This window comes from Diceros bicornis, chromosome 4 (assembly GCF_020826845.1).
Source record: "Diceros bicornis minor isolate mBicDic1 chromosome 4, mDicBic1.mat.cur, whole genome shotgun sequence".
Lineage (NCBI taxonomy): Eukaryota > Metazoa > Chordata > Mammalia > Perissodactyla > Rhinocerotidae > Diceros > Diceros bicornis.
In genome coordinates, this window is record NC_080743.1 from 76,224,859 (window position 1) to 77,038,813 (window position 813,955).

Below are 813,955 nucleotides of genomic sequence, written 5' to 3' on the forward strand. Positions count from 1 at the left end.
AGACAAAACATAAATGCTATCTTGGGTGATGTGAGGTTTAAGAATGTATGTTTATAGAGTTATGTTAAAGGGAAGAATGCATTCTTTTATTGTTACATTAATGAGCTTTTCCCAGGGTTTTTTATAAATGAGTTAGGTTATTAAGGTAGAACATGAATCAAATGGCAAAATATCTCATGTAAGTATTTTCGGCAACAGTATGTATGTAGTATGGAAAGAGATTTAAAGGGAGGATGTAGATTTTACTGAGAAATTGGATTTATGCATTTGATGCTACAAGTATCTTTTCTGGCTTTGAAACAACTGACTGCATTGCTAACAACTGGGATCTTCCTAATAAAAAGAGTCATCAGTCTTATTTGTAGCTGTAACAAAGCCTAATCAAACACATTACAAGACCAGCTTGGTGCTTTCTCCTTCAGTGAAGAAAACTAGCTGCTGTTTGTTAAGTGTTTCTTCAGACTATGCCTAGAATTGTGGGTGTGCTGTAATACATCTTTAATGGTTTATCTAAGTATCAAATCCACTATGGCCTAAAGATTAATCAATGATTTTAAAAAAATTTCAAGAAAGACCCTACCTCCACCCCAGCTGCCAAATCCTCAAAGATTATGAATTATGTGTATGTGTACCTGTATAACACACATGCCTACACACACACACCCCATATATATATATATGTATTGTGTATACAATATATACACACACACAATACATATATATATACACACACACACACACACACACACACACACATGTACACACACACATATATATATATATATGTAAAGGTGAAGGTGCCCTGGCTTTTTCAGATAACTAAATAGAAAAGCATTTGTCAAGTTTATGGATTATTTTTCTCCTCTATATATGTACTAGAGATTATATTTGGTTTTGGGTGCTGTTTGTGGCCATTCTCTTCAATACACAGCAAAATATATATCTTTTTATTCTGTGGATTGACACAACTAAGAGTAATTACTCTCCAAAATTTGTCTATTCTTTTAGAACCAGATTAAATAGGGCTCAAGAGACCCACTTCACTCGACTAAATCTAATGTACAAGACAATACTACTGCTCTTTTGTGTGCTTGAATTTGCATGAAAGCTTAAAGGCAAAATCTTACATCTCAGTAATTATAGCAAATAAGGGCCCACTGGTGGGCAGCAGGTGTTGTCTCAGAAACTTGAGAAAGACAAGACAACCCACTTTCTTATTCTCTTAAAATCCCCTAAGTTTTATAATAAAATGAGATAGTCCAAATATTGCAATTGACTGGCATTCATGGGAGCTCCTGAGCCTGGAATTACAGGCTTTATTTGTCTCCCAAATGAGCTGCAAAATGTAGTTGTTTATTACTCTCCAAGAAACAAAGTGTATTTCCAATCTGTAAAGAATTTGTTTAGTATAATACCTTCTTACCTTTCAGAAACTTTCTTCTATAATCTTGTCTTCTGTACTATCCACATTTTATGTGAAATCCATTTGCATATTTTCCTACTATGCATTCAGTGAATTCTCAAGAATGTTGTATTTAATGACAAAAATAATAAATTAGACCACAATTTAAAACAAGAAAAACCAATGAGAAAATATCTAAACTACCCTTATTAATATACACATATTTAAGTATAGGGCCTGGTATAGCGGTTTCATCCCACTTAGTGCAGAAACCCAGGGCTATATGTTAAATCATTTTCTTGACACCATCATCATTTTCATTTCACTCATCAAGTCAACCAGAAGCGTAATCAATGATTGCAAAATAAGATAGCAGTAGGGGAGGAGGTCATAGAATTGAGCGTGTTCTTCAAGATGAAGATGGAGACCAAATGATATCAGAGTTTTTCAAGTGAACTGAGAGATAGGCTATTTGAAGGCGTAAATTTTAGATGAAGTAAGAACAGTATTCACCAACAAATTTTTTTCAAGGTCTCTATCCAAATATGAATTGAAATGACACAAATCCACTTGCATAAAATTGCCGTTAACTAGATAGTTAATTCATAGAGATTTTTCTCATTGATAGGTATTATTTCACATGGATAGTTATTATTCAAAAGTTTTCATTTCTATTTTTTTTACATTCACCATCCCCAACTCACCAATGGCCTGCACTAGAGGTGGCCATCAGTATCATCATCACCAGCCAAACTCAATATTGAGCCACGGTTAAACATGCTACGAAGAATTTTTTTCAATTAACTCAAAAAAACATCATCTGTGCCCACCAAAATGTGTAATAATGATGATGCTAACTACTACAATTTACTAAGATCTAGCACAAGAATTTACAATTTTGATTGATTCTCACAGCACTATGAAGTAAGTAATATTATCAACATTTTATAGATGAAAAAACTGCAGCATAGATGCTAAGCAGACTTGCCCAAGGTCATCCAGTAAGTAAGTAGTAGAACTGGGATTAGAACCCAGGTATAAATTACTCTAAAACCTATACTATGCATATTGCAGCTGCATCCCTCTTTACTGGTTGCAAGAAAAACAGTCAAAATATTATATTCATTAATAATCCCAGCCACCTTAATTGAATGGCAGAACTAGAAAAATAAAAGGAAAAAACAAGCAGAGCTTGGGAAAGAGAAATAACAAGACAAAGAAGATCAGAGATTTTTTTTTTCTCTTCAGGACACAAATGGTACTTTTGTGCCATACTTTGTAGATGACTTTGATTTTCAAAGATGTGGGGATTAATTTACTCTGCCAGTTTAGCCCATACTTACTTATATTCTGGTAGTGTGTTAATAAATTTGTTCTGCTCCTTGTCCACTTTTGGGAATCCAAGATATTTTAGCTATATATGATCACCTTTCTACCCTGTGAAGTGGATAGCCTGTATCCATTAGCACATACTTTGCCCATGTCGGTGTGAGAGGCAAGACTCATCTTCCTCTCTGCTCTCATTGCAATTTATTTGTGTTTCTTCTATACCATTTTTTAAGGTTTGACTAGATTACAGCTAGTTTTATTATATGTGTTTCTCTTTCCCCCTTGGTAGTAATTAATGCCTTTGTCTTATTACCTTTATGTGCCCCTTGCTCATTGCAGGCATACAATAAACATTGAATTGAATTAAATTCCCTATGGAAGAAATCAATAATACTAATATATGTCTCACTTTTTATGAATCTTGTGTTATGCATGGATTTATTTATTCCTTCATTTCATATATATTTATAAGAGTACCTACCATGTGGCATGTGTTGTTCTAAGTGCTACAGATGCAGAGATAATAAATTGGATAGACCATGTCTTTGCCCTCATGGAGCTTGCGTTCTACAGTGGGAAGATAGCCACAGAATGATATCAATTTAGTGGAGGAGAACAACATGGAATTGAGAAAAATCTTCCTGGCAAAGATAACCCCTGAGTTGGATCTTAAAAAACAAATACAGATTAGACTCCCATCAAGGAACATTACTCTCCAAGAGCAAAATTTAAAACTGGTTCCCAAACTATAGGGTGTTTAAGAATTATTTTGAGAGCTTAATTTGTATTCCAGAGCCCCACCTCCAGAGATTCTCTTTCATTTGGTTTAGGGTGGAGCCCGAGAATCTACATTTTATTAAGCTCCCCAGGAAATTCTGTCTGAGATACACTGGTATAGAATATTGAGCTCGTTATATAGAATTATTGATAGCAATGTTTCAGTGCCCATAGATTAGATCTTTAAGTGTGGTAGTGATAAATAAGAGTGAGATTAAGACTAGAATTAGTGCTATTGATCTTTTACTTGTGCATCCTTAAAAAGAAAGATATTTAATTAAAAAATTAAAAGTGATATTTAATGATGAGTTCCTATACATTCACATTCAACATAACTTTTTCAAAGTGTTCCTTAGTGTAATAAATAAATTGTATTATGTTGGCTTTATGATTGCTGAAAATTCCTTTGGATTGAAATATTGGTTCAAATATTTCCAAGCTGTCTTTACAATGATAGCTATAAGGCAAAGAGAGAGTCTGAGGAGATATCTCTCTCTCAGTATTCTAAAGGAAATAAGACTGACCTTTAGGTAAATGTATGGTAGCAGCCATGGGAGGTGGCATTTTTTCATTCTCGTGTATAGTAATCTTTCTTGCCTTTTATCATCATCCTAAGTGGCTTCCTTGTTGTCACGCTCATCAGATGAACCTCATTCCTGGATTCTTCACTAGGAACAGCAGTGAATCTGTTACCTCTGCTCTAACCTCCATTTCCTTGATTGCTTTGCTCTGTCTTAGGGTCTTTTATTTCAAATAGCAAGTTAATACAGCAGCCTCAGGTCCTCCTCTTTCTCTAAAAATAAATGCTGTGGACAGGGTTCATCTAAGTTTCTATTTTCCCTCATTTAAAATGTGGCCTTACCTCCTTCTCTGGTTTAATATTTTGCATGAATATATTTTACATTTAGAAAGTTTTTTTTCCCAACAAAGATCTGTGATTAACCCACTGAAAAATGAGGTTATCTGAATATTTGAAAAAAAATGGTTATGGAATTAGGCTGTTTTTGTGACTGCTGCTCTATCATTGTGTTTGGTCTGGTTATAGCTTGAGATCTGGTTAATAGAATCTGGTGAGAGAGTTTGATAGACTGGAATTATTAGTCCATTATAAAAAATGAATGTAAGAATTTTGCTCTTTTCTCTTCCTGTTTAGACAAGTTTGTATCTTTTTTAAAATGTTCCTTCTTTCTTCTTCCGTGCCTTTTTCCCCACTCCTATTCATATACATTCACACTAGATACCAGAGTTCATCAAAGCTGAATAATATCTATCAAAAAGTGATACCCTGACTTTTTTCCTCTTCATCTCATGGACTGAACAGTAGGAAGGACCATATAGGTTTCCTCACAGACCAGAGAGAGCACAAAGCATGATCCTCTTTAGTCATGAGGGTGTGTTGTTGCTCTTATGATTGTTGTCGTCATTGTACACGTGTCTGGAATAGTGTGAAGTACCCTAATCTCATGTTGTATGGGCTGGGAGCAGAGAAAGAAACTTGATTATTAATCTAACAAAAGTCTGGTTTAATTTTGTTGTAGAATTTCAACCCCTTAGTACATAAAAATTTCTAAATAATTAATTGTGAGAAGAAAGTCACTGATGTGGCAATAGTTTCACAAGATTTTTGACACTATTTCAATGTCAGGTTGACAGTCTGTATCTTAAAATTGTCCTATTATTTTAGGGCCCTTCTTCACCCTTTTCTTTTTTTTTTTTTTTTAAAGATTTTATTTATTTATTTTTTCCCCCAAAGCCCCAGCAGATAGCTGTATGTCACAGCTGCACATCCCTCTAGTTGCTGCATGTGGGACGCGGCCTCAGCATGGCCGGAGAAGCGGTGCGTCGGTGCACGCCCAGGATCCGAACCCAGGCCGCCAGCAGCGGAGCGCGTGCACTTAACCGCTAAGCCACCGGGCCGGCCCCACCCTTTTCTTTATTATTCTGATTACTATTTGATATTTGAGTTTGTCTTTTGAATATTCAAGACTACTTTAAAAAGAAAAACCTTAACACATTCTGTTTATTCCTTTAACATGTGATCGCTCACCTGCCACTTATTGTGTTTAAAATGAATAACCAATAGATGAAATATAATACTCCGTTATACACTGAAACAATAATTTTCTGAAATTTATTTATATATTCAGATATTGCTAGAATGCTTGTTTCCATAAATCTAAGCAGTTCATATTAAACATGACTATTTTGTTTAATGAGAAAACAGGAATTTTCCCTTATCTCAGATTAAGCATTTCCTTTGCCTTTCCATTCTGAAGGGTGGTGGCTGTGAACCTCTTACCAACACCTCATTTGTCAATTTCTGAGTGTGCTCACCTCCTTCAGATAGTAGTATTTTCAGTAACAGCCAAAACTTTTATACCCTCAGGTAGGTCCTCACCAGTAATTCCTGTTCATAGCCCCCATTAATGTTGATGAAAGTAATACATAAGCACCAATAGGAGAAAAAAACCCTAAAGCATAAAGGATGAGTATCTTAGAGCCCTGGTAGAGGATAGCATCTTTAATACCTAAATGTGGTTTCAGTCGTAATGGAGTAGAAGCCAACTTCTTGGAAATAGTTTAGGTCATTATGTCCTAAATTCTCTCCTTTTGATCTTCTCTCTTTCCCCTCTAGCTTGCACAGTCTTTTATTTTAAATTTTGTGAGAAAGCTTTAAAAAACTCTGGTTTTAAAAATTTCAAATATTGACTTAACCAGGCAATTTCATAAAAAAGGAAAACTGAAGTAAATACCATAAAGTCATAGGAAGGCTTTTTGGGGAGGGTGGGGGGAGATGGTGCTTGGTTTTATTTGGTGTAGTCATTTTGGAGAAGTATTGAGAATATTTACAACATTCTCCGACTATGTCACATTGGTTTTGTGAGGGGAGACCAGGTTAGCTTTTGCATATAAAGTGTCTTTCTCAGTATTTAAGTATATTTAAACAATTATTTGAAGCACAGCTAGAAAATAATGCTGATATTTCCAACAGTATTTTGAAATTATGAATATTACTTTAAATTTATTAAGAGAAAATTTCCAGTAGTGGCTTGCATTACAAAATTAATTTATAATGTTTCTGCTTAATTTTATTGAGATGACTTTTGTTTTTGTGGTGAAAATAATATAGTGGCAACAATTTTGAGGAATCTTTAAAGCTGTCATAGAGAGGACAGCCAATCTTTGGCTAGATTTTTACTAGAATTTTGAAATAAGAAAGTGTATCAATGTTAGTTTTCAGTTCAATTAGTCTTGATGAAGAACAGTTATTATATGAGTTTTAAGGTTCTTGATAAATTTGAGATCTATTCTTTTTCTAAAACTCATGATGTTCATCACTGCTCAGTACTCTTGCATTGTGTTTTATTTCTCAAAATAATGTAATTTTTATGAAAAACTCAATTAATGGAATCTTTTATTCAATATTCCCTCACTTTGCTTCTTTCCTTCCTCCTCCCTTGTTCCTTCCTACTTCTTTCATTTTTTGAGGCAAGAAGCTTCCTTAATAGTATAGTTTCTACAGAGCTTTCTTACTTATTTTTCTAATAATGGATGTAACAGTGTGATGAAGTTTAAATGCTCTGTGAGCAAAACTCGATTAAACAACCTGAAGAAATGCACTGCTGATTATCATTTCCCTTGGTCTTAAATTGTCTCCAGCATATTTTGTAGTGACTCTACACCATTAATGGATCTTATTAATATACACAAGTGTCTGTATGGTTATCAACAGTGTTGTATTATTGTCACATTAATTTGCACTTTCGGTCAAAAATACAAACAGTTGTGTGTATGTGAAACAACCCATTTTATGGAATGAGCATCTATATAATCATTTTCATGTAATTGAAAATGTGCTATATGTCTCATTTTATTCTCATATCTACTTTTCTACTGTCTGTACACCGATTGTCTCGGTGCCTTTTTCCTTTTGTATAATTGTATTACGTAAAGAAATTACTGACCTCTGTGTAAACAACGTAAAAACTGTTAAAATTATTACTCCAAGGATATTTTAATGGCAGTTTAATTTTCAAGAGAATAAATTTTTGTGTGGGTTGAAAGTTACTTTTCTTCACCTTTCTATAAGAAATGTCTTCACATTTTAGTACTCACTTGGAATGGGTAAGCATCTGACTTCTCTGATGATGAAACACAAAAATCAGCCCTAATTCTTATCATTGACAAATAAGTGTTAATATGACTGTTACACAAAATAAAATAATGGTGATTGCATAAGCAAATATCAAATAGATATATGTAAATGTTAAGATCTTAAGTTTGAAAGGAATTTCATTTAAATGTGCTATAAAATATTGCTATCAAAATGTTTGGGTCATATTTTTTTCTTTAATTCTAAGTCCAATCTGACCTCCAAAGAAAATAGACTACAAACAAATTTAAACATTTTAAAGTAATCTCCTTTAAAGTTCATAAATAAATCAAGAATGAAACTAAGTAGCTTTAAAATGATCTTCATATCTTTAGCTGGAATATGCATATGTATACACTGTTACCTAGTTTATTCTTTCATTTAATGTGAATTTGTCATAATTTATATCAATATTGGCGTTCTGTCTAACAAAATCATTTTCTATTTGGCAATAGTAGCTTGTTGATTTTTAATTCTTTTTTATTAGATGTTTATTGTATTATTTCCCAAAGACCTTGAGTTTAGATATTTTTCATATTTCATTCCCTTGTCCATTTTATTTCCAGCAACAAAGATTATAAGAACAGACTTAACAAGTACTATTTTCCGTATTAAAAGGAATTTAAATTTTTGGTGCTCTAAAATTGACAGAAATTAAAGTTGCTACTTTCTGTAATCTCTGATTGTCTTTGAATCCTGAGTTCCTTAAATTAACCAGAAGCCTTTTTTAGTTAACTTTTTTAAAGAGTAGAACACCAGTGCCCAATTGGTCTGGTTTAATCTTTTCTCGTTTTGTAAGAATTGCCTCTACGGAGACACGATGAACGTGAAACACTTATGCTTAATTTCATCTCCGACTGAGTTTAAGGAATTTGTATCTCTTCCCAGCGCTTGCTGCTGAATTCGTCCCGCTCTGTCAAACATCTTGGGCGTCCATTATTAAGACATTTAAGGTTGAAGAAGCAAAAATAATAGACCTGCTTATGAGTTTACTCCAAAAAAGAAAAAAATATTTCATCTGGGTCCTGGCTTATTGTCTTTCACAAAATTAGGATTGATAAAAAGTGAAATTTCAGCAGAAAATACACACATCTACATTCTAACTAGCAAATCATGAAATTACCATTTTTTTTAATTGTTACAGAGGGATTTAGGTATTTATTCATCATACCTTATTATATACTTAAGATTATGTTTTAATTGCAAATTGATTTACAATTTTCAAATTTGATCTCCAATATGCAAAAAAAATTTGTCAATTTATTTCCAAGGTTATCAAGATATTCCATGATGTTTCCCATTTGAAAATAGTCATTCCCAATTTAAAAATAAAAGATCTCAGTAAAATATGTGAAATATTTTGATTAGTATTTTATAATGAATTATAATAGTGTAATAATACATCAAATGCTTCCACATAATTAAATGCCAAATAAGTGGGGACAATTTATATAAGGATCTCATAAACTTAATTAGTAAGAGAAACAAAGGAAAACATATTATTCTCTGTTGGCATAAGGAAAATATATCTAAGGGAATGTTTTCCAAACATGACTTTTAATATGTAGTAGAAACTGCCCACTCTTTACCAAAATCCATGTTTTTCTCTTTTTCTTGGTCACATGGCTAGATTACATTTCTCTGCCTTCCTTGAAATTAGATATGGCCATTTGACTGAGTTCTAGCTAATGGAATATGAGCAGGGGTGATGTGCACCAATTTCAAGGAGCCTTTTTAAACAACAAATAGGCCTTCTCCATGCCTTCTTTCACCTTCCACTGTCTGGATACAGAGGAAAATGAAAGCCAAAGGAATGGCCGATCCACAAGTTGGAAAGTTCCTGGGTCACTGAGTCACCTCACAAAAAAGAGACAACCAGATATATTTGCCTTGGACTGTTAACATAAATGAGAAGAAAAACTTCTATTGTATTTGAGCCATTACACATTTTAGAGTCCATTTGTTACTGCAAACAATTGAAACTAAAACAAATATTGAGACCTTCCAGTGGGGTTCTGTGAGAATGTAAACTTGTGGTGTGTCACACTGGCTTAGCCAAGCAGCCAGCAGTGAGGAAACAGATACAGCAGGCTGACAAACTAACCCACATTATGCAGTGGCAAAACATTTGCTAAGAGAGTTGCCTGTTATGCTCGGAAGGGTGTCCGTGCAACTACTGAACCTGTAGTTTAAGGAAAATGGATGGAAAGAGCCAGAGTAACAGTGTATTTGAGATGTTTTTGGCTAAAAGATATTACAATAAAGCAGTAAGCTTGGGCAAGAAATATGGTTTTCAAGGAGAGATTGAAGGGAATGGAGGGAGCCCAGAGATTAAGTGCCTTAGGGGTTTGAAAAGTCTACCTATTAAGACTGCACAACTAAACAAGAGACTCAACCATGTGGTAAAGATCAGAATTTCAAAAGTATTGCCTCTTATTTCAGAGGAGCTCACGGTAGACTTGTGTGCTCATGAAGCATGCTATGAAAGTTGTGTAACCCCCCACAAAGAAAATAATTCTCAACACCTACTTCAAATGAAACCATAGCATATAGTGGAAAAGGAAAACATTCCCAGAAGTAAAAGCCAGAGACCACTGAAAATAAGGGATAAGGGAGTTCCTCTTAGACAATAGATCCAGAGTAAATCAAAAACTCCTCTACCAAGAGGGAAGTAGTGGTTTCCACTGCTATGAATCAATGATTGCAGTATGTTTCTCATTCTTCCCCTTTTCAAATGAGAATTTAAATTGCAGCTACCCATTTCCTGCTTTCCACTGTATATTTGGTGGAAGCTGGGGGCCAGGTAACTTGTCTTTAAATTCCCAGGTCACAGGACTTGATGGAAAGGAGAGTGAATCACCAGAGATGGAGGACTTCGAAAAGATTGCAACAACTGGTTGGGACTTGAGGTTGCCTTCCCTACGGCAAATGTAAGCTATTTAACAAAATCTTTGTTCTCTTCCTCCTGGATGCACACTAGACTACATTTCCCAGCCTCTCTCACAAATATTTGTGGCTGTGTGACTGAGTTCTAGCAACTGGAATATGAGTGGAAGTGATAAACATCATTTCCAGGCCAAATGCCTCCTTCACGGTCTCTTCCCCATCCAATTAGTTGGTTACAGATGATGACGAGTGCCCAAGGGGATGGTGGGGCCACGAGATGATAGGAGCTTAGGTCCTTGAATCACTGCTTGAGATCATCTTCTCACCAGCCAATAATATCTTCTTCAGCATTGTTCCCTGAGCAAGAAATAAACTCCTGTGTGTTTTAACTATTATACATTTCAGGCCTATTTTGTTCCTGCAGCACATACCTTACACTACTAGGTAAGCTCATGGATTCCAAGCTAGCAGCTGAGTGAAGTCTAGATGGCACTATAGCCAAAAAGACAAAGCTTCTATACAGGATGAGGAAGGACAAGTTCTGACATCTGATTGTTTGAGGGCCAAAACCAAAGAACGGAGTCAGTCTCAGGAACACTGCCCGACAGCACTGCCCAAAGGAGTTATTTTTAGAAACAAGGCAGTTAGAGAGATTCAAAATACTTGTCTCTCCAACTTGACCAAACTAAGAGAAGCAAGTTCAACTGTGACCCAAGAGATGAGATGAAGTGATGGGTTGAAAGCCAGAGAAGCAACTAATACCTAGGCATCAAACCTCAAGACAGAACTGAAGCAATAAGAACATTGGAGAAACATAGGGTGAGGAGAGGATGAAATCAAGCAGAGAACAGATAAGTCAGCAGTGTAAAGGCAGGGACACCAGAACCATTATGAGGGACAAGATGAGAGCCAGATTGTTAAAAAACCTCGAATCCAGTCTAGGGACTTTGGGACTTAACCCTGTAAGGTTTAGAGTAGGTGAGTGTGTTTAAGAAAAGTTGTCTAATAGGGAATAAATTAGGAAGCTAATTTTAAAATCCGGATGTTTTAAAAATGTTAAGTAACTAGATATGAGGTAATACCAGCATCCTAGATTAGGTAGGTGGAGAATGTTTTTAAAAAATGAGATTGATGTGGGCCGGCCCCATGGCTTAGCGGTTAAGTGCTCGCGCTCCGCTGCTGTCGGCCCGGTTCGGATTCCCGGCGGGCACCGACACACCGCTTCTCCGGCCATGGTGAGGCCGCGTCCCACATACAGCAACTGGAAGGATGTGCAACTATGACATACAACTATCTACTGGGGCTTTGGGGGGAAATAAATAAATAAATAAAATTATTAAAAAAAATAATATTGATGAGACATTGTAAAGGTAGAGTTTCTGGGACTTGATGACTAACTGAATGAAGTGGGGCAGGGGGAGAAGTGCCTGAGAGAGGATAGAATTAATAAAGTGGTTTTGAGTAGCAGGTGAGTGAGAAATGGAGCCACCAAATAAAGAAGTCCAGAGAAGAAGTTGGGTTTTTTGTTTTTTTTTTTTTTTTGGTGAGGAAGATCGGCGCTGAGCTAACATCTGCCAATCCTCCTCTTTTTTGCTGAGGAAGACCAGCCCTGGGCTAACATCCGTGCTGATTTTCCTCTACTTTATATGGGAAGCTGCCACAGCATGGCTTAACAAGCAGTGCGTCGGTGCTCGCCCGGGATCCGAACCTGCGAAACCTGGGCCGCCGCAGCAGAGCGTGTGCACTTAACTGCTTGCGCCACCGGGCTGACCCAGAAGTTGGGTTTTTAAAGGTTAGTTTTAGGTTTGTTAACTTTCAAATGACATTTTGTGGAAAATGTCCATGAATTGGAAATGAAGGACTGGAATTTAGGAGAGAGGTAAAGACTAGAATGAGTTTTGGGATTCATGCAAAGTGCGAGAATGACTAAGTCACAGGAGCCACGAGCCAACACATCCTCTCACTAGAATTTGAGTTCCTGATGGCAGAAACTATTTGTTCACACCAGCACTCCCAGTGCCTAGAACAGTATCTAGAGCATAACAGATATTAATGAATCTTTGTTTCTGACTGAGTTTGGGACCTTGGGAATTTTGAGCAAGGGAATTTTTGGGGTTTTGGTTTTTTGTCTCTTTTTTTGTAGTTATTTAATTGAATAGAATCATTCAAGAAAGGTTATATTTAATGTGCATTATTTACTAAGGCAAGAAAAATACACAAATACGTTTTAGAAATATTTGCATAACACCTGAAAGGAAAAGATTCCTTGTTTAACCATGAAATTTGATTTATGAAACCCGATAGCCTCTGTGAGTTCTGGTTCATTAATTGATAAAAACTTTATTTCTAACATAGTTATAGTTGTTAATAGGAAAACAATATTAAGCTAATACTAAGCTTAGTTTTTTAAATAAACTTTATTTTAGAGCAGTTTTAGATTTACAAAAAAAATGAGATGATTATACAGAGATCCTGTGTACCTCCATCCAGTTTCCCCTACTATTAGCATCTTAAATTAGTGTGCTACCTTTGTCACAGTTCATAAACCAATATTGATATGTTATAATTAAAGTCTATCATTTAATCAGATTTCCTTAGTTTTTACTTACTGTTCTTTTTCTGTTCCAAGACCACATTACATTTAGTTATCCTGTGTCCTGAGGCTCTACTTGACCGACAGTTTCCCAGACTTTCCTTGCTTTTGATGACCTTGACAGTTTCGAGGAGTACTGGTGAGGCATTTTGTAGAAGGCCCCTCAATTGGAATTTGTCTGATGTTTTTCTCACGATGAGACGGAGGTTATGGGTTTTAGGAGGAAGACCACAGGGGTAAAGTGCCACCTTTGGCATTTGGGAACGCTTTCATTTGACTCCCAAGTCCTTTTGACAGACCTCCATCATCGCAGGTGGATTATCTGCTTTTCTTGCTTGCTTGCTTTGCTTTGCTTCTTTTTTTTAGCACTTCCTTTCTTTCTGGCACTGTAAGATGCTCCAGGCTCAGCTCATCTTCTATATTTCTGGCCCCATCCTAGAATCAGCCATTTCTCCAAGAAGTCCTGGTTCCTCTTATTGGGAAAGGTATTAGAAATCAATATCTGGGCACCAGGTATGCTCTTTGGTACTGGGGTGTCATTGGGTCTAGGCACTCTCAGCTGACAGGCAGGAAATATATACAGTGTATACTAACCCATGTATATACATGTATCTACAAATATGTATATCTAACAGTCTGTATCTATGTTAAGCTAAACATGAGTTCATACTAATGTCTTCAACTCTAATCCATTAACACATGGATCATTCTAGTCTCCTCTCCTTTCTTACCTGTAATGTCCCACTCCAACAGTGAGAAGCGTGGCTTCACCATCCCCCAGCCCTTTACTGGAACTGTTCAATTCCAGCATACATGTATAACAATATCATAATTGTTAACCCATAGCCCATGAGAAATCACTTGATCAACTAGAGAACCGTACAGTTTCTTTTGCCTTTATTCTTACAAACTCCACTCATTTTCAAAGTTACTTAGGTGAGCACCTTTCCCCTACTTCCTTCAGTGAGGTTGTTTTATACATTTGTAATAGTTAGATTATTTTGTCACATTCTGCATTCCATCCTGGGATTCCTTGACCTCCTAAATGACTTTTTAAATTTTTCATACATTAAGGTTCATTCTTTGTGTTAAAACTTCTATAGGTTTTGGTTTTTGTTTTTATCCTGAAAAGAGTAATTTAATATAGTACAGTGATGGTGATTGATATTAGGAGAAAAGGATGCCTTATTACACACAAACAAGGTTTATGTCCATATCAGGAGATCCCACACATGTCCTTCTAAGACTACCTAATTATTTTTTTTTTAATTTTTTGTTTATTGCAGTATCATTGGTTTAGAACATTGTATATATTTCAGGTGTACATCATTATACTTCTATTTCTGCATGGATTACATCATGTTCTCATGTTCACCACCCAAATACTAGTTACAATCCATCCCCACACATGTGCCTAATTATCCCTTTTGCCCTCCTCCCTCCCCGCTTCCCCTCTGGTAACCACCAATCCAATCTCTGTCTCTATGTGTTTGTTTGTTGTTGTTATTATCTACTACTTAATGAGTGAGATCATACGGTATTTGACCTTCTCCCTCTGACTTATTTCACTTTGCATAATACCCTCAATGTCCATCCATGTTGTCACAAATGGATGGATTTCATCGTTTCTTATGGCTGAGTAGTATTCCATTGTGTATATATACCACATCTTCTTTATCCATTCGTCCCTTGATGGGCACTTAGGTTGCTTCCAAGTCTTGGCTATTGTGAATAACACTGCAATGAACAGGGGTGCATGTACCTTTACGCATTGGTGTTTTCAAGTTCTTTGGATAAATACCCAGCAGTGGGTATAGCTGGATCCAGCTGAATAGTTGAATCATATGGTAGTTCTATCCTTGATTTTTTGAGGAATCTCCATACTGTTTTCCATAGTGGCTGCATGAGTTTGCACTCCCACCAGCAGTATATGAGAGTTCCCTTCTCTCCACATCCTCTCCAACACTTCTTCTTTCCTGTCTTGTTAATTATTAAACTTCTATAGGTTTTAACGAATACATAGTGTCATGTATCCACCATTATAGGATCATACAGAATAATTTCACCACTCAAAAAAAAAAAAATTCTATGTTTAACTATTCAACCCTCCTCTTCTGCCCTTAAGCCCCAGGCAGTCACTGATTTTTGTGTGTGTTTGTGTGTGTGTGTGTGTGAAGAGGACTAGCCCTGAGCTAACATCTGATGCCAATCCTCCCCTTTTTTCTTGAGGAAGATTGGCCCTGGGCTAACATCTGTGCCCATCTTCCTCTACTTTATATGGGACGCCGCCACAGCATGGCTTAACAAGCCGTGTGTTGGTTCATGCCTGGGATCCGAACCTGCGAAACCCGGGCCGCAGCAGCGGAGCGCGAGCACTTAACTGCTTGTGCCACCGAGTCAGTCCCAGAGACAGAAACTGCCAAACTGTCTCCCAAAGTGGCTGCGGCATTTTGCATTCCCACCAGCAATGAATGAAAGTTCCTGTTGCTCCACATCACTGCAAGCAATTGGCAATTTTTTGGATTTTAGTCATTGTATGTAGTGGTATCGCACTGTTGTTTTAACTTGCAGTTCCCTACAGATGGAATATACAGTTTCCATCTGTGTATTTTCTTTGATGAAATATCTGTTCAGATCTTTGCCCATTTTTTAATCAGTTTGTTTGTTTTCTCAATGCTGAATTTTAAGGGTTGTTTGTATATTTTGAACATAGACCCTTTTGCAGATATGTGCTTTACAAATATTTTCTCCCAGCCTGTGGCATGTCTTTTCCTTCCCTTAATAGTCTTTCATGGACCAGAAGTGTTTAATTTTAATAAAGTTCTTTTTATTTTTTAATTCTTTATTTTATTTTATTTATTTTATTTTTTTGAGGAAGATCAGCCCTGAGCTAACATCTGCCAATCCTCCTCTTTTTTGCTGAGGAAGACCGGCCCTGGGCCAACATCCATGCCCATCTTCCTCCACTTTATATGGGACGCCTGCCACAGCATGGCCTGACAAGCGATGCATCGGTGCGCACCCGGGATCCAAACCTGCGAACCCTGGGCTGCCGCAGCAGAGCACGCGCACTTAACCGCTTGCGCCACCGGGCCGGACCCTTAATAAAGTTCTTATTAGCCATTTTTTTCCTTCATGGATTGTGCTTTTGGTTTTGTATCTAAAAACTCATCACCAAACCCATGGTCACCTAGATTTTCTCTTTATTGTCTTCCAGAAGTTTTATAGTTTTGCATTTTATATTTATGTCTATGACCTATTTTGAATAAAAAAGTTTTGAAAGGTATAAGGTCTGTGTCTAGGTTTATTTTTTTGCATATGGGTGTCCAGTTATTCCACCACCATTTGTTGAAAAGACTCTCCTTTCTCCATTGAATTGCCTTTGCTCCTTTGTCAAAGATGAATTGACTATATTTATATGGGCCTATTTCTGGGCTCTCTATTCTTTTCCATTGATCTATATGTCTATTCTTTCACAGTACCATGCTGTCTTGATTACTATAGCCTTATAATAAGTCTTGATATTAGGTACTGTGAATACTCTTTGTTCTTCTTCAGTATTGTGTTGGCTATTCTAGGTCTTTTGCCTTTCTATAAAAACTTTAGAATCAGTTTGTCAATATCTGCAAAATAGTTTGTTGCAATTTTGATTGTGATTGGGTTAAATCTCTAGATCAATTTGGGAAGAAATGACATCTTAATAATAGTGAGTCTTTTAATCCAGGAACACAAAATATCTCTTCATTTATTTAGACCTTTAGATGACTTTTTTCATCAGAGTTTTGTAGTTTTCCATATATAGATTCTGTGCATACTTTGTTAGGTTCATACCTAATATTTCTCTTCTTTTTAGTGCTATTATAAATGGTATTTTTTTATTTCAAATTCCAACTGTTCATTACTGGTATGTTGAAAAGCAATTGACTTGTATATTAATCTTGTGTCCTGTGACCTTGGTATACTCACTTATTAGTTTCAGGAGGTTTCTTTGTTGTTAATTCTTTGGGATTTTCTACATAGACTCATGCCATTTACAAACAAAGACAGTTTTATTTCTTCCTTCTCAATGTGTATATTTTATTTCTTTCTCTTCACTTATTGGACTAGCTAGGACTTCCAGTACAACATTGAAAAAGAGTGTTGACAGAGGACATCATTGCCTTGTTCCTGATCTTAGGGAGACGGCATCCCTTCTCTCACCATTTAGGTATCTTAGCTCTAGGTTTTTTGTAGGTGTTCTTTATCAAGTTGAGGAAGTTCTCCTTAGTTCCTAGTTTGCTAGGAGTTTTTATCATGAATAGGTGTTGGATTTTGTCAAATGTTTTTTCTGCATCGATTGATAATGATCATATAATTTTTCTTCTTTAGCCTATTGTAGTAGACTACACTGATTGATTTTCTACTGGTGATCCAGCCTTGCGTACCTGAAACAAATCTCACTTGGTCATGGTGTATAATTCTTGTTATATATTATTGCTTTCAATTCGCTAATAATATTTTGTTGAGGATTTTTGCATCTATGTTATGAGAAATATTGGTCTGTAGTTTCCTTCTTTGTAATGTCTTTTGTTATTGGGGTAATGTTGGCCTTATAAACGTTTGGTAAAATTCATCTGTAAAACCATCTGGGCCTGGTTCTTTCTTTTTTTGAAGGTTATTAATTATTGATTTAATTTTTAATAGATTAAGGCCTATTCAGATGATCTGTTTCTTTTTGTATGAGTTTTGGTACTTCGTGTCTTTCAAGGAATTTGTCCATTTCATCTAAGTTATCAAATTTGTGAGCACAGAGTTGTTAATAATATTCCATATTATCCTTTTAATGTGCATGGGATCTGTAGTGATGTCCCTTCTTTCATTTTTTGGTATTAGTAATTTGTGTCTTTTTTGTTTGTTTGTTTGTTTTTTGTTTCTATGCTAGCCTGGCTAGAAGTTTATCAATTTTACTGATATTTTCTAGGACCATCTTTTGGTTTTATTGATTTTCTCTATTGATTTCCTGTTTTCAGTTTCATTGATTTCAGCTCAATTTTTATTATTTCCTTTATTCTACTTGCTTTAGGCATAAATTGGTCTTCTTTCTCTAATTTTCTAAGGTGGAAACTTACATGATTGATTTTAAATCTTTCTGCTTGTCTAGTACATGCATTTAAAGCTGTAAATTTCCCTCTAAGCACTGCTGTTGCTGTATCCCACAAATTTTAAGTTGTATTTTTCATTTTCATTTAGTTTAAATATTTTTCTAATTTCTCTTAAGACTTCTTTTTTAACCCATGTGTTATTTAGAAGCATGTTGTTTAATTTCCAAATCAAGAAAAATAGTTGCTTTCCAGTTTGTTCAGCATTTTCTTGTGTTAAGGATATGAGTGACAATTCCGAAGCTCTACATGTTAGAGCTGAAACCAGAAGTCCTTGGAAAAGTTTTTAACCAGTGAGCTTATTTTCTCATCTGGCAATATGACTTAGCACAGAGTTATAGAGTTTAAAGTGGCTTCACTGGGGTTAGGTTATCTAGCACTTACGGAAGTGTTTATGTAGTTTTATTTCTTTATTTCCATCTTTTCATGCATAATGAAAGGAAACTCATGAGCTTTAGCATGGTAACTTCATATGCTTGAGGGACCTTATTAAATCAGTCATCTCTTTACTAAATAATACTAAAACCTTCAATAAATCCTGTTTCCCAGCTTTTACATCCTCTAGATCCTTTTGAACAATCTTATTCTCTCAATCTGTGAAATCCGAGCCTCTACTCAATTATCTATTGAGGGTCACAACATGATAAGGGTTTACTTTATGACTCTACATTTTATACCTCTTATCTTACTTTATTTTTGAATCACAAAATGACTATGAAGATTCAATTTAAATTATTTACAGACTTCTAAGAAAAAGTTTTTTTTTAATAAAACAAAAATTTAAGAATTATGTTTAACCACTAGGCAACTTTGCTATAGGTGTTCTTAAACTATACAATACAGATGTTCAGCCAAATTAGTTTCACATTTTGCTAACTGGAAGTTGCCATATATTGCATACCATACATGCATATAGATATCCAGAGAATTTGGAAGCAACAAAAAATATGTTAAACTGCAGTGGAGATATTTTTTAAATGAATCAGAAACAGTACCCTAGAACATTTATTATTATGAATACCAGCTTTACAAGTGATAGGATTTCAGACTAGATGTGTGAGTATGAAAGAGACAGAGAGAGAAAGAGAGAGTGTGTGTGTATGTGTAAAATTTTTGGAAATCTTCATACTTTGTCAGAGGACATTAACCATTTATAATCTGAATCTATACTATAGATTTTGTGATATCATTTTTTTCTTATTTGATAAAAGTAGAATATCAAAGGAAACCATTTTTACTTGAGCTTTGATTCATTTAATAATTATTAAACACTTACTATGTGTTAGGGACTGTATTTGTCTCAGGGATATAAATACAAATAAGATATGGTTCTTTCCCAAATGAAGCATGTGGTCTGGTAGAGGGAAACAGACCTGCAAACAAAGCAAGGCAAAAAATTATTAAAAGTGCAAGGACAGAAGTCTGTAAATAGTACCACAGGCTCACAAATGCTATAATGGCTGGTTCTTCTTTAGGATGGGGGCACATCAGAAAGGATTCAACATGAGTACAACCTAGAAAAAGAAGTACATATGTACATAATTCTAGGGAATTGTGATGAAGAGACTGGACACAGGCGTGAAGACTTAGGCAGCATGCTTCTTTACACTCAAGTACCCTAAGTCATTTATCATGGCTGGAGCATAACATGTGAGGACAGTAGGATGAAAGATAATGCTGAGGAGATAGGCAAGGCATGGATCATAGAGGGCTTTGTTTGCCTTGCTAAGAGTTTCACATTAATCAGTAGACAGTGGAGAATCTCAGAAGAATTTTAAGCTAGACAATGACACGATGAGATTTTCATTTTATTAAGACGATTCTTGCAGCAATTTGGAGGATGAGTTCAAGCAAAGGGAAAAACTGGAAGCAGAACCTCCTCTAAAAAGGCTGTTGCAGTAATCTAGGTGAGAAATTTTGGGAGCTTGACCTAAGGTAGTAGCAGAGGGAATGCAGAAAAAGAGAAAGAGGAAACACTCAAGAAGACAGAACAGGCCTTGGTGACTGACTAGACACGGAGAATTAGAGAGAGGGAGAGGTCTGGGAAGATACTCAGTTCTGGTTTAGAGAGTTGAAGAGAGGATGTTGCTGTCTACTAAGTGGAGGAAAAGATGGTGAACCTCTCTGAAGGAAGAGATATGGAGTAAGTTTATTTCAGATGTCTGTGGGGATATCCCGGAGAAGATTTCCAATACGTTGTTGCATCTGCACATCTGAAGCTCAGAAGAAAAATCTGAGCTGAAGATATGAATGCATGGTTCATAAAATTTCAAATTATTTGGCATCTGGATAAATGGGGTTTGTTATATGCCCATAGTATATAGTATAACTACTATATGTTACCTAGGTGAACATTAAAATATCATTTAGGCAATATTAAACCCAATGGGAAGATGGCACAGCGGCTGTCCAACACTTCCACCACTCATTAAAAAGGGTGATTATAAAATAATGAGAAGAGATTTCAAACAAATTAAATGACACCTAAAAAGTTCTCTCTAGAATGTAAAGAGCCACCATTGGGGCTGGCCCAGTGTTGTAGTGGTTAAGTTCTTGTGCTCCGCTTTGGTGGCCCGGGGTTCGCGGGTTCAGATGCTGGGCGTGGACCTACAACACCGCTCATCAAGCCATGCTGATGACAACAAAAAAAGAGCTGCCATAATTAATGTTATGCTTACTTAAGTTGCTGTTGTCCCTCTGCCAATTAGATCATTAGAAACCAGTCCTTTTTCTTTCTTTCCTTGTTTTTTTGTTTTATTTTGTTTTTTCGGTGAGGAAGATTGGCCCTGACCTAACATCTGTTGCCAGTCTTCCTCTTTTTTTTTTTTTTTACTTGAGGAAGATTGTCACTGAGCTAACATCTGTGACAATCTTCCTCTATTTTGTGTGTGGTATGCCGCCACAGCGTGGCTTGATGAGTGGTGTGTAGGTCCACGCCCAGGATCCGAACCTGCAAACCCCAGGCTACCAAAGTGGAGCACACGAACTTAACCGCTATGTCACTGGGCCAGCCCCTGTTTTATTTGTGTTTTTGATTTTGTTTGGAACTAGTTTCTACCACTGATGTTCTATAAATCTTGGATGGGTGGACAGTAACTACTAAATAAATAATGAAAATTTTATGAGCTGCTTAAAGTAAAAGGTTGAACCACATAAAATAATAAACCTGATTTTAAAAACAAATATATACACATTGCAATGAGCTTTGTGCTTTGGTAGTCTTAAAACATGGTGTGCCACTCATCCATTTAAACAATACTGCCTTATTCAAAACATTTTATAAACATGTTCTTTTGGGATTATTTTCAGAGCCTCCCTAGCTACCATATAAGAAAAATACTTCGTTGCTTTATACTCAAATCTCAATTTTGACAAAAGTCAGTACTGTTCTTTCTCTTTTTTAACTTTATATTATGGAAAATTTAAAACATATACAAAGTAAATAAAATAGAAAAATGAACTTTTATGTTCTGCTCACCCAGATTTAATAGTTACCAACATGTTGTCATTCGTACATCATCTATATCTTCACATTCTCCTCACTCCCACTTAGTTTTTATTTACTATTTTTTCTTTTTCAGGGTAAATTTCACACAAATTGAGATGTACAAATGTTAGCTGTACAATTTTGACAAAAGGACACACCTTTATAACCCACACCTCTATCATGATATAGACCATTTTCATCTACCAAGAGTATTTCCTTGTGTCCCTTCTTAGTCAGTTGCAGCCAAAAGCAACCATTATTTAATCTATTCATCATACATTAATTGTGTCTGTTCTAGAATGTCAAATAAGTAGAATCACACGGTATATGCTCTTCATGGCCAGCTTCTTTAATAAAGGTCTTTTCCCCCAGCTCCAATAACATTTTCTTTAATTTCTTTTCAGCCCTCACTGACAGCCTCCTCAAGGTCCTTTAGCCCCTGCTATTACTCTCCTGGAGGCCCTTCTAGCTTCGGCCCACTACCCAGTCTCAAAACCAATGCCACACATTTTGTTTCTGTTTCAGCAGCACTCTACCTCCAGGTACCATGATCTGTTCCGGTTCTCCACTGCTGAGAAAGAAACCACCCCACACTTAGTGGCTTAAAAGACCAACAATCTCTCCTCTTTCATGTCTAATTTTATTTATTTGAGCCTTCTCTCTGTTTTTCTTGGTGAGTATGACTAAGAGTTTGTCAATTTTGTTTATCTTCTCAAAGAACCAGCTCTTAGTTTCATTAATCCTTTCCACTGTTTTTTTAGTCTCTATTTCATTTATTTCTGCTCTGATTTTTATTATTTCTCTCCTTTTGCTGACTTTGGGCTTTGTTTGTTCTTCTTTTTCTAGTTCTGCTAAGTGCAGTTTAAGCTTATTTATTTGAGATTTTTCTTGTTTGTTGAGGTGAGCCTGTATTGCTGTGAATTTCCCTCTTAGGACTGCTTTTGCTGCATCCCATAAGAGTTGGTATGTTGTATTTTCATTTTTGTTTGTCTTCAGGTATTTTTTAATTTCTCCTTTGATTTCTTCATTGATCCAATGGTTGTTCAGTAGCGTGTTGTTTAGTCTCCATGTATTTCTGACTTTCCCAGTTTTTTTCTTGTAGTTGATTTCTAGTTTCATAGCACTATGATTGGAAAAGATGCTTGGTTTCAATCTTAAATTTATTGAGGCCTGCCTTGTTTCCCAACATGTGGTCTATCTTTGAGAGTGTTCCATGTGCACTTGAAAAGAATATGTCTTCTGCTGTTTTTGGATGGAATTATATATATATATATGTTAAGCCCATCTGATCAAGTGTTTCATTTAAATCCACTATTTCCTTGCTTACTTTCTGTCTGGATGATCTATGCATTGAGGTAAGTGGGGTGTTGAGGTCCCTTACTATTATTGTGTTGCTGTTAATTTCTCCCTTTAGGTCTGTTAATAGTTGCTTTATGTACTTTGGTGCCCCTGTGTTAGGTGCATATATATTAATAAGTGTTATGTCCTCTTGGTGGAATATCCTTTTTTTCCTTATATACTGCCCCATTTTGTCTCTCATTGTCTTTTTTAACTTGAAGTCTGCTTTGTCTGATATAAGTATGGCAACACCAATCACAAGTAAAGAGATTGAAACACTAATCAAAAACCTCCCAAAAAACAAAATTCCAGGACCAGATGGCTTCTCTGGAGGATTCTACCAAATATTCAAAGAAGATTTAATACCTATCCTTCTCAAATATTCCAAAAAATTGAAGAAGATGGAACACTTCCTATCTCATTCTATGAGGCCAACATTACCCTCATGCCAAAACTAGAAGAGGACAACACAAAGAAGGAAAATTACATGCCAATATCACTAATGAACATAGATGCAAAAATCATTGACAAAATATTGGCAAATTAAATTAAATACAGCAATACATTAAAAGGATCATACACCATGATCAAATGGGATTTTTTCCAGGGGCACAGGGATGGTTCAACATCCACAAAGCAATCAATGTGATACACTACATTAACAAAATGAGGAAAAAGAATCACATGATCATCTCAATAGATGCAGAGAAAGCATTTGACAATATCCAACATCCATTTATGATGAAAACTCTCAATAAAATGGGTATAGAAGGAAAGTACCTCAACATAATAAAGGCCATATATGACAAACCCACAGCCAACATCATACTTAATGGTGAAAAACTGAAAGCCATCCCTATAAGAACAGGAACAAGAAAAGGGTGCCCACTCTCACCATTCCTGTTCAACATAGTTCTGGAGGTTTTGGCCAGAGCAATTAGGCGAGAAAAAGAAATAAGAGGAATCAAAATTGGAAAAGAAGAAGTGAAACTCACTGTTTGCAGATGACATGATTCTATATATAGAAAACCCTAAAGAATCCATCAGAAAACTATTAGAAATAATCAACAACTACAGCAAAGTTGCAGGATACAAAATCAACTTACAACAATCAGTTGCATTTCTAAACACTAACAATGAACTAGCAGAAAGAAAAATCAAGAATACAATCCCATTTACAATCGCAACAAAAATAATAAAGTATCTAGGAATACACTTAACCAAAGAGGTGAAAGACCTATACACTGAAAACTATAAGACATTATTGAAACAAATTGAAGAAGACATAAAGAAATAGAAAGATATTCCATGCTCATGGGTCAAGAGAATCAACATAGTTAAAATGGCCATACTACCTAAAACAATGTACAGATTCAATGCAATCCCAATCGAATCCCAATGACATTCTTCATGCAAGTAGCACAAAGAATCTTAAAATTTATATGGAACAACAAAAGACCCCAAATAGCCAAAGCAGTCCTGAGAAAAAAGAATGAAGTGGAGGCATCACAATCCATGACTTCAAAACATACTACAAAGCTGTAGTAATCAAAACAGCATGGTACTGGCACAAAAACAGACACATAGATCAATGGAACAGAAGTGAAAGCCCAGAAATAAAACCGCAGATCTATGGACAGTTAATCTTCTACAAAGGAGCCAAGAACATACAATGGAGAAAGGAAAGGCTCCAATAAATAGTGTTGGGAAAACTGGACAGCCACATGCAAAAGAATGAAAGTAGACCATTATCTTACACCGTACACAAAAATTAACTCAAAATGGATTAAAGACTTGAATGTAAGACCTGAAACCATAAAACTCATAGAAGAAAATATAGGCAGTACACTATTTGACACTGGTCTTAGCAGCATCTTTTCAAATACCATGTCTACTTGGGCAAGGGAAATAAAAGAAAAAGTTAACAAATGGGACTACATCAGACTAAAAAGCTTCTGCAAAGTAAAGGAAACAATCAACAAAACAAAAAGACAACCCACCAACTGGGAGAAAATATTTGCAAATCATTTATCCAACAAGGGGTTGATCTCCAAAATATATAAAGAACTCATACAACTCAACAACAAAAAACTAACCCAATAAAAAAGGGGCAGAGGATATGAACATTTTTCCAAAGAAGATATACAGATGGCCAACAGATGTATGAAACAATGTTCCACATCACTAATTATTAGGGAAATGCAAATCAAAACTACTATGAGATATCACCTTATACTGGTAAAATGGCTATAATTACCAAGACAAAAAACAACAAATGTTGGAGAGGATGTGGAGAAAAGGAAACACTCATGCACTGCTGGTGGGACTGCAAACTGGTGCAGCCACCATGGAAAACAGTATGGAGATTTCTCAAAAAACTAAACGTAGAAATACCATATGATCCAGCTATCCCACTGCTGAGTATTTATCCAAAGAACTTGAAATCAATGATCCAAAGAGATTTATGCACTCCTGTGTTCATTGCAGCATTATTTCCAATAGCCATGATGTGAAAGCAACCCAAGTGCTCTTCTACAGATGAATGGATAAAGGTGACGTGGTATATGTATACAATGGAATACTACTTAGCCATAAAAAAAGACAAAATCATCCCATTTGCAAAAACATGGATGGACCTTGAGGGTATGATGTTAAGCAAAATAAGCCAGACAGAGAAAGACAAATACTGCCTGATTTCACTCGTATGTGGAAGATAACAAATACATGGATAAAGAGAACAGATTAGTGGTTACCAGAGGGGAAGAGGGTTGGGGGGAGGGTGAAAGGGGTAAGAGACCTATGTACTGTTACAGACAATAATTAGACTACTGGGGGTGAGCACGATGAATTCTACTCAGAAATTGATTAATAATAATGTACACCCGAAATTACACAATGTTATAAACCATTATGATTTCAATAAAATTACTGGGGGAAGAAAAAAACGGGACAGAAAACCATGGCCACAACCAAAATCCCATTTGCTGTTTTTGTAAATAAAGTTTTATTGAAACACACACATGAAAAATAAAAGACCAACAATGGTTTATTTTGCTCATGAATTTGCAATTTGGGCAGAGCTTGGCGGAGACATCTCATCTCTGCTCCACACAGCCTCTACTGGGGTAACTCCCAGGATGGAAATGATTCCACGGGGTGGGGGGTGGGGGAGCTGAAATCCTCTGAAGGCTCACTCACGTGTTTCGTGGTCCATACTGGGCTGTCAGCTGGGACTCCTACGCATGAACTCTCTTTGTTAGTTTCCTAGCAGCCTAGTGGCTGGGTTCTAAGAACAAGTGTCCCAAGAGAAAAAGGCAGAAGTGTGTGGCATTTGTATGACCTAGCCTCAGAAGTAAAAGAGTGTCACTTTCCCCATCCTCTGTTGGTTGACATAGTTACAAAGGTCTATCTAGGTACAAGTGGAGGAAGGTAGGACATGTGGCATAAAGTGGCTGCCATCTTTGGGAAATAAAATCTTCCACACTACTGTTGAGGGATATTACTTAGCTTTAACCTATAGTTTTAACTTGTATCTTTTTCACAAGTCTAGGTTCTAAATGATATTTTTATATTTCTGAAGATCAAACCCATTTTCAAGGAATTATAATTGAGATATTGGGAAGAATGTAGTAGAGGCTTTCAAATTCTAAAAGAGTTTTCAAAATATTTTGAACAAAGGCATCATCATTGGAAAGACTGTTTGAACCCATAAATAATTCTATGTCCATAATTCTATGTCTTTTAAAATAGATTGTTCATATGTGCAATTGAATGCATTGTCTACTTTGAGTATCAGTTACAATAGTTAGATTATAACTATCAAGAAGAAAATTAAACTTTGCCGGCAAAAGGCAAACTAGTTAATTTCTGAAGCACCCCTCCAACAACTGCCCATAATTTTATGAGAACTTTAGTGTTGCTAATTACTAGCATGCTTGATTTTTCTTTCCCACGAGCACTTTGTGTGTGTGTGTGTGTGTGTTTTTCTTGCTGAGGAAGATTAGCGCTGAGCTACCATCTGTGCCAATCTTCCTCTACTTTATATATGGGTCGCTGCTACAGTGTGACTGATGAGTGGTGTAGGTCCGCGCCAGGGATCCGAACCTGGGCTGCCAAAGCAGAACATGCCGAACTTAACCACTATGCCATGGGGCCAGCCTTACCCACTAGCATAATTTTATGAAGAAAATCAACTACCGTATACTTTCTGTAAATATAACCCGAGTGTATACAATCTAATTGTATGTTTAATTCTTCCAAGAGGTAGCCTTTTAAAAGTTGGTCGTAGGATCTCTTTTGCTAAACTCTGTATCCAAAGGAGGACATAACTGATACAGACTTCTAGGGAAATCTCTGGGAAGTACTTAATATATAATCCTTTCTGCTATATTTGAGACACCCAACTGCACAGAGAATATTCTATAGGTATAGGGAAGATGCCTCTTCTCTTGAAAACCTCTGTCAATAAACCATCAATTCTGAGTATATACATTCTTGTCACCCCTCTGACATTTATTGGGAGAAAAGTAAGAAAGAAAAAATTTATGGAAATATCAGTTATAATTGTTTAGTCTTATTAGTTGGGACCAGTTGGAGAGGAATAGTCTCACTAAGAGAGTGACAGCCACACTGGCTACAGAAGAAAAACAAGCACAGAGAGGTAGATACTTGAGAGGCTCCAGAGGTTCTGGAGCATTGTATGTACTCACTCCAAATAGGGCTTTTGACTTAAAAGTAAGAGAAGCAGAATGAGTAATAGAAAAGTCTCTTACTCAAAGTTTATTAATAAATGATGTTATGTATTGGTGAAAAATTAGCAGGTTTTACTTGGGTGTTTTTCTTTTTTTTTTTTAATTTATTTTTTTGTGAGGAAGATCAGCCCTGAGCTAACATCCATGCTAATCCTCCTCTTTTTGCTGAGGAAGACCAGCTCTGAGCTAACATCTATTGCCAATCCTCCTCCTTTTTTTTTCCCCAGAGCCCCAGTAGATAGCTGTATGTCATAGTTGCACATCCTTCTAGTTGCTGTATGTGGGACGTGGCCTCAGTATGGCTGGAGAAGTGGTGCATTGGTGCGCACCCGGGATCCGAACCTGGGCCGCCAGTAGCAGAGCACGTGCACTTAACTGCCAAGCCACGGGGCCGGCCCTTGGGTGTTTTCTTTACATACTTGCTGTATAGGTATAATAGTTTAAATCATGTTAGTGGTAGTTACAAGTTCAACTTTTAAAACAGATTTTAAAAGAACATCTTCATATCTACATGTCAAATAAAATTGACCAGAATGACAGCCTTCAGTTGGGACCATGTAGCTATTACCAAGACCTCGCTGCCAGTCACTGTTGCTCTACCCTAATTACACACAGCCCCCTGTGTATCAGACTTGCAAATATAATCATAGAAAGGTTCATGGGAAATATTGTTTTGGAAAATAGTTTAAGTATGATTTAGAAAAAAACTGACAAAAGATTTTCCTCCTATGTACATTATGTGAACTCCTCACCTTCTCTCCTAGTTTTAAGCATTAACCTATTTTTTAAAGTCATATGATCTCTTTTCATTGATTCTTTGGTTGACTGTTTTGTTATTGAGAATATTTTCTAGATAATAAACCTTCTGTAACACTGTACAGATTATCAGTAAGCTATAGGAAATCTTAAAAGGTGAAAATAAATTTGGTTATTCATATTATTCAAGGCAGCCAGCCCTGGTGGTTTAGTGGTTAAGAGTCGGTGCTCTCACCACCGTTGCCGGGGTTCCTGTCCCAGTCAGGGAACCACACCACCTGTCTGTTGGTTGTCATACTGTGATGGCTGCATGTTGCTGTGACACTGAAAGCCATGCCACTGTATTTCAGATACCAGCAGGGTCACCCAGGGTGGATAGGTTTCAGTGGAGCTTCCAGACTAAGACAGACTAAGAAGAAAAAGGACCTGGCCACACACTTCCACAAAAATTGGCCATGAAAACCCTATGAATAGCAGCAGAGCATTGTCTGACATAGCACCGGAAGGTGAGAGGATGGTGCAAAAAGATCAGGAGGGTTCCATTCTGCTGTACTCAGGGTTGCTAGGAGTTGGAATCAACATGACGGCGCTAACAACAAATTATTCAAGATTTTTCGGTCTTTATTTCTCAAAAACCCTTAGTGGATGGTTGTCATTGCCTTCTCATTGCCACTACAAACACAATCACTTTGCTTTCAATAAAATTATTTCTGGTTCTCTCTTGTTTTTTATTTCGTTCTAAATGGGTCTCTCTTTGACAGCAACAGAGTGAAATGTCTTGAAAGGGAAATTGCTCCACATAATAGTTTGAAATAAAATGCCTGCCAAATTGGATTGATTAGGACTCTGAATGCAGCAATATTAATATTAAGTGAAGAAGATATCTTCCACGAAAACCTTTGGGTGAAATAATATATGAGTCATAGGGCTATATTCCAAGAGGCCAAATGGGGGTTCATGGTATGAAAATGAAATGCTAACTGAAATGATGCCAAATGCACTAGAAACTATAGAAATGTGCCTAGAGCCTGAGGCATAAAAAAGACAGAAAAATCATTGGGATTATCCAAGGCTTTTTAGTCTTTATTCCTTGAAACCCATCAGTGGATGGTCATCATTACCTATTCATGGCCACTACGAACACAGTCACTTAGTTCCCCATAAAGTTATTTCAGAGTCTCTCCTTGGTTTTGATTTTGCTCTAAATGGGTCCCTCTTTGACAGCAAGAGAGTGCAATGTCCTGAAGGGCATTTAGGAGGTTAGATGATGGAGGGACAAATAGGAAAAAGACTCAGGCTTCTAAGTTCTTATATCAGTGGTTCTCAAACTCTCATGTGCTTAAGAATCATCTGGGAAGGGAAGCATGTTAAAAATACAGATTTTCAGGCATCTTCCTCACAGTCACATCTTGAGGCACCCCAAAGATCAACTAGATTTACTTCTGGGGCCAACTGGGTAACTCTTGACTGGATCTATGCATCAGTTGCTCTCAACCTTGTAGAATTACCCTTCCCTGTTCCTTCCTCTGAAAACTTTAAATGTTTCTTCTGAAGTGGCCTGAACCTGGGACTAAATCCTCATGTAACCTAGAAACTTCAGGTGCAGAATCTACTCTCAAGCATTTTCAGGCTTTGAATGAATGTGTGTCTCTGGAGGTCTAAAAATGTTACCTGGCTTTAATGTTTATTGTAGACCTAAAATATATTTATTATACATTGAATATCGTTTTAAAATTGCTTCAGTAATTTATGTGTTCATTGGATATGTTTGTTCCTACCAGGACATTTTATTTGGTCAGGAACTTCTCTTTACCTTTTCACTGCTAGAATCTTTTTTGGGCTGAGCCGAGTTAAAAGATACTAAAGTATGGATTCAGTCAGCTTAACTTCCATTGAATTGCTTTACATCCACTGATTTACATAGGAACTGAGGACTCCCCTTGATGGGAGAAGGGGCAAGAATACAATTGCCATCCAGTGAGGCTTAAGAATAAAATATCATTTCTGATAAACTAAGGTAGGACCAAACCAAGTCTGGCTCACAGGAAATGGCAATGGGATCCTTAAGAGTGAAGGGGATGTTTTAATTATCTATTGCTAAATAACAAACAACCCCCAAATTTAATGCCTTATAACAAAAAAATCATTTATTTTGCTCATGAATCTGTGAATTGAGACAAGGAATAAAGGGAATGGCTCATCTATGCTCCATGATGTCTGAGGTCTCAGCTGGGATGATCCCAAAGTTTTGGAGCTGGAACACCTAGCTGCCCAGACCCCGCCCCCTTTGTCTCTCTCTCTCTCTCTCTCTCTCTCTGCACACAGCCTCTCCACATAGCTAGCTTGAGCGTCCTCAAAGAATGACAGCCTCCTCGTTGTCAGGCTTCTTACATGGCAGTCAGGGCTCCAAAGGCAAGGTTTCCAAGAGGCCTGGGTGGAAGCTGCAAAGCTTCTTATGACCTAGCCTCAGAAGTTCCAGAACATCACTTCTACCACATTCTGTTAGTCAAGTAAGTCACTAGGACCAGCCCAGATTCATGGAGAAGGAAATAGACTCCACCTATCAAGGGGAGCAGTAGCAAAGAATTTACAACCATCTTCAGTGATCTGTAGTTTGTCCTCTGGCCGCAATTATTTACATTCATCCCACATGCAAAATACTTTTACCCCCTCCAAAGGCTTCCAAAAGTCTCATCCCATTTCAGCACTAACCCAAAGTTCAGCATCTTACCATGCAAATCAGAATGAGGCTCCTGGATGCAGTTCATTAAATATAATTCCTCTTGATCTGAAGACCCGTGAAATAGATACGTGTTAGCTGCCTTCCCCACACACCCAATATCCAAGAGTAACTGCAGTAAACAGTGCCATTCCAAAAAGGGGAGGATGGGTTAAAAGGTTCGTAAAAGTCACTGATCCACAATATTTATTAAATCCCTCTAGACCCATATCAGGAGTTCCCAGATCCTCAAGATCTTTCTCTTTCTCACATGACCACAGGAAATAGTTTGGCTAACTAGTCTGCCAAGACATAACTTGCGTGCCCTTTCCTCCCGCCTCTGACATTTTCCTCACCATCCTTCGAGGCCTCACTAAGAGTTGCATGAGGCTCTTCTAGTTTTCATAAGCAGTCTCCTGAGGGCCCTTCCAGTTAATACCCACCACCCAGTTCCAAACCAATGTCATGTTTTAGGTTTTGTAAAGGCAGCACTATTCCTGTTATCTATGCTGTGTAAAAACTCAAAACAATAATCATTTGTTTTGCCCACAAAACCATGGGTCTGGAACTCAGACATTGCACGGCAGGGATGGTTCATGTCTACTCCGTGATGTCTGGGCCTCAGCTGGTAGGACTTGAATGGTTGGAGGCTAGAACAGGGAGGAGCTAGCTTGGTGTCTTTACAGCAGGGTGGCCTCAAGTAGTCAGACTTTTTAAATTGGTAGCTCAGGGCTCCAAGAATGAGCAAGCAGAAGCTGCAAAGCTTCTTATGATATAGCCTCAGAAGTCCTAGAATGTCACTTCTGCCATGTTCTATTTGTCAAGCAAGTCACGACAGCCAGCCTAGATTCCAGGGAGTGAAATTAGACTCCATCTTGTAATGGGAGGAGTAGCAAAGAATTTGCAGCCATCCTTAACCCATCATAAGAGATATTGTAGGGCCAGCCCTGTGGCGTAGCGGTTAAGTGCGCACGCTCCGCTGCTGGCGGCCCGGATCCTGGGTGCGCACCGACGCACTGCTTGTCAGGCCATGCTATGGCGGCGTCCCACATAAAGTGGAGGAAGATTGGCACAGATGTTAGCTCAGGGCCAGACTTCTTCGGCAAAAAGAGGAGGATTGGCATGGATGTTAGCTCAGGGCTGATCTTCCTCACAAAAGCAAAAAAAAAAAAAAAAAGAGAGAGATATTGTAGATATCAAGAATTGGTTCACTTGACATACATTTCAACTTCATTTTATTATTATTGCAGAGGCTGAAAAGCTAAAAGCTACATTTTCCCCACTTTCTTGCAGTTGGGTTTACAGATGAGAAACCAAGTTTAGTAAGTGGAGAGACAAGATATAAGGCATCCATTTTGCTGGTGTACACAAGCAGAGACAGTGAGGTTCTATAGTTAGCAGCTAAAGTGGCAGGGAGGTAGTCAGAATTCTAAGATAGCCCCTAAGATTCTCTCCCCTTGGTGTACACACCTTATCTTAGGCAGTCAATAAAACACTAATCTATTAAAGTTCCTCTTCAGTTGACTTTGTTATGGAAATTATCCCAGTTGGACCTGACCTGATAATCAGGTGAGTCCTTGGAAGAAGTCGGAGAGACATTCTCCTCTTGACTTTGAAGGAACCAACTGCCATGAGGTGGCAGGGAATGGCAGGCAGCCTCTAGAGCTGAGGACAGCCCAGACTGACAGCCGGCAAGGAAGCAGGGACCTCAGTCCTACATCTGGAGCTAAATTCTTTCAACAACCAGTGAGCTTGGGAGAGAATCTCGAACCTCAGATGGATCGCTGCCACAGCCAACACCTTGACCCTGAGCGGAGAACCCACTTGAGCTACCTGACTTCTGATCGATAGAACTGTAAGACAATAAATGGATGTGGTTTTAAGCCACTAAGTTTATGGTACTTTGTTACACAACAATAGAAACCTAATCTAGGTAGCATTGCAGTTTGGCAGAAAGCTTCTTGATTATCACAAGGCAGAGTGATTCTAGAGCCAAAAGATGTAGCACAGAATGTTCCTGATTCTACAATTTCTTCACCATGGCAGAGGCTAGCAGTCCCTTGGAAACTAGTTTTGTGGTGGATTTGGGAATCATTCTTGAAAACCAGCCTAGAGTTTCTTCAGTTCTTTCAAGAGTTCAGAAGCAAGAGTGGAGTCTGTTCTCTGCGTTTCACTAATATAACATTGTTTGAACATATAAGCCACACTCAGTATCAAGACCTGAAGTTCAATGGAAGGGCTGCTGGTTCCTATGGCTGGTAAAGGAATTCACCCCAAACCAATTCTTCTTGGCATTTGATCCCACCTTGGGGTGAACGTGTCTAGGTATTTATAAACTGAAAGAACTGTACCATTAAAGACATATTCTTCAGGGCACACGCCACTTTGTTGTAGGACTGTCTCAGTATAACAAAACAGAGAGCAGTCTTTCTTTCATCTCATGGAACTATTGATGTCCAGATGACTCACAGACGACTTATAATGACAACAGTGGATTCAGTGACACTACGTCATCAGCAGAATTCTATCGAATTCTTTCAACAACCAGTGAACTTGGAAGAGGGCATCAGGTGGGTAGTAGATGTAAAATTGGGCTTCCAGAAGGACATTGGCATTCCCCCTCTACACATAGATAAGAGAAAACCAAGACTATGTTGCTGACATGTATATATTATCACTCTTAAGGATTCTCGAGAACATTTAGAGAATGGAAACCTCAGCAAAGGTTTAGTGGTGTCAAAGACCTCAAACAGAGATAGGTCAGGACTCTTTGTTGCTTCTGGATTAGCTCAAAAAGTGGCAAAAAGGTACAGACAGGTTCTGGTGCCTGGTGGAAAATTGATGGATGGACCTTCACATGATGATTCTATGTGATATGAATCTTGTTTATTAAATGATAAAGTCTGTAAAGTGCATTGAACAGTGCCTGGCATGCGGGAAGTGCTCAGTAAATGGTAGTTCTCTGAATCCTTTCTACAAAAGTAACTATATACCTATGAAACTTTGCTAAATTTTGTACAGAATTACAGTAAAAGTTGTGGTTCCTACTCTCAATGAGCTTCTAACCCAACAGATGAACATTTAACATGGTTCTTTCCCAAATAATTAACAAGTTAAAAAGAGAAAGAAAAGTGACGGGTGTTTTGTAACATCTTTTATAATATGATTTCATTACTCGGAACACGGACATTTTTCTATATCACAACTCCAAACAATAGCACACAGTGTGGGAGTAAATGGAAAGTGAAATAGGTGATGGAATATAACCAAGAAAAAATTCAAACCATGGGAATGTTGAAGCAGATAAAGCTACACATGAGGATTCATATTTGGGTTATTTTAACTTTGCAAAACTTTTCTCGAATATACTTAGGCACAAGGTGTCAGCACAACCTTGAGTTCAATTAATTCTCATTAAAATATCCAGATAATTGAAGGAAGATTTGGTCTAAAGACGGCAACGTAGCTTAGTTTCTCTATTTTGTGTTAGGCATTCTGCTTAGTTATTTAGTACTGATGAATTCTAAATGCTGTAATATAAACTCAGAGGGGTGCTCAAAAATAATATTAAGACAAAGCAAGCCATAGGAAGGCAATAAAATTTATCCAATGGAATCGCATAATAAATCACATAGATTTTACAGAAACAATTTATATGGTAATAAAGCGTAATATGATTATGAACAATGTGTAAAGTTTACTGTTGTTTGTTTCATGCCTAATTAGAAGTCATGCATCTCAGACTATTAATAATAGAAAGCTATTTCTACAAACATGTCATCACTAACATGTACCTGCTGAGGCTCAAGCAGAAGCCAAGCAACTGTTTTCAACAATAAGTTAAAGACTACATTTTTCCGGATTTCCACTTTTTAAACAGGAATTTATTTATTTGTATCCCTCCATTGACTGACAGTGGGAATCTTACTTTGCTTGGGAATAAAGCAAGACATTACGTCATGATAAAAGGGTCAATTCACCAAAAAAACATAACAATCCTAAATGTGTATGCACTAATAGCTGAATATTTGCATTCGTGCTCAGTAATATTCTTAGGATAAATTTGCTGAATCCAAGTATGTAACATTTTTAAATCTTCTCTTAAATCATGTCATACTGCTCTCCAGAAAGTTTGTACCAATTTTCACTCTTAGCCAGAAATGTGTGAAAAATGCCTGCCTCTCTTCAGTGCACCAAAACCAGATGACCATTCCATTTAAATCGTTTTTAAATATGGTTTTATTACTTTCAATTTCTCCTACTATCAGCAACCACAAAAGCATAGGGATTTTTTTTAAGTATGGATACTTGTATCTGCTTTCAAAAACAATCAATGATATTATTTGTATGTAAACCTAGTGCTTTGAAATGCTTAAGAGTCGTTCAAAGGTTTTCTTTAACATTTGATACACAATGGTTATTTAAAACAAATGTGTGTGTGTGACAGTGCCAACTTCAGTAAATTCTCCCCTCATAGCCTGTGTGTATGTCTATCACTAAACTGTCACATCATTTTATAGTTATCAAATTATATGTTTTGCCTGATAGATTGTGACCCTCCTTAAGGACAGAGATTTTTGTTTTATACGTTTTTGAGTGTCTTGCAAATACAGAGTCTCATACAGTAACTATTCAATAAATGTTTGGTGAAGGAAGGCGGGAATGATGAAGAAATTTAGGAGGGAGATATAAACTTCAACTTGGTCCTTATCCACAGTATCACAAATTTCAGCAGCATAATCAATCCTATTAAAAAGATTAATTGTATTCCTTTTTTTAAATTAATTTGTGGACTTCTAAATCGATAAACTATAACAAAATCCACATAGAATGCATTGCAGATGCCTACCTAGAACCCATCGGAAAATTCTTTCTTGTCTAAATTTTTTATAAACACCAGCTGATAATCTGCATTTCACATTAGTGAAAGGGTCTGGACTGGTTGACAACTGTCAGAGTGTTATATGTGAACTACCTGAACCCACATATAAGGGATTTACATTTCTTTCTTTCCTGATTAATTGCAGAATTAGGTTTTGTTTTATTCAAATAAAGGTAAAATTTTCATTACAATTAGAATTTTATATTTGTGTAAAACACTTGTAAAAGCTAATCTAATGAGGATTCCATTAGTCTCAAACTTCTGTTTAACCAAAATTTTTCTAGGCTGTTCATAGTGACGACTCTAAAGTATGCAATGTTTTGAAATGCATTCTGAATTATCAAGGATTTAATTACATTTACTATGTTTATACATCATATTCAAATAATTTGAAAATTGATGTTGTATGCAGAATCAGCAATGATCTCAGAACCACAGTTGATTTTAGAGATTATCAAATTCAACCGCATCATTGTACATATAGGAAAACTGAGGCCCCGGATTGGTTAAGTCACTTGACCAAAGTCACACAGCTAGTTAATGTCACAGTGGAGCTGGATCCCAAGGGTCAATTCCTTACCTAGAGAATAAAGAGATGTTTCTTTTTTTGCTTGTTTTTGTTTTGTTTTGTTTTGTTTGTGAGGAAGATCAGCCCTGAGCTAACATCTGCCAATCTTCCTCTTTTTTTTTTTTTTTTTTTGCTGAGGAAGACTGGCCCTGGGCTAACATCCATGCCTCAAGATCTTCCTCCACTTTATATGGGATGCCGCCACAGCAAGGCCCGACAAGCGGTGCGTTGGTGCACACCCGGGATCCGAACCGGCGAACCCCGGGCTGCCGCAGCCGAGTGCACGCATTTAACCGCTTGCGCCGTCAGGCCGGCCCCGTGAGATGTTTCTGTAATAATATGTCAAAAAATGATAGGTCAAATGGCCAATCACATAAAAGATATCAGATCTTTATGATGAAGAAAAATTAAGTTAATTTCCTAAGGTCTGAATTTTGAAATGGAGTCACTCAGAATTAACTCTTCAGCCTAGGATCCTCCTTATCTTTTTATAACTCTAGTTTTGGCACAACACTAAGCATCTGGTACGTACTTGTTAGCTAACAATGAAGAACGATAAGAATTAATAAGAAGGAACTCAATTCTCTTTCTTCTCTCCCTTAATGATCAAGTTGAGCATCTTTATCTCATTAATATCTGACTGTGAAATCCCTTGACACCTGAAAAGACTAGAATTTATTTATAAGGATATGGTACCTGATTGTGAAGCTTTCTGTTGGCAGAGATTTTTCAAAGATTTATCTTTCTCCTGGAGTAAATATCATATTTTTAATTATTCATAATGTTTCTCCTGTTTTACCACAAGCTTCCTCAGAGGACAGAAGTGCATTAACACAGAAGTGCTGTTACTATAAGAGTGTGAAGTGTGAATAGAATATATATATATATATTTTAGCATTTCATTGTTATTCTGGGCAAACAAAATTAAACATGATTTGCAAACGCTGCAGTCAGAAACAACAAAAGGTGTAAAGCAATGCAGCAGAATTTATACTGTGTGCACATCAGCAAACTTAAATGAAAAATGCTTGTGGCTGAAGTGGAAACTGGAAAGATTGCATTTTCTTAACAGCTGTATCAGGGAGGTAGAAATGTGAGCATGCCGATAAATATAACCAGAAAAGCTTTATTCACATTTATGCTAAAGAGGTACTCTACAATTGTGAGTGTCTTCTATACAAGCTAAATTTGATAACCTTTCTTTTCTCACATTGATACTTAATAATTAGTAAAAAAAAGATACTTTCTGCATATTGTAAGGTTACCTGGAACCATTAGGTTACTATCTTGTAAATGCTAAAGTTGAAAGCAGTCCTACAAGGCTTTTCTTTCAAGTTCATTGAGGAATAATCTACATACAGTAGAATTCATCATTTTTAGTGTACAAAGTCCTATGAGTTTCAAGAAAGACTAAGAATTACAGTCATATAACCACCACCACAATCAAGATACAGAGCATCTCCCTCTCCCCAGAAGCTTCCTCACACTTCTTTATATTCAACCTTTTCCCCCTCTTTACATACCCCTGTGCCACCAATCTTTTTTCTGTGGTTTTGCCTTTTTGAGAATGTCACATAAATGGAATCAGGCAGCATTTAACCTTTGAGTCTGATTTCTTTCACTTAGCATAATGCATTTGAGATTCATCCATGTCGTGTTAATCAGCAGTGTGTTCCTTTCTATTGCTGAGTAGTATTCCACAGCGTGGACCTACCAGTTTGTGTACCCATCCACCAGTTCATGGACATTTGTTTTTGTTTTTTTGTTTGTTTTTGTGAGGAAGATCAGCCCTGAGCTAACATCCGTGCCCATCTTCCTCTACTTTATATGGGACGCTGCCACAGCGTGGCTTGACGAGTGGTGTGTTGGTGCGCGCCTGGGATCTGAACCCAGGAACCCCGGGGTGCCGAAGCGGAATGCGTGCACTTAACCACTTGTGCCACCGGGCTGGCCCCATGGACATTTGTTTTGTTTCCAGTTTTTGGTGATTATAAATAACACAGCTATAAGCATTCACATGCAATTTTTTGTGTGTGTGAACAAAAGTTTTTATTTCTCTTGGGTAAATACCTCAAAGTGCAGTTTCTGTATCATATGGTAAGTATATGTTCAACTTTCTTAGAAACTGCCAAACTGTTTTCCAAAGGGTCTGTAACATTTTGCATTCCCACCAGCATTGTATGAAAGATCAAGTTGCTTTGCATCCTTGCCAGCACTTGATATCGAAAGATGTTTTTGTTTTGTTTTTTAATGTTAGCCATTCTAATGGGTGTGTAGTGGTCACATGTTATGATTTTAGTTTGCATTTCCCTAATGACTAATAATGTTGTACATCTTTTAATGTGCTTATGTGCTATCTGTATATCTTCTTTGGTGTGGGGTCTGTTCAAATCTTTTGCCTTTTTTTTTTTGGTGAGGAAGATTCACCCTAAGCTAACATCCATGCTAGTCTGCCTCTTTTTTGTATGTGAGTCACTGCCACAGCATGGCGGACAAGTGGTGTAGGTCCGCGCCTGGGATCCAAACCCGCAAACCTGGGCCAACGAAATGGAGTGTGCCAAACTTAAGCATGATGCCACAGGGCCAGCCTCCCATTTTCTTATTGGGTTATTTGTTTCTTTATTATTGAGGGTATTTTCTTAAGTTCTTTATATATGTAATGTGGTTACCAGTCCTTTAGGGGATATGAGTTTTGCAAATATTTTCTCCCAGTCTGTGGCTTTCTTTTCATTTTCTTAACAGTGTTTTTGAGGAGCAGAGGTACTTAGTTTTTTTGTTTACTTTTTGTAGGTTTTTTGCATATAGTATCCAGCTGTTCTAGCACCGTTTCTTGAAAAGACTGTCTTTTCTCCATTGAATTGCCTTTGCACTTTTGTCAAAAATCAATTGACCACATAAGAGTAGGTCTATTTCTGGACTCTCTGTTCTGTTCTAATGATCTATATGTCCATTCTTTCACCAAATACTATACTGTCTTAATTACTATAACTTGATGGTAAGTCTTGAAATCAGGTAGTGTGAGTCCTCCAACTTGGTTCTTAATGTTAGTCTATAGTGAGTAGTGAGAAATGTGGGTAATGGAGAATACACGACCAAAATAGAAACACTCTAATTTTTAAAACTTCGTGTAGACCAACATGAATAATACCTGTAAGCTGAATTCCATCTGTAGACTGCCAGTTTGTCTAGAAGGAGAAGACTTCCTGGTGGATCTCTTCCAGAGCGCTAGCTCTTGCAGAAGCCTTCTTCAGCCTTCACAGCAACTGAAAAAGGAAAAAGACTTTAAATTCACATTCAAAGACGAGGCTTAAAATGCAAGTAGCTGTTTCTTAAAAAGTTAAACTTACCATATGACCCAGCAATTCTACTCTTAGATATCTATTCAAGAGAAATGAAAACATATGTCCACCTAGAGATCAGCAGGTGAATGTGCACAGCAGCGTTATTCCTAATAGCCAAAAAGTGGAAACAACCCAAATGTCCACCAACTAGTGAATGGATAAATACCATGTAGTATATCCACACAATGGAATACTATTCAGCAATAAAAAAGAATGAATTGGTGAATGTTACATCTCAAAAATATTGTGCCAAGTGAAAGAAGCCATACACAAGAGACCACATACTGGATGATTTCATTTCTATGAAACATCTCGAAAAGATGAAAACATCTGTCTATAGAGACAGAACATAGATCAGTGGTTGTTGGGGTTGAGGGTGGCTACAGGGATATACTGTAAATGGACATGAGAGAATTTGAGGGGTGATGAAAATATGCTAAAACTGGATTACAGGGATGGCTGCACAGCTCAGTAAACTTACTAAAAATTGTCGAACTGGACACATAAAATAGGTGAATTTTACAACATGTAGATTATACTTCAATAAAGTTAAAAAATACTTGAGTGCCTGGTTGAGGTAACAGTTTAATGTGAATGAGTTTCAAGTTCGCTGCAATTAGTCAAACCCTGAACTAGTATAGATGGTTAGTTATAGAACTTACCCTCTTTTATTTGGGGAGAGGATGAGAACAGCAGAAAGGCTGTGAGTCAGGAGAGAGTTGAAGAGGAGGGCAGAGGAGAAAGGCAGCGCTACAGAGGGATTAAGAGCTTGGACATGGGGCCGGCCCAGTGGCACAAGCAGTTCAGTGCACGCACTCTGCTGCGGCAGCCCAGGGTTCGCCGGTTCGGATCCCTGGCACGCACCGACGCACCGCTTGGCAAGCCGTGCTGTGGCGGTATCCCATATAAAGTGGAAGAAGATCGGCATGGATGTTAGCCCAGGGCCAGTCTTCCTCAGCAAAAAAGGAGGAGGATTGGTGGATGTTAGCTCAGGGCCGATCTTCCTCACAAAAAAAAAAAAAAGAGTTTGGACAGCAGGATCTTGGTTCCTATCCTGGCTCCACCACTTACTAACAAGTCATCGTGGGCAAGATATTTATCTTCTTTAAATCTCCGTTGCCCCTGTGTGAAATAGTGTCTCTTACAGGACTTCAGTGAAAAAACAATGAGATAATCCATGTAAAGTACTTAGCATAGCGCCCAGCCCGTAAAAAGAGTTTTTTAAAAATTACCTATTATTATTTAAAACAGCAGTTTGTGAATAGAAGACAAGACTGCAAGGTGCCACTAATCTGCAGATGGTATTCCTTATTTACTTTCAGCTGGGAAGAGACTGATCTTTATCCTTCACAACTCGAAGGGCAAGCCTGGATGTTATCAGAGTCTCCTTCAATCCATTGGAAGTTTCCCTGGGGGTTTCTATGATCTCACCTGCACACGCTCACCTTTACAGAGGCAGAGGAGCATGATCGCTGCATCTCTTTCTCGGGGATCTAGTGTCTCCTCTCTTGTCCTGCACCTCCTGAATCTTCCTCTTTCTCCCGTTCCCTCCTTCAGCTGGAAGTGCCATCCACTTCCTCTCCAGGCCAGGAGATATGGCTTTATTTCATATTCCAAGTTCTCTGATGCAGAACCTTATGTTCAGATCTCCAAGCTTTGGTGTTGATACGTGAAGGGAAGGCTTGACATTTTCTCTCTCAACCAAGTCTGGCTTTTAAGACTTTTCGCTCATTCCTGAAGCAAAAAAAAAAGTTGAGTCAGAACTGAGCAACAGCTCATATCTGCCCTCTCTAGCTGATATCTGCCCTCTCTCCAAAACAACAAAATATTGATTCAGTGAGTAAAGACATCATTCAGTGAGCTTCACATTTTTAAGAGAAAGTTAAAACTACATTGGTTTAAAAATTACAAAATTATTATATCTGTTACAAATATACAAAGAAAAAAGCCATTTTAAATAAAAAGGATTAAGGAATTTAAAATTATTTTTAGATTATTGGTGAGAGTGAAGAGAAGCAGACATTTTTGTACATTATTTTCACACATTACGGGTGCTGTATAAATTCACTGATGAGTAAATCTAAAGGTCCTAGTGGACGTCTACTATAGCCTGTAACCTGTTCCCCTCTGCTCATCTCTACCCAGCCCCCTTCTCTCCTTCTCTGAAAAGTGACAAGAGAAGTGACAAGAGATAGGAAATCTCTAAACATGGAGAATACTGAAAAATAAAGAAATTAATGAGCCAATTTTCTCTTTTATAAATAATTTAGATTGCAAACCAATTTAGAGACATCAAGGGCATAACTTTCTGTTTCCAACTATTATCTTTCAGGATTTGGGACAGATTATCTAGTCCATTGATATCAAGAAGCATGTTATTGTGAAAGGTACAGATTCCATTTAATTTTGGCAATCTTTTTTTTTTTTTTTTTTTTGCTGAGGAAGATTTGCCCTGAGCTAACATCTGTTGCCAATCTTCCTCTATTTTGTATATGGGTTGCTGTCACAGCATGGCTGTCGATGAATGGTGTAGGTCTGTGCCTGGGAACCAAACCCAGGCCACTGAACCTAATTTAAACACTGGGCCACAGGTCCGTCCCCTAATTTTGGCAATCGTGATAGTATTTTTTTATCTGTTAATTCAGGGAATTTCTAGTTTGCTGTAAATGTTGACGCTTGAGGTCTTAAAGGTTTATATTCACATGGGATATCTTGATTCAAATTTTCTGTTCTCCCAGTAGTAAGCTTTGCATTTGGAAAATACAGCATTTCCATCTAGATAAACCCCACAGCCCAATGGGAGAAAGTTTTTCCTACCCCATATCTCTTAGAATGAAACTTTAAAAAGTAAAAGAGACTTCTGATCAAACATGACAGATTAAACACATATGCTTACTTCCACCTCCTTCCAGAACCTCACAACCTGAAATAAAGAGATTTCCTAAAAGACATAAATCCATAAAGGCAATGAGAAAGAGAAAGGAGATGACAGCATAACGTGTTAGAATTTAGAAAGTAAATAGATAAGTGGTACATTACTTACTAGAGAAGAGAACACTGAAACTTAAATCGGCACTGAGGCAAGTAGGGTAACCCAGAAGCAAGACAATTAACTCCACAGGACCCTAGAAAGGCTCAGACATTACGGGCACCATATACTTCAAAGTGCTGGTCAGGGGGGCCAAAAACAGAAGGATAGGGTAAGTCAGGACAGGAAACAGAACACTCAGATCCCCTCCTCCACCCCACATAGCGACTACCTTTTCCCCACCCCAGTAGAAGACTGGTTTGCCCTCTGAAGAAGCTGCAGCAATGGCTCAGGACACAGGATGTCAGGAAGCCAAGGGCAGGGCTACTGTGCTGAAAATGAAAGTCTACGTATGAAAGGTGAGAAATTAATTGCTCTTTTATAATTTGGCTCTCAAAATGCTGGCATCCGGGAAGATACCCCCAAGCAGAAGATTGTAAGAATATTCTCTGGGAAAGCTGACCAACCTAAGAGACTCACAGGTACTAACCGCTGAGGGCACATATGACACTGTCCACCCCTGCCACCCTGTGATGAAGGCCACCATTCCAAAAGCCCCCGCGCCACTCACACAAGGGCTTCTATACAGCCTTTTAGAGTCTCGCTCTTATATTAAGTACACAAGAGCAGAGAAAGATTGTGAGATACAGTTGACTTAATCTCCTGGGGCGGGGGGGGGGGGGAGACAGAGATGGAAAATGGGAGAGAAAATTAGAGGACCAGTGTAGAGTGTCCAATATCCATGTAACAGGAAATCCTGAAAGAATGGGTAGAGAAAATGAAGAGGAGGATATTATTACAGAAATAATCCAAGAGAATGTCCTAGAACTCAATGACATGAGTTTCCAGATTACACCCAACACTTTACCTATTCCAAGACACATCATGAAATTTCGGAACCCTGGTAATAAAGAGAAGATCCTAAAAGCTTCCAAAGATTTCTTAAAATATCATATACAACAGATCAGGAACCAGAATAGCACCAAACGTCTCAATAATAACAATGGAAACCAGAAAAAAAAAAAGTAATAGTATTCAAAATTCTGAGGGAAATTATTTTCAACCCAGAATTTGCTACTAGCCAAGCATTCAATCAAATAAAAGGAAAAAGACATTTCCAGATGTGCAAAGTGTATGAGTCCGAATCCAGTCAATATTCTGACTGATACAGGGAAAATTTAATATGAAGAATTATTAATTAGTAGAGGATGATTAACTACTAAATATGGTAAAAGAGAATACAGGAATGCCAGGTGGAGGGAGCATCTATTTCTTCTAGGGCTGAGGCAGAGTAGTACAAACCAATGAAAAAATAAACTCAGAAGAATGTCCTCTCCCAAAGGCAGAGATTTAGACCTCATCATAGAGGGTGTGGCTGAGACCCATAAGGTGGTGGAGAATTTCACTGGGGTACCGTGGGTCAGAACTGGTCCTCAGGAAGATGGCCACTGGGGTGGTGGACTGGAGCCGGTGTGCAGGAGGCTCCACTGGAGCGAGCTGGAGCGGGCTCACCAGATGTTGCTTGCTGGAGAACTGGAGGAACTCACTGGACGTGAGTGGAGAAACTTGCTGGAAGGCAAGTGCCGCTGGGTTCCCTGCACACCTGTTGGCAGCCGCAGTTGGAAACTAGGACGAGAAGCCCTTTTCTCTGCCATGCCTTGCAATGTCTTTCCAGAGACTTCTATGGACTAAACTTAACATTGCTCCAGCTGGCAAAGGAGAAATGTTTACAGGGTCAAGCTCCAGTACCCTAAAGAAAGACAATCGAGCTGAGACGCAATAATTGATAACTGGCATGAAAAATTTTGGGAAATTTACCTCCTATGTGCCTTCTCTTGGGAAGCTACTCAAAAATATGATCTACCAAAAGGAAGTAATTAGAAAGAAGGATATGTGGGATCCAAGAAACAAGAGTCAGAGGGTTGATCACAGGAATGAGGTAAAGTGAATCCCGGGGTGATGATAACGGAAGACCCAGAATGACAGCTAGAGGCAGCAGGCTTAGGGAGCGACCAAGATCTCTGATGCCTCAAAAGAGAGAAAGTGTGTGTGGGAGAGAGAGAGCTTAAGATAAGGAGTAGGGGGTGGGATTAGGAGAGAAGGGGAGGAGGAGGAGGGATGGAAGAAAAAAAAGAAAGAAAAAAGAAAAGAGAATGTATTTGAACATACTGAAAGGAGATTTATACTCTGGCAGTGAGTTTGCAGGTGACTTAATGATAGATACATAGAAAACTAAGCAAAAACAAAATATCTGACAATTATTAATCCAAGAGGGAAAGAAAAGTTTTTCAAAAAAGGAAATGTAATTGTAGTTCACTACACGGCTAGTTGTGAAAAGTATTTACATGGTCATAAGAATCTAGACAAATATTCAACTAACCAAAAATCATGATATAACTATATTGGGAAGATGAAATAAGAAGAGGAAAGAGTAAGGAGAGATATGAGAGAACTAAAGCCTCACCTTACACAGTGGGAAGCTAATAAAAGATGATAACTAAAATGAAAAATGTAAGGAAGGAGCATTATAAAAGTGTTGTTTAGAAATATGAAGGTAAACACCAAAAGAAAGACCTAAAAGTGTTATTAGTGGCAACAATAATTGGGGATGGAGAGAGGTGGGATGGAAATTGTTGGTTTTAGTTATGAGACTTATAGAATTTTGACATTTTAAACTATGTATATGGGTATCTTCAATAAAAAGTGGAGGGAAAATAAGTCATAAAGGGAAAGTTCTTAAGTTTGAAATGGATCTTAGGTCTGGGTTAAACAGATTCCTTCAATGTATTTCAGTTGAAGACTGGTCCCAAGGTCTATCTCCCTGCTTTGGACATATCCTCAGAAGCATCAAGTCCTTACGCAGTAAGGACGCCCTCCTCAAATTGTGTGATAAGCAAAACCAACGTGCTCCAGAGGAAATGAGAAACTACAGTGTAAGTATGACCCATCTTTACAGTAGAGGGTCAAGTTTACCCAGGGGTAACTCATGTCAAGCTTCTTTTTCTGCCTTAGAAAACATGCCTATGTTATGGAGGGTGGTGGAACATTCAAATACATTTTTTAGATAAAACCCCAGAGATGTGTTCATTCTTTGGTGTTAGAGATACTCCAGAATAAAAATTGAGAAATGCTGCTAGAAGTTACTTTAAGGATGGATAGAGATTTGGATTAATTTAGCTGCTGAGTTATATACACAGCTACGCTGTCATCAGAGCTTTTTGGGTGTGTCTCCTTTCAAGAAGCGCATGCCCTTCCAGCTCTTCACGAGTATATTACCTTTCAATTCAGTGTGTCAAATATATATTGAACACTTAATGTGTGTGTGTTATGGGTTGAATTGTGACTCCCCAATATTCATATGTTGAAGTCCTAACCCCAGTATCTCAGAATGTGACCTTATTCCGAAATAGGGCTGTTGCAGATATAATTAGTTAAGATGAGGTCATTAGAGTGGGCCCTAATCCAATATGACTGGTGTCCTTATAAACAGAAATTTTGACATAGAGACACACTCAGGGAGAACACCTTGTGATGATGGAGGCAGACATCCACGTGATGCTTCTACAAGTCAAGGAATGCCGACGATTGCCAGCCAACCACCAGAAGCTAAGGGCCTGGTATGGAATACATTCTCCCTCACGGCCCACAGAAGGAATCAATCCTGCCAACTCCTTGATCTCAGACTTCTAGCCTCCAGAACTGTAAGAAAATATTTTCTAGTGCTTAAGCCACCGGGTTGGTGGTGCTGCTTCATGGCAGCCCTGGCAAACTAATACAGTGTGTAATGTGCTTTCGCTATTAAGTGATGGTCTATTCCCCAGATGATTTTCTTTTTGTTGCAAATCTTTTCCGGAGAGTCAATATAGTTAGAGTGTATCTTCTCAACATAACTTCATCATCAATTGAATCAAATTCCTTTTACGAGTTACATTCATATGGTGGTGTATGAAAAGTTGTGAGGGGAGATAGCAGAGAAAGAAAATGTAATCACTGATTTCTTTAGACTGAATGAATAAATTAACTTTTATATCAGAAGGTAGAAGGGATCAGACGCACTAAGACTTTCCAGTTGCATTTTTTATTTAATTTTCTAACTAATTCAAGAACTTTCAGTTTACATTTGGTTTGTAAGTATTCCTAAAATACGAACGCACATAGTTGTGTATAGATTGCTTGGGATCTATACACTGTAAGGCAAGAGTAAGCCTGCCTTTCCATTTTAAATGTTCCCCGCTGGCACTCTATTGAGGGTCTTTCTAGACAACAGTGTCCTAAGACATATGTATTACCCAGAAGTTCAAGTGGTTTAGGGATCTGTGAATACAAATGGGATTGAAAATGTTTACACAGAATAAATTTCTAATTAATGGTATGTACATGTCTTGATGCACAGTCAACCATGGATGTCTCTAGAACACATGAGCCATCTCAAGTGCACATTTGGAGTATCTCTAGAACAGGGGCCTGAAAAAAATTCTATTCCTCTTAGTATTAAGAACTTCAGTTCTGTCGCTTGAATCCATACATTCGAAGTAGAGTTGAGAATTGTGATATAGCTATGCGGATAATTCAAGTTAAAAACACATTTTCTTTGATTATCTGGATGTTGCAGGAAAATGTAGGAACCTAATAGGATAAATTATTGTTCCGAGAATTCATTCAGTTTTCCATTTCATTTTTCTCATGGAAGCCCGGTCTAAATCATTGCGTGAGAAATATTCCTAGCAATGAGTTGCATTTAAAACCTTGGTAAAAAGTCATTTTTATCAAATGGCCAAACCTAACAAATAATAAGAACGATTCCTTACACTTATATGGTTTTGCAATTTATAGGCATTTCTCTATGCGTTATCTGATTCGATCTGCTCGGCTTTTTTTTTCTTTTTTTTGAGGTGGCACTGGTGAGAAAAATGAGGAACCTAGAAGTCAAGCGATTTGACAGAGATTACACAATTTAGGACTCATGCGTTCTAGTTCAGTGTTCTTTCCACTACATCAAGGGTTCTTAACTTTTTTGATGCCATTTGAAGCTTCTTTGGGAACCTGTGGAAGGCTTTAGACCCTTTCTCGGAAAAATGTTTTTAAATGTATTTTTAAAGCACGATAGGATTACAAAGGAAACCAACTATATTAAAATACAATTATCAAAATATTTTAAATGTTTGATACAGTAATATGTGTGTTTATTTATTAATGCATTAAGTAGCAAGATATAGTAGCAAATCTAATAACTACCATAATTTCAAAGTAGTGATGAGTGTAAATGATATTTTGAGATATCTACAACAATTGTCATGTGATGTGCAAATATCTGTGATTTCTACTGGTGACAACATCACTGGTACTGCTACATATGAGACATTGGGTGTTAATAAATAGTAAGCCAAACAGGAAGTGGCATTAGAGTTTTGAGTTGAAATAATCATTTGATCAGTTTCTGGAGTGATCAAGAAACTCTTGTTGGGTTCTGAAGAACAAGAGTAAGACCTTGGTGTAGCTCGATATTGGACCAGCGTTCTGGGTGCCATCACTGAACGGTCTAGAACTCAAGCTGAGTTATATGCATCCCAGGGCCAGAAAAGCTCCATAGGTGTATGTTGCAATGGCATTTATTCATTCAACAAGGATTATCTGCTGGGAACCAGGAACTGAGTGGACCCTTCCTCAGCAGCTTGATCCTATCTTCAGATATTCAAAAGCCAGTAATAAAAATCCAGAGACAGCAGGAAACAAAATGGATTAATTCAAGAAAAAGCTATTCATCTTGATTGTTGGATTAGGCTTTAAAGACAGGGGCATATGTTCTACTTCTAGTCAAACCATTGGTTCTCTCAATAATCTTGGTCAATTCACATTGTCTGTGTGTGTGTAAATATTTTTATAGACTTTATTTTTTAGAACAGTTTTAGATTTACAGAAAAATTGAGAAGATAGTACAAAGAGTTGCCATGTACCTTGCACTCAGTTTCCCCAATTGTTAACATCTTACATTAGTATGGTACATTTGCTACAATTAATGGACCAATATTGATATGTTATAATTAACTGAAGTACATACTTTATTCAGATTTCCTTAGTTTCCACTTAACGTCCTTTTTCTGTTCAAGGATACCACATTACATTTAGTCATCCTGTCTCCTTAGGCTCCTCTTGACTGTGACAATTTCTCAGACTTTTCTTGTTTTTGATGACCTTGACAGTTTCGAGGAGTACTGGTGAGGTATTTTGTAGAATGTCCCTCAATTGGAATTCATCTGATGTTTTTCTCGAAATTAGACTGAAGTTATGGATTTTTGGGAGGAAAACCAGATGTAAAGTGCCATTTTCAACACATTGTATCACAAGTACATGCTATCAACTTGACTAATTACTGTTGATGTTGACCTTGATCACCCGGTGGAGATAGTGTCTGTCAGTCAATCCATGGTAGAGTTACTCTTTTTTCCTCCTGCCAACTCACTTTTTACATTTCTGTAATTAATTACTAAAATGAAAATAATTCCCCAAAAGCATGGTAATAAAGAAGCACAAGCCTAGAAGAGATTTTGGGAGATCAGTTAGTCCAGTCTCTGGTTCTTGTATCCAAGCCATTGTGCACAGATGGGTTTCTGGGTGGCCTACTTTTAAAGATAAAAAAGGAAGGGGACTCCACAGTGAAAGAATTCTGAACTCTTGACAGTTGATGTTCTATGGCTCAATCAACAAATAAGTAGAATGTCCTAAGCATAGGCAAGCTGCTTAGATATGTGTATAGCTTCAAGGTGTTTACGCCATCTTAAATCATTTCTGGAACTAGGTGGTATAGATGTAAATAAATGTATGAGTGGAGAGACAAACGGCTGAATAAAATACAACGCAATATAACACAGTGGGAGTCAGTAGGAAAAAAATTGCTGTGGTCATGAGAGTTTTTGGACTCATAAGATCTGTTTGGGACCGGCCCAGTGGCATAGCGGTTAAGTTGACGTGCTCACTTCAGCAGCCCTGGGTTCGGATCCTGGGTGCAGACTGAGACACCGCTTGTCAAGCCATGCTGTGGTGGCGTCCCATATAAAGTAGAGGAAGAGGGGCATAGATGTTAGCCCGGGGCCAATCTTCCTCAGCAAAAAGAGGGGGATTGGCATCGGATGTTAGCTCAGGGCTAATCTTCCTCAAAAAAAAAAGAGAGAGAATATCTAAGTTTATGTTCCAGGTCCACCCAAGGGAGGCATACAACTTTAGATAAGTCACTTAGCCTTTCTAAGCCTCAGTTTCCTTAACTGTAAAAAGGGGATCATCATACCCTCCATTAGAAGTTTTACAAATCAAATAACATATAGAAAGCATCTGGCATGTAGTAGGCCTTCAGGGCCTTGTAGCTATTGTTACTATAGAGGGAATAATTACACAATTCCACTTCAGAGTCACTGTAAACTAAATGGGATCTGTTTTAGAAGGGTTTTCCCTGCCCAAACTGAGTTTAAGGAATGCACACTGTGTATTCTTCTTAATTTTCTTCCCACTTCCCACCATCCTCCACTTTCTCTTTCTCCCTTGTTTGTTTGTTTTTTTTCCCCCTAGATTTCATTACCTCCTTCTTGTTTCCGTGGATTGCTGGTGCCTTCACATCATTCCCCACCCCCAAGCCCCTCTGTTACATGGTGTTTCTGAAGCAGCAGAGCTTCTTAGTGACTGACAAGAACTCCTTCTCCCCCAGGTAGTGAGAGACGGACAGAGAGCAGGAGGGGGGGGGTGTCTCTGTAAGCGGGACTTGGATTCTGCATTTGTTTGTTTTGTTTTAAGTGGTTGCTTTGCTGATCCTATTACTGTAAAGGGTAATGATATTTGGGAATAAAAGTCTATGAATAAGTAATGATAATAGAAGTAAGAACTAGAACTGTGGGATATAAAGATTGTGTTAAAAATAGTCTGTCATTTTCAACTCTGCCTACTAAGCCTTTTCCTAGGCTCAAAGACTCAGATGGTGCTTCAGTGAGAGGAGAGACAGGATAGGAGCCATTCTACAAGCAAGGGGAAACCACACTCCAGAGCAAACCCCCTTCTCTGTTGTGGTCAAGCTCTATCACCACTACCACCACCACCGGGTTCCTGCGATGCAGGCAATGAAACTTTTTTTTTTTCAAAGCCAAGTAACCAGAGTAATAAATATAAAATGTATTGATTTAAGAATGGAAACTACAAAATGAGAACATTTTAGGGTCTGCTTTGAGAACTTCATGTTTCTTGAGACACAGTTATACTTCCACGGAGCATCCATTGTTAGGTACACTGCTGTATAGGTCACCCAGGAATCCAATTAAAGCACAGACATGAGCAAGGCTGAACCATAAGGAAATATGAGAAGAGACTGCGGCTCAGGATGAGAATTCAAACCCTCACATCTGAGACATCATGCATTTCATTATCTAAAAGACTGGTCAAACTGAAGTCCTGGAACCTCAGCACAAATGGCTGCCAAACCCTGGTTCTAGTGAACTAAGAGGAAATAGACAACTATATGCCAGCAAGGACTCTGTACTCAAGACGCCCAGCCTTTGGTCCAGGAAGACCAGATCCTTGGACTGCAAGCCAAGACATTACAACCGATGTGAGCAATTGCTCTGGTGCCAATCGTGGCCTCAGATTTATTGCTTTAATGGCTAAGGTCACAGGCTAAGGCGTTCTCCAGATTCTGCTATGGAACGCAGACACCACCACCCCTCCCATCTCCCCCCATCAAACGCCAGGAGTCTGTTAGGGCAGAACTGCACAAATGGGAAACACCCATCAAATGCAGCAGGAATATTAACTTCACGAGGAAGCCTTTATATGCCATTACTTTAGAAAGGATTCCTTGTTAGTCCTACCATTAAACAATTAAACTGTCAGAGATGAATTCTGTGTGTGTGTGTGTGCAGAGCGTGCGTGTGTGTGCAGGATGTGTAATTTCCCGCTCAGGTGATGTCTGCGGCAGGTCTCTCTCTCTCCTGTCTCTCTCTCTCTCCCCACCCCAATTGTATGCTTTTCTCTTTACATTGTTGAAAATAAATACATCTTCCTGATGGCATAAGCAGTTTTTGTTATGAACTTTGATATGCCTACACATTTTATACCACTCAGAAGACAGGAATACAAAATGAAATGCTCAAAGATGAATTTGTCTTCAGTATCCTCGTGCCATAACATGATTCTGTATTCTCCTTTCCCGACACGAGTTAGTGGCACAGTCAGTTTACTCTATTGGCATTGTGTACATGGACATCATATGACATAGCTTTAAATTAAGTCAAAGCTAACGCCTACAGATGGGAAGAATCACTACTACATGCGATATTTCTCTATTTTCATCTTAATTAGAGCTTTATGCCTTCTAATACTGACTTACTTTTCCTAGGTCTCTATTATAAAACGTTCAACCTACGAAAATCAAACATACTTGTGAAAAGTGCACACATTTCACTTAAACCCAGTATTGATTATTTTAGCAGAGAGCACACTACTTAAAACAAATTGAATAATATTTAATAAATATAATTAGGATCACACTTAAATCTCTATAGTTTTTATATAGTTTAAATTTTTACTTAATCAGATTATATTCTTGCCTTGTCAGCTACCAAAACTCTTCTTTGAGACTTTAATCTTTTAAAAAATGCTAAAAACAAAAATAGCATAGCTATATACTAAGATGAAAAGACTTCTGGAAATTACATGTATATAAGGCAAAGGGTGAGCCAATACCTACAAACCCTCTAGCTCTTGAAAGAACCATGTTGGATTAATTCTTTATGTGCCAATGCAACTCTTAGTCACTTAATAAATATCATCAGTATCATAAATATATCCTGCTGTTCTAATATTAAGCCTTATAAAACGTTTAGCTATCTGTTTTGTAACAATGTACAGATAAGGCAAATTGGGAAGGAAAAGGATTTTGAAATCAAATTACAAGTAGCTACATTACTCCACAGACTGCCCCTCTTGGGGTCTCATTCCTCTTGGCTTATGTCTTTTTTAACAGGATGACAAAATTATGAATTTTGGAGCCTACCCTGTCACATGTGAGATTTATATTTAGGCTTAAGATTAGTTGGCGTGCATTCTGCTGTCTAGCTCTGGATTCTTTCACACAACTTTGCAGAGCCTCTCCCTGGCCTCACCAACATCTGTCTTCAGGTTTTAGATGAAACTCTGCACCTCTTTATTCAGTAATTCATCCTTCTGAGCTAGTACTCTGGCACAGTAGGAACCTATATGTTTAGGTTTTTGATCAAGAAAAAACTGTATAGGCCCTTCCTCCCAAAGGAAGGAAAAGAATGTGGGTGGGAAAATCTCATTGGAAGAAGAAAAGGAAAACAGAACAGAAAAAGGTGATATTCTCAGAAAATATTCATATCACCATTTTTCTTATTCATTTATTTATTATCTCATTTCATTTTGTAAAAACTTTAAACCCGCCCCACCCCCAATACATACACATACACACACACACAATTTCACCAGCTCTTGCTCAGATAGTTCTTCCTTCTACTTTCTGTGCTTCTGACAACAGCACTGCTATCTTTCCAAATATGAAGATTTAAACCTCAGAGTCAGCTTGGATTCATCCAGTCCCTCATCCTTTGACCACTCCATCCTCTTCCCCAAGTGTGCGACTAAGGATTGTCATCCCTTAACCTTCGTGAGGGTTCCTCCCACCTCCTCTCTGGTTATCCAGGTCCCACCCAACTTTCATGCCTAACTTATGACCTGTTTTTTCCTTGAAGTCTTGGGATGAATGTTGGGGTTGATGTACATCCGATCACCACACTCTTTTAGCTAATACAATACTAACAGCATTAAAAGTATTTCAATGGAAATTTTTCTTTTTTTTTTTTTTGGGTGAGGAAGACTAGCCCTAAGCTAACATCTGTTGCCAATCCTCCCCTTTTTGCTGAGGAAGATTGGCCCTGGGCTAATATCCGTGCCCATCTTCCTCTACCCTGTATGGGACGCTGCCACAAGCGGTGCATCGGTCCACACCTGGGATCCGAACCCGCGAACCCTGGGCCGCTGAAGCAGAGGGTGGGAACTTCACCACTACGCCACGGGGCCAGCCCCTCAAAGGAAATTTTTTAATTGCAAAAATTACCAAGTATGTTAGCAGAACATCTCTTTACAAATAATTGACATGTTTACTGTAAACTGCTCCTACCTATTCATTAATAAAAGTCCCCCCAAATAGTACCTTGAGCAAAGGACTATATATGTTGTGTGATTTCCATTCAGAAATAATACTTATTGGCTTATATTACATCTGAAATCATGTCATTAATTATTAATGGCTTTGATTAAAGTTTTTGTGGCATTTAGGAGAGTCCCATTAAAATACAAATATTCCTGAGAGAGATAACACTCCAAGCTCATTATCAATGATTTACATCTTTTCAGGGATTATTTCACAATTCTCTGATGCAATATCAAATCCCTTTCCACCTGTGATGGGAAATCAGTAGATTCAGCCACACGAGGAAGCACAATGTGCAACCACATCTATATTGTGATGTCGGGAGAGTTCGCAGAGACTCTCCCAACATCATTTTGCTACCCAAAATCCACCATCTCATCCCAAATTTGTTCTTTTGAGTTTAAGCCAAAAGGGTCTTTGTACACCATTACATAAATACCTCTGAAAGAGGTCACACATTAAGCGAAAACATCATTTTCAACTCTGAATAAATGCATTTATCAGATTCATCAAGGTGCTGATCTAAGTCCTTTGCTCTTAAATGCTCTGTAATGTCTTCAGTTATCTCATGAAGTCCTAAGACTTCAACCTCAATAGTTATTGAAATCATCCTAAATTTTTCTACTTTGCTGTTAAATTCTATCCTCAGCTAGACCAGAACATTGAGCTGTCTATTGGACATCTCCGTCTGTCTGTTCCACGAACATCTCACACTCCACATAACCGGAATCAACACGTTATATTCCCTTCAAACTTGCCTCTTCTCATGTGTTATGGGTTCACTTAACCACACAGCAACTCATGTAGAAAACTCAGTCATCTCTCACCCTTCCCTTCCCCACAACCCATCAATGATTATGTCCTAAAGATTCCAGCTCTGTAATATCTCACACCTGTCTCCTTCTTCCCATTAGGGGCCACCACTCTAACACAGACCCGCATTTCCGCTCACCTGGACTGCTGAAAGAGCTTCCCAACTCCAGCTTCCACCGCAAGTTACTCTTCCTAAAGCTGAACTTTCATCGTGTCATTCTCCAGTTCAAAAACCTTTAATGCTCTCCATTGCTTATAAATTAAAACCAAATTCATCTTGTTTTTCAATGTTTATTATCATATGGCCTCATCTACCTTCTACTTTCACATACCTTACCCCTCTAGTAAAACTGGAATACTCACTGTTGTCTAAAGATGCCCTTTGCTTTCCAACCTATATGCCTCAAATGGTTTCCTCTACTTGAAATACTTTTCATCCAGTCCCCATTTCCACCCACGGAGGGCCTACCTATCCTTCAGGGTCAAGTTCAGATTTTACTTTTAAATAAGCCTTTCTGGCTCGCCCTAGCTGGATGTGATCTGTCCCACCATTGAACTCCCATGGCACCTACCATGCCCCAAATTACTAAATAGTACCGTGATTTCTATGCTTGTCTTATGCTACTCACTATATTGACAATTCCATAAGTCCAGGAACAGTGTCTTATTCATCTCTACTTCACCTGCAGGGCCTAGCTCAATGCTTATATAGAAAATGCACATAATTATTGAAGTATTTCTTCAATAATTTTGAAGGAGGATGAGAAAGACAATGGAGGAGTTCCTGGCTTCTGGAAGGGTAGTTTTGCCAAGAAGTGTCATTACAGGGTCCTGGAGAGCAACTTTACACACTTTGTAATTTTAAGACTCCAGCTTAGGACAAGCATCTTGGCAATGAATGGAAATCTACGTTGGGGGAAAGGAGGGCTGGTCCAGAGCACCAGCATCCACTTGGATGAAATATTGTATTGAGGACTCTTAGGCAGGGCAGCATGAAACCATTGGGCACCTGGGGATCTTGGGAATGTCTTCAGGTCCTGGAATGCTGCAAGGCAGATAAGAGCACTTGGCCAGAGAATTCCACAAGAGGCAAACGAGTTGGTGATAAAATGAACTGCCTATTTTCACTATTCTACATACACTAGAGGAGCTACATCCATGCATACACTAGACTAGACTAGGAGCCTTGTTTGAGTTTCTGTACATATGTGAGAATCTTAGTCAATTGTCAGTCAATGAACACATATTTATTGAGTGCTTTCTGTGTGCCAGGCACTGTGCTAGGTTCTGGAGATATAGAAGTGAATAAAAAGACAAAAAGTCCCTGCCCTCAGTGACCGTGCTTTCTAGTGGAAGGAGATAAGTGATAAATAGAATAAATAAGTAAAATATAGAGCTTATTAGAAAGTAATAAATCCTCTGGATAAAAAACAAAATAAGATATGGAGATGAAGTATTACGATTTTAAGAGTTAGAAATATCACCTTGTTAAGAAGGTGATATTTGAGCAAAGACTTGGAAAAAATGAAGCACTGATATGTGCAGCTATCTGGGGTACGAGCATTCCAGGCAAAGGGAATAGCCAGTACAAATGTCCTGAGGTAAGCACAGGCCTGTCACATTGAAGCCAGAGTAGCTGGAGACAGAGTCAGGTCAGAGAAGTAAAGGGAGACCTCCAGCCTTTGTAGGCCCTTGTGAGGATGTGGCTTTTACAATGAGCGAAATGGGATCCCTAGGAAAAGTCTTAGCAAAAATTGACATCATTGGCTGTTGAGCCGAGAGTGAACTGTGGAAGGGGCCAAAGACTGAATGAGGGAGACCAGTTGGGAGGATATTGCAATATCCCAGGCAAGAGATGATGATGGTGGCTTAGACCAGGGTGGCGGCAGTAGAGGTGATGAGAAGTGATCAGAGTCTAGAAAAATGTTAAAGGTAGAGCCTTAAGGATTTTCTGATGTATTAGATGTAGGGTGTAGAGGAAAAAAAGAGTCAAGGATGACTCCAAAGGTTTTGCATGAGCAACTTAAAAAATAGTGTGGTTTATTAACTGGAATGGAGAATATTAAGGGTGGCATAGTTGGGGCAGCAGAGACCATTAGCGGTTCGATTTGGGAATCTGTAAAGCTTATGATGTCAAAGTTCTAAGTGGAGTCTGGAGGTCAGGAGAGAGGTCTGAAGTGGAGATCTAAATTTGAGAGTCATCAGAATATAAATGGTATTTGAAGCCATGAAACTGAATGAGATCCACGAGAGCATGGCTAACAGGAAGAGACAAGGTTCAAGGACTGAGCTTGAGGGCCTCTAACATTCAGAGGTCATAGAGAAGGGGAGGACGCAGTAAAAGAGACTGAGAAGGAAGAACCAGTAAGGAAAGAGGCAAACCAGGTAAGTATGTAGTCCTGGAAGCAGGAGAAAAGGTGTTTCGAGAAAGAGAGAGTCATCAACTTGGTCAAATGCTGCTTACATGTCAAAGAAGATGAGAACCAAGAATAGACTTTCTGGATTTAGCAACATGGAGGTCTTTGGTGACACTGACACCATAACAGTTTCAATGGAATGATGGGATAAGAAAGTCTAATTGGAGAAGGTTTGAGATGGGAGAAGAGGAATTGAGGAGAGTGAATGTAGACAACTCTTTCTGTTGTAAAAAGGTTGCAGTTTTTTTTAAAGCCAGTAATTCAGACTTTTTATTAATCCAAATGAGCATTGTGTCCTCAGCAATGTGAATAAGTCAAATTTTACTTGAGAAATCCTCCTTTCAAATGACACCAAGTTTTTGTGAAACGGGTTTCAGCAGTTGTAAGTCTGGCATTCTGTTAACTGGAGAAAAACAATCACTGCCTTCAGTGAATTTGCAGCTCAAGGTATTTTAAGTTTTATCACCTAATTTCTATCTCGGAACTTCATACACACACACATACACACACGCACACATATCCAAAAATGGTGACATCATAGTTCTCAGGTTGAATATTGCAATTCATTATAAATTGCACTCATTCCAAATATTTCATTATTGATTTACAGTTAGTTTTTTTCTTGTGCCATAGCCACCACTTACTCACTTTAATGTTTAAATGATGTTTCTCATTCCGTGGACATTCGACTGCCTTTTCTACTTGTAGACATGGGTTCATGTTGTCAACAGTTGAGCACTGAATCTCAGAAAACATTAAGCTTGAGATTAAAAGTAAGGCAGGGAAAGCTGTCGGTAAAACATGCTAACATAACATATCTGAACAGGACAGGGTCAAGTTCATACTCAGAACCACAAGGGTGCTGTGAAGTACAATGATTTCATACTGCTGTTGTGATGTCCTTTTGTTGTAACATTATAGCCAAAAGTCCTCACCACCCAAGGGTAATGCCAATTTCCCAGAAGGCTCATTTCTCAGAGCCAAAGCTCCAAAGATGCCAATGTAACTCATGCTGATACTTAGTCTCATGTTATTTCTCAATTTTATGCTTAATGTGCTCCTTTTGGTTTTATGTATTTTGACATAGCCAAGTGTATGTGGGGATTTCCCCAAAGTCCTTTAAATGCTATAAAACTTTAATATAGGGAGATAAAAACAATAATAAGCCATGCCTCCAAGCCCTCCCATCTAGTCCTTTATTTGAGTTAGACACTAACCAGTTTTAAATACTGATTTAGATTTTCAAATACTTGCACTACTTTAAATGCCCTTATGCCTTTCCTTACCCACCTCTTCCACCTAACTGAAAATTATATTCTACCCATAACCTGGGCATGCAACACTCATTGATTGCACAAAATGGAATCTTTACAATTCCTAAATCATCATCATTATGGCCTATATCGTGCATGAGCCAATGCAATTTAATGTGGTTCAGAATAAAACCAAGATGGAGGCCCAATTCCCAATTTTAGACAGGCAACCCAAAATGTCTTTTGGAAAAAATGAAATAATGCTCCTGGAAGTCTGTTGAGTTAGTCTGTTTTCAGCATAATTGCCTTCTCTCAGCTTCCTAATACCCTTAAAACCTCTGAGAGTCTTTAATGTACAAAGTTCAACAAAAATACCTTCAAAGCAGATTAGTTCTAATTATGTTTAATATTTGTTTGCTGCTTTATTGAATAAACTACATTTGCTTAAAAAAAATTCACTTAACTGCATGTCAGTCACCCAAATTTTGTGTACAAATGAAATGGAAAACATTTATTACACAAATTTAATTACAATTCTAAGAAATAAACATGCAAATTAGATAGAGTTCAATTTGCGGATGCTAATCCTCATCCTTGATCTTGTTCCTCTCCTCCTCGATTTTCAGTCTGTGCCTCTCCCTGATTCCTAGGGAGCCAGGCAGGGAGAGGTTTGGTTTTTCACAGTCGGAGGATCACTGTTTTAAAGAAGCGTTATATTTAGCACATCTGGCATAGTAGCAGTAAACAAACATTATAGTCTTTGTAACACTTTTGTGCAGGTGCCTTCTCTCGATTTTATTAGGTCTATGCCTTCCAAGCCTCTGCGTTCATTACACCTGAAATGACCCATCTCGACTAGGGAGGGGTCCCTAGATAAAAGTTATGAATTAATGTTTCAAAAAACAAACTCCAATTGAACCCAATACAGGGGAAAATTACTATTTGTAAAATAATGTGATTCCGGGGCTTAAATTACATTCTCTTGACCAAGAACAACCTCTTTTATTACTTTTTATTTCCTGGAGGTTTTCCCTCGAGGCTCCCCATCCAGAAAGAGTTGCCAACTCAAGTTGCAGCAGGACCAAGGTTGCGTTTTTATACATATGCAGCTCCGGAGGGGAACGGGCGGGGGCGGGCGGCGAGGGGAGAATAACTAACTGCTCGGCCCTGCAAAGACATCTGTTTCTCATCTCCGTTTGCCGTGGCAAAGGAGAAGCAAGTCTCTTGCAAAGGGTGGGAAAGGCACGGATTTTTTTTTTTTTTTAATCACACGCACACACAACAACAACAAAACTAAATCAAATAAAAAAAGAGAAGACATCTCAGAAGGTTGCAGAGCGAATACATTATTTGGCTGGAACCGGGCCCCCAGGGCTAGGGCGGGAGCCCGGGAGCGCGTGGGGTCTGGGCTGCGGGCTGGAGCTGGGCCCGCGTGTCCCCGGGCACCGGGAGGGGAGGGGAGGAGAGCGAAGAGGGAGGGCGGGAAGGAGGCAGGGGGCGGGCTGGGGTGGGGGTGAGGGGAAGGCGCCCCGTGTGCTGCCTGAGGAGTGGCGGCGGCGGCGGGAGCAGAGGGAGGGAGGGAGAGCGGGCGCGCTTGTCATGTTCCCTCTTTCACCCTGGGGGCATCCTGCAGAACCTCTCCTCGGAAATCCACGGGGAAATGGCAAACAGGATTGACGGGTTTCACACGCTCCTCGCTAGACAGAGCCGCTAATTACCATAACCGTCTGCAGCGACGGCGGCGCAGCGCCCCAGTCGCGGCGGCGGGACCTGCCGGGACCCTCGCCCGCCGCGCACCAGCGGTCACCGCCGACCGGGCCGCCGGGCCGGGACCGGCGCGAGTGTGCACCGGCGGCCGGGCTGGCGCCGAGCCCAGAGCGGACAAGCTGCAGCGCGAGCGCTGCGGCCGCCGCCTCCCGGCTGACCCCGCGGTAAGAGCCGGGCTGGGCGCGGGCGGCGGGGGCGGAGGGCCAAGGCGGGCGGAGGGCGAGGGCTGGTCCCCCTGAGCGTCTGCTCGCGCGGACTGGCACCCACGCGGCCTCCTGCGCGCCCTCCTGGCACCGGGCCTGCGCTGGGGTCACCGAGTGGACGCGCACCCGCTGGAGCGGGACCGGGGGCGGCGCGAGGGCCAGGGCACAGCTGGGCGCAGAGGCGGCGCGGGCTTTTCCCGGGGATGGCGTGCGCCGCGGCGCCTTTACCCGGGCGGGAACCGCCGCCGCCTCTAGGGCTGCTCCGGCTGCCGCCAGCGCGCACCGAGCCGACTGAAAGGGCGACAGGGGACAGCAGCTCTGGTGAGACCTCAGGGTCTTCGGTGGCCGCGTATTCCTTTATCCTAGGGGACGGGGGTCAGTAGGAGGGATGCCCTAGGTCTGATTGCTGCGGCGCCTGGCAGGTGGGGAGGGAGGGATTGTGGATGTCAGAAGCGCGCGTTTGCAAGAAAAGGGAATAGCTGCAGGAGCTGACACCTTCTGCCCCCCCCCCCCCGCCACCTCCGCCCCCGCACCCTCCTCCCCGGCAGCCGAGCCGCGCTGCGGGCGGCGGCGGCTCCTCTGTCCTCAGCTCACCTCCCCGGCGGGCTCGGCTGCTGCCCGCCTGGTCCACGCCTCCGCCTCTCTCCTCCCTTCCTCCCCTCCCGCCTCCTCGGCCCTAGCAACTTTCCGGAGTGCCCGGCTGGGGCCGCAGAGGCGGGGGGAGAGGCGACCCGGCGGCTGAGGGTGGCGCGGACAGGGCGGACGCCTGCGGGAAGCGCCGGCCGTGTCGTCGCCGCCCGCGTCCGACGGATGCGCAGGGCGCTCCCGCAGCCGCGGGCTCCGAGTGGGTTTGGCCGGCGAGGGAGGGAGGGAGGGCCGGGCAGGCATCTGCTGCGGGCTGGAGCGCGGGGCCGGGGCCAGCCTCGCCAGAGCCCTGCCAACCGCCGTGAGTCATTTCCTTGGAATCCTACCTTTGGTGTTTATTTCCCTTAGAAGGAAACTTGGTTTTAAAAAAAAAGAAGAAGAAAAAGAAAAGAAAGAAAGAATAATAATAGCTCTTATTCTTCAGGAGAGGCGCACGGCTCCGGCACCGTGGAAAGACAACTTGCCTTTGTTCCCAGACACTTGGGGTGTTGTTTACTTTCTCCTGCGGCCGGCGGCCGGCAGGGCTCTGCTCGCTACCCCGGGGAGGGGCTCAGGGGCTGTGGCACCGATCCCCGGGGGTGTGTCTTGTGTGGGAGCAGGGATGAGGTGGCTGCTGCGCGGTTCTCCAAACCTCCCACCCCAGTCTTGGGCCTGGGGTGGGGAGACCTTACGCCGGGGCTCGGACACCGGGCCCCCCCCTCGTCCCCCTCAGGCCCAGCATCCTCATTCCCGGCCCCGGGACCCGACCTAAAGCTCTTGGCCTTTAGGAGCTGCAGCTGAGAAATGTACTTCCCAGGGCAGACAGGTGTGCTGCAGGGCCTGGCAGAAAAGCGACATCTGTCTATTTAGAGGGGTTGAAGGATTTTATTCCGACCACCCGGCCCCTTCCACTACCACGAGCTGGACAAGCTGTCGAGATCCTGTTAGAGACAATGTCAAGGTCAAGGGCTTGATTCCACCTGGGCAGGACATTTAAGACTGGCAGCGTCAAAGGTGCATTGAAAATATCAGGCCTTTACTACTCTGTTTTTCAGTGTTGGAAGCAGACCTGTAACTGCTATAATGCTCTTAATCAGATGTTCTCTAATTTCCAATGATAGGTGGGGGAGGGGTGGGCAAAGAATGACCAGGGGCCCCTGTGAGATTCCAGGTGCCACTGAATCTGTAGCTACCTTGTTCTGTGTACCAGCCGCTCCTATTAGCATCATAATGGCTCCCAGGAAAGAACAAGCCCAACTCATCTGGAAAAGCCAAATTGTATAGAAATGCCTGGTAACTTTACTGTGAACATTTGCTGGAAAAGGTTGACATTTTAGCCCTCAGCCTTCTGGGAATGTTTGAGGTGTCATTCCACTACATCCACTTGGCTGACAAAGCAGACAGGCAGGAGCCTGAGGATAAAAGGTTAGGGCATTTTATTTTTTATTATTTAAACCCATGTATAAACAAAACACACTTTAACACCCTTCTTTTGAATTCAGTCACCTCTGATGTTAAAAAAAAATAAATTTTGCCATAAATGATTTAAACTTCTGAATTCAGTAGTTTAGTACTGAACTATATTATAATTCAGAATTATAGTGTAAATCTCATCATACAGAGAATAATGACAGTTTGGATCTGTACATATAATACAAATAAAGAATCCGGTGAAATGTTGGTGCTTAGTGCCACACACTCCAATTCTTCATTTATGTTACTTTTGCCTTCTTAATTTGTTAACATCCCAGTGTAAGTTCTAAATAGACTAGGAAGACTCAATTGCAAAATCTCTTCCCTGCTCCCAAATAATCCTCCCTCATTTATATTTTATTCAGACTTACATAAATCACTTGTGGAACTCAGCCTCTCCAGTTTAGGATTTTGTGTGTAAAAGTTTCCAATTCAAAAAAGAAAAGCCTACTGAAATTAGATATCCTAAAGGAAAGAAGCAGCCAAGATAAAAACGATTATGCCATGTTTCAAGTTCAAATGCATAATGATAGAATTTCACTTGCTGGAAACTATACTAACAAATAGAAACACTGAAATCCTTAACAACCAAAAAAGCTACAACAATAAGTCATTAAAATATAAACAAAGCTACAACAATAAGTCATTAAAATATAAACAAACTCTTAGTAACATAAAACAGCACAGGGCCCATATAATGTCCTATTAAACAAAGGTAATTGCTTCGAGGGGCCTGCAAATGCTTTACTTTCTTACGGGGCATGGGTTTGTCAACCTGCTTTGGTTTGTGTGTAATAAGATTTCGACAGAGGCAAAAAGCTGGGATCTTATTCCCAGAATCCAGCACAAAAGTGAGTATAAATTTCAAGCTGGAAAATACTGTTGCAGTCAATAAGAGAGAGCTGCTGACTCAGAAAAAGCCATAATTCATATGCTCCTGGCAACTGCACTTCCTGATACAATTGTCTCTTAGGTTAAGAAATTGGACCATTACGTGGGAGTCCTCCAGGGAATAAATTATCATGAGGTTTGATACCCTTGTTTGGATGCCGAGTTTGAGGGGTGTTAGAATGGCTTAGTTTGTTAAATCAGTCATCTAAATTTCTTGGTTGATGATTCAAAGAGCAAAATAAAGGGCGTGCCCCACCATTTCTTTTTGGAGAATTAATTGAACCTCTTTTTTTTCCTCCTGTAATAAGGTTTTCTGATGAGTACTTGCTGCTGCCTCTTTGGAGGGCATTTTACAAGAGAAGGGCGAGGTGGTTTAGCAGCCCAAATCAGCTGGCTCTGAACTCCAGCCACTGACCTGGACACCTCCCCTGTCTGTCAGAAGGCCTTGCTTCATTCTTCAGTGAGGCTGGGACAGAATTCAGGGTCTCAGAGAGAAGCCTGGGTGAAGGATGAAGTCATTGCTACCAAGAGCTGCTCTGTTAGCCAGAAGGACATTGTCACTTTAATGAAGCTATTTCCCCTTCCCCTGCTGTTTTTCCTCACTTTTACCTGGAAGTGGACCCTTGTTATAACATGTAGGTAATAATAATCCCCCATGAGACAATAGTAGATTCAACCTTTCCCCAAAACATTACAAGCTGTGTAATTTGGAGAAGAAAGCAAGAACTAGACCCTTAGTGTGTGTTTGAAAGACAATCAATCTTCAGAAAGCAGGTCTGACATCACTCTTTGTGACAGTTCTTTAAACGGCAAAGTGAGATAGTGGAGGTTTGGGTCTCCTAAAGGAATTGTGGTTAATAAGGCTCCGAGGCTGCCCTGCTGTCACCATTGATCTATGGCCCAAGGTCTTTTTACTTTAGCATCAGAGCCTCTTCTCCCTTGAACTCACTCTTGACCCTGCCTTGAGCCCTACTTAGGACCAAGTGAAGACACTGAGCCCACATGGAAATGGCCCCCACCACCTGAGTTAGGGAGGAGCCCAGGGTGCATCACGGAGCAGAGAGGCTCCAGTCTCCCTGCAGGCCCTGGGGAAGAACGTGAACTGGAGAGAAGGGCAGTGGTGTGTTGCCTCTTGGGAAGTTCCTGCCTTGTGTCTGGGCTTTGCAGTGTAGAGTTGTCGGCTGCCTCTGGCCCTGAAGCCCTGGCTCCTGTTTAATATTCTGCCTGCTTGGTTGATGTTGTGCTTGGCTCCTGTGGGACTGCAACTCACGGCTTGAAACTGGAGCCAATTTTCTGTCTTCATCTCTCGGTGTTTTGACTGGAGGCAGATCCAGTTCAGGCCGATCAGGGCTGGTGGAAACAACTACCAAGTGTGTCTGTCTGCTTTGCTTTGGGAGAAGAAAGTGGAGGGAGCCCCAGAATGTTGTAGAGGAACTGGCCCTGCGGAAACGGAAGGTGGATGGGGCGGGGGGGCATCGGAACAGACCGACCCTGAGAGCATCAGTGGGGATTACGGTGGAGATTTCTGCCTCCCCAACCCTTTTCCTTTGATTGATTAGCGGATTTCATCAAAGGAGACTCTCGGGGGATTGACTAGAAAATTGATTTTGCCTTATTAATAGAAAGGAAGCGCAAGGGTTTTGGCCTAGACTCTTAGCGGTACATTTTCTGCGGGGAGGTCAGGAGGAAAATGTGTTTAGGAGGCAAAGCAGCTGTCTTGAAGAAGGCTGAGGGGAATCTGAGAACAATAAGAAATGGGGTTTTAGAGATCCGCCCATGAAATGCAGATTGCTGAACACAGAGGCAGAGCTAATAGCAGCAAGAGAGTTTGCTGAGGTTTCCTTTGAAAAAATAATAAAACGTTTCAGGGTGAAGGGGAGAACCGAGCAATAAAAGTTTCCCAAAGCAAAGGAATGAAGATGCCAAGGCCATCCCCTAGCTTGCTCTTGATTAGGGCTGTTTTCTTTTTTTTTCAGATCTGAGGCTGTCAGAGATGACTCTGGTTCTGTCCATGAATAGATTCTGCGAGCCCATTGTCTCGGAAGGAGCTGCTGAAATTGCTGGGTACCAGACACTATGGGAGGCTGACAGCTACGGAGGCCCGAGTTCCCCGGGGCCAGCGCAGGCTCCTCTGCAGGGAGACCGGGGAGCCAGTCCCCCGCTGGCAGGTATTGCCCTTGACCTTCCGCTGCTGCCCTCTGCGGCCAGACTGGTGGGTGGGGGTGCCCTTCTGAGCCCAGAGAGCTCCTGCTCCAGGGACTTCTGGGGCTGCCTGTGCATCTCGCATAACTGAGCCCAGGGCTCCAGGGAGAGGACCAGAGGTGATATTTAAATTGCATTCAAATCTGACTCCACATGTGCTGCTGCTTTGTATATATCATGTGTCTATATTTTTAAGAAAACCAAGCCAGATTTTGAAACTCTTTTGGATTTTGGTTTTCTACCCTATAGAACTCTATGGTTCTCTCAGAGCTATACAAGCCCCACTGGGCTTGACAGTGAAATCTTTATCCTATGAGACGTAAAGGAATCTGCACTTTGGGCCAGCAGCTGTATGTCTCTTCTTTTTATTAAACACACAGTTGGTTTTGGTATTATAGGAAAAAAATTTCTAAGCCCAGAAAATAGAAATATGTTTTTCCTGATTCTTTATTCTTATATTCTAAGGTGAGTTCCTTTGGAATTTTGTGTAGTACTAGCAATTAAATAAAAAAACTAAAATGTAAAACAGGTATTCATTGAAGTCTGTTTTGCTGAAAAGGATTAAAGGCTGTGGTCTTTAAAAATTAGCCCCTGCTTTTATTCATGGTTGACATGTTACATTTTTGAAAGCAAAAGGATTTTGTTACTCAAAATTTTAATTTACAATTTTCAAAATTTGAATATCATGTTTTGAAAGAAGCAGTATTATAACTCCAATGTGCAGATAATGATTTGTTTACTTACCTAGAGCCAAAAATATTTCAGTCGTTTGGTTATTAGTGCTTACAGTTAAATATGTATACATTTGAACAGTGGTGTTATGTTATCGTGGATTTAATTAAACAATTAGAATAAATACTAAATATCTCAGAGTCGTTACGCTCCTCCCTTTTATGAATTTTGCTGTTTGCCTGTGCACAGAATTAAGATTCTAAGTATTTAGTCAATGCTGAAATATGTCATTTTCCTGTATAATTGTCTAGAAATCCTTGCCTGGCCTGGGTCATAGGATTCCGTATGATAGCAACTATTAAGACAAATGTTTATTTTTAATCACCACATGTACAGACAAAAACATAGCCAAGTTATCTTCTAGAAGGAAAGGAAAGGAAAGTATTTTGTTTGGAGAACCTCTAGCAAACCACATGTCATTTGTCATATCTGATTTATTACCACAGGATCACATTACAGGGGAATTTCAAATCCTATAACAACATCCAAGATCACATACTTTAAGAGGAAGTATGTGGAAGAAGAGGATTTTCACCCACCACTCAGCAGCTGTAGCCATAAAGTATGTTTTTTTAATAGTCATTATTTTTATTAAGAGTTTAAGATACTTAGTAACAGTTGCTTGATCCATTTCCAGAAATTAAATTGTTCCACCCAAGCAATGAAAATGAGCCACTTCTCAAGCAGAGCGATATTAATCATTGTCACTTTTTTGGGTCCTGTGTTATTTTTCACAAGTATTTGAAGAAAGAGAGAGCAAGAGCTCCTCTGCCCAGAAATAACAAAATTATATAATCCATGGAACGTCTTTTTTACTAATGATTTAATTTTTCTCAAGTGGCATTAAGGGTTATGGTGGTTCTGCGCTTTCACATGTGCAGAAATGCACTTCTTCCTCTCTGACACGCTCCCCTTCTCTGAGCTCTAGCTCCCGTGGCTGATGCCACTTCTGTGTGTGCCCACATGGGGGTGGTTACCTAGAGCTTTTCCTGGCTTCTTACGAGTGGACTCACCATCCTTTGAATGTGGGCGTGAAAGTAGAAACATGCACTTCATTGTGCATTCATTGCATATGTTTAGTTCGTTAAAATATATAATTCATTCCCAAGAAAAGACCAAAGCTAACTTTTTTGCATGTATAAGAAGGAAATAATAGGATTGGGAAAGTGCGTAGAAGTGTGAGCTGGCCATCTAAGCTTTTGCAATACCAGTTCATTTTCCTTATGGTTATCTTCCTTCAAAAACTATCTGCTGGTTTAATCAAGGAGAGTATAACCCGCACCATGGTTGTCTTACATGCAGAGAGTGTTTTTAATTTTTTAATTCATCTTCCTCTCCCCCACCCCCATCCTTTAGATGTGGCTTTGACCCTGCTCATAAAAGGACATTAGCATGCGTTGGCAGGTGCCGGGCTTTCCCCTCCCTGCATGGGTAGTTCCTGCCTTCGGTCAGCCCGGGCTGGTTTAGTTCACAGCTCCTCAGGTTCTGCTACCAGTTGGCTTTTTTAATGACCTGGAAGAGCTGGACCCCAGGACACAGCAGTTCATTCCCTTTTTAGTTTCTGTGTTGTGGTTGTAGCAGTTTTCCAGTTGCTGCTGGATTTGTCCCATCATACAGGGATGGTATCTCATAGCTCAGGAGTGAGTCCTCTCATTCCCTCTCTGCATCTCTTCTCCTGCCTGGGCCCAGAAGGAAGCCTGCTCTGGCCCTTCAACTGACAGGTTCTTGTAGGGTCTGAGCCTCACTGATTATTGTTGTCCCCTGTCAAGCAAGGATAATTGCAAGTATGAAACCCAGAGGGACGGCACTGAAAGCCAGATCTCATCGCTCCTTGATGGCTAGGCCAGGGTTTGAAGTATACGCAATATGACCTGCATCTTGGCATCTTGTTAAGAACATTTATTGATGTGCAGTATATGACTATGTGTGTGTGTGCGTGTGTTTGTATACACACACATATAAGCACAAGTGTCAGAAGAGTACAGCTTGATGAATTTCACAAAGTGAACATATCCATGTCACTAGCATCCAGATCAAGAAGCAACATAACCAGCAACCCAGAACCCCTCCTTGTGCCCCCTTTTAGTCACTACCTCTGTGCCCTCCAGAGAAACCGCTCTCCTGACTTCTAACAGTGCAGCGTAATTTTGTGTTTTTCAGCATCCCCTTCACTGGGCCGTAAAACAGTGAACAACCTGACCTGTCCCTGCTAAGGTCTGCATTGTGGCTGGTGTCCCTGGTGCTTGACCACACCAGTGAGTCAGGAAGGGGGGACAGCATCACTAAATGAACCTGAGGGAAACAGGACCACAACATTCCCAGACCCAGAAACTGCCAAGAAAGACATATGCTGTGATGATATTTTTCTTATAGTCCATTTTCTAAGCTTTCTCTTCCTTTTTTGACTTTTAGACCATCTCAATTTTTGAGGAACGAGCCCACATCCTTTACATGTCCTTAGAAAAGCTAAAGTTTATCGATGATCCTGAAGTGTACCTCCGAAGATCTGTCCTTATAAACAATTTGATGAAAAGGATCCATGGGGAAATTATCATGCAGAATAACTGGTGCTTTCCTGCCTGCTCTTTCAATGGCACCTCTGCCCAAGAGTGGTTTATGGCTCAAGACTGCCCTTATCGAAAACGACCGCGGATGGCCAAAGAGGAGTGTGAAAAGTTTCATGCCTGCTGCTTTTACCAAGAATGTGGTGGTCACTACCTGAATTTACCCCTTTCTGTCAATGCTAATGTCGGAAGTGCCTCCACCACTGCCTCCTCTTCCTCCTCCTCCGCTTCCTCCTCATCTTCCTCTTCCTCTCCCCCTCTGCCTTTACCGAGTTGTTCCCATCAGGTGGATTTTGATGTAGGCAGCGCACCTATTTACAAGGGTGATGGCCAGATACCTGCCAATGAAATCTTTGTTACCAATGTCAGGTCACTTGGTGTTCAGGAAAAGGCCAAATTAAATGATGAGAAAGCAAATAATGACACCAACAGGGATGGCGGCCCCCTAAGCCATGAACCTGTGGGAAATGACCTGGCTTTTGAGTGCAAAGGCCAATTTTATGATTATTTTGAGACTGGATATAATGAAAAAAACAATGTGAGTGAGTCTTGGAAAAAGTCCTTAAGGAAAAAGGAGCCTTCACCAAGTAACAAACTGTGCTGCAGCAAAGGGAGTAAAGTATGAGCCATCTTTTCACCGAAACTTTGAAGCATGCACAGCATGATCAATTAGCTCTCATAAATTTTATTTTGAATGGATTTTATAGTTTTGTACAACTGATAAAATTATGCCGTGAACATGCCGTGTCGTTTTAATGCCTGGAGAGCAGATTGCATAAAACATCTGTGTAGTCGGCATCAGTGAGCTACTGATCAGTGTGGTGATTTTACCAAGAAAAAAATTGATTTAATGCTTAAAACTACACCTTAGTTTTCTTACAGAAAAGAGCGGTAGATTAGATGGGGGGACAATGGCCCCTTGTGATATTTCCATTACCCCCAAGGAGTCTGTCACTAGCTAAGAAACTTCAACATGTTTGCCAATTAATTAGGTAGTTATTTGGTAAGCAAATCAATATAACCAGCCAAGGATGTCTGCTTTTTCTAGATGATACAGTATTTTTTCTGAACAAAAGACTGAAGACAGGGAGCTAGATGAAATGGCTTCATAGTGCTGTTAAGTATTTGTATTTAACAGTCTTGTGTGACAGATGAAAATAGGATATAACGCAATGAAACACACCTGTCTAGGGGCAGCAATCAACAATATGCGTGGAGGGTGATCCCTGCAAATTCTTGGCTTGCCCGTGATGAGTGGTGAGGCTTTTAGAGAGGTGTTATACAGGGCGATTTTTGGTGCCTTACTTTATCTTAATTTTTGCCAGTGTGAAAATTAAGGATAAATCAGAGTTACAGCAGGGATTTAACAAACAGGAAAAAAAAACACAGGGTGGATCAATATTGTTTGGAAACTGTTAACTTTGAACTGTTGCGTTCAACTTTTAATTCGACATCTCTATTCTTCCTTTATTTTTGATGCCCAATTGCTTTTGGATTTGGCATTTTTAGAAAGGGATGGAGGAAACAATAGAGAGAGCTGTTAGAAACCAGCGCTAGCTGCTTGATCTTTTCTATGGCAACGGTCTGTTGCTGGGGTCTGGGTTTTTTGGGTTTTGGGTTGTTTTGTTTTGTTTTCTTGTCCAATGAAGTTCATGAACCAGTGGCATGCTTTATATTTTAATCTGTTTTGCATCATTTCACTCGTTTAGATTATAAAAGCATGTGGTTTTTTATATATGACTTTTGCTGTTGATTAAGAAGCACAATGTTAATAAATGATGTGGTGATCAATAAGGTTTTATCTTAAAGAATGTAAAGATTTGAGTTTTCGGAGAGTTATTTTGGAGAAATGGGACTCAGTGGGCAATCGCTACTATGTATTTGGTCAACGTTTTTCTCAATAATTTCTTTAATTTGCACATTGGCAAGAGTGTTCAGAGGGCCGCTCTGACCATCCTTCCTTCTACTCCAGCCAACTCCTCATTCTAAACTGTATTCCAATTTCCAAGGTTGCTAATTGAGTTGGGCCTCCTTGAACAATGCTTCACAGGAACCAAATGCCAAAAGGAGGAAATAAGTAAGTCCTCCCAGTTTCTCCAAGATAAAGCTTTTTTTATTATTGCTATTAATATTAAATATAGGTCTCATTCATACAGTGTATGAGTAGGATCATCATTTGGACAATGTCCACAAGGACGAATTTTTAAAACATGTTCTTGTGTTATGGCTAAATAGTCTAGTAATGTTTTGTCCTTTATTTTCAATATTTGATAAATATTTGATGTTGAAAACTTAGATAATAGATGCTTGTATATGAATGTGTTGTTGTAATAAAGTGAGGTTTTCTTGATATATATTTATTAAAATGATCAAAATTCATTCATTTTCTTATTTTAATGATTATTGGCTGTTTCTCTTTTGCATTGCTCTTTCTCCTTTAAAAAACTCAAAATGTCTAGAAACTGTGGTGGGCAGTGGCCACATGGGAGTTTTCAAAATGAAAGAGGCCAATAAAATACTTGAAGAGGCCAATCTGACAGGTGTTTCAGAATGGTCCTAGTTTGTAGGTTTAGATTTCTGTGGATTAAGAGCATAATGTTAATAAATGATGTGGTTGGTGATCGGTGAGGTTTTATATTAAAGAATCTAAAAATTTTAGATTTCGCAAAGTTTCTGAAAAAAATAGCATAACATAAAGCCATAAATACTGAATGCTAGTCGATTCCTTTATGAAATGTCAAATTGTTGAGAAGATGACCTGTATGTAAATAGTTAAAACAGCCACAGATTATTGTTAGTAGCATTCTGCATTAGTGTTATTCTTAGAGGCTAATATTTTATTTGACAAAAAGGGAAAGCTAGTTGGAAGCTAATTAATTTGTTAAATGTAGCATTCTTATTATGAGTGTAATACATCATGGAGATTTAAATGCGAGAGAAAGGACTGATCCTTTTGCTTTTTAAAAGCCCCCAGCATTCCCAGATAATGTTTTTCTTGATGGCCAAAGCTGTGTGATGGAGGTGGTGATTTTCCACAGCACTCACCTGGGCTGCGGCTCATGCATCTGCTCAGTAGAACCCACGAAAGCTTTGAGTGGTGCCTTTGAATCCAGCAGCACTAAAATTCTAGTCATCAAGATTTTGTTTCTAGGATATTTCTTGTGTACTAAAAGAAATCCTTTTTCTCCCGCCCCCAAAAATCTCTAGACACCCATCCAAATAAAAATTTTTCTGTTGTTGGTATGAGAGCATTGGGACTTCCTATGTCCCTGCAGTGTCATTTCTACTTAGGATATATTGTTAGATTTTTCCAGAGTGGCCAAGGCACCCCTTCATTGTAAGTTAAATCTATTAACTGGGTTCTATAGTTATATCCTCAGAGATTGGAAAAGCTAAGACAGCCTTCACCCTACACTGCTGTCTACCCACCTGGAAATAGCACCTTTTCTTGTTGCTGTGCTTGGCTTTAAGAAAAACCTGATATGGCAGAATCCAGACTTTTACAAGTTAAATGAGGGGAAATCTACACTTAAGAAAATAGCCCAGCTCCCCAAGCTTGCCTTTAATTGCCATTCCCCTAGGCATCTAGGTGCATGTCATTAACCAAGTCATTAACCTTTGCCTCTGGTCTTTCCTTTCTAAAAGTGGGTGATTGTAGAAGATGGTCTGGTAAAGGCACTTAAAAAAAGCAAAGGTATTCTCATCAAGTGCTTCCACTCATAAAATCCTATTAGTCTATGCTTCACCTTGAAAGGACAGGATGGCAGGGCCAAGTACAGGGGAGGAAGGTAGAAAAACTCAAAACCGGTGGAAGTGACCATCTGACAACCAATCAATAATTAGGGTAAGCATCTTTAACATGATCTTTTAAGACAATAGAAATTTAGAGCATTTCACATGCTGCTTTGTTAAATAAATGCTGAAGCAACTGAACGAACATTTATTTTTAGAGATCATAGTTAACGCCATCAAAGCATGGCCACCCACCCCTCCAATCATGAACTTGTATTACAACTCCACTCGATTACTTCCTTTCTGGGTATCAAGAAGAGAGCTGAGAGCACCCTGCAGAAGACATGGTGCTAGGAGATGTCAACTCCACAATAAATATCAGACAAGGATATAGGGATTCGTATGTGATGCAGCTAGACTTTCATATTCTTCAAATTGTGAGCAGAAAACATTTTTGAAAATAATTAGCTCAAATCCATTTTTACGACAGCCCCTTAAATTTGAAGTCATTTCCTTCATAGTTAAGGTTATCATCCCTGTCAATTTTGCTAGACCTTTTCAAAAACGGATTCACCGTGGCATTGACAATGATGTTTCAAACTAGACGCAGAACTGTCCCACGAAGAGAAGAATGAAATCAATATTTAAATAATAAAAGAGACAATGTATGGTTTCTAGTACTTCACTTTAAGATTGCTGTGTTTTGATTCTCTGGTTTAAAATAAATGTATTAAGGATCTTTTAAGTTACTACACGATGTGTTCCTTGCTTTCTTAGAGTTATAATGTATAAGTGAGATATATTCTCTTCACATGGCTAAAAATTCCCCATTTTATGTGATGTAGCTACATGACCTGGGGTGAAACAGTTACTAGTTTAGAGATTGCTTCCAGCCCTGTGTACATGCCATATTTTAGCTGGGAGAACTCACTTAGGAAAAGCCCTTCAAAGATGTAAGTTATGAACACTTGAGTCTCGCATCCTGCCATAAAGTGCATCAGCAAGTGAGTTTAATAAAACATGTTGTTTAAAATAGTCTGTAATTTCCTGTTTCTGCATTTCCCCTCAGTATCTGTGACAGGCTGAAGAACGATGACTAAACGAAGGGAATTTACACAAGCTAGTCTGGTGGTGTTTGCAAACCATCGCCATGAGCTTCATCTTCTTTGGTAAACAATTCTCTGGTGGGCTGTGTATGGTTGGTTTTTTTCCCTTGGTGTTGGTCCAATTTGTTAATTTTGAAAATGCAAACTACTTATTCATAGCCTGGAAACACCTGCTTTTGACCACAATGAAACTGATAGAACGTATGGAGATGAATTAGTCATTTCTCTTGTAATTTCCTATGTTTCTCAACCCCATTTTTATAACTGTTCCCTTGATTTAAAATAATAAAATCTTATAAAATGCCATATCTTGAGGGCAGAAGACACGTAGAAAAGAACTTGCAGAGAAATAAATTGTGATCTTGCTTCCTGCCAAGATCCCAGGACAATGGGCAAATAACAAATTTGGGGAGAGGAGGAGCCCAACTGCCCTGACTGGCTTGGCCTTCAGCAGACACGGTCTCCATCCAGGTCATTCCACGGGAGCAGCTGAGTCTGGGCATCAGGCATGTGATCCTCCACTTCCCCTTCGACTGGTCAGATCAAACATGAACCTAGCCTGGATACTTTGAGACATGGTGCTTTTTCTGCAGATGCCTTCTGAGGAGATTGCAATGAGCTAAGCTCAGATGTGACATACCCCTTGTATCCTGGCAATCAAGAAGTGAGCAGATCTCTTTGAAATGCACCTGGTGTAGCGCTCAGGCGTCTACACCATCCTCAAAACTCACAAAACTCCTGTGTGCATGATAAGGAAAAGATGGAGAATGACAGGCTACAAGGCAAGGGATTTCAGCAAAAGGTTGCGAGTTGATCTTTGATGTAGTAGAGTGGAAGACGTCTGAGAAGTAACAGTGCTCCACATGCATTGCAGAGTGAATTCACTTTCTTTAAGGAAGAGTCTAAAGATTAGAAAGGAAAGTTGACATTTTTTTTTTTTTTTTTTTTGGTCAAACTTCTTTATGAAGACAGAAAAAACCATTTCAGGGACTGAAGGGTTTCCTTTACATTTTTGTAGGAAGAGAGAAATGGCTTCTCTGCCCTTTCTGGGAGCTGGGAGGGCTTCTTGTTGTTGTTCTCCAAGTCCTTAGATGCTGTGCTTTTCCATAAATCCACCGAACTGTCTCTGTGACTAGGTATAGGCATTAGCCCAAGGCCCCTCTCTCCTGTTCAATTCAGGCACAGTGGTGGTGGGTTTCTGGTGAGGCTGGAATATAGCGGAGGGTTGAGGGTGTGGGATTTGGAGTCAGTGCCTGGACTCAAATCCCAGCTCTGCCACTGTAGCTGTGCAACCTTGGCCTTGGCCAGAAAACCACTTTACTTCCTGGTGCCTCGATTTCCTTGTCTGTAAAATGGGGTGGCATACTGTACCCACCTCGAGAGGTTGTCAGGATTAAAGGCTTTAGTATTGGGGAAATGTGTCGACCTTGCCTGGGTGCACATTAAGTATGTGCAATAACAGTGAGCCTCTACTGCTTCTCCACTAATGTCCCTGGATGCCCAAAGGCTGGCCCTGATAGTACCAGATCCTCCTTTTTGTGGAAAGTGTTCTGCCTCCTGGGTTCTGTACAGTGAGCTTGAAATTAAATAGGGGGATTGTGTCAAACCTGGGGACCCAGGACACTTAGACAGCTATAAGAGTAGTCATTGGTGTCCCTGAGATATTTTTAATATTCCAAAAAGTTTACTGGATATCATAAAATTTCAAATTTCCTAAAAGCGGTTCTACCACGCCAGATTTCTTTACCTTTACTTGGAATTAAATCAGGTTAATACAGTTAGCACAGACTGCGAAGAAATTCTAACTGGGAAAATGAAGGCATTATCCTTAATAAATACAATTTATTTTGTAGACAGAATCTTTCAGATCATTGGCTATGTAAAGAGAATAGGAGGTGTCCCTTATAAGTGAAAAGACTAAAAACCACTAACCTCTGACTCCTCACCAGGATTTGCCAAAGTTCAAGTTTATTCAATTACTGCATTAAATGATTCTCTCAGATTTATTTTTTACTCAGAAAAAATACAGTATTGATAAATAAATTTGGATAATTTAGACAAAGCGTTATTCCTAGTGTTCCTATATCTGATCATGGAGGCCAATGCAGTATTTTCTGGATAATCATAACTTTGAGGCTGTGGCCTATCATAAAATAACTAGGATACAGTTTTCACCTATAAGATCTAAGCTTTAAAAAGCAGATCAGCTAGGGAGTGTTTATCCCTACTTCAGAATCTCGTTCCTTTCTATGTTACCTTTAAACACAGAGCCCAACTGATGGCTTCAAAATAGGATTTCATTTACAAAATTCCATTTCCATCACTCTCAATTTTTCAAGAATATGTATTTGTCCATAAGGTGAGGTACACCTGTAGTGATGCTTGCTGATTAGTGGGTCTGAAATGAGAACAAAACTGAACCAAATGGTTTGAGAATGAGAAATAAGACACCAGAGCCTCATGAAAGAAAATGCAGTGTTGCACCATGGTGGTTCCAGGACTTTTCTGTGACAGGTTCTTCTCCTACCTACTGGGCTCTAGGATCTCATGATTGGCACCAATAATTGCCATTTGAGCCAGATGAGAGTGGTACTAGGAGGCCAGGACACCTCAACCTGCCCAGGGAGATCCAGGCTGGCCATCTCTAGACACTTGTCCTCTCCATGTTTGGAAACTCAGCAGTTGGAGTAGATTTTTTATTTTCCAGTGGGTAGGATTCCAACTAGTAAGGATGATCAATTAGAATTCTCAACCAGTCTAGCCTTAACCTAGCTGGTTTTAGCCAAGATGACTTAATGTACAAGGGCCTTGAAGGACAGTTGGGGGTTGGGGGGGCATCTTTCTATCTGGAAACAGTATTAATCCCTACAAACAAAGAACTCATGAAGAAATCCTGGGGCCATCTGTCCATCTGGGTGTTGTAACGGATGAATAAATAGATACATGCTAGGAAGAACCTTGGGATGCAATTTGGAAGAATTGATTGATTTCCAACTGTTACTCTCATTATAGATCAGATAAGGTTTAACTCAATCATTCTAAAATTTTCTAACTTTTCTCTTATTTTCTTACAATCTATTGTATTTGTTTCTGATCAAATGACTGCGGTTTCTTAACCACAAAATTATAACCAAGTTAATGTTGAGAGCACTAGATTAGGAGTGAGGAGACAGGTTCTTGCCCAGCTCTGCCACCCACTAGTGCTACCACAACCCACCAGCTGTCTAACCATCCACAAGCCCTTAACTTCTCTGGGTCTTAATTTCCCATCTGTCAAATGATGAGGCTGTGCTCAAAGATTGGTCTCTTCTGGCCCTAACATTTGTGATTCTAACAACCTGCAATCTTTCTGCAGATTTTCTCTTGATTTTTCTATGTGTCACCCCTTCCTTTCCTTCCCCAGGATGCCTTTTTTTTTTCTCCCAATAAAACCAAGAAACTGCTTCTGGTTGTTTCTTAAAGAATAAATCTCCGAGTTTTCTTGTCCAGAATGATTGTTTTCTGCATATGGCTGCTAACCTATTGTCTGAAATACATTCCTCCAGACAGGCCCTGCTCCCCTGCGGTGTCTCAGTACAGTTACCCTCCTCCTCCCCTGACAGTGCCCCCCACCCCATTAGCCCATTAGCTCCACACATCCGGAGCCAGCCAGGCACAACGCTGCTCCTCCTGGCACAAGATTGTCCTCCCCTTCAAGCAACCAGCCTGCCTGCACCACGCAGGCAGGGGAGCCGAGAACCCCCTTGCCTCTCATGTTTATGAGTAATAAAATAGCGGACTTTCCCCCTTCTTTTTATGAAGATAGTCCTTGCAGATGTGACTATAACTGTTGTTGGTTTTTTTTCATACGAGCCAAGATTATGGTCCCAAAACCCAATTAGTGTCATTTGGTGGTGGTCCAAGTGCTTCCCCTGCACGAGTTTTAATTTGGGGATCCCCGGAGGCTGCACTCCACATCTGTAGCCGGCCTGTTCTTCCTCTCCCCTTATTTGCTCGAGGTTTATGGGAGGATTAGCTGTGTGGTCTGGGAGGCGGCTGCTTCTCTTTCATCCGCACTGCTCTCGAGCCGCGGAGGAGCCTTTTACTTTTCATCAAGCCCTGGCACCTGGAGGGCGGGCAGCCTGGGCGACTGGAAGGAATCAGTGGATGCCCTGCAGGCCCCGAGGGGCGCGGCCCTGCAAGCGTGGGGGAGGGGAGGACCAGGGAAAGGCTGCTTATTCGGCGGCTCGCCACTTGGCCAAGCTGGGCCAGACTGGGATTCCGGGCGCAGGACGCGGAGCGCCCCCCACCGCCCCGCCCCCACTCCCTGGCTGGCGAGGGCTGGCGAGGGCTCCGGGCGCTCATTGTGCAGGCAGCTGGCACCAGCTGGGAAGGGGAATTAGCATAACAAAGAGCCGGAGCGAGCGCGGAGCGGCCCGGCGGGGGCTCTGCAGAGCGCCCGGGGCTCGGAGGAGCCGCGCTGTCACAGGCAGCAGCGCGCCCCGGGCCGCAGGGCCCGAGACCCTCGGAGCTGCAGGGCCGGGCCCCATCGTGGGCATCCGCGCCGGCACCGGGTCTGCCGAGGTCCCGGCCTCCGGGCTCGCCCGGAGAAAACAGTGGGTGTGGGTGTGAATGTCCGTGACAGCGTGAGTGTGGGTCCCTCTGTGTGCTTGAGTGTGTGCATGGGCGTGCGTGTGACCGTCCGTGAGTATGGTGTGAAGGGGCCACCTGCAGATGGGAGGGGACCCACCAGCTCCTTTCCCTCCCTCCCCATCAAGGCCTCTTTGTTTATTCCTTCCCAGAAAAAGGGGAAGGAAACACCGGTTCTCAACTCCGGCTGCTCCGCGGAACCCCCTGAAGAGCTTTCACACAGCACCCAGGCCCGGCCCCACCCCGGAGATTCGAGAGTAATTGGCCCCTGCTGGGCTCTCAGGCGTGGTGTTCTTAAGCTGCCCGCGCCGATTCCGACCTGCGGCGGAGGTGAGAACCGCGGCGCCGGGCGCTGACTCGCAGCCACCAGCGCGCGAGGAGGCAGGGCCAGCCGTGCCTTGGGTTCAGGGCCTTGGAGCTTTTCCTTCGCCTTCTCTGGCTGTGGTCAACTGCGCCTTCTTCCGACACTAGCGCTTCTGTTTGAAGCTTCAGACTGGGCAACTCCATCTCCGTTCTTGTCTAATCCTCAGAGCTGCCCCGTGGGAAGAAAACTGTCGGGAAACCAAGGCTCAGTGAAGTGTCACAAAAGGTCACAAAGCTAGTAATTCGGCGACCGAATTGAAGCCCACGCACTTTCCACTGTAATATTTTAAAATAAAAAAACCACCGCTTTTTGAGGCATCGCCAGACCTCAAGCTGACGAGGTCTCTGGAAGGACCCTGGGAGGCCTGGGGGCAAGGGGGGTCGGGGCGCAGCTGGACCCACGGCCCAAGAAGACAGACATGGCCCAGACGACATCCCTAGAAAATGCCCGGGGCCTCTCCGGCGGCCCGGAATTTTGCGCCCTTCTTCGACTCGAGTCGCCCCTCCTCCCTCCCTTGCCCCGGAGATAGCAAAAAGGTCCCGATCCAACCTCTCCAGACTCTGACTCCCAGCCCCCTCCCTACAGGAAGGGAGATGATGGCACAAGCCGTTTGCCGTCACCCGGGAGCTGTTGGCAGCTGCGCAGCCGGGGGCGGGGTGGGGAGGGGGCAGGAGGAGCGCCGCGGCCGGGGGCCGGGGGACCCGGGGACCCGGGGACCGGGGATCGAGGAGCTACACCTCCGCGCCTCTGGCCCAGCGCCCGGGTTTCGCCTCGCTGCACCGCGCCCGCTTCTTCCTTAACGGGAGCCGGGCGTCTGTGAGGCTCCTCTCGCATTTTGTGACAGGAGTTCCTTGCCTCGGTTGCCTGAGCAGCCCTCCCTGAGAGGGAGGAGAGAACCGAAATGATCTGCCGGGCTCTGCCAGTCCCAAGCTTCCCCGTTACCCAGAGGGATGCATTTCCACCAGTGCAGGCTCCATCAGGCGCCTTAGCATCGCCAAGTTCCAGATGGGAAGGGGCCTCTGAGGCCACCCAGGCCCACACATCCTTCTCACAGCCTGGGAGACCGAGGCCCAGAAAGACGAAGTGCCTCTGGAGGTTTCACAGCCTTCTGACTGCCTCCCCAGCTTTGCTGGGCTACACCAGGCTCTTTGGTGGGCAAACCCAGTGCTTACTTACTGGGGCCGTATTCTACAGTAAGAACCCCAGTGCTGGGGAAAGGAGCAGCCCTAGGAATGCAGGCAGCATTTGTTCCTGGAGGTGCCCTGCAGAGGGACAGGGTTAAAATCCTGATCCCCTAGCCTGAGTGCCACCCCGTCTGAGTTCAGGAGCAGGACAGGTGAACTGGTGGCCGGAAGAGGCTGGTGGTGGCTGCTGTTATTGTTATTAAGAGTTCAGAATTCTCCTAGGTTCTAACAACTGTGTTCATTCTCAATAAATGGTTTCTTAATAATCATTTTAATTAGCAAAAAGGCTGTCTTATTAAAGCTAATTAAAGGCAATTTGGGAACCTTATTTTCATACAATCATAAAATTAGAGAAACAAGAGGCTGGAGAAATGGGGAATGTCTCAGCCTTTCTGCAGAGGGGGCAGGAAGGAGCTGGGAAGGGAGACCCTAGCCCCAAGCCAGGCAGGCCTTCAGGGTGTGAGTGCCCAGTGGGTGGGCAGGAGCCCCCAGACTTGGGTGCAGCCTCATACCGTGCTGGGGGACAGCTGCACGGAGGGATCCTCTGTCCACATCTTCCAGCTGGAGTCTCCGAGTCTCCTGAACTTCTCCCTCTGCTCCCATAATTGGTCAGTTCTCTCCCTCTAGTTATCTTTAAATTGAAAATGCACTGCCATTGCAGCCTTGACTTACCCCAGACCTCACTCCTTCCCAAAAGCTCCCTATTGGTCCCCAGGTGTTCCCTCCCCATCCATCCTGTGGCTGATCGTCCTAAATCACCAGCCCAACAGGTATTTTTTCACTTCCCAGGCCTGACTTTCAATGACCTCCAGACCTCAGCCCAGGCTATTTGCCCAACCCAACCTTCTGCTCCCTGTAGGGAAGCTTCTGCTCCAGCCATGTCTGTCCTCAATGTCCTCTCTGCAGATCTGCTCCTTCCCATCTCCCAGCCTTCACTCCTGCTTTTCCCTTAGCCTGGATAATCTCTCCTTGTCCCCACTTACGCAAAGAGTAACTGCCCCTCAAGACCAATTCAAGATCCATATTTTGTATGAAGCCTTCCCGGGCTATTAGAGGTTGTTCCATGATCTATAAAATGTAATATCCCCTCAATCTATAATGACTTTTCAACTAGAATCATATATATATATATGTATGCGTGTATATATATATGTTGATTTGTTTGTTTGTTTGTTTTTAAGAAAGACGTTATAAAGTAGGAATTAAATGTGGGTTTTGGAATCAGAGACCTTAGTCACAATCCTGGCCTCACATAACTTTATGATCATGAGACAGTGGTTTCTGGGCGCATACTTCCTGTAAGTGTCTGGCATCAGAACTCAGCGCAAGACACTGGACAAGGTGCCAGCTCCTTGTCTCTTTGCTTTAAGTTTCTCAACCTCCATCCTCAGCAACGCTCCCTATAAATGAACCCATTCTGGCAGGAATTTAACAGTCTAAAAAAAGCTCCGCAGTAAATCCTACCATGACACCAAGAATTCTTGCCTGTCCTTGAAAATGTAACGTATGTAGATTTTGCACAGCAGGCCTTATACCTCTCCTTATCTGTTGCTTAGGCCATGGGACGGTGAGTGGCCATGAATCAGCAAGGGCCTCCCCTGCTGTCCACCTCTGACCATCCTCTGGATGAAGCCTTATCTGCGGCAGAACTGACCCCAGAGGAAGGATAAAGAGCATATCCACGACATACTAGTGTTTAGCTGCCTACTCTCAAAGTAATTGTTTAAGTAGGGGCCTCTGCCTGGATAATAACTATTATCACAAGACCTTGTGTTTGAGTCTCCTCACCAGAAGGAAATGCAAACCTATGACATTCTGATTCTGATAAGCAGCACACTTTTACCTACCAGGGGCTGTAATCAAAGCAGAAGTGGCACACAAATTAACCAGCAGTCCCCGGCATATCAGACACAGTGTATATTTTCTTCATCTCCGCCGCGAAAGGGACTTATCTCCCATCCCTGAGCAGCAGTGGCTGTGTTAGCCCCACCACCGCTTCCGATGGGCTGGGACTACCCTGACGTGTATGATTAAAGCTCCATGTTATACAGCAGTGGCTGTGTTTTCAAGGAGATGAGGAAACCTCACAGGGCCCCTGGGGCAGGACACAACACCGCTCCTCAGAAAATTCCCTTTAAGAAAGTTGTCATGAAATCCAATTAACCAGCTGGAAGGCCGGTGTGGGCAGCCCTCCTCGGGCTTAATAAATAATAGAATATGCCCTGCGTTGGAAGGGGTATCTCTCTTCTCTGAGCTCGGAGGCTGTGACAAGCCCTCCTGGCAGGAAGAAACAAGTACCAACACCGCGACCCCCTCCACCTGCTGCCCCACTCCCCCACCCCCGGTTCCTGAATCCTCAGTGGGTTCAGCAGGGAAGTTCCTCTAGACAGATGCCCCAGAGTCCTGGAGGCACCTCCTCCCTCCCCTCCACCAGGAGCCACAAGTTCATTAGCCCAACCCTGAGAATGAGGGGATGAAGGGGGTTTGTCTTGAGGGAATGGAACACTGGAATGGGTGTCAAAAGCTGTGCTTCTACTCTACGTCTGGCTCATTCCCGGGTAGGCTCTTCAGAGCCTCCTGATCCCAGCTGAAGCCTATGGTGAGGACGGTGTGGTGGGCATAGCAGGCTCTCCCTTACTTACCTCTCCCCAAAGCTCACTGCACTGGGTGGAGTCTTCGCTTTGCTTTTGCTAGACGAGCACTCTTCAGTAGAAACATAATGCGAACCACATGTGTGATTTTAAATTTTCTAGTAGACCCATTAAAAAAAAATAAATTCAAGAAACAGGTGACATTAATTTTAATAATATATTTTATTTAACCCAATATATACAAAACATTATCACTTCAACGTGTAATCAATATAAAAATTATGAAAAAGATATTTTATATTTTTTTGTTTTGTATTAAGTCTTTGAAATCTGGTATGTGTTGTACACTTGCAACACATATCAATTCGGACAAGACACATTTTAAGTGCTCAATAGCCACGTGTGTCTAGTGGCTACCATAACAGACAATGTAGTCCCAGACCCTTGGCCCATGCCAAGGCCTGGCTGTGGGGTTCAGCCTGGATCCCCATGATCCCTTGTACAGGGAGACCTGCAGCTCCTGTCTGGCTCACAACCACATTCTTTCTCCTCCCTGCTGTCTGAGTACCATGTTCTTGCTTCTTGGGGACACTCAGGCCCAGCCCTCTGGTTCAAGGCCATGGGAACACAGAAAGGCATTGGAAGCTGCTGCCATTCCCAGCAATTGTCCAGCCCAAACTCCTAGGCACCTGAGGGTCAACATTTTGGAGTAGCCCGGCTGTGGTCCACTCCCTCCTCACATCATCCCCACTCGCTAGGAGGGAACGTGTAGAGCCAAGACTGGGCAGGCAGGTGGTGGGGAGGGACTGCAGACAGCGCTGTTCCCAGGGTGGCATGGGCCTTTGTTGGGAGCAGAACGGCCTTTAATCCTCTCTGCTACCGGCCAGGGAGGATGTGGGTGGCAAGTAAAGTCTTGTCGGGGAAAATGCTGGCAGGAAGGTGAGCCATATGCACAAGTAACCACAGTCTCTACCACTCCCCTCCTTTGATGTAGTGCCTCAGTGCCGTGCAGGCCAGGTCAGGCACAGCCCTCCCGGGACGAGTGTGACTGGGTGTGTGTGTGTGTGTGTGTGTGTGTGTCCTGGATCCTAATCAGGCTGCGCATTCCTTTCTCTGCATCTCTCCGCGCTGCATCTGAGAATATCCCAAAAGGGAATGAGTCCTGGGTTTGCATGTTCTGAGCCCCAAATTTAGACATGAGGTCTGAGAAATACGACTGTGACGGAGGGGATCACAAGGCTGGGACAGAGGACACTGTCTCACCAAGTCTGTCCTTCCTCCCTGACTGCTCTCTGCCACCTTGTGGAATGGAAGTGGAAGAATGACCCAGTGACTGTCCCTGAAGGGGCAGAGTCCAAGAGATGCCCCTGGGCAGCCACGGTCAGTGTGTTGGGTGGAGGGAGGCAGGGGCTACAAGGAGCAGAGAGCTTTGAGGGAAGTGACATTCATGGCCTGGACCGTGGAACATGATGCTGCCTCAATGAGGACCCTGAGTGGGGAGAGGGCTACCCACTGGTAAAAGAACATCGGTGGGGTCCAGTTCTCATGCCAGGAACTCTGTGAACTCCGGCTTGATGTCACCACCATCCCTGAGATTTTAGAAAAGGGAAAAGTAAGCTGGCTAATTGATCTCTCACGTTTATAAAACACCTGATAGCTTACAAAACCCTTTTACCTCTATTATGGTATAATTCTCCTAGCAATCCTATAAGGTTACCAGGGCAGGTATCATCATCCTTATTTTCAGATGACAAACTGTGGCTCAACGAAGCAAAAGACTCCTTCAAGGGGCAGAGCCGAGACAAGCTGGCAGACAGGGCTTTCCAGTATAGAATTCTCCAAAATCATTGCCCATGGAGACCTTAGAGCAGGGATTTTGCAATTTTGGGGTTTTAGATCTCTTTGGGAGTCTGATTAAAACTTTGAGCCCTCTCACTGAAGAAATGGACTTTATTTATTTATTTTTTTGTGTGAGGAAGATCGGCCCTGAGCTAACATCTGCCAATCCTCCTCTTTTTGCTGAGGAAGACTGGCCCTGGGCTAACATCCATGCCCATCTTCCTCCACTTTATATGGGACGCCACCACAGCATGGCTTGAGAAGTGGTGTGTCGGTGCGCGCCCGGGATCTGAACCAGCGAACACCGGGCCGCCGCAGCGGAGCGCGCACACTTTAATCGCTTGCGCCACCGGGCAGGCCCCAGGAAATGGACTTTAAATGGTCCACAACCCCCTTGAAATTTTATAGAAAATACTGTGTGTGCATTTTGGGGGGTTGGAGGATAGGGATAAGGAGAAACAGGATCAGATTTTAACAGAGTCTATGACATCCAAAAAGTTAAGAATCAATGAGCTGGTCCAATCCCTTCATCTAACAGATAAGGAAACTGAAGGCCAAAGAGAGTAGGTGATTTACCCAGCGTTACTCTGCCTCAGGGCAAAGGTGGGATGTGAAATTTGAGTCCAGCTGCTCTTTTCACTGTACACCAAACCAATGAGGTCCACAGATGCCTGAGTTGCTCATGGCTCCAGGAAGTTCAGGCTTGGGAAGCATCAGGCTCCCGAAAGTAAAGATGAAGGCTACAAATGGATGTGTCATCCCAGCTCTACTCTTAGCCAACTACACAACCTGGGCCAAGGCCCTGCCCTCTCTGGACCTCATTTTACCTTCCTGAACAATTGGGAAAGGTACTCCTGACTCCCTACTTCTGAGGAACAGTGTGAGGATACAACAGGAAATGTGATGGAGCTCCAGAGATGGGGCAGAGGTGAGGAGAGGAGGAGGACAGAGGGAACGAGTGAGTGTGAACTCAGGTTGAAAGAGGGGCTGAGCAGTGGATAAATGGGATGGGTTTGTTTTAGGGTCCCATTTCATCCCCTGGGGCTAAATTTCCCCTTGAGTGAGCCTCATCCCTCATACTGTAGGTAACAAAAGGCTTCTCACACTTTGCCCCTGAATCATCTGAATTGATCAGAGTTCTTCTTTGCAAAACAAAACAAAATAACAAAGCTGAAATCTCCATTTGGTTTAAGCATAAAGAGATTTATTAAAGATATTGGGAGGACTGAAAAAATAGACTCAAGGCCGAGTTTCTAGGACAGTTCCCAGAGCCACACAGCAGATCTGGCTGCCAAAGGAGCTGCTGCCTCTGTCAGGAGCAGGAAGCTGCTAGCTCCAACCCACACTGTGCTTGTTGTGATCCAGTGCCAGCAAAAAGGATGACTCCAGAGCCAGCCCTGATGTCCCAGTGGTGCAAATTCGGCGTGCTTCGCTTTGGCTGACCGGGTTCAGTTCCCTGGTGTGAAACCACACCACTCATCTGTCAGTAGCCATGCTGTGGCAGCACCTCACGTAGAAGAACTGCAAGGTCCTATAACTAGAATATACAACTACGTACTGGGGCTTTGGGGAAAAGAAAAAAAAAAGAGGAAGATTGGCATCAGATGTTAGCTCAGGGCGAATCTTTCCCAGCAAAAAAAAAAAAAAGGGATGACTCCTGCCACGTCCCTGTCCCCAGGTAATTCTTTCCTGAGCCCAAAGTGCATCTGACTGGTGGAACCGAAATCACTCACCTGCCCCCTTGCAGGGGAAACTGGAAAATGTAGGCAGTTTCATTCTGTTTTACTTTCCTGGGGAAGGTGGGACGTATACTCTGAAGAGCTATTAAAATATTGAGAGGGTGTCTCAAAGATTTGGTCAACCATGCATAACACAAATCTATGATAGTGTCCCTTGGGATGCTGGGAACATAGTTATGAGAGGTTTGCTACAAGAACTAAGATTTTTGAGGTCTCTCACTTTAATTTAAATAACTTTTGAAAATTCATGATACTTCTGTATTATATGTGTATATATCTCTATTTGTCTATATAGACATAGATATATATGTCTACACACACACACATATACTATTAGTAAGGATACACATATATTGCATATACATGTTTTATTTAGCATAGTAATTATGTTTCTCTGAAAATCTTCAAGTAGCATTGAGGTGCTGAGGAGGATATTTCAAACTAATCCTTTGGTTTCTTAAAATCTCGACTGTACACACACCTAGGTCCTTAAAGATTTTAGGAAGGGAGGGTGGCAAAATATCCTGGTTTGTCTGGAACAGTCCTGGTTTAGGCCTGTGGGCCCAGCATAAGTATTAATCATATCCCTTTCTCTCTCCAAAGTGTTCCCATTTAGATGATAAATTATATGGTCATCTTATTCTTGGGAGACACCTGACAGGTCTCTGGCCTCTAGGATGTACTGACAGAGATGTCATTGCAGCCTGACCCACAATCCCAGTGCCTGAGGTCGAACTCCTTGGGAAAACTTGGCAGTCAGCTGATTTGTCTTTATTCTCCTACTATCAGATGTTGGACATCCATCCAGGCCCTGCCTTACCACCCCTAACCAGTCAAACTGAGACCTCTGGGCACGTGGGCTCCTAAGCCCTGCTCCCTGAGAGCTGAGAATGTGCAATACACAGACTCTCACACTCAGGCTATTGTCCTGTTGTCCTTGCCAAGCCACGGCCACCCTGCTGCTCCAAACTGCCCTCCTCTAAGAATCATCCCTAAACCCATCTCACTGTAAATATAAGTCCTTTAGCATACCATGTGCTCACTTTGCATGGAATTCACTGGAGCCTGTGTTTATGCTCATTTTGTAAGTGTTTGATATCTGTTTCATTCATTACAGTCCTGTCTCCCCCTCAGACTAGAGACCCCAGGGTCAGGAGCTATTTATTGGGGATCCCTAAGGGCAGGGAACTGTCTCCCCTATCAGATGGGGGCTCCCAAGGACAGGAATCCTGTAATCTAGAGGACAAAGATTTCACCTCATCCTTTGCCTTCTCTGCCCGAAGTCCGCTGCCAAGGTTCAAGGCAAGTTATAGGTATGAGGCTTGTTCTCCTAACTCCCCACCCCCTTGGGCTGGGTGGAGGGGTGAGATTTGTCCCTGCTGTTCCCCCTCAAAGCAGTTCTGATTTTTCCAGTCTGCCTGGGCCTCCAGGCTGCAGAGCGGACTCCGTGCTTAATGAAGCGCATTCTCCATCTGTGGTCTGGCCCTCCTGGCAGCTCCAGCTGCCTGGGGCCTGGCTTTGGGGAAAGCAGTCAAGAAGTTCCCTCATCCCTGGCCCCCACCCCCCACATACACACCAGGGGATCCACTCCCCCATGGCCGGCCCTACCCCACCCATTTTAGGCTAATGAGATCCAGACCCCACACCAGAGCTGCTCTGACTGGATTGACCTATTTAATTAAAACAGCAGCTTCCAAAAATGGAGGTTCTGCTCCAAGGCTCTGCCCCTGGCCACAAAGACAGACTCTGGCTGTCTTTGGCCTGCTTGGACTTTGGCATTCCTTCTCCGTCCCTGACTTTCTTCTCTCCCTCCCTCCTTCCCTCGCCTCCTTTTTCCAACATCTGTGTCCAGAAAGGAAGAAAAACCCTGTTTGGACTGGCATCCTTCCATCTGTCATTTTTTTCCCCTTTCAAACGTCTTGTCTAAAGCAGAGTCAGTTACATAAACATTCCACCTCTTTCCATAAATTGGCCGCAGTTTCTGAACAATAGAGTTACTGTGAAGGGGAAGAAGGAGCGCAAGGCCACACCCCACAAGTGCTGGTCCCCCAGCCAAAAAGAACCAGAGACTTATTCTTTGAAAGAACTAAAGAGGAAATCCAGAATCTTCAGGCGAGATCTTTTCTGTTGTGCTTGGAACGGTTTCTTCACCAATCTCCCTCTTGCTCTGCCCCTCCTGCTGCCGACTCTCCAGCCCTTTAGCTTCAAGCTGTTTGAGCTGATGCCCAATTTCTGTTTGTTTTCCTTAACTGCCTGACAGTGTGTGTCAGTGTGTGTCCCCGTCCCTAGGGCAGAGCGTATGGATGATGGAATTGGTGGTGGCAGTGGTGTTGTGTGTGTATATGTGTGTGTGTGTCTTCTGGCATGATTTTTGGAGGCACACCCTGAAGGCTTTGTTGCCTTTTTCTTTAAATAGAAACAGTTGGACCTCACTAATTCAGACCAGTTGGAGAAAAGTCCAGAGGGGAAGAAAAAAAAAGACTGACTTAACAGAATACGTTTAAACGTAGGCCTTGTTTCTCCCAAGTTCATGCCGACTAACTGGACTAACCACGTTGTCAGATAGGGTTCTGCTAGACCTGCCGCAGCATGTGTAGATGAAGGTCATTATTAGCACCATCAAGGTGTGAAAACATTTTTTTCTTAATAGTTCAGATATCTTCAACATTAGTAGCACTTCTCTGGCTTAGCAAACTGTCTTCTTAGCTAGGCTTAAGGACAGGTTTCATATCTTAATCAATTTGTTATCCAGGGCCTATTGTAGCTCCTAGCACATAGTAAGTGCAAAATATATGTTGAACAGTGGATGGACGGATGGATGGATTGAAGAATGGATGGATAGATCAGTGAAACTATTGAAGCAGGAATGGAGGGATGGGGAAAGAGCCTGTAAGAGAGTTTGAAGGAAAATTCTAATGGCCCCACCCTGATGAGTGGGAGGAGCAGAGATGTGTGTCAGAGCGAGAGCATGTAACCGAGAACAGTGTCATCAGCTCCCACAGCAGGTGGTGGAGATGGTGAAGGCAGGGATGGTTGGGGATGTGGCTGTGATGGTGAGTGAGTATTGAGAATTCATGTAAAGCAGAGGTAAGGAGGGCTAGGATTGAGTGGAGTTGGTGGGAAAGTGTAATCATGTGAATGGGTCTATGAGCAGGTCTGGGGCTGGAAGCAAATGTAGGTCTGGAAAGGTAAAAAGAGATTAGTCTGTTATGGGTAAACATATTTCAAGGGGGTGCCGTATCAGTTAAGATGCTTTTGGCTGCAAGTATTTATAAAGTTTAGTTCACTTGGCTTACACCAGCAGTTCTCAACTAGGGATGATTTTTTTCCCCCAGGGGACATCTGGAAGTATTTGGAGATACTTTTGGTTGTCACAACTAGGATGGGGTGTACTACTGGTATCTAGAGGATAGAGGTTAGGGAAGCTGCTCAATATCCTACAATGCATAGGACAGCCACCCACTACGAAGAATTATATGGCCCAAGATGTCAGTAGTGATGTTGTTGAGAAACCCTAGCTTAAACCAATAAGGAACAATCTACCGTCCCATATCACAAGCAGTTTCAGGGTTGGCTATTTTATTTGCTCGTTGAAGAGTGGGTTCTTTCCATCAGTAGGCTTTACCTCTGCCATTTATGGGGGCTGTGTTCCCTCAGGGCCACAAGAGACTACAGTGGCTCCAAGTATCACATCTTCACTCAAGAGCATCCTCTGTCCCTTTTTAAAACTCAACTTTCCTTCCTGTCTCACTAGCCTTGTGTCTCATGCCTACTCCTAAATCAGTTCTGGGCAAGGGAGATTACCATGATCGGTTTAAACTAATTGAAATTTCAGAACCACACTGGTACTGGGATCTGAAACCTGAAGAAAATTTGTATTCTGTTAGAAAGAAAATGTGTCTTCTGGAGAGGGGAAAGGGTGCTGTGTAGTTCATGACAAAATCTCCCTGGCTTACTAGGCTCATAAAACTGAGAAATGAGCTCCTGGCCCTCAAGGCTGGAGCTTGCTGCTCAGTTATACCCACTTTGGATCCACCCCCTAAGCCATTTATTCCACAAACAATAGATGTTTACAGATGCCTTGTTGCTATGCTGGGGCAAAACAAACATGGTTGCTGCCAGCCTGGAGCTTTTGATCTTGTAGGGGAGATATCTTTTTAGGGGGGGTGATGGATGATCATTATCTTTTTTTTATTGAGGTCACATTGGTTTATAACATTATATAAATTTCAAGTGTACATCATATTTGACTTCTGTACGGACTGCATTGTGTTCACCACCAAAAGTCTAGTTGCTATCTGTCACCATTGTAGGGGAGATATTAATCAAATAATCTCAAGGATGATATGCAGCTATAGACAGAGATATACTGTGATTAAACAGTACATAGAGCTACGACAGCGTATAATAGGAGACATTACATAGGGGGCGAAGGAGAGTCAGGAGAGGCTTCCTTGGTTGAACTAAGATCTGAAGATTGAATAAAAGTTAACTATGTGAAAGATGGGGGACACAGGAGATTTTCCTGGGAGGGTGACCACACGTGCATACCCCTCCGCTGGGAGGAGCACAGCTCAATCTAGGAAATACACAGGGCAGTGTAGTGCAGAGCAGAGATCCAGGGGAGGATGGCATGGATTTTGAGAGGTTGGGCAAGGCTAGATCTCCTAGCACCTTGTAGTTCATGCTAAGGATTCTGGTCTTGATCTTAAGAGCAAGGAAAAGTCATTCAAGTGTTCTACACAAGGATCACTTTGATTGCAGTGTGAAGAAGAAATTGGAGAGAAGCAAGCGAGATTTGGGAAGACAGGGAGCTGCTCTGGGGGTGGAGGCAGGCGAGGAGTGATGGGTTTGGACCAGGATGGTAGTGAGCATGAAGAGAGGTTGTTAGATTTGAGAGACATTTAAGAGATAAAATTGACAGGATTTGTTGATGGATTTGTTGGGGATCAGAGGAAAGAAGAAAAAGTTAAGGATGAGTCCTAAGTTTCTGGATTGTGAAAACGGTAGGAAGGCAGAGCCATTTATTGAGAAAGAAAACACTGGAAAAGGAACAGGCTTGTGGGAAAATTAGAGTTTCATTTTGGACTTGGTGAGATTGCAGTTCCTTTGAGACATCCAAGTGGAGATGATGAGTAGGCATTTGGATATATGGATCTAGAGATCAAAGGAGAAGACTGGGGTGGAAATATGAATGTAGGAGATATCAGCATACAGATGGTGTAGTGGTAGTCTATTGCTGAGTAACAAATTACCTCAATATTTAGTGACTTAAAACAACAATCATTTATTATCTCTTATGGTTTTGGTGTGCTGGGACTTTGGACAGAGTACAGAGGAGATGACTTAACTCTGCTCTGCAATGTCTGAGGTCTCAGCTGGAAGACTCAATGGCTGGGAGCTGAAATTATCTGATGTTGATGTTGGCTCTTGGCTGAGATCTTAGCTTAGTTGCTTAGCTGTTGGCTGCAATACCCACATGTGGCCTCTCCATGTGACCTGAGCTTCCTCACAACAGGATGGATTGGTTCCAAAAGTGAAAATCCTAAGAAAGAGAGAGAGCCAGGTAGAAACTGTATCCTTTACGTGACCTAACCTCAGAAGTTGTATAGTGTCACTTCCATGATACTTCATTGGCCGAGGAAGTCATAAGCTGCCATCCAGATTCAAGGAGAGGGAACTCAGACCCCAATTTTTGGTGGAAGAGTGTCAGTTGCCTTGTAGGAGAAGTGTGCGGGATGGGATAAATATATAGGCTTGGCCATCCTTGGGCAATACAATCTACCACCTCTGATAATTGAAGGTAATGGATAAGATCTTCCAAGGAAAGAGAATATAGATGAGAACAGAAAAGAGCCTAGAATGGAGACTTGGAGTGATCCCATATGGCAGGATGAAGAAGATGAGTCTACAAAGAAGTCAGAGAAGGAGCAGACAAGGAGGTAGGAGGAAAACTGGAGAGTATGGTGTCACAGAAGCCAATAGAAGAAAGTTCATTCATTGATTCATCAAGCACCTTATATGCCAGACTGTTCTAGGTCCTGGGAATACAGTTCCCTGACTTCATGATGATTACATTCTAGGAGAGAAATATCCAATTAGTTGAGGACTGAAAAAATGTGTCTGGAAATTAGGGACATGAAAGTCTTTGGTGACCCTCATGAAAATGGCTTTATTTAGAGTGATGGGGCAGAAGCCGGATTAGAGTGGGTTGAGGAATGAATGTAATAAATGGATTGGGGAGATAAATATAGCTCTGGGTTTCTGAAGATAAAGATGGCTGCCACAGAACCCCAAGTCAGTGTGTTTCATTTTCTCTGCGGCCTGTCCTATTGTCAGGCTGGGTATCTGCATTAGCCCTTCATGCCTAGGGGCTCAAAAGTTGGAAGGGGCTGAAGCCCCAGCATAACTGGCAAGCAACATGGGTGAATTTTTCCTGGGCTCCACTCAGCATTGTTTGGGAAGGAACTGAGAGAACGTGCTGCCCTGTGCAGCCCCAGCCTCCAAACCCAGTCATATTGGTCTCCTCACATGCTGTGCCTGTTCCCACCTTCTTGATGCCTAGACTTGCTTCTTTTCTTCCTTCCTTCCTTCCTTCCTTCCTTCCTTCCTTCCTTCCTTCCTTCCTTCCTTCCTTCCTTCCTTCCTCTCTCCCTTTCTTCCTCCCTTCCTCTCTCCCTTCCTTCTTTCCTTCCTTCCTTCTCCCCTTCCTTCCTTCCATCTATCCCACTCACCATTTAAGACTTCTTCAAGACTCCTCCATGAAGAATCACCCACTCCAGCCTTCATGGATCCCCTTACCCACTGAAGTCCTGTCGTAAGCCTGGCCCTGCACTTGGCATGGTTCTGACTGGCCCATGATCTGTGTGTCTTATTAGTCTCCCCATACCACACATAACCTCCTTGAAAGAGGACCAGGATTGAGATGTTTCCTATGTCTTCACAGTGCCCCTGAGCAGAGCACAGCATTGGGCTAAGAAGATAGTAAGGGACCAATATTTGTTGCATCTATTGAATGAATCAATGCAGAGCCTACCTATGGCCTCCCACTGTTGTCCCAGAATACATATCCTGTGAGCTTGTAGCAGCTGCTGGATCCAGGGGACAGATGGGGCTGATTTTTCAAGAATCTGTTTGCAGAGCTCCTGGGAAATAAACAGCAAGAGAGACCCTCTCTATACTCAGGAAGCTTTAATATAGGGATGGGGGAAGGAGGATATGGTTCCTCATCCCCAGAAGCACCGTCAAATTGGGTAAGCAGAACACACCAACTCACAGCAACAGCCAAACAAGTCCATTTAGTTACAGTGAATAGAAACAGAATAAAGGATCAGCTGAGGCAGGATGGCCCTCTCTGGTAGTATTTTTTCCAAATGAAATGTCTTAAATTTGATGCTGGAGAAATCCAAAGCATCGCTTGGTTAGCTGTATCATCTTGTGCAAGTTGCATAACCCCTCTGAGCCTCACTTTTCCCATCTTTAAGATGGGAATAATAATTCCCACCACACGGGATTGTTAGAAAAAGTGAATGAGATAATGTCCAGCCAATCCTCACCATCTGCAGAGCTCCATATTTGCGAATTCACCTACTCACTAAAATTTATTTGTAAACCCAAAATCAATATTAGCAGTGCTTTGGGGATCATTCTTGGACATGCACAAAGTGGCAGAAAATTTGAGTCACCTGATACACACATTTCCAGCTGAGGTCAAACAAGGCACGCTCTGCCTTCCATTTCAGCTCTCAAACTATAAATGGGTTCCTTTTCACGGCCTGTTTTTGGCATTTTTGGGCTTTTTGTTGACAATTTTGCTGTTTAAAATGGCCGCAAGTGTAGTGCTGAAGTGCTGTCTACCGTTCTAAGCACAAGAAGGCTATGATGTGCCTTACGGAGAAAATTCGTGTTAGATGAGCTTCACTCAGGCATGAGTTATAGTGCTGTCGTCGGCTGTAAGTTTCAGTGCCCCGAGTTCAGGCCATGAGTTCCATGCTGTTGGCCATGAGATCAACGTAAATTAAATAAACTGAAATGCACAAAAAACAAAGTTGTGTATTGATTGGTTGACAAAAATGTCATAACCAGAGGCTCACAGGAACCTAACCCTATCTTTCCTCCAGGAGCAATAGCTCAGTATTCGCTAATTCAAGGTTTGCAGCGACTTGACAGAACATGACCAACAATGAGAATGGACTGTATGCAGAAGCACCTATACGTTGCCTGATGGGGACAAGTGTTCAGGAAGTGTTGACTCCGAATCTCAGTGAGAAGAAGGCAGGAAGCACTCCAGGCAGTTTATTGCCACAGTTGTCCATGCTTTGTCAGGAATTTTGTTCCTAAAAGAGTCAAAAAGGAATTTTCCCACATCCCTACACTGTTCTCTCCTATCAGAGACAGTGTTGCAACAACGGGCTGTAACCACCCCTTGTAGCTCTCTCCAGCTGCTACTAATTATGTTTCTGTTAATAAGTTTCTGTCTTATTCCCCTTCTATCCTGTGGGTACCTCACGCTTCTGCCCCCAGACAGGGTGCTCTAGGCAGGGGCTGTGTCTCCTCACAGCCTGGGGGGGGTTGACAGGGGCTGTGTCTCTCTTCCCCTCTGTGTGTTTTCTGCCCTCCTTCCCTCTCTGTCCCAACTATCTTGTATTTGTTGCTTCCACTTTTGTTGATCCTGGAGAAAGAAAAAACGAACACCAGCCTTGTCTAGATCCAGGCTCCCTGGCAGGGTGACAGAGAGGACATTTGTAAGCTCCAGCCATGGGGCAGGACACGTGGAGAGGGCTGGAGGAATCCTGGCCACCAAGCTTCCCCCCATAGGAAACTCCTTCCCCAGATTGGGCCACTCCTGTCTCCTCCCAGGTGGGTGTGGAAGCAGCAAGAACAAGGGGAAGGGACAAGACGTTTTCTCTACGCCTGGGTCTGATTAGACTCCCATTCCTGGGGTTCTCTGGGCCTGAACACTTTCTCCCTAGGCAGCCAATTGGAGAAAATCTGCAAACCTGTGCTGAGGCCAGGCTTAGGGAGGCAGCCGTGGGTGAAATGGGAAGGCTGTGGGTACTTGATCTTTATCAGAGCCCTCTCTGCCTCCTGGCCTCCTGCCAGCTCTCAGTAGCCCCCAGCCAGGATCCTCTAGGAATTCAGAGCCTGGGGATTGTATTACCTTCTGAATTCTATTAGCACGTGCAGGCAGGGGTGGGGACGGGGGCTAAGGGGGAGCCGTCCAGAGGCCTTTGGTGCCAAGCAGGCGCCTTCGGTTTCTTGTCTCTGCTTTTCCATCTTCCGCTTCCCCTCTGCCCCCATCTCTCATGCTCCCTGCAGGGAAGGGGGTGGATTATGTATATACAAACTAAAAAAGATACAAGTTTTTCAGATATTCATAGGAGAACAGAAGTTAACAATGATAGCAATCATAGCAAAACTGTGTGCCAGGCACTGATCTAATTGCTTTACATATATTAGCACATTTGATTCTGAAAATATCCCCATTTTACTGATGAGGAAACTGAGGCAGAACTCTTATGACGTCCAGGACGTCGACACCCCCATTTTGAATTGCCATTTCCTCATAACTATAAAGAGGGGTTAGATGAGATGAATCTGAAGTAACTTTCATCTCCAATTTTTTTTTCTTTTCATTGGTCTCTTTTCATAAAAGGGAGGAAAAGGAGAAAGAAGAATTTATCAAGTCCTTACTACATTGGGTTCTATAACAGAGTTGGTAAACTTTTTTGTAAAGGACCAGATAATAAATATTTTAGGCTTTAAGTCCATATGGTCTTTGTCCTCTGTTGTCACAACTACTCAACTCTACTTTTATAGCACAAAGCTGCCATAGACCATGTGTGTGAACCAATGAGCATAGTTGTACTTCAATAAAACTTTATTTAACCAAACAGGTAGAGGGCTGGATTTGGCCCTCTAGCCAGGTTTGCTCCATCAGAAATCTGATTACCCGGTCAGGGGTCCTGCTTACACTCTGCTCCAGGCTTCATCATGAGACGCATGGGTGTGACCGACAGATTCCATTTGTTAACATGCAAAATTGCATACATGTGTGGAGATACACACACACACACACACACACACACACACACAGTGCTGCCCAGCCTTATGCCCATTTACACAAGCCAAAGGTCTCTTTTACACATTGTTTGGCAGTTTACGTTTCCAGAGGGAGCTGTATCAAGCTGCCATTTCCTGAGCATTCACTGTGTTCCAGGCTCTGTGCTCAGAGCTTTTCAAACATTATCTCAATTCATCCTCCCTACAATTAATTCCGTCAATAGGAATTACGATCCCTGTATTAGTTTGTTAGGGCTACCATAACAATGTACCACAGACTGGGTGGCCTAAACAACAGAAATTTATTTTCTCATGGTTCTGGAGGCTAAAAGTCCAAGATCAAGGTGTCACCACTGTTGGATTCTTCTGAGGCCTCTCTCCTTGGCTTGCAGATGGCTGCTTTCTTCCTGTGGCTTCACATGGTTGTCTCTGTGCCTGTCTCTGGCCTAGTCTCCTCTGCTTATAAGGACACCAGTCATATTGGATTAGGACCCACCATTATGACCTTATTTTACCCTAATTACCTCTTTAAAGACCCTGTCTCCAGATTGTCATTCTGAGGTACTAGAGGTCAGGACTCCAACACACGAATTTCTGAGGGGGTTGAGGGTTATAACTCAGCTCACAACAATCCCCATCTACAGAAAAGATAACAGAGACTCTGACGGGACAGGTAATCTGCCCAAGGTCACAGAGTAATTTGAATGCCTTACTCCAAAGCCCGTGTTCTTAGTCTCTTGAAGGTAGTTTGCTCATAGGAAAATCACAGCATTTTTGAAAATCAGAGATTATAGTTTCAGAGAGCTTAATAATTGAAGGCTTCTCCATGGAGAATCCTTAAAGTAATAATCAAACACCAACTTGGCCATTTCTAACACTAGACATGTGATCACTTTCAAGAGAAAGAAGCCATCTCCTCCACTGACTCCCCCACCCATTAGGAATTGTCTGTAGCCCGTTACACAACATCTCCATCTTCCTCCTCTTCCTCTCCACCCTTCCTTGTTATTCCCACTCCCCCACCTAAGCATCCTTCCAGGAGTACAGATTTCATCATTAGGGTCTGAGAAAAGGCACCAGGTCCCACGAGAACAACCCCTGAGACAGATGAGGGCCTTCCCAGGACCACTTTAACCATAGCCCTACAGGGACAGACCCTGCAGGTGAAACCCAAGACTGAGCATTGCCAAGTAACCACCATGTTGTAGGTCTGCAGTGGCCACAGGGCAGATTCAGGGCAGTTGGCAGTTGTAGTCACTGATGTAAGTAAACAAGAAGTTGTTTGGGCTGAAAGTATTTCTCAAATGAGAAAGAATCACTTGCAACTCCTTGACTTCCATTAAGTTTTCCAGAAGACTCTTTGGAGTTTTCTATATCCCATCCAATGTTCAGATACCTTGATCAGATTCTCCCTCCAAATATAATACACTTCCTCTTATCTTGGTCTTTTTTTCCTTCTAAATGCATGTCCTTTGTTTATCTATGCTGTTTATATATATTTATCCCACTGACTTTGGTGTCTGTCTTAGTATCTTCCTTTAAAAGGATCCGGACTGTCTCTCTTCTGCCCTTGCATTATGTATTTTGTTTGGTTTTTCCTTCATTTATTTATTTATTTGGTGAGGAAGATTAGCCCTGAGCTAACATCCGTTGCGAATCCTCCTCTTTTTGCTGAGGAGGATTGGCCCTGGGCTAACATCCATGCCCATCTTCCTCTACTTTATATGAGACTCTGCCACAGCATGGCTTGATAAGCTGTGCATAGGTCCGCACCCGGGATCTGAACCTGTGAACCCAGGCCACCAAAGTGGAGCATGCGAACTCAACCACTATGCAAGGGCCGACTCCCTCCTTTATTTTTTTAATATTGGCATAATTTATATTGAGTGAAATGTACAGATCTTAAGAATTAAAGTTCTATGAATTTTGACATACGCTGGTATAAGCCACACCTCTGTCAAGACACAGACAACTTTCATCACCCTAGGAAGTTCTCTCATGCTCCTTCCCAGTCAATCCCTTTTCCCATCCCCACCCCCACCCCTAGGCAACCACTGTTCCAATTTTTTTCACCAATGATTAGTTTTACCTGTTTTAGAACTACATATGAAAGGAATATAGAGTATATATTCGTGTTTGTCTGGTTTCTTTGGCTCAGCCTAATGTTTTTGAGATTTATCTATATTAATGCATGCATCAGTATTTTATTCCTTTCTCTTCTTAAGTGGTATTCCATTGACTGCGTATGTCACTGTTTTCTTATCCATTCTTTCATTGATGGACATTTGTGTTGTTTCCAGGCTACTATGAATAAAGCCACTCTGAGCATTCTTATACAAGTCTTTTTGTGGACACAAGCTCTAATTTCTCTTAGATAAAGACCCAGGAGTAGAGCTGGGTAAGAGAGTAGGTGGAATGTTTAACTTTATGAGAAATTGCCAGACTGTTTTCCAAAGTGTTTGTACTATTTTACACTCCCATCAGCCATGGATGAGAGTTCTGGTTGTTCCATATCCTCACCAACATGGGGTTGTTTGTCTCTTTGTTATGGAGTTGTAGGAGTTTCGTTCAGATGATTGACTTCTGGCATGACAGTGTGAGGAGCTCTGCAGAACCACTCCCCAGTGCAATTTGTGAAAATTATTTAAAAACAAAACAAAACAATATTTAAAGGCTCTGGAAATGGGCATAAGGGCATATAGCAAATAAAGAAACATCCATTAAAGAAAATCTCCAAATACTCAGTAAGAAGAGTGATAATTTGTGCATTTGAACCATTACTTCTCTGTAGAAATTGACAAACTGATTCTAAAATACATATTGGTTTGCAAGGGATCTGGAATAACCAAGCAATCTTGAAAAAAAAAAAAAAAAAGAACAAAGTAGGACTAATACTTCCCAATTTAAAAACTTACTATAAAGCAACAGTAAACATTGTTGTACTGGCACAGGAAAGACATATAATCAATTGAATACAATTGAGAGTCCAGAAATAAAACCATCTGTCTACGTATGCTCAACTGATTTTCAACAAAGATGCCAAGACTATTCAAGAAGGAAAAAATAGCCTTTTCAACAAATAGTTGAAATGTGAATAGCCACATGCAAAAGAATGAAATTGGGTCCTTACCTCACATCATATACAAAAATTAACTCAAAATGGATCAAAGATCTATATGTAAGACCTAAAAGTATAAAAGTTAGGGAAAAAAACATAGTGGTAAGTCTTTATAACCTTGGATACGGCAAAGGATTCTTAAATATGACACCAAAAGCACCAGCAACAAAAGAAAAAAGATAATTTGGACTTCATCAAAATGACAAACTTGTCTGCTTCAAATGATACCATTAAGAAAGTGAAATGACAACCCACAGAAATGGGAAAAAATATTTGCAAATCATGTATCTGAAAAGGGACTTGTATCCAGAATAGATAAAGAATTCTTATAGCTCAAAAATAACACAAGTAACTCATTTTGAAAATTGGCAAAGGATCTGAACAGACATTTCTCCAAAAGATAATCAAATGGCCAATAAGCACATGAAAAGTTGCTTGACATCATTAATCATCAGGGAAATATAAATCAAAGCCACAATGATATCCTGCCTCATACCCACTAGAATGGCAAGAATCAGAGAGTTATATAATAAAAAGTGTTTGTGAAGATGTGGAGAAATTGAAACCCTCATACATTGTTGGTAGGAATGCAGCACTTTGGAAAAGAGTCTGGCAGTTCCTCAAATGATTAAACATAGAGTTACCATATATGACCCGGGAATTCCACTCCTAAGTGTATAGTCAAGAGAAACAACAACATATCCCCACACAAAAACTTGTATACAAATGTTTATAGCAGCACTGCTCATAATTGCCGAAAGACTGAAAAACCCAAACGTCAATCACCTGAAATGGATAAACAAAAGGTGGTATATCCACACGACTGTCACTGGTTTCAATACAGTAGTTGCTTACAAGATGTCTTTTCTTTTTTGTTTTCTTTCCTGATTACAGTAGTAATATTAACTTATTGAAGACAATTTTGAAAATACACGGAAGCCTAAAGAAGAAACTAAAAGTCACCACTAATCACATTGCTCAGAAACAAATCACTGTTAATACTTGGCTCTCATTTTGTTTTATGGTAATTTATGACAATAATAATAATAATAATTTAAATATACATATAGTAAAATTAACTTTTTTAGTGTATAGTCCTATGAGAACATGAGAACCACAACAAGCAAAATTCTAGAAAACATTACACTCCTGGGATGAGTTCTCTCCTCTCTCTTTGTGGCACAGGGGTCCAGCTGAGTACTGTGCCTAAAGGTAGGGAGACAGCAGCATTCTGCTTGAGGAAGTGGCCCAAGCACCTTGTGGGCAGTAACTAAATGTAGGCTAAGTGCAGTCCAATGGTGAAGACTGGTAAGGGGTTTAAAAATAGATGAGGGATCCTTTTGGTTCCATCCACAGTGGAAATAGTTAAAATCACCCTGTTCTGACTGGCGGTTCAGAGAGGGTTTGCATCTTTGGGTGGAAGTAGTAGATGGCTCTTCCCCCACCAGAGTCCATCGTGATGGGTAGGGAAGGGCCTGGATTCTTAAGACTTTCATCAGCTGCCTCTTTTTGAATCAGTAAAATGGCTCCTCTCAGATGTGGGGTCTCAATGAAGGCAAGCTGGGGAAGGGTTATCCCCGGGGGATTCCTGAGGACACATGATAAGGTACCATGATAGTTAGTAAGGCTTGGTGAGATGCTGGACTGACAGCAGTCTTGGGGCCCTGCCTGGTACCATCTTTCCTATTCCAAACTTATCTGTGTGGGGAAGCACCCAAGGACCAAAGTTGAGGTAGTATCTGGCCTTTGTAGGTCTCTCACTCCAGATCCACTGCTGAGAGAGAATTAACCAAGTCATGTGACGGTGACTCCCTCTCCATTTTCTCCACCAGCCTGTCTCTCTTTTGCCTCTCTTTGCCAAAAAAAGAATTCTTTCAAAGGCCCAGAGCTTCTGCTGCTATGAAAACAGCCTCCTCTCACTGGATATTTCATCAAGAGGGGAATTCATATATTTATCATGAGGTTTTTACTTTTGGGGAATGGATCCCAATATTGAATCTCTGCTCAGTGCTAAGGAAAGGAAGTGGCCTCCAGGCAAAGCCCGGTAGAGATCTACAGCTGTGGGGCCAGCCTGACTTGCAGTAATGACGCCTGTGCATTCGGGCTCTATAGCAACAGCCTTCCACTGCTAGATACATGTCTACAGAGCAGAGTGACTATGTGTCTGAGAAAGCATTTGGGCAGGTTCTGTAGCAACTTCATGTGAGGGACTATGTTTATCAAACTCCCAGCTAAAGCAGCCTAGAAATTGGGTGTGATTTTAAGGGAATTGATAATCTAGGCATGGGAGGCAACCAAGACAGTTCTTCATCTGAGGTCCACAGACCACCCAAGGAGTCCATGAGTAGAGTGCTCTCTCAACATAATTGGTTTCCTGGGTAATTTTATGTATTTATTTTATATATTTGAAAAAACTATTTGGACAATGGGTCCATAGGCTTCACCAGTCTGTCAAAGTGGTCTCTAACACCAAAAAAGATCAAAAGGTTAGGAAACCAGTGCCTCTCTCTTCTCTCTCCTTTCTTTTTTCTTCTCTTCTCTCTATCTCCTTTCTCAGTTTTCACAGGAGGGCAAATTGCAAGACTGAAAAAGCTCTCTGATGCTAAAACTGATCTCTTTTCATAGCATATTTTTGATATGTTTGTTAAAAAATTATACATCCTTATCAGGAGAAGAATGGGAACAAACAAAGGAGCTGACCCCACTCTCACTTTCTAGTTGGGAAGGCATCCATCCTGTGTTTTATTTGTATCCCTGTTCCCTCCAGAAAGGGCTTGGGGCAAATAAAAACATTTCAACGTATGCAAACCTATGTCTTAGGCATTTAACAGCAGGATAGAGAACACGGGAGTGATCCTGCAGTGCTTGCACAGACCTTGCTCAGCTGTTGAAATCAGCAGTAGCATTTGGCTCTATTCCAGAAAGCTCCTTCATCACCTTCAGAGCATATCTCAGAATCTAATAATAATGTGAGTATTTTTGTCAAACTTAAAAAGCTTGGCATGTTCTGTCCTTTATTAATCCTTTCTCAGAATAGGTAAGCTGCTTAATAAATCTCAGTGGTAATGGATGGAATCAGTCAAGAGGAAGAAAGTTTATTTAATAGTCATTTGATGTAATTAATCTTCAAAATATTTTCCTGGAGAGGAATCGGACAATTCAAGTCATTTTCTATCAACAATGATAAGAGAAGTGGCTTTGGTACTCAGGTAGTAGTGGGGTCATTTTAGGAAGCTTCCAGCTTCCAATTCCCTGTGCAATTTGGCCTTTTGATCACAAATTGATCACAAACAATATGGTACAACTTTGCCAGATGTTTTCAGAAATCATTAAGAATAAAAATTCCATTTAGATCCCAAAATATGCGTTAGTCCTATAACAAACACTATTGGTTGCTCCCAATATCCATTTTTCCTTCCTTTCTTTAGGAAAAAATTCACCAAGATTTAGCTGGGCACATGACTACTCAGCTAAAGACCACATTTCCAGCCTGTTTTGCAACTCAGTGTGGATATGTGACTGAGTCTCGGCCAATGAGATATAGACAGAAGTGATGTGTGCATATTCTAGATCATTCCTTTAGGGAAAGGATGTGCCCACCATCACCTCTTCTCCCCTTCCCCCTGGCTGGAAGGCAGAAGTTATGGCAGGAGCTGAAGCAGCCATCTTAGAGCAGGAGGTGGAGTCATATGCAGCAAGATGAAAGAAACAAGGCTCTCCAACAAGACAGAAGAAGCCTGGATCTCCAACACCACAGAACCACCCTCCTAGCCCTGAACCATCTACCCTGATTTTTATGTAAGAGAAATATACTTTGTTAGAAACACCATTATTTTCGCCTTTAGTATAGTAGTCAAATCCGTATTCTAACCCATATTGGTCCCAGCCATGTTTTTTCCTGCTCCTAGTTACTTCTATCCTCGTCTAAGCTCCATTCCATCTGGCTGGTCAAACTCTGACATTTTGCTACATGATCCATTGCCAAAGTTTCCTCAGTCACTCGTGCTTACTGCAGCTCATATCACTTCCCCATCCAACCCCCCTCCCCATCCCATTCTCAGTTCTCCACTGTGGCCTGTTGCTAGACAGTCTATGATCTCCAATTCTGAAAAGAATCCATCGCAATAAAACAACAAATGCTGACAATATTTGTTCAGCACTTATCATGTGCCAGTTTCTGTTCTAAACTAATTACACATTAATGTAATGTCTAAACAAATTACTTCTCATTTTAACCTTTCAACAACCCTTTGAGGTAAGTAGTTTTATTCCCTCTATTTTGGAGATGAGGAATCTGAAGCACAGAGAGATGAGAGAATGCTTTTACCACCTACCTGACAGGGATCTTGACTCTAATAAATCCTAAACAGAGACAAGCAAGGACAGAGAAGTCCTCAAGGTCACTGAAAAGTATGAGAGCCAGCATATATATGACGAGGGAGGTGCCAGGGGCAGCTACTGGCTCTTCTGATGGCCCCAAAACCCACCTGCGGAGGGCAACCTCTTCTTGTCCAAGTCACTGTAGGTGAGCAGCAGGTGGTAAAGGAGCAGAGCCCTGGTGGAGTTGGCTCCTCCTTGGTGTTCCAGTCTGTTGAGCTTTATAGGACAAGCTGCAGGGATTCCCCAGGCAGACTTTCCTAAACATGTAACTCCGTTTTTCCCCCACCCCCACCTCTCTCTCATCACCATCTCCATAGCTCCTTCTGGCCTGACCTCATTTGGTCATCAGTCTTTCTTGCCATGGACCATTCAGTCTTTGACCAATGTCCTTGAGTGGGTCTTACCTTGGCAGGGGGGCAGTCTTACCACCGATTCACCAGCCCTAATGTTGGGTGGGCATTCAGAGCTTAGCTTGTTCTGGTGCCAGGGAGGGTTCTGGGTAGAACCCTAACTGGGGTGTGGAGACAAGCTGAGTGTCTTTGGGGCCTCTTCCTGCGCCTCTGGCCCTCAAGAAGCTGCTTAACTCCTGTCGGGGTTCTGTTGTCATTTACACACTGCCCTGCACTGCCTTCTCCTCCTTGCTCCCAAACACACGGAGTTCCGTGGTTGTTTTAAATGGTGTGCTCTCCACTGGCCTCCTCAGAATCTTTCAATTCCTCCCCTCAGGCCCTCTCCATTTTATCGAACTTTTTTCTTTGTCAAGCTTTGTTTTTAATTAGAACCACATTATAGCAGAGAGTAGCTCATGAAGCCAGACCCCCAGAGGGCCCTAGGAGGAGGAAATGGGTCTCTCCCCTCAGCCTGGAGACAGCTGTGTGTCTTCCCCACGCCACATACTGACCAACTGAAAGACACTCAGTACAGCCGCAGAGAAGTGGCTGAAGTAAAAGATGCCTATTCAAAATGGAAACTTCTCCCTCGCTTATCCTTCTTTTCACCACCTAAAATGTCTCTCTGTTCCTTGCTCCTCACTTCGAGCTTCAGCAAGGATGGTGTGCCTCATGTGAATGGAGTTGTAATTCCTCCTTCCACTAAAGCGGGTAGTTGTTTGTTCATGGGGGAGTTTAATGCTCTCATCCTAGGGATGCACAGATAGTTCTTTCTTCTTTAAACTGGCATAGAGTCAATGCTCTATGTTAGCTATACTATTGTTATTCTGCCAGATGGGTGAAAGGACTGCAGTGGTTATGGTCGATGGGCACTCAGCATCCATTTCACCTTCCCAAGTATGATTTCCTATATTACAGAGGTGGGTAAACTCAACTCTCTGTTTCTCTGACTCCCTTGCAGCCAGGGTTCTGGACGAGGATTAGGTTTTGCCAATTAGATGCACTTGATGCAAGCTGGCAAAGGCCCTCTTCCTGCAGCTTTGGCTGTTGAGCATCATTTTGCTGAGAACCAAGTATGCCAGCTTGTCCTACCTCAGGGTCTTGCCCAGAGTAATCCTGGAACCACCAGCAATCACGGCTGTGCAGACACTGTTTTTCTACAGCAGCCTGTCAGTGTTCTGTCACCAGCCTTGTAGATGTCAAGAGGCAGTGGCTCTGTTAGTGGTGGGGACAGATTCCTGATCCTTGAATCCAGCTGTGGCCACGACCACGTGAGGGTTTTGTTGTTGTTGTTGTTTTTGGTGAGGAAGATTAGCCCTGAGCTAACATCTGTTGCCAATCTCCCTCTTATTGCTGAGGAAGATTGGCCTTGAGCTCACATCTGTGCCCATCTTCCTCTATTTTATATGTGGAACGCCTGCCACAGCACGGCTTGATGAGCAGTGCATAGGTCCCTGCCCGGAATCCAAACCCACGAACCCTGGGCCACCAAAGCAGAGTGCGCCAACTTAACCACTATGCCATGAGGCTGGCCCCATCATATGAATTTTTTATTCATCCCTTCCAACAATTTTTAAGGCACCTAACTCCTGATAGCAAATAATATTTCTGTTTGACATAGGTATAACAGTTTCTGTTTCCTACACCTGAGCTCTTTTGAAATAGGCAGCTTTGGAAGAAAAGCTGAGAACCATGGAAAATAATTTTTAGTATTTGCCTGTGGAAAGCAGCAGTCATAATACTCTTCTTGCTGAAATGCCCATAAAAAGCTAGAAAAGTATTTCTTTATGCCAATATTTATTCCAATTTAGAGAGAAGATCTAGATTTAAAGCTTGCCCTAGGAAAGTTTAATTAATTTATTCAACAAACATTTATTTTGCGCCAGACACTGGGGTCAAATGAAGAATAAACCATCATCTTTGCCCTCCAGGTACTTGGGGCAAACATCCAAAGTAAAAACAAGGAAAGGTAACTTGGAAGAGGCATTTTAATCAAAGCTTGGGAATAAGACTAAGCTTAAATTGTGACTGATGACAGTTAAAATTAACCAATTCTGTATAGCTGTTCCCCTCAAATCCTTTGTGGAATTGACACAAGTCAGTAGATAGATATCCTCGTCTGTGTCTTATTGAAAAGCTTGCCTTCTGACCGTCTTATCCAATGGAGAGTTTGGGTTCGTATGCTTTAGCAAAGAATTATATTTTTCATTTTTAAAATGTCTGAAAATGTTATCATTCCAAGCTAGATCTTAGGTACAACACACACACTGTACTTTGGAATGTGATCTTAAGGCAGCTACCACCAGCTGGGTACAGAGCATTCCAATTCTGGGAAAAACAGAGCATCCTGAGTGCTGAATTTGTCAAACTGAAATGTCAAAGGGACAACAATGAAGTGCCCCTGGCTGATGCTGTATCCATGTACCCAAACGTTTTTGATCATATTGACCAATTAAACCGACGGCTTATTTTAACATGTACAAAACAAAGCTTGTCTTCATTTTTTTCTCCAAACCTTTCCTCCAGAAGGGCAGGGGGACCTTTTCTATTTTGTTCAGTGCTGAATCTCCAGCAACTAAAATAGACCCTAGCACATAGATGGGCTCAAAAAATGTTTTTTCAATGTTGAATAAGTGTTTTAAAAGGATCCTTCTGGTTCCTAGGTAAAGGATAGGCGGTGAGGGGCAAGATGGGAAGCAAGGCTGCCGTTTAGGGGGCTCCTATAGTAATCCAGAGGAGAGGTGATGGTGGGTGGGATTAGGGTTGTTGATGGAGGTAATGATAAGTAGTCTGATTTGGGATCTAGTCCGATTTGGGATTCAGAATGTAAAACTGTGAGGACTTGCTAATGGATTGGCTGTGGCGTGTGAGAAAAGAAAGGAGTCCAGAATGACTCTTAAATCCATGGTCGGGGCAATGGGATGAATCATGGTCCATTTACGGGAACTCCAGGCAAGTGCGTGCTTGGCCTGTTCAAGGAAGAGCAAGGAGGCGAGTGAGTGCACTAAGGGGAATGTGGTGAGCTGAGGTCAGAGGGGTAGCTGGAACCAGATTCTGGGGAGCTTGTCAGCCAAGGTAACGACTTTGCGTGCTGTTCTCAGTGATGGGAAGCTCTTGGAGGGTTTTGCACAGTGTTGTAATACGATATGATTTGCATTTTAAAAGGATCACTCAGGCTGCAAGTGTGGAAAATTGACCATAGGAAACAAGAAACAGAAACCAGGAGACCAGCTAGAGGTTATAATAGTGGACCAGGTGGGAGACAGTGGTGGCTTGGACCAGGTTGGTGGCTGCAGTGGATGAGACAAATCAGATTGCGTCTCCCCGCTGCTTGAAAACATGCTCCTTCTCCAACACACCAAACTCACTCCCTCCTCCTGGTCTGTTTTCTCTGACTGGACTGCACTTCCCCCACTATCCCACTTCATTCAGGTCTCTGCCCAAATATCACCTCCTTCGAGGTCTTCTCTCGACACCTTCTTGAATTTGGTGCTGGATACCCTCTTCTCTCATGCTCCCTTTCCCTGCTTCATTTTTGGTCATCGTCTGTATCACTCCCCGTTCTATATTTTATTTACTCGTCTTTATCATCCGTTTCTCCCGCTAGAAGGCAAGCTCCATGAGGGCAGGGGCTTGGTTTTGCTTACAGTAGCATCACCAGCCCCCAGGCCAATGCCTGCAAACAGACCCCAACAACTCTTCTTGAACACAAATGAAGCGCTTGGGTAAGAGCTGAGAAGGTTTTCTTTATATGAGAAAACGGTTTCATATGCAAATGACAGTGTAAACATGATTAAAGGGCAGGGGGAATATTCAAACTACCTTAGAGAACTTTCTATTTTAAATGCCCATTGTCCTACAGCCAACTTGTGATGGGAGCCCCATTAGGTTAGTATTTGTGTATTTGAGCAATCTCTTGCTTCTTGACACAGGTCTAAATTAAAATTTTTATTTTAAATATTTAAATTTATTTATTTTAAATAACTTGTGACTGATTCATCTTCTGAAAAATAGCACATATCCATACATCTTTACACAAATGCATGTGTTGAGCATATAAATGCTCTTTTATTATTTTTTAATGCAGTCTTTTTTTCTATTTCCTTTTTTATGGTCAGCTCTAGCCCCGTTTTCTATCCCCCTTAATACCTTTAATAAAGGGTATATTTTTCCACATTTTTCTCTGTGCTCATATAATTCTACATAGAATATATACATACTGGAGGGAGTGCTGTTCATTGTTTTACAAATATAGTATCATTTATACACCTTTTCCCACATCTTACTTTTCTCCCTCAGCAATACCTCATAGAAATTCCTCCAAGTTATCTGGCATAGCTCTAAGTTTTCATGTTCATTGGTTACATACTATTCCATGGTGTGGATGTGCAGTAATTTATTCAGCTATTCTTTCTTGGAAGGCATTCCCTCTGTTTCCTGGCTTTTGCTCTGTTGAACTATGCCAATACCCTTCCTTGAAATGCACAATTTCAGAGCAGGAGGTGAAGTTGGATGTTCTTTCATTCAATCCCATACAGTTGAGGCACTGAGGATCAGAAAGGTGCCCAAAATCACAGACCTATTTTCTTAGTACTTGACAAAAATGTGAATAGCCATTATTTCACACAATCTTCACAAGCAGGGCAAGTTTTATCAGGTCAACCTTAACGGTACAGAAACTAAGGCCAAAGAGACTAATTGCCTTGATTTCATAGCCAGGGAGGGTTAAAGCCAGGGCTTATAGCCAGCACTTTTGATTCCTGATCCCCAGTAGCTTCTTCCATTCCTAGTTTTATCGGTGCCATTAACACAAAACTTCTACAGGGCAGCCTTTTGTTAACTTATTCTGGACATGAACTGTGCACCCTGTGTGAAAAAAAGTTTTGCTAAAAGAATGACACAATTTGGGTTTGCCCATAATTCAGGACACACTTTCCTTACCCATCAGGGTGAATCATGGTTGAGGTTGTTAAAAACAGTCTTTGAAATCAGACAGAATTAATTTTGAACACTGGCTCTGCCGCTAACTCTGTGACTTTCAGCAGATGACTCAGCGTCCCTAAAACCTGGTTTCCTCATCTATGAACTCGGGATGTAAAGAAGGTACTGCACTACCTTCTTGGACATTGTTAGGATCAGATGACACAAGGTGTATGAGCAGATAGGACAAGGCCTGGCACATGAGCTCTCAATAAATATTAGCTGTTATTTTGGATGTTGTGATTCTTTGGTACCACCCAACTGAACTGGTAGGTATCTTTCCTTAACTGTTCTTTGTGTGGTATAGGGAAAGACTTTCTCATCTACTGGTCCAGGACAGTTAGGATGTCCTTGCTGGTTGCCTTGTTTCTTCATAGGCGGAAGGTGAGAGAGGAGAAGACCTAGAAAAAGTTTTCTCTTTTTGCATTGAAAAACAGTGGCATAAAGTAGAGGGGACTCTGTCCCTTAAATGAGTAGAGTAGGAACATTCTGGCCCTCCTGAGTGTGCCTGCCCTGTGTGAGACAGGGAGACTGCAGACATTTTTCAGCAACAGAGCGTAACTGTCAATGGATGCGTTACAGCTATTTTAGTGCCTTCTCCCCTCCTGGAGAAAAGCCATTTTCAAGCCAGTTGCTTGCAATGCATCAAGTGATGAAATACAGATAACAAATTGTGCATTTGTTTGGCTTCATGCTTATTACACCCCCGGTTCTGGAAAGCATTGCACTTAGCCCCTTAATAATCCCTCTCCCGAGATCAATTACCAGGATTTATCTGGTTCCTCGAGCATAAAAGTGTTTTATTGTTTTTACTTTTGCTCCAAGTGAAGTGCCAGGGGGTAGGCCAGGTTTAAAGGGACTGTCCCAGGCACGAGTGTAAAGCTGGGGTCCTTGGCCCTGCTTTCCTGTCTACTAAACCCTCCCGAATGGGAAAGTAGGGAACATTTGGAAGCATCTCCCCCCGAGGAGTGACCAGGTCCAGATGTTCTCATCTCTGATGATTCGCACACAGAATGTAGGTTTGCAGGTGCCTGGGAAGGTGGGCGCTGCTTGAGGGGAGAGGCTGGAAAGCAGAGCTAAGTTACCATTTCAGACCAAATCATTTTTCCTCTACAGTTTCACTGTAATCCAAACCAGTTGAGCATTTGAGAAGAAGTAGGTACCATGAAAAGGGGTAATGGAATTAGCTTTCATGTTTTTCCAGGACTCTAAACCATATTTCCTGTCACAACTGTACATTATTAATACAAGGCATCTGTTAGCGCAGAACTGCCCGAAAATGTGCACCCAAAACCTTACATCTGGTTTCGATAATTTATTTCTGACATTTGTAGATGGTGGTGGAGGGGGGAGGATGGGAAAAAGGGGGGAATTAAAGCAAGATGTTGCCTTTAACCCATCAGAAGCTCCTAGTTGGAGCCAAAAGCCTGAGTTCTTAACGTGGTTTTTGCATTAGGTAATATAATTATATTAATTTAGCAGCAAATAGCATGACTCCGGGCCTGGTGGGTGTGGGTCCACGCTCGCTTTTATCCTGCCTTCTCTGGCTGCAGCAATTAGCTTCCTCTCGCGAAGGGGATTAGCGGGACCACCCCCCAGCGGCGGGGGGCGGGGGTTGGGGGGCTGTCTCAGAGCTGTCAGGTGTCATTCGGTTCACCCAGGCCCCCTCCCCCGCCCCGCCCTTGCAATTAATTCCCTCTCCTGCTTCGCCCAGAGACAAAGCGACCTGTTCCCGAGGTGTCCGACCTCCCGCCCCCTCAGCGGGCCCAGCCGCGGTTCCTCCAGCAGGAATCGCCCCAGGCGCTGGGGCCCGAGCCGGCCGGGTCTGAGACCCGCCCCAGACTTTCCACGATCAGATTTCAACTCGACTAACGAGAGGAAAAGAAAGCAAGAACGCGCGACTTCCGCGAGCCGGAGCCGCGCGGGGCCCCGGGGAATCGCCGGCCGGGCGCGGGCGGGAGGGGACGGAGGCTCGGGGCCCGGCCTGAGGACTGGGCCGAGCACAGGTGTCCGAGGCTGGCCGTCCTGGCCGGACGCGGACAGGCGACCTGACCCTCGGCGCCTCCAGCTCTGCCATGGTCTCTCCAGAAATGCCCCGGCCTCTGCCGGGCGTCAAGGTCGGAGATGCGCGCGCGAGGAATGTCTGCTCAAGCCTGCGGTCCTCGGTTATCCCGCTGGAATGGGGGCAGCGCCCAGATGGTCCTCTATACAACACTCACCAAAAGGGGCCTAAGGGGCCTTAGTGACCTTTGGGACTGTCTTTTAAAGCAACAGACGTACTTTTCTAGACTTACCGGCTTAGAGACACGGGTTTTCTGTTTGTTTAATTATCAGAACCTCAAAGGTCATCAAGTTCAACAGCTTTCTCCTTTCCCAGATGAGGGAATTGAAAACCAGGGAGGTTTTGCATTTTGCCGAGGTCACACAGCTCAAGTTTGTGGTGCCGCTGGGACCACAGGGACCAAGTCCATTGAACCTCAGCTCAGTGCTTTCTGCAGCTATGATATGAAAAAAATAAGCTTGGCTCTGGTGGGAGATGGGGGAGAGACATCCAGGCCTGGCCTGGACAGCCGGGAGTGAGGCTTAGTCCGGGGTTCAGATTTTCCTGGAGCCAGTCCATCAGCGGTCAGGCCACATGTGAGTAATAAAGGATTGAGTGTTATGTACTTTAGGCTGGTCCCCCTCTTCTTGGCCCCCTTCCCCTGCCTTGACTTCCTTTTGGAGTCCCTACTGATTTCTGGGTGTCCACCATGGGCCCTGTTGGAAAAATTTCAGCTCCATCTCAGAATAAAAGAAATGAAAACCTGGGGAAAGAAGCCAAGGAGCAAAGCCGCAAATACACATCTGGCCACAGCAGACGGAGCAGCTCCGCGAGTCTGCAGAGATGCACCGTGACGGCTGTTTGCAGATGTTGAGCTGCCAGCGGCTCCAGTGCCCTCCCTGGTCTTGTTCCTGAGAAATGAAAGCAGCCAAGAGAGAAGGCACTTCTTCCCCATTAAACTTTCCCTCTCTGCCATCCAGCCAAGCCCTTCAAGTTTCTACAGACGGTGGGGATGAGCCAGATCTAGGGGAGTCAGACAGATGTGGGCTGGAATCTTGACTCCACAACTCACTGATTAGCTGGGGCCTTGAACAAGTGACTTAACCTCTCTGAGCCTCAGTTTCTTTACTTGTTACATGGGGTAATAAAAGGATTGTACCCAGTGCCACACTGTGACTTTCATGGGTCCTAGGCACTTTTGCCTTTGTGGCCATGGGCGGCCTTCCTCAAAAAAAAAAAAAAAAAAAATATATATATATATATATATTCTGACTGCATTGGTATAAAGATGAATGTACTAATATTATGTATTAAAACTTTTTTTACCTAAAATTTCATTTTTTCTTCTGTTTCCACAAAGAAAACGTTTTCACGGACCCTTGGCAAGGATAATCCTAATGAATAAGTCAGCCCTGCTTGTGTCCCCCAGCTCAGTGTCTGCTTTTTGGGGTAGCCCAAACTAAGACATAGGGGCCCGCCCATTATGTTTGAGGAACCCCAGCAAAGGACTATTGAGAGGAAAGTGTAATGAGTGAGGGTGGAGAGAAGGAGAGTAACAGCTTTCACAATCTCAGCATCCATGCCCCCGTCCCGCCCCATCCACTCACTACCCCATGGGGGTTGCCGTGCTAGACTTGCCTGTGGGATCTGTCGGACTGACTGTGCCTCCTCCACATTAGGTGTGCTGTCTGCGCCACCACCCCTTCCTTCATTTCCACTCCCTCTGCTCATACCCACGCAAGCAGCGTGAGGCTCACCTACCCTGTAGCTCCCTCCCCTCAGTCTCTCTGCACAGACAGGCAGCTACTCTGTCCCATACTGGAGCAAATCCAGGCCCTGGGACTCCTCACCAGGCTCCCTCTTGGCACCAGCCTCCTGAGGCCCACATCTGGAATTTCTGGCCAGGCCCTCCCCACCCCCTTTCCTCCTTGGGGCAGGCCCCCTCAGGGGCACCCTTCAGCTTCAGAGAGCCTCGGGAAGAGAGTGGACATGAGAGAAAAAGCAGCTCTCTTGCATGTTATTAGCTTTTCTCCTGTTTGAAGTCACAAGGCTGGATCATGCAATCCCTGGGGGCTCATAGCTCTTATGATTCTCTCCAAGCTACCAGGCAACGGGCAGGGACTAAAGATCTTAGGTTTCTAAAGTAGGAGTGGCTGGTGTTTATCAAAGACTGATGTGTGGGCTCCAGCGGCCTCTCCAGACTTGGCCAAGGCCTGTCTCGAGCTCTGTGGAAGCAGGAAGTCCCCGGCTGGGCTGGGGCTTGCTGGCTTTGCTGGAGCCCTGGCAGGATCTGAGGAAAGCATTCCTCACAAATGTCTCCTTCAGAGGCTGCCGGATTCCTTAACAGCTAATTAGTGAGAAGTCGCTACCGTGATGGGGGCTGACCTAGGCCTTCCTCCACCTTCTCCTAGGGGTCAAGACCCCCAGGGAGGCCAGCAGTGCTTTCCTAGGGCCATATTTCCTCCCCTCGTCAGCTGTTTCTTCAAGAATCATCTCTCCAGCTTAAGCCTTTTCTCAGAAACAAGCTTTTCCCTGACAAGTTTGCAGCTCAAAAGGAGCCGGCTCGTCTTAACTGCTGAAATCAGGCGCATCTGGAAGCAGTAAACTTTTCAACAGGCTGAGAGGAAGAAAAGACATATTGTAGGGGATGGATTCACCTCTGGGACTAATTATTCTTTATATTTCACCCGTCACATTTACAATCTTCGTCAGAGCAAAGAGACAGTAAATGATCTCATTAAAACCCAGAAAGAAGCTTCTCCCCATCAAGAAGAACCTGCTCTCCACACCCCATCCTCAGATGAGGGCCATGTCAGTGAGGCTGGCGCTGGGGCCGGGGGAGCCTGGGACAGGAGGGGCGGAGGCTCTGCCAAATGCTTTTCCTTGTTTGAATACGATATCTATTTTTTCCATCTCTGGAAATATCCTCATGAGTCTGAAATCAAAGTCTTCTCTGGCCACATTTTCCCCAGAGGCAGGCTCCCATGGGGGAGACAGTAAATGGGGGTGGGGGGTGGTGGGGTTTAAAAAATTATCTTGGGGGAATTCTGAACCAGCTCTTGGCCTCTCTTCCTCCCCTCTCAAAAACTCATCCTGGTAAAAAGATTCCAGAGAAGACACTGAGTCAGATTCTCCCAGGGCTGGGGTGACCCCACAAAGCCGTCACTGTGATCTCAGGATCTGAGCAGGGTTCAGGGGCTGTTGTCACCCCCTTTTCCAACCACATAAAGGGGTAGCCCAGACAAGGCCACAGCATCCTATCGTCCTGCTAATCCCCACCTCCTCATTCTTCACCGGGCACAGTGACCTTTGGGCAACTTAGAAGCCCGCCCCCCACACTCCTAACCCACTCCTTAGTCATGGGGGTGTGTGTAGGAGGAGAAATTCTCTCTGTAGTCTTGTCGGGTATTGGCCTGAGGTGGCCCTGCAGGGTGGGAATCCCTTCTGCGGAAGGGCGCTGGTGTCTTCCAGGTCCTTGCTGCTTAAAGTGTGATTGGCAGCATTAGTGTCACTTGGAAGCTTCTTTAAAAACACAGAATCTCCTCACCCCCTCCCCCTCCCCCTACCCCAGGCAGTTTAACAAGACCTCCAGGTGATCTGTAGAACACTAAAGCTTGAGAAGCGATGCCCTAGACCCGTGGTTCTCAATCTTTTGCTTTACTCAGAATCGCCTGGAAGGCTCGTTAAAACCCTGGATGCAGGACCTTACCCTCGGAGTTTCTGATTTAGGAGGTCTGGAGTGGCCGAGAATCTGCCTGTCCAATAAGTTCCCAGGTGATGCAGCTGCTGCATCAGGGACCAGAGACCACACCAAGGTGGTTCCCAAGCCTAATGGCACCACACTTAAGGAATCATGTTTAAAAATATGGATTCCTGGGCCCCACTCAAGGAAATTCAGATTTGAAGATCTTATAATCTAGTAATAGGGTTGTTAGAACAAAGTACATTTGTCTAGTACTTTACAAAGCATTTTGACAATCAATATTCCATTTACTCTGCGAATGAGAACCTTCTTCCAAAGGATGAGGCAGCTCATGCTCAGAGAGGTTATGTGATTTAGCTAATGTTTCTTAGTGAGTGAGGCAGCCAGGATTTGAACCCAGGAATTCCAGAGCCACAGCCTGTACTTTCCCACCTCGTCTCAACTTGCATTACAAAATCATTTTGAAGACAGTTGAGACCATTTCATGATTGTATTTGAGTCAACTGTTCATAGGGTTTCCCAGAGGTGGTTTTATGGTTCTGTGGAGCCTGGTGAATGAACAGATAAGACCGTTTTGTCCTAAGCAGCATCCGTTTCCATGCTAGCAATATCCTACTGTACTCAGAAGCATGCCAAAAAGATTGAGCATGCCTTTTCTGGATCTTGCCTACCCTTTCAATTTACCTTTTTAAATAGGTTTAAAAAAAGAAAAAAGTAAGAAGACTCAACCCTTTCTTCAAAGGTTAAAATGATCAGATTTTGATTTAGTCGTGTCTGAATCGACGAGTCCACTGGGTGTACATACCCCCAGTGCCCATCACGCCATAATGCCCAGCGAAGTTTTTTCAGTCAAAGAAAAGGCATTTGCTTGCATTGTATGTGCTAGTTGTTGATGACAAAAAAAAAATTGGGTGCCTCAGGTCATATCTATGAAAAAAAATCTTACCCTGAATCTGTCCTCAGATCCTTTTAAAAGTGCAAGTTGAGACGAGGTTTTCCGAGCAGGCTGGAACCAAGAACAATGCCCTGTGGCTGTGGGTGTGGGAGTGGGCACGGCCTGTCATCCGGCAGCTTTTGAACAGGTGTCAAAAAAAGGCCATTTTGAAATAAAGGCTCCTGTTGCCTAAAAGAGAGTAGTGCCTAGGTCAGAAACGTCCAGAGGTCTCTTTGAAGAGGAAAAAGGTGAGAAAACCATCTTTCCAGCTCCTCTGTCTCTGGGGGGCAGAGATGACATTCTCCCATCAGCTGAGCATTCTCTCCTGGCGGTGTTTCTGGAAGCACCGAGATCAAATTACTAAGCCATTTTCTGCCTCACAATTACTTAGTTGGGTTTTTAACTTGCAAAACTTTCTTCTTTCAAGGTCTAGTGCTACATTTATTTTCCCCCTTTCCCCTTTCTCTGACAGGGGTGGGAATCAAGGTGTCATTAGCCATTGCAGAAAGTAAGCCAAGGGTGCCTGTATTTTAGACACATTTCCTGTCGTAACCAGGAAATATTTTTAGAAGTTCAAAAAAAAAAAAAAATCTCCTGGGCGAATGGTGTTGATCTTATGCTGTTTGGGGAAAGTGGCTTATCAGAGTAAATGCCTCTTTCTCTGATGCCTTAAGTATCCTCCCTGCCTCAGATGAGCAGGTTATTAAGGTAATGTTACCCTTTATTGCTGAAAAGCAGTGTAAATAGACACCCAGACTACAGAGATTACCTGCTTTCAAACTGCAGAAATGAGACACTTTCTCTTACAATTTCCTTTTCCACCAAATAGCATACCCTATTTACTTAGGGGAATAGTCACCTTCTTATAATGACCACACCCATTCACTCAGAGAGAAAAAGCTGGCAAAGTAAGTGCAGCTATTATGTGGGCAAATCTTTGAGAGTTTCCTCTTCTGCCTGTGTGCTCTGCCGCATGCTCACTGCCCTCTCTGTTCGGTCACATGCACAAAGTGCTCTTCTCTCCTGAGCCCTCCCTGACAAGGGTCCGGGAACTCCCAGTTCTAGGACGGAGGCTGCCTCTTAACTGATGGGGGAGGCAGAGCATCATTCCAGGAACCTCTGAGACTGAGGGAGGAGACACAGCCACCTGCCCTTCGAGACTCCTAGCTCATGGAGAAGGCACAGCCCTGACAATGAGGAAGCTTACATATATACATACACACACATATATACACACATACATATGTACATAGGTGCATATATATAAATGCATTATATATTTTCACTAAATATCATATACTAATACATATATTTTTTTCTTAGAACACATAGAAAAGTGGCATCGATGAATAACACTGGGACTTGGAAATAGGGCATAATTAGTATTAGTTGACCTAAACTATGCAGTTAGTGCTGGAGGAAGAGGTCCTAAAAGGAGAGGGTGTGGCCTGGGTATACTCTGAGTGCTTACTATTAGACTAGTAGAGAATGGCAGAAACTCCGCCTGCTTCTTCCCGATAGAGATTCCTTCATAACCAGAGCACAATAGTTACCCAGCCTCCTGTAACAGGATAAACAAGTTTGATGTAACTTCCAAATCTATTTTCTATTGTAAGTTCCGTTCATTGAATAAAATAGCAATTCAACATGTTTGCAAATCATGGTGCTGTTGGATGCCAGAGCTGGCAGAGATTCACATGTTTACTGTACGGCTCGCCCAGTCAGGCTCTGCTACTCAGCAGAGCATCAGTGTGGAATTCCAAACAGCTGCAAGTAGTAGGTTGGAAGTGATTTTGGCTAATCTTCCAGGGGGCTACGTGACTTAGTGGAAACTGGTTCCAGACAACCCAAGGTACCTGCTTTTAGACTCACGACTTGGAGTAGCTTCTAGGTACTTGCTTTTCGGACTGATTGATAAAAATTAAGAGTGAGACCGGGACGTGATTTTGCACATTTACATTTAGTATCGTCTAAACATGAACCTGAATTTGTTTTACATTAGAAAACACCTTCTTTTCTACATTTTTTCGGCCTGGTTCCCAGCCTCTGGGAAAATGCACAAAAGCAAAGATGTGGTCCACTTACAGAGGGAAATGGGAAAGGTAACACGACCTCCTCTTCTCCAAAGGATTCAGAAATTCTTCAGAGGATTTGTTGTTTGTGTATGCTGAATGCAGAATTCACCTGCGTGCATTTAGCCAGAGAAAAGTTGATCTTGGTTTCTCAGTAAGAGCCTGTTTTCAAGATGTAGGTGCAGATTTGGCGATGGTGTACCAAGAAGTATACCTAATCTATGAATTGCCCTGCCCAAATTTAACCACTCTAAAATCAAAGCTTTCTAGATGCTGGGCACTATGTTTTGAATGACCCCCAGCCCCATCCCACACTGTCCTGGCAACAGCCCATGGAAGCCCAGCCTAGAGGCTGCATTTCTCTCCCCTCAAGACAGGGATGTGAAGACTCTCTGCTGCTGCCTTCTGCCTGTGGCCAGAGCACAGTGAGAACAGCCTTGAAGCTGGCTGTAAAATAGAAAAAAGAGAAGCACATGAGTGGCCAGGCTGTCTGCTTGGTCCCTTCTGCCCTGGTCTTTGGCATCGAAGTAGGCCTAGCCTGTGTTCCAGCTGCCTAGCTGGTTGCTGCCAGTTCACTTTCCCAGGACTTGGGTCGAATCCCAGTCTCACGCCTCACATGAAGCTGGCTGGTTCCTGTTAGCGTTTCAGTCTACCCCTAACAGTGAGCATCGCTGCTGCCAAGAACTCATGAAACTGGATTCCCATTTGGCCTCTTCTGATCAGACCCTGCTGGATCGCTTCACTTGCTTGGAAATAGACGGTGGTTGTGCCACGTCTCTTGGACTGGTCTATTGCAGCACAGGGAAGGCTGCGTCTGGTCCATATATTCCGATTCAAGTTACCCCCTGTTCCCCCAGCTTGTGGTGCAACTGGATCTATTCTGGAATTTTAGGTAATGTTAACCCTCCTTTCAGCATAGTTCCTTAGAACCATGACCTGTGCTAAACAAAATAAAGAAATCTTATCAAGGGAGGAGACTTTCAGAGAACTTGATCTACCTTTGAAAGTCTTCCAAATAAAGTTCCCAAGAGCATTCTAGAAGATCACATGCTTTTATTTGCTCAGCAGCTGAGCTCAAGTCAGAGGTGATTTGATAGATTTATGACTAGGCCTTTTAGAAATGTGTTGATCTGGCTAGCTTTGACTGGCCCTCAAAAGAATTCTGCGCCCTGGAGCAGGCCCATCTGGTCAGACATAGTTACACAAATGGGTAGGTTCTTGCAAATGGTCCATCAACTTACCATAGAGAAAAACAATTAGCCAAGTCTTTAGTTGTGCCTCAAAGTGTACTGCTATTTTCAACGCTATTTACATTGAGACCTTCTGCCTGGAGGAAAATACTTGTTAGGTCTGTGTATTATGAAGTGTTAGGCTAGTGACATTCAAAACCGTTAACATTCAGACAGTTTTTATTTATTAATGGAGTTGTAATCTTTTCAAACCCCCTTTTTAAAATCAATAATAATCTCTGTTAATCAAAATACATACAGAAACACAATTTATGAGTTGGTCGTTATTCTTTCTTGCTATGGAAAATTAGCCCAACAACTGTTCAAGACCCACACAACCAGCAATAACTTTGAAATATAGTTAATACCAAATGTATTTATGATTTTTCACTATCTTGCTTATTTCCAATGATAAGAATCAATATAAATGTCTCACGTTAAGATTTGTGTTGGCTCATTTCTGGTGTGTGCAAAAGAAATAAAACAGTAGTCCCAACACAATATTTTAATTGCTTTGTTCCTTTCAATGTATTTTAGAAATAAATCACTTACTCTAGTCTCATCCATTAATAAAAAGTTATTATCACTTCAAACCCCCTTTTGGCTAGAATGTGTATACAAATAAATATAGAATCCATTGAAAATCTGCCATGTACAAGTCACCGGGCTTAGTGAAGAGAACCCTAAAGCAGGGCTGTTCGAGACCTTTCTACTAAGCTATGAAGATCTTTTTGCTAAGTTACGAAACCTTTCTCACCATAAGGAAAATAGATGAAATGTTGTGGTTGAGTTGGTGATGGAAGGCCCAGAACCTGCCATGAGCTACTCCCCCAATCTCAAGGTCTCTTCCGGGGGTCACTTCAGAACACTTAGGCTACTATGGAGCGTAGTTTGAAAACCACAGGCTGATAGGTGAGGTGTAATTTCAAGCCTAGATTTTCTTGGATACAGAGGGAGGTCACCTAAACAGTAGTAACCCAAATTTTACTGACTCTTCTTGCCACATGCTCAACAAGGACCTTCTACCTGTTTCAACAAAGTCCCACCCAGACTCCACAGAAATGTCTTACACGTCCTTATGAATGGTGACCATGTCATTACAGTCAACACACAGATTCCCCCAGGTTCATCCCCTTTTCTCTGGTCCCAGCCCCATCCAATGTCCTCTGTCCACAAAGCCTCTTGAGGGTGCCTCCTCATTGCCCCAACTTCTGGCCACTACCGTCAGAATTTCAACATTCAAGCCAAGGCAACTATATCTAGGGGCCATGGCTGCCAACCCAGGAGGGCCAGAGGGGTGCTATGTTCTGGCCCATCTGTCCAGCAGCCTGTGTCACTACTGGTCTCTTGGAGAAATAAGAATGCTACTCTTGCCTCAGTTCTCCTGGGTCCTTCATGAAGACTAATTCTATACCTTTGGATCAGGCTCTGTTCTATAGGGCTCAAACACCAAGCCAGGGTGCCAGGTAGGGAACAAATCCCATGCTGGCTTTTCATTTTCACCTCAGCAGTGGTCACTAAACTTCCTCCCTTCTCTTTCAGCCCCGCACAACAAAACTTCAAACTGACTATTATTGTCCAGCTAGCAGCTTAGGTACATTCTCTGGTAAGTGTGAACCTCAGTTTGGGCTCAAGATGGAATTCGTCAGACTATGTCACTTCTAACCAAGTTTGATACCAGCTGTCCTGCTTTCCTTAGAATGACACCCTTGACTTGTCCAAGCCATGGCTTGGAGCCCAGCCCTGGGGGTGCCATGAGCTCAGACAGAGAGATGTGCTCAGAATATGAGCCGGTTTCAGCAAACGCATCAAACCCTTTAGCTCTTGGAATGAATGTCTACCCCAAAGGGCAGCTACTGTCTTGACTATATTTCCCGGAAAACTACGAAGTAAAACAAACTAACCAACCACAAAAGCTATTTCCTGGCTCTTCCAGCAACTCTGACTAGTTTTGAGTGGTTGTTTTTTATTATCTCTTCCTTTGGGGAACAAATTAAAGTTGTGTGTTTATTTCTGCAACACTGAGAAACACAAAGAGAAAGCCTCCCCAAAGGATGATCCTGTTTCCCATTGCAGATATTTGCCAACAACCACATGAAAAGGAAAAATAAACTTGAAGGCCTTGAATTATGTAATAGATTTGCTCTTCAATATCACTTATAATTCCATTTCTATTTTAAATTCACTCGAAGTTTGACCCTCCCTCCCCTCAAAGTCATCCCCCTAAAAAAAAGACCTAGGTGATAAAGTGAATGATCACCGTTTACCTAGCATATATGTTATGTGGAAGTTCCCATTCTGGGGTTTCTCAAGGTGGGGCATATCTGAGTTTTTCCGTGATGTCCACATAATTCAATCTAAACCTTAGGGATTTTTTATGACAACTTGTACTCCACCAATGACATGGTCTCCTCTGTCTCTCTGAGACTACATGTGATACAGATTGAACTGAGCTGCTATCACACACACTAGACTGTCAGGGACAGAAGCCTGGCCATGGCCTCCTTGCCTGATCTAGCCTAGTCCTGGTCTTCATGCCCTGATACCCTGGCCAGATGAGTAGACTTACTTCAGTTAATGAGGGTCTCCTCCTTAGCCCCTGAGGTCTGGAGGATGGATTGTGTGAGGGGATAAGAAGGAACAAAGGTGGGCTATCAATACTACAGGTCTTTGAGCCTTTCCTGCGCCACTCAGTTGCATCTTCCTGCCCTACTTTTCCTGGTGGGTGGCCCCTGAGATTTCCAGAGGATTGACCATAGCCCAGATGGTAACAGAAACCACTTAGCCCATGTCTTTCCCCAGAAGGAGATCCTGCCCCCCATCAGCGTGCACTGGCCAATCCCAGAGCTCAGGACAAGATCTCCTTGGATGAAAGGAGAGAGCAGCAAGACAGCGTTGGAGCTCTGAAGGCAGCAAGCTGCATTGAGCTAGAAGGACTTAGGGATCAGTTTCCTAGGGTGGGAGGAAAGTTGGAATTACCTTGAAAGTTCTCTTCAGCTCTATAACTCTGGTTTTAAGTGATGACATCTGCCTTGGGAATATACCTCAGAGAGCTGGGGAAGAAATGCAACTGTTCCTGGTCCCAAGTGAGAAAATCAGGGACCGGACAGGGACAAAGACCTTGCTGTGCATCTGTCAGTGTTTCTGCTGAATGTGAGGCTATTGGCCTAGGACTCCTGGGCAGCTCACGTCCCTCCACTTTAAGCCCTCAGGGTCACCACCACTGGTTCTTGTCTCTCTCTAGTAAATTTTCATGCTCATATTTGACCTGAGGCATTTTCTCAAAGGATCAAAGTTCTTTCCTTTCCTCATTCTGCTCACCAAACTGGACAGGCTGGTCTGCTGTTTCTCCAGACATCTAACTGCTAAGACTAGCTTTTAAGTTTCTGGCCCTTGTGTGTACCTATAGAAAAGTGCTGATGCTACTATGTCTCTCTCTCTTGTCCATCTTAGTCAGCATGGGCTGCCATAACAAAACCATAGGCTGGGTGGCTTAAACAACAGACATTTATTTCTCACTGTTCTGGAGGCCGAGAAGTCCAAAATCAGGCTGCCAGCATGGTTGGGTTCTGGTCAGAGCCTCTTTTCTGGCTTCCAGATGGCTGCTTTGTTGCTGTGCCCTCACATGACAGAGAGAAAGTGGACGCTGGTCTCTTCCTCTTCTTATAAGGACACTAACCCTATGATGGGGCTCTACTCTCATGACCTTGTCTAAACCTAATTACTTCCCAAAGGCCCCATCTGCTAATACCATCATGTTGGGGGTTATTGTTTCAACATATGAATTTTAGGGGGGCCAAAACATTCAGTCCATACAATGGTCCGTAAGCCACGCTCCATCACAGCTGGAAAGAGACACTGATACAGGCCATTACTAGACAGAACACAGTTCTAATAAAAGCTATGACCACACTCAGCATCTAGAATGGGGAAAACCTATTGTTTTCTTTTCCCATTAGCTCTTCTTTTGGGTCATACTGGAGACAGGTTTGGGCCATCTGAGAGGCCCTTCTTGAGGACTTCTCTGGGCTGGTTTCAGTTAGTGGCTCCTTAGAGTCCAACATTTTCAGACTCTTCCAAGAGGACCATTCCTGAGCAATCTTTCTCCTGCCAATACTGATGGCGTCTCATAACTGTGATGTGCTACTGTGCTAAAAAAAATTCCTTTCCTAGGACCAAAGTAGTAAAGGGAACTGAGAAATACATGTGTTTTAGTTTCCTACAGCTGCTGTAACAAATTATGCCAAACTTGGTGGCTTAAAACAATAGAAATTTATTCTTTCATAGGTCTGGAGGTTCAAAGTCCAAAATCAAGGTGTTAGCAAAGTTGTTCCTTCTGGAAGCTCTGAGGCAGAATCCACTCCGCACCTCTCTCCTAACTTCTGAGGGCTACTGACAATCCTCAGCATTCCTTGGCTTGTAGATTCATCACTCCAATCTCTGCCTCTGTCTTCACAGCACCTTCTTCTCTGTGTGTCTTCTCCCCTAAAATGTCTATAAAGACACTTGTCATTGGATTCATGGCACACTCTAATTAAGGATAATCTCATCTCAAGATCCTTGACTTAATTACATCTGCAAAGACTTTTTTTCCCAAATAAGGTCACATTCACAGGTTCCAGGTAAACATATCTTTTGGGGAGGAGGGAGACCACCATTTAACCAATACAACATGTAAAGGAAAATCAAGTAAATCCAAATGAGAAAGGCAACCAACACCTCTGTAACACTTGTGGAACAGATAGAGTAGACTGGAGTTGTGAACTGGGAGTCAAGATATTGGGTTATAGTCTTGGTTCTGTCAATAATAGTGATTCTGTCATCTTGGGCAAGATCCTCCCTCTTATAGGCCTGATTTCTGCATCTCTAAAATGAGGAGATGGATTAAAGGAGCGCTTCCAGCTCTGCTGCTCTATAATTCCATACGAACAGACTTTCCTCTAACTAGCTCTCACGTGTGTTCATGCGCATGCACACACGCAAGCAAAGCGTACCCTGCCCTCCTGGAGATCAAGCCAGACAACTCCCAGACCTGACCGGGATTTCCACACTGAGTCTAGAATTTATACTTTCTCATGTGGGGAGTCTTGAAGCTAGCTTCCATTGTGTCATGTTTGACTTGATTGGAGACATAAATTTGGCAGTGCTTAAAAATGCCAAACCTGTATATTCTGAGTTTTTCCACAATCTTCTTGGTATCTTGGATTTTGGAACACTTTTCTTTCTTATTTTCCAACTGAGTATTTCAGTCTCTGGTCTTCAGCACGCCCACTGCTCTTTCTGCCCCAGGAGTGGTCCACATCTCAGATAGTGTGTCCTGGCTCTGGCAAATCACTTAAAAGGGGGTGATGGATAAAAAAAGAGGTTTAGAAATTCCACAGCATCGTTTCTTCATGCAACTCCTGATGGTACAATGACCAAGTACTGGAAATTATATTGCAATTGTACTCCAGAAAACGTGTATGCATCTCATTTTGGTGGATTAACTGTATCTTATTGTCCCATACTTCTATGTGTGAGGGCTGAGCAAAGGAAGGGTACAGTCATGGAATCATAGCATAAAAGAGCTGGAGAAATCGTACGCAATCTTTTCTATGCATACGCATTTTTCGAAAATGTAAGTTCCGTGAGAGTACAGAGGTCTTGTCAATCTTGTTCACGGCTGTATCCTCAGCGCGTAGATCAGGGTATGACACATAGTAGACACTCATTAAATTTCTGATTGTGAATGAAAATGAATGTCTGAGTCTAATTCTTAGAGGAGTGCAGATCTCAGGCAATGTCCTCACTTCTGGGTCATTTTCAGTAGGCAGAAATGTTATCAGGCTAACACTTTCTCTGCTAAATAACTGATGATCTAAAAATGATTAAAGGTATAAAAGGAATTCTTATTAGCTCTGAGTTCCTTCCATTAATAGGCATCAAGAAAAATAACCTTCTACTTACCTGTTTTATAAATTTAGGTTATTTTGATGTTGGTTTTACTTAAACTTCTGTCTTGCCTCTCCATTCTCCCGTCTGGGCACCACCCCTAAACACACACACACACCCCCTACACACACAAGCGGCTGGGGAGGGTCTGCTCTCAGCCACCAGCTCCTTGCCTACGGAAACAAACAAGGTCTTGTGTGGCCACCTAGTGGAACCTCTTGGTCCCTGCAGTTCCTCATAGCTTCTGACGGAGCTGAGGGAAGTTGCATGCAGAAGGTGCTGTGAATATTACCCACTTCCTCAAGAGGTCTGACATCCACCCTGGAAAGTGAGCCAGAGGAGAAGGGAGGGTGAGCTTGAGGGCATGCCCAGCTCTGGTCGCTGTCCGACTTCTGCAGGGATAGGTGGCCAAAGGCTGTCGTGTGTGAGGCTGGGCGACCCTGACCCAGCCCAAGGAAGTGATGTCATGGCCTCCTTCTCAGAGATGCCTTAGACACGAAGGGTGGGGGTGGGGAGAGTGGAATGAGTGCCAGGGTGAGACAGATAGTCCTTGTTTCCTGAGAAAAGTCAGGCTTTGAGAGACTTGTTTAGCAAAGATCACTTGCCTCAATTTTGAACTCTCCATTCGAGTTCCTTTAGAGTATTGTCTCTTGGAACTGAGAAACTGGAGTGATTGTGGAGGACACAGAAAAGGAGCAGCAATGTGGTGATCAGAGAACAGGGGCCAGCAGAACTCAGCAGCCACTGGGCAATGGAGATTAAATGAGGAGGAGTCTGGGCCACAACATCGAATGAGGCTCCTAGGAGGAGGCACTCTGGAACCTTCCCACAGGGTCCCCTGTCTGCACAGATCCCTGAGTCTTGGGCCTCAGAAAGGAAGTGGCATGCGAAATGAGCACTGATCAGACACACACCCTTGCTAACATCTTCCCTCAATTTCACACACCGCCCTGCAGGTGCCACAGTGAAGGGTGCCATTGTGTGATATCACCTTTCCTTTGCTAATTGTATCAGTTTTCCCCTGAATAACAATGTATCCCATGTGCACGATACTGGAAATTACCTATAGCCCTGGCTCCAGCCTTTAACCAGGACAGCTCTGTGTAAATCCTTCTCAGGGGCCTACAAATTCTGCCTATCAGTCCTGAGGTTGCAGCATTTAAAATAGTCAGAACTTGTCCTCAAGCCTGCTGTCTGTGCCCATCCAATCCACTCCCCTTGCCAGTGGCTCCAAAGAGCAGTTTATTCTGATTACTCTGTCCTCACCCCATTCCCATCTGGCTTCTGTCCTAACCATTCCACAGCAACCGCCCTTTTAGAGGCTGCTCATGACTGTCTCTGTGCCAAATCCAAAAGGCCTCATGAGTAATAACATGTCAGGTTGGATATTTTATACAATCACAGCCCCTGGTGTTCAAAGATGTAACTTTATTTTCCTAGAACTGATCTCAGACCAGCAACTCAACCTCCAATGTCTGCTTGGTGGCAGAAAATGTAGTCTTCTCTAATTCAAGATAAACTCAGCCAATTCTGTTTTATTTTTTTATTTTTTTGATCCATTTACAAGCACTAACATGGGGGATTATGATTCAAAAATTAGCTTTGTTTTCTGGTTCTCTGGGCAGGTTCATTTTCTACATAATTGTATATCACTTTGTCGTTTATATTACGGTTAGAATAACCTAACATAAAAGTATATGATTTTTTTATTGAGGTGTAAATTGACATAACATTATATTAGTTTCAGATGTACAACAATGATTTGATATCTGTATATATTGCGAAATGGTCACCACAACAAGTCTAGTTAACATGTGTCATCATACGTAGTTACAAATTTTTTTGCTTGTGATGGGAACTTTGAAGATTTACTCTCGCAGCAACTTTCAAATATGCAATACAGTATTATTAACTATAGTCTATGCTGTACATTACATCCCCAGGACTTAATGTATAACTTGGAGGTTTGTACATTTTGGCCCGCTTCACCTATTTCGCCGACCCCTACCCCATCCTCTGGCAACCACCAATCCATTCTCTGTGTCTATGAGCTTGGTTTTTGTTTTTAGATTCCACCTATAAGTGAGATCATAGGCATTTTCTTTCTCTGACATTTCACTTAGCATAATGCCCTCAAGGTCCATCCATGTTGTTGCAAATGGCAAGATTTTCTTTTTTATGGGTGAGTAGTATTTCATTACAGATATATACCACATTTTCTTTATCCATTCATCCACTGATGGACACTTAGGTTGTTTCCATATCTTGGCTATCGTAAAGAACGCTGCAATGAACATGAGGGTACACATGTTTTTGAGATAGTGTTTTCATTTTCTTCAGATAAATATCTAGAAGTGAAATTGCTGGATCATATAGTTTTATTTTTAAATTTTTAATGGAAACTCCATACTGTTTTCCAATTCTAAGACAGGATTAAACTTGGTCTCTTTTGGGTACCTGTTCAGGAGTTTCCTTCTCCGTATGCCCTCTACTTCTTTCGGTCTCTGTAGCTGAAGAGGACATGTGTCTGGAGGGAGGAGCTTATGCATACCCTGATTTGGGGAGGAAAGCAGCATCTGCCCACTGTGATGCTCTGTCCCCATCAGCTTCCTCTGATGGGCAACTCTTCCCACGTCGTCCCACGGTCCCGAGCTAGCATCAGTTCCCGATGTCCAAGTTTCCACTATCACCTCCCCTAACCTTTATCCTCATGGTCTAGACTCCAGCTCCTTCAGGTCTATGTGGCTGGTTTAGGACCTCTTAAGCATCCCTCTTGGTGGTCACAGAAGCTTTTCAGATCTTTCCCCACCTTGCCAAGGTGCCTGGGGTTCTCTGCTGCCACCCTAGACCATGGCTCCTCTGCTCTTATAACATCATTCTGGATGTGACAATTCTCCCAGGAGCTGTCGTTCTCCCTGGGACATTCCGAGAGGAGAGACACACGCGCCCTCTGCTATGGCATCCCTGATGATGTACAAATTTCATTGACTGTGACTACAATAGGAAGCACGTTTTACATCACGGCTGAGCACATGCACACAACACAAATGAAACAGCTTCATGAAACAATATTTACCATTACTCTCTGCAATGTACTCTGTCATGTTCTATTCTATTCCATTTCATTTCTTTCAATGAAAAGAAATAACCAATAAATCAACTTTATGATCCAACAGTAGGTCTCAACCCACAGTTTGAAAAACAATGCCCTAACAGTGGGATTCTATTGTTCACTTCCCCTGGGATTTGAGTTCATGGGCCCCATAGCAAAAACGAAACAGGAAACAGTCCTACACTTGTTTTGTTCTTTCTCAAAATGCACAGCTTTTGGAATAAAAGAAGTCCTGCCTTTCAAGATGTTGTCTCCACTATGAGTTTAAAATAAATCCATTCAGACTGTCAACAAACTTTTTATTCTCAGCTTTATCTGCACTCTGTCTGAGAACAATGTGTATAGAATATGACAGAATGGAAGAGGAAAGAAGCACAAAGAAATAAAACCTAAGTTAATATTTCCAAACATTTTATGTTCTATTGCTAATAGTAATAATAATAGCTAATAATGACTGAGTGCGTACTATGGGTCAGGAACTGTGCTTAGCATTTCACATTTATTATTTCAGTTAATCCTCATGACATCCCTATGATACGGTACAAATATTAGTCCCATTGTATAAAAAGGAAACTAAGGCTAACCTAAATTTGACTCTGTCCCCTCCCTCCACATCTAAAGACCATTTCGCATGTCCATTTCTTCCTTGTGCTTACCCCACCTCTATAAAATAAGGGATGGGGACTAGACTATCTCTTTCAGCTCCCAAAGAGCCCAACAACCTTATCACAGGCACAGCTGCTTTCTACTAAGTTTGAAAAGTAATGGTCTATTGCTAGTCTGCATTTTGACCTGCACATGATCCCTCCTGCTGCTCTCAGTCTCTCCCCATCCAAGGCTCCCTGCGGCCTAGAACTCAAGGTCATCCACAATCTTCTCCCAACTTAGAAGGGATTGGGAGTCCTTCCTGGTTCTTAGAACCTTCAGGCCCTTATAGGAAATGACTGTAGTAACTTCTCTTTATTTTTTCTAAAACTCACATCTATGAAAGGGAAAAAGATGCCTGGATAATGCAAACAAAGATAATTACAAACTATTGATTTTTCCCCCTCCAATTTGATTAGTTCATTTATTCAGCAAATATTTATTGAACATGTACTAGGAACTATTCTACAGGCTACTGGAGATTTGGTGGTGAACAAGACAGATCAAACTCTTGCCCTTCTAGAGTTTACATTCTATAGGGGCTCGTTTCAGGGGAGTGCAGACACTGGTTGGTGCTCCTCAACCTTCTTTTTATTTGGTGAGGAAGATTGGCCCTGAGCTAATATCTATTGCCAATCTTCCTCTTTTTGTTGAGGGAGATTGTCCCTGAGCTAACATCTGTGCCCATCTTCCTCTATTTTGTTATGTGGGATGCTGCCACAGCATAGCTTGATGAGTGGTGCATAGGTCCACGCCTGGGATCCAAACCCATGAACCCTGGACTGCGGAAGCAGAGTGTGTGAACTTAACCACTATGCCACCGGGCTGGCCCCTCTTCAACCTTCTTTTAAATCACAGCTTCCCGTGAGAAATACGTTTTGCACAGCAATGAAGTACATTCCTTCTCCCCCTTTCCTGCTCCACACAACAGAATCAAAAGTATTATAGGACAACACTTACTCTTATTATGTATAAAAAAACCTAAAAACACAAAATCATTAATTAATTTTTATTATTAATCGTATTGATACTTGAATGAAGCACAGAAAAATTCCCAACAAGCAATACAAAAACAAGAATTAGGTAAGATTTTAATGCATTAGGTGTGCTTGTCTGCTTCTCAGTTTATTCCAGTCCAGAACATACAAGGATAATACTTTGTGCATAAACTCATGAGCCTGTTTCTCTCCTTTGTTTTAATCAACTTTAAAGGTTGAAAATCCTGATTCATACAAACAGGTTATTGTGAATGGTGATAACAGCAATGCATTCTTTTTACCTAGCAATGGAAATTCTTTAATCTTACTCTAAAATAATGATGAATTTAATGTCTTGTGATCATTTTTTAGTGCAAACAAGGAACTAAGCTGTAATAATTCATTTGCCTCTTTTGGGTACCAAGTCTAGGTCAATTATTGATTTAGTACTTCAAAAAGAAAATAGCTCTTTCATCTGAAAATTTTTCGCTAATACTTATAATTTCTCCTCTGGAGAACAGTGATTACAAATTTGAAACTGAGAGCTGAAATGTAACAATATCCCTAATTTTATTTAAGTCCCTGTCTTGACTAATAATGGTCTCTTCGATATGTTGTAACAATATTGGGAACAAATAGGAGCTAGCGTGATTGCTTTTAAGTCTTAACTTGCCATAACAAAATGCCTTCTGGAATCCTGGATATGTTTGACTTGCTGAATTATATTGTTGTTTTCTCCCTGGAGTTATAAATTTAAGTTCATTAAAAGTATCAATATCATCAGTTAAATATACTAGTTTTAAATCACAAACATCAGCTTCGAAAATGAGGTTGCTTGCCAAATGAGACTGCTTTTCAACTAGAAAAATGTGACTGTCATTTCTGAGTTTATTCACCCTGCTTAGTACTTTCCCTTCGGTTCCCTTAGGACAATCCATGAACTTCAGTATGCTTCAGCATGACGGTCTCGTTAGCTCCAATCTGAACAAAACAGCAATATTTTGGCTATTCAATGAGCTCTCTTTAATAAATTTAGCAACTTTCCTTACTGTTTTTTAAATACTTCCATGAGATACAGCAGAATTATTTCTAGAGATGCCAAGTAGAATTACTATTGATGCTGACTTCCAAGCACAAGTGTTATTAGTAGCTTTTAACAATATTTTAATAGCTTTGTTATGTTTTCTAACCACATCTGCTGGCTCCATTCCTTATAGTTTCTTTATTATATTTCCAGTTTAATCTATATTGACCAACGAGGCACTTTTTCTAGTTTTGTAAATATATCTTATCAAGTGTGTGCGAGGTTAAATTAAAACACACATGCACGTGCACACTTTATCATCTTGCATAAACTAGAAGAGTTTGAATAACTTACAGCATCCATGCTTTTCTTGGGATGGATCTCAAGCTTTCTACTGGATTTCAACCACATGAGAAGCATGGCTTTGGAAGGTTCTGCAGTGGTGCCGATTTGACTACAAATAGTATTATCCCCAAGAGTTGTAAATTTTAATTTATCAGTTGATTTAGCCTTAAAAATCATATGCATCACATCTATTTGTGTTAGAAGAGTATTTTTTCAGTATCTGTGTGAGCCATTTCCTCTTTTGCTGAACGATATGCAACTAAATCTCATTAACAGTCTGCAGAGCAACTAAGAAATTGTGCCACTAATTTTTCGTCCTTTGTTTTCATTTAAAAACGTTGGAGGGGCTTGTTGACAAGTCCAGCGTGCTGTGTTTCTAAATGTCCTACTAGTTTTGAAGGTGTCATTACAAATGATATATTGGGGTTTGTCACTTTTATTGGATTTTATACACTAAAAAAACTATTTTAGATAATCTGCCTTATAAAGTCTTGCATTGTCTCTTTCTTTTTACAATGCACCTTAAATGAAGTTGAAACTTACTCTTAGAGTCAATGTTTTTCTCAACATTGTCTCTATTTACAGTTGAACTTGGGCATTCCTCTACTTTTCACTTCACCATTCTTTTCCTTTCTAATAGTAAGGAGAATTCCCATTAAAGGGAAATTCATGCTAATTTAATTAAATGTACATTTGATGCAAACCGGAAACATATCCCCACTGGATAATGTCCTTTCAGAGAAATACCTTACAATGAAGTCTGAATAATGTTAATATAAACTCTCTCAATTGTCTTGTAATGGTGATGGTCATATTCATATCATATATCAGAAAATCGAGGGCCAGCCCCCGTGGCTTAGCGGTTAAGTGCGCGCTCCGCTACTGGCGGCCAGGGTTTGGATCCTGGGTGCGCACCGATGCACCGCTTCTCCGGCCATGCTGAGGCCGAGTCCCACATACAGCAACTAGAAGGATGTGCAACTATGACATACAACTATCTACTGGGGCTTTGGTGGAAAAAAAAAAAGGGAGGAGGATTGGCAGTAGATGTTGGCTCAGAGCCGGTTTTCCTCAGCAAAAAGAGGAGGATTAGCATGGATGTTAGCGCAGGGCTGATCTTCCTCACACACACACACACACACACACAAAAAGAAAATTGAATGAGATGTTTGCTAGCAGAAGATAAAATGACTTGTATTAGTCAACTGATATCCATCACAGCCTTCCATTATCTCTCTTAATTCTGTTCCTAGCAATTGGATGCAGTATTTCTGACAACAATCATGATTCTTACTAAAAATCCAGTGATGTGTTCTCATATTTTCTGTTTTATTCTCTTCTCTATTCTCCTCTATTTTTCATTTAAAAAATTGTCTGGTTGTGACCCATTAGCTTTATTTTACAATCTATTACTGTATTGTCTTGCAAGTAGGCTGAATAATGCTGACATAGATGATAAATATGTAAACCAATAAGGAAAGTTCAGAGAGTGCTAGTGCTATAGAACACATAAAAGAATAATGTAATGGAATAAAGAAGCGACCAGGCAGGGGTTAGTTATGCCAGGGTGGTCAGGGAAGGCTTCTTGGAGGAGGTGACATTGAATTGTGCTCTGCATAGTTTAGGCTACTGATATGAATTCATTTTTCAGCATTTATGGTAGTTTGAACTGTATTATTTGAAATGTGCTCATTATTTGCTAGTTGGTGAATCCCCAGCTAGACTGCAACTTCCTACAGGTAAAGTCTTTTTTTCTGACTTAAAAAAAATCTCAGGGCCGGCGTGGTGGCATAGTGGTTGAGTTCACGCGCTCTGCTTCGGCATCCCGGGGTTCACGGGTTTGGATCCTGGGTGTGGACCTACACACCGTTCATCAAGCCATGCCACGTGGGACGTGTGGCCGTGTCCCACATACAAAAATAGAGGAAGATGGGCACAGATGTTAGCTCAGGGCCAATCTTTCTCACCAAAAAAAAAAAAAAAAAAACCACCTCCCCCGGCATTCAGTTTTGTGCTGTGTGTAAAGCAGATGCTGGACGAATGCTAGTTCAACATTGACTGTTGAGAATTATCATAAACCAGGGCCTCCATCCTTGCAGGTGAAGCAGATGAGAGCCTGTGCCAGGTGGTGAGGGTTGGGAAGGCCCTTGAATCCTTCCGAATAGCTCCCATTATTGCCTGTGTCTGAAATTTCATAATTAGAAATTCACTCCTTTGTCTTTAAGCCTTTATCAATTAAGTCTTAACAACCATTTGTGCCTCTGTTGAATGAGTATAATTTCCATGACTGAGTCATGGTTGAATTTACAAAGAGGAGTTGGCTTAGTTAATCCCTCCTAAGCATCAGTCCCGCAGCGTGGAGAGTGGCTACCAGGTGCTCAGGGCTGCCCATCTGGACAGGAGGGTCCGCCAAGACACTCAGACCTCACTAACTGAGAGGGTCGGAGAGAAAACACGCCCAGTGCAGGCGCCTCATTGATGACTTAGGATTAAAATAATGGCGTCAAGAGTGACTGACCATTAATTACCCACATTTACATACTAATTTTGATATTTTTGCTTTCAAAGAAATACAATATCAAGGCATAAATTGGTTTCCTCTTTTAAACCTTAACTATCATCAATTTTGCTCAGTTTACTCAGGCCTTGGTTTGCTTCTCAACTCCATGGAGGATGCTCTCTGGCTTTACTTGCAGGGTCAGAATAGAAGCCTTCCAAGGCAAGGCAGTTCCGGCTTTGTCTGGCCCCGCGGCTGGCTGCTCCCGCTCCAAGTCAGGGAGTCCCAGAGGCCTGACACTTCTGCTCTAAGACAGGCATAGATCTTTGAAGGCCAGACACTTCTGCCTATGTGGGAAGCACTGAAGAGAGGGGGAAAATTCTTTCTTCTTCTCTGCCCGCCCCCCCCCCCAAAGATACCCACAACTTTCCTCCTAGTGTTTAGACTCTGACATCAGTTTTCTCCAATTATCTTACCTCTCACTTCCACGAGCAACTTAGGCTCCCACCATCCATTCCTTCCACTCTTAACCCTGGCCGTTAAAAGACAGATGTCTTGGAAAAATGTCTGTTCAGATCCTCTGCCTATTTCTAATCCGGTTGTTTGTTTGTCTGTTGTTGAGTTGTATGAGTTCTTTATATATTTTGGATATTAACCCCTTATCAGATATATGATTTGCGAATATCTTCTCCCAATGGTTAGGTTGTCTTTTTATTTTGTTGATAGTTTCCTTTGCTGTGCAGCTTTTTAGTTTGATGTAGTCCCATTTGTTTATTTTTTCTTTTGTTTCCCTTGCCTGGGGAGACATAATATTCAAAAAGATACTGCTAAGACCAATGTCTAAGAGCAAAGAGCATACTGTCTGTGGTTTCTTCTAGGAGTTGTATGGTTTCAGGTCTTACATTCAAGTCTTTAATCCATTTTGAGTTTAATTTTTTGTGGATGGTGTAAGATAATCATCTGCTTTCACTCTTTTGCATGTGGCTGTCCAGTTTTCCCAACACCATTTATTGAAGAGACTTTCCTTTCTCCATTGTATGTTCTTGGCTCCTTTGTCAAAAATTAGCTGTCCATTGATGTGGTGAACATGATGTAGCCTGCACAGAAATTGAAATATAATGATGTACATCTGAAATTTATATAATGTTATAAACCAATGTTACCTCAATTAAAAAATGAAAAAAAAAGAGATGTCTATGTTTTTCAACAAATGGTGTTGGGAAAATTGGATATCCACATGCAAAAGAATGAAGTTGGACCCTTACCTTACAACACATACAAAAATTAACTTAAAATGGACCAAATGCCTAAATGTAAGAACTAAAACTCTAAAACTCTTAGAAGAAAACATAGGGGAAAAGCTTCATGACATTAGAGTTGGCAATTCTTTCTTGGATATGATACCAAAAGCAAGGGCAAGAAAGTGAAAAAATATATAAATTGGACTTCATCAAAATTAAAAACTTCTGTGAATCAAAGCACACAATCAACAGAGTGAAAGGGCAACTCTAGGAAGGGGAGAAAATATTTGCAAATCGTATATCTGATAAGGGATTACTACCTAGAATATATAAGGAACTCTTACAATTCAACAACAAAAAGACAAACAACCTGATTAAAAAATGGGCAAAGGATTGGAGAGGATGTGGAGAAACAGGAACCCTCATACACAGCTGGTGGGAATGCAAATTGGTGCAGCCTCTATGGAAAATGGTATGGAGATTCCTCAAAGAATTAAAAATAGAGATGCCCTATGATCCAGCCATCCCACTACTGCGAATCTATCCAACACACCTGAAATCAACAATCCAAAGAGGCTTATGCACCCCTATGTTCATTGCAGCATTATTCACCATAGCCAAGAAGTGGAAGCAACCTAAGTGTCCCTCAACTGACGATTGGATTAAGAAAATGTGGTATATATATACAATGGAATACTATTCAGCCATAAAAAAAGACAAAATCGTCCCATTTGCAACAACATGGATGGGCCTGGAGCGTATTATGTTAAGTGAAATAAGCCAGAAAGAGAAAGACAAACACTGTATGATCTCACTCATATGTGGAATATAAACCAACACATGGACAGAGAAAACTGGACTGTGGTTACCAGGGCAGTGGGGGTGGGGGCTGGGCACAAGGGGTGAAGGGAGTCATATATGTGGTGATGGACAAACAAAAATGTACAACCCAAAATTTCACAATGTTAGAAACCATTAAGACATCAATAAAAAAAAAATGGGCAAAGGACTTGAATAGACATTTCTCCAAAGAAGACTGTAAATGGTTGATAAGCACATGAAAAGATGGTCAACATCGCTAATCATTAGAGAAACGCAAATCAAAACCACAATGAGATACTGCCTCACACTTAAGAGGATGGCTGCTATCAAAAACAAACAAAATCCAAAATAACAAGTGTTGGTAAGGATGTGCAGAAATTGGAATCCTTCTGCACTGTTGGTGGGAGTGTAAAATGGTGCAGCTGCTATGGAAAACAGTATGGCTATTCCTCAAAAAATAAAAAATAGAATTACTATATGATCCAGCAATTCCATTTCTGGGTATATAATCACAAGAATTGGAAGCAGAGTCTCGATGAGATATTTGTACATCCATGTTCATAGCAGCATTATTCATAACAGCCAAAAGGTAGAAGCAACCCAAGTGTCCATCAACAGATGAATGGATAAAAGTGTGGTATATTTGTACGATGGAATATTATTCAGCCTTCAAAAGGAAGGAAATTCTGGGACACATGCTACAACAAGGTTAAGTCCAGAGTGCATTATGCTAAGTGAAATAAGCCACTCACAAAAGAACAAATGCTGTATGATTCCATTTGTGTGAGGTACCTAGAGTAGTCAAATTTATAGAGACAGAAGGTAGAATAGTGGTTGCCAGGGGCTTGTGGGGGACGAGGTGAATGAGGAGTTATAACGGGTATAGAGTTTAGTTTTGCAAGATGAAAAGATTCTGGAGCTGCACAACAATGTGAATGTATTTAATACTAGTGAACTGTACACTTAAGATGGTAAATGTTATATTATAGTTTACTACACATTAAAGAAAAAGTCTATGCTATTAAGCTTGTCTCCTTTTAGAGTTTAATCCAAAGGGAGAAAAGCCCAAAGCTTCATATGATTTGCTGAATTAAAAACAATATTTAGAGGCCAGCCCGGTGGCGCAGCGGTTAAGTGCATGCGCTCTGCTGCAGTGGCCCAGGGTTCGCAGGTTCAGATCCCGGGCACGCACGGATGCACCGCTTGTCAAGTCACGCTGCGGCAGCGTCCCATATAAAATAGAGGAAGATGGGCACGGATGTTAAGCCAGGTCAATCTACCTCAGCAAAATGAGGAGGATTGGCATCAGACGTTAGCTCAGGGCTGGTCTTCCTCACAAAAAAAAAAAAAAAATCAATATTTAAGTCACTTTAATTAGCACATAGTTACGTGAATGACAAGTTGATAAATTCAGCGTAGAACTAAGAATTTGCTAAAGATAACCCCAAGGTTAACAGATAACACGCAGAGTTTGGAAAGGTGTTTATATTCAGGGAAAATGTTTTAAGGAGCTTTTAATATTTAGATAGTCTCAGCATTCAGAATATGATTGCGCAAGAATGAGATTTTAGAGTCCATAAAACTAATTTTATGGTAAGAAAAGTCTTTTGTTTTTTGGGGGGTATCACATTAATTTTTTTCTATTATAAAATTAACTTATGCTTAATAAAAAGGTGGAAAAATTAAGAATAAAGCAAGCCCCACCACCCAAATTCAACTTCATTTCCTGTCCAGTCCTTTTTCCACATACAGGTTGAAAATGTATATACAGTTATGGTCACATTACATATGAACAGTAACCATTATTTTTAAAGGTTGCATATGTAATATATCATAGAGTATATAAGTCTTAGTTTAATTTCTGCTTCTTTATTTTTGGAAAATTAGAGTTTCTAGGATGTTTTTCCTCCTATGTGGTATACTCTGGTACATTATATTTTCCCTATAAATTAAAATGATATAAATTAAAATCTTTGTTCATAAAATCTTTGTTCAAATAAAATCTTTGTTCATATTTTCTACATTATGGCTTTTTTCCTTTGAATTTATTCCCGTAACAGAATTCAAAATCAAAGGGTTTAAACATTTTGATACACTTTAAGGGTTTTGATACATTTTAAAGGTTTTGATATTGTCAAATTGCTTACTTACCTAAAAAGTTGTGTGTGCTATCACACAGCATCCTTGCTAGCCTTTAATGTCATTAATTTTTGCCAACTTTATATGCAAAGTATATTTTACTTTGAATTTCTTGGAGCTGTTTGCAATATATTGGTTTCCTAATTGTATTTTCCACCTCTATTTTTACTATTTTATTTTATTTTTTTGTGAGGAAGATCGGCCCTGAGCTAACATCCATGCTAATCCTCCTCCTTATGCTGAGGAAGACTGGCTCTGAGCTAACATCTATTGCCAATCCTCCTCCTTTTTTTTTGTTTCCCCCAAAGCCCCAGTAGACAGTTGTATGTCATAGTTGCACATCCTTCTAGTTGCTGTATGTGGGACGCAGCCTCAGCATGGCCGGAGAAGCAGTGTGTCATGTGCGCCCGGGATCCGAACCCGGGCCGCCAGTAGTGGAGCCTGTGCACTTAACCGCTAAGCCACGGGTCGGCCCTCCACCTCTATTTTTAGTAGATTGTTTATTAATGTGTCTTGCTCATCTACAATTGACTTCTGTTTTCCTATTGTGTTAAATCTATATATAATAAAAATAACACTTTATATGGTAGTTCTTGCAAATACTTTCCCCAGTCTATTGCTTACCTTTAAATCTTGGCTATTTTTATTTAATTGATGTTTCTAATTTACCTATAGTTAAATCCGCCTTTATTTTCCTTTGTTTTTGGGTGAATATGCCGTGTGTGTGTGTAGAATGGGGTTAAGGATAAATGACAGTAAACCTACACTATTGTCCAACAGCATCATTTAGAAATAATGTAGGAGCTCTTATCATCCCTGTCCCCAAGTCTGACACTACCTGAGCGGAGTTCTTACTCCATCACTCCCTCTGCCAAACCCTTGGGGCGAGGGTTGCCAGATAAAATACAGGATGCTCAGTTAAATTTGAATTTCAGATAAACAACCATTTTTTTTTTTTAGCATAAGTATGTCCCAAATATTGCATGGGCCATACTGATACTAAAAAATTGTTTGTTGTTCACCTGAAATTCAATTTTAATTGGACATCCTGTATTTTTATTTGCTACATCTGGCATGCCTAATAGGGGCTAGTTTATTAATACCTGCTTTCTGAACATCACCCTGTATCCCTGTACTAGATGTTCGGGGGGCGGGGAGTGGGGTGGGGGGCACTGAAAGAAAAGATAGTTCCAGTTCCTCGCCTATTTTAGAGTGCTAGATTAAACTTCTCAGAGCACAGGCTCTGTTTTCCTGCTGCCCAAGGCAGAGTTATCCACATTTACCTGATCATAGAACCACCTGAGACACCCCTCCCCTAGGGAGTCTGATTCCTTTGGTTTGAAGAGGAATCCCGATGCCTGCGGTTTTAACAAGCGCCCAGGTGATTCTCCTGCTCAGGTAAGGTTGGACTCTGGTAGGCTTGGCATTAGAGTCCTCTGGGTAACAACACCCAGCGTCAAGTCACTGCCCTAATTACATGCTGTTGAGGAAGCTTCAGATCTTCTACAACTCATTCAAAATCACTGGTATACATTTTGCAGTGGTGATAATCTTTGCAAATTGCTTTGCAGTTCATCAAGTTCATCCCATTTGGTCTTCACTCTCGTTGGCGAGGGAAGCTTAATTCCGCGCTACAAAGGAGGACAGGGAGGTTCAGAGGGGCTAAGTTCACACAGCAAGCTCGTGAAGCAGTCCGGGCTGCAAAGCCCGCCCTCCTTCCACCCCCCCAAGCTCCCGCCTTTAGCCTACAAAATCCACCAGGGTTGGATTTAGAGCCCACCTCGAATTCCAGGTGACTTCCGCTCCCAAACTTGCCGGCAGCCCCAGGCCTGCAATTAAGCAATGCGGGGGGAGAGGTCCGCGCGCCGCTCAGCTCAGGAGCCCGGAGCCCACGGGTGAGCGAGGCCTGGGGCCCCCGCTGGACGGCGCGGGGCACCCACGGCGCGGAGAGGCAGGCGACCCTCTCGCCGGCCCCCCTGCAGCAGCGCGGCCTGCTCGCCACCGCTCCGGGAGCGCCGCCTGTCTCCGAGCCGCCGGCCGGGAGCGGAGGGCGCGCGGGCACGGCGGCGGGGGCGTGCTCCGAGGACGCGCGCGGGCTGCTCCTCCGGCGGCCGCTCCCGGGAAAGACGGCGGCTTCCCGGGGAAGCCCGCTGCCGCCGCCGGCCGCGGAAGTGCTGAGAGGGTTCTTGGGAACTCGTGGCGCGCGTGGCCGCCGCCGCCGCCCGGGACAGCCCGGAGGTTGGTAGCTGGAGACCGTAGCGGGTCCTGGGGAGGTTAGGTGTGGACTTTTTTGCTGCGGTTTACTCGGTTGAGAAAAGAAATGCACAAGACGCTTTCCGTTTCCTCCCCCAGTTCCTGCGTGCGCGCCCGAGGGCGGGACAGAGGAAGCGCCCGGTCCCGCGGTGGAGACAAAGGCGGCGGGGGCCGTGCGCCCGGGTCACGGCTGGTCTCCCGGCGCGGTGGCTGGGGCTCCCGCCGGCCGGGCCGAGTCCACGCACGCCCTGGCCAGCGGCCTCTCTCGGCTGCGTCCCCAGTTTCTGGCAGTGTTGCGGGCGGGGAGTTGCGGACTCTGGCCCTCCTGGCAGAATTAGAAGTGCGCCTGACTGCTGCGGCTTCAGTGACCCCCAAACTTAGAGCTTTCTTTTGCTTTCCACTCTTGGGACTCAGTTTCCCTCATCTCTTCCGCACCGGTCTTTATGTGGAAGAGCCCTCCTCCACCCAGTCCCTACCGAGGTGGGCGGAGAGGTACTAGAATGGCACTGGTGTGAAGAAATGTGCTGCTTCCTTGGTTCGTGGCTCTTGGACCAGGGCAGTCCGGCTAGGGGGTGGCATCCTCGATGGTGGCGTTGTGTGGGGGTGAGACTCATTGCTTCTGTCTCTTTGTTTTGTGTTCCTCATTCGTTCGCGGAACTAGGCGCCTGCTTCATTGTGATTAAGTGCTATGGGAACACGAGGAGAGGAGAGGGAAGCCTTCGCTGAGGAGGTGCTGGTTTTTATACTCGAATTCGAAGAATAAATATGATTTTTTTCCTTCCATTCTTCGTGTTCCATGTTCCCTATAATTTTTCTCCCTCCTTTCTCGGTGGCAGTCCCTAACTGTGATTAAGTGCTGTATAAGAACAGTCAGTTCTGACCTGAAAGATTCGACCAATTTTAACTTAACGGGAACTATGTGCTTGTCGGGTAAATCCGTTAAATCCATTATTTCTAAACCTTACAATAACTGGGAAGGATAGGTAGGGTTATCCCTTTTTGCAGCAGAGTAAAGAAAGGAGATGCCAAAGCAACACACTAGTACATGTTGGGTTCGGTTTTACACTCTTCTTTCTGGATCAAAGCCTGTGCTTTGTCTCCTGTATACTTTGCCCTCTTCTTGGGAAGTTGGTTATGTAGACTAAAGTAGAGTGAAAGCCCAGTCTCTGGAGAGAGCAGTCATTTTTGTGGGTGGCTACATGTTGGTGGGAACTCTGTAGGTAACATCAGGAACTAGTGGCTCAGGCCTTGTGTCTCCTGCTCCCAGCTCAGGGCCTGGCCCAGGGGCAAGTGCCCCTTCATGGTTGCATTGGAGTCCCCTGGCTTGGGTGAAATCCTGGATTCCTTGTAGGGGGTTCTTTACCTTTTCTTTTTCTTTTTCTTTTTTGCTGAGGAAGATTCGCCCTGAGCTAACATCTGTGTCAATCATCCTGTTTTGTAGGTGGGTCGCAGCCACAGCATGGCCACCAAGTTGTGTTAAGTCTGCCTGGGAGCTGAACCCGGCTACCTAAGCGGCGTGCACAGAACTTAACCACTAGGCCATGGGCCAGCCCCTCTTTACCTTTTCTTTGTGCCATGGACCTCTTTCGAGTCTGGGGAAGCCAGTTTTTAAAAAAGCATTAAAAAAACACATAGGGTTAAAATTATATTGAAACAAAGTTATCAAAATAGTGTAAAAAAACCCAAATTTATGAGAGTATTTTATGTGTTTATTAATACATTAAGTAACAAAATTCAGTGCTGTTATCAAATAACTCATAATTTCAAAGTAGTGATGCCCATGTAAATGATATTTTGCAGTGTTTGCAAGGGCTGCATGGTGGTATGAAAGTATCTGTGATTCTTATTGTGACAAAGTCACTGGAATTGGTCTTACTAGTATGGTTTTTTGTCCACGTTTATAATCAGATGAAATCCTGAGTTTCAGTTAGAGGTTCATGAAAATAAACATGTATGAGAAAAAAATTTTAAGTTCATGGCCCCTTGAATTGTACCTATGGACACTTGTGGAGGGAGAGTTGGGTATCCCAGGTTACAAGCCCTGCTTGGTGGTTATTTGTCTTCGGAGTTCTTGCTGGCCGCCCTAGAGCATTACTAGTAGCTGTTTCTTTCTCCTTCGGTTAGCGTCTCCTTTTGCTCGGGTTCGCAGTTGCTTGTGGTGACAAGAGCTGTTGAGAGGGAATTGCTGGATTGTTCACATAGTCTGTCTGCTCCTTCTGTGGGCAGTTCTGCTGGAGAATTTTCCTATGATAGTGGATGTGTGTCATATAGTGCCTGACAGCCTTCTTTTTTTCCTTGAGAGTGGAAATGAACCTTAATGGTGTATGGTATTACCAGTGTCAGGGAAGAAAAAGGAGTTATCAGTATACATCTCACAGACATTTAAAAGATCTTAGGATGTTATTATGAACAATTTTATGGTAATACATTTGAAAATTCAGATGAAATAGATGAATTTTTCAAATAAAATGCCTTACGTAAGTCATAAGAACTAGAAAATCTGAATAGTCTTATATCTTATTAAAGAAATTAAATATGTAATTAAAAATCTTTCCATAGCAAAATTTCCAGGACCAGATGGCTTCATTAGTCAAATGTTCCAAACATTTAAAAAAATGAAAAGGGAACACCTTGCTGCTTTTATGAGGCCATCATAACCTTGTTACTACATCTAGGTAAGGACAGTACAAGAAAATTATAGGCCAAACTCTCACAAAAAAAGATACCAAAGTCTTAAAACGAGGTATTGGTAAATCAAATCTAATAATCTATAAAAATGATAGTAAGCCAATACCAAATTGTAAATGTAAACTTTGTCTAATGTTAGAAAATCAACGTAATTTAACCACATACACAGAGTAAAGGAGAAAAAATATTTCATAAAATTCAACACCCATTCATGATGAAAACTTTTTGCAAGCTAAAACATTACTGAGAGATTTAAAGATTTAAAATAATGGAGGGGGGCCGGCCCCGTGGCTTAGCGGTTAGGTGTGCGTGCTCCGCTGCTGGCGGCCCGGGTTCGGACCCCAGGCACGCACCGACGCACCGCTTCTCCGGCCATGCTGAGGCCGCGTCCCACATACAGCAACTAGAAGGATGTGCAGCTATGACATACAACTATCTACTGGGGCTTTAGGGGAAAAAATAAATGAATAAATAAAATAATGGAGGGTATGTCATTGCTCTGCAAATAAATCTATAGATTCAGTACAATCCCAATCAAAATCTCAGCAGATTTTTTCAAAAATAGGAGTTGATAATTTTAATTTTTAAAGATAATTTTCAAATTTGGAAATTCTAGACAATCTAAGAAAAAGAGCAAAGTTGGATAACTTCAGCTACAAGAGCAATATGTAGTATATCAGCATGGTATTGACACAATGCTAGACAGACCATGGAACTGAGTAGAGAATCCATAACCAGGCTCACACATGTGGTCTCATGATTTATGACAGAAGTGACACTGCAGGGCAGTGGAGAAAGGGTAGCATTTTCAGTAAATGATGGGTATCCATATTGACAAAGAGAATCTTTTTTTTTTAAATTATTTTATTGAGGTCATAATGGTTTATAACTGTGAAATTTCAGGTGTACATTATTATTTATCAGTTTCTGTATAGACTGCATTGTGCTCACCACCAAGAGTCTAATTTTTATCTGTCACCATATATATGTGTCCCTTTACCCCTTATGCCCACCCCCCCAACCCCTTTCCTCTCTGGTAACCACTAATCTGTTCTTGTTGTGTGTTTATCTTCCACGTATGAGTGAAATCATGCAGTGTTTGTCTTTCTCGGTCTGGCTTATTTTGCTTAACATAATATCCTCAAGGTCCATCCATGTTGCTGCAAATGGGATGATTTTTTTTTTTGTCTTTTTTTATGGCTGAGTAGTATTCTGATGTATATATACACCACATCTTCTTTATCCATTCATCAGTCGTTGGGCACTTGGGTTGCTTCCACGTCTCAGCTATTGTGAATAATGCTGCAGTAAACATAGGGGTGCATAAGTCTCTTCGAATTGTTGATTTCAAGTTCTTTGGATAAATACCCAGTAGTGGGATAGTTGGATTGTGTGGTATTTCTATTTTTAATTTTTTTGAGACATCGCCATACTTTTTTCCATAGTGGCTGCACCAGTTTGCATTCCCACCAGCGGTGTATGAGGGTTCCCTTTTCTCCACATCCTTGGACAAAGTGATCCTTGATCATCTACCTCATGCCATACACAAAAATTAATCAAGATACATCGTACACCTAAGTGTGAAAACTAAAACAATAAAGCTTCTGGAAGAAAGCAGAGTCAAATATCTTTATGACCTAGGTACAGTCAAGGGCTTATTTAATAAGACACAAAAAGCACTAATTATAAAGGAAAATCTTGGTAAGAACTTCTGTTCATCTAAAGATTCCATAAAGAGAGTGAAAAGGCAAGCTACAGAATGGGTAAAGGTATTTGTAATTCATATATCTAATAAAGAACTCATACCCAGAATGTAGAAAGACTTTCTACAAATCATAAGAAAAAGATGGACAGCCCAATAGAAAAATGGAGAAGAATCACTTCATAAAAGAGGATCTCCAAATTCCCAATAAACATATGAAAATGTGGTCAAACTCACCAGTAATTAGGTAAGTGCAAATTAAAGCTACATTGGGATATCACTGTATACTCACCAGAGTGGCTAAAATTAAAAAGACTGTCATTGCTAAGTACTGGTTAGGATATGGACAAACTGGAACTCTCACATTGCTGATGGGTATGAAAATTAGTACATAACTGTTTTGGAAATTGTTTTGGGGTATCATTTACTAAAGCTGGACATACACATCCCTATAACCAGCTACTTCATTCTTAGATAGATACTCAACAGTAAGGCATACCTATGTGCACTGACATGTAAAAGAATATGCCAAGCAGTATTATTCATAATAGCCCCAAGTTGGAAACAACCCACATCTTCCTCAATAGTAGAATGGATAAATAAACTGTTTATGCAATGGAATACAATTTGAAACATGATATACAAATGGAAACAATAATGAGAATTATTGTTGTAGAGTATTCTACAGTAATAGAATACTCAACAGATTCTTGCCTCACGCACAACATGGATGAGCCTCACAAACATAAAACTGAGCCAAAAGAAGGTAGACACAACAGAGCAAGTGCTATGTGATTTCATTTATATGGAGTTTAAAAAAAGGCAAAACTAACTAAATTATGGTGATAGAAATTAGGCTAGTGGTCACCTTTAGTGGAGTTATAAGAAAGGACAGAAGGGCTTCTGAGACATCCAATTTTTTATCTGAGTTGCAATTATTGGAGTGAGTCTGCTTTTTGAAAGCCTTTAATTCTTTAAGTATATTTTAATACAAAGTTTACTTAAAAGATTATATTATAAAAAATTTGGTTCATTCACATGTCCCTAATCTGGGGAGTGTAAAATGTGGTAGACATGATTCTTGATGATTAAAGAGACTTCAAATAGGTTGAGAATTTTCAGGGGAAAGAATATATCATCACCTCAGTTGCTTTTTTGAATTGAGGGGCTTATAAAATTGACTCCTTTTTGCCAATCCTTACCAGCAGAGATCTGCCTTAAGGGCTGTTCGTATAAAAGACTTAGAGTGATGTTTGATATCAAGATTGATATCAGCGTGGGATGGAAGCTAAAAAATGGCAAGGTGGGAACTGAATGCAAAATTTTGTTTTCAGATTTAATTTTCTTGCCATGTAAGTTTTTAAAGTTTATAACAATTAGATTAAAATATTCTGATGATTTACATAAATCCTTTTAGTTAGGTACTTTCCTCCCACTGGGCCATGAACTAATTGAGGACAGGATGGCATGTTAGTTTCCAATTGCTTCTGTAACAAATTAACACAAACTTAGTGGCTTACAGAACACAAATTTATTATCTTACAGTTTTGGAGGTCGGAAATTTAAAATGGGTTGGCAGGGCTGCATTCCCAGTGGAGGCTCAGGGAGATGTCTTTTTGGTTGGTGCTGTTTGATGCCTCCTACATTCCTTTGTTTGTGGCCCCTTCCTCCATCTTCAAAGCACATCACTCTAACCTCTGCCTCCATCACCATATCTCCTCTCTGTCGCTGACTCTCCTTCCCTCTTAGAGGGTCCTTTGTGATTATAATGGGCCCACATGGATAATCAGGGATTGTGTTCACATCTTAAGGTCTTTAACTCTATCACATCTGCAAAGTCCCTTTGCCATGTAAGGTGATACATTTAAAAGTTCCGGGGATTAGGACATGGACATCTCTGGGGAGCTATATTTGGGGGATCTTACAGATGGGATCTTCATATTTTGTCTTCACAAATAGTGCAGTTCCCGATTCTCAGTAGCTCATTATTATTTGTTGAATGAGGAAATGGGTCTAAGATTTCATTATTTGAAGGATATTTCTATTTGAAAGAAGATAAGTGATGGTTTTGCCCTACTCTCGGCCACATCTGGAGTTTTGGGTTTGGCTCTAGGCACCTATGCTGTAAAGAAACAACTGACAGCAGAATTTAAAGGGTCGGGGAACCAAGCTATTGAAGAAATGGTTGAAGGAATCGTGGATGTTTGTCCTGGAAGAGGGCTTGGGATGGAGTAGGTGGCATGAATTATCTTTAACTGTTTGAAGGAGTATTATTGGAATGAATAATTAAGCCTTTTAGTATTCTTAATAATAATAGCAATAACATTAAAAACAATGAGAATAAGCATTTCAGCGCTTACCATGTTGACACTGTTTTATCACTTTGTAAACTCCTTTAATCCTCACAGCAACTCTCTGAGAGTTGTTATTATCCCTGCTTTACAGATAAGGAAATTGAGGCACAGAGAGGTTATGCAACTTATCCTAGGGCACACAGCTAGAAAGTAGCAAAGCTGGGATTCAAACTTTGGCATTCTGACTTGAGAGCCATCTTCTAAACCATCACGTTATCCTACCTTCATGCCTTTTGGTTCCAGAAGGTACGATAGGACTAGTGGCAGAAGTTTTTTTAGAAATAGTGGGGCAGATATTGATTTAGTTTAAGAAAAAAACAGGATAACAATCAGAACTGCTTAGAAACAGAGTTTCCTTGCCTTGTGATAGAAATGATCAGGTAGGTTAGTGTAAAAGGAATAAGCAAGCTGGCTGAAGATTAGACCAGATGACAATAAAGTCCCTAATGAATTTAGAATTCTGATTTGGGAACATTATTTTTTTCATATTATTTATATATATAGTGTATATATACAATTTACATGTATATATATATATATATATATATATATATAAAACAACCTTTGTGACATTTTGTGTAATAAAGATCCATTGTGAAATGTAGTTTTTCCATTAACTTTCCAAATTTTATTTATTAGGAACTCTCACATACTGGTGTGGTAGGCCATGTCCCCGCCCCCTTTTAAGGTGCCATTACTACTCCTCCCACAAAGAGATTGGGTCTATTCTCTCCTCCCCCTTGAATCTGGGCTGGCGTTTTGACTTGCTTTGACCGTAAAATGTTCTGTGAATTCTGGAGCCTGGTTCTTAAGAGACCTTGCACCTCTTGCCTTTGTTCTTTTTAATAATTTTATTTATTTATTTATTTTTCCCCCAAAGTCCCAGTAGATAGTTGTATATCCTTCTAGTTGCTGTATGTGGGACACGGCCTCAGCATGGCCAGACAAATGGTGTGTTGGTGGGCGCCCGGGATCCGAACCCCGGCCGCCAGCAGTGGAGCGCACGCACTTAACCACTAAGCCACGGGGTCAACCCACCTTTGTTCTTTTGAAACCCTGAGGCCACTGTGGCGTGAAGGGTCTAACCTGCTGTAGGATAAGTGCCCACAGGGAGGAGAAGCAAGGCACCTAGCTGACAGCTAGCACCAAATGCGGGACGTGTGCTGGTGTGCTGAGGTTGTCTTGGCGCCTCCAGCCCCTGTTGAGCTGTGTGGTGACTTAGTCATATGAGTGATGCCAGGTGAGAGCAGCAGCAGAATCGCACAGATTGCTGTCCTGCAGAATCATGAGAAAGAATAGATCTTTGTTGGCACCAGCCCAGTGGCGTAGTGGTGAAGTTCGTGTGCTCCACTTGGGCAGCCCAGGGTTTGCAGGTTCGGATCCTGGGTGCGGACCTACACACTGTTCATCAAGCCATGCTGTGGAGGCGTCTCACATACAAAATAGAGGAAGATAGGCAACAGATGAGCTCACAGCCAATCTTCCTCACCAAAAAAAAAAAAAAGATCTTTGTTGTTTTAAGCCACTGGGTGTTGGGATGGTTTATTATGCAGCAACACATAACTGATACATAGTATTTTGGTGCATATTTGGAAGTAGTACGTATTTTAAAATATTCTGTAGTTAGACTTTTTGCCAGTCCAGCAGACCGCCTGCAATCTATCTGGTCATTCCTCTGTGTTGGTGAAGGCTTTCTGGGTTTGGAGAAGTGTTTCCTCTTAGTCTTAGGTGGGGAGAAGAATTAAGACTCTTTGTAAGACTCTTAAGAAGAGTTTGGAGAAAACTGTGATGTGAGCAGATGCGATGAGTCTGCATTTGGGTTTCCTGGTGAATGTCATGTAACTTATATTCTGCAAAATAGGTTTCTGTTTCATCACATTGGACCCTGGAAAAGAGCAAAAGTCTCATATCAATTTTTCTGAATGTGCTAGAATATTGCCCTCCTATTTCAGTTTCCTCAAAGCCACAGTCATTTCAGTGGGCATGTGCTCCTTTCTCTTTTATTACCTTGTGGTTTCCAGAGTGCTCATTTGTTCCTAAATTTAGAACTATTTCAATTTTAGTCAGCCCTGATCTCTATGTTACTGCTGACTTTCTCCTCCTATATTTGAGGTAAATTGGTTTGGGTTAGTTTGCCTTCTTCAGTAAATCTTTTAAGGAATGTATGAGTTAGATGTTTCATGTGTATTTCGATTACATCCAGTTGATTTTCAGATTTTCTTCCTAGGGCGTATCTAAATTACACATAACTTTAAAAAATTAATTTGCATTTCTATAGCTTATATTTCCTTCTAGCTTACCTGATGGATTGATTTCATCATAGATTTCAGAATTAAAAAAAAAAGAATCCGGTGCACTCCGTCAGAATAGGGAAGTGGCTGAGGGAAGGCTCTGAAATTAGACTTGGTGGGGATGAATCTAAGTGCCACTGCTTACTAGCTGATTTTGGGCAGGTTTCTTGACCTTTCTGAGCCTTGGTTTTCTGTTGTGTTAAATGAGGATACCAGGAGAAATAACCCCAAAGAGTCCTTGTGAAGATTAAGTGAGATAACACTTGAAAAGTGCTTTCTCAGCATAGGTAATCTGTAGATAGTACTTATTATAGTACAGCTGTTACTAAACTGTAAGAAAACTCAGTAGGGGGAAATTTCGGGTTAGGACACTGAGCAACAGGTAGTTGCTAGAAGTGACAATGGTGGTGCTAATACTGAAGGGCTGTTAGCTTAACGCTGAGAATGCCACTTTAAAGTCCTTTAGTGCCTGTAGGTATTTGATTATAGCCCATTTAGTGCTAGGTGTCAAGACTGAGGAGCAGAAAAAAAGAAAAATGGAAGTGTTGGAATCCATTTGTTGCATGCATCAAAAATAAAGTACTTTTGAAATGACATTGGAAATTGCTGTGGGAAAAGGATCTTACAGAACTTATGTTTATGCATATTTCAAGCTTTGGCACAGGGAGCTATGCTTTTCTGTCAAGATTAAGGAACAGGATTTCTGCCTGAAAGAGAGTGGGAGTTGGGAACTGGGGTTCTGGGTTCTGTTCCATCCCTGGCTTCTTTAGGTCTTTGGGCAGATTGCTTTTTTTCCCTGAGCTGGATTCTGATTCCTGAAAAAGAGCTAGCAGCCCTCCTGCTGAGGATTAGAGTAGATGGCATCTTTGAAAGCAGGTGGAGTGTTAAATTACAAAGTAAATGCAAATGTAAATCGATTCAGTATAGAGAAAGCTCTATTAGCTGAGGAGTTTTTGCCATTTTACAACTAAGATTTATTCTGTGGGCCTCTTGAGTTCTGTAGTTCTCGGATAAATACTTTCTGAAATATCCAGCCTTGGGGGGCTCTTAATACCCAATACGGAGGTGGAGAAAGCTCCTTGTACTCCAGTCTTGACTTCTTTCCTTTTGATCCCAGGGAAACCTCTGCTATGATTTCCTTCCAACGTCTAATATTAAATAAATGCATTTTCTCTTTGTCTTCACTAGCCTTGAATTTCTCACTTTCATCAATAATATTTAGCTTTGAGATAGTCTTAAAGCTTTAGAGTTGCTATTTTATGTTCTTTATTTTCTTTTTTTCCTACTGCCTCCTGAAACAGTTTGATGCCAGGTGCAACTTAATTTTTCCTCATCTGTGTTGCTTGGTTCTAGCACTTTCTCTCCACTTCCCACTGAGGGCCTGAATCGCCGACCTCTCTTCCTCTAGACTCCAACACAGTGTCAAGGGGCTTCTTCTTGAAGCTTCACTCAAAGAATTAAGTGTGCTGGCTCACAAGCCTGAGGTTTCTTCAGGAAATCAAATCCAAACTTGTAATCATATATGTTTAAGTCCCTCTGCCACTTGGCTCCTACCCTCCCTTCACCTAACTATCCACAGTTTTTCCTTTTTCACTGTCCTGACCAGTATTCCCACGGTGATGAAAGTATTCTCAGACACATATCTTCACCATTAGCCATCCCAGCACCCCTCCTTGGCTCTCACATACAAATGGTACAACCTTATTTAAGTAGATTGGTCAGGTAGACTCTTAAAAATAGGCTGTGTTCAACTAGAAGGATGTGCAACTATGACATACAGCTATCTACTGGGGCTTTGGGGAAAAAAAAAAAAAGGAGGAGGATTGGCAATAGATGTTAGCTCAGAGCCAGTCTTCCTCAGCAAAAAGAGGAGGATTAGCACGGATGTTAGCTCAGGGCTGATCTTCCTCACAAAAAAAAAAAAAAAAGGCTGTGTTGCTATAGATCGGCTGTTTCCTATAGAAATCATGTTGTAAACTGTGGTAGTTTCTAGGCTGTCTCACTGATGCCCACTTAGCTGATAATGTTGCTGCAGGACCGAATCTATGCATGAAAATGGAAAAGAAGCATTGCTTACACATTTGAGTAGGGACCTCTTTGACTTAATCATGATAGCTTATGCCTAAAGAAGAGCATGCTTATTTAGAGAATGAGAAATAGAAACTTGAGAATTTTCTGTGAGAGTTTTTGGGAACCTATGGGTTTGGACGTTTTTGAAAAGTTCTAGTCGGGATGGCCCCGTGGCTGAGTGGTTCAAGTTCCATGCTCTGCTTCGGCGACCTGGGTTTGCAGGTTTGGATCCTGGGCACGGACCTACTCCACTCACCAGCCATGCTGTGTTGGTGTCCCACATACAAAATAGGGGAAGATTGGCACAGATGTTAGCTCAGGGCTGATCTTCCTCAAGAAAAAGAGAAAGAAAAGAGGAAGATTGGCAGCAGATGTTAGCTCAGAGTGAGTCTTCCTCAGCAAAAAAAAAAGTTATAGTCCCAAATGCATTACTTTCTTTTCTCTGATACTGTAGTGTCATTAAATCCTTTAACACATGTCTACTATGATTGGCTTTCTGGGTGCACAGCTGAAATGAACAGAGAAAAGAACAGTGGGGGAATGGAATTTTCTCGAGCTAAGTGGGGAAGAGTTGAAGAGAGAGATGTAAAGAAGAAAGATCTATTGAGAAAGATATGTGAGTGTCCCTGTGGTGGTGGCCTTTTGAGGTAGCATTCCTGAAACTGTGAGTGATGAAACAAGAAAAGTGAGAGTACTGCATGTCGTTCCTTTGGGGATAAGAAAAGAGGTGGTGAGGAAGAGACGCTGGGCAGAAGGTTCTGCAGGTGGCCCCCAGGCCAGTTTGTTTGCTGTCTGGGGTGTCCTTGGGTTGGGTGTGGGGAGAGGAAGAGAAGTGAGACATTAGAGAGGGCTCTGGGGATGCTGATCTGCAGAGGGAAGCATAGCAGCAGGTACCCCCCATGGAAGGTCAGTTAGGTTTCATCAATTCAGGAAGAAAACCAGGACTCTAGCTGGGCAGGCTCCTGATGAATTAAATTCACCAACTGGTACTGCTGGACAGATTATAGCTAATGTTTATTGAGTGCTTACTCTGTGCCAGGCCCTTGATAAGCAGTTTACATTTAATCCATTCAACAACCTTATGAAGAAGCATACTTGGTAGGTTGTGACCCACTCAAGTTCCTCCACCAGTAAATGGCAGAGGCTGGACTCAGCTCAGGGCTGCTTAATGTGGAATTCACCACCATGCTGTGTCAGGTGGGGGCTGTTTGGTCCAATCGCCAAATTTTAAATGTGAGGACAGGGCTCTGCTGCGTTGTTCCTCATTACTGTGTATCTTTGTGTATGTGTCTGCAAAACATATACAATGTAGCTCAGAGCAGCATCCAAAAGGGAAATGTTACAACATAGGATTTTCTAGTTCCCTGACAGTTAAATCATTAATGCAGGGGAATTGTCCTAGAAGAGAATGTCTGTGAAAAGCTTCTAAAGAGCAGGCTTCTAGAACTTTCATTTAATCTCCAAGATTATTTATGTTCAAATTTCAGTAGCATTTTTAGGAGTTCAGCTCTTTGCTGATCACAGATTCTTAATGGGGTGAGGAGGTCATCCAATATAATATCGACTTGCTTTGAGAGGAGAAACATAAAAGCCGGAGGTTAAAGTTAACTTCCCATGGAGGGAAGACTACCATATTCCTGCAAAATTCCAGAAAGAAATCTTAAGATATTCGAGGAGATGCCAGGTATTTAAAAATAAAGTGTGACTAGCAATGTTTGAACTAGAAGTGGTACTGAAAAGTAGTCGGGGAATCTGAGAAAGCATTGTTGAAGTACTAGGGTTTAGAGCTTGAGGTTGAAAGCATGAGTGTCTGCTTCCAGATCTCTTAGGTTGCATGCGAAACCAGACCAAACTGACTTTTAGGCTCTCTGGTTGGAGGACCACTGACTTCTGACCTCATACTTTATGAAAGCCAAAGTTTATTTCTCTTTCTGCTCTGTCTCCTCATAGCCTGAAGAAAGGAGTTTGTGTGTGGCAGATTCCGAGCCAGGCTCTAAGGACAGGTAACTCTGTGAACTGGCATTAATGGGGCTGGTTGTGACTGAAAGGAGGGATGGGGGCCCACTGGTCCCAAGACCAGGATTTGAGCCGTGGCTCAGTTATTCTGACTGTGTGACCTCACGTGCTTCACATGTGTCACCTGTAAAATGCCTGCCTCCCTTGCTCCGCCTGCTTCACCAGGCTGTTGTGAAAATAAAATGAGATAATGTGTGAATTCTGATTTTTTGGCATTACTGTTACATATTAGAAGTGCTTGCTTGGGGCTTAAATTTTTGCTCTTAATTTAATTTGGCATCCACAATGAGACATATTTGAGAAGCGATGAGAGCCATAAAAGGGCTTACATTTAGCTAGCTCTTCGTTGCTTGGGAACTGATCATTTAATTTGCAGATTGAAGTTTGAGACCTGACTTTCCATCACCTGCTCTGTTACTTAGAGTATAGACATGGCTACCATAACAGAGAGATTGGATTAGCAGAGGTTAAACAACCTAGAAGTGCATTTCTCTTTCATGTCCTAGTCCAGGTGTCAGTGGTCCAGGGCAGATTTGGGGGTGAGGTGCTACATGGAGTCAGGGACTGAGGCACCTCTGTCTTGTTTTTCCACGTGGCTTTCACCCCTTGGTCCAAGGTGCCTTTCCCAACTCCATCCAGCAGGAAGAGGGTGACCACAGCGACACAGCCAGAACTATTCAAGTGTCCACGCTTGTCTACACTATAGTGTTGGGCTCAGCATCCATGCGTTCAGATAAAAATTTAATTACTGTGAAAGAAAGGAGACTGAATATTGCAGGGTGGGCAGTGAGCAGCATCTGCTGCAGCTCCCTGGTTATGTCGTTAGCTTCCCTTTGAGAAGTGCGTGGAAGGTGGAAGATGGAGGAGTTTTTATTAATCGGTTCTTATGAACAACTATGAGATGACATTTGAAGGGGAGAACGAGGGGGTTAAGGCTGTTAGCTTAGAAAAGGTTAGGAGATGATTTGTGCTTTTCTTTTGTTCAGGCTTTGGAAGCCATTTATTATTCATGGAGCAATTAGTAGTCCCTTCTTGCTACATTCCATGTCCTGTGCTAAGTGCTGGGGACTTAGAGATCATGGTCCTTGCTCTCTAAAGGTCAACTCCACATGGGAGATGGTCGTGTCAGGCAACGGAGACAGAACTGTCTAGTATACACTGTGGTGGGAGGCTGTGGGAGCTCATAGGGAAAGACCTGCCCACCCTGGGCAGGCAGAATGCGCACACGTGTGTGTGTGTGTTGGACCCAGGTGGGTAGTGTGCCTGGGGTTTTATCTTGGAATAGTGATGGGTCCCTGGGAGACGAGTGAACTGACTGGTGATAAGATGCTGTTCTCTAGTGTCATGTCCATGGCTTAATGTTTTTTTGTGTGTGTGTGTGAGGAAGATCAGCCCTGAGCTATCCACTGCCAATCCTCCTCTTTTTGCCGAGGAAGATTGGCCCTGAGCTAACATCCGTGCCCATCTTCCTCTACTTTATATGGGACGCTGCCACAGCATGGCCTGACGAGCGGCGCACCTGGGATCTGAACGTGGGCTGCCAGCAGCGGAGCGGGTGCGCTTAACCGCTACGGGGCCAGCCCCCATGGCTTAATGTTTTTATTTGTTTCTCTTCCTAGAAACTCTCAGAGTGGACACCGGGAGCCTTTGTCACAAGGAACAATGCTGCCCCGATGGGAACTGTCTCTTTACCTGCTTGCTTCACTTGGCTTCCACTTCTACTCTTTCTATGAAGTTTACAAAGTCTCCAGAGGTAAGGCCCCAACTTTTCTGAACTTCTGTCAAGAAAGGAAGAGGGGGAGGGGCCGGCCTGCTGGCGCAAGTGGTTAAGTTCGCGCGCTCTGCTTCCACGGCCTGGGGTTCGTGGAAGATGGGCCCAGGGCCCATCTTTCTCAGCAAAAAGAGGAGGATTGGCAACGGACGTTAGCTCACGGCTGATCTTCCTCACAAAAAAATAAAATAAAATAAAGGAAGAGGGGAAGGAGTGCTCAGAGGTGGAAGATTCATGAAGATGGTCTAATGGGCTTGGGATGACTTGGGCCCCGCTTTGCTTTCCTCTCGTCTCGGACAGTTCGAATCAATGACCTGAGTCAGTGAAGTTTTCCACTCTAACCCTGGATCTTGTTGGTGATCCCATGGCTGGTCTTCTGTAGTAGGAAAGTTTGATTCAATGGCTACTGAAGGCCATGGAGGGGCTATGCATTCATAATTTGCAGTAGCCTCTTAAATTTCTCTCTAGCCATCACTCCTCTCAGACATAGGGAGGCAGCTCATGGTGTTGGAGGGCCAGACTCCTTTCATCTTCTTGTTCTGCTGTCTTTTGTGTTTTTGTGTGCATGTTGAAGAGGAATCATCACCAAGTGCACATTCCAGCCCATAGGAAGGGGGATGGGAACCCTCCTTTCCTTTAAGGGCAGCTTGGCAAGTTACCCTTGTTGCTTCTGTGCACACCCACTTGGCCAGCACCGAGTTCCATGGCCACAGCTGAGAGGCTGGGAGGTATCGTCTGTAGCTTGGTGGCCGTGTGCTGCTTAAAACTTCCCATAATGTGGATGAATGGGAGAAAGAATTTTGGAGGGACCGTGAGTGGCATCTTCCGTAGTCAGGGACAGTTTCCTAGAGGTGATGGTGAACCTTGACTTAAGGAAGAACAGGAGTCAGCCAGGTAGAGAAGAGGGCAGAGGATCTGTGGACAGAGATGAGTCTGTAGGCAATGCTATTGGGATGTGAGAAAACACAGCATGATCTGGAAACTACAAACCACTCAGTAGGACTGCAGTGTGAAGGGAGAGTGGCAAGAGTGGGGCTTAGATCAAAAAGCAGGGACAGATTGTGAAAGATATTGTATATTTGGCTGGGGAGTTTGGACTTTACCTTGAAGGCAGGAGAGTATGCTGAAAGTAGTAGTGATCACTTAAAATGGCAAAGGTTGGTTCGGGGAAGCACAGTTGAGAGTGCTCTGCCCTCAGCATCTACCTCCTTATAGATCACAGGAGTTGATTTGGATCTGCATCACCAGGGTTGACTTTTCTCCCATTCTACAAATGTCCCACTCAAAACCATGGGCTTTGTTGCAGAGACTGACCATCTAAAGTAGGTGAGGACTGTTGTTTGGTCAAGGCTGCTCATAGCTGCATCCGCCTGCTGAAGTCTCTGAGCTCTCAGGGCCCATGTAGAACGAGCTGACCTCTTCTGTCTCAGGCACTGTTTTAGGTGCTTTATGTACCTTGTCTAATTTAATCTTTAGAAGACAAGCTTGGCCGCAGAAACACAGCCTTCAAAATAACTGTGGTCCAGGGCTGGTATGGTGTCTAGATAGCATCAGAGACCCTGGCTCCTTCTACCGTGTTCCTCTGGCATTCTCAACATGTGGTTGCACCTCATGATGTGAGGTGGCTGCTCCAGCTCCAGCTGTCGTGTTCACTTTTTCCCCACCAGAAAGGATGGAAGGGAAGGGGACGACAGGCCCTCTCCTTTTCAGAGCATGACCTGAAAGTTGCTTATGTCTTATCTGTTCATACACTGTTTGCCAGTTACCTAGTCCTGTGGCCACATCAGTGTGAGGGAAGCTAGTAAATGTAATTTTTTGGGGGGCATTTATCCAGCTACACTCAAGAGTTCTGTTATAGAGGAAGAAAGGAAGAAAAGATATTAGCAGTTAATCAGCAGTCTTTTCCATACGTGGGTATCTTAGTTATCCATTGCTGCATAACAAACCATCCTGAAGCTTTGTGATTTAAGACAACCACCACCATTTATTATTTCTCACTGTTCTGTGAGGGTTTTTTTTCTCTTTTAACTAGACTATTTTTTAGATTCACAGCAAAATTGAGCAGAAAATAGAGAGAGTTCCCATATACTCCATGCCCCCACACATGCACAGGTTCTCCCACTATTAACATCTCCCACCAGAGTGGTACATTTTTTATAATTGATGAGCCTATGTTGATACATAATTATCACTCAAAGTCTAGGTAGGGTTCACTCTTGGTGTTGTTCATTCTATGAGCTTTGAGAAATGTATAATGACATGTATGTATCATTATAGTATCATACAGAGTAGTTTCACTGCCCTAAAAATCCTCTGTGCTCTGCCTATTCACTCTCCCTTTTCCCAGATTCCTGACAACCACTGATCTTTTTACCATCTCCATAGTTCTGCCCTTTCCAGAATGTCATATAGTTGGAATCAGACAGTATGTAGCATTTTCAGGTTGGCTTCTTTCATTTAGTAATACGCATTTATGGTTCCTCCATGACTTTTCATGGCTTGATAGTTCATTTCTTTTGAGTGATGAATAGTATTCCATTGTCTGGATGTACCACAGTTTATTCATACGTTCATCTACTGAGGGACATCTTGGTTGCCTCCAAGTTTTGGCAATTATGAAGAAAGATGATATAAACATTTGTGTGCAGGTTTTTGTGTGGACATAAATTTTCACCCCCTTTGAGTAAATACCAAGGAGTGATGGCTGGATTGTTATGGTAAGAGTATGCTTATTTTCTAAGAAACCACCACTGTCTTCCAAAGTGATTGTACCATTTTGCATTCCCACCAACAATGAAAGAGTTCCTGTTGCTCCACATCCTTGGCAGCGTTTGGTGTTGTCAGTGTTTTGAATTTTGGCCCCTCTAATAGGGGTGTAGTGGTATCTCATTGATATTTTAATTTGCATTTCCCTGATGATGTATGATGAGGAGTGTCTTTTGATATGCTTATTTGCCATCTGTATATCTTCTTTGGTGAAGTGACTGTTCAGGTCTTTTGCCCATTTTTTAATTGGGTTGTTCATTCTCTTATTCTTGAGTTTTAATAGTTCTTTATATATTTTGGATAACATCCTTATCAAGTATGTCTTTTCCAAATATTTTCTCCCAGTCTGTGGCTTGTCTTCTCATTCTCTTGACAGTGTCTTCACAGAGCACAAGTTTTAAATTTTAATAAGTTCAGCTTATCAGTTCCTTTTTCATGGATTGTGCCTTTGGTGTTGTATCTAAAAAGTCATTGCTATAGCCAAGGTCATCTAGATTTTCTCATATGTTATCTTCTAGGAGTTCTATGGTGTTAAGTTTTATATTTGGATCTATGATCCATTTGAGTTAATTTTTGTGAAGGGTGCAAAGTCTATGTCTAGATTAGTTTTTTGTGAAGGTTACAAAGTCTATGTTTAGATTCATTTTTTTTATATATGGATGTCCAGTTGTTCTAGCATCATTTGTTGAAAAGGCTATCTTTTCTCCATTGTATTACCTTTGCTTCTTTGTCAAAGATCAGTTGACTATTTTTATATGGTGTATTTCTGGGCTCTCTATTCTGTTCCATGTATCTAATTGTCTGTTGTTTCACCAATACTGCACTCTCTTGAGTAATGTAGCTTTACAGTAAGTCTTGAAGTTGGGTAGTGTTGGTCCAACTTTGATCTTCTCCTTCAATATTGTGTTGGTTACTCTGGATCTTTTGCATCTCCATACTGAAACTTTAGAATCAGTTTGTCGATATCCACAAAATAGCTTGCCAGGATTTTTTGGGATTGCAATGAATCTATAGATCAAGTTGGGAAGAACTGATATCTTGATAATACTGAGTCTTCCTATCCATGAACGTGTAATATCTCTCCATTTATTTAGCTCTTCTTTGATTTCTTTCATCCGAGTTTTTGTAGTTTTCCTCATATACAGGAGATATTGTGAGTTCATTTCCAGACCATTGCAATAAAGCAAATATTGCGATAAGGCGAGTCACACAAATTTTTTGGTTTCCCAGTGCGTATAAAAGTTATGTTTACACTATACTGAAGTCTATTAAGTATGCAACAGCATTTTGTCTAAAAAAAACAATGCACATACCGTAATTAAAAAATACTTTATTGCTAAAAAATGCTAACCATCATCTAAGCCTTCAGCAAGTCATAATCTTTTTGTTGGTGGAGGGTTTTGTGAAAAATGCAATATTTGCAAAGCGAAATGAAACGAGGTATACCTGTATATCTTATACATATTTTTAAAGATTTATACCTAAGTATTTCATTTTTGGGGGTGCTATGTGAGTGGTATTGTGTTTTTAATTTCAAATTCCACTTTTTCATTGTGGATATATGGGAAAGTGAATTTTGTGGATTAACCTTGTATCTTGCAATTTTGCTATAACTGCTTATTAGTTTGAGGAGTTATTTTGTTGATTCTTTCGATGTTCTACATAGACAATCATGTTATCTGCATACAAAGACAGTTTTGTTTCTTCTTTCCTAAAGCATCTACCTTTCATTTTCTTTTCTCGTCTTGCTGCGTTAGCTAGGATAGGACTTCCAGTACGATGTTGAAAAGATGTGGTGAGAAGGGATATCCTTGCCTTTTTCCTAATCTTAGAGGGAAAACTTCTAGTTTCTCACCATTAAGTATGATGTTAGCTGTAGGTTTTTTGTAGATGCTCTTGATCTAGTTGAGGAAATTCTCTTCTATTTCTAGTTTGCTGAGAGTTTTTAATCATGAATGGGTGTTGGATTTTGTCAAATGCTTTTTGTACATCCATTGGTATGATCATGTGAGTTTTCTCTTTTAGCCTGTTGATGTGATGGATTACATTGATTGATTTTCATGTTCTGACTGTTTTTTTTTTTTTTTTTTTTTTTTTTTTTTTTTTTTTTGTGAGGAGATCAGCCCTGAGCTAACATCCGCCAATCCTCCTCTTTTTTTTTTTGCTGAGGAAGACGGCCCTGGGCTAACATCTGTGCCTATCTTCCTCCACTTTATATGGGACGCCGCCACAGCATGGCTTACCAAGCAGTGCGTCGGTGCGCGCCCGGGATCCGAACCAGCGAACCCCGGGCCGCCGCAGCGGAGCGCGCGCACTTAACCGCTTGCGCCACCGGGCCGGCCCCCATGTTCTGACTGTTTTTAATAAGCCTAGACTGGACTCAGCTGGGCAGTTCTTCTGCTTTGTGTGTTGTTAGCTGGGGCTGCAGTCATGTGGTGGCTCATATAGGGGTGAAACGTCCAGGATGGCTCACTCATGTGGCTGGCTGTCAGCCGAGAGCTCAGCTGGGGGCTGTCAGCTGGAGTGCTGTGGTTCTCTCTATGTTGCTCTCCACATGGCCTTCACTTCTCATAACAGGGCAGCTGGGTTCCAAGAGGGACTATTGCAAGTACACAAAAGCAGCAGCTGCAGATCTCTTGAAGCCTAGCAGGGGAAGTTGTAGAGATCACTTCCATCTCATTTGTTGGTCAAAGCAAATCGTAGGGCCAGTCTAGATTCCAGGGGAGGAAAGACAGCACCTCTTTATGGCTGGAACAGCATGCACGTACAGGGAGAGGAGGAATGGATAGCGGCCGTCTTTGGAGTCTCTCTACCCCAATGGGTGTTATACTTCTTTACCCAGATGAGGATACTGATCCTGAAAAATATAACTATCCAAGGTCACATCTAATAAATAATGGAATTGGGTTTAAACCTGGGTCTGTCCAACTTTAGACCCAACATTTTTTTCTATTCTGCCACTCATATTTACTGATAATTTAATTTCCTAAAGCAGCTTGCTTTAAAGGGGAAGCCCTTTTGTTTATTATATTATTAAACTTTAAAATTTATTTTAAATATATAAAAATTTAATATGTAAAACATAAAATATATATAAAATTTTAAAAATATATAAATTTATTTATATAAATTTTATTCTGGTGTAATAAAAGTTTTCCTTTCTGTGTTATGGTAGCTGCAGGGATGGGGGTGGGAGAGGATCCTTCTGTAGATAGTACAAAACTTTTCTGCACCTCAACTGATCCAGAGGCTGTCATGCTATTTGACTTACTACTGACCACTCCCTAGCCTGAAGCTTCTTTTATCCTCTATGCTTTTCCTTTTAAAGTCAGTGCCAAAGTGTTTCCCAGGCCACTTCCAAGAAACGTCTTGTTTCTCTAATGCTTTTGCCAGTTCAGCTCATGGAAGCTGGATCACCTAGCCTTGCCAAAGTGTGTTCAACTGGTGTGATGTTGTCTTCTTGGCCCCATGTCTTACTTTCTAATTCAGGAAAAAGTGCTACTTACCCTCATTATAGAAGTAGGTCACTGGGGAAACTGTCTCTTCTGTGAACTTTTTTGGGACGTTTGTTCCTGGAGCAAATATTGTGCCTAGAGCATACTAGAGGCTCAAAACGTATTTGTTAAGTGAAATACCACTGGTGGCATCTGCATGGCTGCTTTCTCTGGGCATGGAGCAGGCATCTCATTCACTGCCCTCTCCCGTCAGCAATAGCAGAATTGTCAGGCTGTTAGGGACAGCAGACTGATTTTAACAGCCTCCGTCAAAGGGAATCTCTTGGTTAATCCGCAGCAGGGACTGAAGAGAACACTCCTTCTTCCTCCCAACTCTACCAAGCATACAGCACCTCAAAGTCACGTGGAAATACTTGGGGGTGGTGGTGGTGGTCTGTTATGCTTGGTGACTTCTCCCCTGGTGCTCTACACTCTTGTGGCTAATCTAGACCTACTGCATTAAGTTCCTGCCTTATGATTCAGTAGATGTTGAAACACTTTATGTTTTATGTCTCTCTGCTTACATTTAACATGAGGAAAGATACACTGTACCATGCAGTAGCCTTGAAAGAATTAATGCCTCTGCCTAAAAGAGGGCTGTGTATTTTTGTTGTTCATATCAGTTTAATGCAATTCTTGGAATGAAAACAACTGAATTCTCATCAGTGGAAACCAGTGGTGATAGGGGGTCACTTGCAGAAGCATCTGGGAGGGGAAGTCTTAGTCTAGTGTTTCAACTTACTACCTATCAGTTTATATTCAAATTTTCTATTTCTTCTTGTACCTATTTTGACATTTTTGTAGCTTTCTAGGAATCTATGCATTTTATGTAGGTTTTCAATTTGATTAGTATATTGTGGCTCATAATACTCGTATTTTAAAAGTTGTTGTTGGCTTTTATTTCTTATTATGTATTTTGTTTATTTATATCTTCTTCACTCCCTCCCTAACTTCCTCCCTTGTTCATCTCTCTACTTCTCCCTCCTTCCCTCCTATTTTGCTTTTTTTTGATCAGTTGTGCCAGAGATCTTGTTAATCTTTACAGCTTTTGGCTTTGTTCTATTTCTCAATGGTTTTCTTTGTTCTCCAATTCATTGATTTCTGCCCTTATTATTTCCTTCCTTAATGTTCCTTTGTGTTTGCTCTGTTCCTTTTTATTCTAACTTCATGTGTTGAAAGCTGAGCTCATTTATTTTCTAAGGAGTCTATTTGCGTTGCTGTATTGTATCTGACTGTTTTTCTCCAGAGGATTTCCAGAAGAGGAATTATAGAGTCAAACCACATGAATGTTTTTAAGGTTCTTGATGGATATACCCAGACTGTTCTCCAGGAAGTCTGTGCCAATGAACATTTCTGTTGGAGAGAGTCCATCTTACGCAAGTTGAACCTTTATTCTTTAATCCATCTCACCTGTATTTGGTATATGATATGAAGCGAAGAGCTAAATTATTTTTTTATTTTTTCCCCCAAATAGATAACCAAACACTATTTATTCTTTCTTTTCATATTGAATTATGATGCAATCTTGATCATGTACTAAATTCTTATACATACTCCAGACTGTTTTAAGGGAGCTGTCTTTTCTGTTTCATTGATTTCTCAATCAATTCTTATATCAGCACTGTACTGTTTTAATTATTTTTGCTTTATAAAATGTTTGAGCATCTGGTGGACTAAGTTACCACTCATTATTCTTCATTTCCACACTTTTCTTAGCTATTCTTACTGGTTTATTCTTCCAGACACATATTTGAAATGGCAAGTTCTATAAAATCTCATTAGGGTTTTAATTAGAATTACAGTAAACCTAGAAATTAATTTGTAAATAATTGGCATTCTTATAATATTGTATCTTTCTAACCAGGAATATGGTATTTTTTTCTTTCTTTATTTAAGGTCTTCTGTTACTTCCTTTAATAAAGATTCATGGTCTTCTTCATAATAGGCCCTGCTAAAATTCCTATTGAGATTATTTCTAAGTCTTTTTCTTCCCTTTATGATTGGGATATTTTCCAATTATATATTCTATAATTTCTAGCCGATTATTTCTGGTCTATAGTAAAGGTATATTTTAGTTTATCTATTTCATATTCCAACAATTTATTGAATTCTCTTAATATTCCATTGGCTTATCATTTGATTCTCCTGGTTTTGTATTTAGATAATATCATCCACAAGTAATGATAATGGTTTTGCTTCATCTATTATTACTTAGCTAGGACTTCTAGAACAATATAAATTGGGAAAGAATGCCATCCTTGTTTTAATTCTATCTTTAATGGAAATCTCTGTGTTGTTTTTACCATTAATGAAAAGTTGAACAATCTTTGCTTTTGTTTCCTTCAAAGGAAACATTAAGGGGGGCCGGCCCCGTGGCTTAGCAGTTAAGTGCGCGAGCTCCGCTACTGGCGGCTAGGGTTCAGATCCCGGGTGCGCACTGACGCACCGCTTCTCCGGCCATGCTGAGGCCGCGTCCCACATACAGCAACTAGAAGGATGTGCAACTATGACATACAACTATCTACTGGGGCTTTGGGAAGAAAAAAAAAAGGAGGAGGATTGGCAATAGATGTTAGCTCAGAGCTGGTCTTCCTCGGCAAAAAGAGGAGGATTAGCATGGATGTTAGCTCAGGGCTGATCTTTCTCACACACACACACAAAAAATCACATTAAGGAATCCTAGCCCCGTTTTTACTAAATTTTAAAAAACAGCAATAAACGTTGAATTTTATCCATTTTTTTTTTGAGAGGAAGCTCAGCCCTGAGCTAACATCCATGCCAACCCTCCTCTTTTTGCTGAGGAAGACTGGCCCTGGGCTAACATCTGTGCCTATCTTCCTCCACTTTATATGGGACGCCGCCACAGCATGGCCTGAGGAGCAGTGCCTCGGTGCACGCCCGGGATCCGAACCCAGGCTGCCAGCAGCAGAGCGCGTGCGCTTAATACCTACGCCACAGGGCCGGCCCCAAATTTTATCCATTTTTAAAGTACCCATTCAGATGATTACAGAGTTTTCCTTTTTCAACGTATTGATGTGACGTTTTAAAGTAATCAGTTTTCCAATATGGTTTATATAGATTCCTACAACAAATCTATTACCATGGTATATTTAAATACACTGCTGGTTTCCAAATTTAAAAAATTTTTTAATAATTTCTAAGTGAGATTTGTTGGCCTGTAGTTCTATTTTGTCATCATAGTTTGATATCCTTCACTTGTAAGTTCGTCTGGGCATGGAGCCTCTTTGGAAGTAGATTCATTGAAAACTTTTCAGTCTCTTTCAGTGTCATTGACATATTTAGGTTTTCCTCTTAAGTCAGTTTGACTAATTTATATTTTTCCATTTCATTGAAATTTTCGAAATATTACCATAGAGTTGTATATCATATTCTTGTAACATTTTGAATCCCACATGTGTCTCATTTCTCCTGTTTTAGGAAATTTACCGAAGGTTTTGTCTGTTTAGTGGGTTTATTCTCTTTTTCAAAGAACAAGCTCTTGGATTTATTTATAAATTCTACCACTTTTCTGTTTTCTCTGAAGCTTACTTTCTAATGAACAGCAGCTACCATAGATCCTTTTGGCTTTGCAGATCCCAGACTCCCCTTCTTTTCTGTAGAAACTGTCTTTCTGAAAAGTTGCATATTAGTGACATTTTTATAAATGGAACTGTGCTTTCCATTCATTTGTGTTTTTGTTTCCCAGGCTCTTTATTTTCATTTCTTTAATCTTCAATGATCAGGAGTTTATGTTTCTCTAAATAAACTCTGTGACACCAGGGAGCCCTGATATTTAAGCAAATAGGGAGCAAATTATTTATTTGAATTGCCGCCTCTAGGATCTTTGTTTTTATATAGGCGGTGTTCTTAACGTGGGATACAAATCTAGTTGAGCATATCCACCTTTTACCTTTTGTTTATTCCTATACACGCCTGTTCTTATCACTTATCACCAATCTCAGTCTATGATAAAAGGATAAAGCAGCTCATTTATAGATTAATTCTTTTTTTTATTATAATTTTATTTATTTTTTTTCCCCCAAAGCCCCAGTAGATAGTTGTGTGTCATAGCTACACATCCTTCTAGTTGCTGTATGTGGGACGCGGCCTCAGCATGGCCGGAGAAGTGGTGCGTTGGTGCGCGCCCGGGATCCAAACCCGGGCTGCCAGCAGCGGAGTGCGAGCACTTAACTGCTAAGCCATGAGGCCGGCCCTATAGATTAATTCTTTTATGTTGTTCATGCAACACACTAACCTCTCATGGGGACGAGCTTTGTTAATCAGGAGGTAATTTTTCCCACTTACTTTTGTGGTTAGAGGAAATCGGTTGCAAGAAGATTGGTAACTCTGCAGGGCCCAGTTCACGGTGGGGATACAAAGGCCACTGGTCCTGTCCTGGAGCAGGTGTCCTTGCCTTTGGAACCAGGTGAGCTCACTGACTGTGGGTGGGGTAACCAGGAGCCCTTCAGTTAACTCGTCCTTTGTGAAAGGACCCAAGTACACAGCCTCTGCAGGAGCCGAGGACTGGACAGGGTGTCTTGGTGGCCAGCGTCAATAGTGGGTGTGTGGCACAGCTGAAGCTCACAGTGTTCTGTCTGGCAGTGCTTCATGTTATATTTGACCCTTGGTTTCCTTATCCCTGTGGCCAGGGTCACAGGAAACAGTTGAGTCGCTGCCTTCCTACTGGGATTCCAGGTCCCTGGTCCACCCCTTCCTCTCAGGCTTGCATTGGTGTTTTCCTCCTGTGTTGACACCGAGTCTGCTTTCTTAATTCTTGTAATAAACCTCTCTCAATGACTTGGGACAGGGCCTGGGCTGGAGGGCATTTGAAGGCAACCTCAGTGTTAGACTCCACAGCTTCTCACTCCCCCTGCTCCCCCAGCCAGTGCTGCTTGTTGGATCAAACACAAAGAACGTGCACAGAGTTTACGGCTTCCTCTTTGAGAGTTTCCATCTCGGTCTGGGGCTTCTTCTGCCTCTCCTGGGAGCCCTAGAGATTCCCATGCGAATTGCACACCTGGTGGTCTGCCTTGACAGGCCCCAGCATTCTTTAGGTGAGTAGCAGAGGAGCAGCCTATTAGGGAGATTTGAGGGCCATTTATGTCCTTTATTACTTTGCATCCTATTTACATATATGCCTTGCTTTTGCCTGGGCTATTTCTAAATCGCTCTTTCATCCCCTGAGTGGGAGTTGGGAGAGAGGAGGAGAGAAGGTGTCCCCACACCTCAAGAACATCAGAAAACCCAGCACCGTATCATCCCTCTTCTGTATGATATTTCATATGAATATTTGAGATTTGCTTACCATTAAATTCTCTTATCTTTAGAAGCCCATCTTTTCTGCTCCCTTTCCCTCCTCTCATTTTCAGCCACAGTCTGCTGTACCCACAGGCTTCCTAAAGAAATGAAGAAGCAGTAGGAGCTGATTGGAATTTTTCAAATGCGTGGAAACAGCAGGAGGCATTGAGCCATGATTGGGTGTGCTCGTCCCTGACATGGCTTGTATCAGGTGAGGGGGTATGTGTGCGTGTTTCCCCCTCTGCCTGATTATTGCCCTCTGATTACCCCTATGCCACCCCAGAATTGGTTTCCCATCAAAATGTTGAGGGTGAAAGCGGTAGGTTAGTTAGAGCTTTTAAGTAAAGGGTTTACCACCACAGCTCATTGGCAGCTATTAAAATGCAAATCTCCTCACTCAGTAGGTAGAATGGGGCTTTGATACGTCCTTTTGTCGGCTGGTGGTTGGAGGGGGAGAATCGACAGCTGATTTAGTAATGAGGGCTCATCACCAGAAATTGCTTCATTTCTATGCTCTCAAGCAGTTTTATGGAGCATGGAATTTTGGGCAATGGAACCGGGCACCTTGAAGCAAGAGCTGGCTCTGCCCGACAGTCAGGCCTGTGTGGTGTGGAGAAAATTGTTCAGGCCCGGAAGGGTTCTCTCTGTTTGCAGCATCCCCTTGAGTGTATGTGAGTTGATGAAAACTTGCTTGCCCGAAGGGTGAGAATAGGAGATCCCTGCCTAGAAGGTATAATCAGAGAAGTTCTGAGGGCCATCACTCTTCAGGGAAAGATCTGCTACAGGTTCTCAGGTTCCATTCTCCTATATCAACCAAATTCTGTAGCAATGCGTTTTCCGTTAAGACAGTCTGAAGACAGTGATTTCCAAAGGGGTCGTCAATGGATTTAAGTTGTAATGTAAAATGTATATCATACAGCATTTGTTTGTGTCAAGAAGTCAGACAAGGTTGATTTGTAGAAATTCTCCAAAACATGAGGGAGGTTTTTTGGTCTAGAGCTGTGCTGTCCATGACTCTAGCCGTCGGCCACATGTGGCTAATGAGCACTTGAAATGTGGCCGGTTTGCGTTGAGATGTGCTGTCAAGATAATCTGTACATTGGATTTTGAAGAATTAGTAAGAAAAAGGAATGTAAAATAACTCATTCATAGTTGTTTAATATTGATTCAGTGTTAAAATAATGTTTCAGATATATTGAAATAAATAAAATATACTGAAATTAATTTAATCATAGTTCTCCTGTCTGCGTAGGATTCCTTTTTCCCACTAGAGGGAGGTATGTTCCAGCTTCAGGAAGTCTGGTGCTTAGTGTATAAACTTCACTGCTTCTGAATGTACTCTTAAAAAAGAAGAAAAATAATAACTCAGGTTTCTGCTTTGTTTCAATTCTGCGTAATTCTGATGTCTCTGGAGGTTGCACTTTGTATGAAAGTGAAGCCAAAACAGAAGAGGCAAGAGGCAGAGAGGTTTTCCACCCTCTGTGTATTAATTCATGAGGAGGTTCCTGTCACTTCTTTGTTGAATTGCTTTTGTTTATGGGCTGTTCCCTGGGACTCGAGTCTGTGCACAACACAGCACGCACACACATACAGGATGTGGCGTGTGTGCAGTTGTAACAGAAAGGACCAGGGCCCTGCTACACTCACACACCTACACAGCACCTCCTGGACCACGTGGAGTGCGATATGACTGTGTCTCGGAGTTGTGCTACCTGGTATCCCCGGCCAGTGGTCCATACCCCTCCCCTCTCTGTTGTTCCTAGGGGCGGTGTTTGCTGTGGTTTGAGGCTGGGGCTGCTGTTTGCATCTAGTGTGTGTGAATCTGCCTCTTGATCCTACTCTGAAACCAGCATCATCTTGTGCTTATGGTATAGTGACTACACACTCTCCTGGTTTTCCTTGGATCTTTCTGGGTAGCTTCTTTTTGGTCTTCTGTGGTTTTTGTATGTTTCTTGGTCTGATAAGCACTGGTTTTCCCTTTTCTGGTCTATGCACTCGGTGATCTTAGCCATTCTGGAGGCTTCATCACTGCCCTTATACGGAGGACTCCTAAGTCTTTATCTCCAATATGGGGCACTCTCTTGAGCTTGTGGGGGGTCGGAATTGGCCACCCCAAAATGTGTCTCTTTGGCTTGATTATTTTTAAGAATAAGAGACTCTGAAAGAAACTTTGACCTCCCCCCAACTGCCTAAAAGAATTTCAAATAAAAAGGCCTGTTCCAGGAAGGAGCTAATACCATAAGGCAACTGTAATGTAATGTAAAACATGTCTCTCAGGTCACTTGTCTGTAGTTGGGCCATTTGCCTTTCCATCTCCATGTAAATTGCTTTCCTCCCACTTGAAGTCCCAAACCACTACCCCCAATATCCTCCTTTGTCTTTAGCTGAGCATGGTATTTAAACTGGCAGCTTGGCCGTTGTGGTGAGTTGCTCAGTTTTCCTGAGTCTCTCCCATGTATACATGTTATAAAGCTTTCTTTGATTTTCTCCTGTTACTCTGTCTCATGTCAATTTAATTTGTAGCCCAGCCAGAAGGATCTAGAGTGGGTAGAGGATTTGTCTTCCTTCCCTACAAGCTACATCCATACCCATCCAGCTGCCTCCTGGACATCACATAGACACCCCAAACTCAACCCCCATTGCACTCCTTACTTCCCGTGTCATGGCACTCCTCAGCACCATCGTAGTCTCTTATTATCTGCTCGTCTATCTTACCCAGTGTACAGTAAGTCCTAGCAGGACAAACACCGTACTGGTCTTGCTCTGTTTCATTCCTAGTATCTCACACCATGCCTGGTTATTGTATATCTTCAAGGAGTATTTGAATGAAGATTTTGTTATATCTTTAGTTTTAAACCGATTGTATTGTTTACTTATAAACATTCTTATGACCATTGTGTCACTCCATTGTATAATCTCATTAGCATTATGTCATATCATGGGGCTATGATCACCATCATCTCGTGGCACGGTCTGTTTAAAAAAAGTTTTGACCACTGTATTAGTGGGGCATTTGCATTAATCCCTCCCGTGATTCCCTGTGCTGGAAGCTTTCTCTCTTGACCTCTCTCCTTTTGTGACCCTTATTACACGTCGAAGGGGACATTTCCATCAGCCCCACCACACATTTCCAGGAATTTAGGTCACAGAAAACTGGAGCAAAAGGTCAAGGTGTGTGACATGTTTCCATGCCTGTAGTTCAGTCCATAGGCAGCTTTTCCAGGATATATTCTAATTTCTTTTAGTGCCTCTGCTATTAAACCAACCCAGTTTTATTTAGATTTGTGACTAATAGACACTGTTTTTCTTGTCAGAGCATGAAGAGGAACTGGACCGAGAATTTGACCTGGAGGCTGACACTTTATTTGGAGGATTAAAGAAGGTACAAAGTGGATAAATGATAACCCTTCTCAATTTTCAAACCCACTTTCAATGGTTTGCATCACTTTTGTGTTTGGCATTGACCCAGGTATAGAATTCAGCAACAATTGGGAATTAAGTACGTTTCCTCTTGTAAAGGTGTAAGTGTGTTGTGTTGAATAAGGCGTTCCCCCATGTTCTTTATCTTCTTGTGCGCTGTTTCTTTTCAAGTCACCAGAAATCTGATTATGTAACCTTATCAGTTCACACAGGTTTCACTTTTGTAAAGTTCAGGAAGTTCCTTCCTGACCTAACCATATCTATTAGAATAAAGTGTGGCCCCTGGGCCCTCCCTGTACCAATTGTTGGCAACTATAGGAACTACTTCCTTCCTGTCTCTAGGTGCCCGTGGCTGTCCAGACCGCTGCAGAGCATGCTGGGAATCCCCTTCCCCTCTCCTCCCTGGTTCTGTGGTGGTGGTAGGCTGGCTTATTCATCTTCTGCTGCAGGTCATTGTGTCTGCTGAGGTAGCAGGCGGGGTGGCCGCTGTTCTGTCACATACCTTGTGCCCTTCTAGATGTGACAGTTAGCACTTCTGTTCTTGAGAGTATGTCGTGGGTAGGTACCAGACCCTCCTCTTCCAAATGCCAGATGCTAGACTACTTTTTTCCTCCCAGCAGAACCTCTTTCCTTGTGAGGCTGGGGTTCATCTCATTCTTCCCCTTTCAGTTTCTCAAGACCCCGTTTCACTAAGGACTTGGATCAAAGGAGGTCCAAGTTCCAGCTCATGGTTTGGGGTCCAGGTCAAGGCTAGTGATGAGTGGTGTATTTGTTTTTCTAAGCATTTCGATATATTTTTTAAATGATATCAAAACATTGTTTTTTACTATTTTCATTCTGTGTGTGGTTAGCTTTTGTGGGTTGATTTGGAACATAAAATAATGCTTGCATTCCAAGTTCTGAACAGCCGACTTACAAAGAAACTTTTGGAAGACAATTTCCAAACTGGGCACTGCCTGTACTGATGTTTTTCTACTTTGAGAGTTGCAGGTCTTGCTTAGAGTTGTAGTAAATTGACTTCAGTTTTGTTTTTGATTTTCTAGGGTAACCTGTCCTTTGTTTCCAGCTCTGGCTCTGTACAGAGCTACGATATTAGATATAAGGACCACATTTGTCTGGCACTGGGAGGAGTGTCCTGCCCTGCGTGGGGCACCATTGCTGGCTTTTGTTGCTCTGCCCACCAGACGTTTCCATGAAAAGTTGGGTGAAAATTGAATTTTTATTCTCTGAATCATTTGTAAGTGTTTCTGATTTAAATAAGCCCTTTTTAGGATTATTAGTAAGACCTATAAGGTGGGTGGTATTGTGCCCACTTCAGAGATGAGGAAATTTGGGAAGCTTTATGTCATGGTGGAGTATTGAGATGGAAGAGGAGATAGCCTTTGTGAGTGTCTGGGATCTACTTTGTAGAAATATACCACGATTGGATCTCTTACAACAGAAAAAAATAGTGATTATTTTTATTTTTTAGAGTCGCAGTTATTTCAGATAGTACTGAATTGTTTGCCAGGGCAAAAATAAGCAAACCCATTTTAGACTGAGACTTTTAGCTCTTGAAGGGAAGCAATTGTGAGGCAGTGTGAGAAGCTGAACAGAGGGTCAGGCCCTGACAAGTTTTGGAGCTACCACAGATTTTGTTGTCAAGGGGCAGGCTCAGCCCTGCGGGGTGTTAGGTACTTCCAGACAAAGGGGCTATGTCTTCGCTGGCTTCCAGCTCCCATCACTCCATAAAGTCCAGCTGCCTGGCTCCCTGCCAAGGCTTTATGGCCCTCTCTTCTAAGCATTCTCCGTGACAGCCCCCACAACAGGGCACGGGTCAGGGAGGGTCACTGTCCAGGCCAATTTGCCTTTGTGGAAAAGTGCACAAGGTACAGATACACACCCTTGGAGCTCCAAAGACTTGGTCTTTTGCCATCTTGAAAAATCTCTCTCTGTCCATCCATCTGTCTGTCTAACCATCCATCCGTCTACTGGGTGCTACCTCCTGTTGTCCTCATCTTTGTATATCTCATTACCTTGTATATGGGGTGGGTAGTTTGGAGTCCTGGAATTTAGGGGGAAAATGATGCATCCTGGTGGATAGCCAGCAAATGAAGGAAATTGATACTATGTGATATTTGGTGAAGATCGTAAAACAGACCCAGGGGCCGAGTGTAGTGCTACAGAGCTCACTGATGTCTGCTGGAAGCCTTATTTTGGCTAAAATAGAGGCCTGATAGGTTCTGGACACTCCTTGCTGAATAGTTCCTTTCTTAGAGGTTATGAGAAGTGGCAAGCAAATGCTACCCTAGTCCAAATTCTAATCAAAGCAAGATATTCAGCATGAGTAGAAATCGTGAACTTGAGAAGAAAGCTTTAATGTTCTCTAACCAGTCCATCCCTTGAATGTTAGGCTACAGCAGGGTTGCTAAACCTCAGCGCTACTGACATTTTAAACCAGATAATTCTTTATTGTAGGGGGGCTGTTCTGTACATTGTGGGCTGTTTAGAAGCATCCCTGGACTCTACCTAGTAGATGCCAGTAGCAACTGTTGCCCCAAGTCATGACAATCAAAAATGTCTGCAGGCATTCCCACACGCCCCCTAGGGGGCAAAATCACCCCTCTTGGAGAACAGGTGGTCTACAGTAATATTTAGAGGCTTTGCCCCCACTGCCTTTGTTATGCTCATGCCATTTCTTACCTTTGCTTATCCTGTCTCCTCTTCTGGATTGGCCTCACCTTTTCCCTGTCTGGTCCTTACGTGCACTCACATCTCAGCCCAGGTATCTCCTGTCACAGAAGCATTGCCTGGACCTCTAAGTTGGGCTTAGTGCTCATAGTTCCGGACACTTCCTTGCCTCTCTCTTGATCTCCTTCCACAGATAACTGCTTTTAATGGGTGTGTTCCTGTGCCAAGTCTGTTTGAGTGCTGGGGACACAGTAGTGAACCAGACAAACAAGATTCCTGTCCTGGTGTCTCCTAGTGGGGACAGACTGACAGTAAGTAAATGAACAAATGTAACAGCCACAGATTGAGTTAAATGATATGAAGGAAATAAACAGGGTGATATGATAGTAATGCTTAGGATCGTATCTTGTACTCTATTATGATAAATTTATTTGTACGGTTTTATTTTGTATTATCTATTATACACTAGACTGTGAGTCCCACAGGGCAGGGCTAGGATTTAATCATTCCTGTATCTTCGGTGCCTGGAGCAGAGTAGGAGTATTTTATTGAATTTAACTGCAGGAAAGAGTGAATATCACTGTGGCAGGTGGCAACATTGGAGTCAAGTGCATTAGTCCTGAGTGTATCTAGATAGACATGTAGTTAAATGCTAAGTGGGACAGTGTTTGTAGTCAGAGCAGGGAGAGACCATTGTGAGCACAATCACCAGCTGCTTTTGGGAGGAGGAGGTTGACCTTCCCCTGAGCTCCACAGAATGGGTAGGATTTGGCAAGGTCATCGGTAGAGGAGATGCTGTTCCAGAGGGGCTCACTGTAATTGGAAAAGGCAAGGACATATTAGGGAGATGGTGACTCAAGGTGAAGCTTCATTTAGGACAGTGAAAGGGAGCTGTGCCTGACCACAGTCCTCTAATTTTTGATGGTGTTGGAGTTTGGAGGATTATAGCCCAAATCAGGAATGCCTTTGGGCCTTGTAATTTCTTTGGTGTAAAGCTGATTGCATTTGCCAAGATGCCAGATGTGGTGAGGGAGCTTATGTAGGTGCAGCTATCAAGGACTGCTCAGGTTCCAGATGCTGTGACATTTGCATCCTGTTTTGCAATGTCTTCTCTTCCAGGCTTGGAAGTGCCTCCCACCGTGGGCTCCACTGGCCTCCTGGAGCAGTCGTGTGTTGGAGCCTGTGTGTGGCCAGGGATGGGTCCAGCCAGCGCCTCTCCAGTTCTGACCGTTATCCATCTTGGTGTTTGGGAGTCCTCTTCTCTTTTTCTTTGCTAGTCTTCTTGCTCGTGGTCCCAAGGGATAAAGGAAATATTTTAGTGCTCATGTTTCTTGCTTGATATAGTCAACTTGCTTCTTCTAGTTAGGGTCTGAATCTAGCTGATTCAAATGAAGTGCTATGTTGGGTTGTGTTGTCATGAATTTTTTTCTTTTCCTTTTTTAAAAAATTTCTGATTCAAGGTAGTTGGCATAATGGAAAGAGCACAGGTTTGGAGTTGGATGGACTTGAGTTCAAAATGCAGTTTGCTGCATTTTGGAAAATCATTTACCTTCTCTGAGCCTTAGTTTTAGTATGTGGAATATGGGCCTGGGAGTTTGGGGAGAGAGATGGTGGATATAAAACACGCAGCCTGTATGTGCTTGGTGCAGAATGGTTGCCCAGGGCCTGCTGTTACTTTTTTCCTTCCATGGATGATGATTTCCTGTTTTAGAGTTAAGATTTGCTAATTTTCCCTCTCTGACAAAGAGGTAATGTTCTACAGAGAAACATTTAAATCTAGAAGGGGATTGCTACTGAAAGGAGCTCTCAAAAGTCTAATGTATTATGAAGAGTTTTACATGTAATCAATTCCTCATTTCTTTCCTGAGGACACCACTTCCTGTAGCAAGTTTCTGAAATTGGGGATATTTGTAAATAAGAAGTTCTTTCAGAAGTAGAGTCAGAGAGGACTTTACAGCACCTATCAGAAGGGTTAGGAAGAAAAGACAAGATCAGAGAAGGGAAGCTTGATCACTTATGTCTTTGAATGTGAAGAGAAAAGAGGTCCTTTTGTAAAGTAGAGACAGTTTTTTAGCTGCTCAACTTTTGCCCATGAAGATTTTAAGATTCAGCTTATTTATGAATTCCTCTGTATTTCAATACTTTTGAAAAACAAGCAGCTCTCTTTTGGTTCATTTAACAAATTTTCATTGAGCTCCTGTGTCAGAGGCAATGCACTGGGTGCTGGGAGGCCGTGACATTCCATGTTCAGTCTCTGTCTGCACTGGGCTCTGAATTTGGGGGAAGGTGTTGATGAGACAGTGAGGTGAGTAATGCGGCCATCGATGGGGCGTGCAGAAACAGAAAGTGCATATAACTCGGACTTGCAGGAATTGAAGCTGAGGTATTGGGGAAAGGTGGGTGAAGCGAATAGCATGAATAAGGACCTGGATTTGAGAGAGAGAGACATTCAGCTTGGCTGGGAGTTTGAGTGTGAGGAGGGGGATGACACAAGATAGACGGAGGCTGGATCATGAAGGCCATTGGGTGTCCTCTGTGGAGTCTGGACTTGATTCAGAAGGCAGTGGACAGTCACTGAGGGGGTCCAGGCCTTTGCCATTTCTTCTGTGGACTCTTTCAGGAGTCTTGTGATTTCCTCCTTGCCTGCCCTCTCTGCCTCGCTCCTCAAGATTTGTGCATCCCTGGAGTTAACGTCCTGGAATGTATATCTCATAATGTTGCTCAGAACCCATTAATGGCGCCCCATATCTTAGCATAAGAAGTCCAGACTCCGTAGCTGACGTCAGCCGCGCTTGTCCACTGGCTCTACCTTGTTTTAGCAGCCTCAGCTCCTGGTAGTCACCCTGTACTTCTAAGTCACAGGATCCTACGTGGGACTCCTGCAGACTGGCGTGCACTTCCCTTCTGCTCAAGGAACAGCCACATGGAACCTTCCCTGACCCCTCGCCCCTTGCTCCTCCCTCCATTGGCATTAATTTCCCCCTTCTATGAGCTCCATTCCCAGGACTCGTTCCTGAACCTGTGTCATATAACAGTTACCTGTGTTAGATTAAGAGGATCTTTCATCTCGGCCTCCCCTGCTGACACACAGTAGGCGTTCAGTAGTTTGCTGGATTGAGGTGAACATGCCTGTCTGGTTGGGGCCTTATTGTGAAGGATCATTGGTGCCTTGGCAACGTTTGTTTTGTTTCACGCGTCTGAATTCCGGCGAGTGTAGAGTTTAGGCCTTACCTCGTTTTCGTTAAGCCGTAGCCCCTCAAAGATGATTCCAGTGTTCCTGTCACATCTCTGCCTCCCTCCATCTGATGGGAGCCAATTAATAAGCGGTTTGGCTGTGTGTGAATTTTCAGCCCATCCTTATTAACAGAAAATTGGATTTTATGGAGCTTTGCCCTTTCACAGAGGGGCTGCTCAGCAGAGGCAGGTTCTTGTGCCCCGTGCCAGCCCCTCCAGGCAAAGAGAATGTGGCTGAAGCATCTCCAAAGGGTAGAGGCAAGAGACGCACAGACTAGCGATGGAAGGGAGGTTCATGAGCACACGTTGGGCTTGATTCCCTCTTGTTAACACAAAGAACTCCTGCTCTTTACCTGTCAGTACACTGTCTTTTGTCTAGTCTCCTCCCTGCTGGATTTCCTTCTTGGGATATAGAAGATTTGCAGCAAGGCAGGAGAAAAGGGAGGGGGTAGCAATTTCCTGGGGAGGATAGGAAGGGAAGCATAGCTCTCGGCATGTGTAAAAATAGGATCTGCAATGCAAATGCATAAACATCGAATTTGCTTATGAACTCTTAGCCACAAAGTCCCTGCTCTGCCCTCCTCTCTCTTTTATATCTACTAGTTCACGAAAAATGCTATTTGTTTCCTTATAAAGGTCCTTGAAGAAGCCAGGGGAAATAAAGTGAAGTTAGAACCAAGGGTTTAACTCTGCAAAACTAAAAGATCAAATATGCTTGTGCATCTGTGAATAAGAGAGAGAGGGAGGGAGAGGAGAGAGAGGAGAGAGACAGAGGGAGATTAAAGAGAGATTCCCCATGAATACTTAGTAAAATCTTGAGGTGATGATACAGGTTTGGAATGGTGAGAAACTTCTCAGCCACAAACCAGTTTACAAGTAACTGGGTACTTACCCACTGCTTTGCAACCCGGGCTGCCATAGGTGCTGAGGTTTAAGGGAAGTAAGAGGCATGATTTCTCTCCTCAAGAAGCTTAATAGACTCCGTCTGAGGATGCCAGGGTGACATGCAGCTTTAATAGGGATGACGCTCTAAATATTTAACGAAAGGCAGAGGCATCAATCAAGCTGAACAGATACCAGCTTTATACCAGGACAATTGGCCCTATTTGTGTGTCCCGCCTGAAAATCAGCCCTCGCATTACATTTAACAAAGTGTTTGCATATGCATGAGCATCCTGGTTGGTATAGCCAAAAGTTGCTGGGAGAGTTTCTACCCTTGGAATGACCAGGGAAGGCTCCCTGGAGGAGGTGGATTTGAGCTGAGCCTTGAACAGGAGGATCATGTTTTGAACTGAGCCAAGCCTGTTTGGTTGTTCAACACAAATCAAATTCTTTGGTTTTACTCCTGGTAGGTCCTGGCAGTTGGAGGTGGGTAGGAGTTAAATGTCTTCCTGTTCCACCACCTTGCTGCCAAGTGGTATGTTATAAGTAAAGAATCGAGATCTGAATTCTGCCACATGTGCAAACATTTATTAGTAGGGAGGTGCAAAACTTGCTCGTGAACCTATTCCTGAAAGCTCGTGAAGTCTCTGTTCTCTGTCTTTAGGGACTCCAACAAGCACGTTGCAGGAAGGCTTCATCCGAGGCTGAGGCAGTTCTCTGTGTTCTGGAGCAGACACCCTCCTGGTCTGATCAGGGCACAGGATCTTATGAAGCGAAGGGACACAGAACCAAAGGAGCTGGACCTAGGGTGGTTCTCCCTGAAGCTCTGGGTGCCGGCTCAAGGGATTCTTATCCCTCATCGTTACAAGGGTATTGGAACCTGAGAATTTCTAACCCACTATGCATGTTGAACACCACTCCTTTCATTTGTAAATTATTCATTTCTAACATTCTTTATGCTAATAAACTCTCAGGTGCAGCTTTAGATACCAATACTGGAATTATTTGAATTGTAGCTGTGTCTGGGACTGGATTTCTGATTAGGACCTTTCAAATGCTAACTCACTCCTTCTGGAGTGTAGATTCTGCATTTGGGCACATTTAATGTTAAGAACCATCCCTCAGAGGTAGATGAGTTAATTTACACAACATACCCCATATAAGTGCTTTAACAGAAAGGGTTCAGAGAAGAAGGAGCAGAGATTATTCCAGCCTAGGGCAGGTTGAACAGTGGCTAGGAGCTGAAATTTGGGGAGAGATATGGGGAAGTAGGGAGGAGAGGGAACACTTCCTTCTCTCAGTACATTCCCTAAAAGTAGTGCCTGTCAACCTTCTTTAAAAGGTTATTACCTTTTAAAATCATGACATGACAGTTGATAAGTCTCTGTTAAAAAGGAATTAGAAGCAGCTGCAGGGTAAGAGTGAGCTCATGGGGCCTGTGGGAGATGTGAAGGGTACTGTCTTTGTGTGGGGAACGGACTGAAGCCACTTTCAGAACAGTGGCTGCTGAGAAGTTCGAGGTGGGTGAGGATTAGTTATCCATCATAATTTTGCTCCCAGGTTTCATGAAAACAAATCTCAGGCTGGCCCCGTGGCTTAGCGGTTAAGTGCACGCGCTCTGCTACTGGCGGCCCGGGTTCAGATCCCGGGCGCGCACTGACGCACTGCTTCTCGGGCCATGCTGAGGCCGCATCCCACATACAGCAACTAGAAGGATGTGCAGCTATGACATACAACTATCTACTGGGGCTTTGGGGGAAAAATAAATAAATAAAAATTAAAAAAAAAAAAAGAAACAAAACAAATCTCAGACCAAATTCTTTCAGATATGTAGACATTTATTAGGCAAGCTGTAGAACCCAGTTCATACCAACCTATCCTGTGGGCCTGGTGGAGTCCTTTCAAGGAGGCTCTTTGTCATTTAGGAGCTTGTCCCACTACCTTGAGGGGAAGGTTCCTTCCAGGGATGTGGCATTATGCAGAGGGGGATTCTGGGCTCTCTTGGTGGCATCAGGCAACCAGCAATTCTCCAACCCTGTGGCTGAATATAGGACCTTTGGGAGGAGCCACAGGGCCATCACCGAAGGCATATGTTTTTAACATTTCTGTACTCCTGACCCCTGATCATACTAGGAGCGCCTTTACTTGTTTCTGTTAGTTTCCAGCTCAAATCATGCCAATTATAGAGTTACAGATTTAACCATTGAAAGTACACCTGACACTCATGATAGCTTATAGAATAGTTAATTTAAAACACTACAGAAGCTGTAGTCTGTGAACTTCTTGTTTATAACATTGAGACACCTAGGTTAACTTGATGCAACAGAACTATGAGAACACTAGCAGAAATAGTGTAGCTCTGGAAAATAATGTCTTTCATTATAACAGTTAACACCAGCCCTGCCAAAGCAAGGCCTCAAAAAATTGGTTAAGAACTCAGGATTGTTCCTCTCCACGGAAATCTTTAGTAAAAGGCGAGAGATTTATACGATCTGAAGAGAAACCAGAGTATATTGTGATGGTGACAAACTCACTCCTGCAGTAGCTGCAACTCCTGGTTCACTGATGGTGACTTTTTATCCCCAAGAGTTACTTCCTGCCTAAAGTTTGTGCAAGGAATTCTGTAAGACAGCTTCTCATAGTTAGAAATATCGAGTTGAAAGAAATATTATTTTAAACTTGAACATATTGTAAGATGTGCAGGGTACTATGGATATGCAAATGAGAAGTCTGAGTCATCAACTTGGAGATTCTGCTAATACCTTAGTATACTGTATTCACAGCGTGCCTCTGGAGCCACCGTTAGGGGGCGAAGCAGAGGTCTGTCTGGCTGAGCTCTAAAACCTGTCCTAGTTCAACCATACAAACTCCAGTTTTATCCCTTTTCTATATTGGACTTTGCGTATGGTTCCGTTCCGTTCCTTTCTTTCCCCTAACCACCAACACAATTCAGACAGAACCACAAAGAACTCCCTTTTGCTGCCTCTTTCTAGTCACATGCATCCTGCTTTCCCCATCCTTAACCCGTGGAGGCCAATGTTTTCCATCTTGTAATTTTGTCATTTTAAGAACATTATATAAATGGAATCATACAGCATATAACCTTTTTGAGTCTGGGGCATAATGCCCTTGAGATCCATCCAAGCTGTGTGTGTCAGTAGTCCATTCCTTTCCTTTGCAGGGTATTAGTCCATGATATGGATGGACCACAGTTTGTTTAATCATTCAACCGTTGGAGGACATTTCGGTTGTTTCTAGTTTTTGGCTATTATGAATAAATCTGATGTGAATTTTCGTGTACAAGTTTTCCTGTGGACATAAGTTTTAATTTCTCAGGGATAAATATCCAGGAGTTTGATTGCTGGATTGTATGATAAGCATATGTTTAATTTTATAAAAAACTACCTAAACTGTTTTCTAGAATGACCCTACCATTTTACATTCCCACCAGCAATGTATGAGATACTCAGTTTCTCTGCATGCTTGCCAGCATCTGATATTATTAACATTTTAAATTTTAGCTGTTCTGGTAAGTGTGCAGTAATATCTCATCATGGTTTTAATTTACATTTTCCTAATGGTTAATGATGTTGAATGATGATCTTTTCATGTGCTTATCTGTCATCTGTAAATTCTCTTTTGTGAAATTTTGTTCGTCTTTTTTTTTTTTTTTTGTGAGGAAGATCAGCCCTGAGGTAACATCCATGCCAATCCTCCTCTTTTTGCTGAGGAAGACCGGCCCTGAGCTAACATCTATTTCCAATCCTCCTCCTTTTATTCCCCTAAGCCCCAGTAGATAGTTGTATGTCATAGTTGCACATCCTGCTAGTTGCTGTATGTGGGACGCTGCCTCAGCATGGCCAGACAAGCGGTGCGTCAGTGCGCGCCCGGGATCCGAACCCCGGGCCGCCAGTAGTGGAGCGCGCGCACTTAACTGCCAAGCCACAGGGCCAGCCCCCTTGCTTATGTCTTTTGCCCGTTTTCTACTTGGATTGTTCGTTTTATTTTTACCCTTGAGTTTAGAGAGTTCTTTGTATAGTCTAGATACTAGTCCTTTGTCAGATAGGTGGTTTGCAAATATTTTTTCTCAGTCAGTAACTTGACTTTTCATCCTCTTAGTAGGGTCTTTCACAGAAGTCCAATTGACTGATTTTTGTTCCCTCTTATGGATTGTGCTTTTGGTGTCATGTCTAAGAACTCTTGGCCTAGTTGTATGGCCCAAAGATTTTCTCCTATTTTTTTCCCAAAAGTTTCATAGTTTTGCATTTTACATTTAAATCTATGATCCATTTTGAGTTAATTTTTGTATTAGTTTAGGTAGAGTCTTATTATTTTTTTGCTTATGGATGTCCAGTTACTACAGCACCATTTGTTGAAAAGACTATTCTGCGTTTTTGCACCTTTGTCAAAAATCAGTTGGCCAGACTTGGGTGGCTCTATTTCTGGGTCTTCATTTCTGTTCCATTGATCTATGTATCCGTCTTTCCACAAATACCAACTTGTCTTGATTACGGGTAAGTCTTAAAATCAGGTAATGTAATCTCTTTACCTTTATTCTTCTTTTTCGAAATTGTTTTAGTTCGTTTAGTTCCTTTGCCTTTCCATATAAGTTTTAGAATAAGCTTTTCGGTATCTACAAAATGTTTTGCTGGGATTTTGACAGGAATTCTGTTAAATTTGTAGATCAATTTGGGGAAAATTGATGTCTTTACTATGTTGAATCTTCCAATCCATGAATGTAATGTGTCTGTTTATTTACATCTTTTTTTTGTGTGTGTGTGAGGAAGATCAGTCCTGAGCTAACATCTATGCCCATCCTCCTCTTTTTGCTGAGGAAGACCGGCCCTGAGCTAACATCCGTGCCCATCTTCCTCCACTTTATGTGGGACGCAGCCTCAGCATGGCCTGACAAGCGGTGCGTTGGTGCACCCCCGGGATCCGAACCCGGGCCGCCAGCAGCAGAGCACGCGCACTTAACCACTACGCCACGGGGCCAGCCCCTATTTACATCTTTTTTGATTTCTTTCATTAGTGTTTTGTAGTTTTTAACATATAAATTCTATACGTGTTTTGTTAGATTTATACCTAAGTATTTTATTTTTTGAGTGATTATAAATGATCTTACATTTTTAATTTAATATTTCATGTGTTGATTGCTAGACTTATAAAATGAGTTGGGGAGTGTTTCCCCCTGTCTCTTTTCTCAAAGAGAATATGTTTAGATGTTTGGTAGAATTCTTTGGTGAAATTGCTTGGGACCGGAGATTTCGTTTTTTGAGAGTTTTGAACTATGATTTCAATTTGTTCAATGGTTAAAGTTTTATATTTTGTGTTGGGTGAATTTTGGTAGTCTGTGCTTTTTGAGGAATTAGTCCATTTTATCTAAATTTTCAGCTTTATGCATATGGAGTTGTTCGTAGTATCCCTTATTATCCTCATAATATCTGTGGAGTTTGTAGTGATATCCTGTTGTATTCCTGGTATCGGTATTTTGAGTTTTCTCTTATATTCCTTGTCCATTTGCTAGAGATTTGTGAACTTTATTGATTTTTTACAAAGAGCCAGCTTTTTGTTCCATTGGTTTTCTCTATTTTTTGGTTTTCTATTTGATTAATTTCTGCTCTTATCTTTATTTCCTTCTTCCTGCTTGCTCTGGTTTATTTTGCTCCTTATTTTCTAGTTTCTTGAGGTGATAGCTTAGGGTTTTGAGATTTTTACTCTTTCTAATAAAAATATTTAGTGTTATAAATTAACAACAAATAAATATTTCTCCAGCACTGCTTTAGCTGCATCCTACACGTTTTGTTAAATTGTATTTTCATTTTATTCAGTTCTGTTTATTTTTTTAATTTCCTTTAATACTTCCTCTTTCACTCATGGGTTATTTAGAAGAACCCACTCATGGGTTATGTTGCTTAATTTCTAAATGTTTGAGGATTTTCCTGTTATCTTTCTGTTATTTATTTATTTATTTTTTTGTGAGGAAGATCAGCCCTGAGCTAACATCCATGCTAATCCTCCTTTTTTTCCTGAGGAAGACCGGCCTTGAGCTAACATCTATTGCCAATCCTCCTCCTTTTTTTCTTTTTTTTCCCTTTTTCTCCCCAAAGCCCCAGTAGATAGTTGTATGTCATAGTTGCACATCCTTCTAGTTGCTGTGTGTAGGACGCCACCTCAGCATGGCCAGACAAGCGGTGCATCGGTGCGTGCCCGGGATGTGAACTGGGACCGCCAGTAGCAGAGCACGCGTACTTAACCGCTAAGCCACGGGGCCAGCCCCCCTGATATTGATTTCTAGTTTGAGTCCATTGTGGTCAGAGAATACACTTTGAATGGTGAAATTTTCAAAAATTTGTTGAGATTTATGGCCCAGGATACAGTCTATCTTATTGATTGTTCCATGGGCACTTGAAAAGAATGTGTATTCTGCTGTGGTTGGGTAGAATGTTCTGTAAATGTTGATAAGGTCCTGTTGGTTTTTGGTGGTAAATTTTTCTGTATCCTTAAGGATTTTCTCTCTAGTAGTTTTATTAATTGTTGAGAGAGAAGTGTTCAAGTCTCCAACTGTAATTGTGAATTTGTCTATTTCTCCTTTCAGGTCTATCCGTTTTTGCTTCATTATACAGTTCTTTTATTTGGTGCATATACGTTTAGGATTGTTATGTCTTCTTCGTGAATTGACCCTTTTATCATTATTTAATAATCCTTTTTGACTCTGGTGATTTTCTTTCACTGAAGTCTACTTTATCTAATATTAGTATAGCCACTACTGCTTTCTTTTGATTGATGTTTGTATAGCATATCCTTTTCCATCCTTTTACTTTCAACCTACCTATATTGTTATATTGGAAATGAATTTCTTATAGACAGCATAGAGTTGGATCATTTCTTAAAAATTTATTCTGCCAGATTTAATGATAATAAACAGATTTGTTCTGTTTTTAATTGGTATATTTAATTTGATTGGGGTTCATTCAGCTTCTTGAATCTGTAGCTTTCTGCTTTTTGCCAAATTTGTGAAATTTTTAGCCATTATTTCTCTGAATATTTTTTCAGCTTCACGTTTTTTCTCTTTACCCTCTAAGATTCCAATGCCGTGAATGTTAGATCTTTTATAATTGTACCACAGGTCCTTGAGGCTCTGTTTATTTTTCAGCCTATTTTTTCTCTGTTATTCAGATTGTGTAATTTTTATTGACCTATCTTTAGGTTCAATGATTCCTTTCAATGTCATCCACTTCTGCTATTAAGCCCATCCAGTGAGTTATTTTATTTATTTTATTTTGTTTATTGTTGTTCCTCAAGTCCTTAGGTCCCTAGCCAGTCTGCCATTTTTCCATCTTTCAGAGTCTTCTTCTGTTTGTTTTATAATACATCCAGGTAATTAAAATTTAGCTGTCTTTAGTGGGAGGGTTAGGGAGAAATGTGTTTATTGTATCTTGCCTGGAACCAGAAGTCTCTGTGTTGAAGTAAGTTTCAGACATCATAAAAAAGATGTCATTTTAATAACAAACAAATAAGTTTCTGTGGAGAGATGGCTGAGGCAATGCACTGTGGGGAACAGATGGTAGAGACATGCCCTAAAGATGTGGTGAGCCTTGGCTTTTGTTCTTGTTTGTCTTTGTTCCCAGCCTTGGAGGCACCTCAGCTACAGTGATGGCTGACCATCCTAAGGGATGCTCTGGGAGAGGAGCGTATAGAAAACCTCATTTCTCTTGTGAGTTTCTCCTTTTCTCTCACCAAGCAATTCAGTGACACCAGCTGAGTGTCTTACAATTTAACTCAGTTCTGACCCTATCTGCCTGGAGATAGCCTCAGATCCCACAGGTTAAGGGCTTAGTCCCACAAGACTGCTTCCCCCTCCAACCTTCAGATGCCAATTGCAAGTCCAGGTTGTTGCCTGCGCTTCTGACCGATTGACTGTAAATCAGAGGTTCCCACGACGCCTTCCTCAGGTTTGATTAATTTGCTAGAGCGACTCATAGAATTTAGGAAAACAGTTTACTTACTGTTCACTGGTTTATTATAAAAGAATGTGACAAAAGATACAGATATCATCTGGATGGAAGAGATGCATAGAGCAAGGTATGTGGGAAGGGGCACGGAGTTTCCATGCTTTCTCTGAGAGCACCATTCTCCCAGCACCTCCACATGTTCACCAACCTGGAAGCTCTCTGAACCCTGTACTTTTGGGATTTCTATGGAGGCTTCATTACATAGGCGTGATCAATGATTAACTTCATTTCCAGCCCCTCTCTCCTCCCTGGAGAATAGGAGGTGGGCTGAAAAATCCCAAACTTCTAATCATGGCTTGGTTTTTCTGGTGACCAGCCCCCACTCAGGACCCTGACAAGAGTCACCTCATTCGAACAAAAGATACTCCTATCACCCAGGAAATTCCAAGGGATTTAGGAGCTCTGTGTCAGGAATTGGGGTTGAAGACCAAATATTAGAACAAAAGATGCTCCTAGTGCTCTATGACTTAGAAAATAACTAGAGTTTTAGTAGCTCTGTGCCAGGCATCAGGGACAGAGACCAATATATATATATTCTATTATTTCACAGGAAGGTCTTTTTTGGAGCACTTGGCTACCTAATAGGCAAAGGGGACAGATTAAAAAGAAGTTTGGGAGACTCCTTCCATACTCTGTCCATTTTTCCTGGTCTTTCATGCAGTGTGTAAAATTTAAGGAGAAAAATGACATCTGGGATTGTGAGGAGTTCTCCTCTCCCCCTGGATGGGTGGCAAAAATGTTAGTTTTTCCGTTTTCTTTCTTTTATCACTCTTAGAAGAATTCATTGGCCTTCTGCCATGGCAACCTTCAACATTTTGGGCTTCCATCTGGAGTTCCAGTTTGGTAGTGTTTGCCAATGGCAGAGATGTTATGTATTAGCTAGTTTTCTTGACTGTGCAAAGACTTCCTAAGCAGAAAGCAAATTCTCTGAATTTGAGGCCCATTTTAGGGGCTGTGGTCCCCAAAGGGCTGGGGACCATTTTTTTTCCTCCACGTTACTATGACCCACTTTGTCTTTTTGGTATCTTGGAGAAGTGACACTAATGGGATGCATGATTTATTAGCATAGTTTATAGCTGGGGAATCTTAAGAGCTTGTGTAATTTGCTGTCTAGCCATCCCATTCTATTACATTTTTTTTTGTCATGATCCGTAGCTTATTTATCAGCCTTATTAATTATTTACAACTCATTTCTCTATATACCTTGTAGAAAATACGGTTAGTGTTTTTCCAGTTTGAGAGGTGTGGGGAAAATTACATAGTTTTTGTGCCTTTGACTTCATACTAGAATTTAATATTTTTTTTTAAAAATTTGATTCTTTCTTAGCATCAGGAAGAAAGGGAGAAATATGAAATAGACAAAGCAGTGAGATAGAATCTATACATGTTGGATCAAGTATATGCATAAGTCTTGAGTAATCTGGAGCGACTTCTAGGAAGTAGGTAGGTAGAGGTGTAGCCAGAGGATGTTACTGAGTTTAGGTTGGCAATTGGGTTGAAGAGATGCAGAGAATTTACCCACATTAATTGGGTCCTCTTGACTAATTAAGTTGTCTTGAGAGGTTTTTCTCGAAGTTCTTCTTCTGCAAAATACCTTTCCACCCCCATTATACCCTGGACCGATTTGCCAGGCTTAGATCATGAGAGCCAACTGAGAGATTGGGAACAATGCACAGTAGATCAGTGCAATTTGTGCTAGTTGTGTCGATGCCATCCCTACCCTTGTGAGCATCTTCTTCATCTGTGCAGGATAGTAAAGACATTTAAGCAGAGACTTTGTTATTTACAGAAAAAAAAAGTTTTGTTAGTGAAAACATTTTATCTTTGCGAAAATGTTGGCTGGGGAAAGAGTGTTGTCTCTGGAAATTGTGAGCAGTAAAATAATGTAGTTCAAATTATTTTGGAAATAGCAAAGCATCTGTTGAAAGATAAAGAAAACTCTTCCAATAATTGCTAATGAATCATTAGCCGGAGTTCATCCAGAGAGCAGTACTTCTTCTGTGCAGAATTCTTACAATTTAATCCTGTGTTTTCTTTCTCCTTGGGAGATTTATAGGCCGTTAAGGTGAGCTTGCTGCCTTTGAATGTGCAGGGAAACATTTCCGGCTCCAAATATCTTGTAAAGGTTTTCTCTGTTCACAGATAACTTTTGCTCAGTGTGATTAGGGACTGGGTATGGTCTCAAAGTAAATAATATGCACATAATGCTATTTAGGAAATAGAAACACAAAAATGTCTAGTATTTTGGTGGTATTTCTTTTTTTGAAAAATGCTGGCTATGAGGGTAAGGAAAACAGTAAATATATTCACCTCCCCATTGTTTTCTCCGTCTGAGGAGAAAAGAGTTATGATAATGAAAAATACAGACTGGTGAGTAAGGCAGATCATTTTCTATTTGGTTTCGAAATACACAAATAGGTGCACTTGTGAGTGTAGAACACTCCTTCATTGTCCGGTTCTAGAACACTCCTTGGACTGACCTAGTGTTTTTCTCCATTTCATTTTCTCCCACTGAGTAGACTTATTTCGGAATAGTGTTCTTCAAATTGAATTATTTTCATAATGCTTCTATTATAAAGCTGGAGCTGGATTGTAGTCAGAAGAAACATTCCTTCCAAAGTATGCTGATCCAGGTTCCATTGCAGAAAACAGAATCTGCTCTAGTCAGTTTAAGCAGAAAAGAATTTGTTGCAGGGATTTAAGGAGATTTCAGAGTAGTCAAAAGGACTGTAGGGACAGGCACTAAGTATGCTTCCAGGAGCAATTCCCAGAGCTGCTGCAAAACTGGCTGCTGCACAGCGCCGGGCTTGAGAACATAGTGCTGTGGTGCTCTAGCCAAGACTGCCACGCCAGGAAGCTGCAGCACCTCTGGACTGACTGGGCCCTGGAGTCTCCACGTGACTACTGCAGAAAAACAGGGGCCTCTGCCACCATCCTTCCAGAAGAGTCTCACAGCCCGTGCATCTTTGTTCTTTCACCTTCAAAGTTTTCCTGTGTGTGTTTGTTCATCAGAAGCTAGGTCATCTGTAGGCGTGCTAGCTGCAGGGAATTCTGGGAAATGTAGTTTTTTCCCTTCTAACCTCTAATGTGTAGGAAATTGTGCTAGAGGGGGGCTGGAGGAGTCTTGATTGAGCCAGTTGGCAGTATCGGCAGTACAGAGCAGTTTTATTTTGAGGAGAGGGTTAAGATGGTCACTTTCTCATGGCATTTTAGGTGTTGCGGCTTTTCTGATTGCTGATGTTCCCCTTTTGTTAACCATGGATTCACTGCTTTTCAGTCCAGTTTCTAGAACCTTCCTTCTTCCCTTTCTTTTGACTGGGTTTCGGGGATCTTGAGCAGGTCAACTCTCTCAGATTTTGCCTATGAGTATCTCTATCTGTTTCAGGATATCAGCTTGAAAACTCTTGGATTTATGTTTCTAGGGCTATCAGAGTGAAATAGAGTTGTTGTTTTTTCTGTTTGTATATTTATTTAACAAACACATACATGGTACTTAATAAATACCAGGCACTATTCCAAGTGTTTTCCATATTTTAGTTTATTTAAATCTTATAATTAAATCACAAAATAGGTCTTCTGTTATAATAGTACTCTATTTTGTCCATCTCTTTAGAGTGAATAATTGATACACTAGACAGTAGGCCTTGAGTAGGTGGAGTAGATCATCCACTAGAAATATTGCATGAGTTTATGCTCTCTAACTGTGAGTATATAGGCATTCCAGGACAGATGCCAGGTTCTCCACTTTTTGTATCTCTTGTTCCCCTTTCCCAGTAGACTGTGCTTACACCAGGTTCCTAAAAATGATTTGACCCATCTTATAATCATTCAGTTAATTAACAAGCTTTTCTTGAACATCCAGTATATGCTGGTTTCTTGGGAGATACAATGCTGAATATATACGTAGTCCCTGTCAGAAAGGAGCCCAAAGTTTAGTGGAGAGGCAGCTCAGTAACCTACAATTAAAGCACCATGTGGTAAGTTGCCATGATAAAGTTAACCGTAGTGCATTGTTGGAGCATAGACGAGGGACAGTGAGACCAGACTGTTAACTTCCTGGGAGAGGGCTTACCTGAGCTGAGACCTGAAGGGTAGGTCATCGTTATCATGATGTTTGAGGGATAAGTTTCTCCAAGTAGAGGGAGCAAAGGGTGGAAGTTCTAGCTGTTATGGGCACAGCATGTTTGGGTGGATGTCACAGAGGTCAGCATGGCTGTATTACAGAACTGGGGAGAAAGGTTAGGTAGGATGATGAAGGGGTGGGTAGGGCCAGATGTGAAGAGCTGCATGAATCTTGCTGTGAATGTTTCTCTGGAATGCTAAGGGGAAAACATGAAAAGTATTAAATGGGGGAGTGACATGATCGGATGTGGTCTTAAAAATATTACTTTGGTGCTATGAAGAGGGGACAGAGTGGAGGGAACAAGTCTGAATGTGCAGAGAATAGTCCTCAGGAGGAAGTAAGTCCAGCCCAGAGTACAGGGAGGAAAAAGATGTGTGGTAACCCCAGGTTTTTCCTGGATATGCTGCTGCTGAGACTCTTCCATGATCTTCATAGAATCTGCTTCATGTGTAGATGTAGACCTCAGAGCTGAGAGCAAATTAGCTAAGAATGCCATCCATGTGTGTGATAAAACATTGCTCCCGGCACACTCTCGCTAGGAGGTAAGTGGTGGGGCTGGGAGACATGGTAATTCCTTAGAACAGGGGTTCTAAGGTAATTCCTTAGAACAGATTGTGGCCTGTGGACCAAAGCTGGCCCTCCACCTGTTTTTGAACGTAGAGTTTTGTTGGAACATGGCCACACCTGTTCGTTTGTATGTTGTCTTTGATTGCTTTCAAGCCTCACCGTCAGAGCTGAGTAGCTGCCACTGAGACTGTATGGCCCACAACGTTGAAAATATTTACCATCTAGCCCTTTTATAAAAGTTTGCTAACCCTTGTTTCAGTAGGATGATTTTTCTTTTATTTTTTTGTGAGGAAGACTAGCCCTGAGCTAACATCTGTTGGCAATCTTTCTCTTTTTGCTGAGGAAGACTGACCCTGGGCTAACATCTGTGCCCATCTTCCTCTACTTTACATGGGACTCCGCCACAGCATGGCTTGACAAGCGGTGTGTCAGTCCACACCCGGGACTGCACGGGATCCGAACCCATGAACCCTGGGCTGCTGCAGCAGAGCTCGTGAACTTAACCACTATGCCACCCAGCTGGCCCCAGTAGGATGATTTTGTTAGCAATAAGCAGGATGGATTTGGAGGGATGAGTTCAATTTTAGATGCATTAACTTTTCTAACTTTAGACTTTGGGCTTCATTCATCAATCCCTTTGGCTTTCATGATCATATTTAATTCTGATTATATAAAGGACGACTGACCAGCCCAAGGTCACATAACGGTAGGTGACAGAACTGAACTCAAGCCTGGGTCTCTTGAGTGTGAGCACACTCTGGTTTCTGCCACACACAGCACACCACTGGCTCTGTCGGCCACTTCAAGGATAAGCTCACTTTCTCTGCATTGTGATAGACACAAACTCAGGGTGAAAGTAGTGTCTTCTGGAAACAGACAAGTCTTCCTCTCAGGCCGTCCGTCGTAATTACTTATCTCTGTGTTCTTGGTGCCCTTTACTAGATGGATCTTAAAGCCCAAGGATCTCTGCCTTAGTGATGTTAATTCCCTCAGTTAACTGGCTGCGAATCTCCACCCATTCTCCCTTCAAGGCCCCAGAGAAGTGTAGCAATGAATGTCAGATTTAGCTCTATTGAGTCAATGGAAGTAGTTGAACATTCTAGTTTGGCTGCAGCTCTTCCTGAACCCCGAGGAATTTAATTTTGCAATTCTAAGGTCCTGAACCCTCCTTCTGGTAGGTCCTGAGCCAAGATTGGCTGCACCAAGGAGATCTCTATTAAGTTCCTTCAGTTCCTGATCGTGTTTATGGATGGTAATAAATTTGCTGGTCAGAGCAGATTTCATCATTAAGTAAATAACCATTTTGGCCTCTGTATCGTTCTTAACAGAAAGATGAGTTCATACAAATGGAAAGAATTAGTGAATTAAAAAAAAATTCAGATGCCAAATCCTGCAGACTGTCAGGATTAACTTTCCAGGGAGCAGTTTATATAATAAGATTCTCTCCAAAGCCAATTTTTACCCTCTTATTTCCAGCCATTGCTGACATTTGCCCCCAGGATGAAATTGGAATGCTAAAACAGCAGATTTCCTGAAGTGTCTGCTCAAGGAGGCAGGAGAGGTCAGAGCAGGGCGAGGTCTTGCTGGAGGAGCGGACCCGACAGAGTTCTCTGTGATGCCAGCAACACCCTGCAGACGAAGAGTTAGTTAAGGAAGGCCTTGTTTTGCCTTAAAAACTCAAGTTTGGAATGTAAAATGGTACAGCCACTGTGGAAAACAGTTTAATGGTTGCTCGGAAGGTTAAACTGAGAACTACCCTATGACTCAACAATTCCACTCCTAGGTATATACCCAAAAGAATTGACAATGGGTATCAAAACAAGTGTTTCTAGATGTTCATAGCGTTATTCAAAATAGCCAAAAGGTGGAAGCTGCTCAAATGTCCATTAATTGATGAATAGATAAAACAAAATGTGGCATATCCCTACAATGGAATATTATTCAGCTGTAAAAAGGAATGGCATTGTTTTGTTTTGTTTTGTTTTGGTGAGGAAGATTGGCTCTGAGCTAACATCTATTGCCAATCTTCCTCTTTTTGCTGAGGAATATTAGCCTGAGCTAACATCTGTGCCTGTCTTCCTCTATTTTGTATGTGGGATGCTGCCACGCATGGCCTGATGAGCAGTGCATAGATCCATGCTTGGTAATTGAACCTGTGAACCCTGGGCCGCTGAAGTGGAGCACGCAAACTTAACCACTACGCCCCCAACAGGGATGGTATTGTAGTTTTGATGAACAGATTAGTGGTTATCAGAGGGGAAGGGAGTTGAAGGGTGGACAAAAGAGGTAAGGGGGCACGTATGTATGGTGACGGATGAAAATTAGACTATTGGTGGTGAACACAAAGCAATCTATACAGAAACTGATAAATAATAATGTACACCTAAATTACACAATGTTATAAACCCTTATGACCTCAATAAAATAACTGGGAAAAAAAGGAATGGCATATTTATACATGTTACAATGTGGATAAACCTCAGAAACATTATGCTAAGTAAAAGAAGCCACGTCACATATTGTATGATTCCATTTATATAAAATATATAGAATAGGTAAATCCACAGATACAGAAAGCAAATTGGTGATTGCCAGAAGCTGGGGGAGGAGGGAGGAATAGGGAGTGATTGATTAATGGGTACAGGGTTTCCTTTTGGGATGATGAAAATGTTTTGGAACTAGGTCGAGGTGGTGGTTTCACAACATTGTGAACGTACTAAATATCACTGAATTGACTTTAATGTGGTTAATTCTATGTCATGTGAATTTTACCTTAAAACAACAACCCCCCCCCCAAAAAAAAAAACTCAAGCTTTTTCAGAATCCCTAACATGTGGAATTTCAGTTCTATTAAATCCTGGCAAATAACCTTCTGAAATTTGAATTAAAGATTCAGCTGCTGGTAAGAGCCATGATTTACTGAAAGGTAGGCTAGGCTCTGAGAGACTCTGGGATGAAGAACCAGCGGTGAACTTGGTGTCACTGGTTGTAGCTGCAGGATGAATTTCTTGGCTTCACTTAGGGTGTCTTGGTGGGGACCTTAGGATTTTACTTGGCACTCGGTACTTGAACAACCTTTCAGTCCACTAGGTTGTCTTATTAGCTGTGGGTTTGTGTTATCTTCAGCTGGAAAATAGGCTTTAAGCCTGTGGTTTAATTCAGCATTGTCTGAGGAATGCAAGAAAAAGTGCAGGAGGCGAGTCTTGGCCATCCCCCTGTGATAAGAGTTCAGTACCCCGCCTAGGAGGCCAAGCATGAGAGTGCTGTAATCTGGTGAGGTTTAAGGGTGATGAGAATTCAAGGCTAGAACAAGGAAAGATTTGCTCAGTGGTGAGCTAACAACATAAGATCCTCATTCGCTGGGAATCTTTTAACTTCCTGTGTTTGAATTACTAGATGATTTTGAAAAAGATTTGAGCCTCCAGATATAAGTGCACAGGATAAAAAAAAAGGTCCTTTGGCAACATTAAGCAATAATTTAGAATTCAAAACATTAGAAATTGAACACTTAGTACACCCATGTTCATAGCAGCATTATTCATAACAGCCAAGAGGTAGAAGCAACCCAAGTGTCCATCGACAGGTGAATGGATAAACAAAGTGTGGTATATCCATACAATGGAATATTATTCAGCCGTACAAAGGAAGGACATTCTAACACATGCTACAACACACATGTACCTTGAAGACATTATGCTAAATGAAATAAGCCAGTTATAAAAGGACAAATACTGTATGATTCCACTTATCTGAGGTACCTAGAATAGTCAGATCTATAGAGAAAAAGTAGAAGGTGGTTGCCAGGGGCTGAGATGAGGGGGGAATGGAGAGTTACTGTTTAATGAGCACAGAGTTTCAGTTTTACAAGATGAAAAGAGTTCTTAAGATGGGTGGTGGTGGTGGTTGCATAACAATGTGAATGTACTTAATGCCACTGAGCTGTACACTTAAAAATGGTTAAGATGGTAAATTTTATGTTATATGTATTTTATCACATAAAGCACAGCCTATGCAGTCTGAGGACCTGGGCTTCCAAGTCAGGCTTTGTCATGTGTTGGCTGTGGGACTGTGGGAATGATGTTTAACCTCTCTGAGGGTAGCTTTCTTATCATGCTGTGGGCAGAATCATACCACATAGTAAATCCATACACTGTAATGGTTTCTTCCCATTCTGGGGAAGAGGGCAGATGGGATGAGTGGGGAACTTTCTGGAACAGAGCAGGCTGATGGTGTGGGTGTGGCACCTGGAGGCCTGGATTGGTCACATGGCAGTGTGAGCAGGGAGATCACCCCCTCTCCTAATTTGTGGGCACACAGTCAGGACTCAGAGTCCATGTGTGGATGCCCAGCACTCTTAGTATTTCTTCCTTTTAGCCTGGAAAATAACTGTTTTTTCCACTGAAAATTTTAGACATTGAAAGCACTGAAAGAAATCTCAGACATTGTGCTGGGTCAACCCTTCATTTTACACATGAGAAGCCTCAGGTCCAGGTAGTTAAGGGCCTTGTCCAAGTTCATAGGGGGGTGGAAATGTGACGGGAACTTAGGCAGCCTGATTTCACTCCCCCACCACTTGAAAGGCTTCCTGAATGTTGGGCGTTCGTGATACAAATTTGTGGTTAAGTCAAGTTTCTTGCCCTCAGGAACTTACCATTATTTCCCCCCTAGTGAGAAAATACATGAATTAGCTATAATAAAAAGTACTATAGTAAATATGCTGTGGTAAAATGTGTTATAATGAAAGTGCTGGAATTGAGGTGTGAGTGAGAGAAGGAGGTGCAGTGAGGTCCACCTGGAAGGGTGGGGAGGGCTTCACACTTGAGCTGACATCTTTGTGGTTATGAGGGCATTGAGGAGGCACCTCTGGGTTGGAGACAGTTCGGTCAGATAGTGGTATGTGTGTGTGTGTGTGTGTGTGTCTCTCTCTCTTTCTCTCTCTGGGTGTTTGGGTGTCTGTGTCTGGGTGTGACAGGGGAGTCCATGTAGAGAGGTCAGCACAAGTAGAAACTTCTTGGAAAAGAGCTTCCTCCTTGGTATTAGACAGGGCCAGGTTTGAAACCCAGCTCTGCCCCCTGCTAGTTTTGGACAAATAGTTTGCTTACTCTGACTTTCAATGAACTCCTCTGTAACATGGAGTTTAAACAAACAAACAAAAATTCCTTTAAGGATGTTGTGAGGTTATCATTAGGGAACACATACCTGGAATGTTAATCAGCAATTTGTATGAGAAGGAAAGGTCTCAGTTACACTAATATATGTGGTTGAATTACTCCATTGTTACCTCTCCTGCTTTGCCATTGGTTTTCAGAGTGTCTTGATTGTGGGGTGTCCGTGTGGTGCTGTGAGCTCCCCAGGGTGAGGAGTTAGAGATTTTCCCACAATGCCTGGTGTAGAACTCTCCAGTTAAGAACATCAGGCCCAGACCCTTTCTTTTATTAAGAGTAGGAAACCCAGTGTTTCCCCAGGAAGGTAGAATGACTACTTAAGAGACCCAGAACTGTTGCATCCTTCAGAGTTCTCAGTATTGCCAGGTTGCAGATTGAAAGCCTCAGAATGAATAACTGTACTTGTTAATTTATTCAGCCCAGTAAATTCTTAACTGTAGGTGCTCGGAGCTTACCATGGTAACCAGGGTGATGGTTGCTCTGTTTATGAATATCAGGTGGTCAGCTTTAGCGTGTCCCTGCCTGGGAGTGGTCTGGAGTGGGGTGAGCTGTTAAGGATTCTCTGGGCTTGTGAACATTCAGCTGTAGGGAGGCATAATGAGTGATGTAGATCTTTACTACTGGACGTGTGGTGCCCAGGCCAGCGGCGTCACATTGCATTGCTTGGGAGCTTGTTAGAAATACAGCATCCCAGGCTTCTCTCTAGACTTTCTGAATCAGAATCTGCATTTTAGTAAGATCTGTAGGTGCTTTGTGTGCACACTGAAGTTTCAGAAGCACTGATGTCACAGATTGGGTGTGGATTATTTTTCCTTGGAGCTCAGTTTCCCCTTTCTCCGTGGAGGAGCCTTCCTGGTTCTGTCTGGCTAGAATTTATCCCGAGTTTATGTCTGACTCCTTTACAGAACTGAAGAAGAGGTTTCTAGTTGACTAAGAACTGTAGGGTCAAGAAAGGAAGTGGGGAAGGAACAGAATATGAAAAAGTTGTTCACCTGAGCTAAAGTCCGTTGCCAATCTTCCTCTTTTTGTATGTGAGCCACTGACATAGCATGGCCACTGATAGATGAGTGGTGTAGGTCCGCACCTGGGAACTGAACCCGGGCCTCCGAAGCCGAGCACGCTGAACTTAACCGCTAGGCCACCGGGGCTGGCCCTGAAAAAGTTGTTCTTGTTTTGAAACTTTAACATTTACCTTGAAATGTGTGATTGAGTTCAGAGTCTAGAAAGCTTTTGCTTATGGAAGTGGGAGAGCCAACATTTTTCTTACCCAAATCATTAACCACTATTTCTTGGCCCTCTTGTTCTATTCATTGCCTCGGCTTTTCTGTCCGGTCATTTTCTTTAGGTAAATATTTTAAATGGAGAAGGATAGACATGAGAGAAATGTTTTTATTTCCTTTAAATGTATATTTCCTGAAAGAATTAGTGATGAAAGACTTTTTTGCGAATGGGATTTTACCAGCACAGAGTTTTCAGTAGTCCTAGGCCTTCTGGTGGAACATAAAGATTTTTTTTGATTTCTTATGTTGTATGAGATATTATATCATTTTTTCCCCCTAAAAAATGAAAACTGGAAACGTTTTGAAGCATAAGTAAGCCTGGGGTCATGAATTCTAAATGTAATTCTTAGTGTTCAAAAATATTATTTATATTAAAAAAGCTAAAATGTTGAAATATTTTTGAGAAGGGTATTAAAAAATTCAATCTTGGCTTTTAGTGTCTTTTTTATCTGTATCCCTATTACAATAGTGACATTTTTCTGGCATGGCCTCATCACATGCCCTTTGAACTTGTTTGCCTTTATTCAGTTAATTGATTCTCCGTTAATCTGGAATTTTTGAGATGGGGAAATGAGCTCCAGATCAGGGATCAAGAGCTAGGTTAAAGGTTTGAGTTCTCTGCTCTGCTCCTTCCTAGCTATGTTGTGTGGGCACGTCCTGGGCCCTCACATAGTCATCTCTAAATGGAAGGAATTAGACTGGATCCATGATTTCCTGGGGGTGAGGGCTCTATGAGAAGAGAGTGTGTGTATCAGGATCTTGCATGTGGGGAGCGTGTGTTGTTTGAGAATGCAGAGTATTGTATTTCTTTATTTGAAAAATGGAAAAAAAAATCTCTTTTTTTTTTTTAACAAGTGGTACCATGTAAACCATGATATAATCTTGGCTGGTTAAGACAGGATGGGAAGCACATGGGACTAGCAGTTCATTGCAGATAACAATTTTTAGTGAGTATTGCATACCAGGCACTGTTTTAAACTTTTGATTTACATATGATCTCATTTAAACCTCACAATCCCTAGAAGATTGGTACTGTTATCATATGAACAGACAGAGCAGAAAAGTGAAGTATCTCGCTCAAGGTCATCACAGCCAGTATGTAGGTAGATCTGGGATCCACACCAAGCTGAGCCTGCAACGTTGGCTGCTAGTTTTGCTGCCTCTGCGTTCATAGTCTGATATAAATCAAGATCAATTTTATGTATATTTTACTTTCTGACCAAAGAATGTTTTATAATATGTGTAACTGGAATGAAATTGCCCCTTAATCCTCAGGTGCAAAAAAAAATCACATATCCTTGGCTCTAGGTGCTCAGAGCTTTCCATGGTGAACAGGATGGTGGTTGCTCTGTTTGTGAATATCAGGTGGTCAGCTTTAGTGTGTCCCTCCCTGGGAATGGTCTAGGGTGGGGTGAGCCACTAAATTTGGCTTAGAGTTTCACTTACAGAGACTGGTGAGTTGTTCAGTATCAATAGTCACTGGAGGATTCCTTCATTACCCATGCAATTTGGCTAGAAAATTCTGAGTGCCTCAAATCCTCACTCCATCATAGTAGTGCCGAGATGCTCATTGGCCAAGCCTGCACTGCCCATTTGAGAGTGGCCAATCACTGTGTTTATTCTCTCCATGCTCAGCTTGGCTGCCATGATCTCCCTGGGGCTCCTGAGGCCAAGGCTCTTAGGTATTAGCCCCCAGGCATCCATATGTCCAGTCTTGCCAGAGGTTTTCACATGCCCCTGCCAGGGAGCCACGTAGATACAGAGCCTGGTACAGACATAGGCACAAGGTGCTAATGGACACAGAGCTTCCCGAGGGGAAGGAAAGTATACCTTTCATCCTTTCCTTATAGTCTTACAGGGAATTAATTTCTCTATCAAATTATCCTCCTGCCTGTAAATGACAGCAAGATTTAACATGACTGACCTTAAGCAATTTTATTAGTGTCCAATTTACATTTCTGTTGTTAGTGAAGGCATCTAGGTGACTAAACTGAGATAACCCCAATTCGTTATCTATGCGATGCTGGGTCAATGAATGGAATTCTTTAAGCCTCTGTTTCATCTTTTATAAAATGAGGATAATAATAGTTTTTATCCCACAGAGGGTCTTGGGGGATCAGCTTTAACAAAGACATTTATTTGGAGAATGGCAATGAGACCAGCCAAGCTGGAGAGGAGAGATCAAGTGGGAGGGGGTTGTGGTGGGGTGAAGGCTGGAAGTGTTGTTTAACTGCCATTTTATAGAGTTTGGATTCACATTGGCCTTCTTTCCAGTTGTTTTATTAACTGGAGTTTGTGTTCTGCCTCAGACATGTACTGAAATCCCTCTGATAAGCTCCTTTTCTGGCCTGTTTTAGGACCCGACTGACTTTGAGTGGAGCTTCTGGATGGAGTGGGGGAAGCAGTGGCTGGTGTGGCTTCTCCTCGGCCATGCGGCTGTGTCTCAGATGGCCAACCTGCTTGCAAGGAAGGTATGATTATGTGCATCATTTCCTTTTAAGCCTCTTTCTCCTTTGCTTTTTGTGAAGAAAGAGTCCTGCGCTAGGAATCAGGACACATGGATATTAGCCTTGGAAGCCTGGAAAAGATGAGAAAGATTTGTTAATGACCAATAAGACATTTAAGATAAAGGTTCCATACATTCTTATCCTGCACTTACTTCTTCCAAGTTATTTTTCAAACCAATGAATTTGAAGGTTTTAGAGTAAAACTAACTTCAGATGGTGTTCTTTAAGATCATTCCTTATCAAATGATCCTATAAAAAACCCACCTGTTGTTGAGAATCTATGTGATTTCACTTCAAGTTCAGAAGACAGTAAAGTGAATAATTTCATTACAAAGTGGGAATAATTTTAATGTCAAGTAACTTATGCTATGGTAGCTGTTGTAGATCTGAATTCCAGTAGTATTTCACTCTTGCCTTGGCCTGGAATAGAGAACAACAGATTCTTCCAAGTGGATGTTTGAAAAGTGCTTTTGCATGAGGCAGAACTGAGCACATCTTCATGTGTTTAGCTACCAAGGGACCTGAGATACTGCAGGAGGATCTTACTGTAGTGTGGGGGCCAGGCTTTGTCCAGCATCCTCTGATACATGCTTCTTGCCTCTGTAGATTCCTAATCTGAAAAATATGTGCTTGGAAATCTACCCAGTAAAAACAAAGCATGACCAAAAACCGACTTGGAAGTCAACCCAGAAAAAATGTTTAATTCTTAGAGGTTCTTGGAGGTGAAGACACTTAAGGGACAGAAGCAGCAGGAGCCTCTGGGCAAGAGAGACCAGAATGTGAGACTGAGAACACAGGGTGTCATGTGGTTAGAGATGAGCACCCGACTTGGGCTATTTTTTGGCTGTTTCCTGAAAATTGGTACTATCTAGGTTGCTTCTCATCCTGGAATATAGCAAATCCCAACAGCACACTCACTTTCTTTGTTTTAAATATGATATTGATTATTTTTTTGTACTCAAGTGGTTTGCATCTTCTAAAGTGGCAAAAACTAGGGCCGGCCCTGTGGCTTAGCGGTTAAGCGCGCGCGCTCCGCTGCTGGCTGCCCAGGGTTCGGATCCCGGGCGCGCACCGACGCACCACTTCTCTCGCCATGCTGAGGCTGCATCCCACATGCAGCAACTAGAAGGATGTGCAGCTATGACATACAACTATTTACTGGGGCTTTGGGGGGGAAAATAAATGAATAAATAAGATCTTTAAAGTGGCAAAAACTAAAATATTAGATGCTGTCAGATCTGAATATATTTAAAAATTTCACATAACTTCCTTTTCAGTTTATTGAGATGTAATTGACATACAGCACTGTGTAAGTTTAAAGTGTACAGCATAATGACTTGACTATTATATGTTGTCAAACGATTACCACAATAAGTTTAGATAACATCCATCATCTCATATAGATACAAGGAAAAAAAGAGAAAAAAGAAAAAATTTTTTTCCTTGTGATTAGAACCTTTAGGATCTACTCTCTTAGCAACTTTCAAATACATCACACAGCAGTGTTAACTATAGTCATCGTGTTGTACATTACATCCCAGCACTTATTTATCTTATATCTGGAAGTTTGTACTTTTTGACCCCCTTCATCCAATTTCATATAACTTTCTGAGCAGGCCTAATAATCAGTAATACATTTTTTTGTGTTCCTAAACTGGTAATGAATATATCTACCTCAGCCTTCCTTAATGAATTTCTTTTCTTCCAGTTTGGTGTTTTTTTAAGATTTCAAATTTTCTAGAAATTTAACATTTTTATTTCTAACACAAAGTTTTTCTGCCCATAGGTAGATGACTTACTACCCTTAGGTCTCAATTTTCCCAACTGTAAAATGAATAGCTTAATACTTGTCTTTTCTGCCTCTGTGAGAGGAAGATGAAATACTTTGAGGTGGATCTCTGAATGCGTCCAGTCTCATACCACTGCTGTGGTTAAGGGCCCATTGCGGTGTAGTGGGAGAGCACTGGACAATGTACAGCTCATGCTTGGTCCTGGCCTTTCTCACTGAGTAGCTTTCTAACCTTAGGAAAGCTTTCACTACTGAATCTTTTTTTTTTTTTTTTGTGAGGAAGATAAGCCCTGAGCTAACATCCCTGCTAATCTTCCTCTTTTTGCTGAGGAAGACTGGCTCTGAGCTAACATCTATTGCCAATCCTCCTCCTTTTTTCCCCCCCTTTTCTCCCCAAAGCCGCAGTAGATAGTTGTATGTCATAGTTGCACATCCTTCTAGTTGCTGTATGTGGGATGCCGCCTCAGCATGGCAAGCGGTGCATCGGTGCGTGCCCGGGATCCGAACCCGGGCTGCCAGTAGTGGAGTGTGCACAGTTAACTGCTAAGCCACGGGGCCGGCCCCTCACTACTGAATCTTAATTCATCATTTTCTGTAAAGTAAGGTTGATGAAACAGTATTATCCTTTTGTTCCTCCCTTAGAAAATGGTGAACTTCATTTGTTAGAAATTTCATTCAAAAGTAGGGATAAAACGTGGAAAAGGTAGGACAAAGAGAAAGCAAAAAAAGAAATGGCAGAAATAAATGTAAATACGTCAGTAATCACAATCAGTGTAAATGGACCCAGTTTCTACCCACACGCCTCAGAAAAAGATTGTCAGGCTGGATAGAAGAAAAACAAACAGAAATAAAGGAAAATAAAGAAATAAAACGGAGTCCAGACATGTGCTTCTTAGCAAGATAGACTTAAAACAGAAGGACAGAGAAAGTTTGAAAGTGAAGGGATGGGAAAAGATGTTCCAGGCGGATATGAGACTCTCATCTCCCCCACCATCCCAAGTACTGGTGCAGTTTTATTAACGGCCGGCAAAGAGCATTATTAGTGACAAAGAGGGTTATTGTTTAGTGATAAAGTGTTCATTTAATTAGGAAGATATTACAATACTGTTTGTTTGTAAAATATATGAAGCAAAAGTTGACCAGTAAGTAGATAGATAAATCTATGATTGTAGGGAGAGATTTTAGCATAATTTCATCACTAATTGATATATAGAAAAAAATAAGGAACAATACAATTAATAAGCTTAATATAAGAAACATATGTAAATTATTGCATCTAACACTGGATAATTTACATTCTTTTAAAGAACACATAGAATATTTATAAAAATTGACCACATACTGGACCATGAAGTAATTTTCAACACATTTCAAAGGATGTGTTTTATATGGGTTACCTTCTGTAATCCCAGTGCAATTAAGTTGGAAACCAAGATGACCTGAAAACTCTAATTCATTTAGAAATTAAAAAAGAAAACATACTTTTTTTTTTAAATAACTCATAGGTCAACAAAGAGATCATACTGGAAATTAGAAAATAGAAACGAATGAGAAATATATTACATATCAAAACTTGTAGGATGCAGCTAGACTGGTACTTAATTAGAAACCATAACCCTATATGCTCATATTAAAAATGAAGAAAGGGGCCAGCCCCATGGCTTAGCGGTTAAGTGCGCGCGCTCTGCTACTGGCGGCCCGGGTTCAGATCCTGGGTGCGCACTGACACACTGCTTCTCCGGCCATGCTGAGGCCGCATCCCACATACAGCAACTGGAAGGATGTGCAACTATGACATACAACTATCTACTGGGGCTTTGGGGAAACAAAAGGAGGAGGATTGGCGATAGATGTTAGCTCAGGGCCGGTCTTCCTCAGCAAAAAGAGGAGGATTAGCATGGATGTTAGCTCAGGGCTGATCTTCCTCACAAAAAAAAAAAAAATGAAGAAAGGCTGAAAATTAATGAACTAAGCATACAACTTCAGAAGTTAGGAAAGAACAGTGAAAAAAGGAAACAAAAAAGGAAAAGGAAAGAAAGAACAAAAATAGCAGATATTAATGAAATAATCAATGGCAAGATTGGTCAAGAAAAAAAAGAAAATGCACAAATAACCATTATTAGGTATGGAAAAGCAGATGAAAAAATATAGTAAGAGGATATTTGGCATAACTTTATGCGAATAATTTTGAAAACTTTGGCAAAGCAAATTTCTAGAAAATTTAACTTAGCAAAACTGACTCATGAAGAAATAGAAAGACCAAACAGTACTATAACCGTTAAAAGAAATTGAATCAGTAGTTAAAAATCTATTTGTAAAGGAAACACTAGTCTAACACACCACTTCTGCCAAACATCTGAGGCAAAAATTATTTAAATCTTTCTCAGGCTTTTTCAGAAAAGAGAAAAAAGGAACATTCATTTTCTGAAGACAGCGTAAAATTGATACCAAAATCAGAGGATATGCCCTACCAGATATTATGACTTACAAAGATATAGTAATTAGGACATTGTTGTATTGGCACCAGGATAGACAAATAGACTAATGGAACAGAATAGAGTTTAGAAAATACCTGTACGTAGGTGGAAACTTGATTTATGACAGAACTGGCATTTCAGATCAGTGTGGAAAAGATGAACTATTCAGTAAACAATGCTGATGCAATTGTTTAGTCATATTGAAAAGTGAATTGAATACTTGGCCCATACCGTATATAATCATATTCAAGGTGAATTAAGGACTTAAAACGAAAAACAAAAGTATAAAACTTTTAGAAAGCATGATATAGGAGAATATCTCTTGATGTTAGAAGGGAGCAAGATTTCTTAAACAAGACATAAAAAGTATAAATTGTAAAGGAAAAAATTGATGTTTGACTACCATTAAAAATAAGAACTTATCAATGTATAATAATATATAATAATCAATGTATATCTTTGGATGTATCCAAAGACACAATGAAGAAAGTGAAAAAGCAAGTCACTAATTGAAAAGCGATTTGCAACCTGACAAAGGAGTAGCATTTGAAATAGATAAAGAAATTTCTTAAGAAAAAGACAAATCACCCAGTGGAAAAATGGTGCAAGATGTGAAAAGGAATTTTCAGAAGAGGAAACACAAATAACCAGTAAATTTATGAAAGCATGTTCAACTTCATTAGTAATCAAGAAAATGTATCTTAAAACTACAAGATATTATTTCAACTTTCTAGTTTGGCAAAGACAAAACAAAATAAAAATCCCTTGACAATATCAAGTAACCGGCCACTTGAACTCATACGGAGAGGTTGCAAATATGTGTTGGTACAGCCTCTTTGTAATACATTACCTGGTAAAGTCAAAGAGGTGCGTAGCCCACAGCTACCAGTGCTAATCCTGACATATTCCCTGGAGAAGCTCTTTCTGAATTTTTAGATCACAACATTGAGCTAATGAGGCAAGTTGCAGAGGAATCTATCAGATATGATTCTATGTATATCAAGCTCAGAAGTGTGCAAACTAAATGATACATTTACATGTGGAAAACTACAAAGAAAGATGAGATAACCATTGAAATAAAATTCAGGATAGTGGTTATGTCTGGTTGGGGAGGGAAGTGGATAGATCAGGGGTAGATGCCCAGGGCCCCTTAAAGCACTGACTGCCTTGTCTCTCAAGCTGATGGTGGGCGTGCAGGTGCTAGTTCATTATTCTTTATACCTCACAGACTTTATCAATATTCCTGTCTCTGGCTTTGATATTTGATATATTTTTAACTGAACATGTAGAAGAATGAAGTGATGGGCAGAAGGAAAGGTGAGGTTGCCCTGGGTACACTGAGTTTTTCATCTCCTGCCCTCCCCACGACTCTGCCGTGTGCGTCAGATTGATTGATCTCTTTTGCCTGTCACTCTTTCTTGCTACTTCTTGTTTGCTTCCTATAGATCAGTGTTCCTCTAGCTTTTTTTCATTATTGCCCCCCCCAAGCCTTTTCAGCTATTTTTTCCCCAGTTGTCACTTCCTTTCTATGAAATTTTAATATCACAGATATAGTGAATATCCTTTTATGTGCTGTATGCATGCCTGTGCTTTATGCCTAAAGACTAAGTTTTTCTTGTCTCCAAGAACCAAATCCCCCCTCCCATGGAGGAGATATAGCCCCTGTTGAGAATGCGAAATGTAGATGAACTTGCTGTTCTTGACTTGATGCTCCTCTGTCTTTCCATACTTCCTGTTTTTGGCTCCTGTTTTTCACCTCCCACCATCAGAAATCGACCTAGGTGAGGATAGAGATGTTCCTCCACTTAATTTGCTTGTAACTTTGAGTTAAGGCTCTTTCCATCTCAGGAGGCGGTGTTCAGAGTGGTTTAGAGCACTTGGGTGAATCCCAGCTTTGCCATTTTTAAGCCACGCAGTCTTAAGCAAGTTACTTCATATCTCTGAGCCTGTTTCATTTGTGCAATACGGATGGCACCACTTGCTTCTTGGGTTAGTGGGGAGGGCCTGATGTTTTTCAAGGTTATGCTTTTGTATGATGAAAGCCGAGTCAGTAGTGGCTGCTGCTGTAGTCTGCTGGCATTTGTGGCGTGCAGCGACTGTGGTCTGCGTGTGTTCCTGGGAGCAGTCCCCTCCATGGTGTTCAAGAAAGGAGGCAACTGTCTTGGGATTCCAAAACCTCCGAGGGCAGAGACTGTCTGTTCAGCCATACCAACCTTCTTCTCATGAGTGTCTCTCTCTGACTCTATTTCAAGCTTGTGCTGGGTCCTGGGGGAAAGGATTGGGAGACACAGCCCCTTCCCTCAGGGAGTTGAGTGAGAAGTTACAGAGGAAACCAATACTGATCTGGATCCTGGACCTGATGGTGGTGGGTTGGGTGCCTGGGATAAAGAGTGGGCCACGTCTGCCTTGGGGTATCAGGGAAGGCCCCAAAGGAGGTGGCTTTTGAGCTGCGGTTTGGGGGAAGTGGAGTTGTTGGCTTATTCCAGCTTTCTGCATCTCGTTATTGGCTTGGGTGGACAGATGAACTCGTCTTTTTATCTGCAGAGCACATCTTACCTAAAGTCAGTAGTAGGTGTTCTTCACGTTTTTCTTGGAATGAGGCAGAGCTGTGTGTCTCCCTCATCCCCTTTGTGACCACAGGTTTGATTTGTGCGACAGCTGGTGGGCAGGGCTCTGGTTGTGGCTGTGGCACAGTGCTTTCTTTGTCTGAGTCTGCTTGGCCCTTATATGAGTATGAACCACAGCTTTGGCCCCATTAGCTCCGTGCTTTCACCACCTGGACTGAGTGTTCCAGATGGCCTTAATTTGGGTGGATGTTTTTGGTTCTTATTCAGGGCAGAAGCTTTGGGCTGCAGTTGTCTTTTATTTCCCCATCCTTGGAGGCATCGTGAGCTATGGACAATGCTGTGCAGGGACAGGCATTAGCAATTCTTGCTGTTACAACCCTTTAACCTCCAAGGATGCATCCCATCTCCATCTAGTATCTAATCTCATCTTTTCCTTTGCTAGCCCCACCTCCTCCCGGAGAAAGGCAGGTTATTTTCAAAACCGTGATTTTCTTTTTCTTTTTGCCATGACAAGTAGTAAAACTTTCCACTGAGCTCCTTGGCTGAGGTTAAACGCCTTTTCTCTGGGTAGGCCTCTCTCCTTGGGTTTTGGCGGGACTGTATCAGGGGCCAGCGCCCTGGGAAAGGAGGTTGAGTAACACCTCTGAGCTTTGGCTGTGGGTTTGTTATGATTGGATTGTGTGTGTGGTGGGTCAGACAGTTGCCTCCTTTCTTGAACACCCCTGTGGCCTCACCACCACCTGAGACATTGTGTTCTCTGCCCTCAGAACTAAAAATACCCCTGCATGAACTTTTTGAGAAGGCTGGCCTGGTGTGGGGGCAGAGGGTGGGTGCTGTTGTAACCGCAGAGCAGTTTCCATTGTGCCTCTGACTGGGAGAACCCACACTGTTAGCACCAGGCCTGACCAGGTGAGGTCATTGGCCACAGGGCTGAAAAGCACGGTCCCATGGCATTGACTGAGATGAGTAAACTGACCTCTGGAAAGCTGTGGTGAACAGGCGCTCCCTTCCAGCGTATTATCGAAACCACACACCTAATAGGAATCTCATACACTAATGGTTTTCCTGGAACCAGACTCTTGTACCTCCATCAGTGCCTATCTAAGGAGGGATGAAATTTGCTTTGTATAGTCCCAGTGGCCTTTGCTCCCAGGAAAAGCAGGCTAGAATGAGTTGTTTGGACTCTGGGATAGTTTTGTTTTTTCCTTGTTTGGGAAGATATATATGTATTTTTTCAGTAGCAGCTGCAATTGATTATGTACTATGTAATAAATTATGCCATGCATAAGGATTATTAATTGACTCCTTTTATTTATTTCTTAAACAATGCCCCCTCTGAGTGGTTTCTGGGAAGAAAAAGAATTAATACACAACAAAGTCTGGTGCTGTTGCCAACAGGAGTCCTCACCAAGGCTTTACACTTTTGCTCTTCCCTGCAGAGGTAAGCTAATGAGGGAAACCACTCAGGCACATCCTATCATCACTCAGTGCCCACAGCACAGAGCGAGCTAAACTAGAAGAGAAGTAGAGATGGTGTGAGCAGGGGCGTTGTCAGCCAGCTCTTCCTGTGGCTGGGTCCTGACTCCCTGTGAAGAAGATTTGAAGAATACAGACTTGCAAAAGAAAAGAGAGCAGGTTTTCTCAGGGGTGCTAATTTCAGCCTTGGAAAAATGCCAGCTCAAGTGGTTAGTCTCTCTACAGACTTCACTGGGGTGATAGGCAGCAGGTTCTATCACAGATGTCCACTTTCGTAGGTTGGTGCCTATGTCCTATCAGTTGTGAACTCTTGGAGATTTCTCCCAACACAAGCACAGTTGTCAGAGACCCCTGTGGGTAGAAAACAGGCAGCAGGCAGTGAGATGTGAAATGATTCCCTTCTATTCCATCTGCATTGGCAAATCAGCCTTTGTTTATAAGGGGTTAAATAGTATACGTAGAGACTTTGGAAGACAGCAGGTTTTCACATTAGTGGACTAAAAAGCCCCAAATTTTGGTGCCAATTTCTTGTTATTTCTTAGTCATAACTACCAGGTTAAATCCCAAGACTTGGGGATGCGTATCTGTCTACCCACCTACCCATCTGTCCACCCACCCATCCACCCATCCCTGATGCAACTTGTACTGCTAGGCAGTGTCGCTCTTCCGTTCCTAGCCTTCTTTCTGTACTGCTTCTTCCAGTTCTAGGCGTGTGTGTGGGAGGGACAGTGGTTGGAGGAGATGTGCCTCAAGGGCTGCATTGGCAGTGGGGACAGTCCTGCTCTCACGCCAGTCAGAAAACATGGCTTAGAAGGCTAGTCATGCTATATCAGGATTTTAGTGGTGTTTTAGGGATGGAATTTCAATTGCATTTTTATAGACAAAGTATGAAAATCAGTATCTTAGTGGGGTTCAAATTTATACAACCATTTTTTTAATAGGTGATTCTTTTTTTCATCATTCACGTCTTTTCCGTTTTATCACCTGTCCACTGTGAATGTACGTATACAGTTGCCTTTACCCACTGGGGAGAATGAGTGGGTAATATGAGGATCAGTAGAGAAGATGAGGTTAACGTGAGCTGTCTTAGAGGTGATGTCTTAGAGAGTACGGTATTAAGTTTGTCTGTCTGCGCAGTTTGGCAGGAGAAAGATGGTGGAGGATGAGAATATGGGACAAACTTGTCTGCCTCCAGGGTGGCTTTCATGAGCACCGTTAAATTCATTAGAGAATGTCTCAAGCAGATGGGGTTTGCACAGCCCTGTTAAGTATTTCCTGAAGTTTCGCTCAGCTTTTTCCAAGGTGAAGCAGCTTCAGTCTGTGGTTAAGTTCCCAGATGAATCCCAGCAGGCAGGCTTTTTCCAAATGGATCAAATAGCACTTAATAAAATTGTAGCTGTGTGTATGTATGTATATGTGTAGCCATGCATGCACGGAAAAGAATTCTAAGTGGTAAATGCTGTAGGTCATATTGAAAAAGAACCTTTTTTTCTCATTTGTTAAAACTACTCCTCAAAATAGTCTTTGGCAACCTTGTTCCTTATAATTGGACTCTGCCCAGAGGTAAGTGTGGGGGAAGTTTGAAGCAAATTTATGTGGCTGTTTTCTGTGGGTAGTAGAATGGAAAAATAGTAAAAATGAACTGCAGATTTCTCCAATTTTCTTGGAACTTAAAAGTGACGGACCTAGTCTCTCACTTAAAATGTTCTCTCTTGGGCTGGAGAATAGGTTTGGGAAAGAATTGTACTTCAGCCATATTTAGAAGAGTTAGCATGTGTGGGTGGGATTTACAATTTACACTCCACGTGTCTTTCCTTGAAAGAAGTCTTTTTGTTTTCACAGGCAGTACCCACTTTTCAACTTGGTGTCTTCCTGGAAACCATATTTTTAAATGCATCCCTAAAAGACACATCATATTTCCCTATAAAAATAACAATTAGTATTTGTAGAGTCCTAACCATGTATGCAGACACTATTGTAAGTATTTTACTCCTATTAATGACTAATCTTCACAACAACCTCACAAAGTAGATACTGTTATTATCCCAATTTTATATATGAAAAAACCGAGGCACAGAGAGATTACGTAACTTACCTGGGATCACATAGCTAGTTAATAGGGACACCAGGATTTATTTAGGCTGTTGGGCTTCAAAGCTTGAGTGATTAAACCACTGTATATTGTCTCAAACAACGTTGAAACATTATTGTGGTTTTTAAGTAAGGATTTAGCAGCCAGATATGACCAAGAATATATCATAAAAGCAAAGACATAGTTAATTTATCTATTTGGTTATTCAGTGTCAATAACTATAAAACTTGATAATTAAATAGAAAAATATTCTCTGATTCTCCTAAAATGGGAATAAATATATCAATCCAATTGGCTTTGCAAAGGCCTCAATATCACATGAAGCAGGTAAGATACACTTTTTTTATGACATAAATTTGACTGTAAATAATATGCTAACAAAATAAAAACAAAACTAGACATTTAATTTTAAATCTCTGGCTTAGACTTTAGAAAGCCTTTTGTGGTTTGGATGGCCCAGTTTTCTCAATAAAACTCCATAGAAGTGTGTATCAATACTTCCTTTCGCCTCCACTTTTGCAGGATAGTGTATGCAGGGGGTGGTGTTCTAGGTTGCCAAGTTTTTCCAGCTGTCTTCTGGCTTCCATAGTGTCTGTTGAAAAGTCGTCTAAATATCTTGTTGTTGTGGGATCTGGTGGTCTGGGTGGCTTTGCCAGAAGGCAGGGAAGTGGCTCCTTGCATCAGAGTAGATCTGGTGGAGTTCTGAGGGCCCCAGGGTAGCCAGCCATCACTCTGGGGTTAATGTGAAAGGTCCCTCTGAATCCTGTTTGTCTGTGTTGCACTAAATCCCCAGGGCAGTGAGAATAGTTTGGTTGATGGATCACTAAGCATTATCCTCTTATACGTAGAACCTTCGGTAGCAATGCCCATCAGCTCACTCTCTCTCTTTTCCTCCCTCCCGCCTCCCTCTGTGTCTCTCTCTCTGGGTCCCTCCCTGTTTGCAGCACAGACCCTGGATCCTCACAGCCTATGGAATGTGGGCCTGCTGGTGTGTGCTGGGAGCCCCAGGTGTGGCCATGGTTTTTCTCCACACCATCATCTCCTTCTGTGTAGCCCAGTTCCGGTCACTGCTCCTGTCATGGCTCTGTTCTCTCCTCCTGCTCTCCACACTGAGGCTGCAAGACATGGAGGAAGTTAAGGTAAGTGTCTCTGTCTTACCCTTGGGAAGGAGAAGGTCCCTTTGGCAGTGCCCTCATCTGGGTGGATGCCTTGGTTTTCAGACGTGAGTCCGTTGAGGAACCATGGTGGGGCTCCTCCTAGTGGCCATATGGGGTTGATGCATGTGAACTCTGGTGCTGAATTCTCCACTCTTGTCTTTTGTACCTATGTTTTAGCCCTCTGAGGTTGCACAGGGCTGACCCTGTATCTTTTCTCGCAGTTTGGGTAGACATGGATGGTACCAGATGTCATAGGAATGGAGGGTCAGGAACAAAGGGAAAAGAAAGCAGTAGTCCCCTATGCATTTAATAAAAACCGTCTGTAGAGTGCTCTACAAGTTTTAGGAAACTCACATTCCTTATTTTCATCAGATGCCCATGATAGCTCTTGGGATGGGTAATTGTGTTGGGGGGGCCTGAGCTGGTTATTAAATCAAGAATATGCAGATTATGACCTGCTAAATGCGGAGGCACAAGCCATCCACATGGGGTGGGCAGGTAGCTCCCTCAGCATCCGAGCTCCCACTTTGGGGAAGTGAAAACCCCAGGGTCATTTTGATTGAAGGCGTAGTTTCAATACACTCACACAAAGGAAGTAAAGTCACAAGATTTATTACTTACAGATTCCAGAAATGGGGGGAAGGTACGCACAATGAGGCAGGGGAAGGGCAGTCCTCTGTCCCAGGTCACCAGCGGGCAGGAGATAGACAGCATGTAGCAAGCACCTATTACTGATAAGGTGGTTGGGGTGGAGGCCACTAACTCTTCGCAGGCTCAACTCTAAGTGGTTATTTTAAAAGGTGCCCCGGCAAAAGCGAGGTGGGAACTTGGGGCGGGAATCCTAGGCTCAGGTCCGTATCTAACTGTCCAGGCTCTGGGTGTGAGCAGGGTTGTCATACTGTAAAATGCCTGGGCAGCAACTCAAAATAGCTATTTTCTCAACGCAGTAAGGCAGGTATTTTACTTCTTCTTAGTTGATGAAATGGATGTATTTAGTATCTATTCATGTACCCCACTGGAAGCTCTATGAATTTAGAAAGTTAAAATGATGTATTTTCTCCCTTTTGACCAAACCTTCATTTTTGGAAACCCAAAGGCATCCTAACAGACACAACTACCTAGTAATTGTTTGTGCTAATGGAGGAGGACGTTCCGCCCAAACCCCACTTCTGTATGGCCCTTGTTTGCATTGGTAAATTTTTCTTATACAGGTGTTTACCTTCTTAGCTTTATTTTTTTCCTGGTCACAATAATAGTGCATTTATATCTTGTCAGCAGACACCAGATTTGGCCGAGGGGATGATGGATGACAGTTTAGGATGTCCTGAGTTTAGGAGTTTGGTGTGCATGGCTGAGCTGATTGACCCATCCGTGAACCCTTCCTGCACCGAGTTTTCTGGTTCCTGTTCCGTGTTCTCTGAGCATCTCCTGGGTAGTTCGCAGCATCCCCTGGACAGCTCCGGACCACCTGGTTCTGTCTTTGGTAACTTGGATGACTTAGCCCTGTTTGTGCAGACCAAGCTTAAGTCTGGGTAGCTTCCCTCTTTTCCCTACCTGTTGAATGTACTCTTTACCTTTTCAGGTCAGAGAATCAGGCTTGTCATCAAAGACAGCTGACAGGGAAGCCACCAGATCTGTGGTTGCAGGGAAGAGGAGTGTTAGTCTGCGTGGAACTCTCAACCGTTCAGAAGCGGGAGCTTACCTCCGGGGCGGGGGGGAAATACACAGCATGAAGAAGGCAAGTTCAGGACCCAGCTCCAGGGTCTGTGGTCCTGGGCTCCCGGCACTACAGCCCTTCAGCTTCAGGCTCGTTTGTTTTGGAAGCAGCCAGCCTGAGAGACTCACAGCTCTGAAAACATCAGGGGCCATGTGCCCAGGGCAGGACCTCTGCTGTTCTCCATCTTCATCCGCTTCTTCCATTGAGTTGTTTGAGCCAGGTAATCTGCTTACCTTTCCAATTAGACACTTTTATCCTGTCTCTCCAAGCCAACCTCCCCCTCAGCCCCGCCCACCCGGTTCTCTTGTCTCCTTCAGAGTCCACTGAGACCTTGGTCTCTAGAGCTGTTCCTATCTCTATGTAAAACCCTCTCCGACTCCCAGTTTGGCTTCCTTTTCTGTGAGTCCTCAGATGAAATTAATAAATAGTTATTGACTGCTTCATTGGTGCTGGGCTCTGTGCTAGCTGAGCATTTCTCCTGTTAATACAATGTGACACGGATATGCACTTGGCATGATTTAGAAATCCGTGTGTCCAGTCTCCCAGACTAGAGGGTAAGGGCAGTGTTTCCCTGCACCCGAGCTCAGGGCTCCATCCAGGCAGATGCTGCCCACAGAGTGACTGTGCCTGCGGGGGTTGTAAGGGGTTAGAGGCAGGGACAGGTGTGTGCGTGTCCCACAGAGCTCCATGTGACGCCTGTCACCCAGGTGCTGCTGCTCCTGTCTCCCAGTTTGTAAGAGCCAGCAGCCCTCTGAATAGTGTATGACACCAACTGATCTGTCTCTCCAGATCCCTCTTTTATTTCTTATCTTTACCCCAGAAACATTCTTTGCACAGAAGATCTTGGGAAGTTTTTGCTCTTCTTTATTCAGTCAAGGTGGAACAGGAACTCCTGTGATGTCGTCATTTTTGTCCATTTGTTGATTCATTCATTCACTCATTCATTGATTCGAGGGACGGCACTTGGAATTGGTGTGCCCTGGGTTGGCAGAGTGATGAGAAGGAACATGAGGGGAAAGATGAGCTAGCGGAAACCTGGTTTCAGTCTCTTCTCTTCACTGTCTTTCCAACTCTTAAGGCCAAAGGCAGTGATTTCACCTCTGAGCCCCAATTAAATCCTTTGGAAAATGGAAGTTATAGGTTCTCTGCCTTCCTTTGGGGTTGTTCTGAGGAGCTAACAAAATAATATATGTTAAGCGATTTTGTAAAAATTGTAGTATTTTGAAAATTCAAGTATTTTTTCTGTTGTTAGGCTACCTTAATTTTTCTTCACTCTCGCCAGTGGACTGTGGCTAATACTTTAAGCAGATATATCAAAATCTGGACTTATGCAGGTACATAGGGTAACAAAAGATGCTTAACTTCCCAGAATGATGAACTAGGCGATCATTTAAATAACTGTGCTTAGACATAGACTTGCAATAAAAAGTAAAAACGAATTCACACCTAACTTTTTGGGGATCTGGCAAATGTACCACACAGACTCCATTTATATTTATCATTTGTTTGGGGACAATTAGCATCAGTTATGGATGTTGGTGGTGAATAAATATTCCACTTATTATGCAGACTGAAGGTTTGAAAAATATTCCCGAAGGGGAGCAATGACCAGACACTAGTTGCTTTGGGTTTTCATGCTTTTGAACGTGCAGTTCTCTTGATCTTTCTTGGTGGCTCTGAAATCCTGGACAAGGAGTAGAAAATCTTCAGTGCTTAGTTTTTCTGTGTAAAGCCTTAAAGACTTGCATGGATCAAATTAACTTCTCCTTCCTTTGTCCCAATTCTGTATCTTGTATTTATACCCATAAATTATTTTCTCATTAAAAAAGCAATACATATGGATTATAGAAAATATGGAAAAATATAAAGATTATAAAATGATCCATAGTTTTACTCCCTCCAATATTAAGATTTTACCATATTTGATTCTCGTCTTTTGTTCCATACATATTTTTGTACATGCTTGTTATTTCTTATTTCATGCTGCATTGAATTACATTTTTTACAAACCTGTATCCTGTATGAGCATTTAGACACATGAAGGGCAGAGACTGTTTCTTTTGACTGTGTGTCTCGAAAGCTTATTTGGCAAATAGTACTCAACTACATGTGGAATCAAATTAATAACAGAAGAGCAAAAGGAAAAATATGTTGAAGACAGAAATCCCATGTGACATTTAGAAGCCTCTGTTTATCTTTAGAATTGTTGAAGAAGCTGTCAAGGTGTCCATTGAATGTAGCTAATCTTCATGTTATCCACTGGCTGTATCTGACAGATGCATATCCAGGAAAACCTTCATTATGTTGCATCAGGCCTAACGCTAAGTTGATGGTTGATATCAGAGACAGTCTTTTGCCCACTGCTCATTAACTGCTTGTTTTGATTACCAATAACGTTTACCTGTTCAGGGCCAGCCCCGTGGCTTGGCGGTTGAGTGCGCGCGCTCCGCTGCTGGCGGCCTGGGTTCGGATCCCGGGCGCGCACCGACGCACCGCTTCTCCGGCCATGCTGGGGCCGTGTCCCACGTGCAGCAACTGGAAGGATGTGCAGCTATGGCATGCAGCTGTCTACTGGGGCTTTGGGGGGAAAATAAATAAATAAATAAAATCTTAAAAAAATAAATAAATAAAAAACATTTACCTGTTCAGGGGTTCTCGGGTCCCTTTATGGTATAGCTGCTCCACCCGTGGAAGAGATCTCCTTCCCAGGAGACTGGATGGTGTCCCTCCTTGCCACTCACGGGTTGTTCTCTCCTTGTGACTTTGCAGAGAGGGTGGTACCAGACAGAAAATGAGTACTACTTGCTGCAGTTCACGCTGACCGTGCGCTGCCTGTACTACACCAGCTTCAGCCTCGAGTTCTGCTGGCAGCAGCGGCCTGCTGGGCGCACCTCCTACTCCTTTCCCTGGCTGGTGGCCTATGTCTTCTATTACCCCGTCTTCCACAATGGACCCATCCTCAGCCTCCCGGAGTTCATCCGACAGGTAGAGGCCGGTGGGGGTTGGACTGATCTTCTGTAGATCAAGCTTCTGTCCTTGTTGCCATGGTCACCCATGTGACTCCTGAGTCTTTTCATTCAAGGGTCCCCACAAATTGAAAACACATATTATCGTCTTGATTTTTTTACATAATAAATCAAATACTTCGGGGAAATAAACTTCAAAATAAAGGTCGACCTGTCTCTTGTGCATGTTGACTCTAGGAGTCCCCACCCTGATTCTCGGTGGATTGTGGCAACCAGGATTGATAGCTGGGCACAGCAAGGAACTTGGGACTGGGTATCCACTGCTGGGCAGTCCCAGGGAAAGAAAAAAATGGATTCTCATGGTAATACTTGAAAAGTAGAAAGAGAAACTGTCTAAGCTGTTGGTTGGCAAGTTGTATGTTCTCTTTTATTTTCACAGACTCTTTATGAAATAGCTCTGCCATAGCCTGGGAATTGTTCAGGGTGACCTAGATGAGAAAACAGGGTGGAGTTGAAGAGAGTTTGAAGGCAATAGTCTGTTTTCGGGTCTGGCTGCCTGTTTCTGCCCAGGACCCTGCCTGACTTCTGTGGACAGCAGCCTTGTCTGAAGCTCATGTCAAGCTACCTTCATCATTCCCTCCTCACTTTTCCTCCTACTTAGAGTTTTTTTCTTCTAGTTTCACAGTTAGCCTCATGGAACATATTTATGAAGTTAATTCACCTAAGGTGTTGGTAATTGATAATATCTAAAGCAGTGTTTCTCAAGGGACATTCAACACCTAACCCCCCAAACAAACAATCCTGATGGAGGTGAGAATAATAACATGAATGCACACACAGTGCACACACGTACACATAGCACACATACGTACACACAGAACACACAGCACATACACCTATACACACACACATACAGAGGCCTGGAAGCGTAGTTCAAAGTGCAGGGCCAGCAGCGGTGTTGCACATTTCCAGAGGGCAACGTGAAAGGTACCCCTGGAAGAGTAGGAGGGTTCTTAGAAATCCCTTATTCTGTCTTAAAAATTCTGCTGAGTTATGCATTGTACTCAAAAGTATATTTCTGCATTATAACAATAATGTGGCCAGTTAAATTATTTAACTTTTTTCCCTACACAAATCTTTAAGTGAAATTGATATTCTGGGCAGATATATGTTTGGCATGTGTTTTCTCGTACTTTAGTTTGAGTTACATAGGATCATTCTTTTGTCATGAAGTTATTTAAAAATCTGTTTGCAAATTATGTTTAAAATTATTGTGTAAGAGACAGAGGTAGTTAGTATTGGCAGCTGATCTAACTCGGTGGTTCTCAAAGTGTGGTCCCTGGACCAGCAGCAGCAGCATCACATGAGAATGAGTCAGAAATGCAAATTCTGAGGCCCTGCCTCAGACCTGCTGGATCAGACACTCGGGGGGGGTGGGGCCCATCAATGGTGTAGTGGTGTTTAACAGGCCGTCCAGGTGATTCTGATGCGCACTAGAGGTTGAGAACCACTACCCTAAGTTCCTCAGAAGAGTCGGGGATGGGGTTGGGTGGGGTGGGGGGAAGGATGAGTTGGGGTAGGCACAGTGTAGGGTGGGTTCAGGCCCTCCTAGTTTGGTCTCTTTTACAATCTCCTTGCTATTGTGAGTTTTTCATTCTTCCAACATTCCAGCCGATAACTTTTGGACTAAACATCCACACACACTTGCCTTCCCCTCTCTTGAAGACAGAGAGTAATTCTCAGAGAAACATAGACTAAATCCATTAAGAGGAAACAAGTTATTTTCCTGACTGCCTCTTATCCATAAGGAGCTTTGCCCTATGGGATCTGTACTTTGTTATTAGGCAAATCATCATTCTTTTTTATTTCTCACATCTCCTCCTTTCGTATTGTGCCCGGTAAGGTCTAGTGGAAATATTAGGGGCCCATTGCGGGGTCCTGTATCTGTTACACAGAGGCAAGCTTTGAGATCATTGCTCACCTGAATTCTCAGCCAAGGGCTCTCATTCTCTTAAGTCTCAGTCTGGGGAAGAGAAGGGCTGGTTTCTTCCTACAGGGGCTTGGGGATGGAAACTCTGAGTTGCAACTACGTCTTATCCCTCTCTTTCTTTTTTTTGCTGAGGGAGATTCGCCCTGAGCTAACACCTGTGCCAGTCTTCCTTTATTTTGTATACGGGTTGCCACCCATGGCTGATGAGTGGTGTAGGGCCGTGCCTGGGATCCAAACCCACGAACCCAGGCCACTGAAGCAGAATGCAAGGAACTTTAACCACTCAGCCATGGGGCCTGCCCCTTATCCCTCTCTTTTTTACCCCTTTCAAAATGGTAGCAGTTGCTGAGAGCAGGGAACTCAGAAAGGCAAATTGAAACCTTTCTCTGTGGTATGGAAAGATTCATAGAAAAGTCAGTCTAGAAAGGGCAAAATCTTTAGTAAGCTACAGGGCAAATAAAAACAGCCAGAAGGTTTCTGCAGTTGCTGAAGGTGTCTATGGGGCCCTTAGTCCCGTGAGAAAAATGAGTCTGAAAGGGGGAGCAGTTAAGTTAGAAAGCTAATTGAGTAGTGAAAGCATTCTTTCAGAGAGGCCAAGAAGGGCAAGGCTGGGAGGGGGAGGAAGAAAGCTGACTGGAAGAGCTTGTAAACAAGGTTTTCTCTGAACTAGGCTTGAGGGAATGAATAAATGTAAAATGAAATGGTAATATTGAAATTCATGGTTCTTAGATTCTCTGGTCAATGCTCAGGAACTATGCAGGGCAGGAGAATGAAGCTGTGCCACCAGGGGGCAGCAGAGCCTCATCGTGGAAACCAGCCCAGCAGGATGAACTCAAGTTGATAAAATGACAGTATTAGGCACACTCCTGGGAAAATGTATTGTTTACCTAATTTTTTTAGCATGTAAATTTACATACACAAGATGAAGGAGGTATAGAAGAGGTGTCTTCTGTAATGTAAGGCATGTGAAATTTGCACACATCAGTCATGAACAGGTAAAAGTGTACCTGTTAAAAGGCCTCAGTGCTTTAACTTGAAGGCCATCTCTGATGGCATTTGGAGTCTCAGGAACCTGGACCCTGTTTATTTTTCTCCCATGATTCTGGAACTCAGATACTGAGCCAGGGATGGTGGGGGGGAACAGGATGGGGGGGGGGGTTCTAGGGAAAGGCAGGACACACTGTTTATTTGCTTAGCTTGGAGCCTGGGGCCACCACATCTTACTCTGAACAGGTTGAGTTGTGCAATGCGGGGGCTGGTGTGGGAGAATGGTGAGCCTGAGTGTGGTAGGACCAGGGGGCTTTTCCTTGCTGAGGGCTGTGTTCCTACCCCAAGCAGAAGAGCCAGTGTTAGAATAGGGAACTTGCATGGTGATTAAAAGCAAAGACTCTGGAGCCCAACCCTATTGTCATAGGGTTTCAGTTCCTGCTCTGCTTTGGCTTGAGAGCACTTGGTGAGTTACTTACCTTATTTGTGACTCAGTTTCCTTATCAGTGAATAATAGTGCGTCCCTCACAGGATTGTTAAAGAGATTAAATGATTTTATGTAGGTAATGTGGCTTGACACACACTATGAAGTGTTAACTATTACTATTACTGTTGTTATTGTTAGCCAAAAGTGTGTGGCAATTCTGGTGTAAGTTAGAGGAGGTCATTGAGAAGACGTGACCACCAGTTGACCCACGACCTGGACCTGGGCAGTCGGAGGCTCCTCACCCTCTCCCCTGTCCTTGGAATGTATGTTTCACCCATGCCCACCATTCCCACACTAGAAGCTGTTTCAAGGACACAGCCTTGAGAAAGTAAGGTGTTGTTGAGACCATCTGGACTGAATATGTGACCAAACCCAGTTAAGGCCTCTATATAAACTTTTAAGATTCTAGTAGGTGGGTGCAGAGATCCACTCATCTTGTGGCCGTGCAAGACAAGCCTTGTATGTAACTCCCCTTGCTTATTAAAACCACCGCCTACCAATCTGGAGTGATCTCCCCCTTTCTTCGGTCTCTCCTTGCCCTCTGTGTATGGGGGCCAGTTTCCTATTTCACCAGGGAAGTTCCCGAGGATGCGAACTAACTTAAGTTTAGGCCAGCACTGAGTCCCTGGGTGTCCAGTCTGGTAGGTGGGCACAGCTGCAGGGGATTCTGGGCAGTGGCCATCCTTGGCCTCAGAAGAGAGCCGTGTGCTGGTTTCATCTCCTCGGAAGAGAGACCCAGGCAGTTGCGGCAGGTACAGGGGTGGGCCCAGCCCCTGAGGGGCAGAGCTGGGCAGGCAGGCAGTGTCCCAGACAAACCGTTCAGGATTTGGGCTGGGCTCTGGTTCTAGAGGGCACCTGGAATTATACTAATCGTAGTAAATAATACTGACTGAGCACTTAGTCTGAATCAGGCTTTACATGTTCTAACTCATTTCATCCTCACAACAACCTGGGAGAGAGATACCATGGTTACGACCACTTTACAGACAGTAATACGGAGGCAAAGAGAGGTGATGCAGATTGGGGTGTAAGGAATAAAGACTTGAGCCTTGTTGCACTGACTTGGTGAACCCCACAGGCGGTAGAGAGAAGATGCAGTGTGGTCTGGGGATATGCCAGTCTGGAGGCTCAAGCTGGCCAGACCAGGTCCCAGTCCTGTGGCAGCAGCACCAAATGCAGACGCCAGTGGCTGTTCTGGCAGAGACCACTGTGTACCACCGGCCTTGGCCTGGATGCCTGGGGAGGGGGGAGTGAAGGTCTGATTAGGGAATGATCTGTTGGGAGTAGGGGTGACCATAGACTAGAGAGAAGCTCCCCCACCACAAAGGAGTAAGGCTCCTGCTACAATGCCCTTGACCTGAGCGTGGAGGTTGGAGCACGGGTGGCAGAGTTGAACAGTTGGCTCTGGGAAGCCTTTTGTTTGGTGCTCTCAGACATATGTATTATTAGTATGTGAAGGAAAAGAACCTTTCATCTTTGAGAACTGTCATCTTTTATCATCAGAATATCTTTGAAAGGCTTCAATATTCCTTTTTATGCAATTTGCATGAAATGAGGTTTTAAAATATAATGTGTTTTAAAATGCACTTTGCAGATGAGTTAATGCGTATCTTTTAGTGGAGGCTTAACTAAAAATTCCCATTGATGGCAGTTTCCAATGGTCTTCAGGTTGGCACTCTCCTAGGTTTGAAATATCTCAGATGAAATGCTTTGCATGCAGACAAGAGAGCCTCCTTGCTCATTAGGTGAGCTGTGTACAGCATGTCTTTTCTTCCTGCTGGATCGACAAGGGACAAATGCTGAATTTTTTAAATAAAAGGGAGTCAACTAAATTGAAGGTATAAATGGACTGTAATAATGACTCAACTCTAAAGAAAGATGAATAACCATTTTTTAAAGTAAAAGCAAATAGAATAAAAAATTGGATTGTTTTCCTTCTGCTGTGTTTGCTTGTACAATTAAGGAATAGACATTTCTGTTACTCTGAGTGAGGAGGCAGCCTGCATCAAAAAGGGGGCATTGCAGAGAAAAGTCCAGCCCTTCTGGTCCAGGGGTGACATAATTATGCCTTACTCAACGTCGTAGGGCAGTTTCGCCCTGGGGAGAGTAGGTAAGTCATTATTGGGAAGCCAGTCAGCCACACAATGGCAGCTCCCGTTTCTTCTTAATTACAGATATTTGTGTCATTTAAGACTGCACATTGTTTGGGAAGGAAAGGCTGACCTTGTAGTGTGATTGCCTGGAGCTGGAAGGTGATTGGATAGACATATTTTCCTGATTGCCTGGCAGGGCTCCCCTCCCATCCAGCTGCTTCTCTGCTCCCTGGGATGGGGCTGCACACCCAGTGATGCTCCAAGGCCTCAGGTACAGGTCTAGTCCTCAAGGGACCTGAAAGGCTTGTCCATTGGTCTGGGTTGTTTTGGTGCCTCTTCACGTCAGTCTCGCTGATTGCCTTGATGTGAACTCTTCCAGCCTCCACAGACCGATGGACACTATGTTTATAATCGTTTCCTCATTTGCTGATGGTCATTAGGTCAAAAAGAATTTGCTTTAGAGAGCTGGAAAAGGGTTGAGAATTAGCAAAGAGGAACTCAGTACACAGCAAAGGAAATCAATCTACGAGTGCTGTGGGAAGGTAAGGAGAAATAAAGATGGGGCTTGCATAAAAGAGAGAGATGAGGGGCTGGCCCGGTGGCTTAGTGGTTAAGTGCGCGCGCTCCACTACTGGCGGCCCGGGTTTGGATCTGGGCGCGCACCGATGCACTGCTTGTCTGGCCATGCTGTGGCAGCATCCCACGTACAGCAACTAGAGGGATGTGCAGCTATGACATACAACTATCTACTGGGGCTGTGTGGAGAAAAGGGAAAAAAGGGAGGAGGATTGGCAAGAGATGTTAGCTCAGGGCCGGTCTTCCTCAGCAAAAAGAGGAGGATTGGCATGGATGTTAGCTCAGGGCTGATCTTCCTGACAAAAAAAAAAAAGAGAGAGAGAGAGGAATACTTGTCAGAGAGGATGTTGGGCTTCCCAGGGCAGATCCTGAGCTAGGCATTTTTTTTAGAAGAAGGGTGAAGAAATGGAAGGTCTTGCCTCACTAGCAGAGAGGACCAATGTCTTCACAATATTGTAAAGTTGCATTACTTTTTTCCCTGATTACAAAAATAATCAATTGTTAAAAATAACCTAAAAATCTTACCATCCAAAGATTACAGTCACTGTTGCCAACTTGGTGTATATCTTTCCAGCCTTTAATTGTTTATGCACATTGATCAAAAATAGTTTTCATGGGGCCGCCCAGTGGCATAGTGGTTGGGTTCACGTGCTCTGCTTTTGCGGCCTGGGGTTCACAGGTTCAGAACCCCGGGCATGGACCTACACACTGCTCATTGGGCCATGCTGTGGCAGCATCCCATATACAAAATAGAGGAAGATTGGCACAGATGTTAGCTCAAGAACAATCTTCCTCACCAAAAAAAAAAAAAAAAGTGGATATTGAGGTGCACTCATGCATTTAACCAACCCCCTATTGTTGAACATTTGGGTTATTTCCTTTTTCTTCTTGGTGAAATAACATAGACATAAATGATCAGGCAGGTAGGTGTCTCTGCACTGAGGATTTAGCCGTCCACTGGCTTGTAGATCCGCTGCTATAGACTTTGTAGGGTCTTGCAGAGCATGTGCACTTGAGATAAGGATTCAAATGAAAACCATGCTCAGTTGATGCTTGGAAAAGGGTCTGCTTTGGGTCCTGTGTTGCCGCTGTGATGGTAGTTAGCTGTGATCCATGCAAGTCTGCAAATGCCCGTATTTCCAGTCTTCCTTCCTGGATAACCCTTCCCAGCTAGTGCTTCCCTTGTGAAAACTTACCTGGTGAATCCTTCAAAGCAATCATTGCTGCTTCACGACAATGCAGGCTGGTGTGGCTGGGTGAAATATCTTCCTGAGGTGAACTGCAGAAAACTAAAGGAAAAAGGAAGTTTCCGTTAGTTTGATCGATGTACATTAAAAAAATTAAACCAACGAGCTTTCCTTGGTGTAGCTAACCAAGCAGACTGCAAAAGGGGAAAGCCATTTGTGCAGAGTGTTGTAATGCCACTGAGCCAGCCAGAATTTCTTAGCCTGGCTTCTTGCTATAAGAGAATGGTTTGAGAAAGTGGTAGGATGTATGGTCAAAAATGTAATAAACATAAATCCCCGGGTGTGCACATCTCCCTTCTCCTCTAAGGGCAGTGCCTGCCACTCCTCCTGGCTGCAGTGGGACCCACTGTGCCTTGATGACAGAGGAGAGTGGAAGATAAAGGATCACCCTCCCCTAGGAGTGAGCCTTTCTGGTTTACGTAAGTATGAGCCCTAACTGTCAAGAGCTAAATCAAGGCCATTTCCTATGCCAGCTAATGTTTGCAGTTTCAACTTCATCATTTATGCGTTAGCTTCACCTCTGCATTTCAAGGCTACCTTCAATCTAATAAAATCTTGTCCGTGTAAGATCCGGAAAACTTACCCGCTCTCCCTTGTTTTTCTCTGTTTGTCTAGTGGTGTAAGGCTGAAATTGAATTCACTTCAAATTTTATAGCGTGCTTGTGCGTTTCAGAATCGATGGGTTTTAAACTGTGCATCCGTAAACAGCAGGCGATGAGGCGAGACCACAGAACCAGGCTACCCTGGTAGAACTTTTTATCTTTTTGGTCTGTATTGTCCACACGTTTTGAGTATATTCTGGGTAGTTTGTCTATATATGTGAATAATCAAAACATCCCTCTCTCACCTTTGGTGTTTGGCTCTGAACCATCTCCTAATTCTGCCCTGTAGCTGTTAGTCTGCGATGCCACGAGGGAAGAATGTGAAAAAGGTGCAATAGGAGGCATGTAATTATCGGATATTTACCACCAATTATCCAGTGCTTTTTATATGCCAGGAATATACTTAGTACTTCATATACTTCATTATATTTAATCATCACGACATTTTTCTTCATGTTGTATATGAGGAAACCAAGCATCAGAGAGGTTAAGTAACTTGCTCAGGATCACACAGCTGTGGTTTGTGCTAGAATCCTGATTCTGTCTGACTCTAACGTCTGTTCTTAGCTATTGCATGATACCACTTGCTAAGCAAGAGACTTGTCCCATCTACTGTCCCTGTTTGTGTTTACTCTGCCTTGTTTCAAAAACAACGTAAAGTAAGATGACACACCCACACCGAATTTTTCCCTTGTTCTCAGGCTCTGTTTCTCATTCTCCCTTTCTCTTACTGGTCCTGTGCCCCTTCTTGACTTGGCGCTACTTATACCGGCCTCAGATGTGAGTAGATGATGGATGAAGGCAGGTAGGGTGAGATCTGAGCCCAAAGTGACCCCAGAGTCCCAAGGGAGAATATGCCAGGTATTGCCCTCCACCCCGGGGTTTTGCAGGGCTGTTTCTGGGGTGAAGCAGTGTCTTGGTTCTTGGCTGTAGGCCAGCTTGTTGACCGCACCCTATTCTTACTCTGGGACAGAGTTTTTAACCTCGGACATGACTTTTTCACCCAAGAACATTGAGTGTTCTTAAGGCAAACCAAACCAACCCTCTTTTAGTAGATGCAGCCATAATATTTGTGGGAAGTTCATTAAAAACGTTTTCTAGGGGACTGTTTGAAAGATTTTAAACATCAAGGCACAACCTATTGACTTCTTTTGTTTCTACTTTAGATGCAGCAGCAAGAGCGCCGCTCGCTGAAGGCCAGCCTTTCCGTCCTCACGCTGGGGCTGGGCCGCCTCCTCTGCTCTTGGTGGTTGGCGGAGCTGATGGTCCACCTTATGTACATGCACGCCATCTACAGCAGCACCCCCCTCCTGGGGGCCGTCTCCTCCTGGACCTTAGGTAATTGTGGAAATGACTGTCAGTACAACAAGCAGCAAGAGGCAGCTTCAGAGTGAAGCTGGACTGGGGGCAGACAGGTGCAGTTGGCTTGAGCAAACCCTCTTCTTTTCAGCCTTGTTCCTCTTATGGCCAAGATGATGCGTGTGTGAGGTGGCTGACGGAGGTGAAGGCTGGGCTTTGTGGTCTGGGAACCAAGGATGGTGGCAATCTTTTTTCTTAATGGAATCCTGCTAAGCTTAGCTGGGTCTGCATCTTCCTGGTGTGGCCAGCACTGCACTGGACAGGAGAGGGCAAGAGATGCTGGGAGCAGCCTCTGAGTCCCTGCTAAGAGGTAATGCCACAAGACTGAGTTGTTATGCAGTCTTCCTTGTTCTGGTGTACAATGTAAAGAAAATGAATGTGAGCTTTACAGTCAGACAGACATAGGTTTGAATCTGAGTGCCACCAACCACTAGTGGGCAACCTTTGGCACCTTGATAAAACTCTGCATCTTCATCTGTGAAACGGGCAGCCTTTGCAGCGTTGTTTTGAGGATTCATTGAAACCACGCAGGTGAAGAACTTACCTCATAAAGTGGTAGATAGAATAAGTGGTGTGTGCGTGTGTATGTCCCTCTGTTGGCCCCTTCTTGTTCTCTACCCATTTCTTTATATCTGCAAGTAGGTGGGATGGAAATCATTTCCTGAGCAGGACACAGTCTGCAGTATAGGATTTGTCTGTGGAAAACCACTGTTCTTTATTCCTCTGGCCAAAGCAGCGGAGACCAGGCCCCTTTGTGAAGTAAATCTGCTCATTTCCTTGTTTGCACTCCTTTCAAGAGCTCCTGTGGTAGCTGAATTCAGCCCTGTGGTCTGACCTCCAGCTTGGAGCTCCAATGGGAAATGTGTGATCTCCCGGCCAGATTAAGCTGCTCCCTGCCAAGGGCAAGAGTGCAAGCCTGTCTCCTTATCTGTGTGGTGATTTATAGATTTAAGAAAAATCTTGATTGTCCTTGGTATCACACATACTTAATCAGAATGTTTTCAAGGAAGATGCCTTTTAGGATTGAAAAAATGCTGAGCTGTTTTAATGACAGTCTCTTTCCAAATGAATCTTTTTTATAGTTGGGGTAACTAATATTCTAAGGTTTTAATGATGCGGTCAGACAAAATAGAATAGGATTAAATGATGGCTTATGCTAAATCAAATCCCAGTTGTACTGCGTCCGAGTTAAGAGACTGTATCAGCTGGAGTGATTTTAACTATGAGTAACGGAAAACACAACTCAAAATGGGGCCTAAACAATAAGGAAAAGCTGTTACTTCTAAAGCAGCACAAGGGGTGATAAATCCAGTGACTCAGAAAAGTCATCAATGATCCATTTGTCTATCTACATTCAGATTAAACACTAGCCAGAATCCGAGAAGCTCTCTGTTTGCACCTCCGCTTCCATCACCTTTTCTCACCCTCTCCACAAAGGTAACCTGATTTTTGGGTTTATGATCCTCCCCCCCCCTTTTTTTTAAATAAACTTCATTTGTAGAGCATTGTTAGGTTTACAGTAATATTGAGAGGAAGGTACAGAGAATTCCCACGTATCCCCTGACCCACACATGCATAGCTTCCCCCACTATCAACATCCCCACCAGAGTGGTACATTTGTTGCAATCGATGAACCTACACTGACACATCATTATCACCCGAAGTCCATGGTTTACATTAGGATTCACTCTTAGTGTTGTACAGTCTATGGGTTTTGACAGATGTGTGATGACGTGTATCTGCCATTATAATATACAGAATAGTTTCACAGCTCTAAAAATCTTCTGTGCTCTGTCTATTCATCCCTCCCTCCCTGATCTTTTTGCCTAACCCCTGGCAACCACTGAACATTTCACTGTCTCCATGGTTTTGCCTTTTCCAGAATGTCATATAGTGGGAATCGTACAATATATAGCCTTTTCAGATTGGCATCTTTCACTTAGTAATATGCATTTAGGTTTCCCCCATGTCTTTTTATGGCTTGGTAGCTCATTTCTTTTTAGCACTGGATAATATTCCATGGTCTGGGTGTACCACAGTTCATTTATCCATTCACCTATTGAAGGACATCTTAGTTGATTCTAAGTTTTGCAATTATGAAGAAGAATGCTACAAGGATTCATGTGCTGTTTTTTGTGTGGACATAAATTTTCAACTCCTTTGAGTAAGCACCAAGGAGTGCAATTGCTGGATTATATGGTAAGAATATGTTTATTTTTGTAAAAAACTGTCAAACTGTTTTCCAATCATTATTTGGCATTCCCACTAGCGATGAATGAGTTACTGTTGCTCCACATCTTTGCTAGCATTTGGTGTTGTCAGTGTTCTGGATTTTGGCCATTTTAATAGGTGTGTGGTAGTATATCATTGTTGTTTTAGTTTGCAGTTCCCTGATGACACATGATGTGGAGGATCTTTTCATATGCTTATCTGCCATCTATATATCTTCTTTGGTGAGGTGTTTGTTCAGGTCTCTTCCTTGTTTTTCAATTGGATTATTAGTTTTCCTATTATTGAGTTTTGATGGTTCTTTGTATGTTTTGGATAACAGTCCTTTATCAGATGTGTCTTTTGCAAGTATTTTCTCCCAGTCTGTGGCTTGTCTTCTCATTCTCTTGACAGTGTCTTTCACAGAGCAGAAGTTTTAAATTTTAATAAGTCCACCTTATCAATTCTTTCTTTCATGGATTATGCCTTTGGTGTTGTATCGTAAAAAGTCACTGCCACATCAAGGTCATCTAGATTTTCCCCTATGTTATCTTCCAGGAGTTTTATAGTTTTGTGTTTTACATTTAGATCTATGATCATTTTGAGTTAATTTTCAAGAAGGATGTAAAGTCTGTGTCTGGATTCCTTTTTCTGCGTGTGGATATCCAGTTGTTGCCACACCATTTGTTCAAGAGATTGTATTTGCTCCATTATGTTACCTTTGCTACTTTGTCAAAGATCGGTTGCCTACATTTATGGGGGTCTATTTCTGGGCTCTCTGTTCTGTTCCATTGATCTTTTTTGTCTGTTCTTTTACCAGTATCCACTGTCTTGGTCACTGTAGCTGTCTAGTAAATCTTGAAGTCGTATAGTGTCAGTCCTCCAACTTTGTTCTTCTCCTTCAGTATTATCGTGTTGCCTCTTCTGGATCTTTTGCCTTTCCATATAAACTTCAGAATCAGTTTGTCGATATCCGAAAAATAACTTGTTAGGCTTTTGCTTTGGATTGCATTGAATCTGTAGATCAAGTTGGGAAGAACTGATATCTTTACAACAGTGTATCTTCCTATCCATGAGCATGGAATATCTCTCCATTTATTTAGTTCTCCTTTGATTCCTTTCATTAGAGTTTTGTGGTTTTCCTCATATCTAACTTGTACATATTTTGTTAGGTTTATGCCTAAATATTTATTTTTTAGAGAACCGAACCCCGGGCCGCTGAAGCAGAGCACGCCAAACTTAACCACTAGGACGCCAGGCTGGCCCAATATAGTTCGGTCTTGTTTTCTGAACCACTCTTACAATCTCTGTCTTTTAATTGGTGTATTTAGATCATTGATGTTTAAAGTGATTATTGATATAATTGGATTAATATATACCATGTTTGTTATTTTCTATTCATTGCCCTTATTTTTGTTCCTATGTTTGTCTTTCATTCTTTGTCTGCCTTTTGTGGTTTTAATTGGGCATCTTATATCATTCCATTTTCTCTTTGTCTTAGCATTTCAAGTATATATCTTTTTTAACTTTTTTAGTAGTTGCCCTAGAGTTTGCAATATATGTTTGCAACTAATCCAAGTCCACTTTCAGATAACATCATACCACTTCACTGGTAGTGCAAATACCTTATAACAAATATTCCTAATTCATCCTTATAACAAAATATTCCTAATTCCTCTCTCTGATCACTTGTATAATTGCTGTCATTCATTTCACTTATATATAAACTGTAGTTATAAATATGTTGTTGCTTTTATTATTTTGAACAAACTGTAATCTGTTAGATCAAGTAAGAATAAGAAAATATTTTATTTTACTTTTACTTATTCCTTCTCTGATGCTCTTCTTTTCTTTATGTAGATCCAACCAGGTTTCTGACCTATATTATTTCCTTCTCTCTGAGGAAGTTTTTTTTTTTTTTTTTTTTTAATTGATCTTTTAATAGTTTATAACGTTGTGAAATTTTGGGTTGTACATTTTTGTTTGTCCATCACCATATATATGACTCCGTTCACCCCTTGTGCCCACCCCCCACCCCCATTGCCCCTGGTAACCACGATACAGTTTTCTCTGTCCATATGTTGGTTTATATTCCACATATGAGTGAGATCATACAGTGTTTGTCTTTCTCTTTCTGGCTTACTTCACTTAACATAATACCCTCCAGGCCCATCCATGTTGTTGCAAACGGGACGATTTTGTCTTTTTTATGGCTGAGTAGTATTCCATTGTATATATATACCACATTTTCTTGATCCAGTCGTCAGTCGAGGGACACTTAGGTTGCTTCCACTTCTTGGCTATAGTGAATAATGCTGCAGTGAACACAGGGGTGCATAAGCCTCTTTGGATTGTTGATTTCAGGTTCGTTGGATAGATTTGCAGTAGTGGGATGGCTGGATCATAGGGCATCTCTATTTTTAATTCTTGAGGAATCTCCATACCGTTTTCCATAGAGGCTGCACCAGTTTGCATTCCCACCAGCTGTGTATGAGGGTTCCTGTTTCTCCACATCCTCTCCAACATTTGTTGTTTTTTGTCTTGGTGATTATAGCCATTCTAACGGGCATGAGGTGATATCTTAGTGTTGTTTTGATTTGCATTTCCCTGATGATTAATGATGTTGAACATCTTTTCATGTGCCTATTGGCCATCTGTATATCTTCTTTGGAGAAGTGTCTGTTCATTTCCTCTGCCCATTTTTCGATCGGGTTGTTTGTTTTTTTGTTGTTCAGTTGTGTGAGTTCTTTATATGTTATGGAGATCAACCCCTTGTCAGATGTATGTTTTGTAAATATTCTCTCCCAGCCGGTGGGTTGTCTGTTCATCTTGATTCTGGTTTCGTTTGTCTTATAGAAGCTCTTTAATCTGATAAAGTCCCGCTTGTTTATTTTTTCTTTAGTTTCCCTAGTCTGGGTAGGCATGTCATCCGAAAAGATTCCTTTATGACCAATGTCAAATAGTGTGTTGCCTATATTTTCTTCTATGAGTTTTATAGTTTCAGGTCTCACCTTCAGGTCTTTGATCCATTTTGAGTTAATTTTTGTGAATGGCGATAGCAGATGGTCCACTTTGATTCTTTTGCATGTGGCTGTCCAGTTTTCCCAACACCATTTATTGAAGAGACTTTCCTTTCTCCATTGTATGTTCTTAGCTCCTTTGTCGAAAATTAGCTGTTGGTATATGTGTGGTTTTATTTCTGGGCTTTCAATTCTGTTCCATTGATCTGTGTGTCTGTTTTTTTGTACCAGTACCATGCTGTTTTGATTACTATTGCTTTGTAGTATGTTTTGAAGTCAGGGATTGTGATGCCTCCTGCTTTGTTCTTTTTTCTTAGGATTGCTTTAGCTACTCGGGGTCTTTTGTTGCCCCATATAAATTTTACTATTCTTTTTTCTATTTCCGTGAAGAATGTCATTGGGATTCTGATTGGGATTGCATTGAATTTGTAGATTGCTTTAGATAATATAGACATTTTAACTATGTTTATTCCTGAAGAAGTTTTTTTTAACATTTACTGGAAACAAATTCCACCATTTTTATTGTTGGAGGAAGTATTTATTTCTCATTCACTTGTGAAGGATAATTTTGCAGAATATAGAATTCCAGGGGTTTTTTTCTCTGAACACTTTAAATATTTTACTCTACCCTCTTCTTAAGATAGAAGAGAGTTGCATGGTTTCTAAGGAAAAGTTGGATGTAATTCTTATCTTTGTTTCTCTATATGTTAACTGTTTTTTTTTTTCCCTTTTGGCATAATTATTAATAGCAACCCCTTTCGTTCTCAAAGTGTCATTTTACAGTCACCTTAGCAGTAGCCTTTTTTTTGGTCAAACTATATCCTTATTCTACTCTTATTCAAATCCTGACTTAAAACAAGAAACCTTTCATATTAACCCTTTCCAGACTTGAAAGTTCCTTTACTCTGAATTCCCTCAACACTTGAGTGTTTAGCATTTGAATTATGTCATGTCATATTCATTGCTCCTTTCAGTAGGCATTTATTGAGTGCCAGGCACTGGACTGGGCCCAAGGGATGTAAACATGAATGAGAAACAGTCTTTGTTCTCAAGAAGCTCATTCTAGAGAAGTCGTACATGAAGAACATTAGTTTTCTTACTGCCTATATAGTTTTATAGTACTGAGATAGATGTCTGTATAGATTTAGTGGGCAGAGGGCACAAAAGAGGATGGCGTTACTCCTCACTTTCCTGCTAATTCTGGAAAGAGGAGTGGGTCACAAAGGTTTTATAGAGGAGTTAATGCTTCAGTTGATTCTTGAAATAGGTGGACAGGGCTTGGTGGGGGCAGTTTGAGGCTACAGCATGAGCAAAGGTCCTGCTTGGTATGGGTTACTCTGGTGCATTCAGGAAACTGTGAGTTGTAAATAGGGCTGGATGCAGAGTCTAAGATATAGTGAGAGATTCTGCCAGGAAAAACTGGAAGGGGTTTTATTATGGAGAGCTTCTGGATCATGCTAAGGAGGATTTACTCTAGCTTTTAGATGATAGGGACCCATGGAGGTAGGTAAGCAGAGAGGAAATAAGATTAGATTTGGGGTTTAGAGATATCATTCTAATTGCAGTGCAGAATGTGAATCAGAGTAGGGTGAGACTGGAAATAGGAAAATCTGTTAAGAAATGGTTCATCTCTTCATTCAACAAATGTTAAAGAGCCAGACGGTTTTTACATGATCGACTGTTTGAGTAAATCAGGAGCAAGATGATGACAACTGGAAGGACGTAGAGGGGGTTGGAGAAGAAGGGAGTGATGACAGAGATGGAGGTACAGTCAATAGGACCTGCTCACCAATGAGATTTAGAGTTTAGGTGACGACAGACACTTCCATTCACCAAGAGTGAGGAATATGGGAGGACTAGGAGTAGGTTTTAGGGAAGAAAAAGAGTCCAGTTTTTGACAAGTTAAGTTTAAAATTGAACATTGGGTGGAGAATCTCTGCTACAGTTAGGTAGATGGGACTGGAGCTCAGGAGAGGAATTGGAGGTGGAGACAAACATTTGAAAGCCATCGCATACATGTGATAGTCGAGGCCATGGAAGTGAAGAGATTTCCTAGAAAAATGTGGAGAGTGAGAATAAAGGAGGGCCAAGTGTAGAACTTGAGGGAATGTGAACATTTAAGAGGCAGGCAGGAAAGGAGGAGCCAGCAATAAATGAGATGGAATGTTAATAAATGAAGGAGGAAGCAAAAGGTTTTGTGAAAGTTTCAAGAAGAAAGAAATGCTCAATTTATCAGAAGTTGAAGAGAGGCCAAGTAAGAGGGGACTGAAGAAAATCTGTTTCATTTTGGAAGTCATGGTTGACTTTGGCCATGGTTGACTTTGGTCATTTTGGGGAGCATAAACCAGGGTTGTAGAATAATCAGAAGTGAGAAAACGGAGGCAGCAGCTGATATGCTGCATCAGTTGTGTTAACTGGTAATGCCTGGAGTGTTCTGTCTCCCTGTCCAGGAAGCTCAGATGGTCTTGCTGTGGCACATCTCGATGAGTCTCACCTACTTCTTTCTTCCCTTGTGGCAGACCTGCCATCCCCATGCCTTCCTCAGGGTTTCCCTTCGTCCAGGCTGCCACGGGATTGGGGTACAGCCTGTCAAGCATCCCCTTTTCTTTCCAGGGCACAGGCTTTCCCTAGCTTTAGGGTTTTGGGCTAATCTCTCTTGGGACATTCATAGAGATAAAGAAGATAAGTATCAGGGAATTATAAGGCTTGCAAAGGCCATGTGGGCCTTGGATCCTGCTCTCTGGTTTCTGATTTCCTTCTGAAGTGGTAAAGAGATAGTTTTATTTTTTTATTCTGCCACTTTAATTCTCTCAGTGGTAGAGTTCTCTCTTCTTCTGTGATGGTCTTTTTTTCCACGCTAAAGTTGCAGTTGAATGTGAGGCAGCAGCATAGACAGGATAAAAGATGCCTCTTTGTCTTACACACAAGAGGATGTACAACTGGGCTTTCATCTCCAAGCATCTCAGGACTGAGTAGCATTCTACCCTGCCCAGAAATGACCCCTTCTGAACACACCCAAGTAGAGTGAAAGCTGCTTTTCAGAAGGAGCTATGCCACTGCCTTTGGTGTCTGTCTCCCTCAGAGCTCACTACACAATAGTGCCCTGCAGAGGTGCTTAATGAATACTTCATGTACACGTTCAGGTGAAGAAAATAAATTTTATAGGGACTCTGCCTATCAAATGACATTAGACTGGTGTTAATGTGAGTGACCAGACATCCAAGCCCATGATTGAGCCAAGATTTTGCATAGGGTGCCAAAGGGAAATCATATCCTGTAGGTTATTTTTCCAAAAAGTGATGAGTGCAAAGTTAACAGGCATAGGGATGTAAATAGAGTTTGTTTATCTTGGGATTCATTTGATGTGGTTAATCAAACAATGAAGACATTCACAAACTCTGTGGAAGGTATTGATTTTTGATCTCCTGGTGGGGATGGAAAAAACGGTGGTGGCTGGTTTGGCTGTCAGAGCTCAAGTGCTACTCACTGTAATTAAGAGGACATTAGGAGCTCCATGGCAACGGGATGACATTTGGTTTTCTTTCAGCTCCTTTAATACTCTCCTGGAGATGTCAAAATAAAATTTCCTTCCCGCTTATTTTATCACTTCTCAGGGAGATGTTGATTTCTTTTCCCTTCTACTTCAATTTCCAGTGAGGCTTAGAGCTGCTATAATCAGCTTCTCAGATGGAGGCCAGGCTCCAGGAAGGTTTGCTACGTGAGCGTGAGTGGACAGAGCTTGAGGGACTGTGGGTACTGCTCATGCCAGGTTGTGCCGGCCCTAAATGGGGCTACCTCTGCCCCCTGTGGAACTGTTTCAGCAGCTCCATTAGACATATCTCACTGGGAGGATAGAACTCTAGAGAACACCAATGTTTAAGAGGCAGAAAAGGAGGAGCCAGCAACCAATGAGAAGGAATATTAATAAATGAAGGAGGAACCAAGTGGTTTTGTGACGGTTTCAAGAAGAAAGCAGTGCTCAATTTATCAGAATTAGAAGAGAGGCCAAGTAAGAAGAGATTAAAGAGACTATTTCATTTGGCAAAGGAGAAGTCATTGTTGACTTTGGTCATTTTGGAGGAGTATAAACCAGTCTGATGCTATTAATGTACCAAACCAGCTTCAGGTCTTCTGTGAGGGTGAGACAAACTTGTTTCCTGTAGATGAATTAGGGACACAGAACTGGAGAGGTAATTTTACCCTAAGCCAACACTATAGGGGTGTACTTCTGTCTCAACCAAGTTAAAGTATACTACTTTTGATATTCTCTGGTTATTAGGAAAGAAAAAAAATTTTCCAGGTTAAGAGCTAAAAATCAGGTGCCAGATGATGTGTGAATTTGCCCCAATATATCACATCTAGAAGAACATCTGTTATTAGAGTCCCTAACTGTATTGTGTATACAATAATCCACAGTCATTCTGCAAGGCCCATTCATCTCCTGCACCTGCCAGGTTGGCAAGTTAAATGGGGATGTGATTAGAGTCATTTTACCTGCATCTTTTGGGTCTTTTGATGTTAGTCTTTATCTCCGTAATGTCACCAGAGATGCCATGTTGCTCTTGGGGTACTATTTGGATAGGGGAAGCAGTGCCTGTGGCTTCTACTTCCTGCAGTAATAGCCTTTAGTTCACAGATCTGGGAGCAAGGGTGGGGATTCTTCTAGTTCTTTCCTCAAGGACTCAGAAAATAACCACAGATGGATTTGGGGTCCTACTAGGCCTACTGTGAAACAAACTCAGGTCAAAAGTCTATTTACCACCTGCCCCCATTTGTTCCAACTCTGACTCATGGACCAGAGTGGCATTTGGTGTTCCTACATATTAGTAATAACTTAGAGACAATATTCAATGACCTTCCAAGTTCTGGATATATTACTTTATCTGGGAACACAGTTATCCTAGTAAATGACCTAAGTCTCTTTGGGGAGCGTTAGGAAGAAAAGGAGTCATATTGTGTACTGTGGTATTGTTGTAGAGTTTTTCTCATAGTAAGTTGGCCTCTCCCTCATTCAAGGGGCTTTAGATCTGTGAATTGACTCAGCTCTTGGATTTGAGTGAAGGGCTATAACTATTGTGATCGCTTATGTCGGGTCTCTGATCACTAAGGCCTGATTTTTTTCCAACTATACATATAATAATAACAGTAGTGGTAATACTGTTATTAGTAGTGGTAATAATGATAGTTAACGTTTATTGAGCACTTCTTCTCTACCAGACACTCCCTTAAGACCTTTACATATATCAACATATAACCCTCACAGCAACTCTATGAGTAGGTAGTAGTTTTTTCCCTATGTTACAGATGAGGAAACAGACAGAGAAGTTCAGAAACTTATCCAAGGTAAGTGATGTGAGTCGCCATCTACCTAAGATCTCAGGACTTCACAATCAGTTACCCTTCATCAGAGATTCCTGTGGATCAGAGCATTGTGACTATCGAGCTGGCCACATGGCTTACCATGGTAATCATGCCCACTTTGCCTTGGGGGTAAGTGCCACTATTTAGTCTTTATCACTGCAGGGGTCTGGTCTCCACATTGAAATGAAGAATCTCATTGTCTCCTAACGGCATCCCCAGCTCACAGAGAATGGCCCTGGCAGCACATTTCAGAGATGCTTGCACACTCCCCTCACTAATGTATTTCTCAAAGTCTTGGTGAAAGGAGTGTCTTCTGGGCTTTCTTGGGGACATAGTTGGGGGTGGGTTAGCAGGTCACACGTGATAAATCTACCCTGATGTTCTTATCTTCTGAAATGGTTCTGTTACTTCCTTTATGATTTCCTGAAGAATTTCTGGCATCTCAGCCCCGTAACTATAGGCAGTTGCAGTGGCTGGGTTTCCCAATTCTCAAACAATTAGCACCATTCCCAGCTGCTACAGCTGGCATATGGAATCCTGAATTGCTGGTAAGTGCACCCATATCGATAATTCCACCCAATGAAGCATTTTTTCTTTTCTCCTCCGTCTAGAATCCTCAGAATCCATTTCCACACATAGTGGTCAGATTTCTGTCAATATAAAGTAGCAAAATCTTGTAGTTCTTTTAGAGTGAAGGCCTTGTAATAGGCTCCTTGGGGCATACTGGGGTCTGTCTTAGATAGTGAGGAGTAGTAGGCAGAAGGGATGAGGAAAATTGTCTTCTTTTGGATAGTAATTCCCTCAAGTGACTTCATTAAAAGAGTCTTCCAGCAAGGGCAAATCAGCTTTATCTCACAGGGAAAGAGGGTCTGTTTCTGCTGGCAAGGGATGCTCACTAAGGTTGGGGGGTTCAGAATAGTCTGAGTCATCACAAATCTCTATTTTAGTTCTTAGGAGTCTCTTTATAGATTGGTGCCCTAAGTTTTGCACTGGATACCTTGCAAGGATGAGAATTCAAATTATAATTTGATAAACCTAAGGATCAAACTTTCGGTTGGTTTTAGCTTTCTCAGCCCCATAACTGCAGGAGATAAGAGAGATTTTTTAGCAGAGTAGGAGAAAGTCCCTGGATTTCAGTGCATTGCTTGAGATGAGAATTGAGGCATGTGAGCCTGTCATTCTCTTCTTACTCTCCTGTTAAAGGTCTCCATGGCAGTTGGAAGCAAGCAGCCCACACCATATTTCTTGGAATTAAAGGACACCGTACTTTTAATCATTGTAGTTTGAGTTCCCTAGGGATGCTAGCTTGCAGGTGTTTATTAGGGAGTTCTCTTGGGATTAACACCTGTGGAAAGAAAAGGAAGGAAGCAGGATTGGGCAGAGGGAGAGTTGAGCTGTGATGCAGTCTTAATGGAAGTTTCAGTCGATCCTGTAGAGAGTTCTGAAGGTAGGATGATCCTTCAGCGTTGTCTCAAGTAGAGTGAGGGGGACAAGCTTTTATACCCACATGCCAATTAGTCATTGGATTCGGGCTGCCCCAGAAAGAGGTGTGACCTTGGGCAAGGCAGCTTTCTTGAGCCGAGGCAATCCCCAAAGAGGCTAGCAGCTGAGGGTTTCTGCTGGTCTCCCTCGCATCAGTTGGGATAATAAACCTTTCATTCCTGGAGGAAGATCTGAGCAGTATATCATAGTATCCACCACAACAGTGTTCTATGGAAGTGTCCACTAGGTCACTCAGAGCCTTGCCTTTAATGGCTGCTTCTTTCCAGGTGACCACAGGCAATAATGATTTGATTAACAGTTTCAACACTGTGTGCCTGTCACTGTTTATTACTAGCCTTAAGCCCCAAAGAATACAGATAAACAAATCTCGATTCCTGAGATTTCCCCGAGGGTGTGATGCCTACAGCTACTCTAATATCAGTTTCCTAACCAGTCAGTTTCTTTCTTGGAAGTAGCAGAAACCAATTTTTGATGATTTATGCAGAAAACCAAATGCATTAAAAAGAAAATGGGCAGCTCAGAGAATCATGGGGAGGGCTGGGGACCTGAGCTATGCAGCCAGGAATGAAGCTCCAAATTGTGCCACAGAACTGGCTCTATGAGGATGCCACTGCTGCCACTGCAGCCAGTGTTGGCACCTGTCTCTGTAGCCTACACTGTCAACACCACTACTGGCCACTGGGTGCCACCATTAACACCACTGCCACCAGAGTGTCCCTATCTGATTGGCAGAGTCTAGATAAAGTACAAGCGAGTCTGGGGAAGCAAGTGTCTGGTATTTCCTGCTTCTGTGGTAGGAGGAAGCCTGAACCAACTATAGAGACTCATAAAATGGGGAATTCTCTGAACATAGGAGGGAAGTTTAGATGCTGGGCAGCCAAGAGTAATTACAAATATTGATTGTATCATTAAAGAAACAGAAACAAAAGGAAAAAACCGACTTGACCACTCGCTCCTTACCTAGTCACTATCCTATTTCTTTTTTCCCCAATCCAACAGTACTAAGCTATTGCTTACATTTTCACTGTAGAAGATGATAATTCAACTTTTTTACATCCCACCTCCACTATACATATGCATACTTCTCATCCTCCCATCCTTCCAATATTTTCAGTTCTGGTTAGATTAGTATGTAATGCTTACATTATATGACAGTCTGAGTTATGTATTTACCATGATTACTCTTCTTTTAGCGCACAATTTTTTAGTTTCCTTGAAGTTAATAGTTGACTTTTTTTGTTTGGTTTTTCTATATATTCATCATTAATTAATCCCCACATTTCCCCCAGCTGTGTACATCTCCTTTGAATGTGTTCACAGAGACTGGATATTCTGTCAATTTTATCTTTAAGTTTTGTCTGGAGCCTTCTATCCTGTTTCCCTCTGGATTTGTTGATCTCTAGGCCTTGCTGCATAACTGTTGTCCAGGAAAATTCCTATCTCCATTATCCTGAGGACTCTCTTTGCTTCTTCCTTGTGTTGGAACCTTGTTTCCTAGAACAAATGTGTTCTTTGAGTTACTCCCCAATTGTAGCAAAGCGCATCCTCCAGTAGCTTTCTGAAAAAGGATGCGTGGGAGGTCAATTTTTGATATCCTATATGTCTGAAGTTCTTTATTCTGCCCTCGTGATGCTCTATAGCTATAGCCGTAGAATTCATAGTTGGGAATCATTTTTCCTCAACAGATTTTTGAGAACATTGCTCCGTTGTCTTCTAGCTTGTTGTGTTGCTGTTGAGTCTGGCGTCATTCTTTTTCTTGATCTTGTATGAAACTTTATTTTTGATTCTTTTAAGGTCTTCTCTTTGTCTAGAATGTTCTAAAATTTCATAATGATATACCTTGGTTTGGGACTATTTTCATCCATTGAACTGGACACTCAAAGGTCCTTTCAAAAAAGGAAGTAATTTTCTTTAATTTTGAGTTAATATTCTTGAATTATTTTGCTAATAATTTCTTCACCTCCATTTTTTTTTTTTTTTAAGTTCTCTGTCTCTGATGCCTTTCGTTGAGTTGTTGGATATCCTGGACAGGGTTTTTAATTTTCTAATGCTTTCTCTCCTATTTTTCATCTCTTTGTTTTTTTTCTGTTTGGGTTACATCTGTTTTCTGGACTAATTTTTCAACTTGCTTTTCTAACCTATTTATGTATTTTTAAAATTTTGGCTTTATAGGTTTAATTTTCATGAGCTCTTTTTTGTTCTTCAAATGCTGATCTTTTATAGTGTGTTATCATGGATCGTGGTATCTTCTCTTATTTCACTGATGATGTTAATTACATGTTTGGAGGGAAGATTTCTTCTCTTTGCTTTGCCTTTTTCTCCTTTGTTTCATTGGTCTCTGTCTTTCATCCTAATAAGGACTGGTGACCCTTGGTCATTCATTTTTGAGAGTGAGCTCTTAAAGAGTGGAGTAGAGTTTCTCTCTGCTGACTGTTGTATCCCTGGTTAAGCTGCATATAGTAGAAGCCTGACTCAGTAGCACAACCACATAAACATTTATTTTTCTCACAGAGCAAGAAGTGAAAGGGTGAGCAAGTCAGTGTTGGTGTAGCTGCTCTAGCAAGTTATCAGTCACCCAGGCTCCTTCCAGCTTGCTGTAGCTTGTGGTCTCAAGATGGCTTCACGTTTAGACATTACATATACATTCCAGGAAGGAAAAAGTAGGAAGACAAAAAGGTTAAAGATGAGTTTCAAATCATTCTTTACCTTTCATTGGAAAAACGATAGTTTTCTCAGAAGCCCCATGAAATAGAAGATTGCTTACATTCTTACTTGACAAATATGGGTCATGGCCACACTTAGGTGCAAGGCATTCTGGGAAGGTGACTATTTTTAAGAGGGCACATTGCTACTTGAGCAAAATCAAGATTTTATTAGTCAGGATGAAAGGACAAATGGATAGGCAAGTGACAGTGTCTGCCACATCAAGCATAATATCTGGCACATAAATATCTGTTAAATGGACAAATGGAGAATGAGACCAATTTGCAGAGCATGGATATTCATATGCCAAGAAACAGACATTTAAAAGTAAACATGTGGTGCTTGACATCACTAATCATCGGGGAAATGCAAATCAAAACCACGATGAGATATCACCTCACACCTGTTAGAATGGCTATCATCAAAAAGAAGAGATAACGTGTTGGCGAGGGTGTGGAGAAAAGGGAAGCCTTGTGCACTGTTGGTGGGAATGTAAATTGGTGCAGCTACTATGAAAAACAGTATAAAAGTTCCTCAAAAAATTAAAAATAGAACTATCATGTGTTCCAATAATCCCACTTCTGGGTGTATATCCAAAGGAAATGAAAACAGGATCTCAAAGAGATATCTGCACCCCCATGTTCATCGCAGCATTATTCACAATAGCCAAGACATGGAAAAAACCTACATGTCCTCCAAAAGATGAATGGATAAAGAAAATGTGACACACACACACACACACACATATACACCCCTACACACACACACACACACAGTGGGTTATTTTCAGCCATGAGAAAGAAGGAAATCCTGCAGTTTGCTACAACTTAGATGAAACTTGAGGGCATTATGCTAAGTGAAATCAGTCAGACAGAGAAAGAGAAATACTGTATGATATCACTCATGTGGAATCTAAAAAAGCCAAACTCAGAGAAACAGAGTAGAGTGGTGGTTACTAGTGGGTGGGGGAATGGGCAGATATTGGTCAAATGTTATACACTTCCAGTTATAAAATTAACAAGTTCTGGGAATCTATTGTATATCATAGTGATTATAGGTAATAGTACTGTATTATATACTTGAAAAGTTGCTAAGAAAGTAGATCTTAAATGTTCTCACCACAAAAAAGAAATGGTAATTATGTGACAGGCTGGAGATGTTAGCTGATGCTATGGTGGTAATCATGTTGCAATATGTAAATCTATCAAATTAATATGTTGTACATCTTAAAGTTACACAGTGTTATATGTCAATTATATCTCAGTAAGGCTGGAAAAAATAAACATGGGGTTAATCGTGAGACAAGACTGTGGGAAATTAAAAATTCTTTGTATTTTTGCAACTATAAATATAAATTAGAGTATATTCTCTTGGAAAATGCCATAGACTGAAGAAAAATAAATCAAGGGCCAGTTTTGTCCTTTAGATCAGAAGTCTCTAACTCTTAGTCAGGTAATCTAGCATTGCTAGGATACTCAGTTCTGTCCCAGTAACTAAAATGAGAGAACTATTGACTTTCTCTGGACTAAGAGCCTGTCCTTATGTGACTCTCTTGTTCTCATTTTCCCAAATCTTCATTCCCAGTTATGTGCTTTCTTGCCCATTCTCCACTGCCAGACCTAACTTATCCATGACGTCATGGTCCATTGCTTTCTCATAAGATGGGGTGTGTGTATATGTGTTTTATTTGTATGTATGTGTGTGTATATGGGCTGTTGGAATATCTCATACTTGTATGCTTGTCCCAGTGTATCTATTGTGAGCAAACTTGTCAGAAGCTGAGAATATCTTCTCTATGTCTTGAATGTAGTGCCTTGTGAACTGGGTGTCTGCCTGAGACTTCCTATCAGGGACAGGAGAGATGACAGTAGAGGTACTTGTGTAAGGAAAAGATCCTCTCTCATTTTCTGAGGCTATTTCTTTGTGGTATCCCCTCTGCTCTAAGCTGTACATTCTTTTAGGTCCCAGACATTTAAGAAAAGGGAAGTGAGTGCCTACTGAAAAATGGAGGCCAGATATTCATTGTCAGGTTATGGCTGGGGATCTTTTTCCTTGGATAGACACTGCACAGCACCTGAGAATTTTCCCTCAGCAGCAAACACTTCTGTGCATATATTTGTCGAATGTTAACGCTTCTGAAGCCAGAGGAAGATGTGAAGATTAGAGTACCTTGTTCTGCAACAGGCTATTATGTAGCCTTGAGGACAGGCTGATAGAACCACTCAAATCAACAGGCCCCACTTGCCTCTGATAATCCCATCTCCTGTGGCATTCTCTTCAGATTCTTGATCATTCCCCCTAGGCATGAATTGTGGTTAAAGCCTGGACTTGGGTTAATAGGGGAAAAATTATTAGTTAGGGTATGTTAACACTTCTTATCTGCTGCACTATTTGTGTGAAGTGAGACCTCATTTTTGGATCATTACAACTTCAGTAAGAAAATGTATTTGGCCTTCAGAAGCATGTGTGAATTATTTCCTTCCAGCATTTCTTAGTAGGATCTTAGGCTCACTCAATGTCATAACAAATAACTTAAAAGAAATCTCTTTATGCTAACAAATCTCTTTCCTTTTCTTTTCTAGGTCTTTCTTTTCTTTCCTTTTCTAAGTCTACAAACAAGACCATAAATGCCATTTGCTGCTGTGCTCATTGTCCTAGATTCTATCTCCAGCCACATTAGTGTAAGCTCTGTTGCAAATGGTCTAAACCATGGAATCTTAGGGATAGAATCTAGAAATTTCATAGAGCACTCAGTTCAAGACCCTCTTCTTACAGCATCAATGGATAAAGTTATAGCTCAGGGCTGTTTGCCAGGAATGTGGGCTAGACACATGGATTGAGACTGACAAAGACAATGCCCCAAACTGGGGTCCAAGTCAGGAGAATAGGGGCTAGAGCTTGGAAGTCCAATCAGATCAATAAGATTTGAGAGGGGTAGCCAGGGTCAGGAGGGCTAGGAGGCCATCCTGAATTGTTGGAACAGGACCATGCAGGTGAAGATTAGGTTTTAGATGCAATACTGACTAAGACAGATGATAAATTTAAAGCTAAGGTTACAAGACAGATTAAAAGTTATCAAACTGGGAGACTACACAGAAATTATCAATACACAGAATCCCCCAGATTCCTGCTTGTAGGGGGTTGGAGTGATTCCATGGCTGATCGTTGAAAAAGACAAGAGCACAAGGTGACAGGAGCACACACAAGCTTTGTTTGGGTGATGCGCTGACAGGTTTGTGTTTGGGGGAAGGCCCTCACAATATGAGTCCCTCCAGAGGCTACACTGGGGGACCCCTGCTCAGAAGGGGAGGAGGCCAAGGGCACTCCCTAGGGAGAATGGGATCAGAGAGGAGGAGGGGGGTGCCCAGGTGACGTCACTGGGCAGCAAGGTGGAGAGTCTCTGGGTCAGAGATCTCTGAGGGCAGGAATGACTTGGAGTCTTTATAGCCCTGAGTTTTGTCTTATCTATGACTAGCAGATAGTGGGCACAGTATCACAGGGTATGCAAAGGAGACAGGCTCTAGATGGCAAAAAGTCTGCTTAGTTGAGCTATATTTAAAACAATTGGATAAATAAAAATTTGAGTTTTGGCACTGGCAGGCTTTTGAACTAATGGATCTCAGCCTGGTGTGAAGAAATAAACAACTTAGGAGCCAATATCCAGAGGTGATCTTTGGCTCATTTATGTAATACTGCCTCCTCTCAAGGTAGTGCCTATCAGGGCATTGGTCCTCTGGATAGATCTAGTCTAGGAGACTGAAAGAAAGCAGGTCACAGCCTGCCTTGGGTCAGAGAGTCTGGCCAGCAAGTGGAACCTAGTGGCAAAGTGGGACATCCAGAAAGACACTGACAGTTAAAGAACTGTGCTCTATTCATGAATGAACTTACTGATTTGAATAAACTATTTGGTTTAGATGACAAGGATGTAAAGGTGAACAAGGCAAGGCCAGACTTTGTCCTTGCAGAATGCATGGTCTAAAGCATTATTTAGACAAAAAAAACAAAAAACCAGTTACAACACAGGGTAGGAGGTTCTGTGACAGCAGAAGTCCAGGGTGCTGTGGGAGCATGGAAGAAAAGGACCTCGTTCAGTCAAGGGGAGTCTGGAAAGGCTTCTCAGGGGAATTAATGTCTAAGAAGAAACCTGAAAGATGATTAGGAATGAAACTGGTAATAGATAGATGAGGGAATAAGGAGAGGGAGGAGGGGTGCCCTAGGATGAGAGATCTAAGGCATATTTGGTGAAATGAAAGAAATTCAGCATGGTTAGACACTACTGTGATGTGTGTGTGTGTGTGTTTGTTTTGGTGGAAAGCAAGACTGAAGTGAAGAAAGGCAGACAAGAGGTGATGGAGACCCGAACCAGGGTAATTTGTGTTTCAAGATCTGTGGTGATAGACAGAAAAGCAAGTTTGGGACATTCATGAGGTAGAATTGACTGGCATTGCTCAACAGTTGGCTGTGGAGGTTGAGGGGGAGAGGGTGGAGTCAGAGACGAAGGCTGGGGTTCTGCCTTGGGCACCTGGTGGGTGAGCTTTCTAATCCACGCTTTTTAAGGCTCTCTGCCCAGGCATCCTTGCAGCTAAACATGTCCTCCCAACACTCCTGTGACCAGTTGATGATGGAAAGCAACCATTGTCAACTTCTCTTGAGCTGCTGCACTACGTGAATGTATGTGCTAGTTTCTAAAGACTTATTAAAGTCTTAGAATTATTAAGTGTAATGTCCTGAGACTAAATTAGCCATTGCCTCTGTCATCCTTTTTCTCTTGAGTATGTAGAGAACTTCTAAAAATTAAGTACAGGACACTTAGTTTTCTTTTGCTACTTGCTCTGACATTTCTCTGCACTTGAGATTGGGATGTGAACTCTCAGTTACCACAGTGCTTCTGGGTTCTGGCACACCGATTCTAAGGGGTGACTGGGTACAATTAATTAATCACAGGTAGTGGAACAGCTTCCTTTCTGTTTTCTTGCTTTGAACATTCTCATCCTTTGCTCTTTGACTCCTCTTTTAGAAATTTTCAGGTCAATTTCATAAATTTTCTTAGGTGCTCTAAAGAGTTACAAAAAAAGAAGACACAATGTCTATCTTCTATGAATATGCAGTGTTTTAGAAGGGACAAACAGGTGGATATTCTGTTAATACTCCTGTTTTTCAGGGATCTTAAGGGTGAAATAATTAATGTTTTAACTTTTATTGTAGGTAACCAGAATGGAGCCGGTTTGGGAAATGTGCTTGTTAAATGCTTTGATTACTATCCATTGATGATTGTAAACTCCATGTGACTGTGTCTCTTTTTCATCATTGTTTGCCTGGCACAGAATCGGTGCCCTGGACATATTTGTCAAAAGAATCCACAAATGAGTAAATGGATTCTTTTCTTGACTCTCCTGTTGTCAGCCATATGTTTTCTTTGTTTTTTAGTTGCTGTTTTCTTTAGAGCATTAGCAATGCAGTGAACTAATGTATGGTGATGGTTCCATGCTGAAATAAGGGATTTTCTTATTCATATGGTTTTTGTTGAACATTTACAAAAGTTCCTTTGTGTTATTTTCTTTTATTGGTTAGAAAAAACCCTAGCAATCCAAGAGCAGCTAACGGATGGAGATGAATGAAGGCACTTTTACCTGAGGACAGAAGTGTCCTCGTGGCAACCCAGGGAAGCCTTTGTTGATGATCTGCAGATGGTGTTGATCTGAGCAGCAATGTGTGTACTGATCAAAAAGTGTTATATTTTGTCTTGACGTGGAGTGTGGAGGGTGTTTTGGGAGAAGCAAATGGAAGTGGTGCTTTTGCAAGATCAAGTTAACGCTTAAGAGAAGTGTTATGAAGAATGGCTTCCCCAAGAGGCCCATGGATGAGGCACCTAAATTGTTTTGCAGGGTCCAGACTTGTACAGTGAAAGTTATTGTAGAATGAAAACAGTTTGAGAAGATCCTCTGGGCTCCAGGTACCTTGGGCCGTCTCCCCAGAGTCCAGGGATTTCTTTGGAGGTGAGATATTTGGGAGATTTTGAACTCGGGAATTTTAGAGCCAAATTAGACCTCACAGATTGTCTAACACTCTCATTTTACAGATTAAGAAATGGAGGCTCAAGAGTCTCAGTGGCCTTTCCAGGGTCATAGCTGGTTGGTGGCCAAGCCTAGGTGAGAGCCAAGTGTGTCAATTTCCAGGCCCTTGTTCTTTCTGCTGCCTTTGCTCTCTCTCATTTGGCTGTAGTGCATCACCAGCGTGCATGAGTGTTGCCAGTCAGGGCTGATGTGGGCTTCCTCCTGTGAAATGGGTAAAAATGAAAACCATTGATATCTCTGGGGGCAGGGAATGTGCGTGATGTGGATGGACGGTAAGGAATGAGGACTAGGAGGGGGACTGTAGTCACATTTTACAAGTGTGGTGTTGATTTTCAACAACAGCAGCTTGTTGTTGAAAGGGCTTGAGAATCTAAGAGTTGCAAAGGAGGCCTCTTGGGGGTTAAATAGGAAATCTGAAGGCTGCTGCACCCTCCACAGACAGGAAGCTCAGTGATTGTTTTTATAGAGGTGCAGCCCAATGTCGTTGCCAAAAGGGACCTTGCTCACTTTTCTGATCGGTCTTTTTCTACACCCTCCTGATACCAAACCATTACCCAAATGAGATTTAATAACAGTCACATGCTCACCAGTGAGCATAGTAGCAGTGCAGAGAATTAAAATAAAACTATGAAAGTCTCCCCAGCCCTCCACCTTTCTCATTTGCCTTTTGTTTCTTGTCCACATTATTTACAAGGATTTGCTCATTGCCCTATTTTCCTTGTAACTTACTTTTGAAGCTTAATATGTAATGAACTTTTCCTCATGTGATGAAATATTCTTTAGATTCTATTCTTTTAGAGTATGATTTTTACTAGTTTTATGGTGTTCCTTCCTATGGCTTTACTGTAATTTAGTTAACTGATTCTCTGTTGTTGATTATTTAAAATTTTGCCCTGTTATAAATAATGCTTCAGCAAACATATTTGCATAAGCCTTTTTTCACTCATCTCTGATGATTTCCTGAGAGTGATTTCCTGGGTCAAGGGCTTTGGCTACTTATTGCCAAACCAGTCTTTAGAAAGATAGGGCCATTTTTCTTTCCCAGTGTCAGCAGTCTTTGGGTGGGTGTGGAAGACTGTGGTTTTTTTATGCAATGAATTTCTATTTAGTAGGCATACATCCTCCTCCCTTCTCTCTCTCTCTTTTTTCCTGATTCTCCTTCCCTGCCCCCTCTTGGGGTGTTTTTGAACATCCCTTTGCTATAGACAGTTACAGGTTTTATCTTGGAGTTCCGGAGAAAGCAGCTGTCATGCTGCCATCTGAGCAGTGAACTGTGGGAGAGCAGGGTGGACTTGAGCCTGAGGGAGATGCTGCTGTCAGGGTGGGTAAGGTGTGGTGTCTGGCTGTTTCTGCCAGTGTTTCTGAACCGAGCTCTTCTAAAAGACAGCCAGTGCCTTATGGGAGCCTGGCTGGGCTTCCTGGAGCTTGATTTGCCTGAATGTTGAGATTATGGACCCTGTACTTTATTTTATGGGTTTTCAGAGGGGACAAACCTTTCTCCATCTCACAAGATAAATTGTGTTCTGAGTTTTTTGAATACCTGTTACCTGTTTATGGAAAGCATTGTATATTCATAAAAGGCTTGAGTCATTGTGCATTAGGAATAGTGGGCTGACTGAGACTTTGGAATTTTGGGGTGTAAAACCTGTTCTAGAATGATGTGACTTCATTGAGAAGCAGCACATTTCTGTAGTAGTATGATGGCTTTCCATTGTGCTCTGAATAAAACCCGACTGATCCTCCTTAATACAACACCGTGGGGTTTGGCTCCTACCCACCTCCCTGACTTGTCTCATACCACCTTCTGTTTGCCCTCTGCTCTCCACCACACTAGCTTCTTCCCCTTCAGACACAGCAAGCACGGTCCCACCTTGGGACATTTTATTAGCTCTCCCTTCAGGTTGGAATGCTCTTCCCCCCCATCATTGTATGACTTCTTCTTGTCATTCCCGTCTCAGCTTAAATGTCCTAAGAGAAGCTTCCCCTGGTGACCCAAACAGAAATAGCCAACTGGCATTTTACATTACCCTATTTTATTCTCATCACCATCTGAATTTTTCCTTGTTTGTCTCTCACCACTGAATGAGTGTATGTTCCATGGAAGTAGGAACCTTATTTAAATTGGTCATCGTGGTGTCTTCAGTGCCTAGAAGAGTAGACAGCTAATAATTGACACTCCATAAATATTTGTAATATATGAATAATGTAGTTGGCCGGCAAAGTTCCTTTATTTTTACTGTTAAGAGCAATGTTTACTTTTACAAGCAGGGGTCCTCAATAGACTCGGGGTCAGAAGATCTGAGTTTTAGTCTTAACCTTACATTCACTAATTCTATGACCTTGGAAAAACCACTTACCATCTCTAAATCTCAGTGTCCTTACCTGTAAAATAAGAATCATAATTCTTACCCAAGAACCCCAGAGAGTGCTTGAGAGGAATAGCTGTGATAATGAACGTACAAGCTCTTTGTAAACTTCGAATCATTGAACAAATGGGAATTGTTACCTGTTCATTGGAAGTAATGGGACTACCATTGGGTGCCTCCAAAAGCTTGGAAATAGGGAAAATACCGCCCATTACTGAGAACAGACTATTACAGATAGTCTGCTCAATGGACTATCTGTAATAGTAGATAGATACGACGGATAGAGGTGTGGGTCGTAGTCAGCACTTGACTGATGAAAGCTTCATTGGAAGCTTTATCTTACTCATGGAAAGACTCTGCCGACCAGAAAGGGAGGTGAGTTGGTCAGAACTAGACAGGGAAACATCCAAAAGGCAAGTCATGTCCAGTGACAGAACATCCCTGTCGTGAGGCAAACGCCTCCATCTCTCAGAGCTGGGTGTCATTAAATGTTTGTTTTCTCTGGCCAATGCCCTGGCCCTGATTTCTTCCTCACTAAGCAACTCTCTGAGTCCGTAGTTTGATTTCCTATGTGGCTGACCTGGAAAGGAAGGGGCTCTTGTAGGAAAATATGAGGCCCCAGTTACCTTGGAGGTGATAATTCTCATTGTAAGTTGGTGAATTGGCATTCTGGTCTTACAGATCTGGCTCTGTGAGCTTGGTTAATATGCATCTGTCCCCAGACACAGATCTGCCCTCTGGGTGTTGACAGATCAGCCTGGGGAAGAGCAGCCTGGCTGGGGTGACTTTATGGCTGTGCAGCTGCCTGTCCAGGGACTCCTGCTTGGTGTCACAGCTTTCCATTTGCAGGTGATCACAGTTTAATTTGATGCTCTATCTGGCTGGGGATCTTGAATGTAGTAGTTGATTTTGTGTGTTTGCCGTTATCAGTATCAGTAGTTCAGGGTGGACATACCAGAGAGGACCAGGAGGTGGCAGTAAACTCTTGGTAGTCATTTGAGCAATTCCAATTAGACAAAATTTTATTAGCCTGATATTCAGGCTCTCCTGGGCAATTTACAAAGTATTGAGGTGGAGGTGAGGTGGTGGTGGTGTTGCTCTTTGACCAGAGAGAGGTGGTCTACCAAAGTGGCCATTCTCATCCCAATTTGCACGACGTCTCTAAGTCTTATCACTTTAAGTTCTTTTCATGAAATTCTCCTGCAAAATTAAAAAAAAATTTTCTTCATTTACTCTAGTTTTCAGATTTTATGTGGAACGTGTTTTTATATATTGGCTGCAGATCAGATCGTCACTGGATTTCAGCAGTGAGCGTCTCCCAGCTCCTTAATTTCTAGGTGGACTTGATAAGGTGGACTTGACTCCTCGTTGCCTGAACTGAGCAGAGCCCAGTGCTCTCCTGAGACTTCCAGTTCATGGCCTCCTGTCTCTCGTCTCCTGTTTCTGTGGAATTAGTCCTGTTTAGGGACCGTCTTGCATCGCCAGTGTGCATTGCCCTGATTAGCACATGGTACTTGGTTCTTTTTCTTGATTTGTACACACACACACACACACACACACACACACACACCTGTTCAGATAAAGCATTCATGTGTGTTAGAGGACTTTTGTAAAGGTTTGGAAGACAGCCACACAAACAACTTAAAATTGACGATTGGAGCTCTCTATTTGATACTCAGGCTCTGGTCTCCGGCCATGCTGCTCTGTCCTCTCCTCTCTCCTCCTCTTTCTGCCCTTCTCTCAGGAACAAAATCCACCCTCTGTTTTCTTACAGACCAGTCTTTCTAATCTCACTTTCTTGCTTGGTTTCTCAGGTCTTTTACTATAAAATTGTGCCCAGCTAACCAGCATGACCCTCTCTGATCATGCCTCTCTTGCATTTGAAGCTGCATCACCATTGCTGCAAATGCTTCTCCCCTCAGCGTCCTGGGCTTTTTACATATCCTCATGCTTTGTACAAATCATCGCCGGAGGGTTCCTTTATCTGGCTAACTCCTCCTTCAAAACAGCTCACCTGTGGGCTACTTCCCCGATCCCTCAGATCAAGATGATGCTTCCCTCGACCCCTGTGACTTTAATGAATTACTTTTGATTAGGAGACAGAAGTTGAGTGTTATACTCTGAAATTGTCATCAACTTTGTAACACTGGGCATATTAAGGGAGTTTAGAGGGGCTCAGTGGTTGTAAAGTGTTACTTAAGTGCGAACGTTCCTCAAATCTAATTGTGATCTATGAAAAAGTGATGGTCATTTAATTCAAATCAATTCAACAAAGTTTTATTAAGCCTCCAGAAGGAAGTCACTATCCACTCATTCATTCTCCACACCTTCATTGGGTACATGTTGGGTGCCAGATGCTGTGTGGAGGCCAGAGGTACAGAGATGAAGTGGAGAAGCCCAGGGTGATTGCATCTACAGTTTTGGAATTCAGGAGAAATATCGGCATTAGCAATATGTATTTGGGATTCATAGTGAATGGGTGGCCATTAAAGCTATTGGAGCAGATGACACTAAGTGGGGAAAATGTGGAGAAGAACCACGTAGATTGCTGGGGCGTTGGACATATCTTGCTTTTCAAACATTTCTCCTCCTGTGAGACAGAAGGTGCTCAGAGTGCAGCTTTCCTATTCTGAAGGATTGAGAGAAATCATTTATATCTTTTATAATTGGTACAGCTTAAATCATTTTCACATATTTCAAGGAGTATCACAGTAGCGGAGGGAACATATTGTAATGAATCTAGAGATTAAATAAGTACATAGATAAAATTTATCAACGTAACCTGGTTACTGTGACTTTTTTTTTTTTTTCCCTGAGATGCTAGCAGCTTGGAGAATTACCTGAGGATTTACCCTCAGAGGTGTTTTGATAACTGGCAGTGGCTTTGGTTTTTTCTTTTATAGCACTCTTCCATTATGGAATAGAGTGGGGTTAAGTTTTGCTAAAAGTCGTGTGTGGCATGACTTTTTGTGGAGGTATTTTAGCAGAACTCTTTGCAGAGAGGCCTGGGTTTTCATTTTTCTAATGCAGAGCCTTCAGTTGGGCCTGGGAGACTGCTGATCTTCCCTCTCAAGCCAGCAACATGTTGTTTCTTCACAATTAAGTTGTGATAGTCAAAATTATAGCAGTCTTTAGCTAATAAAATTAAAGGTCAATCCTGTGGCACAGGACTTTCCTTTGAAATTCTCTGTATCCTCTTTTTGGAAAACTCAGTGATGAGTATCAGAATGGGTTTGGAATGTTGCCTTTGGAGTTCTGTCATATAACCAACAGATTGAGTGAGAGAGGTGTCTTTTTTCTTTTCTGTCCATGAAAATCAGAAAATACGAATGAACAGCAGCAGAAAGGTAACCTCATTTTCCCCCAGGAAATTGCTATTTACACTTTGTATATTTTTAAACATGGGGAAAGGGAGTAGGGTATGGATTGTCTAACTCAGAATTTCTCAGACTTGACTGAACATAACTTCCCTGTACTTGTTTTGCATTCAGATTTCAGGACTCTGACCCAAACCTACTAAATCAGAATCTGTCAAGGAGAGGCCTGGGAATCTCTGTGATTAACTATTATCCCAGGTGATTCTTAGGACCAGATAAACTGGAGAAGCACCGTTGTAATTGATGAAGGTCGTGGTGGGGCATCTTCCTATAGGAAGATATACTTCTTCATAGGCTGCCAATTCCCAGGAATCCAAGGACTGATAAACAAGTTCATTATTCTGCCTCATGGCATTCTCCCCCTTCTCCTTCCCATAATTTGCCTCTGCACTTTACCCTTTTCAGACTTTCTGTGCTCACAGGGTAAGCAAGGAGGTGGAATTGTGCTGACGTAAGTCCCTTTTGCTCATTGTCCCCTGCAAATTTGTTAGTGGGTGAGGAGGATGTTGAATATTCCTGGCTAAAATTCAGGTGGGGGCTCTTAATGCCTCCCCTTATAAAACTTTGTATTTTGGAAAATTAATAGCATAAATATATAATTAACCACCATGTATTCATCACCCAGATTCAATAGTTATCAACTCATGGCTGATTTTCTTTCATCTGTACTCTCTCCCGTATTGTTTAGAAGCAAATTCCAGACATCTTATCATTATCCATACATATTTCAGTAGTATTTCTAGAAAGGTAATAACTCTCATTTTCTTTTCTTTCTTTTTAAGACTTTAGTTTTTTTAGAGCAGTTTAAGAGGTTCACAGCAAAATTGAGAGGAAGGTACAGAAAATTTCCCATACAACCCCTTCCCCCACACATGCACAACCTCCCCCACTATCAACATCCCCCTTCAGAGAGACTACATTAGTTACAATTGATGAACTCACATTGATACATCATTGTCACCCAAAGTCCATAGTTTACAATAGTGTTCACTCTTGGTGTTGTACGTTCTATGAGTTTGGACAAACGTATCATGACATGTATCCACTCATTTTCTTTTGAACTTCAGAATCTTATAAGAAGACAAATGTGGCAGACCGGAACTATACCCCAACTTGACAGAGCCTAGGATTAAGGGGGGCAAAGGCGGTGTCGACAAAAATATTCCATAACCAATCTATAAATCAAAATTGGAGTGAGTTTATTATGAGCCAGATCTGAGGACCATATAGCTTGGGAGAGTCCTTTCACAAAGGAATGGAGCACTCCAAAGAAATAGGGGTATACAGAGTGGTTATATACTGTCAAAGAGCATGTCTCACGTATGATTGGAATGTCTCTTTTACAGTAGTCAGGAGATTGCTTTGCTGGCACAGGATTTCACATAGCAATTGACGGACACAGCAGGTAGCAGATCTGTGGTCTTGAGCTGGATGGTCATAGCACGTCAGCAGTCAATCCCTAACCTAGGAGGAGATGCTTATTCTTAAGGAAATGCCAATGTGGGGGAAGTTACTTTATCTTTAAGGGCACTGTTCTTGTCTTTGGGACATAGTAAATACTTAAAGCAGATATACAATGCATGCTCAACAGCCATGTCAGCCCCTTTTGGATAAACAGGGTCAAGCAGAATTAGTTTATACCAAATGGCTTCCTCATATATTCCATTATATCCTATTGCTTATCATTTATTTATCAGCAGTAATTTATGATTTTTCTTTAAAAGAGCTCAAAAAGATTACATTTCTTGAGTTCATTATCAAATGGTGTTTCATCATGGTAAATCCAGGTATATGAGATTATGGAGGTAAAAGAAAGCTCTGGCAAGGGATTTGAGAGTGAGTGAAGAGGTTGGGAGGTGAAAGTGGTTGAAAGTTAGTTGCTCTTACAATAGATTGTAAGATACAATACAGCTCTGTGGAATGTACATTAGAGGTTTTTTTTGAAATTTTATCTGCTCACTGCTTGGAGTTTAGAGACCCATCTCCTAAATGCATGTAGTCAGAGGGTTTTTTAGCTGTGTCTCAGCACAAGCTGTTGTTGAAATAATGTCTATGCACCTATCTAAATGGTAATGAAATGCTAACAAAGTCATCCATTTGCTTTTTCTCATTCTACAACATCACAATGAGGGGAGAGAGATAAGACATTTGGCATCTGATGTTTCATCGTTTTGAAAACTGGGGACACAAATGTATGTCAGATAGCATAAGATTCTCTTCTTTTTCCACCCTTTAGAGACATTGAACATTCTAAGGTTTGTTAAGATACAGACAAAAGTTAATTTTTATAAATTCTCTCCTTGGATTAGAGTCCTGAGGTTATTTAAAATTAATGCAGTGTGAACTGGAAGCTTCTCTGGGATTTCCTACTGTGGAACTTGACTGTTCAATTACAGATACTCCATGTGGTGTGAGGATAATTTCATGGTGCGTGCTTGCAGAATGAAAGAGATGCCTGCTTGATGTGGCGTTATAAAGGGTAGCAAGTTGCACCACAGTTATTTAAAACACCAGCTATTCCCTGCCCAACCCCAATATCTCTCAGAATACTGCAATCTTTGTTGATCCCTGTCTAACTCATGATTGTGCCCAGGTAACTCAGTGTGCAAATAACTTCTTAGATCACATAAAATAGATGTATCTTTCTTTTAAGCAAAGTTGGTGTATGGAAATCTGAATTTCTTGAATACCTTAGGGAGTCAATTATTTGCTTTCTAAAGGAATTCTTTGCTCGTTGAAGGATGTGCAATAGAACACTTTAATTAGTGGTTAATTTTCAATTCTTTTTGCACAGAGACTTGACAGAGCATTTCTAGCGGGTGAAGTGAGTCACACTGAAGCATCAAAATTCAAACAGTAACCTGCACCTGGTCTCTACCTGAAAATTTGTTTTTCAGAATTTTCAGGTCATTGGCCCTGGGTAAAGCTCCCTCTTTTCCCCACGTTGTTTCACTGTCTTATATAGCTGTACGTGCGTAGTAGTACTTTGCTTCTGTTGTGTGAGGTGTTCTTCCCTCACAGTTTTTGGTTGCGGAAGGGCCTTTGTAGGCTTAAATGAACTCTCATTTCAGCATGTGTGTTCTGTTCTACTGCTATAACCAGTTGTGTTTTTTAAGATTTTAAATTCATTTTACCATATAAAAATGCTTCTGGAACACCTTGATTTTACTTTAAGATATGTTTTGTAAAGTGTTCAATATTTTTATTAGACAATTATAATTTTTATCTTAAGTGTGATTTATTGTGGCTTATAGCCTTTTCCCCCAGGACATTAACAATTTATGATTAAAGAAGATGGGCAAATAGGATTTAATAGTCTATCCAGGTAACTTTTTTTTTTCCCTAGCAGCATACTCTTTCTTTGAAGAGAGGCATTTTGGTGATTTAAACCCTAATAAGAAGAAAGTTTTCAAATATTTCAAATCAGATTTTCCAATAACTAATATGTCCAAAGATTAAGCATTTGGGAAGGTAAACTCTCCTTTGGGTTTCTGAGTTAATGACTCTTTTTTTTTTTTTTTCCTGAGGAAGATTCGCCCCAAGCTAACATCTGTCGCCAATCTTCCTCTTTTTGCTTGAGGAAATTTGTCCCTGAGCTAACATCTGTGCCAGTCTTCCTCTATTTTGTATGTGGGCCACTGCCATAGCCTGGCCACTGACAAGTGGTGTAGGTCCATGCCTGGGAACCGAACCCAGGCTGCTGAAGCAGAGCTTGCTGAACTTAACCACTAGGTCACGGGACTGGCCCCAAAAACGACTCATTTTGATGCTGAGAGGATCAGAATTCTCAAATCTGTGAACCTAAGGTAGCTCACTCAGTGCACCACTATTCTGTGTTTGTTTCTTGGATATCTTTGCTTACAATCTGTTCCTTGAGGCTGGCTTTCCTGAGGATCTTTAGAGCTCTGTCTCTGCATTTTATTTTTCCTGCTTGGACTACCTCCTTCAGTTCCCTTTAACAGCTCCCTGGTTGTCCTGTCATCTGGTCTGCTTCACGGTGACTCTGTTCTGAGTGGTCTCAGAGTTGTATGTGAATCTAGTAAACATGGTGACTTGGGGGCGGCAGACCCAGATTCAAGTCTCAACTCTACTACTTATTAGTGCAAGATCTTAAGCAAGTTCTGCAACCTTTCTGTGCCCAGATTCCTATCTTTGAAATGTGAGTAATAGTAATATCCATAGAGAGGTGTTGTGAGAACTAAATATGATGCATAGTGCTTAGCTAGAGAGATAGTAAGTGCTTCATAATCAGTAGCTATTATTATCATGCCATCATGTACCCTCAGAAACTAGGTTGTTGGTGAACTTTCCCTGGCAGTCAAGACTATATATTTTACACACCACACACTTGAGACATTTAAAAAATCATAAAGAAAATATAGTGAACATATGTTTGTTCATCTCTTAATTTAAGAAATAAAATATTACCAACATAGTTGAAGCCCCCTTGGATACTCTCCTGATTGCATTTCTCACCCTCCCGCTAAATGGTAGCCTCTATCTTGAGTTGGGTGATTTTTTTCTCTCGTGTGTTTCTTTACACTTTTACTATGTGTGTGACTATTGCTCTAAATGGCTGTTGGTAATTAATAAGACACATGGGAGATGACATAGAACTGTTTGAGAAGCCATGTGTGAAGGATGTGGTAGATCCTACCCTCACAATCATAAGGTGAGAGGAAAGGGCAAAGCTCTGATGTACCTCCTGTCAAGAGAGCCCAGGCCTTCATCCCCATGGTTGGCTGCTGCCCTTCCTGGAATGAGACCCACCTGATGACTACAGCCTGGCCTCTGTCCTCCCCTTTACTGTCACTCAGAAAGAAATTGTGTAGCCAGAATTTTACATGCCTGAGATCATTTTCTGGACCAACCTGAGTCTGTTCTTCCTTCGTTTACTATCCTCCCTCTTTGCTCGTCTCCATTTGGGGGATTTGGGGACTTTGATTACCGTTCCTTCAGCCTCTCTGACTCATTGCCTTTTTTTCCTCCTTGTCTCCCCCTACTCCTTGGTTTGGCATCACTTGCACTGAATACTCAGTATTTGCTTTTCTTAGAAGCAGCCTTGGAACCTTCTGCTGTGAACTGCTCCTGGGGCAGATGCAGCCTGGGTTCCTTGGACCATCTTCTTTTTTGATCCCTGGAGGGTCATCTGCTGGGTGTGGGTGGCCTTGTCATCAACATGTACAGCCAGTTGTTTAGAGCATATTATTACTGTAGTATGAGTAGGGAATCTTGTGATACAAACCATGATACAAACCAGGTAGGTAAATTACAGATGTTCACCTTACAGAGATTCAGCTTGGGATGGTGTGGTAGATGAATCTGAGCTAACTACTGGGTTTCTCCTTCAGCAGGTCACTTATCCTGCTGAGACCGGTAGGTAGGGATGCCAGCTCCTACCTGGTGGGGCTATAGTTCAACTTCCAAATTCTTAGGTTTAGGTTGAAATTACAGCATCTGCTGTGGTTGTTTATTCCCAGAACTCAGTGACTAGAAATTACTGACTTCCTTTTACCTCCTTGGCCTCTGCAGGCTGGGCAGGCTTTGCAAAAACCATTGCCTGCATCTTTCGCCAGCACACCTGTCCTCCCTTCTCGACTCAATGCTTGTTCCTCTGGACGCCTGGCAGCAGTTTCTCAGTTCTGCCCATTACCTCGCTCCCTTCACCCGTCAGTCACATTTACTGGCTTGGTTTTCTTGGCACTGATCCATCTCCTCATCCTGACAAAGAACATTACATAACTACTGCAAGGCAATAGCCATCTTCTCTTCAGTGTGTCTGCAGGAACCTGTGAGCATCTCTGGTGTAGACCTTCCTAGCTCGTGAGCTTCCCTTCCTCCTGTTACCACAGCTGTAAAGGAACATCTCCAAGTCTATCATGGCTCTTCTTCTATCTTGTGTTGTGCTTCCTGGTCTGTATTTTTCTTGATTAATCTTTGTGCTTCTAGTACTAGTACTTTGGGGCTTTGTCTCAGTCCACTTCCTCCTAGAACTCTTTGTAGAATTAACCTTCCTCCTGTCTTGAGAGTCTGCTCTGTTTCTAGTGTTGAGAGGGAGAAAGCCAATTCTCTTTTGGACGAGTTGAGTTTGAAGCCCTTCCAATTGGAGGTGGCCTGCGGGTAGGTGGAATTCACCACCCATTCAGTAACTGCAAGGCTAGTAGCAAGCATGGAGCTAGGACTTCTCTTTTTTCACTTTCTCACCTTTGTTCTTGACGCTGGGAATATGAGGTCCCAAACCCGCAGAGGATTCTTTTATTTGGTGGCAGGTCTGAACTTCAGTAGTGACTTAACAGTCCTCAGAGTTGATGATAGAATATCAGTATACCTCCCAGAAGAACCATGATACAAGTAGTCTTCATCCTGCAAGGTGGATTATTAATTTAGTTACTTTTTAAGGAAACATTTATTAAGCATCAACTATAGTCCCAGAGAATACAAGAGGTGGAAGATGCTGTTCCTGATCTTAAGGAGCTTGTGGTCCCTTAGGATAGGTACATGTGTGTACAACTATGGTCTGGTGTGATAACCACAGCACAAACCATAAGAACAAAGTATGATGAGATCTCTAGAGAGAGCAGGGTGCCTGCATAGCTCACTCCCTCACCTCCTTCAAGTTTTTGCTCAAATGACTCTTTTCAATGAGGACCACCCTGATTCCCCTTTTAAAAATAGCAGTACCCGCCACCTTGGCATTTCTGGGTTCCCTTACCCTGCTCAACAATTTTTCTTTTTCCATTGCATTTATTGCCCTCTTTCTCACTTGGCTGTTGCTGAATAATAAGCTATCCCGAAACTTAGTAGCATAAAACAATGATTTCCTCCCTTTCACTGTTCTGTTGGTTAGCTGGTCTTGGTTGGGTAGTTCTTGCTTGGGGTCTCTCCTGCGGTCGCAGTCAGACGTTGGCTGGGGCTGTGGTCATCCGCAGGTTCGACTGGGCATGACATCCAAGGAGGCTCCTCTCTTGACTGGCAGTTGAGGCTGGCTGTCGGCTGGGAGCTCAGCTGGTGCTGTCCCCCAGAACATCTTTGTATGGCCTCTCTATGTGGTTTGGACATCTCATAGCATGGCAGCTGGATCCAAGAGGGAATGTCCCAAGAGTGAGCATTATAGGAGGCAGGAAGCGGAAGCTGCCGGGCCAATGACAAGCTACACTTGGAAGTGGAACAGCATCACTTCTTCAGTATCTCTTGGTCCTAGGACCTGCCCAGATTTACTTTTGTTGGGGGAGTGGCAAGATTATATTGCAAAAGAGCATGTGGGATGGAAAGTATTGTTGCAGCCATTGTTGAGAAATACATTCTGCCATTCTTTCCTAGTATCCATATAGAATTTGTTTTTATGTCTATTTTTTGTTGACTTCTGCTAGGATATAAGCCCCATGAAAGCAGGAGTATCCACTGATGTATACCAAGCACCTACAACCATGTTTGGCACGTAATAAGTACACAGTGAATATTTATTAAATGTTCTAACAAATGTGTCTAGGCCACTGTGTTCAGACTGTAGCCTGTCCTAGTGGTGTGGGTTTTAATCCCACTCCTCATTTATGTTCCTTTCTATCTCTTTTAACAGACTGTATATTCTGTAAGGGCAGGGATCATGCCTCTTGATTCACCACCATATTGCTCAGTATCTGACAAGCAGTCAGTGCTCAATAACTATATATTAAATGAATGCAAAAATAAGTTATTAATTCTGCTTAGAGCATAGAGAAGTTATGAAGAAGAGACTATATTTGAACTGAGATCTGGATAAGTGGGATTTTGCCACGAGGAGAAGGAGCGATAGGACATAAAGGCAGAAGAAAACACCGTGAGCCCAAAGGGAAGGATAAATGGGACTGTAATGAAGCTGACCTGTGAGCCTCTTGAAGGCTAAGTTCCCACCTGATTTGACCTCTAGTCTCTTTCTCATTGCACATAACTGATGATTCAGTAGTCAGGCACTCAGTCCATGCTTGTTGGATGAATGAATGTCAAGGGAGAGTATAATATATGAACTCATCTCTGACTTTTTTGGGAGGAAGGGGTTAGGTTAGGTAACCAATTATAATTCTTGCTAATAAGAGAATCTTTTAAATACAAACCCAGCAAAAATTTTCTGAAGTATTGAAAAATAGCTAAATTATTTATTTTTGAATATAATGAAAGCTAGTTCAATTTATGCGTGTCAAGTAACTTTTAATCAATCTAGAGCCATTTATATTCTTATGTTGCCTTCTAGCATATTGTTTGCCTAGTGAGAGAATGTGGGAAAATTCTGTGGTTAACCCTGCAACCTTAAACTGAATCTTACAAGGAAAAACTAATCTTTAGGTCAAGGGGAAACAAGAATGAGCCACGCATCTTTCATAAGGATGATGAAAATCAACAGCAAGACAGCAGAATTGTTAAACTTGTGAATATAAACACAATTTTCTGAAAAATTAAACAATATAGAAATACAATGATAATATTTTAAAAACCATTATGCATCATTTTTTCGCATAAGCTTGTAAACCAGTTATTAAAATATCAAGAAAAAAATAAATTTAAGACTTTTGTATCTTAATCCATAAGAAACATTCAATAACAGATAAATAGAGCACTTGTGTATTAATAAATGTGTGGCTTCTTGGGCTTTCCATCCATATTGGGGTAAAAATGCCCAATTACTTTATCTTCAGTTAGATCTAACTACAGAGTTATGTTAAGCATCTGCACAAAATCAATCCTTTCTTTAGCCCAGTTCCATATGAAAAAATAGTGAAGATTGTGTGCAAAGGGTGCAAAAATGTAGACTCAGCTATGGATTTTAATTCATATGCTTCATATATGACAACTGTACAAAAATAGTGTCAAATTAAAGACGGTATTTGAGACAGGAAGCAATTCATTCTCCCTGATCTTGTGTCCTGTTAACAGGGAAAAGAAGTCTCTGTGCTTCATATACAAAAGAGTTCTGGATGCCTTAACCATGCACGGTCTTCCATACATCCTTTGATGCCTTCAGTTCTTCAGGCTGATCATTTTCAGTTCTGGAAGATTTGTGCCCTTTAATTAGTCATCCTTACTTATGCACTACCTTTTCTATCTCTGGGATTTTTCTGATCAGAACCTAGTGGTTCATTTTGGAGTATTTTAGAGTCCCCCTCATTGCCATCTCCGCCAGTGTAACTGATTTCTTCACCGTTCAGGGTAGTCATATGCCCCCCAAATGCTTTCAAGATTGTATTGCTTGCACATATATCCCACTTCTTGGTGAACGTGTATGTATAGACACACACACAGACATACCTACATATATATTCATACACACGCACACACATGTCAGCTTTCTTTCTTGACTGTTATCACACAAATCTAAGAATGCTGCAATTTTATACCCAGCCCTTCCAGCAGGTATGACTGTAGTCTGATCCCAAAAGTCTGAGGAACCTGTTTGACTACTGAGTGGGAGTGAGGTACAATGATTCCTGGAATTTTCTCCTTGTAGGACATATGGCTTTCAAATTTGAACCACCACTTGCCTTTGCCAAAACTGTATATTCAGAAAATGGCTTCTGTGTGTCTTTTGGCGGAGTGACCATGTATAGGCACATACTCCATAGTAGTGACATTCTTTAAAAGACCCTCCTGTGATGTCAAGAACCCCAGACAGTAATGTTTTCTGGCAGTACTTCTTTAAGGCTTAACCGTTTCCTTCAAATTATCCTATAGATAATGTGATCAGCTGCACCAACCTGCCCTGCAGTATTTACCTGTATGCTGGGGAAGGTGGACAGCATATGGCCACTGGTTGTCTTCTCCAGGGCTTCCTCCAGGGCACTGCTATGGTGGACTCGTCTCACCTCCTCACCCCACTGCCAAGGCCAGTGCAGATGGGGCCAGCAGCTGGCTCAGGTCGGTGGTACTGTATTGACCTGTAGCCCAGGTCCCCCACTCTTCTCTGGGGGTGAAGAGGTTGAAGCAGCCAGACCAGGAGCCCAAGGGGAGGTGATAGTTGGTAGAGCATCCTGAGCCCCAGCTGGAGAGGTGGGTCATTCTGAGTGGGGCCATGCGGAGTCCTGTGGGGGCCATAGTGTGTGTTTCAGGTCTCATGTCTTGCTCAGCGCCTGCACCCTGCATTCCTCTTGCCCCAGAAGTCATAATTTGGGCTAAGAAGCTGATAATTGTTGCAGCTTGGGGCCTTCATGTTTTTTAGAAAATATCCTTATTGTGATATAGTTCACATACCATACAATTCACCCATTTAAAGTGTGCGATTCAATGGCTTTTAGTATGTTCACAGATATGACATACCACTGCCAAATTTTGGAAGCTTTTCATCACTTCAAAAAGAAACTCTACCCTTTAGCTCTCACTCCCATAATCTGATCCCCCCACGCCATGCTAGAGAACTACTAATTAACTTTCTGTTTCTGTCTATTCTATTTATTCCCTATTCTGGACTTTCATATGTAATATGTGGTCTTTTGTGACTGGCTTATTTTACTTAGCGTGATGTTTTCAAGATTCATCCGTGTTGTAGTATGTATCAGTACTTCATTCCTTTTTATGGCAGAATAATATCCCATTGTATGGATATACTATGTTTTCTTTATCCATTCATCTGTCAATGGACATTTGGGTTGTTTCCATCTTTTGGTTATTGTGAATAATGCTATGAACACTCAGGTATAAGTTTCTGTGTGGACATCTGTTTTCATTTCTCCTGGGTACGTATGAAAGAGTGGAATTGCTGGGTCATGGGGTAACTTTATGTTTAACTGTTTGAGGAATTGCCAAACTGTTTTCCAAAGTGGCTGCACCATTTTACATTCCCACTAATGGTGTATGATGGTTCCAGTTTCTCCACATCTTCACCAGCCTTTGTTGATCCGAACTTTTGATTCTATGCATCCTGGTGGGTGTGAACTCACGTGAGATTTTGAAAGGATTTGGGAAAGATTTTCCCTTTCTAATAGTTTTTTAACACAATATATGTATATTTTTAAGTGTACCCTTTCCTAGTATCCGTAAAAGCGTGACTGCTAAGAGGTCCTGTTGTCTGTCAATAACAGAGGAGATTTCAATATTTGTTAATCCAAAAATTCCATTGGTTGAAACCAATGCGGGAGACTCAGTGTGAGTTGAGGGGACGAAGGGGAGTGAGTAGAGAAGCGAGACCAGGTGCCATATTTCCTGGAATGTTGCATCTTTTGCAGGAGGTTGCTCCACTTCCCATCGCTGTGTCTAACAGTCCCTCTGTCTTTCAGGAGGACTGGCGTTGGCTCAAGTGCTCTTTTTCTATGTGAAGTACTTGGTGCTCTTCGGCGTCCCAGCTCTGCTCATGCGCCTGGATGGACTCACCCCGCCGCCCCTCCCTCGCTGTGTGAGCACCATGTTCAGTTTCACGGGGATGTGGAGGTTAGTGGCTTGGTTTGTTAAAGCCCTTCAGGGGTGTCCAGTGGGAGGAGCCATGGCTTGGCCAGCTTCAAAGGGCTTGGGCCACCATCCTTTTTCCGCCCCTCACTCAAGCTGCATTTGGCACGTCAGTTTCTTCATCTGTCTAACAAGATGACAATCCATGCTTTCTGAACCCCTCAAAAATATTGTCAGGCTATGAAGATATGTGAGATAAGAAAGTTTCTCATTGAGTCTGTGTACAAATTCATAAAAGGTTATGTCTAAAGTGGTTTCTTACTAATTTGAGACATGCTACTACATATTGATTATTTTATTACTGTCTGCTTTTCTTGAAAATGACATCTGTATGTGTGGGACTGTCAATTAAAACAACAGACTTAGGATAATACCATAGGCCAGTGTTGGCATTTATTAGCTCTCAGATCTGGGGCAATTTACTAAATCTCTCCAAGTTTCAGGTTTCTTATCTCCTAAATGGTGATGATAATAATAATACCCACCTCTAAGAGTTGTTTTGAAGATTAAATAAGCTATTGCATTTAAAGCATCTGGCACATAGTAGATGTTTACAAATGTTAGCTTTTTTGCTTATATTATTCCTATACTTGGTGCATATGGATAGGCAGATGCTTTTTCTTTTTCTTACTCTTCTTAATTTTGCCCCATAAGCGTATGGTTGGCCTGAAGTCTTTGCTCCAAAAGATCTCTCAGCCCCCCTGCCGTTTCTGCTTGTTGTTCTCCAGATGGGCTTGCTTGCTGCTGTGTTTTTCTTATCACTCCAGGAATGTAACAAGTGACAGGCTTGCTTTTGCAATTGCAAACCTAGTATAGGGGTGGGGACTTGCACATCAGGGGAGTCAGTGCCTACTTAAATTTTGCTCTTTAGGGGGCTCCATTTGCTTCTCCTTGGTCTTGGCCCTGCTCAGAATTGCCATTCTGGCTCGTTCATGTGGCTCATTCAGTCTTATATTTCATCCCTGTAGGAAAAGAGCCATGACATGGTAGGGGAAGAGCTCAGTGCATTTTGCCACATCTGATGTTGCTATTAAAAAGGGGGGGGATAGCACGCAATGTCCTGGTTTTCCTTAGTGCCTTATTATAGATGCTGAATTTATCTAAGCCTCTGTAAACACATTTTATTTTTCGTCCAGTTTGCTTCTTGGGATTAGAAATGTCATCTGGTTATTGCAAGGAATGTCAAGTAATTGCTTTGATTTGTGCTTAATTACTTCATCAAATGTCATAGGTTGCCTGGTTTTAATGGCAAGGTTAGCAAAGGGATTCTCCCTAGCTAGGGGGCCAGGGAGTGATCCTTGTTTAAAAGGTGAGCCTGGTTGGAAGGCTCTGTTAACTTTTGACCTACTCACAAAGTAATTTACTGAATAAATGGGTTGGGACCCACCACGATTTAGGAGACATGTCACAAGTGCCTGGTGTGTGCCTAGCATGGTTCCTCTGCCTCCTTGGTGTGAATGCTTGCGCTAATGCATTTCTTGGGAAGCACATTCTCCTAAAGGGCTTCTTCAGTGTCGGTTGGCGTAATAAAAAACCATGACTCCTGGGCAGGCATGCTGACTGCAGGCCCCTGGCTCCTTGTCCATAAATATCAACCCGTTGATTATCACAAGAGGCAGTTTAGACAGTTGACTGCATGTCATATTAAAATTGGTTGTCTTCTTGTTCTTTATTATTTTAATTAATTAACTAATTAATTAAAAATTTTTTGGTCCAAGACCCTCAGTTGTATACAACCCACAGAGGTGGAGAGAGCATGTCTTTCAAGACCTTTGTCATTCTTGATTAGGACTAGTCTCAAATAGTGTAGACCCCCGGTTCTTGAAATTCTCTCCTCCCTCTTAGTTGCCATGTGGGCAAGAGAGTAATAGTGAAGAGTTACTCTGAGGAGGAAGCTCTGGGGTGACTCTTCAGAGTGATGAAGGGAGATGCTTACAAGAGCATGTGATGAAATAACAAACATGGCCTTTCTTGGGAGTGACCTAGACTTTTATCCTGGCTTCCGTTAGCATGCATGGGTGTAGATTTTTCCTTCACATTTGTTTTAGTTTCTTGTAGGGTTTTCTGGTTTGCCCGTTATACTTAGAAACACCTGAGCCTTCATTCTTCGTATGCAATGACCATTCCACATTAAGTAGTTGAATTTAGGAAAGGAGATTCCTAAATTCCTAAATCTCTAGATTTATAGTGAGCTATAGTGCACAATTTAAGGCTCACAAGTAGTTTTTTAATTAAAAAAAGAATAAAAATTATAGATTCTCTTTTGCGCTCTTTGCAGATGCTTCTCCATCCTTAGGAGGAGGTTTACCATGTTCATCTTCAGGATCTGGTAGCGTAACCCTACATGGGTCCTGGTCCCCATTCTTTAACTTTTCTCTGTAAGAATGCATGCCAGGGGAAAGTAAAGTTTTGAATTTGTAGTTTCTATTTGCATCTAACTTTATGTTAATATTTCTGGGCCATCTATTGAGGCATTGCTGCAGACAGGGAATTGCTTCCTCTCCCTGGATTTAGGTGTGAGAAACATTGAACCATGAGCAGATGTGAAAGCTGGCGATGCAAATCATTCTGCTGGGCCATGGCAGCCACTCATATGGTGACACAAAGGGCAGCGTGGATGGGAAGTGGAGAGAAGAGATTTAAAAACAATCTCCAAAGACTGTCTAATGGTTACCTGAATTTGTAGAAAAGCCACACGGAATGAGGTTTAGAACTGATGATGAGAGATGAATTTTTATTCTCCCATTTTAAAGGAGCCTTACACACTTGAACATTGTGCTGACTGATTGCATCATCTTTCAGTCCACTTAGCAGTGACAGAAGACTTGAAGCCAGCCGCCTACCGCATCAGAGGGATCTGAGCTCTTCATCATGGAACAGATGAAACAGGCCATCAGCAGAGAGATAATGTTCCCTGACATGATAGTTCAAATTGATCGTGAAAAATTACTATTCACCCAGATGGCCCAAACCTGAAAGTTAGGATTTGATGGGTTTATTTTTTTTTTTTCCTTCTGGCTCTTCTCTTTCATATAATTCCTGCTCAAATATTTGCAGATATAACGAAACCCTAAGGAGTATGTGTATTCCCACTTGCGTGATTTTCCTGTGGCTGTAAGGACCTGAGAAATTGAGAATTTGCTGCTTAATTTTTAGGTTTCATGTTTTAATTTAGGTAGGCTGAGATCTGTAATGAGCATCTTCTGCCAGGAATCATTAAAGATGACATTGCGTGTCCGAGCTCCCAAATTAGAAATCTGATCACGTTCCCCTGATTTGATTTCTAGCTATGGAAGCAAAGTATGCAAAGTGGTAGAATTTCCCATGGCAGCTGGTGAGTATGGGTCAATTTCAATTATCTCAAGAATCTTGCACAGCTTGCCCTCTGCATTTCTTGAATTATGATGCTCTCAGGTCTTCACAGGCAAACTCATGCATCACTGCTTATCCCAGAGGAATCTGGACACTGTTGGTGGCTGCTAGACCTTAATATACAGGGACATCTTCAGGCTGGGGATGGGGAGGAGCCTGAGCCCCTTCTTTCAGTGGGGCATCAATTGCATGAGCTGTTAGTCAATAGAAGAATTTAGCTTTCAAGGTGGAGAGTTGGTCCAGACCTGTGGTAGATGATAAAAGCCAGCTATGCAAACTGCTGGCTTTGCATGAGTCCTGCCTTTGAATCATGTTTAACCTCAAGTTGCAGGGCAGGATGGCAAGCATGAAGTTGTTGAAATATACACCATATTTACCAGCATCTCTGGGTGGGAAGCAGGGGCAGCATGAACATAACTGAGTAAAGATGGAGCAGGTGCTGTTAAGAAGAGTTCATTTTTGTTGGAGGCAGCCTAGTGTCTACGAGCTGGCTACTTACTAGCTGTGTGACTTGCTTTGGAAAATAATTAAAATGCTCTGGGCCAATCTTTTCATCTCTAAGATGGAGATAACAATAGTACTTGCTGCATAGGGGTGATATGAGGATTGATTGAGCCTGGCTTATGGTAGGTCCTCAAGAAATGGTAGCTTCTTACTTTTTTTTGCACTTGAAAATCTAACAAACCAGAGGTGACTGAGAGTTCACCCCATGGATGGGCTGGGAGGCAGTGGGCAGTGGTGGGACTGGCTGAGTAAAGGCTCCAGTCCAGCTCTGAGCCTGAGATGTGACAATTCAGACATAAAGACTATAGTGGAAAAGTCACCTGCTCTGTCCTCAGAGGAGGGAGCTTGATCAAGTTACTTTTGCCTCAGTTTCCTCATCTGTTGAATGAAAGACAGACCCTTTTCATTAGGTGATGTCTGTGTTCCCTTCCAGTTCTATCTTTATATTAGTCCCAGCTGCATTTGATGGGGATGACCACAGTATCCTGGTGCTAAAGGACTCCCACTCCCACCACCATGTAATTGGTCAAGTTATTTAACCTCCTTATGCCTCAGTTTTCTGATGTATTAAAATAGGGCTCATCATAGTGTTTGCCTCACTGGGTTGTTGCAAAGGTTAAGTAATATCAGATACTATAAGCAGGCATACTGTAGACAAGAAAATGTTAGCTAAAAATCATAATTACAGATATGAAAGTAAACTGTTCACTGTTTTTTAATTTCTCAGAAAAGAAAGGCCTGATAGGGTTGGTGGTGGAAGGAGGTGGAAGGTGATAGGGTGGGTGATATGTGGAAGGCATGGATTTCAAAATGGAAGCATGAGGGTCCCCGTAATCTGCATCAGTGTGACCTCTCCCTCACCCCTACGGGAGTTCTTTTGTTCTTTTTGCCAGCAGTTTCCAGCTACTGGACATTTGCATTACCTCATATTTTTGGGGTCCTCTCTTAGTCCAACCTTCTCTCTTATGATCCCATCTCAACAGGCTCAGAAAACATATTTTCCTTTTTCTAACATTCATATTTCAAAATCCCCTTACCTTTTCCTCCAAACATAGACTTCCATAAATCAAAGTGGAAAGGCAATATCAAGTTGAGGCAAATTTTATGAACCATCATTATATTTTGCTTCCTGGATTTATTTTTACTTCAAAGACAGTTACTCTGCCCTGATCTCTATTTTCTCCCTGCGTGGAGGATGTTTTCAGTTCACATATTTCTGAGCGAACTCTCAAACTGAGGATTTTAGAATAAGAAGCACTCTGAGGCAAGGACCACCAGGGCATCTTCACATGGAGGGCTTTTGTGTTGGTCACCAGTCACCAGAGCCCAGATCTGGACCCCGACCACCTGGGTTTGAATCCTAGATCCACTGCTTATTACCTGGCGACCTCTCTGTGCCTTGATTTCCTTCTCTGGAAAATGGAGATATTATAATACACACCTCTTGGAACTAACACCCTGTGCTTGTCATGGCAACAGTCACACTCACAGTAATTGTCTTTACTTGCTCACACCCCACCACACTATAAGCTCTTTGAGGGCAATGATCAGATCTTGTTCTTGTAACACTGGGTGCCCAGCATTTAGTGGGCATTCAGGAAATTTGTGCTGAGTGGGCAAATGGTCACTCTTCTCAGAAATTTTGACCACCGGGTCTTAAGAGCAAAATTTTCAAATATTGTGATCTCAGCTGAGCGATTTCTCTCTGTAGCACGCACTAACCCATCATTGCTGTCGGTGTACCCTGCCGTGACCACTGTCAATACTCCACCTTCTTTAACTCCCAGTTTTCCTCATTAAGTGTTAGTACATGGTGCACCAAAATATTGTGTGTGCTTGCAATTTTCTTGAGAATGAAGCTGCCTTGTAAGGAATGGGAACGTACGCCTTTCTTACTTAATTACTATCATTTTTTAATCAGACATCGTACCACGCCTTTGATATCAGAAGAGGGAGAAAGTTGCAAACTTAAAGAAGAAAAGAGATTCCATTCAGACTTTGATATGGGAGAGGAGTTTGACGGCTGTTTGTCTTTGGGGATAGGATTTTTCTGAGAGAGGTGCTGAAAGAAGCTATCCTAATCTCTTAGGATGGACGATGAGGAACCTGGATGCAGGACTGGGAGTGAAGCCCTTCTAAAACATATCCTCACAACTAATAATAGTAAGAGTGATAATAGTGATTATAATAACAGCAGCACTGGCAGCCGCCACAGCAAACACATAGTGCATACATTGTGCTAGCACATTTCTAAGGGCTTTATGTATTTAATTTATTTAATCCTCACAACACTGCTATGATTTAAGTACTATTATACCCACTTAACAAATGATGAAACTGAGACATAGGGAAGTTGAGTAACTCTCCTTAAATCAAGCGCTAGTAAATGGTGGAGCTGGGATTTGAACCCAAGCACGTGGCACTAGAGTCTGTGCTCATAATGACTACCTTTTACTGTTTCTCTGGTAAAATGGAACTGAAGTGATTTCCTCCTCCGTAGTCTGGGGTATGAGGCTTGTGTGACAGGATCTGGAACTTAGGGGTACCTGAGAATGATGGTGGCTTTCGTATTGACTCTCTACAAGGGGAGTGGTGCAGGGAGTGATGGGGAGGGGTGAGTCGGGCAGGGGGTTGGCTTCTAAGCACCAAGGGAAGAGGAGAAAGAGAGTCGTCACCTAACTCGAACTGACTGAGTGCGTGTTGTGGGGTCATTGGGGCTTCTGTTCTTATGTTACATCTCTTATGTTACAAACAGCAGTCTAGAAACATCTGCCCCAATGGAGGTGGGAAAGGGGGGCTTCACCTGGTGCCCACATAGAAACTTGACTTTGTTTCTCCTGCCAGTGTCTCCTCCTTTGTCCCCTTGCCCCTGGCCACCTTGATGGCCTCCTCCTCCTACTCTGTCCTTTGTCTCACTGCTGGATCAGATCCTTTTGCTAACAAGGATGGAGAAGTGCCTCACATCTACCAATCTTTAAACTTATGGGCCCCCAGCGCTATGCTGTTTCCAATTCACACCCTCCCTTCAGCAGACTAGTGTTGATTTTTGTCCCTCCTCAGTTCTGAGGATTAAATTCAAAGTGCAACCAGCTATTTCTTTTACACGATTATAGAGATTTTGATGTATCACTTTTATGTTTGTGTGCAGTCAAGTCTCTTACTCTTTTCCTGTATAGTTTCTGCCTTTGGTGATAAGCTGAGGAAGTCCATTTGAAATTTATTTGTTTTTGTGTAAGGTAGGAATATCTAATCCGGGGATCCACAAGCTACTGAAACAGTTTTCTGTAGAGTCTCAAAAATTTGCTCTCCGTAGACTCCCCGTGATCCAGCATGGTACCTGGCACGTAGTAGACAGTTGACAAACAGATATTTCATGAGTAAAAGATGAATGATCCCATGCCCGCTACGCCCTTGAAGAAGAGAGAAAAGAAACATTGACTTTCTTGTAAAGCATGGGTCTAACTTAACTTATTTCCAGTGGTTAACCTGCCATCCTAACTACATTTGTGGTGATATAAAATTCCATCTTTTGCTATATTATCTATTTCCTATGTTGTACCTGAGACTCTTTCTGGGCCCACTCTCTGACAGCATGCACTCTAGGTTCTGTGTTTCTTTGAAATGTGAATGTTTGATTCTTTTCTATATTGAATGTCTTACCACTGGAATCCAAGAGGGAATTTGTGTTTCTTTATTGGGTCTGGTGAAAAAAAAGAGAAGGGGGTGAGTAAAGAAAACAACTCTTTTATTTTTCTTCATTAGAGGCTAAAAACCAGCCAGCCAACCAACAACCAACCAACCAACCAGAACCACCACCACCACAACAAAAAACAAGGAAAACTTTGAAGGACCTTCGTTGTTTCAGGGGCAGGAGAATGAGGGAGAGGCTGCCCTCTATTCTGCAGTGGGCTGGGAAGGAGTGAAACCCTGATCATGGGCAATTAGTGGTGCTTATGCAAAAGGAAACAAGAAAGATAAAATCTGGAGCCTCCTGAAGAAAATTAAAGGGCCGTGTAGGCATCATCTGGAATGGGAAATTATACCCAATGGGATTCTAAGTAATTAAACCCCACAGATTCTCCTCCTTGAACCTTCTGGAGCTTCCCATCCATTGCTTCTCCTCTCTATTCTCTCTCTCTCTGTTTCATGCTGTCTAACGTCTCTAGCCCCGGCCACGGGAGTCATTTTGGCCTGAGATTGGGAGGAGCTGGACCAGCTCCATTACCCTTGCTTCTGTTACCTTGAGTGAAGAATGCTCCTGGTATCCCAGGTTGCCACTCTCAGTGCATGTTGCCCAGGAAAATTGGTCTAAACCCTAGTTGGAGTCCATATTACTATTACTAGTGGACTGAGGAGTAGGACTCAAAGAATAGTGTGTGTTAGAATCATCTAAAATGCTTGGTAAGTGGCAAGATGTGAGCCCACATCTAGATTCTGATTGAGTAGGTTGGGATAGGGCTCAGTAATCTGAATTTGATCAAGCAACTAGATGATTCTGAGGTCCGCAGACCACATTTTGGGAAGCATTTGCAACGATCACTGTTGGCCTTAGGGAGGAGTCCATATTCCTTGACATAGCCTACAAGGCCCTTCATGATCTGGCCCCTGCTACTTTCTTTCATTCTCTGTATTTTGAGCACTTGCCATGGGACAGTCTAAAGTGGAAGAGGGATACTAATTTAAAGACTACAGACTAAGGTAGAATTGCAATGAGACAGATGCTGTCAAGGAGAGATACACAGTGCTATTAGAACTTGTGCAGAGAGATTTGTTCTAGTCATGGAAAAGCTCCTTTGCTGAGATTGACATGAGATCTGAAGATGGAGGGGAAAGAGTATTCTAGGCAGAGGGAACAGCGTGTACAAAGGCCCTGTGGTAGAAAAGAACATGGCAAGTCTCTGGACTGAAGAAGGCCGTTGTGGGTGGAGTGCGGAGAGCACATGTGTGGGGGTAATTTGAGATAAGGCTGGATACAGACAAGGTCTGCTGACCAAGGATGACCTTGTAGGCCCAGGGAGGAGTTTAGTCTTCATACAAAGACTGAGATTTGAGGATTCCAACAATTTCAGGCTGGGTGGAGGGGTTTGAGCCTGTAAAGGAGATAAAAAAAGAGTTGGCTAGAGCAGGCAAAAGGAAAAGCTAGAGAGTATATTTCACACAAGAAGAACAAAGAGAGTATTTCAAGAAAGGAGGAAGTGGTCACCAGAGTCAAATACTTCTGAGAGATCAAGGGAGATGAAGACTGGAAAATGCCTTTTGGGTTAGTCGACTGGAGGTTATTACTAACCTTATCAAGGGAGCTTGTTTCACTGGAGTAAAGGGGCTGGTGGCTAGAAGGGACGGGTTTCAGTGTGAGAGGTGAGGAAGCCCTTACCTCCTTACATTCCCCCGTCAGCTTTATTGGACTATCTGCTGTCCTCCAAGGATGTCAGTTGCCTCTTCACTGAGAGCCTTTGCCCATTCCGCTCCTCTTCTACCCATTCTCCGTTCAGGCATACTTCTGTATCTTCTACTCTCACCTCACCTCCCATCTTTTCTGGGGGGCCCGCCCTGGCTCTCTCAGGTTGAGTTGGGTACCTTTTGCTGTGCTTCCGTGATGCCTTCTGTACTTTTCACTATTACCATGGGGCACTGTAATCACTTGACAACTTGCCTGTCTCTTCTACTGGGCGGTGAGCTCCTTGAAGACAGGGCAAAGCACTGTGTTCCTGTTACATCGTGTGTGCCTTTCGCATTGCTGAGCAGTTAGTAGGAATTCAGTAAATATTTGTGGAATGAACAATGAATGACCGAATGAGCATATAATTCTATGATGGTTATAGTGATGTCTGTGGTAGGATCATTGTCATGTATACCCCTATCATATGTATCATACATTGTTACTGACTATATGACAATATACCACTGTTATATACCTGGTAATACCCAGTTCTGCTACAAATGCTCTTAACCGTGCAGGGTTCTTCTTTGTAGAGATAAAACATATCATTGTTCCCATCTTTCCTAATACTACCTCCATTCATGAAGTAATTCACTTAACATATAACTACTGAGTACATCCCATGTGCTAAGAACAGAGGGAAATAAAGAAATGTTAATTTCATTTGCCCTTAGGAGACATGTGCTTCAATATTGAATACATGGCAGGCTATGACAAGGCTCAAATGACAAATATAGGCAGTAAGTGTTATGCCAAGTTCAGAGACAGAGGAGACTACGTCCAGCTGGGCTCATCAAGCAAGATGTTCTGAGTGAGTTGGCGTTAAGAGCTAGGCTCATTTCTTCATTTATCATAGCGTCTCCTCTGAACCAGGCACTGTTAGGTTTTGGCAGTACAAAAGCACATATGATAAAATCGCAAGACTCTAGTGAAAAATGGGAAAGGAGTGGACCAAGAGGACTAAGCAAGTGACCACACGTGCTAGGTACTCGGCTAGTCGTTTTCATATACTTCGTGTCATGGAGTACAGTTTATGCGCTATCATTCTAATGTACAAAATAAAAGTAATTTCTGTATTTCAAACAGCTGATCTACTCTTCCTCATTGGGATATCTGGGAATGGGGCTGGAAAGGGGCATTTCAATTTTGCAAGCCAATCAATAAATATATATTGAGTGCTTATGTGCCAGGCACTGCTTTAGGCCCTAGTAGTGAGAAAAAAAACAGAAAAACATCCTACCCCCATGAAACTTTTATAATAATAATAATAGGAAGACAATAAGCAGAATAAGTAAACTATATAGTATGTTAGAAATTCATGACTGCTATAGAGAAAAATCAGGTGAAGGGGATAGGGAGTGGCCGGAGTTGCAGTTTTAAATGGAGTGGACAAGGAAGCTCACTGCGAAGCAAAAACTTGAATGAGCTGAAGGAGTGATTATATTGGTGACCGAGTGAAGAGTGTTCCCAGCAGAAAGTACATTGAGTGCAAAAGTGCTGAGGTGAGAGAATGAGCTTGGGATGTTTAAGGATCAGCAAGGCTGCCAGTGTGGTGGGGCAGAATGAGCAAGGATAAGCGTCAAAGAGAACCTGAGACCATTTTCAGGCTTTTGGCTTTTATTTTTGCTTTATGAATTTTAAGCTCTGCTATTGAGTGCACACTCATTTAGGAGTGTTATACCTTCTTGATGACGTAACCCCTTTATCATTTTATAATGACTCTATTGTTGTTAATATTCCTTGTTCTGAGGCTTATTTTGTCTAATATTAATATAGCCACTCCAGCTTTCTTTTGATGTGTTTGCATGGCATATCATAATTTACAGTTAATGTATTATTGGTATGGTTGCATTTAAATCTACCATCTTAGTGGTAGTTTTCTTTTTATCTCATCTGTTATTTATTCTTTTTTTCATGCCCTCATATTTATGTATATATATATATAGAGAGAAAGAACATATACATAGTATAAAATTTACCATTTTAGCCATTTTCAAGTGTACAGTTCAGTGGCATTAAGTACATTCACATTATTCTGCAATCAACACCACCATCCATCTCTGGGACTTTTTCATCTTCCCAAACTCTATACCCGTTAAACGATACTCCCTATTCCCTCTTCCCCCCAGCCCATTTCTGGTACTGTTAATTTCTTTGTGTGGATGCAAATATTCTATTTGGTATTATACTCCCTTCTGCCTGAAGAACTTCCTTAGCTTTCTGGTCTGCTGGCAATGAATTATCTAAACTTTTATTTCCTTTTTCTGAAAATGTCATTATTTTGAAACATATTTTTATGGAATATGGAATTCTTTGTTGACAGTTACTTTGCTCTTTCAGTATCTTAAAGATGTCTCTCCATTATCTTCTGGCTTGCATAGTTTCTGACAAGAATCCTGATGTAATTTCTCTGTATGTTTCTTTTTTTCCTCTGGCTACCTTTAAGACTTTCTCTTTATCTTTGGTTTCCGCAGTTTGACTGGGATGTGCCTAGGTGTTATTTATTTATTTATTTTTTATTCTGCTTGGAGTTATCTGGGCTTCTTTGATCTGTGTTTTATTTTCTTTCACTAATTTTAGAAAATCCATGGACATCATCTCTTCAAATATTTTTTCCTACCATTCTCTCCTTTCCTCTGGGACTCCAATTACACATATGTTAGACTATCTGATATTATCCCACCAGGTCTTTGATGCTTGGTTCTGGTTTTTGCCCCTCTTTTTTCTCTTTGTGTTTCAGTTTGGATACTTTCTATTGGCTTATCTTTAAGTTCACTGCTCTTTTCTTCTGTTGTGTCCAGTCTTCTTCAGATCCCAACCTACTAAAGGAAGATGAGGATTGACATTGGAGTTGGCCCCTGTGGAGGTAATTAGTGACCTTGACAACACCTGTCTCAGTGAAGTGGTGGGGGCAAAATCCCCATTAAAGTGGGCTCAAAGGAGAATGTGATCTTATCCCCAGGAACCTGTGTGGGGTCTAATGAGGGGAAGCTGGTGAACATGGTGTGGTTAGGGCCCAGACTTCTTCTCTTCCTGACTTGGCCTCACCCCAGTTCTTATTGACTAGGCAGACCCTTTTGAGTCTTGGCCAGGCTCTGTGCACTACAATTTGCAGTGGGCTTACCTTGCCATTCAACACAGGTGTCACTGAACCAGGTATACTGGCCCTCATCTTACTACGTTCCATGCGAGAACTTCTGGATCTCTTCTTACCATAAGGTTGCTGAAGGAGGCTTAGCAGTGCCAACTAGGCTGACAAGAGCCAACTAGCCTCTCTCCTTCACTCTGCCTAACTATATTTATTCCAGTACGGCCACTCTTTGTGGAGAGCAGTCCTGCAAGGTGGTCTGTCAGAGTTCCAACTAGAAAGTAAAGCCAGAGCTTCTCTGCTTGGATTTTTACCTCCACCTATATACAGTCATGTGCTGCATAACGGTTAATGACAGACCACATATATAATGATGGTCCCAAAAGATTAGTACCATAAGCCTAGAAGGCTATACCATCTAGATTTGTGTAAGTACACTCTATGATGTTCATACAATGATGAAATTGCCTAACTGATGCATTTCTCTGAACATATCCCCATCATTAAGCAACGCATGACTGTAATAGCCTTCTCTTTTAGGATGTCATGGGATGGGCTGATGGGGAGGGGAACAAGGACATGTTTCTGAATTCTTTCGTCCTCTTCCATCTCTTCCTTTTCTTTCCTTTCCCGTAGTTCACTGTGTCACGAGGGACAGGTTTTCTACTTTCTCTTCCTATCTTCCCTTTTGACATATTCTTCTCTAGGGCAGGAAGCCTTGTGGTCGAGATCTTGTAGGTAGAAGGGGGTATTCTTTCTGTAACACGGAGAAAGATATGCTAAGATCTGACTCAGACTTAGTTCTGAATTTGTGAGCAGTTGGACAACCAGGAACTAGGAATTGCTGAAAAAAAAATGCATTGTTTTAGTTATAAAAAATTCCCTGTTAGAATTAACCTTTATATTCTTATAATAGTATTACTGAGTAAGGATTTAGATATCAGCATCACTATCTGAGAACCAGAGGGTAAGTGATATGTCCAACGTCACATAGCTAGCACATTCTAACTGCATTAAAATCTAAATCCTAATTCTCTTAATAAAAAAGGTTTAGATGCATAAATGCATTTGCCTGTAGATGAGTATGTGAAAATTGCTATGTTAATAGCTCCAGGAGTGAATAGGTTTCCTTTTCTTCTTATACCAAGAAGAAAGGCAAAAATATTTGGCATCATCCACTTTTGAGTCCTGATAATCTTGATTCTGATTCGCTTGTCTGTAGTAGACTTCTAAAAGCTTTTCTCTGGGTATACTAACGGAATTCTCTGATACTGTCCAATCGCTTACCTAATGAACAAGATGAATGCTCTGTCTTCTACTAAGTACTGTAAACTCTGGTTAACCTGCAGGGTAAAGGGCAACATTAATTCTCTGCCTGTCCTGCTTGGAAATCATGTTTTATTCTTAATCATGACATGCAAACCTGGTCACTCCAACCTACCATTTCAAGTTCTTCTCACTCACCTTTTATTACGTTGGTACAGAACTAGCCCTCGTTCCTCAGTCCAGTCCATCCAGTTCTTTCTCAGACCTCCATGACTTTGGTGCTGGCTTTCTAGTCCTGCAGGGCTCACTGCGGGACTCTTGTCTTCTCTAGCACTTACTCTTCAGGTCAGTCCCAGCTTCACTGTCACCTTTCCTGTCAAGCTTGCTCCATGCTCCAGGCAGAGGGATTGCTCATTCCTGTTTGCTCCGTGGTAATTTGTATGTTCATGTGTTTTAATACTTATACATGTTAATGTCATTGTGTCTAGCTCACTGAGCTTTTGGAGGCCAGGGACTACCATACCTTACTTACTTTGTATTTGGTGTTTTGCTTTAATATAGCAAATGTCTGTATTTAGCAAGAGCCTTGCTATCTCAAGTGTGGTCTGAGGAACAGCAACATCAGGCTCTTCCTGGGAGCTTGTTAGGAAGGCTGGATCTTGGGTCCCACCCAAGACTCACTGAATCAGAATCTGCTTTTAACAAGATCTCCTAGGAGCATTGTATGCACATTAAAATTTGAGAAGCACTGGACGGGGCTAGGTGACTCCTAAGGACTCCTCTCTGACATGCATGACTCTGTGGGTACCTGGATGATGGCCATGAGTGACTATATGTTTGAGTATTCAGTATCTTGCATTCACATGGGTCAGAGGGACTGGCCCCCAGAAGAACTTCAGTGGGAGCTTTTACTGATGTTCCCAGGGGATGGAGCCACAGAGGGACTGAAGAAACAAGGGGAGGATGAACTCAACCAACTCCAAGGTATGAGGGGGCTGGAGGGTGGCTTTTTGATGAGGAGATAAGCAACCAGGCAAGCCAGACTTAGTTCGAGGCACCCAAACCAGGTAGAAGCCACTAGTCTATAGTCACAAAAACCTACGAAAAATGAATTCCCCTGTTGTTTTCCCCAGGATGCATTTGTCCTCCAACTCATTTTCCTACCTGTGGACTTTTCCCCTTCTCTACCCTTCTCTTTCTGTTCCCCTAGAATTGCTCCTTGTGTGTAAGAAGCTCACTGATGAGGGACTCTGCCCTCTAGGAAGGAACACCCAACCTCTCTCGGGAGCTGACTGTGTCCTGCAGACTACCTTCCTTGGATTTTGGGGGGCTGCCCTCCTGCTCCCCATTGCAGGGAGGGATATGGTTCCCTGTGAGACTATTTACACAGGAGACCTGGCCCACCAGACTTCTGGAAAGCAATGCCTAAGGACATGACCTTACTGTTGAAGTAGAGATGATAGATACAAGTCGTCATTCCGTTTCTGGGAAATGCTGCTAGCTGCAGTATGTAGAGGATTTACTAAGAAGTTAATTAAAATATACATCATGGGTATCCTACAGGAGCCAACTGGGTTGTGATTAGTGAGTGAGTTAGCGGCAGTCGGCCGAGGTTGCTTGCTGTATTATTACAGTCACGGTTTTTCAGCAGGGAGTGGGGAGCAGCGTTGTTATCAGGGGACTGAGGAAAATGGACTCACAGAGGCTTGGTGGTAGCAGTGGCCCAAATCCCATTATGACACATTGTCATCATAATGTAAATCTGCATGTAATAATATTACTTGTCTGCTTGACAACTGACTTAATTGGTAGCAGTTATTGCTGTAGCAATATATTTCCCAGACTACTTATATTTTTATTGCAGTTGGAATTAGGTACGCTTCTTACAGTCTGTGTTTTTACTGTAAAAATTGATGGCTAAAATCTTAGGTTCCCGAGGATTTCTCAAGTGAATTTCTACAAGAGGGAGAGATGTGGTATATTTGAGACAGGGTGTATTTCCTCTGAACAGTTGTGTGGTCACTCAGTCCCATGAAACTGATCCGCAGAGAAATCTCAGGGATTGGTTTTGTGGGATATGTTTTCTGTGTTTCATTTCTCACTTAACAGCAGATTTAATTTCCTGAAAGTTACTAACAAGATCATTTGCCAAACTTTTGCCTTTGACTCAAAATCATTAGCAACTAAAATGTGGTCTCGGAGCTTCTTTTCCTCAAGGTTATCACTCAAGTCCTATCAGTAAAGCCAAGAAACTGTGCCAGCACCTCTCGTGGGTTTGAGTGGAGATCTCAAATCCTGTGGGACTTGGCTATGATCCTTGACTCTTGGGACGGCAAAAGAGGAGGGTTAGGGCTGCCTCTCAGAATCTGGTAAAATCCTTAGTATCTTGATGGTTTCAGATCTCCTGGCTGAGGGGTCAGAAGAGAGGGGAGGGTGTGAGGTGAAGTGGGGCGAGCGATTCTCTCCCACTCGATGAAAGCACTTCCCTAATGGAGCCTTGACCACAAGGGACTCAGTGTTGTTGCAACCTAACGTGAGTAGGAAGGATTCTTCCTATGACAAGTAGGTACAGGAGCTGCCCTAAGAAATCCATGCAGGTTGTTCTTGTATAAGTTGCTCATATTTGTGACTCAAACATGCTGCTCCTCCAAACACAGATGGATATTGAACTGCTGGCAGCAGGAAATGGGCTTTGAGATATTTTCCTGGTATTGGGAATTGTCATCTGGAGCCTCCCCCTCCATGATGAGAGACAGCATTTGTGAGAGAATTATCAGGGTAGGGGCAGTCTCTGTGCCAAGCCACCTGCCGTCAGTCATGGGGTTAAACCCATGACTGATGGCTCTGTGCTCTGACCACTGAGAAGTTGGTGGAGGTGCCCAGCAGCAGGGGTAGTGAAAAATCTGTCTGCTTCTCCAGGGCAAGTTTTATCAGCATCTCACTGAGCAGAGTATCCCTGCTGTATGGCCTTTTCCCAAACTATTCTGCAACTTCCCATTTGATTCTCAAATAGTTTAGATTATTTTTATTATTACTTTTCCACTTACAGATTAAATAAATTGTAAACACTGTCTCAATGGATTATACCTAAAAGTCCAAATTCTCTTTGTTCCGTGAGTATTTATTGAGTACCTGCTGTGTGTGTGCCAGCCAGTGATTTATGGATGCAGAGCCGAATAGGGGAGTCTCTGCCCTCAGGAAATTAATGCCAACAGGTAATATATCCCAAGACAGGCATGACCATCATTGAGCCTATATAGTACTTCAGTGTTTAAAAATACTTCCACGTCTATTGTCTCATTTAATGGGTTAGTCAGGGAAGGTCTCTCTTTTTTATTTTTGTTTGGTGAGGAAGATTGGCCCTGAGCTAACATCTGTTGCCAATCTTCCTCTTTTTGCTTGAGGAAGATTGTCCCTGAGCTGACGTCTGTGCCAATCTTCCTCTATTTTGTATGTGAGATGCTACCACAGCATGGCTTGATGGGTGGCACATAGGTCCACGCCCAGGATCCAAACCCACCAACCCTGGGCTGCCGGAGTGGAGCACATGAACTTAACCACTACTCCACCAGGCTGGCCCCAGGGAAGGTCTCATTTTTATTATGCCCATTTTATTGATGAGGAAAATAAAAGCCAGAGAGGTTAAATGATTTGCCTGAAGAGGTAAGTGGCAGACCTGGGACAACACCATGTCATCTCTCCATAACATGTCTTAATGTACTTAATATTAGCTTTTTTTTTTTGTGGGGAAGATTAGCCCTGAGCTATCATCTGATGCCAATCATCCTCTTTTTCCTGAGGAAGATTGGCTCTGGGCTAACATCCGTTCCCATCTTCCTCTACTTTGTATGGGACGCCACCACATCATGGCTTGACAAGTGTGCCTCAGTGCGCGCCTGGGATCCGAACCTGCGAACCCTGGGCTGCTGCAGGGGAGTGAGCGCACTTAACTGCTACGCCACCAGGCTGGCCCCAATATTAGCTTTTTTAGCATTTTAGCAATACTTAGGTTTAAACGGTCTTGTCTTTAAAGTGTAAATATTGTGGAGTCAATGGACACCATGAAAAATAAATCAAATTACACTAATTCTCTGAAAATATGTGAAATAAATTGTTTTGTTTGAGTAATAGTGTGTGACCATCGACATAAAGTTGTTGGGACAATAGAGCAATATTTTATGTCAATTTACTTAAAAATTAAAAGGTAGTTATGGAATTACATTGTATAGAGAATATAGTGTGAGCTTTGGACCTGGGGTCACATTCTTTTTTTATTAGGTCTATGACCTTGGTCAACTTACTTAACTTCTCTAAGCCTTAGTTTCTCCACTTGTTAATGGGCTCATGATGCCTACCTGCTGGGGTGAGGTAAGAATTTAATCTTTCTTTATAAATTAAATAAGATTCATGTTCTGGTTGTTACTGAATCATGCAGGTCTTAAAGCTGTGTGTGTTTAGGGCAGCTGACCTAAAATATCAGCTACAATAGATGTTAGCTCAGAGCTGGTCTTCCTCAGCAAAAATAGGAGGATTAGCATGGAAGTTAGCTCAGGGCTGATCTTCCTCACAAAAAAAATAAATAAATACAATATCAGCTACGTAGCATATCAGAAGCTCGTTTGGAGCAGAATGAGGTGCAGTCACCTCCAGGGGTGATGATGCTGAGTGAGTGAGGACTGGGAGAGACCTGGCCTGTGTATTAAGACCCCATGGAAAGAACACAAGCTGAGGAGTCAAAGTTGAGCCCTGAGTCAAAAGTTGCGCAGGCAGACGCTGACCTGCAGCTGTTGATTCGTGATACAGCTGCTTCTTACATGGGCAGCTCTGTGGAGCTTACCCCAGGGGCCAATGTCAGGGATTTTATTTATCAAGGATTAATGAGTGCCCTTAGTAGTTCTGCAGTGGCCATATAGAGAGATAGGAAACATGATGGCTCCTGGCACCCCCATTTCTCTCTATTTGGAGCGCATTGGATTCTGTACCCCTTGGTAGGTCGCACCTTTCCAGCTGTATAGTCTCTCTCTGGAAACCTGCTAACTCTCCACCAGAGTTCAGCTTCAGAGCCTATGGGCACTCTTTCTGTCCCATCCAGACTTCACCCCCTTTGGTCCCAGCTGGTCCTAAACTGTTTCTGTCACCTCCCTCCTATAGACCCTCTCCAGGCCAGAATCCCCACCTTATTCCTTGCTTCCCTGGATACCCTCGTGTGTGACTTATGCTTCGGGAATGTACGCGTCCAGACCGTTGCTTCAGGGACAGTTCTGACTCTCCTTCCATCTGTTCCTTTATTCATCGATCCGACAAATATTTGCCGAGTGCCTGTTATATGCCAGAGACTGTGCTAGGTGCTGGGGATCGAGTAGTGAACAAAACAAGTACAAGCATGCTGTCTCAGAGAGTTTCCTTTCTAGCTGGTGAGACAGATAATAATAGACATAATAAATAAGGAAGCAATATGGTGTGTTAGGACAGAATAAATGCTGTGGCAAAAATAGAGCCAAGTAAGGGGTATCTCGGGTTCTGGGGGAAGGGTTGCCATATTGAGTCAATAAAGTTTCTGCAAACACTGACTTAGCGAATACTGAACTATTGCTCTTAGAGGAAATACAGGGTTAGGTTCCTGTGAGCCTTTAGTCATAACATTTTTGTCAATCAATCAATACATTGTTTTAATATGTATTTCTGTTTAAAGACACTTATTTAATACATATTGCTGATTAACATTGAACTCATGGTCGACAGCACTATAACTCAGGCCTGAGTGAAGCTTATCTAACGTATGTATTTTCTGTATAAGGCACATCACAGCCTTCTTGTGCTTAGGAACACCAGACAGCACTTCAGCACTGTGCTTGGGGGCCATTTTAAACAGTGGAATCACCAACAAAAAGCACAAAAGTGGCACTAGATAGACCATGAAAAGGACCCCTTGTTTGCAGTATGAGAGCTGAAACAAGATAGAGGGTGCCTTGTTCCACCTGGGCACATGGCATTGAGTAGTTCAGATTTTTTTGCTACCCTGAGCTTGTCTGTGAATGACTGCAAAAATGCCTCAAGTATTGATTTTGGGGTTACACATAAATTTTAGTGAGTAGGCAAATTCACAAATACAGAATCAACAAATAATCAGGACTGACTATAAATGGGCTGATCAGGATAAGCCTCATGGAGAAGGTGACATTTGGTGAAGACTTGGAGGAGAGGATGTGAGTCACATGGGTATCTGGAGAAATGTTCCAGGAAGAGGGTGCAGCCAGTGCAAAGGCCGTGGACCAGAAGTGTGCCTGAAATGCTCAAGGAATAGCACAGAGGCCAGTGTGGCTGCAATGGAGTTTGGAGTGACTGGAGGAGAGGGTAGGAGGGATGGCAGGTCGGGTACGGCTTTGTAAGCCATTGTTCATTCTTGGTTTTCCGTCTGAGTTAGATAGTTATTAGTTAGGATTTTCCAGATAAATAGAACCAATAGTATATATATATTATTATATACACATACACTAATATATATCGTATATATACGTGTGTGTGTATGTATCTGTGTCTATATATGTGTATATATATACGAGGAGTTTTTTTTTTCCTGAGCTCACATCTGTGCCAGTCTTCCTCTACTTTATATGTGGGTTGCCACCACAGTGTGGCTGATGAGTGGTGTAGGTCTGTACTCGGGATACCAACCCGCAAACCTGGGCCGCCAAAGTGGAACACGCTGAACTTAAACACTACGACCCTGAGCAGATTTTTTTATAGGAATTGGCACATGTGATTACGAAGGCCAAGAAGTACCACAATCTGCCATCTGCAAGCTGGAGACCCAAGAAGGCCAGTGGTGTAATTCAGACTGAGTCTGAAGGCCTGATAACCAGGGGAGATGATGGTATAAGTCCAGTCCAAAGGCCCGAGAATCCAGGGACTGATGGTGTAAGTCCTGGTCTGAGTAGGAAGGCCTGAGATCTAGGAGCACCGATGTCAGAGGGCAGGAGAAGATGGATGTCCCAGCTCAAGCAGATAGCAAATTCACCCTTCCTCTGCCTCTTTGTTCTCTTCAGGCCCTCAATGGATTGGATGATGCCCACCCACATTGGTGAGGGGGGATCTTCTTTCCTCAGTTTACTGATTCAAATGCTAATCTCTTCTGGAAGCACCCTCACCCAGACATACCCAGAAATAATGTTTTACCAGCCATCTGGACATCCCTTTGCACCATCAAGTTGCCACATAAAATTAGCCATCACAGATGGGGAGATGTGGGAGGGATTTGAGCTGAGAAGTCACCATGTACTGTGTTATGAGACTAGTCTCGAGGGTCAAGGGCAGAAGCAGTAAGCCAGTTAAGGAGGTGTTGCAGTCATCCAGAGCCAAGCCTTGATATAGTCATTTACTCACAACTTAAAAGAACTTTCCAGCAGCTCCTCTGCCCCTAAACCACTCCCACTTCACAAATGGAGCACAGCTCCCGGAACTTGGCTCCTTGTTCACAGCATCTAAAAGAGACCTGAACCCAGGATTGCAGTCCTAGTGCTCCTGCTGCCTATCTGAAGATGTGCTCCAGCTTGAAATGGAACTAATTGAAGCTTTAGTGTCTCTAAAGTAATTTGGCATTCTTCATTATTAATTTTGCACATTCAATTTATTTTAAATATAGGGTGCCAGTAATTAGATAGAAAAATATTCACTTCATTGTTTTTCTGGATAAAAGGTGCGTATGTTTCCTTACTATGTTTTGACTTTTTTTTTACAACTGTGTGAAAAAAGTTTTTTTTTTTTTTTTTACAACCTTTTTATAACCATGATCACAGCCCTTGAGAACCACATCTCATTCACCTTGACTGGGAAAGAGAATGTGGCTAGACAGATTGCCTGCATGAAGATATTTGTATCCAAAGTAAAGGGTAGAAATAATTCATGTCACGTTGCTGCACTGCTTTAATGAATACAGAAAATTCTTTAGGTAATGCATTATTAAAGGCACGCATGGCAGAGCTTCCGTGTATACAATTTAAGCGTGAACTTATTAGCATTTCAGGTTGATACCTCTTTTAGATTTAATTAGATTTCAGGCTTTAATCGATTTATTAAATGAATTTCTCACTGCTTAAAAGGTGTAATATGTTCATGACAGTAGCTTTTCATCACTCTCTTCTCATTTCCTCATGCGCTCAAGCAGATCTCAGCTTCCGTCTTGGATTCAAAGCCAGAGGTTATTTTCCAAAGATACTGTACCGTATCTTTGGAAAGCCTCTTTTGTGGTTAGAGACACTGGGGCCATGGGGAGGGGTATTTCTTATCCACATTGTCTGACATGAATGCACCTCTTGTAGATTTGCCACCAGTAAATTTAACTAATACACAATAATAGCACTATCTTCAGTTTTAGTGGCACTTTGTCACTGTGAATCTTTCTACTGTTATTTTGGCACAAAATCCACAAACTTTTACTTCTACTGTGATGAAGAGAGCACTGGGACTATTCAAATGGTGGGAAATTAAATGTAATGAATCAAACCATATTAGTGATTCTCAAGATGAGCTAGAAAGTTAGACCATAAAAATGCAGTAGTTTAGTGATGTTCCACATTTGTTTAGAAGAGTAGAGGGAATGCTTCTTTGAGGCACTGGAGGGTCCTAACCCCATGTTGTTGTTGCCTACCTGCAAGAACTTAAGTCAGCTGTTGGACCACTGGGCCATGATTGCCTCATCTGTGAAGTGGGGCTCCTGATATCTTCTCATCCTAAGGCAGTGGAGAGATCTGCTTGATTTCTAACAGTTCTTTTCAGCTTTGGGCTACATGTGTGCCTGACTGTATGTTTGTGGGGCAAGGGGAAATGGTATGAAGAATAGATCAGTTTCAGATTATGTTTAATAACCATGATTTAGATAAATAATGTCTATAATATAAAGTGGAAGAATTGATATTACCTGGTATATTTTAATTTCTAAATGAACTAAGACTGCATATTAAAGTCAGCTGTGGCCAGCTCAATGAAGGAAGTTATTTTTATTATATGTACTGTGTATCTCTAAATGTATTGCATTTTGAAAGTTCAGTTGGAAAGGGGATTAGAGACACACCAACCAAAGCAGAATAATACAGGTATAAATCCATTTCTATCTATAGTATAAGGATAAATCCACTTTTGCCACAGAGCAAAAGCTGTGTTCAGAGTGCTGTGAATTCACAATTCAGAAAAAAAAAATATTAGTTAAGAAGCAAATCCCAGAGGCAAAATGGGATTGTGGCTGAATGGCAGGCTCATCTTCCAGGAACGGGCTAATTTTACTTATTTTTGTAAAACTCAGCATAGGCTAGGTTGTGTAAGAGGTCTGTGAATTTAAAAAAAAAACTTTTGATTTTCCACCTGTGAATTATTCATATAAGGAATGACAAACCCTGTTATTAACCCCAGGCCTGATTTCTTCCAGAGGAGAGAGTGGAAAAGTGCTAGACTGCCATGGAGTTGTAGTTGTAGGGTTTCCTCTAATCTGGAACATTTCCACGGCCTTTCTCTGTCTTTTATGATATTGAAGAGTACAGTTCTCCCTTATTTAATAGAACATTCTCTATTTTGAGTTTGATGTTTCTTTATTACTAGATTTAGATTATGCATTCTGAGTAGGAATACTACATAAGAAATGTGTTCTTTTTAAAGTATCACGTCTGGAGTCATACCATGTCCAACTGTTCTCGTTGGTGATGTTAATTTTCATCATCCTGGAAGACTATGCTGAACACCCTTCATTATAATCTGACTTATCTATTGTGTGGTTACTGCCTTTCTTTGCATTGCAGCTTAGAAGCATTCTGTGGGAGACACTTTAAGACCTTACAAATATCCTGATCTTTGTCAAAATTTCCCCCTAGATTTAGCATCATGGATGATCCTTGCCTGAACCAGTCTTTACTATAATGGTTGCAAAGTGATGATTTTCCAATTTTGGCACTTGCCGGTTGGCTCTTGGCATTCTATTGTAAACAACAGCCTCTCCCTCATTTGTTTATCTATCTGTTTATTATCTATATGGTTCACCACTTCCTATTTTTCAGAGATTTATAATTTATTACTGTGCTTAACTTTTTAGCATTCGTATTGTCCCAGTCTTAGCCAATGGGAGCCCCGTCAACCTGACCTGGACATGCTCAACTAGTATTTGGGAAGGATACCTCATATGTGCAAACCCTGCCCTGCCAACTGCTCTTCTCTGCTCTGTGGTCCCTGAAGTGTCTATAAATAAGTGCAGGGTCATGGCTGGCTATGTGCAGAGTACCAGTAAGATGAGGCTTTGGGGATCTGTTTGCTCCTCATTGAACCCAAACTGGAACCTCAGTATCTTGCCTCATGTCGAGTGGCTACCAGAAGAACAAGAGAGAGAAGAGAGTACGTGAGCATGTGAATGAGGATGAAGAAAGAACAAAGAGGCCAGATCTCCTCCCTTGCAGGAGTGGGCCCAGGACCTAGATGGAAGAGAATGAAGCACACACCTGTGTGCTTGACTTGTTAATGCAGGAACTCTTCCCTCTAGGACACATGGCACAGTCAGAGTCCCAGAATCTGACCACTCTGAGGCAAGTCCTTCTCTCTGTGGGCTCAGCGTCAGGCTCCACAGACTTGTTCACCAGTCTGCCTCTGGTCAGAGCTATGACCTCATCCTTGTCTTCACAGATGCTTAAGAATGGGCCCATTTCATCCCTCCTTGGGTGCTCCCAGCAGAACTGACATGTGGACCTCTTCCACCAGCAACTCCTCAGGTTCTGGGGCCACTTGGACCGTGGGATCTCAGACTGCATGCCCTTTGTTGTCTTGTGTTTCCAGAGGGCATCTGATAAGCTGAGGATTGGGCTTCAGTTTCCTTTAATGCTAAAAGAGGGAATAGAACTAGGATCTTTAAGATCCTCTTCAGCTTTAAAATCCTGTAATTCTGAGAATTGAGGTAGGAATTGTATGTGCTTGATTTAGTATTCTCACATATTTGTCCTTACCCATCAACCCTGCAGACTTTGCTCTTGTGTCAAGCACAATAGGGACTTTGTATAGGTTATCTTCTTTAATAATTTCTCATCCCCCCAAATTATTCCTAATGATAGAGGTATAATCAGGATGTTAATTAATACATTTGCTAGCTATAACATAGAGATGCATAGACACAAAGAATTCTCACAATAAGGGAAATGAATTTCTATAAGAGCCTGCTAAAGGGCATATTTCTGAATTCCTCGTAAGACTACATTAAGTTAACGCTTACCCATAATGAAACCCCTGCAATCAGCTTCTCATTTCTTCTTCACTCATTTTGAAGGATAGTTCTGGAGATTCTGAAAGTGCCATTCACACTGTTAATAATTAAAGCTTTTATCTAGAAACTGAGTGCTCTTCGAAGTACTCTGACCATCTGCAGTCCTGTGTCCTTATCTGCTAGAGAAGGGTAGGCCTGATTGAGTGTGTGTCCATTTGAGTGGACAGTTGGGGTCCACACACAGACTGTCAGTGTGGGTAAAGAACACTGTTTCCTATACATCATGCCAACTCCTGAGGTTGTTAATTATAGAGCATTTGCTCCCAGTATTTACAATTCATCTCTAATAGTACCTTTTCTATAGTTTGTATACTTAGAATGTTAGGGGCTTCTGCAAACTCAAGAGTCAAGAGCATTCAGCTTAGGAATTGCTGTTATCTAAGGTCAAGCCTCTTGGTTCTCTTCTTGTTGGCTTCAGTGACAGGCAGGCAAGTGTCCCCTCCCCCATGTCATTAAATCCTGCACAGTCTGCTAGCCTAAAGGAAAGCTTGATTTCCTGATTATACTATGACTTTGAAAGCCTCTGCAGCTCTCTTCAATAAGGAGGGAAAATCTGCCTCTGAAGAATGTGAAAGGTAGGGATAATGAAGTCCCTATTCCTTCTCAACCTAAAGCTGTATAATTATTTTAAATTGTTTTCATTGGCTGTTCTTCATACTTATGATGTGATTTTTCAAGTTTACTCCTAAGAAGTCCAGATCTTGGTGCATAGGGTGGGAGAAGACAGAAGAGAATGGGGGCTGCCACGCCATGCATCTTTGTGGCTGGGGAATAGCTAGAGACTCAGCTCAGATGGCAAAGCAGTAGGTTTGTGGGCGGAGGGAGGGGCTCAGGACCAAGGATTAGAACAAAGTGGGTTACAGAACTGTGAGGAGCTGGTAAGGAAGCTCTGCCCGGAATTAGTTAATACTTAAAAATAATGAAAAGCAACCCAGAGAGCTTTCTAGCAATGGAAGAGAATGAACACGGTTTCCTGCAGAGCCACACAACATCTGCTTGAGTTCTTTCCTGGACTTGAAAGAGAATGGTCTTCAGGGGTATCCAGTTGAACAACAAGGATCAGGAGTGTTCGAAGGGAGGTTCATGCTGGTCGCCACAGAGCACCATCCTCTTCCACATTTGTTTTGACAACTAGGAAGGACACGTGTTTCATTGTGATGAGATGTGAGGAATGATAGTGAATGGATAGTGAATGGCTTGGAAGAGAGGTCCAGAGTTGCTGGAGAACTTGACAGATCAGCATAGTAGTTCATAATACAGGACGGACACCTGTCAAAGTCACCTGGCTCTTCCTTTCTTTCTTCTGGGTGGATACCCTTCCCCCACATATCTGTATCACAAATTCCTTCATCTCTTTCAAGTCTTGAGTCAGATCTCACCTTCAAAATGAGGCTTACCCTAACCATTGTTTAAAATTGCTACCCCCACCCCCACCTATCCCCCTTAGCCTGCTCTACTTTTTCTTTTTGCTCCGGTGCTTACCATCTGCTAACACAATATATGGTCTACTAACCTGTAATGTGTATTGTTTATTGTTTCTCTCTCTCCCTGTTGGAATGGATGCTCCATGTTTGTCTGTTTTGCTAACTGATGTTTTCCAAGAGCTAAAACAATGCCTGGCACTTAGTAGGTGTTCAGTTATTATTTGTTCAATGGTTGAATGAAATGAGTAAGAGGTAAAACATTCACAGACAGCAAAGAAGCCAAAATAGGGTCTTGGAGGAATCCCATTATCAAGTTTGGGGTAAGAGAAAAAGGAAATTTCCATACTAAAAGGTGGACAACAGAAGCAATGCTTTCCTGAATGGTTTACAATAAATTCTGTCAATTGAAAAGTCCTAAGTAATGGGTTTTCCACCAGTGCTTGTTCATTCAAGATTCACTCTCCTTGATAAAAAAGTCGTTATTTTGATATCATTCATTTCTAGTGCAGCTGAATTTGAATGCAGTATAATTTCTTTAAGATGTGACAGTTTTGCAAAGGTTGTGTTATTGTGAGTAAATGGTTTTCTGCTGGCCCTGAGGAGCTAACAGTGCCAAGTGGGGAGATTAGCCAAGCGGAGGGAAGAGAGCAGAAGAGGAGGAGAAAGTAAACCAGGGGCGAAGGCTGAACTGGGATTCTTTAGGAGGAGTGAATGAAACGACACTCTGAGACCCTGTCGGTCTACTATTATTTAGCTACATAATTAAATACATTAATGTTGAGTAAACACCCATTAAAGTCTTCCTGAGAGACAAGCAGCCTGATTTGAGGATCTTATTTTGTGTCCCTCGACTCACAGTGTTTGTAATCGTCCCCATATCATTATATTATTTTCAGCCTCCCCCAAGTATTTTGTCAGTTCCTCTTGACCAGGGCCTCTTTTTGTAATGTTCTTTTTCTACTCCATGAGAACTGGCATTCAGTGGAGTCGTGGTAACTATCAACTCCCGTGGGCTGATTTCTTATTTGGAGCTTGTAAAGCTGAGATTGTAGGTCAGGCTTCTTACATGCCGATTATCTGTAAATCCAGTAAAACTGCCCATGACCATATTAACCATAGCACGCACCTCTTGAATGTATGCCTTTAGCTAAAGAGGGGCTCAACAGAAAGTTCTGGATGCTTGTGCCATGTCACTTTCATGTCTTTGTCCCCAGTGGTCTATGGTGCCACTCCATTGGGAAGGGCATTACATCACTCATTGTTATTTCACATCAGCTTAGTGGGCTTATTTGTAGGGGGCATAGTCCTTAAAGACTTTTCCATGTCCTAACATGGAGCCTCTACTAACCATTGAGATCAAGAAGGAAGTAAAGAATCTTACGAGCCCATTTTAGTAAGAACAAGTAACTCTACAGAAGTCTGCTCTGTATCTGAAACACACTGTTTTGAGATCTGGTAACCAGTTCCATGGCTCCTGAATCAGCCCAGGTTTGGCATCTGAGCTTTGCTCCCTGACATGTGATGAAGGGGTCTGGACTCCAGGCTTATAGGTCACAAGGCCTTCAAATTACGTTGGGCCTGAATGGAGTGGTGGACCAAGTCATGGTTTAGGAGAGGGGAGAAAAAGCGCTTGTTAAATCAGGGGACAACTGTGGCCTTTAACACATTGTAAAGAAAGAAAAGGTATCTCTGAGCATCTCAGAGAAATTTCAGCCACCAGCAGGTACTCTGCCAGACATATTGACCACAATTTGAAATGAGTGGAGACTCGTTTCTACTGATTTCCTTGGACATCTCCATTTGGAGTTGAAACACTCTTATGTAGACTTTGTTCCCAGGAGAATCGTCTAGGGGAGAGCCTTCTGGGCATGAAAACTGAGGCTGAAATACCAAACCTAAGAATTTTTATGTTCATCCAAGAGGTGGTATTCTGGCTGAATCAAACACCTCAGAAAACTTCTCAGGTTTGACATCTCTGTGTGTCCCCAGGCAAAAATCCTGAATGAGACTATTAGTCAAAACTAATGTTCTCACAAATGGAATGAGACAAGGACCCACTGACCTAATAGTGGCATTATACTAGAAATTTAAATTGAGGTCTGGGGCATTTAACCTGGGTATCATGTCTTAATTTATGTCAAGTGTAAACTCAGTAATAGAGAAAGATGGTGAAGACTTTTATCAACTAAGAAAAACATTCCATAGTAGAGATTTTTACTTTCAATCTAGAAAAATACTTAAAATATGAAATTACAAAACTAATTTTTTTATATCAGAAGATAAAAATAACATATTGTAAGGCACAGCAGACCAAAAAAAAAAAAAAAAAAGTTCTAGATTGAAAAAGTTGAAAACAGTGATATGTGTTTCAGCTTCTTCATTATACAGCCATCTCACATAACCTGCCCAAAGACACCATTTTTATGAGGTTAAATATAGTCCTTGATTGAAATTAGGAAGAAATGGGCGGGGCAGTGATTTCTTTATGTGCTGTTAAATCCTCTGTGACCTTAGACCACACTGGATCAAGCCTGATCCAGTGCCAATCTCAACAGGACCACCACCGTCTCTCAGAACTGGCCTCCCCACCTCACTCTTGCCCCCTCCTCCTCCATTTCTTCACTAAAGCCAGATGGGAACTTTCTAGAAGGCAAATCTCTATCCAGTTATTCCTGTGATTAAAATTGTTTAATGGCTCCCTGGTGCCCTTAGGATAAACTGCAAACTCCTATTGACATAGAAGCATGTTCAGAGAGGCCATGTGAAAGCAGTGCTTACTTCCTGGTTTAGGGTTGTTGTGAGGATTAAATGAGTTCTAGCACATACTAAATACCCAATAAACATTTGCTGTTATTCTGATTATCTGTATTCTGCTCTCAATTTGCCTCTGCCCCTATACCCTTGCTCTCAGTCTACCAAACTATTTGCGGATACCTTTCCCACCACCATTCACCTAATAGGACATATTTCCTTTTTCTGTCCTAGATAAGACTGCTTCCTTGTCTGGAATGTTATCACACACACACACACACACACACACACACTCATCTACTTACATCCTCTACATTCACCTACTGCATTCTTTGACTAACTCTTCCTCAACCTTCAAAGCTCAGCTCAGGTCAAGTCTCCTTTACTCTGAGCAGCCAACCCAGATACCACTGTCTCCATCTAATAGGCTTCCATAGCTCCAGCTCTTCTTTCTATTTTACCATTTATCGCACAATACAGTAATGGCCTGTTTCCTTGTAGGTCTTTTCTCACTCCTCTTACCCCTGTGAAAGGGAGATTATATCTTGGTCATTTCTACATACTCACTGTTTACAAACTGTGTGCTCATAAATGCTGGATGCATGGATGGATGGATGGATGGATGGAGGTTACCAAGGGAATCTAATCTAGTGACAGGAAATTTACCAAGACAGCCCATTTGGTATAGTCAAAATTGCACTAAATCCACCTGAAGATACAGTCACTCTATCATGTTTTCTGACCCATTACTTGTCCGTATTAAACTTATTCGGTTCCCTGTATCACCCCCTTAGATGGTATGCTTTCAGATACCCACTTCATCCTGGTTGGTACCCTCTAAACATGCTCCTCTTTGTCCATCTCTCTTTAAAGTAAGCACTTGAAATTGAGAGTGACTCTCTAGGTGTGGTTTATTGAGCACAAAGATACATTATCAATTCTTTTGTTCTTCTATTACAGTCGACAAATGCTAGATTTTTTTTTGTTTTGGCCTCACAGCACTCTTGATTCGTTGAACTCACTGTTAACTAAACTCCCCAAATCTTAACATGCCTCTGCGACACCACCTTGCTTCCATCCTGTCATATAGGGCTTTGTGAGCCATAGTAAAGACTTTGGCTGCTGCTCTGAGTGAAATGGAGAGTCGTCGTAGGATTTAAGTAGAGGAGTGATGTTTCTTGGGTCTTTAAAGGATCATTCTGACTGCTCTGTTGAGAATGGCCTTTAGGAGAGCAAGGAGAGCCCATTAGGAGGCTGTTAAAGGGGAAGTGGTGAGAAGTCATCAGATTCTGGATGTATTTTTGAAAGGAGAGCTAACAGGCTTGCTGATGGAGTGGATGTGGGGATTAGAGAGTAAGGATGACTGCAGGGTTTTTGGCCTGAGCAGCTGGAAGGGTGGAGTTGCCATCAGCTGAGATGGGGAAGGCTGTAGGAGGAGCAGATGCAAGGGGATGGTCAGGAGTTAGTTTCAGATGTGCTAAGTTTGAAATTTCTTTTAGACATCCAAGTAGAGATGTGAAAAGAGTAGGGAGATGTATGGGTCTGGAGTACAGGAGAGAGGTCTGAGTTGGAAATATCCATTTGGGAGTTTTTAGCATACAGATAGCATTTAAAAGCCTGAGACTGGATGGTGAGACTACCAAGGGAATGAGTATATATAGCAGACAAGAGGACCAAGGACTAATGAGCCCTGGATCGCTCATGGTGACAGTTTGGAATCAGCAAAGGCATCTGAGAAGGAGCAGCCAGTGAGTTATGAGGAAAACCAGGAGAATGTGGTGTCTTGGATGACGAAATAAAAATCAAGGAGGCTATTTATATAATAGATTACCAACTTAATATAAATATATATATAATATTTTAAGATAAATATATAATAAATACTTAATATAAATATATATCTATATAAATGTATAATGGATTAGAAAATTTATATAATGTATTACATCTGGGGAAATAACCAGAAATAAGGAAGGCCTGGGTGCTGGGCTCAGTTCTGCTGTTCTTAGTCCTTTGATATTAGGCAAGTTAAATAGCCTTTTCCTAGCACTGCATTTAACTCATCTGGAAAGTGGAGATTTTAAACCTTGCCTTATTCTCAGAGTTATTATGAGAATCAATCGAAATAATAGATATGGATATGGTTTATTGGTGTGCTCTTTTTCTCATATATATATACACACACACACATATGTATGTATACAGATAAGTATATATGGGATTCCAGATATTTGGTATATTATTAATGTCTGTTGAGTCACTCAGGTTATGACTTATTGGTAGGTCATAATCATTTTACTGGATGCAGACAGCATTTTGAAAAAATGGTGTAGAATAGAAAATATCTCCATGCATTCCTCTGAGTAAAAATGAGGTTTTTTGAAACTTTTTGTCTCAGATATATACCTGTATTAGTTATCTATTTCTGTGTAACAATTACCCTCAGACTTAGCAGTTTGAAACAATAAGCACTTATTATTCTTGAGGGTCAGGGGCTGCCTAGCTGGATGGTTTGACTCAGGTTGAAGACAAGCTGTCAGCCAGGGCTGCAGTTGTTGGAGGCTTAACTAGGTGGGAGGATCTGCATCCAGGCTCACTCACATGGCTGTTGGCCAGAGGCTCAGCTCCTAGTCGCCTGGTGGGTCTTCCCTTAGGGCTTCTCATGACGTCATAGCTGGCTTCTACCAGAGCAAGTGATCTAGGAGAGAGAGAACCAGAGAGCATCCCCAAGACAGAAGCTGCAGTCTCTTTTATAACCTACTCTCAAGAGTGAGACATATCACTTCTGCCATGATTCTCTTCTTTTCTATTCTGTTAGTGACACAGACCAATCCTGGTGCAATGGGGACTACACAAGGGTGTGAATGCCAGGAGATGGGAACCATTGAGGGCCATCTTGGAGCCTGGCTACCACAACCTCTCTATGTATTTGTGAATACTGGGTTGAGATAGAAAATATATTTTTTAATGTGGTTCATGTTAAAAAATGTTTAAGAAACACTGCTCTACCGTGTCTAATACTATGCACCCTTGGGCAGAGGTGTACATTAGCTGGCGGAAGCCCATGTAAGAAGCTCTGCTGTTGATACTTTTTTGCACCCATGGTTAATTACCAGTCACTTGCAGGTCATGAATATGAACTCCAGTGATTTTTACAATGAAACAATACAATTGAAGTCTAAACGGGCTGTGTGGGAGTTTATCCCTAAATAAAATGAGCCTGTACTGGTGTCCTTTCATAGTCCCATTGTCTGCTTTCTGTAGTTTGCATTTTTCACCTATCTGGTCATCTGCTGAGTATCTGCTGTTTGTGGGTTCTTACTTCAAATCTGGGGCCATATATGATGCACAACTGTGTGGCTTGATTCAAGTTTCTTGTGGAATATAATACCTGGACTTGTGATAGTAGTTATGCTTTCTGCCTTTTGTTCTGCTTGCTTATTGAATTGTGAGTGTGGCCTGAGTAATGAGCTTGTGGGGAATTCTACCTGTAGATAAAGAGGGTACAATTAAATTTTTATGTTTTGTGAAGATGGGTTTTACATGCATAAAGGTGTGCCGGACTGAAAGGAATCTTATTAAAAAATCACAGACATGGCTTTTAAAATAATTTGATATACGCTGCTGTGAAAAACAAATCTGTTTTAGCTCTCCTAGGAGATATTTTGTGTTTTTTTTACTAGTGTCAGCGACTGAAAAAGAACAAATTATCTTTGAAGAGCTAGTAGACTCTAAGCAGGCTAGAAGCCTCTAGTTAAACAGTTAAGAGACCAGTAGAAAGCACAACACTAAGTAAAAACATATGGCCACTGGCTTTTAACTTAAAACTGTGGGAGTTTCAAAATGGAGTAGTTTCTTGGGATAAAGTGAGTGCTTCCAATTAATTGGAAAGGAACTATTTTACAAGAAGCCTTCTGGTTTGGTGTTTACTGTTTGTGCTTCAGAATGCTCACACTGCTTATCAGCCCTGCAGCCATAGGTCTTTTCTGACTCGTTAGGATCTTGTGACTAACTGAGGGCTTCTCTCCATTTACTGATCACAGGAGGGCTTTTCTCCGTTTACTGATCACAGGGGAGGATTGGAGAACTATTCTCAGCAGGCTCCCAGGGATAGAGGCCCTTTTGTTCTCAGAGAGGTGCTCCCATAGTGTGCTGGACTTACTGTTATTTTTAATTTCTGTATCAGTTGTCTCCCTAAGCCATAAACTCTTGCAAGCAGAGACTGTTCCCAGCACCTGACAGTATCTTGCCCAAGGTAGGCGCTGGAGGCATATTTGTTGAAGAGAGGAAGACGTGAAATTCTTTATTCTCTTAAATGGATTTATGTTCCGAAGAACAAAGTTTGTGGCATAATATGCATATGATGCTTTTTCTCAGTGTTTCTATTAAATGTAGTAAATTTTAATTTTCCTTGAAATATATGAACTTTAAAATGTTGGAGACTATTTACAATGTAATTCCTGTTTCTTGGAGTGAGATCTCTTTTTCCTTTGAAGCCTGTATCTTTTTGGTAAGAGCCAAAAGGAGAGGGACTTAATTTTTATAATGCAGATGTGGACCACTGACAGCTTGAGTGAGCAGGTTGAGGACTGCTGAGCTAGAGAACTTTGAAAGTCTCTTTGGTTCAAACCTGTACACATCCCTGCAGGCCAGATTCCCCGTAGACCAGGCAGCAGCATCAGTCAGCTGTATGAAATGACTTCCTCTCTGTCCAGAATGCTGTCTGAACAAAGGACTACTAATGAAGTTGCTGTAGGCTCGGCCCACTGACCTGGCTTTGGTATTATAACTATGAAAAACAAAAGCAAACGTTCGCATGGTGGTTTCTTTTATTTTGTTGAGGTCACATTTGTTTATAATATTATATAAATTTCAGGTGTACATCGTTGTATTTCGACTTCTGTGTAGACTGCATCATGTTCACACCAAAAGTCTAGTTTCCATCTGTCACCATACACATATGCCCCTTTACCCCTTTCGCCCTCCCTCTCCCCCCTTCCGCTCTGGTAACCACTAATCCATTCTCCTTGTCTATGTGTTTGTTTATCTTCCACATATGAGTGAAGTCATAAGGCAATTGTCTTTCTCCATCTGACTTATTTCACTTAGCATAATACTCTCAAGGTCCATCCATGTTTTCAGAAATGGCACAATTTCATTTTTTTATGGCTGAGTAGTATTCCATCGTATATATGTATACCATATCTTTATCCATTCATCCATTGCTGGACACTTAGGTTGCTTCTAAGTCTTGGCTTTTGTGAATAATGCTGCGGTGAACATAGGGTTGCATATATCTTTTCGAATTAGTATTTGGATAAATACCCAGAAGTAGAATAGCTAGATCATATGGTATTTCTATTTTTAATTTTTTGAGAAATCTCCATACTGTTTTCCGTAGTGGCTGCACTATATTTACATTCTTACCACTACATTCTCACTAGCAGTGTATAAGCATTCTTTTTTCTCCATATCTTATCCAATACTTGTTATTTCTCATGTTTCTAATAATAGCCATTCTAACGGGTGTGAGGTGATATCTCATTGTAGTTTTGATTTGCATTTCCCTAATAATTAGTGATGTTGAATATCTTTTCAGTGCCTATTGGCCATCTCTATATCTTCTTTGGAGAAATGTCTGTTCATATCCTCTGCCCAATTTTTGATAGGTGGTTCATTTTTTTGTTGTTGAGTTGTATGAGTTGTTTGTATAGTTTGGATATTAACCCCTGTCAGATGTATGATTTGCATGGTGGGTTATGAAAAGCCAAGAACTTTTGTGTGTATTAGCTCCCTGCCTTGCAGTCTCTTGATTTTTCCTTGCTGGCTCTGCTGCACTGATCAGCCTCATGCAGTATGTCCTGTCTAGTCCTGGTGGAACCATCTGTGTCACACTGCTTCAAGCCTCAAATCTTGCACCATAATACAGTCCTGCAGAACTTCATCCTTATGTGCATCCGTCTGGTCTCTGCTCCTTATTCCCTACACCTGTGTCTTCCACATTGTGATGTGGGTTATTCTCCCATTGACAAATTGTTGCTATTTTTTTTTCTTCTGAATTTTTCTTATTTTTTTCTTCTGAATTTCAATAAAGAGAGCTTGCTAGAAAGTCATAGGAGGAAAAATAGTTCATATTCATTTCGATTAGCTGGAGCCAGCTAGGTGAAAGAGATGTCCAAGGAGAGATTAAGAAATTTTGCTAGTAATTAGTGTAGGAGAGGCTGTAAAGACTTGGGGACTGGGTTGTTTTAAAACCCTGGAACTCTGCTTATATCTCAGATAGTCAAGTAGGGAATAAACACCGCAGGGGCATTCTTATCAAGGCTCCTATGTATAATTGGTATGAAAATAAAACTGAGGGAAAGGATACAATTTAGTGAGAATGACACTAATATTGAATATATTTTAAAATTTGTTAAGTATCATTTTTAGACATAATGACCTTGCTTTTTGAATTTCAGTTATGGTAAAGAATCTTTCATTTCAGTGTAAAAAAGAGGAAAAACCTGTCTACTTTAACCCAGTTAAACATGCTTGAGTCTTATTTCTGTCTTTTCCAACTGTTGGCTGTGGATCACCAACAGTGGCAGAACCAAATGTTCCACTGTTCAAGGGGTGAAACTAGATGGTAGAAATGATCATGTGGTGGTAGTTTTTCAAACCATGATGAACAGCTTCATCAAACATGTATCGTGAATAATCACTCACTGTAATGTTGTATCCACAAGAGATGCTATACGGTGGAATGAGATTTCAATACGATAACTGATTGTAAATACACATGTACAGAGAAGACGTTATTCAACCTTTAAGATGGTTTTAACATTTGCTTTGTGTTAAATTCTTGTGTCCTGGTCCATTTTTGGGGTGAGTATTGCCCAGCTCGCAGTCCCCAACCATTGAGGCCTGGCCTAATTTCTTTTGGTTCTTGAAGTGCTGGTATCTGGGGCCCAGTTTACTTTATAAATAGAAGCTGAGGCCCACGTCTCTGTATAATCTTCACTGAGGGGGGAATAAAGGCGAAAGTCAGACATTCTTGTTCTCTATTTGGAGATAATTCCATAGTTAGATTGTCAAAGGCAACCTGGGCAGAAAGATCAGCAGGGCCATATCAGTAGTTCCATCAGGGATATAGAATTCTCTCCCTTTGTCTTGCCGCTCCTGGTTGCCTTCTGGGCATCATTGCCTAAGTGCTGCCCGAAAGAAAGAAGAGTGCATGTGTCACTATCGCCTGTGGCTCTGGAGTCCGCTCCCCTTCATCTCAGTAACACTTCAGATTCCAACCCAAGTGATGTTCTGTGGGGTTCATTGCCAGCTGGCTTCCAGTGGGAGGAGCCTGAGTACTATGGAATTGACATGCTGCCTGGAAAACACCTTCCACCCAGGCTGGCCAACTTCTACCTATCCTAAAAAACCCAGCTAGAACATCACCGCCTCTGGGAAGCCCTTCCTGCATGCCTCTCATGCTGTTATAATGTAAGTACCCCTCTGGTGAGCTCCCACAGCATCATATGCTTATCTCTTATTTGGTGTTAATCACTTTGTTCTAGATTCATTGCATCACTTATATTTCCTCCTCTAGAGAGCTACACTCTGCTTTATTCAGTTTTATCTCCCCAGCATTTAGCACAATGTCTGGCACATAACAGGCATTCGAAATATTAAATCAATGGATTTCTCTCCCATTCTTCTTTTGGCCCAAAGACTCCATCTCCCCAACCTCTGTCCTTTCCAGATGCTTCAAACACCTGGCACACACATCTCTATCCTTATCACCTCCTCTTTCTCTCTTTTGCCCCAATATCTCTGCCACCTTTCATCTGTTGCATTGGAATTTGGTCAGGAAAACGGAAACCATTCTCAATATTTTGAGTGGCAAGAATTAAATACAGGGAACCAGAAGCACATATAGTCACTGGAGGGGCTGTTGGTGAGGGTTAGGAAGGCTTTTGGAAGCTACTGCTGCTGATCTTGGCTGTCTGCAGCACTCCGGCTGTCTGCAGTCCTCCACCCAGGAGGACTCCACTCCAGAATCAGCTGGCAAAACCCATGTCTGCTGTCTACTGATGTCCCCAGGCCTGGCCCCAACCCTGCCTCTTTGCCCAGAGGAGAAATGGCTTTTCTTTTACTTTGCCTTTCAGTTCTTGTGAGAGTGTCTGTCATTGGTAGAGCTTAATCAGAAAGCAGGTGAAAAGGGAATCTAGGAAGTGTAGTTTACAGGCTTTTACCGCTGAGGTACAGGCCAGTGCTTAGAAGGATGGAATAGCCACAAAAAATATTTTGGCATATCCGTTGTGCTGCCTTGTTAGATCTGAGACCTCTGTGAGCTGCTGGACACTGTGTTTGATTTTTTGTTTTTAGGAGGTTTTTTTGTTTGATTTTTTTATAAAACCTTGTCCATCCCATCAGTAGGTGCTTTAATTTCATTAACGTGAGGGGACCCCTCTTCCATAGTCCTATCCCAGCAATTAATATCCTCTATTACTATATTTTAGGTCCGCAAAGCCAGTGCATTCTTCTTAAGAATTAAAAAAAACAAAATCTGTCCTGATCCAGAAATTACAAACACCATCTTCTGATAAGAATATCTCATTTGATTTGTAATATAGAAGTCTCTTTAAAAGCCCTGAGTTTTTGCTGAGATCTGAATTCAAGTTGAAGTTGAGTCACTTATTAGCTATATAATTGTAGGCAAATCATTTACTCTTCCTTCATTCACATATTTATTGAGCCTGGACTAAGTGCTACGGGCCAGGCCCTGTCAGGCACCCTGCGCTGGCTTCCTTAGCTGGCAAGTGGGCATAACACATGAGGCCTGCTTTCCTTATAGTTTGTTGAGAAATGTTTGTGATGGTACTTTGTAAATGTAAAGCTCTATTGAAACATTGTTTATTTATTGTTATTTTAATGGACAAAGACTTGTGCATCCAAGAATAGAATAGAATAAAGAAGCAGGAATAACATAATTTATTGTAGCCATGGCAGAAAAGTGTTATGGTCACATCCTGGTGCAACTTCTAGGGTGAATCAGCCTCAATTATTTTTTTCTTCCTTGCTATCTCTATACTGGAAATTTAATCCTGAGAAGAAGATTCCCATTGACTTAGCCTGGGTGTCTTTCCCATGCTCCTAGGGAGGCCAGGGGATGGCGACTGGCTGTCCCACTAGAACTGCCCTCAGTGGGTGAGATCTAAGTCCCCAGAAGGATGTCAGATCTCCCCTCAAAACAAGCAAACAAACAAAAATAGCAATGTCTACCGTATAACTCATCCATTTTTCTCTCAACTGATGCCTTTGCCTCGTACTCTGTTAAAATTCTTTCCTCCACTGAATCTGCTGACTTCTGCACCCATCTTCTGTTACGTCTTCTGACCCCACAAACAACCTTGTTTGTCTCATCCTTTTGCAGCTAATACCCTTCTTCCTCCCCTTCAGAACCAAATTAGTCATAAGAGGTTTTTATACTCACTGTCTCTGCTTCTTCTCCTTCTCTTTCACTCTTCACTTGGCTCTGGTCTGGCTTCCATTTCTGCTGCTCAGTGAGACTGCACCTGTCAAGGCTGCCAATGACCTCCATGTTGACAAGTATGTCCAGTAGACATTTTTTTTTTTATAATTTTATTTATTTATTTTTCCCCCAAAGCCCCAGTAGATAGTTGTATGTCATAGCTGCACATCCTTCTAGTTGCTGTATGTGGGACATGGCCTCAGCATGGCTGGAGAAGTGGTGCGTCGGTATGCGCCCGGGATCCGAACCCGGGCCGGCAGCAGCGGAGCGCACGCACTTAACCACTAAGCCACGGGGCTGGCCCTCCGGTAGACATTTTTATGTGAAGAGATGAAAAGCAAGATGAACTTTGACCCTTCCCTCACACCGTGCACAAAAATTAACTTAAAATAGAATGGAGACTTAAATATGAGAGTTAAACTTAATACTTTTAGAAGAAAACAGGAGAAAAATCTTCAAGACCATGGATTAGGCAAAGATAACTTAGATATGACACCAAAAGCATGATCCACCTTAGGAAAAATTGATAAATTGGATTTATAAAAATTCAAAACTTTTATGCTTCAAAAGACACTTTTAAGAAAATAAAAAGATAAGCTACAGACTGATAGAAAATATTTTCAAATCATGTATCTGATAAAGGACTTGTTTTAAGAATGTACACAAGGATAGGAACTTAGTTCTCTTGTTCACTGTTCTATCCTAACCATCTGTTGCAGTGCCTGACATCTAGAAGGTGCTCAGTAAGTATTTGTTGGATAAATGAATGAATACAGTATTAATGCAGTTTGGAGAAGAGCCTTCAGGAACTGCATAAAGTCTAAGAAGGAGAGAAAATAATTTTGAACATTTGTAGAATGTTTATGAAGCACTTGTACACATTCCATTTGTTCCTTTTTGCTCTGTAGGTATTGTTATCTCTATACCACGGTTAAGAAAACTGAGACATGGAGGGATGATTTTTTTGCTCACAGTCAAATACTATTAAGTGGGAGAGCCGGAGCTCAGACCTTGAATTTCTAATTCCACATCTAGTGAGATGTGGTTTCTACTGTAGTTTAAGAAAGCTCTTCACTCCTGGCACTGGCACCTTCTCTCCTTGTCTTTCTCCAACACTGAGATGTCCAGATCTCCTCTTTTGGGCTGTTTTCCCAGAATTTGCTCCCTAATGATCTGATGGCAGACACGCTTGTCTGATGCAGTGAAGAGCATGCCATGTGAAAGACCAGCACTATTTTTCACCATGTTTGCTCTTTGGAATTTGTCCTCCCAGGGCTACAATTCTCATTTTCTACTTTCCCATCAGACTTTGGTATTTCACCAAATATGGTTTGGCTGCCAACTGGAGTCTCACTGGCCTAAGTTCACTTGCACTTTTCCCAGCATCACTTTTTGTTCTTGACTGTCAGCAGGCTCTGAATCTCAAATTGATATGCAGGTTAGATCCAGCCATGACCAGACCATGGAAGGAATGTAAGGAAGTGAGGGAATGGCATCCTGCAGACTCTCTATCAACATGACTGTTACAGATGGAGATGGAGATGGTATGACATGATGCCAATTATTATATGATGTCATCCGGGAACCTGTTCCAGATGTTGTGTGTGGGGCATTGTTAGAAAACAAAGATGTTGATTGAGACTGAGAGGAGGGCAGTGTTGTGACACTTTGAATAAAGACCTGGGGTCTAGCAGACCTGGACTATTAGCCTCAGTGATGCCGCTAGTTGTGTAGTTGTGTTTCAAATTATTTCATCTCATTTATCCTCTATTTCCTAATCTGTTAAGTGAGGAGGTTAGAGCAGATAAACTTTAAGGTCTTTTTCACTCTCTGAACTTAAGTTAGGTGGCCCAGCCAGAACCAATCAGGGCCTCTTGGGTCTAGATATAAACTTTATTCTTGTAGTGATTTGATTTGCTTTTTATCTCCAACTCTTTAAGTCAGTTTTCAGACTTCCCGGGCAGGAATATGAGAACTAAACTTTGGCACCCCACTAATGGAATAAACAAGTCTGGAGATGAAAAACTATGAAGATTGTAAGCTGTAGAAGTAGAGACAATGATTGAGAACTAAATATGGTACTTTATATCAATACTGCCCTGCGTGTGTCATGCTAAGCGGCCATAACAGCTGTGGTTCTGAAACATACCTCACTGTTTGTATGGCGTTTGTACCTTCTGGCCACAGTTCATTGCTGTTTTTATCCCCCAGCTCCCAAACAGCCAAGATCAGCCTGGGAGGAAGGACCAGGACCCCAAAAGGCAGGCAGCCTGGCAAAGCAGAACAACTCCTGGAACCAACTGTGGGTTCTGGTCCAAGTTCTGCCACGGGCATGCTGTGTGGGCCTGACCCTCCTCTGTCAAAGGGGGGTCTAAACTCAAGGATATATAAGTCTGTGTGGTCTGTAAGTAAACATATGTACAGTGTCACTTTGTCAGGCGCAATGAGCCTAATTTTGATGCACTGTGAGCCTCTAACAAGAAGAGCAGTCAGAACCGTAATAAATAACCCATCAGGGCTGCAGAGGAAGCATAAGCCCAGGCACAGTCTACTAATTTGCTAATGGTTATCAGACAAGACCTGCTGCTATGAAAGTGAGCATTCGGACTTGGAGATGCTTCCTGAAAGTGACTAAGAGGGACTCGGAAGCCTAAGGCTAGGTGGAACTTTTAAGGGCATCCATTCCAGGATTCTATCTGATGGTTCAGTCTCCTCTAAACACCCTTTTAATTCAGACTTGAACTCATCTTGTGATGGGAAGTTCACTGCCTTGTTAGGAAGCTGCAGCTTCTTCGAAATTTCCTTTGTATATATCAAGCTGAAAGCCACCTCCTGTTGCGGTTATCAATTGATGTCAATCCAACAAAAACTTTCGTATCGCATACACACATAAAAGATTTCCTATTTTTAATTTCTGGAAGGAATCAAGAATAATATGCACAGGATCACTGTTATTCTTATGTCTCCTTATAAGGAAATCCTGGCTTACTGTGTGCTGGTAGCCATGAGAGATTATTTTCTTAAAAAGTGATAAGAAAAATTGTGCTGTATTTTGATAGGAATCTTATTTCAGAAGAGAAGCCCCATTTCTATCTTTGGGTACTTATTTTATGTATTTCTGTGTAATAATTGATGTATTAAATAAGTGCTTTGAGTGTCTTCTGTCTGCGGTGGACCATGCTAAGTGCCAGAGCAGACAGAGGCATCGATGCCTTATTACAGCACGTCATTCACACATCGATTCACTCCACAGATATTTACTGAGAATCTGCTGGGTGGCTGCCTCTGGTTCTTGCCCTCAGGGATTTTGCAATCCATTAAGGGAGAGAATATTTAATGTTGATCACACTGTATTGAAATTACTGTTTTTATGTAATATTTGCCATCTCTTTACTGGTCTTTCCTCTCCTTGAAGCAGGGGTTATGTGCTGTGCATTACTGAATTCCCACCACTGGCATTTGTAGGCGCGTGGTAAATATTGGTTCAATGAGTCAGTGGCTGAATACATAAAGGGAAAAAACACAGGCTTTGGCATTTGGTACTTTGAGCTAGATCCCGACTCAGCAGTTTACTAGCTCTGTGATTGGGGATAAGGACGTGAAGCTTTATAAAATAGGGACCTATTTTGCAGGGTGGTTATGAGGATTAAAAGAGATAATACATAGAGTGCCTAGCACAGTGCCTGGCATACAATTCTAAATAAAAAAAAGCATATTGCCTTCCTACTCTAGCTCCTAAGGCACCTTGTACATCTATACAGGAAAACTAAGTGAGAAGATATTTCCAGACTTCATTGGTTTGCTCGCTTTTTGAAATTGAAAACACAGCCCCATGGGGGTGGGGGCACCCCTGAGCCCTTTGGAAGGAGCCCACATCAGCTTTATCATGGTAAAGAGGAAACCGAGTTTCATTTGAGGAAGATGCAAAAGTTCTGGAGATGGATGGTGTTGATGGTTTTGGAACAATGTGAATGTACATAATGCCACTGAATTGTACACTTAAAAATTGTTAAAATGGTAAATTTTAGGTTATGTATATTTTACCACAATAAATTAATAAAAAACAACAAAAGCTGTGGGCATGATTTCCAGCTCTCCCAGCAGGTGAGCTGTTTCCAAGTTAAACCAGTCAGAGAAGCATTTCATTCCCTCAGTCTGGATGTGGGTCAGCAAGCAGGATGCTGCAGGTTCCTTAAGAAGCCAAGGCCTGGCTGAAGCCTTCAGGTTGCTTGGTTGAAATTGAGTGATACGAGGCACTCATAGCTATTTTGCAGGTTATGCTTTCCTTTCCAGTTTTTGCCCCACCCCACCTGAGTCTGTCAACAACTCTTATTGACTCTACCACAAAATCCAATGTGACTCCATCTCTGTCTCTCCTCTCTCATGTGCAGTGTTTCCATCCTGGGCTGAGCCGCCATCACCTCTCACCTGGACTGCAATGGCTTTTTCAGTGGTCTCCCTACGCTGCTTCTCTTGCCATCCATTCTCTTCAGGACACTCCCCAGGACGTAAACCACTACCACTCACTACCCCCTAAACAAATGAAAAAAGAAATCCACTCTCCTGTTGAAAACTCTCTAGTGCTTCCTATCAGTGTTAAAATAAAACCCAAACTCCTTATCATGCACAGCCCTTTCAGATCTGTCCCTCTCCCCTGTCCAACCTCAGCTTGTCCCGGTCTCCCCTCACTCACATACTCCAGTCATGCTGGCCTTCTTTCTCTCCTCCAACCTGCCACATTCCTTCCCAGCTTGGGTCCTTTCTCTGGATGTCCTGCTGTCTGAAACACTCTTCCTCTGGGCTTTGCATAGCTGGCCCTTTCTGACCACACAGATCTCAACCCAAATGGCACCTCTTCAGAGAGGCCTTCCCTGAGCACCTGTGTGGCCGGTCCCTCTGTCCTGTCACCCTGTGTGCATTCTCTGCTCTCTGATGTTGTCTTACTTATGTAAGTGCTTATTTGTTGTTTGTCTCTTCCACCTAGAATGTGAGTGCCATGAGAAGTAGGGGCCTTGTTGTGTTACTCTCCCTGCATCCTCAGGGCTGGATCAGTGCCTGGCACGTAGAAGGCCCTGACAGAATATCTGTTGAGTGAATGAGTGAAAATCAGCACAGATGAGTTAATGCAGCAACGGAGTAGGACGTGTAGGAAGCCCCTTACGTTTTTCCTGTCACCTTTTCGTATGCTAATCCCCATCCTTGACCTTCTCCATTCCACTCGTTTCCAAGGGATTGTCCACTCTTTATATTATTCTCCAACCCAGTAACCTTGCCTGTCACAAGGATGCTTAAAGCCCTCTACTTGTCCCAGCCCCAAATTCCTTCTACATCACATGTGCATGAGAAGAAACAGTCTGAAACACACCATGTGTCACAGTCCCTCACTTCTGTACGTTTAGACTGTAAATTTTAGAGGACATCATAGCTACAGGTGAAGCTGGCCGTGCACTGACGTGCACTGGTGTGTCTTACCGAGATGTCAGTCAGAACCAGAGCAGGCAGGATGAGGCCTTCCCAGGCCAGCAGCCAGGTCCCGATCCTCTACGCTCCTGGCCTACTCTCACATTCAGCTTCAAGGCTCTGCATGAGGACTCCATGGAACAATTGGTCTTCCTGCTCTCTTGCTGGTTTCTGGAGCTCTACCCCTGTCCCTCAGCTTTCCAGTTGTACTACCCTCTTCCCCAGTGCTCAGACCCTGCCTGGGACACTTTATGTCCTTTTTATGTGGCTTGCTTTTCCCACTGAGTTATTGGAAATGGGGCTTCCTTTAAAATAAAATCCTACAGATTGGAGGGAAGATTACTATTTATTGAGTACTCACGGTGTAACCACGGCGTTAAGCCTTGTATCTGTATTATATCACTTAATTCCCATAACTCCCCTATGAAGAGGGGATCTCCATTTTCCCAGTGAGGAAGCTGTAGCCCAGAGAAGTTACATAACTTCCAGAGCCTGGCTGACTCTAAGACCCAAGGAGGTAGATGACGCCTGCAGAGCAGGTATGCTCAGGGGAGCAGAGCAGATGGGCTTGCCTGGGGCAGGGCAGCCACGTTGGGGGAAGCAGAAATAGGTGGAGGTGGAAAGGGGTCTGTTTTAAAAGGAACAGCCGTTTTCAATTAGTGATAATGAGAGGCAGCGACAGCCTGTGCTTTTGGCGGGAAGAGCAAGTAATTCATGGCTTTTCGGGCTCAGTTTGACTCCTAGCTTTGTCCTCTGCGAGTTGCGAGCTCTGTGCAAGTTACTTAACCTCTGAACTTTAGTTCCTTCACCCTTTAGAGCTTTGTGCCAAAGACTTAGGAGTAAATGGAATTTATGTATCTCGAATTCAGTTTTCCCTGAATTGTATAATTATTTCAGGTAAGTGAGATAGTAAATGAGGTACCTCAGTAATCACCTGACATATGTGAGGTGGGGTGAGGTGCTGGGCATGCCAGGATGTTCAGGGACGGGGACAGGCGTGGAGCTGGGAGCTAGGGACAGTCAGGGCCGAGGCAGTCGGACTCCACTCCAGGGTGAATTTCTGTGTCTGTTGCTCGTTGTCTGTAGGGACAGAATTACAGGAGATGGCTAACCCAGGAGGCCAGTCTGATGGGTGGGACACAACAGCCACCATTGAGGGGTTAGGAGTAGCGATTATGCCTGGTGGACAGCAGCATCATCATGCCGGCCACCCAGTCTTTTTACTCACAACCAAACCCATAGGTGAGAGAAGGACACTTCTCTCACCTTCTCTTAGAGAAGGCTAAGTGGTTGGAGGTTCAGGGGGAACAAGCGTGCCTACTAGGGAAACCAAGGCAGTGCCATTCATATGGACTAGGCCAGTTTGGTGGTGTCAGGGGCAGGCTGTGACTGAAAGGGCCCACCACTGCCCAGGGCTCACTGGATGCCTGGTGTGAGGCCCAAGCACAATGGCAGGCTCACCAGCAAGTACATGGAGCATTTGCTCTTCTCTCCTCCCTGCCGGGGCGGATCAAGGTACAGACAGGGTCACTCACTCTGGTGAAAATCTCCAGGGACTACGGCTGGGAGGAGCATGGAAGACCAGAGCTGACCTTCCTCACCCCGGTTCTGCCCTTTGGCCAGTGTGGTTTTGTGCTTTTAAAACATTTTATTTATTATTGAGTAAATGAACATCTAAGACAAATAGTGTAAAAAGACTCGCCTATTGGAAAAGTGGTGAAATCCATCCTTTAGTTTAGAGAGAGAACTTAGACTTGCTGAAATACTTTTGCTATCACAGCGCTGTGATTCTGCATCAGAATCACCTGCAGGACGTGTTAAATCTAATTGCTGGACTCCATCCCCAGAATTTCTGAATGAGTATGGAATGGAAATTGGCATTTCCAGCAAGTTCCCAGATAATGCTGCTGTGGCTGCTCCATGGTGTACTTTGAGAACCACTGTCATAGAGTAATCCATTTATTCACTGTGCTCTGAATGTAAATTATATATTTTTTGTCAAGTCCATCATTGCTGTAAATATCTTCTATTGATATCTTTGTCTATGTCTCCTTGAACAGGTATTTTGATGTTGGACTGCATAATTTCTTAATCAGGTAAGCCAATAATTTTTATTTTAGATATCATTGAATAGCTTGTCTATTATGGAAGACTGAGAGGGAAATAAAATCTTTGTTAAATATCTTGATAAATAATGGCAGTTTTATACCTGTCAAGAAAATACCACTAGCACTGTGTTGTTTTGTCCCTCCCAGAATCACACATGAGATTATCCTTTTTAAACAACCAAAGGAATTTACATTGAAAAGGGTTTATATCTTAAGTGATAGTTACCCAAGAGCTTGGACAAGTTTAATTCCAACTACTGAGCTGCTGAAAAGACAAATAGAAAAGTGACGGGTGCCAGCTTGCAATTATACATTAAAAAACCCACTTAATTTTCCCTCCATTGAATTTAAGCTATGTAAACTGAACTTACTGGTTGTTTTACAGTCATGAAGATACAACCTTGTTCATAATTGAAAGAGATTACAGATGGCAGTTTATATCCTAGTTTATTGGTATTTTTACCAGAGTGGGCTTATGGGGCATATTAATTCCAAATAGCTATTAAATCAAATAGAGTTTAAATGGAAATATACCAGAATGCTAGCAGTATTGGTAAGGATATGCATATTTTTTATGCTATCAACTTTGCTGTATTTTCTAGTTTTTTATACTGAGCGTGTATTATTCTAATAGTGAAAAATGACCATTAAAAATGCCTGTCAAAAATATATGTGGGGAGCAATAGTGTTGCTGAAGGACTATAAGCTAAAGATGACAAGGAAACCAGAAATCATGTAGAATGATTTTCTTTCTGCAAATATGTGGCTCTAAATGCTAATTAATTCTAAAAATCTGCTAATAATCTGTAAATCACGTGTGATTTCTGGAGAAATGTTACAGTGGTTCAGTTCTCCACAATGCATGACCGTCTCCCTGTGGGTAAGATGCTCTCTGAAGGGAAATGTACATCATTGGCATCACCTTTATCCTAAACCCACAGCATTCCCTCTGTGCCGGATTGCTTATGGTGGTGTTGCAAGAAGGGCCATGCAGACCTTGTCCTTTCTCCAGGGCCTCACCCAAGGCTGTGCAATGGAATCTCCTTGGTCCGCTCCAGACCCAAGGAATATGGATTGTCCTGGCTTTCTCCAGGATATCACACAAAGATGGTAGTGTGTAAAGTGCTATCCTTGACACATCAAGGGTAAATGCATTTTAGCAGGAGGGATAAAGGACCAGTGGTCATGGGAAAGGCAGGCCTGAGAATTCCCTATCTAAGCTGATCAGAAAAAGCTGTCTGGGTGTAGTTCAGGGAGTAGTTTGGATTTTTGAGTTGATGTCTTGGTGCTTTGTACTACTCCCATCCTGCTGTTAACATAATTTCGTGCAGTGGATGCAAGTTTGTACTTTTATTTTCTGTAGTAACTTTCTTGGAGGCAGGGAACATGTCTTCACCTTTCTATGATTAAATTCTATAGAATCAACCTTCAACAAACATTCATAGTAGGAGTGAATGAATGAGTGGATGAGTGAAATGAGGCAGAAAGGGCAAGGAGGGCGAGGATTAAGAAGAAGCTGTTTGGTTATTTATTCAACAAATAATTAAGCCTACCATGTGCCTCTTACTTGGATATGTCTGGGAATATACCATCATGAGAAAAACAGACATTTGATTTAAAGCTTTCCCTTAGCTTGTTGCTCGCCAAGCTTGTGGTTGGAGCTACTTGAAGTGAGGAGGAGGGGTGGTCTGCCTCCGGGACCCCTCCTCCCTTTCCTTCTTCTGGGCTCCAGTTGTGTCTCCTGTGTTGGGTGGGGAGGAGGGAAAGGGAGTGGTTAAGTGCCTCTAATGTAACCGGTGCTGGGTTCCCCTTGTCCTGGCAGAAGGCCCTTTTGGGTGGGTACTGGTAAGATGCTCTAACTAGTCACCTTAATCAGTGTTCTGTGAACCAAGCAGAACTGAGGGAGTAAGCCTTCTTTCTGCCCTGCCATCTCTCTGCAGTTTTCCTTTCCCTTGCTCTGGTAGAGACAGAGCAGATCAATGTGTCCATTGCTTGTCCACTTGGGGAATGAGAGGTTAGTCTTCCCTTCTCACAGGCATGCCCAGTCTCTGTGATGAGGTCTCTTCATCTCTCCTCACATGACAGCCCTCGCCACTAAGCCAAGAACTTACAGATTCCAAAGAGTCCCTTCCTCTTTCGTCTTCCCATCTTGGGGGTTGGGTGGGGTGGGGGGTGGGAGAGGTGGTTGGTGGGAGCGGTCAGTTCTCCATCTCTTAGTAATCCCAGGATGGGGTGGCGGTATCACCCTTTTATTTGCAGCTTTCTTTAGAAAATGGGTCCTTTCTGCTCCCAGTTTGGAAGGTGAAGCCTGGTGGGGACTGAGCACTGTTTATCACTGGCACATTAATGAGAACTGTGTCATCTGAACGATGACCCTGAAGCCAGGTTGAAGAGGGTAGGGCGCGGTGCAAGTGGGAGGTGAGAGAATGGCAGCCACAACTCTTGTAAGGAGTTAAGCTGTGAAGGGAGGAAAGAAAGACCAGGCAGCTGGTGGAGAGGGTGGTTTGAGTGGGGATTTTTTTTCTTTTAATTGGAAGGACTCTTGTATTTAGCCACCAGAAGGTCTTAAGTGCCCTTTAGACTTAGAGAAGGTGGTTTCAGTTGGGTAGAGAGGAGCGGAGTATGACTACCAGGGGAGTGAGGAAGCAAAGGCAGTGAGCGGGGCCTTAGTAAACTGAGAGAGCAATGGCCTTTTCCTGTGAGTCTGTCACTAGAGAAAACCTTAGAGGGTTGGAGGAACGAGGGGGTCATGCTTGAGGAATCCTTCTCTGTGATGGCCAAGAGAAGAAAATTTATTTCCCTTTGTAAAAGAGGAGATGTTGGAGAAATTGGCCTAGATTTTTTTTTTAATTAACTATATTTATTGGCTCCAACAAGCTCTTAACGTGTACTCTGGTTTGTCAGACTGTATTGAATGCTTAGTGTTTTGCATAAAAGAAGTTGCAACATGCCTGAAGTTAATCAGCTGCATCTTTTACATTGATGGAAGTAATATAGACTTCTCTGGAATGACATAAATTTCCACAAAGCCCAGGGCCCTATCTGTGATCTCGGTCTAGGCAACTGCAAGGAGGGACAAGTTTCCTTTTAAGTTGTTGGAGTGTTTCACTGAGCTATAGGGCAGGAAGGAGATGTCACGTTTGATGAAATGTGAGCATTTTTGGTATTGGCGTTTTATGATGACTGTGGGAAAATTCAGTGAGCTCGATCCTTGCCCATCTCATAGAAATCAAAGGAAAGACTTTCAGGAAACAGTAATCGCAATTCACTTAAGAATAGCCTCAGAAGAAGACTAGTGGCTGGAGTTCTTAATGTGATGCTACAAAAGAAAAAGGAAAAAAGTTACTAATCTGGGAAAAGAGATTAAAGAAGAAAACAGCTCTGTTTCATTTTAGATAATAGGCTGGCTTGTTTAAATTTAGCTTAGTTTAGTTTTGGCAAGAAAGTGAAAATGATTGGTGATACTTGCTACAATCTTGCTGACTAAGGCATTTTTCATTTTACCTGAAATTATAGCCGGCCCCACCCCTTTTATGAAAGTATAATGTAATTGCTTTGTACCTGCCTGTCTGCCCCCTTTTAAGTTCCTCGGGTTGGGAATAGCTTTAAGTGATATAGGATGCCATCATGCCTTTTTTTTTTTTTTTGGTGAGGAAGATTGGCCCTGAGCTAACATCTGTTGCCAATCTTCCTCTATTTTGTATGTGGGATGCCGCCACAGCATGGCTTGAGGAGCGGTGTGTAGGTCTGTGCCTGGGATCCAAACCCGTGAACCCTGGGCCGCTGAAGCGGAGCACGCAAACATAACCACTACACCGCCAGGCCAGCCCCACCATCATGACTTTTTTTTTTTTTTTTTTTTTTTTTGTGAGGAGGACCAGCCCTGAGCTAACATCCAATGCCAATCCTCCTCTTTTTTGCTGAGGAAGACTGGCCCTGGGCTAACATCCATGCCCATCTTCCCCCACTTTATATGGGACGCCGCCACAGCATGGCCTAACAAGCGGTGCGTCGGTGCGCACCCGGGATCCGAACCGGCGAACCCCGGGCCGCCGCAGCGGAACGTGCGCACTTAACCGCTTGCGCCACCGGGCTGGCCCCCCCCCCCCCCCACCATCATGACTTTTAAAAGAAAACCTGGAGTCATCCCTCTTCCATGTCTGAAAGATTAAATTTGTCAGGTTTTTTTTTTTTTTTTTTTGCAATTTTTCCATTGTTCTTCTGCTTATACATTTAAAAATTGAAAAAATATTCACCTGTGTTTTCTTCTTTTCTATGTTGTTTACATTTAGCTATTTAATCCATTTCAAATACATATTTCAAATAAGGATCTGACTTTTTGTTTTCTAAGCAGCAAAATAAATTTTCTTTATTGTCACTTTCCATTTTTATTCTAAATGGTGTGAGTGCATCAGAGCCGCTGCTTTTGTCCTAAGGAGAATATCTTGGTATCCTGTCAGGATAGCAGAAATGCAAAGTGTGGAGAGCATGCCGTTGATATTTCTTAGGCAAATAGAAAAAGGCAGTGAGCCTCTGGCAAGGCCCTAAAGCTATTTGAGAAGATCCCTGGAGTTAATATGGTCATTAGAAGATAAATTCCTTTCCATAAGTAAACAGATTCTGCTTATAGAATGGCGTTCAGTATAGTGCAGATTCAATCTTATGCAATGCTAACATTTGTATGAAACAGCACGTGCCCTTTTTTTTTTTAAAGATTTTATTTATTTATTTTTTTACCCCCAAAGCCCCAGTAGATAGTTGTATGTCATAGCTGCACATCCTTCTAGTTGCTGTATGTGGGACGCGGCCTCAGCATGGCCGGAGGAGCAGTGCATCAGTGCGCGCCCGAGGTTCTGAACCCGGGCCGCCAGCAGAGGAGCGCGTGCACTTAACCGCTAAGCCACGGGGCCGGCCCCGAGCACGTGCCCTTTTGAAACACGATTTTGTTCTGGGTAGAGAGAAGGTAGAATGAGACAGCTGTTCATTTCTGGTAGCATCTTTTGTTCTTCTTCTGGAGGTTGATCCAGTGATTCCACCAGGGTCTGGAGTGTCTTTGAATTGCCAGAGGGTAGTGAATTTCAGTAATGTGTGAATTAATGGTTCAATGAATTCTGAAATGAGCAAAACTCTCTTTGGCTTTCCCTTTGTGACACTCTATACCTGACCCATTCATAAAACTAGCCCTACAGGAGAATAGAAGTATTGTTTGGGCTAAAAAAATGTTAGTGTTTTGAGCTTCATGAATCGTCTGTAATTTGGTCTTCTTACCTCACAGAGCTCTACTGACGTTTAATAATATATGCAAATCACTCAGCTCTGTGCCCGGCGGCACTGGGGATCAATGATGGCTAGTTTTGTCTCTCCCCTCCCCCACTTTACCTCTGGAATCAGAGTAACAGGGTTTGAGTCCTGGTCTCTCTCCTGCCTGTGTGACCTGAGGTATCTCACTAACCCTTTCTGAGCCCTTGACTACTTATCTGTAAATTGACTGCTTATCTGATGCTGTCACTCCCTACTCAGGACTAGTCAATGATTCCTTTCCCTTCTGTCAAAACCAGGCTATACCCTCATGTGCTCAGCTCACCACACTGGGTCTTCAGGCTACCCTTCCATCTCATCTCACCACTATTCCCCTTTGTGCCTCTGCCAAATGGGACCAGAGGCTGCTTTCTGACCCTCCCCCCCATTTCCTGGTTTCTTTCCTTTGCTCATACCTAAAGTGCTCGCTCTTCCCCCATATCCAAGTCTGACCCTTCTCAAGCCCATCTGAGATGCTGCCTCCTCCATGCAGCCTTCCTCTTTGCCTCCCAAACTTCCTGGATCGTGGGTACCTGCCAGGATGTTTTAGACCCCAAGCTGTACTCCTGGAGATGTCGTGGGTTTGGATGGAATCCAGGAATCAGTATAATTACCACTCATCCCAGGTGACTCTTATGCCCAGGGAATTTTGGAACCCATAGCTTTAAACAGTTCATTTTGTGCATGTCATCTATCCCTCCTAGATGGTGAGCTTTTTGAGGGCAGGGTCTGCTTCATCTGTGTATTCCCCATTGTACCCCATAGTGTCTAATGTCTAGGGGGCCCTTAAAAATGTTTGAATGAATACATTATAAGTTTCAAAATGTAAAAGGACTTAGTAGCCATCTCCTTTTCTTTTCATTTAATCCATTTATTTATGCAACCAATTAAGTGGTCTCAGCACTCTTCCAAGAGCTGGGATAAAAGCAGTAACAAGATAACAAGGTCCCTACCCTTGCTTGGCTGGCATTCCAGTGGGTGAAGACAGAGTGTAAAGAAGCAAGCAAGTAGGCCAGCACCATAACTCTCATGATGTGATGGAGGGAGCAAGGTGGAAGGGCCACTTTTGATAGCGTGGACAGGAAGGGCCTCTTTGAGTCTAGGTGACACTGAGCTGAGAGGTAAGTGAGGGGGAGAAGGCAGCCAGGGGGAGATCTGGGACTAGACTGTGTCAGCTGAGGGAAGGGCAAGCACCAAGGCCCAGAGATGGAGAAGGGCATGTCTGAGGGGTAGGGGGAAGGAAACCATGGGGCTGGAGGGTAGTGGAGCAAGGAGTCTAAGATGAGTCTGGAGGAAGAGGTGATGGCCAGACTGTGAAGAAGATTGGGTTCTATTTTAAATGCAGTAGGAGCCATTGGAGCGTTTTAAGTAGGGGAGTGACATGATCTGATTTATATTCTTCAAAACTCACTCTGACAGCCTTTGCTGGGAATTTAGTGAAATTGGGATTTTTAAACCTCAGCCGTTATCATCCTGAACCACCTCAAGCTGGAGCTCCGTGACCCAGGCCTGTCCTTGCCCTGCAAGGAAGTTTCTTTGACAGTCAGCTGCAATGAAAGCTACTCCGTGTTGAGTAACAATAGCCCTAAACTATGCTTTAATTTCCTTCTGTGTCTGTTTGCTTAGTGTATTGTGAAAACGTGACTATACGTGTGTACATTAACTTGGAGGGAGTTAAATGACGGTGGAACAGGGCAGTAGGCTCTATGCAGAAGCGTAGGCAGCTGGAGAGTTGGGATTGGCACTGGCGAGTTCAGTTGGGTTTGGAGGTTTGCAGCCTTCTTAGGGTGACAAGTAACCATCTTGTCTTGTGAGCTCTCAGCAAGCCCAGGCTCCAGCTCCTTTACTGGCGCTTCATCTGTGGGGTCTCTGAAGGCCCAGTTCTTAGCCCTCAGTGCCCCGTCTTGAAACTGTTCCCCTTGGATGTCAGCCACCTTTAGGACAGGAGGCCTCTTAAACCTACAGCACTGGTTCCCTCGCTGGGGCTGCCTGGAGTAGAACTCCATCTGGTTCGCTCTTGAAAGCTGTGGTATAATGTATTGGCGTATGCTCCCCTTTCTCGTCAAAAATTGAACCCCCTTCCTACCTTCCGCCGTCTCCGTCACTGTCCAAGACAGCGTTTCTTGTCCCCCAGACTCAAACACTTGGAGTGGTTTATACTCCTTTTGTTTCCTTTGTAGAATTTTTGGATGGGAAGGCCTTGATGATTATGCCTCACATTACATTAACTTTCAGTTCTCAGAAGATTTCTCAGATTCACTCTTGCTTCATTCCTACTGCTATCACTTTTGAGGAAAAACTTTTTAGAATTAATCATCTTCATGACTATGCTATATTGGGTTTGTTAGTTAGAAAATTCAGAATAAAAAAAAAACCAGAAGAGGGCCGGCCCCGTGGCTTGGCGGTTGAGTGCGCGCGCTCCGCTGCTGGTGGCCGGGGGTTCGGATCCCGGGCGCGCGCCGGGGCACCGCTTCTCCGGCCATGCTGGGGCCGAGTCCCGCATGCAGCGGCTGGAAGGATGTGCAGCTGTGACATACAACTATCTACTATGGCTTTGGGGGGCAAAAAAATAAATAAATAAAATCTTTAAAAAAAAAAAAAAACAAAAACCAGAAGAAACCCTTCATGCTCTGAGAGTTGAAATGCATAAGTCACTTGCCACCGTATATAGCTTCTATCACTACAGATGTTCCAGTGAATAAATGTGTCTTTTAAAAAAATTAAAAAGAGCCACTAGTGAATTAATTGAGAAAATTTGTGATGCAGAGACATAATTTTAAGTGTAAAAAGCTCTGAGTCAGGGCTGCTGTTGAGCAGGACAGGCTGTAAGATCCATGGTCTGAACCAGTGCAGATGGGTTATTTACTCAACAGGACATTTGTTAAGTAGTGGTAGTGGCGTTGTCTTTTTTTTTTAATTCTCTTGTGAATGCCTGGGGTTCTTTCTGCCTTATGGGGCTGCCACACCAAGTGGAAGCCAGAAACTTCCTTTCCTTTCTTGCAGCGAGGGTTTCAGATCCCCCCTTTCCTCAATTTAGATTCTACTGAGAATGCCATGTGAGCGGAATTGGGACCTGGGATGCATTCTGGTGAACCCTGCAGCAGTATCATCCAGCTCTGAGAGGCAGAGGTCCTGGGGTGCAGCCCCTCACCCAGCACTGGCGATTGGGAGCCGCTTGCCCTGAGCCCAGTGGCAGCATAGTAGGGTCTCCATCGGAGTAGTGGTGGTGTAATTTGTCAACAGTTCCTGACTGCATAGCCTCCAAGCCTGGCTCCGAGACCCTCTCACAGCGATTGTGCAAGCTGCTGATCCTTCCTTAAGAAATTCCTTTCATATTAAAACTAACTAGAGTGGGTTCTGTTATTTGCAACTAAATTACCTGAGATAGTTACTTATCCAATGATGTCTGGAGTGTCTAGCTCAGCAGGAGGAGTACATGATCTTTAGTTGGCTTTGCCTGTGAGCTGTGTGGATCCCACACCACACCAGAATTAAACAAAATTGCGGCTATTTTTGCATCAGTAATGGAAGAAGCCTGTCAAATGGAAAGGATACTGGATCAGATACAGAAGACCATGGCTCTAGTCTGCCTTGCCACTCTCCTGCTGCAATGTTACTCCTCCTGTTTGGGCCTTAGTTTTCTTATTCGTGAAATGGGAGAATTATACGAGATAAACTCGAAGGTCCCTCCCAGTCTCAACAGCCTCTGATGAGTAGCTTTGGTGTTTTTAATGTTAGAGAGCAGCTTCTGTAGTCCAGATCTGCACTATCCAGTACAGTAGCTGCTAGCCACATGTGGCTATTTAAATTTAAATTGATTAAAATTCAATAAAATTACAAATTCAGTTCCTTAGTTGCACTAGCCACATTTTTTTTATTGAAGTAACATTGGTTTATAACATTATATAAATTTCAGGTAAACATCAGTATATTTCGACTTCTGTATAGACTGCATTGTGTTGACCACTGAAAGTCTAGTTGCCATCCATCACCGTACATATGTGCCCCTTTACCTCTTTCACCCTCCCCAACCTCCTTCCCTTCTGGTAACCACCAATCTGTTTTCCATATCTATGTGTGTCTTTGTTTATCTTCCACACGAGAGTGAAATCATAAAGTAATTGTCTTTCTCCATCTAACTTATTTCACTTAGCATAATACCCTCAAGGTCCATCCATGTTATTGCAAATGGCCAGATTTCATCTTTTTTAAGGCTGAGTATTATTCCATTGTGTGTGTGTGTGTGTGTGTGTGTAGTGTGTGTGTGTGTAGTGTGTGTGTGTGTGTGTGTGTATGACATCTTCTTTATCCATTCATCCATTGATGGGCATTTAGGTTGCTTCCAACTCTTGGCTATTGTGAATAATGGCACTAGCCACATTTTTAAGTGCTCAAGAGCTACATGTAGCTGCTGGCTATCGTATTGGACAGTGCAGACAGAACATTTCCATCATCATAGAACATTCTCTGGGCTAACACTAGTCTGGATGATAATGCCATTTGTCTACTTCCCTTGTGGAGATGCTGGTTGTTCTGTTGTATTTCTACCTGCCTACTTGAATGATCAGCAGCCACCTTATTAGCTACTCAGCTTGCCCCAAATGGAACTGCTTATCTACCATTTCCCCCTATGCCTCAACCCTACTTTTCCCCCATCTTAGGGAGTGGCACCCTACCCACACCAACCAAGGCAGGAACCTTGGGGTTATTCTGGAAATGTCCTTCTTCCTCACCCCCTACACCCATTTTGGTCCCTGAAATTTCATCATTTCCACCTATTAAATATTTACTGAACATGCCCTGTTTTCCTCATTCCTATTCTGTACACCATAACTGAGGCCCCCCTCATCTTTCTCTTGCCTTCTATTGTGAATCTCATGTTTACTTTCTTCCTCGGTTCCAGGCTGTCCCCTCAACCCACCCCCAGGGGTATTGAATCAACACACGGTTTACAAACAAACCAGCAAAAGGCGGTTTTAATTAGCCGTTCTCCTCCCTTCACAATCGTATATTCAACACCCTTTTCCAGACTTAACAACTCTTAACCCCATGAGCAGTCTCCTTAATCTTCTTTCTGGTCCTTAAACAAGCCTCGCTTATTCATTTCCTTCTTTCCTTTTGTGTTTGCTTGCTTCCCTTTTCCTGCACCTTGTCAACACCAGATCGGAGGTCACCTCGTTTGCAAAGCCCTTGCTGACTCCCTAGAAGAGTTAGGTGGCCCTCCCTTCCCCCCTCCGCCCCCCCGCCCCCCAAGTGTGCTCTACTGTCTTGTAGGTCACAGGCAGTGGCTTGGGGATTCAGACCCTGGCATCACACTGCCTGAGTTGAATGCCAGTTACATTACCATTGATTGTAATGAGTATTAGTATCTGTAAAATGGGTATTAGTAAGAATGTCTACTTCGTGGTTTTTTTTTTTTCCTTTTGAGAATTAAATGAGTGCTGACTTAAAGTCCTCAGCATAAACACTTAATAATTGTTAGTTGTCATTATCATTATCATCATTATACTTTCACTTGCTACCTTGTTCATCCTCTGGGATGTTAGCAGACTGAGTGGCAACACTAATTTTTTTTTTTAATAAAGAAAATGCAGGATACTGCTTTCCCTTGGGTTTGGTGATTTACATGTAAGCTTCTTGTGGTTGAGAACTGTGAGCTTGCTTTCTTCTGCATTTTCTTTTGAGCACCTGGCAATGGGTGGTTTGTCCGTAGGATGGACGTGAATGGGTAGAGTTGGCTGTAGCCCACACCCGAGCCAGCTCTGCCACTTACTAGCTGTGTGACTTTACCAGCAAGTTATTTAATATCACTGCTTCAGTTTCCCCATCTGTGAAATGCTGCCTTTAGGAGGAAAGTCAGGCACTTCAAAAATCTGAGTTAAATCAAGCACATAAATACCAAAGGGATGAGATCACTCATTCTAAATGCATGGATCCATTCATTTATTCATCGGGTAGTTTTAGTATCTACTGTGGGCCAGAAACCCTACTCAGTACTTGGAACACAGTAGTGAATAAAAAGAGACATAGTTCCTATTCCAATGGAGCTTATGGTTTAGGAGCAGAGAGGGGTTTGTCAGAGACAATGCATATATCTGGCAAAGTATAGCAGCTAGTAGTGCCAAGAAGGAGAGACCCGTGGTTCTACAAGTGTGTGTCACAGAGCACCTGACCCAGGGGTGGGGCAGGAGCTGGCCATGGGGAAGGTTCTCCCAGGAGGCAATGCTTGGGTCAGAGGGTGGAGAAGCACACTCAAAGCCCTGTGGAGGAGGAACACGGTGCATTCCAGGAGGAAGAACAGAAAGAAGGTCCTTGTGGTTGGGTCACAGAGTGAGGGGGGCACAGTGAGGCTGGGAGGTTGTCCAGGGCAAGGCCATGCAAGGCCTTGAATACCATTTTAAGGATCAAAGTCAGGCTTAGATTCTAAGCAGCAACTTGGAAATGGATGACTAAGGAGTTTGCTGGGGAAGTGCAGCTGTAGTTAAAAGTTATATATGCATAGGTATCTTAGCATGTCTAAAGTCCTCACTTAGCCAATGGAATTGACATATTGAAGGAAAGAAACTTTCAATAGAAAATGCATAGCGTAGCCTATTAATATACTAGAGTGGAAGGATCTGTTGTGAGAAATATTATCACTAATATGTCAATAATAATGCCAACATTCGCAATTATGTACAATTTTGTATTAATTGGGGCAGATTCATTTGCATCCAGACACCCTTTCCTGAGTGAGAAAAATGTGTGACAGTACAATCAGTGAGCTGGGAATCGGACCACCCAGCAGACTGTAGGAGTGAGGAGTTAGTGATATACCAGGGAATGGGTGTGATGCTGTGAGTTAGTGTAGTGATTTACTTCTCTATTTGTTTTGGGGATTGTTAAAATCCTGGTGTGCTCATGGAAATATGTTACCCCTTTGAACATCACCCATTAATAAGTGCAGTCTTGGAATCTTGGGGATGGTTCCAAATGTTGGTCAACATAAAAGAGCAAGTTCTGTTGCAATGAGGATATGTGCTGTTTAGCTGGTGTATAGATGGAATACTGAAGGAAGCAGGCCATGAGAATTGGGATCAACTCGCTCTGGGGTGGGATCTTGATAGGGCACCAGCCTAGTGCCGAGAGACCAGTGTTTGATTAGAGTTGTGCAAAATTTGCTTCCTAAGTGTAGTGGACATTTGCTCCTACTCTGGCGATTCAGTACGTTTTGAACACCCTCTGGCTTTCGGGGAATTTCTGGGCTTATGAACTCCACCTTCTCAAAATACAAGTCAAAAGCCACTTTCTGGGTCTCCCTTGCACCTAGTGCCAGAATGTGTCTCAGGCTCTGCCACAGATGCATCAAAGGGGTAACTCTAGTTCAGAAGAGAGTCAGGTGAAGAAGAGGGCATCCCACAGGAGTGTTTCTGGCAAGGGTGGTAGAGAGACATGCAGCTTTCAGAGGCAGCCTGGGCAGAGGTTCCTGGCATCTGCAATATAAGCCACAGCTCTGCTGGCAGTGGACCCCCCAGGAGGATCTGCCAGAGCAGTTTGGTGGGATAACTGCCAGCCTGATGCACAGGCCCACCCAGATATTCTGTGACCTAATGTCCTTTAAGAAATTCCTTTTCTGCTTAAATTAGCTACAGTGGTTTCTGTCGTTTGCAACTAAAAATTCTAAATGATACATCAGACTATGTAAATGAGCTCAGCTAAGGCAGTAACCAGCTGTGTTCTCACAGCAACTCAGTGCTGAAGAGGGACCATGAGAATCTTGAAGTAATTGGATAAAGTTTAATCCTTTCAGTTGTGCTGCAAATTCAGGTGTTTCTGCTATGATGTGAGGCATACAAACTTGAAAAACCTCAGGTCATATAAAATTGCACACAAAAACTGACAGGACTTATGGAGAAATAGAGTTGGGTAGATCACTCAAAACCTGTGCAACTCTGTCCAGAGTACTAAGAAAAATAATAACAATTCTAAGATTATCAGCAGAATTGGAAAGTCACACTGAATTCCTAAGAAATAACTCTTCTACTGGGTATCAGCCTTTGCCTTAAAAGGTGACGGTACCTTGATGAAGGGGGCTGTAAGGAGAGGTCAAGACTGCTGAGTTCTGGAGACAAGGGCAGAGGAAGATGGAGGCAAAGCACTTGTGGGCTCTGCACAGACTTGAGTGATGACTGAGATGGATGTCTCTGGATCCTTGTTTTGTGGTGTGCTTTTACACAGGCCCTTGGAGAACTGTGCCCTTTGTGCTTCTAAGACAGAGCGTGTGGCTCAGCTAGGCCAGCAGGAAAAAGGGGCGGGATGAATGGATGTCTGCAACAGTAATGTTGTCAGCTCTGTTGGTGAACTTTGTGTTCGGATGTTTTTACTTGGGGGCTAAGTACTAACATGCTAAGAAAAAATACATATAAACTGACGCAATTTCTGCTTTATAAGACATGGTTCTCCTATTTACCAATTACATGTGAACTATGGTATTTAAAGAAATGTGTTATAGTAGACTAGACTGTATTTGAAAGTGTTCTGTAAACGTGAAAAGGTGCAGGACCCTTGGTTTGTAGATAAAGGGACTGTGGGCTTCAAATGGTCCCCAGCGTGGTTTCAGAGGAGGAACCCCAGTAGAAGAGTAGACTCTCTTATTGCTGTAGGCTAGAGAGAGGTGAAATAGCATAGCAGTTAGAGGCACAGGCTGTGGAGCAGACCACCTGTGTTTGAATCCCTACTCTCCCACATACTAGGTCTGAGCCCCGGTTTTATCACTTGTAAAATAGAGATAATTATGATGCTACCTTAAATTCGTTAATGCATGTAAAATACTTAGGACAGTTCCCTAAGTGATGGCTGTTGCTGTTGATTTCTCATCCATCTGTCTGCAATACCATCTGCTTCAAGGATAAGGAGAGAAAGGTCGCATGAAGAGCTTCTCATGGGATCTAACACGTAATAGGCATTCAGTCCATATTTGTTGAATCCCATGAGAAATATCCAAATGGACAGCAACCAGTGCTATTTCCTTCCCTCCTACTAAGTCAGCGTGGGAACTGCTTAGTGGCAAGGGTGGGACGATCTTTATTGAGAGGGCAGATTCGGGAGCACATTCTGGATGGCAAGCTGTGAATCCCAGGTGCTTTGGAGTAACATGAAATTGCAAGGGAAGGTCGGACCTTCACAACAGATCCTGAGGAGAAAGAAAGAGCCACTCGCTGCCAGTCTGGTTTCAGTTGTGACCAGGCCATTTAAAATAAAAACACTTTAGAATCTGAGAACCCACAGCATCTGTACTAATTGAAAGGTTATTTGCAGACAATATGTTTTTCATAGAGTGACATTTGTATGTGTTTATTAATACACTGAGTCTATTGCAGTGAAATCCATTTTGAAAATGGGAATAGATAATTATTGTTGAACCTTTTAATCATTTTTAAGCAAAATAATGAACTGGAAAGCATTTAGCCGAGGAAGTGCATCTGATTACCCAAGCAAATTATTCAGTTGGGATGAGATGCAAATATATATTGTCTCCTTGTGCTCTGCTAGGTGGAGGTTCCTCATTTTATCTCTCGGTTCTGTGACATTTTTCACTTTCATCTGATACGTCAGAGGCCCATGATTCTGGTCCTGGCTTTTCTACTCATTTCATGGCCTTGGGAAAGTCACTTGAAGTTTCTGGGCACCAGTCACTCATCTGTAAAACACTTTATGATGTAAGAAGTCTCTTCTAGCTCTGACTCTACATAACCGTAGGATTCTGTGACTTGATGAAAGTGGAGAAATTCCTATAAGCACTTGACAACCCAAGAACTCTGGTTTTCTGGAGGCCCCATACTGGAGTTTAAGGTGCTAGAGTTTCTGTTTCATTCAGCACACCACGCACAGAGAGAGCTCCTACCATACGCAGAACACAGTAAGGCCAATGAGGGGACAGAAAAGTGAGCAACTGCTTAATTTTTCTGTGGTCTAGTTGGAGAGGGAAAGCAAACATTTATGACATAATCAGAAAGATAAAATCAATTTGAAAGGCCAGAACTCAAGCTTTCTCTAACTGTTGTGGAATACAGAAGGAAGAAATAGTCCTAGTGAGCACCTGGAGAATGGGATGAATTTCTAAGGATGATACTTATAATTGAATAATGGGACTTGGATTATACTCTATTTGCTGACCCAAATCTAGTCTATTTTCTTTCCATCCTGTGCTTTTGGAATGTATTAGGTGGGTCTTTCTCCCTCATTCAATTTATGAGTACCTTGGAGCCTTCTCTTTTTTCTTTGTGTTTGTAAACCCCGTGGCATCTAGTACAGCACTTTGTTCAGTATAAGTGTCTTGAATGGTGGACCTTCACCTTTTGGCCCTATCATTGTTCATCGTTGCCTGAACTTGAGCATGACCTGGAGCGGTAGATGGATGAGATGGTGGTGAATGGCACAGAGGAGCTTGCCTCTCTTGTTGGTAGCTTTGCTGTTTTAGCAGTACAGGCACTGGTGGCTGCGTCAGAAGATAGCATCTCTGCTAAGGGTCAACCCCAGGGAAGCGGGTCTGGTTGGAACAACTGCATGCTGGAGGCTGCTCCTTGCCTTGTGTCTGGAGATAGTCTTTGCAATGTTTAACTGTTTGTAATTACCTCTGAGATTGATAGACAGCCTGAAGCTTTCACCTGCTAAGAGCTTCGCTATCCTATTTCTGATGCATCTTGCTGGGGCAGGCAGGTGAGTGGCAGCTTTTTCACCATGTGTATATAGTGTACCCATAGGTATGTCTTCAAGGGCAGCGAAATCCAGCTGTGCCGTCACTACTTTACACTGGGGATCTTTAAAAGGGTTATGTAGTCTTGCTAAGGAAGCTACTGAATAAAGTGAGGTTTAGGGATTTTCTATGATTTTGATATCCCTGACTTTCTCTATTAAGAAAATCAAGAGTTTGATAATTGAGTTTCACTAAACTTTGTTAAATTTCTGAGAAATCAACCCTGACTCTAAAAGCAAAAAAAACACCTGGCTTAAATGAGTCTGTGTTGGCACCTGGTAGCTCAGCATGGTGTCATGATGCAGAACACTGACTGGTTCCTAAGGTCACTGTGGGAGATGGGGTTGGGAAGAGGCTGGGGGAGAGGGAGGATAGGAAAGCTGTCGCTGCCTATCAACCCCATAGAGCCAGTGGGGGAATTGGGAGTGTCAGGCTGTGGTGTCAAGTGGAAGATCTTTCCACACCTGCTGGCTGCCCCAGCACTGGGCTAATACACCTTTACACCTTTATCTCCTGCGTGCTCTCCTAGGTGTTCCTCTTGGTGCAGCTGAGCAGGCACTTGCGGGCTCAGAGAGGCATCTGACTCCATCCTGGCCCTGATGGCTCATGTAGAGCCTAATGATTTTTCTTTTCAGACTTCATACTGTGTCACTGCACTGGCGAGTTTGTGCACTCCTGTTATATTTAACTTGGTTCCCTGAGGACATGGGGTGATGATTATTCATACCACACGGAGTAGAGCTGTATACGTTTTTTTCATCAGGTTTTGTTTTATTTATTTAGTTATTATTTCATTGCATGGTCTTTTTATAAAATAATCCCCCACCCCATTCTACAAATCTCCTACTTCCTGCACGTACAAGCAATAATAGAATTCCTAGAGAAAGCCCAGATATATGGGGTCTAGATTTACTGACCACATCAGTGCTAACATACAGAACTGTACCTCCCATGTCTAACTTTCTGGCTATCTACAAGGACTCTCTAGATCAGGTTAAACCCTCTTTTCTTTCCATGGATGTACTGCTAGTCGGATGCACTGTTGGAAGTCACTGTTGGGGGTTGGCTTTGCATCCACATGTTCTTAACTAGTCTTCCTGACCAGCCTTCTGCTTTTTTGTAGGCTTGCCCAGCTCTGTTAGGGTGCCCCGGAGGGGCATAGTGGCCTCTCTGGGGCAGAACCAATGGAGAGATGAATCCTAGCCTTGAGGAGGGCTACTGTTGTGCATAGAGCTCTGGGCTATAGGACTTGCCCTCAGATGCCAGTGCTCTGCTACCAGGCCATGTGAACATGCCTGCCAGTCTCCGTTCCCCATCTGCCAAGGGAAGACAGTGCCTAAATCATAGGGTTTTGTGAGGATTGGGTTAGATGATCTATGTGGAAGAACTCGGTACCATTGTGAAGTGTCTAAGGTTAATTACAAACCTGTTGCTCTAACTGTCTGGGTTGTAATCCTGTGGGGGTGGGGAAACATGGCAATCCCTTCTTGCTGTTTTCTAAGGTAGAAAAAAATATACCCTGTTTTCAAGAATGTAAGAGATGGGGCTGGCCCGGTGGTGCAAGCGGTTAAGTGCGCGCGCTCCGCTGTGGTGGCCCGGGGTTCACCGGTTCAGATCCCGGGCATGCACCGCCGCACCGCTTGTCAAGCCATGCCGTGGCGGCGTCCCATGTACAGTAGAGGAAGATGGGCATGGATGTTAGCCCAGGGCCAGTCTTCCTCAGCAAAAAAAAGAAGAGGATTCGCAGATGTTAGCTCAGGGCCGATTTTCCTCAAAAGCACACAAAAAAGAATGTAAGAGAAACATAATAGATATATAAAAATAATCTGTCTTTCGTAGTTGATTCTCTGGACATTGGCTGGAGTCCCTGTGGTTGGCGAGGGAGGATAGTAGAGAAGGAAGACCAGTCAGCTTGGTGTACAGATAGCTCTGTCCACACATCGGATGACCAACGTGGACTGGCCTTTTATAACAGAAGCTACTTTGAGGAATGCTCTAGCTGTTTGTGTGTGTATGGGTGCGTGTGTGTGTCCCTCCTTACGCTGTATCTGCATGGGAAATATAGCTAATGTTTTGACTGAACATTTTTTTCAAGTGGGGGAGAATCTCTATGTGTAGCATACCCATGAGTGCATTTCCAGGAGTCAAGAAACAGACAAAATAAACAACATTTCAGACCAAACCAAACCAACAACAACAGAAAACACGCACATGTGCTAAATGCATCACAACCAACGCATGGCCCTCTCTGTTCTGAATTACAGAGCCCAGAAGAGCAGCTTAGGGGTGCTCCAGGGTAATTCCAGCAATTAGCCAGCATCCAGCTCCCTAACTCGGAGAGCTGCTCCAGAGACTTGGAGCATATGCATCTTAGGTCCAGCCACTGCCTGTCCTTGGCCATCAGTGCTGGCCAACTGGTGTGTCTGTCTTCAAGTGGTGGAATTTCTTTTAAAAATGTTTTCTTCTTTTTAAATGGGGAAGATACTTTTAGAGCTTTAGTAAGCTAATCACTGAAGCTACTGCTATGAAATACATGAATAACTATATGAATGCTCTGAGACATTTGTGTAAATTTAGCCCATTCCAGCACACAGACCCTCACCATCCCCCACGCACCCAACCCAGAGTCTCTGACTCCTATTGATTCCTGGGGTTTCATAGCTCCTGCTGGTATTTTGAGGGTGAGCTGCAGAGCATCTTTCCGGTGCTCTTGCAACTCTAATTGTTTGATCAGATAGAATGTGTCCAGTTCTCCTCAGTTTCCCGCTAGGGAACCTAGCTATCTGCTGTTTTCATGTCATGCCATCACGGTCATGCTGGGTCAGCACCACATCACTGCTGGTGGACTCGGGGCTTTTCAGCATCTCCTTGTTAGTGATTGTATCTTTTCTGCACTGCATCATCTGGCAGGAAGACTAAAGAGGGCAAGAGCTGTCCTTTCTCATTTGAGCTGGAGAAGTACTTGTGTATCCTTATCAACAGAAAGTTAATGTAACTGGGGCATTCAGATAGTGAATATGGTGCTAATATAGGTGATCAGGAGAGTAGCAAAGACACTTGTCAAATAATTCCCCCATGGGCTGGTGTTTGAGTTGGACCTTTGCTGTAGAGCAGGATTTCTCAGAGTTGGTACTATTGACATTTTGAACCAGACACTACTTTGTTGAGGAAGGCTGCCCTGTGTGCTATAGATGTTTAGCAGCATCTCTGGCCTCTACTCGCTAAATGCCAGTAGTACCCTCAGCTGTGACAACGGAAAATGTCTCCAGACAGTGCAAAATGTCCCAGGGGGTGGGGTGGGGCGAGGAGGATTGCTCTTAGTTGACAACCTGATATCAAATAAAATATCTTGTCTGGTTTTGGACTGTACATAAAAAGGATGTGGAAATGGTGGCTACAGGGCTTCAAGTTTAAAATGATGTCTGTCTGTGGCCTCTGATACAGCCTCACCCAATTGACCCTGATAATGCCTAGAAAACACTGAAAAAGATGAACCAAATAAACACGGGAAAGTAGGGCTGGAATTCAGCCTGTTGTCAGAATCAATGAAAAATTTCTTTTAACATGGCACCTGGAATGGTCTGCAAAAGGAAATTCGTGGCGTGTGCATACAGTGCCAAGAAGCCCCCTCACCCCTCTCTTGATGTCTGTTCTACCATTCAGAAATCATGGTCTGTTCCCATCAGAAAAGTGAACTCCCCCCGCCAGTACATAGTTGTCGTATCTTGTCTCAGTGTAGCTGTTGTCTTCCTCCTCCCTTCATAAGCACCCCTCTTTCTGCATCAATGTGAGACTCCAGCAGTAACAAAATAAGTAGACGGGAAGTGGGGGCCGTGGGATTGCACTGTCGGTGGTGCGTTTCTGCACTCCATCCTCCACAAGTCACTGCTGGAGGTGAAAGTGGAGACAGAAGGGGCCCTGCCAGCACGTCAGGAATCGTCATTTTAATGTGTCACGTTGGTTAATTGATCAGACGAGCAAGGAAATGGGGTAGAAGGAAATGCCCCTGTGAGGAAAGATGAACCGTATCAGAGAATACCTGTTAGAAACTTGGAATTGGACTGGGTGCTGGCTCCTCGGTTCGTTCTTCATGTGAGTCGCCTGAGAGGGAGATTTGACTGTTGCTTGAGGAGGCAGAGAACAAAGTGAAATGCAACAAATTTGTTCTCTTTACCTTTTTCAGTTGAAGAACAATTTTGAGAAACAACAGTCATTTGAAGTCCTCCTTCATTATTAACTTTATAGAGTTATTTTGTGGTTCTGTATTTTTTTGTAATTAGATGCTGTAAAAATTTTTTAGTGATTGTCTTTTCTTTACAATTAGAAATAAGGATTAGAGTATCTTTTATATTACGTGTCATTTTTCCTATAAACGGTTGTATATATTTTGTATTCTTTGCTTTACTCCATATATACTTTAATGAAAATGGGTTCATTATGTATCATGATTTGCTATTATCATCATGAAAATGAGTTATTTCCATCACTGAACTATAATGCCCAGTGTAATATAAAAAAAAAATAAAATGCAATATACTCTTTGTTGATAGGTATCAAGTTATTGGTAGATGCTAAGTCTGAATATATTTTACTTCATCTAGGGATTTATGAAGAGAAAAAAAATAATATATAGTCATGGAAAAAAATCCCATTATAAAGTAAAGGGCACATCATCCCAAGTCTCAGAGGAAGAGCAGACCAGGAAGTGCGAGGATTTATTGTAAGAAACAGGAGAAACATTTAAAAAATTCTTTACCCTCCTCAGTATAAGAAGATGTGGCATATAAGAAATAGGAGTGACAAGCCATAAATAAAAGATAAGAAGAGAAGAAAATGGAGTTAGGTGAAACAAGAAAGGATTACAGGAAAAATAAGGATGCAGTCACATAATTAAAATCCACTTTGGAGAGTATGAAGATCAGAATCAACACTTTAGAATATGGACTCATATGTGGAAGGCAGTCTTGAGGTGCTATTCCACATTGTAGAAAAAACAGAGAGGAATATGATGAGAGAAAATAAATATGAAGAATAACGATAGAATTATTGAGGTTCCTAAAGATCCAACCAGAACAATGAGAGCAGAAGCAATTAGATAATAAAATAAAGAAGAAAACTTTTCTGGGCTTAAAAGGACTAACCATATTACAGACAAAATACACAGAAAGGAAGCCATATGGAGGCACATTCTGCCATGAGTTTAAAATTACTGAACAAAGGAAGAAACTGTATAAGGATCCAAGCAGAAAATAGGATTACTTATAAGAAGTAAAAAGATGTCAGACATCTGCTTGGTAACATTTCATGCCAGACACAGTAGAACAATGTCTAGTGAGTACTGAGAGGAAAAGATGGTGATTCAAGAATTTTTTATCCAGTGGAATTGTTTCAATGTGTGAAGGCAACAGAAGGACTGCTCTAAAAGTGCTTTGGGGGTGCCTGCTGTGGTCAAGCCCTCTTCTCGTAGAATCACCTTCATCTGAAAGGACCCATGGAGTAGGTATGCGCTTGAGGCATGTGCCTTGCCATCATCTCCAGATAACCTGATCGGACTAGAAGTGGACACCTCTCAGAAGTAAACTATGACTTAAGATCTGGCCGATAGAAATGAGCAGGGCCAACTAGATTCTTCTTCAGGGATTTTGCAATAGAGAAAATATTGTGACTGGTATTGAGAACAGGGGCTGGAAAGTCACAGAAATGAGAGAGTATTGTTAACACCGTGGCGAGTCAAACCATGTGCAAGCTAACCGTTTGGGAGAAGCAGAAACTATGAGGAAGCAGAGAAGCTATCTGGGGGAGAGAGAAAGGAGAAGAGAGCAGGGTCAGAGAGAAGCAGAGAAGCCATGAAAGGAGAGAGAGTAGCTGTCTCAATTCCTTTCTTCTTTCTATGAAGCCCTTTCATCCTTTGAATTTTGTCCTCTGTCCTTAAAATAAATCCTGTTGGACATGAGCACGTATCCGTTCCTGCTAGTGCAGAAGAGTTCTTACTACAAGGGCATTTTCAGATAATCAAGGACTTATGAAGTATGCCGCCTTGCAACCTTTAATTTAAAAAGTTGCTTGAAGTAGAATAAAAATTATAAATCAAGTAATGAAGACATATGAAAAGATTGGATTGCTCTGTGGGCCTCTCATCAGGCTTAATACTCAATTTATCACTAAAATCTTGAGGAGACTCGTCACCTAGTGAACTACCCTGATGTTTTAGCCACTCTCACGACATAGAAGACGGTGGAGGATTTGGTGGTTCTTTTCACAACAGCATCTGGATGAAACTTCAAAGTAAAGAATGTTATTAGGGATCATTATTCCTAATTTAGGCAATAATCCTGTAATCTGACATGAAAAATGGTCCGGAACAGCCTCTCTCCCAGATAGCATTTATCATCAAAAATTATAATTGCATTTAAATATAACTACAAAAATATAGCAAACATGTAAACATCCACAGTGTTGCCTAGGAAGAAAACGAGGAAAAAATACACCAAAATATTAACATGGTTTTCTTTGATAGGGGGATGAGAGGTGACTTTTTTTTTTTCTTTTCTCTTTCTCTCTCTCTCTCTCACACACACACATTCACACAGTATGTGTGTAAGTGTGTGTTTACTTCAACGGGTAAGTATCAATTTTTTAAATGAAAAGATAAACTTCGTATTAAAAGAAAAATTAGAGACAATACTGAGCAACATTCCACCCAAAATTCACGGTAGTGACTAGAGAACTTACTATGTGTTGGATACTATGCTCAGGCTCTTACAGGCACTATTTCTTGGGAGGAAATGGACCTGGATTCAAATCCCCATATTTGCCACTTACTGCCTGTGAGACTTTGTCAAGTCTGTAACCTCAAAGAACTTGAGTTTCCTCATTTAGAAAATGACAATAACCTACACTCCCTTTATTGGATTCACAAAAAGATTTGGGGAAATAGTGCCCGTAAAGAGCCTGAGCATAGCACCGAACACATAGTAAGTTCTCTAGTCACTACTGTGAATTTTGGGTGGAATGTTGCTCAGTATTGTCTCTAATTTCTCTTTTAATATGAAGTTTATCTTTTCACTTAAAAAAGTGATACTGTTCCATCTGTGTATTAGAGAGAACAATGGCCTAGGAGCCAGGAGATTGCCTCTCCTGTTCTGTGTAAAACTGGCCAAGTTACTCGACCCCTTGGACTTCAGTTTTCTCATCTATAAAATGAGTTGAACTATTCCTATTGAAATACTTGATGCTCTCATTTACAAACTTTTTTCCCCTCACTTTTTAGAAGTTCTTAACTCCTCTTGACTGACAAAATACACAGAAAAGATGACAGTAAGAGCCAGCCTTTCTTACGTACTTATTAAGTTTCAGGTACTTTCTAAGTGTTTTGTATGTATTACTTCAGTTAAACCTTAGGACTACCTTTTGAAGTTGCAAAGTACTGTTATTACTCCATTTCAAGTTAGAAAGCTCAGAGAGTATAAGTAACTGTCCAAGATTGAACAGCCAAATATTCGCTCAAGCGGTTCCACTCTAGGACTTGAGTTCTTGGCCACTGTGTTAATATCGACTCCATATACGGGAAGCAGAAGGGCTCCTGGATAGCAGTGCATACATGACTGGGGTTGAAGAGCTGCATGTGTGGGTCTGTGCCTCTGAAGATGGCTCAGGGTGATCCCCTAAAATTGGCATTTGTGCAAAATCAGTGAAGCCACTCTCTGAGAAAAAGTACATTATGCATAAAGGTTGACTGTCCTAGAAAAGAATATCCACTTCCACAGGGAATTTTAGAGGGCTCAGATGGAATTGTCTGCATCTTGGTCTGAATGGCTCAGCCCAGGGCCCAGGCCAGCCATGTGACTCTCCCTTGGTGAATGTCTTCTAGCCTGGCCAGGGGAGTCTGTCAGGGTTTATCCCAGCAGTTGCTGATAGAGCCCAAGTGTTTAAACAGGGAATAACTGGGCCGGCCCCGTGGCTTAGCGGTTAAGTGTGCGCGCTCCGCTACTGGCGGCCCCAGTTCGGATCCTGGGTGCGCACCAACACACTGCTTCTCCGGCCATGCTGAGGCCGCGTCCCACATACAGCAACTAGAAGGATGTGCAACTATGACATACAACTATCTACTGGGGCTTTGGGGGAAAAAAAAAGGAGGAGGATTGGCAATAGATGTTAGCTCAGAGCCGGTCTTCCTCAGCAAAAAGAGGAGGATTAGCATGGATGTTAGCTCAGGGCTGATCTTCCTCACACACACACAAAAAATAAAATAAATAAACAGGGGATAACTGACCAGTTAGCGGATTCATCTCCCTTCTCCCCCTGCTTTCTCTTTTTCTTCCCCCATGATTTCCTCTTGGCTGTTTTCTCTGCTTCCAACCCTGCTTTTTGGCTGGCAAAGGAAGGTAAAATTCAAACTGTTTCAATATGGGTAAGAGGGAAGTTGTCGCTATTGACAGGAATGATACCTTTGTATCCTTATAGACTTTGATCATTCTGCTTACCTATCTGCCCGCCTCTCCCCACCTCCATCTAGGTGGGGAATAAACAGGTGGGGTTGATGATTGGCCTCCAACTGCCTAGACTTCTTGCTGTCACTAAACATTTTATCCCTGGATTAGCAGAGTGACGAGTATCCCATTGAAGTCCTTATATTTGAACGGCACATCTTGATTCCTCTTCAGTCCAGCAAATGCCTTAGTTTCTTTTCCTGTTTTTGCCATTTCAGTGTTAGGTTTAGAAAATTAATAAAATTCTGAAACTGTTTTTGCTGCGTCAGTGTTTTGTTTAAAAGAATCAATATTATCCTAAGTCGTATTGTATATATATATTTATGTATATGTGTATGTATATGTTTTTGTTTTGTTCGACATTTGCCAAAGATTTAGGGGCTGTTCTCAGAACTGGTTGCCAACAGAGGTGGGTTAATATGGTACCGTTGCTCACAGGTAAGCATCATTGGGAAAATTACGTTTACTTCACTGTAATGACCAGAATTAAGCAAAGGTTTTAATTTTCTTGTTCCAGAGCCTGTATGGGACTTAAGTCTTGCTGGGAAAGGGAAGACATGTTTAGTGAGTCCATGATCAGGAAACAGCAGAGAAGCTTTTTGAAAAGCAGGTGTGTTTTGAAGGAAAAGAAATTCAGCAAATTTCATAAATGTAGGCTAACTGGGGGGGTAGGGGGAGAAGGTGACAGGAACAGTTAACTTCATGAGTGGGGTGGTTCTGCAAGCTTTATCTGAAAAACCACAGGAGTTGTTCAAATACTCTCTCAGCACTTCTAAACTCATGTTTTATTAATCTTTATCTTTTGTAGTTTTTTCTTTCTTTTAATTCATCATTAGGCTCTCATCATTTCTTCATAGGACCTTTCCAATAGCCTCTCACTGTGTTCCATATTGTTGCTTATGTTGTTTTGCCCTTTTATTCCATCCTTTCCACGGCCTTATTACCTTCTCAGAACATTGATCAGAGTCTCCTGATCTCCTCAGAAACTTTGAAGCTCCTCTCTGCCCTCAGGGTGAGGTTCAGAGGCATTCCCATCAGAGGCCTTCATATTGGACCCCTGCTCACCTTTCCAACCTTGTTTTCCTACACTTGCTTTCTCCACCTTCTGCTTAACCTAGGCAGCTGAAATGGTTGTTGGTTCCAGAATGCATTGTTGGCGTTTCTCCCCTCTGTGCCTTTGGGTTGCAGATGGCCTGCGAACTATCTATAAGATCCAAGATATGTCTGTTCCATGGTCCTTGGCCCTCAAACACCAGACCCTGATAAAAGGACAGAGAAGGAAATGGTATGCACTGTTCATCCCCTCTGTTCTCCCACTACTGGTCCTGGGGCAGGATCCTCTTAAGCTCTAGGCATCTTTATTGGGATGGATGTAGCTGGCAGTGCGTACAGTCTTAGTGACTTTTGACTATGTGGATTCCTGTCAGGTGACCTTGTCAAATATCTTTATCTAGGGAAAGTCAGAAGGATCTAATAAGGTTCTAGGGTGTTTTCCAAAGAAGACTATGCCAACTATGTATAATCCAGCTTTTACTGGGTTCAGTTGTCTTGCAGGTGTAGCCCCCTGCCCAGTTAATCCAAAACATATTCATTAACCACAACTCATGATCTTTCCCCAAGATATGATCTCTTCCAGAGTTGTTATCTCAGCAAACGGTGCCATCACCTCTCCTGCTATGTGTACCAGACTGCAGGAGTCATTTCTCGGATACCTCTCTTGTCCTCACCCCCATATTAATCCACTACCAAGTCTGTTGATTCTATATACCTAATATCTCCCAAATTTGCCCACTGTCTTTAAATCTTCATCACTTGTCTGATCTCTTATCTGGACAACTAAAATAGTTTCCCATCTGTTCAATCTCCATTCATTCTCCCAGTCCCAGCGCCAATCCATTCTCCATATTGTAATGAGATGACTATTTTAAAACACAACTCAAATCATAGAACTCTTTGCTTAAAACACTCCAGTGGTTTCCATTGCTTTGAGGATGAAGACAAAATTCTTCAACTGACCTGTAAGACTCTTTTTGCTCTGGCCTCTTACCTCTCCAGCTTCATCTAGTGTTGTGCAGCCCTCACTCTCTGCACTTCAGACTCATGAATTTTCTTTTGTTCCTCGCATGTGTATTTTCCCTTCTTACCACAGGGCATTTGTCACAAGCTATTCCATCTGCTTAGAACGTTATTCCTTTCTCACTTGCTTAGTAAACTTTCCCTTGAAAACTCAACTTAGTCATCACTTCTTCAGGAGAGCCTTCCCTGATCTTCAAGTCAAATCCTCCTGTTATTTCTCCCTAAACAGTATGTTCTACCTGTTTGGCGCCTCATTCTAGCTTTTCATTTATTTGTGAAGTGATTTGGTTGCTTTTTTTCCCTGTTGAGTTGTAAGCTCCATTAAGGCAGGGATCATGTCTGTTTTTGCTCCATATTATATCACCAACCTTTAGCTCAATACCTGGCACTTAATAAGGCCCTTTAAATATTTGTTGAAGGATACGAGGAAGGGCATTCACCATACACTTAATTCATGCTTGTTTTCTCACTGAAGCTCCTCTTCTTTTTCCTCCTCTTACTCAGGGTTCAGTCTGGATGCCTCATCTTAGATTACACCACCCTGGTCCTCAGTAGCCTGAATTACTCTGTAATTCAACTGATCAATTCAGCTAAGATTCTCTCAGTATCTGCCTCCCAGGCAACACACTGCGCCTTGGGAATATAAAGATGGAAAAGACATGGTCCCTGACACAGAGTGGCCCATATCTTACTAGACTGTGATATGATTGAGTGTGTACTGGGGCTGTGAATAAAAGGGTAGGAAAAACAGAAGAGAGAGCATCAACTTGCCTGGGGAAGCCAGAGAATGTTTCAGAGAATGTGGCACAGGTGCTGGACTTGAAGATTTGCATGAGATTTCACTAGGCATGGTAGAGAGGAAGAAGCAGGAGCAGAGATGCAGAGGTGGGAAGCTGAGTGTGTGTTTGGAAGGAATGAGTTCCAGCGTGGCTGGAGCAGAGGTGTCAGGCCCATGGGGGGGACTGTGGTGAGAGGAGAGCCTTGAGGGCCAAGCCAGGGAGCTGGAACTTAAGCCTACTCAGGCAATGACGAGCCTCTGCATGGCTTTAAACACAGGATTAACAGGATCATATTTGTATTTTTAAAGCAATAACCCAATATCAGTGTGGGGAGTGTGTGACAGGTGGGGGTGGCAAGGGTGGAGGCATAGAGATAGGAAGGGAGTTGTTGCAATGATCTGGACAATGAATGAGAAGGACTTGAATCTTCACCATGAAAGTGGGATGGGGAGGATGGAATGATTTGAGAGACATCATGAAAGTGGAGGAGACAGGACTTGATAATGAATCCTTGATGGATAAGGATGAAGGAAGAGTGGAGTCAAGGATGGCTGGGGATTTTTAGTTAGAGTGAAGTGATAGATAATGATGCTTTGAACTGAGGTGGTCACCAAGGCTTCTCTGGACGCCTTCAAATGGTCCTAGGTGGCTTTAGTGGTCAGTGGATGGCAGGGTGGGTTGAAATGTAATACAGAGAATTAAATTTAATAGATTATATGAAAAAAACTTTTTGATTCATAATTTGAGTAGAGCGTGAGCAGAAATTTGAATTGGTTCTCTATGAAAAAGTAAATGACTGGACTTGTTAATAGTATTAGCGGACAATTGCAGGTGCATGTGTGATCCCATTAAGAAAGAGATCCCGGTCCCTAAGTGGCACTCTCCCCAGTTGTGATGAGGGCACATTGGTTTTATCCACTCATTAAGGCAGGTCCCAAAGGGCATCTACTGGGCAATGCTCCAATAATCTAGTTACTATTTTTATTCTCTGAAACTTGTTGAACACCCAGTGTGTGCATAACATTGAGTTGAGGGCTGTGAGGACTACAATTATGTGAGTCATGAAGATCTCATTTCTTCTAAAGCCTCTGGTAATTCAGACTCCCAAGTTCCCCCCAAATAGCTTTAATTTGTAAATCTAAGTCTCCCCTGACTCCAGAACCTCATCAAGGACCCGTTTCCCTCTGCCTGTACTGAAGCTGGGCTATTCATGCAGGTGGTAGTCCCCAAGTGTGTGTGGAGAGCACAGCAGATTGCCTTTGAAGTGCTGATGGCTTTAAAACATCAAAACATGAAGCTATTCATGTCTGGTGGGTATAAACAACCGTGCGACAAAGTGGTGTTTATGAGAAACAGACCCAAGAAGGTTTTGGGGAAGATGCTAATGAGACAGCTGCGTTTGCTCTCTCATTCCATATCCTGCTAGACTCACTGTCACCAGAAGTGATGGACCCTCCTTGGGAGTAGCCATAGTCTTATTGAGCATTTCCATTCTGCTCTCAGTGCTCCCTCATGGGCACCAAGGCAAAGGGAACTTGGGGAAAGTTACCACGAATACCCAGGAAAGGGGCCTGACCCAGTTACCAAGGCCAAGCGAGCAACTGTGAACTCAGGCCTGATGGTGACCTGTGTTGGTGTCCTAGAGGTGGCAGACAGGAGGAGGCACAGTGCTTCAGAAGGGCTCTGTCTGAGGTGATGCAAGAGTTACCAGAGATAGTAGCTGCTTTGAAAGGCTATGTTCCCAGAGCCTACAACAAGACCTGGAAAATAGTAAATGTTTAATGGTTATTTTGTAAGTTGAACAAATGAATGAAAAGCAAATGGATGAATGGATGAACCAGGGCTTAAGGCAAAGACATAGAGTAGGAACCAGGGGACCGGTGGAACTAGTGAGGTAGCTGGGTAGAGAAGGTTGGGGATAGGGGCCCAGCTGGAGCCTGATGCTCATGCCGTATCCAGGGCTCTGGTTCTTCTTGGTGCATTGGGGATTGGGCAACAGCCTGTTCTAGAGCACACTCACTAGTGCGAAGGTATTTTGAACTTTACTGCCAGGGTCTCTTTGGTTCAGCGCCTGGGCAGGGCTTCCCAGATGGTAGAAGGCAGTGCAGTGCAGTGGTTAAGAACATGGACTCTGGAGCCTGACTCCCAGGTTTCAGTCTTGGCTCTGCCACTTACTACCTTGGACACGTCATCTAATCTCTCTGTGCCTCAGTTTGCTTATCTGTAAAATAGGGATAGTAATAGTACCTACCACATAGGGTTGTGACATAATACATTCAAAATGCTAAGTTAGGTATTATCGTTGTTTTGTTGTTATTGTTATTTTTAGTATTGGAAGTAGGGTGAAGGAGGAAGGATCAGACCTTGTCTCTCTTCATTTTCACCCTAGGCTTAGGTTTTAGAATGAAGGATTGATATCGAGCCATTGGCAGTGAGGCCTTTTAGGCAATGCATTTTGTTGGTTATATACGAAGGATGGACTGACAGGGTGTGGTCTTGTGTAAGGGTTTATATTCAAAGTCCATGGTCCTCTAGGGAGTCTAGGGTAGCTTGGCAGGGCTCCCTGAACTCCTGAAATTGTATGAAGAAGAGTATTAGGAGGGGTGAGAATCCATAGCTCTAGTCAGCTCTCCAAGGCCATTTAATGGGAAGACATCCATCTCCCTGGAGAATCTGGCAGTCAGAAGACTTGAGTTTTAGGTTGGCCTTTAACTTGGGGGAGTTGTGGGCAAGTTAGACCTCATTTTTCCTCCCCTTAAAGTGAGCAAAATAATACATGCCCTGTTTACCCAATGGCATTATTAAAGGATAAAAATGAAGAAGGAAGTAGTTTGAAAAAAATTGATATTTGTAAATGCAATAAATTATTATTGTTAAATTGGATCCCACTACTCACTTGTGTTGTCTTTAAAAATAACGTAGTTGAGTCACCATCTATCCCCGGACACATGGTACCAAAGGCTCATCAGGGCCAACGATGAGGAAATGGACTGTTTATACCCACCCCCGCATCTGCCACCCGTCTTTCTCTCACCATGAAGATTCCCAGAGGCCGGGCTTTGTGCTGTTCCTGAACTGTTCGTGCTTCCTACCTCCCATTATGTAAATGTCACTCTCCCTTCAAGCCCAGCTTATGTCTCACCTTTTCCCCAAGGCCGTTTGATTATTCCAGCCACGTGGAGTTCTCTCTTTTCTGAAATCCACAAATCAGCATTGACTTATTCTTCAGCTGGCTTGGGTTTCTAACTACCTCGTAGGCCACTCGAGTGTAAGAGCCATGGTTAATATGTGTACATCCAATAGCACATTGGAGAAAAGAGATCTGTCTGTCTAGTAGAAAAGCACTTTGGAGCTTGAGAATGGAATCTTATCTCTGCCATTTACAATCTGTGTGTCTTTGGATAAGTTATTTAATCTCTCCGAACCTCAATTTTCTCAACTGTACAATGGTGATATTAATACCTACTTCAGGATTATCGTGCAATTTAGAGGATATAAAGCTATGAGCGCAGTGATGAACCCATGGTAGGCATTCAGTAAATGTTTTGATTCCCTTCTCCCCTACAGGGGAAGGCTGGGGGTAGGGGAGGAGAGGTGGGAAAGAGAGATTTTTAACCCTGCTGAAACCCAACATTTCATTTGCATTGGTTGGTCTAATCCTCAGAAGTGATGATTTCTCTAACGAGAATGAGAACGTTTTCCACAGACTGATGCAGAACTAACACACACAGGTGGTGTTAAGAATCCTAACATTAGCCAGAGTTTGGGTTTCAGCAGTAACGTTCCAGATCTTCTCAGAAGTCTTGGGTTCCTTGTATGATGTGATGCCCCCTCCAGCAGCCAAGTTTAAGTGCCTGCAGAGCCCACTGCAACACCCAGCAGAAGTGCCAGCAGTGAAACAAAAGCCAGAGCCTTAGCCCTTCCCCCACCCTACTCCCTGAGCAGCTGGAAGAAGGGAACCCAGCACTATTTGTGAAGATTCTGATGATTCTGTACCGTTTTAGAGGCAGCTCAGATTTAGTAATTATTCTGAAAATTCTAACCCTGCTAGAAGATTGGTAGTTTGTTTTTTTTCTTTTAAATTGTGTTGTTGAGTAATCCCCTAGGAGTGGCAGCTGGGCTGTTGGCTCCCAAGATCAGCCACCAGTGACTTTAAAGTGATTAATGCTTTCCTCCTTCATTATTCAAGATAAAACTTTATCATCATGAGGAACTACTTAATCAAAATGCCAGAAACCCTCTCAGTTATATGAAATTTATTGGAATGATTCTTTTTTAATCTCAAGTCATAAAACCATTTTAAACTTTAAATGTCATAGCAACGTTAATGAACGATTTATTGAGGGGAAAACAAATTGGTTTATCGGCTCCCAGGCTGCTTTGGTAAGCAAGGTACTCCGGAGAAGCACTGGCCTTTGTAAATAGACATGCAAGCTTTGCAGAACGGAGGTGCTGCTAAGAGTTTTGTGATGTTGAAGTTGTGGAAAGTGAACCTAATATTTTTATTCTCTCTCAAGGCCATTCCAGTTAGCCTGAGCTATAATATTCTGCAAAGTGGCTAAAATAGACTCTGATGGGGAAACAAGCTATTCTTACTGATAGTCAACCGTAATGCGAAGAGTTGAATTTCCTTTCTTTCTGCTTCATAATCCATGACCAGCAGTTAAAAAAATAAAACGTTTGCAATCACATTGTTCCCTCAGCATTATTGATTGCCTTGAGAGGAGATTTCTCCCCATTTGTATTCCTGGTGATGGCTCTGACATTCTGTTTCTGTGGATAAACAGAGTTGTGAAGAATGAGGATAACGCGCAGGGCAGCAGGTGGCAAGAATAAATTTTGAGAGAACTCCTCAGGGCATTGGAATTTTCCGTGTAGATTCCTCTGGACATCTCATAACTTTCAGAGTGCTTTGGGAGAAAGTTTGCATCTTTGGCAAATAATCAGTGCTTTGCTTGCTTAAAATGTAAGGAACTTATACATCAGATCTATCTCCTTCCAAGATGTCTTCCTCAAAAACTCCTGCCTGTGCCCTACACCTGGCTGAGATAGTGGATTATCTGGGAAACACTCTGAGATGGAGATTTGTGTGCAGATTCTTTACTGGGAAGTGCTCTTGGGATGAACACCTTTGAGGGAGTGAAGGAAGCAGGATTAAGCAAAGGGAAGATGGAACTGCTGTCAGTTGCAAAGAGGCCTCCCTTAGTGGGCCCCACAGGTGGCTCTGGAGCTGGGATGCCCTTCGTAGTTATCCCCAGGGAGGCTGGACCTCAATCACCCTCTCCCTCTTGACCAGTTGTTTGGATGCTGCTGTCTCCAGGGAGGGACTGGGCCTTGAGTGAGGCAGCTCTCGTTGACTGAGGGCAGTTCCTGAAGAGGGACTCAGCTACCTGCTATCAACCAGGAAAACAAATGGATATGGTGATCATAGACTTATCACCTCTTCATTTCCTTTGAGAAGCCTTCCTTGACTCTCTCTCCTTGCAGGATAATTCATGCTCTCCTTTGCGTTTGGCCTCTGTATTAACAGAGGCTGTGGCTGTCTCTCTCTCTCTCTGTTGGACGGTGAGCTCCATGAGGGCAGGGAGCAGGTCTCCTTCATCTTGCATCCCCAGCATTTAATGCGGTACCTGGGCTCAGTAAGTGTGGGTGGAGTAAGGCATTGAATGTAGTTCCTCCCTCATTCGAGTGACTGGGCACTGTCTTTGCTTGTTCCATGGCATCTTTATGTTGCATGGCAGACTGAGGGTCTGAGGAAGGAAGAGGAAGATAGATTTCTAGAGGCAGCCGTGGAAGCTTCTTGCCCTCAATGGCTCCAGTGCTGCCCAGAAGGAAGGGACCTAGGTGGCTTTTTGGCCCACAGAGCAATCGGCCACATTCCGTGATGTCAGACCCCACACTGAATTTTCAGAGCGTGGCAGCCCCTGCCACTTCTTCACTCTCGGCTTGGGCCCCTCTTCCTACTCTGCCTTTAGAGGCTGCCAGAGAGGCTGGGGCTGAGAGAGGCTACACAGCTTCCCTTTCCTCAGGAGCCTACCAGATGGAGGGGAGGGACATTATTTCTTCTGTTGAGGCACTTCCAGGATCATGGAGAAGATAGACACACTTATGAAGGCAGAAGAGAAATTTCAGAAACATGAGTACATGCAGAGCAAATAAGGCTCAAACCCTTATTTCAGGGTTGCACCTCGCTTATCTGTGGGGTTTCACAGTCTCCTTCGGGTTTCATTCCTACCTCTGCGAAATGCTCACAGAGCACCCTACAGTACTCTTCTCTGAAGCCAGGGGTAAACATCTTGGCATTCAGAACTGGCTTATCCCCGTGCAGTGTGAGCTTCCCAAATCACTTCTCTGTGGGCCTCAGTTTCTTCCTCTGCAAACATGGCTGGGCTCCGAGCTGTTTAGTCCACACTCTCCCTCCTTATCCCTCTCTCTCTCCCTCCCTCCCTCCCTCCCTCTCTCTCTCTCCCTCTCTCTCCCTCTCTCTCTCTCTCTCTCTCTCTGTGGTTTGCCTGGGGCCCTGACTCCTCCTGGTGCTGGTGCTTATCTGCCTCATTACTCTCCAGCTCCCTCCCACTCCTGTCTGAGGTTGACATGTTATTAGAAATGGCCCTGAAATTGTTTTCTTACCCAAATAAAATATTCATCACTAGATCTATATTTTTATTGAAAATTTCAAGTGGAGCAGGCTCAGTTTATGTTGTCATACATCATGGGCATACGAAGCCTTGCAGTGAGCGAGTGGAACCCAGGGCTGATGGGGTTTATGAACACTGTGTGGGGAGGGGCCGGGAGAGGGGCAGTGAATGCCCAAGATTTTTCTAGCAGGCATTTTCAGAATAATAGTAGTAGTACTAGTAGTAGTAGTAGTAATGATACTACTTAGTAATTTTAAGATGAGGGCACCCACTGTTATAATTGTGTAATTAGCGTTTTGTTCACTGCTCTCTCCTCACTGATCACTGAAGTGTCTATGATAATATAAGGGTTCAAAAATACTTGTTGAATTACTTAATTACTTACTTACAGGAAAACCATAGCTCTCTGCCCTAACTCAAGCAGGAGCATAGCCTCGGTTTGCTGTTTTGTCCTCCTGGCTTTGGAAGCCAAGCTTTGGTTTGGTATTGTGCTGTGATGATGCTGTAACTCTGAGGGCCGAGAGTGATTTCACTGTTCACTGAAGTGTCCACCAGAGCTCACTGTAGGGTTTGGGCCTCGAAGGTTGAGATTTGGGTTTTTGGACAAAGGCACCATTCTCTACCCAGAGACCAGGCCAACCTCCCTGTGTGTGAGTCATGGGTGGAGGTGCCGTGAGTGTGTGTGTGAGCGCACGTGCAAGTGTGTTGGAGAGGAGATGCTGGGGTGGGGGGAGGTAGGTTTCGGCTTAAGGCCATAAAGGTGCTGAGGTCCTTTAAATGGGAAGATGCCATCCCTAAACCGTGGCGAGGAGAGTGGGTTTCCCTGGATTCCTTGTCTTTAGGGATGGATTTGTATGGCACCATCCAGGCTTTTCAAGGTGCCCCATGTGGTCAGTGGGCATCTCAGTTAAGTGTGGTAACTGTTGAACACAATGCCCAGAGAGATTTATCTTTTTATTTTGGGAAGTTAATGAAGACCCAAAGCTGGAACAAGAGGCGGTTAACCCCACATTCTAAGTACAGAGTGTGCTGCCAGAGCTTATTGCAAGTCCTAAGTCAGAGAAGCAGCCCTATGAGGCCCCTCCCATCACCTACATACCGATATTAAGGAACTGGAAGAGAGGAAGGGCGTTTAGGTGAAGTGAGGTGTTTATAAATAGAGGCTGTTCATTTCCTCCATTCCCCATCCCTTGGGAGAAGGAGAAGAGTGTTTCCCCTCTCTGAAGCTGAGAGAGGAAGACCCAAGAGAATAACTCGTAAAGTTTGGGGGTGCCCAAAACTCTTACCCCTCAGTTAAATCAGAACTAGTGATTACCTCACCTCTGGAAGTTGTCAAGCCACCAGGTTTGCGAAATGCCCAAAGCTGCTGTGATTTGGAGACAGGGTCAGGAGAAAGACGGAGGGTCTGAAAGGGGGTGCCATCAAGCTGTCAGCTCTCCGGCCATTTGGCAAGGCTAGAATACATGAGGTTCATGTCTGTTAAATAGTCCCTTGGAATGTAGCTGGGCTTGAGCCATCTTGCTGGTATCTTCTCTTCTGCCCATCTTCCCCACCTGCCAAGAAGACCGCCCACCAGAGAAGGGGTCCCAGAAGCAGGAGGATGTGGATTGGGTCTCCTCTAAGAAAGACCAGAGGATGAGAGGACTACGGTGAACTTGAAGTGGGTATCTCATACCCAGGTACTGGAGGAGGGGGCCCCTCCAAGGAACCAGTAAAAGCTTCACACAAAAGACTGGCATTTGGACACATTGCCACAAGGAAAAACTAACCACCAGCCAGTGTGAAGAAGCAGCGAAGAAAGAGGACTGCCTCCTTGCCATAAGCACTCACCTGAGAAGACCTCTCTCTGCCTGTCCCCACCCCCCCCAAGAGGTGCAGCACACATCAAGGAAGGAGAAACATACGCCTACAGAACTTGTTTCCCCATTCTCTCCAAGCTGGTAGAACATGCAACAGTTCCCGCCTGTGCTGGGGAGCAGGAAGGAGGAGTTTAATTCATGGATGAGACTGGAGTTGTGGGACAAATGGCCTGAGAGGTGCTGGAATTAAGCTGAGATCCTGTTAAGGGAGTGGCCGCCCATCAGAGAGAGTCCATGATAGGGTAGAGATGACAGAGAATAGCTGGGGCACTTAGGGAAATGTCAGAAGAGGCCGTCATTAAATCACTGTCAGAAGAAGGAATTCTCTGGTTTTCTGTTTTCAGAGGGGAGTTTGTGCTGTTTCAAATGAGCCAGTCTTTCACATGCTATCCCTCACAACCACTAGATAACAGGATTCAGCAGTGTGTAGCAATTAAAATGCAGGTTAAAATCTTTAGGGGCTAACCAACAAACCAACTGAACTAATGGCCTGAGCCTCTTGGATTGGTTGACAGACACTCAGGGACAGAAATGGTGCGCATTGGGCCCCCTTAGAAACCTAGCGGTAAATTCTGTGCTGGTGGCCTCATTAGTATGCATGTGTGTGGACTCCAATCAGATAAAGGCTGGAAGTGTTATTAATCCCCGCAAGGAGAAGCGGACCAGCTGATCCTGATTAGTATTGATTGGAATTTCTTCCCACCAATAAATTTGCTTATTAATGTCGATGTTTGGAGTCCCTGTTTTCATAAGAGCAGCCATCTTTGTGCTTTTCTCTTTCACCCTTCCCTCCCCCTGATTTTCCTTTTTTTTTTTTTTTGGAATGACAATTTTCATTTGAAAAAGTATTTGGTGAAGAGTCAGAACTGTAGTCTGCAGGGGGTTTGGTCTACTCTACTCTCTTACTCCTCTTCCTTCTCCCCCACCCCTGTTTTTCTCAGCTAGTGTCCAGCATGCGGGGGTGTGGGGTGTGGTGGTGGTGGTGGTGGTTCCAAGTCACAATCCCACCGGCCACCTCCAGTACTGTCTCATGTTGCCTGGCCTTTGGAGAGAGTTTCCTTTTAAGTGGTATCTTTCACCTCGTTTTCTTAAAGCGAAAAACCAAAACGTTCTATAATTTGACTCCATCCTTGCCAAAATGTCAGGTCTACTAGGACAAGCGCTGTTTCTTTTTTGCTTTTCACTATATTCCCTAGCTATGGTTGGCTCCCAGCCATTGTTGAGTGCATGAATACTTTAAAGCATGCATGCCCATCCTCTTTCCTTCTGTTCCCTGCAGCTCACGGGGACACTGGGGGCTCCTCTCCCTGCCGTCTTGCCAACATGTGGTGCTGCTTTCCTCTCATTGCCTTCCTACCCCCTTACATCCTTTCCTTCCACTGATACACACATACACCATCCCGCAGGCCCAGAAGCAGTGGAAGCCTGACACGACAGCTTTCTTGCCGTGTTTGGTTGATTGCAGTTTGGCAGATGTTGATTAGCTCTTTGAGTTGGAGACTGGTCCTGATGAGATCAAGATTGTGAAATTTAACTTGATATAATTTGCCCAAGAATAACTATTTGTTCACCACAGATTTCACCGCTGACCTGGCTAGGCACTCACAAACGAGTATGATTTGTTCTGGGAGAGTAAGTATATCAGATTCAGCATAATTCAATGCCACTGGAAAAGCAGCTCAAAGCCAATGATGTCCTGAAGAGCCAGATAGGCATTTTGTCCTTTTACATGAAAAAGCATTATGGCTGGAGGGGTATGGGACCCAAATACACATGAGGCTTCCTACAGACTGTGCTGTTGTAACCCACCCTCAGTCCTTATCCTCGAGTGTGTTAAAGGAGGATGGAGAAGGCCCAGTGGGACCAAAGACTTGTGGATGAGAGAGAGACCTCAGAAAAAGAGACTATATGTTGCTGGGACCAACTGTGAGTATATAGTTTATTTAAGGAATGAAATGCATTATGTTATTAACTGACACTTGGTAAACTGCTGGATAAATGATACAGAAGGAGGATCTTGATTATGAGTCAAAGACTGGTGCATTATAGTAAATACCCCTACAAGCATCAAAGTTTCTTGGATGACAGATGAGTCCTAGACGAGCCAACCTCCCCACCCCACATTTCCAACTCCACAAACCCCTGGTTCAGAGAGTTGAAAAGTTGGAATCTTTTCAGCCTGAAGATCACAACCAAGTTACATTTCTGCATGAATGTCTGCTACCTGGGTAGTAGTTATTTGTCGGCTACTGTCAGGGAAGAAGTGGGCAAGGTATTGGCTGATTATCCATGTGGCCAGGAGTATGTGTGAAGCAGGCCAGATGACGCTATCCACATGAGCATTTGGACAACTTTCCTAGAAGGCCAGAGGAGCTCTTTCTACTTGGTCTTCAACTGTGTCTTGGGCAAGTGGCTACACTTTACACAGGACTGGATCCCTAGGGATCTTTTCTTCAGCTTGGGCAGTGACAGTGGTTGATTCCACCTTGTATTGGGAAGTGATACTATATTGCAAGTTACTTGGTGGCAGAGATTCTTCTTCTTACTCGGGTTTGAGTTTCCTATAGCACCTAGCATGGGGCCTTCTACTGGAAGATATCCAACAAAAGTGTTTGGATGAAAGCTAAATGAATATAACATGTGCTTCACAAATCATAGTGATCCCTAGTATTGAGGAAGGAATCAGGATAGCGGGAGCTTTAACCAAGGCTGATGACTTTGCTTTTCAGAGTGCTGCAACAGAGTTCTCCTTTCTGGCTGACCCTGTGCTTCTTGCTCTTGTTACTTACTGGAGACAAGGGATGCAGTTGTCCCAAAGGTCAGACGCTTGCCACCTGCCAGGACCTGCTTTTGGGTCTTATATACCTGTTTTCGTTGGCTTGAGTGGTTTGTAGTGTTTAGTGGATCTAGTGGGAGAATTGCTAGAAGGAAGGGATAGGGAAGGAAAAATAAACTTTACAGTGTTAGAAAATGGATTTGGTAACTTTTTTTCTTGCTGCTTTCCAGTCAATGTCAAGGTGTTGCTGGTTGAAAGGGCTTACAAATTTTGGCAAAGCGAGGAAGGAAAATACTTTCATTTCCAAATGGGTGAAGTCTCTGCCTTTTTCTTCATACCTCCAGAACAGCTCTATAGAAAAGAAGTTGTTGATCCGTTCAGAATTTTTCCAGTTATTCTTGGGCCAGGCATCCATATATTTGGGTCAGATGGCTGGCATGTGGCATGATGGAGCATCCTTGAGAAAAGTGCCCAAAGAAATTGAAATGGAAGGCATGGGACTGTCTTGGGGTCAGATTAGTTGTAAGGATGAGTAGTGAAGAGACTGTGTTTCTAAAGTTTCTATTTATTTCCTGATAATGTCAAGTAGTAACTCATGGAATTAGATGATGTCTAACTTGGCAAAAACCTCTTTAGTCAGTTCATTCTTAGGCAATTGATAGGAATTTGCTGAGCATTGGCTGTGTACCTGACACTCTAATAGATGTCATAGGGAATAAAGACTTATAAGGCATGATTTGTATGCCCAAGAAGTTTATATTCTAGTTCAGGATATAGATTAACATGAAGGAAAGAGTAGTGAATAACACAGTGTCATCTCTGGTAAGATTCTAAATTATGTGGTCACACTCTAGCCTCTTATCTTGCTTTATTTTTTTGTAGAAATTATTAATCAAAGTATATTACCTATTCATTTATTTACCTGGTTAAGTCTCCTCCACTAGAATGCTTCATGAGAACAGGGACCTTGTCTGTTCTGTTCACAGTTTTTAAATAAACAATTCAATCTCTGTCTGCTTGGCCCATATTAGGTGTTCAATAAGTGTCTGTTGAATCAATGGAGTGGATTCTAAGAGCTTTGTCAGGAAAGGTTAATATGAAGCAGAATTTAGTAATAGGTCTAATTTTTAATTCCATTCAGCATATATTATTCAGCATCCATTATATATATATTTTAGCTCACTTTGCAGAGTTTCACTGGTGATTTAAGGAGTGGAAATAGGATTTGGACCCAGGCCTGTCTGGCTCCTAAACCTACACCTGTCCACTATGCAATGCTGCCATCCACAAAAATGACCAGGTCTTCCCACCAAATGTCCTGGGACCACAGGTCAGAGACAGAGATCCAGATCTGGTTTGCATGTGCTCGAGTAGGAATGAGTTTGATTGTGATGCTATGCTGGCAGCTCTGCAGTGACTTATGTAGATATGGTCCCTTCTTTCAGCCATCCAGTTGTTGTGCTACCCAGGAAATGAAGGTATTTTTTGTGACATGAGTGAAACAATATGTACCAGACTCCATAACTTATTATCAGAGAAATTATAGCATTTCCACCCAGAAACCTTCCTAATGAGGCCAAGAACTTGATTAGTCTGAAGTAATTTGGGAGTAACCCTCTCTAGTGGTGGTCAGGGGAGTGAGGGCTTTGGTTCACTATGACATTAGAAGGCTTTGCAAGGCTTTCTAACTTGGGATCCAATGTTTGTTTCTTTTAATTTGACCACCTCATAGGTCTGTCAATCTGTAAAGTTTTCCTATGCTTTCCTTTCCCACAAACTCTTAAAATCATGTGAAAACCCTCAGCACTGAGGTGCTCAGTCCTCCAGTTTCTCTCTTGCACCATTCTAAGGGCCAGGGCCCCACCTTCAAGTTGGTATTTAGTTCCTGAAGATTGTCCTTTATTTCTTTGCTTAGTCTCTTTTAGAATTGTGAACAGAGGAAGAAATAGAACAGGATGAGAGTATATCTGACTTCCTCGGAGTCAAAGTTTTTTATTTAAAGAAAAAAATGGGAATGCATGTATCTTGCCTCTCTCATGCTTTGTTGATTTTCCCAAAATTGGATTTTTCTGAGACATGTTTGTGGTGCAGAGCACTTAACTACAGGTTAGAAAGAACCAATGGAAAGGGGATGACAGCAACATTATCAGTCAGGATGAGCAGAGGAGAGCATGGATCCACTTTTTCTTCTTTCTTTTTGACTTTGAAGGCTTTGCAGATTAAGAAATGCCAAACCCTGAGCTGCACTGGAGACAGAAGGAAGCTGCCTTAGTCCGTTCGGGCTGCTATAACAGAATGTCATAGACTGGGTGGATTACAAACAACAGAAATTTATTTCTCACAGTTCTGGAGGCTGGATGTCTGAGATTTGGCTGCAGCATGGTCAGGTTCTGGTGAGAACTCTCTTCCAGTTGCAGACTACTGACTTCTCACTGTATCCTCACATTGTGAAGGGGCGAAGTAGCTCTCTGGGGTCCCTTTTATAAGCGCACTAATCACATTCATGAGGGCTCCACCCTCATGACCTAATTACCTGCCAAAAGTCCTACCTTCTAATACCATCAATTAGAGGTTAGGATTCAACACATTAATTTGGGGGAGACACAATTCAGTCCATTGCAGAAGTTAATGATTACTGAGGGCCAGGTACTCTACAAGGTTTTCTCATATACTTTTTCGCAAAGAAAGTATTGAGAGATGTGGTAATAATGGCCACCTCATTTCCTGGTTTAAATACACAATCCTTTGCCACATTCCAGTCCCTAGCTGAGATTTTGGGGTGAGCCCTGTGGGATCAGGTAATTTCTTTCCTAGTCTGTGCTCTTGACTTTGGTTATGGCCTTTGGGCCATCATGGACTACTTGTTTGGCAGATAGAGGGGCTTTTGGTTTAATTATAAAGAATTTGTAGGATTAAAATACTAAGCACTCTTAAAAATAAACCTGTTCATAATTTTAAAATATGAGCAAGGCACTTAACCATTCTGTACCTCATTTTGCATAAATTTTGTATAAATTATATAAATAAGTCTAAATGAAGAGGTTGAGCTAAGAGTTAGCATGGTGTGGTGACAAGATGCCAGTTTCAGAGATAGATCTGAGTCCAAGGCTCAACTCGCTGAGTCAGTTTTCTCATTTGGAAAGTCAGGAGTTTTTAACTTATAGGTTTAAATGTGCAAGCGCCCAGCCAAGTGGCTGGCATACAGAAGGTGTTGGATAAATGTTGATTCATCTCCCTGTTTCAGTGCTACTCAACATTGCCTTACACTGCTGTCTTTTTCAGTGTTTGCTGTCTGTCAACCAGGTTATAAACTCCCCAAAGGCAGAGATTGTGTCTCTAGCATCTTTGTGTTCCTTGTCGTGCCCAGTAATGCCTGATACCGAAAGCCCACTTAATAAATCCTTAATGAAGGTTCATTTAAAGATGGTAAAACAAGAGCTATCCAATGCCATGAAATGTTCAAAGAGACGTCATTGAAGAGTGTGTATCCCCAGCACTTAGCCCAGTGCCTGGTGCCTGGTGGGTGCCCATAGTAGGTACTGAATTAATAAATGAATGAATGAATATGACGGAGATTAACTGAATATGACATAAACTTCATCATATCATATCAACCACTACAGAGCACTGGCATTGCAGAGACTAATGAAGACTTAATTACAATATTACAACTCACAAATATCATGTAATTAGCCGGTTCACTTTTAGGTAGCTGATGAGCACTTAGGAGATAGAGACTTTACTGCTATTTCTAAAATACCTTTAGTGTAAAATCTGTTAGCTGTGCAAATCGTACAAACACTAATTAGAGAAGGTACTTGGGAATATGTATTTTTCTAATCTGAATTGTTGACACTGGGGGCTTCCACTTACCCACCTTATTAAGGACCGCAATGCTCATAAAGAAAAGAGTGCTTTGTAGAAGTTCTTTTTAATCCAGTCACCAAGGGTCAAGAGGTGGGACTGGGTGAAGAATTCTGAAGTTGCTGTGGGTGTGAGGACATTAATGCTTTGGAGAGAGGAGCAGGATTCCTTGCTTTCTCTTCACTTGGCTTCTTCTCAGGGGTGTTTTCTGGTTCACAGCTGATATCTGACGTCTATCGAGTGCTTGCTGTGTGCCAGGCCCTGTTCTAAGCTCTTTACATTCAATATCCCAGTTAGTCTTTATAACATCTCTGTGAGGTGGGTTTTACTACCTCCACTCTACTATCAAGAACCTGAGGCTCAGAGCCTCACAACTAGTAAGTGGAGATGGGATTAGAACCTGGGGGAGAATCCCTGCTCTTAACCACTGTAATTTAAGGCCTCTTCTTATTTTAATGCCCCTAGATCAGGTGATTCTGCCTGTGGCAAGCACCCAGAGGGAATACAGAGGTGTTCTGGGCGTTTGGGGGTGTAGATTCAAGTACAGTAGTCCCTCCTTATTCACAGGGGATATGTTCCAAGACCCCCAGTGGATGCCTGAAACCACAGATAGTACCAAACCTTATATATACTATATTTTTTCTTACACCTGCGTACCTATGATAAAGTTTAATTTTAAAATTAGGCACGGTAAGAGATTAACAACAATAACTAATAATAAAACAGAACAATTATAACAATGTACTGTGATATAAGTTATGTGAGTATGGCCTATCTCTCTCAAAATATTGTACTCACCATTCTTTTTGTGGTGGTGTGAGATGAAGTGAAGTGAATGACATAGGCCTTGTGACGTAGCATCATTTTCGGACTAAGTTGGCTGCGGGTACCTGAAACCACAGAAAGAAAAACTGGATAAGGGGGGATGACTGTAACAGATTAGGTCTCAGCTCTATGGCATTTCAGTGTAGTCAAGAAAATGAAGCAACTGAAAACTTGTATAGTTACAAAAACTAAGAATTTTAAGAATAGCAGAGGAGATTGTGTTAGAGGTCGGGGTCATCATTTGGGTTTGGCAGATGAATGATGTTAATCTGGGAAGGGGCTGAGAGGTGAAGTTGCAGTGGGTGGGGGAGTGGAAGGCAGTTTGTGAGACAGTAGGTGGGAAGATGGGAAGCATGGTGGGGACGGTTCTTCATCTCTGCTGCGGAGTGAAATCCAGGGAGAGCTTCTTCAGGGTCACCACCCAAGGGTACTCATGCACAGTGATTGCTGGAGGCTGACTGCCAAAGGGGGCAGTTGGGAGCTACCTCTTGCCCATTCAGTAGTGCATTTCAGTGAAGCGACTGCATGACAGATCCAGCTCCCAGCAAAGGTGTGAAGGAGAGTTTTGTTTTGATGCTTCTCTGTCATTTCTCCTTCACCCCTTCTTTCTGCTTTTCCTTGCCCTCATATTGGTCTTCACCTATGCAAAGTCACTTCCCCAGCAGCACCCCTCAGTAGAGCTCTTCTCCCCCTTCCTCTTGTCTTCTGATTAGTTTTGCAGATATTCCTCGAGTGCCTTCTGTGCTCATTAGCCTCAGTGTTTACCTGTTTTGTATGTTCTGTATGCTGACTACATGGCTAATGTGATAGAGGAACCCACACTCCTGTGCTAGCTTTGTTAACGTGCCGATGCGGTCTCCCAGTGTGAGCACATAGAGGTCTAGGGAGACAACCCTGAGAAGTTGCTGACATTTTTAGAACTAGGCAGGGAATGAGAAGCCTGTGATGGAGACTGAAAAGCAGTGGCTCTAGAGGTAAATGGAAAGCAAAGAGAATGGTTTCACTGGAGCCAAGGGAGAAAAGAATGTGAATAAGGAAGGTGGAGATATGGAGCGATGCTCGTGATACATTAGGTGAACAGAGTAGTTTCCTAAAGTGATACATATGTGATCCTATTCTTAGAAGAAGTATGTATCCATGTGTATTTATAGAAAAATATCAGAGATGACATACACAAAAAGGTTATTGGTCATTATTTCTGGATGTCTTTTAACATGTCGATTTCTAAATTTTCTATAATGCATGTGAGGTACTACAGTGGTAAGACATAAATCAGAAATTACTAAAAGAGGAAAGTGGAAAGCACGGTCAATGCCAAATGTAAGAGATAAGACAACTAAGAAAAAGATATAAATATATCCATTGGCTTTGGCAGTCTGGAGGCCACAAACGACCTTCACAAAAGTTGTTTAAATGGAATGGGGAGGAGCAGAATTCAGATTGCACCAGGTTAAGGAGTAAATGGGAGGGAGGACTTAGAGACTGGGTGTAGACTGCCAAGAATCTTGGAATACTTGGCAATGAAGAAAAGTAGTTAGGATTGAAGCTGAAGAAGTAGAAGTTGTGGGATGAAAAAAGAGTGTTTATAAAATGGGAGGGACTAGAATATGTCTTTATGCTAAGGAGAGAACCAGTTCAGATAAGCTGGATAAGGATACAGGGTGAGAGGAAGATAACTGATGGAGCGTGGTCCCTCAGGAGGCAGATGGGGATAGAACCAAAGAGCAGAGTTAGCCTTAGTCTTGGAAAGGACATCTGTTCCACTATAGGAACATAAACGAATGAGTGGATAGGTGCCAGTGGAGATAAAGATGTATGTGGTTAGGGAAGAAGATGAGGGCACGCTTATATGATGGTCTTGACTTTCTTAGAAAAGAAGTAGGTGCAAACTTTGGTATGAGGTAAGGCTGCCCTGAAACAAACGTCACCACAGCCTTCATCAGTGTAAAAAGTCGAATGTAAGCTCTATGAGGGCAGTCTTACGTGGCATGTTCCTAATGTCTCCAGTGCTGATCATAGTACCTGGCACGTAGTAGATGCTTAGAAAATATCTGTTGATGATATGAATATATTGGTAGAAAAAGAATGTGGTATTCCTAGTCTGTTCTTCATTATTCATGTCATACCATAAATGTTCAATCTATTTCAGGTACCACAATCCCAGAGGAACACAGACAAACGAGGAAATATCTAGAAAAATGGAAACTATTATAAGAGATTTGGAACCAGGTGTAAAAGAATGGATAAAGAAACTGAGGATATGTTGCATGCAAAATTAAGCCTTTGGAGAGAGATGAGAACCTTCATCAGATATTTGACAGGCCTCCAATTGAAGACCTGGTATACTTGTTCCATGTTGCTTCAGAAGGGAGAACCAGAATCAACTGGTGAAAAGTAGAGAGAAACACATTCTCTCCAATCTAAATTGTTTAAAAGAGGTAGAAAAGACTGTCTCAGAAAGTTGAGAATTCTTAGTCACTAAGAGTGTTGAGGTGTAGGCTGGATGGGTATAGTATAGGAGGTCCATACACAAGATGGCCTCTCAGATCCCTTCTGTCTCTGGGATCCTTTGTGCCGACAATAGGGGATCATTCTTGACCTATGGTCTTTGAGGGGTTATAATAAGTTTCCACCAGATTTATTCAAGTGGAAATACATTGGATTTTTTGTCATCTCCTAGTGATTTTGGACACTCTTTTCTAGAACCGTCATGCTTTGCAGCTGCAATGATAATTTAGGTTCTCGAAAATGACTCTGAGGCGCTAAAAAATGCTAAAGTACCATCTAAATCAAATGAAATACTGTATAAATAGAAGGACACACGTAGCCCACATAGGGGCCACCCCTGGAACATTGAGAACTGAGGGAAGCACACTGGAAGCCTCCTAAGGCATCACTTACATAAGGTCACCTATCCAAGAGCAGGAGACGTAGCTGACCTACCTAATACGTAGACACAAGCACAGGGAAAGAGGCAAAATGGGGAGGCAAAAGAATACATTCCAAGTAAGGGAACAGGACCAAACCCCAGAAAAGGAACTAAGTGAAACAGAAATGAGCAACCTACCCGACAGAGAGTTCAAACTAAGAGTGTTAAGGATGCTCACTGATCTGGGGAGAACAATAGATGAACTCAGTGAGAATGTCAACAAAGAAATGGAAGATATAAAAAAGAACCAATCAGAAATGAAGAATACAATACTGGAAATGAAAAATTCATTAGAGGGACTCAAAAGCAGAGTAGAGGATACAGAAGAACGGATCTGTGAACTGGAAGAAAGACTAGAAGAAATTACCCAAGGTGAACAGGTAAAAGAGAAAAGAATTAAAAAGAGTGAGGACAGTGTAAGGGACCTCTGGGACAACATCAAGCGCACTAACATCCGTGTTATAGGTGTCCCGGAAGGAGAAGAGCGAGACAAGGGGGCAGAGAATCTATTTCAAGAAATAATAGATGAAAACTTCCCTAACCTAAGGAAGGAAACAGACATCCAGGTACAGGAAGCACAGAGAGCCCCAAACAAGATAAACCCAAAGAGGCCCACACCAAGACACATCATAATCAAAATGTCCAGAATTAAAGATAAAGAGAGAATCCTAAAAGCCGCAAGAGAATGTCAAGTTACATACAAAGGAAACCCCATAAGGCTATCAGCTGACTTCTCAGCAGAAACTTTACAGGCTAGAAGAGAATGGCACGATATATTTAAAGTGCTAAAAGGAAAAAACTTACAGCCAAGAATACTCTACCCAGCAAGGTTATCATTCAAAATGGAAGGAGAGATCAAAATTTTCCCAGATATGGGGCCGGCCCGGTGGCGCAAGCGGTTAAGTGCGCGCGCTCCGCTGCGGCGGCCCAGGGTTCGCTGGTTCGCATCCCGGGCGCGCACCGACGCACTGCTTGGTAAGCCATCCTGTGGCGGCGTCCCATATAAAGTGGAGGAAGATAGGCACCGATGTTAGCCCAGGGCCGTCTTCCTCAGCAAAAAAAAAGAGGAGGATTGGCGGATGTTAGCTCAGGGCTGATCTCCTCACAAAAAAAAAAAAAAAAAATTTTCCCAGATAAGCAAAAATTAAAGGAGTTTGTCACCAAGAAACCAGTGCTACAAGAAATGTTAAAGGGACTGATTTAAGGGGAAAAGAGAAGACCACAAATAGGAAAAATTATCTATTTCCATGATTAGAATGTAATGGATACAAATGCACAAAAAAGAGGTTAGATATGATATCAAAAACATAAAAGGAGGGAGGAGGGGAGTTAAAGAGTACAGCTTTCAGACAGAGGTCAAACTAAAGTGACCATCAATTCTGTACAGAAGAAGTAAGGAACAGAGAAGGACTACTAAAACACTGAGAAAAAAAAAAAGTTAAAAAATGGCAGTAAGTACATACTTATCAATAGCTAGTTTAAACGTCAATGGACTAAATGCTCCAATTAAAAGGCATAGGGTGGCTGACTGGATAAAAAAACAAGACCCATATATATGCTGCATACAAGAGACACACTTAAGACCTAAAGACACTCACAAACTGAAAGTGAAGGGATGGAAAAAGATATTCCACGCAAATGGCAATGAAAAGAAAGCTGGGGTAGCAGTACTCATATCAGACAAAATAGACTTTAAAACAAAAACTGTAAAAAGAGACAAGGGCATTACATAATGATCAAGGGAACAATCCAACAAGAGGATATAACACTTGTAAATATCTACGCACCCAATGTAGGTGCACCTAAATATATAAAGCAATTATTAACAGACATAAAAACAGAAATAGACAGTAACACAATAATAGTAGGGGACTTTAACACTCCACTTACACCAACGGATAGATCATCCAAACAGAGGATCAATAAGGAAACATTGGCCTTAAACGACACACTAGAACAGATGGACCTAGTAGATATATACAGAGCATTCCATCCAAAAACCGAAGAATACGCGTTCTTTTCAAATGCACATGGAACATTCTCCAGGATTGATCACATATTAGGCCACATAACAAGTCTCCATAAATTTAAGAAGATTGAAATAATACCAAACATCTTTTCTGACCACAACGGTATGAAACTAGAAATCAACTATAGGAAGAAAATCAGAAAAGCCACAAATACATGGAGATTAAACAAAATGCTACTGAACAACGACTGGGTTAACGAAGAAATCAAAGAAGAGATCAAAAAATACCTGGAGACAAATGAAAATGAAAATACGACATGCCGGAATTTATGGGATACAGCAAAAGTGGTTCTAAGAGGGAAGTTTATAGCGATACAGGCCTATCTCAACAAACAAGAAAAATCTCAAATAAACAATCTAACAATGCACCTAAAGGAACTGGAAAAAGAAGAACAAACAAAGCCCAAAATCAGTAGAAGAAGGGAAATAATAAAAATCAGAGCAGAAATAAATGAAATAGAGACCAAAAAAACAATAGAAAAAATTAATAAAACCAAGAGCTGGTTCTTTGAAAAGATCAACAAAATTGACAAACCTTTAGCTAGACTCACCAAGAAAAAAAGAGAGTAGGCACAAATAAGTAAAATCAGAAATGAAAGAGGAGAGGTTACAACAGACACCTCAGAAATACAAAAGATTGTAAGAGAATACTATGAAAAGCTATATGCCAACCAATTCGACAATCTGGAAGAAATGGATAAATTCTTAGAATCATACAACCTTCCAAAACTGGATCAAGAAGAAGTAGAGAATTTGAATAGACCAATCACCAGTAAGGAGATCGGAACAGTAATCAAAAAGCTCCCCAAAAATAAAAGTCCAGGACCAGACGGCTTCCCTGGTGAATTCTACCAAACATTCAAAGAAGACTTATTTCCTATCCTTCTCAAACTCGTCCAAAAAATTGAGGAGGAGGGGAAGCTCCCTAACTCATTCTACAAAGCTGACATTACCCTGATACCAAAACCAGACAAGGACAACACAAAAAAAAGAAAATTACAGGCCAATATCACTGATGAACATCGATGCGAAAATCCTCAACAAAATACTAGCAAATCGCATACAACAATACGTTAAAAAGATTATACACCATGATCAAGTGGGATTTATTCCAGGTATGCAGGGATGGTTTAACATTCGCAAATCAATCAACGTCATACACCACATTAATAAAATTAAGAACAAAAATCACATGATCATCTCAATAGATGCAGAGAAAGCATTTGACAAGATACAGCATCCATTTATGATAAAAACTCTGAATAAAATGTGTATAGAAGGAAAGTACCTCAACATAATAAAGACCATATATGAGAAACCCACAGCTAATATCATCCTCAATGGTGAAAAACTGAAAGCTATCCCTCTGAGAACAGGAACCAGACAAGGATGCCCACTGTCACCACTCCTATTTAACATAGTATTGGAAGTCCTAGCCAGAGCAATCAGGCAAGAGAAAGAAATAAAAGGCATCCAAATTGGAAAGGAAGAAGTGAAACTGTCACTATTTGCAGATGACATGATTTTATATATAGAAAACCCCAAAGAATCCACCAGAAAACTTTTAGAAGTAATAAACGAATATGGTAAAGTTGCAGGATACAAAATCAACATACAAAAATCAGTTGCATTTCTGTACACTAACAACGAAGTAGCAGAAAGAGAAATTAAGAATACCATCCCATTTACAATTGCAACAAAAAGAATAAAATACCTAGGAATAAACTTAACCAAAGAGGTGAAAGATCTGTACACCGAAAACTATAAAACATTTCTGAAAGAAATTGAAGAAGACACAAAGAAATGGAAAGATATTCCGTGCTCTTGGATTGGAAGAATTACCATAGTTAAGATGTCCATACTTCCTAAAGCCATCTATAGATTCAATGCAATCCCTATCAAAGTTCCAACAACATTTTTCACAGAAATAGAACAAAGAATCCTAAAATTTATATGGAACAACAAAAGACCCCGAATAGCTAAAGGAATCCTGAGAAAAAAGAACAAAGCTGGAGGTATCACACTCCCTGATTTCAAAATATACTACAAAGCTATAGTAACCAAAACAGCATGGTACTGGCACAAAAACAGACACACAGATCAATGGAACAGAATTGAAAGCCCAGAAATAAACCCACACATCTATGGACAGCTAATCTTTGACAAAGGAGCCAAGAACATACAATGGGGAAAAGAAAGTCTCTTCAACAAATAGTGTTGGGAAAACTGGATAGCCACATGCAAAAAAATGAAAGTAGACCCTTACCTTACACCATACACAAAAATTAACTCCAAATGGATTAAAGACTTGAATGTAAGACCTGAAACTATGAAACTTCTAGAAGAAAACATAGGCAGTACGCTCTTCGACATCGGTCTTAGCAACATCTTTTCAAACACCACATCTGACAGGGCAAGAGAAACAATAGAAAAAATAAACAAATGGGACTACATCAAACTAAAAAGCTTCTGCACAGCAGAGGAAACCATCAACAAAACAAAAAGACAACCTAACAATTGGGAGAAGATATTTGCAAACCATACATCTGATAAGGGCTTAATCTCCAAAATATATAAAGAACTCATGCATCTCAACAACAAAAAAACTACCAACCCAATTAAAAAATGGGCAAAAGACCTGAACAGACATTTCTCCAAAGAAGATATACAGATGGCCAACAGACACATGAAAAGATGTTCAAAATCACTAACTATCAGGGAAATGCAAATCAAAACTACAATGAGATATCACCTCACGCCCGTCAGAATGGCTATAATTAACAAGACAGGAAACAACATGTGTTGGAGAGGATGTGGAGAGAAGGGAACTCTCATACACTGCTGGTGGGAGTGCAAACTGGTGCAGCCACTATGGAAAACAGTATGGAGATTCCTCAAAAAATCAAGGATAGAACTACCATATGATCCAGCTATTCCACTGTTGGGTATTTATCCAAAGAACTTGAAAACACCAATTTGCAAAGGTACATGCACCCCTGTGTTCATTGCAGCGTTATTCACAATAGCCAAGACTTGGAAGCAACCTAAGTGCCCATCAAGGGATGAATGGATAAAGAAGATGTGGTATATATACACAATGGAATACTACTCAGTCATAAGAAACGATGAAATCCAGCCATTTGTGACAACATGGATGGACATTGAGGGTATAATGCAAAGTGAAATAAGTCAGAGGGAGAAGGTCAAATACCGTATGATTTCCTTCATTAAGTAGTAGATAATAACAACAATAAACAAACACATAGGGACAGAGTTTGGATTGGTGGTTACCAGAGGGGAAGTGGGGAGGGAGGAGGGTGAAAGGGATAATTCGGTACATGTGTGTGGTGATGGGTTGTAATTAGTATTTTGGTGGTGAACATGATGTAATCTATGCAGAAATAGAAGTACAATGATGTACACCTGAAATTTTTACAATGTTATAAACCAATGTTACTGCAATAAACAAAAAATTAAAAATATATATATAAAAGAAATGAGAAAAAAAAGAAGGTATAAAAATGGAAAAAAAAATAAAAATATGTTTAAATTAAAAAAAAAAATGAAATACTGTATAAATCACTGAGCATGGTGATTGACACCTACTAAGGACTCAATAGATAATTTTAGAAAGCTAATAAATACTAGATTAAATATTAACTATCTTTATAATGTTAAGCCTATAGGTTATCTTTGCCTGATGTCCATAATTATCATGGGGAAACCACTGATCTAGTGAAAAGAGCGTGCCTTTTGAATCAGACCTGAATATCAATCTCCCCTGCACCATTAGCTTTTCTACTTTTAGGCAGCTCGGGTTGAAGAGAATGTACTTCCCTGTAATTTTCACCAGTTGGTCCAGGTTCTGCTCTCTGAGGCAACATGGAACAAGTCTGCCAGCTCTTTGATTGGGGAAGTAAATAACCTCCCTGAGCTTTATTTTCCTCATCTGTAAATTGTGGGGAAAAATCCCCAGGGTAGCTTTGAAAATTGAATAACATCTGTTAAATGTTTAGCACAATGCCTGACTTACAGTGAGGAGTCAGTGTTATCTCTCTCTCCTCCTTATTAAGAAAAATATTTAATTCAATGGAAATTTCTTCCTTGATTATTATGGATAATAGCAACCCTAATATTACTACTATCTATATACTAGTAGTATAATAAACATTTGTTTTTCAGTTCCTTTCCATCCCTTTTGCCTTATTTGGTCATCATATACAGTCCTGTGAGGTGAGCTGGACATGGATCATCAATATATCTCCTAGATGGAAACTCTGTGGCCCTGCATGGGTCACAGCTGTTCAGGGTTATGGAGGTGGACACAGAGCCTGGTGTGTACCCAGGGTGCCGAGCCAGGCATGTTTCTTTGTAATCTACCATTTAGATTTTCCAAAGTGAAATGTAAGATTACATTTTTAAAAAATTTGTCAACTTTTAGTATTTTTTTTCCTTGAAAGATTTAAGGAGGCAATGATAACCTTTTTCCTCTGACATTGGCTTTGGTAAGAGTTTGTCAGTGTTATTAGGGTTACATTGGAATTGATGTCAACTAGCCAATAAAGACAAAATAGAGCCCTCCCCTTCTCACTGGATTCCCTTCTTTCTGCATCTCAGATGTGGCCTTCTCTATGAATCCTTTTCTGGGGGCCACCCTACAGAATCAGCCCCTTCTGCTGCTGCACACCCCCAGCATGTGCATGTTGTTTATATCTCTAGGCTGCGTTTGTTTCTTTCTGCTTTGATTTACAGTTTTTAACTGTACCTCTAGATATCTAACTCTACTCCTAGATTGTCCACCCAGGCAAGAGCAGGACATTTCTGTTCACCTTCTTTTTATTTCAGTGTCTATCACAGCGCCTAGCCCATAGTTAGTACTCAGCATATGTTTTTATAGGCACAGTCCTTTCACAAACACAAATACATGCATGCATGATTTGGGAGCAAGGAGTCACTGATTTGATTCTAGTGGACAGTCACTAGATACCAGTTAAGTGATAACTACGTTATACAGGTGTAACTCAGAGTCACCATTAGAGTTTTATGTCCTTTGTTTCTGGAAACCTGTGCCCTTAAAGGGTGATATTTTACCTTGAGCACTGCGTGCTGCCCCGGGAGTACACCTGTTAGAAATATTTGAACTCACTCAGAGCCATGGGAGGCGGCCCGGTCCTTTGCGGAGTCCTGTGCCCTGCTCAGAGTGTAATGCTGTCATGTCTCACTCCCGAGGGGACTTTGAACTAGGATCCTCCAAAGAGCTGTGCAGCCCTGTGGGGCTCAGCAGAGACCCTGATGTGAGCTCACTTCAAGAGTGGTGTTGGGCACATGACACTGCACAGTGTAGCCCTGAGAACTAGGGGTTCCTGGAGAGTAGGGGAGATGCTGGAGAGAACACTGAGGATTCTGCAGCTGTGCCAGAGGCAGCCATGTGTGCAGGTGCTGGAGCTGCTGAGGAAGAGAACAAGCCACAGACTCACCACCCAGGACTGTATGTTGAGGAGAGCAGCAGAAAGGGCCTCAGGCTGGGGAGACCTTTTTGCCAATGTGAGTTGGGAGTCACCCTTGACATCCAGTGTAGTGTAAAGATTTCCGTTCTACCAGCAAACTCCTTGCTGAGGAGCTAGAACACTGAGAGCTGAAGTGACTGAGAATTGTAGCACTGGGAGTCCCAGAAGAGATCCCTTAAGGCAGTGCCCTCAAGTCCAGCTTGAGGCCTCAGGGGTCTTGTCATGACCTTGATGCAGCAGGAAATTGTTACAGATGTGGTGATAACCAGAAGGGCTGGGAATGTTGGCTCCACAGTTGAATTCTGAAGAATAGATTGGTTGCCCCCTCTGTCTGGCCCATTTCAGCATCCCCCTGGATGGTTCTTGGCTCCAGGCTCCTAAGAGGAGTTGGTGTTTAAAGCCCATGGCTGCACCTCAGCACCCTCATGCTTGCAGCACCGGCAGCCACCCCTCTCTCCTGGGAGGTTGCAGAGACTTATTCTAGAAGAGGGAATATTCTGGAAGGAGGCTCCGTATCTCCTAGCCTTGGCCATGGATTTGCAAAAGGATCTGTTTATTAAGCTCTCAAAACAAACTTCCTCATCTGTGCCACCTAAGGCAAAGACTGTAACCTCAGTCAGCTACTTCGTACCCTCCACCTTGTGTTTGGGCACTTGACCCAGATAGATTGCCTCTCCTCTACACCCTTTCCTTTCTCCTCAGGAAAACTGATGGTGTTGGAGGCCCAGACCTGCTGGTTCGATTTGTGTTAGTGGATGTAGCCTGGGCCAGTGAGGCTCCACAGACATGCAGGAGCTCCAAGGGGATATTTTTGCTTATTGGCCTCCATGAAATGGCTCCACTTGGGAGCTGCCCATTGTCTACAGTTTTACTGGCCATAGTTTTGGAAGGCAAGATGGTAGTGTGGGAGGGAAGAGCTGAGAACAGCACTTCTTTCATTTGAACCCCAGCTGCCTCTCTGCTTCCCCAGACTCAAGACGTGGCTTCTCTCTGCAGCCGTATTAGCCACCTGTAGCTAGGAAATACTAGATTACCCCTTATCCACTCTGCCTGCCTTTCTCAGAGATAAGGTAAAAGTCAAGCACAGTACCCTCCAGCTCCTAAAACTTCTTTCATCATCTTGACCCCACTTGAGAGGGAGCCTAGGAAGCAAGTAAAATGCTGTTCTGGTGGTCCACTTCTTTTCCCAACCCTTGGGAAGTGACTGTTTGCCAACATGGATTACCATTATCCAGTTCCACAACTGACATCTTTAGATTTCTTACGATTTTATTGCATGAGCGTTGGCATTTTTAATCTACAGAAGACTCTGCCTTTTGTGACACACGTTGAATGTCATCCTTAGACTGTGTCTGTAAAATACCAGCTTTTAAAATATTAATATCTAATGTGCACTCAAGTGTTCATTCAATTACCATGGGATCTTGCGAACAAGCAGCATCTTCGGGCGGCTCTTACTGCATTAAGGGAAAGATCTTACCGGGGCGTTGTTTCCCGGGCATGGGATGATGTTCTTGCTTTGTTTCTGTAAATGTTGCCCATGGTTGTGTTGGACGCTGCTGCAGATTTATTGTCATTCGTGCCCAGACTCAAGCATTATCAGTTTTCTCTTCCAGTGCCCAGCCTTAAAAGGTATCATGTCTGATAGGGATTGTGGATCATAATTATGATAAATGAGAGGCAGTTGAAACAGTTCTGTCAAAGCTGATTTGTCAGAGTGCTGATTTCAGTCCAGAGAGGAGGCAGCCTCATTATTACCAGCAGCAACCATTTCGCTTTGATTATTTTTTGAAAATCACTTCTGCGCCTGAGGCCTTTATTTTTCTTCCTCCTGAAAACAGTCTTGAATGGCAGTGTTTTGAAAATGGTGCCCATATGATACCCACTGGCATTTTCTCCCACTTTTCTTCCTTTCTGGGCATTGAACCCCATCTGTGGCCACCCCAGGTGAACATATTTATAACCAATAGGCTGTCACTATTTAATACAATACAGTTCAGAATACGAATGTGTGAATTGACAAAGCAGATAAATGGGAGGGGGGAGGTGGAAATTTGTTATTAGGAAAAGGTTAGTCACCCTGAGTCAAGATTCACAACAGACTTCCTTCAGATAACTCTCTCCTCGTGCATTTCACGTTAATTCTTGTGTTAGTTCCATAGCAGCAGAGGGGTGGGGAAATGGAGGACTCAGGAGCATAAGCTAATGTTTCAGGAGTTCCGTGTCCTGAAAATGCATTGGAGAAGACAGATCCTCTCTGTTTTAGCAGAAACTAGTAGCAAAGCAGCACGCCGTTGTGATTGATCATAACTCTTCAAGAACATTCATGCTTATGTCCCAGATGTTCCAAACTGTGGTGACCTCACCCCCTAGTTTTCCCCTAGCCCTTGAACTCCCCCATCTGTAAACCAAGGCCTAGAGAGGGGGTGATCACTGAAATCCTTGGCCCTGGCTTACCCATCCACATTCCCACCCTCTACACTCTAGGGCACCTTTTGTTTGTGTGTGTGTTCATTCGTTCATGTCCAACAATGTCCTGGCCCCTCACTACTTCTCTTGTGGCCACAAAACATACTGGACTTGGAAGTGACGTTCGTGGAAGAGGAAGAGATTTTGTCAGAAAAGTTAAGCCAAGTGATCCAACAAAAGGTCAAAGCCACACTCCTGATGGCCTCATCAACACCCTCCCCTCACATGCATCTAATACTGATGGGCACGTCTATGGTTTTATTTGAGGCTTTTAAAGTTAATGTCACAGATCGTAAACCTCCCAACTTGGGTGCTCTCATTTTAAAAACATTTAACACTGCAGTTTTGCTTTCTGGTTAAATCTCCCTTTTCTTTTGGGTAGTTCTGGCAGCTTCCTGGGGAAGTTGGAGTTGGCACATGTCTCACCTCTCAGTCCCTGCCTGCTGTCCCCTGGCTCAGGGCACCTCCTGTGGGTCTGTGGTTTAGTTTGGCTTTGCAAATATTACCCTCCAAATCCCACAGCACTTGAGAGACAAACGGGTGGCAGCAGACATGAATGATGACATTTACTTGTGAGGCCACGCTTTCTAGCTGGGGAATCATCTTTTGTTTGCAGAGAGTGACAGTCAAAGAAAAGAGGAAGGGAAAGAAAAATGAATCAGGGAAATGAAGAAGATGAGGAAAATAATAGGAAGAGAAGAAAGTTGATCAGGATTTATTGAGCACCCCCTGAATTCAGAGTCTAGGTTAGACTCTGGGGGAAATAAAAAGAGAAAGTTTACAATTCTCTGTTCCATGTCTTGACTGTGAGGTGGGGAATCCTACATACCCTCAGTCCTGATGAAGTAGCTCAGAAGTGCTAGAGAGCAGCACATCGACAAGTCTGAAGAAATAACTTAGGCTGAGATGGGCACGTGAATTCTGAAGAGAGGAAGAATCAGAGGGCCACCAGCATTCGGTGAGATTGGCTGGGGAAATTTCCCTTGAAGTGAATGTTGAACCTGCTTTCAAAGATCAAATGGTGGGAAAGACAGCCAGGGTCTTCCATGGTTAGGGGCTGGGCTGGCATGGGTAGAGGGCCCAGACTTGTGCAAGAATGAAGTTCGTTGGCTGAAATGGAGAATCTATTTTGGAGACTAATAAGATGGAGTTGGTGGCATCGGTGGGAGCCAGTTGGAGAATGACTTTGAAAGAGCCAGGCTAATGGGTTTTAATTTAGGATATAATGCAATGGGAATCCACTTAGGTGGGACCCCCTGAGGGTAAGGACTTGGCTACCATTGTCAAAACTAGATGCTTCTCGAGGACAAAGAATTTGTTCTTCTTTTCTTCAGCTGTTACTTTTTGTTTTTGCCTGAATGACCAACCAACTGGACTGTATATGTGAGATACTGTGTCGCCATGGGAACGTAGAGTATATACCTGTCAAGGCCATGGGCCCTGCCACAGCAAGGCTGTCTCAAAATCATTGCACCATAAACCCAGATGGAGAATGAAATGCTTTGCTAGTCAGATAGGCATTTCTTTACTGCACTTGTCTTCAGAGCACTTTCTTGTCGAGACCTCCAAGGCACTGTATGGGCACAGTAACTTTTGAGTTGTACAAGTTCATTTTATAGTGACCATATTCCTAACAACCAGGATAAATGAGTTGGAGGATTAGGACCAGCAGGGGTGGCACTGAATAGGATGTGGGTGTGTGAGGCAGAGATCAAAAGGGAGCGTCCAGGACAAACACACGTACAATTGCAAATAAGAGGAGGTATGTGCTCAGGACGGTGGTAATTTGGAGCTTGGGTTTGGGATCTGTTGATGGAGCTAAGGTTGGGAAGTGATCTTTCCCCTCAATCCTCTCTCTCCCTTTGACTCTGAGACGGGAATCATATATACCTACATCCTACTTCATCCGGGTTTGCCCTTTTTTGTCTGGCTTTTCATAAATGCTTCTGGCAGCTTATAAATGCTTTTAGCATCCTCTTAGGAGGAAGGTGGGAAGACAGGCAGGCGGCCAGGAAATCTTGGTTGTTATTAAACTGAGGCTTCGAGGACCTTTTTATTAGCGATTAGGCTCAGCTCCACAGCACTAAAGAGTATAAACTCCCGCTCTGTCTCCTTTGCTCAAACCTCCAAAGAATCTGTTTCATATGGTGTTTATTTATAACCTAAAATAGACGAGGGCCCAGGAGCCCTGGGGGCTGCTGAGGCTGCAATGTGCTCTCAAGCAGAAGAGGGTTAGCAGCCCCATTGCAGGAAATAGTGCGTACCTCTTTCTGTGGTCACTGCCCTCTGGGCCTTCCCATCCCCCACGTGTGACTGGAAACTAGTTTCTAAGTATTGCATCTTAAGGAGTTGTTTCTTTCTTTGCTTTTCAGTCTGTAGTATGAGGATTGTAATACTGCAAAGACCCGTGTATCACCAAGACTCTAACCTTCTGGAGCATTATTAGGCTGCTTTAAACTGGTTGGATGAGTAAACCTGTATAAGCACTTTCTTTAGGCCCTGCCCACACAGCAGTCACCCATTATAAGGAAAGGACTTGGTCAGGTGACTTTTGTACTGGGTAGGTAGGTAAGAGGGAACCTGAGTGAAAGGGCTGCAGTGATTTGAAGATGAAATGTTGGTGCAGGGCCACATTGTGGTAGGGGCTGCTTGACCCTGACCCACCCACGTGCCCTCCACTGGCCCCTCTGCAGCCAATATCAGGTATTTGGAGAACAGCTGACTGCCATCTGGATTAAGCATAATCAACAGGTCTACACGGGTGGGTGTTGAATCCATAGTTTAGACCCCTTAGCACTAAGCGACCTGGTTCTGATGGTGGCATATTTAAGGCTAATGGTTTTAAGTAAAGAACATTCCTCAGCAAGCAGGCCAGAAGTCTTGGTGCCTTCAAATGCTTATGAAAGATATAGGAATGCTACTCATTATGATAATGGCATCTTGCTTTCTCCTAAATGCAAGCGTGCTGCTGCTGGCCCATTATTAGTAAGTATGCATCCTTCCATTTATATGGAGTGTTAAAATTTCCAAATTCCTTACACATATAGTGTCTCATCTGATTTTCACAGCAGCTCATTGCCAAAGAAGGTTTTAGTGCTCCCAGTATATGCTCAGCGTATACAATTAAGCTGAGCAGGCTTAAATGACAAGCTCAAGGTTACAGAGATTGGTAAGTGGCAGAGCAGGACCAAGGCCACATCTCCTGCTCTCAAGCACCACCCTCCTGCTTGTCCTGTGCTTTGCAGCTGTTGCTACATGGGCTGTGTTCTAGTGGTGAGGACGGCTGGGCTGAGCCGTGCATCCTCTTTCAGCCTCTTCCACAGTGAGGAAGATAGAGCTTTGAGGGAGCTAGAGTTTGGGTTTTGGTCTATGAAAGTAGAGTTGAATCTTTCTCTAACATGGAAGTTATGGGCTTGGGTTCATCAGCACAGTACTTCAACTCACTTGAGCTACTGGCTTCGTGGCATGAAAAGAAAAATTAATTTTTTAAATGTTGGCATCTAATTACATGAACCTAGAAATTTAAATGTAGACTAAATATAGCCTGAGCTTAATCTCTATTTTATAAATTCCACAATGTTCTGTTGCCAAATAGGACATAACATTTTTAATAGGTAATTTTCCAGAGTTGCATACGAGACTTAACAGCCAGCATCCCTCAGTAAAGGAGCTGAGAATTAGCCCAGCTCAAAATGTGCCCTCTGCTTTGAAAGTAGACCTCTTAGCCTTCTGGAGATGATAAAGTTTGTAGCTGCCCATTAACCAACTGCTGATTTTTACTTATTAAAATTCCATTATGATCTGTACTGGACAGAAAGATATTAAAAGTACATTATATTATTTTATGCATGCATCTTCCTTTGAAAACTTTTTAAAAGTAGATTTGTAGCTTCCTCTATGAGAACTAAACACCAGGCCTTTGTCCGTTACCTAGAGGATGGTGGTTTGACTGGTGGGTCGTCGTTGGGCTGTGAGAAAGAGAATGCAAATATGGGCTAAAGCCAAAGCTTCAGCCAAGATCCGGTGGGGGAGCCGCTGCCTGTGAGAGCTGGGTTTAGGGGTGTGGCCAGCTCTGCAAAGAACTCTAAGCAGGAGCTCATCTCAGAGCCTAGGTGAAGCCAAGGTGAGGTCACCTCACCACCAATGCAGCCATTGGTCATACTCTTCCAAGCTACTAAAGGCTCTAGTCTTTAAAAGGCTAGTACTTTTCAGTTTTTAAATCCTTTGATGTTGGGATAGGTCTAGAGGTTTGGGACCACATGCTATTGACTTTAATAGGGGAAGTAGGATTACGAAGTGTGGGGAGACTTCAGGGTCCTTCAAATGCATATATTCTTTAGAAACAGTGTCTTCTGAAGTCTCTCCCAATAACTGGTGCAGGACCTTACAATCATCCCTTGATTCCTAATGAGTCTGTGACAATGGTGACAATTTATCACAAGTTTAAAAGCTATTAGAGGCTATGAAAATCATGTTGTTATATAAATACTATTGACTGGTGTCAGGGAAGAGGGAGAATCCCCCTCCACTCTTTCCCGTAAGGTTCTTATGGCTGGCCAAATAATTAAAAAGACAGGTTAGCAGGAGAAAATAATACCAAGTTTAATAACACGTATACATGGGAGTAACCAGGGAAACTGAGTTTCTCGACACAATAGCAGCGATTCTCATTTTAAATACCATCTTCAGCTAAAGACAAAGGAGAATGTTGGGGGTGGGAAGGGAGACAGAAGGGAGACAAATTACAGTAATCAAGGGTATGCATATTTAAGTCCTCTCCTTCTGTACTGATAAGAGTTTCCACAGATAAGATCATCTACCCCGCTCTTCCCAATACAAAAAGGGCGATACCTTTACAAATGGAGATTTCCCTTATAGATGTAAATGTTTGTCTGGCAGCTCCTTGCAGGGCCACCTAGAGAATGTGGCTGGGAAGAGACAGAATTTTTGATAAGAGGGGCTTAGTGCTTTTCCTATTGTAACATATATTTTGCATTATATTGCAGCCATCATATGATAGTAACTCCTTCCTGGAACAGGTCTTCTATGTTAAATTCTGTAGGCAGTTTGGGGGAGGTCAAATGTCCGTCAGAGAAAATAATCAAGGTAAAGAGATATATTTCAGGGTGGCCAATTTTGATCTCCCACACTGGTAAATATATGACAACACATGTGCGTGCACACATGCACACACATACACACATCACATCACTCACATATCTAGTACTGCCTGAAAGGATTGAACAATTTAGTTAAAATTACAACCATAATAGAAAAGACATCCTTTGATGAATATTATTCAAGGAGTAATACAAACAGTAGGTTCTCTGGCTTAAGTAGAGAGTTGGACTATTCAAAAGAGACTTCCTGGAGGAGGTGGAAAATTCACTGGATTTTGTAGAATGAATAGGAGTTGGAAAATCGGAGAGGATAGAGGATGTGAAAAGGGTATGACTTAAGGCATGGAGGTATGAAAGCCCTGTTAGTTCAGGATTTTAGGATTTGTCAAGAGAACTAGTGGCAAGTAAGGGTGGCAAGAGGAGGCAGAGCTGGAATAGGATGTCAGCCACTGCCTGCACCAGCTTTGCCGAGCAATAGGTAATTAAAGACTGGGAACCTGCAAGCACACCTCTACTCAATCCATGGGATGGTAAAAACCAAGTCTCTCACTGTCTTAGGCCTCATCCTCTTACCTTGTAGGGATAAGAGGGATTAGTCCTGACAAAGAATTTGAAGATAATGTCGCAAGCCAGGGAGCTATTGTGTAGGTCCTGGAAAAAGGGAGCACTATGGTTTTAAGATTAATGTATTTACCACATGGTTTCTCATCACCCCTGTAGGGCATATTCTTGAGTTGTTTTTCATAGCAGGTATGAGGGAGGGAAATAGATATTTTGTTCTCCCTTCACATACACCTACTCAGCAACAACCCCCAACCATCAATTTCTTATCACCCATTTCTTATATAGTCAGATGTCTGCAGGATGCCAGCCTGGTCAAGACAGCAGGTGTAATCTCTGCTTGTGGGACAGAAGGAAACTAGTCTGTTTAAAAATTGAACTTATACCTCTGGCCTTCTGGCACAAAGCTCCTTGGCCCAGACTCCTTTGTAAATAATGAGCATCTTCTCCCAAGCAAGGCTCCTTTCCTACGAAGGGCATTTCTTCAGTTAATGAAATACTAGTAGATGTTTCTGTGGAGACTGCTTTGAAGATTTGGTTAAATGAGAGGAACATACCACCAAGAAATGCTCCCATTATGATAAATGGTGTAATAGAACACAGGCCTGGGAGTTCTGAAACCAGAACATTCTAGATTCAGATTTTACCTCTCCTGTGTAAAATAGGCCTAGTCATTAGGTTGTTTTAATGATTAGAAATTGTATACATAAAGCACCTGGCTCATGCACATTCAGTAAAGGGTAGACGTTATTAATAACATCTGTATTTTATATAGGTTCCTCCTCCTGAGTTGGGGGTTTGCTATGTTGCATTGATTCCATGAGGTGGTTTTAAATTAAGAAGGTGGCTGCAGATGGATGCTAACTTCCTCAAGCAGCATTCTCTGCCAGCAGTGACCACACGAAGCTGACCTGGCAGGGGAAGGCCTTGAGCAGAGGCAAGCTCACACAGTCACTGACAAGAAGAAATCTTTTTATTTTTGTTTGCTGAGAAGGTGATGCTGAATGCTTCCTTCCGTTTGGAAATCAATTTCACTGTGTAGCAGATCTCAGTAAGTGAGGTCATGCTACTGCTTTTCTAAAAGAGAGATATATTTCTGTTTTTATTAATCGTGGAACTGACATAAGACTGGTAAAATTTGTAAGAGAAAATAACCTGTTCACTTGCTTTCTTGCTGTACTTAACTGCCTTCTGGAAATTAAGAGTGAGAAGGGATTTTTATCTTCTGATCTGGAAACTATACCCTCTTCCGATTTAAAACAAGCGTCCTCATGTCCTTGGAGACGTGCCACATATGAATTCTGGAATAAAAGGAGTTCTCAGAGATTTTTGTCAGCTATCATTTCGAAGGCAGAGTAACATAAGCCATAGTGCCAAAAGACGCCTAAAATAGCTGTGCACTTAATTATGGGGCTAGATGCCTCCTCGTCACACGCTTGAAAACACGTCCTTTTTGGAATTGAATCCAATACTAAGGACCATTGGTGTGGATGGTGAGAGGTTTTATTCTACACTGGTCTTTTTGACATATACACTGAAGCTTACTTTAATATAGTGAGATACAATAAAAATCTCAACATGAAACAGCTATGTTGGGTGAGAAGAAATTAGTATTAACTTGTTTTATAAAATAATTATCTGGGAAGTTTCTGCAAACAGCCATCATTCTTCACACTTTTGAAATTGGTTTGACCACCCTGTGTTTTTTTACATGCAACCTTCTTACACCCAACACTGATTGTATGAAGTGAAGAGCAGCCTCATGGAACGCCATGATGGGGCAGTGGTTACCTCCATGCAGGTAGGAGTCTGCAGAGAATTGTGGCCCAATTTTTGCCTCTGCTGAGGAGTATTCTACACCAATAACCAAGCAGCCTCTAGGAGGCAGCAGAACACCAAATAAAACCACTGCCTAGGGGCTGTCAGCCTTTTCTGGCTCATTGCTCAGCCCTTCTAGGACCATGATGCAGCACCCACCCTTCTCTCCTTTGCCCAGTAAAATTCATCTTCTAGGTCTTGCCAAGGTGGAGACCTTTGCTGTTAAGCATCCCATACCCTACCCCACTTGCCTCCACTCACCCCCTTCTCCTCCATACTCTCAAACCCTCCTGGTCTACTTTGTACCATATCATGTAGCTTAATGATAGGGCTTGTTTGCTATTGTTTCGTAATCAGCTCTACTTGTCATTTTGGCAGAAAGTATCTTATGTCTGTGTTTCCCATAATGCCAGTACTGCCCTGGAGGCCTAAATAAATGCTTGACAGCAGATGGAGGATCCCTTAATCTGTAGTGAGGGCTTGATATGTATTTGCTTGATACATATTTGATTGTCAAGATGGTCTTGTTTTCGCGCAAGAGGAAGTGTTTTCTTTGCTTCACTTATTTCTGAAATGACTGCGTTCTCACATGCTTTCTGGTTTGTTTCAGAAACCAGGTGAGATAGAGGTGATGTATAAGATAAAGGGCTTTCACAATAAACCCAGGGGTGTAATGGAAAACGTTAACTTTGGCGTCATAGATGCAAGTTTGCATCTAGGCTCTTCCCCTTCCTTCCCAGGTGTGTGCCTTGGTCAAATTCACTCTCAGCCTCAGTTCTCTCACTCCTAACATGGGGCTACCCAAGCTGATCATGTAATTTGTTATCTAAACTGGAGAACATTTGAGAGTGAAGGAAGACATTTAAAAATACTTATATTGCTAGTCTTTTGCAATATTCATGGACTGAGGAGTCCATTTATTTTTCTTCTTTGGTTTGCTTATAAAACTTTTCTATTCAAAAATGATTTTCAAAGAGACATTTCCTGAAAGATATTAAAATAATATATAAACAGGACAAATTGTAAACTGGTTGGCATGCTAGAACAGCAGGTGTAAAGCATATGGTGTTTCAAAGAATCAAACTAAGTAATGTAGGTAAAGGGTCTAGTCCTGTGCCTGGAACACACTGTGTATTCAGGAAATGATCATTTACTTTTCCTTCCTTGAAGAAGATTGGACAAAGAAGCACTGACCAGCAATAAACAAAGGCCTGTGGGCTTCTTAAAAAGGCTGCTGCAAGACGGGTATGCTCCTAGCTCTCCAGATCCTAACAACCTAAGATGAGTTTTGTCTGACTCTCGTAGAAAAATACTGATTGAAGAACACAGTCCTGCTTATATGTAGTCAGACAGCTGTTTCAGCAGCAGAGAACATATGCAGGGAGTAGCTTTGCAGTTTGGGTGATAATTTGGCTGCCCTGTGAGCACCGAGCTCTTCTCTTCACTTGCAAATTCGCTACTGCTTCTGGGCAACTTGCCTGGAAAGCTGGGGGAACCAGCCTTGGCACCCGTCTTCTGCAGCCAGCTCCTGCCGTTCAGGGTCCTGATTTTAGCAATTGTGCTTAAATACTGGGTTTACCATAAACTTAATAGTTTGAGCTGTAAAATATATACCTCCCTTGAAAGTTGGTGTCCCCACATAGCCAGAAGGTTAATTGCCATTCTGTGATTGGGCTTCCCAGGTTGGGCGCATCCCTTTTAGAAACTCTAAATTCATTACTCCTCACCCTGCCTCTTATAAGTGCTATTTTGCTCTAGTAATGAGAGCTCTTTAGCCTGTGTGTTCATTTAACCTAAAGGCCCACAGAGCTGAGGCTTGAGTTTTTGCCAACTCCTTGTGAGATGGAGAATTCAAGGAGTGCTCTGTGGCCTCCTGGAAGTTGGGAAGGGTCTTCATACGGTGACTAGCAATGTGTGACAGGAGAATCAAGCCCAGGAGCAGGTAGTATTGTGGGGACAGCCCTCTGCATGGTGCATGGCTCCTAACAGCCTCTTCTTTCTCCAGGTATGTGTACATTCCAGTGGGTGGGTCCCAGCATGGCCTGCTGGGGACACTGTTTTCCACTGCATTGACGTTTGCATTTGTGAGCTACTGGCATGGTGGGTACGACTACCTCTGGTGCTGGGCAGCACTCAACTGGCTGGGAGTCACCGTGGAGAATGGAGTCCGGAGGCTTGTGGAGACCCCGTGCATCCGGGACAGCTTGGTGAGCAGGATCCTTGCTCGTGTGGTAGGGGACAGCTGAGCCAGGTGGATAAGGTTTGGGAGGGAAGGCAGTCATCAGATTCACCCCATCATGGGCCATTCTTGCTAGAGTGGTTCAAAGTTCAAGTGCCCAGAAGTGGGACAGCCAAGAGAGGCTTCTGTAGCCGTTAAAAAAAAAAAATGTTTTAACCATAAAAGCAGTACATGTTTATTATATAAAAATAGAAAATTCAGGCAAGAGTAAAAGAAAAATACCTTCTTAACACAAACCACTGTTAATACCCATTCTTCTAAATTTTTTCTGTATTTATACACACACATATATAACATTTAAAACAAATGCTAGTATTCTAAGGTATGTTTGTATAAGGACCACTTTTCTACGTCACCAAATCCATTTCTAACTACCCTTTTTAATGGCTACATGGAATTCATTATGTGGATATGCCATAATTTATTCAATTAGTCTCCTATTATTAACAATCATATTATTTCAATTTTTTTGCAATTATCAATTGCATTGAGATGAATATCATAACTAAGTTGAATTCTTGTACGTAAAATTGCTAAGTCAAAGATTTTTCTCATCTTTAAGGTTTACCATGCATACTGCTTAGTTCTTAACTGCCTTGTAGACAAAGTATGCCAAGCTACATTCCTACCAACAGTGCATGAGAATGCCCTTGCCAATACTAAGTAGTACTGGTATTTTTAATCTTTGCTAATTTGATAGGTACTGTTATAGTAGCGTAAAAAATAGCTAAGAGTTTGACACATTTCAACTCTACAGGAAAATGATTTGGAAAATTAATTAAGCACTTTACACATAAATTTTAAGTGATTTTAAACTATAAGCAAATATTTTATCATGTAAATGTGGTGTATGATGTATTAGAATCTTGTAGGAAACCATCCATTCTGAATATGCCGAAATATTCTGATAACGCTGAAGAAAGTAGCAAAAGAAATATGCTGGCACCAGTGTTCACGGCAGGCAATAAAACACAAGAAATTTACTGGGAAATGATTAATGTGCCTAAATTCCCTCAGTATATACATCTAAAGCAAATACATTTTAAAAAACCAACACCATCAAAATAGAATACATTTGAGTGTTTTTCTATAAAGATAGCCATAGTACAAGTGGACAGTTATTTCAATAAAAGCTGATACAGGGGCCAGCCTGGCAGTGTAGTGGTTAAGTTCGCACGCTCTGCTTCTGGTGGCCTGGGGTTCACAGGTTCGGATCCCAGTCGCGGACCTACACACCGCTTATCAAGCCATGCTGTGGCAGGCATACCACATATAAAGTAGAGGAAGATGGGCACAGATGTTAGCCCAGGGCCAATCTTCCTCAGCAAAAAGAGGAAGATTGGCAATGGATGTTAGCTCAGGGCTAATCTTCCTCACCAAAAAAAACCCCAAAAACAACTGATACAAAGCACATAGCAAAATAACATATCTGAAAGAATTTGAATATGCTCATGTATGTTTAAAGATAAATATTTTATTTAGTATTGGTACACAGCAATGAGCAGGAAAGAAATGTCAGTGAATTCCAATAGAAAGAGGAATTTCAATGAAAGCCATGATTATGCAACACCAAGAAAAACCATAAAAGGTGGTATCATAAAGGTTTTAATCTTCATCCTCAAATCTGAGTAGTCTTCCCAAAGCCTGAAACCTGACCACCACCTGTGAAAGCCAGTGAATTCTTTTCAGCTCAGGCTGAAACCCTATAACACATTTTCATGTTCCTTAATGAAGAGTCTAACATTAACCTTGAACTTAATGTTGAGCAGTACTCTGTTGCCTTTGAGCCAGGGCTCATGTAATTAATAAATTTTAAAATTATAAAATGTTAAACCCAAACTGTGCTTTGTAGCCTCTGGTGTATTAATTTTGCTTAAAAATGAATAAAGACAGTGAAAACACTTACAGGATGAAGCACTTGGGTGTCTGTTCTGCCCCATCACAGCTCATTCCGGGACCCTCATGTGTTTACCTCATTTGAGCTTCCACCCACAGTTCAGGCACCTAACTGTATAGTAATTTTCAAATATGCATTTTTTTGGTGAGATATATGTGTTGTATATTGCAAATATGGTGTTTAGTTTACATATTTATTGAGCAAGAACATATTTTGTAAAACCTATTTTTATCACCTGTCTTTGATCCTGACAGCCTGGTAGTTGGTTATGGCTATTTATACTAGGAGCTCCTTGAGGACAGCATCAGGATCCCGTTACTATTTATGTCCCCACTGGTTAGCTCAGTGTCTGAATGACCCTCAGTGGTAAGTCAGTGCAAAATTAAGACTTCCAAATTGGGTTGATTCTTTAGTTCTTCTTCCATTTGTCCACCCAAGCACTCTTCCTCCACTACCCCGTTTCTTCTACAGTTCAGCATAGTTTCTGTTTTCCTTCAGGCACCCCCAATGTATACAACTTTTTGAGTTTCTGAATAAACTGTTTCGCCACATGAGTTACCTTCCTTCCCTCTCTTCTCATGCATCCGTTCTCGTTCTCTTGTCAAAATCCAAATAGAGACTTAATGACTCCTTGGCACCTAGTTTCATCTGACTTTAGTCTCCCCCATTGGTCTGATAGTATTTTTACAATGTGTGTTCACTCCCAATACCCCTCATACGCTCTCTCCATGGCATTCATCCTTCATCTGTTTTTTGATATGGATTGAAAGATATCTGAATAACAAGGATTATCATTTCTTCTTTTCCCATATCTTCTTCATCTTCAACCTCAGAGCTTTGTCTGGGGCACAAAATACAGTAGGATTCTATTCTTTGGTGTTGATAGAATGACTGTGAACACTCACTGAAATACTAGTCAGAGCTGAGTGTTGTAAATAAGAAAGCCCCTGATGCTCTAGGCAGGGCTGTCTGATAGAACTTTCTGCAGTAATGGAAATGTCCATTGTGCTGTCCAATACAGTAGTCACTAGCCACATTGAGCACTGGAAATGTGGCTAGCATCACTGAAAAACTAATTTTTTTCCCTCAAAGCCCCAGTATATAGTTGTATGTCATAGCTGCACATCCTTCTAGTTGCTGTATGTGGGACGCGGCCTCAGCATGGCCGGAGAAGCGGTGCATCGGTGCGCGCCCGGGATCCGAACCCGGGCCGCCAGCAGCGGAGCGCGCACACTTCACTGCTAAGCCACAGAGCCGGCCCTGAAAAACTAATTTTTAAATGTATTTAATTTTAATTAATTTGAATCTAAGTAGCCTCCATTTGGCTGGCTTCCATTTTGAGCAGTGCAGTTCTACAGCATATTCCTTTTCTAGAAAAAATTAAACAAATGTAGAGTGTTTGACTGTGCTATAATTTAGAATGATCTTCATTAATGATGTAGTACCTCATATATCCAGCTGGATATTGAACCTCTCCACTTGAATAGCTCACAGATATCTCAGATGAAGCACATGTAATACTGAACTTGTGTACCTCTATCCCTCAGTAATTCCAACTAGCTCCTTTCCCTCTAACGTATTCTATTTCAGCAAAAGTCACCATCATCTATGCAGTTACTCAAGGCCAAAACCATCAAGTTATCCTTTGTACCTCCCTCTCCCTTAGTTCTACCTGTATGTACTGTACATTCTACCTCCTAGGTAAATCTTAATTTTTTTTTGTTTCCATTTCCACTGCATCAGCCTAATCCAACTGTTCTCATTTCTATCATGGTCTGCCAAATAGCTTCTAACTAGAATCCTTGCTTCTACTTTTGCCTTCTTCACTTCTTTACCCTCATAGTGCTAAGTGGTGCTTCTCAATAAAAACCTAACTATGTTGTTGTCCTTCTTAAAATCCGTAGTGGCATTTCATATTCTTAGGACTAAGTCTACAACATTTAAGATGACCCGTGAGGCCTTCCTGATTTTGATCTTGCTGCCTCTCCCTATGCTCTCTTCCCCTCCCCCCACGCTCCATTCTTCCTTCTGTTCATTTACATACCTGGCCCCTCCAGCCTCAGCTCCCCAGCACAGGTTCTTCCATCTCCTAGGATGCTCTCTCTCCTTTCCCTCCACCCCTGTTCATCCTTCAGATTTCAGCTAGGCTGATTTGTTGTTTGGGTAGCCTTTGCTGACCCTCCCAAGTCAATCAAGTCTCATTTAATAATTCATTTTCGGTGCCTTGTACATGGTCTCTTCTGTTGTACTTATCACAGTTAGAATGAAATATTTTTACACAATAACTTGTCTAATCCTTATCTCCCTCACTGAACTGGAAGCCTCATGAGGTCAGAGATCTGTATCCTTGACACTTATCATGATGCCTGGGCCAGAGTAAGCATGTGGTACATATTTGTTAAATGAATGAATGATATTTTCTGACTTCACTGAGGGTAGTATAAGAGGAAATAGGCTTATGCAGCAGCATGAAGAATATAGATTGGATACTGGAATAATTTACTAAGGCTAAGGCTTGTTGACCATTATACAGGGAGATTATTTTATTTTGTAGCAGAGTAGATGCTAATTGGTCTAGTCATGGCAAAATGCTATTTTAATTAATGCTCAGTGCACAAAATATATCTGGGAAAGAAAGAGGTGTGGAGGAATTAGCCTTCTTGGTACCCTGCTGCTTTATGAGAGGGAGATTATTGGTTGTGACTCACTGAGGCACAGAGCTGTAGGAAGCTGACAAAAGGCATTTTCACAAAGTACCCGAGTTGGGGGATGAAGAGGAGTCACTGCTGAAGCAACACACTTTTTCTCTATACAAGTACTATCCAGGGAGCTGGACTTTGTGTTCAGCAGTGAAATCTTTTAATAAGTGGAAACATTTTGAAGCATCAGTAGAGTGACACTATTTCTTGTCAATTCTCAATTTGATCTCTCCTTTGAAGGAAGACACCTTCGGGCTGCTTGTCAGTTATTCCTACACAAAGGAGAACCTACGTCTCAAGCAGTTTACCCACACCCACCCCGTTTTCCATTTCATTGAATAAATATGTCCTCCTCCCCCAGCCCTTGTCTCCTCTTCTTTGCCCCAAGAGTGTCTTACTGAGCTGATTTATATCCTCTCTGAAGCAGTAAAATTTCTATTTATAAACTTAATTGAGGAGATGAGAGACATACCTCCAGTGAAAATCAAAGAGAGTCAGTCTAATTGTCCTGGTTGGGATCTGATGCTTTGGTGTGTCAGAAAGAATCCAAAGAGCATGGCCCTCTGGTGATGTCCTTTCAGTTTATCCAGCTATATTGATCAGTTTGATTTTTAAGAGATAGGTACCGAAATCCGATGAATTGGAGAGATCAGTCAATTTAAAAGGATGGTTGATAGTAAAATTATCAACATGATCCAACCAATGGTTACTTAGTTCTATGGAATCCTAACTCACCAGTTGGCAAGATGTACATGTCACTTGGCTTGATTAGAAAACCTTTTTGCTGGAGGTCAGTGATCACAGCCCCAACTTACTCTCTGAAGGAGTATAAGGCAAACCGGTCTGAGAAGAGTTGTTCCGTTTGACAATGGCTCATGATCTTCTATTCCTCCACTACTTGGATTCATTTCAACAAATAGAGGTCAATAGATAAGCCATTTTCCCCAGACTGGAACCCTTTCTAGACTGAGCCCACTTAGGCATAGTCAACCTGGTTCTTCATTTTTTAATTTGGTCATTTAGGAAAAAAATTTTTTCAGCACCCTAAGTGGGAGACACTTTGCAGAGCACTGGCGAACTCTGAGCGAAAGGCATGATCCCTTCCTCCTAATTCCATTTTTTGTGTCCTCTTTCAGTACTTCAATGCAGGTAGTGTACTGATCTGTCAGTGTATAACTGGAGTCTGTTGTTAATCAGTTTCCTCCATGAATAACGGTATCTTGCCTGGTCTTCTGTCAGGATGATCATCTTTGTGGTGGATGCTTTGGATTAAAGAGACAATAAAACCATAGAATGAGAGCTTTTCTGTTTGAGGAGCTAAATGATCTATATAAAAAATGGCCTTGTCTTCATAAACATCATAAAATACTGATTGGCCTAGGCTTCCCAGGCATTGCTCAGAAGAAAGGTCCAGGCTAGAGATAGACGTTTGGGAGGATGAGGATGACATTTGGAACCATGGAAATGTTTGAGACTTTCTAGAGAAAGAGTGCAGAAAGAGAAGAAAAGGCAGCAGCCAGGGACTGAACCTGAGAAACACCAACATTTAGAAGTCGGGTGGAGGAGGAGGGGCCAAGAACTGGGAGGAAAATCTAGAAAAAGAGGGTGATTCATAGAGGGAGTGGTCAATGGTGTTGATGCTATTAAGGGGTCAAGTAAGGTGAGGTTGAAGAATGGTTATGCCTCCACGTCAGAGTGCTAACAGTGAGAGGAAAGAGCTATGAGTCATCATCCCTATGCCCCAGGACCTTATGGTCTAGTTATGGTCCATGCAAACCAGTCGAGGACCAGTGTAAGGCATTAATGTGCAGAGGGACCAGAATGAGTCATAGAGGCAGCTGATGTTCATGAGGGGTGGTGGTTAGTATGAGCTAAGCTTTTAGGAATGGTTTATTTAAAGAGTTGGGGCTTGAGTAGGGCTCTGAAGAGTTACGAGTAGGATTTAGAGAGGTCAGTAGAGGGGAGAAGACAGGATTCCAGGCCAAGAGAATGGCACACACACAGCCTGAAGTCAAGAATGAGCATCCTATGTTCAGATGAGGCTGACATGACAGACGAGGGGCTATCACTCGGAGAATGGAGGAAAAGAGGTTAGAGAGGCCAAATGGTCCCTCTATATATAAAGAGATTGAATGCCAAACTTAGAAATAGAGAAATGCAAACCACTTAACCAAACAGGAAGGCATTAAATTAACGTATTAATCCCACACATCAAATTAGCCTGTTGTGCCAGCTTGTTAGCACTCACCCAGGTCTCTGGGTCTGGAAAAAGCGATGTATGTTGTTATGAACAGTGTGTTCCTTGGTGGATGACGACCTGTTGGCACCCCCTCCATTGTCTCCCACTCCGAAGGATCATTAACGATGCAGGAAACACTCTGCGCAATTCTCTGGTTATACATTTTCTTCTCTGTGGGAATCTGCACCTAAGCCTTAACCCCTTGGGTCTGAGAGGAATAATTCTGCAAATAATTCCACCTTTTAGTTCAAATATGTTTAGTATGGCAAAAGCATTTTCAAAGGTTCTTTTTAACTTTCCATTACTGAGTTCACTATCTGACAGAGAGAAGGCTTTGAAATAGAGTCCATTTTCAGTTATTCATGGACTGACGAGCCCCCGGTTCTGGCCAGCTTGTGGATTTCTGCCACCTTTTCTGTCCCTCTCAGTGTAGGCTTGAGCAAGGCAGGGGTCGCTCTCTCACCATTTGCTGCTGCCATGGCACTCCTGTCCGTTCTCCCTGCTGAGTGCACAGCACAGACATTCACCCTGGGGAATTGTAATCTCAGGAAAGAATACTAAGCCAAAGATGAGATCCATGGCTTGAATGTAAATGGTTGCACTGGCTTTTCTAGGCGACTTGTGGGATTAGATTCTTTACTGAGAGTCCCTTTTTTCTGCTTCTACAGTACAGATAAGTGGTAGTTACCCTAATCACAGCCTAGTGCCTAGAAGTGATGATGAATTTAGGAAAAAGCAAAATCTTATTATGCACCTGTTGAAGCTTTAGATGTGTGTTTCCAAATCTGGGTCTCTTTTCCTCCTGGAAAATCCAAATTACTCACTGGAGGTAGCAGAGCTTGAGTTTCCAGTGTTCTGTTTTCAATGGAAGGATGAAATAGCCCCTTCTTCCCAAAATAATATGCATGTACTTAGTGCAATATATTTTTGCAATGTGTATTTATGTGTTAAATTGTACGTATATATTATGTACAATGTGTATTATGTGTATATGCTATGACTGTAGCATATATATGTGTGTGTGTGTGTGTATTTTCACTTCTGAAAGCTCTGAGAAGGCAGAGATGTGCAGGTCTTCCAAAATCTCTCACATTCCTCCCGAGGCCTGGAAATAAATACTGCTTAAAAAAGCGTCTCGAGCAGCTGCTGGCCTTGTTTGAGATGAGTTGGTTTGGTGTCAGTGTACTTCTGATCACCAACATGTATTGAAACACACAATTGAAAGTGGCTCTTGCTTTTTCCTCTGGTGTCAACCTCGTAGTCCACCCAACAGGCTGGAGTAAGTGCTGGAGCGGCCACTGTCCATCCCCTGAGGGTGGCAGGAAAGAGCATAATAATATAAAGGTGCAGGACGTCTGTCAAGCCAACTATGCAGCTGCTGAAAGTGATGATGCTGAAATAATGTCACGGTTAGGAAAGATGACAATGAAGAATGAAGAATAATAAATATAATAAAAATTTATTTTTATTTTAAAATACACACACAGAAAAGTGTATAGAAGGTTATACACTAAAATGTTGATGGTGGTTAACTCTTCACTGCTGGGCTTATTTGTGATATATATTTTCTTGTTTTTGTTCATTTATATTTTCCACCTTTTCTTCAGTGAAGAATACTGTTGTCTAATATAAGGTTATTGAGAGAAAAGAGAACAGGATGGACTCAGCCTCAGGAGGGTGTGCTTAGCTGACCCTGGATGCTTGATTCATGTTAGAGACTGAAGGTCAGAGGTGTCATTCTCAGGAGCAAACTAATGCAGGGCTGTTGTAGGTACCATCCTTTGCCAAAGAAGAAACTCTAACTGATGCTGCACAAAGATCTTTCCCATTTGTTATTTTATTGAACCATCACAGCAATTCTTCAGGGCAGGTGTTACTACCTCCAGTTTTACAGATGAGGAAACTAGAGACTGGGAAAGGTACATAATTTTTCTAAGAACACATGGTTAGTTCCGTTAGAAAGCGAGTCAAATCCAGTCACATGTGATGTGTTCTAAGCTTCCTTGATTTCGGACTAGAAGAGAAGTCTTCCCTGATAAACCCTGGGCACTGGATTACTCATTCGCTTCACGTCTCCTTGCTGCTTGGCCACAATTGGCATTAGAGTGATTGACATTCCAGCCCTCACTTCTAGGGCAACTTGTGTTTTAATTGTGGCTCCACGCAATCTATCCATGAAAGAAATCTTTTGAAAAATTCATCCAAGTGAAGTGGGAACGTTCACAAAAGCATTTTTACCACATTATCTCATGAGATTTCAATAGTAGCTTTATAGGTAAGTATTATCATTATCTTTGTTTTACGGTGGGAAAAACTGAAACCCAGAAAGTTTAAGAACTATATGTTCATGATTCAGAAGTCAGATGTCACAGCAAGGCTTCATTTAGATCAATAAAGAGAAGAGCAGTGTCCATTCCTCCCTCTCCTATGTCCTTCTCTCCATCAGTGACAACTTCTGATTCTCGTTTCTGGTATTTACCTGTCTTTCTAAAGTATATATTATTTCTTCATTTATGAATTATAAATATATTAACTGCTTTCTACATGAGGTTTTAGCATCTTAGACCTACTCCTTACTTCTCCTAATATAATAATATCTCTATTTTTGGTTAAATCTGCACTCAGTGTTTACATTATTATCGTGTTAAGTGCAATTATCATATGATAATTGCATTTCCTTTCTTAGTCAATTTTGCCCCCTACTCCAGATTAAGAATTGCCTTGCCTTTTTTGTTTGATTAGTAGTTTATTCTTACTACTTCTTTCCAAACTCTGCAATAAAATTGAAAAATCCCTCAGAATAGTATTTTCCATGTGGTCAGATGTATCTGGTAATCTGTCAGCTCTCTTCTTTTCCTAGAGAATCTCTCTTGAAGCCCTCCCATGCTGCTTTCCCATCTGCATCATTTCTCTTTAGATCTGCTGAACAGCTGTTGTCCTGACACTTCCCTTCTTCTCTCTCCTATGCTGAAACCCTGTGTCTCAGGCCCCAGATCTCCTTCCTGTTTTTTCTCCTCCCTTTGATTTGGTGGAGCTTCCTCAGAAAAGGACGATGGGTGATAAATTTTTTGAGACCTTGTACTTCCCAAGCTGTCTTTTTTCTACCCTTACATTTGATTATCTGAGCACTGAATTTTAGGTTGAAAAGTAATTTCTCCTGAAAATTTTGAAGATATTAATTATCTCTAGTTTTTAGCTTTACTATTGAGAAATGCCATTTTGATTCTTGATTCTTTGTAGGTAATCTGTTTTTCTCTCTAGAAGCTTTACACAAATATCTTTGGTATTTTGAAATGTCATTGTACCTGTCGTCCCTGAGTTTTAGAGTCTCTCTGATGCAATTTATTCAGTAAAAAACCCTTCATCATGGAGGCAGAGAAAGAGGGAAACCTTGGGGTCTACGTGCTCATTACCCAGATTTTTAACCCACCTCCCTATTTTTTTCCTCTCTGGTTTACTTAGCCATCTATGGTTTATGGCGCCTCTAATGCCTGGACCTTCTGGGGATCTGGTGTATGAATGACTTTCTTCTCTTTGGCATCTAGTATTCAGGTATCTTAGCTCTGCTAATTCCTCCATCTGCTTTCTATCTTATAAAAATGGGTTGACTTTGCTCACCTGCTGTTGGCTTCTCTTTCATTCCTTGTCTGTGGATGTATACCTTTTTAAATATTTACTTTCATTTTAGCGGAGTTTGTGACGAGAACAGAGACGTCTCATCTACTGTGTTTCACTGGATGTCACTGGAAGAGTTCTGTGCTATCACTTGGTAAATCATTTTGGAATGCTTTCCCTGTTTGTCAGTTTTAGATTTTTAAATATCCAGTTTGCTTAAAAAGCAGGCCTTACCCTAAGCTGTTGTTTTTGTGTTTGAACAGGATATAGCTGAGGCCACAGCTGTCACATTCTAGTCTTATTTAATAGTCCCGAGGGACCTCAATGCTGCCTGGAGAGGGAGGCCCCCAGTGTCATGACCAGCCATAACTTGGGTGCGATGGTCATCTGGATTCCATCTTCCCAACCATATGCCTTGACTCTTTATACTCAGGGGAGGTGGCCAGGGTCTAAGGTCACTTAGTGGAAAGATTCCTAGATTTCCTTTTTTTTTAATTTATGAAGTCATTCATGACCATATGCTCTTGAAAAAAAAATACAGATAAAACTGAGGTCCTCTGACACCCATCCCCCCAAACAAATACACCTTGCTCACTTTCCTCCCATAAGAGGTAACCATTGTTATCAGATAAACATTGTTTATCAGAAAGCCTTCCACACCTTTACTACTTTGTGTGTGTGTGTGTGGTTTAAGAAATGTATAAATATTCTAAAATTTGCACTTTTGTTCCTTTTCATGATATGTTTTGAAGATGTTTCTATGTTAGTGTATGTAGATCTGCATAATTGGACATGATGTGGGTATATCATAATTTATTTAGCCATTCTTCTATTGCTGAATATTTAGGTTGCTTCTAATTTTTTCCTTTACGAATGCAGCTGCAGTGAGGATGCCTATTCATGCCCCCTTGTACATATGTGTAAGTATTTCTTTAGAGCAAATGCCAAGAATAGAATAGAGCAGGAGTTAGCAAACTATGGCCCATGAGCCAAATCTGGTCTACTGCCTGTTTTTGTGTGGCCTGCAACTAAGGATGGTTTTTACATTTTAAAATTGTTTTATTCAATGGTCCATACTTTCCCCAATGATTTGAAAGATCACCTTTAATATATAGTAATTGTCTAAATATACATAGCTCACTTTTGGGCTCTCTATTCTGTTGCATTGATCTATTTGATTATTCCTATTTTAAATACTAGAGTTTTATAATACATCTTGATTCCTGGTAGAGAAAGTCCTATGCCCCTTTTGGTTCTTTTTCAGAATTACAGTGGTTATTTTTGCACATTGACTCTTCTGTATGAATCTTAGAATTGGTGAAGTTCCTCAAAACTCTCTTTGGTATTTATATTGGAGTTTATTAGATTTGCATTGAATTGTAGATTAATTTGGGTGGAGTTAACATGTCTATGATGCTGTCTTCCCAGCCATGAATAGTTATTTATTCAAGTCTTCCTGTATGTTCTTACATAAAATTTTATCATTTCTTCTTAGAAGTCTTGCACATCTCTTTTTGGATTATTGCTGTTGTATAGGAGAGATATTGATTTTTGTTTTGAGTTGATCATTTTGCATGTATCTTGATTAAGTCTTTTGTTAGCTCTAGTCGTTTGTCAGTTGTTTCTTTTGAATTTTCTAGATTGATGGTCATATTATCTACAAATAATGACAGTTTTGTCCTTGCAACAATTTTAACTCTTGATGCATTTGATTGTCTTATTGTACTGACTGAGTCCTTTGGTACAGTTTTGAAAGATAGAGGAGAAAATGTCTTTTTCTTGAAGCTTCCTCTTTTCCTAGTCTGCTAGGCTTTTTTTAAAAATCATGAATGAGTATACAATTTTACCTAATACTTTATTGACATTACATGGATTTCTAATGTTTTTAATATGGAATCATCCTTCCATTCCGAGGATAAATCTTACTCGATCGAGAGTGTTCTTTTAATCACTCTTGTATTCGATTTACAGCTATTTAATTTAGAATTTTTAAATATGTGGAAGAAAGATTAGCGTCTGGTTTTCTTTTCTTATGTTGACTTTTTATGACTTCGATATCAGGGTTATGCTAGCATCATGAAATGAGTAGAAGCTTCCCAGGGTTTTTTAACTCTCTGAAACGGTTCCTGTGAGATAGGAATTATCTGTTCCATGACCTTGCTCATTAAGATCATCTGGGCACTTTTTCTTTGAGCATAGAGCTTTTACTGTTGTTTCAATCCTTCTATGGTTATGCTTTTTTCAGGCTCTCTTCTTTTTCTATGTGAATTTTAGGTAATTTCTACTTTCTAGATAATTTATCTTTTTCAGCTAGGTTTCCAAATATATTGCTATATAATCTCCAAAGATTTTTAAATTTCCTATATATTATTTCCTCGTTTATTTTTCCTTGATCTTACTTGCCAAAGTTTGTCCATTTTATTGTTCCTTCAACAAAAACTTTTGTTTAAATGAATGAAATTTAAAAAAACTTACTGGTGTTATAATTTTTGCAAATTTTTGTTGTTGCTGATTTCTTATTTTACTGCATTGTTGTTGGTGAGCATAGCCTTCATGATAATTTTTTAGAATTTACTTCTATTTCTTTCCTGGCTTAGTACATGTTCAGTATGATCATGGTCCACATGTGTATGAAAATGACATGTTTTCACTGTTCTGTGTATCTGTCTACTAGACAAAGCCTAATAATTCTTTGTGATAAAATATACGTCACATAAAATGTATCATTTTAACCATTTTTAAGTGTAAAATTCAGAAGCATTAAATACATTCACGTTGTTGTACAACCATCACCACCGTCAATCTCCAAAACTTTTTTATCATCCCAAACTGAAACTCTGTACCTATTAAACAATAAACTCCCTATTACCCCCTCCCCCAGCTCCTGACAACCACTATTTTACTTTCTGTCTCCATGAATTTGACTACTGTAGGTACCACATATAAGTGGAATTATACAATATTTGTCCTTTTGTGTCTGGCTTGTTTCACTTAGCATAATGTCTTCGTGATTCATCCATATTGTAGTATGTGTTAGAATTTGCTTCCTTTCTAAGGCTGAATAATATTTCATTCTATGTATATACCGCATTTTGTTTATCCCTTCATCCATTGATGAACATTTGGGTTGTTTCCATTTTTTGCATATTGTGAGTAATGCTGCTGTAAACATTGTATACAAATATCTATTCTGTCCCTGCTTTCATTTCTTTTGGATATATACCTAGAAGCTTTTGCTAGATCGTATGGTAATCCTTTTTTTAATTTTTGAGGAACTGCCATACCGTTTTCCACAGCAGCTGCACCATTTTACATTATCACTAGCAATGCACAAGGGTTCCAATTTCTCCACATCCTTACCAACACTTATTTTCTGTTTTTTGATTATAGCCATCTTAGTAGGTGTGAACGTAGGGTTCATGTGGCTCATTGTGGTTTTGATTTGCATTTCCCTAATGAATAGTGATATTGAACATCTTTTCATGTGCTTATTGACCATTGTATATCTTCTTTGGATTAATGTCTATTCAAGTCCTTTACTCATTTTCAAATTGGGTTGTTTGTTTTTTTGTTGTTGAGTTGTATGAGTTCTTTATATGTTCTGGATATTAATCCCTTATTGACATGTGATTGCAAATATTTTCTCCCATTCCACGTGTTGCCTTTTCACTCTGTTGATAGTGTCCTTTGAGGCACAAAAGTTTTGAATTTAGGTGAGGTCTAATTTATCTATTTTTACTTTTATTGCCTGTGCTTTTAGTGTCCTATCCAGGAAATCATTGATAAATCCACTATCATGAAAATTTCCTCTATATTTTCTTCTAAGAGTTTTATAGTTCTGCTCTTATAGTTAGATCTTTGATCCATTTTGAGTTGATTTTTGTATTTGGGGTAAGGTGAGGGTCCAAATTCATAATTTTGCATGTGGATATCCAGTTTTCCTAGTATCATTTGTTGAAAACACTGTCTTTTCCTTATTGAATGTTTTGGCACCCCTGTTGAAAATTATTTGACGATATACACAAGGCTTCATTTCTGGGCTCTCTGTTCTACTCTATTAGTCCTTATGTCTGTCTTTATGCCAGTACCACACAATTTTTATTACTTTAGCTTTGTAGTAAGTTTTAAAATCATGAAGTCTGAGTCTTCCAACTTTGTTGTTGTTGTTTTTGTACCATTTTACCAACCTCTCTCTATTTTTTCTACCCCCTCAGGCCCTGCTAACCACTTTTCTACTCTCTGTTTCTATGAGTTCAATTTTTTTTCCCCAGATTCTGCATATAAGTGATACCATGTATTATTTGTCTTTCTATGTCTGGCTTATTTCACTTAGCATAATGCCCTCCAGGTTCATCCATGTTGTTGCAAATGACAGGATTTCCTTCTCTTTAAAGGCTTAATAGTATTCCGTTGTGTATGTTTGTATATATATGTGTGTATGTATATATACATTTCTTATATATATATAAAAGGGGATCTTAACCTCTTATGAGATATGTGGTTTGCAAATATTTTCTCTCATTACATAGGTTGCTTTGGAATCACAGTGCTTGTGTTTAACCCTTATTTTACTTAATAATGGCCTCAAAGCACAGGAATAGGATGCTAGCAATTTGGATGTGCCAAAGAGAAGCCGTAAAGGGCTTAAGTGAAAAGGTGAAAGTTCTTGACTTAATAAGGAAAGAAAAAATATCATATTTTGAGGTTGCTAAGATCTATATATTGTTATAATTGTTCTATTTTATTATTAGTTATTGTAGTTAATCTCTTACTGCGCCTAATTTATAAATTAAACTTTATCGTAGGTATGTGTGAATAGTAAAAAGCAAAGTATATATAGGGTTCAGTACTATCCATGGTTTCAGGCAGCCACTGGGGGTCTTAAAATGTATGCCCCGCAGATAAGGGGGGACTACTGCATAACCTAGGATTAGTTGCTTAATGTCTCTGCTCTTCTAGTTCCTCCTGTATAAAATGGAATAATTTTACCTACTTTCAGTATAGGTAAAGCTCCTCATATAATGATTTTTTTTTTTTTGATGAGGAAGATTGGCTCTGAGCTAACGTCTGTTGCCAATCTTTCTCTTTTTGCTTGAGGAAGACTGGCCCTGAGCTAACAACTGTGCCCATCTTCCTCTGTTTCGCATGTAGGACGCTGCCACAGCATAGCTTGATGGGCAGTATGTAGGTCGGTGCCCGGAATCCGAGCATGCAAACCCCAAGCCACCAAAGCAGAGCGCACGAACTTAACCATTCTGCCACCAGGCCAGCCCCATGATGATTCTTTTTTGCACCAAAAAAAAATTGCAGTTATCTAAAACATATAGATTGATGCTATCTATCCTATGGGTTATAGAAACACAGAAAATGGGTGACTGACTCTGCCAGGGTCCGGGTGGCCTACATTTATCAAATATGAACCGTGAACTAGGTAGATGAGGAGCCTGAGCTTGCCCTGGGCAGCACAGTTACAAAGGGGAAAGCCAGAACCCGAACCCCATTTGGGCTGGTCCAAAGTCATTGCTCTCCTGAGCTGACATCGAGCTGGAGCTTGAAGAAAGAAGAAAGAGGACACATTCTAAGTAGAGAAAACAGCTTGTGCCTAGGCACAGAGATATAAAAGTGCATGCCATGTCTGGAGAATGGTGAATGGAGCTGTGTCATTAGTAAAGAGTGGTAGGGGTTAAGGTTGGAGAGTGACATGGGGTCTGGATTTTAGTCCGTAGGCAATGAAGAACCACCAGAATATTTCGCATAGTGGAAGGACATATTCAGTGTGCTTGATGATCTAGACGGAGAAAGGCCCGAGTATAACGTGTCAGTTAAGAAAGAGGCTTCTGCAAAACCCAGAGCAGAGACGTGAGGACTAGAAGTGAGGCCATGGCAGTGGAAGAGTAAGAGAACAGGGTGAGACAGTTCTGTTGGCCATTCCAGAACTTCTAGCAGGACCCCAAGCACCTAAAATATGGCTTAGGTTCTCTGATTGTACCAAGAGCCAGCTCTTTGCTTAGTTATTTGAAAGTCCTCTGAAATTCCTTCATATGCTGCATGGATTTGGATGCTAAATTATGGTGTCAGCTGTTTTTAACTAAGCCGGACATCTAAACTGTGGGGCAAGTAACTCATCCATTTAAGCAAAACTGGCTTTGCCTTCATCACTGCAGGTATTTGATTCTCTCTCAGGAGCATGCATTGCTTAGATCTCAGTAGCAGAGACTGGAAAATTTAATTTCATTGACCAGATATTATTTGAAGCTCTGTACACTTACAAGAAAAAAGGAAGTGTTGTTTTCTGAGTGCCTTCATTTATTCATTTGGCTTGAATATAGGATGGGATTAAACATTAAGGAAGTCAGGAGATTCTGTAACTTATTTAGGGCAAAGAGAGAGACAGGTGGTGGATAATTATTGAGCACACACAGAGTATTCATGGGTCTTGGGTGATGCAGATTGAAGAAGAGGCCTCCCCATCCTTCAGGAACTTACCATGCTGGTAGGAACATGAGACAGGGGGTAACTGGTAAAACACAGACTTCTGAATGGAAATGGCCAAAGTGCCTTGAGAAAGGAAGCAAGGGGAGCTGTGTCCCAGCCAGTCGGTACAGAGATGGGACAAGGGCCCTGGAATGACTGGAGTTCAAGTCCTCCTGATCCTGAGTGTTTCACTCTGGCCACCCTTCTCTGTCACTAGAGTGGTGATTGTTTCATTTGTTGTCTTGGTCTCATCCTCACAGTCTGTGGTGTCCACTCTTCATTTGCTCTCCCTGCTCTCCACCAGTCTCCCTGCTTGCCATTTCCTTGTTCATCTTCTCTTACCCTCTGGTTAGCATTTTTATTAGAAAATGAAAAACTTCAGTGATTATATGGCAGAACTGTGTCCAGCTGCTTAAACCCACCCAGTTTCTTTTTTTAGCTTCTCCCCCACTTAAAAATAAACAGCATCAGGTCCCACTTGCCAAGCCTTTGTCACCGTCTCCAGCAGCCATTCCTCCAGCCCATCTGCTTCCCCAGATGCTCAGCCCATCCCCTCCTCCCGTCTGGGCCCCGCATGCAGCCCCTGCATGGAAAGTGTGGGGCCCACAGAGCACAGCAGCCTGCAGCCCCACCGCACCATCTGCCTCCTACCCCCGTGGTCGTTCTGAGCGTCACTTCTGACCCAGATTCTGCAGACTGCACCCCTCAGGCCCCAGCTTGTTTGCCCCATGAAGTCCTGTGATTTGCAGGGACAGGATGTTAACTGGAAAAGATAGAGGAGTTACCATAGAGATATGAATAAACACAGGAGCTGACACCTCACAGGAGGAAATGCAAACTAGTTTGACAGAAGTTTAGTTCAGCCCTAAGGTTTACTTTTTTGGGGTTGGTTCCTCACCTTTGGAAGTCAGTGTCTTAGAGGGAAGTTTAAAGCATGCTAAACTGTCGTCATAAAACATTCCCAAACCCAGCCCTTGTTTCTTCCATCAGAGACAGCGAACTCACACAGAGGAATTAGAGGTCTGCCCCGGGCCTGCACTTCTGGGTGTTCTGAGGGGCTTGCTCTATCTAGGCCCAAAGCCCAGTACCTGCCCTTGGCTTATATTGACATTAATATGGAGAGAAATTGCCCCAACCTGTCTTTTCAGTCAGAGTCCATGTGGGAGAACTGGTCACCCCAGCACGGGGACAAAGTGGTGCTTTCTAACCTGCTCCACCTCCCATTCTTCCTCTTTCCTCCGGATTTCAGGAGTGTAGGGGTGAGGAGGCTTGGAACTGATGGTACACCTTGCCTGCCCATGGCTGGGGCACAGGAGGCTCCTCATCTCTCAAATTTGATGCCAGGTGTGGGGGTGGGTGGGAGGGGCATAGCACTGGGGCACTGTGAAGGAAACTTTCCCTGCCCCAGATACATTTCTTTGAGTCAGGGGAAAGGGGGCATGTTTTTGGCATTGGTCCTAATGAGGGAGGAAGGAAGGTTCTCTGTCCTCATAGGCTGAGAGAGAAGTCTGCTCTATAATGAACATAGAAGGAAAACATTTCACCCATTCTCAAGAGGGCGCTATTGACATTTTGGGCAGGACAGTTCTGTCCCACACACTGCGGTACATTTATTATCCCTGGACACTGCCCATCAAGTGTTACCATTGCCTCTTGGCAATTGTGTTGTCCTTGAGACATCCAAAAATGCTCAGCAAGTTTCCAAACATCCCCTGGGGGACAGTGCCACTCCCAGTTTTTTGCCGCCAGGGTATTAGAATGCACAGACTCATCTGTCTTCTGGGAAGAGACCATGACCCCACCAGAGCTCTTTTTTATCCTGATAGATTCATGTTAATGAAAATCAAATTCTCTTTACCAATCCTGGCCTTATCTGATCAAGTTGGCAATTCTTGTTTTCAACTGTTGGCTCTTCATTGTACACTGATTTGTTTCCCCATTTGGTTTACAATTCCTTAATACGAATTCTCCTACCAAGAGGGTTTTCAAGCACCTAAGCCGTGAGGATGGGTGACTAACGGATGAGGCGTGGCCCCTGCACATAGACAGCCTGCATCCTGGATGTAAAGGACCACAGGAGTGATGACAAAATTGCTATAGGACTTCAGAGGAGAGCGTAAAAGAAACAAAGACTTTAAAGTGAAAACCTTGGTCCTGTGGCCCTAGAGATTCAGAAAGTCATATTTATTGATAGAGCTGGCTAGGCCATGGGAATATGCCCTTCCAGCCTTGCCCATATGGCATTTTTCCTCCTGGGACCCCTAAGTATGGAACTTACCTCTAGAATTCCTGTAAACCAATAGCTGAGGCCAGATGTTCCCAAGGCAGAGAGAGATCCCTAATGTCAAAACTGTCACCTTCTACAGTGTGTGCAGGGAATCTGAGGAGGAGAGACGGGTCACAGCCGAGATTTATATCCCTTGGCTATTAATTATTACCTTCCTGTGGATTATCCACATAGGCCTTCTTTTTCGTTCCTTGTGGTCCATCATTCTGCTCTCCCACTGATTGACAATGAAGAGAAGCAATGCTCTGTCAAGTTTGCTGCTTATTGGCAAGGCTCATTTTGTCAGTTCAGAGGACGCAGCTATTAGTTAAAATTAGGTTTTTGGATTTTCTTTATCATCCTCTATTTTGTCTCCCACCCACTCACCCTGGGGGATAATTAAGAATTGCCTAGGAGCATCTTGATTTCTTTTTTAAGTCTTTCTAGTCTGTTAGTTCCAACAGCCTGTGCCTTTAACATTCTTGCTAATTTTTTAAAAAATTAACTGTTTCTAAAAATTGAATTGTTGTCAGTCATTTCAGATTTTAGATGTCCTCCCTCCTGTCTCTGAGATTAGAGGCTCTTTCATATTTGCTATTGTTTTGACTTTTTCTTTCCTAAGCAAAACAGGAACTGATTGAATCATGTAGCCGAGAGAGATAGTGGGGTAATCACAGAATCCAAGGAAGATCCACAGGAACCAGGGCCTCAGGTGCTGGACAGAAGAGCCCCGTGCCTCCAGCACCCACTCGCCCCTTTACCTCCTCCTTGCTCTGCCCTTGCCCCTCCGCTCTGCCTCCTACTATAGCTTGGCCCCTGCCTTGTACGAAGTAACCTGGCACCACGGCCCTACTTAGAAATCCAGTACAAAGAGCATTTTCCTCTCTCAGTATCTCTCAGTTGATTATTTAATAATTGTAATCATGTCCCATATAAGGGGAACCACTTTGAGCTTAACCAAACTATGTGCACTCTCTGTAGTTGACCTCATTAAGGGAGAGATTACATGGGGCCTTTGAATTCTAACAGGATGTAAGATTGAGGGAGGGGGTTAGATCAGAACTGGCAGAATGTCTGACTCACTAGGTCCCTTAGAAATCAAATGTGTTATCAATGGCCCTGCACCTGGAGAGAATTATTTGAACACATTTATGCCAATTACAACAATTTGTATTTTCTTGATTTCTTATTCTGGATTTTTCTCCTCTCTCCCTGCTTCCTCTCACCCCACCTCCCCAGTTACTGCTAATTGAGTCACTAATATCCAGAAAGTATCTTCCTTTGCTCTAAAATGCAAAAACTAGTAGATTAATGTCTCCTTATTCTCAGAGGTGAAGAGTGCTGAATTACAAGCCTGCTTCGTCCTCACTACTCTTTCATTACCAGTTTTTATACCGTGTGGTTTTCTCTTAACTGGTCTTGTTTGATAGCATCCCCTGTACATGCTTGTGGCCTCTTAGAGCAGGGGAGAGACTAGAGGTCATCTTGTCTGGTGGCCTCTAACTAGGGACATGTTAGCAGCACCTGAGAGCTTTCTAGAACAATCCTGTCTAGACAGACAGCTCAGTCAGTGCCTCCTGCACAGCTTATCCATGGAAAGGCCACACTCTCACATACGGTGGCAGTCAAGCCACGCTCCAAAGTGATGCTGGAAATAGGAGCCATGGATTGGGAAATAGATGGCAGCCTCTCTATCTAAGCGTACAGAACAGACATGGGGACTGGCAGGAGAGAAAAGGGGAGGGGTTAAGAATTCATTTCTCTAGATTTTCAGAGGACACTGACCAAGGCTTGCTGAGTGACCACAGACGGTCCACAGCAGGGTCGCCAGAAGTAAGTAAGCCTCCTGCTGAAGACTCACCCTCTAGCCTAGTCCGTTTTGCCTGCCATGAATTTGAGTAATTCAGAATTCTATTTGTAACTGGAGTGCAGCTGAAATCAGGATGCAAGTGACCCCAGAGACGTGTAGGTTTCAGGAGGATCTTCAGGAACCATCTCCAGACCCTTTGCTCCCTCTCTTCTATATCTTTGATTAGGCTGAGGTATTTGTCTGAGTCCCTGGGGCCCTGTCTGTCTGGTTGTGGTGCTGTACCTGGTTCTCATTCTGAATACCCAGTCCCAGAGGACAGTCCCTGAGGACGTGCTGATGGGGCTTACACACTCCAGACACAGCACTGTGATCTCACTCTGTAGGGCCACCAGAATGCTCACTGCTGAGAAATTAAGGCTTTGTTTACTTTGTGAAATCCCCGAGAAGATATTAAAAGAGGAGAAAAGGTGCAATGAAGACCTCGGATGGATGAGCAGAATTCTTTATGATCATTGCTGGAAAACGTCTCTCCAGTTCCTGTGTATTTCAGGCGCTGTGCTAAGCTGCCATTCTCTGATGCTGCCACAGTGGGGTTGGTTTGCACTTATTCTCCTGCACTCTCTTAATGGGATTCCTCCTAATAGTGGGTCACACTCGTGGGGTGGCTTCCCAGGGTCAAGTTAACTAGTCCAGAAATCTCCCTGACCTTGACCTTATTACATGGAGTTGTGCTTGTTATCATCGAGAGCAGTTTAAACAGTTCTTGTGCCTTAAAGATTTACATGCGGAAGGCATGTGGAGACATTTCAACTAAATCTTCGCCAGCTTCAGTACTTGTGTTACACATGTCAGAGAGCAGCCCATTTTGGCAATAGGAAGTAACGTCTCAGGAATGCGTCACTTCTTTCCTTAGACCAGAATGAGCATGTTGCAGGAATATTTTGAGACCTGTTTAAATAACAACCTAGCTCAGGCTCTGAGGGGAAGCATCCTGGGCTGGGAACAGAGAAAGGCTGCATCCCGTTTTTCCACCCTTGCAATGAGACATCTGGTGCTTTCTTCCCCATAGGCCCGATTCCTCTCCCCACAAGCTCGCCGTCGATTCCACGCTGCCCTCGCATCTTGTTCCACCTCCATACTGATCCTGTCCAACCTGGTGTTTCTCGGGGGCAATCAAGTTGGGAAAATCTACTGGAATAGGATCTTCATACAAGGTAAGTTGCCTGGCAATGCTGTTTTCAGTCAATTTCTTGTTTTCCATGTTTGCAGTTGGTGTCTTGAATGGGATTTAGGGGAGGCATTCGTTGTTCTATTTGTGGTATGTGACCTATAAAATACCAACCAGGAACAATTTCCCGGGTTTGGCTGTGACTTGAAGTGTCTCCTGTTTTGATGTACCTCTTATCTATCACGTGTGACGTTTTACTTCAACAGATACTATTCCAACTCTCCCAAACTCTCCCATTCCCTTCTACTAAGTTACCTTTACAATTTTTTGATTTTTCCTAGTCTTCCCTACTATCTGTATATCCCAGCCTTCAGGAAACTGCAAAGTCTAACCTTGTTCTGTTTACTACTCTGACAGTCGTACTGAGAATGTGTCCTGGAAGCCCCGCTGTGGGCTTCAGCATCCTGCAGCTGTGGGCCTGGCTCCTGGGTTTGCCACAGCTCTTTGTTGTGGGTGTTTTTGTCTGAACACTAGCAGCCGACCTTATGTTTAACATACATTAAGTGACTCGTCTCAATGTCCATAGCAAAGCCACACCTGCAACAGGTAAAATGCTAGTCTGTGGGAATTGTTGTGAAAACACTGCATTAATAATTGATCATCATTATTTATGGTCACCATTTCCCTTGGGCTGGAACTAAGAGTTGCATCATGTCCTTAAGAGAATTGGGAGGATGGGAACACTCACAGTGCACATTACTTTAGCCAATTCACTATGTGTTAAAAGCAAAGGTCTCCTGTTCTTTTTCTCTGACCAGTGACATGGGTTTGTGCTTTTGGTTTGGGAAGCTTTATCAAGCGGTGGTGATGTGACTCTGCATGGCTAGGCTGTCATCTCCACATCTGGGTCCCTCAGAAGCCAGTGATGCTTTCACTGCAGCTCTTTTCACACCAGAAATAACCGTGGCACACCTGCATGATCCTAGAATACCAGGTCATGGATCTAAATGGTGGCAGGCTTGGGTGAGCCAGGCTCAAAGGTGCTAGGAGAGAGCCCTGTGCTGCTTTCCTCTCATCACTATAATACCCCCCTTTGATCTTGCTCTGTGAGAAATGTTTTAGCTGATAGTTCCTGAAAAGACCATGTGTTTTTTAAGTGGAAGCTGTCCTTTAATAAAGATGAGAGATAATGGGGTACAGAAGGTCTAATGATGAAAAACTGCTCCTTGAGGTGGGCAGTAGTGTCTTGCCTCCTACCATAGTACCTAGCATAGTGCCGAGAACACTATGGCTCAGGGGAAAATGCTGATTGTAGTTAGCTGGTCACGTGAGCAAGAAGTCTCTGACCTTTGCTTCAGTAAATCACGTTGCTTCTTCCAAGGCACTGAGAACATAGGGATGGAAAAAGAAGCACACACAAATGTGGGAGCCAAACATGCAAATAGAAACGCGTCAATAGATTCAGGTAATTGCTGTGCCAGATGCGTGAGTGAATGGCTAGAAGTCACAGGATGGGGTGGCTGACCTTCCCATGGAAGTTGGACTTCACAGAGGAGGTGGCATTTGAATTGGAGTTTTGAGCAATAAGTAGGAGCTTGCTAGGTGAAGAGGGCAGGTGTGTGGGGGTTATTAACACTAGCTGCTATGTCAGTTAATTCCAAACTCTTGGTAATTTTTCCCCATAAAAGTTTATTCCTCTCACAGATCAATGTGGGTCCAGTGGCTTTTTCTAAGCAGTGACTCCAGGACCTAGGATGTTGCTGTTTTGATACTCGGCTGTCTTGTCCTGGCATCGTGGAGGGGAAAAGAATATGGGGATGAGGCACCAGGTACTAAGTACCCCTGCCAGAAGTGACACCTGGCATTTCTGCTCACATTCCATTCACCAGAACCAGTCAGGTGGCCAACCTAAGTGCAAGGTGGGGAAATGTTGGGAAGCTCTCAGATATTGGTAGACTACAGCACAGTGAGAGAGAGTACGTGAGGCAACCAGCTGGAGGTGCCCAAGAGGCAGTTGAAAATATGACTTGGAGTTGGGGAGGAGAGTGGGACTAAATAATTGAGGTGTAGGAGTCAAGGGCAGAGAGGCTGTAGGTGAGACCATGGGAGTGGACTCGATTAGCCAGGGAGCATGCACAGAGTGAGAAGAGAACGGGGAGGAGGTGGGACCTAGGGATGCTGGCGTTTAAAGGGGCAAAGAAGGACAGCAGCTATAAGATGTTCTTTCTGCTTCTCAAAGGCAGAAAGATCAAAGCACAATTTGCCCTGCAACCTGTAGAGCTAACATCAGACACACCAGGTCAGGGTTCTGAAAAATCTGGTCTGCTGCTGCCATGTGGGTCCTACTTTGGTCTACGATTGGATATATATGTTGGTGTCCCCCTTGGAGCCAGGTGCCAGAGTCCCGGGGACTGATTCTCTGAATATGGAGGGCTCTCTGGAATCATTTCTCTCTGGGTTCTGAGGCCAGGGAAGCTCAGCCTAGAAGGCATTTTCTGAGTCAGATATTCTTCAGATCAATGTGGTCCCATCCCAGCTGGTCTGTCCCATGGGCGTCCTGAGTCAGGGAATGTCTAATGGGGTTTTGGCAGTTACCCCGTTTCTCTGTTCCCTGCTGTGGTCTTTGTCCCTGAGTGATTGAATTTAGATATCTCTTGGAGGAAAGTGAACCAGATGGTGCCAAATTCCCCATCCTTGAGAACTCTGGATTTCTTTTCATAACTAATTTGATTGACCTCATAGAAGATTAGTATAAATATTCATGTTTTGGCACAAAAAAAGTATTAAAGTGTTGATAGGATGCCTCCTCAGATTCTGCTGGGCCTGTTATATTAACTTTCTAAAATCCAAAATTAAAAAAAGAATTTACTTGGAAACTCATCTGGCCCCAAAGGTTTCAGATAAGGGATGGTTGACCTATACATGTAGCTACTGATTAATGAGCCGGGACTTTGACACCCTGGTTGTCTCTGGCCTCTTCCTTTGGCCACATGATCAGGACCTGTTGTTCCAAGACCCATCTCTACACACTGAAGAAAATGCAGTGAAGTGAGAAAGCCTGTTTGTATGGGAGGGAGAGCATTTAAGCTCAGTATCTATATTTCCAGGTTTAACAGGAAGGTGACCCTTCCCTGGGGGTAACCACCCTTGTCCCTCTGTGCTTTGATGGATGGGGACCTGCTGCAGTGACAGGGAGCAGCTGGTAGCACCATGTCCCTCTAACAGAGCTCACCTCACTGTTAAGGTGAGGCCTGGAAGAGCAGGAAGGGGACAGACAGGTGTCTGGAGGAGTTTGCAAATTCCCTGCAATGGATGGGATGTGGTTACACATGTGTCTCAGAAGACACTGCTTCACTAATTCCCAGGTAGCCTTTCCCAGCATCACTGATGTTCCTGGAAGTATCTCGTGGTTAGCCTAGAGGAGTTGTGTTAAAGTCAGTTTCTCTGTCTCCCATTCACTGACTTTAGACATGGATTTGTTTGCTTTAAGCTACAAAGCTTATTTTAGTGGCTTATGTCAAAATCTCTGCTCTGGTCTCTGTGGGGTTGGTGATATGAGGCTGTAAAACCAGATCCTTTCCTTTCTGTCATGCCCTGCTGTCCAGAAGAGTGGACAAGGCCAGCCAAGGGATGGAAATGCGGAGTAGCCCCCTAGGGGTCTGGTACGTGTCATAAACAAACCATTTTTATCAACAAGTATTATCTCTGCTGCAGAAGTTAGAGAAGTAACATTTCAATTAATTCAGTGATGAATAAGGAATCTATATTTTTGCCTTCAACAAAATCCCCAAGCTTTACTTTGAAATTTACGTCAAGCAGCTTGAGGAAAGTGAACGTTTAGGCCTTTCTTTATGTATATTTAAGGAACTTAACTGGGTCCGGATATCTGAGAGGGATGTGGCAAGGGATTTAGTCCCCAGGCTTGCTCTAGGAGGGACCCTGCTGTGTCATGTTTGCAAAGGCAAACGCAGGTTGCTTCTTACATAACTCTTTGGCTCTCAAAAGCATATCTTGATGGAAGGAGCTTTCTCATGTCTACCCTAAATCCTCAACATTGAAGTGTGAGTTAATTTCTTGAACAAGCAGTTGATGACTGCTCTATAACTCAAAAATATCAGTGAGTTAGAAGTCCAAATGTGTGAGACCAGTCTCTATAAACCATCTGTGTCTTAAGCATCCTTGCAGTGCTCTGTAGTCCTGGGACAGTGGGAGGACAAGGCAGCCAGTGGGAATATTTCTGGCCTTGAGGGGGCTGAGAGCTTTATAATGTTTGCCTGGGTGCAGGGTGGTGTTCCTTCTGAAAAGTCCATCTACTTCTGTCAACAGAAGGCATGGGCTTTCTAAAAAAAAAGGGACCTAATCATTTCCCAAGAGGTGGGGCCCCGGATGCTGCATCTAGGGTTTTGCGGTGATGGGAGCTTGGCAGAGACATGACATCCACCAAGCATTCTCCTGCCTGACTTCTCATCACACACACATACAGACACACACACACACACACACACGTTTGTTTTCCCTCCTCGTTGCCTGATCTAGTTTGGCAAACTCCACCTCAGCACTCAGCTCCTCAGGTGGCCGTGGCCAAGGTGAGGAGAATCTGGTTCTTTTTCCTCCAGATTGCGATGAGAGAGGAACTAGTAACTTCTTATGCAGGTCAGAACCTTTGCAATCCCCATATTTGCTTGCTATTTCTAGCTGAGAAATGAGAAAAAGTATGTTTTCTCCCTGATTACTAGCTTGTCCAGTCAGTTTATTCATCTCCTGACTCAAATGGCTATGGACAGGCATTTTGTTTAAAGCTGAACCAGGATATTCCCCTGGAAATTCTGGAAGGCTGTGGTTAAATAGAAACTCATTCCCCTCACATCTTGTTAAACTCTTGGGACTAAAATTTCATTTTTGATGAGAGAAGACAGAGGGCAGATGTCAAGGTCTCGGCGGCCTTCCTTTGTGATTACTTTGTTTCACCATCTTCCCCAGCCCTTACCTTTAAATGGAGTTTTCATTGCTCTGATTGACTCCGCTTCTGTCTCGCTGGATCCTCTGCAAGTTCTAGAATGGTTTGAGGATCAGCAGTTTCCCACCCATTGTACTAGTGGTGAAGGTGATATGTAGATATCGGTTAAACGATTCATCCGTGGTTACACATTTGTCCATTTATGGCCATTCTTGGCATCTGAATTTCAAGACTTTCACATGCTTTGGTTTCTTCTTTACTTCATGCCACGAGGTCACCCAGATGTCTTGGGCACTGGTTTTCCTAAAAGTATTTCAGGCCAAGTCACTAGGCACATAAGACTAGAGAAATAGTGAGTGGGAGTTCTTATCCAGCAGTGCACCTGGGGTTATGTTAAAGCTGAGAGAATTTCTAAAATATCTAGAAAGGAGTATGAATCATAGTACATTTAAAGCCTACTTTCTGTGAGGTTGTGTGAAATTTTTTCCTGTTAACTAGGAGTTTCCGTGAATTCATTTGAAGAGAGTTTCATGGAATATGGGAACATTTTAAAGTATCTTTAAATAGACTATCAAATAAAGACTAGTATAGCTTAGACACAGTTAATCAAATAAAAATAAAATAATTTTGATTTTTATTGGTTTATTAGCACATAATATTTGAAGTCTCCACCTCTCGTTGGCCCCTAATCTGCTTGCCCCCAATCACATATATGCAGGGTGATATTCTAAAATATATTACAATCAAATCATTATGTTATATGCCTTAAACTAATATCATGTTATATGTCAGTTATATCTCAATAAAACTGGGGAAAAGTATATTACAAATATGGTAATAGAAATTAAAATCAAACCAAAATAATTTTTAAAATTTAAGTCAGTCCCCTTTACTCTCTAACTAAGCTATATATAACAAAGCTGCTCACCATGTGATATGTATTCAGTATATAAAAGGATATTTGCAATAGGATTCCCAAGTCTGTACTCTAAGTCTCTAACCAGGAAATCACTTGGGATTGCAGTGTATGTGTGGTTTCTGAAATGAAACACACCATCCTGGAATTTATATCATTATAAACTTATTTGACAGCTTATTGCAGTTACTATTATACTTTCTACCAATGGGTATAGAAAGAGTTCACCAGCCGTGCCAGTGCATGCCAGCTGGGTATGAAAGGGGAGGGCCCTGGCCTTTCCCCTTGCTTCTGGGACTGGTGGCTGATGACCGGGATAAAGTCTGAAATGATAACTGTATTCTAGGTTTTATCACATGCACCAGTAGCCAGGAGACGCTTTTTACCATGCTGTCTTCTCAAATTACGACTGAACATTTCAAAAAGCATTAAAAATTAAGAATATTTAATATGGAATTCAGTAACATTTTTGTAACAGAAGGGAAAATCTAGCAAGAGTCATCACCATCAGGTGTCTCAGCTTTGGGGGCAAATTCTTTTGTGCAGCAGGACCCATCGAGTTTGTTCTGTTGACCAGTACACTGGGTACTGATCACTTGCTTTATGTTGCCATGTGTGTTCACCTCCTATGGCTGCTGTAACAAATTTTTACAAATTTGGTGGCTTAAAGCAATACAAATTTATCTCTTACCGTTCTGGAGGCCAGAAACCTGAAATCAGTCTTGCTGGAATAAAATCAAGGTGTTGGCAAGACTGATTCCTTCTGGACACTCTAAGGGAGAATCTGTTTCCTGACTTTTCCAGCTTCCAGAGGCTTGCTTTGTCCCTTGGCTCATAGCTTACCTTCCTCCTCTTCGAAGACAGCAGTATAGTATCTTCAAATCTTTCTCTCTATCCCTCTGCTTCTGTCGTCACAATGCCTTCTATCTGACTCCTCCTGTGTCTCTTCTACAAGGACCTTTGTGATTACCTTGGGCCCACCTGATAATCCAGGATAATCTTCCCATCTCAAGATCCTTAACCTGATCACATCTGCAAAGTCTCTTTTGCCAGATAAGGTAAGCTTCACAGGTTCTAGAGATTAGGACGTGGTCATCTTTGGAGGAGCCGTTATTTAGCTACCACAGCACGATAAGGTAACAATTGCCATCACACAAAACATCCTTTCTGTGGCAGCACTGCAAAGCTTCTTTCTCAAGAGATTTGATTATAAAATAGCAATTTTAATACACCACCAGCCTTATTAAAATGAGAATAAGTCTGTAATAAGAAATAATGCTTGAATTTCACAGAAGTACACATGTGAAATTTGTTATCCTGAGGGATTTAGAGAGTACTATAGGGGAGAGCTGCAGTTTTGCTTGATCAACATTTGTTCTCCATTCGTTGGGAACAAACCTCTCCTAATCCACTCTCAATCCATGTCATTCTGGTAGGACACACCCCACCCCTGAGATGTAGGCGTCTTACACATATTGATCAGGACTGGCCAGTGAGTATGGTCCATGTCCCCAAGCGGTGCAATTCCAAAGTTTTTGTTGGAACGGTCATGAAGGAGAAGCTCTCTTTCTTTTCTTGTTGCAGAGGTGTCAGAATATTGGGCTAGAATGGCTGGCAGCCCTCTGGAGAGCCAAGTAGAGAGGGAAGCCAGCTCCGAGGAAGGCAGAGCTGCACCTTGGACACTATATTTTTGAGATAGTATTTTGAGACAATGCACTGCCACATATTTTTAAGTCCCTAGATCCAGGAGTTCATGAAGCCAACATATCTGTACTTTTCAGTTACAGGAGCTTTTTTTTTTTACTCAGTTCATGTCGGGAGACAATTCCTCAGGGCTGTCTTGTGTTTCTGCATGTCTTCTGAGCAGAGACACTGACTGCCTTTGTTCCAGACTCTTTCCAAGAATATTTGTGTAGCAAACGTCTTTGGAAAACTTCCTCCAAAGTAAAGGGTATTTGTTTACTGTCCAGTATAATAAATAATTCTTGCTGGGGCAAAGGCCCGGTAGGCTTACTGCCCATTATAAAATATTCGGATTTATAGAGCCTGGGGTTTATCTCCTATAACATAGCACCTGAACCTCTCACATTGCATCGCAGGATCTGGGCTCAGGGAAATGGCACAAATGCTCTGGCTTCTGTTATTGCTGTGAGTAATAAAGTCCTTTGTCTCTGACCCAAGAGTCTCATGTCTTCTGCCAGCATCCGTGAAACGGACAGGCTAATCTGTTACGTGCAAGTAGGGTAAAATCTCAGAGCCTTCACTTATGGATAGTCCAGATTGGTTGGGTTTCTGTTGCTTGTAACCAAAAGCATCTTGACTAACGTAGGTGGAATATATCACTGTGACAAGTTCTTAAGGGAAGGATATTTGCAGAGATTCTTTTATACCGAATCATTTTTGTGTATAATCTTTTTATTTATGTGCCTCCAAATAAAGCAACTTTGAAAAATTCTGTACACTGTTATACTTTTTAAAGTAGGCATCTAAATTCTATCCTAAATTTAAATAATTATAAAAGATCTGGTTTTTACCATGTTATAAATATTGACATTTAAAAATAAATCTGAAAATTTTAAATAATATAAATTATAAATAGCTTGGTGATTTGATATACACCATTATCCTTTCAAAAATATATGTGAGCAAGATCTTCTTTCACAGTAGTATTCCTTTGATCGCACATTTCTATTTTATTTCCCCCGCAGAATTTTGTCTTCTCTAAGTTATTTTCTTTATCAGCTGTCATACTTCTCTGCAGCATTGTTGTTTTTTGTTTGTTCATTTGTTTTTCTATAAGGCCGGAAATGTAAGCATTTTTCTTCTGGATTCAGTTATTATTATAATTATTAGCAGTAAATAACTCAAAATAACCCAAAGATGATACCATTTGATAAATAATTATTAAACGCAAAAAAAATTTTATTGGAAATACATTTCTCTTCAGATGGATGGAACAGGAATTTATGGTTATTTGATTAAAGGAATTATCTAATTGTCCCTTTGTTTTGTCCCCCTTACTGTTTTAAAGCTTTTTATTGAAATATAATATAGCCTAGAAAAGTATACACAAGGATTTTCTCTAAGTGAACACACTCGTATAGCCAGTACCTAGAGGCCCCTTCTCATGACCCCTACTTGTTACTACCTGCCCTTAAGAGGAACCACTATTCTGATTTCTAAGTGCATAGTTTTTTTGTGAGGAGCTTTTTTAATTTAAATATATATATAAATAGAATCACATAGTATGTATTCTTTTGTGTCTTGTTTTTTAAATATATATATAAATAGAATCACATAGTATGTATTCTTTTGCTCAATATCATATTGAGAGATTAGTCCATATTTTTGAGTGTGGTTATAGATTTTTCCCACTTACTACTGTATTCTGTCATGTGAACATGCCACAATTTATCCATTCTACTGCTGATGAGCAGAATAGTTATTAGCTCCTATGCGCTGTCATATACGTGACCTGTGGTGAAGATATGTGTGCATTTTTGTTGGGTATATATCCGGGAGGGATTGCTACATCACAGGGTATGCATATATTCAGCTTTTGTAGGCACTGTCAAACAGTTTCTCAAAGTGTTGTGCCAATTCCCTTGAGGGTTTTACATGCTGGAGCAATATTCTGAGATAAGGATTGGGGAGAGGCTTGCCTTTCCTTTGTAAAGTGGGATAAAGGATATTTTATGAGAAGAGGAAGGGAAAGAACCTTAACCTTAGACAGATAAATTTTTAGAGAAATATATATATTTCTCTAAAATGTATCTATATCTATAGAAGTTGAGGATCTGGAAATCAATTCTTCCTAAATTACCTATGTTGTTTATACTTTAGAAAGTCCTGCTATAACCCTAGTGGTATGCCTAACTCAGTCTGAAGACTAATGCTCTCTAGGGAAAAGGAGGTCACTCTGTTCTTTGTGTCCTACCACATCATCTTTATTCTACCCCAGAAGAAAAGAAGTATTGATCTGGACTGGACAGTGGTTGGGGTTAGCATGTATCAGTTAGCCACTGCTGCATAACAAATCACCCCAAAACTTAATGGCTTAAAAGAACAAGCATTTATTTAGTTCATGAGTCTTTGTGTCCACTGGGGTCTTGCTGATCTAGGACAGCCTCATGCATACATGCATGGGTTAGCCATGGGTTGAATTTGCTGATCTTAGCTGGGCTCTCACATTTCTAGGCTGGGATAAACTGGCTGAATAAGATCTGCTCCATGTTGATTTCTTATCCTTCAGCAGACTTGTCCAGGCTTGTTTGCATGGCAGTCATAGTGGTTCAAGAGAGAGAACGGAAAGTATGCAAGGCCTTTTCAGGCTTAGGCTCGGAACTGGCACATTACCACTTCTACTACATTCCTTTGGGCAAAGTGTGTCTTAAAGTTAGCCCAAATTCAAGGGGAGGGAAAATAGATTCCATCTCCTGATAAGCTGCACCATCATCTTGCAAGGGGTGTTGGTACAGGTAGGACAAAGGAGTGTGACCGTTTTTACAATCTATCTCAGTTGCATATTCAGACAGGACAAAAGAGCTGGCACAAGAGTGTGGCCATTTAGATGATCCCATGAGGCTGGAGAGGTAACAAGAGTCGCACTGGTGCTGTTTTGCCATCTCTCACCTTGGCCTCTTTTGCTCTTGTGGCGATCGCTCCCTCTTCTCCCTGCAGAGGCTTTCTCTGCCTCCCACGTCGTAACTCATACCCTTTTGTTGTTTTGGCTGGGAAGGCCAGGAAAGGGTCTGGGCCAGCTCTACACCTTGCAGTGAAATAATCGCAAACACTCTTGTGTGTCCTCTTGTGTGTCTGTGTGGGTGTATTATCCGTACTGTTAAAATCTGGGACATTGGGACATTCAGGCTGATCTACCTTAAAGGAGCTTCCCTGTGGTCCAGCCTGGCCTCGTGGAGTTCTGCACAGGGTTTGGGGCCAGAGCCCAGATAATAATCAAATATTCCTTTACTTTGCTTTGCACAGATGTCTCGGCTACCTGGCATTCATATTTTCCTGAGTCCTCTGACTAAATATAATTTAATGCCTTGTAGCATCCATCGTCACTATTTTAACTCTTTATTGTTTGTTAACTAATTTCTACTTTACTAGTTCAGTTGATCTTCTCAACAACCCTGTGACATAGTTGAGGCAGAAATTGTCGCAGTATTACTAATAGCTCTGAGGCTCAGAGAGGTTAGGAAACTTGCTCACAGTTACACAGCTAGTAAGCAGTGAAACCAGGTGAGATTTACAGGCCTTTTGACCTCACATCCCATATCCTTTACATTTCACTGTTCTGCCCTCTCTGCTCTGTAATGCCTAAATCATGACAAACAATCACTGTTTTCAGCACACAACATTCGTGGGTGTCACTGTCGGAGACAAAGTCTAAGGTACCTGGTTTATTCTATTCCTGGTGCTTATCAGTAGGGGTTGGGGGTGGGGGGTGACAGGAATCAGACCTTCCCGGTCCTGGGGCTGAGAGTCCGGCCTGCGCTGCTGGCTGGATTGACCACTGGATGGTCTGCACCCCTGCAGCTATTTTTATTCTGAGCCTGCTCAGTTGGTGGGAGACTCTTGCTCACCTGACGAGTCAGCACTCAGGGTGTTGGTTTTCCCTCTCTTAGGCTTACTCAGGCATTGCATTAGCTTACTCACAAGCCTTGTTTCTAACATAATCCCCCTTACTCAGACCAAGAAAGCACTGGGAGGAGAAGATCATTTTGTTTGGGCGTACTATCTAAATTACCAGAGAAACAAAATAGTCTCAGGATGGCTGTTGTAAGAGCCGAAGGCCTGTGATGGCAATGAATTACATTGTGCGGTGCTGTGTGGTGTGGGCTAGTTGTGTTTCTTTTCTTTGCTGTAAAGATCAGAAAATGGAATCCTGGGAAACTTTTCCTCACCTCAGGAATTCTGTTCGGCACTGTGGTCACCTCTCTTGAGTGTAAGTTAGGCAGTCAAGTATTTCAGTGAATATTCAGTAAATGAGAATGAAAACCACAGAGAAAAACTTTTCATTGTCTTGAAACAAAGACGGAAAAAAAACAATTTCTATTTTGTGGGCATCTGTTTAGTACCACACAGGATTGTTCAAGGGGTCAGAGCTTTGTGTCGACAGACATTTGAGCCTCATCCGGACCGTTTTCTCTGCACTGACTTGTGATTCTTGCAGCCTGCCAGCTGCTGCCCTATTCACATTACTTGCTGCTGTGGAGTATTCTTTGCAGGGGGAACCTACTAAGAGAGTAAAGTATGGCAGAGGGGGTGTTATGGATTGAATTGTGTCACCAGAAAGACACATTGAAGTCCTAACCCTATTATCTCAAAATGTGACCTTATTTGGAAATAGGGTCTTTACAGAGGGAATCAAATTAAAATGAGACCGTCAGAATGGGCCCTAATCCATATAACTGGTGTCCTTATAAAAAGGGGGAATTTGGGTACAGAGACAGGCTGGCACAGAGGGAAGACAATGTGAAGCCACAGGGAGAAGGTGAGAGAGACAGAGATTGGAGTGATGCTGCTGTGAAAGACCTGGGGCCACCAGAAGCTGGAATGGGCCAGGAAGGAACCTCCCCTAGAGGCTTCAGAAGGAACATTTCCCTGCCAACACCTTGACCTCAGACTTTTTGCCTCCAGAACTGTGAGAGAATACATTTCTGTTGTTTTAAGCCGTTCAGTTTGTTATGGCAGCCCTAGGAAACTAATACAGGTTGTGCGGTGTGAGAAGGTGGGGTGGTGGGACAAGGTACTGAGATGGGCTGGCACTCACTATAAGAAATGCAGTGCTGAGTGTAAGTCCAGAGCTGGGGGGTCAGAAACACCCTCTTCAGGTATTGAAGGTGTCGGGGGAAGAGGGAGAATCTCCCTCTGCCCTTTCCCTTAAGGTTCTTCTGGCTGGCCAAATAATCAACAAGACAGGTTAGCAGGAGAAAATAATACCAAGTTTAATAACATGTATACATGGGAGAAAGCAGGGACACTGCGTTTCTCAACACAATAGCAGAAATTCTCGTCTTAAATATCATTTTCAGCCAATGACAAAGGAGGATTTTGGGGGTGGGGGAGTCAGTTACAGGAGATTACCACTAAAGCACAGTAAACAAGAGTAAGGTTTATTATACAGCCCCAAGGCCTCATCTTCCACATTGATAAGTTACTAGAAATGAGCTCACCCCCCCTTTTTCTCAATACAGAGAGGGAGATACCTTTACAAATGGAGACTTCCCTTGTAAATGATTGTCTGACAACTCCTCGCAGGGCCATCCAAAGAATGTGGCCAGAGAGACAGGACTCCCGATAAGATGGGCTTGTTGGTGCCTTTTCTATTGTAACCTCTATCCTAAATTATCTTTTATAGCAGTCATGATAATAACCCCTTCCTAAAACAGATTTTTTTGGTTTTAAATTCTTTAGGCAGTTTGGGAGGGGAAACTCAAATATTTTTCCTGAGCTCTCTGAGTCCTTATTGTCTTCAGCTCGAAATAATCCGCATACCAGAGTGGTGCTTCCTGGGGCAGCTTGCCCTGAGCACCATCAGTTCCCTCCTCTGAAACTTCCCTAGAAGTTTCACATATTAAAAGCTGAGCTGGTGACTGTGGAGAGAGAAATCGTGTTAGTACCCGGGTGATAAGAAGTCTGCAAAGAGAGAAAAGAACATAGATTAGAATGAGGATGAACAAGCAGAAAAGAACAAATCGGAGCACATTTCCCCACACTCCATTAAACCAGTCCCCCAATCCTGGAAACAAGTCAGTCCAATAAAATGTGTGAGCTTCGTTTATCTGATGAAAAATGTCAATCTTCTCTTTTAATAGATTTAAGTTAGATATTACTTAACCTGTTTGATTCACATAAAAGCAACATTTTTCTCCAATGATTGCGCATGCTCCTCCTTTCTGGGCAGTGAGTACGTCCAGAGCACGCCGATTTTGGAGCACCACAGATGCTAGGCTGTTAATCTCTGACTGGAGTATGTTTAAGGTTTGCATGGTGGTGTTGAACTCTTGTTCCATTACCATAGAGAGATTTTTAATATTGCTTTCTCCAACTCATAATCTCCAAAGCCGGGGAATAGGACTCTCAAGGCTGAAAAGAACTTGGAGTTGTGATACACAAGTGGATTTTCCACGATTTCTCGACTGGCATGTTTATGTGGCACAATCTTATGAACAAACGAACCCAAGTTTGTAATTTGGCTAGCATTTAAGGTGGAGTGTTTGGTGACAGAAGGAGCCAGGTATCCAAGTCCGCATCGTCCTGACCAATTAGGTGGGAATCCTTTATACACTTTGTTGCCGCATAAAATGAAAAGACCAGTGTAGTTTAAAGACAAGGTTAGAATTGAGTCTGTAGTTCCCAGGATCTGGACTATTTCATGATCTGTGCCACTTGCACTGTTACTACCTAAACATCTCCATTTCCCATGAACTCCTGTCAGTCTGCGAGAACAGAACAGATTGCGGAATAGCTGGTACAGGAGGCCTGCAGTCTGATTCTGACAGCTATAAAGCCTGGTCTTGTCACCTGACCAGGTGAGTCCAGATTTTTGATCCACCCATATATAGTCTGTGGCATTGGGCAGCTTAACCATGGGGATAGCTGCTATACCCCAAGTTGCACACGGGTGGCTCGTAAGCCATCCAGAGCACTTGGTGATTTGGCAAATGTTTGTGCCAGAGGGAGTAGTGATAGAGTCACTTACAATTCCCTTGAGAGTTCTGAAGATGCCACCTGCGGAATCAAACCACAGAGTTTGACGGCAATATTGTCTCGGTATATCACCCAGGAAAGGTCCAGTGCCATGTTTACTTTCAATGCAGAGGGAAAAACTTTCACCTATTGCTTGTACTTGGGCAAGGGACAGTCCTTGACCTTCTAAGTAGGTCTTTCTGGGACCCAAGTGACTCACCAGGAGAAGAAGCAGAGTGAAGTTTCCCTTGTTGCGGATACCATACTCTGTTATTCATCCATTTTCCATACTTAGTCTACCAGGTGTTCATATCAGCAGGAACAAAGACGAGTTCAGGTTCTTTTGCACTATCTAGCTGTTGACATAACCAACAGTCAGATTGATTAGTTAGCGTGGCTAGGGCTTGGTAAACTGGCATAAGGGGGTGTTTGGTCTGTGCCCGACCTGTTGAAAAGGAGAGGGTTAGTAAAAGCAAGACACGGATCGGAAAAGAGCCCATAGCGGAGACTTAGAGAGGGGAAGAGGGACAGATAGAGACCAGCACTCTCCAGTCAGCTTTCTATTAAATGATTAAAAAAAAAAAAAAAAAAAAAAATATATATATATATATATATATATATCCACTAATAGTTTGTATGTGTGAGTGTGTATATATATAGGGAGTTTTGAAGCAAGGGGGAGGAAATGGGTCAAAGTAGGTTTTCTTGATCCGTGATCTTGGGAAAAGCTGTCTACTTCGTGATGTCGGCTGCTTCTGGGGCCTGGGTTTTGGCCCTCGAAATCCTTAGTTTAAGGTCACCTGTGGGGATTATCTCCCAGTTGTCTTGAGAGTGATGTTCTGGGTCTATTTTGGCGTGGCTCGCATGGATCCAGGAAGATTTTTCCTTTATTTTGATGGCAGTGCAGGTCGTCAGTAAGACTTCATAAGGTCCTTCCCAGCGAGGTGACAGTGCGTGTTTTCTTCTAAAGACTTTGATGTACACCCGGTCTCCTGGTCGAAAGGGATGGCAAGGCTTGTCAGAAGGTGGTGGCCATGCCTCTTTTACCTGTTGACGATATGCTTCAAGTATACTAGTTAATTTTTGTATATAACAAGTCATAGCATCAAATTGTTCACTTAAGTTCCCATAATATTCATTTAATCCAGGAATTGAAGGTTTAGAGACACCAGTAGGCATCGGACGTCCAAAAACTATTTCAAAAGGAGTCAGTCCATGCCTTCTATTTGGAGTATTTTGAATCTTCATAAGGGCCAAGGGCAGAGCTTCTGGCCATTTAAGTCCAGTTTCTTGACAGATTTTTCCTAGAGTTCTTTTTATATCTAGATTTTTACGTTCTGCTTGCCCTGATGACTGAGGGTGATATGGGGTATGAAATTTTAATGAATACCCCAGAGTTTTTGCAAGCAAGTGGTTTATCTCTACTGTAAAATGAGTTCTTTGGTCTGATTCAATCCATAAAGGAATGCCAAAGCGAAGAATAACTTCAGTTATTAATTTCTTTACCACTGTTGTGGCATCTGCATGTCTGGTCGGATAGCATTCAGTCCATCCACTAAACATGCAGACAATAACCAAACAGTGAGAGTAACCTAAAGCTGAAGGGAAGCCTATAAAATCCATTTGGAGTGCCACAAAAGGCAGCGTGGGCCTGGGAGGACTTCCTGGATCACACTGATTTCTCCCAGAGACTTGGTAAGATTTGCAAGTTGTGCACTGGGAGGGGATTTGGTCAGAAATTTTATGGATGCCAGGGCAAAACCAATTGTCTTTCAGTTCCTTAACTATCCCCCGTTTGCACATATGTCCCACTTGGTGGGAGATAAGTGCAAGCCAAAAAGTCAAAAGAAAAGGAGCTATTGGAAGTCCATTTGGTCCAATGTATAATCCATCTGATAATTGTTTGGCACCCTTTTGTATCTAATTGTCTTTTTCAGATTGTGGGGCATTTGCCTGATAGTTAATAACATCAGTCAGGGATAAAGGCAGGTTTAAGAATTGGGTGGAAAACGGATAAGGGGGTCCATAGTGAGCTGCATATTTAGCAGCTCTGTCAGCCCTGTCATTCCCTAAAGATATGACATCAGTCTCCTTAGTATGGGCTGAACAATGAACAATGGCAATTTTTGAAGGAAGGTGAATAGCTTGTAATAAGGCTGCAATTAAGTGTCTATTAGCAATAGGAGTTCCTGCAGAAGTTAAGAATCCACAGGATTTCCAAATTGTGCCAACAGCATGGCAGACTCCAAAAGCATATTTGTGTAAACGAAAGAAAAACAAGGTTAATGGTTAGAGCAAATTGTAAACCAGTTTTTGAGTTCAGAGGACTGCCAGTGAAGAAGAATTTTAGATGTCAGCGTCAAAGTATCTTTTGCAGTTTAAAATGTCTCTGATGGTGTCGTCAGGTCATCTCTTAAGTTTATATCAAGTTCATCAGCTTCAGTTTGTAAGGCTTCAGGAAAAAGGGCAGGTTCAGTTCTCAGTGATTTCAAATGAAAATGATGGAAAAAATCAAAAGCGTTAGTTTGGACATCTGTAGCCAGATATTTTACGAGACTAGAAGAAATCAGGATCCAGTCCAGTCAACAGATATAAAACAAAAACCTCAAAAGACAACAAAACTAGGATCTAATATCCGCAAATTTATACTGAAATAGTTTTTACTGAAATATAATTTTTTTCTCTAAAATCACCCTCATTTTTATTAAGATAGCAAAATTAAAACTAGTTTGCAAAATAAGTCTAGTTCCAATAGAGTTGGCTCAATTATTTACATAAGTACAGCAAGAATAGCAGTTGATCACATAGGCTCTTTTAAATCTGCTTTGCTGGAACTTTTTATAAGGAATCTCACATTGAACTTTAAAGGTCTCTCGAGGCCAGGAAAGCCAAGCCAAGGATTTTGTCATCAGACTTTGTCTGCAATACCTATAAATTTGGGTGAATTCCTCTATTCCGAGGTTTCCCCAAAATATTTCAAGGTTCCTTGTACCTGCCAGATAAGTGACATTCTTTACTTATCCTGGTAAGTGCTGCTTGGAACATAAGGTACCAGGCCAATATTTCTACATGGCTTTATTCCATAAAGTCTAATCTTCATTCCTCAAAAGCTGTATGGTTATATTGTAAATATGATGTTCCAGTCACAACCTTGGTAATAGAACCAGTGTTTCCAATTGTGTCCTGTTATAAGGAGAACAGATTCTTATTGAACTTATGCAAATAACTATATTGCCATGAAAACAACAATATTTACTTACTAAGAGTTTCTAAATTCGAGGGATCAGGTAGAGAGAAAAAGATAAATATTTCAATTTTACTTATAAAAGTATCATTTACCAAATTGCTATAAGTCATAGCTAGCTCAGGAGAAAAGAGAAAAAGTTTTTCTTAAATCTGAAAAAACATTAAAAATTCAGCAATACTTCAAACGAAAAATCATAAAAATTATAATCATCCTTATCAGTTGGTTCAGTCCTGTGTAATCCATTCTTGATCCCAATCTTTTTGTTAGCAGCTTTATGAAGTTATCAGTCTCTCCATCAGATTTCTATAATTTTTTACCCAGTTCAGTTTTATGATCAGAAAGTTTGTCAGAAACCTGTACAGTTCCAGTGTAAATGTCAGAGTCCTTTCTATGAATTTTTCTGAAGTCGAAACATTTTGCAAAAGCATTAGAGCAAAGAAATAAGTCTGTAAACAACAAGACCTCAAAATGGCAATTGACAAGGAAATTTGGTTAATTTTGTGACATACAACACTTTAAAATAATAATAACCAGAATTATGACTGATAACCAGGACAGATCAGAATTTCAGTAATGTTATACAATTTTAAAACACCTATGTCAATAACATTTGCCCACATAATAGCACCTAAGCAGGCTTATCATCACTGTTCTGACAATGCTTTCCATGTAATTGAACATATTAAATAAGCCTAATAAGTTTAGTATCTTTCCCCTTATAGGAAGAGAGCAAATTTCTTTGAGAAGTTCCAGGGCCCTTTGAAAATTCTCAAAGAAAAAAGTAAAAAAAAGACTTTATTTAAGATATGAATTTTGGTGGAGCTTGTCAAAAATATAAACAATCAAAGCAAACAGAGCATTAACAGTCCAAAAGCCTTAATAGAGAGACCTCAGTCTTTTGAACGTAGGAAATTATTTTAACAGTTTTTTTTTTTTTCTGTCTTTTAGGTAGACTTACTCAAAGGTAAAGAAAAATCTTTTGTAACCTCTTTATCAAGTTTAAGCAAATTATCCTTTTAAGAGACAGAAGACCAAATTTTAATTTTGCACCATCTTATTTCTGCTATTAAAACTCATTTACTTAATTAAATTCATTTCAATCTTAGCCAATTTGACCATGCATAAAACTCCTTTTCCAGAATTCTTCTTCCACAAACCTTCTATAACTTTCCTTTTACATTCAGAATTTGTCCCATGTCTTTCTTTTCCCTCCTAGTACTTGAGGACAAATTTATCTTTCTTAACCAAACAAAATATTTCCATTCTTTGTACCTTTATACATCTTACTTTCCTTGTACACAGACATATTTTTTTTAATTTTTAGTAGCTTCAATCACATATATTAATTAGAAATTTTAACCCTTAGAAACCTTAATTTCTAAGTAAAAACTAAGTAAACAATTATAAACTTTCTTTTACATTAGTATCTTGTGGCTTGGAAAATTTATGAACACTTACTTCATCATTTCTGGAAACATGTTACTTTATAGTACAATCTTTTAATAAAACACATGTTTACCAATAGACCCAAAACACCTTTTAGTTTTCCTGTGATGAAAAGCCAAAAGTAGATAAACGTAAGTTTAGCAATCAATGTCTAATATTTTATCTTATTTGGAAATGATGATACTCAGAGAATTTTTATCATAAAATTCAGCAAAACTCTAAAGTTTTAGGTCACCAAAAAGAGTTTGGAAGCTGTAACCACCATAACACATAATTATTGTTTAAAGTTCATCCAACATTCATCTTTTTCACAACTATTTAATTACTTATTCCCAATAATTATTTAGATTGCCTACAAGACTTCATAAGACTTGAGATAAAATTAGCCATCATTTAAATTACTATTTTTGTTAACCAGTTCTGTAATAGAAATAACATCAGTTTTTTTTTCTTACAAAATTTCATGTAAATTTCGTCACCTCTTATACCTTTAAACATAATTATCATTAAGATTTTTATCAATAGGTCTTGGTCTTCTAACTTTGGACAAGAGATTCGCAGTCAGACATTTTAAAACATACTCAGGCAAAGTTGATGTAACCTCTTTGTATAAAATTAGCTCAAACATTCCAACCTTTATAATCTTATCAACACTTACACTTTTACATGTTCTCAATTCAATTGTAACCTGAGTCAAGGTCTTAAGACTAGTCAAATTTTTCCCTTCCTTTTTCTGGCCTTAATTCTTAGGTACCAATTAAGCAATTATGTGAGAGCTCTCAAAAAATTTTTTTTCCCCAATTTAGAAGTTTTTCCAATTCAAAGGATCCGTCGTCTGGCCATTGACGAGTAGGATCTTCACTTGTATATTTATTCCAATAGTGACTCAAACCAATAAGCCTTTTTAAGGAAAGACCCGGAGGTAACTTTCCACGCTTAGAATAAATCTACCATGGATGCAAGAGGCGTCCCTGGTGAGGGCACAGATGATGTAGCCCCCATGATCCACAGAATTCACTCCCAAAGATATTCAGAGAAAGTAAAGACCTTCGTTGCACAGGCGGTAAGGATAAAAGGGTGTCTCCGGTCTCCCACAATAGTGTGGGACGCCTCCAGTCACAGACCCGCTAATCTGTGACACCGGGCGGGCGATACTGGAATGGGATTTTTCCAGCACTAACAAACAACGAAGGTAAAGACGACAAAAGCCCTTATGGACTGGGCCTTTTATGACAAACTCCCCTGAGAACTTGGCACAGCCGGACAAAGAGACAGTTCGGAACCCCAGTCTACTCGACTGGCCACCAAGGTGCACCCCGGTAAATGCACCTTCCGTATGGTGGAGACCAAGGAGAATATTCTCACTGGTCACAAAGCCAAGTTTTCTCAGGACACAGAACAAGACAGAAGGAAAAACCTCATCCGGTTTTTTTTTTTTCTGTGCACAATGACAGCTTTAGTCACGCCTTAGGTCTCTTGGAGCCAGAATAATACCTGGGGGGGAGGTGCCGCAGGGTTGGGTACTGTGTGCTTTTACAGAGTACCTCGTCGTTGCACGGACATTTTCTTGCAGTTGGCGGGGGACCTGTGTCATCTACCCCGTTCCGTGATCCAACTTATCCTGTCACGGGAGTCTTCTGAAAGTGGCGAGCGCCCTAATGGCTCTTAACTGCTCGACCCGCGCCCACTTAAATTTGCGGCCTTTTTGGCTTCCAAGATGCCCTTGGCAATGACCTTCACTTCATGTGCATAATAACCCACAGCAAAGTTTGTAGACGCCAGTCTGGTGAGACCCGCAAACTCACCAGTCTGTGGGGCCAGCCCGGACAGCAGGCTTGTAGGGCCTATGCCTGCGTCCTACCCTATGGTATTTCCTTCTTATGACAAAAGACACAGACAAAAGAGAAAAACAGAGACTATCTCTGGGAGGAAAAGGGATCAAGATCAAAAACCAAGAGTACTCTACCAAATTTAAACCAAGAGTCACTAAAAGCCCAAGAAACTAGTTTCCCAAATATTTTCTCCTGCCAATCTAAATTTAGAAAGAGAAAAAATTCTCACCACTTCCTTCCGCCGGACTCCGCAGATAGAGATTCCGGGAGGCTGACGTGGTAAGAAGTCTTACCTTTTGCCGGCTTTCGTCAGGCGTTCCCGTATCTCATCATCTGCAGTAGTCCAGGGAGAAGGCAGGTCTTCCAGCCAGAGAAGGCAACTTACCAGCCAGTGCTTCTCCTGGCTGGCTCGCCAAAACTGTCGGGGGAAGAGAGAGAATCTCCCTCTGCCCTTTCCCTTAAGGTTCTTCTGGCTGGCCAAATAATCAACAAGACAGGTTAGCAGGAGAAAATAATACCAAGTTTAATAACATGTATACATGGGAGAAAGCAGGGACACTGCGTTTCTCAACACAATAGCAGAAATTCTCGTCTTAAATATCATTTTCAGCCAATGACAAAGGAGGATTTTGGGGGTGGGGGAGTCAGTTACAGGAGATTACCACTAAAGCACAGTAAACAAGAGTAAGGTTTATTATACAGCCCCAAGGCCTCATCTTCCACATTGATAAGTTACTAGAAATGAGCTCACCCCCCCTTTTTCTCAATACAGAGAGGGAGATACCTTTACAAATGGAGACTTCCCTTGTAAATGATTGTCTGACAACTCCTCGCAGGGCCATCCAAAGAATGTGGCCAGAGAGACAGGACTCCCGATAAGATGGGCTTGTTGGTGCCTTTTCTATTGTAACCTCTATCCTAAATTATCTTTTATAGCAGTCATGATAATAACCCCTTCCTAAAACAGATTTTTTTGGTTTTAAATTCTTTAGGCAGTTTGGGGGGGGAAACTCAAATATTTTTCCTGAGCTCTCTGAGTCCTTATTGTCTTCAGCTCGAAATAATCCGCATACCAGAGTGGTGCTTCCTGGGGCAGCTTGCCCTGAGCACCATCAAAGGTCACACCTTAGAATTAGTGAGACTTTGCTCTGGGGGTGTGGGCCTTAGGAAAGGCATCTTCATGGTGTGAAGTGAAGGTGGGAACAGTCACACACCCACCACAACAATGTCACACGGTGAACGTAGTCATCCAGAGCTGGGTATTCCAGGCCTGAGGCCCAGTGAAGGCGCAGTGAAGGTGAGGAGCAAGGAAAGCTGGCCTTCTAATTGCTGAGGAGCCCTTGTATTTCATGGATGATCCAGGTCGGTTTAAAGAGTGGTGATGTGGTCGGTGAAGAGGGGTGAGCAGAGGCAGGGGCCCACGGTGACCATCCAGGGATGCACCAATAGGCAGATTTTAAAACAAAGCCAAACTTCCAGCTACCACTTGCCTTAATATTCGTCTTCTCCTCGCGTGTCCTTCTCTAGTCCATGATGTTGATTATACAGGAAGCCGCAAATAGAAATAGCTGGTCTGGAAGAATATGTCTCCCCGTGTCAGGCTAGCAGCTGGAGGCTTCTTGGGAGGGCAGACAGAGCTGCTGCTCCACTTGGGAGCTGCCCAGCATCCAGCCGACCCGAGGCTCGAAGCATTTGTCCTCGGTGCCAGCTTCAGCAGAGTGCCCCCAGTGCTTCTCTACTCCCCTCTGTTCTCCTCTAGGTATTGTCACACTCCAGCTGCTGCCAGCTCTTGCCCAGAGAAGGAGGCAGCTGCTAATTTTAGCCCTATTTAGGTCTCTAGGCAGCATATTTTAGGACTTTTCTTTTTCTTCTGGTGGCATTTTTGTGTGATCTTGGGAAAAAAAAAAAAAACCTAGGGACTCATCTACTATCAGTAACATAAAAGGGGAAATCTAACGTTTTGTTTTAAAAAGTGATTCCATTCCTTTGCTATTAGAAGTCTCCCTGGGGGCAAGGATATGTACCAAAGGGAGTTATCTATAACCTGTGGCTTTTAGAGGGAGAGGAAAACAGATAACTGAGGGCTGAGCCAGGGGATATAACACTGTGCCCAGAGAGCATTAGGAAGATGTCTCTGGTCTGCTTGGGGGAGGCCAAGCCACGTAGTTTTTGACACAGGAACATGGGATTTTGCCGATAAACCTGATTTCTTTCCCTTTCCAGATTGTTTGTTTACACTTCGGGTGGATGAGACCACTCTCATTTGTCTTGGTTCCCAATTGTGTCTCCAGGTGAGAAGGTCTTTGAGCACACTCGTTGCAGTGAACAAAAGAGGGCTATTTGCATTCTGAGGGCTGTCAATCACAGAAAATCTGAAAGATGTCAGACAACGTAATGGTGCTATTATTTGCTGACTTTCAAATGACAAATAGCCAAACCATGGTCACACAGGCCTGTCTTGGGAACCATGCCTTTTCTCATAAATTCATTGTTTTTCACTAAGCTAGAAGAAACTAGATAACTTTTAACATAACAAAATTGTTTCTGGTCCTGTTTTAATATTCTGTTTGTGTCCACAGTTACCTATCACTGGCATTTCTTATAGTTAAAGCTTGCCTGTTGATTACTTTTCTCACTTCGTGGCTGCCCCAACAAGATTGCCGGAGGGTTGGGTCATATCTTTCGCGTTGCTGTAAAAAATTACCATCATCCTTGAGGATTTTACTAAAAGAAGCAAAAGTACACAGTAAGGAAATAAGAAATGGGGAAGCATCTCGGCCTATCTGATTCAGGAAAAAAAGGTGCAGTGGCCAGGTGAGTCTGGCTAAAGCTACGGTCTTTTTTACAGAGAAAATTGCTTGAAGGAGAAGGCCTCCCTGTATTCCTGGCGGTCATTATACTGGATGTTTGGGATACAGTGATAATCAAACGTGGCGAAATGTGCCACAGTGCTTTGGGACATAGTGCTTTGATAAGTGCTTTGGGGACAAAGAGGTGAATGGTTAACTTTATCTTCTGGGTGAGAAAGTCATCATGGAGGAGGTGACGTCGGAGGTGGGCTTAAAGGATGAGTAAGGATCAGACTTGGGGAGTGGGCATGGCATGCACAAAGGCATGGAGGATGCAACTGCACGGTCAGGAAACTGCAAGCATCTCAGGGTCATAACGGGAAAGGATGTGAGCTGTGATGTTGGTGAATAGGCTGGTTGCACCAGAGGACACCAAAAGGTAACTTGAAGACAAGATAATGAAGGCCATACATGCCATGCTATGGAGTGTGGACTTCATCCTTAATAGAATGGGGGAGGGGTGGGTCACAGAAAGATCTTTGCAAGAGAGTGACATGATTCTCATTTTTGAAAAATCAATGTAGGGCTAATGTGGAGGCTGATTTGGGGGGGGGAGGGAATACTAGGAGCAAGGGGGCCAGTCAGGAGGAATGACAAGGGCTGCCGGGTGTCAAAAGACAGGAAAGATGGAAGAAGAAGTCTCCAGAATTCTCCCAAGGGAGGATTTTAGGGAATCGTCTAAATCTTCATAATTTACACAGTTTAATGGTTTTGGTACCTGAGACAGGGACAAAAATACTTGAGGTTTTTCCATTGTTTTTGTAGCTCACATAGATTAATTTCTGAATTTTGGAGAACGAATGGCCATTACGCCAGCTCTGATGGGCTAGTGGTTAAGATTCGGTGTTCTCACCGCCTCAGCCCGGATTCGCTTCCCAGTCAGAGAACCACACCACCCATCTGTTGCTTGGCATACTGTGGTGGCTGCATGTTGCCGTGATGCTGAAAGCTACGCCACCTAGTATTTCAAATACCAGCAGGTGGACAGGTTTCAGTGGAGCCTCCAGACTAGGCAGACTAGGAAGAAGGACCTGGCCACCCACTTACAAAAAAATTGGCCATGAAAGCCCTGTGAATAGCGGCAGAGCCTTGTCTGATAGAGCCCTGAAAGGTGAGAGGATGGCGCAAGAAGACTGGGCAGAGTTCAGCTCTGCTGTACACAGGGTCGCAAGAGTCAGAATTGACTCGACGGCACTAACAACAACAAAATGGCCACTACAGATTTCCCCTCTATTTCTTTATCTTTGCCCCTGGAATTTAAGGGGATATGCAACTGCCAAGGAAAATGCCAAAATGGAAGGGGGGTCTTTGTGGAGATAAGCAGCTTGCTCCATAAACTACCTGAATTAATATTTGTTCCCAAGCCAGAGTCACTCTGGAAGGTCCGTGTTGTATAGTTTCTTGTTCTTTGCAGATATTTTCAGATTTGTCTTTTGTTTCTTAAACACAGTGAGCATACTTGCTTTATTATGTTTGATACTTCCAATATATTAAATCTGTATTTATCTATATCTACTGTCTTCTTTATCTACTGTCTTCTTTTTGTGCTGGGTCTTACCCATAGCACCTTTTTCTTTATATGCTTGGTTATCTTTGACTGTGTGCTGCTCATTGTCTTACACAATTATATGTGGGTTTTTTCTGAGGCCTAGTATGAGAGTACCATCCTCCAGACGAAATTTGTGCTTGGATGTGACAGATACCTGGGAGGAGTCCATAGTTAGATCCCCTCAGGGAGAGATTCACTTCCTTCTACCTCTTCTCTGGAAGAAAGGGGCTATGTTTACCTCTGGTTCACCCCTAACCTGAGGGTGATTATGATTCCTTTCTAGGTCCCATGTGTTTTGTGGTTTGCCTTTTAGACTCACTGCTTTTAGCAGGCCCTGGGATTTTATTTCTGTTATCTTACTCCAAATGTTGTAGTGTAGTCAGGACAGGCAAATGTTCTCATGACAAAAATATCTTTAAGAACTTCTCTTGTCTCCCTTGATTCTCATTTTCTCTTAGATTTTGGCCTGGCAGTTCCTCACTGACATGTCAGAACATTGTCAGCTTTTTGAAAAAAATTAAAATATTTATCTAGCAATTTTAGTGATTTTTTTTTTCTCTTCCAGTGGGAGAATTGGTCCAAATAATTTACCTGCCATTGCCAAAAACAGAAGTCTTTCTTAGATTCTGTAGAAATCCTGATTTTCCTTTGAGTCAAATATGGCATTTGAAACATCCAAGAAATGATAATATGCTTCAAATATAAATAGGAAGCATTGGGTAAATTCTCGATTAGTGAATTTATATTGGATTGCTAAGAGAAGTTAAGTGTGTTTGAGGAATCTCCTAATTTCTAAGGGCTGTGTTTCAGTGATTGTGAATGGTGGTAAAGGACTCTGAAATCAGACACAGTTGACTCACCAGCTATGGGACTGTGGACAATGTATCTAACCTAACACTCAGCTTCTCACCTGTAAATTGAGAAAAATACCTACCTTCTATGGGACTGTGGAGATTAATAAGGTAATGAATATAAAACCTTGCACAGTCCCTGGCACATGGTAAGCCCTTACTAATGGTAGCTTATTATTGGTAATATTATATTAACGTTATTCCACCCACATGGTTTCTTTTTTTTTTTTTTTTAAGGAAAGACAACAGATCATTAGTTGACATTAGTTTTCTTTTTTTTTTTTATAGGCTTCTTTTATTTTTTTATTTTTTTTATTTTTATTTTTTGTGAGGAAGATCACCCCTGAGCTAACATCCGTGCTAATCCTCCTCTTTTTGCTGAGGAAGACCGGCTCTGAGCTAACATCTATTGCCAATCCTCCTCCTTCCCCCCCCCCCCAAAGCCCCAGTAGATAGTTGTATGTCATAGCTGCACATCCTTCTAGTTGCTGTATGTGGGACACGGCCTCAGCATGGTCGGAGAAGCGGTGCGTCGGTGCGCGCCTGGGATCCGAACCCGGGCCACCAGTAGCGGAGCGCGCGCACTTAACCACTAAGCCACGGGGCCAGCCCCCACATGGTTTCTTTTTCTTCTATCAAAAATAGTTTTGTGGAGGGGCCGACGCAGTGGCATAGTGGTTAAGTTCATGCGCTCTGCTTCAGTGGCCTGGGGTTTGCAGGTTCAGATCCTAGGCGGGGACCTATGCACCACTTATCAAGCCATGCTGTGGTGGGCATCTCACATATAAAGCAGAAGAAGATGGGCACAGATGTTAGCCCAGGGCCAATCTTCCTCAGCAAAAAGAAGAGGAGGACTGGCAACAGATGTTAGCTCAGGGCTAATCTTCCTTACCAAAAAAAAAAAAAATAGTTTCATGGATACCCACATGTAAGAGAATGAAGTTGGACTCCTACCTCACACCATATATAAAAAACAACTCAAAATGCATCGAAGACCTAAGTGTAAAAACTAAAACTCTTAGAAGAAAATATAGGGGTAAATCTTTGTGACTTTGGTTAGCCAATGGTTTCTCATATATGACACCAAAAACACAAACAATAAAAGGAAAAAAAAAATAGATCAGTTGGATATTATCAAAATTAAAAATTTTTGTGATCAAAGGACATCATCAAGAAAGTGAAAATGTAACTAGAAGGCAAGAAAATTTTACAAACCATGTATCTGATAAGAAATTTGTATCTATAAAGAATTATTATAACTCAATAATAAAATGACACATAACTCAATTTAAAATGAGCAAAGGATCTGAATAGACATTTGTTCAGAGAAGATATACAAATGACTAATAAGCACATGAAAAGATATTCAACATTATTGGCCATCAGGAAAATGCAGATCAAAACCACAATGAAATACCAGTTCACAACTACTAGTATTGCTATAATAACAAACAAACAAACTCACTCAAAATGGAAAATAAGTGTTGGTGAGGATGTGGAGAAATTTGAACCCTTGTATACTGCCCATGGAAATGTAAAATAGAAAACAGACACTTTGGAATATAGTCTGGCAGTTCTCCAAAAAGTTAAACAGGTTAAAAGGGTTACCATATGACCCAGCAATTCCACTCCTAGGTATATATATCCATGAAAAATGAAAATATATGATCACACGAAAACTTGTACACAAATGTTCATGGCAGCATTACTCATAGTAGCGAAAAAAGTGGAAACAGCCCGTATGTCCATTAATCGATGAATACATAAGATATGGTGTATCTATACAATGGACTATCATTCAGCAATAAAAAGGAATGAAGTCTGATACCTACTACAACATAGATGAACCTTGAAAACATTATTGTAAGTGAATGAAGCCAATCACAAAGGACCACATATTGTATGACTCCATGTCTGTGAAATGTCCAGAATAGGCAAATATATGAAGACAAAAAGTATATTAATGGTTGCTTAGGGCAGGGAGGGATGGGGGTTTAGAGGGTAATGGCTAATGAGCATGGGATTCCTTTTTTGGGGTGATAACATGTTCTATAATTGATTGTGGTGGTGGTTGCACAACTCTGAGTATACTAAAAGCCATTGAATTATATACTTTACATGGGTTAGTTGTATGGTATTTTAATTATATATCAATAAAAATGTTAACAATTAGTTTGGGGCCAAAAGATAATTGGTCTGGCATGGTTGTTCTATCTGTTCCTTAATCCATCCGTCCGTCCGTCCGTCCATCCATCTGTCCGTCCATCCATCCATCCATCCGTCCGTCCATCCATCCATCCATCCATCCATCCGCCCTTCTTTCTATCAGTTTACTCTTCCTTCAATCCTCTTGTCTCATCCCATCCCATTTTCTCCTTCCTTCCTCATTCTGTAAATCCCAAAAACATCCATTGGTTCTCTTCTAAAGTCTAGGAACCGTGCTGTCCCTGCCTTGCATCATGCTAGTTTGGCATTTCTGGTATCCTTATGCTTTGCAACTATCTAGCAAAAGTGACTTTTCCAAACTCTCCAGAGGAAATGCCCTTTTTCAGTCCATCTAGGCAGCAGATGGATGCATAGAAGTGGAGAGAGTGGGGAGTTTGATTCGTAGCCGGGGGCGTGCTGAAGTGACAGGAACACCTGGGACACATCTCACCTCTGATGAGTCCTCAGAATGCAGTATAGGAATTTTTCTGGTTTTGTTTATTTGCTGTGACAACTCAATATTAAATATGTATGACATTCTATCCTGCCTCCCGGCTGTGGTTCAGTGCAGGTTTGATGCCTGGTAGCTGCATTTCTCATTATTAACACAATGTTGAGTGATTTCAAGGTTGACCTGGTCTAACACAGCTTTCTTAATGAGATTGCTACCCTTTTTGTCATCGTTAATCAGTATGATGTCAGCTATTCTCTTGCCCAACCTCCAGTACAGTTATTTCCAAACTTTATTGCCCATTAGAATCAACTAAAAAGGTTATTTAAAATGCAGAATCCTGAGCCTTGCCTCTAAGAGATTCTGATTCAATAGGGTTAGGTAGCACCCAGGAATCTGTATCTTAATGAACATTGCTAGTCATTCTGATGGAAATGTTCCCTGTGTCACCCCTGAGATACTCTATCATAGTTGGTCTGTTAATGCCAACATAGTTAACACTCTGGGAAACTTCTAGTGCCCTTCCATTGCCCATCTCTTCAAGCTTGGAAGATTTGCTCCATGGCTAAGAAGGAGCAAGCATTATTCTCTGTGTGAATCTCTCCCACTGAGTTGAGTGAGCAGAATCTATGATATATGTTGAGATTCTTGAAGGAGACATGAACCCAACAGCTCTAGGCAACTTCCGTATGTCCAGTGATGTAGCTAATCCAAACTGTAACATATCCCAGCATCTGGGTTTAGAGGCATATTGTTAGATATCAGATGTTTGTACCCTCTTCAATTTGCTTGATTTGATAGGAAAAACAAAGTTGAATTTTAGGAGATAAGATGGAGGGGACTTAGGAAGGGGATGACTGGGGCCAGAGGGAGTGGAATGGGGGCAACGTTAGTTGTAGTGAAAATTCTTCTCTGAACACAGATAACTGAGCACTGACTCCAATTAGGTGCGTAGGAAGTTTTAAAATGCCTCTAGATCTGCACGTACCTCAAAATGCTGTGTGAACACATGTTTTCTTCATGGAGACATAAATCCATCAGAGCACCAAATTCCTTACCACCATCACCATCAAAATGCCTTTGTGGAAGCCCTAATTACCCATGGGCCTGTATTAAAAAAAAAAAACAACACTTTAGGCTACTGCCAACCATCCTTGTTGTTTGAGGTCTTGATGCCCGAGACATCCTTGATGTATACCAACAAGGAAAGAGGAGGCTTAAACTAAATTTCAGTTGAATATGAGAGAAAATATTGTAACGGCATCTTACACATAGATATCTCTTTACATTCTGCAAAGCACTTTCATTTGCATTACAGCCCTGTGATATAGATTGAACAGAGGTATTATTCTTATTTAGTGTGTGAGGAAACTAGAACTTAAGTTAAATGACTTGCCAAACCCTCTTCCCTAGTAAATGACAGAGCTGAGACTAGAACCCATGTCATCTAGTTACTTCTTCAATGCTATTTTCACTCCATCACTGCTAAGAAAATACTGGGGTTTCTGCTGAGTATCTATCTGGAACTGATAATTTAGGAATCCTACTTTGTTATTCTTTAGGGTATGAATGATGAACTACTGAACACTGCATGAAAAGAGCTATATAAATGTTTGTGACATGGGTGTCGGTGATTAGTGTATGTGTTTTGGGAGGAACTGAATGTTCACATACAAGTGGGACAGGAAAATCTTAGTACTTACCCTAAAAGCCCAGGAAACGTTCCTAAAAGAGGTAGGTTTTTGTTTTTGTTTTTTTTTGGTGAGGAAGATCAGCCCTGAGCTAACATCCGATGACAATCCTCCTCTTTTTTTTTTTTTTTTTTTTGCTGAGGAAGATTGGCCCTGAGCTAATATCTGTGCCCATCTTCCTCTACTTTGTATGGGACGCCACCACAGCATGGCTTGACAAGCGGTGCGTTGTGCGTGCCTGGGATCCGAACCCTCGAACACTGGGCCACCAAAGCGGAGCATGCACACTGAACCGCTTGCGCCACTGGGCCGGCCCTTAGATTTTTGTTTTTTAATCTTAAAAGTAAAATTCCTTTTTTAAACTTTTATTTTAAAATATACATAAAGTGCAAAAATCTTTAGTGTGCAGCATGAATTTTCATAAACTGAACATACATGTTTAACCGGTACCCAGCACTCTAGAAGTTTATCCTTGTGGTCCATTCTAGTCACAACCCCCTCTAGGGTAGCCAACATCCTGATATCTAATGATATAGATAAATTTTGCCTGTATTTGAACTTTGTTTAAATAGAATAATAAGATACTATCAGTTCTGCTATAATGGTTGTTATGAAAATGCAAATTTCCATCATGATTGATACGTTAGGGAACAATTTGAGCATAATGCAATTTAGTGTTTGCTTATACGCAATTTTGTCCTCAGGAAACTCTAGGTGAATGCAGAAAACTGCACCCTGCTGAGCTGAGCCCAGTAGGAATGCACAACATGCACTCGTGCACACACCTCCAATGTCTGCCAGCTACCTCAGTTCATGGAGCATGATATGAGCCACACTGAACCACACCTAGTGTCACAACACTTCGTCCAGCTTCAGATAACTGTCCTTCCATTACTTCACAGGAACTCGAAAGCTGCAACTCTTCTGATGCCCATTTCCATAAGCAAATTTCAGATCTTTATAAGCATAAAGAACTGTTTATTTTAGTACTTATTCATTTCTTAACCATTTTACATATGTAAAACCATGCTCCCACTTTTATTAGGTTTCTATCTTGTTTTCTTTTATGTGTCACTGGCAAAGTTTTTGAGTGTTATGCCCCTAGCTGTTAATTACCTTAAGCCCTATGGTTTTAATTGCATAATTTTGCATAGTGTGGTGATTTTTAGGAACACATATATCACATTTTAGCAGAACTGACTGTATTTATTTCTCTTTTGTGTCTTCTTTCAACATTGTATTTGAGAGATTCATCAATATCATTATGTGTAGCAATAGTTTATTCATTTTCATTGCCATATAGTATTTTATTGTTTGAATATACCGCAATTCATATATCTCCTCAACTGTTGATGAACTTCTTAGGTTGTTTTTAGATTGAGGCTATTACAAAAAATCTTGTACATGTCTTTTAGCATACATGTGTACACACTACTATTGGGTACAAATCTAGGAGTGGAATTGCTGGGTCTTAGGATATGTGTAGCATCAGTTTTAGTAGACATCATGAGTTTTCTAATGTGGTTGCACCAATTTATTCTGTAACCAGTGTGCATGAGGATTCCAATGGCTCTGTATCCTCTCCAAAACTTGGAATTGTTCATCTTCTTAATTTGAGCTCTTCTGGTGTGTGTGAGTATATGTTATTTCATCATGATTTTAATTTGGGTTTCCCTGATGGCTAAAGTTTAAGTATCTTTGCATATGTTCATTGGCCACTTGTATAGTCTCTTTTGTGAAGTGCCTTTACAAGTCTTTTGGCCATTTAAAAAAAATGGAGTTGATGGCCTTTTTCTTCTTGATTTATAAGCACTCTTTATATATTCCAGGTAAGAGTCTTTTGTTGGCTTTATGTATTGCAAATATGTTCTTCCACTCTGTGGTTTCCATATTTTACTTTGTTAATGATGTTTTCTAATGAACAGAAGTTTTTAATTTTCATTAAGTCCTATTTATCAGTCTTTCCTTCATTATTAGTGGTTTCTGTGTCCCCCTTAAGAAATGTTTGTCTACCCAAACATCATTAAGATATCACTCTATATTGTCTTCTAGAAGTTTTGCTTTTTTACCTTTTCCATTTAGAGCTACACTCCATTTGGAATTAATTTTTATGTATGATAAGAAATAGGGGTCAAGATTTTTTTTATCTTTGTGAATATCTAATTGACCCAGCAACATTAATTGAAAAGACCATCAGTTTCCCACTGATGTAGTGCAATCTTTGTAATAAATCAGATGTCCAATGGTTTATTTTTCTCTTGGGCCAATGCTATAATGTCTTAATTAGTGAAGTTTTATAATTCTTGTTGCTGGTAATGTAATTCCTCCACCTTCCTTCTTCAAGATTGTGTTGGGTACTCTTGGACCTTTGACTTTCCATACAAAATTTAGAAACATTTTGCTAATTTCTGCAAAAAAAAATAACTTGGTTGGCTTTTGATTGGAATTGCATTGAATATGGATATAAATTTGGTAAGAATTGACATCTCTACAATATTGGTATATCTATTTAGGAAACAAATATGAATCTAGTAGTCAGTGCTAGTTTTTGATCAATCACAAATGAAATCATTATTTACATAGATGGGGAAATAGTGAATATATTCCAAAACATTCTGGAACATACTGCTCATATGGCAGGTGAATCACTCCTTCATCTTTTGTAAGGCATCATTGTAACCATGCTAGTCGAAGTTGGAGATGCAGAGGTGGAGGAGGGGTCATGATTTAGTGCTGGGAAATGAATCACTTAAGGGTTTTGTGTGAACTACGTGCCTGCAGATTGCAGCTTTCCTATAGTCCCTTGTTAGCTCCATTATTTTTTGCCACCAGACGGCTTTGTTCGAAGAGAAGGGGGAACATTTTATTCAATTTAGTGAACAGAATTTAAATACAACAGAGCTAATTGTAGAAGCATCTGGAAACATTACACAGATGAGCCAGTGGTGTTTAGAGCTGGTGGAAAATGATATATTCATATGCCAAGAATTGAGTTGAAATACTTCTGGAAATTTTCGTGCCATGGGGATATTAATTTTTTTTTTTTTTTGAGATTTGGTACTGAAAATACGGACATTTTTGAAGAATTGTTTGGAAATTTGGAGGTCCTCTGGTTCACCCTCCCTCCAATGCAAGACAATCTAGTATACTTTACAAAAGCCATAGCATTGTGGAAAGTTAGATCCAAAAAGATCTTGGAGAAGAGATTCTGGCCTAACCTTCCCATTTTTGAGACAGGGACACTGAGGCCAAGAGAGATAAAGCTACTTGTATAGGACCAGACCTAGAGGCCACGTCTCCTGACTCTCAGTCCTATGCTCATTTCAAGAGATCAGCATTTCCCAAAGTGTAATCTATGAAATAATACTCCTGGGAGAGTGACATATTCCATCTAACAAGGGATCCTTGGCTAAATTTCTTTGGAAACTTTTGTACAGCATATCCTCTTTTGAAAATTTGCCTATATATACGTTGGCAGTTTTGCCATATAGTAAGGGCATTTGTTTAACTTTAATTCAACATTTTATTAAATTTAAGCGTGGAACACTTTTTGCTTAGAACCACTTGTTATAAGCCATGGGGCACTCTTCGGGAAACCTGCTGTCGGCCATAATGGATTTGCCTAATAGCCTTTGCCACTGCCAAGGCCTGTCCTTGTAATTTTCACTGGTTGCCCATTGCCATGCCCTCTGAGTGCTCATCTGGAGGTAAAAATCCTCTAACATTTACCAATTGCATTTGGCTGGGCCTTTGCTTACATTATCCCATTTAATCCTCAAAAAAATTCTTTAGAAGGATAGTTATTCTAATCCCTATTTTACAGATGAAGAAACAAAGAATTCAAGAGGTTAAACTTGTTCAGGTCCACTCAGCTTAGCAAATAGGGTGGCTTTCCAGCACAGCTGGCTACCTCCTTACCAGGTTCTACCCTCATTATTATGGAGACACTACCATTTGTCACTCTCCTTTTTTGCTGTTGTTGGTGGGGAAGATTGGCCCTGAGCTATCATCTGTGGCAATCTTCCTCTATTTCATATGTGAGATGCCACCACAACATGGCTTGATGAGTGGTGTAGGTCCGCGCCCAGGTTCTGAGCCCGCAGACCCCAGGCGGCTGAAGCGGAGCCTGTGAACTTAACCATTACACCACTGGGCTGGCTTCTTTTTTTTTTTTTTCTTTGTAAATCAACTTTATTTAGGTGTAATTTACATACAATAAAATGTAGCTATTTTATTGTATGTAGCTATTTATGGTAGTCAGTGAATTTTGGCAAATGTATTCACCTGTGTCATCACTGCCACCATCAAGATATAGAACAATTAACCTGGTTAGGTTCAAACTGCAAGTTCTAGGCTTCCATTCTCTGTTCAACTTTCAAAGCCTTGCTGTGTTGCTTTGGGTCCACTTTGCCGCTCAGGATTTAGTCAGGGACTGGGCCATGACTGAAATGTAAGTTCAGCGTCCAAGCCTTCCTGATACTGGTTTGGGTCTCTTCTGTGCTTGTGCGGTCCAGGTGTGAGTCTGAGACTCTAAGGGTTGGTACACGGAGAACACCTTCTCCAGCTCACTCCTTTCCAGGATTCCCCTCACACTCTCCAGCCCAGAGGGTTGCTCTGGCCAGAAAGACAAGATTTCTATCAGAGTTTTAGCCTCCCACGTTGCTGCTCCGCCCTGCACCTCCACAATCAGACCCCCTCTCTGGGCAGAGCCGAGAGATAAACGAGAAAACAATTGTGGGAATCTTACCCCTGTGCATCACCAAATTTTGGCTCCTCCAAAATCTGCTGCTTTTGTTTATTTATTTTTTGAGGTCTCAGGTAGTTGCTTTATGTATTTGTTTTTTTTTTTTGGTGAGGAAGGTAAGCCCTGAGCTAACATCCAATGCCAATTCTCCTCTTTTTGCTGAGGAAGATTGGCCCTGGGCTACCATCTGTGCCCATCTTCCTCCACTTTATATGGGATGCCGCCATATAAAGCCACAGCATGGCTTGACAAGCAGTGTGTTGGTCCATGCCCAGGATCCAAACCTGCAAACCCCAGGCTACTGGAGCAGAGCGGCTGAACTTGACTGCTACACTACCGGGCCGGCCCGCTTTATGTATTTTTGCAGTTTTTAGTTGTAAGTGGCAGGAGACAGAGGCTGTATTAGGTTTGTGCAGTCATAGCAGGACCAGAGCTCTCCATTTACTTTGAAATATGTTTGCTTTTTGTTACAAGGAGACTTATAAGCAGCTGGACTTTAAGGCCCATTTGTGAAAACTCCTGAGAATAAAAGGACTGTCCATATTATACTGAATCAAAAAATTATCCACAAGCTTCTGGCCTGAACCTCTTGTGCTGGCAGGATAAGTTCATTTTTTTCCAATTTCTAAAGGAACAAATGGATGTTCCTGCCACTGTGTGCCTTATTCTAATCCTTTTATGCCTAATCAGGCTATGAAAACATCTCTGAGCCCCAGGATCATAAGTCAAGAAAAAAGCCCATAAGACAAGGCATTGAATCCTATTTCTTGCTTTTATGAAACTAGTAATGGCTCTTGGAAAGTAAAAATGTAATTCTTTTGAAAATATTTTTTTATTACAACAAGGACATTGTAATAAAAGTTACCAAAAAATTTGAAAGTTAACAAAAAAAGGAAAAATTAGCTATAATCCCATAACCTAGAGATAATCACTGTTAACATTTTGTCTTTGCTTGCAGATCTTGCAGAAATGCATCTTTATCTTTTGTTCACAAATTTGTTGTAATATTAAACATGGAGTATAAAAATTATTATGAGTTGGGGCCGGCCCCATGGCCTAGTGGTTAAGTTCAGCATGCTCCACTTCGGCAGCCCGGGTTCAGTTCCCAAACAAGGACCGTCACCACTTTTGGCAGCCATGCTGTGGCAGTGACCCACATACAAAACAGAGGAAGATTGGCAACAGGTATTAGCTCAGGGTGAATCTTCCTCGGCAAAAAAAAAAAAAATTATTATGAGTCAAAACTTGAGATACTTTATATAAATATCTTCTCATATGTATTTAAAATAATGTTAAGGAATTAGAGGCAATATATGAAGATCTGCAATTTGTTCATCATTCTAAAACAAAAAACTTTAGCATCCCCAGTTATTACAGTTTTGAGTAAAATTATACACTCAAATCTTCAAGGAAGAAATAAAGTGAAAGTAATGGATGATCCCTTCTCTACTGTATTAGTTCCCTAGAGCTGCTGTAACAGGGTACCACAAACTGGATGGCTTAAACAACTATCTTTATTCTCTCACAGTTCTGGAGGCTAGAAGTCCGAAATCAAGGTGTCAGCAGGGCCGCGTTCCCCTGAGACTCTGGGGAGAATCTTTCCTTGCCTCTTCCAGCTTTGGGTGGTGGCCGACAATCCTTGGTGTTCCTTGGCTTGTGGCTGCATCACTCAATCTCTGCCTCTGTCATCACGTGACATGCTCCCTGACTGTCTGTCTCTATGTCTCTCTTTCTTCTTTTTATAAGGATATCAGTAATATTGGATTTAGGGCCCACGCTAATTGACTGTGACCTCATTTTAACTTGATAACATCTGCAAAGAATGTCCATTCATGCACTGCATAACGACATTTGGGTCAGCGATGAACAACATAGTGACGGTGGTCCCGTAAGATTAGTACCATATAGCCTAAGTGTGTAGTAGGCTATAGCATCTAGGTTTGTTGTAAGTAAACTCTGTGATGTTCAAACAACAACAAAATCGCCGAAGGACACATTTCTCAGAACATACCCCTGTTGTTAAGCGACGTATGACTGTATTCCCAAATAAGGTCAGATTCTGAGATAGTAGGAGTTAAGACTTAAATAATCACTTAGGGGGACACAGTTCAACCTATAATACTTACAGTTTCCTGTCCTTTACCCCATCCCACTGGAGCCATCCTTTCTCTAGCCAGGACAGCTACCTGTCCACTGTGACCAGCAGAGATGCCTCAGACAGACATGTTCTGTGACACATCTTGAGGGAGTTGTCCTCTGCAGTGCCCTGACCACCACCCTCCCTGCTGCTGCCCCCACTATATATAACTCCTTCTACTCTTCTTTTCCCACTGCTTGTCCCAATATCTCTGATAAATAGTTTCAAGAGTCTTACTAGAGCTAGTGGCCTCTCTCTGGTTTTCATAAGAACACAAACTAAGGGTAAAGGTGGGACTATGTGGAGGAAACAGATTTTTTTTTCCCTTAAATTTCCAGATTGAGATTCAGAAACAACTATTGAGCATCTGTTATGTGCAGGCACTGGGCCAGTTTCCTTTGATATGTGTGAAATCATTTACTTTCAATGTTATACAACTTTTACTGACAAGGAAAGAGATTTAAGTAGGTTGAGTCACACAGTAGGTAAATTTCAGAGTAGAGTTTTAAATCCCTAAATGGCAGCTCAAAGCTAGGAAAATTGTAATAAAGAGTCTGGCTCTGTTTTTTATGTTTGACTGCTGACAGCATTCAAGCCCCACCCTCTTTCATCCTCTTGTGTCCCGTCTATGGGACAGCCAACAAGAAAACAGACTCAATCCTTCCCTGGGTGCTGGCGTGAAGTTCAAACCATGCAAACCCAGCCACTGCTCACTCTGGCCCTACCCCCAACCACAATACAAACCAGAGCCACTTGCCCCTGCCTCTGCGGAAGCCATTTCAGAATGGCTTGGGTGTCGGCTCTCCCCAGGAGTCCTCGTTATGTGAGTAAGAAAACTTTTCACACCCTCTTGGCGCATGTGTGGCATCGTCAGTCTCAACATCTGAATTTTTGCATGGAGGGGTCCGCAGGACAGCCACAGATAAAAATATTCAAGTGAATCGAGTGCTGCTGGGCTGTTCCTCAGAGGACTACTAAGAACATAAAGTCAACATATGTTTGGCTGAAGGAGACTTGAAGCCGTGCATTTATTATTCAGGCCCTTCCTCCCCTGGCAGTGTACTTGGTAGGGCTGGTGGTGGGGAAAAGATTCCCCCCGTCTTGGCCACATTTGGTTTTTTCTTCTGCAGTTGCACTGCTTTAGGTTCATTACTCATCAATAGAGGTCTTCAATCTTGCCCTCCATATCCATTCTGCTTATTCAGTGCTATTTGGTTATTATCCCAAGACTCTAAATCCATATACACTTAGTGTTAAAGCCCCACGAGCTGACTGATTATGCATAACACCATATGCCTTCTCCAGCAGTTTTTTTCTCCAAGTGAGGATTTATTTGTTCTATAGAGAAATTAGTGGCTATATGTATTGCACGTGTGTTAATGCAGAATGCAGGATTAATTATAAAATTGCACGGAGGTCTGACTGTGCATTATGCAAAGTGCAAAAACTGCTTATATTACAAATGTTTGAATTAACATGCCTGCATGCAGAAATGTTCAGAGAATTTGTGGTTCAGTTAAAGTGACACCAGAATTGAGCCTTTTAAAAACAGACCGTTCCTAGCATAATAATTCTATAATTTATTCAGATGCAGATATCCAGCATCATTGAGTTTTATGTTAAATAACCCAATTCATGTATATGAAAACACCTTCCAGTAATTCAAGTCCTTGGAATCAGCCCAACTGTATAATCTTGACCTCAGCCAAATACTTGAGGAGAGTAGAAGGGATATTTAGCGTATTTTTGGTTATATACTCAACTCTAGGATGTAATACATGGGGATTATCCTCAGAAACATGGCTGTCTTCAGATAGTGTTTGGAATCATATTCTGGGTCCCCTCTGACCACCCGCATATGCAGTAGCCTCTTTTCTCCCCATGTCTAAGAGAGCTCAGGAATGTAGACTCATTTTTAGGAGTCTAAGCATAGCATAATTACAAAGGGATTCACGAAAGAAGACATGGGCCCACATCAGCTCCTAAAGAGTAACCTAGATAGGCCTGAGTGGGTCAGACCGAGGTAGCTCCAGCACAGTGCTGGTCATACTGAATAGAGCAGTGATTGGTAGTGTTGGAGGCAAACCTCGCCATGGCTGTGGTAGACCTTTGTGTACAAATATGACCCTCAGATGGTGGGATACAGGTAATGCAGTAGTTTTCCACTTGTTAGGATAGGCTGCTTGGAGCCATCCATGCTGTGTCTGAGAGATGGCTGCCTCAGGTTCCATATTGTCTTTGGCAGTGGCCCCATGGGGGTCAGAGTCACGAATGACCTTGACCTGTTGTGTGTGGAGTCAACCAGCGTATCGGGCCTTTAGGGAATGGGAAAGCAGAATGTTGGGTGTGAGGATCCAAGTTGATATTACAGAAATCATGCTACTGACAACAAGCAATGCTAAAGGGATGATAGGTTTAAATAGCAGCAAGTTGGGGGTTAGAAACAACAAAAAAAAGCAGGATGTTTATGCAGGCAAAGTATATTCAGGGTTTATGTCTCCATACGTTTACAAGCCAGAAATGGGCTTGTTCAATGGCAACTTTTAGGCATAAGGAAACCTTTTTAGACTTAGAGTTGTGGATGTCTAAGTACATTCTTGCCAGAGTTTTGCCCTATTCAGGCATCCTGTTGAATGAGTGGAGAATCAGACAGGTCCACTTCTCATAATGATTCTGTGAGTGATTGATGATCCTGGTATTAAAGAAGAGAAAACAAGAGATTCAGAGAAGTTAGTATATGTAGCTAACAAGTGGTGGAACTCAGGACTCCTGAGTCCAAGGGCAGGGCTCTTTTCTGGGGCTGAGAGTTCTGGCTCCTGAAACTGGCCCCAACTGTGGAGGTGGGTGGTATTATTCCTTTCTGCTTTGTGGTTCCTAATCCCAGAGAGAGTGCTGAAGGAGAGGATTTTTTAAAATTTATTTTTAAAGCTTCCATTAAAAGAGTTGGACTATAGGTGCATTCTTGGGCTTAATGAACAGGAGCATAGTCTGATTATTTTTTCTTTTTATTAAAAGAGCAAACATAATACAAGGGCCTTTTGTTTGCAGCTTTGGACTTTAGCCAACTGTAAACACATTTAAGGGGATTCAGCTACAACCCAAACTCTTCATCACAACATTTGGAAGCTCTTGAATAGAAGGCATTTTTTATCTCTTTCCAGATCAGCTGGGTATCCCTGTGTAGCTACTAATGTAGACAAGATAAGCCGTTGAACTCTTCTCTCCTTATAAGCTGATGGGGAAAGTAGGGAATGAGCTAGAGGCATGTGGGCACTGGGCAAGCCGATCCTTTATTAACTTATTTGCTTCATGGCACACTCCTTCCCTTGTTTGTCTAGAAGGGCCAAATATAGTTGTTGTTTTTTACATATTCTCATATTATAAATTCAGAAAGAGAAAGAGGAGATAATCCACTATGTGAAATTTTGCTAATTACATGTCATGTTGGGAAGCCCTGGATAACTGTCTCCTGGGAGCTATACAATCTCATCCCTGGGGAAAGAGAGGAACCAGCTCAGAAAGAGAAAGAGAACACTTTGATGAGAACCCCTCCAGGTGATTCTCTGTAATGAGTGAACCCACAAAGTCCTGGGTCCCTCCTCTGTGCATGGCAGACTCCCCCACTCATCTTTCCAGACTTGACATGATTATTGGCTCTCCTTCCCTAATCCTCCTGCCACCACAGGGGGCGCTCATCAGGCTCTGGGCTAAAATTGGGAGTTAGACGATGCATCTGTCAAGGTCTAGTCAGGAACACAGAGACCATGCTAGGTATTTCAAACAGAAGAGATTTAATACAGGGAATTACACAAGTATTAGAAGGCTGAAAGAGCAAAAGGGGACACTGAGGTTACCCAGATATTAGTAACTGTAGAAAGCAGTTATTCCACCTAGGGCTGGGGAAACACAAAGGAAGAGGCGGGATCACTAGAATTCAGGAGCTCAGAGAGGAGGCCCCTGGTGGCTGGTGCTCAGATCTCTGAGGGGTGCCCTTTGGCTTATGCTTGAACCTTGGACCAGGGGGTGCTGCACGGCTGGTTCTCAGACCTTGAGGGAAGCTAGTGCTGATGAGGTTGAAAGTGTCACTAGAAGCTGGAGTTTGGAGACACTGTTGCCTTCTGGTGCTAGACGAACACTGACAAGTAACAGAAAAGGAAGGAGTCCATTCTTCACCTCCTCCTCCTCCATGCCAATAGGAATTGCTCAGAATTGAGGAGCAAAACAAGCTTAGTGATTGGGCCTGGAGCATCCTGGAGTGGAGCATAGAAAACCTGGGCTTCAAGTAATAGAGCTGGTACTTGGACTTGCCACTGGTGGCCTCTAGGCCAGGGCTTGGTGGGCAGTAAGGAAAACCCAAAGAAAGGGCTAGTGGAGCAGGAGGTGAGAGGCTCACAACAGCCCTGAGCCCTGGCCCCCGAGGCCCATTACAGGGTGTGGCTGAGGCTAATCAACATAATCTTTGCTTTCATCCATCACGGTTGGCTCAGAACTGAAGGAAGACCTAATTGTCAAGAGCTGGGGGAAGTAATTGGAACAGATGCTAAATACATATCAGCGACTCAACCACACTGGGAGATTTCCAGAGAGAAGGCTTAGGGAGTAAAGCCTTGCCTGCCTCACCAGTTAACATTAAATGGGCAGGTGGCTGGGATGGATAGATGGGAGGGAGGGGATGGGAGAGGGGGACGAGGAATGAGGGGGAGGGAGCAGGGAAGGAAAAGAAGGGAGGGAGGGAAAATCGAAGCAAATAAAGCCTTGCCCCTAGCTCTCCAGCCGAAGGGTCTTATAGAGTGAAGATAGAAGCGTACGGCCTTTCCTGCCTGGCTCACTGTGTTCTCCTTGCAGAGGTTATGACACCAGTAGTAAAGAAGTTTGCTTTCATTTCTTCACTTAATAAAGATTCAGAAACAGTGAAACGCTGAGCTGCTCTGGAGGGCAGAATGGTACCTGTGTGTTCTTTGGGCCCAGATCCCAGCAGGTGAGCTCCTGGAGTGCTCAGGGGGACTGAGCAGGTTGTCCCCAGGTGTGTCCCTGCCTGTGACTCCACACCCTTGGCCTCACTCTCCTGTGGATGGTGGCAGAGCACTCTTCAGGCTGGACATAGTAATAACCACTCTCACTCCTAAAATCTAAAGAAAAATCACCAACCCAGTAGAAAAATGAGGAAAAGACATGAACAGACGGTTCACAGAAAAAAGGAAATACAAATGGCTCTGAAACAAATGAAAATGTACTCAACCTCACTCCTAAGAGAAATGCAAATTACAGGTTCAACAAGGTATTGCACCAGATTATATAGATCAAAAAGTTTAACCTCATACATTTGACTCGGTATATGAATTGGCAATTCCTCCATAGGGAGCGGTTTGGCAACAGCTATCAAAACTCACCCAGGAATTCCACTTCTGGGAATTTGTCATTCAGGTTCACTTTCATACATGTGAAATGAAGTGTATACAAGGATATTTATCGTGACATTGTTTTAATAGGAAAAGATTGGAAATGGACGTAAATGCCCATCAGAGGGGGCAGGTAAATAAATTATGGTACATAAATTCAGTGGAAATTTTCACAGCTATTAGAAAGGACAAAGCAGTGTTATATGTACTTATATGGAACCTTAAAAAGATAAGGAAATGAACAGCAGGTGTATTATTTGTGTTCAAACAATATGTATTTCAGAATAAAAAGTTAAAATCTTAAAAAATATATGTATGTGTATATATATGCTTCTGTGTGCATAGAATATCTCTGAGTATAAACAAAGAGCTGGGAACTGATGCCTCTAGGGAGAGGAATTGGGTGGACCAGACATGGGGGTGGGGAGATGGAGATTCACTTTTCCCTGCTAACCCTTTGGTACCCTTTGGTACATTTGAATTTTATGTTGTGCATTACCTGGTCAAAAAACAGATTACAATTAAAAAAAAATCCTTTCTAAGTTTTGCTGGAGAGCACATGAGATGGACAATCTTACTGAAGGGCAGGCCTTCTTCCATTGAGGGAGGGTTTACCCAGAGGATGGAAACCCCTGGAAGGTGTGTGTCTAGGAGAGTGGAATAGCCCGGCCATGGCTGGCTCTTTTGGCTCGCGCATTGGCGGTGATCAGGATCAGTCTCCATTTCCTTAGCCCTGGCTGCTCCTGCGTCCTCCGTGGGCAGGCTCTCAGTGCTCTGGATCCTGCACCACAGATGCCTCCCTCCTTCTCCAGAATGGAGCTCTTTGAGGTCAGGGGCCAGTCCTTTCCGATTTCATTTTCCCCAGCCCTTGACGTTATGTCTAGTGCACAGAAAAAGCTTAACAAATGTTGAGTGAATGCTGACTTACTCATTCACATCAGGAAACACCCTGAGATCGTGATGTATCTTTTTACATCTAATTTCTGTCTCCCTAACCACAAGTCAGCCTTTTAATCTCTCTGGTATCCCCAAAACTTAGCCCAGTGCCCTGTGTGTAGTAGGAGCTCAATAAGTGTTGAATGATGAGAGTCCCAAGGATGACTAGTTTTTTTCTTCAGATCAGATCCTTCCCAGCCTTTACAGCAAGAATGGAGCCAAATCTTCCTAAATGGAACACACAACAGCCGCCTGGGAAAGGAAGGTGGGAGGCTCTGCAATGTGACAGATGCCAACAGCCTATCCAGTCAAGGGTGTCATCAGCACCAGCAGACATGGGGAGATGAGGCTGTCACAATTCCTTCTTTCGCCACCACCTCAAGCTCCGTGAAGCTGGGACACAAGTTAGGAAGAACTGGATAAATGCAACCGGCCTGATGGGGGGAAGTCCAGATCCAAGCCATAGAGCTGACTCTCGTAGCCACTGCCCTGTCACTTTAGAAGAATCCAAGAAAGCGCACTGAGGCCTGGTTCCATGCCCTGAGTTAACCCACACCGAGGGAGCATCTGGGAACTCTACAGGGAGGCCAGAGTGTAAATATTGTGCTCTGAGGTTACAAACAAAACCAAGCCAGAAACTGTGGCTGCTGAGATCCCTTCCCTGGAGGCCAAGAATTAACCCCATGTAAAGACTACCAGGGAGAGAGTAAACTGGAGTGAGTTTCCCGAAGGATCCCAGCCTCCCTGCCTCTCCTGCTGGCCGAGCAGGAAGCCCACAGGAGGCAGGGAAGGGTGCTACCTTCCTAGTAACTACAGCTAACACTAATTAATTCCTAACATCCCTGAGAGACCCAGGCTGCTTTTGATTTGCTCCTCCTTAGCTCCACTTCAACAGTGCCCTGTCCCGTCTTCTGTGCCCCTGGAGAAAATTGGTTCCAGGTGTTTGATTCTGAGCAGATGGGCAGGTGAGGAAGAGAGCTGCCCTGTGAGATTGCTGAATGCTCCCTGCAAAGGCTGGACAGGGTCAGGACATCCAGGCTGCCCAAGTGAGCAGGGTTGCCAGAAGGGACCCTTGGCAGTGGAGGGACAGATTCCAGCCTGGGCTCAGAGCATCTGGCAGTACCGGCCTGCTGTCCCGGCAGACCCACCATCAGGGCCATCGGCCAGAGTCAGGAGCCTGAGGGGACCACAGTGTTTCTTCAGAATAGGATCTTTAAGGCACAAAAACGTCTTTCTCTGTAACCTGAGTCCAAAAAAGTGCCTGAGTCACTTTATACATCAGATAAATATCCTCATAAGCACTTTGCTAAAAATCTGCTGTATCTTGTGATGTTTCCACAGCCAGTACAGACAAGATCCCCCTCCTCTCCTCTCCCTGCTCTTAATGCAGCCGTCTTTTAGTCTAACCTCAGTCTTTGTTTGTACCTTTCCTGGGGCAGAGGGAGGGGAAGATGATTTGAGGACTTGAATTTTATAGGACTGTAATTTCTAAGAGTTGGAAGGGACCTTGCAAGGGTCATCAGGTCCTACTTCCCATCAGAGGCAGCCATCCTCAACAGATATCTTCCAGAATTCTGCCTGAATGCTGACAGGGATGGGAACCCAGGATGCCCTGCCTTGTGAGGAGGTTCTCAGTGGTACAGGCTCCTTCACTAGTAGCCAAAATCTACCTCCTCTAACCTCCATCTCTGCCCCAGTTCCGTCTTCTAGAGTGACGTAGGATAAGTCGTATTCCCTTTCCATGTGAGCTTGTGGCCTTTTTCCAGGCTAAACTTTGGCTTATCAGCATGCCCACACTGTGGAGCCCTTCTAGACCCTCCTTGAAGTGGCTTCTGTGCGTCTCTTGTAAAACATGGTGCCTGGAATGGGTCAGCCTCGTTCAGTCTATACTCATGTGCGTGTGCTTTCTCTTAATCTCAGGCAGAATGCACATCCCCCTCACTGTTTGCCATGTGGCCTGAGATGACAGCAGCAGTGACCGTGGCTACTGTCCAGGGCTGGGTGGCTGTGCTTGCCCCAAGCTCCCACATGGCCCCAGAGCCTTATGCTCCTGCAGAGGAAGAGTAGCTGTGGTGTGGGGCAGCTCTGTGCCTGTCTGCTCACCCTCAGCAGGGCCTGGGTCTCCAGGGTGTGTGGCTTTGATGGGAGGCCCCCATGGGGTCCTTTGTGTTCCTTTTCCCTCCCCTGAACACTGATGTAAGAGCCTGTGCTCCAACCCAGGGAAGCGCTGATGCTTCTTTAGCAGAGAGGGGCCCCGGACTCGCTGAGACCGCGGTCAGCCACTCCCTGTGCTGCCTTCTCTTGGTGTCCAGGACCGTCTGGGTGCTCTGAGCTACTGTGGGATCAGCAAGCCGCTTCCCCCGTCAAGCCCGCTGGCTGGAGGGGGACATGTGGACACTGCTGCTGCCAGAGCATCCCCTGAGCTTGGACGGTCTTCTTACCTCTGTTTCTGTTACACCAGCAACTAGGAAGTGAGATACCTCTTCCAAATGCCATTTGTAAATGTTGGAGCCACATTTTTCTGAACTAATCTCAGCGCTACTTTATGCTTCTGTCTGTCGAGTTCCTTTTCAGGAAAGCAACAGGCAGCTCAGATGGTTCAAGTCAGCACTAATGAGACCAAACCTATGAGCTCAGTCCCCTTAGAGAGAAACTGCTCCATGGCCACCGACTGTACCCCAGGCACAGCCAGCCTGCCTTTGACCAGGAAGCAGGAGCAGGAGAGAGAGTGGGGATGGCCCTGGATTGAGAGCCGCAGCTGCTGGAAGATGGTGCATAGACAAGCTCTTTCCTTCACAATAGCTCCTGCTCTCGAACCCATCCCATTCCTCAGCATGGAGATGAGCAAAATAGACTTTTGCAGACACAGCGAGTGGGAACAGCGAGGTGAGAACAAAGCCATCTTTGACAGGCAGGAACATTTCCTTCCTCTTCCCGAGGGGCGGCTGGCGTTCACAGCCACTGTCGCTTCTGAGAGCTCCAGGAAGAGCTGCTGCCCCTGCCGCTGCCACCGCCACTGGGAGCTTGGTTTATCACTCTGTTCTTTGCTAAGAAATTTAAGTCAAGTAATTTGGAGTCCTTTATCTAACAACTGCTTTAGGAAAAGAACATGTCAGACGCGTCTGCTGACATCAGCTTTTCAGATATTCACTTGGTTTAGGCATTGGTCTCTCTCCCTTTCCAGCTCTCTCTCATATATTCATTTGGGGGTGGTCGGAAGGGGGATGACGGGAGTGGCATTCCTGCCCTGCTGTCCCTTGGTAAAGTCTAGGTGTTCACAGCCAGTACATGCCAGGTGCCTCTTCTCCCAGGCACCCACGGGTGTAGATGATGCCTAGACCATGGGTGCTTCTGTCGATTGGCTTCATGTCCCATGGGCTAGGTAAATGGCGGCCAAATGGACATACCTATGGTTTCTTGTTCAGGGATTTTGGAACAACTGTTATTTTTAATTACTTGTGGTAGGGATTTGGGAGTCTTGTGAATGAGTACTCAAAAGTCAACAACCCGTATCTAGGTCTCTTCAGTCTCATCTTTATTTATTCATTGACCATTTTATCATGCATGCCCTGGTCCCAGTGACCTGGGAAGAAAGAAGCAGATTCATAGACTCTCAGACCTGGTTCTACCTCTGGAGGAGAAAGGGCATCTCCTCCATTGTGTTCTGGCTGCTGCCCATCCTGCCTCTACAGCATTCCCCTATAAGAGGAAGCTCGGTGTCTCCTGAGCCTGTTAAGTGTTGGAGGGCTCCAGCTGCCTAAGTGCTCCTATGCCTCCCAGAGTGTCTCCCTGCTCCTCCCAGCCTCACCCTGTGGAGTGTGCAGGTGTCATCTCATGCCTCTTCCAAAGGGTAGACTTAGTATATTTGTTGGCAACTATTTTCTCTTCTCCAGAGTCTTCTTGTGTCCAGATAAATATTGCCAGGTCTGTCAACCACTTCTTCCGTGACGTGGCTCCCAGACCTCTGCCATCCCATATTTGTATAGTTAGATTAGGAAACAAAACAAAAACTGTTAAGCTTAGCTGTTTTTATCACAGTGAAATTTCAACTTATTAGTCTCAGCCCATCATCCTAGCCTACCTAGTTGTTTGAGAATGTTGTCTGTTTTCCTTGAGTCTTGCGTTATCTGCACATTTGGATCATGGAGCTGTGGAACTGAACCTAAAGGTGCAGGTGAAGAGTTCGGGGGCCCCAGAGCATACTCTGAGCCTTCAGTGACACATGCTCATAGGCCTCAGATGAAGATGCAGACTGTTCATATGACAAATGTCGAGGCGGCCTGTCTAAATGCTAGGCACACAGTAGCTTTATAAATACCAATGTGGTGGGGGAGTGGTTGTCAGGCTGTGTGACAGGGAACCGACCCACACCGTGCACATCCTTTGTTGGAGGAAAGTGGCTCTCATGAGCTCATTCACTAGGCAGCATCCACTGTATTATATAGTGTGGTCATGAATTAACAATAAACGGTCCTAATTAGGCTGTATTAAAAACACAAGTTAAGGAAGAAAAACAGCTGGGGAAGCATGTTCTAACTGTGCTGCCTGTAGCCCAGGTGGCCAGAGTTGGGGCTGTGGCACCAACTGCAGGGACAGTTTTCTGGGAAGCAGGTGTCCCACCCATTTGGCCCGAGAGAGAAAATATATGTTTTCTCAGCACCACCTTCTACTCACGCCGTCAGAATAAGAAAAGTGGCTCTGGCTTGTTCTCCCTGCTTCCTCAATTTCACGTGGAATGATTTTACTTTATGGCAGTGAGTGCTTCAGTAAGCATTTGCCTGTGGGGCTTGTACCGGGAGGTGGGAAAGGATGAAAAATGCAGCCTAGGTTGGCTTCATCAGGATGTGAAATTGACTGTGAACAACGTGATTGATTAAAGACCGCTGTTTGTGCCAGTTGAAATGTGCACACAGTGCCCAGCAAATGACTCTTGCTCAGGGTGGCAGGAAGCTCCCTGAGGGCGGTCGGAACCACCCCGTCCTCTGTGTCTCCCTGCTAGATGCCACATGGAGGCTCGGCCAGTGGCAGAGGCCGAATAACCGTGGCTCCAACAGTTTTAATAAAAGATCATCCAGGCATTGGGAACATACTTTTCAATGGCCACAGTCTAAATTAGGCACTCACCAAGACAAAGGATATAAACATGCTCATTGATACTTTCTTTGTCCCCCTTTACAAAGATGGAGAAACTGAGGCCTCTGGAGTTGGGGTGACTGAGGAGTTAGTGATGGATGACACCTGAAAATATGAACCCGCTGCTTTCCCCTCCCTATTCCTTTTGGCACCATGAGTAGAGGGATGAAACAAGATTTGGAGGCAGAGGTTTTAAGGAAAGGGACCAAGCTAGGAGGCAGGGGCCTGGTGTGAGCCTTTCCTGCAGGTGACCCGAGGCCAGTTACTGCTTTCGGGGCTTAGGTGGCCAGTGCACTTGGAGCCACACACCCCTGAGTTGCAAGTGTGGCCTGATGACCAATTAGCTGTTAGACACTGAGAAAGTTACTTTACTTCTCTGAGCCTTAGTTTCCTTTTCTACAAAATGGGGCTAATAATACCTCCCTCATAATGTGGTTGTGAGAATGTGGAATGTGCCCAGCAAAGTACCTGGCAACATCTAATGCTCAATAATTGTTTATCCCTCTGCTCCGTGAGAGAGCCCAATCCATTTATGAACAACTCTGTGAGTAGAAGGCTCTTCCCTCAGCTTTCTGCGGAGTTCCCCTAGAACAGTGGTTCCCCAAGTGTGGTTATTGGACCAGCAGCATCTCTGTCACCTGGGAATGCATTAGAAATGCAGATTCTTAGGCCCACCCCAGACCTACTGGATCAGAAACTCTGTGGGATAGGGCCCTGCATTCTGTTTTAACATGTCCTCCGGCTGATTCTAAAGTGGGCTCATGTTTGAGAATCAACGTCCTAGAATTTCATGCTTCAATTTTGAACAAATTAGAACCATGTAGTCCTTCTTTCTCATGAGAGGATGTGAAAGAGGCAGCTGAGCATTTTGGAAAACACTGAGGTGGCCCGGGTTTGTTAACCATATGAAGGTAAGAAACTGTTGTTATAACCCTAAAGTAGTAACAGGCCGTTCTTCTGCCCATATTCCTGTGTGTTTGAGAATAGATCAGCAGTTTACACGCTTAGAAGCCTGAGCAGCTTTGCTCTCACTGTGTTGCCTTTGATAAGGTAGCTTTATGACGGCAAACGGCTCCTGCCCTATAGCTTTCTTAAGGTTAAAGCTCTAAATTTAGCTCTGAAGGAAGGTCTGCAGGCTCTGGACCATTTGATGAATGGCTCCACAATATCTCCAGGCTGGGACCACCAGAGAAAGTAAGGCTTAAATAAAGCTACCAAGGCACCTTATCATTTCCCCCCATCAGATCTGCATATTGTTAAAAAATCAAGTGCTGTCTGGAGCCAGCTCTTTTAAGAAGGCAGCAGTGCGTAAAGTCATTCTGAATAATTAATGAAACGACAGGAGTGAAGTGGGTGCGATGGTGCAGAGAGTGCCCAGGGCAGGGGTAGGGGCCTATCTCAGATCCTGAGCAGCACCCTAGGACTAGCGTGTGATGCACAAGCTAGGTCTCTAAGGAAAGAAACATTTAACCTCCAGTGACCTTGGAGTAGAAAATGCCACCAAAGCAGAGCAGTATATGCATAGGGTGGGGGGCTGGTATTCAAAGTATCTAACAAATGGTAAGGCGTGGGCACAAACCAGTCAGTCCAAAGGCCTGATGCTGGAGAAGGTTCTGGAGGCCCCTGCAGAACCAGATGTTGCCCCTTTCGATGTTATATCAGAGGACAGGTCATGAGGGAGAGCCTAGGACCGTGGCTTTTACTAACTAATAGGGTAGCATATCCATCTGTTAACATCAGGTATCACCTCTCTGATGTGTACCAGCTGAATGTTAGCCCTGAGGGTACCGTCTAAGCCAGTGGTCAGCGTCGGTGAGAGGAAATATATTCTTTGGTCCCTAAATCCACCAGTCACCAAGTCCTATGACTCTTCTGCAGCATCTCCTAGAATCACCTTTTCATTCCATTTTCCCTTTGGATATCCTTCTCCGAGCCTGCCCATTTGCAAAGGCCCTCTGTGAAGGTCAAAATTCATCAGCTTCACATTGCTCTTCAGCAGGGTGGTGACGTGGGCTGTTATATATGCACCTGCAACCCCAGGGATATGGATGGTTATGTTGGTGGCATTTAATAATCATAATACATCCTTCACATTTGCAGACTTAGGCTCCAACCAAAGAGCCTTTGTCTGAGGAGGTGAGACTTGTTTCCTTTGTAGCCTCATGGCTCTCAGGAGTAATGAGAAGCTCCTCTTGTCCCTTTCTTAGAATGGCTTTAAGTCACTGAGTGACATTGCTGCTCCATGACACCAGAAAGTAAGAGTCCATCTTTACAGCTGTAGGGACCTAAGAGCCAAGCTGACAGGGTCACAGTGTTCCTTAGCCCTCAGGAGAACTGTGACCCAGCAAGGTGATGACTGAGCAGTGGATGAGCAGGAGGAACAACAGGCAACAGGGCGGCAGAGCCTCTGGCTAGGAAACTTGCCGGAGTTAATGGAGGGAGGAAGGTAGGGCATTGTTAATGGTAGATAAATGATATATTATTGTAGATAAAAACCAAAGGGCAGACTGAAGTTCTTCCAACTATTCTCCAAATAGAATTCAACCTGACACCCTGGGCTTGGGATGTGGACTCTGGGCCCTTTAGAGGCAGTGCAGCTTAAGCAAGAATATTGGTATAAGTTAGTAATTTTTATCTCAGAGTGTTGTGAGGATTCACTAAGGTTGTGTATTCTTTGTAAACTGTACAGTAGATTGCATATTCCTCGTAAACTACTCGCATGTGGACAAAGACTATGGTGCTAGCTGACTGGGAGGAGGGCAGGAAGAAGTCTTCCCTGCAAAGTTTGTTCATATTGCCGATCACCAGCCATTTTCTTCTAAAAATGGTTAACAGTAGGATGTGGCCTTTGAAAAAGCCCTGTTAGAGCCAAGATGGCGGCCACAGCCTCAGGAGTGTTACCCAACCTGACAGCGAGTGAGCCTTTGATGGGGTAATTGATAGCTCATACACAGTTCAGCAGCTCAATTAACTCCTCTCCCATTAGGAAGGATTGATTTCTTCCCTGGGACAGGAATTTGTGCTGATTCAGCTGCTGGATGCTCTGCATGGTTAAGAGCTCCTACCGTTGTCCTCCTCAGAGGCCCCAGTGGAAGAAAGCATGATGAGGGGAGCCCAGTGTTAGTCTTGCACACAGCAAGTCCTCCTGCCTCTAGGGAGATGAAGGACTGAAGACCTGTCATCATTTAAAAAATGAATCGCATCTTCCTGCATCTTTTATTTGAATTCCTTGGGGCTTATATAGCCTAGGACATTGCAGCAGAATACCGCAAGCCTGTGATTTGCTAATGTTCCAATGTTATATTTTTTTCAAAAAATAGTTTTGGGAGAACTTTATTGAGAAACAATTTATGCACAATAAAATACATCCATTTAAGATATTTTCCAGTTGTATATACCCTTGAAAACATCCTCATAATCAAGACGTGCAAAACATTTTCATCAGCAGCAAAGATTCCTAGTGCCCCTTTGTAATCTGTCCCTCCCTCTGCTCCAGCCCCAGGCAACCGCTGACATGCTTTTTGTTACTATAAATCAGTTTGCGTTCTATATAAATGGAGTAATACAGTATGTGTTATTTTGTCAATGGCTTCTTTCACTCAGCATAAATTTTTTTTATTATGGTAAATTATACATAAAATTTAGCATTTTAACCATTTTTAAATGTACAGTTCAGTGGTATTAATTACATTCACATTGCTATGCAACCATCACCACCATCCATCTCCAGAACTTTTTTATCTTGTACTATATCCATTAAATACTAACCCCCCACATCCCCCAGTCCCTGGCAACCACCATTCTACTTTCTGTCTCTATGAATTTGACTACTCTAGGTACTTCATATAAGTGGAAATCATACGGTATTTGTCCTTTTGTGACTGGCTTATTTCATTTAGCGTCATGTCTCCACGGTTCATCCATATTGTAGCATGTGTCAGAATTTCCTTTTTAAGGCTAAATAATATTCCATTATATGTATATCGCACATTTCATTTATCCATTCATCTGTCAATGGAGACGGGTTACTTCCACCTTTTGGCTATTGTAAGTAATGCTGCTGTGAACGTGGGTGTCCAAATCTCTCTTCTAGTTCTTGCTTTCAATTCTTTTGGGTATATATGTGGCAATTCTATGTTTAATTTTTTGAGGAACCTCCATAGGGTTTTCCACAGTGGCTGCACCATTTTACAACGTTACCTTTAAACAAAGTTTTTCATTACACCTGCTGCTTGTTCTGATTATCCCTTCACTTTCCAGAAAACCAATTGGACATACCCTTTGACTTCTCATGGCCCTGCGTGATGATGGTCTTTTCCTTCACTATTCTAAGCTTCTGCCTTTCCAGTCCTTTCAGACTGATGTAATTGCTCAGAGAATTGCTCAGCCATAATAATCTCAAGTAAAATTACCGTGCTCACTTTCTATTAGCTATAGTCATTTCCCTCTGTGTCTTACTTGTTTCTCATTAGCTGTAGTTATTATACAACTCACCAATATCCTGTTAACAACATCATGGTACAACCACCTACATCCTATTAACTGCATCTAGTATACCGCCTACACTGGTCCTCTTAATTGAATCTATTGTGCTATACATCCTACTTATATGCATTTAGCTATATCTGTCAAATAATCTGTCCTACTAACTATATTACCCAATCTTTTGCAACTGCTGTCTAACTTACTAACTTCCTGTTCATAATATCTTCAGTGCTGCCTGGCTGTCATCTGTTAAACTGTTCGCCTGTTTAGATCTTGTTAGGTCCAGATATCAAAAGCCCACTAGGAAGCTACACGCATTATTGACTCTGGGGGCCTAGCTGTGAATGTGTAGAGTGTACAAGGGCCTTTAAGAAGGATCTTTTCCTTTGACCAATAACATACTGCCCACCAGGCTTTATGAGCCACATTAATGGAGTGTGTGTGCGTGTGTGTGCGCATGCATGCATGCGTGGGGTTGGGGATTTGGGGACATGGGAGTTGACTGGACTCTGATGATTGGAAAGCCTGGTGAGAAGGGAGAGTACGAAGGAGAAGACAGAGTAGGGAAAGACCAGGGGGAGAGAGGACTGCAGGATGAGGTCAGTGTTCAGTTGGCAGGACAGAACCCATTTTGACGCCATCTTTTTTGTTAATGGCTGACAAGCCTGGATACTGTGCATCATAGCCCTCAGAATGTTGCCAGAATGACAGCCCGTCCCAGTTTCTTTTCAGTTTTATGATCCTGTGCTCATCTGAGCCCTGATGAAGAGGAGGCTCTGCCCCAAGTACCCTTCCCCACACACAGACATTTGCCACATCAGTGCTTGGTTGGCAGTTGCCACAGTCTAAGACCTTGTGCCCACAGGCAACGTACAGAGGGTGATGTCAATGTCTAGCATGATGTCGATGTCTAGTACAGGGCCAGGCACACAGCAAATGCTCATGAAGTGTTTGTTGAATACTGTGGAAGGGTGACTTGTGGAAGCTGTCTTTTCCTTGTCATCACATATGTTACTCCTGAGGAAAGGATAAGGGGTCCTTGGCAGCCATCCGGTACACATTGGGGTTACTGTCTGAGGGAACACTTGTGCATTAAAAAGTCCAGCAAGAAATCTCAGGTGGTACTATAGTAATCCTTTGCATTTCTGAAACACTTTTTAAAAGCACTACCAAATCTATGATCTTCTTTTATTTCAAATGCTTTTATTTATTTTTGACCTCCTGTTGTGTAGATAGAGAAACTGAAACCCTACTCAGGTCTCATAATAGAGTCAAGATTACAAGTCTCCTAACTGCTATCTAGCTGCCTCTCTGCATGGCATATGGTAACATTAGGGAGAGTTTTCGGGGCCCAGGTGTGGTCCAAACTGACGTATATGCCTCACCTCTAGGCAATGTTGGGACGTTACCCTTTACAGTTCTATGTGCTGGGCAGAAGCTTTCACAGAGATGTTCCTTGACAGCCACAGGGCCCAGCACAGCTGTGCAGTGCCCCAGGCCCAGCTTTGTGTAAATGAAACATCCCCATTCTGCCACCTCCACAGCCAGCCTCTGGGTTCTGTGTTGACCAAACACCTGCTGATGCCTCACCCTAAACACAGCTGAAGTCTGGGACTGCTTCCTGTGCCTGAGGCCCCCTCCCCTCTTCCTGCTCCCTGAGCCCACTGAGGAGCAGGTGTTGACAGGACCCCAGGCATCTGTGTCTGAGCCACAGAGGTGAGAGATCTCAGGGCCTCCAGGCAGGATGAGTACATCTTGAAGCTTAAAAAAGTACCTAGCTATACTGGGCTGAATAGTGCCCTCAAAATTCATGGGTACCTGGAACCTCAGAATGGGACTTCATTTGGAACTGGGGTCTTTGCAGATGTAATTAGTTAAGGATCTTGAGAGGAAATCCAATGACTGATATCTGATAAGAGGAGAGGACGCAGGGAAGAAGGCCATGTGAAGACAGAGGCAGAGACTGGAGTTATGCCACCATAAGCCAAGGAATGCCTGGGGTCACCAGAAACTGGAAGAGGCAAGGAAAGATTCTCCCCTAGAGCCTTTGAAGGGAGTGTGGGCTTGCCAACACATTAATTTCAGACTTTCGGCCTCCAGAAGGGTGAGAGAATAAATTTCTATTGTTTGAAGCCACTAAGTTTGTGGTAATTTGATCCAGCAGACACAGGAAACTAATCTGACTAGTAGACAGGAGATGGGACTGCAGGGCTGGTCCTAGAGCAGGCTGTCGGGAGTCTTCTGCTTCTCTCATTTCTCTTGCCTTCAGGGCCCGGGAGAATTCTTGTGCCAAGCCAGTCTAAGGAGCAAGTTGAAAACAGGAGTTAGGAGGAAGACCAGGGCTTGGCCTCCCTGTTGTCACTCTGATCCTGGTGGACAAAGACTCCTGGGCCCTCGCACCATTATTACCACCTTTCTTTGGTGCCCACCATGGGCCAGGCACCATGCAGGTCTTTATATCATTTTACACAATCCTGACATCTTAGCTCAGGCTGCCGTAACAAAATACCACACACTGGGTGGCTTAAACAACAGACATTTATTTCTCACAGTTCTGGAGGCTGGAGAGTCCAAGATCAAGGTGCTGGCGATTTGGTTCCTGGTGAGGACCCGCTTCCTAACTTGCAGATGGCTGTCTTCTCACTGTGTCCTTATATGGCAGGGAGAAAGAGAGAGAGAGAGAGGAAGCAAGGTCTCTGGTGTCTCTTCTTACGAGGGCACAAATCCCATCATGAGATGAGAGCCCCACCCTCATGACTTCATCTCATCCTATTTACCTCCCAAAGGTCCCACCTCCACATACCATCACATTGGGGTTATGACTTCAACATATGAATTTGGTAGGGAACACCGTTCAGTCCATGGCACCTTATAAGGACACTATTAAGTAAGTTACTCTAGCCCTCCTAGTTTTATATTTGAATTCATTAAGTTACTCAAGGTTACACAGCTGACAAGTGGCAGGGCCAGGATTTGAACTTGTGTCTAATCCCACTTCAGAGCCTGCACACTTTACCACTATGCTATACTGATGGGACCTATGTCATATTAATAATAATAGCAGCTAATGGTTGGCATAGCAAGAGAGCCTGCCAGAATTATAATAACCTTCATTGGCTCCCCACTGCCTCCTCCCTACTTCTATCCCTACCCTGCCTGCCCCTCCCTGTGTAGTAGCCACATCACATGATCTCTGTTCCTTGGATGGCCAGTGATGTGCACACTTCAGGTGATCTCTCTGGTAACTTCTCCTTGACCCTTTCCATCTGACAAACTCTTGTTCATCCCGCATGGCCCAGTTTAAACGTGCTCTGTATACATCATTATCTAGCACATGTCACATGGCTCATAAATCCCAGTGGTGTGTGTTTGTCTTTTCCAAGCTGGAGTGGGAGCACCTTTGACATAGGACTAGATCTTTTTATTTTGGCATCTAGTACCTTCCACAAAGGTACTGGCTCTCCAAAGCCTCCAATAAATGTTTTAATAAGTGAAACATGTACAAGACGTAGAGATCATGAAGTAACAAATACTCAGCAGAAAGGACTTTTAATTAAAAAAAGAAGAAGAAAGAAAGGAACATCAGATATTCTAAGACAAGTACTTATAGAAGAAACCACTAAAAGCTTTGAGTTTTGAAAGCAAATGTTAAATTTAGGCTCTCCCTTCTGTGTGCTTACAGATGGCACTCAATTCAATATAACGGTCAATCTATATTTTGAGATTTACTATGGGTCTCATGGAGTGTTCTTCTTTTTTGATTATTAAGTGCTTTAGTTTTCTAAATATGTATTCTTTAAAAGCTTGTCCTATTTCTAAACATAATTTGCATTTGTGATAGGATACCCCTCACTTTATGCTGATCCCAATGGAAATGTAGGGTTTAACTTGCTGATGTTCCAGTTAGAGCAAGCTTTCCAGGAGGCGGGTGTCTTACGCATAAACTGAGGCCCGTGTTGTTTCTTGAGTTGCCTTCTCCAAAGGGGGCATTTTGCACCAGTGGGAGGTCCTGCCCCAGGCATATCTAACCACTCTTCCTTCTCTGTCCTCCCCCTGCAGGCTGGCCGTGGGTGACCCTCTCTGTCCTGGGATTCCTGTACTGCTATTCCCATGTGGGCATTGCCTGGGCCCAGACCTACTCCATGGACTAATGCTGCCAGGCCAGCCTTTGCTGCCAGTCTCCAAAGCAAATGGTGCTTCTCCCCGACCTGGCACCCCAAGATAACCTCCAAAGGACCAGTGCTTGATCTGCTAATCTTTTGTTGAAGTTACCTTACTCCAAGACTGGAAACTTGAGCTCTCGTAGAAAATTGACAATCAGAGAGTCTTCTAACTTTGGGGACTTAGAGATCACCTCCCTCCAGCCCCATCATTTTCCTGTTGAGTAAGCTGGTGTCCAGAGCAGTAGAGTGTCTTGCCTAGCTGCACATGGTGACATTATGGTCTAGAACCCAGTCTCCAGAGCCCTTCAGGTTCTTTCTCCTTTACCAAGAATTAAATGTAATGGACGTTTCTTGATTGAGGCACAGAAATCTTTATTAATGATAGACCTTTCCTCTACTGGGCAGTATTTCTGAAACATTTTGGTGATATTTAAGTGACCCCTTCCCCATGTCCGGCAATGTAGTCTCTAGAATCAGCACTGGGGTTTGAGCTACACACTTCAGCTCCTCAGCAGGGAGGTGACAAAGCCACAGCTGTGTTTCTAGTTACCCAAAGAAGATAGACTATGTTCTGTGGCATTCCAAGGAGTCAGTACCCCAGGAGATCTGTTCTTTGAACTTCATCAGGGTGATCTACGTTTGGCTGCTTGTTTCCTAGATTTGCAGAGAAGTATAAACATGGCAGTTCCTCTACCTGACAATTAATCATTTCCCAATAAAGGAACAGAATTAAAAAATCCAGGGAATAGTGTATCCACAGACGGGTGCTATCAAGCAAGTCACAAAGGGGAAGGATGGTTTCCTGTGGTTTTCTCTCCTCTCTCCACCCAGAGGTCATCTTCCCACTCAGCGGTTTATATTTTGTTTCGAGTAAAGCGGAGCCTTTTCTATCACATAGATTATTCACTTTTTGTAGAATTATTTTAAATATTTTTTGAGGAAAATGTTTAAAATCTGAACACATATAACTCTTAATTATTTACTCCTCTGGAAAGATGCTGACAGGCCACTAATGGCCCCAAGTGGTAGATAATTTAGAATACTTGTCTTTGGCTTTGGATTTTTTTTGAGAGGGCAAGGGGTAAGGGAAGAAGCTTTAAAATTTGAATCCATGGTGTACCCAATTATGAGAGAACTTAGAACATCTCAAGCACATGAATTCAATTGTTATTAAGTGAAAGGTTCACTTGGACCTGTCTGTGCCACCCTGTCCAGTATTACTTGGTCTTGTCCTTGTGTCCTGGCTGTGGTTATTAACTCAGTGAGCTATAAACTCCTCAAGTGCAGGACCAGTCATTTTGCTGATGTCCGTTCTTCCTAGCCACTCTGCTTGGAAGAGAGAGGGGAGGAGACCAGATGTGGACGGCATGGGGTGGGCACATACTGTGTTAGCTGCAGCAAACGACAGAGGCCAGGGGTGGGGGGCGGGCAGACCGGGTCAGCAGTCGCCTCAGCAGCTGGCTTGGTAAAGGAGGAGACATGGGCAGGCAATTCTAAGGTGCTGGGAAGTTTTAAGAAGGAGATGAGGCTGAGGAAGAGTGAGCACTCAAATGAACATAGTGAATCTTCATGGACTAACACTAATTCAGGATTTGTGGGCAGCCAGAGGGAGTTTGGCTGAAGTTTACGTGGAAGGAAAAGGCTTGCTAAGGAAGAAAGGGAGTGTGAAGATGATTGTAGGGAAGTCTCTGATGTATGTACTTATATAAATAATACAAAGGATCCTGAACTCTTCAGAGACACCATTTATATAAAAACAAATAGGCTTATATATTCATTAAACTATATTGGAAGAGTCAGTGAATATATTTGAAAGTAATAATCCTGAATTTCTTTTAAGCTGTTATATGATTTAGAGTGGTTCTCAGGAATTAGTAAATGGTTACTGCATTTAGCTATATATATGAGGCCTGATTAACCAACATGTGGATTATCTAGGACCATTGTTTTTTTTACTTGAACCTCTTGCTATTCCCCAACTGTAATATGAAAATGATAATACATCTTTCTTCATGCATATGAACTAAAATCTTGGAGTTGCTTTAAGTGAAAGACTCTTGAGGTGCCTGGGCAGACAGAACAGTTCCAGCTGGGGAACATCTGACATGTCACTTTCCATAGTCATCAGCCCTGGGCAACTTCAGGCACATGGCCTAGAAACAACTAGCGAAGGTCTCAAGGTCACTTCCAGCCCCAGGATCTTCTGACCCCAACCTAGCTATGCAGGCAAACCGAAGATCGCCAAGCATGATCGCCAAGACAGTCCCCACAGAGGCGAGCATGACATCTGAAGGACAGCCAAATCCCAGTCATTTTGACTAATTCTTGGGACCATGCAAGAAGACTTAAAAGTATTTTATTATTTCTTTTGATTAATTTGTTTAAAGTGACAGCAGAAAACCTCTTGTTCTATTAAAGACTGCAGACCTAGAAAGAAAATATATCAATCATCTATATAATTGTATAATCTATATATTGAGAGAATAGTAATTTAGTGGGAGGGGGGTTCCCCTTAGGGAAATGGAGACTGCTTACTTGCTTATTTGAAATAATAATATAATTGTTGACTAAGTATAAGAAATTAGCCATAATACAATGAGTTTGTTTTCTAGCAAATGTACCAGACCATATCATACAATAGGGCCAACTATTGAGAAGCCAGATTATCTTGACAGCACTGGCCTGTCTGAGTACATGGCGAGAAGCCTCTCTGAGGCCTTTCTTCAGGGAAATTGTTTTATTCTAAAACAAACCAACAAAATCCCTCTTTTTTTTATAGTTGAAACCCATTTGGCACTCAAATTTTAGAATCTGTTATTTGAGTCTATATTACTAGTCCTTTTGACTAATTATAAAAATTATATTCACATAAAGATTGTTTTCACCACTGAGGATATCTAAAGAATATAATGTTTAGTGCTTTATTAGGTGAGACTTTTGAAATGAATATTGATCATTTGGAATTTTAAACTGTCACCTTTCAATTATTTTTATTATGGTTTTCTGCAATGTAATTAAATAACAGGGTGTGGGGAGACCATCATTAAAAATACTATGGCCCTCTGAGATCAAGCAGACGCCCAGATATGGTTTGCAGATCACAGATTCCTCATCCACGAATGAAGTTCTGTCTGTCAAAAGAAAAGTGCCATTTTTGAAATGTGGTCCATTAGTATTAAGTAAGAACTCAGGTTGCCAGTATTGTGGAGAATCTTGCCATGCGCAGGAAGCAAGACCTATTAAAACCATAGCAGAACTGAAACAGTGCTGGTGTGTAGGACTGGTTAGTGTAGGGGCAAACAGTCCTCTACCTTAATAGCTTCTGAGACCATCAATGAATTAAATCACAGATCAGAACTCATATTGTTGACAGTGAATCATTCCCAAAAGATTCAGCTATGTTTTTACGCTATATTTTAAAAGGCAGGAAGCATTACTATATTCTTATACAAATTTCAATCCAAATTGTTCAAAATAAAAATGCTCACTTTTAAGTGGGAGGTTAACTTCAGATACATGTTAAATCAATGTGTTGTACCACAATTTTCCAGATGCCAGGTTTTGAAGGCATCTCTGTACATTTGTATAGCAGATACAGCTCTATTTCAAGATCATGTGGCAAAGCACCTTCTCACCATTCTCTCACTGCGCAGTACTTGGACATGCAATCTTGTGTCTCTAGAAGTTTTCCAAAAGCCACAATTATAGGTGCTATCCAAATTAGACTTCCCCAAGCTCTGGAAAAGGAATAGAAAAGTACCATCCTCACTCTGTCATCTCGGGTCAGAACACCCAATTCAATGCCTTTAAATTATATAAGGAAAGGCAAAAGCAAGTATCGTGTATAAAATAGTTTATTACCATAATAAATAAAATTAAACTTCTTTTTTTTTACAAATATCATTTGTGCTTGTTTAAAAATGTCGAGAAGGGAATATCATCAATGGAGGGGCCCGCATGTTCCTCTTAACATTCCCAAGCTGCAGACATACAGTGGAGTTCCTGGCAGCATCCTCAGCCGACCACAAAAATAGCATCAGCTCATTTGCACTTCTGTTTATTCATGCTCATTTGAACAAAGTGACAGATGCAAAGGAAAAAGAAAAACCCAATGAAGGATTTGGTGTGACTCAATGGAAAGAGTGTTAATATAAGGAGAGACCCCAGGATGACGAACTGCTCATGAGTAGAAGTGTCCTTGCAGTGTTGGCGAAACGTTAGATGTGGACAGTCTCCAACTGATGCACAAATACAGCGTCTGAATATTAAGAGAATACATTCATTGGGGGGGGGGGGGAGTTGCATCTTTCGTAACACAAAAGCAGTTCATATCCTGATACAAGATCTGTGAACTTCTCATTGAATGACTAATGGACCTGTTGGCTGACTCAGAAGTCACAGATAAAGAGACAATGGCTCTAAGAAAAGTTTAATGGTGGGCAGGGAGAGGGCACCCACCAGGTTTGGCACCTGTGGGGTATTCAAGTCCAGTTCTAGAGGTTCCAGAATAACTCTGATATGCTCGCATGAGAATGAAGTTTCATTTGAAACTCAGCTGCAGGCAAATTCACATTGATTCTTTGAACTGTGGGGTGGAAATTAAAACTTTTCAACGTGAACACCTTGGATGAGAGAGAAAATGGTGCTTTCTCTGATGGCTGGAGTTGGTGCTGAGAGGACAGTGAAATCGCCTCCAGTTGGAGGGCACAAGAGCTGGTGAAGGTAATTTTCACTGAAGCGAGCAAGAAGGCAGTACAATGATTTAGTGACAGAAGAGAGGCTGTCTGGGGCCCTGAGTGTGCCCTCAGTGAGCCTCCTCTTTAAGCAACACTGTGTGAGGAAGAAGGAGAGGAGAAAGAGTATTGGCAGCTCCATCACATTTGGAGGTTCATTCAAGGGTCTTAAGGCTCAACATCTTTATTGCAAAACACTGTACAATCTACTCATCAAATACACGTGAATGTGTACCTCCACCAGGTCTCCTAAAATTTCCCAGAGGGTTCATGTTCTATATGGTGGTCAGTGCAACAAGGGAGATGAGGCTCTTCCTACACCTGATATTCCTAAGGCATTCATTTAGTCCCCACACAGGCTTGGACAAAAAGTTTGACAGTTGGCTTAATACTTTTACCTTCCACCTGAGGATTCGGGAGAAGAAGCTTGCTGGATGGGATGGTGAGGTGGAGTGCACTTTTACTCTGAGCTGTGCTATCTCCACTTCTCAAAGAGGACTCCCGGAAAGGGCCTGATGTTTGGCCAGAAACAGCACATAGGATCTAGAAGGTTGAGGGTAAAACAGGCCCAGGAATTGATACAAGAAATGGAAACAGCTTTGAAACACTTGGGCCCATGTTATTGTCGTATCAGAGTTTTTGAAGCCACTAGTTGCCTACTACTAGCTACAAACTCTTTGCACACAGATTTACTCTGCGGTCCAGAATATAAAGAATGGTCTTATAAAGAAAGCCAGGCGGTATGAGTGTGAGGGAAGGAGATGGTTGAAGGTGGAGACATCAAAATGGTGCACTAGACCTGGGCTTCTCAAGCAGATGGCTGCCTCCCTTTTCTTCCTATGGGAATCTTGTCATACCCATTGGAAGAGCCCTTGTGGGTATAGGGAAAGGCAGCACTCATTGCTGGAGACAGCGCCCTCCACCAAGAACAAGCACATCACCTTGTCGACCATCTTATTTCGTAGACTCAAGCCTCACTCCCACACCTCCATTGGTGGGGAAGAGCATGTTCAAGCAGCCACGTATTGGGGGCAGGATGTCCTACTTCAAAGCAGCCTGTCAGGACACTCTGGGAAATGCAGTCTCCCTATGAATGACACTCAAAGTAAGGAGTTTAAGTAAGAGATCAAGTAACCAGCAATTACTGGGCGATGGTATAAATACATCACATCCTCTTCCCTCAAAAAGGAATAATTGACTCAGGTAAATCTAGAGCTCTCAGCATAACTTTTCCAAAGTCTAAATGTCGGGTCCAATACCTAATAAATTTGTGTTTCCCTAATCTCTCTTCAGCCCCCAGATAACGGTTTAGAGTGGAAGGTTCAGTCAGTGGTATCTGAAGCTCGTGGTCCTTGCTCGGGAACCCAGAGCAACGCCTGGGCAAGAGTAGGTAGTCAGCACAAAGCAGCCAGCGGCCAAGTGTGTGTCATAAAAATGAAAGGAGAGAAGGTTTGGCTCATTTAAAAAAGGTTTTTTTTTTTTCAGAGAAAACAAGGATAGCAAAAATCCCTAAAGTCCTTAAATGGAGAAGAATAAAAGCATATACAGCCACACTCGTGATGCTCTCACTGTCACCCACAGGAGCACGTGTTGTGGGATCTGCGACCTCAAGATGAGCAGATCTGGGCTTTCAGTCATTAGCCCAGTTTGAACCCTAGGAGTCAATCCAGGAGTACATTCCTGATGTTTTATTTTTCCCCGAAACAAGACTGGACTACAAAGCCTCACATGTCGAATCTTTGCCCCTCAGACCCAGATGGGGAGTTATTTCTTTATAGACACCTGTACCCCTCAGGCAGAGCTGGAGGGAAAGAGAAGGGCCTCTCTATACTGGCCTCCAGGGTCCTAGATGGGAGCCTGTCATCAAGTCCCCGGAGACTTGGGCAGGTGCTGCTGAAGCTGAGTGTTGGAGTTATTAGGGCCCTTGCCCTGCCTTAAAAGTAGTGGGTCCTAAACTTTAGAAGCAGGTTAACGAGCATATTTAAGGAATGTCAAACTAGCACATTTCAGCTGCAGCTGGCAGATGGGATTCCAGATATTCTACAGCCTCTACCCCAAGAACTAATTGGCAGCTTCTCAAGTTAAAGAGGCCGAAAGCCCCACGGCTTTACCCAGAGTCACAGTCGTGACTTGGTCTTGGGAAATTTCACTTCCTCGTCTTTGTATGCTGCCATCTGAGATTGAATCTAATAATGTCTCAGCCTGCGGAAGCCAGGCGCCACCGCTGTAAGCCTCACGTGAGAAGCTGCACAAGTGTGCAGAGCCTCAGGGGAGGGACCCTGCCCTTCACCTCCAGACTCTGCACCCCAGGGCTGTCGATGCCAACCCTGGGAGCCAGGAGAGGATAGCCCCACTGCACAGACCACTGAGGGCAAGTCCTGGTCATGCCATGGCCACTGAGCAGGACTAAAAGGGCAGGTGGGCGGGTGGGCCTGGACAGGAGACTTTTAGAAATGCCGAATATCTTTGGTAGGGTGGGTCCCGACCTGTCAGGTTCCCTTCAGTACTGAGGGAAATCAACACTGGGATCCAGAAGCTCTGCAGCAAAGCAATGCAGTAATACAGAAGGTCAGCACCCTGGATGATTCCATGCTGTCACTAATAGTCCAGATCACCTGCACTCCTAATTTTACTCTCTTCAAGCTGAGGTTTTAGAGCTGAACTTTCAACCTTGCTTGTCAATTTTTAGGGTCCTGACCTCTCCCTGCAGGGCATACACTGGGCTAGCTCCACAATGCCTGGGAGAGACCTCGTCTCTTTCTTTTTTTCAGACACCATTAAAAGAAGTCCAAGCACAAGACTAACCTGACCCCAGGTGACTATGAGGCAGTGGAGTGTCCCTGAACTTGAATGGCCCATAGGCGGCTCCATGATCATTCTGAGCTCGGACCTTCCCTGAGACCACAGCTCCATGGCCACCTCTCTCCATCACCTTACAGAGACAGTTTAAAAACTCACTGCCCCATTCTGTTTTTCCAGCTCCTAAAGCAAGTACAATCATGGCCCTACGACTTTTCATGGTTTCTCTTAAGTCCTACTGACTTTAGTAGGAGATAGAGATTAGCTTTAAAACAAAGCCAAGCACGGCTCCCAGGTGTCCTATAATGACCCCATGCAGTGGACAAAATACAAACTTCTGAAGGACAATCCCAGCAAGAATCATAATATAAACATAACACTTGCTACAATCGTTTTTCTGAGGTTGTATGTGTGTGTCTGCTTTGCTAATAAAGCAACTCTGGGCTCATCGCCCTTCCTGCCGGTGCCCCATACCCTGAGGAATGCCACAGGAACACTTGGGAGGAGGTCGAGAAGGAAAAGAAGCAAAGGGGCCTGTGTCAGGAGGCCAGTGGCATGGAGCAGGGCTAGAGATTCATCTGGGGCCTCCGGAGCCCTCCCCATCAGCTGTCCCACAGGAGTGAGCTGTAGACCACAGCCCAGAGAATCTCTGGATCCCAAGGGCCCCTCTCTAGCTCTTACACTTGGCTCACCACTTTCGGGAAAGGGGACCTGAGGATTCCCAGCTCTAAGTGTCTACGGGAGGCACTCACAGCACCTCAGCTGCTTTTTGGCCTTAACCACTAGAGACAGAAAGTTAAAGGCTCTACCCTTCCTGTCCCTCAAGCTCCCCTTGTCCTGAGCTTGTTACAAACAACTACTGTAGGAAAATATATGGTGACATCAGACACAGGCTGTACAAGGACAGGGAATGCTGGGAAATCCCTGTGCCCACCGCCGTCTTTGGGGGTCTTGGCAAAGGAGCCCACCATGGTATATACACGAGGGGTTTTCCGGTGCTCTCCCACCAATCCCCAAATGGCTGCTGTTCTTTTCTGGTAGTTTCCATCTTTTACAAATATCATGGCAGTAAAAAATTAAAAATGGAGGAAAATACCCTTTAAACAGCATGCCCCCTCTTCCAAAATTGTGCAAAGACAGTTCAGTTGCAGCTGCCATCTTGCAGGGTAGTAGCACACTCCTCGTATCTTTTCCCAGATAGAGAAAAACAGAGAGAACGTGCCTAACCGACTGGTCCCACTTTGATTTTCTGTCAGGAGAAGCTTACTTGGAAAGTTGTTGGTCATGGAGGTGTGTGTGGTGGGGTGGTGTCTAGGGCAGGGCGGTATGTTTTCATCTTTGATTTTCTTTTTTATTTGACAGACCTCTCAGCTCGCTGCAAAAATGTCTCTCTCTGATTCTGGGGACTGAGGCCTCGATATTTCAAACAGCTCCTGAGGAGACTGAGAGGATCTTCTGGAAGTTAATATCCTGAGTATCTCAGAGAGCTGTTTCTCAATATTTGTCATTTTGGTATTCAAGGCCTTGATGTCCTCTTTCAGCTCGTGTTTCACCTCCAGGACGGTGGCCTGCAGCGTCTGCTCAGGGATGGGGTAGAAGGAATGCTTGACTTCTGCCAAGATGGGGCTCCGGTCCTGGGGGCTCCTGGCCTCCCCGACGTTGTCCAGACGCAAGTCGCTCTTGGTGATACCGCTGTCACAGGAGTCTGTCTTCTTCAGTGTGGCCTCGCCTGACGACTTTGTCCTCTCGGGGAGCGTCTCCATGGACTCGGCCTTGGACACCTTGTTCCACTCCTCGCCCTTCCCACAAGCATCCTTGAAGCGAGTCCAGCCTTTGCGCTTGGCACAGTCGCCCCCGCCTCCCTTGGGGCCCAGGCACTCGGACCCGGGCGCGTGCAGCTTGGCGTGGTCTGACACCCCAGAGCTGGAGGCTGCCTGGAAGGACACGGGCGTGGCAGGGCTCTCGCGGACGGTGACAACGCTGGCCTTCACGAGGCCGTGGTTGGCCAAGGTGTGCTCTGTGAGGACATTGCCCTTTTCCACGTCCAGGTCGTCCAGGTCCCGGCCCCCTCTCTCCGCAGCCAGCCTGGCCTCCTTCTGCTGTCGGAACCTCTGGAAGAGTCGCCGGACAGGGTGGTCGGGAGGCAAAATCAGGGGAGCCTCATTCTTCCGTTTCATGCGCTCTTCCTCCTCCCGTTTCACATCGCTGATCTTCCGGAACACAATCTGGAAGGAGACAGATGACACGCCGTGTTAAGCAGGCGGTGGCGCCAGCAGCGGAGCTCAGCCCCTCTGCCTATCACAGCTCTCTGATTCCAGCCCCCAAGGGCTGAGGCCCACAGTATGTTCACATCCCTACAAGGCTGTACTCAGTGACTGCCATCACTTTCCTTTTCCTTTTTTTTTTTTTTTTTGTGAGCAAGATCAGCCCTGAGCTAACATCCCTGCCCATCCTCCTCCATTTTATATGGGACGCGGCCACAGCATGGCCTGACAAGTGGTGCGTCAGTGCACGCCCGGGATCCAAATCTGCGAACCCCAGGCCGCACGCACTTAACTGCTTGCGCCACCGGGCCGGCACGTCACTTTCCTTTTCTTGACATTCATTCCCAGTTTTCCAACAGCAAGGAATTGACTCTTGCTGTCGTCCTTTTCAAAAGGAACAACCCCCTAACCTCTCCATCCCCACATAACAGGACGCTGGAGACACCAAATGGCCTCCTCCCAGGAGACTGTCCTGGCCTCTGAGACTGGGCCCCCTTTAACCCCTCCTTGCCTGCAATTCAGAATCACCTGGCGAGCTGTTAAAAAATCATTTTTCTGACCCCAACTCTGACCTACTGCATTAGAATCTCCAGATGGGAAGCCCTTGAATCGGTAGCTTAAAAAGCTCCCCAGGTGATTCTGATGCGTGCAAGTTTGAGTACCTCTGGTCTACACCACATTCCAGGACAAGAAAGTTCAGCTGAGTCCCCAGGCAGGGCTACAGTGAAGCCTTCCAATGCCATCTGCAGATCTGGACCCTAAGTGAATGCGGTTGTCTGTGAAAAGTAAAAACTAGTCTCACACAGAAGTCCTCCTTGTCCTCGGGGAGCTTACGGGAAACAAAGGCCCGTGACCTTGCACACGAGCTCATCCTAACAATAACAAACACTTGGACAGTGCTTTAGAGTTTGTAAGGCACTTGAATGTTACTTCATGTATTCCTTACAACAGCATGATAAGGTCACTGGGACACATATTATCTCCATTTTAGAGAAGAGGAAATCAAGGCTCAGAGTAGCTAAATGTCGCATAACAGATACATTTCCTATAAGGGACTTGTACCCAAGCCATCACACCCCAGACCCATTAGATGTCCCATAGGTACTTACTGATGATGACAATGCATCCTGCAGAGGACGGACAGTCTACAGTCTCATGAATCTGGCGCTGACTGCAGCATAAGCCACATATTACAGAGCTTTCTCCTGGGACGACATCCGATTACGGGAAAGCCCTGTAATTTCTGGCTTATATCGTACGTGGCGGGTACACTCAGGGGCACGTTTGACTCATCCCATATCTGAACTTGTGGGAAGCAACCTGCAATAGGTTGTCTTTTTTACAAAAATTGCTGGTTTGAGGACCAGAGGTATCGAGATCATTGAGAAGTAGAGGAGAGGACTGTGTAAGGGAGAGTGGCAGGTTTTCCATCATCACGGTCTGGAAACCCCTGTGCCCTGTACAGGCAGCTTTGGACCAACCCAGAACCTGCCCCCAGGACTTGCCCCAGGACCCCCAGGTCTCGGGGAAGCACATATGTAGGATGCCAGGAACACGAGCTTTAGAGACAGACAGAATTAAGACCCAGCTCTGCCACCTAGCTGTGTGACCTCAGACAGGTATCTTAACTTCTGTGCCTCAGTTTCCTCCTTAAAAAGTGGGAAAAATCCCCACTTTTCCAACTTGGTGTAAAGCCAGCACAAGACTCCTTATGTGAAAGCATGGGCCCACTGTAGGTGCTTAAAATGAATCCTCCTGGCCCCGCCCCTTCAAGGCCTCTGCCTTTTTTCCTCTAGGTACAGATGCCACATAACTCACCCTGCCTCCTCCAGGAAGTCCCCCCTGCCCAGGAGTCTCTGGCGGCACCACTCCTTAGGTTCTCAGAGGTGACCAATAAGACAGTCATTTTGTAGTGCCAATAAATACAGAGGAAACAAACATTGAATTGCTTGATGCCAGTGATCAATCAGCAAATGGTCGGCAGACTGAAGGCTCATACCTGTCATCTGACTTCTCCATCAAAGCTCCTGTCACTGGATGACTCTACATTCGGGTCACTAACAGGTGGGTGGGATGCACCTGCCACCCCTCTTGTCACCTGGTTAAATCTTCAAGCCACATTACTTGGGACCCAGGGCATGGCTTTCTGATCTCCACTGGGCAGCATTTCTCCCATCCCCACCCTGCTCAGCTGTGATTTTATAACCCTGCCTCCCCTGGTACCCTTCAGCCATACCCTGTCTTCTCCTATAGTCTAGCCTGCAGATCCCAGCCATGGGACTCAGGAGAATCCTGTCCGCTCTGGAGAGAAACCCACCTGAGGGCATCACTGGGATGGAGGGATGATGATAAGTAGAAAGATCAGGACCCTTTCTGCCTGTTCCCCCAGGGCTCTCAGTTGGCAGCCTTCCACCTCTGTGCCTCCCTCTGCTCATGCTGTTTTCTGTTCTTGGAATGGCCCCCGCTGTCCATGGGGCATCCAGATCTTCCTCACACCAAGGCCCCACTCAAACAGCACCTCCTGTAGAAAACCTCTGATTCCGCGGAGCTCTAAGTTACCTCCCTCGTCCCAACTCTAACAGCCCTTGCTGTGCTAACACCACTCTTGTGCCCTGATTACTCTCAATCCTGTGTTCATTTGTAGCAGAGATACCAACTATTTCCTCCCCCACTCACATCCCTTCTTAGAAAAGGGAGGGGGGGAGAAGGGAATAAAGAAGGAAGGTGATACGGAGTCGGCGGGAATGAAAAAAAGAGGTAGGAAGGGAGAAAGGAGGAATGAATGAGAATGTGAATGTACCCAAAAGAGATGATGGCTTTTAGAGCTGACTGCTCTGGTTCCTTTCCTTTATTCTGCAGGACATCTGATTCTTATCGGTATCCCCCCTTTTTCACTTGAGCTTGTTTGGGTGGAGTTCTGTTCCTTGTAAGCAACAATCCCAGAACAAGATAGCGGTTACTTACATCTTTACCGTATGCCCTCTGAAATCTCCCTGAGCGCCTAGGACAGTACTTTGCAAGTCACATTGTATCTTTTACTTTTTAAAAACTTTATTTATTATCTACCTTAAGAGAGTAGGGATTGTCTGTTCACTATTTCCAATACTTAGAAAGTGCCTGATACCTAGGGGGACCTCAATAAACATTTGTGGAATGAATGAATAAGTGAATGAATGAAAAACATAAATATGAGCTAATGAATCAATGGGAGAATGTCTTCTGCCTGGAAAGATGGAATCACAGAGGTCATAATCAATGTTATAAAAGGAAGGGATTGGCTCACAACACACGTGGTCCTGTTAGCAATTCTCTCAACATCAAGGTCAGCCCTTGAGCCTTGAAATGAGATATTTTAAGACTAAAGAAAAGGATGTACTTCTTCAGATATTGAGGAGTCAACACAAAACTTATACCAAAAAGTTGTACAGTGGAATATACCAGTGGGTTTACAAAAGCTTAATGTGTGCTTGTGGTAGACATTTATGGGAGGAAGTGGTAGCTCCTCCTTGAGGGTCTGGATATACTGTGCTCTTCAACCAAATGCCACGTGGGTCAGAATCCTGAAGCAGGGGCCAGGGGCCTGGCCTGATCCAGGCAGCATATTCAGATGCTGTGGCTGCATCATCAATGGGGGCATTTCAGACACTCATGGGCTAAGGCTCTCCTCGGGAGCAGACATGGGTGTCTGGGTCTGTGCTGACTCTTCTGAAGCTTCTTGGCTTTTCCCAAAGTGTCATCCTGTGCCACAGGCAGCCCCACCTGAACATCACTGGCTCATCCAGTGGGCAGGTGAACAGGGAAGAGCTTCCTGCCCTGCAGAAATGCCTGAGCCCTTCTCCAAGAATCAGAGAGTAATACCAGCAACTCCCCAAGGGGACACAGAGCTGATGTGGTCTGACCACTTTGCTGCCCTGAGGTCTAGGGCTCTGCTTACCAACTTCACTTGCTTTTGTGGAGGAGCTGGTCATGATGTCTTCGTCTCAGAGGCAGCCATATGACCAGGCATTGGGCCAATATTTTAGATCAAAGTGGGCAGGGGTGGCCACATGACTCACAACAATGAGGTCTGTGTTGCCAGCACCAGCCACAGCAGCTCTCGGTCTGCTCAGAGATGCTCCATAGTTCCCATGGCAGGAGTGTGCCCTAGGAATGACAGGCAAGACACTAAGCCCCTTAATCCAAGATGCTTTCTGCCCTGAACAGGCTCTAGCTGGCTGCCTGAGGAAAAGTCTATCCAGCTTTTCCAAAGTGTTTCATGAGGTTTTAACAGGTGCCATGAGGGGGGAAAAATTTCAAAATGAAATAAATTTGAGCCACACGACAATGGGTTGCTTTACTGTAGGACTTCTCAGAGCTTTAACATGCTAAAGTGACTTATGAATGCCTAAGAGGAAAATATCACATACAGCATTTCTTAAACCCTTTCCCCCACATCCTCTCTTGGGAAAGGGTAGTATTCCCCAGAACCCCCTCTGGAAACCCTGAAATTATACAATGTGTGGGGAGTAGGGTGCCCCCTGTATTTGTGCATAGCCCTAATGGATGGGAAAGCAGATTCCTATTCCACGTTCCAGCTAACTGGTGCCTCCTATCTCTAACCCTACTGCTGAGCCCCTGGAGTTGCTATTTGCCATCTCCATTGCAGATGCATTGCCCCCTAGTGGATGGACCTGCATCAATCCAAACTCTGTGATATGACTGATGAAGGTGCGGCATCAACTCTCCTGCCTCCCACCCCTCAGTCACTGTATACGCTCCATCAGTACCGAACAATTTCAGGTCCTGAAAAAGCCCTGTTCACTCTGCCTGAAGCTCCCTTCAATCTCATCTCCTGCCCCATCCCTTCAACTTGACTCCTATGTGACCTTCAGGATTCAGCTTAGGAGTCACCTACTCCAACCAGCTTCCCCGACTCTCCCCCATCCCTGGGTCAAGAGACCCTTCCTGGTGGTACCGAGCATGGGGCAGCCACACGTATCTCCATCACAGACCATTGCAACCATTGTGCGAAGAAGTATTTGCCTGTTTGTCTTTTCCTTTAGGCGGAAGCTCTCTGAAGGCAGGCACAATGCATTATTCAGTTTTTTTTTTTCATCTCCAGTATCATGCCTGGCATATCTAGTGCTCAAGAAATGGTCAATGAATATGTCAGTGAATAAATTATGGCCATTCCTCTGTTTGTGAGGCCCATGCTAGGGTGAAAGAAGTGATGTGTCTGCACCTCCCAAATCTGTTTCTGATGTTTGTGGTCTAACGGGAAGGGAGAAAAAGAGATTACAGGTGGACGTCTCCATGCACAGTGTATATGCTCCTGAAGAGTAGTGTATAAATAAAATCCCAAAGGACTCCCATTTTCATTCATCTTCATTTCAGACTAACCTCATACTGATCTCATCATCTCTGCCTGACCAATTTTTATTTTTTCAATCTCTTATATGAGCTAAGAGAGATGATACTTAGAAACAGCCCTGAGATGAACCTTTCTGCAAGGAGGATAACTGCTCTTGAATTTTTCTCTTGTATAAACTTAAATCTTTCTGTGGAAGGTGCTCTGATGTCACAGAAGAGCCCGGACTGGGAATCTGAAGACTGGAGTGCTTGTTTCAGCCCTCCTACCCAGCAGGCTGGGCCCCGAGCTAGCCACCCCCTCACATCTGCCCTCCCCAGCTGGAGAGCTTCCTCCCCCAGCTCCCATCAGAGCAGCTCCAGGTTTTCTTTCTTTCCACTTTCTTGTTTTAGGTACTGGGCTTTGTTGTAAGATTTCATTTTGGAAAAGCGTTCCGTGTCCCAAAAAATCATTGTGAAAGCCACGAGATGAGGTTATCTCTAAAGTCCCTTGGAGAACAAACAATTAATGATTTAATGATACAGTCCTGTGGACTGTGCTTTACAGCTTATTCCACATACGCAAGTACTTTATCTCATTTAAGCCAAAATTCCCGGGAGATGTGCCGAGGCCTCCACCACAATTTGACAGTCGAGGAGACTGAGGCTTAACTGGCAGAGTGGCCTGCTCAAGGTCGCACAGCTAGGCAGAAACAGAACTCCAGGGTGTGGGCCTGTCTGGAACGTTGTTACCAATCACCACTGGAAAGGTCCAGCCCTGGAGACAGGCTGGCATGAGTCCAGGCTCCAGTGATGGGATAAGTCTAGATCCATCCTGGCCAGCCAGAGTTCTGCCAGCCCACAGGGGTGTGCATTTTCCCTTCCCTGACATGTCGGGCATGGGAGGCCCACGCAGAATGCTGAGCAGCTCATGACTCGCTGCAGTGCGGGGAGATAGAGGCAGGGATGGCTGCTACGCCTTGCTCATCCATCTCCACATCCCTCTGAGGGCTCGCCAAGCAACAACCCTAAACCTGGGAGGCCTTTAATAAACAGTTGCTGAGCTGAACTGAATGGACACTCGGCTCCTCAAGCTGCAGGGCTTTCTGAGCAACTATTTTCAAGTTTATTTGAAAAAGTAGTCCCCCTAGGATCTGAGGTGAGACAGGACAATCCTCTTCTGGGTTGGATTCAAGGAGGGTCTGGCCCCACTCAAGCTCTAGCCAAGACCGGGCCAAAGGAGCAGGAGTCCCCTCAGGGTCACTGAGCAAGAGGGTCCCAGCTGCACACATGGGGGAAAGATAGGCCTGGGAGGGGAATAGGCCACCTAGACAGCCTTGACAACCCAGAGGATGCTGGGAGGGCACCGAAGTGGGAGCCCAGTTACTTAAAAGAGCTCAGACTGAGGAGTAAAAATATATACATAATGTCAACCCTCAGTGGTTTGCATAAGTGAACAGAGACTGAGGTATGAATCATAGGAAACTATAGATAAACCAAAAGGGATTTATTTTGGTTTTTATTGGATTCAGACATATGTCCCAAATCTGAAACATGCAGAGAGCAGTAGAAAAGAGCACAGGCTTGGAGTAGTCCCAACTCTGCCATTGACCGGCCGCTATGTGACCTTGGGCAAGTCATGTCCTTCCTTGGCTGGCCCAGATCAACAGTTCTCAAATCTGGCTGCACTTCAGAAGCACCTGGAGAGGCTGTTGTCTACTGAGTGAGAATTTCTCATGGCAGGGTCAGAAACTGACATTTGCAACAAGCTCCCAGGTGACTCTGATGCAGGCAGCCTGACTCAGATCTGCTGAGCAGGGTCCCAGAACCCCTGGATTGATGACTGGTAAGATCACTGCCACTCTGCTGTGCTCTCTGTGTGAAGGATGACTGAAGGGGGCAGGCAGGCCCTAAAATCACTCTTGACTCCTTCCTTTGATCTGACAGAAAGCTGGTTTGCTGTCTGGAGTGGAGGACACAAAGCCAAGCAAACATTTATTGAGCACCTACTGCATGTAGAGCACACACACATTGCCACTCCATGACAGGGGAAGGCCAGGCCTCTTCTCCCAGAGCTGGGGCCCATGTTGGCACTGACTCTGCCATTTTGGGGGACAGAGCAGCATTAGGAGGAGGACCCCACCCTAATGTTCATACAGGCCCTGGTGATGTTGCCTTCCTCACGGTTTCCTCAGCCACCAGCCCCCTCCACCAGTAGCCCTGCCTGGTTTGATAGCAGGGCATACAACATGAAGGCTAACAAATTGGGCCATTCAAGAAAGTGAAAACATGGAAAAACAAACTGGAGATGGATAGATATGATAAGGGAGTTGATTGGGTTTTGCTTTTTGAAAAAGCCACTTTTTAACCCCCTCAGAATGGGCACTTCTGTTCATTATGGAATCAAGTGGTACATTTTTCTCTCAACAGCATCATGAACATGTGGACCAACCAGAATATGGGCGGCCCTGAGCCTCAGGGAGGGTAGGGGGTTTCCAGAGGGATGGAGGCCAGTCCAGGTCAGTAACCACTCCTTGAGCTAAGACCATGTGCTGCCAGTGCCTGAAGCTAGAAGGGAATAAAGCACAGCCCTGCTCTCCAGGGAGACAGACTGGGGAACACAGAGCTTAAGCACCAGGGCTCAATGGGCCCAGGGAAGGTGGGAGGAGTGGGTGGGTCAATGTGGAGTGATAGACAGCATGAGCACAAACTTTGGAAATCAGACAGACTTGGGATCATACTCCCCAAGCCTCAGTTGCCTCATCTGCAAAAGCAGATAATACTGCTGATTTCATAAGGCCATCATGAGGATTAAGCTGGATAATACCAGTAAATCCTTAAGAGGAGTGCTCGACATTCAACAGTTGCTGAGTAAACATATTATGTATCATTCTTTGTGCGGGCTACCCTTGAGATGATTCTAGAAGGATGACTGGAATTAGTCAGTTATGAAAGGTGAAAGATTTGGGTGAAGGTGTTCACACAGGGAACAGCACATGTAATGACACAAGGCAGAAATGCCACCCAATGTAGAAAAATGTCTCTGTGATAGCAGTCCTGGTGGGAGGGGCTGATGCTGATGGAGAACCTCTGATGTGCCAGGCACTGTTGTCAAATGTTTGACATGTGCCATCTCATACCATCCTTAGAGCAGCCCCAGCAGGTGGGTACAATCATTATCCTCATTTTTCAAATGAAGGAACTGAGCTTAGAAAGGGTAAGTGACTACGTAAGGGCACGCAGATAGTGGAGCCAAGACTCAACCCCGGCCACCTGAGTCCCCGTCCATGCCCATGTCCTAAGCCATTCTGCCAGGGAAAGTGGTTTTGTGGAAAAAGACTTTATCAACAGTATATATTGATAACCTCTATCCCTGCCCCACCACTACTCTCCACTAGTTTCTTTTACTCCCTGTCCATCAGCAACTTCTCTAAAGAACTCAGGGACAGAACTGTGAAGTAGAAAGAAGATCTGGCCAAGGGAAGGAGAGAGGCCAAGAGGCCGAGGTTCCCAGAGCATTTAAAGAGAGAACAACTCACCAGGTACATCAGGCTGGTGGTCCTTTAATTCATCAGGATAGGGGAATGACTTAGTGTGAGATCCAGACCTTGATTGGTCAAGGCAAGAAAGAGGAGCTGTGCGACACAGGAGTGTTTTGGTTATTGAAAAAATCTTGCCTCCCTGGAGAGTGCTGAGGCTACCAGTTATCCTCAGGGCTCGGCACTGGGAGAAGGAGCAGGAATGCGCAGAGTTCCCCCATGGACTTTATCCAGGAAGAATCTAGAGGCTAGAGATGCTCTGCTCTCAGATGGCCTGGTCCAGTGGCTCTCAGAGTGCTGCTCACAGGCTGGTCCCTCCTGCCACCATGCAACATCTGCACTTTCTTCTGGCATTAACCAAGAACGACCTTGTGAGACCCCTTAGTGACATCCCATGAGGACTGGCATCATCTCACTCACTCTTGTAAGGGCCCCCACTGAGAGCAGGTGGATCAGCAGGGTCTTCTTTTGGCAGACTAACCTGGGGCCTGAAAGACTCCTGCAGATGCACCTGTTCCTCTCTCTTGAGGAAGATTCAAACCCAAGAGGGATGAGGATCCTTCCTTCTCAACCCTGCCTCATGAAGGAGATGCGTACCTTGTTTGCCGCTCGGGGAAGAGATGGCATTATTGTGTGAGAGTCGCTGGCCTCTGGCAATTCACTAGGGCCATATTTGTCATTCTCCTCCTTGCTCTGTGCTCCCTCGGTGTAGTGGACTGAATTATGGACACAAAAATATATGTCCACCCGGAACCTCAAAATGTGACCTTATTTGGAATGAGGGTCTTTGCAGATGTAACAAGGTAAGGATCTCAAGATGAGATCATTCTGCATTAGGGTGGGCCCTAAATCCAAAGACGAGTGTCCTTGTAAGAGAGAGAAAAGAGAAACACGAAGCACAGAGCAAAAAGTCACATGAACATGGAAGTAGATATGGGAGTTATGCAGTTACAAGCCAAGAGATGCCAAAGATTACTGAGAGCAACCCAAAGCTAGGAGAGAGGCATAGATTCTCTCTGAGAGCTTCCAGAAGGAACCAACCCTACAGACACCTTGATTTGAGATTTCTGGCCTCCGGAAGTGCGAGAGAGGAAATTTCTGTTGTTTTAAGGTACCCCGTTTGTGCTAATTTCTGCGGCAGCTCTTGGAAACTAGAACTGAGTTTCCTTTACTGCTTCTTCTTTCCGTCTTCTAAGTGTGGCCCTCCCCAAAGCCCTGCTCTCTGTTCTCTGGGCTCTGCAGGGTCCTCTGCTTCAGTCCTCACCTTCATGCAGCTGAGTGCCAGAAGAGGTGCCAACAAGACCTGGTGCAAATGCCCATTGTGTGCTGGTCGCAGACCCTGAGGAAATTTCTTGATCTCTCTAAGCCTCAGTTGTCTCATCCACAAAATTTCTCCTTCCAGCCTTGCTGTGGCGATGCAATGAGACGACATTTGTAAGAAGCCCCTCCCTTCTCACTTACAAATCAATGCTGCTTTTCTCTCTAGCGCCAGCAATATAACCTGAAACTTCCCATGCAGAGCACGGCTACATCAATGTCTCCAGATGCCTCAGCCTCCACTCCCCTGGCCTGAGCAGTCCCTCTTCCCACCCAGGCCTTTCTCAGTGTGAGCCAAGTCGCCAGTCAGGCAGGAGGAAACGGGGCCAAATGTGGAGCTAGTGACCTCCACCTTTATCAGCGATGTTCCGGGGCTATGACAGGTGGACCAGTGTTCAACCTCCAACACACCCTCAACAGTGCCTCCCTCCTGTCTAGGGAAGCTCTAAACGTGACTTTTGAAGTCATGTTAACACTATGCTGTCTCATCATTCCACAAGAGAACTTAAGAAAGTGGAAGGGGGCCCGTGACTTGCAGAAGTCAAACCTACAAAATACTTCTCTGACTGAGTTCAGCTTACTCCCTTCCACCCCCTTCAGCCTGATACTCCTGCACAATCCTGCTCACCGTGGCTCCGGAAAGATCAGACCACGTTTTTCTCCATCCTGGGCATAGGCTTCTGAACATTCCTTTTGCCTTCCAGCCTGAGATGGAGGCAAATGGAAAATAGGGGAAAGGGTCTGTCCTGGAGACGGCAGCAAGGGGAGCCCATGAGAGGAGGGAGAGTCAGGGCGGGCACTGAAGGGTCAGCAGTTCACTGCTACCACCATACATCTGAGTCACTCTCCAGTGCTTCTCTTCCCTTCCTCATCTGAGCCTTCAACCCACACAGCGGCTAACACAACCAGCCACTCAACGAGGGACTAGATATTGGGCTGAGCACTCGCACACATCAGTTTCTCACTCCTTACAACCACCCCATGAAGTCATTCACCCAGTAAGTCTGCACCTGATGTACACTGGATTAATATCTCTGCAGTTTATATTTCTTACCACCAAAAGAGGACAATAATTAAAGAAAGATTCATCCACTCCCCACATCTTCTGGTTGGTTGCATTCTCTTCATTTTTTCTGGATTAAAGAATCTGATACAAAGCATATATTTGCATAATTGTAATTCCACTCTTAAAAATAGTTGTTTTCTACCAAAATGGACAAACAACTGAGGATTCTGACAACTTATGCATTACTGGAGACTTGGCTCTGACATCACGGTCGCTGTCCTTCATGGTCTGTGCCACCCTGTCTGTGGTGTGTGATTGGGTTGCTATGATCCTCATCATTTCAGCCGGCAGGGCATACCATCCCATGCACAATGCACTATAACTCTTTGCAAATAACTCTTTGATTCATGCAATTGCCTAGTTGTGAAAAATGATGGTTATAACAATTTCACTGTTTGGATTATTTCAGGGTTTGACTCTTCCAATAAATAATTTTCTGTTGTACTATTAAAATCTCCATTTCTCCTGTTAGGATGCTGAATCTCAGAGCCATCAAATACATGAGGCCAAGTGGGGTGCCTTTCCACCTTCATCAAGGTGTGGCTGCTCAACTCTCAAGGAAACCTGCTGGTTCTGCACTCCTTGAGAAAGTATTCACTACTGTCCTGCTCACATCTAAACTACAGACACGTCAGAATTGGTCTAACAACGAACTCTCACACCCAGGGGTGAGGAGAGAGATGGTCTGGGAGAATCTCAGAGTGAGGGCCAATTCTCTCTCTGATGTGCACTCAAGTATTTGTGTGTTCCCATCAGCGGTCAGCAGAGCAGCCCTCAACAAAGTGTGGGCTCATCTGAAGAGCTAGTCCCTCTTGCCCCTGTCCCTGTGGGGGTGTTTCAATTACAGGGAGTCATACCCCAGCCCCAACTCTGAGTGATCAGCCAATCACCTTGCCTCTCTGAGCCTGGTTTTCCACAGCTGGAAGTTGGGGATACTAATGCTTGCTTTGGCTCTCAGGTGGTGCTGGTGCAAGGTGGATTGCTGTACACACGAGCTACAACACGGTTATTCCCACATAATCTTCCAGCAGAGGAGGCATTGCTGAGCTTTGCCCCAGGGGCCAGAAGAGCCTATCTATCCATGCAGAGTATGAAGGGCAGCAAGGCTTGAGGAAGACTGGGTCTGGGATAGGGGTGGAGTACAACTGAAAGGAGGGAGGCCAGGTAGAAGGCTGTGATGATAGCTGGTGACAGATATGGAGGGGGTGACCAAGAGAAGCAGAGGAATGTGCAGATGTATTGCAACATGGCCTGTTTCTAGACATGCACGCCAGGTCATGGCATAAGAGAAATGGACATGATCTGAAAACTCTGAACCTCAACCTGGGGCCTCACCTACACCAGGTTCCCAGGGAGCATTTGCAGCACTGTGGGCATCTTTGGGAAACGTACATTTCTAATTCCTACAGGGTTTTGGCCCCTATGTTGTCTCCCACCCCAGGAATCTGGATGGAACCATCTGTAAACCAGGAGGCTGCCCTTAGCTTTTCCAGGGCAGTTTTTAGCAGTCTGCCTGGCCATGCCTCCACTCTCAGGGGCCCCCACTCTGGTGCCCCTGGCATTCCTGGGAGAGGGGCACAGTGGTCCCATTCTCAGGAGAAATCATTAGAGAAGAAGAAATCTTGGGGAGACTGATCCGAAATGGCACCTCTTTGAGACCGGAGAGATTTTAACCTCTTCCCACTTCTCATCAAGAGCTCCATCCTGAAGTTCATGGCCCAACTGTGTGACTCAGGGCTCCCTGACTTTGGCAGTGCATTACAGCAGTGGTTGTTAACAGGGGAGAGGGACAGAATCACCTGGGGAACTTTCTATGCATCATCAAGATGGCCACATAGGCACATATTTCAGACTTGTGTTTAGAGGACACGCATGTGCACATGTTCAGGAGACAAGATGCCCCTGCCCAGTGCCAGTGTGCCAGCTGCACACACAGGCCCTCACCAGCCACATCAGCCCTCTCTTGTTCTGCATTTCCCTCCTGGGCACCAGGCATGGCTAGCTATTTCCCCTTCCCAGTCCTAAGTCCCATCCTGGGCAGAGGCACTGGATCTGAAGACAAAAAATAGCTCTGCCGGGGCCTCAGGTTATTTACGTCAGTACTGTCTGAGCCCTCTGCCTGCACGGTGTGTGCAGGTGGGGAGCAGAGCCACACCCTGTCCCCAGCTGGGGAGGAACTCAGCCAGGGGTCTGCAGCTGTAGGCATCCCAGGATTCTAAGGATGGAAAGGGGCCCATTCCTCTGACACCAGACAAATCCCGGTAAATCATCCCTGGAGTTGGGCAGCCCCCACCCCCACCCCCACCCCCACCCCAGACCCTGTCAGAAGAGCAGCCTGAAGCCCTCCATGCTCGGTACTGTTGTTCTTAGACCCAATCTGAATTCCTCCCTGTGGTTTTAAGCCTCATGTTCTGTCTTAGGGAGAGACAACACTCTCTCCAAAACCTCATTCCCTAAGGAAGCAGCTCTGATCAGCCATTCAAAAAGTCTTTATGCAGTGCCCACTGAATACAGAGGGGTGTACGAAATGTATGAGATGGTTGGTCCACATTTAAAGGAAGCAAAAAGAGCCTTCCCCTCAGGAGCTGAGGAGCCCATGGCTTTCCTGGCCTGAGCTGATCGGAAACAGCTGTGTTTTACAGAAGGCCCCCCCCCCCAATGGAAAATGAGAAGGAGTGGGAGGGAGGTGGGCCCTCACAGCGTCTACTTCTTGGTGTCTGTGAGGCGGTTCAGACCCTCCATGCCTTTATCATTCTCCCATGATCTGGAACAGCCAACCTCTTCATGATGCTGAGGTTGGACTAGTCGACACCGCTCTGTTCCTCAGCCATGGATTGGGCCACAGGCCATGACACCACTGTCCTATCAAGAGGGGCCAACGAACAGTTCTTGAGCAGAGGCTCCGGCCCTGCTGCTGACTGCTCAAGCCCGTAGCTTACGTTATCCAGCTTTCTCATGACAGCCACTCTGTGAGACGCCGGCAGACTTACTGCTCTGCAGAAGGTGCTTTGATGAAGAACTTCTCCACTCATGAGAGCAAGAATCTCATTTCCCAGAGGTGAGGGGGACTCAGAATGGCCACTGGTCATTCACTTGGGTTCTTGCTATTTAGTTGCTAACATCTCTGTCCCCTGGGGCCTGGACCTCTACTAACCTCCCATAGCACCTCACATGGTTCAGCATCTGCTTTTGGTACCCGAGATTATCAATGTATTTATCTGCTATATGTGTGCTTCGAATATCTCCCCACTTCCTCTGTCCCCACTCCCCCAGTTATAGTAATACAAGCGTCCTTGCTGGTACGAGCTCTGTCTTGTTCACTGTTGTGGCCCCAAAGCTAGAACGATGCCTGGCACACAGCAGGCATTCAATGACTGGTGGCTGACTGACTTGGGCAAATCAATGAATTTCTCTGGTCTTTGGTTTTGTCTTTATAACTTAGGAATTATACTCTTAAATACAATCTCTAGAGGAATGCCTTGAGGATGAAATGAGACAGTGCACCCCAGGCTGTGTGTGCGTCTGCATCAGTTATTTACTTATTGCCCATCAGCACCAAATCCACCCTCCATACTCTGCTTGGAGATGCTGGCGCTGAGAGCCGGCCAACCATGTTTCCCAGACTCCCTGGCGAGCTGGCTTCAGGTTAGGTTCTGCCAATGGCAGGCCCTGGCCAGACTGAAAGGCAGGAGGAGAGAAGAGCCTTTCTCCCTCCTTTCAGCTTCTGTGGTTGTGGCGCCAGCAGCGGTGGTCCACTTCAGCCACCTTCCAACAGCTTCTGGTGCTTCCTGCACAAGCCTTGCCAAGCTCCCTCCGAAGCGCCGACAGCAGCCCAGCTGTGCACGTGGGCAGTCAGAGCACAGCTTCACAGCTCCTCACCCCAGAGCACCCCCAAGCCAAGCTCCATTCTTTCCCAGAGCTCTGGGGACAAGCCCCAGGTACCTCCTCCTCAGAAGTCCCAGCACCAGACATGCAGCATCCTTCCTCAGGGGTCTGCATGGAGCACGCCTCCCAGAAACTGGGGCCCTCTTCTGGCCTCCTAGGATTTGATAATACCACTCTTTTGTGCCCCCACCCCTGGGAGAAGAGCTGCTTCTTTTAGTTACTAATCTCTGGGCGTCCTCAACATCTTTTTGCTCTTACAGCCTTCCATCGCCAAGTCCCTGATTTAAATTGTCTCTTAAAAAATTAGTGTAGTTTCAATTTCTATTTTCCTAATTGGACCCTAACTGATGGGAGGCCCTGAGGAGAGAGAGTTCAAGTTGAAACCTAGCAGCTGCATGAGAAGGGGAGGAACTTGAACCCCCACCTGGTGACCCACAGCCACTTTTTATTCACCACAGGCTGCCTGTGGGGCTGGGGAAGGGGCCTCACTAATGTCACCTTTGCTGCTGTCATTAGCACCTCAGATTCGCTCTCTGAAGCCTGTGAGGGCTACAGTCAGGCCTTGACTTTCTCTTGGTTCTCTTGGCTACAAGGACTGGGGGTCCCCTTCCTACCCTCTTTGTGCTCAGTCTATTCCCATCATTCAGAGGACCTGTTGTTTCTAAGGCTTCCAGAGAACAGCGTGCACAGAGGCTTGTGCAGGGGAGGGGAGGCAGATCTTTACCCAAATCTGTCTTAGAAATACTCCGTCTTCGGGTAAATCATCCTCTGCCCAGCTGTGGCCTTGGGTAAGGCAGTGTAATTCACAGCCGTCTACTGGGCTGGGCCCAATGCCAAGCATTTACATCCCTTATCCTAACTCTCAACCACAAGCCCATGAAATTAGAACTATTATCCCTCTTTCAAAGGTGAGGCACTCAGGCTCAGAGAGGTTAAGTCCTTTGCTAATAGTTTACTCAGTCAATTAGTCTACAGAACTGTGACCAGAGCCCAAGTCGGCTGATACCCAAGCTCGGCCACCAGGGCTGGGATCCCAGCAGATTCCAGAGTGAAGCGGCCTTGGGAAGGGGAGAGGTTCATGCTTCTCTGCTCAGGAAGCTGCCCTGGGAAGGTCTCCAGGGCCCTGGAGAGAACTGAGCACCTGGGTCCTAAGAGGACTTCCCTGGTAGACTGAACACAAAAAAACATGGGCAAGACACCTACTAGCACTGGGCTTTGAGCTTGTCCTGGGATAAGCACTGAATGCCCTTGAGGAATAATGGGATAATGATACAGGATGACCAACGTCAATTACCCAGACCCAGTGCTGCCTCCAGAACTGGGACCAGGCTCCTGGGACCAGCCCTCAAGAGTGTTCATCTGACCCTCTTGCAGCCCCCGTAAGGCCCTTTTGCCAAATGCAGACATAGGATGTGTTTATTTTAATCCCAGACAACTCTTCATTCCTAGGGAGCAAATGCAACAATTTGTCTCCCAAACTGCACATTCACACAAAATCCCAGGCTGACCGAGCAGACTGCACACTCGCGCTGCTGCCACTCACTGCCACAGAGGGAGAGAGCGTGCCCTCCCTCTTGCCTGTGGATCTGTGCTGGGCTCAGGGACCAGCTCCTCGCTACAGGGGCCTGGCCAGGCAATCCACCAAAGGCCAAGGACCCTCTTCTTGTCCCCATCAGCCACACCCCCACACCAGGAAGCCTGTTCCCGGTAGAGTAAACCACATCAATGGGAAAGTGACATTTTAATTTTCAGGAAGCAGCTGATGCAAAATTAGGGGACTTGTGGTGCATGTCAAGTGGCTGCACGGCTTCCACCTCTTCCACTCTATCTTTTTCACATGATATCATTGTAAGCACATGGTGTACGGACAGACAGTTTACAGATTGTATTTCTCTCTTCTTTCAATGTACAGATGGCAGAAGTTGGTCCTGAATCCCACCGAGAATAGGAAGGCTGGGTTTTGGGCTGCAGAATCTGCCCTTCAGTTTCTCAACATTTCTCTGAGGACATTTTCACTCTAGGAACGACTTTTGGCATTTGAGTCCACCCAGAAGCTGAACGTCTGGACAATTTGTCCTCCCCATCCCACGCCTATACTCAGCCCACAGACGCGAAGCAGGGCTGCTGCAGCTTTCTTGGCTTTCTGGGGGGAGAGCAGGCAGGGGGAACACAAGTGCTGCAAACTGGTCCCATTTGTCAGTTCTGACCACCAAGGCTGGGGTCTCCCACAGCTTACTCTGTGGGAGATCCCCCGTGAGCAAGAAAGGAACCATGAAGTCTAGGGCAAGCAGAAGAAGTGGGCCTGGAGGATGCCCACTCCAGCTCCAGGGGAACCAGGCATCCGAGAAGGACAGAGGCCCTGAGAGAGGGATAGACAGAAGAGAATATAATGAGATGGAGAGAAGGCAGAAGAGAAAGAGAAGAAGCCCTTGCGGAAGAGCCTTACAGGGAGAGTGAAATAAGAAACAGCAAGAGAAAGGGCAGAGAAGAGAGGGCACAGAGACAACAAAATGGCAGAGAAATGAGCCCTCAGGAACCCAAACCATGGGTGGAGAGAAGCAAGGGCTGCACCCACAGACGGAGCCCAGAATCATCTGATGATGACAGTGGCCGCCTGGCGCTGTGCTCTCCCTGGGCGTGAGGTGCTGTTCTAAACACTTCGTATGCATTATTTCAATGAATCTGAATAACCCTATGGGGTAGCCGCTATTGTCATCCCATTATGCAGATGAGGAAGTTGAGGCCAAGAGAGTGTAGCAGTGAGTGACAGCCCGAGCTCAGGCTTGTCTGATACTGAAGCTTGTGGGCTGTAGCACCTGCCTGCCTTCCTCCTTGATTCTCACCAGGAGTAGAAAACAGGGACTCCCCACCTTTATTTGAAAATGGGCCTCACTTTCCTTTTCCCCTTTCTCACCTCCCAGCCTGCTGTGTAATAGACCCATGTAATGGAAGCTTAAGTCTCCAGGCCAGATCTTTACCTGAGCTCTCTGCCTCTGTATTTTGGACCTTCTCCTCCCCAAAGTGGGTCTCTCTTTGGGCTATTCTTGTACCCAGTATAAAGAGAACAATGTGCTCCCTGGGGTGGGGGTGTGGACTAAATGAGTTCTAATGTATACTGGATCTAATGAGATCTAGCACCTGGCAGCCCCAATGCTCAGTAAATGCTGTTTCTGCCTCGCCCCACCCTCGACTGAAGGTCTCACCTTCCTCATACTGCGAATGTGGCCCTCATGTGTCACTGGTTCAGTGGGAGGGGCAGTTCTGCCACCCGCCAAAGGGGCTGTGTCTGGTCACACAAGGGCACCGTGTGGACACAGAGCTGTTCAGACCAAGACTGGCAGAGGAATGCCTTTGTAATGTGAGTACTAGAATGGCCAAGAGAGAGCCCCACTCTGTGCAGGAGAAGCTTTGATGAGCTGTCTTGGGGCAGGAATGGAACCCCTTGGCTCTGGGTAGGCTGATTCGCAGGCAGAGGAGAAGTCACTCTGTGTAATCCAAGGAGAAAAGTGGGAATCAGAGGGGTCGGATGAGAAGTGGCTGAAGAGTTTCACTGCCCACCACTGGTGGGACCCATAGGCTCCTGTGTGCCTTCCTCTGCTCCTCTCCCCCTATCCCCAGTTTTCAGTGATATTTCAAAAGTATTTCACCAATGGACCACATTCTACACAGGGTATTTTCCTGGATTAAAAAAAAAAATCCAGATGAGTGGAGTTGGCAGCTGAGTTACAATTATCATTTATTTCATGAGTGTGGACACTGAGGCTCAGAGGCTATTTGGCTGATAATTGGTGGAGCTGGGACTCAAACCTAAGTGTGAGCCCACAAACCCAGACTTAATTTGCTTTCCTTCTGCCCAGCTGCCAAGGACTCAGCCACTCAGGGGTGACTCTCGGGATTAAGTTAAATTGGCTGAACAGCATGAGCAGGGAGCTGATGGTCCCACGTCCCCCTCCCACCTAGGAAGAGTCCCCATCCCTGCTGCTGCCCCTTGAAAATCAACCATCCAACACGTGAGCCAATTAAAGCAAGTCTGGAAGTGACAAGCCCCCAAAGATAATGCTCACAGGGCACGTCTTTTTGTATGCAATGGTTGCAACAATTAGACTCTCCCCTAAGAACAACAAATGAGAGGCTTACAGAAGCTTTGAGCAGGGGACAAAGCATTGTTGTCCTCGGCACGAGGAGCAGACGCTTCGCTGCCCACTGGCAGGACTCCCAAATTCCTGCCACATTCCCTGCAGTAGGTTTCGGGTATCCAGAGTCAGCATCATGCTTTCACCAGAGCCCCTCTGGGCACGAGTGCAGGAGGTCCCCACGCTGGGGTCTGGAGCATGCTGGGGTCAGGGGCCCAGGAACTCCCCATACTCCTTCAAAGGCAGTTTGTCTGGGTTTCAGCATCATCACCTGGTGTCTTTCATCCCACCTTAACTGTGTTCCCTTTCTTTGTCTTTTTCTTACTGATTTGTCGGCTTTCCTTATATATTTTAGGTCTTAATTTGTTGCTGTTTACACACATTGTAAAAATCTTCTCCTAGTCCAGGGGTTGGCACACCTTTTCTGTAAAGGGCGAGACAGTAAATATTTTCTGCTCTGTAGGCCATATGTCTCTGTGACAACTGCTCAACTCTGCCCTGGTGGTGCAGAAGCAGCCAGACAAAACATAAATGAATGGGAGTGGATGTATTCCAATAAAACTTTATTTATGAAAGCAAGTGGTGGGCCAGTTTTGGGTCCTGCCAGTTTGCTAATTGCTGTTCTAGTCCATAGCTTTGTCTTTTAATAGTTTTTTATGGTCTCTTTTGTCATACCCACATTTTTCACCCTGACATGATCAAATTTTTCTATCTTTTCATGTACGGTGCTTTTTGCATAGCCCGTTTACTTTATAGGCGAGGAAACCAAGGGCCAGGAGGGACAGTGGCTTACTAATGTCACATAGTTACTCTGTAGCAGGAGCTTTCTTCTCCTGTTAGATCCTAAGACCCAATTTTGGGATCAGACAGCCTCAGCTTTGAATTTTGGCTCTGTCACTTATGCTTGGACAAGATTCATTTTTTTATATACAACCTTTTCTCGTTCCTGGAGTTAATCATTATCTCATCTTTTCTTTTATTGGCCTGGTTGTCCATGAACCCATCACTAATTTATTTCATATGTTCTAATACCTCTATAATATGCCCATTAATAATATATTCTAAATGTCTAAGTACATTAGTTCCATTTTTTTCTCCTGGAGATACCGTTTCCGGAACCCTCCATCCCCTTGCTCCAATCTGATCTGGCTGCTTTCCAGGCCTAGGATCTCCCTCCACTGCTGTCCTATAGCTAGTATTTTCTCTTTTTTATTTTCCTTTTCATTTTGTAGGAGCAAATCCTCTAGTGGCTCCCTGGAAAAAATGTCCTGAAAGTCATTTTAATTCCTAAAAATGTCTTTATGTTCACCCTTGACTAACAATTTGGTTACAGAATTCTGGGATGAAATATTTTTCCATAAGAATTTTGAAAGTATTGCTCCACTAGCTTCTATATGTCAGAATTACTATTGAGATATCCACTCTGATTACTAATTTTTTGAGTGTAACCTGTTACGTCCCTGTGGAAGTTTTTAGGATTTTTTTGTTTTTGACCCCTTAAAGTTCGTGGATTTTAAAATAATATGCTTTGATGTGGGTCTTCTTTATTCAAAGAGCTGAACACTTGATGACCTTGCAACCTGAGGATTCTCGTTCTTTGGTTTTGAAAAGTGTGTTTATGTTACTTTGATAGTTCTTCTCCACTCCACTTTTTATCTTCTTTCTTTCTAGAACTCCTTGAGTTGAAATGTGGGATTGATGTTTCAATTTTATCACCTTTTCCCCTCTTCTTTCTTACTCTTTGTCTTTTTATTTTATCTTCTGAAAGATTTCCTTGACTTTATCTTCCAGACTTTTTATTATGTTTTAAATTTTCTGCTACCCTATTTTTTAAGACTCAAAAGATCTTGCTTATCTTTTGATTATTTCTTTGTTATAGCATCCTGTTTTGTTTCATGGATACATACATTTTATGTCTTTATTTTAAGCATTTTTCTTTTGATGCCTGTATTATCTCTACAGTCACCAGGTTGCATGAGGTAGAGATGTGGAGCTAGAGATCTCACTCTTCCAGATAAAGACTTTACACCAACGCCCTCATTTCTAGCACTGCAGTTTACCTTCCCCCACCGCATGCTGATTTGTGCTTCTAAGACCAGAGATTTTCTTGGGTTTTACAAGAGAAAAAATGGCTCCCTTCTCATCTTTAGCCCCTTTTTGCATCTGGGATGCAGCCTCCTCCACTTTACTAAATCAGTCACTATTCCTCCATCCACTTTCCATCTGCTAAAAATTTGTTGAAATCATTCATCTGCTATTTTCTCTTCTCTCAATTTCTTTGTCCTTGTGGGTTTCTATCTCTTTGAAAAAAAACAAATTCTTTAGTATCATTTCATTGGGTTTTCAGGAGAAAGAAGAAATAGGTAGATGCCTATGTCCAATGCCCCATGTTTAATACAATTTTATTATTTTAATTATTTTTTTTTGTGAGGAAGATTAGCCCTGAGCTAACATCCATTGCCAATCCTCCTCTTTTTGCTGAGGAAGATTGGCCCTGGACTAACATCCATGCCCATCTCTCTCTACTTTATATGGGATGCCACCACAGCACGGCTTGACAAGCTGTGCGTCGGTGCCTGCTCAGGATCGGAACCTGTGAACCCCGGGTCATCAAAGCGGAGCGCGCACACTTAACCACTGCACCACTGGGCCGGCCCCTTATTATTTTAATTTTTAAAGATACCACTGGAAGCCCTTTCTAACTAACTTGGAATCCAGAAACTATAAAATTAAATAATAAATTTGGTTAGAGAAAAAACTCCTTGCATGACAAAAGAGCAAAACATATGCAAAATTAAAAGACAAATGACAAAATAGGAAAATATTTGTAATTTACATTATTGTGAAAACTAGCTTCTAGAAATTGATAAGAAAAAAAAAACCCAACATTCCAATTTTTGGAATGGACAAGGATATGAAGAGATGTCACAGAAAAGGAAATTCAAATGACTGTTAAGCATGTGAAAAAAAGCCACATGTCACTCATAATAGGGAAGTGCAAATTTAAACTACTCTGAGATACCATTTTTTCCCACTATCAGATAGGTAAAAATCCAGAAGTTTGACAATCCACTTTGTTGGTGAGGGTGTGGGGAAACAAGCATTCTCATACATCTCTGGCAAATTTTTTTAATGTCTTTGAATATCAGTTTCCTCATCTGTAAAATGGAGCTAATAATAGTGCCTACCTACTTTATAGGATTATTACAAGGATTAAAAGAGATAATGCATGTAAAGTGCCTAACAGATACATACTACACATCAATAAGTATTACCTATTAATATTATTAACATATATTTGATCACGTCATTATGTTTTTCTTCACTGATGCTTCTACAAAAGACAAGATTAAGTGATGCCTTCCTAACTCTCCCGTGAGATTTCTGAGGACAGAGACCAAATCTCAGATTTCTGTGTCCCTTTCAGTTCCAGGGATGGTACAGGACTCACAGCATGTGCTCATTAAACACCTGATTTTGAAGGATACGGGTCTATTCTTGGGCTTGTGCTCTCAGTTTCTCATTTTGCTATGAAATGCCCCAGCCCCAAAGCAGGAGGGCACAGGCCAGCGGCTAAGATGAACAACAGGTATTCCAGGCAGGGGGTAGTCAGTGTTCAGAGATGTGCTCCAGAGTTGAAGTGCAGAGTGCTCCCCATCAGCAGACAGCCCTATGAGAGATGAGGCGCATAATGCTGTGACTGCCACCCAGCTGTCAGCTTAAGGAAGCAGCACCCGGTAGGGAGAGGTGCCCTGGGCCAGGGCAGACGCCACATGCAATCTCCCTGGGTCAAGGATAGGGGAAGCTTCTGGTGCCACCTGAGAACATGTCTCAATAGCAAGGGCCCTTCCTGGCCCCTGTGGGGAAGTCTAAGGGAAGGGAGGGGCAGAGGAGCAGCACAATGCCTGATGTTTCAATAGGAGGATTCCTGACTTCCTGGCATGTCAATGTTTAGGTTATCATCCTCATTTCTAATAACAATCTCTAGGCCTCAAAGATTAGAGACCTCAGGCCCCAACACAGCCTTTCCGCCAGCCTCACTCCCATTTCTCCTCCTTTGTTTCCCCGTAGCCGGGGCTCCTCTGATAACAACGGCAGAGGAGCCGGGAGAGTGATGCTAGAATCAGAGGGACCTCAGGAGGCCACCTGGTCCAGTCCTGTCTTCAGGCCAATGACCTTCTAAGTCATTCAACACAAGCAGCCATGATGCCAGGCATTATTAACAATATGACAACTGACATTTGTTCCCTGTTTATGGTTGACAGAAAGCTGGCACACACACTGTCTCCTTTGGGATCACAGTGGCCCTGCAGCGTATGTGGGGCAAGTATTCTTATAGTGTATAGATGAGGAGACAGGCTGGGAGAGGCAAGGTCTCCGGCTTTTCCAACCCTAAATGCTACTCTCTTTCTTGAAGGTCCAGAGTCAATGCTGTGTTTAATCATCCAGGGGTCAATTTTATACATGCACAGTTTTGTCTGTTTTTATTTAAACCTAACTCCACGTGCTCATTCCTTCACAGGCACGGAGGGCAACTGGTCAGTGCCCTTTCTTCCTATACATACTTTGCAAAGTCAAGGACAGCAAGTGATTCATTCAGAAGCTTTCTCTTTGCCAGGCTGCAAACTCAAGCTCTCTTTCCCTCTCCAGTCAGCAGAGGCCTAGGGGGTTGAAAGTAGGTGGGGGAGGGGCTTGGTCTGAGTTTTCCCAGGCAGAGTGAGGAGAGGGGGAAGGCAGGGAGGCAGGGCAGTGCCAGCTCTGGAGTTGGGCATTCATCTCATCTGCATTGAGAATGTTGGAGAAAAGCCACAGACGTCATCGTCATCATCCCTCCCCTCTACGGCCTCTGTGCCAGGCCTGGGTGGAGGGAAAAGTAAAGGGCACCTGCTGAGAAGGACCTGAAATAGGTGAGAGTTGCCAGCCTCCCAGGGGAAAGGAATTGTCAGCTCAGGCCCTTGGTGAAAAAAACCTTTTCTTCTAAGTCTTCAGATCTGAACTTTCCTGCAGCTTGCAGACTCTCATCTGCCCAGGCACCTGAGGAGTTGACAAAGCTGGCAGAGAAGAATTACAGGCCTCTCAAGTCTCTCTTCCCTGGGAGTTTAACCTTCACCTCTAGAAATGCATGGAGGTCTCAGGCCAGACAGAGATAATGAACCTCCCGGGGTGTGTGATTTTTGGCTAACCAAGCAGCATCCATCAGAGCAACAGCAACAGAGTCTGGGGCTGGCGGCTGGAAGCTGGAGAGCCGAGTTCTAGTTCCACTTAAGCCAGAGGTGTTCCCGGGGACCCTGGCCCAGACACGGAACCCATTTGGCTGCAGTTTCCATAACAAAAAAAAAGGCCAAAACCACCTGATGGGATTGCTCTGAAGATATAATAGAAGGAAAGTGCTCAGAAGACAGATCACAGGGCTGTCAACTCTGAGCCCTCATTGTCTCTCCTCTCCTTGGTCATCCTCTCCCACAAGGATCCCCTTGCCCTGTAGTTCTGGGTCAGGGTCCTCCTCCCTGCCCATACTCACCCCCTTATGATCAGCCATCTCTCCTTACTTCCTCTCTCCCAGGTTATACTGCATCTCGCCCCCAGTGTCTGGGCCTCCCAATTCAAATCCCAGTCTGCTCCTACCCCACGCCATCCCTAAACAATGCTCCCCAACCATAATCATAATCAGCAGCAACATTACTGAACACGTACTAAGAGCCAGGTGATGCATCATCTACTCTTCACATATTGTATTTTATTTAGTCCTTACAGTAACCTTAAGGTATGTACTATCACTAGCCCCATTTTACAGATGAAGAAACTGAGACTTGGAGAGGTTAAGTGGTATAACTGAGATTCAAATCCAGAGAACTGGGCTCCAGATCTCGTCCTCTTGCCAATTAATTCTACTCCTCATTGTTACTATTTCCATTCATCCTGAAATCTCCCCTCTTCCACAAAACCTCCTATAGCAAATGGGAGGAGAGGAGGTGCCTCTTCCAGACTCACTTGGCCTTCGCTGCCATCAGCTCCACGGAACTCAGACACCAGCACTCACAACCAGGACTGTGTTGGGTGGGGAGCACTCCCCAGGGTGCTTGCTGTCACCTCCACCCTACTTATAGTCATTGATGTGCTCAGGGGATGCAAACAACCTTTAGTATTTGCAGGAGCAAAATGCAGTGTGGAAAGTAAAATCTACCACAAAATAAGCAAAGCATTTGAAAGTCAAAGGAAAACGACCTTTGCATTAGCCACTATTTGGGATTATGTGAGCCATGGCTGGTGACTCACAGCATGGGTGATGGACACCTAAAGATTTAATTAGAACCACATCTGTCACGGCTGGAAAGGATCTCACGTATCACTTTGTTCAACTTCTCCGTGTGACAGATGAGGAAACCGAGGCCAGAGAGGGGTAGGAGTATCCTCCAGGCCCCACAGCCAGGATTGCAGCCGAAACTGGGACGCAGCCAGCTCTTCTAAGTCTCAGACCATCCCTCTTATCAAGTAGATGGAAGGCAGTAAAAGCAATTAAGAGCAATTTGCACTAAGCATAGTGGCTAATCCTCACGACACGACCAGGTAGATGCTGTTATTTTCATTTCACAGATGAGAACAGTGAGGCTCAAGGACACGTCATTGGTGTTAAGCGGAAGAGCCTCAGCCCTGGGGAGGTTCCTGATTGGCATTTCCTGCTTTCCCTCTCTCACCTCACATTTGACAAACACATACTGAACCCAAGTTATGTCAGGCACCTCACAGAAGGTTGGGTGTGAAGGAGAAAGCACAGTCCTTACTCTCTGGGAACTCCCAGAAAACAGCAAGCGCTGGGGAGCAGAGGATATGTGCAGGGACAGGTATAAAAAGGCAACAAGGTCTGGGGCTGGCCCGGTGGCATAGTGGTTAAGTTCACGAGCTCTGCTTCAGCAGCCTGGGGTTCGCAGTTTCGGATCCCGGGCACAGACCTACGCACTGCTCATCAAGCCATGCTGTGGTGGCGTCCCACATATAAAATAGAGGAAGATGGGCACAGATGTTAGCTCAGGGCCAATCTTCCTCACCAAAAAAAAAAAAAAAAAAAAAAAAAAAAACAGGCAACAAGGTCAGCTTTCCATATACATTGTTGCTTGACCAATATCTGAGAGGAGTCTGGTAGGTGGGCAAGGGCAGCCACGCCCAGGAGGGGCAGGAGGGGGTGCCAGGTGATCCGTGGCTGGGCAGGGCTCCCACCCCAGCTCTGAAGTGAGGTGTCTGTCCCCGTGCCCCCAGCACTGAGAAGCACAGGGCCTCTGCCCACACAGACAGTCTGCCCATACTGAGGCAGGCGGGCATTCACCCTGGCTTGACCCCGACTCTGCTCCCAGAGAGAGCTATTTACATCAAGAACTGTTCAAGGACAGGGGCAGCACAGGCAGTTACCGGCAGAAAAACCCACGCCCGGCTCTGCTCCTCCCCCCCACGCTGTTTTTTATATGGTCAATAAAGTGGCTGCCGGACCCGAGTTCTTGGCAGCAGAGCTTTGGTGTGAGTGTTTGGCTGGGAAGCCACCGGCTGCACGGGGGAAAATTGACTGTCTTCACGAAGCTGCTGGTTTCATGCCCCAGCCCAGGGCCTGGCCGTGGGCTCCAGATGTGGCCTGTCTGCGGAGTATTTTCTAAAAAACGCCTCAGTGCTAATAAAGATAATACTCCTACAGCCAGGCCCTTCCCTCCCCTTCAGAGCCTATAAAAGAGCTATCAATGCGTCTGGGCCTGGGACAGAACAAATAAAAGTGGCCTTCCCTGCACTCCTGTGAAATGTCAGATGAATCTATTCAGGCAGACATAATTTTTACAGAACTGCAAACGGGGCCTGCTTTTTTGCCTCCCACCACTCTGAAGTATGCTCAGGTTACGATACAGGTGTGTGATTCAGGGCCATGACGAGACTGGACAGGATAATGCAAACAGACACAAGCACGTAGCATGGACACATAGACACAGTACAGCCCATGGAGCATCATGTGTGTTTGCGACAGCCCTGACTCTCCAGGCAGAGGACTCCACACGCCCCATGCCCGCCCCCTATCCCCACTCCAGAGCCATTCGTGCTGCCTTCAGACTGGACTGCTCTCCCTTCCCCCATGCCTATTTCCACTGGTTCAAACCCTACCTCTTCGGCAGAGGCCTAAGGAATGCCACTTCTTCCAGGAAGCCTTCCTAAAGCCTCCCAGCCAGAGGTGCTCAACTCTTTCCAGAACACAGCACAATCTTGATTCTGCTCTAATAATAAACAACACTTTCTGCCCTAAATTTGTCTTTAATGTAAATATCAGAGCTCCCCCACTAATTCATCCGTTTATGGGACAAGATTCATGTCTGATTCATTTCAGCATGCCTCCGGGGCTGAGCACAGTGTTTGGCACATGGCAGGAGGTCGGTAAATGTCTCTTGAATGAAGGAACGCAACATTCCTGCATGGACACATGGAATGCACACAAGGGTGGCAGGAAGGCTTTCTCAGTTGCCCTTGTCTGCTTCACTCCTTTTCCTGCTCATCCCTGGTGGAAGGATTTTATTTATTTATTTTTTTCACAATGAATCATTGAATTTTATATCAAGTGTGTACAATGAGTGGTAGCTGGCATTAGGAAAAAGAAAGGTTGTTGTCTGAGAGTCAGTTAGATATTCCCATCTCAAGACTAGAAAAGTCAGGCATCTGCTCCCTTGGAAGGACTAAAAGGTCCCCTGTGGCCCTTTGGGGAAAGAGCCAGGACTCTTGAGAGCAGGGTGGTGTTGGAAAAGGCTGGAGGTGGTGGGCTGTGGAGGCCAAGAGAGAGGACTCCCCAATCAACGGAGCTCTCCCAAGGCAAGCTCTGCATGCACAGTGATGGGGAAGTAGGAAGGTGCTGGGGTCCTGTGTGCTCCTGAGTCTGACACTAAGACTGTACTCATCCTGGAGCGGACAGGAGCCGCCCCTGCTGTGAGGCACAGCACAGAGCCCTCTGCACCCAGCAGCACCAAGCCCAGAGCACACAACAGGCGTGAGGACCTGAGAGGTTTCCTCCACTCACAGAAACTCACTGTTAGGAATCCTGGGCCTTTAAAGTAGAACATACCCTTCTGTACCTGGATGCTTAATGAAACAGTATCCCCACTAGGTCTTCCATTCACACTGATACAGTTATACACAGTTCATATGTACAGTCTCCATGAACTGACCCTTTAAACTTGCTGATGACTCTCGGATTATATTCAGTTCCTTACTCTTGCAGGGTTATTGGACTAAACCACCAAGGAGGAAGATTACCTCACTCCTTCTCACATGCACTCACCCACTCAGACACAGGTACTGAAGCTTGTAAAGTTAATAAAAGAAACCTCAACTAAATTGGAGTCGAGAAGGCCTGTAGGGGGAGCTCTCACGCCCTATCCTACATCATCAATTACACCAAACAGGAAGAGAGAGGCTTGCCTTTCCCACAGGAAGTAGACTACTTTACTACTGAGGGAAGATTTCTCTCCCCACCCGCAAGAGCCCAGCCAATGAGAAGCTGTTGCTGCCCTGAGCTGTTACTTTCCCTCAATGGACTTTCCTTTAGAACAGCCCCTCCCTACTCTCCCTTTTTCTCTATAAAAGCAGTTCCCCTCCTTTCCTTTCCAGTCTTGCCTATGGTTTGCCATAGCATGCACATCCTGAATTGCAATTCTTTCGGCTATTCCCGAATAAGCTCATTTTGAGGATAACTTAACAGGCAAATTTGCTTTTTAAGTTGACAGGCTGCAGGCCGAAATAAGGAGTGATTTGAACAGGGGTTAGTTTCTGGAAAGGTTGCCTGCAAGGCTAGAACATTTGTTCATGTCACAGCATTCAGATTCCCAATTCCAAAATGAAAAGTCTCTGTCTGGCTACTTTAACAGTCTCCAAACTCCTCTCACCAGCACGATTCTCATGTCCCTGGGAGGGAGGATGAAGGTAGGGGAGGTAATTGTATTTGAGGCCCAAGACCAGGAGCTGGAGTAGTGCCTGGGAGGGGTGTGTGGACTAAGGGTATCCCGGTACTCCTCTTTCTTTCATTCATGGGGGAGAAAGGCATAAATAACTCAAAATGATGAGGTCCAGTAGATAACATTAACCACCCACTTTTTAAGTCCTAGCAAGTCAAGGTTGTAGATTCAAGTTCTAGGTGTTTATTTGACTCAAATTCCCCAAGTGCCACCTCATTCTGTGGTCATGACTTTACACAGCCATGTCACAAATGTACAGGAAGCTGGATAAGAAAGTGGGAGACCATTATGAGTTGAATTGTGTCCTCAAAAATTCATCTGTTGAAATCCTACCCCGCAATACCTCAGAATGTGGCTTTATTTGGAAATTGGATAGTTGCAGATGTAATTAGTTAAGATGAGGTCATACTGGAATAGAGTGGGCCCCTAATCCAATATGACAGGTGTCCTTATAAAAAGGAGAAATTTGGACACAGAGACAGACACACATGCAGGGAAAATGCCATGTGAAGATGAAGGCAGAGATGCAGCAGAAGCCAAGGAATGCCAAAGAATTCCACAAACCAGCAGAAGCTAGAGGAAATGCCTGGAACAAATTCTCCCTCACAGCCCTGCTGACACCTTAATCTCAGACTTTTGCCTCCAGGACTGTGAGACAATAAATTTCTGTTATTAAAGCCACGCTGTCTTTGGTACTTTGTTATGGCAGCCGTAGCACATTAATACAGAGACTTATAAGACAGACTACTTCTGCTGATGGTAACATCGTGAAGCTAAGTTAACTAAGGGTCAGACTCATAACCCTATTAGTTTAAAAAACATACACAGGGGGCTGGCCCTGTAGCTTAGCAGTTAAGTGCGCACGCTCCGCTACTGGTGGCTTCGCGGTTAAGTGCACGCGCTCCGCTACTGGCGGCCTGGGTTTGGATCCCGGGTGCGCACCGACGCACTGCTTGTCCAGCAATGCTGAGGCGGCGTCCCACATATAGCAACTAGAAGGGTGTGCAATTATGACGTACAACTATGTACTGGGGCCTTGGGGAGAAAAAGGGGAAAAAAGAGGAGGATTGGCAATAGATGTTAGCTCAGGGCCGGTCTTCCTCAGAAAAAAGAGGAGGATTGGCATGGATGTGAGCTTAGGGCTGATCTTCCTCAAAAAAAAAAAAAAGAAAAAAAAACATACACAGAAGGCTAGACATGGATGGATGGACAGATGGATGGATGGGTAGATAGATAGGAGACAGATGGGTGGATGGATAGATAGATGATGATAGATGAATGGATGGGTAGATAAATAGGTGATAGATGGGTGGATGGATAGATAGATGGACAGATGATAGATGAATGGATGGGTAGATAGATGATGAATGGATAGATGAAAGAATGGATGGATAGATAAACGGATGGATGGATGGATGGACAGCTAGAGAGACAGACAGACAGATAGATAGATAATGGATAGATAGATAGATGGATCTGACTGCTGTGCAGACACTGTGCCTGGGCCCTCCCCAGCCCAGCAGCCCTCCCTGACAGTGCTGGAGAGAGACTGCCTGTCTGGGTGGCCGAGCATTGGGGAAGCTTCATACAAAGAGATATAATAGGATCTACATTGCACAATCACTATGTCAATTGGTCCTCCTGAACACACCATGGTATAGATATTCTTATCTCCATTTTAGAGAATAGGAAGATAAGCCATTTGCCTACACCATAGGGCTAGTAAGTGGCAGGCCTGGGATGCATACTCAGGTCTGTCTAACCTCAAACACAGGCTCCTTTTGTCACACATGCTGCTTTGCACAAACCCTGCCTTCAAGGATGCCATGTTCAAATAAGGGAGCTCAACAGATCCGACCAGTGATCCAGACTGATGTAGAAGGGCAAGTGTTGCATCTCCACTCCCTGTCATCCAAGACAGCCCATCCTCACCTGTGCAGTGACCCACGGACAATCAGAGGTCACCACAAGGCCCCTGCCCTCTGCTCCATGATTCCAACCTGCTTCCCTTCAGTGTGCTGGCTCCAGACACTGGCCTCATGCTGCTCATCCAGCTTCTCCTGGATTCTGCTCTCCTGCAAAGGTTCTGGCTCAGTGTGCCTCTCTGGCCCCTGCGTCTCCCTTTGTTTTGGATGCTCCAGTTCGTGGCCCAAGGAACTCATCCCTGGTCCACTCCTAGCCAAGCCAGCCTCTTTCTGGCCAGCCCCAGCCCCTCCATGGGGGAGGGAGAGGAGGCCTGACACTATGGCTGATACAAATGCCATCATACTTGCATGTCAGACACCTTGCTGGGCAATCACACTTGGGGTTCTTACCTGGCCTCTGCTAAGATGTGTGTAAATCTTAAAGTCTTAGGGAACTTGGGGACTGGTGGAGGTACCTTCTTTAGAGGCCCAGGCCTGGTTCCCCTCCCCAAATTACACTCCCATTTCCAGACCTTGGCCTGTCAGGGGCCAGCTAGCTATGGCACTGGGCCTGTGGAACCTGGCTCATATCTCATTTGCTCTTTCTATGCTGCTCTTCCTAGAGATTCCCAACCATGCCAGATTCTCTGTAGCCTCTGAGATGCCTTACTTGCTATTCTTTTGGCCTGAGTTGCCTTTCCTCCTCCTCTTTGCCTAGCCAGCCCCTACTCTTCCTCTCGGTCCTAGCTCAGATGTCATCTCCTCTGGACTCACCCCACATGTGGGGTGGGTGTCTCTCTCTTATGCTTCTTTCCCATCCAGTAGTACCCATCACGAGCCAGCCCTGGTGGTCTAGTGGTTAAGATTCGGGGCTCTCATCGCCACAGCCCGGGTTCATTTCCTGGTCAGGGAACCAGACCACCTGACTGTTGGTTGTCATACTAGGGGGGCTGCGTGTTGCTGTGATGCTGAAAGCTGTGCTACTGGTATTTCAAATTCCAGCAGGGTCGCCCACGGTAGACAGGTTTCAGCAGAGCTTCCAGACCAAACAGACTAGGAAGACGGACCTGGCCACTCACTTCTGAAAAAATTGGCCACGAAAACCCTATGAATAGCAGTGGAGCATTGTCTGAGATAGCACCTGAAGGTGAGAGGATGGCGCAAAAAGACCAGGAGGGTTCTGCTCCGCTGTGCACAGGGTCGCTAGGAGTCAGAATTGACTCCACAGCACTAACAACGAAGTACTCATCATGGCACTCCTTCAGCTCTGTGGTCATTTACTCCTCTGAAGTCCTCGCCAGCTTGTGACCTGGACAGCAGGGACTTTGCCTGCCCCGCTCACACTGTACCTGCAGGTTCTGCACACAGTTGAGCAGGATAAACAACCAGTGAAGGAGTGCATGCCTAAGGCCACAGTGGGGAATCTGTGGCTTTCAGGGGCCAGTTAAGTTTCTCCAGAGGAAGCTCCTGGGCCCCAGGCCTGGAAGGTGTCCCCTCGCCTGGCCAGCCACAGTCCCACATATGTTGTTGTCCATCAGGGCAGAAGGGCAGCTGCTCACCTTGGCCCTCAACTAGATTCACAGCCTACAGTGCCCACTCCTGACAGCAAGCCAGGAGTCTACTCTCTGAGCTCAATGCTCAGCCCACGAACACCGTGAATTCCAGCAAAGAGCACGGACAAGCACGAAGCGGCCACAAAAAAAGCTCTACCATTCAAACTAGTGACCCTAAGCCTCCAGGATCCATGAAAGGAACGTGGTCACGCTACATCAACCATGAGCCATATTCGCCTCTCCTTAAAACTACAACCCACAAATAAAAGTAGTACTTCTGTCAGCTAAACATAAAACCAAGGCAAGAGTCGTTCAGCCCAAGTGAAGTGTTCACCTCGAATCAACACCTGGGGGGCTGCTTCCTGACACTTCCTGACACTCGAAGGCAGAAGTTTGACTGGCTCAGGGCTGGGAGAGAGAGTGGGAAGAGAGAGCCCAGGCTTGCCTGGAACCTCACAGCAGGAGGAAGGAGGGAGAGAGAGACAGACAGACAGACAGACAGAGACAGAGACAGAGAGACACAGAGAGAGGGAATGAGACTATGTCTTCCTGCTTCTTCCAGATCTGCTTGGCACAGTGTCTGCCCTTTGCAGTACAGTGAGCGAAGCTTCGATGCTAGTCCTACTTTGTTTTGACTTTTTCCTCAGACAGCTTGACTGTCCATTCCTCCAAAACAATGCTGAAGGAGGCAGGAGGAGATGCCGAACCCGGCTGCGCTGTCATAGACAGTCTGGCTCATATCTTTTCAGAAGACTCATCTTTGCTTTCCTGGAGCATTTGCTCCTAATGCTTGTGGCCCTCATGCTCCTGTCTTAAATTCATTAAAGGGTCCTGACAGCTGCATAGCCGCATTAACAGGAACCTGTGCTTGCCTACGAGTCCTGGAATTCTAGCCTGTGAGCCCCAGGCCCAGGGCGAAGGCCTTGGAGGAGCTGTGAACAGTCATCTCCTCTCTCTGTGCCCCAGCAGTAGAGCCAGCAGCCTCCCCTCTTCCTGGCTCCCCTGACACTTGTTCAGACAGCTCTTGCGCACCCTTCTCACCCCACCTTCTCCACCAGGAGGGGTGCTATTATTCAAGCAATATTCCTTTTACTTGGGTTTGCTCTTGTGTTCGCCAATTTATTTTATTCACCTTTAAAAATTTTTTCGCCACCTCACTTCAAAAACCAACAGATTCAAAGGTGTTTTTTAGGTGCATAGAACATAAAAATATAAATGATAACATCAGCAAGAAAATGAGGATAGAAGGAAAAGGAAGGTAGTGAATGACATACAGCCAAAAGCCGACCACAAGGTTCTAACGGATGCCACCAACCTAGTTCTGAGTCTCCTAGAGGCCAAAGCAAAGATGGCAATATGACCAGATACAAGATTGGGAGTACTCAGCCTTTAACTCACAAAGAGATCGTCAAGTGCCCAAATCATGCTTTTGGCACTAAACATGCAGTTCTGCTCTGACTTTGGGGAATGTGGTCTGTTCTCACCATGCTTCCATAAATATTAAGTGAGCATCTTCTAACTGCCAGGCCTGTAGGCTGTGGGTATAAAATATGTATCAAGATGTGATCCCTTCCCCTGCTCTCCATAAAGAAATAGATTTGCCTCCCTAATTGCGCTTGGCTTTGGGTGGTGACTTTTTGCCCAGAGATGTGAGGGGTTAGGGAAGTGCCTGTGGGGAAGAATAGACCTTCTGTCTTAGCTTTTCTCTCTTCTCAGCCTGCAATGCCCGACCCTTCATTCTCTGCCCAGAGAAGTCCTCATCCTTCACAGTCCAACTCAAATGCCACCTCCTCCAGGAAGCCTTCCTATATATTTCCAGGCTGAATTAATTATTCCCACAGCACATGACAGGTGCCTCAACTTAGTATTTATTTCATTCTTCCTTCTGCTATAGACTTTTCTGCCTTTCCCTCTGGCCTACCTTATTCATGTCTGTATTTTCAGGACACAGCCAAGGGCCAGGCACATAGTAATCAATATACATCTGCTTGTGTTGTATTAAAGATAATCTATTTTCATAAACTGGGAAATTCAGAGGTCAAATACACAGAAGTTAATTTCATTCAGGACCAAGGTGGTTCTGAGTGAAGCTGGCAGGAATTCAGCACCGACAAATCAGACCTGTGTCCTGGGAGCCTCTGTGACCTAGCAGGGCTCACACATTCTCCCGCCACTCAGGAAGGTGGCTTCTCATGATTGCCCTAAAGAAAAGGGCATGAATATCGATATTCTTCTCCAATCTACAGACGAGCATGCCGCGTGCACTGCTCCCACTGTGAGAAGCAAGGAAAAAGTGGCCTCGTCTGGTCTAGGGTGCAGCAGGGAGGCGTGAAGGTCACAGACAGAGCTCTGGGCTGTGCAACTGCACATGGACTGCAATGCAGCGTCTCTGTGTAACAGCTAAGGGCTGTGTGCGTGCCTAGGTCACAGCACTGAACCTCGGTTTCTACATCTGTCAACAAGGAGAGTAAAATCTACCCCGAGGGCTTTTATAAAACATAAATGTTATAAGGTAGATGAAAGGGTTTATTATGAAACCTGGTTTGGGATTGTGTTCATTAAATATTTATTCATTCCTGTTTTGTTTGTGTCTTTACCTTGGGTTGGGGGCCTCTGCTGCTTACTCGCCATATGACTTTAGGCAAATTGCTCAAGGTGAAACTCAGCGTCCTCGTCAGTGAAATGGGCCGTTGAGGACTAAATGTCATACACATGTAATGAGCTTGTCGCGTCCCCACAAGGGGTCAGAATATATGTGTTTATTACAGGGAGTCAATATACATGTGCAGCATCATTCATGAAGTGTGGTCTTAATTCATTCATTCACTCAGACATGTAGCCCATGGCTCCTGTGTGTAGACATCATGCTGTGTGCTGGAGACACAGAGGATTACGACACTATCCCTGCCCTCAAAGGGGGTGTGGTCTATATCCTTTTTGTCTAGATCTTTTGTGCATTTCATGCTCCTCTGTCTCTCTAGGGGTGTCTCCTCTGGAGAGAACAACCCAGAAGGTAAGAAACAACCTTGGGTACCTGATTTACACAGTGCCTGTGTGAGGCTGGTGTATAATCCCACTTGCCTCTGGCCATTGCTCTGAGAAGAGTCCCCCAGAATGTTCTAGAGTGCACACTATCCCCTCAGACAGAGGGCTGGTTCCCAAAGGGACAATCCATGGCGATATCTGACCAGCACAGGCTCTCTGTCAGAGGCCTCTGTTAGTACTGGAGGGAGGGCATAGGGTAGCCAGACCTCACAGAAGGCTTCAGGTCAAGTCATTGGGAAGGATCTGCCTCCATGGGGAGGCCTGAAGCAGCAAAGACAGGTGATGACTCAGAGAAGGTTCTAGGAATAGAAACTCCCAGCTCTCCTCCATTAGGGGCAAGGGCAGGCCTCCACCCACTCTGACAGGCCTCGGGACCATTTCTGGAAGAATCAGTGTGCTGCCTGCACCAGGTGACTCATGACCAGGCACTGAGGATGCCACTCCTTGCATGAGGATGAGGATGGGATGAGGACAGGAAGGACAAGGAGCCCAATTTTCAAGGACAGGGAACCTCAGTAGCCAACAGCTAGATTTACACAACACACAACAGAAATATTAACAGGATTAGTTTGGTTTTGTTCAGCTTTGCATTACCAATCTCTTGCACAAAAACCTCCCCAGGATTTTGCATCATTATCACTAGGGCATGATTTTGCTATCAAGAGCTAATTGTTTTAGACAATCTTGAGTCACTGTGATTTTTCAGGGCTGTGTTGGGGCTTGTGTATAACCCAATGTCAGCAACAATAATCATAAAAACAAGCCTGTGTGTGACCCTCCGTAGGGCCTGAAGGAGAAAGGCTCTCTGAGGTACGTAGCTGAACCAACACAGCATTTTGGAGGGCCTGGGATAGGAGGAGTCCTTGGCAGGAACTTGCTGGCCTCAGCACAGGCTCTGAGACCAGGGCAGCAGGGCAGTTCCTCAGATGGAAGAACAGAAACCTCAAGAGAAGCTGCAGGGTCCCTAGTGCCCCGGCCTCAGGGCTGCAAAGGGCAGCAGACGCTGGGACAATGGGAACGGTCCCTTAGAGAAGGCAGCCAGCAAGTTTCTACACCACATTTCTTGGCATCCCATTTTCTAAGCATCCCCATCTCTGCTCAACAATGTTCTGATGTTCCATTTGCAACACTCAGGTGGGTCTTGGTTTAAGGAAGTGTGTAACCAAAGAATCCAGACTTTTCTGAAAACCCTCTAACAACTGTACGCTATTATTAAAAGATTTACTTTGCAGAAAGATTTGCTGCAGGATTCTTCAAAGAATGGGGGTCTCCCTTGCAGGCATTTAGAATAGAATTTGATTTATGAAGTTTAACTTGCATGGAACTTTGCCTTCCCCAATCATGTCTAATATAGCGACCGAGGCCTCCTTTGCTCATCTTCAGTTGTTTGCATGCTCCATTGGGCATGGTGACCAGTTGTCTCTAGTTGCATGTCTTACCTCTCCAACCAGGCTCCCTAAAGATTCCTGTTCTCTCTACTCCAGCTATGGAGAACTTTAGGGCTCTGCAAAGAAAAGGTGCTTGGCACACAGTTGAGTGACCAACAAAAGAGATGAGTTTACATCTTCTGTTTGAGTTATATCTTCCATTTGACCACATACTGATTAATTTCTAAAAACACTTTGCTTTATAAGTGGCCCCTCTTTGACTCCCAGGGAGCATCTGGGATCAGGTGAGACATTGTGGGAAGAAAAAGCTGCCCTCATTCGCCCAACTTTAATTAAACAAGCATTCCCCGAAGGATTTCGAAGGGCCAGGCCCTCAGCTAGGATCTGGTGTGACAGAGGAAGAATAATTCCTGACCTAGGGACTGAATGCATTGCCTGGCAGTCACACCCAGTGCTACGACATGAAGGGGTTGTGATGGGATTCATCGGTCAAGCCCTGATGGGTTGGGATATGAATGTCCTTTAGTCCCCAGACTGCACCTCAGCATGGCCCCATCTGCTCCCTAACCCTCAGGGATTCAGCTTTTCACCAATGAGGCAAGTCCTACCCTATGGCTGAGGCTGACTTCTGCTCCCTCCCTCCCTCCCTGGGCCTTGCCTCTCCCCTGGGCAGGCCCTCAGCCTGTAAGGAGGTCTAGTCCCCGGTTCATAGATCCAAAGGGCTGAGAATCCTCTCCTCTTCCAGAATTCACTGGAGAACCCAGTTGCTGGGGTGGTGAAGTAACATTTTGGAATACTGCCCTCTGGTATTTCCCATTATCCCTTGACACTTCCTCCGTCCTATAGGCCAGACTCTCAGGAAATGGATTTACATCTCCTTGTGGGGGACTCAGGAACAGCAGAGCGACTCCCTTGAGCAGTGCTGTCCAACAGAAATATAACACAAGCCATAAATGTGAGGCCCATATGTGAATTTTCTAGGGCTACATTTAAAAACATAAAAAGAAATAGATGAAATTTAATTTTAATAATATGTTTTATTTAACCCAACATGTTCAAAATATGATCATTTCAATATGTAACTAACATAAAAACTATTAAGGAAAGATGTTATATTCCATTTTTCATACTAAGTCTTCAAAATCTACTGTGTATTTTACACTTACAGCACATGTCAATCCTTACCAGCTACATTTCAAGTGCTCAACAGGCGCATGTGGCTAATGGCTTCCCTGTTAGTCAGTGTAACCCTAGAGCCAATGAAGTGTGAGGAGGTAGCTAAGAGGGAGCCATGGGGTCCCTAAAGAGGGACCTAAAGAGGCATGGGGTCAGGCATAGAGGTGACCCAGGAGCCTTCAAGGACCAATGACCTGGACATCCCAATGGGAATAAAATCATTTTCAGGGTTCCCATGGTGGTAAATAATGATTCCCAGGATGAAGCCCCAACCAAGACCCAGCAAATGCCTTCGCACCATGTAATTTTGCCCACACCTGCATTGCCCAATGTGATGGTCATTAGCTACACGTGCCTCTCTAAATTAATTTAAATTAAATAAAATTTAAAAAAATCATTAGCTCAATTGCATTAGCCACATTTCAAATGCTCAATAGCCACATATGGCTAGAGGCCACTGTATGGGGCAGTGCAAAAATATTTCCATCATCACAGAAAGTTCTATTGGACAGCACTGGCCGGAACTTGGATCAACCCCCAAGAAATGCACAGAGTAGCCCCAAATTTCCTGAGATGAAGGTTCTGCCACTTGTAGGCATGGGGGCCCGTAACGAAACCTAAATTGATTTATAGAAAAATAAGGTCAGTTTTTTATGGCATAATGGAATTTGTGGAATGAGATGAAGAATTTCTTTTAACTTTTGATAGACATTCTTTTTAACTCTTGGAGCATGTTGCTCCATTTGTAAATTTGGAAAACAATCCATACCACCTCAGAAGGGGGTGTGAGGATTAAAAGAGACGAAGAAGGTCAAACACCCAACCCAAGGCCTGGCATGTTGGGCTCCCTTCCCTCCCTCTTCCAGGGCTGTGTGTGTCTGTGTACCTCTGCTCTCTCCTCCATTCCTCTCAAAGTGGGGAGCAGGTAGATTTTCACCTCTCTGAAAACAAGGGTCACATCACTGCACTACACTGGAAACCCCACTCCCGCACAGCAGGAAGGATATGCAATGGCCAACGAGGACTTGTGAAAAGACAAGTTGCCAACTGCCAAGTGGGCAGAATTACTAACATAGAAGCTAAAAAGAGCATCAGGATTTGTAGGAGCAATAAAATTAGTATGGTCAGCCAGAACTTACAGAGAGAAAAAGAAAATAGAGGTGTGTGGGAAGTAAGAGGTGGTGGGGAGAGAACAGAGGAATTCTTTGCATTCTTTTGACCAAAAAAATGAAGTAAGCTAAGAAGACAGGAGGGTTTAACCAAATAGAATTTCATGGAGGCTGACAATGCACTGGCTTGTCCAGGCCATGAAACCTCCCTCTTACTCCAATTATATCAAAGTGAGAATAACCATGTGCAATTAAAATAAACAGTAGATAAGGCAGAGGCTCTCAAGGTCAGGTTAGCTTGGGGACAGTCTGGGGAAGAATGCGAAACAATCTGTGCCAAAGACAAAGGGTAAAGTCATAAGGGACAGAATTTTAATTATAGCTAAATGGGTTAACTTGAACGTGCTTGCTCAAAAGAACCAAGAACAATACAGACCTATTGTTTTTCTCACAAACTCTGGCCAAAAATGCCGTGTGTAATAAATCATGTAGTGGCATCTCCACATTGTCTCACCTGTTCTCCTTGGCCGAATCCCTGCCTGGAGGGACCCCGGCCCAGGAAACGGTGGCACATCTCTCTCCTGACCAGGGACAGGAGCAATTATAGCAGCTTAGATTGTTCTCCCTGCTCCTCACTGTTGTCCAGGAACGTTGGGCCTCCTCAAGGGGTAGTGGGAGCAGAACAGAGAGTCAACAAAACCTCCATGTCTTAATCTGAGGGTAAACTCTGACTCTGATGTCATCTCACCCTTCTGCATCTCCTTCCTTTATAATTTTTGCAACTCACACCACTTCTCCTGGAGCTTTGGAGCTAGGAGGACCCTAAGAGATCCAAGTTCAACCTCCTCATTTTTTATAGCTAGGGCTCAGTCACCCAGAGAGCAGGAGAGAAGTGCCATGCACAGGAGCCCCGAGCAGCTGTGAGCCAAGGTGGGGAACCCAGGCCAGGCTTCTTGCTTCAGTGCAGAGCCTTCTCCACTGTATCTTATGACCACTCCACTTGGCACTGGATTTGCACACACAATAGGCGCCTGATGCTCTGGGGACTAAAAGCATCTAAATTTAACCTGCACGACCCAGGCCCTGTTGCCCTGGCTCTTAGCCACCCCCAGCCTGATGATCAGAGTGCTTTTTAATTCTAATGAAAATTCTTGAATGCAAGGGCTCTGGCTCATAAAAGCTGCCACCAGCTGTATAAGCACTGGTGTTTTGGGTTAATAAAATTTTTAGATCTTATAAAATGCACTTTTTCTTGAGGTATTTTTGTGTTGTTTTTAGTATCATGAAATCCCTGATGTGACTCCAAGACTTAATGGAAGACCGTGTAGAAGTGAATAGCTGGAATAAAATTTAAATTCTCCCTCATTGGAGGAATATAATTGCTCCCAGGCAACAAGGCACAGAGTAGACTGTCTCAGTTCTCATTGCTTTTTTGAGACATGTCAGAAGCTGCAGAAAGACGCCGTCAGAAGCCAGTTGCTATGTCTAAGCTGTTCTTTCTCCTGTGGCTCCAGGAAGGGACCACAGAGGTGGCCCCGCTTTTTGTCCTTATGTTTTTAAACTGACTCATGGTCTGCTGAAGATGTGGCTCTCCCCCCCATATACCCTCAAACTTCCCTCGGTGCCCATCAAACCATGACTGAGCACTGAGCGAGTTCTGGTGGCTTCCAGCCCCAGCCTCTATAAGGAGCCCAAGATGTTGAACTGGAGCCTCACAAGCCATGAGCTTCATACAGACATAAAAAAGAAAATCTGCTCTAAGGCCAAGAGATTGCACTTCAGACTCAAGCCTCCCTTCCTTGTCCTATGCAAATAGGAATAATGATCTAGGTGTGCTACTTCGAGGGGCTGGAGCGGAGCTCAAAGGCAAGGATGGGAACACACGTGCAAAAGACGATGCTCTACAGATAGAAAGGACTATTGATTCATCCCCCAAAGGTTTCCTGGGGCTCGAAGGGCTGTTTAGGCTTTAGTGTTTGCTGTTACGTGTGCTTATACACAGTCACACATATTCATATTTTACTCTCTCATTTTGCAGAGAGGGACCACCTCCCCCTTATTCTGGCCATCCCAGATAGACTGTGGCTGTCTTGTTAACTGCTATATTGTTAGTGCTGAGAACAACGCCTGGCACATAGCAGGAGCCCACTGAATAGCCAGGGAATGAAGGAAAGCCAGAGCTCCTTGAGAAGGACTCAGTTCTCCTGTGCCCCACAGAGAGGTGGCAGAGGAGTGCCTGGTGGTGTTGATAGAACAGATGAATTCTGCACTCTACCATTCCTGCCTCTATGTGCCTCTGCCCCATGTTCATTGCCCTTATCCTTTGGAATTAGGATAGTAATTTACACGTCTGTCTCCTCTTATAGCCACCTGAGCTCCTTGGAGTCTGATTCATCTCATCTTCCATCCCTTGTCTTGGCACAGTGTATGGACTCAACAAAAGCTGATGGAATGAATGACTGTCCTTCTCTATCAGTTTCTGAGATACCCTAGAATTGGGTCCAATAAAATATAGCAATCTAAAGCCTAAGAGAAAGGAAGAAGAGAGATTTCAGTTTACATAACGAGCAGAGGAGAGTCTCCCGGAAATTTCACTGTTTATTTTAACCCCATGTGTGTAGGGGAACCAAAGCATTCCTGGAAAAATCCCATACTTGCCTTGCGGAGGTTAATGTGTTTCCTGTTCCTGACAGGCTTCAGAGGAGATAACTTAACCTGATAAAATCAACATGGATTTATGGAAATGTAAACAGACTCTGAAGGGCACGCAACTGTAAGGGGAAAATTAATCAGTAAAGATGTTTGACTGAAGTACTGAAAGAAGCAGGGCAGATCAGACAGAAAACCCAGACAGGAAACTCATCTGGCCCTACTCATATTGGTGTCTCTGAAAATCTCTCAAATTCCTTTCTTTCTTGGAAAAAAAAAAAAACACCTTATATTTTTAAACTTAAAATTTTAAAATTACATTATATAGAGTAAAATTGGGCCTCTCTCATCCTTTAGCCATCAGAAAAACGTGCTTTTGTTAGCAGAGTCATGGAGGTCGTGGTTAATCATAGTGGTCAGTGTTGATCATCTCTGCCCTAGAAGCGACTGTGGTCCCTGGGGAGAGGAGCCCTCCCTTGTGGGTCCAGCCATCCTCTGAGGTGGAGGAGAGGAAGGGGAGAAGGGTGCACCCTGGCCCCCAGGAAGCCCTCCCCAGGGAAAAACTGAGAAGAAACTCTTTCCTAATGTATCTTTACTTTAAAATAAAGCTAAATTGGCAACTTGATGACCTCATCAAAACAAAGAAAGGCCTTCTGATGACTGCTTGGGGACCGTCAGCCAGCATGCTGAGCAACAGAATGAAAAATAAAAGCAAGGTGTTTTTGTTCCCTTGGTTCCTCTGGCTTCAGGTCCTGATTTCTTTAAGATTAAAAAGAAAAAACAAACAAGAAATCAATAATTCTAGAACAAAGAAGACAAGTTAAACACGGGAGTGGAAAAGTCCAGCCCTCGGAAGGTTAACAGAGGAGCACCTGTGAGTTGAAGCACAGTTGGCCGGGCAGCATTGGATGTCCTCATGTGGGAAGAAGGCCTGTGATCTGTCCTTGCAATAAGCTGAGCGTGCCTCAGCACACACCAGACATGGACTTCACTAAGCCATCTACAGCCTGTCACATGGTCTCCACTACATAGCTGGGAAAGAATGTGGCCTGTGTCGTTCACATGGGAGACTCAAGGTCACAGCTTACATGAGCCATCTATGATCCCATCTTTAGCAAGTGATCATGACAATAGTCATCACTTACTGAAGAGAACTTACCTGATTTCATCCTCATGATTCTGTGAGGTTCATATATTAATTCCCAATTTACAGGCAAGAAAAAATAAGATCCAGAGAGGATGGGTAACTTCTCCAAGGTGATTCTTTTAATATAGTAGTTCTCAATCATGGCTGCACCTTAGAATCCCCATTGCAATGCCCAGGCTGCACTGTAGGCCAATCAAATGAGAACCTCTGGGGTGGAGTATTTTTAAAGCTTCCTGGATGACTCCAATGTGCAGCCAAGGCTGAATAAACACTGATCCAGTAAAGAGTTAGGATCCGAATTGGATTCCAGGCCTCTGCTCATTTTTCTCTGCAATATTGCCAATCACAAAAGAACAATCCTGAGATTTAAAGAAATATTCATCAAATGGCTCGCCTACTGGACATACCAGGAGACTTGAGATTTAGAAAAAGGAAATCCATTTGGCATACTGTTTACTTTCCTTGTAAATAGGATAAGAAACATACTGAAGGCTAAGAGTCTTTTCCATAGAGCAGAGAGCATGCACTTTGTGAGCAGGATTTTTAGACATTCAAAATCTTTTTATTTTATCATCCAGTTCCAGCCATGTGCCGGAGGGCTGAGTTGAGTTTGACCTCAGGGTCTCACGCTACCTCCCGGGGCCCACAGTGAATGTATTGACTCACAAAGGGCATCTATGGCCAACGTCATGCTCATACCTCATCTGTTCAGACAGATGGGTCCTGCCTGCCAATTCCAATGAATGCTTCAGTTAATAGTCCTCATTTTCTAGGGCAAAATCATCAGGATTGAAACATCTTCCACTGACTGCCATGTGGAACAGAACATCCCATATCCTTGACTTTTCCTGTCATGAGGAAATGATGGAAAATAATTTTCTATATTAAAATGTCTGCTTTCCTGAGGATGAGAGCCACCACAGCCACTTTAGCAGAGACATGGAGGTTGGGTTGTATAATAAAGGCTTGGCTAATCCGAGTCATCAGCCTGTCACTGCCATCCAATTAACCCTTTCCTCCAGGCCAGATTATAGCTTATAATTGCCTTAAGGCCTCCCTGGCTAACAGTCCCTCTCATGAAACTTCTATTCCCAATGGCTTCCCACTGTCCATAGCCCATAGCTGTACTCACTGAACAGATACATTTTAGTGTCTGAATTACTTACAAAAGTATCTTTGAACACCTAAATGTGACATGTTAGGCTCCATCTTACAGGGAATTTTAGGGAATCCATTCAGTTTTTCATACATTCACTCAAGATACATTTACTGAGCATCCTCTCTATGCTAGGCACTACCCTAGACACAGGACAAACACACAAGTAAGGTCCAGCCCTGACCTGAGAAAGCTTCCAGTCTGGTGGGGAAGCTTAATACATAAAAGGTAAGTATAACCCAATGTGGTGGCTAAATGATGGACCTGCCCATGGAGCACTGAACTCAGCCTGGGAGGAAGGGGCAGACGGTGGACAGGGAAGGCCTCCTGAACAAAAGGAGATAAGACTGGAGGAAATCTGCCCAGAGGCATCAACGGTCATTGGGAGCTTAACAACCAGCTGTAGACGTTCACTTCTGCGGGGCAGCCAGGACTGCATTCTCCTCATTCAAAAGTTTTACGTCTCCCCGAAGGCTCTTCACAAAATGGCTTTCTGGCCCCTTCTCCTTTCCAGTCCCCTGTGCTGAGTCCCACACCACTACTCACTGTTCCCCAACCAGGCCTTGCACATCCATGTATTTTCATTCTTGCTGGGCCTGTGTTCTCTGTCAGGAATGCCCATCACCCACTCTCTGTCCACTGAGCTCCTACTCACTCTTCAAGGTCAGTACAAATGCCACCTTCTCTGTGAAGAGAATCTGGGAAATCACAGCACTTGTGACATTATATTACAGTTATCTGTTTGCTCTCTAGGCCGTAAGCTTCTGGAGGACAGGAACTGCACCTTAATCATTCTCACATCCCCCATGTTAATATACAGGAGACATATTATATGTCTTCTTTTTGACAAAGGAATCAAGGAACAAAGCAACACACCAAAAACTCACATGAATTGTTTTCATCCATTCCAATGCACAAGACAGAGTCTCCCCGGTGCAGGCTACAAACAGGGATAAGCGAATAGGATTCTGGTACCAGCTCCTGACAAGTCTGGCAGCAGCACTTGCCTAACTTCTGAAAGGAAGGCTCATTTGGTGATTTGCACATGCCCAATTACACCATAAGCAAGCAGAAAAGAATGGGGAGACTTGGGAGCAAATCGATTATTCATGAATCCAATTACAACTAACAATTCAAGAAAGGCCCCTCTCAGATGCCTGCAATAATTCATGCAGAGGACAGAGGGAACGCTGCCAGGTTGGCATCTGGACCTCGAAGTGTCAGGGAGCTTGGGCCGGTGTGTGGTGAATCATCCCACGCAGGCCAGCTCAACTCCTTAGACCCAATGCTGACAGGACCAAGGTCAGGTTCAAGTCCTCTCGGGTCAGTTTGCAGCACAATGAGGCATCCTTTTCTGCGGTCAAAGCCTCTACCCCATTATCCAAGCCAGTGGCCCCAGCATTTATCTCATTTGAAGGGCAGCACCTTCAGATGCATGATGAGGTGATTAAGGAGATGGATTTGACAAAAATTTCTCCTGCTCATGTACTGCAGTGAACTCCCAAACAAGGTGAGTCAAAGCGATAAACATGCCTAATGTTTCAAGACCATGGACAGTGCCTAGGAGAGGGTCTATTTTCCTCTATTCATTTGAAAGTGTGGGTTCCAACCCAGAAGCCCCTGCTCAACCCTCAGTAAAGAGGGGTGGGTATGGAAACCCTTCCCATGTTTTTCACCATGAATGCAGTGAGAAACCAGAATGAGCTCAGGGAGGCTGAGGCCATGCCTTAGTCACCACACTCAGTCTGGCCCAGCTGCTCAGCATGTGTTAAGGGTCAACAATTGTTAATGATGATGAATGATTATTTCTGTTTTGATGCTGTGTGGGATTAGGAAGAACCCAAAGTCTTTTTGTACTCTATTGTGAGTTCCTCATACTGCAGAAAAAACCATTCTGGCCACGAGGGCAGAGAGAGACGTGTATTTCAAATGGAAAAAAAGAAAAGTACGTACTTTAATACTGAAACCCTGTTTTTTATCAGCAAGACCAAGGCAGAGTCCCATGAGGTCTCCTTCCTGGTAAGTATGTGACAGTTCCAACGTTCACACAGAGGCTTCCCTTACTCAAGAAGCACATAGGACACAGGAGCAAGGCCTCTGGTTAACTTTTCTTTGTCCAGGAGGAAATGGTGCAAGGGGTGTGTACAATTCTAGGCATAGGAGCAAGATGAGATATTGATAATCTCAAAAAAATGTATCCAGATGTTCTACCTTCAGATACACAAGAAATTATCCTGACCTCAAACAAAACAAGCTCCTTTCAGGCAAGGCATGAGAGAGTCTAGTTCTTTAGAAATGACTTGATAAGGCTTCTCTGGAGTCCAGCTTTTGCTAACATGCAAGAGTCAGGTACATTTTCATCTTCCTTCCAATATTTAAAACAGTCCAGAAGACTGTCATAAGATAGGAAGAAGCAAAACATTTAAAAACAAAACCCCTCTCGGGCCGGCCCCGTGGCTTAGCGGTTAAGTGCGCGCGCTCCGCTGCTGGCGGCCCGGGGTTCGGATCCTGGGCGCGCACGGACACACCGCTTCTCTGGCCATGCTGAGGCCGCGTCCCACATACAGCAACTAGAAGGATGTGCAACTATGACATACAACTATCTACTGGGGCTTTGGGGGGAAAAAAATTAAAAACAAAACCCCTCTGAAGCCTGTTTCCTGTCTCTAGGGGTTTGCACAGCTAATCCCACAGGGGTGAGACTTGGAGGTTCTAAATCTATATTCTCTGTGGTCAGCAGGTCACCTGTTCCAGAATCACCTGGTACCTGTTAAAATGTACACTCTTGGGGAACACCCAATATCTACTGAATCTTAATATATGGGAATTGGCACCACAGCCTAACATTTTTAAATAAGCTCTTCAGGAACTAAAGTTGGCAGACAGCTGCTCTAAGCTATAATGAATGGCAGCCTAGGAGTCTGAGGACTCTTGGCCCCTTTGCCCTAGTTCTGATGAGCTCTGTGTTTCCAGACTGTCCTTGTGCTCTCCTTAGCAATAACCTCAGAGCCTGTCAGGTTATTGAGTCCACGTGAAAGAGACTCTGAGTGTCTTTCCTTTCCAGTGCCTGGCATATAATGAATTCTTAATGAATGGTGGATGGTGAAATAGGTGACTAGACTATATGGAGAGATCACATAGAAGCACAGGTGATTGAATGGATGAAATAAAGAACGATGGAGGCTAATGGAGAAATAATAGATTTCAATATAGCAACTACCAAATATAAACTTGGAATGAATTTTTTGCCTTGATGACATGGAAATCATAAATAAATTTCTCTCCAGCCATTCCATGTCATGCACTTGAAACAGGGAAAGAAATAGTGGAGACCACTGGTTTGAGGTATGTATGCAGGCATGTGCTATGGGCATGTAACACACACACACACACACACACACACACACACACACACACACACAGAGCCACCCAGGGATCCAGCTGCCACACTCAATATTGATCAGCCAGCTTCAAATGTATTTACAAAGGAAAGGCTCAGCCTCGGACAGACAGTCCCCTAGGTAGAAAGTGCAGCTCTATATTTTCATGGCTTTGCCACTTAACCTGGGGGGCATAGATAGAGCCAGCAACTGTCTTGCTGGAAATCGGCTGGGCTGGGCTGCTGCTCTTCTCTGATCCCTAGCCTTCTGCATCCCAACCTACCACAGGGCCTCCATTGGGCACTTTCTTGTTCAAGGCACTGCCTAGAGGCATTCAGATGTGGCCTCTGCCCCCTGGAGACTCTCAAGCCAAGGCAAATACTGTCAGCTAAGATGTCAAAGGCTACCAAAGAGAAAAGAAAGCTCAAAATAGACTATAATGTGGCTGAGGTTGGATTATAGACAAGACTGTAAAGTTAGCTTCTGTTTGGGCAGAAAAGGGTTAGGAGAAATAATCATTCCCCTTCAATCCATCCTGCATTTTAAAATTCCCCAGCATGTAGGTGGAGAGGGGAACGGAATTTAAAGCACAGGGTGCATTTATGAATCAAGACCAAATCAATCATAGTAAGGGACTTCTTCTTTAGGTTTCCTTTCATTTTATATTTCCTTATTCCTCCTGCTGCTGGCCTAAACTTTGGTTAAGAGAATATAAAGAAAAAATTCAGCTGTCCTTCCCCCATGCTTCAAAATCAAAGGGAAGTTTCTGGTGGAAATACTCCAAATCCAGCATTAAATACGCAGGGCAATAGTGTCACCCTGACACATGGCAGGGGATGTTCAAACATACTGTATGTTGCCACATGGCCCTCCCAGTTTGCAAGCTGTAAGTCTACATTTCTCTCCTCTCAAGAAAGAGTACTGAAACACAACGAGTGAGAATGGCATTACTATAGGTATAACTTTGAATGTCATAGAATTTTTTAAAGTAAATCATCTGAAAACATTGTAGTTGATTTCATTAGTAATAAGTTACTCACAAAACACCTCACAACTTATTGTGAAAAAAGAAATCAATCTATCTTAATAATAGATGGAGCACTTGTTGCTCAGGCTGTCAGAAAAAAATGGAAAGTCCTAGCAAACTGATAAGACCCTTCCCCCTGGATGAAGAAAGTGACTCCTTTCAAAAACATGTTATCAGTGCTCTACAAATAGCTCTCAAATTTGCAAATGCAGAGTTAAGACAACACCAGAGCCATGTAATGTTGTAGCTTTGCCATATTGCCTTGCTTTGAGACTTACTGTACCTAAAGAATATCCATTGTCTTTTTTGCCCACCCCACCCTCTTCCATGGATATAAACCACCCAGGCCTGGTGAGGCCAGTCAAGGAACAGAGACTGGAGAGTTCCCCAGCTTCTGCCTGGGCCCTCCCTATTCATTCCTGCAGGCAGCTCTCAGTAAACCCGAAAGTCTTACTCTAAAATAAGGGTCAGCGGTCTTGTTTTCCAGAACAATAGTGACACAGGGGTGAGATTAAAATAGTTACATCTGCAAGTGCTAAGGATAGTACCTGACCCATGGTAAATGCTGTGTGTTTCTATTATGATGATGATGACATCTCAAAGCTGCAGCCGAGAATGATCACTGCCTAAGGCTAGGCAGGAAATTCAGACTCAATGTCCAAATTCCCTTCTTTCTAAAAGGCAGGTGGCACCAGTTTCCAAAGGGACCTGGTCAGGGCTAATGTCGTGGGTGTCAAAGCACGGCTCATCTAAGGCAGACAGACACCTTGACAGTGTAAAAAAAAAAGGAGTGAAACCATCCGAGCCATTCGCCGGGTACCACGGCAGCTTCTTCACAAATCACCTATTTAAGGGCAGCAAATGCTTTTGAGCTGAGAAGCAGCTGGGTGATAACCCAGTCTCATTCCCTACCTCTGATCTCCTCCCATTTTGAGTGCATCTAGCAATCGGTGCTGAAACTTGTCATTTTCCCATGCTTTTCTAACTTTTCCCAGTGCAGTTCTTCTGGTGTCTTAATACTTCAAGGGAGAGTCAGGGGTGGATGGGGGTGGAGATGACTTTCTGAGAGGGCAGGAGGTCTGACGTGGCAGCAAGCAAGAGTGAATTCAGTCTAGATTCCTGACCTAGCCTCAAGGGCTGCCTGGCCCTGCAGAAAGCCTCCTCCCCAGGCTAGAGCCCAGCAAACCCTCATGTTTTAGCTTCATCCTTTTCAAATGACACTTAAAACAATTTGGAATACTCACGCTGCCTACTCATGCCCAACTGTAACAAACCAAGTGGGTATTCTGTTTTCAACTGTGATCTGCAATATACTCAATAGCCATCATAACCCTCTCCTCTTGACATCATCCAGGCAGGCACCTGGGCATTTACTTCACTTATCCTGTCTTTTTAACTCTCCTCTTCCGTATTAAAGATGAGGATTCTGTTGTTTACAAGACAGCTGAATCTATGACATAGAAGGGGCCAACTGATTAGGGAATAGGGAGAGAAGACTTGAGAGATGTCTACACCCTGCTGTTTCCTTGTGTTTTATCTCTCCAGCTAGATTGCAAGCTTTTGAAGAGCAGAAATGATGCTGAAATATTTCTGGCTCTCCCATCACCTTCCCTAACTTCCTATGAAATGTTATTTATAGATACAGTAATAATGTGCATATAGCTCTTTATATTTTATAAAATGCTCTGACACTTGGAGTAAAAATCCTGGGTCTTCCACTTTCCCCAGAGATGTTGAGAAACTTGCCCACATCACCAGGTGGGAGACACAGAGCCAGGATCTGGACCCAGGCGTTGTGGCTTCAGAGCCTGCACCGTTAACCCCCGCTGTACAGTCCCTCACAATGGTGGGCCCACTTCTCTTTTTACTCCATTGCAAGGCCCTCTCTCTCCACAGACAATGTATTTACAGAGGCTTAAATAAGCGAGTTTAAGAGAGTAGAAAGCGAGTTTAAGAGAGTTACAGGAAGGAGAGGAACCCAAGGTCTTATTTCCAGTTACTGGGGGAAATTTCGTGAAAGAGGTGAGATTTCAAGAAATGTCACAAGCCCTGTGAAAAAACAATGAATGGTGTAAATTCAGATTAAATTACCTCTTTAAAAACACATATGTTGCTGTTCAAATACACAGTTGTCTGAGGGAGGCTCCGATGGAGTTCTCAGATACAGTAACAGAGCTCTAGGTACATTTATCAAACTCAGAAATCATTACCTGAGCAAACACTGAGCAAGTGAGAGAATCAATATGTGAAAAGTCTCCTCTGCCTGATTCCTCCTCCTGGTTCAGCAGGGTGCTTCACCACCCACACCGAGAAGGAGAGATCACGCCTTTTTCTCAAGCACTTCTGATTTTCTGTGCAGAGCTGACTTGTGTCAGATTGGAGCAAATGAAGCAAGTAAGTGCTCTCCAGTAGCCTGAGGCCCAGTGTGCCAGAGGCATGCGGGCCCCTGAGCATCTCAGAAGTCCTTTAGGAGCTCGTGAGATCAGAGGGGGCCCAGGCCAGCTGTGGCCATGAGAACATCGAAAATAATAGCGGCTGCATCCCCCACCATCAGGCCACAGCTCTGAGAGGGGCTGGCGGGCTGATGATGAATTCTCATCCAGGAACTGCCTCCCAAGCCCCACCCCCATCAGGCAGAGCCAGGTAACCCCAAGTGGGCTCCTCTGGGAGGCACTGCCAGCTCAGGTATCAACACAGCAGCCTCACATTCAGAAACCAAGTGGCCCATGAAGACACCATGAACAGGCCAGGAGAGGTGCCCGGGGAGACAGTGGGTCAGACAAGAAAGGGGCACAATTTGTGCACAAGCTCCAGAGCTCTTCCCAGCTACTGGAGTCTACACTGACTTCTACCCATGCAGAGCACCTCCAGCAGAGCATTCTTGCTCTGCACTGTGCCACAAGCCCAGCCATCTCACCTACTGTGTGTGCACGGCTCAAGGGCAGAGTCTTCCCTCTCTCTGCCTTCTAGGACAGAACCTTACTCAGTCTCCAGCACACAGGAGGCCCCAACGCTTTCTGGATCAGGTGATGGGTCATTTGGAGCCCAGGTGCAGCAGCTGTCTGAGCTGAGTCCTTCAGATGCCCAGCGCCCTTCAATCTGTCAGAGTTGAAGAGACAAGCTCCTTTCTCCTTGCTTTTGGTGACAGAGGAACCAGGAGATCAAATTATCAATTAAATGAAGCAAGCTAAATGGAAAACAAAGTATCATTTGGCAGCGCATAATTTTTTTCTTTCTTGCCTCAGGTTCTTAGAGAGAATGTACTTCTTTCACTTCTCGGAAAGCTGCTCGTATTGTGTAGAGACTTTCTGAGTGGAATCCAACTCAATGAGCTTAAGTTTGGAAAATGTTCTGACTTGAGAAAGAGGAAGCAAAGCTCATGGGAATTTGGCTAAGGGTTGAAGTTTACCTGAGGGTTAACCCAGACTATGACAGATGGCTACAAAGCAGCACAATGCTGTCTGGTTATGTGCAGATAAAGTAGGGGATCTGTGAGCCCCCAGGAAGCCCCTTCCGCCTCAATGGCTTTCCATACTAGCCTGTCACAAAGCCTAAACTTACACCATTAACAATTAATTGATAAAGTCCTGCATTAACATCTGTGTTTTCATTTGAGCAAATTCAAGATATCACTGTAGTTATTAAAACAGCATTGCCCACTAAGGGTAAACCACACCAGCTGTGGGCATGTCCCAGGGCACTCCTGGGATTTTAAACTTTGTTGGATAAGAGGAAGCCCTCATATGACTGACAGTCAGGGGAGGGGACACAGACTCTTCTGAAGAGAGCAGGTCTGGGGAGGGCTGTGAGAGGAGAGGCTGGGGTGGGGGATACACATTCATCTGAGATGCACTACCAAGAGGGGAAGCTCATGGGAGGACAGGATAGGAGGACAAGTCTTAGCTGTTTCTGCTTCATTTTTCTCCCCTGTGCAGGGTCTGGTCATAAGTACTCTTTTACCTTTTATCTCCAGCAAGTTAATGCCTGGAGCATCTTCAACCAGTCCTTCCATTTTTCACATTTTAGAAGTCACACTCAGTTCCCCTAGAGCAGATACAAAATCAGTCCTGGCTCAGATGGCTCTGTCCATGGTGCTACTAGACAAGGTTCTGAAGTCTTCTGACAAGGAATCTTAGACTTAAAAAAAACACCCTCCAAATTTACATGTCTGTCATTATTTATACTGCATCCAGTTCCAAAGAATGATGAATCTACAAAGCAGATGAATTGAGGGATTCGTGGCAACTGATTACAGGAAAAGATTTCCTGCTGAGCCCCTTCGAAGTAGGACCTCATGCTCCTCAGCCAGTGCTTGCTACTCTCAGGCAGCCCCCACTTGCAGAGACCTCACTGGAAGCTGTTTCTTCTTTGGGGGTCAGAACACTGGTTTACTGAGCTTCTTAAACTTTCCCACCAAAATCTTCCAGAAAGAGCAGGGAGCGGGAGAGAAAATAGGCGTCCAGCTCAAACCCATCAAAAATGCAACATTTCTTTAAGTCTTACATTTATCTTACAATTAGCAGAGTTTGCATTCGACTCCATAAAGCATCAGCTTTTATTCTTACATAACTCCCCCTCAAAATCTTCAGGTACAATGGATGATCCAGGAAGCAGCTTTTGGAGCAGAGGCAGGGACCTCCCTGGGTGGCTCAGCCTTCTCTTCTGCCACCTGAGCCACGTGCAACAGTGAGAGCCACAGGCCCTGACTCTGTGATGGCCCACCTGCTCATGGGGCTTCTTAGGACCCGGAGAGGATGTCCATTTAAACACAAAGCCTTCATAGTACCTACTCCACAAGGTTATTTGAAGGATTAAAGGAAATAATAAATCTGAAATGCTCCATGTCAAGCACTCAAGAAATGTTAGCTATTAATATTAATATTTCTCCTCCTATCTAGTTAAAAAAATGGCCATATCCTTCACCTACTCACAGCCCTCTGGAGGCTCCTCCAGGCTAGAAGGCCCTCCATAACCACCCACTAGAGGCTAATTCTCTAGCCTCATTTTCTGCTTCTTCCCCCCAGTCACTCATGCCTCAGACTCCACCATTTAGTCCAAAATGATTTAGAGTCCCCACACTCCCCATGCTCTTTCACACCTCGGGGCTTTGTGTGTGTTGACTGTTCTACCTGGAATGCCCACTGCACAGCCTCCCATTCCACCAGTGAACTCCCCCTCACCCAGTGAGACCTTGTTTGTGAGACTTCTCAGCCTCTCTTGCCTCCATGGACCTAGTGTGCACCCCGAGGCAGCACCCATCATGCTCTGTTTCTATTATTTGTTATTTGTCCATCTCATCTTTCAGCTGGCCAGCTCCTTGGGAAGTGAGGCTTCATCTCTGTATGTCTTGTCCACATATAGAAGACACTCAACAAATGTTTGATGAATAAATACGTGTACGTGGGCGTGTGGGTGGGAGTGTGTATAATGCTGGGGGCGGGGGTGGGTGCCGAGGAAGATGGAGGATATACTTGCCCCGAACTAAAGCCTGTAAAAATGGACTGTCATGCCCCAGAGGGCAGGGATCCCATCTACAGAAGTCTGCTGGTCAGTCCTCAACCCAGTACTGCAAGACAAGAGGGCAGACAAAAAGGCTTCAGCTGAGTGCACAGGTCCAGGACACTATGCCCTGACCACCACCCCCTCCGCCCCCCAACACACACATGAAAGGCACTTTAGCAATTTCCTGCCACTTCAGTTTTGTCAAAACTGTTTCTTTACTCCTGCATGGGTGTTTTGTTCAAGACTTTACATTTTTGCCTTATAGTCATTTTCACTATTTTATTCATTTTGCTTTCTGCAGGCTACATTTTAACTTGTCTTTTTGCATCACTTTACCTATTTTTGTTTAACTTTTGGATTTTTAAAAATGAGATTCTCCCAGGGAAGGGGAGCAGCTATGAAGATTGTCCATGATCAGGACACAGAGGCTCCCTATAGTCCCTGTCCTTGGTAATTGCCAGATTAATGGTAAAGACAGGAAACAAACTCTGAAAAAGAAGACATATCAATTCTTAAAAGGCACACAAAAATGGGCCCCTAATAGTCTCAAGCATCTCAATAGCCAGGTTGCAGGTGGAGTGAAGGGGGCAGGTGAGACGGGCTGGGGAAAGTCAGGGGAGCAGCTTCTCATGCGGTCATGGCTCCCTCCCAGACTGGCTAGGCTGTAATTCTCAAAGCACTCGCACTTGCTTCCTGGGTTTTCCGCACAGCACAGACAATCGCAAGGCATGATTATGAGGCTGGGTGCCTGAACTGCTTGCTCACCCAAGAGCCTCCACTGCCCTCCCTCGTCCCTTCCTGCAAGCAACATCACCATTTAGCTGAATTCCATGATTCAGCTCTTCCTAAAGGAGGCTGCAGTCACTTTCTAGTACAGGACCAAAACAAAGAAGGAAAGAAACTCTGGGAGTGGCCAAAGCCAAGAGGTGAACAGATCTATTTTCAGCTTCTCCATACCCTAACTCCTGGGTTTCCACCAGAGAATTTTCAGTGGGAAGTAGGGAGAGAAGAAGAGTGGTCACTGGGCAGCCAGAAGACACAGCAACAAGCATCTGTGCTCAAGGCGCTGGTAGGAAGTGGTCTCAGCTAAGTGGATCAGTCATGGGGAGAGCAACGACGAGGGGAGACCACCAAAGGGAAGAGACTGAGGGAAAGAAAAGAAAGTCATCAGGTGCACAATGACAAGTTGGGCTTTTGTAGGCTGGGTGTTTTCACCCTTTTTCTTCAGGAAAAAAAGACTATATGCTTGTCTGCTATCTTACCTGCTGCTTTTAGAATTATGCACATTAGCCTTTCATTCAACTAATATGATTAGGTCAATTAACATTTATACTCTTCCACTCAGGGTTCAGATCTCTGACTTCTTCCTTTTGGTATTGGTATTTGGTATTTACTCCCCAGGTCATCTCATCTCATCCAGTCTTGTGGCTTTAAATAGTATCTATCTATCTATCTATCTATCTATCTATCTATCTATCTATCTATCTATCTATCTATCTACCTACCTACCTATCTATCTATCTATCTACCTACCTACCTACTTACTTATCTATCAATACTATACATATACTGATGACTCCCAAATTTATATAGTCAGTCCAGAATTTCTCTTTGATCTCTGATTCTGAATTCTTGATTTCCACCTGCCCTTCTCCCACACACATCCCTCAAACTGGATCCTCTAAAAGTCTTCGTCAACTTAGTAACAACTCCATCCTTCCATTTAGTCAGGCCAAAGGCCTTGCAATTGTCCTCCACTCTCTCTCACACTCCCACAGGAAATTTTCTTGCAGCATCTGACCACTTTTCCCCACACCTCCACTGCTACCATCCTGGACCAAGTCACCACTATTCCTTATTTGGATTATTACAGTGTTTTCCTAACTGATCTCCCTGCTTCCACCCTTGCCCCACTCCACTCTGTTCTCCACATAGCTACCAGATTGATCTTTTCAAAATCTAAGTCACAGCACATCACTCTCCTGCTCAAAATCCTCTAATGGTTCCACTTGCCTTAGAGTAAGCATCAACATTGACATATTGTCCTACAAGGGTGAGTCTCCCACCTCCACCTCTCTGATTTCGTCTCCTACCACTTTCCCCTCACTCATTCCACTCCAACCATATTGGCCTCTTTGCTTTCTCGTGGATACCGCAGGGCCTTTGCACTTGCTATTGCCTCTTTATGTGGACCCTCTTCCCCAGATATCTACACAGCCTGCTCCCCCCCATAATTCAAGTCTTTGCTCAAATGTTTCCTAATCTATGAAGGTTTCTCTGACCACTCTACATCAAGTGACCCATGAAGGCACCAACTTTGTTCACTGATGTATCTCTGATACACAACACAGCCTGACACATCAGAGACACTCATTACACATTTTTGAACAATGAGGAAATCTAGCTAAAGCTGGGCATATGACCCAAACTAGGACAACTGAGATTTCTCTCCTGGGTCTGTGAATCTTGAGGGATGGGAAGAGGGAAAAATCAGTCGGAGTGGATCCATCTTAGCAGTGAAGCCCTGACAGTCTTTTGCCTGGTACCTGGTCTGTCCTGAATCCTATTTTTTCTCAGCCTCATTCTTCAGCTACACCTTCATTTCAATGAGTTACTCATCCTCCTTCCAATAAATTCTCTCTTTTTCTCAAATTAGCCAGTGTCATTTTCTGTTGCTTGAAACTCAATAACTCTAACTTATGGGCCACTTCATTTCCCAATTCCTGTATTCTCTATTTTCGGTTCTCCAGCCTCTCATCAAAAGGGTTACATGTTCCATGAGAGTTCTCATCACACTAGTTCAGTTGTCTTGCTACCGACATTCTAACTCCCCTCACTCTGAAATTCCACTATCCTACTTAAAATAATGCCGAGAGGCTCCCATATTCCTTTATAGCTCTAAAATGTGGGTCAACTCCTCATTTTACTGAAAAGTAAATGGAAGCCCAAGAAGTTGAAGAGGCAGAATGTGTGAAAAGAGTCCAAAATTTAGAGCTTGATTGCCAAAGAGAGAACACAGAATTCAGAGAGTGACTGGCCAATTGCGTGCTCAAAAATGCTCATTCTCTGTCCTGCAAGGGCTAGAACAGTGGGGTGAGTTGTCCTCCTACACAGTGTCTAGGATTGAACCCTTCATCCTGCATCACAGTGGCTGGAATGAGACAGCCCCCCAAGGCACAGCTGGAGGCCCCCACTAGACTGCATGGTTGGCTTTCTTGTCTTTGCAGGGCCACGTCTGGCCGGGGACAATCCCTGGATGATGCCAACCTGGCAGGACCCAAACCCACCATGAGCCTTATCTGTTGGGCTGATTTTTCACAATTTCTCTGACATCACCAGGCTTGTTCACTGAAAGGAGATCAGCAGGGGTCAGGGAGAAAGAAACGTTGATAAAAGCTCCTTAACAGTCTGGCATGAGTGCCCACTGACAGCTTTTCTCAACTCTAACTAAAAATGCTTGTAGTTTTGTTTGGAAATCAGCCATAGAGTTTTAGTGAAAATGAATTTCCAGTCTAAGATATCCGGAAGTTTGGAAGTCACCTTAGGTGCGTGACAGATGGTGGATCAGCACCCTGGACAGAGTGTCCTCTGTGAGCCAGAGGAGGATGGACCTCTGAGTGCAACTTGAATCTAGCTCCACGACACCGGGTCCTACAGGTGGAAAAGCCAAGCCTCATCTTAGTCTCTGTCCTAAAGATCATCCCAGGATACCAGGAGGAAAAGCAAACACACAAACACAAACAAAAAATTTGAAGCAACTCTACAGAGTAAATATGTGGCTGCTGGAGGGATAAGAGCTGAGCAAAGATAGCAAAGCTTCCTGGAAAAAGTGAGACCTATCCAGGTATTTGAAGGAAGGGAGGGCTTGATGTGATAGAGAGAAGGGTACACAAGGCAGGAGAGCACAGACAGATACAGATGAACAGGACAATCAAGTCCGACACACTTATTTTTGTCAATACATTCAAAGTGTTCCCCACCACACCGCGAAATACCAACTCTGAAAAGAATGCCCCACCCTGTCTTCTGTAAATTATATTCAAATATATTCTTCAAATAGAGTGGCAAAGTCAACTCTCTGATAAAGCTCTTTTCATTCCCTCCTATCTTTTTTTAAAAAAATGGACTTTTACCTTCTAACAATGGTGACTATATTTAGACCTGATGAAATGTTAGCCACGATATGAGGCTTCTCACACCCAGTGCTGCCCTTCCTCTCCTGATTATCCAATTCTATCGTTACTGGGTGTATTTTTCCTTCTTTTATTCCTAGATCCTCAGTCCTACAGTCCACCAGAAGCCGTTCTCTTCTGAAGCTTTTAGAATTTTACTTACAGGCTGCCACTGTCTTATTTCCCTGGCCCTTGCAGAGACTTCATTAGGCAAATGTGAAATGGTCCTCTCCTTAGGTTAGCTGTCTTTTCTTACTCTTTCTCCCTATGTTGGGAAAAAGTCTCTGATGAAATTTTGTGATTAAAAAATATTCTTCTTGGGGCTGGCCTGGTGGCCTAGCAGTTGGGTTCGTGCACTCTGCTTCAGCAGCCCAGGGTTCAGAGGTTCGGATCCCGGGCGCAGACCTACACACCGCTCATTAAGCCATGCTGTGGTGGCACCCCATATACAAAATAAAGGAAGATGGGCACAGATGTTAGCTCAGGGCCAATCTTCCTCAGCAAAAAGAGGAATATTGGCAACAGATGTTAGCTCATGGTCAATCTCCCTCACCACAAAAAAAATATTTGTCTTTATTAAAGACCCTTTTGAGGAACCAAACTCAGGCTAGTGAGAGCCAAAACACACTCAGCATGTCTCTTTTACACGCTAATAATAGGGAGTGAGGAGGGAAGGAGGGAGCGATAGAGAGCATTTCTGCAACAATCCATAGGATGGAGGGATCACAGACCATCAGGCAAAGCACATTCCAGAGGCTAAGATATGGAAAAGGGAAGCTGTCTCGAAACCAAAATCGAAGGCAAGCCCTTCAATCATTCTAATAACAGTGACCAAGGTGCCTGCTTTCTCCTCATATGAAATTATTTCTAAAAAGACTAAGTGACTTCCACCTGAGGGGACACATATTCATTCAAATTGGCCCATTGCAGGCTTTGATAAACTGGCCCCTGGGATCCTTCCAATGGCTGGGGGTGTGAGTGAGCAGGGTGAGTGTGATTGTGAGCAGAAAAGCTTTCTGAATCACATCACCACATGATCCATGATAATGAAGACAAAAAATAATATTGCCAAACTTCCTCTTCATTTTGGCTTCTGTAAACATAAAGTTTACCAACAATAGGATGAATGAATTCATATTACTAAACTGAAACATGCTGGTAAATATAACATGCTCCATATAAACAGTGCAAGAAAATGCCAAAAGGCAATGGGAGTGCAGAGGGACCCAGGCCAGACTGATTCCTCCTGGGCAGTCTTGGTCCTCAGTCCTTCTGCTTGTACAGGTCGGGGAGGCAAAAGGAGGAAGGAATAGAATAAGGAGAGGGAAAACACAACAGCTGTAAAAGAAAGGGCCAGGCACCAGTGAAGACTCAGGCCGTCTTCCTTCCTAGGGCTCCTAGCCCTGGGATCTTGACACCAAGCTGCACCTGGGCAACTGTTCTACCCCAGCCCTGCTGCAAGGAAGCAGGCATGAGGAGGATGGAGGCACAGGTGGGGAACGGAAGGCCTCCCCGGAGAGCCCTACACCACAGATTGTGTGCCCCAAACTGCAGGGATAGCCAATGTTCTGTGTGGGGGATTTGCCTTAGCTACCAAGAGGAAAGAGTCACCAGGCCACCAACTTCAAGGGGCAGACCGGGGCACCTGCGGATCCTGCAATGATGGTCTGCATCATTGCAAGTTAATGAACTTGACATCCATGTGAGAGTATTCTAAAGAACTACGTAAAGGAACCGTGTTGGGGGTGGGCAGAAGAGCACAGCTAGACTAAAAGTTGTGGACAGGATTCCTGGCAGGCAAGATCTTGCTTAATTTGCCTGAAGTAAATGGATGAGTGATAGTGTTCTCATAGCTCCTGGAAGGAAGACAAGTGGGTGAGCTGCCAGGGCTGAGTCAGGAAGTCACCTGCTGGAGCCGAAGGCAAGAGGGCACGGCACTGCACGAACGCAGGCCTTCTCAGAAGCACCAAGTTAGGTCACAGAAACGTCGAGAAAACTAAAGCAATGAAGAAAATGACAATGGATCAAATCTAGTCACCACTAATTCTGAAGGAATTATTCTATTTCTGGGAATTTGGCTGGAACAAACCTTATTTTATTTCTGAGAATTAAGCTAGAGTAAATCTTAGCAAAAGGGGACCATTGGTTCAAGGTGACCTCTGGCCAAAGAGAGTCATCATAAAAGGATTCCCTTCATTCAATCACAAGTCCTGATGCACTAGTACCCACGACTTCTACCTCTAAGTCCCCAGGGGAACCATGCTGGGGCACGGAAGATGGGAAGAGGGATTCCTGGTTGGAGAGTTCCATAGCCCTCAATTTCCCAGGGGCTCGAGGTGGCAGCACCCAGACCCCTGCATCACTTGTATTTCTCCTCGCACAGTTCTGGGCACAGAGCAGTGCTTGTGGGACGGGGCTGGATTTGAGTGAGAGCGTTATAGTTCAGGTCCTAGCCTTCTGCCTCAGGCACCTTCGCAATAAAGGACAGTAAATAAAGGCCCTGATTGTGCCCCTAATGCCCCCACCTTCCCAGTTCTCATCTCTGGAGGAGGGCTCATGGAAAAGCAGACTGGAGGGTAATCATACCTGGGAGCAGGTTTAATGAGCTGTGGGAGCCTAAGGCAGGGCAAGAGGGAGAATAATGTATCTGAGAGATTCAAGTTATGAAAATAGATCAAGGAGGCTCAGTTTATGGGGGGGGGGGTGTCTCTGTGTGCGTGTGTGTCCGTGCCTATGTGTATCTTTGTGTTTTCAGGAGTGGAGAATACTACAAAAATACTTCAAAGCATTGTCAGTGGCATTATTTATAGAACATGTATTGCAGCAGGAAGGAAATAAAGAAAGAAGATAGAGATTAAAGCATTGAGAAAAAAGAGTCAAGGAAGGAGGCCATTTGTAAATGTTTCACGTGATAAATTAAATGGAGATTATTCACAAAAGATGGGGGAGAAATGTGAACTTCTGGCCAAAACGAGGGGCATGGAGAGTAGGAGAAAGAGATGAGAGCCTAGGCTTTAGGGCTTGCCCACAGGACAGCCCCCATCATTTCCCGTAGGTGTCAGGGAAGGCACTGTGTAATTGGTTTCCTTCTAGTTGTTCAGAGGCTACTAATGAAAAAATGCAAGTGAATCAGAGTGCCCTGGGAGAGGCTTCTGGGTGAGATGGCAGGATCAAGGCAAGATCAGCCTTCCCAGGAAGGCCAGACTGCCTTGTGGAAAGCCTCTGGGGTCAGGTCTTTAGTCAGCTCTTCCATTCAGGTAGAAGGAACTACTCCCAGTCACCGTCTCTACGTGGGTGGTCCTGGGGCAGAGAGACTGGGGCTCTCCAAGTAGCCCTGGTGGTCTGGGGTGCTGGTTACAACCAGAGCAGTGGAGCTGAGGAACCTTCAAGGCCCCCCAGGAAGCCAGACTGACTGCATGGGAGTGAGGAATCTGGAAGTCCAGCTCAGGCACTGTTTTCAGGTGTCGACATAGGACTGGGGCTAACATAGCCTCTGGCCCGCCCATCAAGAGAGATCATTACTGCCCAAATATTTGGGCAGCCACTAGCCTGCTGGTGACCAACCCAAATCTAGAAAAGCAGAATCAGCTTCAGAGTTGGAAGTGACCCTACTCATTCACCCCCAAAATATCGAGTGCCTAGTATGCGCCAGGGTTGTGAGCAGAGCTGTCCCACAACGACCCTGGGATCTCACTCTGCATTGTCTGGGCTGTGAGCTAGCTGCGACTGGGAGCTTCTGCTTCTCTCTGTGGGAGGGATTACACCCACGCTCCACTACATAGGGGCTGGGGGCTTCCACTCTCTGTTGGAGTGGGGGGTCTACTACCAGACTACTCCTGTGATCAGCTGGCTCCCCAGATCAGCCTGCCTGTGCCAAGGCCTTTCTATGTCCCTTCACTACCAGCTTACTCTCTCTTATTCTATAGGAGGGAAGATGGGCAAGGAAGTAAGCCCCTCCACTGGAATGCAGACCCAGAATGAGCCCCAGCACCTCTCTATGAGATGATGAGGGGATCTGAGGAACCCCTATCTCTTCAGCCTATGTAAGGTTGTTCCCTAACCCCTGCTGTGGACACTGTAGAATTTGTCCCAAACCCTAGCGCAATGGTTCTCAAGATTTAGGGGGCAGTAGAATCACCTGCAAGGCTCAACAAAATAAGGTTTCTTGGTCTAGCTCCAGAGATCCTAAATCAATAGGTCTAGGGTGGGGCCAAGAATTTGCCTTTCTAACCAGAGACTACACCTTGGGAACCACTGCCTAGTGCCTGAGAGGTAAAGATCAGAGGGACCCACCCTGCAAGACATAGGTACCATTAATTACTGAAGACACAGCAGAGGACAAAACTACTCTGAGAAGCAAATATCAAACAAAGATCGTATACTTAAAATTATAAATTTTTTAAGTGCTAGGAAGGAAAAAAAAGGGTGCTCTGAGGAAAAGACAATGAGGGTGCCAGCCAGTGGTGTAGTGGTTAAGTTAGGTGTGCTCTGCTTCAGCAGCCTGGGGGGTTTGCAGGTTCGGACCCCACAAGTGGACCTATACCACTCATTAAGCCACGCTGTGGCGGCAATCCACATACAAAATAGAGGAAAATTGGCACAGATGTTAGCTCAGGGCCACTCTTCCTCAAGAAAAAGAGGAAGACTGGCAACAGGTGTTAGCTCAGGGTCAATCTTCCTCACTGAAAAAACCGATGGGGGAACCAACTTGGATTGGGAACATGAGGGTGAGGGAAGGTCTCTGAGAGGAAATGCTTTATGGGTGCATTGCATCCCCTCGATTTTCTAGGGCAGCCAGGATTCAAATATTCTGCTCCATTTTTTTTAACCTGGAAATTCTGGTATTTGGTATACCCAAAACTCCATTTCCAGATGTCCATTTGCTCCTGAAAGTAGCTGAAGAGACCTTTGCTAGACTACGTATGCCAGTTGAGAAACTATGATTACCACAGTTCAAGGCCACCCATCTGGCATAACGTGATGTAAGGTAGGAGTCATGTCACAGCGTGCCTTGGCTCTGCTCCAGGGCAGAGCTGATTTCACTCTGCCAGGGAACCACAGCTGCAAAGGCATGAAGGCCAGAGCTCGGGGTGACGCACCATGTGTAAGATACAGGAGGCCAACAGGAACGAACACGCTGTGCTCCTGAGTCCAGGCGGAGTGTGGGAATGAAGTGGGTATTCAGGTTCTTTTATCCCATGATCTCCACTTCTTCACACCCAACCTTGACCATCAAAAAACAAAACACACACACCACATTCAATCTTCCTCAGAGACAGTCACTTTTGAAATACCAGAAGGAGAAAGAAGCCCTTGGTTAATGGAACATTTATTGACCAACTATTATGTGCAGAAGTACATAAAATCCCCACATCATAATCCGTACCCTGAAGTCCTTAGCTTTGTGTGAGAGACAGCACGGTGCCTAGCATAGGGTTGGATATTAGGGAGAAACTCATTACTGGGAAATGGTAATAAAAAGAACCAGCAAAAGAAGGGAAGGGGGTTGGGGGATAGGTATAAGGGATAAAGGGGTACATATACATGGTGACTGACAAATAATAACATACAACTGAAATTTCATAATGTTATAAACTATTATGACATCAATAAAATTTAAAAAAAGAACCAGCAAAAATAAAATGTTATAGTACTGTATAAATTATATAATCACAATAATAGCTCTACCAAAACATGGTGCTCCCCCAGGAGGTACCAGGCCAAGATCAACAAGCACAGGGCCTTTCAGAGGAGAACTAAACCCTTGTACCAAGGACCCTCCTGGCCCACCCCAGGCAGGCATCAATTCCGTGGTGCTTTTCTAACTGGAAAGCTGGATTTGGCAATGTGGAGACCTGCCCACCCTCCCTGGCTGGGCTGTTGGACCCCACATGGCTCCTGTCACCCCAAGGCCTCCCTGCACCAGGCCTCCTCAAGCCAGGCCTGCTCCTCTCCAGCTTTCTTCAAAGCCTCAGGCCTGAAACCCTCACACTGCCCCACCTGCTCCCACTGCCCCCAGCTTCAGCCTTCTGAGCTTCCCTATTCACACCTCTTCTCACACTGGTTCTGCTTTGCTTTCCACCTTTGGACTCCTTGCTCTGCCCCAGACTGAATTCTCCCCCTGGCTCTACTGCTTTTGGCAGCCTGGTCTTGCCTGGATCTGGAGGCCCAGCCCTTGACACCCTCTGGTCTCCCATCCCTCTCAAGTGCCCCCAGCGTTCCCACTAGGTTCACCCAGGCCCTCAAGAAGAAACCAAATAGGACAGGTCTCCAGTTCACCTGGCTGGGCAGGAAAGTTACCCACAGCAACCTCAGAGCCCAGGCAGGTCCACCACCTGCACATGGAGAGGCTGACGGGATGTGGAGTAGCAGAGAAAGCTTTCAGAAGTGTTTCCAACCAGGCCTTTAAGTAAGAGGGCATAACAGTTGACGGGCAGATTTTTACCTGGGGAAGAGCAAACCCCTGGTGTGGGGGACCCGAAAAGCAAAGAAAGGACAGCATTGGCAATAGTCGTAGAGCCCTAACAGTGACAGTCAGCTCTGTATTATGCTCAGCACCTCTGTATTATGCTCAGCACCTCAATGTCGGGGGGACAAAGGGCCTATGAACGTCACCTACTCCTGCAGGCCCTCACCTCCCACCCTGACTGTGGCCCCCTGAGAGACCGCCTTGTTTTCACCGTCTCAGGCCCAGGTGATGACAACCATGAACATGTTTCTACATAGGAACACTCCCTCTACACTCCAGATTCTCGGCCCTTTCCCCTCTGCATGTGTCAACCAGAGCTGTGTACAGCCCTGCCACTCACCTGTGCTCCTCAAAGTGCTGTCAACCAGCAGCACCAGCATCAGCTGGGTGCTTATTAGGGATGCAATGTGACCCCTCCCCAGACCTACTGAATTAGAATCTGCATTTTAACAAGATTGAAGCTGATTTGTGTGCACATTAAATATTGAGAGACACTAGTTGACAGAACTAAGCCGGGGACGAGGCAGCTCCCCTTGGCCACCTCTGTCAGTAGAATGTTCCCAGGGCCCTTGTGTGGGGGGGATCCAAGGCCGTTCACCACCCCACTGCAGGCACACACAGGCGGGGCAGGCTAGTGGAAAGGACGTGGGGTCTGGAGTTGGAGGATCTGAGTTCAAGTTCTAGTTCTGCCACACACTCCCCGCTTCACTTCTCTGAGCCTCACCTTCCCCATATGGAAAACAGGAGCAATAACAGTATCAACTTCACAAAGCTATCACAAAGATCAGATGAGATAAAATATGGGAAAGTGCTCTGTCCAAAGTAAAGGGGGGTGCAGATGTAAAAAGTACATGTGCACACACACAAAGATGTGCAAACGTTACAGAATCCAAAGCCAGAAGGTCACCCAGTCCACGGCTTCAACAGACTCAGCTACATTGAAAACACCTAAGGGCAGCAACAAGCAGGTCCTGACAAGTTCAGCTGGGGCACAGAGGAAAAAATGAGACATAGCTTTGGGTCTCGTGCAAACTTAGCCAGGAACAGGGATCAGGAATTTAACCTCACCTCCCATATCTTCAGTTTTGTAAACCAAGTCATGGGAAAGGAATCATGGTCTTCTAATTGTACTTTAAAATCTGTTAAACTGTAGGTGGTGGCTTTTTTGTCCTATTCATACCTGAATCAGGATGGGATTATGGGGAATCAAAGGACAAAGATGGGAATTACAAATCAAGTAGGGACAGGTGGTGGGCGATGTGCCAAGATTTCAGAGGCCTCTTCCCAATGCCATCTTACTTAAGACATTTGTTTCATATGCCCTCCAGAGCAGACAGGGTGGGCAGACACCCTTAGAACCCAAGTTCAGAGCTCATTTAACTTTCTCATTTTACAATTAACAAAACTGAGATTAAGAACGTGTCCTAATGGTAAACTTGGGGTAGAACCCAGGTGCCAACAACTAGTCCAGGGCACCAGGTACTTCCCCCAAGGGGTCCTGCTCCATTCAATCACTTAGGAGCCTCCAGAGGAAGAGTGAGGAGTGGTGATGAGCTGGTAGGAAAGTTTCCTGGGGAGAGCTTTATGGAGGAGGCATCTTTGAGTTGTGGCTCTACAGAGGGGAGAGTTTTGTCTGGGATTCAATCCTCCCAGGCCCTCACTGATATGATAAAGGCAGGGAATTGGGAGGGAGCAGGGGAGGGGAAAGGTTGCCTGGAAGGGTCACCTACATGGATCAGATTAGAGTTTGGGCTGAGGTGGAGCAGAAGACAGAGTAGGCCAGGAGGCTGATGAGCTGGCAGAAAGTTCCGTCACATTTATGAGACTGCATGTGAGGGAAGCCTTGGGAGGGCTGTGCAGGGCCAGGGCCAGACCCCCATCTGTGGGTGAAGAAAACAGTTTTAGCGGCTATATGACAAATGACTAGAGAAAGATGGAGGCTGACATACAATTCAATTCATGGAGATTTTCGGCAAGAGTCAGCAGAGGGAGAGTGTGGAGTAGGGTGACCAGTTTGCCCGCGACTGAGGAGTTTCTCAGGATATGGAGCTTTAAATGCTAAAACCAGGACAGTCTCAGGTGAAATGAGATAGCTCATCACCCTGGGGGAGCAGTCTGGCTGGGCCTGAGGGTGACAGCTGGAGGGACGTGAAAGAGAAGGCTGGCCAAGAATGAGGGGCTGGAATCTTCACCTGCAAACCTTGGACTTGAACCGCAAAGGCAGAGAGTGGCAATTTAGCTGTGATTCTAGTAACTTAAATTACCGTCTACTAAGTGCCAGGCACTGCATGAAGAAATGCAAGGAATAAAAAATGAAGAAGGTTCCAAAATCCAGAGGAAAAATTAGACATGTGTTAATCATATACGAAAGCCCCTCTAAAGAACAAACAAAGTATCATGGAAAGAAAAATTAAGGAGAGAGACTCTAGCTGCACACAGGCTGAAGGAGGCAGTGGGAAGTAGAATCCGAGCTGGGTTTTGAGGCTGGAGTGGGTTTTGATGGGAGGAGGTGAGGTAGGCTGAAGGACATTCCAAGGGAGAGGACATGTGCAGAAGTAAGCGCATAGCATGTTCTGTAACTGTCATATGGTGGGCCTGGCGTCAGACAACTGCATGAAGATGCAATCTGCGTTGTAGCTGGAAGTATTAGTTTATATGAGATCCCTGGGTCTGGACTTTATTCTGAGGCTGTAAGGAACCACCAAAGATTTTAGAACAAGAAAATGACAGAGATCAGAGCTAGAAAGTCAACAAAGGGTTGTTCTTAATCATCTGCAGTGGAGTCCATAATCCCCTTCGGTATTACTTCCCACCATCTTATGACCTCCATCAGCTGGAATTTCTCTCTAATGTCTAACACAAAGCTCTTTTCTGAGATCCTGATGCTTTCTGTGCTTTGTGAATCTCTCTGTCAAGCAGAGAGTTCTACTGGGTTCTAAGTAGACATTACTCATAAAAAAGCAAAGGAAAATGATATTTTACTCTGAGATTCAAAGAATGAACTAAATACTTGGACCTTATTCCAAGAACCATCCAGGAGAAGAAACACAACGTACGCAAGAATATTCCTTATGAGAAAAAAAAAATCCTGTTCTGGGAAGTTGCTCAAGGAGCAAGAGAAGAGGAAAAAGAGAGGGAAGAGGAGGAGGAGGAAAAAGGTGGTGTCCTGAGTTAAACTGCATCACCCCAAAAGATATGTCCAAGCCCTAAGTCCCAGTGCCATGAACGTGACCTTATTTGGAAATAGGGTCTTGGCAGACGTAATTAATCTAAGGATCTCAAGAGGTGATCATCCTGGATTTAGGGTGGGCCCTGAATGCAATGACTGGTGTCTCTATGAGAGAAAGGAGAGGGAGATTTGACACACAGAGGCAAGGGATGAAGGCCATCTGCACAAAGAGGCAGAGATTGGAGTTATGCTTCCATAAGCAAAGGAATGCCAGGAGCCACCAGAAGCTGGAAGAAGCAAGGAAGTGTTCTTCTCTAGAACCTTTGGAGGGAACGTGGCCCTCCAACACCTTGATTTCGTACCTCTGGCCTCCAAAAGTGTGAGAGAATAAATTTCTGTTTTAAGCCACCTAGTGTGTGGTAATCTGTTACAGCAGCCACAGGAAACTAACACACTTGGGGATCTGCCGTCTGAGTATATGCTGGGAGGTGGTGGGGAGATGCCGCAGCACCACTCTCAAGAAGCTCCAATCTGATGGTTTTCTTTTCCTTGGGAAGCTCCAGACTGCTAAGGGAAATTTAAGATTGCTAGACCATACAAGACATATGCAAATAATAGAAAAGACATGCAAATAAAGTGGAAACTAAGTCAACAACAATTGAAAGTTAGAGTCTGGATGCCTTGGAGAGCCTAAGAAAGCCAGAGGCCAGGCTCCTCCATGGGGCTGTCCTTGGCCTCGGTGAGGGGAGGAAGCAGGACCTGCCCTGTTCCAAGCTCAGGGCCGGGGCCTTGGATGTACCGCTTCCCACTGTTTCAATGGAGGAGTGTCTTTTGTCTCCTGAACCAAAGCCTCAGGATCACAAATAACCCAGAGTACACTCACTGGGGGGTTGCAGGAATGAATTATTTGCAAACGCCATGAAAGGTCCCTGGCCTAAAAGACCCTGCACCCAGAGTGCTTTACACGTACAGTTTCTGTTCTCCCCAGGCCCTTTCCCACCCCTATTCTCAGCCCATTGTAATTATTAAGGATTTGAGGTTCAAGCAAGTGGCCCCAAATGGGGGCACTGACCCTCCATAAAGTACACATGTAGGCAAATAACAACTGACCACCACATGGCACATTCCACGGTTTTCTAGCTTACAGATGTCAAGCTAATCTTTACCTCTAACACAGAGGGAGAAAAAAATACTTCCCTAGCCAAGCAAAGCCGACCCACAACACCAACTGGTAAAGGAACAGGATGCTTGGGGTGCCTGGATCCAGGGGATGATTGGTGGATTATCCAGCCCTCTTCTCCCTGGCTGCCTCCTTTAGAACTAATCACTAACAGAAGGAAATGCTGCATGCTGCTCTCTCTCTCTCTCTCTCTCTCTCTCTCTCACACACACACACACACACACACACACACACACACACACACACGACAGCAGCAACACTGAACACTGCTGGCAGAGAGACCAGTCCATTGGGAAGCCTGCAAACTTCCAGCCACAAGTGTGAGAGGGGCGTGCATGTACACGTGCAAACACTGCCTGGCTCTGCAGGAGGGGATGGTAGTAGCCAAAACCCATGCAGTGACAAAGGGGCAGCTGCTTATGCTCTGGCCCGCCCATCACCCCAGAGCACACAGAGCAGTCAGCAGCAGTGGGAGAGAGGGAAGGAAGAAGCAGAGAGCACAGGGGGTGCCGCCCCTGTGTGGGGCGTGGGATGCAGCTCTACTACGAGGTGGTTGGGGCTGGTGGAAATGGAAGCGCTGCTTGAAATGACTTGTTATAGATTCCAAGGAGTTTTGTCGCTCATGACCACAGATAATTAGGAGCTGCCTTCAGCACGAGTCAACACGCCTCAAGCTGACAGCATCCCAGTTCAGGTTCTAACCTGAGAGAATGTCAGAATGGAATTAGGAGGAGCTTAAACACAAAGACCAGGATGAAAATCCTGGCAGCTTCCCAGCTGCCTCAACACGCAGCCTAATAGCAAACCAAAGCCACGCCGCTGCTCCGCCCCTCTGGCCTGGAGGCAGAAGGACAAGGACGGGAAAATTGGGTTTGGCATGCAGGCCCTTCCCTGGGTTTTTCTCCCAGACCAGCTCACAGTTTGGGGTTAGCAAAGGCCTCTACCTCTCTGGGCAAGACATTTAGCTGTGCAGAGCGGGCACCAGGTTTCTGTCTTCAATAAATAACGTCTGCAAAATCCACTCAACCTCCTGAAGCTCTCCAGTCTCGGGTATCCTTTGCCTTTATTTCTCAGGCCCCTTTCTTTCCCTTAGCCCAATTCTTTCCCCAGATCCTCACTGTCCCAGGGCAAAAGACAGTGGCTCCCACTCCGGACCAATGTTCTGAGTCCTCCCCAGAGCCAAGCGCAAACCAAATAGAGATGTCAGAGAAAAGCAGTGCCCTTCACACCTCCTGAGTCTTATATAATCATTCCATCATCTCTTTTATGAAATCAAATTCCTATGGCAAAATTCCTCCACTTGCTTCAGTGAGGAACTTTTGGGAAGGAAAGGTTGCCAGCTTATATGCTGGCATGCTGTCAGCTACAGAGCCCTCAGTAGAGCACTTTTCTTTGCCAGGATTTTCAGTATTGTTTTAAATTGAGATATAATTGACATATAACATTCTATTAGTTTCAGGTGTACAACATAATGATTCAATATTTGTACATATTGTGAAATGATCACTGCAGTAAGTCCAGTTAACATCCATCAGCAAGGATTTTTCGTATTCTATGCCATTTCCTAACTCTGCCAGTGTTCTCTTCTTTTTCCATGTTATTCTTCCGCCCCCTGCCATCTGCCAAAGGATTTGTCCCATGCCAGGGGAAGCCCTCTCCCTGCTTACAGTCACCGGGCCCAGCTTCACTTCTCTATTCATCCCAATGGTTAGAGAGGTCCCACAGGGTTAGGATGCTGACCCTAGATGCTGATCGCACCTCAGCAACAGGAAGTGCCAAATGTATGCATGCTCCAGCCTGGGGAGCGAAGGAGTTTAGGTGCTATGATACGAACAAGTAGCCCTCTTAAAAATTCATACTCTGTGAACCACAAGCTATTTTCGTGTCTGGTTTAAGCATTTGCAAGAAGTGTGCTGGGAAATGCAGCAGAACTCAGGAGCTGTCTGCAGATAGATCTCCAAAGGGTAAGGCACCATATTAGCAGGCTGCCTGTAGCAAGGGGCTTTTTAAAAGTTAAATCTGTCATGGAAAATATGCCGGTTCTTGCTATAGCAAGGGGCAGTCAAGGAGCAGCCCGGGGACAGTCAGGTAGATGTAAAAGCCTGGCAAGTGAAAGGTTTGAGGAGCTGCTGGGTTCCTATAACATCGTGCAAATGAGAGTAGAAGAGACATCAAGCCCACTCTGGCCCCATGAAAGCATCATGTCCTAGTCCACGTTGATCCACTTCTCCTTGAGTCTCTAGATACCTCCAGAAAAGGCGAATCCTGAAGCTGCCCTACCATGTCAGTCTGAGACAAATTCCCATCTGGAGTCTTCAGGCAACCTCCTCTTAGGTAAAATCAGGTGGGGAAGGAGCAAGAAAAAAACTGGGGGATGGGGAAATTGGCTAGTGGTTTCCATCAGCAGGCCCTCTCTTCTCAGATTCTTACTGAATGGTGATTCAGATCCACTGTTCTCCCATCATCCAGGCAGACACCTTCCTGATTAAGTATCAGTCATTTAACCAACCATCTCTGTGCCCTGTCCATGATGAGGCACAGGGGTACTCTCCATGGGGCATAGAGGTGCCTTCCATGAGGCATAGGGGTACCCACAGAGAACTGGATTTCTCTCTCAGTCAGGTAAATTCCCACCTCTCCATCAAGATCCAGCTCAAAAGTTACCTCCTCAAATCCTTTGCTAATCTCGCCCTGGCTAGAAAAGGCCTTAGACTTACGGCTATCAAATTCCCATTCTGACATTAAGGCCTCTCTCCAGCCCTTATTCTGGGCCACGGTCTGACCCTTCAGGGGCCTGCCTAGCTGCAAATCTCCAGTCAAGCTGGCCATCCAAGTGACAGCTGGGGGTCATTCCTCTGGCCTCTCATGATGGACTGAAACAAACCGCAGCTCTGAATATTCCTGCCACAAACCAAACATTCAAATGTCATCAGCCTTCTAGCCCTGGTGCCTCCATGAAGCTCAGACGCCCTAGTGGCCGAGGGCCTGCTCTCTAATGGAATTACACAGGAAACAGGCAAGGCATGCCGCAGCCTCCAAAGCCACTGTTTGGTTGACAGCCTCCTCCAGGGAACCGAGGGCGCCTGAGCCAGGGCTGCTATCCCCAGATCAGTCAAGTGGGGCCCCCATTCAGAGAAGTGGCACAAAGCAAGAATATGGTCTTGGCAATTGCCAGACTTGGGCTCAAATTCTAGCTCCAATTAGCTCATTGGATCTGGGGCAAACTATTTCACTTAACTGGGCCTCAGTTTCCTCAGCACCTAAATGAGATAATAATGCATATAAAGTCTTAAGCACATACTTAGCCTGGGAAACACTTGATAAATGGGGGTAATTACTATTACTTTATGTTGGCATCAGTGGTACCTACAGAGGCTGAGAGACCTCTACACCCAGGGCCTGGGGAAGAGAAAAGGGGAAAGGGATGATATGGGATATGTGGGCAAAGCTTCAGAGGGAGAAAGAAGGAGAAGTGTCTCTACAGATCCATATTATAGTCAAGGCTTGAAAAATTTATAACTAGAGGGAGGCACATGCCCTGTATCCGTTGGTAGACTTGCAGGTACATTTGTTGGTTGGTTGGTTGGTTGGTTGGTTGGTTGATCAGCTGGTCTGTTCATTTGTTCATTCATTCATTCATTCATTCATTCAATTACTAAAGGCTTACTTTGTAACAAGCTCTAAGAGAGCTGATCAGGACAGAGAGGTGAATCAGGCAGACAAGGCCCAGCCCTTATGGAGCTTCTAGATAGCAAGAAAGACACAGTGAACAGTTCATTGGAAGTATAATGTGAGCTACAAAAAGAAGGTGACCAGTGCTTATTGGATCAAAAGAGAGGGGGCCTCACCTACACTAGAGAGATTTAAGAGAAGCTATACGGAGTCAGGGCCCCACTGTGGATTCAGAATTTCACAAGTAAACTGCAACCAACAAAGTTTGCAGTGAGAAGCACCAAAATTGTGTGGGACCGTGACACACATTATACCAGAAACCATCTGCAGGGACATCTGGACTGAAATAGATTTCAGCCCAGTATGTGAGCTCCTGATCCAGGTGTTCAAAGCCCCCTTGGAGGGGTTGAACTACCATTTGCTTCCATTAATCTAACATCTTAGGAGGTAGGTATTATTATGACAGGCAGCTTGGGTTCAAATCCTGACTCTCCACTTACTACAAGCAGGGGCTAGAATTAAAACCTCCAGGACTCACTGGCAAAATTTATAAGGACATGCTCAAACCAAAGAGTAAATTTTTAGGAGTGGAAGGAGCACTTGAATGGAAACAAGGAAGCACAGAAACATGGCAGGTGAGGTAGGAACACGAAATTTGACTGAGCCAATAAAAGAATGAGAAAGTAACCTGCAAAGAGGGACTTTGAAGCCAAGGAGCAAACATCCTTCAGCAGCCTTCTTTTAGCACATGTGCTGCCAAAATGAGGACAAAATGCTCTTGATAACATAAGGCTGGCTGCTCACTAGAAAAGGAACGGGCTACTGGGGGAGGCAGGGGAAGGTGGGGGAAAGCTGAGTTCAGGAGGATGTTCAGAAAGCAGGGAGACTCTGCCAGTAATCTCTGTTTGGGATTTTACCAAGGACCGAGTGAGCAAGACGGCCACTGCTAGAGTATCTTTGGCTTCTTGATGTTTCACAGACAAGACCTGTCCATTCTACAGGTCACTGACCATTTGAACCAGAAGAGACATTAAAGAGGATCTAGTCCCTGTTTTCTAAAGATGTTCTGCAAAATACTAACTGTGACAAATATTAATAGTTATATTATAATAGATAATAAATACTTAGTATAATTCAAAAAAGTGTTCAGGGGCTAAATAAACGTGAGAAATCTTAGGCTAAACATTGATACATCAAGAAGCCAACTTACTCATCTGGGGATTGAACCCATGATCTGGGACTCATTAGCACCCCTCTATTTATTGTGAGTCAACCACACACTTTTAAGAAAGTATTAGGAAGGTACATTACTCTCCAAAGGACTGCACTGGCCTCACGGTCCTCTAAAGTAGGCCAGATCTTTTCTCACTTGCAGCAAACACACGATGTAACAGTCCATCAAGGTTGATAAGTGTTAAGATAAATTACAACTTCCCTCCCCCAGCACCTCCCCCATGTTGGACTCTACCATTTCCTCCATCCATTCTGTTGTAGGGGGAAATCAGATCCATGATGAGTCCAACAGCGCCATTCTTTACCAAATCTCACTGAGGAATCACTTGGTTCTCTGGTGCTACTTGAGGGGTCCAGGCACAGATCTCAGAATCATCTGGATGGGAGACTTCTAGGTGTTAAAATTCAGCCCCTACTCCTCTTTTAAAACTTTTAGCACCTGGTGGGTTCTCTGCATTTCCAAAAAAGCTAAGCTCATCAACAACAATAACGATAACAACATATACATTGAGAACTTGCTACATCAAAGCACCCTTCTAAGGTACTGTTACTGCTCCTATTTTATAAATGAATGAATTTTGGACCAGAGAGTTTAGGTAACTAGCCGCAGGTCACTAAGGAGAGCCAAGATTTACACCCAAGTACTTTGACTCTAGAGGCCACAGTTTTAACCACCACTCCCTACTGCCTCCATTATTCTATGAGCCAAACTATTATGGCTCCTGTCATCCCTCTCCGCTGTGCTGCCTTCATTCCTACAGATAATGGAAGGGAACCAACTCGACTGTGCACCTGCTACATGTAAGGCACTGTGCCCAGCACTTGATCATCCTTCCCTACAGCCAGCCTTTGGGGTAGGCAGTATGAATCCACAGAAGAGGAATAGTAATGCTTGGTCAAACTTCCCCCCACCCCCCCATACCCCCACCTAGCAAGTGGCTGAGCCCAGATGTGACAATATAGCTTTAAAGCCCGTACTCATTCCAGAACTTGACTGCTTCCTTGGAAATGGCCAGGTATAGCCTGACCACCTGCAGTTTAGGCTGATTTATGCATGATGAAGCATGGAACACTTCCATTATCTCCCACCCCCGAGATCATGATGTGGTTCTGCTATGTGGTTTGGGGGGTATTAGGGAGGATTCCTGGGGATCCATGGAAGGCTGTACAGGTCCCTAACATCACTCTCTGATCCCCTTGAGGAAAAAGGGACTTGGCTTTGATTTACATTTTGTTGTCCTGAAAGAACTATGGTCATATCACTCACATCATCTGTCCCCTTTCCCCACCCCTAATTCCAGCACTCTGATTTTACTACCTTTATGGCTTGACAGTCTAATAGATGACTTTAACTCCACAGAAGCCCTCACCACAGAGGGATGACAAGGTAAATATAGGCTATGTAGAGATCATTTAAAAAACTTAGGCTATGATGATTCAGTGGGGAAGGGGATGCATTTCTAAGCATCCAACTTTGTGTTCTTTCTTCCAATCTTACCGGCCTTCCACAAGAATTTGTTCAGGGAGAAAATGGAAAGGCTTTCCAATGCCACTTATGAGCAGAGCTCTCTCCAAACCTCCAGTGCTTCGATCTTCTCTTCTCCAGAATAAAATGCTCTTTGGTTAAAGTGGGCTAGAAATGTACACAGAGTATTCAAAACAGTTCACTATGGCAACCTCAGTTTTAGAAAACAGCATTAGGAGGGCTCTGCTTTTAAATCACCGGTAAGTATAGTTCCGGCTCCCTCCCAAACTCACTAGGTTGGAGCCTTATCAAGCGAAGGAAAATCCATCCTGGAATAAATTACTATAAGCAAACACTATGTGAAACATCACAAGAACACAACAACACTGGCTTTAAAAATAAATCCCCACACACAGAGAATGAGAACCACCCTACCAATTAACTACGTGCTAATCATCCCATGCGCTGGCTGCTGTTAATTACCCGATTGCTTGTCTGCAATACATCATTTAATTGTGGTACATTTCCTCTACTGTCCTAACAATGAGCACGAGGACCCAATCCCCTAGCTATCACCTGGGAAGTGAACCCTCATCCCAGTTGAAAGGAGAGTAGAGCCCAGGTGAAACACTAATTAAACAAAGGGTCTGGTTATAAACAAAGGGGAGCAAAGCATGAACTCAGAACCTCCAAGGGTGAGGGGGGATGAAGGTGAAGGGAGGGGACGGATAGTGGGGAGGAGAAGGGAACAAATATGTATTCAGTGGTTCCTACAGGTACTATGTCACTTTTAATTTTTGTTGTTGGTGGTGAGGAAGATTAGCCCTGAGCTAACATCTGTGCCCATCTTCCTCTACTTTATATGTAGGACACCTGCCACAGCATGGCTTGATAAGCGGTGCATAGGTCTGTGCCTGGGATCCGAACCTGCGAACCCAGAACTGCCGAAGCGGAGCGCATAAACTCAACCACTACGCGCCACTGGGCCAGCCCCTAATTTTTGTTGTTTTAATGTATGTGATCTTCTCAATAAACCTAACTAGGAGGGACTTTTATTAGACTCTTTTTACAGATGAGAAAACTGAGGCTTAGAATAGTTCAGTAACTTGCCGAAGGGCACACAGCTAGTCAGTAGTCAAACCAGGATTCAAACCTAGGTCCTTAGCCCCAAAGCTGGTGTTCTTTTTAGTAAGTTACTAATATTATGGCCAAGTCAGCCTGCTGCCTAACCGAAGTGAAGCGTGTATGCCTCCCCTGGACACCCAGCAATGGCGTGGCTGTCCCTATGAGGGGCACGTCTCCCAACCTGGGATATTACTGTGATTACTATACAAATTTCTGAGTGTGCTGGGGGCTGGGGAGAAGGCCACTGGAGATACTGTGGAGACAACCCGTGCCAGCCCTGAAAAGTCAACAGACTGGGAGAAAGCAGAAGCCAAAGAATGCCAGCATGGGAAAGGCTGAGAGCCGTACTTCACAGAGGCCTACCACAGTATGCGACACTCCTTAGCGGGAGGGGCACACGCAGGGTTTGGAATCTGCCACTTATTAGCCGAGTGACCTTGGAAAAGTGATTCTCTTCTCCACAGGGTCCTAGTGTATCCCCTTGAGAAGCGGGGTTGATACTGTAATGTCATGAGGCTGTTCTGAGGACTTAATAAGCTGACATAAAACATATACTGACTGTGATATAGCTTGCACAAGGTCTGGAGTTGGGAATAATGTTACTGTTAATATTGTGCTAAGCTCTGATTGCAGATAGAAGACGACTCAGGGCCCAGAGGAAAATGCCCAGAGAGCCTGGCACCCTAGAGAGCCAAGAGTCTGGGATGAGGAAGGCTCCACTTCTCTTCTTTTCATGGACAACTACATGCCGCCTCCTTCAGAAGAAACAATGATGCTGTGCTTTCCTCTTGGCAAAACCCTGACCCCCTGGTGATTGACCTGAGATGTCAGAGCAGCCTAATTTTTCCCGCCATGAATGGAACTGGCCAAAATAGAGAAGCGAGTGCTGACCTCTCCACTGGCAGGAGGTAAAGGGACAGTGAGGTAGCACTATGTCCCTTTCCAGAGAAGATGGCCCCTCCTTTGCTGCAAGAGGTGCAGAGAACCCTGGATAACACCCACCTCACAGAACACTCTGCAGAGCAAGTACCCTGTATAAACAAAGGCAGAGGATCTGCCTTCTTTTTATTTTCCAAAAGGCACAATATAATATAAAGTGGAGTAGGATGTCAAGTAGACAAAACAAAATAATAATCCACAATTTAATTGAGCACATACTACATGCTAGACCTTGTGTGAGAGATTTGTAAGTATTATCTTATGTAATCCTCACAATTATCCTGCAAGGAAGAACTTTTCATTATCCGCATTTTACAGATGAGGAAGCATTTATAACTTGCAGAAGCACTAAGTGGCAAAGGCAGGACGCAGACCGAGATCTCATCTGGTTCAGAGCCCACAGGCAAGGAAAACCAAAGGTCAAAATGCTGGATTTGACTCCAGGTTCTGCCTCCTTCATCCTCGCCTATGACCTTAGGTGTCTTTGGAGGAAATGGAGGAAGGCGAATGGGTCCCTTCCTGAGTTGGGTCACAAGAGCAGAGCTGAGAGTTGGGTGGTGCTCATTACACATGGGCTTAGAGATAAAGAGATGAGGCTTAGAATAGAGGCCAGTGTAGGCCACGAAGCTGTGAGAAGCAGGAAGAGGCCTAGTCAATGAGTTATTTCTGGCCCCAGTTCTTTCACTACTAATACAGCTCTGTGGCCTTTCTATAAAATGTCGTTTTTGTGAAATAAGGGTGGTGGGGAAACGGAGGAGAGACTGGATGGCCACTGAGGCACCTTCCAGATCCGAGTTTTTGTCGTGCACTAGAGGAAGTCTACAAGACCAAACCACTCCCCAAACAGATGTCAAAGGCACTGTGTTCTCAGGAATCTCTGCAAATAACACACTTGATTTTGCCAAGATAGAAACAGCCACAAGAATACACTTCACTTTGCCAGAAAAAAAATAGCTACAAGAATAATTCATGCATGTAATGTTCTCCTCTTATGCTCTATGTAACTATGAATTAATTCTCAGAAGGACACAATGAGAGACTACAATGGCAATACCAAAATGACAAGCCTCTTTTTTCCAAGAAAAGAATGGTTACCTCTTTATATAAAGGATCTCACTAAAATTCTCTTGGATGCATACCAGACTCACAGGCATTTGAGATTGGAAGGAAATCTAAAGGTCAATTGATTCGACTTCCCATTGGGTGCCAAAGTCCCCTCCACAATGTCTCTCAGGGGTATCGAGGGGAGGCCTTAAGAATAAGAAGCCTGAGAGCACTTAAAGCTGCCTATTGCACTCATTGGGCAGCTCTGATCTTTTCCAAGTTCTTTCTTATACAGCCTACAGCTTTGGTTCCTCCTCTGCACCTTGTGGCCGTGCAGACCATGCTTAATGTTCCTTCACAACAGCCCTTCAAAAATGTGGCCCCGAGTCTTCCATTCTGCACAGGTGTCAATCATTCTGTACTTATAAAAACAATATGACCACTGAGGCATTGCTGTTTTTGTTGTTGTCCTTGTTTTTTTAAGACAGATTTACTTGATCCACAATTATTCCAAGATGATTATTCCTCAAATAACCCAAAGTGTGCATTTTTCCAACCTATATTATGAGCAACACTGAACGCTGATTATAATCAACTTGCTTTCATAACAAGAAGGAATAAATCAAAAAATAGACTTTATGAGAATCCACTGGGCTAAAAGTATCACCAGCAAGCATCATGTTCCCAGATAATCAAGGAAGAACTGTGAGTGTACACTTCTCCACCACTGCCCATTCCTCACTGGAATTTAAATGACCAGCTTTCAAATCACAGAACCATAAAAATCATCTAGCCACAAGCTCACATTTTATGATGTGGAAGCTGAGGCCCAGATATCCCATCTCTTTCTCCTTGCCATCCCAAAATGTTTATTAATTTTCTGTACTGAGTTAGGCACTGGGGTACCAAGGCACAAGAACTGGGGCTATCAAGGCACCAAGCCCTTGCTCTCCCAGGTCTCTGAGCAGGGGCTCACAAGGCAATGCAATTTAAGGGATTTAAAATAGGTGGGAGCATATTGTTGGGGTAACCCAATGAGAGGCATTTGGAAACTTGTACAAAGGCCTTGGAAGATGAAAGATTATTTCCTTCCTCTGTGTCTTTGCTCAAATTGCCCCTCCAACTGGAACACCTGCTCCCTCTCTTTGTTTGGCAAACTCATCCTTTAAAACTCAGCTCAGATATCACCCCCCGACACTTTCTCCCCAACTCCCCCTTTAGCTGCCCTCCTCCTTCATGCTCCACAATACCTTGTACAAATCACACTCATTGAACTTAGCATCACGTACTGCCCTTATCCTTCCCGTGTCGATCTTCTCTGTTAGACTTCAGATCCTGGAGTTAGGGAACTGAGTATTACTCAGTTTTATGTGTCTAGTCTAGTTCAGTTGGCATGTACTGAGTTTGATGAATGAACAAGTAAACACATCAGCAGAGTCTTAAGGGTTAACAGGAGTTTGTCACACACAGAATGAGAGAAAAGAATTCCAGGCCCAGGATGCTGCATGTAGAGACACAGTGCTCTGAAACGGTGTGGTGTGCTTGGAGAGCTGTGCCGAGTTCTCATGGTGGGAGTGTTCAGGGTGGCAGAGGGGGCTGTGGGAAGAGTGACCGAGATTGCGGCTTGGGGGTCAAGTTTGGGCCAGATGTGGAAAAGCGTACAGACATTATCCTGTAGTTAGGGTGGGAGCAAAACGTCTTTAGAGAGGGGAGTGACATGATGCAATTTGTTTTTAAGGTCACACCAGTGGCCACAGGAGGAGGCACTGCACTGAGGACAGACACAAGACAGGAGGGTGCGTTTGGCACCTACTGCATGATCCAGGACATGGGGAGGGTCTGTATCAGGGGCGTTGTGTCCCAAGAGCTCAGGGAGAGCTCTGAGGGTAGAAGCCAAGTGTGGACTCAGGTTTAAGAGTTTAGGTGAAACCAACAAGATTTGATGAGTAACCTGAAGTGTGGGAGAGGGGGAAGAAGCATCAACAATGAGGCCAGGTTTCTAACTTGGAACCCCAGGCAATACAGACAATGTTAATAGAGAGCAGGACCATGTGAAGAGGAACAGTTTGGGGGAAAGATTCTGAGGTCATTTTTGGAAAGATTCCTACGACAATCTTTCCAGTTGATTTCTATAGGTCCAGAGCTACCTTGTAAACTAAAGAGATAGATGAAGTGCTAGAAAATCCATCATGAAAACCTAAAGAGTACAAGACAAATATTTTAATCCTCACAGAGACAGATGGAGCAATTCTGATGATTTGAGGGCAAAAGAAACAACTTCAGACGAGAAATCTTCTGGTTCTTAAAACTACTAACCACTTCTCAACTAGGTACGTTGGCAGTTGCATACAACATATTCTCTAGGCAATCTGATTCCACATCTTTCTTACTTTCTGGACTCAACTGAGTCATTTTCATATCTTTTAAAAAATCATTATTACCAGCTGGCTAATGGCCTCACACCATTTAGTGGGTCCCAGTCACCAGGGAGAATTCAGTTTAAATTAATTAAGTGGCCCCACTCAGCCATTTTATTGACTAACGACCTCAATTTTTACTCATCTTTTCAAAATGCTAGAAGGTCCAGATATTGCTGGGGAGAAGCCCACAGACACACTCATGAATGAATCCCTTCTGCACCAAAAGTGACCCATCTTTTAATCTAGCACATTCCTCTTTCCCTCATTTTACAGCAGAAGCTCTGAAGAGCAAGCAATAAACAGAACCTCTATAGAACAAATTGCTCCACTTAAATATACAGCGCAAGGACTTTCCCGGCCCACGTGGTTATTCTAAGCGTGCAGGGACTGTTCTTGGTAGAAAAGAAACTGAAACTGCCAGCTCACCCTCTTCCTCAAGTTGTAGGTGAGAATGAGGTTCCGAGAGAAGGAGTGGGAGAAGGCCGTGTAGAATTCTAGCACTTTCTGCAGGGCATCCCTTTTGATCACATGCAGGTCACAGTAGGTCAAGGCTCTAACGTTGGCACAGGACTGGGCCAGGGTGGCTTCCTTCCAGAACACGTCTCCAAACACGTCTCCTTTCCCTAAGGAGAGAAAGTAGTGATGAGAAAAGTGTCAGCCAGGAGGGGTGCAGCCATCCAGGCTGGCTTCCTTCTGTCTCCCAGAATCGCTGTCCGTTCAGCATTCTGCAGCTTGGGGCCATAAAAGGCAAAAATGATTTTAATTTGAACCTTAACAACCTGCAATTTAAGAAGCTTTAAAATACCATATAATACATGTCCAAGTTTAACCAATGACTTTGGGATCATTAATGTTGCCTCCTAAACATCCTATCCAAAATGGTAACCCCTTGTTATTCTTTATCACATTCCCATTTTTCCAAAACACAAATCATTATCTGTCATTATATTATTTGTTTACTTGTTTATTGCTGTCTCCCAACATGAGAGTTCATGGCTCTCATCCCTCCACGTAACACAGTGTCTGGCACATGTCAATATTTGCAGGCAAAGGAGAAGTAGGAAGGAAGGCGAACCGTGGCTCTCCATTAGTGTGACTAACAGAGAGGTGAATATTAGGCTGTTATGGGGAGGGTGTGACTCTTCATCGGGAGCTGAAGAACAGGAGAGGTCTCCTCTGTTTAGGATGATCTACATGGAAGAAGACAGGCGAGAGTGAGTTCATCCTCTCCCATGCTCGTCCCCTGCCCTAAGGCTTACGTTTGTATGGCACCTCATTCCTCCCCCTCTCTCCCATAGCTCCTTCCACGTTCCTCACCCCCTGCCAAATGCCCTCCTGCGAGTATAAAAATGTGGGCCCTAGATAAATGGCATCTCCAGGATCCTCTATGACCGGCATTTCACAAAAGTATATTTAATAAGCCTACATAGCCATATTCTGGATCAAACTTCTATCAATCTCCTCTAAATATATGCTTTTCACACCTAGGGATATGCTTTCTACCTTTTCCAGAGGCCAACATTTTAACATATGTCTATGCAGAGCCTAATTCATTCCTGGCACAGCCTCTGGTTATAAATAGCTTGAAATGTTGTTTATCTTGCCTCTAAATTTTCAGCACAGATAAACACAAATTTGAATCCCCAAGGAGCCAGAGAGGAGTATGCAGGGGGAAGGAAACAATGCTACAAGGTTGAGAAGTAACCCTGACAACCCTCAAGAGAGTTGTCAGCTCATGAATCCAGATCAGCCACACTCCACAGCTGGAAGCCAGGTACCTGTGACTCAGCAGGATTAACAGGGCAGCTGTTTTCCTGATTCAGGCTAAAGAGGCCATTAGACTTTCAAGCACCTGGACAGAACCTGACCTTTTCTCAAACACCAAAAAAGTATATAAGTATATAACGTACCCCATGGGCATAGCCTTCTCTAAGCACCTCCACAATGTGAGCTGATAAACAAGTGTACCAGACACATGACTTCACAGTTCTCTATTTTTTTGTGAAATAAGTTATAAACATGGTTTTACTGACTCAATATGAGTAGGGTACATGCTTGGGGTAGCTCTTAGGTAAATATGTCTTCATAACCGTGCTATTTAAATTCTCTTATCAGGTGTTTTTCAATCATCTGTAATATGAATGGGCTAGTTTAGGGCTGGGGGCAGTGGATGGGAATGTTTCTACCTGGCTTTCATGGAGATAGGCTCATTCAGTGTGTGCTCCCTAGTCCTGAGTTCTAACCAACAAGGCTGGCCAATTCGTTCACACCTGTTAAGTGTTTGATAACCTCCCTAGGCTGCACTGCACTGCCTCTCAGGCCTCTCATAATTATGTGATCTTATTCTCCTAGAGAATGCTCTTTTCCTGACATGCAGTATGGTAAAAATGGATCCCTTTGGGGCCGGCCCAGTGGCGCAAGCAGTTAAATGCGCACGATCAGTTGCGGCAGCCCGGGGTTCGCCGGTTCGGATCCCGGGCACGCACCGACACACCACTTGGCAAGCCATGCTGTGGCAGCGTCCCATATAAAGTGGAGGAAGATGTGCATGGATGTTAGCCCAGGGCCAGTCTTCCTCAGCAAAAAAAAAAAAAAAAAAGAGGAGATTGGCAGGTGTTAGCACAGGGCTGATCTTACTCAAAAAAAAAAAAAAATCGACCCCATCTGTATGCTGCAACTTACATCAAGAGGCAAAGCCTAATTTCCTTCCCCTTGAATCTGGACTCACCTTAGTCCCTTGCCTTGACCAAGAGAATGTAGCAGAAGTGATGTTCTGGGATCTCGAGGCAAGGTCATAAGAATCCTTGCAGCTTCTGCCTGGGTCTCTTGGAACACTTACTCTTAAGATACTCCCTCTTGGAATCCAACCACCATGTATTAAGAGGACCACCCCACACAAGAGGTCACATACAAATAAGTGCTCTGATGGACAGCCCAGCCCAGCTCCCAGCTGACAGCCAGCCACCACCAGTCATGTAAATGAGCCATCTTTGCCATCCAGGCCAATCAAGCCTTCAGATGACTGCAGCCCAGCCAACGCTGGAACTGCAACCACATGTGGGAAGCCCAAGTGAGAACCAGCCAGCTAAGCCAGACAACCCACGGAATGATGAGAAACAATAACAAACCTTGTAAGCCACTAAATTTAGGAGTGGTTTGTTAGGCAGAAATAGATAACCAGAACACACAGAATCATGTGACTCTAGGCTGAGAGGCCCATGAGAAATTGTTACCTAATATTCCAGCAGAACATCACACATCAGCCCAGCTCGGAGCTGGTATTCCATTTCCTTCCCTGAAGGAATGAGACAAGAAACAGCTAGGAGTGGTTCTACCAGGGATAGATTTTCCTGAGTGAGCGTTTTGAACATAAGTGAGAAAACGGAGAATTGACAAATTTTGCAGTCTCCTATTGGGATGAAATGTGGTATAACTAAGCCAGAACTATTGAGAGTATAAGACCATTGGTAATCTTAGCTGATTCTTGCTAAGATTACTTCATTTAAACAAAATCCAATCTATGAGCATTCTATCTCTCAAACAAATTTGGGAATAGTTTTTCTAATTACAAAAGAACTCAGAAAGTAAAATAATAGCTCCTCATGTGTATTTAACATATGAATTTATCTGTAAAAATTCAGTTTATAAACAACTCTTCAGGAGCATAAAACAAAGGGCAACCACACTGTGGTTGAAACACACCATGAAATAAATAAATGTATCTTCAGAAATGACAACATTCCCGTTAAAAAGTTTTCCAATCAAATGTTTTGACAGAAACAATAAATGAAGAGTAGTTCCTACTACAAAAAGTATTTCACAGTAAGATAATCATGATTAATCTGTAGGGTCTAGGAAGTCTCTGTGTTGTCATAACTTGGATCTGATTTTCAACCCAAATGGAAAATCATACAATCTTTCTTCCTCTCAAGGCAGCATTTTTGATATAAATGATCTGTTGGTGAGATTTAAGAATGTTGTGTCGGAGGACCTGTCAGATTCAAAACAAATCCAAGACTATTCCAGCAAATGAGAAATGTATTTATGACATACATAACTTGGGAAAACTGTCAAAGGGAAGGATACAGAGCATCTGGCAGGCTGCTTGTAAGTTATACACATCACTGGGAATAATGACTTCCCAGGTCAGGGTTACGAGTCAGAGGCCAGGACAAGCCCTACACCCACATTCATCTCTCGTTCCCTAGTGTGAAACGATCATTCACTAAAGAACGAAAGGTACCCCAATGCACTAGGCAATTAAACTACTTGAGGCAATCAGCTTACTGATTTATTTATTACACTGAGTCGCTGGGTGCAGAACGTTAAAACCTAATGTTCCAAGTTTCTAAACTACATTCTGAGTGGATGTTCTGAGCTGGGGAGGAAAAAGGGGAAGTAAGGAAAGGCGGTCTAATTAAAACTCCAAGCAAACATCCCTGTAATAATTAATCCTCCTCCCCCTTCCAGCCCCAATTATATGCAGCTGTCTTTACTGCACCTCCACTTTCGCAGTGGACATAAACCACCATGGGGTACAAACGTGGGACGACTGAAGAACATTCACAAAACGTAAGTGGGAGGTAGGACATGCGGCCAAGGGAGGTGGCACAGGGAGAGGAGGGGAGATCTCTGCAAGGAGCACAGCGCAGGAGAAAACGAAGCCGCTGTAGACAATTTGGTTTAATGAAGGCCAGATGGTACAGCCACTTGAGGAGGCTGAAGGGGGGCAGAAGGTGGGAGTGAGGGGTTGGGAGGGTTAAGAGGGGTGATCAGAGCAAATTCAAGAGGTGCTGGAGCTGGGGCCCTGGGAAGATCAAACAACCTACCAAAATGTTCAAGAGTTGCAGGGAGACAATTCTGCCCTGAAAGCGACAACTGAGTTTGGAACACTCCAGAAAAGGCCCTATTTATTCAAACATAGGCTCTGAGCGAGCGTGGCAGGCCAGAGGGGTCAGAGCAAAAATGAAATTACCCACTGCTTCTCTTCACTATTCTCTATCCTGTGTTATTATAAGGACCACTCACAGTGGTATTTTGTACTGAGCAAAACATAATCCCGCAGTTAAAGTCACTGTCTGCTGCTAAAATCATCAACCATTTCTAACCCAAACCAATTAGAAAGGACGCATTCAGTCACTCATACAACTTTTGGCAGGCACTGTTCCACGGGCTGAGGTATAGCGGTGGAATGACAGACACAATGTGGTGAGATAGAGACTCAGGTGATTATAACTTATTAGGGGCTATGATAGGGGAGAGTGCAGGAGCGGATCCAGCTCAAGCTCCAGGGGTAAGGGAAGGCTTTCAGGAAGACGTGATGTCTGAGCTGAGACCTGGAGGATGAGTTCCAGTTAACCATCATACAGACATAGTACAGAGATGATTCCAGGGATAGGGAAGAGCATGTGCAAAGATCCTGAGGAACAGGATATGGCTCTTCAGCAGCACTGAAAGCCATTCAGAAGCCTCTGGATTACACCATGTCCTTCACTCACCTATAGAGATGAGTGTCGCCAGTATGTTCTGTAATCCTTTGAGGAAAGGGCCCGGTCTCCTCATTCAGCTGCAAACTCACCGAAGCACCTTCCATAGCTTGTACACTGAACGTGCGATGCCAGCTTGTTGAGTCACTGTTTAAAGACCTGGATTCACTACACCATTGGGGGCTCCACTAGGGGCTGAGATGTACCAGGTACACTGGGTGCAGTGAGGGCCAGCCCCTCAGCCCACCCTACTGCCTTTATTCCTCCTCTCTGCGGCATCAGGAAGTCCTTTGCCCTCAAGCCATTTCAGGACTAGAGGGGCCTTGTTACCTACTCATCAAGATGGTGAAATGTGACTGCAGAGATCCTAGCATAGCTGAGAGAGGCTCTGAGGGAGAGCCACACTCTCTCCTGGCCCTAGGAATAATTTTGCTTATGAGACACAGAAAAGGGGCTGGATTAATCTTCCCAGGCAAGCCCTGAGCAGACTGTGTGCGCACCCATTGAACTCAATAGTTCAGGAGGACAATGATAAGGACACAGACAGTTAGACCTTCTGGATTCATCATATATGCCAGGCATGTTAAACCCAAGTTCTCGCCTCGGTCCTCAGACATACGTCCAAGACACAAAGAGAATTTGCCAAATCTCCTCCTCCTTGGTACTGCCCCCAGCACATTTTCCAACTACTTTATCATCCACTCTCTCAACACGAGCTTCACGGCCAGACACGTTGGCTTCAAGCTCAGGTCCATGCTGCTGGGGACTTGAACTGGCCCCTGCCCACCTCTCCGCCTCACTCTCTGCCCTCCAGTCACACTGGGGTTCTTACATTCCCTCCAAGTCCTGCTCCCCTCTCATCTCAGGGCCTTCCCAGCACTGCCCCAGAGATTCCACTCTGCTCCTTGGCCTGGATAACTCCTGCTCATCCTCCAAAATATGCCCAAACCTCCTCCCTGACCCCTGGACCAGAGCAGCTCCCCATGACGTGTGCCCTCTGCACTCTGGAAACACTCCTCATAGCTGGAACTGCTGCATCCCCAGCACGGTCTCAGGCACACAGCAGGCACTCAGTGGTTGTTGAATGCATAAATAAACCAACGGCACCTGGCATCTTACTAAACCTCTCCCAGTCTCAATTCACTCAGCTATAAAATGTGGATAACAATACTCACCTCACCGGGCTCTTATAAGGTTTACATGAAATAATGTGAACAAAGCACTTAGCCCTGTGCTGGAAACACAGCAGGTGCTCAATCAATAGTGGCCAGAATAAAAGAAGAATCTTCTTAACAGCCTGGTGAAGCAAATTCAACAGCGATCATCAGCCCCATTTTAAAGAGAGAAAGTGAGCTCTGGAGAGGTTAGACGATGGCCCATGACCCCACAGGCTTTCCCCACACTGCCATGTGGCCTCCATACTGGGAGAGGCTACCGGTGCTCCCAGTGGGCTGTCCTCTGCATCCCCTCCCTCAGGCAACTTTCCTCTTCAGTCAACATTTAGGGAGATCTACCTTGGGCGGCCACTATGCTAGGTGATGGGAAAAAGGATAAATCAGAGACAGCTTTGATCTTAAGGAGCTATGGTCTAGGAGTCCAGGTGTTCCCCAAAACCAGTTGTCTCCTTTTATGGTCATGGAACTCATGACTTTCAGCTGGGCACAAAGATGAGCAGGATAGAGACTGCAACACAGCGAGGTGTGGCCATTTGTCCTAGTGCTGGTTAAGGGGAGGGGGGCGGAAGGGATGTGTGCAACTTCTGGGGTCATGCTCTCCCCTTCCCCTCTCCCCCCTTCCTCCTGGCTGCAACAAGGATGTGAGCTGTCTTGAACCAGGAGGCCAAGGTGACAACCTACTTAGGATGAAGCAACAGGCAAGAAGGAGGCTGGAAGCCTGAGACCATGAAGTTGCCACATCAGCTCCCTTATACCTGGACGGCAATGTGAAAGAAAAACAAGATCCTGTCTTGTCTAAGCTTCTACTGTTTTGGGTTTTTGTTGGAGCAGCTGAACCCACATCCTAGCCAATTCAGGAGTCCATGGGGGGTAGTTCAAGGTGTTGAGCTCTATGCAGGAGGTGTATACACACATGCTTTCCGCACCTGCTCCAGGAAAAAGCACGGGCTTCGAAGCATCTGAAGGACTGAGCGGTAACATGATGATGGAGGCTCTGGCAGAACATTCAGAGCAAAAGCTCCATGAACTTGAGCTAAATACCTTAGTGATATCCACTCACTTCCCAACCCAGCCCTGATTGTAGATGAGGGAGCCAGGATCTGCTGAGGACCCACTGTGCATCAGGACAGGCACTAGCCAGGGACCTTGCTCTAGGCACCCATATGTGCTTCACCCCAAAGGTGCTGAAGTCCAGGCCTTCAGGCTTATTTTGAAATATCTAATAACTCTCCCACATGCATTTATGGCTGCTTCCCTTGGATTGTCTGAGATCACGGAGGAGAGTAGGTGAGAAACATTTCGACACCTAGTAAGTTTTGCCATCTCTTCTCTGTAGTGAAGCTACAAAGCCCTTCTTCTTGTTCTTACTGAAAAAATAAATGCTGCTGGCTGTGCATCTGTGACCTCTGCTTCATCTGCTAGAGTTTAGAGAAGTGAGAATGCAGAGCAAAGACGGGCAGACCTAGTGGAAATCTCATCAATTTGCCTTCCCATCCATGTCATGGAAATATACTAATAGGAATAAAGCCTTGGCTTTAAGTACCAGGTCTTATCTGATTGTGTTGTGGTGTCGGGTGCTGAGCCAACCTGTTTTATTGGATTTCTCTTACCAACAAAGAAAGCGGGGACTGGAGATGCTGAGGAGGCCTTGGCTTCAGGGACGGGTGTATATTTCACCACACATTTCAGAGGGTATCTCCTTCTAGAAAGGTTTGCTCTCATTTTAGGTTTTGTAGGAGAGCTCAGAGAAGTTCCAGAAACATTTGTTTTCTTTTGAGGTCAGTACAAAGGAGAGCAATTGTTACGCTCTTCTGCAAACCATCTCTATGTCAGGGATGAGATACTGGTGTGGGTCAGCCACTCATCTGGTCAATGAAACCCACACAGGAACCTGTAATGTCACACGCCAGGTCTAATGTGAACTGCATCTGACTCTCTTTCCTAGGCAGCTATTAGATTGAGAGTTCCCAAAGGTGGATTTATGTCTCACCATTTCTTTACACACAATTCAATCCAGTTTAACAATGTGGCCTCACCTAGTAAGGATCAGGCAGTGTTCTAGTGATTAACGGAGATATAACAGAAGGATATGACATCGTGTCTAAATTCAAGTGGCTTACAATGTAAGGAGACAAAGCTTGCATGTGTGTAACAGTGAAGTATAAAGCAAACAAAAATGTAATACCAAGATATGTGGAAGGCTGGGCTAGGCAGGACTATGGAGATTTCATAGAGAAAATGGGAATGCAGCTAGCATTCCATTGAGGCAAGAGAATTCAGATAAATGAAAGAGATGGATAAGTTTCTAAACAGCAGAGGAAAGAAGTTGGGTGGTTGGGAATGAAGATAGCTGGTTTGGGCTATGTTCTCCTTTCTTTTATGGCTCAATTTCTAGGTAGTGTTACCGACATCATCTCTTTGCTCTTACTGTTAAGGGGGAAAGATTTATTCCTGTTCCTGATGTTTCCTTCCATGTGAAAGCAGCTCCAGTTGCATCACACTCTTGGCCTCTCTCTTCCCTTCATCTGATTGATGAGTTTGGAAGGAGACTGCCACGTGTGCAGGCCAGCCACTTGCTCTCTCCTCAGGACCTGTCTGCCTACAGGAAGCATGTTCCCTCTGTCCCTCCACACCATAAGATTTACAGAGTAGACTCTCACAGGGGTAGGCTTGTGCTGGTCAGCACCACCAGGGGTGATGCTGGGGCTCAATACTGGGAAGCCTTCTTGGATGCAGACATAAAGCACATTCTCCAATATTAGCTTTTCAGAGAAATAAAAGGTGATATTTTGACTTGTACTTATCTTACTTACCATCTTTCTTGGTTTGGAACTCTGGGGAGATCTATGCAATTTATAAGCACTCCTGCACCCAACATTGACCTCTCCTCATTTCTCAACCTACTCTCATCTTGCCTCTGACCCCCATTCTCCACTAACACTACTTTCACTGTAGTCAATAATAACTCTTTTCCTGATAAATCTAAAAGATTATTTTTTAGTCCTTAATGTATTATGGCCCTTTGATTCTGATATATACTTAAGTTGTTTAGCATTTTTTTCCCTCTGAAATCAGAATGTGTCTTACAATCAATGCTGTGTCACCATTTAATTGGCAGCATTGTTTCTTAGTGGGCTGTAAAATATTGGCATGTCTTACAATCCACAGCATCTTCTACTCAGTGAAATAGGGTTGTGTAACATTTGAAAATGCCCATTCGCCCTCCTCCTTGTCTTCTGTGATATCCCACTCTCCTGGTCTCTCCCCCGCCTCTGGCAGTCCATCTCAGGCTCTCATACATGTCCCATATAAACTAGTATTCCTCGGGGCTCTGCTCTAGAATGTGTTGCTTCTTATCCTCCTCTCTTTCCTCTGGTTTTCTCAGCCTCTTCTCTGGCTTCAATTGCCACCTGGATCACGGTTATCCTCAGGTTTATACCTTGAGCCTAGATCTCTCATCTGAGTCCAAAATCTCCCCCTGGACACTTTCATTTAGCTCAAACCCACAGATCCAAAAATGGAACCGGTCCTCCTCCCGGGTAAACCTGCCCGTCCTCCAGTGTTCCCCATGCCAGTGAAAGTTGTGTGAGTCATTCTAGACTCCTCTCTCTTGCTCGTCTGCATATCCAGTAAATGACTAAGCTCTGATAATTTTGTCTACCAAATATCTCTTGGATCTGTCTACTTTTCTCCATTTCTACTGCCATTAAGTCAGTCCAGGCCACTCTCATTTCTCAGCATCCTTCTTGCTGGTCTCCCTGCCTGTTATCCATTCTCTTCACAGCAGCCAAGGTGATCTTTCTAAACACAAATGTAATTCTGTCACTCTTCTGCTTTAAAGTCTTTGCAGATACCGTCCCCTCTGCCTGGAACACTCTCTCTTTAATTCCCTATCCAAACCCCCACCACCACAGCTGCACTTGGTAGAATTTAGTTCATCATTCAAGGCTCAGCTCAGACACCACCTCCTTCCTTGATTTCTCCTGGCTGGGCTGGATTAGATGCCTGTCTTACAACCTCCCACAGTATGCTATTCTTACTCCTATTACAACTCCTGGTACTATATTATAAAGCTGCCTATTTACTTGTCTGTCTCCCTGATGAGACTGTAAGCACTACGCCAGGTGTACCTGTTGTATCTCTAAGCCCTACCCCTACAGCTGGCATGTTTATGGAATGGACAAATCAATAAATCAATGAAAAGATGGGTCTGAGTAGAACAATGTAAGGTGGCCCAAGATATGAAAGACTTAGAATGCCTCAGGATGGATGACTTCAAGGAGAGAACTGGTCCCTAGTCCTAATGCAAGAACCTGGGTTTCCTCAGGTGGCTACACTGTCAACCTGACTCAAGGAATTTGCTGACCTTCTCAGAAACATTCCTGTAATTCACTGGATCCAGCCTAATGCTAAGCTGAAAAGTTATAGACAAATTTAAAAAGAAGAAATAAAGATAATGAACATTAGAAATTACCCTAGGATACAAATGCTCTCCTTAAAGGAATCAAAATTTCATCCCAATATGGGTCACCAGCCTTCCTTGTGGAGACTATACTGAGCAGGAGCAAACAATGCTGGCATGTCTCTCTGAAGGGGTCCCACCCATAAACGGTTAAATTAGAGCAATGGCTTGGAAACATCGTCACAATTCTCCTTCTGTTCTTCACAAGTGCAAAAGATAAAATTAAATTAGCCAAATGTTTCTCCACTAAGTAAACAGATCACAAATCTTCCGCTGAAAGCAGGTGATCATTTTCCAACATCACTACAGAAAAGAATTGAAAATTGACTTGATTTTTCCCCTCTTGTTTATAAAAGAATATAAGTCCACTGTAGAAAATAATTGAAATATATTGAAAAATAGAAAATATTGGCTCTTAAGGCCACCATCCAGAAAACTGTGGTTAACATTTTGGTACACTTTCTATCTTTCTCCTACTCGTATATGAATTTTTATCTAGTTGAGTACTGCATATGTAGTTACACATTCTGCTTTTTCCTCCACTTAACATTACATTTGAAATATTTTACATGCCAATAAAACCTCTTATATCATCATCATAACAACTGCCTTGATTTACCATAATTTTTTATTTAACCTATCCCCTCTGTCTGGGCACTACAGTTAAGAGAATTTCCTTTAAAAAGATCTATTAACTCTCCTAACTATCAGTGTCTTCAGGGACTGCAAGCCCATTTTTTCAATTGCTTAGGCAAAAACCAAATTAGGGGGACAGCCCCGTGAGCAAGTGGTTAGAGTTCCGCGAGCTCCGCTTCGGCGGCCCGGGTTCACAGGTTTGGATCCTGGGTGTTGACCTGCTCCACTCGTCAGCCATGCTGAGGAGCCATCCCATATACACAATAGAGGAAGACTGGTACAGATGTTAGCTCAGGGCTAATCTTCCTCAAGCAAAAAAAGAGGAAGATTGCCAACAGATGTTAGCTCAGGGTGAATCTTCCTCACCAAAAAAAAAAAAAAAAAAAAAACTGAATTAGGAAAGAGGACCTGGTCCCGACTCGCACCTTCTCTCCATCAGGTAATGCATGCATTACCAGATACTAATGTTTTTGCATTTCTGAAGTTCTACATTATTCATACTACAGCTCCTTGCTAGGAGTGTGGATTTAATATAATTGCTTCGGTTGATGGAACAGCTATACGCATATTAATGCTTGGTTGGAGTATTTAGAGAGACACTTAAATATAGCGTCCTCCCCTTGTGCTGAGCATGAGCAAGTGACATTATTACATGACGCACAGCAGTAATATTCACCTGGCAGCTTCACCAAGTCCCCAGGGCAAAGTGGAGCAATGCACCGCAGAAGATGGCAACACAGGAAGTGGGGAGTATCCTCTTCATCCCCTCCAGGTCACAAGAATCTTGGGAAGCATCTCTGTGAAGGATTTAGCTTCTCCATTTCTAAAATAATGAGGGTTTACATGAAGTGGTTGCTGTTTTTTAAATCTTGTTAGATAGTCATTGGGTCTTCACTGTGTAGCCATCTTCCTTTCCAAGAACTGTTTGGAGAGGATGGGTGGTACCTACTAAAACAAATGTCATTTTTTTCTGATTGGATCAGTAAATAACAAAAGAAATACTGTCAAGACTTCTTTTTGGGAAAAAAAAATGTTACTCTTTCAAATTGTACCCTAATAACCAAAAGGAGATGTGAAACTTGGAATGATGCTGACTTTCTCAAGATCAACTTTAAAATTTAAAAAAAATAGTTTTCCTGATTTAGAAAGTAGTGTATGCTCTTTATAAAAAGACTTGAAAGATAGACAAATATAAAAAAAAGAAAAAGAAAATCTCCTGCAGCCTCACAAACCAAAGTCATCCACCCTGACATGATGGGTAAGATGTTGTGGGCCTTTATCTACGAATGTTTCTCCCCACATGGCTGAGATCAGGCTGTACTGAAAAATTGTATTTTGGGGCTGGCCCAATGGCGTAGTGGTTAAGTTTGTGTGCTCCACTTTGTCGTCCTGGGGTTCGCAGGTTTGGATCCTAGGCGCGGACCTACATACCACTTATCAAGCCGTGCTATGGCGGCGTCCCACATACAAAATAGAGAAAGATGGGCACGGAGGTTAGCCCAGGGCCGATCTGCCTCAGCAAAAAGAGGAGGATTGGCAACAGATGTTAGCTCAGGGCTGGTCTTTCTCACTAAAAAAAAATAAAATTGTATTTTACTTACTTTACTTATCATAAGTTTCTAATATCATTTAAAATTCCTTGTTGAGTATTTTGAATGGCTATGCTCCCATTTCTTTTAAAATGCTCTGAAATACTTGGTCATTTAGAAAAATATTCATATGTTCTCTCTGTGCCTGTCATTTTTTTTCCTATTTCTTATTCCTTCATGTATCCTAAATCTCTGTCTTGAACCCTCACTTCTTTTCCCAATTCCAGACCCACTTCTCTGAGTCACTGTTGAACATGCTACTTGGTGACTCCACTAGTCTTTAAATGCAACAAGTCAAAACCAAGTTCACTGCCTTTCTCTCCGTCCCTCCTGCCTTAGCCTTGTTCTGTTGCCAATGCCTCCATCTCCCCACTCATCCGGACCCCAGAATTACCTCTCTCACCTCCCTCTATCTGCTCCCCACATCCTATTATTTACAACCTTTCAGACTTTCCTTCCAGAATGTCTCATCTGCCTGTCCCTCTCATCTAAGGTTGCCAGATTTAGCAAATAAAAATATAGGACGCCCAGTTAAATCTGAATTTCAGATAAATGGATAATTCTTTAGTATAAGTATGTCCCATTAAATATTTAGGAAATAATTAAGCTAAAAATTACTCATTGTTTATAGGAAATTCAAATTTAACTGGATGCCTTGTATTTTATTTGGCAACTCTACTTCTGCCTCAGTTTCTACTGCCCACACCTTAATACCTCTCATCTCTACTATAAGCCATAGTCATCTAACGGCCTCCCTGTCTCCATGTCTAATTCATGTATCTTTACAAATCACAGCTCTAACGGTGTCATACTTTACTCACCACCTTCGGTGGTTCCCCCCTGCCTAGTTCCTCATACTGACATTTAGAAACATCTACAGACTAGCTCTGACCTGCCTCATCAGCCCCATGTCCCTCTGCTGCCCCTAACGGCTCTCAGCTCCAGGATGAAGTGCTGGTCTTATGGTTACGAAACATACCCCACACATTCTTTCCTTAGGCCTCAGCTCACACCATTCTTTCCACCCAGAATGCCCTACCTCATATGTCCAAATCCTGATGCCATCTTCACAGAGCCACCACCCTAGACTAGGCCTTCCTTCTCTTGTTTATAGATCACTAGATGTTTATCCTACCATTTTGGCAGGTCAAAAAAAGTTGAAAATAGGCCATTTCATATGGTTTAGATTAATGTAATAAAAGGTCCCCTACCTGGTGCTTCCCTGCCTTCCTACCTTCCACAGGTCATCATCTCACCCCATTCCACAAAAAACATCAAGTAGTGACTGCCTAAAGCAATGTTTCTCAAGGTATAGTCCTTTAACCACATGTAACAGAATCACTTGAGGGTAGGGAGGGCTTGTTAACAATGCAGATTCCAAGACTCCATCCTAGAGCAGTAGAATCAGAATCTACAGTGGAGGGGCCTGGGAATCTGAATTTTGAACAAGCTTTCCAGCTGAGCCTCATGCTCAATAAAGTTGAGAACCACTGGCCCACATGGAAAATCTTCTCAGTCTACTCTACTCACGCTGGTCTCTGAATATGCCTACACATATTTACCTCTAGAGACTCCAGAGGCTCACGCTGCTCTTCGCATTTCAAGATCCAGCCTATTAAATACTCCTCCTGTTCCTTCCGAGCCCAGTCAACTCCTACCTCCTCCACAAACACTTCTCTATTCACTCCAGGCAGTCTATAGAAAGAAATACCTGTGTTACTTATTGTCTCTAATCATGCATTTGTCTCCCCAAAGCGGACAGAATATTCATCCAAGACAAAGATTTTCTCTACACCCTCCTCAAAGAGATTAACATTATGTTATGCTATGATAGTTACTAAATAAATAGATGCTACATTAATATCCAAACAAGGTCAACGGACCCAGAGAAACTATCTCAGCAAAGATGAGAGTGTCTTCCAAATCAGGAACTGTGAGAAAGCGGTGCTCATTTAAAAAAAAAAAAAAAAAAAAAAAAAAAAGACTTCATCTCAGAACAAGCATTTGCAACTTTACATGTACATTTAAGGAGAATGTACATGTAAATCCTAGTTCAATAGTGACAGGACTGCACAAAGAAGGTTAACTCAGACTATCTGAAGAGCCAGAGCCTGCCCATCAACTTTCCCCATCGCTGCTCACCTTCCTTGAACAGGATCTGGCCAGTCCACTAATAAAGAAAAGTTTCCTCTAATTGAGAGCCATGCCTAGAACTGTTCCAAAAAGCCTGCAAACTCAACAGAATAAACCCATCATCTTTCATCCTCCTTATCTTCCTCTACCTCTGGCTCTATTGCCTATCCAGCTGTTGCTGGAAACGATTCCCTCTCTTCAACTCTTCTCATTCTGGAGGTTCTCCCTCCCCTGATATCTCCAGACTTGGGCTCTTCTTCCCCATCTCCCTTCCACCACCTTACTTAGGCCCTTGGTATTTCTCACCTGAACCTCCTAGCTAGCCTCCATGTCTCTATATTTGTGGAACACAAATCTTTATGTCACTCTCAAGTTTAAAACTCTCTCTGGGCCCCTCAACCCCACAAGATACAGTCCAGACCCTTATTCTGGACCATGGGGCCCTTCATAGCCCAGTCTCTGCCGGTCTTTCAATTCAATTCAATTCAATTCAATTCAATTCAATTCGGCAAATAGACCCTGGTGCCTTCCACGTGCTGAGCCACGCCAGAGATATGAAATCAAAGGGTCTCAGCTCACAGGAAAGACAGATGAGTAAACATGCAATTGAGGCAGTGTGATGGGCCTAGCAGAACCACAGGAGGCCTTGGAGACTTAACCAGTGGTAACTCCTGCAGGGAGTTAGTGCAGACCCAGGACTACAGTTAAATCTCCAGGTCCAGGTCCAGGGCTCTTTCTACTACTTGATGCAGTCTGGCCAAAAAGACCTCTGTCTTCCCCAATAGAATGAAAACAAAACAAAAAGAAAAGACACAAGATGATCCACGATTAAAATATATATTAAGTATTAAAATGTAAAACCCATAAACATTATTACAGGGACACTAAATCACAGTGAAACAAGATCATGTAAATATTGCATTTATAAGATGGAAACACAGGGAGGTGGATCACACTCAAGCACAGCCCTGATGGAAGTCCATGACTCATCCACTTTGTCAAGTAACACAGAAGTGAGGTAACAACTTACTTGCAAATGCTAATATTACCACTTGGGCAGGGGCAAAATGGGTACCTGTGCCTTTTTATTCTGCTATGTATGAAAAATTAGAAGAAAATTACTTTTAAAAATATAATGAATTAGGGGCCGGCCCGGTGGCGCAAGCGGTTAAGTGCGCGCGCTCCGCTGCGGCGGCCCGGGGTTCGCTGGTTCGGATCCCGGGCGCGCACCGACGCACTGCTTGGTAAGCCATGCTGTGGCGGCGTCCCATATAAAGTGGAGGAAGATGGGCACCCATGTTAGCCCAGGGCCGTCTTCCTCAGCAAAAAAGGAGGAGGATTGGCGGATGTTAGCTCAGGGCTGATCTCCTCACAAAAAAAAAAAAAAAAAAAAAAAAAAAAAAAAATATATATATAATGAATTAAATGCACATATTAAAGGCTTGAATTTATTTCAAAGAGCCAAGAAACTAAATTTGAGAAGATGTTAAGTGATTTCTAAGAGAATTCCAATAGGAGATTGGGAGGGTGTCATCTCAAAAAGAAGGCAGAGAACATCAGAGGAAAAGGAGATTGTAAGAGATTATCTAGTATATTCTCTGTCCTCAGGAGATAGCATAGCTTTCAATCAAAGGGAGATACTGTCTACACTTGTGGGACCACGTTTTTACATTGTCTACATTTGTGGGACCAAATGTTTTTAAACTGTGGGCTGCGAGCAGGTCAAGAAAGCAATTTAGTGGGTCATGACAGTCAATTTCTTTTTAAATGAAAGAGAACAGAATCTAATAGAAAATATCAAGTTGCATTTCATATAGCAAGAGTAAGCACTGAATTTTATGTATAACCGTGTGTGCACACATGTTTATTAGTTCATGATATAATATACATTTCATATGGTAAGTTGCAGTTGAGAAAGTTTGAAAAACACTCTTCTAGAAAACTTATTAGAAAGGGTTCTATTTTTAACACATACTAAACACACTCAGTTATGAGAACTGACATTTTTCCTCATTCTTGGAGTTTATGCTAAAATTAAACAGAGAATGGGGGTGGAATATTAGAACTGGAAGGAGGAAACAAATTAGCAGAATGTAAATGAGTGAACTGATAACAAGAGATTAGAGATCAAACGAATGAGAGAGATGAGCTCTGACCTTTTTTCTAAAGCCTCCTGCTTGATGATAACTAAGGATTCCCTGACTATTCTCCTTGCTCATTGGAGCACTAGATACACAGTAGCTGCTGAAAAATTACTTGTCCAATGACCCTCCAGAAGGACCCGTATTCTCTCTATGGTAACACTTATCAAGCAGTGTGATTGTTGCCTTTTTAATAATGTCAGTCTCATCCACATAGATACAGAGATTAGATTGGTGGTTACCAGAGGGGAGGTGGGGAAGGAGGAGGTCATAATGGGTGATAGGGTATATGTGTACGGTGATGGATGGTAATTAGTCTTTGGATGGTGAACATGATGTAATGCACACAGAAATCAAAATATAATGATGTACACCTGACATTTATATACTGTTATAAACCAATGTTACCTCAATAAAAATAAATAAATAAAATAAAAAGAAAATAATATCAGTCTCCTCCACTTGTAGAAGCTCCTTGAAGGCTGGGCTAAAGTTTGGTCCACTGCTGTATCCTCACCTCCATGACAGTGCCTGGCAGACAGTAGGTGTTCGATAAATTTTGGTTGGATTGAACTGAAAGGCATCAAAGGGCAATAAAGATCTAGTTCTAATAACCGTTTAATGCTTGAACTCTCTTGGCAAGAACAAACTGATTTCAGTTAACTGAGCAAAAGATATTTTAATTAGAGAAAAATAACAACAACAAAACTCTGAACTTAAGTTTCCAAGAGGCAAATAGCTTGTAATCTCTTATGTGTCTTGCCCCAATGGTCAGGTTGGCTCAAAAGACTTATCTGATCCTTTTATAGAATAAGAGCCTCTTGAAAGGTCACAAGCTCTTTAGGACGTCAAGCTTGGACCTACCTTTGGACCCAGTCTGGCTCCTGGGGACATATAGAAGATGCTTTTTCTAGTCTGGATGGTTTGAGGGCAATAACCACTTTGAATCTGAAGCTGCTGGGCTGTCCCTGTCCACACTGCTAACTGGAGCAGGCAGTATACTCATGAGGTCCTGCAGCAGAGGGCTGGATTTAGAGAAGTAGTCAATTGACCAAGTGAATCAACAAGGAATCAAGCCCTGGTTGCTTGTCTACAAGAAGCCCAGGCTGAGGGGAAATGAGACCTGCTGGGAAGTGATCATTTGCCTTTCTCACCCCTCTGCAGCTCTGTCATACCTCCATGCCTAGGTGTCCAAGCCCAATTCCTAATAGTGCAGCTGGTTAGGGCGGGTCCATAAGGATGCCTTGAGCATGAGTATGTAAGGGCGATGGTGCTGGTCACCAGGCTAGATTCTTTGGAAGGGCATTTGGTGGGTTATCAGTGGCAGGATGGGTGACAGATGCCATACACCAAAGGATCAGTTCAAATTCAAATTAAAAGGAGAGCCCACTAGTCACTAGATACTCTTCTTAGCCAGGCAAACACCCTGATTGCTGTTACCAATGAAAAGTCCTCTTTATCAAGGACACTGATGAGTACCAAAGGTAGAGATAAATGTTCTTTCCCTACAGCTACACTAAAGCAACAGCTTTACCCTTCATGTGTTCTGTTCCTTATACAGTCAAATGTCCTGTCTCTGTGCATGAGGAAGGCAAGGAATAGAATAACCTTGTCTGTGGAGTTCAGTGGACACCAAGAATCCAGAACACTTATTTAGCAAACAGCTTCAGCCTCCATCCCCCACCGAAGCTCTATCCCAGTCTCCATCCGACCATCTGCCAGCACACGCTGAAGGAATATACATCTTCCTTGGGTTAACCTGAGCAGAACGTAATCAAGAGGGCAGGTTGGCTTGGGAGCAAGAGGAGGGATGGGTACCATGCACTCCAAGGTCAAGCAGGAACAAAGTCTGGTTTTTTTTTTTTAATACTATGTCTAGACACTTAGTTTGAATCTCAATTGTAACTTCAGTGTAACTTAATCTCTCCTGGTCTCAGTTTCCTAAGAAATCATATGCAAAAGATAAAACACATGTCTACAATGTCTAGCAGTGCCCGGCAACTTAATGGGTCAGCAAACAACACATATTATCATTAGGATTGCAGTATTGTAAAACGGATCAGAGCAGAGGTTTGTGGAGTCAGAGAGACTCCAGGATGCTGGCTCCATGGATCTCATCAGCTGTGACACCTTGGGAAAGTTCTCTAACCTCTCTGAGCTTTCATTTTCTTATCTACAAAATGGAGACAATGAAATCAGTTTATAGGGCAACTGTAAGTATTAAATGAGAATCTGTATGTAAAATGCCTACCACAGAATAGATGACCATAAATGTTGGATATTATTATGATGGCTTACTCCCTCAGAGAGGTAAACACGCCCCCAATAAATCCGCAGCTACCTCAAGCAATCAGATGAATCTCTCAAAGGTTACTGATGCTCAACATGCCAAATACTAACATATTCTCCAATGTCCCTGCTCCTCCTCTCATGTTCCCTATTACAGTGTATGGCACACCAGCTTCTCTGTCATCCGAAGCAGAAACCCTGCAGTCCTCATCAACTCTTGCCTCTCCCCCTAAACAAATCCGTCATTGGGTTCTGTTAATTCTACTCTTAAATATGTCAACTCCATTTGCTTCTCTCCATCTGCCCACCAAAAATATTATTTCAGGGCACCATTAACCAGATAATATGTCTCCAACCTCATCTCCCTGCTCCAGCCTTCCTCCTGCAATTCACTCTCCAAGCTGCAACTAGTCATCTTTCTAAAGTACAAATCTGAGCATGCCTTTCTCCTGCTTTAAACCCTTCATTGGCTCCCAAAATAAAATCCAAGTCCCTTCACATGAACTCCAGAGCCTGCCATGATCTGCCTAGTGCTAAGCTCCCTCCCGAGCCTCATCTCTCACCATGTCTCTTCTTGTTTTGTGTGCCCCGGCCACACCAAAGTATTTGCAGTTCTACAAATTAATGATGCTCTCCCTCTCTGCAAGGATTTCACACTTGCTTAGTCCCTTCTCTTCTCATGCTAACTCATTCTCAATCTTTAGGTTTCAGCTTAAATGTTATTTCTTCCAGGAAGCCTTCCCCAACACTTGAATACTGAGTTAGATGCCTCTTCCACTATATGCTAATATCTGCTTATTTGATTATCCCTCCAACTAGATTGGGAGCCCTTTGAGGACAAAGCCCAATTTTGTCATTGAAACATCCCAAGTGCCTCAAACAATGACCGGCACAAAACAGGCATTCAAATATTTGTTTGTTGGATAGACGGATGGATGCTAATAATTGGCCATGCTCTGTGGAGCAATTTCTGGTGTCGAGCTGCCCAGTAGCTAAGCCAGCTCCAGGGTACCAGAAGGTGTCCTGTCCAGCAAAGGCAACACTTACCTAGAATGGCCACCACCTCATCATCCTGGATCACCTCTAGGGAGCCGGAGACGACAAAGCAGAGGCTGTCCACACTCTCTCCTGCATGGTAGATGAGGTCCCCCGGGGCACAGTGCACCGTCTGGAACTCCATGGCCAGTGCCCGCAGGCAGCCATCACTGGCCAGTCGGAAAGCTGGGTGCTCCTTGAACACCTTGCGGTTCAGGTGCACACAGATGTCGGCTCTCATGTCCTTGGGGCAGATCTGCAGGACCTGGCAGGGCACAGGAAGAACAGTGTCAGGGCCCTCCCTGTGGCCTCCAGCCCATGGCCCCTCAGCACCCTGGGGGCAGAAGCAACACTTACTGGCTAGACTGCACCCTTCAAGGCACTGGTAGACAAGACAGTCACAGTCCCTGTCCTCACGGAGCTTACTTTCTTTTGCGAGAGACAAAAGTAAGTGCCATTTTTGTGGCAGTGACCACAAAAATCTATGCTAAATGCTCAGGACAGGGGCCCAAGAGTCAGGGGGCCGGGAGTATGTGGGACTCTTTAGACAGGTGGTCAGGGAAGGCCTCTCCCAGGAGGTGACAATTAAACTGACACCTGTATAACGTGTCAGAGTGACCCCTGTAAAAGAAGAACACTTCAGCAGAATAGCAAAGGCTGTGAGAGGACCTGAGCGACAGCCAATGTGAATGAGGGGAAAAGGATAAGAGACGAGGTTTTGGGAGAACGCTAAGCATGAGAGCGGGCAGAGACTTTCAGGTTATGAGAAGACTTTGATTTTATTCTGAGTGTGTTGGGGACACGTTGGAGGATTTCAAGCAGGGGAGAGACATGACCTGACTTATATTTTAAGAGGATCATCACAGCTACAGAGTGAGGTTCAAGCACCCTACCGTAGGATGCAAGAACGTAGCGAAGGAACCGAGTTAGGTTATGGGGAGAGGGGAGGGGACTTGGACTGGGACGCTGGCAGTGGAGCCAGTGAGAAGGGACCAAGTTTAGAATATATTTTGAAGACAGAATTGCCATGATCTGCTGATGGACTGAGTATGGGTGTGATTTAAAGAGAGATATAAAGTAATATTGACTGACCACTTACTATGTACCAGGCTGCTAAGCACTTTAGGGTCATTCATTCATTTCATACTTATCTCTCAAGCACCTTATTATATGCCAGGAATCCTTCTAGGCTCTGAGGATGCAGCAGTGAAAAAAATGGACAACAATCTCTGCCTCGTGTAACTTACTATCTAGTGTAAGGAGGCAAATAATAAGCAAAACAGGTAAAATTTAGCAGCAAGTGCTAAGGAGACTAATGAAAAAGGAAAGAAGGAGAGGGAAAGTCAGAGAATTGTGATTTTACATTTTTAACATTACGCACATTAGCTCATTTAATCCTCACATAAACCCTACAATGTAAGTGCTATTATTGTACCATTTTACAGATGAGGAAACTGAGGCAGAGGGAAGATAAACAGCTTGCCCAAAGTTGCACAGCCAGGAAATGGCAGAGCTGGGATCTCAAACTAGGTAGTGTGACTCCAGAGCCTAGTTGAGACACTAACCACTTCCCAGATTATGCGGCACCCAAAACAAATGGGCTTGTCATTTGACTCTGAGCATCCAGCAACTCAGGGCAAAATGGGAACTGTAAGAGGCCATGTGGGTCTCATCTTCCAAAGAAATGAAAATTTCTCAGCATTTCTAGGAGGAGAAATATTTCTCTGGACTAAATTTTTGCAAGAAACCATTGCATGATCCCGTATGTGGCAAGCACTAAGTAACATAATAGGATACCTTCAAGTGGACTTTTCCAGAGAAATCAGGAGTGTTCTTAAAATAACCCTTTCTCCCATGCTAGCCTGTGAACAAAGCTGGGGGCATAAAATCAAACGGGTCACTGAAGACATTTCCTTGGGGTGCAGGTGACTTCCCCACTCCTGCTTCTCTGCCTTAGCACAGACCATTTGCTTCTGGGTCTGGAGCTCACCTCAGAACTTGGAAGTCCCTCAGCCTGGCTCAAATCTCACCTTGCGCATGCCAACTCTGCTCCTCTCCCACCCTCTCAGGTGCCCCCTGTGCTCCGCATGGAGGTGTGGCCATGTAAAGAGGAGGTCGACGGTTGAAATTCCAACTCCAACCCCTCCGTGCGACTTAATTGCTCTACACTTCAGTTTCTCCTGTAAAATGCACACCCTAACATTGGCTTGTGAGGATTAAATGAAATTATATCTACCAGTACACTTCCCTGGACAGTGCCTGGCCCCAGTAAGGGACTCAATAAACTCCGGTCCCCTCCCTCTGTGTGTCTCTGCATTCTCGCTCTGAGGTTGCAGGATGCCAAGGAAGTGAGCATGTTCTCCAGAGTGGGGATGGAGGACTGGCCAAGGCAGAGGAGAGTTCGGACTACCAATGCTTGGGCGGAGTACTTGCTAAGTTCTTCCCTCCTTAAGGCTCATTAGAAACAAGACTCCTGTAGAGACGCAGATTTAATTTGCATCCTCTTCTCTCCAAGCAGAATACCAAGGAGTGGGGAACACTCACAGGTCATGTCAAAACTGTGCCCAGCGGTTTGAAACCAAGATTTATTCTCCAGGTGAGTTCACCTTTAAATATCTGGCTTCCGCTGGGCTAGGCTTTGCTGGCAGAGAGGCTGCTAGTGAACGAGGCCTTGGCATGGAGACAATGTTTTATTCATGGGCACTGTTCCCAGAGCCACTGGAAAGCACGTGTGAGGAGGAGAGGGAACGTGGAGTGGAGAAATTACGGACTTTCAAGGCCATCAGGCATCTCAGATCATCATTCTTCTGTTGGCTTCATGCTGGGCAGGGTCGGGGGGTCCTGAACTCCTCTCTGTGAGGGAGAGCGTCAGCTTGAGACCCCATAGCCTTCCTGGGCCGCCTTCCCTTCTGCTTGGTATGAGAAGAGAGCATCCTTGCTGGTCCTTGAGGCCTTGAAGGCCACAAGGAGATGTCACCATGGAGGCTCATGGAGCCTCCCCAGGCTGGGCAGGACAAAAGCGTGGTTGAGAGAACAAGCTTTAGGATCAGGCAAATCTGGATTCAATTCCTGGCTTCAACATTTACTAGTCGTGTGAACTTGAAGCAATACTTAGCTTCTTTCCCCAAGTCTTCATTTTCGAACTTGAGTATAGAATTTTTCTGAGGACTCCATGAGCTGCTGTGTGGAAAGTCCCTGGTACAACGCCCGGCACACGCCATTGCACAATGCATGTGAGCTCTCATTTCCAATGCTATTATCACAGCAGGTCAGAGGGAGGCTTTGAAGTCCAGAAGGTCATAGCCAAGAGAGCCTTAGAAATCGGCCATAGTCTTAAAAGTTATCTAGTTTCCATGTGTTACAGACATGGAAACTGAGGCTCAGAGGGGCAAGTGATGTGCTCAAGGTCATCAGCCAACAACCAGTAAAACCAGAGTTGCCAGCACTACCACTTTCACACCTCACACACACACCCTAGGCTCCTCTGGTCATCACTGACCTTCCGATCCAGAATGGAGGGGATGGGAACCAGGGAGAGGCATGGGATCACGGACTGGTTCTCTCCCCAGCAGTTGCCCGCCAAAAGCCCCTGCCAGAAGGAGTGGCCACCCCAGGCCAGGCTGGGCTCTGCAGTGAGTTACCATAGTATTCCCTTTTCCATCGGGATCAGGGCCTGGGGCTAATCCCAAAGCCCTCCAGGAAAGTGAGAGAGCAGGGAGGGGAAGGGAGAGCAAATGCTGACAATGCTGTCTCCCAGGGCAGCCGCCCAGCCCAGCCCTGCCTGAGTGGGGAACTGCTTCTTTCCCACAACCCGATTTACAAAGGCATCTAGGCCCCTGGGAAAAGGAGCCCCAGGGCTGAGAGATCAAAGGTCCTTCTGCTTCATCAGCTGCCAGGCACCCACAGAACCTACGGGCCTTGTTGAGAGAGCAGAGCAGAAACAACAGGCATGGTTGGGGCAGGTGCTTGGCAAAGCAGGGACTAAGTCCCCGCCCGACCGATGCCCTGCCCATCTGAGAAATGAGGGCAACTCCATCTGGACTTGTCCTTCCCTCCAGCACATGTTTTAAATTAAAAAAAAAAAAGGTAATAGTAGGAAAAGCACAAGCTTTGAAGTCAGACAAAACTGCATTCAAATTCTGACTTTACCATTCTTAACTCTGTGACCAGGGGCAGTTAATAAATGAATTGGGCCTCTGTATCCTCATCCTTTCTATAGAAATAACAGCAGCTCCCTCCCAGAGTTGTTGTGAGCTTAAATGAAGCATGAATGCAGGGCCAGGCGCCTGGAGAAGTGCGGTCAATATTTGTTCTTAATGCCCGTGCAAGGAATGGTAGCTGGTGCTGTGGTCGTGGTGTTTTATGTTATTGTAGTTATTATTCAACAAATAACCAACCAATATTCAACAAAACCCAAGTATTGTTCCTTCTAAGTTGGGATCAGTTAAATTTAGTTCAATTTTTCCTTTTAAACTGTCAACTCTCAACTGACTCTTGTAATGGAGGGAGACTAGGAACATGGAGAGCTGGTCCAAAGCCAGTTGAATTTGGCTTCGAATGTGTCATAAGGTATTTCTGCAACAGCATTATCTTTCTGTTTTCCTCATTCAAACAATGAAAGGGATCAGTACTTACAGATTAGAGATAAAAGTACAGTCAAAAAGACTGAGAAGCAGAGAAAAACTGACCTAGGACCTTAAAAACTGACCTTACATTTTTGCTTATAGAAAATATACAAAGGAGAGACTTCACAAATGAATAATAGAAGGTCCACTGTAACTTTTCTCTATTCCTTCCAGTACCACCAAACTTTCTTCAGTTTATCGAAATACATCTAGAATAATGCAACTCTTAGAGAGCAATAGGGATTTATTGCCATTTCCATTTTACAGGTGGGAAAACTGATGCCTAGAGAGGAGCCTGACAGATGCTCTGCTCAAGTCAACCCACCATTAAGGCATAAGCCCTTGATGGGTATTTCTCAGACTTGTCTGATGAAAAGGATCACCTGAGCACTTGTTAAAGATGCAGATTTCCAGCCCCCCCATGACATCCCCCCAAAATTCTGAATCTATAGATCTGGGATGGAGGCTGGGAATCTGCTTTTAATGACCACATCATGGGATTCTTATCAGGGTCAAGACTAGGGCCCTGGGCCACAAAATTGAAGAGGATGCTAAAAACTCAATAATCAAGATAAATCATAGTTTAATACAATATTAAAAAAAATCAAAATTCATGCAAAAAATCCATGATGAACAACATATCAAAGTTTGAATAAAGACAGGATCAGCAGCAGTGCTGTGCCATGTTGGAGCCTGAGGCGAAAGGTAAATCAGTAATACCGATCGCCTCACCCTAGGTGGCCCTGATTTTTATCGTCATATAATTTTGGGAAATTCTGCCCTGGACGGTTAGACTTCCAATTCCTCTCTTCTCCAGGAAACACACCTGTCTTTCCAATTTCTTAAATAAGGGCTCTTAATTGCTGGTTCTTGAGCAAGCCTGATTTGGAAGCAATCAAAACCTCTGGAGGTAGGACCTGGGAACCCAAAAGTACCCAGGTGAATTCTGATGGACAGCTGGGATTGAGAACCACTGCCCTACGAGAGACTCAGGTCTTGCCGGGAAAGCCAAGAGACAAGTGGTTTACCTGAGCTCAAGGTCCTCCTTACCTTCTCTGTGTCAATGCCTCTGGACATGGACCAGGTGGACACGATATAATCCATGACTCGCTCACTCAATCCCTTCGGCACCTGGTAGAGCTTCAGGAAGTCCCTAACGCTGTTGAGCATCTCATGGTACCTGTTGGTGTTGGCGTACATCTGTTGGAAAATGGTCGTCACATTCCCAAAGATGGTGGCATAGAGAAGTGCTAGAGGCAGGAGGAGGAGAAGAAACAACACATGAGTGGTGCCTGAGCCAGGCCCAAGAATGCCCAACTTGCCCAGAGCAGGCCAATGGCCAGAGCTACCCTCCCCAGTGTAGACTGTCCTGACCCTCCTCAGGAGAACCTTACCCCAGAGCCTCTGGGAGAGGACCCAAAGAAAGAGTCTCCTAACACCAGGCCAGTAGGACAGGGCTGGGGTAGATGGCAGCTGACAGGACTGGGGCCAGAAGTAGCAGACAGATAGCAGTGGAGGGTGAGGGGTAGGGGCAGTTGGACTTCTTCACTTTATACTTCTTGTCACAAAAAGTTTGTGCCATGCCTGAGGCCACCAGTCAATCGTGTTCCGTACCACCCCAAATCCAAACCTGTCAGCAGGTGATCTTTATCAAGCCCTGCTATGTGCCAAGCACTAAACTACCTGCTGGGGACAAGACAGTGAATGAAACACTCAGTCCTGGCCCTCACGCAGCAAACAATGTAGTGGAAGGACAGACCTTGAATACATAATCACAATTCCCATTTGCCCTTGAATGCTGAGCTCAAGCGCCACCACTTCCAGGAAACCTCCCCCGCACCCCTCCCCTCCATTTGTCCCCATGAGAGTGACCATGACTCCCCAGGCATATTTCTATAGAGGTCATGTTACATATACCATCTTGCAATCATATGCTTCTTTCTTTGCCTGTGCTCTCACAGGGTATGAGTTGCTTGAAGGCTGGACCCATCTTTTCCTTGCTGTTTTATCCCCAGTATCTAACACTATTCCAGTACTACATAAATATTTGTCAAATTAGTAAATTTCATATGCTTTGGCTCTGGCTTTTTAAAAAGTTTGAGTTATTATTGATGTATAATAAACTGCATATGTTTGAAGTATACAATTTCATAAGTTTTGACACATGTAAACACCCATAAAACCATCACCACAATCAAAATAATGTACATCTCATCACCCCCAAAAGTTTACACCTGTCCTTTTATAATCCCTCCCCACCACCCTCCCCACTCTCTATCCTCCCATCCCCAAGCAATCAATGATGTTTTCTGTCACCATAGGTTAGCTTGCCTTTTCAAGAATTTTATATAAATGAAATCATACCGTATGTACTCTTTTTAAACATCTTTATTAAGATATAATTCATACACCATAAAATACATCTATTTAAAGTATACAATTCAATGGCTTTTAGCATATTTACAGAGATGTGCAACCATCACTACAATCTAAGTTTAGAATGTTTTCATCCCCCTCAAAAGAAACTCCGTACCCATTATCAATCATTCCCCTTCCCTCCACCCACCACATCCCCTAGCCCTAGGCAACCACTAATATACTTTCTGTCTCTATAGATGTGCCTATTCTGGACATTTCACATAAATAAAATCATACAATATGTGGACTTCTTTCATTTAACACAACGTTTTCAAGGTGCATCCACATTGTAGCATGTATTGATAGTTCATTCCCTTTTATTGTTGAATAATATTCCATTGTATGGATATGCCACATTTCATTTATCCATTCATCAGTTCATGGGCATTTGCGTCATTTACACTTTTTGGCTATTATGAACATTCATGAACAAGTTTTTGTAGGAACATGTTTTCAATTCTCTTGGATATATACCTAGGAGTGGAATTGCTGAGTCATATGATAACTATGTTTAACATTTTGAGGAACTGCCAAACTGTTTTCCAAGGTAACCGCACCATTTTACTTTCCCACCAGTGGTGTATGAGTGTTCCAAATGTCTCCATATGCTTATCAATACTCGTTATTATCTTTTTTTTTTTTTTTTTTGGTGAGGAGGACTAGCCCTGAGCTAACATCTGATGCCAATCCTCCCCTTTTTTCTTGAGGAAGATTGGCCCTGGGCTAACATCCATGCCCATCCTCCTCTACTTTATATGGGACGCCGCCACAGCATGGCTGAGCAAGCGGTGCGTCGGTGCGCGCCCGGGATCCGAACCTGCGAACCCCAGGCTGCTGCAGCAGAGCGCGCGCACTTAACCGCTGTGCCACCGGGCCGGCCCCTATCTGTCTTTTTGATTATTGCCATCCTAGTGAGTGTGACCTGCTATCTCATCGCAGTTTTGATTTGCATTTCCCTGATGGCTAATGACGTAGAGAATTTCTCTTTTCATGTGCTTATTGGCCATTCACATATCTTCTTTGGAGAAATGTCCACTCAAATCTTTTGACCATTTTGCAGTTGGGTTGTTTGTCTTTTTATTATTGAGTTACAAGTGTTCTTTATATATTCTGGATACAAATCTTTCAGCAGATATATTATTTGCAAATACTGCCTCACATTGTATGGGCTGTCTTTTCACTTTCTTGATGGTATCATTTGCAACATAAAAGTTTTTAGATTTGATGTAGTCCAATTTATCTATATTTCTCTTTTGAACTCTTTTTTGACTGGTATAATTATTTTGAGATTCAACCATGTTGTTAAATATAAAAATATTTCGTTCTTTTTAAGAAAAAAAAGTTTATTTTGAAATAATTATAAAATCACAGAAAGCTGTAAAGATAGCACAGAGAGATTCCATATATATATCTTTCACCCAGCTTCCCCATTGGTTACATCTTACATAACTAGAGCACAATATCAAAACCAGAAGATTTACACTGCTATAAAGTATGCATATAATTCTGTGTCATTTTGTCACATGTGTAGATTCATGTAACCAGCACCACATTCAAAATACAGAACTGTTCCATCACCACAGACATCTCCCTGCGCTACCCCTTTATACTCACATTCCCCCTGCAGCTACTAATCTCTTCTCCTTTTTTATAATTACATCCTTTCAAGAATATTACATAAATGGAATCACACAGTATGTGACCTTTTGAGATTGGCTTTTTCCACGTAGCAAAATGCCTTGAGATGCATTGTTGCATGTATCAATAATTCATTCTTTTTTGTTGATGAATACTATCCCATTGTATGGATATGCCACAATAATTTCTTTCAAATAATCTTATTCAGGCTTAGGTGACAGACTAGGGGAGGGGAAAAAATAAGAGAGAAAGGCATGGATCTAGAAGTAAGGGAAGGAAATCTTCAGTTGAATCTGTCCAGCAGTGCTGGACACAACTGCCTGAACAACTGAGGACGCGAATCCACCTGAAGAGAGTTGTAAACGAGGATGGGAAAGCTTGCTCCCAGCTCTAGAAATATACCAGGGAGTGGTGTCAGTCTGAACAGAGGAGCCAGATGAAAAGTAGTAGTCAAAGCCTGGATAATGCAGACACCAATTCCTCTAAGCTCATAAATAACCTCATACACGACAGGGTCAAACCTCCTACCTCTTCCATCCCAGCAATGTCACTGAGTGTGCTCAGAACCAACCTCCCAGGGTCTGGGCTGGCTGCCTTGTTCCCAGTGAGTCTCACTCTAACTCAACAAGCCTGCATGGCAGTCCTGCCTCAGCTCTGTTTTCTGGTCCACAATGAACCAGAGGTCACACATGAAGGGTAGGTGCCTTTCTCAGAAGGCTGTCGGAAAACTAATTTAATCTTGATCTTAAAGAAATAGTAACACCAAATCAATACGGTAAGACTCGCCCTCCTGCCCATGATCTGAGAACCAGGCGCAGGTCTGAGACACTGGTGTGCTGGTCACACAGTTAAAGCAGTAATGCCATATCTGTCATTTATGGCCCAGGGCTGCTCTCATCCCAGCCTGTTTCTGAGGCATTCTGGAAGGTTAAGGGTCCTCAGGGGGGCTTTATTCAATTTTTATTATAATTATGAAATATTATTATTATTAAAAATGAATAATTCTTCTCTCAATGCCCCTTCTCTAATTTTACATGAAGTCAAGGTATATGTTTTTTATGTACACGTTTTCTCTATTGATACCTATATATAAAGCATTATGCCCTTAAAAAATTCACAACCTAACTGGAAGAGAAGACATGTAAGTCCAGCTATCACTTGAATAGATATTTGAGTGTGATATGGGGAGGAAGAGAAGGAGATTGTAATGTCACAGCCACGACTGGACCTCACAGTGCAGAGGATGCTCTGGATGACTCTAAATGTGGATTAGTTGTGTCCTTCCATTTTGGGAAAGAAGTAAGGAGACCTCCCCCAATCCGAAGGCAAAATGCTGATTTGGATAAGAGGAGGTTTCTTTCTTTCTTTGAGTGGTTTAGAGTTAATATTGTATCATAGCAAGAGCTCTGGGTCCCCCCCAAAGAAAAACAGCATAGTATACTTTGGCCCTTGATTAGAAATTGCTATATGGAATTTGTGGGGAAGGGTGGCAAAAGTGTTTGTTTCTCTTTTTAAAATTTAGTGTTTATTTTTATATACATTATACACACACGTAGTTTAAAGAGTTAAATGGCCAAGACATTTTTAAAAAGAACCTTGTCCCATAGGCCTTATTTCTTTTCCCCCAATTTCCTGTTCTGCAGAAGCACCCACTTTCAAGGGTATTAGCTGACTCTTTTATTATTGATCTTCATATTTGAATGTCATGCTCAAATCATTATGCCCTGATATTTCAGTTATAGGCATTATCCATTGACCTCTGAGAATTTAGCTCTTTTCCCTCCTCACCTCCAATCGCACACTCACCTCTCACTGTTTTCCCACTGCCCCATCCTCCTAATATAGTTATAGCATTATTTTGGTTAGATAATCATCTGCGTTTATAGTACTATAAATAGATGAATGCTATCCACAGCTAAGCCATGTAGTATACTGTGTTACTTTTCCTTTTCTGCAATGTTTTCTTTTTCCTGTAGCTAATAGTAGTCTTCATCTTTTCATTTGTTTAGTTTACTTATCACTAATTTGACTCCAAACTCTCCCACAGATAAATGGGCCTCTTCTTAATATATTAAAACACATTAGTCTATCCAATTCATTTTCATAAAGAAATCTCTCATGGAGGCTTCTGAACTGTTCCATTGCCAGCTGTATGAATGTGTCCGCCCCAGCATCCTGGGAAGTCGCTTCACTTATTTGGGTTAGATCCCCCGATTCCTGCACTCCATGTCTTCTGCTCTTGATTTACTCCTTTTTGTCGGTAGAAGACATCTCTAATAGCTTTCTGAGAAAGGGTACATGGGAGCAAAAGTTTTGAGACCTAATATGTTCACTTTTATACTCAATAGCTTGGCTGGGTGTAGGACTTTTAGATTAGAAATCATTTCTCTCAGAATTTTAGAAACATTTCTCCATTGTCTTCTCTTGCTGTTGAGAAGTAAAAGCATTCAGATCCCTCGTCCTTCATACTGAACCTGCTTTTTCTCTCTAGAAACTCTTTTTCCACAATGCTCTGAAAATTCATAATGATGTAGCTTTTGCTGTAGTTCATTTTTCATCCATTGTGCCAGGCTTTCAATAAGCCCTTTCAATCCATAAATCTGTGCCCTACGTTTCAAGGAAATTTTCTTGGGTTATTTCTTTTTCTTTTCTTTCTTTTTTTTTTTTCACTTACCTCCAGCAGATCAAAGTAAAAAGAAAAGAAGAGGAGAGGAGACAACAGAAAGAGCAGATGAGCAAGGTGGTGATAGCAGTCATGGGATGGGGTGAGGGAAGGATAAACATAATAAGGACACTTTTCATGTCTAATCAGCTTTCTTTTTTCACTTTGCAAAAAATTCCTCACACTTTCTCAAAAGGCAAGGGGGAAGGGAAATTGAGAGACTGTTCTATTCTATGAACCCAAGATGGAGGTAAACCTTAGTCAGAAGCAACAAATTAAGGGCAATGGAAAAGGAAGCAGGTAGCTCAACCCCTAGGACCTTTGGTGGGGCAGAAAAGAGATATTCAAGGAGTGAGTCTGGAAATAAGAAGCCTGTTTAGCAGGTCATAGGTCCTAAGCCCCTGGCTATTGTCTAACCAGCTCTCTAGCTCCCCATTCTCCTTAGCACCCCAGTCTCCAGAGTCATCAGCCACACTCCTCTCCTTTCTCTCATATCTGTCTCTTTTGGACATCTACTCCAGTTTCCAGAAGCTGGAGGGGCCACCTAATCTGCCTGCTACCAAAGGGAAATAAAAAGGAGAAGAGCCCGTCCCTGGGTTAGCAGGGTATGTCTGGCATTCTGGGTAATCACCTTCTGCAGAGCTGTCAGAACCTCACCAGCATACTTTTAATAATCAGTGGGTTAAACAGACTTGTGGGCTTCTCTAGGAAGTTGGTCATTACTCATAAAATTATTTCTATTGGAAAATGCACCCCAAGTTCTAATAAACAACCTTGCAGAGCATAATTTACTCCTAAACTTAAGAAGGCTGGAAAAGAAAAAAAAATAAGTTGCCACTTTTGCAGGTGGATAAAAGCTTAGAGATAAAGAAAGAATTAATATGACTCTTTTTCCTTTTTGTCATAATTAAAAAATCATTGTCCTCTGTTGGTAGTTTATAGGTTTATCCAAACTGATTTTTTTCTATGCAGAATTCCTGATGATATGTTAAAACAGAATTTAAAGAAGACTCTACCCTCACCCATGCTTGTTTCTGTACTCTTAGTTCCCAGCAAAACGTCATTAGGCCTTTGTCAACCCTTCTCATCATCTGGCAACTCCATTTGGCAATCAATGACAGGGACATCTGGTCATGGAAAATGGGTTGATATAGGTATAGCCACACTGACTCTGACATCTTTTTTTTCCCCCTTTCATGCCAAATGCAGAAAAAGAAAAGACTAAAAAGGCATGGGCTTAATGAATACACAGAGGGAATAACTACGGATGAAAGATATAAATCAGGGAAAAACATAATAATTGAAAAGAAAATTCTTAAAAAGGGAGGTAGGCTTTCAAAGTGATATTGGTAAAAGATTCTCTTGGTCCATCTTTTTTTCCCCAGTTTTATTGAGACGTAATTGACATATAACCTTGTATTAGTTTAAGGTGTATAACACAATGATTTGATATATGTATACATTGAGACATGATTACCACAATAAGTTTGGTTAACATACATCACCTCACATAGTTATTGGGTTATTTCTTTGATGGTTTATTCCATTTTTTATTCTCTTTTCCCAGATCTCCTATTATTAGGGTGTTGGACTCCTGGATTAATCTAATTTTCTTATTTTCTCTCCTGTTTTCTATCACTTTATGGGAAATTTCTTCAACTTTTATCTTCTATCCCTTTTATTTAATTTTCATTTACTCTCGTACTTTTAATTTCCATGCGGTTTTTTGTTCTCTAAATGTTCCTTTTTAATAGCATTCTGTTCTGTTTCATTAACGTAGTATCTTCTCTTATTTTCTTAGGATATCAATGATAATATATTTTTAAGTTTTCTTCTCCCTGCTTGGTCTTTGTTTCCTCATTTTTTTTATATTTGTCTTCTTTTGATATTAGAAATACATGGTAATCCTTAGATACTGGCTCATATTTAAGAGTGGGGCCCTAGAAAACTGATTAAAAAGCTTTGTGTGTATGAGTGGGGACTGGCACCTGTGAGAATTCACTGTAGGCGGACCCGGCTGGAGTTTGTGTTGAAGAACTCATGGGTGTCATTAACTTTAGGAGTGTCCTTTTGGACTTCTCAGAGTCTCCAGAGAAGACCCTCTCAATCTGCTGTCTGGAAAATGCTAGCAGCATTCAGCAATCAAGTAGGGAGGTTGAAGGTCTCAACATTCCATGTATAAACTTCCCGTCTAACCCTGTTTTCTCATGGTACCTCTGCCTTCCGTTGTGCATGGCGTCCCCCAGTTCAGAGATTCTCTCAGGAATAAACCAGGCTTCTGAGTGAGTGGAGGAGGGAGAGTGAACCAGCTTCATGGAAGGAAAGGATATCTGGGTGTCTAAAATGCTTCTTAGACAAATTTTAAACTGGGCTCCTTTTCTTAGCCCTCCTTCGCTTTCACTTCAAAGGTACTTATTGCCACTAACGCCTGAGTCTTTGGGGGGTTCTGTTGTAAGTCTAATTATTTTTTACATTTCCCCTCTGCCACCTTAGGGTTCAGCTTTCTTGAGTCAGCCAAGTCAATCATTGCTTTCCTGGTTCAAATTTTTGTTACTCTCCTCTCATTCTCTTTGTCCTTATAGATTTACGCCCTAAAAACCCTTTCCTTTGCTGTTGGTTTAGTGGGGTTTCAGGAGTGATTAGAGGTAAATGTGTGTTCAATCAGCCATGTTTAACAACAGCAATATTAATGGTTTGTAAAGGCAATTAGGAATTGCTGGCTTTGGCCCAACATGACCCTTTTAGAAGTGAAAAATAGTTTCCAAATCTTCAAAGCCAAGAGTGCAGAGGAATGTAGTAACAAACAACAACACTACTTCAAGGTGGGTATTATCACTATTTAGCAGATAAGGAAACTGAAGTCCAATAGCAGAGAAGGAGTAGGCAAAGAGGCCAGCATCCAGGGTCTCTCTGATTCCAATACCACAGACTCACTAAGTCATTCATTCTCAACCTTCAGCATGTATCAGAATCACCTGGAGGGCATTTAAAACAGTTTTGGGGCCTCACCCCCAGAGTTTCTGATTCAGTAGGTCTTGGGCAGGCCCTAAAGAATTTGTATTTCTAACAAAGTACCCAGGTGATACTGTTACTGCTGGGAACTTTGAGAAGCACGGTACTATGACTTTCTATCTTCTATTACAATTCACATTTTATTTCAGAATATGTTGTTAAACTCTATGGGCATAAACGTTGGTTTTGATTTGTTCTTCATGGTCAAAGCTCATTGGATTATTCACCAATTTCTTTTTTAGAGTAGGGTAGATCAAAAGGAAAGAATCACTTATCTATAAAAAGCTCATTTTCTGAATGTAGACTATAACATTCTCTCTCTCTCCATCCCTCCCTCCCTCTTCCCCCTCTCTCTCCTTCAACTCTACTCCCACCCTGGCTACCCTGCCATCCCCAGATCCCACATCACCCTGTGAGGCACCAATAGGAAAAACTGAGAAAGTAGAAGCCCTTTCCAATCTCTGATTTTAAACAGATAGTGCCTGAAATTCAATATCCATTAAGATTACACCACATTGCTACTTATTTTAATGAGACTTAGTTTCTTTATTTTTTTGAAAAAAAGAAAAAGACTCCTGTTGTATGAATTTCCCTTAAAATAAAATCACCACTCTTATGTTCCTCAATCCCCTGCTGGCCAGCCATCTGATTAGGAGGAACTGCTCATTAAGTCAGATAGCTGCCCTGGTGGGTTTGGCAGGAAGGTCATTAACACACACAACATTGGCAGTAAGAGCTCAAAGCAGTCCAGAGACAACCTCTCACATCCAAGACATTAATGAGATATAGCAAATAGAGTCTAAAAAGGCAGAGAAGGAGCTCAGAAGTCGATCTTCTGCTTCCCATGTTAAGAGCAGCCCAGCAAATCCCAACAGGTGAACCTAGTGACTTCTGCACCCATAATATTATCTGATAAGGAAAAAAAGATAGGGTCTTCAGAGTTATACCTTCCTGGGTTCAAATTCCAGCTCAGCCACTTAGAGCCGTGTGGCCAGAAGCAAGTTACTTTATTTCTTTTTCCCTCTGTTTCTGTCAGTCTGACAAAAGGAAAAACACCTGCTCACTTCCCTGGACTGTTGGGTGAAAGAGATACTGTGCAAGTTCCCAGAGTACTGAGGTGGCACACAGAGACCCTCAATGTTATCTTCTCTTTCAGTTAATTATCCTGGAGTCAACTGTCAAGAACACACACATCAGAGAGAATTTTGTTAAGACAGTAACATGAAACACAGCCTGAATGGGGACTATTGTCTTTTAATTGCATAGATGGACTCAAATTTTATCATTGCGGGAAAATATTGGAGTCCAGAGAGAGAGGTTTTAAATCAAGCTCATCCTGGCAAAACAAAAGCCTTCAAAAGAATCTCTAAAATCCATAAATGCTAAGAACTTGACACATCAGCTAAAATACTGATAATTTAGTGACTTTGAATGAAGCTATTCATGAATTAGGACGGACTGAAGAATAGGTATAAGCGTGGGGGAAGTGAGAGGGGGTAGGGAAGAAGGCGTGGGAACTAAACTTAGTCCTTTTTCCATTTCACCTGGCCCACATGACAGCAACATGTCTAATTTAGTTAATGTAGTATTTTTGGTCTTTGCTGCTATTGCTTTTGCTTATTCTAATGTGATAATGATGGAGTGGGTGAGAGAATAATGTTTATATTGGCATGGTAACTGGCAACTAATTTTTAAAATCTTATTTCCTGTGACTTGAAATCCATAGCTATAAATCTCATTGTCTGGGAAGAAATGAGTAGTAACAATGGAAAACAAAGAAGTAACTACTCATTGCCATGACAGAAGATCAACCCTGCATAGAAGAACGCAAAGAGTCTGTGCTTTGGAGACAAAAAGCTGCAATTTGGAATCCTGGGTCCACTACCAACCTCACGATAATCATTCACCCTCTGTAAATTTCATTGTATATAATGGAGTTAATAATTGCCTTATAGTTTATTTTTTAATAAGTGAGATAATGTAAATAAAATGCCTACCATGGTACCTGGTACATTATAAATGCTCAATAAATAATAACAATAATTAACAGGATGATTAAGGATAACCATCTCTAGGTTACCATTTTCTGGAAACTATCCCTCACTAACTTAATCATCAGATGTCTAAATCCAACAAACATTAGCTGAACACTCAGGTGAGTCATGTGCTATGCTGGGAAGCAACCTGGTATAGTGAAAATAACCTGGGCTCTGAAAAGAAAGGACCCGGACTGTGACTTATTGGCCCTGCCACTAATTCAAGTTGTAAGAGCCCCAGTTTCCTCGTTAATGAAAAGGAGAAGATAATCTCCACCTCTCAGGGTTTCTGTGAAGATTCAATGAATTAACATGACAAATGCCAATGACAACACCGGCTGGCGTGGGGTAGACCTGAAATAAATCTTAGTTTTCTTTCTCAAACCATCCAATGTTAATTAACATCCCTCGATCAATCACCCCTGGATTCTAGTTCCCTCAGCCATTGGCTTTGAGTGGGTACATCCTACTATGATATGTAGACTGGTGCTTTTCATTAAGTAGAAAAATTTCTGGAATGCAGGAATTGTGGTGGGGTCATTTCAGGGGCATATTCCCTTGCATTCAGTGGGTGCCCAGTAAATGCTGAATTTGACTACCTATTGAAGAGACTGTCTCAAAGAGGGGAGTTTGCACAGGTTCAAGTACGCAAGGTAAGGGTTCTGGATCCAAATACAATGTGGGTGGGGTTTTTCCAGACACCACCACCAATTCTCCAACATGAGCTGGGTGTCCTACAATTCAACGCAATTCTGATAGCATCAGATTCCACAAGCCAATGACTCAGTCCCACAGACTGCCCTCCACGTCACATGCCAATGCCAAGTGTAGGTTGTTACCTGTGCTTCTGGCTGCCTGGCTATATAAATCAGAGGTTCCCACGGCCCCTTCCTTGGGTTTGATTAATTTGCTAGAGCAACTCACAGAACTCAAGAAACTCATTTACTCACTAGATTACTGGTTTATTACAAAAGGTATTACAGGATAAGAATCAACAGCCAGATAAACAGAAACATAAGTCAAGGCTTCAAACAAAGGAGCTTCTGTCCCTGAGAAGTTGGGGGCCCAGTACAATGGCACAGTGAAGCATTCTGGTTCACCAACCTGGAAGGTCTCCTTTGGAGTTTTATGGAGGCTTCATTACACAGGCATGATTGATTAAATTATTAGCCACTCGGGACTGATTCAACCTCCAGACTCCCCTCCGCTCCCCAGAGGTCAGGCGGGTGGGACTGAATGTTCCAACCTTCTAATCACATGGTTGGTTCTCCTGGGGAAGAGCTCCCATTGTTGGGTGAGTTCCAAAAGTCATCTCTTTACCATATGATGGGAGACACCTTTATTGCTCTCATCATAGGAAATTCCAAGAGTTTTAGGAGCACTGTGCCAGAAGCAGAGATGAAGACCAAACATGTATTTCTTATTATAAATCACAATATCACACAAGGGCTTCTCAAATTTGGTCTGGGACCAGCAGCATCACACCACCTGGGCATTTGGTAGAAACACGAATTCTCAGGCCTACACCAGACCTACTGGATCAGAAATCTCTGAGAGTGAGGTTCAGGAATTTGTATCTTCTCAAATTCTCCAGGTGATTTTGAGGCACCTTAAAGTTTGAGAAGCAGTGCTTTTTACCATACTGATCATCAGTATTTCCCTAATAAGTTTTAAGTATAATGCCTCACCCCAAGGGATGATGGTCAGAGGGGAAAAATAAAAAAAGATACTGGGCCTTACTGAGGAAGCAGAAAGAGGCTATGAAGGCAGTTAACCTTACTCTACCAGGCAGAACAACGGCAATAAAGCCAGGAGAGAATGAGGGAGGGAGCAAGCCCACAGGTGAGGAATACCTTGATGTATGGGATACTCTGACGGAAAAGATTACACTCAGCTCTGAATTTCCTGCCAGCACTGGGCCCTCATTCCTCCTCAAGCTGGACAGCTATTGCCTTGGGCACAGAAAATGCTCCCCAAATCAGAGAACATAAAACACTCATACATTCCCTATTTTAGAACAAGAAAAGCCTAAAAACTCTCATTTAATATCTTGCTAAGAATAGCACAAATTCCTATACCACACTGAAACTCTGCTGCGTTGGTGAATGTCACTTAACAAGCAAAATTCTTACAGGGGAGACAGGTTATTTTCAGCCACTTCTCATCTGTCGAATAAAACAACAGCTCCCACTCCACGGTAACCCATTAACAACGCAGCCTGTGCCACCTCATTTCAACCAGTGTTTTAATAGCACCACAGATAAAAGCATAGCAATTTCCACAGGCAATTACTTCTGCAAATGAATCAAGAAGGTCAGACCCAGGTTGGAAAGGTCTCCAAATAATTTGCTTCTTTTACTTATTTTGTGCTTGCTGAGTTCTTGATTGCAAAGAGAGGACCACTCAGTTACAGTTATACCTGGCTAAAGGTAGATGGGCTTGCAGGTTTGCAAACCCAGGTCTTGCTTTACTTCATAATGAGAGCCCTAAGTTTATATTTCTCCAATATGACTCATCAAAGAGAATCTAACTAACCAACCCATTTAAAATAACACATAATTTTCAAAGCCATTTAAACAAGCATCTTAACCTTAACTGGACTCATTTTCCAATAGTGATTATGTCTACTTCTAAAGTTATAAGCTCTCACAAAGCTCAAACTTTATTTTCCTTCTACATCTCAAAATGAAAAAGAAAAACTTTTCAGAAGGCACTACTATCACCACGATGAACTAAATTGGAACAGCACAATGACTGCACACAGTGCCTTTTAAAGAAATACTTTTTCCATAGCCAACTTGGAAGCAATCCAAGTGTCCATCAACAGATGAATGGATAAAGAAGATGTGGTGTATATATATACAATGGAATACTACTCAGCCACAAAAAAGATGAAATGGTGCCATTTGCAAGAACACAGATGGACCTTGAGGGTGTTACGCTAAGTGAAAAAAGTCAGATGGAGAAAGACAATCACTGTACGATCTCAATCATATGTGGAAGATAAACAAACACATGAATAAGGAGAACAGATTAGTGATTACCAGAGGAGAAGGGGGTGGGGGGAGGGTAAAAGGGGTAAAGGGGCACATATGTAGGGTGATGAATGGCAACTAGACTTTTGGTGGTGAACATGATGCAGCCTATAGAGAAGATGAAATTTAATAATGTACACCTGAAATTTACACAATGTTATAAGCCAATATGACTTCAATAAAATAATTTTTTTTAAATGCTCAAATAGGGGCCAGCCCCATGGCATAGTGGTTAAGTTCGGTGCACTCCGCTTTGGTGGCCCAGGTTTGTGGGTCAGATTCTGGGCATGGATCTACACCACTCATCAGCCATGCTGTGGCAGTGACCCACCTACAAAACAGAGGAAGACTGGCACAGATGTTAGCTCAGGGCCAATCTTCCTCAAGCAAAAAAAGAGGAAGTTTGCCAACAGATGTTAGCTCAGGGCTAATCTTCCTCATCAAAAAAAAAAAAGAAAAGTTCAAATAAAGAAATACCGCTTCCAATAAAAATAATAGAAAGAAATTAAAATCACTTTCTCCATTGTTGACAACTCTGATCGCAGCACCTCCAGCATCTGTTGATTTTCCTCACCAAAGAACCATCAGTCTCTTAGTTTTCAAAGGCAGAATTGGAGTTATTTAGTTGCTAAGTGACACTGTAGGTCATAGTGTCTCTCTCCACATTGTCTCCAAAGTAATAATTACCCAGAATGATAGATCCCCCTGCTTTCTACCACACAGGATGGAAGAAGCGGAGAGTAAACTATCATACCAGACAGAGCCATCCTTTCGTGAGTCAGTGGTCCTAATCCAGAATCTGCCATCTAACAGCTGTAAGGCAAATGACTTCACTTCGTTGGGCACAGGAGGCCCAAATATTTGTTTAATGCATGAATAAATGAATAATGATAACAGCAATAATAACAACTAGTACTTCTATAGCTTTTATGATGTGCAAGTCATTGTTCTAACCACTTTGTATACATGATTTATCTTAATGGTAGATACTACTACTGTCTTCATTTTACTGATAAAGATTCTGAGTCAAGAATGTTTAAGTGACTGCCCAAAGTCACACAGCTGGTTAGTGGCAGATGGAGGAGTCACACCCAGGCAGGCTGGCGTGGCAACCAACTCCACCACTGCACCAGATGCCTGTCTAAACACGTCTACTGTGTGCCAGATACTGTTCCAATGCTTCAAATATATTGACTCATTTAAATCTCTTAACAGCCCTATAAGGCAGGGACTATCATTTGCCTTATTTGCAGTTGGGCCACAGAAAGGTTAAGCAACTTGCCCAAGGTCACACAGCTAGTAAGTATGGAGCTAGATTCAAACCCAGACAGTCTGGGTACAAAGTCCCTGCCCTGAACCTTTACACCAGGGTTTCTAGACTCAGCACAATTGATATTTTGGGCCAGGTAATTCTTTGCTGTGGGAAGCTTTCTTTTTTCTTTCTTTTTTTTTTTTTTTTTGTGAGGTAGATCAGCCCTGTGCTAACATCTGCCAATCCTCCTCTTTTTTTGCTGAGGAAGACTGGCCCTGGGCTAATATCCGAGCCGATCTTCCTCCACTTTATATGGGACGCTGCCACAGCATGGCCTGACAAGTGGTGCGCCAGTGTGGGCCCGGGATCCGAACGGGCGAACCCCGGGAGGCTGCAGCGGAGCACGCGCAATTAACCGCTTGCGCCACCAGGCCGGCCCCTGTTTTTTCTTTTTAATTTTTTAAATATTAAGATTTACAAAGCTTCTTCACTGTACAGAAAGTAAAAATGCTGTTACAATCTTAGTGTAACTGGTAGCCACAGACGGTTGACTCACCAATCACAGCTATTAATGCTAAAGCAAGAGTCTTACATGAAAAACTAACAACGCTTACAGTTCTGTTGGGGTGAAGTCCCCATGCTTGGTGGTGGATTTCCAAGAAGAACTAAATGAAGGAAGGAGGAATGTCACAGGAACTAGTCTTTGGCTCTTTGGGTGGGTGGGTGTCCTGGGCTTTGTATCACAGTTACCCTTTTTTTTTAACAGCTAACAAATCTAAACAAGCAGTCCAATCAATACCTAATAGTTATTTTCTTGCAGGTTATTTGGGGTCTTAATCATCTTCTCCTTCATCATCTGTTTCTCTCTTCCTCTTTTCACCTTTCCTGTTTTCTTTCTCCCTCTTCATCCTCATCTCATCGTCTTCATCTTCACCAACTTCTCCATCTTATCCAAATCCTTCTTCCTCCCACTGACTTCTTCTTCAATCCTCTTCCCCTTTTACATCTTCATCCTCTTTGACGTCAAACTCTTCCTCCTCACCATCCTCATTCTCCTCACGTTCTCCTTCTTCATCTTCCTCTTCTTGGTCTACACCATGGACCTCCGCATCTGAGTCAGGGGCTTCCCCATCCTCTTGGTCATAGCCATCCAGGCAGGTCAGTTGGGGCAGGAGCTTGAAGACACTCTGGGTAGTCATTCAGGTTAATAACCTCACACTTAAACAGATCCGGGCTTTTCAGACAGTCCAACTTTTTCAAAGGTTCCAAGGTGCTGATAGCTTTCAATTTACATCCACTTAAGTTTAGATGTGTGAGATTTGGACGTTCTTCTGCTAACATATCCAGACTTCTAAACACTCCACTGTCCTGAGCTCAAGCTTTCTCAATTTAGGTAGTTTGCGGAGATCTGAAACTGAAATCAAGCCTACATTTACTAAACTGAGGAACTCAGTTCACAAATGCAGTTGAGGCCTCGCTTTTCCCATCATGTGATTTGGAATTGTCCAGGACAAGGTCTTGAACAGTTGCCAGGGTATCATTCTCCACTCCAGGTGGATCGTCCTCTTCATAATCACGTTTCCCTCTTCCCCGCTCTTCAAACTTTCCACAGCGGGGGCGGAGAAGGGAGGCGGTCCTGGCCTGCGCAGCTAAGGCCATCGGAAGGGGCTCGCTCGCAGCAGAGGCCGGCGGCGTGGTCCGGGGCCGGTCGGGCAAGCGAGCGGAGCCCCTTGAGCCGAGGTACCCACGGGAGTGGAGAGAAACCATGGAGGGAAAAGGGGGCTGGAGCGCAGCGCTGGTCTTCCCCCCGCCGCCCCCGGCCGGGCCCCCCACTGCGCTTAACCTGGCGACACCGCGGCGACGGCTGCTCTGCTCCACAGAGGCTCGCAGGGCGCCGCTGGGGAGCTATTCTGTGTGTTGTAGGATGTTTAGCAGAATCTCTGACCTCTTCCCACTGATGCCATTAGCACCTCCCAGTTGTGACAACTAAAAATGTCTCCATACTTTGTGATATGTCCCATGGCGAGCAAATTCACCCCTGTTGAGAACCACTGCTCCTTTCCTTGCATAAATCAACCTGCCAAATGAGGGAGTCAGACAAGAAACAGGAGTGCATGGGCTCTGAAGTCCCTCTGATCTCCAATAAATGACTATGATGATGAATCATGATTATGGAATTAGAAATAAAAATTGAAGTGGATGATAATATACCAGGTCTATTCATGATGATAAAAACATGGCCTTTCTCATCTTCTTAGAGACAAAGACAATTTCCAACCCAATGGTGTTGTCCATAATTGACTTTGAGGACTTCTTATAAGCCCAGGTATCTGTCTTCCACAAAGATTTTGATCAGATAGGAAATAATTCTCTGGCCATTACCCACGCCATGAGTCTCTGTTGCTTCCCTCCCACTAAATCTGACACACCATGGCCATCAGAGCTTTGGAGTCACACCGACTGAAGGGTTAAACACCAATGCTGCTACTTACTTTCTGTGTGACTTTGGGCAAAGAACTTGATCTCTCTGAGCTCCATTTTCCTCATCTGTAACATGGGGATAACACCATCTGCCTTACAGTAGGATTCTGGGGAGGATTAAATGTGATGATGTATTTGAAGTGCTCCATGCAGTACATGCTCAACACATGTCAGTGGTTGCTACATTATTATTATTCAAGATGCAACTCAAAACATAACTCTTCCAGAAGCCTCCTAGAACCATCACATCTGACTTCCCCACTCTGCTCCCCAGTGTAACTCGTGTGAAATCAACAATACTCAGATGGGCCCTACCTACCTGGAACCACCATGACCATGATTCTCAACCAGGGAGCATATTAGAATCCCCAAAAGAGCTTTTTAAAAATTACATTTTCCTAGGTTTAGTTATACCCAGGGGTGAAGTGGGGTGAGAAGACGATGAGCAAGTAGATTTGTAAAAACTTCCCATGATTCTTATAGGCACCATTATCTCATCCCCATCTGTGAGCCTCTAAATTAGTCTGTGAGTAACCACTGGATGCCTTGTTTTGAAAAAGTCTGGTTATGTTCAACTATTTTAACATGTTTAAGGAAAAGAGTGTGATGTCTTTATGAAACAGATTATAAAACAACAGGCTTACCAAGAAGTACTTAATGCTAATTAGGTACTGATGATGAAAAAAATTAAAGAGGGGAGTAGTTAATTGAAGGAATTCGTAACTAAGTTGATAAATGAACTTTTTCCTAGCTGAGAAGAAATAATCATAGGCTAGATTCAGATTGTAGAGAGACTAGGAAAATATCGCAGTCTTTATTTTGTTTTCTCTTCTCACTTGAAAGAGAAAAGATTAAGAAATAGAGTGTAAAGAAAAAGGTAATTTTAGGCTTTGAAATAACCAAGGTGATTATTTTTCATGAAGAGAGATGGCTAAGGAGGGCTGGCCATGCGGGAGGGGGAGGAAACGGAACCTTCACCAGGTCTATGAACAGCCAAGCTTTGAGTGTCTGCCGTGACACTTGGACAGGCCAAGGGTCCTGGGCTTCCTGTCCTGAATCACGGGGCTGCAAGACAGTCAAGGTTACCCTGAAGGTGGAGAGAAAAATAAAAATTAAGCTAAGCAGTGGTGGATATGTTGAGTTTAGAGAGGGAAAAAAAATACAACATTCAACTTGTATTTAGCTGTTTGATGTAGTATTTACATATCTTGATAAATTTGTCCAAAAAATAGCAATCAGAAATCATTGGATTCTACTCTTCTGTTGATAGTGTTGTTAATAGTAAAGGCCTGAGTGGTGAATTTCTCTGGATTTCCGATTCAGTTTCACCAGAGCGTCCCCACTGAACAGTTGACTTGGTGGTAGCTATCAGGGACTGTTAAGACTAGTGCTTAGAAAAATATAGTCAGCCTTGAGATAAACAGAAGAAACAACCCCAGAGAATTCTTCTGGTGGGGCAAAGCCAAGGTTAGAAGGAAACAAGTGGAAAGGTGATCTAGACAAAGGAAATAATGTGTGCTAAGGTGCAGAAGGCAAGGATGAGGACAACGTGGGCTGGAAGACAGCTGAGGTTATTTAGCTACAACATAAGGATATGGAAACATAGTCTGCATTAACTGATCCCATTTGGGGAACTGAGCAAAGCAAGGCCTCCCGCCATGAGAAGATGCCAGAACTTAGTCCTGAATTATTCTGGTAAATAAAGGAGTGCGGTATATGGAAAATTCCAGGCAAAGGAAATAGTATGGCCAAGGTGGGCAGGTTGAGAGAACAAATCTTGTCTGAGGAACTGCAAGTCTCTCAGCATGGCTGGTGCCTAGAATTCAAAGAGGGTGCTGGGGAGATCCTCAGAGAAGAGGCTGGGGTTTGACAGGACCCACATCATGAAGGGCGTCTTTGGGTTTTATCCTGAAGGCAGTGGAGCTCCTTGTCTATACGTGGTATCTCTGCCCTTGAGCTCAGCACAGACATGGCAGACCTCAACCAGCATCCTAGGATGTGGACCCTGCTCTGCTCACAGGTTCCAGGGGAGAAGTCAGAGGAACCCACCAATTGGGAGCTCATTCTAACAGCTCACTAAAGCCAAGGGAGACACTAACTATCTTGGTGTTTATAAGTGATGCACTGGTATTACCACCATACCTTTCAAACTGCTAATTTGGTTTGCCAAGACAGGGTATCAATATACATTATAGAATTAACTCGTTGTTTGCTAATTCTGACAGTAAAAGTTTTCAAACTGGCATAGCTTCTGTAGCTTTTGAAATATTTTCCAACTTAATCCAGCACATGGGGAGGAGTTTCAGAAAGATGTTTTCACTAAGTGAGGTCTACAAGTTATACATGTGCTAGTAAATGGAAGACCAGACATAGACCCTCATCCCCTCTCTTAGACATTGCTCCCCTCAGGCATATACATAGGGCAGAGATCCCGGTTCCATGACAGCCCTGCACTTCTCTTCTAAAACTTAGATTTCACCTCCACTCAGAGAGGCTCTTCTGAGCCAATCGACCCTCTGGATGCCTCCCTGAATCTGAAAGGAGGGATGGAGAGAACCCAAGAAGTGACAGGTGTGGCCCTGGAAGGGCGCTATGACACTGCCATCAATATGCGGAGGAAAAAAGTTCTGAGGGGCCCAAGTTTATAGAAAGAGCAGATAATAGTCTGTATTCCGCCCTGAGAGGCATGCTTGAAACCCTGTGCTGCTCCCCAGTAGGGCTCCTAGGGGAACTCTGGGGGACCAGTGGGAGAAGGCAGTCTCTGAGGGGGAAGGGTATTTTATCACTGACATCATTTAGAATTGCCAGCTCATGATGATAACAGAAACAGTCCAACTTTCAGTCAATAGTTTAATATTCTTAAATTCTCTACAGACAATCCACTAGTGTGGACCCCTCCTACCCCCATGTCGCTCTTGAGATGGCCCTGCTCCTCCCTGGTCTCTGGTTACTACAGGTGGGCTGGGGTGCCAGAAGGATCAAACTGAGCCCCATTTGGCACTTGGTTGTTTAATCAGCAGCAGTACATGTTCTGTTGCTTAGAAATTGCAGATCATGTGCCCTCTTTGGAACTAAAAGCAGTACAACTATTTAATGCGAAATCGAATGGGCTTTCAATCACTTCAGTCTAACGGACAAATTTGGTCTCTTCATTCATTCATTTATTCCACAAACATTTACCGAGCATCTCCCTTGTGCTAGGCACCGTGCTAGCACTCAGATACAATGTCTGATAAGACCTGGTCCCATAAGAACAAACAAACTAGACTTGGTGTGGTCAGGGTGCAATCCAGACTGGAGGTGGAGGAAGTGGGCAGGGTGTGCAGTATGCCCAGAGAAGGGTTTTGAAAGATAAATGGGAGTTAAGGGTATGGCAGTGGAGTGGGGAGGGAAGACTCCCAAGCAAAAGGAAGTGGTTCAGCCCTGGGGCACCAGGTATGGATGAAGAGTGGTGAGAGAAGGGGCTGGACATGTAGCCAGGGGTCAGGCCTGAAGCCTTATACCAGGCTAAGATGCTTGGATTTACACTTAAGACTTGCTCAGCAAACCACTAGCGTGTGCTATGAATCCACGGACATTTTCAGAGCTTCATTAAATACAATGAGGGTATGGGAAAGGCCCTTTGCTGAAGAATTTACACATACTCAGTTATTTCCACCATTTAACTCTTATTGCTTTGGTTAAATCCTAGCAGAGTAATGAAGTCACTACAGATAATCAGCCAATTCGTCAGTCAAAGAACGTGGATTGAATGCCCAACTCTCTCACCTACCAGCTCTCCTTTGACTGTTCTTGTCAGTCCTATCATGCAGCCTAAACATTTTGTATCATTTCTGCCTACCCCTTTCCTCAACTTTCCCAATTCAGTTACCCGAAATCTCTACTTCTGATATGTGTCTGGTGTCCATTTTCTCCATTCCATTGCTGCTGCTTCTAGTGTTCAGAACCATTCCTTCTCAAAGGTCCACATTCCAATCGCTTCCCAAGCCCTTGTCCTCTCTTCAGCCCCTCCCAAACCACCTCGATCCTGCCTCTACACTGCAGTAGCCATCTTTCCAAAACACTCTTTTGATCATATCATTCCCAGCTCACACTTCAGAGGTTCCGCACTGACTCAGCATCCAGTCCATCCTCCTAAGCATGGCACCCAAGCATGTGGCTCCAACCTGCCTTTGCACCCTTGCCTTCCACTACTCACTCTCCCATAGCTATGCTTCAGACAACCCTGAGTCCTCCCCTTCCTCGCATGCACGCTGCATTCAGGATTGGCTCCAGGGACACGCAACCTGTGCAGTCACATGGCCTCTGCCCTTAGACAGTCCCACATTTGGCTGAACGCTCTGCTGTCGCTCTCTTGAAATGTTTAATGATTTTTGAATAAGAAGCCTAGCATTTTCATTTTGCACTGGGTCTCACAAATTATGTTCTGATTCTGCCTGCTTTACATCCCTATCTTTACTCACGTTGTTGTCTCCATAGAAAGATCTTTATCTCCCTTTTCCTACCTGCTAGAACATGACCCCTCTTTCAAAGCCCAGCTCAAATGCCGTCAAGTTGTTGCCAGCCTCCCTAAGCCTGAAGCAAGCTCTCCTCTGGGTTCCCAAAACACCCCGCTTCTACTTCTGCTTTAGCACTTGTCACACATAACGCACAATAGTTATTTGCAAACATGCCTCATCCCCTACCGAAAAGAAGGCCCAGCTTCTCTAGGATGGGGGAGTATAATGTTTCATCTCTGTTGCTCCTCAGGGCTTGGCACAGAGTAAACTCTCAATATGTTATTGATGAATGAATTTCACTCTCCGTAGTAACCCAGCGATTTCTTAGCCACCAGTGTCTCTTCTCCCCATGAGCTGCTCCCGGCCCAGCCCAGTTCCACTGACTGTGCCCATGGTAACTTTTGGCCACCCCAGAAACTATGGTAATGTAAGAATGGGCACCAGGCAGCCAATTACTTGAGGAGAGCGAAATGATTTTGTAACTAGTAATGCACATGAAGAGCTGTCTGAGTGAAAAGGAGAAAAAAAATCAACCCAAATTTGAAAGTTAATAGGCCCGCATAATTTTCCGCAAAAGAGAACTGATTCCCAGTTGTATATAAAATTGTTCCTGAAGTAAGCGGTGCACTGGGATGTCCAAGAGGCTTCCTGAGGCTGAAGACCACAAAAGTCAGTGGAACTCAGCCATGACTGTTTTCCCCTGAGGACCACATTGCATCAAGAAAAGTCCCAACCACAACATGCATTCTCTTTCTATCCTTCTTGCCGCACTTCTTAATCCAGTCATGTCTTTTTCTTGCTTAAAACCCTCCCAACACTCTCCTCACTAGAGAACCTTAGTAAAAATAGCCAACATTTATTGAGTGCTTTCTTTGTGCCAAGCACTATGTCAAGTATTTTACAGAGATTATTTCATTAAATCCTCACAGACTTAGATGATAAGTGTTATTATCATCCCTATTTTAAATATTAGAAAACTGAGATACAGAGAGGTTAAGTAACTTGTCCCAAATCACACAGGAGCTAAGTGGTAGATCCAAGAGTTGAACCAGGCAGTCTGAGATCTGAGCACTTGATCACTGATCACTGCACCAGCCCTTGCCTACCTGGCCAGCTGCATCTCTCACACCTCTCCTCTGTCTCCTGCTCCTCACGGATGCCCACCTGAGCTTTGCACGGCACTCTGAATGTGCCTAGTTCTCTCATTCAGGCTTCTGAGCCTTTGTTCCCAAAATGTGCATTATTCTGGTGAATGTGACCCCCTTAAATTTGGGTTTCAAATGTGGGCCTTAGGACTCCTTTCACTGATAAAAAATTGAGGACAAAAAAGAGCTTTCATTTATGTGGATTATATGTATCACTATTTATCATATTAGAAATTAAATCTGAGAAAATTTAAAAACATTTCTTTATTCACTTAAAAATGACAATAGGGGCCGGCCGGGTGGCGCAAGCAGTTAAGTGCGCGCGCTCCGCTGCGGCGGCCCGGGGTTTGCTGGTTCGGATCCCGGGCGTGCACCGACGCACTGCTTGGTAAGCCATGCTGTGGCGGCGTCCCATATAAAGTGGAGGAAGATGGGCACAGATGTTAGCCCAGGGCCGTCTTCCTCAGCAAAAAAAGAGGAGAATTGGCGGATGTTAGCTCAGGGCTGATCTCCTCACAAAAAAAAAAAAAAAAAAAAAATGACAATAAACTCTTTATATGTTAACACAGAAAACATATTTTATGAAAATAGCAATAGTGTCCAAAACATTGAAAAATTAGTAAGAAGAGTGTTACCGATTTACATTTTTCCAAATCTTTTTAACATCTGGCTTAATTGATGACAGCTAGATTTTTATACCTGCTTCTACACTCAATCTGAAATGATATGTTGTTTTGACTGAATTATATGAAGAAAATCCAGTCTTACACCGATATGTACGCAGTTGGAAAGGGAAGGAATATTTTAACAGCCTTTTCAGATAACTAAGGACATTCTTCTTTGATACTATCCTAAAATTCAACAAGTTGTAGTTTCTTACAGTTTAATGGGAATCTAATACCATATCAATGAACTTTTCATACTCTGTTACATTAATACATTGGTCTATCTTGCACTTTGAATGGATCTTTTACCCACGTATGGTTTTGTAACATCATGCATTAGTCTTTGGAAAATATGGGTTCACTGAGTTATGCAGATCTTCCAAAAGTCAACACATTACATTAAACAATATCAAAAAATAATATTTGTTAATATCACCATCAATCTCATCAGTCTTTAGTATTAGAAACTGTCAAACTCATGGTGGCAAATACCAGTTTTTCTTAATTCTAATTTTTGCTTAAAAGCTTTAATTTTATAATTGGCAACAAATATTGTCAGTTTTCCTTGAAGTGATGGGCTCACTTCACTGATTTTCAAGAAAATGTCTGCCAAATACCCTAGTCTGGATAACCATAGCTTGTCTGTCAGTTGTTCTTTCAGGCGAAAACAGTAGTGAAAACAGCATGAAAGAAAACAACAGCTATTTCAGCTTGGAATTCAATTGCACAAATGCCTTTTCTCAAAACAATCAAAGTGCTTTATGTATACTTCTCATTTTGTCACACAGAGTATTAAAATATATTCTCAACGGTCAAGATTTAATATATTTAATTACAGTCATGCGTCACTTAACAACGGGGTTACATTCTGAGAAATGCATCGTTAGGCAATTTCGTCATTGTGCAAACATCATACAGTGCATTTACACAACCTAGATGGTATAGCCTACTACTACATAGGCTATATAGTACTAATCTTAGGGGACCACCATTGTATATGCGGTCCATCGTTGACCAAAACGTCATCATGTGGCACATGACTGTATTCTTATTGCTTCATCAAGGGCATCCTTAAATGAAACCACATTTTTTTTTAACGAGTACATGGCGGTGAAGAATACAATGACTACTAGTACAGTTTGGGACTGCCTTTATTCCTACTAAGGTGCCAGCTGTTTTACACACCATTGCTTTGTACCATCAGTGCACAGATCAACACAGTAAAACAGGCAAATAATGTCTTAATATTGTTATGTAAATAGTTTTGGCCTCACAAACTCCCTCAAAAGGTCCCCCATGGGTACACAGATCACACTTTGAGAATTGTTGCCCTGCACACCTTTTTAGAGCCAACTCAAATGTTACTTCCCTGAGCAATTTTACCACCTCCCCTTCTTATGTGTCACCACTGTAATTCGTACAAACTTCCAGCAGAGTACTTACAACATTTTATTACAGATAGTTAATTAAATCATCTTTCTCTCCTATAGCTGTCACTTTCTTCAGGAAGAAATCATGTGTTATTTATCTTTGAATACCCAGCCCTTACCAGGCCAGGCACATAGTGCTTGATAAATATTTGAATGAATGAATAACTTGTACGGCAGATTGAATTTTCTAAAGATGGTTACAACAATATGTCCCATCACACATGCTCTTCTATAATCTTGCCACATACTCACCAATAGGTCTATTTCATCTCTTTTAACCTGGCAGGGCTTTGTGACTTCATCAACCTATAGAGCATGTTACAAGAGATGCTATGTGACTTCTGAGGCTAGGTCTTTAAAGTGCCATGCATTTCTGCCTTGATCTCTTGGGACAAACACACTTGGAAACCAGCAAATACACCATGAGGAAGTCCATGCAGCCTGTGGAGGGGCCTACATGGAAAGGAACCTGGCTCCCTGGCTCAAAGCCCCAGCTGAGTTCCCAGCCTACATCTAGCGACCAATTTGCCACCCATGTGAGTAAGCCATTTTGAAAGGGGATCATCCAGTCCCCAGTTGAGCTGAGCCCACTGACAACATGTGGAACAGAAACGAGACACCGTGATGAACCACTGCTCAGCTGCAGATTTATGAGCTAAATAAAAATTGTTATTGTTTTAAATCACTAAGCTTTGAGGTAATTTTTTATGTAGCAACAGATAATTAACACATCTTATATTTGAGTTATCCTTCTTCCCAAACTGTCAGGTCATAGAAGACAGAAACTATGATCGACTTATCCCAGTATCCCCTCCCACATCTAGCACAGGGCCTTGCACATTGTAAGTGATCAAAATATATTTGTTGACCTGAAGTCAGCACCTTTTTTTGATGCCACATACCTAGTTAAATATAATCAATATGATCACACATGGAATGGGGGACACAATTAGATACTACCATACCATTAGGAAATGACATAAAATGTTAAACACAAGCCATAAAACCCCAGTCTCCCTATTTTTTCCCCATGAATTAGGCTACAGAGGGATTTTAAACGATTATGAGAGAACTGTCTTGCTATCCACCTCCTCGCCAGCTCAAATGAGAAGTGTGAGACAGCCAATTAGGAAGACAGATGAGGGCTGCCACAGAAGACAAGGAAGATAGAGAAAATGTTGACATCTATTTATTTTTATAACATTATTTTAATGATCATTTCAATTTTTAATCAACCCTGCTTAATTTATAACAACAATATTAGCTAAAGTAAGAAATAAAAAATTGTATTATGTATTTTTAGCTCTAATTTACAAACTGTAAAAGAAATTTCACAGGACGTTTTTGTTTGTTTCCAGAAAAGACATACTGTGTCTGAATGCATCAGTAGAAGTAAACTGAATGATGGCAAAGAAATGGAGACCAAACAGTTGGTGCTAGTTTTATTTGAAAGTATCATTCCTTATATAGTGAGTTTGGGTTTGTAGCCATGTTTGAGGGTGGCATGCGGAACCCAAAAGCGTGTTATTGGCAGAGATGTTCTAACTAATGCTACCTTCAAAACTTCTTGGGAAGCATTTACTTACAAAAGCTCAAAAAAAAAAAAAAAAGCTCAAAACCAAAAGAATTCTTTGAAATAAAAGAGTACCTCATTAGAAAGCCACAGAAGCAAATGTTCAATATTACATATTAACACTTTGCAGGCTTCTAATAAAATAGCACTTTGGGTTGCTAAGACAAAAAACCATATGCAATTGATGAGACATTAGTGAAAATCTGCATTAGAGGTGTTTGCTTGGAAACGTTGGATGGATCTGTGGCAAAGAAGGTAGTTCCAGTACCACTTTCAAATGACACCATAGATTAGCATATCAGGCTAATGACATGGAAGACCAACTCATCGACCAAATAAAGCAAGCAAAGTATTTTCCATTGCAACCACACAAGTGCACTGATACTGTTAATATGGCAATCTTTCAGTACATACATGATATGAACATGATGGTGATATGAGGAAAGAATCTTTTTTTGTTCATGCTCATTGTTAAAAGACACAACTAGCTCTCAGATGTATCAAGCTAAGAAGAATTACATTGTCAACAGATGTGGTTTGGAATTTAAGTTTTGTGTAGGAGTATGTTCTGATAGCACAGCTGCAATGATAGGAAAACATTCTGGAGTGATTACCCAGATTAACAAACTTGCACCAGAATGTAAATTAATGCATTACTGCCTTTGTTGAGAAAGACTTGATTCAGAAATAAGTCAGCTAAACTAAACATTCTACTTAGTGATGTAGTAAAAATTGTGAATTACGTAAAGGTAAATGAATTATATTCATGATTACTCTAAAAGAATAACTGAGAAGGAACTTAATCATAAACAAGAGTATTACATGTTGATATTTGATGGTTATTGAGAGGAAACGTTTGTAAGAAAGTCTAAAGTACAGAATGAACTCGTAGTGTTTTGCAACATAAGAAATCAGCTTGGTCCCAACTTGATAAAGATATGAATTAGACAGCCAGACTTATTTATTTGTCTGTCTTTGCTATTTTAATAATCTTAATACTTCCATGTAAGGGAGGAACATGTTTTTCAATGGCAGATAAGATTAAAGACCAAAAACTAAAGCTAGAAGCTTACAAGAACAGTTTCCATAGTTTATGACATGTTCTAGAATTTAACAATTATCAAGGAAGGAGGTGACTATATTGATATAGCACATCTGCAAAAAGTTATCACCAAATATTTTTTGAATTTGACAGAATGTTTTGAATTTATTTTTCCAGATTTATGCATAGAAAATACTATGGATTCATTTTTTCATCAAAAGATAATTTAAATTTAATGAATATTTTTGCAACTGGCTACCGATGAAGAGCTGAAGATGAATTTTGAAAACACAGCACCACTTCATTTTAGATAAAAATTAAACATGAATATTCTAAGCAATGCTAAATTAGCTAGACTCCTTTTTTCATTCCTGTCAACACAATATCAGACCCCAGAGACCCTGTATGTCAATCCCACTGTCCTAAGGAGAAATGCAGGGGCCAGATCCTAAATGACCTTGAATGCCCTTCAAAACATACCTAGGAACATAAGCCACACACACACTTCCACGATGGTCTTTCTTTCCTGTCTCCAGATCCCATAGGAGAATGTTCTATTCTTTCATTCTGGGAGCAGTTCTATTCCACTCTTCAGTAATGATGATTCTTGTTCATTGTTATTCAGAAAGTCATTGCAAATCATTTCTGAAAATGCCTGCTCTTGAACAATAGGATTTAGCTGAGGATGGCTCAGAGGATTAGCTACTGCTGTCCTAAAGATGTGGACCCCACCTGGGAGTGGAGCCCTAGGGATCTTTGACATGGATGAGTAGTTCCCAGAGCCACATTTCAGAAAGAAAAATCTAGTTGCCAGCAACCTACTTTAATTCAGCATGCTTTTGTTGAATGCCTGACCCATGGCTTGTGTCCTTCATGCACTCATTTCAGGCTCCATCGTCTGTCCCCTGAGAATAGCATTTTTGTCAATCCAACCTAGATTAGATAAATTAGCAAGCAAGAAGCAAGCTCATATACACATCGTGTTCATTCAAAGTGTGCACATAGGTGTTTAATATGAGGAACTGCTATTTCACTCATAACTTTGTTTGATTATGATAGTGGAATGACAAAAGTACAAGTACAATGGGAATTTTCTACATTAATCACCTGTGCGTACATGTCAAATAAAAAACATGCAATTTTTTCCTTTTTCCCTATGTTTGTTCTGAATATGTTCACTAAAACATAAATTTATGTCTGTTGAATCCAATAAACAGTTGAGGCTTATATTTTATTCATCTTTTTTAAATTTTTCTAAATTTAATTTTTTCGTATTATAGTTTGACAAAAGTATTAGTCTAAGATAGATTGGATATTTTAAAAAATCAAAAACTAGTTCTTTACTACAGATAGCTTGAGAAGCACTGAACTAGAGAACTGAGAAGAGGGCATCTCTGACTATTTTTATTTTTTATTTATGAAGACTCTCCAGACTCATCATCAGTAGGTATACTCTGAGCTGTTTTCTACCTGTGACATTGGGTTTATGGGGAGCCATCTACACCCATTCTCCTGTTTTCTCCTATCCCTAACACCAATGACTTCACAAGGTGGTTCCCTATGGAATTAGCAATGCTGCCTACAAAGAATAAAGTGAAAATAATAAAGATGGAACCTCACATCAGCCCAGCACATTTTAGACAATAAAACCAACTATAAAAGAGTCAATTGAAAAGGTCAAACAATGTAGGGGGCATGGCGTCTTGCCCCTTGTGGAAAGGAGAACTTTAAGGTTATTTTTCATTTTCCTTCTTTTTAAAGGGAGCGTAGCCATCAAAAGAAGAAAGCTGACAACCTCCAGTTCAGCTTTCAAGATTTCAGTTGAGAACATCTAAGAAGCATTTTTCTTCTCATCATGAAATTATCTGCTGAAGCAATTCTGCAGTTACTCTGAATACATACACACTAAAATGACTTAATACTCTGAAAGTTACGTTTCCAACTGATGACATGCAAAAAGTGGCTTTGCAAAATGTGCCTTTGTGTACAGAGCCCAGTGAGCAATTACCTATCCCTACTGACCAAGCTGTTTAGGCACAGAGCCTGGGCAGCACCTTTGCCAAGTCTGCCCTGGGCCTGCAGAGTTGGCACATGGTGACTTGGAGTCCAATGGGAAACACATTCACCATCAAAGAGCTAGTTTCTTAAACCTGGATGGAATATAAATTTGCTTTTTTCTATTTCATAAATGCAATTCCAACCTTTTAAAGACATCAGCTTGCAAAACCCTTCATGACTATGTGTTCTCTCTGTATCTTATAATTTTGTCATGCAACAAGCACTAACAAGTATTACTACTTTTCAAGGATCTAGATGGAGAATTGGGAAGATCAAAGATGAATTAGATAATTTCTATGCTAAAGGAGCCTTTGCTATATAGTCAACCAGTAATTATTTTAATACCTTATATTTGTCCATTACAGTTTACATTTGAACATCACAACTACCCTCATCCCAATGAAATAGGCAGGGAAGGACTATTGCCATTTTCCCAAAGAGGAACTGGAGAATAGGATATATTAATCTTCTTACGTTCACATCACAAGAAGCAGATCTAGCACACAGTGGTGGCTAAGAGCATGGCTTTGGGGTCAGATGGATCTGAGCTCACAAATCAGCTCCAACAGTCATCACCTTAGCTGGTTATTTTGGGCATATTAGCCCATTTGAGCTTCCATTTTCTTATCCATAAAATGGAGATAAATAGCACCTGCCTCAATAGGCTATTGGAGAATTAACTGCGAAAATGTTTGTGAAGATGGGAGGAGCTCAATAAGTGATGGTAGCTCTCATTATTTCATCAAGAGTCCTTTATTAAGACCCCCCTTACACGCACTGCAATAAGTGGAAAATAACGTAGACACAGGAACTCACAATGTAATACAGGAAGAAACAGGCGAAGGATGTAACCTACTAAAACAAAAGCGACAAATCAGGCACTGATAAGGACTGCCTCTAATGTTCCCATAGTAACATCCAGATCTCAGAGCACTTATGAAATATGCTATCACCGTCAGAGTCTCTATCCACCCGACCCCCACCCTTCGCCAGTAGATTATGAACTCCAGGTAAGTTTTACTGATTTGCTACTATTTTATACAGTACTTATTTACTGTACAAGTACTGATGGAGTCAGGAAATGAGTGCACCAAGGACACAGTTATGGTTCTCACCCTTGGGGACCTGCCATGTTGCAGGCACTCACCAAAAGCAGGCTGGATTAAAGCAGGTTGTCAACGATTAGATTGTTCTTTCTGGGATATTCTAGTTATCTTTCTTTTATTGATTTCTAGTTTAACTCCATTGTGGTCTGAGAGCAGAAACGGTATGATTCGTATTCTTTTAAATTTGTTAAGGTGTGTTTTATTGTTCAGATTGCGGTCTATCTTGGTGCATGTTCCACGTGAGCTTGAGAAGAATGTGTATTCCGCTCTTGTTGGATGAAGCAGTCTATAGATGTCAATTATACCCAATTGACAGCGTTGTTGAGTTCAACTAGGTCCTTACTGATTTTCTCCTGGCTGGATCTGTCCATTTCTGATAGAGGGGTGTTGAAGTGCCCAATTATGATAGTGGATTCATCTATTTCTCCTTGCAGTTCTATCAGTTTTTGCCTCAAGTAGTTTGATGCTCTGTTGTCAGACACATACACATTAAGGATTGTTATGTCTTCTTGGAGAATTGACTCCTGTATCATTATGTAATGCCCAAAACTGTCCTTTCTGATATGTGATTTTGGAAACTACTCATCCATGTCCAAGATCCTAGGGCTCCACTCCCAGGTAGGCTCCACATCTTTAGGACAGCAGTAGCTAATCCTCTGAGCCATCCTTAGCTAAACCTCATTGTTCAAGAGCAGGTGCTTTCAGAAATGATTTGCAATGACTTTCTGAATAACAATGGATCATTATTACTAAAGAGTGGAACAAAACTGCTCCCAGGATAAAGGAACAGAACATTCTCGCGAAGGCCATTATGGAAGTGTGTATGGTTTAGGTAACTACGCATGCTGTGAAGGGCATTCAAGGTCATTCAGGATCTGACCCCTGCATTTCTCCTTAGCATAGTGAAACTGAAACACATGGCTCTCTGGGGGGTCTGAATCAATAAGAACTCTAGTCTAAGGAAGGGCTGAATTCTAAGTGGAGGGAAGTTGGGAAGGAGGGCCCACTTAACATCTCCTTTATGGTTCTGACAATTCAACCCTGCCCCCAAACTGCAGTTCCCACTCAGTGAAACAAAAGGCCTACAATTAACTGCACCCATCCTCCTCAGAAGGCATTCAATGCATATCTTTGTTACCCAACCAGGGTTAAGTTTCACTCCCTATGTACAGTACCTTCCTGAAGGCAAGTTCCAATAGGAACAATCTCTTTCTTATTAAATTCCTAGTGCTATTGCAGTGCCCTTTACAAGTTGGTACCTTGTGTGGCTGCCCAGTTGGCTGCCTCTTCACGTGGCTGTTCATGTTGTCCCCCTAAAGTCTATTCTCAATAGAGCAGCCATACTGACCTCTTAAAACCTAAGTCAGATCACATCCCTATGACTCTCCATTTCACTCAGAATGAAAGCTGAAGTCCTTACGATGACCTAGAAGTCTTTACGATGACCTTCTATCTGTCCCCTCCATCTCTCCAACCTCATTCTTCCACTCTGGCATCCTTGCTATTTCCTGAAGACACTCTCCTGCCTTATGGCCTTTGCACTGGCTGTTACCTGCGCAGGAAGGCTCTTTACCAAAATAACTGTATTGTTAATTTTGTACCTCTTTAAGTCTTTGTTCAATGGTACTTTTTCAAAAGGGCTTCTCAAAGAGGTTGTAACATTACAACCCACTCCCAACGCCTCCCTTTGGCACTTCAATTTCCTTTACCAAACTCTATGATCCCTACCCCCTACAGCACTTATTGCCTTCTAACAAACACATAAAATTATTCAATTTATCAATTAAGCACTCATGTAGCCCTTAAATATTCCAAAGATCATTCTAAGCTCTTTAGAAATAATTTAATACTTTTACTATGTGTATTGATTATTTTCTGACTCCTCCCCCTTCCATAAGGGCAGGAATATTTTTCATATTCACTAATGTATCTCTTGTGCCTAGAATAGTACCTAGCATGTCATGGGTACTTAATAAATATCTTCTAATAAGTGAATGATTCTCCCACTAGTTCTTTTCATGGAACCATCCTTGAGTTTCCTTTAACCATCTCAAGTGCTGATGTTTCTCTCCCTTTGTACAAGCCACTCCTGCTCCCTGGAATGCTTTCCCCTCTCATCCATGCCAAAAACTCCTACTCGTCCTTTGAATTAAGTATCACTGCCCATGAGAATTTTCTCTTGACTGTGTGGAGATAGTCAAGAGCTCCTTCCTCAGTGTAGCCAGATCACACCAAGGATGCTTCCCTGAAGAAACCTAGTTCTGGCAAATAAATGCATCTGTGTTTGCCTCGAGGAGACATTTCCTTGGAGGGTCTGAGCTTCAAGCACAGGGTGAGTTGAAATACACCAATGATAAAACACTTGCCTAGAGTATATTTTACCCCCATCCATTGGATAGGAGTAAACTAGATTCTGTGTTGAATAGGAGAAGAAGAGAAGGAAGAAGAGAGACCAGCTGCTTACACCATCCAAAGGACCACATTAAAAGACATTAAAAATAAACCACTAAGGTAAAAAAAAAAAAAACAAGTAGACAATGACTTGCCATGGAGAGTTTGGAAAATGACAAGGTCGATCCTAGTTAACTGAGGTGTTCAGATCACAGTCTGTCTCCAGCCCCTCTATAGAACTGCAACTCTTTCTTTCTTCACCTCTGGGAAAGACAATGCTAATGTATTTAATGCGTGTCATTTTCCTTCTTTGGCACTCTCAGACAGTTTGAGAGTGTCATTTCAGAACTCCAAAAGACCAATAAAACTGCCCAGGCTTGACCAGAGTTGAGATTCTTATGCAAGGCAACACCACCAAGTTTCAATCAAAGAATGTGCTCAGGTAACCAACCCTGGTTTTAAATTTCCAGAAATAATTCTTTGATTCTCCTTACAAGTCTCTTTAAAAGCTACCAAAGAGCTTTATGAATACCTACTAATTACAGTCTGTCAATTCTCTGTAAGTTCAACCAAGTATTTGAGAAAGCATGACTTTGCCATAAAGATACCCTGCAAACACAGACCTCTCCAAACACATAGGCCAACTATTTGCTTTGTGGCTTATCCAAGGAAAATACTGTTGCCAACTTCTAATTGATATTTTATTCTGCTTAAGTTCCAGTATTTGAATATATAAGATATTGGATAACTCAAGCCAATATAGAAAAAGAGGCCTTTTCATTATCTCCATCCATTATCCACCCAAATTTATATTCAGAAAATATATCCTCATTTTTGGATTTCCAGAAATAAATTCTTCCTAGGCATAATTTCATTGAAAGCTTTTAACGAGCTTTGTAAATTACCACCCTCCCAAGGAGGGTTCAAATCAGATTAAGACAGAACTGAGAGAGAGAGTTGAGATTAGTCTCAGCCAGGCCACCAGGTACTTTCAGTCACAAACAATGGAGCAAGTTGCAGAGAGCTCTGAACAGATGCCTGAGTGGGCTGGCTGGGCCATGGCTCAGGGCGTGACATTGACAGGCAGACCAAGTCTGACAGCTAGGAAGTTGCAGAAGTCATCTACTCATATGTCTTCCTACAGCATCCTTGCCCAGGGTCACCAAGAGTCAATACTTCCTCTCTTAGAGAGCTTCCAACTCTGCTTCTTCTGTTACTAACCACCTCAAGACTTAGAAAAATTTCGCCTCTAGTTCTTCCCCATTGGGCATAACCGTACCTTCTGGAGATATGCAGGATGACTCTATTCTTCCTCTTACATGAAATTCTTCAAGTATTTAGAGCAGCACTGTCTAATAGAACTTTCTGCAATGATGGAAATGTACTGTATCTGTGCACTGTCCAGTATGGTAACCACCAGCCACATGTGGCTATTGAGCCCTTGAAATGCACTGGTGCAACTGAGGAAATAATTTTTTAATTTTTATTTAATTTTAATTAATTTAAATTTAAATTTTATTTAAATAAATAACTACATGTGGTATGTGGCTATCACATTGAACAGTGAAGATTTAGAAACATTTCTCATGACCTCTTTGCCAAAAATCTTCCCTTTTCCAGGTAAACAGCCCTTGTTTCTTCAACAGTTGCTCAAACAAAATGTCTTCCAGAACTTTTCCATGCAGTCAGTCCTCTCTGGATAGGTCCCAATTTTCTAAATTCCTGCAATGTACTAAAAAAGAGAACTCCTGGTGAGGTCTGCCAGAAAAGACAAGGGCCTCTTATCTGAGCCTGCTCAGATGTTTGATAATCCTCTCCTTAAACCTACCTAGCCAGTCAACGTTGGGCATATACTGAGCACTCAACAAATATTTGATGCTCAAATGAATATTCCAGGTATCATGGTGTATTTGGTGAGCTCATTTTCCCAATTCTTCAGAGTCTTCTTAAATCTTCTACTTCTTTTTTTACCTCCATTCTGATTTGTTTGGCTGGCTTTGAGGATTTGTGGCTCTCAAGAACATCAGATATTTCTATATTAAAATTGTATAAAAACCCATTGAAAACTCGAACATAAATATTTTTAAGGATAACCAGGGTTATTTGGTCTCCCTCTAGGAGTAAATAACAAAAAGTAACTTTCTTAAAGGACAGTAAATGTTATCTGGAGGAGAATAAAATTTCTAGGTAAGAACCTCTTTAGATGAAGATCACACGTGACATTCATCAAAGTGAGAGAAAGCTAACTTCTCTGTGCCTGGAACGATAGACCCTTTCTTCTCACTCATTCAGCCCTAGAAGCCACCTCAGAAGGAGCTCTACATATCACTCTATTCACTGAAATATCCTATATATTATACAATAAATCAAATATCAGCCAATTACAATTGCTGTACTCTTCTGGACAAATTGTTACATGGGTATTGCATTTCTCAAAAAAAAAAAAAGATATGTATAAGTTGAATTTGAGGAATTTAAATCATTTCAGGGATACTTTACCATCTTTGCAGATTATCCTTCAAAGAGCCAGCAGATCCCCGACCACCTCAGCTTTAAGTTTCTCTTCTCCTTACTCTAGATTGTTAACAATCTGTAAACAGTCCCTGGGAAACACTAAATGAGGGAATTTGGATTTACATTTACTTGCAAAGACCTTTTTCAAAGTGAATGATCACCCTTAACAGAGCTGAGAATTATTGAATATGTTGTGCTTATAAATCAGATTTCTAAAGGTGGGGCACAACCTCAGAATTATTTTACTGAACAGAAAGAATTCATTACTAAGCCAACTTGCACGGCTGACAAGAAAGCCCCTTGCCTCAACCCTTGGTGAGCTTCTGTACACGAGTGGTAAAGCTTCCAAAAACAGAAGAGGACAAATGCGGGAAGATAGAAGGGGAGAAATGGGCTGATTACCTTCACCAGAGTCCTAAAAACTCACACCCACAGGATGCCTTTGTTTCTTCTGATAAGTAATCCTTTATGAAATCTTATGTACACAAATCCTTTCTGTGTGCGCTCAAGAAAAATAAATGACTACATTTTCACATGTAGGCACAAACAAGCTGAGGGCTCTTTGATTCTCTAAGCCTCTTAGTAATTCTGAAAAATCTTTAGGCGCAGAGTTCAGCCTCTTATTCTGTAAGGCCAACTATTAATTTTAACACTTTTGGTAAAAGCACAAAGGCCATTAAATACACTCGTGTGTGCCAGAACTCCATGAGGTATAATTAAATTTTAACCAGAACAATAAACTGCGTGAATTCAAGGGAAATATTATCTTCTTAACATTTACCCTTTCAAAGAAATCTTTTATCTAAATGATGATTACCTCTGATTTAGGGTCTTTGCAGGCATTTACTGCTAGGTGTAAGAATGTCTTCCAGTCAATCCTGGAGAATAGTATATAAGAACCTGGATGGGAGGGAAGGAGGGAGGTAGAGGAGTAGCCTAATTCCCCTCTTCTTGGAAGACATCAGGGCCCAAAATATGATGGAGCATTTGAGACCATAAAAACAAAACCATGGAGTACCTATGAAAAACTACATGTAATAATAGTTTGAAACTTAAGAGAAACCAGACCAAAGTGAATAATTAGGGGGAAAATGTTGGTGGTCTTAATTAGTGATTTCCACAGTTCCTCTATTTGGAAGTGGGATAGGATGGAGAAGAGGACAATTGGACAAGGTTTTGGGCCCCCAAAACTCTGGGTTCAGTGAGAACGCTCCTTGTAAAAATTTGATTTCTATATCTGGCTTCCATGTAGGAAGCCATGTATTTAATAAGATAAAGAAATTTTGCAAGCCCCTTAGCTAAATGCCCACCCTCCACAGAATTTATAAGGAAGAGAGCAGGGTTTCACTTACAGTGTAGAGGATAGATTTGTACTTAGGGACATAGGTAATAGAACCAGTAGATGCTATTCCTATCTCTAATTATTTGTGTTGAAGTCTAATTTATTTTTAAGAGATGGCACCGAAGTTGTGTAACATGACTGAGAGTAAACAATAAGCCTGCCAGGAAATTACCTTAAGTCCCAGAAGAACGCTGATGCACTCTGGCAGAGTCCAAGTGGAGTCATATGAACTTCTCATCTGTCAACACCCCTCCATTTATTGTGAAGAAAAAGAATTCTCCTCCTTCCTCCTTCCTTTCCAACAACCTCTTCTTCCTAGTTCTTCTCAAAAAGGACTCCAGACTATAGCCATGCTAAACTGATACTACCGCCATCATGAACTTGAAAAACATGTACCAGGTACAGTACCTGTACAGCAAAAACAAAGATAAAAAAGACAGACTGCTGCCCTTGAGGAGCTGAGGTCTAGCAGGAGAGACAGGTACATGAACTGCAGTACAGAAAGACAAAGAGAGGCAAATACTATAAAGACAAGGGATGAAGGTTCAGTGGCAACACAGACTGCTAGGCAGACCTGCTGGCTACTGAAGACAACAAACAAGTCAATTAAGTGTATCCTGGGGAGTCAGGAAAAGCTTGACTCACTGCCTCTGCCTTAAGTCCGGACCCTCAACATTTCTTATCTAGACCATTCTAATAGCCTCCTAATGGGTCTCCCTGCCTCCAAGCTTACTTTATCTACTCTAGCCCATTCTCTACAGTACCTGCTTAAAATCCTTCAGTGACACCCAGCCAGCTGCAGAAGCCAACACTGCTTACCATGACTTACAGTGTTCTTCATGATCTAAGTCCTACTCATCTCACTGACTTCTTTTCTCCTAAACCCAAGGTCACAGAGAAATTCTTAGAGGTCCCCAAAGGCTCTGTGATCTCAAATATATCTGGGCCTTTGTACAAGGTGTTTCTTCTGTCCAGAACATCTACCTTGTCTCAATCTGGCTAAATCCCATTCATTCCTGGAGACTCAGTTCCCCCAGAAATTTTTCTGGACAGTCCTTAGGTTGGGTTAGCATCCCATCCCCAGTGTTACCAGAACACCTTTATCTAAGCTCTATCAGAGCATTTATCACACTGCTTGCATTGGTCACTGTGCTTTGATCTGTATAACTCCCCAAACTCAGACTGGGAATTCTTTAAGGGCAGGAAGTTCCTTATCTTTGTATCACCAAAGGTTACCGCAGCACCTGGTGCACAATGGGGACTCGATGAATGCTTTGAGTTCAATACAATATTGACCTAGAAGCCCCTGATACAGGAGGGAAAATCAGTAAGAGTGAAAGGAAAAAATGTTAAATCTTTTTCTGTCACTTCTGGCTGGAGAACCAGAATCAAGTCACTTAATTGCTCTGAAACTCAGGATTCTCAACACTGATGACTGAGAGGGCACATAGGGTCACGGGAAGTATAAAACCCTTGGAAACAATCATTCCTACAGTTGAATCTTTTTTTTTTTTTTAATTGATGTTTTAATAGTTTTTAACATTGTGAAATTTTGGGTTGTACATTTTTGTTTGTCCATCACCATATATATGACTCCCTTCACCCCTTGTGCCCACCCCCCACCCCCATTGCCCCTGGTAACCACAATACAGTTTTCTCTGTCCATGTGTTGGTTTATATTCCACATATGAGTGAGATCATAGAGTGTTTGTCTTTCTCCTTCTGGCTTACTTCACTTAACATAATACCCTCCAGGCCCATCCATGTTGTTGCAAATGGGACGATTTTGTCTTTTTTTATGGCTGAGTAGTATTCCGTTGTATATATATACCACATTTTCTTGATCCAATCGTCAGTCGAGGGACATTTAGGTTGCTTCCACTTCTTGGCTGTAGTGAATAATGCTGCAATGAACATAGGGGTGCATAAGCCTCTTTGGATTGTTGATTTCAGTTTCATTGGATAGATTCCCAGTAGTGAGATGGCTGCGTCATAGGCATCTCTATTTTTAATTCTTTGAGGAATCTCCATCCCGTTTTCCATAGAGGTTGCACCAGCTGTGTATGAGGGTTCCTGTTTCTCCACATCCTCTCCAACATTTGTTGTTTTTTGTCTTGGTAATTATAGCCATTCTAACGGGCGTGAGGTGATATCTTAGTGTTGTTTTGATTTGCATTTCCCTGATGATTAGTGATGTTGAACATCTTTTCATGTGCCTATTGGCCATCTGTATATCCTCTTTGGCGAAGCGTCTGTTCATTTCCTCTGCCCATTTTTTGATCGGGTTGTTTGTTTTTTTGTTGTTCAGTTGTGTGAGTTCTTTATATATTATGGAGATCAACCCCTCATCAGATGTATGTTTTGCAAATATTCTCTCCCAGCTGTTGGGTTGTCTGTTCAACTTGATTCTGGTTTCATTTGTCTTATGAAAGCTCTTTAATCTGATAAAGTCCCACTTGTTTATTTTTTCTTTAGTTTCCCTAGTCTGGGTAGGCATGTCATCTGAAAAGTGAATCTTTTGCCTTAGCACTTACTGGTTGTGTGATCTGGGGAAAGTCACTTAGCCCCTCGATGCCTCAGTTTCCACATCTGAAAATGGGGATAATAATAGTACGTATCTGATAGAGTTATTGAGAGGATTAAATGAGCCTGGAAAGCATTTAAAACAATGTCTGTCACAAATGTCAGCAATTAATAAACGCCAAAGACTGTTATTGTTGTTATTACTTTGTGAAAATGCTTTGTAAAGAGCTAAATGAAAGTTTATTACCTTAAAAATAAAATAGCATTTTCATGAAGTCTTTTCAAGTGTACAGTAAGGAAAATCCTCTGAGAGCTATAGGACAGAATAACTTTATATCAAATTAGACTCCAGTTTTAAAGTGATAGTCTATTCAATTTCATTTAGAAATATTCTGTGCATCCTTCATTTTTTTTTTATTTTTTATTTTTTTTGTGCGAGGAAGATCAGCCCTGAGCTAACATCTGCCAATCCTCCTCTTTTGCTGAGGAAGACTGGCCCTGGGCTAACATCTGGCAGATCTTCCTCCACTTTATATGGGACGCCGCCACAGCATGGCCCAACACGCAGTTCGTCGGTGCGCACCCGGGATCCGAATCCGGGCCACCAGCAGCGGAGCACGCGCACTCAACCACTACGCCATGGGGCCGGCCCCCACTGTGCATCCTTTAAAACTCAGAAGATAGACATTAAAAAAAAAAAATTGTATTCATAGTGGGAGGAATTGTTTTAGCACTCTTAGACTGGATTCTCTCTGCTCTGGTACAAATGAAGAATCTCTTGACTGTCTGTCTAAAGTGGGATCTATCTGGAATAAGAGAAGGGCCCCAGGACCCACGAGCAAGCTAACCAGGGCTGAAAGAATGAGAAGTATGCGTGTGTGTGTGTGCGCACGCGTGTGCGTGCGTGCGTGCTCTGATGTTTTTGGAAAGATTTCTCCAGGAAATAACTGATCACATATTTATTTTTCTCAGTCTGTGACCACATGGATCACAGAATAGATGTCTCCCATCCATAGCATTAACCACATGAGAGCATTTCTCTTTCAGTAAAGGCAATGTACACACCTTGGATAATGGCTCTGGAGCTGTTTTTCTTTCAAAAAAGCAGCCTATATCTGAGAAAACAAAAACACAGCAGCCATCCTCCTGAGTGTTTCCAGTCTTGAGAGGGTTAAAGGAAAGGCCAGGAAAAAAAATATGTATTATGAAGGAAAAGAGAGAAAAAGATAAGAAAAAGAAAAAAACCATGAAAACCAGAACTGACTGGACCATGAGAACCAGAACTGACCAGGGCTGTTTCTCAGGGTTATTGCATACAGGCCTGGGGCAAGGCAGGAGGGGCACTTAGGAGTGATGAGGCTCTCCACTGCATCCCACCAGGAAAGTATCAAATGAAATCATTCCATCACACCAGGTGGGCCTGGGATGAGACATTTGCAAGAACTTGCTTCTAGCATTTTGCAAAGCAGAATTGCAAAAGTGAGTTTGGAGTCTTCTCTAGAGATATTGAAGAGAAAGTTAAAGTCTGTTTTCAAGGGATGGTCTAAATGCAAGGAGGCAATGTGGGTTAGTATACAAAGTTTTCTGTGGAGGTATCATTTCCAACACAAAAGGCCCTCAGGTCTCCTAGGCTACAACTGCCTCCTTGCTACTGTTTAAATAACAAAACTCAAACAAGTCACAAGATCACCAAAACCATCAGGAGGAATGATGCCATGGTTTACACCACTGGTAAGCACACTTCTAATGAGGTCAGACTTGTGGTTTTGAATCTTACGTTGGCCTGTTACCTTTCTTTCCATAAATGGACACCAGCCCAGCTGTCCTGCAAATGTGGGCCAGTAAACAGAAAGGTGACCAGGCAAAACAGCATTAGCATCTGCAAAAATTTGTCCCTGCTACTTAAAAGACAATTCAAAACCTGAACCCCCAAAATGGTCAGTCATTAATGGGATCATACATGGAGCTGTTTCCTGTTAAATACCATTTAAGTATTTAAGAGATTCATCAGCTTATGTCTCACCCTCCTCCCAACTACTCTCATCTCAGTTAGTTAAATGGATTGATACCTATCCTCTTCTAAAAGGAAGCCATGGCAGTTCAAAATCAACAGACCAGGCTCCAAGGCCCGCTGTAAGACCCAGTAACTAGAAGCTCTCAGCTAGTTCCTTCCAGCTGTAGGCTTCTGGCATCCTCTGCATTGTGAAGAGAGCCATCAGAGAATGGGAAATTTATTTTACTCCCTGCATAGGAAAGGCTGAATTTTAGAATATGAGTCAGGCTGGGAAAAATAATAATTAATCGTGAGATGGTAACTTTTACTCCCCTATAAAACTAGATTAAATGTAGATGCTCTTAAGACCACTTAAGAAGTGTACATGTTTCTTTCCACCACCCAGTACGACAACTTAACCAAGCTTCTTGGACATGGGGAAAAGGTAACAGGGCCATGAGGATCCAGAATCCTGAATCTAGGTTGGAATAATAGCTACTAACACGTTATACCTCCAGGCTTCTACAGTCTCTTTTCCTATTTTAATATAGGGGAAACTGTCCACTAATCGGCTTTTTCCCATGTATATATCAAAAGGCTATCTTTTTTTCTAAGAACCAATGAATCTACCAGTGCAAGCGACCCTAGTGGATTGTAAGTACTACTGGAATATAAGCACCATGGCAGGGGTGGGGGGAGGGGGAGGTGCAGGGACAGGGACTTGATGTCTTCAAATCCCATGCACACTCTGGTGGGGATTAAGAAATATTTGTGAGATGACAGGATGTGAGAGAATCCTGAAAACTTCTGAAAAATGGGCTTTAAATTGGATACAACATGAGCTCTTTCTTTAAAAGTCCTCCAAAGAAATACTCTGTTGAGTTGAGTACCCTACTGCAGGCTGGCTATGGACATCGACCCAACATGCGCCTACCCAGTAAATCCAACATATTTGCAAATTTGGCTTTGTCCCCATCACCCCTGGATTTCCCATTTGCTCTGCTAGCCAAAAAGAGCACAAGGGCACAAGACTACACTGCTTTCTCCCCTGCCATGACCAGGGAAGCTCACCTACAGAACATGTAAGGTCTTAATTGTCTTGATAAGACACTAAATTATTCCTTGGAAACAATAATAGTCTACAACACTGCACCTTAATAAAACCCAAAATATAAAAAGTGGTATCTAAAAAAATTGAACTCTTCATTTACAAACATGAAGAGGATGTTTCTAGGTTGGCAGATGAACAAGGAACACAGATGTTGAGGATTGAGCTAACAAATGGACATGATGAAAAATACCTATTATATACTAGCCAAAGGTACAATGCTTTAATGAGGTGGCGATCCAGGGATGGTGGGGGAATTCAAATTCACCTAACATTTACTGAGTGGCTACTAGATGTTGGGCACAGGGCTAGTTTCTTTAATCATGACATTTTATGATTCATACCACCCGCATGTGGTGTTACTATTTTCAGATTTCAGGTGACAAAACAGCCAGAGTTTAAGTAAAATAGGCTGAAAAACCCCTCAGTGATGATGAGGTTGACAACCATGACAGACTACAAGAACTCTAAGGACCTGATGTTTCCCAGCTGGGGATGGGTGCCCCACCACCCACATTCCCTCATTCAATTCATGTATTAACAGGCCAATAAAGCCAGAGTTAAAGAGAAAGTAGACTTTCCTCTAAAAATGCCACAAGTGAAACAAATAAGGAATGTGCCTGTAAAATATTCAAAATCATCAATATGGATTCATCACCAAACCTGCAGAAGGTAGGGAGAGCTCTCTTAGAAGATGTAAGGAAAAGGGATGACATTACAGTTCATCAACTGTCTGGTGCATAGCTCTGCTTCTTCTCAGGCTGAATTAATGTGCTTTCAAGAAATACAGAAGCCGCATTTCTAGACCACTAAACCCTGACAGACCATTAATGGTGCTAACAATGCTCCATGCTCCATGATTCTGAGCAATCACCTTCATGAAATGGACCCCCTGGAGCATCCTGTTGCATAATTTATTAGGAAAGCAACCACTAATATGCTTACCTCTTTAGAAGGTGGAAGAACCAAGCTGACCATTTGACAAATGTTTATGCCCCACCATTCTTGCTGAATGCTAATCTTTCTATTCTGTAACTCTACTTGGGTATGTGTTATCAGCTGGTCTTTGGGTTGGAATTCTTTTGTCTCTGAAATCAAATCTCCCAGCACATGACATAATGGGGATGAACTGCTGTTAAGTGGACGTTACTTGACCCATATGTGTGCTTATATCTTGGCCCACACTAAGGAGGCCTTGGGAGACCAAGCTAATTGACAATAACCAAACATCAGATAGTCTTTACCAGAGAGTCACAGGATCACATTCATTTAATGTATGTTTGTGTCTGACTGAGTACAGCGTTAATATTCACATTTACTGTCAGGGATGGAGGGCAACTGGTTACTATTTGTAATCCCATTTTGCTTTAGGAGCACATTTACCATGGTCTCACCTATTTCATCTGCTTTGTAAGCATAGACATGCTACATATAGCCCTCACATTTAGCCCTGCTTCAGAAACAGTCAGCTGCCTTGTCCACGTGAACAGCAACTGACTATGAGCGAGTAAGAAATAAGGGTTTGGTGGTTCAATAAGGCTTACTGTCAGTATACCAACTAGAAAATTATTTTCCCAACAGGTGATAATTTAGCAGAGACCATAAAGGACTTCTGTTGAACTCATTTTTATCAGTCCCCTTCAGAAGCATCCGATGACTGGGGATTTCTAACAAGCCAAGTTGCAACTCCCTTTTTGCTTCAGTTGGCTTTTTGTTAAAAACAACCTGCTGGGGCAAGGGAAAAAACATTTTGATGATCATATAAGATAATGTATGTGAAAGTTCCTAACACTGTGCCTGGCATAAAATTGGCATTGAAATATGCTTCCACTCATCTCCCATCTCTCACCTTGCATGTAGATTGTTCTTTTATGTATTTTGCTAATACAGTAAAATGGATGGGAATGGGAAGACTTGTAAAGCATTTGTGTGGGCTAGCAAATTTAGGCATTTGTTATACATGGCAAACAAGTTTAGAAGCCACTGGAGTTACCATCACGGATTTTCCAAACTATGTCCCTACCTGTTTGATTCAATTCAACAAACATTTACAAGCACTTACGATATGCCAGAACTGTGCTGGGGATACAAGGATGAAAAAACATAAACCCTACCCCCACGTGCTCACAAAACCACAGGGAAGCAGCTTCTAGATGCACATTTGGCGGGATACAGGGAAGAAAAATTAGTGAATGCCTAATCTCCAGGACAAGAGTTTAATTAATACAATCAAAGCATAATGAGACTAATTGTAGCATGACAATATTGCCAATTAACCCACAAATGTCCAATTTTCCCACAAATTTAAAATTACAGCCTTTTCCACTGTTGAAGGAAGGCAAAGGCAATGTCAACGAGAAAGGCAAGTTCTTTCCATATTTTTATGGGAAAGTCAAAAGATATCCTTGCCCTTCAAAATCTCCATATGAGACAAGTACTAGATTTCAAGCAAGGTGACAAAATCTCATCATTTATGTGCAGTGTAACACCAAATCCAAAAGCTAAAATGGCCTGTTGCTCATGTCAGGGCCAAACAGCAAACGTGGGCAAAGCAAAGAAGCACAATGAATGCCTCTATGAATTAGGGTCAAGCTACTCCCTCTACAAATCATAATCACTGGTCAGAAGTGAAGTTTCATTATAATCATTAGCACCTATCATGAAATTATAACATACTTAAATTTAAATTTTATCTTCTAACACCTCCCAGAGGGACCTAAATTAAGTCAAGTTTTCATGCAATAGTTCCTGTAACACATGGACCTATCACTCCTTTTTGTTTTCTGGAAGATTTTTAGCATCTCTCTGGTGATCAAGATGACCAGGAACAAAGCTAGACAGAACGTAGCCAGTGCCCAGGCTTGGCACTAATGACTATAATGAAACTTGACTGGATGAAGAGTGGAAGACCAAATGACAGGCTGGGCCAGATCCTGGAAGGCAATTGTTCTTTAAGATGAACAACAGTTATAATCACTGGTTAATCTCAACCTGAAGTACATTAAAAGTTGATAATGTCCACTTATTTAGAGGTATAGCATTTTGGAAGGCGCACAGGTATAGGTTCTCGGAAGGCAGAGGCCACATCCTATGAATCTTAATACCTTCGACTCAGGCTTAGCAAGGTACCTTATAGATAGCAGGCATTCAATAAATGTTTGTTGAATTACATTACTCACACATGATTTCTCTTGCCTATCATTTTATACCTTAGAAGATGATTTGACATAGAGAATTTGGGGCATGAATGATATAAATCTTCCAAGGCTTGTGTCTCTCCCATTGGCTGGTTGGTCATATGGCTGCTTTCTCCTGACCTTTGTCTTAATCAATTCAGTTCAATACAGTAAGCATTCAAGTTGAGTTCTGTCAAGACTCAATAAATAGTCCATACTAGTGCAAGAGTGATCATTAGTGCAAGAGTGATCTCCAGGCATCCCACTGTATTAGTCAGCTCAGGCTGCCAAAACAAATACCAAAGACTGGGTGGCTTAAACAACAGAAGTTTATTTTCTCACAGTTCTGCAGGTTGGAAAGTCCAAGATCAAGGTCCAGCAAGGTTCAGTTTCTGCTGAGGGCTCGCTTCCTGGCTTGCAGATGGCCACCTTCTTGCTGTGTGCTCACATGGCCTTTCCTCAGTGTGTGCACATGGAGAGAAAGAATGATCTCTTGTCCTCTTTTTATAAGGCCACCAATTCTATCAGATTAGGATCCCATCCTTATGACCTCATCTAACCCTAATTACCTCCTAAAAGTCCTATCTACCAATACAGTCATATTGGGGGTTAGGGTTCCAGCACATGAATTTCAGGAGTACACAATTCAGTCCATAGCATTCCACCTCTGGCCCCCCAAAATTCATATCCTTCTTGCATGCAAAATACATTAATTCCATCTCAATAGCCCCAAAATCTTAACTCATTCCAGCATCAACTCTAAAGTCTAAAGTCCAAAGTCTTGTCAAAATATCATCTAAATCAGATATGAGTGAGACTTGAGGTACGATTCATCCTGAGGAAAAATTTCTCTCCAGCTGTGAACTTGTGAAACTAGCCAAGTTATGTGCTTCCCAAACACAATGATGGGACAGGCATAGGATAGACACTCCCATTCCAAAAGGGAGAAATCAGAAAGAAGAAAAAAGTGATGAGTCCTAAGCAAGTCCAAAACCTAGCAAGGCAAATACCATTAGCTTTTAGGGCCCAAGATACTCTGCCCTTCAGGCCTGCTTGGGTGGCAGGCACTATCACCCCCACAGCTCTAGACAGGGGTCCTATCCCTGAGATTCTGCAAAGCCAGGGTCCTGACCCCAAGCTTCTGGAAGGCCCTGCTCCCATGGTTCCGCAACGTGGTCCCACCCCCAAAGCTTTAGGCAGAGCCTGTCTGGCCTGGGGAAACAGTTGGTGGCCCTAATGATGTCTGATTGCCTTCAAGGTCATTTCCCTTCTTGAAGAACAGCACGCATTCACAGCCGAATAGCTCTGTCATCCTGTCTTTTCAAATCCAAGAAGTGCAATAGCTTTCATTTTGCTCCATCTCTGTCCCCTTTGGTTCAAACTGGCAGTGTTTCTGCTTGTATAATCCCATAATCTCTTTATTGAGTGATAGTCTAGTCACACCCTTGATGTTCTCTTCAGAAGATGCTTTCTTATTTTTTACAAGATAAGCTGAGAATTTTCCTCTTCAAGTTATAGTTCCTTTTTGCTAAATAATTCCTTCTTCAATTCATCTTTCTCCTTTTGCATTTTACTGTAAGTAGTCAGGAGGAACAAAACACTTCTTCAACACTTTGCTTAGAAACCTCCTCAGCTAACTATCCAATTTCATTGCTTGCAAGTTCTACCTTCCACAAAACACTAGAACACAGTTCAGTCAAGTTTTTGCCATTTTACAACAAGGAGTGCCTTTCCCCTCCAGTTTCTAATAACTTGTTCCTCATTTCCATCTGAGACCTCACTAGAATTGTCCTTAATGTCCATACTTCTAGCATGCACCTCAAAACTCTTCCAGCCTCTACCCATTATCTGGTTCCAAAGCTAATTCCACATTTTTAGACATTCGTTACACCCCATTTCTCAGTACCGAAATCTGTACTGGTCAGGGTTCTCAAGAGAAACAGAACCAATAGGATGTATATATATTCAGACAAAAGAGATTTATTATAAGGAATTGGCTCACACGATTACTGAGTCTAAGAAGTCCCATGATCTGCAGTCAGCAAGCTGGAGACCCAGGAGAGCCAACATACAGTTCCAGTCTGAGTCCAAAGGCCTGAGAACCAGGAGAACTGAGGGTGTACTCTCCAGTCCGAAAGCTGGCAGCCTAGAGACCCAAGAAGAGCTGATTTTCTGTTCTAGTCCAAAGGCAGGAAAAGACCAATGTCCTGGCACAAGTGGTCAACTATTCAGGCCTTCAACTGATTGGAGGGCCACTCATAGGGGGAGGGCAACCTGCTTTACTCAGTCTACTGATTCAAACATTAATTTCATCCAAAAACAGCCCCAAAGACACAGCCAGAATGATGTTTGATCAAATATCTAGGCACCCAGTGGCCCAGTCAAGGTGATGCATAAAATTAACCATCATACCCACTTCCATGAATTCCCTTATAAAATTGACATTCTTGGCCTTCTATAATAAGCCCTATAGCTAGAGTTGTTTTTCCAGTGGTGGAAATTAATTTGCATTGAGCAGTTGGGACCATCTTCTTTGCCCCACCTTGTGAATAACAGCCCACATCTGTGAGATGGATGGCCGGGGTACAGTTAGTAGCCATGTGGCATTTTTCTTTAAGAAAAGTTAACTAGGTCCTTATGAGGCCCAAGCATGAAATTTTGGCTTCATAATAGCATACTACATTCTTACCAACTGGGCTCCCTAGTCAATATTTTTTTCTACTCTCTGATTCTTCTCAGATAAAATACTGATTTCTTAACTGCATGTGCAGAGCACAGTGCTAGGTGTTATAGAAGTTACAAAGATAAACAGCTAAGAGTCTCAAACCTTAAAGGACTTAGAGTTTAGCAAGGGAGAGAAATGCACACAAGTAATTATAATTCAAGGCAGAGTGAAATAGCTCTAAGAGAAAAAAAATGTTAAAGTAGCATGTTAAAAGGCAATGCAAGATTACTTCCAGATGGGAGGACACCAACTGCTTCTTTAAAGATGTGGATATTGGAACCTGGTCTTATAAATATACATACGCGCATGTGTGTGTATTGTGTATGTGTGTATGATGTGCACATATTAAAATATACATATACTTGTACAGAATCCTATAAACATTCTACTACATGGATACAATTCAGATAGAATTAAAGATAATAGGGCATCTACCAAAAGGTCAACATCTCCATTTAGGTGAAGAATTTCTATGAAGAGTCATTCAGATCACCATTGCCTCCGTGGAGGATTTGAGCTAGACCAGAGTTTGTCCAACCACAATTTTAAGCCATGAGCCCTTTGATCAAGCAACCTTATAGATAGAAGTTCAATATGTAAAACAAATAAAAATTGGCCGCTTAGATGGGAGGGGAAGAGAACTCCATCTGCTGTGCTCCTTCCTCCTACTTGCTCAAGACCCTGGGCTCTACAGAGCCCAGAGTGGAAACCCCTTGAGATGATCACCAAGTCCCTTCTTGCTGTCACTGTCTGTGCTTCAAGTCTCATTCTCTATGGAGCACCTGGTATTCCACAGCACTGCATGGTCTAGAAGGAACAACATGTTGTATGAGACTTGGAGTCCTCCCTGGGAGCATTCCCTGTAGTTGGGGAAGAAAGCTGAACACATATGAGAAGAAGGAAAGCAAAGATTTGTTTAAGTGCCCGTCCCCGGAAGAAAGCTTTCAGAAAACGGAGAGAAGTCAAGGAAGCGGTCACAGAACATGAGTTAGGAAAGATACTGATCAGCAGCGAGAGGGTAAAGCAAGTAATTTGTTTTTCTCTAAAAGCATTTGGATCAGTGCTGAATGCAGAATCCAGAGATGAACTGCTGAATCCAAGGTGGGCTCCAGAGACAGGCAGGCATATCACCCCTCCTACAGCTCTGCTAGCTTGGCCTTGACAAAGCAGGGACTCCTAAGGGACTTTGGGGCACCAGCTCAGGCCTGACACAGCAGCCCCAACAGCAAGCAAGAGGCAGAACAATGCCACTGTAATATCAGTGATTTACCGTAAGTCAAAACCACAATAACAGCCTTTCATGGGAGGAAAGGGAAAATGGGCTTGGCTTGTCAGCATCCAGGGGAAGATCAAAAGCCCACTTGCTAGAGCTTGTTCCAGATGTCTCTTCCATCTCTTTAGAGCCTACTGGCCTCCAATAGCCATGTTCAGCATCTTTCCTGTCATGCACAAAGAGGTCATTTCAGACCCAGGAAGAGAGAGCCAGCTCTCTGCTTTCTAACACCTGCCAAATGGACCTTCTTGCTCACTCAAAGGACTGTTCAAAATCAGCCTTCCTGGCCCTCGTATTCCCATAAGACAAAGCCACGTGCTGTCTGCTGTGGGACACAGAGAATGGAGTCAACCCAGCCCTCTCTCTGGTCACAGCACTGCCAGTCTTCGGATAGTTGTGACTCTTGAGCCCAAGGAGCTCCCAGTGCTGTATCCTCCCTCAAAATGTTCTCAGTCTGATGTGTCCAGGTACCTCATTTGGTACTCTCCCTAATCCTGAGCTAAGACATAACTAAAAGAATCTGTTTCTGTCAGCCCAACAATAAGGCAAGAAAGCCATGTTCACTAAATAAAAGTCACACAGCACCGTCAAGTGAGGCGAGCCTTGGATTTCAATCAGGAACTAGAGGCCTAGCTCTGCCGCTCATTAAGTGGGTGACTTTGACAAGTCACATTACCTCTCTGACCTTCAGGTGCATCACCTGGGGCTTATGATACCTATTCTAAAATCAATAAATATTTACTGAGCACCTGCCTACTATGTGCCAGGAATCAGGCTAAATGCCAAGGACATTCTGGTGAGTGAATCAGACTTGGCCTTTGTCCTCACACAGCTTAAAAACTAGTGGGGGAGAAAGAAACTAAATCAGCAAACAAACAAATACACAATAACAAATTAGAAGTGTTCAGAAGGATAAAAACAATGCACTTAGAAGGGAAGCAAAATGGAGTGGGGGTGGGCTTTCTTCCAGCTGGGGAGTAAAGAAAGCATCTCTAAGGGGAGGCCTGTATAAGGGATAAGGAAAAGCCCGTTAAGGAAACAGTGGAGAAGGGGGATTCAGGGCCAAAGGAACATCATGGGCAAAGACCCAGAGGGAAGGAAGGGCTTGGCATGTTCAAGAACTCAAAAAACCTCAGGTGTTTGGAGCTAAGAGCTTGGGAATCAAGAGGAAATTGTGAGACAGAAGGCTGGCCACATGAGGTAACTCTCGGAAAGCTCCAGCATTGCACTGAGCACAGAGTAGGCCCTCAATTAATATGACCTCCATATGAATGGCTTATTTGGCCAGTAGAGTAAATTTTAATTTATAATCTAAGTGATTTCTAAGAATCCTTCTATTTCAATGATTCTAGTCCACAAATTGCTGAGGAAAAAAATCTAAAAGAATCCTTTGTTCTTTGTAAACCACAAAATTCACAGATCCCTTGTGGAATAGGAATTCCACGCTTAGAGCCACTATCCCATCTACCCAAGATAAGGACGCGCTGTTTAAATGCTGTTTAGGCAAACATGCTTGGCCCAAGAGAACCAATAAATGCTTCTACCACTACAAACATTCTGCAAGGTTAAAGTCATTTCATGGTTCCCTTCCTTTCATGAACAAAGACTAGCCTCGCACAACAAGAAAACACGGTAGAATTTCTTAGGTATCCCATTAAAAAGACCCATACAGTCAAAGGCAGTTTAGAACATTCTAGGCACAACTATGCCATTTGTTTACGCTCAAAAGAATTAGGTTTCACAACCACTCTTATCTGAGCGACATGTCCTCTTTTGGGACCCATGTCTTCTATTCTTTCTCTAGTTCCAACATTTCCATCCAGTGGTGGCTCTTCTGGTTGGAATCAAGCATGACTGTAGGGCCACTGAAAAAGCCAGATTAAACACCACTAAAATGTTCATTTTGCCAAGGTCACATCTGTCAATTGAGAATGAGAGAGAAAGGCATTTGGAGTGAGACAGAGCTGGATCCAACCCAGCTCTGCCACTTACTGGCCACAGGGACTTTTGTTCCTTTTTGAGTCTCAGTTTCCTTTTCTGTCAAACAGAGATAACCCCTAGCTGGCAGGGCCTTTGTGGCTTAACAGCAATCACATCTAAAGGTCCAACCTCAGTGTATGGAACACAATAGGCACAAAATAACAAAAAGCCAGGTTTGGAAGGGAGCCCAAGTTTGAGATGTAGCAAAGCCCTTGCTGGCAGGACTGCTCCCCAGAGGCCTGGCCACGGAGACAGATGAATAGAGAGAGCTAGGCCTCACCATGATTGACCAACTCTGTCAAGCTCACCAGTGTCAGAAACCCTCCCATGGACCTCGAATCCCCCAGAGGACTCTGTCCTAGAAGAGAGCAAGATAACCAAGGGCTCCTGGGTGGGCAAGGACACTGTCACTCCTCTCCAGGGACCAGGGCACCCCACAGAGCCCAGACTCAGCCTGAGGGGGTAGATCTAACTGGAGAAGTATTTACCTTTAAGAGACTAAAAATACAACTGCCTTAGCCCTGTTTCACAGAAACACAATTCTGGGGAGATTTCCCAGGTCTTGCTACCACCCTGGCTCATATCTTTTTTGCCAAATGGATCCATTCTTTGTTTTTCCTGTCTTTCTGATCAATGCCCTTGTCTAAATTCTACCTATAGACCCAAACATTCTTGGTTAAAGTCAGCTCAATTCTCTTCTGCCTCTTGTGAATTCTTTGTCTAGCATTTCAATTCTTCTTCTAGGAGACTGATGAGGCTAAATCAGGTAACATTTTACTATCCCTAGCAATAAAAGGGTTTATGTAGTTAAAAAATGAGACTTAAGTCTTATCTATTGGTACAATGTGTTTGATATCCTTGATAAGTCTTACCACATAGATAAAATAACCAAGGATCAAAAATCATGTTATTCCAGAAACATGCTGCCTCTCATTTATATGATTCTATGTTAAGTAGAAAAAATTCAGCAAATGATCAATTATCAGAAGAAAGAAGCCTTGATATTTGGAATCCACACATTAACTTAAAATCCACAAACCTTATTTCATACAATACAATAATGGATTCTCCTCCCAATCTCAATTTATTATCAAGTCATGATGAGAACGTTTTTACCTCATTTCACAGAATAACAAATATAGAAGGAGGAGCCCTTCAATTTACAAATGAGGGACTCAAGGCTCAGAGAACGACTTGCCTCAGATAATTCATCTAGTCCGAAAGGAGGGAGGCATGGTCAATGCCGGATTCCAGTATGGTCAAAAACAACGACAAGGAAAGGGACCTGGACAATCCACAACCATTGCAGAATGAGAAGGAATGGAGCAGAGCTTCTGTCTGGGAGGCCCGGACACCAGGCTGGCAACCGGTGGCTGTCCACCAGTCATATCCAGTGACCACCACGTGCATCATCCACCTGAGGCCAGCCCATCAAGGTGCAAGTTGTACCTCGTATCAGCCTACACACATATGGGTACAGGAAATCAGGCAACTGTTCTTAGCCCTGGTCTTAGTATCATGACAACCCTAGGAGAGGAAGTTGTAACTCAGACAATAGATTTTTAGCTGATGCTAAAAATGCCTGGCACTCACCCCAGAGCCTATCCTTTGTAATTTCTTTCTCTTGAAAAGGCTGCACTCCTTATTCATTTTGACCTGACTGTACCTGGGTACAAATGTCTAGTGATGAAAGAGAAGGAGGGTAAGGGTACCAATGTGGGGAAGTTATGGAAGTCTCCTCTCAAGATCACCAGCTACAGCTTTATCCACCTCCAAACTAGTCCACAGCCCAGGCCAGTGACATCACCAGCCATGGGCAAAGGCACTCATTGAGAGCCAGAGGAAAGGACCACAGTAAGGAGGGGTAGAAACTGCAGCAAGGTGACCAAGACTTCAACTCTCTCACACAATGTTTTAAACAAAGATTTTAAAAGAAAAGAGACATGAACACACACTTGCTCAAACTTCTCATTATCTACTGTGAGTTTCTAAGCTGAGTTGATTTCCCGCCCCCCCTCCCCCCAAAATAATACCTCCCCTGTGGTGGCCAATGGCTCCACCAAAGGTGTAAGCAATGTGGCCATGGCTAAAGGCAGCACGTGGGGAAAAGAAGTAGTCCAGGCTCTAGATGTCTGTAGAATTTAAGGACATGACCTTGACCATATTCTGTCTTTTTAGGCTGGGAACTAAACATAAGACATAGAGCAGTAAAGGTATCAAGAATATTGTTTAGCCAGAGAGCTTGAAGCTGCTCCATTAGCACCATGGAGAGCAAGCCCAGTCTCAGTAAGCCTCATGGGATACTCACGGTCCCCTGCCCTTCCCACCTACCTATTGTTTTTCTGTAACAGAGCCTCATGACTCAGCGGGGAGTGCTGGTGATGCTTTCACACGCGATCTAGGGGACTCAGCTCTGCTGTAATCCACTTTTCCCCTTAGTACTTTCTCCTTCAGTGATTCGTTCCACCTGCCAGTACTTGAACTCTAGTTGGATAACTCTTATTTTCAAAGAATAATTCCACAGGCTTCAAAAAACATCAGGCAATTAGCTTACCCTTAATCTAATATGCCACTAGGCTGGCAGGTGATCTCACGCCCCAGGCAATGGTACTGATATTCTGGAGTCACCTTTGCCTCTTTCTCTATAGTCATTTCACCCTCATCACCAAGACCCTTTCAAACGTTCCTCTTTACTGAATCTTGAGTTCTCAATTGAGCTTGTTAGAGAGCAAGAGTTGCAAATCCTTGCGCAGCTGACATCTAAAAACTCTACTTTCCACTTTTAGCTGGAGTCAAAATTTTTCATTTAGCTCATTCTTAGCATGAGTACCAAACACTCTTTAGAGAGACCTGCTATGAAGAATGTTTCACGTAGCTCTCACAAACCAGAGCCTGGCTGGAGTAAGCTCCACTCCTATTCCTCCAGGAGAGCCGGAAACATCCCCTCAAAGGAAGTGAATGTCTGCTGCTTCTTTGCTCTTTGGATGAGTATTCAGGGAAGATTTCTGCTGCCCATCCCCTACCCCAGACCTGTTTCCCCCACTGACCTCTGGGGCAGCCTACATGGGGCAGTGAGGTGATGAGAAAGCTGAGCAGGATGAAATACTGAACCAGTGGACACAGATGGGGGCAAGGATCTTTGCCTGCCCTCTTCCTCTTTCCCTGGCTCCATTCACCATGTGGACAAATCACCCACTTGGGCACATTCTCACTATAGAATTCTAACTTCTCTTTATTCAAGCTTTTGCAGTGATCAACGGACAGTTGCCCCTCACCCCCAACTCCCTGCTAGAACTTCCCACCAAGAGAAACTCTTTGGAATGGTTCTTACCCAGGAGAGCACATCAGAACCTTGGGTGGGGCTTTTTAAAAATACTCACACTTATGCCTGGTGTTCACCTGGAGATGCTCACCTAGCAGGTCTAATAATGAAGGTCTTCAGTCTAAATTTTGTAATACCACCTAGATAATTTGGACACACTCTCAGTTGGGAAGTCCCAGATTAGAGCCTATATTATTGTGCTAAGACTCGAACAAAGTACCACAGACTGGGTGGTTTACACAACAGACATGTATTTCTTCACAGTTCTTGAGGTTAGAAGTCTGAGATTAAGGTATTGGTAGGGTTGGTTTCTTCTGAGGCCTCTCTTCTTAGCTTGTGGGATGGATCTCCCTGTGTCTTCACATGATTGTCCCTCTGTGTGTGTCTGTGTCCTAATCTCCTCTTCTTATAAGGGCACCTGTCATATTAGATTAGGGCCCACTCTAATGACCTCATTTTAACTTAATTACCTCTTTAAAGACCCTATCTCCAAATACAGTCACATGCTGAGATACTGGGGCTTAGGACTCAACACATGAATTTTGGGGGGATACAATTCAGCCCATAACAGAGCCTTCCATTACAAGTCAGATCCACAGGCCAGGAGCAGCTGCATCACCTGGGAGCATTGTAGAAAGCAGAGCTATGAGCCCTATGCATTAGAATCTGCATGTTAACAAGATTCCCAGGTGATCCGTACATACATTAATGTCTGAGAAGCACTGGCTTAGAGAAGATTTGGGTCAATAGTTTATTGTTCACACCAGTAACTACATTTAATATTTTTTATAATGAACAGTTTTACCCCTGTTAAAGGAATTTCTAGCATCTAGGAGCAGAAAAAGGGAATAGATGAGGGGCCTGAGGTCTCACCAGCACTCTAGAAATCACGCCATGAGAGTGGATGCCTATTTTGTTTATGTGTAAGGCCAGATCTTTGGATGAAACCAAGTCGTACCACCCAAAGATTTGAGTCTAAGATCAAGAAGGTTTGCCTGGATATTTTCAATAGTTAGAGACAGGACTGATGAGTGTTCCTTCATGCTTTACTCAAAACAAACATTCATGAGCATCCACTTACATGATAGGTACTGTGCTAGACGTTGGCAAACAAATAGAAATAAGATCCTGTCCTTGCTCTAGTGGAAAGGGCAACATTAAAGAAACGCTCAGGGGACATGGAGGAGAGGTCCTTAACCCACCCTGGGAAGGCCGCAGCTCACTGCTCATTGGCTGAACCTCAAAAACATATAACCTGATAGGAGTGTCCCCTTCCTCCACACAGATTCATGGAGCCAAGGCCTGTCTGGCAAGAAACCAAACACGAACTAGAATCTGCCCTGTCCTGGAAGGTGGGTGAAGGGATTTTCAGGGCATGCATGTTGAGTTACGCTTTGCTGTCTTACATCGGAAGGTTCACAAAGGGAGCAGCCAACATTACTTATTTCCCACAAAAGTCAGGAATGGCCAAGGGAACTTCCTTGAATCCACGGAGAGTTTCCAAAAAAGGAAATTCTAAGTTCAGATCTGCCAAGGGTCACAGAGGCCTGCTCTGATTTACCTGGTGAGCCCGTCAATGCATCCTCTGAGAGCATGCTCTTTACCTAGCAGAGTCCCAGGCATATACTCTCCTAGTGCAGAGCTGTCACGTGCCAGGTCTGGACCAAGTATTTTCATATGACAGCCCATTAATTTAGTCCTTACAATAATACTGCCAGGTAGTTTATCATTATCCCATTTTGTGCCTGAAACTGAACTCAAAGTGTTTAAATAACTTGCCCAAGGTCATGCAGTTTTTAAGCACAGAGGCAGTATCAAATCCAGATCTAAGTCTGTTAACAACTTACTCACACTCAAAGCCAATAGTCTTTCCAGAACATTGTACTGCAAATTAAATGATCTTGGGTTCTAGGGTAGTGGGAACTAGGTTAAAAAAAAAAAAAAGGCAGCCTCTTATTCATCAGAAATTGTTCATTTGATGCCTAAATGTTCACAGTGTACATACAATGCCACAGCTAAGCCTTGTAACTCATAAATGCTATATCTCTCACTAATAAACACATTTTATGTAACAAGGAAAGACTTTGGAAAACAATATCACCAGATGGGATGGAAGCTATGTGTGTGGGCTGCCCTGTTGGTCCCTCCCTGGCCCCCTCCGCCCCCATCACATTTCCCAGGGTGGAGAGAAGAATGGCACAGCTCAGGATCTCTGATTTTCAAAGTGGAATAAGGCCCCTCTCTTACTTTTCCCCAATACCTTAAGATCGATACTTTTTATTCTAGACTGTGAGCCTAGACTGTAGGGCAAAGCACAATCAAATAAGATGGATGAATTCCCATTTTGATCCTATTGTTATTCTCCCTCTCAGGCAACTGATGGATGGATAGGCTAAATATGAGTCAAAAAGTAGGTTAAAGGCCACCTTAGTTTTTTAAAAAATGCATTTATACCAATAAAATTCAATGGAGAAAGAATAGTCTTTTCAACAAATGGTACTGAGACCACTGGATATCCACATGCAAAAGAATAAAGTTGGATCCCTTCCTCACACTATATACAAAAATTACTCAAAATGGATCATAGACCTAACCATAAGAGCTAAAACTATAAAAGTCTTAGAAAAAATATAGAAGTATATCTTTATGACCTTGGGTTAGGCAAAGCCTTCTTAGTTATGAAACCAAAAGCACAAGTAAGAAAAAAAATAGATAAACTGGATTATATGAAAATTAAAAACTTCTGTTCTGCAAAAGATACCATCAAGCAAGCAAAAACACAACCCACAGGATGGAAGAAAATATTTGCAAATCATACACCTGATAAGAAATGTGTATCCAGAATATATAAAGAACTCTTACATCAATAATAAGAAGACAACCTAATTCTAAAATAGATAAAGGATCTGAATAGACATTTCTCCAAAGAAAATATACAAATGGCCAATAAACATATAAGTTGCTTGACATCGTTAGTCATCAGGGAAATGTAAATCAAAACCACAATGAGATACCATTTCACACCACTGGGATGGCGATAATTAAAAAGACAAGTGTTAGTGATGATATGGAGACATTGGAACCTTTGTAAACTGTTTGTAGGATTGTAAAATGGTGCAAATGCCTTGGGAAATAGTTTGGCAGCTTCTCAAATGTTAAACACAGAGTTACCATATGACCCAGCAATTCCACTGCTAGGTATATACCCAAAAGAAACGGAAACATATGTCCACTCAAAAACTTGTACATGAATGTTCATATATTCATAATAGCCAAAAAACGTGGAAACAGCTCGTATGTCCATCAACTGATGAATGGATAAATAAGATGTGGTATATCCATATAAAGAAATGTTATTCGTCAATAAAAAGGAATGAGGTACTGATAAATGCTACAACATGGAGGAACCTTGAAAACATTATTCAAAGTGAAATAAGCCAGTCAGAAAAGACCACATACCATATGATTTAATTCATATGAAATAGGATAAATATTTAAGTCCAGAAAAGGCAAACCTATATATAGAGCGAGAATAGGTCCAGAATAGGCAAATCTACATATACAGAGAGAGAAATAGAGCTACATTAGCAGTAGCCCTATTTATCTAATTAGGTCTAGGGGATGTGGGGAGAAACGGAAAGTGACTGCAAAAGGGTATGGGGTTTCTTTTTGGGGTTATGAAAATGTTCTAAAATTGATAATTGTGATGGTTTCACAATCAGTGAACATAATAAAAAACATTGAATTATACACTTTAAATGTGTGAATTGTGTGGTATGGGAGTTTTATTTCAATAAAGCATATATACATACGGGTGTATATATAATATACATATATATACATATACGTATACGTGTGTGTGTGTATATATATATAAATTTCATATAAAACCCAGGCAATGTCAAGAATGGAATGAACCACCCACAGGTATTCTGCTTCAGCCTGGCATATGGGACTGTGTGCCCAGAGATAGACTGAAAAGTAACTAGATAATGCTGATTTTTTTAAAACAACTTTATTGAGGTATAATTGACATGTGAAAAAATGTTCCCATTTGAAGTTCACAGTTTGATGAGTTTTGACAAATATAACCACCAACAAAATCAAGATATAGAACATTTTTATTTCCCCAAGTTCCCTCATGCATCTTTACCTGTGCCCCAATGCCCAGCCCCAGGCAATCACTGATCTGCTTTTTACATGTTAGTTTTGCCTTTTCTACAATTTCATATAAATTAAATCACACAGTGTGTACTATTTTAAGTCTGGCTTTTTCAAAAACGCAGCCTAATATATTTGATATTCAACCACATTGTTACGTGTATCTGTAGTTCATTGTTTTTTTTATTGCTGATAGTATTACATCATGTGACTATATTACAATTTGTTTATCCACTCATCTGCTTATGAATATTTGGGATTTTCCTGATTTGGGTTATTATGAACACTAATGTACAAGTTTTCGTGTGGACATATGTAGTCATTGCTCTTTGGTAAATGCATAGAAGTGGAAACACAGGGTCTTATCGTAAGTGTATGCTTAACTTTATAAGAAACTGCCAAACTGGTTTCCAAAATGTTAATATCATTTTACAGAGCCATCAGCAATACATGAGGGTTTAAATTTTTTTAATTTTAGCCATCCTAGTAGGTATCTCATTGTGTGTTTTTTTTTTAATTGAAGTATAGTTGACATACAATATTACATTAGTTTCAGGTGTACAAAATAGTGATTTGATGTTTATATACATTACAAAATGATCACCACGGCAAGTCTAGTAACCATCTGTTACTGTACAAAGTTATTACAATATTATTGACTATATTCCCTAACCTGTACATTACATCCCCATGACTTATTTTATTTTATAACTGGAAGTTTGTACCTCTTAATTCCCTTCACCTATTTCACCCATTCCCTCACCCCCACACCTGTGGTGACCACCAGTTTGTTTCCTGTATCCAGGAGTCTGTTTCTGTTTTGTTCTGTTTGCTCATTTGTTTTGTTTTTTAGATTCCACATATAAGTTAGATCATACGGTATTTGTTTTTCTCTGACTTATTTCACTTAGCATAATACCCTCTAGATCCACCCATGTTGTCGCAAATGGCAAGATTTTATTCTTTTTTATGGCTGAGTAATATTCCATTATATGGAATATATATATATACCACATCTTCTTTATCCATTCATCCACTGATGGACACTTAGGTTGCTTCCATTTCTTGGCTATTGTAAATACTGCTGCAATGAACACAGGAGTGCACGTATCTTTTCAAATTAGTGTTTTTGTTTTCTTGAGATAAATACTCAGAAGTGTAATCGCTGGATTGTATGGCAGTTCTATTTTCAATTTTTTGAGGAAACGCCATACTGTTTTCTATAGTGGCTGCAGCAATTTACATTCCCACCAACAGTGTACAAGGCTTCCCTTTTCTCCACATCTTTGCCAACACTTGTTATTTATTGTTTTTTTGATAATAGCCATTCTGATAGGTGTGAGCTAATATCCCACTGTGGTTTTTATTTGCATTCCCCTGATGATTAGTGATGTTGAGCACCTTTTCATGTGTCTGTTGGCCATTTGTATGTCTTCTTTGGAAAAATGTCTATTCAAGTCCTCTGCCCATTGTTATCCAATAAATTGGATTATTTTATCCAATAATTGGATTATTTTTTTTTGTATTGAGTTGTATGAGTTCTTTATACATTTTGGATATTAACCCCTTATTGGATATATCATTTGCAAATATCTTTTCCTGTTCAGTAGGTTGCCTTTTCATTTTGCTGGTTGTTTCCTTTGCTGTGCAAAAGCTTTTTAGTTTGATGTAGTCTCATTTGTTTATTTTTGCTTTTGTTGCTTTTGCCTGAGGAGACAGAGCCAAAAAAATATTGCTAAGACCAATGTCAAAGAGCTGACTGTCTATGTTTTCTTCTAGGATTTTTATGGTTTCAGGTCTTACATTTTAGTCTTTAAGCCATTTTGAGTTTATTTTTGTATATGGTATAAGACAGCAGTCCAGCTTCATTCTTTTGCATGTAGCTGTCCAGCTTTCCCAACAACATTTATTGAAGAGATTGTCTTTTCCCCATTGTATATTCTTGCCTCCTTTGTCATAGATTAATCGACCATATAAGCGTGGGTTTTTAAATTGCATTTCCTTGATGACTAATTAAATTGAGCATCTTTTCATGTGATTTATAGCCATTCATACAACTTCTTTTGTGAAGCATCTGTCCAAATCTTTTGCCTATTTAAAAAGTTGAATTGATTTTCTATTACTGAGTTGTATGAGTTCTTCACATTTTCTGGATTCAAATCCTTTATCAGCTATTTTATCCTAGTCTGTGGCTAGAAATTTCATTTTCTTAGTGGTGTCTTTCTTAACAGTATTTTTGATGAAGTCCAATGTATCCATTTTTTCTTTTATGTTTCAAACTTTTTATGTCCTAAGAAATCTTTGCCTATCCCAAGTTTTCAAAGATTTCCTATGATTTCTAGGTTTATAGTTTTAATTTTTATCTATTTCAAGTTAATTTTTATGTCTACTGTGAAGCAAGTGTTGAGGTTCACTTTTGAATATCAATATCAAGTTTTCTAGTACCATTTATTGAAAACACAATTTCCCCATTCAAATACTTTCTTACCACCTTTCCAAAGCCACAAGGATTCTTCATGTTTCCTTTTTATAGCCACACCCACTTCCCTCCCATTCTCCTCCCATCTTCTCTTCCTTAACCCCTGGCAACCACTAGTCTGTTCTCCATTTCTATCATTCATTTCAAGAATACTATATGTAAATGGAATCATAAAGTATATAACCTTTTGGGGTTGGTTTTTATTCTCTTGTATTTACCCACACATGAATCTCTTCCTTCATTTGTGTAGATCTAAGTTTCATTGATATTATCTGCCTTGCATCTTAAGAACTTGCATTTCAGATCCGCTGGTGAAGAATTCTGTTAGCTTTTGTTTCTCTGAAAAAGTTTTAATTTCACATTTATTCTTGAAGGATTTTTTACTATATATGGAGTTCTAGATTAATAGTTTATTTTGTTGTTTCTGCTTCAGCACTTTAAAGATACCATTTCATGTTCTTCTGGCCTAAAAGTTTCTGACCAGAAGTATGTGGACATTATCTTACTCCCTCTGTAGGTAATGTGTCTCTGTCTGTATATAATATTTTTCTGCCCTTAAACTTTTCTCTTTTATAAAGAATTTATAATTGTTTTCAATAATTTGATCATGAATTCCTTTGGTATGATTTTCTTTTGTGTTTATCCTGCTTGGGGATTGTTGACCTTCTTGGATACAGGAGTTTATAATTTTTTTAAAATGTGGAAAGTTTTTAGCCATTATTCCTTTGATTTTTTTTTTACCCTTCTTTCTTTCTGAGACTCCAATTATATGCATATTTATAATAGCTGTTTTAAAGGCCTTGTCTGTTAATTCCATCTTCTCTGCCATTTTGGGTCTGTTTTTATTAACTGATCTTTCTCCTAACTATGGGCCACATTTTTTTTTTTTTTTTGGCTTTAATGCATACCTAGTAATTTTGGATTGGATGCTGGAAACTGTGCCTTTTATGTTGTTGAATGTTGGATTTTGTCGTCTCCTTGAGTGTTGGACTCCTAATGGAGTGTTGGACTCCTAATGGAGTGTTGAACTATGTTCTGTTAGGCAGTTAATTTACTTGCATATCAGCTTGATCCTTTTTTAAGCTTTATTAAAACTTCATTAAGTAGAGTTTACTGTAGGGCTTGTTTAGTCCTTTTACTAAGCTGTGACTCTTTCTGGGTCTCTTTTGGAATGCCTTTATGTTCAACAAGGATCCTCCATTCTGCCTGGTTAGAACTCAAATGTCTCCTAGCTCTATACTACCTCTGGGAGTTATTTCGCTTACAGGCACCTGGTCATCCTTTGCTTGCCCCATGTAGTTTCACCCTGTAGTTAGTACTCAGATGTAGATGCAAGAGGATCCCTATGCAGATCCTGGGTATTTCCTAAATGGCACATTCCTGCCACCTCATCCTCTCCAAATTCCAATTTCTATCTCCTCAGCTCAGTGACACCAGCATACTCTGCTTGGGGTCTGTGCTGTGGTCCAGAAAGTGCCTCCAGGCGGAAAGCTGGTACTATCATGGGGCTTAGCTCATTTGCTTCCCTTCTCTGAGGGGTTCTAGAACTGCACTGCCTGTTGTCTAATATATGAAAAGAGTTGTTTCATAGACTTTGTCTGGTTTTTTAGTTGTTTACAGTAGGAGAGACAGTCCAGTCCCAGTTACTCTCTCATATATGGACGTAGAAGTAACTGATGCCATGAGAAGATCCAGTGTTGCCCCTCCTTCCCCCCACCCCACCCCTAAAACTGTCTCTGTGGTACTCAATATCCAGGACGTGATTAAGGTCTGATGGTTTTCTCTGAACTCAGAACACTTCCCAGCACCAGAGTTGGGATAAAAAAGCCCAGGGTGCTCTGCCAGCCGAGATTCTCACCTCCCTTTTTCCCATTGTGAGCAATGTCACCCAGGTGCCCTCCCCCAACCCCTATTTTAAATACACTCACATCTCTGCTAACAGCTGCAGCCTCTGTTAGTCAGGTAGCTTTCCCCCAATGTTTTTATCCTGGCCCCAGCATCTTACTAGTCATACCTCATTAGTGGACATGTTGAGTCCCAAATCTTAGTTCCTTTTCTTTCTATTGTTAAGTTGAAGATCTCTGACGGAGGGAGTTGAGAACAGGTCCATTACAGAGTGACCCTTTCTAATGTTACCCTGGTCCTCCATGATAGCTATACATTCTTCCTCCTGTAGCTGCCTTTTCTCTCCCTATGCAGCACCAATACACTTCATAGTTGTGAGACCATTAGGCTTGAGGGTACATAATCATCTTCACTTCAACTCATCACTCCTCCACACCCATCCTTCCTTAGGATGAATAACACTGCCTCTGGATTCTGGTACCAGCTCTGCCACTTATTAGCTGGGTAGCCCTAGGCAATTTACTCACTCCCATTGAGCCTGTTTTCATACCTTGGAATAGGAATAATACATTCTGTGTATCTCTTAAGGTTATTTTAAGGATTATGCAAGACAATCCATGTAAAGCACTATGCCTGGACCACAGTAAATGCTTAATAAACTTGGCCATGATGACAATGGTGATGACTAAAGCTAGCCCTTTTGTGTGCTCTATATACCACCCCTCTGTCTGACCTGACCATTACAATTATTCCCTAACTACCAGTCAAGCAGCTTCAATCTCCCTTCACTTCTGCTTCTAAACATTTCCAGATTTCCCCTATTTTACAAAAAATAGAAAGTATGTTCTTGTCTTCCCTTTCCAAGCTCTTCGTAATCATGGCTTATCAATTCCATGACTCTTCTACCACCTTATTCTTAAGTCTCTTTAATCCAGCTTTTATCCCAACACTTTAATCTTCTCTAAAAATCACCAATGACCTCGGAGTCACGTTAAGTAGTCTTTTAAAAGTCTTATTAGTCCTTGGCCTTTCTGTAGCTTTCGACAGAATTGCTTCTTCTCTCATTTGGGGGCTACCATTACCACTAAATTGTCCTTTTTCACCTCCTACCTGGGGTACATTGAATCATTGGTCATATTTATTCATTTTCCCAAGCAATATTATTATCCACACCCTGCAATGGCCTTATGGTGGGTGTAATAAAATTGTCCACTCCTTGACTTTTGACGTGACCATGGGACGTTATTTGAAAAGTGAGATATTAGAAAGTGTACCATGAACAAAGGCTTGAAATGTGCTTGTATAGTTAGGATTTCCCTCTTGTGCCCCTGCCTTTTACCATGAGAAGAACATGCCACTGTTTCAATGACATAAAAAGGGAATACAAAAATAATATAGAAAACGAATAAGGAGAAATTACTCCAGATACAGCAGACAGCAAATAATCATAAAGGGATTTATGATCATAAAAGATTTAAATCAAAGAATTTAAAAAATTCAACTAGACCACTAACTACAAAAGACATTGAGATAGTAGTAAAAAGTTTAGATAAAATATTAGTAGTATAACTCAGATAAGCGGAATTGATAGCCTCTGATTCATTTTCCAAAGCTTCCATGTGATTCTAATGCGCAAAAAGGTTTAAGAGTCACTTGTCTAAACCACCTGTGACGGTTTTATTCCCCTAGCTGAGGAGTGGGTTAGGCCTCAGCATGTGACATCATTCCGGCCAATGAAGCACAAAAGAAAGTCTGCTGAGGGTGGAGGTGGAAGCTTCTGGGGAAAGTCTCCTCACTTTTAAAAGGAGTCAAGAAAAAAAATTATCTTCTACTCCTGCTGGGCACTGTAGTATCTGGTGTGAGCCCTGGAACTCTGGCAAGGGGTAATGCCAATGTGGAAGATGACACAGCAGAAAGATGGGAGAAAAATGATGCTGCCTTTGAGCCAGTGAATTAAGCAGTGCTGAAGAAATTCTACATTAGAGCATCTGATAATGTGAGATAATAAATATTCCTAACATTTAAACCAATTGGGGTTAGAGATTTCTACTTATAGCTGAACGCATTCTAACTGATGATTAAGTTGGATTTATCCTAGAAATGTAAGAATTGGTCAATATTAGAAAAACTAGCAAACATGCCATACTTTAATCTATATACACTCCAGAAAAACTCTCCCAAAGGTCCTACGGAAACATGAACAAGGATATTCATCACAGCACTGCTTGTGGTACCAAGCCATGGGAGGTAACCTAAGTCCATCACTAGGGGTCTGGATAAAATGTAGTTTTGCATAACATTTCATACTGTGCAGAATCACATCAGAAATAACATGATAGATTTACATATATTTACATATAGCAGCATAGATATAATGCCAAAGACCATAGCGTGGAATGAAACAAAAAGAAACCATGATATTCATAGCACAGTGCCTTTTAGGTAAATTAAATACACATGCACAGCCCTACGAACACAAAATTCTTCATTGTATATTTCTCAAGGATGAATATATCTCTAGATACACAAATAGAATGTAAAATGGTGAGTTAAAGGGGGAAAATAATAATAAAAAAGAGGGGCCTTGACAGACCAAGGCTGTGAGTTTTCCATACACTGGGGAGCATGAGTAACTCATCTCTATACCTGAAACAAGTGGAAGGAGGAGAAGGAAGACGGGAGGAAGAAAGGAATGAAGGAACAAAGGGGAACAGACACCTGTCAATGTAATTCACCACATTAATAGATTGAACTAATGCACATTATTCTCAAGAGATACAGAAGAAACCTCCAATACAACTAAGCATGAATTACTCTTAAGAAACCAAGATTAGAACAGCACTGCTTTTAACCTATAAAGGGCATCTATCAGAAACCTACAGTCAACATTATTGTCAATGGTAAAACTTTGAAAGCTTTCCCTTTAAAGTTAAGAACAAAGGAAGAAAGCTTTATATGACTATTGTTAAATATTATACTGAATGTCCTAAAAATCAATAAGAACAAAGAGTGATAATGATTAGAAAGTGAGTTAAAACTTTAAGTGTAGATTACATATCTATCTACATAGAAAATACAAGAGAATCATCGTACAAGAGAAAAAAATATTAGAACTAACAGGAGGGTTCAGGAAGGTTGCTGGATATAAAATCTACGTGCAAAAATCAATAGCATTATTTTGAGAAGCAATAATCAATTAGAAAATTTAATAAGTTAAAAAAGAGAGACCATTCATGATAGAAACAAATGGTATAAAATCTAGGAATAAACCTAACAAAAATGTGCAGAACTTTTATGGAAAAAATGATCAGGGGCCGGTCGGGTGGCCTAGTAGTTAAGTTTGTGCGCTCCGCTTTGGCAGCCCAGGGTTCGCGGGTTCAGATCCTGGGTGCGACCCTACATACCGCTCATCAAGCCATGCTGAGGTGGCGTCCCACATACAAAATAGAGGAAGATGGGCACAAATGTCAGCTCAGGGCCAATTTTCCTCACCAAAAAAAAAAAAAATTATCAAACCTATGTCATAAGAAATTTTTTTAAATTGTTGAATAAATGGAGAAACAAATCATTGATTATGATAAGACTCAACATTATTAAAATATTAATTCTTCCCAAATTGCTATATGTATTAATGGTGATTCCAAGCAAACTCCCAAGAGCTTTTAGAGCACTTTAACTGATTTTAAAATTTCAATACCTGAATAACAGTATATGATTAAGGTAATTTTTTAAAGAATAGCAAAGAAGAAAACTGTCCTAGTATTTAAAATATATTAAATATCTATGTCAAAGTAGATGCTGATGCAGTGGTAGACGAATAGCTAGGTAGATCAGATTAAAGAACCCTGGGAACATCTCTGTTTGGCATCTTAAATTTAACAAGTTCAAAATTGAACCTCTTATCTATCCCTCCCTTTCCATCCCCATCCTAAACCTATACTTCCCCCATCTTCCCCTTTTGAGTTGATAGACACTCTTTGGAATCTGGTTGTTTAACAAAGAAGGAAAAGTGCTTCTGCCCATTTCCCTAGGATTCAATTCTTTACTCCTCATAATGAGAATGGACTATGCCATAGTCCCTGAAATTGTACTAAAATGCCCAGGGGTAACTGAGTCTATGGGAAAAACTGAAATCTCTTCATTGCTCTTCTCCTCACGTCTACAGAGGTCCCCTGAGGTTCCCCCATCTCTGTGGGGCCTTTGGTGTTATGGGCTTCTCTTGAGAGGCATGAATGCATTTCATGTCCACAAACTAAAGGAGGAAAGCAGTGCAATCCCTATTCCTTCAAGGAGCAATAAAGCAACAAGGAGCACCAAGTACCCAACCCTATGTGGGGCTGTGTAGTGCCTCTCGTTTTCTCATGGAATCCCTTAGTGCCCTTAGTGTCACTCAGCTCCATTACACTCCTCTAAGTGCACGGCCAAATGCAGGCATAATTTGCTCTGGCTCCAGCAGGTCACAGTAAAAGTCAATTCAAAATGGATTAAGTGCACCAGCTTGCCCTCTCCACCCCTCATTCCCCAGCATTTAACCCTAGCTCTCAGCCTGAGTTAACCAGCTCCCAGGTAATTTGGTGATTCCTCTTTCTTGAGGGAAATCTAAGTCAACTTAGGGTATGATTTTTTCCCTGAATTAAAAAAAAAAAAAGGCAACACCACTGAGTCTGATTTCCACAGTTCACCACTCAGGATAAATGACTTGTTTGCAGAAAGCGCTATTTGCTATTGGAGGCAGAAAGCTGCTTTCTAGAAGTTTAGCTACGCCATCCCTAATTAGAGGTGTAATTGATCTGGTTGTTTGTGTGGAGAAGGAGAGAGAGGGACAGGGACATAGGGGAGGGCAGAAGATGTGGCTGCAAAGTTTGAAGCTCGACACTGAGATAGCCCACAGGGAGTCTAATTGGTGCATAAATCAGCCAGAAAAGCGGTTCTGAGGCCCACCTCCCATGGGGGAATGAATGAAGCTGCAACCTCGGGAACCGGGCCAGCTATCGAAGTCTTTAGCTAGCAGGCCACATGATGCCCCATTTTCCACATCTGCATCAGGGTCCACCAGCTTCCTCAGCAACAATACTGACTACACCCAAAAGTTCACCCATCACCACCTAAAAGTTCCTCCCCAAATATGCTCCCATTTTCTCACTGCACAATTCCATACAAATTCTTCAATCCTTTTGTTCTGCAAATAACTGAACAACTTCTACGTGCATATTGCTGTATTACCTTCTGAGGAAGATATAAAAGATATCTACAGTCTGTGTACTCATGGCCCCACTCCACTGGGAATAATTAAGTAGTGACCTAATTAATTTTCTGTTTTCTCCACTAGACCATAAGCTCTAGGATGGCAGGGACCTTGTCTATCTTGCTCATCACTGTATTCCCAATAAAGGACTGCCTGGAACACGGGTGGTACCAAATGAATGACTGAATGAATGATCCTTTTCCTCCTGTCACTGACAATATAAGCCAAAAGTACAAATGCACAGAAATTAATTAAATGTATAAATAATGAAGTCAATTATTCTTGAATTATAAATCTGGTATATGTGAACATTCAATATTTGTACTCAATTATTTCTATGTGTTGGCCATCTTTGGACTTTATGAAGTCCCCAGCTAAAACAATTCCTCTAGATATTGTTAAAAAGAGGTGGTTTTCATAGACAAGTGTGGTCATAGGTGCACATATCAAGCAGGTAAGCAATATTCTTACAAAATAGTGATTAGGCAAAGCCCATTCCCACGTGGGTATGAGAGAAAGAAATCAAATTCCGATCAAGGGAGGAGAGAACCTTAGGATGGATTCAGAGAAAGTAAGCTCCGGAAGGAATCATCTTACCCCACTACCCATCAACACATCTAACCTCATTCCTCAGATCTCAAGATCACAAATAGCCCTCAAGAATCCTCAGTGCTCAGATCCAGGCTTTCAGATGCCAGAACAGGCTCAAAAGGCAAACCTACTGGCCACTCTGTTACTCCAAAGCATGGAACATTCAAGATTAGAAGAGGAACTTGCTGACTCCTTTGCTATGAGTCAGAGAAGATTTTGATGTACTTGTGAGCATCCAAGAGGGGAAGAAAACAGAAACATAAGGAGGATGAAGAGTAGGAGGGAAAAATCATTCCCATTTCAGGCTGAACGTGCTTGCTGGAAGATTGCTGAGGTGTTTCTCTTTGTTTGGAAAGAAGAAATCGATGCTTGCATCTAAACTCCATCCTAATTAGAAGCCACATCAGGCAGAATCTCTAAACCTTTTCAGCCCTGAGAAGAAAAAGCATCACCACATTATCACTCCACAAAATGGAGTCATTAATACCCAGTAAAACATAGAAACTGTGAAAAAGACTGTGAAGCATGCAGCCACCAGCGTTTAGCAAGAATGCATTACGGAAGAATGAGTATTAAGTTCCAGTAGCAGTGGTGGGGGTTAAAACAAATAAATCCTTGCCCTAAAAAAATGAAATCACCTAATTTTCTTCCTAAATTACAAATCCAATAGACCAGAAACAAGCACTAGGTATGAAGTAGGGGGAGGGAGCCTTCAGAAAAACTTTCAGTCAGAGTCTAAGCCTTTTTAGAGAAATGAATGTAAATGAATTCAGTCGCAAGCAGTAAGCTCAGCATCTTAGAGCAGTGAATTTGTGCTAATGAAGACAGAGGATGCCATCAGGGTTTTGCTTCCCATAAAGAAAAGCTCTTCTTTCCTGGCTGACACCTGTGCAGCTAACCTAGTCAGCCTGTCTCATGTATGTTGGCACCTGATTACCAAATGGACCAGACCAGATCTGGGGGTGAAGGAGTTTCTCTACAAATCCCTTCGCAGCACCAGAACAACACAAAGCACACATTTTAACAATTATTGGCCTTTCTCATGGACAAGGCACCATGTGCTTTATGTCCTGTTATGGATGGCACTGGGATTCTAGAATCGGAAGCTAAGTTTGAATGCTGAGCCCACCACTTACAAGCTGTGAAACCTTGAGCAAGCTGCTTAATCTCTTTTTATCCTAGCCAGCCTGATTTCAAGTGCACATAAAGTATACTGCATATTTCATAGTGTTGTTGAGAGAATTAGGGAAGCCTATGCAAAAGGCTTTGTGATGTATAGAGAAAGAACTATACAAATTCACAGGATCATGATATTCTGTCTTGGGAAGCCCAGTTTCCTCAACTTCAGCCAAGCAAGTTTGGTGGAGCTTGGACTATTCAGGAAAAGGAACAGATAGAACCGAGTACAGAGTCTAAAATGCAAGATGCTCAATAGAAATTTACTGCACTGACGAATGACTGCTGAACAAGGTTCATCAAAGGATTAAACACAGATGATTAAACCAAGGGCCTGGGTTAGATCTGGTCAGATGCAAACCTCCTACTCCCCGCCCATGCTGTGGGCAATGATTCATCAGCCTCTTTAGTTCTACAGTCACTGATAGCTCTAAGCCATGCCCTTGGATGCCCACGTCAGATCTAGGGAGAGGTATGGACAGAAAAAGAACTGAGAAGCAGCAAAGAGAAGGCAGAGAAACTGTTGCACCTGCAGGCACATGCATGCATAGAGCCAGGACCACTACCCTTTGAAAAGGACAGGGACCTCAACAAGCCTCACTCTAATGCCAGCAAAGACCATGCCTGGCCACAGCCATCTTCAGCTCCGACAGCAAGTCCAACAATATGATATCTACACCACAGGTAGCCTCCTTGAAAGTTACTTGAGAGGGCCCCTCTTCTCCATGAACAACTGTAGAGCATCTTTAGCACCCGTAGGGTGTCCGAGGGTTTACAAAGCCTCCTGCATCTATTACCTCATTGAGCTACAAGAATCCCATGAAGTAGGCAGAGAAGTTCTTTTCAGTTCTGTCTTATAGATGAAGAACCCAGAGTTCAAAGAGATCAAGTGTCTTTGCTCAAGGGCACAAAACTTGTAAGTCATAGAGCTAAGCCCTCAAACCCAGACCTGCCTTCAGACGCTGGATTGATACGTCCTCAGCCTCAGGGCCACCCCCACTCTGGTGGGAGAAGAGAAGCAGCAGCCGGGAAACCTGCCTGCACCCTCCACCCCTGCCCTCACACTCTGCAGGCCTGGCCTGGAGCCATGATCACCTCAGGGAGGCAGTCACGCCCCCACCAGCTCTGTGCCAGGAAGAGCTGCTGGATATCTGTTCACAAATCGCCCTGCTCTCTGCCAGGCTTTCATGCCAATTTGTACCACCATTTCTGAGCTGAGGTTTAATGGCAACTTCAGATGAGTGTCTTCCATCCCTTCTAGAGCAGAGGGGAAAAGGTCAGCCATGTCTGTGACTAACAGTGAGCCTCACTGTTCCAGGACCAGCTCAGGGCAAAAGTTCACTCACTCGGCCCCAGTTACTCAAATCTTCCAAGGGCAATTTCTGCAGTTTAATTAAGTAGCTGAAGCCACACCTTTTCCTGTTTGCCTTCAGGAGGCACTATGAGCAGAGGTAGATCAGGACTGAGGCCAAGAAGAAACTCTCACCATAAACCCTTGCCCCAACGCCACCCCCAGTCATGCTTACCATTCCCTGAATACCTAGAACTCATTTGCAAACAAGGCTCATTGCTTTTGCATGTACAGTACCCTCTGCCAGGTACAGCCCTTCTCCACTTTTCTGCCTGAGGAGATACCTATTCCTCCTTTCAGAGTGTTCAAATGACACCGCATTCCTTCTTTCAGTCACCCACTCACGCAGACAATAGCCAAGCCTTCCTTGGCTCTCAGAGACAGTCATCACCTTCACCAGTCTCCCCCATTCATGCCTCCACCCCAGCACTGGCCACACTCTATTTTTTTCTTTTAAAAATACATTTACTTATGCAAAAATATATGAGTCAATTTAAAAATAACGTTAAGTAAATAATAACACATGTTGAACTTGGATATGACAAAAAGGGATCCACAAATGGCTAACATTTGGAAAACAACGAAGTGGATTCTACTACTCCTGATGACCAATTACGTCTTATTGGTTTTGCTCAGAAGCGTCTCCAGACAGAGCCCTTTCTGTCTTATGACCACTGCCATGCATTAATTCAGAACATTGATCCACTCAATAAGCATCTGTTGATCACTAACTGTGCCAGTTATCAGTACATAGTTCCCACTCTCAAAGAGCTCATGAATTCCTGGAGGAGTTATTTAAGTGAACAGACCGCTATAATACAGTATGATGAATGCAGTATGAAGGGGTCATCACAGAGTGCTTTGGGAGGGACACAGACTCCAGCTGAGGAGGTTAGGAAAATTTGGTGGTCATCTGAGCTGAGTCTTGAAGGACTAGTAGGAGGTAGCCAGCAAAAGAAGAGAAGAACGCTCAGGCAGAGAAGCAACCATTTCTGGTGTTCTTCATTACTTTATCTAGATCTATATTTCCATCCAGTATCATTCTCTTTTTGTCTGAGGGACTTCTGTTTATCTTTTTTATAGTGCTGGTCCATTGGTGATAATTATTTTCAGATTTTGTATGTCTGAAATGTCTTCATTTCACTTTTGTTTTTGAAAGACATTTTTGCTGGATGTAGAATTCTAGGTTGGCAGGGTTTGTTTTCTTTCTTTCTTCCAGTACTTTAAAGACGGTGCTCCATTACCTTCTACTTGCATTGTTCCTAATGAGAAATCTGATATCTTTGTTCCTTAGTATGTAACATGTTCTTTTCTCTGGTCGTGCTTTTTTATTTATTTATTTATTTTTTGGTGAGGAAGATTAGCCCTGAGCTAACATCTGTTGCCAATCCTCCTCTTTTTGCTGAGGAAGATTGGCCCTGGGCTAACATCTGTGCCCATGTTCCTCTCTCTGCCACAGCATGGCTTGATAAGTGGTGCATAGGTCCGTGCCCGGATCCAAACCTGCAAACCCCAGGCCGCTGAAATGGAGCATGCCGACTTAACCACGACACCACTGAGCTGGCCCCTCTGGGTGCTTTTAAGATTTTCTTTTTATCACGGATTTTGAGCAATTGGATTATGGTGTGCCTTGGTATAGGTTTTTCTTTTCCTCCATGTTTCTTGTGCTTGGGATTTGCTGGGTTCTTGAATCTGTGAATTCATAGTTTTCATCAAGTTTGAAAATTTTCCAGCCATTACTTCTTCAAATATTGTTTCTATCCCCTTTTCTCTTTCAAAGACTCCAATTATGTGTATACTAGCTCCTTGAAGTTGTGCCATAGCTCACTGATGCTCTGTTCATTTTTTTTTAAATTCTTTTCTCTCTCTGAGTTTCATTTTGGGTAGTTTTTATTGCTATGTCTTCAAGTTCATTAATCTTTTCTTCTGCATTTCTAGTGTCTGCTGCCATTAACCCTATCTAGTGCATCTTTTTTTTTAACCTCAGACACTGTACTTTTCATCTCTAGAAGCTTGATTTGGATCAAAAAAAATCTTCCAAGTCTCTACTTAACTTTTGGAACATATGGAATACAGTTATAATAACTAATTTAATGTCTTGGTCCACTAATTCTAACATCTGTATCAGTTCTGGCTCAGTTATAACTGATTGCTTTTTCTCTTCATCATGCATTGTATTTTCTACCTTCTTTGTATAACTGGTAATTTTTTATGGATGCTAGACTTTGTGAATTTGACCTTTTTTTTTTGTGAGGAAGATCGGCCCTGTGCTGACATCTGCCAATCCTCTCCCTTTTTCCTGAGGAAGACTGGCCCTGGGCTAACATCCATGCCCATCTTCCTCCACCCTATATGGGACGCTGCCACAGCATGGCATGCCAAGGACTGCGTCAGTGCGCGCCCGGGATCCGAACCGGTGAACCCCAGGCTGCTGCAGCGGAGCACATGCACTTAACTGCTTGTGCTACCAGGCCAGCCCTATGAATTTGACCTTTTTGGATGCTGGATATTTTTGTATTCCTATAAGTATTCTTGAACTTTGTTTTGGGACACAGTTATTTGGAAACAGCTTGATCCTTACAAGTCTTTCTTTTGAGATTTGTTAGGTGGGACCAAAGCAGTGTTTAGTCTAAAGCTAATTATTCCCCACTACTGAGGAAAGACCCTCCTGAGAACTCAACCCAATGCGCATGAATCCAGTATGGCTGGTGGGAATAGTCACTATTCTCAGCCCTATGTGAGCACCAAGCACTGTTTTTTAATCCTTTTGGGTGGTCCATTCTCTAAACTCGGGTAGTTTCTCCATTCACATACATGGAAGACCACTGTTAGTGGTCTACGAAGACTCGAAGGGAGACTCTACATATCCCCGCAGTTCTCTCTCTGCAGCCCTCTCCTGTTTGATCTCTATTCTTTGAAATCTTGCTGCCCTGGTCTGCCCCAGACTCGCAACTACACCTCCTCAGACTCTGCCTGGTTCCCCCTCCCTGCACCTACAACCTGGAAATTCTCCCCGAGCAGTAAGCTGGGGCAATCACAGGGCTAACCTCATTTATTTCCTGTGTCTCAGGGACCGATGTCCTTTGTTGCTTGATGCCCAGTATCTTGAAAAGCATTGTTTCATATGTTCTGTCTGGTTTTTTGTTTTGTTTTGTTTTGTTTTCAGGCAGGAGGATAAATCCAGTGTCAATCTTGGCCCAGTCAATGACACGGTATTTTAACACTAGGTTTATGTGGCTATCTTCCCACTGAACTCAGCTCCTTAACAGTAGGGTCTGTGTTTTTTTGTTTTTTGTTTCTTTTGTGAGAAAGATCAGCCCTGAGCTAACATCCATGCCAATCCTCCTCTTTTTGTGGAGGAAGACTGGCCCTGGGCTAACATCCATGCCCATCTTCCCCTACTTTTTTTTTTTATATGGGACACCACCACAGCACAGCCTGACAAGCGGTGCATCGGTGCACGCCCGGGATCCGAACCTGGGCCGCCAGCAGCGGAGCGCGCACACTTAACCGCTATGCCATGGGGCTGGCCCCGGGTCTGTGTTTTATTCATCTTCATATATTCACACATGCCTGGCACACAGTGTAGACACAATAATAATTGGCAAAGGTTAATTCAGTATCATAGATGTATGCTGCCTTTTGCCATTGCTTCAACCACAATGCAGGATGGCAAGAGTGATCCATTGGATGTTTACAGCATCTCAGGGTTGAAAGAGACAACATAGGCCCTCCGTTTTATCCCTTTATGAAACATAAAGTTCTCTAATACATCCCTAATAAGGCATCAGTAGCTGATATGGTGTTTAGGTGGGCAAGGAAGATGAGAGATGAGGTACTATGTCTCATCGGTATGTGGGATGCTTTGCAATACACAGCCTCTCTGGCTCATACTTATCTCCCTCAACACACCCATTACCAAGAGGGGCCTGGACACAAAGACATCAGGACCACCAAACAGGGAAGGGATAAAAGTTGAGAGCAGAGGACAGGGTAGGGATGGCTTCAGAGAAGAGATATGGCCCAAACCATATCCCAAACCACCTAAGAAAAAGGCTCTTTGGAGGAGGCTGTTAAAAAGGAAGAAGGGGAGGGACCCCTCATTTCTCTGGCTTCTTCATATTCCTCCTTGGTTCTCACATCGTTCTAACCTAGCAGGACCATCTCTCTGCCTTCATTTTTCAACAGAGCCAAATTACATGCAGGCACACGCATGCATGCACACGCACCCTAAACCACATCGTGTGGCTGAAATTAACATAGACAGATCACCAGACAAGCAATCCTACAGTAATACTGCAGACAGCCACCAGAGATTTCAAATAACGTAGGACGTCAACAACTGTTAGTGGTATTGCTTATCAGGAGCAGGGTGTGTGAGACGAAGCTTAATGTGAGCTACAACAAGGAGCTTTTATACCTATAGTCTCTGTGAATCTTCCCCTTCTCTGGACCTTAGTTAAGTTAGGACCATGCTCCCTCATTTTAAATATAGGAACTAAAATCCAGAATGATTAAATGATAAGTTTAAATTGGTTTTCCCAGTCCTTAATTCAAAGATCTTAGCCTCAACCACTCCAGATCATAGGTAATTGATGAAGTTGGTGTCACGAATGTATGGGATCTTTCTAAAATGTCAGCTGACAAACCCTTGCCATCAAAAACAGAAGCCCTAGAGAAAACCTGACCAAGTACCAGGCTGCGGGGAGTTAAACCCTCTAAAGCAGTTCAGGGTAAAGTTGTGACAGACATAAGCTCAAAGCTTGCCCCCAAAAGACTAGAGGTGTTTCTCCTTTTGTTTTTCCTGTCTCTACCTTGGATAGAATGGCTAAGGAACAGAATCTGGCCAGCAAGCAGAGAGAATAAGGAAAGAATAGACTCCTGGATTCTAAACCTCAGCTAAATATCTGAAGAATTGAATTTATTTTACATACGAACCAAGGATATACAGCTAAAAATGGAGGCCTTTGCCAGAAAGCCAGGTGGAACCTGCCTAGCAACCTGATATGGAGACATTCTGGGTTCCTGAGGTCCAGCATCCCAGGGTAAAGTTGAGCTTTCTCTAGGGAGAATTCACGCTGACCTAATACACAAAGAAAGAGGATGAGAAGGAAGGGCAGAAGGGGATGAAGAAGGCAGAGAAGGAGGCAGGAAGAAAGAACAGGAACAAAAGAGGAAAAGATAGGAAAATAAGAAAGAGGAAAAAGGCAGGCTTGGCTTTCCCATAACCTCTTGCCGGGGGTTGTGGATAACTGCACAATTACAAAATCCCATCTTTTTCTGGGTTCTCCCAGCAAACAATCAGCAATAGAATAGGATTGCCCGATAGCATGTCCCTGTAGTATTTCTAAACAAGTTTATTCGGTTTTGGCAAACAAACCCTTGCCTGTGACTGGTCTACACCTTTAAATGGGATGGTCTTCTTCAGGAAGGAGCATTCCAGGGTGGTTGCCCCATCACAATGGGATCAGAAATGAGCTCTCACGAAGCTCAAATCACTCGGAGTAACACCTAGATGACTTAACCTGACAGCAGTGATCTGGGAGACTGAGTGGGGCTGGTCTTCAAGCCCACAAAGGGCCATTATGAGAAAGAGGTCAGCCAGTAGTGCTTCCTTCAGCGGAAAAGAGAAGCGGAAATCCTCTTATGGGGAGCAGGAGATGAAGCTGAATGGACTGAACACAAAACTGGGTAGGCAAGAAAGACTGTGGAGCGTAAGGCTTAAAAATCTTTGAAATCAAAACAAATAATTACTCATTCTGACTGGGTTGGTTATAATCTCATCAGGAGGCAGGAGATTAGACGGGATCCTCTACAGAGACTGCCTCCATCTCGAACACTCTGTGGTGCCCTGTGAGAGAAGAGTGGACAAGGAAATCAACCATTCTCTCCCACACGTGTGATGATGACCCCCCCAGTCCTCCATCGTGGGGCTCCTGCAGGCTCCTGTGGAGTACGAAATCAGACACGAGCCCTACGACGATTTTCTAATGAGATGAGATACTTTACTGAGATATTAATTTGGATTTTGTATTGCTTTTGCTATAGTTTTCTCTTCCCTGCTCCAAGGAGGTGTGGCCCCACGTGCTCACCTGCCTCTGCAGGTATGTGGGGGAGGCTCAGTGGACCTGGAAGAGCAAAAAGTAAAACCTGGGGCCGGACCAGTAGCATGGTGGTTGGGTTCTCACGCTCCACTTCCACAGCCCCAGGTTCGCGGCTTCGGATCCCCGGCACAGACCTGCACGCTGCTCATCAAGCTAAGCTGTGGGCGGCGTCCCATATGCAAAATAGAGGAAGACTGGCACAGATGTTAGCTCAGGGCCAATCTTCCTCACACACACCCAAAAAAAGAAAGTAAAACCTGCCTTCAAACATCTTCTTTTCCTTTGTTTCCTGCCATTCTGAGTACTTTTAGGGGACCATGTTACAGAGGAAGCCAAGAAGCAGGGAGAGAGAGAGAGAGAATGCTCCCAGACCAGAAGGGGACGCAAGTCTACAGGTTCTAAGAAGAGAGTTTCCTTATAGGGCTGGGGAGATGGCAAGGCCCCTGGGCTGGCCAGCACCACCTGTCAGCTGCCTCTTCCAGTATCATCCTGTTTAGTCTAATGCCTTTCTAAGCCACTATACTCTTTTATTCTCTGTGAACTGCATGATTGAAAAATACTCAAAATATGTCCACCATTGGCAAAGGTTTGAAATCTCCTTTGTTAAACAGATGTGTTTGTAGCAGCCATCTCTCGTCCACGGATCTGACCTGCCTGCTGATCATCACTTGTTGATAATATCACTTTCTAAGTACGACTATATTTCCTTGTACAAATGGAATATGTCATCCCACTAAACTGTTCATCTGACAAGAGCAGAAAAGTCATCTTCTACTTCTTTTACATAAAACAATAAATATTTATAAACCTCAGCCCCATGGAAGGTACAGAAACATTAAGAGGCATGGTTTTGCCTCTCATGCCTTACAATCTTCAGAAACCTAAGAAACAACACAACCTACAAGTGAGTGGTCAAGGCAGATAGTATTGGCTTTAAGTACCATGGAGGTTCAGAGGAGTAGGGGTCAGCGACGCCTCGGGAGTACGCTGGCAGAACTCACTGAGTACCCACTGGGAGCCAGGCCCTGTGCCAGGTGTGTGGCATCGTAATCTCACTTAGAACTACAAGACCCCTGAGGAGAGTCCCAGCAACCACCTTTTACAGATGAGGCAACCAATGCCTCATGGTAAATGAACCTAGAATTTGTAGCCAGGTCTGGATAACTCCAGAATTCATGCTCTCTCTCCTACATCACATTGTCACCCCCAGGAGAGAATCCTAGGGTTGATATTCAGGAGTGGGGTACTTAGAGCCTGGACTCAGGTGGAGACAGAAAGAATGGAGAAGATAAAGGTGAAAGCAGACTCTTCAGAGAGCTATCCTCCTGATCCGATGGTGGAGAAGGAAAAAAGAATGAACTGAAGATGCTCAGGCTTTGAGATTCTTACAGCGCCTTATAGGGCTCAGCCTACAAAGGTTTTCAGTCTTATTGATTTTCTTGCTCAGATAAGCCCCAAATATCTGACTACGATCCTCATTTTTGGAACCCAATACCTAGAATAGCAGTTCTCAAAATGTGACCAGGGGCCCTTAGAGTCCCTGAGTCCCTTTCAGAAGATCCTTAAGTTCAAAATTATATTCATAATAATACTAAGTCATTATTTTCCTTTCTCACTCTTATTCTCTCACAAGCATACAGTGAGTGGAGCTTCCAGAAGCTACTTGGTATGTCATAGTGCCACGGACCGAATGCAGAGGCAGATATGAGATTTCCGTTGTCATCTATTAAGGCAGGATTAAAGAGATTTGCAAAGATGGAAAAGAATGCCATTCTTGACACTAAACTTTGTTTGTTTTGGAAAATATAGTTAGAGTAACATGTGATGGGTTTATTATTCTTATTTTTAAATGAATTAATAAATAAAATTTTTTTAATTTCTCAGTTTTAATTTCTAAAACAATAAGTTTATAATAGATATATAACTCATACAAACAAAAGGTCTTTGGGGTTTTTGATAATTTTTTAAGAGTATAAAGGGGTCTTAAAACCAAAACGTTTGACAACCACTGATCTAAAAGAACAATGGTCAAGACAAACTCTCAAAATGCATTTGTATTTAACTACCACTAATTGGTGTGCAGGGCACTGTACATGGCAGTTTACATTTGTGACCTCATTTGATCTTTGCAACAACACTTTAAGGTAAGAAACTTGTTCCCATCTTACAGATGAGGAAAATGAGACACAGAGAGGTTGAGCAGCTTGCACAAGGTCACACACCTATGAGGTGAGCAAAACAGAATTCAAACCCATGTCTGCCAAATGCTAAGGCCCAGGCTGTTAACTGCTATCTTGTTCTTACAAAACCAACACTGCAAAGGCATTATATATTAAAGTCAAATTGTTTAAAAAACCAAACCCATAATGGTAGAAGTAGAGAAGATCCACTGTGGAGGAAACTTTAGGGTAAAGGGGCAGTAAATGAGTCTAATTCTTTAACCCTAAACACCTGTCGCCTGCCAGGCACCGTCCTATGCCCTGAGAATACAGCAGTAAACAAGAGAGACTTTTCTCCTTCCCTTTGCAGAGGAGCTTACAGAGTGGGGAGTGAAGAGCAGAGACAGGCTTTAAACAAATGATCACACAAATATAACGCAGTGCAAAAATATAGCGAGGTCTGGATGCTAACTGAGCTTGCTCAGAGCAGTCTCCATTCACGTCCCAAGAGAGCCGGGAGGGCACGAGCACGCCCGACACAGACCATCCCTGTGCTCCTGTCCGAGCCTGACTGGGGCTGTGGAGACACCCTGAGCAGAAGGGCACTTTAAAGTTCCTCTGTATTTTTCAGCTACAGACATCTCTGGACTATTGAATCTAGATAAGCCAAGATTACTGTTCCATCTGAAAGGACAAATATGTTTTCTGAGGCCTGGTGGGCTAGGGAAGGCTGTGGGAGGTGTGAAGCACTTGGGCATGTTTGGTCTGTTTAGAGAATTTCTGCAACACGACTCTGGGCAGAGGAAGGAATAATAAGCAGGCCGGTGGGTGGTACTGAGGTGGGTTTGATGCAATTAGCCACACTCCCAGCTCTGGTGTGCAAACACTGGGCCAAGGTCACAATGGAGCGAGGAGAGCTTGTGAACACTTCATACAAACCGCCTCTCTGAGGGACTAACAGAAGGGCCATGGTCACCTTCACAGATGACGATTAAAGGAACAACAGGGCTCCCTCACTGATGGGCTTTTTTCTTTAACTGCAGATGGTGTTTTGTTCTCCACTATTCCCATCCTCCTCCTCCTCACCTCGTGGGATAGAAAGAGGCCCAGCGTCAGCACCCTGTTACAGTCACGCAGAGCTCACACTACCTAAGTAAAAATAAAACACACACACCACCTCCAAGACCTTTGGTAGTGAAGCTGCATGTAACAGTACATACTCAATTAACATCCTATCTAACTTGGATGCTATATGCCAATGGCTCCCAGATTTATATGTCTAGGCCAAGCCACTCTCCTTAGTCCCAGCCTCATAAGTCAAGTCTCTACTTATCTTTCTTGAATAGCTCAAACTCAATGTATTTGAACCCAAACTCATGATCCACCCCTAAACAGCACCCCCACTGCCACTTCCACATTCGGCCCACCTCCATTAACCCAGCCCACTGTAAGGCACTAGTCCCTCCCCACTACCACCCCCTCCCCAACACTTTCACAGCTAATTCATCATCTCGTCCCATTGGTTCCACCTCTAAAGTCTGTCCAGGATCTTCCCATTTCTCTCTATCTCCACCGCCTGCCACCATCATCGTCAGAGCCCTCAGCTCTCATGTGGACTACTACAATACCCTCCTTACAGGACTCTACATTCATTCCACCCTCAGGCCCCAGTTCAGTCTCCACATGGCTGGGGTGGTCGGGTTGGGTGGCCAGGTGTGGGATGGTTGGAAGAGGGAAACACAAGAAGTGGGGAGGTCAAATCAGAAGGCTCTCATAGTATTCCCATGAAGAGTGATGGGGGCCAAGATTGGGGTGTGGTAATGAGAACCCAGGGAGTGGATGAACACCAAGTTCTTGTGGAGGTAACTCTACAGGGTCTCCAAGGAGGAGATGATACAGAAAGGAAGGGAAGAGGCCCAGGGTCTGAGGTTGGGGCTTGTTGGCTGGGAGTGCAGTGGTGCTATTAAGGAAGTGCTATTGAGGAAGTCAGAAGGAAGAGGTGCTTTGGGGGTTCAGGCCAACCCTATTAATCCTGAGATAGTGGAGAAGAGTTTCACACAGTGCCTTATGCCCCATTTATCTGTTTTACGTGAAGGGATCTAACAGTCACTTGGATACTGAGCTGCTTGGAGCTGGGATCACATCTCCTATGACATGGAATCCCTGACTTCTGAACGTCAGTCCTCACTTTTAGAATACCTTTCCTGCCTCTTCTGCACAGCTTCCTTCATTGTGTCATTCCAGCCCAGCTCTCCTGGACCCACTTGTCCTATACACTGTCATTCCTTGGCTGTGAGCTATCCACATTTGCTAGTTATTTTGTTTGAATATGTCTTCTAGGCCCACTAAATCGGGTCTTCCCAAGCAGGTAGGATTTCTGACTTTTTCCCTTCTTGCTGCTTAAGGTCCATGGTACCTCTCTGCTGGCCAGTAGGACAGACAGAGAACTACCCATTCCCACACCCAAATTATGCAGAGCCTTCTTAAATACCCATATCAAATACTACCTGGTCCACAAATCAATCTCTGCTTCCCCAGTAATGATAATAACTAAGCTTTGAGGAGCTCGCTGCCATTAACACGGTATTCTCACAGGCCTGCTCTCATAACCATAGAAGGCATTTCTTCCTGAAAGTCATTTCTCATTGTCTAAATCCCCACAGCTCTTTATCCAGAGGCCTTTTTGCAGCATTTGTCACACTCACTTGGATTTAGAGTTATTTGCTGGACCACCAGATTATAAACTCCTTGAGGGCAGGCTCTGAGAATGATTCATCTCCGGGATCCCCATAGTCTGGCTCAGTGCCTGGACCACAGAACTTCATACATATGTGATCAGTGAAGAAAGCACAGTCCACATAGACAGCTCTCGTGTAAATTTTAAAATCTGAGTAATGCTTAGAGGCTTGGAACCAAGGCTGCCAGATACAAACAAAATGATACTATAATACAAATAAAGGTAGTTAAGAGGGGCACAGCACAGGGCAACTGATGGCTCGAGGGTTCCCGTATTGTCCCTGCTGACTGAGCCAACGACTCTGTGGTTGCACAGAGGAGGCCACAAAGTCCTCCAGGAGCCAATGTCCTCTCCCCCCACCCCAATCCAGGGAGAGAAGGGCACTAATTTGACTTCCTATACACTGGGGTGGAACCAACTCCAAGACAAACACCAAGAAGGACCTGGAAAGAAGAAACAAAGAGGAAGAGACAGAGCAGAATGCTTGTAGCTGGAGGAGGCAGGGAGCCACACCAGGCCTTCAGGAGCTGCTGCTTCCACCATCTGTGAGTTCACAGGCCACAGAGCGCCTCTGCTCCTGTCTGGCTCGCAGCAGCTGGGTCTCAGCAGCCCATGGGATACAGCTGAAGCCAGAATGAACAAACTGAACCAGCCCTGCCTTCTGTGGGCTCGCCGGCCTTGAAGTGCTAGAAGGGCATTTCACCACGGCTATTGAGTTTAACAGGAGCAAGCCAACACACAGACCCACTCCATCGTCCCCTTCTTCCCTTCTCCTCACACTTAAAGAGACAGTTCCAAAGTAGACCTAACCATTTCTATTTCTAGGGGTATCAAGGAAGCTTCCAGTTTGGGGCATGGGGTTGGGGGTGGGATAGGGTGGGAACGGGCAAGTGAAGAGTTTTAGAAAAAATGCATCCACCGTACATTTATCCATGTCAACACCAGCCCCTGTGTTGTATAAAGGAGACTGAGAAGGGAGGGGCACCCTCTCCTGAAGCAGTTCGCCACAACTAGCAAAGGGCTTCGAAGGGGCCCCACTGACAGGCTGGCTTCAGAGCCAAGGATTTGAACACTGCTAGGAGAGGATTCCCAGGTGAGAGGCTTTGAGCCCCTGTGGTGGTCTCTGAGCTTGCAGCCAACTACTCCCGCGTCCTTGTCAGCTCCGAGCAAGCAGCAGGGCCCAAAACCTGGCTGACGGGAGAGCAAGAATCTCTCCATCAAAACCCAGTGAAGCTGCTGGAAAACACTTTTGTGGCTCAGAATCGAAGTCCAGAAAGAAAAGTAAAGAGCCAGAAGGGACAGGATGGGAGCAGGTGATGAGTGCAATCATTCCCACAGGAAGGAGGAGAGGAGGCCTGTGTGAGAGGAAGAGGAGGCAGGCAAAGTGGGTAAGGAATACAAACGTGGGTTTAGCCTGGATCAAGGCCTGTAGCTTTGCAGCAAAGTCCTTATGGCCACAAATGGGAAAAACAAATGGGCAGTGATTTCAGAAGATCAAACCTCTAAGCACTTAGACCTCCAAACCTCAGGCATTTGGAGGACAGAAGGGAGCCTTCCCTTTTCTGGTCACCATCGCCTCTCAGCCAGTGCTGAGTGCTGGCCTCCCAAGGATGCTGGGCACCTTCCAAGGTGCACACACGTGTGGCCTGGGGGCAGGGAGACAAGGAGCCCGAGAAGACTGTGATGAACAGACCCTGAGGAAACATCAACAAGGAGCAAATGAACTAGTGGAAGGAGGGGAGGGGAAGGGAGGGGAGAGGGCACCTGCCCCCACCCACAAACCCCTCACCAGGAGCGGGTGGTCCCCAGCTCTGCAGAGCAGACAAAATCTAACTGTGGTGCTTGGCTGGGGAATGAATCTTAGGATCTGACCAATTGTTCCTTTAGCAAAATAATCCCATAAAGACAGAGCAGTTCTTCAGTTTTGCCCCAGAGGAGCTCGAGCAAAGGGAAAAAGAGGAACAGGAAAAAGAAAACAAATAAAGATGCTGCTCTGCTGTGGACCATGGTGTCTCTCTGCCACCAGGTGACCCCTGGGCCCTCACACACACTGGTGGTGGGAGGGAGGCAGAGAGGGAAGTCTTGGCTTCAGGAGATGTGCTCATTCATCATCGCTGCCGGCCAGCCCATCTGTTCCCCACTGTCACTGCCCAGCCGCCCACAGACCCTCCATATGGCTGAAAGTGGTGCTTTCGGGCATTCTTAAAATGTCGCATCTACCTGCCTGGCTGGGAAGGAAGCCCACAGTGAAGAAGCAGTGCAGTGGCACACTCTGTCCCCAACCCCAGGCGGGGATATTGCCAAGAGCTGTCTATCCACTTTCTTAATATTTCTGGAATCCCTCCATCTCTCTCCATCGTAACTACTACTGCCTTAGCTCAGATTGTCAACATTTCTCCACTAAAATAATATAAAAACTTCCTAAGTGTTGTTTCTGCCTCTAGTCTAGCTCCCCTCCAATCCATTCTCCAATGGTAACATTCCCTATGGAAAATCTTTGGGTTGCTCCTCCTGCCCTCAGGAAAAAGTGCAAGCACTTTAGCACATGAGACTCTTCAAAATTAACCCCCACCCTCATTGGAGACTTGATGCTTGCTAGTCGCTCTTTTTCCTCCTGTGTTTCAGCTATGTGAACACATTTCAGACTCTTCAAATGCACTCTATTCCTTGGACTGCCTCCATGCCCTCCCATCTCTCATTTTTTTCACCTGACTAACTTCTAGTCAGCCTTCAGGTCACAGTAAACATCCATTGTTCCTTGACCCCCAAGACTGGTTTAGGTAACCTCCACCCATGTCTTCCTTTAGGAGACCATACTTAACTAGAGTCATAAGACTTCTCACGCTGCATTAAAATTGTCTATGTACTTGTCTGTCTCCCTTCCGCTGTCACCTCCTTGCATATTTTTTTATCATTTTATTTAGTCTCAGCATCTAGTTGCTCAATCTTTTGTTAAACGAGTGAATAAAATATGCTTGTCAACCACAGGTTGTAAATCAATCAGCAACCTCTCTGGAGGTCAAGCCTCTTGACAACGTCAAGCCTCTGGAAGCACAATTAGGCAAAAGGGCTCATCTTTACTTGGATAGCTCAGCCATATTGCCACCATCCACTCTGCACGATGGTGGACATGGTAGGTATTTCAGTACATCAGAAAACAGCAAAAATATTTCATTGATATCTAGGTTCAGAGTAAAGAAAGATCTATTTGCTACCTGGAAATACCTATGATGTGCCTTGCACACAGTAGGCATTCAATAAAAGTTTAGAAAAAATGGAATGCCAGAACTAAGAGATTAAGCCCCTATTCACCTCCCCATTGGAATAACACACCTCAAGTCAACCCTCAAGGTTTTCCCCACTGAAGTCCTCTCTGGAAAGTTCTGGCTCAAAGTTACAGAGCACATCTCAAATTTATGAGTCTGCCTCTCAGGACGGGAGAGGTGAGGGTTATTTTTCCTGTCTCCAGGTGGTGAAACACAGAGGCACAGAAAAGCAAAACTGCTCCTTGGGGGGGGACACAGAATTGGGCCCACTCCAAATGCTTGTTCTCTCCTCATCCCCACCCCTAAGAGGGAGCAGAGCGGTGCCAAGACACCCAACCTCTGAGGACAGTGAGCAGTGGTCAGAGTGGAAAGGGCTATGGCCCCTTAGCAGTTCCCTTGTTCTGTGATCTCTTTGTGTACCTGACCAAGAAACATGCATTCATAAGCCCAACCCATGGCCTCTGAGGAACCATGGAATGTCAGCAAGCAACAGCAAAGCAATGCCAAGTACTTTTTTCACAAATATGTATAATTAAGGTCATTAAGTTATGAAAGTGAGAACATTCGACTGGAGGATATCTAAATAATGAGATAACTGCTTTGCAAGAAGCCTGATGAAAGGGGAAAGCAGCAGCTGAGTGAGCCCTGCAAGGTGGTGACCTCACGGAACGTCCACACTGTGCAGAGGGAGAGCATCCCTCTCCGGCTTCTGTCCCTGCTGATCCCAAGAGACTCTCCCCAGGCATCCCCTCTCCCCATTCCCACCACTCAGGGCCTCCATCTCTAGTGAACTCACAGCTGGGGAGTGGGGCGTTGATAAACTCAGTGGAAGATGTAGAGGAATTCTCTTTGGGACACTTTTATTTAATTTATCCCAAAGGCCAGTGGTATGAATAAGTGAATAATGTCTGCCATTTCATAACAAGAGGGGAGGGCTCTGGAGCCAGGCTGCATTGGGGCGGGCCCCCTTCTCATGGGCCCACACTTCATGGGCCTCTGTGCCAAATTAGAAACAGGGACCAGGGTCAGACGACTTCCAGACAGTCCTCCCTAGGCAACACCCACATCTCTATCTGGGATGGGGGTAGCAAAGAGGAAGAAGAGGAGTAACAATAATAGAAATTAATAAGTCCACACTTAGTTACATGGTCCTTACTATGTGCCAGGCCCCATGTCAGGGATTTCACAGACATTAGTCTAAGCCTCACAAGTACCCTGCTGGGTAGACGTCATCATCTCCATTATACAGATGAGGCAACTAAAGCTCAGAATGTAGCCCTTGGCTTTGGGAACTTCCCAGAGCCACAGAGAGTGAGTAGTTAAGGGAAGGCAAGGAGGACAGGAGAACATCTCTACTGCCTATTTTCATCAGAGAGTCTACCCCACCATGACTTCCTGCACAGCTCCCCACACCTTCAGCCCCTTAGAGAGGTGGAAGCAGGGGCAAAGAATCAGCCCAGAGGGGAGAAAGAGCCCTGCCCTGACAGCTGACTGCACCCAGGGATCTGGGCATAGGGTAGGTCTTCAATACACACTGAGTTAGTGAGCATCTGCAGTTGGAATCTGTGAATCCCAGCTCCTCCACTTCCTAGCTGATTGGAGGCAAATGACTTATCACTTTTCTGTGCCTCTGTTTTCTTATCTGTAAAGTGGGAATGATGATACTGGCCTCATCTCATAGGGTTGTGAGGATTAAAGGAGTCAATATGGGTTAAGAGTATCTGGCCCATAGTAAGTGTTCAATAAATCTTAACTCTTAATATCATCATCAACATTGTCAATATTCTGATTGATCCAAACATAGAAAAGCCAGACATCCTGGTTCTGCTGAGCCTCTACACACAGAGCACCATTAGATTGACTACTCCCGTAGACTGACCATGACTCAAGTGGCCAGTGTAGATACCTCCCCAAAGCAGAGCACTGCATCCTCCACAGTCAGTTACTCAGCCTCCTGACATGTGGCCCTGAGTCCAGTGAACTGAGACTACTGTTAATAATAAACTATTCACATTGAGAGCTAAGAGCAAGAGATGCTCTGTGTGAGCATCACGTCCTTCATCTCAGTGAAAAAAGAACAAGGTGGAACTGGCCCAGCCTATCCTTGTTCTCAGTGGGGTTCTCAAAGGCGCAGCTGTGAGGTGCTGAGGAAACACCTCAGAAGACTTCGATGTAAACTCTGGTTCTTCCACTCAGTGGCTGTGTCATGTCAGGAAAATCGTTCAGCCACTCCTAACCTTACTTCCTCAACTGTGTTACTATAAGGATTAAGTGGCATAATGTGTACAATATATGCCATTTGCTGCAAAGCAGTATACCAATGTAGGGAACTAGAATTAATATTTTCATTCTCCCTAAATCAAATCCACTTGCTCCAGTGTAAGCTCTTCCCTCAAATCAGACCTCACCTGCACGTGCAGGCTCTCTCTGTTTCTCTCTCTCTCAGCTGGTTTCAGGGTCTCGGAGGAGCAGCTGGTTGAAGGGGCAATGTGGGTAGCAAATGACAGTCAGGTCTGAACTCCCGGAAATAGAAGTCCTGGGTGCTATTTTCAGCTGGGCTGGATGTGAAAGGTCAGCATGTGACCTCATGCGAGTCCTCTCCCTGTCCCAAGCCTCATGCTCAGCTTCTAAGCCTGAGGATTAGAAACGGCCACGTCTCCAGGGCCGAGCTGACTGTGAAAAGCAGCTCTGTGCTTTAATATGGGGCAAGCCTTAGCCATTTTGGGCTGCAGAGCATCATGGCGGACACAATGCCAGGGGACAGGATGACAGGATGCTGCCTGGTCACACATCACTGTTCAACACCACACGTCTCCTCCCAGACTCGAGTAACACTCAAGAGCACCCACTGGAGAGCAATGCTCATTGTCATTCCACCCAACAACGATCCTGGCTCCAGCTTTCAGCAGTATCCCAGAAAAATTAAGAGATTTTCATAATCATTTTCCATGCCTCCTTTCACTACGTGGAAATAAGAGACATCCAGTGGGTGAAATTCACAAAACAGTGTTTCCAAGTATCCTATCCATAATAAAGTTGTGGATTTATGAACTGCATGTCTTGCTATTAATTCAGTGCTTTCCCTCATATTCACTCTGATTCTCTCACTGATAGACTTACAAATCTCCCTTGCAAGCTTCTGAAGTAGTGGAGAGGAGGAGTAGTTCTAGAGTGTACATTGCTCTTACATGATGGAACGTGAAAGAATGATTAAATGAGCCAGAACACTCTCAAACTGATGACAGATTGATCAAATTCATAGATGACTTGAGGCCAGGGAGGTAACAATCAAGAGGGTAGCTAAAGATCACCTTCCTTAAATATGGCAAAAGCATAAGAAACAAAAAAAAACCAGAAAAACTGGACGTCATCAAAATTAAATACTTTGTGCAAAGGACATCATCAAGAAAGTGAAAAGGCAACCCACAGAATGGAAGAAAATATTTGCAAATCAAATATCTGACAGTCAAATAATTAAAAATAAATCCAAAATTGTAACTTGGTCAAAGCTGCATCCAAGCACGTGGGGGCATAAAGGCTGGAATTTATTTACATGCGAGGCCCTAGAAGCAGCTCAGATGAGAGTGGTGCAGGGAACTAATGGCTGCTTCCCAGGGCTAATACCTCCAAGTAGCCAGGAACAAAGACTCTCCTTAAGTGCCAAGAAGTTGTATCCAGTGGGGATGGGCTCACCCTACCGGTAGTCATGGAGTTGGGTCCCAAAAGCCAACTGCAAAAGCAAAGAATGGCAGAAATGTGGTTTCTCCAAGTATAGATGCTTGTCAAGTACAAGCTTTGTCTAGAAACACTGGGACAGGGTGAGATTCTGTGAGAGAAGAAGGAAAGGGAGAGTACAGCACTACATGGTATCTTCTAGCTTAAACTCAAAAGAATCCAAGTCAGGGTCTAAGAAAAGAGACTGGAAAATTTTTTTTTTAAAAAGAAAGTCAAATGAAAGTGTTCTACTACTGGCAGTATGATGTGATCCTGTTCTGTCCTGGTGCCAGAATTTAGCACAGGTGGGAGGAGGGCATTTCTCCCATACTGGAGCAAAGTACAGAGCTTTTGCACGTCATTGTGGGTGACATGGAGGGAGTATGCTGGTAGGGAAAAAGATCCATAGCCCAGCAGGGTGCAGGTCACAACTGGGGAACCATGTGGTACATGACAGGAGTGGCCATGGAAGGAAAGCAGATGCTACCAGGTGGAAGAAGAGGGCAGCTAAGATCACTCCCGGGTCAACATGAGGCATTACTAATACCCTTTAAACCATAAGCTAGGTTCTAATGATCTTGCTGGAAGCAATAGAAAAAGGAATCATTGTTTTCTTCCAATTACTGTGACTTTGTTCCACGACTATATTCCCAGATTGGTGTGGCCAAAGAAAATGGGAGACATATTTGGCTAAATGTCAAATAATGGACCTGGATCCAAAAAGACAACTGGAAAAGCAGAAGATGGTAGAAACATGGTTCACAATAGAACCTATGAAATAACTCAGGACTTCTAGATGGGTGCCAGCTGAATTTTAATCAATAGTATGATGTGGTAGTCAAAAATAAAACCTTGAGTTAAGAGAAGTCTAGAGAGATATACAGATGTGGTGAGGAGAGCTGGAAAGTGCTCAAATCTTGGAGAATTGGGGTTTTTGGAGACTTAAGTCCTTTTCTTGTGCTGCCACTAACTAGCTGAGTCACCTGTTCTCTCTGGGCCTCACCTTTTCATCTGCACAATGATGCTGTTAGGACAGATGGTCTCTAAGACTCCTTCTAGTTCTCATGTTCTTTCATTCTATAAATGCAATTTCAAAATGCGGGAAGCAATGGTCCTGCTCAGTTCTGCTCTGGCCAAACCACAAGCAGACAACTGAGTGTAGTCTGGGGCCCCTCACAAGAGAGGAATGAACAAAGGGGAGAGCAAAGAGATCATCATCATCCAGGATGGAGAAAGTTCTCAGAACCTCATGACAGAAACTGGTTTTATCCATTTTGGAGAGATGAAGTCAACATAATGGGCAGACATAATGGTTTTCAAATATTTGAAGCATTGTTTGGATAAAAGAAAAGCTAAATTTGTCCCATGAAGTCCCAGGAGTAAAGAGCCAAGAACAAGGGGTAAAATCCACAGGGAGGTAATTTTACCTTTATCTAAGAGGGAAATTCTCACCCTAGAGCTTATCTGGAAGATGAATGGACCCATTCCTGGGGGCATTCAAACCTCAGACAAGTGATTCAAGGGTCTAACCAGTAGGTGACCTTGATGACATCTGAGGTCCTTCTCAATTCCAAAAATCTGTGAGTGCCCATGAGATAACTAGAGATCTGGTTCATTGTCACAGAAAAAGAATGGCAGATTATCCTGTCTTCACACCATTTCTAAATGGTTGGCACACAGTAGGGGTTTAATAAATATTTGTGAAAGGGAAGGAGAGAGAAGCAAAGATGACAAGTCAAGTCACACATTCCACCATGTGTCTAGAAAGCCCTCTGCTCAGAAATCCTGCCTCCCTCCCACTTGCTAAGGTGCTGGATTCCAGCCAAGGCCTCGAGCGCAGGCCTATGAGTGCAGCTCAGTGTAATTAAACACCTGAGTTTCCCAGGAGGGATCCAATCAAAAAGATAACCGGGAGAGAACCTGTGGCTTCTGCCTCTTCCCTGCCTTCCCACTTACTTCTTGGTAAGGCTGGGCCTGGTGTGTAGTCCCACAGCTGGAGGGCGCCCCTCGCTGTGTTGTCTCTGCAGAGCTGTAGTCAGTCTGCTGTTCTCTGTTAAGCTGCACATTTGTGCCTTGCTTTGCAGAGAATCTTTAGAGTTTACTGTTGTTTCTCCAGTGGGTACACTCTGCTTCCATCATACCCACCCCAGGGAGCTCTACGAAGGGGGCCTGGCCCACAGTTCTGTGGTTATGATCAGGAAGAGAGACCCCCTCCCCTGCTCTAGCTCTACCACCCCATTCCAGCCCAGCCCAGCTCCCTCTTCCCATCCCCAAGGAGGAACAAAGGGTTAGCCCTACAAGCAGGGCAGCTGCAGCTCTGCAGAACTCACCGGTGATTTTTCACAAATTTGATTTTCTTTCTAAGCCTCCTCCTCTTTCATTTTGCTCTTCCTACCAAGACCTCTCTCCTTGCCAAGCTTTCTTCTGGTGACAGTGGGTTTTTATCACCATGTAGCTATGATTCAGAGCCAGACCTCTAGCTGATGAGTGCTAAAATTATTCTCTCTCACACACGCAGAGAGGACCACAATGGGGAAAAGTGAAAATGGAAACATTTTTCAAGTCTGCAAAGTCACTATCAGGTGAGGATTTATGGAGTCGACCCTGACAGCTCCTCCTTTTGCAGCATCCTCCCCAGAAGATTTTCATCTTAATATTTAGTTCCACAAACAAACTCTTATCAAGCTCTTCTGTATGCAAAGCATCATGCTGTCTCTATTCCGTTACCACCTTCGCACATGATACCTCCTCCTGCCTCTCAACTGCCAGCCAATGCCTACCAGAGTCCCTTGCTGAACGGTTGAACAAACAACACAGACCAAGGATGCTGGAAGGATGGCATCATCATCAACTAACAGGCCATCTGTGACTCTGGGCTGGGCACCAGGCAGAAACAAAGGACCTGAAAGGGAAGAAGCTTTACTTTCATTTACACCATTGAATTGCATCATCCCCATTTTACAGATGAAGAAACAGGCTCAGGAATTGAGTAGCCTGTTCCCTTGACTACGAAGTAGTGGAGCCAGAATTCATAACCATGCGTTTCTCTTTTGAGCCCATGAACTGTCTACATTATAATGATTTTAGAAATTAAAATTATGTTCCTGACCTACAGTCAGTTGCTCATGCAGCCTGACTGGTTTTGTCGACAGTCGAGATGGCTTGCAGAAACCATCCTCATTATCTAGTTAGTCTTCTCTTTGGGCAGCATTGATTCAAAAGGGGGCTGTCCAGGGGAAGGAACAGTCTTTGACGGAAACAAGCTGACCAATATCGTGGCGGTGGCATCTTTAGTCTAACGAATTGAGTGATGTAATCCAGAATCACTGGTGGTGTCCTTCAAGTGGAAAATAAAGTCTGCATCCCAGCGATTTTTCTAAATGGCAGACTAAATGGTTAAGATCTGAGAGTATTCAGGAGCCGGCCCCGTGGCTTAGCAGTTAAGTGCGCACGCTCCACTACTGGTTGCCCGGGTTCGGATCCCGGGCACGCACCAATGCACTGCTTGTCCAGCCATGCTGAGGCGGCGTCCCACATACAGCAACTAGAAGGATGTGCAACTATGACATACAACTATCTACTGGGGCCTTGGGGAGACAAAGGGAAAAAAAGGAGGAGGAGTGGCAGTAGATGTTAGCTCAGGGCCAGTATTCCTCAGCAAAAAAAGAGGAAGACTGGCATGGATGTTAGCTCAGGGCTGATCTTCCTCACAAAAAAAAAAAAAAAAAAAAGATCTGAGTGTTCAAAGAATTCAGCAAATTAGCCTTACCGCAACTTTCTGCAATCCCTTTCTCTTGGCATGTGAGGTATTGTCGGAGGTGGTCACCGAGCACTAGCCTACTGCAGGAAGGATTCTGGGATGCTGACAAACCAGGAGGCACAGAGTGGGCACTCAGCCCCTCTCAGATCAGCACATCTTTCTTTCTCTTTCCCCTGTCCTGTGTGGCAGGAAGAGGTGGTGGCTGCTCTCTCTGTAGCCTTTTGCTCCAGAGCCATTCTCACGGGGTGGCAGTGCAGACCAGTGGAGAGACCATGAGCTTGGTGGTCAGAGATCTGGGTCTGAATTCTGACTCCACCAGTCACAAGAAGGTTGACCCAGAGGAAAATAATTGACCTCTCTGAGCTTCAGTTCATCACCTGAAATACTGGGATACTAACACTTGGGACATAGAAGTGTTAGGAGAGTTAATGAAGAATGTGTATCAAGTGTTCTACACACAGTATATGCTCACTAACTTACCATTATTAATACTATTCTTACCTGTCCTTTTCTAGAAGTCATGCAAAGTCTACCCATCATTCACTGGTCAAGTAAAATACATCCTTGTTACTGCCACTCTCACCTCTACTTCACAGAAATGATCGCTGTCTTCCCAGAAGTCTGCAAGCACGAATGGGCTCTACTGCTTATTCCGTGAACACTTACTGCTTTCCAGCTTCACATGGTTTTTCCTGTTTGTAGTTGTATTTCCCAAACTAAACTGTAAGCAAATTGAGGAAGGGATGATGTCTTATTTTTTTCTCCCTTCCTCCATCCACTCAGTATTTATTGAGCCCACCATGGACCAGGTATTGGCCCACACAGCCCCTGACTAAGGCACCTTGAAGTCCAGTTGGGGAGATATCTGCAAACAGATGCAGTGAGATAAATTGTGAGAAGGCCCTCGGTGCCTAGCCCAGGGCTCTTCCCAAATAAACAGGGTGTGTACTCCCTGACCCCTGACCCTCCTTGATCGCTGACTGGGTGAGGGGCCCTGCACATGTTCCCATAACAACCTGTATAACAACCTGTCCTTTCCTTAGTGGAGATTCATCTCATTTCACAGCAATTTCTCATTGACTTATCTGGCTCCCCCAGCAGACCATAAGTAATGTGAGGGCAGAGCTTGTGTCTCATTTACTGCTCCATCCTCGTAGTCACACAGTGCCTGGCACATGGCAGGCACTCAAAAAATGTTTATTACATGAACAAAGAGGTATTCAGGTAAACTGCTGATTGATTGAGGTTCCGGGGAATTGGCAGGTAAATCTAACATTTGTTTTCTCAGGGACCATACTTATTCATATATTTTTAGAAAATATTTCCCTGGTGGGCTTTCCTCCTCTCGCCAATTTTAAAGAAGGAAAGGAAAATTATTTTCTCCTCTGGGTGACTTCTCCCTAGCTGTCTGCAGTTGTCAGCCTAGCGGTGGAGAGCCACAAGAAAGGCTTGATATAAAGCAGCTGAAGAGGTGTGAAACTTGATTAATCAAGTTCCTTTGCTGAAAATAGAATGGAGGCCTTAACCACTCTTCATCCACTTTCACCTCTCCTCATCAAGCTTTGAGGACATCCCACGAAGCCACCAGCTGCCACAATCAACTGGCATAACTTGTGATCTGTGGCTACCAGTACCAACTGCTGTCATGGTGATCTGGAAGAGGAGGGAAAACACTGAGCTGAGAGTGATGACGGGAGCTTGAGCCCAGCTCTGCTTCTAACTAGCTGTGTGACCTTCAGCAAGTTACTCCTCAATTTCCTCATCCACAAAATGGGAAGGATACTACCAGTCCCATGGAATATTGAGAGTTTCAAAGGAGACAACAATCATAGAAACAAAATAGAAGCAAAAGATTTGATCATAGCAACATCTCCACACGCTAATTTCCATTTGGATGGAAATTATATGTTTAAAAAGATAGAAACAAATTTTTGCAAATGACTGTGGGTATCTATAAGGTCAGAGACAATACCCCTCATCCAGTTGACTTCCCACTGGCAGGGCTTCCTAACATCTAAGACTGTTGTAAATTCTTCTTCCCAGTGCAGTAATCCAGCTATGAACAAGGATAATGTCTTCCCACAACACACATAATCAGATATTTTGTCACTATAACTATAATTGAAAATAATAGAGAAGGCTTGCAGGGAAAGCACCCTCTCTCTGCAATCCTTCCACTGCCCTCTTCTCTAACCAACTCTTTTCCCTGCCCCTCAACACCACACACACCACAGAGAACATTTTCCCCTTCTGTATCTCAAAATAATCAGCAAGGGAAGCAACAAAACCAAGTGAAACTTTGATGTCAGATAAAACTAGGTTCAAGACTCAGTCTGGCCACCTCTCACACTGTGCCCTTGGAAAAATTACCTCGTGTCTCTGAACTTCATGGTTCTTATCGGCAAAATAGTGATAATAAAGCCTATTTATGGGGTTGTTGGGTGAGGGAAACTTCCCAACATGACACCTGGCATGTCTTGGTACTCAGTGCATGAGTGTTTCTAATCTCTTCTCTCCTTCTCCAGAGGGAGCACTCTCTTTCCTCTCGGTACTGTTTCCTGCCCAGTGAAGATCCTGCCAGTCAGGCCTGGACAGTGATGCCTGGGAGGCCTCCCAACCACACAAAATGACTTTCTCCTTCTTTAACAGCTTGCCCTAACTTGCTCTGCAGCCAGGCCAATTTCTTTTTAAAACAGAAGCTTTGTATCTAGGGAATCTCACATCCAGATACCCATATATTTAATGACCTGTACATTAAATACTGCAATGCACCTGACATTTCATGCAAATTCAAATTCTTCTAAGGTACAGCACACCCAAAGGACTAAGAAGTGGTTGAGAAACATCATTGTTTGATGAGTCCTAGAAATGCGTTATAAGAGAGGGGACAGAGGAGCAGGGAGAGAACTACCATTGTTTGAACACCCCATGTGGGAGGCACCGTGCTAGGTGCATCACATCACTTTATCTTTTCATCCCCAAAACTTTGGTGAGGGAGGGCCTGGTATCTCCATTTTCAGTTGAGGAAACTGCTAAAGGTCAAAGCATTCATCAAGAGTAGCGGTGGGCCTGGAAGCCAGAACTGGCCGGTTCCAAGGCTCATGCTCTTTCTCCTGTTCCAACAGCATGTGCCCAGACACAAAAGAGAAGAAGGGCAGGGAGACCCACAGGCCCTGCCCTCCGCAGCCTCCTGCGGAAACTCCGGAGTTTCACAGGAGTTAGGCAAAATACACATGAGGCAAGAAAGAGAAAACTATGAGGTCATAAGAATATTTAAAGAGCAATGTAAAGTCCAAATGCAAGTGAATAAACCCAAAGCAAGGTCCGTCAGCCTTTGACGTACAAAGAAAACTAAGGGCTGAGAACCAGGAGGGAGTGACCAGACATAGTTCCTGGAGGAGGGGAGAGAGGGATGTAGGAGACAGAAAGTAGCCTGAGCTTGTGTCAAAGACAGGGATACCCATCCGAAATGCACAGTGGCAGGCAGAACTTAAAAAAAAAAATCAGGTTCTAGAGAAAAATAAGCTGATTTACTGGCTAGCAAAAAATAAACTCTAACACTAAATGAGAAATGAATAGTTATTTCTCCCATAGCATTCTGGACACTGCCCCATTTCCCAAAATAAACATAAACCAAAAATGAAATTAAACAGCATTCCCATGCTCCTGAGAAGGGAGCAGTAATTATTATTTTCCTTTTTCTAAGAACAGGAAGGAAAAGATTAACTGGGAAGAGCAAGAAACAATCGCTGTTATTAACAACAATAAAATCACAACATCTGAATGTAAAATTTTTAGCGTTTTCAAAGAGCTATCATACACGATTATCTCATTTAGTTCTCACTTCCACTAAGTGAGATTGTCAGGAAAGCCTCTTACCCCTAGGCCAAGAAATTAAAGGGTACAACCCAAAGCACAGAGCAGATCTAGGACTTGAGCCAAAGTCTCTCAACTTGCAATTCAAGGATGAAGCTCCAACAGGGTCTGTCAGTCACAGAGGGCTAATGTTTGCTGATATCAGTTGAGGGGATTTGAGGGGAGGGAGGAAAGCTGAGGTGGAAAGACCCTGCTGGTCAGCCCCCACTAGCTGCTCTCCTTGTCTATATTATTGCATTTCTACCTGGGCACATGACCACCCCAAATAAAAACTATATTTCCCAGCTTCCTTTGCAGCTAGGTGTGGCCAGGTTACCAAGTTCCAGCCATTGAGATATAAACAAAGTTAATATGGACAACTTCCTAGTATTATTCTCAAAAGCGAAAGAGTTTAACTAGCCTTTCCCTTCCCCTTCTTTCTAGTTTCTGGAAAAAGAACATATGGCTGAAGCTGGAACAGCCATATGGAATCCCGATACGGAAGTCATGTGTTTAAGAGAGCACAGAAGCCTGGGTCTCTGATGAGTGCACAGCACCCAGACCAACCCTAAACTTTTAGAAAACATATGCCTTGCTGATGCTACTACTACTCTGTGTCTCTGTCCAGCAGCAGAACCCATATCCTAACTAATAAAGAAGCTTTGCCAGTGGCACTGAAGACCACTTCCAAAACTCTAGAGCCTTCTCAACTGTTCAGATTTAACAAGTCCATAAATATTTATTAAGAGTCTACTATGTGTTTGAAGTCTGCTAAGAGTATCTTTATAGTCTCCTGGGAAATGTGCCCCACATCATTTTTTAAAAACCATTATATTGGTATAGAATGCAAAAAGGAATATTCAGCAAAGGTGAAATGGAAAGTAACAAGAAACGTTTAAATAAGATCATGACGGAGGCAGGGAAAAGTCCATCTTGGTTTGTAAATAACAATTTAAGCTGAAAGGAGGCCACGAGGCATACTGCAAGTGGGTGAGGCAGCGGGGTCAAATGTCCAGGGGTGCAGGTTACTAGTGTCCCTTCCCCCCAGGAGAGAAAGTGATAGAAGGAAACCACTAGGAGTGAACTCAGTTACTCCGGGGGCTCTCAGTCCCGAAGGGAGGTTGACTGAAGCATTGACCACGATGGGATCTGGTCCAGCAGAGGAACTAGAAGGAAGGGCTGTTATGGATTAAACAGATGCTCACAAGGGTCCGTTCAGCGCTGACATTCTGCTCTGGTTTTAAGGAGCTGAGGTGGGAGGGGACCGGGAAGAAAGAAATAAATTCAAAGAGAGAGGTGTTGTACAGTGCTGAGGTAGGAGACCAAACGTTCAGCTTGGGGGTGGAGAGTGGCTAGTGTAGGAGTACAGTGTCTAGACCCCTGCCATTATGGGAGAGAAAGGAAATGAACATGGCTTCATCATAAGGACAGGATGACAGCAATGACATTATGAAGAGAGAATCAGAAAAGTGCAAAGCCCATATTAGGAAAATGGGAACTGTCTCTTCACCATCAAATTCCCCAGAGAGAACTCCCTAAGACAGGGTCGTGTCCCTAACCTGAGACTGAGACTTCCCAGACAAAGGAACTAGTCCCCCCAACAATCCCTCCTTCTTGGAGGGATCCCTCAGAGGCCCGGGCAAGGCTCACCCCACAGTGGCCTCCATCTCCAGGCCTTAGTCACTGGCTGGTGGGCCACAGTGCCTGTCTCTGTCCTTCCCACAGTCCAGCCACCATCAGACTGCTGGCTCCCTGAGAGTGCCACCCACAGAGGTCGTCTCCCAGTCCTCAGCACCTAGCAGGATCTGTCGGGGAGGCCATCAGTATGTGCCTGTTGAATGGGGGACGTCCGCTCCCAGGTGTCACACAGAGGGCTGGGGTGGCCTTGTGCTTCTCAGCATCACCAACACACAGGGGATGTGCAAAAAAGTGAGGCCACTCACCACATCTCAGGGTGAGTCCTTGCAGGAAACCACCAAAGACCCCCACAAGGAGGCAGGGAGAGCAGCACAGGGGCTGACTTGCCCCTGGCCCAGGCCAAGACCCCAGCATGGAAGTTAGACATAAAACCAGGCAGTTGGAGACATAGATCACCTACACCTACAGCTAACCACAAAAACTCATTTTAGCCAACAGTTTTCAGCTCTTTCTATTGCAATTTTTTATCAGAACTGAGAAAGGTGGGCAAGCTTGAAAATATTTCGTTTTCCTGCTTCCTGTAATCCTCTGGGGAATTAGCCAATTTATAATGAGATATTCAGTGCCAGCGAGCCGACAGGAGAAGCAACAGAAGGCTTCTGGATAATCTATATTATGGCTAATACACTGCAACAGAATAGCCAAGAAACACTATTACTGACACATGTAAAATTCAACGCAAAGAGGAAAAAACTCACAATGTAACCAGTACTTCAAAAGTCCACTAGCTTTATGTCTCTCTCTACCACCTAAGGATGCTGGGCCTGACTGCCAGGGTGACCGGGGAGGGAGAAACGCTGACCCCTTGACATAAACTAAGGCTGTGGTCAATGCTCCCCGTCGCCAGAGATCCCAATCCTGGGGTCAGTTCAATTCCATGAGCCATGCAGTAAGGATGTAAGTGTGCCCATGTGCACACACAGGCACAGCGAGATGAAAAAGAGCTCCATAAATCTAATAAGACATCAGCGTTGTCCTGAACAAAGGTTGTTTGGAATGAAAGTTTACAAGGATAATTACCAACACATTACACAGAGAGCAATAACTTTGTTGTTAGCACAAGAATTTGTCAGACGTGTCACATGGAAAGTGGAGCAGCTGTAACCGTAAGTGACAGTTGCTGAAAAATGGCTGGTTTCCAAAGCACCTGGTCCCCCGAGTCTGTACCGTAACCTTGTTCTTAAATTAAAACAACAACAACAAACAACCATACAAAAACTTTCCACTGCAGAAACTGCCAGCTTGTTAAAGCTAACAGAGAGAATTTTCAAGGAGTCGGCGTGTCCCTGTGCAGAGGCTGGTGGAGTCTGTGTTTGCAGCCCACACCACAGCAGGTGGCCTCTGTGGGAAGAGCCAGGCTTTTAACTCAGGGAGGCCTGGATCTCAATCCTGTCTCTCCTGCTTACCAGCCCCTCATTCCTGGGAAAGTGAGTTAACTTCTCTGAGCGTCCATTTCCTTATAAGACAGAGATGATAATCTCTAAGGTATAGAGGTGTTGTGAGCAGTAGAAATCGTGTGTAGAGCTCTTAGCATAGCACCTGGCAAATAACAAGTGTTCAGGAAACAGGGTTAGCGTTAAGCAGACTTGTCTACCTAAACACACCTGGCTGCATAATGAAGAGGGGACGACCTGTATATTACACTTTTTTAAAAAGGAGATGGAAACATCACAAGCTCTGAGAAGGTGGGGAGAGAAAAGAGGTGATAAAATTGTTGAGGTTTTCCTGGGAAACTATACCCAAGAAATTATGCCCTCCGTAGAAGAATGGTTTTACAAAAACAAACTGCTTATCCTTATTATACACTACCAGAACTATTTTCTTTTTTCTTTTCTTCCAGGTAAAAAGTTGCAAGGAAGTCTCCTTGTATTTGAAATTCTTTGGGGAGGCCATTTTCTAACTGACCACACTCAGCAAATTTTCTGTAATGGTTGTAATGAGGTATTTCAATTGACAAAGTCTCTCATCTCCCCCTCTAAGAGACAGATGCGTCTGGTTATTTACCAGGTGCCCCAAGTCTCACAAAAATGCTGCAAGCACTGCCTAGAAAACTGGTACTGTGAAGGTTGAAATAGTTCTAGAAGAGCAAAGATCTTAAATCCTTTTACACAACAAGAGAAAGCAGCTCAAGTTCTAATTAAGCTAAAGCAATTAGCCACCCACAGACACTTAACGCTGCTTCCCATGGTCAGGCAATCATCTCTATTAAAACCCATTTTGAAGTAAGGAGCAAACCCAAAAGCTCCATCACCACACACTTGCCACTAATCAATTGCCCCCTTATACAAATACTCTCGGAAGCAAGCTCTGTGCCTGCAGAGGGCTTTTATGAAAGGACTGCATCAGACATGATGAGGTGGTCACAAAAAAGGAGGAGGCAAACAGCAAATGTGACAAAATCCACTCGCTGAATAAGCAAGACACTGGGCCTTTGGTGGGTTGGACAAAGCAAGACAAATTGAAGCCTTGCGTTTCCCTGGTCTTAGAATTCTCTGGTTGGTGTAACAACTAATGAGTCAACTCCAACCTGAAGGCGTACATCAAACAAAACGGTTTCTGCCTACTGGAACCAGAGCCCAGCTTCATCATGTGTGACCAGACCACTGTCCCACCAGATGCTTTACCAGACCAGAGGACTGTCCTCTCCCATGTCACAACTCGTCATTGAAGCACCAACAGGGTGCACTTGGCAGGTTCACATGAGTCCAGTCCACTCAAGTTCATGTGCTTTCCCCACCTCAGTAAGGTCTACTCCACCCTAAGACTCCCTTTAGTGAAGGGAGTTCATTGTTGTTTCTAGACCAGGCTGTTTCCAGACTTGGCAACACAACAGCTACACGACGGTCAACGGGTAAGTGATGGAGATTTAAGTACCTTCCTCAAGAACGAGGGCTGTTTTTGTTTTTCAGCCCAGTCAAGTTAATCCAATAACCCATTACTTCTCAACGGAATAAGAACCTTTTATTTTCTGTGGTTTTTTTGGGGGGGATTTGGAAAATTTCTCAACCATCAAGCAAACATCAAAAATGTAGATCTAGATCAGCGCTGTCCAATAGAAATAAGATTTAAATTTTTCCTAGGAGCCACATTAAAAAAGCAAAAAGAAACAGGAAATTAATAGTAATAGAATATTTTATTTAACCCACTATATCAAAAATATTATCATTTCAACATACGGTATAATCAACATAAAAGATAATTAATGAGCTATTTCACATTCTTTTTCTGATACCATATTGGACTGCGCAGATCTAGAGCTAAGTTCAAATCGACATGGAAAGATTTCCACAATTCACTGTTCTCTGGACAAGCAGTTTACCAAATTGTATGTGTAGCATGATCTCATTTTAACTTTATAAGTATCTGTACCTATGTGTTCACATACAGATAGAAAATAATCTGTAAAGGAGAGACCAAAAGGTAATAGTCATTATTTCTGAGAGGCAGAATTATGGTTGGTCTTTATTTTCTACTTCGTGTTTTTTTGTATTGTCTAAATTTCTTTGTAGTAAAGATGTACTGGTTTAATTATCAGGAAAACTATAAAAACAGTCTTTTAAAAAAAACTCTCCCTTATTTTAAATTATTACACCCTGCTGGCACTGTAGCCATTGCCCTATTTCCAGCTAACAGAAGGGATGGCCAAACAGTATGCCCCACCCAACCCTAGCAACTGTCATACTTACAGCCAATCATCATGATGGCCACTGCAAAGATCTTCTCGATGTCTGTGGACGGGGCAATGTTTCCAAAGCCCACGCTGGTGAGGCTGGTCATGGTGAAATACAACGAGGAGATGTAGACAGAATTCTTGCTGGGACCACCTTCCCATTTTCCTGAGCCGGACCCATTAAACTGGTAAGGGGTACCAATGTCCATCGCCAGCTGGTAAAGCCAGCTGTTGTTGCGGATGGTCTTGGTGTCCTCGTCGAAGATCTCGTAGTCCCCGATGCTGTACCAAATGCAGGCCATCCAGTGAGCAGCCAGCCCAAACACGCACACCAGCAGGACCAGCACGGCAGCTCCATATTCAATGTAGTGGTCCAGCTTACGGGCCACTCGTCCCAGACGAAGCAGCCGGACGACTTTCAGCGAGCTGAACAGGCTGCTGATGCCCTGGGAGAAGAGGAGCACAGCATCAGGGCCAAGAACCAAAGTACTACTCCTCCCCTCCTCCCCACCCGGGCTGTTTCCTTCAGCATAGTGCATTTCCACAAGATGCAATATTATGCGACCCTTAAAAATTGTTTTAAAATAAGTCATGATATGAAGAAATGCTCATATATGTTTGTATACTTATGCACAATATAATTAGAATTTTATTCCAAGGTGTATGGAAGAGAAACTTCCATTAGCTTTTTCCTACTTCCATTAAAAAGCAAAACAAAGAAGACAAATAAAATTAGAATTTTATTCTAATTATATTGTGCATAAGTATACAAATATATATGAGCATTTTTCCACATCATGACTTATTTTAAAATAATTTTTAAGGGTTTTATAATATTTCATATTAAGTAATATGAAATATTTTCTGAGCTGTGTAATATTTATTTCATATTATATAATATTTCATTCTAACTATGTGCATAAGTATGCAAATATTTATGTGTTGAAAATGGTCTAGAACACACATGGAAAGACACGTAAAACAGTAACAGTGGTTATTGCTGCATTGTCAACTTATGGAATTACAGGCAATTTTCTGTTATACTTGTGTATATTTTTGTTATACTTGTATATATTTACTTAATTTCTATAATTAAAACTATTAATTTTATAATTAGAAAAAATATATTCAAAAAAATAAACATAGTTTTAAAAAAAGATAAAAATGAAAAGAATAAAGAACTGAGATTCTGTTTTCTCAGTAAAGTTACAAATTCTTGGAAGGCTACATTACTTCTGTCAGGCCAGGGATTACACAATCAAACACCATGTACTTAAACACAATCAATCCAGGAATCTCAGAGCTAGAAGGAACCTTCTGATTTCACCTGGTCAAGCCTCCTCTCCTCCAGCTGGTGTCTGCCAATCTCATCAGGACAGTTCGATTCTCCAAATAGCAGTTCTCTAGGGAACAGCACTGTGGTAGTGGAAGGAACACCACAGCAGAAATCTGGAAAACAGGGTCTAAGACCCACGTAAGCCACTGACTTGCTATGTGAATTTGGACAATTCATTTACTTCTCAGTTCCCTTGTCTAGACAATGAGAGACGCAGACTAGATGATCCCTAATCTTCTCCAAATGCCAATGTACTCTCATCAACAAAGGGAAATGAAACATACTACAGAATCTATACAACTCAAAACCTCAAAACTCCTATTCCAAAGTGATGCCAAGGTGTAGGGAAGGCATATTTCCATTAGCTTTTCCTACTTCCATTAAAAAGCAAATAAACAAGCAAACAAAATAGAGATATTTCTTTGACTCAAGACGTTGGTCTCCCTTACACAGCAAAAACCCAACAGTAGGATGATGCCCTTCACCAAGTAGAGTAAATGACTCTTCACTATTCCAAACACTGGACAGTTTCCAGATCACTGCTATTCTCTCTTGTCCCCTGTACCGTTAGTGACAACCCCAAGGGCCAGGTTATGTCACAGACAGAAAAAAAATGTGTAAATGCTTTCTGATAAGCCTGTGTCAGAGACTCACCAAGGAAGACTTCCTCTTCCTGGGCACACAGCTAAACCACATTTCTCTGCCTCCTTCCATTTGGGTGAGTCTCTGGCACTAGTTCTCATCAATGGAATGTGAGGTGAAATGAGTGTCATGTCCAGGCCAAGGCAGTTAAAAGTAAGTGTACTTTTTCTACATGCTTTCTCTTCCCCCTGACATGCCTTCCAGATGAGGCCAAGGGGTGAAGATAATGGATGTACAGAATGGAAGGAGCTTGGGGCTCTGAAAGACTATGTGAAACACCCTCTCCCCACACAATCAACTTGAAGTGTATTGTGATATGAATGAAAAAAAAAAACTCTCTGAAATAAGCCAATGACATTTGGGGGGATATTTGTTACAGTAGCTATTAGCCATCCCTGACAAATACAAAGCCCTTGTGTCATGTGAACACACAAATCATATGTAGCATAGCCTTGTCAGTAAAGACCACAGATCAGGTTGCCACACAAATTATTTGTGTTGAGATGAGGGTAGGGGAGGTGGGACTTATTGCCTTTTTAAAAAACAAAACAAATAAACAACAGAAATAATCATTTCTTGTCCAACATACACCAGCAAATGGATAATAATGGATTTTTCTAGGCCAAGAGACTACACCCCCAGGGTCAGTCAACCCAAACTGCTAACTTGACCAAGGTGACCTTTGGCGTGCCCAGTACACCTCCCCTGGGTCCCCTTTTTCCTCTATGCACTTTTCTCAAAGACTTGCCATGCAGATAAGGCTGAGAAAATCCCTCATATTAAAGTGCAAAAGACTGGTGAGGCTAAATGGACATCCTCTCTCCATAGGGCATCTGCATTTAACAGAGGGAAACCAACTTCCAATAGTGGAATTAAAAGCACCCACAGCCTGGATGAAGGAGATATTTTGGGAAGCAAAGAGCCTTTTTGATGACTCAGAAATCAAACACATGTAAGCAGCCACCTACTCTCCACCTCCTCATAAGGAGGTTCCTGAAATCCTCTCTCAAAGCAGCTCAACTCTGAAGCAGAACGCAGAACTTATTACCCAGGGCAAAACTGCCTTGTCATTTTTCCTCACTCATATTCAATTCAAAGCAGGATTTATGGAGAACCTACCATGTTCTCTTTGTGCTAATACTCCAGGGAAGAGATTAAAATGATGCTGTCTTTGTATTCTTATTCACTATTGCATCTTCAGTGCTGGCATGTGGAAGATGCTTGATAGGAAGAAAGGAGGGAAGAAGCAAAGCTTAACAACTAGATGCAAGATATGATTAGTGAAACGATATTTCCACTAACAGTCAGAACCTGAGAGCTGAGAGGAAGCATAGAAGTCATCTAGTCCAGCTCCTCTGAGTCCATTAATGTCTTTCCAGAGCTTCCTTTAGGAATGGTCACCCAGCCTCACCTTGAACTCTCCCCTTAACCACTACTTCTCGAAGGTCCCATTCTGTGGCAGTCATTCACGGAGAAGAACGATTGGGCTCCCATCGCCTTTCTTATCTCCCTTCTGCTTCATCTGCACTTCACCCCTCCTCCCGTCTCCATCCCTTCCCAATGGCCACCACAGCACATGCAACCACTACCTAAAGGCCACGCTGTCCTCTAGCCATACACTCCAGACGTCTCGAACAACCCACACAGCGGATGCACACAGCCCACAATGCCCACAATGCCCAGCTTCCCTGTTTCTGCCAGCTGGTATACCTGTTATCCTTCAGAAGTGACATTACAACACTAGCCATCCTTCAGGCCTGCCACTACCTCCACCCTAAAGCCTTCCGTGACTACCCTGTAGTCACAACCAATCACCCCTCCATGTGTCCACGGTATTCTGTATCCATTACCACTTGAAGACATTGCTTTGCATTATAGTCTCCTATAGCCATTTCCCCAACTACATCAGGAACTATATCTTCCTAAAGACAGAAGCCATTTATTATTCATTTTAGAAGCCTCCTGTATTGGGTTGAATAGTGTCCCTCCCAAACACTCATGTCTTTCCCACAACCTCAGAATGTGACTTTACTTGCAAATAGAGTCGCTGTGGGTATAGTTAGTTAAGATGAAGTCTGAAGTCATGCTGGAGTATGGTGGGCCCTTAATCCAATATGATTGGTGTCCTTACAATAACAGGAGAAGAGAGACACAGGAGAGAACACCATGTGACTACCAATGCAGAGACTGGAGTGATGTGTCTTCAAGCCAAGGAACACCAAGGATTACTGGCAGTACCAGAAGCGAAAAGAAAGGCACAGAACAGATTCTCTCCTAGAGCCTTCAGGGAGAGCACGGCCCTGCTGACACCTTGATTTCAGATTTCTAGCCTCCAGAACTGTGAGAGAATAAATTTTCGTTGTTTATTAAGCCACCAAGCTTGTGGTAACTTCTCAAGCAGCCCTAGAAACTAATATACCTACAAGGGATCTAAAGGCAGCACCTTCTCAGAAAGGGTCTCAAACATTTTCTAAACTGAATTGAAGAGTTTTGATTATTAGAGAATTCTTTCTCATTTTAAGGAGCCTCTGAAACAATATAAAATAAGCACTTCCTCATTGTGCTATTTATCTGTGTGTACACGGATACCCCATTACACAGTTTTGCATAAGTTCTCTCTTAGTGCACTGACAGGTGGAATTCTAGCTGTTTAAAAGCATTTCAAGCTATTAATTTGGGGGGTTTTTTCTTGTTTGCCTGAAGTGCAGTAGAGGAGATAAATAAAACAGAATACTCCAAACATTTTTTCTTTAATTTTAGTACGCTAAAAACATGACAGCACCATATGGTAGAGAATCACATTTCCCCAGGGACTTCTTGTATCAGAAAACCCATCTCATATTCCAAATAGTTCCAGCGAGTTCTTTAACACAACCTTGAAATTATGAAGAACCAAGAGTTTTAAGTCAACATTGATGAAGGGACGGTGAGAACCTGTGCTGCTGAGTCTCATCACTGACGGCCAAGAAATATGACTGGAAGGATATGACTTCTGAAATCTCAGGAACCTCAGTGGTAGTGATAGTGATGTGATTCAAATTGAAATGGACATTTGGCAATGATCAGATTCATTTGTGTGTGAACTATCAAGTTTTACCTACTTACTTAGATTAAATAAATCATTCCATTAACTTAGACTATTAACTTGCCTTCTCAACAAGCCAAATACACCCATATTTTGCTCATTTTTTTTTCTGTCATATGCATGGAAATAACATTGTCACAGACTGATGACAATGTGTTACTGAAAAGAACTACTCAGTCTTTCAGGTTCTTGAATAGCTCCCCCAGGCTTCCAGGTCTGTGTGGTGATATGATGGCATCCACAGCAAATTCTGCAGGTAAACTTTGATTGCTTTCAACCTCACGTTACTCATGATTATTCTTCTCCTGTATCCTCCTCCAGCTAAAGGCCTCCTTCATATGCTTCCCTCTGAGTCTTCTGGAACCCATCTTCACGCACAGAGAAATTCCCAGCCTCAACATCTTCATGGATTGTTCCCACCACCTTCTTGCTTTAGTTGAAACTGGTTCTCCCAGAGCACCATGCTCTTCCCCACGCTCTCCCTTACATCCTGGAGGTAGGAGGAGGGAGTTTTCAATCCCCACATTTTCATCTTACAAACAAGAGCTGTTTGGCATCACAAAAAAAAAAAACTCCCCTCCTTTAACATTCATGCCACCCAGCAACACCACCTCCTCATTACTGCCATCTGATTATCGATAGTTAATATCTATTGTATGTTTACAAATATGTCAGAACTTGGGTTTATCTTTCACTAATTACCCCATTTATCACTTCTTGGCCCCTCCCTTTCGTACCTTAAATCTTTGCACCTGGCTTTCCAGCCCATCTCCTGCTATCAGCATGGGAAACTTTAATGTCCACGGGGAAAAATTATTCAACCCTCCAGCCTCTCTATCCCCAGTGACCTTCACCTCTTCTCCACATCCTGGGCCTGGTCATCACTGGAAACGGCTCCATCTTTGGAATCTTACACACCAGCATTCGACAGGATGAGCACACACTTCCACTCCTGCTCTCTCCTTTATCTCCATCCAAACTACTCTTTGGTTTCTCTTTAATCCCTCTATCCCCATCTTTTTTTCCAACCATCAACTCTCTCCAGATTTCACTTGCTTTCCCATCATACTAGACCCTGCTACATCACTTCAAGTACGCTCTCCCCACCACGCTAACAGCCTCGCTCCTTGCCCTCCCGCCATACTTGTCCTGCCAAACCCAGCACTGCATGGTTCTAACAGCAGGGACTGGGCTATCTCAGGCTTCTCAGCCTTGAACGACTTTTTCCTCTTCCTTGAACAACCCTCTCTCCCCTTCCCTTCGATAGACATTCCAAACCTTCACTACTCTTTTCAAGATCCCACCTGGCCTGTGCCCTTCTCACTCTCAGTCAACATCATCTCCCCATTCACACAGAAAGTAGAGGCCATTAGTATCAACTCTCACTCTACATTCCACCTCCACGAATACAAGCAGGTGCATTTGTGCTATCTTTCTGTACTGTACCAAAACCCATTCCTCTACTTGTTCAGGGATATAATTCCATCAACTATCCACCCTCCTCTTTATTGCCTCCCTTGGTCTTGAAATCTCCCTTTCACAGACGAATTTCTCTTAGATATAATCATACTACTGTTTCAAGTCCTGTGCACCTCTCCAGATACATTAACTCTCCTTCTCTTCCTAATATTCCTTCCTGAAACCACAATCAACACACAATGGTTCAGTTTCCTCATTTCTCAACTCACTGCAATCAGATATCCATTCCCACCACTTCCCAGAACCTACTGTCTCGAAGGTCACCAATTACCTTCTAACTGTTACACCTTCAGCACTTGACACCTGTAGTGGACATTTGACATTCTTCATGGCCACACAATGTCTAAACTGTCTTCCTGTGTTTGGGGAATCACCACCTTACAAAGTAGAGCTTATCTCCCACCCCAGAAGCAGAAGATATCATAAATCTTCTTGCTTTAGCCTGCTTTGCAGCTAAAGTGTGAGCAAATGACCTAGAATCTGCCCATTGGAGACACCCACCCCAGTCACTGAATGCTATCTAATGGAAGACCTGTGCAGGACCCCTTGTGCAAGAGCATGGCCCAGTTCCCAGAGGCAGCAGTCAGTGGTTCTGGAATTCATACCCAGGGTCCACTGATGGTGGTGTCAGCACTGCACTTTGCAAATCCATGTCCAGGAGCAGCAGCAGTGGTATATTCATGGGACCAGCTCTGCCATATGATTTTGAGCATTGTTCCTGGCTGCATAGCCTCCAAATGTTTTTCTGATCTTCCCAAAAACTCTGTGAGTAACTAACATCCTTTTAATAACTTTTTACTCCTTACATTAGCCAGACTGGAATCCTGACACTACAACAATGTAGAATGGACTCTCCTCCCCTGGTTCCCATAACACCGCTCCTTCTAATTATTCCCTAAGGCATTGTTTTGGCCTTTTTCTCTTCTCAATATACCTCTTTCCCTGGGCAGCTGCATTCATTAATGTGGCTTTAACAACCATCTATACACTAATAACCTGTAAATCCATCTTTCCAAACCAGACATTTCTCCTGACCTTAAGACCCCTATGGGCATGTCATTGGGATATCCTACAGGTTTCTCAGTTTGACGTGACTCACCCTCAGCCCACCTCCTATTCCCCAACTTGGAGAATGTGCCCCAGGTCTCCAGTCTCCCAAGTGAAAAACTAGATGTCATCATCTTAGTTGGCTATGCAAACTTTTCTTAACTGAGTGTTCTTTTCAGAAGGATGATGTTAAGGCAAGTCAGTATTCCAATGCGTAATTTTGCTGACATTTGGATAAAAATTGAAAACAAACATATTTTCCTGTCTATGCATATAATATCTCTGGAAGTATACATAAGATACTAGAAACACTGATTGTTTCAAGGAGGGAGATCTTTACTGTATACACCCTTTTGAATGTTGTACCATGTGAATTATTGTTTATCCAAGATTTTTAAATATTAAATTATAAAAATAATAAAATATAAGTTTAAAAATACGACACAACCCTGCTTAGAACCATTCAATGGCTCCCATTGCCTTCTGGATAAAATTCCATTAGTTTAGCAAACAAAGTCCTTTGTAATTTAGTCTCCAGCAGCCTCAACTGCTTCCCTCCCAGGCATCCTCTGCTTTAGTCATATCAAGTTATTTGTGGTTCCACAATCACACTGTGCCATCATGCCTTCACATATGCTATTCCTTCTGCCTCAAACACTACTCCCTGACTGTCTGCCTGGCAAACCCTTATCCATCCTTAAAGACATTTCTCAATACCCCAGTGATAGGACGAGTTCACATATTTATTACTAAAATTGTGACTGTATCAAGTATTCAAGCATTTTGCCTTTTAAAATAAATATTAAATTCAAGCTTATCCCAATAATAGTATTACTTTCTTATTTGAATTCCAATTTGCTTTCTTGACCTGTAGAGAAAGGAGAGTAGATGTGGTAGCTCTCTAGAAACTGCGAATCAGATGTCACACACAGGAACATAACCCACTATGTGTGTCTAGGATGCTGAATTTTCTGTGTCAACTTGACTGGGACACAGGGTGCCCAGAGATTTGGTTAAACATTATTTTGGGCCTGTCTGTGAGGGTGCTTCTGGAGTGAGATTAACATTCAAATCAGTAGACTGAGGAAAGCAGACTGCCCTCCGTAGCGTGGGTGGGCCTCATCTCACCCATTGGAGGCCTGAATAGAACAAAAAGTGGGGTAAGGAAGACTTCACTGTCTCTGCCTGACTGTTTTCAATCTGGGACATAGGCTTTCTCCTGCACTCAGACTAGAATTTATACCACCACCTCTCCCTGGTCTCCAGCTTGCAGATGGGGGATTATGGGACTTCTCCATAATCACGTTATAGATAGATAGATACAGCGACAGATAGATAGATGGATCCTGTTGGTTCTGTTTCTCTGTAGAACCCTGAGTAATACAGTGTCTTAATGGAAGAAAGGTCGAGAACTGCTAGTCTAAGATTCAACACAAAGCCATCTCTCTGTGATGCCTCCCCTGACACCCACAGACAGAGTTCAACATGCTGTCTGTTGGATTCCCATGACTGGTCCTTGATTCATTCTTTCCACAAGTACTTATTGAGCACCTAATATGAGGCACACACGGTTTCAAGTACTAATAATAGATCAGTGATGAACTAGACCAAAATCCTCACCCTTCGGGGACTTTCATTCAGTTGAGATAGACAATAAATAGAAGGAATACATAAAATACACGGTACGTTATAAGACAATAAGATGAAAAATCAAGCAGGAAATGAAATAAGGAGTGCCAAGAAGAGGAGGTGATAGTCAGTGCTAAATAGGGTTGTGAAGGAAAACATCACTGAGATCTTGGCATTTAAGGCTCAATGGAGAAGAGAGTGTGAGCCACGAGAGTATCTAAGAGAAGCATGTTCCAGACAGAGGGATCGGGATCAGCAAGTACAACATGTCCCGAGGCAGGAATGTCACATTGTCTTTAGGTTAGGCTGACAGGCCCTTGAGATCAGGAAGCACACTTTCCGTGAGAACAACAATTACAAGCATTATTGCACTTAATCCTCATAACCTTGTGAGGTATATTATAGACCCAATTTACAGACGAAGAAACTGATGGTAACTTTTGTCTAGTATCACACAAGAAGCCAGTGGCAGAGCTGGAATTTGAACCCTGATCAACTGATTCCCAAGTGTGTGCTCTTAACCCCTTGCTCTAAAACTCCACCTTTAATTTCCCATCTTTAGAGTTCCAGGTCCTCGCAGATGCTCAACAAATGCTGAATGGAAACCTACAAAAACTCAGTCACAGGAGAAGCTGTGATGGTAGTAAATCTAGTGGTCTGTTATAAGGATTTACTATCTTATTAACAGAGCTTGGTTTGTTTGTTGTCTTTAAATTTTATTTATTTATTTATTTATTTTTTCCCCCAGAGCCCCAGTAGATAGTCGTATGTCATAACTGCACATCCTTCTAGTTGCTGTATGTGCGACGCGGCCTCAGCATGGCCAGACAAGCGGTGCGTCGGTGCTCGCCCGGGATCCAAACCTGGGCCGCCAGCAGTGGAGTGGGCGCACTTAACCGCTAAGCCATGGGGCCAGCCCTGTTTGTTGTCTTTAAAAGAGATGACTTCAAGAATAAATGTTCCATGATGTTCCCACCACTCTGAGAACTGCAGATCCATTTCAACTGCATAATGGAATAAATTGGCTTACCAGATCTTATTGGAAGTCACTCACTGAAGCTTAAATATAATTTGCTTCCCTTCCAACCCTTCAATATTTTACTTTAGGCTTGTTTAATTCAATTCAGCAATCATTTCCTGAAAACCTAGTACAGAAAGACACAGCCAAGAGCTACCGGTGATACAGAAACAAGGAAGGTGCAATCCTTGCCCTCACGTTGCCTACAATCAGGCCATAGAGAAAACACAGCCTGCATGTGACTGCAATGCAGCGGCAAACACAAGTTAGCTGCCACGATCAAGATCGAGTTAGCACAAGTCCTATGGCTGTGCATAAACGGAATTTTTTTCTGGTTCATTTAACAGATCTGTTGACCATATTCCGGGGAGGGATGTGGTCACTGAGTGTAAGGGGAGCTTTTAACCAGAAATGGGATAGCTTGCAATCTTCCATCTGTTTAATCCAATAACGTATCCAAAAGGCACACCTGCAGTCTCCATAGAAAGTAATCATGAAGGAAGTTTAGAAATATCACTTAAAACCATCCACTTTCCTTTTGTTTACAATTCAAACCATGAAATAAACTGGGTATTCAGTTGTGATATTAAATCATCAGGCTCTTTTTCTTTCTAGAGGCGCTGAAAATTGACATCTTTATCATTGGCCAAATAAAATCCAAAGGATACAGAACAGAGAATCTGGTTTTATCAAGCCATGTCTCTATCTTTCTCAGTATACTAATCTCAGGTTTTCTTCTTCCAGAGAAGTGAAATGAATCCAAGTAGCCTAGACTGTACTTTCTCTCATACTGCAGGAAGCCACAAAATCATGTTGTGCCTGCAGCTCCGACATTGACGCAGAATTAGCCATGCATGCCCTTAACTTGCTTTAGGCTAATTTGATTTAAATTCTCAGAGACTACAGCAAGTCAGGGTCTGGTGTAGGTGAAAACCCCTATGACTTTCATGAGGGTTGTGTCTGTAGGAGTTTTCAGCACTGGGTCCTGAGTAGGGCAATGGCCCACTTATCACTGCCCAGCCAGAGCTGTTTGTGTGTGTGTGTGTGTGTGTGTGTGTGAGGAAGATCAGCCCTGAGCTAACATCCATGCCAATCCTCCTCTTTTTGCTGAGGAAGACCGGCCCTGAGCTAACATCTATTGCCAATCCTCCTCCTTTTTTTCCCTTTTTCTCCCCAAAGCCCCAGTAGATAGTCGTATGTCATAGTTGCACATCCTTCTTAGGTGCTGTATGTGGGACGCGGCCTCAGCATGGCCGGACAAGCGGTGCGTCAGTGCGCGCCCGGGATCCGAACCCGGGCCGCCAGTGGCGCAGCGTGTGCACTTAACTGCTAAGCCATGGGGCCGGCCCCCAGCCAGAGCTCTTAAATGAAACAGCACTGACATTATGAAAGCATCACCTCAACTAGTAACATGTGAGAACGCAGCTGGGGCCTCCTGACCACATGTGATAGAGCTCTCTATCTAATGGAGAGGAGGGGCACAGATCATTTCCTACACAGTCTAATTTGGCCTTAAAAGATACACTCCCTCCCTCCCCAAACATAATCCACTTCATTCTCATCCTCACCCAAAACCGAGCTTCAGGTAAGAAGGTAGAAGCCCCTAGAAGCTATAAGAAGCCCCCAAATGTGTCGCCTCTTGACAAGGAATTTGTGGGCTGGCCTTGAGGCCTCCACTAGGGTGGTGAGAAGAGAAGGCTCAAGCAGCTACTTTGGATGTGTGAAAAGTTCCTCTGAATTTGGGGAGCCTGGCATAGCAAACTGCAGACCAGTAGCCCAGACACCTGGGTTATATCTGTAAGAACTGGGGCAGGTGCCAAGTATTCCCAGTGCTCAAGGACTGGCTCACCTGTGTTGGGCAAACAAAAGCCCTGGAGGGCAGAGCAGCCTCAGGACAAGAGCTAGGCAAGCCACTGGGCACAACTCTGAGAAACCACGGGGGAATTCAAAGCAGGGTCCCTGGAGCAGGCCAGGGGGCAGGCTTAGCCCCAGGACACTTCATGGTATGACTGACACACGGGGTATTGAGAAAGGGACAAGGAGAAACAGAAGACTCCCAGGGTGGCCATAACTTCAGGGATTCCTAGGTTTAAGGTAATAGGACTCCCAGCTAGAAGGAAGGTTAGTGCTTCGCCTTTAATATATTGCTCATGGGTTTAACTCTGTCCCATCCTCACAAATAGATTTAAAACCCTCGAGGGCTATTCCTCCTTGCAGCCTCAGCAGTGAACGATGATGGGACCACTAATCATTCTAGACTCTTCCATTCCGTGAAGCAACTGACATACACAGAACTCTACTGCCAACTGGCCCTCTGGGGATAAGTCTCTGTAGGAAAGTTCTAAGGAAAAATTATGGCATCTTTAAGAGGCTTCTGCTAGATAGAGAGTTCTAAACTTTCTGGAAGGCAGAAGTAAATACGGATAGTCACCATTCTGAGTGGTTAAAACAATCAGTAACTCCAACTTTTGGGAATAAGAGAAGCCATAGAGAAAAGAAATTGTCCTCTCGTTAGAAAAAAAGGCCACCATGAGGAGTCCCATGCACACCTAAAACCACAAAGAGGCCCTGCCTCTGGCACATTCTTACCAGCTCTGTGACCTTAGTAGGTCACCCAACCTCTCTGAGCTTCATTTCTTCACCTATAAAGTGAGGAAAATGCATTTACACAGGGTTAATGCTCATAAAAGTATTAGTTATTGTTACACGAGAGGTAGGCACCTTGTTCTCCTCCAGCTCTAAAAATCCAGTCAAAAAGAGGAGAGTCACAAAGAGGAGAAATTATTTGCCCTCAGCAAAAAGGAGAGAAAGGATCTGAAATGTCAGAAAGAAGTCACCTCTAGGTGAGGATTAATAAAGAGGGAAAACAATGCCCCTTCTCTGAAAAGTTGCAAACAAGCTCTCAAGGGTATTCTACCAAAACAGCTGTGTGAGCTGAAGGAGGCAGGCAGGATCCTGGCCTCGTGCTTCTAGACCTGCAGGGGCCCAAGAGTAAGTGAAAGTCAGTCTCACCTGATAAGGAAACGAAAGGCCAAGGCTACCGGGAAAACTAATAGAATACAATTTATACCTAGGTATTTATATTTTTAAACTCGCTTTAAAAGACCTAGCACTTCTTCGACTACAGTGATTTAGAAATTACTAAAATAACAAACATGCCACTTAGAAGTTTATTTTAATGGAAAAGTTGTATATAGACCCCGACTTATCAATCCCATCCTGCTAAGTAATAGCAAATAATAGCATCAATCATTTATTAAGCACTTGTAATATGCCAAGCAATCCTAACTGTTAGTCTTATATTAACTCACTTAATTCTTTACATTAACTCACTTAATTCTTTATATTAACTCACTTAATTCTTACAACTATCCTATAGGATAAATAGTATAATTCTCCCCACTTTACATGAATGCATGGATTTTTCATGAATTAACTGATGGACAAGCAGCCATGAAGGATGATGAGTTGTGTGTTGATTGCACTAAGATTTTTACACACAAGCAATGAAATCAAACTCTGCTGTGGCTGTTCAAAGACACAAACCAGTCTACTGTCTACCTCCATCCACTCAGGAAGTCCCCCCTAAAGCCAACCTGAATATAGCAGGAGAGATCAGTGAGTCCCACCTTCTCCCCACGCAGGGAGTAGGCTGTGTGTACAGACAGCAAGTAGCAGAATGAAAAAGTAAGAAACAAAAGCAGTGGTAAGATAAAAGGATGATGCTCCTTCCATCACCTAAAGACTAACGCCATGAAAAAGCTTAGACTCGGACCATGCTGTATTTGTACAGACTGAGGACTCTGGGCTCTTGAAAGGTGACCAGCAGACAAGCAGGATGGCACCCTAGGACTACCCAGGGCAGCACCTCGTGTATGTTCCACGGGGACTCGAACATATGGGTTTCCCATGCATACCAGGCCCAGTGATAGGAAGCTAGCTTCAGTTCTTTAGTGCTGTTTATTATTCAAATCACTTCACCTCAGAAGTGAAACAAAATGGGCACCAAAAGACCCTCAGCTCCACTCCCAGACAAGGCTACTGACGCCCAGAGAGGGGAAGAGACTGACCCAAAGGCCAGTAGCCAAGCCGGTGCCACTCTGCAGGTCTCCCAGCTCTCGCTTGGCTCACAGAACTATAAATGAGACTACAGCAAAATAATTCATAGGGACATCTTTTGGAAAGTTAAAATCAAAAGCTCTACAAATGAGTGCTGGTGGCACTGGTGACATTATTTTAAAGTCATGATGCATTTATAGACAGTAATTTAAATTCCTTCCTGGTGATACTAGGACACAATCCCATATTTGTACAGAACAGAGCTCTCAGCTGCTAAGGCCCTCCAGGCCGGCAAACAGAGCCACGGTTCCCCACACCAGAAAGCAGATGGCCAGAGGAGGCTGCCAAGGGGTGGGATGGCTAACTGGCCCAGATCTAAATGGAGGGCTGAGGACATAAGCCTCGACTCAGGAGTCCTGGGATCACAGAACACTGGATCAGGAGGAGACCCCAGAGATCATGGAGCCCACCCCTCTCATCCTACAGATAAGGAAACAAAGGTGCAGGGAGGACTCACTGTACCCATGAAACAAGGACTCCCCATTTTCCCCTCCCCAGCCCCCAGTAACCTCTAATCTACTTGTCTTTCTATGAAGCTGCCTATTCTTCATAGTAGGCACTTCTAGTAGGCATAGGTACTTCATAGTAGTGGAATCATACAATATTTGTCCTTTTGTGTCTAGCTTCTTTCACTTAGAATAATGTCTTCAAGATTCATCCATGTTGTAGCATGTTTCAGAATTTTATTCCTTTTTATGGATGAATAATATTCCATTGTGTACATATACCACATTTTTTCCAGTTTTATTGAAATATAATTGACTACAGCACTGTATAACTTTAGGGTGTACAGCATAATGATTTGACTTACATATATCGTGAAATGATTACCACAAGTTTAGTTAACAGCCATCGTCTCATATAGATACAAAATTTTTTTTTTCCTTATGATGAAAACTCTTAGGATGTACTCTGTTAACACCTGTCCTATATATCACAGAGCAGTGTTAGCTCTAGCCATCATGTTGTGCATTACATCCCTAGTACTTATTTATCTTACACCTGGAAGTTTGTGCCTTTTGACTACCTTCATCCAATTCCCCCTCCCTCCACCCACTGCCTCTAGCAGCCACAAATCTGATCTCTTTTTCTATAAGTTTGTTTTCTTTTTTTAGATTCCACATATAAGTGATATCATATAGTATTTATTTTTCTCTGTCTGACTTATTTCACTTAGCATAATGCTCTCAAGGTCCATCCATGTTGCCATAAGTGGCAGGATTTCCTTGTTTTTTATGGCTGAATTACATATATATATGTGTGTGTGTGTATATATATGTATGTATATATATGTGTGTACATATATATGTATGTATATATATATCCTACCACACTTCTTTATCCATTCATCTGTCTATGGACACTTAGGTTGTTTCCATGTCTTGGCTATTTTAAATAACGCTGCTATGAACATGAGGGTGCAGCTATCTCTTCAACATAGTGTCTTCGTTTCCTTTGGCTATACTCCCAGAAGTGGACTTGCTGGATCACATGGTGGTTCTATTTTAAATTTTTTGAGGAACGTCTATACTGTTTTCCATAGTGGCTATAGCCATTTTATACCACATTTTGTTTATCCATTCACCTGTTGATGGATACTTGAGATGCTTCCACCTAGCCAATGTGAATAATGCTGCTATGAACTGGTGCACAAATACCTATTTGAGCCCCCAGGCTGCAGTACTGAAAAAATTTTTGTTTTTAACAAACACACAGCGTCCACCATGTGCCAGGCACTGCCTGTCACAAGCATGACCCCATGTAATTCTCATAACTCCTGTGAGGGAGGAACTACTGTTATTACCATTTTACAGAGAAGGAAACACAGGCACAGAAAGGTTAAGTAACTTGCCCAAGATGACAAAGTGAGTTGTCAAAGCTGGATTCAAACCCAGGCCATCTGGGTCAGGGTGGCCAGGAGGCCAGAACAAGGACGAGAAGAGCAATAGTTGGAATAAATGGGCCTTCTAATGGCTTCCTCTCGGGATAAAAGCCGAAGCCCTTACAGTGGTCCCTGAGGCCCACATGTTCTGCACTGTTCTCTCTCTCACTTCAGGACATCTCCAACTTTCTACCACTTTCTACTATTGCCCCCCACTCACTCACTCCCCTGCAGTCACAGAGAACTTTGGTTGTTCCTCAGACATGTCAGGTAGGTTCCCATCTCAGGGCCTTTGCACTCACTTTTCCTCTGCCTGGAACACTTATACCCCGACATCCCTAATATCATTCACTTACTCACCTCCTTGGGGTCATTTCTCAAATATTACCTCCTCAAACACGGCCCTCCCCGATACCCCATTCAAAATCACAACCCCCAACCCAACATACCCTATCCCCCTTCCCTGTTTCATTTTTCAACAGAGCATTTATCACCATTTAACATACTATAGGTTTACATTTGTTTGTTGACTGCCCCATGTACCAGAATGTAAACACCATACTGAGGGGTGCTGCTGTATCCTCAGCACCTAGAACATTATAGCAGACCCTCAATAATGATTAACTGAATGAATGAATACATCGCATCTACCCAGCACTTAACAAAACTCTTCCACGGATACTTCTCACTTGGTTTTCATAAAATAACTGAAAATGTCTTAGAGGAATTGCACCATGGAGGTCAGATTTTCTATGTCCCACTGGTCCAGGAGCATGTTCCTGGTGGCCTGAGGCATGGCTTGTCCTTTCTGGGGCGGAATTAGGGAGCACAGGGCCAGAACACAGCCCCAGGATACCTGGTCCATCCTGGAAGCCTGGGAGCACATCTTAGGGAAGCAGGATGCCCTGCCCCTCCCTAGGGAAAGCCCAGAGGCAAAACGTGTTTCAGAATTGGAAATCCTCTTCCATTTGCTTCACTCTGCAACCAAAGCTAGGGCACTGTTTTGTGAGGCGGACCATCCCTGAGACACTCCTGGTTTTAGAAACTCCTGCATTACTCATCCAGCTTTAGATGCAGTAATACACTGCGCTGCCTTCTCTGGGGCATCAACTACAGCCCAAAAGACAGATCTCACAATAAACAAGGGAGCCTCATGTCCCCAAATTTGTGTTCTATTCTCCCCCTGGATTGATCTCACCCACCTGTCCAACACTTCCCCTTACAGTCAATAAAGCCAGCTCAAACAATACCTCTTCAATGAAGCCTGGTCTGAATCTGCCTCTTCCTCTACCCCACCCTCCCACTCCCTCTCTAGAATTAATCTCTTCTCATTAAATTCCCACAGCATTTTGTACCATTATCATGACATTCATCGTGTCCTGCCTTTTACCAAAGTTTTTGCTGTATATCTTGATCTCCTACATATATAAACCCTTCCTAAGCAAGAGAACAGGTTTCTTTCTCCTTGATACATCCCTGAGGCATCCAGTGTGGTCCTACAACATGGCAGGCACTCAGTAATTGATTCCTGAAAGAACAAACGAATGATCAACTATTGAGAAGAGCATGACAAGCTATGGGTAATACCCTCCCCTTATTCTCAGGCCTGAATTCCTATAACAGCCATCCATCCAGGCCTCTTCTGACTGAATCTGACCTACATGTTTCTATCATCATACACTATTTTTATCAAATGACTCTCCTGCACAAAAACCCATTTGTCGGTATTGGAAACTGATTGCCTCTTTGAGAACATAATACCCTCAGATCATATCAAGAGTCTTCAAAGGTTCATATCCTTTGTCCCAACAATCCTTTTACTGGACATTGATAGATGGAAAAAATCTAAAAGACAAAACACCCATTCCAGAAACCTGGATGCCATCTTTGGTTTGGGTCCCCATTCTCTCTCACCTCCCACTGGGTCCCCATTCTCTCTCACCTCCCACATACAGGCAATTGTGGAGTTCTATTAATTTTGCCTCTGTTGGTTTCTTTCCCATCCACACTGACAATCATCTCTCACCTGGATTGCAGCACCAGTGCCCCTTGCCTCCAAGCTTACCTTATCTAACTTATTCTCCATGCTGCAACTCAATTATTCTCTCTAAAAAGCAATTCTGTTTGCATTCCTCCCCTGCTCAGGCTCTTCGATGCCCTCATAGTCCATGCTCCCTGGTGGGCACACAAGGCCCTCATGATCTGGCCCCCACCTGTTCCTCTTGCCTTCCCTCTCCCCACCTTCTCACACACCTACACTCCAGCCCCAATGAACAACTTGAATTCCTCAGACATATCAAGTCTGTCTTACCACCTGTCCTTCACACAGGCTGGTCCCCCTCCCGAAATGACGTCTCTTCCACTGTCCTCCTCTTCCCCCTTTTCACCTGGCCAACTCCCTACTTATCCTTCATTTTAAGACTCTTCTCTGAGCTCCCAGCCAAGGTGGCCTGCTTCCAAGCACCCAGCAGGCATCCCTGCTGTACTCACCACTGTGCCATATCATGTCCCCTCACTGTCCCATACATGACTATTCGCTTCAAAGACTCCATCAATTTCAACACCAAATCCCCAAAACCTACCTGACCCTGTGCCTAGCGCTAATAGGGACCCTACAGATAACTACTAAATGACTTTGGAAATTAGATCAGCCTCTGAGGAGGCACCTTCTGAACAAGAGTGAGAGCACCTTTCATCCCCCCACTTATAGCTCAGTCCCTACCTCATGTATATCATTGGGGCTCTCTGCTGAAAAGCAAATGCTAAAACAAATCTAAATTCTTCCCCTTAAAATAAATGAGACAAAATAAGTCCTATATATGATATCCACTGAGACACTACTGGTCACAGGGAAGAAACAGGGACAACCCACATATCCAACAATAGAAGAATTGTTAATGAAAAATAATTACTATAACTTGGTAAAAATCATATAATTATCAGTAGACAATATTGTAAATAAAATGAATAAAGGATTTGGGTCAGAAATCTTGGCTTTACTTGCTAGCCATCTGTGTGACTTTGAGCATGTCACTTAATCACTTTGACAATTCCATGAATGAGAACACTTTCTCTTATCACGTAGTTGTGATAATAAAACAAGACAATAGATATAAGGCATTTTTTACATTTTAAAGCACTATACAAATTCAAATTGTAATTATGATGACTATCACAGAAAAATGTTTTGACACAAAGTGTTTTCTCACTGTATACAAAAATGTGTACAACTATATAAATTATGTGTACATTTAGATAAAGACTGGAAGGAAATAGGCAGAAATGAAGAATCATTGGGTTAGGGCAGGAGTCAGCAAACACTTTCTGTCAAGGGCCACGTGGTAAATATTTCAAGCTTTGCGGGCCATACAGCCTCTGTCACAACAACTCAACTCTGCTCATCGTAGCCCAAAGCAGCCATAGACAATATGTTAATGAATGAGTGTGCCTGTGTTCCAATCAAACTTTATTTATGAACACTTAAATTCAAATTTCACATCATTTTCATTTGTCACAAAATATTATTCTTATCTTTTGACTTTCTTCAACCATTTAAAAATGCGAAAACCATTCTTAGCTCATGGGCCACTCAAAAACAGGTGGTGGACTGGATTTGGCTAACAGGCCACAGTTTGCTGACTCTTGGTTAGGGTGATATGTAGCAAACTATCTTCTTTCATTGTAATTTTCTTTAACGTTACAAGATTTTTATATTTAGAGGGAAAAAAGAAATATGATGAATTCCCTGGGGTCTGCCAGAGCCATTCAAAACTGACCAAGTTCAGATTCAAGCATGAGTCAGCTGGACCTCACTTCCTCTGCAAACTCATGTCCCATAACAAGCCATCACAGCCCCAGAAGTCTAGCCTCATCTTTTCTTGGAGACCCCAGTACGTGACTTACTGACTCCTCAGCTTTGGTATGTCAAGTTCCTTACTAATGTCTTAACCCTAACAGCCCAACTTTGCCCAATTTCAAGACCAAACTCTAGGCTCACCTTCTCCAAGGAGTCTTTCCTAAGTGACCACAATCCAAATAGATCTCCCTTTTGCTTTATTAAGTAATTTGAATATAGATTTTTTTATACTGTTCCCAGTTGTTACACCCCAATACATGTTCTCTCTCCCAATAAAATAGCAAGATCAAGGGCAGGATCCACGCCTTCTGCTACTTTTCCCCCTCCCGCAGCACCTCCTGGAGGGCTGTACACACAGGAGGACTTCACAAATGCTAGATGAATAAGTGGTGAGAAGAGAACCCAGTCAATGAACAGGGTGCACTAGCAGATGGTCTAGGTTTCTGCTGTTGATTTTAGTAATGATATGATTAGTGCTCTCTGCAGATCTGCTGCCATTAGCCATATCGCCCATTATAATTGTTCATCTGGTCATTAGATTGGCACATTCCAAGCTGCTGCAAAAGTAATTACATTCTGTGCACAGAGCCACTCACCCCATTTACAGGCCTTAGCAACGACATTATGAGACACCATTGTATAAAGATGCTATGACTCAATCAGCCAGGTATACACAGGATTTTTAAAAGGAAGAATGGTGAGTCAACCATGTAAAACCTGCTTTAATCAAACACAGTATTCTTCTGAAACCAGAAGTCAGCGAGGAAAAGATTCTCAAGCCACACAGACACAAAAGAACAAGAATAAAAACAGATGTATAAGTAGGAGGTGAGTTTCTTCTCGCTTATGTGTTATCTCCTAGCTCCGGGTAACAGAACCCCTTGTGGGTCTCCCTCCAGAGCGCCACCTACTGCTCAGCAGGAGGAGGGCAAGTGGGAAACAGCTGGGGTTCCTCACATCTCAGCTGAGGCATCACTGCCTCAGTTGAGGCAGAGCCTGAACAAGTGCCCCAGAATGTGTCCAGTTCCTCGTGCTAGCTGCCACGGATGGAGACTAACAACTAGCGTGCCAAATCCTGTGCTAAATGCTTTACACGCCTCATCTCATTTTATCTTCACGATAACTTGATAAAGTAGGCGCTTTTATCCTCATTTTAATAAAGGCATAAAAACAACTGACAAACATAGGTATGAGAGATCCACTCACTGAGTGGCCCCAGTGTGCCAGGCATTGTGCTAGGCCCTGGAGATTCAATGTGAAGCAAATCAGACAAGCTCTACCTTCACGGAACTTACCTTCCAGTGGGAGAGAAGAAAAAATAAGCCAAAAAAACAAAAGTTTAACAAGATAGTATCTAAATGTGTCAAGTGCTATAAAGGACATAAATTGGTTAAATGGGTAGAGAACCATTTTTAATGAAAAGGGGGTGAAGGGGAGTTTTCCCACATAGCCTCAGCTTAAAGACGCAGTAAAAATCTCTGCAGATTCAAAAAGCACACTCAGGGGGTCCAGGAACTAGGCTGGTGCTCTGTTCTAAGGGTTATTATAGAAACTCCACCAGGGGCAGATCCCCTATACAGGTGAGCAGTATGAAAAGCGGGGGAAACAGAAGCCTGTGTGCATGGTTTTTCCAGGAAACCTGGAAACACATACACAGGAAAATACAGATAGGGTTCGTAAAGCATAGGATCCAGTGGAAAAAGTGAAATGGAGACAATTATGTTAATGTATGTCAAGGAGAATGTTCTTGATGCTTTAAGAGCACTTGAACCTGCTGTACATGTAATTTACGTAACAGGGCAGGGCTGCTGTGACAGTGCTAATGGATGCTGTGACATCTGCTAGATTTGTTGGTTTGAGTTCAAGCTGCCCGAGAGAAGCAGTTTCTTTCCAGATATTCTGCTGGTCACGGTTCTAGGGGTTGATGGGATAAGTTTTCCTCAGACACAGAAAAACGTATTGGTAATGGGATAAAATCCTGTAGATTATTCTTTTTTGATAATGGTATAATTTTATTAAAATATCAAAGCATTATTGTAATTACCGACTAGCTATTGTATATAAACAGAGATAGGCTGTTCAGCAACACAGTGCCCTCAGCACAAGCAGAATAACTCCCTAACTGAACTCGGCCACCTCTCCTGCACCCTCTTCAATGCAATCAGCTATATGTCATATACTGTTGCCTTCTCTAGAACATTGCCCTTCCTCCCTCTCGCAAAAGTCGTTTTCTCTTTGAGATGTAAGCCATCAGTCTCAACTCTCCCTTCTCCCAGCCCTCGTGGTTGCTGTTATCTCTCTACCTGTCACCACTCTCTGTCATCTCCCCGAGGACACTTGCTTGGGATTCACAGTTCTCCAAGTGCCCACATCTTCCCGTGTGACATTTTTTCACTCACACAGACAAACTATCCAGCACCTGAGTGCTTGGTCTCCCTCCTCATCTCTTTATCTCTTCTCTCCCCCAGCCCCCATTCCCAGCGCCCTATCTGAGGATGCGTTACTTCACAGGCTGTACTAATTCTGAAACCTCAGACTGCTGTACTCGTCTCCAGCCACAAACCCCTTTCAGCTCCTTCACACCTTTCTTCCTACTTCACCAGTCCTTGAAACACATCAAATACTTCCTACCTCTCTCCCTTTTCTTTGGTCCATTACTCTTTGACGATGTAACTTCCTTCCCCACGCAGCCTAGCCCTCATTTATCCATCAGTCCATCCAACAGATATGGAGTTCTTACTACACCCAGATCCTGACCTAGGCAGGGAAATATAGTGGCCATTAAGACTGGTCTCTTCTTTATGGAGCTTACAGCTTTGTGGTAGAGACAGACAGGCTAATAATACTCATAGTATAGGGAAGGGATGGGAACATACAGACATCTGAATTAGCACAGAGACTAAAGTCCAGCATTTCCATCGCCCTTGAACAATAATCTTCAATAGCTAGTCCCTTTGTGTTTCTACTCCATGCTCCCAAAAGTCCACTAACTTTGGATATTTGGGATCAATCCAAAGATTCACTCTTAAAGAAAAAACACACAAACCTGCCAATTGTTCTTACTGCAAATTTATGGTTTCTCATCTCAGTCTAGCCTACAGCTAGGACTGCCACGTCCAGTCGTTTAGTTTGCATATTTCACAACCTTCCAGGATAGCAGTCGCATAGACTACTCTGAGGATATTGGTGCCTTTAGTCTTGTGCAGTATGTAAGCCAGACAACCATATGCAATAGCCCTAACCATAGCAATAATTTTGTGGTTTTTTATGTTTGTCTATGTTTTGGTCAGCTCCTTGGCTAATATGCTATTACGGCTATTACAAACTTTCATGCCCAATTTCAAAAGTTAACCCAGCTCTTATTTGACCTAGATAATCAAAATTATCAAATATCAACTTCCTCAAATTCCTTTACCCACACCTGTAATTTATCTATACCTGGAGCCACTCTTGCCTCTTTTCTAGAGGCTTAGAGGAAGACATGAGCCTTCCTCATTTCAAGGCTGAACCCTCCACTCTGCTCTGTATTCCCAAGTCAGGGAACTCCATCATTTCCCTCTCTATCTATGGTGTCTTCAACCTCTCCCACTTACCTCTGAATACAAACAAGTCTTTCCCTCCCTCCAGGCACAGACCAGTTTCTGGAAATAGAAGTTCTCACGTAAGGTCTCCCCTTTCTCACCACTCAAGTTGAATCCAGGGCGAGCTGGCATCCATCCTCAGTACCCCTCTCAGGCTGTTCTCACCATAGGACTTCTGTCAATCTACTGAGAGGAGCTTTTCAGTCCTGCGTATTTGATCTCTCCACGTTATGTACTATTGTTGATGATTATGTCTTTCTTAAAATCCGCTCCCCGGCTTCTATGACAACTCTCTCGTGGTTTTTCTCCTACTTTTCTGGCAATCTCTTGAATCCATCCCTTTGTCTTCATTTCCACAGCTCCCATCTTCTCTTGCATGGATTACTCCAACAGATTTCAGCTGGTCTCCCTGGCTCAGGTGTAACTCCCTTCAATCTACTCTCCACAAGGAGAAATTTAGGATTCTTTCTAAAATTCTAATCCAATCCCATCTCCTTCCTGTATGAAATCCTTCAGTGTCTTCCCAGTGTCTGAAGTAAAGTTCAAGTCCCTCAGTACAGCATTCAAGGCCCTCTCTTAGCCGGTACCTGCCAACCTCCCACATCTTCTCTCTTCCTACTGACGTCTTCCGCTCCCAGCTCCAGATACACTGGAATACTTGCAGGTTTCCTTATGAGTCATGCTTTCTCTTACCTCCATAACTTAGTACAAGAGGCTCTCTCTGTCAGGAATGTTCTTCACCACCACTAGCATTTTATTAAATCTATTATTTAATTTTCACATACACAAAAGAATTTTTAAGACATATATGTGGTATAAAAACAACAAACCCGCTACCTAATCTAAGAACTAGAACATTACCGATCCCATTGCATCTACCTATGTGCTCCTTCCCAATCTTCTCCTAAGGTAACTACTATCATAAATTTTGGACTATTTATTTTCTCGCTTTACACAAAAATTTACTGAGGCATAATTAATAATTTTTGCATATCCATCAAACCATCACCACAATCAAGATAATGAACATATTCGGCACCCTAAAAGTTTTCTTTTGCCCCTTTGTAATCTCCCATCCCACGGCCTGCTCTCTCCACCTCTTGCCTCAGGCAACCACTGATCTGCTTTCTCCCACTATAGATTGGTTTGTATTTTCTAGAATTTTATATAATGGAATCATACAGTACATTCTCTGGCTTTTTTCACTCAACAAAAGTATTTGAAATTCATCTATGTTGTTGCATGTATCAACAGTTCATTCCTTTATATTGCTGAGTAGTATTCTACTACATGAATGTACCACAATTTGCTTACCCATTACCTGTTGATGGACTTTTGGATTGCCCAGTTAAATAAAATACAAATACAGCTGCTAAAAAGATTTGTGTACAAATCTTTATATGGTCATATGCCATTTTTTCTCCTTGGCGAATGAAATTTGAATAGCTAGATCATATAATAGGTATATATTTAACTTTTTAAGAAACTTCCAAACTGTTTTCCAAAATGATTGTTCTATTTTACATTCCTACCAGCAGCGTATGCAAGTTCCAGTTCCTCCACATCCTCATCAACATTTGGTGTGGTCAGTCTTCAATTTTAGCCATTCTGTAGGTGTGTAGTGGTATCTCATTGTAGTTTTAGCTTCATTTCCTGATAATTAATGATGTTGAGCATCTTTTCATGTGCTAATTTTCCATCTCTATATCTGCTTTGATCAAGTGTCTATTAAAATCTTTTGGCCATTTTTATTAGATTTTTTTTTATTATTAAGAGTTCTTTCAATATTTTTGTACAAATCCTTTATTAGATATGTGACTTGCAAATATTTTTTTTCCTAGTATGTGGCTTGCCTTTTCATTCTCTTACCAGCATCTTTCAAAAAGCAGAATTTATTTTAGGTGTTTTTTTCCTGTGTTTTTTTATGGATAGTTTCTATTAGAATGTCCTCAAGATTACTAATCTTTTCTTCTATAATTTCTAATCTACTAGTAAGCCCATCCAGCATATTTTTCACTTTAGATATAGTAATCTTCATCTCTAGAAGTTTGATGTGGGTCTTTTTATATCTTTGATGACTCCACTTAACATGCTCAGTCTTTTCTTTCTTGAACATATAATACAATTATAACTGTTTTAATGCCTTGTCTGTCTGCTAATTTTACTATTGGTATCATTTCTGGGTTGGTTTTGATTGACTAGATTTTATCCTCATTATGCATCATATTTTCCTGTTTCTTTGCTTGACTGGTAATTTTTTATTTGTTGTCAGACATTGTGAATTTACCCCATTGGGTGCTGGATATTTTTGTATTCCTATAAATATTACTTAGCTTTGTTTTGGGACACCATTAAGTTACTTGGACATTCTTTGATCTCGTCAGGCCTTGCTTTTAAGATTTATTAGGCAGGACCAGAGCAGCGTTTAGTCTAGGGCTAATTTTCTCTGTCTCTGTCTCTCTCTCTCTCTCTCCCCACTGTTAACAAGTATATGGATCCCTAAATAATGTTATTGAGTTTTGCTTGTTCTTGAGCTTTGTAAACATAATAAATACACCTTATGTATTCTCCCAAGTTTTGATTTGATGTTACTAAACATTATATTTTTAACATTCAGCCATGTTGCTGCAGATAACTGAAGTTTATTCATTTTTACCACTAAGTAACACTCCATTGGGTGAATATACTACAATGTATTTATCTATTTTCCCAAAGATGGAGATTTGGGTTGTTTCCAGGTTTTTACTCTTAGAAATGTTGCTGTGAACATCCTTGAACATGTCCCTTGATGCACCTTTGGATGAGATTCTAGGGACTCTAGGAGTAGGACTGCTGGATTTTATACTGTCTCATCACATTCTTGCCAGTGATGTTGTAAAAAAAAAATTTGTGATCTATTGAGCATGTAACAGTATCTTTTTGCAGTCTTATTTCTATTTCTCTCATCACAAATAAGCTAGAGCATTATTTCCCATGTTGTTGACCTTTTGTGTTTCCTCTTCCATGTAATGCCCATTCATTTGCTCTGCCTATTAATTTACTGGTATTTTGCCTTTTTCTTATTGTTTCATTGAGCTTTTAAAAAGAATATATTCTGGGTACTTTAATGATTATAAGTTTTGAAAATATCTTTTCTCAACTGATAACTTTTCATTTTCCTCATGCTGTCTTTGCTGAATAGAAATTCTTAACTTTAATGAGGTCAAACACATCAAACTTTCATGGTTAACTGTTTTGGTAACTGCTTTAAGAAACCCTTTGCGATCCAAAGATCATAGAGGTCCTTCTACATTTTCTTCTAAATGTTTTAAAGTTCTGCTTTTCACGTTTATGTCAACAATTTATCTGGAGTTTATGTTTATGTGTGGTATGAGGAAAAGAACCAATATCATTTTACCCATACAAATAATCAAATGTCCCAGAACCACTTATTCCCCAGTGATTTGCAATGCTACCTTTGTTCATTATCAGACTTCCATATATGTGGGCCTGTTTCTATTCAGTTCCATCAGCCAATTTGTCTATCCTGCATCAATATTACTTTGTTCCAGTTACCATGTTGTTATAAGAAAGTCTTGATACTTGCTAGAGAATATCCTCCCACTTAATTTTTCTTCTTTTGTTTCTTCCCAACCTTTACATTGCTTATTTCTTCTTTCTCTCTCACTCTACTGATAAGGACTTCTAGTACAATGTCGATTTGAAGCTGTGACAGTGAGCATCATTGTCTCATTCCTGATTTTAAAGAAAATGCTTCTAAAATGTCCCTATTAGAATGATGTTTTCAGAGGTTTTTACCAGATTTGCTAAGAGTGTTGATCATGGGTGTTGGGTGTTGACTTTTAATAAATTCCCTTCTCTGCATTTTTAAGACAATTATACATATAGGTTCTCTCCATTCATTTGTTAATTTAATAAATTAGATTTATAAATTTTCTAATATTAAACTACCTATGCATTCTTGGAACAAACCCAACTTAGTTATGACATATTACTTTTTCTGTACAGTATAGCAGTCTATTTACTCTTACTTGGTTATGAATTTTACATCCATATTCGTGAATGAGTTTGACCTGTGATTTTACTTTCCCATCCCATCCTTGCTTGTTTTGGTACTGTGATTTTACTGGCCTTATAGAAAGAATTAGAAGTATTCCTCCTTTTCCTATTTTCTGAAAAACTTTATGTAAGACTACCATGATATGTATCCCGAAAATTTGGTAGGATTCATCTATAAAATCACCTGGTGCTGATGTTTTCTTTATTAGAAGTTTATTAAATACCCCTTCAATTATTAATGGTAATAGGACAATTCAGGTTTTCTATATTTTTTTATTAAGTCAATTTTAAATCCTCCCCCTCAGGAATTTTATTATTTTACCTAAGTTTTCAGACATATTGCTATAAGTCCTTAATTTTCTCTTACTCTGCCCTAAATCTCTACTACATCTGTATAAATGCCTTATTTTTGCTGTTTTGTTTGTGCCTTCTCTTGTTTTCTAGATTAATGCAAAGTTTTGTCAATTTTGTGGGTCTCTTCAAAGAACCATCACACATTGACGATCTTGCCTGTGCATTTTTTTATTACTTTAATTTTCACTTTCACCTTTATTATCTTCTTTCTACTTTTTAAAGATTTATTCAGTTGTTTTTTTGCTATCTTGACTGCTTACTCATTATTGTTTAATCTTTCTTCTTTACTAATAGAAGCATATAATACTTTAAATTGCCATTTAAGTAATACCTTAGCTTCATACCATGAGTTTTGATATGCAGCATATTCATCATCTTATAGGTCTAAATATTTTCTGATCTACATTATTAGTTCTTCTGTGACCCATAGTTATTCAGCGCATCATATACTTGAGCCAGCTCACAGCAGCTCAAGTAAGCAATTGTTAAATTTTCAACAATTTTGAGAGCTGGTTGTTAAACACAGCCAATACTAAAAATAAAATTATATAAACTTAAAGTTAAATGAATTATATTAAAAGCAAAAGTAATAAATATTCAAAACACATCGCTTTCTATTTTACTCCACTTTACTCTTATCCTTGCTCTGAAGGTCATTTACTTCTGTTGTATCAGGATGGAATGAACATATTATATAATGATGTGCATCTCTTCCCAAATGACATTCAGTGCCCTCATGCTGGCAGCCTGAAATCAGTTATGGAGGAAGTATTTATACCATGGAAATTAGCAAACTCTGCAAATCAGGATATTTTTTTCTTATGGAGAGTGAGTTGTTAAATATTTATAGATTTTTACATTATCTGAATTTATTTTCTAATATATAGTATCGTATAACTTAAAGGAGCTTTAAAAATGCTATATACTGAGCAAAATGGTGAGTTTAGTGTCCATACAATCCATTATTGGGTCTTTAACAAATGGATGTGATAAGTTCACCTGCAGGGTTAAGGGAAGGTACAGAAAAGACCTACTGGTCCTTAAAAATCTACGCAGGTGCAGGGGCCAGCCCCAGGGCCTAGTGGTTAAATTCAGCATCTCCACTTCAGCAACCTGGGTTCAGTTCCCAGGCATGGACCTACACCACTCATCGGCAGCCATGACGTGGAAGCGACCTACATACAAAATAGAGGAAGATTGACAACAGATGTCAGCTCAGGGTGAATCTTCCCCAGGCAAAAAGAGGAAGAACATAACAGATGTTAGTTCAGGGCAAATCTTCCTCAGGAAAAAAAAAAATCTACTCAGCTGCATAGCCTGTGATGCTCTATTGGTTCATACTCCCTACCCAACTATAAAGCAGTTTTTTTCCTATTATTTTCCCCCAAAACACCACGCACCAAGTTCTAATAATAATATCATACATTTGAATAGTGCTTGATGGATTACGAAGCACTTTTATATACAGTATCTCTTAAGACTTGCAAAGACCCCACAAGGTAGGTATTATCATCTAAAAGACTGCTTCCCATTCTGGTGTCTGAGACTTGGGGACCAGACTGTGTTTCCCCACCACTTTTGTCAATTTAGACTTCAATTCTGTCCCGCTCCACCTTTGTAATTTCAGACTAAGGAGTTTTAATCTTTTTGTCGGTCCTCATCTAGAAACCTCTCTATCTCTTTAATGATTTTCAGTTGCCCTCAAGTTACTTTTAAAAAGGCTTATTTATATGCTGGGAGAAAAGAAAAGAAAAAGCCCTCCTTTTAACAAAGAAGCTGTCAAAATTGGCAAGCTAGTTTGTTTTCTAATGAAGACAGTCATTGTAAGAGGCAGTAAAATGAGAAATTGATTTTTAAAATACTTTTCTCACCACGGTAGAAAATTATCATTAGGGCAACAATCATTTCAGTTACAGAACACAATGAAATTGTGTTTGCTTCGTTGGAAAAGGTCTATATCTGCCAGGCAAGTATGCATTAAAGTCAAAGGAGGGCTGAAGTGCATTCAAGTAGTAATGAGTCTAGGTGGTTCTTCAAGTAACAGGAAAATTTCAGCCTAAAAATCTTAAGGAAAATCTCTATAACAAATACTTTCTACAGTGTTGCTTCCTACTGACTTGAGTTTTGTCTCACCTCTCTCCTTCCATTCACGTCCACATGTCTCAAAAGAACAGTTAAACTGGCTGTCTGCTTCCATCTACTTAGTCCCCTACCCTTGACCCTTGACATCCAGCATCCATCATCTACTTCATGGCTCTCTCACATGTCACAATGATGCCTAATCATCAACTTCAATGACTTTTCCTCATTCTCTAGCACCCACATGCATATGATTTCCATATCTATCCAACTTCTTTCCAAACTTCTACACACCAATTTCATTCTGACCCTTGGATATCTCCACCTGGAAATCACAGTGGCACTTCAAACTCAACATAACCAAAAGGGAAATCACATAACTTGAATACCTTAATTTCAGGTGCATACTTAATAACATAACAAAAAATGAGATCCCTTTCTTTGCCTGTGACCTCTAGACTTATTTGCTTCATATCCATACTCTTTTTCTATTAATGGAATCACCATCTTCTGAGATAGATAGAAATTCATTGTCAACAGAGACTCTTCTCTCTTTCAACCCCATATCCTAATCAACCACAAAATCATGTCAATTGAACGTATAAAACAGAACTCCTATCCACCCATCCCATCTTTTCTATTTAAATTTAAATGTCTCCAATACTGTTTGTCAAAATTTTTTTCCTTATAGTGTCATATTTGTTTTACTTTGACAATTTTATAGCAAGAGTAACGGAACTTTCAAAAGGTAAAAAGAGTCAACTATACAGGTAGTTGTATACAACTACAACTTCCAGTGTAGGCCCAGTATACATAATTTTACACAATTTAATTATAGCAAATATATAAATCTAAAGCCTGTTTTCTTTGATTATGAGAATACTGTACATATTTATCCATGTCAGTCTTTGTAGCTATTTTTAAAAGAAAACATAATATTTCATCCAAATGATGTGTTAACCATTTCACTATTATGAGACTATAAGGTTGTTTCCACTGTTGCATTTTTAGAGGTAATGCTACAAGGCATATTCCATGCACATAGGATTTTTTTCTTCCTTCGAATTATTTTCAAATGAATATTTTTAAGAGTGAGGTAAGTCCAAAAGTTTACATTAATATATTAATATATTTTTTCTTGCCCTTTATTGCTTCATTATTTTCCCAAAAGTTCACAACAATTTTCAAAGTATGAGTTTGTAAGTTTCACCACACCCTCCCAAGAAATGAGCACCATTTGGGGGTAAGCATGCAGTTCAATGATTACCAGTAAATTTATAAGGCTGTGCAACCATCACCACAATCCAGCTTTAGTACATTTCCAATATCTTCCAAAAAATGTATTCATTCACCAGATGGACATTTGTATTGTTTCCAGGTTTTCTGTTATTAAGAAAAATGCTGTTATGAACATTTGCATACCTTGCTTTTGTGTGGACATATGCTTTCACACACCATGGGTAGATATCTAGGAGTAGAATTTCTCAATTGTGTGGCAAATTTATGTTTAACTTTTTAGAAATTGCCCAACTATTTTTTAAAGTGGCTATACCATTTTATTACATTCCTACTAGCAATGTACGGGAGTTTGAATTTCATCACCTCTTCATCAACACTTGATATTGTCTTTTTTATTATGGTGGGTGAGTAGACAAATCTTATTTTTGTTTTAATTTGTATTACCCTAATGATTAGTGGTGTTAAGGATCTTTAGTCATGCTTATTAGCCATTTGCATACCATCTTAGGTGAAAAGTCTTTTCAAATCTTTTGCCCATTTTTAACTAGCTTGTTTATCTATTATGGAATTGTATGAGTTCTTTATATGTTCTAGATACATGTGTTTTATTGGTTATATAATCTACAAATATTTTCCCCCAGTCTGTGGCTTGTATTTTTGTGTTCTTCAAGTGTCTTTTGAAACACAAATGTTTTTAATTTTAATAAAGTTAAATTTATCCATTTTTTTCTTTTATGTATTGTGCTTTTGGCATTGTATCTAGGAATTCTTTGCCTAAGTCAAAGTGACATAAGTTTTCTCCTATGTTCTCTTCTAGAACTTTTATAGTTTTAACTCTTACATTTAGATCTATGATTGATTTTGAGTTAATTTTGGTGTGTGGTATGAGAAAGGGATAAGGATACCTAATTGTCTCAGCGCTATCTGTAGAAAGGACTATCCTTTCCCCCAGTGGATTGTTTTAGCATCTTTGTTGAAAATCAGCTGATCAGAAATGTAAAGGTTTATTTCTAAATTCCCAATTCTGTTCTTTTGATCTATATGTCTATCTTTGTGCGTATTACATTCTTAATTATTGTGGCATTATAAGCAAGTTTTGAAATCGATTAGTATGAGTCCTCCAGCTTTTATTTTTTGATGCTATTGTAAATAGAATTGTTTTCCTAATTTCCTTTTTTGGATTTTTTGTTGCTAGTATATAGGAATAGAATTGATTTTTGTATTGATTTATCTTTTATCCTGTTATCTTATTAACTTTGTTTATTAGTTCTGGTAATTTGTAGACTCCTTGGAATATTCTACACACAGAATCATTTCATCTGTTAATAAAGAGAACTTTACTTCTTTCTCTCCAATCTGGATGCCTCTTTTGTTCCTTCCTTCCTTCATTTCTTTCTTACAAATATTAGGGATAATAGTTTTTCACTATTACGATGTTAGCCGTAGGTATTTCATAGATGCCCTTTATCAGGTTGAGGGACTTCCTTTTGATTTCTGGTGTGTTGAGAGTTTTTATCATAGATGGGTGTTTGTTAGATTTTTTAAAATTAGTTTTCTGCATCTATTAAGATGATCGTGTGGCCTTTATCCTTTATTAGTACACATATTACATTAATTAATTTTTGGATGTTAAAATAACCATGCATTCCTGGGATAAATCCCTTTTGGTCATGGTGAATAATTATTTTTACATGTTGCCAGATTTGGTTTGCTAATATTTTGTTGTGGAGTTTTGGGTCTATGTTCATAAGGGATATTGGCCTGTTGTTTTCTTTTCTTATATCTTTGTCTATCTTTGTTATCAGAGTACTGCTAATCTCATAGATAGCATGTTCTTCATCTGTTTGATGTGTTGCCTCTTCCTCTATTATTAAAGAGATTATTGTCATACATATCACATCTGTATATGTTATACACTCAACAATACATGATTATAATTATTGCTTTATACAATCTATGTCTTTTAAGGAAGTTAGGAGAAGAAATAATAAAAAGATATATTTAAAAGTCTTTTTTAACACATATATTTACCATTTCTGATGCCCTTCTTTTCTTCCTGGAGATTCAAGTTAAATCTAATGTCATTTCCTTTCATTCTAAAGGACTTCATTTAGTATGGTTTGTAAGGCGTGTCTGCCAGCAACCAGTTCTCCCAGTATTCGTTCACTGGGAATGTCTTTATGTTACTTTCATTTGTGAAGGATAGTTTTGATAGATACAGAACTCTTGATTGAATTTGGTTGAACAGAATTTGTTTTTGTTTTTAATTTTAGCACTTTGAATAGGTCATTCCATTGTTTTCTGGCCTCCACTGTTTCAGTTAAGAAGTCAGCCTTTAATTGTATCAGTAAGCCCATTAGTAATTTTCTCTTGCAGTTTTCACAATTTTCACTTTGTCTTTCGCTACAGTCATTTTTCCTCAATCTTTACTCTCTCTGTTCTCTCTGTTCAGATTAGATAATTTCTATTGATTGATCTTCAAATTCACTTATTGTTTCTTCTGCCATCTTAAATCTGCTATTTAGTCCTTCTAGTGAATTTTTTATTTCAGTTATTATACTTTTCTTTTTTGTGTGTGTGTATGAAGAAGATCGACCCTGAGCTAACGTCTGCCAATCCTCCTCTTTTTTTTCTGAGGAAGACTGGCCCTGGGCTAACATCTATGCCCATCTTCCTCTACTTTATATGGGATGCCGCTACAGCATGACTTGACAAGCGGTGCCTCGGTGCGCGCCCGGGATCCAAACCGGCGAACTCCGGGCCGCTGCAGTGGAGTGCCTGCACTTAACTGCTTGCACCACCAGGCCAGCCCCAGCTATTATACTTTTCAACTCCAGAATTCTGATTTAATTCTGTTTTATAATTTCTGCCTCCTTATTTGTTGAGTCGTTGTCATACTCTAATTCTTTAAATATAGTTTCATGTAGTTCTTTGAACATGCATATAACTTCTTTGAAGTCCTGGTCTGCCAAACCCAATATCTGAGGACACTGAGAGGCAGTCTTGACCGGCTGCTTTTTTTCCTGAGTGGAGGTCACACTGTACTGGTTCTTTGTATGCTTCATCATGTTTTGTTGAAAGCTGGACATTAGAGATAATATAATCATAGTAACTCTGGATACTGATTCCCCTCCCCTGGAATGTTATTGTTGTTGTTTGTTTGTTTAGTAACTTGCCTCAGGTAAATCTGTGAAATCTGCCTCCCTCATCGTGTGTGGTCATGATGTCTCTGCTAAGTTCTGCTTTTTTAACTATTATTGTTCTTGTTTTCATTTTTCAGCCTGGAATCTTAGGGTTCACCCCTTGTCTGCATAGCTTGGCAGTCAGTCAGTGACTAGACAGAGATGTGATCGAACAACTCAAGCCCCTAAGTCTTCCATCCTCTGCCAATGAATCTACGTGTAGGTAGGGGAGTGCATTCAAAGTTCAAGCTGTTTTAAGTCTGCCTAGCATTGTGCTTGCTGCTGGGCCTTTTAGTGTCTCCTCTGCACGTGCAAATAGCCTCAAGGTTGTCCAGAACTATGTGGATAGTCTGCGCCCTCTCTGGTATTTGCTGCACCTCAGTCAGGAATATGCTTGGCCCAATCACAACCGCAACCTCAAGCTGCCAGAGATGGTAGCCTTTCCCACTCACCCTACCACTGAGATTGTCACTTCCACCCACCATGCTGGTGATTGTGGGCATCACCAGCCACTCCAAATCCAATGAATCCCCTTTGACTACAGCAGTATAGCTGCTGATCCTCAGAGCTTGCCCTGGCAGAACCTCCATGCCAACAGAGCTGCGCGGGAAGGAGGGGATATGAGAAAAGCCCCAAGCAAAAAGGCCACATATTTCCACTGTTCTTACCTGAAGTTCTGTGTTTTTCTACACACAAATGCTTCTCAGATTATTGTATAATTTGCGTCAATTTCCAGAGCACTTAAATCGTTATTTTTGCCAATTTTTTTGTCAAGCTTTCGAGTCACTTTTTTGGGAGAGGATTTGCCAACTTTCCCATTCAGCAATAGCTAGCCCATATTTTAAATTTCTCATTATTGTTTCATTTACCATTTTTAATTATTAGAAAGGTTGAACATTTTCTTGTTTATTTATATTTTCCATTGAGTAAATTTTCCATTCTCCCATTTTGCTCCTACTCATCTTGATTTTTTTTCATTTCTGTGAACATATTATAGATATTAAACTTTTGCCTATATATTTGATGTACTAACCTCAATTATTTTACATATATTATTTTTATAATTTTTCCTCAAAAGCTTTTTATTTCAAGCTTTAGTGTTTTCTGGTGCTTTAAGCCTGAGAAAGTTTCCCAGTTACACTCAACTAAAACCAGTTATAGTGGCTTCTCAACTGATCCCCCAATCTCCCATCTCCAGCCCACGCTACACAGTACTTTTCTTACACAAACAAGATAATTATTAAGCATTTAATGAATCAATTATTTCTAACAGGAAATTAATACTAACAGGAGGCAACATTAATTAATGAAATCCAAATTAAAGACTATAAGGCAGTTTTATTATATTTACTGTACTATCTTTAGCTTCTGACAAAGTAACAACAAGAGGTTCTGGCAGAATATTTATTAATAAATGAGGACATTCGTAATTTGACAATATTATTAATATATCACAAAATGCTAAATTAGTTCACAAATTTGGATTAAATATGGTCTGTCCTCCTCGGTCTACCTCTTCCATCTCATTTACCCTTGAAATGGTTTCCTTCGGGGTTGACAAGCTTTAGTCCAAGCTTTGTCTGAAACAAGTGCTAAATGTACAACATGAAATTGGAAGCTGGACAACGTATGTGAGCTCAAATGTAAACCTGATCCCCAGACGCAGGTCAAGGCAGGCCAAGGCAGCCATAATGGAGGGGCCTGTAGATCAGAGAGGATCACCTTCTATAATGGGTGCTCACACAGATGACAGGGCTTGCCGCCTCAAGTAATCTTCCCACAACTAACTCACCCTAACATGACATTTACAGGCAGCATGTTGTTGACAGCCCAATGTCCCTACCCTCCAATACACTATCAGGAAGCAATCAACCTAGGAGGTTGTTGGGGTAAATGTCTTGTAAACTAAGAAACTGTAACATTACAAAAGCATATTGACGAAAGATCTAAGAAACTGTAACATTACAAAAGCATATTGACGAAAGATAATATAGAAATGGCACGTGCAAACAAACAGGTGGGTCAGCAGGAAGCCCAGAGAAAAGGAAAGAATAATGTGCGCCGTTTGCTGATACAATCCGAGGCTGCAAGATTCCGTCTGTTGCAGCTGAATTATCTGGTCATGAGAAAGGTATAAGCAGTAATAGGCAGAGAGAGTCCATCTAGTTCTCTATTCTGATCCTAGGCTCTCCATAAGGAGATGGCACCCAATATATATTGAGAAGCAACAAGATAAGAAGCTATGAGAACAGGCATTACAATGTATTAGGCAATGTGTGTGTGTGAAAAACAGAGAGTGTGTATGTGTGTGTGTACATACATATATGACAAGGCAGATATTGCTACTTACATTTACATATACACATACAGAGGCTTAGTTATAGATGTTACCCTGGTCCTCTAGTTCCAGAACCTATGCATTTTCTGCAATGACAACTGTTAATATCTTCATTAGGTAACTTGAAACTGGGGAGAAGGTTTCATGAATATCCTATAATAGGAAGTCTTATGTCCTTCTTTCTAAGTAATCTTTTGGCTTTCTGGAACAAATGCTTCTCATGAATAGAGTAATATGTGCTAAAGTCACTCAGATAAGGCTACTCAAAAATTTTCCCAATCCAGGCAGACAGTGCTCACAGCACATTTACACCAGATGGAAACAGAGAAGCTAACCCATGTCTTATTCTACACATCAACCATGTTTGACTGATACACCAGGAAACTGATTGCCAAAAAGAAAGCTGAGCATTAGAGATATGATTGCTACAGGAACTACATCTAGTCCAAGGGACTCCTCAGTCCATGAATGAGTCATAGAAGAAACAAAAACTGAATCATCCCTTATCACACCATGGCTATATGAAGAAAACCACCAGCACGAAAAAAGAGCCAGTGTTTGGCCATCTTAATGATTGAGTAGGAGTGACTGTGTGGTGGTCCCAAGTGAATCAGGTCATTAGCATAGAGGAAACTTTTTCAATATAAAATTCTCTTGGTTTGCTAGCTATAAATACTATCTCAATTAGGAATGACATAATTTGAAACTAGGTTCTCCTTCTCTATAATTATGTTCAAATTGCCCAAAATCCATCCGTACTGTCAAAATGAAGCAGAAACGGGGCCAGCATTCCAGTGACTCAGGTAAAACTCCCTGGGAAACTTTCTGAGATTGTTTTTTCCCACACCAGAATGGTTCCCTTTGCTCCAACTGCCTTCATTTCCCACTTAAGTTCTAGAAGTGAAGGCTGTTTAGGGACAGAGTAAGGAGCTAAAATTTTCAAGGTTGGATGGGGGGCCAGGGAGAAGAGGAAGCCATATGTGTGGACACATGCATGTGCAAACGTGTGTACAAGTCTGGTGCGTAGGTTGGGGAGGAGGTGTACTTTGAAAGAAGATGTCAAAAATAAAGTTCACATCAATCACAAAGAAAAGCTCAAGAACCAACCAGACAAGAATCAGAAAATCGCTGTAGGAGTCAAGAAATTTGATCGTTAGTCCTACCAGCAACAAGACTTTGAACAAGTCAATCGCTCCTGACCTCCACCTTCCTTTTTCATAACATTCCCAACATCCCTATGTGGATGAATTAAATAGAATTAAATAACAGAAAGGAAAAGGATGTGAAAAGTAATAAAAGCTTTATTATTGCAAGATAGGCTGAGAACTGTTTAAAAATTCAGGTGAACCTAAAATAAACTAAGTATAATAACACAAGCCAGCTCCATTGTAATAAGCCATCACCTGGGAAATCCATCTCCTGAAAACAGGATAAATATTTAGAAGTAACACATTTGAAAGTATTGCCCCAAGACATAATAAATGATCAGAAGATTAATTTTTGGAACCACAACTTGGAATTGGATTCTGTGAGAACAGAAAACCTACAAGCACTCTACAAAAATATTTCTGTTTAATATATGCAGCTCAGCAGGGAAGCAGTGCCCATGTTCTAGTAGAGTGAAAACAGAGAAAACCAGACTCTTACTCTAGAAAAAAAACAAAATGAAATAGAAGCTATGTTTTATGTTATGCTGTCTGCTTGAGATTAGACTTGCAACAGTCAATAAAACAAGTAAATTTCATTCACCACAATGGCCGTGCTGTCTGACTAGCTGTGTGTCTCTATCATGCCTTACAGACTGACATGACAGGCTTAGGAGGATGAAAATGAAAAACGGTCAATGTGTCTCCTTAGGTTTTAGCTACAACCCGAGGAGACGCAGAATAAATGTAGCAAACTGTCCAACAGAAAATAAAAACTAGGTAGCTCTGTTTCTTCTTTTTTCACAAGAATGGTGCTACTGTCATACATTTTAGGGTGCATTTCCAGGAATGAGTTGGGCCAAACAGTGGCATTTTCACATCCTCTATGAGTGCTCCCGTGATCAAGGGCCAGCCCACCAGTGGTAAAAGAAAGCGCAGTGGGGCCAAGCTTTGTGTTTTTTCGATACATCTGCCCCACTAAAGGGCCACGCTCTACCAAGCTCAGGACTCTTACAGATGTTAACTTGTACTGTAGGTGAAATTTTTGACAAACTTTCAACATGTTTATGAAGCAAAAATAAAGGTAAAAGATACAAAATACTAATTTTGTGAACAGAAATGGGCATGAAAACCAGTCTGTAAATTTCCTTGTTATAGCCATGAGCTGAGAGTTGCTCCCCAGCTAGGATACATAAAAAACAAACCCAGTATTAGAGTCTAACCATTTAGGTACTTAAATATTGGGTTGATTCTGACATCTATATAGACAGCCACAACAGTGCTGTCTCCAAGGGCACATCCTCCAAAATATCAAGCGCACAGAGCCATACACCTCATACGCCCTAGTGCCTCTTAAAATCAGGCTATTAATAAAGGGTTGTTTTGATGCTGAGGAACAAAATGAAAAAAGCTGCAAAGTAATCGTGATCTACAGTATCTTATATGTAGCACTTCAGGAGATTGAAAACAGTCAAAGTTCCCAAATACTATGAAAACCGTTGGGCTACTAGGATAGTCTAGAAGTGTCAAGATACCTGTGCCTGGAGAAAACGCCATCCTACCTGAAAAATCTTTGGTAATGACCTCGAGTCACTTATTCTGTTTTCCACCCTCACGTTTTACTGTTTGATTTTTATAAGGGGTACTCTGTAACTAGCCCAATTTATTTTTAAAGCTTCTAAGTGCTTTCTCTTCCCCAGTCCCTACTATTTCTTCCGTGTGATTGCAGAAAAGCTGTTGTGTTATGAACATGCGGCCCTTGCTGTGTATATCCAGCTGCCTGGGAAAATGCTCAGTTCATCTCTATTTAATGTGTCTTTCCTGCTGATCCTTCAGGGTGTAAATCTCCTCCACCACATCTAATAAGCATGATGGATTATATTCAATTTAGCTAATGCCAACCTATAACTAATTACAGCAGCATTCTCAAATCAGGCTGGAGTTACAGCCTTGTCAAAGAGCCCTTTATAAACAGCCTGTTTCTGGAGATTTACATAGCAAGTATGGGTGAATTCAATTGTAAATATGAGAAGAGGGTTTAATGACTAAGCTGCCAACACTAGGAGCTTTGAGTCCTAACTATTGGGGGAGGGAGGACCATGGATCTTTGGAGCAAATGAAGAAGAATAAATATTGCAACATTCCAGAGGGGTCAGCTGGCCACTTGCTCATTTATACTAAGGGTTACATTAGGAAAATTTGGCAGCCAGCAGGGTGCTCACAGGTCAAGAAAAGACTCACAATAACCTGGATGAGCTGCTGTTTTGCCATCCCAAGTGTGACCCTGGGCAAGGTACCCTTAGACTTTAGGTCCCCCATCAGTAAAATAGGGGCAGCAACAGACGTAGTGGAAGGAACAGGGACTCGGTAGTCAGGCGAATGTGGTTTCTAAACCCAGCTCCATCCCTGGGGGCTCTATGAGAATGTAAGTTACTTAACCTTTCTAAGCCTTGGTTTCCTCATCAGCAAAAGAGAAATAACAACTACCTTGCACAATTGTGAAGATTCAAAGTCATAATGTTTATGAAGCTTTGGCACAATGCCCACCCAACACATGTTAGGAACTCAATAATTGGCAACTGTTATTGGTTCTAAGATTGATATTCCATCTATTTTGATTATGAGAATCAAAAATGAGATTTCATATGGAAAAAAGCTATGGAAAAATTTAAAGTGCTAAAGCATTATAATACAGAGTTTAGTTAGAACTCCACAACAACCTGGACAATCTATATTTTGTTATACCAACATGGATTATGGAAAAACAGGCAACATAACTATTTGGGATGCTCCCCGAAAGCCCTTACTTTGGCCCCTACTGGATAAGATGATATAAAATCAACCCCCCACACTGCAGTTGAAGTCTAGGACAAGAACTGTGTGTACCACCATCAAAGGGTACCAGGAATTCAGAGCCCTCCACAAGCCAGCCTCATCCTACCTTTGAAGCCTCATCTCCCACTTCTTCTTCACACACTATGCTCCAGGCCCCCACAGGGCAGCTGCCCATGCTCTGAACATACCATACGTGTTCATACCTCCAAGCCTTGGCTATACTATTTGTTGAGCCTAGAAAGCCCCTCTTCTAGTCCTTGGCATTCCTGACTTCTCTCTGAGAGGGTCCAGCCTCAAGATATGCTTCTGCAGGAAATCCTCAACAAACACAGGCAGTTTTTTACAGTAGCTATCTTTTACACTGAGACACCTCTCTTTCCTCTTAAAAGTTTAAAAATCTAAACATCTTTATATGTTTCCCACATTTTAAGCTCCATTTGGTAAACTATGGCTCAAGGAAGTCTATTATTAACATTAGATAAATCATATCAACAGATATCAAAGAAGGCTAAGCCCCACCCAGCCATGTTACAACATTTAAGTCCTCAGTGGATTTTTGGCATCCTAATTCAGAATCATCCTAGCTATGGCAGTGGGAAAAATCTGCTTGGTCACAGTGTCATCTGTCAAAACAAGACTTGTCCCTCAAGGCATAGCCCATGTGCCACCTCCTCCATGAAATCTCCCACAGTGCCCATTTAACAACTCCCTCCTCCGTGCTCTCAGAGCACTCTGCAAGCACCTCTGCATCCGTTCATTTACTTACCCAACATTTAGGGTACATTTACCATATGTAAGAGTTCTGGGGCAACTAAAGGTTCAAGTCTCCCCTGACCCATCAGCAGAGGTTGATGCAAATACCCACCACTGGATCAAGAAAGTGGTGAAAAGCAGGTCTTTGGAGTCCAACAGTGAGGATGTCAGCTCCACTCCTTAGCAAACTGACACTCTAAGCCTCAATCTCCTCTCCTATAAAATAGGAGTAAGTCTCTTTCATTGAGTTGTAAAGATAAAATACAATTAGATGATAAACATAAGGCACTTAGCCCAATACATACCTGGCACGTGGTAAGTGCTCAATAATAGTAGCTGTTTTTTACGGTATGATTATTATTATCACCACTACAGTAAAAAGAGGTGTGTGTAACGGAGCGATGCTCAACGAGCACAGGGAGCAAGAACTCACTCTGCTTTGTTTGCACACCTTGCCTCTCTGGAGCTCAGTAAACGTCTGTTGATTCAAATTGGAGGGATGGCATAGGCTTCAAGAACTCAGAGAAGGCATGGCTGTGAGAGAGGAGGAGAGCCAAGGTAGCCGGTAGATCAACATTCAAAGACATTCCAAGATCCAGGAAAACAGGTAAGTCCTGGAATATTAGTGAGGCCACTACCAGTCCAACAGGAAAGTCTTCAAATGGTCTGAGGCAACTCCAAATGCTAGTCAGGAGCTGGGCCAGCTATAGAAGAACCATCTGGGGAGAATGTTAAAAATGCAAGTTTCAGAACTCAGATTCAGTGAACTGCGGTGGAGCCTGAGAATATGTTTTTTCAACAGGCAATCGAGGTGATTTTTGTTTGTTTTGTTTTGTTTTTCTGGTGAGGAAGATTGGCTCTGAGCTAACATCTGTTGCCAATCCTCCTCTTTTTGTTTGAGGAAGAGTGGCCCTGAGCTAACATCTGTGCCAATCTTCCTCTATTTTGTACGTGGGACACCGCCACAGCATGGCTTGATGAGTGGTGTGTAGGTCCACGCCTGGGATCTGAACCCGCAAACCCTGGGCTGCCGAAGCGGAGCGCGCGAACTTAACCACTACATCACCAGGTTGGCACACAACCTAGGTGATTTTAATGTACAGCCAGGTTGTATTCAGAATCAGAAGGCAGAACGATCAGCACTGCTATTCTGGTCTGGCCTGTAGTGCTAGTGCTATGCAAAATTTCTCCTGTGACTGGGGCCTCTCACTTTTAGCCAAGGGTCCAGGAGGGGCGGAGTGAGAGTGGCCATCAGGTGGCTCAAGCCTACATCCTCAGGAATAAAGATGAGCTTCCCAGAAGCAATACTTTCCAGGGCCAAGCGTCTATGTGAGGTTAGTAACTGCTCTTTCAGATCATTTCCTGGGCTAACAACAACAATAGCGGCACTAGTTGCTAAGTGCTAGCAATGTGCCAGGCACTGCGCTAGTCTACATATGTTATCTAACGTAATCCCCACAATACCTTGCAAGATAGACACTGCCCTCACTAAAGAGGAGGAAACCGAGGTTGAGAGAGGATACTAATGTGCCCAAGGTCACATAGCTAGTAAGACACAAAGTCAAACAGGCAGTTGGTTATTTTGTCATAAAAGGAACTGCTGTTTGACTGACTGACAATTCTATCTGCCAATCTCTGGCTACACCTTTCCTGTAGACCTGGCTCAAAACCCTCAACCTGAAAAAATTATATTTCCTCTAAAACTCCCAAAGCACTGAACACAGAGCACTATTTCTGGTGCTGTTCAATCGATAACTGGAGAATAGAGGTGAGGTAGTATGTTTCTGTCATACCTTTTCCCCAAGAGCACAGAACACATTCGTATTTACTATCTCATCTGTTCTACTGATTGCTTTAAACACACACACACTTTTACTGGATTGAGACATAATAAGGGGTTCTGTAAAACATTTAAAATGACATTATTTACGAGGTCCCATTCTTTCCTCTAAGTGTTGCCACGCTGTTTGTTTGCTTTTTCTATTCAAATAGGATCTCTTCATTTTTGTACATCCATTTCAAAGAAATCTGGTTATATAAAAACGTAACTAAAAAGAGGAAGTCTCCTCTATTGCTCAGCGCTCTTTACTTTCTATTTTCTTCTTTATGCTTCCCCTTAATGAGGTTTCATCTCTCTTTCCTAAAAAGCCTCCAATGGATCTGGCAATCTGTTTATAACACACCTAAATCTACACTCAATATTTGCACTACTTTCTTGAGCCCATCTTTGGACCATTGAGAACTAGACAGCTCAGCTCCAGCACCGCCATCCACGTCTCAGAGGCAGGCCACGCTTTCAGAAACTGCATGCTAGGCCCTCACCCCACATGGCTGTGGTCTGACAGCGGAAAACACTCTTCTCTCTTACTCACCTAAGTTTATGAGAGATCAGCTACCCCCCCACTCCCCCCTACTCCCCACCACTACTCTCACAATTATAATGATTGGAAACTCATGCACTATTTTGATTTATGTTACTTTGCTTAATATGAAAACATGCAACAAATAACAAGGAGCAAAAAAAAACTCAAAGAATTTTAAGTAGCCTAGTGGGGGAGATGATATTTGTAAGGGGCTTTTCTTGACCATTTCATATCACTCTACTAGGGAGTTTCTCATTCAGCCTAAAAGGAGTGCTTCTCATACACTCTAATTTCCAATATGTATACAGTGACACTCACGTAGCTAATCAATAAGCACCAAGTAACATTCTTGCCTTCAAAAACTTTCAATATATTAAGAAGGTAACAACACACACACACACAGAAACTACTACTTCCTAAAGGAAGACTGAGTCTTCAGTTCTTACAAAAGCCTCTGCCAGCAGACAGTCAATGCTCTTGTCTCCTAACCAACACTCTGAGATCCACTTCAGCTAATCCTCAAACCTTATGTCTTCCCCATAGAGCTTCCCTGTGCTTGGAGGAATATGTTTGAACTAATTCCTCGAGAAGTTTTAATTCTCAAAACCCTTTAGTTAGTTTCCACATTCTTTGGACTCCCTTTTCTATATATTGTGGCCGTGGCTTGCTATTGTTGGTATGGGCTGGATAACTGCAATAGAAGCCAGAATCATTTAAGCTAAATTGGGACGCTAGTCTGCAGTGAACTCAAGGTTAAACAAATCATCATCCAAACATTCAATAACTCTGGAACCTCAACTGAGAAGACAAGGTTTGTTCTGTCACTCATTAGCTAAGTGCTTTCCAACAATGGCACCAACCTCTCAGTGTCTTGGACTCCATCAATACTCAGAAGGTAATATACACAAAACCTGTATTTATAGGGGTTTTTTGAGATTCAAAGAAGAGAAGAGATATAAAAATAAACAGTAGGGGCCGGCCCAGTGGTGTAGTGGTTGAGTTCACATGCTCCGCTTTGGCGGCCCAGGGTTTGCGGGTTCGGACCCTGGTTGTGGACCTACACACCGCTCATGAAGCCATGCTGTGGTGGCAACCCACATACAAAATAGAGGAATATGGGGACAGATGTTAGCTCAGGGCCAATCTTCCTCAAGCAAAAAGAGGAAGATTGGCAACAGATGTTAGCTCAGGGCCAATCTTCCTCACCAAAAAAAATGAAATAACATGAACAGTATAGAACACTATATAAATATTAAATAATTGCCTTAGTATTAAGGTAGAAAGTCTCTTTTAAAGTATTAAGGAAAAAAGTCTTCTAAACTTCAAAAGGCAATAAAATAATTAAAAGCAAATTTTAATTAACTCAAGACACAGAATTGCCAGCATTCTCCTAAACATACCAGATAGTCATCTGTAAACAGCTGGTATCAATTGGTGGTGATGATACCACCAATTGTTCAGCATCTTAGTTCAAATAAAAAATACTTTCTGCAGACTTCTTTTTTCTTACTATCCTGAATTGTGTGATCCTGATTCACTCGTTCACTGTTTTCCTCATTCTGCCAATATTTGAGTACCTAATATGTGCTAGACACTGTGCTAAGTGCCACAAAGGAACAATACGCAATCCCTTTTCTCCAGTCAAATTGGGTTTGACCATAATTAATCATGTAAGAAGATTACATGACTATAACATAAAGATATTTTGATTTGTGTGTGTATAGAATATTGTAGGACTACAGAAAAGGAGATGACCACGTCAGCCTGGAAGAGTCTTCATGGAGAAGGTACCATCTCTGCGGAGTCTTAAAGGATGGGCCCCTTTCCAAGTTCTTGCTAGGGAAAAGCATAAGGTTCAACAAAAAGGAGAAGAAACCCATAGCATGAAGTCAGTGGATCTAGCTAGCACAGACACACAATCCAAACCACTTAGAAACAATGATGCGGGCCTGGGGGTAGCCTAACTCTTATTCTTTATAAAGTCCTTCACAACCTGGCTTCTACCTAACCTTTCAATGTTATACCCTAATAGATGTATAGCACACTGGCTGAAAGTGTATTCTAGACTAAGTCTATATTCAAATCTCACTCTAAGATTATTAGTAGTGCTACCCTGGGGTAATGACCAACCTTTCTGATCCTCACTTTCCTCATATGTAAAATGGGATGATGATAAGCCAAATTCATAAGATTCTTGTGAGGAGCTCAAGAGATAACATGTGTAAAATATTTAGCACTTATTACACATTTATTAAGTTCTCAAAAAACATTTGTTATTGTAGCCAAGACTGCTAATTGTCTCTCCAATATCCATTTCCCCTTCCTTCTTACTAGGAACTCTCTATTTTGTTAGGGCACAATATACCAAGCTAAAAACTACACTTCAATCTCTTATAGAGAGGGGATACAATATGACACAATTCTGAGCAATGAGATATAAGCAGAAGTCATTGGATAGACTTCCCAAAAAATCCTTAGAAGGGGAACAGGATCAGGCAGCACATGCTTTTTTGCCTTTTGCCATTCTTCCTTTTTCCTACTTGGAACATGGACTTCATGGCTAGAGCTGGAGCAGCCATCCTGTGATCACATGGAAAGAGCAAGAGAATCACAGAAATCTCAGCCCAGACAAAAGTAAGTCACTGAATCAATATTAGCAATTGTCTACCAAGAGATTTCTAATAGTGGGAGAAAACAATAAACCCCTATTTCCAGGCTCTATTGTTTGGATTGTCTCTTACTGTTAGCCAAATTATATATATAAAAACATCTCCTAAGAATAAGAAACTCAACTAAGTTCTATGAGGATTAAGACATGTTCCTGAACTTACAGTACACATGACTATCTCAACAGGTCCAAAATGCCTTACCCAAATCCCTTACATCCAGATGGGTTTCAGAATTCAGATAGGTAACACAGTCCATATACTATATATGACCAAAGACCCCTAACCAAAGTTGGGCACCACCCTATCCTCAAGCACATTAATATTTCTGCAGAGAAATGTTTGAATGTTTGGACTAAGTGGGCTATACGAAACCATAAGTAGCACACATCAGTTCAGGTCACGTTTCTCCAAATACATTCAAGTCAGTGGAGATTTTGCCATGAAATAGGTTATGAAAACTCAATTTTCACAGCTTTCTGGATTTTGGAATTGTGGATAATGCACTGTGGATCTGTAGTACAAGACAGAATTTAGCTATAACCCAAATGTAAATAATTGTCTGTGGGGGTTGAATAGTGTCTTAGTCAGTTTGGGCTGCTATAATAAAGTACCATAGACTGGGCGGCTTATCAACAATAGAAATTTATTTCCCACAGTTCTGGAGGCTGAGCTCAGGTTGCCAGCATGGTGGAGTTCTAATGACGGCCCTCTTGCGGATTACAGACAACTGATTTCTCATTGCATCCTCACATGGTGGAAAGAGAACTAGCTATAGCTCTCTGGTCTCTTCTTATATGAGCACTAATCCCATTCATGAGGGCTCTACCCTCATGACCTAATTACCTCCCAAAGGTCCCACCTCCAAATATCATCACTTCAGGATTAGGCTTTCAACATATGAATTTGGGGAGGGGAACACAAATATTAAATCCATTGCAAATATTAAAATATAAACACACCTGGCTCAGAGAAATCAGAAAAAGTGTCACAAGTGAAGGAATATCTGAGCTAAGCCATAAAGGATGATTAAGATTTTGAGAAACAGATATAGTAATCAAGAAGAAATGCATGAGCAAGACCTCAATAGCATTGTATTCTGACTCCTGGTCTAGAACAGATAAATATTAATAATTAAAATAAGAATAAAGCTAACATTCACTCAGAGGTTTTGATATACCAGGCACTGCTCTACTCACTTCACCTGAATTAACTCATTTAATCCTCACCTCAATCCCATGAGGTGGGTATAATCATTATCCCAATATTTCAGGTGAGCAACTGAGCACAGAGAAGTCACATACAATTTGCTCCAGGTCACATGGCTAGTAAAAGACAGAAGCTGAATTTAAATCCAGACAGTCTAAAGGACAGTCCTGATAAAAACTCAGTGAGATTCCAATTTTGACCTACCTAATTAGCAATTTTAAAAACAAATATCTGGTGTTGGTGAAGTGTGCGAAGACTAGCACGAACCTTTGTAAACTTGTTCAATCTTATTGACAGGTAAGCTGGTAGTATGTATCAAAAGCCTTTAAAATGTGCATTCCCACTGTCCTAATAATTCTACTTTTAATAATATTCCCAAAGAAATATTCAAGAGCTTCTGGTAATAGTGGACTAAGAAATTCAGATGAACTCTCCCATTGAAAACAACTATAAACCTTGGACAAACTGTTTTTTAAAACCAGCTTGAATGCATCAGTAACCTAGCAAGGCAGTGAAGAATTATAGGGTCAAATCCAGAAGATGATAGAAACCCAAAGAGTGAGTCCAGCATTCGGAACAGCTTTTCCCCTAGAGTATTTGCCAATTCTGTAGCGGCAGCTAAGAGCTGAAAGTCTGAACACTGCTTTTGACACCTTCTTGGATTTAAGAGGACAAACGTAAAAGTCTGGATGCTACAAAAGAAAGGGACCCTGGTAATCCTGCTTTCAGCTGGAACCACAATGGCTATTCCTTAGAGCAGAGCAAACCAGAAAACATTCTGAAATACAGCTTCAAACCTCCTCAGTCCTTGAAACTGTATCGAGGTAAGTCTGGTTGCTAATACTCTTAGCTAGCTTTAAAAAGCAAATTTAAATATTCTTTGGACGAAAATAGCACAATCTAGGCCCCACAATATTTTTAAATTTTTCACATAGAATGTCCAGTACACAATCAAAAATAACCAGGCACCTGAAGAGATAAAACAACATGTAAGAAAACTAAGAGGATTAACAGAATACAACAGGATGAGACCCACAGAGACTTCAGATTATGGAGTTATTGAAAACAAACATTAAAATAATATTCTTAATTTATTTGACAAGATAAAAGGCAAGATCGAGAATTTCAGCAGAAAATTAGAAACTATACAATGAGGCAAATAGCAATTCCAACACTGAAAAATACAATAATCCAAACTAAGAATGCAATACAAGAGGTTAAAAGTAATTAGGCAAAGCTAAAGAGTAAACTAGGAAACTGAGAGATGAGTCAGAGAAAAAATACGCAGAATAATGCATGGAAAGACAGAAGGTTAGAAAATACAAAAGTAAGTATAAGAGACATAGGGAATTCAGTGAGAAGGGTTAACATATATGTCCTGGGAATTCCAGAGCAGAGAAAATAGAAGTAAAGTTATAAAGAGGTAGTGGCTGAGAATTGCCTAAAACTGACCCCCCCAAAAACCCCTCAATCCATAACAGGGGTCCATCAAATCTGGCCAGCTGCCTGTTTCAATATGGCCTGTGAGTGAAGAACGGTTTTTGCATTTTTCAAGGGTCATAAAAGAAGAGGAGAAGGAGGAGAGACCATACGTGGTCCACACGGCCTAAAATCTGTTTATCTGCCCCTTTATGGAAAATGTTTGTGATACCTGAGCCACAGATTTAAGAATCCCTCTGAACCCCATATGCTCCTCTGAATCCACTCTCCTGCTCAGCGTCCCAGGTTGCCAATGAGGAGAACTAATAGAGATTGGAGGGAGAAGAAAGGAGAGGGAGATCAGGGTATTAATTTCCCCAGCTGTCTCCCCACAGGTCCCCACAGGCTGCCTGTATCCCTCAACCACAGGTGACAGCTCCTGTAGAGTGGCTTTCTCCAATTCAGTCTCTCTGCTTCCAGCTTCTAGTAAAAGCTCCTCTTACTCCTTCATGCTAGGGGTGGTAAAGACACCTAACTCTAATCCTAATCCAGCCTCCTGCTATTACTAGCCCCAGGTCTGCACTATCCCTCGCTGTTTTGCTATTTGTTACTCAATGCCTTTGTAAATCATCCCTTCATTAACTATCTCTTACTCACAAGGTCTCTGACAGATGGTGGCCATACCTAGGTATATCATAATAAAACTGCTAGAAGAAGGAGATGAGGAAGAGAAGGAGGAGGAAGAGGAGGGAAAAAATGGAAGTAAAAAAAAGTATCTTAAAAGCAGCCACAGCAATAAAAGGATAGAACTCCTGACAATAGAACAACAATTAAACTAAGACCTGAATTCTCAAAAAAATAATAGAAGTCAGATGATATGGAAAAATATCCAAATAACCAAAAGAAAATAATTTCCAATCTAGAATTCAATACAAAGTACAAACATCTTTTAAGAATTAAAGCAATAGAAAGATATTTTCAGACAAACTCGAGAGAATTCATCACCAGCTGACTAAATTAAATACTAAAGAGTGTTATCCAGGCATAAGGAAAACTTTACCAGATGGAAGCTAGGAGATGGTGGAAGGGATAAGGGATAATAGATATAAATGAGCATTGGCTGCATAAAACAACAATGAAAGAACATACAGAATATATATACTTGACAACAATAGCTCCTAAGTGAAGAAGATGGTAAAAGAATTTAAAGTGTTCTAAAATCTTTGCAACATCTGGGAAGAGGCTCAGGTACCAATTTATAATAGAATTGAAAAAAATCATGTTGTATTTCTCAGGGCACCCACTAAAAGAACAGTAAAAGAAAATAAAAGGTTAATAGAGAGTTGGAATAATACAAAATTATCGATGCCAAAGGAAGGTAAGAAATGAAATGAAAAAAAACACAAAGAACAGGTGGGACAAAAAAGAACTAATAGCAAGACAGCATATACAAACCAAAACATTACATTAATTAAAGGCAATGAATTAAATCCTTCAAATTAAAGGCAAATGTGTCAGACTGGATTAAAAAATGGGCTACTTAGAAGAGATATATCTAAAATATAAGAACATAGCAAGGTGTATGTTAAAAGAGGAAAAAAATATACCACGTAAACACTAAAAACAAACAAAAAAGCTGGTGTATCTCTATTAATATCACACAAAGTAGACTTTAAAGGAAAATTATTACTAGACATACACACTCCATAATTTTAAAAGGCTCAAATTACAGGAAAGATATAAAAATTCCAAAATTCTAAAACGAAAGTTGTTTCTTTGAAAACATTTCAAAATAAAGTTAATAAACCCCTGGCAATACTGAAGGAAGGAAGGAAGGGAGGAAGGGAGGGAGGGAAGGAGGGAGGGAGAGAGGGAGGGAGGGAGGAAGAAAAGAAGGAAGGAAGGGAGAGAAAATGAGAATGAGAGAATATAATCAATATCAAGAATCAGAAATGAAAAAAGGGACAACACCACTACATATCCTATAGACATTAAAAGATTAAAGGATATTCTTATTTATGAACAACTGTACACCAATAACTTTGAAATTTTAAATGCAATAGAAAAATTCCTAGAAAAATAGTTTACAAAAACGAACTCCAGAAGCAATAGAAAATTTGAATGGGTCTTTGATTATTAAAATCATGAAATTCATAATTGAAAACCTCCTAATAAAAGAAAATTCCAGGCCGATTACCTCATTGGTAAATTCTAACAAACATTTAAGAAAGAAAACCAATGTTAAAATTCATTACAAAACTACATTAATTAACACAATGTGATATCTGTGCAGGAATCTACAAACAAATCAATGGAAGAGAACTGAGTCCAGAAAAAGACCCACGCCTATATAGACACTTGATATCTGAAAGGTTGGACTGAAGACAAGTGAGGGCAGGATGGTATTTTCAAATGAATGGTCCCAGGTCAACCAGATACCCACATGGAGAAAAAAATGAAAGTGGAACCCTTGTGCACAGCTGGTGGGAATGTAAGATGGTACAGCCACCATGGAAAAGAGTATGTAGCAGTTCCTCAAAAAATTAAACATAGAATTACCATATGATCCAGCCATTCCACTTCTGGGCATATAGCCAAAAGAACTGAAAGAGGGACTTGAATAGATACGTGTACACCTGTGTTCATAGCAGCATTATTCACAATAGCCAAAAAGTGAAAGCAACTCAAGCATCCAACAAGAGATGAATGGATAAAACTATGGTATATCCATATAATGGAATATTATTCAGCCATAAAAAGGAGGAAATTCTGAAACATGCTAAAACATGGATGAACTTTGAGAACATTATGCTAAGTGGAATAAGACAGTCACAAACAGACAAATACTGTATGATTCCTATTATGAGAACAGACAAACTCATAGAGATGGAAAGAAAAATGGTGATTTCCAGGGGCTGTGAGGAGGAGGAACGGGGAGTTATTGTTTAATAGGTATAGTGTCAGTCTTGCAAGGTGAAGAGTTTTGTGGATGAATAGTAGTGATAGTAACACAACAATGTGAAAGTACTAACGCCACTGAACTGTACACTTAAAAATGGTAAAGACGGTAAATTTTATGTGCATTTTATCACAATTAAAATTTTTTTTAAATATTCTCAAATTGATTTTGGCGATGGTTGTACAACTCTGTAAATATACTAAAACCATTGAATTATATACTTTAGAGGGCTGAATTGTATGATATGTGAATTATATCTCAATTAATTTGTTACAAAAGGAAAAAAGCGGAACCAAACATGCATTCTAGAACTGAAAACTATATTTTAAACTAAGAACTAATTGGATGGGTTTAACAGCAGACTGGTTACCGCAGAAGACAGAACTCGTGAATTAGAAAATAGGTCAATAAAAATTAGTCAACCTGAATCACAGATAGAAAAGAGAATGAAGAACAGAACAGAAGAGACATGTGGAATATAGTCAAACAGTCTGACATTTATATAATTGGAGTCCTAGAAGGAGAGAAGAGAGAGAATGGAGCAGAAGTATTATATGAAGAAACAGGAGCCAAGATTTTTCCAAAAATTATCAAAGACATAAATCCACAAATTCAAGTAGCTCAGCAAAGATGAAGCAAGATAAATACAAAAAACAAAAAAACACCAAGGAACTCAACAGTCAAAATGTTGAAGACAAAAAATAAAGAGAAAACTTTAAAGGAAGTTGAGGGAAAAAAGGCATATTACATTCAGGAGAAGAAGAATAGAAGGGTATCTGAATTCTCATCAGAAGCAATAACATATTTAAACTGCTAAAAGATTTAAAAAGAAAAAAGCAAACCTATAATTTCATACCTAGAGAAAATAAGGCAAAATAAAGACATTTTCAAACAAATGATAAAAAAAGTTCATTACCAAAAGAACTGCACTGTGAAAAAAACTAAAGAAGATCTTCAGGCTGAAAGAAATTGATCGCAGAAGGAAATATGAAACTAAAGAGATGAGTGAAAAATATACGGATAAATATAAAAGAATATTGGCAATTTAAAGCAATAATGATAACAGAGAATTGTAGGTTTATAACAAAATAGCACAAAGGGCAAGAAGGAGATTAAATAGAATTAAACTGTTGTAAAGATCTTCCGTTGTTTGAAAAGTGGTAAAAGTACTAAGTTAAACAGCTCTTAATATGTGGAGAATGCAATTGTAATCTCGGGGATAAGTGCTAAAAGAATACTACAAAAATATACAATGAAAAAGCTAAGAGAGGAAATTAAATGGAATAATAAACAAAGACTTGATTAATCCAAAGAAGGTAGGAAAGGAGGAATAAAGGAACCAAAAAACAGGTATGAGAAACAGAAAACAAATAGCAAGATGATAGACTAAAACCTAATGATAGCAACAATTATGATAAAAATATGTGAACAAAATATTCCAATTATAAGACAAATACTTATGGACCAGATTTTCGAAAAATAAAAAGGACCCGATCTTTCGCTATTTATTTACAAGAGATATTCTTTAAAAATAAGGACACAAGAAAAAAACAGATTTCTGAATAGTCCTTTATCTGCTAAAGAAATTGAAAGCATAATTTAAAATCTTCCCACAAAGAAAATTTCAGACCCAGATAACTTCATTGATGAATCATTTAAGGAAGAAATAATACCAATCTTACACAAATTCTTCCAGAGACTACTAGAAGAGGATACATTTCCCTACATATACCTGACAAGGATATAACAAGGAAAAAAATACTAAAGGCCAATATCTCTCACGAATGTAAATGCTAAATTCCTAAAAAATATATTAGAAAATCATTTACAGTTATGTAGGAAAGGACAATACATCATGACCAACTAAAGTTTATTCCAGGAATGCACAGTTAATTCAACATTCAAAAGTCAATCAATACAATTCACCACATTAATAAAAGAAAGGAGAAAAAACATACTATTTCAATAAATGCAGAAAAGGTATTCGGTAAAATTCAAAACCTGTTAATAATAAAAATTCTCAGAGAACTAGGTGTGCAAGAGACCTTCCTTAATCTAATAAGGAGTATTTACAAACCACAAACAACTAAAGTCAACAATATACTTAATGGTAAAATACCAAACATACTCCTCCTGAGATTAAAAAGACAAGGATATCTACCCTCTCCACTTCCATTCAACATTATAGTGGAGATTCCAGCCAGGACTAAGTCAAGAAAAAGAAATAAAAGGTATAAATTTTGGAACGAAAAAAAATAGAATAGTTTTTATTCACAAAGACATGATTGTGTATGTAAAAAATCCAAAAGAACCTAAAAAATATTCAAATTATTAAGCAAATCTGGCAACTTTACTGCAAAGTCAATTAAAAAAACTTTCCACAGTCACACCTCGCTTAATGACGAGGACATGTTCCAAGAAATGCATCGTTAGGCGATTTCATCATTGTGTGAACATCATAGTGTGTACTTCACAAACCTAGATGGTATAGCCTACTACATACCTAGGCTATATGGTATTAATCTTATGGGACCACTATCGTATATGCCATCTGTTGTTGACCAAAATGCCATTATGCAGCATGTGACTATACTAACAATAAACTAGGAAATGAAATTGTTAAAAATCCCATTCACAGAAGCCAGCCCTGTGGCGGTGGTTAAGTTGGCGTGCTCAGCTTCAGCAGCCCGGGTTCACGGGTTCGGACCTACACCACTCGTCAGCCATGCTGAGACGGTGACCCACGTACAAAATAGAGGAAGACTGGCACAGATGTTAGCTCAGGGCTAATCTTCCTCAACAAAAAAAAAAAGAGGAAGATTGGCAACAGATGTTTGCTCAGGGCGAATCTTCCTCACTAAAAAAAAAAAAAATCCCATTTACAGAGCACCAAAAACACCAGGTATCTAGGAATAAGTTTAACAACAATGACGAAAAAATGTATAAAACTTTGACACTGAAAACTAGAAAATATTGCTAAGATAAATTAAAGAAGACCTAAATAAATGAATAGTCAATAGTCTCGATTTGGAAAACTCAATATTAGATTTCTATTCTCTCCAAATTTGGCTTTCAGATTTAATGTGATCTCAATCAAAATCCCAACAGATTTTTTAGGTTTGGGTGGAAATTGGCAAGTTGACTCTAAAATTTGTATATGGATGTGCAAAATACCTGGAATAGACATGGCCGTCTTGAAGAAAAAGAACAAAGGTAACCGATTTTAATACTTACTATCATGCTATGCTAATTAACTCAGTGTGGTATCGGCATAAGAATAGACAAACTAATGGATCATAATAGAGTCCAAAAATAAACCCCCACATGCACAGTCACTTGATTTACGACCAAGGCTCAGTGCAGTGGTGGAGGTAACAGGCTTGGAGCGCACTGCCTGGGGAAACACAGTGGGGGTTCCAAGTACACTAAGGGTGGGTCTACCTGGTGATGGAGTTCTCCAGTCACACTGAGGGCTCTGGAGCACAGCCCAGAGGAGCCAGAGAACTGGGTCCAATCAGGGTTCAGGGTGGAGGTTTGGCCAGGCATTAGGACTGAGGGCCAGAGGAACAGGAGATTTGGGGCGGGGGGGCAGGGGGTTGCTTCAGTGCAGTGGGGGAGGTAACAGCCTGACAGCAGTGGGTTTAATGGAACAAGAAGAGGGGAAGTGGAGACACATGTCATTTCCCTCTCATTCTCACCACTGCTGCCTGGCTATGCCTTCAAAATCAAAGCCAGATCATGTCACACATCTAATGAAAAACTTGGATGGTTTCCTTTCAACCACATGGTAGAACATAAACTCGTTGGCAAGACTCTGGGATTCTACCACTGGATCTTGCATCTCTCTCTCACCACTCCTCCCTCCCCCAACGCTGACTCTGCTTCAGACGTAATGAATGCCTTGCTTATCCCCAAAAGCACACCCCTCTGCACATGCTCTCTCCTCTTCCAAGAATGTCCTCCTTATTCCTCACCAGACTAACTCATTATCTCCTCCAGGAAGCCTTCCTGGATTCTCTTGCTAGGCTAAGTGCTCCCCCTTAGTAAGCCATAACACCCAGGGCTGACACCTGGAACAGCACATCTCACATTCTCTGCCAGTGTCTCTTGTCCATGGCCCCCACTAGACTGGGGGTCCTTGAGGAGTTGTATTCCCATCCTCTATCACCTAAGTCAATAAAATTTCTTTAAAGAAGGAACAACCTTAAAGAGGTAACAAGAAAAGTTGGTGGAGAATTAAAAGAGAAGTGGAACTTGGGTTGGCCAGAAAGGAGCCTGGGAGAGGACAGACAGTATGAGAGCAGAGGGCAATCAGGCATTGCAGCCGAGTCTATTATGCTCCAAAGTTGCAACACTCTTGCATTGTCTTAGAGCACCATTAACTTTTACGTTTTTTAAAATTCTGGAATCAGAGTTTCACTGCTGTAAATCACTGCTTCCTGGAAGCCACCTTGGATGAAAAAACGCTCCCACTGGCCACTCCCCTGCTCCTGCACACACACACCCAAGGATGACCATGATTCAGGTGTCTGTGCAGGGTATAGCGCCTACAGTCCAGCCTTCCATCTGAAGCCTCTGCCTGAACAAGAGGCATGTAACCTCCACAATCCTTCACAAACTGTGAGCACAAATCAGGAAGAAGACTGATTTAAAAAAGAAATAAAAATAAGAGGAAAAGTTCTATGCTGGATTCTCCTTGTGGGTGAGAGAGAGGAGACAACAATATTGCCACCATGGGGACAGTGACAACATTGATAACATCACTGAAATCACGCCTCAGCCACTGGCCACTGCTGGCAAATCACCATCATCAAAAGAGAAACACATCCAACAGCAGCACCTTCTGCCGCTAACAAGACGCGCGGATGGAAACTACACGTGTCTGGTTTTGTCCTCTTTTTGCCAACATAATTGGACAGTAGGAATACTCAGCACAAACATAAAAGATAGAAATACCAAGGAAACGAGTATGAAATGTGAGGATCCTATAATAGAATTCCATTCTCCTGTCCGTTATATTATCAGGCATAACAACTTGGATTAAACACTGTCGATTTTTATCCAGGAGATACCACAGGCTGCCAAGACAGGCTGGTCTGCATGCCAGTGTCTCAACTCCTCTCCACTCTCCATGTTCAAGGGACCTAGAGGAGGAGGAAATCCCAGAACAAGGCCTGCACTGATCAGGCTTAAATAACCAACGCTATTCAGTAATGGGTTTTTTTTTTTTTTAATTCCTATTACTGAATAGGTAAACAAATGATGGTACATCCATACAATGGAATATTATTCAGCAATAAAAAGAAATGAGCTATCAGATAGGCCTCAAAAGACATGGAGGAACTTAAAGAAGCCAATAAATGAATGAAGCCAATCTAAATAGGCTACATACTATATGATTTCAACATTACGATATTCTGGAAAAGGCAAAACTATGAAGACAGTAAAAAGATCAATGGTTGCCAAGGGTTAGAGGGGAAGGAGAGATGAATATGTGAAGCACAGAGGATGTTTAAAGCACTGAAACTACTCCGTGTGATACATAATGGTGGACACATGTCATTATCCATTTGTCAAAACCCATAGAACGCATACTACAAAGAGTGAACCCTAACATAAACTATGGACTTCAGCTAATAATAATGTATCAGTATCGGATGTAACAAATGTACCACCCTAATGCAAGATACTAATAATAGGGGAAACTGTGAGTGGTGGAGGCAGTCTGTACTTTCTGCTCTATTTCTCTATAAACCTAAAACTTCTCTGAAAAATAGTCTATTAATAAAAAAATGTTTGCTACTCCAAGCCACAGGGATTGCCTGTATTACAGGGATTCTAGGAAAGAAAAGTCATCCTATGACTTTTAGCTGACATTCCTACCAGCTTTCAGCTGGAGAGCAGAGGAGTTACCTGCATGAAAACTGAAATGGTGTCCATCTACCTAAGTAGAAACCACAGGTGAGGACTGACAACCACAAATTAAGAGAATGAGCAATGTACATGGGTCCAATTTGCTTTCAGCATCAGTGATAAGGAAATCATGGAAGAGCTGGGAATAGTGAACCTAGAAGAACCCGGAGGGGAGCCCACCTGCCAAGGAGAGATAAGCAAGGTGGGCAACCAGCCTTTAGAGTCACTTCCGACCTCCATGCTCACCGTCCAGACCTGCACACATGCACTGCAACCTCGACTTAGGGTCACCCAGGCTGACCACCCAAATCTCTCACCCTCAGCTGTGGGAGAGGGAGGCAGAAAGGGCTATGCCAGGCAACAATTCAGAGAGGGGGGCCCAGGGAATGAAATGCGCAGCCTGGTCCACTCTGTCTCCAGATCTTTGATGAGGCAGCAGCACCTGCAGAGAAAAGCATGGGTCTAGGAGTCAAGAGACCAGAGTCTAGTTTTACTACCTCAAGCCTGCTGCCATCAGGCAAAAGGACCACCTGGCCCTTTCCCCACAGCTGCAGAGCACAGATAATAATACCTGCCCTAGAGCCACAGAAGGTTCCAGCTGGGTTGGACCCATCTTATAGGTGAGGCAAGCAAAGTCCCGGGAGATGAAATGACTTTTGTAAGTTTTCACAGCTGGGTGGCAGAGCCACACCTGGCTGCCACATTGCCTCCCAGTTCAGGGCAGTTTCTTCACTGCCACAGAGCTAGAAGAAAGACAATCTGTGTGCAAGTATTTTGGAAAGTTAAGAGCACTAGATAAAGGGAAGCTGTTGTCAGTGCTATTACCTTTCATCAGCACACTTTGGTCCGGTTCTGCTCTAAGGTGAGCATCTCTCATGAGAAAGGGCTCTTGTCAAGTGTCAGCTGTGTCACCAGCACTAGCTGGTCATGCTGCTGTCTGAGGTGACAGAGCCAGGGATGGAAGGAAATTCTTGGCCTCTTCCAGGCCCCAAGGAACCAGAATTGTGACCTGGAAGATAGCATGATTGGCTCCATTCTCCCCTTTGCACTTCCACACTCCAATGGCAACAAGCAATAACGTTTCCTTAGGAGAGGGAATATGCTTGGTGAATAATAATTTCACCATTAATCCATGAGTTGAAAGAAACTCACTTGGCTTTTGCTTCAGAATACCCATTCCAAGCTTTGGTTCACCCAGTTTCCAGACGTTTTGTCCTCTAACAAGTTTAACTAATGTGCAAACATATTCTCAAACAGCCTCCACAACAGATGATTACCAACAGACTGGGGAATGACGCAAATGTAGGCCATCTACATAAGTGAAACAAGTTGAGCCAAAAGGGGTCATTTGTGTGGCTTAAATCATGGAGAGGGGCTATATCCACAGGGCTCAATTAACAGTTGCTGGCTTTAGCAATTTAACCTGGTTCTTTGTTGACCCAAGCATTGGGTGGGTCCAATCCTTTCATTTTAAGAGCTCCCCTCCACAACACCCAGACCTCCCTTCCAACTCTACACACACACAGACGGCAAAGCCACCACCGCTCATTCCCCACTTCTTTGGTGGTCTCCACTGGGACATAATTCCAATGGCATAATTAGAAGGACACCAGAGAGAATTCTTTTATGAGAAATGAGTCAATAATTTCTTATTTTTCCCCACACTCTCCAAGAGAAAGGGCCTCAAGCAGAGGGAGCTGCAATCTTAGATTAGTGACTACACAACAGTGTAAATAAGAAGATAGCGTGTGGTAAAAGTGAACCCACTGAGCCATTAATCGGAATTCTCCTATCGAGGGGATTTTCCCCCAGCTTAATCCAGGTTTGACGGGTAGGGTGCTCTTCATGACCTCCCTACCTCCTCTAAGCCCCACAGCCATTCATTCCCACTAATTCTATGCTTCCTTTTAACAAAAGGCCTGTGCCTGGAAAACCATGCCAGGTCTGTCCCTTGGCGAACATCTTAAACTGCCCATCTCATCACCAACACTTCCACTGTCCACTTCCCTGTGCCCAGTGCCCAACGTCCCCACCACCACAACCAAGCAAGGGGTGAGCCGCACACATCAGAAGCTTCTTGGTCAGTTTTAACTCAACTGTGTCCTTCAGTGTTTTGTCCCTATTTTATCAACTCTGTCACTGTTAAGAACAGAGAAGAGTCAAAAGCGGACTCATTACTGCTGTGACCATATGATTTGCTGTGCCATCTTGAATGAGTCATATTCCCCCTAAGTCTGCTTCCTTATTTGTGAGATGAAAGAGTTGAACTAGATGACCTCCATGGTCCTACTGGGCTCTGACTTTCAATAGGTCTACTTACCCTAACCTGCTAAGTGCCCTCATCCCAACCTACTTTCCTCCCACCCCCACTGCAGGTAGGAGGTCAGGGTGCTGGGCCTCTTGTTTTTAGAATCAGCTTCTGGAGGTGAGACTAACACATGTGAGATTTTAGAACTCACCAAACTCTAGCTTTGCAGCTAGCAGGGAATTCAAATAATCCACTGCCCAAATGCCATGCCTTCAGGCAAGAAAGGTAGTATTTTCCCCAAGATGTAGGTAGGAAAACTATACTCCAGAAAGGCTAAATGACATGCACATGGTTCCCAGCTGTCCTAATAGGTGATACCAAAAGGACTAGAAGCCAAATCTTCAGTTTCCTCACGATGATCTCCCCTAACACCACCACAAAAGGCATTATTTCCGGTGTTAGCCAAAGCTTTAAAAGGAATTACTAAATATAAAATCAAGTGTTTATGGAAGCAAATCGTAGCTACAGCCCCTTAATATTCATACTATTATTTGTGATCAACAAATGGTAGTAAGGCTTTGATGCTAAACTCTTCACCAACTAGAAAGCTACATATAAATCATGTTTTTCATACCTACAATCTATTTAATGAATCTGGAAATCAGAAGCCATGTCAGGGGTCCTTACAATTAATGACAAAGGAGTTCCAACCCAACATACACAGTGTCTGGGGAGAAGCTCTCTGTTCTGCTAACCTACAAGGTACTTTTAACACATTTACATACGTGTTTATAGCTCTGTCAATGTTTAATAAGAACCCAGGGAAGCCAAAGAACTCTTCTAGATATCTGCAAAATTTCAATGCCATTGCTATAAATAGCAAATGGTTTATTTTAAAAGCTTGCATGGTTTTTTTAAAGTTAAATTTCCTTTCCCATATGTGTGCATAAGAAGCTCTTTTAGTTGAAATAATTCATTTGAATTATCTAAGCCAAAATGATCATATTTTCCTCACTAACTAACATAAAATTTTCTAGAAATGTGTTCACGGAGAAAAATATCATTCCCAACATGTACTAAAATTCACATTTAAAAATCCCAATGTTCACTTTAGGGAGGATTTTCTTCTTGTAAATGATCAGTCTGAACTCATTTAATCCCCCTACAAAATCAACACACACAACCCAGAAAATTATTCCCTGGGACTTTAAAGTATATTAAAACACACCACACAGATAAAAGCAGGGGCTGTTCTAAGTCTAGAGCATCTGAACATCATCTCCTCTTCACTGGAGACAGAAGTGGTAGGTAGTTGGGTTCTCACAAAGGGAGAGGCTAGAGTCCTCACCCACTGCTGGTACTGATCTGAAGGCAGAGGGGCATTGTTATGCCACCAGCAAGACATAGAGTCACTGGCCAGGTCCTGTTATCCTGGCAGGGAGCTGACTGTTTCTTCCAACTATCTCAAGGCTGAGTCCCACTAGCCCTTCAGCCCTGAGAACGTGTTTTCCCGTAACTCTGCCTCCAGATGGCTTCCTGGATTACCCGCTCAGTTAACAGCCCAGCCAGACTGAGACCTCTGGGACTCTCTGTAATGTGAGGCAAGGAGGGCCCATTGCCATATGAGACTGAAGGTTGACCAGATGAACTGCCTTATCTTAATCCATCTGGAGTGTCAACTAAGGAGTAGGAAAAAGGAAGAAAAATCCCCATAGAACACTTAAACCAGATAAGAATTTGACATTTTCCTTTGCAATGACTTGACATCCTTGCTTTTTCAAAGGGGAAAATCACTTTAACCAGCCCAGCGGCCCAGCCCCTTCCTGCTGCAACAGGTCCCAGGCACCTATTCACTGACTGTTTACGCGTGTCCTGATTCCAACACATTTACAGGGTATTTATCGTCTTTTAATTCTTTCCATGGCCTGCAGGACTAAGAGTACAAACAGTGTAATCCAATAACAACCCTACTCCTCTTACCACAAGAGCCTGACTTAACCATAGCCTGACGACCTCCACAAATTTAGGCAAGGAAGAAGCATGGAAAACTGAATGCCACAGGTCACCTCCAAAACTCATTTTAGCAGAGAAACAACTCATTCTTTTCCAACATTTACCAAAAAAAAAAAAAAAAAAGCAAGCAAGCAAATATGGGGGAAAATAGCGTCTCTGTTGCCAAGAGTTAATTAGCTATGAAACAGCCAGAGGTCAGCAGCAGATGATAGAAAAGTCCCCATAATTATAATAATGAATAGGTAGACATTCAGCAATTGCATACCGAGTGAAAGATTCACCAGCACAGTGACAATGCATGCCTGCTTCTGCAGCCCCACCACCCCCGAGCCAGCGGCTTGCACTCCATGTGGAGTAGGAGGGAAGCCTTTGGTCTCTTCCACATCCATTCACTGACATGCAGGGTGTCCCAGCCTCCAGAGGACAAGAACAGCAGGCGAGGATATTTATCAAGCATGCTCCCTCTGCTCCGGACATCAGTCATGCTAGTTCCCACCCGTTCAATTACTCTTCTGTTGACCACCCACATTTAATTCAGCTTTAAAGACATGACAACAAGGTCTGAGATTTGAGGGATGTACCTGACTCTCTCTCCCCTCCAGGGGTGGTGGAATCTGATCAGCAAAACCAATCTTCCCTGGATCACCCATAAAGGCACTAACCTCATCCACGTTCTCAAAAGCGTTGATGACATCATAGGGCAAACAGGACAGAAGGTCAATCACAAACCACGTCTTCAGGTAGTTCATGCGGATGAGTTTGGGGTCGGAAATCACCTCCCCTGCTGGTCCAACAAAGGTAGTATGAAAATTCAGCACAATGTCCACCAAGAAGATGACATCCACGATGCTATCCACAACCAGCCAGGCCACATTGTTCTGCCTGGTTTTAAAGGAGACATTGTAAGGGACCAAGATGGCTGTGTAGAAGGTTAAGATCAAGATGATCCAATCCCACGTGGTCTTAAAAACACAGTAATGTAAGATGATGTGAGGGGGAGTCTTTGGTGCCTCTTGCTTGTATTGGGGAAGGATGTCTGAGCCCAGCTGCAGGACCTGTACAGGAAAACATGGCCAAGAGAACACTGCGTTAGGATTTCATTGCAAGCATCTAACCAGTCAGCATCCGTCATTGACAAATACTCATGACACTCCAGATAGATCATTAGGTGCAAGAACAGGTACTGGAGGGGTATGGGAGAATGGAAGTGAACATTATAATAAATAATCATAATGAAACAACGACAAACTATCATTTGGCTTCCTGTGAGCCAAGAATTGTACTAAATACTTCACATATATTTATCATCTCACTTAATTTTAAACACAACCTTGTTTTATTAGCCAATTATTATTCTAGGTGACAAGTGATAAACTGAGGCTCAAGAGAATTAAGCAACTTTTCTCAACAAATATTTATTGCTGTGTGCCAGGAACTGTTATAGACACTGGACATACAGCAAGGAAGAAAATAGCACAATTTCTTCTCTCATGGAGCTGAGCCTAGTAGACAAATCAAAATAATTTCAAATTGTGATAAGAACTAAATAAGAGGCGGGGGAGACGCAGTGATTTGATAGCATGTGACTTGATGAATGGAGGAGGCAGAGTGTTTGAAGGGAAATCTGAATGACAACAAAGAATCAGCCATTCAAACTTGTGTGGAAAAATTATCTGAGGCAGAGAGCATAACTGATGTAATGACCCCCAGGTGGGACAAGCTTGATAATCTCAGGAAAAGAAAGAATTCCAGTGCGACTGAAGCATGCTGAATGAGGGGAAAGGGATGACGATGAGCTCGACGCAGAAGCAGAAACCAGACCAAACAGGATCTAGTGGACTCTGAGAAGGTGTTGCATTTTATTCTCAGTATTTCTGAGTATAACAGGAGGGTTTTAAGCAGGAGAATAATAATCTGATATATGTTTTTAAAAGATCACCCTGGCTGCTATATAAATAATGAATTGAGACAAAAAGTTAGAGGGAAGAACAGAATCAGGGAACCTATTATAACAGCCTGGGAAAAAAGATGGTGTGATGGAGAAAAGTAGTCTGTTTTTGGATATATTTTTGAAGTAAACCAGCTGGACTTGCTGATAGCTAGAAAGCAAAGAAAAGGAAGCAATGAAAGGTACCCACTACTTTATTCCAAAAACTCAGCACAGTAGCTGGTCCAAAGTAGGCACTACAGGAAGGTTTTTAAGTGACTGACTGAACTCCAAGGTCATACAGTTAGCAAAAGATGGAACCAGGATCCCAAACTAGGTCTAGCTGGATTAAAAACACATGCTGTTCCACATCGAGGTTACATTTTCCTAACTAACATAACAGGTTTTTAAGGAAGCAGACTCAGTGAAAGATGAAGTCCAGAGAAGCTTGGCTCCAAGAAAGTATCACAGATGGGTTTCACCCTCAATAGTCAAAGGCAAAAAGCTATGCTTTCAGAAGACAGGCCAAGTTGGGAGAGACTATCACCCCACCAGCCGCTCCTCTGTGCCGCTTACAGGTTCTTATAAATCTCTAGGTGAAACGTCCTCTTGTGTCATGGGAACTTCTTTTTTCCTCCAGAGGTTAAAGACCGCTTAGTGAATATAAAATAACCTGAATAGCCCTGCTCTCCATATGGTTGCCCCAGGCCTTAAAAGGTGAGCAAAAGCAAACTAGAAATCCAGAGTGCCCAGTGTGCATTTTTGGGTATGGGAATGGTTTCCACTCCTCCCACCAATGCACAGGGCTCTTCTAGGCCTGGGATTTTCATTTCTCTCCCCATGAAAAGGAATTTATACGAGGGTGATTAAGAAAGCTTGGGCCCTGAGACCTCAGGCAGGAAAAAGGATTGACCTGTAAGAATAAAGCAAGTAAAATTAAACTGAATAGGACTTCTGCTTCCAGAAAGATGGAGTAGACATACATTTCCCTATTCCTCCCTCTAAATATAACTAATAGCCCTGGACATTATACATAAGGTAAATATAAGAAGACTCTGAAAGGTGGAGATAGGAAAGCAAACTGGCTAGGAACAACACAAGGGTGAGTTCCCCGGGTTTGCATTTTGCCTCATATATTCCCACACTTGGAGCTGAAGAAGCCAGCAATCTAGAAACATCAATGGGTACAGACAAAAAAGTCTCAACAAAAGCTCGCTCTCTCTAGCAAAGAACTGGGAAACAGGCAGCCTCAAAAGACAGAAAACTTTTAGATAATAACCACTCTACCACAGCCAAACACTGATTCCAAAAGCTGACTGACTTCCAGAAAAGCTGATTCCAAAACTAGACAAAGACAGTATAAAAAAAAAAAAAAGAAAACTACAGACCAGTATCTCCCATAAATATAGATGCAAAAATCCTTAACAAATAGTAGCAAATAGAATTCAGCAATAAATAAAAAGAATGACCAAGTAGGGTGCATTCCAAGGGTGGAAGCCTGAATCAGCATTCCAAAATCAATCAATGTAATTCACCGTATTAACAGGCTAAAGAGAAAAATCACATGATCATATCAATGGATGTAGAAAAAGCACTTGACAAAATTCATCACCCATTCATGATAAAAACTCAGAAAAAATAGGAAGAGAGGGGAACTTCTTCAACTTGATAAAGAGCATCTATGAAAAACCTACAGCTAACATCATATTTAACAGTGAAAGACTGAAGGCTTTCCCCCTAAGATCAAGAACAAGGCAAGATATCAGCTTTCACTACTCTTGTTCAACACTGAACTCTTATTCAATAAGGCAAAAAAAATAAAAGAAAAGAACAGGTATGCAGATCATGAAGGAAGAAACAAAACTATCCCTATTTGCAAATGACATAACGGTGTACACAGAACATCCCAAGGAATGTACATATAAACTTATGTATGTCACATAATACAGGATAAATTCACAAAAATCATTGCATTTCTATATACTAGAAATAAACACCAAAATTATACAATACCATTTATAATCACTCAAAAAATACTTAGATGTAAGTTTAACAAAACATGTACAGGATTTGTATGCTGAAAACAACAAAATACTGATAAAAGTGATCAAAAAAGATATAAATAAATGGAGAGACATACTGTGTTGGTAAATTAAAAGACAATGTACTAACGATGTCCATTCTCTCCAAACTGATATACAGATTTAGCACAGTTCCTATCAAAATGCCAGCAAGAGTTTTTGTAAATATAAAATATACACAAGATTATTCTAAAATTTATACGGAAAGACAAAGGAACTAGAATAGCTAAAACAATTTTGAATAAGAAGAATAAATAGGAGGAATCAGTCTAGCCAATTTCAAGACTTGATATGTACCTACAGTAATTAAGACTGTGTGGTATTGATAGAATAATAGACTTATAGGTTAATGGAACAGATAGAAAACCCAGAAATAGACCCACACAAATATGCCCAGTTGATTTTTGACAGTGGTACAAAAAGTAATTCAGTGGAGGAAAGGCAGCCTTTTTAACAAACGGTGCTGGAGCAAAGGACATTCATAGGCAAAAATATAAACCGCAATATAAGTCTCACATCTTATATAAAAATGTCAAAAAAGGATCTCAGAATGGATTCAAATGGATTACCAATTTAAATGTAAAACGTAAAACCATAAAACTTTTAGAAAAAAACATAGGAGAAAATCTTCAGGGTCTAGGGCTAGGCAAAGTGTTCTTAGACTTGACACCAAAATCACAATCCGTAGGAAAAAAAAACTGATAAATTGGACCTCATCAAAATTTAAAACTTTTGCTCTGCAAAAGGCTCTCTTAGGAGGATGAAAAGACAAGCTACAACTCAGAGAAAATATTTGCAAATCACAGATGGAATAAAGAAGTAGTATCTAGAATATATAATTTACAATATATAATCTCAAAACTCAACAATAAAAAACAAACAATCCAATCAGAAAATGAGGAAAAAGCACGAATGGACATTTCACTCAAGAAGATATACAGATGGCAAATAAGCACATGAAAAGATGTGCAACGTCATTAGCCATTAGGGAAATGCAAATTAAAACTACAATGGGATGGATGTGACGATGGAAATTAAACTTTTGCTAGTGAACACGATGAAACATATATAGAAGCTGAATTATAATGATATAGACCTGAAATCTATATAATGTTATAAACCAATGTTGCCTCAATTAAAAAAAAAAACTACAATGAGATATCACTACACACCTATCAGAATGGCTAAAATAAAAAATATGATAACACTAATTGCTGGTAAGAATGCAGATAAACTAGATCACTCATATCTTGCTAGTGGAAATATAAAGTGGAACAGCCACTCCAGAAAAGAGTTTTGCAGTTTATTAAACAACTAAATATGTAACTACCATATGATCCAGCAATTACACTCCTGGGCATTTATCCTAGAAAAATGAAAACATATGTTCACCCAAAAACCTGTACATGAATGTTCAAAGCAACTTTATTCATAATAGCCAAAAACTAGAAACAACCCAGATGTCCTTCAACAGGTGAGTGGTTAAACAAACTGTGGTACATCCATACCATAGAATACTATTCAGCAATAAAAAGGTACAAACTACTGATACATGCAACGTGGATGAATCTCCAGAGACTGAAAAAAACCAATCCCCAAAGATAATATACTGCATGACTCCATTTATATAACATCTTTGAAATGGCAAAATTATAGAAATAGAGAACAAATTAGTGGTTGCCATGGGTTTAAGGAGGAGGTGAAGGCAGGAAAGAAGTGAGTGTAGCTATAAAAAGGCAACATGAGGAATTCTCGTGGTGATGGAAATGTTCTGTATCTTGACTGTACCAATATCAGCATCTTGGTTGTCATATTGTAGTATAGTTTTGCAGGAAGTTACCATCAGGGGAAACTGAGTAAAGAGCACATGGGATCTCTTTGCATTATTTTTTATAACTGCATATGAATTTAAAAGTTATCTCAGAATAAGAAGTTTAACTTTAAAAAAGTGTCAACTGAACATGAATTACAAGCATTGTAAAGAAGGCATCCTGGGCATTCAGCTAAGAGAAAGGCAGGGGGAAAGAGAGCTGAGTTATCTAGGGGTTTATTGTATCTTTGCAAAATACAGTCTGGGTGATAAGACTATTCAGCAAGAACTCAAAAGAATCCACAAGTGAGCAGCCACCTGCTGACTGTACACCAAAGTCGCCTGGAGCTCCACGGTTCTGGATAACAAGCCCTCAGGAAAAAATGCCCTTTCAGAGAAAAATGGCTGTTCCTGTGACAGTCTGATATAATCCATAATTATTTCTAAGTGGATTTCCCATTCTGATGCTTTCCAGGACACTATTAGGTCCTGCTTGAGTGAGGCCTGAGTCAATAGTGTCTTCATACCTCCCAAAATGCCAGGTTGACCACAGCCTCTTCCCCTGCTGCTATTCCTACAACATGTGTTCAAAGGAGATTGACAGAGGCGCTAGGCTAGACAAGGAGGGTTGTTGGGGCTCGTATTCAGTTTCTCTCTTCTCATCTCTGGGATGCAGCCTTGTGCATTGAAACTATACAGTATCTGCATTCTAAGAGCAGACTTAGACGCTAGGATATTTGATAGGGATAAATGTGAGACATTCACTGCCAAATCTTTATGTTAAATGCTATGAATGATTCCTGTAAGGCCAAGCTTTTACAGTCTGACTTGAGATCCTATATATTTCACTCTCATATTAACTCTTTAGCAGAAGAAGAAGATGGAAATTCCATGGGGTTCTTCACTACAGAAAATCCATACTCATGAGAAAAATTGCCTGACTAAAAGAGTATTTTGTGTCCAGGTAACTATCCGACTCTAATAAGTCTTTTCAGAGTACAGTGACAAATGATTAATTATTCATGTTGATCAGAAAGATTCCCATGAGACTGACCCACCTCCCTCCTCAGCAGTGTGTGTTGGAATGGATTCAGACCAGGACAACAACGGCTCTGATGAGCTCCATGACTGCCATCCTCAGGAGAAAAAGCTTTCTCAGGGTCATTCAGAATATCATTATCTGGAGAGGGGCTAGTGTCCTCCCAAGGGAGGAAGTCTCTGGGTACAGAGTCAAGAGATAGGACACCGACCTTGTGTCCAGCCATAGTGAGCTTACCCAATGTTAGATGCTCAGTGACACTTCAAAAGCTTTGCAGAAAAATAGCTTCACCAAACATGGAGACAGAATGATCTGGTGTAGTGGTCCTGGTGACCACAGCAGTCAGTCCTCTCCCTCACCTCTTTTCTGAGCTTATCAGTATGAGCATGTGCTTCTGTTCCTTCCATTTGATTAGTCTTGTACAGTGCAAGCTTCCAAAGGCAGAGAGCTGGCAGCTCTTCCAGAATGCGCTTCCTAAGAGTGGGTTTGTGTCTGTCCTATATGCGCAATCAGACTATGAGTCCCCCCAATGCAGATACTACTGCTCCTAGTGTAATGTCACTAGTCACCCTCTCCCTGTCCCTCCTCCTACAACACCCAGTCCCAGGCTCTGCCCACAGGAAGTGCTCATTACAGGTCATTAAAAATTAGGCCAAAGAATGCTCATCTTGAAGACTGATTCTGGAAGGTAAATAGAGTTAGGGCTTTTTCCAAGACGAAGAATAGGGAAATCAGACTATCACATTTCTCTAGCACTTTTACTTCCAAAGTCCCCTATTGTATTTTTGAATCCTCTTAATCACCTCATGAGGGAGTTCTACAGATGAGAAAATGGAGGTTCAGAGAGGTGATGTGACTCACCCTGAGTCACACCAGGGGTGAGTAAGCAGAGAGCTGGGAGTACAAGCCAGGCTGCCAGCTCTAAGCCTTCGAGTCTTTTCACTAATCTATTTGTATAGCCTAAAATACCTTTCACGGCACACTGACATACATCGTCACATCTCATGCAACCTCATGAGATGGGAAGGCTGGTATTTTTCTTATTTTACAAATTCAGAAAATAAACCCAGAAGGTAAATGGTTTGCTCATAGCCATACGCAGATGACAAAACAGGCCCTTAAGCCCAAGCCCAGCTTCCTAATTCGATGCTTTTCTTCTATTGTATACTGACTCTTGATAAACTACAGCTTTTGCACAGGACCTCTGAATGATGGCAACATGCCATCCTGTCATCTTCTGAAGCCAGCTTCCCATCAAAGGCAGCATCTTCCATTGTGGACCTCCTCCAGGACTTCTCAATGAAAGTCCAAAACCAGCCACACTGGCCAGAGCTGTCTCCCTGAAGAGCAACTACCCCGTCCCCAAGCCACTCCTAGCTAGACTGAGAAAGAAACAGGACAAAACTACACTTCCCCTGAAACCCTCCCCTGTCAAGTGATAGTCGCCATGCAAAATGATTTTTGCTGACGTGGATCAGAGAACACAGTGTCTCAGTCTAAGTTCTTAAGCGCTATTCTCTGCTACAGCTCACTCTTAGCTCATGTTTTTGCCTTATGAATCACTGAAAAAAAAAAAGGTCCAGAGAGAGGCTCCTGAATCTTCCAATGGTCACATAACTACAAATCGGCTTCTTCCCTCACCCACCTACCTCCTTCCTGTTTCAATGGAGGAAGGCCCTCCTTCTACCAAAGGCCACTTCCTCTCATATGTTCTGAATCTCATCCTTCTCCCCGTCCTCAAGTCCTTTACACCCAGCTCCCTCCCCCAGTGATTCTCTCTCTTTTCATTCCATCAACCTCTCCTTGGACACAGAATCATTCCATCAGCATCTTCAGATATCAATCAACTCTGCTTCCTGCTAAACTCTTTTTGCTGTTCTCCTTTATAGCCAGACTTCTTGAAAGAGTAGTCTAAACACAATGTCTCCACTTTGCCCCTCCAAACATGTTCCACACACCCCAATCTGACTATGGCCTCCACTCTCTAATGAAATAGCTATTGTCAAGGTCACCAACAATCTCAATGTTGCTAAATCCAATGAACAATTCCATCTGATCTAACTCACCCTCTCAGCAGCTTTTTACAGATTTTTACACATCTTCCTTCATGAAACACTCTCTTTGCTTGGCTGTCTTAATGCCGCTCTTTCCTGCTGTGGTACCACAAAGGTGTGCAGCTCAGATTGCCCTGCAAGAAAACCTCCAGAACTAATCCATCAGGGAGTTCTGTTGCCTCTACCACCAAATACATATAACTTAGGATCCATTCACTATTCTCCTACTTACTTCTGCAGCTCCACCCAATGCACCATCCCCTCTCTCTGCAGTATGGCAGCGGCTTCCCAACCTCTCCTTACTGCCACTCTGGCCCTCCTCAAATTCATACACCATAGAGCAACTTGTACTCGATCCTGTCACTTCCCTGATCAAAACCCTCCAGCTCATCACACTGAACTTCAAACAAGATCTACATTGTTGCTGTGACCTACAAGCCCGTGTATCTTTCCAACTCACCTAAGCCCTGTACCCTCTCACCCACCACTCTCTCCCACCGGCTTTCTGCAAAAATATCAAAGCTCTTTTCCCACCGTGGAGCAGCTCAAACGCTCCTCCCCTACATGAATGAGTTCTTCTCAACCCTTAGGTCTTGGCATAAGTGTCATCTCCTCACAGAGGCCTTCCCTGACCAGCCTATCTGAAATAGACTCTCTGCCACCTCCTTTCCTCTGTTACTTTCTATCATATCACCAGGTTTGTACCTTTCATAGCATTCATCAGGAATTATAATAACACATGTATCTGTTTATTTACTTGTTTACAGGTGTCTCTCCCACTAGATTGTAAGCTCCATAAGGGCAGGGTGTTTGTCTTCTCACCACCATATAGACAGTCCGTAGCACTGTGCCCGGCGCATAGTAAGTGCTTAACAAAAGCTACTTGAATGAATGAAGGACCAGCTGAACAGTTAAAACCAAAGAGGCTATAAAAGAAGACCCAAATAATAATATAATTCTTGACAAAAAGACAATATCAAGAATGTTCTTAGAACACTACAATAACCATAATAGAAACAAAAGAGAATATGTTATATCTTAAGGCCATATTCCAATTATACGTACTGTCATGAAAAAATAAAAATAAAAACCAGAGTCCACATATACCACTTAACAGCACGAAAGTTTCCAGCAGATGCCCTTCCCCAGGTAGTATGGTATCAGTATCATTTATTGAGTGCTCATTGTATGCCCTACCCTGAGCTAGTAAGCCCTTTACATAGGTTAATGCATTTAATACTCACAACTCTGTGAGGTACATACTATTATCACCTCCATTTTACAATGAAGAAACTGAGGCTCGGGGAAGTAAAGTAGGTTGTCCAAGGCCACAAAGGTTTTAAGTGGTACAGACAGTGTTGAAAACCTTGTCAAGTTTAACACCAAGGTCCATGCTTTTAACTTCTGTGCTCCTATGCCAGGTTCCGGGCTGAGTACTTTACATGCAAAATACAACTTAATCCTTACAACAACCATGTGAGGTAGATATTGGTCTTTATTTTATTTTATTATTTTTTTTTTCTGTGAGCAATACTAGCCCTGAGCTAACATCTGTTCCCAATCTTCCTCTTTTTGCTGAGGAAGATTGGCCTTGAGCTAATATCTGTGCCCATCTTCCTCTATTTTATATGTGGGACGCCTGCCACAGCATAGCTTGATGAGCAGTGCGTAGGTCCATGCCCGAGATCTGAACCTATGAACCCCAGGCCACCAAAGCAGAGCACGTGAACTTAACCACTACACCCCCAAGCTAGCCCCTGGTCTTTATTTTATAGATAAGAAAAATGATTCCAGGGAAGCTGAGTAAGTTGCCCAAAACCACAAAGCTAATTAAGTGGTGAAGCTGAGATTCAAACCCAAATCTAATTCAAAAACCCATAGTCTAAACCAGCGCTAACCAATGGAGATATGATGCAAGCCACAAATGTGAGTCTTCTATGTAATTTTAAATTTTCTAGTACCCACATAAAAAGAAGTAAAGGGAAACAAGTCAAATTAATTTTAGTATTTTAACCCAATAATTTAACCCAATATATCCAAAATATTATCACTTCAACGTGTAATCAATATAAACAAATATTAGCAAGATATTTTACACTCCTTTTTTCACACTAAGTTTAAAATCCGACGTGTACAATGTAACTTACTACACCTCTCAATTCAGCTGAATTATACCCTAGTTGCTTAATAGCCACATGCGGCCAATGGCCACCATACTGGACACATAAGTCTAAACCACGATATTATATTGCACCATAAGAATATCCTGAGCCAACTTAAACAAATGTAGGCATTGGTCTCCAAAGGAGACTGGGAATGGATAAACTATCCACACACCAGACAACAAACAATGTTAAAAATGTGGACCACAAACATGTGTGTACAAGTAAATGTGTGCAACACGGGGAGGTGAGGAGAAGAGAGGACATGTTAGAAAACGAAGGGATAGCTGGGGAAACCATTAGAGAGGGGGCTGCAAACACACTAAGTCAATCAAGATAGAGCTCTTGCAGGCTGAGCTTGGCAGAGCCTCAGTCTGGAATCCTCCATCTTGGCTTCATAGCTAATCAACCTTGAGCAAGGCAAGGTCTCCATGCCTCAGTTTCCTCACCTGAACAATGAAGCTAATACCATTTACACCAGATGGACATTGTGAAGGTCAAAGAATATAGACAGAAATATGTGTGTATGAATATGTATAAATCTATAAATTCTTCTTGTAAATGGCGAAGCAGTATTCAAACACTCATATTTTTGAGCAAATAAAGGAAAAGCTTGGTTCAGGAGATTCTGGATGAGAATCAGGAAGGCGCCAGCAATCAGCTCATGGAATACGTTTCTTTTACCTAAAGGCCTTGGCTTCCTCAAGGATTGGGGACGAAGAATGACAGAACTGAAATGGCTTGGGAAGAAAGGAGGACTGATAAAGTAAATTTATTTGGGGAAAAAAAGGACAAAATGGCCTCACAGACTCCATCAATTCTATGGACCCTTATAGTCTCCTAATAAAAACAACCATGGACACTTGGACACCAAAAGTTACCCACAAAGATCCAAAGATCCCACAGTGTAGAAGAGAGGAGAGATTGAAAACAAACTATTAAAATATAATGCAAGAAGTGGTAAGAGATGCCTAGATAAAGTACTTACAGAGAAAAGGAAGAGAGACAATGAATTGACTTAGGTAGTCAGGAAAGACTTAGGTGTGAGGCGACTCTCAAGATCTCCCTTGAAGGACAGGCCACACACAGACAAAACTCAGGCTTTAAATTCAAGTATTGACATTTTCAGCAGACAGTACGTGCAAGGCTTAGACGTGTGAAGGAAGAGCTCAGTGTAGGAGGAGCCTGATGTGGCTGAAGCATAGGAGTTGTTGGCTTTTTGTTGTTGTTGTTGTTGTTGTGTTTTAGAGGGTCTAGAGAGGGCAAAATTGGGAAATGAAGCTAAATATAAGGGAGAGGGAAGGCAAGTCTTGACACGCCCTTTATGCAAAGGCAAGAATTTTAAGTAAGGGAGGTTCACAATCAATTGCTCTGTGCGAAGGTAACTGGGCATCAGTGTGGAAGAAGGATCAGAAGAGGCAAGACTGGAAGCATGAGGAGGCCTGCTAGGAGACACTGCAGAACTCTGGAAAAGAGAGGATGTGGGCTGGAACTGAAGAGTAGCACTGGACAAGGTTGTGGGCAAACTCTAATGTCTCCCTGGGGGCTTGAAGACCTGGCCAGTCCAGCATGGCCAGGATGGGCCCTAACAAGGGTTGGAGGGGCCAGCAGCCTCAAGATCGCCATCTCACGGGGAGTATCAGTCATCTCTTTGGATGATGGCAGCAGAAGAAACCAGAGTCAAATACTGAGAATTTCCTCTTTGAGAGTGGCCCTCTCACCACTTTGCCCTCCAAACTGGCTTCACTGATCATTTAAGGACACAGACAGAGCACCCACCCCAAACACCACCATCACCATCATCCCCCACAACTGCCTCAAACATCCTCTCTTTGTGAGTGAAGAGAAACCTTGGTTCTCTAAACCCCTTACTCCAGGCACAACCCCTCCCTGAGCACCTCTGTGTGTGTCTCTTTCCCTCTCCCTAAGTACAGCTCCAAAAACCTCCCCTGTTTAGAAGCAGTGTGGGTTTTTATGACTAAAAAGCGAGGGCAAACTCAGTCCCCGCCAGAAAAAGCACATTCTAAGAAAAAGGGAGAACTGGATGTTAACGAGGCTGCGAATGAAGCTCTAGCCACAAAATAAAGCCTGATTTGGGATTTCAGACATCCCGAACTAAACAACCGCTTAATTCCTGTCATAAACACCCTTCTCCATAAACCAGGCGGGCTCTATTCTTAGAACTTTTTCCATGATGCACTTGTTCTTTAATGGAAGAGATAAAGGCAGTGGGAAGCAATTAAAAGCATTAACCCATATACTTTGTCACAGTCGAGTACCAACCCACATGACATCTTCACAAATATAAGCCCATACTGAAATGCAATGGGGCAACAATCTTGGTTTCTTCCTATTTTGCTGAGAAGTACTTCAGTTGTATTCTTTTAACTCTTTATTTTGAAATCGTCAGCTAGATTTTTTAAATTCAAGTATTGAGAATTAGTGATGAGGTTGAGTCATGGAAATGTTGCCATCATTATCAAATCAGCTACAAATAGTTGTCCATGATCCATGATTAAGGCAGACAACTTTCATGAGGGGAAGAAAGGGTTAGATGTGAAAGGGAATCAATATTTACTGAGGACCTATTAAGTGTCAGGCACTGAACTAGGTGCTTGCTTCCTTCTTCCTTCATTCATTTAATGAACATTTATCAAGCACTTTCTATGTGTTGGCACCGTGTTCGATGGTAGAGGTGTAGAATAAACACAAGAGACACTGCCCCTGCCTTCATGGACTTTTAATCCATTGGAGGAGGCAAATATTAAACAACAGCATTCCCAGGGGCATGAGTATTCAAAGAGGAAATTGCACACGGCGAGGAGGGCTTCTGAAAGGAAGGCCTAACTGGGGCAAGGCCTCGCAGGGGAGGTGTGATGTCTACACGAGAATTGAAGAATGGGTAGGAACAAGCCCAACCGAGAGACGAAGCAAGAGATCGCAGGCATACACAAAGGGCAGGTTCAAAGCCCCGGGGGCAAGAGCAAGTTTGACAAGCGTGAGTGCCACCTGGCTGACACTGTGAGCGGAAAGCTGCCAGACGAGGCTGGAGAGGTGAGTTGGGTCTTATAAGTCACAACGCAAATTTTAAATTTATCCAAAGAAATAACAAGATGACATTAAAGGATTTTAAAGCAAGGAGTAATAAGATCAGACTTGTCTTTTAAAGCACCACAAATCCTCACAACAATCTTTCAAGGTAGGTTGTATCCTTGTATCATGAGGATGAGAAAAGATGAGTTTAGCTAAGTAACTTTTATAAAGTCACAGAGCTGGAATGTAGCGCAGTTTTGGATGAGGATTCAGGTCAGTCTGACTCCAAATCCCCTTCTCTTTCCACTACATCATCCTGTCTCTAAGAAAAGAAAAAGAAAAAGCTGCAGAAAATCCTTAAACTTCATTTCAGCTGATCATTTCTAACTTTTTTTTACGAAAATCAAGTTTAGAGTTGATCCCTGGCATCAATGAACATTTGGGTTTTCCCCTGCCTACCTTCAATAAACAAGGTTTACTAAAAGATAATAAATACATACACAAAACAGCCCTCCTGGGAAAAAAGCAGAGAATCCCCCCATAAGACCCCAGCCCTCAGAAAAGAGAGCACTGACCAGAAGGAACTCCACAGCCCCTGAGTGCATGTGGGGCAACCAGGCAGAGGTGGCCTGCAGGGCCAGAAGACAATGGGAAGGCCATTAGTCCAGCCACACTTTCCAAGCTCACCTTCAATGTGCCATCAAGTGGTCATTCAAAACACCTCCAGTAATGACATACTACTGCAAGCACAGCCTATTCCATACCGAGACAGTTCTGAGTATTTAAAAAGACTGTTTATGAGAGGCAAAATGAACTCGAAACCCAGGTACTTGTGCCAGAGGCTACTTTTGCCCAAGTTACTTTCCTCTTCAAAGCAAAAAGATACTACATGGGTGGTGAGACGCCACGAGAGTGTTGCCCCTTTTCCCTGAGTCTGAAGAGCCAGATGAAGTCAACACCCAAGAAGCAAAAAAAGAGGAGTAGGAAATCTCAATTTCAAGGCACACTGAGCCTGTTTCTAAGAAAAAGGATAACACCATCTTTGCTCACATACATCCCGGCAGCCACTCCTGGGGATTCTGGCCTGTGAGACTGGAAAACTAGGGACCCTGACACAGACTCAGCCTGGACGTACCCACCTTCTGCAATCTCTCAGCAGAGGACAGTGCTCCTGGGCATGTGGCTAGTAAGCCTGGCTGTGCATGTGTTCAATAAGTTAACTTCAGTTCTCTGCATCTCTGTCCAGCTGCCTGCGGAGACGGTTGGCTCAGCACCGTCACATGCTCCTCACGCATCTCCTACTCATGGGCGGTTCTGGCAGCACTTTCATGCATGTAAGGAAGGCGTCCTCTATATTTATCAGACAAAATCCTTCCACAGTTGATAAAAAATAGATGCTCTTCCTTTAAAAATTAATTAAAATCTTAAAATTTAAGACTGAGTAAAACAATTGATAGCAATGAATATTGATAACGGTGAAAGAAGAAAGAAACTGGCAGTTGTAATTAGCCAGTGATAACTTGTACAACCTTGTGTGAACTTTGGCAGTTTCTACCCAGTTTTAAATGTTCATACTCTCTTTCTCCTTAATTCTACTTCTTGTACTCTACCTAGTAATGTCGTCAAACTAGCACAAATATTTAGAGAGCTAACAATCAATAGAGTAGACAAAGCAAATATGGTAAGCCGTCCATTTATACCAAACACATTGTGTTTAAAAATTAAAACAAACATTTAAAAGGAAATAGTAAAGTTCAAAATCTCAGGTACCAGAAACATAAGAGGAACATAAAACCAAAGCAGCCAGTAGGAGCTGAAACCAAAGAGCCCAGGAGTTTTTCAGAAGCAGAGATAATCAGAACTGGATATGCACTGTAGGGGACAGGAGGGGACCCATGTGCTCTTGCTGGAGTGACAAAGGACTGCCCTGCCAGAGAAACATGGAACCGAAACCCTCTACCCCATATCTCAGAGATATAAAAAGGAAACTGGCCATCTGTCTGGACCGTTGGGTAGAAAAAGAATTACCTGTGAGAAATCAGAACCCCAAGTATGTGCCATATATGAGTGTGGCACCAGAATTCACACTAATCACATGGTTGGGAGTCCCACAGGGCTAAAACTTTTACAGAAAAGCTGGTCTGAACCAGGTGAAACGTTATGGTATATAGCACAGGCAAACTCAGTCACCACATCCAGATGTTTCACCAACTGGGGACCCAACAGATGCCCACCAAAAACCTCGAGTTGTAGATAAGCTCACCACAAGAGGAAATTAAAGACCAAGAGAGAGAATTTACAGTAGGTCCACATTTGGGGGCTGGCCCCATGGCCTAGTGGTTGAGTTTGGTGCACTCTGCTTCGGCAGTCTGGGTTTGGCTGCTGGGCACAGACCTATACCACTTCTCGGCAGCCATGCTACGGTGGCAACCCAAATACAAAATAGAGGAGGATTGGCACAGATGTTAGCTCAGGGCAAATCTTCCTCAGAAAAATGAATGAATGAAGGAATGAAGGAATGAAGGAATAAAATATGTCTGCATTTTTAAAGCAATAAGAAAGGAAGAAATGTTAGCAGAATTCAGTTAGAAAATGGGCAAGAGACGTGAACGAGCATTTCACCAAAGAGGATATATAGTTGGAAAACAAGCTCACAAAAAGATGTTCAACATCTTTAGCCATTACTAAAACTCAAATTAAGACCACAATGAGATACCACCACACACTTATTAGAAATAGTTAAAATTTAAAAAGTGGCAATACCAAATGCTGGCAAGGATGTGGAGAAACTGGATGTCTCATATATTCCTGATGGGAATGTAAAATGATACAGCCAACTGCAATTAGCAAATAGTTTGGCAGCTTCTTGTAAAACTAAATATACACTTACATGCATATACAAACACATAGACACACATACACACAAACACAAATGAGTGCATATAAAAACTAGCGAAATCCAAATATGATCTTTAGTTTAATTAACAATATTCTACACACGTCTATTTCCTGTTATATAAGATGTCACCATTTGGGGAAGTTTGGTGGAGGGTACAGGACACTTTCTGTACTAATTTTGCAACTTCTTGTGAGTCTGTAATTATTTCAAAATAAAAAGATCTCAAAAATCAATGTTGGGTGTAAAACACAAGTTTTAAAATATCACAATATGATATCATTTGTGCAAATACATTTTAAAAAACTACACAAGCACACTATATGTGTTTTACAGATAAATATATAAGTAATAAAAATATTAAAACATCAATAACAATGAGACCCACAACTTCAGGGTAGTGATTACCTCCGGGAATAAGTTCTAAGATGACCTCAACATTACCTGTAATATTTTAATTTTTAAAGAAGAATTTGAAGTGAGAAATTGTCAGCATTTACTATCTACACACTACAAATAAATGAATGCTTGTTAAATTACTCTCTACTACTCTGAATGTTTGGAAGATTTCTAAATTAAAACCAAAAATACACATACAAGGAGGTTCACTGAAGCATTATCTATAACGACCAAAGATTGGTAACAATCTAAATACCCATCAACAGGGAGAGAGCTAAATAAATTTGGATATAGTCATGCAATGGAATACAAAGCAACCATTAAAAAGAATGAAGGATATGTGCTCTTATGAAATATCCCAAATACACTAGTAAGTGAGAAAATAATATGTATATACGACCACATTTTTGTTAAAAAAAATAAATATCAGGGGTAGGCCCTGGGGCCTAGCGGTTAAGTTCAGCGTGCTCCACTTCAGCGGCTCGGGTTCGGTTCCCAGCCACGAACCTACACCACTCCATCGCTGGCCATGCTGTGATGGCAACCCACATACAAAATAGAGGAAGATTGACACAGATGTTAGCTCAGGGCAAAACCTCCTCAGCAATAAATAAATAAATATCAATATCAATATCTGAACCTTGTAAAAAAACACATTGTTTAAAAACAGTTACTTCCAAGAAACAGGGGGTATTTCACTTTTTACTTCATATACCCCTATGTTTTATTTTTTTTTTATTTTTTTTTTATTAATTTATTTATTTACTTTTTCCCCCCAAAGCACCAGTAGATAGTTGTACGTCATAGTTGCACAGCCTTCTAGTTGCTGTATGTGGGACGCGGACTCAGCATGGCCAAAGAAGCGGCGCGCCGGTGCGCGCCCGGGATCCGAACTCGGGCCGCCAGCAGCGGAGCGCGCCCACTCAACTGCCAAGCCACGGGCCGGCCCCCACCCCTATGTTTTAAAATTGGATAAAGAACCTGTTTTATTTCTGAAAATTGAGAATTTTTTCTTATTGAGATATAATTGACATATAATGTTAGTTTCAGTTGTACGACATAATGATTCATTTTTTGTATATATTGCAAAATGAATACCACAATAAGTCTAGTTAACATCTGACACCACACACAGTTGCAAATCTTTTTTTCTTGTGATGAGAACTTTTAAGAACTACTTTCTTAGCAACTTTCAAATACACAATACAATATTATTAACTAAATAGTCATCATGTTGTATATTACATCCCCAGAACTTACTTATTTTATAACTGGTAGTTTGTACCTTTTGACCTCCTTCACCCATTTCACCAACCCCCACCCCCAACCTCTGGCAACCATCAATCTGCTCTCTGTATCTATGAGTTCCAGGTTTTTTCTTTTTTCTTTTTTCTTTAGATTCCACATACAAGTGAGATCATGTGGTATTTCTTTCTCTTGCCTGACATATTTCATTTGGCATAATGCCCTGGAGGTCCCTCCACATTGTTGCAAATGACAAGATGTCCTCCTTTTGAGAAACTTTTTTAAAGGGATATGAAGAACCAAAAATCAAAATTGAATATTAAACTAATTGGTTGAGCATATATTATACACCAAAGTGTTTGCATTCAGAACTTCCCTCACTCTTCACAAATCCATGGGTACATAATTATTCTCATTTGAACTTAGTTCCTCCATTTGAAGAGAAGGAAGAGGAGGAAATGGAAGCTCTTAGAGGTGAAATGACTTGCCCCAAATCACACAGGTAAGTAAGCTGTCAAGTGGGTTGTAACCTTTAATGCTGTTTCAGCCCACTACTGTCACCTACATGAAAAACAGCAGCACATACGGCATTTACAGATCTCCTTACAATGAGATGGTGAGTATCATGAGCTGTGAGCTGGGCCACTACTCCCCGTGACGCGGCTGAATGGATGTGCCTGTGCCCCAGCCATCACAATTGCATGTCTCAGATTATATCTTGACCTGGCTCCCTCATAGGGAAGAATGAGAAGACATGACAGGAAAAGGTGGTTTCCTTTCCCCTCCACATCTTCCCCCAAGCTGTTCCATGGAGAGAGAGGCTGGCAGCAAAGAGTGGTCCCATCCAGACCAAACCCCAGCAGAGTCACTCCTGCATCAAGACCACAGAGTGAACCCTGCTGAGCAGGAGTGATGCTCTTACATACACCAACAGTGACTTTCCTTCCTACGAAAGCAGAAACAAGTGGTGGAAGACTCAGAGATGGGCCCCATCAGGCCTCACTTCAAGAAAGGATTCTCTGCCCAGCTGTGGGGTGTGCAGTTAGCTGACAGCCTCCTGTCAGCTTCCTAAGGGACTGAAACCTGAGCCTTCCAGTGACACACCCGCCAATGAGCAAGAAGGTGGTTGAGGGGCCTGGCCACTTCTACCCTGTATGGGACTCTCTGGCCGGCAACCTCTGCTCTAAAGCTCCCTGTCGGGCTGACAGAGCCTCTATCGGATGTGCACTGTGGTCTGATGCTCCCCCTGCCCAGTGCTGCTTCCTACCCCTTTTCTTTCACAGATGTTACTCAGCGTCTGCATCCTGGAGAACTCAACCTGTGACAAGGGTCCTCCAGCCTCACCTATGTGCTGATATAAGATATTTTTAAGATCTGAAAATAAACGGGCCCTCTAAAAGAATAGGTGCTCACACCAGACTGAGGAAGGAGGATTGAGGTGCTGAAGAATAGACAGACAAAGTAGAGTTGGTCTCCTATCCTGAAATGAGGGAGATCATGGTCACCTATCACGTCTAAAGCCATAAGGTCTGGTAACCTGGTATAAGCAGTGCTTCCATCTTTTCTAGAATCAGTCCAGGAGGGAGATATGAAAACTAAAGTGAGGACTAAAGCCAGACTGCCTGAGCTCAGGAGAGAACAGTCTAACAGGAAGATAAATTGGCCTTGAAAATAACACGTGCAACCCATTTAAAAGCAAAACTGCTATTACCAGTCTGTGCTTTGTGTTGATTTCTTCCTAGAGGTGGGAGAGGATTCAATGAGGTATCCATACTCTTACTCAATCTCCATTTGATCAATGGCATTTATCAATGAGAAAAATGAGCATGATATCAGCGATGAGTTATAAACAGGGAACAGATTTTTCTCTGTTTAAAACTTACTAGCCCACTTTCAGTTTCTGGTCCAGGATGTAAGGAGCGTGGAAGTTGTCACTCCATCCTACCAAGTAAAAAGCTGAACAAACTGAAAAATCAACAAATTTTCTTAGATTCATAGGAGAAGTGATGTCAGAGGGCAAACTCTTGCACCAAAAACTGGAGAGACAGACAGGTGAATACAGAGAATAACCACTTGCCAAAGGAACCCATGGGCAGAAACCTCCACAGGAACTAGTACCGAAAGAAAAACCTAAGCTGTAACTGGCAAATTGCTGGAGGCTCAGTGTGGACAAGTCTGAGAGTTAAAAATTCCAGGGGGACCCAGTCACAGGAGGGCCTTCACACATTTGTGAGTTTTACCTCCAGGAGCTTTTCCAGGTTCTCACAGCGAAAATGAGAGAAAAATCCCCTCGCGCTTCTGGAAGGAGGAAGGGAAAAATAACCATTTCTAAATACACCAAAGAATTCTGTTCTTCTTAAAAAGGCCTGCCCTCAGGACAAACTAGTTAATCAGAGCCTAACCTATTGAGTTTTATCATAACCTAACTCACCTAGGGGAAAGGAAATACCCAACTCGAGCCTGCTCTAGCCTTCCACGTAGGGAGAGAGATACGCCACTCCAGGCCACTCTACCCATCTTGCCTGGTGTAAATGGGGGAAAAACTGAGAAGCACTTGTGAAATTCACAGCCGAGGGGCACAGGCTCACTGAAATACTAAAACCTAATCACAGGACCATATAGAATGCTCCTCGTTCCCTACACCTTCCAACCACACTAAGGGCCTATTTACTTGAGTTCCTTTTACCAGGTATGTCATGTCCAGCTTTCAACAAAAAGTTGCAAGGCACACTAAAAAGCAAAAAACACAGTATGAAGAGACAAAGCTAGCATCAGAACCAGACCTAGATACGGCAGGGATGTATCAGACCAGGAATTTAAAATAACTATGATTAATATGCTAAGGGCTCTAATGGAAAAAGTAACATGCAAGAACAGATGGATAATATAAGCCGAGAAATGGAAATTCTAAGAAAGAACCAAAAAGAAATGCTAGAGATAAAAAACACTGGTCCAGAAATGAAGAATGTCTTTGATGGGCTCACTAGTGAAAAGGACACGGCAGAAGAAAGAATTTCTGAGCTTGAGGATATGTCAATAGAAACCTCCAAAACTGAAAAGCAAAGAGAAAAGAAGACCAAAAAGAAAACAGAACAGTATATCTAAGAACTGTGGGACAACTACAAAAGGTATAACATACATGCAATGGGAATACCAGAAGGAGAAGGAAGGAAGAAAGGGAGGGAGGAGGGAGAGAGGGAGGGAGGGAGGGAGGAAAGAAGGAAGGATGGAAGGAAGGAAGGAAGGAACAGAAGAAATATTTGAAGTAATAATGACCAACAATTTCCCCAAATTCATGTCGGACACCAAACCACAGATCCAGGAAGCTCAGAGAACACAAAGCAGGATAAAGGAAAAAACAAACAAAAAAGCACCCTTCACTTAGGCATAGTATATTCAAACTGCATAAAATCAAAGAAAAAATCCTGAAAGAAGCCAGAGGAAAAAAACATCTTACCTATGAGGAGCAAAGATAAGAATTACATCCTACTTCTCCTTAGAAACCATGCAAGCAAGAAGAGAGTGATGTGAAATATTTAAAGAAGTAAAATATTTCACAGGGTACAGAATTCTGGGTTGGTGTTGAGAAAAAAAAACACCGACCCAGAATTCTGTACCCTGTGAAATTATCTTTCAAAAGTGAAGGAGAAATACTTTCTCAGACAAAACTTGAGGGAATTTGTTGCCAGCAGAACTGCCTTGCAAGAAATGTTAAAAGAAGTTCTTCAGAGAGAAGGAAAATGATACAGATCAGAAACTTGGATCTACATAAAGAAAGGGGGAGTATCAGAGGAGAAACAAGACAAGGTAAAATAAAAACTTTTATTTTTCTCATTCTTTTTTTTTTGTGTGTGTGTGAGGAAGATCAGCCCTGAGCTAACATCCATGCTAATCCTCCTCTTTTTGCTGAGGAAGACCGGCTCTGAGCTAACATCTATTGCCAATCCTCCTCCTTTTTTTCCCCAAAGCCCCAATAGATAGACGTATGTCATAGTTGCACATCCTTCTAGTTGCTGTATGTGGGACCCAGCCTCAGCATGGCCGGACAAGCGGTGCGTCGGTGCACGCCCGGGATCCGAACCCGGGCCGCCAGTAGCGGAGCACGGGCACTTAACCACTAAGCCATGGGGCCAGCCCCATATTTTTCTCATTCTTAATTGATCTAACAGATAACAGTTTGTTCAAAATAATAGTAACAATGTATTTGATCATGTATATGTATATACACTTATGTACACTTAAGAACAAGTGAAATCAAAGACAGCAATGATACGACGGACAGGACAGAGGAATTAGGAATATTTTATTCAAAGGTACTTGCACTACCCATGAAGCAGTACTTGTTATTTGAACGTGAACTTGGATCAGCTGTAAATGTATATTGCAAACTCTAGGGCAAGCACTAAAAAAAAAAAACAAAGAAATATAACTGATATGCTAAGAAAGGAGAGAAAATAGAATCATATAAAATACTCAACTAAAAGCACAAAAGGCAGAAAAAAGAGTGGAACACAAAATAAGAACAAGGGCAACAAATAAAAACCAGTAATAAATGTGGTAGATATTAATCCAACTATATCAATAATCACTTTAAATGTCAATGGTCTAAATAGGCCAATTAAGACAAAGACTGTCAAAGTGGATCAAAAAACAAGACCCAATTATATGTTGCCTATAAGAAACCCACTTTAAATATAAATACATCTACAGATTAAAGTAAAGGGATGAAGAAAGATACACCATGCTAACACTAACCAAAAGAAAGCAGGAATAGCTATATTCATTCCTGACACACCAGACTTCAGAGCAAGAAAAGTTATCAGGGATAAAGAAGGGCACTACATAATGATAAAGGGGTCAATTTTTCAAGAAGACATAACAATCCTTAATGTGTAGGCACCAAATAGAACATCAAAATACATGAGGCAAAAATTTATAGAACTACAAAGAGAAACAGACGAATCCACTATTATAGTTGGAGACTTATACACCCCTCTATCAGAAATGGATAGATCTGGCAGGCAGAAAATCAGTAAGGACCCAGTTTACCAACAACACCATTAATCAACTGGACATAATTGACATCTATAGACTACTTCATCCAACAACAACAGAATACACATTCTTCTCAAGCTCACATGGAACATTCACATGACAGGCCACATTCTGGGCCACAAAACACACCTTATTAAATTTAAAAGACTAGAAATCATACAATATGTACTCTCAGGACACAATGGAATTAAACTAGAAATCAATAACAGAAAGATAGCTGTAAAATCCTCCAAATACTTGGAGATTAAACAACACACTTCTAAATAACACACAGGATCAAAGAAAAAACCTCAAGAGAAATTTTAAAAATATTTTGAACTAAACAAAAATGAAAACACAACCTATCAAAATGTGTAGGATGCAGTGAAAGCAGTGCTTAGGGGGAAATTTATAGGATTGAATGCATATATTAGAAAAGAAGAAAGATCAAAAATCAATAACTAAGCTTCCACCTTAGGAAAGTAGAAAAAGATAAACAAATTAAATCCAAACTAAGGAAAAATAAAAATCAGAGCAGAAACCAATGAAATTGAAAACAGGAAACCATTAGAGAAAATCAACAAAACCAAAAGCTAGTTCTTTGAAAAGATCAATAAAATCCATAAGCCTCTAACCAGGCTGACTAAAATTTACTAGCCCCTGGGATGGGACCCAGATGTTTGCCTCATATTGCAAATCAATGAGCAACTACTTCTGGCAGACAGGTAAACAAAAATACTAACATTATTTCCTTTGTTTCATCCAATCAATCAATTAAAAAAAAGCACTTACTACTGATGAACATCTACTATGTGCCAGACACTGTTTTAAGTGCTTGGGATATATCAGTGAGCAACAAACACAATACATAAGTAAACTGTATAGTATATTAGGTCAAATACCGTATGATTCCCTTCATTAAGTAGTAGATAATAACAACAATAAACACATAGAGACAGAGATTGGATTGGTGGTTACCAGAGGGGAAGGGGGGAGGGAGGAAGGCAAAAGGGATAATTCGGCACATGTGTGTGGTGATGGGTTGTAATTAGTATTTGGGTGGTGAACATGATGTAATCTATGCAGAAATAGAAGTATAATGATGTACACCTGAAATTTATACAATGTTATAAACCAATAAATAAAAAATTAAAAATAAATAAAAAATAAAAAATAAAAATAAAATTATGATTAATTACAAAAAAAAAGAAGGTATTAAGTGGAGAGTAACAAAGAGCAGGTTAAGGAAAGGATTAGGAGTTATGAGTATTTCTTATTTTGTTATAAGTGTTTCTATATATATGCAAATATAACATATTATATATGCATCTATATTATAACATATATAACATATTATATTATGTTATTACATTAGAATATACCATATATGTTATATATCTAACATATATAATATAAAATATTATATTATATATATAACATATATATGCATATATATATTAGGCAAATATTTTTATTTTCTTCCCTCTCTTACCCGCTTATCATCTAACATAAAATGTATTAATAATAGTTAAGTTTGCATCACAGTATTTAAGTTTCAGGATATCAAGGAGAAGAGTGAACATCATCCAAGGAGTTTACATCCTCTTCTGGGGAAAGGGTTGGCATGTTTTTGGTCATATGTAGGATAACTGGATCATGTTAAGGGGAAGTATGACTTTTTTATTGTCTTTATTTGTATATAAGTATGGTTTATGGAGATGTGTGTGGGTGCCAAGTGGACAAGGGGTAAACTGTACTTGTTAGTTTTATGTGTCAACTTGGCTAGGCCAGGTACTCAGTTATTCAATCAAACACTAATCTATTGTTCCTGTGAAGGCATTTTGTAGATATGATTAACATCTACAAACAGCTGACTTTCAGGAAAGGAGATTATACTCTATAATCTGGGTGGGCCTTATCTAATCAGTGAAAGGCTTTAAGAACAGAACTGAGGTTTCCCTGAGGAAGAAGAAATTCCATCTGTGGACTTCAGCATCAGCTCCTCCGAAGAGTTTCCAGTCAGCCAAGCTGCCCTATGAATTTTGGACTTGCCTAGCCAGCCCCCTAAATCACATAAATCAACACCTTGCAATAATTCTCTTATTATATAAATATCCTACTGGTTCTATTTCTCTGGTAGAATGCCAACTGATACAGACAGCCACATAGAGAAAATGAAATTTGAGCAAAGACCTGGAATTGGTGAAGTTTCCAAGCAGATATCTGTGGGAAGAGCAATCCTGGTGTGTATGAGGAACAGCAAGGAGTGTGACTGGATAAGAGTGAGCAAGGCGGAGAGCAGTAGGAGAGGAAGTTACTTTATTAACCAAAAGAAGAAGCAGGGAGAGGGAAAGTGCAGGCTGTGAGCTGAAAGGTCTCCTTTATGATTCTTTCTATGATAAGCCGAGCCCACACCGTGACAAAACACGATGCTGCCATCATCCAAATGTCTCTCCTTCTCTAACACGACACGAATGAGTGCTCCCATCCCCACTGTTGGCAGAAGCTTTTGGCCGCTGGAGGAGATCTTCTGTAGTTGACTCATTTGACATCTGGTGCACACATGCAGAGCACCCACTGTGAGCTGCACCAGGCTGGGAGTTCCTCTCTCAGGAGTATGGGAGCCAGGAGTCAGGTCAGAGAGGGCCCTGTCGTCCGAGCATGGGTCAAGAACTGACCAGCCACCACCAGGCAGAGAGACAGCTTACGCTGTCATCCTTGTGTAAGATGGAAGTTTGCTGTGTGGAAGATACAATGCTCTTAATTGGTCCTATCCTGGTCTAGTTGAAAAAATGAACCACCAAAGGGAGATGATAGTGATCTGGATGCAGAACCACCAAAGACAGTTAATAGTAATCTGGGTGCATTAAGGTCAAACACCTTGTCCAGGTTTCCCAGCCTCTCACTTGTCCCAGCAAAAGGGAGGACACCACAGTCATGAGTTTTTCTCATCACAAAGGTTTTCAAAGCAACAATAATTTTAAGTCTATTTATTAACCTGGAAAGATATTCATGATTATATAAAGTGAAGAAAAGGCAACACAACCAGATTAAGTCCACACATGGACTCTTAGATGCATCTCAACTTCATAAACATTAACATGCAAAAAAATGTATTTCTTAGGCTTTAGGAAACAGGACATCTGCAAAGAAAAGAGTTAAGAAATGCACACAAAGATTATATCAATGTCATCTGGTGAGTGAGATTACAGGTGATTTTTATTTTCTTCTTTTCGCTTCCTTTGTTTCCTTTTCCTATAATAGTATGTGTTGCTCAAAATAACAAAATTGATTATGGTTTGTAAGTAAAACCTCCTTCATGTATTTCTAGCTCCTTCTCTCCTCCTTCAAAAAAGTGAACTGACACCTACAATCTCAAGCAAGTTGGAATAGAGTTGTTTGCAGTCCTCTTTACACACGGGAAAGTACAAAACTGAAAGGAATTAGGTCACTTACCCAAAGTCACACATTGTGGTGTGTAGCCCCAGAGTCTGGGGTCCTGAAGGTCCCCTCCACACCAGCACACTTGCTTTGTACCATTTTCTCAGCCCAGAGAAGTGAGGTTTAAGACGAGCCAAGCCCTACCCTTACCTCGGCCAGACGGGAGTGCTTGTGGACATTCTCGCCTTTTTGCACGCTGGGAGCCAGCTGCTGCAGCACCCCCCTGCTGCTCGTCAGTGCTCTGGTCAGCCGAGCAAACTTCCCCCATCCTGGGCGTGTGGAAGAGAGAAAAGACAGGTTCAACCACGTCCTGAAGGCGCATGGACATTCACATCACGAGTTACACTATCGGAAGCAGACACCCCATTGCCCTCCTGAGCACCCACGAGTCACTGCATTTCTTGCAATCAAAACTCGTTGCTCAGCAAGGCACCTAGTCATGCTCAAATTTGTGTATAAATTTACTTTTCCCCTGCACTTTCACTTTATCCTAACCATAGCTTTGTGAAGTAGGTAGGACAAGTTTTAGTATCATTTTACACATAGGGAAACCGAGGCACAGAGTGCCTAGATAACTAAAAAGAGTCTAGAACCCAGATCTCTCCACTCTGGCCCAAGGCTTTTCTGCCAAATAATTCCAGGCAAGCAAGATGTTTCTCTGACTTTGTGACTGGGCTCAGGCTGTTCCCAACCCCACATCATCTGATCTAGCAGAGACCAAGCTGGTTCCAGGTTTTAAATGGACAAGCTAGTCAAATGGCCATTCCATGCATTACATTCTCCAGAGCCAGGCAAATAAGAAATGAATTTAATCCCTGGGTGGGTGGGGAAAAAGCACTGGCAGATTTTAGTCTTCTCCAGGATAAGGGAAGGACAGTTGGTGACAGGTCCCCTTAAAACAAGAACCACAAAGAGCCTAGTCCTAAGCTTAGAGTAAAGAAATCTGGATATAAGTCCCATCTCTGCCTCTAGCTTGCTTTGTTATCACCAACAAGTTGTTTAAGTTGTCTGGGCTTCAATTAACTCATCCGTAAAGTGGAAATTAAAATACTCTACCCTCCTAAAGGCAGGGTGCATTTGCCCGGTAAAACGAAGTGGCTAAGTTTAGTGGGTTCTAGTTAGTGGGCTAAAACACAGGCTGTCTTGAGGCCTCCTTGGCCCTCTGGACTAGTTCTTCCAGGAAAAGTAAAACAGTGGTCTTTTTGTAATCCAGCCCACTCTATACCCCAGAACGTAACATTTCTGAGTGATCTGGACTGAGAATTTAAGATGTATGCATGATCTAAAAGTCCCCAAAGACAACTGTTCATTCCTATAGCCAACGGCCCATTTGCATCAAGGTTATGATCATGAAAATCACCTCAGGAGACCCCTGAAAGCCTGTCAGAGTTCTCAAGACCAAGCTTGAGGTTGAGGAGCTCCAAAGACCTGGATGTGGGGTGTGCAGCAAATAAACAGAGCATGCCACTATTTTTACGTGACAGCTAAAAGCAGCCCAGGCAATTTCATTTTTTTGTCCTTTATAGTTTAGAAGTATACAGCGCCTTGCAGCAGAAATCTCATCTGCCAAATTTTACCCTGGAGCACCTTTCCAAGACAGGCTTAGAATCCAGAGGACAATGGAGTGCCGAAGAATGGCTCTTTTTTTGCACAACCTTTAAGAATCATGATCTGGATAAATTTTTGTCAACATAGCAAGAACAGCAAATCAGTTCTTTTTTATCTCATTCCAGAAGTTCTGGGCTTTAATAAAAGATAGTGGCGTTTTCATCCATCCTGATGCCATTAAGCAGAGGAATGGTACTTCTAGAGTCAGCTTGAAAAGAGGTGCATGATGGTCAGGCTGTGGGGGTCCCATAATCCTCACAGGAGGGGACAGCCCAGACTCCGCAGGAGTCTTTAACATCTCCCCCAAATGTGCCATTTATGAACATGCTCACTGGAATTTGCTTATATGAACTATGGACTAGAATTTTTTAAAGTCTCTTTCAGAATCAGGCTCTCCTACAGCTTAAAGGAAAGCTGGAATTGAATTCTACAGAGCTTTTCAACAAAAGCACAAAGTATATTTCCCAATCAGGTAGAAACTGGTTCTACGTGCAAACATCGGCAAGGGCTCTGCAACCCTCAACCCATCCCACTCCTCCACTACAGTCACTACCATCACCACCATGACCCATACTCAGGGACCAATGAGGAGAGGGAGGTGGCAGGGCAGACACCCCAGATCCTGCCTGGCAGGGAGCTCAGGGCCCTGCTCCATCAGCTGATATAGCACAAAAGGATGAAAAGAAAGATCCTTCCCTGGACCTCTGGGAATTTCTCTGGGCTCAGGCTGGCCTCTCACTCTCTGGGCTAGCCCTGAATCACTTTCCAAGAATTAGCCCTTAAAGGAGCTGGCTCTCAGCCGGCTGAGTGGAGGGCATGGGAACGTGAGTGGGTATTGGTTGGGGAAATGGACAGGCAGAATGAGATCCTCCATCACACCTCTACCAGGATGGGCAGGCTCTGCCTGTTCCGAAGAAAAGAAATAAGTTCTCTCCCAAGTTCCACCTCCATGTTTTCCTTTCTGAACTATACGCACTTTCTAACAGGAATCATTGCCTAGCCAGATGAAAGAACTTCATTCACTCACATATTAATTCTTTTTTTTTTTTGGTGAGGAAGATTAGCCCTGAGCTAACATCTGTTGCCAATTCTCCTCATTTTGCTGAAGAAGATTGGCCCTGGGCTAACATCCATGCCCATCTTCCTCTACTTTACATGTGAGACACCTGCCATAGCATGGCTTGATAAGCAGTGCATAGGTCCGTGCCCAGGATCCAAACCCACAAACCTCGGGCCGCCAAAGTGGAGCGCATGAACTTAACCACTACACCCTGGGGCCGGCCCTCAAGTATTAATTCTATAAACATAACTACTGTATTAATTCTATAAACATATCTACTATATGCCAGGCACAGTGCTAGTACTGGAGATACTAAGATGAATAAGACAACAGACTGTGGCTTCAAAGAGCATGCACACTAGTAGGGAAGACTGAAAATTAAAAAACCATGATATAGTAAGCTAAGTTCTCTGACAAAGGTGAGTACAGGATGCTATGGCCAAGACTGTCCAGAGAAAGGTGTATCTAATCCAGGCTGGGGAGTCAGAGAGGACTTTCCAGAGGAGGTGAAACTAAAGCAAAATTCTGAAAGATGAGTAGGAGTTAAGAACTCAAGAAGGGAGCCAGCCGGGCCAGCCCCGTGGCTTAGCACTTAAGTGCGTGCGCTCCGCTGCTGGCGGCCCAGGTTCAGATCCCGGGCGTGCACCGATGCACCGCTTCTCCGGCCATGCTGAGGCTGCGTCCCACAAACAGCAACTGGAAGGATGTGCAGCTATGACATACAACTATCTACATACAACTATCTACTGGGGCTTTGGGGTAAATAAATAAATAAATAAAATTATAAAAAAAAAAAAAGAAGGGAGCCAGCCTTGATGGTCTAGCGGTTAAAGTTCGGCATGTTCTGCTTCGGCGGCCTAGGTTCTGTTCCTGGGCACGGAACCACACCACTCATCTGTCAGCAGCCATGCTGTAGCAACAGCTCACACACAAGAACTAGAAGGACTTACAACTAGAATATACAACTATGTACTGGGGTTTTGGGAAGAGAAAAAAAGAGAGAGAGAGAGAGGAAGATTGGCAACAGATGTTAGCTCAGGGCAACTCTTTCCCACCAAAAAAAAAAACAAAAAAAACAGTTACTTTAAAAAAAAAAAAAAAAAGAACTCAAGAAGGAAAAGATAGACATTCCACACAGAAGGAACAGCACCTACAAAGGCACAAAATCACAAAATAGTGTAATACGTCAGTGAACAATAAGACGTTCTAAGTGGCTGGATGAATGAGACATGGCTTGTAGATGGAAGGAGGATGCAGAGAGTGACCTGAAGTGAGGCTAAAGAGGTTATCAGGGACCACATCAAGAAGAATTTAGGTGGCAAGAACCTAGACTGCAAGGTAAGAAATTTGAACTTCATCCTGAAACCCATGGGGAACCACTGAAGGAGTTTAAATATGGTGGGGAGGAGGAAACACTGATTTCATTTTAGGACAGAATGGTAGTGTAGATAGTAGACTTAAAAAAAAAAGGTTGACAGATAAAAGACCAGTCAGGACCCCAGGCAAAAGACCATGCAGGCCTGGACCAATGCTGTGGCCTGGGCCAGATGACAAGGAACGACTTGAAGACAGCTAGAGGTAGAGTCGACAGGACTCAATGAACAGTAGCTGTAGAGCGACAGAAGAGGCAATCCAGGTGGCCTCTGGGTTCCTGGTTTGGGTGACGGGTGAGAGCCAAGCAATGAGACTAAAAACACAGGAAGAGAAGCAAAGGGGTTTGATGGAAGATAATATGTATAATTTGGACCAACGATGTCCCTTATAGCAGAGCCATCAGGAGATGGCTGAGAAACATTCCTGGAAAAAGTGACTCTCTTATTGTCCAAAGGGCCAGCTGGGAGGGGACCACCCAATGAGAACCCAGCTCAAGACGATCTTGCTTAGGCGAAGCCACATGGTCATCTTCCACAAGGAAGATAAGGCAGCTGGTGCACCCTCCTCATTCGAGGAAGCCTTTCCCCGATACTGCCACACCCCCAGCAGAACTGCCCACTTCCTCCTGTGTAGCCCCGTTTGCCTCAGGCGGACTTCTTTTTATTCAGCACATACACTTATTGGGCGTCTTTTGGGTGAGAGGGGGTGGGCAGGAGGGGAAGAGGAAGCATGAAAGGAAAAGAAGGACACAAGGAACACAATATACAACCTAGCAATCAAGTAAAAAGTACTTAACGGGTCCTTTCTCCATTCTCAGTAAGGACAACTGCTTCCCCTTTCCTTGACCCCACAGTGGCTGCTGGTTTCAACTGGGGTGAGCCCCCCACTAGGCTGCTTTAGCCCACACAGTCCTGTATCCTCCCCAGGCCAGAAGAGATGGTTCTGGGATGAGCTGGAATTCCAGCTCCTCTGAGGGTAAGTCCAAGGATACCAGAAAAGGCAGACCTACAGACCCCTCCCTGGGAAGTCATGCCGAGTCACTCTGAATAGAAGCGGCAGAGGAATCCCGGAAGGTACCCTCACACTGGTGGGGAGGCTGTGAGGCCAGGCTCGTCCTCATCTGTAGAGTCACAGATTGTCTTAGAGGAGTCTTCCTTTAAGGGGATGTCTAAGGAATGTCTTCAACATCCCGAAGAGAACAGCAGACCAAGGGGACCAGAAGAGACAGTCAACGTGGATACTGCCTAAGTGTCCTCAAGTCTTCCTCCCTGATCTTTTCCCTATCAATGTACAAATAACCAAAAATCTAGGGTGGGCTCTTCAAGTAGCAGTCACTAAATCATCACCCTAAGGGCAGAGAGACAAAATGTTAATTCTGGAGGGGAGAGGGGGCCTGTGGCTTGTATCCATTACTCTGTTTCTTTCCCAAGAGCACCTCACAAATATGCTACATGAAGACACGTGGAGAAGGGTCGGCAGTTACAACAGTTTGCCAGAGCCCTCATCCCGAATATTGTAAATCTTTGGCCCTTAAAAATCTCCTCTGGAGTTTTACATTCCTTTTGTTGTCTGCATTTGGCTCAAGTTTAACTGTGAATTTAGAAGTAAATACGTGGATCTTTTATTTGCTGCTTTAACATGAGATTATTCGCTGGGGTAAGACAGAAAACAAGAGGAGTGACTCATCCTTCAGTGAGCAATGCAGAGAAAAAATCCTCAGCCTTACGCTGGAATTCTTCTCTACCCACTTGCCCAAGGCTGCTGGCTCAGAAGGAGAATGGGACAGAGAAAAATACCCTCAGCAGCCTACTCCTAATTATCCCCAACAGCAGAAAAGCAAGAGATAAGGAACAAATAAAACCCCTGGAGTACCACAGATTCTCATTTCAGCTGAGAATTCCCACCTACTCTTTCATTCAGCCTTCAAACACACACACACACCCCTACACACACACACCCCTACACACACACACCCCAGAGCTGTTACCAAACAGCAAACCTAGTTTGACTTTCATTTCCTGCTCCATGCCATCTGTGGGCACTTTTTGTCAGAGAGCAAGGGAATTAGTCAAAAGATGGACAGAAAAGAGAAGATGAGGAAGTCAGGGGCCTGGGTAATTCACTAAAAGGATCGTTGAGAACTGATACACAGCATGAATGAGGGGGCTCAGGGAGCATTCCCGGGGCCCATCACCTGCGCTTGGAGCTCTGGGCCACGTTACTATGTGTTAGATGCTAAAATAGTCTACTGCCAATTATCCCACGTGTTTACCCCTTTGTGGGAAATTGTTAGGCACCAAGTGGCTTCTCGAATCAATATTAGGATGCACTCACCTCACTTCCTCAATCCCCAAGTGATTAGAGAAAACAAAGTCATTTCAAAGACAATCTGAGCACAGTTGACTTTAAAAAGACTAATCTGATGGTGGGAAAATACCTCATGCTGCAATGCCAAAGAGCAATTATCTGGGGATTTTCTGGGGTTTTGGATTATCCACCCTTCCATTCCATCTCAAAAGAGAATTCTAAACAAGCCTGGATCAGCAAGAGTCTTAAGACTCTTAATACTAAGTGAGGTGCTATACTGAGAACCTGGCTGGATCTGCTGGAATCTCACAATGTGAGAGCACATCCAAGAAGACATGTCAAGTCAGAAGAACAATCCAGCCACATGGCAGCGTATTTCCATCTAGATTTGATCCTTGCGGCCAGAAGTGCAGTTTATAGACATACGACAAGCAAGGCCTGGAGAATTATCATGCTTTTCCATCATCAACAGACTAATATAAAATTTAACCTTGTCCTAAGCAGACCATAAAATCAAAGTGGGCCAGGGGCACACTGACATGACAAGTGGGAGGGTCTAAACATATCTGCCATAACATTTGAAATGGACAAGCTTACAAAGTCATGCCTTGGAGGAGACATTAAGCATGACCCACTAAGCAGCATTCCTATATTGAGGGCTAAAGCGTGTGTGCATTTTAAATTTTTACAAATCAAGCCACGTGTTACTCCTGTTTATTTCACTGGCAAAGAGAATTAATATCCGGTTCCCTTGGCTAATAGCAAACAGGGTAAATGCGTGTGTGTGTGTGTGTGTGTGTGTGTGTGTGTGTGTGTGTGTGTATCAAAACTCTTATCAGCAAGGAAATGCATCACTGAAGCAGGTTAAATGAAGTGGAGCATTTTATTCCTGGAAAATAAACCTAAGTGAGTCTCACTACATCACTCTCATTTCCCTCTTCCTTCAGGTTTCGTGCGAATCAAATGCAGACAGCTAGGTGGCAGGTGAGGAGCACTCTCTTTTGAATATGACTTTCCTACTAAACAAGACCTGCACATCACCTAAAAATGTTCCAGTGGTGATGAAAGGAAAACATTTTGACTCAATCAAATCGCATTTTAAATTTTTAAGAGAAAACTTGCAAAAATAAGTGTAAATAATCTGGTTGACTTTAAAATATTATTTATGAGTTTGTGAGGTTAAAAAAGCAAAGCGGGGGGCCAGCCCGGTGGTGTAGTGATTAAGTTTGCGCTCTCTGCTGGGCCCAGAGTTTGCAGGTTCGGATCCCGGGCGTGGACCTACATACCACTTATCAAGCCACGCTGTGGCAGGCGTCCTACATATAAAGTGGAGGAAGATGGGCACGGTTGTTACCCCAGGGCCAATCTTCCTCAGCAAAAAGAGGAGGATTGGCAACAGATGTCAGCTCAGGGCTAATCTTTCTCACACACACACAGACAAAAAGCAAATGGCCTTTCTAGATGGTAGCAAGGTGACAATCATGAGTGAGTCTATCACCTTGTAATAACTATTGCACTGAGAAATCTTCAAGTCAGAAACTAGAAATCAGGGAATTCACAAATCTGCAGGAGGAAAGGAGACTGCAGGAGGCTGAGACACTGGTTGAGAGACTTTACGTCTACTATGGTCTTGAAACAAAAAGGCAAGCTGAAATTGATTTATGGAGCTAACAGATATTTAAAAAAAAACAAAAAAAGCATGCACTGGTATACACGGCATTGTGCCCTAAACCCTATAAATGTGAGCATCCAGATATGTTAGGATTTTAAATACCTTCAGAGCCCCTGAGAGAGCATCCACATAATGCTTTTTATTTCCTCCTATAATGCCCATTTAACAATCACAATTTTGCCACATCCAGAATAATACGCCCCAGTTCGACACTCCCCTGGACTTCTACTCTCATCTCTCTGCTGCATCTCAAGAAACCGCAAGGAGCAGGGTTCTCAGGAAGAGCTGGAAAATCAACCACAGAGCCACGAAGCACTGCAACATGAAAGAGCTCCTAGGTCGTTGGTTATGTTGGGTGAATGCTATGGAAAAGGGATGAAAAAGAGTGCTATGACATCCCTAACCCCAAACCTCTGGGAATAACATGCCATCTTTTGTATATCCTGATGAGCGGCGTCTCTTCAGCAGTATAGCTGTTCTAGAAATCCCGAGATCCTCAGCCATCTCCTTTCTCAGGTCCTCAATGTTATTCAAACAACACACGCATGTGACGTGGCTGAGGTGAGCACTAAATTCTGTGGTCACAGAGCTGATTCAATGACCCATATGGAAATATTACTCAAGACCCTGGCCTCTTCAATACCATGTTTCAAATGAATTAACAGACCACAGACTGAACTCAATCAACCACAGAGGTAGGGATGTGCTAAAATCTACTTTAACAATCTTGAAATGCTAGAACTCAGTCACATCTAAAGAAGTTTACACATAAATAAGATGAATGTGGCCATGGACTGCCTTATTGGGGTGACTGACATCTGTCATGTGAAAATCTGAAAAGATTCTGATGATACCAGAGGGGTCCCGCTACCTTCTTCTGTCTAACCTTTATTGGAAATGGTTAATCAAAAAGATATGACATTGACTCAAAGCCTTTCCTAAACAAAGCTTTTTTTCTCCCCTTCTCCTCCCTCAAAACATTCCAGAATAATACAATGCTTTACCCAACACAAATTAAAGTTTAAATCTTGATCTTTGTGCAGAGATTGCCTTGGCAACCTCAAATTCTCTGTAACAAGAGTCACACTACAGGCAAAAAAAAAAAGCATAAATGTATTTGTACAAATCAGAATTACAAACCTTTACATGAATCATCCTCAATTGGCTGTTTGAAAGCTGTTATGTCACTGAAAGTGCAAAGAAATAAAACCACTTTATCCTGTTCGTTTCGAATTGGAGCAATTTTCACAAAGAACCACACAGGTGTCCCTGAAAGAAATATCAAAAGGTTGGTCAGTAATTTGTATTCTCATTTGAGGGACTATGGAAGCAAAAGACTTGGGAATGAATAGGTAAAAATATTAATTCATTTTTTTTAAATGGTTTCATTCCTTCAGGTGCTGGGGTCTTATACCATTAATTTCTCTTCTTGGAATAAAAATTTTCATGGTGACTATTCAGTGGAGGTTTTCTTCTGTTAAAATAATTTTGTGAGTGCAGATCTCTTAACCTTTGTAAAATGATTTGAAAATCCCTCCTGATCTTAAGATATATAGACCTAAAGACTTACCTTAGACCACGTAATGGACAAGTAAAGAGTAGAGGCCAGGATGGGCGCTGCCAATCACAGCCAGTAGACCATGCAAACTCAAATTTCCATTGCTAAAGGGCCCCAGTGTCAAAATCCAGTTTGAAAATCCATTAATTTGGCTTGCATGCTCAATTGAGCATGGGCTAGAAACTATTTCTGTCTCCCCAAAACAACAATCCAAAAGGTCCAATACAATGGCAAATGACAACACACTGAAGGAAAAGAACCACCACAACGATTCTCTCAGCAAAGCCTCCTCCAGAAAGGGAGGATTCCAAGTGGGTTTGGACTGGGATTACAGTAGTGCCTTAGGAAGCTCAATAAATAGCTTTCAACTTCTAATTCTTGTTTCGGAGCTAAAGAGAGGGATAAATGAGCTCTTCCAAATCCGCAGAAGGAGAGGTAGGCAGGGCTCACCTGACTGACTTCTCAGAGAGGGCACTCACTCAGGTATCTATGGCCAAATATCTATACAAAGTCAGTCTCTGGCTTCCAAAAAAAATTTAAGAAGAAACTAATGTTTTCTATTTATTGAGGACATCACAGCAAGATGCACCAGTCTATTCCATGACACAAAATTAAATGAGACCCAAAGCAATGGTGTGTTCATCTCTATTTAGTTCTTGTATGCCAGGTGCTAAAACAGCCTCTGGCACATAAGAACTTAACAACTATTTTTTGAATTTTGCATAACTGGATAATACTTTACATACTATTTTATAACTACTTTGAAATTAAAATACAGTAAATATTTCTCCATGTTGTTAAGTATTAGAGAAGCTTCCTATGTACCAGGTACTGTCCTCAGCATTTTACATATTTTATTTCAGAAGACAGCGAGAAAACAACTCACTGAATCTTGGAGATGGAAATAGATCCCCAAGAGGTGCCCTGGGTCTCTGTGTCTGCAATCACATCAAACTCTATACTATACAACACAGACAGACATACATCTCGATTGACATTAGGATTAACTAATTTAACTTAACTAGCTTACACATCTGGCTATACCACTTATTCATATCTAAGTATGAATAACCCTAAAATGTACAAACAGGCAGCAAACAGATCAAAGGGGAATATGATCTCCTTAAATCTTGATTATTTATGTGTTCATCAATAGTTAATTTTAATCCTCTATCCGTTTTCCCTTTCCCTAATTTTCAGCTGCCAGTTTCTAGGTGCAAATAGATTATAATGTCACCCTAAGAAAAATGTGTTTTGAAAGAAAAATCCACCATGCAAAAATCACAAATAGCATTCCAAAAACAAGAAAAATACGGCCTCCAAATTATCCACTGTTTTTGGAAGGTCTGTGTTACTATTCCTCCCAGTCTCCTCTTCAGAACCTGTGGGATTTTAAACCACTTTCAATTAAGCAACAGAAAACTCAAAAGCAAGCATCACACCAATTGAGCCTACACACCATGGCTCTCAGTTGTACCCTAGCTGGTAAGACAAAAAAGCAAGCAAATCAAAGAATCTTTTCTTTGTGCTCTAAAGAAACATTTAAGCAATATTTTTTCAGATGGTAAACCAGAAATTAGTAAATCACAGCTGCAGCCTATGGGAGGCCTTTTTCATTTTACTACAGTTCAAGCTCATCATGAACTCTCCCCATTTCAACAAGTCAATCTGCTTAAAATTGTATGCTTCTCTCCACCAAAACGTGCCCACTGCTTCCTTACAGAAATGTTCCCTGATTAAATACATACTACTCTGATCATTCCTTTTCAGTATCTGAACATGTATCTTGTACCAAAAATTCATATAGTCAGAATGTATTGCCTCAGAGTTCATTTCAAGCTTATCATGTGGGCTTGTTGAGGGAAGGAACCTCCTTTTCCCTGATCTGGTGTTTCCCTACATTGGGACATCTTTCAACGTAACTCTGGGCCTTTTCCCTGGGTTGGTAATTTGAGGGATAAGAATTGGACATGGGTAGCTTGGCCCCTTCTCCTCCCCTGCTTTCTTAGAGATTAGTCTGCATTCTGCTCTGCTTCCCCCTTCTATAAATGTTAGAGGAGAAGTCAAAGGGCAGGGGAGATGGCTGGTAGGAGAAGAAGCCTGCTGTTCTCCAGGGCTACCTGTGTTGGGGGGTAAGTCTGTCTGATTCTAAGATCCACTGTTAGAAATTCACTTGCCCACAGATATAAACTACATTCTCTAGGATCAGCATTACTACTCATAAAGGTGATATTTTAACCTCCATTTGCCCGATTCCTCTATCTTTCTCAACTGGTTCTGATCACAGGCAGGGAAAGAAAGTGCTATGTGCTGACCCCCCCTCAAATCTTAACAACTGAGGACTGTTTCTTTAAATAGATCATAATCCACCCCAAGGGCAGGAGATCTGATCTACTTTCTCTGTCTTATCATCCTGCACCCCTATTCCAATGGCATCTAATGTAGTGTTATGCATAGGGTCACATTGGGCCATCACATTGCTCAACTCTAGGAGGCGCCATCCTGGAGTTGTGAAATGCAACAATCTTGGCAGAGTAGGTGCTGTAGGAATGCTTGCTGAGTTTCAGAGAAATAAATCCTACTTCTAGTGTCTTCACAGTCACTCAGACGTGCCTCCCTCCCAAGTAATCACTACCTAAACAATCTAAGAAAACAAGTAGAATGGGCTTAAATTTTCATTTCTGAAATTCTTCCAAAAGAGAAAATGAGTTCCTCCTAGGCGGCACAGACCAGCAATTTCAACCTTTTCCTCTTAAGAGTGAAACCGACAAACAGTTAGCCATTGATGACTAAGTAGCTACTAACTATGGGGGATAGGAATTGGCCACCTCGAAATATGTCTCTGCCTGAATGACACTTTGGTCCCCACCCCCACTAACTAACCAAAAGAGTTTGGGATGGGAGGCCAGCCCCCAGAACAGGCCATTATAATAGACATCTCTGGGTATCTGGGTGGGTCCGTGCTAAGCCCATTCTTAGTTCTGGTTACCCTTTATAAGAGACATTTGTAAAGAAAATCTCCATTTGTAAAGGTATCTTCTTCCTGGTACTAGGAAGAAGCGGGGGATGGCCTTACCTAGAGACTTATCAGAATAGAAGGCGAGGACTTAAATTTGCATAATAAACTTACTCATTGTTAACTGTGCTGTTTAGGCAATATGCTATCTGACTCCCACTAGGATCCTATAGGTAACATCCCCCTGGAGCCAGGGTCACTATGGTAATGGGTGTTTGAGCTATTTTTTTCAGGAACTGAACCCTTTGTGCACTTCAGGCCAGATTGAGACCACCAACCCATCAACTGGGCACACACAGACATGTGCTGGATAAGCGACTTTTTGATGGCAAAAGGTTGCAACTCCACCCTCAGGGCACGCTAATGCCACCATTCTGTGAACACGGGTGGGACAAAGAGGCATGAAGCTTGACTACGCTTGTGCAGATCATCAATTACCTCGTCTCTCCTCACCTCCAATCATTTCAGACCACCTTGCCCCCTTCCCTATAAATATCCCTGAGTCCCCATTTTCGGGGAAGCGGATTTGAGATTCATTCTCCCATTTCCTCACTTGGCTGCCTTGTGATTAACAAACGCTCTCTCTCTGCAATTTCATCCTCTCAGTGATTGGCTTTCTGGGGGCCGGGCAAAAACATTTTTAACTAATGAAATATTATTCAAAGTCTCAATATATGAAAACAGTTGCTTCAAGTGAACACGAACCATCCAGAGCCTGGAGCCCCACCCACCCCTCTGGCTGACCCCAAGGATATTTCAGGAACCCTTTGGCTCCATTCAGATACAGACCTGCCTGGAGGCAGAGGCCAGGGTGGTTGGCCTCCAGGGGTCTCTCCTAGAGCCCAGATTCTGCAGCCGGATCCATTCCATCAAGACACAAGAGGAGCAATAAATGCACAAATATTCACACACACAAAATCAGGAAGAGGCGGTTAAAATTCTGCCTCCTCACCCAAGTGGCTACAGTGGAAAAACCAAGAAACAAGCATGTCTTGTTTCTGCAAAAAGGACAAAGGGTCAATGATAAAATTTTTGTTAAAGGAAGATCAATGCACAAATCCAGGAAAAACACAGCATCTGACAATGCTACTGATAGCTAAGGCTGCTGCAGCTGAGAGCAGCCCTTTCCTGGCTAAGGATGCCCAGTGGAGGGGCAGTTCCAGGTCATGCTCCTCCTCCTGGTCACTCTGAGATTCTCACCCCTTTTATAACACCCTCGGGTCATGTAGTAATGAAGCTGACAACCTAACCTGGCTTTGGGGTTCCTCAACCCTGGCAGCCAGATATCAAAACAGCAAGACTCAGGTATATGAGAGAATTCTTGGCCTCCATCATTTTGGTCTTCCTCCTACCCTGGGCCTCCTCCCAGGTACTCTCTGTAACCAGGCAGCTGGGCACCCGGGCCATGTTCAACAGCAACAAAATCGACCAAGCCACTGTGATTGGCTCTTGGGAAGAGCTGCACTTGCTCTTGTGCTGGGCCACTTGGATAGGTCCAGAAGCTAGACTAGGGAATGGCAGCTGCCCCAGGAAACTGACGGGTTGGTCTGGGGTCAACTTCATTGAGACACATGACAGATGCAGAGAGGATAAAGAGCACCAGGGGCAAATAGTGGCCAGTGGCCATATGAACATTTGATTTAGAATCCCAAGCCTCTTCGTTTATTGCTTCTTGGCAGCAACACCTTAACTTCTCTCGGAACCAGTTTCCTCATTTGTAAAATGGGGATAACAGACCTACTTTAGATTAAGTCAAAATACACAGAAGTCTGATACATAGCTGTTTAAAACTATTACTTTCCTTTTAAATTCCTCCTCTGTAAAATTGAAATGCTCAATCTCACCTCGCAGGGCTGTTTGGATGACTTAAAAAGAGAATGCATCTCAAGGTGTTTAATGAAACTCTGAAGCTGCCTCCACCTGTTCTAAGGAAAGAAGGCCAGTCTCAACTATAACAAGCAGAAAACTGGAAAAAATCAATGTTCAGGCCTCCATGTGATTAAAATTTGACTGAAGAGCAAAAAAAAACAAAACTTAAATAAATGGAGAGAGTTACACTGTTTGTAGATGTGAAATTAAATTTTGTAAGATGTCAAACTTCCTTGCTTAATATATAAATTGAATGTAATTTCCATCAGAATCTCAATTATTCTTTTTGTCTGTCTGTTTTTCTCATAGCTTGATGAATTGAAATTCGATTCAAATAGAAAAATAAAGGTATAAGAATGGCCAAGAAATCTTTGAAATTTTTGAAAAGAAAAATAATGACAGGGACTACTTACTACAGTAATTAACAGCCATTGGCACTGGCCCCAAAACAAGCAACAATGAAAATAACATTATCCCCTTTTTAAACACGGGAACCCAAGGGGGAAAGCATTTTAACCAAACTCACATAGCTAATAAGTTACAAAAGGATTCCTGGAAAAGGAGAGGACACAAACAAACCCACGAATGTGGAAAGTTGAGCATATAAAGAAAAGGGTATTTCAAATTAGAAGAGAAGAGCTGGATTCTTTAATAAATAGTACTGAGACAACTGAATAAGCAATGTGGAAAATAAATTAGATTGCTACCTGACATAATATATAAAAATAAATTCCAAATGGTTTAATATTGTAAATATTCTAACACAACTATAAAAAAGTACCAGAAGGAAAAACGGGAGAAAATTTTTATTATTTAGGTAAAAAGAAGAGCTTCCTAAGCATTATATACAGCTCAGAACTGTAAAGGGAAACACTGACATAAAATTTTTTTACTTCTACACGGTATAAAAAAAAAGCCACTAATTAAAAAGCAAAAATTTTTTAAGTAGGAAAAATATTTTTCAATATGTGTGTGATTTAGGATCAATATCTTTTACATATAAGCAGCTCCTAGCACTAAATAAGTAAAAGACAATCCATTAGAAAAATAGGCAAAAATATGACTGTTTTCCTATTAGATTTGACTCCACAACCAGATGGTAACCTCCTCAAAGGCAGAGTCAGTTTCCTATATGTGGATCTCTTGGGCTCAAACCCACAAGCCTCCAGTAAGTAATCAATAAGTACTCGGCCGGCAGCTTCTCCCCGCTGGCGTGGCTAACTGCTGTAAGATGCCTTTCCCTGGGCTTCTCTGATGGAGAGCCGATACAGTGCTCCCAAACACGGGGCCACCAGCCACGCCACAACTTGCGCAGTCAGTTACACGCTGGGGAGTGTTATCCAGAGGGAGTGCTCCTTTCACTCAGGGCTGATATTTTGTGATTTTCTTATTTGAAAAATGGAAAAACTAGTTGACTAGCATGAGAGTGATCACTTAAATAGTTACTGAATGAGTTCATTAATGATGACTGCCATTGACAGAAGAAAATTATCTAGAATTATATAATTATTATATAATTATTATATTATATTTATATAATTATCTATTATATCTACATAATTATCTATATTATATATCTATAATTATCTAAAATTATACTAAGAATGAGTTAAGTAACAATACAAAATATATAGTGCTACTGAAATGCCCAAGTTTATTGGTCAGACTGGCCAACAGATAGAAAGAAACCTTTCAAATAATCCATCTGCCAAGATATGTATTCCATACACTCATTCCAAAACACACCATGAAGCCTTCTGCTAATTACTCCCAACTTCCCAAAAGGTAGGACAAACATTAATGCTTGTCAATAGCAGATCCTTCCTACAAAGTTGTCCTTGCAAATATTAAAGAATGGGAGAGGGGAAAAAAAGAGAATCAAAACAATTTATTAAGAGCTTATAAAAAAAAATCAATTAAAAAATCACTAGAATTAAATAGACTATATGGGCAAAGAATCTTAACAATTAACATAAAAAGGATAATTTTAAATGAATAGTAAATAGGAAAAATAGTCTCACTAGCATTAAAAATGCTCATTAAACAAAAAAATTTAATTGTGGGCAATTTGATAATTTAAAAGTTATACCATTCAATGCTGGTGCAAAGCAATGAGTCAGACACGCACAATCTGCAAGTGAACTTGGAAATGGGTTCATTTCCGGAACACTATTTGGCAAAATGTCTCAGAAACCTTGGTTCACATTCTTTGACACTAATTCTTAACTTCTAGGAAATATTTCAGAGTGTCAACAAGCATCTCTGCACGAAGATATTCACCTTAGCATTGCGTTTAATAAAAAAAAAATTTAGACCCTCATAAGTATCCAACAATAGAAGAAGTGTTAATAAAATCCTTTCTAAATTATATTTATGAGGAATTTTAACGATGGGTATTTTTTTTGATAAAAGATTAAATAAATGTATGGTTTCAAATTGCACATATGTCAAAATGTAACACATCTCAATTACGTAACATGTGCGAGACAAAAACTGAAAGACAACACACCAAAAAGTTAATAGTATAGTAGTACTTCTCTGAGTCTTTGAGTCTTTGGAGTGACTGTTTTTCTTTTTTATACCTTCATGTATTCATAGTAAAAATGCATTCATTTAAAAATCAGAGAAGAAAATAAACATTCTTTTCAACGATGACATCTCATATTTTAAAATCTCGACAGGGGTGACTTTTCCCCCATGGGACTCTACACTGCTTTAAAACGCTGGAAGCGTCCATCTATTGGACCACAAATTTTGAAAGTAGAAGCAAACTGCCTCCTCCTTCCTCTCCTCTCCTCCCGTCCACTTCCTTTCACAGTCTGCTCTTCCGGGGGCATCACTGGTCAGTTGAGCCCCACACTGCTCACTCCTCGGCTCCAAAGCCCTCACTCTGAATCACAGACTTTTCCTCCACTCATCTGTGTCTTGGTTACTATGAAGTTCCTTTCAAAGTCACTCAACAGACATTTACCTAGCACCTCCTCTAGGCCACGCTCTGCTAGATACTCGGCATGTTTTACTTCAGGCCAGAGGAGTAGGAGTTCCTGACAGGAAACACTGTGCTTCCCACTTCCTGAGCACTGCCTGGGCTGGGGCAAACTGAGGGAAGGGCCAGTCAGCAGGTACCACTGACAAAGTCCCTACACTCAGCCTCCTCCCATTTCCCCGCTGGACGTATCTCCATCTGAACTGCCTCTTCCCCCAAGCAGGCCACAATCATCTTGTCACCAGGGTGATTCTTAATGGGCCCTGAACCTCCAGTCTCATATGCTCCATACCCTCTCCACACGCTACTGGATTCATCTTTCTAAAATGAAAATCTGATTACTATATACTTAACCCTACTTGGAACTCCTCAACACTCCTCACCCCCCTCTCCCCACCACCACTCTCTTAAGACAAATTCTAAACTCTGTAACATGGCTGCATTACTGGCCCTTCCTAACCTCTCCAGCCTCACTGGTTACCCCTCCTTTATTTATAGATTTATTTAATTACCCCATGAGTTTTGGTGGAGCATTTTCTATGTGTCAGGCACTGTGCTGGGTCCAGGGGATACAGCGGTGAAAGAGACACAGCCTGTAGGCATGGAAGTCAGTCTTCACTACAGCTGCTTTCTGTCCTTGCTACACAGTGTGATGCATGACCAGCAGCATCGGCATCACCTGGGAGCAGATCTCAGGCCCTTCCCCAGATCTGCTGAATAGAAACAGTATTTCGATTCACAGGTGATTTCCTATGCATGTCAAAGTCTGAGAAGCCCTGCTTTGTGTCTCTTGAAACTTCAGTGCCCACTCTCGCCTGTTGCCTTCCCCACCTGCATTTCATCAGCCTGGGATACTCCTGTCCCTTCTCTCTGCCTAACTCCCACCTATCCCTCAGTTTCTGCATGGATTTCCTGTCTGCTAGGAAGATTTCCTTCCCTGCCCTCCTAAGTTGGGGTTAAGTGACCACCCCAAGTGGTGTCACCATCAAAACACTGACAGCTCTGTGCTACGGATGCTGCCTCCATCACTGCAAATGCTCTAAGAAGCTGTCTGTCTTTTCGTAACCGCATCCCTAGCAGCAAGCCTAGTGTCTGACAAAGAGTAGTTGGTCAATAAAAAGCTGTTAAAAAAAAAAAAAGCATAGAATTCGGTGCAACTGCAAAATTCCCAAGCTTAACAAATAATATAAAGTTTCTAAATTCCTCAGGAGAGGGTAGGATTTGGAGGAGTTGGGAGCAGTAAACAGGTTCCTAGGAAGAAACCAGCACTATCTGCATCAATTCCATGCTTCATGTTTTATGGACAGGCTTAGCCTTGTGTGGAACCTCTGCTAGCTCACTAGACATCTTTGTGTAAATTAGAAAGACAACCTCCTCCTTCAGCACAGATGCAATTCTAGGCCAGGGTGCATGAAAGACTCAGCAAGCAAACCACAAGCTGGTTATCAGTTGCCCTCTATGCAGGTTATGGCCTGCACCACCATATATGGTGGCCCTGCCTTGTACTCCCAGTTACACTGTCCCAGTCTAGGAAGAATGGCCATGGAGCAAGCACTGGAAACCACGTCCTGGCTGTACATGACCTCAAGTGAGGAATTTAACTATTTAACTTCTCATACAATGGAGATAACATCAGCAGTGCCTACTTTACAGGGCTTAGAGAATCAATATTTTAAAATAGAGTGAAGTCATACCTTCTACAGAGTTTATTTTCCGAAGTCAAAGGATAAGGTAAAAATTGCATATGACCACAGTTACTCTTGAAAATGCCTGAACATCACCCATAAAGTAGAGCCTCGTGCCCAGGCTGACATGCCACTCTGGAGACTGGCATGCCTCTCTCAATAGGCCACCACAACCTCCAGGGAGGGAAGAGTGCCGATTCTTTGGTAGAACATCAGTTGAACTAATTGGCTTACCTGCATAGACCATGTCTACCTAAAGTACAGAACATCAAATACCAGAATCACCTTCAACCAGATGAGACACTCAATACAAGGCCTTCAGCCCCAGAGGCAGCCGAGGCAGCTGAGATCCCCTCTGCCATCTCATACTCACTCTGGGCTACGTGCTCACTGAAGGGAATGGCAAGTTAAATCACTAACTCAATTTAAATGATGTTTCCTTCTCTCTCCCCTTTGTGCCAAACATGTAGAGTTGAATTGGGCAAGTTAAATGCATAGTCTAATGAAGCTTGAAAACTCGGAAGCAAAATATAAATGCAAGGCACTATTTTTGTGATATACCTACCCAATCAGTATTCTGTGTTGTGGGGAAATCTACACTGTTCAGTACACAAAGCTGCCAGCGTGGAAAACCTTTAACTTACTCCATTAGCTCGGGGCACACAAGGAGAGCACTTCTTCCCCATGAGAAGGCCACTGCTGGCATGCTCCCAGTAAGAACTGTTGTTCTGAGCTGTGTTCCCCATCGTAAATGGCATAGAGCCATTTACAGTTTTTCACCTCATTCCTCTTATGCATAATAGCCGGGTAGGAACTAGACCTAGCGGCTGAAGGGGCAAGATGGAGCAAGGCAACAACTCTAGCGTGAAGGCTGCAGGACCAACCGTCTTGGATTTGCTGATGCCCAGAGCTAATCTCTTGGAACAGCATCTGCAGAGGCCACCAGGCAAACAGTCCTCTCGGTTGCCTGCTCCAACACTCCAGACTGAAAAAAAGTCCCAGCCCCTTCCAGATAAAAGAAAATGTGCCCTTTCCTTTCCAGAGCAAAACATATCACTCTGAATGCCACCAAAATAAACACCTATCTTCATGTGCCATCTGGGCCACTCTGGAAATGTTCTATTGAACCAATGACCTACCTACATATTCAATTCAATCCTGCATATAAAGAACAGGATTTTTTACAAACAAATAGTGTTTTTAAAATAGAAACAAAGCACTATTCAATACCTCTGCAGCCCTGCTATGGCCATATACTCCACTTTCTATACTTCTAATATAGATAATCTTCATTTAACAGGAAATCTCTAAGAGAAAAGCAAGTTTATACATGTGTATGGCTACTGACTTAAACTTTTCATTGACACACTTTGTGGAAGTAATTGTAACCAAAACAAATACAAATTAACAATGTACTCCTGTTAGTACTGTCTCCAACGGAAAAGCAGGGTCACTAGGAGAACAAAATTTTATTCAGGAACTTATTTGTGCACCTACTGGTGTTCCCTGCTGTGCTAGGTGCTGTGGAAGACAGATACAAAGATGAACTGGACAGAGTTTCGGTCCCACCTTCTTCCTCCCCCTAAGAAAGCTTAAAATCTACAAGTGCCTTAAGCCAGCAACTTACCATAAGTAAATCAATAGGAAAAACACTAACTCTTGGCAGAACAAAGAGATCAAGAAGTCTTGATTCGTTAGTGACAAGTTCAAATGTTCCTATGAGAAACAGTGTAACTCATCAATCCATACCATTTATCCCAACATACATAATGGCTTCAAGTAGTAACATTTAGCTGGTGGGAGAGAAGAAAACCCACGACAGCAACAGAGGAAGAGGAGATATTTCACTATTCCAAGCACATAAGGGTATGGTTCAGAACGGTCTGAATACTTACTGTTCTTCTTGTACATCAAAATTTCAAAGGAATTCATCTCATAGTTCTCAAATGTTTGCCGCACCTTCTCGATTGTGTCCTTATCAGTCAGCTCCCCATACATAAAACTGCAAAGCAACCAAAGAGTCAAATTAGATTAACAAGTATTTATTATTCTACCAGCATATGTTAAATATGTTCTATGCCCAGCACTGTGCTATGCAGAATGAACACACACACACACACACACACACAACGAAAACATTCATTCAATCAAAAAAGATTTACTGACTCAACTGTGATCAAGACTCGATCACTGCCCTCCAAAAATGAAGAGCCTAATAAGAGAGACACACTAGAACAGAGTAGATCAGAAAACAGTATGACTAATACACTAGGAATTACAGAACAGAATAGGCACAGAGCACTGTCTGAGTGGTCAGAGAAGGCTTCCCAGAGGTAAGGACAAATGAGATCTAAAAGGCAGATGGAAATTAGCTGAGAAAAGGAGCGAAAAGAATATTCCAGGCAAAAGATGAGCATGTGCAAAGGCACAGAGGTGAGAGTGAGGTTAACTCTGGAACCTGAATGTAGTTCAGTTCAGTATGACTAGACAATGAGGGGAAATTTTGCAACAGATAACACAGAGAGGTAAGCACAGGCCCAATTATGGAGGAGAACACGGCATTATAAGCCATGTGAAATCATATTTAAACTTTATCCTGAAAGCAATGGGGGGGATGCTGGAGGGTTTTAAGCAACAGAGTTACGTAACCAGATTTGTTTTTTAGAAATACAACTCTGGGAGACTTCCTGGGAAAAAATGACAGAGTAAATTTGGACCACAGATTTTTTTCCTCTTCTGATTCTCAACAAAATGAACAAAAGAATAGGAAAAATCACAAAAATTCACTAACAAAACAAGAAAAAGGGTGCAATTTGATGCTCTAAATGTTAAGACAGAGCTAAGGAAAGAAACAGAAGATTGAGCCACCATCTGTGCAGCTCTTTTTCCTGCCCTCACCACCAAAAAAGAAGAAAAGCATTAGGTTAAAAAATTGACATGATAAAATCCTACAAATTCTTACTAATACATCTCCCTACTGTTCACATGTGGAGAAAAGTAGACTAAGGGGGTAAATAAGCAGCATGAAAAAAAAACTAGAGAAAACCCCTGGATTGTAGAAACTCCTACTCTCCTAATACTGGTCCTCAGCAGAGGCAGGAAAACTGCCAGGACTGTCCATTTTCCTGGGCCCCACACTGCACATTGTCTGAAGAGGTTTACCCCTCTGGGAACAGGATACACCCCCAACTAGGTAGAGCAAACCATGGCACAGGACACTAACAAAATGCGAGAGTAGAAAGGGCATCTCTCAATGGGGCCGGAAAAGCCAGTCCTCTGACAAAGGCTGCCCATGGACCCAGCGAGCATCTCCCCTGACCACCCCAGGCTTTCATGCAGCAAGAACAAGAAAGACAGCAATGCACAGCCCTTAGGTCTTAGGTAAGGCAGGAGCAGTGGCATGGGTTCCTAAACAATACATTCCCCATCTTCTAAAACTGTGCATAGTGAATGCAATCTAACTTTTTCCTGATGACTTGAATCACAGAGTCACAGAATTTCAGAGTTAAAAAGAATCTCAGTGCAATTCCTGAATCACCAAGTCAAGCGCCATGCTTAGCTTGATACTGGAACAGCCTTGGGCTTACTGTGGGTTTCCACTTTCCAGCACCCTGTCAAAAAAGGGCCCTAGCTGTGGACTTGATGAATTCTGTGTCCCTTTTGTAATTATGTCCCTTCCCAGCCCACTGAGAGATGTTATCATCTGTGGTCCCCCTTCTGCCTATCTTGTGTAGCACTCTGCTTTTGGGTTGCGCCCTTCATCTACAAACCCGGAAAACAGATAACCGAGCTTGTTGAATTATCTTTAGAAAGAAGGATAGATCAAGACTAAATGAGCCCTGCCTGAGAACAAGAGGACTTCTCCTAGGAGATAAAAACTTAAGCTCCAAGACCCTTTTATTTAGCCAGTTGCTCAGAGGCCTTTTTAGCTTCCTCCCACTTTCTCTTTCCAAGTTAATTTGCTAGATAAGTGACCTCCATTTAAGTGACGTGATGGTATATATGATAGCAATTTCCTTCATAAGGTAAAACAAATCCCTGTAAAATGGAGTCTTCAAACACATGAAGCACCATAATTACACCCAGCTTTCATTAGTCTTATGTACTTTTTCAAGCTGTGTTTTACCAGTAGATATAAGTTTCCTTTACCTGGACATTAGATTTCAGATGTGTGCAATGCAAAAAATAAGCAAAAGAGGCTCCCGAGCTATTAGGAATATAGCTAGCACAAAGGTATGTCCGCTTCATTTCTAGAGAAGGGACACCTTCAGGGAATTAAATAAGTTTCTTAGAATTGTACATAAAAGAAAAGTTGGCTAAATCAGCAAGTTGTCTTATCTGATTTCCTTAGAGTGTGTGATAATAGCCAATAAAAAGCAAGAAAGGTAAAGAAAGGCTGCTCAAGTCACAAAAAGTGAAGCTAACTCTCCCAATTTGTTCTGATTATAAATGTGCATATACTGATGTAGATGCAGATATAGATACTTAAGAGGATAACAGCATGCCAAGAACATAAGAGAATTCTATTGTATTACTTAAGAGTCATAATTTCTAAACCTTTGAGGGGGGAGAGGAATCTTAAATTTTCCATTTCCCAGTCCCAAAAACCTAAAATTTAAGAAAATGATAACATTTTCAAAGGCTTTAATACTTTTCACCGAACTAGTTACTTGGCCAATTTAATACCATGAAAATGCAACTTCTGAAAACCGAAGACCATGCCTGGGTCAGACAGGTTTTTCCACTCTTCAGAGATGAGCTTATTTCTTGATCTGGCAGGTTGGGGGAAATGATTCCACTTCATGCAAACACCACTGAAGATAGAAGACTCCGAAGGAAGTCAGGAGTGAGAGGAGCCAAAGGCTGTGCTGAGCCAAGACCCTGCCAGGGCAGCACAGGGGAACGTCTGGCAGGGTCTCGGCTACATGCTCCGTTCAACACCTTGAAGATGCTTTAAAAGAGTTTTTCTAATGCCCCTGCCCAAGGGTACTGCTGGGTTAGTAACCCTGTCAAATTCACAAGCTGTGCTGCTAGCCCCATTTGCCTCTGCCTTTGAGTTAGCAATCAGAGAGAGATGTAATGGCATGAATTAGAAGAGAATATTGGTTCTCTTCTCTTTTTCTGATGAAAAGCCCTATGAAAAAGGCCCTTGTATCCAATATTGTAGTTATTCTTCTAAAACGGTCATACATTTTTAAAAATTAATTTAATCATCTAAACTTTTATTTCATTTTATTTAACCTTCTAACTCGCACATAATTTCATCTAAAACCTCATATACTTTTGAATTCACATTTTATAGATAAAATGATTTTCCTGAGTTTTTCTAGGTTTCCCCCAGTCTCACTGACTGCAAGTTCATCAGTTGTGGGGACCATGTCTTAGGTCTTCTTTGATTTTCCCAGGACAGTGTGTGAACTAGAGATGATATTGCAATAAATATTCCTGAATAAACACTGAACGAGAGAAAGGCAATTCCCAAGCTGAGTAAGCCATTTTCTTTTTCCAAAAGATACCATGATAGATTGTTCAACAGAACAACCCCAAACATAAATACCTGCAGGTACTGCTTTTTTGCATCACTTCCGCCCTGTGATAGCCAGACAGCTTGCAAAATCCATCATTGCTGTACACGATAGGCCAGTCCACTATCTGCGCATTCCCCAACACAAAATTAGTATCTGTTAAAAAAAAACAAAAAAAGAAGAAGAAGAAGAAGAAAAGAAAAGAAAAGGGCACATGAGGCAAGACATTAGTTGAGATTCAATGAGGACATAAATAACGTCAACCACTCCAGGTACTTTTGCTTCCCTCCAAAACAGTCTCTTGAACAGGAGAAAGGCCCTGTGAGGAATACAGAACAGAGCTTTAGAGCTGAATATTTTGAATTCAAATGCTAAGGTTACTGTACTCCAAGAAGAAGTTAGCAAAGGAACCATGCTTAACCAACCAACCAACGAATCCTGCAGAAATCCAGTGATTCCCATAAGACATATTCAAGCCCTAATTTTTCATCTCAGTGAAAGTATACTGGTAATATGGAGCAAGAGAGAATCCAAACGTAATTTCTTTGCCTCCATCCAGCATCTTAGCCTTGTCAGTCTTTTGGCCAGAAGCCACAAATTAACCTTGTTGACCTTGATTAGCATTCGCCCGTCCTAGGAGAAGAAGGCCTTCTTAGAGAGGCAGAGGAAGGCGGATAGAGGATCGCCTTGTGGAACACACACACCAGAGAGAGCCCTCCTCTTGGTAAGGAAGTGACTAGACCCTCCTAATACTAGAGCTTTGTAGAACTCGATCAAGATGTTCACAACGACAAAACTTTCTTACTGATTTTGAAATTTTGTAGCCACAGAAGTCACATTTCAGAGCTCTTTCACGGAGCTCCAGCCCACCATTCACTCCCGACGCAGGGATTAAGGAGGCCAGACATGTCCGGCTGCTTAGTGTGTTCTCACCACTTCCCACATTTTTGAAGATGCTTTTTGTGCTCAGGAAATCATCTGTCCCTCTTTTCTTTTCAAGACCTTAAATTAAGCAAATAACATCCAGAACTTAAATGTAATCATTATTTTAGCCTGGCTCTCTCCTCTCCACAGAATACTCACCCTTCTCAAAAAAAAAAAAAAAAAAGGAAAGAACACAAACACACCAAGAGGAGGGGGTTTTGTTTATATATGTATATACACTATGTAGAGAGACACAATGGTGATATATCATGTCCTCCTTTAATTGGGAGGTTAATTTTGTTTTAGTACAGCATTTACAATTCATTCACGATATGGGTAACCATCCCTTCCTATCTATGTGGGAAGGAATAGAGGAAAGAGAAGGAGAAGGAATAACTAAATACAGTAATCTATTCTTGAGAATGCTTTGATCTATTGAAAAGAAACATAAAACACAGCTTTCATGAAGTGAATCTGTAAAACCGCTAAGCTTATAAATATGCTTTTCATGAAATCTACAACCGGCGCTTCCCTCCGTCTCTCCCATATATACATACTTCTTGAGTGCCCATTAGGTACCGAGCACAATGCAAGACCCTGGGGAAATCCAGCTTGATGAGATATGGTCCATGCACTCCAGGCACTTATCAGGATAAACAGACATGTGCACAACTAACTAAAGAAACAGGTAAGAAAATGATTAATTCCATTTAAGGGAGGTAAAAATCTATGTCTCAGAGGGGTCACATTTGAACTTGCTCTAGTCTGGAAGGATGAGTAAAATTCATTTAAACCCTATGAATGCCTAAGATGATAAAAAAAAAAAACAATAGATATAGAAATGAAAATATGATGCCTCCCTTTGGTGAACTCAAGAGGTTGTGGCAGGAAGGGAACATTCCGGGCAGAGCGCAAGCATGAGCAAAGGTCTGCCAGCATGCAACACACAGCAGACTGTTGCAGACAGACAAAGGGCAACCAGAAAGACTGGCAGGAAAGGAGCCTGGAGACCAGACTGGGAAGGAAGGGTGCTGAATGTCAAAGAGCTTTGACCTTATTCTGGAGACAGAATAACCCTTCATGTAGGTCTTCTCTCCCTGAATAAACTCACATTTCTGGAACTGAGCAACTAAGCCTTAAAAGAAGTACAAAATTCACAAAATTTCCCCTGAGTGTATATGAAATCTAATCAATTTAACTACCTCTCTTGTTTATCCTGAAATTGTAATTAATTTCCCTCAGAAGACCTGGAGGAGGAGGGGAAAACTGAGAGAGCTCTTTCATGGCTAATGCCCCACTTAGATTAGGTGATAAGAGGGAAGAATAGCCAGTTATAGATCATGGTTTGACTACAGGTGTTTATTTTCTTTCCTATCCTAGTCCCCACTAAAATAAAAGTAAATAAATTAAAAAGGTAAAAATCCACAAAAACAGAGTAAAAAACGAACAGGAAAAAATGACTACAGAAGAAGCAGAAATAATATAGGAAACAGAGAAGAACTTTTTTTAAAAAATAATCTCGAATTAGTATCCTCAGAGAGATTTAAGAGATATTACACCCATAAAACAAAAAATAGGATGCTATGGGGGGAAAACCCTATAAGAGAACAAATAAGAGCTCCTATATATTAAAATTAACAAAAATTCAACGTAAATGTTAGAAGATAAAATAGTCTCACAGAGAGTAGTACAGAAAGAGACAGAGACAAGAAATATAAAGAAATAATAATAATAAGACATAGAGCATCAAGGCAAGAGGAACAACATGCACCCTAATGGGAAGAGCAGAAAGAACAACATGAGAAAAGGCCAGAAGACATTTTTTAAAAATTAAAACAATCAAATGTGACGGCAGAATAAAGATATTTTCAGATGTGCAAAGATGTGGGAAATTTCTTTACCACATATTCTTTCTTAGGAAGTTACTTGAGGATGTGTATCAGCAAAATGAGGAAGTAAAGCAAGAAAGAAGACAAGATGGGAACTAGGGGGAAAAGTGGCTCCAAATGCAGAAGGCAGGGAAGGAAGCTAATAAAAAGCATTCAATACAGAATGGTTCAGAAAACAGAAGTTCCAGAAGAGGGTTACCAAGGGATAAAGCAGGCCAGGATCTGATGATAGTCTTGATAATTTGGAGCAACATAAAAAAGTCAAAAAAGGCATATAATTTGGGGGGCAAGAAAGGAAATTAGAAACATCAAAGAAAACAACAGCTGTGCAAGAAGGGAAACCAAATCACACTTTGTCACATCATTGTCATAATAACGTAAACCCTTTTTTAATTTCCAACTTTTAAAACCGACATACAGTTGAAGCATGAAATATTAATTATCATAAGTATCTGAATGTAACCTCATCAATTCTGACACTGTAAAAATACAAATAATAAGTTTAGAGGTACAAGAGATGTGTCTAGAGCTGATATAATAAAAAAGAAAGGTATAAATCTTTTCATTAAAGTTGCAAAGATAATCAATAAGAAAGTAATATAGTTATATTAGGAGGAGGGGGTAGGAAGTAGATAAAGTGAGCTAAAAACTCAACTAAATTAACAGAAGTCAACAGATAATACCTAAAATTGATAAATCTAGAAATAGCTATAATGCATGTTATTTAGGGACACGGCAGAAACTATAAGAAGAAACAGCTAAAATTAGAACATGTGGTGGCTGATGAGCAGGATGCGTGAAAGGACAAGCACAGGATGGTTGTTTTTCTTTATGAGCTCTTCAGTTTGATTTTTTTAACCATGAGCATGTATTACTTTGATAAAAATAAGTGCATTCTTAATTTTTAATGAATTTAATCAGAAAAGATTAATTTGTTGATTAAATTTTTCATTTACCAGAAAATGAGAACAGAATACATTTCAAGCTCCAGATATCACTGCAATTTCTCATAAAAGTATTCTGTTCACCCTTTAAAGGTATTCATCATTCCTTAAGCATCCTCGCTATCCCTGGGGTGCATATTACAGACTTATCTGGGAAAAATCAAGTCCACTAGCATCTTCTCTGACTTTAAAAAGGAAACGAAACCCATGCTTTTAATCATTATATTACATTGTCTCCTTCTTATTCCATTAAGTAACAAAATCGGACCATTTCTATGAAAATCTTTGTAACACGTTAGATTTATGTGCCTTCCCGTAAAAACACCAAGTATAGTGGGACTTTTAATTGATGAGTCAACACTACCATTACTGTCATCATATATTATGATTCTACCTTGTGACACACAATGATGCCCTCAGGTAATATTGACATGGTAGAAGTAATTGTTCCTCCTCTAAATGCTTGGGCTCTCCTGTCAGTCTTTTCAATGTTTCGTCTCTTCCCTCACTTGCAAACTATCACCTCTTACTTCTTAGAACTTAGTGTGCTGACCTATTTCTATAACAGTTCTGCTTCCACTCAATGATAGAAGAGGAGGAGAAGAGGGGAATCTTTGTGCCTGGATCCCCATTTGAGACTCAGGGGCGAGAGAGAATACCACACACTGGTGACTCGAAGGTGCTACATAGCAAACCTGGCAGTGTTAGCACTACTGAGTCTCCCGCAGCTCCCATGGGGTCTGCAAAGGATCCAGAAGTTCCCCACTGCCCTGCTGCTGCTAAAGTTGCATAAGCAGAAGGTTACCACAGTGGAGTGAGGTGACCTTGTAGCCAAAGGTTACATGTCAAACTATCCAAGTCTAAGATCAACATGAGGGTTCAAGCAAATACCAGAGGTCAGCTGCAGGGCCAGCGAGAGCCTAGATTAGATCAAGTTACATATATATACACACACACAGAAAAAGCAAGTATGTGTTGGGTTGGGGCAAGGCACCAAGTTCTGTTCAATCCAAAGAACAGAACCTAAGTTTACCAGCTATGGACTTGAGCCCTACAGATCAGCTGGCACCCAGTGACCAGCAGACCAGGGGCCATTGCCCTAAGGACCCAAGGACTAGAGGGGAAACTAAGGCCTTGCCTCTGGGGATCTGAGGCCCCAGAAGTGATGCAAGTGCTTGCCTCCACCTCACACACCTTCTTGGAGAGAAGCAATGGGATGGGCAGAATTGGAATCTGAACACAGGAGAGACTGAATTACCCAAAAAGACAACTGAAACTTGAAGAGCTTGAGATGCCATTAACTGGGAAGTTCAGAGTCCCTGCTAACTAGTCTCCCCTTGGTGTTCAGTGGGTTGGGAGCTTGTGAGGGAGGTAAGATCTGTTAAACAAAATAAAGTGAACCTAGATGGGTCTGAGTCAATTCGCCACTATGCCTCCAAAAGCATATCTGCCATGAGAAGAGACAGGCTCAGAAAGTGGGACTCTCCTGAAAAAAGTGCATAAATTCCGGTGCAAGAACTCCATGATAGCCACTTCGCTTAGCCAAGGCTTCTTAATTCCTCCAGGTGGTTGGCTATATTCCTGATGGTTAAGAATGCCAAATAAGAGAGCTCTAGTGAAGTGATACAGACTTTCTGGCCAAACGGAGAGATGTACATTCCACGTCCAAACATAAATGACTCTGGGATTATTCACTATTTTTCAAACTCAGTAAATGAAAACTTATTTCCAAGCCAAGCAAAACTTAACCCACTACAAGGGGGAAAGTAACCCACTACAAGGACAAAACATCAAAAAAAAAAAAAAAATCACCTCCTAAGACTGCATCAGAATTGGCATGATCTGGATACAAGAGATTTGGAGATTTTAAACTGAGAAACGTTAAGATATCTGCCATTCTTCATCAAAGAGGGCATCACCACAGTCAAGACCACATGTATTAAAAGTCACTGGATTATTACCCCATGAGGTGGGCAGGCACTAGTATTAACCCATTTTTACAGATATTGTAAGAGAGCTTAGCAAACCAAAGGAACTTTTACTAGGTCACACATCTAGTAGAGCTGGGACTGTCTAACACTGTATTAATCAGGGTTCTCCAGAGAAACAGAATCAATAGGAGGTATATATATAGAGACAGAGAGAAATTAATTTATTATAAGGAATTAGTTCCCATAATTATAGAGGCTGACAAATCCCAAGATCTGCAGTTGGCAAGTTGGAGACCCAAGAGAGCCAATGGTGTAATTCCAGTTTGAGCCCAAAGGCCTGAGAACCAGGAGAGCTGATGTTGTAAGTTCCAAAGGCTGGCGGGCTCGAAACCAAGGAAGACTCCCTCACCAATGTTTCAGTTCAAACCCAAAGGCAGGAAAAAAAACAAAGTTCCAGCTCAAAAGAATGCAGGGGAGGGGGCCGGCCCAGTGGCGCAAGCGGTTAAGTGCGCATGCTCTGCAGCGGCAGCCTGGAGTTCGTGGGTTCGGATCCTGGGCATGCACTGACACACTGCTTGGCAAGCCATGCTGTAGCGGCGTCCCATATAGAGTGGAGGAAGATGGGCACAGATGTTAGCCCAGGGCCAGTCTTCCTCAGCAAAAAAAAAAAAAAAAAAAGGAGGATTGGCAGATGTTAGTTCAGGGATGATCTTCCTCACAAAAAAAAAAAGAATTCAGGGGAAGGTCAGCCTTTTGTTCTACTCAGGCCTTCAACTAATTGGATGAGGCCCACCCACATTAGGGAGAGCAATCTGCTTTACTCAGTCTACCAATTTAAATGCTAAACTCATCCAAAAACACCCTCACAGAAACACCCAGAATAATGTTTGATCAAATATCTGGGCGCCCTGTAACCCAGTCAAGTTGACACATAAAATTAACCATCACAAACACCAAAGCCAATGCTTTTAACTGTATAACATTTTGCAATAATCTTTAACGGAATCAGCAGAATCATAGCTCACAAATTCTGTAACTCCCTCAAAGTCCTTGGTAGATCTCCAGGACTCTGGGTTTGACAGAATACAATACCTCTATAAAGCTCTATTTTGATAAAGAGCTTTTATGAAGGCAACACTAACCCCTCACTTATACCTCCCTAAGGAGATTGATCAAGCTATGAGTAGGTATCTCTAGACCAAGAGGAATCCACTCTGTGTGTCTTGGCCTCTCAGACTGGCCTGTGCCCCAGCATGGTGGAAGAAGAGAGAGCTTGAGCTACTTGCCTCCTTATGATACTCAGAGCCCACTTGTGACAGGCCTTGCTGGCCCTCTGTTCTGTCAGCTCCAGGTTCGTGGCCTAAGAGTAGGTCAGTCACTCATGGTCTGGAAGCCAAAGTCTAGGCTTGAGGAGGGAGACAGACAACACTGCCATGTTCTCCAACCCAGTTTAACGGTAATAAAGCTGATACTGCATTTTAACCCTCATCTGGCTCCTTCAGACAGTCTTCAATTGAGTAAAAACCTAGAGGACTGAGGGTAAAATGTGCTCCAACACATTCACAAGGATCAAAGCTCCAAGATTCTGAATGGCATTGAGAGGTCATCTGCTTTCCTGCCTCCTGGCACTGCCAAAGCATACTGGTGAGAGTCTTCACAAAATACCCACAGAGCAAGAGGCAATACGATCCCTTCCAGAACACTGCTGGTGCTTTGTAAGTCCTTTCTACTTTCTCTCTTCTTTTTTAAAAAAGATTTTTAGAAGAGACCAGCCCCTTACATTTCAGGCCTTCAACTCAATGATAGCTGGTCCAGTCAAAGCATCACTATAAACAGTTGAGATTACACTGGTAGCCCCCAATAAACAGTGCCTCCTCACATTCATGCCCTTGTTTAGTCCTCTCCCCTTGAATCTGGGTGAGTCTGTGATTTGTTTCAACCACAGAATGCAGTAAAATGGATGCCATGCCATTCCCAGGTCTAAGCATTAAGGTCTGGAAGCTTCTGCTTCTGTACTCTTGGGAGCCCTGAGCTGCCATGTGAGAAGTCCAGCTATACTACTGGAGAAACCATATGGACACACTACAAGCAGAGGCCACCTACTGAGAAAGAGGCCCTGAGATTACACGGAGAAGCTCTGAGGAACTTAGTCAACAATGAAAACCAATGGAAGAATGAGGGGTAAAAGACACCCTATTAATCCACCCTTCCCCTCCCCCAGAAACACCTAGGGTTCCCACAGAACACCATTTGAAAGAACAACAATGGCGACAGCAACAAATCGGGTTCTAGTGGCAGTGTTGTCCCTAATGAGCTATGTGGGTAAGTCGCTTCAGCTCTCTGGGTCTCAGTGAAGGCAAACTAGAAGATCTCCATGCTTCTGGCAGCAATAAAATCCCACTTTCTAAGTAATTGGATTCATAACAAAGAACAAATCAGATGATGCCTCTGCAACCTGCAAGCCACCCACCCATTGGAGTATCAACCAGTCATGACCTTGAAATATCACTTCTCTAAATGCTGACTCTGGAGAGCCTGGATCACTTTAAAAATAGCAGAAACATCTTCTAAACTTAACTAAGTGGGAAGTGATACATTGCACGTGAATCTTGTTGTATCAGGCTTTTATTCAGTGGAATTGTTTGGATTGGGAGACACGATACAAAGGGCAGTATTAATGTAAAAATATACCATATTGGCAAGGAATTCTACAGTAAAAATAAATCACATGTTGGTGGGTCAGTTTATATATACAGAAAATGCCTAAATGTGTCTTTGGAATCTGTAAAATGTAGGTACGACATATGCTCTTGACTATACGTATAGCCTTTGCAGGTAGAAAGTGTAATTTCCAATCAGCCCGTGGCCCATTCTGAAGCACCAAGCCTGCCTCCAAATTCATATTTTCTGAACCGATCAAGTCCCTCCTACATTGTTCAGTAAAATGTGTAGGTTCAACCTGGCTGCCCTTGCCATGATTTATTCATTGGCTTTCATCTGAAAGTTCCCTGTGTCTCCAGGTCTTTGATGCAAATTAACCAGAGTCTGTTGCCTCCTTCTGATGCCTTTTTACCCCCTGAGGGTCTTTAGCTGCAAGAGCGCATGTAATTAAATGTAAGGTTTCCTAAATTCAACCTTCCTCAGCCCACACAGTTTTCCTCCAGTCGCAGAATAAAACAAACATTCTGTAAAAATTTGAAAGACTCCCCTCTCCCCACCAGGTAAAGTTTCTTCAGCTGATGGCGCGTGAGCCAAACCACAATGCAGTAGTCAGACGTGTCAAAATCATTCCAAATCTACCATTTGCCCATAAAGCATAACACAAAGATATTGTAAAAAGAAATTATTAGAAAATTGCTTTTCCTCATAATTACCACAAATAACAAAAGAGAAACTAACTAAAGCAATGACTTAGAAAAGTGACTCAGTTTGAGCAATTACACAGATAAAAGCTGCATTCAGTAAGCAGTTCACACAAATTTATTGCTCCCTGCCAACTCTAGTTATTTAGAGGGCTACAGTAAATATTTCACAATATGGTTCTAATAACTCAAGATATTTTCTTAGAAGAGAACACGTCTCATGACACTTCCAATGTTATAGATTACTAAGGATATCAGTGCTCTTACAAAAAGCAAGTTTGAGCAAAAATATTTTTTCCTTTCTTTTAAAACAATAGAAAAATGATTGAGATAAGTGATGATATCAAAAGGGATGTATATAAGCACTTGACGAAGACCAGGAAACAATAATTTGATTTGCCTGAACCTAAATAAAATCCATTTCAAATTAACTTTGAAAAAAACAAAAAAGATCAAGATTTGGTAATATTTGGAGAATGGAGAAGATGAGATGAGAAACAAGAAGCTAAGTCAGTATGATGCACCTAAATAAACATCTAAAATCTTAATATCAGCAAAAGTCATTTTGTGGTTCTGTTGCATTTTTCAACCATAAAATTCCATGAAAATGACTCTTCTAAATTGTCAAGGGCCCAATCTTTGCACAATACAAACTGAACTCCCAAGGGATTCAATAGTTATTTGCTTTGTCTCTGATTTTAATATCCTACAGAAATACAATTTTGATTGTCAGCAAATTACAATGGGGAAAGAGATTTCAATTTCAAAAGCAAACTCAAACACTTCATTTACTGGGTAGTTACCCCAAAGCACATGGTTTCAAAGCATGACCTCCATCTTCATTCAGCATCAAATTAAAGGATTTTGAAACAATAAAAACAGATGAATCAGTTTCACAAGCAGTATGGAAGTGAATGATATGAAATTGTTATAAATACAGAGACTTTTTCATTACTCAGTGATACTTTACTTAATAAATGAGAGCTCAAGTCCTATGCTGAATTACTGCTAAGAAACATTTATTTGGGGCCGGCCCCGTGGCTTAGTGGTTAAGTGCGTGACACGCGCTCCGCTACTGGCGGCCCGGGTTCAGATCCCGGTCACGCACCGATGCACCGCTTCTCCGGCCATGCTGAGGCGGCGTCCCACACACAGCAACTAGACGGATGTGCAACTATGACATACAACTATCTACTAGGGGGCTTTGAGGAAAAAAAAAAAAAAGGAGGAAGATTGGCAATAGATGTTAGCTCAGAGCCGGTCTTCCTCAGCAAAAAGAGGAGGATTAGCACAGATGTTAGTTCAGGTCTGATCTTCCTCACAAAAAAAAAAAAAAAAGAAACATTTATTTGTGTGATCAATTGCTAAAAAGTTCTGCAACAGATTAATCAATCAGGTATTTTATTCTCATTTTTATAGTCATAATAATTTCTTAATGTACATCTGTACATATTAAAGGCACTTTCAACAAAACTCAGACCATCACCGAATAGCACAAAAAAAAATTCACTCCCAGAACTCAAAAAAAAACAAACATGACTCAAAGTAAGCAGTACAAAAATATTAAATGGTATGAGAAAAAGATTTTTTTAAGCTAGTTTTACATTTTCCTCCTGTGTTATTTTAAAACTTTCTTGGTAAATGGCTCAGTAAGGATAGGGTATAGCACGAGGGTGCACAGAAGGAATCTCAGAGCAGCTCAGTTTAATACAAAAAATATTTGAAATCTACTTTGTCCCAGGCATGGCAGAAAGCAGGGGACACATTTGTCCATTTAAAAGCTATACTCAACTTCCCTGTCTAGCTCTATCTCCCCTATTCTACATATCACATAATTCCACATCCCGCTTCTCCACCCAGGCCCCAGTCACAGCAAACTAGACCAGGAGTAGACAACTGGCCATACAACCCATAGTCAGGGCTGGGCCAATAAGATTCTCTCTCCAGAACAAAAACTAAGACAGTAAAGTTGAGACATCAGAAGATGTCTCCTGAGAGTTGAGGAGACATCTTTGACCAGGTGCACGCTGGTGAGTAAACAGAGAAAGGAGGTCTTGAGAGAGAAAGGACGATCTCAGACACACGCACAGAAGAGCAGTCACAGAGGCCTGTAAGGGGAGAAATGCACAGCGACAGACAGACAGACAGGAGCAGAAATGGAGAGATGGAGGCAGAGAGTACAAAGACAGATAGCAAACAGGGACAGTTGGAGAGAGATGACAGACAGAGATAGTGACAAAGATAGATGGCAGACAAAAGGTAGACAGCCACAGAGACAGACAACAGAGAAAATTAGTGGCGGGCAGCAGTATGTAGAGATAGGCAAGAAGACAGACAGATGTGCAAAGGAGAGGAAAGAGGGAGGGAATGGAGGGACATGGAGCATGGGGAGCGGGGACAGGCCCACAGAGAGTGCAAGAGCATGAGCCAGAGCTGAAGAATGGGCACCCAAGAGCAAGAGACCCACAGCAAGACCAAGACAGACGAGAGTGCAGGACCACTGGAGAGAGTAGAGTAGTCTCCATTTAACCGAGGGGCAGATGTTCCAAGACCCCCCGGGGAATGCCTGAAACCACAGAGAGTACTGAACTCTATATATACTATGTTTTATCCTATACATACAAACATACCCATGATAAAGTTTAATTTATAAATTAGGCACAGTAAGAGACTAACAACAATAACTTCTCTTTGGCATAGCTGAATTGCCAGCATCACTACTCTTGCACTTTGGGGCCATCATTAAATAAAATAAGGGTTACCTGAACACAAGCACTGCGATACTGTGACAGTCAATCTGAACAGTTGATCTGATAACTGAGGTGGCTACTAAGTGACTAATGGGAGGGCAGTGTATACAGTGTGGATATGCTGGACAAAGGGATGATTCACGTCTCGGGCAGGATGGAGCGGGACGGCTGAGATTTCATCACACTACTGAGAACGGTGTGCAATTTAAAACTTATAAATTGTTTATTTCTGGAATTTTCCATTTAATATTTTCAGACCTCGGTTGACCTCAGTAACTAAAACCTCGGATAAGGGGAGGGGTCTACTGTACGTGAGAAATTGAGGAGAGAGACTGAGACCAGGAGCCAGCGGAGGATACAGAAAGAGAAGAAAAACAGAAAATTCAAAGAGAAGGCATTACTAGAGACAAGTGAGAGGTAGGGATTGGGAAGTTGGGAGAGAGGAGGCATTTTAAATGAAGAGAATAACAGAGAAAAGTGACACATTTGATTAAGTTGGCCAGAGCATAATCCCTGGACGTTCTAGCTAGGTGGGAAAAGTATAAAGTGGAATTTCATCTGATGGAAAGAGAATGACTAGAATGTAGGACCTTCTTTAAAAAGAATCAGTTATCATGTCAAAATGGCAGACTGAAAACACACATTTATTTCCTTGTTCTTAAAAAATTAAATGGAATATACCCACAACAACAAAGAGAAAGGAGTTACCAGCAGGCATGAGCTCAGTTTCTGGAAGATGAAAAGTAGATGGAGGATGATGTGTGGCAGAGGAAGCCACGATTTTAAAATTCAAGAGAGATCTGGCCAAGACAGGGGCTAATGGGCCCAGGAGGTCCCTGAAGAGACTCGAGACATTGAAATGCTGCTACTACATAGGCAGGAATGAAATGTGAGTAAAAACTGAGAAACTAATTGGAAGTCTATAGAGAAAAAGTCCACTCACTTTCTGACACAGGGCCTCCTCCATCCACACACTCTGGCAGCCAAGCATTTACCTCTCATAAAGAAATGCATGGAGTTGTTTGGAAAGCAGTGGTCCTCCAACTGCAACATCCACTGGAATTGCCTGAAAGGCTTAGTAAAACAGATAACTGGGTCCCATCCCCAGAGTTACTAATTCACTAGGTAGAAGGTAGGGCCCGAGAATCTGCATTCCTAACAAGTTCCTAGAGATTCTACTACTAGAAATTAACCAAAGGCAATTTACTTAATCTCTTTAAACCTCAGTTTCTGCACGTGTAAAATAGGAACAGTGAAAGTACCCATAGGATAGAGTTATAGTGAAGACGAGAAGAGACGATGTATGTAAAACCTCTGGCACACTGCCAGGCACACATGTGAGAAAGGCTATGTAATTTGTCCAAGGTCATGATTATAACCAATAGCTATCATTGGTGCTTATAACCAGTATTAACCGGCTTCTAATGTCTGTGATAGACTGCCAGTTTACTTATGGTCTCTTTTGACTTCCAAGATTATGCAAGTGAAAAAAGATGGAAAAGGAATGTGAAAGTCCTCATCAAGCCTGTAGGTGACCAACTCGCTAAGTTGAAAAGCAAGGGCAGGCATATGCTGCCTTCATCAGGCAGATCACAGGTGTTTTTTGTTAGTTGAAAGAAGTACCTCAGTGCACACCCCCTCACCAAGCTCATCCCCATCACTGAAACTGATCTAGACAAACGGTTGTCACAGTACTTCATCCAGAGAACGAGTAACTGGCTCTATAGGTCAGAGTCTTGTCAAGAAAATAATGGTCCCTTCAAATGGATACTTAGAGGAATGTTTAATAAGGAGCTATTTACAAAGGCAGGGATGAGGTGTAGGCAGTGGTGTGCCGGTAACCTGACTCTCAGTGTGGGGATGGGGTGGGGATCCCTGATTTATAGCATTTGCCAATTTCTGCTCCCACCATGGCAGATTTCAAGCTACAGGGAGAAGTCCCTGAACCAGGAATAGGGAAGAGACGCACATAATCAGATCCTGAGAGGTGGTACCAGCCAGCGGCAGCCTGGCCCAGAACACCACTGAGGAAAACTTCAGCAGGGACAGCGAAGGGCCCCAGGGTCAGGAACAGTGGGACATTTTAAGGTGCTCAGCCCTACCCAAACCCAAAGGGAGCGAGCTGGAGATGTAACCGTTAATCAAGGGAATACAGATAGGCTATGAAGACACTGCAGGGAGGAGACCAGGAGAATAAATATCACAGCCTCTCCCTCCCGCCTCCCACCTCATGGTGGTCTGCCCCACAAGCTGAAGCCAGCCAGGGGCCAGAAAGCAAGGGCGCCTATTGACCTAATCCATATAGGTCAGCCTCCCGGGACACAGAGCAGGTTGGAGAAGAAAGAGAACGGCTCTAGGGAGGCAAACAGAAGATACGCAGTACGTTGGCCCATGTAGAGGCTCAACGCATCATCTTAATGACTGCAGCGTAGAACTCTAGTCAACTCAATCCCAATAATGCTGAGAGGAGACAAAAGTAAAGAAACTAAAAACTTAAAGATGAAATACAGTCTTATTACTCAAACTAATTCTATTTTCTTTGTCATAGCTGTAAAGTTCTAGTCTAAACTATGCTTTCCAAATTTACTCTTAATAGAAACCAAAGTTCAGCAGGAGACAAATATCGGTAAAATTTGCCAATATAGTATCATCTTTCAAACGCTGACTCCAGCACTCTGAGAATGCCAGTGAAGGATGCCTACATTTTTGCTTAAGAGAAAGACGTAATGAGAGGCCATTCCTCTTCGTTATAGAAGCACCTGATGTCATCACAGAACCTTTAAAAGCCTATGAGAAACGATGGTTTTGAGGCACTCTTGGTTAATAATTACATTAAAAATTATAGGATTGACTCAGTTAATTTCAGAATATCAGTTTTATGCAATATAGGACTAATCAAGAGTTGTCATTTTAATTTACATAATGAACAGTCTTAGGATAAGTAAGCGAACCAGTTCTGATTATTGACATAGCTCTATAATACCCAATCAGAAGAGTTTTAAGTAATTTTGTCATTAACAAGAGTACATGACTGTCAGAGCAGAGAGTTGCCCAGACTGCAATGTGATCAGCAAGACTGCACTTGCACAAAGAACAACCAGAGCATCAAACAAATTCCAGCATCTAGGATGTGCTGAAAACTCACAGCAATGGGTGAGCGACCCAAGACAGCATGCCAAAGAAAGAGCAATGGGATTCCCAGAGGAATGAAAATTTTTAAGGAAACTTCCACCACATTCTTCACACATTCTGCAATCTTCTTCTTTAAAATGACTTACGGGATCCGGTTATCCCACATCCAATCTCACAAAAAAAGAAACAGCTATAAAATCTAGGAATAATTTTGGGTGAGGTGTTTATAAGGGAAAAATGTGTAGCAAGTGTTGAGTCTGTATAAAATCTCTTAAATCTCTGGAAAGGTTTACAATGCACGTTGGGCTTCATCATGGATTCCTCAATTTGAGACCCAACATCACAAAAGTCTTACTCATTTTGGGATTCCCAGTCTCTAGCACAGTATTGGGCATGAAAGAGGTCCACCATATTTATGAAATTGAACCATAAGCTAGCCTTTGCTTTTCATGTCCATTTGTCTTTGATTTTTAGTTCCTCCATGAAATCTGTGCCCTTCCTTCAGTCATTTTATTTCTTTCACTAAAATAAACATAAATCATTCACTTCCTAGTTCCTTCTCACTTCCAGCTCTAATTTTTACATAATCTCTGTGCCCAGAGTTTATTGCTTCTCAACTTAAGAAAATGAGTCTCCTAAACACTCTCACACACACGCACACACACACACAAATGCACCTTTGCATGTGCCCTCCGCACACAATTCTACCTGAGCAAGTCTTTCACGTCATTTATGATCATGTGTGAGGGAGGTCACTCTGTGAGAACATTTAAACACACAGTACAGACTGATGTCTCCCAAAGGGCAAGGGCAAGTTTTGTTTTCATTTCATTCTGTTCATGTGCTCACTACTAAAATAACTCTCGACGACCCTGTGTTATTAGTTACCAGACTGTTTGCGAAATGTCATTATTAAAGAAAAAAAGGAGAAAGTACCAAGGATTGGCAGGGATGTAGAGTGATGAGAACTCGCATCCACTGCTGGTGGGAGTGTAAACTGATACAAACCCTTTGGAAAATCGCTTGGCAGCATCTACCACAGTTACACATGTGCATCCTAGGTATATACCCTAGAGAAATACGTGCTCCCGTCCAAAAGACACATACAAGAATGTCTGTAGCAGCATTAACAGCAAAAAACTAGAAACAACTCACACATTGGAGGAGGTCATTGAAAGAACACGACCACTAGTTGACCCTCAAGCTAGACCAGGACAATGGGAGGATTCCCACTCTCTCCCCTGCCCTTGGAATGTACGTTCTGCCCACTGTTCCCACAGTGGGAGCCATTTCAAGGACACGGACTAGAGAGAGTAGGCGTTGTTGAGAACATCTGTGCAGTATACAGGACTGAACTCAGTTAAGGCCTCCATATAAACTTCTAAGATTCTGGCGGGCAAGTGCGGAGATCTACTTGTCTTGTGGCTGCCCAAAACAAGGCTCGTATGTAACATCCCTTGCTTATTAAAATTGCCACCTACCAATCTATAGTGGTCATCGTCTTTCTTCAGTCTCTCCTTGCCTTCCATGTATGGCGGCCAGTTTGCAAACCAACATATGTCCATCAACAGCAGAAAGGACAAATAAAACGTGTGATGTGCTCATACCATAAAGTATTATACAGCAGTGAAAATGAACTGATGGTACATGCAACAACATGAATGAATCTCCAGCTGACAAAAGAATACACGCTGTATGGTCCCATGCACACAGAGCTCAAAAACTGACAAAAACAAACCGTAGTGTTCAGGAATGCAAAACAAGGTGGTAAAATTATGAGGACAAGCAAGCAAGTGATCACCATAAAATCAGGAGATGGCTCCCTTTGGAGAATAAGGGAGTTGGGCTCAGGAAGGGTCCCAGGGGACTTCTGGAGAGCTGGCAAGCTTCAATTTCTTGACATAGGTGGTGATAACACAGCATTTACTTTATACAAATGTGTTAAGCTATACAAAATTATTTCACGTGCTTTTCTATTTTGGTATTAAACAATAAAAAAGGGTTAAAAAAAGGGGGAGAAGAATCAAAAAGACAACTGTTATTAAATTTTAAAAAATGGCTTTCAGGTGGAAAAAAGAGTGGGCTAGGTCATTTGTGTTCCATGGGGCAGACCTCGAATGAGTGGTAGCTGTAAGAGGACAGATTTTGGTGACATCAAACAATAATAACAACAAAAGAAGAAGAACGAGGAGGAAGGGGGGAGGGAAGAAAGGAGAAAAGAAAAGGAACTAGTTCACAACTATAGATGCCTAAAAACAGAACATTTCTTGTAAGAAAGTGAGTGTTCCATCCCTGAAGCTATTCAAGCACGGGCTGGATAACCACTGGGAGGGATGTTCTGGAGAGGATTCAAACACTGGAAAAGGAATTGTAAAGAATGTCCCTTCAGACCAAAGATTCCATGCCTCTCTTTCTCTTTCTCACCAGTTATAGGTGTGGCCATTCAAAGAGAAAAACTAAAAAAACAAAAACAAACCGTGGTCCAAATATCCTAAATGTATAAAGCAGATACTCGCTTTATGAAAAGGGTTCCTTTGAATAAATAACTAAGGTATATTTTAAATGTTTGTTTACAAGCCATTAACTAACCAAAAATAAAGAGGAGGAGGAATTGAGGAGCTTCAAGGTAATGCCGGAGAAACCACTGCCAAATGAAGTCCAATCATAAATGAAGAGCTAGTGTCAGAGAGAATGAAGCCAAAGATTCAATTTACCCACAGTGTTCCTCAAATGCATCTATTCTTTTATGATAGATTATTAAAATAGATGGATTTCATAAAAATCAGGGAATTTGGAAACTTTACTGCCTTACATTAAATCACAAGGCTTCCTCCTCTCAATTCTCCAGCTAAGATCAATCAACACATTTCACTTTTTGACACTTGCAGAGAAAGACAGCCAAGCCTTGGCTGAAGGTTATCTTAGAAAATATTAGAAGAAAAAACAAGCTCTGCTGAGCTGGTAATAACCCAGATTATCATCCATTCCCCTTTCAGAGCAACAATGGCTTTTAACCAGTTCTCTGTTTTATAAATATTACTGTGGCTCAACATATCAATGAGGAGACACAACATTACCCGCAGCTCTCATCCTGTTTGCTAACTAATTATATCAACAACCTGAACCAACTTAACACTATAAAAAGCACAGCTGATTTAGCAATCTGTAAATTATATATGTACATAAATCTGCACAAAAATGTGCTGCGTTTCACTCTTGCTAATGTGCATGGATTCTTACTGGCACCTACAATTGTTTGCTATAGGTTTCCGAACACTAAAACATATGTTCTGCCTAGAATGGGACCAGTTAGAGTAATATTTTCATAGTTTTCTGGCACTGAGGTCTGCCAGCCTTCTTAAGACAGACCTCCTATTTGCTTCAGCGAGCATTCTGACAGTAAGTGCCTGCAGATTTAAGCAACCATCAAAAAATATTCTGGAACAACACTTTCCAACTATGAATATACAGAAAAACAGGCTGACTTTGCCTATGTGGCAACGAAGTCAATAGAAAGATTTGAAATGTTCACCACCGTGACCATAAGTAAAATCAAATCAAATGTGGGGCATTAATTTTTCCTGGTGACTACTCTTAACTATCCAACAAACAGATAATTATCAAGTCTCTCCTTCAAGTGGTATTCAGAATGTATTAAAGTTAAACTAGATTTCAGTCCCATCAAGACCAGTAAACATCTTAAAAATGTATTTTTAAAATATAATGTCAGGCCTAAATAAGAGTTACACCCAGGAAACATTGTAACATAAGGGCAAGAACCTTGGACCAAAATTCACTAGAATGTAACTTACTCAGGGTAAGGAGAGTTTCTTGTTTTCCATTGTATTCCAGTGGTCAATAAATAAACTCAATAAATCTTTGTTGAATGAACAAACCAGTCACAACTGCTGGCTAGTCCCTGAGCTGCCTCTAACTGCCTTTTCTAACTCTGCCTCTTAGTAACTAACTGTAAGTAAATTACTTGACCTGAGGATTCTTAGTTCCTGAAACTAACATGGAGACACCTTACCTGCTTTGCTGACTTATGAGGATCAAAGGTGATATTCTATGAAAAGTGACTTAATACTTCGTAACAGGCACACAAAGGTCAAGTGGCCATTCTCCTGCCTCTGCCTTCAGCTAAACCATTAAGAAAGGTAAAAATACTGCCCTTCCTTAAAACAGAATTAGCTTCTCCTTTGCCCTGTTATTCTGTTTAGATGTAGTAACATGGCTGTTAGCCAAAATGGATGTTGTTCTTGTTGTTATAACATTTTATTTAACCTCCACTGGGAAATTATGCTTCTCTAGAGAAAATATTGGTAATGCAAGGAAAGTCACTGCATGGTGTACCATAAGGAACACGACACGGGGGCCAAGGGGCTTGGAGTCTCATCAGTTCTCCCCTTAAATATTTGAGGAAATGTTCTTGCCTCAATTTCTTCAGCTACACAGTGCTGGGGAAAGAGGCAGATTAGATAGCATCTGAGGTCTGTTTCATCCTACAGTTCTATGATATTCCAGACATTAAATATTCAAATGCCCCCCAGTTCTATTATCCATTAGCATATAACAAGAGTTATTTTTTCAAGGATGATGAAAACAGCTCCACAGGCTAAGTGATAAGCGCTGAAGAAACAATGATGCTACAAGAAGGATGAATGATATTCTCTAAAGAACTCCTGCCTCAGGCACTGTCTGCCTGCCACTTTGAATTAGTCACTTAATATTTCTAGGACTCAGTTTTCTGGTCTGTAAAAGAGGAGCAATAATACTGCATACGACCACTGGGAGAAAATACCTAATGAAATGACCAAAAAGTATTGCTATTTAAAGGTAAAATGCTATTCAAATACTGTAATGTCCAAAAAAAGGCTGGTGGATTTTAGGAGAAGACAATCAATATTTTTAAATAGACTTTTTCCATCACAGTAAAATAATATAATGCATGTAGATATTGTGATATTTCCAAGAGTCCACATTTTTTTTCTATTCGTGTTCAGGAAATACGATGAAAGCGATCACTAAAAACTTAAATCCCACATTTCAGGATCAGAATCTTTTCTTCTGAAATAATAGGTAATTTTAAAAGTTCATCCAACTCTGCCAAGATGTTTTGTTTTTGTTGTTGATGTTGTTTGGTTGGTTGGTTAATTCAAGCCAGTGCTTGACTTCAATTAACCAACAGTCAGATTAAAATGCCAGCACTAAAAATATTCCCAGCTACTTATTCGACTGACATTCTATATATGCTTACAGAGGGGAAGTGGCTCTAAGAAGACCCACTAAACTAGAAGATATCCTGCCTTCTCAGCTCTAGCGGGTTTTTTTGTTTTTTTGTTTAATTGTAGTATCAGCTCCAGGATTCTTAAGGTCCTCCTACAAGCCCAAGGAATCTTGTAACTGTTACATGTAAGATTCTGTTACTGCCCTTCCCAGTCAAAAACATAACATGGTATACATTAGATACAGGGTTTCCCCTCTAACTTAAAGGACACTGCCTCTTCACCAAAAAATGAAATTGTCATTGATATTTATGAGGAAGCGGATGTCACTGGCAATGGGATCTCCAAATCTGCAAGACTGTCTCCATATCCCCTAACAGGCCAATAGCAACAGCAATCACAGCACATTAACTCTTACCTAGTGATTTTATTTAAAAATCTATGAACACCTCCAGCTTTTTTATGGCAGAAGAGTTCATGGTGGCTGTTCATGTAGTATTTATCATCGCCTTGCATCCCCAGGTGATAGCTGTGACCTTGTTGTACAAGCCACCTTACTTAGTTTGAGTGAGGAAGACCTTGAAGAGAAAGGTGACTGACCAGAAACGCTTTGATACTCTCCTTAAGAGGCACACGATCAATGACCATTTCTAAGAAAGTGTTTAAATAATACACGATGATTTGCTATCCTAGTTGATGAGTTTTTTATTATAAGATAAACTTAAATCACTTTTTAATTAAAGACTATTTCCTAGTAGAATAAGTCACTTCCCCTCAATTCCTAACTAAATCCAAATAGAAGCCCACAGTTTGAATACAAGCTCCGTAAGGCTCTGAAACTGTGATATTTACACATTTTTAAAACCCATTTCCTGAGTTAGCACTTCAGGTCCTTCTAATAGAAGAATGTCGTCTGTCTCTGGAAGGAGAGGGGTCCAGGAGCCTGCAAAGAGCATCTCCAGGCTCAGCCTCCCCCCCCCCCCCGCCCCGGTTCACTTTAGCCGTGTGACGAAGGGGTGTGCACTGCACCTTCCAACCGCCGGGCTCCTATTTGCTCTGCAGGTGCTTTAGCCGGGATGCTCTGCTGTGGGTCCTAAAGGCACTCAAAATGTTTCCCTGTCTATCCCCATTCCTAGGACTCTCGCCTCCCAGCGCTTCAAGCTACTGTCCATCTTAATGCCACAGGGAAGGAGAGGAGCGGGGAGCACTGGTTTATTGAGTAATAGATTTACAGGCTTGGTGAGTTTGGGAATTTATAGGTGAACAAGATTTATAGGCATAAAACAGTGCTGTGGTTTGGAAGAGAGGAACTATGACAGGTTTGTACCTGTGACCGCTTGGCCAACTCTGCACGTGTGCCCTACAATTCCCAGCTGAGTCCAGGAAACTCTGCCCCTCGTGAGCCTTAACTTAACCTCGAAGCGAGTGAGTGAAGAGGTGGAATCAGGTAGCCTTGCAGCACGACCCTAAGTCCCCACATCCCTACACCTCGGACTTTTCAGCTGCCAGGATGGGAGGTGGAGGCAGCCTCATCCTCCCATCCCTTGGGGCCGGGACCCGGAGTTGCCGTCTCTACAGACGCGGCACCTTGGGGAGCAGCCGGAGAGCCCCGAGAGCCTTCGCGGAGGGGTGGGCAGTAGCGACGGGGAATGCGCCGTCGCTCCCGGTGCATCCAGCTTCCCATCACTTTTCCCAGTACTTTGCTCATCAGCTGTCGCGCTCTCTGGAGATGAGATCGAGAAGGCGCGAGAAAAGCCCAAAAGGCGTCCCGAGGAGAGCTCTCCTGTTGGGATGGGGGCCCATCAGACCCCGCCCCGCCCTGCCCACCTTTCCCAGCCTCCGGGAGACAGCCCCGGGCGCCCGCGCCGCGGCTCCCAGCAGAGCTCTGGGGTTTGCTGCATCTGCTGGCGCCGAGCGGCGGGAGGCGGCTGCAATAAAGGCACGGATAAAAAGCCTGGGTAACCGAAATTCGAATGCACCTCTTACCATTGGACCGGCGGACAATATTCTCCAGAAACGTGTTTTGCGGAGCCACCAGTCCCCTCCTGCCCCCGGCCATGGTCATCCTCCCGGCAGCACGGGGTCTGGGGGGCGTCCCGGCGCGGCTTCTCACGACAGCAGGAGGCTGGGCGCGAGGCCCGCGCGCGATCCCGCCTCGAAGCGCCCCATGCGCCCCACGGGGACCTGAGCGGGCAGGGGCGGCGGCTCCCTCCGGCTGCCACCCTCGCGCCCTCTTCGCGCCTCCCTCCCTGCGGCCCGCCTCGCAGTGCACTCGCGCGGGGCTCGCCTCGCCGCAGCCGCCTCCGGGTGGGCGGAGGGAGCCGGCGCGCCTGGACCGGTGGCGCCCCCTCCCGGGCGCGTGCCCCCCGCCGGCCTGCGGGAGACCGAGCGGAGGGCTCCCGCAGCGGCCCGAGAAGCAGCGGGCGGCGGCGGGCCAAGGCTGGATTGGCAGCGCCACCCTCTGGGCACATCTGGGAAATGTGCTCAGGATGCGTCTTGGGCTGGGTGGAGAGGAGGGCGTTCTGAGCAGCTTTCTTGGTGGATGCACTTCCAACAAGGTTACCCCGAGTCTTGGGGGAGCTTGATGATGTTACTTTCTTCCTTTGCTCTGTTTCAGGCCGGAGCCCCTGGGACCTCTGAGGCTCTTGGAACACCTTCCTGCCTCCCTCTAAAGTTTCTTAGACTCATTTGTGACAGTTGCCCCAACCTTGATTCTGAAGCCAGTGTTTCACCAGTAATTTATGAAGTTGTATTGTAGGGGGTCAGACTTGCAGAGTGACTGACTGATTGAGCTCCAAAAGAGCTGTCTTGGGTTGTTTTTAAAGATGACCAAAGGCACAAATGCCGGCTCCAGACGTCTGATAAATTTTGATTGACCTGATTTCCACTCTTATTCAGCTAATATTTTACCTGAAGGCCGAGAAAATATAGGTATATTTACATAACTTTTTTAGCTGAAGCACAGTCTGTTATGATCAGTGTGTAAGGTTAGGAAACAGGAGCAAACTGACACACATCAAAACGGTGAGTTTGTCTCTGAGGGCAAATGCTTGGGGTAGAGGGGCGGGGCGGGCAACTTCCCGCACATTTAACATTAATTAACAACCAGCATTGGCTTGAAGGACGGTCCACACTGCACGGGATGGGGTGCTGGTCTACACACCTGCCCCCTGGTATAACGAAGAATCACGTACACGGAAGTTTCTGGGCAGGAGCTCAGACAACCCGTCTTTGTTCACTTACGTTGAGAGAGTTCTTTACCTGTCTTTTTACTACTCGTCCCCAGTGGGTGTGGCCAGAGACGAAGTCTGTGCCACACAAAAGGAATGAGTTGACAGTTTTCTACTTAGTTCCAGGTTGGGTCAACAGTCAACACAAAAATGTAAGAGGAGAAAAACTGATCCTGCAACCTCAATTGTCTGGATTAACCATCCTGACCTGTCCTAATGTATTGCAGATACCCTGTCTGAGTTCATTAATCTCAAAAGTAGAAGAACTAATTCTTGCCCAACAATCTCTCAGAGTTGCTGTGGAAATCAAATGTAATTATGTAGGGAACAGCGCTCTATATTGTAAAGTGCTATACCGAGGTCAGACGTCATCATTAGAGTGACTAAATAAATTGGGCCATCACAAACATCACCCTTTGTCTCATCTTGTGTAGACACACAAAGTAAACAGATGACCGGCTGTTAGCAGAGCTAGGTAAGGCTTGCATAAGCTTTGAAATGAAAGTAATGATACACTTTTTTCATAAGATAACATTCTACCCATCACATCAGTCACCCAACTTAGAGATGTGATTTCTTAAACCCTAGCTCCGTCTAGTGGTTCTTTGTTCTATTACAAATGAGATAACAAATGGTGGTTGAAGAGAACTTATTCTGAAATGTATTTCGTGCTGAGCTGGTTGGGTGGTGTCTGCCCACTTCATTTGAATAAAATCATTTGAATAAGCCTGTTACGGTTATGTTATCTACTGCACAAACATGCCCAAGGGGAGATTTTTCGTGACAGTATTAAAAACCCATCAAGCAACCTCATAATCCTGCTTGTGAAAGGAAGATAAAGACAAGAACGAGGGAAAAACTGTCATAGAGAGTTAATAAAATTTCTCAGATTTTAATGAGCTCTCATGTTCTGTGGCTCAGATAAAAAGGAAACAGATGATATTCATTTGAGGTGAGAGATGTTAAAGCCTTGGTAGGCTATCTGATAAGGAAAAGAAACAAGGAATTATTTTCCATTTTAATTTTAAATGTACTACTACAGTGGTTCTTAGCACACACTCCGTGTGTCTGTGTGTTGGCACCATTTTGAATACTATAATTTTCAGCGGCACACTTGAACAGATTAAAAGACCCAAAACAACATTAAAAAGTCAGCAATCTCTAACCACCATCACTACTCAATGTGTTGGCATCTCACAGTGTCTACGAAAGCACATCCAGCCATGCCCCCATTCCCTTG

General features: G+C 42.6%; 3 protein-coding genes, 1 non-coding gene and 1 pseudogene across 7 annotated transcripts; 2 read left to right on the forward strand and 3 right to left on the reverse strand.

The window, feature by feature from the left end:
* Window positions 1–60,444: 60,444 nt before the first annotated feature.
* On the forward strand, window positions 60,445–71,672 carry SERTAD4 (SERTA domain containing 4). The gene is made up of 4 exons (XM_058539781.1): window positions 60,445–60,768; window positions 65,772–65,963; window positions 67,176–67,291; window positions 69,142–71,672. The coding sequence occupies exons 2-4, from the start codon at window positions 65,789–65,791 to the stop codon at window positions 69,916–69,918; spliced, it is 1,068 nt and encodes a 355-aa protein (XP_058395764.1). The 5' UTR covers window positions 60,445–60,768; window positions 65,772–65,788; the 3' UTR covers window positions 69,919–71,672.
* A 68,264-nt stretch (window positions 71,673–139,936) lies between these two features.
* Window positions 139,937–464,392, forward strand: HHAT (hedgehog acyltransferase). Of its 4 annotated transcripts, XR_009219848.1 has the most exons (13): window positions 144,847–145,008; window positions 155,112–155,245; window positions 170,136–170,203; window positions 198,535–198,648; window positions 210,030–210,224; window positions 214,729–214,944; window positions 224,074–224,245; window positions 262,119–262,269; window positions 308,448–308,483; window positions 374,273–374,474; window positions 396,576–396,720; window positions 454,259–454,583; window positions 463,257–463,308. XR_009219848.1 is itself a non-coding variant. In XM_058539785.1 (12 exons), exons 2-12 carry the CDS (start codon window positions 155,155–155,157, stop codon window positions 454,348–454,350), a joined length of 1,482 nt encoding a protein of 493 aa, XP_058395768.1. In that variant the 5' UTR covers window positions 139,937–140,356; window positions 155,112–155,154; the 3' UTR covers window positions 454,351–455,769. The 4 variants fall into 4 exon arrangements, 3 of the variants coding, with proteins under 3 accessions (XP_058395768.1, XP_058395767.1, XP_058395766.1); XM_058539785.1 differs by lacking the exons at window positions 144,847–145,008; window positions 463,257–463,308 and adding an exon at window positions 139,937–140,356 and having other exon boundaries at window positions 454,259–455,769; XM_058539784.1 differs by lacking the exon at window positions 454,259–454,583 and having other exon boundaries at window positions 463,257–464,392.
* LOC131405048 (U5 spliceosomal RNA) lies at window positions 179,424–179,539 on the reverse strand. Its single transcript, XR_009219910.1, has one exon. It is a non-coding gene; the product is annotated as a U5 spliceosomal RNA (small nuclear RNA).
* KCNH1 (potassium voltage-gated channel subfamily H member 1) lies at window positions 458,201–811,646 on the reverse strand. The gene is made up of 11 exons (XM_058539782.1): window positions 811,472–811,646; window positions 789,361–789,484; window positions 785,699–785,805; window positions 773,830–773,958; window positions 764,819–764,937; window positions 738,210–738,602; window positions 675,116–675,545; window positions 571,940–572,139; window positions 566,277–566,529; window positions 545,745–545,941; window positions 458,201–464,119 (listed from the first exon to the last, which is right to left on the reverse strand). Exons 1-11 carry the CDS (start codon window positions 811,548–811,550, stop codon window positions 463,262–463,264), a joined length of 2,889 nt encoding a protein of 962 aa, XP_058395765.1. The 5' UTR covers window positions 811,551–811,646; the 3' UTR covers window positions 458,201–463,261.
* LOC131405023 (acidic leucine-rich nuclear phosphoprotein 32 family member B-like) lies at window positions 587,762–589,581 on the reverse strand (annotated as a pseudogene).
* Window positions 811,647–813,955: the final 2,309 nt, after the last annotated feature.

Coding starts and splice junctions, on each gene's coding strand:
- SERTAD4 (XM_058539781.1), top strand. CDS start 65,789: ATGACTCTGGTTCTGTCCATGAATAGATTCTGCGAGCCCATTGTCTCG. Junction 65,964..67,175: donor AGCCAGTCCCCCGCTGGCAG/GTATTGCCCTTG, acceptor TTATTACCACAG/GATCACATTACAGGGGAATT. Junction 67,292..69,141: donor TCAGCAGCTGTAGCCATAAA/GTATGTTTTTTT, acceptor TTTGACTTTTAG/ACCATCTCAATTTTTGAGGA.
- HHAT (XM_058539783.1), top strand. CDS start 144,926: ATGGAGAAGAATCACTTCATAAAAGAGGATCTCCAAATTCCCAATAAA. Junction 210,225..214,728: donor AAGACATGGAGGAAGTTAAG/GTAAGTGTCTCT, acceptor GTGACTTTGCAG/AGAGGGTGGTACCAGACAGA. Junction 374,475..396,575: donor CGTGCATCCGGGACAGCTTG/GTGAGCAGGATC, acceptor TCTTCCCCATAG/GCCCGATTCCTCTCCCCACA.
- KCNH1 (XM_058539782.1), bottom strand. CDS start 811,550: ATGACCATGGCCGGGGGCAGGAGGGGACTGGTGGCTCCGCAAAACACG. Junction 764,938..773,829: donor TGAGGATGATTCATGTAAAG/GTTTGTAATTCT, acceptor CCACACGCCCAG/GATGGGGGAAGTTTGCTCGG. Junction 566,530..571,939: donor GAGGCATTGACACAGAGAAG/GTAAGGAGGACC, acceptor GTGCCCTGCCAG/GTCCTGCAGATCTGCCCCAA.